Source organism: Puma concolor, chromosome A3 (genome assembly GCF_028749965.1).
Source record: "Puma concolor isolate L17-30 chromosome A3, mPumCon1.1.hap2, whole genome shotgun sequence".
NCBI classification, from domain to species: Eukaryota; Metazoa; Chordata; class Mammalia; order Carnivora; family Felidae; genus Puma; species Puma concolor.
Window position 1 is genome coordinate 96262510 of NC_141669.1, and position 1087108 is coordinate 97349617.

The following is a 1087108-nucleotide window of genomic DNA, read 5'->3' on the forward strand; positions in this document are numbered from 1 at the left end:
GAACTGAAATCGGAAATACTTGTTCTGTGTTTAGATTTCATCAAATGTATACATAAAATGTATGGTTAAAAAGCAGATTCTCATACTCAAACTGTGCCAATCATACTAAGTTTTCAAATAACCTAAAGGAATAATCAGTTTTCAAATTTAAATTTACGTTAAAGTTAAACGAAGTTAAACATTTCATTCTTCAGTAGCATAAGCTACATTTCTAGCACTCAGTAGCCTCATAGGTAGTGGCTGCCACCATATTGGATAGTACAGGTCCAAAGGCTAAGAAATGTCCTGCCTACTTATGGAGGTTCTCACCCCTCTCTCCTTTGTTAAGCAATTACTGAGTTGGTCTTGAGGGACATATTGCAGAGGTCAAACTAACCCATACCACTCTTCAATAAATCTGAATTCCTAGGTCTTCACATCTAACTGCCCTGGATCCCAAGGCTCCACAGGGATGCTCGGCAGCCCGCTGCCCAGACTTGTGGGCCAGGCATGGAAGGAGGAGAGCAGATGGCTGAGGAAGTAGGTAAGCCCATAAGAATGATCTCCCAGGGCACGTGGGTGGCTCAGTCCATTGAGTATCAGACTCTTGGTTTCCACTCAGGTCGTGATGTCACCATTCTTTGGGCTCCATGCTGACAGCACCGAGCCTGCTTGGGATTCTCTCTCTCCCTCTCTCTCTGCCCTTACCCCATTCACACTCTCTCTCAAAATAAACAAATAAACTTAAAAAAAAAAAAGAAAAAGAAGGGTTTCTTTCCCTAGATCCAAGCTTATCTCCAGGCATTGTTTCCAAAAACCTCAACAATACAGGTGAGTGTAAACACACATGCAATAGTTCCTGGAGCATGCAAACTCATATCCACAGGTTCTATAAATGCACTAGGAGGGCAGAATATGAGCTCATGATCTCAGCTACTGCCTGCCAGGCATTTAAACGGGGCCATATTTTAGAGGCAATTTCCTATCAGGAAAACCTAATGCACCATTTTAAATGACTGTTAAAGGATCATTTTTAGGAAAGGTAAAATTTGATTTTCAAATAAATGTAAGATGAGCACATGACAAAGATTTTAATTCACTAATTGATGAAAGAAACAGTAAGTTGTTACAACCACTTCAAAGGAGAATTTAAAGTGCACAAGGCAATCAGGAAGATGTAAAACTGGTTGATACCCACAGAGTGGTAGTCTACTGCATCTTCTGGACACACATAGTGCACTTCTGTTTCTGTGGACTAGAGTCATTGTCTTTACTATCAGTTTTCTGCAGCTTACAGAGTTAACCTTGGAAGGGTGTACCAAACAACTAGTCATCTTGTGTGTATGTGTGTGTGTGTGTGTGTGTGTGTGTGTGTGTGTGTGTGATTTAACACTGCACTGAAACTAAAGAGATGACAGACTACTGCAGAAATATGGGTACTTAAAGGTTTCCTTTAAAGCTTAAGACTTTGTAAACATCGTTACTTCATTTTTTTCTGGTGTTTAAAGTTTCTGGGGGAAAAAGAGTAGGCCAGCATGATTTTTGTTTTCCCTTTTGTGGGTGACTTAGTTTATGTTGCAGTGTCATTAGTCATAACACTTCCAGAAATAAAACATTCTTTTTTTTTTTAATATTTTTATTTATTTTTGAGACAGAGAGAACAGAGCATGAGCAGGGGAGGGGCAGAGAGAGAGGGAGACACAGAATTTGAAGCAGGCTCCAGGCTCTGATCTGTCAGCACAGAGCCCAACATGGGGCTCAAACTCACGGACTGTGAGATCATGACCTGAGCTGAAGTCAGACGCTTAACCAACTGAGCCACCCAGGCGCCCCCAGAAATAAAACATTCTTAACGGCACATACATTTTAAACCTAGTGAATCTCTGTAGTGCATGTCCTAATGCATTTCAGCAGTTTAAACGCTGAAATTTACAAAAACCACCAAAAAAATCAAAGCTGGATCACTCCCACATAGCCAGTGGGAATGTAAAATGGTGCAGCTTCTCTGCAAAACAGTTTGGTGATTTCTTTAAAACCTAAATATGCAACTACCATTTAACCTGGCAATTGCACTCCTGGGTACTTATCCCAGAGAGATGAAAACTTATATTCACAAAAAAACCTGTATACAATTGTTGAAGCCAGAGTCAAAATTCTGTGTGCTGTGTGATTCCATTTATGTGACATTCTGGAAAAGGCAGAATTATAGAAACAGAAAACAGATCAGTGGTTGCCAGGGGCTGGGGTTGGGGGAGCAGAAGGGAATTATTGGAGAGTTTCATGGGATTGATCATTACTGAGTGTTTCTGTCAAAATTCATAGAACATACACTAAAGAGAGTGAAAATTTACTGTATGTAAGTTATATCTTAGTAAACATGACTTTAAAAAAATAAAATCAATAGTTCTTACATTATTGTCTCCACCATTTCAATTAAAAGCATGAACTACTTTAAACCCTATCAAGTCTTACAGTTTTGGGGGGGCTTCTAGGACATGCTGTTATTGATTTCTGTTTCAATTTTATTTTTAACATGCAGGAAAAACACTGTTTCTCCCCACATTAAAGATGACTCATAGACCTTTTTATTTATTATTTTACATTGTGTAATTCCTTTTACTGCTTAGTTAGAAAAAAAAACTACAAGCTTTTACCACATTTTATCACAAAACATTTTCCTGCTCATTGAAACAAAACACCATGTGCTCTTCTGTAAACAGTGCTGACCCAGGTTCACATCCACCATGGCAGAATTCCACATTTAAACAAGCAAACGGCTTGGTGTTTCATCTGTTGTTGTTCCGTTTCTTTTCCTTCAGATCATGTGAAAAGGACAAAAAGCACAGTACATATATATATTTTGACAAATCCTAGGCAATGTGCTTGACAATAAAGGAACTTGGGTGGGTGGTTGCCTTCAGATAACAAATTTAATTTTTATAAAATAATAACTGAGCAGGGTAGATGCATTGACTCTGACCATCAGTGTAATTATGTTCGGTTTTGCTAAGCAAGTTTTACGGGTGCGCTCACCATTCATACTAAGAGGTGACTGCAGGGTTCCATTTAAGCAAGGGACACTGCATACATCTACTCCTTACCAATACCTCACTAAAAGAATTAAAAAAATTTTTTTCAAGATACACATCCATAAGAACAAAGAGAATGAAGGAAGAGACAATAGCCAGCGAGAACTGGCAACAAAATTATGGATGCTAATAAACTAATTTAGCAGATAGAATAAAGCCAAAAGGTCAGTGACTGCAGGAGGAAAGGCCAAGAGGCAAGGCAATTAATTCATGGGGCAGAATCTGGGGAAGCTTGGGGAAATAGACAAGTCAGGTATGAGAAAGGGAGAAGATGAGACCCTTTCTCCCTGGAGAGGCACAAGAAGTTGTGTGCCTGAGTTCAGAACACAAGCATGAAGGGTGAGGGTAAGACATCCTACTGACAGTGAGGATTATTTGAAAGCTGGCATCCTGAATAATGACCCCCTGCAAACCTTTTGCCTGCTTTTCCCCCCAAATGCTGGGAGCTAAATTGACCCCAGTCGGACATTAGGGAATTTTTTTTGTGGGGAAGCTGCCTGACCCAGGAAAAAAGTCCCAAAGATATGCACGTTTTCTCAGTCCTCTGACAAAAGGGACAGACTGCCACATAGGTACTCTAGGCCACCAATTCACAAACTCTGCCCCATATACATGATTTCCAACAAGCTTTGTGTTGCTTTATATTTAATTATGAATAGCTAAAAATCACTGAGCATTTGAAGAGAGACTCTAACCCAAAAGACAGAGATCAAAACAATCAAATGAAAATAGAACTGGATGAACAGAAAAACACTAAACCAGATCATCTTATAATATCCACAGAGAGGTACGAAGATAATGCATCCACAGAAAGAAAGAACAAATTGTTATAAAAATTACATCCCGAGACAAAAAAAAATTCTGGGAAATTGCAAATATGTTATTATAAATAAAAAATCAATAATTGAAGCAATGCCCCCAAGTGTAAGAAATATAGACAAAGAGACAGTAAGGATCAAAGGTAAAGAAAGAGAGAGAGAGAGAGAGAGAGAGGCAGCTCAATCTAATAGGTCCAATATCCAAATAATAGGAATTCAAGAAAGTGAAAAAGAAAATGGAGAGGAAGAAATGGTCATTTTAAAAATATAAGAAATGTCTTCAGAATTTAAAAATATGAATTTCCAGAGTGAAAGAGACCATGGAGTCTCTTCCAACTGATTAAAAAAAATCCACAGCAAGGTACATCACTGACAATTCCAAACAGTATGGATAAAGATACAATTCTAAAAGTTTCTAAAAAGATCTGGAAAATGTAAGGAAGGTGTATTAGTTCACTTTCGCTAATTAGCAAACCACTCAAACTTAGTGACTTAAAAATAATTTGTGGGTTGGTTGGGTAATTGTTCAGGTCTGAACTGGATGCATATCCTTAGACTGCCTCACTCACATGTCTGAGACTTCCTGGAATGGTGATCTCTTGTCTTCCAGAAAACAAGTCTGTATTTGTTCACAAGGGTGATGAGAGGACTCTCAGCAGCAAGACAGGGCTAGCCCAATGCACTTTTCAAACATTTACTTGCCTCGTGTTTTTGACCAAGGTAGGTCATATGGCTGGGCCCTTGGTCAAAGTGGAAAGAGATTATCCAATGTTATAGATAAAGTGAAATACGATTCTTTGGGGGCCATTATATCAACTATGTAAGATACACACAAGGTATACGTTGATAGAAGCAAGGATTAGAAATCAAATGGTATCAGACTTCTCAACGGTATCCCTGAAAGCCAGAAGTCAAATGAAGGAAAATAATTTCTAACCTGCAAAATTCTAAGAGACCATTTCTAACATAGAATTCTCTATCCAGCCAAACTATCAAGCACCAGTAAGGATAGAAAAGTCAGAAGAATATGTAAGGCCTCAAATATTTCACCTTTAATTCTTCCTAATGGTGTGCTTCAAGAAGACAAAGAGGTAAGTGAAGAAACTAAGCAAAAAAAGGTGGCGGGCACACAGGCTATAGGAAATAGGATATTTAACTCTGTAGAATGGTAAGGAGAATTCCCAGGATGACATTTCACCTCAAATATTTCACCTTCAATTCTTCTGATCCTTTCCCTCGGCAATCGGCTGGCAAGGCCAAGGGAGCCCACTCTCTTCCATTTTGAACAATTCACTCCTTGGTCACCAAAAACACTTAAATATATCTTCCACGTTTTTCAAAATTGATGAGTAAAATGGCCCTCTGATGAATGCATCCTCAGGGAAGAAAATGTCTTTAAAAGAATGTTGTCTGTCCTTTCAGATAATAAAAAAGCTCATGAACTTCCTACATCATGTGCAGTGTGACTAATTAATTCTCCAGACTACATGATGATGTCTGCGTGCACACACACACACACACACACACACACACACACACATCTGTGAGCAGCTGGCCCAGACAGAAAGAAACCTTTCCAGTTTTTGTTCACTCTCACACAGTAAGAGGTAAAAGAAGACAACACCCAACAAAACGAGCAAAACCCACCTCATTTCCAGGCTTTCCCCACACCCTTCAGGTCTCCTCTCTTTCCTACAGAAGCAAGAACATAACATAAAACCTTGAGGTAAATCCTTATTTCCCGATACCTGTATTTTAAACCTTCTGTGATAATGCAGGTGGTTTTAAGTGAGGTTATCCACCCCCCTTTTTTTAAGTAAGCCTCGCAGCCATTTTCTTCTCCTTTCTCTAGTCTTATAACAGCAGCACACCTACATTTGTGTAACTGTATTGGCTGCACAAATGCCATTACCCCACGTATGTCTGAAACTGATACTTCTCAATCAAAGTGCAACAGATAATCTGCAGATTCTGCCAAAACGCAGGCTCTGATTCAGCAGGTCTGGGAGGGGCTCAAGATTCACACCAAGGAGATGTAACTCTTGGCCCGGGGACTGTATTTTGCAGCCGAATGTCCAACTATCTGTGTAATGAGATTTTGCAGTTTGCCAGGTATCATGCTGGTAAAAAACCAACCTTTCCAATGTCCTAGCAAGTTCACATATATATTTACTTTTGATTGGTTAAAGAGTCTTTGTCACTTTATTGCTCTTGGCAGGTTTTCATCTTTCTGTTCAGGGTAGATGCATGTCTACTGACCGCAAAGGTGAAAGCAAGTGAGGAAGATAAAATTAACTCAGAGTGCAATCTGATAAATGAGTCCATTTTCTCATAATCTGTAGAACTGGCAAGACATGAGAATTGTGGCCAGCAGAGATAAAGAAGATCACATCAAACACCTTTTTCTTTTGGGTAAAGCATCATGCTTTTCAGCGCAATCCTGTTAAATAATTATGCATGCTTCTATAAATATCTATATCTAAATACACAAGGGAATATAATAAACACAATAAAAAGTGGAAAAGCTGTTGAAACAATTGCTGACCAGAGTTACACTTCTACTTAAGTAATAATTTCTTTCTGGGAAGGTTTACAGCAGACTCCATGGTTGCAGAGATGGTTCCTCTCAGGATCTCACTCAGACCATGACTGGGGAGCAGACAAAACTTGTTCTTGCAACCTCCCTTCCTCCCCTTCTCCCTTCTTGGCAAAAGTCCCCACTGGCTATGGGCCCTGTCGATACTCTTGGCCTGTAGGGAACACTGAGAAAATACTGCCAATTCATACACAGACACACAGACACACACACACACACACAGATACACACGGCCACCACCACCATGCTCATCAGCAAAGACAAAGTTACAGGATGGCATTCACTCTAGTTTTAATCCTCCCACACTGGGCATCCCACCCCAGTATATTTTGCTTAAACGTTCAATACCTGTTACTGCCTTTCTTCTATTTCATAAGAAACTTGCCAGTGGGTAATAACAGAAGCAGATAAGTATGAATAAACAGTAGTGGAAAAATTTCGAAGAAGTTGCTTATCTAATGATAATAGCAACTAATATTTAATATGCTTGTGGGGTGCTGGACACTGTTCTGACTTTGCGCGGATAAATTCCTGCAGGCCCAGTGGCACTCTTGTGAGCCAAAATGCTGTTATGACCTCAGCCAGTGAGAAGTATGTGTTTGACAACGTGTATATGTGTTTTTTAATGGATGTAAGTGGTGGATGCTTTTTAAATTTTATATACACATATAGTCATTTTTAGCTTTCTAAATTATTCTCAGTTAATATGCTAGGACTGCACTGTCCAACAGGGTAGCCACTAGCCACGTGTAGCTTTTGAACATTTGTGAAATGAACTGTGAACTGTGGAATGAGTGCAAAAGACACACAAGATTTTGAAGACAGTGTAAAAATAAAATGCATCTTTAATATTGAAGTTAATTGTTGAGGTATGATACTTGGGATATCATGAGCTAAAATATATCACAAATCTGTTACTTAATAAATTAGGAGTATGGTCATATATTACTATTAATTTTACCTATTTCTTTTTCCTTTTTTTTATGTGGCTAGAAAATTTAACATTACCTATGTGGTTTGCTTCATATTTCTATAGGATGACGCCATACTAGAAGTACCCTGTTCCATGGTCTTCTGCCGGCCGAAGAAGATCGAGAACCTGCACTTAGTTAGGTGTTAGTGGCTGTAGACAAGGTCTTCATTCTCCTGGGTGTGTTTGTATCTTCAGACCTGTGTCTTGACCTAAACTGGTGTTTATCAGGCCCAACTTCACAGTACAGTCACCTTGGAAGTTTTAGTGAGAATGGCTGTCTGGGCCCCATCTGCAGAGACTCATGGTCTGGGAAGCCAGGGCATTAAGAGTTTTAAAGGCCTGCAGGTGATTTGAAGAAGCGGCCAAAGTTGGGAACCTGATCCAAATAGGACCAGTGGACCCTGAGTCCCGGTGACAGACGGGGTGGGAGGACAGCGTTTGCACTGGGGCCTCGTTCACACTCTGAGTCTCTGGTAGGAAGTAGGGAAGAAGCTGAGGAAAGGACATGCCCAGTCAGAGCCCGCCTGTTGGCAAAGAGCCTTGTAAATGGCCCTCATTGAAACCTACTGGAGAGAAGCCCCGCCTTCCAGAGCCGTGGTGGGGGCGGTGGGAGGAAAGGATAGGAACAGAGATAAATGAGAGGAATTGCCTTCACTTGTGGGAGGTGAAGCTTCCCAGGGAGCTGATTACAGAGGTACAGGCCCTCCTCATCTCCATTGTACACCCCTGAGGAAAACCGTAGCCCTGAGCAGAGTCTGGCTCAGGCTCGACCACCCTGGGCTGTGGGCTCTGGACTCCTTCCCCTCCAGACTGGCGAGAGAGAGAGGGGGGCTGTGTTTGGTCAAGGGGAATTCTCAGATTCATTTCTGTAATGCAATTATAAAGGTCTGTTATGTGGAGTGTCTCAGAATTCGGGCATATTCCACTGTGGAAGAGTTTCTTACAATCCAGACAAGAAGCTGCCCCCATTCCCTGCTCAACTGCCTCACTTCTATCAAACCTGATTTTCCTGCTGGGTTGGGGGTTTGAGGGCAGACCTCGGGTACCGCTCCATTAAATCTCTAACAGATCTTTCTGAATCATTTTAAAACTTCCCGTGTCCATCTTCCTGGAAAAGCCAGTGTTTGTGTGGGAAAGGTTTGGGCCATCAGCCACCCATCCTTTGAGACAAATAGATCTTTTTCAAATAAATCCTGTTATCTGACACAACTACCAGATATTGGCCTCCTCCCTCCCACCACCTCTTCCGTTTTTCTTTCTTGTCTGCTTATGAATCTGCAATGTTATATAAATTTTTCACATCTCCAACTTGATTTGGGTTAAATAACCAATAACACTTTTGGTTTGAAATTCACCATCGCAAACATGGTCTGAAAAATGATTTTTGGGAGTTTACTATCAGATATGGCCAGGTGATTAAAATAACCATGGCCCATGTACTGTGCCATTTCCCTCTGACTTTTGAGGGGTAACCAGGCAGTGCTGTTAACAACCAGGATGCTCTCATTTCTAGTCTCTTTAAGAAGATGAAGGTAAGAGATGCCCAATGGAGGCAAAGCCACATTTATGAATGAACACATTCATGGTTAGGGTTCCTGCCTTTTGTTTTCTTATACATCTAAAGTTGTAACTTCCACATGATACTGAACTACTTTATTAAGTTTCTATTTCTATTCTGTGTCCCTGAGGGGGGAATATTTGGCAGTGCCTACAACATTAAAAAAAAAAAGAAATCTTTTCCTCTGGCCGGCATTCAACTTTTATAACATAATTTTAGGTTTGGAAATACATTATTTTCTCCCTCCACCCATCATGTATATTTTTACTCTCCCCTTATTCCTTCCAAACTTCGCCAAAATCTGTTTCCTGGCAATTTGAGAAGTGAGAATGTCTGCGTGGGGGGAAAAAAGTCAAGACACATGTTATGTTGTAATTTTAGCAGGGAAACATTGCCCAATGACAAAACCAGGGGCTGTCTTGTGATGTTTTCTTCTGCTCACACGGAACTTTTCCTGTTTTGATCTCTCTCTCATCTCACTGAAGGCTGCCTCCCATTCAGACGTTAGGGCTTGCTTTAAATCACTGTGTACTGACTTCTAAGGACAAGGAAGATGATGACCTGAATTTGGAGGGTGAGGAGGAGGGCTATATGGATTGAACTGGCCCCATGTTTAGTTCATTGTGAATATAAAAAGCAGGCAGCTCATCTAGCTGTAGTTCTGATCCTTAAGTATCCATCTTACTGATGGGTTAGAAAGTTCATTCGGTCAACAAGGACTGGTCAAGGACTTGCTATCTGCCAGGCACAGCTCCAAGCACCAGGAATATGGACGCAAAAAAGAGTGCCCGCCCTGTTGGTTTTGAAAGAGTGTTCAACTTTTGGACAGGGCACTTCAGAGGTCACAGTAGAATGGTGGGAGGTGTCTTCAGGGCCCCTCTGATTAACAGTGATTTTTCTCTATGTTCAACAAAGTCGTGTTCTGTCCTAGATAACACTGGAAATCCTTTCAGATCAGAACACTATCTTTTCCTTCTACTCCTGGATTTTTGCCTCTTATGTGTATATGGTCTTCTGAAAAAAATGCAAACTTTGCCATTTCCTCTCCATGGATTATCTAACCACAAACACTGGTGTGCATTTCAGATTTGCCTAACGTGGTGTGGTGCATAATTGTACTCTGCTCCTTGAAGAAAAAAAGGACAACTCGATATTTCAAAACTCTTCACACATGATTATCATACAGTATTACAATGTATTATGTGCAAAATTCCATTTAAAAAATCATTTACAAAAGGAAGTACAACACAGTATGTGATGAGGGTTCTAGATGGACAGCAAAAGCTAAAAAAAGGTACAAGGTACAAAGCCAACCAAATTAGATGACTACGCATCTCTACACAGTACAATCACATGTTCTGGTAACTACCTGTGTCACATGGATACAAGACCCTCATACTTTGTGCACCCCCAAAAAAGGTTTCATAAAACATGAAGTTAACTTCACCATACATTCTTGTAACACAGAAGGGCTTTTTGGTGGCATTGCAAACTCTTTTCCAAACAGCATCTTATTTAACTCAACGAAAGTCACATTACACATACATGGTTTCTGCCCGCAAATAATTTGATGCTCTTAGTTTTGATTTATGTGGAAAGGGGGTAGTATTATCCTTATTTTTTTTCTCCTCATGGGGGTTTCCAAAATTATTTCCAAAAGCAAATAACATTGGATATATTTTTGCCTAATGTCACTGCATATTTACAGTATTTTCAACGTAAGTGGATCCTTCCATTCCCTTTTACCACTTCCTTCAAGGAGTCTGAACCAGCAGACTACATTCCTTAGTCCTTTGTCAGAGTCTGTTTTTCTCTCTCGACCTCTCTCTACATTCATTTCTCTCCTGATCCTCAGCATCACTTGGTTAAAACACAAAAGAGCACAATACCACTAAGCATGAACAAGGTAACAACAGTACATCAGATTTCCAAGGCATTCTGTGGCCAGTGTCAATAATGCATCACTTTAAGAACTCCAGCAGTCTTTCCCCACAAAAGTTGCCGAAACATCCAGTTATAGAAGAGAGACATTTTAAAAGTGAGATACTCTCAAATCCAGCAAGAGATTTCTTTTTGAAAATATTAAACGTTAAAATCACATGCATAATTATAGAATATTTTAAAGTTACAAAAATATTTTAAAAACCAATCCTGACAGTTTACCTGCAACTGCTATAAAAATTTCTATGAAATATATAAAAACACAAAGGCTCTTTGAAAGAAAGAAACAAAGGGAGAGAGAGAGAAAGGGAGAAAGAGAGAACAAAAGAGAGAAAAGGAAAGGATGGAGCCATCCACAGAACGGAGAAGCACCTGACGCACTGCATCGGACAGTCTTGTCAAATACCTGCTGTCGAATTCAAGAGAAGAGCTTATACCCTAAATGTTTATTCAGGACATATACGTACATGTGAGCCAACCTAGAACCTGGCTGGGGGTAGGTAGCAAACAAACAGTCTCAGGACACCTAAACTATCAAATGAAATTCTCCCATCTCTGAAGGAGAATCCTACCGTTTCATGAACCTCAGCTACCTTGCTTGGGCAATGTGGCTGAAGATGCCCTTGCCCAAGTCAGCCTGTGGATGGCTTAGTCACTGAACCGAGGGGTCCCCAAGGAGGTGACTGCTTTTCAAGCACAAGCACGTGAAAGCCAGAAGGCAAGGTTCCTAAACCCCCCTTTGGATGCACCACTGGGAAGTCTCACGTCTTCTATGAGGTGGTAAGATCTTCTTCCCCATTCTGGAAAATGACACCATAAGGATCATTCTTGATGCGCTTGTAGACAAAGTGGAAAATGTGGGGTTGTGGCCGGCTGTGCAGCTCAGCCTTGATTTTTTGAGGGTAAGTGTCCTCTGCCAGCTGCTGCCATGTTTCGTCAACAAAGAGGAAGAGGCTGTACTCCTCAGGGTCCCCCACCTTAAACTTCTCGGCACAGAGCTGGCACACATCCTCGGTGGTAACGTAAGGTCTCACGAGGAGGGTCTTTCCCGTGCAGCCACTGTTGACCTCCTGGAATGCAACTCGGAGGTAATTCTGCAGGTGGGAAAGAGAGATGATGGAGACAAATCAGAAGAGGAAACGAGACAGAGCAATAAGCAAGCACAGTAATACTAAGGAGAGGTCTAACCTGTGAGCCGTTCCAGGCACTGGCCCATCAGGATGGTGCTGTCAGGACCTGAGGCCTCAAGTGTGAGGAGAGAGGCTGATCTGAATTTGGACAGTGGAGAGAACAACTATATGGACCGATGCACCACAAGTACAAGAAGCAGGAGGTCCAGTCAGCCCTGCTCTGATCTTTCAGTGTCCCTCATGAAGCCTGGTTAAGGAATCCCCGCTGGGTTTATTCCCAGGTTAAAGAGTAAACCAAACAGCAGAAGAGGCTGCACCAGGAGTTGGCAGGAAGAGACATTTAAAATATGTAGACACAAGAGCAGGTACTGTACTCACTTTGGACTACTTTAAAAAAATTTTTTTAAGGATTTTTTTTAAGTTTATTTAATTTTTAGAGAGAGGGGGAGAGAGAGAGAGAGAGAGAGAGAGTGCGCATGAGCAGGACAGGGGCAGAGAGAGAGGAGACAGAGAATCCTAAGCAGGCTCCTCCGCACTTGCACTGTCAGTGCAGAGCCTGATGCAGGCCTTGAGCTCACGAACCTCGAAATCATGAGCCAAAATCAAGAGTCAAACGCTTAACCGACTGAGCCACCCAGGTGTCCCTGGACTACTTTTAATGAAGCCTAAGCAAAGGCAAGAATGTTACAAGGGACCACAAGATACTGCTGATGTTTAACCATTTTGCACGTCCCCAAGTGACAGTTAATTTCATGTGGTTCAACCTGATCCAAGGTTCCCAGCGGCTCTGAGAACAATGTGGAAAGGGTCAGCAGGAGGAGAATGTTCATTCTGCCACAAGGCCTTGAGGATGGCGCTGGTTAAGTGCAGAGTGTGGTTTCAGGGAAATAGAAGGGCACGCTTGCAGGCTTGGGTCTGCGAATGGCGCCAGGCACATGCCATCGTGAAGTACAGTAATCCCGTGACCTCACACAAAGCCCAGACAGGCTGTAGAGACTCCCGTGCTCATATCAGGCTCTTTGGGATCTTTCTTCAATTTTCCACTTCAGCAGGAATGAGGTTACCAGATAAAACAGAGCATGCCCAGATGGAAAACAAATGGTTCCCTTTTCTAAATCTGGCACCCCTGCTCAGGAGCAAAGGGAAGTGGGCTCTCGGCCCAGGGCCCCACATGGCTACCTTGAGGGCTTACTGGGCTGATGGAAGGAAAGGCCCTTGGGAAGGACAGGAGCTCTGCATATGGAAGATAAGTCTTGAATGTGAATACCTGAGACAACACACATGTTCCATTTTACCAACCCTCTCCTCTCCCATCCTACTGCCAACACTTGGCTCACACTCTTGGTATGCATTAACCCATGACTCCTGAAGAGAACATTTTTTTTGAAGTTTATTTATTTTTGAGAGACACAGAGACTGTGCAAGTGGGGGAGGGGCAGAGAGAGAGGAGAGAAAGAGAATCCCAAGCAGGCCCTGCAGTCAGCACAGAGACTGATGTGGGGCTCGAATTCACAACCCCAGGATCATGACCTGAGCTGAAACCAAGAGTTGGAGGCTTAACTGACTGAGGACCCACGTGCCCCTGATGAGAACTATGTAAGGAAGTCTACACCATGCCCACTGGACCAGTGAAGAAACTGAAGCACAGAAACGCTAAGTAACTTGCCTAAGGCCACACAGCTTGTGAGTGGGAGAGCCAGTGTTCTAGCACCTTCACCACTGTGGTGTGCCATCTCTCCAATGTGAGGAGACCATTGTGTGTGTTTGTGACCCCTGATTTAGGAGTTCCAAGTGGAGCTTTGCTTCTGAGCTTTTACTTTTACCACCAAGCCAAGCACTGACAATTCCTCTTTTGGATTGTATTCTAAGAAGGTGTGCTTCTCCAAGATAAGAGAGGCCAGTGGGGAAGGGCTCTGCAGAATCTGGGGATCTCCGGGTTAGAAGCTTCAGATGGAGGGAGGAGCTGGTGGCAGGCGGGGAGATGGAAACATGAGCTTTTCTCATTTCCTCTGTTCTCCTCTTCAGAGGCTGTAGGACTGACCTTTGGAATCCTCTCAGCACCCAGCCAATATCACAGTATCCAAGAGCCTGCGTATGCTAAATCACTTAACACTAGATAGTTCTTCAACAACCCAAAAGAGTCGGGGAAGGGGACATAGTAGGCATTCTTGTTTTTTTTTTAGATTTGTGCACTTGGGAACCTATTTCTGAGAATATTGCTATCTTGAAGAAAAACTTGCTGATCTTGCCTTTCCACAATGGGCTGACTTTGAACCAGACATACCTCCGAGTATTTTCAGAGCATAGAAAAGACAAAAAGGCAGGAAAGGTGAATCTGGACACAGAGACTAATATACCCTGCTTGGAAATTCACCATGTGACACACAGAAACAAAACACAGTTTTAGAATTCGGTTTGAAACTTTGAAAATACTACTCAGGGGCGCCTGGGTGGCTCAGTCGGTTGAGCGTCCAACTTCAGCTCGGGTCATGATCTCACAGTCTGTGAGTTCGAGCCCCGTGTCGGGCTCTGTGCTGACAGCTCAGAGACTGGGGCCTGTTTTAGATTCTGTGTCTCCCTCTCTCTCTGACCCTCCCCGTTCATGCTCTGTCTCTCTCTGTCTCAAAAATAAAATAAAACGTTAAAAAAAAAAATTAAAAAAAAAAAAAAAAGAAAATACTACTCAAAGACAGTTGCAGACTTATTCATGTCATGGACTGTGAGCAAATCAAGAGGTGTTGTATTGGGTAAAGATGTCTACAGCCTTAAGCTGCCTTTCCTCCCTGAGAAACCAGCAATTTGGGAACCCCACACTTCTGGACACCCGCTCATGGCCACAGAAAACTCTGGATGGGGATCTGGGCAGGATTGGATTCAGATGCTGACTCTGAAACTCTGGCCCCGACCGGCTGCCAATGTGGCTGTGGTGTCTTCTGTTTTCAGGTGGTGGGGAGAGAAAAAGAAAGGAGAGTGGGGAAGACATCACTGCACCTCTCCCTCTTCTCAGGGACCCCAGGTCAACCGTAGTGCCTAACACCGCTACTCCCAGTAGGCCAGTCTCCAGATGAAATACAGTACCCACTGCCTGTGCCAAGAGGCACAGGTCCTGTCTGCTCAGGTGCTCCACATCCATGCTGAATATTCTTGGAGAATTCTCCACTTTATCTGACTTTGTTTTCTAAAGGGCAGCAAAGCTTGGGCCAATCCCATATATAATTATTATATATATATATATATATATATATATATATATATATATAATTGTATATATATATAACAATTATATATTATATATGTATATTTTTTTAATTCAAAGAACACAGAGAAGCGAAACAACAAGGTCAGACGGTGGTTTAAAATATCCCTTTTCCACTGGATGACCTGACAAAGGGGGGAACCTCAGGCACCCCAAGCTGTGTGGGCAGTGTGAGCCAGCGCTGCCTCCCTGGAGGGCAAAGCAGCACATGGCCCCAGGTTGCCACGGCCAGCCACATACCTGAAAGTCATCCACCGAGGGGACGGACCGGTTGGCGGTTCTCCGTTTGTGCCACTGCCTCAGGGTGTCCCTGGTCTCTGAGCTGAGCAGTCTTGCGGCTTGTTCTTCTTGGAAATTCTTGATCAGAGAAAGTGCCCCATAGGCGCTTGTCAAGTAATAACCTCCTGGAAAGGGGCAGAAAGAATGAGTTCTCCAGGGGTTTATACTCTAGTGATAACAAGTGGGGACAATGGAATCAGAGGTCATGCTTCCTATTTTCTCCATAGGCATTTCCTTGTGGGACCAGAAGCTCGCGTCCAAGAACACGTCCTTCCCACCTTTCTCCGACCATTTATGCATTCATCCTATGGATGCACTGAGTGACCCCGGCCTGTGCCGGCGCTAGGGGGCGCCGTCGGGCCAGGCTGACAGCGCCCCGGTTTCATTGATGGAATTTCCATTCTAATGGGTGAAACGTATAAAATCTCTAAATTATTTCAGTGCAATTGTGAAACTGCTTTGCTGGGAAAGGTCAGGGCACTGAGTCCTGATGGAGGCAGGGAGACATATGAGGGTTAGTGGGGTCGACCACTCCCAGCCAGAATCATTTACTTCACGACCAGGGGTCCACACATCTCTTGGGAATACTTACTTTTAGGTTTTTCTTTTAGGAATTAGTATTCTCTAAATTTTGAGTAAACTACACACTTTGAAAGAACTGCACAGTCTACACGTATGTTCACGATAACACGGATTCTTCACAGTAACTTTTTCTTTCCTCATTCCCCTTTTTACTTTTACTCGGGGACTAATGTAACACGACACTTAGGAAGAAATAACTCACAAGGAAAAGCAAGTGATGTCTCTTTAATGGTGCATTTACGAACGATTTCTTACATTTGAGGATTGTTAAAAGACTTGCAACACCATGAGATGCCTAGAAGTGGGTTCATAGCTTTGTCCTAAATTAGAATTAGGTGCTTTTGGTGGAACTTGTAAGCTCCTTGCTAGCAGACCACTAGTGGGTGCCCCATATGTGTATAAAAATTCCGTAATTAGGGATGGGTAATAAGGAGGGCACTTGTGATGAGCACTGGGTGATGCATATCAGTGATGAATCACTAAATCCCATACTTGAAGCTAATATCACACTGTATGTTAACTAACTGGAATTTAAATAAAAATTCCCTAGCTGGGCATAGCATTAAAAAAAATTTTTTTTAACGTTTATTCATTATTGAGGGAGAGAGAGAGACAGAGCATGAGCAGGGGAAGGGCAGAGAGAGTGGGAGACACAGAATCTGAAGCAGGCTCCAGACTCTGAGCTGTCAGCACAGAGCCCGATGCAGGGCTCGAATTCACAAACCGTGAGATCATGACCTGAGCCGAAGTTGGATGCCCAACCAACTGAACCACCCAGGTGCCCCTGGGCACAGCATATTTTAACTTGAGAGATAGTCTTGTCAAAATACCTATTGAATTTCTACTGTGAGCCCAAGGAAGTATATAGCAGGGGCTAGATTTGTAAGAAATGATACCTGAGTCCCTGCTTTATAGAAGTTTATGAATTTATTAAAGAAAACAGGTATTGGCAGGTTTATTCATGCAGGACTAGAAGTTAGTTGTGGTCAAATGAGTTTTGTTCATGGTCCAAAGTCAGGGTGTCTGAAGAACTCTAATGCAAGACTCTGAAGAACTCTCTCTCTGGTCAACAAGTGACAACATTCGAAATGGCAGCTGGTCCACCATCTGAGAAAGGAGCACAGTCCCCTGAAAACTGCATTGGACATGTAACTTACAAAGAAACACACCTTTGTGGTTTTCAGGTCACTGACTGAGATATGGGGAGTTATGTTTCACTGTAGCATCATCTAGCCCCCTCTGGGTAATACAGGTCCTATGCACACAACAGGATTTTTGCTTAGGGCCCCACCACCTGAGTTTAAACTCCCTATGGAATCTCCCACATGTTGGTACAGAGTTCTGAGTAGCTGATTTTTACTAAACATTTTCCCCATGAACAAATCAGCACATGGCTGCGTGTGAAACTCGGTGGTACAGAATTCAAATGCCGCACAGAGGATTTCAACAGCAATCAGCAGGGACTTAAGCATTCGAGAAAGGCTGTGTGGAGGTGTCAGTACTGGAGCTGGGACTCGGAGGCACAGTTTTAGACAAATTTGGGAGGGCGGGGTTTTCCTTTGGATGTCATATTTTAGACTCCGCAGCTCTGAAATGTTCAGGGCACTGAGGAGAAAAGTCAAAATGCTGGAAGCACCAAGCTGACCACACTTTGAAACATGTGGATGCAATTAGAGAACGGGTTACATTTCAGCAAAACTATAACTTTGCCACAAGAGTTGTGCACTCAAGAGGGATTCTATGACGCCTTTTCTGTAAATGAAACTACCTGCTTAAACAGCAGAAAAGAGTTGTGGGATGCTGCCCCCAAAACCAAAGAGGGCTTTGGGCAGGCCACAGAGGGCTGGATTGGTAAGGTATGTCTTCCCCTCAGTCTGCAAAGCTTCAGCTCCCTGATGTGTAGGCCTGGTCTGTACCCACAGCCAACCCGACTGGGCCAGCCTGCTTTCCCAAGGAAAGAAGCCAACAAGCCCGAGACAGCTAACCAGAGGCAGGCTCTAGTTTAAGTACAAGCTCACCAGTTGCCCTATACTTTATCTGGATCCTTGGCTTTCTCTGACATATGATTCCTGGAGGTGAGGATAGCCACCTGCCCATCTGTCACCAACACAGTGCCCAGGGCAGTGCCTTGCTCTGGGGAAACACTGGGAAAGGTGGCAGGAAGTGGCTGTCTCAATCCCCAGGCCACACGATGTAAGCATATGTTTGTCCTAAGTATACATTGTCAGCAACAGAATGGTAATTTTCTGAGAGGGACTGACATGCCCTTTCCCTAAAAGCCCCAAGAGTCTGACATAGTCATTTCTAGAATTAAGCAGGATTAGAGCTCAAAACAACTAAAACTAGAAGAAAGCTCGGATATCTATGAAATTATAATGATAATGCAGAGAAGAAAAGAAAGCAGGGCATGGAGACTAATGTGTGCTCCTGTTGGTCCTTGGACAAAACCACACACTTTCCCCTCTCCTGTTAAATCCAAGGACAGAGCAAATGAGGAAAGTTTCAGGCGGGATCTTGGTGGCTCATCATGGGATGTCTGGTTGCAGGGTAGTGAATACTAGTGGCGGGGGGTGTGGGGCGGGGTAAATGAGGGAGAGGTTGAAAGGGATGAAAGGAGGGGCGCCTGGGTGGCTCAGTCGGTTGAGCGTCCGACTTCGGCTCAGGTCACGATCTCGCGGTCCGTGAGTTCGAGCCCCGCGTCGGGCTCTGTGCTGACGGCTCAGAGCCTGGAGCCTGTTTCAGATTCTGTGTCTCCCTCTCTCTCTGACCCTCCCCCGTTCATGCTCTGTCTCTCTTTGTCTCAAAAATAAATAAACGTTAAAAAAAAAATTTGAAAGGGATGAAAGGGGCTCATTCATACCTCTCTGGAGTGCGGGGACAGGATGAAAAGATATCCATCACTAATCCTGAGTCAGCACTATCCCTTGAGGGGTGGGAAAGTGTACCCCGAGGTATGAGGCACACCTTGGCTTTCTTTTCAGGGAGGACAGACGCTCTGCAAATGCCAGTATGACACATTCCCTGCAGAATCCTATCAGCACGTGGACCTTCCTACTGAAGGCCAGACTAAAACTCAGTGGAGAAAAGACTTAAAAAAATTCTGTGCAACAATTCACTACTCAGGGTCTATCTGGACTCTCACCGGGACACATGGAAATGGATTAATGGGATTCACAATGCACAGGCCCTGATTTATTCTCCTTTAAAAAAACAAACTCACATAAGAGTCCCAGTTATTTCTGCCCTTCAAGGCTGGGCACCACAATGACAAGCATCCCAATTATTTCCAGGATAAAATACCTAACTGATGTGTAAGGAGAAGGAATTTCTGCGAAGACATGTTGGGGTCAGGCAGTCGCAAGAAAGAGACTGAACTGACAAGGTAAGTTGAAAGCAAACTGCCCAGTTTTACTCCACTGCATTTTATGGTAACAGCATGCCAATATAATTTGTTATAGAGAAAATAAAATCAATGCTATTTTCATCTTGAGAACAAAATTTTTTAAAAAGATGAAAAACAAAAGGCCAGCCTTCATCCGTCTTACTGATAGAACAGCAGGATATTTTTCTGGTGGTGAAAATATTCCCTGACAAAAGTTTATACCTTCCTTCTTCCTCAAGGAAACCACTTCTTTTTAAAAATGGCATCTTTTCCTATTGAATGATATATTTTTTAATTGTAATTAACCAATCTCGGCAAAGTATAATTATGGCCGGGTTACATTTTTAGTGGTTTTCTGACTTTTCCATATTTTCTACAATGAATATGCATTACTTTTCTAATCAGGAAAAAGTTAGCACATTCTTTTAAATCAACAAAGAAATTAAAACTATACTTAACCCTTAAGAATGCAAAAAAGCTCTCACATGACTGCCAAGTGTGTATGGGGTTTTATCTTGGGGTGATAAAAAAATGTTTGGGGCTAAATAGTGGTGGTAGATGGCACAAGACTGTGAAGGTACTAAATGCTGATGAACCATTCACAAAACAGCTAATCTGTGGCACCTGGGTGGCTCAATCGGTTAAGAATCCAACTTTGGCTCAGGTCATGATCTCGAGGTTCGTGGGTTCAAGCCCCAAGGCAGGCACTGTGTTGACACCTTGGAGCCTGGAGCCCGGATCCTGCTTGGGACTCTGTGTCTCCCTCTCTCTCTGCCCCTCCCCTGCCCTCTCTCTCTCTCTCTCTCTCTCTCTCTCTCTCTCTCACTCAAAAAAAAAAAAAATGAAAAAAATTTTAAAACAGCTAATCTAATGTTATGTGAGTTTCACCTCAAGAAAAACATGAAAACAAAACTGAAAAAAGACACCCCATTTCCTCCCACATCTTCAAGCAATTGTTACCTTCTCCATGTAACAGTGATGGGTCTAAGAGCTCCATCATGTACTCAATTTCAGTGTCCAGTTCCAACATGTCACACTGAGCTATGACGTAGGTCAGGACTGGCAAAAAGTCATCAGCTCCATACATCCTCCCTGGAATCAGAAGAAAGGGGAAGATGGGAATATTTTTACCAACACTTCTTTCTTTCATATCCTACGCAGACTGCTTTTTTTAGATAGCCAAGAGTCATCTGGGGAAATGTGCTATTCATAAACAGAGGTGGGTGTTTCTGGAATCCTGTGCAGCCTGTGACCCTCTTGGCTGCTCATGTTAGAGACCAATCCTAACACAAAATTTCAGAATGAAATATCTATGAGTCAAGGAACACAAGAAAGATTTCCTCCATGCTTTCACGATATGCATCAGGTTATACAATAGAACAGAGTACCTGTAAACAGTTTAACTTTCAGCAAGTAATGTTATAAAACATTTACTAAGTATCTACTCTGTTTAATCCTTTGTGAATTCTACTGTGTTCCCTGTTATTTTCTGTGCAAATCAATCATCAACATAATGACAGGACCAAACTCGGACCAGGAACAAGCTTTGCTCTGCATTCAACATGAGCACACAGTTAATTTATTTAAATGTAAAAATTCAGTATATGTCGAATAGATACATATGATTAATATATAGCAAAAAAAAATGCAGTCCTTATTGCTACTTTTCATTACAAAAGTGAGTCTCAACTCAGGGTGATTGTGCCGACACCACCCAGGGGGACTTGGCATTGTCTGGAGACATTCTTCATTGTCATGAATAGAGGGTGGGGTGCAAATGACATCTGGGATGCTGAAGAACTCCATACAGGAAGCAGCCCCCACAACAGAGAATTATCCATTTTAAATGTCATTAGTGCTAAGGTTGAGACACTGTGCTTTGGAAGAACATAATCCTGTGAAGACACTATTTTTGAACTTACATAAGTGATTGCCTGAACTACAGAAAATATACTTCCTGCATGTGAACTATGTTTGCAAATTTCAGAGGTCATGTTCATATGCTATCATGACCAGCTCAGGGGCTCACATTTTAATGCCTCTGCCCAACAATGTGCAAAGCACACACACATTCCTATCTACCCAAGCAGTGGTTAATACATCCTGTGTGTTCTCTCTGCTGCTTCTCCATGAAGCAATTTTACTTAGAGGAAAAGTTGATAATCATCCATGGAATTACAACAAGCTCACTGAAGCCCTGGAACTATGCAGGGTCCAGTCACTAGCCATGAATATGGCTACTTCTGCATCTCGAAGAAGTAAACTGACGAAATCTGAGGGCTTACTTTCGAACTATGTAATTCTTTTGTGAATTCAATTACATTATGTCAACTTGTAGCAAAGAAGGAAGAACCAATGAAACAGCTGTAATGAAACCACATGGTTACTGAATACTCTATGTTTGACACATGCTGGATATAGATCATGGACACAAACCCTCATTGGCCTAAATGTGGTAATGATAAATAATTGCTAATATTTCCATCATGCTTGGGGCTACATGTGCATTGCCTCATCTAACCCCCATCTTATGAAGGACAGGGTCATATTCAGTGACAGGTATAGAAACTGCATCTTAGAAGTAGATTAAGGTAGCCAAAGCCCATAGTTAATTAACTCATTCACAGAGTGAGGACGTGAATTCAGTCACCAGAGACTGAATCTGCATCCACTGCCTTGAACTAAACCTTCAACAAATTGGTATCATACAAGAATCTTGTCTCCTCAACCGCTTACTTTTCTTGGTGTTACCAATCTATTGCAAGTGACCAATTTGCCAGATACCAGCCTAATACTGTGGGCTGTTTGGTGAAATCAAGAGGTTGAAAGAAAGAGAAATTGGGAATCAGAAAGCCTGAGGTGTCATTGGCCACATCGCCAGCCACGTCACTGGCCGTGGTGGGGAGTACAAGAAGCCTGGACTTCGGGTAGCCTCACCTGAGTTGTTCTCCATGACAGTGTAAATAAGCTTGCAGACCCTCAAGAGCAGCATGACTTTCTTTTCCGGCGAATACATCTTCTGCATAGTCATGAATTTGACTTTGATTTTCTCCACATCCACAAAATCAGGGGTTGGGGCGAACACCCCCAGCTCCTGTGGGTTCCTCTGCCGCACAAGCTGCAGATTCTCCTTGAGCTGTTTCCACGAGCCATCGGCCATATGGAAGTCCCTCAGCATGGCCTCCACGTGCCCCTTCAGGGGCTTTAAGATGCACTTGTGCATGGCTTTTTCCAGCACCACATCTGCCAAAGAAAGTGCAGCTACTGTAACCATTGTCTGAAGGAAGAAGAAATGCAAGGTCTGCTTTCTCGGAATGGACACCTGGAACTCTGCATTGGTTATAGGGCAGACAAGTTATAACTTCATACCTGCCCACCAACAAAGCTTAGCAGTGCTACTGCCCCCCACACTGCAACACGTTTTCTGTAAAGCCAGGGAAAGCGAATCTTCCCTAATAAAGTCTTACAGTTCCTTTTGCAGGCAGTCAATACAACAAAACATATTTGTTTTAACCACTTTTACACTCCTCCTCCATGAGCACAGGTGAATATTCAAGAAGACATTCTTTTGACCCAGTCCTCCACTGATAATCCAGTTGACAGGTTAGTAAATACGTTATTTTAAAGGACAGATTTGCTAATAGGGAAGATTCAAGGGGCGCTTGAGTGGCTCAGTTGGTTGAACGTCTGACTCTTGATTTTGGCTCAGGTCATGATCCCAGGATCGTGGGATCGAGCCCCACGTCAGGCTCCATGCTGAATATGGAACCTGCTTAAGATTCTCTCTCGTTCCCTCTGCCCCTCTCCCCCACTTGCTCTCTCTCGCAAATAAAAATAAAATAAAATAAAAATACAATACAATACAATACAATACAAGGAAAGATTCAAGATTTCTCAAAATATTTCCTGAGGAAATAAATTCACCTAAATACATGTGTAATCTTAGATTGAATTCTGGACCAAAAATTCTTTAAATTATTTTCAGTGTTTATTTTTGAGACAGAGAGAGACAGAGCATGAGCGGGGGAGAGGCAGGGAGACACAGAATCAGAAGTAGGCTCCAGGCTCTGAGCTGTCAGCACAGAGCCCGACTCGGGGCTCTAACTCGTCAGCTGCAAGATCATGACCCGAGCCGAAGTCGGACGCTCAGCCGACTGAGCCACCCAGGCACCCCTGGACCAAAAATTCTTTGTCTGCTATAAAGAGCATTGGTGGGACACCAGATGAGATCTGAATAAAATCTGCAGGTTAGGTAATACTGTGAACACTCAATCCGTGTTAATTTTACTGTATTTTTGTAACAAGATGTCTCTGCTTTTAGGAAATATGCACTGGGCATTCAGGGGTAAAGGGACACCATGTCTGCAACTAACTCTGAAATGGTTCAGCGGGGGAAGGGAGGGTGTATGTGTGTGCCTGCATGTGCGTGTAAGCAAAGAGAAAGGAGAGCAAACATGTGACAAGGCGCTAACGTGCAGGGTATTAGAGTAAAGGGTAGACATGATTTCTTTGCATTATTTTTGCAACTTTTCTGTATGTCTGACATGATTTCAAAATAAAAATTTTAAAAACGCTGAAATGTGTTTCTGGTCAGAGTTTGGAAATACCATTAGGTGTGGAAGGCGTTATTTTCCCCCTCTTTGAATGGTTGCCCAATGAAGTCGCTTTCTTGGCTGACAGTAAAATGACCATAAATCTGGAGATCCAGCCTAAAGATGATTTATACAGTAATAATCTCTCTGCTTTTGCAACATCAGTTTTCCAATCTCAAATGTTTGTACATTCTCATCAAAGCCACCTGGGTAGCCAGACTTCATTTATGAGACTTTAAGGTGATTCCATTTTGGAAGCCCAATTTCCTTGTGAAATTGGAAACCATTATCTCTCTGGCATTGGGGATTCCTGACACTGGATCAAATCACACTGCATCCAAATTATCACCTATTATTAGAAATCTAGGCTGGATGCACAAACACCAAAAACAATTTTCCCATACAGAATTCGAGCTCATGATAAAGTTAATGAGCTGCTTCCCGAGCCCAAGTTTGTTGTTGTTGTTGTTCCTCCAAGTCCATATCCTATCCAGGAGATCTTTGTTTATTTTATTTTTTTTTTTAAAGTTTATTTATTTTGAGAGAGAGAGAGAGAGCACAAGCAGGGGAGGGATAGAGAGAGGGAGAGAGAATCTCAAACAGGCTCCGCACTGTCAGTGCACAGCCTGATGTGGGGCTCAAACTCACAAACTGTGAGATCATGACCTGAGCTCAGATCAAGAGTCGGATGCTTAACCAACTGCACCACCCAGGCGCCCCAGGAGATCTTTGTTTAAATGTAGAGCTTTATATATCTATAGGAATCAAGATTGAAACAAAAGAGTTTATAAAGTAAGAAGAAAAACAGAACGTTTTTACTTGACATCTGGCATTGAAACAAATTACTTGGTCTTCATTGGTTATTCTGTGTTAATAAACTTGTGTGACCTAATAGCATCTTTGACTTTACCCTAAATGACCATTACGTTGAAAAGCCGATAATAGCAATTCACACCAAGAATTCAGTTGGGCTAGGCTCTAAGTGCTTTATTTTATTAGCTCATCTAATTCTTACAACAACTCTCTTATTTTTGCATAATACTAATGTTATTTTACAAATGAGGAAGCAGAGATTTGGAGATGTCTAATGGCTTGCTTGAGGCTGCACAACTGTTTTCAACAATCACATTGCTTTCCAAAGTAAATGGCCTCTTAATTCTAAAGTTCAAGGTGCTTTATAAACATTCACCAGTTTAATCCTCTCTGTCTAAAGGTTACACAAGCTCCATTCATGGTTATAGGTGACCACCACTTTGTTAGAATGAGGTCACCAACGGGGGCAGAAGTCCTGCCAATCATTAATTGGGACGGTACATGAATATGGATAGAGGTATGATTCATAACAGCCTCAAACTGGAGACCATCCAAAGGCCCATCCCAACGGAATGGAGACCAGGATATATTCATACAGTGGAATCCAGAAAATGGAATTCAGAAACGGGAGATTTCACTCCATGAAAAAGAGCACACTGCAGCTCCAGACGCAACTGGATGAATCTCATAGATACGATGCTGTGTGAAAGAAGCCAGGCATAAAACAGTATCTCCTTTAGCATTTCTCTTATACAAAGTTAAAAAGCAGGCACAATGCATCTATGATGACAGAAGTCAGGATGGCAATTACTCCTAGGAATAAATGAAGCTGTGGGGGGACCCTCTAGGGGAATGGAAATGTTCTGTTTCTGGATCTGGGTGGAGACTACATGTATGAGCTCATACGTAAAAATCTGTTGAGCTGAGCATGTAAAATTTACACATTTTATGAATGTAAGTTACAGTAACCATGTTTAAGTCAAGCCAATGGAAAACAACTGGAGACCAGCCTGAGATTTTCACCTTGAACCCCAAGGGCAACTTCTAACTTCAGGGTGAGCCTGGTCATCTCTGAGGCAGAGCATTAACACGAATCATCTACACAAGATTCTGTGCTGTTCCTGGGGGACAACAGCAGAAATACCATTACCAGTGAGCTGAGAGGGACCCTTATGCAACTCATCTTTGCCACCAAGGAAAGACACTGGTCTTTGTGCCACAGACTCCCACCCTTAGAAATAAATGGTGCTGCAGAAATCTTTTGTTAGGAGGCTTGAAACCTGGGATTCATTGCCAAGTGCCCATTCTCTTAAAATCCAAAATGAAAAGATAAAAAAAAAAAAAAAAGACCAATGTTAGTTTTTTTTTAAGCACATTTTTTAGCGGCCATAGTTTAGAAATCAGACTGGTCTCTTTGCATTCTTTTCCAGGACTTTACTCCTAACTCCCACCATCCTGAAATCCTTAACAAGCATAAAGAATAGAAAAAATAAAGTCCAAATGAGACTTGGAACCCACTGGTGTCCAACGGGGAACAGGTTCTGTTCACAAAACAAGAGGGAAAAATGATTTGGGAAAACAAAAGGAACAGAAAATCTTATAGAATATGGTTAGCTCAAAAATAAAAAAAAATTTAAAAAAGGAAAGAACAGATTGGTAACATCTCTCATAAATTACTACTATCTGTTGTTTTCTACTGTCTGTGGTTGTTTAAGATCCAAGAAAACAAAATCTCTTAAACCATAAGAACAAATGATACTACTCTAAGATACCTCATATGCACCGTCTTTTCAAATGTTCAAACAAACCTCATGGAGGCAGGACTATTATTTGTTCATTTTATATATCAGGAAACAAACCCAAAGAGCTCAATCCCACATAGCTAGCAAGAAAGGGAGCCAAGATTTGAACCCAAGGGATCTGGTTATGTCAATTGCATGTATCCACAAGCGAAGAAACGAGCATATAAACAACAATACTAGAGAACTGTTTGAGCTACAATGTTTTGAATATTCAAAACCAATTGTTAGGTGAATGATCAAAACTGGAAGCAAATTTTTGGAAAATATTTATAGACAGATCCTTTCAATTGTTCCCAAAGCTCAGGCACAAGCGGGAAATGGTAAAGAGAATGGCAGGGGCTTAGACACTCCTTGCCTTAGGGTGAGCTGATGCAGTCATTTATAGGAAGCATTCAATGTGTTAGCCTCTAGTGCTGTGAAGCGATCACTCCTCTATTAGGAATGGAAGACAGAAGCCCTGTCTCTGTTGCTTCACTCTGACCAACAGCACAGATTCCAGAGAAGGCCAGAGATCAGACAGGGAACCATCACAAGACTGGCTCATGCATCAGCTTGGTTTGAGTACTTTCTGCTTACCCACTGCTGCCTAAGGGGAAGTGAGAGTCTGGGAGGTTAAGGTAAAGTCCAGAGAAGGCACATGTCTTAGAAAGAACACTAGGAACATGAAGCCTGGCAGCCAGCCCGGCTCTATCTTTCTAAGCAACTTTGGCCAAATTGGTTCACCTCTCTGCCATTGACTCGAACTTCTGAATTGCCATCCAAATCACTGCCCATGGGAGGCAAGACGGAACTAGCACCGTGAGTGATGGCCAAAACAAAACAAAATAATAACTGACATTCTCCGGGGGATTCTAACAGTACCCAGAATCTAAACAAAATAGGTTGCAACCTATAGTTAGTTGACAAAGATAGAAGATGAGGTCACATGGCCTCTTGGTTTACTTGGTTTCTAGCATTCTGATTATTTATTTCTTTAAAAGGAAAGTGACAGAAAGAGAAGCTAATGTTTGAAATCTCAAATTGTGGGGGCGCCTGGGTGGCGCAGTCGGTTAAGCGTCCGACTTCAGCCAGGTCACGATCTCGCGGTCCGTGAGTTCGAGCCCCGCGTCAGGCTCTGGGCTGATGGCTCGGAGCCTGGAGCCTGTTTCCGATTCTGTGTCTCCCTCTCTCTCTGCTCCTCCCCCGTTCATGCTCTGTCTCTCTCTGTCCCAAAAATAAATAAACGTTTGAAATCTCAAATTGTGAAGTTACACATACATAATTGCCAAAGTGTGCCGAGTTTCCTCTGTGCTGTTCTTATTCCCAGGGGGCTCTATGTGTGTCCCTGTTGTAATGTTAACCCCCATCCCAGCCCCAAGAATCAGGAGCCAGTGACACCCTCATCGTGCAGATGCACAGGTGGCTTAGAAGTCAAATGACTCTCCCAGAGTCGTGGGGATGAAATGCAAGCCTGTCGCTGTTGCCAACAAGCCAGGTGGCACAACGGGCCTCCCTCCATCCAGAACGGCAAGACGAGTTTGATATTTTCTTTATGTGCTAACATATCTTCCTTTGACTGTTTAATTGGATTAAAGATTAGAGCTGACATTGACCGGGTGCTGGAGTGTTCCAAGCACTGTTACGTACTTCCTATGGATTTAAACAACTGTTTGGCTGAAATGAGTATAGAATCCGTATTTGTTTTAGCTTGGGTTCTCCCAGAAGCCAACCTTGAGACAAGGACTCAAGTATGAGTGGTTCATCTGGGAGGTGAGCCCAGGAAGCACTGGCAGCAGACAAGGGGAATGAGATGGGAGAGGAGGCAGCCAACATTATGTGCTTTATTAGTAATTGTAATCCAGTTGTTACTGGGGGCAGCTGGAGCTCCACCAGCTCAACCCTGCCGGAAGTCCAAGGCATGGTGTAGAGCAAGCCTCAGGGCTGTCCCACCAGAGGGGAGGCAGCTGGGGTGTTTATACACCTGTTCCTATCAGGCTCCTGGACAGCAGAGAGGGCATTAATTTCCCAGTCTTTCCAACTGCCCTGGACAAGGGCTCTGGTGGCATGAGAAAGTGTCAGGCAAAATGTCACAGGCACCAGGAGTTGGAAATCAAACAGGTAAGTGAGTGTCAGTGGGGCAGGCAGAGTGATGTCTGGTTCGTGTTACATATGAAGAAACAGAGGCACAGAGATGTTAAGACATATGATCAAGTATGCACAGCTCAGCAGCAGCAGAGCTGGGACTTCAAACCCAATAGTCCAGCCTGAGCATGTGCTCTGAACCACCACATGCCTTCTGCCTTTCAGCTGAGAAATTTATCCATCCTGTCTTGGCAGAGCTGGGATGTGATGCCCCATAGCCACAAGAGAACTTTGCTAATCCTCTGTACAAACTACTCATAAAAAGCAGACCACCTGGTGTTCAAGTGTCTCTTGGGTTACATGTGAAGTCCAAATGAGCCATTTCTACTTTGTGACCTTGAGAGAAGAAGGTGACCTTTCAGGGCCTCAGCTTCCTCATCTGCAAAATGGGATCACTCACAGCCTCCCAGTGGGATTGTTGTGAGGATAAAGTGAGATCCCACTCGGTGAGCATTTCATATGCACCTGTCACCTCATAAATGGGCAAGAATCATTGGCTCCCTCTTTCCTTTTGAATGTGGCCTTGGAATAGGGACACCAGGTTTAGCGATTCATGCCCATGTGGGTTTGTTTTCTTCTGTGTTAACTGTGGGTTACTTGGTTTGAAATGAGAACCAAAAGTGCTTTGATAAATTAATTGAGAAGCTGCCTGGTTTCCTGTACATCTTTCTCTCTCTTGTGCCTTCTTACTTTTCCTCAGACCCTCCCACCCATAGGTACAAAGGCAGAAGATCTGAAGCCCCTGGGTTTTCCTGCCCCGAATTTGCTGGTGTTTTGTCACAGCCCCACTGTGTCCCCACCTAACAGCTCAAACTCACAGATAAGCTGAACATCTTGGGCAGTGGTATGTCTTTCAGAGCAAGAGGAAGTGAGAGGTGGAGAGCCCCCACAGCCCCATTTCAGATGAGGAATCATGAGGGATGAAGGGTGGATTCGGTTCATTGCTGACAGGTTCTGGTCTACTAATTGTGAAGGCCTGTGTCACACTGCTGTCCCTACTCTGCGTCTGTCTATCCAGGTCTCTGACATCCTAGCTTGTCACACTGGCCTACAGGTGTTTATGGACAGGTCTGATTCGATTGGTTGGTACTTGGGCTCCAGAGATCGTTAAAGAGTTTGACTCTTACCCTGCTTGGGATGAGTTTTCTAAAATGCTTTTCACCACCTTAAAGACTCAGGCAGCTTCCGTGGGAGCGCCCCTGCTTTGCCCTCCCTTCTTCGTTCCATGTTCTCACTGAAGACAACAGTATTGCAGCCCTCTGTGCCTCTGTGCCTCTCCACATGCTCTTCCCTGTGGCCGGTGGGCTCCTCGCCTTTCCCAACATGGATGGATTCCCGTGCAGCCTTGCCTGTCCACCTCCTCCCCACACCCTGGGTCCTTGGAGTTCTCTGTTGCCTCTCCTGTGGCATAGAGCAAACTAGACCTCTCTCCTGTGAACACCAGACCTGACGGTTGGTTGTCAGGTGAGCCAGCTGCAGTCCCTAGCTAGAGGCCCACAGGTAGCAGGTACTCCAAAAGTGACTTCTGAATTGAATTGAATTCACTGAATTGAATTGAATTCACCCTTCCTTTGGGTGGTTACATGAAAATTATGCTTCTTTTCTCCTTAGCCCTGCAGAATATAGGAAGCGTGACTCTAGCAGTGAAGCCATCCCCCAGGTGTGGGGCAGCCAGCCCCATCCCTGCAGGGGTCTCCTCTTGCCCTGCAGGGGTGTTCTCTAATCTGGGTTTGCTTTACATATGTGAGCAATGCATGCTTCAGCCCATAAACAATAAATTATAAAGGATGTTTTATCATTTACAGGAAGGTCCCCCCAGCCCAGCAGAGATGGCACCAAAATAAAGATGGCAAGCTGTGGGGTGGTGATTCACTTAGGTTTTTGTTCATTTTTTAAAAAAAAAAATTTTTTTCTTTATTTATTCTTGAGAGAGAGACAGGGTGTGAGCAGGGGAGGAGCATAGAGAGGAGACACAGAATCCGAAGCAGGCTCCAGGCTCTGAGCTGTCAGCACAGAGACGGGTGTGGGGCTCAAACTCACGAACCACGAGATCATGACCTGAGCCGAAGTTGGACGCTCAACCGACTGAGCCACCCAGGTGCCCCAGGTGTTTGTTCATTTTGATGGGCTTCAAGGAAAGGCATTATGCAAAAATACAGGTAATGGTTTATGCATAGAATCTGTCCGACTGATTTCGGTACCTTCTAGTAAAGGGCCAGCAAAAACAAAAGCAGTGGAGAAGAGCCCAATCTTCCTTACTAAAAAATTCTAAATAATTGATGCAGCTCCTCTGGCCTTGGGGAGGTAGAGCTGAATTCTAACCTCATCCCTTGGGTGTGGACAGTGCTTAGTGTCCTGCTCCTGCAGAATAGAGTAGGGAGGGAAGGGAAGGGCTGGCCTTTAATTTTACAGAGCAGAACTTGATCTAGGGTAAGTCTTGTGGAGAGCAGGCACCCCCTGGTAGGGTGACTTCACCACTGTGGTCTTCTTCTCTCCTCATAAAATGGCCCCAAAAGGCAGTGTAGCCACCCTGGGTGGTGTGAAAAGCTCTCCAGATGAGTTGGCTCACTCCCACTTGTACCCCCGCTTGACCTTGCTAAGCTTTTGTTTCCTCATCTCTAAAAATGAGGTTAATAAATGGGACCCCAAGGCATTAAGGGGATTTAAGGGGATTCTCTGCATAAAAGTGCTCCATAAACCCTCAAGAACCACACACCGGCGAGGGATTAGGGGGACTTTCACTTGCTTCTATTAAAAACACAGTATGCATTTAACATACTCTTGGCCTTGACAAAAGGAGGCAGGCTATGAGTTCTGGTTTCTAAAAAGAAGCCCCAGGGCTTGGACGGTAAGTAAGAGTCTCCAAAGTGGACACCGTCCTCTGAGAGGTAAGGCGGAGCGTGCTACTGTACTGGCCTGTTCCCTGTAGACAGACTGGGTAAGCGAGGCTAGCCTGGGGGTGGGTCCCCGGATGGTGAGGGCTCAGTCTACATAGTGAGACAGCCAATCAGGACATCCTGTTGGTGGGAGTGGAGTAGTGGAAGACATGTCCAAGCCTCAAAGATTCTGATGCCTCCATTTCAATCAATGTAGCCTCTCAAGTGTCCCCTTGTTCATGCACTCAATTACTGTAAGATTCTTTTGCCTGGTGATGTTTCCTGCCTGGGAAGTACTGATCTCTCTCTGGAAGATTCTCAGGACATAGTCAGAAAACACTCCAGCACAGACATCTCCATGAACCTTATTTTGTGATGCCATCTCAGTTCCCATGTTGCTAACGGTGGGAATTACTGAGCTATCAGTACCCCTGCACAGAGTATTATGGAGTTGGAGACTCCTGACACAGATCCTTAACTCCAGAGTTGTGACCCTTCTTTTAGTTGATATAATTAACCCAATTTTCGATGCCCTAAGGTAAAAATGTACAACAAAATATGCCCCATGGAAAAAAAGAGGTACTTCCTGCTGGGGTCTTACATTTAAACTAATTTTCAAAACTAATACAGACATTCTTTTTACATGTTGCAAGAGGTCAATCTTTCTCCTTTCTCTCTACCCTTTGCTAACTGTGTAAGGACATTCACTCCATGCAGGAGATATGGTCACATGTTCTAGATCAGAAGTCAGACTTGAGGTTCTAATCAACTTGGCATCAATATGCCACTCTGGTGGCTCTTCAACTGAAAAAGAGGGGCACCTGGGTGGCTCCGTCAGTTGAGCATCTGGTTCTTGATTTTGACTCAGGTCATGATCCCAGGGTCGTGGGATTGAGCATCGTGTCTGGCTCCATGATAAGGGGGAGCCTGCTTAGGATTCTCTCTCTCTTCCTTTGCCCCTCTCCCTCACTTGTGCTTTCCCTCTCTAAAATAAAAGCATAAGAATTAAAATTAAAAAATTAAAAAGAGCAGATAATAACTCAAGGGCTTGAACCAAACTGTGAATTAAAAATTAAAAAAACAAGAGGCACCTGGGTGGCTCAGTTGGTTAAGCATCCAACTCTTGGTTTCAGCTCAGGTCATAACCTCATGGTTCATGAGTTCAAGTCTCACATCAGGCTCTGCACTGACAGTGTGGAGCCTGCTTGGGATTCTCTCTCTCTCTCTCTCTCTCTCTCTCTCTCTCTCTGCCCCTCCCCATTCACTATCTCTGTCTCTCTCAAAATAAATAATTAAACAAAATAAAAATTAAAAAACAAATCACACTAGACATTGAAGCTTGAGACAGATTCATGAAGCAAAGTAGTTGTAATTGTTTAACTCCTAGAGAGTTACTTCAAACCCCCTTTCTTATTCTGCTATGCTCACTTTTCAGTATTGTTTCTCTATTTAAAAAAAATCACATGAATATAAATTGAATTTAAAGATACTTTTTCTTCAAACAATTAAAATGCTCTTTAGAGAAAATACATGTTTTACTATATAGCAATTAAATAAAGCATAACCATTATTGTCCTGGTTTTTTTTTTTTTTTTTTTTTTTTTTTTTTTTTTTGTTATTGGGGTTTTGTTGTTGACAGTTGGTGGTGGGTTGTTTGAATGAAATAACAAATTTGGGATTACTGAGATTTTTGGAGTTGGACACACTTTGTTTTTCTTGACACAAAACTTGAAAACAGAGGGCTTTCCCAAGATTAACGTCAAATCAGATATAAAAGTTCTTCTACTTGAATAAAATCAAAATGCTAACCACAAAAATGCACCAAGTTCTGCAGAGTGGAGATTTCACGATCAGAAATTCTGAACTAATCTCTCCCATTGGTTGAAAACGACTGAAGCAAGAGTGGTACCATGTGGGAGCTCACCAATGAGGAACACATGTTGGAGCAATGAGTAATGTTATACCCTATCTACACTTGACACACCAGTAATGAGTATATCTCACTGTCAATGAAGTTACTGATCCCAGGGCTTTCTAGTAAGACCTGAAACTATGTGCACTTTTTGTTAAAGCATCTGTTTGTCCTTTCATGTACCGCTTTGTGGGGGTGGGGGAGTGAGGGTGAGTGGAGAGCTATCCAGAAGGGAAACCATATGTGGCCCTGGAATGAACAGAGACCTGACTTCCCTGGGAGCCCACCACGTCTCCCCCTCATTGGCTTCGTTCTCCAACCAGGAGAGCGAAGCTGATGTTAATCAACCAGTATTTATCAAAGAACCTCTAAAAGTCAGGGCTTTTGGGTGAGAGTACTTTAAAGAGTAGTCTAAACAGGATGCAACTTTTCCACAATAGGACACAAGCATTTAGAGTGGCAGGTTGTGTGTGTGTGTGTGTGTGTGTGTGTGTGTGTGTGTGTGTGTGTTTTGAGACTGACTTATTTATCATTTTATCCTTATCTAGAAAGTGCTGACTTAAAGGGTTGGGACAAGAGTATATGGATAAAGTGGCACTGGGTGAGAGCTACTTAGTGTCTTCCTTGGCTTTTCTCTAGGCAACTGAAGAACCACTCTTTGAAGAAGAGAGATTAGCAACATCTCCATATACTACGTGTATACATGCATGCATTCGTATGGCCATTTTTCACATATGAACGACAGCTCTAATTCTACATGGGTTAAGCCAGTGAAATGCCTCCTCCAGCTTCCTTGATTCTGGGATGGTCATTCTGTAAATGCAGGTTTTAAATGTAAATTCTCACCTCCTAGTTCAGAGCTATCATCTTCAGAAGTTGTGGGAAAGGAGGACAGGACCAGACTGGCATTCTTGAAAAGCCTTAGCAGTGTTAGTAGACACCTGTTCAGAACAATCTTGAGGCTTGGTATTCCAGAGATGGCATTGAGAGTGAATCCATTTGGAGTAAATACATTAACAGTGAATTACTTCCCTCCAGAAAGTGAGATATGGTGGGAATAAGCAAACAATGGAGGAAAGATCTGGGTTGAATCCAAGCTACCCTACTTACCAGCAGTCACTACAAGTCACTTTTTACATCATGGCCTCTGCTCTTGAATTTGCAAAACATGAACAATATCTACATAAATGTACCAACCTTGATTTGGTTACAAGGCTCAAAGGAGTGATTATATTAACAAGTCTATAGTAAACCAATGAGCACTTCCTTTATGACTATGTAAAACAGACAATTAGATAAGTCCACTTTTTTGTCAGAGTCCTAAACTAGTAACTTACACATTTAAAGGGATCAGTTTTCTGATTCTTAGGGTCACCTCTTTCTCTGCATTTGAACTAGTGTTGAGTTTCTCAGGTTAACCTCTGCTCTGGTTTACCTTTCTCTTAATTTTAAAAGCCCAACAACACATTTATTGTACTTTCAAAACTGAATGATGCTTTCATTGGGGAAGCAACATGTGATGAAGTTCCTGCTTTAATGCAAAAGTTTAAAAAACCAAAACAAACAAGCCAATAAAAAAGTGGGGCAATGCTTAGTTGGCCACACCCACACCTCCATACAAAATTTTAGTCTGAGCTGCCTCAACAAAGGGCTAGCCTACTCTTCCAAATGCTGCACCTGCTGGTTACTAGCTGGTGTGGCCCCTGGGACAAAGGGCTCCACCTGGCAAAGTCCTGCATTCTCCACTCCACAGGGGATGCTGGTGCCTGTTTCACTAGGGCGAGGTCAGGACACGCTTACATCACTTGGACAGAATCCTGGCTCCTATTAGAGCCTCCATAGATGTCAACATCCCTTCTTGTCATGACTTTAGATTTTAAATTAAAAGCTGCATCTGTTCAGAGCAGCAAAGTGTATGTTTGTTTTTGGAGAAAATGAACGCTTGTGCTCTGGGAGCAAATATCATATCCGAACTTCACTTCAAAAGAAGCCACTGGGGACCAGTACTTTGGTTGGTGCTTACAATCTCAGCGGGGAAGGAAAGAGAGGAAGGGAAGGAAGGGATGGCCCTTGTTCCCTGGGGAGCCTTGTCTCTGTGGGCTGGTTGGCGCTGGGGCCACATAACTCAGGGCTGACATCAGCGCCTGCCTGGCTCCCCCCACCGGACACCCCCAGAGGAAGCTTCTCATGAAGGTTCAGAGTCCCTGTTAATATTGCATCTGAACTGGTCTCCCCTGAGAGGTGGGCTCTGGTGGGATGGGACAGGATGGCCTGGGTGGCTATTCTGCCTTCCCCTAGAAACCTTTTTCAGTTCCAAGCACACCACAAGGGCACATTCCTTCCAGACTCTCTCCTCAGCAACACCCAGCTCTAACCCCGCCCCATCAACCAGGCTCAAACCCCGAGAAAACAAACAAGGCTTTGATTCCTTTGTGAGAAAATCAAAGAGCTGCTGAAACTCACTTAAAGGAGAAAGAGACAGAGACAGAGACAGAGACAGAGACAGAGTCCACTCTCTACCACATACTGTTTACTACTTTCAACAAACAGACCCAATCAGAAAGAAGAAATCTGGGTTTAGCTTTATGAACTGCCTGGAAATAATTTGGTAGCTCTTTCAGCTGTGGCTGCCCAGTGAACAAGCCACACTGAAATTAGCCCTTTAGAAAGAATCTTCTGAAATTAATAAAGAAAAAAAAAAATCCTTGCAACACTCTTACCCTGGAAAAAAGATGCCTTGCCAAATTCAAATTTTTCTTGGCCAAAGTAACTATTAACAATTCAGCCCTTCGATGAGGTTATAAAGAAAATATTTCCCCTTGACTTCGGAGAAAACACCTTTCATGTGACCTCCAAATATGTTACTTATTTGAAAGGTACACAAACTTGTCTTTTTTTTTTTTTTTAAGTTACTCCCAAACCGTGCCACTTAAGGAATTCGCTGGCATCAGAAGCCAGCAAGGCGGTTACCCTTTTGGGAGAAGGGTGATAGGGTGGTGGTCCCAGGGGGGCTTCTGGTTGTGGGTTCTGTCGTGCTTACTGAGCTCTCACTTGTCACAAGGTGTGTTCACTGTGGACACTCCTCCAGCTGCACACCCGTGATGTCTGCACTCTTCTGAACATACACTGTACCTCAATGAAAAGTGTACTACCCAAACAAAGCAGAAGAAAACACTCTGTCAGAAGACAGCACACATACCTTTCCAGGCATGCACTGCCTGCAGAGATGCCCTTTCAGGAAACACTCAGCACACACAGCACAAGACAAGGTGGGCAATCGGACCCTCGGAAGGCAAATTCTACCCCTGAGCAGAACCGCTCTGAGGTTCCCATCAGGGGCTCCTTGAAAACTAGCAGGCAGGTAGCAGGAGTCAGGTATAAGGTGAGGTCTGCTTTGAGAAGCTCAGGTCCCATTCAAATGGGTGGAGGGGGTGGAGTATGTTGTTTTGAACTCCAGAGAAAACTTCATCCAAGATCACTGCCATCGGATACAGTGTCCTGTGAGGTTACAGTAGTTTTTATGTTTAAAAAGAAAAAAAAAAAGGCAAAGTGGGGACTTACCGATTTGGTCTTCGGGGATCAGCGACTCGATGGGGGGGTCCAGCTCTGAGCTCTGAGACAGATAGTTCTTCACCTGGGTCATGAACTGCCGGATGGTCTGCAGCATGTCCGTGCTGGACACGTGGCACTCCTTGTTCTCCTGCAGAAAGCTCACGTAGTCCTGCACCAGGCAGCCGAAATAGGTGCACTTGTCCCGGGACAGCTCGGCGATCCTCCTGACCATGCGCTTCTCGGGGGTCATGAAGGAGCTGAACACCCCGCTCATCTTGCGCAGCTGGGACTTGACGAGCTTGGGCAGCACGAAGGAGCTGTTCCTCTTCTTTTTGGACTTGACAGGGGGGGCCATGGTCTCCTGGTCGCTCTCCTCTTCGCAGTCCTCCAGGCTGCTGTTGGTGTCCGCCTCATAGCCAAACAGGGGCATGCTGCGGTCGAACTCCAGCGAGTCGGAGGAGGAAGTGGAAATGCTCATGTCGCTCAGCCTCTGTCTGCCTCCATGCCACGGGGGCCGTGATTCAGGGCCGGCGGCCCTTGTGCAATCCTCCGGAGGCTCCGCAGGCGGGGCCCCACCTGGCCCGCCAGCTGTGCCCGGCCCGGGCTCCTCCGGCTCCCGCTCCTGGCCAGGACGAGGCCGGCCGCCGGTCAAGGTCTTTGCGCTGCCTTCTGCCTCGAGAAAAGAAGCCTGCTTCTTCAGCCGGGGTGGAGGGATGGGGGTTGGTTTCGTTCCAAGCAGAGCTACGTTCCCATGTTTGTTATGGTTGACTGTTTCTGGCATGCTCGCCTGGGTTTCAGTCCTGGACAGCTGAGGGCTTGTGTGGAGACTATTAATAGCGGGTGGCGGGGGCCTGGGTGGGGGGGACCGAGGCCTCTCGGTGCCATTCGCGTTGGGAGTCCTTGTGCAGGGCCGTTTCAGGCCTCCACTGAGGTCCTGGCTGTGCACTTTCAAGAAAAGAGGATTAATAAAACACAGGGCTCCGTTGGTCTGGCTGCACTCCAGCTCCGAAGGCGTCCTGGTTTTTATAGAATGCACTCCATTTATAAGGCAGAGCTGACGAGAGGCAGGACAAACACCGTCTGAGGAGAGAGGCCTATGGGGAGGTGGAGGGTTTGGGGGTTTGTTGTCAGCTGGAGAGCTCCAAAAATCTGAAAGTCATTATCAGTGAACACAAGAATGTAAATACAGTACTCTTGGGCCATTCCTTCACAAATTAAAAAAAGCACACTTGCATGACAACACACGTCTTTCAAGGGGGAGGTGCCACACTTGAGTGTTTTTTTTTCTTTTTCTTTTTTGCTTGGACTGCATTCCCTTTACTGGAAAGGGTGGAAATGCTGCCAGGCCCAGCTGTGGGCTCACAGGAAGGCTCAAGGGGCTTTTCACCTTCAAAGCCCTTGAGAAATGGCTTGGCCAACATACAAAGCCAGCCCAGCCTTTGCACAGGTAAGGAAAGAAAGAATTGGAATTGTTACAGTGTAAGCCTGGAAAGGACCACGGAGCTCCCGGACACGCTTAACAAAAACTGAGTCTCCTCGCAAAGCAAGCCACCCTTCCCAATCTACTTCTCCTGGAGGTGCCCTCCATGGAGGACCTGGCAGTTCCCCTTTAATGGGCAGGACCAGCAGCTGGGCCTGGGGGATGTTACACAATCTGCTTAGGGTTTTACACGTTCAGCATTAAAACCCCAAACAGAGGAAAAATACACTCATGGAACCCATCAGCAGAAAAAAAAAGGACAGCAGGCCGATGCAAATGCTAAGTGCAAGTTCAACCGTTTATCTTAGCGGTTAGCTGCCCGTACTCTGCAAATCCTAGCCCTTCTCACCGTGGCTTACACACCCAACACTCTTTGGCACAGCGCACATGGCTTACTGCAGCTGTCTGTATGGCCCATGTCACCTACACACGGGGCTCAGTTTTCTGCATGAATCCAGGGAGGCAGTGGTGGTGATAAATGTTATCTACTGCTAATTTCCATTTGGAACAGGTTTATTCTCTCTCTATAGCTCTGCCTTGTGGTGTTTGCCTAAAATGTATTCTTTTTTCCCTACGGGCCCAGAATGGCTGATCATGGCGGACAGCGAGGAGGCTGACGTTGGGAGCCTTTGCCCTGCCCTCTCTGTTATAAACATGCTTGATATTGTGGCCCAGTCACCTGCCCTTCCTCTCCTCTTTGCTCTGTGTCATCCAGCGCAAGAGCCAATGGTCACCTGTGGCTAGTGAGCCAACGTGACAGAGGACTTCAATTTTAAATCACGTCAGTCCATTTAAGTTTCAAAACAGACATGCAATTCAATCACTGGAAAACTGTTCAATCGTTTTGGAACTTGGGTATGTGAATGCAGTTTCTCAACTATAAATTTAATCAGCTCTAAATACAGATTGTGTGTTTCTGATGAAAATTTAATGCCCCAAAAGATATAAGGATAACACAGGCTGGATTCAAACATTTAGTATGAAAAAAAGGAATGTAAAATATCTCATTAATACTTGTAAAGTATATTGATTCTATGTTGAAGTGACATTTCATATATATTACATTAACTAAAATAAATTATAAAAATTAATTTTCACCTGTGTCTTTTTCATTGTCTTTAACAGAGCTACTAGAAATTTTTAAATTACTCATTGGCTCACCTTATATGCACTTCTATTGCCCAGTTTGGGTCTTGGTGGAATGGTTTCCACCACCTTTGGGTCCTTCTTAGGCTTCTACTGACACCACTGGTAGACTTTATAAGGCATAGTACACTTAGCTTCCACATGGACTATAAACCTGGGTAGTGGGGAAGGGCAGCTATGGACACTATTAACCTTTGACCCCTCAGTGTGGAGCCTGGCCTGCCACATAGCAGATCCTCCAGAAACATTTGTTGGAAGAACAAATAAATGAGGCACAGAGTTTTACAAAGTGCTGTCTCTTCCCAAAATGAATAATGTATACATTGGCTGTTACGAATTGAGTATATATTAATTGGACATCATTTGCTTCTATGGTCAGTGGCCATGGAACAAGGTGTTCTTAAATTTGTCTGTGCAGGAAGCTGACCAGGATACTTCAGTCCTTCAGGCCTGCCACAAAGTATACTCTGCACACTGACCACAGCACCAGGAGTTAAGTGGGTGGAGGTCACCAGCGGAAACTGACACCTGGTACAGGTCTTCAAGAGGCTTACAGTCTAGCTGGTTATATTAACTGAAATTCGGGAAAAGTTTTAAACCCTCTCCAAAAGGTGTGTGAAACACCATTGCAAGAGATGGTGTAACTTTTCAGAAGGGACACATCAGACAGGCCTCAGACACATGTAGCAATTCTTTCAAAAGAATCTGAGTTTGAGAAGGGAATCTGAGTCTCCCTCCAGGCTCCTCATAGGCTCCAGGAGTCCCAGGAGTTGCATTTCGGAATCTCAAATTTCCATTCAAATATTATGGCCTGGTTGTCAATCTTTTGGAAGACTGACGCCCTAAAATCTTAAGAGAATTTCCCCTTCCAATCTAGGGGGAAAACTTTTTTTTTTTTTTTTTTTTGGCAAAAGTTAAACCCACACAAATTCCTCATGGCAATGGGACGAGGAAGTGAAACTGGGTGAACTGTACATCCTGATCCATCATCAACCACTGTCCAGAAGCACGGTATTGTGTTCAGGGGCATTGGCAAAGGGGCAGGAGGGGGAAGCAAGTGTCCAGCTGGCCAGGGCAAGGATGCATGGCAGGATAAGGGACATGGCCCAGAACACCAGGACCAAAATTGAACAAGAGAGGAAGTGAGACAGATGTTAGTCTAGATGTCTGCACGGTCAAATTCCTCAAAGCACAGACGTGCCGTCAATGCCCATGTGTTTCTCCGGAACAAAACTCATGCACGTGAGATGTACTGTGCTATTTCCTTTTCTGTCAAGCACAGCCTTTCCCCAGCAAGATGCCACAGAAAGGAAAGACATGACCCATTTGAGAAGTTTATGTTCCATTAGGACTGGGACACTTAGGGTAGCTGAAACTCATTGATGGGAGCTGCTGGGGAGGTGTGGGGGTTACCCAGATAAACTGAGCGCTCCCCTCTGAGAGTCAGTAAAATGTCTGACTTAGAAAAAAGAATCTCAGCAGGTGTGACTCAGGGCCAAGTTTTGCCATGGAGATAGGGATTATTTTTCAACAATGTATCATCAGCCAGCCTAACACTGACTGTGTTTCATAGATTCATTCCAAGAGAGACCTGGGCAGGGGGACCCACTTACTTAGTCCCAGTTGGGCTAGTTCTTCAAGTTGAGCCTCCGTCTTGGCTGTTGAAATGGCGTAAGGCAACTTCAAGGTGAACGGCAAAACGTCCCTGGTTTTTCAAAAAGAGAGTATTTGTAATTACATGTCTGCTTTCTATCTCTAGCATTTCCATCCTAGAGATGTTTTGGCTTAGACTGAAACATCCTAAGTAGACGCTACATCATACCTCATACCTAACCAGAACTTGTCTTTACTGGTGACAGGACTGCAAGATGACTATTCTTTCCTGTAGTAACACAGTCAGGACAGGCTGAGAGATAAGGCTGCCTGGTTTCAGTATCTGTAGCGAGGACCAAATTTCCTTCCTGGGTGGCTGAAATGTATCTAGTGTTAATATCAGAATCGCTACACTGGTGGATCTTACATACATACATGTAAAACATTATACACTAACTTGTTACATGTTCTGAATACTGGGCCCCAATTCATTGGGCAGGAATGTGTCATCCTAAACCATGATTTATTATTCCAAGTCCTTACACAGGGCAGTTTTTCAACCACCATTGGTTGGTTTTACTTTGACATCTTCTAGCTAGAGTCCATGCAACCTGCTTTCTGTGCTGAAGACAAAACTTCCTCTTGTGTTTTAAGGTAGTGCTTCCCTATCTGTAACATGCACACGTGAATCCCTCGGAGTCTCGTTTGACTGCACACTCTGATTCAGGAGGTCTGGGTGAGGCCAGAAGTTCGGCATTTCCGCCATGCTCCCAGGCAATGTTGCTGCTGCTGCCCCTGCACCAAGCGTTGAGTAGGGAAGCAAATCTAAAGGACTTCATGGAACAACCCTGCCCTCAAGCAGCACGGCACCGTGTGTAGACCACGCATTCAACATCACAGACTAACAGGCCCAACAGGAAGGAGCTGAAAGAACTTTCCAGGCCCTGGGAGAGGGTCTGGCATGCATGAAGAATAGCAAGGAGGCCATGATGCCTAGGGTGGAGTAAGTGAGGGACAAAACCTGGAGTTTCTGCCTGTATTTTGTCTGCTCAAGATGTTGTGAAAATCTCCATTGAAGAGAATAACTATCCCAAACAACAAGTTGTTTACCGTAAGATTAGGCAACATTCTAACTGAATCAGATTAAATCTGGATGACTTGAGAATTTTGGAAACCCCTGAAGCTGTTGACAATGAATAACAAATTAGTAAGGTCAATGAAAAGAGCAAAATATGAATAGAATGTGATTCTTGGCATGGGCTGTAATATACTGCTCACATAAATACTAGTAATTGGCAGTCAGGAGGCTGCTCTTTCCCGAGGTGTCAAGGATGGGTCACCCCCTGCTTCCAAGGACCCTACCGTCTGCCTCCAAATGTTGCGAGTACCTTCTTCTACTTGTTCACTTGCATCTGTCATGGATGAAGCAGGCAGAGCCTCAGGGGATGGCAGTGTTTGTTATAGCTGCTGCCTGACCCCGGAGAGGTGATGACTCAGATTATAATCTTAAATGAAGATTAATGGGAAGCAGAACTTTGTAATGTCAAAGCAGCATATAAATATATGTTTCCACGGCTATACAAACTTATTAAAATCTTCTTTCTTGAGACAATTTGGGGAAAGACACATATGACGAAACCAACCTATGTTTACCTTAAGCATTTCACCTTACCCAATCCAGTACCTGGAGCCTAAACATCACATGGCTGGTTTTGGTTTTTCTTAATGGCATCTATGACAGGAAGCCACACCTGTCATTGCCTAATGGGTAGTCTTAGACTTTGATCTCCTGGAAAATTAGAGCCCTCTTCCACTGTACCAGCTAAGGGTATAACATAGCATCTCACCACCATCCCCCCTCCCCACAGGGTCACTTCCCTCTCATTAAGGAAAGGAACCCTAATTCTAAAACTTGTATAACAGAGAAAATAAAGCCATCTTAGGTATAAATGTTTCACCCAAGAGTTTTAGTACACACGTAATCTACTTTTGACTCTTGCTCTATATGTTGTATTTCTAAACGGCAGGAGACTAACTTTATTGAGCACCTCCAGTGCACCAAGCACTGTAACTCATGTGGGACCCACACAGGCCATTGGAAGAAGCTCTGATATCCCCCATTCCATGGATCAGGAGCACAGGAGAGCACAGAGGGGGAGGTCCCTGCACCCACTCACAGAGCTAATGTGGAATTAAGCAACCCGGGTGCACTGGATCCCAAAGTCTGTGGAGCTGTGCCATACAGTGGCAAAATGTGGGCTCTAGCATCAAGGCAGGCCTGGGTTCAAATCCAATATTTGCTACATATTTATTGAATGACTGATTGTAGACAAGTATCTCACTCTCTGAGCCATGGTGTCTTCATGATCCTAATTTCAGTGTTCCCATGAGGATTAGAAATAATGTATATATGGTCCCTAGCACAGATATAGAAAGCCCCTGAAATTATAATCGTACTTAATAAGTAATAATTAATAATTATTATTTCCTCTAGCTCTTTGCTACTCAAAATGCAGTTGTAGGACCAGCAGCATTGGTCTCACCACCTAGAGACAGTTGGAAACACAGACCATCAGGTGCTGCCCCAGACCCCCCAAATCAGAGTCTGCATTCTAATAAGATTCCAGGTGATTCCAGTGTGCATGAAAGTTTACAAGGAAGTGCTCTCCACGACACTGATTATGACAAACTGACAGGGGGCTACTAGACATTGGTGACCAAGGTTTGCTCTCATTTATATCCGCAGCTCTAGTCTTCAGTGTGTCCCTCTGATGTGGCAAACCACATGCTGATTGATTCATGAATTCTCTAGTCTAGTGCACCTGTGCAGATGCATTCTGGGTGAATACCAGGGCTGACAATCCAACCACTTTCTCTACATGAATATACTCATGTACTAATAACCAACTAGAACATTTCAAAAACATTTGGTTAAGACTGGGTCAAATCAATTACTGATTACTAAGAACATTGACTTGGGTAAACCGAGTAACATAGAACATTAAAAGAGAAACAGAAACACCAAGAACCTTTGCATTTTGAGGGAAAAAAATAGAGAAATGAATCTCAGGTCACCCTGATCATAAAATGTCAATGTTGGGATTTTTCCATAAGCACCTTATATCGGTATCATGCTTTGTAGATTAAAGAAGGTTTTCATGTGCTTTATCTCCTTCAACCATCAAATGGCCCTGGACAGCAGGTACTCCAGCCTATTATGAACACTGAGAAGAGAGATGGTATCTTTTGTGTGCCGATGCCAAATACTGTTTTATAGGTGTAATGATCTTTCATGACAGGAAAATCAACAAGCTAACTATGAAGAGTAAGCATTGGCCAACTTCACCTCTGACTAACATGTTAGTGTTGAAATTCACTTTCGGGAACTAGATGGCCTCAAACCAGTTCAGGTGTGGGTCCCTGGGGAAGGTGGGGACATCTGCACCGTCCTCTTCTTTTCTTTGGGCAGCAGATCTCCATCCTTGCACAGGCCAAGGGCTGTTGGTGGTGTCCCCTCATAGAGCTGTGTCCAATTCTAGATGAAATCCCCTGGTTTCTTCCTCCTGGTAATCAACCCCTGAAAGTGCTTCCCCACCTCAGGCCATTAATTATGTGGTGTTGCCAACCTGGTGACTTCTAGGGGTCAATAGCTCAGTGCCATCCCCCGCGAGGGTCTAGTCCAACAGATACAATAAATGTCTCACGTGAGAAATAACTTTACCCTTAAATTAACATAAAGGAAATGAACCCCAAATAAGCCTCTCAAAGTGTGATGGCTCTAAGACATGATCTTTGGAAACAACCTAGTCATGCATGCCTGTCTGTGCTCTATTGGCTGCAACAGACATACAGAGAAGGCATAGAGGCCAACTGAGCTCCACTGCCTACATGGGGGCAGTGTCAATCTCTGCAGATGAAGAGTATGGATTCTTAATCACCAAAAGAATACTCAATTTGAGGACACCTGGTTGGCTCAGTCAGTTAAGTGTTGGACTCTTGATTTCAGCTCAGGTCATGATCTCACAGTTCGTAAGTGTCCATGCTGACAGCAAAGAGCCTGCTTAGGATTCTCTCTCTCCCCCTCTCTCTGCCCCTCCCCCATTCATGTGTGCATGCATATACCCTCTCTCAAAATTAAATAAATAACCATTAAAAAGAAAAGAATAGTCAGTTTGAAAAACTGGCTAGGAAGAAAAAAGAGAGAAAGACTTCAACAACTCACACACTCCCCACACTTATTAACATGGTGATTTTTGGCTTAATTACTTGTAGTCTAACACAGTTGCTTTAGTTATGAAAAGGACATGAGCACCAAATGGGCCTGTAGGACAGTGATGCAAGGTTTATGAGCTGGTTTAAGGAGCCCGTATTTCTAGAATGAACTACATCCCTTGAGGGTTTTCAGAAACAGTATCAGGGACATTTATTTATTTTTATTTTTTTCAGAGAGAGAGAGAGAGAGAAGAGGGCACAAGTGGAGACAGACAGAGAGAATCCCATGAGGGGCAGAGTCAGGGCGGGGGGAGGGAGAGAAAGACAGAGAGAAGCAGGGTTCACCTGATGCAGGGCTCATGCTCACCAGATGCAAGACTGGAACTCATGAACTGTGAGCTCATGACCTGAGCCAAAGATGTTTAACTGACTGAACCACCCAGGCACCACACATTATCAGGGACCAGGTTTGCACCATGGGTCCTTTTCTGTGTGTGCATGTTTGCATGTATGTACATGTATGTGTATGTGTGTTTGTTTCCCCTGCTTGCTGGGTCGAGGTGAAACGAACCATAGGGACAGTTTGAAGACACAGACATATTAATTTGGAGGGACTGGCGTAGTTATTTTGATCAGTAACTAATCCTTCCAGGGACATCTAGTCAGCGGCAAGCCTCCCAGACCCCTCCACCCTGCTTTAATCTAGAAACCCCAGGGCTGTTTATATTTCACACACCAAGCAGGCACTTGAACTCCTAAGAGGAAAGGAGGCCTTACCTGCTGATGCAGTAGAAAGCAATGAGCCGGAATAAATCTGCAAAACTGATTCCTGAGCCTTCCAGGGAAAAGGCTGGAAAAGAGAGAGTTTGGAAACCAGCTGAGTGTCCTGGAGCACTGTTCTGGGAAAGGAAAGGCCCTCTGGTGTTATCTGCTGCGTGCATAGGACCATCTCTGACCTCTCAAACCATCTACCGTGTGGCTTATCAGATCCAGCTGTGAGGAGGATGTGTGTCAGCCAGAAACAGGCCAGTAGAGTCCACGGCCTAGAAGTTCAGCCCCTGACTCACTGGGAGCACGTGCTCCAGTGCTTGGTAAACAGACCGGCGCAGGCTCAAAGTGTACAACTATCTTTTTTCTTTTTTAAATTCAAACACAAAGTTGGTCAGCGGGCAGGGGCCAGTGAGGCTGGAGGGAGAGGCCATTGGCACACAACAGAGCTTGGTAAACACCCAAGCCCCCACCACCCTTGACCTTCCTAGGTTGGCCCTCCTGGGACACACTCCTCTTTGCCAAAACAGGCCATCTCTGGTTAAGACACAAGGCAGCTTGGAGGCAAACAGAAGGTTCCAGTAAATTAGTTTTTAAATTCAATGTGAAAGTTTCAAAAACTCACTTACTTAGAACGCCCCCACCCACTACCACTGTCACCACCAAGGGCACAAGCCTCCTAGGGAAGATGTTCTGGCAAGATGGTGTACCATACTGCACATCTTCCAAATGGCAGGGCAGTGAGTGGATAACTTCAAATACTTGTGTATTTGCCAACCACTCCTCATGCCAGGCTGGCTGAAATGCCATTCAGACAGTCTTTCAGAAATATTCCAAACATCCTCAGCTTTGTGAAGATTTCCTCATTTCCTCAATCAGATGAGTTTTTCTCCCAATTGCCACACTTCATGTCCTCATTTATGTTGCTTGCTATTTGCTTATGTTGTATTATTTTGATTGTTTAGTATTTCTACAGCACCCCCAAAATATACCTATGCCTCTACACACATACCATGACATAGACAGAAACAAAAAAATACACACATGTGCACCACAATTTAGTAAGTTAAGTAGGAAGAAACCGATTTGGGGTAGGTTAACTTCTCTGAGCCTTGGTTTTCTCCTCTGTACAGTGGACAATAATAGTACTTTCCCTGTCTCCCCAAAGGGTAGGAGTGGAAAGGGAAATTTAAAAAAATGGAGTAATTCATGTGAAAGCAGTCTATACAAATATGAGCTGGTATTTGTTATTAAACCATATTGTCCAGATGTTATGACAAAATATCTATGTTTTCAGAGCAAGTCCTTCCTTTCTCAATTTACCTCCATTCATAGAGAAGCAAGGCCCTGGCCAGGAAGGGGCCATCATGGTGAGACCAAGACCTGTGGTAATTAGTTACAGTCAGGTTAATGCTTTGCTCCGACTAGCTCTTTCAACCACTTTAAGTCCCCCAGATAGGAATAGGGAATTGATCCGAGTCTTGACACAGTAGAGAAGAAAAATCTTCAGCCAGGAGGAATCTAAGATGAACACCCAACATTAACTGTACTTACTGTAGGGGAGCAAAGAAGGGGCTTCCAGGCTAACTTATCATGCTTCACTTTGGATATTAGACGGGATTTAAAAACCAGTTAGATCTGGGGCGCCTGAGTGGCTCAGTTGGTTAAGCGTTTGACCCTTGGTTTCTGCTCAGGTCATGATTTCACGGTTCATGAGTTTGAGCCCTGTATTGGGATGTGTGCTGACAGTGCAGAGCCTACTTGGAATTCTCTCTCTCTCTGCCCCTATCTCGCTTGCACACACACACTCTCTCTCTCTCTCTCTCTCAAAATAAATAAACTTAAAAAAAATTTAAAGGGCCCCTGGGTGGCTCAGTTGGTTAAGTGTCCAACTTTGGCTCAGGTCATGATCTCCTGGTTTGTGGGTTTGAGCCCCGCGTCAGGGTCTGTGCTGACAGCTTAGAGCCTGGAGCCTGCTTCAGATTCTGTGTCTCCCTCTCTTTCTGCCCCTCCCCTGCTCACGCTTTGTCTCTCTCTCAAAAAAAATTAATAAACATTAAAAAAGATTTTTTTTAATTAAAAAAAAACAGATCTATCACTTGTTGGCAAGCTGACTTTCAAAAGCCACCTCAGCATGGCATATCTTTACTTAATATTTAATCGTCTTTAAAATGGAGGGCTTGAAATCTATCTTGTGATTACCTCCTAATGCAAATAAACTGGTATGAACTATGCACAGGTCACTGACTGTGGAAGTCTTTCGTGGCATCAGTGCCCTTGTGAAGCCTGGAGGAAAGACATTACCAGGCCCAGGTTTACAGAAGAACCTGAGGTTGACCACAAAGAGGCTGACAGGTTTCACTTCTGCTAGAAATGTGTCCTCTAGACTTCCATTAAGGCCATTTGGCTCAGTGAGACTATGAACTCCAGGTTGAGTATAATCCCTTATTTGCCCTTAAAATGACCTCAGTACCTTTGGTTTTTCAAATGCAGAGACTGAGGCTTGCTTAGGTGTAAATCAAGAAGCAAGCAAAAATCCTAGTCTCAGTCTTAACGTTTATTTATTTTTGAGAGAGAGACAGAAAATGAGTGGGAGAGGGACAGAGAGAGAGACACACACACAGAATCTGATGCAGGCTTCAGAGCCTGAGCTGACAGCACAGAGCCCGAAGCAGGGCTTGAACCCATGAGCCGTGAGATCATGACCTGAGCCGAAGTCAGGAGACTTAACCAACTGAGCCACCCAGGCACCACCACCCCGTCACCCCCAAACCAGTTTCAGTCTAACTATTGAGAGAGTCAACAGGCTTCCAAACTTATTTCTCCTGGCCTTCACTCCTCAACTTGCTAACCTGTGATTTCAATGAAACCTTCCCCTTTGGAGCACAGATTCACTATGGATCCTTCCTTGGAAGTTGGCAATACATCAGCATTGTGTGTTCCCTTTTATATTTATTTAAAAAAAATTTTTTTTTCAACGTTTATTTATTTTTGGGACAGAGAGAGACAGAGCATGAACGGGGGGAGGGGCAGAGAGGGAGACACAGAATCGGAAACAGGCTCCAGGCTCCGAGCCATCAGCCCAGAGCCTGACGCGGGGCTCGAACTCCCGGACCGCGAGATCGTGACCTGGCTGAAGTCGGACGCTTAACCGACTGCGCCACCCAGGCGCCCCATCCCTTTTATATTTAAAATGTGTCCAGGGGCACCTGGGTGGCTCAGTTGGTTAAGTGTCTGACTTCAGCTCAGGTCATGATCTCACAGTTTATGGGTTCAAGCCCTGTGTCAGGCTCTGTGCCAACAGTGTGAAGCCTGCTTGGAATTCTCTCTTTCTCCCTCTGTCTCTCTGCCACTACCCACCCCCTCCCGACTTGTGCTTTCTCTCTTTCTCAGGATTAAATAAATAAATAAATAAATAAATAAATAAATAAATAAATAAATAAATAAAGTGAAACGTGTCTTCCCAAGACTTCACATTTTCAATGATTGCAGAATAGCAAAAAGAAAACCAATTCTATTGAACACCACTCTCCCTTCAAAACTTCTGCCAGTTGATTTTTTCAGAGGGCTGGATTCTGCCTCTGATTAGCTGCATTTCATAGACGACTGAACAGTGATCATCTGGAGGGAACACATCCACTCAAGGATTATTCACAAGATGTGCAGACACGTGCTGTAGCATGAGAACCCATAAAAAGGCCGAATCGCTGCAGCCTGTCCTACAGGTTAATCATCAGCAAACCTAGGAATCAAATCCATGCTCTACTTAACTGGAAGGGGGCCAAGAAAGACAACCTGCCATATGCCAACCAGTAGGCTGCATAATTTGTACATAGGCTGTTTAATTAAACTGTTAATAGCTCTCTGATGTTATGATCACCCCAATATACTGATAAGAAAACCAAGGCTCCTAAGGTAGGCTACCTGCCCAGTCATTGAGTGAGTAAGTAACAGCACCAGGATGCAGACTCATGACTGTCTGTCTCAAAGGGTAATCTCCTTCCACTTCCACTTGTTGGGGAGACCTGAGGCCCTCCCATCAACCAGGACTTAGCCATCAGGTGACTACTCACTGTATGTGCTTTCCTTTATGGCAAATTCCTTGAGTGGGGCTCCAAATTCACAGGGCAGGCGAAGTGAGAGGACTTTCTTCTGCATTTTGGTAGATTTACGAACCAGGAAGATCTAGCAGAGGGAAAAGAAATTCAAGCTTAGGAAATATCTGGAAGGTCAGAACCTGGACATATGATTTCCTGCACACCTAATGTCCATGACTAGAATGCCCTTCATAACGAACATGTCCTGCAAGATTCAACCCAGAACGCTCTACTGACAGCAAAAGAGACTATCAAAGAGCATGTCCCAGATGACTTCCTTTGATAACTGGCTTCAAAAGAATCCTACTTTCCCTTTGACAGAACCTTCTCCATGAGGCTATGAGCCCCCTTGGTCTACAGAAGCATTTTCAGTTTGGTGATTGTTTTATAGCACATGTTAAGTGTTCTCTAGCCCGTGTCTTATTTGGGCATCATGGTTGATGACACCCAGATTCTAAACACAGGTAACATGACTAAACCACAGGTGGTGAACTGGGAGTTCACTGACTAATTTGGCTTGTGGGTGTGTTCGTGATAGAAAATTAAATTTGTTTCTAAGAGTGAAAAAGCAGTTTTGGTTGTTTTTCACATTAAAAACAGAATTTCTAGCTTCTCTTGGAAAACAGGATGATATGGCAAGGCCAGGTATGGTGACAATTGCTGGAGATTAAAACGGCTGCCCCATTAGGGAGCAGGAAGGTGTGCTCGAGCGTCACTACAGCCAACACTGGAGCTGCAGGCCTGTTTACTCCTGACTCACCCCATTTTGTGACAGTCTCGCTCCTGGTTCTAATACTGCCTTCGGATGCATGCTTTATTTTATTTATTTATTTTTAATATAATTTATTGTCAAATTGGCTAACATACAATGTGTACAGTGTGCTCTTGGTTTTGGTGGTAGATTCCCGTGATTCATCACTTACATACAACACCCAGTGCTCATCCCAACAAGTGTCCTCCTCAATGCCCATCATCCATTTCCACCCCCTCCCATCAACCCTCAGTTTGTTCTCTGTATTCAAGAGTCTTTTATGGTTTGCCTCCCTCCCTCTCTGTAACTATTTTTTCCCCTTTCCTCCCCCCCCCATGGTTTTCTGTTAAGTTTCTCAAGTTCCATATATGAGTGAAAACATGATATGTCTTTCTCTGACTTATTTCACTTAGCATAATACCTGCCAGTTCCATCCACGTTGCTGCAAATGGCATGATTTCGTTCTTTCTGATTGCCAAGTAGTATTCTATTGTGTATATAAGCCACATCTTCTTTATCCATTCATCAGTTGATGGACATTTAGGCTCTTTCCATAATTTGGCCATTGTTGAAACTACTGCTATAAACATTGGGGTACAAGTGCCCCTGTACATCAGCACTGCTCTATCCCTTGCGTAAATTCCTAGCAGTGCTATTGCTGGGTCATAGGGTAGATCTATTTTTGATTTTTTGAAGCACCTCCACACTGTTTTCCAGAGTGGCTGCACCAGTTAGCATTCCCACCAAAAGTTTCAGATGCGTGCTTTAAACCAGCCCAAATCCCAGTGCTGATCTCGGGCCACCATCTTGGCTTCCAACACTGCAGAGGCAAGTACGCCATGTACTTCTATGCACTGCACAACTCCAGGGGGCACTGATTACCTAGGCTACAAATCAAATAGTGCTCCCTGGAGCATGCAGTGGGGCAGCCGGCTGAGTTCTGGTTCCCTTCTGTAGTACACGGTACTTCTCCAAGGATTCTATCCTGTCTTATTTCTTTAGCCACTTCTTCCTCTGCATTTGGACACCATGGTCTCTGTTCCCTGACTATTATTATTATTATTATTATTATTATTATTATTATTATTATTTAACCTTATCTTCGCTTCCTTCTGTATATCTAGTCAATAGCTCCTAAGAAACTTTATCTGGGTGGGGGGTGGGGGATGGGGTTGAGAGGGTGGCTATGGGGATTGGGTGTCTTTTAAGGAGGGAGTTGGGAAGACCTTTGAGTTCTCTCTGGTCCCCCAGCACCCATGGGGAGGCAGTCATAGAATAGAATACATGTAATAGTCACTTCTGGGAGTCAATGTTTCTGGGACACCCTAAAACTGAAACAGATATTTCCTAAACATTAGGGGGATTAAAAAAAGCCCAAAGCATGGCTGGGAGGGCGCTGCTCATTGGTGGAATCGAAGTATTATTCTCTTGTGAAGCTGGGAATCTCCCTGAGCCTTGGGGTTCAGGGAGAGTACAACCTTATTTCCTGAATGTCTGCAGCTTTAGAGCAGGGGTTGGTAAAGTTGGCCTGTAGACCCAATCTATCCTGCCACCTGTTTTTGTAGATAAAGTTTTATTGAAACAAAATCCCAGTCATTCATTTATATGCTGTCGATGGGCGTGTCTGCACTACAAGGCAGGGGTTGCGAGAGATTGTGAGAGGTTGTGACAGACAGTATGGCCCACAAAGCCAAAAATATTTATACTCTGGCCCTTTACAGAAACTTTGCTAATTTCTATCATAGGAATAAGGGTGGCAGCACCCCAAGGACCCATGCCTCCATGGACAGACTTTCAAATGTCCTTTCCTCTCACACCTGCTTTTCCTTCTCTTCAGCATTCTTGCTCCTGGTGCACTGTGGCCTCTCCTAATCTGTGTTTCTCCTGTCCTCAGCCTGTCATCAGCCTGCCCCATCTCATCAGGCAGGTCCTGTCCAGGGATCAAGTAGGTGGACAGATAGAACATCCTGCCTGACTTGTTCCCCACAAAGTCTCAGCAGGAATGGACGTGCCCAACACTGGGAGGGAAGCTGGGCAGAGTAGGGAATTGTTGCCTAACAACAGGGCAACCTCCCTCTCCAGAATTTCTGTGCAGAAATGCAGGAGCAGACAACTCAACCTCCAAAAGAGGGGGCCCCACAGACGTAGGTCTGATCATACAGACCCAGATTACAGGCAACAACCTGGTGTGCTGGCCAAGGAATTTTCCACAAAGATGATCAACTATTGCGCCTAGTCACCCTGAGCATGTTCCAACAGTCCCGTCTGTTTCTGTCTGTTGAAACAAAGACTCACTTAGAGGTCAAAAAATGGTAACAGACAGGCTCTTGCTGATAGGAAACTCAAAAGTTTGTTTTTGTGCTCAATTGCTACAATATTGTCAACCAGCTACCATGGAGTTTCTTCTTCTTGCTTCTCCATATATTTCTTAGTTTCTATCTCTTGTCATGAGTTGTTCCAAGTCTTACTTTATCTGTGACTTATTGTATTTACCCTTTTTTGGGAAGTAGACATTGTACACAGGTGACCTCCAATATAATCTCTGTGATGGTGGAAACATCCTATATTCTGCACCATCTTATATGGTAGCCTCCAGCCATCTGTGGCTAGTGAGCACTTAAAATGTGGCTAGTGCAACTGAGCAACTGAGTTTTTAAATTTAATTTAATTTTATTAATGTAAAGTTAAACAGCCACACAGGGCAAGTGGCAACCACATTGAACAGCACCAGATACACCAATCACCAAGTGACATTTTGGGGGGAACCACTATAGAGTCATGGAGTGGTCTTGATTAAGAGATTGGTATTGGGTAGGAAGTAGCAGAAGAAACATAATTGGACAGTGAGCCCCATGAGAAGCCACTGAGGAAGCCCAAAGAGAAAGAGAATTACACATCAGCAGCCAGAGTAGGCAAGTCTACGGACACAGAACTTTTGAACTTTGGGTCCCAAGTTGGATGGCTAGGTCCTGGCAGGGTTCCCAGGCTCAGAATGAAAACAGCAGGGGCAACTGAAGACCCTATAACCAGGCTCATTCTCAGTGTTGAGGCCCAAGAAGTCAGCCCAGATGCCCTGTTATCCTGCTGAGTCCTAGACCTCCCTGGGTAACTGAGCTGATGAAGACAGAAAGACAAACCATGAAGGGGCTCTTTTCCTTGGAGCTGCCTCCATACTTTCCACAATCTCCTTGCATTGCAACCCAGGTATGCACCAGACACCATGCTCCATAAAGCCTGGGAAAGAACTTTCTGGAACTCCAAGTCTTTCTCTTTAAGAAAGCAGCAGCCCTCCTTGTCTCAAACTGTTTCCTTGAGATTCTGAGTCTTACCCCTGGAGGTTGGGACCGAAGGACTTCGGCTGCCCCCTCCTCACTCAGACTCAGCTGCAGCCATATTGGGTGGGTGTGGAGAAGCCGGTCCAAAATGCTGAGTCTGTTGGAGAGGCTGTCATAGCCAGAGTCCCAGGGACAAGTCTTCACATCCTTTTCTTCAGAATAGCCATCGTCCTTGTGTCTTACCATGCTAGGAGAAAGAGAATTGGCAGGTGTCAAATGGCTGCTGCCCTGTCTCTCTGCCAAGGAGACCATTGTGCAGTCTCTAGGCTACGCCTGTCGCCGCACATACCCCATCTTTTCATCTCCACCTCACGTGTCTTCCTTCCAGCCTGAAAGCTTTCTGAGGGCAGATGCCATATTAGCTTTCACTCTGTATCTACAGTATCAAACAGAATACTCAACAGATCCAACAGACCTTCTATTTCTAACACAGTTTTCAAAAGCTTCTAAACATCCTGAATGCTGTTGGGTCTGTCTTCTGGCATAAACCATTTCACAATTTGAGCACAGAACCCTCAATGCTAAATTTCATATGGTAGCATGAGGTCCTAAAGCCCCAAAAGATTTATCATAAGCACAAGCATGACATGCTCTAAAAGCACAGACAAAAATGGGGTGCCTGGGCAGCTCAGTTGATTAAGCATCCAACTTTGGTTCAGATCATGATCTCATGGTTTGTGAGTTTGAGTCCCTCATTGGGCTCTGTGCTGACACCTTGGAGCCTGGAGCCTGCTTTGAATTCTGTGTCTCCCTCTCTCTCTGCCCCTCCCCTGTTTGTGCGCTCTCTCTCTCTCTCTCTCAAAAATAAATAAACATTAAAAAAATTTAAAAGCAAAGATAAAACATTCACACTCACTCATGCACACTCATTTTCCACCCGAATGAATTGGATTTCATTTCTTTTCACACATCTAGGCATTTTTATTACTAATATTATTTGTAATAAAACTTCACAGTTGACGAATGCTGTGCTATTCATAAAATTCTTCATACTAACATTATTCATAATTGCCATAAAGTGGAAATGGACCAAATTTCCATCAACTAATGAATGGAGAAATAAAATGTGGTATATCCATACAATGGAACTTTATTCAGCCATAATATTCATTCTTTTTTATGAATGGAGTACTGATCCGCGCTCCAAAATGGAATGAACTGTGAAGACTTCATGCTAAGTGAAAGAAGCTAGACACAAATACGGTACGATTCCATTTATACAAAATATCTAGACTAGACAAAAATAGAGAAACGGAAAGATTATTGTTGCCTGGGATTGGGGGCAGGGATGGGATGGGTAGTGATTGCTAATAGGTATGGAGTTTCTTTTTGAAGTAAAGAAAATGTTCTGGACCAAGATGTATGGATGGCTGTACAACTTTGTGAATATGCTGAAAACCACTGAATTATACACTTTAAAGTATGATATGTGAATGAAATCTCAATAAAAAGATGTCATATTGATTTCCATAGTTGCCTTGAGCCCCAACACTAATCCTGTGACTGAGTGTTTAATCCCCATGTTATGAATGAGAAAACAGAGGCCCATCCAAGAAAGTATTGGGCTGTCCAGAGTTATAAACTGCCATGAAATGGCAGAGCCAGAAATTCAAGAGGTCTGGTGTTCCTCCAACTTTGCAGGTAACAAGTAAGATCATGAACACAGGAGAGCTTTATCTATGTGGTTTCTACTGTCTGCCATCCCTTTATAAAAATTCTCTCATTTCCTGTAAAACAGCCCCAAAAGGCAGGTACCAGGGATCCAGTGTTTTTAAATAAAGGGGACAGGGAAGCCCAGACAGCTTGAGTAAGTTGTACAAGGCAAGGATATGCCTCTGAGAGTGAGAAGGTAGAAATTCCAATCCAAGGGTGCTTGGCTCTGGGCTCTCTTTCCCTCTATCACGCCCTGCCTCTCAATGAGCTGGTCATCAACACCAGTCTAGGAGTGGCCAGTGGAAAATATCAGAGCTGATCACTCACATTTGAAGGGCCAAATTCAGGTTGGGGTTCAAATGGTCTTCAAACATCTAAACCCCAAGAAACCTAAATGTGTGGCCTGAATGAAGTCTTCAACATTGCGAATGATGGAGATAAAGCCACATTGTAGGCAAGAGTGAAAAAATGTTTTAAAAAATGTGCTTTTTTGGGCATACCACTCCTAAGAGGCAGGATTGAATATAGAAGAAGCCAACCTAAGGCAATCATTTTGGGGTGAGCAGGCTCAGTAACATACCCACAAGGACAGCGTGTGGGCTGGCCAGAGACTGCCATCCTAATGTCTTCTCTGCACATTCTTGACTTTGTACAGATCTAAAGAATATCATACTTCCATTCAAGATTTACATTTTGTTTCCCCAGAAAGTTTTCCTATACCTTTGCTACAACTTTCCAGATGGGAGAGTATGGGCCAAAAAAGAGCAATTTCCCATTCTGCAAATGCCATTTCAGGGCCTCCAGGTATTTTGAAGTGAATCTTTGCAGCTATAAGAACACCCTCTTCAAAATGAAGCTGGTGTTAAAATTCCTTTCACATGAGGTAAATGAGGCCACTTTAGAGCAGAGATTCTCAACGCTGGCTGACTATTAAAATCGCCTGGGGAGCTTCAACATGTTTTGATGGCCAGACTGCACCCCAGATCAAATAAATCAGACCTTTTGGGGTGGGACCCAGGAATCACAATTTAAAAAATTTCCCCAGGCAAACCCAACTTGCAGGCAAGTTTACAACCACAGCATTGGATTGGCACTGGAGCCTAAGAGAGAAATCTCCTAGGGTTTGTAAAGCTACAGATTCCTGGTTCCAGCCCCAGAGGGTCTGATTCTGTAGCTTGGGGGCTGGAGCTCTGCATTTCTAACAAGTTCCAGGAGACACTGATGCTGCAGTCTGAGGAACACTTGCTTGAGACCTAAGAGCAAAATGTGCACTTGAACCCAGATCCAATTAGGTGGGGTGGGTTTTTGGGGGAGGGGGGACTGGGGTTTGGAGGAGGGTGGTAACATGCCACTGAAAGAATTCTCCAAACCCAAATAAACCCTACATCCCTGCCATCTCGGGTTGGCAATATTTTACCAAGAGCAAATTTCTACAGTCTCTAGCACGGCAATCCTAACGCTCACATGTGCTGTGAGTAAATATGTTGGTGCTTCTATCTTCCTTAGAAGGGCACATCCTGTGATACCTCAGCTGTTCAATAAGCTAAAGAGTCTTTGTTTTGACAACCAACCTCAGCCTAAAAATCTAGGGCCCAGTCAGGAAGACAGTGAATAAGATTCATGGGGCTTCATAAAGGAGCAACCATTAATTAGATCTTGTCTTTGCCTATGACTAAGCTAACACTTTTCTTTAACAGCCTTTTGAGATTTATAGTATATTATTATAAAACAGGTTGAAAGAGGGGCGCCTGGGTGGCTCAGTTGGTTAAGTGTCCAACTCCTGATTTCATCTTACGGTTCATGGGTTCAAGCCCCACGTGGGGTTCTACATTGACAGCACAGAGCCTGCTTGGAATGTTCTCTCTGCCCCTCCCCTGCTCTCTTTCTCTCTCAAAATAAAAATAAACTTAAAAAAATAAGAGAGATTAAAAGAAAGAAAGAAAAAAAGACATTAGCTTTTATCAGAGACAACATTTAGGGAAGAACTAATGTGGGAAATGTTGAATCTGCACTGCACGCTGTTGGTGTCCTGCCCAGTCCCCCTTTACAAGACCAGGTACCCATGTCCCTGCTGCCATGAGCACTGGCTGCCGAAAGCTCACAGCTTTCTCCCTTCTTCTGGGCATACCCAGAAAGTCACTTCCTCCTCAGGGAGAGACGCTCTGCTAATGACATGCTGATGCAGGTCATAGAGGAATGGCCTTCTTGCCTGTAGGCGGGACAACTCTGGGGTTGCTATTCATGTTGCAGAACTCCCTGTGGGATCAGGCTGAGGCTAGACTCCAGCTACCCCCATATCTTTGCCTGGTTTCCTGCTCGTCCCAGACTGCACCCCTCACTCCTTCACAGGCTGCTCCTGAAACCCTGTCTCAATAAATCACAACACAAGAATCTGCATCTCAGGCTCTGCTTTTAGGGAATTCAGTCTGAAACAGAAACTGAAGATATGAATAGAAACTACTGATTCCTAAAACAGATGTCTGCCTGCATGTATCAGGGGTGGGGGTAGGGGTAAGGGGTGGGTGGGGAGGTGGCAAAGAATGAGCGGTTTATAAAAGATAAACCAGTATGATATAATCCAGGAGATTCTCATATGGCATGGTCACGGTGGGATGGCCAGCAAACAAGACCCATCTCCTCTTTTGAGCTTTGTCTTTCTAATCTGCAAGTGGTAAATAACCTCTCCATCACAGTATAGGTGTAAAACTGATGCTAACATCAGTAAGTGAAAGATTATTAGGGGACAGAACATTCACAGTCCTAAAATATCACCCCACAGATTACTTATCATGAAGAGGAAAGGTACTCTGACAATAGAGAAATCTGGGAGACACTATCTTTAAAAAAAATTTTTTTTTAACTTTTATTTATTTTTTGAGACACACAGAGAGACAGAGCATGAGCTGGGGAGGGGCAGAGAGAGAGGGAGTCACAGAATCTGATGCAGGCTCCAGGCTCTGAGTTGTTAGCACAGAGCCTGATGCGGGGCTCAAATTCACGGACCACAAGATCATGACCTGAGCCGAAATTGGACGCTTAACCGACTGAGTCACCCAGGCACCCCTGGGAGACACCATCTTAATCAAGTGATCAGCATGAACACCTCCAACAATGAGACACCTGACATCATGTGCCTCAGATGTGATACTCTGAGAAGGTACAGTACCCCCTGGGTCATCTCCCTGCCCCCAAATGTGTTCAGAATCTACACAAGAGAAAACTATCAGACAAATCCAAAGTCAGGGACTTTCTTCAAAACCACTGGCCTAAACTCCTCAAAATATCAATGTCACAAAAAAAATTTTTTTAAAGACTGTGGGATTATTATAAATAAAAGGAGAATAAAGGGACATGATAACTATTGAGTACACAGAATTGATCACATATGGCATCAATAAAAAACAGCTATAAAGAACAACTGGAGATATTTGAATAAGGGTATATAACAGATAATATTGTATTAATGTCTAATTTCCTGACTGTGGTAATTTTATTTATGTAGGAAAATGTTCTTGCTCTTAAGAGATGCAAACTGCAGAATTTAGGGTCAAAGCATGAAAATTTTGGAAAGTAAGTGTCAAATGGTCAGCACCCCATTCCCCTCCAAAAAAAAGGGGGGGGATATAGAAATAAGGAAATTGTGGCAAAATTTCAATAATTGGTGCATTCAGGTGAACAATACTATTCTTGCCTATAATGTTTGAAATTTCTCAAAATAATAGATTAGGGAAAATATCTACCATCTCCCTGGGATTTTGAGTATAAAATTCATGTATTCAACTCTTACTACTATTTCCAAGCATCTAGGCTTGCTTTCACGGGGAGAGAGATCTCAGGTATGGATTCAGTGAGACCCACAGCCACGTGTGAAAATACTGGGCAAACCCCAGAATGCCCCACAAACGTAAGGTGCCTCTGGCGGCAGAGAACAAACTCTGGGAAACTCCTATACTATATCTGCCCTCAATCCAACTGACTGGGACCTCATGGTTCTGAAGCAGCCCAGTGGATATTACACCCACTTGGGAGACAGGACTCTCCAGCACTAGCTACATTGTGGTCACACCCAATTTAAAGCTCTTCTGAGTGTGGGATGAGAGTGCCTTTCTACTTGGCTGTATTCCCTTCATTCCCAGGGCCAAGTGTTAGTAACCTAGACAGGAGCAAGAATAAATGACTCCAGAAAGCACATTCTAATGTAGGACAGGCAGAAAGACACTACGTGTAGTTTTATTAAGTTGCACAGATCTCAGATTCACCTAAGGGAAACCAATAATTTGCAGCAGAATTTCCAAATGATGTCCTTTCCTGTCTCAATCCAGAACTCCAGAGGGTGGCATAACCTATCAATGCAGCTTCTAATGACCAGGCTCCCAACCATCACATAGGAGGTGTGTTTACTTTGACTTTACAGTCCAGTCTCTTTTCAAGTAAATGACATAGAGAACAAAGCAATATATAAAGTACATAAGATTTTGATGTAGGTTGTCTCTGTGGAAAAAAATACTGGTGCAGTAGATATAGTTAACAACCTTCTATACATAAGAATCCTAATTCAGCTGTTGAATAGCAAAAATGAAGCCTAAAGGGACTAGGTACGAGGCATAATGTCAAGTTATTACTATCAACAAGGTGGTACATTCCATTTGACTAGAGGGTCTCAGCACAGATGCAGTGTCCTCCTGGATGGCTCTGTCCTCAGGATATGGGGACAAAACAAGTATACACAAAAACCAAAAAGCTGGGGTGCCTGGGTGGCTCAGTTGTTTAAGCATCCGACTTCAGCTCAGGTCATGATCTTACAGTTTGTGAGTTCGAGCCCCGCATCAGGCTCTGTGCTGACAGCTCAGAGCCTGGAGCCTGCTTCGGATTCTTTGTCTCATTCTCTCTCTGCCCCTCCCCAACTTGTGCTCTGTCTCTCAAAGATAAATAAAAATGTAAAAAAAAAAAAGAAAAGCCAAACCCCCTCTGTGTGCGTTGAAAACACACCTTCATTAAGCTAAACAATTATATTTTTGAAATGGACAATTTACATCAACATCTGTTGTAAGCTATCCTTGATTATTTTTTAAAGACAAAAGCTGTTACAATTAAATACTTAAAAATGTGCTATGAATTTTTCTTTCTAAAGCAGACCGGTAGATCATAATTCAACTAAAAAGGGGATGGCTTTAGTGAATTAACAACTTCTAAAAACATCTCATAGAATCAATGGCAAGTCCTCTAGAATTAAGTAAAGCAGGCAGTGACTCTAATCGAGCAAGGCTCTCATACACCACTTCTTATGGTTCTCTCTGGCTCCCTTCTGCATTTTTGCATGTGTGAGAATGTATGCCTCTGCACAAACACTGTCCCGTCTGCCATGGAATTTGGTACGGGTGAGAGCTACCTGCGTGGAAAAGCCACTCTTATATTTTATCTAGGTACTCTGTTTGCTTCCACTTACAGAATTAATGGGCCCTGTAAACTGGGACATCTGGAGGCATTAGATGACCAAGTCAGCAGGAGAGGTTGAAGGAAGGACTATCAGGACCTTCTAAAATACAGCTTGGCCTTTGGCTTTTGCCTGCTTCTTCTCTACTCCCCAATTCCTGGACCCAGATTCCACCCCTGGTCTCCTATATCAGGCTTTACAAAGGTATGGAAGGTGATTCTCTCTTGGCAGGGGACTCACTGCTTGCTTCCATGCCAATCCTGGTCATGCACTTAGAGCTAAGTAACCCACAAGGGCCACCTCAGGTTTGGATCTGAAGTGGTGAGTGGCAGGCTCCATCCAGGTCTTACCTGGATTTCCAGCAAAGTGCTCCCTGATAACTCAAACTTTAGGAAGACTAAATGCTCTTTCTGAAGCCTGAGCTTTGGTGGACCTTCCCAGCTTTTAAGAAAACTAATAGTTTTTCCTTGTTTACATGATGTCTAATAAACAGTCATAGAATGAATCATGACAAGTCGATGGAGTTAATTATAATAACAGGATGCTGATCCCATCAATAAAACACAAGAAAATGAAAATAAACAGCAAAAGCAGAGCCTTGGCTTCCAAAGATGCTTTTGTCCAGGACTTAATTATGGCTTAAGAGTCATACTGCCTGTTTCCCTAACAAAGAGCTGTAGTCCTGCTACAAAGCAAAGAACTCAAAAACAAAACAAAACCATACTTGATGGGATAGTGTAGATTAATTCTGATACTTTATAAATTCTCTATGGCTTATTAAAATTGACAACATTTCCCAAAGAATGTTGGGTATACCAAGGCAGTCCATGGAGGCATAATTTTGAATGCCCAGTTCTTATTTTAATAGCTACATCTATTTAGTGTAGTTCCCAATTATGGCAGAGATATTAAGTTTACTTTTTTTCCCCCAATTCTTCTTATTGTGGTAAAATATACACAGCATAAAATTCACCATCTTAACCATTTTTAAATGTACAGTTCAATGGTGTTATGTAAATCCATATTGTACAACCATCACTACCATCCATCTCCAGAACTCTTTTCCTCTTGCAAAACTGAAATCTATCCCTAGTATAAAGTAACTCCCCTGACCCTGGGAAACCACCATTCTACTTTCTGTCTCTATGATTTTGGCTCCTCTAAGTACCTTACGTAAGTGGAGTCATACACTATTTGTCTTTTCATGACTGACTTACTAAGTTTACTTTTTAATATATATGTAAAAGATCAGTAAATTTAAAGAAAAAGTGTTAGATAAATCAAGAATAGGCAAGATGGTGCAAGAATAAGAGAAAAAAAAATGTGGCCGCAGCAGGTGGGATTTGGGCTGAGACAATATGGACTAAAACATAAGGATATTTCCCCCATATTAATGTTTATACACCTTGCTCTTGGACTCAAGGGAAAATATGATCCCCAAAAAAGCATCTATTTGCCATTACTATCTCTCTCCTTGCCTGGGATCAAGCTACTCTGGAGTGCCCATTGGACACTGGCTCCAACCCCCATGTCAAAACCAAGGTCACATCCTGTCCCTTCCCCTACATCCTGCAGCTGCAAGTAATCTTTCAGCACACTCAATTCCTTAGCCCACTGTGTATGCATCTCTGGGGGCACTTAGCCCATTTGACTCTGCATTATACTTATTTCTCTTACTAGCCTAGCTCTACCCCAGGCAGGCATTGACCTCATGCCTGCTGTACGCATGATGGGGGATTGGGTAGGAGGTCATCTGCAAACAACATGTCTAATCCTTGTGAGTGAGGAAGAGGAAAAGCTCAGTGGGCAACAAGAAACATCATAGACACTGGGGTCTCTCCATTAGCTTCTTTCTGGGTCCTCCGTGCATAACCTCTGATCCAGGCCTTTCCTCAGCCAGGCCCAACAATAGAATCTGGCTGCTCAGCTCCAGTTTTTTTAAAATTTTTTTTTTTTTTTAACGTTTATTTATTTTTGGGACAGAGAGAGACAGAGCATGAACGGGGGAAGGGCAGAGAGAGAGGGAGACACAGAATCGGAAACAGGCTCCAGTCTCCGAGCCATCAGCCCAGAGCCTGACGCGGGGCTCGAACTCACGGACCGTGAGATCGTGACCTGGCTGAAGTCGGACGCTTAACCGACTGCGCCACCCAGGCGCCCCTCAGCTCCAGTTTAGGAGACAAAAGGTTCTTGTCTCTGTGTTTATCAGGAAATGGGTGGCAAAAATCACCACAGCTACCAAGATCCCTCTGGCCTTTGGCCATCTTAAGGCCTGGGTAAGAAAAGGAAGCAGCCCAAATTCTTCTAGAACAACAAATCCAAAGTGTTAGCAGCTCCTTCCTCACTGCTCATGAATTTCCTTCATTGGACAGCCCCTCCAACCTCCCACCAGCTGGCAAGGGGTGGGCTTTGGATATAAAAGCCAACACTGAGTTTTAGCTGACACCCACTGATGCAGGGCATTAGTGATACATGCTCCATTCAAGGTTCTCAAATACAGAAAGCCTTATTCCAACATGGGGAATGAGATTTAATTCCAACAAAAGAGGTTGACATGTACTAGCTGTTTGAGCACAGCTCAACAGATGGTCCCTGGCAGGTCCTCGTGGCTAGAATGTTCTCCATCGACCATTAGGGCCTAGTCCCAACCTGGACTCTGGTGCTTGCCATCCTCCACTTACAGATAGGAAAAAGAAAGGATGAAAAGCTTCTGCTCTTGACATTTCTGTATTGGCCTTTCCGTGTGTATGCTGTCTCTCAAGGGTCCTCCCTTCCTCATTCTGCCCATGTGAAGACTTCAGCCTTAACAAAGCCTCTTCACATGATGTTGCTTCAATGGGCCTCAATGGCAAGAAATGTGCAACTCGGGGCATGGCACTGCCCAAAGGCTCAGGCTTCTAGCTACATGAGGCCAATGCAGGAATCATCTGAAGAATCAAGGACCATGGGGGCACCTGGGTGGCTCAGGTGGTAGAGCATCTGACTCTTGGTTACGGCTTAGATCGTGATTTCATGCTCGTGAGATCAAGCCCCACACTCTGAGTGTGGAGCCTGCTTGGGATTCTCTCTCTCCCTCTCTCTCTCTCTGCTCCTCCCCCTGCTTGTGGTCTCTCTCTCTCTCTCTCTCTCTCTTTCTCTCTCTCTCAAAATAAATAAATAAACATTAAAAAAAAAAGAGTTAAGGACCAGACTGAAGTCAGAGTCCTGCATCTACATGGTCTTTCTCTTGGAGCATTAGATCCTTGTGTATATATCAAAAGGGAAGCAAATACACCCCAAAAGCCACACCGTGGCCAACATGCCAAGCTTGGTGGGAACTGAATCAAGGGCTTCCTTAATCTTTGGTGAAGAGAAGTAAGGAGTCTGTCATCAATGGTTTCTGAAAATATATTAGTAGAAGAGGCTTCTTATGTGGAGAGACAGAAAAAACAATTGCTTGTATTAAAAAGATCCATCTGATAAAACTTGTTGGCACAGGAACCAATTTCTGTTATACACACAGATACACACACACATATATATATACACACACATACATATACACACACATACACACACACATATATACACACACAACCCACATAGAGCAAATGAAAAATTCCCAGAAAAATCTATTTCAAAAATACCTAGTAGTTGATGTCCAATGATATCTTACTTTCAATCATTTGAAATCTAAAACATTTCTTTAGAGTCTGTGAAGCTGAATTAAACCCCTCCTCTGTAATATTTAAATCTGGAGAGAAAGGGAGGTTCAAATTGATTCTGGTTCCACACAGGGCCCTGGCTAATCTCTCAGTTGGTAGAAAAATTGCCAGGGGAGCTGAGGAAATTTTACCCACCATTCAAGATGGTAAAAGTATGGGGGAGGCCTGGAGGAAGGGATATCCCTGTAAGGATCACTGTGTGTTTACCTGAGTCCAAGGGGTATTAGAGACTGTCTAGCTTAGCTCCCCACTTGAGGGAAAACACTAGAAACTGATAGAACTGGGTCCAGCTCTCTGAATCATGCCATCTCCCTAGGCATACAAGTTGATATTTTAATTCCTCGAGGCCTCTTTTTGTCCCCTAAAACTCCAAAAGGAAAAAGGCTAATATATTTTGGGTTCTGGGTTTTGTTCCCTCACACGAAGAAGGGCTGCTGCTCTCTGAGCGAGGGGGCCTGAGCTTCCTCAAAAGGATTTCTAAAAGCACATCCACAGAGGATTTTTGTGAAAAACTTCCAGGGCCGTCGGTGATTTTTCCCCTCTATCTACTGAGGACTAGGAGGAAAGAATGAACAAGGCAGAAACAGGAACAAAAACACACATCTGCCTCCAGGGAGGAGGAGGGATTGCCATTTTCATAGAGGAGAAAGATCTGGTGACTTCTGTGGCCTACGAACTTCCTGTCATTGAGTCTCCAACTAGAGATGAAAAGGGCAGATATGGAGACAATACTGGCAGGGGCCTTTATTGAGTCCTGTAAAACTAAGAAACAGAAACAAAGAAACTGTTGTCCTGGCTGCTCTTGGAGTTGAAAACAGGAGAAGGAGCCAGGCAGGCTCTAAGTCTTGGCCCACTGACCTTTGACCCTGAGCAGTAGCATGCACGAGTCTTCACAGAAAGGCAAGCATTTCATGGATTTGCTGTTCTTAGTGTTTAAGTGCTTTTGGTTACACTAGTGCTATTTCATGGACTAAATCACAACTGCATTGTGACCAATAAGATATTTTGTGGTCGAATCAACTATTACCAATGTAATAGTGAGGCAAGGTCTGTAAAGGGTAAAGCATATCTAACTCTAGAGTATGCCGTTGATAAAATTATGTGCCCAAGGGTACCATGGATTGGGAAGCCAGCCACTAAATTGGAAGGCACTGTCCCTCAACAAAAATGGAATCAATATCTAGGACACACTGTGCATTTTCAGGATGATCAGAAACCCCTTGTAAGTCTGTGAAAATCATGCATGATCTGCCATTTAAATGCACAGAAAAACATTGGAGGGATACATACCAAGGAAAAGAAATACACTAGTTAACAAACAATCAAAACCAGTTCTATCTCTAGGAGTGGGTTCATGGTAATATTTTTATATTTTGCATTGTGTTTTTTTCCGCAACGTACATCAAAAAAATAACTCTTACATGTTTTTTTAAAAAAACCTTCCTCAATATAATAGATATCACCAGTCTAAACAGACTAAACAGCTGTTTGGGGAATTTTTGATCTGGAGGCTTAGCTAATTTTTTAAGGTTAATGTGGGAGCTCATCTTTCCTAAAACCACATCCTATCTGGAGTTACCTGCTTCCTCCTTCAGGTCCTGGAACATCTAGTATACTCCACTATTATATTCTCATTCCATTATATGATACTCGTTTATAATTTGTGCTCCTTGCAGGCTCTACTGTCCAGGTATTTCAAATAACTAAATTATTTCAACAATAAATTTCAAGAAATTGTCTTGAAGTTGGACTTAAGTGTTGCTACACCGATAACAGTACAAGTAAAGAGTTGGTCAATCCTCATAGAATTCCTTGAAACCATATTCCAAAGACCTGGAAGTGGCTTCAAATCAAGAAACAGTTTAAGGGATTAGCAGAGGAAATGAATCAAGCTAGTCATAGCAGAATGTCTTCAATGGGCATGATAGGAAAATGTCTTACTGCAAAAACTATTATCACTATGTGATCTCCTCTAACTATGAACAAAGCCCATGACCCCAAAGCACTCCACCTGGCCTGCCTCCACTGAAGGAAAGAGTAGCTATGTCTATGGTATCACTTGGGAGTTTCAGATGAAAGGATTCTTGACTTTCAGAATGCAATCTAAACTCAACTCAAAGAGCTTCTCTTTCCTATCTCTCATCAGATATTCTTAGTGCTTATTTATTTTTAAGAGAGATACTGAGCGCAAGTGGGGGAGGGGCAGAGAGAGAGGGACACACCAAATCCGAAGCAGGCTCCGGGCTCTGAGCTGTCAACACAGAGTCCAACATAGGGCTTGAACTCACAAACCATGAGATCATGACCTGAGCCAAAGTTAGATGCTCAACTGACTGAGCCACCTAGGCACCCCTGCCATCAGATATTTAAGAATGTGAAAGGTAGAGGCACCTGGGTAGATCAGTCAGGTAAGCATCTGACTGATGCTTGATTTCTGGTCAGGTCAGTTCATGAGATGGAGACACATGTCAGGCTCCATACTGACAGTGCAGAACCTGCTTGGGATTCTCTCTCCCTCTCTCTTTGACCCTCCCCGGCTTGTGCACATGTGTACATGCATACTCTCTCTCAAAAAAAAAAAAAAACATTAAAAAAGAAAAGAATGTGAAAGGTAGGCACTGAAATATCCAAGAGTTAGTGGAAATGTGTGTTTACAATCCTTAGAAATAGATAATGTGTGAGAAGAAACTATAAACTTTTAAAAAATATTTATGTATGTAAGTATGTATGTTTGTAATCTCTACACCCAACATGGGGCTCAAACTCATGACCTCAAGATCAAGATTCACGCGTTCTTCAGACTAAGCCAGCCAGGCAACCCAAAGAGTTTGATAACACCAAACACTCTTTTCATGGTACCTAAGATACTGTAAGATATACCCAATATTCTGTAGCCAAAGATTATTGTGAGCTCCCCATGTTCTGCTGAACCAGACAGGAGCTCACAGGAAAGGAGGAAAACCAACCTTTGTGACACATGTGTTCTAGAAGAGTGGCCTGTTCTCAGAGGCTGTGGAACCTAAAGATGAGCCCCCAACCCTGAACTAATGGCCTATGGTACAAGGAGCATTCTAATATGGCAAAGGAGGAAACATTTACTTTGCTGGATAACAGTGCCTATGACACAGACACTGTGTGAGAAGACAAAATACAAACTGATTTCTGCATCCGATGACTTAACCTTTTTTCCTGACAACCTTGTGAATACACTCTCTGACATCTTCAGAAGAAAGCGGGTATAAATTAACGAAGAATGATCACTTTGTATCTGACTTTTCAAGAGGAAAAGATGGAAAGGAATAATATGGACTGATATCAAATTCTATGTCTGAATTCACTGTAGTTGAAAACATATATTTAAAAAGAAAAGAGAAGAACGTACATTTTTTTAAATATGGAAAATTGCATTGGATGCAGATGTAATAATTAAAACTCCGAGTATAGTATAGCTGTATTAGATTTCTGCACATACATTTTTAGTTTTATGACGCAGCAGCTAATGGTCTTGACCAAAACAATTCATGAGATGCTGAATATATCTACATGTAGGTACTGAACAAAGTAAAGCATAAAGCAAAAGAATCCAAGACACAGGGAGAAATTCATTGGCAGTTTTTTCTGCTACAGGTTTATGATCTAAGATTATATGCAAAAATATAAATAATAAAAGGTATGTACATATTTACACTTTTCTCATAATTTCTGGATTGTCTTCTGTTTTTATCTCCTTCCCCCAAATAATCCTTTCCATAAATATCATCCAATGAACTCACTGTGGGCTCAGAATGCCCCATGACTTTACCCTTGAGCTTAAACCTGTAAGAATTATAAAATGATGCCCTGCTAAAACTAAGGAGTTCCCATTCCTGACTCCCACAGAATTAACATCAGTACTTGAGTCACGGCACACAGGTATCCTTACCTGTCTTCATCCATCATGTTTCCAGAAGCTCTAAAGCCACACACCCATCCAAATGGCTAAAATAAAAAAGCACTCAATACCAAGTGTAGACCAGGAGAATAGAGAATTCAGAAATCTCATATACTGTTGGTGGAAGTGTGAATGAATAGGAGGACTGGAAAATTTGGGGGCACCACTTACTGGTTTTGAATTATTTAACCATCCTACAACCCAACAATTCCACTCCTATAATCCTAACTGAGGCATGTCCCCAAAAAATATGCATAAGAATGTATAGCAGCATTATTCAAAATAGCCCCAAACTGGAAACAACTCAAATATCCATCAACAGTAGAATTGATAAGCCAATTGTGTTGGGTTTGTGCAATGGAATACTATACAAAATGTCGAACGAAAGAAGTCAGGGTTAAAAGAGCATATGCTGTATGATTCCAGTTATATGAATTTCAAAAACAGGCAAAGCTAATCTATGGCAACAGAAGTCAAGAGAGTAGTTATCCTCAGGGTGCACAGCACTTCGGGGGTGCTGAGAATGTTCTGTTTCTTGATCTGGGTGCTCCTATGTAGTATGTTTACCACTGAAAATTCATCAGCTGTGTTCTTATTTCTTTTTCTTAATCACGTTTTATTTCAGTGGAAAGGTTTTTTGATAAAGCAGCACTGAGCGAAAATGGGTTGCTCCGGATGGCCACAGAGCAGCTAGCTATGGTCACTGTTGTCAGGGGAGTTAATGCAGTGAAACATTGGGCATGTCTTCCCCACCCTGTAAGCCACCGAGCTTCTCTTCTGACCTCGTGTTCTAACATTGGTCAAGTGGAAAAAGTGAAGGGCTGTACCAGGGACTGGCAGTCTGAACTTCTTTTGGTTTTGGTATCAATGCCACTGCATAGCGCTGGGAAGCTCAGAACTTCCTGGGGCACTTAGCCCCTTCCAGAAGAAGTCAGTGGAGGTGACCAACTGCTACACTACAATATTGGGCAGAGCTGGCCAAGGAATTTTTGAGTTCTGTGTGTTTGGTTCTGGGGTGGGGTGGGGTTGGGGGTAGAGTTTCAAGACCCAGTGATCCCCAGTGATCCATTTAGTCTGGAGTGTACCTGCAAGGTGACAGTAGGAGTGAGGGAGGGAAAGGAGAGGAAGAGAGAAAACAAAGGCAACAACTGCCTTCAATGACCTGGTCCAGCCAGAACCCTCGGTATCCTGCAAAGCCAGCCTGAGCCTCATCTCATAAAGTTGCTTTGTTTGATCCCTTTATTCTACTTGAAGACAAAGGAAACTTTAGAGACTTATCTTAGCCTAGAGGTGATGGGTCCAGATGGCAATGAGGGTGGAGCACTGGCCTACATCAGGCCTGATGTACTTGCCCCCAACTGAAAATGGACTATGAACTCATAGGGAAGGGAGAGGAAAGTACAAGGCCTTCATTTCCCCACACTCTGGTCTCTGGGCAATGAAGTGGAGAAAAAGAGGAAATAAGAAATAGCATTTAGAGAGTGCAGGAACAAGAAATCCTTGATCTCTTTCCTGGCTTCCTAGCTTCTTTTTTGGTAAAAAGCTAGCAGAGGGCACAGAGTTGATTTAATCAGATGCTCCTCTACTGGCAGACATTTACAACAGCCCATAACCCAGATATGATGGAGGAAGCATGGCTGGCACATAGTGGAAAGGTGCCCTGGTCCCTCTTCTTTGCTAGGGAGCAAGCTTAAGGCTCATCACACATTTTCAACTTCATATTTTTTTATGTACCAGCTGGGGTCCGCTAACTGCTTTACAGGGTAATGTCTTGTTTCTGCAAGAGGCTTCTGATACTTTAATACCTATAGAATATCCAAAGGCCTGGCATTTTTCATTCATTCATTCAAATGTTTACTGAGTGTATGCTACATGCCAGACACTATTCTAGGGCACTGAAAAAAAAAAAAAAAAAAAAACACAATGAACACAGACCAAACCTCTGCTCTCAATGAGCTTCCCTCCTCATACTGGGAGGCACAATTTAAGCAAGTGGACATATATGTCAAGTCTGTACAAGTACTATGAAAAAAAAATAAAGTCAGCTAAGGTGACAGAAGAAATGAGGGTCCAAAGGTGAATGCTTCCTGGAGGAAGGGCATTCCAGGCAGAGGGAATAGTAAGTGCAAAGGCCAAGAGGTAGGAACCTTCTAGGCAAGGAGCTGGTGGGTCTGGAGCAGAGGGATGAAGAGGGCAGAGGTCGTAAGAGAAGACGGTGAGGGGATGTGAGGAGTCAGAGCCTGGAGCATCTCAAAAGACATGGCGATGATTTTGGTTTTAAATGAAAAATACTGGGGGCACCTGGGTGGCTCAGTCGGTTAAGCATCAGACTCTTGGTTTTGGCTTAGGCCGTGATCTCATGGTTTGTGACTTCGAGTCCCACATTGGGCTCTGCACTGAGCAGAGCCTGCTTGGGATTCTCTCTCTCTCATCCCTCTCTCTCTGCCCCTCCTGCATGCTCTTTTTCTCTTTCAAAAATAAATAAATAAACTTTAAATGAAAAATACTGAAGGGCTTTGAACAGAAGTGACATGACTTGGATCTAGATTGACAAAAGTCAGATCCTTCTCTATGCTGCTTAGAAAACAGCCCAGGGAAGGCAGGACAGGTAAAAGCCGAGGCACCGGGAAGGTGTGTCCTGCAGCGGTGCTAAGAACAAGTAGTCCGATTGGGATTCTTACAGGTAGGGCTGCCAGGGTTTGGAGACGGATGGGAGCACAGAGATAAGAGACGGACAGGCATGAGGGATGGCTGTGAGGCCCAAGCACCTGCAGGCATGGTCACTGGGATGGGGGAGACCAGGGAGGAAGCAGATTTATGAAAGGAAACCAAGGGCTCAGTGTTGGTCTTTGTGAGTCTGAGATGCCAGAAGTTGGGCTGAATGGACAGCTGGATGCAAATATCTGGATTTAAAAGAAGACCAATCTAGGGATCTAGGCTGGGAATCATCAGTATATGCAGGGCATCAAAGCTACAAAACTGAATGGGGTTAACTATGAAATTACACTAGAGATCTCTTTTTAATAAATAAACAACATACTGTGTTCACCTGCTGCCGACATGGTACAAAGTCCTTTTACAGCTATTAACTCACTAAATCTTTCCAGCCACCCTGAAGTCAATCTCTATTATTATCCTCATTTCACTGATGTGCACACCAAGGCACAGTGACTTTTTTTAAAAAAATATTTTTAATGTTTATTCTTGTGAGAGAGAGAGAGAGAGAGAGAGAGACAGAGCATGAACAGGGGAGGGGCAGAGAGAGAGGGAGACACAGAATCCAAAGCAGGCTCCAGGCTCTGAGCTGTCAGCAGAGCCCAATGTAGGGCTTGAACTCATGAACCATGAAATCGTGACCTGAGCTGAAGTCAGACACTTAACTGACTGAGCCACCCAGGTGCTCCAAGGTGCAGAGATTTTTAAGCATCTTGCTCAAGGTTAGTGGGAAAGAGAAGGGTGTGGGGAGGAGAAGAGAGGCTGAAGGCTTGAGCTCTGGGTGCTCTGGAGTTAGGAGGTGAGGGAGATGAGGAGAAACCAGCTAGGCGATCAGAAGCAGCAGCAGGCAAGATGAGAGGAAACGAGGGAGTATGGTGTCCCCAAAGCCAAGCTAAGCAAGTGTCCCTGGAAGGGAAGATAGATCAACCATGTCAGATGATGCTGATAGGTCAGGAGGTGAGAACATACCACTGGATAGGAAAATGACATCTTTACTTTCACTAACCTGGTTTTGAAATTAACCTCCTCCCATTTCGAATGCAGGCAACAAATGCCAGTGGTTCCCACAGTAGCTGAGACTCTGTCACCAACAGAAACCCCGAAACATTTTCATTGCTGGTACCTAAGTACTATTTCTGCTTATCTTGGCTTCTAGATGAAAGTAGTTCCTAGACCTTGCTATTTATTTTTATTTATTTTTTTAATGTTTAGTTATTTTTAAGAGAGAGAGAGAGAGAGACATAAAACAAGCAGGGGAGCGGCAGAGAGAGAGGGAGACACAGAATCTGAAGCAGGCTCCAGGCTCTGAGCTGTCAGCATAGAGGTCGACATGGGGCTCGAACCCGTGAGCCGTGAGATCATGATCTGAGCTGAAGTCAGATGCTTAACTGACTGAGCCACCCAGGTGCTCGATGGACCTTGTTATTTAATGTGTTAATAAAGAAGTACCTGTGCTATAGAAAGCATGCATTTTAAGAATTCTGATCATTCTACTGTGATAGAATTGTTTTCCCTATGTCATCCTACATATTTTATTTTATTTTGTGCATTTAAAATATGATTCTGAGAAGGGGACCCATGACACACAAAAAAGTTAAAGATTTCAAGCTCACTTCAATATTAACCACAAAGGAGCAACCAAAAGCCAACACAAGTAGAGGAACAGCATTCCTCACCTAGCGCACCAGCTTGGCACTTAACCCGCCATCCAACAAACTAAGAGACCATAGACACTTCATGGTGATTGTGGCTGGGGTAGATGAGGCTATTATCACAGCTCACACTCACCGAGGATGCCACAGAGGAAGGTGACTTCAGTACATCTGTGTAGCCACTGGGATGTGCCCAGTCAAGGCCCCTGGGGTGGGGGGTGATGCTTCTTCTCTCTACAGGGTTTTCACTTGAGGTAAGGTCCTCTTTGCCCTACCTCTCTGATATCTGACCACCTTAACATCATCGGGCAAAATAGAGGAACTAACAGCAAAGTCAACACTCCACACTTCTACAAAATCTGGGAAAGACCCCAGCGCAGAAGCCACAGCCTCATTAGTCTGGCTTTTTTCCAGATCACACAGGTCACACGTTAGTAGAATGAGGGCCATACTGGAGCTTTACCTCGTAGGGTAGTTAAGAGATTCAATGAGCCGGCAGCTGTGACGCACTTACAACAGTGGCTGGCACATGGTAAACACCATAGGCATTGTTCACCAAAGACAATCTTGCCTTTTCTCTTTCTTTCTCACTAAAAAAAGCACCAATAATAAAATGCCTCTGAAATTTCACAAATTCAATGTTAACCAACACAGCATTCAAGAGTAAGTGACATTAATTTGTAAAACATAGCTTTTGTGGAATGCTTACAGTCATTCTCAAACTTGAAAAGAAAAACATAGAGATGTTAAAGAGTAAATGGCAGCCCAGCTCTCCCACCCCGATACCTACTGCAGTCAGACATCAAGATTCTGATGGCACCTGACATACTTTCATGTCTTCTAGCTAACCTAACATCCCTGTGCCTTACACATGGAGGGCTGGTTTCTGCCGTTGGTGTCTGTCATCTGCAGAGTTTGGGACTATCTTGCAGTACTGCGTTTCCTGGATATAGGACAAGTCAGCTCCTCAACCTCTCTTCTTTGCCTTTCTGTCACCAACCTGGACTTCCAATTTAATTTTTGCTCAATAATGCAAAGGGTAAAGAGAAATCCCTGGCTAAAGTTCCACAGAGTTTGGCACTATTCTGACTGTGAGGTGGAGAGTTTAATTAAAAGTCACTGTGCATTTGTTTAGTTTATGGGGGAAAAATTAGCCACCAAGGTCAAGGATAATCATGGAATGCCAGGGTGCTGCACAAGTAGCTTGGGCAAGTAGCTGTGGTCTACTCCCCACATTTTGTAGAGAAAGAAAGGAAATGGACGGCATGTAGCATTTCCACAGCTATGAGGGAATACAGTTCCTCCAGAGACACAGGAGAGTTAAAGCACCCCCTTCCAGCTGCAAAGTGCCTCTTTGCAAATTGCCTGCTCTCCCTGCAGTCTATGGCAGGGAACAAGTTGGGCTGGTTTGAAACTTGCCTGGGCAACCAGCACCACCTGGTTCGCTTGCTGTTGCAGGATTCCTGCCTGTCTCATGACTTGTAAGTAAAGCCTACCCCGGGGAATCTCACCCCTACACTACACCAGGCTGCCTCAACCCATTTCCTGGGAAAGAGGGGAAACCTAATAGTTTGGGCTCCAAGGCACCAAGTGTCTGTGTCATTTTGTAGTGACTATATTCTGTTACCTTTGCTAGCAATGAATGACAGCATCCAAGAGCTAAGATGAGGTTTTAGTGACCTCCTCCAACCTGCCACTGCAACCCTGGCCTCTGTACTCCTATTCTCCTGATAAAGACCACTCCCTTACAAATTACTCAGATCAGGTGCGATACGTGCACAACACATCACGATTAACCAGCATAGCAAAATGCCCCCCCTTTCCTTAATCATTTACAACCACATCCGCACTACAGTACACTGGGTCACATTTTAGGTTAATAGCTATGACAAGTGCTAGGGTTTTTTTTCTGACCTGAGAACGCAAAACGAGTCCATCCTCTTTAGGGCTCCCCTTTAAACCTTCTGGAGACTGACACCGGCTACACTGAATTCTATTTTGCACGCGGAGGATCCTGCTGCGTTATTGTTTCCATCACTGTGAGTAGGTGGATAGGGCAGCTAGAACTTTAGGTTTCCGGGTTCTGGTGCCAGCAGGCATTGAGAGGTTGTAAAGTTCAAGTGCCTTCGAAGTGATTAAAATAAACACACAAGTGGTTCCTAGGCCACTCCCACCTCCTACAGAGAGCTTCATCTGGAGAGGCCACCACACTCCCAGTTCCCAAACTTCTGACGAGCCGAGATGGCAGTCCTCCTAGCCGCTAGGGTTCGCTTAGCCCCCATCTGATGCCCGGCACCTGATCGTCTTGGTCACCTGTGGGCTTCGCTGGGTTCCAGGCCATTTTCCAGGCTGACATCTGTCTGCACCATCTCCTGTTTCAGTTCTCCGATCTCCGAGGCGATTGTGTCAATGAGCTATTCAAAGACAAAAATAGTGTGACGTCAACAGTGGAAGAGGCGTGCCCAGAGCCAGAGGAGCCTCTGCCACTTCAATAGCACAGAGACCACCTTTTTTTTTTTTTTTTTTTTTTTTTAAATCCTGGCTGTGTGAATTTCCTCTAGCCAGAGGAAAAAAATAAAGAGGGTGGGAGCAGATTTTTCTAAAATAAAAAAAAGAGGAAGAACTTAGGTTTCGGTACAGCCCTAAGAAAAAGGATATGACACCCAGTTTGGTTTCTCAACATGAATACAAAAAGGAATAAACAAATCCTGTAAAACCAGGCTTCCACATTCATTTTGTCACAGTCAAAACTCAAGAGGAATTCCCTGCATTAAAATTTATAGAATCATGGTTCTGATTACAGAAATAAGCATATTTAAAGGACCTGTATAGTTTGTAATCAATTTCCAGACCTTAAGTTTACTACTCATCCTATTCTTTGCTTTTTATTTATTCTTTTTAATAAAGTAGACTGGGAAAAAGGAAGAGAGAGAGCTGCATGGAATGTGCAGCGGGGGACTGGAGAGGGAAAAGTACCTTCTTCTTGCAGAAGGCTTATGCGGGCTTAGATCCTCTACCCATACACCTGGGAAGAGGCTCCAGCTGAAACTGAAGGCTGGTCTAAACTCTTGAGGCCACCTAATCAGTTATCTAACAGAATCCTTCCTGGTGCTAACTAGGCATTATATGTGTAGAGCAGCTGTTCTCACTTATTTTTAAAAATATATAGTTGTTTTTATATAAACATTATTTATGTCATAACATAATAGATTTATCCTTGTTTTGAAATAAGTATTTTAGGGGCGCCTGGGTGGCTCGGTCGGTTAAGCATCTGACTTCGGCTCAGGTCATGATCTCACGGTCCGTGAATTTGAGCCCCGCGTCGGGCTCTGTGCTGATGGCTCAGAGTCTGGAGCCTGTTTCCGATTCTGTGTCTCCCTCTCTCTCTGCCCCTCCCTGTTCATGCTCTGTCTCTCTCTGTCTCAAAAATAAATAAACGTTAAAAAAATTAAAAAAAAAAAAAAGAAATAAGTATTTTAAAAATGTCTCCATTTTAACTCCTAATACAGCAAGTATCTGTACATATAATCCACATGAACACTAGTTCTTCGGGGTTCTCCATAATTTTTAATAGTATAAAGGGAACTAAGGACTAAAAAGTTTGACAATTGCTGTTATAGCCAAAGACAGGTATTGTCTTGCCTCAAGCAGTTGTTATCCCACCCAGACTCTGGGAGAAACTTCTTTTGAGTTTATAGGCTGTTCTAAAATGTTGACCTCATCTGTTCATTCATTAATTCAACAAACTTTTATGGGCACCCACTTCATGCCAGGTTATACAAGCACAGAATAAGGTTGGCAGTTCTGATGGAGATGATACTCTGGTGGAGCACAGTCCACAGCCCTGAGCACTGAGAAGTTCCAGGATGAAAATGGAACAGGGTGATGCCATAGGGGGCAGCTAAGTGGCCACTACTCTAGCTAGGGTGGGATGGTGAGGGTAGATCTTGAGGAAGTGATGGAGACCTGAATGAGATGGGAACCATGAAAAGATCATGGGAAGACCCCTCCATACAAAGAAAGTCCCAGAGGCTTGTGGCATGTGGGGAGGCATGTGGCAGAGAGGCAGGCAGGGACCAGGTCTACTGGCATTCTAGATCATGTATCCATAAATTTGAGATTTCTACACTAAGAACCATCAAAGGGCTTTAGGATGGAAAGACATTTTCTTTGTTTTATGTTCTAAAAAGATCACTTTGGCTGCTGGCTAAAGATGGTTTGTAAGGACAAGAGGAGAAGCAGCAAGACCAGTTTTGAGGCAATTACAGTGATCCAGGCAAGAGTGGTCCAGCTGGCTTACAGCAAGGTGCTAGCAGTGGAATTAGAAACAAGATGGGTGGGGGGGAACAATTTAATACAGCAATTGAGAGAAGTTGACGGACTCAATGTAGGAGGGGTAAGAAGAGAAGAATCAAGGACAACTCCTATGTTTTTGGCTTGAAGAATCAGACAGATGGCAGTGCCCTTGACTGACATGGGGAAGGGTTAGGTTTGAGGAAAAAATCGAGTTGGATATTGGGTAGGTTAAGCCTTATTTGATTTTCTTATTGGCCATCAACAAATTTGTAAGTGGCTTTTGACTGTCAGTATGGAGAGATTTACACATTTGGAAGTCATTGGCATATGTGTTAGCATTCTAAAGCCCTGTGACAGGGAAAGATTACCTGAGGGGAAAGTGGAGATAGAGAAGGGGTCCCTGCAAATAGGGACACTCTGTACACTCCCAGTATCTGGTGGTCAGAAGAAGGGAGCCAGCCAGGTCCTCCATGCTTGATCCATCCCTATTGTGTGTTCTGGGATGCAAGTGGTAGGTGAACATTCTAGAAGCACTGGGGACTTGGGAGAGAAAATGACTAGGAGATCCCTTTTACACATATCCCAGTGGCAAAAATTTAAAAGTCTGACAATCCCGGGGCACCTGGGTGGCTCAGTCAGTTAAGTTTCTGAATTCAGCTCAGGTCATGATCTCATGGTTCGTGGGTTCAAGCCCCACATTGGGCTCTGTGCTGACAGCTCAGAGCTTGGAGCCCACTTCAGATTCTGCCTCTCTCTCTCTCTCTCTTTCTCTCTCTCTCTCTCTCTCTCTCTCTCTCTGCCCTTCCCCCACTCACACTCTTTCTCTCAAAAATAAGTAAACATTAAAATAAATAAATAAATACAAGTCTGACAATCCCAAATATTTGAGAATGTGGGAAAACAGTAATTCCCCAAATGCTGCTAGAGGAGTGGGATTTGTAGAGCCACTTTGAAGAGCAATTTGGGAATGTCTGGTAGAGTCAAAGACACCCAGATTCCTAGGTATGTGCTCTAGAGAAATTCATGCCCATGGGTGCAAGGAGACCTTTATAAAAATATTTGCTGCATCATTATTTGTAAGAATACCAAATTACAAGGACTTAAATGTCCATTAATAAGAGAATGGGTAGAATGAGGTATAGAATACTACATAGCAGTTAACGTTAATGAACCAGAGTTATCAGTATTAACACATATACAAACACAAATGCTCAAATTTTTTTCATAAAAGCAAGAAAAAAAAGTTGAAAAGGGTTATATCCAGTATAAAAAGTTTAAAATCATTCAAAACTGTACTATACTATAGTGTTTATAAATACACACATAGATAGACTACTCCAATGTGTAATATGGGGGTTATAATCTTAATCCAGGATAGTGGTCACCTCTGGAAGAGAAATGGATGGAGATGTTCACAGGTCAGGGTTTCAACCATCTGTGAGATTTTCTTTCTTTCCTTCCCCCCCACCCCACCCAGAGAGAGTAAGCGGGGGAAGGGGGCAGAGGGAGAGAGGGAATCTTAATCAGGCTCCATGCTCAGCTTGGAACCAGATGCAGGGCTGGATCCCACAACCCTGGGATCATGACCTGAGCCAAAATCAAGAGGCAGATGCTCAACCCATGAGCCACCCAGCTGCCCCGAGATTTTATTTCTTAAAATGAAATGGCAAAATGGTAAGATTGACAGAGCTGAATGCTATGTGTTTAGCAGGATGTGTGATTTTCAGTATGTTTATTCATAATCAAAATTATTAGGAAAATAAAAAGGGTGGATGTGTATGAAAATGGAGGGAGATGGAAGATCAGAGAAGGTGGGAGTGAGTGGGGTGATGAAGGCAGTCTGAGTGTCTGTCCTGAAGCTCCTCAATCTGGGCTGGGTCAGTGTCCCATTCTGGGCCATGGCTATGGTCCTGGACAAGAGAGTCACACACAGGAGGGTCACCCACAGTCTCAGGCAAACCTAGGAGACAGAATTCCCATCCCTAGCAAAGAGGCAGGTCACTAGGCACAACCACTGTCTCCACCCTCAGTCACCTTCACAGCCACCATATTAATTTGAACGTAAAAATAGCCTTCCCCAGGAGAAGCCCTTGATCTTCTCCGACCAGATTGTTCCTCCTGATACTGGTCTTGCTGACACCTTTGGTAGCATCTCCAGACCTCCACATGCCACACTTGTTTCCTTCTCTGTCCCTGACCAAACACAAAGAACCTAGAATTTGTGGTTCTCACTTAGTAGCACTCAGATTTATCTGTAATGCAGAAGTGCAGTGACCCTAAGACACAAAGGTGGACAAGGACATAGGGTGCACTTGGCTGGGTGGCTATGGTACCCTTCCCAGCTGCATGAGGGTTTTCTCAGCCTCCACCTCTCCCCTCACCCTCGTTTCTGCCCTAGCTCATGCATCTGATGTCACAGGGGGTTGTACCTGACAAAGGGACCAGAGTTTAGCATTCCAGAGTCAAGCCTGACTCATTGAATGATCTATTTTTACACCCACCACACCCCTCCCCCAGCCAAAGTCATCCCCACTCATCTGCTCCTCCCTGAGGTCTGTCCTGGTGTCAATGATTGGATTTGAGAGCTTCCCCACATTGTTCCCAGATACGTGTGTGTGTGTGTGTGTGTGTGTGTGTGTGTGTGTGTGTTTAATTCCTGTAGATGTTTGATCTTGTCTCATCTCTTCCCAATTTAATTCTTTGAGGACAAACACAGATAACCTGCCACCCACTAAAGGGGGGCAGTTTTCAGCTAACCTTTCCCAGGTTACAGACAATAGCAGTTTCAGCTTAAGTGCTTTATCAAAGTTGGTGTTGCTAATCAAAATTTCTGCATATCCACTTATGCAACCCAAGACCCCACCACATCTCTGTAACTGTCCAGAATTCCTACAAGACGGGGAAGGGGCTGCTTAAGCATCTGCCAAGCCAGCACTGCTCTTCACAACCCTATTTGTCTGCCCAGGATGTGTGTGGATACCCGGGAAGGTGGCCACAGAGCCAAGTGGCTACTATTCAGTGCAGTCAGAGAGGAAGACAGGACACTAGGTTCCAGGGCACGAAGCTAGGGAGACAGTGGTTCTACCAAAAATACAGCATCTGTCTCATTTCTAGAAAGCTTCAAGTTGTGAGGAAGGACCCAAACCCAAGAGACAGACACCAAAAAGCACTGGGCATCACAGAGTCTAACCTGATAAAGCCAGGGCATTGCCTGTGTTTGTTATCTACCGCAGGGAAAAAGAAAGGGTGGTGTGCCTACCTTCCCATACAGGGAGAGAGGGGGCTGCTGTAAAAGACAGAAGTGAGGAAGTCAAGCCAGGGCTTCTGTCTCTGGGTTCCTCCCTCATTCTACTCAGAACCCAAGGTACTCATATCTTCACACATGAGCATTCATGCATAACAAAGCACGGAAAGCCTAAACTGTTCACCTGGGTGATTTTCATGCTAACTGGCATTCAGGCCAAGGAGAAGAATTCAGGAAGGTCCAGGTTCTTTCCCTGTGAGATCATACCCAGGGCTCTGCCGGGACTAGGCTGGGCCTGTAGCACCCCAGTTTAGAGCAGGAGCCTACACTAATTTGTACCATTCTGTAATCACTCTGGTAATCTCTCCGCAGGCAGGGACCTCATTTGAGAAGGCTGCTGCAGAGAAAGCAGCAGCTCTGTCCAGTTTCAAGGATGTCTAGTTGTGACAACTACCTGGTAATCTGGCAGCATGGACCAGTGGTAAGTGCACCAGCTTTGGGCTCAGAAAGACCTGCCTTCAAATCCCATACTGCCCCCCTGTTGGCTATGTCCTGAACCTGTCTGAGCACACAGTTGGATCCCTGATGCTAAAGGCTTGTGCTACTGAGGGGAAGCTCTCTTGGAGGGTTAAAAACAGACAATGAGATTAAAACACTGCAACAAGCATCTAAATGCTTCCCATTTCTCGTCCTATTTAAATTCTCTCTTTTTATTAACTGTGAGCATTACCATGAAGCAGAGTGATACTAAAAAACACTTCAAATAGGCATATACACCTCCTGGCCTGGAAAGAGGCCATTTCATTACCAGAGGCAGACCTGGATCTACAAAAGAACAGTGTTTGTGGAGTCCAATCTTCCTTTGACGGCTGCGCAGAAGTCTCTAATCTCAAGATCTGCCCACTAGACGCCTATTTTCCCCGACTGGGGACAGAAGTCTTGATGCCATCCTTGCTCACACATGGGAGGCTGGGGGTGGGGGGAGGGAAAAGGGAGGGACTCCAAATCTTGTGTTCTTTCTTTTAGGGTTAGATAAAAGGAGAAAAAACATCTGTTGAAGGCCAAGCGGAATTAAAAGGAGAAAGTGTTTATAAAGCAAGTTCTGATACAGCGCTCTTCAAATGGCAAGTAGAACTCAGGAATGTTATCGTGGTTTGAAAAGGGATGTGTTACTGATATGGTGAAGACTTGAAACCTAGGGTGTGGGAAAAGTCAAGTGTTTAGCTCTCAGCTATGGAATTTCTATTCGCCCAGTGCATCAACTTGGCCTTGGGGTGTGATGGGCCTTTACAGTCCCATCAGCCCTGTGGGATGAGACCTACCTCCAGGTCATGAAAAACCACATGACCCAAATAACCTTTCTCCTGTCTGTTTCTGCCAAGCTGGGGGAGCCTCATGGTCTGGTGGGTACATCCCATGTTGGGGCTCTTTTAGAGTGGTCTGGGGGTACCTGAGTGGCTCAGCCAGTTGAGCGTCAGACTTCGGCTCAGGTCATGATCTCACAGTTCACGAGTTCAAGCCCTGCATCGGGCTCTGTGTTGACAGCTCAGAGCCTGAAGCCTGCTTCGGATTCTGTGTCTCCATCTCTCTCTGCCCTGTCCCTGCTCATGCTCTCTCTCTCTCAAAAGTAAATAAACATTAAAGAAAAAATTAAAAAATAAGAAATAAATAAAGTAGTCTGGAAATGGGTTCCTTATCAGCTTTCAGATGATCTTTGCCCCCAGGATCTGTCACTGTGGAAACAGACAAAATAATGAAGGGTTCTTCCTTCCATTTGCAGAGGAGTATCTAGAAAATGATGATGGAGCATCTCAAAACCCTGTCCTTTGTTTGTTTGTTTGTTTTTGTTTTCTAAACTTTATGTGTTATATCTCTCAAGGGTGTTTGCATTTATATTTTTGAAATTTAATTATAATTGCGGACATAATACATAAATAGATTCTCATTGAACAAATTATTGTAGTTAAATCTAATCTTCCCTGACCTTTAATCCTTCATCCATAATCCTTTTCACCTACCCAAAGGTAACCACTTTTATCAGCTTCTTGTGTACCATCCTTGAATGGTGTCATTCTGTGCTTTTTCTATCAAATGGAATTATACCGATGTATTGTCCTATAATTCCCTTATTTCCCACAATGAAATGTAAGATTTATCCACATTGATACATGAAGCCCTAGTTCATTCGTTTTAAGTGGCAATGGTTTTCCACCCTAGGGATATACCACATGGAGATAATACATAGGATACACCCTGTAGCCATTCTATTTTGACAGACACTTGGGTCATTTCCAGTGTTTTGTGGCATAAACAGTACTCTGTTAAACATCCTTGTGTACTGTGTGAAACTGCACAGAAAATGCTGGGCTCCATTCATATACGAAGTTCTGAGATGGTGCTACATTGCTCTTCAGGTGGCTGTGCCCAGCTGTACTCCCTCTGCCATCTTTGAAAGTCTCCCCCTCACTTGTCATTGTTTCATTTTATCAAACTTTTAAACTTTGGCCAATCTGATGAATAGAAGTGACTTTTAATTGTCTCAATGTGCTTTGCTCGGGTTATATGTTTGTTGTCCATTTGTATTTCTTCCTTTGAGGAGTTGCCTGTTCATTTATCTGTTGCCTATCTTGGGATTTCTTGGTTTTTCTTATTAAATTGTATGAGTTGTGAATATGCATCTCTTGTCTCAAATATTTAAAAGATTTTCTCTCATGCTTTTTTTTTGTCTTTTAATTTCCCTAAGCTTTTAATGTTGAAAGTTTTCATTATAGCTCTTGTTTATTGACCCTTGTCTAGGAAGACATTCCTTATCTTGAGGTTATAAACAGTTTCCTCTATTTTCTGCTGAGACTTACACATAGTGTTGCCAATTTCCATATAATGTACTTTTTTATTAGTAGTCCTTTCATTCATTCACACAAAATTTTATGTGTGGTATGAAATCAGGACAAGGAGGGGAGGGATAACTCTAATATGGCCGAAGCTAGGTTCCCCAAACCCCTATACCCTACACTCTGGGATGGCTATATCTGCCCCAAGGCTATATCTGCCTGCCTTCTGCAGGCCAAGGAATGTACCAGAGGGCCGCCATTTAAAAATATGCCCAAAGGCTGGGGGTGGCCTATGAGGCAGGAGGTAGAACTCTGCCCTTGATTTTTTTTTTATTCCAAATGGGGAGCAAATGAACTCAACAGCATTTTTGCAATGGCCCATCTTAGCCCTGCTGATTCAAAACATCCTCTAATAATAGCCAGAACCTTACCGTTTACTAAAATACAACATTTACTGTATTTTTATTCCATTTTCTATCTTGGAGTGGAAAGAAAAAAAAAATCTCCACACCACACACATAGAGAAAAAGGTAATAAGCAACCTGCCCCTGTACCCTCTTTTGAGTAAAGTGAAATGAATGGTTTGATGTGTGAATAACTTTCTGTCTTTACCTCAAAGTGGAAAAGAATGGTGTCAAAAATAGAAATAATAGGTCCCAAAAAGAATCACTTGTGCAAACCCCCATTTTGGCAAACTAGGACTTAATGCCTAACCTAATTGCAGTTCCAGCCTCTCCCAGGAGTGGCATTTTCAACCAGTCTGCAATTTCCTAATCAACACTAGTAATATAAACTGCAGGACAGACCTGGGCCCTTCCCCCAGAGGAAGGTGACCCAGTCTAACACAAATCTTTCTTTCATTTATGACTTCTTGTCCTCGCTCCCTTCTGCCTATGCAGGTCTTCCATTTTGTAACTGCTCCTTGGAGCTCCATTTTACTAGCTGGACAAGACGCTGCCCCATTCATGAATCGCTGGCCAAGTAGACCTTCAAGTTTACTGAGCTGAATTGTGCTTCCTAAATAGCAGTATTTAGAGGAAACCAACACAAGTGAACAGATCTAATATTTAAGAGCAGAATTTGGCTAAATGACCAACTTGGAATTCCTTTGGCTATGCAGCTTCAACAGTGCGTCCTTGAGTAAATGATGTGATTCCTTAAATTTCCTCATCTGTGGACTGAAGATACGCTAAGGCCTGCTTCTTGGAGCTGCATAAGGTTCCACTTCAAGTGAATGCAGGCAAAGCCTACAGCAGATGTACACTTTTAGTATTTGCTGGTGGGGAGCGTGCCCACCAATTTACATCACCTATCCATAACAAAAAAGTCAGAGGTCTGGTTCAGAGGGTGCTAGAATTGTGGGGTGGGATTAAGATAGCAGGATACGTTGGCTAATTATATCTGTTGGGGGACATGGGTCTTTGTAACAATGCACCTGAGAGAGACTTCCACATGCTATGTCCCTATAGGGACTTGAATTCCATGGGGCTTCTTGGGGCCCAGAAGGCATGTGTCCTTAAAGTGTATAGAAACATTTGAAATCAGGAGATTCCCAGAAAACCCAGGACCTGGTGTCCTCTGTGTGCATCAGTACTTTTTGGGTACACCTCAAGATGCTGATGGACCAGGATTTCATAGCTCTTAGCCTCTTGGACCTTTCTCAGATCTGAAAACCCCTGCAAACATCAGGCAGCACAGTGGCCTCCCCTGAGACCAGTCCTTCCACCAGACGGGGCCTCTAATGCTTCCCAAAGTGGCCAGGAGAAGAGAACCTGGCCATACACAGCCATCCCCAATGTCCTTGTCAAAGCACAGCTTTCAAGTAGCTAGAACCAGCTTTGTCTGGTGCACCAAGACCCAGAAGCACTCTCAGGGTCTATTCCTGGCGAATGCCAGATGGGTACTGAGGTATAAATGCCCCAGCTCCCTTTTCTCTGGTAAAGACAACTCAGAAACAAGATCTACACTGTCCCCGAGTTCCCTTTGAGATGGAGCCAAAGTTTCTTCAAGGGACTTTGCTTGAAACTGGACTCTTGTCTGACCTCCTTCCCTGTCCCACTATGAGTTTCTCTTGAGAGCACTTCCTGAAAAGCCACTTCCATAAAAGTCTTTAGCTCTGGACCTGTTTCTGGAGAACATAAGACAGCCCCCAACCTTCACTCTTGGCTCCCCTCTTTCACCATTTGAGGTTGATGGTCCTGCCTGTGGGTTATTCCTGGAGCCAGAGGCTCTCTCAAATGCCAAGACCTGGATATAAATTCCACAGAGTAGAAACTATGTTTTTTTACTCACTACCATATCTTCAGAGCTCAGGCTGTCCCTGGCACACATGAATTGTTGAATGAACAAGTGCTCTTCCTCCTCTGCCTTCCTCTTGGTAACTTCCCTGTTCATTTTCCTCCTAGATCAGGGCTAAATCAGGACATGGAGGAGGTGGAGCTCCAACCAGTCCATGCTCAGCTGGACATGGTGGGGAAGTGACTGACACAGTGGTAGCCACTAAAAGGCACTGCTCGAGATTTGTCAACTATTTACCACCAACAACCATTCATGTGGTTGCACATCCAGAATGCATGGTTAGGTTGTCATGGAGCAGAAGCCATTGGCTTTAAGACATGATACCTTCAATGACTAAGTTGCAAACTACTTCTACTAAAAAGTAACAGAGGTCCAAGTAGGCTCTACCTTGCCAGAAAATCAACAGCAAGTATGTGCAGGCTGTGAGGGCGTGGGGGGACCAGGATGGCTAGGGGCTACCAGTTCCGTGCAACTTCTAGAAAGCAAGCCCAGAGTTTTTTGGGTTTTGTTTTTCACTATATTTGAAATGATTCTACAAACACTGATATAACTTCAAATTTAGTGTATCCTTGGGGTACAGAAAGTTTTTCAGATATACACGGTGTCTGTAGTTCAATATGTGACATGTGGAAACAACTTGTGGGGCTGCATCTTAAAACAGTCATTCTGCTGAGGTCCCAATTTACTTGGTCAGTTGTCTGAAGCCAGTATTGTGCTCAATTCTTCAATGACCTCAGAAGTCACACATTACTACTTGTGGCTTTGCGTTTTAAGGTTAAGTAACAAGCTAAATGGTAGAAGGGCCACAAAGAACAGAGTTTCTCTTTCCAAGAGTTGGCACTGATATCTTCTGCAGCCCTGGTTAGTTTCAGCATTTGTGCTTTAAATCTGATATTGCATTTGTTTCTTTATATTTTTAAGAAATGTTTATAAAGTATGTATTAAGCATCAGGCTCTGGGTCTGTAATAGGGAAGAAAAACACAAACACAGTGAGCTCCATCAGATTTTTGATACTATAATTATAAGGCACACTCTTATTTTATATGCCACCAAAAAAAAAAAAAGAGCTACCAATTAAAATTATAACACACCACTGACTATAGGATACAAATGATTTCAGACATGATAAATTTTTGAAATCAGTAAATCTTGGAATTGAAATGCACTGATCTACGTCTTCATGGAGCTCAAGTTGGAGAGGCCAAAGGTTGCATGGATCAAGAAGCCTGAGGTTTTTGGTGGCTTGTTTTGCTGTCTGGTCAGTGGCAAATCTGCTGCGTGAGGACTAGCATCCTGGAGTTTGTAAAACAGGGAGTGGCGAGATGACCAGCAGGCTTGGTGTTGGGCTTCACCTGGCACCCTCACTAGGTGTGATGGCTCTCATGGAAAGCATTCTACCTTGACCATGACTGGAAGCCTGGCAAGAACAGATTCCTGCACCCTGAGCAGGTACTTTGGCCCCAGGTCCCTGGGAAACACGAAACCTGAAGCCCACTGCCATAGGAAATATGCACTAAGACCTGAGTATGGTGCCCTTCTGGCCTTCAAGCATTCAGAGGAATGCTAAGGCCAATGGAGCTTTGGTAGATTCACCACTGAGATCAACCTTATCCATCCATCGATCAGTTCAACCACAAGTGGTTTATTCCTACAGTTAACAAAACTATGCAAAGCTTGATGCAAAAAAAAGTTGCCTTTCAAATCATAGTTGAACACTGTATACCAAGCCTACCTAAGGGTTGTCTGGAATGTCATTTTGTTTGACTCTTGTCCTTTGATTAAAGCCCAGAGTGTATAAAGTCAGATGCAGAACATGTAAAAAACTGGTAAATGGCAAATGATACTTGTTTGGCAGAAAAGATTAGAAAAAAAAAAAAAAAAAGGTTTTAATTTTTTTGCCCTGGACATCTTCATCCACTTTTGTATTAGGTTTAACCATAGGAAATAGCAATTGTTTGAAGGTCAAAACATTATTGAATATTAGCAGTATCAAGCTTATATCTAACCTTTCAAAGTTAGACACACAAAGCTGGCTAACAGTGGGTGTTATCACTGGTTCAACATGGGATTCTTTTGTCCAGTGACTATTAGCCAGTCTCTGACATCCAGAATTGGTTTTAACATCCTGTTGCTTTTCTCTTTAATGAGTGAAATCAATCTTTGACACACACTCACTAAGTACTTATATGAGAACTGTACAGTGGTTTTCGTTTTTGAAAATTATCTCTGAGGTTTAGGGCCATCCATCCTAAGATACTTGCCGACTGTGGGTCCTAGGACTCGTGCATGTATACGTATGTGGGTATGTTGGGCAGGGGGTCCTTAACCTCTTTGGACTTCAGTTTTCTCAAGCATTAAATAGATCAATGGATTTCTAATGCCTCTTCTGGCTCCAACTCATGTTGATTCCTGGCTGTCCTTCTGTGCCTTTCAGAATGCAGTGGCATGAATGTTGTTGTCACATTCACTTCCCTTTTACCACTTCCACCTTCCTACTTAGCTTTACTGGGCTTTCTACAAGCACTGGAGGAGAAAGAATGACTCACCCTTTCTGGAAGCCAAGCTGAATGTATACCATCAATTTATATATGAAAACTATTGAATTCAGCACTTCTAATTCTAGGAACTGCCCCAAAGAAATAATTAGATATATATCAAAGAATGTTCTTGGCTGCATCGTTTATGATAGTGAACAAGAACTAAATGTCTAACAACAGTGGACTGGTTAAAATATGGTACAGCAATATACTGGACTACTACACGGCCACGAAAATAGTGATTCTGTTACTCTTAAAACACAGAAAACAAACTGATGGTTGTCAGAGGGGAGGTGGGTGGGGAGATGGGTGGCACAGGGGAAGAGGGTTAAGAGGTACAAACTTCCAGTTGTAAAATAAAGAGGTCCGGAAGATAAAAGCACAGCATAGGAAATACAGTCAATAATATTTAATAATGTGATATATGAAAAGATGGTAACTACACTTATTGTGGTAGGCACTGAGTACTGTATAGAATTGTCAAATCACTATGCTGTACACCTGAAATAACATAACATTGTTTGTCAACTATATCTCAATAATAAATTTTAAAACAGTAATCCTGTTATATATCAATTGATATGTGCAACGTACATCAATATATCAATACAGTGATAAATTAGTGAAAGAAAAGATGCAAAATGGCATGTATTCTCTGAGCCCATTTGTGCAATATATTTATCTGTGGATTTATGTACTATAAAGGAAAAACAGCAAAATTCTGGATGCCTTTGCATGTAGATACTCACAGGGCCCATTTCCAGATGGAGCATTTAGTGGTGGTAAAATATAGGTAATATTCTCTTCCTTCTTTGCATTTTTAAATTTTTCTGCAATAAGCATATTTTTTTCCATGGGAAATATAGCTATCTTAATTTTGGGAAAAATAGAAGGGAAAGAGTAATTTGAAGGGTGGAATTCACATAGAGCCTGGAGTTAACAGCACAGCAATTAGACAAGTTTTTTCTTTAACTGTTTTTAATGTTTATTATTATTTTTTTTGAGAGAGAGAGACAGAATGAGAGCAGGAAGAGGCAGAGAGAGGCAGATAAAGAATCTGAAGCAGGCTCCAGGCTCCGAGCTGTCAGCACAGAGCCTGATGTGGGGCTCGAATCCAAGAACCATGAGATCATGAACTGAGCCGAAGTGGGACGCTTAACCAACTGAGCCACACAGGTGCCCCATGTTTTCTTGAGAGCACATGGACTCTGTGGTATACTACTCTGCCAATAGGTGCTGATATTTGCTAAACCTAAGTGCCCATGATATATCACCTGGCTGGTGCAAGTCTTGATAAAACAAAGGAAATAAGATGGCCTGACATTTGCCATGGTGGAGCTGTGGAATGAGGTTCCTCACTCCCTGAAGTCAGGACCTTGCCAAGTACAAGTGGCACCTCACCTATACAGTGCACCTTTTCTTTGACAGATCTACTCAGCTACATGCCAGGCATTGACCTCAATATGGAACAGAAGGCATTCCTCATTCCAAACCATCAGTTATATATAGGGAAGTGTTCTCTCTTTTCTTCTAGTTATAAAAAATGAAGTAAGCTCTGAGCTGTAATTTTCCTATGCACCACTGCTTCTACTGAACCCACTCCAGGTACCTACTGAGTTCAAAGGCACAAGCTGGGAGATGTGTTCAAATTAGCATTTCCCCAAATGTTTTTTGCCCAACAACAGCAATGTAAGATGTGAGCAGGTGGGATTTCCAAACAGGGTTACTGTCCCAGTAACACTGGAAACAGTTGATGACACTGGAATAAACATTCAATCAAACAAAGTCATCGTGTGCTCCTCAGAACCTTTAAGATGCTGGTGTGCGGGGTCGGTCCCCAGGATGATAACAGGGTGCACAGGATTCCACTACTGCCCTACGACTCTTCACTGATGACCATTTCAGCCAAGCGGCATTCTGGAGAAACTCAAAGAAATGCTGACCTAAGGGGACACTGACATGGCCTCTGGGGACAACAACTGCTGCATGTAGAATCTCTGTCTTAATTAAAACAAAAACAAAACCAAGAAAAACCCACCAGATATGAACAGAGTATAGATTCAAAGGAAACAAACTGAAGAGGAAGCATGAATCTACAACTTGCAACATGAAAGCAAGAATTTTGAAACAGACCATTAAAATCTTATTTTCTGTAAGTTGAGTATGATAATGTCTTCTGAGCACATATATTTAGTTTAGGGAAGGAAGAAGGCAGAGGGATTATGAAAAGGGAATTTGGATTTTAAGAAAATGTGAACGTCGGTCATTTCAGTCTTGTGAAGACGATTAGTAACTCTGAGGGGATGAATCACTGAGGCTTTGAAACTTGTTAAAATGCAAAGGGTTTGCTCCTGATCAGGAACTGAATCTCTGATGCACGAGTCTTCAGAGGCACCCTGACCTCATGATTTCATATAGGATATGCGTAATATGTGTAGCAGGTGTGGGTAGTGCCTTGCCCCTAACCCATGGAGGCCACCGCACCCGTAGGCTGTAATGGCTTTCTACTGAAAGCACCTAGAAGTCTCCCCCCAAGGCTTGTGGATGCTCAGAAGAGCTCAGAGCAGGATGAGACCTGGTGCATAAATACCCCAGCTTCCTCCCCATTGGAGGGACAACATGGACACTCACTACTCAGTCTCCCAGGACCAAGAGGCTGCCTTCCCTACTTTGTCTCACTCCCCTACTCTCATACCTGAGCCCCCTGTGATCACCTATCAAAGACTTCTGGCATTCACATCCTGTCTCTGAATCTGCTACTGGGGAACCGAACCAATGTTTTTCTTTTTTGCTATAAATTCAGAGCAAGACCTCACAGGCTATCTCCACCAGCTCAAGCATTTAGGTGCCTTCAATACCCCTTACAGCCTTTGCTCCTCCCTAGTGTTCCCAGGTAATGGGTATATGGGGGAATCTTAGAGTATTCTCGAAACTCTGCTTTGGTTTAGGTCATGTGACCAGAATTGGGCACAGTGTTCCAGTGCTAGCCTGGCCTCATTTCCTCTACACACACACACACACACACACACACACACACACACTGTGATAAAGATGCTTACAACTCTGGGGTGCCTGGGTGGCTCTGTCAGTTAAGTGTCTGACTTTGGCTCAGGTCACGATCTCTCCATCCCTGAGTTTAAGCCCCGCATCGGGCTCTGTGCTGACAGCTCAGAGAGCCTGGAGCCTGTTTCAGATTCTGTGTCTCCCTCTTGCTCTCTGCCCCTCCCCTGCTCATGCTCTGGCTCTCTCTCTCAAAAATAATAAACATTAAAAAAATATTTTTTTTAAAAAAGATGCTTTCAACTCTTATTATTATTAAGAATAAAACTAACAGAATAATATCCACCAGACTAATGTTTCTCAAACTGGAATGTGCCCACGCACCACCCGGGGAGCTTGTTAAAACGCAGGTTCTGACTCCTAGGTCTGGGGTAGGGCCTGAGATTCTGCATTTCTAACAAATTCCTCGGCTGATTGACAGCCCACACGTGGAGCAAGGTTCTAGTGGCCTGTAAGAGCCCAGAGGACAGGATCAATGCTTTTGATGTCAGTATATTCAGTATCTTACCCAACTGGCCACATAGTGGATGCCTAATATATATTGTTGAAGTAAACTCTTGCAATTTTTTTATTAATAATTCAGTTCACTAATTAAAAATTAAAAATTCAGCTGCCCAGCAGACAAGAAAACAACTGTTTAGTGTAAATTCGCAAAGAAAAATCTTTCTCGTGGTGGGAAATTACATGCTGGGACACCAGTGATGTCAATGCACAGTATGGGTAGGTAGGTAAGTAAACTTGGAATGAGAGTCACTGTCAACTCATTTATTGGAGACCTGTTGCTATTAGGGTGCTGAGCTAAATGGAAACCAAAAGAGGTGTAAGACATTGTCCCTGGCCTAGAAAAGGCTTACAATGTGATTGGAAAGGTAAGACAGGGATAAGTAACAAGGAACACATGTCTGGTGAGTGCTCACAGACAGAAGTAATACCGACAACTCGTATTTGCTCAACGTAACTCACCTGACTCTCAGTAAAGCCATTTGGATCACTAAATAGGTAGCACTGTTGTCTATGGCTAGACTTCTGTTTGGGTCCAGTTAATGAGTGTGTGGGGAAGACTTCTGGAGTTGAGTCTGGAATTTCAGAATCTGCTTTTAATGTTCAGCTTAATTTAATCATCAAGACACAATGAGTGGATGCCGGGGGCCACAGGCATCCAAAGGGTGAGGAAGGAAGAGCCAAAGAGAGAGCCCTGTGGGTCCTTTGATCAATGCCACTGCCAGCCCACATCACCTGCCCCATGGCTGTGGCTGGCTGCACATCCATGCACTGGGTTCACATGCTGAGAATTATCTATTCTGATAACCAAGGGACTGATGTTTTTGACATCATATATAAACCACCAATTAGAATGAGTATCAAGTAGGTTGACTTTGTGAGAATTCATCAAGCTGGATACTGATGAGAGCACCTTCTGTATTGATGTTACACTTTAATAAAAAGTTAAACATAAAATAATAAAATGAATAAAATGGTGCCATTTGAAGATTCAACAATCATGACCTCTGAAATGCAGAAGTGAGCCTGGGTTGGATCTAGAATGAGGGGAGAAGAAATTACAAAAGGTCATAACTTGGGGTGATTACCAAACATTGAAGATGGACTGTGGGCTACAGCAGTGTCATAGCCATGTTCAATTTCTTGACTTTTGTCATTTACTGTGACTATGTAGGAGGATATCCTTGCTTCTAGGAAATACACACAGAAAGGTCTAAATGGGTCTGATTTCTCCACTACATTCTCAAATATATAAGAAAATATATGCAATTGCATATAAAGAGGCAAAATTTATATATTTATGGAATAGTTACAGATTTATACAATTGCTTGTGTATGTGTGTGCGCAGAAAGAAAGAGAGCCATCAGGCAAATGGGGCAAAGTATAAACAGCTAAGGAATCTGGAAACGGGGCAATGGGTATAGACAATTATTCTTGCAACTTCTATGGAAATTTAAAATTATATAGTACATATATATACATGAAAGCCTATTATACATACATACATGAGAGTATGTAATATGAAGAATCTCTCGTGCTACTATTCTTGCAACTCTTCTGTAAAGTATATCAATAACCTCCCTCCTCTACCCCCAGCCCCAAGGGGGAAAAAGTTAAAACGATGCACACAAGAATGAAAACCCAGCTGCCAGGAACCACTTCCCTAATTTCTGTCAGCACATCTCCAAAGCTCACTATCACATTTTTACTGTTGGGAAATCTCTTTGGAAAGCTCAGTAAGCGATGTTCCTTGTCCTCAAACTCTGTGTTGATGTGCCCTTGGAACACAAGCCAAAGGAAGCGCTGGCTGAGGCAGTTGGCACCTCTTCCCCCCAAAGGCTGCTGGGCTGTGACACCTGGCTGAGCCATGGCCACTGCACCTGCTGGCCGCACCCAGCAGAGCCCCCAGCACAGCCAGCACTCAGTGTCCCACCATGGGCTGTAGTAGGCCCGCTGAGCTTACTGATGAGGCCTGGAACCACATAAGCCTGGTTGGAAGACCAGACTGTATTTCCTCATTTGTAAAAGGGGTAGGGGTAACTTGGTGGGAGGATGGTGGGGAAATAGCATAAAGAAGGTGCCGTGGGCATTAGAGCTCCAACCACAATCAGCCCACACCAGCAGTGCATGGGGCTGCCGCACACGTGCTTCGGTACCCACACCTGGCAGCACACACGTACACAAAAATGCTCATCTTTGATGGGCCCACCCAGCACTTGGCTGTCACATTTCCAGAAAGAAAACAATCTATTTTTATTTATTTTTTAAAATATTTTCTTTATTTTTTGAGAAAGAGAGCATGAGCAGGGGAGGGGCAGAGAAAGAGGGGGAGACAGAGGATCCGAAGAGGGCTCTTTGCTGACAGGCTGACAGCGGCGAGCCCCATGTGGGGTTTGAACTCATGAACCGGGAGATCATGACCTGAGCCAAAGTCAGACGTTCAGCGAACTGAGCCACGCAGGCGCCCCGGAAAGGAAACAATTTAAATTTTGTCAGAGTTAACTTATGTGTCACTTGGGAAAAATAAAAAATTATTTTTAATTATGTATAAATGGTGGTGGATCAAAACTTTTCAGTATTTAGGAAACTCTAAGTGCATTTAATATGGTCTTGGGGGTCAGGCAGGAAAGGACTGTGGGGTGAGTGGAAGGGTTAGAGGAGACAGTGAAGGGGGCCCAGAGGAGATTACTGAATGGGCTGCTCTGGTGACAGGTGTATTTGTTTTATGTCCTTTGGCAGATTCCTAGCAAAAACGTGACAGCAAGCATGATGTTCCCTGTGTGTATTTTTTTCTGTCTCCCAGGCCCTAAGTCCAGCTCCTTCAAATATACTTGACCCTTGAACAACACAAGGGTGGGTGCACTGACCCCCCTGAACAATTGAAAATCCAAGTATAACTTTGGACTTCCCCAAAACTTAAACTAATTGCCTATTTTTGATCAGAAGCCTTAACATAAACAGTCAATTAACACATATTTTTATTATATACTATATTCTTACAATACAGTAAGCTAGAGAAAAGAAATGTTATTATGAAAATCATAAGGAAGAGCAAATACATTTACAGCACTATACTATATTTTTAGAAAAACATCCACATGTAAGTGGACCCATACAGTTCAAAACTGTGTTATTCAAGGGTCAACTGTAGTAGGTACTCACAAATGACTACAAATCTCTCCAAATGGAAGATGTGGTATAAATACACAATGGAGTATTACTCAACCATTAAAAAGAATAAAATCTTGCCATTTACAAAAACATAAATTGAGCTAGAATGTATTATACTAAATGAAATAAGTCAGTCAGAGAAAGACAAATACCATATGATTTCACTCATATGTCAAATTTAAGAAACAAAATAGATGAACACATGAAAGGGGAGGAAAAAAAGAGAAAAGGAAACAAACTATAAGATGCTCTTTTTTTTTAAAGTTTATTCACTTACTTTGAGAGACAGCATGTGAGGGAGGGAGGGGCAGAGAGAGAGATGGAGAGAGAGCTCACAGCATGGAGCCTGTCTTGGGGCTCAATCTCACCAACCATGAGATCACAACCTGAGCTGAAGTCAAGAGTCTAACACTTAACTGACTGAGCCACCCAGGTGCCCCACCATAAGAGACTCTTAGAGAGCAAAGTGAGGGTTGATGGGGGGAAGTGAGTGAGGAATGGGCTAGATGGGTGATGGGTATTAAGGAGGGCACTTGTTATGATGAGCATTGGGTGTGGTATGCAAGCGATGAATCACTGAATTCTACTCCTGAAAACAAATACTGCACTATATGTTAACTAACTAGAATTTAAATAAAAATTTGAGAAGAAAAAAAATTACACGTTGTTAGCTTTAGCCAATGATAGCTATCACATAACCAGTGGCCTTCTTTGCAGCAAGTAGGTTCCCTCATATCATTTAATCCTCACATTGTCCTGGTGCAACAGGCAGGGACTTTTAGTGACCCCATTTTGCAGATGAAGAAACTGAAGCTCTGAGAGTTTTTTCCATGTCAAGTAGTTGGTAATGGTTGCAGGGAGGGATTGGCAGCTGGGATTCTCAGACTTACAAACCCATGACCTTTCCACAGTATTTCCCTCACTTTTTTTTTTTAAGTTTTTATTTTAATCACTGGGTGCTCATCATAGTAAGTGCATTCCTATTTCACCCATCCCCCCCCACCTTCCCTCTGTTTTTTTCTCTATAGTTAAGACTCCATTTCTTTTTGTCCTTCCTTCTGTCCTTCCTTCCGCCCCTCCTTCCTTCAAAAAAAAATTTTTTACATTTATTTATTTTTGAGAAACAGAGTGAGACAAAGTGTGAGCGGGGGAGGGGCAGAGAGAGAAGGAGACACAGAATCTGAAGCAGACTCCAGGATGTGAGCAAGTGGTCAGCATGAAGCCCAATGAAGGGCTTGAACCCACGAACTGTGAGATCATGACCTGAGCCGAAGTCGGACGCTCAACTGACTGAGCCACCCAGGTGCCCCCCTCTTTCCATTAATGTAAGCTCTACACCCAACGTGGGGCTTAAACTGATGACCCTGAGATCAAGAGTGGCATGCTCTGCTGACTGAGTCAGCCATGTGCCTCAAGAGTCTGTTTCTTGGTTTGTCTCTCTTTTTCCCCATTTGTTTATTTGTTTTGTTTCTTAAATTCCATATATGAGTGAAACCATATGGTTGTCTTTCTCTGACTTACATCTCTTAGCATAATATACTGTAGATCCACCCATGTTTCTGCAAATGGCAAGATTTTATTCTTTTTGTGGCTGAATAATATTCCATTGTATATACATATAACACACCTTCTTTATCCATTCATCAATCAATGGACACTTGGGCTGCTCCCATATCTTGACTATTATAAGTAATGCTGCTATAAATACCCAGGAGTGCAATTGCTGGATCATAAGGCAGTTCTATTTTTAAATTTTCAATGAACTTCCATACTGTTTTCCACAGTGGCTGCACCAGTTTGCATTCCCATCGAGAGTGCAAGAGGGTTCCTTTTTCTCCACATTCTCACCAACACCCTTTGTTTCTTGTGTTTTTGATTTTAGCCTCTCTAAAACGCATGAGGTGACATCTCATTGTAGTTTTGATTTGCATTTAGGGGGCACATATCTTTGATGTACTAAAGGTAAAATTGGGCTTTATTACATCTGAAAAGGTTGACATGTACATCCCTGGAAAGCCTCTGCTGGCTGTACCCAGGATGAACTTAGCAGCTTCCTCTCAGATCCTGGGGTTCTCCTAAAACCCGCCCCCCTCCTCTGAGAATTCAGCATTCCTGTATCTCTGTATCCTCTCTGACTCCTGGGCACTTCCTTCTCTCTGCAGATAAGTGGAGTCTGAGGCTGCTTAGTGTCCAGTTGAAGGCTTGACTGGTATGAGCTTTTCCTGGTGAGGGCACAGGAAAACTCCTTGCTGTGTCATTGAGAGCTGCAAAGAAGCTCTGATGGTCATATCCGATGTCAGATATCAGCAGTCCCTGGTGGCCTCTGGACACACTCAGTTATATTTTGTCCAGCTTGCTTTACCTTGGCTTGTCCTATCTTTATGGTTAAAATAGTTCCAACACTTAAACATAAAGTGTATTTCGAGCAAAAATCAGGAGATTTACAAAAAAACCCAAGTTTTGAAGTTCAAAGGTTTTTAGCTTCTTGGAAATTAGAAAAACTGTGTCATCCTGGTGATGTTGCCTTCTCCCATATAAGGAGAGCCTAGGTGATTCAGTCGGTTGAGTGTCCACTCTTTCTTGATTTCAGCTCAGGTCATGATCTCACAGTTAGTGAGTTTGAGCCCCGCATGGGCTCTGTGTGGACAGCACAGAGTCTTCCTGGAATTCTCTCTCTTTCTCTCTCTCTCTCAAAATAAATTTTAAAAAAATTAAATGGGACATCTGCTCCTCAGTTCATGACAGCCTCCACCATTCCCTATTGCTTCTCAGCAATTTGCTTCCCAAATATTGTTGCCATTTATCAACTTCCGCCTGGGTTGGCTTTCCTAGTCTACATGATCCACCTGGCCCCTGTAGGCCTCTGAGGTTGAGACCTTTGCTGTATTCATTCTAGCTGTTTCTGATGACCTATATGAGGCAGATAGTGTGATTCAGGAAAGAGAATGGGCTCTGCCCTCAGAGACCCAGCTCTTATTGGCAGTGGCGTATGTTTGTTCATTTGTAAAGCAAGTAGAGACATGGCTACCCACCCTTAAGATTGTCTTTGAAGATGCAGTGACAAAATGCAATTATTTTCCAAGTCAGCAATCACCAAACTTTTTCTATAGAGAGCCAGAAAGTAAATATTTTATGATTTGCAGGCAACTCTCTCTATAGCAACTCAGCTTCCCTGTTGTGGACGGAAAGAGCCATAGACAATACATAGATGGATAGGCATGGCTGTGTCCCAATTACAAAAACGGTGCCCGACAGGTCATGGTTTGTGGACTTTGTTCTAAGTGATTGTCTCCTTCTCTCTGCTGGTCTTCTCTAGCCCCCACCACAGATTTCAGGTACAGGGGTTATTTCCAAAAACATGGGGCAGGCAAAACAACAAATAGATAATAAGAGTTTGCAATCTTCCTTCCTCTCTCAGCTTCTAAGTGGGGAGTCAGCTCTATCCCAGTGTTCGCTGTGTGGTTTTGAACTAAGGGACGGAGAAGGAAAACATAAAGCTCAGGACTCCTGACAGACCAAACACTGTGCAGGATAAAGATGAAAAGGTGGGGGTGAGGCACAGAAACCTGAAGGGGACCATGAGACTCACTGAGGAGTTTTGAGAGAGTGATGTGGGGAGAGAGCTCCTGGACATATGGACAAGTGCAGGGAAGGGCTAACAGGCTGGCCGCAAGTGGACTGGGTGGGAGGAGGCTCTGGGTCCTTTGAGGGAACCCAGGCAGGATCCGAGCTGCACTTAAGTTTTCTTGGTTGATGGAATGTAGACAGGGAGTTAAGACCAAGTGAGCTTTCTAAGGGTTGCATGTATGTTGGATCATGGTGCTCCCTTCTTCAAAACCCTTCATGGGGTCCAACAGCACTAAGAATGGAATGCCAAATCCTCACCCAGCCAGCACTCCAGTCCTCCCCGATCATCCACACAGGCAGCCCTGCCCCTCCTCCGCATCCTTCAAGCTCAGATTTCTCTAAGTATTATCTTGTTTCCCCCATCACCACACACATAGTGCCCAGGACTGGCCCTGCCACTGTAGGTGCTGGAACAATACAGGTTGAATAAATGAATAATACATGTATAATACACACACATATGCATTACATGTTTTTTTTTCATGCAGTCAGCATGTTTACTGAACACATACTATTAAACACCAGGCACTGAACTAGTCCCACATGATACCAGTTCAGGACAGCAGGTGCTAAACACACACACACACACACACACACACACACACACACACACACACACACACTTTTCTTGCTTTTATTTCCTTTAGTTCTGGAAGGCATGCCCCAGAGATAGTTAGGGAGACCTCAGAAATGGGTTATTTCCTAATTTACATTGCACACCAGGATTTCTCAGCCTCCACACGATGGCAATTTGGGATCAGATCATTCTTTGTTGTGGCAGCAGCCTGTGCATTGTAGGAAGCCAGCCAGTCACACCTCCAGCCACATGGTGTAACAACCAAAAATATTTCCAGAGAACCAGTGGCCTAGACTGAACTGGCTGTCCTGGACCAGAACCCCAAGTGACCTGCATCTTTGAGACATTAGCATTTCGAGAGACTCTGAAACAAGCCCAGAATCTGGAAGTGGAATGTGAAAGTAAGCAATGCTCCTGGCTGGTTCCCAAGTGAGCATCAATAAGGTACACAGAATGTCAACAAATGGATTCAACAAGGCCACTGGCCACCAGGTCTGGAACAAGGCAGAACGCAGGGTGCCCAAACCACAAAAATGACTAAACGGCCCCCTCTTCCGACACTGAGTGTCAGCTGCTTTACCACAGCTACCCTGGGCTCTCTTTCTTCCTCCTGCCTTCTAGATAAAAATTATTTAGCTACTCGGTCCCCGAATTGCCCTAGCTTCCTGAAAACACTCAAATTCTTCTCAGAGTGGCCAGATAAAACAGAGTGTCCAGTTAAATTTCAATTTTAGATAAACAATGAATAATTTTTAGCATAAGTATGTCCCCAATATTGCATCGAATGCATTATATATTTATGCTATATCTGAAATTCACATTCAGCTGCATGTCCTGTATTTTTCTTCCCTAAATCTGCAACCGTTCCTTCTTTAGAATTAGCCAGCACAAGCCCAAATCCTATAATAAGCCCCTCCCAAGTACCTCTTACTGAGACATCCTCCACCCCCCCTCCCCCACCCCACCTGCCCCATGCTCCTTCTGGTGTGTTGTCTCTGGCTTCAGCAAGTTAGTAAACCCAATTCTGATGAAGTATGTATTCGGGGTGGTCTTTGAGAAGAGCAAGGCCCACTTTCAGAGGCAGAAAATCTGAGTGGTGGCTATTTGAAAGGGACAGCTATGGGTGTGGAGCAGGGAAAGTCGGGTGAGCCTCACATCTCCATGAATAAGCGTCAAACACAGGGACAATGACATGGAAAGTAGGGGAAGGAGGGGAACCTGTTTCTCATTTCAGAGGTGGCCAAGGCACAGACTCAGAATTTTAAAGCCCCAAGGGTGATAGGTCCCATCTCTATGAAATTCCTTCTAAGTTAAAGCACAATCACCATGGAACCACTACAGAATCCACAAACTGTGTGACCCTGGGCAAGTTTCATAAGCTCTCCATGTCTCAGTTTTCTCCTCTGTAAAATGGGCATAATGATAACATGAGGATTAAATAAGTAAACGGGTTTAAAGTGCTTAGAACAATGCCTGGAATACTGTTTCTGAAATTAAACATAAAATTTAAAAAGTCATTGAGTAAGCAGAAAGGTTGGGTTGTGCCTATGGAGTGACACCAAAACAGTAGTTTTCACCAAAATGCTGGGCATTTAGTAAAGGACATGTTGCTTCTGCTTGTTCTTCTGTTCCTCTGGTAAATGGCAGTGCATACCAACAGTACAGTCTGAATTCATTTCTCCCAAGCTTTTGCTGAGGAGGGGAGGGGCCCACATCTCTGATCCTTAGCACAGAGAAAGTTCCAGCACCTGAGGGTAAGTGGCAACATCAGGTGTTGCAACAACCAGGGCTCAGTGGGGCGATTTTGCTTCTGTCCATTACAAAGCTCTAAGCAGCTGAGTCATCCTGCCTCCGAGGGTCTCCACTAGTGTGTCTGTGTGCAGCCGCTCTTGAGAGAGAAAATGAAACGTGGAGGTGTCTTGAGGAAGCAACAGAAAACAAAATAGAACATCGTATCAGACAGGGGCAATCACACCCACACCTGTAAAGGGGGTAATGACTGAAAGAATCAAAATACTACCTCTGAACAGATTGATGCTCACAACCCAGCTGGGAAGGTGATAGAATCCATTTTCCAGACAAGAACATGAAATCAGCTCTAGAACACAGGCATTTCCATGCTTTTTGTACCATCCTGTCCATTCAAATAGAGTATGGCAGTTCCCAAACATGAATCCCCTGGCGGTTTTATTAAAACACAGACAGCTGGACACCCCTGTGTGTGAATCATGAGGTCTGGGGTGGAATCCAACAATCTACATTTCTAAGAAGTTTCCAGGTGAGGCCAATGTTGGAAGCTGACACCATACCTCAAGAACTAGTAGTCGAGACTGCCTTGCTAACAAACTCTGGGCCATGCCAATGCTGCCGGTCCAGGGACCACATTTAGAGTATCAACTGCTCCCTAACCTAATACACATGCTATTAAAATAAAAACCACAGGTCCAAAATGGAGTCATTTATGTTAAGGGCCCACATCAGTAAAACCAAGACTTAATACCTAAGTTCAGTTTCAGCGACCTGTACCCCCACCCCTGGTGGAATGTAACCTTCAACTAGTCAACATGGAATTTTTCCTGGTCAGCACTAAGAAATTCACTGATGGATCCCCTGTGTTCCCCTTGGGAGGGCAACCTTGCCTGAAAAAATGGATTCTTTGCTAATAATTTCCCTTTTCCCTCCCTCTACCTTTCAAAACCTTTCCTTTGCTGCAGCTCTACAGGATCCCTTTCTATTTGCTACATGGGATGCTGCCCAATTCATGAATCATTCAATACAGCCAATTTGGTCTTTTAGATTACTCAGTTGAATTTTTATTGCTTAACAGATTTGGTGGCAGATACAGGATCCGAAGGGAATGCCCTGTGGACAATGATAAACATGGTGTGGTAGCCTTGATCTTTCAGTTCATGGTGTCTCTCATGACTTCTGAAGAAGACCATGAGTAAGTTCCTCCTCTCTTTTTGTGTGGAGCTCCCGGTCCAGTACAAGGCAGATCAGTTTGAACTGGTGAAAGCTTCTGCCCAGAGCCAAGCCCCTAGCTTTTCAGACCGCCATTCCCAGGTTTTAGAGTGGAAAGCCCCAGCCCTTTCCACTTTGGGAACTGGTGGTGGTTACCAACAGGGCTTGAACTGGGTCTAAATTAAAAACCGAACAGGGTCCAGGATCTGACTGGTTCTGATCTGAGCTGGACTGGGTCCAGCAGAAGGCATGAGGTCAATAAAATTTGCTTACATGAGATCCTTTAAAATCCAAAGAGTTACGTGTCCCCCCTTCCAGCACACCTGCTGACTTTATATCTAAGAACTATAGCCCTGGAAGCTATAAATATCTATAAAAATGGTAAAATCTTACTAAGCTTGTTCTGTGTCCTAATGAACTTGGATTGGTAACTGTCAGGTTGGGAACCCCAAAATAAGACTGGACAGAAGTGTGAGTTGCACCCCCATTTGAGGTTAGATTTAGCTGGACAGAAATGTGAATTAAATCCCATTTGTGGCTAGGGTCCTACCAAACTGCTGCCAGCCCTCAGGGGAATTACAACCTAGAATTACAGTGGCCATAATGGGAAACATTCCAATTAAACTAGATCATTTAAGAAGTGCACTTAAAGCAAAAGCTTCAAAATTCCAAAACTAGCTTCACTGAGTTGTTGCAAAATGCTGATAAAAAATTAAAAAGACACAAAAATTACCTAACACAAAAAGACTATAAGACTAGCTTAATTCTTACTACTTCCCTATATCCTCCTTTATTCGAGTACTCATTCTAGCTATCCTCTGTCTGAATTGCCTTTACAGGATCATAAACAAAAGTCCACCAAGGTAATGACCTTATAGATACTCCATATCTACCTTTGAAGGAGGGCCCTCTGTGAACCCCTCCCAGAATTGATATGACTCAGATTTACTGAGAAACGGCTACATTTTCCCCGTAAATAGCTAAGAGAAACCAAAACCAAAACCAAAACCACAACAATAAAACATTCCAACATAGGTGGATAGGTATCACAGTCCTTAATGTCCAAGCTACAACCCAGTTCTCTGAGGAATTAAAAGCAACTGTCCTTCTCTTACAAATCTTTACAAAACTAGAAATGTAGCTTTAGGTAATTCAAGGTTCACCTATTCTTTTTACCAATTCCAAAACCTCTCCCTTTTTTTTTTTAAAATCTCAAAATGTTTGTAAGTTATTGGCCTTAGGAAACCAAGGTTCTTCTTGGAGGAACCTGCATCTTCCCTCTGACTTTGAGATGAAAATATTAAAAGCATAACCCTCAGTGAAGTAATTCTTATCAGAGGTGAAACAAAATGGGGAAAGGTCATTTAAAATTTAGATGAATGAAAAATCCTATATCTTGTCCATGAATATTAGCAAAAAAACAAAAAACAAAAAATAGCCACCTGAGCAGGTAACCTTAGCTAATTCCATTGACCAGAAGACAGTTTGGATCCAACTTTCCTTTTTAAACTAGTGAGTTTTTAATACCATACCTGTTTCATGTCTAAACACTTTAAAACAATCACTATAAAGTCTCCCTTTATATGTTTAGGTGTGTCTATTGCAGATGTGTGACATTTTTTTACCCCTTAATGGCATTGTTAAAATTAATTTGTAAATGACTCTATTTAATTGACTTAAACACAAACGCTCATAAATAAAGCATTTCTAAATCTCAAAAATACAATAGAAACTAATACAAATGTTTTTCAAGTTCATGTGATCTAGGATGATTTTTGGTAAATAAAAGCTAGTTTAATTTTGTTAATTAATAAAGACATGTCTCAAGAGTTATCGACGTTGAATATAAGGCTTTTATCTCACCTTAGGTTTCCTAAGTTCGTGTTATCCCGTTACAAAATTTGCCAGCAAAAAATAACTTGAAATAATGTTTCATGAAACATTTGTCTAATGTTTCATGAAAGGTTTTGTGGGTAATCTAAACACAATTGTTAAGAATAAGTAAATTGGATAGATGTAAATAAGATGAAGTTTTTAGGTAAGCTTTTAAAATAGTTTCCCCAAATCTTTCTGGTAACCTGGAATCTTAGTTTTGCTATGTTAAGTGATGAGTTAAGTTAAATTCATTCAATATCTACATCATTTCCAAGTAAGATAAAATAATGAAACACTAAATACCAAACAGAAGTTTATCTACTTTTGGCTTCCTTAATAGAGAGAAACTAAAAGATAAATTTGGATTCATTAGTAAACATGTTTCATGCTTTTAAAAAAAAAAAATGTACTATAAAAAGCACATATTTCGGGGCACCTCAGTGGCAGAGTTGGTTAAACATCCAACTTCAGCTCAGGTCACGGTCTCACAGTCTGTGAGTTCAAGCCCCACATTGGGCTCTGTGCTGATAGCTCAGAACCTGGAGCCTGCTTCAGATTCTGTGTCTCCTCTATCTCTGCCCCTCCCCTGCTCATGCTCTGTCTCTCTCTGTCTCAAAAATAAATTTAAAAAAAATTTAAAAAAGCACATATTTCTAAAAATCATAAAAAGTATGCATTAATTTGCCAATTTATAGAATGCTAGTTTATTTTTTTTTTAATTTTTTTTCCCAACGTTTTTATTTATTTTTGGGACAGAGAGAGACAGAGCATGAACGGGGGAGGGGCAGAGAGAGAGGGAGACACAGAATCGGAAACAGGCTCCAGGCTCTGAGCCATCAGCCCAGAGCCTGACGCGGGGCTCGAACTCATGGACCGTGAGATCGTGACCTGGCTGAAGTCGGACGCTTAACCGACTACGCCACCCAGGCGCCCCAGAATGCTAGTTTAAAAGACAGTTCACAACCATTTACTTCTTAGTTCAGGCTCCTATCCTAATTGATAGATTCCGTTAAAGCTACTAAAAATAAAGGAAACATGTCTATATGCAAGAAAAGTAGGAGGTTTGCTGTCAGTAAAAGAAAGTACAAGGAAAAAACAATCTGATTGAAAATGGGCAGACATTTCTCCAAAGACAGACAGATGGCCAACAGATACATGAAAAGATGCTCAAAATCACTCATCATCAGGAAAATGCAAATCAAAACCACAATGAGATATCACCTCACACCTATCAGAATGGCTAAAATCAAAAAGACTAGAAATAACAAGTGTTGGCAAGGATGTGGCGAAAAAGGAACCCTTTAGTTCACTGTTGGTGGGAATGTGAATTGGTGCAACCACTGTGGAAAAAAGTATGGAGGTTCCCCCCCCCAAAAAATAGAAATGCCAGATGATGCAGTAATTCCACCATTGGGTATTTACCCGCCCCCCCCCAAGAAAAAATCCTCTACTAATTTAAGAAAGATAATATTCACCTTTATGTTTATTGCAGCATTATTTACAATAACCAAGATATAGAAGTAACCCAAGTGTCCATCCACAAATGTGTGTGTGTGTATATGTGTATATATATGTGTGTGTGTGTGCATATATATATGTATATGTAATGGACTATTACTCAGCCATAAAAAAGAATGAGAGCTTACTATTTGCAGCAATGTGGATGGACCTAAAGGGGTATTATGCTAAGTGAAATAAGTCAGGCAGAGAAATACAAATGTTGTATGATTTCACTTATGTGTGAAATCTAAAACAAACAAACAAACAAACAAATAGCAGAAACAGGCCCAGCAGAAACAGCAGAGGACAAACTGATAGCTGCCAGAAAGGAGCAGGACTGGAAAAAAAAAAAAAAAAGAAGAAGAAGAAGAAGAAGAAGATGATGAATAAGAAGGAGAAGAAGGAGGAGGAGGGGGGAGGAGGTATGAGGAATGGAAATACATTTTTGTGGAGGGAAAAAAAAGTAATTTTGTCCTAAAGTGAGGCTTGTTATTTACATAGGGAAAACTTAGGACAACATCTGAATACAGAAAAAAATGTTATAGGAGTTTTGTGGAAAGGGGTGCCTGGGTGGCTCAGTCGGTTAAACATCTGACTTCGGCTCAGGTCATGATCTCATGGTTTGTGGATTCGAGCCCTGCATCGGGCTCTGTGCTGACAGGTCAGAGCCTGGAGCCTGCTTCGGATTCCGTGTCTTCCTCTCTCTGCTTCTCCCCATCTAGTGCTCTGTCTCTCAAAAATAAATAAAAATTTAAAAAATACTTAAAAGTTTTGTGGAAAAGGAATCTTTGAAAAGGAATTTTTAAATGTGATCAAGCTGGCTAAGATGAAAATATATCTAACAATGAGCTTTAATACCAAAAGTACTCTGGTACAAAATTAGAATTTGGTCTTTCTCTCTGTTAAAGGGACACAGTTTTCTTAGATTGTTGCTCTGCTTTTAATAAGGAATTGTAAACAAAGGTTTTCTTTACCTTTAACATAATTTGCTAGAAAAACAAAGATTCCGTTGTGTCTTTATCAGGTCTTTGAGTACTTTGAAAAAAAAAAAAAAACCCTGAGTCTTTTCAATATTAAAAAAAAGTTAAGGCTTTTTATGACTATTTAACTCTCTGTATTTGCCTGTGAAGTCTTTGTCATTTTGGTTAAATGGATAACTATGTATTGTTTCATGGCGACCTATGATCCTATTTGGCCAAGTGTCCAAACCTTTTAATATGTTTGACAAACTTCTCTAAAGTCAAATTCTAAATGAAGTCTTCTTGACCTTGAATTCACTTTGAAAATTTCCAGAGAGCAACTAGAATATTTCAAAGGATTTGTTCTCTCTCCTTACAAAAAGAGATGTTAAGCTAATTAGGTTTATTTCATGTGTTAAAATACAAGGGAAGCATTGTCAAATAAGTAGTGATAAACCTTCTTAGGTCACATTGTGTGGGTAAATGTTATTAATATGAATGTTCCAAAACTCTGATATGTCCTCATATGATATCACTTGTCATTTATTATTTCAAGATGTGGTATGTCACAGAAGTAATCAAATTTCCTTGTCAATTCCATTATAATGAATTCTCATCAAATATTTAATAATGGGCATGTTTAAGTTTTTGTCATTTACAGTTATTGCTATAGTCAGAGGCTTTTACAAAATTCCTGCAAATGTGTTTCATCTTCAGAGAAATTCCATGGAAAGGAATCTGACTTATACCCTAGAATACAAGATAACTTTCAGATCATACAACTAAACTGGGTAAGAATTTCCAGAATGCGTGGAAATAATTCAAGCAGAACAAGAAATAAACTGAGGATGCTGATTATGTTTTTATGATTTCTTGTTTAAAATATCACTGGCTTTCTATTGTGTTGCTCTTCCAGATTTTAGGAAATCCCTTTCTCTTTTCTCTCAAGTTATTAACAATTTCTTGAGATATACCTTTGCGAAGAAAGATGAAACATGTACTTTCTCCCTACCTGATGCCTCCAGAATTCAAAAACTCGAGTGTTTTTTTTTGTGACAAAATAATTATTTATGTAAGTTCAATGAGAACCTGCTCCTATAAAAGGACACAGTTGGAAATATTGGCTATATTACCAAGGCTCTGACTGGATTGTCACATTTGAGACAGATGTAAAAATCTTCCTGGTAACGTATTTACAAGGTTCCAGCAAAGCAGTCTTTAAAAAAACTTTCTCAATCACTATTCTCTGCTACACTTATATAAATAATCAGGCAAAGTTGAATGCAACAAGTTAGTTTTACTATTAAAAATGCGGGTAATTGCAGAGAAAATAAATTATGTTTACACTGTTCTCTATATTAGATTCCAAGCTTGTTAATTTTCTTGAGGCTCTGTTATAGACCTATAATTTGGACTGGATCCTGATTTCTTCTAGTTTACTCGAAAATCCGGTTACAACTCTCCAAACTAATGTCTCCAATTTACTCCCACTCTTCTGATTTGGAATCAGTAAAAACAGAGACTGCCCTTGAATCTCCTTGGAAGGAACTAAACCAGGCCCCCCTTACTACTCAGATGGCAGCCAAACTTCAGGAACTTAAACCTTGGATATGCATCTTATAGCTAAAGAAGCCTCCACCCGACATCTGGTCCTGCACAGATGATGCAAATCTCCAATTCAAACTGACAAGGAAGAGAAGAAGCTGGCATTGAGGTAGACTCTTCCTCCCAAGACCTCAGAGCAAGACCTCATATTTTAACTAAACATAAAACCCTTTGTTCTTCACTTTCTTCCCTTTACTCTGACACTGGCTTGGGAAGATAATGTCAGCATCTGTATCTCCCAGGACATTGCTAATGGGGTTGTGCTTTGCCTTTCAGACTGGCTGGATTTGTCATCAAAAACTCCCATCTGTTCATTAATGGTGCCATCTGAAGGGGAATGGTTTGTGCTTATAGGGTTTGTCTTTGTGATGGTTCTCATTCTCCTTGGGCCTCCTGACACATAGCTCTAAAACCCTTGGAATTTCCTAAATGATAGAAGTGATAGGAGCATCTTTTGTTATTCACTGCAAGACACCTTGGTTCATACCTGGGTTTATAGTAATGAGATGACTGGTGGCAGGTAGCCCCTGGATAGCTTTAGAATGGGGGCTCATAGCCAGGGTAACCAACCCTGTGATTACAGAGCTGGAATTTTCAGCCCCACCCCTGACCCCACCACTGGGGAAGAAAGTGGGGCTGGGGATGGAGCTAATCACTAATGGCCTATGATTCAGTCAACTGTGCCTACATAATGAGTCTCCATAAAAACTCTGAATGCAGGGGTTTGAAGAGCTTCTGATTGGTGAAGCCAAGAGAGGCACATCCCAAACTCTATGGGGACAAAAGCTCCTGTGCTCAAGACCCTTCCAGAACCTCCTCTATGTATCTCTTCATCTAGTTATTCATCTGTATCCTTTATAAGACACTGGTAATAGTAAGTGACTCGTTTCCCTGAGTTCTGGGAGCCATTCTAGGGAATTACTGTACCTCAAGAGGGGTTGTGGGAGCCACTGATTTATAGTCAGGTTGGACAGAAGTGGGGATAATCTGGGAACTCACTGCTTGCGATTGGTATCTGAAGTGGGAGCAGTCTTCTGGGAATGAGCCCTTAACCTGTGATGTCTAGGCTAACTCTGTTTATTTAGTGTCAGACTTGAATGCCCAGCTAGTGTCCACAGAGAATTGGGGAATAAATTGGTTTGTGTGGGAAAAGCTCACACATTTTGTGTCAGTGTGCTGTGAATGGAGACACTTTTCTTTTGGTGGTAAAAGATGTGTCCTAAATAAAGGGCCCATGTAGAACCACTCAGCCTCCAGGTTCAGGGCAATGGTGTTTGGAGACTATCCAAAATATATGATTATCTGTATCTCAACCTATTACTTCCTGACATCCTCTCCACTCTGGGTGACTGGTGCCCATGCTGCCTGGCCCACCCACAGTGGGTCCCTGAGGTCCATCCTTCCCCTCAGGAATCCCGATTTGCCTTATTCTATCCCCTTCTCCTCAATGCACATGAACTCAAATTTCTTCTCTAGGCTGATCTCAGCTAGTGGTTCATAAAGCCCTACTTTATACTAAGTTGTGAATGACTAATGTTATCACCTGACATTCTGCCAGTTAAGTGCTACTTATTAACTCAAAATGAGTCTCCACGTGGAATTACAGGAAGGAAGGAAGGAGAGATATTTTTGGCAAGCCATTCTCCTTTTTATAAGAGAAGACAAAGCAGAAAGAAGACTCTGTATCCCAAACTAGCTCCTCCCTTGACACCTTTAACATCTGGGATAGTGGGCTCTTGGTGCCCTGTCAGCTAAACATGAGAAGCTGCTCTTCATGGTGGGAGGAGGAGTTTGTACAACTTATGATCCCTACAGACCTTGGTGACCATGCGCTGATCCAAGGCACTGTCAAGGCCTGGAGAAACTTGCTGCCTCTTTGCCTAAGTTTCCCTCAGTCCATTCATGGATGATCCTCTGCATCTCAGGGTTCAGTCAGAACTCACAGGCTCTGTCATTGCTGGATGTGAGGTCCCAAGAGAAATAGCAGCTGGGGCCTCTGCATCCTTTGCACACCCCCCGAGCCTCCTGCGGGGTCAAGAGTGTTAGGAGACTGAACTTTCCACATGCCTGATCTTTCTTCCAGCTAACTAAGTAGGAGTTCAAACTGATAGACCCCAGATCAGAGCCTGCCCTCAGAAGCATTTTCTTTCATCCTCACTGTACTTTTAAAGGTTCTTGGGACACCTGGCTGGCTCAGTCATAGAGCATGTGACTCTTGATCTCAGGGTTGTGAGTTTGAGCCCCATGTTGAGTGTAGAGATTACTTTAAAAACATAAAATCTTTAAAATTTGAAACAAATTGGGTTTCTCTTACATAAAAATCTAGATTTCTGGCCTCTCTTGAAAAACATCAGAGGACCCAGATTCATTCTCTTGTAACAGCATCTGGCTGGAACTGAGTTAGCAGCATCCCCCTCCAGGTAGGGTCTGGTGCCCTCCCGCCAGTTGTGTTCCCACCAAAACTCCCTGCCCAACACCAGACAGGCCCACTTATTCATTTCACTCCCATCATTCTGTCTGGCCCTGTAGGTTTTTGACTTTGTAACTAAACTATTTGCCTATGTCTTTGTCTCTAAGATGGCTGGTAAACTCTAGACATCCTTGTAGTCACACCTTTGAGTAATGCCCCCTTGAGTTAGGGCTGGACTACCTGACTGGCTTCTAACAAACAGAAAACGGCAGAAGTAATGGGGCATCACTCTCAAGATGAGGTTATAAACAGACTCTAGCTTTTGTCTCTCTTGTTTTCTCCTATATGGCTTACCTTGGGGGGAAGCCATCTGCCTTGTCCTGAGGCCAGCCCTGTGGAGAGGGATAGACACCTGCCAAGTGAGTTTGAAGTAGGCTCTCCGTTTGAGCCACCTGATAAGAATACAGCCCAGCCAACAACTCGGCAGTGATCTCATAGTGACCCAGCACCAGAGGCACTCCATTAAACAAGCCTAGGTTTCTGACCTCCAGAAACAGTGAGGTACAGACACTTGTTTTAAGTCACTAAGGTGTGGGGGCAATTAGTTATATAGCAATAGATAATAGAGCTTCAAATTTGTTGTGAAAATAGGTTTTGCTTACCATGTAAAGATGTTTGAAAGAAAATCTATCCTGGGAAATTAGGTTCCACATACATTGGCACCTCAGTCCGTAAAACTTACACGCAAGGATTTTATCAGCCTCTGGTATTTGACTTTAGGTATCAGAGCAATATCCAAAATATCATTGTGAGGCTTTTCCATTATGAAAAAGAGTCCAGAAATTAATGCTATTAATATATCTTTGATTCCCCAGTGAACAGGAAGTTTCTCCTCTAAGGAGAAATCACCTCTAAATCAAAGTCAGAACAAGCTTTCCCATGGTTCTATGACCTCACTGAAGAAATTCACTCTTTAAAGGCACAATCCCTGGTTGGAGAAAGATGGGGACAAGGAAAGGGGAGGGTCATAGAAGAGGCAGGGAATAAGCCATTTCAGTGTTAATAAAGAATACTATTTAAAACTTGAAAATAAGGCCAAAAGGTGGGTGGGACATGTCTTTTTTGACATGTTTGATGCTATGAATTTTCCTCTGACCTCTGCTTTAAATATATGACATGGATTCTAACAGGTAGTGTTTTAATTACTTTTTAGAAATTATATAATTCCATTTTGCAATAGTGTTCTGATTATTTTTTTAGAAATTCTGTAATTCTATTTTGCATTTCCCCTTTTGCCCAAGAGTTGTTTATTAGAAGGTTTTAAAGTTTCCAGGTAGGAGAGCCCTTTTGTTTTTGAGCACTGTGCTTGAGCATTATTTAACAAAATCACCTAAAGATTATTTAATTACCTAAGGGTATGTACCTATGTTTGACTTTGCTATGTGGAACTAATGAACAGCTTGGGTACTGGATGGTTACATGTCAGCCTGGAGATTTCTGTTCAAAAAAAAAAAAAAAAAAAAGATTATCCCAAAGATTAGAGTTTTATTGCCTGTAGGACTTTAACCAGTTTTGATTTTTAACTTGGTAAACTTATTACAGAAGGACTTTTTAACAGGTATACACTACAGATATGACACTTGTCAAAGTGTTCTTTGAACCAGATTTATGCTGGTTTCTTGGTTTCATGCATGGGGTGAATAAAGCTTTGACAGATGTTCATTCCATATTGTATGAGAGTTATGTTTTAACTTTCTGACAATTATATGTTGACATAATAGTCCTTTAATACTCCTTCAAATCTACATCTCCCTCCTTGGTATCCCACTGATAATGAAAACTCAGAGTTATACGTAATCCTGGAGAAATATGTGGTTGAGGGGAACCAAGGAAATCTATTTTACTTCTGATTTTGTTTTTTTATTATTTTTTTTTAAATTTTTTTTCAACGTTTATTTATTTTTGGGACAGAGAGAGACAGAGCATGAACGGGGGAGGGGCAGAGAGAGAGGGAGACACAGAATCGGAAACAGGCTCCAGGCTCCGAGCCATCAGCCCAGAGCCCGACGCGGGGCTCGAACTCAAGGACCGCGAGATCGTGACCTGGCTGAAGTCGGACGCTTAACCGACTGCGCCACCCAGGTGCCCCCTGATTTTGTTTTTTCAAAAAAAAGTTCCTTAAAGCAAGTGAGAATGTGTTGCAGCCCAAAATGTAATATTTAATATCAGAAATGAATGGCCAGGGACAACTGGGTGGCTCAGTTGAGCGTCCAGCTTCAGCTCAGGTCATGATCTCATGATCTCATGGTTCATGAGCCCTGCATTGGGCTCACTGTCAGCACAGAGCCTGCTACTAATCTTCTGTCCCCCACCTCTGCCCCTCCCCCACTCACATGTCTGTGCTCTCTCTCTCTCTCTCTCTCAAAAAAAAAATAAACATTTAAAAAAATCTTAAAAAAAAAAAGAAGAAGAAAGAAATGAATGGCCAAAATGTGCTAGAAAAGCTATCCAATAAAACCATGAAATCCATCGCTTTTTGAAAACACAACTGGGAACTCCTGTCTAATAATTATGATGGCATTCCTAGAAAGTCATGCCCTGGGGGACTGATATGTGTCCTGGAGGGATTTGGAGCAGATGGTGAGAGACAAGCATGTGCATCCAAAAAAGCCAACCTCTCTTCCAAAGAGACATCACTGTCCTCATGACCTCTCTGGATGGAGTTTCCTGGGAAATCCCACTGGAAGAAGGGGAAAGGGATCAGAGTGGACCCCTTGGGTGGGCTATATAGGGTAGGGTGCCTCAGGAAAAAGTCAGGTCCAGTTCCCATCAGTCCTATAGATGAACCAGTCTTGGCACTTCAGTTTACCCTGGACCTCAGTTTACCCATCTGTAACAGGAGGTGGTTTAGACAACATAAAATGTAGCCCTCCAACTGTCCAAAACGGCAGCCACCAGCCACATGTGGCAACCGAGCACTTGAAATGTGGCTAGTCTGAATTGAGATGTGCTCAGTGTAAAGTACAAACCAGATTTCAAAGTCATGGTACAAAAAAAAAAGTATATAGAATATCTGATTCATACTTTCATATCGATTACACATTTACATGACAATATTTTCGATATACTAAGTTAAACAAAACATATTATTAAAATCAATTTCACTTTTTTTTTTTTAATGTGGCTACTAGAACATTTAAAATGACCCCTGTAGCTGACTTCATATTTCCAAGGGACAGCACCTCTCTAAGCCCTCTCCAGGTTTAAGCGTCTGGGAAGAATTTATTTATGGAAAACAAAAGATACACCAAATACTGATGTCAGCTATGCTTTGCAACATTATTATGAATAATTATCAATATGTCATCTGCTCTGACCAAATCTCTAATCTCTATTTTGTTCTCACTGCAGGGTGCTTAGTCCTTTCTTGAGTATAGACTGGTACATGGTGCCTCCCTGGCTGTCTGGCATGTGAGGTGATGTCCATTCACTGTCCAGGGGGCATGCTAAAAGATTAAGGGTGTGGCGCTCATACCTTTGGCTTTTAAGTGTCCACAGAGCCACGTAAGGATTTGTCCAATGAAATTACTGACTAAAATGTGATTTTGGTTCCATTCATTACTTTTCAAGCCCCTGCCATCTCTGTCCACGGTCACACAACAGTGAATTGCTGTACTGGACTGTGCCTGAAAGAAATGACTCTCCACACCAAGAATAGTCTGGAAGTTTGAATGCTGGGAATCACCCAAGGTGTGCGATTGCACCACTTCTGGATGATTGAAAATCTGCCTGCAGACAGAATTTTTGAAAACAGAATAACATTTCAAATGCTGAGGAAAGACTGATAGTTAAGGGAAGGCAGTCAGGGTGAAGTGAATCATCACCTCTGGTTTATCTATTTTGTACAGTCACATTTTAGCAATCAGGTTTCTTCAAAACTAGTCACACTCTATTCTTTATGGTGCCAGAGAGCTCTCTTCTATGGCTTCTCTGAAAGGTCTGAAACATGATGCACCTGTTATCCAAACCATTCAAAATGACCAAAAAAGGATTTCTCAAACTTAGCCTCTGCTGCCGAACTGTGCCCTCAAGCTTCCCAGCTGGTTTGTGAGCCCAGGCTCAGAGCGTGTCCCCGCAGAAGGGAGCGGTTGGGAAACACAGGAGGGCAGGATCCCTGGAGTCCAAACGTATTTTTTTCCTGGTCAGTTAAGACCAACTGTTCTCCTGTCCTGGGAGCAAAGGAGGCTGGGAAGCAGTCACTGAGAAACAGAGAACTCTACCAACTTGTACATGGCACAGGGCAGGCTCACCCAGGCACTCCTGGAAGAAATTGGACTGTTAAGTGGGCAATACACACTGGTCCTCTTCTGGAATTGTTCTCTGCCATAAGAGGCTGCCCCCTTGGGGGCAAGGAAACAGCACCAAAAGGACAGAGGAAATCACTCATGGCAGAGCTAAAGTTATGTATGAATTGAAGTTTACTTCCTGGTACCATGCTGGAGCCATAGCTAGGCCATCTACCACAATTTTATCTTCAGACAAAAATAAAGGTAGATATCAGCTCAGACCATGTGAGTTCCTTTGTCAATGGATACAGTGTGTCTATGTCAGCCTGGAAGGGTAGTTAGGAGCCTGGTGGGGAGAGGTGGAAGGTGAGGGGGAGGAGGAGGGATGGGCCAAGCCTGGAATCTGGGCACCTGCAGGTTTGGACCACAGCAGCAGACCCAAGAGGGCACAGTGGTAGGACCAGTGGAGGAAGAAGCAGGGAAAGGAGAGCCAGAAGACCTCAACTGTCAAGGTAAAGAATACAGACCAGTCCTGGGCCCAGCATAAAGCCAGAGTCTGCAAGCAGGCAAAGTGGATGATGGGATGGTTTGGAAATAAACACACCTGGTGGTAGTGCAGACACATTAAAGGCATCATCTGTAGTGCCCAGAAATGAAAGAATGAGAACAGAAATGGGAAAGTGTCTGTAGAGGAAGGAGGATGGTGGGGAGTTTGGTGACTTGAGAGGAATCTGCCAGAACTGGGCCTCTGGATGGGGAAGGGGTGTGGGTGGCTTGGAGGAAGCTTTGCTATTCAGGAAAGGAGGGATCAAAGCTAACTTTGAGTTTGTCTGCTAGTGCAGAACCACCTAGAGCTTTTCTAGCCTAGATGATGTCTTTCTTACACAAGCTCTTTCACACAATACATCCTGAAATGTATAGTAACAGGTGTTCACTTCTATATTGACGTGCAGATAACTCTGGTTGCTTTGTCCAGGGCATCACCTGCTTCCCCGTATATGTTTTAATGGACGCCTTGTAGACCAGGAAGACGCATTTCTGAAAAAATTCACGATGGTGCTTCACGATGGGAAGGACTGTGGAAAATGTGTTTGTCCAGGATAGGATTTCTGTGGCCAGGCTTCCAGGATGTGATTCCACATGAATAATAACCATGGGGCACTGTCAACCACCCCAGAATGCTCAGACAATCTTCAGTAGCCAATCAAATATTCACAATACTAAACACATTACAAGTCATAAAAGAAAATAATGTTTCATGTGAGAAGTAAATGGGGCTCTGAGAATATATACCCCAATGTGGTGTTCCTGAAAAATCTTTCCTGAAGAAGTGGACTTTGAGACCTGAGGTTGACTCCATATACCTAGGGAGGTGGGGGGAGGGCTAAATTTTGGAATGACTCTTACTGCCATGCTATGCTTCCCAAACATCAGTGATGCCCTATAACCAGACAGGACAATTTCATGAAGTGTAAGAATACTTGGTTACATTCTTGGCTCACAGATGAATTCCATACACATTTCTCAGCTATTAGGGCTCACGTGATTTTGTGTAAAGTGTAGATAATTGAAAGACAATCACCAGGCCTCTTTTTCATCATTATCTTCCCTTATTCAATTTGTATTTTCAAAATCAGAATTGCTAACCAACTGGTAAGCTTCGGTTTGTGGTTTTCTATCTATCCTGGCTCATGGAAATGACTCAGATAAGTTGCAAGACACAAAGGTGCCTTAACCCACCTGACCTGTGTCCAAAGGGCAGTTGACTTCATCCTTGCGGATAACTACATGCCTAAATTGTGAAATCATTAATAATAACTAACAATCATATTTATTTACTTAATATTATAATAACTAATACTACTCCATCATTAATTATGGAATAGTCATTATAAAGAATAATACTGGGGCGCCTGGGTGGCGCAGTCGGTTAAGCGTCCGACTTCAGCCAGGTCACGATCTCGCGGTCTGTGAGTTCGAGCCCCGCATCGGGCTCTGGGCTGATGGCTCGGAGCCTGGAGCCTGTTTCCGATTCTGTGTCTCCCTCTCTCTCTGCCCCTCCCCCGTTCATGCTCTGTCTCTCTCTGTCCCAAAAATAAATAAACGTTGAAAAAAAAATTTTAAAAAAAAAAAAAAGAATAATATTATCTATGAAGAAGAGAAAAGAAAGAAAAGAAGTATAAAATGTACCATTACCTTGGAGTATGTAACTTAAACAATTTAAGCTCTGGGGAAGAAAAGAAGAAGAAAAAAAAGAAAGACGATACCAAGTTAAACAGTGCAGACCTCTTGGCCAACATTTTCTTCCAGGACATGTGACGCAGGAGAGATGAGCAAGACTTGTCTTCATTGGGGTCAGGCAGGCCTCTCACTTCTTGCCTGATTGATTCTTTCATAGGACATAGCCCAGAAATATAAGTTAACTGCTTTACCTGCTGTCCAACTGAAAAAAAATTTTTTTTCTCCCCAGGACTTCAGGACACACTGGCTACCATGAAATCAACAGGTGGTATTGTGTCCAATATGGACCCTCCCTCAGGAATTTTCAAAGGCAATTTTGACCATACTTGATTTTCTTCTTTTGCTTTGACTATAAAGTCTAACTGCTATGTAAGATTCCACCCCCCTCCCCGCCCCATATTTCCTGAGCATAAGGTGGTAATTACAGACTAACCAATAGTTAGGCTGATGTAGGCAGCGCCTTGTGTTAAGGAGGGGGGTGGGTTTGTCCCCTCTACCAGGATGAAGTAAGTATCTCCACATAACACAGGATCCAGGAACTGGAGATGAGTCAGGAGCCTGGTGGATTAGTGCCTGGTCTATAAGAGACTTGAAAAGTCCCTCGTCTGCCTCAAGTGGGTGGATGTTGTACAGCTTTATTCCAAGTTGAGTAAACGAATGAAGAACAGAGCTGGCTACATCCACATCACATAACTATGAGGACGGAGAATCGAGACCATCTGTGTCAACATAACTATTTCTTCCAGGATATTCGTACCCAGGATGTTAAGGCTTTAAACCAACAAATCACTTTGCTATTTGCTGCAGGAAATTCCTACAAGACAATTTGTCCTGGCAAACAGTTTGCTCACCTGGGAAAAGCTTGCTCATCAAACAATAGTTAACTTGCCAAGATTCTATTCAAGACCATTGTCTTGCTGAATCCACCAATCCGGAACTATTATGCCACATGCTCTGCTGAAATCCGATCAATTCTCTGCCTTGGAAAATACAGCTTAAGGGACCCAAGCCCAGACCTCTGAACCCTATGAAGATGTCTCCCGTCCTCCCACTTGCACACCAGTGGGACTGTGTCCTGATGATGTCCTTCCTTACTGTGGTTGGCTTGTTGAATTTAGCTTTGCTGTATCAACAAGGCTCTTCTGATAGATTTTTATGGAGTCCAAAATTGACATAGTAAATCGGTTTAGTCTTTTGCAAATGGGAAGCATATACATGCAAGTTAATACACACTTGCAACCCATCAAGATGGGAGAATTAGTAAACATTGTCCGTTTTCCTCGGTAATTAGGAGGCTCCTGTGTTATTCCTCCTTTGAGGAAAAAGATAGGATGTCTGAACGCTTTCCTATGACAGATTTCAAATGCACATTTTACCTCCGTTTTTCTACTCCTTTACATGATCTTGTTTTTTATACAAAGCAAAAGCCATAAGAAGGAAATGAATTCCCAAGTGCAAATTTGAAATGACCACCAAGTCTTAATTTACAACATACACACAGAGTATATAAAATACCCATTTAGAATCTCATTAAACTAGCAAGGTAATTTCAACCCATTAACATCTATATGCATATGGAGAGTGGCACAGTTTTAATCATGCCTTGGTTCTCTCTTGCCTGATCATAAGAGGCCTCTAAGTATTTGATAAAATACACCAGCAAATAACAATCAGTCTAGGGTGAGACCCAGGAATCTGTTTGTTGTTGTTGTTGTTGTTGTTCTTTAAAAAGGACCTACGTGATTCATACAGTCAAGTAAAGTGCAAAACACACTTGCCTACAGCATCGGTTGACTGGAATGCAAAATCCAGCTTCTATCATAAAATCATCCAGTTGAAAAAGGAACAGATAAAGATTGCCTCAACTGTTTTATACAGGGTTGCATCTCGCAGGCCCTAGATCCCGGGCCTGTCTGGAATCACTAGGTCACAAAAACTCCAACCTACTGTAAACCCAGTAACAGCTCGCAGCTGGGTTCAGGCAAACTTCCCCCCCCCCCACCACCCCTCCAGAGCTGGCTCAGAACAGGCTTCACTCTGCAGCTCCTCAAGCAGCCCAGCAAAGTGAGAAAGCCTGCCCATTAGAAATCCCAATCAAGGCTTCCTTTTACCTTAAAGAAACTTCCTCGCTTGTCCAGACCGCGGGCACCCATGGTCCAAGCTGACATCTCCCCCAGCGATGCTCTATTGCACGCCCGGGACTCCTGAAGGTAGAGATATTTTTAATGGTTAGTCCAGCCTGTAGGAAATTCCTTTCTAAGCCACAGAACACTCACAACAACAGTCCTGCCAAGATCTTTTTCCGTCAACAACACAGTGCCATTTATTTCCCACCAAAGCCCTTCCATCCCCTTTCAGGCTGATTTCCTGCTCCAGACAGCTCAGTTCCTAGTCTGTGCCCCACCTCACTGCCCCACCTCCTGTTTCTCCAGCTGACGCAGAAGGTCTCTGGGACTGCGGAAAGTATAATGATTGCTTTGTATGTTTGCTTGACCTCATGCTCGAGTCCTAAAGGGACCGATATTAGATGTCACCGTAATCTGCTCTGAAGCTTATGGACTTAATGTGGCTGAACACAGAGGGACAGCAGAAGAATGAGGCCCTGCATGTCCCAGGAAATCCTGCCGGAATGAGATGAGGTCATCATCAGCTCTGCTAGCCCTCTCCCCCAGGCAAGGTCAACACAAGGGCACTGGGAATAAATCCCTTTATTTTCTCCTTAGAAATCAAAGATTGAGATGAAATCCTACGTCCCTGTTTACAGAGATAAGTTTGTATAAGAAACAACACGGAAACAGCTCCATGATAACCCAAGGGGAGGGGGGCAGTGCACTTTGGAATGCAGAGAAAAATTTAAAGGCATGATATGATTCTGAATCATAACTGTGGTCATTTCAGCTTGGAATTTCCCTCACTTGAGCATCAAAACTCGATAATCTTCCCTCTTGGCTACAAAGCCTTCAGTGTCCACTCCTAAGTAAAACACACACACACCCAGGCAGCTGGCCTTACCCCAGCCAGCGTGCAGTGCAGACCTGGAGAGGAGGGCATCCCTAAACCTTCCTTACCCAGGGAGGCTGGGCCAGGAGCAAGTATAAAACTGTTCTCCTGCTCACAATCTCTTCTGTTTGCCATAACACACTCAAGACGAAGCTCGTCCTGACCATCACCAACATGGTATAAGGACAATAAAGTGAAAACAGGTCACGCCACATTAAGGAATATTAAAGGGGGTTGAGCTGCAGGGGTGGGGTCGGGAGGCACCAAAGCCAAAGCCACAGTAGCTGCTGCCAATTTGCAAAAGCAATTTCATTATTGCCGGGGGTGGGGGGGGGGGTGGGGGGGGGGCAGAGAGCCAATAGCACCAAAGGGACATTTCAACAAGTGGAAAAGCATAATTACTTAGCAGAGAGCTACATGTGCATTAGCAAAGAATACTTTTTGGCAAGAGGCTCATTTTGGCCTCAAGATTTGCCCCTATGTTCACATTCATAGGGGACTCTGTTGATCTGTAGAATCTCATCTATAGGAAGACAGTAACGCAGTGCTACCCATCCCTCCTTCAGGAACCCTCGCCAATTTATTCCTCCCTCCATGGCTCCCTCTCTGTAAAGGTTCAGAGGTGCCTTTCCTGTGTTGCTTTCCACTTGCTGGGATGGAGGCGAGCATTCCAAAACCTCCTGAGAAGACGGGAGCTCTCCTTTGCAATTCTGCTGACTCTGGATCTTCAGGTTGTCAGGCTCAGCAGCTGAACGGAACCCCAGCTCCAAGGCCTTTGAAGTTCATCACTTACTAGCAAAGTCCACAGATTGGAGCGACTCCAGAATGAAAACACAGGGCTGTGTTCGGAACTAAGAGGAGACAGGGAGCCACACCGTAACCTGAGGGAGCACATGATTACCTGTTTCCATGCAGAAGCACACACATAAAGAAAGAACACTTCCTGAAACCAAGCCTAATGTGCAATTCTTTTCCTTTCAGACGTTTTCTAGGCGAGGGATTTGACATCATGCAGCAGTTAAGGAGCTGCTGGCAAGAGCCAAGACTTCATTCCTCATGCAGATCGAAGTCTCTTTGTTCTGTTCCTAAGATTTCCATAGACAAACCCCTTCTGATGAGCCACGACAGGCAGGGCATTTCGCCTATAGCCAGGGAGCAGTCTGGATTCCAGAAGTTTACTAGTTTAATTAGCTGCCTGAAAATTGCATGCATGCACTTCAACTTCAAGCGGTCCTCAGGGAACCATCCAGTGTAGATTCCGTGCGTGCCAGGCAGGCAGACCTATCACATTTCTTCAGGAAAATGCAGGTTGCTTCTCTCCTTCTTCAAAAGGCTGTTCCAGGAGGAAGATGACAGCAGGTGATAAGAGCAGGCTGCCAAGCACGACCACAGGTCCTTCCAGTTGAATGAAATCCAAGCGGACAGCAGCACATCATAGATTATTCTCATTAAAAAAAAAAAAAAAAACCATATATATATATATATATATATATATATATATATATATATATATATATATATATGTTCTTAAGATCCCCCCCAAAAGTTCTGGTTTAAGTTCCTTACCATTGTAACAAGTTTCCTTCCCAAACCATAACCTCTAAGACTTTAACTCAATAAGGACAGATTGTAATACAATTTAAAATGGATAACTTCTTTCCATTCATGGCTCCTCACCCCTCCCTACCCCAAGGGGTTACACTAGCAGTTCCGTCCTAAAACCGTTCCAGTAACATGCTGGACTGAAACAAAAAAGGTGCAGTAGTTTGAGAGGTTGTAAAATTCCTCCACATTTATACATTGAGAGCTTGCTCCTTTCCTGATTTCCCTGAAGGTAAAGCGGATTCTTGAAAAATGAGCCCATCGCAACCAGTGGATCTTTCCAGATGCTAGCTAAAAGCTAGAAAAAAATAAATTAAAAAAAAAAAAAAAAGATAGTGGGGGGTGGGGTGGGGTGGGGAAAAGCCCTAGTGGGACATTTGGGAGCTGCCAAGGCTTTTCAATAACACCACTAGAGGAATGTAAACGAAGCCGGCTGCTCCAGTCAGCTAAGGGACAAAGGCAGGAAGTGAGTATTCCTCTCTCACACAAACACCAGGCTCTGCCACTGGAGAGTAAACCTAGCCATGGCTTCTCAGGTGGCCCCAAGAGCCACTGCTGAGGTGAAGGTCTGTTCTGAATTTTCAGCGTAAAGGACTCACTGAGTGGTCAGTCCAGGCTCCAAGCTCACTGTCCAGCTCGTTCAACTGAGAGCCACTGAGGACAGGCACTGAGGCACCACCGCCCGGACCCTGGCTGAAGACTGGCTGCAGGGAGAGAGACACCGAGTGCCCAGCTTCCAGGCCACTGATCAGTGGGGCTTGGTTGAGCCACTGGCACTCTCGCAGCTTTTGCTCTACTTGGCCACAGGCCAGATCTTGGCAAGATGGAGGGTCCGACCGAGATGGAGGCTCCTTCCTCCCCTTCCCGCCTACCCTGTCCCCTCTCCATTTATTTAGTCAAACTACCCTTCCTATTTGTTTGCTTCAGGTCACAAGTGCAGACCCACAGGAGAAGCAGAGGGACACTTACACGGGCACCCACTACTCACAATTCCAATTTACGAGAGACTTCGCTTATTCAAGGCATGGGTTCTCAACACCAAGCTGCTACGACAGTTAGCCACAAAAGCCTTCTAATCACTACCTCTCTTCCTCTCCTTTCTGGCAGCTGAATGAGACAAGGCGAAGTGGACTTCAGCTCTTAGTAAACAAGATCTCGTTATTATAATTATTTTACAGCCAAACTGACTGAAGAAGGAGAAAATGACTCACCCCTGGGGACCTGTCAGGTCAAGGCCAATCCTGAGAAATGCACGTCACCTTTTTGCTGGTTCTTTAAGTGGCTCCAATGACGGCAGGTCTGTCTTTTGAATGCTTTTCCTCTTTACTAAGAGGTAAAAGCCAGTGGGGCGGCTCTGTGTCTGGATCCAGGGAAAGTCTCTGAATATTTCCATAATTATCTTTGTATTACCAGGGATTTTACAAGCTGGACAGAAAAACTCGATTCCAGGCTCTGGCTTGACAATTCAAATTACATGAATTTTTAAATTTTTTTTCTTTAAGCATTTTGTATCACTGTCCAGCACTGATTTTCCCTCAGTTGATAGTGAACCTTTTTTTTCTCTTAAGTTTTAAGATTATGCAATTTTTTCATTGAAAAGAGAAACTAGTTCGTTGGAAGAAATGAGAGGCAAAGAACTGTATTCCCAGCCCTCTTACTAATAAGTGTATTTTTAAATAGAATTGGAAACAACATTCAGTACCTCAATTTTCCCAGGAGTAATTTCCCAGGACCATCAAATAATTTTTTTTTTTTTTTTTTTTTTTTAATCAAGGAGCATTTCTGCCACTCCTAGGACTGGCCCAACAATGGGGTTAATTGCACTGGAGGTCCACCCCTTGCATCCTTGGAAAACTGGTGCCTCCCAGAGACTCTCGCCATATCCACGCTGCATTAGCTTTGCTGGTGTGAGAGATAAGCCTAGGAATCCCCCGGGCTTACACCAATGGGTTAACAAAGCATAAAGAAATACAAAGCCATAAAATGCTCACACCCAAGTTTGGGTAAACCAGACTGGCACCCCAAGAATAGGGGGGTGCAAAGACACACCAAGAATAGGGAGGTGCAAAGGCACTCCAAAATAGAGAGGGGGTGCAGAGCCCCCAGAATAGAGAGAGAGAGGCAAAGGCCTAAAATAGGAACAGGCGCAAAGGTGCCCAATACATAGGTATATGAAATAAACAAGATTAGATATTCAGGGGGAAGCGCCCCCAATTTAGTACTGTAGCAGAAAAGCTGCTTTCATGGGAGGATAGGTCCAGGTTAGGTAAACTGGTGAATTGGACTATGGATGGCTGCGTTGCAGGCAAAACAGCCCAGAGCGGAGATGGTTAAAAAAAGAAAAGGTGCCTTGTCAACCCTCAGGTTATTTCCCCTGTCTGTCTGGTCCCTAGGCTAGCTAAGATAAACAGAGGTGCTGCCTCATGTCCGCTGTAAACAACTCTCCTCCCGACTGCCTGGCGCCCAGATTTCCTTTTGTATTAACCCAAACCCCTAACCCTGAATATCCTCAAGACCCCCTTTCCCTCCCATCCACAAGTTAATGTTCACAAATTCACTGTCCCTTTGTGCACGTCCATCGCCATGTTTGTAAGCCTTCTGATCCTAATAAAAATGGGGCAAGGACCCTTATTTGGGGCTCTTGTCTTTTCCCGGACATTAGCCATCTCTCGCTTTCAATCCTGCATCCCGCTCTTTTGCTAGACAAGAGAGAACGTTAGACCCAGAGTCTACGACATGCTGGTGCCCCCATGGCGAAGGTGTGAACACTTCCACCAAGGGCAATGCACGCCACCTTGGGCAACAGGTGGGAAGCTCAGCTGTCAAGAAACTCCTCCTTTACTTGGATGGGAAAATGTCTCTGTCACCTCCCACCCATCACCCTCATTTTACTCCTTGGGCCATTCAAGGATTAGCTTCCTGCTTCTCCAGCTTGCATTTCCCTACAGACATCCCTATTTTTTCCCTAGGTAACCACTTCTCTTAAGCATGGCTCAGTCCTCAAGGCTGGTGCGCTCTGCCCACCTGGAAACATGGCTGTGAAGGGAGAGAGGGTGGCTACCTCCCAGGCCAGTCTCTTTTGACATTTCAAAAGTATGTGTCTTGGGGCACCTGGGTGGCTCAGCCAGTTAAGCAACCAACTTCAGCTCAGGTCATGATCTCAAGGTTCATGGGTTCAAGCCCCACATCTGGCTCTGTGTTGACAGTTCAGCGCCTGGAGCCTGCTTCAGATTCTATGTCTCCCTCTCCCCTCTCCCCTTGTGCTCTCTCTCTCTCTCAAAAATAAACTTGAAAAAAAATTTTTTTTTTAAAAGTATGTGTCTTCTCAGCCTCCTTACTTGAAAAGCTCCACATGTTAAGTGGTAACACCCTGCAGTGATTTCACACCTACAATGAGGAAGCCTTGTAAGCCGCATTAGCTCCTAAGCCAAAGGAGGCCATGGACAGGGAGCCACACACTCCAGGTCTTCCTCAGGGTTTACCTGTCAACCTGTGAGCACCTGAGCTTAGACCTTTCTTTTCTAAGCCTCTCTGGCCATGATGCTAAAAAGTATATGATGGTGAATTTTGTGTAGGTGGTTAATTTTAATAACCTGACAGCTCTTGAATTGAGTCAACACTGCAGATACAATAGATTAAGTGATACACTTTTTAAAAATTTTTGAATTAACTCTCTCCAGAGATGCTGAGTCAAGAATCTATGGCCATGTCGTTTATTAAAGGTGCCTTTAAGAAACACTGGTTGGGGAGGGGAAGTGATATGGGGAAGAAGGGCAGCCAATACAAAGTGCATGACCAACTACTGGGCAACTGGACTTCAACTCTTCTGGGGAGCTCTGGAAGTCAGTATAGACCATGCCCCAGAGTAGTTCCAACAGAAGCACAAGGGAGCTGAGGAAATGTCCAACTTCCCGCAGGAAGCCTTAATTCACCAGCATTTCCATCATGCCACTAGTGAGTGTAGAATGGGCTCCAGTGGCCAAAGAGAGCCTTAGGCAAAGTTGGCAGTGGAAAATCAGGCCAGCATCCATGGAAATGTTAAGTACCCAAGGGATTTGGGAAGGGCTTGACAGTGGCTGCTACAACTGGCAACTTTTTAAAAATCAGGACATTTTGCATAAAATGTAGATATGTAGCTTCTCTGGTCACACTGAGCTATCATTCCAGCATAACCCAAACTGGTTGACTCTGAGTGTTCTCTTTAGATGAGATATAAGCTCTTCCAGTTCACCAGTGCCCATGGATCTGCTCACGTCATTCAGATACCCTGCTTGAGCCACCCACACCCCTTGTAGAATACCTGCCCTGCCCACGTTGTGCCTGATATGCAACGTGAGTGATTCTGCCCATGTCATCCCCTCAGCTGATTGGACCAGCAAAGTTAAAATTGACCGTTCTAAGACGAAGTAGAATCCTCTACTTCAAGATTTTGAGCTGAGAGTCACAAGGTAGGTGCTCATGCCTGAGAGCTGGTTTTGGAGCCATATGGGAAACTTGATAGAAATAATGAAAATAATTTATGGGAAACATACATCCCGAGTGAGCAGATACGAGGGGCTACTGGTCCACGGTGGGCCAGGAGGGGTGAATGCACATGTGTAAAGGAGCATCTTGAGTCTTGGCCTCAGACCGCTGGCCTTATAGCTTCCACCAGGCCAAGGTTCAACTCATCTTGTATCCTGACAATAAATATTCCTTTTTTTTTTTTTTTTTTTTTAGTAGTAGTTCGGGTGGATTTATGTTCCTTTCCATCAAATATGTTTTGACCAGAATGCTTCAGAAAGACAATCATGAGTTCTCAGAAGTATAGTTTTAAAATATTTTTTAGCATCTTACCAAATGTTTAATTCAAAGATCTTAGAATAAAGCACACACCGATAAAGACAAACTCCTGTCAAACCACAGCAGAACTTAATGATGTCACATATTATGGGGATTGATTTTTTTTAATGTTTATTTTTTTTATTTTTTGAGAGAGAGAGAGAGAGAGACAGAGCACGAGCGGGGCAGGGGCAGAGAGAGAGGGAGGCACAGAATCCAGAGCAGGCTCCAGGCTCTGAGCTGTCAGCACAGAGCCTGACGTGGGGTTCAAACCCACGAACCGCGAGATCATGACCTGAGCCAAAGTCGGACACTTAACCAACGGAGCTACCCAGGTGCCCCAATGGGGATTTTTTCGATGAATATAGGAGAGGGACACCTTTGGCCATCTAAAGGAAGATGCTTCAATTTCAGGGTGAAAAGGACAAACAAAAGGTACATTTCTACTTCTTTTATCAACACTGCAAAGTTGCATGGAAGCTTTGCTGGGTGTTTACCTCTATTTTTTTTAAATTTATGTTCCTCAGTTGAATAAAATGGAATGGATGCAGCTTTCTGCTCATGAGACAGAGTTGTGGATTGTTGTAAAGATGTTTTTACCCTGTTATTTTAATCCAGACTTTGTGTCTTCAAGGCGGTTTTAACTCAATGTTTAACACACACAAATATTTCCATTGGAATTATACCAATATTGATCATTTTCATGGAGAAAATATTTTCTGGAGCATACTTCATTAAACCATCTCAAGTCCTTGGTTAGTTTCTTACACAGTGCAGTTAAACTGTTTTCAAACTTTCTTTAGTTCTTTTTAATTTTGTACCTTTCTCTTTCCGGATATAAGAATTTAAAGCTAGTAAATATTATATGTTTTGTTCCAAAGATTTATCATCTTAGTTTTTATGCCTGGATCTATGACCCATCTCAAATTAATTTTTGTGTATGGCTTGAGGTAAGGTGTTGGGAGTCTTTATTTCTCCATACAAATACACATTTAATTTTTATTTTAAAGAAAATAGTTTTTAGAGATGAATTCTGCTCTTTGTAAACTTTACATCAAAGATGTGATTGAGCAAACAGAATTTTGTCTTCATGAAACACTACTGTGTAACATTCCTGCCCTGTAAGGTGGTGGTAATTGTTTTCATTATTTCTATCAAGTACTAAATTTTCTGTGTTAAATTTTGACTATACATTCTGCAAGATTATTTGATGAGTCTGCACATTTTTAGACAATAAAGTTTTCTTCTGCCAGTGCAATTCTTCTCAGACCAAGCTTTTTTCTTTCCACTATCAAAAATTCCAAACAAATGCAATTCACCAGTCAGGTTTGGATCAATCACAAATGATGTTCAGTGAGGCTTCACCTATTTCATTATGAATTGGTTACAATACTGATATTTTGTATTTCTTAGATAATCAGTGAGAAAAGTGGAAGCAATAATCCTCAGGGTCTCATAGAATACTCTGTTGCTCAGCAACCGACTACTGTCATTCCAAATTCAATGTTCTTTATTCTTCTAATATGTTTTGTTTTGTTCACTAGCAGCTTCTGTGGTTAGGGGACCAAAGAGAAGAACATACACACTGTCTAAATGGTTACATAATGTCCTCTTTAAGAAAGTAGTCTCGGGGGCACCTGGGTGGCTCAGTTGGTTAAGCTTCCGACTTCAGCTCAGGTCATGATCTCGTGGTTTGTGAGTTCGAAGCCTGCGTCAGGCTCTGTGCTGACAGCTCAGACCTGGAGCCTGCTTCGGATTCTGTGTCTCCCTCTCTCTCTGTCCCTCCCCAGCTCACACTCTGTCTCTCTCTCTCTCTCTCAAAAATAAATAAACATCATGAAAAGATGCTCAACGTCACTCCTCATCAGGGAAATACAAATCAAAACCACACTGAGATACCACCTTATGCCGGTCAGAGAAACTAAAATGAACAAATCAGAAGATTGTAGATGCTGGAGAGGATGTGGAGAAATGGGAACCCTCTCGCACTGTTGGTGGAAATGCAAACTGGTGCAGCTGCTCTGGAAAACCGTGTGGAGGTTCCTCAAAAAATTAAAACTAGATCTACCCTATGACCCAGCAATAGCACTGCTAGGAATTTACGCAAGGGATACAGCAGTGCTGATGCACAGGGGCACTTGTACCCCAATGTTTATAGCAGCACTCTCAACAATAGCCAAATTATGGAAAGAGCCTAAATGTCCATCAACTGATGAATGGATAAAGAAATTGTGGTTTATATACACAATGGAATACTACTTGGCAGTGAGAAAGAATGAAATCTGGCCTTTTGTAGCAACGTGGATGGAACTGGAGAGTGTTATGCTAAGTGAAATAAGTCATACAGAGAAAGACAGATACCATATGTTTTCACTCTTATGTGGATCCTGAGAAACTTAACAGAAGACCATGGGGGAGAAGGGGAAAAAAAAGTTAGAGAGGGAGAGAGCCAAACTATAAGAGATTCTTAAAAACTGAGAACAAACTGAGGGTTGATGGGGGTGGGGGAGAGGAGAAAGTGGGTGATGGGCATTGAGGAGGGCACCTGTTGGGAAGACCACTGGGTGTGGTATGGAAACGAATTTGACAATAAATTATATTTAATATAAAAAAATTTTTAAAAGAAAGTAAGTCTCATGTTGTGTTCTTGTCACAATAAAATGAAATAGTCCTAGATTAAAACGTCATGACAACCACCTCTGAAGCACAAAAAGCAGGACACCATCCCTACAGAGATTAAACTAGCCCCTAGGGAATATTTGCCTAGAATTTCATGTAGTAATTTGCTTCTTTTCCCTTCATTTTGATCCTGTATATGTTGACATCTTTCCAAACTTTCCACTTCACCATTAGGATATCTACCTTCCCTTTAAACAGGGATGTGCTAGAAAATGCTTAACAACTGGCTTTCTGGGGAATAAAAGCCCCAAATTTTAGCAGTTGCCTATTTTATGGGATAAATACTCTCATCATGAATAATTTCAGGCTACCAACAGGACATCAACAAATTTGCAAAACTGATGAAAATCTAACTATCAGCTCTACTGAGTGAGGGTAGGGGTGACTCCAGTTCATGACTCATTTAATCTACCCATTCGAAACCCCAATGTCTCTGAAGAGGTTGCTTTGATTTGATTCTTTTTACACCGAGGTAATACAAGATAGCAAAGTAAGAAACTAGATCTCTAGACTGAAAGCAATGCTTTAGCCATGAAACCATATTATTTGTTCCTAGTAAGACCTGAAATATGTTTGACTATCATCTCAACCAAGTTGAGTGATCCCATCAGGAAAACCTGAAGGAAGCCATATGTTCAGTCTATTATTTGAGACTCCGTAGGTTCTATTTCTTTACAGGTTGAAGAGGAGGAGAAGAAAAGATCTTCCTTTTGCCCATCAGACATTGGGGATCCCATCTGCCTTATTCAGAGGAGTAGCTCCAATACTCAACACAGTGCCTGGCACATCTGTGCTCAATAAGTGTCTCTGGGATAAGTAAGTGCATGAGATTTTACAGAGAAGGCATCAAGGCTGAAAGGAAGGGCTTTTAAGGAATGGCTTCATCAAAACTGTAAGATAATAGGAAGAACTATAACTTCGAGAATGACAAAATAAGATATAAACTTCAAGGATGACAAGAACTGTAACTTTGAGAATGACAAGAAAGCTTGCTGTCAATCCACATAACATGCTGGAAAAAAACATTCTTTATACCACTTTGAAACACAAGGACATTTAATCCACATGTTCTTTCTGTTGTTGGATTTCTCCTATAGGGTCTATGATCTGGAGGCCTTTCCTCTCTATCATATAGAGACTCATTTTGTTCTCTGCAATTACCTAGCCAATCATGTTTCTTGGCTCTTTCATTTTTGCACAAATCAGAATTCTAGAGGTCTCCAGGTGTGTGTCCACACCATTGTATCTTCATTGGAGACCACAAAACAAACAAAAAATCCACCAGAACAGATGCAAAACTCCCAATGAAATATAACTGGCTGAGCAAATGGACTTCTCTGTGTTTGTGCATGTACCTACATCCATGTGTTATGGGCATTAGAGTCTGAAAATTCCCATCCTTGCTTTTAAGTGCATTGGAGAACAGTTGAGCCTCCTCTGGAGAATATTATCCTTCTATGCTTGCAGATTCCATGTGGGATGGTCAGCAGAAGCACAACATCCAATATCAAAATAAAAAAAAATACCACAACACCTCTATACATTGTAAATGCCCAATTACCATGTATGAATACCATCTTACAGCCAGTATCCAGAAATTATCAAGGATAATGCATAAAGAAACAGCTGCTCTCCAAAATAGTTAATATTTTATGTGTCTACAAAAGAGTTGTGGAAACTCACATAAGCTCTCATAGTAAGGCTGTCAATGATATCTGTTGCCATCACCAATGAGGTGGTTTGTGTCCAAAACAGTGTCTTTGCAGTTCAGGCATGTTTTAGTCTCTCTTGGTTGACCAACGGCATTCATGTCTTTTGCTGGGAGAGACAAGTACATATGACTGGGGCATTTTACAAATCCAATCTCATATTACTACCAAACTACCAAGTAGTTTCCGTTAGGCTCTGCAGGCTCCCTTTGAAACACAGGGTTTTCCTCACTATGGTCTACCCAAATCCTATCCTCTTGTGCAGGTGTCTGACCCATGCTTATGGCAGCCATGGTTATTATGGGGGCCAAGAGGGGAAGGGAAGCAGTTGGATTGCCCCTTTTCCATTGGGAGTATTTGAGGGTAGCACAAACACACATCTGAGGGAGACTGCTTTGGGTCATAATAATGATGATCTTGGAGTCAGACTTCTAGAAAAAGAAGATCAAAGGATGCAGGGTCAAATAAGCCTGTGGATCCACCTTAGCGGATAGTGGAGGCACTGAGCCATTGACCTTGTCTGGACTCTCATGGCTCCCAAGGGGATGCTAGGTAGGCATGAATACTTTCAGGGCCTGGGGCAAGAAGACAAATGGAGGCTGACATTATTTATGTCTGAATTTTTTTTAATTATAAATCAAGATTACAAACTGTGTTCTATTCTCTTACCAAGACAAACTGTGTTCTATTCTCTTTCCAAGGACTTGGAAGGTCAGGTTTCCATTTAAAATTTTCACTCTTGGGCCACCTGCATGGCTCAGTCAGTTAAGCATCCGACTTCAGCTCAGGTCTTGATCTCATGGTCTGTGGGCTCGAGCCCTGCATCAGGCCCTGTGCAGATAGCTCAGAGCCTGGAACCTGCTTAGGATTCTGTGTCTCCTTCTCTCTCTGCCTCTCCCCTGCTCTTTCTCTGTCTCTCTTTCATTCTCTTTCTCTCTCTTTTTAAAGTGTTTATTTATTTTGAGAGAGAGAGAGTATGTGCATGCACAAGTGGAGGAGGGGCAGAGAGAGAGGGAGAGAGGAATCCCCTCTCACTCTGTCAAAAATAAATAAACATTTAAAAAATGTCTAAATATTCAGACTCTTCAGTGTTCTGCACTGAACGGGGCACATGGGGCATCCAGAACCTACCCCATGGCTTGTCACTCTTCTCTTCTCTCTTGACAGCTCTGTGGACACCCCAGCCTTCCTGTCCAATGTCACCTCAGATTCCGTCCACAAAACTTCCAGCCTGTGTGGGCTATGCCACCAGGCCTGGGGCATGCGGGCAGGGATTCCAGAGTGCTGTGCATCTGGAACAATAAGGGAAGAGAAATGCAGGGTCCAGAATGGCATAACCCCTGCCTCCATGGACCTCTTCTTCCATGGGGAGTGATGAGGCTGAGTGGGATGAAGTACATAGCCCAGGGCAGTGGCCTCTCTTGCCTAGGTCTTAGGGCAGGTTGGATCATCTTAGGGCCCATGAGAGAATAGACAAAGGTTCCACTACTGGTTTGGTTTTCTCCCATCCTCACCTGGACTTGGTTTGCAGAAGTGTAAGGTTCAGCCCCAAGTGGCCCTAGTTATACCCTGGTGGTACTGGGGAAGAGAGACAGGCTTGGATCCAACAGCCCTAAGACGTCCTAATTCCTCTCGAGCTCTTAATTCCAGTTCAAGAGGCCATGCTGTCTCCTTAAAAGCATTCTGGCTATTGTACTCCTTCCTCCACCTTCTCTCCTCCTTTGGCTCTTCTAAAACACTACAGCCCCTCACTCTGGGTCTGCCATCTTGGACTCCTCCTCCAATCCTATCTCAATCCTAAACCAGCTGCCTTTCCCCTGCCAGCATCATCATCTTAGAGGTCAAAACACACTGAGTAAGCACTGAAAAACACTTCAGCCCTGTGTGTGAGATCAAGCCCCCAAATGCATGCTTGTTTTAGGTTTGAGGATATATTATGACCTTCTCCAATCAGCTTCTACTGACCTCAAGTTACTGCAGATAATAGGAAACTGCATAACATGCCTTAGAATCACCCCAAAGCTGATTATCTTGGCAAAACAAGGTCTCCATCTTTTGGGTATCTGTAATAGGTCTCCAGCAAAAAAGGAGACTAGAGGTTAATGCTTTTATCTCCCCGAAGACCTTACCCTCTTGCTTATTACCCTTGAAGACTAAAAAGTATTTTTGTAAAAGTCAGGAAAGATAGTTTATATCTGCTTCAATGCTGGGCCAAACCATCCTTCTCATAGTCTCCATTGGCCTAACCCAAATGGTAGGGTCTGGATATAACAGAGCTAATGCCCCATGATCATGGAGATAGTGACCCAGTTGGCATATGGCACTTTGATTTTCAAAGGGCTTTTACTTGTATATCCCTAGTTTCTTTGCCTGTTAGAGCATCTTATGTTACATGGCATTTTTTTTTGAAGTATTTATTTATTTATTATTTATTTTTGAAGGAGAGAGAGAGCAGGGGAGGGACAGAGAGAGAATCCCAAGCAGGCTCCACACTGTCAGTATAGAGCCAGATACAGGGCTCGAACTCACATACCATGGGACCATGACCTGAGCAGAAAAGAAGAGTCAGATGCTTAAGTGACTGAGCTACCCAGGCACCCCAAATGGCACTTCTATGTACAAATGTGAGGCTCCCCTACAGCTGGAAGTTTATATTTTTTTAATGTTTATTTATTTTTGAGAGAGAAAGCTAGAGAGCAAGCAGGGGATGGGCAGAGAAAAAGGGAGACAGAATCCCAAGCAGGCTCCGTGCTGCCAGCACAGAGCCTAATGTGGGGCTTGAACTCAAAAACCATGACATCATGACCTGAGCTGAAACCAAGAGAAGGATGCTTAAATGACTGAGCCACCCAGGTACCCCACTTCTATTTTTTTTAAGTTTATTTATTTTGAGAGAGAAAGGGAAAGAGAGGGTGAGGAGCAGAGAGAGAGACAGAGAGACAGAGAGAGAGAGACAGAGAGAGAGAGAATCCCAAGCAAACACCACACCGGGTCTCGAATCCACGAATCGTGAGATCATGACCTGAGCCAAAACCAAAGCTTTCTCCAGGAACCAAAGGCTTTGTTTTCTCATTTAGGGCTTGAGTGTTTCCTTTTCTTTCCTGCTCCCTGTTTCTGATTAATTTCTATCCCCTTTATTAGTTCAGGGAGGTGTACAAAGAGAGTAGACAGAAGTCAAATCATTCAGTTGGCAGACTTGTGCATGATTTCTGGATTGCAGCTATGCATTTCATATGGTTCCAATTTAGAAACAAAACAAAGCAAAACAAAACCCAATCTTGAGTCTTCTTCCTGCTTTCCTACCTGTTTTTCTGAATTCCGAAATACTTGTCTACAAAAAAGTAAAGACAGAATCACTCATTCTTGGTTTCTTCCTCTGAAATGCAGCTCTGAATATTGAATGCTGACTTTCCACTTAACATTCCTTTCCTCTGAAGTCCCGCTCCCCTCTGCTAATGAGGGCACCAGGCTTGAAAACTTGCTTGACTCGGCCCATCAATCACTGCACAGTTTTGCAGAGTCTTCTGGCCGAAACGGCTGTCATCTCCCTTCCCATTCTCCACAACCACTCAGACCTTGGGCGGCGGCAGCCTTAATGGTTTCAGCAGCTCCCTAATGTCTGTGCGCCCCCGCTGTCTGCATCTGCTCCAATTCACGCGGCCCAAACATGCCACACCAAAGGGACCGTCCTTTCCCAGCTTCCTGCTTCCCTGCTTGCAGCACAGTTTTTAGAATTGAATATCCATATTCCTGGTTAGGTATTCAGGGTCCCTTTTTGATCTGTTTCCAATCCAATTTTCCAATCTCAGCAGTGACGTGTGTAGGTTGGCACTGCCCCCTCCAGAGCACAGATCTCAGAGATCCCACCCGAGTGGAGACAGAGAACATTCCTGACTAGCTTCGGCCTACCCTGGGTGAGTATTTTTCCAGGCATTCTGTCACTGCCCGCCACACTGCCCAACCTAGACCAGCGAGCTGAAAGTGGCCTAAATTGGCAATCCCAGGTAGGTAAGATTCTGAAGCCACATCATGCACGGTGCACCGATACTCACCAGCAATAGTGACTTGCCTCACTTTGACCCTGCTCCCTTATCTGTCAGGTGGGAGAACTCCGAGGTGCCCGCTCTACACTGTTTCCCAGGACTATCTCATGAGATTGGGCTTCAGGTGCTCCAGTGGGGGCTGGCTTATCAGTTAGTGGCTGCCTTTTCTTCTCACTTCCAAACCTGCCAACAGCATCCCCCTTACCTCCCAAAAAACTATTTGCACTTGAAGCCTTATCTCAGGGTCTGGGTACACACACCTAGTGTGGACAGCAGGATAATCATGGACAATCATGGATGGATGCAAACATGAACACACACACACACACACACACACACACACACACACACACACCACGCAGACAAAAAACATGCACACATTTGCTAAATAACACACTTTAAGGACTGCTTTCCCTCCCCTCTCTCCTGTCCCTACTTTTCTACTGGCATTCCCTGATATCATCTCCCAGTAATTGGTATGGAATTTCTATTTCTGAGCCTGGTTCGCTGCTTGTCTAAAGAATCCTGCTCAACTAGTACTGAATTTATAATTAATGGGAACATTTTTGTCAATATAAAATCCAGGAAAAAATGCATAAACATATTTTGAATAAATGTTGTGTGTCCCTGTAAACAACCACTATCCTTTGTGAACATAACTAACATTATCCAGTTAAGAGTAATGAAAAAAAGGGGTGCCTCGGTGGCTCATTTGGTTAAGTGACCAACTTTTCAGCTCAGGTCATGAGCTCACAGTTCATGAGATTGAGCCTGCACTGGGCTCCGTGCTGATAGCATGGAGCCTGCTTGGGATTCTCTCTCTCTCTGCCCTTCTCCTGCTCATTCATTCTCATTCTCTTCTCATTCTCTCTCTCTCTCTCTCTTTCTCTCTCTCTCTCTCTCTCTCAAAATAAATAAATAGAACTTTAAAAAGAGTAGTAAAAAAAAATGAAAGGCTTATTTTTAAATTGTTGGAAATTTCCAACAATTGAAAGACTTGTTACAGAGGGTGTGATTTTTATCGACACAAAAATCTTTCTTTCTTTTTTTTTTCCAAAATACGTTCAAAGACTAAGAAGTGTCACCAAATGATTTATCCTCTCGAGATCCCCATGCACTTTGGTCTGGCTCTGCTACCACCTGACCACAATTAAAGCTTTTAAGAAACTCCTATTTTTCTCATCCTAATCCCTTGCTTGTTTCCCCGTGGTCACCAGCAATTAACCCAGCAATATAAATGGGCTCTTGAATCAGTGAGGAGCTTTCATGTTATAAGTAACAGAAAATCCAATTCAAATTGATATAAAAATAAACAGTAATGTCTCCTTACAGATTGCTCATTAACTGCGTAAGAAATGATAGTAACTGTACAGTGGAGAAACTACATAAGACCTTGACCGGATGATCAAAGTTCAGATCCCCAGTGCAGGTAGACAGATGCTACATTCGTCCTGACCTGATGCCCCAGGGATACAATGTCAGTTATAGCGTATTCCAACAGAAGGTGTGGAACCTGAATCCAGTCATAAGGAAACATCACACACTCCCCACCAACTGAGGGACACTACATAAAAAACCCAGATTCTGCACAAATATCAATGTCATGCAAGACAAAGAAAGTCTGAAAAGTGTTCCAGGTTAAAAAGACCTGAACCTCTAAAAAAACACATGATCTTTGATTGGAGAAAGAAACAAGCTATATATAGAGGCCATTATTGGGAACATTTAAAAATTAGTATCTTAGCCTGGGTGGCTCAGTCAGCTAAGTGTCCAACTTCGGCTCTGGTCATGATCTCATGGTTTGTGGATTTGAGTCCTGTGTTGGGCTCCATGCTAAGTGTAGAGCCTGCTTGGGATTCTCTCTCTCCCCCTCTCTCTCTGCCTCTCCCCACTCACCCTTTCTCTTTATCTTTCTCTCTCTCTCTCAAATAAGTAAAAAATTAGTATCTGTAATTTCGATCAATGACTAAGCCTCAGTCTTGGCTGATAGGACTGTGGGAATGAAGAGAACACCCCTGTTCTTAAAAACGGCATACAGAAGTAGTAAGTGGTAAAGGTGTGTGATGTATACAACCTGATCTCAGGTACTGATACAGCCAAAGGGGAGAAAAGGTACAAATTGGTGAATCTGCATGAATGGTAAACATGAGTCCTCTGAACTCTCCTTGCAACTTTTAGGAAGTTTGGCCCATTTCAAAATAAAAACTTAAAAATCACTAGGCAGTACAAGTGATCAAGGGAGGTACTGAAGTCCCGCTTCATGAGGCACAGTCCAGTCCCGTGGCCCCATGATTTTGACAAGGCCCTGTTTCCCTGGCTTTCTTCTGCTTCCAGGTTCTAGCTTCCTGGGGTCAGTGCTGTCCACGCTCAGTGTGCCCCGTGGTGGAAAGACAGCAGCAGCTCCTGTCTTCACAGCCCCACACCCACATATCCAGAGATAGGTCAAGCTCCCTCGGAAGAGTGAATGAGGGTCTTCTTTCCCAGAAATGCTTCCCTCAAGTTTGAGAAGCCCTTCTTGCTCTGATGCACAAAATCTAATCGGGATGAGACACCAACCCTGACATTTACGACGTGAAGTCCAAGCTCTTTGATGTAACATATACTACACAGTCTTCCCCAACCTGACTCAAACTTTTATTCCCATTTCTGGCCCCTCCCACAAGCCCACTCTCATCTGCCACACCTTTGTATGTCTGTAACAGTCTCTCTGTTTAAAACACTCTCTACCACTCAAGACTCAGCCCAAAGATCACCTCCTCTTGTGCCACCTTCTCTGGCCCCCACCATTAAGCCTTCCCTTCTCTGGGTGCCACAGGGAACAGGCTCCCATGACATTCTAATTCCATGTTTCTATTTGTCACCCAGAGGGCCCTGCATGTTCCCTAACATTTAGAGTGTGCCCAGTATATCTATAAAACACAGACAAGCACATAACATCTGCCCTGCTAACACCATGCTTCCTTGGCCTACTGAAAATCTAAGGAAAATCTATCTGTGATAGAACTTAAAATGGCACTAGACACTAAAAAGAAGTCACTAAAATAAAATGTTATTCAATAAAATACATCTTAATTAGAATATTTTACTCTGTGAAAGAAAATTACCCTGTTATTCAAGCCACATGGAACCACTGAGAAACTCATAATTTAGCCAGTACGTGGAAAGTGCATATGTTCTAATTTCCTGTTTTTCTGTGAGAGGCCACTGTTCCAGCCTGGGTCAGGCAATGCATGGTTTGTGGCCTGGCACTTCAGCAGCCCTGGCTCAGAGAAAAGACTGGATTTATCTTGCACGGGTAAGTGGGGAAAACTCAGAAAACCCACACTGCACAAATATTACATCACCAAACAGGGGAACAACCACACTCAGCAACCATCCTGGAGGGCAAGCTTGGTGTAGGTTCCTGTCGCAGAACTTAGTTCAGCTCTTTGAGCACCAGGGTGCCTCACGCCAGACATGCAGACACTTCAGGCTGCTGATGCTGCCCTTTCCTGGGGCCACAAAAATGCTGTGCAGCTTAGAAAGCAGGCTGGCTCACCCAGCTGGCTGACATTTTCAGAGCAAACTCTGGAGCTATGGTCCAGGAAGGTCTCAATAAGCCCCCCTGGATTCATCCCTCATTTTTAGTCAAATCATGGCTCTGAAAAATCTCCCACTGCAGAGAAACCTGGATGACACCGACATACCCAGCCAGCAGAGTTACCTGCCACGTGTGCCTCCTGATATCAGGCACTGGGGAGGACACATTACTTCTGTAGCATTCCCACCAAAAGCACATAACCTGAATCCATCTGTGAGGAACATCAGACATGCCAGACTGAGGGTCACTGTACAAAAACAATAGGCCTGAACTCTTCAAAAATGTCAAGGTCTTGAAAGACAAAGAAAGGCAGAGGATCCATTTCAGATTGAAAGACTCAAAAAAGAAATGACAGCTAAATGCAACGCACAATCCTGGACTGGATGCTGAGTCCAAAAAATAAAAAGTAAACTTGCTACAAATGGCATTCTTGAGATGACTGGGGAAACTGGAATATGGACTGTAGATTAAAGTATTATTAAATGTCCTGAATTTGACAACTGTACTGTGGTGACATAAGAATATGTCCTTGTTTTAAGAAGTAAACACTGAAGTATTGAGGTACCTGCGTGGCTCAGTTGGTTAAGTGTCCAATTCTTGATCTCAGGTCAGGTCTTGATCTCACGGTCATGAGTTCAAGCCCCACACTGGGCTCCATGCTGGGCATGAAGCCTACTGAAAAACAAACAAAAAACACTGAAGCACTAAGAGACATGATCCATGCAACTTCTTCTCAAACCATTTAGAAAAAGGTGTGTGTGCGTGTGTGTGTGTGTGTGTGTGTGTGTGTGTGTGTGTGTGTAGGGGAGAGAGAGAATGATAAAGCAAATGTGATAATATGTTAACAATTTACTAATCTGTATAAATGAATGGCATACTTGATTCTTTGAACTATTTGTAACATTTTTTTTAAGTTTATTTATTTTGAGAGACACAGAGACAATGTGAGCGGGGAGGGGCAGAGAAAGAGGGAGACAGAGAATGCCAACAGGCTCTGCATGGAGCCTGATGTGGGGCTCAAACCCACAAAACCGTGACCTGATCTGAATCATGACCTGAGCTGAAACCAAGAGTCAGATGCTTAACCGACTGAGCCACCCAGGTGCCCCTGCAACATTTATTAAGTATGAAATTGCTTCAAATTTTAAAAACAGATTGCATTGTCTCGTTATACAAAATAAAATAAAACAAGATTCTCAGCGACAGTTTAATGTTTTTGCACATTAAAACTCCCCATGAAACATTGGGAAATGTGTAATTACACAGAGAAGGCAAGAGAAAGCTTTATTCCATCACTTGTACAAAATAAGTTTAGTCTGGCAGCAAGTTTGACATTAGCGTTTTTTAGAGGTTTGAAATTTGATATAAAATGTATTTGTGGGTGTTGTTAATCTGTTATGCAGTATTTAAGATCTACAACAAAGTTTAAAGATAGAATGGCACACCTCTGTACTCACAACCCCTTTAAATTCCTCACCCATCATAGCCTCTTTTCCATCTCAGGAGTCACAAAAATTCTACACTCAGTGTTAATCAGTCCCACATACCTCTCTATATGTTTGCTACATGTGTATTCTTTCATTGTATTTTTTAAAATGTAACTTTGAAAAAGAAATGTATTTATTTATTTTTTAGAGAGGGAGAGAAAGCATGTGTGAGCAGAAGGGAAGGGCAGAGGGAAAAAAGAGAGAGAATCTTAAGCAGGCTCCATGCTCAGCGGAGTGCAGCTCAGTGCAGAGCCTGGGGTTCCATCCCACGACTCTGGGATCATGACCTCAGCTGAAACCAAGAGCTGAATGCTCAACCGAGCCACCCAAATGGCCCTGGAAAAGAAAATTGAATTAAAGTTTGTGTAACCTGTGAAGCACCCTCAAGGAATATCAGGGCTCCAGGGATTATAGTTTCAGCTGATCTTTCAAGCCCTTCAGAGATACTTAGTGACCACAATTCTACATTCTTAGCACGTAATTTGAACATCATGACCACAATCCATAAAAGGTAGCAGCACACACTCAATGATGTTCTGGAACTAGAGAATACTGGCTCACAATAATGACTATATGCTTCTTCTCAACTCCACCTTCAATGACATTGCATCGGTAGATGGAAATTCATGATAGCTGGAGCATTTACACCACGGAAATAAGCAGATGTTTAGGCATATAAAGGTGTTGTAAACACAGCAAACTGTTGAATGCACCTAGCTCCCAGGTGCCTTTGATGTAAAAGGGACAAGTTAATTCAAGTTCTTCAGGTAGCCTTTCAGATACTCGAAAGGAAAGTAGAACTAAAGCTTGTTAAGATTTAATAGACCATACAGAGTGGTATAGTAAACGTCAAGGTGAATCTAGATGATAATTTTTAAAAAACTCCCCAAATACTCAGATAGAATCATGCAAATGTAATTCAGAAATTACATTTTTCCAGCAGAGAACAACTCCAAAGATTATGGCTTGATTGTCCTGTACAGTGGTGACTAATTTTGTACCTAAATTAGGTGAGCGTATTTCAGCAGTCTTGCTTTGAACTGATCATAAATCCATATTCGTCTCCTGTAGCCTACTTTGAACTAGCCTGACCATCCTTCTGATGCCTTCCTAATGAATGAAAATAAATCTTTAAGCCAGGCTCATTATACGCCTGCAGGAGAGCTATATTTTTAAAACCCTTTAATAATAATACTTTGGCAAAAGAAACGTGGGTGGGAATGAAGGAATTTGGTCCTTTTTTCTTCTTGCCAAATTCAGTGCTGTCAGCCAAGAGGAGAAGCTTTGGAGAAGTCAGAAGGAAAGATTCAAATCACACCATGTTGGGTCAACCGGTTGTCTTGTTTCTGAGAGCCAAGCCTCATGGTTCTCAAAATGTAACCAAGTCTGGTTGTAATAAGAACCAGGAAAATCTTAACCACAAGCAGATGAATGTTTTGCCAAAAAGCCTGGTGCCTCCCTGGGCAAACCTAACTAAACAACTTTATTCAAGTTCAACTGCTAAAGCCCCATTCCAGAAAAGAGGACATGAACCCAGCACACTAAACAGTGCCACCCAGGATGGTCCAAAGCCAGGGTAATGTCAATAGTAACTTTTTTGCCTATTATAAACCAGCGGGGTTCTTGCTCCTCTCCCAGGAGGTTTTTTCCACATTTTTTTCTTAATGACCCCCTCCATTCAATTTTAATATTATAAATATACAGTATATTTATGTATAGGTCACAGACATCTGTAATTTGAACAGGAAGATTAAGATTTGTTGTCATTCCCCAGCATCCGACCCCAAAGCAATTTTTGCTTCCTTGGGGCCATGAGAGCCCCCAATAAGAATGCGTATTATAAACTGACCATCATTAACTGGGCTCTCACGGGCTCATGATGGCCACACAGGGCCTCTCTTTGAAGCGTGAAGAAGACTGCTTTCCCACCCAGGGGCATCTTTGCTTTCTACCGGTTAAAAAAAACTTAACTAATGGCAGAAATGACAGTTCTGAGCATTTGCTAGATGCTAGGCACTAAATCAAGCAACAAAAATTTGCTGCTCACAGTTCTGGAGGCTGGAAGTGCTAGATCAGGCTGCCAGCTAGGTTGGGAAAGGGACCTCTCCTGGTTGCAGACTTCCTGTTGTATCCTCACATAGACAACAAGGCTAGGGAGCTCTGTGGGGTTTCTTTTATAAGAGCACTAATCCCAATTGCGAGGGCTCCACTCTCATGACCTAAGCAATTCCTGAAGGCCCCATCTCCTAATACCATCACCTTAAGCAACAGGATTTCAACATACGATTTTTGAGGGGACACATCCATACCATAGCACACTGTCATAGCTTGGGTTCTCCCAGAAACAAATCCTGAGACAGGGATTCCAGAGCAGGTAATTTCTGGTAGAGATGATGCCAGGAAATGCTGGTAGGTGAATGGGGAGTGACACACAGAAGGACAGGATAGATTTCAAGCCAATTTCACTGGAGTTTAATTTCATAGGGAAACTCTTGCAAACAGCATCAAACACAAACCTTAGAGTAATCCCATCTGAAAGGTGAGGGAGCTGGGGTATTTATACACCAATACTCATCAGTCATTGATTGAGGGCTGCTCCTGCTCTCTTTTGTCAGAGATGCAAGTGCTGGGAGCCAGAAGTAAGGCTGGTAAGAACTGAACAGATAAGGCCCAAGGTACCAAACTGGGCACCACATATACAGATTCATATAATTGTCACAGCATCCAGGAGAGGTTGCCATTCGAATCAGCCTGAAATGGGGTACAAAAATGTAAAATAATGTTCTCCAAATCAACAAGGAGTAAGTGGTAGAGATAACAGAGGATTCCAAAGGCTACATGCCTAAACCATGCTATATTTTGTACTACATCCAGGCTGCTCTTCTTGGTTTTTCCTATTCAAACAGATTCAGCAAATTGGTAAGACTCATATGAGATACAGCTCCTCCTATATGAATCCACAAGTTAGTAAGAAATGGAAGGATTTAGGGAAAAGATAATGAGTTGGATTTTGGAATTGTTGAGTTTGAGTTGCCAGGACATTCAGGAGGAAAGATCAGGATAGTATAGTATAGTAGAAGTATAGTATAGGCAGGTACATCAATGGATCTGGCTTTTAAGGATGGGTAGGAACATGCTAGAGAAACAAGTGTGGGAGTTGTCAGCACACCCATGTGTTATGGACTGAATTTTGTCCCTCAGAATTCATATATTAAAGCCCTAACCCCCAAACCTCAGAATGTGACTGTATTTAAGAGATAGTGCCTTTAAAGAGGCTTAAACTAAGGCTGTTAGGTTGGGCCCTAATCCATCTGGTCTGATAAGAAGGTCCCTTGGGGCGCCTGGGTGGCTCAGTCAGTTGAACATCTGACTTCGGCTCAGGTCATGATCTCACAGTTTGTGAGTTCGAGCCCCACGTCAGGCTCTGTGCTGACAGCTCAGAGCCTGGAGCCTGCTACAGATTCTGTGTCTCCCTCTCTCTCTGCCCCTTCCCTGCTCATACTCTGTCTCTCTCTGTCTCTCAAAAATGAATAAATGTTAAAAAAAATTAAAAAAAAAAAGAAGGTCCTTATAGGAAGAAGAGATTAGAGCATACAGGGAGAGACAGCAGGGATGCACGCACACAGAGGAAAGACTAAGTGAAGAGGGAGCAAGAGGACGGCCATCTGCAAACCCGGGACAGAGGCTTCAGAAGAATCCAATCTTGCCAGAATCCTGAACTTGGACTTTCAGCTTCCAGAACTGTGAGAAGATAAATTTATGTTGTTTAAACCACCCAGTCTGTGGTGTCATGTTATTGCAGGCCTAGCAGATTTATACAACATGGTAACTGTTGTCATGGAATAGGGGGGGTCTAACTGGGAGCCAAAGGAAGGTTTTGTTTCAAAATATTGTGACTGTTCAATTGGGCCAGTGCTGCAAAGTGGGCAAGAAAGACAAGGACGGAAAGCTATCCCCTGGGTGGAGCATAGGGAAGAAATAGGAGGAAAATGGGAAAATTTGCATTTTATACATTTTTATACAACCCTATTTGATCCTCTTATTGATCTCAGGATGCAGGTAATATCTTGCCTAGTGTCCTACAGTTAATAGGTCATAGAGCCAGTATTAGAACCAGGTATGTTTGAGTCCCAAGAGTCCTCTTTTTCTACTATACCGTGCGTACCTACTCTGTTCTTCAGAGTGCACGGCCAAGGGCATCTCTGCAGCCTCATCCAGCTCACCTTCTTGGATGTTGAGTGGCTACTCCCATCTTGTTTCTGCCAATTACGGTCATTTAGGAAATTCAGCTCCATTTCTGTTGTCCCAACATTTCAAGGATAAAACGCTTGGAATAGCCTGGCAGGGAGGTACATTCGCAGTATACAGCTATTCTCCCTTCCCAGGAAAACCACACAGACCCATGGCTTCCAGAGCTCATCTCCTGAGCTGTCAGGTCTCAGCTCAGCTGCTGCTACATGATCCCAATCCTACTTTGTTTGGGACATAGGTTTCTGTCTCTCACAGAGTTTACAGCTGCCCACCTTCCTTCTGCATGTCCTATGCTTCCTGCTAACTCCCACTTGGCACCGGTCCCCTCTGCCTGGGCAGTGCTGTCCAGGACCTGCCAGGGTCTCATTATGACAAGCAAACCCAAACATTTACCCAGGACTGTAGGAAAACAGATGAGATCACGGAATTATTGACATTGATCTTTTTTTAGGAAAACTTATAAAAAATGGGGGGAGAGTGGGAGGATTTTGGATGGATAAATGTTATTCTAAGTGGAGGTTTTACTCCCTGAATATGGCCAAAAAAGGATTATTAAGATAATGGGTTTTGAGCACTTAGAAGAAAAATGATGGCCACCAGACATTAACATGATGTCCCTAAAACAGAAATTTGTCAACTTTTCAATGTTTCTGGACAATAAATTAGAAGCTGTGAATATCAAAGAGTTTAATTTTAGGAAGGAGTCTGACAAGATTCTCCAAATACTCTTAGAGATACAATGTGGGCTGGAAGGCAATATAATTAATTATCTGCTCACCCAACCACAAAGTCTCTAGAATTCCTCTTTCCTTGGACCAAAAACCTAACTGTGTCGGGCCTCTTTCTGCTTCAATCTATTCTGCACATCTGCTGATTTCACCTTCCTAACTTAACTTCTGGCACATTTCGGGCTTCACCCAGATTTAGCCTGGACTGATTTCTATTCTCCCTATTCAAGAAAATACATTGACTCTGGCATGCAGCTGAACTGGCCTGAGAAACAGGTTATCAGACCAGGGGACTAAGGGATAGGCAAAGATTTCTTTAAATAGGACATAAAAAGCAAGAACCATCTCAACAATGACAAATGACAACAAGAACATTTTAAAAGGATATACCATGCAAAAAAGACAAATCAGACTTCATTAACATTAAAAACTATTCAAGAAAACACATCATTAAAAAGTGAATGGACAAGTCATAGAATGGGATAAGATATTCTAAATACATACATCCAACAAAGAACCTATGGTCAGAATATATATTTTTTAAGCCTGAAAAACAATAAGAAAAAGACAAAAGAAATGTTTAAAAGGAGCAAAAGACATGAATGAGCTCTTCACTGAAGAGAATATACACGTCTAAAGCATATGAAAAGGTGTTCAATATTGCTGTTCATCAGGAAAATGTCAACTAAAACCATAATGAGATATATCTACATAACCAGTTGAACAGATAAAATTTCAAAGACTGTCCACATCAGGTGTTGGCAAGGATGTGGGGCAACTGGAACTCTCACACACTGCCAGTGGGAGTATAATTTGGTCCAGCTACTTCTGCAAACTGGAATATTTACTAATATCTATGCCTACCCTGTCACAAGGAATGCTACTTCACGATAAATGAGTGCATGTGTCTACAAAAAGACATAAGTACAAGAATATTCATGACAATTTAGTTCCACAATAGCTCAAACTAGAAACAACTTAAATATCCATTAACAGGAAAATGGATTAAAAAATTGTGCACATTCATAGAATGGGTAAGTACCCAGGAATTAAAAGGAACAATATTGATATTGATATATATCATAACATGAGTGAATTGCAAAAACACGTTGAGCAAAAGGAGCCAGTCACAAAAGTATATGTATTTTATGGCATAGATCAGCCAAAGTGAATTGATGATGTCAGAATAATGGCTATTCTCATTTGGGAGTGTTATTGACAAAGAAACTACCTGGGGTGATACAGATGCTTTCTACCTTGATCTGAGTGTTAGTTACAGTGGTGGTCTGCTACAGAGCTCTGTCTGCATAAAGTCTATGGAGCTGTACATTTAAGATTTTATGTATACTGTATGAAAATTATATGTTAACATTTTTTTTTTAATGAGGGTGGATAGAGACTAAAATACCCCACTGTATATAAAGGCTTTAAAAAGCCAAAGAGTGGTTTCTCTTCCTGTTTCTTCATTACTAGCCACCCTGCAAATCTAGAGTTACTCCATTCATAATTCTAGTTCCATTTTTGATGACCAGTCGATAGAATGCTCTAGTGGAAAAATACTAAATTTGACAGCATCTAATTCACCAATGATAGTAAAAGCACCATTATTTTACATACCATCTAGTAGGACAAGCATTGCCAATTAGGGGCACCTGGGTGGCACAGTCAGTTGAGCATGTGACTCTTGATCTCGGCTCGGGTCATGATCTCAGCTCAGGTCATGATCTCATAGTTTGTGAGTTCGAGCCCCACATCATGCTTTATGCTGATGGCTTGGCTCGGAGCCTGCTTGGGATTCTGTGTCTCCTTCTCTCTGTCCCTCCCCCAAATTCTCCCTCCCCCTCTCCATCTCTCTCTTTCAAAATAAGTAAACTTAAAAAAAAAGGCAGGTCACCTGGGTAGCTCATGTGGCTGAGCGTCCCACTTCGGCTCAGGTCATGATCTCACAGCTCATGAGCTCAAGCCCCACATGGAGGCTCTCTGCTGACAGCCCAGAGTATTCTTTGGTTCTTGTCTCCCTCTGTCTTTGCCCCTCCTCAGCTCCTGCTTTTTCTCTGTCTCAAAAGTAAATAAAACATCAAAAAAAAAAAAAAAAAGAACTGCTTGTAACTGGACATACAGCACATGAGGCACATGTTGGATGATAAAACGTAGGTGGCAATTCCACTGATTTCAGGGTTCCCAGACCTCCTTTTGTAGCCTAAGCTGTTCTTTGCAGCTCCACTTATTTACGGGACTGCCACAAACAGAAAGTAAGGTGACCACCAAGGCCAACTGGTTTCTGAGAACTCTAGATCACATCTCCCCGGAAGTGATTTATAATGTCGGCTTATGTCCCCTGTCTAGCATCCAGCCAGAGTCCACACCAATAGTGAGGGGGACACACACTATTTCTCTTCACAAATGATCACTCTGAGGAGAGACAACAACTTCCACCAAGCCACACCTGATGCACTGAGACAGTGAGCAAACCCACCCCCTCATCTCCCAGGGTCCTCACTGTATCACTCTTTGGGTGAAAAAGAGGGATGTGCAGGTGGGAAAGAAGTTGATCATACAGGATTAACCAAATATTAATGGCCTTTGTCCTCAAAGCACATTTTTGTAGAGCTTCTGGGCTGAAAACTCATCAGGCACGAGGCTATGAACACAGCATGGACTTTTTCAGAGTACTCTGAAATTTACTTTAAAGAGAACAGTCAGCTTGTATAAAACCAAAAATAAAGGTAGGAGAAGGTTCAGGAGGAAAGAACTTGCTTCTTTCCAATAAATCACAAGGAAAAAAGAGGGAAATTTTCGATCTTTGAAACTGTATTTTCTAGCTTCGTATATTAAGCTGCACATTTTCTAGAGGCTGCTGTTTTTGAGCCATTAAGAGACTTGTATTTTAATATAAAACACAAACCCTTGCTTTTTTCTGTGCTGTGCCATTATCTGACTCTTGGCAGACTTAAAATTCTTCCTTTTAAAACTATTTCCTTTTGGAGGTCAGCTGAAGGCCCAGTTCAAGCACCACATTGATAAAACTGAACACAGGACCACTCTTAAAAGCCAGCCATTATGGGTCCCAGTAGAAAAACACTCCGTGGTGCCAGGCTTCCGAGACATCATGCCTCAAACGTGGCTTTGTGTCAACGCAGCTGTATCCACAGGCGAAAACTTAAAAGATTTATTTAAAAATGTTTCCACTTCTGGAAGCTCTCTCTCTGTGACTTCGATGAAGCAAGGAGCAAAGCGCTAGGGGTAGAAAGACATTGTCTCAGCTACTGAACCTGTATGGAGCTCCTGTGCCCAGGCCTCAGCCCCCATCTTTTCGGCTCTCTCCTTAGATCTGAGCAGGCATGCACAAGAGCCTTGATCATTGGTCAGCATCGAGGTCCAGAAGGAAAAGTCATACTTTGCTGACTGCCTATATTTAAATGACAAAATATTAAACCCATTTATTCATTCTGCAGACAGGATGAGCTCATAGGGAAACAGAAGTTTTTGGGTTTTTTTTTTTTTTTTTTTTTAATTGGCGAAATCTGGTGGCTTAAGCGTATGCAGTTCTAAAAGCTTAAGCTTTTGCAATCCAGTGAATTCTGTTCCCTTATGCCTCCCCAAATGGCCAGGGGCTTGACTATTGTCCCTATACAATTCTCCCAAAGGTAGCGACCGTGGTACAGAAGGAATGTTACAGTAAGACAGGAGTTACAGATGTTTGGGGGAAAAGCCAATTGTGTGGGACAACTTAATGGTTGACTACCAGCGGAAAACATGAAAAATAGCATCACTCTTAAAGTGGGAACAGGACTGTCACTGATTGACAAGAGCAGATACACATCTCTGGCTTTTTTAAAGTCAGCTTTTTATTGAAGCATTATATGTGCATATGGAAGAATAAACACATGACACAGAAACAGCTTGATGAACTTTCAAAAAGTTAGCATACCCATTTAACCAGCACCCAGATATGGTTTGAAGTGGGGTTCAGAGCTGATGGCCAAGAAAAAATTCTTGGGACAATCTGGTGCAAAAAGGTGATTTTATTAAAACACAGGCATAGGGGCTATGGGCAGAAAGAGCTGTACTGGGGTTGTGAAGAGTGACTGATAATATACCTTCAGGTTGGGAGGGAGTTAGGGACAGCATAAGTCTCTAAGGCATTTTGGAAACAAGGTTTCCAAGACCTTGAAGGGCTGCTGTTAGTTAGGAAAAGGTCATTTATTACTGTTTAGTAAAAACTTAGTCACAAGACACTTCAGATGTATATCCGGGGGCCATAAGCTTGGAGTATGAATGCCAACATACATCTTGGAGGAGTAGAGATAAAGGAAGTTTCCAAAGGAATTTTTATATGTTAAAGAAGACTTACAGGATCCTGGAGGTCAGGATAATGTGAAACTAAGATTGCCTTTTGCCCTTAGCAAAATGTCATCATCCAGGTAGCTGAGTTCCTAGAGGAATGTCACTCTGCCTGTCTCAAGGACTTATCAATGGGCTGTAAGTTGTAAGGAAATTTAATTTTTTTCTCTGCCTTTGTTTCCCACATCAAGACCAACAAGCAGAATGCCACTAGACCCTCAGAAGCAACCCCATCTCCTCCTTCCCACTGGTTTTTATCTTCTCATCAAGCAGGAGTCAGCAAATCTATACAACTGCCTCTGCCTATTTTGGTAAATTACAATTTATTGCAACACAGCCACATGTATTCATGTACACACTGTGGTTGCTTCTGCACTAGAATGGCAGAGTGGGCGGTTACAAGAAAGACCTTATGGCCTGACGAACCTAAAATATTTACTACCTGGGCCTTTGCAGAAAAGGTTTGCAGACCCCTGTTCTAGGGTACCACTACCCACTAGAATACAATGAGGGTCACCGATGTCATTTACAAGATTCTAGCAGCCAGAATAAAAAATAAAAATAAAGAAGTAAAATTAATTTTAATATTCTATTTGCCTAATATATCTAGAATATTATCATGTTAACATGTAACCAATATAAAGAATGAGATATGTTCTCTTTTGTTCATACTGCTTCCAAATACAGTGTGCATTTTACACTTACAACACATCTCAATTTGTGCAAGCCACACTCCAGGTGCTCAACAGTCCCATGTAGCCAAGGGTTACAGTGTGGGACAGCACAGTTCTAGAACACCCTCAGGCTCTCCAAAGCTGGAGCTCCAGCAACTTTACCCCTTGCTGATCCTGCCGCTAGCCTGGGTTCCTCTCCCTCAAATGCAAAGGTATTTTTCTACATCAGCTTCCCTGATTCTTTAACATGTGAAATGAAAAATTGCATTCAGAAATCGTGCAACTGTTGCTTGTAACTTATCCCTAGGACAGAAAGCACAGAACAAATTACCTAAACTCACAGCTTCACGAGATAGGGCAGAATAAGTTGGAAGGACTCTCTGGACTTTTGTGAGGGGGGGAAAGTGATACTAACAAACAAGCTAAAAAACAAATGGCAAACAACACTTCAGATGAAGGAGGAAAGAAAAAAAAGAGGAATTGATGAGAATTGCCTTCAGAATATCTTGGGCAACTCAGCAATATCATTATTCTAGTTAGCAAGAAAAGAAGGTTGGCTGCAGGGCCAAATACTAATTCTGGTCTGCCCAGTGATACAAAAACAAAGAAACAAAAGAAAAACGGAATTGTTGCCAATATCAACAAATCCGAATTTCTGGTAACTTCTCAAAAATTACAAGGGCTGGGAACACAGGTCCTACACCCCCCAAGTGACAAATAGCTGGATGGAACAGTAGACATCCCCTCCCCCACAGAAGGGGATGGATGTTCTCAGTTGGCCAGTCTCTGCCATTCCCAGTTGTCATACACCAGTTGTATACCTGTTTACATGCCTACCTGGGTTTGGAGCCTGTGCCGCCTGCAGTAGACATAACGTTAAGTCACCAAGATAACTGCGGAATTGTGACAGGCTAATGTTGAATGTCATAGTTACACACCATTGGCAATAGAAAAAGAATTTAGCAGAAGTAAAACCGATTACGTTTCAGCTTGTGTTCTAGTGTTTTCAGTTCACCATTGACAGGCTTTGATCCTTTAGTGTATATCTGGTAGAATAGTTGACCCCAGATTCAGAGGCAAGCAATGTTTTTTAGCCTTTAAATATCTGGGATGATGAAGTGTTTAATGGGTAGCTCCCAAGAGCACAGGACTGCAATTATAAACTGTTTCCAGTCTTACCAGCCAAACTGGAAAAATACTCCATCGACATCACTTCTGGAGTTATCCTCTCTTAAATTATTGTGGCTTTGGAACCTGACATACTTGAGGATTTAACTCTGATTGACAATCAGGAAACTAAGTTTATTCTTTCAGCATCCCCATTTAAGCTATCTGTACCCTGAATCTTGTTAATTTACCTGAACCATGTCGTGCGGAAAATTATAAATGAGCCATGACACTCCATTGCAATGTTTTATGGCCCTAAAAAATGTATTCGTTATAAAGTCAACACCTTGGGGCACCTGGGTGGCTCAGGCGGTTGAGCATCTGACTTCGGCTCAGGTCATGATCTCACAGTATGTGGGCTTGAGCCCTGCATCAGGCTCTGTGCTGACAGCTCGGAGCCTGCTTCAGATTCCGTGTCTTCCTCTCTCTGCCCCTCCCCCACTCGCGCTCTGCTCTCTCTCAAAAATAAACATTAAAAAAAATTTTTATGAAGTCAACACCTTGTGTTTGAAAACATTTTGAAAACTGAAAGTGATTTTGTCAGAATAACTTTCTACTTCTAAGAAGACTAGTTCTTCTCAAAAGAAACTCAAAGAAAGTGATTCTCTTCTTTAATATTGCTTACCATTTCATTTTTTAACATGCCGGTGGGGTGTGGTACTATGAGATTCTTGGATCAGTTGTAAGAGAAGCTGTCTTTGACTAGCTGGACAGCATAGAAGCTCTATTAATCGAGAAGCTGTGTTGGGTTCACTGTATAATCTAGGAAGGAGTTGCTTCCTTCCTCTGAACCTCAGTTTCCCTATATTTAAGCTATGATGAGTAGGCTGGCTTGGTGAATTCCAACCTTTTCAGTTGCAGCTCATCTCTTTTTTCAAGTGAAATTCTATGTGGAAGTTCACCAGATATGGGCAAAGCTGTCTTGGCTGAAGGGGGTGAGTGTGAGGCGCTCAGCTGGAATACCCCCTTGGTCCACTCACAAGGCAGCCCTGACTAGTCTGAACACAACTGGCCAAGTGACACACTCAATCCTTTTCCAGGTGGCAGAGTATCTGAAGCAATCATTAAACTTACCCTAGGGTATCCTGGAATGCCTTCCAGAACGATACAGACCGTGCTCACTCTCCTCACAAAAATGCTCCATATACCTCTGATGGGAGCCTCCACAGCCTTCGACTATGCTTTGTGCCACTCTCCCCAACTGCTTTCTGCTTTTTTGAACCTCGCTCAGTCAAGAGCCTTCTCCAGCCCTGCCTCCCTCCAGAAAGCTTTCCCAAACACTGTGCCATCCGATCCTATGTCTCCCTGGTACCCTTCTCCATTGCCAGCACTTACATCACAAGGACCTTATTAGCAAATCGACAAACACTCCTGACAGGACCCTCCCTCGGTGGAGGGACAGAGGAGCTCCTGACAAACACCAGCTGAGTTCCATGGCCTTCTGTCATTCTGAGACCCTCGCTTTCCATGTGAGGCGCAGGGTGTCCCCAAGATTTTCCAGTGTGGGAGGCTCCCAAATGTTCTGATCTTTCAATAGGTCATCTTCATCACACGATAAGCCACTTCACAATGAGGACAACTCGATCGTCTTCCAAAATAAATATGAACACTTACTGGTAGAGAAAAAGAAACTTCACCTTTATGGTTCAAATAATCATTTCATTTTTATTCCAGATGTCAGCAAAACCTATGGGCCAGCATCTGTGCCCCCAGATCCAGGTGAAGGGATGGAGTCAATTCATTTCAACAGAACTGAAAGAACAAAAGTCAACTCATGTTCAAGGCGGCAATGCCAAAAAACCTATTAAAGTCCTTTTGAAAAAGTCCTTGCCTGGTATGCATGAAAGCTTCAATATGGCCCATATGACCAAATGCCCTCAAAGAACAAAACTCTTAGGGAATGGGTGGAGCCAGAGAAGAAGAAAGTGGTACAAAAGTCCCATGTTGGAGATGATGGGAACTCTTTGGAATCTGACTTATGTGTCAACTCTCAACAACAAAAATACCGTAACCACATTTTAAGACTTTAAATCTGTAGGTTTCTAGAAAAAAAAGGCATCTGCTGATGGGTTACTTTGGAAAAGACCAAGCACGGTAAGGCGCCCAAGGGGACCTTGAGAAACCTGCATGGAAGGGGCTGTCTGTTGGGCCCAGGAAATGCAATTGTATGGGTCTGAGGCTTGACCACCTGCTAGTCATCCCAGATGGAGACTCTCTCCCAGCAATTCAGGGTGTGACCAGATATGTAAAAACATCTCCTTAATTTTCATAAATATTTTTGGGTTGGACTAAGGAGCACGGCAACTTAGCCTTGAAAGGAACCTATGAATGGGCTGCGTCAACAATTTTAAAACATTCCTGGAAACTGTAGGGAAGGGAAGGATGGAAAGGGAATGATGATGTGTCTTTGTATATTAACAACCTAACAAATCAGGAGTACTTATTTGCTTCATTTTGTGTCTTCCCAGACATTGCCTGCTCCCTGTTACATAGGGGAAACCCAGGCACCTTATGAAGGATGGAGAAACAACCAACTCAAAACTCATGCTCAGGTAAGCACTGCCAAGCCTGATTGCTCTCTTACAGGGGCACGGCACTAGAGGAAGAGCCATGGGGACAAAAGCCATGAGATCTGGACTCGGTCAGTTCTACTGGTAACATATCGTGTGACTTTGGACCAGGCATGTTCTCTGAGTTTCAGTGCCTTCGTTTATGAAATTTGAGGTCTTGAAATTGATGGTCTTGAAATATTATATTAGCTTGTGGTATTTTTCCCCTCACTTGATTATAGAAATAATACACATTCATTGTAACAACACGATTCATTCAGAGGATGAATGGCAAAGGGAAGTCCCATCACACCAGGAGAAGTGGGAGGCATGGGAGGGATGGGTGTCTGAAGCATGAAATGAAAGGCCTAGGAGAGAAGTCAGGTGTGAGGGTTGAACTAGATCCTCCAGCAGCTGACTGGAAGGATGAGACAGAATAGTGTCTCTTCAAACAATTCCTTATGGCACAGCAGACTCTGAGAAGGTCGACCGGAGGAAGAGCATTAGGCCAAGAGCCAGGAGACATGTCCTACTCCATCGCTGAACTGGTTTTGTGACTTTGAGCAGGTGACTGAACCTCCCTGAGTTTCCATTTCTTCATCTGTAACAGGTAAACAAAGCAGGGTTGGGACAGTAAAAGGGATCATGAAAGCTGTAGGCAAGCTCGAAAGCATGTATAAGGGCCATTATTGTCAATGTCATGAGAAAGGAGGCCCCTCCCCATCCTTGCCTTTATTGTATTTCCTTCATAAGTATTAGGGCAGTTATATACTGACAAAAGGGACTCTGCACATAGCAGCTTTCCTCACCTGTTATCTTGTTCCTCCCTTGAAAATCACATGGTGGTAAGGCATAGGTTAAAGCAGACAAGGGCATAAGAACAAATGTCAGGTACATCATGAGGTGATGGGTGTAGGCACGTGCACTCAATCAGAATTGGGTCCATCCCACTGGGAAAACAATCTCATCCAACAGTTCCTGCTGGAATCCTGCTCTTAATAAACAGGTTTGTGCCACTCATGTTTAGATCAAAACTGATGGCAGAGGCCTCACAGGCCCACCAAGTTGACCAGCTTGTGTCGTCAGCTCACTGAGTGGAGTTACAGGACAAAAGAAGAAGGCTTGGGTGAGATCCCCAGGGACCTAGTTTATGGAGTGGGTGGGGTGACACCCCCAGCATCAGCCTTGAACCCAGAGCCATACCCCACCTTGGAAAAACGGATGCTGGAATGTGGGTGTGCCAAAACATGCTGGGCTATACAATCCCCCAGGCCACAAACAGTGTCAAACCTGTCTGCAATGGACTCATCCAGGCCATCACTCTACATTTTTCCATGTTTGGGAGTGTGATTTCCCCTAGTCATAAGGGGAAAGAGACTTAATGGAAACAGCCAGCTCCAGGCCCCCGGATGATGCCCAGTGGGGAAGGGAGTGGCTACAACCACAGTCCTCCCCAAAGTCCTGTGAAATTTCCCTGCTCTTCACAACATCCACTGCCCCAAAGACCCCCATTCCCTCTTCATATTCTCCCAGCACCAAATTGCCCATTAAACGCATTCCTTCCCCCAGCACTTATTTATTCATTTAATATTTTTTTCAAAACAGAAATCCCTTTAATCTAATACACAATCATTGCAGGAAAATTTTTTTTCCAAACAGATACACATAGTAACATTCTCCATCCTGTTTCCACCCATAATTCTGCTTTTCCTGCCCCCTCACTATTTATAGTTTGGAATATATCTTTCCAAAATTATTTTTTCCCTGAATTTGGGGGATTGATGTGACACATATGCACAGGTCTTAAGTGAACAGCTCTCTATAAATTTGTAAACATGTTTACGCCTGCACACCAAGATTTAAAAACTCCCTGCCTCCCAGAAGCCTCTATCTTGTCTTTTCCCAGTTACACCACCAAAGAGAACCACTATCCTGACTTCTATCCTCATATTTAGTTTTACCTGTTTGAATTGCATTTAATGCAACCATATGGTATGTACTCTTTGGGTGCCCAACTTTTCTTTTCTTTTCCTTTCCTTCTCCTTCTTTCTTTCCTTCTCTTTCTTTCTCCCTCTTCATTTTTTTCTTTCTTAAATATACTTAAAGAGGTAGACATTATCCTTCCTATTAATTTATCCCTCTTTGCAGGATCCTTAATATATAAAATTCTCTCTCTCTCTTTCTCTCTTTCCCTCCCTCCCTGACTCATATCTTCCCCCTAGTAGACTTGCAAGCTCTTCCATGACTCAGGGATCCTCAGGTATCTAATGTTTAAGAGCAGCCCCAGACTCTTGTCGCTACTAGGGAACATGCTCTTTCTCTGTGAAAGGTGAAGAAGTGAAAAGTAGCAAGCTCTGCTACCTCCTATCTTGTCTGTTGACCTGGATATATGATCTCATCAGAAGCCATGCAGGTCAGAAGGCAGGGGGATAACATATTCAAAGTTCCAAAAGAAAAGCTCTGTCATCCAAGAATTCTATATCCAATAACACTGTCCTTCAAGAATTAAGGAAAAGTCAAAATACTTCCAGATAGATGAAAACTGAGAGAACTTTTGCTACCAGAACTGCCCTACAAAAACTACTAAGGGGAGTCCTCTGGCTGAAATGAAAGGACACTAGATGGCCACTTGAATCCACATGAAGAAGTAATGAGCACCAGGAGAAGTAACTACATAGAAAAATGTAAAGAGCCATACAAATGTCTTTTTGTTTGAAATAGCTTTTTTCTCCTATCTGATTTAGAAGACAATTGCATAAAACACTAGTTGTAAAACTGTGTCAATGGGTTTACAGCATAAGGATGTAATATGTCTGACAATATTAACACAGAGAAAACAGAGCTATATAGAAGCAGTTTTTACATATTACTAAAATTAAGTTGCCATTAATCCAAGCTAGACTATTATAAATTAATATGTTCATTGTAATTCCCAGGACAAACATTAAGAATATAACTAAAAAAGAGAACCAAGAAGGGAGTTAAACTGGTACACTAGAAAATATCTGTTTAGGGGGTGCCTGGGTGGCTCAGTCAGTTAAGCGTCTGAATTCAGCACAGGTCATAAACTCACGGTTTGTGAGTTCAAGCCCCACATCGGGCTCTGTGCTGACAGCTCAGTGCCTAGAGCCTGCTTCAGATTCTGTGTCTCCCTCTCTCTCTCTGCCCTCCCTTGCTTGCACTCTCCTTCTATCAAAAAATAAATAAATAATGAGCACTGGGTGTTGTATGGAAACCAATTTGACAAAAAATTTCATATAAAAAATAATAAAATAAAAAATAAACATTAAAAAAATTAGAAAATATCTATTTAACACAAACAAAGGAAGTAATGGAGGAAGAGAGAAACAAAAAGGCATAAGACATGTAGAAAACAAATAGCAAAATGACAGATGTAAATCCGACCTTACCAGTAATTACTTTAAATGTAAATGGACTAACTCCAATAAAATAGAGTGGCAGAAGAAATTCACAAATCCAAGTACAGTTGACCCTTGAACAGCACAGCTTTGGACTGTGTTGATCCATTTACACACAGATTTTTTAAAAAATAAATACAGTACAGTTCTGTAAATGTATTTTCCCTTCCTTATGATTTTCTTAATAACATTTTCTTTTCTCTAGCTTACTTTATTGTAAGAATGCAGTATCTAATACACATACAAAATATGTGTTAATTGACTATTTATGTTATCATTAAGGTCAACAGTAGTCTATTAGCAGTTAAGTTTTGGGAGAGTCAAAAGTTACAAGCAGATTATTAACTAGATGAGGGGTCAGCCCCCAACCCTCATTTTGTTTAAAGATCAATATATATGTTCTCTGTAATGACTAATTTTGTATGAAACTTGAGTGGGCAAATAAGTGCTCAGATAACTGGCAAAGTATTATTTCTGGATGTGTCTATGTGTATACCTCCAGAAGAGATTAGTATTGGAACCAGAAGACTGAATAAAGAAGATCACCTTCACCAATGTGGGTGGGCATCATACAATCCACTGAGGGCTTTAATAGAACAAAAAAATGAAGGAAGAACAAATATGCTCTTCCAGTTTAAATCAAGACATTCATCATCTCCTGCACTTAGACACTGGTACTTCTGATTCTTGGGCCTCCAGACTCAGACTTGGATTTAAACTGTTACCCCTACTCCTAGCGCCCCAGTTCTAAGGCCTTTGGACTTGGATTTACATCATTGGCTCCCCTGGTTTTCAGGCCTTCAGACTGAGACTAAATTGCACCACCAGTTTTTCTGGTTTTCTACCTTGTATAGAGAAGACTATGAGATTTCTAAGCTTCTAAAATCACATGAGCCAATTCCTAAAATAATATGTGTCTATGTCTGTCTAGCTATCTATCTATCTATCCCTTATTATTTCTGTTTCTTTCTGAAGAACCCTGACTAATATGCTCTCTATAAGACATACCCTTTAGATCAAAAGACACAAATAGCTTGAAAGTAAAAAAATGGAAGAAAATTGTACTATGCAAGCAGTGCCCAAAAGAAAGCTGGAGGAGCTATACTGATATCAGACAAAGTGGAATTTAAGACAAAAATTACTGCTAGAAGCAAAGAAAATTTTATAAAGATAATATGGTCAATCCATCAAGAAGACATACAATATGCACCAAACAACAGAGCCCCAAAATACAAGTAGCAAAAAAACAGTTGCAGATTTCAATACCTACTTTTAATAAGTAGAAGAATTGGAAGATAAAAAAATAGAAGACTTGAACAACACTATGAACCAAGCAGACCTAACAGATAGCTATAGAACACTCCATCCAACAATAGCAGAATACACATTCTTCTTAAGTGCACAGTGAACATTCTCCAAGACAGATGATATCCTAGGCCATAAAAGAAGCCTCAACAAATTCAAAATTATTAAAATCGTACAAATATCTGTCCATAATAGATAAGTTAGAAATCAATTGCAGAAAGAGAATTGGGAAATTCCTATATATTAAATTGACAATTTAATTAAACAATTAAACAATACACTCAACTAACCAATGGATCAAAGAAGACATCATAAAGCAAATTAGAAAATACTTTGAGATGAATGAAAAAAACCCACAACATAATAAAACTTGTGAGATGCAGCTAAGGCAGTGCTTAGCAAGACATTTATAGCTATAAAATGGCTATATTAAAATAGATAAAAGATTTAAAATCCTAAACATAATACTTCACCTTAAGCATTTTTATTTGAAGAGAGAGTGAGAGCACACATAAGTGGGGATGTGGCAGAGGGAGAGGGAGAAAGACAACCTTAAGCAGGCTCCATGCCAAGCACAGAGCCAGATGCAGGGCTTGATCTCCTGACCATGAGATCATGAGCGGAGCTGAAAGTCGGACGCCTAATGAAATGAGCCACATGGGCACCCCAAGAATTTTTTTAATAGCAAACTAAACCCAAAACAAGTGGAAGGAAAGAAAGAAAGATTAGAATGGGAATAAATGAATTAGAGAATAGAAAAATTGAGAACAATCAACAAAAACAAAAGTTGTTTAAGAAGATAAGTAAAATTGACAAATCTTTAGTTAGACTAAACTAGGAAAAAGAAAGAAGTCTCAAATTACTAACATCAGGAATGAAAGAGGAGACTTCACCATTTACTTTACAGAAATAAAAAGAATTACAAGAGAATACTATGAACATTTACCAACAAATTAGATAACGTAGATGGAAGGACAAATTCCCAGGAAGATACAAACTACTGAAACTGACTCAAGAAGAAATAGAAAATCTGAATAGACCTATAACAAAAAGACACTGAATTAGTAAAAACAAACAACAACCCAAAACTACACACAATATAAAGCCTAGGACTTGATGACTTCGCTGATGAATTCTACTAACTTTTTAAAGAAGAATTAACACCAATCCTTCACAAACTTTTCCAAAAATAGAGGAGGAACACTCTCTAACTCATTCTAGGAGGTTGCATTATGTGATACCAATACCAGATAAAGTTATCACAAGAAAACTACAGGTCAATATCCTTTATGAATATAGCTGTAAAAATCCTCAACAAAGTAATAGCAACTATAAAACCATTTTATATTTAAAATTTTATATTTAAATATAGCAACACATGGGGCGCCTGGGTGGTGCAGTCAGTTAAGCGTCCGACTTCAGCCAGGTCACGATCTCGCGGTCCGTGAGTTCGAGCCCCGCGTCGGGCTCTGGGCTGATGGCTCAGAGCCTGGAGCCTGTTTCCGATTCTGTGTCTCCCTCTCTCTCTGCCCCTCCCCCGTTCATGCTCTGTCTCTCTCTGTCCCAAAAATAAATAAATAAACGTTGAAAAAAAAATTAAAAAAAAAATAAATAAATATAGCAACACATAAAAGGGTTTAAATACCATGACCAAGGGGCATTCATCCCCAAAATGCAAGGTTAGTTCAACATACAAAAATCAATCAATGTACAAGTGTTAACAAGGATGTGGGAGAAAAGGGAACCCTTGTGCATTGTTGATGGCAATGTAAATTGATGCAGTCACTATGGAAAAAACTATGGATGTTCTTCAAAAAAGTGAAAAACAGAACTACCACATTATCCAGCAATCCAACTTATGGGTATATATCCAAAGGAAATGAAAACAGGATATTAAAGAGATATCTGTACTCATTGCAGAATTATTCACAATAGCCAACATAGAAACAACCTAAGTTCCATCAGTGGATGAATGGATAAAGAAGATTTTGTATGTTTATGAAAAGAAATATTAGTCATGGAAAACAGGAAATTCTGCCACTTGCAACAGCACAGACAGACCTTGAGGACATTACACTAAGTGAGATGAATGAGAAAAGGACAAATACTACATGATATCACTTATATGTGATTTCTTTAAAAAAAAAAAAAAAAAGGCCAAAGTCATAGAAACAGAGAGTACAAAAGTGGTTGCCAGAGACTGGGGATTGGAGAAATTAGGGGGAAATTTGGTAAGAGAGTATAAACTTTCAGCTATAAGATGAGTAAGATCTGAGGATCTAATATATAACACGATGACTGTGGTTGATAACACTGTATTGATAGCTGAAATTTGCTAAGAGACAGAACTTAAATGTTCTCACCTCAAAAAAGAAAAATAGATAAAATTAAGGTGATGGATGTGTTAATTAAATAGGAGGAATCCTTTCAGAATGTATACATATATCCAATCATATATGTATACTTTAAATATCTTACAGTTCTACTTATCAATTATATGACAAAAATATATGATCATCTCAAGAGATGTAGAAAAAGCAACCAACAAAATTTAATCCATGATAAAAATACTCAACAAACTCGGAATAAAAGGGGATTTCCTCAACCTCATTAAGAGCATCCATAAAAAATCCACAGCTAACAGCATACTTAATAGTGGAAGACTAAAACTTTTCCCCTTAAGACCAAAAACAAGACAAGGATGTCTGTTCTTGCAACTTCTATCCACCATTGTAGAGGAGGTTCTAGCAAGGACAATTAGGCAATAAAAGGAAATAAAAAGCATGCAGACTGGAAAGAAAGATGTAAAACTATATTCACAGAGAACATCTTGTATATAAAAAAATCCTAAGGAATCTATAAAACAGATCAGAACCAATAAAGAAGTTTAGCAAGGTTGCAGGATAGAGTATCAATATACAGAAAGTAACTATTTCTATATATTAACAATTGAAATGAAGAAAACAAATCCATTTAGAATAGCATCAAAGAGAATAAACTACTTAGGAATAAACTGAACAAAAGTAGTTTAAGATTCATATGGTGAAAACTGCATAACATCCTTGAAGCAAATTTAGGAAGATGGAAACAAAAGGAAAGACAGTCCATGTTCATGGGTTGTAAGACGGTAAGATGGCCCCTACACTCTAAATTGATCTACATATTCAACACAATCCCTTTCAAAACGCTTTTTGTAGAAATCACCAAAATGCAAGGGATGCAGAATAGCCAAAACAATCTTGAAAAAGAACAAATTTGGAGGACTCAACTTTGAATGTGAAACTTCCTGGTTTAAAAAATTACTGCAAAAATACAATACAAAGTACATCTCTGATTACAGACATGTATCCAGAATTTATTTAAAAGTTTGCACAACTCTAACAATAAAAGGACAAATAAACCAATTTAAAAATGGGGAAAGGATCTGAATAAACCTTTCTCCAAAGAAGATATACAAATAGTTAATAGGCCCATGAAAAGATGTTCAGTATCATTAGTCATTAGGGAAATGAAAATCCATGCCACAATGAGATACTACTTCACACCCACCAGGATGGCCACAATAAAAATGAGGTATGATAAGTGTTGCTGAGGATCTGGAGAAACTGGAACCCTCACACATTTCTGGTGGGATTGTAAAATGGTGCAAATGTTAACCAGTTTGGTAATTCCTCAAAAAATTATGCATAAAGTTCCCCTATTGATCCATCAATTCCACTCTGAGGTATATACCCAAGAGAACTGAAAACACATGGCCACACAGAAGCTGGCACAGGAATGTTGATACCAACATTATTCATAATAGCCAAAAAGAGGAAATAATCTGAATATCCATCAGTTGATGAGCGGATAAATAAAATGGGGTACAGCATCCTCCCCTCCCCCCCCATCCTTGGTTAACTTTCTGCGGTTTCAACTAACTTAAGTCTACCATGGTCTAGAAGCAGATGATCCTCCTTGTGACTTATCATCAGGTCAACAGCAGCTTAATGCTATGACACAATGCCTATGTCATTCGCCTCATTCAGCTCATCACGAAGGCATATTATCATCTCACATCATCACAAGAAGAGTGAGTACAGTACTATAAGATATTTTAAGAGAGAGACCACATTCACATAACTTTTATTACAGTACATTTCTAGAACTGTTCAATTTTATTATTGATTATTGTCACTAATCTCTTACTGTGCCTAATTTATAAATTAAACTTTATCATAGGTATGTATGTATAGAGAAAACGTAGTACATATAAAGTTCAGAACTATCCACAGTTTTAGGCACCCACTGGGAGTCTTGGAATGTATCACACATAGATAAGAGAGGACTACTGTATATTCATACAATGAAATATTATTTAGCTATAAAGAAGAATGAAGCAATAATATATGCTACAACATAGATGAACCTTCAAAAAACATTACGCAAAAGAGGACAGATACCAAAAGCCACATATTATATGATTCCATTTATATAAAGTGTCCAGAATAGGTGAATCCACAGGGGAAAATAGTAGATTAATGGTTTCCAGTGGCTGGGAGAAAAGAGGAATAGGAAGTGACTGCTATGGTTATGGGGGTTCTTTCTGGGGTGATGGAAATGTTCTGTGATTAGACAGTGGTAATGTTGCAAAACTTTGTGTATATACTGAAAACCACTAAATTGTATGCTTTCAAAAGGTGAATTTTATGACATGAGGATCATATCTCAATTTTTTGAAAGGAAAAAAAAGTTATGGTCTTATTAAGGTCACTGGATTTGATTGAGGAAATGACTTACCCTTGACTGAGTAAATTAGGTAAGTAATCATAGCATCTATTCCCCCAGGGAATCCCTCTATTCTTCAAGACATAGAGCAAAGGCAGCTCCCTGTAGTATGATAAGACTAAGACTGACCATGCAGAATCTGTTATTTTAAAAATAAGTTAGAAGGTAGCTAGCAAAAGTTACTTCATATTAAAAGAAGAACAAAATAGCCTCCCAATGAGAGAAGGTGTGATTTTCTTCTTTTTTTTTTAATGTTTATTTATTTTTGAGAGAGAGACAGACAGACCATGAGGAGGGGGGGAGGGGCAGAGAAAGAGGAAGACACAAAATCTGAAGCAGGTAGGCTCCAGGCTTTGAGCTGTCAGCACAGAGCCTGACGCAAGTCTCGAATTCAAGAACCATGAGATCATGACCTGAGCCAAAGTTGGACGCTTAACCAACTGAGCCACCCAGGCGCCTCGTTGTGTGATTTTATTTTCAAAAATCTCTGAAGGTTTTTTGGCAAAACAAAGCCAAACCAAAACTTGATTTTTTGTAAAGCTATTGTATCAGTCTGCTGAATAAAGCCTTTCTTTTTCTTCCCCCAGTCCAACTCGATATACATTTCAGATATTACAGAATTAAATATATAAATAATTAAACCAGATGAAAATATAGGCATATATCTCTCTCATCTCTGAATAGGAAAGATCGCTGTCAGCATACACTCCCTTCCATGCAAAAAAAAAAAAAAAGAATCGAAAGGAAAAGGTTGATAAATTTAATTACACTGAAAAATTAAGTATTCGTACATCAACGCACATATAAACACAATTAAAAGGCAAAGTAAAAGGATGGTTTAACATTTGCTAGGAGTTTGACAAAATACAATTAATTTATAATTAATTCAGATAAATCAATAAAAAATTCTAAAATCCCAACAGTGAAATCTGCAGAAGTTATGAACAGGAACACACACACACACACACACACACACACACACACACACACACACACACACCTGCCACAGGATAGAAAAGATATGTGGTTAATTTGAAGCTGTTGAAATTTCCTACTAATAAAAATGCAAATTGAACTAACAGTGAAAAGCTGTTTCTCACTTATGAAATTAACAAAGGTTAGGGAAGAGATAATGCTAAAATTTGTTGATATCTCAGTGCCTCTATTTTCCCCTGAGGCATTTTAATTTTCTTTGAACAGTTCCTCATGGTTTTTGAGTTAAATTCATTCGCAAGCATTTCCTTTTTTGCTGCTGTTACATGTAAAGGCTTTGGACTCAGCAACCCCAGCTGGTTAAAACTCCAGCTCTGTAATTTACCGTTTGTGCACATGTGTTTGTGTGCATGTTTGTGTGTATGTGTGTGCACACGTAGGGTTTATGTTCAGTATTACTTAACTTCTCTAAGGCTCAGTTTCCACATCTGTAAAATGGGGACAAATAAAGCTTTAAGAAAAATATCTGCATATGACAAGCAATAAATGGTAATAATAATGGTGGGGTGGCCATGATGCCCAATATCTTTCCATTCCTCTAAAATGAATATCTATTGTTTGCATCTCAGGTAGACAGCAAGACCCTGAAGCAGAGTTCCAGTGAGGAGGACCCATACTTTTAGTGGGTATTTGATGTGGGTGGAGATATTAGCACCTACCATAAGGATGTGTGGATTAAATTGGCTGAAGTATGCAATGTACCATGCCTGCACTAATAACATGCAGGAGTTGTCATTATTATTATTATTATTATTATTATTATTAATTATAAACCCTAGAGACTGCCTGCCCGACTCAGAATATTCAAGACCTGCCCTAGAGTATCCTCTTCTTAGAAATAAATTACCAGAGACACAGGTCAGCATTCCACCTCAGCTGTGTGACCCTGTGCAAGTTACTTCCTTGTGTCACAGTTTCTGCACCTGCAAAATGGAGATGATAATAGTACTGCTCATAGGACAGTATTGTGTTAGTCCGGGGCCTTTGAGATGTAGACACCAAGACAGGAGCAATTGTGTGAAGATTTAATTAGGGGATATGCCCGTGGGGGAGATGGGAAGGGAGTCTGGGGAGGCTGGGAGAGGCAAGGGGAAGGGTGGAGCATCCTTGACCACCGTGCAGTCTGAGGAGGCCGCCAGAGAATCATGGAGGGAGCAACAGCTGTCATAGGAGTTATGTGTCTCTTAGGAATGGGCCGGTCTTAATATCCCCGTGGGGCATGGTCCCTAGCTGGGAAATTCAGGGATGGATTACAAAGTACAGCAGTTGGCTCTTTGGCCAATCACGCCCCCTTTAGTTGGAACTCTGCCACCCAAGTATAAGGATGAAATGTATCAAAACATATGAAGCCCCTGGAACATGGCCAGGCACAAAGTGAGCACAATGTAAGTGGCTGCTATTATTATTGTTATTAATTGCTTGAAACATAACCAATTAAAACCAATTAGAACCATTAGAACCAATAAGTACATTTTAAAAGTCTATGTTAAGAATAATGTGATATAAACTATTATTATTTAACATTTTGTATGTATTTGTTTTAGCTACTGTAACAAAATTGCAGAATAAACCTTTTATATTCCTTTATCTTTCCTGGGACATCTACTGTATACACATTCTCATAGTACATGCTCAATAAATGTCTGTTGAATAAATGATGGATTCAGTTATCAGGGAAATTACACTGATAGGATCTTCAATAGTAGATAGGCTTATCCTTACTTTGGAAATAAATTCACAAAAGGTTGCCAGTCTACCCTTCCTAGGAAAACCATACCAAGTTGTTTTTCCAATACTCTATAATAAAAATTTCAAACAGAGCAAAATAGATTTTTTTTCAGTGAATACCCACAGACACACCACCTAGATTCTACCATTAACATTTTACAATGCTTGTTTTATCACCTATTTGTCCATCTATCCATCTCTCTACTCAGTCATCCATCCATCTGATTTTGGGTGCATTACAAAGAAAACTACAGACACCTATTCTTTTCCCTAAATATTTTATCATGTGTATCATTAACTAGAGCTCAAAAATTTTCCAGGTTATTTTTTCTTTTAATGTAAAATTTACACTGAGTTTTTGAATGAGTGTAACCAGTTCTGAGCACCAGGACGTCACCTGGTTGAGAGCAGTTGGCAGCTGCATATTTTTCTGGGGAATTGAATGCCCTTGGTGGGTGGAGCATTTGCTTGGCACATGGCACGTTATGTGCTTCTTGCAGATGCTAACTATTGTACATTAGGGTCCCCAGGAAACAGACTCAGAGACACATTGTGCAGGTTTATTAAGGAGCACCCATGAGATAGACGCCTGTGGAATGGAAGTGGAGGAAGCAGGAGAGGCAGAGGGAGAAGTGGAGTTGAGGGACAGATGCAGCCAGCCCCACAGGGAGCTAGAATACCGGTCAGAGTTGTCCTGAGTTGGGCTGAGGTAGCTGGGTTTTGTATTCTCCCTGCCATCAGTCACTGGATGTGGGTCCCTCCAAGAATGACAATGACCTTGGACCAGGCAGGCAGCTCTCTGCAGCTGAAGCACCAAAGGGCCGACATTTAAGGCTGCCTTAAGGCTGCCTTCAGAGACACATCATACGGCAACTGCACATGCTTTATTCCACAGGAATAGGAAATTCCATCCAAACCATGTTTAGGGTCCTGGAGACTGAATTAGTGGCCTGAATAGGTTGTGATAAACATTTGTTTGTATGTTACAGCCAATGGGAAACAATATTGCAAAGGGCTGGGATTGATGACTGATTGTTATATTATGAGGGTATTCCTCATGTGACACAGGAGAGCTCTGTATCTTGGGTAGCAGAGGGTCCTCACCAAACTGCGCAAGAATGACACGTGAGAGAGGGCGCCTGGTTGGCTCAGTTGGTTAAGCGTCCAACTCTTCATTTTGGCTCAGGTCATGATCTCACAGTCTGTGAGATAGAACCCCGGGTCAGGCTCTGCGCTGACAGTACAGAGCCTGCTTGGGAATCTCTCTCTTCCTTCCTCCTTCTTTCTGAGGCTCTCCCACAAAATAAATATATAAACTTAACAAAACAAAACAAAACAAAACAAAAGAATGACGAGTTAGAAAGGGTCCAGGAAAGGATTCCAGGGTTTTGCCATATAAGGATGAAAGGACTTGTGACCTGGCATAAAAGTTAAGGAACTAACTTGCATTCCGAAAACCTGGTAAAATAAAATGTGAGGCTAACTAAAGACACCAGTGGTCACAGACCTTATACACAGTCATCAGGATTGGCCTTGGCTGAAAAACCAAATGATTTCATCAAAATGATATTTTTAAATGAAAAATTCATCTCCTATGGTCTGAATATTTGTGCCCCCTAAACTCATATATTGAAAACCTAATGCCCAAGGTGATGGTATTAGCAGGTGGGAGGTGATTAGATTATTAGAGTGGAGCCCTCATAAATGGGTTTAGTGTCCTTATAAAAGAGGCTTCACAGAACTCCCTCGTGCTTCCCACCATGTAAGGATACAACAGAAGTCGGCCACCCAGAAGAGGGCCTTACCCTACTACGCTGGCACCCGATCTCAGACTTTCAGCCTCCAGAACCGTGAGAAATGAATTTCCATTATTTATAATAACTGTGGTATTACATTACAGCAGTTTGAACAGACATCATTTTGTATGCTCTCCCTTAAAACAAAAGCAAAAACAAAAACAAAAAAAAACTAGTGCCTTCTCAAAGTGGACACTTGTCATTTGGGTATGCCCCAAATCTTTTGACCATATTCCCCACACTTTGATAATGTCTTACAGGATAATTCCCTCTTTTTGTAACATAGAATGTGAAGATAAAGCAAATCTTCATTTCCTGGCCTCCTTGCGGCTGGGACTCAGTCACGTGACTTAGCTTCTGCCAAGCAGAAGGGCTTTTCTGGGAACTGAGTGAGGCAGGGACGGAGGCGGGGCCAGTGGCTGTGGCAGAGCTAGTGTGGCTCTGAGACAGCTGGGGAGGGAATCTCCCGATTCACCAGCTGACTGACACTTGGCAGGCTGACTCTGTTGTGTCACTCTGCAAGTCACTTGGGAAGCTCAGCCTAGAGCCCTTTTCTTGAACCCTTTTATGATTCTGAGAACTCTGTTCCTCAATATCCCTTCCTTCATAAGCCAGTTACAGGCGATTCAGTTGTATGTATCAAAATACCTTGAACAATCCATTCCTATCACCCACAACAGCGCTAATTGGAACTTTCTAAGCCACAGCACACTTTCATCAAATACAATATTCTGTAGAAGCCCGGTAGACAAAATAGACTATGAATGGAGTTGTGCTAATATAAGTTGTGCTAATATAAGTTGGTCTTCTTGCTCCTCCCAATTCTAGATCTCTAGGGTTACAGTGAACTCAACTATAGGAGAAAGTACAAACTCCTTAGCAAGGTTATTCCAGAGGGTCCTTCATGCACTGGAACCAACATATTTTCTTCTGTTTCATCTCTCATGATTGATGCCTTCTGTTCTACAGTCCTACCTGATTGTTTCCCATTTTCTCCATAACCAATCATCTACTTGTTCCTCTTTTGAGCATGTCTGTCGTGACTGCCAGGAAAACATCCATGTGCTCTTTAAGACCCAGATCAACCATAACCTCCATGAACCTCTCACCAATGCTTCTTTTCATCCAGCAATTGGTCATTTCACTAGTCCTTACCATTCATCGGCCTACCATTTTCTGATGTAAGTAAGTATTCTCCAGTGATGACCCCAGGTGACGAGTGATTTTTGCTGCAGCACAAATCTGAATCACTAATACACCAAGGCTGGCAAATTGCCCTGGCTTTTCCCTTCTTTCCACCCATCAGGGATTTACATTGGCCAAACCTGGTAGGAAGCCAGTTAACAAAGGGGGCCTGAGAAAGTGTAGCTGGGCCAGTCCAGGTACAATAGAGGGCAGAGTCAGGGAGAAGCAAAACTGGATCTAGAGGGAGAGGAGGAAATGGTCGGCTCAACAGAACCTCACAGGATCATGAGTGGGCCTCATTAGAACATAACAAATGAAAGACATACTTTGTCACATTTTGCTCATAAGAAGTGGATTTTGATCATTCGTTTTGGAGAGTCAGTAAGCTAGCAAATCTATGCAGCCATGCATGAGTTTTCATGTTGGGAAATAATGGAGATGAATGAAAAAAAAAAAAAAAGAAGTGCTTCTGTAATGGCGGGATACCACAGCCCCTGGCAAACACAGGAAATGAGGGATTCATTTCTGTCACAGAAATCAGGAAGAAAGATGGAAGACCGAACTGATGGGAAATTCAACTGTGCACCCACATTCTCACAGTATCGTTGTGATAGAAATTGCATATGACACACCCCTGACCTACCACGCTGGCAGACTCAACCCTAAGAAGATTGAGCAAGCAGTGAGAGGCGGTACTGTTCTCATCTTACTTCCAATCAAAAGGAGGAATTGGTTGGAGAAGGGGCAGTGATGAGCACCAAGAGCAAGAATTCTCACATCATCCTTACATTCGCATCTGTTTGGAGTGAGACACCTAGTCTGGCCAGGAATTTTGTAGTTATGAGCAGAGAGTTTTAAAATGTTTACAGGTGAGTTGGGGTTTATAAAAAATGTCTTCCTTCTCATCAAACAGGGTGAGACGTCCTTGGCAATGGGGTTCTGACACCACAAACACAACTACACAGCTAGAAGGAGAAGAAACACAACAAGCTGATATGTTGGCAGACAGCTCTATAGTGAGCTCACAGCCAGAAAGGACAAAATATGGGTACAGGTCCCAGAGGCCTGGTTGAGTCCCACACTGAGGTGGATCTATGTGAATACTGTCTAGAAGCCTTAAAACCCAGGAAGGGATGTCTTTCAAATAAAACACAGCTAAATAAAACCATAAAGGAACTTTTAAAAGGTATTTTTGGAACAAGGTAAGGTTGACTGGCAGCAGAATAAAAGAGGAGCAAACGTACTCAAATCCTTGTCCACTGGAGTATTTAATACCCATAATATGAACAAATAAAGAAAGAAGTAAGACTGTAAGCCTGGGGAGAGGAAGCCAGCATTAATATGCAGGACTGAATCCTCAAGGATCTGGATATTCCATAGGCATTTCCATTTCCCAATATGGTAGGATCACATGCCAGGCTACAGTTAAAAATAAAACACACGTGAGATTATTTGTGGTCATCTTCAAGCATTCATAGGAAATTGAAGAGGGGCTGGGTCAAGGCTGGTGAATAATTTTGACCCCTGGCTTCAAAAAACAGAGAAGGCAGTGGACTCTTCCAGCTATGCAGCTGTGGGCTGGAGGGCCACCTTACTCATGACTATAGTTGGGATTATTGGCAAAATGGTTTGGCAAAAAGTGTTCATCCCCAGGGGTCAGCTTGGGTTTTCAAAGGCAAGCTGCGTCAGCTTAACCACACTTGTTATGTTTTTGGCAGGGCTATTAGACTAGGAAATTAGTAAGAACCTGTTACCAATGGGGCTGAATTTCATAAAAGGAGCCAACAAATAATGACACCTTTTGAGTAAGATAGAAATTGTGCATAAGAGGAGGACAGTATGATAGTTAAATGCCCACACACATTGAGCCCTACTTGATGGATTGCAACAAGTGGAGCAGGCCCCAAGTCTCTCTCCAGGCCTTTCCTGTTCCGGATGTTTATTAGTAAGTTGAACTAGGATAAGGGTTGAGTGAAGGTGAAGTTGACAAATGGGTTAAAGTACAGAGAAATGTCAAATCTTCTAAGCAGTGTTTCCTGAACATCAGTCATTCATGTACTGCCCTCACGGTTCCCATTACCATGTACCACATGGGCTTAAGGACTTTCTTTAAGTTGACTCATTTTTAACTTAAATTTATATTAAAAGAATCCACGTATTTGATGTGCGAATTATATTTTACAGTATAAATTAAGTTCATAAGAATTAAAAGAAACAATGAAATAAAAGTTTAGAAAATGCTCATTTGAGTACCATCTAAGAAACTTCTGGGTTACCTCTAGCAGCATTTGTAACATGCTTTGGAAAAATAGGACCTGATGACACATTTGGGATACAAAATACAATTCAAGTGGCTGAGATAGTAGGCTCACAAAATGAAATTTGGCAGAAATAAATGTGAAATCCTGTGAGTAGTACAAAACACATTGCTACAGCACGTACCAGGGGAAGGTATGGTCTACCAAGAACACATGGGTAAGGGTCTCTGGATCAAAGTTGAATGTGAGTGCCACGATGGATGTTGACATTGCCTGAATCACTGATGCCTATCCTATGTGGGCCCATTGAAAGCAGTTTCTCCGCTGAGGGAAGCCCTGCTATGAGTCCTCAGCTCTCAGCGAGAACATGGCAGTTCAGTTCATAGGGCTCAGTTTTGGTGAGCACCAACACTGGTACTCTGCCATGCTGGACTACAGTGAGAAGGGAAGCCAGGAAGTGAGAGAAGAACAGAAACCTGCCCACAAAAGGATTAGCTGAATGGCCTGGTAAGGTTCAGAGTAAAGAAAAGAATAGGAAGGGGAGCTGTCTTCATAAAACGAGGCTCAACCTGCTGGGCTCAGCCTTTGACACACCTATGATCAGAGTTGCCTACAACTGAGAAGGATGTCCTGGAAAGCACAGAGCCCCTGTTTGCTGGGTAGAGCCAAGCATAGGCTGCTCAAGCATTTGGAGGGGTGGGTGAGGAAGGCTTAGTCCTAGATCAGACTCTCCAGATGCAGAGCCTGAAATGGGGATTCAGATGCACACAGCTTATTGGGAGTGTCTTGTCAGGGAGTGAGGAAAACAGAGACAGCAAGTCTGTGTGAACACAGGTAAAGTCTAGCCCTAGTCCGACTCCACGGGGAGCTGTGGTAGCATGAACTAAACCATACTTATCCCACTTGAGGCATAGGGCCTCCCTTTTACATCTGTGTATCAGCCAGTCAATGGCTTGGGCTGCCCTACTGGGTATATCTTCCCGGGTAAGGAGGTTCCTCTCAGCCGAGAGCAGGTCTCTGGAGAAGGAGGCTACTGAGATGTAATTTGACTTCAACACACATGGCCTCCTGGAGAGGGGTGTACTAGCCTGGTGATCCTTGGTGGATAGCTTCTAGCCAGTGGTTTAAGAGGCTGGCCTTTGAGTGTTCCTTCCTATCGGGAAATGATTGATGACACCTGAGCTCTTGTACCTTATGTCTTGAGGTTGTTGTTTAAAAACTGCTCAAGACCATTTTTCTTCTTGGCTCCTATTGTGTCTCTGACAGCCAGAACTTGCAAACAACAACAACAACAACAACAACAACAACAACAACAACAACAACAAAACTCTTCCTGAAATTCTAAGAAGCTCCTACAACCATTACAAAGTCCAAGTCATGCAGGGGTAGATCCAAGTTTCACGGGGCATGAAGTTTATTCTATTTTGGAAGCCCCCTTTATATGAAAGAATACAAAATTACTAATGCAAAATGCCTGCAGGCCCCTGGAAGGGCTCTGGGCACCGGGAGGGCCTTGAAGAACACTTGAGTGTAACTAGATATACCATAAATCTATGTCTGCCTGTATTATATTTTGCCATATACATGTAATACTGTACTGTTATTTACTTTAAAAAATCAATTCATTTAAAGACAAATCTAACTCATCCCAAGTCATAATCATGGTGATATCATAATTGGATGTGGTAGTTAATATATTTTAAATAATTTTATAATGAATCCCTATGTTCAAAAAAGATTATTTATTTTTGGTCAGTCTAAAATCAAGTTACATTCAATCAAGGGCAGACGTTCCCCACCACCCCCACCTTGATAACTGGTGGTAGGAAAGAGTCCTGAAAGCTTCCTTCTCTGCCTTAGACCTCTTCCAGGAAGGGAAGTGTCATCTGGAAGGAGGCCTAGTTCAGGGTCCCAAAGTAGGATCTTACTCAGGCCCAGCTTTTAAGGGACTTTAATAACTCTGCTAATGCTTAGACTAGTCTCCGGGTGGTTGTAGCAGGGAACAAAGAAGATGTTATTACCATTCTCTTACTTGTGTTCAGAGAAGGGCAAACAGCTACTAAATGGTGAAATCGAACTTAACTCAGCCTTCAGATTTCAGAGCATAAATATTTTCACTACCTTCTGCTTTCTTACCATGTTCATTATCAGTTAGCTTTGATTTTAAGGTAAGAAATTTCTTGGCAACATCTTCTTGCTATGGCTCTGTAACTGCTAAAACAGGGATTCACTAAAAGGCATACTTTGAGCAGTTGGTCCCCCTATCCCTTAGTTTCCTCAACTGTAAAATGAGTGTTCAATGTAAAAATCTATGGAAAAGCACTTCTTAGCACAATGCCTGGAATATAGTAAGTCTTTAATATATGCTAGCTTTCTAATGATTATTATGAACCACTAGAAATTATTTAAAAGATTTTTTTTAAGTTTGGTTGACTAAGTTGCTAGGCCAAGATAAGACGTATTTATGAAAACAGCCACCTCCTTTTACAGGACACATTGTGAAGAAATAATATGTTAAATGCATGCAAAGCACTTTTCAATTATTAAATTGAATTATTTACTTGTTGTCAAGGTTATATAACCATATTAATGTATATATTAGCATGAGCAATAAAGAGTGGCCATAAATAATTAAAAATTCATTATGCTCATCCAAATAGATGTATACAGTGCTTTAGCATTTGGGATTTATAATTGTGTGTATGTCTCTCTCTTTCTCTCTCTCTCATTAGTGTAATTCAGCAAGCACCTATTGTGCCTGGGAGAATAAGCATTATTAGCTGAGCCATTACTAGTGCTCTAAGTTAATGTAACTCTTTTTTTTAAGTCTTTATTTAAATTCCAGTTAGTTAACATACAGTGTAATATTAGTTTCAGCTGTACAATACAGGGATTCAGCAATTCCATACATCACCCTGTGATCATCACAGTAAATTAATATAATTTTAACACCTGACAGAATACAGGTACTTAGTGAGGATCAGGATAGGAGTAACGATAGGACTTGAACAATAGAGTTTGAAAGATGAAATTAGGATACCAGTTTAGAATCTATTGGAGGCTTTTAGAGTTCCTTACTTCATACAGATATGGGCTCTTCCATTTATTCCACTGGTCCAGCCCCTAAAAATTCTTCCCATTCTTTGGATTCATGATAGGAAATTTATCTAAAAGCTCTGATAAAATGCAAGAAGGAAAAATGAGTGCTGCCACTTCTACTGATCAGGTGTAGGCAGTTCTCATCCTCTTTGTCAGTCCTGGAGAACTGGCCAGTCTATCCCACACCTGTCCTGCAGCATTTCTAGCCTGCAAAGCTTCCAGGAAGCTCAGACCTCTGGGCCACATAGGTATAAAATACACTTGGGTCCACCTTAAAGGATGGAACACAGACAAGAATGGACTTTGTGGGCCTGAAGGTTCTGGAGACCATGTTCCTGGGTAGTGCAGAAACATCCTCCAAAAACATGTGGGAGAAGGATGAGCCAGCTCTAATCCTGATTTTCATCTTTCCAGGTCTCACTTTCCCAACCTAGGCACTGAGAATGGGTGTATGTTGGCCCACAAGTCATTCAACCATTCTATTTAACCAGCATGAGTGGGCATCTACAATGTACCAGGCAGATAGCAGATGTATTAAAATGCTGCCCTCTGCATCAAGACACTCACAAGACCACTGCTAAAATTGAGATTTGTGACCCATGCAATAGGAACATTTGGTAAGAAGTGTAGGTTCTTCCGAGGGAGACCAGAAGAACTTTACAAGGAAGGCAATCTGAGCTGAGCCTGGAAGGAGAAGTAGGCAGTGGAACGGGTTCCAGGCAGAGAGAAAAGCACGAGAAATGCCATATATAAGTGAGAGGTGATGTGCTTTGGAGAAACTGCAAATCCAGTACTGCTATTTCTAGAGAGGGAGTATCCTGGGGAAAAGGAAGTATCCTGGGGAAGGGAAATTGAGGTTGGACAGAACAGATTATCTTGTAGGCCATGCAAACAAATTTAGGTTTGACTCTATGGGTCATGTTGAGGTACCACTGAATATTTCTTAATAGGAGAGTGACAATGTGGTGGGCCAATCAGGTGGGGGGTGGGGCTAGTACATATGTGAGACAAATATAAAGGGTGGAAGATATATACATGTGAGATCTATTTAAAGGGTACAGGATTTGATACATGTAATGAGGTAGGAAGAGGAAAAAGTATCTGAGACAACATTCAGATTTCAGCTATGGGAAACTTGGGTAGAGGTGGTAAAATTTACCAAAATACAGCATCTAGAAAAATAGCAGGTGTAGTAGGAGAAACAAAACAGCTCACCTTTGGACGATCTGAGTTTGAGAAGTGGGTCCCCAAAGCTGAGATGACCAAGAGAGAGTTAGAGATACGAGTTTGGAGCTCAGACACACAGTCAGGAAGTAGAGACACTGTAGTGAGTGTGCAGCATGGCCAATGGATGAAATGGATAAAATCTGAGGTATAAAGCCAGAAGATTCCTCTAGACGAGCACTGCCCATAACGCCTGCAGTAACATTCTGGGACCAGCTCACACCATGTCCAATTAGTCCCCGAAATTAAGTTCTATGAAATGTGTAAAATGTGAAATAAATAAAAGGCTAGAGAGAATACACATTATTTGACTCACATGGAAACAAATTCTTCCTCATCGTAAGAGCCAGAAGGGACAAGACAATTAAAACTAAACACTGCAGCAGGAATGGAAACAGAAACAAAAAGGGTTTATGAATATCAGTTTATCAGAGCTTCCCTGGATTGCTTGGTTGTTGGTGGATACCTCCAACTGCAGAATAGTGATCCATAGGGATCACCACTGAAACCACTCAATTTCTTTCTAGCTCTAGGCTCATCAAAGGCACCTTTTGAAAAAGTAGTGTATTTTCCTTGGCCTTCACATTCCAAAACAGCAGGGAGTATTCCAGTTTCCCCACCAGGCACCAGCTCCCAGGGTGGAGCAGTATCCGGGCACCGTGGTTTACAGGAAACCACGCTCTGAATTCAATTAGGAGAAACAACCTATGGCCTGGGCTTCCCCTTGTGGCTGACTGAGTTTTTGTGCCTGTGAAAGATTTCTGAGCAACGTTCAGGCTAGCTAGTTTATCCATGACATTAGCAACAAATAGGCTCTCCGGACCAACAAATATGGCTCTCTGGACTTGTCGTAAGTCGCAACATCTCAGAGTGCTGTTAGTATGAGGGGGAAGTGAAGAAAGAGATCACTGTGTGGATGGCACATGGCAGACTTCCTCTCTCCCTGACATCACAGACACTGATGATCAGGTGTGGTGATATATCCCAATGGGGTACCTCAGAACCCTTTCCAACGCAGCACCCCAAGCCTTCAGGTAGAGGTTACTCCAAACTGATTCTGTCAGTGAAAAAAGTGAGGCTTTTCAAAGGCTAAGTAACCTCTCCAAGGTCTTGCAGCTGGCCAGTGTCAGAGCTGGTGTTGAACATGGCTCTCCTTGACTGTCTCAACAGCATGTCAACACTCACCTTCTAATTCCAAGTTGGAAGGTCACTATGTTCTGTATTCTCCCAGAGCTTCCAGATGATCAACATGACAGGGAAGAGTGGAATATCCAAACAAGAACTCCGTTGTCTCAGTGAGATAAAACTGGCAATACTTTTTTATAGCAAAGGTCAAGGAGTTATAGTTCTCTGTGTTCATCTAATATTTGGTCAGGATTTTTGTTTGTGTGACCCAGTTCTGATTACAGGTCAACCATGTCTAACCCTTATGTGGGTGCACTGTTTTCTGCTGTATGTCCACTTCTACTTCTCCATGCTAACAGACTTATAAGAAGCCTAAGTCCTAGCAAGGCAAAAGTAGTTTCCCAGTGCTACCCAGGGCTCAGCCCAGAAATTGACTTTCTGACACCTTGCTCAGCCTATCTACCTGGTTAACCATTTGTCCCTGCTCTTCAACTGGTCTAGTTCCTTAAACTTGAAGAGGCTACTCTGATTTAAAAAAGTTAAAGAGTTCTTCTGACTGCATAGATAGCAAGCTAAGCACCCTAAGGTTAGGTGGTATTCAGATGGACGTAAGATCACAACTGTATTTTACGGATAGGTGATTACAAGCTGTCAATCAGCAATGCTAAATGCAAGTTGAAACCTAAAGACCATAATTGATATGATTAAGGTAGGACTTTAGAAATGTCTTTGTAAGTCTGACCTATGAAGAAAAATCTTTTGGCTTGAAACTTTCTGCCATTAGACCCAAGTGGGTTAGACAAGAATATATTTGAGATAAATGAATCGGTTCCAACTTTTTCAAAACTGCATCAATATATTAAGATTCAACCCATCCACAAACACTATATGTGTGCAACAGTGCAAGGGGCTGTGACCAACTCTTAATGGCTGTTTCCTGAGACAGAAGTGTGCCTGATAATTTTCTGAACCTAATGAGGCATCTGTCTTTTGTAATATCCAACTTGCTTGTATATTACATTGTAAAAATGAAACCACAGACCCGCAAACTGACGCCCTATTACTTCCCCAAAGGAAGATGCTACAGAAACTTTAATCTTCCTCCATATGACACAGTTGTTGGAGTAGATGCTGACCACGGGCACGCAAGGTGCCTTGCTCGATGGTGACTAATCAATTTCCCAGAGGACTCTGTGGGGTAGTGAGCTCCGGAGGAAATAGATGGCAATGAATCACAGTGCTCAGGAGTGGAAAATGTAATGTGATTCCCATTAACTAAAAGAAAAGGTTGAGGGAGAAAAAAACAACTAAAAATTAAAACCACACACACACTCACACATCAGCAAATACCACGCTGAGCATGTCAGTATAACTTCTGCTTTTTCAAAGTCCAAAGAAGGCAGAAGAGGGCACATTTTCAAAACAAAGCCCAATACATCTACTTGGGGAAAAACGGAACTAGTATAGTGCATAAAGTACTTACATGAAAATAAATGGATTATTTTTAGCGAAGTTGGTATTTGTTATAAGAAAAAAGGAGCCAGTATGTTATTTTTTATTCCATCACAAATAGTCCTTTAGACACCTTCTTTATTTTTTGTTGAATACTATCAAACTCTAAAATGTTAACTTTCGCTGAGAGCATACTTTATCTCTGTCTATGCATCTATCTAAGCATTCTCTGGAGTAGCATCATTCAATTTTTCAGTAATGAGTTACCTAGGAATACGAAATAAGGGAGTAGAAGTTGGGCTCCTTAAGAATCCAATCAATAAGCAAGTAAAAAAATAAACAAACAAAAAACAAGCCTTGAAGCTGTTGAAATCAATCACTTTGAAACAATGGAAATTATTAGAAACAATGAGTAGGGCCATAGAGCTTTGATTTAACATACAAGCCAATGACTAATCCATGCGGGCACAAATTTTGAGTTTCTCTGTCGGTGCTTAACTGGATAAGTATGCATCTGAATTGGTTAGTTACAAGAAAACATGACCAAGTTTACAAAACATAAAATGGAGATCATATTTGGATAAGATTTGGTTTATTCCAGCACCAGAGATGGCCAAATAGATTTTGAAATCAGTATGAGCCAGAAACTGAACAACTTGACAGTATGAGGCAGGAAGATTTGGGGTAAGGGTCTTGAGTGGGGGTGTTGTGTGACCCCACTAGTTATTTGTTATGATCTAAGTGGTGGTATTACGAAATAAAATGTCACCTCTTTCGGAAAGTGGCACCAATCAGTGAAAAGGAGCACCGAGGTGGGAGAAGGGCAGAGGGCAGGAAGGATCACCCCTCACATACCATACACACAGGCATCTGTTCTGGGGAGCTGGGCCTCCAGGAAATAGCCTGGGTCATGCCTTCAAATGCGTTATCGTTGTCTGAATTTTCCAAGTTTGGGAGTTTTCTTGGGCCAAGCTAACTAAGTGGCTGAAATCTCCACTTTATGTTTTGTTGTGTGAACTCCTAGAAACACCTTTGTGCTCCCATTTGCCAGTAAAAACAAAACAAAACAAGGTCAGAAACAGCATTTTGGGCTCAGATGTTTTGGTCCCTGCATCTTTCATTTAATGCTATCATTGTTTACTTTGATCTAACTAGTAGCAAAATTTACAATTTACCAAGACTCGAAGGGATTATTAATCATTTCAAATTACCAATCAGGAAAGCATTTTATAAACACTCCTGGTTTTTTGTAATTTGTTTATCTTGTATTTCCAAATATCAAAATTCCTAACATATTAAGAAACCACGCCCCCAGATAATAAAGACTATGTTTTATTTTCCAGTTGATTTTTTTCAATATTTTTGGTTAAAAACTAGGATACAACCAAGTGATCCGATTAACCAAGTAAACATTCAAATCTACTATTTTACTGTAAATTTAGAATAACCTTTTTATTACAAAAGCAATACAAGTTTGTTATAGGAAAATTTGAAAATAAATTCTAAAATGAATAAATAAATAGATTTAAACAATTAGATCTATTAATCCTCTGTAGTCCATCCTTCCAGAATTTTCATGACTCCATCTGTCTCTACCTCCACACTGTATTTTGTTTCATTTTGTAATGTTTAGTATAACCTGGAATATGTTGTGTATTTACTTGCTTATATATTGTCTAATTCTCCCAGGAGTGTGAGAATCTCAGAGCGGAGGACTTTGTCACACTGGTTCACTACCAACACCCACTGGCCTCACAAAGTGTCTGATGCATTGTAGGATTTCCTAAAGATTCGATGAATGAATGAAAGAATGAATAATTGGTACGCATTAAATATTTGAAAACCTGAAAGCCATTAAGTCAAGGAGATGGCATGCGGACCGCAGCATCTCTGTTCCATCTCATTGTTCTTTATACTCCATCTGCTATTAGGTAACTAGCCTATTCATTTCTGCTTGAACTTTGTAAATTTAGCTACAGGCATATATTTAGTTCACTTTCGTTATATGAGAAAATGTAGAAGAAGTAGCAGATTTGGCAGGAAGTGAAAGAGAGGCAACTCCACAGACCCGCTGGCTGTGCACAGTGTCAACGCGGAGAAGATGTGAATGGGGGCGCCACTGGGGAACACGCTGGCGCCCTGAAGCAAGTGCCTGTGCCCATGGGCGAACCAGCTTGGCTCACTCCTCTGCTCCCCAGGTCTGAATCTATCTACATTGGCAGTAGGACACACAGCAAGTGCCTGACCTTACCATATGCGGAGGGAAAAGGCTGAGGAAGATGACCTCTGCAGGGACTGAAAAAAGAAAGATTATAATGAGCCCTTTCATGTTTTGCTTTATCCAACATCTGGACATTTTTTAAATCATCAATTTCCCATTCACAGAGAAAGTAGTTGAGGAAGTATATTTTGATTTAATAAAGATCCACTGTGTCCTAGGGGCGCCTGGGTGGCTCAGTCGGTTAAGCGTCGGACTTGGCCTGAGGTCATGATCTAGGGGTCGGTGAGTTCGAGCCCCGCGTCGGGCTGACAGCTCAGAGCCTGAAGCCTGTTTCAGATTCTGTGTCTCCCTCTCTCTGACCCTCCCCATTCATGCTCTGTCTCTGTCTCAAAAAAAATAAACATTTAAACAAATTTTCAAAAATAAAAAATAAAAAAAATAAAGATCCACTGTGTCCTTACCAGACAATGACACTTCTTGGCAAAAGATCAAAAATCTGATCTCGCCCTTCCTTTTATTTCTTTTACTGAGGATGTAACACCACGAGACAATTCCTGAGTGTACCATTCTGACGGGGCATGGGGACAATGATGGGGGCAGGGATTTTTTTTTTTTTAACTTTCTCTTTGGAAATAATTTTGACCTTACAGCAAAAAATTACAACAGTCCAGAACCCTTCTTAATCGATAAGAAAACAAAGAAAAATGAGAAAAGATTTGAATAGACATTTCCCCAGAGAAGATATATGAATGGCAAATAAAGTATGGCAAATAAAGTTTCATTAGGAAATGATAAAACACCATTACACTTCTATCAGAATGACTAACCTCGGGGAACTTGGGTGGCTCAGTTGCTTAAGCATCTAACTTCGGCTCAGATCATGATCTCACAGTTTGTGAGTCCCAGCCCCACATTGGGCTCTCTGCTGTCAGCACAGAACCTGCTTCAGATCCTCTGCCCTTCTGTCTGCCCCTCCCCCAGACTCTCTCTCTCTCATTCTCAAAAATAAATAAATATTACAATTTTTAATTAAAAAAAAAGAATGACTAACCTCAGAAAGATGGACAATACCAGTTGTTGGTAAGGATATAGAAAAACTGGATCCCTCATACATTGTGGGAATGCAATAAAATGATACACTCTCTTTGGAAAACAGTTTGGCAGTTTCTTAAAAAACTAAACATATTCTTACCATATAACCCAGAAATTTCACTGGTTAAGTACCTACCCAAGAGAAATTAAAATATATGTCCACATAAAGACTGCATGTGGATGTTCATTACTGCATTATTCGCAATAATAAAACAAAAAACAAACCAAATTTCTATCAACTGTAGAATGGATAAACAAAAAGGTGGTATATCCATACAATGAAATACTATTCCACAGTAAAAAAGGGAACAAACTATTGACATATGCTATGATGTAAATAATTTTAATAACATACGCTAAGTGAAAGTAGTCAGACACAAAGTCCAAATATTATATGGTTCCATTTACATGAAATTTCTAGAAAATTGTATGTATTTACCCAAACACTCATATTTGTAGACTTAAAATGGGTGAATTTTATGACATGTAAATTATAAACCAATGTTTTCATGAAAGCATATTCTAGGGGCACCTGGGTGGCTTAGTCGGTTAAGCATCCAACTCTTGATTTTGGTTCAGGTCATGATCTTGCAGTTGTGGGAACTGATCCTCATGTTGGGCTCCGTGCTGAGCATGGAGTCTGCTTCGGATTCTCTCTCTCTCCCTCTGCCCCTCTCCCCCACTCTAGCTTTCTCTCTCTGTCAAATTAAAAAACAAAAAAAGGTAGCATATTCTACACATATTGTTCTGCACTGTGCTTTTTTTCTAGCCAAAACTATAACTTGAATAGAGTTTCATGTCAGCACATTAACTCTCCCTCTTTTGGTAATGGTTGTATAGTGCTTCATTGTATGTCTGTGCCAAATGTAAATAAATTAAATAACCATCCAAATGAATGCTCACCATTCAGCCTAAAGGCCTTAACGGTATTTAGCCTCTCTGTGCTCAGTTTCAAAAGCTACAGATTCCTTCCTTCCATTCCCCCAAATCTCTGGAGTGCCCTATAGCAGATGCTAATAGCACCTCACCATGTCCCCTCAGCACCTACCACTTCCACAGCTGTCTAGGGTTTTCACAGCAAGTACCAGTGGCACTCTTTCTGAAGACTGACAGCAGCAGGCTTGACTCACCCATGAGTGGACCAGAAGACCAGTGAGTCACTGGCCCTTGAAATGTTTCTCACCAGTGATGGATGGGAATTGGTGAATAAAATACCCCAGCAACCTCACTCCTTTGTGAAGCAACTCTGAGTTGAGGTCGAATACTCTCCCAGAGCTCGCCTGCAGGATGGAGCCCCACTTGCCCACAGTGGTAATCTGCCCATTAACACAACCGCTTTCCCTTCCCTGTCTCAATTACCCACCCCCACCATCCTTCCCACCAAGAAGTGACACTTAGTAATTGGCTCACACATCTGGCACTTTCTGCTCCACCCTTGTGCATTTATAAAAACAGAAACAAACCACTAAGTTCACAGGCATTTTGATTTAGTATTAATGAAGCATATGATTTCATGGGCTAATTAGAATGCTCTATTGGGACAAAGAAGGTGCCATCGTCAAGACGTCAGCATCAAGGTCTGTGCTCACTTGATTGCTCGGCTGCTACATGGACACAGTAAAAATAACTTATGAGCATTTGCAAAGACGTTTAATCGTTCAAGGCTTAGGGTTTTTTTTCAGCAGACCTCCTTTACAGGGCCAAGAACACAACAGTCAAGCCACCCTGAGCATATGCTTTACGACTTACAACTCACAAAAAGCATAAAACGGCAAGTCTTTTCCATGCTAACTTGGAAAAAGTCCTGCAAATTTATGGCTGCAAATTCCAACCAACATAAAAGCTCTGCCTCCTCTCCTTCCAGCCAAGCTGCAGTCGTGCCAGATGAGAGAGCCAAGGCACTGAGAAAAGCAGAGAAATGAGATTTTTACAGGATTCAATCCTTCTCCTGAAATGCAGGAAAATACACCCATCAATATAATTGACAATTTATTCATTCCACTTGCTGCTCTTATCTCCTTCTGACAAGCTTGAGCAACTGGCAGGGGCAGATGCCATTTAGGCAGCTGCCCAGGTGGTAACAAGTTGTCACGGTGGGACGGCAGAGCTCAACAGCTCCAGACACTTTGTGAGTCCACACTGAGACTTCATCGTAGGAGATAAGGCAACAATCTCCAGCTGAGGTCTGAGACAGCAAAGAGGTTTCTGGAACCTGAGGGTGTGCGGTTTTAAAGAACCATTTCATCTCCCATTAATTAGAAATTAGAATATTGTTAAAGATTTGGGACTTTGCCCAAAGTGATAACGAAAACTGGCATTGTTAAAACTTTTAAATTTCACATTGTATTTGCACAGTTTAGCAGCTGACAGAGGAAACACAGTAGAGTGCCTTACTGATTCTAAGCCACGGCCAGTAGCAGAAGCTTCTCCAGTAAAAGCAGAATATACCTCTCTGCCTCTGACCTTGGGTTTGGCTGTGTGACTTGCTTTAGTCAATAAGGTAATATAGAAAGGTCTATTAAGAGGCCTCTTGGGTTTCCACCTGCACCCCTATGCTTCTGTCACGGTCACACACAGAGTTTCCATTGAGTACCAGCTGCCCACAAGCCTGACATAGAATATGCTCAGGTGCACCAGACCTGAGCCTAGACCTCAGCCAAGAGAGGCCAAGCCCAGCTGGACCTATGCCAGAAGCAGAGCCACCCAGCTGAGCTCAACCCAGATCAGCCAAACCCCAGCCAACTTTCAGTTGTATGAGCTAAATAAATGCTTATTATGAATTTTCCACTGAGGTTGGGGGTGGTATGCTGCACTGTGACTGGGACAGCTAATGCGGAGAACACAGGGGAAGTACAGGAAGCCAAGGGGAGTAATGCACAATAGCTTTTCCTGGTTTCCTTCCCTGGATAAATGGGTGGCAACACACGGGATAGAGTGATGAAGTTCACAACTACTTTAAAAAGATCCCCATGATTTCTCCAAGAATACCCCAGCTTCCATGTCCTTTGGTGGGATGATTCAAAGATCTATCCTACACTGTCTCCCACAGATCCCCAGCGGGATTGAGCCCCAGTTTCTCAGTGTCACCCACTCATGGTCCATCTTGATGGCCTTACCCCTTCTCAATTCCACCCCTCTCCTTCCCTGTCTGAGCATCAATGCCCATATAAATATTTGCACATGATTCTTTTTTATATATAATTTTTTAAATGTTTATTTTTTTTCAACGTTTATTTATTTTTGGGACAGAGAGAGACAGAGCATGAACGGGCGAGGGGCAGAGAGGGAGGGAGACACAGAATCAGAAACAGACTCCAGGCTCTGAGCCATCAGCCCAGAGCCCGACGCGGGGCTCGAACTCATGGACCGTGAGATCGTGACCTGGCTGAAGTCGGATGCTTAACCGACTGCGCCACCCAGGCGCCCCTTAAATGTTTATTTTTGAGAGAGAAAGAGAGACAGTGTGAGCAGGGGAGGGTGGGGGGGGGGGGGGAGAGAATCTGAATCAGGCTCCAGGCTCCCAGATGGCAGTACAGAGCCTGATGCGGGGTTTGAACTCACGAACCATGAGATCATGACCTGAGCCATGCTTAATGGACTGAGCCACCCAGGTGCCCCAGCACATGAATTCTTGACTCAAGCTAAGACATGGCACATTTTTACAAATAAAAACTAACATTCATCGAGCACTTGAATGTCCCAGAGACCATGATACACAGATGACTTCACTGCTTTCAGTTTTCTCCTCTGTAAAGTGGGGACAAAAACAGTGCCTCTCTACCTCTCAGGACTGTGTGAGGAAAGAATGTGTTACGTGCCTAGAACAGGACATGACTCACAGCAAGCCATAAAGAAATGTTACTATTTCAAGCAAGACTCACTTATCTTTATTACTACCGGGCTTCTAAGCTGCATCTGCATGTTGGAAAGAACCGGGAGGACTGAGGAAAATACCTAGGAAAAAAGAATGACAAGAAGAGATAAATTCTTCACAAACCACTTTAAATTTCTCAGCCAGCTGATGGCAGCATGAGCCTTTAAACGGTGAGCAGGGAGAGCAACAGAAAGAATGAAGCATTCTCCACTGATTATATGTAATTAGTGAGACTCTGTCACATGGAGGAGAAACCCAAGAATCAGAGAAGATACAAGAGTCCAGGGGAAGACACCAGTCAGGTTGTGCTCTCGGTGTGCATGGCTAAGGCATGGGAGGCATTTCCAGAGGAACTGTTTAGGATGGGCCCAGTAGTAGACTGAGGATTTTGGTCTGGTGAGCAGAGACCTAGATTTGTTCTAGACCCTTCCAAAGCACCCTCTAGGTGCCATGAAATAGGGCACTCAAGCCCAGCCCCTAGGGCCTCAGGACTCAGGTAGGGGGGGGAGGGGGGGTGGAAGGAGATGGATCACCCAGGTAGGATGAAAATGACCCACTCCTGCTTACCCAGGGGAAGGCGGGGGTCATCCCAAAGATAGCTGCTTACTTGCTCCTTGACAAATTCTCCTCTGGTGATGCCATCCCACCAGCCCTGCCCTTCTGTAGCATGCTCCTCAGACCTGGATCCAAATGAAGGCCAGGCCAAGGGAAGAGAAGGGAGTAAGCCCCATGTTCTCTGATCACACCTGCATGGGGGCATTTGACCATTTCTGTCAAACCTTCAGGCCACATTGGCATCACAGGATTCAGCCAAGTGTGCTGGAGAAGCCATTGCACAGCCCGGATTTGAACCCAGCCTTTGCCACTGCTCAACTGTGATTAAGGGCAAGCTACTTGACCTCTTAGCACTCAGTATCCCAATCTGTAAAGCAAGGATAATAATGAGCCCACCCTTATAGGGCTATTATGATGATGAAATATGACAATAAATGTTGTGGTAGTTTCAAGGGGCCAAGTGTTCATAAGCTGAAGCCTTCCTGAAATCCCATGGGAACAAAGCGATTAGGCGGACAGATCATTTGACCCTTCTTCTTCCTCTGAGGAGCCCTGCTGGCTCCCCCAAGTTAGATGTGAGAGTCACACCTTCATCACCTGCCACCCCCAGCTGGCAATGGGGGAGAAGAGAACAGCAAAAAAAAAAAAAAAAAAGAAAGTCTTTACTACCGACTATTCTCCCTGTGCTCTACTATGCCCGTCCCATCTCAATCCCCCTTTTACAGAGTTAGGCAGGAGGGGAACGGACAGAATGGCCCATGGCTCTTCTATTCTCTCCCCATCTCGGCTTCTTCTTGCTGTCCTCTCTTCTCAGCCTAGTTCCATTTTTCTCGTAAATTATCAAACATACACATGGGTTCCTTTCTACCATTCTCTATCGTAATGCTGTTAATACCCGCAGTACAATATTAGCATTTCACGTGGTATTGTGGGTTGCAAAGACAGCCACAGTTCTCCACCCTTCCTATAGGCCTGCTCTTTGCAAGACAGCTTTGCAGTTCCTCCCACCAATGGCTACAGTCTAGTTCTCTCTTCTTGAACCTGGATTGGCCTGTGACCTGCTTTGGCCAAAAGAATCTGGCAGATGCACACTGTGTCATTTCAAGCCCCAGACTCAAGAAGCCACGCGTGCTCACTCTCTCGGAGCCCTAACCTGTGGGAGGATGAGAGACATGCAGAGCAGAGGGGAGCCATCCCAGGGGAGGCCACCATCACCAACCTGGCAGCTGACTGAAGATGCTCATGTCAGCCCAGCTGAGCCAGCCAGACCAGCAGAACCCCACCTCAGCTGTCAACCTGCAGAGTCCCAAACTAAAAAAAAAAAAAGCTACTATTTTAAGCTACTACATCTTGGGGATGTTTGTTAAAAATTTTTAATGTTTATTTAGTTTTGAGAGAGAGCACATCATCTGGGAAGGAGCAGAGAGAGAGAGAGAAGAGGATCTGAAGGAGGCTCTGCACTGTCAGCACAGAGCCTGATGTGGGGCTCGAACCCATGAACCATAAGATCATGACCTGAGCTGAAACCAGGAGTCAGATGCTTAACTGACTGAGCCACCCAGGCGCCCCTCGGGGTGGTTTTTTCAGGCAGCAAAAGTTAACTAATGGATTAGGCAATAAAAAATACAATTAAAGAATTAAACTTGTCTAACATTTTACATGCATTTATTTATCCTTCATCATAATAAAAAAAACCCTCCTATTTTGGTCCTGCTGCCGCCTCCATTATTATTGGAGCTCTGCACCTACTAAGCGTAGGGTAAAATGGTGCACATTCTGGACACTGTAGAGATAAGATTTATTCACAGTTGTCAAGCAGCTGCAGTGGTATGTGTATGACTAGATATAAGGTGAAAGACACAAGTGCCACCATTCCAATGGGCTTCCTCACAAAATGGTGGCTGGTCTCAAAGCAAGCGTTCCTAGAGAATGAGTGAGCCAGGTGCAAGCCACGTCATCTTTGATGATCTGGCTTTGAAGTCACTCAGTGTCACTCCCACCACCCTCTCTCTGTCACTGAGTTCCATCCAGACTCCAGGAGAAGGAAAGTAGACTTCTGTGCCTGAGGGAGCATGGCAAGGTTCTAAGCAATATTGTTGTGGCCATTTTGGGGAAATACGATCTGCCAGTGACATATGCTGACATCTCTCTGATGCTAACTCTCTGTCATATGGAAACCTAAGATACTATGAAAAAAAATAGATGAAAAGCAGGGATAGGAAGGGATAGGAAGAGAGGCTGTGGGAAATGTATGAGAAAGGAAGAGAGAGAGCAGAGTAAGGCTTTTATGCTGGGATGGAGCTCCACCATCGCGATGTACTCTCAGTGAGTAACCAGCTTCTTTGTGCTCCCTGGTGGCCCATTTCTAAAATGACAACAACTGTACCTGGCTCATGGTGGTATTGTGAGAATTAAAAGGATTAATCCATTAAAGTGCTTAGAGCCTTGCCTGGCATGTATTTTGTGCTCCATAAAGTGAGTGGCTACAGTTTATGTTCTCAACCACCTTGGTGTTGGTTTGGCCCTGTGGCCAATGCATCATACACCGAATCCCTAAGATACCTGGAAACAGGTAAGCAGCTGCCCCTGTCAGAGAAGTCACACCCATACCAGCATATCAGAGCTAGAGCACACAACCTCTCCAACTGCACGGTAGAACCTCAGAAGCCAGAAAAATCCCTGGGGTGCCATGCACTGGGTTTTATAATCTCGATATTACATACCCTTCACATCAGCATGCCTCTGTCTTCCTCTTCAGTTCAACCCCAGCCTCCCCAACATCCCAAAGGGCTTGCACATTTTATCTCTTCCAGCAGAAGTTCAGAAGTCCGGATCTCTTATCTCCATCTACAACACACAGAACTGGCCATTTAGAGGGTTGGAAGCATTAAAAAAAATACCATGAAAAACTGCACAGAGGATTTGCCTCACTGGTTCTGGAAGGATGCACTCATAGCTGGGAGCCCAGAAGATGGCTTTTCCTTACTTTTCTGACACTAAGTCCTACTCCTGGGCCTAAAGAAGGACTTTCTGGGGCACCTGGGTGGCTCAGTCAGTGAAGCATAGACTCTCGATTTCAGCTCAGGTCATGATCTCATGGTTCATAGAATCTGTGTCAGGATCTGTGCTGACAGTGCAGAGCCTGCTTGGGATTCTCTCTCTCCCTCTATTTATGCCCCTCTCCTGCTCACATTCTCTCTCTCCCCAGTCTCTAAATAAACATAAAAAAAAGGACTTTACCAGAATGTTCTTTAAATCCCTATGCCAATGCTAGAACTCCAAAATACTCTCACTTTAAAAAATGGAGCTAATTACCAACCAAGCTGTCTTCTCTTTCAGTTAAGTGTCATTTTGTTTTCTATTATCCCTTGCATCATATCAGCTTATACAGAGTCATGCAATCTTCCAGTCTGAGACTTTGAAGATGGGTCCAGCCTGAATATGAAATTCCAAATTATCTCCATATCTCATTTTTTGTATCAATGCCTTAATCTTTCCAAAATCACCCAAGCACACAAATGTAGTCAAACTGCTCACAAACAGAAACAAAACACAAATATTAGATCAAAGCTCAAGTCCCTTTGACCATCACCACTAACAACTGGAGCCCACATCCTCAACAGGGGTAGACACTGTTATAGTTTGGGATTAAATCTTTCCAGATCACTTCTGTGCATTCAAAGATTTAATCTCTCTCTCCCACACACATACGTACACATATATATTTCTTTTCTAAATAAATGTTCATTGTGTGTCATCCTACATCCACTTATTCCATGCTCCAGATGTCCTATAAAACCCCCTACATCAGTATAAGAAGACTCTTTCTCTCTCTTTTTGTTTTTTACACTTTGATAATATTTCATAGTTTCAGCTTCTCCATCAGGCTGTGTAACTGGACAGACTCCCTTGCCAGCACGTCCTCCAGGACACTCCTGTGCAGATGCCACATGCATGTCTTCGTTCCCTGGATGTGAGTTAGGCTCTAGCCCGGAACAGCCTCCCTGACCCTCTTCTCACACTTGAGAAGTTTCAGCTCTTAGGCCTCAGGGCAACACATTTGATCTTGAATCCCAGCTGTGTTTCTCAGGCAATTCACTTAACTTGGGTTCCTTCTATGTAAAGTGGGGTGACTGGAATAGCACCTACTTCAAAGGGGTGTGCTTGTAAAGTAATCCATGGAAAGCACTGGCCCATTGCAGGTTACTTAGTGAATGCTCAATAAATGTTTGCTGCTACCATTACCAATATCAATGGTCATCATCATGTTTTTTGGGTAACAATTTAAATCTCACTTTCTTTTTTAATTCAGGTTTTCCCCTGACTCTTATTTCACACTTAGATAAGATTATTGATAAACAGTCCCAATAAGTTTTAAGGGCCATTCACATCACATCACAATGTCTCCTAATCTTTGCTAATAGATATACAAGAAATAGGGAGTTAATTTACTGGCCCACTGTACTCACAGTGAGCCACACAGTCACACACAGCAAAGGAAGCCAGTGAGTTAAAAAAGGTTATCCTTATAAGGGACAGAAATTCAAGTGCTTCCTCCATTATATTATTTATATTATAATATTAAGTATGTAAACATAAAATAACTAGGTATAAATACCTGATTATCATGATCCTACATAATTATAAAACCCATATACAATTATAAGTCATGTAAGAACAAGAATGTAAACCAATACAATTAAAAGTAACAAGATTAATTTAATGTTAATTTGATGATGTCGTTTTGCTAAAACTCACTCTTTCTAACATGAATACAGCAGACATTCATCTTCTGCTAACATAAGACTAACATAAGAGAATAAATCAACTTGCCTTAAAATTTTAAAAGAAAAATTGTAATAAGAGACAAAGAAGGATACTATAGAATCATAAAAGGAACAATCCAACAAGAAGATATAGCAATTGTAAACATACACCCAACACGGAAGCTCTCAAATATAGAAAACAGTTAATAACAAACTAACAAAATAACAAAGGAAGTAATTAATAGTAATACAATAATAGTAAGGGACTTTAATACCTCACATCAATGGATAGATCATCCAAACAGAAAATCAACAAGGAAACAGTGGCTTTGAATGACACATTGGACCAAATGGATTTAACAGATATATTCAGAACATTCAATCCTACAACAGTAGTATATACACATTTTTTTCAAGTAGGCATGGAACATTCTCTGGGATAAATCATATATTAAGCCACAAAATAAGTCTTAAAAAATTTAAAAAGATCAAAGTCATACTATGCATCTTTTCTGACCACAATGCTATGAAACTAGAAATTTCATATGAAACTATGAGAGAAAAAAATCAAAAAAGAGCACAAATACATGGAGTTTAAATTGCAGGCTACCAACCAATGAATTAATGGGTCAACCAAGAAATCAAAGAAGACACAAAAATATTCATGGAGACAAATGAAAACAAAATAATCCAAAATCTTTGGGGTTCAGCAAGAGCTGTTTGAACAGGGAAATTTACAGCAATACAGGTCTACCTCAAGAAGCAAGAGAAGTCAACCCAACCTTAAACCTAAAGGAGCTAGAAAAACAACAAACAAAACCTAAAACCAGCAGAAGGAAGGAAATAATAAAGATTAGAGCAGAGATACATGAAACAGAAACAAACAAACAAACAAAATCAATGAAACCAGAAGCTGGCTCTTTGAAAAGATCAGCAAAATTGAAACAAAATTGAAAAACCTTTAGCCTCATTTATAAAAACAGAGAGACAGAGAGAGAGAGAGAGAGAGAGAGAGAGGATTCAAATAAATAAGGACTCAAACAAATAAAATTAGAAATGAAAAAGAGAAAGAACAACCAACACCACAGAAATGCAAAGGATTATAAGAGAATATTATAAAAAATTATATGCCAACAAATTGGACAACCTGGAAGAAATGGATAAATTCCTAGAAACATATAACCTCCCAAAAGTGAATCAGGAAGAAATATAAAATTTTAACAGACTGATTACCAGCAATGATGTTAAATCAGTAATCAAGAAACTGACAACAAATCAAAGTCCAGGACCAGATGGTTTCAAAAGGGAACCCAACATTTAAAGAAGAGTTAATACCTATCCTTCTCAAACTATTCCAAAAAATAGAAAAGAAAGGAAAACTTCCACATTTATTCTATGAGGCCAGCACTACCCTGATATCAAAACCAGATGAAGACACCACTAAAAAAGAAAACTACAAGTCAATATCCCTGATGAACATAGATGCAAAAATTCTCAATAAAATACTAGCAAACTGAATCCAACACTATGTTAAAAAAAAATCATTCACCACAATCAAGTGGGATTTATTTTCAGTTGCAAAGATGGTTCAGTATTTGGAAATCAATCAAGGTGATACATTGCATCATTAAGAGAAAAAATAAAAGCCATGTGACCATTTCAATAGGTGCAGAGAAAGCATTTGACAAAGTATAATATCCATTCATGATAAAGACCCTCAACACTCAACAAAGTAGGTTTAGAGGTAACACACCTCAACATAATAAAGGTCATTTATGAGAAACCCACAGCTAACATCATAGTTGATGGTGAAAAACTGAGAGCTTTTCCCCAATAGTCAGGAACAAGATGTCCACTCCCACAGCTGTTATTCAACACAGTATTGAAAGTCCTAGCCACAGCAATCAGACGACAAGAAGGAATAAAAGGCATCCAAATTGGTAAGGAAGAAGTAAAGTTTTCACTATTTTCAGATGACATGACACTATATATAGAAAAGTCTGAAGACTCCACCAAAAAACTACTAGAACTGATAAATGAATTCAGTAAGGTTGCAGGGTACAAAATCAATGTATAGAAATCCGTCACATTTCTATACACTAATAATGAAGCAACAGAAAGAGAAATTAAGAAAACAACCCCATTTACAATTACATCAAAAATAATAAAATACCTAGGACTAAACTTAATCAAGGAGGTACTTAATCAAGACTTGTACTCTGAAAACTATAAAAAAATGATGTAAGAAATTGAAGATGACACAAAGAAATAGAAAAATATTCCATGCTGATGGACTGGAAGAACAAATATTGTTAAAATGTCCATACTACCCAAAACAATCTATAGATTTAATGCAATCTGTATCAAAATACCCACAACATTTTTTCACAGAACTGGAAAAAACAATCCTGAAATTTGTATGGAACCACAAAAGACACAAAATAGCCAAAGCAATCTTGAAAAAGAAAAATAAAGCTGGAGGTATCACAATTCCAGATTTCAAGCTATACTATAAAGCTGTAGTAATCAAAACTGTATGGTACTGGAGTGAAACCAGACACATAGATCCATGGAATAGGATAGAAATCCCAGAAATAAACCCATATATATATGGTCACTTAATCTCTGATAGAGGCAAGAATACGCAAAGGGAAAAAGTCACTTCAACAAATGGTGTTAGGAAAACTTGACAACTACATGCAAAAGAATGAAACTGGACCACTTTCTTACACTATACACAAAAATAAATTCAAAATGTATTAAAGACTTAAGTGTCAGACTTGAAACCATAAGTATCTTAGAAGAGAGCACATGCAGCAACTTCTCTGACATAGGCCATAGCAACTTTTTTTCTAGATAGGTCTCTTGAAGCCAGGGAAACAAAAGCAAACATAAATATTTGGGACTACATCAAAATAAAAAGCTTCTGCACAATAAAGGAAACAATTAAGAAAACTAAAAATGAAATGGGAGAAGATATTTGCAAATGACATATCTGATAAAGGGTTAGTACCCAAAATATATAAAGAACTTATAAAACTCAACAACCATGGGGCGCCTGGGTGGCGCAGTCGGTTGAGCATCCGACTTCAGCCAGGTCACGATCTCGCGGTCCGGGAGTTCGAGCCCCGCGTCAGGCTCTGGGCTGATGGCTCAGAGCCTGGAGCCTGTTTCCGATTCTGTGTCTCCCTCTCTCTCTGCCCCTCCCTCGTTCATGCTCTGTCTCTCTCTGTCCCAAAAATAAATAAAAACGTTAAAAAAAAAATTAAAAAAAAAACAACTCAACAACCAAAAAGCAAATAATCCATTAAAAAATGGGCAGAAGACATGAACAGATATATTTCCAAAGAAGACATAGAGATGACCAACAGACACGTGAAAAGATGCTCAACATCACTGATCATCAGGGAAATGCAAATCAAAACTACAATGAGGTATTATCTCACACTTGTCAGAATGGCTAAAATAAAAAACACAAGAGATGAGGACTGAGTAATGTATAGAATTGTTGCATCACTCTACTGTACACCTGAAAATACAACACTGTATGTGAGCTATACTGGAATTAAAATAAAATAAAAAATAAAAAGAGGGGTGCCTGGTTGGCTCAGTGGGTAGAACATGTGACTCTTGATCTCAGAGTCATGAGTTCAAGCCCCACACTGGGAATTGAACTTACTTCACCAAGAAATAAATAAAAAGTTAAAAAAGAAATTACCTTTAAATGCAGTTTGCTGTGTGGAGAGGCTCGCAGTAGTGAGAAGCGACCCATAAACAGACCACCTGGGGAAACAGCAGACTCTGGGGGCCCATATCATGCTGACTCCAGGCTGTTCACTCACAGAGTGGAATGGTAGGTGGAATGCTCACACAATTCAAATTTTTCCAGTCTCTTTTCCACTCTCTACGTTCTCCCTCCACATTTCTGTGTTCTGAACTACTGTGAAGCTTTCCTTTTTTTTTTTTTTTAACCCCACTAGACCGCCCTTGTCCTTCACTTGGGGCAGACGTTATCTACGTTGTAAGACCTCTCCGCTCCTTCACCGTACTCTGCCACAATTCCAATTTGTAGGACAACTTGGTCCCAAGGCAAATCAAATAAATGCAAACCCAAAGGCAGGCATTGGAATTATTTGACAGAACTTGGCTAGAAGACTTGGCTCTTCCAAGGCTCTTGTCCCCAGCTACACATCTAAGAAGTCTCAAACATGCTTTGGTCACATCCCAAATCAATGACAGAATACCTGAGGATTGGACCTATGCAGCCCTATTTTCAAAGTTCACTGGGAAATTCCAATGGGCAGTGAAGGTTAAGGACCAGTGATCTAGCAATTAATGGCTTTCAAACTCTTTTGACTTCTGTCCATAGTAATAAATACATTTCACATCATGACTTATACCATACACATACATACAAAACAGAAGCAAACATTTTATGAAACAATACTTAGCTCTTACATTCTGATGTTTTCTATTCCACTCACTTGTATTTAAAACTTGTATTAAAACAAGGCTGGATGTGCCCCAACTTCCGACTTCACAATCCCTTAGATGATGCCTTAGATTATCCAGAATAGTTAACTAGTAAACGCTGTCCTCAGGATAAAGATATATTTCAGAATTTCCCAAAGAGGATGTGTGAAGCCCTAAGAATAAGTCCATATTTACAGATGCCCATTTTGAAAGTTATATTTCAAATTATAATTTTGGATTTTATAATCCAAATCTTTCATTTGACAAAACAGGAAAGGTCACACTCATATGTACATTCCCTCCAGTATGCACATATGCCTGTGTATTCAACTATTTGAAAAATCTTAAAACAGTTGCATTGTGGACCCCCAAATTTACAGTTCTTTGGGCTCAATTATTATGTTGCTTCAATGTGTGTAGCTCAGGGCTGCTGGTCTTAATTCTTCCTTTGCTCATACACCACGGTGCATCACACAATATGGAGCCTGAAGTAGTATTTGCATTAATACTGTTGTTCTAGCATTCTGGCATCTATTTCTAATTTTGATTTAACAAAATAATACACAGGGAGGCTGATAAACATATCTGGCCATCTGGAGAAGGGGATATGTCGTCACTACCGTATCTTAATAGTTACCGTGCTTCTTACATCAGACTAGAGTTTTAGGTGGCTGGTGCTCTTACTACATGGGCAAAATAGAATTAAATGTTGCTGCCAATATTCACTTTTCACTAATGTTGCTGCAGCAGCAGCCCTAAGTGCTTAAGATGTTTTTTGAGCCCCTGAGGGGAAAAAAAACCCACCAGGCAAAATGCTACTAGCCAGCTTCCGAAGGGGTTTTGAACTTAGAAAAATACAATTAACTTACCAAGCCCAAATAAATCTTGGAAGTATAAATATTAAACTGAATGAACAGTGGACTTATATGACATGTTATAAAATCTTACATACAGAAACGTAAAACACCAGCTACATAAAGATCATTTTTATATAAGAAAAATGTAACTGCACATTAAAAAGAGCAGCAGGCTGACTCAGGCTTCCCGTCAGTCGGAGCGAAGCAGCTGGAAGGATCTGGGAAGCTGTCCCAGCATTGCTGTGTTGGTTTTACAGAGTATGCACATAAGAGGCATTTCCTCAGCAAAGGGTATCTGTTTTCACTTGGTTATTGAACTTCAACATGGTGGTGTTCCTAAGACAAATGCAAATTCATTTCAAACTTGCATTGGTTGCCTAGCAAACCAGACTTTCTCGAGGGAATACTAAAGTGTTTCTCACCTTGACAACTTTAAATCATCTTAAATTTTTTTTAATCTCATTTCTCTGTGGAGAAAAGCTAAATTTGTGAGGAAGTGTCTTGATCACAACTATTTGTTAATTAAACAAATATAGATGAAGCATCTATTAGGTGTGATTGCACTGTGGGAAATACTCATCGGAAGCTCTAAAGCCCTTATAAAATATTTAAAAACTGAAACCCTCAAGGTAAAAGCAGATTGAAGAAAACAGGCTGCCAATCAGTGTTACCAAAGTTAGTTAAGTGTTAAAAGAAAACATTGTTCCATAATCCTAATGAATTGGGAAATGTGGAGTTACACAAAGTAAAACAGGTTTCTTTGTTACAAGATTTCTAGAGCCCCTATGTGAATATGATCTGGAAGGGTTATGTTCCAGTATCTCCCAACATTCTTTAACATAAGTCAATATCTCAGGATTAGGCCAGCTGTGAAAGATGGTGACCTGGAGCATGTTTTCTCTCTCTTTTCCATTTCCTTTAAAGTAACTGTGTCAGAGAAAGGCACTGTCATCTATTTCTTTAGGGGGAAGGACAGAAAGAAAGAGCTCAAAGAAAACTGTGCTGCTATTATCAGAATAAGACCCTGTATGGCTGGGATGTCTAATACAGCTGCCAATAGCCCTACATGACTACTGATGGCTTGAAATGTGGGGAGTCTGAATTGAGTTGTGCTGTAAGTAGAAAATATACACCAGGTTTTGAAGACTTAGTTTAAAAAATGTAAATCACTTCATTAAAAAATCTTTACATTGCTCACATGCTGAAATGTACATATTGAATTTATTACATTATTAAAATTAATTTTACCTCATTTTTAAGAGCATTTTAAAACAAAACTACTAGAAAACTTAAAATGACATATGTGGTTCACTACTGAACAGCATTTCCTTATGGAATAGCCCTCAAAGCCTTACGGGTCACCACACCACATGGATATCCCCTTCCCCGTGGCTGGTGTGCAACACACACACACACACACACACACACACACACACACACACACACACACACACACTGTGGCTGCTCAGCCTAAACGCCTTACCCTCTACTGCCACCTCTTGGCTATAATCCTGCCCATCCTTTAAATCCATCTCGAACTATAGCAGGCAACTGTTGACATTTATTAAGAATTGATTACATGCAAGGCATCGTGTGAAGTACATGTCATGCGACTTTCCTAAGCCATTATATCTGCTTTCTGAAATGGACAGCATTCGATTCTCATTTTATAGCTCGTGCTCATTGTGTGCACTATCAGCTTGTCCGTGGCAAAGCCCAGATTCATCTTTGCTTCATCAATCACCACTGCCCCACCTGGTGGTCCTTGCCTTCATGCCCTAAGTCCGCTCTGAGTTCCTGAACATATGTATCCCTCACTCCCTGGAATCCTTACTGCCCTTAGCTAATGCATCTTAATTTATATACTTTTTTCAGTGCATGGATTACTGCATTGTATTATAACTATTATTAATGTGTGTGATCCACATGATTCTCACTGAAGACCAAAAAGAATTTTGCTCATTTAAATCTTCATTGCAAATAACACTTTGAAACCTGTCAATATTTGATTAATGTACAGCATATTATGTATTTAAACACATCGTACACTCCTCTCACGCCGTTTACAAATGTAAATCTTGCTGTTGACATAAGAACTGGGTATATGGATGTGGATGGCCATTACTGACAGGTGGAATTTAAAAGCAAAACAAGAGACAAGCTGGAAGTCTGGTCTCCCCTCTGGTGGGGTAAACCTCTGAAGACCTTCCCAGGGCAGTTCCTCTACAAACAGTAGTTGCTCTCTCTTTCAGCTCATACTGTCAAGCTGACCCTGTCCTCTGCTCTGGTCTCGTTTTAAAAGAGATCCTCCCTCCACCTACCCCCACCATAGAACAGTGCCTGAGAAAAAAACTGATAGGGGTTGGAGAGAAGGAATTACTATAGTAATTAGGGGTAATTCCAAAACTTCAACATTTCTAGTAAGTTTAGAAGACTTCTCATTCCTTCCCCATTTGTTGTCTGAAAAGGGCACAATAAAAGCAGACTAAAGACCCCTAATTGTACTGATAAGTCATTCCAAATGCTGGTATTTGCATGAAAATAGTAACATTTCCCAACAAAACATCTCCTGGTAACAGTTCTAGGAACATCAATATTCAAAGAAATATTTTTTTGGTAATAGAAAAATATAGTACCTATGAAAAACAAGGATTCAATTTGATTTATTTTTCATTCTCCTCACAAAGATTTTTGTGTTATGGAGAAAATTTAGGTTACCTCACATCACTTCAAAATGGACATGCTGGTTAATTTTCCTTAACCAATAATCTGGATTTTTCCCTCAGAAGCCAGGTTGCCGGGTCCTTATGAAGTTTTCCTCACTTTCAGTGTACTCACATCCAAGTGTGAGGCATACCTTCTCTCCAGTTTGACCATTTTTTTCTCTGCAATGTTTTCTTTCAAAGGACAAGCTACGGAATTTATTGACCTTCAACAATCTAAACCTTAGCACGGGATCTCCAAATTAAATTCTTTGACCTTTGTTTAAATACATCTGATTAGGAACTCCTGGGTGGCTCAGCCAGTTAAGACTTCAGCTCAGGTCATTCTCTCACATTTTGTGAGTTTGAGCCCCACTTTGGGCTCTGTGCTGACAGCTCTGAGCCTGGAGCCTGCTTCAGATTCTGTGTCTCCCTCTATCTCTCTCTGCCCCTCCCCCACCCCCGTTCACACTCTGTCTCTGTCTCTCTCTCAAAAAAAAAAAAAATTAAAAAATTTTAAATACATTTGATTAGACAAACCATAAGAGACTCTTAAATACAGAGAACTGAGGGTTGATGGAGGGAGGTGGGTGGGCTAAATGGGTGATGGGCATTAAGGGGACACTTGTTGGGATGAGCACTTGGTGTCATATGTAAGAGATGAATCCCTGGGTTCTAATCCTGAAACCAATACTACACTGTACAGTAACTAACTTGGATTTAAATTTTAAAAAATAACAATATTGATGAACATAAAGTAGTACTAATATGAAAAATACATTTGATTAAATGAAATAAGATCCACAAGATTATTTTGAATAATTTTCTCATCAGTATGTTCATTATTTTGGAAACCCCTTATTTTCAGAAATGACTAGTATTTCTAGGAACATATATCTACCTGTAGTGATTTTTCAACCACTTTCTATTTCTATTCTGCCAATTAAAGAAAGGGGTAAGTAATTCATGTGTTTATTCAATTTTACAAACATTTGCTGGATTTTGTTCCAGGTCTAAGATGGACACTGTAGAGACACAAACAGGGTCCTGTTTTTAGATGTAAGCATCTGAAGGGGAGGCAAAGATGGGTGCAGGTTCAACTAGGGGAGCACGAGACAAGACATTTAGTTTAGACAGAACCACCTGGCTAAAAGCAGACGTGCCAAGGCAGAGGCATGAGAATACTGGCTGGCCTTGGAGGAGAAAGGCATGAACTCAGGGGAGGGCTGTCATTGTATGATGGGAGCCACTGAAATCTGTCTGGGGGAGGGGTGCTGGAGGTGGAAGGATAACTTAGGGAAGTTAATGAAGAGCTGAGCTAGGGAACTATAACCTTGTTCAGAAAGAAGATGTCAGACACAAGAGCTCTTACACCAGATACAAGGAGGAAGCATCCATATGGACACCAAGAGAATGAGGAAGTCAGGAGAAGGGGCTGGTGCAGGCAGGTGGATGATTTTTTTATGTTTGGATAAGTTGAGTCTAAATGGAGAAGTCCAACACTAGTTGAAAAGTGAATAGGGCTAAATGCATAATCTCCATCAGGACAAACAGTCCCCTCCCCCAACCCACATATGCAAATACAGAATATAAGGAAGTGGTATGACAGCTGCCCTTGTGATTGATAAAGCCAAGGTCAAATTGCCTATGTGGGAAGGAAGCAACCTGACTTGCTGGGCTTATTAAGATAGAGGAATTGCTGCTGTGAGTAGGTGTATGATTATTTCATTTTTGGATGAGATGAGTCTGAGGTTCTGGGGAAGATCCTGATTAAGAAATCCAACAGGCAGTTATAGCACTAACACAGATAAATGGATAACTCTATGTCCAGAAAAGAGTATCCACAATGAAGGAGGTAATGGTCTCTAGAAGCCAGGTCACGCTGAAGTCTTCTATTTAATTTGGGGTACCACACTTTGGTGACAAAATTGGGGCCTCTCCAGAAGGGGAGAGAAATGAAATGTGTGGCCGTGGCTTGGGGGAAAAGCTTGAAGGAGCTTTGAATGTGTGACATGAAGAAAAGGAAAAGCAGGAAAGACTTCTTCAGTCATGTGAAAGAGGAATCAGATGTGACCAGCAACAGCAAAGAGGTAGATCTAGGAACCAAAGGACAGATACTAGGGGAAAGCACATTCTAAGTCAAGGTAAGGACTCCCTGGCCAGCACTTTGGGATGGGGTGATTTCCTCATCCTTAAGGAAACTAAAGCTTAGACTATACAACAGCTCCAGAGGATGCTAGTGAGGGGGCTGAACAATATGGTGGAGAGCTCGATAACGGATGTCCCCATCAGTCCTATGACCCCATAGGAAGAGGCAGATTGGAGCAACAGATGCATGGGTAAGGGTCACTTACAGAGAGCAGACAGGTGAAGCTACAAGTAGGATGCCCAAGACACAGATTGCAGCAAGAGAAAATAAGTGAACTGGGAAAGAATCTGGTACAGAATGAGAGAAAAGAAGCTAGTGCGGACAGAAACATCATAAAAGAGTAGGAAGAAATTCAAAGACTGTCACATAACAAAAGACAAGAAAGAGGAAACGTTATTGAGGCATAGCTTATATATAGTAAAGTGCACTACTGTTAAGGTTGATTATTTTTCACACCATTCCAGAAGGTTCTCTCAAGCCTTCCCTATTCAATAAGCCCAAAGAATAATCACTGTTTTGACTTGTAGCATAGATTAGATTAGCCTGTTTTTGAACTTTATATAAACAGAAGCATGCAATATGTACTCTTTGATTTCTTTAAGTCAACATTATATCCATGAGATTCATCCATGATGTTATGTGTGAGTAGCTCATCCTTTCCCATCATTATGTAGACAATGGAAATTTCCAGCTTTTGGCTATTATGAATAAAGCTGTTATAAACAGTCTTGTACATGTGGACATAAGCACTCATTTCTGTTGGGTAATCTGCACAGTGTAATCTCTGTGTCATAGGACATATATATATTTTGCTTTAATCAATACAGCCAAACATTTTTTTCCAAAATCTTGTGCCAATATATATTTTCTCCAGCAATGTAAGAGAGATACAATTTCTCTACATCTTCATTAACACTTTGTATGCTGTCAGTCATTTTCATTTTAGCCATCTTGGTGGGGTGTATCACGATATACTATTGTGCTATTAATTTTAATTTCTCTGGTGAGAACAGCTTTTGCTAGAGATGAGGCCATCTATGGTTGAACATCATATTATCATGTATTTGGTAACCATGGTAATGCCCTCCTTTATAAAGTGTCTGCTCAAGTCTCTTGTCCATTCTTAAAGTGGATTGCCTGATATATACACACTTCTGAATGTGAGTCCTTGGTTGGATGCATATGCAAAAGACATTGCAAATATCTTTTCAAAGTTTGTGGCTTGCTTTTTTAATTCTTTTAAGAGCATCTTTGGATCAATAAAATTCTTAATTTTTATTCAGTAAAATTTATCTAGCTTTTTCATTTATTACCAGTTCTGTTTTTAAAACTTTTTGCATACTACAAGATCCCAAAGTTATTCTTGTTTTCTTCTGGAATAGTAATAGTTTTAGTTTTAACATTTAAGTCTATGGTTCATCTTGAAATAATTTTTGTGTATGACACGGGAATCAAGTTTAATTTTTTTTTCCTTACAAATATACAACTGACCTAGTATCAGCTATGGAAAAGACTCTCCTCTCTTCCTCTTAATTGTAGGGTAGCCTTCCGTGTAAGTCAAGTGAGTGCATATCTATAGGTCTGTCTCTGGATTCTCATTCCTTATCCATTGATCTATTATTAGACTATCCTTTTTTCAATGCTAAAATATCAATTATTTAGCTTTAGAGCAAGTCTTAAAACTAGTATGAAACTTCCAGATTTGTTGTGATTCTTAAATATTGCCTTGGATATTATAATTAGTTTTCATTCCCATTTAAATTTTGTAATCAACTTGTCAACTTATACAGGACAAAACACTGGGACTCTAATTGGAATTTCAAAGAATCTATAAGTCGTTTAAGGGACAACTGACATCTTTAAAATATTGAGCATCCCAATCCATGAACAGGGTGCATGCTTCTATTTTTTAAGATCTTAATTAATTTCTCCCAATGTTTGGTACTTTTTGGTGTGGCATTCTTGCACACCTGCTGTTAATTTTTTCCTAGGTATTTTTTATGGTATTTTTATATGGTAAACCATATATATTTTTTAACTTTTCTAATTGTTACTAGTATATTAATCTCTGAATGAGACACTTTTAATTGTTATTTTCTAATTTTAATAATTTTCATTTGTTTTTCCTTGCCTTAATGTCTGGTAAAATAGCCAGGACAATGTGGAATAAGTGATAGGATGACACGTGATATAAGATGGGAGTGACTATGGGTAGGGCATCCTTGTCTTGTTCCTTACGCCAGAGTGAAAGCATCAGGATTCTACCATTAAATGTAGCTGGTACATAACATATATCAGACTAAGGCAGTTGCCTTTTAATCCTAGTTTGCTTTCAGTATTTTATTTATTTTTTTTAATTTTTTTTTTCAACGTTTATTCCTTTTTGGGACAGAGAGAGACAGAGCATGAACGGGGGAGGAGCAGAGAGAGAGGGAGACACAGAATCGGAAACAGGCTCCAGGCTCTGAGCCATCAGCCCAGAGCCCGACGCGGGGCTCAACTCCCGGACCGCGAGATCGTGACCTGGCTGAAGTCGGACGCTTAACCGACTGCGCCACCCAGGCGCCCCGCTTTCAGTATTTTAAATTTAGATGTTAAATTCTACAAAGGAATCTTGATAACTTATTTGGACATTTCAGGAAGGGAGCATAGTACTCTGTTGACTGAAGAACTGTCCCCTCTCTATTTGGGAAAGACAATCACCTTGGACAGCCACTAACCACACATCTGAGTCAGACACTTTAATCTCTGGATGGTTCTTAGTTCCTGTGTTTTATCCTCCCTTTTACTAGATCTAGGTCTCTGGATCTTGAGCTTAAAATCCTGACAGCACTGAATAATCTCTACATGCTTGACACTGTATTAAGCCATTCCCAGGTATTATCACTCAATCTTGTGACAACTTTTGTAACAACAGATGAGGCAATGAGAGCATAGTGAAATGGATTTACTGATCCATGGTCACACTCCCATTATGCAAGGGAGCCAGCAACCAAGGCAGGCAGTCTGACTCCATTACATAGCCACTATGCCATTAGGAATCAAATCTTCTTGCCCAACTCTTTGTTTGAGGTCACTTCTCTTAATTATGGCCTAGACCATTGGACACATTTCTTCACTATATAGCCAACAGGGAAGCTACTGAACTTCATGGACTTCCTCAGAAGGCCTTGAAAATAGCAGCCATGTTCTTAATTTCTGCGTTTTTAAAGCTTTATCCCATTTAAGAACAAAGTAAACAGTTTTCCAGCATTCTGTCCCATCACTTACTTTTGCCAAAAGCAATAGGTAAAGCTCTGCAACTACGAAAGAAAATTACCCGAAAATAACTCAACTGTTTCCCAGTGGAAACGTTAGTTTATACGCTCAATCTAGAGAGGTACATAATTCTTCTCAAAAGAGACACATTCTGTTCTATCAACTGTTTCTTTAAAAATTATCCAAAACAAAACTACTGCAAAAGGTATTAGGCATACAAAGAATCCTTATTCCTTATATATTGAGGCTTCATTAATTCTAGTTATTTAACTACATCATAATAAATCACCACAAGACATAGTGACTTAAAACAATAATCATTTTATTATCTTTTTGGTTTCTGGGGGTCTGGAATTCAGGAAGGGTTTGGCTGGGTAGTTCTGGCTGAGAGTCCTGAATGTGGTTGCAGCTAGATGTTAGCTGGAGCTGGAACAAAGAGCCTGGGGCGGGGGGGGGGGGGGGGGGGGAGTTGAGGAGGAGGAGGATGCACAGCTGGCACATTTGGAGACTGGCAGGGGATCTTTCTCTAACTTCCTATAGTTCCAGACTATTCAGTCTCTTCTCATGGACTACTTTGGGCTTCCTCACAGCGTGGTGGCCTTGGACAGGTATAACTGCTTATATGGCAGCTCAGGGCTCCAACAAGAATGTTCCAGAAAGCAAAGTTGAAACTCTGTTACCTCTTCCAAATTATTCTCAGAAGTAAGGTAGTATTTTTTTCTGCCACATTCTATTGTTACAAGTGAGACACAAATGTATCCAGATACATAGGGAAGGGATTAGATTTCTCTCTTGATGGGGAGCTAACACATGAGTTTGGGCAATGATGTAGCCATCTTTGGAAAAATACAATCTGTCCCACAGTCCCAAGTTAGCCATGTACTGCAAATGTCACATATCAGGGAGCCCATGCCATTCTCATATTTCAGATATGTAAACCAAGGGAAAGCATTTCTAAGCCACTTCTGGTTACACAGAAGAGGGGAAGAAACTATCATATCTGTTTAAACATGCAACTTTAAAGATAAACATAATATATAGAAATTACTTTGTGAACTATAAAATATGGCTTATTTTATTGTGGTCATTCATTGCAACGTGCAAATATCTCTGAAAAGCCTGTTATCTCTGAAAATCTGACATTTTGTCAAGGCAGAAGAAGCTCTCCTTGGAATGTTTTATCTACTTAACAAGTACCACTTGACTTGCTCTGGGAAAGTATTTGGGTATTTCCTAGAGTTATATTTAATGGAGAACTTGAAAAGTTAAAACTCTCAACAAGACTGGCCTCACAAAATGTTTCCCATTGCAAAAGAGTACAGTTATGGGCAAGGAATACTTGCTTTGGCCTGGAGCTCAGGAAAAGAAAGAACCATGGATGGAAAAGGCAACTTGCAAAAGATGCCAGGTTATCAGCCAGTCTGCTGTCCAATTAGCATCTGCAAATTGAAATTCTTCATCTCCTCTCCCAAGTTCAGCCAACTCCCATGCCATATCTTCCAGGGTTTTGTCCATTTTAGTTCTGATTTTTGGAATTCTTGGTTTGGGGTGTATATATATACACCTATATACATGTAAATATATATTCGTATATGTATTGCATATGTATGTATGTATGTATGTGAAAATGCTTAATCTTAGTATAATTAATGTTGGAAAACTATTGTTTTTTCTTCTGCTTTGGGGCAGGGTGTGTGTGTGTGTGTGTGTGTGTGTGTGTGTGTGTTTGGGGGGTGGGGGTAAGAACATTCATCCCCTGGAATGTTTTGATTCTCAAACGGTTTTCTTCTGACCGCAGCTTTGCTTGCAAGTTTGCTGCTTTCCGCTCCTCCTACAATATTTTCTTTTCTGGACCAGCAATGAGTTGATGCAGACAAGGGACTGGGCTTGGGGTGGCTAACTAGGTTTCTTGATTCAAACACACCCTCTGCTGTTGACTTAGTGAAGTGCACTCTCCTTGGTGAATAGTGCTGCTTTTCAGAGAGGGGACAAGAGGGTCTCCTTTGATTTTGTGATTCTTTTATCTCTGCAGGTTCTTAATTTTACCCCTTTCGCTTTTCTTTCTCCACATCTCCCGGTGTCCAAGGGGTAAGTGCCTTTCCAAGGTCCCTCCTTCTGTCCTGAAGCCTCATCATTCCCAAGACTATCACTGCAGGTCCTACAGGCATTCAAGTATTTCCAGTTGGGATGGGGCTTGACTTTCTAGGGGTGATGTTGCCTGGGCTGTGTCACCACAGGCTCTCCCATCTCCTGTCCTCTTCCCCACTTGTTCTCTGCTGTCTGCCCAGCACTCCTGACACGGGTGGGCTCCAGAGCAGCTTCGCTGGACCTGGGTGTTTGTTGCTCCTTACAGGGAACTTGAAGTTTGTAGAATGATGTCTCCCAGTAATATTGAATGCATGCGCTTCTTTTTGCTTTTATTTGCTCTGTTTATTGATTTGAGTGATTTGGGGAAGAAGTTATTCGAAGTGATTTGGATCTAGGCAATCACCATTATTCTACTGCAACTCAGAGCTCTCTTTATTTTTTTCTAATTTTTTAATGTTCATTTATTTTTGAGAGAGAAAGAGAGAGAGAGAGAGTGCACACGCACAAGTGGGGGAGGGGTAGAGAGAGGAAGACACAGAATCTGAAGGAAGCTTCAGGCTCTGAGCTGTCAGCACAGAGCCTGATGCAGGGCTCGAACTTATGACCTGTGAGACCATGACCTGAGCCGAAGTCAACGCTCAACCGACTGAACCACCCAGGCGCCCCTATGTTTACATGATAATACCATTTACTGCATTAAATATATCCACTTTACCCAAACCTGATTACTCTTCACCATACAGGAATGTCTCAGCACAATGCTATATATAACTTTGTAAACAAGGAACTCTGTAATAACTAACAAGCAAGCAAAAAATTAACACACACAAAACTGATTGTTGAAAATACTTTCTGATGACCTAATGCATACCCAAAGCTAATTCTTATTCTTATATATCATCAGCCATCACCAAAACAGCCAAACCTGCCCCAACTATATTGGCAAAGGGTAGAGCTCTTGACAGCACCTGCCATCCAGAATGAAACTGTAGGTAGTATAAGTCACTAGAAAAGCTGTACTTGTGTTTTAAGTTGCCTTGAGACTTTCCCATTTGCGATGCAGGTAATTCGCTGAGTTCTAGCAGAGTTTTCCTGGCTCCAGGTGCCAGCTTTAATCAGATCCATCTGGCTTTTCACTGCAGGCCCCTGTGGTAGACAGTAGAGGCCACCTGTGCCTGCTCTGGCTGAAGATTGCTCTGGCTATGGGAGCAGGCTCTTCCTAGGAGCAGAGCAAGCCTGAAGTGTTGGGAATTAATCCTCCCATGCCCCAACAGCCCTCATCTATGACTTCTGAGAGTAGCTAGGAAGATTCAGCCGCCTCCACCCCACCTAATGGGCAGGACAACTGAGTCAGAGTTCATGCTCTGGCAAGGTTACGTTCTTATCCACAGGGCTGATTTGATTGATAATGCACCCTGGATCAGCTGCCTCCCTCCCAACTCACCTCCCTACTCCCCTACCAGTGCTTCCCAGGGCCACCCCCCAAACAAACTACTTACATTTGAATCTTTGCTCAGGGCCTGCTTCTAGGGGAACCCAGACTGAGACGGCCCCCTAGCTTGGTTGTCTTCTCCAGGCTCTCAGAGCCTCCACATAAGACGGTTCAGAGCCAGGAAGACAGCCCCAGACCAGGTCGCTGATCCAAACAGAGTAAGGAGGAGAAGGGTCTTGGGTGTCAGAGTCCAGGGATGCACAGAAGAAGGTCCTAGTGGGAGTGTGCAGGGCACAGCCTGGAGTACTCCTCGTCCCCAGGACCATGGGGCCGAGGCCAATTATTTAAAGGGACAGTGGCCATGGCCAATTATTTAAAGGGACAGTGGTGAGGTGGCCCCTCTGCATTCCATGGCCAAACCTGTGTACATAATAACGTCTATGTAAATATTTGTGGATGAATGAACGAGTTGGAATTCAGTTTGAGGAAACCACACTATTGTAAACCCTGTTAAACAGGAAGGAAGTGGGAAGGTTTAACTCTTACTCTGCTATAACTCTGCTATAACTTGTTGTTTCATGATGTGATAAAGAAATCAGACCACCACAATTGTGGGGGATAAGTTTAGGAATTCCCCAGGCTTACACCAATGGGTTAACAAGGCATAAAGAAATACAAACCATAACATGCTCACACCTGTGTTTGGGTAAACCAGACTGGCATCCCAAGAATAGGGGGGTGCAAAGGCACCCCAAGAATAGGAAGGCACAACGGTGCCAGGAATAGGGAGGTGCAAAGGCACCCCAAAATAGAGAGGGGGTGCAGAGCCCCCAAAATAGGGAGAGGCAAAGGTCTAAAATAGGAATAGGTGCAAAGGTGCCCAATACATAGGTATATGAAATACACAAGATTAGATATTCAGGGGAAAGCACCCCCAATTTAGTACTGTAGCAGAAAAGCTGCTTTCACAGGAGGATAGGGCCAGGTTAGGTAAACTGGTGAATTGGACTATGGACTATACAGGCAAAGCAGCCCAGAGCAGAGGTGGTTAGCAAAAGAAAGGGTGCCTTGTCAACCCTCAGGTTATTCCCCCTGTCTGTCTCATCCCCTAGGCTAGCTAAGATAAATAGAGGTGCTGCCTCATGTCTGCTGTAAACAACCTTCTTCCTGACTGCCCAGTGCCCAGATTTCGTTTTGTATTAACCAAAACCTTTAACCCTGAATATCCTCAAGACCCCCTTTCCCTCCCATCCACAAGTTAATGTTCACAGATTCATCGTCCCTTTGTGCACGTCCATCGCCATGTTTGTAAGCTTTCTGATCCTAATAAAAATGGGGCAAGGACCCTTATTCGGGGCTCTTGTCTTTTTGCGGACATTAGCCATCTCTTGCTTTCAATCCTGCATCCCGCTGTTTTGCTAGACAAGAGAGAACTTTAGACCCAGAGTCTATGACACAGGATGAGTTGAATTCTGTAAAATCCCATCCCCCTTTTGCTACCATGGGAGTTCTAGACTACTGAACACTGAAGCACTGCAGCCTCTTTGCTGTGATTTTTTTAAAATTTATTATTGAGAGAGAGAGAGACCAAGAGAGTGACTAGGGGAGAGGCAGAGAGAAGGAGAGACAGAATCCCAAGCAGGCTCCATGATGTCAGCACAGAACTCAATGCAGGGCTCAATCCCATGAACTGTGAGATCATGACCTGAGCAGAGATAAAGAGTTGGACACTTAAACAACTGAGCCACCCAGGCGACCTTTAGCTGTGAATTCATGGTGAGGTTGCACACAGAAGTAGTGGTCATACGTGGAGGGGTGGGAATGATTTAAGGTTATCTTCTCATCCCCTCACCTTGTCACAAAGCTAGGGGGGCATTCCAGGCTTCCCTCCTGTGACAGCCCTGGAAGCTTCCATCCCAGCAGCCATGCATGTGGCAGGTCTTATGAAATACTTGTTGAGCGGCCATGAAGGACATGCACCTCTGCACCAGCTGGGGCCCACCTTAATGATTAAGACAAGAGTGGCCAACCTGGGTCATATTTTAGAAGAAGCCAGGCAAAGCTCATCCCTTCTACAAACCAGGGAAGTATTTAGGATGCAGGAGAAAAATATAAATATTTACAGTGGGATCATTGCTTTTTTGAATTCTTGGAGAGATCAGTTAACCAAATCAACAGCTATTTTTAAACTCCATTATTTTATAATAACCACCATTTTAAAATACACATTTCATGCCTGGCATTGGATTAGGTGCTGGGCCCATGGCAAGGAACAGGCAGGCTCCATCTGGACCCTTCCTCAAGATGTTTAGTGAGAAAGATGAGCCAATCTGGTGTGATGGGGTATTTTATGAATAATTCTCCTGTAGATATCTATTTTGTCTTATGTGGGCCTATGGGTTCTGGTCACATGCAGAGGCCAGATAAAGAATGGCTAACCATTTAAGCATTAAAACCTCAAGAATCAAACAAGTTTTTTACAGGGCTTGCTTTTTTATTTTATTTTATTTTATTTTAATTTATTTTATTTTATTTATTTTATTATTTATTTATTTATTTATTTTTTGAGAAAGAGGGAGAGAGAGAATCCCAAGAAGGCTCCACACCCAGTTTGGAGCCCAATGTAGGACTCGATCCCATGACCTTGAGACCATGACCCTTGAGCTGAAGAGAGAACGCTTAACTGACTGAACCTCCCAGGTACCCTAGGGCTTTATTTAAAATGTGTTCTATCGGGGCATCTGGGTGGCTCAGTCAGTTAAGCGTCTGACTGTTGGTTTCGGCTCAGGTCATGATCTCACGGTTCATGAGTTCAAGCCCCTTGTTTGGTTCTGCACTAGTGGTGCAGAGCCTGCTTGGGATTCTCTCTCTCCCTCTCTCTCTCACTCAAAATAAATAAGCTTAAAAAAATGTGTTCTATCGCCCTACCTTAGAAACCAGCCTATCAGGAGAAACATAACCTGTCTTTGATGATCTGGGTCAGCAATAACCTTTAGTGAATATGTTTTAACTATAAGTAGCATTCTAAGTGTGAGCACAGAGTTAAGGAAGATTGGCTGTAGATGAGTACCTAGAAAAAACAAAACAAAACAAAACAAAAGAGCACATCATCTTCTTCTGTAGTCATCTGCCTCTGCTAAAAGCACAGTGAAGGGTATGCAGATAGATGTAAGATGACCAGGGTGTTGCAACCTTACTGCTGTTTAAACAGATCCCAAGTGTACCTGGGTGGTTGAGTCGGTTAAGCATCCAACTTCGGGTCAGGTCATGATCTCGTGGTTCATGAGTTCGAGTCCCACATCAGGCTCTGTGCTATCAGCTCAGAGCCTGGAGCCTGCTTCAGATCCTGTGTCTCCCTCTGTCTCTGCCCCTCCCCCACTGGTGCTCTGTCTTTCAAAAACGAATAAATGTTAATTAAAAAAAAAAAAAAAAACAAAAAAAAAACAGATCCCCAAAGCCAGGATGCCACTTTTCCTAACCTCCAGAAAGTCACCTAATCAAAATCATGATCAATGTTCTCTCTTGGCAATGATATAATAAGCAATTTCTACATCACTACTTACAATATAGCAGTCCCTGTGGTAGAGGTCACCAAGCCTCCCTATGTGCCTTTTATTTTGGAGGTTCTTGCATTTGGGAAGCACCCATGTAACTGGGTTCTGTCCAGCTACATATGGGTGGAAAGCAATGTATTCCACCCTCCAACATGTCGTTTAAAACCACCCCCTGCCATCCCCGGCCCCCTCTCCCCTTTTGCAATGACCCTGTAAACTGTGCCTTCCAGATGACATGCTACAAGGTGGGAACAGGCTGGTTCCCTGCGTCACCACCTGGAGGAGAACCACCAGACCCACACTGGCTAGACATTTATTTTTGTGGTAAGGTCCTGAACGTTGGAGGTTTATTGGCTCATCTCTCATTAGAAATGCAACCATCTAACCAAGTTGCAGCCACTCTTCCCTCTCTATCAGGAGCAAATGTAAAATAAAATGAACAAAGGCCCTGCCCTATTCAGGACCCCTATTATCATCCTTATTGCATGGGCAGGTCATGAGAACATGTCAATCAAAGCGAAGTCTGAAGTGCATAACTCGATACTCTCCTTTGTGGCGGGGGCTGTTCTTATCCCCACTTCACATGCAAAGAAACTGAGGCTCCGAGAAGTTAGTTAATTAATTTGCCTAGAGATCCCCAGCTGTTAACTGGAGGTACCACAACTCTAGAACACATGCTTAGTCACCACACCAAACTGTCTTTCCCACTGGCCTTTGGTTTCAGCACCTGCCACCCCCTGGAGCACTGCAAACCTCACCTAACAGCACATTGATTCGTGGTGGCCTCGTGGTGACAGCTCTCATTCACACTGGGTCTGCTCTGCTGTACGAGGGAGCACATGCAGAGCTCTGAGCACGGCAGGACATGTGACATCCCAGCAGAGAATGAAGCAGCATCTCCCCTTGTGAGAGTATTTTCAGGGAGGCAATGCTTCTTCAAAGCCACGAATTGATGACCATTATGGGAAGCAGTCTCCGCCAGAGCCCTAGGTTAGGCCTGCGTCTGGGCTATTTTAATGCTTTCTTTTTAACAGAATTCTAGGCATAGGTAGCTTTAAAGTGATGTAGCCACCCTGCGTGATGGATGACATTTCTCAAGAAACATCTTTCCTATTAACAATTCATACTCTGAATCACATTATACTTGGGCCCAGAGAATCAATCAATGAGCTTTGGTGTTTTGTCCTTTTGTTTTTGTATGTTTCTAAATTGTTCAAATTGTATACAAGTGGCTATTACCTTTATAATCAGAAACAAAAGGTGTTATCTACTAATGATACAATTACTAATACAGAAGCCATAACATTGCCTCTTTAGGACAAACACCCTGGCTTCCACAGTGGGCTGGTTTTGTTATGCTTTAGCAGACTTCAGATTTGGTGCATTCTTTCCCTAGAGGTACCAATAAAAAACTAAATCAATCGCATTCACTTGAGTTCTGTCCAAAATTCACTTTTGAGAGTGTGGTGTCGCTGGATTATCTCGCCAGTGAAGACTTTATTTTAGAAAATCTCTAAATGTTTGGGTATGTAAAAATACTCATATTTCTCATGTTTGGGTCTAAGAACACTTCTCTGAGGCTCCCTGCTTGGCTACAGTTCTGACAAGTGTGGCCCACAATGAATGGTTTTCATCCTGGGAGGAAACATGGGTCCTGGAATTTGGGATTACATTCCTTACTCAAATCCTGGCTTCCAAGTCTTTTAATCCTGGGATCCTGAGCAAGTTAATTATACCGGTCTGAGGTTCAGTTCTACTGACCCATGAACTGTGGGCCAGGCTGTACTCAGAAACAAATCTGAAAAAACAAACTGGGAGTTTCCTTGAACACTGCTCTTCAGCATCTGATTTTGCGGACTGTTTTCTTTTTTCAAATCTATCACAATCCTTCACAGTATAATAAGAAAAGCCCTTAAATGCATGCCTGGTAATACTCTGTGTGTGGTAACACTCAATAAAGATTAACTCTTGTTACTATTATTATTACTATCACTATTATTGTTATTTCTATCTGCACTTTGGATGCCTGACACACAGGATGCGGCATTTGTTGAGTAGGGCTGAGTGAATTTCAGTGAGAATTAAGCCAGAAATAAGACTCTCCCATCCTTGCTATAATGTCCTCCTGGGCAAGACACTGTTTCTCTAGACCTGGAATTGCAAAAAAAAAAAAAAAAAAAAAAGTCACCAGGTCTCCTTTTACAGCTTGGCTGTGATCCAAGTGGAGGGATCCTCCAAAATATTCCCATTAGCACCCTCACCTGATCAGCTGCATGGCATGGTTTTCTCTTTTAAGTTACTTATAATTTTCTTTTGGCTGTTTCTACCTTCTGACTTTGTAATTTTCCCCCAATCCAAGATCCAGATTCTCCACTGCTGATCTTTGGCTGTGAAGAGAGGAGAAGGGAAACCCCTAGGGTCACAGAAAAGTCAGGAGGCCTGAGACACAATCCCAGACACGAACAGGCAATGCCTGTGGCTTCTCTGAGCCTCAGTTTCCCTTGCATCTCAAGGGGTTCTCTGAGGTCCCAGCTCTCTGAATAGATGCCCTTCCTCTAAATGTCCACAGCACACACACTGCATTGCTTGGCGTGGCCCAAGCACTGGCCTCCAGGCTGGGTATTTCCTGGGTCTCTGGTCTCCTGCCCAGCATCTGCCACGTTTGGGATTTGTCCTGGAAAGTCCCTGATGAGCTTTACAATCTGCTGCTCCTGTATGCAATCCTGGTTCTGGCACCACTTACTAATTTTGCAACTTTGGATAAGTTCACTTAACTTTTCAGAGCCTTAGTTTACCTATCTACAAAATGGAGACCATGGCACTTAATTCACAAAACTGTACAGGGACCCCAAATGGAATAAAATGGATGAAGTTCTCAACACAGTGGGAACTTACATTTTCATGTTATTCTAATCAGAAAAGCTCTATTCAACTTAATTAGACAGTTTTAAAAAGCATATCACTCTTGGGCATAAAAAGAAACACATAGAAAGAAACATATAAGCCAAGTTAATTGTTTAATGTCTTTAAAAAACTTCCTCACATTCAGAATCCAACCCTTCTGGAGCATTCTCATACTGGGAGTGGTTTATGGCCAGGTTTTATTCATATGAAATCATCCTCTGTGACATCAAGAGAAAAAAGAGCATAAATGAAGGGGGTTTTTCTTAACTTAAATTTTTACTTGTTTAATTTAAAAAAATTAGAAAATCATCAGTTTAAAAGTAGAGCAGCTAACACACTGGGGGCAACAAATGTCTAAAAATAACTCAGTCATAAAAGTACAAGTATACTATACAGTATCACGTATCTCAGAATAAATAAAAACACAAAATGTATTTCCTTCTACATCAGACTGATTTCTCCTCAGAAAGAAAACAAAAGGCAACTAATGATCTGAGGTTAAAGTCAAACATACTGTTATTCACCTCAGCAACATCTAAATAAATGACCCACACAGCACAGTGTCAGCACATAGGTAACAGCCCCAAAATGTTATGTGTGCTAGTTACAAGATCTTGGATACATACTTTTAACTTTTCTAGGACTCCCCTTGTGGAAAGGTAGGTGGTAGGATTCAATGAGGTGTAGGATGTTTCTATCTAAAGCTCTTTGTCTATATAGACGCTCATGCAACTTTAATCCACCATCTTGTTTGGTCACTGAATGCTGTCCCTTTTTTATAGCACCTGGCACTGAAGCACATTCATGTAGACATTTTGTAAATTTATAAACGCCCAGAGGTAATACCCTTTGCATTTCTGAAATTAATCTCTTCTATATCAGGAGACTTTATATTTCTTCCCCAATAAATGAAAATATATTCAGGTAGATCCCATATCAGAGACATGATTTTTTTTCTATTGTAAATATAGCTTCTGTAGCATTATTTGCCTTTCTGAGAATTTCATTAGATTCGGAGGAAAATCACACCTTGTAGAACTGGATTGTAGCACATGTTGATTGTAATTGTAGGTCTCAAGTCTCCCAACATCCAATTAAGGTTTTGTTTCTAAAAGAGTGAGGTTTTACTTTAAATAAAAGCAAAATAAAAGCCCAAGGATGTCACAAAATAGACTGTACTCCACCTGAACTCACATGGAATGAAAACTGCACCAAAGAAATGAAAGATTTTACATGACCAGGGAAATCCTCCTTATGGTAAAGAAGGTCAGTTCTCAGTCAGAAACTAATAAAGTTAGAGAAGAATATTGGTGAATGTTTCTGCTGTGAGTGAAGACAGCTCCAGTTTACTTGAGGATTTGGTTTTAAACAGTCATTTCCTGGAACCTCTAGGCTATGTGGGGTCAGATCGAATCAACAATTTATAAAAGCCTTGGGACTTCCTGATTTCAAAACTTACTACAAAGCTACAGTAATCAAAACAGTGTCATACATTTGTCTGTCCTTTATAGACCCTCAAATAGAATAAAAAGCCCAGAAATGAACCCATGCATAAACAGTGAAATGATTTTCAACAAGTGTGCCAAGGCTATTCAATGGGCAAAGGATAGTCTTTTCAACAAATGGTGTTAGGAAAACTGGATATCACATGCAAAAGAATGAGGTTGGTGCTTACCTTACACCATATAACAAAAATTAATTCCAAGTGGATCAAAGACCTAAGCATAAGAGCTAGAATCACAAAACTCTTCAAAGAAAATACAAGTTGGATCTAGCAGTGAGTTCTTGGATATAACACCAAAAGCACAGGCAACAAAAGAAAAAAAAATAATAAATTGGACTACATTAAAATTAAAAACATCTGTGCCTCAAAGGACACAAGCCATAGAGTGAAAAGGCAACCCAGAGAATGGAGAAAATATTTGCAAATCATATATCTGATAAAGGATTAATATCCAAAATACAGAGAGAATGCCTACAGCCCAACAACAAAAACAAACAACTGGATTTAAAAATGGGCAAAGAACTTGAATAAATATTTCTCCAAAGAAGATACACAAATGGCCAACACACAGATGAAAAGATGCTCAACATCACTAATCACTAAGGAAATTCAAATCAAAACCACAATGAGACACCACGTCACATCCATTAGGATGACTCCTATTAAAAAACCAAAGTGGCATGCTAGGGTGGCTCAGTCAGCTATGTGTCTGACTTCAGGTCAGGTCATGATCTCATGGTTCATGGGATCGAGCCCCACATCAGACTCTGTACTGACAGCATGGAGCCTGCTTGCAATTCTCTCTCACCCTCTTTCTCTGCCCCTCCTCTGCTCACTCTCTCCTCAAAATAAAATAAGTAAATAAAAACCAAAATAACGAGTGTTAGTGAGGACATGAAGAAAACTGAAACCCTTGTAAACTGTTGGTAGAAATGTAAAATTATGCAAGCTGCTGTGGAAAATCGCATGGCAGTCCTCCAAAAGATTAAAAACAGAATCACCATATGACCCAATAATTCCACTTCTGGGTATGCTCTCCAAAGAAGTGAAAACCACATCTCAAAAAGGTATTTGAATACTTAGGGTCACAGCAACATCATTTACAACAGCTGAAAGGTGAAAGCACCCCAAGTGCCCATCAATGGATGAATGGATAAATAAAATGTGGCAGACACAGATATAGATATAGATATAGATATAGATATAGATATAGATATAGACATATAGATATATTGGAATATTATACAGCCTTAAAAAGGATGGACATTTTAACACCCACTACAATATGGCTGAATCCTAAGGACATTATGCTAAGTGAAATAAGCCAGTCACAATGAGACAAATACTTTATGATTCCACTTAGATGAGGAACTTAGAGTAATCTAATTCATAGAGACAGAAAGTGGGATGGTGGTTTCAAGGAGCTGGGAGAGGAGGTGGAGAATTAAGTTTAAGGAGTACAGAGTTTCAGTTTTAGAAGGTGAAGAGAGTTCTATGGATGGATGGTGGTGATGGTTGTAAAGCAATTTGAATGTTCTTTTTTTTTAAAGATCCTTTTTTTTTTTTTTTTTTTTTTTAAGTAATGTCTACATCCAACGTGGGGCTTGAATTCACACCCTGAGATCAAGAGTCGCATGCTCCACAGACTAAGTCAGCCAGGTGCCCCAGCAGTATGAATGTTAATGCCACTGAACCATACACTCAAAAGTGGTTAAGATGGTAAATTTTGTTATATTTTACCACTATTAAAAATAATAAAAAAAGAAAAAAACTTTAACCAATCTTTTATTTGAAATTCTTTGTTAATAAAAGATGAGGATATGGTAGTCCACTAGCAATAGGACTTTACAAATAGGGGCATCTGGGGGGCTCAGTCAGTTGAGCCTCTGACTCTTGATTTTGGCTCAGGTCATGATCCCAGGGTAATGGGACCGAGCCCTGCATCAGGCTCTGCACTGAGCATGGAGCCTGCTTAAGATTCTCTTCCTCTCTCCCTCTACCAGTCTCCCCCACTCCTGCACGTGCATGCGTGCGCTCTCTCTAAAACAAAATTTATAAATAAAAGATTGCAGGGGGACATTCCCTTCCTGACCTTCCCCTAACACCTCTGTCTTCTTCCCACACCCCTTTTCCTATGTCACCAATTAACTGCAAAGAAATTACTGGTAGAATTTAGGATGCAGAAAGGAAGAGACTTGAGAATGCCTGGTAAAGTCTGCAATGAAATATAAACATCACAGAAATACTTACTACTTAGTATTTCTATTTTAGAGGGAAACTGTAAAGCCAGATTTCCCAAGTATTTCTCTACAGCTGGGGCAGGAGCAGAGCTGGAGGCTTGGAGAACATGCGGAAGATGGGCTCCTGTGCACAGAGCTCCACACTCACCCAAACAATGGTGGGTCACGTGATACAGTTGCTGTATCTGATAGATGGCTGACTTGTCTAACAAAGTGCCACAAACTGAGTGGCTTGGAACAACAGAAATCAGTTGCCTCATAGTTCCGGAGGCCAGAAGTGGAAAGCTAGGTGTCTGTAGGGCCAAGCTCCCTCTGAAGGCGCCAGGGAAGGAACTGTTCCTTCTTTGCCTTTCCCAGCTTCTGGTGGCCACGGGCACTGTTTGGCCTGCAGACCTAGGATTCCAGTCTATGATCCTCACAGGGCCTTCCCCCAATCTGTTTTCAGGTCACCTTCCCTACCTGCATGTCTCTGTCCAGATTCCCCCCCCCCATTTTTAATGTTTATTTATTTTTCAGAGACAGAGAGAGACAGAGCATGAGCAGGGGAGAGGCAGAGAGAGGAGACACAGAATCTGAAACAGGCTCTAGGCTTTGAGCTGTCAGCACAGAGCCTAATGTGGGGCTCGAACCCATGAACCATGAGATCATGACCTGAGCTGAAGTCAGATGCTTAACCGACCAAGCCACCCAGGTGCCCCCAGATTACCCCTTTTTATAAGAACAGCAGTCATCGGATGAGAGACCCCCCCTCATGACTTCATCCTCTTGACTGAATCTGCACAGACCCCATTTCCAAATATGGGCACATCTGCAGTACTGGGGATTAGGACTCCCATAGGTCTTTTCGGTGGGGTGGGAGGGGGGCATCATTCAACCCATAACAGGGTGTAAAGAGACTGATCACGTATCCGGGAATTGTGACCAAGGCACACAATCAGAATGGGCATGTTCAGCAGTAAATCGTTAAGTGCACGGCCAGAGTGCCTGACAGGAATGTCCTGTCTCCTGCTCTGTTGTGCCAGGGCACGGAGCCCTGAGCACCCTCTCAGAAGTGGGTGAATGCCAAGCATGCTCGCTGACGGCTTAAAGACATAGGCAGGCAGAGTGGGTGGTTCCTGACCATTGATTTGGAGAAGCTCTGTCCATTCAGCCTCTTCAGCTGGTTTCAGTGACCTCCTGTTGGCCCTGGGAGGTGCTGGGGCCTCTGGAGGGGTGGGTGATAAGTGAACCACAGCTTTGCCCCCTGCTGGCCTGGGGTGTGCTAGAGGCCAGAGGACAGTATTTGGGAGATGAGTAATAGAACCTCAAAATTCCTAATGTTACCATGATTGTGATCACAGTCACTGTGAAAAATAACGTCATGGAGCGGGTAAAAATAAAATGATTTTCTGGAGGCATTTTTAATTCCTTCACATGCCACAGAGGCAGAAGACAAGGTGGGAATCACAACTCTTCTTGACTGAATATTCCTCTCCCATCTTCTGCAATCCGTGGCTCTAGATGCCTCACTTCTTCTCTAGTTGCAAAAATACTGCTTTTATCACTTGCTGCTCCAAGAAAAATACAATGTGCCCAGCCCACATTCCTATCTGACTTCCTTTGGAAACAGAAGTCAGGGCTGGTTCCGCAGAGCGCCGTGTGGTGCCCTATGGCCCTGTCCTCTCAAGGGACCCCCAGGCTCCCCTTCCTGCTTCGGTGAACTGTGCTGGGTGCTGGGCTCAGGAAGGGAGAACTGACACTTGAGTTGGCTTAGATGCATTATGGAACCTGAGTTCAGGAACTCAAGCTTTGTCTTTACCAATTCTCTGTGAAAAAACAGAGGGAACCTGTGAAGGTCTCCAAACCCTGCCTGTGTGTGAGAGGAGTTATTCCACAGACAGAACCTAGGGTTAGAACGAAGGAACCCCCAAGGTCATGGAGACTGGTGCTTGCTGTTCAGCAGAAAGCAAGGGCATGACTGTGAGTTTTACATAAAGCTAAATTTCTTCCTTTTTAATTATATTCATTATTATAGAATATATTTTATTAGTTTATTTTTACCCACCCCGTGACATTATTTTTTACAGTCACTATGATCATAATCACCGTATCATTAGGAATTTTGTGTGCATTTGCTCACAATTCCTATGTGACCCTTTTATCTAAAAGGGGAAATCTAGACAGAGACATGTGGGTGGGGAAAGCGACCTGAAGACATGTAGGGGGAAGGCCCTGTGAGGATCAGAGACTGGAATCCTAGGTCTACAGGCCAAGCAATGCCCGAGGCCACCAGTAGCTAGGAGAGGCAAGGAAGGAACAGTTTCTTCCCTGGTGCCTTCAGAGGGAGCTTGGCCCTGCAGACACCTAGCTTTCCACTTCTGGCCTCCAGAACTATGAGGCAATTAATTTCTGTTGTTCCAAGCCACTCAGTTTGTGGCACTTTGTTAGGGCAGCCCTAGGAAACTAATACACCTTCATATTTCTGCATGGGGATACCTAGAAAGATATCATAGGGTAGCTGCTAAGAGCTTAGATCCTGGTATTTGATAGACCTGGTTTGAACTGTGGCTCTTCCACTTCATGCTTTGTGACCACAGATTAGTTACTTAACCTGTCTGTGCCTCAGTTTCTACAATATGAAGAAAAGAGGAAAAATTAGAATATTTCATGGATACCAGGGTATGATGCATGAGGTGATCACCTCACAGGCTTGTTAAGATTCTGATAGGAGGTCAGCAAGTGTGAACTGAGCACAGGGCTGCCACATGGGGGGCACTTGGTACCCTCAGCTGATGTGATTATTAATGGGGACGTTGGACCCCTGTCAGTGGAAGCTTATGACTCATGCAACATGAGCTCTGCATGGCTCCAGGGCTGGCTCTAAGGTGCATGACCCATGTAGCCACACGGGCCCTGCGTTCACAAGAGCTCCACCCTTAGTTTAATGCTCTGCTGACACCACCTTGAAATTATTAATAATTTTTTTTGAGAGAGAGAGAGAGAGAGAGAGAGAGAGCGCGTGCATGTGAGCAGGGGAGGGGCAGAGAGAGACAGGGAGAGGGAGAGAGAATCCCAAGCAGGCTCCACACCACCAGCACAGAGCCTGATGCAGGGCTCGATCCCATGAACAGAACAGAAAGATCATGACTTGAGCTGAAACCAAGAGTCAGATGCTCAACCGACTGAGACACCCTAGCACCCCATTATTAATTTTTAAACAAGGGGCTCCCATTTTCATTTGCACTGAGCCCACAAATTATGTAGCTGGTCCTGACTTGCTCCACCAGCCATGCACATGGGCTGAAAAATCTATCTGTCACCAGAATTTGCAAGAGCAATTTCTCTTCAGAATTTAAGGGACTCTCAGGAGTCTAGCTTCTTTACTAGCTTCAGAGCATTACTGTCCCCCAGTGCCATCCGTCAGACGTGGGTTGCATTTAAATTTTCAAATTTGTCTCAGACTTAATTTGAATACAACAGGTACTTAAAAAAAAAAAAAAAAAAGCTCCCTTGAAGAATTTTTCCCGGGGTTTGGAGAAAAGGATAAAGAGGAAGGACTTTCATAGCCCATTTCCATCCTGATTCTTCGGCGTGCACCCTGGGGCCTTGCATGGTGTACCTGAGTATGAAACGTGTCCCACTGGCACTTGTAAAGGCTCCCTCAGAACAAGGAACACTTTTATTTTTAGCCCAAAGGGAGATTTTGGCCTCTTTAGCCAAGCTGCCCCAGCCTTCAGGCATCTCTCTCCTTAAATGTTGCATTCAACAAATATTTATTAATAAGTATTTATATGCCAGTGCTACTCCAGGTATTGGGGAGGCAACATGGAACAAAACAGACAAAATCTGAATTTCCTCATTTATATCAGGCAAAAATAAAAGCTTGATGAAAAATAAGGCAGGGAATGTAGATGCAGTGGGTCAGGAGGGTGGGACTGAGGTTTGCTATTTTATAGGGGGTGGTCATGACCAGCTTCTCTCAGGACATTTCGGGGGAGACCAGAAGGAAAGGAAGGGAGGGTCATGTGGGTATGTGGAAGGAGCTTTCCAAGCCAAGGAAGAGCCAGTGTGGAGGCACAGGAGGGTTTAGGCCTATTTACTAAAGCAAGGATACTGGTGTGGCTGGACCGGTGAGAGGCAGACAGGTGAGTGTGGTAAGGAGAGCCCCTGGCTCAGGGGGACTGGCAGGTTGTGAAGAAAACTGTGGATTTTACTCTGAATGAGATGGAAATTGGAGGGAAAGGAAATGTCCTGATGGCTGTGAACTTGCTAACAAAACATGGACAGGAGGCAAGAACAAAGCAAGAGATCAGTTAGGTGGACACTGCAAGACTCCAGGTGGGAGATGACAGGGACCTGGAGGTGGCAGGAGTGGGATGGTGAGAGGTGGTCAGATAGGCATCTATTTTGAAGGCAGGACTGACAGCACTGCCGATGGTCTGGATGTGAGGTGTTGGCGGGGGGTTGAGGCAGTCCAAGGTGCTGAGCATGAACACCTGGAAGAATAGTGCCATTTCCTGATGGGGACACGATGGAGAGCAGGACAAGGAACCTGTCTGAGACATGTTCAGTTTGTGATTGCTATGAGACCACCAAGTAGAGATATCAAGAAGGCCACTGGATATGCAGCAGAGGCTGCCATTCGGGGAGACCTTCTGCACACAGCAGGTACTTAAAGCAGTGGGACTGGATGAGGTCACCTAGCACAGGTATCAGTAGGGAAGAGAAGAGGCCTAGGGACAGAGTCAGGCACTATGATGTTTAGGGATCGAGGAAATGAGAAGAGGCTAGCAAAGGAGGCCAAGAAGGAGACCCCAATGAAATAGGAGAAGCAAGAGAAGATGTGGTCTTCATAGTCAAGTATTTGTAAGAAGGAAGGACAGGTACCTGTGTCAAATGCTGCTGGAAAATCGAAGGAGATGGGGAAGAAAAATTGATCATTGGATCTGCCAACATGGAGGTCATGGGGGACCTTGACAAGATCAGTTCAGTGGGCAATGTCTTGACGGAGTGAATGTAGGAAAGAATGCAAGGCCCTATTGTAGGGCCAAGTTGTGGAGGCAGGAGCTGGTAGTGGATGTGGGATGAAGGTAGGTTCTCCAAAGATGGGCAGAATGCTTGTGCCTGGATGGAAATCACCCAAGACAGGGGAAGGGGGAGACTTGGTGATCCAGGACAGAGAGGGGGTGATTGCTGTGTCATAGATTCTAAGTCTAAAGTTCTCTTTTGGCCAGCAAAAGAGCGGATTCAGGATTGAAAGCAAGAGATGGTTAATGTCCAGGAAAAGACAAGAGCCCCGAGTAAGGGTCCTTGCCCCATATTTATTCAGATCAGAAGGCTTACAAATGTGATGGGCATGTACAAAGAGACAAAGAAACTAGGAACATTAACTTGGGGACATGAAGGAAAAGGGGGATTTTGAAGATATAAAACAAAATCCTGGTGCCAGGCAGATGGGTAGATGCTTGTCAATGGCAGACAGGAGGCGCCATGCCTGTTTATCTTTGCTAGCCTAGGGGATAAGACAGAGAGAGGGAATAACTTCAGGGTTAATAAGGCACCTTTTCTTTTGTTAACCATTTCCACTCTGGGCAGTCCATAGTCCAATTCACCAGTTTACCTAGCCTGGCCCTATCCTTCTGTGAAAACAGCTTTTCTGCTGTAGTACTAAATTGGGGGTGCTTCCCCCCTGAATATCTAATCTTGTTTATTTCACATACCTATGTATTGGGCACCTTTGCGCCTGTTCCTACTTTAGGCCTTTGCCTCTCCCTCTCTATTCTGGGGGTTCTGTATGCCCTCTCTACTTGGGGGTGCCTTTCACCTCCCTATTCCTGGCACCTTTGTGCCTCCTTATTCTTGGGGTGCCAATCTGGTTTACCCAAACTTGGGTGTAAGCATTTTATGACTTTGCATTTCTTTATGCCTTGTTAACCCATTGGTGTAAGCCTGGAGAATTCCTAAGCTTATCCCCCACCCTGCTGGAGTAATGTCCTTGAGAATGTGAGAGAAGTTGAAATCTACTGTACAAGCAGGGGGTGGACCCCCTAGAGGAGCACAAATGTTTTATGCTTTGTGGCAGAGGTGGGGTAGCGCATGTGGGCACAGGTACAGGTCTGGTGGCAGTTTTAAGCTGGGAGTGATGGAAGTTCTGATTAGTTCTAGTTTCTCAGTGAAATAAGAAGTAAAATCATCAACTGAGAGTGAGGAGGGTGTGGGAGGTTTGAGAAGGGAGGAATCCGAGTGAAATAATAATCCAAGACATATTTTTTTCAAAACCTATTAATAGGTTGTGAAATTGATTTTGAAGGTTGCCCTTGGCACATTTTAAGTAAATGAAACAGGACAGGATCAGAGAAAAAGGGAAACATCACAGTGTTAGTTCCCCAATCTTTATTTCACTCCTGTATATATGGATGTGATTTTTTTTTATTTTTAAGTTTGTCAAAGACTGATCAGAGCAAGAGAATGGATGAGTTAATAAAAATGGAGCACCCACATCCACATCCACCTGCCTGGTGCAGGCACAGACTAGGGAAGGTGTGGCTCAGGGTTGAGTTTAGTCATGGGAGTCACTTGAGAGAGGCAGGCAAGACAGTTATGCAAAGGAAGGGTTCTACTCCCAAACCATGGGATCCCCACTGGAAAGGAGGCAGATGTAGACATGAGGCAGAGGGACAGTGACCAGGGTGCATGGTTGGTGAATTGTAGAGCATGGTAGTGGCTGAGCCAAAGCAACTCTACAAGAAAAACAAGATTTCCTAATTCCTCCTCAAGACTGAGGGCAAGGCAAATTGTGTTCCTTCACCAATGTTCATTTGCAGAGGTTTTCTGTTGAATGGCTTATCATAAAATGCTTTATCAGTCAGAGAGCACTCTCCTTGTGTCTGTGTTGGGCTTTGGTATGGTGTGTAAAATATCTGAGGTCAAATGGTATCATATTTTGGTCACTTTTCCCAGCATTCACCAAAAGGAAATTTCTCTCAAAGGCAGTTTTGTTGAATTAAATAATACTTCACCATCCCATTGTAAGGTACTTTCAGTTCTATCAACCTTCAACAACTATTCTGCTATGTTCATCAGTTATTATTTCTATTTCTAGAATGATATTTATTTTAGAAAAGCATCATAATTCTTAAGAGCTATGAAGTCTTATGTGTTTTGGTTATGTTTTCTTTTCTTTCTTTCTCTTTCTCTTTCTCTCTCTCTCTCTCTCTCTCTCCCTTCCTTTCTTTCTTTCTTTCTTTCTTTCTTTCTTTCTTTCTTTCTTTCTTTCTTTCTTTCTTTCTTTCTTTCTTTCTTTCAAGAGAGGCAGAGGGAAAGGGAGAGACAGAATCCCAAGCAGGCTCCACACCCAGAACACAGCCTAATTCAGGGCTTGATCTCACAGCCATGAGATCATAACCTAAGCCAAAACCAAGAGTCAGATGCTCAACCGACTGAGCCACTCAGGCACTCCTGAAGCCTTGGTTCTTACACCAGACCCCTTTCCTCTCTGGAAGAATTGAATATAGCTTTCCCTAAAAGCCTTTCACACCTTCACTATATAGTCTTTCATGGGATGTGTTAAGAATCCCTCCATACTGGGGCACCTGGGTGGCTCAGTCGGTTGTGTCCAACTTCGGCTCAGGTCATGATCTCACAGTTTGTGAGTTCGAGTCCCGCGTCGGGCTCTGTGCAGACAGCTCAGAGCCTGGAGCCTGCTTCAGATTCTGTGTCTCCTCCTCTCTCTGCCCCTCCCATGCTCATGCTCTGTCTCTCTGTCTCTCAATAATAAACAAATGTTAAGAAAAAAAAAACTTAAAAAAAAAAAAAAAAGAATCCCTCCATACTAAAGATGAACTAAAAGCCACAAGTTTAAATGGATTCATGGTAAAAGAGCCACTACAATGTTACACTTTTGTGCCATTCATTTTCTTTCCTTCTTATAGCTGATCATATTTTTCCTCTTGCAATTACAATTTTAATGGTTTCTTGATGCTTACACTAAATGAAAAATGTCTTAGAGAAACTAAAAGAGGGACACCTGGGTGGCTCAGTCAGTTAAGATCTCTTGCCCCAGTCGGGCTCTGCACTGGGTGTGGAGCCTGCTTGGGATTTTCTCTGTTCATCTCTCTCTACCTTCTCCACTCAAGCTCTCTCTCTCTCAAACTAAATAAATACACTTAAAAAAAATAAAAAACCAAAAGAGTTTGATTTCTACCTCATATCAGTCATCCAAATCAGACTTTGTCAAGGTATCTCTCTTGAGATCCTGAAACACAATGCTTAAAATCTCATCAAATTCCACATGGTCCTGCCTATTATTCTGATTTCTCTGTCTCAACCATTATTCCAGGTGTTGTATGCTCAGAAGAGCAGATGCATAGAGTTCTTACTGGTGGGACATCACTGGTGGGATCCACATGTTAGATTGCAACCCCCTGGTAACAGCTTACTCCCTCCGTGAGGCTGCCTGTGATTGGCTAGTTTAAAACAAATCACATATCCCACCATCTTGTGCTTCCATTGGGGGGGCCCTGCACCCACCAGAAACAGGAGGAGGGGATGTTGGTGGTTATGGGGCAGAAATGATGGAGGCAAGAGGTGCATATGCTCTCAGATGCTTCTATGTATTTATAGAGGAAGAATTTGACAAATGACTGGCCTGGACAGTCAGGGGTATAGACTGCCATTACCTGACATGATTAAGAAATTCTCCTTCAGATGTTCAAATGTTCTCTTGTCTCCTCGACCCATGGTTCTCAGTGTCCTCCATTCTACACCTCATCAGTCTTCAAGGAACCAAGAGCCAATGATCGATTATAGAAACAAAGAGCTAACTATGTCCAAGAAGGACATTTACACAGTTACAAGCATCCTGTGATTACCATGAATGCTTCCAATAAGGTCTGAAGGCATAAATGTCTGCGGTAAAACTGTGGGAAATAACACTGCTGGGAAACATCTGGGATGGTCTTTGGGGGGCCAGGGTGACTGCTCACAGGCATGAAGGCATAACCCTCCTGGCAGAGGGTTAGTGAGGAACTCTTGATCCTCATCCATCACAAGAAATGAAGGGGGGCTAATTCTTCCTGACTGTCTGCCCTGCCGGCTTCTGTGAGGCTGAGAACAAGCATTCCCCAGACCCAGGCAGATGCTGCCAGTGGTCTGCCCATCTCCCCTCAGACTCCTCTACCATTTTCCTGGCCTAGGCCAGCACCTGTCTCTGTGGGAGGAGGGCTTCAGGCTGACAGCACCTGCTGTGCCTGCACGCAGAGACAGCAGAAGTGCTGGGGGCGGCCCTTGGCCAAAAGCGGACCCACGCAGGGGGAGAACTACTCCAGTCGGCTGGCCTCTGTTCTAGCCACTCTGGTGGGCCCTAGCCAGTCTCCAGAACTTTCCTGTGAAGACCTCCCCTTATTTCCTGGTAGACAAAGGAGGATGAGATTCTCCTTAAATCAGAAATAAGGCACAATCCCCCACAGAGCCTGAGCATGGCTTTGTGACAGGACTGTGCTGCTAGGGCAGTGGATGATAGGTTTCCCTCCCAGACTCTCCCCATCTCTCCAGTCTGATCTTTAGGACATGACACTGTCCTCCACAGGTCCCATACACTGATTCTCATTCTTTGCACCTGACATTCCTCTATCTGAAACCCAATGATTACTAGTCGTCCACCAAATAATCCACCTTTCAGAGCTAATCCCTTCCACTGTGAATCCTTTTCTGATGCCTGGGACAAGATAAAGTGCCCCTTCTATATGCAACCAATGGCACGCTTGAATAGAAAGAGGTCACTGTGCCCTGTCCTCACCCCTGCTCTTTGATATGACCCCACCCCTAGTAGGTACCAGAGTCCTGTGAAAATCCAGTATAAGAGAAGGGGCTGGCTCAAGCCAACATTACAATGTAGACTATCTATATCCTTTACAATACATTATGGCCTAAGGTCACCCTGTACACTGTTTAGGGAAAGACATTAGCTAAAAAATTAGGCATAATTGGGGTATGAGACAGGCCCATGGGAAAACTATGTGTAATGCCAAGTATGTGTTAAGTATGTGTCAGGACAGGAATGCAGAGAGCATGGGTAGGAGGCCCCAAGGACAGATGGCCAGGAAAAGGGAGGGACAGGTTGCTGTGGAATATGACTGCCACTTCATACATCAGACCTCACCCTACCAAGGGGTAGAAGCTTTGAGAAAAGAACCCTACATGGATATCTTCATCAACCTGGGTGGGGGGGCCTTCCTGTCTGCTCATCTCGTTGGCCCCTCCCTCTCCTCCTCCCTCCCTCCTTTTCTGAGAAGCCACTAAACTGTTGGGGGTGGAGTCTCCTTCCTTCAGGGTGTTGATCCAGAGAAGCCTCTGAAATACACCCCCACCACCCCTGTGTTTGATTAATAAAGAGAAGGCCTAATAAAAAAGAAAACATCTTTAAAAAGACAGGGCCTCTGTCTTAGTTCCCATTCAGATCCCTAAACTGCCAGGGGGAAAAACTGCATGGGAAAATAATAAAGCACTTTAATTAGGAGTTTTTGGGTTCAAATTCAGCACATGTCTGTCTCCGGAATCAAGCACTGACCACACTGCCCTGTCCTCAGCAGCATCTGTAAGCACACCCTGCTAAGCTGGGGGGCCCGAAGGACCAGCAATTACACAGACACACCTGCATCTGCACCAGTCAGATCTCAGATCTCAGATCTCAAAGGAACTCTGAAGTCCCTGAAGTCAGCCAGGATTCCACACCTCTCAGCAGCACAGAAACCAGACACCAGAGTGGCCTGAATATGCATAACCAAGGCCTGCGGGTTGCATTCAGTTTGTAATTTACTAGAGGAAGATCAAAAATTTTCATCAAGTCTTAATGTATCAGTGTCCCAGCTTAATGCAATTCCAGACAAACCCCACAGAATGAAATTTGACTGGAAGAATTAATAGCATAACGAAAAGAATTTGGAAAAAAAAAAAAAAGAAAGATGAAAGTATGGCAGATGGAGTAGGACTTTCCTGCCAAACAGTACAGATTACAGAGCTGGGGAGAGGTTGATCCATTCACCAAACAATGCTCGGTAAAGTAAGAGTTAAGCGGATTCTCTTTAAATCTGTAAAATGGACACCATCAAAGTTAGAAGGAAACATAAATGGTTAGTTGTTTGAGGATGCAGAAGGGCTTCCCAGGCACAAGAACCGTTAAGGAAATCCAAAGGAAAAGTACAAGCATTTGATTCTACAAAACGCTGAAGTGTTTGTAGGACAAAAAAAAAGTCATGAACACTCAGCACTTAGACAAGAAAAGTCTGGATAGTGAGATGAGGGGTATTGTTTGGATGCCACCTCACTCTGGCGCCATGTATCCAAGTGACAAACCCCGTGCCTTCCAAGACACAGCTGCTGGTTTCAGCCCTGCCTGTCGGTGTGGGATCTTGGCTCATTTCTGGGGACTCAAAAGTTCCTGTGCAACCCGACCCATGAAGGTGCCTTTTGCTTACCACAAAGAAGAGATATTTGTCTTGATTCATTTTTTTAAATATTTATTTATTTTTGAGAGACAGAGCATGAGCAGAGGAGGAGCAGAGAGAGAGGGAAACACAGAATCCGAAGCAGGCTCCCTCCCGGCTCTGAGTTGTCAGCACAGAGCCTGACAAGGGGCTTGAACTCATGGACCATGAGATCATGACCTGAGTTGAAATCAGAAGCTTAAACGACTGAGCCACTCAGGTGCCCCTGTCTTGATTCATTTTTAAGAAGTATTTTTGTAATCAAAGCACAGTTAAATGCAGTTGGACATTAGCTATTTGAGAAAAAAAATAAAAACACCTCTGGTGATTTCATAATAAAGAAAAAAATGTCTTATAAAGCAAATAAAGTTTATTTAGCTTCCTATTTAAACTAGTTAAGTGTTTTGATTTTTGTATTTAGTATTCCTGACCTAGAACATGGTATCATATATGTGAAAAACAAAGTGTTTGTTTATTTCATTTACTATGTTATTCTACTCAATTAAAATAGTTAATTCATTAAAAATTGTAAAATACAGGGGCCCTGAGTGGCTCAGTCGGTTAAGCATCCAACTTCGGCTCAGGTCATGATCTCGAGGTTCATGGGATCGAGCCCCATGTCGGGCTCTGTCCTGACAACTCAGAGCCTGGAGCCTGTTTCGGATTCTGTGTCTCCCTCTCCCTCTGCTCACACCCTGCTAGTGCTCTCTCAAAAATAAATAAACATTGAAAAAAAGAATATTAAAAATACTTAATGACATGGGATAGCCTGGCCCCTGACCAATCACAACAGACGCTGGCCACAAACTAGCAGGTTGAAAACTCTGCACTACCGGCTCATCAGTTCTTCCTCTTCCTTCCCTGTGTCTGGCTTCACAATCTCCATCTCTGCTCCTGGATGTGGGCTTCCTGGTTCTGCTTTGACCCCTTCCTGCTTGGCCTGTGGTCTCTCCCTGTGTAAAACAGCTTCCCTGTTTTCAGTCCCCAGCGTGCCCCAATGACACCTTGTCTGCAGCTGCTTATTGAAAATTTCTATCTTGGTAACATCCAGAACTTTTGTAGGGGCCAAGGGCAGCCCACCCTAAGATGGGCCAAGATGCCATCTTCATGGCATGAAGATTATTTTGACTTCAAAGCAATCAAACCCAGCAGATTCGAGGAAAAGCTCTTTACCTCTCCCTCAACTGCCTGTCCGTACCAGGAAGAGAGCTACTACCAGAGATGTCTCTGTACCTAAGAAACTTATCTGCATAATAGGGCAACCTCAGACCCCTAACCCTCTCCTTATCCTCATGTTGCCTGACTGTCCTTGGAATCCCACGTCCGTGTGGATTCCCCGTATGTCATTAAATTTGATTTTTTCCTGTTAATCTGGCTCACAAGAATCCCATTTATTCGATTCAAGTCCTTAGAAGGAACTTGAAGGGCAGAGGAAGTTCTTCCTCTGCAACACTTTTAAGTTCAAAATATTAAAAATTAAAAAAATAAATCACACTATTTCCCTCCCACTTTCTTCCTTGGCCGCAAATGCAGGAGTGAATACACACACACACACACACACACACACACACACACACACACACGCACACACCCGATAGGTCCATTTTTCTCAAAACACTAGTTTCCTTGACTTCTGTGATACCGTCCTATTCCATTCAAATCCCAGAGACTACTTCCTTTCCATGCTTTGGAAAAATCTCCGAAAAAAATCTGGAGATAAATTCCCTCAGCACTGGAGACCCAGAAATGCGAGTAGGCAGAAGTTACTGTCTGCTTGTGGCCACGACCCCTCTGATGTCAGTATCACCTTTCCCAAGGCTCCTCCACTAGCCAACCAGAGTCCTCTCAATCTCTGAAATTCAAACTCTGGCTTCCCCCATTGATCTTCTGTCTTAAATGCAAAAGAGGCTGAACAGCCAGGGTTACCCATCTGTGAAAAAAGCGCAGAATAGTTGGATGCTGGCAAACTCTTTCTTAAAAACACCAGATTTCAAACAATCGATGCCTGTGAAGTGGCCCCTGCCATCAGCAGCCCTTTGTTCCAGATTCAGTAGCTACCTTTTCAGGAGTAAATGCAGCCCTTGACCCACTACAGAATCCATACTGCCAGCTCCCAGGGAGACAAGTGAAACCTCCGGGGTGCACCTTCTCACTCAGTGGAGGTGATCAAACAAGATGTGCACCAGCCCAAGAACCCCTACCTTGCCATACCACATACACAGCCGCATGGGAGGCACACTCAGGGAAGGCTGGTTGACATCTGCATGAAGACATGCTCCCTAGAGCCTGTTTGCATTGTTTACTCGACTCCTTTGGTTCCCTCAAATCTGACTAAGCCCTGGAGAATGACTCCTGTTAGTCTGGCCCACAACAGCTGCAAACAAACAATTTACAAGGGGGGATTACTGTGCCTTTTTAATGTCCAGAATTTAGATTTTTTGCTGTCCTAAGCACTAATGGTCCTTGGAAACTGCCCAGATGTCAGAGGTGAACTAAAAAAACATTTGGGTGAACTAAACAATCCCCAAAGCGGACTCCTTAGAATACTGGATCCTAAAGATGCTTCATGAGAGTGTTCTGTGGCCAAATGAAGTTGGCAAACAGTCCATATTATGGCATCACCCTAAAGAGACCCAGTGCACACTATAATAATAAAGGCACTAAAAAGTCCTGCAGAGGAAACCCTGTTTAACATTAGCATTTGTCCTAATGCGTTCTACCACTATAACTCTTTAGTAATTTTTTCTTTAGTAAAGTTGCACCCTAAAACACAGCTTGGTTAAATTCTGCTGCAAACAGACACTGCCCAGGGTGTACCTCTGAGCACAGACACCGCTAGCAACTCAGCTGTGGTTCAGGGAGATGTGTATTGAGCCTGGAGCCCTGGTCCCAGCTTTGGTGCTTTGACCTCTCCAGGCCTCTGTTTCTCACTTACCAAGTGGAATTAACAGTACTTTGGTGAAAAACACTGAGGTATTATCTGTAAAAGCATTTTGCAAAGTGCTATAAAAATGATTATCTGCTAAGGATATACATCTATCTACTAAGGATATACCAAGGGATAGTTTTGTTCATTCTTTTCTATGTCCTGTCCCTGGTGTTGGAGGTGAGGCAGGAAGAGCTATGATCTGGCTTTTCATTTTGTTCACAGACAGTGGGCAAGTGGGGTCCACACCTGTGGTGGCCCTGACGTCTCATCAGGGAAAGGAGGAAGGAGGTCAGGGGAACCTTCCCAGCTGAAACCACCAGAACTGTGAAAGACCATTAGGAGGGCTGGACATACATTGGGGGGGGGGGGGGGGCAGTGAGACATAATACCAAGATGACATAGCCTGGGGAGTATGTGAAGAATGGGTCCCATTAAGGCTGGCCTCCCAGGGCTGCATGCCCCTGCACGTAGAAATCAGTTCTCAGTCTCCTCTATGCAGAGGAAGCAGATTCAGTCCAGTAAAGAGGTTGATTCTGGAGAACCAAACTCCTCTCTTTTTTTTTTTTTAATTTTTTTTTAACGTTTATTTATTTTTGAGACAGAGAGAGACAGAGCATGAACGGGGGAGGGTCAGAGAGAGGGAGACACGAACTCACGGACCGTGAGATCATGACCTGAGCTGAAGTCGGCCGCTTAACCAACTGAGCCACCCAGGCGCCCCCCGAACTCCTCTTTGGAGTAGGTAGTGGCCCTTGACTTTGGTGAAGGGGAGGAAAGGCCTCAAGTGAGGACAGAAGGGCTGCTGGGAAGCTCTAGTGAACAAGCACATCCCAGACCCCAGAGGGAGTCAAGCTCCTCCCATCCACCCCTGCAAGGGCAGCAGGTGTGGGTCATTTTAGGTCTCCTTCTCTACCTAGCTAACCTTCTCTACCTGCAGAAAGTGGCCAGACAAAAGAGGTCCTGGTTGCTTTGCTCTCATGTCCTCAGTCTCCAACTACTGAGAGCAGAGTCTGTAAACCTCATAACTCCTGTCAACCACTAGCCTTCTCTAGACCCAGATGCAAGGACCCCTCACTGTCCCAGGCCCCACCTGACCCCTGACGCCCTCTATAGAACTACCCCAGTACCCCAGCACTGGGAATGCAAGGGTTCTCTAGAGACACACTGGAAGCTGAGGCCAAAAGGAAAATGCACACTTCTCTATACACCTATCAAAATATCCCCCCATATTTGAGCTGGGTAAAAAGTTAATAAAAGCTCCACCGCAAAAAAAAAAAAAAAAAAAAAAAAAAAAAAAAAAAAAAAAGGACTATATATAAAGCCAGCATTGCCTAATCTGTTGCAGGCCACTGTCAACCCTCATAAACCTCCAGGTGGGGACCGGACAAACTGAGGGTGACTGGAAACCACTGTTCCCATTGCACAATAATGCAGGGGCCTAACAAAAGCTGTCTTTATGTTAAATGTTGGTATTTTGTTCATCGTTGATTTTTTACATTAAACTTTATTTTTTAAAACACTGCCTTAAAATATCTTAATTACGGAGTACTGCCAGTGTTTATTTTTGCTCACTATTCACAAAGTCCTGTCGGTGGGAGAGTGCTCTGAGATTTCCTTATTGATGACAGCACGTTCCTAAGAACCCCCAATGTGCCCGAAACCCTCAGGCCTGCAACAAAGTGCGGCTCTACTGTATGCAGCCTCCTCTGCTCAATTAGGAAAACCCAAAGGATTCGAGATCTTCCAGAAGAAAGGCGCCTCTTAGGGCCCAGGGGACCGGGTCTTGCCCTGTGTTTCTTGGCAACAAATCACAGGCTTTAAAGCAGAATTCTGCAAACGCTGCCGTCCCCCGACCATGCAGGGGCGCCCGGTGCCGGGTGGGCGGACGCTGTGCGGGTGGAAGCCCAGGCCAAGGGTGGAGGCCGAGCCCAGAAGGGGGAGGAGAGGCCTGAGGGTGAGAAAGTGGCCCCGTCCCTTCCCGGCAGGAACCCCGGGCTCCTCCTCCTCCCGCAGCGCAGCCATCAATCAGCGCGACAGCCCAGCGCACCGCGGCCAGACTCACGGACCCTCCCACGGGGTCTTGTGCCCCCGGAGGAGGAAGCCTCGGAAGGGAGCGTCTGCCCGTGCACGGAATGCGCGCACAGACTGGAGCTGCGCTGGGCACCCGGGCTGTGCGACCCCCAGTCCCGCCCGCGCTCCCAGGCACCAGGCGCACTTGACACCCCGTAGGCGGCCCGGAAGGTAGAACTCAACAAAGGTGCCCTCCCCGCCCCCTCCTTCCGCGAGCACTCACACACACGGCACCTGGAGCCACCGCGCCCGCACCCTCCGGCTGTCCCTCACCCCACCCCCGCAGAGGTCGGCTAAGGATACACCAAGACACCAACTGGACCTGCAGTCGCCTCAGGGCCTCAGAAGGTCACCCTACGCGGGTCCCGGCGTCCCACTCCCTAGCACCTCCTCCCCCACCCGTTCCCACAACCCCTCGAGGACACTCGCTCGCTCTCTCTACCCCCAGGTCCCCTGCGGAGGGGAAGACAGTGCGAGCAGCAGCACCCAGGGCCTCGAACCCCGCACAGCTCCCGCCGGCACCCCGGAGCCTCCCCGGGTGCTGGGTGCGGACACCGGGGGTGGGGTCTCCGCGGCCACCGCCCCTTACCTCGCGCAGGCCCTCCCCGCAGGTCTCGGAGGCGGGGGCGAGCGGTGGCCCGCGGACTAGCGCGGGGCTGGGTTTCCCCACTGGGGCGGAGCGGGAGGTGGAGGAGGAAGAGGAGTAGGGGAGCGGAGGGGAGGGGCAGGCTTTGTGTCTGCCTCCGGCCCTCCCACGGCTCCGGCGCTAGCCATCCCCCTCCCCCAGTCACCCTCCGGCGCCCGAGGAACGGACGGGGCGGGGGTGAGATGAGGGGGCGAGGACGGCGCCTGCGCGACCCCGGGTCCGGCCGCCCCCTCCCCTCGTGCAGCGCACCCTCCGCCCCTCGGGACTTGCAGTCTAGGCGCCTGCGGGTGACCTGGAACCCTAGCTGCAACCAGGCGAGCCGAGACCGAGAAAGTTGATCTAACCCGGAGCAAATTTGGCTGGATCAGCTCCCGACGCGCCTCGGCGCCCCCGCCCTGCTCCTCTGCACTCCCCGGGGAGGACCGGAGTTCTGTTCTCGGATATTCTTCTCTGTCTCCTTTCTTTGCGCTCACTGCTGAGCAGTTCAACCGCGCGCACACCTCTCCCCCAAGCCAGCCCCGCCAGCCCCGCCAGCCGGCTGCAGACCGCGGGATCAGCCGCGCGTGCTGGGAAGCCCCTGTCGGGGAGGCACGCGTGGGCTCTGGCCCTTTGTCCTGTGCCCGGACGCGCTGCGGGGGCCCGGGTGTTTCGTTGCATCCCCTCTGGGAAGCGGGCGACCGGGGGCAGTTCCTACGTGTGCAGAGCTGCCCAGCCCCGCCCCGGCCCCAGGGAGCCAGAGTCGCGGGGAGGCGGGATGTGGTTTAGCTCAGCTCTAAGCCACCCTCGTAACGCCTGGGGATAGCGAAGAGGGCTGACGGGGAGCTGGGAGCGGCCCTGCCAGAAATCTGCAGTTGTCTTTTCTTGCGAGTCAGGCCCGTCCCTGGTGAGCGGCTGTGCTTTTCCACTTGCCTGCCAAGGAGAGCACCTTTGTGGGGAAATTGCTAACAGTGTTAGAGTTACCGAAGTAGCTGGTGTCGCAAAAGGAGCCTCAGGCACCTGTTTGGGACAGAAGCAGGAAAAGGAAACAAAGTCCTTATTTTTATTCAAGGTCTGCTTCAGACAAGTAGCCAAAGAGGAGAATAGCATTGGTGTTCGTTCTTGCGATTCCTGCTTTCTAAAGATTTGTTTCATAATCAGCTCAACTCCCAGGAAATCATTACCCACTGCACTTCTCTTAATGTTCTAAGTCACCCATTCAATAAATTATTGAGCACCTGATATGCACCAGGCATTGAGCTAATAATGTTAGCTCAGTGTTCCCAGGGGAACAAAACAGATCTCCCTGCCCTGTTGGAGCTGACATTCTGGGAAGCAGGAGCGGGAGAAAGGGTAAATTGTGAACATCAGTAAGTCACTTAACCTGGAATGTTAGAAGAAGTCAGCAATAGGGGAAAAAAAAAAGGAAAATAAGGAGGCCAAGGAGTGCTGGTGTCTGGAGTGGAGGGTAGAATTGAATAGTGGGGTGGTCAGAGTAGGCCTGGTTGGGAAGGTGGGATTTGAGCAAGGACCTGGAGGAGGTGCATTAAGGTCAAAGGCTCTGAGGTGGTAGGTGGACACCCATGAGGGTCTGAGCAGGCGGTGACAGGATCTGATCTATATTGTTGGAAGACTTAGTTTGATGTTGTATGGAGAGCCAGCTGTGCGCACAAAGTTAATTGCAAGTTAGGAGCTATTGACATACTCTAGGCTGGAGAGAAAGGTTACACAGAGCAGAGTTACAGAGTGCACACATAGAGCAGTACTTAGACTGTCATTTATTTTGAAGGTAGAACTGTCAGAAATTCCTAAGAGGTTGAATATGTTGGCAAAAGGGAGAGGTGGGCCAAGGCGCACCTGGCTTCATATCTCTCCCTCTTCAGTCCCTTCTGCCCCCAAAGGATTCAATTTTATATACAAAGCTCCCCAAGTAAATATTCTCCCCCTGTCTCTGTTTCACTCAACCTCTTGAAAAGTTTCTTCATCTCGTGTACATTACCCCATGGATGGCCCTACAGGCCCAATCTGTTTTAAAACTTGGAGCTCATTTGGCTCTGTCCTCCCTCAGGAAAACCTCTTTTACTGTAGAGATGGATTTGGAGATTATTCACTCAAAACTATCTACTGAGTAGCTACTATGTGAAGTTCTATTGTAGGCGGTGGGGCTAGAGCAGTAAACTGAACACACAAACTGCTGTGCTCTCATGGAACTCACATTCTAATGGGGAGACAGAGACAATAAACCAGACAAGGTTGATGATACCTGCCATGGTGAAAAATTAACTCAAAAAGAGAAAGAGGGTGGTGGGGAGGCTACAATTTAAAACAGGTGGTCAGGGGCACCTGAGTGGCTCAGTTGGTTAAGCATCCTAGTCTTGATCTCTGCTCAGGTCATGATCTCACGGTTCGTGGGATCGAGCCCCAGGTCTGGCTCTGCACTGACAGTGCGGAGCCTGCTTGGGATACTCTGTCTCCGTCTCTCTCTGCCTCCCCTTCCTCTCTCTCTCTCTCTCTCAAAATAAATAAATAAACATTAAAAAAAAGAAAATTTAAAAAAATAAAAGAGGTGGTCAGAGAAAACTCCAAGAAAAAAAAATTAAGACAAAAACTTTGGACCCTCTCATGGACTTATTTCACATTTGGCAGGTTTGATTTCCTACCCCAGGGTCCTTGGAGTCTGAAGTGACCACTCCAGTCAGCTGCAGAGATCACAAGTGCTCTGGGGCATTTTGGTCAGTGGAGGACCAGCTAGCCAAAAAAATGTCACTTGTAATGAAGTTATTTTCCCTCTAAAGTAAACCAAGCAGCATTGGTTCTGCAAGCATTGCCCGGAGCTGGCAACTCAGCAATTTCTGTTCTCTGTGGTAGAAGTAGAGGTGTCTTATGCACATAAAATGACTTGAAAAGAGTGAGTGTGTGGTTTTTTTGTTTGTTTGTTTGTTTGTTTGTTTTTTTTTGGTCTGGGTCTGAGCTGTAGAATAACCATCATAATAATTATGGCAATTCTTTATTCATTAGTATGCATTGGAACTGGGTGACATTACTTCGGTGCATGCCCATAGCCACCCTGGGAGTCAAGTAGAGAGCATCCCTAGATAGTTAACTAATTCCTAGTGTTAGGAATTACATAGTAGTTAGATGGTAGTTAGAACTTCCCATCTCCGTCTCCAAAGATGCAGTGCATGTAGAGGGAGGTGGGTCCTCACAGAAGAGGGCATTTGGCAGGGGTACATATTTTATTTATATTCTTACTTATATGTTTGTTTACTTAAATCTGAAAGAAAGTCAGTGATTATCCCTGGAGTGTGGGATTATTGGGACTTTAACTTTTCAAGTTGTAGGTCTGTAAACTGAATGTTTAAAATGGTATATTACGGGGCGCCTGGGTGGCGCAGTCGGTTAAGCGTCCGACTTCAGCCAGGTCACGATCTCGCGGTCCATGAGTTCGAGCCCCGCGTCAGGCTCTGGGCTGATGGCTCAGAGCCTGGAGCCTGTTTCCGATTCTGTGTCTCCCTCTCTCTCTGCCCCTCCCCCGTTCATGCTCTGTCTCTCTCTGTCCCAAAAATAAATAAACGTTGAAAAAAAAAATAAAAAATAAAATGGTATATTACTTTGTTAATCAAAATAGCATTAATATTATATATAAAATTATATACACAGTACAAGTGTAAAGGCAAACATACATAGAATTACCTAATATTTTATTTTTTCCTTTGACCTTATTATTTAGACCAATTAAAAATTTCCAAGTGTTGAGGTTTGTTTTTGTTCTTTAAATTTTTGTTATTAATTTCCAGATTTATTGCATTGTGGACAAAGAATGTAGTTTATATAATTTCTGCTCTTTGAAATTAATAGAGGCTTTGTTTGTGACCTAGTATATGATCTATTTTGAAAAATATTTCTGTATCAGAAAAGAAGGCATGTTAAACACCCCCACAACCAGTCCTATAATTAGCATATAGTAGTTGTTGAAAACTGTTTATTGGTGAACCTGAACACCAACTAACTAAATGGTAATTCATCTTTTATATTTATTCTAATTCACGAGGTCATTTATTTTTACTATCTCATTTGCCAGTCTCCTAATTTATATCCTGCTTTTTCCCTACTCCCCTTCTAGGATATAATAGACTTAGGGCAGATGTGTTAAGATCTTCCATTTCAATTGGGGTTCTGATGTTTTTCTCAGAATTTACAATTCTGGGGTGCTTTGGTAGCTCAGTCTGGTTGAGTGTCCAACTCTTGATTTCAGCTCAGGTCATGATTCCAGGGTCGTGGGATTAAGCCCTGGGTTGGGCTCTGTGCTGAGCATGGACTCTGCTTAGGATTCTCTCTCTCCCCCTGCCCCTCTCCCCTGCTTGCTCTCTCTTGCTCTCAAAAAAAAAAAAAAAAAAAGAGGAAGAAAAAGAATTTACAATTCTTTTTACATTTACAATACAATCTATTACAATTTACAATTATTTGTATTCTAGCACTTTCATGCCAGATCCACACTGTGGATCATGTAGCTGTCAGTATAATAAACCTCCTTTGCCCCATTCAATGTGCCTTGATTCATTCAGAAATTCCAATCACGACCTCTGTTTTCTTTGTGTTTGCAATCAACCAATGCATTTTTGTCTATCCTCTATTTTAGACATTTCTGCATCATTTTATTGTACGTGAATCCTTTTGGAGCAACATATGCCATAATTGAATTTTATTTTAAACCCACCTGGTAAATTTGGTTTAATTTCTGTCACCTTGTTTTATGCTTTTTGGGTTTTATAAAACCATGCCTTTGCCTAAGTTCTATGCTTTTTTTGATTAAAATAACTAAACTCTATCTCTTTATATAGTCTCCTGTATTTGAAAAGTATACTTCTTGTTTTAACCATAGTGGTTCATTCTCTAATTATTCAACACATGAATCTTAGTTATTTACTGGGTGTCAGGCACTCTTCTAAACACTGTGACTATATGATAAGACAGATAAAATCTTTCTCTCGGGGCGCCTGGGTGGCGCAGTCGGTTGGGTGTCCGACTTCAGCCAGGTCACGATCTCGCGGTCCGTGAGTTCGAGCCCCGCGTCGGGCTCTGGGCTGATGGCTCGGAGCCTGGAGCCTGTTTCCGATTCTGTGTCTCCCTCTCTCTCTGCCCCTCCCCCGTTCATGCTCTGTCTCTCTCTGTCCCAAAAATAAAAAAAAAAAAAAAAAAAAAATCTTTCTCTCAAGGTGCTTGCCATCTAATGGAGGGGGACAAACAATAAACATACGAACACATAAAAATGAAGATATACAGGGCATGATACGTGCCATAAAAACATGCCAAAGTAATGTGAGAGTTGCTCAAGGACTTACATTGTTTGGGTGATCAGAGAAGACCTCCCTGACAAGGCTACATGTCAGCTGAGACTAATGACAAAAGAGGGACGAGTCAGGTGAATTTCTGGGAAGGAATGTTCCAGTCTAAGTAAGAAGGAACAGCCAGAACCAAGGTGCTAAGGTGAGCTTCAAGGAGCAGGGAGGAGGCTATCAGGCTGGAGTTAGGGGCTTAGGGACAGTTGGAGAGGGTCTCAGATGGAAATGGCTCAATCTGGTTTCCATTTGTAAGTGACCAGAAAGGCATCCATGCGAGAAAAGGATGGAAGAGGGGAGACAGCAACGAATGGGAGGAGACTACCAAGGTAGCTTTGCAGTCACTGGGTGAGGGGCTGTGAACAATGTGGAGATGGTGATTAGACAGGGACTGAGACAGAGGTAAGCAGGTGGACTCCAGGTATGCTGTTGAAAAGGCTGAGATCATGTCATTTTAGGGGCATCTGGGTGGCTCAGCTGGTTAAGCATCTGATTCCTGATTTTGGCTCAGGTCATGATCTCACGGTTTCTAGATTGAGCCCCATGTCGGGCTCCACACTGAATGTATAGCCTGCTTGGGATTCTCTCTCTCCACCCCTCCCCTGTTTGCACACCCTCTCTCTCTCAAAATGAATAAATAATCTTAGAAAAAGAGAACACATCACTCCAAAATAATCCATTTGACATACTAATTGGAGCTAAAGGCACTTGAAAGACAAAGGAGCAAGAAGGATGCTCTGACCTCCCCCTTTTTTCCTGAAAGCAGGACAATGCAGAATTCCCATGTGAAAGCCGCCCTCCAGGGACCAGGAGGAAAAACACACTGTCATCATCAGAGATGGGGAGTTGAGGCCAAGAAGAATCTGTACAGACCACCTCGTGAAAACAGCCTTCTCTTCCTTTTCAACTCCCCCTATTTCACAATCACTGCTGTTTGTTCAACCTAAATGCATATGAACATTTAGACCTAACTACTTTGGGGGGCATCATTTTCCTGTGAATGCTTTTTTGTAAGTGTAAAATAGAATGTGTATGCCTTTTTCTTGTTGATCTGTCTGATGTTGACTTAATTCTTTGGCCCAGCCAGAGATTCTAACAGGATAGAGGATAAGTTTGCCTCCCCTATGCTATGAAGGTAGGGCCTACTGGGTATGCTCTGCTACATATCCCTCCTGTATTACATTTGGATACAATTAGGTTACATTTTCTTTTTTTTTTTCAATATATGAAATTTATTGTCAAATTGGTTTCCATACAACACCCAGTGCTCATCCCAAAAGGTGCCCTCCTCAATACCCATCACCCACCGTCCCCTCCCTCCCACCCCCCATCAACCCTCAGTTTGTTCTCAGTTTTTAACAGTCTCTTATGCTTTGGCTCTCTCCCACTCTAACCTCTTTTTTTTTTCCTTCCCCTCCTCCATGGGTTTCTGTTAAGTTTCTCAGGATCCACATAAGAGTGAAACCATATGGTATCTGTCTTTCTCTGTATGGCTTATTTCACTTAGCATCACACTCTCCAGTTCCATCCACGTTGCTACAAAGGGCCATATTTCGTTCTTTCTCATTGCCATGTAGTACTCCATTGTGTATATAAACCACAATTTCTTTATCCATTCATCAGTTGATGGACATTTAGGCTCTTTCCATAATTTGGCTATTGTTGAGAGTGCTGCTATAAACATTGGGGTACAAGTGCCCCTATGCATCAGTACTCCTATATCCCTTGGGTAAATTCCTAGCAGTGCTATTGTTGGGTCATAGGGTAGGTCTATTTTTAATTTTCTGAGGAACCTCCACACTGCTTTCCAGAGTGGCTGCACCAATTTGCATTCCCACCAACAGTGCAAGAGGGTTCCCATTTCTCCACATCCTCTCCAGCATCTATAGTCTCCTGATTTGTTCATTTTGGCCACTCTGACTGGCGTGAGGTGATATCTGAGTGTGGTTTTGATTTGTATTTCAATTAGGTTACATTTTCGTTGTTCCTCCACTGCCACCAACCTATGCCAAGCCACCATCATCACTATGCTAGGCAGGAAGCTTTCTGCCTGGAATCTGGCATCCACTCCTGCCCCCTACTGGTTATCCTACACATAGCAGGTAGAATGGTGTATTTAGAAGGGAAATTGGATCCTATCACTCTCCTGCTCACTCTTCTTGCTACCCACTATTCTTAGAAGAAATCCAAAAATCTTTCCCATGGCTTGCAGTGTCCTCCCACTTTGACCCCAGCCCTCTTTAACCCCATCTCCTGCCAGTTAACTTCCAGCTTTCCCTTTGTTCCCTGAACACACTGAACCTGATCCAGCGCCAGAACCTCTGCCCTAGCTGTTTTCTCTCTGGTCCTTTGCATATCTGCACCTCTAGTACAGAACACCCTTTTGGAGACTTTATATGTCTGAAGATATTTTTATTATGTCCTCACAGTTCAGCAACAGTCTGGCTAGTTATAAAGTTCTAGGTTCACAGTTCTATTTATTAACACCTCAAAAATATAATTCCATTGAGCTTAAGATTGGTGTTGAGAAGTCTGAGGTCAATTTAAGTCTTCCTCCGTTGCGAGCAAGAAGCAAGGAAGCAAAGGCAATCTGCTTTGGTAATCTGGAAGCTTAAAAATCATAGTTTTGCCTTCAGTGTTTCTAATTCTACTATAACGGAGGGATCCAAGAATTTTTTCTTGTCTACAGTATTCTTGGTGCCCTTTATATCTGCAGACTATCATCTTTTTTTAATTCTAGGGAATTCAAGGACATTATTTAAAGTCTTTCCTCCTCTCCTTGTGGCTCTCCTATGACCTGGCTCTGCGTGTTGATTTCTGTCTTCCGTTCCTTTTAACTTCCTCATCTTCCTCAGCTGCCTTCTCAGAGAGGTCCTGGATCACCTCTTCCTACACATTGGTTCTTGGGCTATATCTGTCTGTTCTTTAACCCACCTATCATTTTCTATATTAAAATAGTCTCTCACATCTAATATCCCCACTTGTTTCCTTTTCGTGTGATCCTTGATTCTTTTTTCATATGGCTAATTTCTTCCCCCACGTTCTTAATATGTTTATCATGATTATTTAAAATTTTTGGCATGACCATTTCAGTAATTCTGCTTCAGGTGGTATATGTTGTTATACTTTTGCCCTTTTGTGGCAGTTGTACTCCTCAGGCACACAATATTTTGGCCTGAGAGCCCATGACATTCTGAGGGTACTGACTATTCTAACTGTTCTGTGTATTGGAGAAAGGTCAAAGGTTAGCTCCAGGCTTTATTGCTTCTCAGGAGTTTAAGGATATGTGTACTGTTTTTCTCTTACCACATAACAAAAGACCACAAATATGCTAGCTTCAAACAGCATCCATTTATCATCATGCAGTTTCCATGGGTCAAGAGTCTGGGTACAGCTTGGCTGGGTTCTGTCCCCTAGGGTCTCACAAGGCTACAATTCAGGGATCGGCCAGGGCTGTGGCCTCAGCTGAGACCTTTGAACTCTTATCCGAGTTCACTTCTAAGCTCCTGTGGTTGTTGGCAGAATTCACTTCCTTGCAGCTGCGTGACTGGGCTCTCAGTTCTGCGGAAATAAATTAAGACCAACCAAATGAGAATAAAAGTAGAGGCCATCCATTCAGAGCTTGCTAAAGAAAGGGAGTTGGCCACTATTATTTGTGTTCACTGGAGACCCAGATGCAGGTAGAGGAGTTGGAAAGATTTGTAGTGGGAAAAGGGAAGGGGCTTCAGGTCAGGTGTGCCCTGTTTGTAGTCTGTTGGCCTGGGGAAGCTGGAGGTGAGCTAACTAGCAGCCAGCGTCCTATGTGACTGGTCAGGAGTGCATATTTGGCAATCTCTGGTCCCAAGGTGGAAACCGGAACAAAATTAGGAAGCTGCCAGTTATGAATCAAGTTCTGGTCATTTCGGACCAATCATTACAGGAGTTATTGGATTCCTGGACCAGTTGCTAGAGATGGTAATCTGACTTCTTACAAGTCTGCCCTATAAATAGTGGTTGGCTTCCTGGGCTGGTTACTGTAAATTCTGAGTTGGTTTCCTGGACCAGATGCTGTAGGCTGTGGGCCACAGTTTTATTTCTACACTCAGTCTGGTCATTGTCCATTTCTGTGTGTGTGTGTGTGTGTGTGTGTGTGTGTGTGTTGCCATCGCCCATTTGTATATTCAGTCTTCCTGGAGACTGTCTGCAGCTCCCTGGCACGTGGCCCTCTCCACAGACAATTCACAACATGGCACTTTGTGTCTTCAGGGTCAGCAGAGAGTGTCCCTCAATCTAATGCACTGTGGTAAGATATAGATGATATAGATGATATAGATGATATAGATAGATATAGATATAGATATAGATATAGATATAGATATAGATATATGTCACAGAAATGAGAACCTGTCATATTCTATTGGCTAGAAGCAAATCACAGGTCCTGCCCAAACTGAAAAGGAGAAGATTATAGGACACAACTCCAGTATGGAGATCATGGGGCATTTTGCATCCCCCATGGAGTCTTCCTACCACGGTAGGAAAGGATGAGCCCTGTGAACAGCTCCCCAGGCCCTGAAAAACAGCTGCTGGTCTCTACTGTCTACTGGCTTCCTCCCTGCTCAGGGTTTCACCTTTAAACCAGTAGGAGAAGCAACACTGGGAGAAAGCCATTTTCCCTTTGCTATGCTTCATGGCCCTGGAGTCTAGAAGAAATGCTCTAGGACCATTGGTCCCTGTGTTCCTCTTTACACTAACTCCTCACCTTAGCAGGCCTTTGTGCTGCCCTGTTAATCTCTAAAACCTGTATCCAGGCTTTGTGGCTGATTTCTGTAAGGGGCTTCCACTGCTTCCTCTGTGGGCGGCACCCTTTAGCTCCGGCCCCTGCTACATCTCTCACCTAATCCTCTTTTGGCATTAATGCTGTGTTACATGCCCAGGCAAGTGGGTGTCAGCCCTGGCTGTACATTACAATCACCGGAGAGTTTTATACAATCCTAATGCTCTGATCTCACCCCCTACCTATTAAATTAGGGTCTCTAGAGTGGAATGAGCCATGAGCAGCTTTTTAGCTACCAGGTGATTCTAATATGTAGCCCAGGTTCTAGAAGGGTCACTGTTCTAAAATCGGCAGCCTTTAACTCAGTTCTTAGCCTTGCTGCACAGTGGAATCACTGGGAAGATTTTTTAAAAAAACAAACACTGATGCTCAGGCCCCCATCTCGAGAGATCTGATGTAATTAATGTGCAGTGTGGCCAGGGCTTTGGGACTTTTAAAAGCTTCCCAGGTGATGCCAGCACACAGCTGAGGATGAGGGCCACTGATTCTATGTCCAGATATCAAGCTGCTTGCAGGGAAAGGGGCTAGTTCCTCCCCTCCTCCTGGTAAGGAAAGGGGCAGGTGCCCAGTTTCAGTGTAATTAATAAAAGGTGATGACCAGAGCAAAAGGATCTGTATTGCTTTTGTTCCAAAAGTTGAAAATAATCAAGAATGTGAATCCAAAGATCGACCAGATTCCTTGCTTTTAGGAACGTTTTCCAAACGAACAGTTGAAATTTCCCTTTGCTACCACATTTTGCATGTGTTTTGATTTTATAAGCAGTATGAAGAGGCCAGTCTTCAAATCCTCTGTCTGGTAAGTCAGTTTGAGTCTCTAAAGCAGTTCCCAATTGTACAGTGAGATCACTGTAGACTGGTGTTGCCAAAGGAGACAGCCCAGAAAAGTTGAAACGTGAGCTGGAGGCTGAGCGGAGACTCAGCTAGGCTGGAGCAGAGAGAGGGACACAAGGCCAAAGGTGTGGAGCAGGAATGGTGCGCACGGCATCTGGAGCAACAGACGACATAACTCAGCAGATGTAGGAGAGGAGGGGTTGCACAGAGGACAAACCTTTGCTGACTACCTCTGGGTTAGAACTTTTTCCTCCATCATCTCTATCAGATACATTTTTACTTTTCCTTGTGCATTCTGCTCTGTATTCATAATTCAGTCTTCCACACCTTGTTTACAGGTTGATTCTAAAGTCTGAACAACAATCAACCACATTAACATCACTATAACCAGGGTTTACTCTGCAGCCTCATAATGGGCTAAGATTTACTTTCCTTCTCCATGAACCAAACGTCACCTATGACATTTAAAGGAAGATGTTTCTAGCATCAAAGTCAAATGAATCTTCTTCTTGCCCCCCTTCCATTCCTGAAAATAATGATTATGCTATATTTCAGCTGACTTCATATTTGGACCTTTATTTCCTTACATGGTTCTTTCCCTCCCAAGGTTTCTAATTTTCCCTCCCTCCCTCCTTCCTTCCTCCCTCCCTTCTTCCTTCCCTCCCTTTCCTTTTTATTTTTTATTGTTTGTGTTGTCAACAGAGCACATTTACCATCACAGATCTTCAGAAATATCCAGACTTTCAATTACACCAACTGCTCCAGGGAATCCACTTTCTCTGTGAAAACATGCTTTCAGAGACTTCCACAGTTCTGCTCTGGTCTGAGCTGGTTATTTTCTAGATCTGTTGGGAACTACAGTTCCAAGTCTCTTTCTCTCTGTACTTCTCCAGTAGGTCCACTGTTTTCTAGATCTCAGGTCCTTCTTTGTTTTTTTGCCCTCATTTTATCTCAGGAAGGGTTCCGGAAGGCTAACTTTCAGAATCTGTGTATGTCTGAAGACATATTTATTTTTCCCTAGTGATTAATTGATATTTTGATTAACAGTGACAATTTGGGCTCAAAATAGTTTCTCCTCTTCAAATGAAGGCATTTGTTCATTGTGTTCTACCATCTGGCATTGTTGAAAAGAGATCTAACCAATGCCATTAGTCTGAGTCTCCTTCTCCTAAAAATTGATCTGGTTTTCTTTTCCTCTGCAAAATTTTCTTTATCTTCCAATTTGTAAAATTATGGGAATATGTCTGGGGCTGGATCTTTCATTCATTGCTTTGTTTTATCCATCATTATCCCTAATCTGCTTTTGTCTTCATTAAATTTATCATTGGCTCAAATTTTCTGATGAAGGTCATACAGATCCTCTTTGTTGTCATGGATTTAATTCCTTTTGCACCCCTTTACTTTCCTTTTAGGGGGATGTGGGGAGGGGAGGGACATAAATGTGCATGATTTAGTCTGCCATGTGGGACTCTACTTTCAGAAATGTTATTTGGATATTATAGGAAAGGAGGACCCTGGAATACAGAAGGTCTTGGGGGTCCTTGACTTACATCATGGGGAAACTGGCTTTCATAGTGGTCATTGGTGGCCTGAAGAAGTAACATCAGGTGTCTTTCATGTATTCTGCTCTTAAGCAAGCTATGACACCACTTTTCTAGTGAATAGAAATTATTGGAAATATTTCAAAATCTTCTGGACTGTTTCCATCAGCCCATGTTTATTCGAAGTATTAAGTGAAGGATGGAAATAGTGATTGGACAAGTCTATATGTTGTGCTGTGCTCACCACAAGGGCAGACCACCTGTCACCATACAATGCTATTATAATACCATTGACTATATTCCCTGTGCTGTGCCTTTCATCCCTGTGCTTATTCATTCCATAATGGAAGCCTGTACCTCTCACTGGCCTTTGCCCATTTTGCCCATCCCTGCATCCCCTCCCCTCTGGTAACATCAGCTTGTTCTCTGTATTTATGGGTGTGCTTCTGCTTTTGTTTGTTTGTTTAGTTGCTATATGAGCTCTAAGTGTCCAGCACTTCTGGAATGATGCTGGTCAGTGGACACATCTGACAATTCTTATATTCCAGTGTGCTTTGTCTTTGGCACATAAAATGCACTCTGAACCTAAAGATGATGTTACTTATCTGAATGAAGAATCAATCCAGGATGGTTCTGACTGGGCATCATGTAAGTGTAAGCCTTCTGAAGGCAAGGTGTAAATGCCTTGCTCCCTGGTAAGTCCAGACTGTGATCAGGAGGAATCAAAGGTTCCCTATGATATAGGATGATGACACCCGAAAGTAGAAGGAACTCTGCATATTCTCTTCAACAAAGTGGGAAGAGTCCAGAGTCCTTTGCTCAACATGATATGAGATGAAAAGAAATATCTATGAGGAGATAGAGGCCCATGGACCTAAGACAGATCCATGGGATTATCACACCTCCCAGATGGCAGCCCAGACCTGCCTGAATCAATGGAAAAAAAAAAGCAGAGACAAAGAGCACATCTCAGCAGATGCCAGAGTGAATAAAAATGCCACCCTGGGCTGGATGTCTCCAGAACATAACCCCAAGGCTGCTGATTGGGGCAGTGATGGCAGAGCCTGGGATTGACTACTGCTTAATTTCCCTCACTGGTCTCCCATGAGGACAGGTCTGGCATGCTAGTGTCTCAGAGAATCACATATGCCAGGCTCTTCTTTTGTTGATCTCCAAAAACATGGCTAATGAAGGCAAATCATTGCTGAGGACAATGGTTCTCTCAAGGTAAAAGCCCTGTTGAGTTGATGTTTGGTGCACAGCATAGTGATAAGAGGCCATTGCACACTCCAGTAGCCACATGGTCTGTGTCTGTACTAGCCTTCTGGATGTCTGAAGGCTGGGACTGTGACCATCCCATTCATCCTGAGGTTTTGGCTACCATCCCACTCTGGTCCCAAGTTCAGCCTCTGTCCCTTCCACAGGAGCTCTGGCTGCTTATCTCTCTTGGAGGTGATGTTTCATAGGGAGAACCCTCTTCTATCTTCTGCTCACCCTCTGGCTGGAGCTCTCAGCCCACCCACGTAAGCTGCAAATGGGAGCAGAAGCTGTACAAGTCTTGGTCTCTTATATGCACCTCATCCCCATTAGACAGTATCTCCCACCCCTACCCCCAGCATTTGGTGTCTAAGTCTCATCCCATAAACCCGTGGTCAACCACTACCTCTGGCAGAATCACGGATGCATCTGTTCCTATCTTCAGGACTTGGTGGGGAGGGTTGTATATGTAGGTGCTGGGCAATGATCCTGTGGCCTTGACATCTCTACATGCCACCTGGAATGGATGTTCCATAGCAACATTGTTTCAGAGGTGGCAAAATTGGAAGAGTCCTATTTGTCCTGTTTGTACTATGGCCCCACCTGGGAAAGGACACAGAGAATTTAAACAGCTCTGTGCAATTTTCCCTCATTACCAATAATTACAACTTTTTCCTATAACTGGTCAAGATCCAATCAAAGAGACCTAGTGTGCTTACAAACTTGGTATTATTTTCATGTTGCTATCTGAATCATCATGGAATTGGCTTCCTAGGGCAGCCATAACAAATGACTACAAGCTGGGTGGCTGCAAGCAACAGTTATGTACTCTAGGGGCCAGTTATGGCTCTGGGGGCCAGAAGTCCAAAAGTAATCTGGGTTGGTTCCTTCTTGGGGGCTCAAGGGAGAATCCATTCCATGACAATCTCTCAGCTTCCTGGAGACTGTTGGTAGTCCTTGGCATTTCTTGGCTTGTGGCAACATAACTCCAGCTGTGGCTCTGTGGTCACACGGCATTCTCCCTGTGTGTCTGTGTCCAAATTTCCTTCTTATCAGGACACCAGTTATTGGATTAGGAACCACGTGAATCCAATATGGTCTCATGTTAACTTGTTAATAACTGTGAAGATTCTCTCCAAATAAGCTCACATTCATAGGTAGGACTTGAACATAGGTTTTGGGGATGGGGGTGGGTGTGTGTGTGGGGGGAGACACAGTTGAATCAATAATTGTCAAAGTAAATTGAAAGATAATTCAGATAGTAAAATGTGATGAATCTTGTTCTTAGTGTTGAGAAATTTCCTTAGGTTTACCAATAGCCACAAACTTTTCGAATACTGGAAGACTGGTTTATGAATATTTAGATTTCTAAAAAAAAATGGAAAAATACACGCTCCCACCTCTCCCAAGCTCCTAATTAATGCATCCAAGTGGAGGGAGAGTGATAAACACAATAGTCCTTTATAATAAATGGCAAAAACAAATATAGAGAAATCATATTGGCATAAAAATGAAAAATTAGTTTATCTCTTTTAAAAAGACAAACCACAGTTTGTCTCTTAGTTCGGCTTACTTTTGAGTGAAAAATTTCTTTGAGAAGATAATAATATTTGAGAATAGACTTTTACTTTCATAATTCTTTGATTTCTTTCTTTTTTAAAACTGTAGAGTCCCCCACAAATAGAAAGTAACACTAAATCACATAAGCATTTCAATTTTACACTGTTTCATGCATGTATTACACTCAGAGAGAGAACTTTTTTTAACTTTTTTAAAAATTTATTTTGAGAGAGAGAGAGGGCATGCACACATGAGCGGGGAGGGGCAGAGAGAGAGAAAATCCCAAGCAGGTTCCATGCTGTCAGCACAGAGCCCAACGCAGGGCTTGAACCCATGAACTGTGGGATCATGACCTGAGCTGAAGTCAAGAGCCAGACACTTAAACGACTGTGCCACCCGGGTGCCCCAGAGAGAGAAGAACTTTTAATTCAACCCAGTACAACATTCCTATTTCATTTCTCACTGGCCCATAGAACATGCCCAGCTGAGTGTTTCCTGCTATGCTTTCTCACCGCCTTGAATGAAATGTGGGCACTGCTGAGTAGGGAAAAAGACATGTGTGCAGGTGAGAGGAATCTAGCTAGTGTTTTAAGTTCCTTTGAATTAATACCATGTTTGGGGGAAGGACTAAGGAGCATTTTAGGAAGGGGAAAGGCAATGCTTTTAATGAAAATGCTAGGACACCAGAGGAATTTCAGGCCTGTTTAGCTGAATCACTTGTGAACAGGCATGTAAAAATGAGTGATTTCAATGGAAACCAACTGGGGTGCCATGAAATTATCCAGCACTTGGAAATAAGGCCAAGAGAGGGTTAGGGTTAAGGCTAGCTTGTCCTTTCAATGCCATACATACTGCAACATTGTTCAACACATCCACTCAGGAATTCATCATGGAGTAATAATTAAGGGAATGCACCTCTGTTCAACTATTATTGATTAAGGGCTCAGAATGTTAACTTGTGGGTCTTATTTGAGAGAGGTAAATAACTTCCCTCAGACAAAAAAGATCACCATAGGTTATGGTCTGGTTGCCCTGGCGCTCGTGAGCCAGTCTTGTATCTAGCACTTTGGGTATAGCTACAAGTCCCCAGATCTACTCCCACACTTAGGACCAGCTTTACCCTCTTACTGGGTCCTCTGTTATTGAGTTAATACTTCTTCAACCTATACTTATTCCCTTATTTTATTTTTTCAGGAGAGTAATTTTGAAAAGCTTTTGGAATAGATACTTTGACACATGTTTGGACTTTTTACCTGTACCCTCGTTTTTGGCGGCGGAATATAAGAAGTTATTTGTCAAATTGCCAGTGGTGAGTTTTCTCATGCAAGGACATTGTAGGTCCTGGGAGGAGGCCATGGATCAAATCTCCTCAAATGCTTTGCTCTTGTATGTGGGCAGAATCACATCAAATGCCAGAATAAAATACCTCATTTGTTTTCATCTTGTGCTTATTTGCAAATGAAATTCTGTAATGATAGCTTTTAAAAAATAGCTTTTGTATAAAGAGGGGAGGAGGTAAGATGAATGTTAATATCAAATAATTGAATCTGATTTCTAGGGCACTTGGGATGGTCTGAAGAGCTGTGAGAGAGGCATTTAAAACCAATTCCCAGGTGTTTAGTTTCATATTTGGATTGGGGATAGTGAGGAGACGAGTATGGGACAGGAGGTCCCACAGGCAAGGAAAATTCAACCCTAAGGAAAGTTTAGGGGCTGTTGGTGCTAAATATCCAGATTTTGGCCTGCATAAATGCAAGTAAATGACTCTCATGAGCTGCAGAAGGACAAATTTTATTCTCGTTTACACCATGAGGACTACAGGCCACCGCCAACACAACAGATGACTGTTGGTGCTCCCCTGGGTGAAGCAATCATCCCAACCTCCCGTGCCCTGTGGGCTGAGTCATCTGAGACTCCACTTCCTGGCTGTGCTGGCTCCTGGCTTCGAACCTTACCGCTATCCAGCTGGGGCCCAATTTTCATTTCAAAAATTACAGCCTAAATGTCCTTCCGGTGGGACCTGTCCCCACACTTATTACAGAAAATTGCTGTTACATAAACCACTCTCCTCCTTGTTCTATTTTCTGCCCCTTTTTGCTAAATGCAATGACTTTGTTAGTTGAGTTTTTTTTTTTTTTCAATAGCTTCAAAGGAGAAATCTCTCCTCTTGCTAGTGAAGCAAATCTTGTGGGACTTCAGAAGGTAAAAAGTAGAATCAGTACCCAATTTCATTAGAGGAAGAAGACAGGCCTGTTTAGTCAATCAGTACAATGCAGGAATTTCCAATATTAACAAGATATCTGGCAGCACATTCACTGTGAGTCCCATACCTAAAGAGTAGGGCGAATTTTTTTAATGTTTATTTATTTTTGAGAGGCAGAGAGTGAGCAAGCAGGGAAGGGACAGAGAGAGAGGGAGACACAGAATCTGAAGCAGACTCCAGGTTCTGAGCTGTCATCCAAGAGCGGGGCTTGAACCCACGAACCATGAGATCATGACCTGAGTGGAAGTCAGATGCTCAAACAACTCAGCCACCCAGGTGCCCCAAAAGAGTAGGGTGAATTTAAAGATGACGTGAGATACCCCGAGTTAGATCTTGGCCTTCCCATTGAATTCTCTGTAGTACTCCTTTACCTTTACTCACCTTCTGCCCCTCACAGCTTACTGGAACTAAAACATAACTCTTGTCCTCCAAATTTACCAATTCATCCCCAACTGCAAATGTTTTGTTCTCTGTGTAATCTGTGCTTATCCCCAGTTGGCGATTCTTTTTTTCAATATATATATAGAGAGAGGGGCGGGGAAGGGCAGAGAGCTAGGAGGAGAGAGAGAATCCCAAGCAGGCTCCCTGCTGATGTGGGGCTTGAACTCACAAACAATGAGATCATGGTCTGAGCTGAAATCAAGAGTTGGAGGCTTAACGGACTGAGCTGCCCAGGTGCCCCTCCCAGTTGACAATTCTTATCGCATACACTGATACCAGTGACAATATAGAGGGTATTTGTGCAAATGGCTATGAGTCTTCTGGAGGGCAGAGCAGATGTCTACGTGCAGAGCATCTCAAACTCGTACTTACACTTCTCAATGTTTGTACAAATCACCTGGGATCTGTTTAAACGCAGGTTCTGATTCAGAAGGTCTGGGTGGGGCCTGAGATCCTACATCTCTAATCAGCCACCAATGCTGCTGCTCCTGCTGGCCCAGCAACCAGGCTTTGAGAATGGCTGCTCTAAGGCATACCTCCTGTTTCAGGACAGCGGGACTCACGACCAAGGGCAAAGACGAAGAGGCACCTTCTCTATTATATGGAAGAAATCATGATCTTTGTCTGCCAAGTTGGCCCCTTAATAATTTCATACCTGCTCTGACCTATACTGCAACCACTAATTATATGTGGCTCTTACAACGCAAATTAATCAAACATTTTATTCCTGGTTGCACAAGCCACCTTTCAAGTGCTCAACAGCTACATGAGTCCAACAGCTACCCTATTGGATGGCAAAGATGTAGGCCATTTCTATCCCTACAGAAAAGTTCTATCTGACAATGCTATTCCATAAGAAATCTAAAAAACTCTTTCTAGTCAAAGATGCTAGTTCAAGGTCCACCGACACTTTGAGTAGCAAAAACCTACGGAATACATAGCATTACTTTTTGGATATGCACAGTGTCACAAATCGTCTGATTATACTTCCGTGGACCCTGGTTCTGAACCATGGACACATGTAGAAACACCTGACAGTCCAAAACATGTAACCAGATAACCCCAATCAGAATTATGGGAGATGGGGGTCGGCTAGGTATGGTAGTCTTAAATGCACCCCAGGGGATACTAACGTGGGACCACGGTGAGGAGTCTCTCTCTGCCTTAGGCTGGAGTTTGATGCCATTACCTGCACTGACACACACAGTGAGGAGGGTTAGGAAAAATGCACAACTCTCCACACAGGGAGGGTTAGGGTGTAGGGGCTGCCTCTGAACAGCCAGCAGATTCTTTGGTTCCGTCTACTCACAGATTTTTATCAGTGCCACCATTTCAGGTGACGTCTCCAACAATCAAGACTAAAGCTTTAAAAATTACTATTATTTTAAAATTCTAATAGGGACTAAGAAGCCTGGGCATTTGGCCAGTGGAATTAAGACAGTCAGAGACTGTGAGAACAAGCCCCAAGTGAAATGTACTTGGGGCGCTTTCTGTTTGCTATTATTGTGAAACCACTTCTCTTACAGAGCAGAAGCAGGATGCGGCCCAATGTCTGTACAACCTGGACCTAAAGCTGAAGACCTCGGCTCCAAAAAACACCAATAAGCTGTCCGAGTTGCCTGCCAATATCGACCAATCAGGACGAGACCCTTCCAACCAATCAGAACAAAGCACTTTGCCCCTTTCCCTTACTAGCACGTGTTCCCAACCTGGGAACCTGAGTGGGAATTTTCTGTTTATACGCAGGGTGCCAGCTTTGTCTGGAGAGACCAGCCTCTCTTAGCGCTGGCTCCTTTCACCTTTCAGAGATGAGATGCAGCCCCAATAAAGCCTTTGACTTTGGGGTTCGGTCTTGTTTCTGTCATTATCAGGTCCAAGAACTGGACTCCAGTAGCAGAGTTCTCATGCAAGAAGGGATGTTTTGCAGCCATTGAGGGTAGATTGAGCATCCTTTTGACATTTCTTTGCTTCCACGGGCCCCAAACTGACACCTGCCTCGTTTACAGAAGTAGAGTGGGGGAAGTATAGTTTGTTTATGTTAACACATTTCTTACACCCATCAGTATCCCTTTAAAATACTCTCGTGTATCCGTTGCCCCATTAACATGCCTCTCACTGGGACACAGATGGTGCTGGGCTTGGGAGGCCCATGAAAATGGCGAAAACAGTCACAGTTAACCAGTTTCATCTGTAGTTGGATTTTTCTCTCCAACTGGTGTCTACCTGGATGTCAGGGATAAATTAGGGTTACTTGTAAGGTTTTCGATTCTCTATGCTAGATGCGTGAATTAAGAAAATACATGTTGTCAAGATTTGAGAGAAAAGTGTCCTGGTTTCTGTGTTACGTTCACATGACAACATTCAGATAAATGGACAGGGAGTGTGGAAAGAACTGTATAGGAACAGCACCAATTATGACAGAGAGAGAGAGAGAGTTAGGCCTTTCAAATGAACTGTCATTTGTCCTGCAACAATGACACAATGAGCTGAGTCTCACAACCATGTACCCCAACACATCTCTGGAGGATCCACTCATTTAATATTTTGTCTGCAACCCCTTAAGTCCATTCCTTGGGCAGTTGGCCATCTGCTACCACAGGAATGATCTTTTATCGGTTGAAAATACCCTGGGGACTGGACCTATTCGTACCTGTGTAACCCAGGCTTATCAATTCAAAAATAAGGCCCAAGACATGTTGAGAGCCCCTGGTCATGTGTGCTTTCCACATATGACCTCAGCAGACTATGTGAGGCTAGTCTTCTGAGTTGCAAATCTCCCTCAGCCATTTATACTCTGTCAAGCTGGGCCATCACAAACACATTTTATGGCCCACCTCCAAAAAAATGTCCAGAGATCTCCTTAGTAAGCTGCTGATATAATATTTACTAATAGATTGTACAAATATATATATATATATATATATATATATATATATATATATATATTACCATATATGACCAAGGTTTTCTCTGGGGGAAAACTGCCAAAATTCAGTAAGTATTGAACCAAGCACTATTTTCCCCAACGGAAAGCATGCCGGGGGTGCAGAGATAGCTATTTCCCCAGTCTCAACCCCTCCCAGCCCTAATAAGCATGTGTGGCATTAAGCACTTTTGCCTTGTGATGCTACCCGATTTTGTCATTGTGCTACATCAAAAAATGAATTGTAAGTGTAAGCACAGACAAAAAAGTGACTCTGACCTTCTGATGGTCATAAGACCTATAAGAAAATGAATAACCTATAATCACAATGATTGCACTTTCTTCATTCTACTTATTGTAACTATTTAAAATAGGCACTGTCCCCAGATTGACTTACATGCACAAGGGAAGTCAACTATGTGAGGAGTTCTCCAACTCTGATGTGTGTTAAAATGACCTCATTAAAGATGCCTGGCCTCCTCTCCAGGCCAGCAGACTGTCTGAGGTTGGGCACATTCCACCAGCCCTACTGGAAAGTTCTGATACATGTCATGTACTCAGAACCACTCATCATGGCTTGGCTTGGCTGCCATGGCTTCCTCTAGCCCAGCAGGTCCCTGCATCCTGTGGAACTCCTTGTTCTCCCAGACGGTAAATGCTTGGGAATTTTTTTCGGAGGTCCAGAACTCACACTACATTTGATGCCCAGAAAGGATAAACGTATTTCCATCTGTTGCCACAAAAAGGAGAAATGCCATTGTTCCTTTAAAATGGATGTGTTTTTAGTCTCTGAAACCCTAAAAATTCTTTCTGGGCATGACAAGGGATGAGACTTTGTCAAAGACATTTGATTTTTCTAATAGGCGCTGTCCAAATTACATACATTTAAAAAAATTCCCAACAGTAAAGATGGAATTCTAATTACAGGGGAACTGCAGTATCCAGAATAACTTGCAAACTCTTTTATTTAAAAACTCATGCCAAGCTTGCTGTATTTCCATAACATATATATTGATTTCAACAGGGAAATCATATTTTCTCTGGTCTAAATTAATAGAATGTCTGAGGGGCGCCTGGGTGGCTCAGTTGGTTAAGTGTCCGACTTCGGCTCAGGTCACGATCTCACAGTCTGTGGGTTCGAGCCCCGTGTCTGGCTCTGTGCTAACAGTTCAGAGCCTGGAGCCTACTTTGGATTCTGTGTGTCCCTCTCTCCCTTCCCCTCTTCCACTCATGCTCTGACTCTCTCTCTCTCTCTCTCTCTCAAAAATCAATAAAACATTAAAAAATTTTGAATTAATAGAACTTTTGAGCTGGTGGGGACCTCACTGACCATGCAATCATGCAATCACAGTCATTGGGAGAAATTCAGATGTCCATGTGTCGGGCCAGGCCAGGACTTCTGCCCTTGGGTCTAGACCTTGCTGGCTCCTCTGAATTATGGCTTTCACAGGAAGAAGGATACTATTATGGCCACCATGTCATTATCTAGAGTTTGAGAGTTGGGTTAGAAATGTTCCCTGTTTTTAGACATGGGGATACAATGCACAGCATATGGAATGTAGTTAATAATATGTAACAACTTTTTACGATGACAGATGACAGCTATTTTTATTGTGATCATTTTGTAATGTATATATATGTATGTATGTGTGTATATATACATTATATATATATATATAAAATCACTATGTTGCACGCCTGAAATTAATATAATTTGTATGTCAGCTACAATTCAATTTTTATTTTTTTATTATTATTATTTTTCTTAATGTTTACTTATTTTTGAGACAGAGAGAGACAGAGCATGAATGAGGGAGGGTCAGAGAGAGGGAGACACAGATTCTGAAGCAGGCTTCAGGCTCCAAGTTGTCAGCACAGAGTCCAACGCGGGGCTCGAACTCACAGACTATGAGATCATGATCTGAGCTGAAGTCGGATGCTTAACCGACTGAGCCACCCAGGTGCCCCTACAATTCAATTTTAAAAAAGGAAATGTTCCCAGTTTTTATTCCATGTATCACAGAGTCTATGGTTATGCAGGTAAACATAACCTGTGGTTATGCTTTGACTTCCCCTCCCTGTTCTGGGGTCTTCTGCTGGTGTACATCACATCATTGCTCAGTTAGCAATGAGAACCTCTGAGAAGCCCATGTCTGGCTGCCTTCAAGCCAGCAGAAGGGAGAAGTGGGGCCAGACTGTGACGTGAAGAAATGCTAGATGGGAACAGTCAGGACCATTGACAGTTGGGAAGGCCAGGATAAGAAAGAGGAACCAGGAAGTATTTGGGATGGGTCCTGATTATTTTTCAGACCATTGAGTCACAACTGGGAACTCTCAGAAGTAATGGTGATACATGACATTGATTTCCCTGATGAGGTACAGAGGAAAGCTTACCACTCACCCTAAAAGGCTATCTTGTTCCAGGATTCATATAAAGTGTGAAACTTTCTGTGTAGCTAGTCAACCCATGTTAAAGTACTAAAGGAACATAATTTCTTTCTGAAACAAACACTAAAATAGAGTTTGAAATTTGGAATTATATTAGATTCCTTTTGGGAATAATGTAAACAATTCTGTTACCATGTCCATCCAAAGCACATTAAGAACCAATGCCTCTGATGGATTGTTTTGTTTAATTTATAACAGAGCTTTGCCTCATTTATAACAGATGAGTGAATTTCTTGGCATGGATCTCTTTTATAGATTCAAACTTCTTGTTTTTCCTCCTAAGACATGTTGTTAATATTTAGGTGGCAGATTAAATTCTGCCTAGATGTGTAAAGAGCTGCCTCCATTACTGAGGGGTCTTTGCATTCAGGAAATGGGAAACCTCACATTCAGCTGTAATATGACACGGGCTCTCGCATTAGCCATGCTACCCTCAGGAGCATGCTTCATGATTGGTGATGCCCCTCTAGGAAGAGAGCCTGACTGTGGCTTCGTAGTGCACAGATTTAGGGAGTGAAATAGAACATCTCCTTGCTTTTGGGCAGACTGCCCCCCACCCCAAGCTGGTATAGGCTAGGCATAAAATGTTTTCTTTCTGGAAAGGAAGACTGCCCTTCTCCTTCCTTCCCCTCCTGATTATGCATACCAATATCTAAACCCACTTCCTGACTCTGAGCAAAACTTTCAGGATAGAAAAATGTGGCTTTCACCATGCCATTTTAGAGTGCAGTGTGTCCCCTGAGGTTCTTGTAGATAAACCAAAAGTCCATGTCTGAATTAAGGTCTGGCCATAGGCACACACTAAACCTGCACCTGTCCCTCACCTGGGAGTCACAGTCATTTCCCATGTGGATGCTGACTGGGGTCACAGCCTGTGCATGCAGGTTTCTGTGCCCCAGGCAGGAGGTGTGTGGCTGGGGATGTTCTCTGGTTTCTTAGGAAAGAGTGTGAAGTGGGGGTGTGGGATTGTTTGCAGGACTGGGGGCCTTGAAGGCCAACTCTGGTGTAAACTTTTTTTTTTTCTGCACCATGACACCTTTGTTGGATAGATTTGCATCAAAATAACCTTTTTAGATAAGAAAGTTAGCTGTACCTGGTTGTAATGTGTGAATTGGAATTCATGTAAAGGAAATTTCTCTTGTACTTACCATTAGTTTCTCTTGTTAAAGTATATAATTAAACCTTTTTCACCTTGAACGAATTGGTCATTGCCTGCGTCCATTTCTACTGAGCTAATAACTCCACCCAGAATCTTGGCTTTCCCTCATCTCATCTTAAATCATTAACTTTGATCTGGTTTGGTTTTATATTTAAAAAAAATTTTTTAATGTTTACTCATTTTGAGAGAGAGAGCAAGAGAGTGAGTGAGCACAAGTCAGGGAGGGGCAGAAAGAGAGGGAGAGAGAGAATCCCAAGCAGGCTCTGTGCTGTCAGTACAGAGCCCAACACGGGTCTTGATCTCACAAACTGTGAGATGATGACCTGAACCAAAATCAAGAGTCAGACACAAGCAACTGAGCCACCCAGGTGCCCCTGATCTGTTATCTTATAAAATTTTTAATGTTTATTTATTTTTGAGAGAGAGACAGAGTGGGGGGGGGGGCAGAGAGAGAGGGAGACACAGAATCCAAAGCAGGCTCCAGGCTCCGAGCTGTCAGCACAGAGTCCAACTGACCCACAGACCATGAGTTCATGACCTGAGTCGAAGTAGGATGCTTAACTGAGCCACCTAGGCGCCCCAGGTTTGGTTTTAATTTAACAGTTGTTTTTGGCTGGGAACATAGTATAGGATGACAGAGAATGTAGATTATGAAGAGTTGACCAAACTTCTTTTTCTACTTTCAGCCATGTGTAGATCTCAGTGGAAATAGAAAGAAAAACGAATTTTGAAAGAATGAAAGAAATAGCACATCTGTGTGTGTGTGTGCACATGCGTGTGTTTTCCATAAGCTATATACCAGTGATATCAGTATAGGCTGGTATAGGCTTTCTGGACAAAGGACATTATTTACACCAGTGACTCTCAAAGTGGGACTCAGACCTAGCAGTGGTAGCATCTGGGGGTTGGTGAGAAATGCAAATTCTTTGACCTACTGAACCAGAAATGTGTATTTTAATAAGTCTCCAGGTAATTCTAATGTATGCTTACATTTGGGAGACCTGGATTTTAGACAATGAGCAAATGCAGGTAAATGCATTTTCTCACACATGAAGTTGAATAGAGTAACATTTAAGCAACTGGAGGGAACAATTCAACGTGAGAAGACAATAAATTTTTACCTATTCTGGAGCTGGTTTTTCGGAAACCTGGAAAAGTTGACAAAATAAATCCCCCTGAAACTGAAGCAGTGGGCATTTTGGTTCCAATCCATTGGTGGTTAGAGAATTGATGATGGACGGAGCATCTGAATGTATCATCCTACATCAAGCATGGAAGGGACATGAAACATCTGATTTATGCAGCAAAAAGAAAGATACAAAACTGAGTAGAGTACATTTTTTTTCTGCAAAAATTTAAAAGTATTGGTTTTTTGCTGAAAGCATCTTTGTGCACAGGTGCATCTCTTTTTAGCAATGACCTGTGGGCATGGCTCCGAATTCTTCCAAACAACTGCCAGGATCCTGAAATTTCTTGTCACACTTCATTCCAAATTTTGTATGCAGTTTTCTGGAAGCAGTTACTGTATTAATTGCCTCAACACACCAGAAGATGTGATATCACCAAATTCAGTGTTTGATAAGTAGGGTAAGTTTGAAGTTACATAAAGACGAAATGTGATGTATGTATCTATGCATACATTTATGTAAGTTAATTGTAGCAGAAAAACCCTTACATGGCATATATACTAACACTGTCTTACTTTTTTATCTTTTTACTTTAGAGAGAGACCATGCAAGCAGCAGAGAGAGGCAGAGGAAGAGAGACAGAGAGAGAGAATCTGAAGCAGGCTCCAGATCAGCAGCACCCGACATGGGGCTCACCCGATGTGGGGCTTGATCCCACAATCCTGCTCCATCACTGTCTTAAATCTTCCCTTCCCTCCTACCTGTTGCAAAAACAAAAACCAAAGCCAAAATGAGTAGTAATAACAACTATTCACTACATTAAAAATCTCAGGCCGCCTGGTCAGTTAAGTGCCCAACTCTTGGTTTCAGCTCAGGTCATGATCTCACGGTTCATGGGTTTGAGCCCCACGTAGGGCTCTACACTGGTAGGGCAGAGCCTGCTAGTGTTCTCTCTTCCTCTCTCTGCCCCTCTCCCACTCGCACTGTCTCTGTCTCTCTCAAAATAAACAAATAAACTTAAAAAAAAAATAAAATCTCTACAGTTTGATAAGAGTGCTAAATTGAAGTTCAGTAAAAAATTAACAGGACTACTAGCCACACTTTATTAAGGAAATACATGTTCTGAGTGCAGCAGGGAGCCATCTGAGAGATTTTGGTGTTTTACTACTCTGCCCTGTGTTTCAAAACTAAGCAGAAAGCTCAGTGTGAAACTACTTCCGGGGGATCACATAATTTATCTTATGTATGGTGCTAATCCTCTGCTTGTCCATTGCTTCACTGCCTTTTTCAGCATCTCTTAGCGCCCCACATCTCTGGAGGATGATGCAATGGACACATGGTTTTTTATTTATCAGAGAAATGTTGGCTGAACCCACCCCATTCCTCCTTAAGTTGTATCATAACAGACAGCTGGATATTTGGAAATTTTTCAAAGATCCACTGGATTGTTTTCACACAGAGTTTTGGTGTCAGATAGATGGTGTGTGTGTGTGTGTGTGTGTGTGTGTGTTGAGAAGACATTGCAGAAAATATACAAGTAAACGAGACTCATAAATTAGTATGAGCCTACACAAAATTCAACATGAAAATGTTCCATCTACTTCAAAATAGCTGATTGAAACGGGTCAGAATAATTGGATAATTAGCCTGGAGAGTTATACTATTTTGAAAAGGTGAAGATAAATAACTCTTAGAGCATAGCCACCACCAATTTTCCACTTCTAATTTCTCCCAACAACCTGAATACTTTCATGACCAGTTAGGTAAAGCTCTAAGACTACATTTTATTACATTTATTGCAAGTTGGATGTTATTCCTACTTTATGTACCACAATTGAAAACCGTCTGGACCTTATGATTTTACCACCCTCCCATCCCCTTCTTCCCATTTTTAAACACTCAGGCTCTTCTTTGAAGCCTGTGTACCTAAAGTGAATTCAGATTTGCTGCCTGAGATCTAGAGTCTCCAATCTCCAGCATTTCAAATTTATGACTGTAATCTATAAGCGTCTTCAGCAACAGACTTAGGAAAACATAATCCACGGACTTCACCCACCTATCCCCCAGCCAGATCTTTTTGGAGGTAGATAACAAACAGACAGACATATGCCTAAAAAAGTGCACTACCCCTAAAAACACAGGGCTGGTACTTTGCTTCGGAAGGGGGAAGAAACCATCTGGAAACTCTCAGTGCATCCAATGCCACATAAAGGGTATGTGTGCTGGCAGTGCTCCCAGCAGGCCAGGGCATGGTCAGGAATATGCTTTCCAGAAAAAAAGAGGACATTCTGGCAGTTCCTCCCTGTGGGATCAACTACGATGTGCTGAGGAAGAAGTACAAACCAGTATCCGCCTTCCCTTGTCCTCTTGTGCACAAGAACACAGCCTGGGGAGTTAACTGAAACTAGCACACTCCAGAAAACTGCTGAGAGGGTTCTCTGGTGTTACTGTCAGGTATGAGATATTGAATAAAAGTTCTTCCCTCAAACCCACCCTAACCCCTCCCAAACAAATTCCAGAACAGTGGAAGCAGTGAAAATAGCAATATGGACAATTTTGCATCATTGGAGAAGCCAGCTCATTTAGAACCACATTCGTAGTCGACAATTCAAGAAACAATCATGCATGGCAGGGATCTGGTCAGAAATAGGCTAAATGCTCATTTCCTATAGGAAACCTTCCAGTTCCTAGGTTGGCAGTCATTACGAATGGGAACTTTACCCCATACCAGGATTTTCTCTTTGAGAAATTAAGCATGGAACTATGATTTCTAAAGATTTCATAGAAAGTATGCTTAAAAGAAAAAAAAAATCAAGTTTCAGATCAAATGCTGTGCTTAAGAGTAAAGCGAATTGAGACCAGTATAACAAAATATTTGAAGTGAAAGTATCTTATGCTTTGTAAGCACCAATCAGAATAATGACAATACTGTCTGTGCCCAGCATGTATTTATTAAATGCACAAATACAGTGGTAAAGCATTTTTAGATGTCAACATTCAAAACAAAGCTAAGGACCTTTTCCCTCCAACCTGGGAATATATTTTCTTAAATAGTTAAATAAAACTTGGTGCTGTGCCTTATTGACAATTTTTTTTCTGGCTCCTATAAATGAAGTCTGTTGCTTCAGGTGGACACCTGGCTTGTTCACTAACCTTGGTCTACTTTTAGATCTGGATAATTATTTCTTGGGAGTCCTGCAGGGTAAGAATGTGGTGTATTACAATGATGTGTTACCCTCTCTTTTAAGGAGTTGGCTTTGGGGAAGTCTGAGTTTTCTGGATCGAAAACTAGTACAATTAGACAGGATGGAGAACTTGAACTGCTGAACAACTGTCGGCCATGCTGGAATCTGTTCCTCCCACTTTAGCTGCAAGAAAGAATCCCTAACAGAGCGCTGCACGTATTCTATAGGATGACAGATCCTCAGCCCCTTCAAGATTTAGAGAAGACCCATGATTTGCCACTTCATACCAGAAACCCGCCATTTTGCCAGCTTTCCAGGTTGAGTCCACCCAGAAAGAGCAGAAGCACCAATACCTGGCAGCTTCCTTCCAGGCATACTGGTCAGCATAGTTAAAACAGGCAACACTCCAGGGGAGGAAGTAACGTGCGTGCCACTCAAGGAAGGATATAGAACAGAGAAGTTTATTTTACACTATCCGTCCAAGAAAACAATCTCCATAAACCAGTGCAAAATGTGCAACAGAATCAATACGTGTGTCTTAGCTCTGAGAGCCCAAATTGGTGATTTCCTCTCCCGTTCCTTCTTCGGGCAGGTGCCTCGTCGGCTGGCTAACGCTGGCCTTGGTTTGCACCATTGACAGAAACATTCAACCAATTTGTAGCAGGTTATTTTTACAATTCATACCAGAATGTGTACAAGGGACGGGGGGGGAAAACCATACTGAATGAATGATAAGTGATCAGTGCTTAAAGTAAATACAGGGGGCGGCACGGGCAAGAATCCACAGTTTCAATAAATACAAGTGTAACAAGCATGGGTGGGTCTCAACTCGGTGGAATTAGTCTGCATAATAATTCAGCATCATACAAAATCTAGCAGGGCTGTTGAGCAGTGATTGGCAGCAACGTTCACAATAACTTATGCCCTTGAGCGAGTCTGCATTGAACACATTCTGCGGTTCCCAAGGTGTCAGTTCTCTGTTTCCTCCTTCCCTCGCCATCCCTCCAGGATGGGAGGGGTGGAGCTGGGGCAGCTTGGTGGAGGCGTCCCACGAGGAAGGACGCTGGCCCAAAAGCCAGCTGTCAGGGTCCAGTGTACTCAATACCGAGTGGCAAATTGGGACTTTATTGACGACGTCTGTGCAAAGTGCGCTTCTCTCCGTTTTCCAAGAAACCAGTGTCTGTAGCTCCTGCACAAAAAGCAGTGGTGGCCTCTGGGTCTCTCCCTGTCACCCCGAATACCAAGTGATGAGAGCGCATCTCAGGGACTCTTGGGCTGGGAAACTTCTGGCGCTGACTTCCCGGCACCTCCAGGACGGGTGGTGTAACCGGGGCCCCTCATCAAAGGCCTCAGGCAGGCTAGAACTATTGCTTGAAAGACTAGAAGGAACCTAGTGACAAAATGATTGTCCTAATGGATATGTGGGAAGCTGTCTTCTTCCTCGAAAGCCTTGTGCCCCCTAGATGACGCCTACAGGACTTCAGGGAGGCATCCTTGCGTATGAAACGTCATGCATCTGTTCCCCGTGGCCTCGCCCAGATGTTCCTCTACTAAGCACTAAATTCATGCATGTTCCACCATGCCTGGGACTTGATCCCAGAAGACATGGCGGGGACAACCTGTGGATCATCCACTAATCCAGAGCCCGGTGAAAGATGCGAGAGTTCTCCATCTCTGGAAGAAAAGGAATAAAAAGGGGAGCCCCCCAAAGTGAAACAACCCCACCCAAACCCAGTAGTAACCTAGGTATCGCCTCAAAACATAACAAAATCCCAAACACTCCCTAGCATCAATACACCCTCTCCTCTCTATTCCTTCGACAGTCTCAGGTCATAAATTAGGTTTGTCTTCCATCCAATAACTTAAAAAAGGAGGAGGGATTGTAGTAAGTTTTGCCTGGCTTGGGCCAGTTAGCAGCCAGTTTTTCTAGAATCTCAGTTACTGTTCAAAAATGGAGCTTGAAAATTCACGCGGATGTCAGAGTCTTCACACGGAGGAGGCAGGAAGGGGTGGGTGAGAGAAACCCATGGAGGAGGGGGAGCAGGGAGGGGTGGGAACAGCCTGGGCCACCAAGGCAGGAGCAGAGGCCTGTGAACAGCGCGGGAGAGCCGGATGTGCCGGCTCTGGGGGCCCGCGTGACTCGGGGTGCGGCCGGGTCTTGTATTGCACAGTAAAGAAGGACTGAGGCTCGGTGGGTGGCCAGGCGGCTCAGTGGTCCCCGCACATGGGCAAGTTCACAAAGGTGAACACGTTGAACTCTGTCATGATGGAGAAGCACAGGAACACACCGTACAGGAAAAGGCACCCGCACCCGAGCTTCTTGTCCAGCTGCCACTTGTTCAGGTGAACGCCAAACACCTGCAACACACACAGCAGGGTCAGAAGGTGCGGGAAGAGGTAGCCTTGGGCCTTGGGGTGGCCATAGCCGGGGGTAGGGCTGCCAATGGCTGATCTCGTGGAGCACTGATGGTCTCTGAGCACCCCCAAACCCATCGTTCATGTGGGAAGTCAGAACTTGGGAGATAACTTTACAAAGTCATAATGATGGGACCAATCAACACGGGCATGGTGGCCGTCACTCCTCCGCACTATTCTGTGCTGGTGGCACCTGTTCTGCCTCTTCACCCTCTTGCCCCAGGCAGCCCCTGGCCCCTGCAGACACACCCCTGGCAGTGGAGGCCACACCTCTTCCATTCCTGCACCTAGAGGCAAGAAGGCTGTACCCCTTGCTCTTCGCTGCTCCTTATGCACTCTTTATTTTTTTCTCCTCTCAAAAAACCTAAGCTTGGAATCTAAAGTCTTCCAGCAGTCATACTCCATCCCACTCACTTGCAGTCAACACTGCAAAAGCAGTCTCTTTCGTCCTTCCCCAGAGCCCGGAGTCCTACCCACTGCCACTCCTGTCTACAGCACCTTGTCGTCCTGCCCAGCAATTTCACCATCAACCGAGAGGATCTTCCCAACACCCGTCCTACACCCAGTCTCCTGCAGCCATGCCCCGCACCTGCACTGCACTCACTAGCCACAGGTGGCCCCCCAAATTTAAATGTATATCAAATAACATTAAAAACTCCATTCCTGGAGCGCCTTAGTGGGTCAGTTGGTTGAGCATCCGACTCTTGATTTCAGCTCAGGTCATGATCTGACAGTTGTGGGGTAGAGCCCAGGGCTGGGCTTGGTGCTGAGCCCACATGGAGGCTGCATGGGGTTCTCCCTCTCCCTCTGCCCCTCTCCAGTTCATGCGCTCTCTCCCGCCTTCTCTCAAAATAGACTTAAAAACTCAGTTCCTCAGTTGTACTAGCCACATTTCATGTGCCTGACATCCACACGTGGCCAGTGGCTGCTGTCCAGTGCAGGTACAGGACAGCGGACAAGTTCTGCTTGACAGCCCTGCAGCTGAGACCTGGTGATTAGCAAGAACAGAAAGGACTCCGTGCCAAACACCTCACTCTCTGACAGCCATCTCTTCTTTCCTGCTTACTCCATCTGGTTCCTGTACTCCTACAACTCTGCAGACTCCCAGGACCCAGAATTCATTGCCACCCCCACCATTTCACTGCCCATCACCCCTCTCTCACCTTACCCTGCTTAAATTCCACCAACAATCGTTAGAACCACCCCTAAGCACTCTTCACTGTTTACATGTATCTCTCTAGCACTTTTGTCCTTGTATGGCTAAAACCACAGCCTTTTGGTTCAAGCCCTGCTTCCAGCTATTCCATATTGCTTCCACGCAGCTGACCCAGGCTGGAGGAAAACGCCTGGCCATGCCGAAGGGTCTCACTTTTTACGTTTGTTTTTTTTGTTGTTGCTGTTGTTTTGCTTTTTAAATTTATTTTCAGAGAGAGGGAGGGAGGGGCAGGGAGAGAGGGCAGAGAGAGAATCCCAAGCAGGCTCCATGCTGTCACTACAAGAGCCTAATGCAGGGCTGGAACTCACAATCTGTGAGATCATGACCTGAGCTGAAACCAAGAGCCGGACGCTCAAGGGACTGAGCCATCCAGGTGCACCCGAGGTTTCTCACTTTTGTTTGTTTTTAATTTTTTTGATGTTTTTATTTATTTTTGAGACAGAGAGAAAGCACGGGCTGGGGAGGGACACAGAGAGAGGGAGACAGGAACCCAAGCAGGCTCTGCTCTGACAGCAGAGATCCTGATGTGGAATTTCAATGCACAAGCCGTGAGATAATGACCTGAGCAGAAGTTGACACTTAATTAACTGAGCCACGCAGGTGCCCCCCTGAAGGTTCTGACTTTTAATTCAAGCCCACAAACCTTGAGTGAGCCATTTATGGCAATCATTCCACATTTCCCTAAGTGCACTGTCTCTCCCTTTCCTGGATGGCTGTTTCTGACCTCTCCCCTCTTCTGAGACCCCCAATACCTTCCTTTTCCACCCTCACTCTCAGTGCATGATGATGTTCCCATCCACAGAACTCCCACCACCAGATCCATTTGCTCACCTTCTCTCCTGCCAGTGAGGACCCGTCGCCCACGACCCTGTCCATGGCCCACTCCCCCACATGTGCACACCATCCCACCTCCCCTTACTGCTCAAGAACATGGTCCCAGAAACTGCCCCTCTTTTATTTCTATCTCCCCATCACTCCCCGGGTTACTCCAACTGGAGTACAAGAATGCTGCTAGCTCCCTCATATTAAAAAACAACTACATTTTTTCTGGATTCCCATTTCTCTCCTTTATTCACAGAAAGATGACTTCAAAGAGTTGTAAACACCATTGCATCCCATTTCTCTCCTTCCTTCCTGTTACCTTGTTCTACTCAACCTTCGGCCTTATTGCCCCATGCAGCCACCCTCATCAAGAGGACTGATAACTTTGTATTTCTTTTTTCTTTTAATTTTTTAAAAATCTTTATTTATTTTTGAGAGAGTGAGAGAGAGACAGAGTGAGAGCAGGGGAGGAACAGAGAGAGAGGGAGACACAGAATCCGAAGCAGGCTCCAGGCTCCGAGCTGTCAGCACAGAGCCCGACACGAGGCTTGAACCCACGAACTGTGAGATCATGATCTGAGCCGAAGTCGGACGCTTAACCGACTGAGCCACCCAGGCGTCCCCTGATAACTTTATATTTCTAAACCAAATGGCCAACACTCAGGACTCCTTTCCCATAACAGAGCCAATCACTCCCTCCATCCCGAAACACCTTCTCCCCTTAGCTTCCAGATGCCATACTCTCCTGCTTTGCCTCCCACCTCTCTGCTCATTCTCTGTTCCCTTTGGTGGTTTATTGTCATCATCCTGACCTCGAACTACCAGAGGGCACCAAGACTCAGATGCTGGGCCTCTTTTCTGTCCTCACTCACCCTCTTGCTGACTGATCCAACTGCAGGGCTTTAAATATCATTGTGCCTTCAGCTTGGACGCTTCTCCTGAACTCAGACTCATCTTTCCAATGGCTTTCTTGACCTTTCCCCTTGGGTGTCAAATAGGCAAGATAGCTCAAGAGGTTTGAAACTACTCTTCCCCTGCCTCCCCCCCCACAAACCTACTTCTCTCCAGCATTCCAGCAGCCCCATTTCAACATCCCAGGTGGTGGCCAGCCCCATCTCCTACAGGTGTACTCATGTAGCTGTAAGCATGCGCTCTGGTGTCAGATGGCTTGCCCCTTCATTCATTTGGTGTCAACTACCCTAGAGGTCTCAGATGTTCATCTGTATAATGGGGCTAATATAGTGGCTACATGATGGGGGCGTGATGAGCTCCAAAGGGGAAAATGAATGCAAAGCACTGAGCACAATGTGTGGCTATGACAGGTCTCATAACCCTAAGTCATAACAGACTCAAAGAAACTCCTATGCTATGGAAGAAAAATTGCATAGGTTTCCACTTTTGTGTAAGACAGTGTTTGCTTTAGTAAATCTTTGAAATTTGACTCACAGTCTGATCCCATAAATGACCTCGCCAGCTTCCTGCCTGCTCTTCTAAATTCCCATTATCAATTATATGGACATTCACATGCCAGTATAATTCAATGATGATTTCCTTGAAGATTTCAGGAAAAACCACATTGCATCTCAATGTTTTTTTTATATTAAAAAAATGTTTTTATTTATATTTGTGAGAGAGACAGAGCAAATGGGAGAAGGGCAGAGAGAGAGAGAGAGGGAGACACAGAATCTGAAGCAGGCTCCAGGCTCTGAGCTGTCAGCACAGAGCCTGATTCAGGGCTTGGACTTATGAACCATGAAATCATGACCTGAGCTGAAGTCAGATGCTCAACTGACTGAGCCATCCAGGTACCCCTCAATGTTCACTAATGTGAAAATTTAACCACATACTTGTATATGAATGGATACTTCATGTGTTGGTATGAATCTGTTTCTACCAAACATGGCAGCTGAGTTGGAATATCGTACTATACAAATAGATATGATAGCCAAGACAGTGGAATGGCATGAAAGTATACTGTCAATGAAATAATGTATTCTTAGTCTCTGAGAATTGGTCAAATCCATGGATTTATAGAGGTGTTTATTAACTTGGAACAGACAATTAATTGGAATCTACCCTTTTCTTCACTAATCCTGCAGAAAAAGTGGATCTCCCCTTTGCTTTTGATAAAATGGCTTGTGCTTGACATAAGGCAGGGCCTTGCTTCTCAGAGGTGGGCTGGCTCCATTCAGAAAGAGGGAATGTTTTCTAGTGAGTTGCTAGGATCCACTTATAGAAGAGACAGCCACGAAGGAGATGGGACATCTGGAGGCTGACTGTCCCCATCCACCAGAAGGCCAAGCCCATCTGGTGTCCAAACAAACTCTGTGGCCAAAGAACCCAAGGGTGGGGGTGGGGAGAACACAGGAACTCGAGAGGGGAATGAGCTGAAGCCCTACCGTAACAAAGACGGAGGCCAGGAGTAAGCCCACGGAGTAGATCAGTCCTCTGCTGTTTAGCCGAATCTGTAAGAAAGGATGTGCAGTTAGGCTTCCAAAAAGGCATCTGCTCTGTGCAGGAGCTCAAGCAATTCTGAGTAGCAGTCAGTGCAAATCTCTCCTCTAGGATGGCAAAGGGCAGTTTGGATAGCCTTGCTCTGGGATTGGTAGTGGGAATATCTACTTCCCTAGGACAGCTAGGGGGTGCCCTTGTGTAGTCCACTCTCAGTCCAACCCCGTCCTTCCCTCCAGGGGCAGTGCCTACTGGGCTGCAGCATGGCACTCCAATTCTCTGACGTGTGGCCTGATTCTTATTGCTCACAATATTTCCCTGTGGACCTGACCTCCAGGGAGCATTTGGTTTCCTGGCATATAGCTTTTAGGTTTACCTTTTGAGTAAATTTCCTAACATGGGTGATGGGAGCAAAATTTTGAAAAATATTACTGAAATTTTCTCTCTCTCTCTCTCCCTCTCTCTCCTCTCTCTCTCTCTCTCTTTCTTGAGAGAGAGGGAGAGAGAGCAGGGCAAAAGGGACTGAGAGAGCGAGAGAGAGAGAGAGAGAGAGAGAGAGAGTGAGCGAAAGAATCTTAAGCAGGCTCCATGCTCAGTTCAGAACCCCACACGGGGCTCAATCCCAGGAGCCTGAGATCATGACCTGAGCCAAAATCAAGAGTTGGATGCTCAACCAACTGAGCCACCAGGCACCCCATAAAAACTTTTTTCTCTCTTTTGCATTAGTTTGTGACCTCTTCCCAAACTTGACAGGAAGAAGTGGATAAGGGTTGTTACTGTGAGCAAGCAAAGAAGAAGAAAGAGTTAACATTCCATTTGTGATATTCATAAAAGGATTTTTGTTTTGTTTGTTTTTCAGAGTAAGACAGTGGGGTTAGCAGCCAAACACTGAAAAGAGAGAAACAATTTTTGGAATTCTTATAAAATAGCTCTGTCCAGTAGAACTTTCTGCAATGATGAAAATGTCCTGTATCTGTGCTGTCCCATATGGCAGCCATTAGGCACATGTGGGCTATTGAGCCCTTGAAAGGTGGCTCATCCAACTGAACAAAAACTTTAACCTTATCTTCAACCAATTCACATTTACATTCAAAGAGCCATATATGATCAGTGGCTATAGTAGTGGGCACAGCAGGTAGGGAATATTTAGAGGCCGACGCTGTACTCAAAGCGTTGTCCCTGGATAGGCTCGAGCAGCATCACATGGGAGCTTGTTAGAAATGCAGGATCTCAGGCTTCACCCAGTCTTCCTGAATCAGAAACTTTGGGGATGGGCCCATCGAGCTGTATTTTAATAAACCTCCAGGTGGTTCTGATGCATGAGAAAGTTTAAGAACCACTGACTTAGAGCAAGTACGGAGGTTAAACCCACTTCTGATCTCCACGGGTTCTGGGGCTTTGACTTTGACATCCCTTTTACACCAGTTCTCTTATAAAGTCTTATCTGCATGGAGGCTGGGGGACCATAGAGCCCCACCAATGTACACTGTCTTGCCGGGAGTCAAAGGCTCACCTGTGTTTACAGAAAGGAAAAGCAAGGCAGGCTGATCAGTTCATTAGAGAACAGAGAGTGATTATTGTCAGTAGAAGTGGTCAGGGGACCTTCTGACAAGGTTCAAGGCATCTCTTGGTGCCCCTTTACCAGTTTATCCCTACAGTGTAGGTATGGAAACACATGGGTATCTCTGTAGGAGGATGTGTTTGGTTTACCTTTTGGTGACAGGAAACTGCTTTCCCCAAACAGACCCTTTGTGTGGGGACCCAGGAACATAACACATCTCCTTATGCAAGGTTCTGTCCCAGAGGGAATGCGCTGGACTTTCTCCCCTGCCTGCACAATCCATGTGAGCCAATCTGCCAAACCCCAGCTGGAAATTATTCCCAGCCAATAAATGCCTTCCTAAGAGTAAAGGACTCAAAGCATATCTCTGTGACACTAAAGCAGTGGGTTGACCTGGTTAAGTCAGTGTAAAAAAAATAATGAGGGATTGGATCCATCCCAGTCCAGCTGGTAGTTCACCTTCCTGCAGACCCTCCACCTGGCTATAGATCGATTTTCCTCCTTTGATCAGCTGTGTAGGTATAACGAGGCCAATGTCCATCACAAATGCCTTGTACTGAAAAAGATTCTCTGCCCCAAAGTATTCTGTCCATACTGAACCTATGATAATGCCACATGTACCCTGGCCAGAGTTTAAGGGGAAAGGCAGGGTTTCTCAGAGCAAGATGGCAGCCCCTGTTCAGAGTGAGTAAGAGCCTGCTGGGGCTGTACTCATCACAGTCCTTGGGCTGACCCTGAAACTGTGAACACTCAGAAAACCTTTTGAGCTCTTAATTTTCAACATTACATGGATTCTTCTAAGAATGTGGCCAATGCATTTTAAGCCCAGCTCACCCTTTGAGTTCCAGGGTTGAATCCTTGTCAGCAGCAAGAGTTGAGTAAAGTGATTTCCTGCCCATAGGAAACCAAGAGCCAGTGAAAGCCAAGCTCCAAGCAGGAAAATTCTCTTTGGCCAAGGCTTTTGCCTTTTCCAAATGAATAATATTCAACTAGAGCACTGGAACTTCACCCTTCCTCATTGACATAAAGTCTCAAGGAGTGGTGCTTCTAAAATTCTAAATCTGGCTCCAAAGACTAAAGACAACCAACCTTGGTGAGGTTTCTGAGTAGTTTTTTTTTTTTTTCACATTTTCACCTTTTTCTCTACCACATGCACCCACAGGGGTTATTTTTGCTATTTCACTAGTTAGAGACCTGCGCTCTCAAAGACTGTATTGATTCCTTGCTAGCTAAACCCCCACTTCCACATGGACATGACTGTTAGGGATTAGGGTTCCTTCAGTTGCCTCTGGGTCCAATTTGAACACTTGCCAATTACTGGAGACTATGGATGGTTTGGGGCAGGAGTTAGTCAACTACGGGCCATCGGCCGAATCTGGCCCATCGCCTGATTTTGTAGATGAAGTGTTACTGGAGCTCAGCTCGTTCCTTAGCATGCCGTCTGTGTGTCTGCCTTCATGTAGAAATGGAAGAGCTGATAAGTTTGATAGAGACCATACGGCCCACAAGGCTTAAAATATTTCTCTTCTGGCCCTTTCCGGAAAGTTTGCTAACCCTTGGTTTAGGGCATGGGCTCCAGACCCAGTTCACCAAACCTCTTCTGAATCCCTGCTTGGTCACCCTCTTGATATATAATCATGGAAAAGTGACTTAACCTCCCCAAGCCTCAGTTTCCTGAGAAGTAAAATGGGGATAATACAATTCCCACCTAATGAGGTGGTTGTGAGAATTAATGGAATTAATCTGTTAAAGCTTGAACAGGACCCAGTGTATAATGGGTTCTCAGTGCGTCTGGGCCATTATCCTCCACTCACTCATGAGCTGCCTAATCCCTTCCCTGGCATCCCTGGCTGCTGCTTTTATAAGCTCACCACCCAGCAGTCCCCTGATCAAAGCCTCAGTAGATGTCAAACACCATGAGGGCAGGAACCATGTCTGACCTTTTCCTCTACCTGGCACAGGGCTAAGCACAGACCACATGCTTCAATATGTAACCAATGGATGGACAATGAATCCATTTCATTGCAAAAGTGAAATGGAGCAGAGTAGACTGGTCAGAGAGAGGCTGAGAGCAGACAGACCCTGGATGCCACTTCCAGATGGGATTCCAGAAGCAATGCATCCTGCCCAACATTCCCTGTCCCCCTTCTCCACTTCATTTTTTATGAATGTATATAGCTTATTTTGTCTACCTAACATTTTATTATGAAAGTTTTCAAGCAGTCAGAAAAATTGCAAGAATTATACCATTTTCATAGTGTTTGATAATAGTTCACAGGTGTTCTGTTTCTGGATGCAATTTCTGTATGGTGAAATTTACAAATCCTAATTGCACTGCTCAGTGTGTTTTGAGAAACACCTACAAACCGTGTAACCTAAACTGTAGTCATGATATAGAGCACTTCCATCCTTCCCAGAAAGTTCTCTTGTTCCCTCATCAGTCTCACTTAGATCAATCACTGTGTCTAAGCTAGGCCTGTCTGAGAAATTTCATATAAATGGAACCCAATAATGTGCATTCTTTTACACCAGGATTCTTTTACTCAGCATAATTTTTTTAAGATTCCTTGGTATTTTTCATTGCATTACTAGCTCACTTCTCTTTATAACAGCATAAATATAACACAGTTTATCTAATTATTCTCCTGCTTATAGGTATCTGGGTTGCTTCCAGTTTGGGGCTATTAGGGTGCATTGTTTTCGTAGCTCACAAACAACATGAAAAGAGATCTACAGTGGTCCCTCCCACCCAGAGGAGAAGAAGGAATGAAGATCATGAAGACCTCCAGGGGCTCTTCTGGGACCCCAAACACACACACACACACACACACACACACACACACACACACACCACCAGCATCCTCTCTCTGTAGTTGGGCACTGGGAGCCTCTCCAAATGGGGGAGATTCACCTTCCCCACCTTGGCACACTGCTGTCTCCCTTTCCGGACCTCAGTCGGGTCAGATGGGGTGCTCACATCCTTCCCACCTCACTTCTATTCTGCCCATTGCTCCCGAAGTCCTTTCGTCTTTTCCAAGTTCACTGAGCCCTTGCTGGTCTTATCCCCCCTTGTGATGCAGATCATATCCTGACCTTGCCTGGTCTCCTTCTTACCTCCCCAACTAGTCCTGATGCTTTGAGGGTAGATGCCTGTGTCTTCAGTTTTTCCTCCTTCCACATAGCACCTAGATCTCTACCTCTCTACACACACTGTATGTTTTTTAATTTTAAAGTTTATTTCTTTATGTATTTTGAGAGAGAACGAGAACAAGTGGGGGAGGAGCAGAGAGTGAAAGGGAGAGAGAGAGAGAATCCCCAGCAGGCTCCATACCGATGTAGGGCTGAGCTGAAGTGGGACGCTTAACCGACTGAGCTACCCAGTCACCCCCGCACTGTACATTTAAATAAGCATCTGCTGGTGATGCTGAGCACGTGTGTATCCTTGTGTACATGTGTATGTGCATGTGTGTGCACATGCGTGGGGTGCATGTGTGCATTGGAGGCAGTGAGGTGGGGTGGCTAGGGGCAAGAGTGCATATAGAGCTAGATGAGGAGACTGACGTGGGGGTGGTTTTAAGCTGATCTTTTTAAGCAACAAAGTGAGGGGGCCAAAAAACCCAAAATGTTTTTTTTTTTTTTAATTGGGGCATAATTTGCACACAGTAAAGGCACAGATCTCAAGTGTACTATTGGATAAGTTTTGACAAATGCATGTACCCATGTGTGTGACATCTCAACAAGATATAAAACATTTCCATCACCCCAGTAAGTTTCCTTGAGGGCGGCAAGTTTAACTTAACCCCCTTAAAAGTAGTTTCTTGGGGTGTGCTAAGCCGGACAATAGCACGGGCCATCCTCATCTCTGGACCACCTTTGCATAAGCCTCTGGGCTGCAGCTGTGCAGTGTTGCTCTGAATGATGGTTTCGTGCTCCCTGAGTCACAGATGCAGGGCCCATTAAGTGCAAATGCAGAAAATCTCCATGGCAATGCCCACCAGAGAGCATCCTAGGCACAACTGCCCGACATTTAACACTGTTTTTATTTCTTGCCTTCAAAATACACAAATTCATTCTCTAATTCCCTCATGGTAAATAATTATTGCAGAGGAAACAGCAGGCTAGTTGGTTCCAAAGAAAACAGGAATTTGGCCCACAAATGTGGGCCCTCAAAATGTGCATTTGTTTTCATACGGATGCACACACAGAGACCCAGTCAGACCTAGTTTTAAGCATGCACGCGGTTCAGAAAACAGTTCTCTAAATCCTACACAGTTTGGAGAGCCAACATCCCTGGCCTCAAAGATTATAACTTCCCCATATTATAGTTTAAAATCTCTCTATGGTTTGAGGTCAGCTCCACACAACCGGCAAATTCTTTGAGGAAAAATAAGAAGCCCCTGGATTCTTGCTAATTTATTATAACCTGGAACACATGTTACATGTCACTTCGCATTTTCAGATTTGGGTAATTTGAACATTTGTGCGGGTGTAGGCTCCAAATGGAGTGTCTAGCTGTGGCTTGATGTTGTAAGCTATCACTGGGTGGGAATCTCTTTCCCTGACACAATTAAATGAGGTAAAACAATGAATAAGCCTTGAGAAAAAAGGCACTTTGATGGCTGAGTCCTGTCCTTCCCAGAGTGCTGTCATGAACACAGTTGCACAGTTGCTCTCCGGAGCAAGTAGGGTGGGTTTTGTTCTCCCTGTGTAAAGACGAGGCAGCTGGCACTCTGGGAAGTTCAGCACGTGGCCAAGGTAAGATTCTGCTCACCAACTCCAGTGTGTGTGTGGTGTGGGTTTTCCCCATGCATGCAAGCATTTCTGTGACCCCCATGGGTATCCTACAATTTAACTCAGTTCTGACACTATTCACCCAGTGACCCCGTCAGACGGCCCAGGTGAAGGAAGGGCTCAGTCCTACAAGACTCTCCTTCCCCCACCCCAGACACCAGTCACAAGTCCAGGTGTCACCTGTGCTTCCGAGTGACTGGCTATAGATTGGAGATTCAAAGGACGCACTGCTTGCGTTTGATTAGCTTGTTGGAGTGGCTCACAGAGCTCAGGAACACATTTTATTGACTGTGTAACCAGTGTGTCCTAAAAGGGTAGAACTCAGGAGAAGCCAGTTGGAGAAGATGAACAGGGCAAGGTCTGGGGAAAGGGACAGAGCTGTCTCTGAGCGCACCACTCTGCCAACCTCCACACGTTCACTAATCTGGAAGCTCCCCGAATCCCCTCCTTCTGGGTTTTTATAGAGGCTTCACTGCATAGGCAATTGGTTAAGTCCTTGGCTATTGGCAACCGATTCAACCTCTGGCCTGTCTCCTCTCCCTGGAGGTCAGAGGTGGGACTGAAAATGTCAACCTTTCAATCACATGGTTGGTTCCTCTGACAACTAGCTCTCATCCTTATGTGGGGTTGGAAAGTCATCTCATTCACCTAACAGAAGACACCTTATAGTTCTTATCATTTGGGAAATTTCAGAAGCTTTAAGAGCTCTGTGCTAGAAACAGGAATGAAGATCAAACATCTATTTCTTACTATAAATCACAGTATCACACAAGGCCAGGGAGCTGGTGAGGGATCAAGTAAACACTGAGCACTGGAATTCTGACAGTAAATTTTAGACTCTTCTTTGTAGCCAGCAGGGCACAGAGAAAAAGTCAGAGTTCTCTTCATCCACTAAGAACTCTCAAAAGTGGCACCTTGGCCTTTCTTGCCTACCATTTCTGAAACCACCTTGAATGAACCATAAGAACCACAAATGCCAGTATGGCAGATGCTAATGGGACTCCATCCCAGTGCCCCTTCTTACCATTCTGGTGGGACCGGCTGCCTCCCCATGACCAGTACCAGTGTCTGTGCCTGAGGGCTTTCCCCCCAAACCATGGAAATGCCAAGCTGCCCTGCATCAATGACTCTTGGGGCAGGCACATGAACATGAAGCCCCCCTGCCCCTTGATATTTCCTCCTAAATATGTTCCCTACCCCCTGGTGGTCTTACACATCTCAATGAATGGCACCAGAAGTTACCTTCACTTTTTCTCTTCCTCAGCCCCTCCACGCATCCATGAGAAAACCTTATTAATTCTTCTGAAAACTTTTTGTCCCTTCCTATACTCACACCACCTTAGCCCCCATCGCTAGCATCTTGTCACCAGCTCCTGGACTAGTTTTCCTCTTCTTTGCCTTCTTGTCATACATTTCCAAACAGTATCAAATATGATCTTAAAGCATAAAGTGAACGATGCCTTTACTCTGCTTGAATCCTCAGTGGCCACTGGAACACAATTCAAACTTTCCACAACAGCCAATAAAATCTTCAGATGACCAGGCCCCTGTCTTCTCCCAACTCACCTCCCCATTAACAGATGTTTAGAAGCTGATGAGAAATCAACCACCAGGTCCTGCTGATTCTTATTCTGCAGTTTCTTCTGGCACCTTCCATTATTCTCTCACTTCACTGCTACAACTGAGGCAGAGTGGATCACTGGTCTCAGTTCCCTTCCCTTGTATTCTGTGTCCACCCCCTTTCCACAGCCTCATGGTGGGCAGAGGCATTTTTCTGCTTCTTAGATTTGGGGTTGGCCATGTGATATGCTTTAGCCAATGGGATATTAGTGGATTTAACACAAACACAGGTTTGAAGTGTACTTCCATTATTGAGATGACCTTTTGTGCTCTTCATCCTGCAAAGAATGTGCCTCAGGAAGTCAGTGGTCCAAAAAGGATGACAGACACACGGAATAACCCTGTCTGAAGCTTGGAGCCAAACCTAGATCAGCCAAACACGAGTCACCTCACAGAAGCATGAATGGGAAATGTATGATAATGTATGTTTGCTGCTGAATTTGGGGATGGTTTGTTAGACAGCATTACGGTAGCAATAGCTAACTGATACAAACTATCCTAATCCAGGTCACTGTATTTTCTTTCCCCTGCAAATGTATCATAACTGGTCTTATCTGGCTGGCTCCGATGCTTTCTCTATATGGTAGTCAGAATATTCTTTCTAAAATGCACATGCAATCACACCACTCCCTCCCTCATACACTTCATTTTCTGATTGCCATGGCTCTAGCTCATTGTGTCCTTTAGCATGTGACTCCTGTATCTGGTTTCATCCCAGCCATTCATCCCTCCACTTTTCCACTTCCTGTCCCCACCCTCTACCCCCAGCCTAGGCGCTACCCTCAGGTCCTTCGGTGTGTGAACCTTTCTTGGAGCTTGGTCTTCTACAAGCTATTCCTCTTACTGGATAATCATCTCACATTCTTTACCTGCTTGGCTCCAGATAATCTCAGATTTTCAGAATAAGCATCACTTCCTTACAAGCATTGGAGGTCCTTAATCCCTGCCACATACCTTAAAAAACATCACACTTTGGGCACACATCACACTTTCTTTTGGAATTACTTGCATAACTGTCTCCTTCCAGAGGCTGCAGCTCCAGGGGCACAGGACAGTGTCTGGCTTGCTCACCAAAGCATTCCCCAATGGTGGTTACCAGCTTAGCACACAGTAAGTGTTCAGTTAATGTGTGATCAAAAAAAGAATGAGCTGGGCAGAAAGTGTAGGATAAGAATGTTTCTGATCACCAGGGCGACTGGATGGCTCAGTTGGTTGAACATTTGACTCTTGGTTTCAGCTCAGGTCATGACCTTACAGTTGTGGGATTGAGCCCTGCACTGGGCTCCATGCTCTCTCTCTCTGTCTCTCTCTCTTAAAAGAAATAAACCTTAAAAAATGTATTAAGAAAAGGAAAGTTTCTGATCACCTCTTCTTTTTCCCTCTAAAGTTTCTGGAGTTAGGTGGACTCCTGCTTGGAAAATAAAACAGACTCTCCTCCTATTACTTTGTGGATTCATTTTGCATTTTTAAGCCCTAACTCGGAGATCTGAGTTTTGTCCTGGTTTCCTGGAGCCTGCCTGGTGACTTTCTTAATTCTGTTAGAGCATGTGGAACAGACATTCATTGCCAAAATGGGACAAGAGGTGCTCATTTTCCAAACTTTAACTTTTAGAAATATTTATTTCAGGCACTTAGGTAGCTAACTGGCTTCCAAGCAAACCACAAGTGCTAAGAAATGTCAAAATTTGTAAAATTGCCTTTATTCCACACTATCAAATGCCTGAAACTATGCACAAAACAGCTGTCTTGATGGTAATTATCCAGTAATTATGACTTGGAAACCCCAGCAACTTGAGATGGAAACATTGCTTCAGAATTGTCAGCAGGTCCATTGTGAGGGCGGGAGAGGCCATTAAAACCCACACGGGCTTCTTGGTTCTGATATGAGAGATGCAGAGAGATATCATGGGGTTACCACTATGCTAAATGAAAGGAGGCCCCTGAGTGTCCTTCCAGAAATGAAGCCTCTCTCTCAGGAAAAACTGGAAGTGGAGAAAAGGGAAGACAAAATGCTCATGGCAAATAAACCCTTAAGTTTGCACTTTTTTCATGAGCCTGGAAATATTTTTCCAAGCGAGTTCTGTATTGTGGCGTGAGGTTATACAGAGCCCCCATATGTGGCTGGGCATTGGGGACTGCATAGAGGGGCCTGATGAAAGCCAGGTGGGGATCCAGGGACTGAATAAATGGGGATAATCCTCATGGAAGGATCCAGAATGTTTCCTCCAACCTTTAGTTGGGAAACCACTGTAGACATATAATGAACCATAGCCTAGGGAAGCGAGGATTTTAGCTGCCACAATCACTCTGGAACGTATAGAATAGGAATCTTGGGGTGAGGAGTGGTCTTTTTCCTCCAGGTCCTTCCTTCCTACTCTTCCTTCATTCTCTTTCTTCTCTTTTCTTTCTTTCTTTCTTTCTTTCTTTCTTTCTTTCTTTCCTCCCTTCCTTCCTTTTCTTTTTCTTTCTTTTTTTTTTTTTTTTTTTTTTTTTTTTTTTTTTTTTTTTTTTTACAGAGAGAGTGCAAGCATGGAAGGAACAGAAAGAGAGGGAGAGAGGGTCCCAAGCAGGCTCTGAGAGGTCAGTGCACAGAACCCGACATGAGTCTCAAACCCATGAAACCACGAGATCATGACCTGAGCCGAAATCAAGAGCTGGACGCTGAAGTGACTGAACCACCCAGGCACCCCCAGGTCCTTCTTTCTTTACGTGAAGCTTGCAGAGCTCACTTTAGCCTTATAGGCAGACCCTATTCTCCCCTCTAGCAAAGATTCAAACTCAGGGATGGATCTGGTCTAAAATCCCACCCCAGCAATGTCCCTCATACCTCTGTGCCCTCAGCTGTACATGGCAGCACTGTGGCACCGTTTGCTTTGGGCGATATTCTCCTCCCTGCTGCTTTGGTCTCTGGTGTTTTGCAGAGAGAAAAAAGTCTCACTGTTTTCTCTCTGCCTATTACTGGCTGTGACAATCTCTCTGAACCTTGGTAGTTTGATCTCCAGAAGAGGACTTGGGACAGCAGTGCACTTAGAATGAAACCCATTACCCCTGTAAACCTCACCCCTGCATTTCTATTGCCTGGCTTCCCTTCTATTATCAGATACAGCATGCTTCAATGCCTTGGCATTTGCAGTCCCCTCTTTCTAAAATGCTCCCCCTGCCCTTCAGATACCCAGCTCTTTTTTTTATTATTCCCTCCTCGGCATGGAACCCACCTCCTGTCCAACAAATCCAAAGTGGCACATGCTGCCCATTCTATGATATCATTGTCTTCATAAGGCTTTTGCTCTCCCAAGTTATCGCACTCACTAATGGACTGTCTATCTCCCCCAACCCTGGTGCATGTTGTAACGGGGAGGGTCTATTCTACCCAGTTCATTCTGTGTTTCCAGCACTTTGCCAAGTTCTTCGCACATAGCAGCTGCACAATAAGTGCTGGCTGAAGAAATAATCCTTGCCTCATTTAGCTATAGTCAGGATTAGATGAGGCTATGTGGGCACGGTGTGCCTAGAGTGCCTGGCACATAGTAGGTCAATGAATGTTAAGCTATTCTTATTGCGGTTTTCTTCCCACCCCCACCCCCCATCCCCGCTCTCTTCTCAGGTCAGGCTTTTCCTTCATTCTGTTCTGCTCACATGTCTTTCATCACCCCAGGTGGTAAAGTTTAGGATCATCTATCCATCCATCCATGAAGCCATGCAGCCATGCAGCCATTCATCCAACAAACACTTGTTGAGCAAATTCTAAGTACCAGGCACCACCACCAGGCATGGAGGAAACAACAAATGCACAAGACGGGTACAATCCTTGCCCTAAGGGAGAACATGTGTCTGGGGGAGACTCAGACAAAGGGAAAAAAGTAAGCTATGATGGGAACTGCTCAAAAGTATAGGAATGACACCTGACGCGAGCTTGGGAGATTACAGTAAACATCTAAGCCAACACCTGAAAGATGAACTGGAGAAAGACCAGAGAAGCCTCTTGTAATGGCCCTTTTACCCCTTCTGTGAGGTGCTCTGGTTCTAGATGGCTATGTTCTGGGACTCCTAGATTCTAGGAAAACAAAAAGACACAGGTTGGTTGGGCAAAATCCTGGGCCACTATTTTGGTCTACCATGACTAGGCAAAGATGTATTCTGTACAAGTGAAGTCTCCCAGAAAATTGAAGTCCACCTCTCTATAGGCCAGCAACTGTTTTTGATGAAAATATTTCATCACTTTTTCTTGATGACTCAGAATCACCACCATGAATATAAATTTTTTACCTGAGGTGAAATATGGCAAAGCTCTCAGGACCTATTGATGTATATGGAGTTTCTTGCCCCTACCATTGAGAAAATAAAATTTATTCTCTATTTAAACAAGTAAAATGTCCCACTATGTGCATGATGGTAAAGGGTGCAGTGTGAATGGCAAACACAAAGTGGACATGGTCCTACACTCAGACTCTAGTAGCAGACAGATGATGTGGGTACCTAACCATCAGGCAAGGTAAGAAACAGAATGGATCAACAGGGACATGGGGAAGAGATTATTACACAATTTGCAGCATGAGGCTGTATCTGGGCAGCAAATGGAAGGGCTAGAGACCTAGGTATGTCGTCGGGACTCAGAGTATTCTTTTGCTTACAGGATTTCCTCCTTGTTGGATGCCCTCTCAATCAAAGAGATCAAACTATCTGAGTAAAATACAAAAAAACTCACAGCATTTTAAAGAAAGCCACTAGGCTCTGAGGATGGTTTTGTTACTCTGTCCCTCCTTAATTCAGCTCACCCGGCTGTCCTTCCCTGCTTCTTGACCATTTACCTTTTAGTTTCTGACATAGTTAGGCTCAAAAATTTTCCTGATAAGATTTTACTACTTATAAAATACAAGATTCTAGACTACACAGTCTTAATCATATATAATCATTGGCTTCCTAATAGCCCCTAAGTTGTGAATATTACTGAAAAATAAGTAGACATCTTTCCAAAGACATGCAGATGGCCAATAGACACATGAAAAGATGTTCAACATCACCTATTATTAGGGAAGTGCAAATCAAAACAGTAATGAGGTATCACCTCACATCTGTCGGAATGGCTAAAATCAACAAGACAAGAAGTGACAAGTATTAGCAAGGAGGTGGAGAAAACGGTATCCTTGTGCATGGTTGGTGCAGCCACTGTGGAAAACAGTATTGAAGTTCTTCAACAAAATTAAAAAATCCAAATACCACATTATCCAGCAATTCCAATATTGGATATTTATACAGAGAAAACAAGCACACTAACTTAAAAAGATATATGCACTCCTATGTTTAATGTAGTATTATTTACAATAGCCAAGACATGGAAGTATCCTAAGTGTCCATCAATAGATGAATCAATAAGGAAGATGTAGTGTGTGTATGTGTATATATATATACATGGACTGAGTAAACCACAGGAATAAAAGGCACAGCATAAGGAATACAGTCAATGATATTGTAATAGCAATGTAATGGGACAGATGGTGGCTACATTTGTGGTGAACAAGGGATTATGTATAAACTTGTCAAACCATTAACTTGTACGCCTGAAACTAAGGTAATGTATGTCAACTATACTCAAATAAAAAAAAATAAATACAAGAGGGATTCCTGGGTGGCTCAGTTGGTTAAGCGTCCAACTCTTGGATTTAGCTCGGGTCATGATATCACTGTTCATGAGTTTGAGCCCACATGGGGCTCTGCACTAGCAGGACAGAACCTGCTTGGGATTCTCTCTCTCTCCCTCTCTCTAATAAGTAAATTAAAAAAAAATTTTAATTAAAAAAATAAAAAATAAGTTAATAAATATTTTCCTTTGAATTTTAAAAGTTCAAAATGAAATCTTTTCAACATATGGTGTTGAAACAACCATATGTCCACATTCTAAAGAATGAAGCTGCACCCCTACCTCACACCATATACAAAAAATTTTGATTTCCCTGCGATTCATAAACTTTATAGATTATATTGCTGATTTTGTGCTTTCAAAAGAGAGCACTACATTGGATGTCTGTATCCTGGAAATAAAATGAAGATCTCTCTGGGATGGAGTACAGAAATAGCAGCATTTGGAAGAAAATGCAACATGACACATCTTTCTCCAGTTTTCTGAGCAAACATTTCCCCCAGGAGCACTCTCTCATGTGCCATGCCTGTTGATCACAGAAGTGGCCTGTTTCTTCTCCTGTCTTTTCCCCTTCACTTCAGTTAAGGGTGATCTTCAACCACAGGATTCGATGTGCACAATCCCAGCAGAATGACCAAAGTGACCCAATTATGTCATGTACAGATGGAAAACATGAATTTGGACCAAAAATCTAATAGGGCCTGAATTTCTGTCTTCATGATGTCACCCTGTCACTAAAGTCAGGAACCTGAAAAGCATATGTTTTCATGACTGTGGGTGTTACTGAATGAGAATTATGTTTAATTTTCTGTTCTCTGAAGAGTGTTGGGAGAATTTCAGAAGGACAGGAAAGGCGGGCAGATATCAGGGCTCATTTATGGCAGACAATGTGCCCTGCTAAGTTGGGATTTCAGACCTGATATCCACGTTCAGTCAGGGAGATTTCAAAGCTGATGGGGAGGAACTGGTTCATTTACAGGACGAATTCTGAGTTGTTATTGTTGTTGTTGGTTGAAAGGCTTTGCTTTCACATTATATGATTGCACCCTCTAACCACAGTAAAGAAAAAAATAAGCACAATGGATCTCTGGTACACTGGAAGGATTTGAGTCTCCTGCTCCTGTCTGTCAATCCCTCCCTGGAGAGAGTCCATATGGTAAAAGTCTATTATATATGGATCAGTTTTCCAGGTTATTTAGAAGACCATTTTTTTTCATCTTTTTGCTGCCTGCTTTTTTTTCAAAACTATTTTATTTATTTATTTTTTTTAAGAGAGAATGCCAATGCAGGGAGGGGGGCAGAGAGAGAAGGGAACAGGGGATCCAAAGCAGGCTCCATGCTGACAGCAGTGAGCCTGATGTGGGGCTTGAACTCATGAACCATGAAATCATGACCTGAGCCAAAGTCAGTTGCTCAACTGCCTAAGCCACCCTGGTGCCCCCTGCTGCCCGCTCTTTAGCCACTATTCTCCGGTCTTCACCAGAGGAAACAAAAAGCAGTTGAAATTCACACAGGTCTGAATTTTACTTCTTTACAACTCTGACAAGTGGGGAAATGCAACAGGGGCACACGCCAGGTGGATCTGCTGGTGAACTCAACAGATCCACACCCAGTGCTCTGAGCTGGGTTAAGGTGCACAGAAACCAGGCAGAGATGGGGTGCTGATGAAGATAGGCTCTAAAGACGGACCAGGAAATGAGAGACAGAGCATTGCGTTTAGCAAAGCGAGAATCTCTGGAGGGAGAGAGACACCCAAGGCTGAGTGTGACTGAGTAACGATAGAGGGTCCCTAGTAGCACTTCAGAGGAAGTTATGTTGTACTATTCCCGTTATATTCAACACTCTTTTCATGGCCCAAGTATGTACATGCCCATACTATGTGCCGCAAAGAAGCTCGCCCTCATATGGCTTCCTCTGGTCAGAATGTCAGGGTAACGCCTGTTTTTTTTTTTTTTTTTTTTTTTTTTTAAAGAATATGAGGGTGCCATGAAGCTGTCCTCCAAATCTCAGGAATGAAACAAGGACAAATGAAAATGTAAGGAATATTGCCATTTGCAAGAAATAATTAGGCACAAATAAAGAACTTCAAGGTGTTCATATTCTTTATAACAATTCCAGCTTTGGGAAAATAGCCTCAAATGTAAATACAGTTTTATGTAGAGTTTTTTTTAGATGTCTAGAATCTGTAAGAGTGATTTACAGAGATGTGTGTTGCATCATTATTTATAACAGTGAAAATCTTGAGGCAAGATGTGTCTAACAGCAGCACGGTTAAGGAAATTTTGGTAGAAGTAAAGAATATGAGGTTGCCTTTAAAGATGATGTTTCTAGTGAGGTTTTAAGGAAATCTTGATATGATGTTTGATATAATGAGGAGTATAAAAAGCAATGCACATAACTGTAGAGTGGAGTGTCAGCTATATAAACCAGTATGGAAAGGAAAACATGCTGAAATATTGAGAACTGATAGTTACAGATCATATTATGCATGATTTTTATCTCGTCCTCTGAACCTGCAGTCTCATGGGCAGCCACAAGCCACATGTGGCTGTGTAAATTGAAGTTAATTAAAATAAAATGAAAAGAAAAAACTCCAAGTCTGCCCTTGAACGAGCCACATTTCAAGTCCTTAAAAAGTCTCATGGAGCTAGTGGTTACTATATTGGACAGCACAACATACAACAGCTCCATCATTACAGAAAGTTCTACTGGGCAGACACTGCTCCAGAGTTTTCTGGCATTGGTTTCTCTAGTTTTCGATGAAGACCATGTGCTATTTTGATAATCAGAAAAAAGGAAAAACAAAGTCAAGTTAAGGTGACTCGACTGTAGAAAAACCCAGGAGATTGTCTGAGGAATGGCGAAAGAGAAGCAAGGTGATTTGTGATTTAAGGAAGCAGCTACTTTAATGAGAGAGATTCAATATAATCAATAATATGTTCTCAACGTGGTTACAGGAAACATGTATTAGCTGGGAGGGGGAGGGTCCACATATGACTCAGAAAAAGGAGCTCAAAGAGGCAGGATTGGTCAGTGTGCCCCAGGATGGTTGTCATGACAGGGAGAAGAGCCCTATGATACGAGCTGATGCCTCAGACAATAGCAACTCAACGGCTCCCGTAAAAGGTTGTCCATTAAATCCTCTTTCTTGTTTGGCCCCCACTCACAACCAGACACTCCAGACTTTAGAGACTGCTAGTGTCCACTGACATCTTCATTGCCTCTCCTTCCTGGATGCACAGCTAAACAAGTGTCCTGGATCCTTCTTGCATCTAGGTGGGAATGTTTGACTTATCTACATAATGGGTGGGAGCAGAGAGGACATATACGACCTTCAGTCCTCATCACAAAACCATCTGCATAATATTCCATGCCCTTGCTTTCTCTGCTTCCTGTGTGTCTATTGGAGAAGGACTCCAGGAGGGTAGAACCACAGGATGAAATAAGCCCCAATCTGAGTCTCTGTCTGAAGAGCCATGGGAGCTGCCAGGATGGAAATATCTGCAGGGGATTTGGAGGAAGAAATAAACGTTTCTTGGGCTGCCCCAGTGAAATGTTGGGGTTGTTTATGATACATACAGTAGTAGCGATACTTACTCTAACACATAAATTCTCATTTGATCTTCTGTGCAGAACGTGTTAATGCAGCAGGTCTGGTTCCTTAATCCTTGCATGCCTCTAGGGGAGCCTAGAATGATGACAGATCCTCAGCCAATCCCCAAGAATGCGGTCCTTGGAATGTTCTTTGTGTTACTGATGAATGATGTTGTTTTGCGCTCCAAAAGCAATGGGGCATGCTGTACCAGCTTGTCAGGATTGTTTAGAGAGCTTTATGATGTATATCTGGGGTCTATGCTGGAATTCTGAATTTTGCTATCATGGCTGTATACTGAGCAGGAATGTGTCTACCTGACCAGCACTCCATAAAAGTCTCAGATTCCCGTGGACTGCCCTGGATAGAGATATCTCACACATGTCCGTATAGGTTGCTGCTAGAGAGAAAGCATGTCTTATGTGACCTGGTGGGGCAGGAATTGGTGCGTGCATCTGACCTCTCTGGATTTTTCCTGATGCATTTCGCTTTTCTGCTGCTTTTACTCCATATCCTTTGTTATAATAATAAACCTTGGCCACAACTAAAATCTGCGACTAAGTCCTGTGAATACTCCTGGTGAGTCACTGAACTTATGGGTAGTCATGGGGCTCCCTAAATGCCTCCCACCCATGGGAGGTACAGGCTCTAGTTATGGAATGAAGAAGTCATGGGGATGAAAAGTACAGCATAAGAGAATATAGTCAATGGTATTGTCATAGTATTGTATGGTCATTACACTTGTGGTGAGCATAGCATGATGTATAGATTTGTCAAATCACTACTTTGTACATCTGAAACTAATGTAACATTGTGTGTCAACTATACTTAAATTAAAAAAAAAAAAAGAAAGAAACAGGGGCACCTGGGTGGTTCAGTTGGTTAAACACTGGACTTCGGCTCAGGTCATGATTGCACAGTTCATGGATTTGAGCCCTGCATTGGGCTCTGCGCTGGCAGCTTGGAGCCTGGAGCCTGCTTCAGTTTCTGTGTCTCCCTCTCTCTCTTCTCCTCCCCTGCTTGCCCTCTCTCTCTCTTTGAAAACTAAATAAACATTAAAAAAAATTTAAAAAGAAACTGTAAACAGAGGGGCCTGGGTGACCCAGTCCAGTTAAGCATCTGACTTGATTTGGGTTCAGGTCATGATCTCACAGTTCATGAGATCAAGCCCTGTGCTGGGCTCTGTGCTGACAGCATGGAGCCTGCTTAACATTCTCTCTCCCCCTCTCTCTCTGCCCCTCACCTTCACATGCATGCACACGGGCTCTCTCTCTCTCTCTCTCTCTCTCTCTCTCTCTCTCAAAATAGATAAAGAAGTCTAAGGAAAGAAAAAGAAACACACGAAAAAACCAAAACCAAAACCAAAACCAAAAACCAAACTACCTCCTACATAGGTCTTCACCTAGGAAAACAGAACACAAATTGTCCAGAATAAGTATGCTTTCTATCTTGCACTTATGTATCTTAGTACCATCTGTTGACATTCTAGCACATACATCAAACTCTTGTGAATCTGGTTGATGTGAGTCTCTTCATAAGTGCCTGACTGACAACAGTGTCACTCATAAAAATCTTAGAAAGATTGTCTGGAATCCTGTGACTATCCAATTTATGATGTCATTTCAGGGGCCAACCTGGATGACATTTCTTCAGTGTCTCTTCTACATTCATCACTTAACATGTAATAAGATGAAGCCAAGTTCAAGGGCCATGAGTGAGATAAAAACAAAGGGTGTGCAGGGATCCCATTTAGTGGTGGGGTCCAGAAAGGAATCCTGAATGAAGGGGCAATAGAGACCCCTGGAAGAAGGGACATCATTTCAAATGGGACGAGTGACAAGGTATGCGCATCTGAGGCAGAGTAGTCTGCAGGAGGGGAAATATAGGGCATCTTCAGGGACAGTGATTCTGAAGGGCGCTAGCTTGGCTCTAAACAATGTCAGAGGTGGCAGGTAGCTTGGGAAGTATGATGTTCAGGGTACACTGGGAGCTATGGAAGAATTGGCCTTTCTGGTGGATATGTATCTGTTTACATTACAATCAGTCAAGGCTTGGTGGTCCTTATTCCTGGGCTCAAGGCCAGGAATGATTTTGAATAAGCATGACATTCTCCAACATGCCAAGTGCATCTCTGCCTCAGGGCCTTTGCACTGACTGTTCCTTTTGCCTGGAATGCCCTGCCCTGCCCATTTCCCCATGGCTGGTTCTCTCTAGTTATTTAGATTTCATCTCCAAAAACCAGCTTCCCCCCAAGGCAATGTGGCCTCTCTCACCACATCATTACCGAATTTCACTGACAAAATAGAAGAGATCTCCACTCCTTAGAACATATTCTGCTTCTTTCCATCCCCTTATGCTTATCTTTATTCTCTGATGAAATCTCTCAGTCAACAGGTAATTTCACATGAACCAAAAACACTTTCTGTATGAATTTTGATTTCATTGCAACTGGCTGGACACACCTTCCCTAGTTGAAACGGCCATTTGTCAAACAACTTTGACGACAACCCTTGTCTGAGCCACAGCATTTTCTGCAGGATATACAATTACTGAACAAATTTTGCAGCTAAACTAAGGTAATGCTCAGTAACACACTGAGAGAGGCACTCAGCACTGGGTTGGGTGTAAACACTTTGGAGGCATGCTACCCTTTTCTTCCTGTGTCCAGGCAAAAATCTTGAATTGTAGTTTCTCCCTCAGTCCTCAGACAGTGTCGAGGACAGTGGTGCCATCAGCAGAGGGGGAACATTTTCAAAGAATGGGAAAGAGTGCCAGACCCTCCGGGTCGCTCACCTGCAAATCTACCTGAGGTCACAATTAGCTCAGGCTTGAGAAAGAGCATGGAGGCCATCGCCTCACAGTCTGACTGTCACCAGATCCCTGACAGAGAGGGTCTATTATGTTTTGTGTCCCTTAACCTTCACGAATAAAATTATTTTGCCTGTAAAACAAATACACTAGACAGGGGTTGGCAGATGATGGCCCATGGGCCAAATCTGGCCCACCTCCTGTTTTTGCATAACCCATGAGTTAAGAATGATTTTTATGCTTTTCAGTAGTTGAAAAAAATGGAAAGAATCATAGATCATGTATCATGACATATAAAAATTATATGGAATTGAAATTTCTGTTTCTATACATAAAGTTTTATTTGCACAGCCATGCTCATTCATTTACACGTTGTCTCTGGCTGCTTTCAGGCTACACAGCAGTAGGGGTGGATAGTTGTGATAGAGACTGGCCCTCAAAGCCTGACGTATCACAATCTGGCCCTTTACAGAAAAGGTTTGCCAGTTCTGTTCTGGAGTCCTGAATGTGCCCACAAGCCTGACTTTGGAAGGACTTGGATAAGAAAGAGTTTGTTTACCCCTCGATATTAGTAATACCGCATCTCCTTTGCCCTGAAAACAGTGTCCGTGTAGCCCTAGATTTAAAGAGAAATCACGGAGAAAACCCACTTACATAGGATCCATAATCCACAGCCAGGGTCTGCAGGGCCCATGGGAGACCAAGGCCAATAAGGATATCAAACACGTTGCTCCCAATGGAGTTGGATACAGCCATGTCTCCCATGCCTGCGAGGATGAGAGGTCACTTGAGTTAGAAAGGAGATCTCAGGGTAGGACAGGGAACCCCAGAGGGACTCTCCCAACCCTTTGGTCTGATAGCCAGAGACTTAGCTGGTAGGTCTGCTAGCTCATTTGCTAGGTGATTCCCTTCCCAGGCCATCACCTGTATTTTCAACAGCATATGCATTTTTAGTAGAATGGAATGGAATATGACAAGAACAGAATAGAATGAGATGCACATTCTAGTGAGTTGTTGACCTTTACTTCAAACATGACCACTGGCTAAATGGGAATGATTCCAAACACCAAATAGAGTTCCAAAGATTCTGAAACACCCTTCTAGAAAGGAATAAACTTGATAGTTCTGTTAAACCTCTCATGAGCTCACCAACCCATATATTTTAGTACCATCTCCCAACTGCTCTACCCTGTTCTCAATTCTTCTAAATAATTGAGTACTATTAAGAAAAAATAACGTGGAGTGCCGAGGTGGCTCAGTGGGTTGAGCATCTAACTCCTGATTTTTGCTCAGGTCATGATCTCATGGTTTCATGAGTTCCAGCCCCACGTTGGACTCTGCCTGCTGACAGCGTGGAGCCTGCTTGGGATTCTCTGCCTTTCTCTCTCTCTGCCCCTCCCTCGCTCATGTTCTCTCTGTCTCTGTCTCTCTCTAAATGAATGAATAAATGAATGAATGAATGAATGAATGAAATCAGCAAAATTTAGTGAGTACATCTAGAGGATACTATGCTAAGTGTTACAGCTGCACATTGTGTTTGTTGAACACAAATGCCGTCTAGCACAAATCAGGCATATAAATTAGAGCGGTGCTAGGGAAGGGCATGGCCATCTGGAAGGGGCGTCCACCTGTGAGCTTGGTTTTGAAGGAGCGGAGGGCGGGCCATACACTGACGACTGACCTGTGGCAACCATCACTGTCAAGGGTACTGCAGCTGGGCAGACCTTAGGTCATGGAGTCTGTCTTCTCTAAGCCTCAGTTTCCCTAATCCATAAAATGGGCATATGATTTTCCCTACCCCATGGAGCTGTTTAAATTAAATAAGATAACAATACCTAAACTGCTTTGCTCAGTGTGTGGCACTCAGCAAAGGTTAGCTATATTACATTTATTACTATTTTTAATAATAGAAGAATGGTAATACAACCTTCAGAAGAGGTTCTGGGTGCTACCTAGAAAACATCTCTGCCTTTCTTAAGGGTAGATCTTCTAGCTTATTTCCCTGTTCTATTGATGCCAGTTAGCTTTTTTTTTTTTTTAATTTTTTTTAATGTTTATTTATTTTTGAGACAGAGAGAGACAGAGCATGAATGGGGGAGGGTCAGAGAGTGAGGGAGACACAGAATCGGAAGCAGGCTCCAGGCTCTGAGCTGTCAGCACAGAGCCCGACGCGGGGCTCGAACTCACGGACCGTGAGATCATGACCTGAGCTGAAGTCGGACGCTTAACCGACTGCGCCACCCAGGCACCCCAATGCCAGTTAGCTTTTTGACCAACACAGCACTGAAGTCACCCATCACCCTGGTAACTGCCATGTGGATCCCCCAAAGCTCTTCCTGCCCATAGGGAGGCCTTCCTTCCTCCCCTATCCCTGCCCCCATCTAACTGGAGGCCTCACCTTGTCTGGCCACGATGAGGCTGGCCATGCAGTCAGGCACACTGGTTCCAGCTGCCAGGAAGGTGATCCCCATGATGACATCAGGAATCCCCAGCGTGTATCCAATGATTGTGACCTGGATGAGGCAGGAAGAGGTGGTGAGCAGGGAGCCGGTGCCAGCCCGACCCACTTGTGGATCCTCTGCCTGACAAACAGAAAAAGTTGCAGTCTGGCTAGTCTGTCCAGGGAGCAATGCCTGCTCTCTGTATCAATGCAGAGGACCAAGAACATTTCATGGAGCAGACCAGGACTGCAGGTCAGGGGACCAGGGTGCGGTGATGAAGCCCAAGTTTTCCAACCAAAGACTGGTGTTTTATACATGTTCCTTTCAGGCGAGGCAGCCATCTCGAGATAGGAGAAACAGTTTCTGGGAAAAGGTGATATTGGGACAGAATATTTAACCTCAGACTGGTCCTGGGAAAGAAACCCAGAATGGATGACTGCCATCCTGTGCTGGGAATTTAGGTATCTGAGTTCTGAGCTGCACAACTGGAATTCACGAGAACTTAAAGCGTGGGAACAACAGCCACACTATACTCGCTTATGTTGATTGATGTAGTACTCAGACACCGTGCTAAGTAATGTTCATGAGTTTTAACTTGTTAAAGTTTCACAACAACCCTACAGGGTAGGTGCTAGATTACCTCCACTCTTCAGATGGGAAGCGGAGGCAATGCTCAAGGAATGCTGGGGACAGCCAGGCTCCTCTCCACAGGCAGCACCACCATTTGCATAGAAGGGGTTAAGCCAGAAGGCAGAAACAGGTGCTACCCAGGCAGTGCCTGCATTATGCAAATGTGCCCATTCTTGGCCCTGATTTCCAGAGGGGGGAGGGGAAATAGGCAGGCAGTTGGAGAGGCTAGCTGTTGAGGGGCCAGTGGTAAAATGGAGGCAACTGGAAAAAGAAAGCAATTCCCGTATGTTGACCTAAGGAGCGGTCCATCCACAGGAGCGGAGATGATTAGGTCATTTCACGATGCCACCTGAGCGCCTTCACTTTCCAGAAAATTAAGAGAAATGCAAACCATGTGTTGTAAGTAGCACGCTCTCTTTTCAGCTCTACCTGGCCTCTCAGCCCCACTGTAAAAGACACGTATCCCTGACTTGGCTCCAAAGGTCACAGTTGCTCCTTCCCCATCCAAAGGTTTGGGGGATGGTAAACCGCTGGGATACCTGACTTCTTCTTCCTCTCAAACCAGAAAATGCACTTGATGTCCATTCAGTGCAGGACTGATTTGGGGATGGCCTTGGGGCTCTCTGTCTCCCATTCTCCAGGGAGGAAAGTGAGATGCACTTGTTCCCAGGGACCTTTTGTGAAATGGAGCTGGCCAAGCTGTGTTTCTCCCTTCTTAACCCTCAGCTAGGTCCCTTCAGGGACCAGTTTGGCTCAGTGGCATTTGGCCTGGAACAGAGCTGGGGTTCCTGCTCTTGCTAGTGTCATTATTACCAGGTTTGCGGTTTTGTCTGGAGTTTGGGGAACCGATTCTCCAGGGAGCTGGGACCAAGTCTTGTATTTCTCCTTGTGTTCTCCCTTACTCTTGGCCATTTCTCAGAACTTCTTAGAACCTCCACCAGGGTGGAAGGAAGAAAACAGGAGGGGCAACTCCAGGTCTCTTGGTAGGCTTGCAGGTTGGTGGACCTGGGAAAACCAGCTAGCACCTGGAGGTTAGGAACACCAGAACTATTCCCCAAACTCGGAACAGAGACGGCACCCAATGAATATATCGAATAAAAACATCAATGAATCCTGCATGGGGGAGAAACCCTACAAGATGTGGGTTAGAAAAAAATTATCTGCAGGGGCGCCTGGGTGGCTCAGTTAAGCATCTGACTTCAGCTCAGGTCACGATCTCGCGGTTCGTGAGTTTGAGACCCACCTTGGGCTCTGTGCTAATAGCTCAGAGCCTGAAGCCTATTTCAGATTCTGTGTCTCCCTCTTTCTGCCCCTCCCTCTTGCCTGCTCACACTCTGTCTCTGTCTCCCTCTCTCAAAAGTAAATAAACAAAAAAAAATTATCTGTTGATGTTAAAGGCAAGGGATAATTTGTGAGTTAACTGTGTCAGGTTTACAAATTTGCCATGATTTCCAAAATAATCTCTTCAGAACCTTTTTTTTTTTAGCCCTTGGATTTAATGTTTATTTAGTTTTGAGACAGAGACAGAGACAGAGTCAGCAGGGGAGGGGCAGAGAGAGAGGGAGACACAGAATCCAAAGCAGCTCCAGGCTCCGAGATGTCAGCCCAGAGCCCGACGTGGGGCTCAGACTCACGAAATGTGAGCTCATGACCCAAGCCGAAGTTGATGCTCAACCGGCTGAGACACCTAGGCGCCCCTAGATCTTGGGTTTAATTCTCCAGAATTTATATTACAGTTCTGTGCAATGTTTGAACCAGATTAATTTAGATTTGAGCAGTTTTGTCACAGCTTTTCATCTCTGCCTAACTCTGACTGGACTAGGTTTGTTCCCCAGTTAAAAAGCAGAGTTGTAAATGGGCAATGCACTCTGGATGGTTGTGTTGCCTTAAAATGGCTTCGGGGCAGAGGCTCTTTTGAGCCCTAGCCCCACAACCAATGCCAGTCGTTGAATCATTGTTTTAGCTTCAGAAAGGACCCTTGAGTGGTCTCCGGGTCTAATGACCTTATTTACTGGTTGACAGTAAACTGAGACTCAGTTAGGGGAAGTGACTGTGACAGAGGGAATTATTACTCCCTGATTCTTCATGCCTTTCCTTCACACCCTTTGCCTTGTGGCTCTGCTGTTCTTCTGGCTAGAGTAGGCAGAGTATATTTTCCCTACTCCCATTGATGTTGGGCACAAGTCACCAGCCAAGGCCCTAGGAGGCACCTCATGTTTCCACCAGTCCTCTAGCATTCCAATGATCCATCATGAGAAGAACATTCCCCGGGTAGCCACAGGGTCCAAGGAAAATGAGCAAACCTATGGAGTAGACATGAAACCCACCCACAGCCTGAACCAAACATAATCATGCTGTAGCTGGAAGGAGAACTGCTCGGTCGGTCAGTGCCTGCTAAGGTGACTCAAACCACAGTCAACCTGTAGATATGTGAGCAGGAGGATAAATTCTTGTGATGCTAAACCACTGAGTTTAAGGATGGTTTGTTAGGCAGTTTCCTGAGGTAATGGCTGACTGATACAGTTACTGGGCTGAAACCCCACTCCCTATTCCCCTCTGATTGGAGCACATTTTTCCCTCTAAAGAGATCTAGCAATGCTGTGGGGTTCTGAGTCTACTCACCATCCACACCATCATGTAGGAGAAGGCTGCAATCCATAACGTGGAGGAAGCAAATGTCACCATGAACCACTTTTCCCAGCGCGGCTTGTTGCAGTTGGGTACCGTGAAGTATAAGACAAAACTCAGTGGCCAGGTGAATGCCCACTTCACTGTTTCCAGTTTTCCAGCTGGGAAAATAAAAAAGGCAGAAAGCACATTAGTTAGCTTCCTCTCTCTGTTTTACCAGCCCTCCATGCTGCTTGCCCCTGACATTTACAGCCTAATTGATGGCCTGGGAAATAAGCCTTATCACGTGTTCTTTACATAAAAGACACAAATGGCTTTCCACCAGCCATGAAACCTGGCGTTCAAAACCCAGTAGAAAAAAAAAAAAAGGTATCCACTGCTCACCTGCTAGTTAGGCACCCAAATGACAGATACGTCACTTCTGAGCACACAGGGCTGGGAGGATGGTTTGGCAAATGGGGCCAGGTGGGAAAGGATGAGGATGATTCTCAGACACAAAGGGAGAGGAGTGTGTGGGGGTGGGGTGAAGGTGGGGGAGGGGAGCTAGGCAGACCACCAGTCTGCCTGGGGTCTCTTCTCCCCATGATTAGATAACACAATCTTACAATATTATAAAGTGTCAGTGGTCACAGCGCCATCTAGTGGAATTGCTCAATATTGTCTGTCAACTCACTGAAATCTTGAAAGATGGTTTGAAAGCTCTCAAAGTTGTCAAAACACTGCTTGGGGGTATCTCAAGCTGATATGAATTTGCAAATTAGTCATTGATTTCTGGCTTTCTAAATACCTGCTTTCAGAGATGAGGTGATGGATTGGCCAGTGATGACCTAATCCTATCATCTCTGTGTTGTCTGAGCTCTGTGTTTCAGGCATACCCATAAATGCTTATTTTGGTGACTCTATTTCCATGAGTTCCTTGTCGTCTCAGATTTGACAACCATATCAGGTCTCATTTGGCCTTTATTACAATCCTGCTTAAGGGTTAATACCTCTGGTAAGAAATGCATTGTATATACTCCCTGCTCCAATGGAGATAAAAGAACATTTCCACTTTCCAGAAAGTTCCCTGAGTCTCTTTCCAGTCAATCCTCCACCCTCTGCCACCATAGATTAGTTTTTCCTGTTGTCCACCTTCAAATAAAGAAAATCACATGGTGCATGATTTTAGTCAACATGTTTTTTGAGATTCATTCGTGTGTCAGGAATTCATTCCGCTTAGATTGCTGTATAGTCTTATTATACACAACTTATTATCCATCCTCCTGTGGATGGGACTTTGGGGTTGTTGCCAGTTTTGAAGTATTACAACTAACGTGGCCATGAGCATTCCTGTATACTTTTTTTGGTGGGCATGTTTTTATCTCTCTTTGGTTGAAGACCCAGGAGTAGAACTGCTGAGTCACAGGGTGGGTGTTTTTTCTAACTTTGTTAAGAAACTGTTGAGAAGTCTTCCAAAAATGATCGTCCCATTTTATACTCCCACCAGAGTTAAGGAGGTATTTTTAAAATGACACTTTGAACAGTGATTAATAAACTGCTAAATGAAATTTATTTCATAATTTTATAGCGGTATCCAGCACTTTCCCAGTTCGCTGCTACGAGATGGGAACAAATGCCACAGACACCAGGGACTGTTTGGCTGGATTTCAAAGCAAGAAAGCTGTCGGGGGATTTTTGTGAGCATTTTTACAAATGCTATAGAATCCAGAACATAGTCAGACCCTTGGATCCCAAAGGCATCCTGGAGTCCTGCGTGCTGCTAAATCCTGTGATGTAGGGATGTCAGTTACGCATCTCGGGCTCTGGGGACCCCCTCACTGGCCTTCCAGTCTTCCTGAGGCCCCTGCACAGACAGACTTGTCCAATTTAAATACACACACCCCATCAAAGTTATAAAGAAATACACCAATGGGAAGGGGAATGACTGCCATCTGGCTCTTTGTCATCCTTCAGAAATTCTTCAGAAAATTAAACAAACAAAAAAAGAAATCGGAACTTATGACTGCAGGAGCTTAGAAAATGATATTAAGTAAAGCTGGAAGCAGTACATGTTAGGACCAATGAATTTTGAGTTTTCTTCTCTCAGCTGCTTTAGAAAGTTCTGACTTGACTCTGGTTAGGGCCTTATATCTAGAAAAGAGTCTTCTGTTTCATGATATAGATGCTTTCTGCGAGTTATGGCTCCACTGCAACAACAAACATACAGCAGAAATTCAATCAGTATGGGGAACCTGGGTGGCTCAGTCGGTTAAGCATCCGACTTCTGCTCAGGTCATGATCTTGTGGTTTGTGAGTTCGAGCCCTGCGTCGGGCTCTGTGCTGACAGCTCAGAGCCTGGAGCCTGCTTCGGATTCTGTGTCTCCCTCTCTCTCTGCCCCATCCACCACTCACGTTCTCTCTCTGTCTCTCAAAAATGAATAAACATTAAAAAAATTTTTTTAAATTCAATCAGTATAATCTGGAATGTAATGTAACAAATACAGCTCCTTCAGCAAACCAAGTGATACAGAAATGTGCTTTTTAAGTGATTTTGAGGAACTGCAGCAGCAAATAAGGAACATTCCTATATTTTGGTGTGTTCTTTTTCCTGTGGAAGTGTGTTTACCTACATTCACATATAAACGTTTCTATTTCTGTTAGTCAATGGTAAGGCTTTCTTCATGCAAGGATAAGAATATATGTTCAACTTATACTCTGCATAGGTGTATATGATTTACATATATGCCATATGAATTTAACCTCTATGTATATTATATGCACATATAAACACAGTGATGCATGTGCATATTTTAGCTAGCTTAAGTTTCCATTTCTAAATAAAGAGGTAAAAATGGTTTCCTTTCCTCTCTGAGTCAACAGTATTTCTGGATATTTCCCCATCTTTTCTTCCATTGCTATGTGATCCAAAGAGAGTGCCCTGGGGACAGGTTTATTCCTTCATTTAACGAATATTCATTGAATGCTCCTCTGCCAGTGTGCACCAGGTGCTGCTTCAGGTTTTAAGGATACAGCCATGAATGAAGAAAACAAAACTCTCTGTGCATGAACCCGATGTACCAGTGATCATGTGATTTCTCGGAAGTCAGCCAGCAACTGAGAGATGAAGCCAGGGGACATGAAGCGGGGACTCTGAGCATTACAGTATCCCTTTGAGTGTGACTTGCCTCTAAAAAGCAAAGGACCTGTTCTTAAGTTATACTCCTTATTGAGTTTTTAAAGAAGCTTAATTCTATTGAGAAGAAAAAGTCATTGCTCATTATCATAGGCCTAGATTAAATATATCAATTTGTTCTAACTATACAGGCAATAAAAATGTTTTAGAATGGAAAATCTAGAAAAATTTAAACAATAATTCCACCTAGGATAAACATACTCATATTTCGGCATACTTCTATTCAGTCTTTTTTTCTGTGGAAGTATGTTTGCCTATGTAAACATTGCTATTTCTGACAGTCAATAGTAAGAATTTCTTCATGCAACAGATAGGAATATATGTGCAATTTACACGTATATATATGCACATACATATACTGTGCATAGGTGTATATAAAAACATACATACGATATGAGCTTAGCCTATACACATATTATACGCACATATAAAAACAGGTATGTTAATATCTGTGCATATATCATATAAGCATAAAACAGTACACAAATGTATATGGTATATGAATAAACATGTTAGACGTATACATTATATCAACATGTGCACACTGAACATATATGCACATGCTTATATTCATGCATGCCCATGTATGTGCACATATATGCATATACAATGTATGTGTGCACATGTACATACATCATAGATATGCCTGTATTTACATACTTCTACATAATTTCTTATTTTTTTTAAAAAGTTTACTTATTATTGAGAGACACAGAGACACAGAACGTGAGCAGGGGAGGAGCAGAGAGAGGGGGAGACACAGAACCTAAAGCAAGTTCCAGGCTCTGAGCTGTCAGCACAGAGCCCGACACGGGGCTTGAACCCACAAACTGTGAGATCATGACCTGAGCTGAAGTCAGTTGTCTAACCAACTGAGCCACCCAGGTGCCCCTCTACATAATTTCTTAAATACTAATTATACTCATTATAATCAAATTCTGGAGAGAAGAAAGCCCTACAGCTGTGACAGGAACAAAGACAGCCCATGCCCCTGCAAGATTACAGTGAGAAGGAGAAATGTCCTCATTGTGTGGCCAGACCTTTTTCAGGCCAAAGGAACTTAGTGCAGAGGAACTGGATGTTCCTAGACTGAGTCCTCCCAGCTCCTCGAGTGGCCTCTGTTGACCACTGCTTGAAGGGGTCTCCCTGCCCAAGGAAGGGCCTGCTGGACACTCAGATCAAAGTTCGTGAGTCCGGGAATGGGGTTTGGCCTCAGTTGGTGGAAAGGGACAGAGGATCATAATTGGACAAACCCACTCTCTGTTTCAAAGGCAGAACCTGGCTCTGAATGAGGCTCCCCTAAGGCTTAGGGGAGCTGTAAAGATCAGCCATGTGAGGGTGCCACTCCCTCACTGGCTCAGGTGTGGCCCACAGACAAGCAGCACCAGTGTCACCTGGGGGCTTGTTATAAATGCAGAATCTTGGGCCTCCCACCAGACCTTCGGAATCAGAGCCATTTTATCAAGGATGCCCAAGGTGAAGACCTTGGATTCCATTTCATGTCTTGGTAGCTCGGGCAGGGCGGGGGGAGGGGTGGGACCGGGGGCGGGGGGCGGTGGGTAGGAAGGCCCAGGAATGAAGCAGAGATCCTGAGGAGTGGCAGGACCACGCAGAGCATCCTTTCTCCTCTCATGCCTGTGCTTCCCAAGGATGTGGAGGCCCCGAAGTGGGCTTCCTGAGCCCTTGTCTACAGCCACATCTCTTAATGTACGCAAGATGGATGATGTAGCTGGAAGCCCCAGGCCTCCTCAACTGCAACTAACCTGAGATGAGAAGGGAAGGTGAGCAACAGTTACAAGGTACCTTGAAACCTCAAGGGTTGGCCTGGCATTTATCCCATTCAGGTTAGAAACACAAACAAGTGATCCGAAGGGGGCCCCTTTGTCCTACTAAGTAACGAGGCTCAGTTGTGGAAGCCAGATGTCTGGTGTCACACATGTATCTTTAGTGTGAGATAGAGGGGTGTACTTGGGGCTTCTGGGAGGCCGACATGGCCCCTTACAGAGCATTAATCAGTGAAAGACTTTAGCAAAACAGTTATTTTTAGAGCTTGGTTGTGGGCTGCCAGTGGTGAACTCTGAAAGCAAAGGCCAGGCTAGACAGAATTTGAGATGTAGGCCCCCAAGAGTCTATGCCCTGACTCTCAGAACCTGTGAAGGGGGGCTGAGCTACCAGTTCCATGATTATGCTATGCTATGTAGCAGAGCTGACCTCCTGACGGGGAGGTTATACAGTTGGGCCTGATCTAGGCCCCTCAAAATTTGAAGGGGAGGGCCAAGATATTAGAAGCGTGAGAAGCACCCAAAGCACCATTGCTAATTTGAAGAACACAGGCCTTCAAGGGCAGTGGGCAACCCCCAGCTGACAGCCAGCAAGGAAAGAGGACAGCCTTACAACCACAAGGAACCAGATTTTGCCAACAGTCTGCATGTGTCTGGGAACAACTGTCCCCAGGGCTTCTGGGAAGGACTAAGTCCCGTCTGCACCTCTAATATGGCCTTCGGAGCCTCTGAAACCCAGCCACACTGTTTTAAGCCACTAAATCTGTGGTGATTTGTTATGCAGCAATAGAAAATGGACATAAAAGTTCATAAGGGAGAAATAGAGGGGACTGGTCACTTCATCCTTAAAATGCTTTTGTACTGGCTGATAGGGAAGAAGGCTGCCAAGAAATATAGCCAAAGGTGGCAAAATGGGTAATGAGCCAGTATACTTTTTTTCAGTCAAGATAACCTTCTAACAAGTAATGATTTAACTCTGGCTGGGCAGTTGGGGACTTTGGGATATAGGATCTGAGTGAACAGTGTCTAGTTAATTTTGGTAAACATTTGATGAGGCTGAGATCTGAGGAGCCCTGAGGGGGCACAGGAGGGCAGCTCTGGTCCAAGTTCAACTTGATGTCCCCTCACATCTGAAAATAACACAGAACTCTGAGACTCCACACCCACATGCTACCATTAAATGGCCTTTCAAGTGGGTCAAGCAATATTTCTAGAATTCAGTCCTCCTGGAAATTCAAACATCCTGGAGAAGTTGCACACATTAATTAAGCCTCACAGATTTGACCAGGGCACTCTTTCCTAAAGCAGCCAGAAGTTTCTGGAAGGTCTGGCAAATAGGTAGAATTCTTTGGGCTTGGTCCACTCATTCCAATAATGGGTGGGGTAGGAGGACAAGGTCTCTGGAATAGCCAAGTCATTGTTGGGTAGCAGTCAGGAGAGGACAACTGCCTTGGTGGCTGGGGTCCTGAAAACTATACATGCCTTGCCCCTCCCCTTCAAGGTACCAGGGTGATTCCCGCTACCAGTGTGACTGTATGAGATTCAGCTGGGGATGGGATGCTTTTGCTAGGTCTGTATCTTGGTGGTATTTTAGGTCATGGGAAAGGAGAAACCTGTAGGGGGGTGGGTGAGGGGTAGGAAGTGAGCAGAAGAACAAAAGCCAACTGGGAAGGCTGCACATGCTCCCCTAGACTGGCCTCGGCAGGACAGCTCCCCCAGCCAAATGTAACGGGATGGGTGAAAGTGGGTGAAGAGCTTCTTCCCTTGACCACCAAGCTGTCTCCCCAACATGGGTTGTGAGAATTTCCTCCTTAGCACCAAAAGGTCCCACAGAGCAGCTAAGAGAAGATCTTTCTCCATGAAGTGTCGACAAATTTTACATTTTGTCAAAGAACCCACATTTCAGCTAATGATCATGTGTCACCATCTTGTTCATCTCTGAACCCTCTAAAACAGAGTCTTGCCCATGGTAGAAGTTAATATAAATATTTCTATATCCATGTATAGAGATAGTTCTTTGAATTGGATGGCAAAAAGATCATCAAAGTCAGGGACATGTACTCAGTGCCCAAAAATAGCTCCCGATCCCAGCCCCACATAGGTCCTCTTACAGGGGAGGTCGAATGGTGTGTATGGTCCTTCATCATCATCTTCATCCTCCTCTTCCTCTTCATCATTCTCGTTGTTGTCATTGTCCTCATTCTCATTCTCTGTCTCGTTACCAGCCTCAGCAACAACATCATCCCTCCGAGTCCCATTCACACCTCTGTCTGGGCCACTGCTGGGCCCTGTCCCATTCTCCACGGTGTGCTTAATTGGGATTTTGATGGCCACCTCAGATTCTCCATTGGCGTAGGCCCTACTATTTATGAGTCTTTGCCTCTGGAAAGAGAAAGTCACATTCTTACCACAGTCATAGGGACTGTAGATCCTTACAACTAAGACACCAGCTATTAGGACCTTTTTTAGGCTGTGACAGGGAGATGCTTCCAGAAGACTCTTCAGTGAAGTCTTCAGGGATTCTTCAAAGTAATAAGCAACTCAGACAACCTCCTTCTGGGAGGAAGGATTCATATGTTATGACCACAGGAGTTTGCAAATCCGTTTAGAGAAAATATCCTATTTCTCCAATGTGCCCTTCATTTCTGTCAGCGTTCTCAATTCCCTGGGCACTGCACTATTATCTTTCTTCTTTGGACTGTAGGAATCACTTGGTCCATATATGAGAAAGCCACAAAAATGTGTCTGGACTAGTGTATCAATATGGCTGCCACTCCAGAGAAAGGGTTACACAGGAGAATTCAGGTCAGAGACTGCATTACTTTAAAGTAAGGCAACCTTGATTTAGCAACTGCTTCTGTGCAAGTTCACATCAAAGGGTTCTACCCATATGAAAGATGAAAAGAAAAAGGTAGGTAGAGGGGATAAGAAAGTTTTTCTATATGACTGGGAGCCTGATCATATCTTTCAACACGTGGACACGTGGAGAGAAGAGCAAGAAATAGGATGTACAGCTGGCTCCATCAGCAAAGATGTTGGGAAATATCTGAGGAATATTATTGTGTTCAATGTTGAGTTTGGTATTTCTCTTTTTCAGACCAAGAAATGTCCTCCCCTTCCCAAAGTCTCCCACCCTGCTCAGAGGCTAACGCAGTGTTTCCCAGATACCTCATTGATCAACATGCGACTGGCCATGGAGAGTCGGGTCTTGGGGGGGAAGTGGCTGGTGATCATGATTCGAAGTCCAGCCTCAGAGAAAGAAAGCTGGTGAGGGTAGGCTGACAGCAGCTCATCTACCATGATCACTGACGCTTTGCGGTGGAAATTGGCTAGGGAAATTAAAAACACAAAGTAAAGAAAACATTGAGGCTAGGAGCAGGAAGGAGATATTAATTTAGACTTCTTTCCCTTCCTTTCCTCCCCTTTCCTCCCCTCCTCCTCCCTCCCTCCTATCTACTCATTTATCCATCCATCCATCCATCCATCCATCCTCTCATCCACCCCTCTATCCTTCCTTCATCTACCCAATCGTCCATTTATCCATCCATCCATCTACCCACCTGCCCATCCTCCCATCTACCTTTCCTCCCTCCCTCCCTCCCTCCCTCCCTCCCTCCCTCCCTCCCTCCCTCCCTTCCTTCCTTTTTTCCTTCCTTGCATCCATCCAACCATCCAACCACCTGGCCATCTATCCAAGGAAGGCTGTAGTGGGCAAAATTTAGAGAAGAGTCAAACTCTTCTTTCCATAAGGCTCATTGATATAGCTTATTTGAAATGTCTTGAAACAATTTAAGCATCATTCACTGGCACAGTAAGAATGAGTGATAACCTAAGAGAATTCTTCCGTGTCTTCAAAGGATTTTTTTCCCTGGGCACAGGAAAGATCCCAATAATATTTAGTAACCCTTTCTGCCTTTCAAATGTCAACAGTGTTCAATGTTCTGAACTGTTAAAAGCTGCAGAACTGACTTTAATGTCTAGTGGAGGGCTTAGTGGAGAAACACGAACACTGCTGTAGCCCAGTCTACGAGTAGGGCTGACAAACAGGCGTAGGTGGCTGAGCTGGCCACATTACAGAGGCCCAAGGTCCAGTGGGACCCAAATTGGTGCACAAGATTTGCTGACAGGCCTGATAAAAAAGTTTCACCAAGGCCCAAGTTCCCTCTCCATGAATGTGCAATCCGAGCACACAGCTCACAGGTACCTGGACGTACACTCTCCTGGTCCTCACTCCTGTTTTCCAAGCCACTAAACCATCAAATGATCTCTGGAAACACTGACTAATAGGAGGTAGCTCTTTTTGGTTCCCTAAGAGTATTCCTTTTATGGTTAAAAACTCTCCAGAAGAGATTAAATTCTGATGTGGGATGGCACTGAATACTCTAAAGTCTTTGGTTAAGCATAAGTAGAGAAGTGTGCCACATAATCGATTTTCAAATTCAAATAATTACCCACAGATTTCAAACTCAGACATATATTTGAAAATAACATAGATTTTCTAATTTCTTTTTTGTTTTTCCTACAAAGCAACCATATGGGACCAAGCAGAAATAAACCCACACATTTTCGGAGGAAGTTAAAAGAAATTAAGTGAAAAACAAAACACATTCTAAGGCAAATGTAAATGACAATTTTCTATGTTCCTCTAAGAAAGAATATTATTAGGGAGCACTATCTTAGTTCTTTTAGTATATCAACTGCTTAATGAGAATGAGAATCTATTGACTACAAAAATTACTTTGTAAAAAAAGGGCGAGGGAGTAATTTACCATGTCATTTTTCAGCTTGGAAACTGAGGTAATGTGGACTGAAAGTGAATTTGGATATAGTAATACACTAACAACAATTATCGCAAATGGAATATTTTACATATTTTATCTCCTCTACTCGTTAAAAGGTTATCCCCATTTGGGAGAAGAGAAAATCGAGGCCCACTTGCTTCATGGTTATACAGCCAAATTGTGACAGTCAATACCTCAAACCACCCTCTCTCCCCAGTCTTCTCTCCTATATGGTCCTGTCCTAATTCTCCCTCCCCCTTGTCACTCCCAGCAAATGTTTTGCTCAAGAACTTCAGGAAACTTTCCCAGGCAGCTCATCACCAAGTATGACTGCCCCAGGATGTAGCCAAAGGGAGGCGGTGGGTGGGGGGGACCAGACCCTTCTCTCCTTTGGTCTGCTCTGGGACAGGCAGCATCCGGCCAACCCAGCCATGGCGCCCTAGGCAGCCTCCCAGTGCTCCTTCCTTGGACCCAGGCTCCACGCGGTTACCTTTCTTGAGTAGCACCACAGTTGCGTCACAATTGCTGCTGTCATCGATTTCTGCATTGTTGGCTAAGCCGTTGACCATGTTTCCAGTACCTTTCGTTCTCCTTTCGAAGCACTGATGGATGCAAGCGTTATATCTGAACAAAGTAATGAGCAGAAGGAGTCTGTCAGCATTTGCTGCTGCCCCATTTCCCATCCCCCATCCAGTGTTGTGTGCAGCTCCCAGTCTAGGTGTGTTATTGTCATTGTTATTATTTTGTCCTCCTGTTTTCCCTGCAGAAAATGCACCCTGTCCTATTTTCCAATTTAAGGATCTATGGTAAATGAAAATAAAACCAACATTACATAAATAAATAGAGACCCACTGCTTTCTTTGCAGCCTCTTCAAGGTCAATGGAGGCACCCCAGGATTGAGGTCCCCTGCTTGCAGTCTGTGTGTGGAAGGGTTGCCATGAGGCTCAGTGGGATGGGCAAGGTCTACCTTCTTTTGGCTGTGTCTCCAGGACCCACTGCTGCAGGGACCTGCTCAGTGGGGGGAAGGAGGAAGGAGCAGGTGTCACATCCACGCTGCTACCCAGTGTGTCACAGGCTGGCTGGCACTCTAGGTCTCTGTGTTTGGTTTTCTAAAGTCACAGGTTGGGATCCTGTGAATCTCTTGTTAATGCTGTATTAGGGCGCCTGGGTGGCTCAGTCAGTTAAGCATCCGATTTTGGCTCAGGTCATAATCTCATGGTTTGTGAGTTCGAGCCCTGCCTTAGGCTCTGTGCGGACAGCTCAGAGCCTGGAGCCCGCTTCGGATTCTGTGTCTCCCTCTCTCACTTCCCCTCCCCTGCTCACTCTCTGCCCCACCCCCTCTCAAAAATAAATAAACATAAAAAAAAAATTTAATGCTGTGCTATAATTCCAGGTCTGATGGGCTGCTGGCTTCATGGAAAAAATTCTGGGCTATGATCCTTAGAATGACTGAGTGAAAACATTGTGCAGTTCATCTTACATGTGTGTTAAAAAAGGAAGAAGCTTATTCAAATTCCTAGCACGTTTTTGGCAGGTAAATGTTCTGGTCCCTTTATCTTTAGTATTAGAAGACCTCACCCCCCTTACCAAAGAGGAATCCTAGAAAACTCTTGGGGAAAGGGAGGGGGCATTGTTCCCAGGGTGTTGTAGGCCACTGCTGCTTTTTGCCCCGCTCGAAGACCTAAAGGCCTTGGTGGCTTATTGGCCATGGGACAACCCACTGAGGTGTCTCTCCAGCTTGATCTCTGGCCTCCCAGAGGAACTGCAGCCAGGCATGGCAACTCTAAATTGCCAGCTGGCAGGCCACTCAAGCTGTATTTCCTCACACAAGCTTCTCTTCCACACCCTTTTTGCTGCTGCAGACAGGAGGCTCTGTGGAGTACTCTTCACTGAACCTATGCTTCAGTCAGAGCAGCACTGGGTGGCTGGGCCCACTGGGATATGACAGCTATCGTGGAATAGATGGAGGGACCCTCTGTGGCTGGACAGCCCCTTCCTGTACTCCCTGGGAGTTGTGCTTCACCCTCCATTGTGTGAGGGAGAGAACATAAAACTAGTCAAAGGTAATGGTGGTTTCTGTGAAAAGGGAACCGGGCAGGCCAATCCTAGAGCACTCTTTATAAGAGGTGGAGAACAGAACCAGAACATCACTATTTTGCAAACCTAAAGAAATGATGGAGCCAGATCCTGAGCATCAGTGGCTGCCAAAACCACAGACAGGAGACATCAATGTGCCTGTTGATGGCAGAATTCACCACCACTTGGGACACAGTCTACCTTGAACTGGATTGATGGCTGGCATATAGGAAACACAGAGCTCAGAAGAACAGGATGCACCATAGTCCCGGATGTAACCAACAACTTCCAAACTGCGGGAGACTGTGTAGCTAATAATACAACTTTGTCGAAGAATAAATTGCAAGGAAAAAAAAACAGATGGGGGATTTGTAGATTAAAAGTTGGAGCAACTCGGGGCACCTGGGTGGCTCAGTTGAGTAAGCACTTGATTTGGGCTCAGGTCATGATCTTGTGGTTTGTGAGTTTGAGCCCCGCATCAGGCTCTGTGCTGACAGCTCAGAGCCTGGAGCCTGCTTCAGATTCTGTGTCTCCCCCTCTCTCTGCCCCTCCCATGCTTATGCTCTGTCTCTCTCTGTCTCTAATAAATGAACATTAAAAAAAATTAAAAGAAAAAAAGGGGCACGTGGGTGGCTCAGTTGATTGGGCGGCCAACTTCACCTCAGGTCATGATCTCACGATCTGTGAATTCGAGCCTTGTGTCTGGCTCTGTGCTGACAGCTTGGAGCCTGGAGCCTGCTTCAGATTCTGTGTCTCCCTCTCTCTCTGCCCCTCCCCTGTGCATACTCTATTTCTCTCTCTCTTTCTCTTTCTCTCTCTCTCTCAAAAAAAAAAAAATAAACATCAAAAAAAATTTTTTAAGTTGAAACAACCAATTATAACAAGTGACATTTATTTGGATTCTGATTTTAAAAAGATTTATGAGATTAAAAGAAAAATGTAAGAAATAACATTCATGAGATCATTAAAAGTTTGAACACAGATTTGGTATTAAATACACTAAAGAAGTAGCACACACTTTCGGGTCTGATAATGACACGGTGGTTGTGTGAAAAGTGAGTCCTTTTAGAGATGTGTACTGAAATTTTTACAGATGAACTGGTATGCTGTCTGGGGCTTCAAATCATGTGGAGGGAAGGAAATGGATAGGGGTGTGGGCTGCTGGCCATCAGGGCTGGTGATGAGCATGGGGAGTTTGTTATACTATTCTGTTGGCTTTTGTAAATATTCAAATTCTTCTTAATGAAAAGGTCTTCCCACTTTCTAAACTCAAGAAGAATATCTTGTCCTACTGATAGAGCTATGGGGGAGAGGCAGTATTTCTGTCATCTTGACTCAGAATCCATAGATATACCAACTTGCAGTGCAACTGTATGTTACACATTTATTTGGATTTGGATAACAAGGAAATAACACTACATGTAGTATTGTTACGAGAGCTTTCTTGAAACCAGATATCGGTTAATAACTTAACTATGCTGTCACATTTCATCCTTACAAACAACCTTTGTGGTAGGAGGCATTATGAATCCTGTTTTGGAAGAGAAGAAACAGATTCAAGATGGCTGAATGACTTGGCCGAGGTCTTACTGCTGTGACCAGACAGAGCTGAATGTGACACCCTTGTTCTCAACCACCAAACTACACTGCCTCACCTGGGGGCCAAATCCCAAGAAGGAACCCAGATATACAGAAATCAGTCCTCACTAAGGCCAAGTATGTCTCATGCTCCCTTAAGATCTTTGTCTACTTGGCCAAACTAAAATTGCTTTTTGACCTTCACCCAGAATTTTTAAAGTCATCCACCCAGGAGGCAGCTGACAACTCTAATATATGCTGTTTTTAACTGATGCTACTCAGTTTTATATTTTTAATTGAATGTTTTAAATTTTGTGCCTGCACCCTGAAGCTATTTTATTGTGGAGCGTGCAATTTTATAAATCAGATTTTATAAAGCCTAATGATTAAAGCCTCTGATTGTGGATGGGGATGGCTAAAGAGCAGAGATTTCAATTTAGAATTTGGGACCAGAATTTATGCAGAAAATTCTGTGAGCACAGTAGCTGCCATTCCCCATTTTATTTGAATCCTGCTGGTTTGAGCAGCTGGAAGGTTGGTAAAGTTAAGGCATCAGCAGAAACACACCTCATTAGCTTTCACACTGGGCATAGTTTGGGGGCGAGGAGAGAAATTGTTCACAGTGTTATCTTAATGTACACAAGCCCTGCCAGCAACTCATGGGCTTTACGATGCTTCAGTAGAGGGGTGCAGTGGTCACACTATGCATGCTAGCAAAATTCCTCAACCTTCCTTCCCTTTAGACCTGCTCTGCTGTGAGCCTTCCTTATTCTGTGAAGCCCCTAGTGGGACAAACTGTCATCTAAATTCAGATTCAAAACCCAAGATCAATGTTGGGCACAGAGTAGTACTCAGTCAATTCTCCTGGAATAACTGACTGATTCACCTTTTCAAAGGGGAAGAAAAGGACGCTTGACTCTTTGGGAACTCGAACTTAGAGCCTCAAAAAGTTAAAAAAAAAAAAGGGAGTGAAATAATCAATTTAAAAAACACTGAAGAAGATGTGTGCATTATTGAGGCCTCCTCATAGTGGCCCTGATTCCCTAATGGTTTTGCTATTTAAGAGAAAGAAGAGCAAGATTCTTTCAAAGACTTTTCTTCTGAGGTCTAGAAACTCTGGAAGGCCTGTGGGCCAACTCTGGTTTTTGGGGGAGCCCATTTAATCGGTATTTTTAAATGGAAGGTGATGAGTCGTAAAAGCACCTGATTCTTTGTCAGTTACCCCATGGTAACTCCATACCAGGATACACTAGAAATATGCTCTTCTAGTAACAAGACCCGGGTATCAGGACAGCTCCGGAGGTGAAGGCTGGACGCCATATTGAGTGGACTGATGGCAGATCGCTTACAGCCCACACTGAACATCAGCTAAGCCTGTTCGTACCTTTACTCTTAATGTGACGTTTGCCAATGGCCAGACTGATTTCTCCAAACACATCTCTCAGACACTAGTGGCCAGAATTAATTTTTGTCAGACCTCAACAGGAAAGACAACTTGACATGTCAAATTCTAGACTGCTACCTGATATGTCCAAACTGGAAATTTCTGAACGTGTTCTACTTTCATGCCCCCTGAGAAGTAGCCACATATGCTGGGGAAGTATGGGTTAATTTAGAATGAAAGAAACAGTTCCCAGGGGGTCCAGCAGCTGCAGCATGAAGTGTCTCTGCATTATTTATAAACTCCTCATCTCAATGGTACTTGGCAAAAAGATGAACCAGCAGGTTCACAGCTTTACCTTAGAGTAAGGGAAACACCAGCAATTTAATTCTTGATACAAAGAGTAAGCCACCCAAACTCCAGGGAAAAAAGAACGTATGAAGTGGTGGTTTTAAAATACATCTGCAAATTCTTTGACGCTCCTCCTTTTAAAAGGTGAAGCAGATCCCTTGAGTGTGGGCTAGACTTACTTCTAATAAATAGAATATGGCAGAAGTGACAGTGTATGACTAGTGACAGCAGATTACAAAAGGCACTGGGGCCCTTCTAGCTGTCTCTCTTGACTCACCTGTTCCCTTGTTGTGGAGACACTCAACCAACCCCAAGGAGAGGCCTATGTGTTGAGAAACAGAGGACTCCAGCCAACAGACAGTATCAGCTCGCCAATACTGCAAGTGCACCATTTTGCATTCCCAGTTAAGTAGGTGATGGCCACCCCAGCCAACCTCTTAACTGCAATCTCAAGGAAAACCCTGATCTAGAACTCCCAAGTTAAGTGCTCCTGGACACCTAACTGAGAAGTTGTAATGAGATAACACATCCTTCTAGTTTTAAGCCACTACGTTTTGGGGTCATTTATTACCCAGCAATAGATGACTAATACAATATGAATAATGGAAGTCTGTAGGTTTTTGATCCATGGTTTTACTCATCTCTTAATTAGCTCTGGTCCCATCTTCATCACCCTATATAGAAGCATAACATAGTGCGTTTTACCTCCTTTCTTGTTATGAAAGAGAGTTTAAAGCATCCCAAAGAGCCAAAAGCTAGGTTGCCAGGTCTTAAAGAGGGTGCAAGGGTTTGTCAGATCTCTCAAGTTAAACACTAAAAGCTTTGATTCCGTCATCACATGTGGGTTGGAAGAATCTTTGCTATTGTTACTAATCAAAACTGCAGTGATTCACAGCAGGTTGCTGAGGGGACCAATGAGTTTGTGACAGACTGCATTGAAAGCTGGTCAGCTAACTGCCCTCCCCTCCGTTTCCCTTTTCACATTATCCCATAATGCTAAATGTAGGAAACAGTTTTGGAAAAGAAAACCAAGAAGACATTTTACTTACTTCATGATGACAATGTAGACAAGATACATCAGCACAAGGACTAAAGACTCCCACCTGTGTAAAACCAAGAATGGTTTGTTAAAGGAAGTCACCACAGACAGGCATGCAACACACCAGCCTGTCTCTGAAAATCCATGTGATGTCAATGGCAGTCAAACCAGGTGAGCAGGGCAAGGATGAAGTGAATGTGTGGACTGGCTACAAATATTTCCTGGTCTGTAGACATTTCTCCATTGCATACAGCTTTAAATGCACTTTCTTTTCCTTCTCTACCTAAAAGGAAAATGCTCCTTCCCCTGTCATTCACTCACCCAGAAGAGTTCTGTGAGAGCAGCAAGTCTACCATAATATTGCTGAATATAGGCCTGTATTTATAAATCTGTGCACAGCTTAATCATTCACTAAAACTATTCAGACATATTTACAAAGGGCAAACTAAAGGAATTGATAGGGGGTGACAGAGGGATTGCTGGATACAGAGGAGTAAGGCAAAGAGAGAGAGAGAGAGAGAGAGATGGGATGGGGGAGAGGGAGGGGAGAGAGAGAGAGGGAGACTGGGGGAGATATAATGGGAGAGGGAAGAGACAGGGGGAGAGAGAGAGAGAGAAGGGGGAGAGAGAGAGAGGGAAAAGATAGAGGAAGGGGGAGGGAGAAGAGAGGGAGAAGGAGGGATAGGGGGCATGAAAAGGGAAAGAGAAAAAACCTAGGCAGGGAAGATGTCAGCAGGAAGGATAAGAATGGACAAGTGGAAAACGGCCAAGAGAAAGAAAGAAAAAAATAATGAAACCTACTGGAATGTACCTTGAGCGTCCGATAATTTGAATACTCCTATTTTCTTCATTTTAGTAACTTTCCATTAAAAAACTAGGGAATTTGATTTCTAGGTTCCCCTTTAGCTGTAGAATTGGGGGAGGAATTCTGGTTTCAAGAAGAGGTTACTGGAGAATGGTCTATGAAGAAATTCTAGGTCATGCCTTTCTTTCCAGTTTTTCTTTTCAAGCTCCATGTCTAAAAATTGACCCTCAGGGGTGCCTTGCTGGGATAGGAGGTTAAGCATACAACTCTTGGTTTCAGCTCAGGTCATGATCTCACAGTTTCATGAGATTGAGCCCTGCACTGGGCTCTGTGCTGGCAACATGGAGTCTGCTTGGGATTCTCTCTCTTTCTCTCTCTCTGCCCCTCCCCCACTCATACTGTCTCTCTTATAATAAATAAACAAAAACAAAAAAAAATTGACCCTCAGGAAATATGTGGTCAAGTGTAAAAAGGATGCACACACAAGGGTTTTTGTTGCCGTGGTGTTTATAAACACGCAATGCAGGTAAGAAGCAAGACAGTTACAAGATGGGAGCCTGGGTACACATGTTAGGACACGTGCATCCACAGGGTGGGCTCCCATGCTTTCGTTCAGAATGATAATGCAAACGTGTGTGTATGTGGTATAGAAAGTGCTTTTGATGCTAGTAAGAGAAGAAATCAAGGGGTCTACACCTCTCCACCTTCTGGCACATTTCTGGGCTTCACTCTTAGTAAACCATCTCAAAGAATGCATACACTTCACTGCAGCACTGCACTTTCCCTTGGCAAATCCCTCTAATGTCCACATTCATCCATCTGTTGAAACACTTGTCCACAGCACCAGCGACCTCCATGTGCATGACTCCAGGGATGGTTCTCTGTCATCCTGTTCAATTTCCCTGCAGCATCTGAAGGCTGGGCACTTGCCCTCCTGCATACAGCACTCTCTTCTGACTTCCGAGAGGCCACGCTCCTGGTTTTCCTCCTGTCCCCTGAACTTCTTCCCTCTGCCTCCTCCACTTCCCCAGCTGAACCTCTAAATAGGGGGCCCTCTTCTCTTTTTACCTACCTGTCCCCTGAACTTATCCTTCCCTCTGCCTCCTCCACTTCCCCAGCTGAACCTCTAAATAGGGGGCCCTCTTCTTTTTTTACCTACACGATCTCCTTAGGTGATGTCATCTGGTCCTCCTGACGTAAACACCAGCCCACATATCCACTCCACTCCTCTTCCTGGGGCTGTGCTCATATATCACTGTCGATGTATGTCCCATGTGGTGTCTCAATGCACGTCGGAACAGAATTCTTAATTCCTGCTTCCTGGCTTTGTGCTTCCCCAGGCTTTGCCATCTCAGCCAACTGTACCTCTCCCTGCCCAGTCAAGCTCCAAGTCTGGAAATCAGTCTGGAGCCCTCCATTACCTTTGCCTCACATCCATCACAACCCTACATCCCAAATATTTCCTGAATTGTTGGATTCCATCCACCCTGCTATTTGCTAGTCCACCTTAACTTCAGCCTCTGAACTGGTTTCTGCGAGGCTCCTGGGTCATGTCATTCTTCTGTTTAAAGCTCTTCAACTTCTTCCCAACATAGTTAAGAAGAAAAAAACAAAAGCTGCCTCCCCATTCCCACCCCGCAAAACCAGTTCTTTTGTTTTTTAAATTGTTTGTGCCCCATCACACTGTGTCTGTGTTCCATCACACTGGTCTCCCTTCATTTGCACACGCCAAGTTCTTTCCTTCTCTCCAGAGCCTTTGCACTTACTGTTCCTTATGCCAGGAATACTTTTCCCTTTATTCCTTGGCTGGCCCCTTTGATCCTGCAAATGCCAGCTGAAATGCCACCTCCTCCAACAAGTCTTCCTGTCTACCCCTCCTTTGCTTTCTATCACATGACCTTGTGGATGTTTGCTAAACAGGTGACCAGTCTGTGATTTCCATGTTGATTTATTTATTCATTACCTATTTATATGTAATGCCTGTTTCTGGCAGTCACTTCATACCACTCCTCACATCTGACCCCCACCTCAGTTATCTGGTTTTTCATCTTCCAGAGACTTAGAGCCGACCCCCTGACAGCTGACTCCCCCAAGCACATACCCCTTCCCTCCCCGGCTGCCCACTATTCTCTTCTCAGCACACAGTAGTCCTCAGCTCATCTGTGCAGGGCGAGACTTCCTTTAAAACCCACTTTCAGTTGTAAAACACCTCCTGAACATGGTTTTTACCTCATTAAAACCAGTGTATTATGTGGCATAAAGTTAATTGGGAAGAATAAGATTTTATTCACAGCCTTCATTTTGAAGGAGGAGATACCTGAGATCAGAAGGGATGCCGTATAACAGCTTGGATGCATTTTAATAGACTCGGTGAGGGTCACCAGAAAACAGACCCATGTCAACGAAATATTTCAGCTAGGCTGAATGAAGTCCAATGCTTTGTAAACAGGTATATTTATACTCTAATTCCTTTAGACCTTTTTTTTTTTCCTACTCAAAACAAGCCCTTCCATTGCAGTGTTCAAGTCAAGTTCTCTTCTGTTACGTATCAGGGATGCTTGTGAGATGGGGGTTCTCTGCTCCTGCTGACATTTCAACTTGGGTTGGTCAGTGTCCAGACTCAGGGCTCACCCAATGCCTTCTCCATATGAAATACACCAGGCTCTCTAAGGCCTCTATGACATCCATCTGCTGTCCTCTCTGCTTTGGGGCCTGATGAAGAGTTCATTCTAGTTTAATGCATTCTAGTTTAATGCTTTTCAGAGTCCCAAGGCTCCCCACCTCCTGCCCTTGCCCCCTATCTCCAATGACCCTGTGATGACATGTCAACTGTCTCCCTTCTCTCTAGCCCAAGTTCTGTCTAGCCCAAGAGAGCCTCCAGGTCAGGGCTGAGTTTGGTTTTGTGTTCAATGTCTGGTTCTGGAACAGAACCTGGCATTCAGGAGGTGTTTAGGAAACAGTTGTGGAATTGGACAGAGTCCACATGCAGACCTCTAAGGTCACAAGGCTCTTGTCCCCTGGCTTCCCCTTGGGGACACTTCTCCATCTGCCTCTCCTGACTGCAGCCTATCCACTGTCCTCTGAGAACCTGGTCTTGTGGCATGATCTCGGTTTGTTTCTTCCTTTCCCACAAACTTCCAATTTAAACCGCCTTCAACTGGCCCCTGGTTCTCCTGCCAAAGATCATTCTTTCCTGTATTGGGAGGGTTATTCCCCGTTACTCCGTATTCTCACCCAGAGGGTGAGGCCCTGCTTTCTTATGGTCCAGAACAGTGAATGCTGGTCCCAAATGCTCCACATGTAGATATGCTCCAAGTCATGTCCCCTGGCTCTCCTTTCTCTCCCAAAGTTACAGCTTGAGGCTCAAAGAAGAAACAAGAATATCAACCTGAATCCTTTTGCTTTCTTATCAGGACTTCAGACTCACTGAAGACATATTCCAAATTCCTTCTGGCAATATTGTGGGCCTCACTGAGCTGTCATTATGGATTCAGGTTGATACAATGCATCTTAACCGGTGGATCTCTGATACTTTCTATTTTAACTGTAATCTTTAGGGGTAGTTCTCTAACTGAGAAGCACCAAACATATGAAGAGCACCCTGCCTCTGGCTTGCTAATAGAACTATAGAACCCTACGAGTTGAGACAGTAAGTGGGGACTACTGGATCTGAAGGAGGGTGGTCCTACCTCCAGGATAAATAATGATTGGTCTAGGGGAGCCTGGGTGGCTCAGTTGATTAAGCGTCTGACTCTTGATTTTGGTTCAGGTTATGATCTCATGGTTTGGTTCTTGTGAGATTGAGCCCCGAGTTGGGCTCTGTGCTGACAGCGTGGAGTCTCTCCTGCAGGCATGTGCATGCGTCTCTCTCTCTCTCTCAAAAATAAATAAATAAAACATTTTAAGAAGTAATAATGATTAGTCTAGAGTTGTAATTCTATCCTGCCTGGCCACTTGTTGGTCAAGGTAGACCCAGTTGGGACCGAAGAGATGTAAGGTGGAAAAGAGCCTTCCTTCTTCCTTCTTCCTTCTTCTTGCTGTCAGTCCGACCTGATGCCCGGAACTGCAATAGCCTTCTTGACCATTAGGAAAGGCCGAGAGAAATGCGGAGCCATCTCGTACCACCACCATCTGGGGCGCTTGTTATGCAAGAAAAATAAATCACTATTTCTTCAACACGCTTTAGCTGGCTTTCTGCTACTAAAAACCTTCTGCTTGCTACTTCTTGTCTGATTGTGACCTGCTGCAGACACTGAACCAGGAGCGGGAAAGCCGTGTACAACAGGGAAGCCTTGCCTTTGTGTATTTGTATTTGACAAGGCTCATAAAGAGTACTCTTGTTTCAGGGAGCCTGGGTGGCTCAGTCGGTTAAGCGTCCGACTTCAGCTCAGGTCATGATCTCATGGTTCATGGCTCTGACCCCCGCGTCAGGCTCTGTGCTGATAGCTCAGAGCCTGGAGCCTGCTTCGGATTCTATGTCTCCCTCTCTCTCTGCCCCTCCCCTGCTCATGCTCTGTCTCTCTCATCTCTCAAAAATGAATAAATGTTAAGAAAAATGTAAAAAAAGGGTACTCGTTTCAAAATAAACACAACTGAAATGAGTTTCCTTTTGAGGATTTGGGATGAATTGGTTACCTCCCTTGAAATCGCTAGGACATGATGGAATGTTCTACAACAAGGAATGGAATTTATCATTTAGTAATACTGAAATATTATTGTGGTCTAATTTGTACAGGTTGAAGCAGCTGGCGTTAACTGAGAAATCAGAAATCAGCTCCTAGACACACCTTTTCAGCAAAGCCAATGCTTGTGTTTGGCTGGGTATGAAAAATACCCAGTATTTCTGGTGGACGGCGAAAAACACCTTAAAGTTCAATATACTTTATATTTAAACCAGGAGCTGAGATCCCTGGAAGTCTAGAAGCAGTTACAGGTCCGTGGTGTAGACTTCAATTTCTTAGCCTCACTTGTATGAAAAATGTCCTCTGTCAGCCCATCCACATAACAGCAGTCATTATGTAACAGGCGGCAGTCTGGGAATGATGCTCTGATGCCATGAGCTTCCTTGTTCTTCCCTGCAACTACTCCTGTGCACGAGTTATGATTCTATCCCAGCCCCGGCTGGAACAAAGCATGCTGGGAAATTTGCACCTCATTCATCCATGGCCTTCCTATCTCTTTACTCATGTGGGAGCATTGGTGCTGAAGCTGGGGATCTGAGGACCTCAGAATCTGGCTCTTTGGAGCAGGCCCAGGGTTCTAACCTCCTAACATCTGTAGGAGATTTGACCTTTGAATGCAGAGGAAATGGTCTCTCCCTTTCTTGCTCCATACCACCTGAAATATCCTAAAAGACACTTTAAAAAAGTGTTTATTTATTTTTGAGGGGAGGGGCAGAGAGAGAGGGAGAGATAGAGAATCCCAAGCAGGCTTCGTGCTGTCCGTGCAGAGCCCAACACGGGGCTCAAACTCAGAAATCACGAGATCATGACCTAAATGGAAATCAAGAGTTGAATGCTTAACTGACTGAGCCACCCGGGTACCCGTATCCTAGAAGACATTCTGAGGATAAGGACCGAAACTGGCTGGTCACAAAGCCTGCCTTTGCCAGCAAAACCAGGCAGGCGTAGAAAGAGAGCTCTACTTAAGAAAAACCAACAGGAAACCACCCATGGATATCCTTTCTTAAGGTTTCTGCACAGACAGAACACACACACACACACACACACACACACACAAAACGGCAGAAAAATTGCTGAGATCAACTGTGATCATAACTTGTCTGTATAGAAGCATTGTTAGCTAAGAGCAGCAACACTGAGCAACTCTTAAGCACCTACTGTTTGCTAAGGCAAAGTGGTGGTCATGCTAAATGTGCCATCAGTTTGAGAATATTTTTGCAAGTTTTCTTGTTCTGCACTTAAGGACATGGGGGGAAGAGGTCACCACTCTACCTGGCCACTACATCCAGGTGGATCCCATGAGGCGGTTCTCCCTCGCTTCTGACCTCTGACCTGAGACATCTTAATCCCAGTTAGCCTGCTCATCACAGTTTCCCAAAGAAGACCTCTTTATTTTTTATGGGTTGATATAAAGATTACGTGTCTTAAAACAAGTTTTCCTAGCTGTCTTTTCCTCGCCCCTCCTGAACAGATGAGAGGGAGAGTTGGCAAAAGTATACTTAAGACCCTGCCTGATGAATAACATTTACCATCAATGAGACAAGTTCGTCTGCAACGCCCAAATTCTGAATATCAGAGATAGCCTAAGACAAAGAAATGTCACTCTGACAAAGGGCCAGTTGAAGGCTCATTTTGCTGAAGGCTCATTCTTAGCTTTAAATAATATCATGAGGGGTGCCTGGGTGGCTCAGTCAGTTAAGCATCTGACTTTGGCTCAGGTCATGATCTCGTGATTCATGAGTTTGAGCCCCGCATCAGGCTCTGTGCTGACAGCTCAGAGCCTGGAGCCTGCTTTGGATTCTCTCTCTCTCTCTCTCTCTCTCTCTCTCTCTCTCTCTCTCTCTGTCTCAAATACTAATAAACAAAAAAAAAATAGTATCATGGAAATTGTTTACCTACATTCCTACAGTGCCACACTTATCTATCCCTAAAATGCTATTTCACATTCCTCTATATCTACAGATCAAATGTTTGAAAAACATAACAGGAATGCACAACATACCCAATTTCTATTTCTATTCCAAACATATTTGACTTGTTTAGAACCCACCTGAAAAATGGGGATTTGGATAGTTGGCCCAAATGCACATGTTCCCATATATTTAATTTGGTTTAAGTTTTGTATCCATCAAAAAAAATCACTGATTTTTCATCGGCCTAAGATCATCTTGAATGTCAGGCAGAACTTTAGTGGGTTAAGGATAATGGAAGTGACTCCATCTCCATTTCCTAAGATTTACATGGTATTTGAATATGCCAATGTGGTTTGGACACAATTTGAAAAGATTAGTCAAATCTTAACCACGACCTAGCAAATGGCTAACTGCAGAAAGGCACAGCTAAGTCATGCCATCTAACCTGGCTGATAGAAGTATCAGCATCCCCAATGGAAGGCCACCATCCCAGCCCAAGGGAAAAGGTCTCTGCTCTGTCAGAGCTAATTTAGTTTCTTTGCTGCGGTCAAATGGGTCCCAAGAAATGTTAGTTGTTCTAAGCTGCCATGACATCCCCCTTTCTTTCCTAAACCCTGACTCTGGTCTTCAATATATTTTGCTCTGTAACACATCAAGGAGAAATTGGAGGGGAAAAAGAGGTACTTACCAGGAAACTTGTTCGTCATAAATGAACTGTAAAAAAAAAAAGAAAGAAAGAAAAAGAAAAAAAGGACAATTAGACATACACACATATGCAATGTCTGTATGCATACGCGTGCTTTATGACTGCACGTCTTCCAACCCATGTAGCTGGTTTGGTGGGAATCAGGCTGGGGCTGGCCTGGAACACGACGAATCTGCAGATAAGCTTCCCTCTGTGCTGGTTTCATGTGTGGCTAATGTTAGTGGCAGGAGGTGGTGTTGGCGGATGGGGGTGGCACGTTGAGGAGGAGAGAAGTAGCAGACCATCCTGTCCCTCCTGGCAATTTCTGTCCAACAGTGCAGTGAGAGGAATGCATGACCCCCTGCTATGCAGAGCAAGCCGCACTGTAGAATTTTAGATCCAGAAGGGGATGGGGAAGCCTGGCAGGTGCTTGCAAGCATTAGCCACTTGTGGGCCACCTGTAAGACGTCTGCATGTGCCTGTGCACTCTGTAGTACCTTTAAGCTTTCAGGCAAGCATGCAGACTTCTATGTACTCAGTATTTTTTAAGTGGACCTATTTTGTTTGTTTGTTTATTTGTTTCCCTAAAAGAATTTACTTTCAAAGGAAACTCTGCATCACAACCAGAAGTAGAGAACCAGCTTCACTTGCCACCAGTGTGCAGAGGGTGAAAAATAAAATGTGCTGACAACAGTGACTGAAAGTCTCAGCAGGGCACTGTGGGCTGCCCATGCCCTGGGCCACGGGCCTGCCCTTTTGCTAAAGGAGATAAGCAGGAGTCAGAGGCAGCTGGAAGAAATACAAGAACCAAATGGAGATTTTGCCCCGATCAGATAGTATCCAAAAGGAATACACAACAAAAATTGAATTCATTTAACCCCTAGCTCATATATCATTCCAAATCACTTCTCACTTTCGGGGAAGAAGTGGTATAATTTTGGCCCTTTGATTCTATATGGGGAAACGGAGCCACAGAGAACACAAGGAATTTTCTTGAGGGTTCACAGAGTTTGTTCTAGAACTCGGGCCTGGCTCTTAAATCTTCTTTCCATGACACATTTATGTGCCCAAACGGTACACTGTTGAAAACAAGTGGGAATGCCTATATATTAGTCAAGCAGGAAGCTGAGCGTTTCTTCATAGCTTGCACCTTCCACCTTCACCAGATACGATTGCTCTGGGTATGATCATCTCTGAGCAGGTGGCCCTCTGGAGACTCTAAGGCAGAAGAAACATCTGGGTTCAAAGTGTCAGTACTGCACAGATTTGGTAAAGTCAACAAATGACACAGGCATCGCTTCGGTCCCCAGAGATCAGAATAACCATATGTTGCGAGAGAGAGGCAGAGACGAGCAGGGGAGGGACACAGACGAGCAGGTATGGCTCAGAAGGCACATGAAAAGACCTCTCTCCAATTATCCCAAAGGCGTAAAGACAAGAGGAAAAGAAAGGGTCCTCACTGATTTGTACTCACACTTCCTGACAAGACATTGACAAAGATGTTGTCTTCAGCAGCTTTGTGACTCTTGTTATGGGATTCAACAGGTTGACATTTGCATGGAAATGTCAAACCAGAATGGGAAGAGAATTAAAGAAATAAAGGAAACCATCCCGTGATCTAGGCTGGATGGTATGCAATCCATCCCTTGGAAGGCTCCCAGACCCTTTTGTATAATCACCAGCTTAAAAAAATTATTGTTGAGAAATCATGGGACAGAACAAATGATTTAAGATGGAAAACGTTTCTATTAATTGAAGTTAATTCAGTATCAGTCTCGAGTAGCACGCTGGAGCAATCAATTCATCGTCACTTAAGAGAGCACGAGACACTGTTAAAGAGTTTATTAAAGTGCCAATTTAATTTTCGCGTATCAGGGAAGGCAGGCAATACTGTATAATATAAAAGCAGCTATAATATAAAAGAAGCCCTTATTCTATGCCATGTGACGGACAGGTGGGGGCATAGATCAGTATGCCTCTAGTGATTGATTATCTCAGTGATCATAACAATGGGAAAAAATCAGAATAGGCTGAATTGTACAAAATGAGAATGGAATTTACACAGGACACAATGAATCAGGGAATAGTGGGCTCTGAACTAGATACACAATTAAGGGGCATCATGAATCCAACGTTAAGGCAGTGGCTGTGGCCAGGGAAGTTGGGGGTGGGAATGTGCTTGAGGGAGGCAGGCCAGGAAAGCGAAATGTCCATGGTCTCCCTACAAATTCTGACAAATGGTGGTGACCTGGAAGACTCCAAATAACGGATGAGGGATATCCCATCACTGACCACTGACAGCCAGGAGCCCTTAGCTACCCTGTGGCTAATGAGCAAACACAGTCTGGGTTTTAATCAACTTCTTTAAGAAGATTGGGTGGGAAAATGAGAGGACTAAAAAAAAAATAGCAAAATAGATAAAAGGAAATAAAAGTTAGGCCTTTAAGAAAACCTACGAGGAAACAGGAAAGGAGGCGGACGGCGAGTTATGTCTCTGAGCCTTGTTGGTGGCCTCTGGATGAGGTTGAGCCACTGATCATCACACACTGAGAGGGCTGAAAATGAGGAAACTGGCACTGTTCACAGAATGTTCCTGTGGGAGAGTATGGCACTGGACCACCCTGACGCAGTGCTGGAATCGCTCTTTCTGGAAACTTAAAATGACAAGGACAGGCAACGCTCCCACTTGACATTGCTGATGGTTCCAGGGAATGGATTTGTTACTCCTAACAGTTTTATTTTATTTTTTATTTTATTTTATTTTAGTCTATTCTATTTTTCTTAAGGCAAATGTTGAATATCACTCTATATTTCCACACTCTTTCCATGGCTAAAAGAAGACGAAACCACTGCCTTGGCCCCTTACAGCGGCATTACTAGGGTAGAAAAAAACCCCGAGATCGTTTATATAGGTACCTGTCTGAAACAGGAAATCACACCCCCACTCCCACCCATTCACCACTAGGTGGTGCTCACGTCCTACCCTCTGCCTGTCCATTCTGCCAAGGCAGTGAGTGGGGTTGGAAGAAGTCAGATCAAGTCCATTTCAAGGCTCCATGAAACTTCCTGGTAGGAGGGTAAGCACCTCAAAACAGACGGCTTCCTAAAGGAATCTTCAGCCAACGTTGGGGAGGCAGGACATGTTCTGAGTTGGGGACAGGCAGGTCCCTCAAGCTCATGCCACCACTCAAATCCCATGTTGCAGTCGAGGGTCCTGCTGTGTGGCCTTTGGAACTGACTCACCTTTATCCTGGTCAGGTTTTTGAAAACGAGCCTTGCTTGGGGAAGCATCTCTTTGTGCTTTTCTGGTTGTGTTTGTGCCAGACACTGCGGCCACCCCCAGTGACCACACATGGGTGGTGCTAAGTGGCACCTGAGCCCCAGGTTTGCTACACACGGCTGGTCAGCAGACCTGCTCTCTGACCCCAATGTGATTCATCCAAAGCTACCTTTGGCTTCACCCTTAAGCTTTCCACGTGTTCCACAGACGAGCTAAATGTGAACACACACACGCAAGAGTGATTTTGAAGAAAAAAAAAACCTCTCTTTTCCTTCAGGCCTCAGACAAACAGTTGGGTACCATGGAAACCAGCTTTCAGTCCTAGTATCTGCTCTAGAGTTCTTCTAAGAGAGATAGGCTTACAGCAGGCAGGTGAATCCCTGGGTGACATCCCAGGGAACTGCTAAGGATGTGGCACCCTCAAGCAGGGAAAACACGGGCCAGGAATCGCCCAGGTGTGTGGACAGCAGACAGCCTGGCTGGCTTCTGAGCAGAGAGGCAGGTGGCTGTCCCCACACTGCATGTCAGTCCATGGATTGGCTTACCACAAGCTGTAGCCATGGAGCAGAAGCAGCCGCACTGAAGAGCCTGAGATTTCCGTAGCTTGTGTTACAATCACTGGCACCATTAGGATGTTCAGCAGCACACGTAATAGGAGAAAATCAACACCAATGTTGTCTTTCAAGAGACTAAAACCTTGAAAAATCTTTCCTCCCTAGATGGAAATGGAAGCTGCCCCTGCCGCCCCGACTTGTCACTCAACAGAATGGAGACGCCCTCGGGAGATGTGCCCAAATGGAGTTTTGACTTCCTCAGCTCTGGGGACTGGGGTGCAGATGGCTTAGGCGAGGCCATCTGAGGGAAGGCCTTCTGAGGGAAGGAATCTGATGGAATGCACTGGAAAGCTGCTGTTATGCACTGATATGGTTTACACTTGAAGGTTAAACAGGAGTTTCGATGTCAGGATCTCTAGCAGGTGGACGACAGTGGTGGGAGCTGAAAGAGGGTAGGAAATAAAGACTATCTAAAGGCAGGGCTTGAGCAGAACTTGCACTATGAGCAGGGCTTGAAGTATGCAGAGGCAGGATACCAGGGGAAGGAAATGGATACAGGGACAGATTTAGGATACGGGGAGGATAGTTTGCTAAACCAAAAAGGTTGGTTTGCTGGGCAGTGCGAAACCAGAGACACATTAACTACAACTTCCAAGTTGTCTTCCTTATGAAAGACAAACGGGTCCTCTCTGCATCCCACAGTCTGGCTGACCCACTTCCATGCTCCTGGAGCAGACCCAAGGAAGACACGGCTTCCTGGTGTACCCCGACATCATTTAGAGCAGGCCCCTCCTCCTCTCAGGGGCAGGGATAATGACACAGGCCACACTTTGTATGATCATCGTTGATTTGTTTAAAGAACTTAAAATTTCTCACATTCATTCCCTGGGAGAATCTTCCAGCTTCCATGGTTATTTCTCACTTTGCTAGAAGGGGAGCTGAGACGTAACAGGGGTACCATGAGCATAAATGAGTTTCAGTGTTGCTGAACTGGAGAGAGAAGAAGCAGGGAGTGCCTTGCAAGAAGGGGGCCAGGAAGGAGAGGCCGTGAGCCAGAGGGGCAGGGCCCTGGAAGCCAGTGGAGGGGTAGGGGGAAAGGACAGGCATCAACATGACTCTGACATGTCTTTTCTCTCACAGATAGGGCAACATAAGAAGATTCTGGATCAATTACAGTCAGCTGTCTTAAGGAAGGAATTCCAGGAGAAGGAAGGCAGAAGCCATTCCCTTCAGTCTAAAAATAGGAAGAAAGCACAGCCAGCACATACTTACTCTCTAATGGTGGACTGCATGGTGGGTGAGGGAAAACAGGATGATTTCAAGATGAAAAGGCAGATTTGATTGGAGGGGGAATCCAAATTCTTTTCTAGGGAGGCACAGATGTACCATCTTAGACACCTCCTCTGGCAAACCTGAGCTATTGCTGCTCCCTGACCCTGGGCAAGTCCCTGAATTTCTGGAGCCTCAGTTTTGCCATCTGTAAAATGGGACCCATGTAATTCGCTGGCCTGCATAGTCGTGAGTACTGAACTAGAAATCCTCCATTGACAGACCCAGCACTCGGTCTTGCAGTATTGAGTCTATGCTTGTTAAAACTTAGGGAAGGGGGAGCCTGGGTGGCTCAGTTGGCCAAGCGTCCGACTCTTGGTTTTGGCTCAGGTCATGATTTTATGGTTCATGGGTTCGAGCCCTGCATTGGGCTCTGTGTTGATACTGCAGAGCCTGGTTGGGAATCGCTCTCTCTCTTGCTCTCTGACCCTGCCCCACTTGCTCTGTCTCTCTCAAAATAATAAATAAACTTAGATTTAAAAAGAAAAAACTTAGGAATGCCTGTGAGAATGTGCATATATTTTCTACGGATGGATTTGCTCGCTACGACTGTGCTATCCGGTATGATAAGCACTAGCCGCATGTGGCTACATACATTTAAATTGATCGAAGTTAAAATTCAGTTCCTTGGTCTCCTTAATTGCAAACCAAGAGCTCAAGAACAACCTGTGGCCCGTGACTACACTCCTGGACAGTGCTTCCCAGGCCATCTCTGGCGGCTTGGTCAGCTAAGTGGTCTCTCTGTGTCCCCACAAAATCCCCTTGGGATGGGGGATTGCAGTCAGAAGAGAGGGAAGCGTTACCTCGGATGGGCCTCACCCCACATGCCCATGCTCAGTTGCCCCAAGGGCCCCCCCAGCTGCTGCCAAGTGCTTACCGGGCCCTTCTCCAGGTAGGTGGCCTCCTGAGTCTGGATTTGTGAGCCAATGAAGTGATCTAGAACCTGTCTCTGAGGCCTATCCGCTCTCCCAAGAGGTTTCCCTTCTCTTAATGCCCACAATCTGCAATCTCAAAGCAGAGACGAAGGGTAAAAATAAAGTATTCCTTTTTAGGGCAGCTGTTAGACGGAGGATGTAATGAATCATTTGCATTTATGTAAATTACACGATTATGTAAATTACAGTAACATTTCAATAAAAGGGATGGGTGGGGCCCGCTGGAACTGGGAGAAAGTAGGGCCAGGCAGAGCTGTGCTGCTGATGGACGTCGGTTGGGGGTGGGTCACCGGCGTGGGACAGATGCAGCAGGACGGTCTGTAAGAGTTTGCAGATGCACATAAGGACATGCACCAAGAACCCAGAATGCTTTCAGAACCTAAGAGGGGACACTTCTCTTGCAGAGAGAGACTCAAGTCATGGGGTGAGCCTCTGGGCCTTGTGCAGCTTCCCCAGGGCCTGAGGCTTCTCTATGTGGAATGTCACCAGGGCTAGAGAGAGTTGTCTGATGGGGCGGGAAAGGCAGACAGACACACACTGAATGTTTCTGATACTTTAACTGCCATTGACAATAACACATTCTTAATTTCTTCTGCTTTCTCCCTTCAAGACAACAACAAGCCAAGCAGAAAATAGCACAGAGCCAAGGTAGATGGAACCCAAATATCCAAGTGAACCGAGTCCCTGGTCTCTAAGTTAACTGTCTTTTTTTTTTTTAATGTTTATTTATTTTTGAGAGAAAAGGAGAGCAAGTGGGGAAGGGGCAGAGAGAGAGGGAGACACAGAATCTGAAGCAGGCTCCATCCTCTGAGCTGTCCGCACAGAGCCCAATGCGGGATTCAAACTCACTCACCGCGAGATTATGACCTGAGCCGAAGTCAGACGCTCAACCGACTGAGCCACCCAGGCATCCCTCTTAGTTAACTGTCTTAAGCCCTGTTGGTTTCAGTGCGTACATGCTTGTCTTGTTCCTATGTGTTTGCTTGTTGGTCTTATCCATCTCTCAAGCCAGCTTCCATTTCAGCTGCTTCAGACCCAGGTAATCACGACTGTCTGCACTCTCCTGGTCCAGCGGCACAAACGTCCCTGTGGAAGCTGTCTCTCCTGTTGTCTGGATCCAGGGCCCCACAGTTTGTCCTTGGGGCGCCTCTGAACGGGGGTCTGTAAGGCCTCTCACTGGGATGTACATAGAAATAGCCATCTGGTCCCACTTAGTCCAGACTTGCCCTCTGGGTGAACGAGCTCTTTATTGCATCCCCCCAGGGGACCAGGAGTTCTGTCTTCTGAACATTTCAGAACCATAAAGAGTGGGTAGAAGGTTAAAAAAAAAACCCTAATAGTTAAAATAAATTGTTCGGATGGTTGGTAATTATTTGTGGATAGGAGGAAGGCTTTTAAATACAGGAATTTTAAGTGTCCACTGCAGGGTCCCATAGGGAACCCCATATTATATAAGGAAGGCCAGAAGGAAAATGATTTTGTTACCATGACATTGGGGGAAACATAGAAAAAGGAGAACAGGAAACCCTGATAAAAACAGCGGGTGTGAGCAGTAGCCTGGGGCTGGGCCATGGAATAGATTTGGGGACACTGAGAAACCCTTTCTGCTAAATGCCATGCTTCTATGTATGACTGTTCTACTCCTTACGCCAGTTTTAAGACTTATGTGAAAATGACCCCAAAAATGAACAGCAGTCAGAAATCTAGACAAGTGGGCTGCCACGATGTCTTGTGTTTGAGAATCTCAACATCTCCTCTGGAAGCGATCACTGCCAGGCAGCAGAGGACTTATCCCAAGGAAATGGTGTCCAACCGCATTTGAAGTTGAGTTTCTGAGGTGAGCATGCATCAGAATCACCTGAGGGGCAGAGAAGATTGTGACCAACATTCAACTTCCTGGGCTCTCCTCCAGAACCTATTGGATTGAAATCTCAGAGTTACACCTTTTAGATAAGAATGTTGGGTGTTTCCAGGGTGCACTGAAGTTGGCAGGACACCAGTAAAAGTCAGAAGAGCCAAGACTAAACGCTGAGGACTCAAGCTTTATCTCTGCCATTACTTTCTAACAGTGGAGAAATGTAATTTTTCTCAAATCGGAAAACTCCAGCCTTGACATCTGGTCTGTAAACACACAGTATAGACCTTCAGGGAATAGCAGAGAATCACTGGCTTTTGCACCTTGCGGCCAGCCATCTGAGGAAAATACAGAGCTGCGGCAGCCTGGGTATTTCAGCTGGCTCAGCTCTGTGATTCACAGCCACGCATGAGGCAGATTACTGGCTGGCCCAAAGACCCTACTCGGGTGGGCATCACCCGCAGCCCAAAGAAGCAAAACCGCTTTACATCTTTACACATCATCATTAGCAACAATTATATTAAAAAAAAAATCATGGGCATGTCCCGATAAATCTGACTGAAGACAAGTTACTTCCCATCGAGTCCAGGAGGTGTCTGTACTGAGAACAGAGAAAGAAGCCAGTGTGGGCAATTCACTGTCAGGAGTGCACATGCCAAGTCTATGCCCTGGGGAAATCTCAGCCTGTACTTTCTGCCTCATCACCTCGCCTTTCTGGGAATGGTCTTCTCTTTCTGAAATGCAGCAAAATACAGAGTTGCATTCATTTGCGCTATCTCCAAGCCATGTCTCTTGAAAACAGTAACTTTCAAAACCTGTCCTAAATTACCCTACAGGCCGGTTGAGCAAATGGCACACATGATCAGTGTGGGTTCCTACGTTGCAGGACAAAGCTCAAAGCTCACTGTAACGAGTGTTTGAGAAGTCTGGGCTGTGTGAACAGCAGAATCTTCTAGATTTGGGGTGATCATACCTTTCTCACAGGTAATAACTGAGAATGAGAACACAGAATCCACACATGTCTTTAAGTCTACCAACTGAAAGTTCAACAGAAGAGGCATGTCTCTAATTCCAATGCGGTGTAAATGAACTCTCTACTCTTGGTCAGATCTTTACCCTCCCAACGGTTTAACGGCCCTTGGAAAGAGGTTGTAAACCCAAGATCTTCACTGTCAGGAACTGCTGTTGGCTGAAATACCTACTTGTTCATTGTAGAAAGCCTTGTATTAAACATCACTTTTAGCTTAATTGTAGAGATATTTACGATTAAATAACCTACAGGGAAGTGCTTTGTAGACAGGTGAGTAAACCCTTCAGTGGATCTATTCCTATTCTGTAGGTAAGAAAACTGAGACTTGAAGAGACTTTGATTTCTCCAAGGTCATTAGAGCTAGCAAGAAGGGAGAGGACCACAATTAGAAGTCAGATGTGCTAGCTTCCATTTCAGGTCTTTCTGATTTGCCCCCTTTCTTCTGGATGACTCAAGCTAAGGGGTCTGGATTTGTCCCCACAGGTGACATGGAGTCACAAGGGACTGGCATGTACAGGCAGCTCTGAGGACTGCCTGGGGTGAAGGAGGGGGGCTGGCAGCGATGTTACTAGTTTTAAGACTGACCTGCGATGGGCTGTATCAGTTCAGGCCAAAGACATAAAGAGCCTCAAGTAAAATGGGCTATGAAGGGACAAACTGAGGACATTTTTACAAGATGAAAATCTACAATTAAGCCAAATGGGTATATGGTGGAATTGGGAGAAAGGTCAACTTAAAGTCATTCTCAGGTTGGGTGGCTAAGAGAGAAATAGGGGCTGAAATACTAGAAAGGGGGTCCTGTCTTGGGGAAGTCATCCTATGTTTAGAGACATGTTGGGTTTGGGACAGAAGATGTCTGGTACAGAGTGGCTTATCCGTGACTGGACCTTTGAGAGATGCCATTGCCAAGAATATATTGTGAAGGTGTCCGCACAAAGGTGGTAATGACCATGGGCACTGTCCTGGGAGAGCATACAGAGAGGCAGAAGTAAGGTCTAAACCCAGGGACACTGACGCTGAAGAGAGTTACAGAGGAGACCATGAGAAAGTGAGAGGCAGTGGTCAGGGGATCACAGGGAAACAGCAGAGGACTCTCATGGAACCAGATAACCAGAGTCAGTCAAATCTCTTGTTGTGAGCACCAAACTATCATGCTGGGGTTCTGGGTGATCAAAGTAGCTGGAAGAAAGAAAAGCCACCTCCATGCATAGACATCCATTCGCTCATTCATCACCAGAGACCTTGAACTTACTCCATGCGGAGGAGCTGCATATAACCCCGAGTGGTGAGAAGGACGAGGAAGAGAAACAGCAAGGGACTCAGGTGAGATGTGCATCTCACACTTACCACGATGAGCGCGACCACAGACAGCGTGTAGTAAATCGAATCCCTCAGCAGGCACCACGAGGAAAGAGCCACAACCTGAAGGGAAGGGGGAAAAGACAGTAAGAAACAGGCTATTCCACAGCACAAAGGAGAAAGCCTGGCTCCTGGTGGCTCTGGCCAGTGATAAGCTGGAAATACAACCAAGTATTTCTGTCTCCCGTGCTGGTCCCAGTCAATCTGTCCGGTGATATGAATTTACTGAAGGCCTTTGGGCATATTAGTCTGGATCTTCTGAAAGGCAGATTCCAAGGTAGGATCAAACCTGCAACAATTCTGTGAGGGGGAGACACTCACGTGAGAAAACGGGGAGGGAGTCAGGGCAAAGGTAGGAGTGACCCCTGTGAAGGAGAGAGGGAAGGTCGGGGGGACGTGTTCCAGGCTGCTGGGCAGCGTGGGGAAGGCTCGGCAAAGCTGACTCAAAGACCCGTGTCTCCCAGGAACCCACCAGCCTTAGCATCCCTTATGCCAAGGGGACGTTAGAGCAACCTACTCTGTGTCCTTGTCAATGCTCTAGTGTCTGCTGCAGCCCATGCTCCTGTATACAATGAGCCCCAGGCCTGGGCAGCGGGTGCCCTTCAGAAGGGGCCTGGAAAAGCCCAGTCTGCTACCCTCTCCTCTCACCTCTATTACATGCCTGTCCTTGTCGGCACCTGACTCCTGGTTTCATCGGAATTTTTAAAACATCAATTTGCATATTTATCTAGAGAAAACATTATTCTTGGCAGTTGGGCAATGTCCCTCTAAGGATACAATGGTTCTGCTGTGGGATGAGGCCAGGAGACACACTGCTGGGGGCTACAGCAGCCCTGACCTGCTGCTCCCAGACTTCCTGCAGGAGAAGAAAGCCCCTGGGTGAGACAAAGGAGGGCAATGGAGCCGCAGCTGGGCCATGGGGAGGAGCAGCTGCGGGCAAGGGGGGGAGCTGCAGACGCTAGGTCAGGATCCCTGTCCCGGAGGAAAAGTCATTTCTCCTTGGTAAGCCCTTCCAAGTCTCTTTTTAAGGGATGCATGCTATTTTCTCTTTGCTTTGTGGAGCAGGTCCATTTTGACTCTCACAAAGAACCTGGGACAGTCTGGAGAGATGCGTCGGACGTGCTTCCTGGGCTGTCATTCATAGCTCCCTCCTGCCTCCCTAGACAAGTGTCAGCCACCCCATGGCCACAGGACATGTCTAGCTGCCTTTGCCCTTGGCCTCGTACGTGAATAAGGACACAGCAAACGTCAGCTGTCAGCCGGGCCAGTGACAGGCACACGCTGCACCAAAGACAATAGAAAAAGGGATTCAGGGACAGGGCCACATTTGGAGCCTCCTCTCTTCCTGACTACTGTGTCAGTCTATAAAGAAAAGATCAGGCAAAGTCAAACCAGAAAAGGATTCAAATAACATGAAAGAATGACTTAAATAGAACCATAAATGAGTAATGAGGCCAGTCTCTTTCCATGAACACATTCTTTCACTTGTTATAGGGACACTTAGGTATTTTCTGGTGCTGATTTTGCCTTATTAGGCTTTGTATTTGCAGATCTAAGTTCCAGATGATGGGGTTGTCAAGAAAAGGACTCATGCCACAGAAATCACTTCAGAACAAATGTAAAGTATTCTTTACCCCTTTAAAAACTTTTTTTAATGTTTATTTATTCTTGAGAGAAAGAGAGAGACAGGGCACGAGCAAGGGAGGGGCAGAGAGAGAGGGAGACACAGAATCTGAAGGAGGCTGCAGGCTTTGAGCTGTCAGCACAGAGCCTGACGTGGGGCTCAAACCCATGAATCTCAAGATCACGACCTGAGCTGAAGTCAAATGCTTAACCGACTGAGCCACCCAGGCACCCCTTCTTTACCCTTTTATCATCCTCTCCCCTTGTACAGTGTACCCATTAGCATCTATGCTCATCTATGGAATGCCGTACAGGGGACTGGACTGTCCATTTTCCAGCAGGTCATAAAATGTTGTGAATATTGATTCAATGTATGATGATTAGGAAAATGAACTTAAAACATGTGGCAAATATCAATTCTGAATTTCCTTAAAAAAATCACTTGGGCTTTTAGTTATAGCTCACAGATTGTGGACACATACCATGACCTTTGCTCTTTCTTGTTATAACAGGACAAGGTAATAGTAAAGGGCTTTTTTTTTTCTTTTTTGCAAGATAGACCCCCAAGGGAAAGAGTATATAAGAGCTGATCAGAGCAACAAAATTTTGGATGCTGGAAAGCAGAACAGTGGGCCACTCAGCTAGGCCATGTGCAGAGCTCTAGAAGTGGGAAGAAAGGAGGGTCTGAAAACAGGGACACTGAAAAGCTATTTAATCATTTAATCCATAAACTTCCTCACTCACTTCAAGCAGACCAGTAGTGAGGTGAGGTACCTCCTTCACCTTAATGGAAACAGGAAACCTGGCATGAAGAACATAAGTTCCAGAAAATAGAGGAGAGAGAAAATAATCAAATTAAGTAATTAAAGAAAAATTCCCAGAAGTTATGGATGGGCATTTTCTGAGTAAAACGGCCTCCTGAGTGTTCATCACAATGGACCAAAAAAAAAAAAAAAAAAGAAAGAGAAAGAAAAACGATGTACGCTGAGGCATATCATTATGAGTTTTCAGAGTGCTGGCACAGAGGAAAGGTCCTAGAAACCACTAGAAAGAGAGTAATGGGATTACATACAAAGGATCAAAACCAGAATGACATTTTATTTCTCAACAAAAGCACTGAAAACTAAAAGACAATGAGTGACGCCTTTTAAAATTAGAGAGAAAATGATTTTAGCCTGAAATTCTATGCCCGACCAAACTATTCATTAAAAGCGAGAGAAGCATAAAAATAAAAAGCTAAATTGTCTCAGAAAATTTACTTCCTGTGTACCCTTTCTCAAAGGCTGCTGGAGGATATGCCCCACCAATCACTATGCTGCACATCTAATGTACATCATTTAAAACGCACAGTTGCCTTGGGGCACCTGGGTGACTCAGTTGGTTCAGCGTCCACCTCTTGACTTTGGCTAAGGTCATGATCCTGTGGTTTATGAGTTCAAGCCCCACGCCTGGCTCTATGCTGATGGCGCAGAGCCCGCTTGGGATTCTCTGACTCCCCCTCTCTCTCCCTAAAAATAAATTAATAAACTTAAAAAAAAACCCAAAGCAAAACACAGTTGACTCAAAAAGGTGGGAAATTGGTGCTGGTGGGATTGGACGGGAGCTATCTTTCATAATAAGCTTTCTAGAATTGGTTGCCTCTTTCAGCTCTTTGCATGTATGACTTCAATAAAAATTAAAACCTAAGAAAGTATGATACAAATTACCCACTTAGATATGCTGCAAGAAATACATCTTGCATCAGGCCTAAATGCCAACTCTAGTTGAAAAGTGGTTCATTTATCCTCCAGAACAGCTTTCAATCACTAGACCACCATCAAATTTAGCTTCAGATTCAGAGCCCACACCTGAGCAAAACCAATTTTTTTTCTATAGAAGGGATGACCAAAAGACAAGTAAGGAGTCAAACCAGAGAAGAATTTCTTTCCGTACCCTGGAGGGAATTAATAGAGCATCGTTGAGGAGTCCGTGATGTCTGTATTGAGAGCTGTGACCATGACCTCCTGTCTACCTCTACCTTACCTTCCTGTGATCACCATTCATTACCGTGGCAGATATTTACCTGACACTTCCTGCAAATACAGGCATTGGGAATGGTTATGTCATCCAATCCTATAGTCACTGATAAGAAGGGTCACTGTCACCCTTGATGGCCAGCAATCTGGGCAAGATGGTGCTAGTAGCAGTGGGGAAGAGCTGCGATCTGAACCCAGGAAGCCTGGGTCTCAAGCCTCTGTCCCTGCACACTCCGGCACAAGGCCTCCCTGCAGGCAGCAATGAAAGCACACACTGATTCATTACTGCCTCCCACAGAGATCTTTTCTCCATGACTTTAAGTCATTAGGTAGGTGTTTTGGAGATGGTAGCCAAAGGAGGGAAGAGCTGAAGGTGGGAGACAAAAAAGCAGTGACCACAGCTCAATTAAAAAAACCATTCTGCTTTAGGGGCGCCTGGGTGGCTTGGTCGGTTGTGTCAGACTTCAGCTCAGGTCATGATCTCACTGTTGGTGGGTTCGAGCCCCACATCGGGCTCTGTGCTGACAGCTCAGAGCCTGGAGCCTGCTTCCGGTTCTGTATCTTTCTCTCTCTCTGCCCCTCCCCCACTCTCACTCTGTCTTTCTCTGTCTCTTGAAAATAAATAAATGTTAAAAAAAAATTAAAAAAAACATTCTGCTTTAAAAAGATTCAGGGCAAGTAATCAAAGCAGAAAGGAGTTGCCATAAAGACTCTAGACATGGACACGGTATAGACATATTCCAGGAGCAAGAGAGTCCGTTAAACAAACCGGAAACTCCTCTGTTTAGCTAGTTTGGTTGGTTAAAACAAACAAACACCAACACAGCTCATTGTTCTGTGTCTGAATGTTTCACTTTTCCACAGATTGGGGGACGTGGGGTCTAAGGCATTCCCTTTGCTTCTCGGTGAAGGGTCTTTTTTCTTTACATGGGGGTCAGCAACCATCTGACTCAGATCCTGAACATATTTATTGATAGAGAGGGACATGTTAGCACTTCTGCATCAAACTGGGAGCCTCTCTGTCATCTGTTGGCAGGTGTCTCCCAACTCAGAGCAGGGGAGGCACCGATGAGAAGACAATGCTTCCTTAGCGCTCTGCAAAATGGCTGCAAGGAAGACTGAGAAGTCACTTTGGTGAAGAGACTAGAACAGGGCTCCTGGGAGAAAACCAACAGTGAGTAATCCTGCCCTTGACCTTGTTAATCAATGATACAGATGGTGCAGATTACAGAAGGCCATCGCTGGCACACTCCTCCATAAATTAAAGGCAGAGGCTCTATTTCCCCTAGCTCCAGGAATCCTTCACAATTGAAATTTCATCTTGGTATTTCTTGATCATCTTTTCTATTTCTGGAGTGCATTTCACACTTTTTCTATTGAATATGCAGCTTTAGTTTCCTTTTTATAATTTCATTTAGTTTCACAGTGGCATAATGCCAAAAGAAAAAAAACCCCAAAACATCACACTTCCAAAACAGAGGAAAAAACACATTCTCCTTTATTCAAATGTTGAGTGATAATCTTCTTGAATTCTGGCTCCTTCGAGGAGGTTAAAAGTTAACTAACTGTTCACAATAAAATGATATATTTTTTGTAGATGATTACTGCAAATCTACATGCAGCTGTTTATATATAGGATAACATACACACATAAAATATATGGAGATATATGGTATAAATGTATCTAATGCAATGTAATATATATGATGATTTTTTTAATGTTTATTTTTGAGAGAAACAGAGAGAGACAGAGAGAGAGAGAGCAAGCACGAGTGGGGGAGGGGCAGATAGAGAGGGAGACACAGAATCTGAAGCAGGCTCCAGGCTCTGAGCTGTCAGCACAGAGCCTGATTTGGGGCTCAAACCCACGAACTGTGAGATCATGACCTGCGCTAGTTGGACGCTCAACTGACTGAGCCACCCAGGCGCCCCATGACGAGTTTTCTCGATGAACAGTGGAATTTGACATTGTAGACACATTTTAAAAGGCACAAACACCCTGGGCTTGTAAGTGCTTTGCCTTTTTGAAAAACGATTGAAGCAGTCGGAACAGCATAATAGTTACACGACACAAAACATACAACGATCCTCTCAGAGAAATGTTTGTTATTTCACACAGATTTCACGGAAAAAGGATTAGAAAAATCATAACATGAGTTTTGTTCCAAGCTTTTGAGCTGACACAATTTCTACAGCCAATTCTTATCTCAGGAAAGACAGCCATACGACGTGGGGCAAGGATGGGCCTCCGGGGTGTTCCCCAAACACTCTGGGAGCACATAAAATTCACAAGCGGTGTTCAGAACAGGTGAGGGCCTGACCCGGGTTTTCCTCCCATGGGGAAGTCTTGGCACTGATGTCTGTTCATTATTTAACTACACTTTTTTTTTTATGTTTATTTTTGAGAGAGAGAGAGAGAGCGTCTCTGTTGGCAGAGGAGGGGAGGGGCAGACAGAGAGGGAGACACAGAATTCGAAGCAGGCTCCAGGCTCTGAGCTGTCAGCACAGAGCCCAACATGGGGCTCGAACCCACGAACCATGAGATCATGACCTGAGCAGAAGTCAGATATTCAACCAACTGAGCCACCAAGGCACCCTTTAAAAAAAATTTTTTTAATGTTTATTTTTGAAAGAGAGAGAGAGAGAGAGACAGAGCATGAGTAGGGGGAGGGGCAGACAGAGAGGGAGACACAGAATCCGAAGTAGGTTCCAGGCTCTGAGCTGTCGGCACACAGCCTGACATGGGGCTCGTACCCACGAGACGTGAGATCATGTCCTGAGTCGAGGTTGGACGCTTAACCGACTGAGCCACCCTGGCGCCCCTCAACTACACTTTTTAAATACTTTGATCCTGGGAAAACCCCTGATATATAAATGACTCCTGCTTTCTGGTTTATAGTCAGAAATGGACGGTAATAATCAGGTCATGTAAAAAGACAATACCATGCTTTTGCAGAATACAGTGAACTTTGGCTTATTAATCTTCACAAATTAAAATTCACAAAATGAATTTATATTTAAAAATTCTTTTTCTAGGAAATCTCATCTTGAGTTATACTTTTAGGTGAGGAAAACAAATGAGAAGTAAACAAGCTGCCACTGGAGATATAGTTAAATAAACATGAGGGCACACCAGGACAGGGCAGATACACAGTAATGTCTTGAACGGTCTTCATTGATTGTACTGAACAATAACCATGGACGCTCATCATGACCCAGAGCACCCAGGACTCAGAAGTGCCTTCTCAATCATCCAAAACATTAGTGCAGGAGTTTTCATGTCAAATGTAAGCTGTTGCCTGGTAGGTGTTCAAAATGTGGTAGCTTAGGCTGTTCTCATACACATCAAACTTCACAAGGAGTCAGCTTTGCCTTAAGGAAGAAAATCCCAGACTTGCCGGCTGTGCTCCTGGAGCCCTTTGTCCACTCTAGGACAGGGTGTAGAGCATACATTCACCATCAGGCATTGCTGTGCCAGGTGCCGGCACCAGGTACAAGTAAATGTAGGGTATGAGGGTAATTTCACCTAACGGGGATGTGATTCCACCCAGAAATAGAGCCCGAGGCAAGGATTTGAGTTCACCAAGGTTATTTGGGAGGTGGTGGTAGGAAACATTGCTAGGGTCTGGGGAAAGTGAGGTAGATGACAGAAAGAAGACAAGGGGCAAATTACAGTAGGGGGCAACTGGGGTGCAATCCTGATTCCTGGTGGGGAGTTCTGGGAGGCCCTGGAGAACACGCTTCTCCCCTTGTCTCGCCCCAGGGCAGAGGGAGCTGGAGTATATCCACCCACTCCCATTGGTCATGGTTGAGGGCTGCACCCAGGACTGTTAATACCTGGTACTCCCTGTCCAGGGGCAGTGACCAAGGAGAGCTGTCAGACAGAGAAATGCAGTCAGGCTGGTGGGAACTGAAATGGAGAGGATGAGGGATCACGGGTGGGGCACCAGCAGTGTCTGCCGTATCCAAAACACGGATTTACACAATAATAATCAGGGTAAGCATTCTCTCCATCTCTCTCCCCCCAACCCCCCCTCTCTCTCTCTTTCTCACACACACACACAGTACTGTAAACTTAAAAATACAACCCAATCCCATTTACATAAGGTTTGAAAGCACAGCATACTAACTTATGCTGGGTTTTTTTTTTTTTTAAGTTTATTTATTTATTTTTAAGTAACCTCTACCTCCAATGTGGGACTCTAACTAGCGACCGTGAGATCAAGAGTCGCATGCTTTACTGACTGTGCCAGCCAGGTGCCCCCAAAACTATGCTGTTTAAGTCTGGAATGGTGTTCCCCTTGGGCCAGGGATAGAGTCTGAAAGGGCATTCTCCTTGTTGATCAGGGTGCTGGTTACTGGGTGTGCTTGGTTGGGAAAAGTCATTGAGATGTACTGATGATATGTGCACTTTCCTGAATGTTTGTGGTACTCCAATAAAAACGCTACTCACACAAAACAAAAATGCAATTACAGTGCTAGTTATTAATATTAATGACACATATTAACTTTAATAGTAACTACTCCATCACACTTGGAGTTGGCTTATTAGTGAAGTTTCCAGGTAAGATACAGGACACAGGATACAGTTAAATATGAATTTCAGGTAACAACAAGTAATTAAAAAATAGAAGTATAATTTCAAATATCACCTGAGAAATATATTAAAAATATATTTGTTGCTTATCTGAAATTGCGATTTAATTGGGTGACTTCTATTTTTACTTGCTATATCTGGTAATCTTCCTTATGACATTTCAGGCCTTGGTTAAGATAACTACTTTGCCTTTCCTTTAAATAAGTACAAAATTGGAGGTTTAGTGAGTTTGGAATGAATATTCTTAAGGCAAAGGGAAAGCTAAATTTTTTCTATATTGTCTATCTTCTGCTGGATATTGATTGCTGTTTTATTCTGGTTGTTGGGCCTGCTCAGAGTATCTTTTTACCTTTGTTTCTTGTTAACTGCAGTAATTGCCAATGCCAAGATGTACATTATAGTATTTTGTGGTTGTAGGGGGGATTTCTACAACACCAAGACTTTTGGCTTCTCTCGGAAGTATCTGAAGACCTGGCAACCTGGGGCATTCTCACATCACTGTGGAGCCATCAGGCATGCCTTCTTTAGATAGGACATACATTCATCAGCTTAACACTGTCCCCTTGATTCTACTGCCCCAACTCCAAAGTCAAGAGTCAGCTGCCATATATTACTTTCTTTCTGCTCTTGTTCTTAGACTGACCACTTCACTCATGTATTATATTCCTGGGCTCTGCAGGAATATACATTTGTGATTCCTGACCTAAAAGAATTATTTTAATTAGTGTTGACAATACTAAAGGCACCAGCTGCCATTTCTTCACAGTACAACATTGTGTTGGAGGTTTTCAACATTTTGTGTGATGCATGCCTTCATACCTTATGGACCCCTTTTCAGAAGTGTGTATTGAAAGATATAAAATAAATAACAAAGAATTACAAAGAAGCATATTTCTTGAAATATGGTTATCAAAACATTGAGATATTAGTGATATATGTGATTCTTTATTAACAAGAGCCAGTAAGCTTCCTTATTATAAGAAGAGTTAGCCATTTCAATGTAGTGATGAGTAAGAAGAGCGACCCAAGATAATCTGCAATCTCTGTAATGTAGCATGAAGGTATCTTGTATTTCTGCTGGAGATAAAATCAGGTACTGTGACTACTACTATGGCTTGGTGCCTCATGAATAATAAAGTAAAATGTTAAACATACGTGGTCAGTAAAAATAAGTAAGGATGTAATTTTTTTCTCACTCAAGTTCACAGACTCCTCTAATCTAGTTTTTGGAAACAGAAGTCCTGAGGTTCTACTCCTTCTTGGCTCCTGGCTTTTCATTATTTCCTCAGTTGTCCCTTCTGCCAGAAAGGGTGTGGGAGGTGAGGGGGCTCTCTGGGTATGCAGATGAGAACTCAGATGGAGGGGTTTGATGCTAATGGCAAAAACACTATTTGCTCAAAACCACACTCAGATATCACCTCACGCCAGTCAGAGTGGCCAAAATGAACAAATCAGGAGACTATAGATGCTGGAGAGGATGTGGAGAAACGGGAACCCTCTTGCACTGTTGGTGGGAATGCAAATTGGTGCAGCCACTCTGGAAAACAGTGTGGAGGTTCCTCAAAAAATTAAAAATAGATCTACCCTATGACCCAGCAATAGCACTGCTAGGAATTTACCCAAGGGATACAGGAGTACTGATGCATAGGGGCACTTGTACCCCAATGTTTACAGCAGCACTCTCAACAATAGCCAAATTATGGAAAGAGCCGAAATGTCCATCAACTGATGAATGGATAAAGAAATTGTGGTTTATATACACAATGGAGAACTACGTGGCCATGAGAAAGAATGAAATATGGCCTTTTGTAGCAACGTGGATGGAACTGGAGAGTGTTATGCTAAGTGAAATAAGCCATACAGAGAAAGACAGATACCATATGTTTTCACTCTTATGTGGATCCTGGGAAACTTAACAGAAACCCATGGGGGAGGGGAAGGGGAAAAAAAAAAAGAGGTTAGAGTGGGAGAGAGCCAAAGCATAAGAGACTCTTATAAACTGAGAACAAACTGAGGGTTGATGGGGGGTGGGAGGGAGGGGAGGGTGGGTGATGGGTATTGAGGAGGGCACCTTTTGGGATGAGCACTGGGTGTTGTATGGAAACCAATTTGACAATAAATTTCACATATTGAAAAAAAAACACTATTCGGGGCAATCTGGTGATTTCAATTATGTGTGTTTCTGTTTCAGCCATTATTGTGGAGAGAAACTTGGCTATATTTATATCATTTTCCAAGAAGAATTGAAGTGGCTCACAAATATTCATTCTTCCACCTCATCCTAGTAAGTGCAGAATGGGTGTCAGTCCTCTGGGTGAAGAGATGCTCTCCCCACAGCTTGGTGCATGCCTCCTATTTACCCCAAGTGCGGTCCAGAACAGCTGCTTTGAACTGCAGCTCTCAGGCCCTGAGCTAGAACTGCTGAATCAGAATCTGCATCTTAACAAGACCCCCAGATGACCCACATTCACATTACAGTGGGAGAAGTGCTGGACCAGAGGACAGAGAATTTTTTGGGTCTGGATCACACCTGTGGAACTGAAATGAAAAGAGCAGGAGGCTGGTAGGGTGGCCCTTGGCCTTCACACTGGGCAGTGGGGCTGGACTCAATGCTGTGGGCATGAGTAGTTACTTAGGATCTTCACGCCAAAGAGCAACTGTATATGTCTGAGCTGTAGCTGCAAATTAGAAGCACCCTAATGCTTCTATATATGGAATTTCTTATTTCATCAGTTTCTAGCATCAACTTTGCTGAAGATGCTGGGAGATCACCCCTTTGTATTGTCCCTTTGTAGAACCATGCTAGAGAATTCCAGCTCCCTTGTGCGCTCTCCTATTCTATCTGCTAAATAGATGGGATAAAGAATCCAAAGAAGACTGGTGCTGAATTTATTTTTATTTTATTAAAATTATTTTTAATGTTTACTCACTTTTGAGAGAGAGAGAGACAAGAGAGAGAGAACATGAGCAGGGGAGGGGCAGAGAGAGAGGGAGACACAGAATCTGAAGCAGGCTCCAGGCTCTGAGCTGTCAGCACAGAGCCTACATGGGGCTCAAACCCACAAACCGTGAGATCATGACCTGAGCCAAAGTCAGACGGTCAACTGACTGAGCCCAGATACCCTGAATTTATTTTTAAATTTATACTATTTGAGGTAGCAGCCAGATATACGTAGGAAGCAGGCATCTCCTCATTTCATTGGTTATGAAACCTAGAAGGACAGTCTCAAGCTAAAGGATCATGTCAGTGTCCCAATCTGTGATGCATCATCATAGGTAGTAGGGTCCCCAAATGCTGTGGGGCTTCTCTTCATTTGGAGTACTGATGAAAAAGGAAGTTAATACATATCATTTGAGTTCTGACATGAGATAGTGAAGACCATGTATTTGAGTTAGGCTTATGGAAGTAAGACCCTGGCTTAAATTACACAATTACAATAGTGTTTGATGTCCATAATAGTGCTACATGCAGAAGCTGATGTCCTTGCTGTCGGAAACCTGGTAGTGGAATCATGAGGGACAGGACACACCACTTCCCTCTAAACATTAAAATATTCAAGACAAAAAGGACAGAAAAACAGTAGAGCCAGCTCCCCCCACCCCCACCCCAGCTCACAGACTTAGGTATGGATTTAGAAGTGTTCCTTTCATCCCTGGAAGGATCCATGTTTCTCTGGCTTCATCAAGTTATAGAGGAGAGGCAACATGGATTATACACTTTAAAAATTAAGATGTCTACCCACTGTTTGACAAAGAATAGGACTTTAGCAATAGCAGGAGTTAGTCTGACTTATAACAGACTATGTGTTCAAAGGAAACGTGGGAGGCCACCACCTGTGGGGGCTCTAGGTTGGGAAGGAAGCACCTGTCCCCTAATCGTGAGTGGATGCAGGGCAGTGATATTTTCATACTAAAAAAATACTGGTTGCTACGTCTGTGTGGCTCATCCGGCTGCAGTTGATCTGTCAGGCAATCTATTTTAAGCAATTTCTGTGACTCAGGGCAGGGACAGCAGGTGACGTTCATGAATTGATTCTGCAGCCAGGGCAAATTGAAACAAGAACATTTCTTTAATGAGTGCTTGGAAGATATCCCCCCCCCCCACACACACACATTAAGGAAATCAAGAATTAAAACATGGTGACACCAATAACACATCCTGGCTTTATCTGTGTTAGGCAATAAAACAGAGAGCTGAGGGAACGGAGTGATCAGGGCAGCCAGTAACACCAGCCAGCCAACCAAAACCTCCTTCCCCAGGAGCTGAATAGTTCTCAGCCAAAAACATGGCAAGAGGTTATCTAAGAAGTTAGGTTAATTTTTCACTTTGCAGATGACTGTGTTAGGTGGAAGGTAGTTAGCATCTTAGCTGTTGATGGAATAAGAAATGTAATCAAAATGCAGTATGGAAAGTACAATAGTAGGGATACGTGTTTACACTGTGCAGAGGAAGCCAAGACAAGGAGTGGGTTCCAGGTGACTCCCAGGAATGGAGATCCCTGTCCCTCTGTCCGCACTTCCCTCCTCGGCATTCATTCTCTGCACTTTGCAGTTTCTCCCCAGGTTAACCGTTAATGTGTTGTGTGATCAGGAGCATGGCCTATGCTCTTCCTTTTCTCAGTCCTCTACCTGGAATAATATTTACCCACACTAGACTCTCAGCAACGTGCAAGGATTTATTTAACAATGAGAAAATCCTATAATTTGGAAGTGAAAGGGATCTTGGGCATGTGTGCATTTGAAACAAAGAGCACTTGGCAAGTTGTGGCCTTATCTGGAGCACCCTATCTCATTTCTAGGCAGGAAAAGGCCTCTGTGAGCAATTTGGAACCTTCCGGGACCAGTAGTAGGGCTGTTTCCAAAGAGGTCCTGGTACACAGTGAAGCCCCTTCCTATAACAGTCAACACCTTAAAATTAGTTCTTCTGTGTCAAATATTATACTAAGCACCTTATATGCCTTTCTCCTTCCAATCTTTCAATACTTTCATTTTACAGATGAGTCAACTAAGGCTTAGTGAGGTTACACAATTACCTACAGTTCACAGTTTGAAAGTGATTGAATCACATCTTGAACCAGGGGTGAATACCCACAGAGCCCCCATGGTCAGCTCCTTGCAGGTGACTGGCAAGAATTATCTGCTCATAAGAATGACCTGGGTGTGTTTGACAAATACAGATTCCTGAGCTCAATCCAGACCTTCTGAATCAGACTCTCTCAGGGAGGCCTGGTTCTCAGCCTTGGCTGCCCTTTGGAATCATCTGGAAGTTTTATGAAACACTCATGCTTGAGTCCCCCCTTCAGAGATGGTGAGTTAGCTGAGCTGGGCTGTGGTTTGGCCGCTGGAATTTTTCACTCGCAGGTGATTCTAACATCCAGCAGGGGTTGACACCACTGCCCCTTCCTGCTATGACCTGTTAGGGTGACAGATGTCCAGATAGTAAGAAATGAGAAACTACCCTGTGCTCCCCAGTCACACACAGCATGGAAGAAAACCCCATTCTCTGTGTATGAGGTTTTGAGAGATGACAATGAATTTTATATCTTCCTTATGAATATTTCAGAGTCTACACACTAGGAGTGTTGCCATTCATCACTCTGCTTATAAAGTAAATCTGTTTTAAAATCTCTTCTGGATTTATAATAAAAATTCAGTTTGAGAGTCATGTCAGTGTAAAACAAGAAGTGTAGAATTGTTGGATTTAACTTCATAGCTGAAAAGACGCAAAGGCTAGGGGCTGAAGTCATCGGACGGCTTGCACACTTGCAGGACTGGTGGCTCATGTGGGCCACAGACTGAGATCTCAGCTGGGGCCACTGACCAAACTCACACATGGCCTCTCCACGTGGCAGGAGCTTCCTCGCAGTAGGGCAGCCTCAGGGCGGTCAGACACTTAAGTGGGGGCTCAGGGCTCTGAACGCAAGCGTCCCAAGAGAATAAGCAAAAGCTGTATAGTGTTTTAGGACCTGGCCTCAGGGATCATATAGCTTCATTTTACTGTCACAAGACTGATAAAGTCTAATCATTATCTGGAGCTTTTAAATTGGATAGAAGTACTGGCAGGACAATTTTAATATATTTCCCTTCCAATGAAACAAACACTTAAAGTAATAAAATGTTTAAATCAAATTTCCAAAGGGTGCATTTGGTTGCATAAATCACACACATTTATACAAATGATCTCTGATCCTGGGAGACAGAAGAAACATAAACTGAGTTTTCAGAAATGTCTTCCTACTTCCATCTGATTTTAAAGGAAAAGTCCTCTGAAATTTGTAAGTTTTGTGTAAATAAACTTTAATTTTTTCAACGTTTATTCATTTTTTGAGAGACAGAGACAGAGTGTGAGTGGGGGAGGGACAAAGAGAGAGGGAGACACAGAATCCAAAGCAAGCTTCAGTCTCCAAACTGACAGCACAGAGCCCAACGTGGGGCCCGAACCCACAAACCGCAAGATCATGACCTGAGCTGAAGTCGGACGCTCAACCGACTGAGCCGCCCAGGTGCCCTGTGTAAATAAACTTTAAAACATAGAATTGATGATTATGGTTAAAAAAAAGTCACGCTGGGTGATGGGTATTAAGGAGGGCGCACTTGTGATGAGCACTGGGTGTATGGGTAAGTGATGAATTACTATATTCTACACCTGAAACTAATACTGCACTGTACGTTAACTGGAATTTAAATAAAAACTTGAAAAAGAAAAAAATATCAAGCCATAAACAGGGTATGAAGGGAAGTAAAAATCTTTGGTCTCCCTGTGCTTTCCACTTACCCCATACTCCTGTCACTCACCAGAGGTAACCCTTCTTAACATTTCTTCCTTTGGTTATTTTAGTTGTCACAAAGCTACCATGAAACAGTTTGCTTCTTCCTCTAGATCTTGGTCTCTCGACCTCTTATTAGGAAAGGTGAGGAAACAACATTCCCACAGGCACCACAGGGTATATAGCAGAAAGGTGAAGAACAAGGACCCAGGGCCAGAATTACGGAGTTCGAATCCAGCTCCAACAGTCACGGGGTGTATGGCCTTGGGCAAGCTATTATTTCAAGTCTCTGCTTCAGTTTCCTCGTCTTCAAAATGGAGATAATAATAGCACTCCTGTCAAGGGTTATTACCAGGATTAAATGCACTGATACATGTAACAGGTTTAGGACTCTGCATGGCACAATATTAAAGTCTATATGATAAGAGATAGCTACTGTTGTTTCTCTTCTACCTTCCCCTCCCTCTCCCCTGATACTTGAGTTAGTTCTTCTGGGCATTACTTTAGTGACTTTATACCCATATTAAGAAAATTAAATAGCACATATTTAAAAAAACTAAGTAGTACTTACAGGGTCTATTAATGAAAAACAGCTGTCCCCTGCCTCAACCCTCCCACCTCCCAGAAGTATACACTTATTAGTATCATTTTCCTTTTTGGTTCTTCCAGTTCTTATTTCTGTAATGCCAAATAAAGGGATCATAATAATTCTTACTAGATTTATTCACTTAGACATCATTTATTGAAAAATGAAGATTTAACTCATTTATATTACTCCCTACATGTTATACACTCCTAATGTCTGAAAGTTTTTATTATTATTATTATTATTAGGGATAATAAATCTTTGAAGGTTTCCTCCTCTATTTCATATTCCATTAGCTTTGGAAGTACTTCTTGATTCCATATTAGGTAGGACAAGAGTGCTCACCTTCCTGCCTGGAGCCACCTTCTTATTCCACCCTCTACTTAAGTATAACTTGATTTTTACATTGTCAACATGAAGTCATTTACATTCTAATCTATCACCATCTTTCAGCTGCCAAAATTTTATTTTTTAATCATTTTTTATTGTATTTATTATTCATTTTAAAAGTTTTATTTACGTAAGTGGTCTCTACATTCAATGTGGGGCTCAAACTCACGACCCCAAGATCAAGAATTGGATCCTCTACCAACTAAGCCAGCTAGGCACCCTGGTTGTTCATGTTTTATTTAAGGGTTGAGTGTAAATGTAGAAAAACAATAAATAGTTATATTAGAACAACTGGTAAGTGAATATTCCTCACTGTAGAGCCAAATAGCATGCTAAAAATGTAATCTCTTCTTACAGGTTTGATGTCACCACCCACTTGCTATTCAAAAGATAATGTTCTTATGTCAAGACAATATAGTTCATCTTAAACATAATGTTAAACATCGTCCTTAAACAAAAAGATTCCATATTTTAGTTTGCATTGTATATTCACAATACTTTTCTTGCATAGATTTTTGTCTTGGGGTTGGAAATGACATTTTTTTCCTTGTTGGGAGACTCAACATGGGGCTTCTTCCCCGTATTATCAATATGTGAAGACACATTTTTTAAAACATGACTTGAAATTATTTCTGTTCTTCTTCTCAGAGATCTTAGAACTTTCTTTCTTTGAAAATCTGAACCATTTTCTTTTTAGACCTGCTTGCTTAGCTTGCTTTTTGGGATTTCTTCTTCTTCTTTTTAAAAATGTTTATTTACTTTTGAAAGAGGGAGAAAGCATGAGCAGAGGAGGGGCAGAGAGAGAGAGGGGCAGAGGATCTGAAGTGGGGCTCTGTGCTGACAGCAGAGAGAGCCTGACATGGGGCTTGAACTCACGGGCAGTGAGATCATGACCTGAGCCCACGCATAACCAACTGAACCACCCAGGTGCCCCCGGGATTTCTTCTTATTGGACTTCTGCGTTAATTTTGCCAATGTCTTTTTTAGGCTTTACCCTCACTTTTCTGGAGCACATTCTTTTTTTTTCTTTTTAATTTTTTTTAACGTTTATTTATTTTTGAGACAGAGAGAGACAGAGCATGAATGGGGGAGGGTCAGAGAGAGGGAGACACAGAATCTGAAACAGGCTCCAGGCTCTGAGCTGTCAGCACAGAGCCCGACGCGGGGCTCGAACTCACGGACCACGAAATCATGACCTGAGCCAAAGTCGGCCGCTTAACCGACTGAGCCAGCCAGGCGCCCTGGAGCACATTCTTAAGTAGCTTACTAAAAAAGAAGTTATGTGAGAGGGTAAAATCCATGAGCTTTATTGTGCTGAAATTCATTTTTATCTTACCTCCATTTGATGGCTATAGAATTCTGGGTCTAAATTAATTATCTTTCCCAATTGACTATATCTCTGCTGTCTTCTAGCATCCAGTGTTGTCAGTTAAAGTCTGAAGTTCATCTAATGCTATCCCTTTGTACATGACCTGTTTCCTTTCTGAAAATTTTAAGATCTCTAGCCTTGATGTTTCAACATTTCATGCAGAATATAGATGTATTTTCATTCCCTTTGCCACTGTGTCAACTCTTTTAATATGTACACTTGTATTTTCCTTCTGCTTAGAAGACATTTTCTTTTTTTTTTTTTTTTTTTTTTAATATATGAAATTTATTGTCAAATTGGTTTCCATACAACACCCAGTGCTCATCCCAAAAGGTGCCCTCCTCAGTACCCATCACCCACCCTCTCCTCCCTCCCACCCCCCATCAACCCTTAGTTTGTTCTCAGTTCTCAACAGTCTCTTATGCTTTGGCTCTCTCCCACTCTAACCTCTTTTTTTTTTTTTTTTTGTTCCCCTCCCCCATTGGTTTCTCTTAAGTTTCTCAGGATCCACATAAGAGTGAAACCATATGGTATCTGTCTTTCTCTGTATGGCTTATTTCACTTAGCATCACACTCTCCAGTTCCATCCACGTTGCTACAAAAGGCCATATTTCATTTTTTCTCATTGCCACGTAGTACTCCATTGTGTATATAAACCACAATTTCTTTATCCATTCATCAGTTGATGGACATTTAGGCTCTTTCCATAATTTGGCTATTGTTGAGAGTGCTGCTATGAACATTGGGGTACAAGTGCCCCTATGCATCAGTACTCCTGTGTCCCTTGGATAAATTCCTAGCAGTGCTATTGCTGGGTCATAGGGTAGGTCTATTTTTAATTTTCTGAGGAACCTCCACACTGCTTTCCAGAGCGGCTGCACCAATTTGCATTCCCACCAACAGTGCAAGAGGGTTCCCGTTTCTCCACATCCTCTCCAGCATCTATAGTCTCCTGATTTGTTCATTTTGGCCACTCTGACTGGCGTGAGGTGATATCTGAGTGTGGTTTTGATTTGTATTTCCCTGATAAGGAGCGACGCTGAACATCTTTTCATGTGCCTGTTGGCCATCCGGATGTCTAGAAGACATTTTCTATTATTATATATTTGTTGACTTCTCTAATTTCTGTACTCTCTTCTGAAACTCCAGCTAAATTTCATATTGGAGCCCCTGATGATTTTCCAGGTTTCTTAATTTTTTCCTTCATATTTTCCATCACTTATTCTTTCTGCTTTAAAATTCACTCTTCTTATGACTCTCAAGTCTTTGTTTTGGTCATTGCCATACCAATTCTATTATTTCTGTCCTTTTCATATTTTTTTACATTTTGGAAGTCACATTACAGATTTTTAAAAACAATTTCTTTTTTTACTGATCATTTCCTCTTCACCTCCTGCCCCCCCCCCCCCCTTTAGCAGCCTGTTCTGGTTTTTATGGCTTTAATATCCATGTAAAAAATCTTGAAAATATGAATTAAAAATTTCAAGTTTATTTCTATCACCTCAATTATCTTTCGTTACTTGGTGGACAGCTCTTCTGTTTATCTATTTTGATCCTTCCTTTGGGAAGTTTTCTCAAATGCCTGACAGTCTTTGGAAGCACACTCATATATAGGAACTAGTGGCTGAGTAATATGGCAACCAGCATCAGTTTTCTTTGCAGGTGTATAGGCCTGTGTCCCTGAAGTCCTCTAAATGAGAGAGCCGATTGCTGACTCTTTGAAGGCACATAGGGTGTGTAGACAGGCAAGCTTCAGTTCAGGGTGTGTGGTCAGTGTTGTAGGGCCCCCAAATGGTAAAATAAAGAGGAGATATAATACTTGAGTGTGATTTACTCGCCAACTTTCCTGCTGAGTCCCTCTACAATATTAGACATTGTAAGGGTCCAGAGATAGTTCGGACTTTTATTTCTTAGCCATAAACTCCTATAGCAGAGGTTACAAACCTGCCTAGACAGATACTCACTTGCTTTAAAAACCATTTTTCTGGTTCTTCCTTGGGAAAGACACTGGTCAACTGATAGAGATGAGAAAGAACCAGCTGATTCACTTGTTCTAAAGTAGAGTGGTTTTCCAACATGGTCACAAATTCTTCCTGTCATCAAAAATTGGAGATCTATATCCCCTCCTCTTGAATCCAGGTGGGCTTGTCGATACAGTAAGACAGAAGTGGTATTATATGACTATTTTCTGGAACACTAACCCTGAGATCCTGGAGCTACCATGAAAGTCATCTGATACCCTGAGGCTGCCAAATTGAGGCCAAAGGCACATGGAGAGGCCACGTGTAGGTGCTCCAGATAATAGTCCCAGCTGAGCCCAGCCTCAAGTTGCCCCAGTCCAGGGTTAAATGTGAGTGAAGAATCCTCCAGATGATCCCAGCCTCAGCCAGTCAAGTCACCTCTAGCCAGTCCAGAATTTCCAATGACACTGTATTTTCTTAGCATTTTCTAATATTTCCAGTATATTCTTAGACACTGTGGAGCAGAGACAAATCATCCCTGCTGTGCTCTGTCCAATTTCCTGGAGCACAGATTTAAAAGGTTGTTGTTTTACACGACTAAGTTTGGGGTGACTACTTAGACAGCAATAGATGCCTGAAGCGCAAGGATAGTCATTTAATTAATTACCCTAATTATTCTTTCTTGACCAACCTCTGCACACACCACACCTCCTGATTCTGTACTCGAAGCTCTGGGAGCTCAAGTGGACCCAGTTCTACTTTAACTCTTTTTTACACGTGGTCCGGATTGGGACTTTCTCTGCTTTGGATCAGTACAATCACATCTAATTTCCATCCTCTAGAAATTCATGAGAGTGTCTAGACCACTCTTGACATGCCTTCCTGGTCTCTGGGAAATAATAATGGATTCATTCCCTCTCTGTGTCACAACTGTTATTTCAATAAACTTGTAGGTGGGGATGGGGCAATAAATGTCCCTCCTGAGAACCAACCATGATGTGGTTCAGATGAAGAGACAGATGCTCCATTCAAAAATGGGCACATTTCATAGCCAGTAATGAATTAGAAACAGGCTGTGTCTATGAGAGAACAAAGGCACAAATATTAAAAATGTAGTCACATGTCTTCTTTCTAATAGCACAGGTTTTGAAATTGACAACATTAATTTTCTTTTATCTTAGGTGGATTTTTAAAAATTTTTTAAATTAATTAATTAATTTTGGGAGGGACAGAGAAAGTGTAAGCAAGGGAAGGGCAGAGAGAGAGGGAGAGAGAGAGTCCCAAGCAGGCTCTGTGCTGTTAGTGCAGAGCCCAGTGTGGGGCTCAAACTCACGAAACTGAGACTATGACCTGAGCTGAAACCAAGAGTTGGATGCTTAACCGACTGACCCACCCAGGCACCCCTATCTTGGTTGGATTTTTAAAATTTGTCCAATATGAATCAAATATTTATTATCATGTGCTATTTGGTCCAGTCTTCATGGGATGCATAGACTCAATAAGGAAAACTAGAAATATAATCAGACAATGATTTCAATACACTACATGCTCTAATTTGTAGTTCAAGTTGTACAAATTTTATACTGTATAAATCACATTATATTGCATTTATTTATACTGTATAAATAAATAAATTGTATATTATATAAATTATGTACCAGACTCTCTTTCAAACATTATGGAAATTCTTTCACTCCTTCCTACAAATTTCTGACTTAAGTCATATTGTAACCACACCCATTTTATAGCTGAGGAGAGTGAGAACATAACAAAATTAATTGCAAGGCCAGAAAACTAGTAACTGGGAGGACTGGATTTCAAACAAAACTTGCTTGGGGGTCCATGCCCTTAATCATTCCTTTATATTACTTCCTGTCAGAATGGAAGTTGGAAGGAATATGCACTGGAACCCAACTTATGGTTTTATACAGGGAAGGAAATGTAAGATTTCAGTTTTCACATTTTACCCCTCCCCCACCAGGTTTAAAGATTCTCCCTGGCAAGCAGACGCAGGGTATATAAGCCCAACCTTGGGCAATTATGTACTACACTTCCACAAACCATGTTCTCTGCCATTCTATTCAGAAAAATCACAGTTTGGTGATCGTGGAAGGACTCTTCTACATGATACAGCCTGTTTCCTCATTTACCAGAAGAGAAACTGGAATGTTACATGAATCTGGAAATAGCTCAGAAAATATAACTAACCATAATGAACTCTGAAAAAGAGAACAACAAAGAGGGAGAGAAGGGGAGAAGGAAAGAGAGAAGGGAAGGGATAGGGCTGTCGAAGGGATAGTCAAATGTGTCCTGATTGCATAGACTCAGGGAAGAGCTGGCTCTCATCCCCTTCTCCCAAGCACTCCTAAAAACTCAGAGTACCCCAAAGATGTTTCAGGTGTGGTACTGGCCCACTTGTTCACCTAGAACTGCCCTGCAACTTGCACCTTGTTTTTCCTGTCTTTTTCCAGTTCCTACATCTGCTCTTTGCAAATCCTTTTAGAAAAAGAAGTTTACTGCCTTAAAAAGGTCACTGTGCCACATTTTCTTTACCATTCATCCATCGATGGACATTTGGGCTCTTTCAATGAGCGGGGACGGACTAGATGGGTAAGGGGCACTAAGGAATCTACTCCTGAAATCATTGTTGCACTATACGCTAACTCATTTGGATGTAAATTTAAAAAAAAAAATTAAAAGGTCACTGTGCATGGCATCGTTTCTGTCTTTAGATTTAACAAAAGTGCTGAATGTCAGCATTTAGAGGTAGGGAAAAGGATCTTCTTGATCCTGTGACATTCTTTATCTCCTGGGACAGTCAGCTCTGCACATGCCCAGAGTTTCCATACTTTTAAGGATCACTCCCATTAGATTCTGCCCCTCAATTCCCTCTCTCCTTTGAGAACCAAAACCAACTCAAGGTGTGTGGCAGGTATCTAGCTAGGTCTTTCTTCCAATGGAACTCCTCTTTTCCTACTTTGTTACTGAACAAAGTCTTCCATGCAGATGAAGAGATAAAAACAATTCCTTTGAGGTGAAAGCAAGAATGGGGTGGGAATTCAGAGAATTTCTATTAATGGGAGAAAGAGGGTTCCAGTCCAAAATGGCTTGCTGTAAGAGTAAGTAGTAACAAATAGAGAAGAGATAAATCAGGAATTTTGTTGATGTTCAGGTAGACATTTATGGACCTACATGAAAGAAATGTGCCATAATACTATTATGATTCCCATCTTTTCTAGTTATTCCAACTTCTTATTTCTTCACCAAAACTCCATGAGACAGGCATAAGAAGGTAATATCTCCCATATACAGATGACGAATTTAGATCCATTTGCTAGTCATATCATTTAAGGGCCCTTGGTAAATACATAGCAGATCTTGTATTACACAGTGACCAGTTTTTTCTGGATGTTGAACAGGGAACAGCAGAAGTTAATATTCTCTGTTGCACAGTGTCTCCCAGCAAATTGTAATGCTCACTTTCTAAAGTACCAAAACTCAGGCAGAACATTTGCTGATAATTTATAAGAATTCTTTCTTAAAAGACTCTGGACAGAATGTTAGTCAGCAAATAAATATGAAAACCTATTTTAGGCTCCAGGAATGAAATGAGGAATTTAGAGGGCTTTTGAGTTTGCTGGATTTTCACAGTGGATCAGCAGAAAGTTATTTGTTCCAGGCATCCTGGTTGCTTGTGCATTATTCCGATATGTAATGTTCCATGGAACTCTGTTCAAGAGCTCCCAGCCTCACTTTCTCATCTCCAATCTGGCCCTTTGTGGGTAAAGTGCACAGGAATATGAGAACCAAAAAAGGTCGGCTGGCCTCAGGGCTCTGTCAATATAACCTCAAATTCGAATTTGGAGAAGACGGCCTGGAGCAGGATGTTGGTTCTTTTTTTACTGATTGGTTTTTAAATAAAATTTGAAAGCTAATTTATAGGCAACTAAATGCATACATTTTAAATGTAGAGCTCAGTGAGTTATGAACAAATCTGTGTGTCCATGTAACCATCACCCCGGTGAAGATATAGAACATTTCCATCATCCATAAAAGTGTCCCCACTTCCTTCCCATCAATCACGCCATCTATTCCCACCTGGTCAACCACTCATCTGATTTCTATCACCACAGATTAGTTTTCATTGTTCTAGAAGCTTCACAGAAATGGAATCACACAGTAGGTTTACCTCTGCATCTGCTGCTTCTGGAGCTCATCTACATTGTTGTGTGTCAATAATTTGCTCCTTTCTATTGTTGAGCAGTGTTCCTTTTGTGACCCATTGACCTGTTGATGAATATTTGGGATGTCACTGGTTCTGAGGCACTGTGATTAAAGGTGCTCTCGCCATGTTGGCACAAGTCTCTTAATGGACACTGGATGAATGTTCTAGACCCACATATTGTGAGGTCCTTCATTTCTTCCTTGGAGTAAAACTTCTCTGGCAGCATGCCTGGTGCCAGCTGGGTGACTGGGGTCCATAAATGAACAACTCATTTTCTCAGTTTTTCTATGAATGATAAAACTTTGGATTTACAGGGAATGAGGAGTTACAGGGAATGAGTGAATCAAATCAAAAGTGGTCAGTGAAAATCAAAGCCAGCATTGCTGTGCTGAGAAAGGTGGCTTAGGTATGTCTTGGTAATAAGCATTTCAAAGATAAGCAGCCTCCTTTAAATAGCATATAAATACCACCGCCATGGAGCAAAAGCCTGAAAATGCATCTCTTTTCAGTGGCAATACTGTCTTAGTATTTAGGAATGGCCATGCATATAAAAATAAGTAGGAACCCAAAAGGAAATGGAAGGCACAGGAAGCTTTTAAAACAATTTATAAACATGTGAACTATTTTATAACAGTTATAGAAAGGGGTAGGAGGGAGTGTTGGCCAACTTCCTTTAAAAACAATAGCAGCGGCAGCAACAGTAGCATTTTGTGGAACCGTTATGAGTGCCAGGCACCATCCTAATGGCTTTTCTCTACATGCTTTATTCATCATGTGCCTCATTGTGATGGATGTTCGTTATAGGCTGATTTGTGGTCCCCCCCCCCCCCCCCGTCCCAACCAAATCTGTATGTTACAGACTTAACTCCCAGAATCTCAAAATGCAACTGTATTTGGAGAGAGGGGTCATGAAAGTGGTAATTATGTTAAAAAATGAGGTCATCAGAGTGGGCTCCAATACACTATGACTGGAGTCTGTATGGAAGAGAAAATCTGGACACAAACAGAGGGAAGACATGTGAAGACACAGTGAGGGGATGGCCATCTACCAGCCAAAGAGAGAGCCTCAGAAGTAACCGGCTCTGCCAATGCCTCGATTTTGGACTTCCTGCCTCCAGAAGTGCAAGAAAATACATTTCTGCTATTTAAGGCCCCCAGGCTGTGGTGTTTTGTTAGGGTAGCCCCAGCTGACTGATGCAGGGCTGCATAATGTTTCCATTTTACAGACATGGAAAGCCAAGGATCATCATAACTTCCTAACTTGCTAACAAGCTTTGTATGCCCAGTAATGGAGCCAGCTGACTGACTCAAAAGCCCATGCTTGTAAGTATTAAAGAAAAGTAATGTAAGTAAAGAAGCAATTTTTTTCTCCAGAATAAAAATAAAATGGAAGGCAGGTCCCTATCTTGTAGGAACTTACAACTCATTGTGATGGCAAACTTCTGCAACGGGAGGCAGGCCACAGGGCCCAGCTGTCAAATCTTAATGACCCAAGGAGTTGCAGGATCAGGCTAAGCATTTTTGAAAAGACTAGTCTAGGAGTGCATGCCCAGATCTGATCTAACCCACCGCACAACTGCTCTTTACCCCTTGAGGTGGCCTCAGGGGTGACATAAAGGGGCAGTTTGATAGTTTCCTGAAAAGAACAGACACACAAACCAGATTGCCTGGTGTGGCTAGCTGAGTAATGGCTAGCAGAGATGTCTACATCCTGATCTCTGGACCCTAGCTTACATGAGAAGAGGGACTTTGCAGATACGATTGAGCTATGGATCTTGAGATGGGGAGGTTATCCTGGATTCCTGGGTGAGACCAGTGTAATCACAAGGGTCTTTATAAGAGGGAGGAATGAGGGTCAGAGAGAGTAGTAAATCTGATGACGGGAATAAGAGGTAGGAGTGACCTGAGGAAGGGCCTAAATCCAGGAATGCAAGTGATTTCTAGAAGCTGAAAGGCAAGGAATCAGAATTTCCCTTGAAGCTTCCAGAAGCTTCCAGAACCAACACAGCCCGATGGGCACTCTAACTTCTGACCCACAGAACTGAAAGAAAATCCATTTGTGTTGTTTTAAGCCACTAAGTTTGTGAGAGTGGCAGTAGGAAATGGATATACCTGTGTCCACATGCCAGGTTCTGCTGACCTCTACCAATCCCATGCCGGCAAGTGTTTGAATCAGAGTATGGTTCAAACTGTTTTCCTGACATAAAAAATATCTGGCTTTCCTTAGGCCAACGGAGGCCCCAAAGCCATGCATGAGGCTTTGCATGGGGAGTGGAGGGTCTTTAATGAATCTGCCACAGCTTCCAACTCTTCCAATAATCCTGTGCAGGCCCATTTGGTCCCATTTTGCAGAGACAAATGGAGGCTTAGAACAATGGAGAGACTTGCCACAGCTGAGAGTGACAGGGTCAGGTCCAGATCCCCATTGGCCAGAGCCTGAAGCTCACATATTTTTTTTTCAACTTTTAAAAAAGTTCTAGTAAAATACATACAACGTAAGAGTTATCATCTTATCCATTTTTTCAACGTTTTTATTTATTTTTGGGACAGAGAGAGACAGAGCATGAACGGGGGAGGGGCAGAGAGAGAGGGAGACACAGAATCGGAAACAGGCTCCAGGCTCCCAGCCATCAGCCCAGAGCCTGACGCGGGGCTCGAACTCACGGACCGCGAGATCGTGACCTGGCTGAAGTCGGACGCTTAACCGACTGCGCCACCCAGGCGCCCCTTATCCATTTTTAAATGTACACTTCAGTGGCACGAAGGACATTCACACTGTTGTGCAACCATCACCACCACCCATGGTCAGAACATTGTCTTTTCAAACTGAAACTCTGCTCTGTACCCATCATCCCCCATTCCTCCCCCATAGCCCCTGACAACCACCATTCTACTCCTGTCTCTATGAATTTGGCTACTCTAGGTACTTCCCACAAATGGAATCATACGGTATTTGTCATTTTGTGTCTGGCCTATTTCACTCAGCATAATGGCAAGGTTCAGCCATGTTTGAAGTCCACACTTAAAAAAAATTTTTTAATGTTTATTTTTTGAGAGAGAAAGAGAGAGAGAGAGAAAGGGGCAAAGAGAGAGAGGGAGACACAGAATCCAAAGCAGGCTCCAGGCTCTGAGCTGTCAGCACAGAGCCTGATGCGGGGCTCGAACCCACAGACCATGAAAATATGACCTGAGCCGAAGTTGGACTCTCAACCAACTGAGCCACCCAGGCACCCCTGACATCCACACTTCTAACCTTTGCATCATTTCCTTCATCATTTAAAGCTACCTACAGGGAAGCTTTGGCATGGCTCAGGGTGGAGGCACCCACAGTTCAAATTTACAGAAGAATTTAGGACTCATTCTTGATTATACTGTAGTACTACGTTCTGTGCCTAATATTGTGGTCAAACAGTCTCTGCACTGCCCTCAGAGAGGCTTACTAATTACAAGAGGATGAAAGAGAACTACAAAATCCTTCAAGCTCATAATTTCCACCTACGCTCCTTCTATACAAACACAGATGCCACACAGAATGATGTCCCCACCACATTCATTTCCTTAAGTTCAAAACATGACAGAGGGAGAAGCAAGAGGCATTAGTACTCTATAGACTTAAAAATAATAATAAAAAAAGGAAGAGTTGGTATGTTTTGACTTTATGTTAATCATTCCAGGATGGATGGATACACGTGTTTATGTTATTTTGCAAACCAACACAGTATTTGGTTCATCACTCACAGTATTTTTTTATACAAAATACTTAAAAATAACATATTCCACACACATGCTGACATGGTCATGGTGACTATGTTTGACATAACTGTTAATGCAATTAGTCTTTACTTCTAAGCAGCAAACACATTCCATCCATACAGTTAATTAACTCTTGGAGGGCCAGCATCCAAAGTCCCATGAGGCCATTTTCAGAGCGTCATCCAGGAAGACCCACCCCTTCCTTGCTTTTCTGGTTCTGTGACACATTTTCACCCTGGTGTATACCCCCGGGCTGGTAAGTCTTTTTACACTGCCTGACTAGATACTATAAAAATGTTTTCTGTTTAATGGAGTTTGGCTTATGTCACAGATGTGAAAATGCAATTAAATAAGAAAATGAGGTTAAATATCGCTGAAGTGAAAGAAAAAGGAAAACTGTATCCTCTTGTAAAACAAACAAACAAACAAACAAACAAAACAAACAAACAAACAAAAAAAACCTTTTAGCCAGAGAACATTTCAGGACAGTTATATTTTGTTATTCTTCTGGGATTCTGTTTCAGAACCAGAATTGGGGTCATTTTCTTTCTCAAATGGTCTCTTTGATCCTAACCTGTTATTTATTTTCATCATCAGAGTCTCTTTCAAAACAGAGCCAGAGTTACCTAGTTGGCATAAAAAGCAAAGGACCTGAGGATCCTGGAAATTGAGCAAACTCACGTCATATATTACCAGTCAACCCAGATCATTCAAGTCAAACATGGGGTCCTCATGAGTATTCTGGTAGCTTCTTCTTGTCACAAAACCTACTGCTATTAATATTATTACTGAACAAATATACCTTCAAAATCACATGCTATCTTCTATTATTTGACTTTACCTAATGCTTTTACTTTTGACCGTTTCCCTCATCTCCAGCTGGAAAACTTTACTCAAAATATAAACTTTTCCGAGTATAAATCAAAGAGGTCTTCCACAGAATCTCATGTACATGGAGCTTCTGATTATTTCTCTCTACTCATCTATCATTTATAGTCATTTTAATGCTTTTGTTCTTTAAATCCTATACCAGAAATTAAAAGTGATTATGCACCAACACTATAACACTACAAGATTCCATATTCGTCTATGGATTTATCTTTACCAAACCGCTATATATTTTCATTTGCTTTCATATTGCTATTAAGCACCCTCTCATTTCAACTTGAAGGACTCCTTTTACCATTTCTTATAGGGCAGGCGTACTGATGATGAGCCCTCAGCTTTTGTTTATTTGAGAGTCTTGCTTTCTCTTTGATTTTTCTTTAAGTTTATTTAGTTTGAGAAGGGTGGGGGAAGGGGCAGAAAGAGAGGAGAGAGAGAATCCCAAACAAGCTCTGCACCATCAGCATATAGCTCGATGTGGGGCTCGAGTCCATGAACTGTGAGATCATGACCTGGGCCGAAATCAACAGTCAGCCACTTAACTGACTGAGACACCCAGGCACTCCTCTCTTTCATTTTTGAAAAATAGTTTTGATAGTATTCTTAGTTGGCCATTTTATTTACTTTTGTTTCAGAACTTTGAATATATTATTCCATTCCCTTCTGGCCTGCAAAGTTTCTGTGGATAATTTTATGAGAGCTCCATTGTACATAATGAGTTCATTTTCTCTTGTGGATTTTTTTAAAGATTTTTTTTTTTAACTTTTTTTTTTTATTTATTTTTGGGACAGAGACAGAGCATGAACGGGGGAGGGGCAGAGAGAGAGAGGGAGACACAGAATCAGAAACAGGCTCCAGGCTCTGAGCCATCAGCCATCAGCCCAGAGCCTGACGCGGGGCTCGAACTCCCGGACCGCGAGATCGTGACCTGGTTGAAGTCGGACGCTTAACCGACTGCGCCACCCAGGCGCCCCTCTCTTGTGGATTTTAAGACTCTCTCTGTGTCTTTGCCTTTCAGTAGTTTGATTATAATGCGTATTAGTGTATGTCTCTCTAGGTGAATCCTAGTTGGAATTCTTTAAGCTTCTTGAATTTGTATGTCTATTTCCCTCCTTGAATTTGGGAAGTTTTCAGCCATTATTTATTCAAATAGGCTTTCTGCCCACTCCAACACCACCCACTGCCCCTCTGCAATCTCTGAGACTCCCAGAATGCTTATATGTCCGCTTAATGGTTTCCCATAAGCCCCTTAGACTCTCTTCATTTTCTTTCTTCTCGTTTTTGTTCTTGTTCTTCCTCTTCTCCTCTTTCCTTCTATGACTGGATCATTTCAAATGACTTGCCTTCAAGTTTTCTGTTTCTTCTTCTTGATGGTCAGTCTGCTGTTGAGCTCCTCTAGTGAATTTTCCAATTCAGTTACTGTATTCTTCAGCAGAATTTGTATGGTTCTTTTTTAGTTTCTCTCTCTTTGTTGATATTCTCATTTTGCTCATACAGCATTTACTTGATTTCATTTAGTTGTCTGTTGTGTTCTCTTTTAGCTCATTGAGCATATTTGTGATGGTTATTTTGAATTCTCTAGATAATTCCTAGATCTCTATTTCTTTAGGGTTTGTTTCCAGAGATATATTTTGGCCCCTTAATTTGGCCATGCTTTCCTGTTTCTTTGTATGCATTGTATGCATCTTTTGTTGAGATTTGGTTATCTGAAAAGAAGAACCACTTCTTCCAGTCTTATGGATTATCTTCATGTAGGAGAAATCTTGACCAATCAGCTCAGCTGGATATTCAGTAGGTCTCTCAAACCTTTTCTGGGTTGAGTCTTCCTAGGTTTGTACATGTAATTTCCCAGCTGAAGAAAGATGCCTGTTTCTACCCACCGACTTCCCTTGGTGTCTTTCTGTGGCACTGCAATCTCTCTGATTGTTGTAGCAAGTCAAGAGGCTCATCTTTGTTCTCAGTGTCCCCCAGGCATCCAAAGTATGCTACTGCCTTTCCTGTCAGTGCTCTGAGTCAGGCAAGACAGAAACCATTCTTTGGAAGCACCTTGAAAAGCCACAACACTTGACATGTGTTCCATCTTTCTTCTCCCTCATGAGGCACAGGGAGTGAGATGGGAGTTTTCTCCCAATCATGCTGCATATCCTGATAATGAGATGGAACTTGGTGGGTAAGTGCAATGGACTTTTCTACCTGCTCAAACGCAGCTCATTTTGGCCTTGGACTCATCTCAGGTTGCTCAACTGGCTCTTGGTGTTCTCAAAAGGCAATTATATGGTTCATATATCTGGTCCATATCCATGGGGAGGGAATGTCTAGGGCTTCCTATTCCACCATCTTGCTAATGTCACTCTCATGCTCTCTGTATTCATCAGTGATATGAACACTTGTATTTCTGCAGGTTTTTCATTAAGATATCTGTTCATCTTGACAGCTGATTAAAATTTTTCCTTAAAGTTACTTCAATGTGCTTCTACCTGTGCTACTACAGGTCTTCTTATGAAATCCTTGCCACTTATCATTGCTCAGTGTTTATACTTTTTCAAAAAAAAGGGACAGTAAATATTTCACAAGCCGCTCAATGGAACATTCTTCTTAAGGGAAGGTAACATGGTGTTCCTTTCTCTACTAATTAATATAGTGGAAAAATTAAGATGATGTTGGTCAGGCATGATTTATTCTTTCCTTTCTTGAATTTACAACTTGTTGTTCCCTTATCTATTTTATCATAATCCCCTCTCCCCAAGAACATTTAATAGTTTTCATTCTGTACCTTTTAATTCATCTTCAACCAATATGCCAAGTAAAACACAAGAGTCAGGACTCTTTTATGTCCATAGAAGGTGTAAGTGGTTTAGAGGGTTGTAAAAACAGAATGCTCAAGCATCATGTTAGACTTATGAGTACTAAAATTAAGTAAAGGATTTCTCTCTTCTTCAGAAAGCTGAAATCTTTCATGGTAGAGATACCATGGTAACAATGGGAGAGATAGACAAGAAAGTAGAAAATCCAGACATAATGGAGTAACAATAACAATATTTTTACCTGTAAAAATAGGGAGATAGTGACTGGAAAGAATGGATTGTGTGCAACTTTTCAGAAAGAACACAGGTAACTGCATCTTGGTAGTAGGCATATCCTCCAATAGAATGGATCACCAAATGAGTGCCTTCATTTCCACAGACCTTTCTTAAGTGCCTTTTGTACTCACACACTGACTCTGACACTGAACTGGTTCACCTTGCCTTGCAATGAACAAGGGAGTCTGAAGGGCTCCAATGGGCTTCACTCCTGGTCAAATTGTAGATCTCCAGTAAGCCAGGCATTTTCTGGTTGTATAACCTTGTAAGAAGAGTCTTCAATTCCCAGGAATCAACTAGCTCTCCATGACAGTCCATATTCATGTTGAAAAGGTTGGGGGAGATGATCAAATAGGCATATTGCTAGTAACTGAAATACTCAAAGTCATGTCAGAATTGGGGGACTTAGTCCATGAAAATAAATATTTTACCTCTACATCAACATTGTTTATCATTATTCCTAATGCTTGATGGTTAGAATACTCGTAGGGTGGAGTAAAATTCCCAGAGTAATTTTATGTAAAGTTTTTAGGTTGTAGTGTATACAGAGTGCTGGAGTTAAGGAATAACCACTTACAATGAAGCACTAATTACTTAGGTTTAATGTCTCTTATGTTTCCCTGGGAAGACCTCTCCGAACCTAGGAGGATAGAACAAAGGAATAATCACTTACTCTTGAAATAAGTTGCATCATTACTCTAAAGATGGATTTGATTCTGTTCAATTAGACATCATTTTTTTTTTGTCACCTACTATGGACAAGTACAAAAATAGATGTTTTGGGGAAAAACATTGGAATTTCTGACTTACTCTATGTATAACTTCTGTCACAGCTTTGTCATCAGGAAAAGCAACATGAATCATATTCTTGCTTTTCTTGACTTTCATGCTAGGACTTAAGCCAAGTGCTTCACTGTTCTGAGCCTCAACTTTCTCAGCTGAAATGTGAAAATAATAATCTAGCCCTCACATGCGAGTTAGAGGGTGAACATGGGAGGATGAGCAGGATAATGGCAAGTCTTACTGTGGAGCATGTGATGCTCAATATACGTCAATTTCCCTTTCATTCTGATTTTTACTGGACTAAGTTGAAATATATTACAAATCTAAGTAATATTAAAAAATAATAACTATTTACTAAAACAAATTCACTTACACCTTAAAAAGCTATGGGTGGGTGAAATAAAATGATGGAATATGAACTATTCTCACAGATAAATGGGAAGAAAGATAGAACTCAGCAAAAATGGAGAAAGGGCAGTCCAAAAGAAATTTCAACCAGATGAATAGATTAAAAAATGTCTGAAATAAGAAAGTGTTGCATTAAAACTCTTGGTGGGATGAAATGGAAAACTAGTACTTCATGGAAAAGTGACATATTTTAAGGATTTACTACTTGCATTTGCTTGTGGACAACTGTTCCTGAATAAATATACTGTTGTAGGGATAAATGACACAACATACGCTTGTAGTCACTTTGGCTCCCAGAAAGAATGAAGTTACAGAGACTTGGGGTTTAGTGTTATTGTTACAGCTGTTGTTGACAGCTGCAATTCCATCTCTTAGAAAAAAGCCTGACAGGTGGTACTGGCTGAGGATGGACATCCACGGGGATTGTCTTGGTAAATTCAGACACAGGGAACTGTCAGTGTCATGTTGGATTAATAACTGGCTGCTATCATAATATATCTTATAATGTCAACATTCTTTTAACGTGGTCTCATCAAGTAAGACAAGACACGCAATGACACCCCACTGCAAAGGGAGATGTGGAGGAAAGGGACACAGCCTTCTCTGAATTCCACCTGCCCCTATACTTTGCCCTCCTCAGGATGCCTCTACATTGTAAATTTTGGATGTGGAGTAAGCCTCATATTTTTATTTCCAATCATGGAATATATATGCCAGATATGTCTAATGGACTGAAAAAACAACCCCAAATTATTTGAAGCTCCTCCCATCAAGAGGCAGAAACTATTCCTTATTCCTTCTTTGAACCTGGGCTTCTTTCTTTGAGCCGTAAGATGCAGCCGAAGTGGTGGGGTACCAGCTCCAGGCCTCAGTCTCTAGAGGCCTTGGGCTTACCTCTCAGTGGGAACTCTTCCACCATCATGTGAGCAAGCCTGGGCTAGCCTGCTGGAGAATATGAGGTGCAGCCTTCCCAGCTGGTGACATTGAACAAACCCAGCCAGGAGCAGCCCAGACAGAAGGATCATCTCACTGAACCGAGTTCTAATTGCTGACCTATGGAATGATCAACTATATAAAATGGTTGTTGTTTTAAGCCACTAAGTTTTTCCATAGTTTCTTACACAGCAATAGAGAACTGATACTATCCAGAAATCATCCACTGAGTTAGAACTCAATGAGTATGAGCTGCATGACTGATTAACCAGCTCATTTTCTCTTCTCAAGAGCTGGACAAAGGTTCTAGCAATGCCTCAGACTGAATTATTGGCCCTGATTCTTCATTCTGGATCCACACTCTATTCCACATAACTGTGTACTTCTTCTTATAAAAGGTAGAATGTACTTTCTTTGGATGCTGGAATGAGAGCAGAAGTGATGGTCCATCAGTTCTAAGCCTAGAATGAAGAGTTCTGGCATATTTTACTCACTCTGGCATATTTACTCACTCATCACCATGAGAATACCTTCCCTTGAGTAGCTGCTCCTGTCTCAATCTGGGTCCCAGAATACATACATATATGAGAAATAAATGCTTATTGTTTGGTATAACTGAGATTTAGGGGATGCTTGTTACACAGCAATAGCTGACTCAAACATACAGCTTCATTTTGACACAGAGAACATGTATGAACCTCGTTCCCAGGTAAGCGAGTGTCTCAGGCACTAATCTAGGCCTAGGCTCCAGGATTCTGGGCTAACTGCCTGCAGAACAGTCACTGAGAAACTTTGGAAAAATGATATTCAGAGGTTACATCAAGATCAAACCAAGAAGAGAGTCCTATCCAAGCATCAGAAAGAAGGGACTGGGAATCAAGGCAGATGCTAGGTAAAGAGGCCTCAAAATAAGAGCTGGAGGAAAAGCAAGTAAGTTCTTGAAGAAAAGTAATAGGAGGTGAGACCTGAAGAGATTTCATGAAGGCCTTGGCTTTTCTGAGGGAGGTCTATGTCCCAACTCCTGACAAGAGAAAGAGTTGTTAAGTCAGTTCAAAAAAGGGGGGCTTTTGTGGAGAATAAAGTATGCTCTTCAACTCCTTTTCTTCCTGAGCCACAGGGATGCAACTGGCCACCAGGTGTTTGCACCTGCTCACCTGTTGGTAGTTAGCTCAGCCCCCCTGGGGTGATACAGGTGTGATCTCTCTTCTTAGAGACACACATTTGCTCTTCTTCTCTGGATATTGTGCTCATATTCTGGCAGGCCCATTTCCCATCCACCACTGGGTATCAAGACAATGTGTACGCTTAGCTTCCAAAACAGCTGTCCGATAGAACTTTCTGTGATGATGGAAATGGTCTACAGTCTGCACCATCCAGTATGGTAACTATTATCACCTGTGGTTACCGAGCACTTGAAACTGGTGTGATGGAGAAACTGAATTTCAAACTTATATTCAATTTTAATTAATTAAAATTACACTTACAATTTAACTTAATTCAATTTTAAATGCGGCTAGTGGCTGCTCAACTGGGCAGAGCAACTCTAGAGGCCAGTGTGCTGGCCGACCCCACTGCATTATGAAGCTTTAATAAATATTGCTCATTAAAAAGCAAAGCCTATTGAAAGGCTAAGTCTCTGCAACAAGGACCACAGGCTTACTGTCCCTCCTGTAGCTCCAGCTTCAGAACTGAGCAAACTTCAGAACTGAGGTGCTTGCAGTCAGCACATAAAGTGATAGAGGTTAACTTCTCAGGGCCAAGAACCACTCATTCTGAGGATGGTTTTATGGCAAAAGAGTTACCATCATCAAAATAAAATGGACCCTCCCAAAATGGGCCTTTGGGTTTCTCAAGCCTCCTGGAAGAGTTCTGGAGCATGCAGCAGCCACTGATGGGAACCCCCTTCTCTTGCTTGATTAGAGATTCAGAACTCAAGTCACGACATTTGGTAGCTCCTGTTGTTTAAAAACCCAAACCAAACCAGAACGAAAAGAAAAAAAAAAAAATCTAACTGAACTCATCTGAACTCCTCTTTATGCTCCAGGGTTGGAAAAGAATCCAGCATGGTTGGAATGTGAAGTTTGCTTTCAGATACGCTCTTCCCCAGTTTAGGTAAAGTGTGGTACGTTGTGAAAGGCCTTCTCAGCAGTCTACGCAGACTTCAAGGACGGGAGTGAAAATGTTCTGGACCATGCTCCCTGAAACAGATTTTTCATTTTTATGCTCTTTCTGATAAGAAACTCTTCCTCAATGGCTATAAATTGTGGCTGCTGGTTTGAGGACAAGGTAAGAACTACCTTTAAGCACTGGTACCGGATCACTCAGAGACTCTCTAGACATTACCCAGGCATTTTGCCTCAGTTTCCCTCATTTGTATTCCTTTAAACCTGTATTGACTTTCAGCTACCAACAAGTGAGGCTCTTAATGGTCCCAACCCATCCCTCCAATGAGTGAGCGCTTGCTCTGGTCACCATCTTGGCACATCTCAGCATCCAGCCCCCACTCCCCATCCCGCATCAAGCTCCAAAGGCTCTTCCCAATTTCCTGAAGGTTGTGGCAACAGTGCAATCCCACACTTCAGTATTCATCTTATTTTCTCATCTGGTTCTCTTTCTGTGTCCTTGACTTTGTGAATGCACAGCAGGAATTTTGCGGGGGCTGCCTCAAAGAGCTCCTGGAAACCCATCACCTCCCTGCATCTTGCTTGATGTCAGCACGAGAAGGAGCTCAATGGATGCCTGACGTTGGATGGAAGGGCATTTGCAACTAGGGATCTGGCATTTCCAGGCTTCCATGCTTCATGGGGTAATGATCTGCCACAAGCAGACCAGCGGAGAGGATGAAGGAAAGGGGGCGGAACAGGTAGTTCTGGGCAGGGTGGTAAGAGCAGAAGACTGGATACGCCCTACAGCCTTGTTCTTTATTGTGGTTTGGGGTAGAGGAGCAGCAGCGTCACATAGGAGCTGTTAGAAATGCCAAGTCTCAGGGTGCCTGGGTGGCTCAGTCAAACATCTGTCTCCCGGTTTTAGCTCAGGTCATAATCTCACAGTTTGTGAATTCCAGCTGCACATCAGGCTCTGTGCTGATAGTGGGGAGCCTGCTTGGGATTCTCGCTCTCCTTCTCTGTCTGCCTCTCCCCCACTCATGCTGTCTCTGTGTCTCTCAAAATAAATAAACTTTGGGGGGAGGGGAAGAAATGCTGTGTCTCAGATTCTGCCTCAGACCTTCTGAATCAGAATCTGCATTTTAACTAGATTCCCAGTGATCCATATGCACATTAAAATTTGAGAAATGCTGGTCTAGAAGCAAACAGACATACCTAAGGACATGACTAAGGGATGTGAGTCCTAGTAAAAAGGAATACTTCAGGGGCGCCTGGGTGGCGCAGTCGGTTAAGCGTCCGACTTCAGCCAGGTCACGATCTCGCGGTCCGTGAGTTCGAGCCCCGCGTCGGGCTCTGGGCTGATGGCTCAGAGCCTGGAGCCTGTTTCCGATTCTGTGTCTCCCTCTCTCTCTGCCCCTCCCCCGTTCATGCTCTGTCTCTCTCTGTCCCAAAAATAAAAATAAACGTTGAAAAAAAAAAAAAAAAAAAAGGAATACTTCACTTCCCTGCACGTTTGAGAACTACATATTATTCCTGAAGGGACCAGAACCAACACACTCTGAGAAAGAGTGCCAAAATCCAGTTCTTTTTGTGGGTGAACAATACTAAGTATCCTGAGTTTAAAAAAAAAAATAAGATAAAACCCTTTACTCATATATATGGTAAAGGAAGTTAGGTCTGAGTGCTAGAGGGCACTCCTGAGGGCACAGGTAGGGATAACTATTCAAGGAGCTAAGGGATCTAGGGGAAAATGAGCCTATTTTGACCCTATTGGTTAGGTAATGTTAATCTCTGCAAATCCACTCAAGAGTCCCTGAAGGCCTGCTACCAGAACAGAGGAAGCTACAACTGGGCAGATGCCAACCAAGAGGTGATCCTTAAAAACTAGAAGCTTGGTAGGGGTGCCTGGGTGGCTCAGTCGGTTAAGCATCTGACTTCAGCTCAGGTCATGATCTCATAGCTAGTGAATTTGAGCCCCGCATCGGGCTCTGTGCTGACAGCTCAGAGCCTGGAGTCTGCTTCAGATTCTGTGTCTCCTTCTCTCTCTGCCTCTACCCCGCTCATGCTCTGTCTCTGTCTCTCCCTCAAAAATAAACATTAAAAAATAATTAAAAAAATAGGAAGCTTGGTGGATTTTCGTGGGTGGGGGATACTTAGAAATTATGTTCTTTGTCTCCTTTTATTATCTCCAGATGGTGAGAGTGAAGAGTATGGAAAATGAACTTTCAATTGGCCGCTAAAGAAAGAGAACAGAAAATCCTAGAGGCACCTTTCAAATCAAACCCATACCAGAAAAAGACCAGCAGCTCTTAAAGTTGTACTTTTCAGTTAAGAAACCTTTTCAGAGCCAATGAAACTGTCATTCTACAGGACACTAGGGTAGATCCTTTGAAAATGACTCTGGGCTTTACCAACATTTACTCTGGCAGGCGTTAGGAGAGCCGGGAAGCTCAACATTCTTTCTCTATGTTAACACAGACTCAGAATAAGCTGTGGCTTCTTCCAGCTCAACAAGCGTTCTCCCTTTAGATCTCTCACGCTAGGACAGAAGCTCACATCTCACTTTTCAGGTAAGGAATGAGTGATTTACCCATTCAGTTGTTCTGTACACACAAGACAGTAGACCCAGCGATGTCCCAACGGATGGGGCCCCAACTGATTTCCTTCACTGCTGTGCTGGGTGTCCCGGTGACATCAGATGACAGCTGGTATGGACTCTGCAGCTGCCTGCCCCCCAGATGAACCTCTGCCTTGCTGTCAAAGCTTCAATGTCAAGGTTCTGGTGATATCAAGTTCTTATTCTTCCCATCTTTCTCTCAAGAATGCCTGACCTCTCACCACCTATATGGTTTCCCATGACAGAGCACTGCAGAATGTACTGATTTTGAAGAGCTTTGAACTTGAGACATTCAAGTGCAATCATTACCTCTTCAAGCCTCCCCCAAAGAAGACTGACAGCACACAGACTCTTAAGACTTCCCAATTCGTCATTTCTTTTATCCCAAAGGGAAAAGAATCACCATTTAATTTTATTTCTAACATGCTGGAAGCTGTCCTGATGATAAAAAGATCTGCTTAACTAGTCAAGGTGACGTGGGGAGGCTTTGCAGGATTATAGCTTGGATGCATCCAGAGATCCTCAGGCTAGGAAGATTTTGATGGGATTCCCAGTTGCTGAATTAACTTTGGGGATTATGGAGTGAGTCAACCAATGGAAAAAGCTGGTCAATTCCTCTGAAAATGCAAAGGAGAACCTTTGCAGAGTATGTGTGTGTGGGGGGGTGTGGGTAGCAGAGGGGTCTTTTTGGTGGGTGTTTTTATTTCCCTGCAGAACAAAGTGCCCTAAAACCATAGTTATCCCCCCACCTTCCAGCTCTTCCTTCTTGATCAACCTTCCTCTCAGTTAAGATTTTACTTTGCCATAATTTAATTTGCACCCATAATTTATCACTTGCAAAATTTACCACAAACCAGAACTGCTCTTCTTTTAAGATTCTCAACTGTCATTGGCAATAAACAGAAGTTCCTTCTGTCAATTTCCAATAACCTAAACCCAAACCCAAACAGGGCATAGATCTCCTTATCATAGATCTGTAATCTAATGCTCCAAAGGGAGGGGCCATAGCCCAGAGAAGTACCCCACACAAAGGCTGCCCAAAGTGGTTGCCTGTTAGCTAAACTGCTGCTCCAGATACGTCAGTTGCCTAACAAGTTACCCCAAAATGTGGTGGCATAAATCAACTATTCCCATGCTCACAGATCCAGGGAGACAGCTCATCTGCTCTAGCTGGCATTGTTTGGGCTGGCTTGAGGAATGGGGACTGGAATCATATGAAGACTGCTTATTCTCATGTTTGGCTTCTGGGCTGGATGCATTCAAATAGTTGGAGTAGGAAAGCTGGGGCTCTTTGGGCTTCTCTTTCTATCCTTGTATGGTCCTCTAGCATGGCAGCTCAGGATCGCTGGGCTTCTTTCATGGAGTCTCAGGGCTCCAAAAGTCCATACTCTGAGAAACTGAAGTCCTATTGCCTTTTATGACCCAGTCTGGAAATCCATGCAATGTCACTTTCTTCTATTTTCTGGAATGAAGCACTAGCCATCCCACAGTGAAGGAGAAGGTAACAAGACTGTTACTTTTCGATGAGAGAAAATATAAAGGAATTTGCTGCCATGTTTTAAGCCACCACAGTTGGGCAGGACTGGCATGGGGGAGATATTCAGGTGCCACGAAGCAGTGCTGGGGAGGTGGCTGGGAGCTCTGGTCTGCCCTCAGGGTCCACCCTGCCATGGTTTTACATTTTGGTTTGTGGGAATCTGAACCACTCAGCACTCCCAAAGAGTAAAAATAGATGACCACGGACCCTTTCTGATTCTGAGGACAGAGCGGGGCATGCCTTGTCCTAACAGATCACTAGAATGAAAAGGCGGTGTCTTGAGAATCTGCTTGGCTTCCCTCTGAAATAACAATTCCTGACACTGTTCTAACTCCTACTTAATCCATAAAGTATCTACCCAGTTAATCCTCACAACAGCTCCGTGAGGTAGCCATGATCACAGTGCCCATTTTTCAGATGAAGTAACAGAGGCGCATGAGGCATAAAAAAATTCTTACTTAAGATCACCTAGGTGGTACATGGTTGTTATGGGCTGAATTGTGTCGCCAAAATTTGTGTGTTTTAGTTCTAACCCCCAGTATCTCAGAATGTGAGTGAATTTGGAGACAGGGCCTTTAAAGAGATGATTAGGGAAAAAGAGGTCATACGGGTGGGCCCTAATCCAATATGATTAGTGTCCCTGTAAGAAGAGATTAGGACACAGACATGCATCCAGGGAAGACTGCATGAAGACGCAGCAAGAAGATAAATGGTGATCTACAAGCCAACCTCAGAAGAAATCAACCCTGCCGGCACCTTGACCTCAGACTTCCAGCCTCCACGAGTGTGGGCAAATCAAGTTCTGTCAGTTAAGCCCCTTAGTCTGTGGTACTTTGTTCGGCAGCCCTGGAAAACTAATACATGGTGACACAGGAATCTGAACCTACGTATCCTGACTCTGGTCTACGTTCCCTCCTATTCTACTCCTGGGTCTGGAAAGTGGGGGTCTCCATCAGTGATCCTCTTCCCCAATTTCCCCCATCATTAGTAATCAATGTGGCTTAAGACAGGCTGGCATCCTCTCCTGCTCCGTGGAAATGGTAGAAGGGCAATTCAAAGCGAGGGGAAAAAAACCCACTTGAAATGAGATTATTTAAAATAGGATGAGGGGAGTTTTAAAGCTCACTGGGATGTGGCTTGGAAGTTGGAGATCAAAAAGAGCCCCTCAGAGCGTCCCTGACTTCATTACCCTGCGGTTATATAACATGCAGCCTTGGCTGAACCAGGCACCAGAAATTCCTGCTGGGACACCCCTGCTCTTTTTTTAAGGCTCTCTTTTTACAGTTGCTGCTGTGACAGACAAGAAGTATCTGGGGCTGGTAGTGGATGCTGAGAGTATGTGGAGGGACCTCAGAACTGCCCTCCTACACTCAAGTCTTGGTTTCACCACTGTTCATCCTCCCAGACATGCCCTGAAACAAATTTTGTGGTTGATGTCCCATGTGAGTCTTCTATGTGAGAAGAAAAGGCCCCCAATGCCAAGGTCAGCTTCATTGGACATCTCAAAGCCCTGCTGCTTCAAGCTTGGGAGGCTGCTTCTGTTCTTCACTGGCCAACGACAGAGGGTGGTGGGAAGAAGGGCCTGGATATATGTCCATGGCTGCCACAGTCCTGGGTGCTTGTTGTCCAACATCTCTGGGTGACACTTCCAAGTGCTCGGGGGTGTATTTTCTGCTTAACTACTGGGGGTGGGGGGCATAAATGCCTTGGCACAGAACCCACCAGGCACTCTCCATGACCCAGTCTAGATTCTCACACCTCATCAGAGTCTGGAGTCCAGATGAAGGACTGCGTCAGCTCCAGATGAGCCTGATGAAGTCAGTTTCATTTGGAGCTTTGGACTATAAGCTCTGAAGGCTGGGGCCATGTCCATCTGACCTGGCATGCAATGCTCAGCATGGTGTCTGGCAGGCCGTACGATCCACTCAAATGTAAGCCCATCAGGACACAGGCTTCACTGGCCTTATTCGTAATAAGTAGGCACCCAATCAATACTGAAAGAAAGAGTGAGTGACAGGCCCACAGATCTCCTGTCCAAGGGGGGAAAACTCGGGGCATCTGCAGAGGTGGTTTGCTTCTTTCCCTCTTCCCCCTCCTCGAAGAGGCTCTGCGGGGGAGTTCTCAGCTGTATGACCAGCACCTTGGACTGAGCCCGGCTTGGGCTCTTGGCTAAAGAGGACATCAAGAGGAGTGTGATGCCGGCAAGGAGTGGATGTCCTTACAGATGTGGCTCAACATCAATTGATCACAATTCTTAAGTGACTCCTAGGCCTTCCAGTGCCCTCTGGATAATCAGACACTCTCTGGGACCCACTTCCTTGGGGGTGATTTGAATACAGAAGTTTCCTTTCAATAGCTCAGATGTCCACTGTTTAGGTGGCCTTGGCATTGGTGGGCAGGTCTAGGCCAGCTGTCTCAGGATGGACAGAAGGCCTGGGAACTGGGAGGTTGGAGCACTTGCTAAAATGTGACCAAGAACTTACTCTACTTCTGCAACACACTGTCCCTGACCGGGTGCATGTGAATGCTCAGAGGTCCTGGACAGTTCTGCTGGAACACAGGTAGTAGGCATGGAGAGGTGACACTCAAGCCCCCGTCAGGGAGGGACTTGCTGCCCAGCCGCAGGGAAGTGGACACAGGGTGGCCTCCAGCTGTCAGCTCCCCGGGCTGGCTCTGCAGCTTGAAGGCACATGCCTTCTGGGTGGCACTCATCCACTGACCGAGAGAGGCAGTGTCACATAGGCTAGCAAGTTTTGGCCCAGTGTGGGCCGTATTTGTGTCAGAACTCTTGCCGAGGCCTTGGGGAGCCTGTGTCATAGCCTGATGTCAACTTCCTCCCTCTTCCCTTCACAGGTGTTAATCCCCAAAAACATCTTGCACACAAAACTCTGCTTCAGTGTCTGCTTGCAAAAAAACCCAATCGGTGGCAGCACGTAATTAATTCATTCAAAATGTCTAGGCTCTGATTGAATTGGCCCTGGTTTTAAAATAGGACAAAAATGAAACAGAAGCCAAACTGAACGAACAACAAGAAAACCGACTGGAAAAGGAATTAAACCATTTGGTGGGAATGATCTTCTATCCCATAAAGGTCTGGTGGGATGAAGCTAAAGACTTCATAGTCAGTGAAATTAAAGCTTAAAAGATTACAGCTTTAAAAAGGGGATCATGGCTTGGATGATGAGCAAACACGGAAGATTCAGTAATCAAAACACACACGTGTACACACACACACACCACCACCACCACCACCACCAGCAAGTTTCAATTTGGGTTGTTAGATGCTAACCCAGTGGCTCATCTGATCTTTCCTGAACACTCCTGCTGACTCAGCCCCACTACTCATGATCAGTCTTTATGTTCTTAGCAAAGTTATCCAAGTCAGGGATCTATATGGGTCAACAGAAGAAAGGTCACAGGCAGCCGCAGAGTTGGTGGCATTTTAATCAGAATCCACATGTTATCCAGAGGGGCCTCAGAGCGTGACTGCACTTCTCTGATTCTACAGTTTGCACTGGGTCTTCGGTTAATAAGAGCCTGCTGTGTACTATGTACTGTATGGGGCCTGGAAGTATAAGCGATAATGCTTGCTCTCCCAGTGCCCACGGCCAGCCTGGTGACCCAGAATACCATATGCAAAGTGGGTAAGATTAGCAGAATGGGATCAAGAGCAAGGCTTTGTGGTAAATACCAACGTGTGCATGAAGGAGCATTGACAGGCCTTTAGTGCTGAGAGAAAGCTGCCCAGGAGAGGAAGGGCTTGGGCCAAGCCCTGCAGGAAGGGCCTTCTAGGAGAAAGATACTTCATGGGCAGAAGCATACTGGTAGGTCATTTTTATTGCATATTTACTATATACCTGGTGTCATTCTAGGTACTTTACATGTATTAGTTCATGCAACTATTACAACAACCCCACAAGGTAAAAGCTATTATTATTAATCCACCTTACAGACAAGGAAACTGAGGCACATCAAATTTGCTCAATGTCAGGGAGCAGGTGGTAGAAATGGATTCAGTCCCCACAGTGTGATTCCAAATTCCAAGCCTTTAATCATACTCTCAATCTTTTCAAGATTCCCACCCTTACAGTTCTACAGAAATGGCAAGGAAAACAAAAGCCCATTTTGCTTGACTGCAGACCCCAGTGGGGGTTACTGGACTCAAGGATGCAGACAGTATGGGTTGTAGGAGTGTCTTACAGAGCAGTCTACATTCTGGATTTAAGTCTAAATCATAAGAGAGTTTGGCTGTTAGAGAGACCTCAAGTCAAAGTCACGAGCAGGAGGAGTCACAGGTCTACCAGAATTACTTAGTATCCAGGGGAGAAGGCTGTGGGAAGCATTGCCCTTGCCTAAATGCAGTGATGGATTTCAGAACACAGCAGCCAGGGCAGTCAATCAATTACTTTCCTGCAGTTGGGAACCTGAGAGGCACATTCTCAAGGCTGTCACCAACCCAAAGATGATCAACACTCATGGTGGGCGGCATTGGGCCACCTGCTCCAGCCCTGTTCTCATCAGCGTTCATATCTACGAGTTGGAGGAAGACCAATCTTCCCTGGAAACTTACCAGAAATGAATTGCCTCCACCCTCATCACACTATTGAAATTGCTTATCAGATCTGTGGACACACACACCTGGGAGACAGGGAAAGCACTGCGAGAGAGAATCACAATTTAAAAAGATGTCAGTAGCCCATGCCAAGATAAACAAGGGTGGTGTGGGAGGAATGGATGTAAGGACTCTCATACCTAAATATAGGACAGGGTGGTGCATGGGAAAAATACCTAGAGCTCAAAAGTTCTCATGAGCCAAGAAAGACAGCCAACTCCCATACAGAGCAACATGGTCTCCAGCTACCTGAAGGGGCGTTTTATATGAGCAGGAAGTGATCTCTTCCCGTGCTCAGCACTGGTTATTACTTATTACACACTTAGTGAACAGCATCCCACAGGTCTGGATCCACTCTGGGTTGGAGATGTTGACCATGGGTGAACATCCCGAGGAGGGGCAGGTATCTTGAGGCCAAGTTCCAGAAGAGCAGCTGGGAGAACTGAGAAAGAGGGAGGAATTCCCATTCTGAACGGAAGCCTGAGGGTCCATCTGAGATCTGGCTTTCATTACCGACTAAGCAGGAAAGAGATCTATTTTGTTTCGGCAGATGAGGCAGAAATTGCACATTGCAGGGAGGGACATTTGAGCTTAATACCATAAGGAAGCAATCTTCCAAAAATTCATATAAGGAGCACTTTGCAAAATGGTAAATGCTGTATCACTGAATGACAAGTCATTGAGTATGTGTGGACTCTTGATCGTGATGTCTGTTCTTCCGTCCACTGCCAAACAGATACCAAGCACTGTTTAGGCACTGCGGATATAGCAGGAAGCAACACTGATGAACCTGCCTGCACCTGCGACACTTGCATCCCACGCAAGGAAGGTGTATAATAAGTAAATATACAGTAATAATATAGCATGTTAATGATGATATGAATTATGGAGAAAAATAAGGCAGAGAAAGGGGATTGAGAGTTCTGGGTGGGGACATGTGTGAACTTTTCAGCACGATGAGCAAGTGAGATCTAATGAGAGGTGACAATTGAATAATACATGAGGGATGTGGGAGAGTGAGTGCGTGGATGTCTGGGGCAGGGGTGTTCCTGAAGGGAGGAAGGGCAGGTGCAAGGGCAGGGGTGTGGGGTGTGTTTGTGAAACAGCGGGAAGGCCAGAGAGAACAGAGTGAGGGGCAAGTTCTAGGAGATGAGGTCAGAGGGCCCTGGAGGCTACTGTTTGGCTTTCATCCCATGTGACAAGACCCTAATGGAGGGCTTATGCTGAATGGTGATATGCTCCTCCTTAGACCTTCAAATGTCATTCTGGCTGCTCTGTGGGGCACAGAACTGGAGGGAATGAGGAAAAAAACAAGGAGGCCACCCAAGGGCCTACCCAGCAATTCTGAGGAGGGACTATGGTGGCTCGCCCAAGATGGCAGCTGGGGTGGTGGTGGTAAGAGGTAGTCAGATTCTGGATGCATTCTGCAGGAACATCCAAGACGACTTCCTATAGTCTGGACATGGGTTATGGGGTCTGGAGTCAACCAAGGATCACTCCTAGGTTTCTTTCAGCCTCTGCTAAGATGGAGACACCATTAATTTATAAGACTGTGGGAAGAGCAGATTTGCGGGAAATCAGGAGTCCAAGTTTGAGCTGTCCCACAGGTGACTGGGGGTGGGGGCCTAGGATCATCAGCATGTGGATGGTATTTAAAGCCACAAGCCTGGAAGTGAGGGTGGAGAGAAAAGAGAACTAGTCAGGCAATGGAGCGCTTCAGGTTTTTGTCCAGTGGGAAGAGGACAACAAATCAACCAAGAAGACAGAGGAGGATCAGCGGGGAGGTGAGCCAGGGCTGTGTGGAGTCCAGACACTGAGAAGAGAAAGTCTCTCCAGGAGTGAACAGCTTGCTGCTATTACAGCAAGTAAGAAGGTTGTGAATCAGCTTTAGATTTAGCTACTTGTAGGTCACTGTGACTTTGATGAGAGCAGTTATAGGGATGTGAAGGGGCACATGCCAGACTGAGGTGGAATCAAGAATCTATTCAAGGGATACTATATGGGGAGAAAATCTGGACTGAGAAATGTCCCCTTTGAACCCTTGGATTCTAAATTCTTATCATTTTCATTTTGGATGAAGTTTTGGTTTGTGGAGGGCGGCTGAAGAGGAGTGAACCACCCCAATTCCCAAAGGTCAAAAAAGCTTTTGTAGAAGGTATGGTGTTGACCAAAGACGCAGCAGCAGTCAGGTAAATTTCCCCATGTCGCCCTGTTCCTCGAGTGGCTCTATGGCAACAATCATTTGTGTATTGGCCATTCTGCCCTGAGGGGTCCTGATGGAGATATCAGGAGTCCTAGGTGAGGCATCAGACTGATCACTGTTTTCAAAGAATCTCTGAACAGACTGCAACCACTTCCTTTCCTCTCTGTTCTAAGAACCAGGTCAGTGATGGATTTAACCATACCTTAAAAATGGAAGAACAGGCAGGGGCACCTGGGTGGCTCAGTCAATTAAGTGTCTGACTTCGGCTCAGGTCATGATCTCACAGTTCGTGAGTTCAAGCCCCACTCTGTCAGCACAGAGCCCGCTTCAGATCCTCTGTCCTCCTCTCTCTCTGTCCCTCCCCTGCTTGTGCGCATGCTCTCTCTCAAAAATAAATAAATTTAAAGGAAAAAAAAAGATGGGGAAATACAGCAGTATAGAATCTTGCAGTGAAGACAGGCTGGCTAAGACTGGTCTTTTATCCTAAACTTGTCCACAAACCTATTGAATTTGTAGGGTTTCTGTGTGTTGACGAGACTGGCCCCAAAGGATTCCTTCTGAAAGGGAGCCACTTAAATTTAGAGCTGTCATATGTTCTAGTTCCCCCTTCCTCCTATCCGTCTTGAAAAAGGAATTTAGTATCTGTAACTAATTTCTTCCTCCCCGAGATCAGGAGAGAGGACCCGATCCTCTCTATGTTGTGTTTCTGTGATACGATGTGTGGAAGACACAGGTAATTTCCTGACCGTATCCCATCTACATCAACCATTTCCATGCACATAGGCTGGATTCCCAACTTCCAGCATCCATGACTCTGCCAGAATATTCTTTGCTCTCCCTTCACATGGGCCAGGCTGCAAGTGCTGGGGAGTCACACCCCCAAGGAACAGCCCTCCACCAGTGACTAATGGGAGTTGGTGTGTACATAGCCCCACCCTCTCATTGTTGGGGAAGAACCCTGATGCCCTGACTTGCGTGTTCCCCACCATCACCCAGTTTCCCCATGGGACTGAGTCCCAGATGTCTAGGGCAGTAACCTGCTTGGCAGCACACCAGAGGGTGCTTCCTTGTCTCCTTTGTCTGTCTCCCACTCTCCCACTCTCCCAGTAGGGTTTCCTGGGGTCCAGTCCCAAATATGTTACTTGCTCTTGAATCTTTGTCTGAACATCTATTTCTAGGGAATACAAAACTGGATATGGGGAAAAGGTTCCAAGATCTGGTGTCCCCAGATTCTGTGTCATTCGCCCTCATCCAGGCGGCAAGGCGTGGCTTAGGGGATGTGGGTTAGAGCCATGAAAGAATGGTGTAGGTGCCCAATCCAGCTGTACCATTCTGTCTCTAGCCAGAGTCATCTCATCTTTAAAATGAGTGGGGTAGGCTAGTGCATCTCTAGGGTCATTTTCAGTATTCACGTTCCACATCTTGAAGAAGAGAGAGAGCAACTGGAAGATCCCAATGTATGTCTGCATAAGTGAAATAATATCCGGTTAAAAAAATAGAACAAAAAACAAAAAGAAAAAAAAAAAAAGAAAGGGGGAAAGAGGAGGACAATGGAGAGGAGGAGGAGGAAGAAGAGGAAGGAGAGAAGAAAAAAGAAAGAAAGAATAAGAAAAAAGTACCAACTTCCAGGAAAAGCAACGGACTCCAGACAGCTCGTAAAGAAAACGAACAGTTTTGGGGCGCCTGGGTGGCGCAGTCGGTTAAGCGTCCGACTTCAGCCAGGTCACGATCTCGTGGTCAGGGAGTTCGAGCCCCGCGTCAGGCTCTGGGCTGATGGCTCGGAGCCTGGAGCCTGTTTCCAATTCTGTGTCTCCCTCTCTCTCTGCCCCTCCCCCGTTCATGCTCTGTCTCTCTCTGTCCCAAAAAATAAATAAACGTTGAAAAAAAAATTAAAAAAAAAGAAAATGAACAGTTTTTCACCTGAGTTCCCTGGTATGCAATCCAATACAGGCATATTGACTCAGATGGATTCACAGTTCAAACCAAGATGAACAAGAGCTTGCTCAGTTTAATGGCAAACACAACAAAGTTCAGTTACTGTTATCTCTCCCACCAACTCACCACAATACAGAAACCCCAAAACCAAATGTTTTCTGATCTCCAAGTCCTTTTCCAGAGATAGAAACTTCTCCCATTACTTAAACATAATAAACATGGGGGAAGCCAGAAGAGGAAAAGGATGACTTTGTGTAGACTACTTGAAATGAAAGTTGCAAAGTAAAAAGGCTACGCTGAGATTTTATCTTGCAAAAATAAAATGCAGAAACCTGATGTTTCCCTCAAGATTTACATTCCAAGAGCAACCATGCCCTGCTTGCTATAATGAACGAGGGAGGAATCGAGTGTTGATTATTCCTTGGTGTAATCTCCCCATAACACAGTGGAAGACCATGAGATAACAATGCTCTTCCATGTTTATTTCCCCATAATCACAGAGAGAGCATGGGGGAAATATTCAAGGCTTTCGTCCGGTTTTCCAAGTCTCTAATGCTAGTCCTTCACTATTGGAGTCATTTTCTTTGGAAGGATATAGCACCTGTGTCTCCATCCTGGTCTTATGTTCTTCCTAGTTGTGAGATCTTCATTTACTAATGCTTTTGTGTGTGGGGTGTAAGCAATTCTCCAGCACATCAACTTCATGAGATTTGCATTTTTGTGTGACTATACACTGTCTAACAAATAGCCATAAACTGGACAAAAAGACCAATATAACAGGTGGAAAAAGAGGCTACTGTTGAGCAGGGAAGGGTTCATGAGGGAGGCTCATTTTTTTCAAGTGCTCAATTGTGTGTTTTGACAGCTCTGCTTCCCTATGCAAACTGCTTAACAGCAGGGGCTCAGATAATGAATACTGTGCATAGATCAGTGAGGATCCCTGGTTCCATTATACATTATAGTTTCTTTGTCCACTTCAAGAATATCATTCTTTTTCTTTTTAAAAGCCTTATTGTTACATTGTGATTTTATAGAGACTATAAAAGCATTCCTGAAAAATAGAGCAAGTGTTGCTAATCTGCAAAGAAAAGTTACTTAGTTATGGTTCTTCATGGAAGCATGTGTGTGGACGTGAGACACCAACAAACAGCACACAGATATCAAAGGACCAGCTTTAACTTTGGTTGTAGAATAATGTATTGGGATCTTGAAAACAGTACAGTTCATCTGGCAGCTAATCATGTTGCCTTAATGGTGTATTTAAACCTCACACTGCTAATTAATAGACACAAGTTTATGTATCCTCCTTACACCCTCACCACCATAATACCATCTTCAAAGAAAGCAAAAACCAGAAAAATCCATTTGGACAGGAAGGTATAGGAGTCTACTTGGGCTTATCATCTGCACACTTTGATAACGAAACTGAAAGAGGGCTACAGTTCAAAGAAGAGAAGATATGTCCCCCTGATGAAACCAGGGAAGGCTTCTTGTAAGAGTGGCAGCCTTGAAGAACAAAAATGACTTGCACTTTCAGAATTGGGAGATGGTGTGGAGTGAACAGAGAGAAGAAAGGAAGTTCAGCCAGAAGGAACAACACATATGTACACACTTGCCTAGAGGTAAGAGAATGAGGGAAAGACACAACAAGCTACAAATGTGGATAGAGAGACAGTCAGAAATGGGAAATTGCCACCAGGATGTGACCACACAAGACAGGCCTAACAGGCAAAAGATGATGGAGATTCAGAAAGTTTAGCCGATGTGAAAATGGACTTGAGGAAGAGAGGCTGAAGGGCAGAAGGACAGGGATAAGGGAACTCTGGAAGTCCAGATGACCAAGAGTGAAGGTCTGCACTGGATGGTGTCAAGTGACTTGAAAGGAAGGGACAGATACAAGAAATGCTGTGATGGAGGAATCAATCAGATTTGACAACAGGCTGGATGTGGAGTGTCTGCCATCTGAGGCTTAAAGTGTGAGACAGAACAGAAAGGGTGTGTACTCAATGAACTCAGTGAAGAACTCAGATGAGATGGTGGGATGGTGAATTTTCTGTATCAACTTGACTGGACCATGGGGGTACCCAGATATTTGGTTACACATTACTTCCAGGCATGTCTGCCAGGGTGTTTCTGGATGAGACTGCCCTCCCCAATGTGGGTGGGCCTCATACAATCTATTGAAGGCCTGAAGAGAATAAAGAAATGATTCTTTCTCTCTGCCTGTCTTTGGGCCAGGACACTTGTCTCCTGCCTTTCTACTTGGACTGGAACTTACACCAATGACTTACATGGTTCTTAGGCCTTTGGACTCAGGGCTCCAGCTTGCTTTCCCACCCTGCAGATCTTGGGGCTTCTCAGCCTCCATAATCATGTGAATCTATTCCTTATAGTAAGTCACTTTATAGACGTGTGACTGTGTGTGTGTGTGTGTGTGTGTGTGTGTGTGTGTGTGTGTGTGTACATTGGGAAGTGGGGGTGGGATAAGGAGGTGAGTTGTTTCTTATAGGTTCTCAAAGAGTACCTTTGAGTTGATTCATCTTTCTGCTGGCTCCCTATAACTGTCTGGACCCACTCAACTTGTCCATCCCTCCTTCATGCCCACATGTCCAATCATTAATTCATGAAAGGGCCTGAGGGGCTGCAGTGGGGCAGGACTGACAGGTGAACCAGGTACAAAGCACAGTTTAGTCACACACCACGCACATACACACTGGAATGGCCAAAAGAGGCTGGACTCAATGCACCACAATAGGGTTCAGTTCACAGTCTGACAGTTACTAGCTGTGTGTGTGGACAAGCCACACCTCCTTCTGAATATCAGCCCACCCATCTGCCCTGATCATTGTCCTGTGGTTCGTGACCTTCCCTGGCGTTCTTCTCTCTACATCCCCAGTCCTACATTCCCTACGTCCCTCCAATCTCCCTCTTACACATGAGGGACACACAGATGCTCTCTATTTATATTTATGGACAGAGAAGAGGTTAGTTAGCATACTTCCTTGGGCTTTAAAACTTCACTGCTCAAAGTCAGGTGAATAGCATTTGCAAACTAATAGTTCAGAGTCACATTTACGGAGAGGTTTTAGAGCTTCATTGGAGCTTGAAATCCATTATAAGAAATGTGTTTCTGCATTTCAGTACCAACCAATTTTTAAACACTCTGAGCTACAGAATAAAAAATAAAATCAATACCAACTGCCATTAATTCCACGGGCACTGCCTGAACCATTCCCAACCAGAATCATCTCTGCCGTAAGAAGCTCTGTTAAGTGACAGAAGTCCCCCTCCCCCATGCTGGAAGCCCTAAGCACTCAGCAGGTAGTAATTAGAACAAGACAAGTCCACACACATCAGTGAGCAGCATGTTCACGTGCTGCAGGCAGCACACCCTCCTCTGCACCGCAGAATAACTCTCAAGGGGAGGAGTCTGTTGAGCATGGAGCCCTGGGCATGATGTCAAGGGCCCTCTTTATCTCAGGGACAGAAAGAAAGGGGGGTTGCTGGCTAGTTAGGCCAGCTCTCCTTTGCTGGGCCATTCACCATGGCCAAAGAGCAAGCCCAGTTGGGGGCATCAGGAGGCCCAAACTAAGGATGATTTCAGGCTTCAGGGACAACTACTGCCAGGCTAGGAATTCAACCTGGGTGTCAGAATGGCTTCAGAAAGTGGTCATAGCTGTTCAGAGCAAGAACAGGTGAGGGACAGCCTCTTCCTTTCACATCCCACTCTCACTGCTGCTTCCAGCCACCATTCAATGGAAGAGCTCGGAAGAAAAGCAGCCTCATAGGTAGAACTTCCTTTTTCTTTCCATAGCTATTAGGTTGTACCAGTTTTATTTTGGTGTGGCCAAGTTCAGTAGACTAATTCATGGGAACACTGCAGCTCTGACAATTTAGTGGTTGTGAGTTGCTGGAGAAAATGATGAAAAAATCAGGTCCCTAAACAGAGTCTCCACAGGTGGATGTGAGAAAGCTTGTGCTGTAAAGAATATCTTTTCAAAATGAAGACAGCATGTGTTATGGTTCTGGATGAGCAAATCTGCTGATAATTCGAACAGTAGTCTGTGGAATTGGACCTGCATCTCTTAATGGCAGTCAACATAAATTGCTAAAAAATCCTAAGAATCAGTTGACGTCATTTTCAGAAACTCACATGTTACTATTTATTACATTGTAGCACCAAAGCTACATTTGAAAGAAAGAAAGAAAGAAAGAAAGAAAGAAAGAAAGAAAGAAAGAAAGAAGAAAGAAAGAAAGAAATAAGAAAGATGAAGAAAAGCAAAGAAAACAAAAGAGGAAAGGAAAGGAAAGGAATGGAAAGAAAAGGAAAGGAAAGCAAAGGAAAGGAAAGGAAAGGAAAGAAGGAAAAGGGAAGGAAGGAAGGAAGGAAGGAAGGAAGGAAGGAAGGAAGGAAGGAAAAAAGGAAGGAAAGGGGAAAGGGAGGAAGGGAAGGAAGTGAGGGAGGAAAGAAGAAGTAAAGAAATGAAAAAAAGAAAAGATCTTTTCGGTGGAGAAAGCTTAGTAAAAGCTCTAATTGGAAGCAGACTATTTAGGCAGTGAATTTAAGTGATTTAAAAACTTATAGAGAAAAAAATAGAAATCAACACAGTGTGAAAGTCTAAACATCAGACAGATGTGGTTGAACAGGGTGAGTATGGAGGTTTAATTAAATCTGATCAGTGAAGTGCTTCATAGATTGTGAAATTACCTCTTTGCTTGGTCTTTGACCATTCCACACTGCTTTGGGGCTCTCCAAATCTAGGACCACTGCAGGACTGAGATGAAGTCAATGCAGTCTGTTGCTTCTACCTGGTATTACTTGTCGGTCAAAAGTCAGATGCCACAGGCAGCTGTGCAGGGAGGTAGGAGCATAGACTATTCCATAGAACAGGTGTGGGCCTGAGTGCCTGTTCTGCCACCTCCTAGCAAGTCCCTGATATCTCTGAGCCTTTGTCATGGGTCAAATGGGGACAACTTTTACCGTATTAGTTACCTACTGCTATGTAACAAACTTGCCCCAAACGAAGCAACTAAACACAATAAACAGTTATTACCTCACAGAGTTTTTGAGGGCTCGGAATTTGGAAATGGCTCAGCTGGGTCATTCTGGCTCAAGGTCTCACTAGGTTGCAGGAGAGATGTTAGTTGGGGCCAGTGTCATCTGATGACTTACAGGAGTGGAAGGAGCTGCTTCTAAAGTAGCTCAGTCATGGAGCGAGTAGGTTGGTGCTGTTGGCAGGAAGCCTCAGTTTCTCTCTCTTGACAGGGCTGCTTGAGTGTCCTCACAACATGGCTGCCTCTTTCCACAGAGCAAGTGATCCATGAGAGAAAGTAAGGCAGAAGCTATGGTGCTTTTTCTGGCCAGCTTCAGAAGCCACACACATTGCCTTTTCCACAGTATACTATTGGCTACGTGGGTGATCCTTGTTCACTGTGGGAGGGGAGCCAAGAGGCCTGAATACCAGGAAATGAGATGCCATCTTGGAGGCTTGTTACCGCATTTGTCAAGTATCTTCATTTTTCAAATTAGGGTAACGACAACGTAATGTTATTATGAGGAATAAACAAGAAAATGCACGTGTAGTGCCTGGCTCTTAGTAAAGCCTGTCCCCTTTCACTAGGATTTAGGCCAACGATAGTCTGGGAGAGAATAATACTATGGGGTACACTCAGTTTAGGCACCACAGGGAGAGTCTAGGAAGTAGGGGAAACTGGGCCTGAGTAGAAATCTGACTAATTACAACCCAAAAGTAATACTTGAGAGTTGGCTCGTTTTAAACTGTGAGAGGCCGTGAACAAAAGGGCCTCTCTGAAGACAGTCCCAATTTCAAATATTTCGACCCGTTGTTCACAATAAACCACCAGACTGCCTAAGCGAATGCGAATACTTCAGCACCCGGATGACTTTCCGATTTAACTCTTGCACCTGGAAGTGGCATAAACCAAGTGTCCCAATATGGGCTTGGGAGGGAGGGGAAACGGGCCCCTGAGTGGGGGAGGCAAACATCAAGGCTTGGGACTAGCTAATCAAGATGGTTCACGTGAATTTGAAGGATAAAAGGATTGGGAATATGACAAAGAGGAGAAGGTGGCTAAGGCTAATGGGTTGCACACTCTTACAGGAACAGAACAAAAGCTGGTGAGAGCTGAGGGAGAGTAGGAGGGTCACTGGGGAAATTCCTCAGAGTCAGTGATTGGGGGTTTTGAGCCAGCATCCAAAGGCAGATGTCATGGGGACTCATACTTGGGTGGCCTTAGACATGCTGCCCATGTGGTATTAAGCTGGTTTTAGAACCATCTAACACCCTGACAGACCAAGATTAACATGAAGATTTCTGATCCTTTCCACCTTCTCTGATATCTCACCAGGGAAAATGCCCCCAAGGAATTCTCTACAACACTGTCCTGACTGCAACAAACCCCTCACCAGGGCCTTTAGGAGCCAGCTCTACCTCACTCCAGACTCTCCCCCACAGCTCCCTGATCTCCAGAAGCACTGGCTTCCTTTCTCCTCCCCCAACTTGCCCCTTTGCTCCCATCTCATGATCCTCACATGGAAGTTCTCTGCCTGGAATGTTATAGGTGTTTACATGGCTCCTCCTTTGTACCAATCTTGCCACAGCCCCAAAGAGTCCTTTGTTTCCTGCAGTCTATGTGATGGTCCCATCCCACCCCTCACTCCCTGCTAGTCACTAAGGTTACCCTATTTTATTATCCTTGGAGCACTCCTATCTCAAACTACCTTGTTGGTTTATCGTGTGCTTGTTTACCATCAGTCTCCCCTTGACTGGAATATAAGCAGCACAAGGGCACAGGGGCCTGTCCTGCCTTGCAGTCACTTCCCTAAGCACTAGAACTATTGCTCAGTGAATGATCACTGATGGAGTAAGTGACTGGATTGCACTGCACTGGTACTGTCCAGGGCTGCCCTTTGAGGGATAATGCAACTGGAGTCTCAGACCTTCCTTGGAAATCCTTGCACAGATCTGGAATGGTGGGCATCACGCAGACCCAGAAATGACAGAGAAGGAGGCTCAGCTGCTCTCATGTGAACCAGGCTCAGTGGGAACAGGGCACCAAGGACAGCTGCAGTTGGTACCCCAGGAATCCACAGCATTTTCTTGGGTTATGCACATATGTGGCTCCAAGGCTGGTGACAACACACCTAATGTCAGGATGAACAAACAATTTCATGAACGACAACCAACCAAATAACTGAAGGCAAAATGTGTCTGGAAACTCTGAAAGCTCCGGGACCCTTCTTTCTTCTGATGGGGAGAGGACTTTCCTTTCTAACAGTGGCTAAGTGGTTTGACACCAGTCAGCACCACCAGGCAAATGGGTATTCAGACCCCCAAAGGATCTGGTCACAAAGACAAAGTCAAGGGGCACCTGAGTGGTGTGGTTGGTTAAGTGTCCATCTGACTCTTGATTTTTGACTCAGGCCATTATCTCCTGGTTCGTGAGTTTGAACCCCACATCGGTTCTACACTGAGAGCACAGAGCCTGCTTGGGATTCTCTCTCTCCCTCTCTCTCTGCCTCACCCCTATTCACACACACTATCTTTCTCTAAAAAGAAAAAAAGAAAAAAAAAACTAAAACAAACAAACAAACAAACAAACAAACCCCATATACAAAGTCAATTCAAGACTATTTGTGGAGTCCATTAATTTCCATCTCTGGTGGAGCTTGCTTGACACAAGCATTAAAAGCCCACAAACAACCTCAGAAATACCCACTATGGACCACCCCCTTTCACACTGCTCTTTTCTTTGTAAAAGGAGAGAAATTAGGGTACCAAAGTTGGAAACATAAAAAGCCAGTATGCATCACGACCCCCCACTGAGTGACCTGGCTCAACAGCTGGGGACCTTCAGTGGGCAGATGCTATAGCTTGTCCAGGAGGGCTCAGACCAAAACCCCATAGAATGTAGGGCCAGGATTCAGTAGGACTAGTGAAATCAGCCCCAATTCTGGCAAAATCAGAGCCAAAGACTTGATTACTTGTAAGGATCCTTTTGCTTCTACATCTCTCTTGGGGTTCCCAGGGGGAGATGGCAGGGTTTGGCAGTTGTGGCTAGAGGCAAGGGGAAGCCAAGACGGCCAGAAGACGAACCTATCACCTGGGTAAAAGTCAGAGGTTTTCTGCCTCAATTTGGTTCACAACTTTGTGCAGAGAACACTGAGGCTTCTCTCAGGAAGACTCCCGTGGGCCTTCAACCTGGGCCCTGGGCCTTCACAGGTGTTATAGGCAAATCCAAGCCATCCAATGGCTCCAAAACACCTGTGTTTCCAAAAAGGAAACCAGCATCTTCACCAGGAACATCCCTATCCCTGAGCTTTGCCTCCCTGAGTCCAGTAAGAACCCACCTGGTGGACCCTCTCCACCTTTCCTCCTTTTTCCGAAATGCAGTGGACTCCCCTAAAAGAAAGACCATAAGCCAAGGGCAGAAAGGGCTGGGCCATCCAGTCAGGGGCAACTCTCATCAATGTGGGACATTGGAAGGGCAAGCCTTCTGCTGTTCTGTGCTGTGGAAGGTCACAGCACTGTAGCCATGGCAATAGAAAGGGCTCTGACATCCATTCCATGCCATGCCGCGTTTCAATACCTGCCATAGTCAGAGCATGTACAAATGTAGCTCAGAAGAGTCTGTTTCTGAAGCAAGACATCATCTTGGTTTTCACTCACAGTCCTCCGAGGTTGTCCATCTCAGCACTTTCTATAAGAAGTTCTAAAACAGAAAGACTTCAAGGAAACCCCATTCATGTAGACACTTCTAGACCAGAGAGAAGAGCTATCTGATATTCTGGGAGGACCTCTCTCTTCAATCATGAGACGTGTTTTTCTACGAGCTTCTACCATGAGAGACCTCCCTGCATTGTTTTGCTCTGCTGGTTTTTGCTCTACTGTGATTAAGGATACAAATTCTAGAACAAGACTGCCTAGTTCTGAATCCCAACTCTGCTATTCCTGGATGTGTGTTCTGGGGCAAATTTCCCCACTTTCCTCTCTGGGCTCAATTTTCTCATCTGTAAAATGAGAAAAATAATAGCTATGCCACGGGGTTGATGGAAGGATTACCTGAGTTAATATAGACATAATTTTGTATTAATTCATATGAAGTCCCAGTAAACATGAGTTGTTCATACTAAAACTGTCTTTAATTGGAAATAAAAATAGAATGTAACTGGAAGCAGAAGAATGGTATACATTGTTAAAAAGTAAAAAAGGAAATGAGGCAAAGACACTATGGGGAGCCTAGAACCCATATTTTTAGCAGCTATGTGTCACAGTGATCAGAGACAGAGCAAGGGAGTGGGAAAAAGAAGATTTACTGTATGATGACCAAGATCTTGACATGATGAAGGCCAGGGGTCTCATGCTATCTAATAACTGATCTAGCCCTGAGTCCCCCCACTGGGGACAACTGCATCCAGGATCCTAAATCTAATTTTCCATGCCCCAACTGCAGCCACAGTTTGACCTTGGGGAAAAAAATTCACAAACAAATAAAACACACCCAAGCCATTTTCTTCCCCAATTTCCTGGAGAGTGGCCGCTCATGTATATCCACTATTAGGAAAGAGAGTTCCCCTCCCTGCCATGTAAACAGAAGCTGCCCCTTGGTTGAGTCAGGGGGAGGGAAGCCCCAGGCCAACCTCTACTCCATCTTACTTTGCCTGTAAAAGCCAGACATTTGGTACATGAGCTCTCCCGTTGCCCCAAATGGTCTGCACGCTATCTGGAAAGGTTAATGATATTTTTTTTTATTTCTCACTTGAAGATTCAGGCTCAGGTCCAGTCTTAAGGTTTCCATTTAAATGCAGAGTGATATTTCCCTTGCAGGAAAGAGCAGATGGATCAGGAGGGCATAAATGTCTTACTTCACATAAATAAAAGGAGAGTGGTCTGGAATAGAAAAGGTTGGACTATAAAACTGTTTTTGCTATATTAAAAAAAAAGCAAAACAAAATGTACAGAATTTTCCTTGGTTGCTTCCCCATTTTCGAGTTGCAAACTGAGTCCTAGTGACTTCACAAGTAATGACAGGGCTTGTCGGGAACTCAGAGAAGCCGGAATAAAGATGCCCCCACAGTACCGCAGCCTAGTATGATCTGATAAAATATCCCAGCTCTCTCTAGACCCAGGGAAGGTAGGGGAAAGGAAATGATAGAGAATATGGTAGGGATTTCAAAGGTCTTATCTGGCTTCACCACATGCAAGAGCATGACTACCAGCAGTCTATGGAGCTCCCAGGTGTCAGCTGTAAATGCACAAAGACTGAGGTTGATATGAGATGGGCAGTGCCATTCAGGACTCAGGTGTCACCACATCTGAGGTCCTAGAAGGAGCTAATCAGGGCTTTCACCTCAAATGACCCCAAGAGGAATGGTGTCTCTGTAAGACAGCTGGGCTGGGCTGCTCAGGCTGGTTGAGAACGACTGTTAGTGGTGAAAGCTGCCCAGCAAAGTGGCTGGTGAATAACAGATGGCTGATCAGACGTCAAATTAAAAAAAATAAAATAAAATCTAATAATGCATTTTGGCCTCCTTACCAGGTTTCTGGACCTGACACACCAGGGTAGACTTTAGAATATGTTAGAGGATAGGCTGGCTCTTCTCTGAAAACAAACCCTCCTCATTTCTCATGATTGATTTGGACCCATTTGTATCACCAGGACCCGTTTACATGGGTCACAGCAAAAGTCCCGAGTCTTCCATGATTTAGCTCATTCTGTCATCTCCATTTCCAATTTGTCAGCAAATCCTCTTGGTGCTGTCTCCAAAAATATTCTAAATCAAACAACCTCTTCTGATCATCATTACTGCCCCCAATTCAACTCACGCCTCACCACAGGCTGCCTAACTAGATTCCCTGCCACCATCTTGTCTCCACAGGGTGCCTTTTTACTCAGGGTAGTTGGGCTAAATCTCCCAAATTACAAAATAGGTCATGTTACTCTATAGCTTACAATACTCCAATGGCTTCCCACCACAATCTGCTTCCACCAGAACTCTCACTCAGCCACACTCCGCCTTCACTAGGCTCCAAATGGGCCCTTTCTCTGACCCATGAACATGTCATGCTTTTTGCTGTCTGAACACCCACTACTCTTCCCCAGATTTCCATGGAGTTTGCCTTCATGATTTGGGGTGCTTTGACACGCTTTTCCTGACCGCCCGTCATCTCCTATTCCAATGTACTTCCTTTAAGAACTTCTTGTTTTGTGCTATTACTTGATCATTTATTGGTTTACATTCTCTTTGCCTGTGTTTCCCTACTGGCCTACGAGATCTAGAAAGGCAGGAACCTGTCCAATCTTGTCTACCTCTGTATGCCCTATGCCTGTACATAATAGGCAGTGAATGGAGCCAAGAATGGAAGTCCGCATAAAATCACTAATTAGATCTCATGACTTTGTCTCAAACCCTTCCCAGAGAGTTTCTGCTGTTCCAATCCACTTTGTCTTTGAGGTACTTGGTGGCAAGTTGTGACATTCATCCCTGCATCCGTCTATCCCCCGAACACCTGTCACAGAGTTCCTGAGCGTGTTTGTGCCAACTTACGTGACACATATATCCATACATCTGATCCATATATCCATCCTCCCCCTGCCCCATGTCCAGGGTGGTGTTATCAGTCAGTCACTTACCACAGATCGACTGAGTACTTACCATATGCAGGGGGCACCCTTAGTACCTCAAATATAGTTGGAAATAGGTGGATCCAGGCTGGACCCTCAGGGAGCTCACACCACACACCATGATTCCCCACTGGCAGAAAAGTGCTTCCCTACGGTTCTGCAGCCTCTTCATGCATCTCATGGTTGCTGGGGATGGTGGTGGTCACTGCATACACCTTTCCTGTTGCCCTTGGCATTGGTGTTTTCTTATTCTACCTTGTGAGGTTAGCAGGCCAGCCTTTTACAGTGTCCCAGGGCAAGAGCTGTCCATCTGCTTGAATGGCATGTTCCTTCTGCTCAGAGAGACTCAAATGTTCAAAACAGTGCACAGAACCAGAATCTTCATTTCAGATGATGCCATTTTCTTCATGGAGTGGAACAGAGTAGTATTTTCTCACTCCATAAAATTATCAACACATACAAAGGTGCTTTCCCTAGAAACCCCTTTCTAAATCCTTCTCTTCTCCCACCTACTCTCTGTGACCCTGAATTTGCTTTATTTTCCTTCCTAGCATTGACCACCACCTGGCATCATATGTCATCTCCTCATTTCACTACCACACCACCTAGGTACCTCAAACTCTATCACTCTATCTGTCCTCTATCTCATCTATCAACCTATTATCTTTGTTGGGTATTTAACATCCCACAGCCCACTACTAGAATGTAATTTTTTCACTAGCATCTCTTCTGTGCCCAGACCAGTGCCTGGTACATACTAGGTACTCAGTAAACATTTGTTGCATCAATGAATGAAATTACTGCCCAAAGAAAGAATATAATAAACATTTCCTCCCACAACACAATCGATGGATTACTACCCTGACTTCAAATTCACAGATGATAATACAAAGAGACAAAACACCTTTAAGTAACATCGTTGTGCAGACAAGCTTGGGATTTTAAGTACTGGGTATTCTTGGCATCTGGGACTGGCAATGGCTCATGCCATGGACACACTGGCCACAGCTCCCTGGAACCAAAGTGTAAAATCTGTTCTGTTCTGTCATAGCTCATGCAATGCCCTCTGTGTATGTGTGTGGGGGAGGGGTGGGGAGAGGAGGTGACAAGAGCTAAGACCAGGGAGGACTCTAATGGCCACCTGGCAGAAGGCCTTCTTTGCCCTGCTGCAGATATGCTTTCATGACTTGGTAACATTGTGTTTTCTTTTATCACGGGAAGCTTTCCAGCAACTTTCTGCCTGGGGTGGAATTAGAAGGCCATGATTAGAATTCCTCACCTCCCCTAGTGCTGTCTGCAGGCTCTGGCTATGAATAAAGGGCAAGTGTCTTTAAGGGGGTCTCTGTGCCAAGTGCCGGGGTGCCTGGGCCCCCCTGGAGCTTTCATGGAGCCCAGGTGTGGGTGTACAGACCCAAGATGCTGGAGTCTGCCAGAAGAATATAAGCTCAGCAGACACCACATACACATTACATGTGGGGGTGAGGGAGCATGTGAGGGTCCGTTGAGGGCTAGTGTGGATGGCTGTAATATGGAGGGAGGGTGAGGCTCAGGCTAAATCTGCTCTCTGAGCTGGGCCAGAGAGACAACTAGTCACTTCGGTGCTGCTGCCTGGACCCCTGCAGCCCCAAAAGCCTCTCAAATTACTGGTTCTGTGACGGACATTGCCTAGCCTCTCAGAGCCTCAGTTTCCTCTTTTCTAAAAACAGTGTCCTCGGGACAGGGCTGTTGTGAGGATGAAGGGTGTTACTATAGGCAAAGTGGTGAGAACAGTGCCTGACACAGAGTAAGGACTAAAGAGAAATACTACCTAAATCAAGCATCTGCCTGTCAGACTTTTGTCTTCCCTGAATTCATCCTCAGTCAACCCCAGGTTCAGCTGCTGGTTGGGAAAAGGACCTATAAACTGCTCACAGTTTATATCTCTTTCTGTGATGTCACTAAGGGGTAGCCTGCTCTGGTTCAATGTGGCACCAGCCCACAGGGTAGATTCCTGCTAAGAGCCCCACGTGTCTACCCCAGGAAGCAGTGTGGGGGACGTCGTATCCACTTGGGCATGAGCATGAAAAGAAATGTTATTTGTGCCTAAAATATGGACTCTCTTCATGGGGTGGTACCCAGCTGTGATGGCTGTAAGGTTCTGGTCTCCTTGCAAGTTGAAAGTCTTTGCCAACACTGAGAACAGTCCTCCCAAGGATGTAACCGGCAACCTGAAACCCCATCCCCTTTGCTCACTTTCAAGGAGCTACGTGAGACTTAATTACATGAGAGGAATGTTCAGCCCCGGCTACCAGAGACTCCCGTTTTCTTCCTCACATTTCTGGAGTGATGTGTCTCAGATCTCAGTGACTGCTATGCACAGTCAGGCTGGATGAAGAGAGGTGACCTCGGCATTTTTTGCCACACACCCAAGGAGTACTATTTCTGAGTACATCTCTTGTAAACCCACATGGAGGCAACAAAATAAAATATTGCCATGATCACTTTAAATCATGTCTAATGGCCTTACTCTCTGTTGATTTGGAAATGGAAATGAATTGGACTGAACGACTCAGAGGGGAAGTCGAATGAGATGGTTAGAGGGTCCAGTGACAGAAGTGACAGTGACAGAAGAGGACAAAAACTCCAATCAAAAAATTGGGCAAAGATTTTAACAAAGTGCCCATCAAAGAAGATACTGGATGGCAAGTAAGCATGTGAAAAGATGCCCAACACCGTGACTCATCAGGAAGATGCAAATTAAAGCCAACCACACTCACTAGAATGGCTAAAACTGAAATAAAGCAAAACCAGCAACACCAAGTGCTGGTGATGATAAGGAGCATTTGGAGTCTCACATACTGCGGGGAATACAAAATGGTGCAGTCACTCTGAAAAACTGCTGGCACTTTCTTGCAAACATACTCACCACACAACCCAGCAATCCCACAACTAAGTGATCTGCCCGAAAGGAATGTGTTCACACAAAGACCCATGATGGTCTCTGTTCACAACACAGAGACCTGTGTTCACGCACAAAGACCTGTGATGGGCCTGGGCATTTTATCATTTGTGCTACACCAGCCAAGGGAAAGCAACCATTGACACAGGCTTTGTGCGGGAGACATTTATCTGCTTTGTATGATAATCAGGGTCCAAAAGCTATGTATTTGGGGTGGAACTCATCACATTCTTAGCTCTGGAGAGAAGAAGAAAATGGGTGTGTGGTTCTTGATTAACCTAAGCCAACTGGTTACTCTAGTTCCTTTGCCACAGTGGCTGGTTCAGGGATGGTCAGGTGACCCAAGATGGCCCAATCAGATTTTTGCTTGATGATGCCAGGTGGAGGATGAGAGGTAGGGTGGCGGGGGAGATGTTCTCTTTCTCTCCCTGTCAATGTGGTGTGTGTATGTGAGTCGTGAAACTGCTATAGTCCTCTGCCATGAAGGATAGTCTGATGAAGGAGTCAGAGAAGGTTAGTGGTAAGAGAATCACAGAAAATGGGCTGGAGCCCTGAGACTACGATGCCTGATGTCCATTTTCCTCTGTATTTTTTAGAGACACCAATAAATTCCCTTCATTTAATAGAGCAGTTAGAGGTGCTTTGTTGTTGTGGTTGTTGTTACCTGAAACTGAAAGCCTCTTAACTCAGCTAAATGTGGGTCCAAGAATAGATCTGATTTCAGGAGGACATTGCAAGGAAGTAGAACAAGCCAGAGACAGGTGTTGTAAGCCCAAGTCAAAGCTAACAAAGAGATCTGGGTTGAGGATGCAGAGGCCATCCAGACGGAGCAGTGCAGAGCTGGGTGGGTAATATTAATGGAACTCTAGGCCAGGAACAAGTGTGTGTCAAGGGAAGATTATTACCCGGACTTGAAGGGAAAGTGGGGAATGGCCAGGGAAAAGAAATGGCCAAGAGACAGTGAGGGCAGCCAGTTACAGGACTGGGGCATCAAGGGGTGGGGGGACGGTTCATGCTGCCTGGGCCAACTGCCCAGTGAAGGCTGCCTCTTGCCCAAGGCCAACCTCGGTCTGAGATGTGAGCTGAGCTGAGCCTGCAGGTGGGGCGCAAGCAGGCACATCTGCTCTTCTGATTTCAGTTGGTCTCAACTAGGGCTGAGCATGTCTTCTAGCAAGCTCTTCCTGAGGCAGGTGGCCAGCAGGTGTCAGTGGAAGAAACTCCTATTTTACTGGAATGTGATAGATCCAGTGACTGCTCCAGACAGACCTGACCCTACTTGTGGTGACACCCGCCCCACAAATTTTCCCTCCTACTCACTGAATCAAATATTAAAGCATCCTGCCTTCAGGTGAGGCCTTCACCAGCACCCTCGAGTACTCCACGGACTACTCATTCTCCCTCGTGCACTTTCATCTCCCTTTCCAGGGTAAATGACAGACCTCCAGCCCCTGTTTTCAGGAGTGTGTGTGTGTGTGTGTGTGTGTGTGTGTGTGTGTGTGTAAGGGGGTTTCAGCCTCAGTCCCCCAGCCCTGAGTCCCTGTTCTCAGTCCCCCAGCCTCTTGGGGAATCAGAACTGGAACATGATAAGATGTGTCGGGTTTTGTCTAGAGAACAATAAGCTAAAAACTAAGGTGCCCAGGGTAAACCAGGGTGGTCTGTGGGCTTCTCACTGTGTTTATTAGCTAGAATCCTCTGTTTTGTGAAAGTGAAAGTCAGGCAGTAGATGATGCCATCTGATTATAAGAGAAGCTTCTAGCTGAGTACTGGTTGGGCTCACCCATCCCGGACCATCACCATTGTGCTGACAGGTCCATTCTTTGCATTGCCCCCAGCTCCTACACTCCACACTTCTAAAGAACACATAAATGCTATAAATCATCATAATAATGCAATAACAACATCTGAGAGTTTTAAGTCCTAGGCTCCCCATGAAGAGAGAGAATGGATTTTACAGGCAGCAGATCTGGGCTCCAACCACACTTCACCACCTCAAGGTAGCCTCTCCTGTACCTGGGTACCTGCTTCCTTGCTGTAAATGAGGACAATACAGTCTTAAAATGTCACAGGTGTATTTCTACGAATATTTATAAGGCACATTGTAGTGCCTGCATGCTTAAAAAATGATGGCTGGGATTGGTTTCTTTTCTTTTTGATAAACAGTTTCGATCTGGGTTTTTAATTTTTTTTCCATTTCTGTGCTGAAATTACCCATCCATTCATTTATTTTTCCCATCTGTCCCCATTTAAGATAGATGTTTTAAATTCTTTTCTACTAATTCTTGTATCTGTATCATCTGCGGCTTGTTTCTGCTGCTGCTTTCCATGGTTATGAGCCCTATTCCTGCCTCCTCACAGGCTTTGGATTTTATTATTGCATCCTGGAAATTATATACAGAAGAAGGGTGAGAACTGAAGAATACTACTGATGTTTCCCCTCCCAGAAATTTCATGTCTGCTCTCACTGGTAAGCTAAAGCAAGGAGGTGATTATTCAGATCTCATTTGATGGGGACTGAGCGGTGGGCCACCTGTTGTCTGCCCTACCTCCCACCCCCAGCTTCTGAAGGAAGGGCTAGTCTCCTAGTTCTCAGGGTTGGATTTGGGATTCCTCGATTTCGGGTATTGGGAGAATGTGAGAGACGGCGAAGATAGGATGGTTTCTTTCTGCTTCTCAGTCCTGCCTTCACTTCTGTTTTCCCAGAAAATTTGGGGTGGGGTGGAGAGGACCAGTGTCCTCCGTCGAGCAAATTATTATTGTTTGTGACAGTCTTCGTATGTGACAAACTCCAGGACATCCCAGCTGTCTCCGGCACTGCCAGTAGCTCAGTTGGCTTATCTCCACCCGGCAAAGTTCTGGATCTTCACAGCCGTCTGTCCTCCCTGCATCCAGACCTGCCAGGACTCAGCTCCCTTACAAAGGGCTCCTCTCTCTGGAAAACAGTTCATCAAGTCTCTCCTGCCTCCATTATTCTCTGATATCCTATATACAAGTATGATTTTTGTATTATCCAGACTGCTTTTTGGTGTTCCCATGGGAGCTAAGGTCTTCTGCGTCCTAACTGGAAGCAGCAAGTACCTAGAATAGTAGTTATTTTTAACACTAGAGGAAATTCCCTAAATGCAGGATGTTCTGGCCTTGAACTCTTAATAGTCAGCCTAATGCTAAAGCTTGTGTTTCATACAGGGGAGCTGAGAATGAGACCCTGCAGGTGGTTTATTTTTAAAGGCTTAGTCAAGTTTGTAGCAAATGCTTTATGAGTTCACTCCTGTCTCCCTACTTTTACCATTTTGGGTCCTTCTAGGGCCCAGCCTCTAGGCCTCTTAGCTTGGGGGTTTTCCCTGGGCTCCAAAGTCCATCCTGCCCATGTCCAGCAGGAGCAGTCTTTACCAATGATTGGCGGACGTTGGTGGATAAATGCCCCAGCTCCCAACCCCTCTAGGCCTCTTAGCTTGGGGGTTTTCCCTGGGCTCCAAAGTCCATCCTGCCCATGTCCAGCAGGAGCAGTCTTTACCAATGATTGGCGGAGGTTGGTGGATAAATGCCCCAGCTCCCTCCCCCTTGGGTTGGATACCTCAGGGACCTGTGTTCTATACAGTCGTCCATTCCCCCAGAAGTAAATCCCAGCTGCTCACAGTGGTAACTTACTTGGTAACACACTTTCCTTGGCTACTTTGTCTTCTTGGTCTCACTTCCTCCTGTCTGGCCTGTCCTGGGATCCCCTTTCAGATAAACTACCGGCCTTTGAATCACTGCTCAGATTCTCCTGCAGAAACCCGGCTGAAGGCAAGTGTCAAGTCAAATGTGCAACCTCTGGGTGCTGCTCGGGTTTGCGTGTAGGGGCCAGCATGGACAGGGCGTTACCAGAGAAAGGTGAAATCAGCGAAGGTTAGATGGACCTTGCCGGAGAACAGCAGGCACACTTCGAGAATACAAGGAGGGCTGATGCTGGAATTCTTTATTATAAACCGGAGCCATGTGCCAGCCTGGAATAACCAGAATATGAGCGTCCTAATTTGGGATGCACTTAAACTGTTTACTCTCTGTGGTTTTGTCTTTAAAGCCTAACATGCTCCGGATGGTGGATTTAAATTCATAAGTACATTGTTTCACAAAACTGGCATGAAGTTCTTGCAACACAATATGCAAAATGCATTAGTATGTTGCATCCAGAGCTTAGTGTTCTCGCTCTTATTATGTTTTGTTTTTAAATAAAGAAAACTTGTAGGACCACAGCCCTGTAAATGTCTTGTGGGGATGCCAACAACCGCTCTATAAACCACTCTCGCAGAAGCAATTTTCCTCTTGTCCCACAAAACTCCCAAAAGCACCTTAGGCGAACACCAAAGCACTGGGTATGTTTGCAAACTGCAAATACGGCAGACATTTAATTACATCGAATTCATCAGAACCCTAATTGAGACAGGAACTCAAACCTTACTGCTTAATTACTTGGATTTCAGAGGAGTAACAGACTTGGTCATGAGCAGCCCTTCAGGCCGGAATACATTAGAGAGAGGCCCACGGGCACTGGCGGGGAGTTCTCCCAGCCAAATGAAAGTGTGGAGCCACATAAATAACCATGCTAAGTGAGACCCATGACTGGATTTATTAATCAGTTCAATCCCCAATATCCAGCCCTTGCTGTAATGTTCCGCTGCACTGGCTGCATCACCTGGGAATGTTTGTTTCTCAATATGTAAGGGAATGCTCATTTCTCACAGTTTTTCTTTCCCTCCCGCTGATCAGACAGCACAGAGACGAGGACCAGTCCTCTGAGATCGTTCTTTGATCAACATCTCTTCATTTTGGTTTTCGTGTAGAAGGCCTTCTCCTTGACCTTCCCTTCCTTCCCTACCTGGTATCCCATGGCTGTTCCACCAGTTAGTTGATCCCATCAACTTCTCAGCCAAATTATCACAGTGACGTAAGGTGGGATTTGGAGGTGAGGACCCCATGGATCGTTATTCTTCTGAGAGCCGATAATGGTGTCTTTTATTGAGCATTTACCATGTGGGCCGACTCCTGCTTAATGATGAACATGTTAACGTTTCATCCTTATGGTGATGCTAGGTGGTAGGTGGGCTTACACCCACCCGCTCCATAGATTTGAAAACAGGCTCAGAGGAGCGATAAAGTCACTTCTCCAAGATTTCACAGCCAGCAAATGGCAGCGTCAGGATTCAAACCCTGGCCAGTCCTGTTCCTGGGCCCACGTTCTTTCTAAAACAGAATTCTTCTCCCTCTGCAAAGACTTCAGGGACTCCACAAACTCCTGAGGAAGAGAGGTGGATTGTCTCGGCAACCTCCAAGTGGGCAGGAGACAAGAAAAAGCAGAAGGAGGTGCCAGCACCCAGAATCATCATGTGGGCTACAAGGTTGTGGTGGGTTCTTCTCTCCATGATGGTGCAGGGTTGTGAGACGAGCTTGGCAAAGACCTTCCAGAGGGAGTAAAGCGACTGATACCAGCACATGCTACAGTTCAGGAAGCAATCTGCCTTCTAAGCAGGCATCCTAACCAAGCCAGTGATTAACTGCATTGCTAATAAATTATGAATACAAGTGAATCCAAACCACTTCATATGTAATTAGTTGCACGGCATTTACTAGATACTTCCTAGTCACTTGTTTCATTTCTTTACGTTGCTTCTCCCCCTTTGGGCTTGCCTTTCCATCAGGCGGCAGGTACAAATGACTAATGAACTAATGACAACACGAATAACGGCCAGCCTAATGATCATACTGCTAATGGTGACAATGCTAATTAAGAGAGTGTGAATGGCAACAGCTTCTTCTGCAGGATGTGACTATTCATCTCCGGAGGGCAACAAGAAGACGGCGGACACAGACGAGATCCAGGGAAGTGCAAACAGCACTGAAGGCATGGATGGAGACTTGTTTTTTTTTTTTTTGTTTTGGGTGATTTTTTTTTTTTTGCACTAACTATATTATAAGAGGTCTAAAAAGCATCATATTGTGGGTCCACAGAATCTAAGGTCAGACATGATGGATCAAAAGGATGAGAAAAAAGAACATGTCAGTCTATCAAGCTGGGGAGAGCTCAATCACCACGTGTGGACACAGCTGTCCAGGAGCTCCAGAAGTACCCTTCACTTGGGGGCTCTGGAGCTAATTCCTGATGAGATTGACGTGTCCCTCTGCCTGTCACCCACAAGCAGCAAGCCCACTAGGCAACCTGGACAAATCATTGGCATGAAATGACAGCAGTTAGAAACAGGCAGTGGAGAATAGCAATGCTGTGCCATGGGCCTCCTGCAGAGGCTCTCCAGTCTGCATTAGAGAGATGGGCAGGGTGGGAGCCCCTGGCCGTCTGACTAGACAACAGAGGGGCCTCAAAAAGGGTGTGAAAGAAGGTTCAAAGGAGTGTTCCTTAGCCCTTCAAACCAGCCCACCACCTCCAGTAGAGCCTGTGGCCCCCACAGTGAGGCAGCTGGTTAGCATCACCAAGCTCCTCAATATTGCAAGCAGAGTGCCGTCAATGGGCTTCTCGAAGGTGCTTTTCCTAGAAGATGTTTAAAGTGTGTTTGGGCAGAGCTCAGGATCGTGCTGTTCCTGAACAAAATTCCTAGGAGGGAACTAGGACAGCGAAGCTGCCAGACCCTTGGGAGCTGTGGCACTGTCCCAACTGCCAGAGAGCCTTGCACTTGGCTGACTTCTTGGGTGTCTTCCCAAGGCTTTCCAAAACAGATACCAGACCCCATGACACTCCCTGGAGTGGAACAGTCTCCAAAGATAAAATGCAGGCATGCAAAGCCCCTTGTGACGCCAAAAGCAAGCTAAGTCAACATGTAAATAAACTGCTTGATGGCTATAGCAAAACTGTCCTATGCTGTGATGACAGCAAATGGTTTTAGCAGAAAAAAAAGCTATCATTTCCCCTCTCTGTCTCTCTCTCTCCCTTCCCCCACTCTTATTTACTCTATTGCCATGGAGTCAAAGCCATATCTTAAATTGTTTTAGGTCATTCCAGTTCAGATCGTGACATTCAAAATGAGTTTGACACGTTCAGATTTGTAGCCTGCACCTTCAGGCTAGTTAATTACTTATGTGGATCTGGGTGCTCTCTACTCCATCAACATGGAGACCAAATAATGGTGCCTGACACTTTCTAGTTCAAGTTGGGCCAGCCTCCTGGCATGAGACCCAACGTTACTGCTGCCCGAGACCACTGGCCCCTGTGTTGGTGGTGCTCCAGCAAGACAGGCCCGTGCCTCGCCTCCGTGCTGTCCCCTCCAACCCCATGCCACCTTCTGCTGTCAGTCTTACCTGCCCAGCAAAGAGCCCGCAGACACCAATGATGCACAGGATATTGAACACTGCAGAGCCCACGATGGTCCCAACTCCCACGTCACCCTTGGTGATGAAGACCCCTGAAAGAGACCTGATGTCAGCCTGGCTGTTGTGGCTGGTTCAATTCTGATGTGGGTGTGGGAGAGTTTTCAGAAGTGCTAGACTGTTCTCAGGGTCCACAGAAAATAGCCAAGGGCGGGGAGAGAGTTTTAAAATCTGCATTAGGGACTCTTCCACAGGCCCATTGCCACAGGATCTGGGACACCTTCATGCAAAGTGAAAGCATCACTTCAAAAAAATAATAGCAAACACAGTGGGTGGGAAGGGGTGTTCTGCTCCTTGGGGTCTTGAGATTCTTATCTCTTATTAGCAAACCCACTGGAAGGCTGTCTGTCCCCACAGCCCTTGTCCTTAAGAGAAGGCAGGGCTGAGATGTCCCTGGGTCATCACCTACCTATGACGGATGTGAACAGCTCTGGGGCCGAACTCCCTGCTGCCATGAACGTGGCTCCAGCTACATCTTCACTGAGGTGCAGACGCTACAGAGGAACAAGGACAAAGCATAGATGAGTCGGGATTCCCCTGGGAACAGAGGCCACCGATGACTCCCAAGGTCTCAAGCTCAGGTCCTCCCATCCATCCTGAGCTTGGTCTTTCCTGCACATCCCCTGCTGGGCCACACCTGGCCGTCCTCCTCAAGGGGACAGGATGAGGGAGGGGGCTGCATGTTTCTGTGAGTTAAAGGCTCTTGACAAGATCTAAGAATTTCTAACCTAGAAGCCCCCAGTTCTGTGCAAGTAACAGGGGGTATAGGGTGGGCTGATGTGAGGTATGGTGGGCATCTGCCTCCTTTCTAAAGGGTATGCCACCCACCTCCCACCATGTTGCCAAGTATCCTTATTGCTTAAGAGATGGCCAAATCCACATTTTTATGCAAAAAATTGATTTGTTTCAATACCATGCCTCTCTCGGGCTAAAATGAGGCTCATGGCAATCAGCTTGCAAGTCTTGATTCTGGAAGGATACAGCAGCTTTGGGGGTGGAGGGGTCACCCTCCTGAAACCCATCCTTCATCATTAATGCAGTCTTGAAGCCCTGAGGTAGGGAGAATGCGGGGTGGCGTTGAGGCTGGGTGGGAAGAATGATACCCTGCCAAGATGTCCTATACAATCACTGTCTGTTAATCCAAAAAGTGATTTGCAAGAAGACAAGAAAAATATATATTAGAGGCTGGTTTAGCCTTTCTGCATTCCATCATGACCCAGAATGTTAGCGGCTGGCTGTCAGTAAATAGCCAGTTCTCTCTTGGGTCCCAGCTAGGAGATGCTAGTCAGTCCCTCTTCGCACCGGCACGGACAGATGCACTTCCCTGCTCAGCCATGGAGGGGCAGCATGGGCTCGGCCTAGGCCACTGGCTCCACTGGCCAGCAACAGGCTGCAGTAGGGGCCCTAATGGAGCACTGTGATCTGGAATCCTGGGGATCCCTCGCTCAGGACTGAACAGCTCCGCCGCACATGGGGCTCTGAGAAGAGTATAAGATGGAGGTACTGATACCTCAAGCTGAAAGGTGTGGCTGTGAGGGGTGCAGGTGAGTCCCCAAGGCAGGGAGTTCCAGAAGGTAACCTAGCACAGAGCTCACGCCATGTAGTGGTCTGCCAAGACTTGCCATGAGCCTGAGCCTGGTACTGCTGTGTCCATTCCAGCTCAGAGCCCCTGCTGGGGCATTAACTGTGGAGTCCACACCTTGAGCTCACCTCCGGTTCCTGTCTCTCTCATCCACTGAGTTTGCGTCTTCCTCCAGGTCTCCTTCCATCTCCCCCTCTTTTATCCCTAATTCACCTGGGCCCTGGCAACATCTCTCTGGATGCTTAGAATCATCAGCTAGGGGTGCGAGATCTTCTGCCTCTGGATGCCTCTATCCATCAAAAGCCTTCCCAGCTCCCTCCTGAGCCCTGGTAACTATTGATGCCCCAGCCTCACATTCCTCAGGATTCCCCATGTGCCGATTCCAGCCCTGGGCTCTCCTCTCTTGGTCCTGGGGCTCAGACACTTTGCACAAATCCCTCCTTGAAAGGTGTTGCCTCCAAATGTGAAAAATCCCTCCAAGGGCTGCTCCAGTACTGCTCCCTGCACAAGCCCTTTCCTGACCCCCATGGCCCAATCAAGCTCCCCCTCCCCTTTCCTCTCTCTGTACTTTCCAACTTCCCAGCACTTCCTCCAGCACTCCCGGTTTGTATCACCCTGGAGCTGCTCTGCGCCCCACAGCCCGTGGATGGCAAGGACCATGCTGTATTTCATCTCATTTCCTTCCCCAGGGGGTGTGCTTGCCAGTGCTATGGATTTCATCTCTCCTAAGTAGAAAACATTCTGACAAGAATATGTACATTTCTAGAACAGGCTCTTAAATCTGCTACAAAAAAAAAAAGTCATGTGGGAAAGAGACTACTCTTCTGTGCATAATGAATAGAGCACCAAGCGGTGGTATTTCAGAGATCACAAATGACCCCAGTTACAGGTGCGCTTCCTCTCCTGCTACATAAGGTGACCTGTATTCCGGTTACATCACTTTGGACAAAGGACTTCCACACATGCCCTCTGTCCATCTAAGATGCAACCTTATCATTTCCTTCTACTTCCACCGAATAAAGGAACCACTCCCAGGGCCCCTCCAGGGTTCCTGTGGAGAGATTCTATTTATTTATTTATTTATTTATTTATTTATTTATTTAATTTATTTTTTCAGTACAAAAACCAAAGAGACTTCAAGGATGTAGAAGAAGCTACTTAAGTTATTGGTCTCAAAGTGTGGTTTCTGGACCAACAGCCTCAGCATCCACCTGGGAACTTAACAGAAATGCAACTTGTGTCCTCTGCTGCCCCCCTCCCCCTCCCCCCAAGAACTAATGAATCAGACACACGGGCGGGAAGGGAAGGGGAAGGATGACAAAATCTGAGAACGACATGAAGAAACGAGTCCCAGATGGGAGGTGTGTCTGGGAGAGATCCTTTCTGAAAACAGGATTCTGAATTAAAAATAAAATAAAGTGGAAAGCTTCCAGATAAAGGAAACTACATTTCAGAACAGACAAGGAAATGAAAGAGGAGAGAGAATGAAAGTGTTCTAAATACGCTGAATATCTTCTGATGAACGGGATTTAACTTGGTCTTCAACCTGGTGTTCACTGGGCTGATTTCGAACAGAGTCCCTTTCCTTTTCTCTGTGGCCAGTTCTTTCATCTTTTCGCTTTTTGGGTCTCTGCTTGGAGCATTTCTGTACATATGCAGAGAGGAAGGGTCATGGAGGGGTGTAGATGAAGATTTAGCACACTGTGAGGACCCCACAAGAGAGAGTCATGGGAGCAGAAGGAAACTGAGGAGAGGACGATGAGGGGTACAGAGAGAGAAAGGAGGAGCAGGATTTAAAAGAGGAAAAGAAGGGGCACCGGGGTGGCTCAGCTGGTTTAGCGTCTGACTCTTGATTTCAGCTCAGGTCGTAATCTCACAGTTTGGGAGTTCAAGCCCTGTATCAGGCTCTGCTCGCTCTCTCTCTCCCTGCCTCTCCCATGTTTGCACTCTCTCTCTCTCTCAAAATAAATGAATATGCTTTAAAAAAGTGGAAAAGAAAACAGGCAAAGTTGAACACAAATAGCACCATGAGTTGCCTCTAAAAGGAGCAGGGAGTGCTGGTTGTTTGGGTTAAAGGCCAACTACGGGTCGGTACCCTGACATTTTAAGCAGGCTGTTGGAGCTTTTGGGCTAATACTGTTCATTGCTCAGAAGCATGCTGATGCCTGGTGTTCCCCCCTCCAGGGGCGGGGGTGCCAGGAGGGTTTCCCAGGACCTTGTTGAAGGAGGCTGGAGCAACACTGTTAGATGACCTACTCAGACATGCTCAGAATACAGGGCACGTACCTCACAGATCTTTTCCAAGGAGGGGACAAAGAAGTCATCACACACAATGGCCAGTGCGTAAAACATGTACATGGCCTGGAAGAGAGGAAAAAAGGGGTTAAAGTCAGAGTCAAAGCAGAGCCACGGGGTGAGGGTCTGGACACCCTCTACATCAATAACACTCTCTGACATCATGGACTCAACATCTTACTCAAAGTACAAAAACTGTAGTGCTTGGGAGGCCCTCCATGATATCACCACTCCTCTCTGACCTCATCATCTACCACTCTCTTCCTTGTCCACCAAATGTACTATGGATGACTGCCTCAGGGCCTTTGCACCTGCTGTTCCCTCTGCCCCAAACATACTTCCCTCAGATGACCTTGGCTCATTCCATCATGTCCTTCAAGTCCCTGGTTCAATGTCAACCTAAGCAAGAGGCCTTGGCCCCTCCCTCCCATTTCTCTCTATTCACCTTATCCTGATTTTTCATGACATATTATATGTTAAATTAATTTGTTTATTGTCTGTCTCCCTCACTAGAAGTCCACAAGGATATGAACTTTATCTGTCTTATTTGTCCCTAATACAGGGCACAGGGCCTGGCGCATAGCAGGTGCTCAAAAAATATATGTGCAATGAAGGAATAAACACATGAATACTTCTAACTGAGGTCATTCACTCTGCTGTTTCCTACAGGACAGGCTCCACAATCTTGCTTCCTGTCAGCGAAAACCAGGGAATACCCTGGAATTCTAACCTCCTGGGCATAAATCACCCATTTAACCCCAAGTTTCCTCTCTAATTGATGAAATTTTATTTGGATTCCATCATTGGTTGACCACCTAGCATCCATCCTCCACTCCTTTCTAATGGGACCCCAATTTCATCCCAATATCCACCATAACCCATGGGAAGGTGACCCCACCCTTTCCTCTAGGAGTAGAACTGACTGGCCAATCAGTGTGCAGTATTTCCCACTGATGGCTACTGGTTCAGGAGCGGATATGTGACCTGGGCTGATCCAATGAAATTGTAGGAAAGGTTTTATAGTCCTTGCCAGTGGCATCCATTTTTCACCCTCTGGCGCTGGTTATGGGCTGGGGGTCCTGGTTGCCCCCTGGCAGCCATATTGAGGGAAATGGGACTTGAAAGGAAGTTGACCCTGAGTCAACTTCATGGCATTACCAAGTTGTTGAGCATGTGGTACTAAAGCATACCTGCCTCCAGATTTTGTAATAGAGCATTTCGGCCAGTTTGATTTGGGAGTTTTCCTATTACTTGCAGCCCAAAGCATCAAATGGGTATAGCTGTTCATCTTTCAAGTTCCAGCATCCTCAGCAGTGACATGCTTTCATGTTTTGATCTCTCAACATCTTTTCCTTTTGAGAATTGCTCCACTGCACAGACCTTCAGTCACACATTCCCCATACCCGTCAGCACAGGGCACAGGCACATGACCCAGGCTAGCCACCAGGACACCCCATTCTCTGTCATGCAGTAGTGGGTGAGCAAAAGGTCTGCAAGGGGGCCAATGAGGGACTGACAGAGAAGCTGGAAGAGGAGGGCTCTCTGCTTATGAGATACAAACACTGCCTGAGTCCGGAGGCAGCTGCCATACAGAGGGAGCTTGCTGGAGAATGTAGTTCATACAGTAAGAAGCCCAACCAAGAGATGGGACAGACAGAATGACACACACACACACAGACACACACACACAGACACACGCACAAAATGGTGTTCAATGACAACCCATGAACTCTGGACCCAGCTCACCCCTGAAATAGAGGTGGACTTTCCAATTTCATGAACTAATAACATGCCTTTTACACTTATGATGACTTGAATGGGATTTCTGTCACTTACAGCTGTCCTTCATGAAGCTTTTTGTAGCAGCCTGAGCATGAAATGATCTCTCTGGCCTCTGACTCTTGGCTGTGGCACCAATTTAGCCATCCCTCCCCCTCTTTATGAACTCATTTTTCCTTTTCACACATAGGTGTTTGGGCTCTCCAACCAGACTGTAAGATTCTAAAAAACATCTTAACACTTGATTCGGTGGAATTATCAGACGAGTGAATGAAAACATATTCATTCCAAAGTGCTGCCTATAATAAATTATCAAAACCCAACACAATATACCACAGGAGATGGGTTATATAAACCATGGTTCATCAATCGATGAAATCCTGCTAAAAGAGATGATTTAAGTCCACAGTTAATGACAAGAAAAGGCATTTACTATACACTGCTAAATGAGAAATATTATAAAATAATGTGTACAATCTTTTTTGTTATTATCTATGTGTTAAGGCATACACACACGCACACGCACACACTTGTGCAAGTATATTTGCATATAAGAGTTTGTAAGACCACACATTAAAGTAGTTTTTCCCTCTGTTGGTATGACTCTGTTTTTATAATTCCTATCTATATTTTCTGATATGTCCACCTTGAATTTGTATTTCTTGTGTGAATTTTGCAGGTGGTGGAGATTTTAGAGCAAGGACTCTGTCTTATAGTTTTCTAATCTCCAAGGAGCCTGGGATGTCTGGCATGCAGAGACACCTTAAAAATAACTTTCATTGATTGGTCTATTCATAATCTGTACAAAATTATTTGTCTGTGGATTTGGGGGGAAGAAAATGTCAATTTTTACAAAGTTAATGCTTTATTTACATCTTGTGGATGAGTCAGAATATACACTCCCAAATTTCAGTGGACTCAAACCCTCTTTTGCTGTATGGCTTGGCTGATCCAATGATGCGCAGGCTTTATCATTATCTTTGAAAGAACAGCCAAATGTAGTAATTGGAATACAGAATTGTACATTTGTGAATTAACCAAGATCTAAATAAACTGTCTCTAGCTGCCATACTCAACTCACTGAAATAGCCAAGTCCATAAACCATCTTTCTAAGACTATGTTCCAATATTACGTATCGATCCTGTCGTGAGGCTAGAAACTTCATCTAACATATTGCAAATCAACACTTGGAATGGGTTGGGAAATGAATAGATCTTCCAGGCTCTCTGTGATTTCAAGGGTGATGGCTACTGAAAGCCACATTAGTTCTCATGCACAACGCAGTGTGAGGCCCCTGCCTCGATCAGGCACCCTGTGTGGCAAGGCACCTCTGGACATCTGGAGGGGTCTGCCAGGCAATGGGGCTCCTTTCCAGCCACAGAGCACCTCCTGGCCTGCCACTTTGCTTACAAGAAATTCTGCTCTAATTCCTGCCGTGTTACCCACTGGAAATCAGTTTCCCACTGGAAAAGCAAACAAAATAGAACAAGGTATTGGTGGGGGGAGGTTCTGTGCATGTAGCAGAGTAGGAAGGATAAGGAAATCAGTACCTTCTGCTCATTTTTGCTGTGAACCTAAAAATGCTCTAACAATGGGTCTTCTATTACTACTACTAATAAGTTTCAAAAACTAAACAGAACAAAGGAACAAAACAAATGTATGAAGTCAACTTTTTTTTTATTTTTTTTTATTTTTAAATTTTTTTTTTCAACGTTTTTTATTTATTTTTGGGACAGAGAGAGACAGAGCATGAACGGGGGAGGGGCAGAGAGAGAGGGAGACACAGTATCGGAAACAGGCTCCAGACTCCGAGCCATCAGCCCAGAGCCTGACGCGGGGCTCGAACTCCCGGACCGCGAGATTGTGACCTGGCTGAAGTCGGACGCTTAACTGACTGCGCCACCCAGGCGCCCCTGAAGTCAACTTTTAGATGCAGGAAGCCTACTGATATTGATGGTACTATCAGTACAACTGGCCTGAGTGTTTTAGAGTGAGGCATTTTTGTATTAATTTGGCCATTCCTATATTTCCAAAGGATATAATACTATAATTGGGGATAGTGACTAATAATAATATTATTAATTTTTGCCACTATATGTTGGGCCAGGAACTCCAAGCACGCTCACTCCAGATACTTTACAGGGACTGTCTCACATAATTTCTCTAACTCCTGTGGGAGGCAGGGTGTTACTGGCCCCAGGTCCCAGATACCTCTGAGAGTACAGTAGCGAATCCAAGGACACACGGCTAGCAAATGGCAGGCCTTGGATGTGACCCCAGGACTCTCTGAGCCTTCCTGCTGAGGCCAGTTCCACACAGAGGGCGTTCCTGAACTGCTGTCCAATCGACACCTTCTATGTTCACTTGGCCTACTAATAAGTTCACTTCTCCAACCACACGAGAGAGAGGGACAGTTTCAGAATCCCAGCCAGCCACCTCTGGGGGTTGCCAGTCAGAGCCACTGATGTTCTTTGTTATTTATTTTTATTTTAGAAGTTCAATTCTGATTATATAAATATACCATTTACATAAATGTATCAATGTGATCAGCATGAACAGGAGTAAACCCTAGTTACCTCTTTATTTTTAGTGGCTTCCAATTTTCCTCTATAAATAAATGGACCATCAACACTGCTACAGTGAACACCTTTACTCATATATCCTTTTGCATTTCTAGGACAGACTTCCAGATGTGGAATTGCTGGGTGACGTTCTTTTTCAGTAGTATTATTTATACAAGGTGCACTAAAAAATACAAGACAGACTTAACCCCTCAAAAATATTCAAGGTGATCCCTGGAATGGTGGATGTGTTGCGGCACACCCAGAAATCTGAGCCTCCGGCCTGGCTACAACAATCAGAACAAGCAAATGTGGGATGCTTTCCGGAAATGATGAGTGAGGGGTGTCTGCAGAGGAGAGGAGAGGAGGGGTCTGTTTCAGTTTCAACTCCAAGCTCACAACCACAGGGCCTTCACCTCCCTTGGAACTTATCAGGGCCCTCCCTGTGGGAATCTGTACGTTAGCACTGATTATGTGCTGCCTGGACCGTGAGCCATGTTTTAAGTCCATGTACCTGGCTGCTCTTCTTTTTCAGGGCAGCAACTATGCTCTTCCCACATTCATATCCACCCAGTCTCAGGGCGGGCTTGCACAGAATGAGGGAACTGGTTTATATGAAATGAATGAGTCCAAGCAGGAGGTACCCAGAGAGTAGCTGGTGTCCCCTTTAGAAAGAGAGGTAGCCTGGAGCCTTGGAGGAAGCCCAGGATGGAGTAAAGGACCTCGCGTCAAATCCCACACTTGACACTTCCAAGTTGTGGTGACCTTGAGTGACTCTCCTGACCTCACATAGCCTTCAACATGAGACCAATCACACCATCCGCTTGAGTTAACTTATGAGAGGGAGTACTGTGGGGGGTACACGGACACAGAGGAGCAAAGGGGCTTGGGCTGTGAGATTGTGCCCCAGCGGGCCTGCTGGAGGAGGACAAGAGACATGCAGAGCAGGGTCAGGAGGACAAGGGGCATGTGGAGCAGAGCCAAGTCACCCTCGTCCTAGCAGAGGCTGCCAGGTATCAGTTGACAAGCAGCTAACCCCAGACATGGGTCAACTGATCCCCAGTGTTCAGCTGAACCCAAAAGACCCAGAAGCTAAAGAAACGTGTACTGTTGTATGTCACTGAGGTTTTAATTTTGTTTTTTAAGTGGGCTCCAGACCAATGTGGGGCTTGAACTCATGACCCTGAGATCAAAAATCGCATGCTCTACCAACTGAGCCAGCCAGGGGCCCCTGTTGCTGAGGTTTTCGGGCCATTTGTTATACAGCATTATTAGGGCAACAGGCAACAGATACAGCCAAGATGATACAAACAGCCATGGTGAAAACAACAATAATGAGAAGTAACTTCCAAGTTCTGAGTGACAATATGCGCAGCTTTTCTAGTCTCCTTTGGAACTAGCCATGATCCTATGACACAGCTCAGACCAATGAGAAGAAGGCACGGATGCAACAAAGTGACCCTTTTTTTTTTCTAGCTCTCAACTTGGATGTAGTGTCTGGGGCAGCAGCAGCCATCATATGACCATGAGACAACAAGCAAGAAGATACACAGCAGCACACACGGGATGGCAGAGCTCTGAGGATGCCATTCGCGGGCTGATCCAATGTCAGGAATCATCTTTCTCTGTGCCGCTTCTTGGGTGAGAAAATGAAATATGAACCCCCATTTGCCTCTATGGCCATTAGTCAGGTTTCCCCCACTGGTGGCCACAAGCCTCCCTATCTGATTATGGGTGGAGATATTCATTCTGCCAGGCGAGGCTAGCGAAGGGGGCCAGAGAAGTCTTCACAGAGGAAGTGGCCACTAAACTGGGATTCTGGAAGATAAATACCATCTCATCAGGTGGTTTCAAAGGCTGACTGAGACTAATAAAACCAGAGAAACGCTGGCCATAGTAAACTGTGAAGCACCTAAGGTAACAGGAAATCACCATGGCCTGTGGCTTAATGGAGGTGAACAGGCTCTAGCTGAAATGTCAATATACATAAGGGCTTCTGAATTGTGAGGGCAAATGTCTCTGAACAGTGCGACATTAACCCTGCTGCTTTATGTGGCATCTACAGTCAGCGGTTTTCACAGACAATTTCCTTTTACTACATCATCTGCTCTCACGTTGCTGTCTTTAATTTCAATGAAGGTAGTGCTGGACAATCAATTCCTAAGGAAGATCTATAGAACTCTGGCCTTGGTGGAAATTGTTCTAAACCTCCCGGGGAATATGGTTTGAATATTAACCAAAAAAAGATTTCCTTTTCCCTTCTCTGTATTTTTCATAGTTTCAAGTGATAGTTTCTTCAAGTAAACTTGGAAAATACAACAACAATTGTATTTCTTTTAAAAATCCGCCCCCCCCCCATCACAGCTTGAATGTAATGGCCCCATGATGTCTTGGTGGGACTGACGTACATGGTCACTTCTGGGTTCTGTCACCACTACAGTTGTAATTCTCCTGGAAATACTCACTCTCCCTAGTGACTAGAGAGGGAGACTCTGAGCTTCCAGCCAGACTAAGGTTCTGTATAAGAGGATTTGGGGGGGAGGGCATCAGGGAAGAGGAATGTAGCAGGTGACTATGTGCCCCCTGGTCCTATCATATTCTTTAGGCCTTATTAATTTAGAACACCCCATAGTGTCTTGAACATCAGAATCTGCCTTGATTTGTTCAAAGAGCAATGATTTACCCTTACACAAAGTGGTCAAGAAGTGCTAGGGCATTATCATGCCCTGGGCGCCCTCTCGCAATGACTGATGGGAACTGGTGTATCTGTACCCCAACTCCCCTGACCCTGGAGTGGAGAAACCACTCTGTCTCCTTGGGCTCCCCAGGTGACTAAGCTTCAGGTGCCCACCCTGTTGCAAGCTTGATGACCCATCTTTTATTAGTGATCCTCCCTTCTCTGCCCCACTTCCTACTGCACTACTGATGTTTCTCTTTGCCCCTGGATAACAACTTGCATTCCAACCCTGGTCTCAGAGTCTGCTTCTGGCAGAGCCCGAATTAAACCAAGAATGAAGGGGGTTAAGGAAGATCATGAAAAGAATGAAATGCAGTTTGCAGTCAAGACGGGCCACTCATAGAAACAACTGTTTTCTAAAAATCCGGAGGGACTAGTGTAAAGGCATGCAATTCGAAGACATCCATCTCAAATAAACACATTGCCAGCTACACAACTAGATAAGGGGCCAGGCTGCCCCACCCATGAAGTTCCAACTTTAGAAAGCTCTGGATGACCTACACGTCTTACTGCATGAGGGACTCTGCTTCTCTCTTCCCACATCCTAATTCCCGCTCTTATGCTTTGAATTCACCAATAGAGAGTAAGCCTGTGAAACTCTAGGCATCCCATCCTCAACTCCAACGAAGACAGAGCCCCAGGTGTGTGCTCCCTCACCATGCCCCTCACTGTGTGGCTCTGGTATACCATGGACCCTCCAGAACCTCTAAGTGATAAAATCTTAGTTTTCCAAAGTTCCCTGATGGTTGTTGCCATTCCTGAGGGATGTTTTACATTCATAATAAGACCCACAAGGGTCATAAGAGACTCTTAAATACGGAGAACAAACAGAGGATTACTTGGAGGGGTTGTGGGAGGGGGGATGGGCTAAATGGGTAAGGGGCATTAAGGAATTTACTCCTGAAATCATTGTTGCACTAAATGCTAACTAACTAGGATGTAAATTAAAAAAAAATTAATTAAATAAAAATTAAAAAGAAAAAAGGCCCACAAGGACCAGTTCGGTCACAACACTGGCTCCCGCTGGGGAAATGTCTGTGAGGGTTTCCCACAGGTATCTGGGGACCAGGTGCTGCCCCAGGCACCCCTAGAGGGCAGAATCACTGTCTGTAGGTTGAGACCAACACAAAACAGGAACTCTATCTGAGTCCCAACCCCAGGGTCATTTTGTCAGTTGGCACCATGAAGATCTTTGAAACCACTGTCAACTGAAAAGGGTGAAGGTCTTTGAAACCACTGCCAACTGAAAAGGTTTCTCTTGCTGGAACTCAAATGCTAAAGGAAATGCGAATGTTAATGTACCTGCTCCATTAGCATACATCCTATAATTATGTTACTTGAATTTCATGATGGCCAAATAGCTGATCAGTGTTCTTGGAGGTCATCGCACTGGGGTGACTATTTTGGAGCTTTGGGAATGAGACATTTGCCATCTCAGGAGAAAGATTTCAGTGGGAAAAGAACCATTGTTTCCCTGTGTGTTCTTCTCTGTCTGTTTCTCCCGATCCCTGTTACCCCAGAAGCCTCTCCCACAGTATCCACTCTGAGAAACTGGTTCCTAGGTCCCTAAGGAAGTCACTTATTTCTTTTGGTTGTCAGTTTCTCAAAAAAGTGGGGGTAATAACTGCCATTTCCCCTCAATATTTGTTAAGGGAAAGTTCTGGGGGCAGGTGTATCCCCCGGTGGGGGCATATGCACACGTGGGCCTTAGAGGAATCTCACTGGGTACCAGACACACATTCTTCAATGACCTAACAATGGTACAAGATGGGACACTGGGTTTAATCCAGAGTCACTGGTGGGAACCAAGTTCAGTAACTTGGGTCAGATTACACAGTTAGTAGGTGCCAGAGGCAGGATTTAAACCCAGGGACCTGCCTCCTGAGTCCGCGCTCCTAACCACCACGTCACATGGCATCTCAGGAAGAGAGGTCTCTTCATGTAAGGAACTTCCTGCCCTTTATATAAGGAACATTTACTCCTCTAACCTGTGCCAGGTCTCAAATCCCCTTCTATGGAGACCTCCTGTGAGACAGGGGTTCTTAAACTGCGGTGTCTGAACCTTTCACCCCCCCGCCCCCAGACAGTACTCAGAACAACTCAGCAATTTGTTTATCTGGATGAGAACAAATCGCATCTTTGTGTTCACTAGTCTCTGAATGAAATTCAGCATTTCCTTCCACTAAGAATACAGGCAATAAGCCACAGCAGCACTGGCAAGACCTGGGAATATGGCCCTGGTGGAAATCACAGACCTTTCATATCACATCACCCGCATTGCAGAGACCACATACACGTTTGTCACTGCTTCAAAATAGATAGTTATCAGACCTGATGGTAGATCCTGTATTTAATATATTAACAAAGAATCACTCAGGTTTCAAATTGCTGTGTGCTTTAAAGTGTACCAGTATCATCTGGGAAATGCATACAAAATGAGGTTCCCCCAGTCCCACATCCAGAAGATCCTCTTAGCAGGCCCCTGGGTTGGGGCCTAAGGACCTGCATTTCTAATCAGCACCTGAAACAGGTGGTCCAGGTGTCCCTTGGTCTGTTTCTATGGGCCCCTAGTTGGACGCCTTGAGAGTGAGTCCAGAATAATGTCCAGAATAGTCTAGAATAGTGAGGAGGCTTGGTGCCTCTGTCAGGGTTTGAGCAGCAAACAGAAGGCCGCTCAAAAGGGTTTAACCAGAGAGAACTCTTTTTTTAACTGCAGAGAGTCTGATGAAGGGCTTCCCTGTAGTAGTACAGGCAGGGCAAGGGAACCAACAGAGAACGTAATGCACCCAGAGCCTAGCAACTCGAGAAGCTGTTCCCTTGTGGTGGCCTGAAGGTACAAGAGGAGGGGACGGAGTTGCTGCAGCCTCGTGAGTGGGGATGAGGCTCCTCACAGGGTGGAGGAAAGCAGCACTAGCCAGAGCCTGGAAAGCCAGGAGGGAGCAGGGAGGAAATGCCCGGACCTCTCTCCTGTCCCTCCCCAAAGGCACGGAATCTGGGAGATAAGGTCCTTAGAGGCTGGTCTTCTGGAGTCCAGAGTGGGGTAGAGAGAAGTAGACAAAGAAAATGGGGGTGCAGACAGAGAGTGATCAGCCAGGAAAAATGGGGAGGGATGGAAAGGAGAAAGGGGAGCAACAAAGGGAGAGGGCAGCCAGAGGAGAAGAAGGAAGTGAAAAGGGGACAAAACCAGGTTCTCTTAAAGTCAACCGCACTTCATCCATGAAGACATCAGCCCTTTGTTGCTCCCTTCCCCTGCTGGGGATTTAGGAAGGCTCACAATAAAAACATGTACAATAAAATAATGGTACACACAAATAAGTAAAAGGCATCAGGACATAAGACAAATAAAAATGCAAGTAAGAAGTCATGATCAGGAAGAAAGAGAACACATATACAGTGCCATGAACTTTTTACCCCCCAGAGACACCCAGAATTGTAGGAGGACTGGAGGTCAGGCACATTCTAGCTGGCTAGGTCTGGACCCCCATGGGGGCTCCCTGACACACCCTTTTCTGGGGTCATAGGCTGAACTGTTCCCTCGGGCTTGGGGACCACTCCCATCTCTAACTAAGCCTTTTTTTTTTCTTTTTCTCAACTAAGACAGAAGAGAGCAAACCTGATTGGGGGAGCAGAAGGGCCAAGTTCTCTGAAAGGGGATGGATCATTCTTTCTCCTTCTCTATCTCTATAGATGTATAATACATATTACTTATATTTGATATTTAAAAATTTAATTTTAACTTTTTTATTGTGGTAAAATATACACAACACAATGTTTACCATTTTAACCATTTTCAAAGTGTATAGTTTAAAGCCATTAAGAATACATACACTCATGGGGTGCCTGGGTGGCTTAGTCAGTTGGCTCGGGTCATGATCTCATGGTTTGTGGGTTCAAGCCCCATGTCAGGCTCTGTGCTGACAGTGTAGAGCCTACCTGTATTCTCTCTCTCTCTCTCTCTCTCTCTCTCGATAAATAAATAAACTTAAAAAAAGAATATTCACATTCAAATTCAGATTGTTGTACAACCATTACCGCCATCCATTTGAGAACTTTTTTGTCTTCCCAAACTGAACTCTGTACCCGTTAAACAGTAACTCTTCATTTCCCAACCCCACCCCCACCCCCAGGCCCTGGAAACCACCATTCTATTTTCTGTCTCTATCAATTTGACTACCGTAGGTACCTCATCTAAGTGGACTAAGTATTTGTCCTTTTGTGACTGGCCTATTTCATTCAGCATAATGTACTCAAAGTTCATCCATGTTGTAGCAGGTGTCAGAATTTCTTTCCTTAAGGGGTGCCTGGGTGGCTCAGTTGGTTGAATGTCCAACTTTGGCTCAGATCATGATCTCACGGCTTATGAGTTGGAGACCCGTGTTGGGCTCTGCACTGACAGCTCAGAGCCTGAAGCCTGCTTCAGATTCTGTGTCTCCTCTCTCTCTGCCCCTCCCCTGCTTGTGTGCTCCCTCTCTCTCTCTCTAAAATAAATAAATATTAAAAAAAAAGAATTTCTTTCCTTAAAAACTGAAGAATATTCCATTGTGTACGTATGTATGTATGTATGTATGTATGTCTATCATATTTTGTTTATCCATCAGTGGACATTTAGGTCACTTCTACCTTTTGGCTATTGTGAGTGATGCTGCTACGAACACAGGTGTATAATTGTCTATTCAAGCCACAGCTTTCAGGCTTTTTTTGGGTAAATACCCAGTAACGGAACTGCTGGATCATATGGTAATTCTCTGTTTAACTTTTTGAGGAAACTCCATATTGTTTTCCACAGCAGCTACACCATTTTACATTCCCACCAACACTGCACAAGGGATCCCATTTCTTTACATCCTCACCAGCATTTGTTATTTTCTGGGGTATTTTTTGTTTGTTTTATTTTGTTTTTTGACAGCAGCCATCTGAATGTGTGTGAGATGGTGTGCGCAAGACACAGTTTTGGGTTTTGTTCGTACGTTCATTTCTGGCGAAAAAGTAAATAAAATCTCCCTGGAGCCCTGCAGTCAGGACAGGAGGCAAGTGTGAACAGAAGATGACAAATGTTTCCTTATTCCCTTGCAACCCTTTCCCCAAGCACACACACAAACTCTATAAAGCCCATTAGTTCTTTCCAAAGAAAGAGCCTCATTTGCACAATCATGAAGGATAATTTCCCTACGTCTATATGGACTTCCTTTCCAAATACTTCCTTTTCAAAGTCTTACCCAGAAGTCTTTGTTTAGCTTAGACAAGAACAGGCATAAAGTCAGGGCTGAGGGAAATGGCAGTGAAGGAAGGGGCAGATGAAGTGAGTGATGACAAGTTTGAGCATCTTGGTGTTGTCAGAGGCTGCTGCCTGGCACCATGGCCTCAACTGCCCACAGGGGTCCACAAGATGTAGGAATAAGTAGATGAGGTAGGGTCTGTGGCTTGCTGGACAGTGGAGTTCTATCTCAGGTGGACAGCCTGTGCTCTGCCTTGGCTAATGCTCCTTGAGGATATGTGCTCAGTGTGGCCAGAGATTCCGATTTTCTAAGAGTGAAACTACGAATCTGGACTTCAGGTAAAAATCTCCTGGTTTTGAGTAATGGAAGCTAATGTAGTCACTCTGGCCTCACTGCCTACTCTCTCCCTTGCTGATTCTGCTCCAGGCATACTGGCCTCCTAGCTCTTGCATAAATAAACCTAGGCGGCTCTGAGTCAAGGCCCTTGCATTGGCTGGCCCATTCTCTCCTCAGCCATTCACGTGACTCCTTCCCTCACTTCATTCTTTCCTCAAATATCACCCTCTTGGAACCCACCTTGACCCTACAACATGCCTCTCCAGCACCTCCCCTCTTCACCCTCCAAACTCTGCTCCACTATTTCTTTTTCCATTGTATGGATTATCTTCTAGCATGCCAAACAATTTACTTATTATGTTTATTTTACTGCCTGCCTCCTTCTTTAGAATATAGGCTCCATGAAGATAGGGGTCTCTGCCTGTCTCATCCTCTGATGTATTCCAAGTGCCTGGAATGGGGCTGGCACATAGTACATGCTCAATTAAGTACTGAACGAATGAATGATTGAATTCAACAATTGTAAAGCACTGAGCTGACCAAATTCAACTGTCAATAGTGAGAATGGTGATCTCAGGTCAGGTCCAATTGTCCATTTCTTTGATCAGGAAAATAATGCCCTGGGCAGTTAAATAACTTTTCTGCAGTTGCCCTGCCATGATGGCCTGGCTTGTTCTGAAACTCCTGGCACTGGCCTAGTGGTCCAGGGTTCTTCCCACAGCATCATGCTCAAACTCAAGGTTCCCATCAGGGCTCAGATGAGGATGTATGACTCTTGTCCCTCAGGTCTTTCCTCATGTGGAAATCTAAGATAATAGGCACCATCTTTCCACCTTCTTTCCAGTTTCTTCCAGTAGACAGAAACTAACTACCTAGTGGCTGAAAGAATGAACCCATATGTGAACTTTAAGAACCCCACACCAAGGTGCACCCCCATACCTCCAGCCTAGAGTCTGTGCTGATGACAATACCAACAACATCCGGATGGCACACCAGGGCAGAGGTTTGGGACAGTTTTGTTCACTTTTGTATTCCCTCTCTTACATCAGTGCCTGACACTCTTTCTGAGATGTTTCTTGGAGGAATGCATCAATGAATGAATGAGCTCTTTCTATGGGCCGACCCTAGGCTCAGTGTGTAAAATGCATTAGCTCATTTCACCCTCCCAGTAACCCACATACAGAAGTTGGCCCTATAGTATTTCTATTTTACAGAAGAGGAAACTGGGGTCTGGAGGGAATAAGAAACACATCTTATTAGCAGAGACAGTAATCACTCAAATCTATTGCTGTGTGACATCAAAGCTCCTAATCTTCATCACATGGCCTCCACTCCCAGTGGACTCCAGGAAGTAAGGATGGAAAATTCCCTACCTGCCTGGTAGCCATTCTATCCATTTAAACATGAAACTTAGTATTAAAGAGCAATCTTCCCCCAGGTAGTATCAACCAGTCCAAAGGAAAGGGTTCCTGGATATTGGCTGTGTTCACCAAAAGAAGACCCTCAGGGGAGAATCCATATACAATGGGAGACTGATAAGGTAGTAGAGGATCCATGGACAAGGAAGGAGAAGAAACCAAGGGAAGGTGTGATGCCAGATGACACCTACTCTCAGCCTCATCCTGCACAGAACTCTGGAGTAGAGGCTGCCCCACAGACTTGGTCTTGCCTTAAAACAAAGGATCTGGGCATCCATACTACTGTACCAACCAGTCATTGTGGCTATTTGCCACCCCAGAGAATGCAACTTATCAGGCACTTGCTACTCAGTGCACCCTGGTGAAGTAGGCCTAGCAGCCCAAGATCTTAAAAGGTCACAGGGGTGAACCATGAGAAGCTCACGTGTGATCCAGAGACCCAAAGGCCACAAACTTATAAAGAGGACTCAGGTTGATCTGATGGGAGTACCACCACGTCTGCTAAATGTGTGAGCAAAATATTTTGTATTAAAGCTAAACACAGAGCTATTCACTAGATTCTATCAGAGCTTAGAGCAAGGACACCTAACCTACATTTTAGAGAGTGAGGAGAAGGTTATGGGAAGACTCTCTGGAGGAGTTGACGGTTACATCATGTCCGAAAAACCAAGCAAAGAAGTCAGGAAAGAAGTGGCTAGACAAGGGAACAGCATGAATAAAAGCATGGTGTCACAAATAAACACAGTTTGCTTTAAAAACGACAAATTATTCATTATTGCTGGAGTGTAGATTGTGGGTGAGAAAGCAGATGAAGAGGCTGTAGAAATAGGCAAAGGGCAGTTTGGGGAGGTTCTGGTACTCTGGGCTGATATTTGCATGCATAAATGCAGACTGTCTGCCTTAAACAGGAATCACTGTTGACTCCATTAGCTGAACACTATAATGATTAAAGTGGCTTTGATGATGACGATGATAGTAATAACAGTGATTATGATGTGCTCATGGCAGGGACAATAATAATTATGGTGATAATAGTGACTGTGATGATAATATTGATGGTCAGAGTGGTGGTGATGGTGGTGGTGATGGTGATGGTGATGATGATGATATGGTGATGGTGTCTTGGAGAGGTAGTGATTTGATAATGTGATGATGATGACAGTGGTGGTACGGATAGTGACTGTGATACTGATGGTGATGGTAAGGATGATGATGGTGACAGTGGTGATGGTGGTGGTGGTGATAATGTTGATGATGGTGATGTTGCTGCTGATGGTGGTGGTGGTCATGGTAGTGATGATGAAGATGGTGATGATGTCAGTGATGGTGGTGGTGATGAATGATGATGACGGTGATAATGATGGTGATGGTGGTGGTGATGGTAATGATGATAATAAAGACAATGATGGTGGTGGTGATGAATGATGGTGATGGTGATAATGATGGTGATGGTGGTGGTGATGGTAATGATGATAATAAAGACAATGATGGTGGTGATAATGATGGTGATGGTGGTAGTTATGGTAATGATGATAATAAAGACAATGATGGTGGTGGTGATAATGATGGTGATGGTGATCGTCATGGTGGTGATAATGATTTGACCATGTGATGATGATGATGACAGTGGTGGTGATGATAGTGACTGTGATATGATGATGACAGAGACAATGATGATGATGACGGTGATGAAGAGACAGACGATGATAATTATGACTGCTGACATTTATTGAAAATTGACCATGGGCCTAGAACTGCTTTAAAGCTTAATCTCTCAGCTACACCATGAAATGGAAACTATTGTCACCCCCACTTTTCAGACAAGAAAACTGAGGCAGAGAGAATATAAGCCCAAGATCACAAAGCCAGTCCATGACTGAAAATGGACTTCAGCTGCATTTGTAGGAGTCCAATCCTAGCTGGAACTCATGGCTGTAACTCCAATTGCTTTCAGCAGCAGGAGGAGTGGTCTGAAGGCTCAGAATGCCCACTGGCTTGAAGATTTCTCAAGATATTTCTTTCTTCCTTATTTCCTCCCTTTCTTCCTTTCCCATTTCTCAGTGACACCCCCACCCCACCCCTCCCTACTAAACACTAGTGGTACACTCTCAGGGAGTTCTCCAATCTCATGCGGACGCTGGTTGACACCAGGCGTGTCTGCCGATAGTGGCCTCTTTCTCTTCAGGCTTGTTTGAGAAAATGAGGACAATGACTTCTCCCCTAGAGATGTACTGTAAATATTAGAGAATTCAACTTTTCTGGAGGACTTTGAAATTTCAAAAAATTTCCCAACTCTCTGCAAGATGGTGGAAATCTTCACTTCAAGGTTGGTGATAAACCTGCTCCTTGCCTCAAAGTTTTTGTAACCAGAGCCAAGCCTTTTTGAGGAAACCACAATAGGGTAGGGATTTTCATGCCAGAGTTAGAGCTGTTTTATTGCACAACACTTTATTGCAAGACACCAGGCTGGTTAAAGTTATCAAGATATTTGCATTCTTGCCTTTCTGTCATTTTTTTTGTTATTCTCTCCCCAAACAGTCTTGGGAGTTGGTGGGCACCACAACTGCCAGATAACATCAAACAGTGGAATAGCAAGCCAATCATGGGCGAGCAACCAGCACTTCCAAACACAGGATCATCCTGAGACAGGCCATCCAAGCAGGCTCATAATCTGGCGCCTCTTCAAACCCATGTTCTTTAAATATTTATTCAACATTTATTTAGTGGAGGAGGGAGAAGAAAACATACATATATATAGAAATTAAGCCCCTTACTAATCCATTTCCACTGGTGCAAGCATAGCCAATGTTCTGAAAAATATTCTCCCATTCTTCCATAATCTTTATCCTTTTTTGAGTTTCTTTTGTAAAAAGAACTACTCTGAAGTAGACAACTTCTTGATGGTGAATCAAAGTTTAATATTTAATATTTAGATAATGAAACACATTTTATTCAATGTTGGTAAATACTATGAACTGTCCAATTTTTAAATTTCAGCTGGTGGGACAGTATGAGCACTTACAAAGTATGTATAACAGAAAGAGAACAGCAGTGGCAAAAAGCAGGAGGATCCTTTTTATTTCCACTTTAGGTGGCTGTTTGCTACAGGTGGAGGGGTTCGATTCAATTGCCTTTAGTTGTGTTATGTGGAAGCCCGAGTTAAGTGGCATCTTTCCCACTTACTATAGTGATGTTCTAGTGGTCTTGGTAGATCGGCACTCCAGAGAAGGTGCTTAGATGGCCGCCTGGGCACCCAGTTGAAAGCCATGGCAATATTCCCAGGTGGGGACCACTTCCTTAACTGTATGTCTTTACTCTGTCCTATTATCAGAACTGCCCCAGTATCACAAGATGTGCTCCCAGGGTGGAAGGCAATTTCCCATGAGTGGTGAAGGGCTACATGGGGTCATCCAGCATCCACAGCCTAAGCCTGCTCATGACTGGTATAGAGAGCTAATGGTTGGATGTCTGTGGGTAGGGGGCCAGTCTGGGACTGTCTGTATAAATGAACAAAGCCAACAGGCTTGTGTGGGGCTTAAACTCTGACCTTCATTTTATTGCTTAAGATCTAGTATAGTTAACGAAGCCAGACCAAAGCTTCATATTACAGTATTTCCAGCTTCACACTTCAATGACAATCCATTAAAATTACCAGATGATTACAATGGACTTTTAATTAGGAGGTTCAGAATCTCTCTTGCCAGACAATTAGCTTAGCTGGGCACATGCACTCCTCCCCCACAGCTGACATAGGCTGCCTAGATGTTTGGGGGGATGGGGATTCCAGGGAATCCTGTGTACCTGGACAACATTACAAATGACTGCTATTCTTGGGATGTCCTTCTTGTATTCTCTCCACTTGGTGTGCCCTTATAAAGCAATCAGGGCTCAGGACAAAGATGCTCTCAGACCATTCTACTAAAAATCCTCTGTGTTGTTGGAAGACCAATGTCACTGATAATGAGAAGGTCTGACTCTTGCTGCAGTTTGTAGATGCTGACACAAACTTTATGAGCTGTGGCTTCTAGGCAGAGAGCTAAAATTTAATCATGTTTTCACTTAACCTCCCCCAAGGCTCAGAAAAAGCAAGAGGCAGAGTTACAACTAAGAATCCAGGAGATCATCTAAAGGCATGTGGGTAGAGCACACTGAATCACAAGAGAGATGCATTCCCTAGAGGTTGTAAAGAGACTGAAAAACACTGGTACCTGAGTTTCTGTAGGCTCTTCCGCAACTTACAAAACAGGAATGGGAGAAATTTGGCAGCCACTAACTTCTACTCTCCTCTAACGTAAGTAAGTTGGTGGATGCTGTGATGAACCATGGTTAAAAAGCACAATTGGTGGGGCGCCTGGGTGGCGCAGTCGGTTAAGCGTCCGACTTCAGCCAGGTCACGATCTCGCGGTCCGTGAGTTCGAGCCCCGCGTCGGGCTCTGGGCTGATGGCTCAGAGCCTGGAGCCTGTTTCCGATTCTGTGTCTCCCTCTCTCTCTGCCCCTCCCCCGTTCATGCTCTGTCTCTCTCTGTCGCAAAAATAAATAAATGTTGAAAAAAAAAAATTTAAAAAAAAAAAAAAAAAAAAAAAAAAAAAAAAAAAAAAAGCACAATTGGAGAGCCTGGGTCCATATCCGAGTTGTGTGACCTGAAGTGAGTATTTCAACCTTGTTTTCCTCATTTCCCCATTTGCAAAATAGGAAAAATAATGGTACCTATCTCATATGGTTGTTTTGAAAGTAGATAATTCACACGAAATTTTTAGCATCATGGCTGGAATGTTACAAGCATTCAGTAAATGCTGAATAATGTTATTGTTGCCAGAGGTCATTATTATTTCAATCAACTTGTTAGAAAAGTGGGCCCAACTGAACCGAAGTGGAATCAAGGAAACACAAGAAAAGATTAGCATGCTTCTTCCTCTCTTCAACTACATCTGTGGTGGCCACTTCTACGGAAACAGGCACACAGAAGTGGTTTGCTGCAAAGCCTGGTTTCCTTTTCTTCTCCTGTCTCATAAGAGCTGTTGCCCATCGGAAGAAACCTAACCCAAGCTCCACATTCCAACAAACACATGATTTAGGATTCCCCGGCGGTCAAGGGGGACGGCCAACACCATGGTAAAATCCAACCCACCCCTGGATCCGATGTTAATTACAACTGAAAAGCAGATGGTGCCTCAATCTAGGCCCATCTGTTCCCCGTCTGTGGGAAGTTTCCCTGGCGGAGAAGACAGAGCCATAGCCAACTTCTTTTTGCCCCAAGAAAGACTGGACTTTTGCATTTAAGAAAACATCTTATTATTTATCGTGATAAGATTTTCTCTGATCTATGTAGCCACAGAAATGTTAGGTCAGACATCCAACAAGGGAAGGTCAGTGGGACGACCTCAGGACCGTAGACAACTACTCAAACTCAAAATGCCACCAAAAGTGAGACAGTCTGGAGAAAATACTTGAATATGGCTTGTCCAGGGGTTTATAAGACAAGGCTTCCTCTCACATCCAGAATTCCAGTTATTAAGTGGCTTGGATGAGGAAATTATTTGATTGGATTCTATTACTCATACTTACATTACCCATGTTTTTAAGAACTGACAAAGAAGTGATTTTCCCTCTCCCTTTCTATTTTTTTAAAAAAATTTATTTATTTATTTTGTGAGAGAGAAAGAGAGAGAGAGAAAGAGAGAGTAGGGGAGGGGCAGAGAGAGAGGAAGAGAGAGAGAATCCCAAGCAGGCTCTGAACCACCAGCACAGAGCCCCATGTGGGGCTTAAACTCACAAACCACGAGATCATGACCTGAGTCAAAATAGAGAGTCAGATGCTTAACCAGCCACCCTGGCACCCCTCCTCTCTCCCTTTCTAAACAGACTATATCCATTGAACAGAAGGACTGAACTTGTTGCTGCCACAAGGAATGTCAATGTCAATGTCACCATTCTGGTGTTGACTTTAAGTGTACTGATACGAGCCAGTAAAGAAAGCATTACCTAAGTTCACATTGGACAGGAGATTGTGCCCTTGACTGCAGACCTAATGGCAGGTGCTGTTGAGTAGTATTAATTTAGTGTTTAGGAAAAGCATGTGGTACATCGAGCAGATGCTATGGATTCCCCGTCTCACTTCTGACAATGAGCAACTTCAGGCACATTGGCAGCTTCCTACCCAGAGCAGCTCCCCACCTCACTTGTGGCTCCCTGCAAAGTCACCAGTTCTGGAGAACTTTCCTCAGCCTGTGAGCACATCAGCCTGAAAAGTGCCCAGGCTTTAACAACCCAGGGACCATCATCAAAAGAGAAACAGAAGGAGTCTGAGAATCAGCAACCAGCCTGCTCACCCCTGACTGGGACAATTCTGAGTCAGGGTCTGTACCATCCTCTGAGAGCCCTCACTGGGATTGAACCCCAGCTGTTCATAGTGGTAACTAGCTCTTGAATGCCCTTTTGTTGGTTCCCCTCCTCTCCCTGTCTTGCTTCCTCCAGTCCCTCACTTCTGTATCCTAAGCAGCACCTCAAATAAACTGCCTGTACCTGGTGGTATGCTGGAGCAGGGTTGTATCAGCTCACAGGGCCAATAATTAAAATTTCAGGAAATCTGAAGGCTGCCAATGTACTGGTAACTTAAAATTGGTCATGGCATAGGTATTTACACGATGGATATTGGCAAATGTTATAACTCAGGGCATTCCCCCACACCCTCAAGGAGCCACTTGTTAAATATGGAGCAGCACCCCACTGTCTCCACCCTAGATTTGTCTCAGGGTTTATTCTGGGGAGCACCCAGACTAAGAGTGTGAGTAGAAGGTGCCTCAATGAAGCCAACACATAAGCATGGTAGCAAAAGAATCAAATTTGCCATCAGGATTACAAGCATTCCTTCACTATCCAAAGGATTTATGATTCTTAGTGCACTAAATGAGTGGAAAAGAATTTATTTCTAAATTTACAGTTAGGAGAGTAGGTACAAAAAACGAATGAAAAAAATACTAGGAGCTATTGTTGCTTGAAACTCATTCCATGAGAAAATACAGGAGAAAATCTTTGTGAGGTTGGTTACACAAAGGTTTATCAGGTAAAATATAAAAAGAAAAACAAGACAGAAAATATATTCATAAAATGGAGCACATAAAAAACAAAACTCTGCTCATCAAAAGACACTTAAGATGACAAGGCAGGCCACAAACAGGGAGAAATAATTGCAAAATATACATCTGATAAAATGCTTGTATTCCACATATATAAAGAACACTCACAACTCTAAAACAAGAAATAAACAATTAAAATGGGCAAAATATTTGAGCAGACACTTCATCAAAGAAGATAAATAAAGGGGGAAGACATTCCTGACAAGATTATTAGTCATTCAGGAAATGGAAATAAAAACCACACTGAGATACTTCTGCACAATTACTAGAATGGTTGAAGCAAAAAAGACTGACAACATCCGGTGTTAGTGAAAATATGGAGCAACTGGAGCTCCCATACTTTGCTGGCAGGAATGTAAAAAGGTATAGCTACGTTGGAAGAAGTTTGGCAACAAACCAGGGACCATCATCTTATAAAATCCAACAAATACTTACATAAACTCCCAGGCATTTACCCCAAAGAAATGAAAACATCTTTAGGCACTAACACTTTCATATAAATACTCATAGTAGCTTTATTCATAATAACCCCAAACCAGAAACAGCCCAGACGTCTACCAACTGGTAAATGGACAGGCAAATGGTACACCTGTACAATGGAGTTCTACTAGGCAATTAAAAAAGAATAAACTCCTCATACATGTAACAGATACACACAACTACACATATGGATCTCAAATGCATTATGTTAAGTGATGATGGTTAATAACATCCGTAATAAGACATATCAACATCATATCCTCCTTGTATGACATTATAAAATTTTTTTTCACATTTACTTATTTTTGAGAGACAGAGACAGAGCGTGAGTGGGGAAGGGGCAGAGAGAGAAAGAGACACAGAATCTGAAGCAGGCTCCAGGCTCCAAGCTGTTAGCACAGAGCCTGATGTGGGGCTGAAGCTCATGAGTAGTGAGATCATGACCTGAGCGGAAGTCAGACACTTAACTGACTGAGCCACCCAGGTGTCCCTTGGTATGACATCATAAAGAGAATACAACATCAATGTGGTCTTCTGCTGAATATATATACCTCAGTCAAATCATGAGAAAACAGAACACAACCCTAAATTGGCCTGGACTCTTCGAAACTGTGAAGGTCATGGGAAATAAAGATCAAGGATCTGTCATGGATTAGAGCTACTAAATACAACTCATAACATCTAGCTAGCTAATACAACTAATAACATCTATATACCATGTGGGATCCTAGGTTAGAATGGAAAAACAGATCAGTGGGAAAACTGATGAGACAGATTAGTTAATAGCACTGTGCCAGGGGTGTCTGGGTGGCTCAGTTGGTTAAGTGTCTAACTCTTGGTTTCAGCTCAGGTCATGATCTCATGGTTCATGAGTTTGAGCCCCACATCAGGCTCTGCACTGACAACGCGGAGCCTTCTTAGGATTCTCCCTCTCGCCCTTTCTCTCTGCCTGTCCCCTGCTCACACTCTCTCTCTAAAAATAAATAAATAAATAAACTTAAAAAAATAGTACTGTGCCAAAGTTAATTTCTTGGTTTTGATCTCACTACGGTCATGTAAGATGTTAACATTAGGGGAAACTAGTTGAAGGGCATATGGGAAATCTCTGAACTCCTTTTGCAGTTTTTTTCCTATGGGCCTAAAATTATTTCAAAATAAAAAGATTTTTGACACGGTGATTTTTTTTGCATGCAAATTATACCTCAACAAAGGTGATTTAAAAATAAGCAGGTCCAAATTTCTCAAACTGTGGCCTAGAGAGTCTGATATTTCTTTGAGGGGCCTGAGATAGGGAAGTGGTTAGCATGGGGAGCTCCATCCCCATTTCTCTTCCCCATCCCCTACCTTAGGTCATGCTTCAACTCAGACAACTCCATTTTTTTTTCTGTTACATACACATACATATATACACACACACACACAAACATACATACACACATATTTATTCTGCTTATGACCTTTATTCAAAAAGGGGGATATTAGATCTGAGCTGAAATCAAGAGTCAGATGTTTAATTGACTGAGCCACCCAGGTGCCCTGGATTATATTTTCAAACATTCAATATAGGTGTGTCTTTTTTCTTTTTTTAGAAGAAACCCATATTTAAGGAAAATAGAAGTGGCAGGTGGTTTTAGAGATATTGAATTTGAGGTGGTAATGGACCCAGTGGTGAGCTAGTAAATGTTTACTATCTGACATTCTGGGGAAAAGGCCATAACAGGTAGCACTTGTCAATTTCCATGGGGTAACTATTACCACCGTGGCCAATCTTAGGCTACTCAGAGAAGCCTGGAAGAGATCTTGGCTCTCATGAGCTAGGGCAAGCTGTCTCCATGCACTCCTGGATATGGCTGGGGAAGAGGGCAGGACTCATTATATTGATAAATGGGACAGAGGATCTCACAAGCATTTGGAGATGGAAGAGGCCTCTTTGCCTGTCTCATAAAATCCATAGATGAATTAAGATGTCACCATCACAGAAGAGCAAAAGAGACTGGGAAGAGAAGAGCCACAGTTTGCCCTCAGATCGTGTGAGCTCCAGACTTCCAGGTAACCCAGGAACCTGAGCCCCACATGGAAGAATAATGTGCCAAAGAGTGCTGCTTGCACATGCTGGTCATTTCACTGGCAGCATGTGGCAGACGCCCAAGGGGCAGCCAGACCATGGAGACAGCCTTACTCCTTGGGTCACCAGGAATGAAGGGAAGATTTTTTTCAATGGATTTTAAGAAGCGTAGGGAATATTCAGCTCCCATAAGCCATCTGTAGATCTAATGACTGTCTTGTGTTTTCTAATTTTTGACTTCTTTCTTTATAACTTTGGGTTTTGAGGAAAGGATGTAGCACAGCCCCGTCCTTGCAGTAAGAAAGAAGATGCTACACAGAGGAAGAATTACATGAATCTAGTCACTTGGGAGTCTTGGGGAAAGGTGTCCCAACTTGGTGTCACAAACACCTATTGTAGAAGGCGGTTACATATGCTTTCTTGAGCTGCCAAGCTGAATTTGTCTTGTCTTTTTTCTTTTTTTTCTTTTCTTTTCTTTTCTTTTCTTTTCTTTTCTTTTCTTTTCTTTTCTTTCTTTTTCTTTTCTTTAAACACACTGGCTACTACAGCAACATTTTTATACTCTGGCTAAAACAATGCCTCCTTCACAATGTGACATAATTATTTAGAGTTTGCCGGAAGAAAACCCACACTTATTAAGTGGCTTAACTCAATGGTGAAATTATTCGGCTGACTCTGAATTCTATACCAATTTGGGTGACAGAGGCGGGGGAGAGGACAATTTAATAAGACAAACCCATTATTAACACCATGACCAATTTTCCCACTAGAATGCTTTGCCAGTAAAGAAGTTTTATTGTGGATTTTCTCGATGCCTAAGGCACACAGTAAGGGTATGGGTAACAGGTAACTTTTGATGCCCACAGTGTATCTTGTTGTGTGTCTCTGGGACTGTCAACATTTACTCAGCTTGGTTGCTGAAATTCTTATGTCATATAGAGGAGAGGGGTCCTTTACAATGCAGAGCAGTTTACAATCCCACCAGTCATTTACAGGGCAACTTTGGGGGCCTTCTATCCCCCATGACAGAATAAAGGAACTGGCTTGATGATATCCTTTCATGTACTAGTAATCTTCATTTTATAAATGAGAAACTGAGGCCTACTGAAGACAGGATGTTCCCAGGGGGGTGGAGCAAATTTCCGGTGCCACTGCAGGAGAAGTGGGTCTCCTGAAATCTTTCCAGACTGCTGGCTTTTAGAATACTTCGTGGAGCAACCTGGCAAGTATCTACTATCCTAGGTTATCCATGTGTCTATTGATCTTTCCCATTATTGGAACAAACAGAAGAAGAACCATGGCCACTCTTGAACCATGAACCCAATAGATTGGAACTGGATGACAGAATTTTTCATCTATGAAGGATCGTTGGTCTCAGTTTCCTTCATTTAGGAAGTGTCAAATCATCATCATGGGTCTCTGAAGTAATTCCCTTTTGTTCCCACCAAGCTTCACAGGGATCGTGCGACATTCACTGTTAGTTGATGTCCCTTTGATAGGTGGCTTATTTGTAAGCAACAGGTACCTGAGTTCTTCTCCTTGGGAACAGAACAATAAGCATAGGTTTTACAGTCTTTTTCAGGGATGCTAAATTCTATTTGGGGGATGTTACTGATGTTGTTGGTGGCTGAGGCTGTGGCCAACTCCAGGATGGCTACCCCAAACTGCAAAGAATTAGAAAATCACACTTCTTTATTGAAGAGGAACAAAGGTATCTGCTTAATCCAGGCATATCTGAGAGCAGCTTTCAGCAAAACTGGACAGTGCACCTCTACATCCTCCCTGCTAACCCTCAGAACCCTCTGTTGCTATCCCAGCCTCCTTCCAAATCGGGAGGATGGCTTTGTCATCATCATCTGTGTGCAGGCCATTCTTACCTCCTTTTGGTTTCTCCACTGGCGTTTCTACTCCTTTTTCATTTGCCCAGTCCACTGCAAATGAGGGCATTCAGAAAGTCGAGATACGCATTCAGAATTTGCTAATGTCTATTTGAGTTCCACCTTGCTGCCTCTGGAGCTCTTTGTGTGTTACTCTGGCTAAAGGAAAGGGCAGAATGCAACTACTATTTGAGGCCCTCCTGCTTCATGTAAGGTATCCCATTAGAGACTCTGCATGGTTTCCTGTTTAGGTTTAAAGATCACTCCCTCAAACAGACATTATTGGCAAGCACCATTTTACAGATAAGGAAACTGAGGCTCAATGAGATTATGTTCCTTGCCCAATGACCTACAGCCAGGACGTGACTTCTAAGTGATTTCTGCTCTCATGACATTTTCTCTCCTCCACCCTTCCTCTCCTCCCTAAATTTTGCTAGAAGTGTATCTAGAGTAGAGTTGTCCAAGAGAAATATAATGTGAGCTACATAAACAGTTTATTTACTTGTATTTTTTCCAGGATTTTCTAATGTCTATAAACAAACATTTTGAGAGACAGAGAGTGTGAGCAGAGAGGGGCAGAGAAAGGGAGCGAGAATCCCAATTAGGCTCCATGCTGCCAGCACAGAGCCGGATGTGGGGCTTGAACTCCCAAACCATGAGATCATGACCTGAGCCAAATCAAGAGTCAGATGCTTAACCGACTGAGCCACCCAGGTGCCCCAATTTCTTCCAGGTTTTTTGAGATTATCCTTGCAATCTAAAATTTTCTGCTTTTGAAGTAAAATGTTCAATTCAAAAAAAGTAAGAAGAAACAGGTGAAAAGAATGTTAGTATGTTGTATTTAACTGAATTTACCCTCATACAATTTCAGTATGTCATTTGAATACTGAACATATGTAATTTGAATATCAACATAAAAATACTAATGTGATATGTTACATTCTTCTTTTTTATCCTAAGTGCCTGCGAGCTGATGTGTGTTCTATACTTAACAGCACATCTCAGTTTGGACTCTCACTCCATGTACTCTAGATCTAGACCCATATGGCTGGTGACTGCCATGCTGGACGGTGCACAGAGAATGCCCTATTTCCCATCTCTGGCTTATTTCTTCTTAAATTACACTACTGTTGGCCCCATTCCTCCTACTTTGCACTTGACATCTCAGATTCAATTCACTCTGTGTTTTCTGAATCACTTCCTTCCTTTCCTGCGCTCTGCCTACTGGCTACTGGCTGCCTTCTGCTATTCTCATGTTGTCCACCCACCTGCACAGTCTTCTACAAAGTCACCCAAACATGCACAGGCTTGTGTGGCTCCCTGAGTGCTCCCTCTTCTTTGTACCCAAGTATTTTATTATATTTCCAAGGTGTGCATCTCTAGAAGCCTTCTAAGGAAGCCTGTCCATTCCATGCATCCACTCATGCCTCAGTCTTAGAGGCTTCACAGCATCATTTACAGGACCTAAAGTTGCCATTTCACAGTCAGCATCACTGCTCATAAACAGCTTTATCAGCGTTAGTTTCACACACCCTATCAGTCATTCTGTTATTAAATATTTACTTAGTACCCACAATGTCAAAGACACATTCTGAGGGGCTGACAGAGAAGTAAGGATTATTCCCATCTGGACTCCAGCCTCTTGAAGTTTACACAGCTGTGTTATAGAGTGGCTGTTCTACCCTTTGATGCGCAAGATTTCACATTTTCTGAGCTGAATGTCTCCCTGTCACCATGAAAGTCACCTAACTTTCTTGTGATGCCACGAGTTACCTTACAGGAACTGTAATTTATGTACCATCTTCCCATAGCTTTTAAGGTGCTCTGTCTGTACCACCCAGCACACACACAGGTGCGTGCATGTGCACACAGGTGCACAATCAGGTATACGGGCTGCCTGTTTGCTTTAAATTGTGATTTGGCAGAATAACTCTATAGATATTAGAAGAAGGAAGGAAGGGAGAAGGGAGGGAAGGGAAGGAAAAAGGAAGAAGGTTAGGTAGGTAGGTAAGGCAAGCCAGTATGGGACCTTTGCAAGCTTTGATATTGTACCCCTTGGCATTTGTCTACCGTACCTCACATGACAGATTCCTGCTTACTGGGATCTATGAACCTTGGCAGGAAGCAAGATGACAAGATGACACAGGTGTAGGCTGTCATCTAATCCTGTCCATTCTTTTTTTTTATTTTTAGAGAGAGAGAGAGTGCAAGCAGGGAAGGGGGACAGAGAGAAAATCAAGCAGACCCCATACTCAGCACAGAGACCAACACGGAGCTCTATCTCACAACTCTAGACAATGACCCGCGCTGAAATCAAGAGTTGGACACTCAACCAACTGAGCCATCCAGGTGCCCTAATTCTGTCTATTCTTGCTTGCAGAAGCTGACACAGGGGAGCTGGGGAGAGGGTCTCCACATTGGTGAGAACTATAGGCCAGGGAAAGTGAAGGCAGCTGAGAAAATCAAAACTGGGAGTTTCAAGAGGGGGCAGAAAGAAGAAAACCTGATCTTTTGATGTGTTTAACCTCAAAGTAAAAAGTAAATGGCATCAGCTAAAATCAGATGTTTCATAATAAAATTATATTCACCCCTCGCTGCAGCCCACAGATCCAGCTGGGAAGCAGTGAAGGAATGGTTCCTGTCAAGGAAGGAAATGTCATCACTGGAGGGAAGTAGAAACACAGCCTTGATTTTCCTAAACTTCTAAGGAGACCGCCACGGTGAGGAGCAGCTAACCTCCAAAGACCTGGATGATTTGGTGTTGGAGTAAAGTCCAAGTCAGTGGAATGCCACTGTTGGTCTCTCCCCCGGCTGGGAGGCAGGTGTGTAGGTGGCAACACAACAGGGATGAGTTTTACTTTCCAGGCATCAAGAGGAGCTGGTCTGTGGATATTTGGGGACGTGGAAGAAAAGCTGCTCATGTCTGTCTTCTCCTCTACTGAAGGGAGAGGTTTAGAAGCACCAGATTACCCTTCTATTCCTGGCTGAAGCCTGAGAACACACTGCCCAACTGGTTTCTTCATGGAAAGAGGAATAGTCCCAGAATGCAGTAACAATGAGACATTTGAAGAAAGAAAAAAAAGTTTCCATTAAGGTAGATCTTGAAGGAAACAGACATTAGGTGAGAGGGAACTAAATTGAAAATCACTTCCAGGCAAATACAATAAATGAGTATAAGCAAGCAAAGAAGTGAGCAACTTCTTGCACAGTCAGCAGAATCAACCTTTGGGTTTTTGTTTTCATTTCATTTCATTTCATTTCATTTCATTTCATTTCATTTCATTTTTATATTTTGACTTTGGGAGATTTTGATATAACCTGAGCCCCGAGAATAGATCAAGCAGCTGAGGTCAGGTTGTCTGGTCCTCTAGGGAGTGAAGGGAAGGAGGAAAGAAGGAAATGAAGCCATCTCTAGGAATCGATTCTAAGGCTCATTAGGAGGTAAGCAGAGAGTGTGTCCCACAGGGTGGATGATGAGCAGAACAGCCTTGCACTGGAGTGCTTTGGTCCCCAGGAGTCAAAGGAGCAGGGCATTCCCTGGCTAACCATCACCTGTTCCTCCAATACAGGACAGTATGTGGTCTTTCAAGGGGGCTGGGAGGACACAGCACATGAGGAATAAACAAGACTCATGGCATGTCATAGAAACTCCACCAAGGAATTTATTGTTCTATGCCCATCATAAAGGCAATGGAGGGTCATATAGATGTGGGGTGGGGAAGCAGGAATGATAATTAGTTTTAAAATAATGCCACTTCTGTTTTAATTTTTGGAGATTTCATTATACACACAGACAATGGTTTCAACACCCTCTAGGTTTCTTCAAATCTTCTTATCCAAAGGTCTTGTTTTCCATCCCACCTCAGACACTCACCTCTAATAATCATACCACAGTAGATCCTGTCATTATTAATATCCACAGTCCCTGCCTCAATATCAAATTCATGCCTTCCACTCTGATCACTGCCTCCTGCCTTTCCAGTGTATTCCGTCTGACATCCCACATCCATCAATTCTTTTCTTCCAAGTACAGTCTCCATCTTGAAACCATGGCAACCAAGAAGAAGCTATGCCAAGCAGAAAGATGGAAGGGTCCTGGCACATTAATGACACTGCCAAGACACTGCACAAGCCCTTGAAATGACTCTTCTAAACTTTTTTCCCTTGAGAAAAATAGTCACCTGTGAGTCTAAGACACTCTTAGTTGGGTTTTCTATTTCCTGCAGCTGAACACAACGAATGATGCAGAGCCCATTTGGTCTGTGCCTTATGTAATCCTTGCCCCTCCCCACCCTTCTCATTTGCTCTCAGACCTACCTCATTGCCAACTTGGGTCGAATTTACTTACCATTCCTATCTTTATTCTAATTTGCTCTTAATTACTGCCTCTTTTTAACTTGTTCAATACAGTTCCTAAATTGGTCACAACTTTGAAGGCACTTCCTCTCTCAAATACACTTAGCAATCACCTCTCTATGCAGGTACAATAGAAGGCCAAGGACTAAATCTCTTTGTGTAAAGACAAAAGGAAAATAATATTAGCCAAGAACCTAATTTTATTCCGACATCATACTGCTAGTCTTTGACTTAAGTTCAAAATAAAAGGTAGAAATGCATTTTCCATTTTCCTTATGTATTACACACACACACACACACACACACACACACACACACACACACACACACCAAATCCCATTTTTCTCTAGTAGTGACTGTATTGCTACACAAGAGGGTAGAATTCCTTTCAGTTGCCAGTTGTTCATTTGTTTCACTGCATGAACTTAGGAAAGTCTTTGGAAACTGCTGCTAGTGAGTCCCTCTTACCAGATCTTTCTTTTCCCCTCCTCTTTACGAGAAATGTCAAGTCTTATAAGACACAACAGAACTTAGTTCAGTGATGCTATATGTGTTTGGGGAGGATTCTCAAGTGGCACATTAGTAGAACAAAGGTTTTCTCATCTAATTTTTTTTTATTCTGTTACTTTTTAAAGAGCCAAAAGGACACACACACACACACACACACGAAGTAGACAAGTTAAAAGTGAGGAATAAAAGGAAATTGCTATAATTCTTAAGTTCCGTCTAGAATAGCATGACAGGGGCGCCTGGGTGGCTCAGTCGGTTAAGCGTCCGACTTCAACTCAGGTCACAATCTCGCGGTCCGTGAGTTCAAGCCCCGTGTCAGGCTCTGGGCTGATGGCCCAGAGCCTGGAGCCTGCTTCCGATTCTGTGTCTCCCTCTCTCTCTGCTCCTCCCCCGTTCATGCTCTGTCTCTCTCTGTCTCAAAAATAAATAAACTTTTAAAAAATTTAGAATAGCATGACAAAAGTAACTTTCAGAAATTTGTCAAGGCTAAATATAGTAAATGCTGTCCTGGCAACTCAAAGCTTTTATTCATATTTCTCTCAAACACACCTTCCCTGATAAGAAGGCCTGACACTAGTGATACATTTCTAATGAATGACCCAAATTTTCCAAGGTCATTATTTATAGTGTTAGGGTATGTGAAAATAAAGAACTTACATTGGAGGCCAAGTTTTCTAATTGGTGGCAAATGTACTCCTTGTAAGCACAGGGAATGTTCTAGATATGCAACACCAGGTAAGGATGAGTGCAAACAAATCAGACTAGTTGCTGTCCCAGTCAGAGCTGAGAAGGGCTGAATGTCAGCCTGACTTGTAGGCCAGGATCACATTCTTTCATGCACAGGGCCTGAATTCATCTGCATGGTAACTGAAAAAAACATGTCAATTCAGAGGAGAAAAGAATGGGGTCAGAAGAAGAATTTTACCATGACTAAAATTGGCTGGGCATTTTTGATAATCTGGGGGCAAAAATCCTTGACTGCACCACAGCTCCCAATACTTGGTTATCTTGCTAAACTTTGCAGTGCTAACTACAAAGATGTTCTGCTTTCTGGGCTGTGTCCAGAGGAGACTTGTCTAATTAGAAAGAGGACAGAGCTACAACCAGGGCTGACGGTTATTAGAAGTCATGAATCTTCTCTTGCCCTGGCTCTGGGACACCATCAAAGGAACTGCAATTTCAGCATCTGTATGTGAGCTCAGCTCAGGGCAAGGGGAGGGTGAGGGAGGGAGTTGTTTTTGGCCTGGACGCTCACCCAGCTGCTGGCTGAGCTGAGCATGCACATCTCGAGTGGAAAAAGGAGAGAGGGGGGATATGGTGGCAGCCATGTCCATGCAGTCACCCGTGAGATCCCCATTCATCTCATTTCATTCATTTTTTTTAACAGCCTTGCTGCGTTATAATTTACATACCATAAAATTCAGCCATTGTAACTGTACAGTTTGATGATTTTTAGCATATTTATGCAACCATGCAACCATCACCACTGTCCAGTTTTAGGACACTTCCACCCCTCCCAGAGAAGTCCCCCCATGTCCATCTGCAGCCATTCCTCACTTCCACCCCCATCTGCAGGCAACCAGTGATCTTCCTTCTACCTCCCTAGTTTCCCTTTTTTAGAAGCTTCCCACAACTGGAATCATACAGCATCTAACCCTTTGTACCAGCTCAATGCCTGTGGGACATCCATGACACATCCTGGGGATGGCATGAGGGGTGAAACTGACATGGTCCCTGCCATGTGGAGACCAGAGACTAGCAGGGAGAGAAATGTTAACTGAACAATCCTGCAAATAGATGTATAATTGCACATCATGATAACAGCTGTCACAGGAAAGGTACAGAGTACTACTAGTTCACGCCAACAGAGGAGGTCATCTGATCCAGGTCAGAAGAGGCTACAGAGATGAGGTAACCACTCCACTGAGATCTTAGGAAGGCATGGTGGTTAACCTTCCAAAAGAGAGAACAGACATCTGAAGAAATCGAAGAAGTTCAGGGTTGCTGGGACCACACCATGGGGTGCAGTGGGTGGCTGGTTAGGGAAGGACCCGGGGGGATGCTGGCCTCAGCTAGATCCCATGGAGGACTCTTCTATGGTATGAATGGCACTAGGGAGTTGTCCATCCTGGTGGCAAGGTGACTGCAGAGGTCTAGGCAAGAGCCTATGGGTTAACAGGCAGAAGAGATGCACGCAGACAGAGCTAAGTGCCACTGCTTCTCACACTAATGCTGAACGCAGATTCTGATTCAGTAGATGTGGGACATGGCCAGAGATTCTGAATTCTGTCCAGTGCCCAGCTAATACCCATACTGGTGGTCCACGAGGAAGCTTTGAGCAAAGACCCATGACGTAGGCCAGGTGGTGATTTCATCAAAGGAGACGGTACCAGCTTTCCAGGCTTGGCACAGTAGAAGGGGCAGCTCCACTTCTCAGAGAACAGAGAGGCTGCAAAGGGGCCAGTTTGGGAGGCAAGGCTGGGATTTACTCCCATGGGCAGATGGCTTGATGTACTGTGTGACTATGTGGAGAATCAGGATTTCCAAATTGGAAAAGACCATAAAAATCACTAGTCTGCCATCTGAGAAAATGAAGGCAAACTATGCTCTCTGGGTCTCAGTCTCCATGAAGCTGCCTTGTGGGGGGTAGGAGTGGGAGTGGGGTGGGGGGCAAGGAGTGATAGGATGTGGGGAGCAGGGCTTTGGTCCTTCCAGCCAACTTCTGTGATGCAATTCTATTTTACACAGTGATGAGTTTGGTTTATAACCTATTGTTAAAATAAAATTAAAAATAAAATAAAATAAAATAAAATAAAATAAAATAAAATAAAATAAAATAAAATAAGACAGGAGCAGCAGGGAAAGGGTTTGGTATCATGTGGTATCAAGAGAATGTGGCCTGGATCAGCCACAGAAAACTCTTTTCTCAGCTCTGATAGTCTTGGTTCCAGGTTCCCGCACAAGATCAGGGGTATAGGGAGGGTGTGGTTAAGGGTTCCTCACCAGCCACAAAATGCTCCTCCCAGCCACATCTTGGGGAAGAGAGAGGATAAGAAAGCCAGCTACCTTTTTTATGGGTTTTAAAGAATGGGGTTTACTTATGAGGAAATGAAAGCATCCTACTCATCAATCAATTTATGTCAGTAGAAGAGAAGATAGTACTGATAGTACTTAACCAGTCCTTTGTCTCCTCCAGGAACCCAAAAAGGTGATGGCTCCGAACAGGTACTGCATTTTGCTCCAGCACTGCAGAAATACTCCAGACATCCTCCAGTGGGGAGCAGGTGGCCTCGTGAAAACACGGAGGGATGTGGAGGTGACAAAGCATCTCCAGCCTTGTCTCAGGGGACCCGCTAATAACATCACCACCTTCCCAGGGCCAGGAAGTGTGGCTGACCTAGATGTTTGATTCCTTTTGACTCCACATGGGAGCAAGACTCAGAAAAGAGAAGCTCTTTTATCTGGCCTTAATTAAACACAATCTGCATAGAGGGGACAGCTCTGTACAAGCATGGAAGTGAAGCCAGCTGACTCCAGAGGGACCGTCTCTGACAGCAGGAGCTGAGAATTCACACATGCCTGTCATCCACGGGGAAACTGGGAATTCCATTCTTCCAGACCTGGTCCACCCTTGCTGTCTGAACTGCTCACTAACTCATATGCGCTCTTACAAGCACTAGAATTTCAGGTGTCCCTTTTAAGGCTTATACTGTTTTTGTTTTTTTTTTTTCTTTCAAGCCCCCTCTTGATGCTACTGTCAAGCCTGGATGGCTGGAATCTCAGAACGAAGACAGAGAATGGGAAAACGTCCATCTTCCATGCTGTTCTATCCTTATGTCTCCACAGGAAGACAGCATCATGTTCCCTGCATGTTCCCAGCATCCACAGCATCATGTTCCCTGGCTGGGTTTCTATAAGGGCAAGTGCGAACTGAGCACCTCTCAGGGACCCTTGAGGAAGTGGTTCTGTGATGTTACTACTGTCCTTTGGAACTGCTTTCAGAGCCTGCAGCTTGTCCTTTCTGATGACTTCAATGCGGCAAAAGAGGTCCTTAGAGAGTGGTTTAATTTTGGCCAAAAACCCTCTGGAGGTAAAATACGTGATAAGTGGATGACCAGGTAATCACACTTGTGGTTCAAATGAAGTATGAATGTAACGTCTGGACTTTGACTTTCTATGGGGACTCATAAACTCCCAAACTCTTCACCCAACAAAAAAGAGTTCCAAAAATACTCAGGACAAGAACAACGTCAGCAGAATAAATGTGTGGCCTCCCAGGTTACCATTCTGAAGAGGGTACAATTCACGTCAATGAGAACATTCTGGAATGTATGTGAAGATAAGCCTCCTTACTCACAGCCATCAATTGTGTCTGAGACAGTACTGGATTCTGATGCTCAAGATTCTTCTTGCAAAGAATAGCACAACAGACTGCCACTAGAAACCTAGTTTATTTATCAATTCAAGCAACATTTACCAGTTGCCAGATGCCCACCAAGCATGGTGACTGGTTCTTCCTAGAACACAAAATGCATAGTCTCATGGTCTGTGAGGACTTCCCACTGTGAGGGGGGACAGGGAGGTTGGATTCTTTCGCTCCTGCAGGGAGGCTGATCGCACAGCCTCCCTTGTATTCACCTTTGCATCCCCAGCACCAGCCACTGGCTTGGTGAACACATGGAGATTTGGAGAGAGTAAATAGGGTCCTTGGAGAGGCCACGGAAGCTCTGCTCCTTTTCCCCATACCTTGCCTCGTGCACCTCTTCTATCTGTTCCTAAGTTCTACCCTTTTAGAATAGACCAGTGATCTAGTAAATAAGATGTTTCTCTGAGTTCTGTGAGTTGCTGTAGCACATTAATTCAGCACAAGGAGGGGGGTCTTTGGAACCTCCAACGTGTAACTGGTTAATCGGAAGCATAGAAGACACCCTGGGCTTGCACATGGTGTCTGCAGTCGGGGAGGGGCAGTCTTGCAGGACTGAGCCCTTAATCTGTGGATTCGGATGCTGTCTTTGGGTAGACAGTGTCAGAATTGAGTCAAATTGAGTTGAATTCATGGATACCCTGCTGTTGTCTGAGAATTTCTGGATGGTGTGTGGGAGCCCCCATCCCCTGGCTTCTCCCCACTTGTTGGAATTAAGTCTAGGAACCTAATGTAGCCCCAAACTCAGATTTAACCCAATCTCTAACATTCACCTTGCAGTCACAAGGAACATCAACAACAGAAAAAGTCAAATGTTTGCAGCTTCGAAAAGAAAACAGGGGTGTTTTCACCTGGAAGTACCGGTCCTGGGTTCCAACAAGTTTACCATTCCTGATGCCGGAATCCTACCGACATTTACATTCTTGGTAAGAGGAAGCCTGAAAAAGCAGGAGGCATCGTTTGCAAAAAGATGCCCAGCAGCTCATCCTGATCCCAAACACAGTGATGACTCATTCACATATTTGCAGTACCTAATAAATACATACGTGTACAATATCCCAACTTCACAAACTCTAGGATTTCAGCACAGACTGGAGTGCAGTTCTAACATGGACCTCAACATTCAGCACCCAGCTCCAGTGGTCTCCTGGGGCACTGCCTCGGAACCCTGCCTTCACCTTCCCTGCTGATGCCACCTTCCAGCCTGGCTGCAGGTCCACACAGTAGGGTTGATGCTTTGTGTATATGATCCCTTGGATTCTTATCTGGAATTTCCACTGGCTGGGATCCCTGCCAGACTGTAAACTCTTGGTGGGCAGGACCAGAAGCTTTCCCCTCCTTCTGTCTCTGCTCCCCACCCACCAAACCCCCTGCCTTCATGCAGGCCTGGTAGCCTGCCTGTACTAGGAGCATCATGATGCACGTTGACTATTTCATTGCAGTCATGCAATGGGGACCCATGTAGGACTGACTGCACACAGCTCCTGTCCCGCAAGCCTCCCTAGAAAAGCTAAGAAATGAGGCCATGCATCCTAAAACTAATCCTTTGCCTTTGATTCCATCTGGGGGAATGGGGGAGGTCCCACATCTCTGGATCATATCTTTGAATCCTTTTCCTGCAGGGCGTGTCCTAACCTAGGGATAAGCACTTCGTGGTGCTTGTGCATGAAAGTTTTATCTTGACTGCGGGAAGGAAGTGAGAAAGATAAAGGAAGGAGAGAGCTGGGTGCAGCAGGACTCCCATTTCCCAGAGAACAAAATGTGTATGGGGGTGGAGGAGGATTAGGGCAGCACCAACATCTTCTGGAGACGTGTCCCTGGTGCACTGCCATCATCGCCATTATTACTATGATTATCTTGCACACAAGCCGTTCTTTTCCGTCCAAAAGATTTCCATCATAGATTTAGCCAAAAAGGTGCATTGTGTTGAAAGGTTTAAGCAGAATATGTTATGTTCACTATAAAGAAAGAATAGAGTAAAAAGCTGCCGTAAAAGCAGGATGTGAGCTGTAGATGTGGGCGTTTCTTCAAGCAGCTGGAGTTCAGGCCTTCAGTGTCTCAGGTTCTCACCAAGGATGGTTTTGTGGGGTTTTCCCATAAGAAGCAGGGGCTGGGCACAGGGAGGATACCAGTACTAAATCATCTGGAATTTTAAAATTACTTCAACGTTTATACATTTCAAATACATTTGCAGTGGCAGTGTTATTCAGATAGATTTTCCTTTTGTGAAAGCTTGTCATTAATCTCTGGTGATTGTAACAAATGAGCTAGGACCATGCTGTAAAAGGAAGGGAGATGGAAGATGTTTCTTTCCCCCTCAGCTTCCTTTTCCATTTGTGAAAATAATTTTGGAAATAAGGCCATTCCTGCAGCACTGATGTAGAAGCAGAATGTCAGGAAATCCGCTTCGCCAGTCTTCATGCAACATTAACCACCCACTCGTAACACATGTGATGTTTACTCCTCACTTTGGCGCTGGCTTCGTCCCTCCCATACTGTTTGGAATGTATGATGTGGAGGAGTTGGTGTTACCGGCCTCTGAGAACCTTCTGGTTTCATATTTGTGTAAAGTAACAGCTTTTGTGTCATCAAGGCAGATTACAGAATTCGTTTGCATTGAAAATGGGCACTCGAGCAGAGACAACTGTGTGGAAGGCTTCAGGCTGCTTTTGGGTTGTTCCGGTTGTGCCAGAGCAGGACTCTTGCTAGGAGCACGGACAGAGTCCCCTGCTGTCCTCTTCGGGGCAGAAGCGTTCTTCCGTTAGAAGGCAAGTGCTAGAGTCTGGGGGACCCTGGTTCCAGTTCTAGCTCTGCACTGAATGTATTCCCTGAATGATGCTGCATAGGCCATCTGTCCTCTTGGAGACTTGGTTCTTCATCTGTACCAATGAGACAGACTATATGGTATACGGTGAACACCACACTCCAGGTGGCTACCCAGAGCTGGGCCAGGCAGAGAGCGTCTCTGAGCTCTGGCGTGGCTACATCCCTCATTTTACCAGCGACTCAGGGGTTCTGATTTTATGTTTCCTTTCTTATTGAAATGGGAATATATAATTGAATAGCTCAATAGATTTTTATACAGTGAATACACTTATGGAGTCAGCAATCCGATCAAGAAACAACAGACCACACAACTAGCACCCCAAAAGCCCCCTTGCAGTCACTAACCCCTAAGGCCAACCATTATCTTGACTTCTGTTTCTGTTCTTTAAGTGGAATCATATAGTCCACACTCTTGCATCTGGCTCAATAATGAATTTGTGAGATTCAGCCGCATTATTGTGAGCAGTTATAGATCAGCATGGATCATTACCACTGCGTTGAAGTGTTCTGTTATGTGAACATAGCAGAGTTTATTGATCTCTTCCATTACTGACAGGCATTTGGGTAGCTTGCAGTGTTTGCCTATTACAAATAGTGTATCCACGGACATTCTAAGTATGTGTGGCACACACATACTGTACATTTCTGTTGACAACACAGGAGTGGGATACCTGAGTCACAGAGCAACCCTGTGTTTCTGTTCAGCTTCATTAACACTGCCAAATAGTTTCACAAAGTGACTGCATCAGTTTACATTCCCATCAGTGGAATATGAGAGTTCCAGTGGCTCCACAACCTTGTTGACACTTGGGATTGTCAGTCTTTTGTTTCCACCTTGCCAGTCGATGTGGAGGGCACTGTATAATGGTTTTAAATTAGTCTTTCCTTGATGAATGATGGAATGAGCCACTTTTCGTATTTCTACTGGCCATGTGAATTTCCTCTTCTATGAAAGTGTTTGTTCAAGACTTTTGTGCCTTTCCTTCTGTGGGGTTCCTATCTTTTTCTTATTGATAAACAACAGATTTTTTTTACATATTTTGGGTTTGTATCCATTGACAGATGGAGAGATATAGATACAGATATAAAAATTGTTGTGATTTGAAAATACCTGTAGGCTTGGGAATGTGCCACTGGGTAAAGAGGTATAAAAGGGAAATAAGAGACAAGCCTGGGAAGGGACATTAATAGGGAAGACGGATGGGAAATGAGGTTGGAACTGGATCCCCTACTGTGAATTGAACTCCTGAGCCTGGAGGAGGGCATGAACATGTTGAGGAGTAAGAGCAGTGATAGTTTAAGAAGTCTCTTCAACAGACACAGTTGGGGAATTTGGTATTTTTTTTTTTGTCCATGGTTAATGAAATTCTTGCTCCTAAAGTAGACACGTAACAAGAAAAAAAAATCTTGAAAATGCCAGGCAAGAAGGGAAAGGACATAAAAGGAATTAGAAAAGTGAAGAGCTGCAGAGTCAGATGAGAAATTAGAAACCTAGAAAATCTGGTATGATCTGTAAAATACAGGTGTCCCCAATCTAGCCAGAAAATAGTAAACAGTTGTACAGAGCATATGTCACATTTCCTGAGTAGCCCTGTCTCTCAGGGACTGTCTATAAGAATGCTCCGAAAATACGATTTAGGGCAAGGAACAAAGAAGGAGAAATGGCCTCCTTGTACAAAAGGTCCAATTTTTATGAGTCTACCTCATCATTATGGGGATGAAGAATTTGGAGTGCACTAACTAAAGACAGAGACCCAGTTTCAAAATTTACAATGCAAATGAAAATACCGTTAACTTCTAATTTTGCATTAATGGAGACGAACATTAACACAGACAATCCCGAATGCTCTCATATTTGGCTCTTGAATGTGTTTTGGTATTCGCACATGAACTCAGGTGTCCAAATGCTTCAAGTAAAATGATGATTTTGCCTGATACACTTCTGATTTTGCTCCTTGCTCCTGTTCTCTGTTTCCTGCTGAGGAAGACCAGGGTTATCTCTCTATTAGCAGCTACTGAGGACTTAGTGAATTCCAGCACCATGCAGTGTTTCATAGACATCTCCCCATTGTGACCTCATGACATAGGTATTACTCTTCTTATCTTAGAGGACAGAAAACTCATCTTAGGGAGGCCACATAACAGATGCACAGTTGCACCGCTGGCCTGTGGGGGTGTGGGGGGGAGTTCCAACACAGGCCTCTTTGATGTCGGAGCCCATACTCCTGATGCTGTGCAGTCCTATCCCTCCAACTGACACCAAGGTGTGGCCTGAAATGATGGACCCCCTTGCAGTAAAATGCATGGTCCACACTGGCCTCTGGCTGCAAGTGTAAGAGGCAGCGGCCATATTCCTGGTGGTCCTTATTCATAGTAGTTATGTTCTTGAACATCACTGTGAATGCTGAATTCATGAATACTGAACGATTCCTCATAGATAAAATACAGGGTTAGGTTTCTGTGAGCCCCACATCACACCATTTTCATCAAATGATTAACACATAACCTTGTTTTACATATGTTTCTGTTTAAAATCACCTCATTTAATACCTGCTGTCAAGTCATTAACATTGGACTCACAGACAACAGCACTGTAACTCATGCCTGAATGAAGCTTATCTAACATGCGTGTTTTCTCCGTAAGGCACATCATAGCCTTCATATGTGCTTAGGAACACTAGACAGCACTTCAGCATTGTGCTCGGAGGCAGTTTTAAACAGCAAAAACGGCAACAAAAAGCACAAAAATGCAAAAAGCCTGGCACTAAGCACACTGTGAAGGGGATGCTTGTTGACAGTGTCGGCTGAGACAAGAAGGCAGAGCGTTGCCTTATTTGACCTCAGCTGAGAACGTGCATGTGAAGTCACCCCTCTTCATATGTCTGTGAGTGTGAATATTGATTTGGGGGTTACAAAGAAAATTTAGCAGGTAGGTGAATATGAGTATGCAAATACAGAATCTGTGAATCATGGGAATCAACCATATATTTGTTGACTGATGGATGTAGGCTAAAGTATCTTCTTTATTCCACATATGAGTGAAATCATATGATATCTGTCTTTCTCTGACTTATTTCACTTGGCATAATAAACTCTAGTTGCATCCACACTGTTGCAAATGGCAAGAGTTCATTCTTTTTCACTCATATGTGGAACTTGAGAAACTCAACAGATGAACATAGGGGAAGGGAAGGAAAACTAAGATAACAACAGAGAGGGAGGCAAACCAAGAGACTCTTAAATACAGAGAACAAATTCAGGGTTGCTGGAGGGGCGATGGGAGGGAGGATGGGTTAAATGGGTGATGGGCATTAAGGAAGGCACTTTTCAGGATGGGCACTGGGTGTCATATGTAAGACATGAGTCACTGGGTTATACTCCTGAAGCCAAGACTAGCTGTATGTTAACTAACTTGAATTTAAATTAAAAAAAAAATCTTTATTAAGTGCTATGAGCTAGAATAAGCAATGACCTCGTGTAAAGTACTGAACTAATCAGAGTCATGGCCACACTCTTCAGCCTGCTACAGATGATGAATATAAAACTTTCTTCCAAAGAATGAAGACTTCTGAGAACAGCTTTGCTCTCTGTGCACTGCATAAGCCTTTCAGCTGAGGGGTGAGAGCTCCCAGCCTCCACTCCGTGGTTAACCATGCCCTGTTTACGTTGTTTCACTAAAGAAGGGGTGCCATTTTATCACTGGCTTTTTGTCATTCATCCAAAGGTACCATATGTGCTAATGTGCTCTCAAAGTGCTCCCCACATGATTTTCTACAAACTTCTCTGAAAGTCTATGAGCTTGGTAAGGGCAGGCAGCCACCTACTGGTTTTACCACTGGCACTCAAATGGCTTCTCCAGGGATATTCCAAGAGTCACTCTTCCGATCCATGCTGCTTTTGAGGCTAACAAAGCAAGGGCTCCTCTGAGCAGTGGCTACCTGTGTAGTGTTTCCCTTAGTCAACAGGAAGTACCAGGGGAAGGCCAAGGTTACAACCAGCCAACTCAATTTGGGAGTTCACTCTGGAGGATTCCCTGCCTCCAACATGATGAAGAAGCCTGGGGCCATGCAGTGCTGAGGCTAGTGCCTGGTAAAGTCTCTTACTGACCAACTTCCATCCTGGCCTGTGATAACATAAAAATCCAGAGGTGCCTGTCTGGCTCAGTCGGTTAAGCATCCGACTTTGGCTTAGGTCATGATCTCTCAGTTCATGAGTTCAAGCCCTGCGTCAGTGCAGAGCTTGCTTGGTATTGTCTCTCTCCCTCTCTCTATGCCCCTCCCTAACTCTCACAGTCTGTCTCTCTCTCTCAAAACTAAATAAACATTTTAAAAAATTAAAAAAAACCCTGCCACCAGCAACCAAATCACAATGATCCCAACAGAAAGTTCTGACATTTCCACACAGACTAGCTGATTCCAAGCAATGTGTCTGACAGCACATGGACAAAACTGAACCCCAAACCCAAAAAAACCACCATCCCACCTACTGGGATCCCTCTACCTCATCTTCCTCCATCCTTCGAAGTCACGTGGCCCACGGCTAACTTCCTCGTTCGAGAGATGTTCCCAGAGCTCCTCTGGGCATGATCTCCCTTGCTGCAGCATGCTAAAGAATCTAACTTTGTATTCCAGTGACTACAGGGATATTCCTGGTCATTTCTGATTGGTGGGCTTTGATGCCTGAGAATCATATTGTACTGGGAGAGAGAAGTTTAGATTCACCTCCAGTGGGCACATGGAGGAGTGGACTGGAGGGTGGTTTTAATCCCGTGTAATCTTCATCAGCAGCCCTTCGCCCGCGAGCACCCCGCATATACATGCGATCCAGGTCTGAAACTCTTTCTTTGTTATGTGATCACAGCTTCAACAACAACCCAGCCCTGTTCTTCCAAGAAAATTGCCTCTCCAAAGACCCCAGACATTTGGAAACCTTCATTTCTCATGCTCATTTCTCCTTGGCTTAGGATTCATGGGAGCTGACCTTGTGAATAGCTTTGAACAACAGAATGTGGCTGAGGTGACGCTGGGCCAGTGGTGAGCCTAGTGCAGCTTCTGATTGCTCTCTTGGAACCCTGTCCAGCTGCCATGTAAATAAACCCAGGGTAGCCTGATAGAGGTTGAAATGCCACGTGGCCCAATTGCTTTCACAGTTCCAGCTGACAGCCCGTCAATTGCCCAAGGCCAAGCTCTCTGGCTGCTGAGAGCTGATTACACACACACACACACACACACACACACACACACACACACACACACGAGGAAGGTCTGTCAAGCTCAAAAGAACCACCCAGCTGAGCTCAGCCCAAATTTCTGACCAACAGAACCATGAGCTGAATAAACAGCTGTTGGTTTAAGCTACTAAAACGTGGAGTCATTTGTTATACAGTAAAAGCTGATACAACTCCATTCCTTTGAGAGCTGAGCTGAGATCAATTAATGAGCCCTGAGAGCAGTTAGTCAAAGTAGGATGCTTTGCAAACTCCTATAAAATACTTTGTGAAAAGGAGAGTTCTTTGGTCCATTTTGAAATCCCTGCTACTATACTTCCCATATGGAAAGTCGTGACCCAAATCGGCATACCTAGAGCTTGTGAGAAACCCTGCCTTTAGAAATTAAACAGACAATAACTTAGCATTTCTTAAACGCTCAATTAAAGAATCCTTATTTTCCACATAATACCTATGATGACCTTCCCTTCAGTAGTGTCCTAAGAAAACCGTGTGGGAGACACTGCTCTAGATCAGTAAATGAGCCTTGGTTTCCAGTCTGTAGACCACAGGCCCCCTGAGATGCCTGACTTATTGGAAGGGTGGGCGGGCATCCGGGCATGGAAGGTTTGAGGAATGCTCCAATGCACTTGCTGGCTGTCAAAAAGGAGTCTCCATACTCCAAAATAGATTGGGGATCACTGGTTTCAGACCGCCTGGTTGCTTCATGGGCTTGTGCCTGTTGACGCCACGAGACAAGCCACAGAGATGACGTGAAGTGTCCCCTGGAAAGAGCTGAAACAAGACATGTGCTGGCTCCAGAAGGTGGACGAGCTGCTTGGCAGTAATTGCCAAAATTCTATATTTACAGAAAACTGGCACTTCGTAAATACCAAGCTGTGCTATTTATGTAGCTGTTTCTCATCAATATATGTGGGAATTCTGTAATTATCATGCGTGCTATTCAAAGGCTTCCGGAATCTCAGACAAATGAGGGTAAAAGAGCTGGCTGAGCCCAGCAAACACCATCGGTCCTGAGCTCCCACTCTCTCACAGAACCTAGCTGCTCAGATGAGAGCAAAGGGACAGGACAGGGCTCATGCCTGAGCTGTGACCAGAATCTCACCCAGTGGCCCCTCTCCTTGGGGTGTGGATGAGGGAGTAGTGAAGACAGACCCTAGTTACCAGGGGTCTGGACATGGAGGGGTGTGAGGCCTGTCCAAGCATCCTAGCCCACTTGGTGCTGGTCTTGAGGCTGGCTACATTACCCCGAGAGTGTGGCCACAGGCCCCATGTCCACTCTCCAGGAACCCTGGCTTCTCTGGCAGCTTATAGGAATCAGGAGGTTGTTTCTGGGGCCATATCTAGAATACAGACTGAAAACCCTGATCAGACAATGTGTCCACTAATCAAGCCTGGGGTCCCTTCCAAACTCATCATTCAAGTCACTGTCATGGGAAGAGGGCTCCCTCTACACAGTGGCCCCCGCTCTGGAGCCTTATGGCCTGGGATCAGACTCCAGCTCTCCTACTCCTGAGCTATGTGCCCTGGGCAAGTTGCTTAATTTCTTTGTGCCTTAGTTTCCTCACCTGTGAAATGGAAGAAGTCGTATCTACATCATAGGGAGAAAGACATCTGACCTCTCAGGGCCTTAACCTTCCATCAGCAAGATGGGAAGAACAGCCAGGTGATAAGACAAACCAATGTACATGCCGCTTGCACCATTCATTGCTGTGTACTGCTTCCCAGTTCATGTCTTACAAGATGTCAGACTCCTAGGAGGTGAGGACTGTGCTTACCTATCCCTCCCTGTCTCTGTTCTGCACTGCTCATTTACAGAGCTCTCAGTAAATATTTCTTCATTTGATTGAGCCCGAGTTATCTATGCATGCATTGGTCTAAACATGACATAAGCAATTTATTCCCCTGGACTAGTAACTTCTCCAGGCCTTGCTTTCCTCAGTTATAAAATGGAGAGGTGACGGACACCTAGAGAGATCAGAGGAGAGGGTGTGAGAAGACCCCAGCACACCTCTCCCCACGCAGTAGACCCCAGCCAGTGCTGTGCCCCCTCCTCTTTCTCTTCTTGGCTTGGGAGCAAAATGACTGGATGGCTATATGTGTATATTATGTATTCACACATGTTACATTTCTCTTTCTCCCACTTTCCCTTGGGAGCATCTTAGTAGGAGATAAGAAATTCCAAATGACTTGGTTTTTTTTTTTAACTTTGGGGAAACTGGTACACCAGGACAATGCTGGGCTTAGGACAATGCAGCTGAAAAATGAAATGGGGGCACCATTGGCCCGTAAACCTGGTGGCCAGCACACAGCAGAGGAGCAAAAAACATCAGTGCCCTTTCCACTCAGGTCTCATCCTGGTGCCTGCAGCCTGGCACAGAAGTGATGTGCGTGCAGTGCAGGGAGGAGCCGGGCCACTGGCAAACCAAGTCTGGCATCATCTGGCATCATCTGGCATCATCTGGCATCTTGCCTTTTGCCATTAATATTATTTGGGGGACAGTGGCTATGTTTCTCTACAGGAGTTCTATTCCTTATATAGAGCAGCGGTGGGCCTCTGTTCTGCTCATGCTGGTCATGTGGCTTGATCTAACCCCAGAGCCATGAAGATGCACCTGTTCACTCATGACAAGAAGGCGTAGAGCCTCTGAGAGTGCGTAGTTATACCCCAGTGCTGAAACTCCCAATGACTACCTGGCGACTGTTAGCTGGGCAATATCAAGATTCCTGTACGTTTCCAGAAACTCCAGCCTTCCTCAGAAGGGGGCTATATCTTGGGGGAAGTCACTCGGGAGCTTTATAGATTTCAGAGTCTTTTGGGGGTAAAGGGTGGATCTTGGACCTTGAGAACGTTTTTCTCATTTAAAGTTGAAGAAGCCAAGATCCCAAATGGCAAGTGACTTACTCAAGGTCCCAGAGCTGGTTATTGGTGGCTCTGGACAGAAGCCATCCCCACCTTTGAGCCATCATGGAAATCGACAAGCTTAAGATATTGACATCCTCACCTGGCCACACCATCTCTCCTTTGGTGAACAGGTCTAGTGTCATCACCCAATTACTCAAAAAATAAACAGACAGAGCCCCTCAGCACTCAATTGATTTAAAGACACTCACAGTAGCATGGCTATCCTGTTGATGCCCAGTGAGTATGATTTCTTTGCATTTTGTTATTAGAAATATCACAACCAAAGTCCTTCTATATGCTACAGTGCAGTATACCCACTTCCCTTCCCTCTTTGTGCCCCAACTCCATGCCAACACCATCACTAAATCAAGTTATGTTAATACACTCACAGAAGAGCTTTACCCTTCCTTTCCAACAGTTTTTTTTTTAATTTTAATGAGGGCCAGCTAATTTGATAAGGGATGACAAGGTAAATTATCTCTTCGGTCATGCTGAGCTCTTTCTAGTTTGAACAGATTCCTCTCTGAGCTGACTTGTCTATTTACTATAAGAAGGGAGACAAGATGATCTGCTTTTTTGCCATTTTTGGTATAGAAAATCGGGTTCCTTTGCCAGCAGAGCAAAAATTGGAGCAGAAATTTTAGACAGCAGGTTGTTACTGAGTATTCACAGGCGAGCAAGGATTGAGATGTGAGTGAAAACCTGCACGAGACAGCAGTACAGAGGGTCTGAGTGGAATCAGAGGAAGGGGATATGCCCAGTTACCTAAGGGGGGATGAGCTTGAAACATTTGAAGAATGGGGTGCAGGTCTGTGGGGTTGAAGTGTGGCATGCACGGCAGGTGAGGTGAGTTTGGAGAGGTCAGAAGGGCTAGAATGCACACTCCTTATCCTCACATATGTTTTAAAGGACACCTGGACCACTATATGGAATGTGCACCTGAAGGGGAGATCCTGGTCCAGATGAGGGATGATGGTAGCCTAAATGATGACCATGCCAGCAGAGGTGGAGATGGGATGGGATGGAGACATAGGTGGAATGGTCAGGACTTGTTGATGAGTGGGGTGCAAGGGGAGGAGTCAATGCTGATTCCAGTGTCCAGCCTCAGCAACTCAATGGATGGTGGTGACAACTGCTGAGGTGGCCAAACTAAGGGATAAATAAGTTATAAAGGAGAATAAAGGTCGTGTCTTTTAAAAACTCATAGCTCTGTTTCAAACTATATTCTGACTCCATGTCAACCCATGATGAATTGCCAAGGCAAACATTACAAACACACACACACACACACACACACACCTTTATTTCTCCAGAATCCCACTTTAAGTAGTTGTGTCTAATATGTTAAAAATTATTTCCCATTGTCTTTCTAAAATGGGTAGTTGTATCTATAGATGTACACAGATGTATGTGGAATGTGTCTATTCTGATGTGTTATGTGCATAGGAGCCTGGGGATAAAATTACCCTCCAGGCCCTGCCCTTTTCAGAGGAGAGTAATGGGTCTTGCCTCAAGCAACTCTGTAAAACCAGAAATAGTGATACAGTCAAATGAACTTGGGCCTGTGTCCAGGAGAGGATGAGAGGGCCCAGCAAATGCCAAAACTGCTGGTTCCGTCACAGCTCCAGATGCTGAAAAGCATTACGCTAACTGCCAAAAATACATGTCTGCCTTAATCCCTGTAGTACACAGCACAAAGGAAAAGACAGTTCTCACAAGTTCAGGAAGGGAAAAAATAGATCCTCAGGCCTCCCCCTCTGCACATAAGATGAGAACAGTCAGAGTGCCAATTAAGTAGCCTACAAGACAGATTCCATGATCACCTTTGGAATCTACTCATGGGCAAGGAGCTGAGGATACGTCAGGAGAATCAATGAAAAGCATCCCAACCAAAGGATCAAGAATGAGGGCCATATTTGCATACTTGCTTTGAGATTTGTAGAGGAAAAAGCATGTCACCAGGAATTTATTTGCAAACAGCTTTAGAATTGATGGGAGAAAGGTGAAGAGAACCTCAGGAAATAAAACTCTTGAAGAGAGTGCCATAGGTTGTCAAGGATACACATCTTTCCATGGCTAAAGAGTTGAATATGCGTATACCATCTTGGGCCCAGAGGGGAGAGTTGATGGTTGACAGTTTATTCCATATGTCCTCTGAATCAGCTCCTTGGGAACTGGTTCCAAATTCCCCAACGAAACAGCTGGTAAACACTGAAAGGGCAAGTTATCTTTGGGGATCCTTGAGATTCCTAAAAGTATAAGAACAAGAGAACAACAGTTCTGGAAAATCTTCAGGAGCCTTTGAAGAGAGCAAGAAATTCCCCAGGATCTTAGGGAAAGGGAGGATCCCAGGAGAACCCTGGTATCTGGGACAAATAGGTATTTATCATTGCGTCCCCCAGGCTGAATGGGGTTTAGGAAACTGAAGCTGTGTTCCCAAAGCCCCACTTTTGCTCATCCTTAACTGAACACATTTGAGTGCCTTTCACATGTGGGCACTACTTTTGGTTGTGGAAAAAAATACCTTAGTAGGTCGAGGCCAACCTTTCAGGGAAAGAATTTAGCTTAATGGAGTTAGAGAACATTGTGATTATCATTAATGATGTTGTTTGTTTAGCTGCTATGTCTTTGTACAAATATTCAGAAAGGATTTTGAGTAACTGTGAAATTGTGCAACACACACATCTCTGCAAGGGATGGTCTCCCCTGCCACTGGATCTTTGTAATGCCCACGCTACCTGGGCAGCACTGACATCATGGAGAGAAAGGCAGGTCACTGAAGTAGGAGGCCTCTGGGTTTTTGCCTTAACTCACTCATTCCTGCCTCAGATGCTGGGGTATCCTGAGCATTTAACTCAGTACACTTCTCTCAGTGAAGGTCTATCTCCAAAAGACCATCTCATTATACTCAGGATTGACGAACCCCCAGAACCTTATGAAAAGATCGTATTATTTTTAGTGAACAGACCCTATACTCAACAGCCAAGATACTAAGCTCATTTCATTCATTCATTTACTTACATACTACACCTTTAGCAAGCAATTCCTGCTGGCAAGCTGCCATGCTGGGTGTTATGGGAACATGAAGATGACTAAAGCATGGTCCCAACTCGGCAAGAGGGGGAGAGGTAAGACACAGGTTATAACAGAGGGCAGCTTGCATGGAGTTCCTTGGAAGATGAACAAAGTGGTAATTTAGAATATGAGACAGATTTGAGCCAATGTAAAGTCCCACTTCTCCTTATGGGGAGTAAGAGAAAGCTTCAAGGAGGATATACCATCCAGCTGAAGCTTGCAGGAGAATTGCAAGGAGACTAAAAATAATGGGAAGCTGGTCAGGAAGCAGAAGCAGGAAGGCACCTGGGATTGCTTGGCAAGTGGTGAAGAATCCATTTTTGCTAGACTATGATATACAAGTATATAGAAGAAAAGAAGAAAGACTGGAAAACTGGTTGACATATGGATGGTAGGGACACTCTGAAATAACAATAAGGACAATGACTAACAATTACGAGCACTTCCAAAGTGCCAGGCTGTGCTCTAAGCACTAAGACAGCATCTCCAAAGCAGATACTACCAATATTCTCAAGCTACAGGAAAACTAAGGCACAGAGAATTAAATTAACTTGCCCAACGCTATTAATGTACCTAAAGAGCAGTGAGGCTGGCATTTGAACCCAGGTGGTCTGATTCTGACATCCACCGCCCCCCCCCCCCCCCACTTCCAAGCCTTGTCAGCCCTGCTAGGAAGGGACATGAGCAGGGGAGAGTTCTGAGTGAAACATGACCAGGACATGTCCCTCAAGACTGGTATGATCTGGTTGATCTGGTATGAGTGGTGCTGAATTTTGATTGAAAGGGAACAGACTGAAGCTAGGAAGACAAGTTTGATGGCCATCATCCAGACAAGAGGTGACCAGAGACTGATCCAGGGTAGAACAATAAAAGTAATATAATAGCTAACCTTTTCTTGTTCCTGTGATGTCTGAGGCACATTACCAAGCATGCTACCGACTTTCTCTTACCTGGCAACAAAACTCCTATGAAGCAGGTGCTAGCCTCGTTCTCATACACAGATGAGGAAACTGAGGTCCTGAGTAGTAAAGGTCATGGGGGCAGTCTGTGGCAGAGTTAGGGCTTACACTCTTTACCTTCACATGAATGCTGAGAAACAGTAGAACTAACAGAACTTGTCAAGTTCAAAGTTGGAGGCAGTGCTGGAGGGAAGACTGGGAAGGGAAAAAATGCTCGGGGCCAAGAAAAGATCCTTGTGGGGAAAGAGGGAAGACACTGCACACCCCTGGGGGAGCAGTGATAGGTCTTCTTTGTGGGGGTATCAGAACTGGGTAGCTGCACACCTCACACAGTTCCCTTAGTGAAAGGGTTAACAGCTTTTTCCGCCACCCCCAACCCAAGCAGGTTCCGACAGACTGTGGAAAGCTACAGGACAGTCTGACAAACAACCAGCCTCAGGAGTCCCCAGCCGGGTAAACTCACACAGAGGACACTTGCTGGATTCGGACTCTGAGGGTGAAGCTGGGGAGAAGAGGCAGAGAAAAGTCACTGGCTAGCATCTTCAGAGCGAGCTCAAGGGATGGGCACAGGTGCAAGTCTGCTCCTATTTGGGGTGGCTTGGCGGGTCCATCTCATGGCAGACACCGTCAGTGCCCATCCTCATCCTTGGCACTCGTTCCTGGCACAACTTCCATCTATTGACCAGGGCTTTGGAGTGGCTCAGCTCCCATGGAAGTGCAGCCCTCGGCCAGTGACTGAGAGGAGGCTGTGGTCCCCTCGCACCTCAGTTAGGGTAATCAGGGGGGCGTGTTCTCCACTGTCTGCCGTTCCTTGTGCAGTGAAGCTCCAGCCACCCTGCGCACAGTGGGTAACTGGCCTCACCACACAGCCCTTATTGTCTGACTCCCTCCTCTGCCTCCCTCTTCAGGGTGCTTCCCGGCATCATCCCCCAAAGGGAGCATAGGCCCTGAACTCCTTGTCTCAGGGTCACCTTCTGGGGGAGCCCTGTCTGAGACACGCATCTTGGCCACAGGAGCTCCTCTGGTACAGATCCAAGAAGGAAACTGGCTCCTCAAACTGTGGAACAGGCTGCAGATCTGGGCCCCTGGATGCAGAAGCTTTTGGGCTTTAAGGTCAGGTTTTTTGTTAAACTTGAAACTCCTATCTGGAATCTCTGTACTACACCAGAGGCAGGGTTAGGGTGGGGGGAATGATAGATAGAGGGAATATAAAAAACTTCCCTCTGGAGAGCACTTATTCTGATGTCTTGAGGCATGATAAACAGCAGGTCTTATATGGAGGTTCTCCAGGGAACAGAATTGCCAGGAAACTACTGACAAAGATCCAAACCACTGGGCACCAACACTTAAAATACATGGGGTATTTTGTGATAAATTAGAGTACTTAATTGACTATTTTATCCAGATTGATTTGCTGAATACGTGGTAAAGACTAGTTCTTTAAGCTAGGGCATGTGATAAATCCAAATAGCAGTACCTCATGGCTTACTACGTTTTTGAACTTCTACTTTTCACAGAAAAAAACTACTACAAAATTTCAAATAGTGAACACATAAGTACTGCATACAAATTGTGACCGCTGGAAAAATCATCTCAGAGGAACACATAAATAAAATTTATTTTCCATCTAACAAAATAAGTTAAAAAACATAGACAGTGGATGGAGTGAACCAAGTAATAGATAAGTAAGACAAAGAGGAGCATACAGCAGGCTACAGGTGTCTGTCCTCCATGGGTTAATGTTAGGAATGTAAGTCACGTGCATGCTCTCTGCCATCACTGTTTGGGGCTCTTCATAAGGCCAAATTTCCTACTGTTTGCTCCAAAGTTCATTCCCCAAGCTCCTTCCGTATTGCACTGGGTTCAGGATATGAGCCACAGAGACAGGAGATCAATGCATGTCACCTCTTGCTCTGTGGATGTGAATATTCAGAGACTGGAGCCTCTGAATTCTGCATCTTGAATTTTAGAAAGGGACCTAATTTGCATCATAATAATGGTAGGTTATATCTATTCAATCTGTGCCTCAGAAGCAGAACTGGATACCAGGATTCCAGTGTAAGCCCTTCAGCTGGAAGAGGAGGGGGGCAGGTCCCAAAAAGCACCAACAGACAAGCAGAAAAGTGAGCTGGGGAAGAGGGGCAGCTGATCAAGGTGTCATCAAGCAGGGTCCTGGATAGGCACCTAGAGCTTATTCCTGCTCTGGCCAAGTCTTGGGAGAAGGTGGAACCTGTGTTTCATACAGCCCAACTGGGGCGTGAGGGAGCGGAGTTATTTACCAATCAACCCCACTCCATCTGAGGGCTACTTCTGGGCTGTCCTGCATTCTGGTAGAATGGGCTCAGAGTTGCGGGGACTGGGAGTTGGGAGGTGGGCAGGCACACAAGTTGCAAGTGTAAGGGGGTAGAGGTAGGGTATCATCTATGCAGTGCCAGACACTCTGCCAAGAGCTTGGCACACCTGCCTTCATGTATTCCTCAGAGCAAGCTGATGAGGCAGGCAGGTGCTGAATCTATATCCAGGGACAGAGGAGGAAACTGAGGCAAGGCAAGGCAAAGCAACTTGCCTGTGGCTATGCAGCTAATCAGTGCCAGAGCCAGGACAGGAACTCATTTGGATTTCATTCCCAGAGCATGCTCTAACCCATGTTCATGCTATGTATCCAGCTCAGGGGTCCTGGGGAATTAATCTCCCAGCGAGGACCTAATGGTTAAACCTGGGCCTTCTGAAGGGAGTCTCAGGAGCAAGGAGGAGAGGGAATAACTTAGGATCTATTGAAACATAATAATTTACTCTCTTTGTGCTAATCCTCTCTGGACGCCAGTTTTAGCTCTGTGTTGACACTGACAAATTAAGGACATGCTCAGCACTTTTCCAAGAGTAAACAGCAAATTCCACAAGCTCTTCTAATCATTCTCCTCTTGCAGGGTGAAATCCCTTAACTAAACACGTCTGCCCAGCGAATGAACCGCTGCTGGGACCTTGCTGATCAGATCATGCAGGTTCCTTTAAATTTCAACCCCCCTCCCTCACAGTAGCCTGTCTCCCAGCGCCCTGGGCCTGGCCAAATGCCAGCTACACAGAGGCCTCCCTTATGTCCCGTCTGGCTGCTCACAGGGACGGCGCTGTCTCTGAATGGATCTGGCTCTGGTCCCATGACAGGTGTTTGTAACAGGTTAATCACAGGTGAGCTGCCCTTGGAGGGCTGTAGGATGGGGAGAAGGTGAAGATTAAAACCCTACCATTTACTGAGCACCTACTGTGCACTTCCACTGGACAGATATGGAAAGTGAGGCCAGACGTTCTGTGACTTGGTCCAAAGCAAAGCCTGTGGGTGACATACCAGTGTTCTCACTCCTAATCTCAGTGTCCTTCCTCCTCAGTGAACATCCCGTTCTCCCCTGGCAATGTCTTCCCTGCATCCTGTTTGAACTGCTAAATCCAGGCTAGCCCTGAAGAGGACAGAGTAAGGGAACATCACCCCTTTGCAGGTGACCTTTTTTCCTGACCATCTCTGCTTCTTGATTTCAAGCTGACAACATGGAAAAAAAAAAAAAAAAAAAAAAAAGGAAGAAAAGGTGCTGAATCAGAACCCATCTGAAGGCCTTCTAGGGCAGTCCCTTGTCACAAGTGGCTATTTAAATATATGTTCATTAACATGAAATAAAACAAAGAATAAGTCCCTCAGTCATGCCAACCACACTTCGAGTGCTCAACAACCACACACGGGTCAGCAGCTGCCCCTACTGGACCGCATAGACAGAGAACATTTCCACCAGCATGGAAAGTTCTATTAGATAGGGCTGGTCTGTAAAAGCTGACTTGAATTTCAGAGCCATAAAAGCAAGGAGACAGACTTGGAGAGACAAAAGTCACCCCCGGGGTGGAGGTAGACCGTGAGCTTTGACACACAAAGCCGCCTCTTCAGGGGCTGGCGTGATGTGTGGGTAGTGGAAAGGGCCTTCTCCACCTCCCGCTGGTACCCTGGCCCTTCTTCCCCCGAATAACTGGCCGTTGCATCAAATAGTTTATTCTCTGGCTCTTAACGAAAGCGGTCTGGGCCCCGGGGAGAGGAGCACATCAGAGGAACTACTCCAGATATTAAAATTAAATGGCAGAGAGAACTAGAAGCTCAAGCCACAAGGAAATGACATCCTTTGGAAAGCTCCTTCCAGATGGCTTCCTCCTCCAAGACTGACAGGGGAACCAAAGTCTGAGAGGAGTAAGGGAGCCCTTCCCACCCAGGATGTGGGCTCTCCCCAGAAAGGACCCCCACCCAGCCTTTCCAAGAACATATCCCAATTAGCCTTTGCTTACACTCTGGGTGGAGGGGGTTTGTTGGGGGTTGGGGTCAGAGAGCCCAGACTCCTCCTTTGGGAGCTGCTCCATCCTCTGTACCTCCAGAAGTCTGGTGTTTTAATCATGCTGACTGGTTAGGACCTGACCCAGGAGAGGTCAACCCATAAGCCCGCTGGTAACCCATGGTCAGGCAGGAAAAAAATGAGGGACAAAGAGGCCAGTATGGGAACAGAGATGGTGTGGCAAGGGACGGTGGGATGGAGATATCTAGTCATCCTGACACTCAAGTTGGCTGGGAGCACTGGGAATACAGCAACATCAAGGCAATATGGAACAGACCTAGAAAAACCACAATTCCACAGGGAGGCTGGTATTTGAATAGTCCCCCCTTCCTCACATCCCATCACTTTTCAACACCTCTATCCCCAGGGCCTTCACCAATGCCAACTGGTTTCCTCTGCCACTTTGTGGAGAGCAATGATGTCTTAATAGAACCATGAGACAAAAATGAGCAAACTCTTGAGTTTAAAAAGCAGATTGATCTGGGAATAAGAATTTGGAGGCAGGCTCACAGAGCAGGTTCCCCTAAATTCCCAGACCAGATTTAAAAGTCCCTGGGCTACATGAGGAGGAAAGAAATATAATCAGGAGCTGGGGGCTTGGGAAGACCCCCACATTCAGGATCCAGCCCCAGACACCATCATACAAGGATGCCACAGGGATTGACATTAATGGTCCTCACTGCCAGTCCTGGAGAACCTCCACATTGTGGAAGCCCCGGCTTGATGACCCAGCACAAAAATACTGCCTGTACTTCTGAAATATTGCATCCTGTGTACAGCCCACCTCTTCTGAATACACATGAGCCCCTAAAATAGGCACTGGATATTGGGGAGCAGTAAAGATGTAGATGTAGATGAGGGAGTCCCCACCACTGGACAAAGTGGGCCTCAGGCAAATGGCCAGGGGACCTCCCAGTGACCAATGCATTAGGTTTGCTGCCTTGGAAAGCTTCCTGTAGCCCAGATGGTGGTTGCCCGAACACTCCACAGAGAATGAAGTCCCTTCTGTGTGCACAGAGTTGACGCCCAAGTTTCCTGTGGGGCTTCTCCAAGCATATCCATGTTTTAGCATATGAAGATGGACATCAGAAACATTCTCACTGCTGTTTCTTTCCTGGGCTGGTCCATGAATGGGTCTGAGTTGCTGGACCAGTTAAAGAGCCCAACTGCCTGCCGGACTCACTTAGCAGGAATTTGCCTTCATAAGGGCTATTCCTTCATTTCCAGGAGTGCTATACTTTATACTACCTCACACACACGCATATAGAAATACCTGTCTGCCGGAAGAGAGAAATTACATTAAAAATGTGAAAAGAAGGCTTGAACTTAGGAAGACTACTTTTGAAAGCTGACAAGGTACATGGAGGGTATTTATTTCTGCAATGGAAGTTAACTTACTAAGGACAGATTTGTTTCGAGAAAGAATTTCAAATATTGATTATTTAAAGCTTCTTTTACTAGACGAGAAAATGTATACCTTGGCTTACAATCTCCAAGATTCAACTACCTACCAACAGGAGAATTAGCAAATTTTACAAGATATTTATAAATCACAAACAAACCATGATCCTAGAAAATTATTCACTGGCTTCTCTATTTAGGGCAGGCTCCATGAGTTTATAGGGTGCAACCTTCCTCACTGACAGAGAATCTTGCTTTTAGTGTCTCAATACTAGAACAGATTGGCTACAAAAGCAGGTCCTAAAACAAGTGTGTTTTCTTGGGGATATTCACTGTTGACAAAGTTATTACACCAATAATGAATTTCCACACTGGTAAGGAACCCATACATGAAGAACAGTCAGAAGGAATAGAAATATTTCTTGTAGGGCAATCCCAGGATTTAGCATTTTTGAAATCCACAAAACCAGAAAGATCCAAGGAAAAATTGAAGCTAAAGCATTCGGAAAATTTAATCAGAAATAGCTATCTGGGGGCACCTGGGTGGCTTAATTGGTTGAGCGTCCAACTCTTGATTTTGGTTCAGGTCATGGCCTCACAGTTGTGAGATGAAGCCCTGCATCGGGCTCTGAACTGGCTATGGAGCCTGCTTAAGATTCTCTCTCTCTCTCTCTCTCTCTCTCTCTCCCCCTCTACCCCTCTGCTCCCTTCTGTCTCTCTCTCTCAAAAAAAAAAAAAAAAAAAAAAAGGAAAACGGCTGTTTGATTTCCATGAAGCTCACACAAAAGAGGAAATTATCTGCATGAAAGAAAAGAAAAAGAGAAGCACATTGTGATAGCTAAGATTTAAAAGATTGTTTTGGGGTGTCCTCAGAACCATCCATTTCCACAGACCAGGAACCAACTGTGGCTGAAGGTTATGGGCTTTATGGGGCCCCACACGTAAAGCAAACCCATGGGGCCCAAGTGGAATGGGGAAGTTTGAATTTGAGCACAAATGCAAAGTTCAGTCAGGTTTCAGATTAAGATCTGAAAGGACTGGGCTCCCTGGTCTAAATCCAAAATGACAGTCAGTGAATCCCAATGAAAGGACGGGCCCATGGCCCTCAACCTGAGGTAGGCTGAAGTGACAGGGCACACCTCTGGGACCCTCACCTCACTGGATGGGCAGACATTGCTCTTCAGGTGCTTACAGGCATCTGAGTGATGTTCAGTTCCCCACACCCCTTCTTGACCTTCCTCCCCAGGCCTTCAGTATTCTCAGGATACCTGGGACTCTGGGACCCCTGTCCAAATGGCCCTGAGCCTTCCTCTCTGGCCTGCTGGGGTCTTTGTCACCTGACTAGAGTGCAGACCACACTGGGTCCTCTCTGGCCGTGCCTAACCCTACTCCCTAGGCAAGGAGGGATGATCAGGCAAGATCAGGAATCTGCTTCCCCCCACTTCCAACTCTGCAGCGGAGTCACCTCGTGGCGCCTCCAGGTGCTGCTCCCCCCACAACCTTCCCTGTCCTTCATTTCTGTTCACTCCAGACCCCCTGTACTCTTGAGTCTCTACATCTTTGATCACGGATTTCCCTTTCCTGCCTGGAGTCCCTTTTCTCCCATCGTCGGAAAATGCCAACCTACTCCAGCTCAACTGCACCTCCCGACACTGGACGTGGACTTCTCTGTGCTCCTAAAGCACGTGGCACAGAGCATGGGCAGCACTTAGCATGGCAGGGGTTGTCCATAACGGGGTCCCCCCACAAGACAATGGCTCTGTTCAGGGTGAAGCTGTATCTTGGGGTTCTGGAGGGGTCCAGCCCAGCGCTACTGCATACAGGGGCTCAGAAATGCTTTCCAGGTGGCTGAGAGCAGGAAATCTACACTCAGCTCCCTGCAGCTTCGACTCATGTAATCATCTGGCCACCAAAATACCACAGGTCGGCCCTGGTGGTGTTTCTCTTCATATCCAGTGATGTTCATCTAACAATTCCTGTGCATTTTAAGTGTACCAGGTACCATGGTACGTGAAGGGGATAAAAAGAATCTTGCATTCCTGTGCTGAACTGTGCAATTTTGTTGTTCAATGCACCAGACACTGTACAAAAGGCTTCTTCATAAGGTTTACATCCTTATATTCTTGTGGGTAGGAAAACATAAAATTTGGCCCTTGACCTCAGGGAGGGCACCAGCAGGCCCGCCGTATCATATGCCTCTGACGCATAGAAGAGGTCCTCCTCATCCAAGCCTGGCTCCACCCCGCATGACATGCATGTGTGTGTGGACACCCCCGGCAGCAAGTTCAAGCTTCTCTACCTGGGTCTCTTCCCTCCAAGTGGCAGATCTGAGGAGGAGGCCCACACAGGCTTCAGCAGCAGGCACAGGCCATTTGAGCAGAGAATTCTGAACATCCATGTGCCTAGAGCAGGGTCATGAAGGGGTGGATGCTGACCTTGGCCCCTGGACTCCTTGCCGCTGTGATTTCTACAATGCAGGGCCCAGGGCAGGAGCTAACTGTAGTATTAGATACCAAGGGTGACAAAGCGCTAACCTGCAGGCCTGTGTCCACTCTTGCAAGGGAGTGTGTAAGGGGGATTTATCTGTTTTTGTCCTGTTTTGTCTTCATGCCCTCCCTGGGAATTGTATGATCATGGAGACAGAGGCCTTATGGGTAACCCCTGGCTCATGAAGAACAAGGTAAATGCACTCAGCTCTGCCTTTAGTTGGATTCAGAGGACCTGCGAGGGGAGATGGGGAGAAGGACTCTGCCAGATGCAGGTGACAACACTGCCCTGGGAGGATGGACACTCGCACTGTTTGTGCCAAGAGTGGAAATCTCATGCCTCTGACTTTGAGGCATCTGGGTGTTAATGGCTACAGGGGAATTCTGCATCGAACTCAGTGACTGGGGATCCTCAGCCTTGAGACAGGGGAGCCTCCTCGGTGCCTAAGGAGGCACCTGGCAGCCATTTTAATTGCTCTGTGCATTTGACTCTTCTGAAAGGTAGGGAGGATTGCAAAGAGTCTACTTTCTCTGGTATTTTTAGAGAATGTCTTTGCTAAAAAAAGACTTCTCATGACTTTTCTTCAAGAAAAGGGTTCTGGGTGTGGGGGGGGGGCAAGTGGGGAAAGACCTGAAGAGTTGATTGCTTTCACCATAAAGGGAGTCAGGCTTAGGACAGCTTCTGGGTCCAGAGAGGCTAAATATCTTGTCAGAAGTCACACACAAAGCAAGGACAGCAGAGCTGGGCTCCAGTCTGACTCCAGAGTCCAGGGGGTGCCCACTAGCCTTCTCCAGGTGTGGACTGAAAAGTAAGGTCTTTGTTCCCTCCCCTTGAGTCATGGTGGGTTTGTAACTTGCAAGACAGTCTGGTGGAAATGGTGTGTGTGACTTCCAAGGCTAGGGCATTAAAGGCCATGGAGTTTCCTCCTTCTCCAAGCCCTGGGCCACACAGAGCCATGCTGAGGAGGCCACACAGAGGTGCTGTGGTCAACATCCCAGCTGAGCCAGTCCTTTGGCCACCCCAGCCTGGACACCAGACATGAGAATGGAGAAACCCTCTTGGGAAGGGTCCTCCAGCACCAGGGGCTCTGGCCCCAGCCAGAAGCGTGGCTGCCAGCCATCTGAATTACTCCATCTCAGGCCCAGATCCTGTGGTACGACATTCCCTCCATGCCCTTTCTGAACTACTGACTCACAGAACGCATGAGCAACTAGGACGGTTATTGAGTATGTCACTAAATTTGGAGAATTTGTTTCACAGCAGTAAATAAGCAAAATGGAATCAAGAGCATTCAGGGGGAGAATGCATAGGGACAGGAAAGCATGGTGACATACCTAGTCCAGAATTTGGCCTGTGTCTTTCTGATTCTGGGGCCACTCTTAGATAGATTTTCACACACACAGCCTCCCCAAACTCTCCAAGTGGGGACAAGGAAAACCGAAGGCCTTCAATCCACTGGGTCTAGTGAGGAAGAATTAGGGCGGTGGTGTCCATTAAGAACCAGAACACACTCTTATAGATCGCCTACTATACGCCAGATGCTACACCAGTGCCATTATATCTAATCCATTACCATTAGTTTAACAACTACTTTGTCCCTACCAGGTGCCAGAAACAGATCTGAGAATGAAGCCACGTATGAAACAAAGTCGCAGTTCTCCTGGAGCTTACGTGTGAGTGAGGTTGATGGGCAATAAACAAACAATAATAACATATTATGTCTGATAGCGATCAGTGGTATGGAGGAAAAAGAAAGCCTGGTAAGAGGAAAGACAATGGCCTTTTAGAAAGGCTGGATAGGAAAGGGGTCCCAAGAGGGTGACATTTGAGCAGAGAGAGAAGCAAGGTTAAATTACAGAGAGCAAGTCTGGTTGCCCTCAGAGCCCATGGTTTGGGCTCTGATATCAAGGAAAGAATACATACAGTGTCTTCCAGCTTCCGAATCTGTGGCCTCCTATAGAGGGCACATTTAGAGCCAGTCCTCCACAGGCCTCAGGGGACGTGCACCATGTATGCAACTTACTGTCCACCCACCACCAGCCAGGCCTCCCCTCTGGACCTCCAGGCAGAGCCCCAAGAGGGGTACTTACGCAGAGCACGTGGAGAACCACTGCCCCCTGTCTTCGATCCTCGTTGGTGAAGATGTCATTGGGGAATTCGTGCAGGGCTAAAGAATGGAGAGAGAAAACCAGCTCAGAACAGATGACAATGTTTTCAGTGCTGGAGTTCTGGGATGGCATCACCAGCCCTCGTTTTCATGTGGAATCCATGAACTTGGATGAAAAAAAAATTACATCTTTATGTTCACACATCTCTTATCTGGAATTGAGTGTTTCCTTCAGATAAGAAGGTAGGCAGCAAACCACAGGAATGTGAGAAGCACCGGGGACTCTGCCCCCAACAGATATTTTCATGATACATTATACTATTATAGTCAAAGAAGCTCTCCCTCATCACTTCAACATCTGGGTAGTTTGTAGATGGCCCCTTGTGATTTAGAGGGTTAATGAGGAAATACAGCAGCTACCTTCATGCAAGTTTTATTTCCTAATACTCCAACAATTTCATTTCAGTATGATCAGTTTCCTTCTGTAAGCATATATATTTTATCACATGCATTGAAAAATGTTTTCCTGAGCAGAGGTCTGTAGGTGTCACTGCATCACCAAGGGGGTCCATGACACATAGAGCATTACAGCCCCTGCTCTAAATTGGTCCTCATTCCCCGCCATGACTGCCTTGGTTTGCCAGGGCCTTGGACCGGTTACAACATTCTCCCTGCTTTCTCATTCCCTTTTCAAACTTGACCCACATTTGCCACTGCTGAACTGGACCATCAAGCACAGAGCAGCTCATGCCCCTCTCCCTGCTTCCAAAACTTCCCTGCTAGGAGATAAAAGCCCCAGTCTGTACACTGGCAGTTCCAAGCTGGTCTTGGCTGCTTCCCATGTGAGCTTTCTTCCCTTCTCCCGCCTTCTTACCTTTTGAGTGAATGTACTCATTCACTCAAACAATGACTGTGCAGGTACTGCACGCCAGGCTGTGCACAACAATTCGACAGCCAGCTTTGTCACATGGGCTCTCATACTCCCACCAGACAGGATAGGCTGCTGTTCCTTGAGCACACCTTGCGTTTGCTTTCTTTTTCTATCTTTATCTGCACAGATGATACCATTAGTCCGGGCTATCCCCACCCCCAACTGCTCACCCTCTCTCCTTCCTCTCATAAAATCCAATCAGCATCATGGCCAGGGCCTTCATAAGCCTCTCCTCTCTGGAGGATGTTATCAGATCAGGCTCCGTGGGAAACTGTGCACACCACACTGCCCTCGGCATCATCTTCAGCAAATGCGGCTGGCTGATGCAAGTGACCTTTCTCTAAGAGCTCCACAAGCTCTCAGTCCTTCTCTAGCTCACAGGTAGAGAAATCATCACCAATTGATGGGAAAGATGTACAACGTGACACCTGCTTGCTGCTGGTCTTATTCTGGGTTTCCCAAAAAGTAGACTCTCAGTCAAGGGTTTCGGGGTGCATAGTTTGTTTGGAGGTGACTCCTGTACACGCTGTGAATGAGGAAGGTGATGAGACCAGGGAAGGAGGGGAGCCCAAAATGGTGACATTAATGAGCAAGTGGTGACTTCTCAGGACACCTGGGACCCAGTCCTGCTGTAGACCTGGCTTGTTGAGACTGTGGCTTGTTGGCCAGGGGGTTTGCCCAAGACACAAGCCTTTAACTATCCCTTGAAAAAGTTCTCTCTGCTTCTAGGGTAGCACTGGATAAGCACATCGTGCAACTCTTGGCCAGTTGTCCAATCCTTCATGTGATGAAATGGGGGAGGTGAGGAAAGACAGGGATGTCATGATCCCCCTAAGTGATTTTCTAAACTAAAGCTGTTCCAAACAGGTTGCACTGAGTCCTCCTGATCAATGAATGGGAAAATGAGAGCAAGCCTGGAGGATTTCACCTTGAAGACCAAATGACACTACAATCTGGAAATTACCATGAGGGGACAAGGGTTCACAGATTAAGCCTGAAGTTCATCCATCTGGCCCTGGGCATTGCAAAGCCTCTAGCCACTCTACTGAGAGGCCTCTGTTCTAGCATCTTCCCTCTACAGGCCTAATGCCCCTGGCTAGCATGCTCTTGTCCAGTGAGCAGAGCTGGATGAAGCCCTCCAGCCTGATGAGAAATGCCTCTACTTCCTGAAACCTCTCTGCTGGCAACAGTGCCCACACAGGCTGGACCTGGAGAGACCTGGATTTTGCAGTCCCAAGTCATTTTTTTTAATGTTTATTTATTTATTTTGAGAGAGAGAGAGAGAGGGACAGAGACAGAGACAGAGACAGAGAGATGGAGAGGAAGGGGCAGAGAGAGAGGGAAAGAGAATTCAAAGCAGGCTCTGCATGGTCAGTGTGGAGCCCACGTGGGGTTTGATACCATGAACCCCGAGACCATGACCTGAGTTGAAATCAAGAGCTGGACACTTAACCAACAGAGTTGTCCAGGCATCCCAGCCCCCACTCATTTCTTGTCTGTCCTTCCTTCCCCACCCTCTGGCTCTCCCTGTGCACATAGGATGTCTTACACTCTTAAGAGATGCTTTCTAATGCTTTTCTCTTTTGAACTGAACTTTCAATGCAAGTGAATAAATTATAGTCCAAATAACCATCCCAAGGCTTTCACATTTCCTTCCCCTCCCCATGTTGTTCAGTGTGGATTGGAAATCATGAGAAATGTCCTTTTCTGTCCACCTCCTAAACCTAGGAAATTGACAACTTCCACAGGCCACCACTTGTGGGTAGGGGCACAAAGTTAAGGAGAGGAAAGGCCCTGCAGGGCAGGCCTCTCCCACACCCCTCTCAGCACCCAGGGCCAGAGACTTTCCAGCACTGACTGATCCCCATGTTTACCTGGACTTGCCCAGACATTGTGTCCCAATCTCTGGTTCTGAAGAAACAACAACTACCTTCGCATCTGATGTTCCTTTGTTTTGTACAGACATTTAAGTGCCCTTGGGAGGTGGGGCTTGGGATGGGCTGGCTGGTGATGGACTGAGATGGGCTGATGAAGGCTCTGGTGGGCAGTGGCCATGACAAACCTGGGCAGAATGACACATTCACTGAGCACCTGCTCCTGGCAAGAACTATGCCTTGTACTTTACACCCACTATCCATTTTTGTCCTCCCAGAAAGCTATTATTGCCATTTTATAGACAAGGAACCCCAGGGACAGAGGATTAGATTCCAACTCGAAGACCCACAGCTGGAAAGCTGCAGAGCAGGGCCACCCACACAGCAAATGCAGGCCTGGTAACACCCCTCTCTGCTGTTATCCAGCTACTGGCATCTATTTGCAATCTCACTCTGCTAGGTGGCCTCTTCCTTCATGGGACTTCCTCCAAGTAGGGGGTCTGACCAGATCCATATTCTGCCACCACACACCAGAGGGAAAAGCTAGGCTTCTTTTTTTTCCTTTACATTTCTCTATGTAGTTGCAATGGGGCTTTTCCACACTGGCCAGTTCAGGGTTCAAATGTGCCATCCTATTGCCCTTCTGCCCCCAGAGGACGAGAGACAGGACTAGTATGCTAAGTTACTGTATGGATCACAACAGCTATTACCCTCGAGAAACTTTAGCCACCTGTGATGGGTGCCTTGTAAAGCAATCATGCGTAGTGACCACTTATCATCAATGAGGAGTAGAGGTGGGTACAGACGTGGGACTGAAGGGTGTTCCATCACGGACATGTTGAAGCCAGCTACTTCTTTACTTCCTGCCCTTCAGGCTTCCTATATGAGGAGTAATGTGGTTTTGAGCAAAAATGGAGCTAAGGGCAGCATGTGAGGGAGTGAAGACACTGGAGAGTTCCCACCAGTCTGCATCTACAAGGTGTCCACACTTGTGCCGGCTCTGGCCTCCCTGCTTCTCTGCTGCTTTATCCATGAGCTAACCCAGGGCCCACGGTATGACTCGATCAAGGGTACCACGTCAGTAAGTGATACACTGTGTTTTGAGTCCTGGCATTTTCCTTGGCACTTAACAAACAGCAAGTGGATGTGTAATGACCATGAATGAATGGACCCACTAGGCTTCATGTTTTGGTTGGGGAAGGGTCTTGGCAGAAGTCTAGATGCCCAGTCAACCCTGGGACCTGGCTAGAGCTCTTGGAGAAGACCGTGCTGGACGCTGTGTCCTTGGATAAGGTGACCCACAGAGCCCAGTGCTGGTTCAGGAAGGGCTGAGGCGCTGTCCGAAGTCCTGGCCAAGCAGGCCACTGTCAGACTTCCTCATGAATCTGGATGTGGCTGGCTGGTCAGCGGCAGAAATAAGGATGGGTGTGATGAGAGGCAGTGGGAAAGGCAGAAAAGAGTCAATTCAAACAACAAACAACAAACAACAACAAAATTCTTAATTGGTGGTTCACAGCAATGTGGAAAAAATAACCAGGGTAAGTATTCTCCCAGGAAGCTTCTCCTGACATGGATCCCTCTCTGGCTATTTATTCACTATTGTGCATCCATGAAAACATGTACTGGGCTGGTGATGAGATATAATAGTGATTTCAAAGAGCTAGCACACATTTTTTTTTAAGTAGCAGTGATTTCAAAGAGCTAACACACACCCAACACAGCCCAACATAGGACTTGAACTCAAAACTGTGATATCAAGACCTGAGCTGAGATCAAGAGTCAGACGCTTAACTGACTGAGCCACCTAGGCACCCCAAGCTCATGCACAATTTGCAAAGAATACATAGATTTTATTTTACTCTTATAGCTGCATTGTCTTTTGACAAAAGACACAAGAAAAGATTTCTTTGAAAATCTGAGCTGGAAGCCCGGGATCTCCTCTTTACCTCCATGCAATAAGCCTTCCTTCATAGACACATATGCCTATATCTGAGGCTGTCTCAGGAGCCGACCCTGAGACAAAGATCTGAATGCCAGCAGTTTATTTGGGAGGTGATCCCATGATGGGACAGGAGGGAGATAAGTCAGAGAAGGGGCTGATAAAGTAGGCTCAGACTTGCTGGGGACCCTCTGAGAGATAGTGTAGAATATGCCTCAGCATTGTCCATGGATGGTCATCCATCACTGTTGAAGGCTGTCCTAAACACTTTAGGGCTGAACCTTAACTCTTCTCAGCTCTACACTGGCCAAGTCAGTGTGTTCATGGTACCAGAGAAGGCCCTAGACAGAGTCACATGTGCATCAAGAAACCATCTGCATGTATGGTGTGGTGTCTGCTCCAGCCTGAACGTCCCATCCCTATGATCCTCCAAGCATCTCTTGTGTAGAAACTAGAAAAGAAGAGGGAGTCTGCAAGAGTAGGAATGAGAGACCATGACTTGCTCGTGCATCACTGGCATCAGCACACAGCAGTGGGGTGTCGGGTGGAGGTAGCAGAAGAGAGGCTCTGTGCATAGGCATAAAGACCCAGATAGACTATTCTGGGACTTGCATTCTGAATCCAGCATGGTAAGGCCCAAACATTAAGATTTCAACTATAGTTACCTGCATTGTAACGTGTTCTTGTATTAAGCATTGATTCCACCATGTTAGAGGCTTCTTTGTTTCATTTGCAAAGGACATTACCAGATGACCTTGGCTGTAGAGAACATGACTCAGGGACAGCCCTGTCACCAGACCCACTAAGGCAGCAGCTTTGTTTGAGGGAAGCTCTTAATGTTTACCAACAATCTCATCAGCCTCTACTTATGCACTATAGACACACTATTATCTCACCAATATTGCTTGCTGTGGTTCTAAAGCAGTTTGGTATGACTATTTTAATGTTAATAAGGAAGGGGTCAGCCTGGGGACAAGGAAAGGATCCTCAGTTGGGCATCTGGAAATGAATGGCTCAGTCCTAGCACTCTTCACAGTGTGCCTTTTGGCAGTGTGTGTTTTAGCCTTTCGGGGCCTCGATTTGCCTATTGGCCATCTGAACAACGGCCTGCAATCCCTCTTCACTGCTCCCTCCATATTAAGCTCAGAGTATGGTTAGTGCACATAGCAGGTGTCTTAATAAGTGTTAGCAGGATGAAGAATGCCAAAGAAAGCAGACCCTAGGCACTGACTGGGATGGAGCACATCAGCCTTGTCCAGCTGGCCCAATGGGTTAAGAAAAGAGCAGCCAGCAGCAGCTGAGCTGGCTTCCGTGAGGCCGAGCAAACTCCCCACCTGGCCAGCACAGACTCTGAAGCCCCAAACACACCTGAGAAATGGTATTTTCAGAACAGCTGAAGCTGTCCAAGACAAGAGTATACAGAGACAGGGTGGCACAGTGGACTAGAAGGCTCTGCCCAGTACTTCTTGGCCTCAGTTTCCTCATCTATAAAGCAAGGTATGGCTGCTAGTGCCTCCTGCAGAGCTAATGGCAGTGCTGATGTCATCCCATCTGCCTTCCATTTGGGTGTATTTCCTCCCACCCAAATCCAAAGAACCAAGGGCATGTCTTAGTCAAGGTGGGAACTGGTGGGTCGGCCATCTTTGGGTCTCTAACATTTTCCTTGGGCTGTTGGTTAGATTTTGCATAAGGGCCCAGGGTAGAGAATCAGATCTGGGTCTGGGTTCAGATCCCACCTACATCACTCACAGGTCATCCTTTCCTCTCTCAGAGCCCCATTTCCTTCATCTGTAAAATGGGTATGTAAATGCCAGTCCTGCAGGGTGGCTGGGAAACAGTGCAGGCAACATATATGACATACCTCTCACCATCTTTCTGGGCCACCTATCGCTGTTCTTCGCAATTATAGCAATGATGGGATGTTGGTCTGGCCTTGGGCCAAGGACACATTTTTCCCTGGTCTTAGTAGCAAAAACCATCTACTGCCAATTCCTGCCTGCTTTGTGCTGGCATCTGTTTCTCCAGGACAGTGTACAGTCCAAGGGAGCTTCATGAATGCATGTGCCTCTAGGTACATGCTTCCGTGTTGAGGCTCTGCTGGAGCCAAATGGCCCATGTGGTGTGCTGGGAATAGCTACGCATCCCGTGGAGGGTTCCTTCGAATACCTTCAAAATCCTCAAAGTCTCTTTCTGTTCCTCTCTTTCTTTCCCCCAGTTTTCCTTTCAGTACATCTTGCCAGCCTGGGGGAGCCAGCAAAGATAAGCAGTGCTGTTCCCATAGAAACCACAGAGCCCTGACCGGAGTAGATTCCCCTTACCAAGGCAACAGCAGTCAGCCGACCTGCTTCTCCTGGCTGCTTTCCTGAGGCCCGAGTTTGATGAGTCCAAATGGAGGTTTGCAAAGGATGGGGAGTATTCTCTGTTTCGTTTGGGGGAAAAGATGCAGCAGAAACATTCATGGCATCTGGAGACATACGGATATTATGTGGATCAAATGGAGCCACCAAAGAAGATCCAAAACCACAGCTACCTTAACACATCGAGTGAAAGGAATCTGGGCCGCTGCAACCATCAGAACACTAGTCTCTCATCCCAGGGCTTTTTCATGACAAACTACCTATCTTGATTGGCCTCTCAAGGGATGCCTCAAGAATTTAGGGTCCTGACATCTCTCCGGGTGCTCCGTCCCATAAAGCCTATTCTGCTCCCTCTTCCCCTGGAACATTGGGAGAACACTATCAGCCAGCTGTAGTAATAACTGGCTTCCCATGGAGCCTTCCAGACTCATTTTGTGGACCCCTTATCCTGTGCAAGTACCCAACAAGTGGTTTTCCAACCAAACTGCAGTCACTTGCTGCCTGAGTGTACCTTTGATTCCTACACTGTGAGCTCCCTGTGGACAGGAACCCTGCATTTTTCTCTCTCTGGGACCAGCATCCACTGGGCCAGGGTCCACGAAAGAGAAAGATAAATACCAAGTGAAGACAAGTGTAAATAAAATTATTATTTTTTTTTCTCAACGTTTTTATTTTTATTTTTGGGACAGAGAGAGACAGAGGATGAACGGGGGAGGGGCAGAGACAGAGGGAGACACAGAATCGGAAACAGGCTCCAGGCTCCGAGCCATCAGCCCAGAGCCTGACGCGGGGCTCGAACTCATGGACCGCGAGATCGTGACCTGGCTGAAGTCGGACGCTTAACCGACTGCGCCACCCAGGCGCCCCAAGTGTAAATAAAATTAAAGGGACATTTCTCCCGGAGGGATGGGTTTAGTATAAACACAAGACAGAATTACTAAGAAATGACATTGGGAGAAACTGTTCAGTAAAACTCCCAGCAACTGGGAGTGGCCACTCAGGCTGTTCACAAATGCCCTGTCTCTCCTTGTTGAGAGACCTGGAAGGAACATACTTCTAGGTTCCCTTTAAGGTAGGTGGGGCCATGCAGCTTTCTTTGGTCAATGAAATGGGAGCAAATGGCCACTGTCACACTTCCAGGCAGGCTTTAACAGCCAGTATCTGATTCACCACTTTGCATTTTCTTGCACATAAGTCAGGATGCATCTTCTATCAGTTTGTGTCCCTGAGCAACTGATATCAGAATCCCACCTTACTGCTACTCACATTTATACATGTAGTGTGAGTAAAAAAATAACATGTTTATTCTCTTAGCCACTGAGATGTGGGGCTATTTGTCACCCAGCATAGCCAAGCCTGCTCTGAGTAATACAATAGCTAATATGGTGCTCGGCATCCCCACTGCATTCTCTACGTGAGGGCTCGCCTCAGCAATTTTTGGTTTCTTTGGTCTTCTCCACCAGACTGGGGGTAGGCAATTGAGGTTGGGGGAAATTTATTCTTCTCTTCTCTGTAACCCCAGTGCCTCGCTAGGTGCCTGGCACAGATCACTCATTTAATTAAGAGTGTTTGTTGATTAAATGAACACACATGTCATAACTGAAGGCCCTGGGACAAAATTATCCACAAAAGAATGTGTGTGAAAATGGATATATTCTCAACTTAACTTTCTAAATATTTAGTCTCTGGAAAAGTTTCAGAGACATTTTGGTGCCTTCCTCTTGCACTCAGTGAGGTTCAGCGAGCCACAAAAGTACAGAGGGGGTGGGATGTATATGGCAATGGGAGGGTGCAGAGTGTCCCAGAGAACTGCAAGCTGCTTTGAGGTCATCTTCGGAATCTGTGTCTCAACAACACTGGAAAATGTATTAACAAATCAATCATGTGCAAATAAACACACACTTATTTAGCCCTTAGCATGCTCTGGGCCAGGTACCATACTCAACCCTAGTTATACAAAAGCACTGAGGAGTCCCAAGTTGAGTGGACCAAAGTGTAGGTTGGGGGCCAGGAAACACTCAGCTCTCTCTGCAATCATCCCAATATTTAAGGATGGAACTAATCTTTATCGAATACTGTAAATACATATTTATCATTTTGCATAGTTTATACAATTGGAATCTTTATCCTCGATTTACAGATAAGTAAACCAAGACCAAAAGAAGGCAAGTAATCAGCTCAAGTTCACACAGACAGTACTAGAGGAATTGAGATCATGATTGGGGTCTGACTTTCTAGCATGTTGATTTTTCTGTGTTAGCAAGGGCAAATTGATCTTTTTTTCCTTGACTTTCAAGGGCACAACTTCTTCCCTTTGAAAACCAGAAACAAAGTGTGGATTTAAAGGATTGATGCATGCATAGAAAGAAGACTGTGAACAGGTCATGGTAACCAAGAGCCTCCAAGTGGGACCATCAAATTGTCAATCAAAAAGATGCTACCAAGCAAATTTGCTGAGAAAGATTGTTTCAGCCAAGGCCTATGTGGTGATATTTGTTTACTACAGGCAGACAGGGTTTTGTAAGAGCCTGAAGGCCTAGACCTGAAGCCCTCCTTCACCACTTATGAATCCTGTGGCCTTGGGGGAAGTTCCTTGGCTTTTTCAATCTTAATTTCTTAATGTGCAAAATGGCAGGATGAAAACAATACCAGTTTATGTAATTATTATGAGGATTAACTGTGATGCTATTTACAAAACATGTAGTGCCTAGAATCAGGCAAGTAATTATCACAAATGATAGCTCCATTTACCTTATTAAATAGCAGAGAGGGAGACATATGGAAGGGGTTTTTCCCAAGACGTCAATGCCTTGCCTACACTCCAGGGGTCCTACCACTTTTATGCAAAGCAGCTACTAACACCCGCATTTCTTGGCCTGAGGACTTTTTCCAAAGCTGAGATAGGGTTCTCTGCCCAGACACTACATGCTAAAGGATTAATACTGCTCTTTCCCCCAGGCAAAGCCCTCACCAAAGTCTGATGACAGATAGGTGTATAAACACCCCAGCTCCCTCACCATCTGGGTAGGAGAACTCTCATGTGTGTCCTGCACCATTTGTTAGCATTCACAGCAGGATTAAACTCCAGTTGCTCACCGTGAAAACTGGCTTTATAACTCTCTTTTGATTGGCTGCCTTCCCTTCCCATCTCACTTCTTGACTCTCCTCCCTGGATCATTTCCCAAATAAACTTGTACTCGAATCTGCCTAAGGACCTGCTACTGATGAACCCATATTTAGACAAGGGAAGCTAAGAATTTTGCACTTTTTCACCTCTCCATTTCAACAAGGGTTAGTTTTTCCAGCAGAGGGCTCATCCATATTCAATAGTGAATTCCCACCCCCCGCCCCCAATAATGGCAACAGTTATCAATGGTCTTATTTCTATGCATTTACATGGAAACGATGCATCCTGCTTTGTTGACAGCAGTGCAGAAACACCCAGCCCCCAAATGCAGGTTGGAAGACTGTCTGCCCCTTTTTGATGGTGCTGAAGTTGGTCCAACACACCCATGAGAAGCTCCTTGATTTCCACTTCAGAGGTCTTTTTCTCATATCCATATTGGCAGAAGATTTAAAAAAAATCATCCCACAAGCTTTTCTCCTGGAAGGGAACAGACATTCTTTGCAACTAAAGAACCCCAATCATTAGTTACCATAGACTTTTGGCCTGGCAAGGCACTGAGATGTAATTTGACGAACTGGAAACATATTTCTTTATCAATAATAAAAAGCCATGGCATCAGTGTCATTCATGTCTCCCAGCCAGTAGCTACTGTGGAAAACACAGTGATCCCGTGACTAATGTAGTGTTCTCAGGCCACAAACATGGCAACACATAGGAGGAGGCCTATCTGTAGGGATAAGAGCCTACAACCTGTATTTGTTGCTCATGTGGGATTACCATGGCTGTGTCGGTAATGAATCCTCATTAGAAGATATGGGAAATTTATGGTAAATAGCCCTGTGGTGTTCATGCATTTCACGGACTGCTCTGTTCTTCGAAATGGCCCTTGGTGCCAATGTCAGAGAATGTGTGGATGGATGAACTGGGGTCTGACACAGGCGTTGAATGTCTCATGCTCTCATGTCTCTTTACTGATCCAGAGAAATTCAGACCAACAAGCTGATGTGCACAGAAACCCACTAAATAGCTCCTTAAGAAGATGCACATTGTTAAAAGAAATGCTCATTCCTCCTCAGCACCTTTGGAGGGGATGAGGGTGGATGAAAAAATTTTACTAGGAAAAGTGAAATTAAAACAGTTCTTTTGGGATATAATAACTTCCCATAGGAACCTACATTAGAAATTTCAGACTTCATGCATTTATTTTACAGAAGAGACTGAAGACTCCAAAATCAGTGATGTTTTTGAAAAAAAAATGTTACCCCATCAAATTGCAGAGCTAGAAGTAACCTTTAGTGTTCTATTGGTCTACAGATGGAAAGGTAATAACAGAAGGATTTGGTGAGAAGCACAGTTAAAGTTTTCCTTATGTTTTCCCTTTCAATAGCTATTTTTTTCACTTCACCAAGATGATACTCCATGATCATCAATTTCAGGGACAGAAAATAGATCTCCTCTCACGTGTTCATCAGTTGACTAGTAATGGCTGACTATTAGGCTGAGTCTTAGATGGGGTTCAGTGTGGCAGATGATCTTGATCTATTTACAATGTCTGTCATGGTTATGGGAACAGGAGTAGTGGCATGTATGCTTCTTATTTCCCTTCACTGAAACTTTTCTGACAAAGTCCTAAAATGAAAGAATAACTAGCACTCCTTGCTCCTGGTAAAAATGATTACTGCCATAATTTCCTTTGTTCTGCACCTCTTTTTGAGTATCACCTATTTAAATTATGTTGGGGGAATTAGAAATATCTCTTTTTTTTAAGTTTGTTTTATTTATCTTGAAAGACAGAGAGAGAAAGAGAGAAAGAGAGAGAGAGAGAGAGAGAGAGAGAGAGAACGTGCAAGTGGGAGGTGGGCAGAGAGAGAAAGAGAGAATCAATCTCAAGCAGGCTCCACACCATCAGCACGGAGCTGACATGGGGCTCAACCTACAAACAGTGATATCATAACCTGAGCCAAAATCAAGAGTCAGATACTCAATTGACTGAGACACCCAGGCACCCCTAGACTTCTCAATACACTCTCCCAAAAATATCAAATATATTCAAGCAGATGTATTAGGTTGTTACACACTTTTAATATAATAGCTTAAAATCTTGTCTATAATAATGAAATAAATGTCAAAAAAAACCTCACAGTTAATTGCAGGAAGAGATGTAAATAAATAGAAAAACTACTGGCTAATTCAGCTGGTAAAATAACAAGCTGCATTTACTCCTCATTTAGTACTTGGCAACTTCTACCTCTCCTTGGAAGAATAATTAAGATGTTACCTGGAAGAAATCATTCTCCCTTTTATGTTACCATACATTAAATATTAGATACCTATGGTTTTGGTTCAAAACACTCAAGAATCTTCTAATTACAACTGAAACTCTTTTAAGGGTAGGGATCGCTACCCTTGTTCGATCACTAAGTTTGTATATCCAAAGTCTAGATTCCAAATATGATGTCTCCATCTGAATGAAATATAAGAGAAGAATGTAATTAGTCCAAGACTAGAAGTAGTTTTCTCATATCAATTTTTCCTTCATTTCTTTTGGCCCATCATTGGGCTGTGCTGATGGAACATTATAGTTCTGAATGAAACAGACTAAATTCCTTCTGTCTTCACAATGTGCTCTGTTCTCCAAACTAGGCTTTTAAGGGTATAGATCAAGAGTAGTAACAGGGCGGATATCTTAAGAAGGCCACTGTGCTGTCTTGCAGTTAGCAGAGCAAGACTGGTTACAGTTTAGAGCAGGCAAGATTAAAGCAAAAGAATTTAGAATCTACTTGATGCATGTCTAGTCATTTTTGATGATATATTTGACTTCACAGATGATGCACTGAGGAGACTCTGGATTCTGTTGTCTTCCCTGGAAGAGCTGAATTTGTTCTAGTAGGACAGAAGATTACTGGAAGGTAATCTCTACTGCTGGTTTTAGGCTTTTCTCTAACAAAAGTCTGTTCTGATTATGCTCTCAATCATGGGACGTGGTCCCCATAGGATCTGAATGGAAAGTCTGAGCCATTTACCAAGCCCCTTAAAGCACTAGGGACTTCAACTCCAGAGTCTGTCTCTCCAGAGCTGGGTGGCTCTGAAATCTCTACTCAGAAATTCCACACTTTTAGCTGTTGTGGGCCCCCCTGTTGCTCGGTGTGCCCCCAAGCATAGATAGTTCAGGGGTAAGTCAAGAATGTCAAGGGAATTTCTATGTATGTTTTAGGGCTCCCTCTCCATGAATCCTCCCTTTCTGGAATGCCCTCCAATTTCTAGCTCTTCCAGGATCTAATCTCAGATTCCTCAGCCCAATAACATCACTGCTTTCCGTTCCAGCTCTATCCTCCATGCACACACTACGGAGTTTCACAGGGGGAAAGCTGACAGATGTGGTTTCCTTCTTTCAAATTTCATACTGCTTCCACACCTCGGGCAGAAAATTTACAGTAAACTCAATTTACATTAAAGGTTCAAAAAACTTGCTATTAGCCACATTAAGTTCCCCATGGAACTAATGTAGCCTGAAGTAACCATGTGGCCCAGTGGTAAATAAGGACCTGGGGAAAGTGAAGGTCAGTGGTGTAGACTGGCAAGACTTGATAAAGGGCTAGGAGGTAATCTAACTGCACACTAACTTCTATCTATAAACCAAGGATTGGACAAAGAGGGTCCTCAATACAGTAGGAGCTTAGGAAGAGATACTGCAGCATTCCACAGCCCTCAACTACAAATATTTCAAGGTCAAGGCAACCTAAAAAAACATCTGTGGCATTTCTGATGTCTCTGACAGGTGATACCCGAAGGCTCAGAGGCAAGAATGTGTGTAAGGGGACAAATGATATTGGAAACCAGTTACCGCCAAGGGAATGAAATCATGTTCTACTTCTTTCAGAGTCTGGAGGTTCTCTTACATGTTTCCCATAAGTGTCAAATTTTGACATTCTACATGAGGTTGGCAAATTGAAATTCACAGCAACAGAAGGTAGGTGTTTAATAAGTGCCTTTCAAGTCCAGACAAATTTGTGAAGCTTCAGAAATAGGAAAGAAAGGTAGGCAGCAAATAAAACTTCTGACTAAATCTGGCCATTACATCAAGCACATAAACATATTAGTGTTTAACTTTCTTAAAAGGGAGAAAAGGAAAATCCTGCTAAATTCCTGAATTTGTCATGAACAAAATAATAAGTACTACAATTTCTGTTCAAAGGAAAGAGGAAAGGTATAGATGGAGGAGGAGGGAGAGGTTCCACTTTGTTCTTGCCCCTGAACCCCATCATATTCCCTGTTACAAGCCAATGACCTTTCAGTCCCCTGTCAGAATTTAGGATTTTGTGTCATTGATGGCTAGCTTATGTCTTTCTAGGTGCTTGCATGTCATTGTAGGATTGTTGGACCTGAAAACACATTGAAAGAAATCCTTAGAGCAACCAGCATAATTATTTTCAGAATAAAAATAATGCAGAGGCAACACAAATCTTATGATGCGTTAACCTTAGTCATCATATCACAGAAGCCAGATGCAAATGTACATATTTACTGCATAAACCAGGACAAATCTTAAGCTTGTTTGAGAAAAGGCCAGAGAAAATGAAGACCCCTTTGCCACTCTACCATCCAAAGACTGGTTTCATATGTACTCAAAGATGCTGGTGTGCACCTCACCTGATCTGCTTGGACAGTAAGTTCGTGCAATGGGTGAGTAAAAGAACTTAATGGATTTCCAAAGGCCAGAAGAGTTCACATCATTACTTCCTTCCATCTCTTCTCATATAAGCCCTGAATTTCAGGGCATTTCATATAGATCTAAGGACAAAAGCTATGAAAATAATTCTCTTAAACATGACCCTTTTGACGTTTGAGAAACATGGTTTTGTTGTTGTTTTCAGGGAGGTATATGAATAACTTTATTATTCTAGGAGAGACTCCAATGTTTAAGTTTTCTTGTCATAGCTCAAATAAGCAGGACCAGACTGTCATGGTTATCTGCATAAAAAAACCTCCAGTCTCCTAGGTAACAGTAAGATGGGGAAACAGGCAAAGGGGCTGTTTTTCAGTCTGAAGATGGAAGCTGCAAATTCCACAGGGGTCCTGGACTGAGGAAACAAGATCCTGCCTACTTGCCTCCAAGAGGTTGGCTGTCAAGTGCCCATAGGTACAAGGGCTGGCAACAGCAGTGTTCTCTTTCCCTGAGTCTATGACACAAAAGAAAATTGACTGGCTTACTCTCAGAGATTTCCAGCAAATGGTTCTTTCCAAAGATACAGGGTTCCTTTGAGAAAGATTCAAGTACCAAAGGGACTCTGATTTCTTTATGATCACAGTTGCGTCCTGTAAAGGATAGCATGCTTTTCAGGGACACAGATGTGCACACAGATGTTCCCTTGTCAATTTCATTCAAGGATGCACAGTGCAGTGGTTACATTTGCCAGGCTGCTCTAACTCTGGCAGAGGATAACCAAGAAATATACAACATAGCCTTGCCCTCGTGGAGTTTATAGACCCATTGAAGAAGCCAGATCTAGGTGCACAAAAACACAAATTGGAAGATAGTAAAAGGCAGGCTATACCCCCCCCCCCCAAACACATATATATGTATGTGCACACACATCTATCTGTATGTGTATATACAGTTACACACATAGGTATCATATACATACTTATTGCCACCTAATGAGTATTCTAAAAAGTAGTGGCTTAAGGCAACAAAACTTTTACTATGTCTCACATTTCTGGAGGTAAATGGCCCTTACTTGGCTACTCACGAAACTGTAATGACTTGGAGTTTGGAACTGGAAACGTGATTCCTACTCACTGCCTTTCTGGCACCTGTGCTGGGGAGTGTCAAACACCTGGGGGGCTGGAACTGCTTGGGCTCTTTGGCCTCTCTTTCTGTTTCAATGTGGTTTCTCCACATGGTCTTTCCTCGAGGTCTCTCTGGCATGAGCACTTCTCACATGGTGGCTCAGAGCTACAAGGCACAAGTTTCAAGACAGAAAACCAGAGGAGGAAGTTGTATGGTCTTTTACAATCTAGCCTGGGAAGTCACACAGAGGGTAGTTACAAAGGTATGGCAGGCTTTAAGAGGAGAGGAACAAGATTCTGGAAGAGCACACGGTCCTGGAGTTTATCACTGTGACCATTTTGGAAGATGCAATCTGCCACTACTTACCTCTATCTGAAAATGAGAACTACGTATATGGCCATATTTACAACAAATATTTATCTATATTAATATGAATCAGACATTGAACGGTACTTGGGGACAGGAAGAAAAGTACCAGCATGAGCCAGGGCAGTGAAGGCTGCATGGGTGAGTCAGATGTGTGGAGCCTTACAGAAGGAAGGGCTTACATGCCTACAGAAGAGGCATTCCAAGTGTACAGGAAGCAGAGACAAAGGTATGGAGGTGGGAAGGAGCAGAGCCATTTCCTGTTCTAATGGGGTGGGTACTGTTCAATGTGTTTCTCCTTGAATGAACAGCCAAGTTCTCCAGGGGAAAGATTAAGAGGTACTAATGTGTTAACGTATCACCATTTCCCTTACATGATCTTTCCTAATCCTCATGGCTATCCCCAGAGCTCTGCTTTGCAGAGGGGGAAATTGAGGTCTAGCTCACAAAGCAAGAACGATCCTGGGGCCAGATCTAAGTCAAGCGCCCTTTCTTCTACACCCCAGTAGCCATGTTTTCCCCCAGGCTCAGAGAAATCAAGCACGTGCGTAAGCAAAGCCTAGCTTTTTGTTTTGTTTTGTTTTGTTTTTCCCAAAGGAAAAGGCTTCACCCAAAATCTAAGAAAGCACATGGGACTGCACTGAATTTCATGGTGCATTAGAACCCAGAATGGGACCCAAGACTAAAATTGGCCAGTTTTTCTGATCAGCCTTTTACTAAGCCTAGGGCTAGAGAACATAACTCTGGCACACGTTGGGATTCTGCCCCCCTGCGGGCCTTGTGGTGGATAGCTTTCTCCATCTAGGGCTTCCTATTCAGACAAAACGGATTCCTACCCCTTCTACCAAAAAGGAACTGGTTCAGAGTTCTGCCTTATTTAAATGCTGGAAATGTCTACTTGCATCTTTTTTTATATATGAAATTTATTGTCAAATTGGTTTCCATACAACACCCAGTGCTCATCCCAACAGGTGCCCTCCTCAATGCCCATCGCCCACCCTCCCCACCCTCCCTCCCCCTATCAACCCTCAGTTTATTCTCAGTTCATGTGTTATAGGCCGAAAATGAACTAGGAGTAAACTCACATTCTTCTGCTATCTAAGATACATCCTGATGGAAAGCATGTTGGCAACTTTTGCAGCAACTCTACCTGTGCCCTAGAGCCCCCACTTTATCATTTGCACATTTTAAGGCCATGTGATGCTGGTACCCCAGTATCTGTTTGGTGTGCTGGGACCCACAGGGGTAAAGGCAGAAAAGAGTTGCTATCAGGGTTCCCGAGAGATCCCAACTTACAACAGAGTGAGGTTTACACTGGGGGAGAACTGAGGGTTCTTCCTCCTATAAACTCCTCTGGAAGTTGCTAGAAGGAAAGTGAAGCAGTGTTCGTGCTTTAAGCCCCTAGCTGCAGATCCCTTTGCTGTTTTCCTTCTGTCCCTCCCTGAATGCTTTTACATCTGACAAGCCAGCACCTAGGGCTCCCTGGAGCTAAAGTGGCTGTTGTAAGTCTCTGCTTGACACTGCATCCTTCCCCTCTCTCCTCCTTCCTTGGTCCCACCGCTCACTTTCTACTGGTTTTTCCAGGGAGCACTTTCAAAATCACTTTCGCATGAACGCTCATGCCAGGCTCAGCTTCTGGGAACCTAGGCTAGCCCAGGAACCACACAAATGCTGCTTCTTCCACAAACATTCCCTTGATCATCCCAAAGGAATCCTGCACTAAATCACCACAGAGATTGGGATCCAGACCACATGAGTGGAGGTTGGATGGTGGGCGGTGGGCAGCAACTTGTTCCCCACACCCCTGGCTATGGGTACAGCAATGCACACTCTCCCTTCAAATGACAGGGCCCCAAACAAGCCACACACATCACTCATCAGCCTGTCAGTTCCTAGGGAGTCTATTTGAGCTCAACAGACCAGCGGTTTTTTTTCTACTGAGATTCCAGCATGCCTACAGGTCCTTGCTGCATGTAGATGAGCTGGCTGGCGTTTAGGACAAAATGATACTAGATGGGACTTGCTCTGGGAAATCACTCTCGAGAAGGGGAGCAGGCCAGGCGTGAGGCAGGGAATGGAGAGCCGCAGAAACAACTACCCACGGCCAAAGTTTCCATTCCCAGTGCCAGGTGTTGGGAGCCAGGGGGGTCCCAGGGGCACGTCTGACTTGTCTGAACCAAGAGGCGGCAGCAAGACTGTCTTCTTACAGGGTTTTCACTGGTCTTGAACACATTCCAGATGTTTCTGTCTTCTCCTGTCACATCATTTTTTAAAAATTGTTTTTACCAGAAAGCTCAGATCCAAATAGTCAAAAGAATGGAACCTGTGATTTTATCTTGGTCCACTGGAAGTGGACACAGACTCAGGTGACAAGAGAAGACCCAGCCCCAAATCTGAGGTGCTGTGGAGGAGCTGGGCATTAGAACCTCATGGTACGAAAGAAAGTGGCAGCTTGGGTTGGAGAGTGGAAAAGGCTGGAATTTTTTTGTGACCATTTCCAAATAACAGTAAGGCACAAGCTTGAGAAAAAGCGAGAAGCATAAGTAATGGTCAGGGGCAAGTCTAGGCATAGTCAAAGGAGGAAAGTCTTGAAAACATCTTCCACACAAAAGGTATGGACCACACACATGTTGGCCAACCTTGCCTTTCCTTGGGGGAACTAGACTGCCATAAAATGTATGAAATCAGCTCTTTTTATGCCCTCATTTTTAACAAGCCTGGCTGAATAGCTGAGTGGCTACGTCCATGGCTGGTGGTGCTGTATGCCGGGGAAGGCAATAATGTCTGACCAGCTATGCACTAACTTAGGCATCTACTCTCCTCCCCATCCCTCTATAAAACATGTCTAAAACCTGCTAAGGTATAATGTCTTGGAAAGGGAAGTGAATCTCGCAGACTGATGAATGGTGCTATCTTGTGAAGGTAACAAAAAGCTTGTGGTTTGATCACACCCAGTCTGTGTGAAGTCAAGCAGGACAACAGAGTGACTGTGTACCACCAAAGTGGACAATTTGACGCCCGCTCAGGATTTCCTTCACCCAGGCCGGTGCACCCAGCACCCAGTGCCGAGAATGCCGTCGGCTAATGGCTCCGTGTGCCTTCTCCAGAGAATCGCTCCAGGTGAATGCCTGCTACCTCACCCTAAGTGCCTGGAAGACTAAGTCCTCACGCCAAGAGTGAGGTGTGGCCAGTGTCCTGACTCAAGTTGGGACAGCTCCATGCTGCTATTCATGTGCTATGGTCCTGTGGGATCAGGCTGAGGCCAGTCTGCGGCTGAGAACACAGCTTTGTTGACTTATCTTCCTGCTTAATCCTGCTTCTCTTGCCACCCCCCACCCCCCCACCCCCCGCCTCCTGAGAACTCTCGAGCAATAAGTCCCCTGCACAAGGATCTCTGTCTTGGGTTATCTAAGATAAACCCTTGGGCTGGATTTTGCCGGTAAGACTCCAAGGGAATGGGGCATCTCACTGAAATGGAAGAGGTACACCAGCGGGGAGAGGGGAGTCCCTGTGCACTCAGGATGCCCTGAGCAAACTCTGCCTCTTTTAATCTCTCCAAATCACTGCAGCCCAGAACTGGACCAGGGGTTCTAGCTCCTTCTGTTCCAAGTTAAGGCCCCGGGCCTGAGAAAAGTTGCTGCCCAGGCGGTATGCCCTGGAAACTGACCCACAGCATGGAACCAGATTCAGATTTGGCACCACAAAAATGATTTTCCTTCCCTCCAGCCCCCCCCCCCCGCAAACATCCGTGGAACAGTTAAAATTGGGTAGGATTTCCTTCCCCCAAATCTCCCTTTGAAGTTTGCAGATGGATTCTGGGAAGGTTTTATATTTTAATAAGAAATTTATTTCCCAGATGATTCTGTCACTTGGAAGGTAATGAGTTTGGATGAAACCAGGAATCCTTGTCGAGATGCCCCAAAGATTCACGTTTACAAAGCTTTCCTCGGCTACGTTTGTAGCTCTTGAAGACAGAGCCCTATCACCACAGGAGGGCTTCTCCACTGCAGGACTCCCACCTGGAGGAGGGTACTGCTCTCCTTGAAGGATGAAAAATGCTTACAATGTTTTCCACAAGCACAGTTGATTGAGTGGGAGGGACAGCGCTTGGGCAACACCGAGGTCTAGATATTTGGATAACAAGGGCCACATCTCTGCTGTCAGGTGAAGGCCTGGTGGCAGAGGTCACGGGCACAGACAGATGCCCATCAAAAGGAAGATCAGCAGCCTAGAGTTTTCTCTCCCTCCATGCAGATCTATGCCCCAGGCCCTGGGGAGGCTGCTAGTTCCCACCCGGAAGGAGCGTGAGCTATTTTAACTTGGAACGCAGCAAGCCAGGCCAAAGGAGCCACAGCCAAGAGATACAGTATACGGCAAGCATTTTCCCCACAAACCATGTCTCTTGTGAGGACCCAAAGAGGCCGGCAGCACAGTGGACTGCCTGTAGCCCGTCCCTAATCAGCCACATTTCAGTGTTTTGGGAATGGGAGGGCTGGAGTCGTGGGTGAGCAGGCGGTTGGCATGGCCAGTGTGCTCCCAACACTGACTCCTGACCCCTCCCGGTGTTCCCATTTTCTTACTGGTTCCCCTGCCCCAAGAAACTTCCCAAACCTCTCCCTCTTCCCTTCCCCTATGCTCCCCACCCTTACACTCCAACAGCGCTTCCCATTTCCAGATTATTTTACTCTTTTACCCTCAACCTGGTCTGGAAGAGTGCAGAAAAGAGCAAATGTTGGTGAAGGAGTGGACGCCTGACTATTACAAAGAATGGTTTTAGTACTTGGGTTTATTCATTCAACAAAAATTTTGGAATTGCTACTTTGCTCCAGGCACTGTGTTCACTAAGTAAACAGGCAATGCTTTCCCTGTTTGCTCATCTTTCTTTTTAAAATTTTTTAAATTTCATTTTATTTTTTTATTAAATTAAAAAAAATTTAAGTTTATTTTCAGAGAGAGAGAGAGAGAGAGCACGTGTGTGCACGCACGAGTGGCAGAGGGCCAGAGAGACGGAGACAGAGAATCCCAAGCAGGCTGTGCATTTGTCAGCACAGAGCCTGATGTGGGGCTCAAACTCATGAAATCATGAGATCATGACCTGAGCCAAAACCAAGAGTCAGATGTTTAAAACATTTTTTTTTTAATTTTTTTTTCAACGTTTTTTATTTATTTTTGGGACAGAGAGAGACAGAGCATGAACGGGGGAGAGGCAGAGAGAGAGGGAGACACAGAATCGGAAACAGGCTCCAGGCTCTGAGCCATCAGCCCAGAGCCCGACGCGGGGCTCGAACTCACGGACCGCGAGATCGTGACCCGGCTGAAGTCGGACGCCCAACCGACTGCGCCACCCAGGCGCCCCAAGAGTCAGATGTTTAACCCACTGAGCCACCAAGAGCCCCCATCTTGTTGTTGTTTTTGCAATATATCAGTGTATCATGTGCTGCTATGTTCCATGGTTTTCAGGTCCTCCCAAATGAGATGTCAGAGATGGGATCTGAGGTGGTGACTCGGTGTGACCCAATCAGGGGACCGGAAAGAGAGTGAGTGAGACGATGACAAAGAAATAACTCCCCCCCTGTAAAGCGTCTCCAACCAGCTGGTCATCTGGTCAACTGGTACTGATTCCTGTCACCATGATGATGAGGCCAGAACCAACCATTTAATTCTGAAAGCTACCCGCCAGCCCAACCAACAACCTCAGGGTCCAGAATAATTCTCTGCCTGGGGTCAGACACTGGCAATCAAAAGCATCACACGTTATCAGAAAGATTAGGAATAATGTACTCATAACTGCTCTGCAGGCTATGGGGCTGTTGAGGTCCATCGCTCTGGCTGGACAGCACCCTATGAACAAAGCGCATGCAGCAGGAGTACCTGGTGTTTTTTGGGGAGACATGAGATGATATCGGGCCATCCAAGAACAAATTATGTCAATAGTTATATAATGCTTATTTTAATGTTATGATAAAAATATCTGTGTTCGTTTATGAGAGATATATAAGAGCACCTTTAAAAATAAATTCTTTAATTCTGCATTGATAGTGTGTCAAAACCTTTTTTTGTTTCTTATGAGCACTGAAATTTACCCAAAACTGTACTGTCAGAGTATTCCCAGGTGTCTGGGTGTATATGTTTAAGCAATAGTGTTTATTGTGCAATCTTGTTCTGCTGCTATAATTTAGGAATGGATTACGAAGAGCAGTGCACATACACGATTGCTGTAAATGTATGTACAGGTGCTTGTCCATGACTGCTTTTCATCTTCTCACCACAAATGAATTTTCTTGTTTGTGCACTGGAATGATTCAGGAGCAAGTGACTGTAACTGGATATATCCACAGAAAGGGACAATTAACTATCTTACAGGGAATTTTAGCACACAAATAAACTTCTAACTCTATATACTTGGGGAATCTTGTTCTCTACAAAGCTGAGAAAACTGTCATTGTGATATAGTAAAATAAGAACAAAATTCTTGTCGGGAGTAAAAAAAAAAATCATTCTGAAAGTTTAAAAAGTTCAAAGTTTTAAAAGTTGAAAAATTTGGGGCGCCTGGGTGGCGCAGTCGGTTAAGCGTCCGACTTCAGCCAGGTCATGATCTCGCGGTCCGTGAGTTTGAGCCCCGCGTCAGGCTCTGGGCTGATGGCTCGGAGCCTGGAGCCTGTTTCCGATTCTGTGTCTCCCTCTCTCTCTGCCCCTCCCCCGTTCATGCTCTGTCTCTCTCTGTCCCAAAAATAAATAAAAACGTTGAAAAAAAAAATTTTTAAATAAAAAAAAGTTGAAAAATTTAAGAAAAGTGTATAAAGGGGTGCCTAGGTGGCTCAGTCGGTTGAGCGTCCAACTTCAGCTCAGGTCATGATCTCGCAGTTGACGAGTTCGAGCCCTGCGTCGGGCTCCGTGCTGACAGCTCAGAGTCTACAGCTTGCTTCAGGCTGTAGATGAAGCTGTGTCTCTCTGTCTCTGCCCCTCCCCCACGCATGCTCTGTCTCTCTCTCTGTCTCAAAAATAAAATAAACATTAAAAAAAGAGAAAAGTATAAAGAAAATAATTGTCCATGGCCAACATGGGATGCAAGTGGCTACCTTGGCCTCAGAATATAAGGGTCAGAGGTCCACAGTGAGTGAGGTTACTACTGTGGGCATGGAAGACAGTTGGCTTAGCCAATTTGGGAATGTGGCACATGAGGCAGGTGCTGCTAGGGAAGGGAACACTGAAGAGGCGTGGGGGGTCTGGGGGGGAGGCAGTTGGTGGTGGTATGCCTGGCATCCAAGTACCAGGCTGGCAGTGAGGACCCATCCTCCCTAAGGAACAGCAGGGCCAAGTACATGTGCTTTGAAGGAGGATTGACATAATGGAGTTATTAATGCATGGGAAGTGGGGAAAAGGTAAAACTGAATTTTATTGAAATTCCACATTTTAAAATAGGAAAAACACGCTTTCTGCTCATTGAAAAGATAAACAAAGACAATCCAAATTTTAAAACTGGCAGTGGCATGACTGCCACTAGAGAGCGGAGGAAAGAGAATCTTTTGTCCCAGAGCCAGTCATTTCCCTATGTAACATCCGTAGATGCACATTTCTAACACCTCTGAGGGAAGGCAATGAGCAAGGGGGAGGAGATTAAGTCCCCAAATCCCCCTGCGGCAGATCCCATATTGTTTTGTGCAAAGAGCCCATGCGATCTTGTTTCCTTCAGGAAAGGGGACATGGAAAGTGGGGTGTGGAAAAACCAAATCGAGAAACAATGCTCGTTTTCAACACCACTGTCTTCTGTAAAATCTTCACCCTACCCTCCAGATCTTACAGCTCTGACCATGTTAATCACTGAAACATTGTCTTTTAGCAGACTTCCAGGCTTTCTCAGTGGTTTAAATACGGTGTTCTTGGGGCACCTGGGTGGCTCAGTTGGTTAAGCATCCAACTCTTGGTTTTGGCTCAGGTCATGATCTCATGGTTCATCAGTTCGAGCCCCACTTTGGGCTCTGAGCTGGCAGCATGGAGCCTGCTTGGGATTCTCTGTCTCCCTCTCTCTCTGCCTCTCTCCCTCTCTCTCTCTCTCTCTCTCAAAATAAACATTTTTAAAAATTAAATAAGTATGATTTTCTTGGACCTTTTTTTAAAAAGTAGTTAATTATGATAGTACCTAGATATCTCTTTCCCGAGAAAACCAGTAGTTCAGTAACAAAGTCAAGGACCCTCAGGCTGATTCGCCTCTCTCTTAGGCTCTGTGGATGGAGTGAGTGTCAGGAGACATTTTTAAACTGCCAGCTTTCTCATGAGTCTGAGAAGAGTTTCTGCCCTGGGGAAGTAGACCAGGATCCACTTTCTCAATTCCCAAATGGCCACGAACTGTGCATGGGGGAGGTGCTACTCTGGGCTCAAGATTGAGTTCCATCTCACTACCATCCATAGGGACAGATGGGAGGATAGGTGGCCTTTGAGATCAAGAGGACAGTCTGAGTGAACTGGCAACCGTTCATGTGGCCAGTCTGGGGCCACTGATGATCAGGTAATGTGGTTTCTATGATCCCTGGCCGTCCTTGGAAGTTTATAAAGTTAGAAAAAAATATAGAAATTCAGAATCACATGCATACACACAAATGACAGAAACTTTATTCCCAAAGACACTTCCTACCACCTTCTACCCAAAGGTTCCAAGAGCTACTGTTGGATTCAGAAAGAAAATGGGGCAACATTAAACTCTGTTACTCAGTATGGGAAAGGGAATGGCACATTCCAGAGAGAGAGCTACCTACCACGTGTTAACATATAGGCCATCAAATAAAAAGACCACATGTTATAAAGCACTAACACTTTTCTGGACATAATTTGATTTTTATTCCATGCTCAAAAGATAGTTTAGGACCCACAGATCCTCAGGGCCAGTATTAAACTCAACAAGTTAAAACTTTACTGACAAGCACCTTGGTGCCTTTGAATAGTGATTTCTGGCTGATAGAATCCTGGAACAACACCCCACTTCTACTTTGCTTCCAAAGACCCTTGACCTCCTTTGAAAAAATTAGTTGGGGAAAAATTCACAAAAGAGCAAAATCTGTAAATGTTTAGAATATAACTACCAAAATTCAGGTGTTTACTAAATGTAAATTACTAACTGAAAACAGAGGAATCGAGCCTGTGTAGAATATATTACTATGGGGTTTACTTAATTTTCTTGAGTCATGTACTATGTAATCATGTAGTCATGATTTCTCTGCAATCGTAATTAAAACAATATAAAATAAAATGCAATACTTGCTATTAAAACCTATTTAATGTTTATTTTTAGTTTTGAAAGAGTGTGCACAGGGGGGTGGGCTGGGGGAGAGGGGGACAGAGGATCTGAAGTGGGCTCCGCATTGACAGCAGAGAGCCCAATGCAGAGTTCAAATTCATGAACTATGAAATCACGACCTGAGCCTGAGTCGGACACTTAACGGACTATGCCACACAGGTGCCCAAAACCTATAATCTTAACTAAGGATTCTGAAACATTCATGTTTATGTGAGTACATACATTGAGAAAATAAAAAAGCTCACAGAGTCAATGAGTCAATCCTGTAGAGAAAGGGACCTGTGTCTTTACTCATTAGTCCCTGTGAATGGGACTGTGAGTCTAATAATTCTTCATTGTATCACAGGATGATGCAGAATAGAACCCAATCCATGAAATTCTCTAACAAAATACTGTCCTGGTTTTATCCTCCTATGTTAAGACCCCTGTATAACTTCTCCGACTAGTCCTGGGAGTGCTCAAGGCAGGAAGGAGGAGGTCCAATCAATTCTCAGAGGTGAGCAGGGAACAGAGCTGAGATTAGGGGTCCAGCTCAATGCTCCAAAGCACTTGCCCTGTGACCTATTTGGCCCAGAGGAGGGAACTAAGCACTGCCCGAGGCCCCATGATTGCAGCTGTATCTGTGGGACAGATGCCAGAGTAAATAGGAACAGTCACATTACTCAGAGCATGCTAATTTCTCTTGCTTAGTATATGAAAGTCTTCCTTGGTGATGCCTTCCCATCCCCGTCAGTCTCTGGAGAAGGGGGTATAAGGATATAAGGGTCTGTTTTGGGCTATGATGACAATAAACATGCAGAGAAGGTTATGGATACATCCCCCAATTAAGCCTAAATTTGAAGAAGGAAATAACCCACGTATCTAGCCTCATCAGTAAAACACAAACAAAATAAAACTCTGTAGGGAACTTGACAAAAAAAAAAAAAAAAAAAAAAAATTGAAGCAGCAGCTAACCACAAAGAAACATCATTCTGAGAGGCGTGGAACAGAGCTTTGTGACCTCAGGGTGGTATCAGCACCTTGGGGATCAGCAAGTATTTCCAGAATTCAGTAGCTTATCTCATCCTATAAATTCACTGGGAAGTTGGTGTGGTGTACAGATCTTCGTCCTTCCTCTTTTCCACTCAGTGACTGACTAGGTTTAGTGGCTGTGACTGACTCAAGATGGAACTTTTTTTTTTCTCTTAAAGTTTATTTACTTATTTTGGGAGAGACAGAGAGAGTGTGAGTGGGGGCGGGACAGGAACAGAGGGAGAATCTCAAGCAGACTCTACTCTGTCAGCACAGAGCACATGTGGGGCTCTATCTCACAAACCATGAGATCATGACCCGAGCCAAAATCAAGAGTTGGACACTTAAGTGACTGAGCCACCCAGGCGCCCAAAGATGGAATTGCTTGATGTCTTCCAGTACTGATGCTCAATTGTGCCACCAGCTGGATTCAGTTCTCCAGAAAGCTATGGGTTCACCATGGTGAGTCATGGGTTTCCTCTGAGCCTCAGTTTCCTCATCTACCAAATCAGGCAAAAGACATTTTCTGATTTGGAAACTGTAAAGTGCTACTGTTGGCCTCGCTATTATTACTCAGAAGTACTGATTCTGGTGCCAGGAAAACCAATCAGGTTTAGTCAAAGGGCAGTGAGGAACAAAGGAATGTTGAAAATGAAAATAATGAACTAATAAAGGAAAAAGACGGAATGAAGGCAGAGTGGACAGAACCCCCCCTGTGCCTCTGGGTGGACACTAGGAGGATTCCCAGTGGCAGTGACCTCCAGGCTCGGAGACCACTTATCACATTCCCAAGCATTTAATTCAATCCAAGAGGAATATTTCTGGTATCTCCTGTGTTCCGAGCACTTGGTTCTATGGGAGATGCCAAAGGAAGGTTGTAAGAAAATAGTTAATTCTCCACATTTACCTAATGGATCTTCCAAACTCTTCTATGAAGAACGTATCTTTACTATTTTCCTCACTTCATAGATGAGTAAGACTGAGGTTTAGGCACTTAAATAACTGTATTCAAGGATCTGGAGCCAGAACTCAATCCCAGGTTTGACTGATCCCAGTGTCTATACCTTTAGCCACCATCCAAAGAGGCAGTGTCCATGGCAAAGACAAACCTTGACCATGGTTGCCTCTGAGCACCAACTCTGTAACACACCTAGTCACCGCCCCCTTCAAACTCCTCTGCACCATTGCCCCAGTCCCTGCACCTGTCTACACTGGACTCCTTGCAGGCAACAGAGCCCATTATCCAGAGCCCTTGATGGCTCACCCACAGGAGCTAACCCCAAATGTGGAAGGCAGCCCAGTTTGGGGAAAACAGAATGAGACAAATGGTGCTTATTCTAGCCACCTGGATGACACTCTCTGTCTCTCCCCCTCACCTAGAGGGAACACACCTTCTCCAGCCAACCCTTAAGCACCTCTCGGGGCCTCAGTTTCCAGGAAGCCTCTCTCTTCAATCTTTAAGCCCATCACTGAATCTGTCCCAAGCTCCCTACTATACTCTTGGGCTTTTGCCTTCCAAGGTGACCTCAGAATAAAGACAGAACCAGCCCTAACAGTGTGGACCCAACCTGGCCTGGTAGTTTTAAGAGGCTGGGCTCTGAGCAGAGAAAACTCCTCCCAGAGCTCCTGACGCAGCAGCTGTGTGTGCTCAGGCCCCAGGGCACTTGGCGAGGCCCCCTGACCATGCTGACCCACAGACTTCTCTCCTGCTCACGGCTGCTGCGACTGTGCACACAAAGGAGGCGGCTCCTTAGGGCATTTGGAACGTCATTTAACCTCAGAGGCAAGACAAACAGCTGGCTGGTACAGCTAGTAAAAACGCTACCTACCCTTAAGATCTTGCCAAAAATACTCCAAACCCTACATTTAGGTTTGGTTAAACCATACACACAAAATCCCACAAGCCACCGAAATGTGATAGCCGAATTCTGTGTCCAGCATCCTAGGCTGGCTGCCTCTAGAATTTCTTTTCCTTTTGTTTCAACTGCAAATAACTCTTTTCCCTTTTCAGTCCCCTTTCCCACTGCTTTGGAAAGCCAGGCTCGGTCAAAAGTCTGCCAGGGAGCTTTTGCTTGTTAAATGTCAACTCCTGCTGCGTGGGTAGGAGGAGAATTATTGGTGACTGTGTGCAGGTGCTTCCTGGAGTCCCTAGTCAGTGGGACAGTTTGATCAATGAATCAGGACCGATCACTGGCCCTGATTTGCCTGCCCTCAGTAGTCATTAATTACAAGCAAACAAGCGAATCATTAGTAGGTAACTTCTTGCTGCAGAGCCTCGATCCTTGCAGTGGAGACAAGACGGTGTGCTGACATGTGGGTTCAACCAGAAGGCCGGGCTGGCTCTGCCATGCTTCAGAGAGGGGACGACCCCAGCAATACCACAGTGCATTGCTGTAACCCAGCAAACTTCCCATCTGCTAAGTTGGTTTTCACACTGAATCATAAACTCTGTGTTTCCATTTGGTGCACAGAATTTGAGAGCCTTGCACTGGCTGAGCCATGTCCTCAAACTCTGCCCAAGGGTCCTTCCTGATCTCCAAGGTCAGGGGCCGGAGGAAATACCTCAGCAGAAGAGTTCTTATTGTCCAGAACATTTCAGCAAGGTATGGCTCTGTCCTCATGGAAGGTTAAGAACAACCTCTAAATGGAAGGGAAGAAAGACTGCCCTAGGCTTGCTTCATTCATTCATTCATTCATTCATTCAAGTAATATCTGTCAAACACCTGTTATGTGCCTGCCATCTGCCAGGCACTGAGGCACAGGGAGATTAGTAACTGACAATTTAATTTCACTAAGGAATATAAAGTTCCAACTGTGATGAGCACAGGAAGATACTCCCTGGGACTTGAAGTACCTGTGAAGGGAGGGAAGAAGTAGGAGGGAAACAGGAAATGAGTACAGGAAAAACTGGTAAGACAGAAAGCCCAGAAAAGCTGGGGCGGGAGTGAGGGGCCAACATGTGTTGGTGCAATTCAAGAAGGATAGTGAGGCTGGAGGGGACAAAAGTAGGGGTGTGCTGAGAGAGGTGAGGTGGAGAGGGAAGTGTCAGACCACACATACCAGATGGGCCAGGTTAGAAGTGCTGCCCTGGGGCACCTGGGTGGCTCAGTCGGTTATGCATCCAACTCTTGGTTTCGGCTCAGGTCATGATCTCACGGTTTGTGAGTTGGAGCCCCGTGTCGGGCTTTGTGCTTTGCATGGAGCCTGCTTGGGATTCTCTCTCTCCCTCTCTTGCTACCCCTCCGCCACTCATGCTCTTTCTTTCTCAAAATAAATAAATAAGCATTAAAAAACAAAGAAGTGTTGCCCTTTATCCTTGAAGCAATGGGAAGTTATTTATGCATGTTTCAAAAGGGAGGCATGATGACTTTCAACATGTAGAAGGATCATTCTGGCCATCGTGTGGAGAGAACTGGAGGGGACAGAAGCCATGAGGCCTACAGCACAGTCCAGGAGAGAGAAAGAAGTGCTTGGCAGTCCTCTGGAGGACGTGTGGCCAGATTCAAGAGCTCACGAGGAGATACAGCTCCAGCGACTGCTAGTGGATGACACAGGGTGTGAGGCACAGAGGCTTTAGGAGACATCCAAGTTTCTGTCTTCAGCAATGGGTGGGTGCACAGAGAGAGAGTGCACCTGCGGCCTGGTCCGGGAGGAGGACCCAGTCAGGGAACAGTCAAGGGGTCAGTTTGGACGTGTGGAGTGTAGCACACTCCCTTCCCAGGAGGGGGTGTTAGCCAGGTGTAGAACTCAGAGGAGAGCTGTGAGGGCAGGGGCAAATACAACAGGCCCTAGTGCCCCCTCCAGAGAAGAAAGTCATGTGGGAAGGTCAGCTAGTGAACACACACTGGCCATCTCTGGATGAACCGAAATGCTGCCTTGACTTTCCAGACTTCTCCAGTGAGCCCCTTGGACATTCACCCACTATCCCACCAACCCCACTTATCCTGACTCAGACCTGCTCTGTTCTCTCCCATCTCAGAGCTACCCAGTAGGCTCTCATCCTATATCCAGGATGAACTGGCAGGGCTACCAAATCCCCAGGCACCCAACTGAAAAATCAGAGTTGGCTCAAATTTTCCTGACCCTTGATGCCCTCACCCCAGACCCAGCTTTCTCAGCCCCTCCTCTCTATTCCTACCAGGTTCTTCTCATATTCTTCTCATCCTACCAGGATGGATTTTCAGTAAGGTCTGAAGCCAGGTCTCCTGGATTCTCATTCTAACTCCACCTCTTACCAGCTGGGCAATGTTGGGCCTCAATTTCCTCATTTAAAATTGTGACTATTACCTCCTATACTTTATACAGTTGTGTGAAGCTAAACACTAACATATATAAAGTGCTAAAACTAGTGTCCAGCACATAGTAACTGCTCAATAAACCCTAGCTATCATTTTAATATCTCTTTTCCACATACTTTGTGCACATTGACAGACAAGACGTGACCATGTAGTACCTTCTCTTCAGAGTGCCGCCTCAACTATCTGTTTCTTCCTCTGGATTGGCCACTCCTCACAGGCAGGAGCTATTTCTCATTCATATTTGACTCCTAAGCTCCCCTTACAAAGCCTGAACCTGCTCTGTAAATGACTGCTCTGTCAGTGAATATACAGCAACAAGAGATTTTACAAGTCTGGGCATACAGTAAGTGTGGGAAAGGCAAGCATTTCAAACGTTCCTGTCAAGAACCCAAAGTATTTTCAGAGGCTTTTTATTAAACAGGGTAGTCAATACACATTTGTTGAATTCTACTGGATTCTTCTTATATTACTTAACTCAGCTGTGCTGTTTCAAAGCCTTCCAGAAGAACACCAGAGCCCCAGTGCCAGGAAAGATAGGTCTTCCACAACACAAATGTTCCTAGACAATAAATGCAACTCTCAGATTGAGTCCACTGACCCAGGGAGCTCAGGTAAGTTGACATTTTCTCTTGGGAACTTTTCCTTCTCCAACACCCACACACAATTGTGAGGTCTACAGAATGTTCTGAACTCCTCTGTGAGCAGGGGCTCAGGAGCTAAGTGGACTAGCTTTCCGACAAAGGCAGAGAACCAAATCTAGAGCTAAGGACCCTACTACCTATCAGCTAGGCAACCTACCAGGCAGTCCCTAATGAGGTAGTACAATAGTGCATCTCAAACTGGGTACCATATTTTTTTTCTTTTTGAAAAAAGCAGAATTCAGGCAGCTGTGTGCCCACTAATGTAAATATAGTTCCCAAGGCAAACTTGCTAAGGTGTGTGAAAATGGGTTTGGGAGGCAGAAAGACCAGTGGGGAGTAAAGTGCAGCCTTCCATGAGTAACTGTTCCATAGACTCATCAGTGATTAGAACCCTCCTCTAGTCCAAAATTTCTGAATGAGAAAATGGGCCTGAATGAGAAAAGAGGGGAAATGACTCTCCTTAGCTCACTAATCTTAAGGCCAGACACTCATGCTCCCCGTCTCCTAGTAACTGCAACTTCTTGAGGCATGTTTGTGCAGACACCTTATCACAGTGCACTGAGCAAATTTAAGTCTGAAACAATCAACAAAAGACAAGTACGGTAATGGCACCATTAATGGCTAAAATGTTCTTGAACTTCCTGAGCCAGAGAAAGCTCTTTTTATGCACTTCCTAGTTTTGGTAACCACCATATGAGTGTGTACCACAACTGTACTTGTTTTTCTGAGGCGAGAATTGAATCCAACAGAGTTTGGGCTGTCCACCCAAGCAAGCAGGTACAGAAGCCAAAGCCCCTTAGAATTTTCTTTGAAGATCCTCAAAACCTGAGTGTAGCTAGTACTCATTAATATCCCAACTGTGCACCCTGAGCCCTTACAGTCCTCATGTAAGAGCTGAGAATCTCCACTCCAAGGCTGTCTCCCATCATGCAGTTGGGACAGTGGAACAGACTAGAGAGCTAGGGGTTAATGCCTCAGGGACAGCCCCAGCCAATGACAGGTGGGAGCTGCAGGTTAAAAACCACCTCCCAGAGCTCCCCAGTGGGACTGAACCCCACCTGGTTGTTGACACACCTTCCCTTCCCTTCCCTTCCCTTCCCTTCCCTTCCCTTCCCTTCCCTTCCCTTCCCTTCCCTTCCCTTCCCTTCTTTCTGATTTCCTTCCCTTCCCATCTCACTTCCCTACTGCCCACCAGGTTTCCTGGGGTCACCTCCCAGGTTAACCTCCTGCACTTGCATCTTAGCCCAGGGTCTGCTCCTTGGGGAACCCAGGCTAAGACTTGAATAGAAACAGGAACAGTCTCTCTCCATGTCTGTGAGAACAGAGAGCACAGAAGGCATCTGAAACACATAAAAGAGATGTCAGGAAAGCCAGTCAGGAGGGGTGGTCCACAAACATAGATGTGGAACAATTACGAAGCCAAGAAGAGCTGTGTGCAAAATGGACAAGAGTGAAAGACTCTGGCAATGAGCAGTTAATCTGAGGACCTGCCTGCAGCCAGTCATTCCTGAAGAAGGTGCTGAAACCCATCAGATGTCGGCAGGAAAGGAAGCCGCATGTGCAGTACATTAGCTGTGGAATAATGAGGCAACCCAAGCTATGACCCTCTCTGGGCTCTGATCTCTCCACGCAAGGGTAGCCAGTCAATGAACCCAGCCTGGGCCTGTGAGAAGCATGGGAGAATGCCACACCATCCTCAGAAGCCTGCAACAGGCTCCAAGACAGCAGAGTCCTCTTGTGAAGGAGGAAACAGAAGGTTCTACAGCCAGGGCATCCACAGTGCTTTGCTCCCTAAGGACACTTGGTGCTGGCAACCGAGGCCACCTGTTCCCTCAATCAGCCAACAGGAGTTGATTGTGCCAGGCACGGGGCTATGTTTGGGGACACAGATGAACTGGATTTAGTTCTCATATTCAAGATACTCATGGTTTATAGTTCCTTGTCACACAATGGGAATGACCAGGTGAGCCTGAACTGATCCATGGACAGCTCTTACAGAGCATCAAAGCTCTGGAGTAACTCACTGCCCCACTGGTGGAAATGTTCACCCTTACCCCAGCTGGGCTAAGAAACGCGGCTGGTCACGCTGAGTGCAGTCACATTTGGGGCACACTGTAGCTTTCTGAGCCTGACTTCTCAAAAAAACACAGTGGATCAAGGGCTGTGGTCCCTTCACTTCCCTCCTAAAACATCTTTGAAATTAAGGTTCAGAAATGCTTTCCAAGGAAGAAGGGGGTGTACCTGAACCCCAAGGATATTCTCCACATCAGATATAAGAAAAAATCATGGCATAAAGGATTGTGCCAGGAAGAGAGGCAGCAATACATTTTGTCAGCTGATTTACAGACCTGAATCGGGTCAGAAGGCCACTTCTGAAATAAAAAATAGAGTCCTAAAGATGCATCTGTTGTTACGGAAAATCAATAAGGCCCTGAGCCTGTACTTCATTTCTCCCAGGAGTGGGAGGAGGGGTGTGTCATTTATCAAATGCAGGAAGGCTGGGACAGGACCAGAGGCAGCCATACAAGGTCATCCCCTGGCTCCCGATTCTGACGGACAATCTCTTGATTCAGATCACTAAATGAAACCTCTACAAATAATCAAGATGACAGATGGCAATAAGCGAGAATGACTGAAGACTTCTTGCTGGCCCCATGGATGGGATTCCTGAAGGCCTTCCAAGGGAGGGAATTAATACCCAGAGACCTGGGCATTCTGTTTCTCTATAGGGTTTTTTTTTTTTTTTTTTTTAATCCCCGCTAAAGGCTCTCTTATGAAAATACAATCACATTCTTTCATTTACTTCCAAAACTCTCAAAGTGCAATATTAGTAGTTTAATTTCTTTTGGCATCAAGTCTAAATGGCTTTATATTACACAGATTATATATAATATGCATACAATAGAGTGTATGCAGAGTTTATACTATCTTCATGTATTAGGCTGGCAAATGGGAGAAACTGTGGGAGAAGCAAGAACATAATCAAGCCATGTGCCTTGATTGTGATGTTACGAACACTTGATTTTTAGGCATGTGGCATGTGGTTCTCTCCTGACGGGCAAGGCCACCTTGGTCAAGGGGAAGCTAACCTGTTGGCTGAAAACATTCTCTGATACAACAACTATGGCACCTGTATAATTCTTAACTCTGGGTTAAGCACTGCTTTTTCCCTGCAGAGTCCTTTTAGCACAGGCATATTCTGTAGAAGAGAAACTTTGTAACTCAAAAATACTTCCAGGTAATTAATTTATCTGCTATTAAAATTCCTTTCTGTGGATTTCGCTTGCCTTCAACTGAACTGGCAATCCACTCTCTGAAGGTCCTTCCAGTTGCAAACACCTGTGTCTTTCTCCTGCATTTGTCATTCCTGCCAAAGGCAGAGACACCCACACAGGTTCAGGACAGAAGGTCTGGAATCATTTGGCCTCCTCATGCTTGCCCCAACCCATATCCAGCCAGCTTCCAAATCAAGAGGCCCATTTCCTGCCAAATTTCTTCTTTCCATAGGGTCTCCTTTACCCCAGCACCACAGGGGGCGGATCCTTGGGAGGCCCACCTGGTTGTGCCATTACACACACATGTAATGTTTCTCCAACCAGAAACCTTCCTTTTTCAATCTTCCCTGCTCACTTCTACCCAGAGAAGAACCCTGTCTCAGCTCAACTGCCAACCGAGTGGGGGCCACAGTGCTTACCACAGTGTTCTATATACTCCATGGCTGCGTGTCCCAGTCCATGCCCCAGCAGACACCCCAGGGGCTCATCCACAGGAAGGAAATGAGCCTTCACCTGGCACTGTCATTTCTGCCTCACTCAGTTCCTAAAAAATCCTGTAAGGTGCCCGGAAGAGTCAAACAGAGAAAAGGAGGATTAACTGCTGGCATCCCTCCTCCAGGAGCTGCCTTTGGAATTCTTTGTGCTCTGGATTCCCACAACTGGACGATTACACCCCTGGTTGCTCCTTTCTCCTTGCTGTGAAGGCCACACACTCTCTACTGTGTTTCCCTTCTCTTCTGAAGCTACGGTCCGCAAGCATTTCCCAAGCCTTCTCCAACAGTGTATTACAGAATTTTATGTATTTTGGATAACACCCCTTTATCATATCTGTGTTTTGCAAAGATTTTCTCCCAGTCTGTGGCTTGTCTTTTTATTCCCTTAATGATGTCTTTCAACGAGTCCAAGTTTTTCATTTTAATAAAGTCCAACTTACCATCTTCTTCTTTTCATGGATCGTGCTTTTGGAGTCCTATCTGAAAAGTTAGCGCCAAACCCAAAGCCACTTAGATTTTTTTCCCATGTTATCTTCTAGGAGTTAAAGTTTTGCATTTCACATTTAGGCTTCTGTTTCATATTGCACAGCAGGAAAAGCAAAGTCATTTGCTAAGTAGTAAGAACAGCAGGACTGCCTTTTTCTGTCTTTAATCAAGACTAGGATTTGCATCCGAGGCCAGCTCAGACTTATCATTATTAACCGCTAGCATCTTGGATTTATAGCAATTGCTCCTCAAAATGAGGCTCTGGGGGCATTCACGTAACCAGCTGCAATTCCAGCAAGAAAGAGCATGGAAGGGCAGATGGTTCATACTCGCCCATCTGTGAGGGGTTTGCTTGGGTCTCGGAAAGTGGTGGGAGAACAGGGAGGGTCTTATCTATCAGTGAGACGGGACCCCAACTTGAGTCTTCCCAAGCAAGTTACCAATTTCCCCACGCACTTTGCTAAAAATCCTTCCCTTTTGCCTTGGTCAAGCCTGTTCCCTTTGTTAGAGACTAGGTTCATGTCCTGATGGCAGTTTCTGGCTGTGTACTGTGTCACACCCGTCTGTCTGGTTTAATGCTGTAGTGCTAACAAAATGTAAAACACATTTCAGTATAGATGAGGGGAAAAAATGTTCCTTCATTGCTTCTCTTCAAAATATTTTTAGATCTTCAGGTAAATCCAAAAATAGATCCTATAGATTTTTAAATTAAATGGGAAAGATGATTTAAAAATAAGTTCCCATGATCTATCTAAGAACATCTACTTTAAAAAATATTTTAATATATATTCAGATACATGCTGAATTTTTCTATATAGAGGTGTGCACGGTCAAAATCAATACCAGTTAATACATTATATTACCACTCTTTTATTGTTATTTTCTGAATAAAAGATCCGGCGTGTCTTTTAACTGGTCACTGTCAATATTTGGGAAAGCTATTGATTTCTGCATATATACCTGTGTCTGACCACTTAAAACTTTCTTACTAATTTTAAGAGATTATTGATAAGTTCTTATGATTTTCCAGGTATGCAACTATATTATCTGAAAATCATATGCATCATTCTACCAATAATAGCTATTCACCAGGACCATTTATTTATTTATTTATTTATTTATTTATTTATTTATTTCACCAGGACCTTCTAAAAAGCAAGTGTGTTAGGTCACCTGGATGGCTCAGTCAGTTAAGCATCTGACTGTTGATTTCGGCTCAGGTCATGATCTCTCTCTCTCTCAAAATAAATAAATAAACAAAAGCAAGTATGTAAAAATAAAAATGGTCATGGTTATAGATGTGATTTTTATGGATCATGTATGTTTCATGGTCACCCCCGAGGACTGTTGGTGTCAGAGAGAGAGTGTGTATCTTTTTAAAACATTTTTTAAATGTTTACTTATGTTTAAGAGAGAGAGAGCCGGCAGGGGGCGGGGGGGGGGGGGGAGGGCAGAGAGAGAGGGAGGCATAGAATCTGAAGCAGGCTCCAGGCTCTGAGCTGTCAGCACAGAGCCCGAAGTGGGGTTCAAACTCATGGAGCACGAGATCATGACCTGAGCTGAAGTTGGATGCTCACCTGACTGAGCCACCCAGGTGCCCTAAGAGTCTTTTTGACATCAGGGACACCCTTCCCTTCAACATCAAAATTTTTTTTCACATGATTTTTTTCCATGGAGTCTCATCTCTACAAAATATGGCATCGGTGGATATTCTACTATTAATCAATATTAATCTTTGCACTAAGATTACTCCTACCTGCTCATGAGAAATACTTCTTTAATGTACTGCCAACCTTAGTTAGTATTTTCTTTGGCAGGTCTGAATTTTTAATAATTTTCTTTTCGGGGTATTCTCTGTTAGAGTCTAAGATCTGGGCTATGATGAAATTCTAAGCCATTGGGAAATAAACACTACGCTCCACCATTCCTGGGCTACCCTGCCTAGGGGCAGTGGGAGAATCCCCTGTGGACTTGGGGGCTTTCTCAATAATCTGAAATCATGTAGCAATAATGAATTTTGCTTCAGGTCAGTGCCACTGGAGGCCACACTGGGAAATTTAGAAGTAACTAACACCAAATCCACCCCAACTTCAAAGGAAAGCTCGACTTGAGTTGCCACTGTGGCTGACAGGCTTTCTGAAGCAAGCTCCTGGGCCTGTGTTGAGTAAGACAAGTAGAAAATCTCCTCAGACAGTTTAATTAAGTTGAGTGACTTTCACTGTTCTGGAAAATAAACCGAACCATTTTGTCTATTAGCAAATATGACAATTCAGCATTCAGGCAGACTGTTGAATTAATAAAAGTTCATTTAAAAAATCCATCTTTTAATTAGAAATCTCTGCAGACCCAACCACCGAATTACAGACTGATCTGATTGGAAAAGACAGGGAGAGGTTTTTGGGGCCAAGGCCTGCACCAACCTGGTCCCTCCTGCACCACCTTGAGGGCACTTCCCCAGGCATCCACAAAGGAGCTATCAGACCCCCTGTGGAAGTGCCAACAGCTCCCCTGGAAGGTCTTGTGCGGTCTTGTAGATATTCCAAGACCTACATGGAACTTACGAGAAGGCAGTTAGTAGGGCCAGGGAGAGCTGGTTCAGATCCTGGCTTCCCAGATCCCCAGCTGCCTCGCCATGGGTGAGTGACCCTGCTGCATGAGCCTGTAAAGGTGAATAACAATAGTCCTTATGCAGGTTATCGGTCATTGTGGGATGAAAGAAGAAGGAAGGCCAGCTGTCAGTGACTATGACTGCCACTATGCTATTATTATTTCTCTTTGGCAGACTGGAGTAGATTGTGAGTTAGCAACCTAGGGCTCTTGCCTGAGCTAACTCCATAAACTCCACAGCTCGGTTTTCTCACCTTTGTAAAACAAATAAATAATATCGATCTTGTTCTACAGCATTCTAAGGAGTAAGTGTTTTAAGGTCCTGAAGATGAAGAGAGAAAAGAAAAAGAAATGATCCCATCAGTTCTGAGAAACAGTTCTCTGAAGAAAATATATTCCCCAAATAGCAACTATATTGAGAATGACATGATTCTATTCCTCAGAACATAATTTGTTTATATACTAACCCTATGAAGGTGTAGTGTGCATTCATGATTTTTTAAAGAAAGTGTTGCTTCCCTAGAAAAGGAAATTAATTAACGCACAGAGAACTGCAAAAATATCACCTATCAACCAGCCTAAGGATGCACCAGGAGCAAGGCAGGCAGAGGTTGGTTGACTGACAACACAGGACATTTACCAAGTTGTGGGGCAGGAGCTCCTATGCTAATCCATCTGCAAGGGGTACCCAGGAGAACCCCACAAACCTAGGAAGGAGCAAACAGCTATTATAAAGCAAAGTGTCTCAGTGTTAGTGAGTTTTCCACTTCCAGTTGGTGACTGACAAACTGAATTTAATCCCTCTCTGTAAATTATGACCGCTTGGACATATACAAAAAATTAAATAAAATCCTGAAGAGTCACATGGCTATGAGGCTTCACGTGCTGCTGAATGTGTAACTATAGCAAAAGCGTAAGTAAAACCCTGTCCCACCAAGTCTCAGGAGCAACATCATTGGCTCTGAAAGTGGCAAAATTCAGCTTTTGGGGGCTAGAGATGTGCGGAGAGGCTGGAAGTACTAACTCTAGTGTCAAATGCAGGAGTCCTTCATGGCCAGGCAAGCCCTTCTCACCCCACCATCAACGCAGTGACCACGGAGTGCTCCATGAAATGGCCCAAAGGCTCCTTGTGCCCTCCTCAGTCTTCTTGGGGTTCTGAGGAGTGCTCCCACTCCTGCTGACACCCGGGGCCTCTCCACATGTGTGCAAGCGAAGTTGATGGGGAGACACTGTGAGGGCCTTGGGCATGAACATGCGTGCTTGGGAGGGATGGTGCACCCCCCTGTGACTGGTGACAGATGGGGAGACGGCCAGCAACAATCTCCTCCCTCCAGCAGAAAATCCTTTCATCCTTGGGAGGGCCAGGTGTAGAGGCCTTGGTTCCCCCACTTAACAAGGAGACGGAGATCAGCTTTTTGAGAGACCCCCACATGGTGATTACTATTGTCACGGAAGACTGTCCTCACAGTCCTGGTGCAAGGAGCATGTATAACACCCAGAGACTCAAGAGCAGAAACAGGCACAGTGGCCTCATGCATGAAGGGAGGCAATGAGCTCTGACTTCTGGCTTGGTTTGGTTTCCTTCCCCACATACGTAAGTTATGCTGAAGCGTCATCATTGTCACCGTCATCATTAAAAATCTGTTTCAGACCTTCCTCACAAAGCCCAGGTTTCACCTCCCATCCCAGGGCAAGTGCAGCGTCTCTAGCAGGAGAAGGGGGCCATTTACACAGACTGACTATGCACTGACTTTAAACGTGTCCTCAACTTGGAAGCACCTCGTAGTATCCCAGAGCTGACCACCCATGAATTTATGATGTACATGACAGAGGGCCCCAAGGCACACGACAGGCCATCACCTTCTGAGGACTGAATATATTTTAGAATATGTTGATAGCTGCACCAACTCCCTAAATGCTCACCCCAGTGGCTCCTTCCAGACATTCCTGGACCCCAAATTAAGAACAACTGCCTTATACAAGAGGAATTCGTAAAGACACAGTAAGTTAAATATTTGCAAAACTGAATAATTAAAAATCTCCAAGATTACTTGGTATTTAAAGAAGTACATGGCAACTTCCTTTGTAAAGCAATAATCTCTTTGTCATGCAGAAATTTGCAAACTATTATTTTCATGTGTTAAATTTTCAGTTGTTGCTCTCTTTTAAAGGAGCACTTTGAAAGTTGGGTATAGGTAGATAAACCAGCTGTATCGCTCAGTTAAAAAAATTTTTTTGGGGGGGTGCCTGGGTGGCTCCGTCAGTTAAGTATCCGACTTCGCCTCAGGTTCGTGGGTTCAAGCCCTGCATCGGGCTCTGTGCTGACAGCTCAGAGCCTAGAGCCTGCTTCGGATCGGGTGTCTCCCCTCTCTCTCTCTCTGCCCCTCCCCCGCTGTCCTGGACCAGCCCCTAGAACCATATATTAAATATTCAGAAATTTTACAAGCCAAGCTCTTGTTAAATTTTACTACTGTGGCATTGGCCATTGTGTGGGTAGCTACACCAAAGAAATCAGCAAAGGCTACAAATCACAAACTGGGTCTTTGTTCCATCGCAGAGAACCAAGTTACCAGGACACCTATGCCTCACTTCCTAGTTATATACATGCAGTCAAAACCCAGAGGTGTTCACAGAGATAGCACCTGGCTTCCTGGCTTCCAGAACAAAAGCAGAAATGCATTAGCAGTGAACCCTAAGGAAGAAATTGGTGCCAAACTTGATCTAAATGGCATATTATTTAAGGTTGAAATCTGAAATAGTTTCTGTGAATGTTTCAGGACCATATTCATGCAGTGACTGAAACAGTAAAAGACCAGGCAAATCTGGGATCTCCCATCAAGAGGGCCTCATGCTGATGCCACAATTGCAGACACTGCCAGCCACATGGCCACGTGTGGCATCAGCACAGAAGCTCCTGCTTTACTGCTTCTCCCTCCAATTCCCCAAGGATACTTTGAACCAGAAACGTCACAATAGGCAGGAATCCCTGATGTGCCCTTCAAGGCCCTGACATCTATTCTGCTGGGCCCTTCCCCTTCCCCAGACCCTGCCTGCAGTAATCACAGGCAGCATCCTACCACCTCAACTCTGCAACCTTTGTAGAACACTCCTTCTAGGAGAAATTTATGCTGCTTTGAGCTCCCATGGTGTTTTGCTGACAGGTTACCACATGTCACTTACTACATTTGCATCATGGTGTGTGTGTGTGTGTGTGTGTGTGTGTGTGTGTGTGTGTGTTCACCTCCACTAGCCTGGACCTCCCTGAATGCCTGGGGCTATGTGGGTTTCATATCACTAACATGTGAATGAAGAGTAAACCAATCAATGAACAAACGTGTGCATCTATGATCTACCTACTTCAAGTCCTGTGCAAGGCACAGGAGATACACAGTGGGTCAGTCTTTCTTTGTGTCTAATTTCTGGGATATTGTGTTGTTAATGTCAGCATTAGCCAAGAGTGGTCTTGCGCGTATGTGTGTGCATGTGTGCACATATACACGTACGTGTGTGCAGAGAAGAGAGAGTTCAGAGTGTGCACTTAGCACTGTGTATCTGAGCCATCATCTCCAAGACTGTGTAGTGCTCCATGTTTTAGGGTCTGAGCAAGTGCTACTCAGGAGAGAGAAGAGCCCTCTCTTCACATCTGGGCAGTGCAGCCTGGCCTGCTACTTCCAATCCACTCCCTTCTCAGAGAAGGAAAGCCAACCCTAAAATCTCACACCTGCAGTCACTGAGCTAAGACCCCTGCTCTGGGACCCACCAGACCCCCTATCTTAAATCAAATCTGGCCACTGGCAACCTATGAGCCACAGGCCAATCCACTATCATCAGCAGGTCCACAGCAGAAAGGAAAGGGATGGTGTTTGGGTTAACCTCTGTGGACAGGACATAGGACCCTAGTTTGAGTCCCTGACTATGAGACAAGACAGGTAAAGCTGCACTCTCTAAGGAGCCAAGCAGGCATAGGGTGGTAGGGCCTCTCCACACACACGCATCCAACCCTAGACTGTGTGAGTAACCTAGCTTGCCTGGTGCTCCTCAAGCAAGCATCCCTGGCTTGACTTGACAGCACCTCCAAGGTTGCAGGGAGGACATCTGTGTGGACAGACATCCCTTAACAGTATGATAGGTGTCTCTTCTGCACAGGAATACCTTTAGATTTGAGGAGGTGAAGGTGGCAAGGTGACATGCTTGGATGGGCTTGGTTTGTCAATATTCACAAACTAATGGTGTCCTTTATCAATGTAAACAGCTTGAAGTATGCTGGGTTTTCTCAAGGCTAATGAGAGAGGCCAGGTGCAGGATGAAAAATCATGGAGGGCTAGAGCAAAAATGGCTCTAGGTCAAGGAGTGAGTACATTTACTCTTCCACATTACATGTGAGTAAACTGAGGTGGCATCACCTGTCCACAGTCACACACGGACATACTGGCAGAACTGAGCAGGTCTTTTGGTCCCCAGATGTCCCCAGGTGAATGCACTATGTGACCATGGACTTGGCCATACAGCAGTGGATGCAGGCCACATGGTGCACTCCCTGCTCAGCACCGTGAGACAGTGGCATCTTTCCAGCACTGCAGGTTGGCTGGAGCAGCTGGGAGTCCTCAAGCCTGGGATGTGTTGTTCTCCAAGAAGCTTCTACAGCACACAGTAAAACACTGGCTCCAAGCCTGAACAGTGAGAAAACTTAAGCATTCCAGATAGCTTTCATTTCCATCAAAGCTTCCCAACTGGGGTTTCCAAACCATGTCTCCTCTTCCTTCTTCAACTTCCGGGTTAGTCGCTGCTTCTCCATCCTTGCTCCTGTCATTATCACAGTGACATCAACATACATGGGGATAACCATCTAGAGCCCTGACCTCTCCCCTTCCTGACCTCATTATCCCCAAGGTTCTCATTCTTTGCCCCTGCTAAGCCTTGACTCTTGTTATCATAAATGACATCTCTACATCCGACATCCTGTTTTCAAGCATCCTTTCTGACCACGCCCACAAGCTGTGTAGGCCACTTACTCTAGAACCCCAACTGCCACAAGCCCTTTTCCACTATCCATCATCTTCTGTTCTTTACTTCTCTCATTGTCCAGTAAGTCCCACTGTCTCCTTCTCATTACTCCTTTTCAAATATCCTCACCTCCTTGCCCCTCATCTCTTGTGTGGCACTGTGATAGCAAAACTTCAGACTGTGGTTTAATGCAATGCTCCACTTGCTCTGGGCCACACCTGAGCAACTTACCTGGCCAGAGAAAATGACACACCTGGGTTGGCAGGCCTCACCTTACAAGGACCACTGAAACTCAAAGCATTGACTAGGGAGCCAGGCAATCGGGCTACATTTTCTATGTGAACTTGACCCTGCTCTTTGGGATGCTCTTCAAAAGCATCCTCTCCATAAGGTCATCACTTTGCCTCATATTCAGAAAAAAGATAAGCAATCAGGCTCTTGTCTTCCTCCACCAGATCTCTGAGGCTCCCTGTATCTACACCTGTGTTTTCCCTCACCTGCTGTGAAAGCAGAGCATCCCTGTTGCTTCAGAAGGATTGGTGAGTGTGTGTTCTGGGTACCACCCCCTCCTGGATTTTTGACATTTTTACCCCTAAAGTTCTCCCCTCTGCTCTGAAACGTCAGCTCTCCCTTTATACTCCATCATTTCCATCAACAAACAAAGATGCTGTAGAATCTCCATCCAAAGATACCTCTTAAAAACAAATCCTTTCCCTGTTCAGCATCCTATATCCAGCTGTTTCTAAGCTCAGTTTTCAAAGAAAAACTTGTGAAAGTATAAACTCGACTTGCTAATCTTCCTCCTTGACTCACTCTTCGACTCATTCAATTCATTTCACGACCTCCAACCACCTTCTAGAGCCGCTCTTGTCATGGCCGCTTATAGGCTCCATGGTGCAGGACACCTCACTGAGCGTCTCTCTCACCTCATGTCCCCAGTGACCACCCCTCTTTCCCGCTCTTGGCTTCTAGGACACCATACTCTTTTTCCCTTCTTCTTCTTCACTGGCCACTCCTTGGTTTCCATCACCTGTACCTCTCCTATTGGATTCCAAATGGTAACAGATCAGAGGGCTCATTCTCTAACTGAACTTTCCAGATCAGTCCATAGCTTCAAACATGGCCTATAAGCTTAAGTCTCTAAAATGGATATCTCCAGGCTCAACCTCTTGCCAGAACTCTAGGCACATCTCCATTTATGACATCCACACTGACATCATTTAGATGACAGTACACTTGATATTTGTCCGCAAACCTGCCCCTTCTACTCACATCTTGATCTTCCCTGTCGTGGGAAATGTTACAACAATCCACCAAGTTGCTGAGTTGCATATTTAGGAGTTTGTCTTGCTTTTTTTTCCTGCTATCCTGTCCAAATCACCAGCAAGTTCTCTCTCTTGCACTCTCAAATAGGCTGCAAATCTGCCCTTCCTTGCCACCTTCATCACCACCTCCTCCCTGGGCCACTGAAACAGCCTCTTAATTGGTGTCCTGGCTTTTATGTTTGTCCCCCTACAATCCATCTTCCTACCCAGCAGCCAGAGTGATCTTTCAAAATGCAAATCAGGTTGTGTCACTTCTGTGCTTAGAACATGTCACACCACCCCACTTATTTCTCTCACAGCAATTGTCACAGCCCGTGACTACCTCAATGTTTTCTTGTCTGTTGTCCATCTCCTCCAATTGGAATAGAAGTTCAGGGGCCAGGAGCCCTGTCTTACTCACCACTCTGCCCAGCACAGGCCTGACCAATCATGGATAATCATTGCCATATTTCTGGGGGGGAAGAGGTCTTATAATCTAATCTCAGGTCCAGGATAGTTTTTCGTGGTCAGCAGAATCTTTGTACATTAGAAAGACAAGATGTGCTTTAAATAGGCACCAGCCCTGGCAAAAGACAGGGCACTGGGAGAACTCCATCTCTGCAGAACCTTTTATCGCCCTCAGAAACTGAAAGCCCCTAAATATAGGCCAGCCATTAAAGATTCATGAGCTCCTGCCGTGATATATCAGAGCTGTGGAAATCGGAGACTTCCATCATGGTGGACACTTTGACATTTGTTCCTAATCAGAATTCGCATATATTTTATTACTTTTTAAGGGAAGGACGACCAGGGAAATATTCCAGAAGCATAAGAGGCTTCCCCCTCAAGCAGGGATTATGCTTTGCTCTCCAATGCAAACACAGAACACCCACGAGCCACTTCCACTGAATATAGGCTGAAAAGAGAGGTGATTCTGGCTGGAGTCCCTTCCCCATGTCTCTTCAGGCATCACAGATGCTCACTGTCCTCTTTTCTGTGGTGCATTTTACTTAATCCCTGTTTAGGAGAGGTTTGCAGTGTCTTTCCTGCGGCAACGGGACCTTTTGATCAAAAGAGCTATTGTAGGGAACAGCAGTAGAGGGGATCAGCCTGAAATAATGCCATCATTTGACATTTTACAGAAATTAGGCTCAGATTTACAGTTTGGGCTCCTATATTCAAGAAAACCCAAACTTCTATATACATGGTGAGAATAGGAGGTTATACTTTCTCTAATGAATAGGATGAGAAACTTTATTTAAGGTTTGCCAGCCTACTTGTAAATGGACCTTGGGCAGGTTACAAGGAAATCAAATGCAAAACAAGGTAGCTGGGGCAATCCAAAGACCACCTCAAGCAGGGGTGCTCACTCTAGGGACACAGTACATGCTCTTGGGTAGCATTCAAAAATGTCAGTTCTTAGGCACACTAGAGAGCCTAGTTTAATTGGCCTGGGGTGGAGTCTGGGCCTCAGTTATTTTTAAAGCTCTCTGGTGATTCTACCAGACTTCTAGTTGTAGATGCAGCGGCCCAGAGGAAGTAAGATTAGATTCTATTACATTCCAGAGATGAACTGTTGAGCACAACTGGGTGGGCACAGAGTAGGTTTTCTGACCTCCCTGACAAAAGGGAACCATGCTGTGCCACACCAATTTCATTTTCTGCTAAGGGGACACTGCAAGTTGGTCTTCAGAGACAGGAGTCCCTGTTTTCCTGGAAGATCCCGGAATCAAGCATGAATTTATCACATGAACTCTATTCTACAGAATCAGTGATACAACAGGCATACCATCAACTCTGTTTGTTTTTTATGTTTATTTTTGAGAGAGAGCAACCATGTGCATGAGCAAGGGAGGGGCAGAGAAAGGGAGAGAGAGGATCCAATGCAGGCTCTGAGCTGAAATACAGGGCTCGAACTCACGAACATGAGATCATGACCTGAGCCAAGGTTGGACACTTAATTGATTGAACCACCCTGGTGCCCCTCAACTCCAGTTTTGGTGGGAAGTATCTTAAACACATTTCATTGCTCATTTGCTGGATTGCAGCAAACAAACAGGCATCCTAAGGGCAAGCAATGTGAGTGACAATCTTGTATTTCTGTATTTGCCTGGGGGAAAAATATTCTCAAGTCCCTTATGGGAGAATGTGTTCCAAGTGGAAGTTCTCTCCAAGGACTGGACACTGCAGATGCTTCCACAACCATTAACTCCCAGGCACCAGCTCTCCACTCTCCTGCCTTGCCCCTATGAAGGGATCCCAGAAGAAAGGGAGCCAAGGAGAGCCTACTATCCACTCTTTGAAATCTACCCTTTCCTTTACATGCTCTAGGTAGGTCCAATACAGGAGTCACAGACCACATGTACTGGGTGCTGCCATAGTGAGAAGCATAGGCATACAGTATTCCCATCTCTGCAGAAAGTTCTACTGGACAGAACTGCTTTGGACCCACAGTATCCTTGTCAAAGTCACTGGAGAAACACTGACTGGGGGAAAGGGAGGGAAGTGAAGGAAAATCAAATGTCTAAGTATAATCCATGACCTCCTAGGAACAGGAGAAATTATGGTGTGTTTGTGGACCTTAGTTTCTTAATCTGTATAATGGGCACACCCTCTCCTTTCTGCACCCCTCCCACTTCAACATATTTAAACCTTGCTAAAAAGGCTTAAATTCCTGAGACAAATGTCCTGTGTATGTAGAATATGCAATTATTATTGTCAAATTTTAATAACAGTATGTACTAACAAACAGCCCTTCAGAAACCAGGCCCAGGAGGAAGAATTACTAGGAACAAATGAGCAAGCACACGAGTTTGCCACGTGGTGTTCTAAACAAGACAGGGCGTCAGAGGGTCACTCCTTTCCCAACGGATTTCATGTCTCTCTTTGCCCCTGTCTTTCCGGGCACACGCTTGAATGGGCTCACATTCATACATCCACTGACAGTGCGTGTGTGTACCTGTGAACAGGTGTATGTGAAGGTGTGCACCTGTTGTGAATACGGGCTCAGGGGCTCGGTGATCACCCCCACTGGCAGTGCATACGTGTGCAGGTCTATGGTGTGGTATGCACACATGCATGTGAACTCCAGGCTCGGGAGCTGGGTGATCACTGAGGAGGGTGGGTAGGTCATAGACAAAGTCACAGAGCAGCTCTGAGAAGGCAGGAAAGCCCACCTCCAGCAGCCAGAGTTGGCCAGGAGGCCGGGCAGGCCCTGACAGCCCGTGTGATGAAGAACCTTTCACTGTAGCAGCAGCTTTTTACAGTTTCTATTAACCTGTAAAAAGGTCAATAGAAAACCATTAACTTCCCGATGGCCTTGGTGACAGCGTGTCGCGATTTCCTTCTTGGTGTTTCACGAGTCAGGAGTGAGCATCCAGGCCTGTGGATGCTGTGTGAACAGTAAGAGTGGTCAGAGAAAGTACCAGGGCCGCCTCCCACCCCACTGGGCTGCCTCCCGGCAATTTTGGGAGAGCCCCCTGATGAGGCTACTGCAACCCACGCTGAGCCCCCTCCCGACCAGACCTCCATTCGGCCAGGATGAGCCCCTTGCATCCCTTCCTGTGCTTTTCTCAGCCCTCCCTGCATCTGCAGGCCACCCCTACCAGATGGATTTCCTCCTGAATTTCTCACTCTGCATGTGCAGTAGGGGAGAGGGGTTCTGTTTATGTGTCCTAGCTTCTCAGCAGGGCACTCAGGGCTGTCAGGAAGGACTCCCTGCCCTTGTGGCCTGGCTGAGCCCACCCCCATGCCCACCATGTCTGATGGTCCACACCCCTCTTCTCTATCCCTCCCCTGTTCTAATGTCTAATTCATGCTCTGCGTTCACCCGGCAGCTGTCTCAGAACAAATCATAGAAAAGACGTAAAAAGCTCTCCTGTATCTTGATATGTGCTACTCAAAAACACAATGATGAAGGATCAGTGCTTTGGTGGAGGGATCCTAGGGGTTTCTCCACACAGATATGTGAACACGCACCTTCGATGTTATTTCATCAAGATTGAAATGTTAATAATGAAGGGACTGTGGTGAATGTGTGTGTCCCGGCAAAGGACCCATGTACACCACCTCACTCGGGAAATACTGGCATCACCAGACCTGGCAACTACACTCTAGCAATCTGTTGTTAAGGCAAGGTGGGTGGACAGGGAGGCAGTGGTGCTTACAACCTGGAGACACTGGCAGTGAACCAAGTGCCTCACATGAGAAGCCTACACAAATAAACACGGAGCTCCCATGCAGGGAAAGGCCACACACTTAATAAAAGCCATGGATTACTTCTCTTTGCATGGACAAGGAAAGGCACTGATAACGTATTGTGAACTGAACAAAAACATGGAGACAGCAGCCCTTAGAGACATGGAAGGTGGTCCATCAGGGAGGATGGATCCATTATTCTCACCACTGGGAACATCATCAGTGATGTCTCCCTAATTAACAATGGAATTTTTCAAACAGAATCCCAACTCTGTCCACTGATGCTTTCTTTCAAAGGTGACAGGAAGAGGTGCCTGCTTGAAAATTAACAAGAGGGACCTTTTCAGGGAGTTGGGCACTGCTAACAAACTTGGCCTGAAGAGCTTCTCCAAACATGTTTTGGGGAATACCTGGAGTGCCTACTAGGAGTCCAGACCCCGAGGAAGGAAGCAGAAGTCCCGGGTAGTCAGGAGGCAAGTTACTCTGGGAAAAACTTGGGTGGAGCAATAAATAAGTTGTTTGGATTTGCATGACAGAGAGAAGACTGGGCTACTTGAGGGCAGGTAACCTTGAACCTAATGACTGTGTCACTTTGGGGTATATGCGGTTACACTGCAGTGATATACAACTCGGGATCTCCGGGGTTCAACACAGCATTTCTCATTCATGCCACATGCCCCATGTAGTTCAGCGGGAGGCTGTGCTCCTGGAAATCACTCTGGGAGGCTTCACCTCAACCCCTGCTCCCACAATCAGCCAAGCAGGGAAGGAGGATGTGATGAACCACCACTGGCTCTTACAACTCCACATGGGACAATACACAGTGCTTCTGCTGGAAACACATCACATGACCATGCCTGGCTTCAAGGGCAGGGGGATGTCATCCAAGTGCCTGGAGGAGAGGAAGACTGAGCCTCTTTGAGGAGCAGCACTAACACTACTGCAGAGGCAGGGGGCTGTGGCGAGGGGAGTACCATCATCCGCCAAGACGCAGGCTCAGTTGTGTGCAATGGGACAGCTGCAAGAAGGAAGATCATTGGAGTCAAGTACACCCTTGGTGAGTGGGGCCAAAGTGAGAGACCACATGCAGGGGAGTGTGAGGCATAGGGCCCAGATGTCAGGGCAGGGGCTGAAACATCTCGCCCTCCACCAGCATGGAGGCTCAGGTTCACCTCAGGACGCAGGGCATGTAGGGGGCCCATGACCTGCTGGCTCCTTGCTGGCTCCCTGCTGTTTGCACAACTCCCCCACCCCATAGTCTGGAAGGGAAGAGCTCCTCTCTTCCTCTCTGAAGTTCAGTTATGCTGGAGGCCCCAAGACTCCCCGGCCATCCCTGATGGTTGAAAACAGTCATTTTACTACTTTTCTCTGCTTCCCGCCACCTACTCTCTAGCTGATCTAGCTTCCATCAGTGACCTTGTTGGGCTCTTAATGTGCCATTGGCATATTCAGATAAATATGGACCTGGATTTCTGTTGGATTACTCAGTAACTGCTAGCAAGAAAGTATGGAGAGAAAAGAGTAGGAGTGTGACAGGGCACAAACCCTGGGGGGGTAGGGAGCTGATAGCTTCCAAGGGCTTGGGCTTTTCTTGGCCTTCAAGGTTCAACTGAGAGCTGTGTCTACACGCAGCTCCTCTCTTCCCTTGGAAATGGGAACAAAGGGGACAGTTGGCACTCTCTCTCTCTCTCTCTCTCTCCCCCAGGTTCTGGGGGGTGGGGCAGGACAGGCATGCACTTCACCACCAGGCATCTGTGCAGGTGTAGGGGATGATCCTAATGCCACCAGTGCCCATGAGAACTTGCTTTCTCTGACAACAGAGCCTTCTCTGCCTGTGTGCATGGCCAGGGAATGAACTTCGCTCAGTGAATAATGGGAGTTGGTGCATAAATACCTCTGTTCCCTTACCCTCAGGTTGCATAATGTTGAGGCATATGTTCTGCTCTGTCTCCCAGAGCCGCCCAGTGGGATCGGGCTTCAGCTATCCAAAGAGATAGCTGGCTGGATAAAGCACACTGTATTGGCTGCCTTCCCTCCCTGTCTCACTTCTCCACTCATCTGCCAGTGATTCCTAGAGTTACCTCCCAAATAAATTACGTGCATTTTCAGGGAAAGAGCAAACTCTGCTTCTGGGGAAACCCAAACTCAGACATATGAGAACTACTGGCACAGTGGTTAAGACTCCAGGCATTCGAATTGGAGCATCTGGATTCAAATCCTTGATCAGCCATTTAATATTTGTTTAACCTTCAATACTTTACTTCACCTCTTGGGGGTAAGTGGAGAAGAGCATTGGTTTTTTCCTCTTAAGGCTGCCACTAGGAATATAGGACATAGTGCAGTAAAGTACTTGGCCAAGTATCTGGCAAATAAAAAAAGTTCAAGGCATGCATATTATATGCATACAATGTATATATGTGTGTCTATGTATAATATGTGTATGTATGCATGTATATTTCCATATATGTGTATATGTGTGTATGCTTTTTTTCCTTTCCCGTTTTTCTTCTGGTGGAGGAAATAAGACCCAAATCTTTCCGCCACACTTTAGGCAGGGGACAAGGGACTTATCCAAGACCATCCAAAAAGAGCATGGAGCGAACTGAGACTAAGCATCCCAACCTTCTTCCCGGGAAATGAACACAGTGTGAGCAGAGAAGCAGCCTCTGGAAAAGCCGGGGATGCTGAGGGCATTCCCCATGTGTGGACATCATTAGCCTCACCTCGTCCTTTTCAGGGACCTGCAGGTCTGGGTGTGGGATGAGAGGAGGTTTGCCAGTCCCTCTGTGGGCTGAGAAATGAACTCTTAGCTTGAGAACAACCAAAGTCTGGTCTTCTCTGTCATGTGATCCCACCAGGAAATGTACATCCGGCCACCCACCCACTGGAACCATCCAGGAAAGCCCATGCTATGCAGCTGTCAGCTAACCACTCATCCTTCTTTTCTTTTCCTTTCAGATAATTGAATTTCACTGGAGAGTTAGAGACTTGCAAAGAGGAACATGTAGAGGCTTTGCAGTGATCCCTCACATGGCTAACATGTGGGAGAGAGTCTAATTACCCATGATAAGCACCTGGAGGGAAAAACATCAACATAAGATGGCCTGCACTGAGCATGCTCCATCGGTCTCGCTTCAGCTGAGCAAGTGGTTAAGACACAGCAAGTGTTCAAGTCACAGCCCTGTCACTGACTCACTCAGCATCCCCCCAGCTTGTTGCCACAGGGCGGGTGGGTGTGGGGGCATTGCACACATCACACCACGGAGCATTCAGGAGAAAATTTGCTCTTTTTAAAAGGTTGCACCCATCAGGCAGTGAAAGGACAGACTGAGCTATGTGGGAGTCCTGCCCTGACCCGGTTAGGCAGTGGGTCAATTAGGTGGGCCTAGGTGGCTGTCCAAGGTCAGCTGAGGGAGCAAGAGAGACTGGGAATCTCTGGTCAAACTTTCCACTGCACTGGCCCATGGGGTAACTCAGGTTAGAGCAGCACATCATGTCCCCAATTCCCTGGACCAAAAGCTTCCTTTCTAGTGTGGGGTGAGGGAGGAACTTAGGGTGCAGCATGTAAGGAGTCCCCTGGGGTCGAGGCAGCCATGCACTAGCATGCCCAGAGAAGAAAAGCAGCCCTAAGTGCACTTACATAACACTGAAAGCCAGTGCCCCCTTGCATTTTGTGCCCCAGAGGGGTCCCTCACCTGACCAGAGCCCCCCACTCCTGTATATCCCTGTGTTCCCAGGAGCCCTCCTTATACAGAGCAGTGGGACCAGCAACATCAGCCTCATCTAGGCTGGTTAGAGATGCAGAACCTTAGTTCCACTCCAGCCCTTCTGACTCATAATCTGCATATTAACAAGATGCCTGATGATTCCGATGTGCAAAATTAACGTCTGAGAGCTGGCAGGGCTGAGGAATGGCAGAAATTACAGGCTTGTCTGGCATTTGCTATCTCTCAGCCTTGGTGGTGCTGGGGTCCCAGTGGGGGGGATGTTATCAGTGGGAGGAAGACACTCCCCAGGTTCCCTGCATCTCTCAACTACCGGAAGATCACAAATCTACATTCAACTTCCACAGAGACATCACATTGGTTATATTAAAAGAACTAGTTATGGACCATTTATTAAATATTTAACAAAGCTCACACGTTATATTTGGATAGAAGAACAACTACTTTCTAAAGTTCCATCCAGGACTAAGAGTCTACTTAATATTGCATTATGTCAATACAGTCCATGCAATAAAAATCAATAAATATTTACATGGTGTCTCAAATGTATCCAGAACTTAAAAGAACAATATGTCAGGCACATGCCCACATTCCCACACCTTCCACAACTGAAAGATATGAAGAATGGCAATGAGCAGGTTATTAATATGAGGAAATCTTAAAAGAAATCCATTTGTACTTGGCTGTCTTACCTGATGGAGACTTAAAGGGAATGATGTTAGGGAAACTCTAAATAGAAATCTTTAAGTTACTGGTAACTGTAACAAGACCAGCCTCGATGTTCAGGTTTATGATCGGTATCTCTTTAAAATATATTGGAAAAGGGGCTCACTGCTATCAGCGCAGAGCCTGCTTCGGATCCTCAGCCCCCTGTGCCCCTCTCTCTGCCACTCCCCCGCTCACACTTGCTCACTCTCTCTCTCTCTCAAAAAAAAAAAATTACAAAAATAAAATGCATTGGAATGTATATACTTTTCATTAAAAGCAACTCAACTCAGTAAACCATGTTCATCACTCAATCAAGTCCAATAAGATTGATCTATCACCCACCATGCTTGCATCCTGCACCCGTGTGCCCTAAAATCTAAGGATACTCCAATGACCCCGGGCTCACACTGGAGGGGAGAAGTGAGTTCTGAGCAAGGCTGACTATCACACTATTGTTTTAACCACTCTGATGAGTGAAGGCAAGTGTGTCCCAAGCTCCCCAGTGTCTACAGCTAACAATTTTCTAGTCCATCAAGTTAAGGGACTTGATAAAGCTCACATGCAAAAACTCACCAATATTTTCCACTCTCCCCACAGAATTAAATATAATTCTTATATTTCCAATATGGACGGCCACAAGATATATATTAATAACATGAAATAGACTGCTCGCTCAATCAGCAGTGAAAAACACAGTCTGAGATAAAATGTGGTATATCCATACAATGGAATATTAATCAGCCTCAGAACTGAAGGAAATCTGTCACAGACTACAACATGGATGAACCTTGAGGACTTTATGCTAAATGAAATAAACCGGTCACAGAAAGACAAAACATAGGATCCGTCTTCTATAACGTACTTAGAGTCATCAAATTCTTAGAAAGACGGAAAGAAGAATGGTGTTTGCCAGGGGCTGGGAGGAGGAGGGGAATGAGAAATTTGTTTAATCAGGACAGAACATGCATGTTCTGACAGTCAAGTCAGGACTGTGACTTGAACACTTGCTGTGTCTTAACCACTTAACCAGCACGGCATGCTGGCCGTGCAAAACATCAGGCTTTGCACGGCCAGCATGGAGCCTGGTCAGGATTCTCTCTCTCTCTCTCTCTCTCTCTCTCTCTCTCTCTCTGCCCCTCTCCCTCTTGTACATACACACACTCTCTCTCTCTCTCTCAAAATAAATAAGCAGTTATTTTTTAAAAAGGGTCAATATGGCACATTTTATATATAAAAAAAAAGGTCTATTGAAATTTTTAAAAAACCAGCCTGGACTCCTGCCAAATATAAGGCTGGAGTTGGTTAGACATAACGTTTATGTAGCTACACTGAAAGGCTATGTAGGAAGCCTCCTCTGACTTTATTCAAGTGGGACCAAGAATGGAGAGGACACTGGCAGACACACATGGACACGGCGGTGTGTGCCTGTGCACATGCACGTGTGTGAGAGGCAGGCCTGAAGCCACCCTTGTTACAGGATGTAGAGTAAATGAGTCCAGAACACGTCCTGACTTAGGCGGCACTGCAGCTTCCGGCCAGCCCTACCAGCGCAGGTGTGCACAAGTCACACAGAAAAGGGTAATTATGTAACTGCAGAGTGTGTATGGTCTGGATTCGGGGGAGGAAAAATCTGGAGAACAAGTCCATCGCCGTCCCCTGGATTCTCTGAGACTCCCCCGGGGGCACCTAGTCCTGAGGCTTCGCCACCTCCCAGCCTCAGAGCTGGAGTCCCCACTCCCAATTATCGTGAGCCGGAGGAGGTTCCTGGAGAAGCCCCATGGGGTTCTTTCTCTGGGGACTGCCCCACTTGCTCTCCCAGCTGACGCCCTCACCCTCCTCCAGATGGGACAACAGCCGGCCAGTCACACACCCAGAGAGTATTTGTCCTCAAAGGGGACTTGGGTCCCATGATGAATGATCCGCAGCCGTCGGGATGCACAAATGTGCCCAGCTTCATAAATAGCCCAAAGAGCCAGTTTTAGGGTAGAACACTAGGAAGCTTCCCCCACTGTACTACTTCTCGAATATACCTAGATATTAATATTTCCAAGGGTAAAATTTCTCTTTTTTTAATGAATACTTTTTTAATGTTTATTTATTTTTGAAAGAAAGAGAGCATGAATGGGGAAAGGGGGGGAGAGAGAGAGAGAGAGAGAGAGAGAGAGAGAGAGAAAGAGAGAGAGTGGGGCCGGATGGCAGTGGATCTGAAACAGGCTCAGCACTGACAGCAGTGAGACTGATGTGGGGCTTGAACTCATGAACCGTGAGATCATGACCTAAGCCGACGTCAGATGCTCAACCCACTGACCCACCCAGGAACCCCACCACTGACATTTTCATGGATGTTTTTCTATTCAGTGGGAGTAAATCATCTAAATTGTTAGAATACACATTTTTTTCAAACAGAATTCAATAAAGCATTTTCATTTTGAGTAAAAAAAAAAAAATAGAGACCATAAGTAATTTATATTAATTATAGCCAGAATTTATAGCATGCAAAAAAAAGGGGGGGGGTGATTGAAAATGACCCAGTTTCATTCCTTCATTTGAAAGTTAAAGCCCAGGGAGGGACACTGATTTGCCCCAGGTCACACAGCAAATGAGGCACCAGAACCCTGCCCTCCTGTGTACAGTCCCTCTGCCTCCACCAGGGACCCTGGTCATAAATGTGAGGCTCCAAGAAGATCTGGGATTGTGCCATGAGGCTTTCCCTTGACATCCCAAGCCACATGTTGGTAAATGCTACATTATTCATTTTTTTCTTGGGGTGAGATATTTTTCTGGATGCCCTTTGCAGCGTTTCTTTTTATAGCACCAGAGAGCTCATGCAGGAGCTGTATCTGGCACACGCCTCCCCTTATATTAATCCCAAGAGAAAGCTCAGCCTCTAATATTTAAGCTTCCAAGACATTAACGGGGAGGCTCTGCACAAAGTCTCAGTGTCGTCTTCTGCGTCCGTGAACACAACACGCCTGCCAGGGTATGAGGAGCGCTACATACTCAGGCTGGTGACCAGGCATGGCACAGACTCTCAGGTCAGAGCCCCCTACTCCACCCCCACCCCCACCAAGCAGAAGTCACTGCCCCAGCCAGTCCTTGCTCCCACCAGCCTGCCTTGCCCTGTGGCCAGTGTTTGGGGTTTGTAGGTTGACAGGATTTCTGAGCCACTGCTAGCTGCAGAGGGGCAGTTTGGGAGAGAGGGTGGTTACTAAAGTGCTGGCCATCAGAAAACAGCATGGCAGGGCTTGAAAAATGCAATGCAGGCCTGCTCCTCCAGGGAATGAACACCTACCTTCTCTTGCCATAGGACGTCCTCAACAGGCTTCCTAATTGTGGGCCCAAAGCAACAGCATCCTATCATCTCTTTTCCTTCAAGGCTAAGAAAAGGTTTTACGAATAAAGATGGAGAAGAGCAGAACACGAATCTTGGGGGACACTCTCTGCCAGGCAGTGCAGAGCACTTCCGGGGTGGGATGTATGTACTTCACCTTCCCCAGTACACTACAAACTCACTCATCTGTGTAAAAATGTGCAACATAGAGTGTAGTTCCTTGTATACAATAGGTGCCTACTGGGTGTAGCTTAAGGAACTGATATGTGGTGACACACTTGTCATTTTCATCTCCCAACCAAATATGGTTGTAATAATTCAGCCTCTATCTTCATCTGGGTTCCCCCAGAAACTGACCTTCAAATAAGTACTTGATTTGGGGAGTGGTCCCAGGAAGCAGCAGTAATGGAGCGGGGAAGGAAGCCAATACAGGGTGTAGTCACAAGCTTGTAACCTCGCTGGGCAACCCCACCAGAGGCCGCTCTGAGAGAAGATGTTGAATCACTTTGAATTGTTCCACAAAGAGGCAGGGAAGCTGACATTTATCTGCCAACTCCTGTACATCACTGGTGAAGTTTGCTCCTGGGGCACTGATTCCCAGGCATTTTCAGCTTGCTCTATGTTCAGGCTGAGCACACACCCATGACCAACGAACACCACAAGGGAGAAAAGATGAAGAATCCGATAGTTAATTAATCGACCCACCAATGACCCAGTGCTGTAGCAGACTTTCCGGAAAATAAAGAACTAGAGAACCTTAGAGTCGCTGACATTTTCAGCTGCTTGCCCAGCAGCCAGCTACCCCTTCCTTTCTGCCAGGATCCTGACTTTGCTCAGGGGATGGGTTCTCATAGCCAGTCATTCCATGTGACCCATAATGGTTCCATTCTACTTGCAAATACTGGGCTCAGGAATAGGCTTGAGATATGAGGAGGAAGTCTTCAAGGAGGCATTAAAAGTCTCCTTGTTGATAACGAAACACAGAGCAAGTGACAGGGAGGGCAGGAAGAGAGGGGGGTCTGAGAGCAATGCTATCATCTGGGTTCTTTCTATTAATGCACATCCTCAGCCATATCAGGTCACAGGGATGTGAACAAAACCAGAAGGTACAAGCACTCTACAGAAAGTGCTCTTCAGCCAGTGTTCACCATCCCGTACTTGGGTAGCTGGTTTTGGGGCGTCCATGTAGGACTTTGCACTTATCCCAATTAAGTTTCGTCTCCTCCATCTGCAGGCTGTGGAGACAGCCCAGGATCTTGGCTCTTGGTCACACTTTGTGGTCACTACTACAACCCTCGGGTCTCTTGCAAATGTGATAATTATGCCTTTTATGTCTTCGCTGAAATTCTTTATGGCTTGACTTTTCTAATTCGCTATTATTTGTGAAAATGTTGAACTTGCTGGACAGTCAAGTGCAGACATGCTGTGATAGAGGACCCCTCCCCATAAGAAGAACATTAATCACATTTTTGAAGCAGTCTGTCCACCAGCTACTAACATGCCAGCGGTACTCATGCCCAGTTATCTGTCTTGCCTCCAATGGAATCATAACAGATCCTTCAAATCTCATACTGAAATCAAGACACCCCCCCCATATCTACCTCACAGTTGTGAATTACCTGGAAATCCTATTACAAAACAGGAAATATAGGACCAGTGCAAAAGACTCCCTCAGTGAGCCTTTAATCCATCATGAATCAGAGGGTCAGAAGTTGGGGATCACATAACATTGATGTGTCTCCCCTCCACTGACCTGGTGACAGTCGACTCCCTAGATGGTTGGGAAGTGTGCAAGGTGGCTGCTCGGCCTCTCCCCACACTGTGTGTCCATAAATATTCAATTACATCAGAACTGTCTCTAAATCCCTGGCTTTTAGCACATTTGGTAACCTCCAGTATCTTTGCCTTTTGAACTAGGAGATCGTAATGTCACCAAGGTGGTCAGATTTTTGGAAGGAGTGATTCATTAAAACTTGGAGACAGTGGCTTATAAAGTGGAAAATGGTCCTTTCAGTGGTGTTGGCAATCCTTCCAAATTCTTGCAGTAAGTGAAGCCTCTGGGTGTGTTTTTGGTCTTTTTAAAGGCATACAGGGCAGCCTGCGAACACTTTCAGCCCCTCAAAGCCCTCTCCTGGGCATCTGTTTTTGATGTCCCCATTGGACAAGGACAAAAGAGGGCCTGCAAATGAGCTGGGGAGAGGCAGCAGCTCAGATGGGAATGAGAACATGCAGGAGTCCTGCATAAAGGAAAGGGGGGGCTTGGGTACATTGAGGGCAAAGGCAAGCCAGGGAGACTGGGAGCATCTAAAACAAATGTTGCAAATATGCTTCAATCAGAACCTGAATGCTTGCCACCTGTCTCCAGGCTCCTCTCTTCCACCATCAACTACTGCCCCCAACCCCAATCACTCCTCGGGTCTCCTTGGAAATTGGCAATTTTTCATTTAAGATCAGAATCTAAGGACCTCCAAAACTTGACCAGGCTCCCAAAGGAAATCTGGTGGTGGACAGCATGCTTCTGCTGCATCAATGCATTCTCTCCCCCAAAGGGCTGGAGCAGGGTGTGTGATCCAAGGGATCTCTCCGCAGCCCTCAACAATGCCCTCCCTGTGGATGGGCAGAGTTAAGGTGCCTTGTGGGTCCTCTCACTAAGGGTCAACTGCTGTCCTCTGCTTATTTCCTAGCCCCCACCGAGTACCTCAGTTATTCCAGTTAAGCATCCAGAGTATCCTACCTGTCTCAACATCTTCCTTCATTCGTCTGTCCACCACTTCACCTCCCCCGACAGACAGACAGACACACACACACACACACACACACACACACACCACACACACCCCTCAGGTCCCACATCAGCCACCTGCTTTCCATTTCATTTTTTTTAACTCTGCCACTGACAACAGTAAATATAATTAGGACAGAAATACCGCTGGGAGCCTGATGGCCAGATAGTGGGCTCTGATGTGAACCTCTGATAAATCGTAACCCCCCTTGGAAAATTCTAACCCTGTTCTTTAAAAAGTACATCATCTCTTCCCCTTGGCGTCTCAACTGTTGGTCTGTGGCTGAAATAAACTATTGCACTTGTGGGATAAGCCCCCAAGCGTCTTATCTCTCACACGCAATGCTTCCCCAGAGCAGAGCCGGGCTTCTTTGAATTATGTTCTTGTGCTATGACGAGATGTGGTCTGGGCTCCTGAAAATAGCCACACAGAGAATCCTGTCTTATGACATGTGCACAGACTGAGGATATCAAGAAAAGCAAATAAGGGTGGGGAGGGAGGCTCTTGGGAAGTCTTTACTTTACTGGGGCTGAAAACCCATTTGAGCATTGCTAAGAAGCAAAAAAAAACAAAAAAAACAAAAAAAAAAAAACCGGGGCCTAAGTGTGATTTCCTTTTGAGATCTAAGATTCCAGCTGCATGACAAAGACCGTGTAGTCCACTCTTGAGGCAGGTGTGCAGAGAAGAGGGAGGAGGGAAACAGCACCAGAAAGGGATGGAGTCACTAAGAAACCAGTTGAAAGCTATTTATCAGCAGCTGAAAATGCAACCTCCCCAATGACCTTGAGAATCTCCCAATCCTACACGCATTTGGAGCCATCATTCAAAATCTCTCATGCACAGGGAGCTGCCGGCCAACCTTTCATTTGCTCTTGCAAAAGAGGGACTAGCTCCAGTGACAAAATCTCAGGGTCGCACAAGTGACCTCTCCGTGTGCCACACAGCTGAGCTGTCACTAGCAACGAAGGAGACAAAGAGCTGTCTCTGCTCAGAGGGCCACAGAGGCTCAACACAACTGATGAATAGATCAAGTAGACACCAATTAACAAGATGACCCGCCGGAGGCCAGACACAGTTTCAGGAAGCCCTCCCTGAGACATAAGATATTGAGGAAGGTCAGGGAAGCCACGCACAGTTGTACAGGATGTGCAGTGCACAAAGCCCCTAGCTGAAGAAGCCAAGCCAAGTTGTAGGAAACAGTGTTTTTAAATATATATGTTCATATTCCTTTAATGTTTTTGTAAATGTCATTAAGCATTACGTAACTTAAGAAAAGTATATAAATCATATGTTGATGAATTTTCACAAACTGAACACACCCAGGTAATCAGCACTTGGGTCAAGAAACAGAATACTAGCACGAACCCCGGAAGTACACTCCAAAAGACCTATATGAACCAAGGTGCCATTTGCCCACTAGGCCCAGTGACCACAGACGGTGACCGGCACAAGGGGTCTGCACAGAAGTGTTCTGTGAGCTAGTGGTATCTCAAGAAAGGTGGTCACTGACTGCAAGAACTTACCATATGGTGGGGTGGGGTGAGCACATACAGAGATGGCAACCTTCTGATACAGAACGTGACAAGTGACCGTGCACAGAGGGAGGGCTTCCTTCCTCTGTGCACACTCCTCCTTCCTACTTCCCCTTCACCTTCTCCTCCTCCCCACAGAAAGACTGTTCATTGCTCACTACAGGGCTGGGGAGATGGCATCAGAATGGGAAGCAGACTGGCAGAGAGAGCAGAGAAGACGGAACCGAGTGTCACTGAGAGCTGCCTTGAGTCTAGATGTTGCTGGTTGACTATCATCTGAATGTTAAAGTGAGTCCAGTTTATTGCTTAGTGGAAGGATCTTCATCATGTCATCGGAAGTGTCTCATCTGATGTCTTGTGAGCCAGAGAAAAGGCATGTGCTGTGGTCACACTAACTCGTGGGGACACAGCGCCTCTGAACCACAATGCTCTCATTTGGCACAGGTGGTGAATGCTCCATGTTGGTTCTTTTCAAAGTGACACACACCTTTGCCTCCTCTCCCCAGACTGTTTATGCCTTGAGGACTGAACCCTAGAGCTCTCTGTTCCTCGGGAAAAAGGGGATGCTCAAGAAATACTGAATGAATGAATGAATGAACGAATATGAAGGTTATAAAAAAAGAAAGGTATTGCCTTTCCCCTTATTTTCTGCTTAATGTTTCTTTTTTTTTTAATTTTTTTTTAACGTTTATTAATTTTTGAGACAGAGACAGAGCATGAACGGGGGAGGGGCAGAGAGAGAGGGAGACACAGAATCGGAAGCAGGCTCCAGGCTCTGAGCCATCAGCCCAGAGCCCGACGCGGGGCTCGAACTCACGGACCGTGAGATCGTGACCTGAGCTGAAGTCGGATGCGCAACCGACTGAGCCACCCAGGCGCCCCTTAATGTTTCTTTTCAATAAAGTTTCAACACAGAGAGTATCTGGAAAGCTCTGCCTGCCTGGCGATGCTTCCAGGGCCAGGGTTGGAACCTCTAGCCACAGAACAGTGGTAGGAGGGCGGGGCTCACAAGAGAGCCTACAGTAGTAATATATTCCTCCCCTTTCCCCAAATCTCCAAGGTTTGAGAACATGACCGGCCAGGAAGAGGTTCTCAAGCATCTCATCTGCCAGGCACTTTTGAGCCAGTGGAATGTGCAAGCTTGAGGACAGGGTGAGAATCAACAGTATTGGGAGGGCTGCAAGAGTTCAGGGCACGAGCTCCAGGCCCGGGCTTCTGGCTGAGCTGGGTACTATGGCTGGGAAGACCTGAGAACCTTCCGTTTTCCTGACCTAGGGCAAGGGTTTTTCCCAGTTCCTGACTCAAGGCCCCAGCCTGGGGCACCATCAAGATGAGCTTCCTGAGAAGGCAGGTCATGAGCCACTGCAGCCTGGGACCAGTGGACCCTGGGCCCTTTATTTCAGCTGTGGCTTTGGGGCACATCCCGCATCTCCAGGCAGAGCCCCACCTCCAGCACCAGCATCGGCTCTCAGCCTTCTGCCTCTGGGCTTTCCTGGGCCCTAGAAGTGCGGGGGAGTGGTCCTCAGCCCCTGGGGGCGGGGGCTGGAGGAGAAGCCTCCCTGCAGCCATCCCTGCAGAGAGACAACTTCGCAGGGTGATTTGCCCAGCCTGAGCGCCATGGAGCCGCATCAGCCCCAAGCACTGCACTCAGTACTGCTCCCCTGACTGGTGCCTCCTCCTTCCTGCCTGTACACCTGCCCCTCACTCCAATTTCCTGTCATCACTCTCCTCATGAACCACATGAGTCGTTATCTTGGGCTCTGCTTTCAGGGGATCCTGGATAATCAGGGCAGACTTCCTGAATGTACCAAGCCAGGGCTGCGCACAGGGGGTGCCCAGGGACCACCACTCCCCTGTGCATTCCCTGCCCAGGAAGTGTGGCTTTCCCTCTCCATTAAGGAACTGCTGAACACTATATCGTCCACCCAAATCTAAGATAACACCATATGTAACGACACTGGAATTAAAAAAATTTTTAAGCAAAAAATAAGATAAAGATATTTATCTTAAACCTGAAAAAAAAGAGAGAGAAAAGATTACATGTGAGGAAATGACCTCCAGGCCTTCCACTCTTGCTCCCGTCCTAATAGTTTATGGAGCATTTATGAGGTGGCAGGGCTGTGCTGCGTTGTTTTGTGTGGTTTACATGTCCAAATCCTTGACAAGTGCCTGCATGATTAGCACAGGTGTCACTTCGGGATGCCATGCTGCTAAGTGGTGGGGCCTACACTGGACCCAAAAGTGGTCTGAATCCAGCCTCATACCCTTAACCATGACCGCAGGGGCCTCGTCCAATTACTCATGGGCACAAACACAACCTTGACCTGGGGAACCATTAAAGGCTGCTTCTGGGGAGAAAAGGGCAAATAATAACCTGTCTGACACTGTGATTTCAGAGAAGTTCAGAGAAGCTATGTGCCATCCTGCCGGGGAAACATGGTATTAGGGAGGACCGGGCTTGCATCCAGGATCAGCCACATATCTTCTCTGAAACCTAAGATTTCGTTTTCATGTTGGAAAATGTGGATTATAAAGACTATTTAAAAGAGGTTGTGCTAAGTAACCATCTGTTATTTGTGCATAATAAACATCCAATACATGGCAGCTATCAGTATTGACAATGTTAATTAGTAATGCTAAAATAATCTCAAAGCACTGAGCCCAGTGCTGTGTCTAGCAGTGAGGTGAGGGTTTGGAGACTAGGCCCATCCATCCTTGCCTGTGCAGGATTTGTGGTACCCCTGGATCCTACATTTTGGGAGAAGGTGGCTGGTGCTGTGGACCTCCCCCAGGACTCAGAACCAGCTACGGTAGGAGGAGCTGAATGCACTGGTTAGTGCTGGGAGGAGAAGGGCTCATTCTGTGCATGGAAGCATGAAATCCTTGGGTTGGAAGGAACCCAAGAAATCATGTGTCCCTACCTCCCAAACCAACATGCATTCATTCATTGATAAGCCTTTATTAAGTCCCCACTCTGTGCTAACCACTGGAGATGTAAAGGTGCATTAAATCTACTGAAGAAATTAAGTTCACTAAGGTGTCCCAAGTGCAACAAGGCTCTTCCAAGGACACGCTTGAGGGAACAAAGGAGAAAGTGGACCATCTACCACTGGGGCATCCGGGAGCAGTATCACTGAGAAATGGCCATCACCCCCAAGGGGTGTCTGGATTCCTTCAAACACCACTAGCAAATCATGCTCACCATTGGCCCAAATACTTCCAGTGATAGTGAACCTGCTATCTTCCTGTCTCTGTATTAAAAAAAAGAAAGAAAGAAAGAAAGAAAGAAAGAAAGAAAGAAAGAAAGAAAGAAAGAAAGAAAAAAATGCTCTTTCTTATTCAGAACAGAATTTTGCCTCCCCAAACTGCACCTGTTCAGGGAACTGGTCATACTGCTCAGGGCTCTGAAAAATAGCCTACACAGGCTTTCATTCATTCAAGTAGATGGAGCGCCACCCCAAATGCCCTTTCTCCAGACCAAACAGTGCCAGGTATCCAGTCTCACCTGCAGGACAGGGCTTTGACATCATGCCTGCCCCTCACCACTGAGCTCACCCTTCCCCTTCTGCCAGAGTGTGGCACCAAGAACAACCATGAACATCTCAGGGTGTCTATCTAGCATGGAGGACAGTAGGATTACTCCACTCTGGTTCAGAAATCCATTCCTTTAGAAAGACATGAAATCTGAACAAGGCTGATACGGACCTGAATTTCATTTGCCCCAAGGGAGCTGTGTGACCTTGGGCAAATTAGCTGGTCTCCTTCCACTCTGGATTTTGATCTATAAAGTGAGGGTGATGAGAACATAAACGCAGAGGGAGGCCATGAAAATGAGATCATGCATGCAAATGCCCAGAACAGTGCCTGTCACACGGACTGGACATAGCACTTGGCAAACATTAGCTGTTCAGTATGTGCAGTGCAGACCCAAGGAAGCTTAGAGTCACTTACAGGTGGGATGCTCTTAAGCCACATCTTCTCCATCCCATGCTTCTGTAGACAGGCTTTCACTGAACTAAGAACCTGACTTTATAGAATTAATATCCACCAAATTTCATCTTTTAAGATACACCCTCTTATTAAAGGCTCTCAGACCTTTGTGAATCCCGCTTCTGCTCTCACATGATTGAAGCAGCGTTGGCTGTAACTCCAGCAAAACCCATGCCCGTCCACCTCACTTGCAATGTGTGGCCACATATAGGAGTCCTGACCAAGAGCACATGGGCAGAAATGACAGGCACCACTTCCAGGCCTGGCACTTTCAAATCTCCCTTGTGGTCTTCCGTGCTTTCTCCTTCCTCATCTGCCAGGTGGAGGGGAACACCTGAGGTCCCAGCAGATGGTGAGTTGAAGACAGAGGTCCCTAAGTCCCTGAATCACTGTATGGAAGAGTGCCTGCTGGATACTGCACAGGACCCTGCAAGAGTAAGAAAGAATCTTCCGTGGTATTAAGCCGCTGAAATCTGGGGTCCTACCTATCACAGCAACTACATCTATCTTAAGTAATTGAACAACGTAATTTCTGCCCATCCTTCCAGCTTTATGGAGTCCACAAGTGGGTGGGCATGCTTTCAGTGTCCTCATCCAAGTCACAGGGAAGATGGTAGACAAGGGAGCCCTGTAGTGAGCCTCCAGGCTTGGCCTAAGTCATCAGTCATCAAGGCCCACTTAGTGACGCGAGGTGGTACGAGCTAGTGGCAGACACTGGCAGTAGACCCTCAGTACCGTGAGCGCACATGGGGCATCTGACGCAGGCTCCATTCATGGATTCACCTGTTTGCCACGTCCTGTTAGAACTGAACAGGACGGACGGAAAGTCACTAAGTCCACAGAGTTCCGTGGACGTGTCCAACGTCTGACAGCTGGTTAGTGGCTAGACTGAAGTCCTCTTGTTTTTGGCTCAGGAGATTTCCCCGTAGGCAGACATTCTGGTAGAATGAGTCAAGGTCACATAAAGGCTATTCTCCCTTCAGTCACTTGCTGCTCAAATGACTCCTCCAAGTCACCTGAATGCAGAGAGTAAGAGTAACTCCATCCTTCCCGGAGTGCTGCGCCGGGACACTTGCCTCCAACAGAATGCCCAAAGACGTGTCCCCTGGCAACAGGCTGCAGGGAGCCATCAAATCCAAGACTTGTCTAAAGGCCAACTGTGAGCCGAGAATTAACATCTTTGTCTGTATTGCTAGGAAACGAGAACTCGGTAATTATATCAGCCCTAACAAGAGCCCTGCATTTCCAGAATTTTACATGTTTTTTAATCTGTAAATATTAGCCTTCCCATTGAAGCAGCTTACTTTCAATCTCCCGTGCTTTTTCAGTGTTTAATTAAAAGGCTCCCAGCACTCATTGTATGCTGCCCTCTAAAAGTTGGCTCGAAATAAGCTTCCTTTGACACCTTCCTGAATGTTCTCAAGGGTTACTGGAGCCACACTCTCTGACAGGCAGTGTGGGGTCCTGACAGGCGAGTCAAGAGTTCTGGTGCTGGCATCAGCCACTGCTGAGTGAAGTCTGACCAGCCTCATTTTCCATATCTGGACAACAGGGATAAAGGTAACACCACCTTCTTCACAGGGTTCTTACAAGGATGGAACGAGATCCCAGGACCCGGCACAGATTCTTCCTTTTTTAATTTTTACATAATTACTAAATAAGCTGAGCTTTTAGCAAAGAGGCATTTTATGAGAGGTTTAGCTGGTGCTCTCAGTGGGTAGTTCACATCCCCTCAAGTTGACAAATGCAGAGCACACATGCCTGATTTCTACCTGCTGCCACCTGCACCTCTGTGCCCTAGGGCTCCTTCTGGCGCCAGAGCCAACTTTGTCCATGGCCAGGAATTCTAGGGGCCCAGTGGATGCCGGAGCTCCTCTCCGTCACTGGCTAAGGGAGGTTGTGGTGAACATCCCGCCTCCTCATCTGTCATGTGCGCTCTGCGCTGCCTTCCATGTCCCCAGAGGGCGGGGGCTCCATTCGTCACAGTTACAACTTCCCTGAGATGTGCCTTCCCCAGAGTTCTCCCCTTCCTTGTCTCACTTTCCTGCTCCACATGCTGCATGTCAAACAAAAGACTTGTCCTTGAATCGCTGGCCCTGGACCTGCTTCTAGAAGATCCCAAACTAGGGCAGATGAACCCTGCATGAATACACATCTGTGCATTTCAGACTAGATAACTATGCATCCTGCTTCTGCTATCTTCTGTACCGACTGCTCTCCTTTTCAGAACCATGAGGTCCACACTGTTGATGTAAAACAAATTGAGGTTGTCCCCTGAGTCAGTAGAAGTAACTGGATTGGAAAGAAACCTACCACCTTCATGACAGCAGTTGTTTCTGGGAATGGTGGGCGGGGGGAGTGATTAGGACTGGTGACAAGGACAGGACACTTATATCACATGTAGCGTTGTGCCGGCTTTTATTAAAAAGAGATAAACTAAAAGGTTATTGACAAAGTCAATTCTGGTTAGTGATTACCCTGAAATGTGTTAAATTATCTTGGTACTTAACAATGTTTTTTTAAATTTTTTTAAATTATTTTTTTTAAATATGAAATTTATTGTCAAATTGGTTTCCATACAACACCCAGTGCTCATCCCAAGAGGTGCCCTCCTCAGTGAACTGGAGAGTGTTATGCTAAGTGAAATAAGTCACACAGAGAAAGATAGATACCATATGTTTTCACTCTTATGTGGATCCTGAGAAACTTAACAGAAGACCATGGGGGAGGGGAAGGGGAAAAATGTTTTTTTTTTTTTTAAATTTTTTAATGCTTATTTATTTTTGAGGCGGGGAGGTGCAGAGAGAGAGAAGGAGACACAGAATCTGAAGCAGGCTCCAGGTTCTGAGCTGTCAGCACAGAGCCTGACACAGGGCTCAAACTCATAAGCTGTGAGATCATGACCTGAGCCGAAGTCAGACGCTTAACTGACTGAGCCACTCAGGAGCCCCTAAATATGTTTTAAGTAAATTTACAATGAATCAAAAATGTATCAAGATTTGTCTGATATAACAATAGCAGTGCTTAGAGGGAATTTTATAGCACTGTATACATATATTAGAAAGAAGATTCAAAGTCAATAATCCAAGCTTCCACTTTAGAAAACTAGAAAAAGAAAAATTAAATCAAAAGGAAGCAGAAGGAAAGAAATAATAAAATTAGAGCAGAAATAAATTGAAAAAAAAAAAAAAAGAAGAAGAAGAAAACTGGGCAATAGTAGAGAAAACAACAAAACCAAAATCTGGTTCTTTGAAATGATCATTAAAATTGATCAATCTGTAGCTATGTTATAAGAAAAATAGGAGAAAAGACATAAATCACTAATATCAGAAATGAAAGAGGGGCCATCACCACTGATCTTATGGACATATGAGAATAATGAAGGGAAATGGTGAATAACCATATGGCCAGAAGTTGACAACTGAGATAAAATGGATCAATTCCTTGAATGAAAAGGTCTACCAAAACTCACATAAGGAGAAAGATACTATCTGAATAGGCCTGTATCTATTAAAGAAATTGAACCAGTAATTAGTAATCTTCTAAAAGACAAAGCATCAGGCCCAGTTTGGTTCACTGGTGAATTATATCAAATATTTTGGGAAGAAATTATACCAATTCTCTACAATCTCTTCCAGAAAATATAAGTACACGTAATACTTACTACCTCATTCTGTAAGGCCATCATTACCCTAATACTAAACCAGACAGAGAAATTACAAGAAGGGAAAACTATAGAATATCTCTCATGAATGTACATATAAAAATTCTCAACAGAGTATTAGCAAATCTAATCTTAAAATGTATAGAAAGAATTATACATCATGACCAAGTAGGATCTATTCTAGATATGGAGGCTGGTTCACCATTTAAAAATCAATTACTGTAATCCATAATATCAACAGGTCAAAGAAGAAAAATCATATGATCTTATTAATAAATGTAGAAAAAGCATTTGACAAAAGCTAACATCCATTCATGATGAAAAAAAAAAAAAAAAGAACCCTTAGCAAATTAGGAACAGGGGAGAACTTCCTCAACCTGGTAAAGAACAACATCTATAGCTAACATCATACTTAACATGAGAAAGCAGGTGCTTTATTAACTCTCAGCATTCCTGGCCTTTCCTAAATATGGACTAAGTCGGCTCTGCAGCCAGAGATAGCCCTCCAACAAGGAAGAGTGGGTGGCAAGGGAATATGGCCAGAGCACCCACAACCCCATGTCACATGGAGGACTTAACAGTAAAAGTAATGATGAGAAAGTAGATGCTTTTCCCCTAACACCAGGAACAAGGCAAGGATGTCCCCTCACACCATTCCTATTTAACATCATACTGGAAGAGTCCAAGCCAATGCAGTAAGACAAGAAAAATAAAGCGACTATCTTTTTCCATTGGATACTCTTTCCTGCTTGGTTGAAGATTAGTTGGCCATACATTTGAGGGTCCGTTTGTCGGTTCTCTATTCTATTCTATTGGTCTGCATCTCTGTTTTTGTGCCAATACCATACTGTCTTGATGATTATAGCTTTGTAGTACAGGCTAAAGTCTGAGATTGTAATGCCTCCAGCTTTGGTTTTCTTTTTCAACATTACTTTGGCTATTTGGGGTTTTTTGTGATCCCACACAAATTTTAGGATCATCTGTTCTAGCTCTGTGAAGCCAAAACTATACTGTATACACTGTATGTTAACTAACTTGACAATAAATAAATAAATAAATAAAGTCTGCCATTAAAAACAAAAGAAACAAAATGAAACAAAAGGCATACAGATTGGGAAGAAAGAAATAAAACTGTCTTTTTTCATGGATTAGATGATTATCTGTGTAAGAAATCCCAAAGAATCAAAACATAAACAAAACTCCAGGAACTAATAAACGATGATAGCACAGTTGCAGGGCACAAAGTTCATATACAAAACTCAATTGTTCTCCTTCATGCCAGCAATACACAATTGTAATGTAAATTAAAAATACAACACCATTTATAGTATAGCACCCAAAAAAGAGAACTAAATAGGTATAAATCTAATAAAATATGTGCAAGATCTTGATTAAGAAAACTAGAGAACTCTGATGAACGAAATCCAAGAACTAAATAAATGGAGAGATATTCCATATCATGCATAGGAAGATTCAATAGTGTTAAGATGTCAGTCCTTCCCAACTCAATCTGCAGACTCACTGCAACCCCAATCAGAATCCCAGCAAATAATTTTCTGAATATCAACAAATTGATTCCACAGTTTATACAGAGAGACAAAAGACAGAATAGTCAAAATAATACTGGAGAAGAACAAAGACAGAAGGTGGATACTACCTGACTTCATCACTTAATATAAAGCTATACTGATCAATAAAGTATGATACTGGTGGAAAAACATTAATGGAGCAGAAAAGAGAACAGAGAAATAGACCCATGCAAATACAGTCAACTGATTTTTGATACAGGAAAAAAAGGCACTTGAATGGAGAAAGACCAGCCTTTTCACCAAAGAGTGCTGAAACTAGATATCCAAATGCAAAAAAAAAAAAAAAAAAAAAAAAAGAATACAGACACTGACATTACATGTTTCACAAAAATTAACTCAAAATGGATCATGGGCCTAAACATAAAATACAATACTATAAAAAGTTTAGAAGGGGCACCTGGGTGGCTCAGTCAGTTGAGCATCCGACAGCAGCTCAGGTCGTGAGCTTGTGGTTCGTGGAGTTCAAACCTCGCATCAGGCTCTGTGCTGACAGCTCAGAGCCTTGATCCTGCTTTGGATTCTGTGTCTCCCACTCCCTCTGTTCCTCCCCTGCTTGCACTGTCTCTCAAAAATAAATACAAATTTTTAAAAAAATTAAAAAAACATTTAGAAGACAATGTAAGGGAAAATCTAGGAGACCTTGGGTTGGGGGATGACTTCTTAGATACAATACCAAAAGTATGATCCATGAAAGAAATAACTGATATAATGGATTTCCTTAAAATTAAAACTTCTGTTGAACAAAAGATACTGTCAAGGGAATGAGAAGACAAGCCACAGACTTGGAGAAAATATTTGCAAAAGACTATCTGATAAAAGACTTCTGCAAAATATACAAAGAGCTCTTAAAACTCAACAATAAGAAAATGAACAACCCGATTAGAAGATGGACAGGGGTCCTGAGTAAATACCTCACAAAAGAAGGTATACAAATGGCAAATAAGCATAAGAAAATATGCTCAATATCCTGTATACCTATTAGAATGGCCCAAATCCAAAACACTCACAACTCTAAATTCTGGTAAGGATGTGGGGCAACAGAAACCCATTCACCGCTGGTATGAATGTGAAACTATACAGCTACTTTCAAAACAGCTTGGCAGAAAATAAAACTAAACATGTTTTTACCATGTCATCAAGCAACTATACTTCTTGGTATTTACCTTGAATGAACTGAAAACTTAAATACCTGCACATAATTGTTCTTAGCAGCTTTATCCTTAATTGTCAAAACTTGGAAGCAACCAAGATGTCTTTTAGTCGGTGAATGGAGAAACAAACCGTGGTACATCCAGATGATGGAATATTACCCAGTGACAGAAATGAGCTATTGGCAACAAGACATGGAAGAACCTTAAACACGCATTGCTAAGTGAAAAAGGCTGATCTAAGAAGGCGCCTGTATGGTTCCAACTATATGACATTCTGGAAGAGAGAACTATGGAGACAATAAAAGGATCAGTGGTTCCCCAAGGTTAGGGGGAGGGAGGGATGAACAGGCAGGGCACAGAGGATTTTTAGGGCAGGGAAACTATTCTATAGGATACTGTAATGGTGGATACATGACGCTATGCATTTGATAAAAGTCATGAACCTGTACATCATCAAGAGTGAACCCTAAGATAAACTATTCAGTTTAGTTAAAAGTGCTGTACCATTATCTGTTCATCAGTTGTAACAAATGAACCAGTGATGCAAGATGTTAGCAGAAAGGGAAACTGGGAGGTAGAGGTCAAGAGGTGTACAGTGTTTTTCACCCACTTTCTAGAAACCTAAAGCTTTAAATTTAAAGTCTATTAACTTAAACTATCTTAAATAAACATGAAGTCTATATGCATATATACATGCATACACACTTTATATTTATAAATGTATTTCTATTTCCTGGCATTCTATTTCCTGGCATTCTTAGAAGTACGGCCTGTTGGTGAGTGAACTGAGTGGGTCCATGCCAACGTCAGCCCTACCCCAGCATTCACTCTTTTGGTTCTGGATGCACAGGGTCCCTCACCTGGAAATGAGAGCTGTGCATCCCTAGCAGGCCATGAGGTTCCTGTGCTCAGCTGTGAGTTACTGACCATCACCACTTCCAGCTCCCGGGTGGGGATGCCAGGGTCCCGTGAGGGTGAGAAAACCAAGATCACAGCTTGTCAGCATCTGAGCTGAGATGAGAAGAGGGCTCCTACTGTGTGAGGAAGGGACAGCCCAGAAAGAGGTAAGCCTGACTCTGGCTCAGTGGGCAGCAGGAAGACTAAGGCTTCCAATTTTGATTTCAAAACTGGCCTGACCCAGGCATTACTGCACGGTCTTGTCTGAAACAGTGCTACGGGTGTGTGACATGACATCCCGATGACTGCACAGTCTCGGGCTCCAGGCTGCTTCCTGCTCATAGAGCCAATAGCTTTGCTTTTAATGCACCCACCTAACACGCCCATCAGCCACATTTGATCAAAGTCCTGTTTGAGTCCAATGCAGCCTGAGGCTGCCACTGCCCCAGTGCTGAGTCTGCAAGAGCACCCTCTCCCCTGGGGGCCTCAGACTTCACCTTCCATCCACCATCTTCAGACAACTGGCAGAGCCCTGTGCACCATCACCGTTGTCTCCTTCTACCTCTTCTGATACTGATTCTTGAACTTGTCTCTGGTTGTTGAAACTCCATTACTTCTTTAAAGAGTAACTCCGCCAGGCCTCTCCTCTGGGAACTGTTTCTGGATTTCTTTCAAGTAAATAAATCTCTTCTGTTCAGCAAGTATGGGAATGGCAATTGTGGCTGCCATTTCTCTTTCTGACCTCACGGTTTAGAAGCCAAGTTAGTGGTGCTGAAGACAGTTTGCCCTTCCCTAGGGAACCCGCAGAGCTGGGTTATTATTTTCCTCAAAGCTCTGAAGCCTATAACTTTGGAGGATTACCACAAACAGAGATGTTCTAGGTCTTCAGACCCTTATGCACTTGTCTCCCCATTCCACCGGCTCCCTCCTAGATTATAGACAAGAGATTCATCACCTAACTGGCAAATAGGTGCTCCACAGAAGTGGCAAGAGGGCAGGAGAGCAGATGGCTCTAGTAAGCTGAAAGTAAAGTATGGGGTCTGGGTTTGCCCTTAAATTTATATTTGGTGTTTCTGAGCTTTGAAATAAGTGAAATGTGCCAAACAGGAAGAAAATACGAATTCCAGAGTGATGTCTGATTTCAACGGCCAAGGAGTCACATGTATTTCAGCAAAGAATATTGTCAAAGTTAGGTCTGATTCTTCTCCCTATATTTGAAGGAGGTGAAATATAATAAATCCATTGGAATATGTACTTCTTCTTGAGTAGAAATAAAACCCCTGTATCCACCAATCAGAACCCAGCCACCAACATCACCCTGCTCCAACACACATCCACCCAAAGCTGGCTAAATGCAAAACCAATGCTCCTTCAACCTTTCCCTCCTTTTCTGTTCCCCGGAGGAAGTCAGCCATATCCACACAGAAAGGTCTTGTTCTTTGTCAACTCAGACCCTCAGATCAGTGAGGCATTCTGTTTAATAAGCTCTGATTAATTCAGAGATCTCTGAATTTACCCACCACACAGATCAAACCCACCAGTTATTCTGAGTCTATGTAGATATAATTTATGGACAAACAAATAGGAAGAATGTAAGAGGTCTGGAAGTCCTTGGAAGGAAATGAGTTCTGATTTGCTTGGTAAATTCTGGCTATGACTAATAATTACTCTTGTGGGATTCTAAGGGGTCACTTAACATATGCCAACAAAATTTGTACAGAATTACATGGGATATAAGTCATTCATAAGTGTTTCAGAAATACATCTCTAGGAGAGAAATCCAGCCAAATCTACCTGTTTGGGGGGCACTATGCTCTTCTCCCCATATACATCTTGGTTTTTGTGGGTTTTTCTATATGGAATAAAAAAATTAAATAAATCCAAGCAACACTACAAAGACAAAAATTTGGTACTGTACTTCTCCAGGCCTTCAGAGTAAAAGAACATTGCTTGGAATGAGTGAGGTTTGACCCTCACACCTGGGATGGCTGCCCAGTGGGATCACACACCTTGCCTGACACAGGACAGAGTCGCAGACCTAATGGAAGCCACAGTGTGCTAAGGGGGCATCAGGCCTGCCAGCGACAGTGGACACCATGGTGGACACGCGAACAGCAGCTGAACAGGAATGTCTGTAGAGTGGAAAGGAATCCCCACTTGGAGGCAAAAGGCCCAATTTTTCAAGAAAGATGCTTTGAATTCCAGAAAGCTACAAGCAAAGGGCATTTTCACCCTGGCCGTGCTCATCTCTGAGCATGAGGAAGGTGCTCTGATCAGCCACAGCAGCAAATCACTCTGTGGTGGGGGTATGTGGGGGCAGAGGCCAAGTAGTGGCTTGCTGTCTAGACTAGCTATCACCCCCAAATAGGCAATGGGTCAGGGGGAATCCAACATTGAAGGTCTCCAAGATCAGCTTTCTATATCACTCAGACAGCCACTGTACAAACCTAGCCTCCCTGAAATGAAGGCCTCCTTTTTAAAAGTCCAATTTATCCCTCCTGAAAGTAGTAAAAAGCCACTTCTTCCAACTCTGTCAGATGCCTTTTGTATGCTCAAAGGCCAGCATTTTCCTTTCACAGTGGAATGCATGGTGCCCAGACACTGGGGACTTGCCAAGCTCAACTGACTTCTTTTCCTCAATGATCATTTCATGTTTTGAAAACACGAGGCCACTGGGTTCAACCTTGAAGCGAGGAGACTGCTCGGGGCACCAATGCCAGAGCCTTTCAGGGGAAACTCCACTGGGTCGTCTGGGAGTTAGACACGTGCCCAGAATACTGCTCTGAAAATACAGCAGGTCCCTGCACTGGCCTCATTAATGTGACCTCACTGCTGTGTGGTGAAATGGCAGCAAGGAATTTTCTGGAATCACAATGTGAGAGGTAAGCATGGCCAACAGCTGCACCCCAAGAGCAGTATGGAGAAGGCAGAGGAGAATGAAGACAGGAAACAGAACTCACACCATACAAAGCACCATGGCCCAGCTGGTGTCCGTCTGTCAGCTATTTGGAAACCCATCTCCCTTCAGACACACCAACCATGGAGTAGGGTCATACTGTGATAATCCAGATGCCCATCGTGGACATTCAGATAAACTTGCCTAGATAAACCCCCCCCACAAATGAAAAGTCTGAGAAACCCAGAGATCTCTGAGGGCATTACATGGGCCCAGTCAGTTCTTGCTTCCTTCTGACTTCTGACTCTCAGGCTCTCATGTCTTTCTTCTATGTATCCTCTGTCCTTTATTTCCTCTCCATACTGGCCCAGCACATTTGCTTCTGATCATGTCATACAAACAAAATTCATACAAGGACAGTATTCCTCCAACATTTAGAGTGCCCCCTGATTGCCAAGCATTGGCAATACATAGGAGAACCAACACCCACAGTCCAGAGACAAGGAACAAATAAAGAAACAATTCAATAAATGACTAAAATTCACTGTAAGTGCTCTGAAGCAAGGAGGGGGTCTATGGAAGAGAAGTAAAAAAGAGGCACCTGACTCATCTCATGGGCTCAGGATCAGCCTCTCAGAGGAGAGATTTCTTACACTAGGATCTGAAGGATGAAAACAGAGGCAGCTACAGTTAGTATGAAAGTGTAAGCATTATGAAAGAGGAGACATCATGTGCAAAGGCCCCGTGGTGAGTAGGCTCAGCTGTGTTCCCCAATCTTCCCTCACGTACACCCTTTACCCCTATTCTTCCTTCTGAAGCCCCCCAACATCCCAATGCCAAAACTTCCTGCTGCATATTGGCAGAGAGTTATATTCTCAGTTTGTCTCATTCTGAGACACCTCCTGAGGACTATTTTTCTATATTTGCTGCTCACGTTGTTATTCTGTCTACCCATATATCTGTTCTGTCTTTTGGAACTTGAGCTCCTTCTTTTCAGGGAGACATCTCATCCCCCACCCTTCCTCTAATCCTGTCAGCCAAAAAGGGGGCTGCTATCTTCTGATGTGACCCCACTCTTCTGGCTACAGTGATTGGTCAAAGGTGGACATATGGCCTAGGCTGGGCCAAAAATAGTCCCTCACTACCCTGGCCACGGCAACTGATGTAGCCAATCAGCACCCTTCCTTGGGGTTTTCCTAACTGGAGCTGAGAAGAGGGTTCCTTTTTAAAGGCTGGAGATAGTTGCAGGAGAAAACAAGACCAATTACAATGAGAGATGCAGCCATGCAACCACATAGTCCCTTTGCTGCAGCAGCTGGCCACTGGCCATGAGGTTGCTGACAGCAGCCAGCTAGAACCTGAAGAGAAGAGATCCTCTGGAGAGGCCCCTGTGAGTTACCAGGGTCTCTGATCCATGCGAGCACGCTGATTTTTTTCCCATGGAGAGCAGGGATTCTTCCCGTACTCACGTGGGACATGTCAGAGACACAAGTACCAGATAGTCATGCTACGCAGTGATAAGAGCACGAGATGAAATTCTCCTGGATCCTTTTGCTCAGCGTTTTGAAAGGAAATCAGAGGAGACTACTCACAACCTCTGAAGAATCAGTGGTCAAACAGAAGACCCGTCAGTAGCTCAGCACCAATCCACATCTACAAGCTTCCCTTCCCCTGCCGTGTAACTTGGGGGCAGGCACTGAACTTCTCAGGGCCTCGGTCTCCTCATCTGGGCAAATATAAATACTACTGTCTCAGTGTATGATGTAATAATGGTCCTCACTTCATACGGGGCACGAGGGCTGAGTGAATGTGTATGTGTCACATTCTCAGAACCACACGTGGCACACATCGCAAGTACTCAAGAAACGTTAGTTCTTATTACCTCTTTCTTTGTATCCGAACAGAGGAAGCCCTCACACCTCTCCTTAACAAGCACAAGCCAGCATGTGTAGGAGGGAGATCTGGTATCTGAGTATGTCACTTGCTACAGGGAGTTTTAGGGGATCAAACTGAACATCTAGGTCATGATACCATTCATTCCTGGAACTAGTATGGGCGACCACTACAATGTGGTAGAATAAAACTCTTCTCTCTGCTCTAGGTTTCTCCTACAATCATTGACTGCTCCAGATGGAAGACACCCTGAAGATAAAGAAAGCTGTCCTAGACACTCATGGGGTGCATGAGAATGCTGCAGTCACCTTCAGACATCGCCTGCCAGGAGTGGGGGCTCCAACTGGGTTACCCTGTGCCTGGCGAAACGGCTCTGTAAACCAGGAGTACATTAAGCACATAGTAACTGCCCTGAAACACCCTCAAAATGGCCAGCACCCATCTGAGGACACAACATCTAGTCAAGCAGATCATCCTGGGTTCCTAACATTTTCAGTGGGCAGATGAATCTCCTCTCAAAAGATTCCACCTTGAAATAATACTTACTGCTATAGTATCAAATATGAAAGGTGAAAATAAGCATCTTTAAATTTTATTTTTGTTTTTTATTTTTGTGAGAGTGAGTGTGAATGGAGGAGGGACAGAGAGAAAGGGAGAGAGAAAATCCCAAGCAGGCTCTGTGCTGCCCGTGCAGAGCCTGATGGGGGCTCAGTCTCACGAACCATGAGCTCATGACGTGAGCCGAAACCAAGAGTCGGACATTCAACTGACTGAGCCACCCAGGCGCCCCAAATATCTTGTTTTATTAAAATACTTTTGTACGTTGTTTGGGGTATAAATGTAAAAAATAAGTCTACAACATGGCAAGGTTTTCACGAACAGTGTCATCTGACCTTCTGGTGAAGCTACGGGGTAGGTGCTGTGGTGTTCATTTTGCAGAGGAGGAAATTCAGGTTCAAGGATGTTAACTGATGGGCCCAAATTTGTCTAGCTGGTAAGTGACTCAGCCAGGATTTGGACCTGGGCTTGCCTGACTTAGAAGTCTGTCATCTCTAAATTATAGACTGTCCTAAAATAGATACGGCAGTATCTTGTAATCATTTTTGGCAAAAATCCATTGTGAGAGTAACTGGATTAGTTGATCAAAAAGCACCTGTTGAAAGACGTGCACGTATCCCAGAGCTAGCAGCAACACAAAGGCCAGGGGACTCCTGGTGCCAGCCAAGATAACTCCAGGTTGTTATGTAGCCTCCAAAACTAAGAAGTGGAATCCCTGTATGCTGTCAGCAGGAAGGGAAGGGGTTCCTATCCTTCGGGTGTGCAGTCAGCATTTTCCCTTCCCTGCACACATGGCTCTCTAATTAGGTAGGAGACGAGTTCCATTTTTCCTAGGAAAGAAAGGAAAAAGGTAAGTTTCTCTTGTCCCTAGCTGTGAGACTATAACATTCCTTCTTTCTGTAATTAGCTAAGAACAAATAAGCACCCAGAAGTGGCTGGGCAATCCGCTGAAGGCATGCAGAGAAAAGGGAGACCATGGTAGATACTGTTGCTACACTGTAGAAATTACCAACAGCTCACCTTCCCGGCTTTCTAAGCAAATGGCAAGTTCTCCAAAACGAGGTCATTCATCACCAGTGCCAACAGTACAGACTGGGGTTCTACAGTATTCTCTATCTTATCTACCAACGGAAATGTTATTCTTGCAGCATAAATTTTCCTGGGCTTAGGCCATCTGAAAAAAAATCATCTGATTTGTTCTCATCCCGCACTTCAACTCAGAGTTGTGCTGCCTTCTCTTCTGCGGCTTGCTTAGCTGCCTGCTTCTCTGTCCAGAGCCTTCCAGAGCCCCTCAAAACTTCGTGACCAGTGGAGGCTGGTGAACACCGGGTTTGTGGACTTCTGTGGGAGAATAAAGCTCTGTGATTTCTTGGTTTTAATATCCAAGAAAATGTCCCTCATAGGAGGGTTTCTGTGAACAACAGATGTAGCCGTAAATCTTTACTTGTCTTGTTTGATAAACCACAGGATTTTCAGCTTGGAGATATGCATGAATCATGTCTTCTATTTTCTAAATTCTAATGGTTTGACATCTGGGGCCCCCACTGACCCTGGAGAGACTGCCTCTCTCAGGGGAAGCCAATTGCTAAAGTAAACACATGAGTAATGAACAGTAAATAATGAGCACACTTTTCAATGCAAACCAATCAATCCAGAGCCCACCTTCTTCACTATGCCGTCACACTCAGGGACACTCTCCACCTGCCCCAATCTGGTACCCGGGGCCACCAAGCACCAGACAACTAGGGACAACCCCTATTCCCCAGAGTCTACTGAAATTATTCAAACTAGCAAATCCTAAGCCTGCTTACCCTGCCTCACCCATTCCTTCCCATGGAAACCAATGTGCCCTCACCCTCTGACTCCTGATTGACCCTGAGGTTTTCTTACATGGCCCCACATGGTGTGGAATGCCCCCTTCTCTCAGGAACTGTGAGGAACAAACTGTTTTCAATGGCAATCTGCTCCTGATCTCTAAGCCCTATCCTATTTACCCATTAACACATTGTGTTTTATTATTTTCTAAGTTTATTTATTTTGAGAGAAAGAGAGGGAGAGAGAGAGAGATCACCCACAAGCAAGGAAGGGTCAGAGAGAGAGGGAGAGAGAGAGAGACAGAGAGAGAGAGAGAGAGAGAGAGAGAGAGAGAGAGAATTCCAAGCAGATTCCATGCCATCAGCACGGAGCCCGATGTGGGGCTCAAACTCACAAACGGTGAGATCATGACCTGAGCTGAAATCAAGAGTCAGATGCTTGACTTGAGCCACCAAGGTGCCCCAACACATTATATTTTAATCCAAGAAGGGAATCTCTATTAAGTCACTCTCACCAAACTCCAAGCCTTCTTCCTACAAGACACTAGAACAATTTGAGTGGCCTCATCTTCCTTTTCAGAGTGGAAAACCCAACGGTTGTGACTGAAAAAAAGAATGAAAAAAATCAAAGATATGCAGACTCAAGCTTAATACCCTGCATATCGGAGGAAATTTACCTAAAGTGACCTAAGTTTAGTCACTGCCTGATTGAAACAAAAAAACTCGGTGCATTTTCCCCCTGGAACATTCATTAAAACCACTGCAAGCATGATTTCTGAGGATCTGGATTTTGTAACCTCATTAGTTTGTGTAAGAGCTCACTGGGATTTGACCCAGTTTCAACTCCCAAACTCTGAAAATAAAATGTAAATGTTTTCTGTATGAGGATCTGGTCACATGTCATTAGTCTACTAATCAAATACGGGGCCAACCCGCCCCACACATAACCTGAAATGATCCACATGAAGCATCCCAAGGAAAGCATGTCTTCCATTAAATCCTGAGCAGGAGCACCTTCTAGAGAGTCAGCTACTCACACTGGATAAAATATCTGTGTCTCCACTGGAACTACCTGAAGAATGGGACTATATTCCTTCTAAAACGATTGAAGATGGAGACAATGACAACCACCACCTTTCGTCACTGAAAACCTGGAACATTCACATGGATTTAAATGCTCATAATTTACAGCACTAAATCAATGTTTTAAGATGCTTTCATGAATGCACTTTAAATAATGCACCTGGCTACTAAGAGCTGGCAAATCATTCCACTTAGTAGCTGAGGCATCACAGCTGCGAGAGTCTCTGCAGCGTCACATTACACACTCTCTACCCAGGAAAACCAGAGACCCCAGCTCCCAGATAAAGACTTCCTTTCATGTTTGTTGCTGATTTTTGCTCCCCTTAGCTTATGGATGTCTTGGGGCTTGAGATATGTGTGTAGTGGTGGAATCAGACCTTAGCTTGGAATTCTCTGTGTGGTCATTTGCCACTACTTGAATTACTGCAGCCAAGGAGAGAAAGCTCTACGGTTACCTTCAAGATGGTCACAGAAAAAGAACAAGAAATATTCAGGCACTTTTTCTTGTCTTTTATGACTGATTGAGCTTTTTTTTTTTAACTCTGAAATTTTCCATTGTTTATCAGGACGATCTCTAAAATTACATATAAACCCGTTTGGTTTCATTAAAATGATGTCAGGTGACTACCAATCATCTCAGGACATCAGCTTTGGGGTTAGCTTTTGCTAAGGGCTGTGTTTATATGGACATACTCAGCATTTCCTTGTCCTCCATGTGACGACCTCTACCGCCTGTCACCCTACCAGTGCCTTTCACTGACCCCAAAATGAGGATAGCGAGATTTAGGTCATTGGGGAAGTTAGAATGACAAAGTATCTCCTCTCAGACAGGGTCACTCAACCTACCTTAAACCAATAAGGTTCAAACCTGATCTGTCAAGCCCCTAAAATGAAATGATTATTATGACCCTGTGAAATATCTAAAAAATATTTTTTTTAATGTTTATTTTTGAGAGAGACAGAGCATGAGCAGGGGAAGAGCAGGCAGACAGGAAGACACAGAATCTGAAGCAGGCTCCAGGAGCTGAGCTGTCAGCACAGAGCCCGATGCGGGGCTCAAATTCATGGACCGCAAGATCATGACATAAGCTGAAGTCAGACGCGTAACCGACTGAGCCACCCAGACACCCCAACCCCGTGTAATATTTAAAGCTCCCCTTACATCCAGAAAGACCTCCTTATTTCCAAACCAGGAGTGCTCTTACACAGTTTAACGCCTACGTCCTTGGTGCTGATAACAAGGGTGCCTGCATGTTGGACATAGAGAGAAAACCCCTTGAGTTCAGACACCTTGTTAGCAAATGATGATTGGACTGAATTTATCATTATTTTAAAAGTGAACCTATTTCTTGAGTGAATTGTTGATTTTCTGTTTCAAATCAGTACAAATAGAGTGGGGTCAGGGCACCTGGGTGGCTCGGTTAGTTAAGCGATCAACTTCGGCTCAGGTCATGATCTCGCGGTCCGTGGGTTTGAGCCCTGTGTTGGGCTCTGTGATGACAGCTCAGAACCTGGGGCCTACTTCACTTTCTCTTTTTCCTCTTCCCCAACTTGTGCTCTGTCTCTCTCTCTCAAAAATAAATAAACATTAAAAACAGACTTGGGGCAAAGTTTCAAATTCTTTCTCTGTCTGCTCTGCAGCCATACACCTAAAACAACTCCCACACTGACCACAGGATGATGGGATCCACAGCCATGTGAGTGGGGATACCAACGCAGACCCATCCCCAGGAGATGTGAGACTCCCTTGAAGGTCAGAGATAGCTCAGTGATTCCTTGATGGCCCTGTAAAACCTTCTCGAGGCTGCACGGCCATCCTAGAGAACACTTCTGTACAACCTTCCCTCCCCTTTCCACCTTCCTTATGGGCATTTCCCTAGGAAAGTCCTTGCATGTTTCATCACATCCTGGCATCTGCTTCTTGGAAGCTCCCATGATGGCCTTGGGATGTCTGATGGAGGCTGAGTCAAGGGTACAACCCACGGCCTCACCAGACTCATGTCAACACTCTCTTCCCACTGGCTGGCTGGTTAGTTCAAACTTTCACGGGTGTATAAAGGCTGTTCTACCTGACTCCAAAGCCCAAGGTGTTCTTTGTTTGTATTTAGCAGCAGTAGAGACTGGCCCCGGGGTCCTGAAGGCAGGCAGAGGATAACAGGACATGACCCCACGGAGATCCTACCCCTGGATCAGGGGTGAAGACAACCACAGAGACCAAGACTCAAGACAGAAAGGATGGGGCAGGGTGTGATTGTGCCTGTGTGTGTGTGTGTGTGTGCGCGCGTGCGCGCACATGATCGCATGTGTGCACGGGCAGGAGTGTGTGTGCATGCGTGCATGTCTGTGCGTGCCTGTGAATGTACATGTGTGTCCATGTAATGGTGTGCATGTTATCTCTGTGTGCATGCATCTGTACATGAGTGTCTCTGTGTATGTGTGCATGCTGCATGCATGTGTGTGATCATGTGTGCAAGTGTGGGTCTGTGTGTGTGCATGCCTGTGTATACCTGTCAGTGCACATGAATGCAGGTACGTGTGTACCCATGTGTGTGGCTGTGTGTGTGTGAGAATGTGTGTATGTCCGCATGTGTGCACATGTGCAGGTATACGTGTGTGGCCACAGGCTGGAGCAGGGGCATCTCGAGGGAGCAGGGCTGCTAACATGGATCAGCTGCATTTTTCTGCACTATTTTCCCCATTAACTCTATCCCTGAAGGCTACAGAAGTCCTGCAGTACAGGTTCTGTTTTTAATTTCCACACAAATCAATTGTGAGAATGGCCTTTTCCTCCTCCTTTCTCTCCTCCCTCCACCCCTCCTTCTTCCCTTCCCTCCACCGTTCCTTCTTCCCTTCCCTCTCTCCCTGCTTTCCTCCTTCTCACCCAATTTCCCTCCCTTCTCTGTTTCCTTTCCTTTAGTTCCAGGCCCTTGGTCTGCCTGGAGACAGCACCTGCCTGAACAGAGAACCACAGGAGAACCCTCTTTAGATTTCCTGTCTTCTCTGCTCTAATTCTCCTTCTTCTCCTTGGTGATATCAGAAAACAGAACAAGGGTGTCTGTGGCATGTCTCTATAAAACGCTGCCAGCAGCCATTACTGCTCCAGGACCTAAACCCAAAGATGGGCTTTACCCCAGCAGGAGCCACAAGGAATCTTAGCTCAAAGGAAACAGTCAGGGGGGTGGTGGGAGGGGAGGGAGGCTCTGAAGAGGTGAGGAGGGGAGGGAGTTGGAGAAGCTTAGGGAGGAGAGGGATGGAGGTTGGGAAGGGGTAAAGTTTGGAGAAGGAGATAGAGAAGGGAGGGGTGGAAGTGGGGTGGAGACTGGAGAGGGGTAGGGAAGTGGAGAGAGTGAGGTGAGGAGGAACAGGAAGGGGAGGGGGCTTAGGGAGAATGAAACAAACCAAACAGAGCCTCTCCCCACCCCAGTCTCTCTCCCCAAGGGCACCCCAGGAATGCCTTCAAGCAGACAGGAGCTGTAGACTGCCTTCCTATTTTTTAATCCCAGGCCCAGGCCCCCCTTTCCTCTAAACTGGGCAGAGAGGCTTTCCCTCCTGAAGCTCTGGATTAAAAATGAGATTTACTGTGAGGCAATTCTCCCTACTTTAGGGTGACATAACTTCAAATCAGATGACGGGCTCATAATCAGCAACATGGAGGATGCCTTTTATGGGTCAGCCAGAAATGAACATGGAGTAACCACCCTGCCGCTCTCCTGTGACAGCGTACTTATGAGCCCCTGGGACGCACTGTATATAGAGGTTCTGCCAGCCCAGCACATTATTTATTTAGGAGATCGGCAGTGCTTCGAAGACAGCCCTCAGTGAACCTCCCTCCTGTCAAGTAAAGGGGGCAGTATATTAAAATGACACAGTAAATTCAAGTCCAATTTCCCATCGTCTTCCACACAAACATATGGCTTTATCCTGGCCTCAAGAAAGAAAGATACAATCACATATCTCTTGAATAGGGGGTGGGGGGCCCAGAAGAGAGTAAATTAAATGCTGGGTGTATTTATTACCTTTGCACCTATTTACATGGCATTCCTTGGGTTTAGTTCCTAGATTTTTCACCGTAAACAATGAGAGGTTCAGTGCAGGTTCAGCTGCACTATTGATTGAATAACCCTGAACCATGCGTGTCATTCCCTTTCCCCAGAAATCATTAGGTTAAATCATTGGACACTGGCATTTCTGCATGTTAAAAGTGGTCAAATGCCAGCAGCCTCCTACCGGTCTGCTCTGCACATCAGGCCTGGATTCTTTTCTTGAGAATAATAGAGGTAAAGGTGAGGACAGTGGGGGACAGCTGAGCTGCTTCCTTTTGCCCACATGGTTGGTTCACACCCTTCCTACATTGGGTAACCTTCAGAGAAATGAAACTCTGGCTGCTGATAATCGCAGCCCACCAGGGGGGACATGATTTCAGATTTTTTAAAAACAGTATTATATTTTCTTTTAAAGTTCTTGGGGGCAGAGAGAGGTATAAAAATATCCCTAGAGGAGAAGAAGGGAACTTGAAGATGGAAAGATGGAAAGAAAACGTCCCACGTTTGCTGCAGCTGAGAAAAGTCACAATTAGAATGGCATAACTCGTCTATCCTACACTTAACATATCTCCAAAGTGCAGATAAGGCTGTCTTGTGTTTGCAGACCATACTGCTTGTATAAAGCCTTTCCACTGTTACCACCTGGGCAAGGCAGGTAATAGCTCCATTTGTAGGGAGGAGGCAGGAGGATAAGGACGTTCTAACCTGCCCAAACCCCTATGGTCCAGAAGTGACAGCATCTGGAGTGGATAAGAACTCAGAACCCCAATCTGCAGCATCTTCCCTTCTGCCCCCCACCCCGACTTAGACTAGAGCTTGCCCACGCCATCCCCATCCACTCAGAGGAGAGAGTTCATACCTGCAATCAAACCGGAAGCTTATTTAGGTCAGCTGCAGCATGTGTTTGTCAGTTCGAGGAAAAGGAATACTTCCAGAAGCCACACTTTCTCCTCATCCTCACTCTCAATGGGAATCTCCCAGCCCTTGCTATGGTGCCATGAACCCTAGTCAGGCACTTATTTTCCAGAAGTCTCTCAGAGTCCCGTGACTCCTATTTAACATACAATATTTTAACACGATTACAGACCGGGTAGCTGTGTCCAATCCCACAGATGTTCAAGGCAGCAAACACAGGAGAACGACTGGATTCTACTGGTGTGAAAAGAGCTGTCAGAAGAAAACCAGAAGGGAACAGAAGTGGCCACTGGCAGCCAACCTTGAAGAGAGCAAACAGAAACTACAATAATCACAACCAGGCCAGGCTAATACTCATATTAATTCTACCAAGTTATTAAGAAACAACTAAGTAATGGGCCCTAGACACAGTGTAGGGAGGCAGGAAAGCATATAAGAAAGACTGCACTGGAATAAATGAAAACCAAAGGGGGGTTGTATTTTACTGTTGCTTAACTGGTGCTTGAAGGAATTTTTCAATGATTTGAGTAATTCGAGCGTAAGGAGCAGAGCAATGCCCGATCCCTGACGTGTTACTGCAAATATGTTGGTTTGCTGTTACATGTGTGCAGCGAACAGAGTTTTTGATAAGCTTCTAAAAATGACGATTCTGGGGCTCCTGGGTGGCTCAGTCGGTTGAGCATCCAACTTTGGCTCAGGTCATGATCCACAGTTCGTGAGTTTGGGCCCCATATCAGGCTCTGTGCTGACAGCTCAGAGCCTGGAACCTGCTTAAGATTCTGTATCCCCCTCTCTCTCTGCCTCTCCCCTGCTCATGCTCTGTCTCTCTCTCTCTCTCTCTCTCTCTCTCTGTCAAAAATAAACATTTTTAAAAAATTAAAAATAATAAAAAATAAAAATGGCCATTCATCCACTGCTACTTAAGTTGCACACGAACACACAAGGCTATACCTTTAGCCAAACGTAAAGCACCCTCTAGAAATGAAGAGCATGTTTCCTGATGGAAGATAAGTACCCCCTTTCCAGGGAACCTTTGTGGATCCCACAGGAGCTTGTTGGTGAACTGATTCCCAATGCCTTCTAGTGCTCTGAGCCTCTGGCAAATAACTTTTTTCCAAGCGAGATCTTTATTGTGCCCGGGTCAGCTGAGGACAGGCCTGTTAGAGGATGAGGACGAGGACAGGTCTACAGCGGACAGAAGCACCACAGGAATTGCTCAGGATGTCCCAGCAGCTTCATAACAAAAGCCATCACGCCTCCAACTGGGGCCAACACGCATCCACCTGCCCCTGAGTGGGGCTACTAAGGTGTGTGTGGGATCTGAGAGGTCGGGAAACATCAGATCCATTTTTTCAACAGTGGTCACATTTTTATGTAATGTGCTCACTGTACTTTTCCTCATCCTCCAGGGACTCTTTCAGGTGAGGACCACTAAATCTAAGGCAGCAGGTCTGCGTGTACATCTGAGAAAGGTAAAATCGATGTGCACCATTTTCCCTGTGTGTCCAGAGGCTGGGGACACTCAGGAGTGTAGGTCCTGATCTCAGCCATGGTCATGCTTTTTACTGCCCTCTTCATACCAATGGCTCATTGCCGCCCGCCCCGCCCCACTCTGTGCTCCAGGCCTCTGCATGTCTGTTTCCCAAATGCATTCACACATGTGTGCATGCACACCCAAAGACACACACACACACTCATTCACATGCACCCACATGCACTCTCGTACATACGCGTGCACATATACATGCACGTGCATGCACATACACACACAGACACACATCTTCTTCCTCCTCCTGTTTCCTGCCTTAGTGTGGACACTGAACTGCCTTCTTACCTTAGTCTAAACACTTGGGAGTCTTTTTATTCCCTTGCTCCCCACATCCAATCAGGAGCTAAGCCCTCAGCCAGCCCCCATCTCCTTCCCCAGTCTCACTGCTACTGGTTGAGGGACCGGCCATCGCTCATCTGGACGGCCACGGTGATGTCTTATTCCCGACCTCGTTTTCTCTCCACTCCATTTTCCAACAGAAGCTACTGAAAGCTCAAATGCAGTCTGTACCAAATGAAATGTGGCAACAATTCACAAAATGACACGTGCACTTGCCCTTTAATGCAGAAATGGCACTGGCAGGAATTTACCTGGAAGATACATGTCCACAAATCAAAATCATCTGCCATGGCATTATTTGTAATAGCAAAATACTGCAAACAACCAAGCGCCCATCCCTAGGAGATTAGTTACATAAAAATTTCCAAAAAATACATTTCTAAAAAATGCATGAAAGGTGAAAAAACTAAATTGTATTCAAATGAAGCTAATCATATACATTGGTAATATAACTGCACACACAAGTAACAAATGCAGGTACTCTGATTACACACCCTTGTAAGATACGTTCTATAGAGGAAAATAACTGCAAAGAAATCTTGCATTTTATCCAGTAAGTCTGCTGTTAGTGGTGGTGTTACCGGTATAGTAATCCAGAATGACTGTGGAAATTGTATGATAGAGCAAATAAATACATGTGTTCATATATTTGGAGACCAATATGGGGATACCAAGTGGGGAAGAAAGGACCTTGTGATGAATTGGTGTTATTTGCATATACTTGTGAGTTTTAAAAAATGAACATTTCTGGGGTGCCTGGGTGGCTCAGTTGGTTAAGCATCCAACTTCAGCTCAGGTCACAATCTCACAGTCTGTGAGTTTGAGCCCCGCATCGGGCTCTGTGCTGACAGCTTGGAGCCTGCAGCCTGCTTCCGATTCTGGTCTCTCTCTCTCTCTGACCCTCCCCCGCTCGTGCTCTGTCTCCCTCTCTCAAAAATTAAATAAACATTAAAAAAATACACATTCCTAGCACTCCCTTCTCAAAGGGCCTAGAAACAATGACACTGCTATAGTGTGGAGCACAGCTGGCGCCCAGGCCATGGTTTCCAATGATTACTCCTCATCAAACCAGGGCTCCTCAGAGAAGTGGTCACTTCCAAGAGTGGAACACAAAAGTACCAAGCAAGGCAGGAAGCCCAAAAGTGCTCAAGGGTCAATGGCGACCCATCAAAGACACACGGGCTAGCTTGATGGGGCTCCTACTGGCCCAGTGTGGGACAATTTGAGCATGAACGAGCATAATAGCAATTTCTAACACACTGAATCAAAAAATGAATCCCCTGAGCCTAAAGTGATGATTTGTTAATAGTGGGGTGTGGTGGGGAGCTTTTCTTGAGGTAATGCCAATCTACAAATGGAGAAGGAAAAGACAGAATTGCAAAATCATCCTTAGCTATAGAGAATAAGATGTTTGTGTACAATGGACAGACCGTGGTGACAGTTTAGCCCTGCCACACGAGGACAGGTGAGCTTCTGGAAATGATGCGATGGGAAGGAGTACTGCTTTTGCCAAAAATGTTTAACCTTAATTTAATATGACTGAACCATCACACAGATCCAACTTGAGGGACGTTCTGCTAGGCGACTGGCCTGTATGCTCAACAAATGACAATATCAAGAAACACAAAATAACAAAAGGTGGGGGACATTCTACCTTCTAAGAGACTAAAGAGCCAGTGTCCCCAAAGGCAAGGTGTTCTTGATCAGACTCCAGATGAAGACTAGAAGAGCTATAAAGTTTATTTCGGGGAAAACAGAGGAAATTGAACTATGGACTGGATGCCAGGTAACACATTCAATGTATTGCCAATGTTCAGTCCTTGGGTGTGATAATGGCATTGTGGTTATATAGGAAAATGAATGTCCTTTCTTCCTTCTTCCTTTCTTATTTGGCTATGATGTCAATAATCTACTTTCAAAGATTCTGCAAAAAAAAAAAATACTAATAGAGGAGGGGAAGGTCAACATGACAGATGTTAAACTTGAGAAGCCATGTGTAAGGTAAGGGTGTACAGTTATTTACTGTACTATTCTTTCAACTTTTCTCTAGGTTTGGAAGTTTCAAAATAAAAAGTTGGAGAGAAAGACTTTCCTCAGTCACTCACAGAGTGAAGCGTAGTCTCTGACCTAGCAAATAGTCTGGGTTGTCTGGTTTCTGCTCAGTCTCCCGACTACATCCCTCCTCACCCCCAACCCCCAGCCCTGGCACCTTTTGCTCCAGCCATGCCACTCTGTCTGCCGTTCCTCCTTCACACCATGCTTTTCCTCCCAGCTCCACCATGGCTCATGTGGTTCCTTGACATTAAGGATTTCTTCTTTCCTTTTCATACTATAACTGTTTTTCCTTTAAACTCATCCCAGACGAGGCTCCTCGCTGGGCAAACGCCTAGCTTTTCCCCACCTCTCCCTCCAGGCTCTGTGCCTACCTCCATCCAATCATACACCATGGAATACTGAAAAGAACTGCGGATGTACCTGGCATCCTTCACTAAATGGTACGCTCCCCAGATAGAAGTGGCTTCAAAGCGTGATTGAGCCATTGGGACCTGGCACCCTCAAACATCTACAGGACTAACCTACTGTGGAGCTGCATAGGGATGTCTGTGAATAGGCTGCCCTCTAAATATTAGGATTCCTGCTTCCCTGGCTGCCTGTCTTTGCTCCAACTTGGAAAGATGCAGTGTTATTAATAACAACAAAAGGAGTTCTGGAAGACCAATACCGTTCAGTGCCCATACCAAAACAGAAATTGAACCCCTGGGAGCAGAGAAAACAATTCTGCAAACCCTCCTGCTGCTTAGGCCCATTAAAAACACCTCTGGGGGGCTCCTGCTTAGCTGTTTTTTGGGAGGGGAAGCATCCTGCAAAGTTGTAAATGGCCTGGCTACATTTTTTTCTGTCCTAATTACAGCCATCTCTTTCAGACTGCATGGAGATCTTTTATCACATCGCACTTGCCCTGCTATTGGCCTTCTGTGTTTGTGGTTGGGACTGAGCAGGGGGGGCAGCAGGAAAAGCTGGAGAAAGTGTGATCTCCCCTCCTGAGTCTGGGTCCCCAACTGTTTCCTTCACATGCCATCTGGCTGTCCTGTGTTGCAGAGAGGAACAAACGTCCCCTGCTCCACTAAAGCAGCTTCGCCATGACCCAGAACATGGAACCACCCTCAGCCTGTCCAGCTGGCTATGCGGCAGGGGCTGCTGGTGTGTGACCTGAGCATGGTAGGCACACAGTGTATGTGAGTTTTCTTGGGCACACAGATCCCCATTTTAGAGATGAGGAAACTGAGGCTTGGGGAGTTGAAGAGGCACAACTAGTAAACAGGCTTTTATGTAAACAGCAAACCTCTCCAAATTGCTTAGCAATCAATCACTAATCAATGACACTCAGGAACTCTCTTAATCCATCAGAGACCTGCAGGCAAAAGGGACTTACTCACACACCCTTCTGTTGGGTCTCATTCTTCCTCATCCTCATTCAGTGGTTGGAGCTTCATAAAAAAGTGAGAAATTCCTTCCTGATTGCTAAAATAATACTTGCTTGCAATAGGGACTTCCTGCTTAAGCGTTTAGAATTTTGTTATAAGCTGTGGCTTCTCATTAGAAACACCTCGAGAGGTTTTTAAAGCTCCCTGTGCCAGCACTCACCGCAGACCAATTACTTCTGTCACTTTGGAGATGGGACAGAGGCATCCACTGTTTGAAAGGTCCCCAGGTGACTGTAATATGCAGCCAAGGTTGAGATCCACAAGAAGCATTTCCCCAAAGGTGCCAGGTGAGAAGCAGAATTAGCCCGAGGGGACGGCTGCGAAAGATGCTGCATCTTGGAAGGACTGCCTGGGTCAGAAGCCAGGCCCCTGTCAGCATGCTGAGCAGAAAAGTGTCCCCGTTTCTTTCTGGGACACATCATGTCAGAGTCACCTGTGCACAGTACTAAGTGTCTGCTCCCCCGACACATGACTCCTGCTGGACTTAGGCAAGTCCAGTCATTGTCAGCCTGTCCTCCCTTCCCGAGTTCCAGGTCTGAACCTTAGTAAGGACCCCCAATACCTATTTAGAGCAGCAGTTAGCATCGCGGCCTTGGGGCCAGGGAGGTCTGGTTCTGCTGGACTCCATTCACCCCGAAGGTCACCTGCAGAAAGCTGCCCTACAGGTTGTCGGCTCCCCAAGTCTCTCTGTTTGGGGGGGTTCTCTGGCCAGAGAGCATGCTCAGTAGGACCGGCCAGAAGCGTCAGGGAGTGAGTACCCCTAGAGCAGCCTTCAGCCACTGGGTCATTCACTCCAAATGACTGGTGGAGGAATACTGCCTCTTCCTCGTCCCTTGATGGGACAATTCCTGGAGGTCCCCAGGGGGACCAGGTCCCAGCTGCCCATGGTGGCAGCTGGCTTCCAATGCATCTTGCAAGGGTGCACCCGTCTCGCTTTCTCACTCCCTCACCGTGCCTTCTGGGATCCCTCCTTCAGGCTTGGCTGTTGGGGACATCATGAAACTCTGAGTTAGTGTCTCTGGGTCTGGCTTGCCTCTGCCTCTAAAACCTGTGAAAGCAAAAGACGGCACTGTGCATGAGCAGCTCACTCACTGCCTGCGGTGGGGAGAGGCAGAAAAGGTCAGCTGTTGTGACTTCCCAGCCTTGAGGCTGAGCCCTCCTTTCCTGTCTCCTCCCTGTCCCTCCCCGAGTGGGTTCCAGAGGGCCTGCAGCGCTGGCCCACCTGATGGATGGACTCTGAGTCAAACCTCCAACATTCCTTCTGGGCAGGGATTCAGGAACTTTCGCTTGGAGGCACTGGGTCGCTCATTAAATGATTAAGTCACTTACAAAAACCTTTATGCCAGATCCCCAGTCCCTATGCTCAGTATAAACTGAGCCTCAGCCTAAAATATTCTGTTCCGTTTTAAATAGCCAGGAAAACGAGAAATTGGCCTTTTACTGTCTGGTTTGTGGGAATTTGTCCATACCACCTTCCAGGTGCTACTCCCAGGTACTTCCATTTGGAGGCAAAATGTGTCTGGATGTCATTCTTCTTGTGATGTCAGTGACCACCAAGGATCTTAGCTCGGATCCTTCATTCCATTGGGGAATGCAACACGGTGAAGTTGTCATTTTGTTCATTCCTTCCTTGTTTGTTAGCTGAAATCGTTTCATAAAAAGAAACGTCTCTTGGGGCACCTGTGGCTCAGTCTGTTAAGCATCCAACTTCAGCTCAGGTCATGATCTCACCATTCGTGAGTTCCAGCCCCGCATCGGGCTCTGTGCTGACAGGCTGGAGCCTGCTTTGGATTCTGTGTCTCCTTCTTTCTCTGCCCTCCCCCACTCTCATTCTGTCTCTTTCTCTCAAAAATAAATAAACATTAAAAGAATATTAAAAAAAAAAAAAAGCAACATGTCTCATCAACTATTTGGTTACCAGAGGTACAATTTTACAAGAAAGACAAAATAAATGCTTGCTTTTTTGTTATTTATAAGCTTTCAAAATAGTGTGTTGGTTACCTGGCATCTTCTCAAGGTGACCAATGAGATCTTTCAAGTATCATTATGGACTGTGGTTCGATGGATTGCAGGCTTTATTCTAAGTGAGGCTCAGAACATCACATTTTTGGCCAATGGGAACGTCCCAAATTGGCTTCTGAGTCAGTCCTACTGACATGACCCAAGCTGACTTCAGTCACTGCTTTGCTCTCTGGTGTAAAACAACATTCCATCTATCTTATGCCTCTTGTACATTTTCTGCCCCAGACCTAGAATCAAGCACTTCTGGGGTGCTGAGTGGCTCAGTCAGTTGAGTGTCTAACTTTTGGTTTCAGCTCAAGTCATGATCTCACAGTTCGTGGGTTCGAGTCCCACATGAGGCTCTGCACTGACCATGTAGAACCTGCTTGGAATTCTCTCTCTCTCCCTCTCTTTCTGCCCCTCCCCTGCTCACTCTATCAAAATAAACAAATAAGTAAAGAAATAACTTAAAAAAAGAATCAAGCACTTCTCTGGTTCTTTTAATGGGTAATGGTATTTAGAGATGAGGGTCTTTTTAAATTTATTATAATGTATACTCAATGGGCCCTTTCAAAGTGGGTAACTCTTATTCATGAGTTGGACATTTTCTTATAGTTCCTCTTCAATAATTTATTTTCCTTTCCCATTTTCAGGGGTGGAGGTTGGTTGTTGTTTTTGTTTGTTTTGTCTCTATAACTCATTTACCTTGATTTTAGATTTCATAGACCAGTCCTCTAATTTTCTTATCCCCTCCCCCATTCCATTTATTTTCATTTTATTCTGCTTTCTGGGAGACTTCCTCAACTTTATGTTACCACTCTTTAATTGAACTTTTGGCTTTTGCTATTATGTTTTATTTCCAGGAGTTCTTCTGTGTTCTCTGAATGTTCCTTTTTTATAGCATGCTGTTCTTGTTCCATGGTGCAATAACATCCCTCACACCCAAGGCTATTGCTTATCATTTTCTGGCTGTTTCATATGTGTGCCACATGATTTCTGTGTCCTCCAAATTCCTTTTTGTGCAGCTCTTTCACTTTGGTCTGACTTCCCCCTTCAAATATCTGATGCCTCTCTGTTCACTCATTGTTGAGTAAGGTGCTGAAGTGCTAACTCTATTTCTGTGGAAGAAGAGATGGTCTCCTTCTGGGCTTCAGAGTGATCAGGCAGAGATCTAGCGATTTCTCCAGGGACTTCCAATGTCAATATTATACTATAGGTCTTTTTCTTTTCTTTTCCTTTTTTTTTTTTTTTTTTTTTTTTTTTTTTAGTTCATCGGTTTCCCAAAAAAGACTCCTTCACTCCTCCAATTTCCTGCCTGAAAAGTACAACTCTTAAAAACTGAGAACAAACTGAGGGTTGATGGGGGATGGGAGGGAGGGGAGGGGGGGTGATGGGTATTGAGGAGGGCACCTTTTGGGATGAGCACTGGGTGTTGTATGGAAAACAATGTGACAATAAATTTCATACATTGGGGGGAAAAAAGAAAAGAAAAGTATAATTCTGGCTTCCATTTCTGGGCCCCAAGCAGGCATCTTGCCAGTCAGCATGCAGATTTTCACTTGCTCCTCTCATTGCAATATGGGGCCACAACTGGCACCCTCAGCTCTGTTGACACCAGAGTCAGAATATCTCAGGGTCAACTCAGAGACTGTGCCTTCAGTCCTCTGCTGGGGCTGGTACCCTGACTGGGTGGTGCAGGAATAGAGGATATGTGCAAGTTTACTTAATTGTTCTAATAAAGAACCAATGGATTCTTCTGTTTCTAGCCCTTCCCCAAGTCTGCACCTGCAGGGGTACCTGGCACCTTGAAGCCCGAGCTGTTTGAGAGTTCTTCAGAGTGAATCACCTGCCTTCCAGTTGGCTTCTCTCCCATTCCCATGCTCCGGGGCAAGGGCGGGGGGGGGGGGGGGGGGGGGAAGGGGACAGCCCTCTCTGGCTAAGTCAGGCACTGGTCGTCCATCCCCTCAACTGCTGGTAGAGCTGTGTTGGCCTCTCTTATCTGTGGACCATCCTTCCTCTGTTCTCTTTGAACTTGTGGGTCAATGTCTTTTTAATCTGTGTTATTATCGTGTCCACAGGTTTTGTGAGGAAACAGAGATACATGCATACACTAAAGCCATATTTAGCCAAATGTCACATCCAATCTATTTGCTATACTACTGCCAGAGGAATTCTTTACAAAACGCAATCTGATCATGTTACTTCCTTTGGCCATTCTTGGCTGTCTTCAGGATAAGATCCAATTTGTTAGTATTTAAGGTCCTTCACTGGGTCTTTTTTCTTTTCTCCCCTCTCACTTATCTCTCCTGTCCACTGTACACAAAGTTACGCGCAGTTCCCTAAACACCTGACATTCTCTCCTGCCTTGAGCCTTTGTGTGTGCTTCCTCTCCAGTCTTTGTTGCCTTTCCCAACTCTTCTCATTCATTTAATCCCTGCTTGCCCTAAAAAATTAAGCATCAATGTTGCCTACTCCATACTCTTGCGGGTTCAAGATTGATGGCCCTTGCTCTGTGTTCCCATCTTAACACAATTTGAACACCTTAATTTCTTTGATATCCTTCACTGACATGTCTGGGGATTGTATTTTTTTAATAACAGCCTAGCATCTTAGCATCTGCATCTTAGCATCTGCATCAGCCTGGGAGGATGATTGTGGTTGCCTCTACAGAAACAAATGGAAATACCCTCAGCCTACTAGGGATGGGGAATTGTATTCGTTTCCTGGGGCTGCTGTAACAAAGCCCACAAATTGGGAGGCTTAAAACAAGAGAAACTTATTCCCCCACAGTTCTGGAGGCCAGAAGTCCAAAATCAAGATGTCACCAGGGCCACACTCCCTCCAGAGGCTCCAGGAGAGAATACCTCCTTGTCTTTTCCAGCTTCCAATCTCTGTTCCTGTCCTCAAATGACCTCCTTCTCTGTGTCGGTCCAGGTGCCCTGTCCCTCTTCTCTTATAGGGATACTTGTGATGACATTTGGGGCCCACCCAGATAAGCCAGGATAATCTCTTCCTTTCAGGACCCTTAACTTAATTACCTCGTTGGCCATTCAAGGTTAATACTCACTCATTTGCCATATAAAGGGAATATTTATGGGTGCTGAGGATTAGGCAGCATATCTTGGAGAGGGACATTTTTCTTTTACACCCTATCCCAGGTATAATCAAGTTTTTGTAACTCTCTTTAGAGAAATAATGCAAATTTCCAATTTGCTAAAGCAATACTTGACTGGAGACCAGGACATTATTCAAGTTGCAGGGCAGGTGTTATAACATGTCCTTCCTTAATAATGACTTCCCCCAGATGCCACTGTCAGAATTGGGGGTGAAAGGGCAATCATCACTTTACTTGCCCCACTTCACCTAATCCTCAGGGGAGTCCTCTGAGGTAGAGATGATCAGCCAAGGAGGGCAGTTAAGAACACAGGCACCAGGGCCCAGCTTCCTAATTGCAATCTAGGCCCTGCCACTTACAAGCCATGTGAGCTTCAGCAAATAATTGTGCTCACTTGTGATTTGATTTCCTCCCTTGCACGGAGTCCACATAATGCCCACCCCATGCAGTGGGAGAGCCGAGCCCTCAAAACAGAGTAAATCTGCAGCACATTATATGTTATTTTTGTTTGCGTTTACAAATGGAGAAAGCGAGGCTCAGGGGAGTTAAGGGTCACTGCCCAATTCACAGAGCTGGAGAGCCGAAATTCAAAGGGTACAAAGTTCCACCTACACGGGATGAATAAATTCTAGAGCTCTGATGTACTGCTCAGTGACTAGAGTTAATCGTCACGTGTTGCACGCTGGACACTTTCTAAGAGAGTAGATGTCCGGTGCTGTCACCCCCAACACAACGGTAAGAATATGAGGAGATGGACATGTTAGTGAGCCTGACTGCAGTAATCATGTCACTGTGTAGATGTATAGCAAAACATCATGCTTTCTACTTTAAATATACACAATTTCTATTTGAAAAAACTCACAAAGCCTGGTCTGAGACCCCACAAATCTGTGCTTGGCTATCCTGGGAGACCACCTTTTGCATCCAGAAGGAAAGGTACAAAAGATCCAAAAACACAACAGAGCTTTGGAGGGTTTTCCTTTTAATTTAATATATTAATTGGAAGCTGAAACCATATACTCCGTTTTTCCCTCCTGGCAGTGAAATATGATGACAGAATTCACTTGATGGAGCAAATTCTCTGAAACGCCTGCAGGTTTACAACACCTCGTGCCAAGAGAAAGAAGTCCCCAGACGGGGCTCCAGAGTTCGTTCTGGAAGGCTGTTTCAATCCTAACCTTTTTTCCCAAGGCGAATTCTGAATACTTTTTAAGTTCTTTTGTTTATTTCAGGAAAAATCAATGGTATGACTGAAGCATTTGTTTCTACCTTAACTTTTTTGCAGAGATGTGTGGGGAATGGCCAGGAGTCTGTAATACAATTTTGCTGCACTATATAAACAAATATAGAATTCCTTCAAGAAGAAAAAAAGGCTGACAGTAGCCTTGTTAGGCCCATCACTCAGACCGCACCATGAACCAAAGGCACAATTAGGCACAGAGTCTATCTACACAGTTCTGAAGGAGCACATCAAGGATGTGGCTGTGGGTTAGGTATTTTGCTGAACAAGGAAGGTCTAGCAATATTGTATGTGTGTGTGCTTCCACATGTAAGCAGGTGTATGTGTGCTCACACAGGTGTGCACGTTATGTGTGTTCTAGCATACCTTCAAGTGTGTATACTCCCAATACTGCTAGGATCTTTCCACAACTTTCCACGTGTCCCTCCTGCTGGAGGACACATTACAACCAAATGTGTCTACTGAAATTTAAGTAACATTTTGTGTCAATTATACTAAAAAAAAATCCCAAATGTGTCTAGACTACTAAACAGAACACACACACACACACACACACACACACACACACACACACTCCAAAGGTATTCAATGCTTTTCATTAAGTCTAAAACCCCATAAACATGTTTGTATGTATTAATAAGGTAATTGCTAAGTATTTTTAAAATAACTTAAAGTGGTTTCTAATCAAAGATTCTCACTATAAAAATAAACTAAAAATATACAAAGTAATTTAAAAAGAGATGGGGAAAAGCAATGTATAGTCAAGACTGTTTATTTTGGTTGGGTATTCAATCTGATCTTAGCTTTAGGACAGGCAAGGCAGAAAGGCCAAGGTGATCGAACACATCCTGTACTTTATAGGTCAGTCGTCCACAGATGGAGCACGTGCTGTACAATACTTATGAGGGATCACTATTATTTGCCTCTTTCTGGGAAACCTGGGGGAGACATTTAAAAGGAACATAACAGTTCTATAATATTATCACCCTGAGATAACTGGGGTGGGGATTTGGTACTTTCCTCCACTCTCTTCCCATTTAAAAAATACAGATGAGGGGGACCTGGGTGGCTCAGTCAGTTAAGAGTCCAACTTTGGCTCATGTCATGATCTCGTAGTCTGTTGAGTATGAGCCCCGTGTCAGGCTCTGTGCTGATGGCTCAAAGCCTGGAGCCTGCTTCGGAATCTGTGTCTCCCTCTCTCTCTGCCTCTCCTCCTCTCACGCTCTGTCTCTCTCTCTCAAAAAGAAATGAATATTGGGGCGCCTGGGTGGCTCAGTCGGTTGAGCGTCCGACTTCAGCTCAGGTCATGATCTCACCACTTGTGGGTTCGAGTCCCACATCGGGCTCTGTGCTGTCATCTCAGAGCCTGGAGCCTGCTTCGGATTCTGTGTCTCCCTCTCTCTCTGTCCCTCCCCTGCTCACGCTTTGTCTCTCTCTGTCTCAAAAACAAATTAATAAAAACACTAAAAAAAATTTAAAAAAGAAATGAATATTAAAAAAAATTTTTTAAGATGAAAACATATGTAATGGTATTTTCCTATTTTTTCTAATAGTCCTCTATCTTGAGAGTTTCTCCATGCCATGAAAAACTTGTCTCACACCTCACATTTAAGGTGAAGGTGGCTTATAGTTCACCTATTTAAGGTGAAGGTGACTCTATAGTTCTTGGAACAGATCAGCCTTATTTACTGAGCTATTCTCATCACTTGGTGGACTTTGGCTCTTTTTTTAAAAGTTTGCTTATTTATTTTGAGAGAGAGAGAGAGAGAGAGAGAGCACAAGCTGAGGAGGGGAAGAGAGTAAGAGAGAATCCACTGTGTGGAACCCGATGTGGGGCTCAAACTCACAAACCGAGAGATCATAACCTGAGCCGAAAACAAGAGTCAGATGCTTAACCAGCTGAACCACCCAGGCGCTCTTTTAAATAAGTATTTAAATAAACCAAATATCTGTTATGAATCCTTTGTACATAAACAAGGGTCCACATTTCTGATGACCTCTTTGACATACATTTCTAGAAGCTGACTTCTTGGGTCAAAGGCCGTCTGCATATTTTAAACCTCCTGAGAACTATGACCAATTGTTTTCCAGAAAGTCTGTTTTTTTCCTGAGTAGCATATACCATTCTATCTCACTGCACCTTTTTCTGGGCCATCATTGTAGAATCTTTGCTAATTTGATAGGGGAAATGATGTCCCCTTGCTACTTCAATTTGCATTTTGTTAAAAACCAGCCAGGCTGGACGTTTTATCATATGTTGATTTGCCATTTGCATTTCCTCTTTGGAGATTTGTTTGTCCTTTACCTGGGTATCTATTTTGGGTCTTAATGTTTTTCTTATTGATTTGCATGAATTCTTTGTATATTAGGAATATTAATCTTTTAGTTCTGTCCTATTTGTTTCAAACATTTCCCAGGTTGGTGTTCACCAGCTAATTCTGTTAATGAGACAGCGTCATGGAGAGAAGTTTTGAAGTGTTACGCAGTCAAACCTACTGGTTGCTTCTGTTAGGCTTTCGTTCAGTGCATCCACATTCTGCAATTCCAGCAGCAATTTCACTAAAATATTCCTGTCCGAGGGAACTGTGGTAGAATGTCACAGAGACTTTCTTCCTTCTGTTCACTTGCTTCAGAACAGGAAGTTGCAAATCAAAACATAATCATTAATCTGTGTGCCAAAGGTGGATTAAGGGTAAAGTAAAAGCTGATGATTACGTGTCAGAATCCTTAACAGAAACCAGAAACAGGAGCCAGAGGAAGCAATCAGTGTAGCTGGAACCTGAACCTTCAGGTATCTTCTTGGACAGAACTCTTAAAAGATTGGCCACACCACTGGACAGCTCAAGGGCCCGCCTGGAACTTGGTGATCCTCTCCTTGAAGAAGAATTTGGAGATTTTTCTTACCCTCGAGTATTTTCTCTAATCCTTCAGCACTTTTCCATTGTGACTGAGACCAGAGAGCTCAACGAATGGTACCATTGTTTGTTTCTACAACAAATACACATCACATTTTGGCTTCGCCCAAGATACTCCATGAGGCATCATGAACCCGTGCTCTCATTTTCCCATTTTCGTCCTTTGTTTTCAGAAAAGGGTCTGACTTATCGATACATAGCTACTTGCAAGTACAGGCCAACTCCCCCAGCCTTAGACTTCTGGGTTTGACCTTTCTCAGTGACTAAGTAGGTGGCCAAAGGCAAAGCAGCCGAACACTACTTCAGGAGCTAACAGACTGTGGGAGTGTCCCAGAAGCACAAGGGTAGATTTCCCTAATTAGATAACTCATACCAAATGATACAGTGCCAAGGCAAGTGTCAGGTGAGAAGTCTCTTCCTCATTTAAGCCACTGTTCCAATTCTGATTACCTTTTATTTTTATCCTGTAAACACTGCACTGTGCTTAACAGAGATAGACTGAAAAGCAGGAAGCCTACCAAGTAACATGAATTGGCCGGTTACTGGGAGTTTCATTTAGAAGCTGATCAGGTAATGATTTGCAAACTGTTACTCCACATATGGGGAAGTACAGGGGATTCGGGCTATGAGCAAATATCCCATTTCCTCCTTTCTTGCAAGATACTAAGCCAAAGGGGCATCCAAAATAAGCTTCCTATACTGTGCTGTGAGAGATCATGAAATCATTTCATCAGGACAGACTGGCCATACTGTTGCCTTTGGGTGGTTTCCCTTCTCCTCCTTCTCTTCTCTCTTCTGCCCCCTCTCCTTTTCCTCCTTCTCTTCCTCTTCCTCTTCCTCCTCCTTTCTTTTCCAATTTGGCATTTCACTCATGAGGAAAATTCAGTGGTCACAATTTTCTTCATGATTTTATCATCCCTGTCCTATAGGAAAGTCTTCTCCATGAGCTTTCTGGCTCTGTCTTACCAGCCTAAGCCAGAGTGTTTTTCTTTGTCTGGGTCACTCCTTCTCCCTGAATAATTTCATTAGGACTTAATTTCATTAGGCTTGAAACAAAGATGCATTGGATGAATGTGAGCAAAATCACAGGCCAAATGCTCCAAATTCCTAGTTACTGAGATTGAAATCTGCCTAGTGCTATACTCAATAAAACTGAAGTTTAATACCTTCAGAAGTTTTCCCCAGTTGCTGCAGAAGGAGAGGCTATGACCTTGTGCATACTCACAGTTAAAAATATGATCAGACACAAGCACAGGGAATGGCACAGGGGTAACTACCTTCTTTAGTTCACATTGTGAATTTCTCATACCCTGGTAGGTAGGTCCCGAGATAAACACAGAGTAAGTTAGCCAAATACATAAGAAACAAAATTCCACTATTTTGGAAAAGTGTTGAGGGAAATTTCATGTCCCTATACCCAAAGCTATAGTGACTGAGGGCATTGAAGGCTGCTAAAGGGGAACATTTGGGTTTTTGCTTCTCAAAACCATAACCCACAACTACTCAAACCAATGGGAAGACTGCCAAACCTTTGTGGGGGGAAAGCAAATGAGATGCTCCCCAAGGGACCTCCCATTGTTCCTATGTATTTTCCTTATGCCACCTCCCACCTCAAGCTTGCTGGACTCACTCATGCATCTAAACAACACTGTTCTGACAGCCAGAGCCTTCAGCTGCTTGAAAAATCCAACCTTCTCCTTGCTGCTGGATGCCCTTGAAATATGCAGACCCTAGAATCGGGCCAAAGCTACCATAAAGCTGCTCAGTGATGGCCAAGGCAGAGTCCAAAGATATAATGACATTTCCAAAATACTGACTTTATTTCTGTCAACTAACACGACACATCTGAGAATGCTGAAGACTCATGCTAGAGAAATAAAGTGGTGTCCACATACAGAGTCACTGTTGCCCATCTTTGCTCTGCTCGAGACACTGCCCTAAACAGCAGAGAAGGAGGTGTCAACAGGACTGGAAGGGAAGGGATTCAGGAACCAGATCCACAAATGCATGGCCATTCTGAGGTCCAAGGAATACAGAGGGGAGTATGAGGCTTCTTCCTAGACTCCATCCCTGAAGGGCAAAGATGTTTCCAGGAATATCATCAATCTCAGCTCCTTTTCACAACCTAGTATGGACACACTGATTCAGGCAAATTTATTATGAACTTGTTTCTATCTTGAAGATGGTACCTTGCACAGGAAAATGTTCAATAAATATTTGCAATAAGAAGCAGTGAATTTGTGATGGAGAGATTGTTAGCTCTTGAGGTACCTTCCCCTCATGGTTCACTGCATTCTTTTATCCCTTTCAGTGTCTACAGGGCACCTACTATGTGCCCTATGATGTTCTTGGTTGTGATGTAGAGCAAAAGTGGATGTGATTCTGCCTGCTTGGAATCCACAGACTTGACTGAAACAAGGATAAAGTGGCATGCTCCCTTAAGTTTCACCATTTTATCACTGCACGATCGGATACATACTTACTGCCTTTCATACCAAATGTTTTTCATCTTTTATGTCTGCCTTGCAGTGACCATCTCTCCTCCCATGGCTCCAACCCCGATTCCTGACTCACAGAGGGCACTCCACCTCACTACCCCAACCACCCAGCAAGCGGTATGGCCATACCTTCTTGGGCTTGGAAATCAGACCTGGGCAAGTGGCCCACTCTGCGCCTTGGTTCCCGTACCTGGAAAGGCAGGTGCGCCTCATGGGGTCTAACTAAATATTAAAATAAAACCCCCAGATGCCTCTTCTCCCACTCGCCTGCATTTCCTCTGCCCTGTCTTTCTTCTGGCACATTGGCCTAAGTCCCACCTAACAGCTCAGAACGAAGCACAGCATTTTCTGTTTCTCTTCAAATGTGTCTAAGATGCACAGCAATGCAGTACTTCCTTTTTTTCCCTCCATTCTCTTATTCTGGGGGAGCGGCGTGCACAACCACACCATGGGTCAGTTTCTTCAAAGACATTATCTAATGTCTTTTTGTCAAGGTGGTAGGTTTATTTTTGGCCCCTCTGGGTATCACATCTCTTTGCTTCTTTGTAAGTATTTTTTTCTAGGCCCTTAACGAGGTGTTTGATAAAGTCTCCCAGCTCCTTGTAAGGCACTTCCTTTGTTCTGTGCTTCCTTTGAACATCTTTCTAACTAATACCCCTATTCTTACTATGGCCGTTCTTCTCCTAGAACTGAATATCTATGCAGTGAATTTCATCTGAATTCTGGCATTCACAAAAGCATCTATATATCTTAGTTTTCAGATCAGAGATATAATGCCTATATCAAGTTCTGGAAGATGCAGAAAATTATAAGGATTAAAAATTAAAGATAACCCTAATCCTACTACCCAATGACATCCACTATTAACACTTGAGACTACCCTGTTCATACACATTTTGTGCATGTATATATATTTTTACATAACCGTGCTACTATATATAGTTTTAGGTCTTTTTTTTTTAACTTAACATAGTATCATTAGCATTTTTCTATGCTCTTAAAATTTTTCACAGCCATGATTCTATATTGTAGCATAATATTTTATACTATGGATCTACCATTATTTATTGCATTATTTCCCAAGCTTGACACTTGGGCTGTTTCCCCTTTTTTGCTACAATTGTATAAGGAAATACATGTATTTCCCTCAAACTCTTCTCCAAACAAACATTTGAATTTAATTGGGCTGCAATCCTTCTGAGTCAGTGTCTTACCCACAAATGTGCCCTGAAACCTTTCCAGTTTACTGGTCAGAACAGGCACAGAATGTTCTCCTTCCTCCTAGGGCATGTGTCCTGGCCAAAAGTTGCACATCCCAGTCTTCACCTGATAGGGTACGGCCTGCCTCTGGATCCCTCAGTGTCAACATCTGTGCTCACATTTTTGCTTCCTTGACTCCACTGAGTCTGGCCCCAGCCGCCCCTCCAGTCCTGCCTCCGACCCCTACCCCCTCACCTTCACACAGAGGGCCCAGGCCTTTGCACCTGCTGCTCCTCTGCCTGGAAAGGCTAACTCTCAGATCTTTGCAAGGTGTCTCTTTATAACTCCAGTCCCGGCCTGCGGGTCACCTTCTCAAAGGCCTCTCTGGATCCACAATCTAAAGAAGCTGTAGGTTCCCCTCCTTGTCAATCATTCTCAAAGATACAACATGAGACCACTGAGTTTCTCACTCAGCACTCTCTGAAAATATCTGGTTCTTTAATGTGTTCCTCGATTATCTGCTCCCTTCTGCTAAACCCAGTTGCTCTCGTTCATTATTATGACACTTTGCTCAGAACAGTGAAGATCTATAGCAGGAGCTCAATAAATGTTTCCTGATGGATGAGTGAATGAATCAATGAAAACATGAAGGCCAATCTCATTTCCTTGGTGAAATACTCTATATATGTGCCACATTATATGGATGTATTTTATAACCCAGAGAATTTCTTAAATCTTGAAAATATCCATACACGTCTGGCCCATATTTTGCTTCAAGGAATCTCTCCTGATGACATGGAAAGGAACGGAGATGCCAATTTGGGGAAAGAATGGTCATCAGACAACTGTTCATAATATTAAAAACTGAAAGTCAATCACTATGTTGTACACCTGAAACACCTGAACCATAATACTGTATGTTAATTATATTGGAATTAAAAAAACAAACAGAAAGCAACTCTAATATAAAGAACAAAGGAGACATCATTGTACATGTGGATCTCATATGGAAATGGTGAAATATGATGCACCTGTTAAAAACCGTATTTATACAGAATTTTTAAGGACATGAAAATGACAACAAATGCACCAAGTGTTAGTAGTTAAATCTCTGAGTGATGAAATCAGGAGGACAATTTCCTTTATCCTTTTGGTGTTTTACAAATTTTCGTCAATGAGGATGTGTTCCTTTTACGGATAAAGTAACAAATTAAAAATCCCCCCACCCCATGTCTGAGTTTAAAGATATTTGCACTCAGTATTATCCCCCCACTTCTCTTTTTGAGTTCTCCTCCTCGTCTCCTGTTCTTACATGTGGTGTTTTGCAAATGGCAGATATTTTTTAAGCGTCACAGAAAGAATGTTCAAAGATGGAACCAGTTTCACAAGGTTAGTCCTATAAAACCACTAGGATCCCTTGGAACTGGAAGCAGTCCTTACCTTTGTCCTACCCTAACCCCCACTAACACAGAAAGAAGTGTGAGGACTTATTCCTATCTCACTGACACCTTCTACTAAATTATTTTAGGGTAGTTAGGTAGCTAGGGTGCAGACACCACAAGAGAAACACACTTTGCCACCATTTGCTTGCTGAGGTATAAAAGGTTGAGCAATCAATATGGTGGGGAAAGGGAAAATTGATAACATAAAACACAGGGGGTGAATTGACACATCTACACGGGATTACTCTCATTATTACTGTTGTAGGTTAGTTTTTTTCCTGTTTTTTTTTTTCTTTCCTTGCCTGACATTAATCACCAGTAACCAGACTCCTAAAATAGACCTTTTTGTAATTCACTTATCCTCCTCGAAGATCTTTTCCTGCTCATCTTTCCTACAGTTCTCTTCTAAGGCCAGGAAAACTTTGTTGTTATTTTCCCTTCTCTGTTTCTGACATGAAAGGCATCTCCACTTTGCCAGGTGGCCTCCCTCGATGCCTGAAGCAGCTGGAGTGCACACCATCACAGCACAGCCTGCCCTTTTCTTCACTCCCAGGAGGAACACGGAAATTGGGACACAGCATCGGGACACAGAGAAACTAAAGATGACAAACATCTTCCATCTGAGGAGCATGTCCAACCTATCCCCAAATCTCTCTCCACCATCATTTCAGTTGATCACCACAAATGACCCTATTACTATCTCTTTGTCTTGGACCTTCGTAGGCAGACTCTCAGCACTACTGTCCAAAAGCTCTCCCAGGGTGGCCACCCTCTGTCCATGGACTCAATGATAAGAAAGGGCTCTGGTCCTTGGGAGCTTCCACTGTCCCTGGGCCAAAATCAAAACAAAACAAACAACCAAACAAAAAAACCCCAAAACTCGGTTAGCTCCTACCTTCCTATTCAGTTTTCAGAAACAGACCCTCTAGTAATAGTCAACCCCACTGACTGGTAGAAAGTGCCTGGTTCACCATCTTGTCAGAGACCAACAGAAAAGAGTGCCATGATTGATTAGTGGTGACTATCTGTGAGGGTGACCCAGGAGTACCACATCTGCCAACCGCCATCTCTTACTGGGCCCATCCCCCTATTTCCCCTATCTTTTCCACCTCATTCACACCTTTAAATGGGGTGGGCAGTTTCTCTCAATAGAAAAAGGAACTGAATAACCTCACGCATGCCTTGGGATGCCCAGGCCACAGCACTGCCTCAGTGCCTCCTGGGGGACTGAACTGGCCACTGAGGACATGGAGAAGGCCATGGATCCCTGCTGTGTCCAGACCCTCAAAGTTAATCCTTTCCCCTTTTGTGCTGCCTTTCCCTCTTCTTGTTATATTCCTATACTTATATCCCTCCTCTTCGTGCTCCATTGATCTGTCCATATTGTGATAAATCTGTCACATGTGCCTTTGTTCCCCACTAGGACTGTCAAGTCTGTTAAGGCAGGGATCAGTTTGTTCAGAGTGGACTGGCACAGAAAGGGCTCTCAGAGAACATTTCTGAATGGAATTGGACTGAATCTCTGGACAAAGATCTAAAAATCAATCCTCTTAGTCTCTGTATGGACATTAAAGGAAAAGAGAGGTAGAAAAGCTGTAAAATTGAGCTCCAAGCCCCACCATTTCTAAATCAACTGTGCCAATCCTCTGTAATTTCACAATTGTTCTCACATGTAACTACAAGGATACTCATGTGGAATTTCAAAGAAAATGGAATCTTCCAGATGGGGTCTGATTTGGCACCAACATTCAAATCCTCCCCACCCCCAAACACACACACTAATCGTATATATTTAAAAACACTAGACATTCTGCTAAAATCCAGAGTACTTTAGGTTAGGCCACCCAAATATCACTGAAGGCCATTAAGCCTCTCAGATTGAGTTCTAAGAATTTTTCCAAAGCAATAAAATAAAGAAGAAAGACAGGCACAAGATTTTAGCAAATTCTATGAAGTAATTCAAAATCAGATTTTGAGAGGTTCCTTTTTGAAATTCCATTTGCCGACAGAGTATTAATACAACCCTTCAGCACGGGAAACCATTCACTGAACAAACATGAATATATTTCCAAATCCATGCGTTAAAACCATTCCATTATTTCACCCAAAGTCCCATCTATAAAAAAGGAAAAAAAAAAAAAAGCACCTTCATTTTACACCATCCAGTCAGAACAGTCCCATCAGCCCAAGCACCTTTTGGTAATTTTCCTTAGCAGAAATAAAATTAAAATTCTTCAAATACTTCAAAGTGTGGGGCTTTGTTTTAAACTAGTTGGAAACAATGCCGATGTGAATGTACTGCTAGAAATTAGGCTATTTATGTCAGGATGATTTTTGACGAAAATGTAGAGAAAATCCCAACTGTGAAGGGGGATGCAGCTGAAATTATGTCTCCACCCTTGTGGACAAACCCAAGTTGCCACTCTGTCTTGTGTGTTTCAACGATGTGGCCAGGGTACCCATGGCATATAGTGATTTGTTTATGCCCTTGCCTCAAAATGAGAAGGAATGAGGCAGCTAGGAAGCCAAAGATAGAAGACTCCCCCAAGTTTTGTCTTCTCGAACATGAATCTATCTTCCTAGCTGTAAGCTTTACTTCACATAAGGAATCGGAAGATGGAATCAAGATGGATGCTCCAGTGGTCCTGGTGGGTCCTGGTTTTCTGGAAGAGGCTGAAGGAAGGAGGAAAGTTCAGAAACACTGAAGGGGGGCTGTCCCAAGCCTGGTTTCAGTCATACCCACAGCTGGAGGGGATGCCAGGAGTGGGCCCTCTCAGTGACATAGCGATCGGGGACTACGGAGAAATACACTAGACTTTGGAAGTAAGACTCCAGACAAGCCAGGGCATGGAGGAGTAAAGGGGATTCCTGACATTCAGAGACAGCATGCCAGTAAGAGCTCACCTTAAGGCCAGAGGACTCTCACTGGGGAAGGACCCTTTTGGGGTGTGTCACCTTGTCTGCAATTTCTGTTCTTAGTACCCTGAGAGAGCCAGTGGAAAGAAACTGAGTGGGCTCTTAAACATAAAGCCATGTTGGGGCACCTGGGTGTCTCAGTCAGTAAAGCGTCTGACTTTGGCTCAGGTTCGTGAGTTCGAGCCCGTGTTAGGCTCTGCACTGACAGCTCAGAGCCTGGATCCTGCTTCGGATTCTGTCTCCCTCTCTCTCTGTCCTTCCCCTGCTCGCGCGCTCTCTCTCTCTCTCTCTCTCTCTCTCTCAAAAATAAATAAAACATAAAAAAAATTAAAGCCGTGTTGGGGCTCCTGGGTGGCTTGGTCAATTAAGCATCTGACTTCAGCTCAGGTCATGATCTCACGGTTTGTGAGTTCTAGCCCCACATCGGGCTCTGTGCTGACAGTTCAGAGCCTGGAGCCTGCTTCGGATTCTGTGTCTCCTTCTCTCTCTCTGCCCCTCCCTGGCTTATGTTCTGTCTCCTTCTCCCTTTCTCTCAAAAATGAATAAACACTAAAAAATTTTTTGTATTAAAAACCAAACCTAATAGGTTTGAAAGAAACCAGGAGTGCAGGACCATCTGGCTTGGGAGTCAGGTGAAAGAAGCACAGCCCAGTGAGGGGGAAGCCCCTACACTTCTCCCACTGCGCTATCATTCCTGTGAGGGGGTATGTGCTGCAAGCCGACTGGTTCATACCTGCAACAGACTGCAACTGACTAACATGTCTGACCCCAGGTCCCATCAGTGCCATGCTGTAACACACTGAGTCTGCATGGAACTGAATGAAAACTCATGCCCAAGTCATCTGCTTGGCAAACCATCAGCTTGGCCTGAGGCAAATTAACAAATGCATGAAAAGGTGGGGCCGGGGGGGGGGGGGGGGGGGGACGATGAAAGTACAGAGGAAGAACTGGGGTGAAACTGAGATCCCCTTTGGCCCCTGTTTCCTGGGAATGCCTATTAAAGGCCTACTAGTGAAGGTACTAGGTACCTTGTATTCAGTGGCTTTCAGCGACCATTCAGTCTTCCACATTTACCTACGTCCACCATACCAAGTCAATAAAGGCATTTTTATTTGCCCACTGTGCTATGTCATAAGAACCTAAGGATTTCGACAAGAAGGACAGCCATCGGCTTACCCAGTCCAATATTTCATTGTCTGAGTACAAGCACATAAAAATTAAGTTCCACAAAGGACTGTGGCCTGTTTTGTTAACTACTATATTCTTAGCTCTACAAAGAGTAGCTGGCACATACGAGGGATGCTCAAAAATATTTGCTACATAGAACTGAGTTCTGAAAGAGCTCCCAAGGAATCCCCAGTGGTAGGCTCAAATTTTTCCTTTGCAGTAAAGCAGAAAGAACAAGTGACGGGGGGAGGAGTGGAGACAGAAGACCACAGTGCTGGTTTCCCTTGGCCCTTGACAAACTATGGGACTTTAATACAGTCATGCACTTGCCTTGATCCTCGGTTTCCTCATCAGTGAAAAGAAAAGGTTTAACTCCAGCAATGTTTCCCACTGTGTTATGTCGAGCTCCAAAGCTTAGCAGTGGTGCTTCTGTGCCTCAGTGGCACAAGACCCTTGCCTTCGTCATTGACTAAAGGATTCCACTGATAATAATAATAAAAGACCCATTGCCTTCATCATTGACTAAAGGATTCCACTGATAATAATAATAAAAGGTTGTAAAAACCACTTGACTCTTTTGCCTCCTAAAAGTACTCCTACTCCACAATATTTATAATCCCTTGAATCTGGCTACACTGGCACCTTATGGCTCCTACAATTTCCCAAATTCCACACATTGTTCTTGCTATCTGGAATGTCTTTTTCTGGACACTCATGGCTACATCTTTGCCAGACTAACTCCCTCTGTCCCCTGCTATCCTCAGATGAATCAAAATCCCGTTACTTGTCTCTGTCCTATTTACTAATAACACTATCCATAGTTAAAATTAAATAAGTCAATGTGATCATTGGTCTGATGTCTGTTCCTCTTGCTAGATTATCATTTCCATGAGAATGAGGACAAAGACAGAGTCTGCTATATTCACCACCTTGTCCTTAAACCTGAACTCATACATCTTACTCAGTAACTACATTGGGAATAAATAAATGCATGCATGAATGAACGATAAATTTAACAGGCATTAAGACGCTGCCTAAGAGCTACATAAAATTTTGTATCACAGTTAATTATCATGGGGGTAGATCTCACATACCTTAAGATGTTAGACAAGCAAGTCCAGGGTCACACTTCTCACAGAAAGGTAGAGAAGCGGGGCACCTGGGTGGCTCAGTCAGTTGAGCGTCTGACTTCAGTTCAGGTCATGATCTCACAGTTTGTGAGTTCAAGTCCCGCATCAGGCTCTGTGCTGACAGCTCAGAGCCTGGAGCCTGCTTTAGATTCTGTGTCTCCCTCTCTCTTTGCTCCTCCTCCACTCACTCTTGGTCTCTCTCTCCTTCGAAAATAAACATTAAAAACACTGGCCCTTCCCCAGTCCTCTGGCTCGTTCTCTGTCCTAAGTGATATCTCCAAGTGATGGGCTAGCAGCAACATGGGAATAGCTGTAATTACCCAGGAGTGCATACTCCAGACCCGGGCTAATATGGAGACACTAGTCACATGTAGTTATTTAAACTTACAGTGATTAAAATTAAATAAAATTAAAAATTCAGTTCTGCAGCTGCTGAGCACTAGATACCTTTCAAGTGCTCAACAGCCCTGCATGGCTAGTGACTACTGTCCTGGATGGTGCGGACTGTTCCCGCCAGGCAGAAAGCTCTTTTGGACAGTACTATCCTAAGCATCTGCTAAGCTCAACACATGTTGCATTTCTGGGTCATCTCAGACCACACTGTTCCCTGTCTGGGTTTTGCTTTCCTTCCTAACATCATAAGCCAAGACTAGCTATAGCCGGATGTTCACAGCGGCTCTTTTCTGAAAGGACAGAAGTGAGATTTTAAAAGCTTTCACCTGTCAAAGAAACGAACTTCTCTGATCTGTTCCTTCTGGCCGATAGATTTTAAACGTTCTGTTTGTTTTCATTATTTTCACACCCTTTGCTGGCAACACTTCCTTTCAATGCTAACACTCTTGACATTGTGCTTGTGTGCTTGGCTGTCTCAGGATGCTCCTCTTTGAGGATCTGGCCTCATTCCCTATGTGCCCCAACTCTTTGGAGTCTGGGCTAAGTCCTTGGTTGATTTATTTCTCAACATTTCTGTGCTTCTGAGATCCTGGTTTGTTCGTTTCTGAAGAAAACTTCAGGCTGTTGAAGAATAACTCCAATGCCTGCATTCATGTTTCTCTTTGCATATCCCGTTGGGAAAAACAGCTGCAGTGAAAATCTAAGCAAATCTGCCTTCCTGAGATGGAGTCTCTTCATTTTCTGGCTTATTCCTACGGAGAGCATTGTGGATTTGATTATCTCGTGATCATTTCCTCCCAGGCTTCTGTCTAATCTCTAGATTACAGCTTTAGAGCTTTAATTCCTTCTTTCCTCTTTCATAACATTACATTAAAAAGGGATTTCTGCCTCAGTTGCTCCTGCCCTTCCTCATGCTTGTAAACTGTCCTCATGTAGCCCCACCCCCAACCTCTGTTTGGGTTCTTCCAGAAGCTGACACTGACACAAAAACTCAAGGGCAAGTGATGCTTTGGGGAGGTGGTTCTCCTGCAGGAAACACCAGTTGGGGGTGCAGGAATGAGGCAGGGAAGTGATGGCATTCAATGACAGATGTGTGATAAAAGTAGCTACCACTGTGGCCAACAGGACTGGACCTCCCTGGGGAGTTCCAGGAGGTGCTGTAACCCAAGTGCTTCTGAGGCAAGGGAGCTGAGGTATTTACACATCAACTCTCACAGTTGTTTATTGATTCCTTCAGTTTCCACTAGACAAGCAAAACATGATTCGCCAGCCAAAGAATGCCTTCTAACGAAGAGGTACAGGTGCTGGCAGTGAGGGGGAGTGGCTTTGGGAGGGTCCCAGGAGCGGCTACCTCCAAACTGGCTCCTAACCATCTCTTTTGGGAAATCCTTTGGGACAAGTCGCATCACCTTCCTGTGCCTCAAAATTTTTATCAGCCCAAGGGAGGGTCCAAAGTAGATGATTCCCAAGGATCTGCGAGCTTCTGTAGATTCTTTCAGGCTCTGAACCACTTTCCTTAAAGATATCTGAGTGGATGCCTGTTACAAACCAAATGTTTTTGCAGGGTCCCCCACCAAAACCCCCATGTTGAAATCCTCACCCCACAATGTAATGGTATGAGGAGGCAGACCCTCATATGAGGGAGGGAGGGGCTGGGTATGAGGGAGGTGATGGGGTCATGGGGTGAAATTCTCCTGAATGAGATTTGTGCCCAAATAAAACAGACCCCGGAGAGCTCTCTTGATTTTCTTCCTATCATGTGAGGACACACCAACTCAATGGCTGTCCAGAAACCAAGAAAGTCCTCACCAGAACCCGACCATGCTGCATGTTGACCTTGAACTGCTAGTCTCCAGAACTGTGAGAAATCCCATGTCTCTTATGCCATCTGGTCAATGGTATTTTTTGCTCTAGCAGTCTGAGCTGAGGCAAGGCCCCATGTCATACCCAAGCCTGACACAGACATCAGATGCCACAAGCCCTCTGGTCTCCAAATGTTTCAGAGTGACCTCAGCCACTTGAGAGCTGGCTGTTGCTTGAACCGTTAATGGGAGAAGACAGAACCTCACACCGTCACTATCAGCCCCCATCCATCTCTGTGGACTAGTTCTTCAGCTAGTTTCTGACCTCAGGGGTTCTCCTTATATTGTAGGTGCCATCTCAGGGGCCACTGTCCCTTCAAACCCCAGCCAGTCCCCCTCTCAGAACAGGAAGAGAGTTTATCATGTGGCAGGTGTAATCTAAGTGCTTCACACCAATCCCCTCCCACAACAGCCCCAAAGAACACGAGTGGAAGCTGAGAAAACCCAGGCACAGAGATCTCAGCATGTGTCCCAGATCAAGCTTCAGGTCAAAATTGAGTAACAGGGACTGGATGTATCCTGCTACCTGAAACAGCCAGGAAAATGTGCAAAATACGTGAAGGAACAGTTTTCAAGACAATGCACATCAGGCATTGAAGGGCAGGGATCTTGAAAGATGGGAAACCAATGGCATGAGCCCTAGGAATGCCCCAGCTTGCTGCCCTGAGAGAGTTCCCAGGCTGCCAACACAGGGAGGGGGAACACAGAAGGAGACTGACAGACCCCCTGAACACAGGAGACAGAGCTGAGCCAGGGTACAGGGTACTGGAGAGAAAAGGGCTGCAAAGAATGAGCTCCCTGGAGGGCTGCAGAGGACCAGCCTCAAGCATTCAGCCAAGTACTGACCAGCACATGCTACCCAAAGCCAGAAGGAACCACTCTAAAGGATTAGAGGTCACAGTGCCCGGTGCTCACAAAGGGCTGGGAACAGTGCCTGTTCCCACCAGCCAGCTTGGAGCAGCTCAAGATTCATGGGGGCAGTGGGTGGAGTACACAGTAGGGTCTCCCCTTAGCAGTGGGAAACAATTAACCCTACTGAGCACCGACTGCTACAATCTTGCCAAAAAAAAAAAAAAAAAAAAAAAAAAAAAAAAAAAAAAAAAAAAAAAAAAGGCAAGATCCAAAAGGATCAAACCATTTCCAAGTAACTTAAACGAATCCCAGAACAAAACTCAAGAATATATACAGGAATACAAAAATACCCAGCACCTAACAAGGTAAAATCACAGTGTCTGGACAGCCAGTCAAAGATTACCAGTAATGCAGAAGAACAGGAAAATAGGACCCATAATGAGGAGAAAAGGCAATCAGTCAAAACCAATGAAAAACTGACACAGATGTAGGACTTGGCAGACAAGGACATTAAAACAGTTGTTACAACTGCATTCCATAGTTCAAAAAGTTATGTAGCGACATGGGAGATATTAACAAGATTCAAACTGAGCATCTCTAGATGGAAACTACATCTGAGATGAAAACGTACCGAACAGGATTAATGGCATACTGGGCATCTGAAAGAAAACATTAGAGATGTTCAAGATATAGTAATAGAAACTAAAATAAAACAACACAAAGATATTTTAATGTCCCTCTCTCAATAATTAATGTAACAAGTAGACAGAAAGTAAGTCAGGACACAGTAGACTTAAACAATCCTATCAACCAACATAACCTAACTGACATTTGTGGAACACTCCACCCGGCAACAGCAGAAAGCATGTTCTTTGCAAGGACACATGGAACAATTTAGCAAAATAAACCATCTTCTGGGCCGTAAAAGTAATCTGAAAGGATTAAGTCATACAAAGTTTGTTACTCTCCACAATGGAATTAAACTCAACTAATCTGAACTGACTTCTAAATAATTAATTTCTAAATAATCCATATGTCAAAGAATGCAGAGAGAAATTAGAAAGCATTTTGAACTGAATGAAAATAAAAACACCATATCAAAATTTGTATAATGCTACCAAGTATGGGGAAATACATAGTACTATATATCTATGTTGAGAAAAAAGAAAAGTCTCAAACCAATGACTTTGGTTAAAAAAAAAAAAAAAAAAACAGGAAAAGAGGAACCTCCATACTGGTTTCCATAGTGGCTGCACCATTTTACATTCCCACCAACAGTGCACGAGGGTGCCCTTTTCTCCACATCCTCGCTAATACCTGTGTGCGTGTGCTTTCTAATTCACAGTCATCCTAACAGGTGTGAGGTGAGGTCATTGTGGTTTTTATTTGCATTTTCTGATAATTAGTGACATTGAGCACCTGTTGGCCATCTGTATGTCATCTGTAGAGAAAAGTCTATTCAGTTCATTTGCCCATTTTTAAATTTGATTATTTATGCAGTTTTTGTTACTGTCTTGTTGTTTGTTATTGAGTCCCCTATATATTTTGAACATTAAATGTCCTGCAGATATACACTTATCAAATATCTTCTGCCATATCATACACTGCCTTTTTCTTTCATTACTTATTTCCTTTGCTGTGCAGATGCATTTTGCTTTGTTATAGTTCCCAAAGAGAATTACTATATGATCTAGCAATCCTACCTCTAGGTATATGTCCAAAGTGACTAAGGATCCCAGAGAGATATCTGCACTCCTACCCCTATATTTATTGCAATATAATTCACAACAGCCAAAATAAGGAGGCAATAAAAATGTCCACTGACAGATGAATGGATAAAGAAAATGTGGCACATACATACAACGGAATATTATTCAGCCTTAACAAAGAAGGAAATCCTGCCATTTGAGACAACGTTAGTGAACTTAGAGAACACTATGCCAAGTGAAATAAGCAAGGCCCAGAAGTGCAAGTACTAGGTGATACGACTCATATAAGCTTGTAAAATAGTCAACTTCACAGAAGCAGATAGCAGAATAATGATTGCCAGGGACTATGGGGAGGAGGAAACAGGGAAGTATTAGTCAAAGCGTGTTAGCAAAGTTTTAGTTATGCGGGATGAGTAAGCCCTTGAGATCTATCATACAGCATAGAGTCTAAAGCTAAGAATACTATATGGTAGGGGTGCCTGGGTGGCTCAGTCAGTGGAGCGTCTGACTCTTGATTTTGGCTCAGGTCACGATCTCATGTTTTGTGGGGTCAAGCCCTGCAATGTGCTCTACGCTGACAGCATGGAGCCTGCTTGGGGTATTCTTTCTCTCTCTACCATTTCCCTGCTCATGTAAGCTCTCTCTCTCAAAATATATGAAGTTAAAAAAATAATATTATATTGTGTACTTTAAATTCTCCTAATACAGTGGGTCTTCTGTTAAGTGTTCTTATTACATAAAAATAACGATAAATAATTCAAGAGGGCAGGAGGAAACTTTTCTAGGTGATAGATATGTTTACGGCATAAATTGTGGGTGATGACTGATGAATGGATAAAAAAAAATTGTGGTTTATATACACAATGGAGTACTACGTGGCAATGAGAAAGAATGAAATATGGCCCTTTGTAGCAACATGGATGGAACTGGAGAGTGTGATGCTAAGTGAAATAAGCCATACAGAGAAAGACAGATACCATATGGTTTCACTCTTATGTGGATCCTGAGAAACTTAACAGAAACCCATGGGGGAGGGGAAGGAAAAAAAAAAGAGGTTAGAGCGGAAGAGAGCCAAAGCGTAAGAGACTCTTAAAAACTGAGAACAAACTGAGGGTTGATGGGGGGTGGGAAGGAGGGGAGGGTGGGTGATGGGTATTGAGGAGGGCACCTTTTGGGATGAGCACTGGGTGTTGTATGGAAACCAATTTGACAATAAACTTCATATATTGAAAAAAAATAAATTGTAGGTGATGGTTTCATACATGTATACTTATCTCCAAACCTAACAAGTTGTATCCATTCAATATGTACAGCTTTTTGTATGTAAATCATACCTCAATATAGTGGTTAGAGAAGAGGAAATTAAATTTGAAATAACTAGAATAGAGAAAATAATAGAAATCAGAGTGGGAATGAATGAAATAGAAAAGAAAAAAGCAATGAACAAAATCGAAACCAAAAGTTGGTTGTAGAGATCATTAATAAAACTGACAATCCTCTATTCAGACAGATAAGGAATGAGAGAGGTAACATCAATAAGAGTGTGTGGGGGCACCTGGGTGGCTCAGTCGGTTGAGCGTCCAACCGTGATTTCGGCTCAGGTCACGATTCCAGGCTATGGGATCAAGCCCCATGTACTGGGGCTTAAGATTCTCTATCCCTCTTCCCTTCCACCACACATGCATACACTCTCTGTCTCTCTCTAAAATAAAACAAATAGTGTGTGTGTAATATGTGTACATATATATTTAAAAGATACTATATAAATATTATGAACAACTTTATGCCAATAAATTTGACAACTTAGATGAAATGAACAAATTATATGACAAACACAAACCACTAAAGCTCATTCAAGAAGAAATAGATCATTTGAACAGCCAACTATTAAAGAAATTGAATTTGTAGTTAAAAACCTTATCATAAAACTTGAGGCCCAGATGGCTTCGCTGGCAAGTTGTATCAAATTCTTAAGAAAGAGATAATACCAATCCTATGCAAACTTTTCCAGCTCCCATGCAACTTATGAGGCTAGTATTGTTCTGTTACTACCGAAACCAAACACCGACATTACAAAAAAAGAACTATTGACCAATATCCCTTATGAACATGGGTGCAAAATTATAAATAAAATTTTAGCAAACCCAATAAATATGTAAAAAGGATATTTAATGACCAAGTGAGATTTCCCAAGGAATCAAGATTGGTTTGACATTCAAAAATCAATTAATATAATTCACTATATTAACAAAAACAAGAACCACACTGTCATCTCAGCAAATACATAAAAAGCACTTGACAAAATCCAGTATCTATTCTTGATGAAAACTCTCAGCATACTAGAAGTATGGGGAACTTCCTCACTTGATAAAGGAAAACTAGAAAAAGCTTACAATTTATATCATATTAAATTGGTGAAAGACTGGATGCTTTTCCCCTAATAAACAACAAGACAAGAATGTCTACTCTCTCCACTTCCGTTCATAGCCAGTGCAATAAGGCAAGAAAAAGTGATGCCTGGGTGGCTCAGTCAGTTAACATCCAACTCTTGGTATTGGCTCAGGTCATGATGTCATGGTTCGTGAGTCTGAGCCTTGCATTGGGCTCAATGGTCAATACAGAGCCTGCTTGGGATATTCTCTCTCTCTCTCTCTCTCTCTCTCTCTCTCTCTCTCTCTCTCTCTCTCTTTGTCTGCCCCTCCCCCACTTGCATGCTCTCTCTCTCCCTCTCTCTCAAAATAAACTTAAAAAATAAGGCAAGAAAAAGAAATAAAAGGCACTTAGATTGAAAAGAAAAAGTCAAACTGTATTTATTTGCAGACACCATCATCCTCTATGTAGAAAATCTAATGTAATATACAAAAAGCTACTAGAACTAAATGCGAATTTAGCATGTTGCGGGATATAAAATCAGCATACAAAAATCTACCGTATTTTTATGTGCTAGCAATGAACAATCAAAACTTGACATTAAAACAGGTTTCTCACTTCCTATTAGGATCTTACTTCCTACTGGAATCTTACTTCCTGTTGCAAGATCCTAAGAGAGCAATTTAATTCCTCCTCCTTCTCCTCCTCCAGTCTCTCACAAGACTGCATCAGGAATTAAGAGCCCTTTTGTCATCACAAAAAATAGTTCTAAATGGTGTTCTTTCTTGGGAACCTCCACCTTATAGAAGAGATGCAAAGAGCCTCACTGTTCTCTCTAGCCTCAACTTTGGAGGCTTCACCTTGTCCCCCTTATCTGTTTAACAACCAAATTTTTAGAAGCACAATCTTGCCCTTTTTAACCATCCACATGTTAAGAAGGTATAGTATTTTCAAGGTAAAAGGAAATAAGAGATAAAGAAAAAAACCAGTTCTTCTTTTAAAGACAACAAATGTCTCCTGTCTAATAAGTTGTTTTTAGGATTTTGTTTTCATTCAAAATTTCAAAACACTACTAAACTCCTGGGCCCAGGTCTTATTTTCTTTCCAACTGCTGTGGTTTCCAGCTAGTTTGTTATCTTGATTGGAGGACTGAGCTTCATGATATGCATCTCAAATGATTATTGCATATACCTTTGGCAAGATCTAACTGGTTATGATGAAAAACAAATCATTTGTATTTTAAGGGGAGAAAAACATATGGCTTGTGGAAGAAATTTTGCTAATGAGAAAAAGATAATGCATGATTTTAGAGTTCCAAATCTGTATGTTAAAAAAATGTAAGATGTGGAAAGAGGGAAAGTTTGAAAAGTGGGTAGGAGTGCTTACATGGAGACTGAAAACATTAATTCTATCGAGTTGGGCTGAAATGCACACATACATACAAACACACATCCCAGTGTCTAATACATCCTTGTGTGTTTGCTACCTCAAATATTCAGTGACACTAATGATCACTTTCGCATTTGCCCTTCAGGCCAAATTCTCTTCTAAATTCAATCCCACCCATACTAATACAGGCCATGTGTATGTGTCCTGAAGCAGAATTCAGTTCTGTTGGCTGGAATGAAAATGCAAAAGAACATCCGTATGCAAGGTTGGCAAGTGGAGGTGATAGAGTCTGCAATGCATACCCCTGACAAGTTTGTTTTTTTTTTTTTCTGGCACTAATTGCCATGATTTGACATGACTGCATATTTTTTAGACACCATATGATCTTGGCAAACGAGAGTGTCAGTGAAAATTATACTCCATCAGCTTAAACCTTCCTAAATGCCAGAGAAGTAATTTGATCTGTGCTGTGAGCAAAGTCTTTAAAAGGGGTGCTGATCCTCATCATGTTTTAGAGAATACATGGCTACTATGCATTACTTTTAAACCACTGCATGTTCTAGACTTGCTCTTTCCCACACAGTAGTCACTAATGACATGTAGCTCGTCTGAATTGAGACGTGCTCTAAGTGTAAAATACACACCAGATTTCGAAGATCTGGGATGAAAAAGAGAATGCAAATAATTCATCAATAATTTTATATTGATTACATGTTGAAGTGATATCTCAACAATAAAATGGGTTAAATAAAATACATTATTAACGTTAATTTCACCTGTCCCTAACATAACCAATAGAAAACTTTAAAGCACATATGTGTTTTGCACTATATCTTTATTAGACAGTGTCATTCTAGATAGATAGTAAAGATTAATAAACCGTTGCACTCACTGCTTGGTCTATTTTTAAGTACATATATAGATTTGAAAAGCCACAGAAAAAGCAGACCACCCTTTGTGTCAATCCCCACATACGTTAAAAGTTTAACCCTCTGGGAGCACCAAGGTGTGTAATTTCCTCTTTCAGAGCAGTAAATGGTCATCTTCAAGGGTTATTTTGCAACTCCTGCAGTGACAACTGATTTGTGGTGATCATTTTAATGTCATGTTGCAGCCAAAATGTCAATCTCATTATTAAAAAACCAAACACACAGCACACATCTTTGGGGCAGGGAGGGGTAACTCCTCCACTGGCCGACAGCTAGAAGACTAAAGCTGCCAAGTGGGTCCTTGAATCATCTCCTCTGGGTTCAGGCCCCACTATGGTCTCCCCCTCCCAATACTCCCACCACCTCTATAAACTTATTCACTGATTTCTAAACTTGTCACTGCCTTTCACAACCCCATGCCTTTTCACATGCTGTCCCTGATCCTCTTTCTCTGCCTGTAAAACTCCTACTCCTACTTTAAAATCCAACTAACTCAGATGCTCCTCCCTGACAAAATTATCCTGTTCTGCTCCCATAGTGCTCCAACATTCTTCGCATTTAATTACTAGAGCACAACTGGGTTTCACTGTAATTATTCAATTGCTCTCTGTTCTCCTTTCATTTGTACCTCTCCACTGACTCCCACACTCTCAGGCCAACACAACAAATGGTGTGTTGGTGTATGTATGTGCATATATGCACATACACATTTTCAAACATACATGCACAGGAAAGAAATCTACAAAACCTAAGATAGTTACATATTAAAATGGGCACCTGGGTGGTTCATTTGGTTAAGTGTCCAACTCTTCATTTCAGCTCAGGTCATGATCTGTGGGCTTGAGCCCTGCATGGGGCTCTGAACTGACAGTGGGGAGCCTGCTTGGTATTCATTCATTCTCTCTCTCTCTCTCTCCCCCTCCCTCACTTTCTCTCTCTCTCAAAGAATAAACTTTATTAAATAAATTAAATAAATAAAATGTTAAGAGTAGTTAATTCTGGTGGTGGGATTATAGGTGAATTTTTTTTATTGTGGTAAAATGCATGTAACATTATAGGTGACTTTTTTTTAATTATGGTAAAATGCATATAACATAAATTGTATCATCCTAACCATTTTTTAAAATGTTTATTTATTTTGAAAGAGAGAGAGAGAGAGAGAGAGAGAGAGAGAGAGAGAGAGAATCCCAAGCAGGCTCCCTGCTGTCAGCACAGAACCCAATGTAGGGCTTGATCCCATGAACACAAGACCATGACCTGAGCTGAAACCAAAAGTTGGACACTCAACTGACTGAGCCACCAAGGCATCCCATCATCTTAACCATTTTTAAGTGTAAAGTTTAATAGTGCTAAGTTTATTCACATCGTTGTACAGAAAATCTCCAGAACTTTTTCATCTTGCAAAACGCAAACTCTATTCCCATCCAATGACTCTTCTCCCCTCCCCCCAGGCCCTAGCAGCCACCATACTATTTTCTGTTTCTATGAGTTTGACTATTCTAGATACTCCATGTAAGTGAAATCATACGGTATTTGTCTTTTTATGACTGGCTTATTTCACTTAGCATAATATCCTCAAGGTTCATCCATTTTTGTAGCATGTATCAGAATTTCCCTCCCTTTAAAAGTTGAATAATATTCCACTGTATGTATATAACACATTTTGTTTTCCATTCATTTGTTGCTGGGCATTTAGGTTGCTTATAAATATGAGTGTACAAATCTCTCTTTGAGAGCCTACTTATAATTCTTTTGAATATACACCCAGCAGTGGGACTACTGGATCATGTGGTAATTTTATTTTTAATTTTTCGGAAGAATTACCGTATCATTTTCCACAGCAGCTGCACCAGTTTGCATTCCCACCAACAGTGCACAAGAGTTACCAATTTCTCCACATCCTCAGCACTGTTTTTTAATAATATACTGTTTTTTAATAATAGTCATTTTATATATATATATATATATGTGTGTGTGTGTGTGTGTGTATATATATATATACACATATATATGTGTGTGTGTTTATATATACATATGTGTGTGTATATATATATATAATATATATATTAAATATATATATATATGGCAGTATCATGGTTTTGATTTGCATTTCCCTAATGCTTAGTAATATTGAGCATCTTTTCTATGCTTATTGGCTATTTCTATCTTCTTTGGAAAAATGTCCTTTGCTCATTTTTTAATTGAGTTGGGTTTTGTTTGTTTATTTGTTTTGGACTTGTAGAAGTTCTTTATATATTGTGAATAGTAACCCTTTACTAGATACATTATTTGCAAATATTTTATTCCATTCTGTAGGCTGCCTTTTCACTCAACTGACTGTGTCCTTAGATGCACAGAAGTTTTCAATTTTGTCAAAGACCAATGTACCCATTTTTACTTTTGTTCCCTGGGCTTTTGGTGTCATATCCAAGAAATCATTGCCGAATCCAATGTTGTGAAGCTTTTACCATATGTTTCCTTCTAAGATTTTTATAGTTTTAGGTCTTACATTTAGCTCTTTGGTCCACTTTGAGTTATTTTTTTGTATATGGTATAAGCTACTGGTCCAACTTCATTCTTTTGCATGTGGATATCCAGAATTCCCAACACCATTTGTTGAAAAGATTGACCATTCCCCATTGTATGATCTTGGAGCCCTTGTCAAAATCATTTAACCATATATGTAAGGGTTGATTTCTTGGCTTTCTCTTCTATTCCAGTGGTCTATATGTCTGTCTTGGTGCCAGTACTACATTGTCTTGATTACTGTAGCTTTGTAATAAGTTTTGAAATCAGAAAGTGTGAGATCTCCAACTGTCTTCTTATATTTCTACATATATATGTGTGTGTGTGTGTGTGTGTGTGTGTATGCCTATGTACATATATGCTATATATATATATATATATATATGTTTAGCTAATCAGAGTTCCAGGGTCCCTTGAGATTCCATATGAATATTAGGATGGATTTTTCTATTTCTGCAAAAAATGTTTACCAGGATTTTGATAGAGACTGCATTAAATCTATAAATTATTTGAGGTGGTACTGACCTCTTAAGAGTGCTAAGCTTTCTAAATCATAAATATGAGATGTCTTTCCATTCATTCAGGTCTTTTAAAATTTCTTTCAGCAGAGTTTTGTAGTTTTCAACTCTTTTGCCTCCTTGATTAAAACTGTTCCTAAGTATTTCATTTATTTTGATGCTACTGTAAATGGAATGGTTTTCTTAATTTCCTTTTTGGATTGTTCATTTTTAATGTATAGCACATGATTTACCTTTGTATGTTGATTTTATGTCCTGAAATTTTGCTCAATTCATTTACCAATTCTAATAATTATTTTGTGAAATCTTCGTAAAGATCATATCATCAAGTAGATAAGAAAAATTTACTTCTTCCTTTCCAACTTGGATGGCTTTTCTTTCTTTTTCTTGCCTAATTGCTCTGGCTAGGACTTCCAGTTTTCTGTTGAATACACATGGCAAAAGAAGGCACCCTTGTCTTGTTCCTCATTTTAGAGGAAGAACTTCCAATCTTTTGCCACTGAGTATGATGTTAGCTGTGGCTATGGGTGATTTTTATATTCTTCTCCTTTAATTAAGCTCTTTTTTTTCCACTGAATAAAAATGTAGTGGGTACCTGTTATGTTTCAGACACTGTCCTAAGTTGGAAATTCAGCAAGCAACATAACAAATTCCTATTTCTCATAGAACTTGTAGTAGGGGGCAGGGAAAACTAACATTTAAATATCTGATATTTGAGATGATGATACATCCCATGAAGCAATACAAACCAGAACTAGAAGGTGCCTGTAATGATGGGAACGACAATCTTGGATAAGGTAGTCAGGAAAGCCCCTGATTAGGTGAACTGAGCCACTGGCTATCTGGGGAAGGATAAACATTCGATTTAATGACTGTGTATCAACCATGCTGCTGGCAGCAGGGGCAGAACACAGTTGGATTAGGATACTGTCCCAGACCCTGTGGAGGCTTTACATGTGGTCCTAGAGAAGGAAAGCAAAGACAAGGAACTAAAAAACTGAAAGGGCTCAGGTCACAAGCATAGGTGCAAAGGTCATAAACAACCTAAAGAAAGCTTTCAGCTCTGGGGTGCAAGCAGGTGGCAGGTAAAACAGGTCAAAGTGCAAACAGTTCTCAAGGCTTCTAATTGGCAGTCAGCAGGGACAATGAAGAGGTCATACAAATACCAGTTTCACCCCAGTGAAGCTCCTAACCCAGTGAATCAAGAGAAACAGCCAAAATGACAACCCAAGACTCAGTAGGTCTACAGTATAAACACAAAACATCACAACATCCATGGGAACCGATTATTACATGCACATTTAGCATGTGCTTATGTCATTTCACAGATCAACTTTTGTCCAGGTGGAAGAATAAAACTTCTACCCAAAAATGTTAAAGGAGAATGAGTTGCTCCTCTAGCTTTTCTGGCAATTCGACTGAATGTTATAAAACCACCAGATTTCTCTTCTTGAAGTACAGGGTTAAACAAAAAATTCAAAACCAGCAATGGAATAGCAGCTGTCTGAAGTGATAATATCTATGGCAAATGGACTGGATTAGCCAAGCAGCATCCAGAGAAATATGTATATCATCATGATTACCTCCCATTTATAGTCCAGCCTCTTGGGAGGGTGTTGATCAGGGCTGCCAAAAAAGATAAATCAATTCATTCCAATCGGACTTGGTGACTTTACCACTTGCACTCCGAGAATCAGGCTGGAATCACTTTGAAAAGAGATCATCTCTCTTCTCCTATTTAAACAGAAGCCTCTGTCAGAAATGGACGGAAAATATGTTTTGGCAGCTGAGTCAGTGGTAATTGCGAGAGTTGAATGCTTGCAATTTTGCAGGCTTTGCCATAGAGACGTGGGGCAGACACTTGAGTGAACGTATTAGAGCATTCGAACAAACGGCGGTCCCATCACCTAGACTGGCTGCAGCCAAGAGACTTCTGATTGATTCTCTTTGGGCCCCAATAATGCTGTTTGTTCACAAATGAATTTCTAGATGGGAGCAGACAGAACAAGCCTTGGAGGGAATCTGGAATTAAACCCTCTTCTTCCTCTTCACATCTGGGGAGTCTGGCTATTTCATCTGGGTGCACTATGGAGGTTTGCGTTTTGCCCGACAAGGCTAGAGAAAGGGGTGCCATGTAGAGAGTCTCTGGTCACATCTATGCCTCAGACAGCTCCTGAACCAGGAGGGACACATGCATTCACATAACATGTCAGCCCACCGCCAGGCCCCAGCAGCAAAGACAAAAGCCTCTCCTGGTTCCCACCAAAATGGATGAGGAAGCTGCTTAATTTTAATCATTCTGACTCTTAGATGTAAAAAAATAAACCTCACTTTATTTTCCTTTTAAACCTATATCCCCCCCTTCCTCCCACTGCAGTAAATTAGACTAATTCCTGAGTGGCTTTAATTAATCATATTATCACCATCAACAGTAATCGAGTTTCTGGAACTTTTCACAGACTCACATCGTTCATTGTGTAATCATCATACTGGGGAGAACTTCTGTATTTTGCATGTCCGCCCACAGATAAGAAGTGGCATTTTCTCCTACATTCGCATACCAATCGATCAGCCAAATCCATAGCACTTATTCACGTGTGGTGAATCACAGAGATTGTTGACATGTTTACCAAGATGCTGACACGCTGAAGAGTGCTTCCCAGCCCCAGCAGGGAACAGGCACATGGCAGACGTCTGCATACATGTTGGAAGGGCTGCCTGTGGCAGAGAACATCATCTACTGAATGCACGGCAGACATTTCGAATGTCAGTTGAGTGACTCCATTTCATCCAAAGATGTACGTCCTTCAATTTCTACTTCAGCATGTCAACTCTCACTGCTTATTTCTGTGTTCCACGTTTAACAGGACACCTGCCCCGCCAGTGACCATGTCGCCAGACAAATGGAGATTGTTGTCAATCTTGAAAATTGTCAGAAAGGAGATGAAATAATACTTCAACTTGCTAGACCTCTCAAAACATTTCTTCTGGGAACCTCTGCCTAGTATATGAATGGCTGTGAGTCTAACCTGTGCAGAAACGGCAAGAAGGGGGTGGAATCAGAGCCCCAAGGGACAAAAAAAGAAAACTGAAAGTAAGCACCAATCCCTTTTATCAGAGTTGCTTACTTCCTCCACCAAAAAGAGGAGCCCACTCCTGTTATTAGGCATTACTGATTACATAAGAACAGAAGCTTGGAGCACACAGTGGAGAGCACTCTCCAAGCTGCACTAATCTCCTCCCTCCTTCTCAAATCCCGAAAGCACTTCCTGCCACAGGGCTATTGCACCTGCCCTTCAGTTTCCTTAGTCATTGGCAATCTACGTCCTCCACTCTGTTCTTGGCTCAGAGAGGCCTTCCTGGACTTAGCCATCACTCTCCAGCCTCTCTTCCTACCTTATTTTTCTCCTCAGCTCTTACTCTCATCAGCCAGGAAATGCATTTATTTATTTGGCTTTTATTTATTCACCTCCCTGAACCAGAATGTAAGCTTCATGGAGACTGGAATATAGTTTTGCTCACTGCTATGTCCCCAACACCTATAACAATGCCTGGTATAGTTGGTTCTCAATAGACATTTGTTAAAAGGATGAACTGGATGGATAACTGCATGGATGGATGGATGGATGGATGGATGGATGGATGGATGGATATTAAAAGGTGAGACAGTAATGCAGGACATTCCTGTTGGTAATAGTGACACTGATATTAATAATAGCCATATCATAATAGCTAACATCTATGTAGGACACTGAGTTAAACACTTTTACACTTTTCCTCCCCTCAACCTAGGGTCTGGGTCACCCAGGTACCTTACCTATTTTAATCTTCGCCTGGCTCATTATTTCAAAGAGTCAGAAATCATTCCCCAATGCTCTATGGTTTAAGAGTTGCTGCCAAGGAAAACCTCTCACACTTCATTCTGGATGTCAAAGGAAAAACTGGCTTAAAACAGGAACTTACTCTTCATGGCCAAGGTTTGGTGGATGGAATCATTTCATCAGTTTACCTGTTAGCACCATAATCCCCCCATTTAGCCCACTGCTGCTGGCATATGGTATTCCTAATCATTCCACAGCCCAAGGAATACATTTCTGGAATATTCCATCCCATCTCACTTTTATTAAATACCCTATGACCAGTCATTCTGCTCAGAGACTGTCAGAGACTAAATCAGCCCAGGCGCCCACATCCCAGAGGGAAAGTAAAAGAAGAAAAACAAGCCCACAGAAAGTTATCATTCCAGGCTGAGTCTTCCCCTCTGGTCCATACAAGCACTGCAGCCAGAGGGAGCTTTCCAAAATGCAAACCCAAATGTACATTTTCCAAATGTAAATCCACCTTAATTAAAGTACTACAGTAGCTTCTCACTGTTCTTGGATTCCAGTTTGCCTCCTTAATATAATACACAAGGACCTGCACTGCAAGGTCATTCCCAGTGTCTTCAGCCATGCTGTATCTTCCACCCTGAAGCCTTGTCAGAGTTCCTCTTATGTGCCCTGTTCCTTTGGACCACAGGACCTCTGCACAACTTCCCTCAACCCTCACCTGGTCAAAATTCTTCCTGTAGATTCTAGCCCCAGTGCCACTTTCTTCCCTGTGAAATATCTTCTAACCCCCAGACCTACTGTGTGATCTCCTGATACTGAAGCTAGAGAGCTCTGAGTTCTCTGTGGACAAGAACTGGGCTATTTTTTTTTTCCTCACTATTTACTCCCCAGTACTAAGCAAGGCTGCTGGCAGAAGGCAATGTGATATGTGAAAATGAATTAATGAATGGATGGATCAATGAATGAATGTATATACATACTACCTAGTCAATGTTTATATCACAGGGTTATTGTTAACACTCCTATAAGAATACTTACAAAGTAAATACTTTATAAAAAGTATAAAATATGATATTCTGCCTCCATCCCAAATCTGTATCTGAAGCTGAAAGGAAAACAACACATCAGATTACAGAGTGTATGTGTGTGTGTGTGTGTGTGTGTGTGTGTGTGTGTGTGTGTGTGTGTGTTGTTGTTGTTGTTGTTGTTTTGCTGGTGCTGCTATTGTCATCGGCGGGCACAGCAGCCTGAAGGGAGGAGAGGAGGCCTTTATATACATTTAACTATTTTTGACACTGCCACGCTGTGGAAGTAGTGGCCAGCTTAATTCTGCTGAGGTAGGTGTGTGCAGGTGAGCTCACACCCATGGCTCCTCACTTCTACCAGCATAAAACACAGCACCCTAAAGTGCCTGACATTCAGGAGGCCCTATGTCTATGAGGCTGACTACAGAACAAATCCCGCAGCACAGGCCACACAATCCAGTCAGGAATTCTCTGTTCTGTGGAACACATCTCCAGGACTCACGATTCATCTGCTTGTTTCTGAAATCCTCTCAGTGAGCCAGCGATTTTCCTGTTCCGGTAATTCCGCCCCACCTGCGCGCAGCCCTCGTAATCTGGGGCCATGAAGGAACAGCCTAATGTAATTGCCCTGATTTTTTAAGTCCCCAATTACACAGACAGATCATTATTGTATTTATCATTTACATGTTCATCACAGATAGGTATCATTCACATATGTATGTGTCATGCATCATTATCATACACACACACACACACACACACACATACACATTTTTAAGAACAGAAATCTACTTCTTTTCATTAAAAAAGTTATTGATCCCTCATCCCCAAGACCTAGCTCTTTAATTCTGGTAACCACAGAGTAAGAAAATCGGACAGATGAGGGAAATAACGATTGCAAAATGAAAAAAGCTGAAGCTTCAAAACCCGTGTGCCACATTACCAGACCCTCGAGAGACGGTCTGCCTGGTCACAAGCATTAATCTTGGGGAGAAAGTAGAGAAGGGGTGTAAACCTTTTTAAACAATGGTCTAAAAGACTATCTTCAACAAATCAACACTATAAAGTGTATCTTCCACAAAATAACTCATTTAGCCCCAAATACAAACCCAAATTCTGACATTAGTTCACATGTTCAATTAGTTCCTTCATTTACTTAAATCAACGCTGCCAATCACACTGATTAGGTCTCACCAGACCACACCTCCCTACTTTTATCAATATCAATTAGCTGACTTTCATTTTCCATGCAGGGATCATTTACAGCCACAGGCTTAGGGGTTTAAAACAGGAGTTTTGCTTTGGCCACGGAGAGTTTCCAGGCCTTACTTATTTCTCCCTCCCTAAAAGCAGCGACCCAGAAAACTTTTTTTAAAACTCTATATAGGCCAAGATGTACTCCACTGTACATCCATGGCACCATGCACACCTGGCAAAGTCCAAGGGATGAAAAACGACTTATCCCAACAGCAACCACAACTCAATAGCTATACCTGACCCTTCCCAGGACAGCATTCTCTGCCCAAAACCTCTGCCCACACAGAGCTGTAGTGAGAAGCTCCAAAAGAAACGGTCCTTTAGACCAAGTTGTCACAGACCTTTTCTGTAAAGGGACAGACAGTAAGTATTTCAGGCCTGTGGACCAGTGGTCTCTGCTGCAGCCACTCAGCTCTGTCACTGTGCCATGAAAGCAGCCACAAAGGACACGTAAATGAACAGGCATGGCTGGGTTCCAATAGGATTGTATTTACAAAACTGCGGGTGAGCGGATTTGGCCCGAGGGCCACGGCACACTGTCCCTGCATTAGACTAGGCTTCCTTATAATGAGGGGCTTTTGTGAACAACTCTATGGACAAAGAAAGGCTGGGTGGTCAGGGTAGACTGTGAACATGAGATTAGGGACAAACCGAGTAGGGCTCAAAATCCACGGAAGGGCATAGCGCTGGAAGCCTTCCTATATTTCTTTCAACGGGGAACAATTTACATGCAATGAAACGCACCCATTTTAAGTGTACTTCCAATGTATTTGGAAAAATGCTCACATCATCTAACCCTTGGCCCAAGAAAGAAACAGAAAATTCCCCGATCACCTTATAAAGTTCCCTTGCTGAACCACAGACCTGCTATGCATCACCACAGCTCAGTTTAACCTGATCTAGAACTTCACCAACATGGAATCAGGCAAAAAGGACTCTGAGGTATGGCTTCTCTCCACTCAGTATACTAGAAACCCAGCTACACTACTGTTCCATGCTATCAGTATCCACCCCTCCTGACTGCTGTATTGTAAACCACTGTAAGAATATGCCACGACAGGGACACACTGCCCCAGACCCCTAAACCCAAAGTCATTTTGAATCAGAGAATAAATACTTCTGGAAGTGCCAAGACCAGAAACGCCATACTCCACCATGATCCTCACCACGCTCAAATTTCCATGTGGATCAAACTTAACCCCCCACGCCACCCCACACACCAAATTCCCACCTTGGCTCAGTGTAAAATAGAAAAGATACACACACCCCAACTAATAAATAATCTTGCTTCACCAGAATCCCAAGTAGGCAGCCCTGGCAAATTCTCTAGAAATCATGAATGTGTCTCTCCCAAGCCTTTCAAGCTGCCATGTGACGGACTGGCCCATGGCATTTCCTCTGCTAACACTGGACTGTAAAGCTGGACTGCATAATTAACACCCACGGTTATTTTTCAATGCCTGCACCTGGCACTCTTAATTTAATTATCTCTCCGTTTCTACAATCCACTGCACACTGGTGACTGCTCCACCTGGCCATCCTTGCCCTGAATCTCCACTTGCCTGCAGGACTTTTCATCCAGAAATAATTAGGAACACAGGGTCCTCTGTCTCATGGCCAATTCAGCCTTGAATGCTACTGGACCAGGAGGAAAGTTTTATTTCAAATAAATAGAGTCAGCTTGTAGCAGCGGTTAAAGGCACAGGACCGACATCCAAGCATTTCTGCCATGCTGGGAGTTACCAAAAAAAAAAAAAAAAATTTTTTTAAAGTGGCAATGACCTTTCAGAAAACCTGGAACACTCTGGTTCTGGGAATAATCTTTTCCCTTGGCTTGCTCATGGCGGAGAGTGAAAGAATAAATTGGGAACAGCCTCCCAGGAAGGCTAGAATGACAGCCTGCCCACAATTATCCATGTTAAGGACACACAAAACGGGGAGCAAGCAATCCAGAGATGAATCCCGTGCCTCATTTCATAGGACTGCTTCAATTTACCCTTCCACCTATCCATTCTATACTGTTACTGACCAGAACAGCCAGCAAGTAGCAACCTTGAACACAGATAGAGAGTCTTCCACTCTTTCTTCCACTTTTTGGTTTCTTGCTGAAAATGGCACCTAGCACCTAAAACATTCCCACACTGGCAGTTTCATCAATAGTAAGTAAAATTACACATAAAATAATATTATAGGCACTACAAATCAGGGTACTCAGTGTATTTCAAGACATGTCCTTCTACACACTTTCCCTCACCTTCATAGATTTTCTCCCAAATGCCTGCCCTTACACACACATGCGCACACACACATGTACACACACTTCTCATATTGGGTTAGAACAAGCCAACTTTAATAATCAGTTTTAAACAGGGAAGCCAGGCTGTCCTCAGCATTTCTCTGTTTCAATCTCTTTTAAGATATTCAAGAGAAGCTTCTAGAAAGGGCTTCTAGAAAGGAATTTTGGAGATCTTGCTTTATTTAAAAAGCCCCTCCCCACTCACGTGGCAAATTCTAGTTCACCTTTGCCAAACGCAGACAAAATTTCTCAGGAAACGTTGACATGCTTTCCTCAGCTTCTCTGATTCTCAAGGGTGTTCAAAGTTGCTGCAGAATCCCACCCCCACTGATGCCTCAGTAGCGCCCCCTCTCTTCACCAAGGCCAAACCCAGGGGAGCGAGGGCCCGGCAGCCTGGCCTCCTGGTCTGACAGATGGCTTCATTTCCATGCCACCCCACAGAGCTGGCCGCAGCACACTTCCCATGATTTACAGCATCTGCTGTGGAGTCTGATGTGGTGCTTCCTCCCATCAAATAACGTAAGCAATGTGCAGAACAAATGCACTAACTTGGTGAACTCTGTAACCTTGCTGGGCCCACTGTCTTCTACGGCCAGAAGCTCAGACAGTGGGGTTTTCTCCTGGGACCCTGCCTTCTCCATCTCCATTTCAGACAACTTCCCTCTGTGGATAAACAGTGCTGATCTGGGGGTGGGCAGGGGGGACGTACCAGGAGTGCCAGTCCATTTTCTTTCTCCTCAGAATAAAAGAAAGAAAAGCCACCAACTACAAGCTATGCACCACAGCAATGACAGGCTGTTCTTAGCCTCAGAACACAGCTTGATTCTCTCTCAGGAGCCTGGTGAGCCCTTCCACCCAGAAGGAAGAGAGAGAAACACTGCTGTCCAGATGGGAAAAGCCAGGACTTGGTGTCCAAAAATCTGGGTCCTAGTTTAGGTTCTCCTAGAAGCAGACTCTGAGACAAGGATTTGGGCACCAGTGACTAATCTGTGAGGTGGAGAAGAGCCAGCAGGGGAGTGGGGAAGTGATACTTGGAAGCGAAGATTGCCAGTCGGCAAGCCAGTTATCACTGTGGTAATGGGCTTTTTAATCCCACTAGGGAAACTCTGAAGAAAATGCACAGATCAGGTACTTCAGTGTTATCTCCTCCTCCAAGGGGGTGAGGGATGTGGGGGTATACACCAGCTCCCAACTGTCATAGGCTCTGGGCTGCCCCAGGAAGTATGCATTCCTCTGACTTTTGGTCTACCACAACGATAAGCAAAACACACTAAGGTGGCCAGAGAAAGCCATCAGTCAAAGTCATCACCAAGTGCCCTGATGGGTATGCGTGAAGAACATGGGCAGGGCCATGACAACCTCTGAATACCTGTGTCCTGTCACTGATCAGGGCTGGCACTTGAGATACATCCCTTAATTTCTCTAGTGCCTAAGCAACTCCTCTAGGAAATGATGCCATTGTACCTACCCCCATGCTTATGGTGAGAATTAAGTCAGATGATTCTGTAAATAACTGTGCAATTTAGAAAGCCCTATGAAATCATTAACTCTCCCAAGCCTACAGGGAGGGCTGGGAGCCCACCATGTGCCCAGAGCTCCAGGAGAGATAAGAGCAGAGCACAGGCTTTGTTTCTCTGTGCCTTACATGGAGCACCTATGGGGAACTTGACCCCTTGGTCAGGATCCTGCTTGTCGAAATGCATAGGGGAGCAGGCACTCTGCCTCAAACTTGCAGGAGTGTGAATCCAACCTGCTACATGAGCCTCTCAACTCAGGGGAAACATCTCATTTCAACAAGGTGAGGATTACTCATGCAAGACCAGAAAGAAAAGGCAATTTGAGCAGGGGGAGGGGCACACCCAGGTGACATCTGTGCAACATCCTGGGGTCAGGGGAGCAAAGAAACCAGGGGACTTCTGAAGCATGATCGGGGCTCCCTGCTCTCCCCTCTGACCATGAGATAAATAATCACTCCACACTTCTCCAACCTGAAGCCCCTTCTCAAGCAAAGACATTGTGGCATCAAACTACTCCTCACACTACCTTAAAAAATGACGGTGTGAGAGCTGATGTTAGTAGCTAGGTGACAAGTACATGGATAAACAAATCCTTACAACCTAATCCAAGTATCCAGCCCATTCGAGAAAAACTCAAAACGGAAGCTCGGAGATGTGCATAGACACACATCCCTCCTCCCCACTCTACCCTCCTCCCACCACTTCTAAATGTTTCACACAGTCTTGGCCTCAAATCAGGTCATCCCTCAGCAGACACCTTCAAACCCAGAAGCCCACCTACTTCTGAAAAATTATACAAAACAGCAGCTAAAGTTCTGCCTCCGCCCAGTTTTCCTCTTTACCAGATTCCTCCAGGCAAGGTCTTCTTAGCCTAGGACCCAGGCAGTAGTGGTCTACTGAGTGGGCTTGAAATGGCCCTCAAATTCCATGGAAAATCTAAATCAGAATTTCAAGCTGCTGTAACCAGATCCTCCAAGTAGGCAGTGTTCCTCAAGAATTAAGAACCACTATCCTAGGGGTGCCTGGGTGGCTCAGTCGGTTAAGTGGCCGACTTCGGCTCAGGTCATGATCTCGCGGTCCGTGAGTTCAAGCCCCGCGTCGGGCTCTGTGCTGACAGCTCAGAGCCTGGAGCCTGTTTCAGATTCTGTGTCTCCCTCTCTCTGACCCTCCCCCGTTCATGCTCTGTCTCTCTCTGTCTCAAAAATAAATAAATGTTAAAAAAAAATTTAAAAAAAAAAAGAACCACTATCCTAGACAAACTGACACCTGGAAAGCCATGGAGCTGGATCACGCTCTACACTATTAAGTACTCAGGTACATAAGGACTGTTCTGATCTCAATACACTGATAAACGGGGTGGCTTCTCTAATGTCCCACCAAGTATCCCTGTACAGAGGAACGAAGGACAGGTATGTGGGTGACTGGGCTCTTGTAGAAAGTGGTTTAAGGCAGGCATGGAATCCATTCCGAGTTCTTATTGTCCAAGTACCTATCTTTAAAATTCAAGCACATTTTACATGAACAGAGTAATATACCATTGTCTATTTTGGCCTAAGAAATGGTTCTTCTTGCTCAAAACTTGCAGTAAATCTGATGCCTCAGGAGGCAGTCTGAGTTTATTGGCTTCATATACTCAATGAAAGATAGGCAGATAACCTTGGAGACAGGGGTAGGAGAAGTTTTTATGGCATCAGTGGTGAACATCAAAGGGTCCCCCAAGATGTCTCCAGCACGCAGGGAAGATGCAAGAGAGAGATCCACTGGGGTTCTGAGCAGTTAAGTGACCCATGCAAGGCTGGCAGAGGTCTAGCCCATAGCCTCTGCCTGGGCCCTTGGCTTTTGCCCCTGTTCTCCCTGGTTTTCCTTTTGGAGGATAGAGGTCACATGGACCCATACTCTTATTATTTCAATAAGGGAACAAGGTCCAGAAATTTACAGTGATTTTCCAAAGCCATGTGGTAAGCTGAAGATGAAGTTCATGACCATGAGTCTCTACTAGAGCTTTTCTCACAGAGGCCTATCCTCTTCTCTGAGAAAAAGTCTTCTTTTTCTTTTTCTCCTTCTTTTTTTGTTTTGTTTTGTGTATGTGGAGTTTTTTTTTTTTTTTTTTGCTGTTGTTGTGGTTTTTTGTTGTTGTTGTTTTTTACTTCTATTCCTCTATGATGTTCTGAACTTTTGATGCCATAAACCAATATGGTGCACTGCTCTTCCCAGACTACCAGTCCCCCATCCAATTTCCCAGCGAGGTTCAAGAACAGCTCTGTCCATCCCAGGGCCCTGCCTTTGCAGAGGAGGTAACAATGTGGCTGATGCTGGCCAGGACAGATCAGGGATTCCCCTAAGAGGTCTCTGCTTCTGACTTGATTTCCTTTGGGGTATGCTAAGGGAGAAATTAGCTTGTATAAGTCAGATCCTCTCTCAGGAACTAAACACCAGCAGCAAACAAAAACCAGACCAAAAAGCATCCGTTTGAAAAGACAAAGTGGGGCAAAGGTAGGGAGCCAACCCATAGGCCCCTGACCAGAGCTAACTGCCAGGATCTCCCTTCAGTGAAAAGGGACAAAAAAAAAAAAAAAAATCACAAAGCTAAAGGATTTATTTCTTTCCTTTTTGGTAACTAAGTCAGGCATGTTCCGTCTCTATGTAATTCATTTCCCTTGTGGTCCCAACCAGCCCCAGGCCACCACAGGAAATGGGGAGCAGAAGAACTTTCCATAGACAGGTCCAAATATTTGCCTCCTGATGCCACCTGATTAAATCTGTGGCCACCACAGAGAACAGCGGAAATTCACTGGTGGTTCCCCATGTCCTTTGCTCGATGGTGCTGAGCACGTGAAGTGAAAAAGGCTTACATTCACTAATGTTTTCCTATTTCACCATGGAGACTCTTCTTTCCTGGTCTCAGTAACAGGGGACCACTGGGGGTCAGACGAGGGGACCCCAATTTTCTCACCGTGGTAGGACTCCACCGTTAGTGAACAGACAGGAAGCTCCTCCCAGGCAGAGCTGTCTGTCCGTTGGTTGATCTGTTTCTTTTTTTGTTTCGCCATTTTCATAATAAGCATACAAGGGAGAGAATTGGGTCTGCTGCCAGACAGTGCTAATGAGGCCAAGTTCATGGCCTTTCTTCCCACAGGATCCTTTGCTCTTGTTGCTGTTTGGCTTTGTTTTCAATGTGCTCTTTGGCCTCCCAGAGCCTCCCTCACTCTCGTCAAGGGGGCCGCCATGGCTGGGTGAGACTGCGACATGACACTGAACAGGGTATCACTACATCACTAAAAAGCATGCTACCCAAAGGCTCTCCCATGTGAGGAGGTGTGGGGGGATGTTGTCAGGGTTCCCACCCCACATTTTGGGGACAGCTGGGATTATTCCTCATGGAAGGCACTGAGTGGCATTCACCCCTTTTAAGGAACTAACTGGAGAATCCTGTCCCTCCCTGCTTCTGCTGGTGGCCAGGGCAGAGTGAGCCTACTCCAAGATCTGGCTCAGAGTCCAGCCTATAATGCCCTTTGTCCCTCAAAGCTCTCAAAGCCTATTCCACGTGGTCTGGTGATTGAAAGGCAGCCTTGCAGACACTGTGGGTACCCTCCCCATACCTCCTCAGTCTCTACCATTTCAGTCCCTGTCAGCTCCACCTGTACCTACCAGCACCAGCATCTCTCTGTCCAAATGTGTGATGGACAGAGTGATGTGCCAGGAATAAAGACACCCCCTTCCCAGCATCCCTCAACCACAAGTAATGGGAGCCAGGGTATATGTACCCCTGCTCCCTCCTCCTAGGGGTGCAAAAATGCTCCCAGCAGGCTCTCCACTGCTTTCCAGAATCCCCAGAAGGGCACATTACCGCCAGGGCTTCTTTTCTTCCCTGAGTCACCTCCCAAACAGATGACCTACACTTAAGTCTTTTGTTCAGGGTCTGCTTCCAGGGAGACCCCCCACCAAGACAGACTGTGGGTTACGCTGGAAAAGACCTCGGAGAAGAGGGAAGAAACTCCAGGTTCTAATGACTTGATATCTCTGAGCCTCAGTTTTGTCATCTGCAATAAGAGTCACAATGTTGTCTCGGTGACTCCAGGATGTGATAAAGGTCAGAACCACCATGGTGATCTGCCAGGCTCCTGACAATATGTGTTAACCAGACTGAAGAGTTGGGGTTTCTTTTTCTGTGCAGCCAGAGCCAGGGTGAGATCCTCACTCTGCTTCCCACAATGAAATATTACTCAGCCATCAAAAAGAATGAAATTTTGCCATTTGCTATGCCATGATGGAGCTAGGGTGCATTCTGTTAAATAAGTCAGTCAGAGAAAGACAAATACCATGTGATTTCACTCATGTGGAATTTAAGAAACCAAACAGATGAACGTATGGGTGGGAAGGGGCAAGAGAAGAGAGGGAAACAAACCACAAGAGACTCTTAGTGATAGAAAACAAACTGAGGGCTGATGGAGGGCGGTGGGTGGGACATGGGTTAGACGGGTGATGGGTCTTAAAGGAAGGCACTTACAACACTGGGTGTTATAAGTAAGTGATAAATCACTGAATTCTGTGCCTGAAAACAGTTTTGCAGTGTATGTTAACTAATTAGAATTTAAATAAAAAATTTTTTTCAACGTTTATTTGTTTTTTTTGGGACAGAGAGAGACAGAGCATGAACGGGGGAGGGGCAGAGAGAGAGGGAGACACAGAATCGGAAACAGGCTCCAGGCTCTGAGCCATCAGCCCAGAGCCTGACGCGGGGCTCGAACTCACAGACTGCGAGATCGTGACCTGGCTGAAGTCGGACGCTTAACCGACTGCACCACCCAGGCGCCCCTAAATAAAATTTTTGAAAAAGAGAATGATCCTCATATGGCAACCATCATAATAATTTACTCAAGCAAAAATCATAAACTAGTACCCAGACTAGTGGCTAAATACTTGCTTGGTAGGAAGGGTATTTACATTATCTTGGAGTATATCCCATCAGGATACTTATTAATGTCAAATAAAGTGGTAATGTTACAGTGGAGGGAAGTGGGTTGACTGACCCCACCCTAACCAGTTGGTGATGGCTGAGTAATATTTCATTGTGTGTGTGTGTATACATATGTGCATTTATCATTCGATGGACATTTGGGCTCTCTCCATAGTTTGACCTTTGTTGATAGTGATGCTGTGAACACTGGGGTGCATTTACTCCTTTGAATCTGTAGTTTTATATTCCTTTGGGTAAACAGTAGTGCAATTACCAGCAGTGCACCTAGCAGTGCAATTGCTAGATCATAAGGCAGTTCTATTTTTTTTTAACATTTATTTATTTTTGAGAGAGAAAGAGACAGAGCATGAGCATGGGTAGGGGCAGAGAGAGAGAGAGAGAGAGAGACAGAATCTGAAGCAGGCTCTAGGCTCTGAGCTGTCAGCACAGAGCCCAAGGTGGGGCTCGAACTCACAAACCGTGAGATCATGACCTGAGCTGAAGTTGGACGCTTAACCAACTGAGCCACCCAGACACCCCAGGGCAGTTCTATTTTTAACTTTTTGAGGAACCTCCACACTGTTCTCCAGAGTGGCTGCACCATTTGCAGTTGTCATATGGGGATTTTTCTAGTTCCATCATTTCTCTGACTCAAGGGAAGAGTTATTTCCATATCATTCATTCATTTGTTCATTCATTCATTCAAATGTGGACTCACAGATCCTTATTTAAGTCTATAGATTATATATAATCTGCTCCTGTCATTATTTATTGTTCAAATTGTCCCAGATTTGGCCAGTAAGAGCTCCTTCAAGCTGGCCACTGTGTCCTTTCAATATGTCAGGACTGAGAAATTCTCCTGGATGCTGAGAAACTACGGGCCTCATTTTTGTTCCAGAATAGATTTAACTTTTGTTAAATGCTTTTCTTTCAATACATCATTTGGCTACACTGTTGGTCACTGGAGCCAATGGTCATCACAGCTGTTTGCCCCCAGGGAGAAAGGTGAAGCAGATGGGCTGGGGCTGCACAGGGGATGCGGTGGTGCCCACTGAGTGGGAAGGAGGGTCACTGACAGGACCTCAATTGAATGCAGTGACCCACTGCTGGGGCTGCTAGCCAAGAGCGTGGACAGAGGGCACAAACCAGCCCAGAAGCCAGAGCCAAACTGGAGAGTGCTGCTAGCAGAGACACCAGCCAAAGGCATGTGCCAAGAAGGACCATGATGCGGAGCCAACATAAAGGGGAGGGACAGGCAAGTACGGGTGCCAGGTTCCCAGAGAAGTCTGTGGACCTTCCCTTTCTGCTTTTAACTCTGTCTGCCCCATTTTCTCTCGGGCTCTACCCTGCCTGTTAAAGTGTCAGTATTCACTGTCACCACTTCTTTGACTATCCTCAGTAAAGAAACCAGCCAAGGTGGCTCCCGGTTTGAAAGGAACCCAACATTCCTCTAAGAACAAAGTTTTTGTCCCACTTTCTGCCACCAATGTGTTACCTAAATTTTTACACACACACACACACACACACACACACACACACACACACACACCCTTGTTCTTTACTGAAAAATTAATGCTTCCATAACCATCTTTTCTGCCATTTACTGCAAGGGTGCATATTTTACCTTTCCTCCTCTATGGTACTATAGGTTGTCGTAATAAATGATGCTTCTCCCAAAGCTCATAGCATGGAACATGGAGCCCATTACTCAGCACACATCCAGCAATGGATGCTGGCTGTCCATTACTAAGGAACATTCCAAAACAGAACCAGTTTTCTCAGACAAAAACTGCCCAAATACCAATGCCAAATGGTACTGGGGAAAGGACTACCTGAGATCTTCTAGGCATTGGGATGTTTCAGGCACCTTCCATCAGACTCCCTCCCAAAACTGCCCAACAAGACAAATCAGCTAGTTCTCCTTCCTCTCTTCTTCCCCCTTCCCAAAGTGTGGCTCAGCACATGGTAAAAGAGAAGGCAGGCAGACCACCAGGTTCTGAGAACTGGGGCATCTAATTAGACAACTGTCTACTCCATCCTTTTCCTAGGCAAAACAAAACAAAACAAAACAAAACAAAACAAAACAAAACAAAACAAAACAAAACACAACTTTGCATTCTCACAGAGTTTTCTGCAATTCATCCCTGGCTGATGAAATGGGATTTTAAAAAGAAATTAAAAATGCAGGGCTTCCTGTTTAGTCCTTTGCTTTTATCCCAAGCCTGCTTGTTAATAATGAAGGGAGGCTCTGCTTCACCTCAGTGAAAATTTCAAGCCTCAATTATCTCAATTTCTTTGTAAAATGACGATACTCTCCTTTCTCAGCTTCCAGATTTAATAATTTGGGAAGTCCTCTTTGGGGAACCAGTCTGGTCCTTGTTACCACTGTCCAGTCGAATTATCTGGAGCAGGCACTGCCCGGGCAACTTCATTTCCTTCCCACCAGCTCTGTGTTGCCCAGCATGGCAGCCATTAGCCACATGTAGCCATTTGAAGGAAAATTAAATAGAAATTAAATAAAATTCAAACTGTAGTTCATTAGTTGCCCTAGCCACATGTCAAGGTCTCAACAGACACAAGTGGCAAGTGACTTCCTTACTGAACAGTACACAGAACATTCTGGCACAGGGAGTTCCTTTGGAGGGCATGACTAGCCAATGGACCTACCTATTTCAAAGGAGAGTGAGCCTGGGCTCAGAGCAGGTGCAAGGGATATACATCTGAGGGGTGGAGAGGCAGGGAATGGGAAGCATCCGAGCTTTCTCTTTCTTCTCCTAACCTTTTACCTTCCAAATACTTTCCACTCTTCATTTATCCGTAAGCTGAAACATTCCCCTCAATATGGAGGCTGTTAGTCCCTATATTTTCCTTAATTTTTAATAAAGTTAATTTTGACCATACCAAACATCTCTCTGTGACCAAAGACTCCCACTCAGTATTATAACTCAGGGTTTCATGAAGAGGAAGGCATAGTTGGGGGGCCCCTCCAGGGATGGAGAGTCAGTTTAGTACAACGATGTTTTCTGTAGGACAGAAAGAAGTCTTAGGACTCTGGTCATCAAGGTGGGTGGGGAGGCTATAGGGAAAGGGAGACTGGAACCCACAATCATGGTCAAAAATCCATTAAAAGGAAGGAACTACAAGAAAAGTCAAGTCTCCAGAGCTTACCTCTCAGTATGAAAATAATTCACTTTGGAGATCATTATCAGTTTAAATGTATGCCACGAGCATGCAGTATTGAAAAGTCACTCTTTAACACAGTCACAGTAACTTTTACTTCTAGATGCCTGGGATGACTTTCAGGAACAATTAGCTGGAGATGAACTCACTAAAGGCATGACTATTCATGAGAGCCCCATGATGACTGTTTTGCCTTTAAAGAAGTTAACCTTCCACACAGAAAATCAGGACCCTTGGCAATGTAAGGGAAAACAGGACCCCCACACCCCTGTGCACACACACACAAAATCACCCTGTCACCCTGAAGCTTGAAAAAGTAAGAGCAGATCACGGGGTGAGCTCATCACGAGGGTTGGGCAGGTAAAAAAAAGATGGATTTCCTGTTTGAATGAGAGCCTTGCCAAACCTGGAAGGGGTTCGCAAAGAGAGAGTTATTTTTAAGACTCGCAAAGTTTGACTTGGCTTAAATATAGTCCTTGCCCAGAGGCAGGGAGCAACACCAGATAATAAATAATACCTGGACCCACACGTCAGGGAAAAGTCAGAAAGAAAAAAAAAATGATCTTCATTTTCACAGGGCAGTGTTCTGGACAACACAGCAGGCAACCCCTGGTGCTGGATGTGTCCTTTACGGAGCCTCCAGGAGGAGCTGGGGGAGGGGTTCTAGCACTACCTCCCATAGACAAGGATTACTAACACTAGTCTTCTCCTTCTTACGTACAGCGTGAACAGAGGCAGCATTATAAAATCATTACTGCTCTTATTGACTTCTATCACTGAAAGATTAACCTTGTGCTCTTCTATATGGCAACTTCAAAAGAAATAATGCCCAGTGCCCTGTTCCAGGTAGATCACTCCCCCAAATCTTCCTGAAGTTCCTCCCATATAGAAACCCCACTAGAATCCATGGAGAGAAATGAGAATGGGAAAACACCCTACAGGGGAACCCCCCTCCTCAGCCAGTTTCTGCAGGACCCAGCTGGGGTCCTCTACACCTGTGGATCCCGAACCAGGAGCACTAATCAGGCTCACCTGGAGGGCTCTGAAGCCCCAGATTCCCGGGCCCGCCCGTAGAGTGCCTGATTCAGTCGTTCTAGGAGGAGTGGGAGAATGTATAGTCCTCACCGGCTCCCAGGGGTAACTGATGCTGGTGGTCCAGGAACTGCTCTTTGAGACATGCTCCCTTCCTAAATGATTCCTGCCATTCCTGGAAGGAGAGCCAAGCTGAAGGGGTCAGTAGGGGAATATCCTTCTCCTCCTTGTTCATCACTGGTGTCAAATGCAAGGCTGCTCAGAAGAGCAATGTGTCAGCACACCGTGTGGCTGCACGGAAGAGCCCTGTGGTTGGTGTCCTTCTCAGCAGACAATGAACACCAGCCCCGAGAAGCCTTCTCAGTGGTCTACAGGGAAGCTGCCCCACACAGCCCTGGGTAGTCTGCAAGCTGGACTTTATCTTGCTACTTCCTTTTTCTCATTTCTCCTACTGCTTCTTCCCTGTGCCTACTCCCCTGTAGCCCCAGACCTCACAGGTCTTCAGTCCTTCAGATGACCACACCATCTACAGAAAACCTGGGACCTGGGTGGCACCCTGACCATGCTGAGGCAATGTGTGGTTTCAAAGTCAGCTGGACACCAGGCCAGGCTACAGGACACCAGGCCAGTGTGGAACTCCCATCATCCTGTTCCCCATTAGGTTTTGGACCCAGCTTCTCTGGAGCCCATGTCCCTCATGGCCAGGGGCAAGGTCATTATTGCACCCGCAGCTCCCAATGAAGACCCAGCTGGGCCCTCACTAAAGACCGGAAACCTTCTGACATCAGCCCATCTGCCTGACCACATCTGTTTCCTCCCTGGACACTCCTTGCTTGGGAGAAAATGGCATCTTTGCAACTGGGCCCAACGGCTCCTCTCAAGTTGCAAACTGCCCCTCGAGATGTTTTCATTCTCCAGGAACTATTTTTCCTGGCATCCATGTAACATACAAAGAAAAAAAATCCTTTGCTTTTTTAAAACATCCAATACAAAATAAGCGATTGTTAAGGCTCCAAACAGTCTGTTGTAATTCCCTCGCATGCTCTAAAAACAATAAGCCCCATGAGGGTGTGTGTTCTTTGGCCATGGCTGCTCCCCAGGGGTTGGTTTGACTGTACTTTGTTCCTTCCATGGATTCTATCATGCCATATAGCACCCCGAGTGGACATCCCCCACCAGACACACATGCTGGGCTCTAGGGCTCTCCCTTTCAGCACTGATGGAGCCCTGGAAGGCTGATAGTTATTTTAAAATGGGCACTTTTGTCTTCCTTTATGTTGCAATTAAGGCCAGTAGCCAATTCTGGATGACAGACCTAAAGAGATGGGCAAATCTTTGTTAAAGGCTGTCCAAGACAACCAGGTCTGGGGCAGATTCAATGTCTCAGGGGAATGGTTCGGTAAATAACCCAATTGTTCTTTGACGGAGATGTGCGGAAACTCCACAGTTTTGGCCAAAGGAAGGAAAGCAAAGGGGAGTGCATTCGCAAAGGACCCAGGGCTCTTTGGAAGGCCACTGCTGCCCTACTGACACACCACCACTGGCTGAAATAAAAACAGCAATGGACTCACATATGTTGGTTTGAGTCCTCCATTTACTCTGGCTTACCCATATGGTTAGGGGTCTATAGGTCACTGCACTTCTACAAACACCAGCCATCTTCTCTGGGGAATGTACATAATATTCATTCTGCTGCACAGAAAGTCACAGGGACTCCACGAAAGGAACGACGCTGAGAACTCTACCTGATTAAGAACCCGCTATGGGTCAGTCTCTTTGGTGCTTTGCCTGCATGACAGGTATCCCTCACTTTTTGAAAGTTCACCTTAACCACCTCCCGTTTACTAAAGACCAACATTAGTAGCTGTTTTCACTGAAAGAAATCCAAAGACGATTTTTCACTTTATGAAAAAAGGTGAAAAGTGAAAATAGCATTTAGCATTTGTATAGGGGCAGTGAGCACCTTGAGCAGTGATAACAGCATCGCCCAGCACCTCCCCAGGGAACTACACTCAGCGTCTCAGCATCAACCCGCCATAGCTTTGAACTGTGTCTGTGAGATCTGTGCTTTATCTCGATTTGTTTTGTGAATCTGTTAGCAAGATGTGTCCTAAAGTATCAGAAAAGCTGAAGAGAGGTTATTTCTTGGGTCTGGGAATGCTCAAATATTTTTTTCTGTACAAATAAATGGTAATTGCTTCTTCACTTTATGCCATTTTGGCTTACAAGAGGTTTCACAGGAATGCTCTACTTACGGATGGGAAGCAAAACCCATATTTTATTTATGTCGTACAAGAAGCCTTTATTTTAGGTATCATCGTTCCCACTTGTCACATAAAAGCATCAAGCTCAGGGGCGCCTGCGTGGCTCAGTCAGTTAAGCGTTCGACTTTGGCTCCAATCATAATTTTACAGTTCGTGAGTTGAAGCCCCACATCAGGCTATCTGCTGTCAGTGCATAGCCCACTTCGAATCCTCTGTCCCCCCTCCTCTGCCCCTCCCCTGCTCACGCTCTCTCAATAAATATATAAAACATAAAAAAAGAAAAGAAAAAAAAACTTTCTAAAAAAGCATCAAGCTCAGATCAAGAAATGCCTCCATGGTCACACACTCAACAAATGGATGTACTAGACAGAACCTAAAGTCAAGTGATTCTAGTCTCCAAATCCTTTCCTTAAAACACTGAGATAATACACATAAAAATGCCCTGAAAATTCTGAAGCCACATCAAAGGTAAGATGATGTGATCATCCACTAACTAGAAATGCTTATTAAAATGACATCTCCAGGGGCACCTGGGTGGCTCAGTTGGTTAAGCATCTGACTCTTGATCTTAGCTCAGGTCATGATCTTAAGGTTCATGAGATCGAGCCCCACATCAGGTCTGTGCTGACAGTATGCAGCTTGCTTGGGATATTCTCTCTCTCTCTCTCTCTCTCTCTCTCTCTCTCCTTTTCTCTCAAAATAAAAAAACAAATAAACTTAAATAAAATTTAAAAAAAAGATATCTCACATACCAGCATTGGTAGGGAATGTATGATCTCTCACAGGCAGGAGTTTCCAGGTATCTTAACTTTACCCCTAATTAAGAACTGAGCTCTTTTTTTAATGCAAAAAATTTTCATGGAAAATTTCCAAAAGTAATTACATTCTTTTTTGGTGTCTTAAATACACATGGATCAGAATTTTAAGATTTCTAAAAATAATCCAGGACATTAATGAATATCAGGCATGAAAATGAGATACAATTGGGCAATGTTCTCAGAGTCTGTGATGTGGGTAAAGCAGCCCCAAATGGCCAGACCTGTTAGTTTTCCAAACCTACTTTCTTCCAGAATACCTTATTAGGAAAATGTTTAAATATGCAGAAATATTGAAAGAATATGCCCACCACCTAGATTCTAATATAACATTGTAAAACACTTGTTTTATCACACCCATTTCCATCTATCCATTCTTCTATCTACCTATCCATCTGTCCTTTCAAAAATGCATTTAAAATACACTGCAGATATCAGCACACTTCTCTCTGAATAACTTCAGCATGTGTATCGTATCATTATTTGTTTATGGTAATTTTTCGGTTGAGATACATTTACAGACAATGAAATGCACAAACCCTAAGTGAACATTCACTGAGTTTTGTCAAATGAATACACCTGTGTAACAAAACCCTTCCAAGATGCAGACCATGACTACCGCCTCAGAAAGTTCTCGAGCGCCCTGTCCTACTCAATTTCACTTGTATTTCTGGGGAGCCTACTTTCTATAGGTCTTCCTTTTCCTCCCCGTGCTGTCAAATGTCACTTTACAAATGTCAGAGGTTCTGTTTCTAATCTGTGACCTCATTTTACCTGCAATTACCTGGGTGGGATTGTGAGCGAAATTCTAAAGCCATTTCAGGAAAGTGCATGGGGCTTAGGGTTGTCTTTTCCTTGAGGCTGAGAGGCATTCCCCTCGCCCTGCCCTGCAAGGATTTGGGAGTATCTGGCATTGCCAGCAGCCTGATTTCCATATAAATAGAGTGTTAGTGGGCTGTTATAAAGCTTCAGCAGCTATCTCTCCATCTGTAAGATGCAGTGCTGATCTGTAAAAGAACAGAATTACTACAGGAGTAAAAATTTCTATGTGCTAGTATTTCACCAGGATTCTGAGGGACTGACTTTAAGAGGAAAATACAGGCATGCCTATGTTTATAGAAGCATTATTTACAATAGGCAAGATATGGAAGCAGCCCAAGTATCCATCGATTGATGAATAGATAAAGATGTGATATCTATATACAATGGAATACTATTCGGCCATAAAAAGGAATGAAATCTTGCTACTTGCAAAGACATGGATGGAGCTAGATAGTGTAATGCTAAGCGAAATAAGTCAGAGAAAGATAAATACTGTATGATTTCACTGCTATGTGGAATTTAAGAAACCAAATCAATGAGCAAAGGGAGAAAAATAGAGAGAGAGAGAGAGAGAGAGAGAGAGAGAGAGAGAGAGAAAAACCAAGAAACAGACTCTTAACTCTAGAGAACAAACTGATGGTTACTAGAGGAGAGGGGGATGGGTGGTGGGTGAAACAGGGGATGGGGATTAAGGAGTGAACCTGTCGTGAGGAGCACTGGGTGATGTATGGAAGTGTTGAATTGCTACATTATACACCTGAAATTAATAACAGTCACATGTTGAGATGTCAAGGCACTTGCATGTTGAGATGGGAGAATCAGATTCACAGGTTGAGATATTCATATGTTAAGATGTGGATACATTCACAAGTTCATATGTCAAAATATCACGTTGATATGCATGTTGAGACGTTGAGGTACCATTCACACGTTCAGTTTTGTGTCATTTGCATGTCGAAATGCTGAGACATTCACATGTTGAAACATTAAAACATTCACAGGTTCAGATGTTGTGACATTTGTATACTGAGATGCGGAGACATTCCCATGTTGAGATGTTGAGACATCTGCGCAATGAGGTGTTAAAATCTTTACAAGTTCCAATATTAAGGCATTCACAGGTTGACATATTAAAACATTTGTGGATTCAGATGCTGAGCTTCTCACAAACTGGTAAGGAGAGACATTCACATGTTGAGATGCTGAAACATTTACAGGTTGAGATGTTACCTTCTCATTCATATGTCTGACTTCAAACATAAGATGAGTTTAGCTGGGCCTAAGATATGGATACTTAGCGATATCTGATAAACTCTTCTTCTACATCCCTTTGCCCATAGCAAACAGTGTTGGCACCACTTGGAGGTCTCCATTGATGATTTGCATCCAATGGGCCTATGGCATCCTGCGTCTCTCTGCCTGAGGACATTCTCTGGCCCCAAGGGGGTGCTCGACTTCTATACGGGCAGACAAGAAATGCCAGGGAGTTTACAGCCCAGAAGTGACCCTCAACTATCACAGGATGAGATTTAGGAGGTAAATATTCCAGTTTCCTCACCTTTCAGTGGCTTAATACTATCTCCCAGAGGGTCCTGACTGCAACTGAGTCCAGTTGTTTTAGTGGTAATGTCTCCTATTGGTGTTTCTTGAGATCACCTCCCAAACAATATACTTGCACCCAAATCTGTGTTTCTGACTTTGATGGGAACCCAAACTACGTGATCTCCAAAGCACCAGTCCTATCTCCAAATAGTCAGAAAGCAGAAGGTCAGTACATTCATACCTACTACAGAAGACATACCCTCTTCCATAGGTTTCCACGTTACTGGCTACTCACTAAGTTTGCTAAAACAGGTGGAGGTCAGGACCTACTCCTTGAGGACTAAAGGACACCAGATAAGAGAAATCTGTGGAAGTACCTCATAGTCTCCCACCACGTGGCAATTTGGAAGGGTCCCTCCTCTCCCTCGAAATCCAGATGCCCATGTGAGTCAGTGGCACAGGGGTTGACTATTCTCTTTGAGGGGAATGCTCCCAGAATGGTTCCCTCAATGAGTAGAGAAGGTTCTGGAGCCCCGTACAGGCTGTTCAACACAAATTTCTCCTTGAATCACTGGGTAGGCATAAACGAAGGATGCTTGCGGAGACAAAAGAATCTTAGAACATGGGCAATATGAAAGAATAAGAATTTTTTTCCATGGAAAAACAATGCATCATGAAAGATACAAATGGTACAACCACTGTGAAAAACTGGAAGTTCCTCAGTTAGTTGACCATAGAGGCATTCAAACAAAAAAATGGACACTAATGTTCAAAGAAGCACTATTTACAATAGGTATAAGGGGAAAACACCCAAATGTCACGTCCATCAACAGGTGAACAGATACACACAACGTGACACATCCACATGATGGAATATTATTCAGTTCAGCCACAGAGAGGAGTGAAGTATTGATACATGATAATATGTACAGTTGACCCTTGAACAATGTGAGGGTTAGGGGTACTGACCCTGAGCAGCTGAAAACCTTTGTATAACTTTTGACTTCCCCCAAACTTAACGAGTAATAGCCTCCTGTTGACCAATAACATAAACAGTTGATTGACATACATTTTGTATGTTATAGGCATTATATACCATATTCTTACAATAAAGTCATCTAGAGAAAAACACAGCAGTAAGAAAATCATAAGTAAAAGAAAACATATTTACAGTACTAGACTGTAAAAAATATCCACATATAAGTGGACCTACATAGTTCAAACCCATGTTCTTTAATGCATATATGAAATAAATATATATACATATACACCTTGTAAACATTATGCTAAGTGAAATAGGCCGGACACAAAAGACCACATATTATGTAATTCCATTTATATGAACTATCCAGAATAGGCAGATCCACAGATACAGAGCACAGACTAGGGTCTGCCAGGGGCTAGGGGCAGAGGGGAGTAGGGAGTGGCTGCTAATGGATACAGGGCATCCTTTAGGGTGACGAAAATATTCTGGAACTAGAAAGAGGTGGCGGTTGTACCACATGGCAAATAAAATAAATGCTACTAAACTGTACAATTTAAAAAGGCGAAAGTAGTAACTTTTAAGTGCATTTTACCACAATTTTTAAACAGGAAGACAGAAGTTTGTGAACATGGACACCTTTGGATTTCTGAAGTGCTATCAAGACACTTTTATGAGCTCAAATGCACCTTAAGAGATAAGTTGCCCTGTAATTCGATTTTAAAACTCAAGAAAGATGCAGAGTAGTTGATGACTTGGTTAAGGTTGCAAAGGGAATTAGGAGTCGTTTCATTTGATGGAGGTTCTACTTCTCTTTTTCCCAAAATCAGAACAAAGTTTACATGGTGGTGGTCTCTAACAATCCATCAATGTGGTCCACAGCCCAAGTGTGGTAGACAGGGGGATGTGCCCAGGCGTTGGGGGCAGGTGGGAGGAATGTGCCCAGGTGTTGGAGGCAGGTGGGATGTGCCCAGGTGTGGTGGGCAGTGGGATGTGCCCAGATGTGGTGGAGGACAGGGGGATAGGTGGGATGTGCCCAGGTGTGGTGGGCAATGGGATGCATGTGGCCAACACCAGATTTCAGGTGAGATCTACCCCCACGTGACCACCCCTTGAGGTTGTACCCCCACCTCCTCCTTCTTACATCACCTGCCTCATCCTGAAGGCATTCAAGGTCATGGCCCCTAGTCTGGATTATTGGCAGCAAAAAATGAAATGGAACTGTTACTACTGGAACTTCAGGCACTGCAGATAATAAGCAAAATGATAATACGGTTGGAGCACAAGGAAGGAAAGAAAGAGCAACTCCTTGCTGAGCAGGAGGGAAAATGTACTTTGCTTGGACCTATAGTGCTGGTAACTGAGAAGCAACAAATGACAAGGGATGATTAAACAGGGCAGGAATGGGGATGCCTGGTTGGCTTGGTCAGTATAGCACATGACTCCTGATCTCAGGGTCCTGAGTTGTAGCCCCACCTTGGGTGTGGAGCCCACTTAAAAACAAACAAATGAACAAACAAAAAGGGCAGGAGTGGGTACAGCTATGAAAGCTGAACGTAAAAATAATGTGCATGGCCATCTGGAAAATCAAGGCAGGCCACACCCGTGTCCAGGCCAGCAGCCCCTGGTGGGCTCACTGGAATGCCTGTGAGGCTTTGCTGGTTGTCTGAAGAGTGAAGTGCACTTTCCCAGCTGGGGTCTCTCACCAGAAAGAGGGCTTCTAAATAGCAGGAGGCATTTACAAGATAACATCAGGATATGTATACATCTCTGGCCCCAGGGTGGTAAAGGACTTTCTAAACAAGAAAAAAAAAAAAAGATGATGCATTTGACCACCTTTAAGCGTAAAACTTCCGCGTATGAACAACCACTGTCAAACAGAAGAACAAGCCATAAACAAAACCTAACACTAACAAAGAATTGATACCCAGAACTTGTAAAGCTCTCTTATAGTTACTAAGGGAAAAAAAAAAAAGGCAAAGTTTATGACTAAGCAATTCACAGAAGAAACCATACAAGTGCCCAATAAACTTGTGAATGGAAGCTGAACTTGACCAGTGCATTTGTGTCCTGGGGCTGCTGTAACAAATTACCAGACACTGGGGGCCTTTCACAGCTCTGGGGACCAGAAGGCCAAAGCAAGGTATCAGCAGGGCCACAGTGCTCTGGAGACACTCAGGGAGAATCTGTTTCTTGCCTTTCTCAGCTTCTGGTACCTGCTGGCATTCTCCAACTCCTGGCCTCATTGCTCTAGTCTCTGCCTCTACCTTTGCCATCACCTCCTGCTCTGTGTACATCTGACCTCCCTTCGCCTCTCTTACACAGATACCTGTGATGGCATTTAGGGCCCGCTCTAATAATCCAAGGTAATCCCCCCCCCCCATCTCAAGATCCTTAACTTAAATCATATCTGCAAAAACTTTTACCACATAAGGAATAGTCACAGTTTCCAGGGGGTTAGGACCTGGTATCTTTGGAAGGCACCAATCATCTTACTGCAGTCAGAAACCAGGGAAATGCAAATTAAAGCCACACTGAGACGTATCATCAGATTGGCATTTATTAAAAAGTCTGACAATACCAAGTGTTTATAACAATGTAGAGCAATAGGGACTCACATCTCCTGCTATTGAGAGTGTAAATCTATCAGCACGACCAAGCTGGAGAACAGTTTGGCAGAGTCCCCTTTTGAAAAACTAAGGATGCATGTATCCTAGATCCAGACATTCCATTCCACAACTAGAGAAATGCATCTCAGCAGAAGACACCCACAAGAGTGTTCAACGTGGCACAGTCATGCTGAAACCCTGGAAACAATCCAAATGTCCATCAACAGGGGGATAGCTAACTAAACCATGGTGTAGTCAGGCAATATACTATGCAGCTTTGAAAAGAAGCGAATGGAGTCTCATACATTGACATGGGTAAATCTGATCCATATAAGGTCAAGGGCGAAAAGCACATTGCAGGACTCACACAGTGAGAAATGATTCACACCGAGTTAAAAAAAACATGCCACTAATACTTGATGTTGGTTATGGATATGTACATTTGTGGTGGAAGCCTAAAGATATATACGGGAACCACAAACACCCAATTCTAGACACAGGTTGCCCCTGGGAGGCAGGAAATGCAATGCAAATGTGATCAATGAGATGTCCAAAGGAGATTTCGAAATGTATTTACAATAGTTTCTTTCTCGGTTGGGTGATGGGTATATGGAGCTTCATTATATTATTCTCTATATGTTTTCATGTCTGAAATAGTCACTTTTTTTTCAATTTAAAAGGTGATCTATACTGCAGGCAGGAATGGTGACAGATGATTCATCTCAGCAGGAGGGCCTGGTGGGAGGGAGAGTGGCTTTGGTCACAAGGGTTCTTAACCAAGGTATCTATGGGTAGAATTGGAGGGCGGGGGGGGGGGGGGGGACCTGTAAACCACAATGAGGAAATACATATTTTTTACCAACTTCTAACTGAAATGCAGCATTTCCTTCTAATATGAATGTAGGTAGAAAGCAAGCCACATGGTATTATAGCAATTTCTTTGACTTTATCACCCACAGCTGTCAGGTATTTTACAGCCCATTACAGTGTGGCAGATACCTCAGGATAGCATTTATGCTCATCAGCAATTCAAAATGACAGTGGTTATTAGACCCACCACCAGATCTTGCTATTGAATGCGAGAGTAAAGAAGCACATGGATTTTTACTCCATCACCAGATTATTTATTCGCTATACTGATTAACTGTATTTCAGTGTAGTTGAAATACTTTCTGTTGCCCTTTTGTATTTTATCCAATGTATTTAAAACAACATCCTTCCCCAGACTGCTGGGGGGATTCTGCAGCCCTGGAGGAGGAGAGGGACTAGGGGTTCCTGTGGAGTTGGGTCAGTGGCTATGGAAGGTCCCTGGGGGTCCCCACAGCTCCAGGCTGGAGACGGCAGAGAGAGGAATCAGATCTCAATTTAAGGAAGAGAGGCAAGTTTCACTTGTTTATCTTAGCAGATGTAAAACACAGAGCCCAGCAGATAAGCTGAGCTATTTTCGAGCGTGCCATCCTTCTTACCCCATCTTTTCTGCCTTGTTTTACTGGATTTTCATCAGGGGCTAACCTGTGAGGCGTTCTGAAACCCAGATCAAAATGTGACACAAGAACTAAACTACTGGATAAAGGCTCGGAGGAGGCCTCCAAAAGAACAGAAACCCAAGTCAAGGCTGAGTCTGTACTCGGTGACTGGAACCACATGCAGCCTCCTGCCTATGGGCCAGAAGGATGCCCGGCAGGGGAGCAGAGGCGTGAGGAGCCAGCTGGTTTCCTGACTCAGCCCGGCCTGAGGTGTAGCCAGGCCTCGGGAAGTCCGAATGGAGGCAAAAGATGCCAAGATGGAAAAGAGAACGCAATGGCTTTTGGCAGGAAGCAGCCCTGTCTGAGGAGGGGGGCTGGGTCAATGTTTCTGCCCTCCAGGGAAGGCCCTGGGGAGCCAGTGGTGGAAGTGAGGCTGGTGAGAAACACACACACACACACACACACACACACACACACACACACACACTCTTCATGAAGTCCATTCATCAAGCAGTTGTGATGTGGCAGGCATGCTGTCAGATGTTTTTAAAAATCAACTTTACAGGGGCGCCTGGGTGGCGCAGTCGGTTAAGCGTCCGACTTCAGCCAGGTCACGATCTCGCGGTCCGTGAGTTTGAGCCCCGCGTCGGGCTCTGGGCTGATGGCTCAGAGCCTGGAGCCTGTTTCCCATTCTGTGTCTCCCTCTCTCTCTGCCCCTCCCCTGTTCATGCTCTGTCTCTCTCTGTCCCAAAAATAAATAAACGTTGAAAAAAAAATTTAAAAAAAAAAAAAAAATAAATAAATAAATAAAAATCAACTTTACTGAGTGTAATCTACTTGCAATAAATTGCAGCCACTTAAAGTGTACAATTCCATCACCCCCAAAGTTTCCTTGTGCCCTCTGTGGTGCATCTCTTCCACACCTGACCCCATGTAACTACTGATCTGCTTTCTAACTCTACAGATTCGTTTGTATTTTGTAGAATTTTATGCAACTGGAGTCATCTAGTACATATGCTTTCGCGTCTGGATTCTTTCATTTTGTGTGATGTTTTTGAGATCCATTCATGTATTTTCAGGGTTCATTCCTTTAAATGCTAAGTAGTATTCCATTACATGCATGAACCCCTATTTGTTTATCCATTTACCAGTTGATGGCTCTCTGAGTTTTTCCAGTTTGGGGCTATTGGGAGTAAAACTGCTATGAACATTCAGGCGTGCATCTTTTTACAACCAGGTGTTTCATTTTTTTTTCGGTAAATAGGTAAGTGCGCAATAGCTGGGTCATATGCAGAGTGTATGCTTAACTTATATGAAACTCCAAACTGTTTTCCAAAGTGGCTGCACCATTTTATATTTCCATTAAGCATGTATTAGAGTTCCAGTTACTCCATATCATTGGCAACACTCGGCATTGTCAGCTTTTAAATTTGAGCTATTCTGGTGAGCGTGCACTGGTATCTCATTGTAGTTTTACACTTTCCATCACCCTGATGACTAATGATGCTGAGCATCCTTTCAAGAGCTTATGGAGTCATATATTTTTATTACTCTGGTTAGGGTGATAGAGGACTCTGTTCAAGGAAGGCTCTTGCTCTTGTCTCTTGCTTCTGTTTTAAGTTTTTAATGATGCAAACCCCATATGGACAAAGAGCCTGTATCAATAGTCTTTCTATCTCTAGGAGAGTACCTGACACATGGTAGGTACTCAATACAGGTCTGTTAAAAAATGAGCAAACAGGGGCACCTGGGTGGCTCAGCTGGTTGAATGTCCGACTTGGGCACAGGCCATGATCTCACACATCATGGGTTCGACCCCATGTCAGGCTCTGTGCTGACAGCTCAGAGCCTGGAGCCTGCTTAGGATTCTCTGTCTCTCTCTCTCTGCCCCTCCCCTGTTTGTGCTCTCTCTCTCCCAAAATTAATTTTAAAAAAAACATTAAAAAAAAAAGGAATTAAATGAGGGGGGCACCTGAGTGGCTCAGTCAGTTAAGCATCTGACCCTTGAGTTTGGCTCAGGTCATGATCTCATGGCATGTGAGTTTGAGCCCCGTGTCAGGCTCTGTGCTGAGAGCACAGGGCCTGTTTGGGATTCTCTCTCGCTGTCTGCCCCTCCCCTACTCATTCTCATTCTCATTCTCTCTCTCTCTCTCTCTCTCTCTCTCTCTCAAAATAAATAAACTTTAAAAAATACATGAGGAGATGGATGTGAAGGCTCCCCCCACACACCCGCTCACAAGAGCCTTTCAATTAAGTGTGAGCTTCCTTCTTCCTGTGTAACACTCAGGGTAACTGCCGCCTTTGGTGCCAGCCAAGATCTTCTACAGTAGCTAGTACTGTGTCTTCCTACTGCTGGGGCTAAAGGCGGGACTTTGTCCACAGAACTGCCCCCTGGAAGTCTAGGCACCCCCACTGTCCCTGGGGGTGTTCAATGAGTGACTGATACAAGGATAAAAGCTAAGGCCCCTTGACTCAAGCAGGGACAATTATGGGTATGGTTTTGGCTACAGAACTAACCCTCTCCTACACTGGGCCAGGTCAAGGCTAAACCTGCCTTAGAAGACATCCTTTCTGGCCCCTTCCCCTGCCATGTCCTGCTTCTCTCCCTCTTTCATGGATTTCTCCTGAGAACTCTCCCTCAGTAAAATACCTGCTCATGGATCCCCATGTCAGGCTCTACTCCTAGGAACCACACTGAGGGACTCATGGGGCACCGTTTTCTTCTCTTCCATTAATGACACAAAGCATAAGATTGTTTTGAAGCCAAACACCCTGGTCAATGGAGTATAAACAGTCACAGAAGAATTTTTCCATGAATTCTGTGCTGTCTCAAACCCACGGAGTCTCTGGAGGTTACGGCATTCAGCCTGTCCTAAACCAATCACCTGGGGGCAACCAGGCACCCTAGCAATCGAACAAGAAGCACTTTCGGAAGCCTTGGGATGGTACAAAAGAGAGCTTCCCAAAGCCAAACCTCTACTCAGAGTGTCAGTGGCATAAAAGACACTAACAAGTACCCCAGAGAAAGGAATTCTGGGGAGGCTGTGAGTGACAAACAGGACTACCCCTGCTGATACACACACGAGTGATGAGAAGCTTAATTACTGAGGATGCACCGCACACCCTGGAGAAGCTCTCCAAGTTGTTTGTCAAGCTGGGACATGAGGACAAGTAAGCAGGAGAAGCCAGAAAGGGTCCTAGTAGCCAGAGAGTCAGAGTTAGAGAGAGAGAGAGAGAAAGAGAGAGATCCTGTTTAGTCACACATCCGGACTCGGAGAACACACAGCAGCTGAACCCCATGGGTTGGGCCATGATGCAGAGATAAGATAGAGAGGGAAAATAAAGAATGGCTTTGACTTAAGAAATGTAGGCAGGAAAAGAAGTGATCCCCACACATCTAAAGGAGTTAGCTCACCCCTATGGGTGGACTTGGCAGAGCAGCAATTCGAGATGTCCACGTCACCAAGCCCGAGTTTCTGGGGAAGACTGATGAGGCATGAATGTGAGGAAAATTCTCTGCCTCCCTCGACAGACTCTATGGAGGCCAGCCCTGGACCTGAGTCCCTGAAGACCATCAGAGAGCCAGCTAAACATCAAAGCATCCAAGGAGGGGTGTAGTCAATGACCAAGGGACCTAGAAGATAGTTTATGGGGAATGCCAGTGGCACTGAAATGTGCAAAATCAATGGGAGGAAAGAAAGGGCAAGAAGCCCATTTGTACATACCATGAAAGGTCTTTATTAAACTGCCACTGGGGTTCCGAAAGAGGTGAATGGAAAACTCAGCTTGTGGTACTTCTCTTTCTTGGGGCTCCCTCAAGCTAATGAAAACTTAGCAGAGGATTGTACCCAAGACTGATGTACAACCCACAGAACCCAAGGAGAAGCTGTCCTTGAACAGTCCTTTCTTCTGACTTCTAACAAAGGATGAATGAAAAGAGCAGGTGTATCAATTATCTGTCTAAACTGGTCTCCTCAATCTAATCATTCATATTAAATTATAAAATGTCATTTCCTATGCTAATACAAATCACTTGGCAATGGCTTCCACGAGCTCTGGATTGAGAAGGGCTCTGTGATTGATTATTGATGTCTGGCAAGAGCAGTGGTAGATGCACCATGCGTGCCACAAATCTGTCCTTTTTTTTGTTTGTTTAGAAAATTATAATGAGTTCAAATGCTAAACAGATAAATCAAATTATCTGCATATGAATTTTTAAAAACACCTTAACATTGCCTAAATACAATAGCACAAATAACAATGATAAAAAGAGGCAGGAAGAAAGGGAGGAAAAGAATAAAAAGAGGACAGGGGAGTAGAAATTCAGATCGAAATAAGCCTATAGAAGAAACTTCCCAAAGTAACTTTGATATCTTCCTATCTTCCACCAAATTCTTTGTTTTAGAAAAGGGGGGGGGGGGTGAGGGAGAGAGGGGGAGAGAGAGAGAGAGAAAGAGAGACAGCACAAGAATGCAAATGCAGGAGAGGGGCAGAGAGAGGCAGAGAAAGAGTAAGAGAGATTGGGCTCATGACCTGAGCTGAAATCAAGAGTCACATGCTCAACTCCCTGAGCCACCCAGGTGCCTCATTCCACCAATTTATTCTAACTAAATGCTCTTTTTACCAACTACAAAACAACATTATATTTAGGGTTACAAAAGAATTTCCCATTTTTCATATGTAAACACCCTAGCTATGAATTCATTCCTTATAAATAGCAGAGTTGGTAACTCTCAGTAATCTCTGGCTTCACATAGAGCTACTATAGCCAAGAACATCTCTGCATCCTTTTCTCCAGAATTCCTGGAGACCCCCAATTGTGCCCACATTCTCAAGGCAATTTCTTCATCCTGCTGAGTCCCTGGATGAACATATTACTTATAAGGATTAGTCCTGTGACATAAGTAAGGCAGTCATTCCAGCTCAAATCTTAGGGGTGTTTGCCTGACAGGGTGACAAATTGTACAGACAAAACACGAACCAGAGCAAACTGAAGAATGACAAAACCAAAGAAGCCAGAGTGTCAGCAATGAAGCCTATACTGCAGTCATTCGATCTTAATTTGGGTTCCCCAGAAGCAGGATCTGAGACAAAGATTCAAGGATAGTTAGTGGGAGGTAAAGGGAATCCAGATAGTGAGAAAGTGGAACAGGAAGGGAAGGCAGCGAACAAAGGGTTAAATTATCAAGCCAGTGACTCTGCGGGCAACTGAAGGCCATCCTCTAGAGAACCTCTGGGAAACCATCCAAAGAATGTACCTGAGAGCTTTCCCACCTGATGGAGTGGTAGCTGGGGCATTTATACACCACCTCTCAGCAATTCTTGGCTGAGAACCATTCCCAAGGATATTCATCCCCTGGAAACTTCTGGCCAACTCTCTGGAGCAGAGTAGTCTTCCTGGGCTTTGGGGAACCTCCAAAAACCCGCAGGCAAAGAGATGCAGATTCAAGCCATGAGAAGCTTGGGCAGTACACACAAGTATTAAAGCCTGAGGGACACAAGCTGGGCATCAACAGTGGTACACGACACAATCTCTTTAGCGTGCAAAAGGGGGCACATGAGCAGCGTGTCTAAAAGTTGGTCCAGAGGCAGAAAGATCGGGGACTAAAGCAGAGATTCTGCAAAATCTCTCTACGTGGAGACAGTGTAAGTGTGCTAGCTTGCTCCCGCGGTAATTTAGAAAAGAACATGGAGGAGTGACTTTGGAGAATGTTTCCTGACAGGAGGGTTTTATAATTCACCAAATATGTATTGATTGCTCAGCAAAGTACCAGGCTAGCATACACAGATTAAGAGGGTAGACGGCTTGTCCTTAAATGGGTGTATTTTCTGGGCGCCTGCGTGGCTCAGTCGGTTGAGCATCCGACTTTGGCTCAGGTCATGATCTCACAGTTCGTGAGTTCCAGCCCTACATCAGGTTCTGTGTAGACAGCTTGGAGCCTGGAACCTGCATCAGATTCTGCGTCTCCCTCTCTCTCTGCCCCTCCCCCACTCATGCTCACTCACTCTATCAAAATAAATAAACATTAAAAATTTTAAGGGGTATATTTCCAGAAGGAAGTGAGAATGGGCAATGCAGACAGATGATGAAGCAAGCTGTGCTGGGTATCACAAGGAAGGGAAACCTCAAGCATCTCCTTGAGGAAGAAATCGTCTCTGCTTAGGTGGGCATGCAGGACTTCTTTGAGCAGTGATATCTGAGGAGTGTGCCACACAGTAAAGAAGACTTTGAAGAGGGCAGATGCAGAGGAAGGAGCTCACTCCAAGAGTAGAGAGTGAAATGACACCCAGCAGTGAGGCATGGACAGGCTCCCAAAACACCAAGAGCCTGGTGCATACACACCGCACACCCTGGGCACAGGCTGGGGAACAGGAGGAGATTAAAGCAGCACAGGCTAGCTGGTCTCCCAGTAAGAGCCTGAGGACCCAGCAGAGGACTTGCTCTGTAGTTTGAGAAGCCAGAGGTACAGCATTACACCAGACTTGCTAAAGGACAACTCTACTGGTATGTCAACATGGTCACAGGCATTGAGGGCCAGAACTGGAACAGCAAAGTACAGATGCATGCACCACATGAGGGGAAGCCAGTGAGAGAGACAGAATATTCCGTACCTGTGCTATGCAACAGAATTCTCTGAGATGATGGAAATAATCCATTATCTGCACTCTCTCATGCAGTGACAGCTGACCCCCTACTACCTACTGATCGCTCATCCAGGTTTGGCTACATACGCACATATGGGAGAATCTACCTGAGGTGCCAAAATGACACTGAACAGAACCTTACGATCAGCTGGAAATTCCCAACTCTCCTTGTAGAAAGCAAATCATCCTCAAGAGGCCCATGTGAAGTGTGAAACACCTTTGCCAGCCCATAAAGAATGTTTGGAGTGCCGCAGTTTGAAACGGAAACCCCACACAGGGAGCCCTTGGCTTCTAGCAGAGCCTGAACAGATGTCTTAGGGGGTGGGGAAGCAAGGTCAATTACCACTCTGTTGCAACCTGCCCAAGTAGTTGTCTGTCATCAATTGGCAGCCTAGCCACAGAACATAAGCCAAAGATGGCACAACCCTTGATAGAATCAAAGTGAAATGTCTGTATAGCACTGTGAGAGAGGTCTGGAGACAGGATGAGACTGGAAGGAAACCGAGCTCCATGCACTGAGTTGTCCAACCACTTTACAGCCATTATCTCCCTTCACCTCCACAACACCACCACGGAGTAGGTCTTACTGTGCCCACCTTGCAGACGATGAATGCAAGGCTGAGTTACAATTCATCTCACTGCTGCTAAGAAACAGGCTGGCACGGGATTCAGGCAGGAGTGATTCCTGAGCCCATGGTCTCCTATTAAACTGTACACATGCCCAACACAGTGTCTAATTTCTATAGTGTCACCCTTTCATATTCACATTGGAATCTTTGTTTTGTGGGAGAGATCTGGACTCTGTTCTAATTTATAAGTTAGTTACAAATATCAATATTTTTAAAACTCCAATCTACTTATTGGCTTGCTTTATTTTTTTTTTCATTTACTAATAGATTCTGTTTTTTAGAGAAATTTAGGTTTTCAAAAAAATTGAGTGGAAAGTACAATTCAGAGTTCCCATACATCCCCTCCCCACCCCAATTTCCTCTATTATTAACAGCTTACATTAATGTGGTACCTTTGTAACAACTGATGAACCAGTACTGATACATTATAATTATCTAAAGTCTATAGTTTAGATAAGGGGTCATCCTTCATGTTGTACAGTTCTGTGGGTTCTGACAAATAATGTCATGCATACACCATTACATACACCATTACATATCATATGGAATTAGTTTCACCACCCTAAAAAATCTTACATACATGGTTAAATGCTGCACCTGTTTATCCATCCCTGCCTCTATCCCCTGGACCCCCAGGAAACCACTGATCTTTTCACTTTCTAAGTTTGCCTTTTCCAGAATGTCATATACTTGGAATCATACAGTAGGCTACCCTTTCAAATTAGCTTCTTTCACTTAGCAATATGCTTTCAGGTTCCTCCATGTCTTTTTGTGGCTTGACAGCTCATTTCTTATTACTGCTGAATAATGCTCCATTGCATGGATGTGCCACAGTTTGCTTATCCATAGACATATTGAAAGATATCTTGGTTGCCTCCAATTTGGCAATTCTCCATTTTGTCCTATTGATCTATTCACCTATTCTTTTACCACTATCACACTTTAAAAAAAAAATAAATAAACACAAGCTTATTTATTATTTATTTATTTTCCACATATATTGTGCTGCTTTCTGGAGAATATCACACTCTCTTGAATACTACAGCTTTACAATAAGGGTGAAGTTGCCTGTCAGCCCTCCAACCTTGTTCTTCTCTTTCAATGCTGAGTAGGCTATCCTGGGCCTTTTGCCTCTCCATGTAAATTTCAGAATCACTTGGCTGATATCCAAAAAATAACTTTCTGGGATTCTGCACTGAAGTTTGTCAGGATCAAGGTGGGAAAAACTGACATCTTACCATTATTGCATCTTCCTATCCATAAACAGGGAATAGTTCTTCACATACATGCATGTATTTAGTTCTTTGTTTCCTTTCAACAGAGTTTTCCAGATTTCCTCAAATAGATCTTGTGCATGTTTTGTTAGATTTTATAGCTAAGTATTTCATCATTTTTGCTGTTAATGTAAATGCTATTTTTAATATGAAATTCCAATTATTCATTACTGGTATATACAGAAAAACACTTGATTTTTGTATCCTGCAACTCTGCTATAATCATTTACTAGTTCCATGAGGTTTTTTTAATCAGTTATTTAGGATTTTCTACATAGGCAATCACGACATCAGTGAACAAAAACAGTTTTATTTCTTCCTTCTCAGTATGTATGCCTTTTATTTCCTTTTCTTATCTTATTGCATGGGCTACGACTTGCAGTGTGATGTTGAATAGAAATGGTGATAGGAGGCATCTTTGACTTATTTCTGATCTTAGGGGAAAGGCATCTAGTTTCTCAGCATCACTTTACTGTTAAACCTTCTATGTGACATGGAGTAATGGGTCCACTACACATATTCTCTTGGCATTCACCCTTCCTTGTCTGAGGGCTTTATCTGGCCACAGTGCATGTTTAGCCCATTATCTGGACAAGGCCAGGAGTGCTAGTGAGTTACTTCCTTAAACCAATGGTATATAGGACTTAACTTAAATGCTCTGTGGTGGGTCCTCACAGCTTGAGGAGGTCAATCTTGTATGTACTCTCTGCAGGCTCCCAATGGTCCCCAGAAGGCGGAACCCCTATTGCCCCAAAAAGTCACTTACTTATTATTACCTCATTTGTTGGCTTCTATCCCTTGCCTATCTCACTTCCCACTTCTGTACCAGTGCTCCTTGGGTCATTTCCCAAATAAACTAGTTAAAAATCCTACTCTCAGAGTCTGATTTTTGGAAAACCCAACCCAAAACCAAACCATGTACATATGTACATAACTGTTTTCATTCCATCTACAGGTGTAGAATTTAGGATTCAGAAAGCTTGTACACACTGTCAGATATGGGAGTGGTGATTCCACCTGAAACCTAGCCAGGTATAACTTTTAACCATATTATTAAGCTTCAAAAATAGTAAGGTAGTAAAAAATTAAATTAAAAAAAAGTAAAAGGCAAACAAAGTTTTAAAATGATGTAGCAATACACTTTACTATGGCCTCAACAAGTTCACTGCTCTCTCTTTTGACCGCTGTCCTGTTTATTCACTGGAGGAGTAGATGTCCACAGATATTCAGCTGCTTTCCCCAACCCAAAAACCAATGCTCAGAAGTAAAATCCACCATGATTCTTTCCAGGCTCAGAGACAAGGGCTTATTTCCATGCCTGTGACAAAACACAAATCCAAAACACTTCCACATCAGTATTTGCGATAGGTGAGGTCCAGGACCCAATGGCTTTGGTAAAACATGGCATGGCCAAATCCCCTTATGCTCTAACACTTTTTACCAAGCACAGAACACCTATAAAATCACAGCATAATCCCCTTCCCTTTTATGTGTGAGAAATCTACCACCAAGCATATAAGGTCCTCCATAATGTAAACTTATCCAACATTGCTTCCCAATGCTCTCAAAGCCTTCTGTTTGTTCCAGCCAGACCATGGTACAAACCCTAACTGGCTGATGATCCTCTGTACGTGGTCCAGCCTGACCTGCTGACCATTTCCAGAATAGGTCATAAGCTTTTACCCTTCTTCACCTCCACAAATGCTAGTCCCATTTCTTAAGATGGCCTTTCTGCCTTTTCAGACTCCTACACATCCATTAAGACCCAAATCAAGTGTTACCTCTTCTGTGAAACTACATTCATCAGACAGAATTAGCATTTCCTTGAAAAATGCCAGAACAGATACAAAAATGAAAATAAAAATATCTTTTTTTCTGCCACAAGAAACCCATTCTTAACGTTTTATATGTTTCCATATTATAATTTGCTTTTTGCACCTAAACATTTACCATAAATATATCCCTACCTCACTCAATATTCAACATCTGATTTTTAATGATTACCCAATATTCTAACATATTGTTGTTCTATAATTGGATATGATCACAAATCTTATCATCTAATCAATATAAAGGTTAACATGGCCAACTCAGCAGAAACTTATCATGATGGGTACCTAGGGCAGAGTACAGATGCCAGGGCTGTGTCCCAGGTTCCCACAGTGCCTAGTCAAGACATAAAGACCAAAGAATTAATGAATTTGCTTTGGCCAATGGCCCAGTCACTTTTGCCACTGCCAATATTTTATGTCTTGGATTTTAAGCTTCAGGAGGATAGAAAGCTAATCAGCTTAACTCATTGTATAGTATAGTATAGTATAGTATAGTATAGTATAGTATAGTATAGTATAGTACTACATCGGTTGAAGTTTGGCAAAAGAAAACTAGACCCACAAATAGAAATTGGTACTTAACTGTTCTTGCAGGTACAAACCAAAGATGGGTCCCACCCTGAGTTTCCATATCACCCTAATGCAGACGAACATTCCAATGATAGTAATAATAGTAAATAATATTGTATAAAGCTTTAAAGTGTTTTTGATGCTCACTCTACTCCAAGATACTATTAGAGAAGTGAAAATGGAACCCCACAGAGCCTAATGAGTTTATCCAGTGCAGCTGAAGGGGTGGAGCTGGGACTTACACCTTAGGACCCCAAGCCCAAACGCTGTGCTCATTTCCACCACATCATGTTACCTTCCCACAGGGAACGATGAGCCACCCCAGGATAGAGGGTCCCTGATACATGTAAGATGGCATGCACAGGTCTATAGGATGCAGAATCAGGTTGAGTGGACAACCTTCCAGAGATCATATCATACACTCTACAGAACATTCTGAATAGAAACACTGACTCCCTCTGCCCTGAGCCACAAGGTGTGAAGCGTGTTCTTGTTGGGCAGATTCCCCCAAGTTCTAGCATAGCTCCTAGCCAAAAACAGCTTTCCTGTAACTCCTGAAGGAAGGCCTGATCCACAACAGGGATCTCTTGGAGATGTGGCCAGTGAATGGCAGCTAGATGGGTAAAGGGTCAGAAACACAGGGATAACGAGGAGAATGCCACAGCTCACATTAGAAGCCTCCAATCCTACACCCACCTTTCTTCGCAGGTATTACATGGGAGCCACACCCTCTATGATCTTCAGTTTCCTGCTCTGTAGAACAAAGATATCTGTCACATGATGTAAAAAAGGCTACACAGTATGGCTTTCTTATGGAATGGAAAACTGCTTCCATTTATCAGACTTCCACAAAGCTGCAAAATTCCAAAGCAGGGTTCCTGGGTGAATAGGAGTTATACCCAGTTACTGAGTGAAGGAGTATTTACTCCATAGTTAAGTCCCAGGTACTTTCTCATATGACACTATAACATTTACCTTTAGAATGTTTGAAGTGAACAGAAGGCCATGCTCCCTGGGTCACTATGTGAGATGTTAGGGCAAAGCCTTTCTGGGAAAACAGCAGAGCCCTTCATGGCCTAGAATTCTTTCTAGAACAAACTCTAGGACCCAAACCTGTATGATCCTTGAATGACCTTTGGAGCTTTCATAAAATACAGACTCTGGGACTCCACTCCTAGAAATTTGAATCTAGTGTGCCTGGGAGGGGCTCAAGAATCTGTATTCAAGGAAAAATTTCTCAAGTGATTCTCAGCAACCTCTATGAGAACTTTTCCATAAGCTAACTTAAAATTTTCAACATAAAATAATTTGTTGGTTTGCTATCCTGGTGTGTCTCAAGCTGGGAGATTTGAAAAATCCCCAAGCCAAAACCAACCACCCAGATCAATTACACTGGCCCCTTGGGGGGATCCAGGCATTAGTACATTTAGAACTCTCCAGGTGACCAATAGTGCACTCATCCTACAAAACGGTGGAGAGATCCTCAACCCTGTAAGTTGGGGGTCCTAGACTAGAACTCTGGTCCTATCATTAACCTTGTGCAAAATCCCCTTACCCTCTGAAGCCTCAGGTTCCCCTCAAAAGAAAGGTCCATAAGACGTTCATTCAGTGGAAGTAAAAACCAATTATGGCTCGCAGTGACATCTCTCTCAATGAATCACATTGTACTACTACATTTTTTATATTATCATTATTATTGCAAACATAAAATCTAGATGACAAGAGGAAGAAATCTGGACCTCATCATGTTATTTCTGGGTATTTATTAGAAATACACAAGTCCTGGGGAGCGTGGATAGCTCAGTTGGTTAAACATCCAACTCTTGGTTCTGGCTCGGCTCATGATCTCATGGTTCATGGGATCAAGCCCCACATCGGGCTCTGAGCTGATAGTGCAGAGCCTGCTTGGGATTCTCTGTCTCCCCCTCTCTCTGCCTCTCTATCTTCCCCCACTCGTGTTGTCTTTCTCTGCAAATAAACTCAAAAAAAATTTTTAAATAAAAAAGAAATACACAAGTCTCAGTTGCCAAATGGTTCCCAGCCTCATTTGAGAGGACCTGGAAATACCTGGCCCCCAAGCCCTTTCCCCACCACACATGTTCCCTGCGAAGGCTGTGGGAGTGATATAAGCAGGATAGTGGGGGAACAGGTGAGAATATCCATGCCCTGTATCACCATGCTAGCTGTATTTGTTTGCTAGGGCTGCCTCAACAACATACCATAAGTTGGGTGGCTTAACCAATAAAAATTCATTGTGTCACAGTCCTAGGGGCTAGAAATCAACCCTCCCAAACCTAAAGATCTGTGACCATCCCCCCTGGGTCATGCATGCACACGCCTCAAGTCCCACTGATAGGGATAGGCTGCAAAACACATGCATGAGTGTGAGGTCCTGGTTAGAATGTCACTCCATCAAAATCCCTTGCTTTACAAGAAAGTCCTGTGGAGATTATACAAAATTCACTCTTTTTCCACCTGAAACTCCTCTGCCTGCCTCTACCCAATCTACCGGTGGCTAAAGGTGATTGATCAAACACTTAGTGTCACTAACTCAGAGTTGAAGCCAAGTGACCCGGCTCGGGGTCGGGACCTGACAAGGGCCATCCCCAGCTCAGCTCTGCCCTCTCCCCCTCCCTGGGCTCCTGGCCCTAAGCCCTCGGTGCTTGGCAAACTTCACAGCCCTGAGTTAAGAACACAGTTCAACACAGCAGGTAGGTCAGGGTGGGGTCTCTCTGAAACCCTACGTGGCAGCCAAGTGAAATGTGAACTCTAATATTTGTTTAACAATTTCTGCTTCTTCCAACACTTCCATACCTTAGGTTGTCTTCCTAACCTGCTCCTATCACTTTTCCTTACAAAACAGGAAATACCAGAATTTTTGAACAGTTAAATAAGTGAACTGACACTGTTTCCTCCTACAAATTGTTATATGGACTCAGAAGATAGTTTATGAATGAAGATTCTCATGGTACTCTTCATCAAGTGTATATATTAACAAGCTCCCTTCTGTGGGGCAAACACCAACACTAATGCTGTGCAGGTAAAGAAAGATAAACAAAAACACATACCTGGAGACAAAAAATAACCGCTTTCCATTAACACATAGCCCACGCAATAGAAGTGAGGAGTGAGCACCGTTTTCCAAACCAGAGCTATGGCCCAATGAACTCCCTAAGGAAATACAACACGGAGGGCATAACATGAAGCTCTGGAAACATTCAAATTAATTACAAACAGGGTCTGGTTTGTTGGAAGCTCTGTATCCAAGAATACCTTTCCACGACTCAGCAAGTTTATAAGCTCTTTTGAAGCTTGGCAAGTGTCCCCATGCTGAGGAGAAGCTATCCCCTTCAAAACGTGGAAAGTCCCTGTGCAAATCAAAAATGACATCGTCATGGCAACTCACGGATGTTTCCACTCAAATCGGGCCTTCCGGAGCCGGCTGAAGAAAGGCAGTGAAGACCCCTTCGACGAGGCAAAACTGGGCATGTAACTCAGACTCAAAAATCGCCAAGGGGCTCACACCACAGTGCAGTCAGGCCCCTAAAAATAATTTTGATAATAAGAGCTGTCGCCAAGTGAGTGTTTATTCCACAAACTGAAGTCAGATGCCTTGCAAGCTTTGGCTTGTATCATCTTCACAGCCCCATATCCTAAGTGCCATGACACTTCCATCTTATTAACGTAACCTGAACCCCTCCAGGTCAGCATCTTGCCCAAGGTCACAACTGTACATGACAGAGCCAGGTTTCCACATTCTGTTCGGCTCCAAAGTCCAAGCTCTTGCATGACTCATGCTTTCAACAGTTAGCCAACCCCAAGCAGAAATTGAATAGCCAATGAGATCAAATTGCCAAGGCAGCCAGGATTGGCCTGATCCCAGAGGCCAAGACAGTGCACTGTCCAGCCACAATTGTCACTTCTCGAGTGGCCTCTGTGCCAATGTGCAGACACAGCCTCAGGGAATTCCATAAGTCTGAGAAGCAGGGGGTTTGATGGCTCCTTCATAAAAGAATCCAAGGGCTACAGTGCTTATAAGAATGTCAAAGAAATCTGATATTGACAAGCCAACAGGGCCTGAGGTTTGTCCTATTACATGACACACAAAACTGAGGTAGGAAAGCCCCAAATTAACATCTTGTCACTTTAAAGGCTCCACTAGCCAAAGTCTGTAGCAAAGACCATGTGTCAATAAAGATCTTGGGTTTGCCATGTTGGAACCTCTTAATCAAAAGCTTTGTTTCCTAGCTTCTATCAAAGATAAAAATTGTATATTCATTGTCTTCTTTATCAGGCTAAACAGTAGTAGCTGAAAATATGCCAAGACTTGACTTTAAAAATCCGTATGAATGAAAGTAACGACGTCTGCAATTTCTTGATTTATTTTTTATCATCTTGAAATAGCCAAAGTGAGAGGTCAATTGCAAAAGATTTCCCAGTTCTTCATTCATCCCTTTCCATGCCTCTTGCAATCATATTTTTCAGCTCATTCCACCTTTTGATGGAGCTGTCCTTTAAATGTGGGTGGTCCTTCTGACTTGACAGCCAAGAGAATGTGGTAGAAATGTGTAGAAGCTGTGCCATTTCTCAGCATAGGTGTCAAGATACATGAGGCCATCATAGTCCAGCAGCCCCCAACCCCACCCTAGCTGACCACCAATGATCACAGACACATGAATCAATTCAGCTGAGATCATTTGAGCCTGATCCAGCATAACTATGCAGCTGGCCCACAGACTCATGAGTCATAGTAAATGCTTATTGTTTTAAACAACTGAGTTTTAGGGTGGCCTGTTACACAGCTATAGCTGACTGATACAACAGGGTTCCCCAAGTATGAATGGAGACTCCTTCCCAAGAATCTCATATGGCAGATAAGAGCTTGTTCTGAACAAGACCATTCTCCTAGTCCATCACCATATTTACTAAAACATGCTGCTTCACAAAGAGCTACCATTTCTGGACTTTTAACACGTATAAGACACTAGAATAAACATGTTTTAGTGATTTTCTTATTTAATCCTCACTGCAATGTTATCTCTACAGCCACAACAAGGGCTGTGATTTAATAGTATCATTTTAATGATGAGGGAACAGATCCTCAGACCAACTCGACTTAGGCCACACACTAAGTGGCAGATCCAAAAATGTGACCCCAAGGCCAACTTATCCCAAGTACACATCCTTACAGAGTGAACTTAAGAAGTTCTGTCTCTGTAATTAATTATAATGTGCTGGGATTAACAAGTTTGCACTGTGGCCACATATCAAGTTCACATATATTTTACAAATTGGAAGTTTCATGAGCAACCACCAAGTCCAGGACGGATGAGCACAGGCTAATCTAACTCTGTTCCCATGCCAACAGGGAGGAGAGGTTTTCTCCCTGTACAAAAGTCAAAATAAGAGTCAAACAAAGTGTCACTTTTTCTATAAAGATAGTACATATTTTAGGCTTTGCAAGCCATACAGTCTCAAATGTACCACTGTACCAAAAAAGCAACAACAGACAACGGTTGGTGTGGCTGTGGTCAATAAATCTTCTTTACAAAAACAGGTAGTCTGCTGATCCATGGCCTAAGGGATAGAGCCAGGGGAGGGGAAATAGATTATAATGTTATTACCTTATAACGTTAGTACCTTCAGTCCCGAGAGTCAGGAAAAAAACAATAACAGCAAGTATATTAAAAGTCTCTTACATATAAATGATCACTGAATCATGTCAGGTATGCCAGAAATGACTTATTGTTTCTTACTGAACATGCTAATCTTGGTTGACCTGCAGTATATGCCAGCAGCACTGTGTTACGAAAGACCCAGAGGCTGTATTTCAGGTCCACAAAAAAAGAGCACTGTGATAGATGAGCCATGTCTGCCTTGGGCAAAGGAAGGGAGGAAAAATGCAGCAAGTCAGGTGTCCCACACGTTTGTCATGTACGCTGTTTCTTGTTTCCAATAAAAATTAATTGTTGATAATTCAGGTTGCTTTTCAGACACAGGTGTGAATAATCCTCTGAATGCCTTTACAACACAATGATCTGATATCTTCAAACAAAGCAGCCCAAAAGGAAAAAGCTGGTCAATACAATGAAGCTAAAACAGACTGACCAAAATTGCCTAACCATTTTGTTTCAAATACAAGTATCAAACCAAATGACTCTGTTTCAGTTATAACCATCAAATCAAATAAATAATTCCATTAACCCCCTTGCAATAATATTTACCTGAGCAGTCTTGACCTGGGCAGAGTCAAGCAGCCTTGCAGGCACGGATTCCTATCAATGAAGGTGCTAGCATGTTAGTCACCCCTCTCTATGTTCAGAGCTAGGATGCAGAGACACAGAACTTACAGTAGGCACTGAAACATGTGAACTGTATTAATTGGCAATTATCTTTGGCCGAGCACACAGAGTCCTACCTGTCAGCTAAGAGCAGCTGAAAATCTGTTCAGCTAATGTGCAAAAGACCAAGTAACAGTCCATGAAAATACATCTTTAGATACCACTCATTTTATTCTCATCCTCTTGATACCTCATCTTGAGAATTTGGGACTATGAGACTTAGAGAGGTTTATTTTACAATATTCTATTTAGACTTAGACTGCCCAGGATGGTAGCCACTGGCCATACTGGCCACTGCAGACACTGTGCCTTCCATCCATATGAATTATTCAAGTCAAGTTCGCAAAGATGTACAGCTACTGCTCTCTAGCTTTATAAAGAAGACAATAAATATACAGTCTTTATCCTTAATAGAAAGAGGCTAGGAAATGAAGTGAGGAAATGAAGCAAACCCAAGTCACATGAGTCATCTTCAAAGTATCTAGTGGCTATCTCACTATATAGTCCAGCTTACAGAGCATGTCTGTCACTGAAGAAGATTCTTTTGAACAGCACCGATTTAGACTATAGTAGCCTATTCTACTAAAAACTCTAACTCTACCTGAGTGCCGTGTTTCTGCCTGGAAGAGCACACTCAGCCCAAGAGCAGTGCCAACAGACACCCCTAGAAGCAGAGCTCAACAAATGACACTTGGGACTTGGTGGACAAAGACCCCACCTTCCTCGCTTCCTGGCTTGGGCAACTCTGAGGCATTCTCCTTGCGACAGCAAGTCCCAGATGTCCACGGTGATCACCTGTTGTGAACACACCCCTCACTGGCTTGACTGGGTTGGTTTCTAGAAGAACGCAACCAAGACAACTCACTACAGTCATTCACACATCACAAGACAGTCACGTTTCCCTTGGCTTATAAGGATGGTGTTTGAAAACTAGCTGATTTCACTGGTGAAAAGGTGGTCATTTATGGAATCAATAAATGGGAGCTCTCAAAAGAAAATGTCTGTCACCTTACTTTATATCATTCTTTATTTATTTTTTAAATAATTTTTTAACATTTATTTATTTTTGAGACAGATAGAGCATGAGTGGGGGAGGGGCAGAGAGAGAGAGGGAGACACAGAGTCCAAAGCAGGCTCCAGGCTCTGAGCTGTATAGCATTCTTTATTGTTTTTATTTTTACTGTGTTGTTATTTCTCAGCTTCATCATTTGCTTAATTGCTAAACTTACCTTTGAGTCATTTTAGCTGTTTCCAAAAATCAAACCGCCCTCCAAAGACATTTGACCCCATTGAGGACAGAGAAGGCAGTATGTCCCTGGTTCTGAAAACTTTCCCACAGTCCAGCTTAAGGACCTTTGGGCTCATATCAAATCATTAAAATAAATCATCCAAGTCCCATGGAGATGATCAGTGCCCATTTGTATGCTTTGTTTCCTGTATGACTTTTTAAAATTTGATTTCTTCAGAGTCAAACCTGTCTGCTTGTCTACTTCTCTTTGGCTATTTTTTCTAACAGCTTTATTCAGATATAATTAACATATCATACAGTTAACCCATTTAAAGTGTGTGGTTCAACATGTTTTTGTATGTTCAAAGGGTTGTACAACTATCTCTCCTGTGCTCTTCCTTCTCCAAAATGGTAACAGGCAGTCAGCAATCTCACACACATTATTCCTGTTCGACGACTCAATGGCTATATCCAAAATCAAAGTCATGTTCACTGAAGGATCATTTACTACCGCTGGGCATATAGAAAAGAATAAGCAATAGTTATACTAGTGTGGCTTTCTTCCTTTCCATTTAAAAAAAAATTTTACCATGTTCAATTATTGATTTATCTATTTACACTGAAAAAAAAATTTACCAAGACTGAACTCAGTAACATTTTGTTTGCTCAACAAAATGTAAATGCACACACAAAAATGTATTCTTTTTTAAAATTCCATTCCTCCCTAGTTCTCTGATTCTTATTGATGCCACAAACCACTCTGGTGAAATACTTCCCTCCTCTTCCCACACTGCTCTTTGCAGTAAGTCAAGTCTCCCACCTCCCCCTAGACACTTTGAATATGTTTGGGACCATTTAAGCCCCCACCAGAATCTTCTCCCCAGACCCTAATTTTAGCCCCCTGGTTACAGGGGAAGAGTGCCTTAGGGCAGGTAAACACATCCAGAGGAAAGATATAAGGGTATCACTCTGTATAACCATCAAAAGATCCAACTAGAACTTTTGGCATCACAGGTAAATGTCTTTCTAGGGACACCCACTGTCCCACTGTGCACTCACCCAGCCCCTAGACACACAAGCGCACACACCCGCACACACACACACAGACACACACACACACACACACACACACAGCCTGAAGTTTAAAGGGTCTTACAAGGGTCTTAGAAAGAGCCTGTCCACTCTTTAAAGAATCAATCATCGCAATTAAGGGCCCTTTCTCTAAGTCTCACGTTTCTGCTTTCTGGCACGATGGTGCCTCAACAAAACATCCACCTAAGAGTTACAAAAACCCTGTCACTGGACCCCTTCAGCCTCCCAAAGAAAAACCTCACTTTACCTGACACCAGGAAGTGGAGAAAGGGCTATTTAGTGTCCTCCCTAGACTAAAGAATTCCAAATTCCAGAAAGGGTGGCTGGTGGCAGATGGCAGAAGCAGCAGTGGGAATCCATTAACAAGAAAAACTCTAGTCTTTGTTTCTTTTACAATATTCCATGTAGCACCATAATGTCCCCCTTGATACCTCCTCCCATTGTGGGTGCTCTGGTGAGACCCCAAATACCTCTCTGGAACCTCATGGTGGTTTTCTCCCTGTGGACCTAGGCCTCTTTAGTCATGTTCTGGGTTTCTATTTATTATTCCCCAACACTCAGGCCTGAAAGTAGCTCAAGAGAAAAAAAAAAAAATGGAGAGAGATACATTTTTGTCATTCTTGGCATGTGTCAAAGTAATGTTGGAAAAAGAAATCTGGTCAATTTTTAGAGCTGCTGAGAAGTGCTGAGTGACTGCACTAAAGATATGTTTTGGTATAAAAGACAAAAAGAGACAGTGTGCTCATATCGCCACCCTGGACTCCCACAGACGTTCACACCAGTGGAGCCCACAGAGGGCAGTGGCCTCTCCTGGTGCCTGGTGGGGGCTTCCTCCCCCATCAGCATCCCCCTATAAGTAATACTCCCCTAGGTAGCCAGAGTGATCTTTGGAAACATGAATTCATTAATGTCACTTCCATTCTTCCAACCTTTCACTGAATCCCTCTCCTATTCAGAATAAAATCTGAACTCCTTACTGTGGCCAGCAAGACCCCAGATGGTCTTGCCCTGTCCCAGGTTCCAATTCCTTGTCCCTGTTCCCTAATGCCCAGTCACAAAGTCCTTTTCTGTTCCTCAAGCATGCCATCTCTGTCCTGCCAAAGGGCCTCTGCAGTAGCTGGTCCCTTGGCCTGGAAAGTTTTTCCCATGGGAGGATACAGGACCAACTCCTTCCCTCAACAGGTTTCCATTCCCTCCACAGCCCTTGACATAAATAGGAACCCTACAACTGACCTTCATCACCACCTTAAGACCCTGTTTCCCTTCGTAACATTGATTACCATCTGACACTTTCCCATGGCTCTCTGTGTATTCCTCTATCCTGTCATCTCCCCTAGAGCAGAAGCTTCCTGAGAACCAGGGGTTTGTCCGTGGGACACTCACTGCATGGGAAACCCATGTTCAATAAATCCTCCATGAATGGGTGAATCAGCTGATCCTTCAACAAAGGATCTTTAACTTTTCTTTAGAAACAATTTCAAACTTACATAAAAATTGCACCAATACACTGAACTCCCATAAACCCCTCTCCTATTGTCAACATACTCTGTTCCGCCTGCTTTATCATTCTATTTATCTATCTAATTTCTGTCTATCCTATCCATCCATCCATCCATCCATCCATGCACGCATCCTTATTTCTGAACTATTCCAAAGTAAGTTGCAAACATTATACCTCTACACCCTGAAACAATTCAGTGCTTATTTTTCAACAAAAGGACACTCTTTTACAAGATCATGGCATACTCATGAACTTCTGTAAGTTTACCATTGATATAATTCTTTTGTCTGGTCTACTGTCTGTATTCAAACATCATCAGTTGACCCAGTAATGTCCATCAGGAGCTGGTCAAGATCTGTGCTTAGCTGTCCCATCTTTCCAGTCTCCTCTACTCTGGGACAGCTCCTCAGCCTTCCTGCCATTCATGACACCAACATTTTTGAAGAACGATTCCTTGTTTAAATGGGGTGTTCCTTGTTTGGGGTTTTCTGGGGCTTCCTCATAATTAGATTTGGGTTGTGTGCTCCCAGAAAGAACACCATGGAGGCATAAGTCACCCTTCCTTCCAGGGCATCATTTCTGCAGGGCACCATGACCACCTGGTTTCATTGATGATGTTAACTTTGATCAAGGCGATTTCAGTCAGCACACTGTTGGATTTATCCATGGTCGTTACTATTGTTTCTCTTGCTACTTATAAGCAATTTATAGGGAGATAGCTTAAGAACAGACAAATATCCTCTTCCTCATCAAAACTATCCCTGGATTTTGCACCTACTGATAACTTTTACCTGATTCAATCCTTACTTAGATGATGATGCAAAATTATGATTTTCCCAACCCAACAACTCCTGTAAATTTTACCAATCAGTACTCAATATTCGCATGCCTTCCCTCCTCCCGGATTTGTTTCTTTACTGGTTTATCTATATAAGTATAGGATCATGGATTCATATTTTTTTATACTTCATTTCTGTCCTTATTTGTTTTGGTACTCAAACTGTCCCAGATTGGTCCCGGCAGATCCCCTTCAAGCTGGGTCCCATGTTAAAGGAGCTTATTTTTAAATATATTCATTAGGCTCTGGCTGGTTGAAAGGTGTCTTTTTTCCCTAAAGTTTGACTTAAGGGAAACATAAGAATTCCTCCATACTGTAGCCATTTGGGGCTGCTGTAACAAAATACCATAGACTGGATAGCTTAAAGAACAAATATTTAGGGGTGCCTGGGTGGCTCTCAGTCGGTTAAGCACCTCACTTCAGCTCAGGTCATGATCTCACGGTTCATGGATTCAAGCCCCACATCAGGCTCTGTGCTGACAGCACAGAGCCTGGAGTCTACTTCGGATTCTGTATCTCCCTCTAGTCTCTCTCTGCCCCTCCCCTGCTCACACTCTGTGTCTCTCTGTCTCAAAAATGAATAAACATTAAAAAAAAATTAAAAAATACAAATATTTATTTCTTGATAGAAACTAAATATTATTTAGTTCTTGAGGCTGGAGATCAAAGGTCAAAGTGCATCAAATTCAGTGTCTGTCTGGAGAGCTCTCTTCCTGGCCACCATCTCACTGTGAGGGAGGGCTCTGAGCTCTTCCTCCCATTATAAGGGCACTAAATCTATCATGGGGACTTCAACCCTATGACTTCATCTAAACCTAATTAGGGATTCAACATATGAACTTGGGGGAACATAAACATGCAGTCTGTTGCATCCCCCATGGAGGCTCTGGACAGCTGGGGGATATATAACTTCCCAGGCCACAGCTTTGTAAAGTCCTTGCCTACCTCCTCAACAGCAGAGAAACCAGATCCATAGGGTCTGAGGATGTTCAGACCCAGAGCCTGATAGACTTTCCTCAGCCAGTCCTGCCCAAAGGAATCTCTGGATGAGAGATACTGGCACGTTGTTCCTGCAAACAGCTAAAAACAATTCCTCACTAAGGCCTAAGTGTATTTAAATATTTAAGTGTGTGACCTGGTTATCCCAAGAACCACACTATAATGAACATGTATAAGATAGTTATGATGTGTATTAAGGAGTCCTTTTCAATTAAAATCATGCTTAAAGACTCTAGATTATTAAAACACTGATTGCAACCAGCTCAACTGGTGTCCAGTAATGTGACTGGGCTCCAAGGTGGAATAAGCAAGATCCCACATATGTCAGATCATAGTTGAGTCCACACATGCTGCCAAGGTCAAATTCATGACCTTGAAACCACACAGGTAAAAGGATAGCACTCACTGTGTATTAAGTAGACAGGCTGAGCCAAATAGCAAACTCAGGGCTCATGAACATGTTTTCAACAACACATTAATTGACCTCAGCCATTTAGCCCTGAACGGGAAGAATTATTCCTGGAGTGGAAAATCTAGAAGAGGTCTTATTTGTTCCCCAAGCAATGATTCTACACCTCCCAGTGCTCTGTAAACTAAATAACAAATTCAATAACAGTACATTCAAAACAGCCTTCATAGCTATACAGTGGAATACAACAATCAAATACTTTAATGAATAAAGTAATATAACAGGCTTATCGTTGAGCACTGCCATATGGTTTACATGTGCCCAATGAATGAACTAAACTGGAGTTCAAGGATGTCTTATTGTGTGTCTCATATAGAATAATGACTGTTTCAATCTACTGATGAGAGGGTAAGGCACACCCATGGAATGACGTAGTGGCATAAATGTATTAAGTAAAAAAAGTCTGTATGAAGTCAGTACATTCAGATGAACAAAGATCATCCCATTACCACACAAATATATTCTTATTTATTTTCCAACCAGTAAAAATTATTCTCCTTCCTGCTTTTCCTATGAGATACTGTATTATTTCTCTTCACCCTTTTGTAGCAAAACTTCTCAAAAAAGGTGCCTATATGATCTGCCTCCAATTCTTGCCCTCCCTTCTTCTTTGAACCCATTCCAATCAGAGTATCATCCCCACCAGCACTGAGACTGCTCTTGTGCATGTTGTCAATGACCCTGGAGTCACCAGATGTGTTGGCAGCATTCACTTCCCTTACTCACTCCCTTCTCTCTGGGTGCTGGGCTTCTAAGACTGACCACATCTTCTACCCACCCCAACCCCCATGGCTGGCTGCTCCCCTCAGTGTCCTTTGCTGGCTCCCAGCTGGGCCCCTCTCTGTCCATGCTCACTCCGTGGGGGATCTCTTGAAACTCATGGTTGTAAATATAAGCTTCTACATGCTGCTGAATCCCCAGTTCAGATCTCCAGCCTTGACCTATCAAGTGAACTCCAGGTGCACACCTCAGACCCCTACTCATTAATTCTACTTGGATGCCAGGGGTGCCTGAGTGGCTCATTCAGTTGAGTGTCTGACTTCAGCTCAGATCATGATCTCACAGTTCGTGAGTTTGAGCCTCATGTCAGGCTCTGACAACTGAGAGCCTAGAGCTTGCTTTGGATTCTGTGTCTCCCTCTGTCTCTGCCTCTAACCTACTTACTTTCTCTCTCTCTCAAAAATAAACATTAAAAAAAACTTTAATTCTACTTGGATGCCTAGCATGCACCTCCAAATCAAATCTCCAAAACAGAACCCCTTATCATCTCCCCAACAAAGACTGCTGCACCACCTGCTTCACCCACTCTTGCCATTACTCAGCTCAAGAATCCTGGATTCTTATATTTCCATCTCATCCACATCTATTGCTTCAGGAAATCCTGTTGTTGTCTTTAAACTGTAGCCAGGATCTGATGCCACCCCATACCACCCGCCTTGTTCCCACCCTCTTCTGAGCCACAGCTATTTTAATAGTCCCCTAAGGCTTCACTTTCCACCCTTGCCCTCTATATTGTATTACCAACCCAACATTCTAGTTGGTCCTTTAAAAACATAAGCCTGGTCCCATCACTTCTCAGAGCAAGAAATGGCTCCCCAACCAGAGTAGAAGGCAAAGACCTCCATTGGCCTCCAAGGCCCTAAGTGATCGGACTCTGCCGACCCCTCTGACCTCCCTCTGGTTCCTCTCCTCCTCCCCCACTCTGCTCCAGCCACACTGACTCTGCATCATCCCGTGCACACGTCTAGCTTGCTTCCACCTCAGGGTCTTCACGTTTGCTGTCCCTCTGCAATGCTCATCCTCAGATAGCTCCAAGGCTCCCACCTGCACCTTCCTCAGAGACTACTGAAATATCATCTTCTCAAAGATGTCTACCTTGATTTAAATTTGCAACCCACCCTACACTCTCCCCACTCCTGGTCCCTCATTACCTTGTTCATTTCTTTCACACCACCTATCACTTTCTACCAAACTTGACATTTATTTGTGTTTGTTTGCTGTTTGTCTTTACCATCCCCTCCCCCAGCCTGGATGGGAGCTCCATGAGGATGGGAATTTTGGCTTTCTTGTTCCATGTCTTCATGTCCCAGAACACATAGTGGCTGACACATAGTGGATGCCCAATAAATACACACTGAATGAACATGTCCCTACAGAATCTTATAGAAAAGTGGACAGAATAAGAAATACACGTTTAAACAATTAAAGTACGGTGAGCCAAGAATGCAGCCTGAGCCTGGGGAGCAGACACATGCTCATCAGTAGCATCCCAATGATATGATGATGAAAAAGATAAGTGGGATAAATAGTTATCGAGGCAGAACAGCAGTCCCGAGGCAAGCTCCACCTGGGGGCAAGGTGTGGAGGACTCCACTGGTGTGTGAGGCAGTAGTAAACAGAGACTCTGAGCAGCATCTGGGTATAGCACACACACTGATGCTTCTCTTACTCATTCTGCAGAAGTCTGTGCAAGCAACAAATGCTGTGATTGCACATCCAGGTCACCTCAGAGGTTCCAATCTCAGAGGTTCTGTCCACTGGCATCTCTACCTGGAGGACTCTTGCATGGTAAATATGAAAGAAGGTCTTTCTCTTGGTGGCCAGTGTGCCTTGGCTTTCAGCAACAAAGCAACTGTAGCTCTCTGCTGCTGCCCATCCCTCTCCAGCCCAGCCATGAAATGGGAAGGCACAGGGAGTCAACAACGACCTCCTCAAAAGCTGGAAAAACTCAAGATATCTCCCTTAATCTTAATCACCTTAATAACTTAGGTGGCCTTTAGGTATCCAGAAGTCCTAAGTAGGAAGGCCTTTGGAAAGTCTCTTCCCATTGTGTAAGTCATAACAGAACAAAATGCTCCAATATTGGGTATAGTTAAATATTAACAGGATATTTTAAAAATAAAAGTAAAGAAATAGAGAAACGTTAATCAAAATACATGAAGGGAACAGTAAACCGTCATAAAATGGTCAGGCCACATCCCTCTCCCAGTGCAAAGCCTGGTTGTAATGAATCTCTAAACAGTACCTAATTATTGGCAGGATTTATTTTTCCTGGCTTTCCAAAGTATCCATTTCTGTAAAACAAAGGAAACAAGCTTTGTTCTGTATTAAAAAAAAAAAAAAAAAAAAAACGGAAAACTGAATGTGCTGGAAATTCTCTCTCTGTCCCTCCTGACCCACAACCCACAGGCCCCCCATTCTTGCTCTGGGCCCTAAACTGCCAGACCTGGCTCTCTGGGCCTTTGGCTTCTTGGTAGATTTGGCCAATGGCAGGAGATTAAAGATCTAGAGACCAGGACACTTATTTCCCACTTCTCCTCTTCTGACCCACAGCCTATCAAGTCCCCCCTCCATAGCTCACAGCTCACAGTGTTGGGGTGTCTGTGCCCTCCATGTTCTCTTAGGCACAGAGGTGTTGACAGCTCTTCATTATGTCTACTCTCTGGAAGCTTTATCATCTCTTCATGTTTCCCCATCCTGCCCACTTGTTGGTAAAAATCTATTCCTCTTGAAACTACCTCTCATCACCCCTTTGGAGCATACCAGGTGCTGTCTCCCAGACCCCAGCTGAAGGGAAGATTCATGTTCCAAGGGGAAGACCACTTCTTGAGGGAAATACATCCCTACAGTTCTGGAAGCCATGCCTTGTCTCCCATGCAGCAGTAAGGAAGGTGCAGGGCTTGTGGACTGGCTGCCAATTCTGCAAGCAGGCAGGGTCTGTTCACCCAAGTCAGTGCTCAGACCTGAGGTCTGGGTTCCTTCTGTCTTTCTGAGGTAATGCCACTTTGACCTAAAGGCCACCTAAGTTATTTCAGGAATGCAAGAGAATGATGAGCAGGAGTAAGAATGAGAAGATGTCATCTCATAAAAAAAAAAAAAAAAAACAAAAAACAAGTCCCACCTTCCATTCACCTCCATGAGCTGTCACAACAGAGAAAGGCTGTACTTCTTGGAATGTCAGCTGCCTGGATGAAGATTGAAAAGTGAACACACTGGGAGGATTAAGTCACTGAACAAAAGTCTGAGACATTCCCCAGGACAGCACGTGTCACAATATTAATGCAATATCAGATTGTGTTAAAGTCTTCAGGAAAAATAAGATAATTGACTTTTTTTCCCATTTCCAGCTGCATAATTGGCATTCTATAGACACAGCCTAAAGGCATCTCATTAAGAGCCAACAATTTGATTTTCTCTGATTATATGGATGGGTAAAGACATCAAACCATCATGGTGTGGAGTCAGGAAAGGGTGATGAGCAGTGCAGCCACCACCACAGAGCCTCGTGACCTCAAGGACTGGCAAACTCGGGGGGTTGTGGGATTGTAACACTTCTTGGTGTGAATCAGAGAGAACCATTTTCTTAAAAGCAGAACTTCCTACTTATCAATGAGAGTAGTGAAAACTCCCCCTAGTAAATGTCAATGGGTTTACAACTGATAATATGTTTCCAGCCCAATCTTGCTGCAGCTACGATCAGTACACAAGAAAAACATCAAAACTAAAAATGGTTTCAAACTGATCTGAGTGCAGTTTTAATACCAAGGAAAGCGGCATTCTGGCTAATTTCCCCTCCTCTAATGAGGAGAAAGGGCAGTCCTGTCTGCCCTCTGACATCCATTTGTAACTTATCCATTATAGCAGACAACCAGGAGATTTCCAATGACTGAAATAAGTGGAATTACTTAGTGACTGAGGAAAAGCATTTTTCATTCTGAAGTGTTCCAAGGCCAGATCATCACAGCTACCAAATATCAAAACCAATGTTTTCTGAGCTCTTACCCTGCACCAGGCATTGTACTAGGAACTTTCTGTGCCTGATCTCACCCACCTCTCACCAACCTTGAGAGGCAGGTATTCTTCTTGTCTATGACATACTAGAAAGCAAACATTCTGAATTCAGTAGACTTGCCTGAAATGCTATTGATGGTGTTAATAACAGTAACATCAATTAAATGGTCTGCAGAGCAATAAAAAAATTGCTTCAAACTCAGCAGGGAAAAGGAGAAATCTTCCAGCTAAAGCCAAATCTTCTGCCATCTTGGCAAATGAAGCACATACTGTTAGTTTCTCATGCAGGCAAGCGTGATTTCCAGCATCTCTCTGGCAGAAGGTTCCAGAAAAGGTGTACGTGCTAGCAAAAGGCCCTCTTAGGACTCAACTTCCATATTAACCTCCTATGAACCCACTGGATATGGGGAGGATTCTCAGTGAAGAAGCGGACCAGAGAGGGCATTCCAAAGGACAGGCTGCAGCCGCAGCTGGCCCCGTGGTCACATCAATGTGCAGGTCTAGTTCTATTGACTCCGCAGGGCCTGATCCCATTGCTTTTTGAGGTGTACTGACCTAAATGTAAAAGATGTGATCAACTTTGCCAGAAACAACAGCTCTAGATGACACCTGCTGGTCTCAGAAGTCTAGAGCATTTTCAGGCGGGGACACGCAAAAGCTTATGTCATAGACCTGCTTACGCTCTAACCATCAGTTAGCCCACTGACAGTCAAACTCTGCTCCAGGTCATTCTGTTTACAATACTCTTCTCAAACTTTTAAAAGCTTAAAGAATAAAGAAGATTGTATTTCTACTCAAAGAAAAATGCTGTTCACCCATAATAAGTTCCTTTATGTCCCCACGTCCCCAGGTTTTGTGTCTGTCATTTCATCAGCTCTAGGTGATAATGTGAATTAATTCAGACAAGCTCAGAAAAGGGCTTAGCTTGGGCTTGCTGACTTCCACCAGCTTATGGCTGTTGGGCCTAGGTCTGGCAGAGGGATGACATCTCCTGTGTGTACCAAGCGAACACAAAAGAGTGCTGGATTTTTAAGACCAATGCTCCGAAATCATAAGAAAATTGTGACAGTCTAACTGGATTTCACAGAAGAGGTAAGTGCAGGCTAGAAAGAAACCCCAGGTCTTTGAAAGTCTGAAATACCCTGCAGGAAAGAACAAGGCGAGGGGAGTCTGGGAAGTCATTAGCGAACATGTCAGCTTGAATGGGCTCTCATGGCCAAAATTAGGACAATTTGAGCATAAAAAAAAAAAAAAAAAAAAAAAAGATGATGATGAATTGTAAAACAAAGGGGGAGGATAAAAAAGAATCCATAGTGATACTAAATGGGGCAGAAAGTCTCTTTTTTTAGAGAGAATGCCACCTAATATAATGTGGAAGTGATTGAGGACCGCCTGGGTGGCTTAGTCAGTTAAGCGTCTGACTTCGGCTGGGGTCATGATCTCGCAGTTCGTGGGTTTGAGCCCCACATCAGGCTCTGTGCTGACATCTCAGAGCCTGGAGCCTGCTTCAGATTCTCTGTCTCCCTCTCTCTATGCTCCTCCCCTGCTCGCACTATGTCTCTCTCCCTCTCTCAAAAATAAATTTAAAAAAAATTTTTTTAAAGAAGTGACTGAATAGGAAAATCATCATTTTGCATATTGATCTAGATGAGGATGATCTATGGATGGTTGAAGCCACAGGGCAAAAGCAGGATAGTCACACAGACGCAAAGCAGCAGTCTGGTGGATACACCATGACCAACTGGTCAAACTGAATTATGGACAATACTGGCATCACATGCCTCCCAATTCCATACTGAGAAGGACACCACATTCCTTATGCACAATTCTTGCCAGTAGTGTTCAACTGACATCTGCACAGGGAGGGACAACGAGACAAAACCAGAAGCGTGGGGCACTCAAGTTAACAGGTCTGGATTTGTCAAAATGTCAATGGCAGGAAAGGAAAACAAAAAAAGCAAGAAAATGTTCTGAAACAAGGCAGATTAAAGGTATTCAACCAAACACCATGTGTGAACCTCATCTATATTCCAGATTTTTTAAAAAAATGAAAATATAGGGGCGCCTGGGTGGCTCAGTCGGTTAAGCGCCCGACTTCAGCTCAGGTCACGATCTCGCAGTCCGCGAGTTCGAGCCCCACGTCGGGCTCTGGGCTGATGGCTCAGAGCCTGGAGCTTGCTTCCGATTCTGTGTCTCCCTCTCTCTCTGCCCCTCCCCCGTTCATGCTCTGTCTCTCTCTGTCTCAAAAATAAATAAACGTTAAAAAAAAATTTTTTAAAAAAATGAAAATATAAAACACTTTTGGGGACAACTGGGAGAAATATCAATATGGACACATATATGCAATTGTTGATATTATCTTGGGAGCCAGAAAATAGAACTGTATTTATTTAACATTAGAAGGGAACCATAGAGCGACCACTGTCCTTTGACATACACCTTTAGGGATTTTAAACACTTTTAAATGTAGCACATGTCTTGAAGACCCAAGGAATAAGACCGTCTTAACCCTTACGATGATCTGTCTTGATTCCTGGATATCTGAAAGCCTGGAAATAGAAGCGGCTTTTATTTTTCCAAGACTGAAGTCCTTTAGCATGAGCTTCTTCAAATTTCTTTTTCTGCCCTTCACACGTTTCCAGTATATTCACCAATTCAGTCTTTCCTTTGCCCTTTGCTTCTTTGGTTCCAAGCCCAGTGATCAGTGCATACCAGTGACTTGGTAAATGTATGTTCAATAAATTACAAGTAACTTTGAATTCTTCTGATACTCACATCTCAGTTCAATCAAAACTTCATTTATATTGTTTCCAAAGTTTCCAACATGACTGTTCCATTTCTTCAGCAGTATTGTGTTTATGGAGGGGAATATAGTGCCTGTATTCTTAGGAGATCAGTCCCAAGTATTTAGAGGCAAAGTTTTGTGAGGTCTGTCTACAACCTACTTTCAAGTGATCTTGCCAAAAAACACAAATAAGTTTTATACACACACACACACACACACACACACACACACACACACACACACGTGTGTGTGTGTACATAAATAACAGCATGTCCAATGTAATATATTTGGTCTTTGTCCCTGGTTCCTAGCAAAAAGCTCCTAAAACTCTTGGAATTTCCCAAGGGAAAAGAATACCTTTTGTCACTTTTAAGAAGCCTCTTTTGGGGACATGTGGGTGGCTCAGTTGGTTGAGCTTCTCACTTCAGCTCAAGTCATAATCTCATGGTTCATGGGTTCAAGCCCCATATCAGGCTCTGCACTGACAGTGTGGAACCTGCTTCAGATTCTCTGTCTCCCTCTCTCTCTGCCCCTCCCCTGCTTGATTTGGCTCCCTAAGCCAAAATCAAAAGTCAGACACTTAACCAACTGAGCCACCCAGGCACCCTTCTATCAAAACTCTTAACAACAGTCAATGAACTCTCAGATTGGTGAATGCAGTAATGTGCCAGGAGGGTGTTGTACCCCAGTTCCATGGGGACAGAAGATCCTGAACACAAGACACATCTGGCTGTGGCCCTACATACCTCTCCATCTGGCTGTATCTTGACTTCAGCTCAGGTCATGATCTCATGGTTCTTGAGTCCAAGCCCCTCATCAGACTCCACATTGACAGTGAGGTGCTTGCTTAGGATTCACTTTTCCTCTCTCCCTCTCCCTCTCCCCTTCCTCTCTCAAAATAAATAAACTTTTAAAAAAGGTTTAAAAAAAAGAATGGGTTGGTGATATAGGAAAATACACACAGGAAACACACACATGCTTGAGTACGTACACATAGGGACAGAAAGAACACACAAATGTGATACCCCCTCCATAGGATATTGACACAGAGCCATAAGTGCACAGTGTCAGTAAGATCAGCTCACTCGAGGCAGAATAGCCACAGCATGAACCAAACAAGGGACAACATCCCTCCCAGAGAAATGAGCAGATGTCCAAACCCAAGAGCTCCAGAACAGCGATTCAGCAACAATCTCTTAAATGAGGTGGAAATAATCTTTTAAGTTCCACTCGGGCATCCCTCATGTTAATTTCATAGCACGACCTTTACAGTGTTAGTAAATCACCATATTTTGATTGAAACAAAAAAACACACACGTGCACTGCCTCTGCAAACGACAAGCCTGACTAGTCTGTGCCCCACAGAAAACAAAGCCAGGGAACGGCTGCAGCAGAGAACAGAGGCATCAGTGCTCCTCCGGCCCTGCTTTCATTCACACACACTTGGTTCCAGGTGCAGCCTTGACAAGCCAGCACATTTAAGCAAATGTAATTATAGGTGAGTGAGCTGGGTGGACCTGGCTTTTCCAGTCCATGCCTCCAGCTGCCCAGGCACAAGGCAGGCCCAGGAGGACTCCCCCTGGGAGTTTACAGGAGGGAGCTCTGGGAATCCCCCCTACCCCATCCCCCAGCTTGGGAGGAACCGCTGTCTTTTTTTGGCAAGCCCTGTGCGCCACCTCCTTAGGTGTGAGTGGCTCACGGCCCCACCATCAGGCACAGGCCAGCTGGTATCTGTCCATATACCAGTATGGACAGATGTACCAGTTGCTGAAATATCAAAATACTCTGTACCACCTGGAAAAGCACACCCCATGTCTCCCACTCTTGACTTCACGTCTGGTACTAACAGCAGCTACGCTCAAGAAATGGGCCCGAGGGAGCTAACTTGGCTTTTCTGGAAAAGGCATGAGCATCAATACCAGTGGTGAGGAAACAGCATGTTCTCCCCAGGCAGAGGCACCAGTATGTTCCCCTGCTCAGACCTTGCTCCAGGAAACTCTTGTGCTCACCATTTACTCCCTTCTTCCCAGTGTCCACCATCACCTACCTGCACAAAGGGTGCAAGTAAATGTCTTGGTTTAAGATTCCACAGAACAGCACTCGGAAAAAAAGGTAATCGGTATAAGTATGATGAATGTGAACTTAAGATGCAGGAAAAAGGCAGCCAGTAAAGCTTGTTGTCACCAACCAGGTACCCACTGTGGGCATCTCAGCTAGGGGTGATGCACCAGCTGCCATCTGTCACTGGGTGAGAGCTGTTCCCAAGGGTCACCTACTCCTTGACCTTCCAGCCTTCCACTCAGCAGGGCAAAATGAACTCTGACACCAGGGAAAGCCTTTCGGAAAAGGAATGAAGAAGACAGGAAGAAAAAGAGCCAGGAACAGGGCACAGGCAACATATGCTTCCTGAAAGATCCAGAACCAGCTGCCACTGCACCAGCTAGGGTGCTTGAGGACACCCACACGTAAAAGGCTTTGCGCTCCACAGAAGAGAGGTATCCCATAACACAAGGCATGACCATTCACCCAGAAAAGCAATTCTATTTCCCTGACAAGAAGGGGAGAGCTCGTGGAGAACAAAAGGAACCCCCAAAGGAGCATGTCCCTGTCACAGCAACTCTGCAAAGAAAGGCAGTCCCCCGTGGTGGCTCTTTCTTGTCTGCTTGCTACAGAGAGGTGCTCAAGGCAAGTCTGAGGTGTGGCTGGGGATGCAAATCTGTTTTATCATTTGGGGGTCACAACAGCGAGGGGCAGCAGCCCATAGGCCTTGCATGGCTGCTCTGCCCTGATGGGCTATTTTCCCTTTAGCCTCTTTCCTATAAACACAGCAGGTCACAGGGGAGTCAGCATGGGAAGCAGAGTAGAAATGAAAGCATCACTTGGTGATGGAGGAGAAACAGAAAGAATACGATCCTGATACCCGTGAAGGAGGGCAGCCATGCTCACTCACTCGGAAAATCAAGGAGACTCCACGTTTAAAAATTCTGCTAAGAGCAGAGGGAGCACCTAAAGTCTCCTCAGCAAAGACCTTGAGGTCATTCCCACTGTCTCCTCTGCAAGGCCCATCTCAGGTCAGGTGATCTCCCCACCACATCCCTCTCCCACCCTCCAAGCCAACCTGGCCTCCACCCTCCTCTGTTCCTGCCCAGAGGAATCAGAGTGACTTAGCTTCCGGCTGATTTATGGCTCCCACTGGTATAACTTAATCCCAGAGTTTTTGAACCACTAGACGTTTTCAAGATTGGATTTTTTTTATTTGACTGATTTATGAACCATAGCTCAGATTGAACAGGGAAACCCTGTCTTGGCAAATGGACCACCATATTTGCTTGTGTGAGGCACAAACACTGATGTTTTATAGCCCGCCGCCCCCAAGGTGGCTGCAGGCCAACTCCCTTCCTTGGCTGTTTTTGTAAACCCGGAGGACCTGCTTACCTCCTCTGGTTGTATCCGAGGCTTCATGTCATCCCTCTTCCGCTTGCTCTCCCTACCTCTCTTTCTCTCTCTCTCTCTCTCTCCAGCTACACAGAAAGTCTGTGGAAGTTGGACCTGGGCCCCATCTTTGCAAACGCCCTTTCCGCAAGCATTTCCGAGTATTTATGTGCATGAGTGACCAAAGAACTGTGAATGCTGATTACGGCATTAGAACTCTCAGAGTTCTAGCAGAGTAGTGACCCTCCTACTAGCAGAGCCACTGGATCCCTACATATCATCAGAATCACCAGCATGTGTGTTCTTGGTAAAATCTCAAGCATGGTACACCATCCTACATATGAGCCATGACAGGAGGAGAGAGAGGCCTCAGCCTTGCAAGGTAAAGGTTCTGCCCCCCACCATTCAACCTACTTAGGGTGGAACCATGACCCCACCTCTTTCCAGAACATTCCATTTCATTCCTATTTGGTGCCTGATGGAAAATTCCTCAATGAACGCTTCCTGTTTTACACCTGAGTGGGAATCTCTGATGCCCAGCCCTGATGATGGGTCCTAAAAGTGTCATGCTCTGGAAAACCTGCACTAGGGACACAGCCAGGATACTTCCCAGAGACTCCTTTCTATTCCTCATTTAAAACATTCCTAGTCCAGTAGAAAAGAGGGAAAAACAGATCTACCTGGCACACAGGAAACTGACCTATCATGAGTGAAAGTGCTAGAAACAGATATGGGTCTGAGGGTGAAGGTGTGACACAGAGGACCTTTTCTTTTCAGGAAGCCAAAAACAAAACACATGACCTCCTTGAGCTGAGACAGAATGTGGGTGCCCCAGAAGCAAGTTACTTGATTGCCAGCACACTATCCCCATGACCCATAAAATCAAAGCAAATTTCTCCTTTAGTACATTTTATGCACAGCCTTCAACCAAACACCAAAGCATAACATTTGTGTTTTTAGACAATAGGGTGACACTATAATTCCGTGCACTGCACACACCACGTGTAAATCACACATCTGACACATCAGATCTCCTGCCTGCATCCAGACATACCAGCCGGCCACGGTCTGGTAAATGCCAAGGTGTATTATTATAAGCCTTAGTTGACTCTTGTTCTGGAAGATGGTGAGGAAAGGCAGCATGCCGGCGTGGCTGCCCACACAGCCAAGAACCTTCCACCGCAGCTCCCTGCAACCTACAGAGGAGGAACATCCTCCCTCTTGAGTGACAACACACAAGAATCCAGAACACCAGTAAAGATGGTTTAGAACAGGACCAGGAGACAACTGTTCCTTTACTCCTACCTTCCTCGGGAAATACTGCCTCTGAAAGGACCCTGTCTGCAGCCTTTTGACCCTGCAATCAAAGCAGAGAAAACCTTGGGGCCAAAGAATCTTCAAGTCAAATGTTTTCTTCATCCATCAACACTGCCCCGCTCTACAAACGTGAGCTGGATAAATGACCAGACTGACTGGACTGTGAGACGCACCAGAAAATGCTCACAGAAGAATCTCCTTCCTGCACCCCCATATTTGAAATTCTACGGTTCATCCCACGTGCCCAGCATGGCTCCGTCCCTCTGCCCACCTTTTAAAATGTATCATCTCCTGGTGAGGGGTGGGGGGCAGACTGCACAAGTTTCTCAAGCCCCAGGGGGTTAAACCAGTCATCAAGGCAGTTCCCTGCTACCAGCCTCAAAAGGGTGGAATACGAGGTTCAAGCACAAGACTCAAGCACAAAGTTCAAGCACAAGATGTCACAGGAATCCTCAGGACCTACTCTGAAAACAGAAGCTGCTATGCGTCCACCTGGAATTAGCAGCCATAATAGATTTAATGCCTCAGATTCTTAGTTAAATCTCAAAATCTGACTTTCCAGATCAACTAAGAAAAGAAAGGCCTCAGAGAGGCAAGTTTGGGTACCAGAGTTGAATGTGGCCCAGAACAGGGCTGGATTCCAGACTGGCTCAGGTTGCTGAGCCCATGCAGTATGACACAGGTGCAGAGCCCAGGGCATACCCCTATTCTTCCTTGGTTGGCTCTGACTTTGTTCCACCATAGAGTGGAGAAGCAGCACCTGGAACACCCTGTTTCATGTTGTCTCTTCCCAGAGCACAGAGCAGGAATTAGGAAGCAAAGAGAAAGGGAGAAATAAGTGAAGACACCAGAGTTGGTGAAATCTCCTTGTGTTGGTCCTGACACTACAGTCATATAAAGTACTGGGGATACCTAGCAGGAGACTAACCATGTGCGAGGAAGGTGGCCAGGAAACCCGCACGGCCAGGCTGTGCCAACTCGTGGAGACGCTGGGCAATCACCACTGAGCACCAAAACCCACCCTGCTGTAGTATACATGCCACTGGCCATGGGAGCCCAAGACACTGAGCCACCACGTGAGCATGTGGCAAGTCCCTACTTCACTCAAGTGCTGAAATAAAACCTGCCACGACCCCACGGTCCTCCCCATCACACATGTCAATGTGAAATCTAGACAAAGAGGTGTGCACAAAGCAAAATAAAAAGCATCAGGGGGGAAACAGTTTACCAAGTAGCAAAATAAGGGGTAAACAGCAAAACAGGGTATGAAATGTACCCCGTTTTTTTAACTGAAGTATAATTAGCACCATGTTATATTAGTTTCAGATATACAATATAATAATTTAACAATTCCATATATTTCTCAGTGCTCATCAAGATAACTGTATTTCTGATCCCCTTTATTGATTTCACCCACATCCCCTCTGGCAACCACCCAAACTGAGTTTGTTCTCTGTATTTAGGAGTCTTTTCTTGGGGGTGCCTGGTTGGCTCAATTGGTTAAGCATCTGACTTCAGCTTAGGTCACAATCTCCCAGGTCATGAGTTTGAGCCCCACATCGGGCTCTGTGCTCACAACTCAGAGCCTGGAGCCTGCTTCAGATTCTGTGTCTCCCTCTCTCTGTCTGTCTGTCTGTCTGTCTCTCTTTCTCTCTCTCAAACCTAAACATAGAGACTCTTAAATATGGAGAACACAGGGCTACTGGAGGGGTTGTGGGAGGGGGGATGGGCTAAATGGGTAAGGGGCATTAAAGAACCTACTTCTGAAATCACTGTTGCACTGTATGCTAACTAACTTGGATGTAAATTTAAAAAATAAAAGTAAAAGTAAAAAAACTAAAAAATAAACATTAAAAAATGGTCTGTTTCTTGGTTTGGTTCTTTTTTCTTTACTTCTTCATTTGTTTTCTTAAATGCTACATATGAGTGAAATTGTATGGTATTCACCTTTCTCTGACATATTTCACTTAGCATTACACCCTCTAGATCCAGCCACATTGTTGCAAATCACAAGATTTCATTCTTTTTTATGGCTGAGCAATATTCCATTCTATCTATATTCATTATATATGTACATTGTACATCTCTCTCTCTCTCTCTCCCTCTCCCTCTCTCCCTCTCTCCCTCCCTCCATATATCACTTCTTTTTTATTCATTCATCTCTTCATCTTTAGAGGGATACTTGGGTTGCTTCCACATTTTGGCAAGTGTAAATAACGTTGCAATAAACATAAGGGTACGTGTATCTTTTTGAATCAGTGTTTTCATTTTCTTTGGGTAAATACAGAGTAGTAAAATTACTGGATCACATGGTAATTCTGTTTTAAATTTTCTGAGGAGCCTCCACAGTTTCCCTACAGTGCCTGCACCAGTTTGCATTCCCACCAACAGTGCACCAGGTTCCCTTATCCCCACATCCTCACCAACACTTGTTATTTCTTGTGTTTTTCCACTCTTATGTCCAGCCCACTGAGGATTTTTATGAACATTACATTAAATTCTTTATTGGGCATATTTTTTATCTCCATTTCATTTAGTTCTCTTTCTCGGTTTTTTTCTTGTTCTTTCTTTCGGAGCATATTCCTCTGTCTCCCCATCTTGCTTGACTTTCTGTGTTTGTTTCTATGGATTAGGTGGACCAGCTACTTCTAAACTTCAAGGAATGGTCTTGTGTGTGGTCAAGCCCTACGTAGACTGTGTGTGCCTGGTGACTTCTGCTTGCTGGCCGGTGTTTGGCTGGCATGGGCTAGAGGTTCTTGGGCTTTCCATGAATAAGGCTCCATGTCTCTGTCTCTCTTGCTCTTCTCTTCTGCTGTTCTCTGTTATTTGTTGTGCAGACTCTGTTTACTTGGCCCTCAGCTCTTCAGAAGGAATTTTTCTACAGATAGGTATAATTTGGTGTGTTCCATGAAGGGAGTGAGTTCAGGGTCCTCCCATACTACCATCTTGGACTAGAACCTATTTCTTTCGTTTTTGATTTTAGCTCTTCTGACAGGTGTGAAGTGATAGCTCACTGTGATTTTGATTTGCACTTCCCTGATGTGTAATGATGTTGAGCATCTTTCCATGTGTCTGTTGGCTATCTGTATACGTTCTTTGGAAAAATGTCTACTGAGGTCCTCTGCCCATTTTTTAACTGGATTATTTGTGGGTTTTCTTTTTTGGTGTCAGATTCTTTATATATTTTGGATATTAACCATTTATGTTTTAATAATCTATATATGTGCACCTGTGAGTAAATGAACAGAAGTCATGAGGAATCCTGCCCTCCCAACCACCCTGTTCACAATGGCTATCTTCCTGGAACACAACTGGAAGAGACTAGGTGTGGGAAAAGGAGGACTTTAACTTTTTCTCTATGTAGTTCAGCATATACAATTTAGATTATCTAGGCTAATAAGTATGTGTTCTTAAATGACTTATAATTTTAAAAACTCAAAAATATCAGGGGGGTGCCCTGGTGGGACTTTTGATTTCAATTCAGGTTCATGATCTCATAGTTCCTGGGTTCCAGCCCCTTGTTGTACTCTGTGCTGACGGTATGGAGCCTGCTCGGGATTCTGTCTCTGTCTCTCTCTCTTACCCGCCCCGAGCTCGAAGAAGTAAATAAACTTTAAAAAAGTCAAAAATATCAATATAAAAACTATATACTTAAGCTGTCCTAAGCTTCCATATTACTGGAGCTTTGGGTGGATTCAGGGAATGTCTTTCCCTATTTATGTCCACACATTGGACAGCCTGCTGGCATCACAGATACATTTCTTAGAAGCAAGAATGAAGTCCTTCACTATGGGGAAAACAGAGCCCTGTGCCTTGCAGTGTCTTACGCTCCTAGAGAACTCTTCCAATAACTCTGACCTGGGCGACATCCATGGACACTTAAAAATAAACTCATCACTGACATAAATTAACCAAATACCATTTTGGTCCACATGGCAGTTTCACATCCAATTTTCCTTCCAGCTACCCCTGAATTTATTGTTCTTATATTATAGGCTCCCTTCCATTTGTGATTCTAGCATTTGGAACATGAATTAGAATGAGAGCAGGAAATGGGTGCACAATTACTCATCGCTCACAACAGATGAAATAAAGAGAATTTGCTGGGAAAAGTCCCCACGTAACAAACAGAGCACAGGCAGCCATGTTCTCACATGGGCCAAGGATTATATCAGGCAACTGCAGCCGTGTTTCTTTTGTGTGATCCTTTCGAGAGATGTATTCTAATGAGCGTGGGAAGCAAGTGCTGCGAAATGAATTCTCTGCTGACCACAGTGGACAGAAGGGGTTGTGTGTCACTGCTAATGTACAACAGGCTGTCCTGGTTTCATTGGCCCCATTCCCATTGTCCTCCTGGGTGGACATAATCTAGTCATTTCCCTTGGAGATATCTGTCATCTCAAACACTGCCTCCTCCTGGAAGCCCTTCCTTACCAGCACCCTCCTGTCCATCTGACCCTCTTCTGGGCCCCAACCGGGTCCAAAGTGCACACCTTTAGTGGGATGTTCATCACTCCAGCTGGATTTCTCTCCCCCTACCTTCAGATTGGTATTCCTAAGGGCTGACACTGTGTCCTTTCTATCTCCCAAGTCTCCCTGCCACCAAGAGAGTGCCAGGACCAGCAGGAAAGCTCAAGGAGGCTGGGTCCTTGTTATCACCTCATCCTGATTTCCTGTGCACAGTCCCAGGGTGATTCACCACATGGAGACAAACTACCATTGGACCCCAATGTTGCAAAGCTGCAAGTCTGGGGTTCTCTTCCAGCCCTGGGCCCTTGAATATTTAGGTTCATGCCTCAAATCTATATGGACTCAAGTCCACATGCACAGGGGAGCAATTGAAAGCAAGTCTCAAATGGTCCCAAACTGTGCTTCTTCAGGAAGGAAGGAAAGTAACAGAGAGGAAAAAAAGTGTGTCAGAGACACCCCAAGAAAGCAAATAAACACAACCTAGAATGAGCTCAAAAAAAGCATTTTCCCAGATTTAAAAGCACCGGGCTATCCTAGGAGCTTGTCTTTCACCTTTCCCCAGAAAGGCTGCACATGGCTAAAGAAACAGGTAGTACAAGAAGCGGGGGGCATGTTGATACACAACATCTGGAAAGTATGACTCCCGAGCAAGGTTACGTAACAAAGCTGAACACAGCATCACGCTCTGTTTATACTCTCGCCGCCCAAAGGATTGCAACACAGACAATGGCTGTCTCTGGGCCAGGCCCCAGACAAGGAAGAACAGTGCCGGGAGCAGTGAGGCTCCTCCTCAGGTAGCCACAGGTCAGTCGTGGAGCAGCCCAGCCTTCCAGAGAGCTGGCTTGCACTAGAGAGGGAAGGGCCAGTTTTCATGAAATTTCTGCCCTGACCTCTTACTCCTCATTTCTGAAGCTCTCATGGGGAGCCATATTGATTTTTATTTTATACACAATGTTTAACAGAAGAAGACAGAATTAATATTTACTAAGCATACATTGGCCTGGAACTTGTCAAACTACTATGCACATGAATCCTCTGGGAATGTTTGAAATTCACATTTAGATTCAGTGGGTCCAGGTGGACCTGAGCTTCCGGGTGACCAATGAGCTCCCAGACATGCCCATGCTTCTCCATTCTTGGACCACACACTGATTAGCAAGAGTTTAGAATACAGTGAAAGATGTTAGAAGGGGCACTATGAAAGCAAGGGTCCATCCATTCAAAAAACTTCATTATCAGTGATTGGATGTCAGGTGTCCAGGTAAGGTAGCCGGATGTAGAACCAGCTCCCCCAGGAGGAAGCAAGGCCAGGTCCAACTCCAGGGGCTGCCTCTGACGTTGAACCTGGCTCCACTTCAGGCGCTCGGGACCTGCTGGACTCCCCCACTGTGCAGGATCAGCACTTGGGTAGGTTGGATGCTGTAGCAGAGACAGTGATGCTCTGGCCTAGTATGATGGCCTGGAATCATTCCCAGGAGCATGTGGTGCATGGGACACATGTGGGAGCCCAGCTCTCCTGGGAGAAGGAGACATCCCTTGTCTTTATATCCCCCAATGGATGATTCTACATCTACTTGTGTATGGCTGAGAAATGAACAATAAAGGGCTATCTCACACTAACCCACCTACATGGAGAAGAATCAGAAAGAAGGTTCCACACTCCTTCAGTAGGCCACTGTCATGACACTCAGGACCCTGCACTCTTCCAGAAAGCTGAAGGCTCTGACTACCTAAAGCTGGCTCACTGCTTTTTCTCCCAAATAGGAGAGAAAGGGGGAGCTTTGGCCTGGTGGTTCTCAATTCAATTTGCTGGTAAACACCTGGGGAGACTGTTAGCAGGTAGCTGCTAAGTCAGTCATCTGGGTGGGACATGGCTCTGCATTTCCAGCCACTTCTCTGGAGGTGCTGAAGCTGCTGCACTGGTCCCTCACATTTGGAGAACCAAAGGCAGGAGAATGTGCTAGCCACCAGTTAGGCCCTTCATTTACATTAATATACAATGCCATCTGGTCAGGCACAGCCCTCCGCCTGACAGGAAGAAGTCAACCATCATCGAGATTAGAAAATCCCATCAAGTTCTGCAGCTAGAATATGGGTTCAGATTTTAAGTCTGGTCAGCATGACACCAAAGCTCACGTTCTTTCCTCAACAAAGTGACGGCCTAAATTTACCACAATAAAGTCCAATCCCCACTAGGAGCATTGTATCTCAGAGGCAAGAATGTACAGAGTTTACTTTAGAAAGATATCAATCAAATACTTACCACCTTTTCAAATGGTCTGGAATTTGAAAGGATGTTTCCCTTAGTTCATTCAAGCAAACTGAACACTTGTTGCCTTTCTAGATGTGCAAGGCTGTGCTATCAGCAGCAGCCGTTCAGGTGGAAGGATTTCTCAATGATACAGATAAATGAGATGCTTAGATCATAACACAGGGTCCTTAATAAGGAACAAAGCCCCCACTGCAACCCAGTTTAGTTTCTCTCTTTCCCACATTCCAAATAACACAGCTGATTTCAGACATGAATCTTAAAAAAACAGCTCAATAAAAGTTCACAAAGTGCATCACTTATCAAACCTATCCTGATAAACCCTCAGCTAATGAGGCAAATGGACAGAGGACTGGGTGTGACTTGGGTCTCCAACATCTGCTTTTAGAATATACCACAGATGTCACCTCCCACCAGCGAGAGTCTGGGGACTGCAAATAAAAGCATCTTTAGTCTCTGGCCATTTGAAAATGAAGCCGCTCTCAGTCTAAGCAGGAGCTGTCTGCTTGCAAGGGCCGTCTGAGCAAAATGTAATAGCCACGGAGTCAAAGAAACTAGACATCAAGGGGCTTTAGGTAACATCAAGTTGGGCCAACACACCTTGAAAGAGACCTTCTCCTTTCAAAGCATTCCGTTATTTGTCCAGTAGAAAATTTCACAGCATGGGAGTAAAAGATGCTTAACAGGATACATCCTCAATGTAATTGATGGCGAAGCTAGAAGGGAAACAGGACCGACCAACTGCTCATGCACCTGCACCCCTTCTGTTTCCCAAGTCCCTTGTTATACTCCTGTTAGATCAAGTAAAACAAAGAGAGATGATATATCACTTTTAAATATTTTTTTAATGTTTACTTATTTTTTGAAGGAGAGAGACAGAGCATGAGTGGGGAAGGGGCAGAGAGAGAGGGAGACACAGAATCTGAAGCAGGCTCCAGGCTCCGAGCGGTCAGAGCGCTATGTGGGGCCCAAACTCACGAGTTGTGAGATCATGACCTGAGCTGAAGTCAGATACTCAACCGACTGAGCCACCAGACGCCCTAATGATATTTCACTTTTAAAACTTCTTTGTCTTTTCAATAGAATCAGGCACAGGAAAAATGCAAATATTCCCGTGCTGTGTTAAGTAAGCCAGCATCTGCTTGGTCACTACAGATGTATGACTAGTTTAGAGGTTTCCGGGGCACTAAAGATGCACCTCTAAAATTTTAACTGGTTGCCCAGCGTGAGACATTTCAGAGGGTCACTACCCGATTTTGAAAATAGTTGGAATTGTAGAACTTGAATAAAAAGCATGATTTGCAACATAATTCACATTCACCAGCATGGGCATTTCTCCAAATGGGCTTTCCCCAATCCTAGATTCCAAGCAAGTTAACAAGAATTACCAGAATGGGATTCCATTACCCAGTTGGTTTGGGAAACATGAGCTTAAACAAATTCAAACAAGTTTTTCTACAGTTCTCTGAAGCTTTGATGGGAATGTGTATTCGGTCTCTCCAAGAATATGCTGCCATGTTTCCTCAACTTAGGGGATCATGGAAGCTCATGCCCTTAGTTTTGTTTCCCAAACAGGCCAGATTATTGCGAAATGGGACACGATTTCAGTATGTGCCATGCAAGGGTTAACTGTGTTTTCTTTAAGTTAGATCAATGGATCCTAGAGCAGGAGAATGGACAACTAAAGCCAATTCCTCATCAACAGCCCTGACCTCTACTGCAGCCAGCAATTTCTCATTCCAGCTCTGGACCGCCGTGATGCTGGGGTCTCATGTGCTACAAAGACAGTCATGCCGTCCCTTCACTCATTCATCAAATATCCAACCAGAGCCTACACTATGCCAAGGCCTGTTCTAGGCCCAGGGGGCAGAGCAGAAGCTGCTTGATCAAGGCCTGCCCCCAGGAGGTGTCTTGGGTGAATATTCCTGTGCAAAGTGCCTCACAAACAAGACTTTTGTTTTGTTTTGTTTTGTTTTGTTTTGTTTTGTTTTGTTTTGTTTTACTGAGGTACTATCTTTTCTCATATCTGGAAGCTCTTCATCTACATGAGGACAAATTTTATGTCTCCTCACAATAAAATCATTCCATTTTAGCAGTAGGAGGAACTTTAAAGATCATCCAGTCTACTCCGTGTGTTTCATAGACAAAGAATCAGGAGCTCAAAGGAGAGTGACAAGTGACTGAGCATTTATTGTCCACGTGATATACCACAAAGAGTAGGTGCAATTACAAATATGATCTCATTTACTCTTTGTAACAACACAGTGATATAATTCATATCCCCATCTTGAGATAAGGAACCGAAATTCCCATCTATAATGAATGGAAAAATGGACCAAAATCTAGTTTATAGTTACCAGTTGCTGTACTAAACCATCTTGTAAATCTTTCTCCACATTTTGCTCCAGAACCCCGTGGCCTTCCCCAAACCACCCCAACCAAAATCCTCACCAAGACAGAGAACAGCCAGAGCTTGAAGAAGGCTCAGGAGGCCTCCAGTCCTTGGAAGACCCAGATCTCTCTTTCTCTCCCTCTCTCTCTCTCTCTCTCTCTCTCTCTCTCTCTCACACACACACACACGCACGCACTCACACACACACACACACACACACACACACACACACACACACCAAAAAAGCTCAGTGAATGGTCAAGGAGAAATGCCTCTGCTGGCACAAATGCTACACGTGTTGCATGAGATCTTTTTTAACCCCACCAGTCAAACATAGACGTGCTGGGGCAAACAGCCAAGCAAGGCCAATGATGGAGGTCCAAGCAAGAGCAGCAGTGCCACCAAGTAAGGGCTTGGCACCCACTCTCAGCACATTGTGTAACTTCTGACAAATCCCTTACCCTCCCTGTGGTTCAGGTGCCTCCATCAGATACTCTGGCTACCCAGAATTCTGAAAATGAGTTCAAAGAGGTGAGAAACTGGAAGAAGACTCCATAAATGGCTTTCAGAATTATACCGGAAAGGCAACCACCTTTCATATCTTCTCATGAAAAAGGCAGTGTTCAGAACTTCCTAAGAAAAAAGGGGTGTAATGACAAGACTGAGTAACAGAATGCCAAGGAAACTAACCTTGGCGGGGGAGGGATGCGCGCACGCGCACACACACACACACCCATATTTAGATCATGGCTGGGAAAAGGTGACATCCACGAGCCACTAACCCCATGGGCTGGTAAGGCCATCCCTCCCAGGCTTCATTCCCCAGCAACATGACAGCCCACAGCAGTCTCAAACCACCACACATACACACCCCACCCCCCAAGGGAGAGCTGCTCTCATCCCACACAGGTCTTCTGTGAACAAATATTCCAAGAAGCCAAAACAGGAAGAGTTAAATTTAGAAACACAACCGTCATGTTGCATTCAAGAAGGAAAAAGCAAAGTAACTCAACAGGTCGTAAAATTCAGATGGGGCGCAAATATCCTGGTCTGAGTTTTCAGGGTGTGGAGGTTTTAAGATGCCAAGGCTTCGAGGATGCCTAAGACTAGGCTTTTCAGCACTCTGGCCTCTCCTTCAGCTTTTGTTTGGTGGATTAGCATTCTCTAAGAAGCATTTCCACCATCCACCCCATAAAATCATTTGCCACTGGCTTTTAGCTAAGGGATTTTCATATTCATGGTCTCTTGAGAAAAACTATATGGGAGAAAACGTGGAAGCTGATGGTCAACCTCTATGTCCCTGCCTGGCTGACAGCCCACCTTACCATGGGACATGGGGGTCAACCAGACCATTCAGGGGAGCCAGATGATGGAGAAGACAAGGCAGAAAGCTCTTATGGCTTTAAAGGGATTTCTGTCTATTGTCTTTGTCACAGGCCAGCATAAGTGGCTACCTCTGGTCCTCCTCATACTGTCCTTAAAGATGAAGACACTAAAAAACCTGAACTCTGCAGAATTTGAGAACAGAATAACTAAAGCTGCGACTAATTGAGCCCCGACTCAGTTCCAGGCATGAGGTTACAGTCAAGGCACATGCTATTAATTAAATAATTACCCTAACAACAGCTAACAATTACCATGCACTAATTATACAATAGGGCATCCTTACAACCATCTTATGAGCAAGGAGGTGAATCCAGGGCACGTGGGGCTGAAGCTCACACAATTTGGTGGACCTCTTCATGGAAAATCAGACCAAATTATGAATAAAAATAAGATAGAAGGTCTTAGAAGGGCTCCTGCAAGTGAGGAGCCCTGAGGCTCCCACTTCCTGGGAAATCTGTTCTGGCGGTGAGGCAGTTATCAGCATGATCTGCTTTGAAAGATGAGGAAACTGAGAAGTTACACAAATTGCCTCAGAGGATCTACACAGCCACTCACTGAGCCAGGTGGCCTAAAGGCCATTATACCATTTCTGGAGAAGGGAAAAGAAGGTCTTTATTGTCTGAGAAACTTGACCATCTTTTGCTAAATTTGTAAAACTTGATTCATGTTTTCGAAGCCCTAATTTTTAAAGAGAAATGAAGACAGAAATATTGGTCTCTTTTTAGGTTAACTGGTTTTAAAACCTGCTCTACAGTGACACTATATTCACATGAAATGAAAAAAAAAAAAAAAAAAAAGAAGTCAACCCCCAGGACAGAAGTGGTCCTGTACCCCAGGACCCTCTGACCCGGAGATAAGGCCACCCAGGCCCTCTTGATGCATTTGTGAAATTCGGGCCAGCTCTGAGGTTGTTTTAACACACATCCTGTCCTATTTGTCCAGGTGACTGACAATAGAGACAAGAACCAAGATCAGGGATGCCCCTCCAATCACACACAGGTCTTTTTTCTTCCTGGAAACATGGCAGGGGCTAGGGGTGGTAACCTCCTTTTGCTGCAAACACTCATGCTAGTCTTTAAAAATGGTCATTTCCTTTCCTGGAGCTCATAGGAGAGAGAGCCCTCCCACATTTCCTTCAACCTATGATCTCCTTTCCCAAAGGGAGACAGCTGTGGGTGCACTGAGAAAGACCACTGCCCGAGGTCAGGAGATATGGGCTCGTTCTCTGGTTCTACTACCTGTTAAAATATGACAGCCTGGATGGGCATTTAACTGCTGGCTCTAAGTTTCCTTGCCTGAAAACTCAGGGTGATGAGAATATTAATTAACTACAGCAAGGAACTGAAAACCAGCCACATATGTATTCCTAGGGAATGGCAACACAGCCTTAACAATGGAAAAAAAGACAGTAGTTAAAATGAATGGATCAGCACATGCATACACACAGATCTCAAAAATACAGGAGAGGAAAAAACACTGCAGAATATCATTATAGACAAATAACACTCATGTGAATTTGAAATCACAAGAAAAAACAATGTTATTGTTTGCACACACAAATAAATGAAGTGGAAACACTAACCACAGGCCAACCATGCCCAAAATAAGGATGATGATTGCTTCTGAAGGTAGAAGACCTGAGAAAGCATATAAAAAAGAATGTTGACTTGATCTGCAATGTTATATTCTTATAAAAAGAAAAAGAGTAGAACCAAATTAAAATATCAACACTCATTAATTCAAACAGTAAATACACTAAAGTCTGTTATATTTTCCCTTACAGTTTTCTGTATTAATCTTTTGTTATTTTGAAGTAAATTGTTGGGAAAAAAAAAACATTCATTCATTCATTCAATCAATCATTCTTTCAACAAAGATTTAACATCAACAAATATTTGAGATGCAACTACCATGTTCTGGGTATTATGTAGACCCTGGGGATACAATAGTGAGCAAAACAGCCCCAGTGCCTGTCCACACAGGTTTAGCTCCTGCAGGCAAAGACTATTACTTGTGGAAATCATGTGTCAACTTGACATTCATGCCTGACATTCGATGTAGAGGGGAGCGAGGTGCTAGGAAGGAACACTTGGGTGTGGTTGGGTTTTAACTCCAACTCGGCAGCCATCCCTGGGTGCTCAAGGAACACCTGACTCACGAGCATGTCCAAATTAAGAAAACTTGCAGGCAGAACACTTAGCCCAGCCCTGACTCCAAGTAGACACTTGACCTCGTCTCTGGAAAGAGCCTATGGATTTAAATCCTAGCTGAGGAATTAATGGGTTTACATCTGAAAATGGGTTTGCATTAGGTGAGTTTGCCTCTGAAATAATTATACTGTTATCTAATAGCTGAGCACGGATGGCAAAAGGTCCAATTCTTCACATGTTGTTCAAACACAGTGACACAAGACAGTTTTAAGAGTTGGTCCAGAAGGTAACCAGGATGGTGAGGAGGTCTCCAAACCATGTCATACGAAGAGGGGATGGGGAGAAGGAAGCTAAAAAAAAACTGAAGATATGGAAGTCTGAACAAGGAAGACCTTAATATTTGACCTTAAAGGGAAGCCATGGGGAAAAGGAATTGGATTGCTTTTATAGAAGTCAGAATGACTAGGGCTGCTTGGGTGGCTCAGTCAGTTAAGCATCTGACTCTTAATTTCAGCTTGGGTCATGATCTCACGGTCTGTGAGTTCAAGCCCCACATTAGGCTCTGCACTGGCAGTGTGGAGCCTGCTTGGGATTCTCTCTGCCCCTTCCTCCTGCTCTCTCTCTCTCAAAATAAATAAATAAACATTTAAAAATTCTTTAAAAAATAATAAAAGAAGTCAGAATGACTAAAAGGAAGATTACTGGTTCAGCCCAAGGAAGACAATTTTAATAATTCCAGTTGCCCCAGGGAATAAAAGTCCTCTTATAAGGAGGTGGGGGAGAAGGTCCCTACCACTGAGGATATCCAAGGACACAAAAAAAGACCACTTTCAGGAGATGCCATAAAGAGAACCTGGGCATTATACCAGGTGCTGGGCCACATGGTTTTTTAGAGTCTCTGAGTGTCCAGAGCTTAGGACTCTCACTTATGGTGTTCTGAGAAGATAAGACAGCCACACAGGTGTGCTGCTCCTGCATGACCCAGTAATCATATGCAAATCCCGCAGTAGTACCTTCTGGTTTTGTAACACCTTTGCAGATTTTTCAAAGTTCTCTCATGTGCATTTTCACATTTCTCCGAAGAAGAAATGGTGGAGCCATTCCCAGGCCAAAGGAGGCGAAGTGCGGAGGAAAAGTGAGAGGAAAGAGCCCTGACTGGCCACCCAGGGACCAGCCCTCATGGGACCAAAACACTGGAGGAAACCCTGGGTGCTCACTGCCACGTCCCCCTGACCCGCTACCTCCCTAGGAAGAGGTCATGACAATGAAGCAAGTAAGGTGTGCCGAGTGAGCCACAGAAGCCCAGAGCTTCCCACTGCTGCTGCCCCTGCTGCTTGTAGCCAGACCTAAAGCAGGCCCTCAATCCCCAACCTGCTGAGGTTGAAGCAGCTGGAAACCTCATACCGCCTCCAGGCCGCCAAGCTGGCAGCAAGCTGGAGACTCCTGAGAATCCGAGAAGCATGCCCACTCTTGTCTCTTCTCCCCAGATACCGATTTCCCGGGGAGCAAGAAGTGAGTCACCACACTGGATGAAAGATGTGAGTGAACACTGGAGATCCTCTACTCCCCCAGGACCTCTTTGGCAATGCAGCCATGAGTGTATGAGTGTACCAGTCACCATGGCTGCATAACAAACCAGCCCAAACTGGCAGCCCCAAACAGCAACGATCACTTATTGTTTCTGTCTATATGGTTCTGGGGGTGACTGGGCTCAGTTAGGCAGTTCTCACTCAGGATGCCATTTGGTTGCAGTCTGATGGTGGCCGGGACTGGACTCATGCAGAGGGTGTCTTCACTCACATGTCTGGGTGTTGATGCTGGCTATCAGCAATCAGACAGGACCCTGGCTGGGGCTGTTAGCAGAAGCACTTATAAGGGTCTCCATGAGGCCCATGCTTCCTCTCAGCACAGTGGCCCGGTTCCAAGAGCAACTATCCCAAGGGAGAGAGCTGAGTGGAAGCTGTATTGCCTTTTACGACCCAGTTCTGGAAGCCACACAACTTCTGCCATAGTCTATCTGTTAAAAGTGAGTCATGAAGGCAGCCAGACTTAGAAGAGGAGAATGAGAGCCTATCCCCTACCCAGAGAAATACCAAAACACTTGTGGTAATGTTTTAAAACACTGTAAGGTGCAATCCTTCCTCCTGGGCTAAAAACTACATCCCACAGCCTTCGAGGGATCTGAAAGCGTCCAATTACAGGTGGGAATTACCTCCCAATGTGCCAGGCTTTGGGCTGAAGAATATCATTCAGTTGGATGTGTTTTTTTCTGGAAGCCTTTGTAAGTCCCACATTTGGGGGTGGGAGGTTCTGGAAACATGACAGCATGTAGGACCTAAATACCAGGGCTACATAGTTCCCTACTTTAAAGATGTCGAGTCACTTTGAAAGATGATTTGGTGTGACATATAAACTCCATTTAACACAACATAGAGCCCCTGAGGGATTAAAAAATTACCTGAGGATATGGATACCTTTTCTTTTGAGTCTGGAACCAGAAAACCCAGTGTATTCCCCTAAAACAATACACATGCTAGAGACTAAAGTATGGGCCACATGTTTGTAGTGACACCACATTTCCCAATTTCTATTCAGGGTTTCAACTGAGTCTTGTCCAAAAATAATATAAAAGCAGGAAGGGGGACAAACCATAAAAGACTCTTAAATATAGAGAACAAACTGAGGGTTGCTGGAGGGATTTGAGGTGGGGGGGGATGGGCTAACTGGGCAAGGGGCATGAAGGAGGGCATTTGTTGGGATGAGCACTGGGTGTTATATATAGGAGATGAATCACTGGATTCTACTCCTGAAATCATCATCGCACTATATGTTAACTAACTTGTAAATTTTAAAAAATTAATAAATGAAAAAACGAAAGAAAAAATAAACTGAGTCTTTTCTGTGGATTTACAGAAGTTCCAGGCCCCAGGCCCTAGCAACACTGGTAGAAATAACTCTTTTACTTTAATTGACTTCAAAATAAAAAGATCTGCCTGGTGGGCAAAAGCTCTGTTTTCTTGCAGAAGGAGCTCAGGCAGGATTTTCTTGGTGTTCCTCTTTTTTCGATTTGGACATGTTCTGAGCTTCCCTGGGGTCCCCGGAAGTCTAACACGTGCACGGAGGCAATCGAAGATGAATGAGGAAGGGAAGGCATGTTTCCTGGTTTTCGTGAGAGCCTTCTGCCCTTGGACCCTGGCCTGGAAAGCATTCTCGGTTCATCCAGCCTAAGCCTGCTGCTTGCAGCACCAGGGCTTGGCGAGCAGTTGGCACTTGTACAAACACATTATGACACAGTGAAAACCAATGGGGTGAGTCTGAGTGCCAGTGCCTAACAAGACAAACCCGTGCACGCAGAGGAAGTGCAAAGTGCCATCACGCGCCCTTCCTGGTTCAGGAGGAGCTTTCTAACTTGTTTTACAACATGAAACCGCTTAGTTGGAAAGAAGCAGTCAGTGTTTGGCAATCGTAGCCGGCGCCCCACTCACCTTCCCTCTTCTTAGCACTTGGGTGCACAGAGGCCCAACTTTCAGCTGCCGGCACCTGCACCCCTTCAGCCAGGTACTGTCTCTAGTCATGGATGCCACTCTGTCTGAATGAGGGGCAGGCTGGGAATGCTAGTGCATTCCCTGGGAGTGGCCCTCAACTGATGACTGCTGGGAACTGGTGTATACATAACCCAGCTCCCTCACCCCTGGTGGGGGAGGGGTCAAAGGTATCTTCTATACCCTGTTGTCCCCAATGGTAACTGGCTGACATGTCAGACAACCTCCCTCTCTCTCTTCCCTACTCCCTACTGGTGTTTCCTGGGATCACCTCCCAGATAAATTCCATGGACCCAAACCCTTGTCTCAGCGTGTGCTTCTAAGAGAACCAGAACTGACTCAAGGTACTTGATGGCTACAACATGAAATTAATGATCACCAAGGGTATTCTTCATTGTACAAGTTGCTTGTACCTACTCCAAATCAACTACCTACTCCAAATCAACTTGTGTGTCAGGAACTGCAGACAAGCAGACACAGAACACAAACAAATGAAGACCTGTGCCAACAAAAGGTTCTGCTAGGAAAGAACTTGTTCGGGAAAATGAGGATCTCCTCCATTCCAAAGACATGACTCACTCGCGCGCGCGCGCGCACACACACACACACACACACACACACACACACACACACAGTTCCCACTTTAATGCAAAGCTAGTCCTCTTCCCCAACTAGGCATCTAGTTCCCAGTGAGATGCTTGGAGAAAGAATGTCCTTTTCTCTCTGATGCTGTTTGTGATGAGGAGCATGCCCAGCTCCAGTAGGGAAAAAATGCCACATGGGCCTCCATGAAGCAGCTTCCACAGCAGAATGCACATGGCTGTTTACTCAATGAATCAGACTGTTTTCTCCACCTTCACAGCTCTGCTTCTCCCACGTCTTTTTGTAACTGAATAACTGAATGTCCAGTACTGCATCCAGAGAGCTTACAAGGCCTTAAGGATGAGGGAGATCACCCCTTCCAACCCCTCCCCCTTCCCTTCCTACAATCAGAGCACTTCTGGCTCCAGTCCATGGTTCTGCTCTGGGGGGGGGGGGGGGTGAGAGGCGGCATTAGGGATGACTGGCCCTTGTCTATAACTAACCCCTGGTCAACCAAAGCTCTTACCAATTTGCCAGACATCACAAAGGTCTCTTTGAAAGTGGATCCAATTTCTTTTTTTTCATAATTGTTATTTTTTAAATTTTTTCTTTGATAGAGAGTGTGTGTGCATGAGTAGTGGAGAGAGGCAGAAGGCAGGAGAGAGAGAATCTTAAGCAGTCTCTATGCTCAGCATGGAGCCCGACACAGAGCTTGATCCCACAACCCTGGGATCAGGACCAGAGCTGAAATCAAGAGTCGTCCAGGATGCTCACTTGACTGAGCCACCCAGGTGTCCCTAAATAAGTTTCTAAAAGAAGTGACCAAAATCTGTAAGGTATTTCCTAGAGAGAAATATACCCAACATATTAAGATTTACATGGAAAGTTTGTCATGTGTATGTATAATCTACATATATACATGTTTACCAACATGTGTATATGTGTGTGTGCTTGCATATAGTAAAGGATGTATCTATACACAAAAACATGAATGAATCTTAAAAACAGTGTGTTTTAACAAGGAAGTCTTACATCAAAGAGTACATATTTTATGATTCTTGTATATAAAGTTCTAGAATAAACATCAACTAATCTATGGTGACAGAAATCAAAACAGTGGTTATGTGAGGGGTGGGCTGGGGGTTTCTAGAGAAGGGGCATGAAGGAACTTCCTGGGATGATGTATGCCCTAGATGTTGATAGAGATTGGGAGCACTACTGTATGCATATGTCAGAACTCACTGATGGGACACTTAAGACGCATGCACTTCATTGTGTATAAACATTACCCAAAAAGAAGGGTAAACAAACAATAAACTCTAATTAATGATATGCATGCTAAACTATGGAAGAGGGAGTGTATTTATTTCTGCAAACTGTTTTGAAATCCACTAAATTAAACAGGAGAGGGGTGCCTGGGTGGCCCAGTCAGCTGAGCATCTGACTCTTAATTTCAGCTCAGGTCATAATCTCATGGCTGTCGGGTTCAAGCCCCATGTCGGCTTTGCCAAAGGTGAGGATCCTGCTTGGGATTCTCTCTTCCCTTCTCTCTCTCTCTGCCCCTCACTTGCACGCACCCACACATGCTTTCCCTCTCTCTCAAAATAAATAAAAAAAACATTTGAAACAGGGCAGATTGATGGATGGATACAGGGCTGGCTAGATGAACAAATCTGTGAGAAAGCCAGTAGAGTCAAATGTGAATTACAGAACCTAGGTCCTGAGTCTAAGTTCACTGTAAAATCCCTTCAATTTTTCTGTATGTTTGCAAATTTTTATAATAAAATGCTGGAGTGAAAACAAAAGTACCTGAAAGTAGAGTTCTTGAGCCTGGATGGGGGAGAGGGGATACAAATTCATAAATAAACAGCACATGAAATTGTGGCATTGAAAAGACAATAATTCTAGATTTACAATGAGTAGATTTACTACTGAGAGTCTGTGTACCCTCAGCAACCACCAAGCGCCATTCATCCTGGGCCCCAGGCAAGGGAACACCTTTTTGTGAGCCACAAACACAAATGATTCCTGCAAAGGGGCCAATGTTCTGCATGAAACTAGCATCAGTGGATAAAAACACTGGACAGAGGATGGGTACAGCTGTGTTGATTTTCCTTCCTTTAAATTCAGCATTAAACTATAATTTAACTTAATAAATTGGTCTAGTACTTGTGGTTAAAATGGCACAGGCAGGGGAGGAACTGTTTCTGGAATAGGAAGGATCATTGTCCATGGAACACAGGTCACCTCTTTTCAAATGACCTGACAAAGTTACGTCCAAAGGGCAGACGTGCAGGGTGAACATGGGCAAAATCGAGCACAGAACAATCCCAGCTTCTTTCCCACCTTCTCACTGCCCTTCACTGCCTCTTCTTTTATCCATCGATATCCATTCTGGACAGCCAACCTCGCACACTCCATCTACTAAGACCAAAATTCCCATTACCGGTGATTTTTCTATGGATTTTCCCAGGACATTTCAACAAGAATTCAGGTAAGTGTAATTCCCATTTCCCAAGAAAGACCCACTGGGGGGGCTGAGGTTGATGCTGACAGGCTGTTCATGTGCCAACATGTAAGGTTTGACAATTAAGCACATTTTTACTTTTGGGGCACCTGGGTGGCTCAGTTGGTTGAACGTCCAACTTCAGTTCAGGTCATGATTTCACAGCTCATGAGTTTGAGCCCCACAATCCAGTTTGGTGCTGACAGCTCAGAGCCTGGAGCCTGCTTTGAATTCTGTGTCTCCATTTCTCTCTGCCCCTCCCCCACTTGTTCTCTCTCTCTCTCTCTCTCTCACACACACACACACACACACACACACACACGGATAAATGTTAAAAAAAATGTTTTTAAAGAATATTTTTACTTTCCACCTACATATTACAGGCATGTTTCAGAGATGTTGTGGGTTCAATTCCAGACCACTGGGATAAAGCAAATGTCTCAGTAAAGTGAGTCACATGAATGTTTTGGTTTCCCAGTGCATACAAAAGCTATGTTTACACTCTGTTGCAGTCTATTAAGTGTGCAATAGCATTATGCCAAAAAAAATGTGTGAAACTTAATTAAAAATACTTAAAATGCTAACCATCATCTGAGCTTTCAGTGAGCTGTAATCACCCATCACCACAATAAGTATAATAAGAATTCCAAAAGTTTGAAATAGTGTGAGACTTACCAAAATGTGACTGACAGACACAAAGTGAGTGAATGTCATTGGGAAAATGGTGCCTATAGATTTGCCCATCCTAGGATTGCCATAAACTTCCAATTTGTAAAAAGAAAATGCAGTATCTGTGAAGTAAGATAAACCAAAGTGCAGTAAAATCAGGTGTACCTGTGTAATATTAGTATGTCAGATCTGTTTACTTTCCTCCTATAGAAATCTCCATACCCTAATCAACACCCTAATCAATAACCACAATCTCTTGTGCATAACTAATTGAGGCCCTGCTTATGAAACCCCTTAGCACACAGTGGGTGCTCAAAATATGGGCATCCATTCACACATTGAACATCTGCTGTGTGCTACTCTACAATCTTTATTCCATTGATTCTTCATGGCAACGGTTTAGATTTGTACCATGAATTATCCCACTTCTCAGGGGAAGAAACCAAGGCTTTGAGAGTTTAAATGACTGGTCCATGATCCTACAGCCCATAGGTATCAAAACAGGACTCCTCTCCAGGTCTGTGGAACCCTGGTCCACATCCCTACCTCTGCCCAGAAGTACTTTATAAAACATGGCTACCCCTTATCTCTTTTTTTCTCTCAATAGTCCAAGGCAGGGTGGGAACTCTGAGTGCCTATTTAGTGACTGAGGTAATAGACGCTTAAGTGAGTCCAGCCTGACTACACAGACCCCAGTCCTATGCTCCTTCTAGAGTGGCCTGTCCCCAGTACTCTGCATCCTGTTTCTTCCCTTTCTCAGCCAAGCACCCCTAATCCCAATAGCATGGACACTGGGTGAGCTCTGAGGCTCCATGCAGGCTCAGGGCTAGGGAGCCAGGCTGGGCTTTGTGCAGAAAGGCCTTGGCAGGGATGGACAAGCCACTGGGCTGGGCTCATGTCTATTTTGTTCTGAGTCCGCTTCTAAAAAAAGCTGCTAATCTTTAATTCAGGGATTTTATTGTTCTATTATAGAAATTTCAGCCAAACTAATGGCTTAAACTATATCAGGAACCTCAGAAGCGCCAATATGAAGATCCAGACATGTACTTATTTAACCTTACTCTCCAAGGTGGAATGTGAACTTTGTCATGGGCATAGATAGGGCCTAACCCAGTAAATTCAGACTGAGGGTGGCCATCAGCCCACAGGCCATGGGGAGCCCCCACGTAGGAGGAAGCAATAGGCTGGCTGCCTGATGCCCAAGTATGCAGTCTGTGGAAGGCACACTCAGTGCACTAACTCAGATATGCCCTCCCCATAGCCCTCAGCCACACTGCCTGATTACTCCACATAGCCTGTTTTTAAAAGTCTGAGTCCCAGAGGAGCTGCCATGAGCCTCTGAGGAGAGATGCCCTGACTGGGCCTCATCCTACCCTAAAGCTCCCAGAGTCTACCCCAGGCCTGAGCATGTCCCAGTGAGGTCAGGATCAGAGTGCCCACTGAGATCATGATGGGAGAGACAAGTGCTCAGCAACCACCCAAGGTCTAAAACACAAGAAGAAATCCCCTGAAAAGCAAGGCAGGAACACTCCCCCCCGACCCTGATAGACACACATTTTAAAATACAGTTAGGTGAAACTCCATCCTGGTGTTTCTCAGGGGAAGAAGTCTTAGAAACAAAACCCAAGGACTGTCCCCCCATGATGGAGTCTGTGTGGCTCACAAGGAATGCCAGTTCTCTTCCTCTGGACCAGCTTTCCAGAGCTGGCTGGTGCATGGAGGCAGGTGGCCTCAGGCCACGGTCTCAGCCCTGACTGCACCCTGGCATCACTGGGGAGCTCTCAAGCTATTGAAGCCTGGTTTCCAGCCAGAGACTTGAGTCGTCTTGGTGTGGAGTGGGGCCTGGATTGAAAATCTCCCCAGGGGACTCCAGGGAACTAAGCCAGGGCTCCTCGCACTCAAGTGCACCTAACAAGCCCCAGGAGTACTTGTGAAGACCCAGATGGCAGGGCCCACTTCCCAGAGGCTCTGGCGCAGCAGGCCTCAGGTGGGGCCCAGGAACAAGCATTTCTGACAAGCTCCCAGGGCTACTGCCCGTCTGCTTCGCTTTGAGAACCATTAAGTTATCTGAGAGCACCTGTATGAGAACAGGGTAGTGTCCTCCTGCTGACCTCGATTTGCAGGTGTGATTTCAGGCAGACTCCACACACAAACAAGGTGAGGGGACATGGCCCAGCCCTGTGGCCAGAGGCAGGAAAAGTCGAGACGTGCAAGGACTAGTCCTTACTCTACTACCAACCAGAGGTGGATGCTGGACATGCCACCCTTCGTACCCCCTTTCATGCCCCTAGACCTCAGTCCTGGCTTCAACTGTACAATGAGGCTATCTATGGCACAAGATCATTTTGGAATGTGTAATTCAAGAAAAAAGTCCACAGATCACCTGGGGTGTGCTGCGGCACCACCAAGGAATAGGTAGCAGGCAAGAATGAACTCCCATAGAGCTGGAGATGGGGCCAGGGCCACATTTGCTCCCTGGCCTCAAGGAAGAAGTGGATGCCACTGTCACTACCAAGAGGCCACATGGGTGCAGCCAAGGGGTACACCGGAGCCAGGAGGTGACTAACCCTTGAGCTGACCCCAAGGCAGGTAGATGTTTCTGGCCACCCCATTCCAATGCCCGTGGCCTCTACACACAGGTGAGCTCACTTCTCACTGCTCTGGCGGTACCTGCAAGGTAAGCCCTGAGGATACCACACTCCCCAGCAACCAGCCCCTCATGGATACTTCATCCTCTGACCCAAAAGGGAAGCAATTCCAGGTGTAAGGAAGATTGCATTAGTCCACGCCAGTGGTTTTCAAGCATTTTTATGGGAGTGAACATTACCTCTTCTACTTTAAACAGATCCCTACAATACGGACAGACATTAAAGGTTCTTGACTGTGTATCTATGTGTGGGAGAGAAAGCAGTAAAGTAAAACTCACAGACTCCTGCAGCCCAGGGGTGTCATGTTAAATATTAAAAATATTTAACATGACACTAGTTTTAATATGGCACAGGCACCATCTGGGGGAAGGGTCAGGGAGAGGGGGGATTTTTTCTTGTCTTAACCTCCCCTCCAGGCCACATCAGGTGCCAGTCCCAGGGCCTAGAGCAGGGTGTAGCAGCAAACATTCCTATGAAGGACCACAGAGTAAATACTTTAGGCTTTGCAGGACCTATGGTCTGTGTTGCAACTACTCAGCTCTGCCTTCATATAGCAAAGGCAGCCACAGACAACACATAGATGGATGTGTATGTCTGTGTTCTAATAAAACTTTATTTACAAAAACAGTCAACAGACCAGATTTGGCCAAGGGCCATGGTTTGCTGAGCCCTGGCTTGAGGAAAAATGTTTGGAATCAAGAATCCCTAAGCTTCTTTCCACATTTATGACTATGAATTCTCAATTCTTTAACTCAACTTGCCTTGCTCTCAGTCTAATTTATCTACAAACAATACAGTCATTCCTCACTTTCAAATATTTTTTGTTCCAAGATCCAAACATGTTCCAATAAGCTAGTGAATGTAAAACTGCTTTGAAGGTCTAAAGTCCTGTGCAAATAGGCAGGCCCACAAAAGCATCTAAGAGCAGAGCTTATCATCCTTCACCTGTGTTTTGGGAAGATTCTAGGTACCACTGACTGGATTAGTCTGCCCAGGCTGCTTTTAAAGAACAAGGCTGTTAAGAATGTCTCAAGAAATAAGTCCTAAAGGGATCATGTAGCTAGAAGAAATGAATAGCGTCTGGCCCTTTCCTCCCAGAGCTGGAGACTTCTAAGCCCTTCATTAGTGTGAAGTAGAAAATCCTGTACTCCTTATCTTATCCTATGTGTCTATACAGTGGCCTACGAGGCCAGAACATGGCATTAGTCAGAAGTCTCCTAGTTAATCTCTGGACATGTCTCCTTCGCACAGCTCTAAGAATGTTGCACTGTGGCCAAACTATACTCAATAAGCTATCCATCCTTAAAACAGTCTTCATGATCCCACCATGTCCTAATGTGCCTCAGAGTGGCAAAGTCCTTATAAATGACTGCCATCACTCTGCCTTCCATTGTATTTCTGGTAACAAAGACAATGTGGCCACAATTTAATGAACATGTACTGACTGAGGTTCCAGCTGTTCACATAGCTCACTTCACTGCATGATTACAACTCTGTAAAGTGGGTGTCTTGCATTTTGCAAATGGTGGAAATGAGGTTCAAAGAATTTAAGAAACTCACCTGGCATCTCACAGGCTGAAAGTGATGGATTTGAGATTTAGGGTTTACTCTGGAACTTAAAATCTTACATTATTGCCAATGATTCATGTATTAAATGTTCATCATTTTTCCTAGGGTTCTTGTATTTACAAAGAAGAAATGCAATTTGCAATTAGGCACAACTGGGACCATTCCTACCTGAATTGTGACCCTCCCAAGGTGAAGAGAGAGTTGAATTATGTCACCTTGAGCAAGTGAGAATCATGAAGGTTAAACCAAGAGCTAAGTTCACCTCAGAAGATGTCAGTCTGGGTTAGGATTTTGCTGTAGAGGGAGAATACTGCTCTTGTAAACAGATAAAAAGAAACAAGTTCGGGGGTTGGGGGGGGGAATAATGTAGCAGAGACTAGCTAGCTGTTCACCAGGTCTGCTGTCTCTTATTCAAGGGCATTCTGCTAGTATACAAATCCCAGCCTCCCTTGAAGTGAGAAGTTGTCCTGTGACTGAGCCTTGACCAATGGAATGTGAGCAGGAGTGAGGATCTCACACTCAGCTATGCACAAACCTCCATGCTTTTGCCTCTTAAAGCAAAGAAGCACAACCACCTTGGAAACCAAGTGTGAGGATGAGAAAGCTTCGAAATGGAAGGCTTCAGAGTCCATGGACCACCTCTTGAAACAGGGCCCCCAAAGACCAGAACCTTCCACAAGAAAGAAAGAAACTCCTTTTGTGTTAAACTCCCAAAGCTAGACTTGTTACAGCAGCTACTATTACCCTGTCTAACTAATCCAGTAAAGAATCTGACACAAATTAAAGAGCAGATCACAATAAGTGTCTAACTTGTGGCACTTAAGAATGTCAACAGCTATTTTTTGAACCATTATGAAAATTACAAATGTATAGGGAAGCTGGTGAAAGTTCAGTAAGCGAGTATAATAAAGTATAGATTTTAAGACTTTAAAAAAAAAAACCCTTAGCTCTTTCCTGGGTTCAATCCCAGGGAGAAAACACTGGGACAACTGAAGTTTGTCATTTTTAGTACTGTGGATGTATTTGGTTAAATAAAACATATTATTAAAGTAAATTTCACCTGTTTCTGTTTACCTTTTTAATGTAGCCACTAGAAAATTTAAACCTCCATCTGTAGCTTGCATTCTAATTCCACAGGACAGTGCTACTCTAAATCATGCAAATGTCAGGCTTTCCACCTGATCACCAGTATGTTTGCAGTATCTATGTATGACAGTTGGGGGATGGGCTCTCCTCTGCTTCTGACAAGTGCATTCACCCACTCACCCAGTCTGGATATTTTTTTCTTCATGTAAGAGATAAGAGATGTGGCCTTTTCATGCTTTGTAGATTAGTCATGCCCAACCCTGTGTCCTGTGGTTTCAGACCAACTGGCCTTTTTTTTTTTTTAAGTTTTTATTTAAATTCCAGTTAGTGAACATATAGTGTGTAATACTAGTTTCAGGTGTACAATATAGTGATTCAACACTTCTATACAACACCTGGGGCCCATCATGACAAGTGCCCTCCTTAATCCCCATCCCCTACTTCACCCATCCCCCCACCCACCTGCTTAGACCAACTGGCTTTGATGTTATGGTTTAAAGTCAAAAAACAGTAGGACGCTGGGGCACCTGGGTGGCTCAGTCAGGTAAGCATTCAACTTTGGCTCAGGTCATGATCTCACGACTCAGGAGTTCAAGCCCCATGTCAGGCTCTGTGCTGACAGCTCAGAGCTTCAAGCCTGTTTCTCTCCCCTGCTCACACTGTCTCTCTCTCAAAAATAAACATTAAAAAAAATTTTAAAGGAAACAGTAGGACCCCAACACTTAACTTTGTCTGTGACCTGCAGCCTGAACTAGTCTGTGTTGCCTGCCAATCTGGGGCCATACTCACCCCTTGTATTTATCCCATATTGCTTCTCTTTTATGGACCTCTGACTTCCCTCCTCTATTACAATTCACATTTGGCTCTCAGATCATGTAGTTTCTGGCCATTTCAGTAGACCCCTGATTCAGTAAACCCTCCTGGCATGCCCCATAGGTACCTACAACACAGGCCTGGGGTGTCTTTCCCATCTTCAGGGACCTTAGACCCAATTAAGCCAGGCAGAGAGAGGGAGATGAGCCCTTTATCAAAAGAACATCCGGTGATCTCAGAACGAAGCCCATGCCAAAGGCTATCATTTTAAATAGCTTCTTTCTTCCAAAGTTTATTTGAAGGAGGCACTCAGGAAAAGCTTATTTCCTTAAAACATCAAAGAACTAAAAACCAAAAGATGACAGATTCTTCTGGAGACAGACTGCAAAGTGTATAAATAAAAATCTGCAAAGTGCACAAATAAAGATGACAAAGAGTTCATTTCTGCCACAGTTGTCCACCACTCTCAATATTACATTTAGCTAACTTAATTTTCCATGGATAAAATTTATTCAAAGTTAAATTTCACTTAATAGGTCATCTGAGTAAACAGTTTCAAGTGTTATTTGCCAAAAAACAATATGTTTCCAGGCTCTAGATGAAATCGGCAGTGTCAGTGTTTAAGAAAACAACCTTAAAAATTCACAGAGGACTGGAATAATTGCAGAAAAATTGGAGCCAGAGCTTAGTCGTTTTCATGCAGTTCTGAAGGTAAAAACAAAATTACCAATTTCCACCAAAATCATGTCTTGGAGTAGTGGGTGGGGGGGTGGAGATAATGCCATTTAAAAATAAATTCCAGGGGCGCCTGGGTGGCGCAGTCGGTTAAGCGTCCGGCTTCAGCCAGGTCACGATCTCGCGGTCCGTGAGTTCGAGCCCCGCGTCAGGCTCTGGGCTGATGGCTCGGAGCCTGGAGCCTGTTTCCGATTCTGTGTCTCCCTCTCTCTCTGCCCCTCCCCCGTTCATGCTCTGTCTCTCTCTGTCCCAAAAATAAATAAAAACGTTGAAAAAAAAAATTTAAAAAAAAAAAAATAAAAATAAATTCCAGGGGCGCCTGGGTGGCTCAGTCGGTTAAGTGGCCGACTTCGGCTCAGGTCATGATCTCGCGGTCCGTGAGTTCGAGCCCCGTGCCGGGCTCTGTGCTGCCAGCTCAGAGCCTGGAGCCTGTTTCGGATTCTGTGTCTCCCTCTCTCTGACCCTCCCCCGTTCATGCTCTGTCTCTCTCTCAAAAATAAATAAACGTTAAAAAAAATTTTTTTAATAAAATAAAATAAAAAAATAAATTCCAAAATATTGCAAAAAAATGTATCTTTAAAGTGGCAGCTGTCATATGAAGACTGTGCCATCTCTGTGCTGTCACACCAACCAAAGAGAGCGCTGACACTGTAACGAGCACCCTGCATCCTGGTCTTTCCCTGGGCAGTGTTCTGGGTACAGGGTTTCCAGAGGAAGGAAGAAGGAGAGGGACAGGGAGAGAGGGCAGGAGAGGGGTAGAGGAGAAGAAGAAAGGGGAATGAGGGTCAAAGGAGGAGGTATGACAAGCAATTCTGCAAATGCAAAGAAGTTATTCAGGGCAGTGGAGCAGGGCAGCTTGGGGTGGAAGTTTTCATGAATCTCTCGTCTTGAAATTTCATGCAACTATTGGATCTGTACAATGGAAGGGATAGAAAGGATAAACTAGTTGCAGATCTATTTCACAGATAAGGAAACTGACATCTGAGAAAGCAAACCAGCCCCATATCCTGAACAGAGAATATAAGGTCATCTCCAAACTCTGAACCTACTTACTCTAATGGCCCCTGAGGCCAAGGGTTCCAAGAACACAGCCTGAGAAGCCCAGTGACATCACAAATTCTGCTAGATGTACTTTATGACAAGAGCCAAATTAACACCTGCCTGTGACCCTGGCACCATTACTCACTTGGCCATGGCAAATGCTGGCACCCCAAATACTCAGGTCCCTGAGTAAATAAGTGCCCCTCTGAGCACAGAGGGAACCCCAGTGCATCATCTTTGGAAGTACATTCTCGCTCTGCTGACATCATAACAAAGAGGAAGGAAAGCTGGTCCAGAAACACAGGGCTCACTTCCTAGCCCTACATTTAAGGCTTTTGAGAGCAGGGTGCCTGGGTGGCTCAGCAGGTTAAGCAGCTGACTTTGACTCAGGTCATGATCTCATGGTTTTTGAGTCCGAGCCCCATGTCGGGCTCTGTGCTGACAGCTCAGAGCCTGCTTTGGATTCTGTGTTTCCCTCTCTCTCTGTCCCTCCCCTGCTCGTGTTCTCTCTCTCAAAAAAATAAACATTAAAAAAAAATTTTAAGACTCTTGAGAGCAGACACTAAGCATTCAACCAGTACATGCACTATTCTCTGCATACAGGGCTACTTTGACCTCTTAAGGAAACCAGGGCAACTGGGCCTTGGCTCACTCTAGCTCAGTCCTCCCCTCCCATAGTGAGTTAGAGACAGAGAAGATGAAAACTACTAAATTTTCCAAACCAGGATCTTATGAGTGCTTTAGCTCTCAATATTTTTGCATGAAATACCTGTTCCGTCAAGACTGAGAAGCAGACCTCCAACAGCATTCTGGAAAGAGCACCAAGGCTACCAGGGGGCATGTGTGTCCGTGGTCATGGTTTGGCCACGTTCTTGTAGAAACAGAGCATTCCTCAGAGGCGCTGTGCTCATTACCGTGGCAGGATCTTTCAAGCTTGTCTGTATTAGAAGATGGTGCTAGGACATCTCAGCCCCACTGGCTGACTGCTCAGACTTGGGCCACCTGAGGCAACGGCCTGTTGACAGAACCAGATGGACCGTATGTGCCCATCCCTGTGAGGAGTGGCTGGAGAAGGTAGTTCCATGACCCACTTGTAACGGAGGGATGGTTGCCCCGAGCAGAGAGTGAGAAATACACGAGTGAGCTCCCACTACAGAACTACCACCACACACAGGGCACTGAGCTGTTCTTATTACTTCATTACCAATTCTCACAGCAGTCATGAAAGGTCAGAATGATTATCTCAATTTCTCAGAGAAGCAGACAGATGCTTAGAAAGCCTATTTCTCCCAAAGCCCAGAGCTTCTAAGCTGGGATTCAAATGCAGGTTGAGTAGGACTCCAAAACCCAGGAAGAGATGGAGCTCTCAAATCTACACGTCCACTTTATCTCCTTGAGGTGCTTCCAATTAAGCCTGGAAGATAAGGAGATGTTCAAAAACAAATGGAAGTTCTAGATCCGCCTGTCCAATAGAACTTTCTGTGGTGATGGAAATATGTTATGATCTGTGCTCTCCAATACGGTAGCCACAAGCCACACTCAGCTATTGGGTATTTGACGTGTAGCTAGTGCAGCTGAGAATCTGAATTTTTAATGTATTTAATTTGAATTTAAGTCACCACTGAGTGTCCATATTGGACAGCACAGTTAGAGACATTTTGTAGCAGAAATATTCAGCAAACAGAATGGTCACAGCAGGCTTGGTGAAGAACAGAGGCTCCAGGCAGGCCCTTGATGTATCAGGACTTAAAAAGATCCCTCCTTGTTTCAGGAATGACCACTTTCCCTGTAGAATTTGGCTCAGAGTCAAGGGCTCTGGAAATCAAGCCCAGTTCCCATAGCACACAAATGAAGAAATCGAGAATATTCCTTTTGGGTCTTTATTCTTTCTGGACTGCCTCTAAGCAGCATTATGAGCTCTTGTTCAGTCCTCCTGCTGCCCTCTAGAAGCCCTTCCTTCTCTCTCCCCCTATGCCCTCCTTGCCAACACCAGCAGGTGCTGGGCTTGTGCTCTTTTTAAAAACCTGGACAAGGGGCGCCTGGGTGGCACAGTCGGTTAAGCGTCCGACTTCAGCCAGGTCACGATCTCTCGGTCCGTGAGTCAGGCTCTGGGCTGATGGCTCGGAGCCTGGAGCCTGTTTCAGATTCTGTGTCTCCCTCTCTCTCTGCCCCTCCCCCGTTCATGCTCTGTCTCTCTCTGTCCCAAAAATAAATAAAAAACGTTGAAAAAAAAATTAAAAAAATAAAAATAAAAATAAAAACCTGGAAGTGTTTTCTACCTGGAACTGAGTCATTTCCTCTCTTGCAATGCCTTTTAAATGTGTTTATTCTTCTACACATGCCACTCTGAGAAAGACACTTCTTGACACAGTGAGCATACTCTCTGCTACTCACAGAGACAACACCACCTCCCTCAACACACATCCCTCAACAGGGAACAGAAGCCCTCCATCACCACTGGCCCAGAGCATGGTGGCTGAACCCAACCTGGAGCCAGTCACTGTATTATGTGACTCCATTCTTTCCCATACCAAAGGTGACGACTGGCCTCCATAATGCTGTATTTCCTGTCTTCTGACATCCCAATCACCATCAGCCTCTTAGCTCCAGAAAGATGTTGAAAAACGCTTGGCTACAATGCCAGATCAGTAACCAGGGTTCTTGGCACATCTCTCTACAAACGGCTCTACAAAGGCTCTGTCTGCTGTGTGTGGCACTCGAACCCGTCACATCCATTTTCACTTCTAGCTCACATAGCAACTATGTGCTTCACTAACCTTCAAGAGTGTTCCTTCAGAGCATTTAATAATAGCCATGGTGACCCTTGAATTTTCCAGCTTGAGGAATATAGATTATGTAGTGCTGAGGGCTATTGTGGGGTTTTTTTTGGGGGGGGAGAGGGGGTGGCTGGTAATCTATTTTTAATTCCTTCCTGCTCTGCTTGGAAAGTGACTGTTAAAATTCTCAGTATGGTGGTGAAGGACACCCCTACCCACCTTCCCAAAAAAGAGCAGGCACACAACTTCACAGAACACCTTCTGTTCTCAAAGGTCTAAGGTTCTTTGGGCTGCACTGAAGACTGTTTATATCTTTCCAGCATGACACTAAAAATAAGACTGGTTTTTGGATGTGGGATCAACATTTGGTTGAGCTCCTGAACCCTCAGAGGGGGTACACATGGGGCCCATGTCCCCATCAAGCAAAGAAAAGAGGTCCCAGAGAGTTGAGAAGTCCAAGTCAGGATTGGCAAAGTAGAGCTGCAGGCCTAATACATCCCCATGCCTGTTTTGTACAGTCTGCGAGCTAAGAATGGTTTTTAAATGTGTGAAGGGTTATAAAAGGGTATTTTAAAAAGCAAAAACTTTAGACACGGTATATGGCCTACAAAGACTGAAATATTTACTGTCTGGCCATTTGTCAGACAAGTTTGCTGACCCCTGGTCGGAACTAGCAAGGACCTCAACCACCTAGGGGGTGCTTGCCATTTCCTGAGATTCGGTGAGCTGAGTTCTGACAATTCCAAGTCCCCCTCACTCACGTTGTGTTTGTTTTCCTTTTACATTCAGTAACACTGGAAGTAGAATGTTCCATATCTTTCTGAGGAAAAACACAACAGGTATCAAATATAATAGCTTAGAAATGAATATTCACTTCTTCCAAAAAGACCAACAACATAGGTAGGGATCTGGTTCAATCCCAGTGTCTTTATTGTGACACAAAGAAGGCTCCTGCTTAAAAACCAGCCAGAGAGAATTCCAGGGATCAAAGCAATGATGACCACAGAACATCCTCACTCATCCTGTTCCAGACTTAGTTTCCCACTTGAGAGCACCAGCGTCCACCTTTGATATCAGCATCACTGATGTTGACTTACCTTGTCGCCCATGCCCTAGAAAAAGAATACAGAGGTAGAATCACAGCTGAATGGTCCCGGGATCTCACCTTTCAGTTTCTTAGATGCCTGCTCTAAATGTCCCTAAGAACGTCTGGATTCGAACTCAAAGGGAAAAAAGCATGGCATCCAGCCCTTCCTCAGACACAACCAGAAAAAATGGCAGCCACTGCCCACAGCAAAGCTGTTACTATTACCTGGTTCAGTGCAGTTCTTGCTGCTCCGGAGTCCTGCATCTTCTGAAGTCAGAGTATCGTTCACCTGCATTAACTTCCTCCCCACCGTCCATTGTCTGTCTTCCCCTAAGAGGTCCATGAAGTCGAGGTCTGGAGAGAAAAAGGTTACCACACATCATTAACAGTCAGGTTTTAGCCTTTACCAATGCTGCATGTCCAGTGTCTTGATCAGCCATCATTTGCTCACTGATGAGCCTATACACCCCATCCTGGCCCTTATTGTACTTCATCCATGCTGCCTCTAACTGCCTGCGGGCTTCCTCTAGAGGCTGGATCCTGCTGGGCCCAAGAGAGGCAGCCCTCAGCCACTAACCAGTAGGGAGTGTATAACTAACTACCTCACCGCTCCAATGGGATGACTATTAGGTATGTATTCTTTCTCCACTAGGAATATGCTCCAGTTGTCTACAGTGTAACTCTGCTGATAAAGCACAATTTATTAACTGCTGTCCTTCCTTGCCTTAATTCCTCATTCCCAGTAACATGCTGATAATGTTTAACAACCAACTCTCCAGGGAAAGAAAGGTCCTGTTTTATAGCCATTGGCCAATTTCCGTAGTGTAAATATTCTCATCATGGCCAATTTCAACACGACCAACATGACCTCACTGAACACAGATTTGAAAAGAGATGGGTCCAATTCAGTTCTTAAGTCAGCATGACTGTCTCTATCCCACCAGCATCTACTCCCGTACCAGTATTTCCTTGAGCCACTTCTCAAATAAAGCTACTGCAACTGAACACTTGCCCAGGATCTGCTTCTGGAGGGTTGTCCAAGATAGGGCACCATGTCGATGTCCCCAGGATCTAGGCCAGTGACTACACAGATGAAAGCACACAGTGAACCACTGAATGCGTGATGGGATGAGCAGGCTAATAGTGCTGAGGCCTCCAGCCGACATGACTGTAGGGACCAACATGCCAGGAGAAAGGATGGATGATGAAGGGCACATCAGAGGGGAGAATGGAGCACGTTTTGTTAAAGACTTGTTGAGCTTGAAGTGTCTGTGGAACATGGAAAGGGAGGTAAGCTGCCTGTATGCATGTGGGTGGGGACACTTCAGGGGAAAGAGCTAAGCAACAGAGAGCATCTAGAGAGTCATAAGCAAACAGGGAAGAGTATGAGACATGATGTCTGGGGTCTTCTGGAAGGTGGAGGGGAGAGGAGAGGAGAGGAGAGGAGAGGAGAGGAGAGGAGAGGAGAGGAGAGAAGAAGAAGTTGTGAAGAACTCAACATTGCTTCAGAGTGCAAGGAAAGTAAAAGAATTCAGCAATGAATCATGAAAGGAAAGAGGAAGGGGAATGGTATAAAGCAAGGTCAGCAGAAAGGGAATTTCAAGAGTGGCCAATGGCCTTGACCACTATGGACAATTCAAGCAAGACAAAGGCAAAGACACAACAGAGCTGGACATCAGAGAGCCACTGGAAGGTGGAAACAGCAAGCAAAGATGGTCTTTCTGGTGGCTTAGCACTAAAGAAAGATGTGGCATGAGGCAATGGCCACCTCTTAAGTGTCCAGAGTTGCTGTGGTCAGAAAATGGATCTAAGTACAAGATAAAGATCATGAGTCAAGTGGTGTTCATGAAAGGCCACAGGGTACATCCCACCCAGCCACATCAATATGGTGTTCTGAAATGATCAATGAAGAGCTAGGTCATCATACCCATTCCTCTATTTCCATGGTGATTTTAGTTTCCCAAATGATTTCACCTTCATTACTGAATTTGAACCTCACAACACCACTTAGGAAAGAAAGAGGGAATGTCTTTCCATTTCTTTAAATCTTCTTCAATTACCTTCATAAGCTTTCTATAGTTTTCAGCATACAGATCCTTTACATCTTTGGTTAGATTGATTCCTAGGTATTTTATGCTTCTTGGTGCAATTGTGAATGGGATCAGTTTCTTGATTTGTCTTTCTGTTGCTTCATTGTTAGTGTATAAGAATGCAACTGATTTCTGTACATTGATTTTGTATCCTGCAACTTTGCTGAATTCATGTATCAGTTCTAGCAGACTTTTGGTGGAGTCTATCGGATTTTCCATGTATAATATCATGTCATCTGCAAAGAGCGAAAGCTTGACTTCATCTTTGCCAATTTTGACGCCTTTGATTTCCTTTTGTTGTCTGATTGCTGATGCTAGAACTTCCAGCACTATGTTAAACAACAGCGGTGAGAGTGGGCATCCCTGTCGTGTTCCTGATCTCAGGGAAAAAGCTCTCAGTTTTTCCCCGTTGAGGATGATGTTAGCTGTGGGCTTTTCATAAATGGCTTTTATGATCTTTAAGTATGTTCCTTCTATCCCGACTTTCTCAAGAGTTTTTATTAAGAAAGGGTGCTGGATTTTGTCAAAGGCCTTTTCTGCATCGATTGACAGGATCATATGGTTCTTCACTTTTTTTTTGTTAATGTGATGTATCACGTTGATTGATTTGCGAATGTTGAACCAGCCCTGCATCCTGCTCATGGGTTGGAAGAATAAATATTGTCAAAATGTCAATACTACCCAAAGCTATCTACACATTCAATGCAATCCCAATCAAAATTGCACCAGCATTCTTCTCGAAACTAGAACAAGCAATCCTAAAATTCATATGGAACCACAAAAGGCCCCGAATAGCCAAAGGAATTTTGAAGAAGAAGACCAAAGCAGGAGGCATCACAATCCCAGACTTTAGCCTCTACTACAAAGCTGTCATCATCAAGACAGCATGGTATTGGCACCAAAACAGACACATAGACCAATGGAATAGAATAGAAACCCCGGAACTAGACCCACAAACGTACGGCCAACTCATCTTTGACAAAGCAGGAAAGAACATCCAATGGAAAAAAGACAGTCTCTTTAACAAATGGTGCTGGGAGAACTGGACAGCAACATGCAGAAGGTTGAAACTAGACCACTTTCTCACACCATTCACAAAAATAAACTCAAAATGGATAAAGGACCTGAATGTGAGACAGGAAACCATCAAAACCTTAGAGGAGAAAGCAGGAAAAGACCTCTCTGACCTCAGCCGTAGCAATCTCTTCCTCGACACATCCCCAAAGGCAAGGGAATTAAAAGCAAAAGTGAATTCCTGGGACCTTATGAAGATAAAAAGCTTCTGCACAGCAAAGGAAACAACCAACAAAACTAAAAGGCAACCAACGGAATGGGAAAAGATCTTTGCAAATGACATATCGGACAAAGGGCTAGTATCCAAAATCTATAAAGAGCTCACCAAACTCCACACCCGAAAAGCAAATAACCCAGTGAAGAAATGGGCAGAAAACATGAATAGACACTTCTCTAAAGAAGATATCCGGATGGCCAACAGGCACATGAAAAGATGTTCAGCGTCGCTCCTTATCAGGGAAATACAAATCAAAACCACACTCAGATATCACCTCACGCCAGTCAGAGTGGCCAAAATGAACAAATCAGGAGACTATAGATGCTGGAGAGGATGTGGAGAAACGGGAACCCTCTTGCACTGTTGGTGGGAATGCAAATTGGTGCAGCCGCTCTGGAAAGCAGTGTGGAGGTTCCTCAGAAAATTAAAAATAGACCTACCCTATGACCCAGCAATAGCACTGCTAGGAATTTATCCAAGGGACACAGGAGTACTGATGCATAGGGGCACTTGTACCCCAATGTTCATAGCAGCACTCTCAACAATAGCCAAATTATGGAAAGAGCCTAAATGTCCATCAACTGATGAATGGATAAAGAAATTGTGGTTTATATACACAATGGAGTACTACGTGGCAATGAGAAAAAATGAAATATGGCCTTTTGTAGCAACGTGGCTGGAACTGGAGAGTGTGATGCTAAGTGAAATAAGCCATACAGAGAAAGACAGATACCATATGGTTTCACTCTTAAGTGGATCCTGAGAAACTTAAGAGAAACCCATGGGGGAGGGGAACAAAAAAAAAAAAAAAAAAAAAAAAAAAGAGGTTAGAGTGGGAGAGAGCCAAAGCATAAGAGACTGTTGAGAACTGAGAACAAACTAAGGGTTGATGGGGGGTGGGAGGGAGGAGAGGGTGGGTGATGGGTATTGAGGAGGGCACCTTTTGGGATGAGCACTGGGTGTTGTATGGAAACCAATTTGACAATAAATTTCATATATAAATAAAAAAAAAAAAAAAAAAAAAAAAAAGGAAAGAAAGAGGGAGCAGGGATATTGTCCACTTTGTCCATTGTTGCCTCTCTAACACCCAATCACTCCTGGTTCTGAGGAGATGCTCGGTATATGTGTTGAAATAACCATTACCACTTTGAATATGGATAAAGTAAGACTCATGGAAGTTTCTGGAAATCGCAATGCTTGTAGGCATCTCACCTAAGCCACAGGACACACATAATACCAACAGCTCATGCACTGAGATCTTCCTCAAATGGAATCTGCTCTCAAATCTAAAATTATCAAGATATCTCATTATGACTTATGCATATTAGTCAGAACAGCCACTAGGCATATTCACATAAAAAATGTACAATGTGGAGCCAAACTAGAATAAACAATAAGTTTAGATTCTGAAATGCAAAAGCGTACATGGAGGCCACATATATTAGTTTAGTCAAAACTGAGAGAGCAATACCAAAGATAATTCAAGGTGAAAGCAAGACATTTGTGTACTCTGGTTAATCTCAACAGTTAATTCTTAGGATTAAGAATGGTGAGATGCAGAGAAAAATATTTTCAAAAACTCATAAAGAAACAACAAGGTCAGTGGTCTGAAAATCCAACAATCAACATGAAATGTGAATATAGCACCATATTGTCACAAATGATCTAAAAGTGTGGAGAAAGACATCCCATTTGTCTCAGGCTGGGTTTCCACGCAAGCAGCCCAAGACAAGGATTTGAACACTCGTGTTTTCTCTGGGGGATGGAGATGATCCCAGGAAGCACCTGGGGGGAACAGGGACATGGGACAGGTAAGAGGAGCCAGCCAACAAAGGGTACGCTTCAAGCCAATTGCCAAAATGAGTAAACTAAAGCTTGGCTCCCCTGGAAAGCTCTGGGGGTCAGGGCAGACAGGTATCTAAGACACTCAAGGGGTGAGGAAGTTTAGGTATGTATCCACCCATTCCTGATCTGCCATTGGTTGAAGGCTATTTCCAGGGGACATGAATTCCCTGGCACTTCCAACCTGCCACATGGGTGTCCAAGGTGGGCTCTAGTGTCCAGAAGAAGACCTTAGACAATGAGAGGGAGATGCTGAAAGTTAAGCAGTGCCAGTGTGCACTGAAGAGGTAAGAACAAAGAGATATGGGCAGGGCAACAATGGCATCTTCCAGTCTGCGTGAGATCCAAAGATAGAGTGGTGCTAGGGACCAACAGATTGGCCATTCTGCTGTTTCATAATCTGGGTCAAAGAAAAGTATTTTGTGGTACTACAATCCTAATGTTTAGGAAAACTCCAAAGATTTGCAAAGAAGCAAGTGTCCCTTCCAATGACTTCCAAAGTTATTTCTTAGGCCAAGTTTCCATGGTTCTGTAATTCTGAAAGAAAAGCTGATACCAATTAAGAGATATAAAAATAAAGCCAGCTATTGTAGCAGAAAATTAGAGGATTTTTTTTTACATAATGATTCAATATCTTCAGGCATTAGAGACTATTAAGGCAGCACCTCTGGATTCCAAAACCTACAAATTTTTATCTCAACAAAAATATATTTGACCACTAACCACTGATCGACCAATGCAGACACCAGAGTCTGAGAAAATCAGAGAGACGAAAGTAAGCACTGCATTCACTCACTCCCCATGGAGAACCAAGTGTGACAATATTATACCCCATTCCATTTGTCCTCATGAAATCCTGGTGAGGTAGGAAAGGGCAGTTGGTGCTGGGGTCGACTTGCCTTGGGAGTAAATATGTCAGGGTAGAAGAGCTTTTCCTAAAATCAGAACCAATCCATAGCCAGCCACATCAACTACAATTTAATTGTTATTATGGCTTCCACTTATTGAGGGCCTATTATGCACAAAGAACTTTCTATTCCATCCATGTTTCATCTTACTTAACAAGTCTTATTTTTAACTATTAGCTTGATTTGCAAATAAGGAAGCCAAAGCACAAAAAGGTTGAAAGACTCTCCCAGGGTCACAAGCAAGGAGGAGTCGAATGGGGATCTGAACCCAGGCCTAGTGACCCAATGGCCACATTCTTGGTAGATCCCTGGAGAGAATGAAATCCATCTGGTATTCAGCTACGGCAAGGTAGATCAACAATGCAGCCTGCACCTTATAAGAGGTTAGGGGTGAAAATAGTCTCACTAAACTGCCTTCCAGGAAGGTTGTTTCCTCAGAAACAATTAGGAACAGCAATGGGGCACACACAGCATGAAACGATCACAAACTGAAAATAGTTCCAAAAACCCTAGTGAACACATGATGCTCTGCCCAGTGTGTTTTTCTTACAGACTAAGCCGGTCCCATCGGTCATGACATGGAGGGCTATATTCTCGGATTTAGGAGGAGGGACAGAGGGTGGGACACGGGGAGGGCACAGGGCACTGGGAGCAGCACCCACAGTTGGTTTCTCACTGCTCTCCCTTCACTCATCTCTGGCTTCCTTAGACTTCGCTGCTAGGGCAGAGGCTGCTCCACAAAGCTACACTTGAGCAATGTCAACAAAAACACTTGGCGCCTGTCCACCGCATTCTTGGCTCCTCATCTGCCAGGGCCTGGAAGTTGCATGTTGGCCTAATTAGTCAGGGGGTGGAGGGCGGGGGTCGTGTGAGGAGGGAGGCAGATGGCTCACATGTCATATGTCACCAGCAGAGGCAGCATGTATGACTGCAGGCTCTGAGAAGGGGGGACAGGAGGGGGCCATGAAGATAGCGTGGGGTGCCTGCTGAAAGGGGAAGAAGTTCTCAATCCGAGGCTCAAGCCACATGCACTAAGGAAGGAAAGAAGAGGAGGCTGGGTGCCAAGTTTCCATTACAGAGCTGTGTGCTCACCCTCTCCTGCTCTCACCAACCCCCCTCTGTCTTTCTCTGTCTTCCCCCACCCCTTCTTCTTCCTGGGACTGGAGCTGGGAGAACCCAAGGTTTTCTGACACCAAGAATGGGTTTCCTTGGGTGCCCCAGATCCCGGCCTTCACTCTAAGATTAACACACTTTCTCTTGTGTGTCCCCTTGTCCCACAGGGTTTCCACCCTTCCCAAATACCGGCCCCAGGCCCCTCAGAGGGGTGTGGCTGTCTGCTTTCTGAGACACAGGGACTAGCAGCAGATGGGCATGTCTGCTGCAACAGCATCATGACCATCCTGCATGCCCCGTGCCTATGCACCAAGCCACTCCATGCTCTCACAGTGCATTTCCGCTGTCTTACTGCTGTTGCTGATGGGGCTAAATGGCCAAGCCGGAATCAAGCCCAGATCTAACTCCAAAGCCCAGGTATGAGCATTCCACCTTTCCCAGAGCTCCAGGAGCCCAGGGGACTTGGCCTCCAGGGGTCAGCACATTCACTTTGAGAGGCCATGTTAAGTCTCCCCTCCCCCCAAACTGGAATACTGCATTTCTTCTTGAAACTGGGATGGAGGGAGCCACCACTCTGAAACACCCAGAGGATCAGGGCAATAGCCCCTCATTTGCAGATGGGGAAACAGAGTCTCAGAATGCTTAATGCAACAATGAAGAAATAATATACAGAAAACTCACTTAAGAGAACAAGAGACGGAGCCGATGACCACAGGGACTGACTCTGGCTCTCTAGGCTGGCTCAGCGCTCCTCACCAAGGCTATAAATACCCCACCCTGAAGTTTACACAGCTGTCTCCACTCTCTGCACCCTGGGTCTTCACCTCAGGGTCGGAGGTCAGGTTTGCATAAGCCCGCAGCCAGCAGACCGCCTTCTGCAGACTTGGTGAACAGGGGTGCATCTGCCCACCCCCAGCAGCACCCTCCACCCCTAGAGTCTCTCGAGAGTGAGCCTGGTGCTTCTCACCCTCTGTGAGTAAAGAGGCAGCAAGGGAGGCTCTGACTTTCTGCATGTGGATTTTCACATGGATTTTCCAGCTGAAAGAGAGTGTGTCTCTGCACTGTTCTTGGTCCTTGGAAAGGAACACACACTGTGGAGAGGTTGCGAGCTCTCCAAAACCACCAGGAGAGGAAGAAGCCAGAGGCTGAATGAGCTGTACACTGGGTCTTCTCCATTGCCTCAAAGCTTCCAGAAAAGACAGAGAAGGGCAGATCCAGAGACCTCACTGCTGCGGGGAGGCCACACATTCTGCTTAAATGTCTCCTCTCTAGCTGCTCACACGTGCTGTCCAGTGGGTGGGGGACTCTTAGAACCCAGTGGGCTGAGTCAAGTTCTCCCCTCTCCTGCGCTCCATCTACATACGGCATTCACAGACTGCTGCTTTCACACTGAATTTGAACCTTCTAGCACTGAGGCACACCTCTTCAAGAGGAAAGTTGAAAGTTGAAGGCTTTTGGTCCCTCCAAAAGGCCTTCCTTCCACTCCAAGGTCAAAGGTAACCCTGAACCACCTACCCCACTGAGGCAGGCACTTCTGCTGATGCCCAGTCTCCTGATGGTCTCCCCTCCTTCACAGAGTGGTTGCTTAGCTGCAGCATGGGCACTGCCTGGGGGGCTAGCTGGAAACACAGATCTCAGGCCGAGGAGAGCTAGAAGCTCTCATGGGGCACACTGGAGCCTGAGCCACTGCTCCCATGTCCCGGAGGCAGTCCTCCCAGCACAACACACACAAGGGGGCTGCAGGGCACAGAGAGCTGGTCCCTGCCCAGCCCTGCTAGACCGAGGCGTGCAGGAAAGCAAGAACCTTGGGTGGCAAAAAGAAGGCAGGGAGCACACAGCTTGGTGGCGCTTCGGGCCATGCCATGGTGCTCAATCGTGTCCTGCATCAGAATGACTGGTCTCACTGCCCACCCACAGGAGGGAAAAAGGAGGGCCTAGCTATCTCTCTACTCCCCTACAAAGTCTCCGCTACTGCTGCACCTTGCCTTCCCTGACATCAACCCCTACACAGCCAGCCCCAGCCCACTCACTCCCCCCAGGCTCACAGAAGCTGGCTGAGCCCCTGCAAGAGTGGCCTTGGGGCAAGGGACTGCCTAAGGCCCTCAACCCAAAGGCATGAGCCAAGTGTCCGAACTGGCCCCAAATACAGACTCTGCTGTGGCAAAAGAAGGCAAGTCTGGTTGTGAGACTCTGAGCCTCTCACAGCTTCCAGAAGGAAGCCCTTCCTCCAGGCAGCCTTCCCTGACCTTCCAGGACCTCTTCCACCACAAGCTCCCAGAGAAGGAGCTTCTCCTCCTTTAGAGCATGTATCAAAGACAGAATCATAACTGTCTTTATTGCTCCTTCCCACCCCCAACCCGTATGCAAGCTCCAGGAATACCCAGCCTGTTTGTGTGTCTTCACTGTGTCTGCCTGGCCTAGAACTCAGAGGATGCTGGACAGCCACCGTGTCCTAGTGTTTCACTCAAGCCACCATATGGGTGGGCCTAGAGTATTCAGCAAATCCCCAGGAAAGATCCCCGGGTGATTCTATATCATCCCTCAGGGGACATGCCCCTCGACTAGGGGGTCATGTTTAAATGACAGGCTGGGAATCTTAGTGGCAAATCTGAACCAGAATTCAGGTTTTCCAGGTTCATGGACAAAACTGTTTGCGTTACAGCCTTGCCACTCAAAGTGGTCCTGGCACCAGCCACATCAGCATCACCTGGGAGCTTGCTAGAAATGCATGATCCGGGGCCCACCTCAGACCCACAATGCATGAGATGCTGCATTTAAACAGGTGGCTTGGTCCCCTGGGTAGCTCAGTCGGTTAAGCATCTGACTTCAGCTCAGGTCATGATCTCACGGTTTGTGGGTTTGAGCCCCACGTCAGGCTCTGCGCTGACAGCTCAGAGCCTGGAGCCCGCTTCAGATTCTGTATCTCCCACTCTCTCTCTGCCCCCGACCTGCCTGTGCATTCTCTCTTACTCGCTCGCTCTCTCTCTCTCAAATAAACATTTTAAAAATCAAATAAATAAAATAAACAGGTGGCTCACATGCACCATCTCCTCCTATTTTGTTCGCAAATGTTGTTGTATGCCTGTGCAACAGTACAGCTCCCACCTCTGAAGTCTGAGGTGCAGGGACCCCTCAACATCCTCAGAGACCGGAAAGGCCTCTCACAGAACACCTCATGAGCCCTGGCCAGAGATGGTGCTTTGGCCCCCACAGTGCTGTCCATCCAGCCTGAGACACTTGCTCCCATGTCTGCCTCCCCAGATCCATTTTCCGATTCCTCTGAAAGGCTTGAAAGACCTGGCCCTGGGCGCCTGGTTTCAGAGCTTTCTCTTTTCAAAACAGCTCCTCTTCTTTCACTGCCGTACTAAATAAAGCAAGTGGGTTTATTCCAAGGACCCCAGGGCTTCTGGTCATAGGAATTCACTATCTAGGGCATTTGGTGACTTGGGATCCTAGCTCCAGCTCTGTAACTAGCTCCGGGCTGCTGGAGAAGCTGAGTCACTTTATCTGAGTTGCTGCATCTGAGAATTGAAAGGCATGAATGATCCGACCTCTAAAGTCCCTTGAGCTTGGATATTTTTTTAAGATTTTATTTTTTAAGCAATCTCTACACCCAATTTGGGGCTTGAACTCACAACCCCGAGATCAAGAGCCACACAATTCCACTGAGTACGGAGCCAGCCAGGCACCCCAAGTTTAGATCTTTTTAAATCTAGGGTAGAGTCATCTGACCAAAGGTCAACAGAGTCCCATGGTACATCTATCTCCATCCTTCAAAGTCAAGCACTCCAGGAAGATGGGCCACATGACTTACTGAGGAGTGGGAAGAAAATATTAGAACCTCCACATCTTTATCACGTGACAGTCCCCAAACTTCCCTGGCCTTTATCCTCACCATGTTTATGGGTGCACTGCCAAACAGAGGGCTCTTTCTTTTCTCTGCACGAATGTCTTTCATCCTGCCACAAACACAGAGCCTCCCAATGGCTTCTATGAACCAAACTAATAAAGCTATGAGGGCACCAGGCAATTGTATGGGAATTAAGATGGCTTTGGGGCATAAAGGGTTCAAGTATAGGCTGCAAGGGATGAAAGCTGGCCACTGATAGTGGAGAGAGAGAGAGTCTGTACACAGTCTCCAAATACCCTGCCAACCTGGGCCAGATGATGGCTAGACGTTGGCCCAATCAAACAAACAAAAGCTTCAAATGTCCAATGCTTTAGATGGCAATGCAGTGTCTACCATGTTGGGAGGTGCACTGGTTTGGGTTCTCCAAATGCTGAATCTGAGACAAAGACTTGGGTGCAAGTAGTTTACTCTGAAGGTGATCCCAGGTAGGAGGAATGAGGGAGAGTGGAACGCAAGACAAGGAAAGGGACACGAAATACATAAGGACTCACTATGGAAGTTGCTTCTATTGACAACTAGGGCACAAACCCCCTGGAAGCTCAGAGATGTATCCAGGATGCCTACCTGAATGAAGAGGGCCATGGTTCCTATAGCCCACTAGCTGAGGGTTGCTCATGAGCATGAACCCCCCAAATTCTGGGCTGCACTTTTGAGTGTACCAAACCAGCTCCTACCTACTGGGAAAGACCCTGGGCTATGCTTGAGGGCCACTGCAACTTTTAGAAGTCTGAACTCACACCGAACTGCCCACCACGGCTGCAGCCAGAATCCCAGAAGAGCTTAGGGGTGTCTCAGGGGACATCAAATGATGTCAGCTACCAAAGGTAACCTTGGCCTCATCTTGGAAAGAATGCCTCTTAAAGCAAGTAGGAAGATAGAGCCACAGATGTATATTTTCCAATAAAGTTTTCCTTTTCTTCTCTCTTCTCTCACCAGGGAACCTGACGCCAGAACTAAAATATCCTCCTGATGTTTCACAATGAGAAGGACAGGGCCAAAGAGAGGACAGGCAGTGCAGTTTTCATTTAAGCACAAAGCCACTTGGTTCTTCTCACTTTTTCCTACTCTTTGGCCCACCACTTGCCACTTTCCAAGCTGGAAACTGAAGCCAGCCATCAGAGAGAAACAAGGTTGAGTGGAAAGAAAGATAGGATCCATTCCCTCTCAGGTTTCAGTCCCAAGTCCGAGATCCAGCACCAGGAAAGGGAAGATGGGAAGAAAGTACGTGAATGGTCAGACCAGGATAAGTTGACACGTATAGGACCTTTCAAGGCCACCACCTGCTACCTGAGCAATGGGCAGGGCTGCTTCTCACCTTCCAGCCAGAGAGCAACATGTCCCTTGCCCCAGTGAAACCTGCCAAGGGTACTTCTATGGATTTGGTATTTACCTAAATGAGGCTTTGTTTATTTTCTAGAGTCCTGACAAAAGCAGGCTGTCAATAACTTCCCGTTGAGAAGAATCGCTGAAAACAACAACCAAGATTCAGTAATTAGGATCGGTCATGTGACCCTTCATCGTGCTCTGTGCAGTTTGCTCTATGTATGCCTGTCTATGCCCTTCCCTCCAGCCCATGCTCTCTCTCCCAAAGCCACCATTAGGCCCTTCCATCCCAAATGCTGAAAGAGACCCTGTCCATCACAGCTACGAGCAGCAGTCAAGGTCAGTAAGCCCTTTGACAGGGTGCCAGAAAGAAATCAAGAAAATAAAGGGCCTCTTCCATTGCTTCTGAAAGTGAAGGAAGTAGGAAACAAGAGGCAGGAGGGCAACAGGAGGGCAACAGGAGGGCAACAAAAGGACACACATACACACACAGATTGAGAAGCAGCGATGGAATGAGGGACTCTGGGAACTGCAGGATGAGCCTGCCCATCACTCCTGGAATCACGTATGAGTCACTCCCTGGCAGAAGGATGAGTGGGCACTGAAATGGAGAAAAGTCACAGACACAGTGGATGGGGTTAGTACATGTCTCTTATGGTAGATGTCATGGACATTGTGGTTCTTTTCTCAAGACCCTTCCACTCTTCCCCACCATGTAGCAGCATCAAGTTTTGGAGAAGGCGTAGCTTGACCCCACCTCATCTCCAGGGCTGGGCCCATAGCCAAAAAAGATTGGTTCGGGAGTAGCAAGTGGCCCTATTCAGGTCAGTGAGATGTGAGGGAAGGTTTGCCAGCAGCTTCTGGTAAGGAAGGAGTCTCCCTCTCCAGAGAGACAAGCTGATGTCGTATTTCTCTCTCCTTCTGAGTAAAGAATTCCTGGAACCTCTGCAGCCATTTTGCCACCATGGGAGAAGCTGGCCTTGGGATGAAGCTCACATAAGGAAGGGAGGAAAAGAGAGGGGGAAAAAGTGAGTCCCTACAACATCACTGGTCCACTGTCAGGCCCACCTACAGAAACCTACAGAAACACCGTCTGAAAAATGCCCAATGTGTTAGGTGTTTTGAATTTTTTGTATTTGACAGCATGAAGTGTCATGACTGATGTATCAGATTAATCCTTTCGTTAAGAAGATAATGAGTGCTGCCATGAGAAACATCAAACTTTGGTCCAAACCTCAGCTGTGCAACTTTCTAACCTACATGACCTTACCACTGCATGAACTTCTTGCTGGACGCTGGCCCTACACATAAGTGAATGTCCACACATTAGCCCACCTAGATACAAAGCTTCCTAATAAAAGCAGTGAAAGCTCATCACAAAGTCCCTCCTCCCTTCTCAGGGATCCATTATCCATCAGGTGAAACCACCATAGAGTAAATGGTAGCATCTGTCATTCCCTTGTCACCCATCATGAGAATCTAACAGTCAGCAGTGTGGTCTCTCAGCTCGAAACAGCAGTAGACAGGAGGCTGGATAAAAGGATGAGGAGCCCCTGGAACAAATTCCCATTGCTCCAGAAGGATTCCTTGCCTCAGAAAAGTTCAGTGAAGCCATGAAAGGTTCTGTGAATGGTGTCATCTAATTTCTGAGGAGTCAGCAGCATGTAATGAAAGCCTCATGAGGGGTGGGGGCTTCTGAAGTGCTGTAGAAAGCCTTTCCCTGCCATCGCCTGCTTGCAGGGCCACTCTGATTTGGTGCTCAATCAGGAACACACCACATCTGTGACTCGAGCACATCCCATTCCCTCCGATGACAGGCGTGAGCTGCTGCTACCGCCAGATGACAAACAGGAAGTCACTGAGTAAGGGGAATGTGTCCATCCATGCCAGAGGTGGCCACCCCACGGGAGGGCAGAGCTCCAATAATCATGTCCTATACAGCAATGTTGCCCCTAAGCCTTCAAAGGGCCACAGGGGACAGTGCTCTTGCAGCTTCAATCTTTTATGAGAAGCAATAAACCAGAAAATTCTCATCTGCAGAGGCAAACATAAGGGCTCTTTCTACAGATGCATGCACAGGATGCTCCGGGTGTGAGCCGAGAAATTTTTTTCTCTCTGGCTCTTTTTGTCTTTGGTTCGGGTTTACTGACCTCTACAATAACTAGTGTTATTGTTACTGCTACGTTTCTAAATGCAATACTGCTGTCCCTTCAGCAGCAGAATGGACCCTCTGTGGCCACTACGTGCTGGACACCGTACAAAGGTATACGCGCATTTGTATTCATAATATGTGCAACCCTGCGCATGCCTACCTCAAGCCTGGCATTACCTGGGGCATTTTGTAGCATCTCAAGATCCAACTTAATCTTATAAGAGCTTTGTAAAGTGGGTATTGTTATCCCCACTTCCAAAACAAGAAACCAATAGCTCAGAATCTAGGCCAACAATCTGCCAAAGGTCCCAGGCTACGTGTCTAGTTCCTGCCTTGGACTAGACTATAGGCAGCATGTAGTCCAAGGTCAGCATTAGGACTGTCCTGGTAGAATGAAGGTGATCTGCTTAGGTATGCAGGATTTTCAGCAGCAGAGCCTGGCTTGGAACCCCTCACCTTCATGTTCCCACTCCAGGAATCTTTCCTTTACCTTGACCTGCCCTAATCTCAGGACATCTAGATTCTTGCCTCAGTTTCACTAAGATGCTCTTCTGCATTATATTCCCCTCCATGTTTCCATCTGAGAAGACATGGGAGGAATACGGCTGGGGCTTCCTTTTTTTTTTTTTAAAGGAACATATGATGGGAGAATCGTGAAGAGATTTTACCATAGCCAAAATAAAAATGTTGTAAATATAGCAAAAAGTTAATGGCAGAGTCTAGATGGTGGGTATCTGAGTGTTCTTTCCATGTTACTATGTGGTTGAATATTTTCACAGAAAATGTCAGAAGGGAGATAATTATGAAGAAGGTCTCAGAGGTACATGAGTATCAATACCATCCCTCTTATCATATCTGGGAGTGAGGAAAAGGAAGATAATAGCAATGTGGCCAAGATCTGTGTGTTGTTCAAGGAAACCCTCCAGACCGGGCAGGGCAGTCACCACTGTGATCACAACAGCTTAGCTGGTTCCAAAACACGATGGGGTGCTATCACCCAGCACTGCTCTGTGCCCCAAACTATAGCCACTATACCCAAAAGGCTTCAGGGCCCACAATGTCACCACCAGACAGGCATGGCACCAACACAGTGGCCAAGTGCACTGCAAACACCTGTCATGGAGAAGAGTGTCGTGGCAGTCCAGCAGGTGGAAGCTGTCCATTCTAGAGCCAACACTCCTAAGCGCCAGAGCCTTCACTCCTGAGACACCCGGGCATTGGAGGCAGGACATCCCAGCACGTCACTGCCTGGCTAGCTGCATGCTCGCTTCATTTCCTCTTCTGTAACCACAGTCTGACTTATCTTCTCATCAGAGGGCTTCAGAGGCCTTCCCTCAGTAGCAAAGCCATATCAGCAAAGTGTCCTCTCCTGGGAGATCCATGAAATAACTTAGCTCAGAGGCAGGTTATCTTTGAGCAGCTCCATTTTCAATCCCTCCTCTGGATATCACGGTTACCAGAAAACGCACCTGACTCTAATTTAATCGCGATGCGCTATCCCTGCACTAATATTAAAATGGAAATCTTCTGGTGACATGGCACGTTTCTCTGGTGCATTACTGCCAGGGAGAGATAGGGCCTTGACATGCTTTGCTTTAGTGTCCTGGAAAACCACTCTGATTCTGTGGACACTGGCCTTTGTCGAATTTTCTGTCTCTTGTGCTTTATCCTCCTGTGCAAGCTCTGTGTCTGCTTATTCTTCTCTGGGGATTTCTGGAAAGCTCGCACTTAGTAGAAAAGCTATAGGAAAGTGTTCACTCTTATATCTTCCTTGCCATTACTGTTTCTATTACTATTTCTCTGTGACCACAATTATTTCAAAAGAAGCCCAGGAACGAAAGAAGTTTGCTTTTGCCTGTTCCCTGGAGAAATGTCAAAACTGGTTTTACATAAAGCCCTTGCTTCCCCATGCCCTTGCCCAAATGCTGAAATGGTGCAGCAACACCCATCCAGAGACATGGGACGACAGGGATGGGAACAGATAGGACAGGGGTGCCAGCCTCCTGCAACTGGGCCTCCACAAGGTTGTGAACACTTGCACTGGCCGTTTATGTGAAAACAGGTCCACAGAGAAGTAAAGGAGTTTAGGGATAGCATTCCAAACAGGGACCTATGCAAGAGCAAGTGCTGAAGAACACAGAAGATGACAAGGGTTCAGAGCCTCTAACAGCCTTCCAGGGGTTGGCTGAAGGAGCAAAGGGGAAAGACCACCTCACAGGGGAAAGACAAGCCACTCCCATGGGCTTTTTTTTTTTAATGCACTCAGATGCTTCCCTGCTCTTGCAGGAGTCAGGTATCTCCACAAAGCTGTACTACTTGGGAGTCTGCATTTCCCTATAGCACCCAGTAAAAGGCAGCCATGTCGCCTCTGTTGGGTGGAGCAGGATCCAGCAGCTCTAGAGGCGACAAACATGGAGCACAATGAGAAAGCCCAAAGTGGGGGTACAGGCTCATCACTGAGCAAATGATGGATGGTTAAGGCAATGGACATCCAGCTTTTGGTGAATAACAACTACAGAAGAGATTAGAGTAAAAAGACACTTGCTGAGATCATCTTCAGCCCTCCTTGTAGATGAGCCTGGGCCAAGGTCTGTGTTCTGACATTGAGCTTTTGGGGAAATACAGACACTTCCATGGTCTCTGGCTGGGCCATAAGGAGGTGAGGAATCCAGGCACTGGCTCCCATTAAGTCCTATTGCCAACCAGGGATTTACTGCCTGTTCTCTGGGCAGCGGTAGCCCCGGAGTCAAGTTTTCAAGAGGAGGATTGATTGAGAAAACCGTTGTTCAGGCTCAGACTGGAAATTTTTTTATAACAGCCCTGTCCACACTTAGAGCTGGCTCTGGTGGCTCATGGGGACAGGAGAAATTGATGGTCTCAGCTCTCAGGCTCACCTTATGTGACTCTGTGCCTCCTTCCAGGATTTCTCTTCAAAAACCTATTTTTGCAAATGGTTTTTAAAAGAGACCCAAATGAACTTTCTTTCAAGTTGGGTTTTCGCCATGGTACCAGATGAGTCATCAGAAGTCCAAACCTGGGGATCATTGTATGGCAGAATATAATTTTGGAACCAGGAAGGTCCTTCGAGAATGTGCAGCGCAGTGCGGTCCAAAAGAAATATACTGTGAGCCACATAGGCAGTTGTACCTTTTCTCCCAGACGTGTTAAAAAAGTAAAATGCAACAGATGAAATTAATGTTCATATATGTTACTTAACCTGACATATCAAAAACATTATAGTTTCACCATACAATAACTATAAAAATGATTTTACCACCTTTTTTGAGACATACCTTAACCTACCATAAAACCCACCCATTCGAAGTGTACAATTAAGTGGTTTCTAGTTTCCAGTTGTGCGACCATCACCACGATGTAGTTTAGAATATTTTAAGCACCCTGAAAAGACATCCTCCACCCGTTAGCAGTCACTCTCCATCACCCCCATGCTTAACTCTAGACAATCATTATATACTTTCTGCCTCTGAAGACCTGCCTATTTGGGACATCTCATCTAAATGAAATTATACAGTAGGGGGTCTTTGGTGACTGCCTCCTTTGACTTCACATAATGTGTTCAAGGCACACTGTGCATCAGGCCTTCCTTGCTTTTAACTGCTGAATAATATTCCATTGTGTGAATAAGTTATTAGTGAACTATTTCACATTCAGGTTTTGTACTAAAAGCCTTCAAAGGCCATTGTGCATTTTACACACACGGCATGTCTCTAACAGATGAGCCACATTTCAAGTGCTCAGTGTCCTCTATAAGGACAGATCTAGACTCTGCTTTGCTTGGGGCGGGGGGGGGGGGTGCGGACTGTGGCTGGGTGCCCAGACATTGTCCCACTGGGCCCACGGCATGGTTGAAAACAGAATGATGGCCAGCCAGGTTTGGAGTGTTGTTCAGAGAGAAAAGTGGCTGGCCTGCCGTGTTTCCATCTCTGCCCTCTCTATGGGGCCCAAAGCGTCAGTGAGGATGAAGCATGGTGCCACTGGGTGGGCCTGGGAACACCTGGGTTTGAGATGCCTAGAGCTGAAACCTACCTTCTCCCTAAAGAAAGCACCTCTCCACCCTGCAGATGAGCTGACTCCCAAAAATGAGAGCGGTACAAGGCAACAAAGGTTACACTCACAGGTCACTGTGAGTAAGACACTCAATTTCCCTGAAACCCCTTGATGGAGGGATAGTACACACATCCTTGACTTTATGGGGTGCTCGGGAGAGGAGATGGAGACACACCTGAGGAGGACAGGTCTGTTGGGTTAACAAGAGTCAATGAACTTCTATCTCTTATAAATAATGTTGTCCTGTGGATCCCCACCCAGGAAATCGAAGACATTTACTACTTATGAGTGAGGGCAGATGCATGTTTCTATGTGGCACAGGTACAGGAATTAAAACAATAAGAGCACATGCTTCTTGCACCAGAGAGTCTTCTAAGTGGTTCACATACAGCAGCTTCAATTCTTACAACTGTGTGTGGGAGGTAGCAGCAGCAGCATTGTTATTACTATTATTACTCACATTTAAAGATGAAGAAAGGTTGGCACACAGAGGTTAAGTAACTTACTCAAGGTCACAGAGCTAGGAACCAGAACAGCACGCATCTGAACCCAGGCAGTCTGCCTCTGGAATCTAGGCTCTCTGACCACCACATGCCCTCGAGAGGCCTCGGACATCCAAGGATCCCAGGGCCCTCCCCATGGAGCCTTTTCCTTCTAGATGGACCCGCTCAGACCTCCCAGCCCGTGCAGCAGCACCATCTCTGGGTTCGCACCTTCCAGCTCCGGAGGACATCTGTGGCCACCCTTGCTTAGATTACCCATGCTCTGTAGACGCATGAGTCAGGAACAACAAAAAAAAAAATTCCTCCTTCTTCTTATGAGCTACTATTACTTGTCATCATGCCTGCTGTATGAGCCACCAAGGTCTAGATTTATTAAACTGGGAGGCAAGCTGCTGAGTTTGTTGCTAAGGAGTGACAGACCACAACACATGGATTCACTGCTTTTGTCCCCAAAACCAGTCCCACCCCCGGCTTGCTGAAATCCCAGTACAAGCCAGCAAGCAGCCCATTGAGTATGAGAAAGGCAGCTTCCCCACCGGGGAACTCTCCCCACCATATACTGATGAAGTTGGGATCCTATCACCTGCTTAGGAACCCCTGGAGGTGTGGGGTAGCCACACAAAGGCAGCCAGGCTCTGGTTCCAGTTGGGAACAGGGAAATACCAGCCTCATAGGCACTGTCACCCTATAGAAGGAGCGCACTGTGATGGCAACAGCCAGAGTTACAGCCTAGCTGGAGGGCAGCACCGGTAACGTTTCATTCAGACAGTGTTACAAAAGGTCCCTGATGTCACAGAAAAAGACTTCCAGCTTCTCTTGAAAAACAGGGAGACCTGGAAAAATAGGCCTGAGTTCCTGCCATGTGGATAGCCCCGAGAGCAACTACTCCCCTTTGGACAAGGAAAGCTCCCTGGCCCTCACCACAGTCCCCACCCTCCCTACTCTCTCACCAGGCCTTCTATAGACATACAGCATGCACACAAGATCTGGCCACGCACAGAGGATGGTGAGGCCCCTGGTTTACCAAGCAGCATGTTCTCACCCATTATCCACATTCACACCCCACTTGGAGCTATGGTCAGCCTCCATCCCTCCTTTCCTGTGATACCTTCCCTCTCTGCCCTCAAGCCCCATTTCTTTACTCTCCCACTTTGATGCTACTCTTGCTCACATTTAATTCTGGAATGTCAGATCTTGTGTTTTTCTCACATATTAATGCCTCATTTCTCCATTCCAGAAGCTCTTTGAGGAAAGGAACATTCCATACCCTTCTTTTAGTTTCTTTGCTGCCAAACTGGGTTGAGCCCATGGTAGGTAGACAACAAGGGTGCTGTGACATAAGGAGGAGACCCTGGGGTGATGAAGGACAGAGAGGCACGACTCCATGCAGCTACTCAGAAGACCATGAAGGATGTAAAGACGTGGCTCCTACAAGTAAAGATGCTGATGACCCCAAATCAACAACTGTGAAACAATGAGGGAAGTGGATGCCAGACACCATGGCTGAAGGGTCTGGGAAGTCTAGAGGATTCCAACTTGACTGCTCAGAAGAGCTCAGGCCCTGTGGGTAACAGTGAGACTGTGTGAGGGTGACGGCTTGGCAAGCATTCATTAGTATGTGCGCCACATTCGCTGTCATCAGACCCTAACGTATGAAATTATTTCAAACCTCTCCCATAGTGAAAATGCTTTAGACACCAACAGTGGCAGGTCATTTACATTCAACATGTTGGTCACTGATTGAGATTTCTAGGACATAACCAGGGCCCTGGGACATCCAGAGGATGTGAAGTTGCAGGTCTATCCCTGCTTCCACCGTTCCTATAGGAAAAGACACGAGTCCACAGACCGCCAGAAAAATACAAGGATGCCTTCTGTAAATGATACCATTCTGTCCATTGCCTGGGGGCATATTAAGACCAGCACTATTGCCTAATCCCGTGGGAAGACCAAGCATCCAGGAACTGCTCCAGATGTTTCCACATGACCTTGCTTCACTCCATGAGGCAAAGTACCCATTGCATAATTCTATAAATCTAAATGCACATACAGCTCCTACCACAAGATTGTGAAATCAATTACCACTTCTTCATTGTATCTCTTCAGAATTTAACACAGAGCTATCAACATAATCCTAATATACGCTTACTCTTCCCCCATATTAGAGGCTCTACTGGAGGATCCAAAGAAGTTTATCATGGATGCTCCATTGAAAAAAAAAAAAAACTGTCCAACAGAGAATGTGAAATTGTCCTCTGCCTGGTACACATGATCCAGTGAGACAAAACCACACACAAAAGAAGGTAGCACAGTGACTCAAGGGAAACTGTGGGGTGGGGGTGGGGGTCTTGAAAATGAACTCTGTTCTCATTTTAAGCTGGTTTTTCTTAAGCTAAAATAAGACAGCTAGAAGGGGGAAAAGAACAGTTTTTGCATATCCGCCTATTGGAAACGATGAAACTGAACCACTCTGTCAGCTAGCTGATTTCACCAGATGACAGCAATGATTAAAATCAGCCGTCTGGGTTAATTAGCGCCTATTACCGCAAATACATCGTTATCCTGTCACCACCACGGCTTCTTCTTTTCTTCCTCCAAGCTCTGGTGGCAGAGATTTTGCTACCTGCTACATCGAGGGCCCCCCAGAGCCAAGGGTATTGTCAGGGCAAAGGTCATCTGAGTACACCCTGCCTTGGATCTGCCCTTCCACTGTTGAAAGACTGTTTGGCTCCATTTCAAAGCTAGTTATTTTGGCCCCAACACTCTGTGGTCTTCAATTCATGGTTGTCTGGGATAACATTCGCTCTGGCTGACACAGCCCACTGTGTCAAGAGGAACAATGCTTGCCGGAGATGGTTGTAAAAGATAACAAGGAATTTATTAGGAGCTACACACAGCACTCTGTGTTGTCTTTGATGGACTCAACCACCACCATAAATTTCAAATCCGCACTGCTGGGCTCTGCAACCACTAAGAACGCAGCCTGGCCACAGAGATAGGCAACTTGGGGCCCATCCATCCCATGACATTAGGCATACAGAATATAAAGAATCTGGGGGATTTTCTAGAGTGACAGAAGTGGGATTAACTTCACTTATAGCCCAGCATGTGGGAACATTACCCAACAGATGTCAGCTAGAGCAGGCACTGGACAAGCCCTGCTCCAGGCCCCAAAGGTCCCCCTGTGAGTTTCCGGGTGCAGGGTCCGCTCACAACTTCCCCACTGAAGGACTGTACCTGCCAGCTTCCGCCTGAGGGTTTTCCTGAGAAGTGTAGGAGACTTAATTCTGGCGGAGGGAAGGGTGTGTGTGAGCAGCCCTCCACCAGTAGGGGAGTGGATACGGGGAATAAACACCCCAGTTTCCTGTCTCTGAGGCATGTCCCATGCAGCCTCCCAGAGATCCAGGGTTGACCCCAGCTGCCCATAGCAGTATTCTGCTTAAGAAGGCCTCTTGTGTTGGCACTTCTCCCATTCTGTCTCATTTGCCTCACACCCTCTCTTGGAAGAAGTTCTGGATCACCTCCTTGTGCCCACGTCCTGGTGTGAGGGTCTGCTTTTTGGGAAATCCAAATTAAGACAGGATTTAAATTGATAATTATTTTTCTTCCTGTGACTATTCCACAGGGAACACGTTAGCTCTCAGAATCCCAAATATAGAAACAGTGAGCATGCTAGAAGGTGGGAGGGACACCTCTGGCCCTCAGTAGTGAGTGGCCAAACTGGTCTGAAAGCTCCAGACATCCCTAAAATCTAACTTGTATGACCTTTCATTTAAGGGGTGAAAAAGATTTTCCATTCTGAGCATCATTTAGCATCTTTATGGGCAGTAGCACAGAATAAGGCAGGGAGAAAAAGTGGGTTATCAATTAGTGATGTCTGTACTGGGACCAGGATAGGTGAGTGATGGTGAGTATGCCAGGCATTTACAATCATTTCTATACAGAAAATGATAAGGACTCTGGAATCAGACAAACTCAAAATTCAACCCTAACACTTAACAGATGTTAAGTCTTGGGCATCTTAATTTTCCTGCTCAGACCTCTGGTTCCTCAACTATATAAATGCAGATAAATGGTTCCTATCCTATAAGGCTATTATAAGGATTAAGTATGATGATATGGAAAAGCTCCTGGCACACTCCTAGCTCAATAAGTGTTTGGTTCCCTTCACCACTAGGAGCCAGAGAGCTGTTTTATAAAAGAAAGGGCTTTGGATTTCTTATGTAAATACATTATTTGCCAAAATTATTTAATGTATTTCATGGCAAAGAATCTCAAAAGGATTTTTTTTTTAATTTAACGCTCTAAGATCATGAACCTCCCCTTCTAGCCACACCTCTCTTCCTGTTGAAGCAGTTTTTCAGGGGAATTTAACGCTCCAGGCAGAAACATTTGATTCTAAATAAACTATAGCACACTTTTTGGAGTATGGAGCCATAATTCCCAGGTGAATTAAAAACACTGAAGAAAGAAGATGCTGAGAAAGGAAACTGGCCTGGATGAAACATGCTTTGAATAATTAACCAGTGACTATGCAAGTTTAGACTGTGTCCATTAGTTAATTGTTTTTAGAAAAGGGACTATCCCATCTGGCATGCCAAGATGCAGACCGTATCCCAATCTCAGGAACCTGATGCTCTGACAGCATATGTATTCCGGTGATCAAGACAGCGGGAACTTGTGCAAGGAGGAAGTCACTTTAAAACCTTGTGAAAATGGTATAAGTGGTGGTTTGGAAAGTATGCTGGAGAGTTAGCTGCCAAAAACCAAAAATGAGAGCAATTTAAGGCACTTTCAGTTGCCAGCAAACATGCCAGAGCCTAGCACGGTGCCCAGCACAGGTGGACGCAGAGCACATAGCTGTCAAATGACGTAATGAATGCTGACCCCTGCACGTTTCCCCCTGCACACTCGGCCTGCCCTCAAAGTAACATCTGAGAACTATGAATAGGAAAGGTGGCTTTTCGGATCAGAAAAGGGACGAAAGACAAAGATTGAGGGATTGGCGGGGCTCTCCCCCGAGGAATAACCTCTGAGCATGCCGAGAACAGGAGTCCTCATTTTGCCCAGTTACAAGAGAATTTTATCTCAGGTGCCACCATTCAGTTGAAAAATAACAGTGCCCCAACAAAACGGTTCATGCTTCTGTAACCACAATATGCTAAACTATGAAGAACCGTTCAAAGTGCAAACTTCCCTGTTTGCTCTCCTGTCCGTGACCGCTATGTAAATATCACGCACACCATGATCACTGACCAACACGTCAATGTTTCTAAGAGTCTGTCACGACCAGGTGCTGCATCGGTGATTCGTCCACCAAGAGACAGCAAATTGTGTGATTGTGACTGCCCCCCTTGCCTCCCAGTGACAAACCTGTGTGACATTCTGTAAGATGGACAACTGAAAGAAGGAACCAGCCAACAAATGAAAATGAGGCATAGAAATGAGAAGTGGTAGCGCTGGAAGGGAAACGTGGCCAGAGCATAAATGGCCTTCTAGAAGGAACAGCCTACTGCAGGGATGCTCAGCACTAGTGTGGCCCAGAGACTCAAGATGTGCGGCCAGACACTTGTACCCCAATATTTATAGCAGCACTCTCAACAATAGCCAAATTATGGAAAGAGCCTAAATGTCCATCAACTGATGAATGGATAAAGAAATTGTGGTTTATATACACAATGGAGTACTACGTGGCAATGAGAAAGAATGAAATATGGCCCTTTGTAGCAACGTGGATGGAACTGGAGAGTGTTATGCTAAGTGAAATAAGCCATACAGAGAAGGACAGATACCATATGTTTTCACTCTTATGTGGATCCTGAGAAACTTAACAGAAACCCATGCGGGAGTGGAAGGAAAAAAAAAAAAAAAAAGAGGTTAGAGTGGGAGAGAGCCAAAGCATAAGAGTCTTAAAAACTGAGAACAAACTGAGGGTTGATGGGGGGTGGGAGGGAGGGGAGGGTGGGTGATGGGTATTGAGGAGGGCACCTTTTGGGATGAGCACTGGGTGTTGTATGGAAACCAATTTGACAATAAATTTCATATACTGAAGGGAAAAAAAAAAAAAAGATGTGCGGCCAGAGGAACTCGGTGCAAACAAACTTATCAGCACAAATGAATAAAGTGCTTGTGACCAAAAGACGAAGAGGTCTCTAAGAAGTGATGCTGGCAAAAACTTTCACGTTGAAGGAGCTCTTAGAGATACTTTGCGATGGTGAAAATTCAAAAGATCCCATGTTGTCCCTCTTAATCCCCTTCGTCCATTGTCCAGTTATAAAATATGTGTCAGGGAGATGAAAAGTACAGCACAGGGAATAGAGTCGATAATACTGTAATAACACTGTATGGGGACAGATGGTGATGACATTCATCATGGCGAGCAGTGAGTGAGGCACCAACGATCATTATGCTGTGCTCCTGAAACTAACGTAACATTGTGCGTCAACTGTACTTCAGTTTAAAAACAAAAGATAAAATGTTGAGGGGCATCTGGGTGGCTCATTCAGTTAAGCATCTGACTCTTGATTTCAGCTAAGGCCAGGATACCAGGGATCATGGGATCAAGCCCCACATTGGGCTCTGCACTGGGTGTGGAGCATGCTTGGGATTCTCTCTGCTTTCTCTCTGCCCCTCCCCGACTCTTGTGCACATGCACATGTGCAAGTGTGCTTGCTCTCGCTCACTCTCTCTAAAAAAAAAGAAAAGGGGCGCCTGGGTGGCGCAGTCAGTTAAGCGTCCGACTTCAGCCAGGTCACGATCTCGCGGTCCGGGAGTTCGAGCCCCACGTCGGGCTCTGGGCTGATGGCTCAGAGCCTGGAGCCTGTTTCCGATTCTGTGTCTCCCTCTCTCTCTGCCCCTCCCCCGTTCATGCTCTGTCTCTCTCTGTCCCAAAAATAAATAAACGTTGAAAAAAAAAATTAAAAAAAAAAGAAAAAACATAGAATGTTGGAAGCTGATCCAAACTTAGAAAGTAGTAGGGTAACTTTCCAAGATCTAGAAAAGATGTTCAGTGATGCATCATAACCACCATTTAAACTACAATTGGTAAGGGTTTTTTTTTACACAAGAAAATAAAGCACATTAATTATTGATATTTCTAAAAATGAATTGTGTACTAAATGCTAGTTCTATTATTTTTCACTTCACTGTACATGTATAACTGATAGTAAGACACATTTTAATGACATACCCAAAACTTCAAAGTTCACAAAACCATCATAATTTTTTTATTGAGTATTAAGATTGCTTTGCACAGCTTCTGCTTGCATGGTCATTTTTACCATTCTGCACAACCACAGCAGATTCAAAGGATGTCAGGCACACAGAATTCTCTCTAAAAGCAGAAGCCCATAAAGAAGACACATAGCAAAGTTTTGCCTAGAGGCTGGTCCTAATCCCTGGGGCTCCAATAAACAGGCAAGATGCCAGCAATGTGGTCAGTTTTCTCCAAGTCCTTTTGTTTTTATATTTCTGGAACCGTGCTGTGCTCTGGAAGAAAGGTGGAGTGACAAACAAGACACAAAATCATCCAGTGTAGCTATAGAGCTTTGCCATTTATCAAATACTTCTTCAGAGAATGGGTTTCTCCACTGAATGTTCTCAACTATTCAAGGTACGTGAGGCATTTATCACCCCTATTTACAGAGGAGAAGACTGAGCCTCAGAGAAAATGAAGCACTAATCCCAAATCACACAAGTAGGAATTAGAACCCTAGAACAGTGCTGAACAGCAGACATTAAATGTCTACCAAACACAAGCCACATATGTGACAGATTTTCTAGTATTCACAAGAAGAATGTAAAAAACAGTGAATTTTAATAATTCATTTTAATGAACTCAATAAAGCAAAAGCATTTCAACACATAATCTATATAAAATCATTAATGAGATGTCCACATTCCTCTGAACGAGGTCTTCCCAATGTCGTGGGTGCTTCACATTTACAGTTCATTCCAAGTCTACATTCAAGGGCTTGACTAGTTGCATGTGGCCCATGGCTACAGTGTTGGATGGGATTAGGAAGGCCTAGGAGGCCTTCTGCCTCCAGGAATGAAAATTTCTAGCTGTGGGCCTCATATTTTCATCCATAAAATCATTACCTTGGCAATTACACCTTTCCCTGTGAAGAATGTACTGAGAAGGTTGTAGATCTCTGTAAAGAGATGAAGACGTTTCAATAATTAGACTTAATTTTTTTTTTAGTTTTGGGTTTTTTTTGTTTGTTTGCTTTTGTTTTTTTAGTCAGAAGACTATTAAGCCAAGCAACTGAGGAAGGAAACCTGGTAAAAGTGGATAGGAGGCTGGGCATGCCAATGTACAAGGAATGGTTTCTGTATCTGAGTTATAAGATTGCCTGATCAGGGAAAGCTCCACAGACAGAGATGGTACCTGAGTGGGGTCATCCCTGGTTTTGCTTTCTAAGTGGTATATATTACTCTGTTTATATGTGACCAATGTAAAGATATGGAATTAATTTTTGTGTATTGATCCTATATCCAGCAACCTGAAAGAACTTTCTCATTAATCCTAATAACCTATAATAATCTTTTATTTATCAGAAAGTCACAATCTTTGTAAATGAATTTATTTTCTACACTGCAATGCCTCTACCACTTTCAATCTGTTTTTTGACTTATTACAATGAGCTACAAACTCTGATAAAATGTTGATCACAAAAGATAAAGCGAACTCCTGCTTATTGCTGACTTTAAAGAAAAGGCTTTTAGTGCTTCTTAATTAATGATCATATATTTATTTTCAGGTTTTGATACTCTTTACACCTGCCTGTTACTTCAGGTTTGAAGAATTTGAGAGAGAAACAGAGATGGAGGTAGACAGTAGGCGTGGATTTTTAAATATTTTCCTCCACCTGTTGAGATGATCACTTTTTATCTTTTTAAATCTGTCCATGAGGAAAATTACATTAATGCATCTAAATAGATGAATAAACATACTGATTAAATAATATTAAAAATTTGTTTTAATATTACAAATCTCTTCAGGTTTTCAAGTTCTTCAGTCATGTTGTTACGTTATATTTTTCTTGAAGAATATAAATTTCATCTGCATTTCCTACTACACTGAGAATCATTCTTTTCCATTTCTGCCATAGCTGTACCTATCCTCCTTTTCATGCCTACTAATATTCATTTATGCTGGCCAGACCTGTCATTGAGTCTGTATTTTATTGTTCTTTATAAATAACCAAAGTCTGATTTGGGTAATTCTATTGATTATAACTCGGTTTCCCATTTCATTCATTATTCTTATTTTTTATTTCTCTCCTTCTGACTTATTTGGGTATATTTATTGTTCTTTCCTCCTACCTCTTAAACTAAACAGTTAACTCATTTAATTCTTTTAAGTAAGCTTCACAGCCAATGCAGAGGCCAACATGGGTCTTGAACTCAAGAGTCAGATACAACCGACTGAGCCATCCAGGCACCCCACTCATTTAATTTTAATATTCCTTTATTCTGACACAATATAATAAACTGCAATGTATTGTGATATAACATACTATATATTTAACAAGGTTGTGTCTCTCTGTGAGCAAAGAATTTAATCTGTGTGATATCAATTCTGTGATCTGTTTTGAGACTTCTGTTATGGCCTGGTATAAGGTGAATTTTTATATATGTTCCACTTTGTACATATTGAAAATAATGTGTATTACTTATTGTTGACAGTAATATTCTACACATGTCCATCAGATCAAACCTTTGTTCAAATCCTCTGTATCCTTAATGATTTTATCTGATATGTGGGTTACTAACAAAATTGCAGTCATATCTCTCAATATGATTATGTTTGTCCTTTTGTTCAGCTTCTTCCTGAAAAAACATCAGTTTTGCTTTATGTAATTTTGAGACTATGTTATTAAGTTCTTAGAAGTTTAGAATTGTCCTATATTCACAGTTAACTGTATCATTTACCATTAAGTACTGTCTCTTTATCCCAAATCATAAGCTATGCCTTTAAATCTACTTTATTGGGTAATGGTACCAATCTTATCCAACCCAATGATATCTTCTGGTATTTGCCTTCATAATTTCCGAATCTTTTGATTTCAACCATCTGTGCCTTTATGTTGTAGATGTGTTGCCTGTAAACAGCATATAGATGAAATTCTTTTAACCCAATCTGGCAATCTGTCATGAATTTGGTCCATCTTCATTTATTATTATTCATACGTTTGCATTTATGTCTACCATCTAATTTTGTATCTTGTATTTATTCTTCTTCTCTCCTTTTATTGTTCTTTTTTCCCTTCTTTGAACTGACTGGGTTTTTTTTTAATATGAAATTTATTGTCAAATTGGTTTCCATACAACACCCAGTGCTCATTCCAGAAGGTGCCCCCCTCAATACCCATCACCCACTCTCCCCTCCCTCCCACCCCCCATCAACCCTCGAACTGACTGGGTTTTATACACCATTTTTCTCTTCTATTGGTTTGGAAATCATATATCCTATTTAGTATTTTGGTAGTTATCTATAACTTTTAACATACATATTTAACTTCATAAAATTAAGTTGTAATCAATATATCCACTCTCTTCAGCAAAAATACAAAAAGTTAAAATGCTTTACTGATTTTTTTACTGACCTGCCCAAACAGTTCATATACTTACACAGTCAATATTGCTTTATACAATCTAAAATATATCCAAACTTCATATATATATATATATATATACATATATATATACATATATATACATATATATATATATATATATGAATGTATATGGAATATATGCATGGGTGTATATACCCATATGTCTCCATATAGACATTATCCATATATGTGTATCGTATATGTGTACACATATCCACATATATTTATATTTTTATATATGTATATTTATATACTTTTTTTAGGAACACAATCATATGAAAATCTTTAGGGTTTAATTCTACTTAACGGTAGCAGAGAAAACTGTGATGCTTCTTCTAGGAATCCCAGGGTGATTACTAGTGTGGGACTCATTATTATGTTAATTTTTTGGCATGGGTTCCAGGACCATGAAAATAGTATAAAGAAGACTCCCAAGCACACTTGGGCACCATCCATTGTAAGATATCTTTGGAGAACACTTGTCCCAGCCCCAACCAGAGCCCAGGTCAAAAGAGACAAACTTCCTAGCTTTTTCTTTTGTGGGGGGACAAACTTATTATATGGTCCCCCTTTTACTGATCAAAGGGTTCCTCTTTCATGCCAGGGTCTCAGATCGCTTCCCCAATCCATTTACATCCCTTGCTTTGTCTACTGGCCTTATGTAGTGATTGAAGACACATTCTTTGTTTACTGAAACTGACAAATGCCACCAGAGAAGATGATGCAATCAGAGCCAGCATGCTTCTTGAGTATTCAGCTTTCTGTTCATTTACAGCTCCAGTGATATCTCTTACTTTCTAGTAAGTGCAGCTCCACTATGATATTATCCAGCCATTTCCTTTTGCTCTGGATCAAGAGGATTTTCAGGTTATCTTGTCTCTGGACATCTCTGGATATCACACAGCAGTCATAATGACCTTTTGAAAAGGCTTATCTGGTCATGTCATTCCCTTCCTGCTTAAAGCCCTTCAAAGACTCCCCTTTGCTCTGAAGACAGACACCTAATTTTTCCCCACTTTATTGAGATATAACTGACTTATAACATTGTAGAAGCTTAAAGGTAATGACTTAAGACTAGTATAAATGGCAAAATGCTTCCCACAATAACATTAGTTAATACCTCCACCAATTCACATAATTACTTTTTATGTACATGTGTGGTAAGAACATATAAGATCTATTCTCACAGCAACTTCCAAGTATATAATACAGGATTGTAAACTATAGTCACTGTGCTGTACATCAGATCCCAAAGCTTACTTGTAACTGGAAGTCTGTATCTTCCATTTCCTCCTCCCCCAAAGCCACTGTTGACCAACATTCTACTCTCCGTTTGTAGGAGTTACAGCTTTTTTTAGATTCCACACACAAGTGAGATCATACAGTATTCGTCTTCCTCTTATTTCCCTTAGCAATAAAGCATTCAAGGTCCATCCATGTAGACACCTGAATTCATATGGCAACTTAGCATCAGCCTGCCCCAGCCTCCTCCCACCCCCAGCCCATCCCACATCGCTCTGCCCTCACTCACTTCACAGCAGCATGTGGGTCTTTCCCAGTCTCACTAATGTGCCAAGCCTCCAACTACCTCCAGGACCTGGGGAACACTACGTTCCTCTCCTGATAAAACTCACACCCTCCACGTTGCCTTCCCGTATTTAGTGCCTGTTCATTCCTCAAGGTTCTCGGTGATCACTTCCTCCAAGGAGGCTTGTCTTGCCCTGAAGACTAATTCAGGGTTTCCCATTACAGGCTCTTACAGCACTTTCCTCCAGCAGCTTATAATCATACACTTAGTAGTGTGAGCATCTAATTGACATCTGTCTTCTCTGCAGACTAAGAAGCCTTAGACTCCTAATGGCTGCACTGGGGTCCAGCTCATGGTATCTACTCACAAGGCTCCAAAGGGACACTGACTGAATTAAGATTAACACAGAAGCTGCAGCAACAGCTCAGTGATGAAGGAATGAGGCCCGGGTTATGGCGCAACAATGGAAATGAAAGAAAATGTCCAATAAGAGAGATACGGAGAAGAAAGAACTGACAGTATTTGGTAAATGGACAGGAGAATAAGTTCAAAAAACAGCTATATTTCACTGGAAGGAATTTGGTTACTTGCATTTGAAACATACTGACTGTTATTTGTAAAAATATTCAGGTGGAAATGTCCAGGCACAGGTGGCAATGCTGGTGTGGTGCTCTGGAGCAGAATGAAGATCATGACCATCTAAACCAAGGAGAGAGCGGATTCTCCAGACGAGGGTGCAGTGTCCGACGGGTGCTGGGCAGGAGGTAGTGGCTGGAAAAGAGGAGTACAGCACCTAGAGTGGCATCCTAGGAACAAAGGGAAAGAAGGTAGAAGGGGGACCAGGGAAAGACACAGTGAATAACCCCAGTGATAGAAAACAGGGACTATAGGGGGTCAAGCAAGGAAGGAACAGGTTTCCAACAGGACAGGTGGGTCAGAGCTACCAAAGGGTGATGAAGAAATATTTTCACTGGGGCGCCTGGGAGGCTCAGTCGGTTAAGCACCTGACTTCGGTTCAGGTCATGATCTCACAGTTTGTGGTTTCGAGCCCCGCATCAGGCTCTGTGCTGATAGCTCAGGACCTGGAGCCTGCTTTGGATTCTGTGTCTCCCTCTCTCTCTGCTCCTCCCCTGTTCACACTCTGTCTCTCTCCCTCTCTCAAAAATAAATAAACATTAAAAAAAAATTTTTTAAAAAGAAGTATTTTCACAATAAACCAGAAGAGGTTAAGTTAAATCCCACCATAAATTCCTTAGTCCTTCCATTTTTCATAACATCTACGTATCTTTTCATGATAAACTTCAGAAAGGCAAATAAGACAGAAACATCTAGAATTTTAGAGCCTTCAGAGATGTGAAAAATATTCAATTACATTACATTAAAAGTTTTCAGAGATTGGGGCGCCTGGGTGGCTCAGTCGGTTGAGCGTCCGACTTCAGCTCAGTCATGATCTCGCGGTCTGTGAGTTCGAGCCCCGTGTCAGGCTCTGTGCTGACAGCTCAGAGCCTGGAGCTGTTTCGGATTCTGTGTCTCCCTCTCTCTCTGCCCCTTCCCCGCTCATGCTCTGTCTCTCTATCTCTCAAAAATGTATAAACGTTAAAAAAAATTTTTTTAAGTTTTCAGAGATTAAAAGTTAATGCATGAAGAGATCCCCAAGTATTTTTTCAGGAACTATGTTCTAGTATTATCTAGATGTTTCTGCCAAGGGTCCTCTTCCCCTACCTCCTATCCCCCACCCTGCAACAGCTGTGCTTTGGAATATTCTATGTTGTTTGAGCCAATTCATTTCTGGTTCACAGATTCACTGTTCCCATGTTACTCATATACCCAAAGTCCTATAAATCATATACATAATTCCTATAAATCATACTTTCTACTCATTAATATAAGTCTGAGGAAACTACATAGGGTAAGGTCAGTAATTCTCTTCCAAAATTACTCTTGAAGTTATTTAGAAAGTAAGAGCTTAGCTTAGCTTTAGTACCATGAAAACAAACATAACACATTCAAAAATGAAAAAACAAGACACTTTTATCATTGCTACTTATACATTAAAATTTTGGAGAAAGAAAGGTGCTAAGAAGAGTACAGGGAAAAACCTGTGCTTCAACAGAAAACCAAGAACACACCTTTCTAGGTTGTCTCTAACTTTTCATGGCCCTTGAGCTATTTTACAATTCTGTAATTTGACAGTGATACACAGGAACTATTGTCTATACATGCAAATTGACTTCTCTTCCCTACTCAGGAAGAAACCAATGTTGCCTCTATTTGCATATTCATTTCAATATTCTTGATCTATAAATGTGCCTTCTCTGGTTCTCCTTTGAAATGTTTATCACACCTTACCAGTTTCCTCATCCATAAGTTAAATAAAACCTTTAGTATATGTTCATTTTATATCTGTCTGGGAGCTGAGGTTTACCATTGCTGAAAATTATTGAACAAACAGTGACGGAACTTGCCCTGTGAATTTAGAGAGAAAACTAAAAACTGACCTGTCCTTTCAGAACATGGAAATGTGTCGAAAATGTCAGCTGTGATCCCAGCCACCTGCATTACAGTTCTGGGAAATGAATGAAGAATTGCTCCTTCCTACAACCCAGACCTCTATTGTCCAAACCCCAATCTATATGGGACATCTCAAACATGATACCAGCCAAACTGACCTCATCCCACACCCGTCTGTTGACTCAATGGATGAGGAACGAATGAATCAATCAATCAATGGATGAATGAATGAAGGTGAAACACCTACAAGAACTGGGGCTTTTATTTACTCCCTTAGGGGCCCATCACTCCTCCCTCCCAGTGTAAATTAATCTTCGTCTTGGCTCTGGGTCTCCAATACATACCCATTCACAATCCTGCGGCCAACTCCTCTCCTCCCCCTTTTCCAGGAAATCCTCTGGGTTATTATTCTCAAAACCTACAACTCACTATTGAGATGAAAGTCTACACTGGGGAATCTGATAACATCGAGGCACAAAGAGATACGCTTAAGCCAACCAGTTTTTCCAAAGCACCAGTCTGGGGACCCTGAAGGTATAACTGGGTCAATCAGAGGGAGCCTTTCAGCCCTGGCTGCCTGATGGGATCAAGTTCACTTATTATTCAGCATTTCTACAGCCCTGAACATTCATTTTCTCAGCACCCTTTTGCCAGAGGGACAAAGGGCAGACATTCTGCAGTAAAATGACCCCCATTGTCTGGGGATGTTGTCTTCACAATTGCCCTGAATGGGAGCTAAGTGTGCCAAAAGCTCTGAATTTGGAGCCACCACAAGTCTGGAAGGAGCATCTTGGCCAAGAAGAGACAGAGCTCAACATGCCACCATGTCTCCACAAATTCCACCAACACAGACCAATGGAAGTGCTAGTTTTAAATATTCACTCATCAATGAGGGCCCCAGGAAACCCCCTAGGTATGCTCAGTAAACCTACCTAGAAGCACATTTTCACTTTTTTGGAATCTGGACCTGACATGTTCGCCTCCACCCCAGTGAGAACAAGAGATATTTTCCTGACCAACAACCCCACCTCCAGAATGGAGAAATGGAGAAATGGAGTAGCCTAGAAAGGAGCCAGACCATCCTGAGAAAGTGGGGTCAGCACAGAGGCGGGAGGGACCCACAGCTGAGACCTGAAAGAGCTTCTAAGCCCCACTTAGCATCTGCACAGATCCTGGTGTTCCAGAGTACATGGATGAGGCAAGAATGTATGGCTGGGCAAAAACACCAATAAAAAAAACATCTTTCACCCATCTCAAACAGGAGTACCTCCCCAAACATGTGGAGCCCTCCAAACCCTCTCTGATTCTCAAAGCCACATCTCTAAAGCCTGGCTATGCCTGCTTATGTGGTCTTGGATCCAGCTGTTTGCTTTTCTAAAACCTACTACAATGTCCTGGGCAGGGCCACACAGAGATGTCCAACTGGCATAATCCACAGTGGCAGGTGTAGAGGGAGCTTGTTCCCAGGGACAGGGCTGGGAGAGGTGGTGGCCCTGAGACAGTCAGGGACCTCGGGAACAAGTCCCATGCACCCGGGGCACTCCCTGCTTGCTGTGATCACTTTTCTTGCAAAGCAGAGCACAGACCAACGAGCAAGCCCAGACGGGTTCAAACTGATCCGAGACAGGATGGCCCTTTACCAACTTTTCCCCTCACTTTAATGCCAAAAGAACAAAAAAACACAAAACCCAACCACCCAGAGGTGGAGGTTTAACATGCAAATGAAATGTACAATGTATGTCAACTGTGCCTGAGTGCCCACCTTCCTGGGACTCCCTGCCCCTACATGCTTAGACATCACTCCTTTCCCACTTCAGCGCCTTTGAAACTCCCAGACTATTGTTCGGAGAGCCAGTCTGACACCGTTGTCATGACTATGTCTCCCTTCAGCTGCAGCTGTAGCCCAAACAGAGCCTTGCCTGTGCCTTCACATTCAGGGTCCAGCCTCATTTCTACTCTCACTGGGCCCAAGGACCTAAGTCCACTAACAGCCCATCACCATCCAGGCGCACAGGCAGTGTGGTACTTACTTGCTGGTGCCCATGCAGGTCCCCTGTACCTCACAGGCATCATCCCAGCTGCTATAAGCTCTGGCTGCTAATGGCTTTCACCTGCCCCCTTCTCCAAGGCAGCTGCCTTGCCCGGCAGGTCAACACCCCCACCCCAACCCTGTGCCAGGGGCAGCGAGTGGCCAGTGAATGACTGACTCTGCCCCAGACAGGATCAACTGTGGGATGTAGCTGTGCTCTGGGGCTCCCTGTGGGATCAGCTGACCCTAGGAGAGACTACATCCCAGCTTAGCCTTCACACCCAGTCTACCCTGCTTTATACGGCTTCCATCCCTCAATAACTCACTTGCCCAGGAACCTAGCTCTGCCCACCAGAGACAGTGGACACCCTGAAGAAGGAGGTCTGGGACTCCATATTCATTTATTCCTTCCCCAACAAGGATGAGTTACGGCAGGCAGCACCGATGTTGGCTTCTCTGGTCTCATCGGGCCTGACTGCACACCTGCAGGCACATAGTTCAGCCCATCCTGAACAGTGTTACTGCCCCCAGAGCTCCCAGCAACTCAGAATGGGGAAAGCACTGGAAACAGGCTGCTTTCACAATGCAAACTCACACCTCAGAGCCAGCCCTCGTCTCTCGGTAGGATGATGTGGTACTGACGATCTGCATGCTTTTTCAGAATAACAGAACCCTTACATCTACTCCAATTAAGGCTATGATGGCTAATGGACATGCCACCAGCCTCTGCTTTAGCTGCAATTATATAAACTCAGGTGGCAGCACCAGTTACAGCAGGGTGACCGAAAGCCCCCAAAAGTAGTCAGTCTTATGGCTCTTCGATGATTTTCAGGGGAAATTGAACAGATTAATGCTTTATTAATATGGCTTTATGAGTCAACTAAGCTTCTAAGACATTGAATGAATGGAAGAAAATAGTAACAGGAGGTACTAACACCACCATTTTCACACCTTGCTAAAGGGACTGTCTCTATTTGTCCTCAGAGGGCAGAGAGAAGATGGAGATGAGATGGCCCCAAATCATTCTTCTCCCACACCAGGGCCCATGGTACCCTATGCTCTCCAAAGAGCAGGCCACAGAATGGAGAGGGACAGCTGCCTAGCCCTGGGCTTGCAGTGGTCAAGGAGAGAGGGCTGCACCTGGCCAGAGGTCAGGGAGGAGCCAGTGATGGCAACATACAACCCTACCAGGCCAACTTGGTCACTTGTCTTTGCTTAGTGTGTTCGCTCCCAGCCAAGCCAGCACCGCTCCCCAGGACAGCCCTTTGTGTCTAGGGCCACTAGACTAGTGCCACAGCTGCCTGCAAGCCCCCTGGGTTGTGTCCAGTCACCTTCCGCACACATGCCTTCACCGCACCAGCTCCCAGGAGGCACAGCCAACTGCGACAGAGGTTCTGGAGGTTCCCGGGCTGGCAGCAGGAGTCTCAGGTCTGGCCGAGAGCTGGGTCTCTGCAGAGGTCCGTGGGCACAGGACCCCACATGTCAAAACAGTCACCCAAGATACAGTCTCCACTCTACTTCCCCAAACAGGTACCCTGAGGGGGGCAAGGGACAGGAGCCAGATGGGTGCCAGATCCTTGGCCCTTCACTCCAAGCCTTGGCGTCCGGGGCCAGACCCCAGCTGGGGAAGGAGCTGGCAGTACAATTCCCAGCACAGGAGGCACTGGCTAGAAAGACAATGCACTGTATAGAAACTATACCGCCTTGTTATTTTTATGTGTGCGTCTCTGGGTTGTTTCTGCTGGCTGGCTAGCTCACCATGGGCTTGGCGTATCACAAACTCTCAAGGAAAGCACGAGAGCAAGAGCGGGACTGTCTAATACAGGCCTGGCCTCAGGCACAGCAACTGTGGAAGGACTTGCTCTTACTTTTTGTCTTAAATAAGCTTTTCTCTGAAGAGCTCCAGTTACGGTGATCACACTTTCTCCAGTATAATTAACACTTTTCTCCACGCTGTGTTTCCCCTGACTGCATTACTACCTTAGGAGCTGGGCCTCCTACAGGCAAGGGATGTGTGTGCGTGAAAATATGGGGGAGGAGGGTCAGTGATAAGACTACTACTCCTCTTTGGAGGTGTTCTGAGAGGAGAGAAGAAGAAAAGTCTACGAAGAAGAGGGGCAGGAAGGAGGAGGAGATGCAGCGAGGCATCAACAATGGTACTAAAATTACTGTTGCTTCAACTCAGAGAAGGCAAGACATGTGCCTGTCTGGCCACCTCTTGCCTGCTGCAGGGACCCAACGCCAAGCAGGGGTGAGGCTGCCATGGTACAACTTCTCCATCCCAAAGGTTTGGACTCTCTTGGCTATGGCTTGCCCAAGAAACCTTTCAATCCAACCAAATGTGACCATGAAATTCAAATTCAATTACCTATTTTGCTTTAAAATCCAAGTTATACTTCACATAGATACATCCACTGTGGAAAACTATTCATTAGGATCTGGAAGAGCTGAACGTAGGCACATTCCCAAGACCCAGTGACTCCACACTAGGGTACAGACCTAACCCAAATGTGCACACATGATCATGGAAAGGCACGTATGAGAATGCTCTGAACAGCAGGATTCATAACAGACAAACACTAAGAATTACTCAAATATCCAATAATTTCACAATAAAATATGAAACGGCAACAATAGTGAGGAATCTACAACTAGTTAAAATGATATAGATGGGGGGGTGGGGCACCTGGGTGGCTGAGTGGGTTGAACATCCGACTCTTGATTTCGGTTCAGATCATGATCCCAGCATCGTGGGACCAAGCCCCGCGTGGGGCTCCACACTCAGCATGAAGCCTGCTGAAGATTCTCTCTCTTTCTCTCTGCCCCTTCCCTGCTCACATTCTCTCCCTCTATTTAAAATTTAAAAAAAAAATTTAAATTATGTAGATGGATCTCACATGCATATATTCAGCAAAAGAGTATGTACACAGGTTACACTGAAGTAACACACAACAACAGGCAAAACGAATCCATGCTGTCAGAAGTTGGGATAGTGGTCAATCTTGGAGACGGTAACTAGAAAGGACCACGAAGGGGCTTCAGGGGTGCAGGCCCTGCTCTGCTCTTGATCTGACAGGCGCTGTTTGTTTGTGAAAATTCATCGAGCTATGAACGGTGATACACTTGTGACAGATCCACTTTTCTCTGTATGTGTGTGTGTGTATGTACACGTATACATTAAACTTCCAAATGAGTTTTTAGAAGTAACAACATGAATCCTATCTCTCTGCACTGAAACCATCCCGGTCATTTCCTATTTGGGTTGAAAATAGAAAAGGCAGCAGGAAAACATCAGAGGGGCTCAGGCTCTGGAAGTCAATCAATACAAGCAAGATGCAGGCTCCCACTTACTTCAGAAGGCGGGGGGTGGGGGATGGGGGTGGGGAGGGAGGAGTGTCTATGTGGCTCAGTTGGTTAAGTGTCCCACTCTTGATTTCAGCTCAGGTCATGATCTCACGATTCATGAGTTCAAGCCCTATGTCAGGCTCTATGCCGATAGCAAAGAACCTGCTTAGAATTCGCTCTCCCTCCCTCCCATCCTCCCTCCCTCCCTCTCTCTCTCTCTCTCAAAATAAACATTTAGGGGGTGGGAGAGAGGGGAAAGTAGGTGGTAGACCCTGAGGAGGGCACTTGTCCGGATGAGCACTGGGTGTTGTATGGAAAGCAATCTGACAATAAATTATATTAAAAACATAAAGTCAAATAAAGTCATGAAAAAAACTAATAAAAAAAAGATGGCAAGGTGAGGCTGTGAGAGAACGTTGGGGGTGGTATTTAGTGAGAAGGGGACAAAATCAGAGTCCCGTGGGAGAGCTGTGTGACTCCCATCTCTCCACTCTACCAATTTTCCTCTCACCGGGGGCTAATCACAATCTGACTGAATCCGGCCACACAAGGATGCTCAGGACGTCAACATCTCATTCACACTACAATGCATGTGTACTGACACGACACGGGACCAGAGAGGTCAGGGTACCAAACAAGGAGGATGCGTGCAGGACCGAATCGGCGCCCTGAATTCCAGCCTGGCCCCACTGGTTTTCAGATGCCTCACAGAGCCTGGAGCCAAGCTAAGCTTGTGCAGACACGAGCAGATACTGAATCCCAGAGAGCGCAGGTTCCCGTGACTTTAAAGGGACCCCATGCCAGGCCTCCCCATAAGGCAGTTTCTCACAAACTCCTTTCCAGGATGACCCGCAGACAGCAAAGTGGGCGAAGGCAGGAGAAGGGCAGACAGTGCTGCTGGGTAACCAAATCCTGAAACTCCGTCCACCGCCAAACCCTAACCCACGATGCCAGGCTGGCGACAGAGGGCACTTCAGGTCCCAGCACTACACCGTGTCCTCCCACTGCAGAACGAACTCTGTGTTGGGAAGAAAGGAAAACAAATGAGCAGCCGCAGCTCCTGAAGCCGGGAGGGTCTCTAAACTCACAATGTAAAGGATCCTCCTGAAAGGGGAGCACAATGTGATCCCTGCCAAATGTGTTTATGAGGATGGAATTCATCAAATGGTCATTGTATGGTCCTGACTCCTCATTACCGTCACTTATAGGCCAAGCACTATAAAACAGAACTAATCTTATTTTTTTAAAGTTAATTGCAGGATTTAGAAGTGTCTGAAGTCCGGGCAGTTCCCTGGGGAACGGCAGCCTGGGGAAGAAGAGGGGAAACTCTACCAGCTCAACTGTTAAAAAAGAAAAAACGTTTATAAACCCAAAGACAGTGAGATATAAATGTCCACCATCCCCAAGGGACCCTCTCTCCCTCCTTTTCCACACACACATCCCTGTCTGTCTATGGGTCTTCTGTCACATCTGCTGGCCTTCCAATATGGCCCTTGATGCTCATTTTGAGGGTTTTTTTTCTCATCTACAAACATTGTAGGGGTGGAGCAAAGAAGCACACAATGAAACACAGGCCCACCTTCTGCCTCTCTAGGAAGCGATGTGGACCCCAAGCATCTGCGGGCATGAGCTGCTTGCTTCCCTCGAGTTATTCTGTCCTCCTAACCCACATAGCTCCTTATCAGCACCTACCCCCACCCTCTCAAAGTCACAACACTCTCCCAAGTCACAGCAGACACTGGGTTTCCTAAGCCCTGTCATAAGGAAACTGGGGACTTTTTTCTGTAGCACTCATTTCACACCAGCCACAACACTGCTCCTAGACATCCACGCTGGTCTGGAGCCTGGATCAGCCCCAAAATAACCTGTGCTCTGTAGCAGGTGAACAGGCCATAAACAGAGGCAAAAGGCCTGGAGGGTATTTCAGAAAGCAATGCTTTCTCCTAGATCTACATACGGATATTCATTCACTCATTCATTCATTCAACAGTTAGTTAGTAAGCTCCCCTCTGCACAGCAAATTCACTCTGTACTGCAGGGACATGGAGAACACCTGAGATCCAGAGCAGACCCATACAGATTTCAATGTAAAAAGGTAAATAACTGATGTGATCCCAGGCACGGGAGCTGTGTATAAGAATGTTCAACTCCAGCACTCTCTGTGATGTGAAAAACAATGAAAACAACTCAAATGTCCAACACAGTGGGAAGAGCTAAAAAGCAAAATCATCTCTGATATATCCATGCGAATGACACAGTGAGGAAAACAAGCACACGGGTATTTCAAATGGAGAGGACATAGTACGGGGTAACACAGGCTGTATAGGTAACAGCACAGTTAGCGGCTTCAAAGGGCTGCTGAGGCAACCTAGAGATTAGCAAAGGCAGGCAGTTGTCAGCATCCCTAGGATGGGAAGGGCAATTGGGAAGGGGGGTGTTACTAGAGCTCGGGAGCCAGGCCATGAAAAGGAGGGGCTTCCAGCATGAATGCAGCCACAGAGAGGCTGCCCGAAGCAGGGGGGAGGGGAAGAGAAGAGGAAGAAAGAGAAGGGGAAGGAGACGCCTTCTTTCTCTCCCCATCCTGTACTCCCTGTTGGCCAAACTGCCCGGAAGTCAGAGGGCAACGCAGCTAGGGAAAGTAACTCCCTGTGATAAAAGAAGGGCAGGGAAGGGGTAAGAAGTGCATCTGGGGGACACCTAGGTAGCTCAGTCAGTTAAGCGTCTGACTTTGACTCAGATCATGATCTCGCAGTTTTTGAGTTCGAGCTCCCGTGTTGGGCTCTGTGCTAACAGTTCAGAGCCTGGAGCCTGCTTCAGATACCTGTCTCCCTCTCTCTCTGACCCTCCCCTGCTCGCCCTCTCTGTCTCTCAAAAATAAATAAAAGCTAAAAAAAATTTTTTTTGGAAAAAAAAATAAAAGGAAGGGCATCTGAGGGTACACAGGATATCCTGGAATACCATTGTGGCATTGAAAAGAATGAGGTGGATCAATCTCCAATATACATTGTTGAATAAGAATAAGCAAGATAAGCCACACCAGTGGCTCTTGGACAGAGCTGTAAACATTGGGGATAGAGGCAGGATGCTCAAAGAGGACATTAGCATTATCTGTGATGTCTTAAATTTTCTCAAGAAGGAAGTAACCCATGGATTACTTGGGTAATAACAATGAATATAAAAAGGTGAATGCATGAGCCATGTTTGGTGTGTGCTGCATCCCAATCCTGCCAGCCAGAGCTGGTGTCCCCTTCCTCCCACAGCTCTTTTTAGGGCACCTCACATGTGAAGGTAAGACTGGGGTAGGAAGGGGAATGGATGCCATCCCATAAGTAAAGGGCATCCTCCTTCCTACCCCAAAAGCGTCTGTATTTCCCTCTCAACATCCTCAGACTCTCAACAGAGCAACCCCAGCTTCTAGAAGGGACCCACAGAAGGGTCCCTATCTTGGCATTTCAAATAAAGCTCATCAGGTCTGTTGGAAGGACAGTCACTCAAGGAGCATACTTTGGAGTATGTTCACACACACAGGGCAAAACCAAAGCACCTGTCTCCTGCCATGGCTTATAGATGCTTCTCAACCTTCTCTCACGTGCAATAAGAGAACAAAGTTTCCTGGCTGCCATCCCCCAAAGATTCTGGTTCAGGAGGCAGGGGTGGAGCCCATGACAGTACATGTCTAGCAAGCTCACAGGAGGTGGCAGGCAATACTGATAACCAATCCAAGGATCTTGCTTTGATCACTACTGGCTTCTACTACAAGCAAAAATTTATGACATGCAGAAGAAATCCATCGAGCGGTACAATTTCAATGGCTCTGTGAAACCAACAGAAAATCACATTTATAAGAGTAATTCTATGAAATAAAAATGAATAATGATTCAGGGCATGCTCAGAAGCAAAACGATATTGCTCTGGCTGTAAATTAGCCTTAGAACGAAGTGTATTTCTCACATATTCCAGGCTACCAATTTAAAATTCATGATAAAATGTGAGAGTTTTAGTGTTTTCCAATGTAAAGACAATGTAGCGCAAATACTCATAGTTCACAGACGAGGAAACTGAGAACAAACATGAACATGCAGGTTAGTTACAGAAGTGGAATTAGAACCGTGGGCTCCAGACTCACTGTCCAGTACTCCTGTTAGGGACAAGATGAGCTGAGTTTCATATCCATGAATGTCTTAATTGCAGAAACTATAAAGATACCAGATGGGATTGTGAAATTTTACTCTCCTTCATGGCGGAACAATACAGATCAGCCCTGCAAAATATCAACATAAAATATTTCATTCCTGGTGTCTCCTAAAATAAACCCTCATTCTGCACAGACAGTCAGAAGGTTCATCGGAAGACAGTGATCCCAAGCAAGCATTCCTCTTATCTCCCCTTCCTCCTACTTTCCTCCCTACCCTACTTCCCAACAGACTCAGAAGACACTGATAAAGCAAACACTGGGATGAAAGGGCTTTCAAGAGATACTATGGCACCCGGAAACCCCCAGGAGCATCCTTTCCCAGGCAGGACAAGATCTGCCCATTTATGGTGTCTTGGCTCGAGACTGAAAGATGATGTTCTTGCCATCTTAGGCAAAACAACTGTCCAGATCTGCCTCAGAGTGGACATCCTTCTCCTCCCAGGCTCGGAGCTGTTGTTTGTAATTCAGTTAATACTGCTGACTTGTATAACCAAAGGGAGTGTGGAGAGACCCCCTCCCCCACTCCTGGGTGTTCCACTGCTATTGTAAAACTGAGTCAATGGTTAACATTTTTTTTCCTCTTTTCCTTTTTATTTTGTTACCAGAAGAGCAATCAGCATGCAGGAAAACCAAAACAACTGTCAAGAAAAGAAGAGAGGAAAGAAAAAAATATCTACTTAAGAAAGGGAAGGTCATCACAGGATATATTTTAAGGAAATGACTTTGCCTGATTCTCATAACTGTCTTGATGTGTTTTCCAAGCTGGTATTTCTTTGCCATCACTGTCCCATTAACACTGTTTGCCTCCAGTTGTTATAGAGGTTCTGGGGATTTCTGAGGAACAATTTCACATAGAAGTGCAATCTGAGGTTGATGAGATAAAGTGGGGACACTTGATACCAGGCAGACACTGCCTCAGGATATACCTTTAAAAATTTAAAACCTATTGGGGCGCCTGGGTGGCGCAGTCGGTTAAGCGTCCGACTTCAGCCAGGTCACGATCTCGTGGTCCGTGAGTTTGAGCCCCGCGTCAGGCTCTGGGCTGATGGCTCGGAGCCTGGAGCCTGTTTCAAATTCTGTGTCTCCCTCTCTCTCTGCCCCTCCCCCGTTCATGCTCTGTCTCTCTCTGTCCCAAAAATAAATAAATGTTGAAAAAAAAAAAATTTAAAAAAAAAAAAAATTTTAAACCTATTCAGTATACTCTAAGTTAGGGAACCTAGTGGACAGAGCTCTGTACAGAAACACATGGAAGCCTCATAACTCCACAGACATTGTCAAAAGCTCTACCGGACCTACTGGATTACTACAAACACAATAATGACTAGAGAGTACAGTGACAGACTGAGTAACAGACTCACGCATTAAAGTGTTTAATTAGTAGTAACCAAATATTTTAAATAACCCATAATATTTTAGATAACCAACAATAAACATACATATACACATATATATGTATATATATTTATATATACATACACATACCCACATTAGGTATGCTTGGGTGGCTCAGTCGGTTGAATATCCGACTCTTCATTTCAGCTCAGGTCATGATCTCAGGGTTGTGGGATCGAGCCCCACACTGGGCTCCATGCTAAGCATGGGGCCTGCTTAAGATTCTCCCTTTCTATCTCTCTCTCTCTCTCCCCCCACCCCGATCCCTCTCCCCCACTTGCACTCTCAATCTCTAAAATATACATGTATATTCTATACATTTAAATATATAGAATACATATATACACATATATATGTGTTAAATGTATACTCTATACATTTAATGGAATATCCTATATACTCAGTGGAATGCCAATCAGCCTGTGAAACGGTAATTATTGAAAAAACTGAGTTATCATTATTTCAAATATGTTAAGTAACAAAAATGTAACACGGAACATCATAAGTCAAAAATGTAGGAGAGCATCTGACTCTTGATTTCAGCTCAGGTCATGATCTCACAGTTCATGGGTCCCAGTCCCGTGTGGTGCTCTGTGCTGACAGCCACAGCCTGCTTGGGATTCTCTCTCTCAGTCTCTTTCTGCCCCTCCCCCACTCGCACGCACACTCTCTTGCTCTCAAAATAAATAAAACATTAAAAAATAAGTCAAAAATATAATATACAACACTGTATTTACTTTATGACCACCATCTATCTTATTTTATGAGAGGATCATATGAGAGTGTGTGAGGAGTATTCGCTAACTCTAAAAAAAATTATGCATATAACTAAACACTCGAAAAAACATGAAAAATTAATATTTGATCTTTGGGGATGGCATAATTTTAACTCGGTTTCTTCTTTTTATTTTTGTTATTACTTATAGAGTTGGCAGTATTCCATCAAGGACACATCTGAGACTCCATTCAGTTGGTACAGTGTCATCTGGGCAAAAAGGAATAATTTAACAAATATTTATTGATTTTTTCCTGCAAACCAGGCTCTGGGCATAAGGTGGAGAACAAAACAGACGAAGCTCCTGTTCCAGGGAGCTGACATTCTCCTCAGGAGGGTAGCGGCAGCCATATTTACCCATAGTGAGAAAATAAATGTACGGTCTATCAAACGATGACACAGTAACTGCCCAGGTAAACATCTGTGTGATGATGGATCACTCCAGGACTTCCAGTTTCTGCTTCTTGGTGTCAGACCACAAAGTCTGATGCGTGAAGTGTATTAGTGTCCTAATGCTGCAGCAATAGAGTCCCACCATCCTAGTGGCTTTAAAACAGACCAAAATCTTATAGTTCTAGAAGTGAGAACTCCAATAGGGAGGGGTGTCAGTGGGCTAAATTCAGTGTCAGCAGGGCTGTGTTCCTTCTGGAGACTCCACAGGAGAATCCCATTCCTGGCCTTTCCCAGCTCCTAGCAACTGCCCATGTTCCTTGGCTCATTGGCCCCTTTCATCTTCAAAGCCAGTAAGTGTACCACCCCCATCTCTGCTTCTGTCCCCACTGTCCCTGACTCTGTCCCTCCTGCCTCCTTCTTTCACTTACTAGGACTCCTGTGATTACAAAGAGCCCACCTGGATTATCCAGGATACTCTCAAAGTCATCTGATTAACAAACTTAATTCCCCCATGTCATATAGTACCATGGATTCCCAGGATCCTGGGATTAGGAGATGGGCATCTTTGACAGGGAGGGGGACGTTATTCTGCCTACCACACTGGGATAGCTTCTGTTGAACTCCCTGACAGGAAATGTTCCTCAAAGATGCTTAGCACAGTGGAAACTACCACTGTCTACCTATGTGGCACTGAGCAAGTCACTTTAACCCAAAGAGGATAATAACATCTAATCCATCGTTCTGTGGGATAATTAAGTGAGATAAAATACATGAAAGAGGTGTGAACATGGAAAACACACCGATAAGCTGCTTAATATTAGATAGATGTAGCTGTTCTTGAATCCCTCTATCCATGAATTAAATTTCTTCTTCTTTGTAACAAACTAAAAATTTCAAGCTGAAATATGAACAGGCATTCTGGGATACTAGGGTAATCAGTCAATAGTATGTGATTTACTCTTTCCTATATGCCCACTGAAAGAAATACAGAAACACATAAAAAAGATGCTGAGTATGGATGAGCCCCTAAAACATAATAATGGAGTGTGACAGGTGGGCAGCTGGAGAACACATTGATCCCCAGGTGTGAAACCCTATCTCAGAACCATGCTGCTGAAAGGAGCTGCTTTCAAGGGTTTCCCTACCCTATGAATGTCTCTCTATATCCATCCACACAGAAACCCCAGTCCTGGAAATATAACTCAACCAGGGAAAGAGTGGGTAGATGGGGGAATACTGCCTTCTGCAAAATAACAAAAAAGAGAAGAGACAGAACCATGGACATATACAAATGAGGGTGTTGGATTTTAATGCACTGTCTCTAGATGGAAGAACTATCAATTGAGTGAAATTATATAAATAAAGCTCCATCTAAATATTCAAACTACCAGGAGATCTCCTCTCAAGCAAACTGAGTCACCCTTAAAAAGTCAACATAAACAAAGAGAATCTGGCCAAGACCATGAACAAACAACAACCAGATCTTCAGCTGAAGATGTGCTAACAGTAACCTAACACAATGTGACAAGGCAAATGCTTGGGAGAGACAGGAAAGTCCACTGAAAGGCACACACGGGGCCTGGATCTTCTCCTTCAAAGGTGAGTAAAAAAAAAAAAAAACCCTGAAAATTCTCTGCAACATAAAAAAAAAAAGAATACTACATTCTAAAAATAATTTATCAAAGGAAGTAGAAGTAAATTTCAGAGAGAATCTATTTTTTAATATCAAGGGCATGTAAAGAAATATGGGCTATATGACAGAAAATTAAAAATGAACAGAAAAGCTAGTATTCCAATAAAGGCTAGCTAATATGGAGATGCACAAGATATGAAATGGTTAAAAAGTCAGAAATGCACAAACAAAACCTAAGTGGAATAAAAGACAGTCAAGCAGACCCAAAGTGCTAAAAATAAAACCATTCAGGAGAAAGAAAAAAAAAATTCAAGACTCTTGCAGAATGAAAAAAAAGACTCTTGCGGAATGAAGAGGAAATGACCAAAAGAGGGAAATGATGAAATGAGAAGATGACAGACATGAAAGACAGACAAATGGCTATCCAATTACGAACAGTTCATGTTCTAAGAAAAATGACCAAAACAAATGAAAAACCACAAAGGTCATATTCTCTAGACAAACAAAATTAGAATTTGGTATTTAAAAATATACACCTAGGAGCACCTGGGTGGCTCAGTCAGTTAAGAATCTGACTTTGGCTCAGGTCATGATCTCACAGCTTGTGGGTTTAAGCTCTGCATCGGGCTCTGGGCTGACAGCTCAGAGCCTGGCGCCTGTTTTGGATTCTGTGTCTCCATCTCCATCTCTCTCTGTCCTCCTTCACTTGTGTGCCTGCGCTCACGCTCTCTCTCTCTCTCTCTCTCTCTCAAAACTAAAAATTAAAAATAATAAAAATTTAAAAATAATAAAAATATACACCTAAAAATCATCCTGACAACTTGGAAATTAAAAATCACTCTCCTAAATAACTGCAGGAAAAAAAAACTACAATGACAAGACTATTTAAAAAGTACAATAATGACTACTTGACACTTTGAAACTTACAAGGCGAGTCTAAAGCTGCCCTCAAAGGCAAATGCACCATTAGCAAGAAGGAATAAAAATATATAAAGCAATTAATTCAAGATATTAGAATACAAAGGAATTAAGAGAAGACTGTCAAGGAACTATTAAAGCCATAACTGATTCAGAAAACAGGGGGGAAAGGAAAATTGATAAAGATACTCATGATATGGATCTTCCAAAAATAATAAACCAAATACAGTCAGATTTGATCAAGGAAAAGAGAAACACATACGTTAGTAATCAGAAAATGTTACATAATCACAATTACAAAACAAATTAAAATTTTAAAATGCAATGCAGAATTTGGTTCAGTTTAAAAATAATGAAATAGAGAAAAGAAAACAAATTCTAAGAAAACAAATTACCTACATGGAACGTAGCGGTGACAGAAATTGAAAAGTGTCTCCAAAATTACTTTTAAGATTTGCTACAGGCCAGGTAAAGGCCAGGCAGTACTATATAAATGTCCTTTCAAATTTTAAGCTTAACAGACCATCCCCATGCTTCATAAAATTCTCTAGAACATAGAAGAACATGGAAATCATCAATTTGTTTTGTAAAGTTAGTGTAATGCTAGCACCAAAACCTGGCAAAGAAGTTATAGGTCAATGTCTCGTCAAGAATACAAAAGCAGGGGCACTGGAGTGGCTCAGTCAGTTAAGCATCTGACTCTTGATCTGATTTCTGCTCAGGTCATGATCTTGCAGTTATGAGATGGAGCCCTTCATTGGCCTCTGTGCTGACAGGGCAGAGCCTACCTTGGATTCTCTCTCTCCCTTTCTCTCTGCCCCTTCCCCATTCATGCACAAACACATCTCTTTCCCTCTCTCAAAATAAATAAATGTTAAAAAAAAAAAAAAAAGAATACAAAAACAAAAAATTCTATAAAGAGTATAGAAAAATCAGATCCAATATCCTATTAAAAAAGAAAAAAGAAAAATTGTCGTGGCTATCTGGGGTTTGCCTCAGGAGCAGCTTCATGTGGATATTTATTTACATCGCATTATACTAAACGCTTCAATAAATGTTGATAAGGCATCTAACCACATACAATATCCATGGCTGATTTAAGAAAAAGAAACTTATTTGAAAATGAGAGAGATGAGGGAACATCCACAACATAATGAAAAGCAACTAACATAACCAAGAGCCAACAGTAAATAACTACCCAACTACAGCATGAACCTAAAAATTCCCTCTAGGGGGTGCCGAGGTGGCTCAGTCGTTTAAGCATCTGACCCTTGATTTCAGCTCCAGTCATGACATTCCCATTCCAAGAGAGACCCAGCACACCCCCCCCCTCGCTGCACCGCCCCCTGCTATGTCAGGACAGTACAGAGCCTGCTTGGGATTCTCTCTCTCCCTCTCTCTCCCTCTGCCCCTCCCCTGCTTATATGCTCACTTGCTCTCAAAATAAGTAAACATAAAAATAATTGCTAGTTTATAAATACATACATACATACATACATACATACACAAAATTCCCTCTAGGGGTGCCTAGCTGGCTCAGTTGGTGGAGCATGCAACTCTTGATCTTATGGTCATGAGTTCGAGCCCCATGATGGGTATAGAGATTATAAATAAATAAACTTAAAAAAAAAAAATCCTTCCAAGTGCACCTGTTGTGATGTGCACCAGGTGATGTATGGAAGTGTGGAATCACTATATTTTACACCTAAAACTAATAACGCTGTATGTTAACTAACTGGAATTAAAAACTTAACCAAAAAAGAAAAAATAAATAAACCTACTTTATTGAGGGCTTTATCATAAAAAAACAAAATTAAATTAAAATTCCTTTTAACAGAAAAATATTGGAAAATATAAGGTATTATTCTGGTTATTAATTGTAATTAATAAACCAATGGTCATTAATAAACCAATTTGTGTTTATTAATACTTATGTAGTTTAAAACTTAAGAATGAAAAATAAAGAATAGAATTAATTATGAAGAGTAAATATTTTAAGAGAATATATAAAGAATGAAACAACAGCCACAATAAATAATAACAGAATAACTTTCACAAAGAAATGTAAGAAAGAGGGAAATAATTATGAATCTGGGCAGATTTGTTTTAAAGTCTTGATCAAATAAAGCACATTCTGAATGAAAATAATCAATGTTGTAAAATGCCATTTTTCCACAAATTATTTATAGATTTGTCAAAACCCAGAGACATTTGAGCAAAATTCAACAGAGATTTTAAAGTTCACCTGGAAGGATAAACAAGTGATAATAGAAAATGATTTTTTTCCCCAAAACAAGAGGAAAGGAGTCTTGCCCTATCATTAATAAATATGCTAATGAACTACAACAAGTAATTAATGAGTAAATAGAACAAAATGCACATCACAAAAACTCTTCTGGTACATAAGAGAACAAGCATGGAATAAAGGTCAGACCACAAATGTCTGGGTAAAGGAAGATTATTCAATAAACAATTTAACTATTAAATCTGTTCATCAGTTTAAGTGAAATCTTCATCTTAGTTCTGATACCTTCCAAATGAAATAGAGTTATTTTTTTTAAAACTAAACCATAATATGAGGAAAAAACACATAAAGGATTATGTGGAATAAATACAGTAAAACCTTGGATTGGGAGTAACTTGTTCTGCGAGTGTTCTGAAAGACGAGCCAACATTTCTAATAAATTTTAACTTGCTAAAGGAGCGATGTCTTGCAATACGAGTAGTACGTGATGCCGAATGTCATATGATCACAACTGAGCCAATGGTTCTTGAAATTCGCTTTGATTTACAAGTGCTTTGAACTACAAGCATGTTTCCAGAACAAATTATGCTCACAAACCAAGGTTTTATGTACACACTTGAGATCCTGGATCGAAGAATAAAACAATGAAAAAAGACAAGAAAAAAAGAAATATATTTTTAACTAGATAAAAATGAAAATCTTCTGTATGCCAAAAAAAAAAACAAAAAACAAAAAAACAAAACTGACATAGGATTAAAAACATATTTATGGAATATATAAAGAGTTTTACAAATCATTAAGAAAAATAGTTATCCCATTAGAAAAAAATGGAGAAGAGACATGAATAAGTTTTTCTCACAAGAAATAAAAAGTCAATAAACATTTTAAACATTCAGTTTCACCAGTATGAAGAAAACACAAAATAAAGCAGTAAGATACCATCTCTCTGCAAACTGAATTTAAAATATGTAAAATAATCATAATATTCCATTCTGGCAGAGAACACTGAATTGAGTACTCTCAAACACTGCTGTTGGAATTTTTAATTTCTTCAAATTCCTGGAAAATTACATAGCAGGATGTTAGCCTTTACAATAGGCATGCACTTTGACACTGACATGGCACTTACTTCTAGGAAACCAGCTTAAAGGAATTGCCATCAATTATCAAGGACTTGAGTACAAGAACAATGATCACAGTGAGGATATAGAAAATACCTAAATATCCCAAATGGAGGTATGAAAAAGTAAACTGTAATATAACCACAGGATAAAATGTAATAGTTAAGGCCATGGGGTCTGGAATCAGACAGCCTGAATTCATATACTACTTAGCCACATAGAAATTTTGGGCAAGTTATTTACACACTGTCTTATTTTTCTTTGCATGTAAAGTGGAGATCATAATGGTACCCACTCCATTGGATATCGTGCAGATTAAAGGATTCAATACAGGGAAAAGCACTTAAACAGTGCCTCAAGCATGCAAAGTGTTCAATAAACGTCACTTGCTATAATACTAAGAAAATTTTTGTGATTTTTAATACAATGCTTATGCAGACAGTGAAAATAATATCTTAAGTTTGATGTTATAGAGAAATGTTTATGATAAGTTAAAGAGCAGAATCTACCAATTCTACACAATCTCTTCCAGGAAAGGGGAATAATGTTTCCTAATTCATTTCATGGGGCCAGCAAAACCAGACAAAGATAGTACAATAAACCTATGACCAACACTCTGGGTGATCACAGGTGTGAAAGTCCTCAATAAAAGAGGACCAATTCAAATCCAGAAATATGAAAGAAAAAACACACCATGATCAAGTGGGGCTTCTCCAGGGTATATACATTTTTTGAATCTGTAGTCAAAAAATCAATCCATGTAATTCACCATATTAACTGTCTAAAGAATAAAAAACATAGCATCATATCACCTGATGCAGAAAAGCACCTGATAAACTTCAATACCCATCTCTGATAAGAATTCTCAACAAACTGTAACTAGAAGGGAACTTCCTTAACTTGACAAAGGACATGAAAGCCCTACAGTAAACATCATACTTAAAGGACTGAAGGCTTTCCCCTTAAGATCAGGGACAAGGCAAGGATGTCCACTCAAACTCAACATTGTACTGAAAGTCTCGGCCAGTATGATAAAGTGAGAAAAAGAAATAAAAAATTAAAAAAAAACCCACCCTGGGATCTGAACATTTACAGCAGCTCTATTCATAATCACCAAAACTAAAAACAACCCAAATATCAACAGGTAAATGGATAAACAAGCTGTTGTACATCTGGTTTAATGGAACACTACTCAGCCATGAAAAGGAATGGACCTACCTACACATGCAACAGTGTAGATGAATCTGAGAGGCATTCTGCTGAGTGAAAGAAGTCAGTGTCAAAATATTTCATCCTGTAGGATTCCATTTGTTTGACATTCTCAAAAAGACAAAACCAATGGTAACAGAGGTCAAACAATAGGGATGAAGAAGGGTATAACTGCAAAGGGTTGGTTTGACAAAGTTTTGGGGAACTGGTGTTTTTGTTCTGCATCATGGCGATTTGAATGTATATTAATTTTTTAATTCAAAAGCGGTATCCAAGATATTATATATAGTATTCAATCAATTTTGTAATATATGAGGGAGGAAATATACCACAATGTTGGAAAATACTTGAATTGACCTGTCTTCATGTCCAGATTTATCGAAAGTAGGTGCAATAGGTTTTCTTTTTGCACTTAACCCAGCAAACATTTGTGATTTCAAATAACCACATTATGAAATCCTACTAAGAAGGTGATTATCATCGGGTTTTCAAAACCTAGGGTGTTAAGGTCCCAGGAAACTTTGCTTTGTTTGGAAGTGGTGTTCAGATCACAGACTAGAATTGTAACACCAGGTATGAAAAAAGTTGAAATCTTGTAAACTCAAAAACCCCAACAGGAAAAAATTCATGGTTACTCATTTTTGAAACAACTAATCATTGCCATGGTTATATGAGATGACTCCCCAGGTGGAAAGTAAACCAGCGATGTTAACTCTCTCCTGAAGCAAGTTAAGACTGTCCTAAGAGCCAGTATTTCCAAAAAAAAAAAAGTCCCCCCCAAAATATTTTATTTGCTACAAGAAGTAGCCGCCCCCTCCCCCGACATTCCCTAATTTTCCCCATTTAGTGACTACACTAAATGCCAAATAATTCCCAACAAGATTCTAGCACTTCAGGAACATTTCAGATTTTGAAATAATTTCACTGAGTCCATCTGCATTAAATCCATTTCTAGCCTTAATTTTCTGCTTTTTCCTTAAGTATTTACTAAGCAAAGAGTCAGAAAACCGGGCTCCTCCCCCAGCAGTAATTCTCAGATGTTAAGAGACAATAGCCCCCAAGATCTCTATCTCTAATACCCTAAGAAACAGATACTGGTGAAAATCTCATTGCAGAAAGCTTAGCCAAACTGCCTGAATGAACAAGCAACTTGAAAAAACTTTCCACAGAGAATTCATCCAGCAATGCTGTGCAAATGACAGGAAACATCATCCACCAGAGAAGCTGGTCACCAGCCACATGCAGCCTTCACCCAGCACTTAGATATGGCTGCCATCCCTGATTAGGAGTGAACCTGACGACTGAGAAAGGTCTCCATGCCCCCAGTATCCCAAATGTTGACGGACTTCACACTCCTCTCCCCACCCCCACCTCACAAGCAGCTTTCGGTGCAGAGCAACACTGCTGGTGGTGGAATTTCCTTTAATTCTAGAAGCTACAATTTTTTTACCTTTATTTTTGGAGTAGGTGACAGAAGTTACTTACTTTGACTGTTGTTTCTGAATAAAAAGATACATAGGCCGTGTGTGGTTAGGACAGGGCAACACAAGTTATCCTCATGATGGTAGATCTGTGCAATATTCTGATTGTGGTGGTTACAGCAACCAACATAAGTGAGAAAGCTGTATAAAACATACACACACCTCTAACACACACTACACACACACAATACTATACATGCATGAACAAATACTACACGCACATACATGCACATACACACTACAGGCACACACATGCTGAATTCACTACATACACTACACATACATACGTGTACACACGACACACATATACTGAATGCACACACACACATACTGCACACATATGCTCTACACATACATATACACATACAAACACTACATACACTTAAACAGATACACATATACACATGCACGCACATGAGCACAAATGAAGCTCAGGAATCTGAATAAGGTCGGTGGCTTGTTATCAATGGCACTTCTCTGGTTATGGTATTATACTAGAGTTTTTCAACATGTTACCATTGAAGGAAACTGGGGGAAATGTACTAGGGATCTCTCTGCATTATTCCTTACAACTGCATATGAATCCACAACTATCTCAATAAAAATCTCAGTTAAAGGAAAGGAGATGATAAAGACTATGCCTTCTTTCCCCCTACCCTGAGCATAAGCCCCATCAGGGGGCAACAACTCTTGCCAGTTTCATGTATGTGAGAGCTAAAGAGAGAAAGGAGGAAGGCAGGAAGGGAGGGAAGGAGGGCAGGAGGAAGGGAGCCTGAAATAAACTGCATTGCATCAAAATAAATTGTTCAGCTCCGTCATACTTATAACTGCCTCAGGACAACTCACTGAGTCTAGGAGAATGTTTCTGCTGAACAACACCCCCAGCCCCCACTTCCTCTCCCACTGGATTCCTACTGGTTCTCCCTCCAGACAGGACATGGGGCAACCCCTCTCTGAGAAACCCAACCACCCCCTGATAAAGATCCAGAACTGGAGACATGGAGCACTGCCCGGTGACATGGCCCAGTTGGATCACCTTACAGAGAAACAGTCAACAGACCCTCCCTCCTCTTTGCAGTTTCCAATCATCATTTCAGTGGCCTCTCTTAAATATGAGCACACACAAAGGATCACTTAACTTTTAAAGAAAGCACATAATATGAAAAACAAAACGGAAAGACAACAGCAACCTGGAAAAAACCAAGTCCACATACAGAAAAGGAAATTCCAAAGACTACTTACTATTCACACACTTTAGGATATAAGCAATGATCCTGTATTGATGAAGCAGAACAGGATGTTACTAAAAATAACTCTCAGAGGAGGGAGAAAAAGAGCTCTTGGAACTAAAAATACGACAGCAGAAATGAAATCCTCAGTAGAACTAGAAGATGTGGTTCAGCAACCTATAGAAATTAGAGCAGGAGGATGAGGGAAAAATGGGAGAGAAGAGATCAGAAAATCAGAATATCAATCTTGGAAGTCAAACACCCCAGTAACAGACAATCCAGAGAGGGGAGAGAGCTTGGGTTGGAGGAATGCACACAAGTTCCCAGATCTGAAGGACATGAGCCTCCAGATGAAAAGAACCAGGTGAGTTCCCAGTACAATACATGAAAACAGAACCACCCCAGCCATTTAACTGATATGCCTGAACATTAGGAACAAAGAGCACCCATGCTTTTGGGGGAGACAGGAGGAAACAGGTAACATACAAAAGAACTAGAACAGCATCAGACTTCTCAGGGGTAACCCTTAGGAGCAATGCCTTCAAAACTGGGGAAACTGAGTTCCAACATAAATTCCCCCTCCAGCCAAACTATCTTCAAAGTGTGAGACTCGAATTAATGTATTTTCAAACCTATTTTCAAATCTACGATGTCTCAAACCTTTGTTTTCTTGTTTCCACACCCTGTCTTAGGAGGCACCTGGAGTGTGTGATCCCCAGAAACGTGTACCACAGATGAAGGGATAAACCAAGCAGGGCAGGAAATGCATACAGGTTCCTTGCAACACAGGGAGAGCTGGGGGTTGGGGGGGAAGTCATGGGCAGTATGAAGCTATAGGCAGATCTCAAGATGACAGCTGGGCAGCACATTTAACAAGCAACCTATCCAGACTAGAACAAGCTGGAACAATCTGAGAAGGACTTCTGAAAAAAGAGAACTGGATAGAATATCTAATGGCAGTGCACATAGGCAAAGAAGGTGAGGGCAATCGGAGGAAAGTTTGGGCTTCAATTAGTGGTGAAGGCTTAGAAAACTAAGCAAATATTCATTCACATTTAGGACAGAAAAATTAAGCCCAGCATGCTTCATAGCTCGGGTACAAAGAGCACTGACATGGCTGTGATAAATACTGACCACTGATCTATCCAGTGGTGTCTAGTCTTAGCTGCACACTAGAGCCATCTGCTTCCCTTAAAAAAAAAAATCCCAATACCCAAGCTATACCCAGGAACATTATGTCAGAATCTCTGCGGGGGGGGGAGGGCTAGACCCAGACATAAGTAAAGTTTAAAGTTCCCTCCTGATTACAAGGTGCAGAGAAGACGGAAACCCAGGAGCCAAGCAAAGATACAATTTTCACCCTCATGCATACTATTTCCCAGGTACTTATCTGTAGCAACTGCTTATGATCTTGACTTTTGACAATCAGCTATATTCCACCCAGATGTTCTACCGGTAATCAAAGTCAAAATGTCCAAAAGTGAATGTTCCTTCTTAAAGATGGTGCTATTGACTGAGCAACGTTAACCTTCAGCACTTCCTTTCTCCTGGTCACCCATGCTTCCCATCACCCACTTTGTTCTTACATCAAAACCCTACCCAAGAAATGTGCTTGTTACTTCCTGTTCCCTGTGGGTTCAGAGCGTACTGTTTGTCACTCAAGTGAAAATGACTTTTGCTGAGGTCAAACAATGCAGAAGCAGAGAGGGAGTCATGAAGAGAAAAACACAAAGTTGCAAATGTGAAATTCCTCTGAACTAGGTCAACAGGGAAGCAGACTTTAATTGTTCTCATTCTCCTAGAAATGAAGAGTGATGGACAAGGAATAATGGCTAGATTTCATGATTTAGATAAGCAATTTATATTGGTTTGAATACCTCCAGAAATATCAAAGGCCTATTCCCCGTACCTTCCAATGTTTGAAGTCTAGAGTTCAAAGGGTCATGACTGCTCCTCGATCACAGAGGTGTCCAGGAAAAGTTGAGTTTGTTTGTGTTTTTTTTTTAATGTTTATTTTTGGAGAGAGAGAGAGAGAGAGAGAGAGAGAGAGTGAGCATGTGAGCAAGGGAGGGAAAGAGAGAGAAGAGAGAATCCCAAGCAGGCTCTGTGCAGAGCCCAAAGTGGGACTCATACCCACAAACCATGAGATCATGACCTGAGCCTAAATCAAGAGGTGGATGCTTAACCACCTGAGCCCACCCAGTTCCCCTTGGGAAAGCTGAGCTTCTATCCAAGTGTCAAATGTCTATGCACTGCCATTCAAATTCACAATTCCCCATATATACATCTCATGAAAGTTAGGCAAGGTTGGGGAACCAGGGGTGCTGTCGATTAAGCATCTGACTTCAGCTCAGGTCATGATCTCATGGTTTATGGGTTCAAGTCCTGTGTCAGGCTCTGTGTTGACAGCTCAGAGCCTGGAGCCTGCTTCAGATTCTGTGTCTCCCTCTCTCTCTGTTCCTCCCCTGCCTGTGCTCTCTCTGTCTCTCAAAAATAAACAGTAAAAAAAAAAAAAAATTTTATTAGCCAAGGTTTCATTTGGGGTCTGTGCCTAAAACCTTATCACCTTGCAGTTCCCCACCATGTTTGGGGACCCAATTTATACCCTCACCTGCAGTAAATGAGAGAAGCTATCTCTCCTGCACCTGTGTTAATACTTGACATTATCCTGCATTTTCATTTTTGCCAACCTGATATTTAAAAATGTATTTCATCATTTTTAAAATGAGATTTCCCTGATTATTATTGAGGTTGAGGATTTTTACTGCTATCTACTGGTCATTTGCAACTGCTTTGTCAACTGCCTGTCAGTATCCTTTGCCCAATTTTTATACATTTGTTTTTTGTTCCCCATTCATTACCAACCTAATTCCTTCGATTTTCCGGGTTCCAGCTTCTCCTTACTACCAACACCTCCTCACGCCATGCTGTCTCTCTCATTCGCCTCTCCTAGAATTCTTGAAAATTAGCTGTTTGACGCCTCTCTTCCCACTAAAGTCTAAGCCACCATGAGGACAATATTCTGGGTATCCATCTCAGACACTGCTGTCACCCCAACAACTAGTAAAAAGCCTGCCAAATATTAATTGGATGAATGAACGGAGGTCCTTGGGTCTTATACCGGCAGGGTCCAGGCAGAAACTCATTCAAGAGGTGCCACTGAAGACTGTTTCACAAGGGAAAGGTGGGAGTGGGAAAACTGGTAAGGGAGGTGAAGCCCCCAGGGATGAGAATGAGGACAGGACTGGTGCACCTGTATCCACAGGAGAGAGTCTGGAAGATATCTTCCATGTCTTAGAACTCACAACTCTGTGATTAAAACTGCCTGGATGGCAACCACCACGTTTCACTAGAGAAAACCTTCTTCCACTGTATCCCTTAATACGTCAAATTCTCAAACCCTACAGGATAAAACCATGTTTCAAACTGTTGCAAAGACAAACAAAAGTCATTGCCAAACAAGCCCTCCAGAAACTGAGGGCAGGAAAAGAGCAGAAAAACTTGAATTACCTTCTGGAAGTACCACTCATTTGCTATGTGACTTCAAGGACATCTTATGAACTTTCTGTACCTCAGTCTCCCCAATACAAGAGCCACTGTACTATTATTCCCTCCAAAAACATATATTTAGCTCAAGGAAAAGTAATCTCCTTGAGGAAAAAGAGAGTTGCCAAAATCCTGTCCTATCAGCCAACTTCCACCAAGCCCTGGAATTCTCAGCAAATGGCTGGTTTTGCAATTCTTTTGGCTTTGCCAACCCTCCAGGGTATTAAAAAAAAATCTTCCCACAAGGATTCAAGGCTTGCAAGTAAAGGAAATCTTTAAGAAAAATCTGGGTTGATGAGCAGCTAAGAAAAGCCAGGAGAGACACATCTATATATGTTTAGGCAGAAAATAGAAAAGGTTGAAAAGCGATGTGTTTCTAAAATACTGCTTCTATGAAAGCAACCTTCTGTTACTCCTTTACTCTCCCCAGTCGACTGAAAAAGGCAGTGTGATTCCCATTTTCTATTCGTGTCCTCCTCAGCTGGAGCTAGGCAATGCAGGGGCATGCCGCTTGGATACAAGTGGGCTTGGGATCAAATCCTGCCATTTAATGAAGTGACACAAAGCAAGGTACTCACCTTGTGTGTTAGCCCATGAAAAATGGGTAACAACACTGACTTTGATGGATGGGGGAGGGGAGGAAGAATTCTAAATCGTGAGATTAAAACGCATGCCAGTAATTGAGCTCCTGACATGCAGTCGCTAGTTTTTATCACAGGTACTGTAGTTCAGAAATCAAAGCAGCTTCTTTACTTAACAAGTGTCTTTTGAGCATCTACTAAGGGCAGTTGATCCAGATGACAAAGGTGAGCAAAGGTCAGAGGGTCCCTGACCTCCTGGAGTTTATTAGAATGTGGTGAAGAGGACAGGTTACTCAAATCACAACCAAACAAATACATAATTGCCAACTGTGATAAATGCTATGAAGAGAAAATAGCTCAAGGAGCAAAATGGGAGGACCTAGTCTGGTTGGGTAGATCTTAGGCCCGGAAGTGAAAGATGAACGAGCTGTGATTGGTAAATGTGGAACTGGCATGTGTGACAGGTCTGGGGCCAGAAGAAATGTCACCCTTTTGAGGAGCATTAGAAAGACCAGTGTAGTGAAGCATGGAAGGGAGGGCAGGAAGGGAGGATATCCAGGCAGAAGAATCCAGCAAGGCGTCCCCGTAAACCACACGAGAGATCGAGAGGTCGTGGCCATTGTCCTCTGAGGAAGGGGAGGTCGAAAAGCTAAAGATAGGCTCTCAGCTTGGCAACTGAAATGTGCAGTTCAAGTACCCACACAGCCCTCTTTTCAGATACCACCTGTGGACCCCACACCTAACTTAAGATGGGCTGCCATGTTTTCATGATTGGAAGGTATTTCAAATATGTGTATATTTATCATTCACCATTTACCTCCTTGGGAAATGTCTCTGTCTCTAAGTTATTATCCCTTGGATCCCTGGTTTTCCAAAGCTAGCCACAATATACATGCCCACCTGCTCTCCTTACAATATAACCTGACACTCCTCCACTGAGTAAGTGGTGACATCTATGTCCCCCCTTTTTGAACTTAGGATGACAACTGCCAATGCTTTGGCCAAAAGAAAACAGTGGAAGTCATACCACATGACTTCTGAGGCTAAGACATAAATGCTGTGTACGTCCACTTTATCCTCTTGGAACCCAGCTGCTGTGTTCTGAGGAAGTTCAAACTAAGGCACATGGAGAAGCCATATGGAGAGGCCATACATAGGTGTTCTGGGTAAATGCCCAGCTGAGAGTCCAGCCAACAGCTGGCCTCAACCCCAGACATGGGAGTGATGTTGCCTCCAGATGACTGCAGACCCAGCTGTCAAGTCACCCAGCCTTTCAATCTTTCCAGCTGAGCCCCAGATGTGGAGCAGAGATAAGCCATCCCAGAATACCCTGTCCAAACTCCTGACCCAAAGTATCCATGAGCAAAAACATAAAACAGTAGTTCTACACCACTATGTTTTGAGGAGATCCATTATTAGAAACAGTAACTGGGCCAGAATATATATGTAAACTTTGAGCTATATATATTACATATTTTTTTTCTTATTCATTACTCACCTACCTAGGAACTTTCTAGAGGGGATGTCTATCATCACTCCTAAGCTAGAACCTCTGGGCTTTATTCGTACCACTTCTGGAAAAAGATGACCAGGTTCCTCACTTCAGAGAAAAACTAAACATTTTCAGACCACTCAAAGCATACAAAAGTAATCCATTCTCACTGCAGAAACAAGAAAAGAAAACCCTCATTTAGCCAATCTGACACCTTACTTCAATTGGCTTTGAAAACAGATCAAAAATGCAATCTTTAAGATACAAAACAGATGAACATAAGGGAATGGAGGCAAAAATAATATAAAAACAGGGAGGGAGACAAAACAGAAGAGACTCTTAAATATGGAGAACAAAGACAGGGTTACCGGAGGGGTTGTGGTGGGAGGCGGGAGAGGGGATGGGCTAAATAGGTAAGGGGCATTAAGGAATCTACTCCTGAAATCATTAATCATTGTTGCGGTATAAGCTAACTAATTTGGATGTAAATTAAATAAATAAATTATTTTTTTAATTAAAAAAAAAAAAAAAAACGTGATCTTTATCAGCAACCATAGAGCCCTAGCTAGGACTGAAGAGCCCTTGTTTCCCTTCCTGAAGAGGAAGCCCTTGCTTCCTCTACCGCTGAAAGCTCAAGCGTCTGTGAAGATGGTGTGCAGCTACTGAATGAGGCAATGCACATAAAGCGTACTGAGCTCAGTGCTTGGCACGTACAAGCCCATCCACCAGTTGTTACTCCTGCTCTGGTTATTGTGAGGATTCACATTTTTCTTGATTCCAGCAGTAACCCTTCCCCAACTTGTATTTAATAATGCTTGTGTCCCATCTCAGCAGAAAGGAGTCAATACTGGAGTTTGGTTAGATGTCAGGAAAGGGAGCTCAGGTTCCACACCATCAGAAGTGTTACACAACACTATATAACACAACTGCCACACATCCCTATTTTGGTTTGGTAAAAGAACAGTCCTTTTTATAAAAAAAGAAAAATCGATATGTGTTAAGAAAACAGGCTTCTGAGAAGTTACATTGTAATCACGGTGTGGTTTTCAAGGTGAATTAAAAACTATATTCTCCTTGGATCATTAGGAAGGTACCCCCCATGTGATTATATAAATATTACAAAGCTGCACCCAGATGGTGGCATGAATACCAGGAAACAGAGGTGGGATCAAAGAGTCAGGCCACCTTGGGTTAGGTCCTCCCTCTACTCCTCAATTGCTGTGTGACCTTAAGTGAATCACTCAGCCTCTCGCAGACACAGGGTCTTTGAAACAAGGCCAAACTCCAAACTTTTTATCCATACTGAAAAGACACTTAAGTAGAGTTAGCACCCAAGTTTCCAGGGTAAAAAGTCACTATTCTAAAGCTTAAGTATGCCAAAGGACAACCCCCCCAAGCTAAATAACCACTTGCAGATTCACACACATTAATATCTTAAATATGATCTAAAACACACACACACACACACACACACACACACACACACACACACACACACACACACACACAAAACACCTGGGCCTGGCTGTGAATCAGCAAGGTATCACGTAATGAAATCATGAGTATCTACTTGAAGAAAAGGTGATTCGAGACAGAATTACAACTGGCGTGCCATTTGGGGGCTGGATGGCATCCCCCTTCACACTGCTGGATTTTCACGGTGATCTTCAGTTGCTGAGGTGGGGGTCTTCTGAAAGCTTGCATTTATGGAAGGAGAGAGAAACAGAGAGAATATGGGAGGACAGAGATCAAGGGAAGAGACCAGGGAAAGGGCTGTGCTATGGAACAAAGTCGGAGTTGGTGGCACCTGAAAAGAAATGTCACTGCTAGGGAAACCATTTCAAAATGACATTCTAGTCACCAGGTTTCTAGTTTGCAGAGTGTCTTCCACCCCCTTCCTCCTGAACACCCCGGCTTTCCCAGAGCCCCAGGCGGCCCCCAGCCATCGATGGACTTAACTATATGGGCCACATTGGCCATCCAGAAAAATGCCCCTTACATCCTGGAAGTGATGGGCACTCTAGAACTCCCAGAGCCCCAGCATGTAGGAAACATGGCCGGCATGTAATTGACTTAGAAGAGCCCTTACCAAAGGTGGCATCAAGTACAGACTGGCTTTGCACTCACAAAAATCAGCAAGATTAAAAGGGGGTTAATGAAAACCCTTTTCGAGAGAATCAGTCAGTCACTGCTTTTGGAAGGTCCGACACTGCCCTTTAAGAGAAGTCCAGCTTCCCTCCCTGGCACACTCCCCTTCACCAGATAATCTGGGATTCAAGAGAAAAGGAGAGAGCTCTGGAGTCCCGACGGCTCCAGTGAAGACTGGGACCGACTCCCTCGTATTACCATATAAGATGAAGTCTGTCAAGAGATCTGCTAAGACTTGAACCAAGAGGGACCACCTGCTTTCCCCACGAAGCACGAGACGAGCCAATCTGGGGGACATCCCCTTTGTAACCGATGCCACCCTTCACCATCACTATCAAAGTGCTTTCGTGCTGCACTTCATAACGCCTTGTATTAGAGCTACATCTTTCTTAACACCAAGGCACATACTTGTAACGGCTTTTTCTTTTTCTCACAACCATTTTTACGGCTGTTTTCCCACGAACCATGCCACTTGAACTGCTGGGATATAAAACCGTTTTTACAACATTCTTTTTCTTCCAAGTCTTTCCCTCCGTTATTTAGACAGCTGCCCCCCAGGGTCCAAACTGTTTTCAGTGGACAACTGTTCTGAGCACATTTCTCCACAAGGTCTATTTCAGCTCAAGAAAGGCCAAGGACAAATAAGACAAAAGTTGTGGGGAAAGGGCAGACCCACTGCACGGCACCATGAGAGCAGAATGCAGCGTGACGGGGCTGCACAATCTAAATCATTTCTTCCAAAGCTGCAAGCGCCCAGAAGGGATCAGTCTTCCCAGTGAGTGGTCAGTGAAAGAGAACAAGTCCATTCCTAAACCCTAGCCAGGCGGCCAACACTTTTCCTACCCGGAGTTCCCGGCACCTGTTCTAGAAAAGCGGGTACGGAGCTTTCTGCCTGGTCCAGACCGCCTGTTCCATATGGGGAACACTGGGAAATTATGTGTTTCACCAGTCAACCAGCCCCCTTCGTGCCCTCAACAAGCCGAAGGTGTACAGGTGGTTACCTGTACAGGTACCAAATCGTACCGGGACAACTTCATTGCTGGCCTTGGGGGACTTCTTTAGGGCAACAGCCCCCACCCCCTCCGCCACTAGTCCCTCCTGCCGGTGGGTAAGAAGGACAGAGAGCCAAGAGGCACAGGTAAGGGTCCCCAGGGCCAGCCAGGCGCCCCCGCGTGCCGGCCGCGACTCCACTGCGCGGTCCTGGCCTCTAGGGCCCCCTCCTCCCGAGCCCCTCCGAGGGGCAGGGCGAGTCCTCGTGCCCGGCACCCCTTCCTGCCGGCCAGCCTGCTCGCCCCACGCCCGGCCCGGGAGCCCCGAGCTGCCGGAGCCGCAGCGCCCACTCGGGGCGAGCCGCGAGCACTCACCATTATGCTCTTGCATGCTCGACAGCGACCAGAGCAGCAGCGCCACCAAGGCCAGGAAGCAGAGCTGGCTCAGCAGAAGGTCCCTCCGGCGGCTCCGGCGACGCTCGCGGTCCTCGTCGTCGGGCGACGGCATCCTCGGGCGGCAAGGCAGCGGCCCCGGCGGGGGCCCCGGCTGGCGGCGGCCGCTCCTGTCGCGGGCGGCCGCGGCGGGGACGGCGGCGGGAGGCACCCCTGCGCGCTGCAGCCGCGCGTCCTCGCTGCGCTCCCGCCTGGCCGCCGCCGCCGCCTCCTCTTCCTCTTCCCTGCCGCTGCCGGGCTCGTCGTCTTCGTCCTCGTCGTCGCTGTCGCTCAGTCCCTCCTCGCCCTCCTCCTCCTCCTCCTCGCCGCTGGCCCGCGCCGCCGCCTCCCGGCGCTCGGGGTCCCTCTCCTCCTCGCGCGCCATGGCTCCCACGCTCGGCGTCCGCGCTCGGCCTCGGGCGGCGGCGCGGCGGGGGCGGCGGGGGCGGCCGGGAGGCGGGGGCGGCGGCGGCCGAGGAGGAGGAGCGGGGAAGGACCGGCGGGAGGAGGGCCCGCCGCTGGCCAACTCCGCGGGCTGGCGAGGCCACCCGGGCTGGCTCCGGCCTCGCCGGCTGCGGGAGCGCGTCGCGGGACCGCCCGCTCCCTCACTCCATGGTCCGCGCGCGGGGAGCGGGGAGCCGGGGCCGAGCGGGGCCGGAGCGCGCCGGGAGCACGGGCGGCGCAGCTCCCGCAGCCTGCGGCGGCGCGGCGGCTCAGGCTCGGAAGCGGGCGGGGGGCAGTGCCGGGGACGCAGCCCGCGCTGGCCGGCGCGGCGGAGAGGGGGCGCGTGGGGAGGAGACTGAGCTGGGGAGGGAGCCCCGTGCGCGATCCTTCGGCCGTGCGGTGCCAGGGGGAGGGAGGGGGCGGCGCAGAAGGCCCCCTCGTGGGGAGCACGCCGCCGGGAGGCGGGTCTCCGGGCAGAAGGAATCGCCCGAAACTTCGGAGAAACAGAGGGGGTCTCTTCAGCCCCCTCCCCACTGTCTGCCCGGAGCGGAGACGCCGCGAGTGCGCTCAAGCTGCGCGCGCCCAGCCGCTAGCCGCGCCTCCTCCCGCGGGCCTCCTGGGTTTCCCTCCGCCCCCTTGTGGGGATCCCCCGCGCTCCAGCCTCTGGACCTGGAACCGGACTCTCTGGAGGCACTTGGCTCACGAGGGTGTCCCGGCTCCCCGCGCTGGCTCGGCTCACACTTCACTCCCAATCGCGCTGGATCCAACCCAATGCTGTTGCTGAAGGGAGGAGGGGAGGGAGGAGGGGGGAGGGGGGAGGGGCGGCTGGCACTGTCCCTGAGTGAGGCAGCCTGAGGATCCCCAGCCAACCTCGGGAGGAAGACCCTGGCCTTCCGCAGGGAGCATCAGCCTGCCCCTACCCCCCATGAGGAGGAAGCCCTAGTTCCCCCATTTCCCTGCCCCCAGTTCTGCTCCCACCCTCACCTACTTAGGGTGGTATCTGTCCTGGAGTCTGGACCTGCCCACAGCCCTGCAAAAAGGTGCCCATTTAGAGAGAACACCTAGTGGTCTCAGAACCACCCACCCTTCCTGCGAGGGTTTCCAGGTGCCTCCCTAGGTCTGCGGGCAGGATGGCAGATAAATAGACCTGAGATACAGCCTTTGCGATGGGGCTGAAAACAAAAAAGGATCACCTGGACACCAGGGGTCTGTCTGGGTGACTGTCTCCATGGAATCTGGTCATGTTAAGGAACCTAGATGCAGACATGTAGGCAGGTGAAGAGGAAGGAAGTTTCTCCACTCCTCGGTCTGAGAGCACCCACAGAGTCTAAGTGTGTCACCAACCTTGGAGCCACGTGGGTGATCACCTAGCCCACAGTCTCTAAGATGAACCCAGACATCACATGGGGACAGCAGGGTCACAGCAAAAAACAAAGCAAGCCTTCAAAAGTGGCTGGCTTCCTTTCCACAGAGGGACCATTTCACTCAAGGAGACTGGAAGACTTTTCTGCTTCTTGGTCATGTCATTTACTCAGACCTGTTCTCAGCTCGACATATTCCCAGACACAGAGCACCTTCCCTATGATGCCGGTGTGGTTGTCTTTATGCTTTGGTTCCCAGGTACTGAGAAGAATTTAAAACTATGTAAGTTCATCCAGGCTGGAGTGTGTGTGGGGAATTCTCCAGTGGTGTTACCTCCCTCAAACATTCAGAGACACAGGAATGGAACATTAGGAGCTGAGTACGTGCCTTCATTCAGCTAACTGGGGAAGATACTCAAATAGCTTTTTCTAGTGTAAATAGGAAAAATAAAAGTGAAAGAGAGAACTTGAAACTAATTGGGCTAGGGAATGAACACAACACCAGCTCAGGGGGAGATTGCCACAGGCACAAGGAATTGTGTAATCTGGTAAAGGGAGAGGTGTCCGGGAGGGAGCAGGGAGGAGAAACCAGGAACTGGCAATTCCCTAGAAATTCTCCTAACACCTGCAGTGAGAGGAAGAAACAGGGCAGGGGAGAGAGAGAGATCACTCCAGTGGCACATAGAAAGGACATTTTAGTTAATACTCATTTTGACAGATTTCAGAGTAAAGAGGGTATTGAAGTAAAAACAAAGATCCCCAAGCAGCCAGTCACCACCCATGATGAAAAATGGGGAATTCTCTTCCCCAGTCTGATAGCACCTTTGCCCTGGTGGATCCCCCACCCCCACTCCCCAGGTGATGGCTTCTCAGCAAGAAGGAGAGGAAAGCTTCCTTCTTGGGTCAAGGAAGTCCCTCTTCTTCAACAGGAACACTTTGGAGTTTGCGGGGGTGGGGAGGAGAGCAGACTGCTAAGTCCTGTGTCAGCACTGGGGGAGGAAGACAGACCCCAGTGGGCTCCTCTTCCAAGGAAAACAGTTATTTTTGTCCTATGTGTTGTCTCCTAGTCTTCAGAGGCACCCCCCTTCCAACTGAATTTTGTTAGGAGCAGCAACTAAAATAGCTAATGTGCTACTTACCTTTCACCATCAGGATCATCATCAATCCTCAGGTAGCTTTTGCCTTTTATTTCTTAATCTGTTTGTATTCGATCTCACATTTTTGTGCAGGGAGCCATAGGGAGAAAATTCCAGGCCCTGATATTCAGTCTAAGGATTAGCTTGCTTAGAAAGAGAGGCATCGACCAAGGATGTGCTGAGGCCTTCGCTCTTCCAGGAGTGAGCCAGGCACCTCCTCACCCAGGGCTGGGTGCTGGGAATCACCACACACAGCCCCTGTTTTTACCTCCTTATCAACATTCCAGTTTCAGTGCTGTGCAAAGACTTTGGGCTGGATGCGGGGGCCCAGAAGTGATTCATCTGTCTCCCAGCTCTGCCTTTATAACAAAGAGTTAAAAGCCTCCCATGACCACATTCACTGATGCTCAGCCCAGGAGAGCTCTTAACATCAGCCAGGGAGCAGGGCCTTATCTGTGCCCAGACAGCCAGCAGCTTCTAGACCCTTCTGCCTTCTTTCTAGTTCTCCAGCCCTCCCCTCGCCCACAGCACCCAGCCTGATAAAGCAGTTTCCACAACAGAACAAGGTTGTAGCTTGTAACACGAAACAGTGCCAGTGTGTCAGACAAACCACCAGTTGAGAAGGAAAGAAAGGAAGAAATGAGAAAACCAGAAAAGCCACTTGCTGTGTGAGGTGCTCACCATGGCTGCACCATAACACAGGGAGATATGGCCCAAGAAAGAGGAAAGACCACTGGATGTTCACAGAAAACCTTTTTACGTGTTTTTTTTTTTTTTTAAGTAAGCTCTACACCCAATGAGGGGCTTGAACTCATGATCCTGAGGTCAAGAGTCATATGTTCTACCAAATGAGCCAGGCAGATGCCCCTCACAGAAAACCTTTAAACACAATAAGGCCAAATGTTGGCAGATGACGGAATGAAAGGAGGAAACTCTTCCATGGAATGTTTCTGGAATAGTCCTCAGGTATAGCACCCCTCCATGTGTCTGGAGACAACCACCCAGGCTTCCTGTCACTGCCTAACCTTGGTAAACTACAGCATTGACCCGCTGCTCTTCACCTGTACACGTGTCACCCTGCATGCACGCAGCACCCAGATTTGGATGGAACCCCAACTTCATCCAGGAAAGCCTGACCACATGTTTCCCTCCCCATTCTTATTAGCTATCTTTCTCAAAAAGCCAGTAAAACTCCTTTAGACACTTCCTGTCAGCATTTTGAAGAACACAAAATAATCACTCGTGTGTGTGTGAGTCCACACTTCACATCCTGAGGCATTTGAGAACACCTTGTCTGCAAGGTGGGGCTTATGCTATGTTAAGTGTTCAGTTTACAATGAGAGTTAAAAGAAACTGCTTATTTTATTATAGTTTCCAATTTTTTATTTTCCTTTTGCACAACTGTTTGGTAATTTTGACTTGCTACATGGGTATAACTGTAGATTTTGTTTTCCTAGTGGAACACTGTCATATTCACAGCTATTTATTTTTCAAAAAAATATTTAGTGGGGTGCCTGGGTGGCTTAGTTGATTGAACTCGAGATCCCAGTTCAGGTGTTGATCCCAGGGTCGTGACTTCAAGCCCTGCGTTGGTCTCCATGGTGGACATGGAGCCTATTTAATAAATAAATAGGGGCCCCTGGGTGGCTCAGTCGGTTAGGCATCCAACTTAAGCTCAGGTCATGATCTTGCGGTTCGTGGGTTCGAGCCCCGCATTGGGCTCTGTGCTGACAGCTCAGAGCCTGGAGCCTGCTTCAGACTCTGTGTCTCCCTCTCTCTGCCCTTTCCCTACTCATGCTCTATCTCTGTCTCTCAAATAAATAAACATTAAAAATTGTTTTAAATAAGTAAATAAAAGTAAAAAAAAATAAAAGTATTCAGGTATCATAATATACATACCATAAAATGCACACAGCTTAAGCATATACCCTACATGGGTTCCAGATCATGACTTAGAACATTTCCTGAACCCGCTCCCCCACCAAGGCTCCCTTGTGCCAATTCTCCCCCGCAGGCAATAACCCTCTGAAAATAATCCCTCACAGGTCATCATTGCCTGTCCTTGAACTTCAGGTAAACGGATGCTTGTTCCTGTGGAATCCATCTGCACCGGTGTATAGAACTGTATTTTTTTTTTCATGCTGCGTAGGTGTAGATTGTTTTTACCTGATGCTTCAGTTCCCTTCCAAGTTCAGTGTAAGCCAAGAATAACGAAACCACTGCCTCTGGATCAGAGACAAATGACCTCCCAGACTGGCTAGTTTTATAAGGAACTTCAGCTGAAATTGAAACAGTCACCGGCTGCTTCTCAAACCAGTTACACTACCCCAGGGTAACTGCAGGACGACAGGTCAACCGGTAAACTTCGGGGGTCAAGCCTTTAAAGACAGACCCAGAAGAATCCCTCAGATGTGCATAAGATTTGGACTCTGCTTTTAATGGAAAAATCACAAACCATTTCTTATGCATTCTTTCCACCCTTCTTTTCTTCTAAATGAGAAGAAAGTAGAATAGGTACCATCAGGAGAGATTCCCACCCAGTCTGTGGCAGAGCCATGGAGCAGCCTTTCAATCAAATGCCTGTGGGCTTAAAAAGTACTAGACAGCTTGTGAGAAATATCCATCCCCAGCCCCATCCAGGGGAATGGGATTCAGGAAGCCTGGAAATCTGCATCCTTCACAAGCTCCCAGGGATTCTCTTGCGTTAAGGTTTGAGATCTGCTGTTTGAGAGAATACAGCTTGGTGTGTATTTTTGGTGGATCCTGGAGGGCAAATCTAAAAATGAAAAATATATTGCCTAGCCCCTTTTTGTCAATATTTTTAAGCAATTTGTTTTGAGTGTTTGGAAGAAAGAAAGGCAGGGCACACAGACACACCTTATTCCTAAGGCTGTATCTGTCTTCTGTTTCACACAAGTGCTATTAAAAATAAAAGAGACTCTGGGAGCCTGGGTGGCTCAGTAGGTTAAGTGTCCGACTTTGGCTCAGGTCATGATCTCACAGTTCATGAGTTCGAGCCCCACGTTGGGCTCTGTGCTGACAGCTCAGAGCCTGGAGCCTACTTAGGATTCTGTGTCTCCCTCTCTCTCTACTTCTCACATTCTGTCTCTCTCTCTCTCTCTCTCTCTCAAAAATAAACATTATAAAAATAAAATAAAAGAGACTCCTATAAAAAATAATCCAGAGCCATGGAGATAATAGAGGGGTCAAAATTTTGAATCCTCAGAGGACAAAAATTGAGTATTCATAATTTGAACAAATCTCTCATTCTATCATAATCATTCAGAAAGAAAACACTTAGGCCCCCGTAATTTCATTCTGTGGATGTAAACTTGGAACACGGGATGCTGAGTATGGCAGGGAGGGCCCTGGGAGCTTATTTCTGTAAAGATATAAATACTAGGCTTAGTAATACCATGGTTTTAATAAAGAAAAAAAAAGATCTATAAGGGGCGTCTAAGTGGCTCAGTCAGTTAAACGTCCAACTCTTGATTTCAGCTTGGGTTATGATCTCCCATTTCATGAGTTTGAGCCCCAAGTTGGGCTCTGTGCTGACCTCAAGGAGCCTGCTCAGGATTCTCCCTCTCTCTCTGCTTGTCCCCTGCTCACGCTCTCTGTCTCTCTCAAAATAAATAAATAAGTAAATAGACTTAAAAAAAAGAAAATAGATCTATAAAATGTCTTATTATTTTTAAATTTTGGGACCCCATCCTGATAGATATATCTTAAGTAGCAAAAGCAAACTGTGTAAAGAATTGTGCAACATCATTTTTGTAAAGTTAAGCAAAATCATGTATGTCTCTGGACAGGCAAATAGATGTCAAAATATATATAGGTATAAATACATATGGATATAAAATTTATAGATCTCTCTATATTTATAGATATATAAATATATGTAATAATAAACATATATAGATATACTTGCATTATATAAAATTGCACTTATGGGGCACTTGGGTAGCTCAGTTGGTTAAGCGTCCAACTCTTGATCTCAGCTTAGATCTTGATCTGAGGGTGGTGAGTTCAAGCCCCACATTGGGCTCGGCATTGGATATGAAGTCTACTTAATTAAAAAGATCACTTATATAATATAAAATATATATATTTTAAATATGGCTAGCAACAGTTACTTCTGGAGGTGGAATTACAGGATTTTGGATGGGGATTAGTGAATAAAGAGGGACTTCCACTTTTTATTTTATACTGTTTTATATTTTTGGAATTATTTTTCTGGCATCAGCATGTCCTACTTTTTTAGTTTAAAAAATAAAGAAAAAATTAAAAGAATCTGTTCATGTGTAAGTAGTTAAGACAGTTGACTTAAATGAGAGGAATTGGCACGATTTGACTTGGGCAGGACTGAGCAGAAGGCTAAGGCAGGGGGCCCCAAGCCCGCCTCCCCTACGGGAGCCACTTTGCCCAACATTTCCCAGCAGCCCTGTGCCCTGAGGCTTCTCAGGAGCCCAAAGATGGGGGAGGATGGGGGGCAGCCCACCCAGGTGCTCAGCCTTGGCTGGCTAGAGCAGGAAGCTGGACTTCTGATTCTGATTTGGCCAAAGATCTAAGGTGCAGGCGTTCTCTCCCTGTTCCTCAGTTTCCTCACTGATAACTAGAGAGATGCTGCCAGCCCTTCCTCGGAAGGTTGTTTGTAGCAATGCAGCATTTTGAAAATACAAAACAGCCAAAAGAAAGAGATGCCAAAGTCTGTCACTCTTCACATTTAATAACCGCGTGTTATCTCTAATGAGGGTAATCAAGGCAAACCCTGCTTCTCCAACACCTGGAATCTAACTGCAGACCAAAACCCACTTCAAGCCTGGCTCGCTCGACTGCCAAGTGTAAACATCCTAAGAGTTGTAAACACATGACTCTTCACGGAGTCTCTGTCAACAGAGAGACCCGAGGTCAGGCTCTAAGACCCTGGGATGGTCCCGCGTTGTGTCCCTTTCCTTATCTCATTTCATCCCCCAGCCCACGGGTCTCCCCAAGGGGAGGTGACAGTCCTTACTGCCGACCTTGAAAAGCGGTGGGGGCGCGCCCCCTGGTGGCAGTGGTAGACATCCTCCTGGGGGGATTCCGGACCTCCTGGAAGAAGGGGCTCCTTCCTACCCAACCTGCCCCTGACTGGTTCAGCCTATTCTCAAACCGAATCCGGTCTCTATCCTTTCTGCTCAGGCAACATCTGACACTGAGGTGACTGCTGAGTCACCTGTTGCTCTCTTTGTCCCCAGAGTTTGAGTCATTGGGGAGATTTCCTCAAATTTTGATTATGGCCGCACTGCCTTCCGGCACTTAAGTATTTCACTTGTTTAATTTTAAATCCCTTCCTTGAAATGTTATGCCTGAAGTAGACAGGATTCATCTGTTCCATTTCCCTTCCAAGCATTTAGGTCTTTGCAGCCCAAAATGTCATCCATGGACCAGCAACATGGCATCCTTGGAAGATGCTTGGAGATGCAGAAATCAGGGCCCACTGCACACTTGCTGAATCAGAATTTGCTTTTTAACACAAGCCACAATAGATTCCTATGTAGATAATAGCATGGATTTGGTTGGTACTTCCTCTCGGACTTTGTAACTACCCATATTTATGGCTAACTACAAATTATAACACTTGAGATTATATATACCATTTTATTCTTTGCACTTGTAATGTCTCATTTGCTTTTCAACACTACTTAAATATGGAAAACCAACAAAACCAAATTCTGAATGTTTAGCATTTAAAGTAATCTACAAGCAATAGATTCGAAAGTCCCCAAGGAATAAGAATTTCAGCCACATCATTAAACAGTTAGATGTGAATAGTGAGTCCCTCCATTCCAGAAAATATTCAAAAGAAGAATTTCTGAGTTAAATCCCACACCTATCATAAACTATGTTAGTCCATAACACCAACAGAATTCATTGAAACACAAAACAGGGTATAAATTAAACTTTCAAAAAGCAGCATGAGAATTTGAGAATACAACTCTGGTTTGGTATAATATTTTTTATTTTCTTTCAAAACGTTTCCATCCATCTTTTGCATTAGTCATAGTCTTGTTAGAACATTATGCCCAAAAATATCAAGGTTTTGAGTAGGATCATTAAAGGAATGGGAAAAAATAGCCCTTTGAGGTGTTAAAAAGTGAGTGCAACAAATTTTTTAACTTTTTATTTTGAGCTGATTTTTTTCCGATGGTTTGTTTTTAAATTAAGTTTTTAAATTTTAATTCCAGTATAGTTAACATACAGTGTTATAATAGTTTCAGGTACACAATCTAGTGATTCAACAATTCTACACATTACTCGATGCTCATCAGGATAAGTGCACTCCTTAATCACCATCACCTATTGCACCCATCCCCCATTACCTCCCCTGTGGTAACCATCAATTTGTTCTCTAAATCTGTTTCGTGGTTTGTCTCTTTCTCTTTTTTACCCCTTTGTTCATTTCTTTCGAACTAATTTTAAATTTACAGGAAGTTGCAAACATCATAAAAAGAGTTCCTTTAGACCCCTCATGAACTTCACCTAATGTTATCATCTTAGATATCTAATACACTATGATAATCAGATCTATAAAATTAACACTGGTACAATGTTATTAAGTCAACTACAGACCTTGATCAAATTTTATCACTTTTTCTTCTAATGTTCTTTTTTCTGTTCCAGTATCCTATTCAGGATCCCACATGATATTTGGTAATTACTTCTTAGTTTCATCCAATCTATGACAATTTGTCAGTGTTTCCTTATCTTTCATGATTTTGACACTTGTGAAGAGTACTGATGGTTTATTTTGTAGAATGTTCCTCAATTTAAGTTTGCCTAATGTTTTCTCATGATTTGCATGAGGTTATACATTTTTGGCAAGACATGATAATCTATCAAGGGGTTTATGTCTTGTTACTGGTGATGTGAACCTTGATCACTTGGAGTTAATATCTGGGGTAGGTGGAGATACTTTGAAACTATGCAAATTTTGTTTCACTTCAAATTTTCACTTACTAATTTTCACATCCACTGGTGGATCGTATCCACAGTAATTATTAGCATAGTGTTAAACCATTTTATCTAAAAGTTACTTACCATTTCTTCAAAGCCTTTAATAACTACTAAAGAAGACTTAAGTGTGTGAGAGTAAATGCGAATTTGAGAAGGGAGGTGAGCTGTGTTCAAACAATAAACAAGGAGGGGAGGAGAGAGGGAAACAGAAGGGCCCCTCCATAGGTTATGTTTCCATCCTATCTCAGTATCCCAGGGAGCTACTTATGTAGTGCAGCACCCAACTTCAAGAACTCCTATATAAGATTTCACAACCTATCTATAGAAATGAATCTACCAGTCAAGGAATTGAGGTTTATAATACAGAGTTGTGTTCTTTAAAAGAACAAGTGTGCTTCATGGGGCACACGAGTGGCTCAGTCGGTTGGGCATCCAACTTCAGCTCAGGTAATGATCTTACGGTGCAGTCCGCGAGTTCCAGCCCTGCTTCGGGTCTGTGCTGACAGCTCAGAGCCTGGAGCCTGCTTCAGATTCTGTGTCTCCCTCTCTCTCTGCCTCTCCCTCCCTCTCAAAAATAAACAAACATTTTTTTTAATTTTAAAAGAATAAGTGTGCTTTAAAAACACAAGAAGGGAGGGCACCTGGGTGGCTCAATCAGTTAAGCATCCAACTCTTGATCTTGGCTCAGGTCATGATCTCCTCGTTGGTGAGTTCCAACCTGAATCTCAGGATTCTCCTTCTCTCTCTGACCCTCCCCTGTGCTCTCCTACACTCTCTCTCTCTCTCTCTCAAAATAAATAAGCTTTAAACAAACAAACAAACAAACACAAGAAGGGAGAAACCTAATAACTATCTATATGATCCCAGACCTAGTGTTAGTAAAGTACATAAATCAAGCTGAGTATTTATTTACAATCAAGTAGATTGTATTTTTTATTTTGTCATCAATATTTTATTAGTATTAACAAAGTATTTGATAATCACCATTTTGTCTTTGATTACTTTGAGTGGCTTTCATGAAGAAATCTTTGGTTAGACCTTTTGGATATTACGCTGTTTGTGTCCACCAACTTCAAAATGTCATGGTTCAAAGGTGTTCTGTTTTTTTGTTCTTAAAACATGCATTCTTCCCTCAGAGACCCTGAACTTATAACAAGGGTTCCTTTTTCTACACAGAAAATCACTTTTATTCCTTCCTAAGCAACAATCTCTGGTTCCAGAACTATAAATGAATTGAGCCCAAAGCCAGGACTCAAAGGAACCAGGAGCTATTTCTAGCTTTTCCACTTATATGAAGGATTAGGAGAATGTCACAACCCTCAAGTACCTTAATTTCCTCATTTACAAAATCCCCAGGTTCTCTCCTCTCTCCAAGATAAAAAGCTATCACATCGTCACTCATAGTGGTAAACAGTTATCAGGGACTTCCAAGTTTCTGGTAGGAGAAATTGCTCACTGTCATCTGTTAGATCAATTGAGAATAAGAAAGATGAAAGTTTTTATTTTACCTTAACTTATTCCTTTTCTGATGCTATTGCTTTACGTAGATCCAATTTATGACACGCACACACGTATATATGAAATGAATGACAGCAATAAACAATGATACATGTGATCAAGGGGTGGAGGAAAAGAATTAGGATTATTTTGTTATTATAAGGTATTTTCACCAACCATGTAGCATTGTTTGAAAATGAATTGGAATTAGTTATAAATGTATATTCCAACTCTAGAGCAACCAGGAAAAAAAAGTATAAGTGATATGCTAAGAAAGAAAAGAAAATGGAGTCATCTAAAGTGCTAAATAAAAACCACAAATGTCAGAAACAGAGTGGAGAACAAAAATAAGAAAAAAAACAAGGGCAATGAGTAGAAAACAATAACAAATATGGTAACAAATATGGTATGCTGTATCAGAAATTGCTTTAAACATCAGTGGTCTAAATACACCAATTAAAAGACAAAGGTTGTCTTGAGAAATCAAGACTCAACTATACGTTGCCTATAATAAACACAATTAAAATATGAATATACATATAGTTTATAAATAAAGAGGTAGAGAAAGATATACCATGGCAACACTAATAAAAAGAAAATGGGAGTAGCTGTATTAACTTCAGATAGATCAGACTTCAGAGCAAGGAAAGGTATTAGGAATAAAGAAGGACATTACATAATGATAAAGGGATCAATGCTCCAGGAAGACATAACAAGCCTTAATGTGTATGTGCCTAATAACAGAGTGTCATGATACATGAGGCAAAAACTGATAGAATTGCAAGGAGAAAGAGATGAGTTCATTATTATAGTTGGAGACTTTACCATCTTTCTCTCAGAAATGAACAGATCCAGCAGGCAGAAAATCAGTAAAGACATAGCTGAACTCAACAGCACCATCAATCAACTGGATATAATTGACATCCATTGATTACTTTATCCAACAATAGCAGGAAACACATTCTTCTCAAGTCCGCATGGAACATTCACCAAGATAGACCACATTCTAGGCCATAATGCACACCTTAATAAATTTAAAAGAACAGAAATCATATAAAGTATACTTTTGGAATTAAACTAGAAATCAATAACAGAAAGCTGGAAAATCCCCAAATATTTGGAGATTAAACAGCACACTTCCAACCAACATATGGGTCAAGAAGAAATCTTAAAAATGTTTAAAGTATTTTGAATGAAATGAGAGTGAAAAAAAAGCAATAGAGAAAATCAACAAAATAAAACACTAATCCTTCAAAAATAGTAGAATCAATAAGCCTCTAGCAAGACTGATTTTTTAAAAAGGAGAAGACAAATTACAAACATCAAAAACGAAATAGGGGCCATCACTACTAACCCCATTGATATTGAAAGAAGAATAAAGAAATATTATAAACAACTCTCTGCCCACACATTTAATAACCTAGGTAAAATGGACCAAATCCTTGAAATGTGCCAAAACTCACACAAGAAGAAATAGACAACTAGAATAGGCCTACCTCTATCTATAAAATAAATTGAATCGGTAATTAATAACTTTCTAAAACAGAAATCACCAGACCTAGATGGGTTCACTGGTGAATTCTACCAAACATTTAAAGAAGAAATTATACCAGTTCTCTAAAATCTCTTCCAAAAGATAGAAAGAGAGAGAAAACTTTTTACCTCATTCTGAGTCCAGCATTGCTATGATAACAAAACCAGACAAAGATATTTCAAGAATAGAAAACTATAAACTAATATCTCTCATGAACATAGATGCAGAAATCCTCAAAAAGTATTAGTAAATCAAGCCCAAAAATGTGGAACAAGAATTATACACTGTGACCAGGTGGGATTTATTTCAAGTGTACCAGACTGGTTCAACATTCAAAAATCAATTAACGTAATCCTTCACATCAACAAGCTAAGAAAAAAAAAGTATCACATGATCATCTCAATAGATGCAGAAAAAACAGACAAAATCCAACACCTGATCTTAATAAAAATTCTGTCATCGAGGAATAGATGAAACTGCCTCAACTTGATAAAGAATATCTAGCAAAAACCCTATAGCTAACATTATACTCGATGGTGAGAAACTAGAAGCTTTCCCACAGTGATCAGAAAAAAAGTAAGTCTGTCCCCTCTCACCATTGTCACCACCTTTTTTTTTTTGAGAGAGAGAGAGACAGAGAGAGAGAGAGAGAGAATCTTAAGCAGGCCCCACAGTGAGCATGGATCTATCCCACAAAACTTGAGTCATGACCTGAGCTGAAACTAGAGTCAGACGTTCAGTCGACTGAGCCACCTGGGCACCCCTCACCACTTTCAACATCACAGACATCCTAGTTAATGCAAAAATGAAAAAATAAAAAGTAACCAGATTGGGAAGAATAAAACTGTGTTTATGTTTTTGTTTTTTTTGCAGATGACACAATGGTCTATGTAGAAAATCTGAAGGAATAGACCAAAAAAATCTCCTGGAGCTAATAAGCAATTATAGCAAGGTTGCAGAATGCAAAATTAATACACAAAAATTTTCTATATAGCAGGAATAAATAAGTGGAGCCTGAAATTAAAACCATGATACGCTTACAACACTCAAAACAATTATATACTTAGGCATAAATCTAACTGAATAGGTATAAGAATTATATGAGCAAAACTTAAAACTCTGATGAAAGAAATCAAAGAACTATAGAAATAAGTATTTCACATTCATCAATAGGGAACTCAATATTGTCAAGATACAAGCGCTTCCCAATTTGATCTCTAGAGTCAATGCAGTCCCAATAAAAAATCTTAGCAAGTTATGTTGTGGATGTTGAAAAATTAATTCTGAAGTTTACATGGAGAGGTAAAAGACCAGAATATGCAACACAGTTTTAGAAGAGAACAAACCAGGAGGAGTGAAGCCACCAGATGTCAAGACTTACTATAAAGTTATGATAATCCAGACAGTGAAGTACTTGCAAAAGAATAGACAAATGTATCAGTGGAAAAAAATAGAAAACTCAGAAATAGACCCACATAAGAAGTCAGCTGATCTTTGACAAAAGAGCAAAGACAATAAAATAAACTAAAGATAGTCTTTTCAGCAAATGGCACTGGCAACAACTGGATACCCACATGCAAAAAGAAGAGAGAAGAAAGAAAGAACAAAAGAAAGAAAGAAAGAAAGAAAGAAAGAAAGAAAGAAAGAAAGAAAGAAAGAAAGAAGAGAGAGAAAGAGAGAAACACAGAAAGAGAGAGAGGGAAAGAAAGAAAGAAAGAAAGAAAGAAAGAAAGAAAGAAAGAAAGAAAGAAAGAAAGAAAGAAAGAAAGAAAGAAAGGAGGGGAGAGGAAGGAAGGAAGAAGAAAATGAAGGAAGGAACTTAGACACCAACCTCACACCCTTCACAAAAATTAGCTCAAAATTGATCCTTGACCTAAATATAAAAGGAAAAATTGTAAAATTCCTAAAAGATAAAATAAGGGAAAATCTAAGTGATCTTGGGCTTGGGTATGACTTTTTAGATACAATACCAAAGTCATTAGCTATGAAAAAAAAATACTTTATAAGCTGGACTTCATTAAAATTAAAAACTTCTGCTCTGCCGAAGACAGTCAAGAGAATGAGAAAACAAACCACAGACTGCGAGAAAATATTTGCAAAAGACTCGTGATAAAGGACTGTGGTGCAAATTACACATAAACTCTTAAAACTCAACAAGAGGTCTGTAATCTCTTGCATGTCTTGTAGTCTGCCTGTGATTAGACAGTGGACCTGGGCCACAATCTACTTCTGACTGGTAACTCTCTTACTTTACTCACTGTTTTATTACCTTTTGAACATGCAGCTGGAGGATGTGAACAGAACTTGGCATGCTTGTGAGCTCCTCATCCACTCCTGACCTAGGCCATGTATGATCCATCACAAGTTGCAGGGGTCTTTCCTTTACCAAATTTCCATTCTGTAAATAGTTCTTTAGCAGATTCATGTTAACTAGTAGAAGCTAAAAACCTCTTAGTAAACCATTCACCATTGCTATCAAATGTAAGAAGGACCTGTGATCTTACATGTCCAGATGCCTGATGCAAGATACGGAGATGGCACATTAAGTAATAGTATCGCCCTTTTTGAGTACAGCGTTTTGTAATTCAGGAAAATATTTTCAAAACCCACTTTTAAAAGGAAATTTGCACAGAGGATCCACAGCTTTGTCTACTACTGAGAATGATTGCAATCTAAAACAATTACTTTGAACTATTTTTGTTTAAAACCTAAGCTCTGGGGCGCCTGGGTGGCTCAGTCGGTTAAGCAGCTGACTTCGGCTCAGGTCATGATCTCACGGTCCGTGAGTTCGAGCCCCACGTCGGGCTCTGTGCTGACAGCTCGGAGCCTGGAGCCTGCTTCAGATTCTGTGTCTCCCTCTCTCTCTGCCCCTCCCCTGTTCATGCTCTGTCTCTCTCTGTCTCAAAAATAAATAAACGTTAAAAAAAAATAAAAAATAAAACCTAAGCTCCAATTAACTCAAAACTATAAACAATTTTCTTCTTAATGCACTTGGAATTCCATTGTTTTGAATTTTTATTTACTCTTCAAATTATTCCTTTTCTTCATTCTCTCTCTTCTTAAATTACGTTTGGATTGAAGATGTTTTATCTCAGGGTTTGGATTTTTTCTTCCTTGTGGAATCCTGAGGTGGTAAAGTTGAAGTCCACTTTTAACTTGTCCTCATAAGATCTGAAGAAGTCCCACGTGAGACTTTTTCTTTTAGTTTATGCGGCATGAAATAAATAAAAATTAACATAGTTCACAAAGTTAATTTTATGTAATGCTATGGATGCTAGTATACCAAACACATTATTACTGTTTTACCTTATTATTATATTATTGTTATGGACTGAGTTGAGTTCCTCCAAATTCAAATGTTGAAGCTCTACCCCCCAAGATGACTGTATTTGAAGATAGAATCTTTTGGAAGGTAATTATGGTTAAAATGAGGTCAAGAGTGAGACCCTAACCCAATAGCACCGATGTCCTTATAAGAACAGCAAGAGTCACCGGGAGCATGTGTGCAGAGGAAAGACCACGTGAGGCACAGTGAGCACGTGTCCATCTGTGAGAAGAGAGGGCTCATGAGTAACCGACCATTCTAGCATTTTCATCTTGGACTTCCAGCCTCCAGAACTGTGAGACAATAAACCAGCTTCTGTTGTTTAAGCCACCCTGTCTTTAGTGTCTTGCTATGGCATCTCAAACAGACTAATACAATTATTATTCCAATTTTTATACACATCTGTTTGCTTGTAAAGGATGAGATGGTTGGTCATATTAAAGTTATTTAGCTAGTACCCTCCCTTTCAAAAATTTATAATAATTATCAATCTCTTTCCCTGTTAAATATCTGAAAATACTAATTACTTTCATACATAAATTTAATGACTCACAATTACCATTAATTAGTACAACACCATATTCTTATAATAATAAACATACACTTAAAACCTTAGCTAACTAACACAATTTCAAATTTTGGAGACTTTTCACTCTAAGTAACATCTAAAATGCTTGCCTATATTTGTCAATAAATATTCAAATATTAAAGATAAATCTAAAAGGCATGTGTCATTCCTATTACTGGCATTATTTCCAATTAGATATGAGTTCCCTATGCAATCACGTGATTATTGATCAAACAGAAGATAAGGCTGCAAAAAAGCAGGAAATATTAGACTTCCAAAGATTGAGATCAGGCAAAGCCAAATAGATTGCAGCCCAACAGTGAGGTTAAAGCTAAACTATGATGCGTCCTTATGATTTATGCCAGCACTTCCTGCTAAACCCAGTTAAAAACAAAAATGCCCAAGTGAGCACTAGCCTTCCAGAGGCTCAGATCTTTGGGGGAATGCAATGTCATTTTTAGAATATCTTAAATTCATGATCTGAAAAGTTTTACAGTTTTGTTGGGGTATTTATAGTAAAAAACAGACAGCATTTGAAAATATATTTTGTAATGTTTATTTTTGAGAGACAGAACATGAGTGGGGGAGGTGTGGGGGGGGGCAGAGGATCTGAAGCGGGCTCTGAGCTGACAGCAGAGAGCCGGATGCAGAGCTCTAACCCACGAACTGTGAGATTATGACCAGAGCGAAGTCAGATTTTTAACTGACTGAGCCATCCAGGCACCCCCTTTTTAAAAATATATATTTTAAATATTTATTTATTTTTGAGAGACACAGACATAACATGAGTGGGGGAGATCATTTGAACGTTCTGTATGGAACAAGCTGTCTAGATGAATTCCTTCATTCTCCAAGAGCTTATCCTCTGAAGTTTTCAGCCACAGTGTGCCTGTCCCTAAGTCCCATCAAAGCCATCTGAATGCCCTTAGCTACCTCAGAGGGGGGCTCATCACATCTGTGATTGAGTCAGATTCTAACATTGGGATTAGGTACAGTTTCATTGACATACCTTGGCTGGATCAGTCGGGAGAGCATGCAACTCTTGATCTCCCTGTCGTGGGCTCAAGCTCCATGTTGGACATAGAGATTACTAAAAAATAAATAGGTGAGGGGCGCTTGGGTGGCTCAGTCGGTTGAGCATCCAACTTTGGCTCAGATCATGATCTCACAGTCTGTGAATTCGAGCCCCGCATCGGGCTCTGTGCTGACAGCTCAGAGCCTGGAGCCTGCTTCAGATTCTGTGTCTCCCTCTCTCTCTGCCCCTCCTCTGCTCATGGCCTGTCTCTCTCTGTCTCAAAAATAAATAAAAATATTAAAAAATAAAAAATAAATAGGTGATAGAGATGATAGATAGATAGATAGATAGATAGATAGATAGATAGATAGATATCTAATAGATAGACAGCAGGTAGTTAATAGATAGGTGAGAGAGAGACAGAGAGAGAGATAAAGAAGTACCCTTTCTGGAAGAGCACAAGCAACTCTCTGGGAAGTATGTATTTTTGATAAGTTGTATTTTCTTTTTCATTTTGTTCAAAATATTTGTAAATTTCTCTTGAGACTTCTTCTTTGACCCATGTGTTATTAAGAACTTTCTAAAATTTTTTCAACTATTTTAGGATTTCCAGCCGTCTTTTTGTTATTAATTTCTAGTTTAATTCCATTGTGGTCTGAGAACATACTTTGTATGATTTCCACTCTTTAAATTTGTTAAGGTGTGATTTATGGCACAGAATGCAGTCAGTCTTAGGGAAAGAGCCACGAGAGCTTGAGAAGAATGTGTATTCTGCTGTTGTTGGATTGAGTATTCTATAAACGTCAAGTTGATTGATAGCGCTATTCAGATCAACTACATTCTTACTGGTTTCTGCTTGCTTTATCAATTACTGAAAAAGGGATGTTGAAGTCACCAACTATTATAGTGGATGTGTCTGTTGTTCCTTGAAGCTCTATTAGTTTTTGCCTCACATATTTTGATGCTGTGTTTTTGGTGGCTACACACTTAGAATTGTTACGTCTTCTTGGGGAATTCAGCTCTTTATCATTTTGTAATGCCCCCCTTTATCGCTGATAATTTTCCTTGTTCTGAAGTCAGTGTTCTTTGAAATTAATGCAGTTACCAGTTTTCTTTATATTGGCATTAACATGGTATATCTTTCTCTATCCCTTTACTTTCAACCAATCTGATTTCTGTACTTAAAGAGGGTTTATGGTAGACGGGTATATTTGAGGTTTGTTTTTTTTTTTTTAAGTTTATTTATTTATTTTGAGAGACACAGAGACAGCACAAGTGAGGGAGGGGCAGAGAGAGAGGGAGAGAAAGAGAATCCCAAGTAAGCTCCACACTGTCAGTGCAGAGCCCAACGTAGGGCTCAAACCCACAAAACCATGAGATTATGACCCGAGCCAAAACCAAGAGTCAGACGCTCAACTGACTGAGCCAGCCAGGAACACTGAGTTTTGTTTTTTGATCCACTCTGACAACCATTGCCTTTTCATTTGGGTTTTTAGATCACTCATATTGATTGATGATTAATAGAGTTAGATTAATATCTACCATATTTGCAACAGTTTTCTGTTCATCATAACTGGTGTTTGTTTCTTGCTTCCTCTTTCCTGCTTTCTCTGGTTTAAATTAAACATTTTATTATTCCACTTTGTTTTATCTCTTAGCATACAAATTACACTTCGTTAAAAACATTTAGGGGCACCTGGGTGGCTCAGTCGGTTAATTGTCTGACTTAGGCTCAGGTCATGATCTCATGGTTTGTGAGTTCAAGCCCCACGTTGGGCTCTGTGCTGACAGCTCAGAGCCTGGAGCCTGCTTCAGATACTGTGTCTCCCTCTCTCTCTGCCCCTCCTCCATTCACGCTCTGTCTCTCTTTCTCAAAAATAAACACTTAAAAAAATGAAAAAAAATTTTAGTGGTTGCCTTACAGTTTGCAATATACATTTACAACTAATCTAAGTTAACCTTCAAATAACGCTGTATCAAGTTCACATGTAGTGTAGCTATCTTATAACAACAGTATTCCCAGATCCTCCCTCTCATCCCTTATAGGAATGCTGTCATTCCTCTCATGTATCCATATGTTATAATCACCCAATACATTATTATTATTGTTACTATTATTATTATTACTTTAAACAGATATCTTTTAGCTCAGTTAAGAATAAGAAAACATTGAGGAGAAAGCAGGAAAAGACCTCTCTGACCTCAGCCGTAGCAATCTCTTCCTCGACACATCCCCAAAGGCAAGGGAATTAAAAGCAAAAGTGAATTACTGGGACCTTATGAAGATAAAAAGCTTCTGCACAGCAAAGGAAACAACCAACAAAACTAAAAGGCAACCAACGGAATGGGAAAAGATATTTGCAAATGACATATCGGACAAAGGGCTAGTATCCAAAATCTATAAAGAGCTCACCAAACTCCACACCCGAAAAGCAAATAACCCAGTGAAGAAATGGGCAGAAAACATGAATAGACACTTCTCTAAAGAAGACATCCGGATGGCCAACAGGCACATGAAAAGATGTTCAGCGTCGCTCCTTATCAGGGAAATACAAATCAAAACCACACTCAGGTATCACCTCACGCCAGTCAGAGTGGCCAAAATGAACAAATCAGGAGACTATAGATGCTGGAGAGGATGTGGAGAAACGGGAACCCTCTTGCACTGTTGGTGGGAATGCAAATTGGTGCAGCCGCTCTGGAAAGCAGTGTGGAGGTTCCTCAGAAAATTAAAAATAGACCTACCCTATGACCCAGCAATAGCACTGCTAGGAATTTATCCAAGGGACACAGGAGTACTGATGCATAGGGGCACTTGTACCCCAATGTTCATAGCAGCACTCTCAACAATAGCCAAATTATGGAAAGAGCCTAAATGTCCATCAACTGATGAATGGATAAAGAAATTGTGGTTTATATACACAATGGAGTACTACGTGGCAATGAGAAAAAATGAAATATGGCCTTTTGTAGCAACGTGGATGGAACTGGAGAGTGTGATGCTAAGTGAAATAAGCCATACAGAGAAAGACAGATACCATATGGTTTCACTCTTATGTGGATCCTGAGAAACTTAAGAGAAACCCATGGGGGAGGGGAACAAAAAAAAAAAAAAAAAGAGGTTAGAGTGGGAGAGTGCCAAAGCATAAGAGACTGTTGAGAACTGAGAACAAACTAAGGGTTGATGGGGGGTGGGAGGGAGGAGAGGGTGGGTGATGGGTACCGAGGAGGGCACCTTTTGGGATGAGCACTGGGTGTTGTATGGAAACCAATTTGACAATAAATTTCATATATAAATAAAAAAAAATAAAATAAAATAAAAAAAAAAAAAAAAAAAAAAAAAAGAATAAGAAAACATTTTCTCAGGAAAAAGGAAGGAAGGAAGGAAGGAAGGAAGGAAGGAAGGAAGGAAGGAAGGAAGGAAGGAAGGAAGGAAGAAAGAGAAAAATAGGGACTATATAAAACTAACAAGCCTCTTACAGCAAAGGAAAACATCAACAAAATAAAAATGCAACCCAAAGAATGAGAGAAAATATTTGCAAATCATATATCTGATAAGGGATAAATGCCCACAATAAATAAAGAACTCATATAACTTAATGGAAAAAAATATGATTAAAAATGGGCAGAGGACCACCTCACACCTGTCAGAATGGCTAAAATTAACAACACAAGAAACAATAGGTGTTGGCAAGGATGTGGAGAAAGGGGAACCCTCTTGCACTGTTGGTGGGAATGCAAACTGGTACAGCCACTCCGGGGAATAGCATGGAGGTTCCACAAGAAACTAAAAATAGAAATACCTTTCAATCCAGCAATTGCACTATTAGGTATTTACCCAAAGGATAAAAAAAATACAGATTTGAAGGGGTGTATTCACCCCAGCGTTTATAGCAGCACTACCAACAGTAGCCCAACTATGGAGAGAGCCCAAATGTCCATTGACTGATGAATGGATAAAGAAGATGTGGTGTATATATACAACAGAATATTACTCAGCTATCAGATAGAATGAACTCTTGCCATTTGCAATAATGCAGATAGAGCTAGAGTGTATTATGCTAAGCAAAATAAGTCAATCAGAGAGAGACAATATATGATTTCACCCCTATGTGGAATTTAAGAAACAAAACAGATAAACATATGGGAAGGGGTGGGGAGAGAAGAGAGGGAAACAAACCACAAGAGACTCTTACTGATAAAGAACAAACTATAGGTCAATGAAGGGAGGTGAATGGGAGATGGGCTAGATGGATGATAGATTCTAAGTAGGACACTTGTGATGAGCACTGGGTGTTGTATGTAAGCGATGAATCACTGAACCCTACTTCTCAAACCAATATTGCACTGTAGGTTAACTAAAATTTTAATTAAAAAGAAAGAGGGCCTAGACAAGCTGACCTCTAAACACTCTTTTATTCTAACATTCTATAATCCCATAATAAAATGTGAGATTACTGATAATCTCACAGGAGATTTGAGCAGAGGATTTGAATAGACATTTTTCCAAAGAAGACCTACACATGACCAACAGGTACATGAAAATGTGCTCAACATCACTAATCATCAGAGAAATGCATATCAAAACAACAATGAGATATCACTCCACCCTTGTTAGAATGGCTATTACCCAAAAGAAAAGAAAAGAAATAAAAAGTGTTGGCGAGGATATGGAGAAAAGGGAGGACCTGTGCACTGTTGGTGGGAATATAAACTGGTGCACCACTATGGAAAAAGTATGGAAGGCACTCAAAATATTAAATATAAAACCACCATATGACCCAGTAATTCCACTTCCAGTATTTATCTGAAGGGAATGAAATTATTTTGAAAAGATATCCACACTGCCATGTTCACTGCAGAATCATTTACAACAGTCAAGACATGGAAACAATCTAACCGTCCATTGATAGATGAATGAATAAAGAAGATGTGCCATGAATATATATTATTCAGTCATAAAAAAGGAAGGAAATTTTAGAAAAATGACATTTGAGAAAAATGGATGGACCTAGAAGGTAGTATGCTAAGTGAAATAAGTCAGAAAAAAAAGACAAAGACTATGTGATCTTATGTATATGTGGACTCTAAAAAAAATAATTGAACTGGGGCACGTGGGTGGCTCAGTTGGTTAAGTGTCTGACTTTGGCTCAGGTCATGATCTTGTGTTTCGTGAGTTCGAACCCCTCACTGTGCTCTCTGCTTTCAGCACAGACCCCGCCTCAGATCCTCTGTCCCCTCTTTCTCTGCCGCTCACCTGCTGGTTTCCCCCCTCCTTCAAAATCCATAAATAAACTTTAAAAAATAAAAAATAATTGAACTTATAGACACAGATCACCAATTGGTAGTTGCCAGAGGTTGGAGGTAAGGGTGGGTGAAAAGGGTGGAGATGGAGAAAAAAGAATAAGAAATATGATTTTTTTTTTTAATTTTACTTTGTTGGGACACCTGAGTGGCTCAGTTGGTTGAGTGTCTGACTCTTGATTTCAGCTCAGGTCATGATCTCAGGGTTGTGGGATGGACTCCACATAGGGCTCTGCACTGAGCGTGGAGTCTGCTTAAGATTCTCCCTCTCCCCTGCTCCCTCTCTCTCTCTCTCTCTCTAAAATTAAAAAAAAATATTACCTTCTTTTATTGCTTCTCTGATGGTCTTCCTTTCCTTATAAAAATCCAACTTTCTGACCTATATAACTTTCTTTCTCCATGAAGAACTTTTAATTTTTTTTTAAATATTTACTTATTTTGGGGAGACTGCAAGTGAGGGAGGGGCAGAAAGAGGATCCTAAGTGGGCTCTGTGCTGACAGGGTGACATCAGCAAGCCTGATGTGGGGCTCAAACTCACGAACCCTGAGATCACGATTTGAGCCAAAGCTGAACCAACCAACTGAACCAGCCAGTTGCCCCTCTCCACGAAGAACTTTTTAAACATTTCTTTCTGGACAGGTGTGCTGGCAGTGAGTTCCCTCAGTTTTTGTTTTACCGAGAAATCTTTATTTCCCCTTCACTTTGGAAAGATAATTTTGCTGGATATAGAATTATATAGTTTTTTTCTTTCAACATTCTAAATATTTCACTCTACTCTCTGCTTGCTTACATGTCTTCTAATGAGAAGTCTTCTGTAATTCGTATGCTGGTTTTTCTATACACAAGACCCTTCTCATACCACCATCTATTTTCCAGACTTTATCATTGATTTTATGTAGTTGTAATATGAAATACCTAAGCATAGATTTTTTTGGTCTTTATCTTAGTGTTCTCTGAGTTTCCTGCATCTCTGGTTTTGTCTGTCATTATTACTTCAAATATTTCCCCTTCTTTGTCTTTCTTCTTTTGGTATTCCAACTTTGTAGATGCCATACCTTTTGAAACTTTCCCCCACAGTTCTAGAATATTTTGTTCTGCCTTCTTTTTTTTAAACTTTCAATTTGGGAACTTTCTATTGGCATATCTTTAATGTCTCTGCTTCTTTCCTCGGCTGTGGTGAGTATACTGATGAGTCCATCAAAGGCTTTCTTTGCTTTTGATTTGTAGGATTTCCTTTTAATTATTTGTTATAGTTTCCATCTCTCTGCTTACATTATCCATCTGTTCTTGTGTGTTGTCTACTTTTTCCATTACAGCCCTTAACATATTAATCACAGTTATTTTTAATTCCCTGTCTAACCATTTTAAAATCTGTGTCATATCTGAGTCTGGTTCTAATGCTTCCTTTTCCTCTTCAGGCTGTGTTTTTTCTTGCCTTTTAGCGTGCCTTGTAATATTTTATTAAAAGCGAGGCATGATGTATTGAGTAATAAGAATTGAAGTAAGACCTTTAGTGTAAGGTTTTATGTTAATCTAAGAGTTGGGTTCTGTTTAATGTTTGTTGTAACTGTAGATGTCAGGGGCTTCAGATTTGTCTAATGTCTTTGTTTTTGTCTCTCTTGTTGCCTTTGGGCTCCTTAAATAAAGTCTGTGCCTTGAAGCTTTTTCAGCTATAATCCAGTGTTGTTATACTGGAGTCCTATTGATGTGGTGGTAAAGTGTTGGGGAGAGGAAGCATGCCGTAACTGCTTGATTAAATCTCAGGCTTTTAATAGGCCTATGTCCCTGGGCCCCCTCCTTCACAAGTGTTTCTTAGCTTCTCTTCCTACCCTTAAATTCTGGCAAAATTCTTCCTGCTGGATTTCGAGAGTAACCATTTGCTACGGAGGACTCTCTGGATATAGCTCACAATGGTAACTTCTCTCTGCTCCTGCCACAGCCATGAGGGGACTTTCCTATAAGAACAGGATCACTTCCAAGCCATTTCCATGTTGGAGCTGAAATCAGAAGTTCTGTATCTATATTTTTGGAGTAATGGAAAAATCTAAACCACATAGGCTTAAATGATGAAGGAATTTCTTCGCTTGTATAACTGGGAATTTCAGAGGTAGTTCAAGGTTTATGTTTGGTTAGATCTTATGGGTCAACAACACCAATAAGAACACAGATTCCTTTCATTTCTCTATTCTATCTCCTTAGTATCATCTATAATCTGCCAAAAATTTCCAAGTCTACATGCTTTCTCAGAGAGAAAAAATAACTTTTCCCAACACTGGAGAAAGGTCTTAGGTTTCTATTTTGATTGAACATTTCAGGTCACATGTTTATTGTATCAGTTAGCTATTGCCACAAAGTGCCGTGTAACAACTACAGAATCTTGGTGTCATTTAACAAGAAGTATTACTCATGTGTCTGACAGTTGTCTAGAAGATCTGTTAATGTCATCTGGGCTCTCTGACATGCTTACAGGCTGGGTGGGGTGTGCTGATTTAGTGTGGGGTGGACTGGGTGGCTCTACTTCAAGTTAGGGAGGTTCTACTCCACTGTCCTTCATTTTCCTAGGATCTGAGGCTAGGTAAGTCTGCTATCGTTATAGAAATGACAGGACTTCAAGAGAGTAAGTGAAAACAGAAAGCATCTTAAGGCCTCTGCTTAAAACTGGCCTAGTGTTAATTCCACCCACAATGCTACTGGTCAAAAGAAGGCCAACATCAGGGGACAGGAAAGTACTTTCTCCCCACCATGAAGTCATAATAAGCATGTAAATAAAGAATGGAAATTAAAGTCGAGCACTCAAACTGTTGCTCTCACAAGTAAAGCAACCACTGCTTTCACAGGAATATGAATGCCTTGATTGACAAGAACCAGTTAAAACCCATCCTTGGAGCTACTGGTTGATTTGTACCCTATTAATTTGTTAGGGCTGCCATAACAAAGTACCTCAGAGAGGTGAGTTAAACAACAGAAATTTATTTTTTCTTTTTACTTTGGCCTGTAGATGGCCATCTTCTTCCTATGTCTTGACATGGTCTTCCTTCTGTGTATCTATGTCCTAATTTCCTCTTTTATAAGGACTCCAGTCCTATTGGATTAAAGGCCACCCTAAGAAAAGTCACCAAAAATGTCCACTGCATGGAAGACACTGGAGGAGCAGTATTGTGGTTAGCTATGCCCAGACCACAGAATATACCACCTAGGAACATGGCTGGGTCAGCCCTTATCACAAGATGTGAGAGCAGTACACTTCTTCCACACCAGGGGCATGCTGTGTTCTGCTGTGATAGCAAGTCCAAACTCCTTACCTTCTGAGGGCTGCTGGAAGTCCCTCTCTAGTGCAAAGAATTATTTTGTCATATATTTATGTAAGAAGATAGGAAAAGTCTACTCTGACTATTGGATCAAAATCAAAGAGTGGCAAATAACCTACTGAGAAATCTGGTGACCTCTCAACCATTTTCTTGAACAAGCCCCACTTCAAGCATGACTGGAGTTTTTTCTAGATGACAGCCTCACGTTGGCATTTTTAAAAGAACAAAAGTTTGTAGGTGAGTGATTGATGCTTTTCTTGGCACACCTGAGCTTTTCTTTCCTGGTGAGTGAGAAGCAGTAATGCAATATTAAGTACAATCATGACTGTACTTAAGCTCAAGTTGAACAGGTCATGAAAAGTCATCGTTGTGAACACTTGTGACTGGACAGAGTGATATGCATGTGTAGCCTCTACTAGGAACCACCATTAGTCATTCCTGTGGAAAGAGCCAGTGTCAGTGGACTCACAGTATTAGTTTGCTGGGACTGCTGTAACAAAGTACCCACAAAGTGGGTGGCTTAAACAACAGAAATTTCTTGTGTCACAGCTCTGGAGGTCAGAAGTCTTAAATTATTGGCAGGGTTGCTTCTTATGGCTTTGAAGAAGAATCTGTCTTTTGTCTCTTGCCTAACGTCTTGTACTACTTTGCAGGCAATCTTTGGTGCCCTTTGGCTTGCAGATATATAACCCCAATTTCTGCCTCCGTTTTTATATGTCTGTCATGCTCTGTGTATGTGTCTCTGTATCCAAATTTCACTTTTTTATAGGGACACTAGGCATATTGAATTAGGGCTCACCCAAATGACTTCAAATTAATTTAACTAGTTACATCTGCAACTACCTTATTTCCAAATTAGGTCACATTCTGAGGTACTGAGAATTAGAACTTCGACATATAAATTTGGGTTTGTATGGGTTGAGGGGGAACACAACTGAATCCATAACAATAAGCAAGGTACCCACTAACCACATGGATCTTATTTCTTATAACAAACATGAATCCCCAGCAGCTCCTGGGAGTGGGTTTTGACTGGTTCTTATCAATCAGGGTACTCATATTCCTGTGAATATATATAGTGGTAGCATCAAATCAATAATAATCAAGTAAAATAATTATCAGGAGGTACCAGAATGATGCCATCTGGGACCTCACTTTCTTTAGTTATGGTTTAATCTAGGAGTAAGTATTTAGAACAACTGAAAGAGTAGAATCCTTTAAATCATCTTCACTGAATATCATTTTTCTAAACTGAACTATGATTTTGAGATTATACATTGTGACCAAGTCTTGGCAAGCCCTTATATTTTTTGTTGACTACAGTCCCTTGTGTCTTAACAGTGAAGTAGAAAAGCCGCCCACCCAAACAGAAAGCCAGCCTATTTAGTCTCCGAAGTGAGTTGATGGAGTATCCAGAAAGCTCTTTAGGTTAGAAATAATAGGAACTACATTGAGATGCCTAAACAAGTAAGTATGGGGATGTTTATACAGACCCAGGATGTCTCCCAAATCCTACAAACAGGAGTGCTGCAGTCCCAGGAACAAAGGTCTCTAGGACAATCAAGAAATTATCACTTCCCAGTTCTCTGATTCTTCTATGTTCTTCTCTGCTCTACTTTCTCTCTCTTTACATTTTTCTCTTTGTCCTCCCCTACTCCTCCTCCTTTTCATTTTTCTCCTCTTGTCATCCTTCTCTTTTTCCCTTTCTCCTCTGTTCTCCAAGCTCTCTCCACACTGCCTTCTTCTGGCTCTCCAATTCCTATGCAGACAGACAATCTTCTTGGTATGGTATACCTAAAAATGCTAAGAAAAATACAGAAACATCTTTTAAGATACCAAACTGAGTTTGGGAAGCAAGAATATCCCTTTGAGTGTAACTATTCTATGTTGTCTGTTGAATACACACCTGTTAGAATGGCTATGGCCAAAAGGACAGGAAATAACAAGTGTTGGCAAGGGTGTGGAGAAATGTACCCCACCCCTGCCCAGGGTCTATGGGAGAGTCCTGCACCTCACAAACACACTTGGCCGGCCAGCCAATATCAGAACAAAAGGAATGCTTTTTAACAAGAAGAAAGGAAGGGTGACTGCTACATGAGTAAACAGTGGTGTCTTCCATACACACAGAGCATTCAGCACCATCCAGAACACATTCCCATCCTTTACTTTTCAAATAAAAGTTACTTATCTGACATTATCAAATTCTGGAGGAGGTCTCTAGACCAAATGCTTATTTCAACCCACTGGCCTCAGACATCCATTCCCCCTGCCCATCCATGTCTCCTGGCTTCTAGATCCACCATGCATCTCTCTTTGGGTCTCTCAGATTTATTTCACTTAATCTTTACCCAAAACAAACAAACCTGGGAAATAAAAACTATTATAGATGTGGAACCGAGGTTCAGACAGATGGTAACTTGCCAAAGCCCCAAAGCTAGTGCATGGTGGTCCAGGAATCCAAAGCCAAATCTGCCTGACTTCAGAGCCCATGCATCTAATCACCAGAACAAACATGGTACCTATGGGTGGATTTTGTTCTAGCCCCTACACAGTGTCTCTTGAATAACAAGTACACACAAAAAATGTCTTGACTGAGTGACTCTTCAGAACAAAATACTTCCAGCTGTTGTAAAATTTTGAAATAGCTCTAATTAGTATAGGCATACCTCTGAGGTCTAGAATCAGGAAGTCTGCTGCCCGTTAATAGCACCTGCATATGTGATATGCCACGTGGAAGGAGCTGCCACTGGGAATAAGCCTTCTGGCTACCGCCTTCAAAAAGACCACAGTTGAAAAGAACAGTTGGAACATCTGAAAAGAACAATAGATCCTGCTTTCGTAGGGCAACTTATGAACACAGACAAATGAAACTAAAAAATACATTTCCAAGGTGAGGCAGTGAAAAAAAATGTCGACTTTGCAAAAGCCTAGCGGACTTGGGTTTTGAAATGATTTCTGTCACAGCTACTCATAAAACATTTGAGAACATTTCTTAACCTCTCTGAGCTTTAGTTTTCTCATCCATCCGGTGCATAATGTTAATGTCTGCCTCATAAGACACAAAGGAAATAGTGCATGAAAATGATCTGCAACAATGGGAACTGACTGGATATATCTTTTCTTGCTTTGTATGTATGTACTGTGACTTGGGGGCTTACACCTTGTAATGGAAAGTCTATGACCTTCATTTAGATGGTTTGGATTCATATCATCCTCTGATCCTGAGAAAGTTATCCTTTCTGATCCTCTTTGTATATCAGTCTGCTTCCTTTTTCCATTTGACAAATTCTTATTGAGTATCTACTATGTTTTGGGCACTAGACTAGACCAGGGGAGTCATGACCAACACAATTCACAGCCTCCTTGTAGGTGCTGAATGAAGGACAAGAAACATTGTGTGTAGTGCAATGGCTGGCACATAATAGTTTGGTCTGCATTGCAAACCCAGTCCATGAAAGATGAAAGGATGCTAAATAGAGGTATAGGAGTCTGGGTTACTCTCCTACTGGTGTTATAACAAATGACCACGTAGTGGCTAAATGACGCAAATTTATTATCCTCCAGTTGTGTAGGTCAGAGGTCTGACCTGGATCTGGGCTAAAAGCAAGATGTCAATAGGGCTGCCTTCCTTCCTGGAGGCCCTAGGGGGAGTGATAAATACTGAACTGTGTTCCCCCAAATTCATATATTGAAGCCCTAACCCCTCCAGTGTGGCTGTGTTTGGAGATAGGACCTTAAGAAGGTAATTAAAGCTAAATGAGATCATAAGGGTGGGGTCCTAATCCAATAGGATTGGTGGCCTAATAAGAAGGGGAAGGGAGAGATCTCTCACCTCATGCACACGTACCAAGGAAAGGCCAAGTGGGAACACAATGAGAAGACACCACCTACAAGCCAGGAAGAGGACCTTCATAGGAACCTACCTGGCAGTCACCTTGATCTTGGAATTCCAGCCTCCAAAATTGTGAGAAATAGATTTCTGCTGTTTAAGCCACTGGGTCCATAGTATTTTGTTATGGCAGCCTCAGCAGACTAATATGGGGAGAATTCTTTTTTGTTTGTTTTGTCTTGCTTTGCTTTGCTTTGCTTTTTTCCAGATTCTAAGGGCTGCTTGCATTCCTTGGCTCATGGCTCTCCTCCTCCTCCAGCTTCAAAGCCAGCAATGTTGCATCTCTCTAACCACAGCTGGAAAAGGTGCTGTACTTTTAAGGGTTTGTATGATTTGATTGCGCCCATCTGGATAATCCAGGATAATCTCCCCTTGCCAAGATCCTCAACCCTAATCACATCTGCCAAGTCCCTTTGGCCAAGTAAAGTAATATTCAGTTCCTGGGGACTAGGTCATGGACATCTGTGGGGCCATTACTCCTTCTACCCAAGGGTCAAGAGGGTCAGTTTGGTGTAAGGATTCTGGTAGAACATCCAAGAAGTGCACAGAAAGAGAGATTCATGCCTTGTATTTGCAATGTGCGTGTGTAACAGCTTCTCTCCCACCACAAATATACTCAACCAAAGAGAGGGAACAGAGGTGGTCTGGCCAGATGTTTTCCCCTCTAGACATGGTTGTGTAGTACATGGTCCCATAACACTTTGAGTTAGCAACTCTGGTTTGCTAGTTTCTCTTCTATAGCATATACAGTAAAACCTTGGTTTGTGAACATAATTCATTTCAGAAACATGTTTATAATCCAAAGCACTTGCATATCAAAGCAAATTTCCCCTTAAGAAATAATGGAAACTCAGATGGTGTGTTGCACAACCCAAAAATATTCATATAAAAATGATTACAATGCTGTAATATAATATAAAATAATAAAGAAAATATAAAGAAAAATAAACCAAATTAACTTGCACTTACCTTTGAAAACCTTCGTGGCTGGTGTGAGGGAGACAAGAGAGGAGGGTTATGGTGTAGGACAACTTGCCCTGTCACTAACGGAATCACTGCTTCCATTGGCTCAATGGAATCTTTTCTGCATGGGTGACATTGTATATACTTGCATGGATGTTGACTACAATACAGTATTAATAAACTCTTGTCATATACTGTATTTAATGTAACTGGCAATGAGGCAGCAGAGGAAAGGGTCTCTATCAGCAGGCAGCCTGACCTAGAATGAAGCAAAGCGTTCCTAAGCTCACACTTGTATGGAAAAGCAAAGGACTGTCCAAAGGTGCTTTGAAGTGACAAAAAAATACACTAGTGCCAGTCGTGGGCACCTTCTGACGTTCTGAAAAATCACTGATTTCTGCCAAACATCATGGCCTGGGACCGAGCATCCGAGCATGGGAGTTGATCACCCATAATCCCACAGCAAGATAGAGAGAGAGAACCATTGGCTCAGTTGTGACCATGTGATGTTTAGCATCACATGCCACCCATACTGCGAGACATTGCTGTTTTATCAAGTTAAAATTCATTATAAATGTTTGCTTATCTTGCAGAACACTTGCAGAACAAGTTACTTGCAATCCAAGGTTTACTGCACTTGATTCTGATATTGGCAAAAGGTCATAATACCATGATTTTCAGAAATCTACCTCTTCTTCTTTTAGCTCACTAACTAAAAAGCATTAGTTTTGTGTCTTAATGTCAAGGAATGTTCCAGGAGAAAGTGAACCCTAAGATTTTCTCCTGGTATTTTCCTGTGATCACCTGTCCCTCCACATTTTCCTCTACATTCCCCATTGAATCACCTGCCAAAGATACCTTCCAAATTTCTACCTTACTATTCAGAGCTCTACTTTTTAAACTTTAAACTTTTAAAACCACTTAAACTTTAAGCAAGCAAACTAACGAAACTCTTCCCAAGGGACATCTTCAAAAATCAAATACACTGTGTTAGTTTCCTAGGGCTGTGTAACAAAGTATCATAAACTGGGTCACTTAAAACAATAAAAATGTATTCTCTCACAGTTCTGGAGGCTAGAAGTCTTAAAATCAAGGTGTGAGCAGAGCCTTCCAGGCTCCAGTGAAGAATCCTTTCTTGCCTCTTCCAGTTTCTTTTCTTTTCTGTTTATTATAATCAGATTTTATTTTATTTTTTGTTGTGAACATGATCTTTATTCTTTTTTTAAAATATATTTTATTGTCAAATTTGTTTCCATACAACACCCGGTGCTCATCCCAACAAATGCCCTCCTCAATGCCCATCACCCACGTTCCCCTCTCCCCCATCCCCCATCTACCCTTGGTTTGTGCTCAGTCCCAAAGCTGGTTTCCCAAACCCTGGATAACACCGTGCATCTGCATGCTGGTCTACTGTGTTCTAGAACAATTGCCTTGTGAGAGGCAGGCAGCAAACACACTTTAGCGAGTAAAGTGTTTATCTGAGGAGTTTTCATACTCGAAATCACTGGGAAGGAGTCTCTGTTGGATGGAATACATCACCTGGAAAGATAGGTCTGGAATGAAAATAAAAATGTCTTCCCTAAGGCCATGTGGTTGTTGGTGCCCAGGCTGAGCAGGGGGAGAGGGCATCCCATTAGGTAGACGTGACCCAGCCCCTTAAGGTTGGCAGCAGATGAGGAGGAAGGTGGGGAACATCCATCAGGTACCCCCTTGTCAAAAATCCAGAGACAGAAAAATTAAAACCACCAAATCAATAAACAGTATTTAGTAAGAGTTAATCATGCATGTAAGAACAGTTTGTGAACTGGGAGCTTTCAAATTTAAAACTGACAGGAAGCTCAGGGCATGATTTTATAGGACAGCTTATTAAGTGAAAATGAGGAAGTTGTTTAATGTTTGCATGATTGGTTATTATAATAGGAGTTTCCAGATGGCAGGGAATTGGTTAAAAGTGGTCATCTTATACCATTTTTAGGAAGATGACTTAAGTTCTGTTTTGTTTGTTTGTTTGTTTGTTTGTTTGTTTGTTTGTTTTTTATGTAGTCACCACACCCAGTATGGAACCCAATGCAGCGCCTGAACCCGTGACCCTGAGATCATGACCTGAGCTGAGATCAAGAGCCAGATGCTTGACTGAGCCACCCAGGCACCGCTTAAGTTTCTTTTAAAAAAAAAAATTAATAATTTGGGGCACCTGGGTGGCTCGGTTTGTTAAGCATCTGACTTAGGCTCAGGTCATGAACTCATGCTTTGTGAGTTCAAGCCCCACATTGGGTTCTGTGCTGACAGCTCAGAGCCTGGAGCCTGCTTCAGATTCTGTGTCTCCCTCCCTCTCTGCCCCTCCCCTGTGCTCTCTCTCTCTCTCTCTCTCAATCTCTCTCTCTCTCAAAAATAAACAGATTTTAAAAAAATAAAAATAATTAATAATTCATTTTATTTAAACAATATGACAAAACTATTTCAACATTTATTAATGACATTTTTCCATTTTTTTCATAATAGATCTTTGCAATCCAGTGTGTATTTTATGCCTACAGCACATCTCAATTTTTTTTTTAATTGAAATATAGTTGACACACCATGTTACATTAGTTTCAGGGGCAATATAGTGTTTTGACAAGTCTGTAGACTAAAGTTTGTTTTATTTACTTTTATAAGCATTTACAAGAAAAGGCCAAAAAAAAAAAAAAGAAAAAAAAAGAAAAGGCCAAGTTAAGTTTTGCTTGTTTTGCCAAATAAGTTAATTAAATTTCACTTATGGGGCTTAGATGGCTTTGTCTGCTTAAAGGATTCTAAAATCGAATCTCTATTCTGTATTTCACTTTAACACCCCTAAACCATGAACCCACACTGGGGTGGGATGTCTCTAGGCATAGACACTCATAGAATTGCAATTATAAGCAATTCTGCATTGTTCATGGCTCCCTTACTTTGTTTTTGTTTTTTTAATGTTTATTTATTTTTGAGAGACAGACAGCGCAAGCAGGAGAGGGGCAGAGAGAGAGGGAGATGCAGAATTTGAAGCAGGCTCCAGGCTCCAAGCTGTCAGCACAGAGCTCCATGCAGGGCTCGAACTCACAAACCGTGAGATCATGACCTGAGCCAAAGTCGGATGCTCAACTGGCTGAGCCACCTAGGCACCCCATGGGTCCTTTACCTCTGAAAGCTCATCTTATCAACAGTGGTCCAGTCAGGAGACAGAAACTCAACTGGTTCACTTCATGAGGAGAACTTAGTATAGAGAATTGTTCACCAGGTACTGGAAAACAGAAAGTGCAAAAAGGGGTCATGGAGGTGTCGTGGAGGAACACTCACGGGAAGCAGCAAGCACCCCTAGCACTGGAGGCACACAGGGAAGAGGCTGGGATTACTAAAACATAAATGCTGACAGGAGAGATCCTATGCAGGTAAAGCTCATGCTGCTGAGCAGCTGGCTGGTGTTCATGTCTCTGATCTTGGAATAGAGTCCCTGTGGGGCTGAAGGAAGACCTCTGAGGAGGGGGCACTGACCAGCTGGTGCCCCTGTCTCTGAGGGACACGTGAGAGAGCTGGTTTTGTGGGCATTGGGAAAACTGCCAATTAGACCTGGCTGCTATAGGAACAAACTGTTGATGGCACTGTGGGGAGCAGGGTGGGACAATGCTGACAGGAACAAGAAGCATCATAGAGAAGAGCAAGTCCTTTTCCCTCCACTCATGCCCCTAGTGATGAAGCCTAGCAGCTGACTGAGCAGGAATGGGTCTCAGTCCAGCCCACAGAGCAGAGCATAGAGGGGAGAGTTGGGACCTGGGACACAATAGCTCTGTGGCTGGCACAGTCCACCCCTTTGGCTACTCAGCATCCACGTACAGCTCTCTGTGCATTTCCCAAACACCAGCTAGACCACTCTAGGTGTCCACCTAAAAAGTTGAAACTACCCTTTGAACAACTCAACTATTCCACCTCTCTCCCTAAGATGAGGGAGACCCAGGTTCTCCCAAGTCACTGGGTCCATCTCTAGGTAGTTTGAAACCAGGGCTTTGACAGCCACAGAGCTCAAAGCGGCTTGAATGGGTGAACAGAATGCCTGCATTCACCAAGTGGCCTCGCTGATCTTGAGAGCCTTTCCATACAATTTCTAACTTTTTCTTGGTACTTGTCTTTCTGCATTTTATTTCATTCAGGGATCAACAGGGAAGCACCTTAATTTAATACCCATAAAACTGACCCCCAGCCCATGTCTCCTGGTGAATGAAAATGCTGGACTGAAATTTCAAAGGCTATGAATTCACCTCTATTTTGACTGGTCTTTTTTTTTTTAATGTTTATTTATTCATTTTGAGAGAGAGAGAGAGAGAGAGAGGCAGACAGAGGAGGTGAGAAAGAGAAAACGTGCACAAGCTGGGGAGGGTCAGAGAGAGAGTGAAAGAGAGAGAATCTCAAGCAGGCTCCACACTTGTCTTGGAGCCTGACATGGGGCTCAATCCCACAATCCTGGAATTATAACCTGAGTTGAAATCAAGAGTCAGATGCTCAACTGACTGAGCCATGTAAGCACCCTGGCAGTCTTTGATTTTTTTCCTAAGGTAGTCTGGGGCTCTTGTGACCCTAGAACTTCTAAGAGTTTCAAAACAGTTCATAAAAGGACAACTATGAAAGGAAGTTATTCCCCAATGGCAAATAGTTTTTAAAATTATGTCTACATTTAATGCCTTAAAAATTCTAAAACATTGGCTGTTAAAGTGAGGCTGCAAACTGGCAACCTAAATGTTGCCATAGTCACTTCTGTTTGTGAGCACAATGTCTTGCTTTATTTTTAGAAATAAATCTGAATATCGTTGGACAAGACATGTGGCCTTTAGTTTGCCACAGTCACCCAAAGTCCCTAATGCCTCACTCTGGCCAATATACACTACTTGCCAGTTACCTGCACGCAGTTTTCAGCTTGCAATAGTTAAACTAATATTGAAGGTCAATTCTTTTTCAAGGCAGCATGCATGATTATCATAGACTCACTGAACCAAAGACATCTGGTCCACTCTCCAGAGTTAATCTGTGATCATTGGCAAAGCTCAGGGCAAAGGGATCCTGTCCCCAGAAGTCCACATCAGAAACCCAGGCAGAGTTTTAAAGAGCATCTCAGTGGGTGCATCCCTTAGGCCAGTCGAGAGGACACATGAGGCTCATTTCTTGGTGTGGGTTTTGAACTCAGCTAAATAAAACATTATGTAAAGCCACAATTTAACAGACTCTGTACCCAGGGCTAAGCTCCCTTATTAACAATGCAAGATTGGAAATGCTTGTCCCTACCCCTCAGAGTAAACTGGAACCAATCTGGATAATCAACAGTAATTTTCTCTTTGGTCTTAAGCAGACTTCTTTTAGTTTACAATAGCCTCTTTCAGATTAATGCTTGGGTCTTTCAAATTCTGCCCCTCCTCCTTCTCTTCCCTAATATGGCACCTAGGTACAAGGATGTCCTTATCTTGTCATGGGGGAAAGCTGCAGTAGGAGGTCCTTGTGTTGCTCTTTGGAGTCCCCTTGCCTTGGGGTTGACAGTGTCCTCCACGGGATATCCCTTCTGAATCTGTCAAGGATTGATGAGTTTCTGTACTTACCATGCCCAGTCTGGGATCCCACTGGCACTACACATCCCCCTGAGGTTTGCCTGTGCAGACAAGGCAATGCTATGCATTCACTGAGCATGTCATTTACCTCCAGGGCATGCAGGAAGACTGCATTTCCCAGACTCCCTTGCAGCCAAGTCTGGCCATGTGACTAGTTCTAGCCAAAGGCATGTGGACAGAATGACCTATGCCGCTTCTGAGATTGGCATTCAGATACTGGGTCATTTTACTGTCACCACAGTGACCCCCATGGTAAGCTCATTGTCAGCAACTTCTTTCCACATCCTTCCACCAGGTGTGGAGCTAGTGAATAATGTCCTTGCCACAGGGAAGACAAAGAGTCTAGAAGCTGAATTCTGGCTCTCTTTCTGTCTAATCATGCCTTTGGATCTTTGCTATGTGGGTGCAGGAGCCCCCTGGGAAGCAGCCTCCTTCCATATTTCCAAAGGGCAATAAGGTGAATACCCTCAGTTTTCAGTGGTGCCTTCAACCCATTCAAGAATTCAACCCAGAGAGCAGGAATATTCACTTCTCACCACTTGCTTTCCCAAGCAGCAAGGCTACAAGTTCACATTCAAAGGAAAGGCAGCTTCCACATGACCCCACCACTCCATCCTACCAGGTCTGCGCTGCGTTAAATTTAGGCTAACTTGGTCCACTCAGCTTGAACCAAATCTGAAGTCTTTCAGTTAACTCGGTGTGTTTTGGATGAATGGGTAGCCCTCTCATTCTCTGTTCTTCCGAGGTGTTACGTGGGGTTGGAGGTGGGGGCTGAGGGAGGAGTGGGGGATCTGGTCCTGACACAGCTGTGGCTCCTCTGCCTTCCTTGGAGAGGCCCCTACTCTATCTGTTTCCTAAGCCCCCTGTTTGTACTGGAGGCTGGAATTGTAGTCCATGAACTCACAGTCCAGCTTCTGAGCCCCATCAGAGCCTGGTGTCCTCTCCCATTGATTGTTCGGCCAACTCAGCCCTCTCTGGTGTGGAAATTGTTTGGAACTCACAGTCAGTAGGTCTTGTCCACCAGTCACTGGTGCCACCAACACAGCAACTCCCCTGTCAGCCTCCTAAGGATTCATTTCTGATGCTCCACACTCGGAAGCCCAGGGGTCTGCCTGGATCTTTACCCTGCCACAGGGGAACCAAAGATTCCTAGAAGTGCAAACTCAAATTCTCTTCTTCCCCTTTGCTTACTCAGAGGACCCAACACTCCAAACGGCAAACATAGCCAATGTGGCTCTGCTTCTAAATAGCCACTTGACCTAGGGCAGGAAGAGGGTCAGGGTGTAGGTCTCACTATCTTCCTTGTCACCACCTCTTCTTCTTCCCATGATCCCCTGGGGGCTTCCACTTCTACTTCCTGTCAGCTAGGACATCCTTACATCAAAGCCTGCCTCCCAGAGGGGCAACTGCCCCTCCCCTTTCACCTGACTATTTTTGCCAAATGGCTGTTGGGTAAAAAAAGACAGGGATAGAGCTGAAACTCAGATTGGTTTCTTACTTTCAAAACATTATTCTCCCAGAAGCATACTGTTGACAATGAAGCTTGGACTGAAGACCTTGATTATTTTACCATGGAAAGAATGATTTATTCCCCTTAATATTTTTATTTTGATAAACACAGCGTTTCTCAGAACAAACACAAACACACTGACTGACTCCCTCAACCATAAAGTGCTACAGGAGAGCTGTAAGTCTGCAGACAATTCGCGTGGTCTGCTACCAATAGCTGGCTGTCTTCACCTGCTCACACCTGCTCAGACACAGAGGCTCTGCTTACCATCAGATGCTTTGCCTCCCCTCAGGACATGGCCACAAAGCCCGGTGGCAGTCAGGCCAGTCACATCCCCAGTGTGATGGCTAATCCCGATGTTGGAGGACCAGTAACCAGGAGAGAGAGCAGTAGAGTATATTTCGATGTGTGAGTCCATTTTCCAGGTGTTCCTAAAGCCCAGAGCTTCTGGTGGTTCGAAAGATCAGCATGCTGTCAACACAGCTGAAACAGCCTGATGTTCCCCTGCACCATTTTTCTTTTTGTCACTCGATGGCACAGAAAAGGATTTGCCACCCCTCGGTAACCCTGAATTTCCAGTTTTCAGTTTTTTCCAGTTTTCCCAGGCTACATATTTAAAAAATGTATCTTTCACCAGAGTCCACCTGAGTACAATGCTCACCCTCCCTCTGTCCTACCTGCTGCGTGTGGCTGCGGAAGCTTCACGGCTGTCACTCTGCCCTGCACCACTGTGCCTCCTCACATGGCTCACTCACCTTGAGAGGCGTCCCTTATGCTGTTCCAGGCTCAGTCATTTGTTTCATTTCACACCGGCCACCTGTGCCCTGAGCCTGCCTTTTAATTATACATAAAAAAAAAAAAAAACCCACTATGTCAAAGATTCTGACCTGCAATCCCCTTCTCCTTAATTATAGATCTAAGGCTCATTACATAAAACGTTGGAGCAAAAAGAGTGTAGACTTTGGGAAGAAACAAACCTGAGTTTAATTTTTTTTAATGTTTATTTATTTCTTGAGAAAGAGAGACAGACAGACAGACAAACGGAGTGTGAGTGGGGGAGGGCAGAGAGGGAGGAAGACAGAATCTGAAGCAGGCTCTAGGCTCCGAGGTGTCAGCACAGACCCCAACGTGGGGCTTGAACTCACCAACTGTGAGATCATGACCTGAGTCAAAGTTGGACGTGTAACCGACTGAGCCACCCAGGTGCTCCTAAACAAACCTGAGTTTAAATTCTGGCTTCGCTATTTACCAGCTGTGTTACTTTGGGCAAGTCACTTAACCTCTCTCTGTCCAAAGTTTCTCAGCTATATACAGCAGCAGTATGGTGAGCTATGCAGACCTCCACTCTTTCTGCCAGGGGGAAAGAAGCTCACTGAGATTGGAGCTATAGATTCCGTGTGGATAAGAGGGGACCACTGTGGCTGTGATGCATGTACAATGTAAACCAGGCTCTGAAAAGAGTCGAATGATCCTCAGCCCAGTGATGCTGGGGATATTGGTAAGGAGAATGGAGCTCCTTTCTTTGTAAGAGACTAGACTTTGTTGGGTCTGGGTGAAAAAGAGTGCCCATCTTGGTGACTGAGCTTGCTTCCTAGGTAACCAGTGAGGAAATCTGCTGGAAGTATAAAACTGGTCACAAAGGTACCACCCTCCAGCCTGGCCCTGCCCACCTTCTCCCTTACAGAGTGGCCAGTGCTCAGGCACTGAGAAGCCACTTCTGTACATGATGGAACTTGAGTTTGCAAGTCATAGGAGGCCTTACATAGAGATGGGATTTCCCAAGGGAAAGAGATGGGACACAGGGCTGTAAGGCCTGACCAATGTGACTGCAGGGACAAGAGGAAAGTTGTCTGAGAGCCTCCTCTGAAGGCTCAGACTGTATGGCCCTTGTGCAGGGTGACCCCACTCTGGTCTCCTGTACTGCCCTGTTAGAGCATCTTCATAGTCCCCCATATAAGAAGGTCACACACTCACACAGCCTGACCCAGGGTGCATTTCTCTGAGGAAGACAGGCAAAAGAATAAGTACCGGAGAAAGAAACAGCAAAGATGGAGGTCTGCAGGCCATTGCCCTACTGCCTTAAGGGTAACTGGATGGAGTCACCAACTCAGGAAAATTGAGGTGCCTGTGGACCAGCAAAGTGTCTCCCATGGAGTGAATGGATAAAACTGAATTCATTATTTTCTCCAATAAATTGGTAAGTGGCACCTTGGTGGACAGAAACACAGGGCTCCTTCCACACCTGAGTTATAGGAACAAAAATATGAGGGTAGGAAGGAGTGGCAAGATTTATTTGATCACTGATCCAACCCGGGGTTCACTGGGGCTGGTCCATTTCTCAACCCATAATGAACTAATGGCTCTAAACAGTGACCACCGGTGGCTACCAGTATCACAAAAACAGAGGTGCCCGATAGCAAGCGTATCACCATGTGTGAAGTAGTCTTGCCAAAAACAATCAAACTTGAGTCTAGTTGAACCTCTAGATTCAACTGCCAATTTACAAGGAATACAGGAGACAAAGGAACACGTCAACTGATACCAGGAGGAGGCAGTCAGTGGAATTCACACTATACCAAATTCTACAGGGTGAACAACTAATTTCTTCAACAAGTAAGTTGCAAGGAAAAAGTATGGAGGGAAAACTTGTAGAATAAGAGGCTTTAAATGCCTGTCAACAAGCATTTAGACCTTATTTCGATCCTAATTCAAACAAAAAAAAATTGTTAAAAATTATGATTCATTAAATAAAGGGAAATTTGAACACTGACTACATATTTGAGGATATTAAGAAATTATTAGACATTTTTTAGGTGTGATAATTGTACAGTTGTTATGTTTTTTAAATACGCTATATTTATTCAGGGGCACCTGGCTGGCTCAGTTGTTTAAGCATCTGACTCTTGATTTCAGCTCAGGTCATGATCTCATGATTTGTGAGATCAAGCCCCATGTTGGGCTCTGTGCTGACAGTGCAGAGCCTGCTTGGGATTCTGTCTCTCTGCCCCTCCCTTACTCTCTCACTCTCTCTCAAAATAAATAAATAACATTTTAAAAAGTTAATAAGTGGTATTTGTTCAGAGATATTGTGTAGTAAGGAATTTAACCTTGCCCTAAGAGAAATCTGGATTTTGTCCTCAGCTTCTGAAAGGTAATCTTTCAACCCTGGGAATGTCCTGCCTAACAGGAGGGTCTTTGTTTAGGGTTGGGGCTGGCCACACCAACAGAGCTCACAACATGAATTATAAAGGGGCCTTGAGGCATGCAGTATCAACTCAATCTCCCGAGGGGCTGGAGACTGAGTTCAGCCACATGAGCAGTTGACCAGGGACCCCAGTAAAGATTCTGGACTCCAAGGCTCAAATGAACGTCCCTGGATGCCAGCACTCTGTGCATATTGTCACACATCAATGCCAGGAAAATAAAGCTGTCTGTGACTCTATGGGGAAGATAATTGGAAGCTCCATGTTTGGAACTTTCCTGTGTCCTCATCTATGTAGTTCTACCTTTGGCTAATTTTAATTCTTCGCCTGTAATAATCCAGTACCCTCTCTAATTGTGCAATGGGTATCCAAAGTGAGGGTGGTCTTGGGTATACTGCGTGTCTCTTCAAATGTCACAGATATATACTGTATTATTTATAAACAAGATGATATGATACCTGGGGTATATGGGTAAGGATATAGAAGGAGCAGACTTATGGACAGATTAAAGGACCTTGTGTGTTCAATATCCCCTAGCATTAAAAGTTTAAAGAATTTAGCTAGTCTGTTCAGGAAAATCTCCCCAGTTCAGGTAATAAAGATTTGCCTTCCCATCACCACCCCACTGCCAAATCTTGGATTTACAGGTGGAGAGGGATCCATGTAGGTGGCCTGAGACCAACCAAAGCCTAGTACACAGCAGTCATCAGTCCTGATCAGCACGTACTTGGGGACCAGCTGGTGGTTGAGGAAAAGTCCTCACTGGACATCCAAGGACAGTTAACAAAAGCCCTGATGCAGGTCATGGTGGTGCCTGTTGAGTGAAGTCAGGCATGTGTGGCATATTCACAGCTCTGAGAGCGTGAACGAAGCCCAGCGGGGTAACTGTGCTGGGTGCCAGAGTGCCTTGCTCTGACAAGCATCTGCACCCCACATTCTGGATAACCATCCATACTGTATGATAGCACTTGTCTCCTACCAGGTAAATTATAGAAGACCAGGTGCTCACTCTCTCTGGTAAGTGATGTGTGGACCCAACCTCAGAAAAGCCAGTCCTAAGGTCCAGAGATGGGGGCTCAATGAGGCAGGGATTCCTTAAGAGGCCATTCTAGCAGGTGCAAGGGTAGGATAGTGTTCCATGTTATTCCAGTGCCAATGGCAAGTCCAGATAAGAAAGCTCCAGCATCCCTAGTTCTAGGGTAGATGGCAGTGTCATAAGCTCCTGCATGGGTCCACATAGATGGCAAAGGTGGTGGTGTCAGCTCCAGCATTCAGGACCCACATCTCATCCTGTCCTGGCTGCTCCTTTGATATGACCGTGGCTAAGGGTCTAGCCTCCTAAGTTCTATTAACTTCTTTCCATTTTCTGATGATGGTTCCATTGTTTTTCTCTTAATTTTATCAGCTATTCAATATGCACTCAAAAAGTCTTCTGCTGCTTAATTTAACCGAGCTCAATTTCTGTTTGTAACCAAGACTCTGGACCAATCCCATGGTCCTTTGATCTCATATTTTACACATTCCTGGCTGTGTGGCCCCACTGAGTCCTGTCTGCTTCTTCTGGGGTCCGCTGACCATTGCACATCTCTGTCTCCTCCATCTTTCCTCACCACTCCTAGCCCAAGTGGGTCTTCCATAGTCTGGGTAGAATATCCTCTAGGCTGCAAATGTTTCAGGATGCTCCTTTGTAAGGGCATGCCCTTTTGAAATCACGTAAAGGAAACTTCTATCATTTAGAATTGTCAAAAAGTACCCCCAAGAACATATCCCCCAAGAACATATTGAAGTAGATGCTTAAAGAGGGTAGAGGAAGAAGGAAGAAAAACTATCTGGAAGAAAATAGCTGGTCTATAGAATAACTTGTATGTGAATGTTCATAATAGCTTTATTCATGATGGTCCAAAATGGAAACAACACAAACATCCAATAACAGAAGAATGGATAAACAAACTGTAGAGGGTTCAAACAATGGAATACTCAGCCATGGAAACAGTAGGATTATTGCTACACACGATGAGATGGATGAATCTTACAAACATAATGTTGAAAGAAAGAAAAATGACACAGGAAAGAACATAACATACAACAGGCTAAATGAAATGATATTAATATGAATCAGAAAATGGTTGTCTGTGGTCTTAGAGAAGTGGGAAGGATGCAAAGAAAAGTTTGTGTTGAGGAAAATGTTCATTATCATGACGGTAGGGGGGACAGGTGTGAGCTTTGCAGGTGTCTGTATTTGTCAAAACCCATGACTTGCAGGCTGTGGTGAATATAGATTGTACCTCATTGCCTTAAAAGGCAAAGGGGAAGGTGGCAGAGACCTGATCTGAATTTGGCATCTCACTGCATTGGCTTCTTGTCAAATGTGCCCACTTATTGTTAGATCGCACAATAAAACACACTTCCCAAGAACTTCCAAGTCTCCACGTGCAGGCAGAGTGTATCCCAGCAGCCCGTGGGAAGTTCTCCAACAGAGACACAGGGGCTGGCTGAAGGAGGTGAATGGACACTAGGTGTGCATGACAGTGGTGAACAAACCCTATGGGTGGTGGGTGGAGCACTGACAGGGGCATCTGCCGTGGTCAATCCCTCAAATATCACTGCCACCAATGCCCACTGTGAAGGCTGTGTGAGGATTCCAACCACTGATGAAGTGTCTGTCACATGGCAGGTACTCTGTAAGTGATGATCACTTTCAAGAGTCTCGTTGCCTCTTTGCATGCTTCCACCAAAACACAAACACCATTTGGAGACGAGTGCCACTTACATATGCACACGCATGCACGTGTGCATACATGCATACACACACAATCTTTCACTTATCTGGAAGCCTGGCTTAAAACTAGCTCAGCCTAGTTAAGCCACCCCTGGTTACCTTCTTGCAAGCTCCAGTTTAGACCTTGCTGGGGCATCCGTGCACATGCACCAACTGAGGGAATCCAGATGGCAGGACGCTCTGGGGTTATTACTGTGAAAATTAATAAGGGGAAAGTTCACTAAAGTGGACCTGAGATGCTAGAGGGTGAGATTGGCAGGGGGAGCATCTTACTCTGTGTCAATTACAAGAAGAATTGCCCATTATAGAACCCTGAAAGGAGAATCTCAACAGGAAAGAATCATCAATTACAGGTTCAAACAGGGAAGGATATACATTGTATCTCTTATAAAAAATCAACCACCCCTGAACTCCTGCTCCTTTCCAGTGGACTTTTGTTCACAACAACCCCTCCCAATCTCCTCCTCCTTCTCCATGAAATAATATTCCTCTCTTTTGTTTGCTAGAGGTTCCTGTGGTTTCACTCTATCTTGCTTGTCCTGGATTGCAATCCTTTGCTATTCTTGAATAAACTCATCTGCTGGTAAAATACCTGGAAGTTTTATTTTTTTTAAAAAAAATTCATGTTTATTTATTTTTGAGACAGAGAGAGACAGAGCACAAGTGGGGAGGGGCAGAGAGAGAGGAAGACACAGAATCCGAAATAGGCTCCAGGCTCTGAGCTGTCAGCACAGAGCCCAATGCAGGGCTTGAACCCACGAACCATGAGATCATGACCTGAACTGAAGTTAGACGGTTAACTGACTGAGCCACCCAGGGCCCCTGGAAGTTTTATTTTTTTTTTTTTAAATTTTTTTTTTTTCAATGTTTATTTATTTTTGGGACAGAGAGAGACAGAGCATGAATGGGGGAGGGGCAGAGAGAGAGGGAGACACAGAATCGGAAACAGGCTCCAGGCTCTGAGCCATCAGCCCAGAGCCCGACGCGGGGCTCAAACTCACAGACCGTGAGATTGTGACCTGGGTGAAGTCGGACGCTTAACCGACTGCGCCACCCAGGCGCCCCGGAAGTTTTATTTTTAAGGTTAACATTACCATTAGTATTTAAGTGGGCAAGCTCTATTTTCAGAAGGAAGTGGAAACAGCCTGTTCTGTATTTCAAATCATGAGGGTTTCCTGTGCACCCTACAGAGGGGGAGTTTTGGTGTTTGCCCAATGAAAGCTTTTAGCCATTCTTGGCTTGGCCAACTGTTAGTGATCTATTAATACCGCAAAGTAGGATGAGGACAGAGAGTGGAGTCCTCTTGTTAGCACAACTGTTAAGAAAACAGGACTTTTTACTCTCTCTGGAAGAGATGAAAGTTTCAATGTGATCAGGAAGGGAAAGTACATTAGATAATCTCCCAACTTTTCCTACTATTTGAATTTTTTTTTTAATTTTTTAACATTTATTCCTTTTTGAAAGAGCATGAGTGGGGGAGGGGCAGAGAGAAAGAGTGACACAGAATCCGAAACAGGCTCCAGGCTCTGAGCCATCAGCACAGAGCCCAGTGCAGGGCTCGAACACACGAACTACAAGATCATGACCTCAGCTGAAGTCTGACGCTTAACTGACTGAGCCACCCCAGGCACCCTTTTTACTGTTTTTAAGTGAATGCCCTTTGAAGGTACAGTTCACAAAGCCCTACAGATAAGCCTAAGGTTTGCTTTTTTCTGAAGGTGTTTTTGTGCTTCAAAACACCCACATTTATAAGAATCTCCCATATATATTTTTAGGTTTATGTATTTATTTTGAGGGGGGGAAGGGAGAGAGAACGCCCAGCAGGTTCTGCATTATCAGTGCAGAGCCCAATGTTGGGCTCGAACTCACAAACTGTGAGATCATGGCCTGAGTCAAAACCAATAGTTGGACTCAACCGACTGAGCCACCCAGGTGCCCCAAGAATCTCATATTTTTGCGTGCCTTTCCTAACAACCCCTCCTGTTGGGATCCCTGCTCCCAAGGCCCTGGTCTCGGGGCAGTAGACCCTTCCTCCTTACTGAGTCCTCCTCCTGAGTCAGTATATACACACAAGGGGGTGGGGCACGACCCATAGGATGGGAAAATCCTGAATGCCAGGCTAAGGCATGAGTATACGGATCACTTTCCTGGCTAAAAGATGGATTCAATTTGTCCCCAAACCAGCCCACTGCCTCCCCTGTGGTCCAACATCCCTTGTGTGATTATGTGAAATGGCAATCTGGCAAAAAAAAAAAAGCAGAGCTGTCCTGGTGGGGGGAGTGGGGGGTTGAGGGGGTGGTAACTGATACATAGGAGTGGGTGGGAGAAAGTAACAATGTAACAATATGCTGGCCTCTCTCCACCAGCTGAATGAGCTGTACCAGCAACCAGGATAATGTGGCAGGTCTAGTCTTCTACCTTCTTCCGGAGTTTGTTAAACACAGGGCAGGGCAGTCTGCACAAAGTCATCAGCATGCTGGCATGCTTACATCGACAGGAGACCACAGTCTCCATGCCCTTAGCGAGCTTTGCCATCTTAAATAAACAACGCAAGAACAAAATGGTGTTACTTTAGCATTCCTGAACATGCCTTTGTCTTGGGCTGAAAAGCTTGTACAAACGGTCTGAAGCAAACAGAATTGTTCCAGAAAAGCATCTCCCATTGGCGTTCTCACTGGAAAACTCCGCACGAGTTTTCCTAACAGTAGACACTTCTGTGCACCGCGCAGATCGCCAGCGGGGCCATTGGAGGCCGGGCATCTGGCTGACTTGGGCACCTCATTGTCCTTCTCTGTCCCCAGGCCAGGCCCAGTGCACCTCTTGAAAGAACTCAGTTCTCCACGTTGCAAGTTCTGCCTCTCCTTCCAAAGAAGAGACCCGGCAGGCTGCAGTGAAAGAAGGAAGCCTGGAAAGGGACACTTTATTTTTTTCATAGTCCAAAAGGTGAAACATAGAATTCAAAGTGGGGAAAGAAATGATAAAAAGGAAACAATGGCAATGTGAGATGTTAACAATGAGAGGGAGGACAGGTGGTAAGAAGCCTGCTGGGACTTAGCTCTGATCTCTTCTGCACAAAGGTATTCCAAAATAAGAAGACTGTCAACAAATAAAACTAAAAGACAACAGGTCATCCCACCATGGCGATGAAAAGGTTTTGGAGTCTGGCATGCCTGGGTTTGAGCCCCTTTACCAATGTCCTGGACAGGTCAACTTGCCCCTCTGGGATCTGGGTGCACCGGGCACTCTCTGCATTGGGGTGCATGCAGAAATACCAAGGTCAGAGGCCTGGCACAGAGGAAGTGCTCAGAAAAAGCCAACTGGTACCATTACCAATAAGTAATAAACAGGGGCCACAAGGCCATGAGCCTCCAGAGGTCACACAGAGCGCCCACTTCTGATGCTGTCCTGTGGAGGCAGCCAAGCCCTTCCGCCCCCAAATTCCCTCCAGTCCTGGGAGAAGAGGCATCTAATGCCCTCACCCGTGCCGAGGAATTAGATGATTTTTTTTTTTTTGTCAAGTGCGGAACCATGACAAACAGATATGTAATCTACAATGAATTTAGTAAATTGTAAATCTTTTTATAAAGGAATCCTGTATATTGATAACTCTAATTCCAAATCACATGCAAAATAAAGCTAAGTAAAACAATGTCTTAAGTAATATAGATCCCTACATATATGTCTCTGTTTTCAAACAGCTATTATCAGGTTTGCATAAGGAAATACGGCTTTGCTTTTCCTTACCAAAAAAAAAAAAAAAAAAAAAAAAACCTTTTTGATTTTCTGGGTTATCAGAGTCAGGAATTAAAATCCTTCCTTAGTCCTTTTGTTTGAATGTGAATCCTCTTTGCCCCTAGATACACTAACTGTCCAATCAGAGAGCAATTTCACTTAAAAATTAAAAATATGAGGGGCGCCTGGGTGGCGCAGTCGGTTAAGCGTCCGACTTCAGCCAGGTCACGATCTCGCGGTCCGTGAGTTCCGTGAGTTCGAGCCCCGCGTCACGCTCTGGGCTGATGGCTCAGAGCCTGGAGCCTGTTTCCGATTCTGTGTCTCCCTCTCTCTCTGCCCCTCCCCCGTTCATGCTCTGTCTCTCTCTGTCCCAAAAATAAATAAACGTTGAAAAAAAAAATTAAAAAAAAATGAGCATAATAAATTATCTTACTACGCTATATAAGGTATATAATAATGTGCACAATATGGAATAATACTAGCTTTAATTAACTCTCTCTTCCAAAGTAAGTGTCCTAATGCATGTCAGTATGGCTCTTTTCCCCCGAAAGTCTTCTAGAATCTGTGAAATAAGGTGTAAAAAGCACTGAATCTTTCTGGATAACAAAGCAAGAAGAAAGTTTGAAGTTGCTAGCCAGAGTGGGGCTGGGAATAGAAGATGAAGTAAATATCTGGAAACTGTACTGGACCCCACATGGAGAGAAACAGCCAGAGACCAGTGTAACAGAAGAGGAAAATTAGCCTTCCATTTAGGAGGGCATGTGTCTTTATGTTAGGATAGTGTTTGACTCAGGCTTAAATGGATAGAAATGTTTCTTTCCCTCTCTCTCTCTCTCTCTCTCTATCTCTCTCTCTCCAGTAAGTACAAACCTGACAATTCAATTCAGGGGCAGTCTGGCTGCTCTATAAATGTCCTCAAGAACAAAGAATCTTTCTGTCTTCCTTAGCATGTGCTTTCCATTTTTTAATGGCCACAAAGTGGCTGCTGTACCTCCAGCCATTACATTCACCTTCTAGGGAGGAAGATTATGGAAGAGCAATGGTGGAAGTCTTGCCCTGCTAGACAGAATTGTATCACACCCCGAACTACAAGGGAATCTGAGGAAGTGACTATTTTTAGTTGAGCATGTAACCACGATAAATAAAATTGGGGTTCTGTAATTAACAAAAAAAGAGGGAGTGGCTACTAGGAACTAAGCAGGTCTGCCACAGGGTTGTCACTGCCTGGCCCCCCTAAGCTCCCCTGAACCCTCAGTAAAGTCTGCATAGAAAGACCTTGCATGAGTGGTGGCATGGTGGTGACCAGACTGAGGGACTGAGCCCCATGGCTACATGGGTGCAGAGCAGATGAAGGAACAGCCATGAGACATGAGCTAAAACTTGGCTCAAAATTCTCTGGGAAGCAAGAGCACAGAGCAGTATGTGAAGAGGAAAACTCAGGGCCTCAGGGAGGAAATTAATAGGAAGCTGTGCCTGTTGATCATGACTTTGTCATTATTGTTGATAGTGATAAGTGATGATAGATATATTATACAGATAGATGGCAAATTATATAGTTAGATGATAGCTGGATATAGATGATAGGTTATTTATCAATAGATAGATAGATGATTGATAGATAGATGATTGATAGATAATAGATAGGAAACATCTATTGAACACATACTACAATCTTAATACTGTTGTATGTGCTTTTTCTATTGTGTCCTAATTAATCCATCCAAGAAATAAAAGGCAAGGCAAATTATTTCAATTTCTCCAATGAATGCACAGAGGCTGAAAAAGGTTATTTTCTTAATTAATAACCTACAAGTTCTCAGCCCCATTTGCACATGCACGGCCAATCTAGAATATCCACCCATCTTGTCCTTATCTGGTGTTAGGCCTCTTTCTCTGTTGACCAGCCAGCAGGTGAGCCCTGACACATTGTACCTTGACTTCTGACATCATGCTTGAATCCTCAAAGAGACCAAGTCCCCTTTTTTCCTTTGAACATTTAATCTCTGATGAATTCAACCTGAGTCCAGTGTGGTTTCCTTACATATATTATTCAGTATATCCTCACAAGTGCCCCCACTGAGATGGAAAGAAGCCTGGGCCTGAATGTTAAATGTGTAGGGTTCCAGCCATCTCTCCTTTCTCTGTGTATGCGTGTGTGTCCCCAACACTCCAAAATATTATACAAGGACCCCAGAACAACTTATTCTGGCTGATTGGAAATATTCTTAAAAAATGGGTCAGTTTTGGGGCGCCTGGGTGGCTCAGTCGGCTGAGCGTCCGACTTTGGCTCAGGCCATGATCTTGTGGTCTGTGAGTTTGAGCCCCATGTCAGGCTCTGTGCTGACAGTTCAGAGCCTGGAGCCTGCTTGGGATTCCGTGTCTCCCACTCTCTCTGCCCCTCCCCCACTCATGCTCTGTCTCTCTCTGTCTCTCAAAAAATAAATAAAGATTGGGGCGCCTGGGTGGCGCAGTCGGTTAAGCGTCCGACTTCAGCCAGGTCACGATCTCGCGGTCCGTGAGTTCGAGCCCCGCATCAGGCTCTGGGCTGATGGCTCAGAGCCTGGAGCCTGTTTCCGATTCTGTGTCTCCCTCTCTCTCTGCTCCTCCCCCGTTCATACTCTGTCTCTCTCTGTCCCAAAAATAAATAAACGTTGAAAAAAAAAATTAAAAAAATAAATAAATAAAGATGAAAAAAGGGGGGGGCAGTTTTTCCTGAAGGAGACCAAGGAGGAGAACCTGAAAAACACCCGGGAAAGCCACAGAGAGTGACATCACAGCCAAAATCGCCCAGTGGTCAAGGAGAGGAAGACGCCATCAAAGTCCACCACTGGGTTCTGATGGGGCGGTGCACGTGAATTACGGAATTATATGGTCAGTACCATTTACCAGCCAGCCAGTATGTGCCACCCACCACCCCTCGCACCTGGGCTACGTCACAGGACGAGGTGGTGGAGTTTCTGTCCAGATCCACCTCATGCTAGGTGGGTGCCCTTATGCCTCAGTTTCCATAACCATTAAATGAAAAGTTTATGGCTCTAGCTCGAAGAGTTTATGTTCCTCCTAGAGCTTCTGATGTCAGAACTCTATTGCTACTCCCTTGGCCCCAATAAATAAATATTTGTCCCAGGACAGTGATGTTGCTAGCAAACAGTAGTCACAGGTCTCCAAGAAGTTAGCAACTCTACTTTTAGGAGGACAATCCCTAGCCGAGGTGTCAAAAAGAAAGGACAAGTCACCAACCAATAATTCAGTCTGTGCTGTTCCAAACACATCATAAAATGAATTGTGAAGGATTTTATAGATTGGGGTTGATGGAATCTGCCTTATACACAGAAGAGTTCAAACACATCATGAAAAATAAAAAGGCCCTTGCCAAACTTATAAGTAAACATGTCTAAGTTCTGATATCATGTTTTCATGGTGCATTCTTCAATTTCACTGGCCATAGCGGCTTCATGTTGAAATCTGGACTTCACAAATTTCGTTTTGAATATTCCCAACATCACCAGAGGGGGTCAGATTTCCACATGAACACTAAAGCAGTTAGTGGGTGATAGGAGGGCAGCAAGCACATTCATGGGGTTTCCCTTGCAGCCTTTCTACCTCTCAACCATTGGTGTTTGCCTCCTGCTGCAGCCCCGGGGCCTACCAGGACAGAAATGCAAGTAAGACCTAAGACCTGGTGGGGTGGTGCTCATCAAGAAAGGCTGAATGCCTTTGCAGCAGGTGTTAGCGGGACCCAGTCTACACGCCCTCCATGCTTAACCATTCTTGTATATGTCAACCCAATGCCTTCCAGCTGCTGGCACTGTGCGTCCCCCAAACCAAAGGACTTCCCTGGTCCTGGAGGCTTCCCTGCTCGGGCATGTGGAGACTGGAAGTGCCAGAGGGCACACTCTGGCAGAGGCCTTAAACCAATAGCAGATGGAGTGGGAGGCAAACCTGTGAACTTGCTTGCTCCTCAGGAAGGGTGACTCTGAAGCATCTTTGTCCCTCTCAGAGGTCCCCAAGGGGATGGAACGCCCGGTGCTCACTTAACACACATGCTGCTGGTTTTCTTCCATTCTCTATTTTCCTCCTCTCCTACCAGTGCTTCCTGGGAATGCCTCTCAAATAAACTACTGCCTTCCAGGAAGCTCAGCCTAAGAAAGCCATTCAATGTAATGCGACAGGTAGTCACATCTTTTAATGCACATGCATTCAGGCATAGATGTGTACATGTTTATACACAGCCTTTTCACGTAGGATTTAAAGGGACCCACATTTATTTATTACGATGGGATCTACAAACAAACCAAAACAAGTTTATCCTTAAGGAAACTGCAGCCTTACATTACATTTTAGTTTCTTTTTAAATAACTATTATATCTTTCTCTTATTCCCAAAGTGATACATGCTTATTGCAGAAAATTTAGAAATATACCTCACCAAATAAGATAAAATTTACATCATCAATAATCTCACTGCCCAGGTTGTATGATGATATTTTGGTGAGCGTCTTTCTAATTATGAGGATGAATGTGTTTGTGTGTGTGTGTGTGTGTGTGTGTGTGTGTGTGTGTACACGTGCTCACAAATAAAAGCATGAATGTATACTTCTGGAATTAATTTTTTCCATTTAACAATGTCTTAAAAATCTTGCCACATAAAAATTCTGCTACTACTATGTTTTGATGTTGGAATAACTTTCCATTGTACAGTCCTGATGTGGTTTATTTAATCGGTTGCTCTTCATTGGACACCCAGGCTGACATTTTATACTTAAAGCAGACACCAGTTCTGTTGGTCCTCTCAATAGTACTGTGGATAATGTGGGTCAAATAGGGACTATTTGACAGATGGGCCAAAAGGAACCCTTCTCATAAAGGAGATAAGATTAAGACATATGAAGCATTACAAGGACCATTAAGTATTACAGTCTGTGAAATAGAACATAAGTTGTATTAAAGATGCCAATTTATCCCCCACTCTACAGATATTTCTTTAATGAAGCCTTCTTCCATCCGCCTAGATCAATGGGCATCACACCATGTCATCTAATCTTTGGTGTCACAATTGATTGAGCCAGGGTGGACACCTGACCCAAGAAGAGTGAGCCGTTGGCTACCCAGACTTATGGTCTGTGGGCCCTGGTTCAAAAGGATGATCTGGATCAACCAAAGTCTTCTTGTCCCAAAAATTAGAATAAGAGATTCAGAGGTAAGTTCCTAATCAGTTGTAGGTGCCAATGGACATAGAGAGTTGAGGACAGGGGAGCCATCCAGGGCCATTTTCACACCAAAGATATGAGAGAGTAAAGCTAAGAGGAAGAATATTGGGAAGGAAGGACTGGATAAAGATAACAGAGAGAAGCAAAGAAGGAGGGGATAAAGGAGGGAGAAAGAGTTGCAGAGGCAGTAGAGGCCAGCCCCATTCTCAGAACTGACCAGTTCACACCCATCCTGAAGCCTACTTATCCAGCCATTCCAATTCCTTTCTGTATTCATATGTAAATTTCCCATATACCACCTGTATTTTTTACTAAACTCATCTGAGTGTCAGTCTGTTCTTTATAAATGAAATACTCATTTATTGAGTATTGGACCCAAGGCTACAGAAATGTAGAGATGGGGGAGTCAGTATGTGCTAGAATAGTTGGGGAAATATTCATGCAGAAAGCAAGAAATACTCAGGCCTTAAAAGATGTGTGATAGTGGATGATGAATGAGCAGGAAGATAAGCAGTAATGATGGAACGAGCATGGCAGATCTGAGCAAAGGTCCTTGTCAGTTCCCACACTGGGTCCCTTTCTGAAGAAGAAGGGGTATTGACAGTTGAGGAGGAAGAGCCTCGATGAAGACCAAGAGAGACTTCTGTTTCATCATGGAACCCGTGAACCATAGAATGTGAAGTAGCCATAGAATGTGAAGAAACTAAATGCCCAGGGAAGAGCTCAACAGCACCTGACTGGGTGCTTTGACTGGGAGCTAATCCCTGGAGGATGCTGTTCCCTCTCAATGTGGGTAAGGAGTAGCTTAAAAAAGTGATTGGTGGGAAAAAGGAAACGAGGTAATGCATTACGTCTGAGCATTCCATTACAAGGAACTCTATTATGCAATAGTTTGCCCTTCTCCATTGCCTCAGTTTCCCCACCTATAGAATAAAGCTATTGTTATTTCTCTTCAACCATTTGCACATCCATTGGAGCCCCTCTACTAATTACATATCAACCCAGTTAAAACTTCATCCTGGTGCCAAGAAAAGACTTCTCAGGATTGCTATGGAATGCCAATCAAAGTGAGATCAAAGCACCACTTTGTCCTCCAGAACATTAGAAAGTCAAGGACTCAAACATATCTGAGTAGAAATAATGTTGCAATGGAAAATTTCCAGTATGCAGCCAAAGAAGTCTCTAATGCTTCTGAACAGATATTGGTAGCAAGAAACATGATTTCTTCAAATCCCTTCAGTGTACCATTAAATATTTAGGAACATAAGGCATTACTCCTCCCAGGAAATTGAAAACATGTGCCTCCATTCACACTTGCCAATCAACTAAAAATTAGACTTGGGGCACCTGGGTGGCTCAGTAAGTTGAGCAACTGGCTCTTGCTTTTGCCTTGGGTTGTGATCTTCTGGTTCAGGGGATTGAGCCCCTCCCCCACCCCCTCCAGCTCTGTGCTGGTGGCATTGACCTTGCTTGGGATTCCCTCTCTCCCTCTGTCTCTGCCCCTCCCCTGCTTGTGCTCTCTCTCTCTCTCTCTCTCTCTCAAAAATAAAATAAATAAACATGAAAAAAAGTTAGACTTGGTTTCCAGTCCCAGCTTCCCCACTGTGAACATAGGTCAATCATTCCCCTCTCAGAGTAGGGGTGGGATGAGGTAATGGTGAAGATGCCATCCAGGACTAACGCCACGTGTCGCCTAGTCAGCCCTGCACACTGGTCTAGGGCCAGGCGCATCCCGAAAGGAGGGAATTTAGGTTGAAAGAAACCTTTTTATCCGGCAGCTTCCCTGAGAGGGCATGCACTCATCCGCCCACAGGGGGCAGCATTGGCGAGAACACATAGCCAGCCCATCTCTCCTTCCCCTCTACTGCTCCTTTCCAGTGCAGCTCAACCCTCAGGCGGCTGATGCTGAATGTAATCCTTCCGTTGTGTCCCATCCCAGCTGCTTCTTATGCAGTATGAGGCCCCACCTGATCCCACCCACACGGCTATCTCCCTCTTATTTATAAATGTCCATGCGGTCACCCTGCTCCTTAGATGCACGAAGCTCCTTTCTGCCTCTGGGACCTAGCACTTGATGCCCCAAGGTCTTCACAGGATCTCATATAGTCCTTCTTGTACAGTCAGCTCTGCTACAACACAACCTGTGTGATCCTAAAAACCACCGTGTGTGCAAAACCATGCCATCAGAACCACCAGGCTCATGGTGGATGTGGGGGTAGGGGCCCCCTAACTACAATATTCAAAAATGTCAGTGACGCATTCAAAAGGACTGGAACTGAATAAAAATTTTAAGAGATTGGAACCCAATAAAAATGGTTAAGAAATAGGTAAATGTGACAATAAATGTGTCACTTAACCTTGAAAAAGGCCTGAAGTTTGCTAGGGAAGTGGACAGCAGAGGGGCTGCAGCTTGTGGGTTATTGTGAATGGGATGAAGGAAGTTTTCTGAAACCAGACAGAAGTTGTACAGCTAGATGTGGACAGCATGGTTCCCAGCGCATGTGTTGAGCTGAGGAAGCTGGTGGATGTTTGGGGCCCATGTGGTTGCTTGTTGTGTATTCCTACCCCGCTCAGTTCAGCTGGGTGCGGTTTTCTGTACCCACCTAGCATCTTTACAGACGACATTGTGCATCAGCGAATTCAAAATTCCTTTCCTGCTACAGCAATCAGATTGGGGACAAATTCAAATTTTCAAAGCAAGTGTGATTGCAGGAATGACTTGTCGTTCAGCACTCAGTTGCTCCATCTTCAGACAGGCCTTCTTTCACGACCTAGTCAGAAGTGGCCTCCCCTCTACCACCTTGGGGCTCACCCAACCCTGTGGGACTTATCATTACCTACAAGTTTCACTTGTCCTGTATAAATTACCGTTATCTAAAATTATCTTGAATGGAGGGGCGCCTGGGTGGCTCAGTCGGTTAAGCATCGGACTTCAGCTCAGGTCATGATCTTGTAGTCTGTGGGTTCGAGCCCTGTGTTGAGCTCTGTGCTGACAGCATGGAGGCTGGAGCCTGCTTCAGATTCTGTGTCTCCCTCTCTCTTTGCTTCTCCCCTGCTCATGCTCTGTCTCTCTGTCTCAAAAATAAAGATAAACATTAAATAAATAAATAAATAAATAAATAAATAAATAAATAAAATTATCTTGAATGGGATATGTTCTGGATTTTCACAGTTCCTCCTCATTAACCTCTGAGACCCATGAGGGAGGATGATGTTATCCCCCACTGTCTAGCACACTGCCTAGTGTCCAGCAGAGGGTAACTGTAAAAAATAAATATTAAAAAAATTTTTTTTCAACGTTTATTTTATTTTTGGGACAGAGAGAGACAGAGCATGAATGGGGGAGGGGCAGAGAGAGAGGGAGACACAGAATCGGAAACAGGCTCCAGGCTCCGAGCCATCAGCCCAGAGCCTGACGCGGGGCTCGAACTCAACGGACCGCGAGATCGTGACCTGGCTGAAGTCGGACGCTTAACCGACTGCGCCACCCAGGCGCCCCAAAAATAAATATTTTAAAAATGAGTTTAGCTCCTTGTATTTATTACCACATATGAGAACTCCTGAGGAAGGGATTCTGGTCAGCAGTGCCCCCCACGCCCACCCAGCCTTTCAATAAAGGTCAGCAAGAAATTCTGCGTGTTTTTTTCTACCTTCAGATTTGCCCCAGTTACTATTACTGCATAACAGATTACCCCCAGCATAGAGAGTAAGACCATCCTTTTATTATGTTCTCCAACTCGTGGGTCAGGAGTTTGAACATAGTGCAGGGGTGGTATCTTGCTTCTGCTCTTCTATATCTGGGGCCTCCACCAGGAAGACTTGAAGGCTGGAAGAGACTCACCAGCTGGGAACTAGAGTCACCTGAGGCCAGTTCCCTCACAGGTTTGGGGCCTGGCCTGGGCTGCTGCATAATTTAGGACTGCCAACCAGAGTGCCTACCTGTGACACTGCATATGGCTGGGTTTCCTCACAGCATGGTGGCCTGGGGGTAGTTGATGTCTTACATGGTGCTCCAGGGCTCCAAGGAGTAGTATTCCAATGCACAAGGAGGACGCCTGGACCATCTCTCCTGACCTAGCCTCAGATGGTGTACAGAGCATTTCTGCCCTACTCTATCAGTCAAATTGCCACAAGCTGCGGTACAACTTCTAAAATGACACCCCAAAAATATTCTGCCCTGATCCACGGAACCAGTGACAATGATGAGGTGTCCCCCCGTGACTCTGTAATATTATATGGCACAGCTGACCATAAGATAGGGAGATTATCTGGGTAGCTGATCCAATCACATGGCCCCTTCAAAACTAGAAAGACTTCTCTGGATGATGGAAAAAGAGGAAGTCACAAAGCATAAATGTGGAGGGAAGAACTTCCAAACCAAGTAAAGGAGTTTAACAAAGGGGGTGAAGTGGGGTCAAGGAAAACAATCCAGAAAACAATAGAGAAAAAAAGAAAAATTGGACAAATAAAAACCATAGAATGCGACAGTAAATGGTATAGCCATCCAATGGAAAGTAATGCAAACAACTGGTCTGCAGCAACTCAACACAAAATGCAAGAATCTCAAAAACATAATGTCGAGGGGCAAAGCAAGTCCCAGAAGAATATGTACAGTGCAAATCAAATAGTAAAGTAAGCAAGCATAATACCTACATATGTAATAAAATTATAAATAAAAACAAAGTAGCCATAAACACCAAATTCAAGGTAGTGATCACCCCTGGGTAGGGGTGGGAGGTAAGTAGGATAAGGGAGGGTCCACAAGAACGTCAAAGAAATCATTAATATTTCAATTCTTAAAGTTTATTTCTTTATTTTTGAGAAAGAGAGAGAGAGTACATGTGCACATGCATGTGTGAACACACACACACACACACACACACACACACACACACACACACATACACAGGGGAGGGGCAGAGAAAGAGGGAGAGAGAGAGAATCCCAAGCAGGCACTGCACTGTCAGCACGGAGCCCAACATGGGGCTCGAGGCACAAACTGTGAGATCATGACCTGAGCCAAAATCAAGAGTCAGATGCTCAACTGACTGAGCCACCAGGTGCCCCATTAATATTTCAATTCTCTTATTTTTAAATATTCAATTCTTAAGCTGGGTAGCAAGTATAAGATCTTATGCTTGTGTCATTCCTATTATTACAAAAATTATTTTGCATTTATTTACTTTTTTAAAGTTAAGACAGATTGAACAAAAGGTGCTCCCAAGTCCCTTCTCTTAACTTGGTTGGGAGGGCTAATATGTTTTCCCCAAGGACACTAGGGAGTGAATCATCCTCACAACCAGAACTCAGGTACCCAGATTCCCAGAATATTATGTGATGATGCCACAGTACTCCCTGGCAGGTTCTAAGTGTTTGCGATGTGTCTGTGCAGGATCGTGAAGCCAATTAAAATGGAAGTGTTTCAACTGGAGAGTATTTTTAATACCTAAAGCTTTATTACTTTTGAGTTAAAATAATTGGGATTCCTTAGTCATGTCTTCCAACACCTTCAAGTGGCAAAATTCTTCAAATAAATTTCAGCTGAACAATTCCGCTCCTTAAAATTAATGAGGGACCATGTGTGGTGTTGAGAAAGCAGAGGGTAGAATGGAAGCCTAGGTGTTTAATGGGGTGGGGAATGTTCTCTGAGCTCTACACACTGAGAGAGAGGAGAGCTGTAAGCACAACACACTGTCATGGAGATGCTGTCGGGGCCTCACAGAGTCAGCCTTCCAGGAGGATGGTGAGGACACGTTGGCACTAACATCTCACGTGACAGTGCCTCCACACCCACACTTGCCAGCTTTGCAGGATGCCTCATCTTCTCCCAGGATTATACACCTCTGAGAATGGGCCCCCATCATCCATCACCTGCTAGGGGTACAGAAATGAGGCCATAGAAGATACCGTCAGCTGCCAGCACCCGCCCACGTCCCCTCTGCACTCCCCATTCCCATGGACACCATGCACGAGATAGCAGGTGACCCTGCTCTCTCTGGCCCCCAGAGACTGATCAGCCCAAAAATGCTGCAGAAACAATGCTCCTGAGACCAGTGACCACACTAGATGCTTTATCTCATGAATCATCTATTTAAACTTCCAACAACCCTGTGAGGCATGGTTATTCTCATGGTTTTCCCATTTGGAAAAACTGAGGCTCAGAAAGGTTAAGTACATTGCTTCAAGACACCCGGCCCAGAAGGGGCAATGCTAGAACTGTAACCCAGACCAGCTGAATCTGGAGGCCCAGCTCTTCAGGAGGCCAAAAAAAATATTCCAGATCTGAGTAGGTGAGTTTTTCTGTTTCCTTTTTTCCTTTCCTCCTCCCCACCCCCCAATTCTGGCAATGTTCTAAGTGATTTTGTTTGTTTGTTCACCTATATATATATATATATATATATATATATATATATATATATATATATATATATATTGTGGTAAGAACACTTAACATGAGATCTAGTCTCTTTTTTTTTTTAATTTTTTTTTTCAACGTTTATTTATTTTTGGGACAGAGAGAGACATAGCATGAACGGGGGAGGAGCAGAGAGAGAGGGAGACACAGAATCGGAAACAGGCTCCAGGCTCTGAGCTATCAGCCCAGAGCCTGACGCAGGGCTCGAACTCACGGACCGCGAGATCGTGACCTGGCTGAAGTCGGACGCTTAACCGACTGCGCCACCCAGGCGCCCCGAGATCTATCCTCTTAAATTTTAAGCGTGCAATATGTTACTGTTGACTATAGTTACAATGCTGTTCAGGAGATCTCTAGAGTCTGCTCATCTTATGTAACTGAAACTTTATGCCTATTGATTAACAACTTCCCATCTCCCTCTTCCTCCAGCTCCTGGTAACCACCATTCCAGTCCTTGACCTTATGAATTTGACTATTTTAGATAACTCCTATAAATGGAATCGTGCAGTATTTTTGTTTCTGTGACCGGCTTGTTTCACTTAGCAAGATGCTCTCAAGATCCATCCATGTTGTCGCATACTGCAGAATTTCCTTCCTTTTTTAAGGCCGAATGGTATCTCACTGTGTGTCTATGCCACCCTTTCCTTATCTGTGTATCTGTTTATGGACATGGACCTTGTTCCCATTGCTCAGCTATTGTGAATAGTGCTTCAATGAACATGGGAGGCTGACATTTTGTTTGAGATCCTGATTTCAATTCTTCTAGATAAATACTCAGAAGTGAGATTGCTGAATCATATGGTAGTACTATTTTTAATTTCTTTTTTTTTTTTCAACGTTTATTTATTTTTGGGACAGAGAGAGACAGAGCATGAACGGGGGAGGGGCAGAGAGAGAGGGAGACACAGAATCGGAAACAGGCTCCAGGCTCTGAGCCATCAGCCCAGAGCCTGACGCGGGGCTCGAACTCACGGACCGCGAGATCGTGACCTGGCTGAAGTCGGACGCTTAACCGACTGCGCCACCCAGGCGCCCCTATTTTTAATTTCTTGAGGAGACTCCCTACTGGTTTCCACAGCCAATGCACCATTTTGCATCTCTACCAATGGTATGTAAGGGTTCCAGTTTTCCACATCTTCGCCAATATTTGTTGTCTTTTGTTGTTTTGATAATACCCATCATTACAAGTGGGAGATGATATCTCATTATGGTTCTAATTTGCATTTCCCTGATGATTAGTGATGCTAAGCATCTTTTCATGTACTTAGCCACTTGTCAGCTGGAGCATTGGTGGTTCAGTGGTAGAATTCTCACCTGACATATACTTGGCCATTTGTAGGTCCTATGAAGAAATGTCTATTCATCTTTTTTTGTTCATATTTTAATTGGGTTATTTAGAGGTTTTTTGTTGTTGTTATTGAGTTGTATGAGTTCTTTATGTATTTTGTATATTAACCCTTTATCATAAAGATGGTTTGCAAATATTTTCTCCCATTCCATAGGTTTTTTCCCCACCATTGATTACTTGCTTTGCTGTGCAGAAGCTTTTAATTTGATATTTACTTCTGTTCTTGTTGCCTGTACCTTTGGCGTCATATCCATGAAGTCATTGCCAAGACCAGTATCATGAAGTTTTCCCACTATGTTTTCTTCTAGGAATTTTATAGTGTCAGGTCTTACAATTAAATATGTCATCAATTTTGAGTAGGTTTTTGTATATGGTATAAAATAAGGGGCTTTTTCAAGTGGCTCACTGACGTGACAACAGCACTGTGGACATTGCAGAGTTTGAAATCACTTCTCCCTTTTCTCCAACTGCTGCTGAGAACAATTTTGTATACTAACATTCTTCTGACTAAACCATACGAAACTTGGTCCAGTCTTTTATATAAGAACACTCTGTCCTCCTTGTGCTCATGTTTTGATTCCAGCTCTGCCACATGCCACGTACCCTCAAATGGACAAGACATACAACCTGCCTAAAGCTTAGTTTCCCCACCTGTACAATGGGGTTGGAGGTACCTAAGCAACAGGCTATTTTTGAGTGTGCAAATAATTAAATCAGGTGATATAAATGATTAACAGTAAAGCACTATATGAATAATGGTGTATGGTAGTATTCCTTAAGAACCATTATGGAACGTGAAATTTAAAAATAAAAGCTTTAGGGGTGCCTGGGTGGCTCAGTCGGTTGACCGTCCGACTTTGGCTCAGGTCATGATTGCACGGTTCGTGAGTTCAAGCCCCACATCAGGCTCTGTGCTGACAGCTCAGAGCCTGGAACCTGCTTCATATTCTCTGTCTCCCTCTCTCTCTGCCCCTCCCCCCGTTCGCACTCTGTCTCTCTCCCTCTCTCAAAAATAAATAAACATTAAAAACAAAATTTAAAAAAATTACAAGCTTTTTAGTAAGATAGACAGCCCAGGGAGATTGTGTGAGATCTTGGGAAGGAATCTTCCCTCTGAGCCTGCATTTTCAGCTTAAGTAACTTTTTGCCCCTATTGAGATGATGTATGGAAAAGCATGTGGCACAGTTGACATGCAGCCTGGGAAGAAAAAAGGTAGTTTTAGTAGCAGTAGGATTTATGGTCTCGGTGTGACTCTGTGGCTTTACACACAAATTTGATGACTGGAATTTAGAGGCATTATATAAACATAATTTCTGGCAGCCAGAAACTCAGAGTGACACTCCGGGGAAATGATAAAAGCCAACTTACTCCCGCCCATGTTCAGAGGCTGCAGTACTGGGACCCTGAGCTCCCAACCTGAGTGGCCATCCAGCCTGATGGTCAGCACACTAACATCATCATCGCGAGTCTCAGTAAATGCTTTTAAATAAGCGCCATGGAGAAATAATAATTCTGTCCAGCTTGTCCATGACTCTGAATCCAGAGGCATAGCAACTTGGGTCCAGCTACCTGACCCAGACTGACCTCCACATCTGAACGTATATAGACACCTGCATCTTGCATATATATATTTCCATTAGCTGTGGACATTGCATGTTGTTCTATCCCTCCCCTTTAATGATGCTGCATCTCAGATGTGTTGTGAATAAATCTGGCTTTTTACATGGTCCAGGTGAATTACTTTAAAGGGCATCTACTGATAACATACACCTAATCTACCATGTTTTATAATGTGCGAGGAGACATGCAATCTCAAATTACTCATATGTAAATTTTAGTCTACCATACCGAGGTACAGAGAGTATGTGAAAATTATTTATGCACAACCCTGAAGGCTTTAACAGCTGAGTCAGGTTAATACCCAGTACTGCATAGCTAGCATGCTGATCAACAGGCACCTGAATACAGGGGCAACACTCTCTGACCACCACCTTGGCCTCTCCACTTTCACCTCCATCTCTTCAACTCAGGAAGCCCATCAGGTTCTGTCTCTCTCCAACCCCACTGACCAGTCCCCTCCTCTGTTTCACTGCCTTCACCCAGCAAGCTGGGTAATCGTGTGTTTCCTGTCTCTTTCTCACTATCCTTTCTGATATGCAATGAACCATTTTTCACATATTCTGTCCATTTTTGTTGTTGTTTTAGGTGGGAGGATAAATCTGGCCCCTGTTCTAAACATGAAAGCTGCTCTCATTGATTTGTGTCTAACTCCTGTATCTATAGCCAACCTATGGTAGCAACTGACAAATGAGTGAAGTTCTATTATGAATGCCGGTTGATATTTTTGTTCACAGTAATGAGTAAGACAAAAGTGGTACAAGCTGTATGCTGGAATGCCACTTTGTTTATCAATGATGTGAGCAACTTATTTCCTGAAATGAATAATAGTTTTCAACTATTGGGGAAAAAAATGTCTTTTTAAGCTTTGTGCTATTTATAATGTAGCAATTATAGATGTGGCATGCTTTTAAGTTTAATCTGCCTTACTAATATTTTCTCTATCACTTTTTATTTTTTTAATTTTTTAAAAAGTTTACTTATTTATTTTGAGAGAGACAGAGAAAAAGAGCAAGTAGGCATGAGTGTGACAGAGGACAGAGAGAGGGGGAGAGAGAGAGAATTCCAAGCAGGATCTGGGCTGTCAGGGCAAAGATGGACATGGGGCTTAAACCCACAAATGGTGAAATCGTGACCTGAGCCAAAACCAAGAGTCAGAGGCTTAACTGACTCATCCACCCAGGCACCCCTTAAATCTTTAAAAACAGGCTTCACATCCAGCGCATAGCCCAATGAAGGGCTTGAACTCACCACCCTGAGATCAAGACCTGAGCTGAGATCAAGAGTCGTCATCCAGGCACCCCTTCATCACTTTTGAAAGCCTAGCCTATCAACAAAACAGCAAACCAAACCCTGTTTTCCAGCATTTTCTCATTTCCATTGTATACAAATGATTTCAAGATACCAATGTGACAAATGATTTCAAGATACCAATGTGATGTCACTGAATGTGGAGTCAGGACGAGATGCACAGTAGCCACCACAAGATGGGTTTTTCCACTATGTGGATACAATAGACACAAATGGCCCCAACAGCATAGATTATAGTAAAATAATTAAGAAGTAATGAGTCATGAGTATTTGTTCCCTTTACTTTTAACATAGTATATTTCATCATAAGTTTGTATAATTTGAGTTTTAGTAATGGCTTGCAGAATTCCTGGTGATTTACCAAATGGCTCTTGTAAGCTAGCTAGGATGAGCCCAGCTTGCCCAGCACTGGATGTAGCCTGGGGATTCGGCTTCAGATATGAGTCATAGCACAGGCAGGCAGACGCACACTCATCCTTGGAGAAGATAATTCTTGTTCCTGCGTTTTGCAGGGAAGTATTCATTTGCTAAATGGAGAAAGTGGACAAAGGCAACTGGTCGAAGGGAGCAAGCAGGAGCTAACAGTCCCAACCTGAAGCTCTCCCTTGGTTCTGAGATGGTGTCAGGAGAGCTTCAGGACCAAACCAGGGCTCTGAGTTGGAATCTCAGTCTCTACTTACTTAGTGTGGCCTGGGGCATGTCATTTAACAATTGGTGCCTCAGGGGAGGCTGGGTTGCTCAGTGGGTTAAGCCTCTGACTTAGGCTCAGGTCGTGATCTCACAGTCTGTGGATTTGAGCCCCGCTTCGAGCTCTGTGCTGACAGCTTGGAGCCTGGAACCTGCTTCAGATTCTGTCTTCCTCTCTCTCTCTGCCCTTCCCCCACTCACGCTCACTCTCTCTCTCTCTATCTCTCTCTCTCAAAAATAAATAAACATTAAAAAATTTTAAAAAATTGGTGCCTCAGATTCTCCAATAGAGTTGTGGCAATAAGTAATAGTGCTGATGCATGCCAAGTAATGAGAAAAGTTCCAGGCCTGTAGGCACGAGAAAAAGAAGTAGCCAGTGTTACTGTTATTTTTTATAGCCCTATCCCAGACAAAGCCCTTTTGTCAGCACTCTGGATTCATCCTGATCAATTCAGTGCTGGTGTTAACTTCTAAGAAACTTAGAACACAACTTGGGACATAAACACCACCTCCTCTCTCTCTAGGAACACCCAGAAAACAAACCCATTTTTCTATCTCAACAGCACAGCTGTGCAGACAGCAGGGTGGCAGAGTGGACCCATTCAGGTGCATCACTTCTCAAGGCCATGTTCAGGGACATCACCGTGTGGGCAGCTTGAAATCAGCCATCATGGGAGTGTTTATACCATAGAAATTGACAAATACTACAAATCAGGGCTTTTTCGTCCAGAGAGCTGGTTGTTAAGCATTTATGAGCACACCTGCTCCTTCTTACAGCCTTTCTGACCGAAGCAGTTTAATTTGTCTAATGGAAAGGATGCCTCGTACTTCACTTCGAGAAAATCAATCTCTCTCCAGCAAGACATTAAAGACAATAATGTAGCCTGTCCAATCCCATTACCAGATCATAGTTCTACCAAAGGAATGAGCAAAACTAGCCTGATTCAGACAGTTTCTCAGGGTGGTTTTGGAAAGAAGTACTCAAATTCAAGATAACCTCATACCCAATACATTGCCATTAACGTTGGCTTCTCTGGAACTCAGCGATTTACAGGAACTTGGAATCATGCAGAGCTCTACTTCCAGGGAGCTCATGATCAGAGGACATCATGAAGGCACCAGTGACAGCTTTCTGGGCCCTTTCACAGACAGATGCTCCCCATTCGATGACAGTGAGGCCCAGAAAGGAGAGAGTCCTAGCAAGACCTCTAAGTTCATCTGAGGAGCATCCGCAAAGCAGATGTAGAAGCCATCGTTAAGTATGCAATTCTCCCTTATGTTAAGCTAGAGTGGATTTCTAAGAGGCAGATCTAAGGCCAATGAATGAGTGTGGTTGATTGCATTTTTGGCCCCAATTCTTTACCCCTCTATACATGTCTTTTGTTATATGTCTTTGCAATCTTTCCCACTAAAAGGGTACATTATTTCCCTGCCCCTCACATTGACTTTAGGCTTGTCCATGTGACTTGTGTTTGCCAACAGAACAAGGTGAAAGTGAGCCTATGGCTTAGAAGGCCTCAGCTATCACCATAAGAAGAACATGTCTGGCCAGACTATTGGTTTAAGGAGCATGAGAAATGTGTAGAATAGTCCCCACCTCCAGTCATTGTAGCTTGATTCTGAGACATTCCCATTGTTCAAAAAGAAGAGCTTCCCAGTGAAGCCCAGTCTGGATCAGCCAGCCCCCAGTCAACCTCAGACACAAGGGTGAGCCAAACTGGCGTCCTCAGGGCCACCCTGGCCCACGTGCAGGTTGCTATTGTGTGTCACCAAGGTTCTATGGTTTGTTGTTGTTGTTTTGTTATGTGGCACTATTATCAGAATAGCTAAGTAAAACAAGCAGTAAGAAGAAAATCATCTTTCCCTCATTAATTACAAGAAAAAATTTTTTAGACATTTAAAAGAGCTTAAACCATGAAATCTTTTAAGGTTTAAGCTTTCATATTCATTTTGTAATCTCCAAAGCATACTCCAGTGCCTGGTACACAGTTGGTGAACAATAAACTTTTCCATATGCTTGTGTGTTAGGGAGATTGGCTACATAAGAGCCATCTTTGTAAAATGCTTCATTGGGTAGAGAGCTTTCTATCATTGAAGATAAAGCTACATCAGTTGTGTCTCATTTCTAGAATATAGTAAGAGGCATTTTTTATTAAGTGGTCAAATTAGTCAGGACTCGTTCACATGGAAATGACAAAAAAGGTGACTCATACTGACTTATTTTCTGGCTCGTAAAGTTAAAATGTCAAGGGGTAGATCAGGTTTGGACCACATTGTCAAGACTCAGACTGTCTGCCCCTGGCTCTGGATTGTTCTGTGTTGTGACCAAAGGCTGGCAAGCACCTAAATCTGTATTTCCTCCAGGAGCAGTGGTTTAGTATTGGCTTCAGTGCTCATGGTGACTTTATAGAACATAACCACCAACACAAATAACAAGAAGTGACTGTGGGTGGGTGTGTGTGTGCATACCCAATTTGGTTTTTGATTTCTTGCCTATGGCAGTTTGGAAACCACAAATTAGAAGGCACCAACAAGAGCAAAAAGTAATCAAAAAACTTACAGCAACACAATTAGGGAAGCCACAAAAAGCTCTATACACCAACTCAAAGACCCAGAACCAACAGGATCAGAACCTACACATTGTTGACCTCTTACCTGTGTGCAAGACACTCAGCTTGGCTCCCTAAGAGATGTGGAGGAGTGTATGCAAACATCTGTCCCTGAGGAGCTTACTGTTTAACAGGAAAGGCAAGGGGCCAGCACAGATACAGAGAAGGCTAGGAAGAGAGAGATCAGCACCACAGGAATTACATCAACCTCAAATTAAGTACTTCCAAGGGACAGAGAGAGGGAGAAGGAAACCACTTTGCTATTTCATTGTGTGAACCTAGACAAGTCAGGTTATATCTCTGGACTTCATTCATCCATTCATTCAACAACTATTTTTTTTAATTTTTAATTATTTTTTAAAAATATAATTTATTGTCAAATTGGTTTCCATACAACACCCAGTGCTCATCCCAACAAGTACCCTCCTCCATGACCATCACCCACTTTCCCCTCTCCCCCACCCCCCATCAGCCCTCAGTTGTTCTCAGTATTTAAGAGTCTTTTATGGTTTGCCTCCCTCCCTCTTTCTAACTTTTTTCCCCTTCCCCTCCCCCATGCTCTTCTGTTACATTTCTCAAGATCCACATATGAGTGAAAACATATCATATCTGTCTTTCTCTGCCTGACTTATTTCACTTAGCATAATACCCTCCAGTTCCATCCACATTGCTACAAATGGCCAGATTTCATTATTTCTCATTGCCAAATAGTATTCCATTGAATATATAAATGACAGATTCTTTATACATTCATCAGTTGATAAACATTTAGACTCTTTCCATAATTTGGCTATTGTTGAAAGTGCTGCTATAAACATTGGGGTACAAGTGCCCCTATGCATCAGCACTCCTGTATCCCTTGGGTAAATTCCTAGCAGTGCTATTGCTGGGTCATAGGGTAGTTCTATTTTTAATTTTTTGAGGAACCTCCACACTGTTTTCCAGAGTGGCTGCCCCAGTTTGCATTCCCACCAACAGTGCAAGAGGGTTTCCGTTTCTCCACATCCTCGCCAGCATCTATAGTCTCCTGATTTGTTCATTTTAGCCACTCTGTGGTATCTCAGTGTGGTTTTGATTTGTATTTCTCTGATGATGAGTGACATTGAGCATCTTTCATGTGTCTGCTGGCCATGTGGATGTCTGCTTTGGAAAAGTGTCTATTCATGTCTTCTGCCCATTTCTTCACTGGATTATTTGTTTTTTGGATGTGGAGTTTGGTGAGTTCTTTATAGATTTTAGGCACTAACCCTTCATCCAATATGTTATTTGCAAATATCTTTTCCCATTCTATCAGTTGCCTTTTAGTTTTGTTGATTGTTTCCTTTGCAGTGCAGAAGCGTTTTATCTTGATCAGGCCCCAATAGTTCATTTTTGCTTTTAATTCCCTTGCCTTTGGAGATGTGTTGAGTAAGAAACTGCTGCAGCTGAGGTCAGAGAGGTTTTTTCCTGCTTTCTCCTCTAGGGTTTTGATGGTTTCCCGTCTCACATTCAGGTCCTTTATCCATTTTGAGTTTATTTTTGTGAATGGTGTAAGAAAGTGGTCTGATTTCATTCTTATGCATGTTGCTGTCCAGTTCTCCCAACACCATTTGTTAAAGAGACTGTCTTTTCTCCATTGGATACTCTTTCCTGCTTTGTCAAAGATTAGTTGGCCATACATTTGTGGGTCCAATTCTGGGGTCTCTATTCTATTCCATTTTGAGTACCTGCTGTGTGTCACCCAGTCCATGTGCTTGGCACTGTGATTTAAAGACCTGGATTCATGATTAAAATTTGAATTAGAATTGCATGGCAAAATCTCCAAGGCTCAAGTCTAGGAGCCAAGTTTGCAGATGGTGACCTGAGGTCTGAGCTCTTCAGGGCTCAAGATGGCCCCTTGGAACTGTCCAGTGGAGTGGTCTCAACTAGATGCCCACTCAAGGTCAACAATGACCTCTCTGACAGGAAGCACCACAATCAATTGGATTCTTACTCTGAGAAGTTTGAAATATACCCAGATCTGGTCTCTGGTTCCACTGAAGATACTGTATATACACAAAAGACTTAAGTGCCTTTTATTGGGAATAGATAGAGAGAGTGGGGAGTGGTGATTAAGCTATAAATCATTTTTGTGCTTCTGAAAAAGAGTGCTGTGCTCCTCCTGAAGAACACATCTCCCATGTGCCCCATGGGATAATTCAGAAATCAGTTTTGTGTCAATCCACCATTAATAAAGTGGTCATTGGATTCCATCACAGCAACTTCCTTTGGATACTGTTTTTTCAAAAGCCTTGTAGGCATATAGAGGATTCTGGTAGAAGGACCCTGGTATTTCTTGTGCTGTTGATTATCTCAGGTCTCAGAAACTTCAGCCTTCACTCAATGCATCAGGGAGCCAGTGGGTTAATGGGGAGGACACAGTACAAAAAAGAAGCACTGGATTTCAGGACCAAAGGTCCTTCCCCTGACTTTTGGGCAAAATCACTCTTGCTTTCTGCCTAAATCCCACTCCTACCACCACTCTCTGGGCAAATGTGCATGTAAGAGAAATTGCTGGAAAAATGACAGTCTCCCAGGTGAACAGGAAAAGGAAAGGAGAATGATGTGAATATCACCCCTAGGGCGCTGCATTCTCCTGAGACCTCTAACAAACCCACGCAGTCCTGTGAGGTTGTGGTGGTAAGTCATCTCCAAAGATGGCTCCCCAATGAACACCATACGTGGTATTCATACGCTTGTGCAGCCCCCATCCCTTAAATCTGGGCTGGCCCCATAACTTACTTTTTGACTAGTATACTGTGGTGGAAGTGACACTATGCAGATTCTATGACTACGTTACAAAGAACCTCACAGCTTCCAACTGGGTTTCTTAGGACACACACTGTGGAGGAAGCCAGCCAAGATGGTAAAATTCTGACTACCCTGACACCACGGTGCTTGAGGAAGCCCAAGCCAGCTGTGTGGAGAGAGACAGAGATCCAGCCAGTCATCAGCTCCTCCAGGCATCTACCTGAAGCACCAGGCATGACAGTGAGGAAGCAGATCTCACCATGGGATGTTAAGGCATGCCTCCAAAATTATGTCAGCATCAGAGCTGGCTGCAAGGTTTAAATCCCCGGGAAAGCCTGGGACCTGGAGAGAGTGTAAGAGGGATGTCCAGCCCATAATAAGTCATTCCCCTACCTTCTGGGAAGCTCGGGGTACTGAGTATCAGCAACAGTTGGGCTGATGGGCTCTGTTGGGCTCTGTTGACAGTGCAGAGCTGCTTGGAATTCTTTCTCTCCATCTCTCTCTGCCCCTACCTTGCTTTCTCTGTCTCTCTTTCCCAAAATAAATAAATGCCCAAATATCTTAAAATTCCTAGCAATGACCACCCCCCAGACCACTCAAATCACAAACTCTGAGGGTGGGGTCCAGGGGACCCCAGTGTGCAGCCTGATGTAGGAACCATGGACTGGGCCATGAGAAGACTTGTAGGAAATTCATACTTTCTGAGCCTGTAAGTCTACCATTCAGAGATGAACATTAGGGTTTATGTGTAAGGATGATCATTGCAGCAATATTTATACTAGTAAATATCTAGAAGCAACGTAAGTGACCAATGGAAGGTTGGTTCAGTAAATTATGGTTTATCCTAATTCAAAATATTATGCAGTATGTCAGACATGTACTTAAAGAATATTTTAGGGCATGAGACAATTCTCTGGAGATATAATGGATAACCTTAACTTTGTAAACGATATACACACAATTATATAAGCTTAAGCATGTTAATAGGGACTACAGTACTATTTCTGGGTCTTAGAATTTTGTGGGATTTCCTTTGTACCCTTCTTTGTACCTGTTGAGCTTTTTCAGAAACATGGTCATGTTGGTCAGTAGGAGGTGGGGTAGGGGAGAAAGGGTATTAAAAGATGTACAAGCAAGTAAAGAGGATAGAAAAGGGTTTCTGCCTCCCCATAGCCAGGCCTCAGCAGACTGATGGGACATGCAGGATTGAGGCCATTCAGGGTAAAACAAGTTCAAGCAATGTAATGCTGGTCCCATGACTCCCTGAGTCACTAGTCTAATGCTTCACCATTTTGGTAAGGCAACTGCTCACCATCGTTGCTTCTGCTTTTCCTAGGGTTGCCAACTAACTGTGCGTCTCCTATTTGAATTGAACAAGAGTGGATATGATTGGGGTAACGAGTTGACATCAAGGACCAGTACCATTAGACAGACCTCTTCAGTCATTGTATTGACTGACCGCTTTGGATCAGACTCTCATCCTTGCTCCAACTGCATGTGGCTAGAACAGTTAAGTCTTATATTCTTATTCTTGCATTGGAAAGCTTCTCATGGCAACGATCCATGGATTCATGTGAAAGTGATTTGCTAAGGAGACTTCCTGGAAAACCTAATAAAGGAATGGAAAAATGGGATCAGTGTGCAGCATTCAGCAAAGTTCCATGGGGGGATTTTGCCTCATTCCCACAGGGGAGTTTAGGAGATGCGTCAGGGTGGTTGGAATTGTGGGTGTGGGGAGAGCAAGATAAGAGTGCTAGAGAATCTTATACCTTCACACTCACTGTCATTGGTCAAGAACAGCCACTGCACTTGTGAGTTCCCAATTGCCCTTGTCTTGGGGTAGAAGGGTCTACCAGGGAAGAGACACAGGTACTAGCTGCTGGGAGTGAAGCCCACCAGGATGAGAGGGGGTGTGAGGGCAGCACTACATCATATGCTCCCATGGGCCCAGCCTGCCCAACTGAACTTGAGGTGGACACAAAGGCCACAGTGGAGCCTTCCACAGAATTGGTCTCAATCCTTTGCTAAAAGACTCTAGATGCTCTCTGAGTTTGTCTCATTATGTCAGGGCTGTTTTCTCCTGATGGTTGATGGAGGGGTATTCAGGACACCAGTGGTAGTTTGGAGGGGGAAATAATGACATAAGTCATCTCTGATGAGGTGGACAAGGGAGATCGTTATGCTCCAAGCAATTCTCCTGAAGCCTCACTCATTCTTCACCTAAAGATGTTCAAGTACCACACTTCATGCCTCCTCCTTAAATCCTCCTCCTCAACTTTTGTTTCTGTTGGAACAACATCATTCACCAACACCCAGGTGGGTGTTCACTGAACCTTTTCTTCCATTTTCTGTTCCAAGCACAGATAATTATGCACGTCAAGTTAACATGCGGAGGTAAATATTGTAATTTAGCTTCAAGGATATTACACATAATGTGGTTTTTGTTTCCTCTGCCTCAGCAGTGACACAAAGAGCATTGTGTCTCCTCCTGGAGGGGCTTGGAATATTCTGGAGGACACATAAATAAGGTTTTTAATTTTAAAAATCACTTCTGAACCCTGTCGATAGCATCCCTCCTCTTTTGAATAGCAGCATTATTTGTGGCATCCGGTGGTGGGCAACTCAGCCTGTGAATCATGCACCAACAACACATATGCTCCAATGGCATTAGGAAATGACAAGCAACCCCACAATCAAACACGGAACCTTTACTTGCAGATTAAACGGGAAGCTTTTTCCAGAGGCTCCTCAATCAACATGGCCAATGGTCATTGCCAATTCACATTTATGCTCGAAAAATGCTAGGAATCATTTACGTGTGAATTCTCACCTGGCTCCAGGAGGTGAGAAAGGGGGTCACAACAAGCTGACTTCTCCCTAGGCTGGAGGACAACATTCAGACTGAGAAAATGAATGGGGTTGCCTAATATAACCTGGCAACTGACTTGGACAGACAGAATTTGAACTGGGAGCTGTGCTTCACAAACACCTCCTGAATGATGATCTATATGAAGTATGGTTGAGCACAGATAGAGCTCCTGTACAGGCTCTAGAATGCAACATGGAAGTGTCCCCCACTAGTACTCCTAAAGTAACCTCGAATAGAACCCTAAAACTATGAATAATTTAAAAAATTGGCTTCCATTCCCTACAAACCTGCCAGGGAACTGGGGCAAGGGTAACTGAGCAGCCTGGGGCCATGAATGAATTTTATGATTAATAAATATTCATTCACGAGAACATGTGCTGACTGGCTAGGAGCTGTGTGTGCACATGGCTAATCCACCCTTGGGTGGCTGGAAATAGGAAACCAGGAGTGGACCCCTTCCTCTCTACATTGAAGATTAGCTTCTGGGTGGGGGGAGGTAGCCGTGAGAGGATCCCAGGTGGGGGTGTGGGTTCCAGTGTGTCCTTAGCATGGCCAGGCTGTGTTCCTTGGACAAATGACCTCTCATTCAATTTCCAAAGTCCTGCCCTTAGTCAGGAAGCTGAGTGTGCCTTTCTCTGGGAACTGACTCTATAAAGAGAAGGGAATGTTTACACTGGAGTTTAAGGGACGCTCTGATTTGAAAAGAAAAATTAGTCAGGGCACCTGGGAGGAGAAAGGAACACATTATTTTCAAGTTAATTAAATATGTTTTATTTAGTACCTGCCAGGTGCAATGAGGGAAGGGAATATAAAGTTTAAGAAATCCCCACTTTCAGGGGTTTGTGATCCCAGAGGGTAAAGAAGTTTGCAAGTGAGTTGATAGAAGGCTGCACAGGAGAGGGGGACTTAGACACAGCCTCCTGGTACAGAGCCTGGAGAAGGCAGTCCCCACTGTGGGACAGAACCCACATTTGAGCAAGACCGTCCAACAGGAAGAACAGATGCTTGTACAGCCTTTCCCATGTGCCCAGCGCCCTTATAAGGACCTCACCTCTGCTCACCCATGAAATCTTCACATCAACACCATAAAGAGGGCGCTGCTGTTAATCTCACTTCACAGGGGATTAAAGTGAGGCAAAATACCCTCACATCCTGCCTGGAGGTGACTTCTCAGCTCTTTTTAGTCTCTTCATTTCTCTTCCTGTTATGGACTCAACCTCAGACTTGGGCTGCACACTGCAATTCAACTCAGCAAGTACTCCTCAGATTTCAAGTGTGTACCAGACAGGTCCAGCATGGGGTCGGGAAGGATAAAGGCTGGGCGCCCACTGTCAAGGAGTCTACAGTCCAGCAATGGAGATGAATCTGGGTATAGGCTTAGCTCTGAGTCAGGTGGAAAGTCCCATGTGCTGCGACTAGGGAAGGACAGCTGAATTATCAGGATAAATTCAAAATAATGAACAGAGGCTGTGCTTCATTTTCCCTAGCATTTTTTTAAGAGAGAGAGAGAGAGACTGAGTGGGGAGAGTGGCAGAGGGAGGGGGAGGGAGGGAAGGAGGGAGAGAGAGAGAGAGAGAGAGAGAGAGAGAGAGAGAGAGAGAGAATCTTAAGCAGGTTCCACGCTCAGGGCAGAGACCAACACAGGGCTCGATTCCAAGACTCTGGGATCATGACCTGAAATAAAGAGTCGGATGCTCAACAAACTGAGCCACACAGGCACCCCCTTTTTTCCTATCTTTAAACAAATAATAATGACTTCGAAAGTAGGAGCTCATTGGAAGATACAGGGAGGATAAAGAAGAAAATTAAAATTATTCAGTCTCATCATCCAGAGAAAAACATTATTATATGTTGATATATTTCATTCCAATCTCTTTTATCTGCACATTGAGGCTTTTTAGGAAAAGAAAAACATTAGAATTATATCGTTTATATAATTTTGTGTCATTATATCATGGGCATTTTCCATTATCACTAAAAATTGTTTGAAAAAAACCATAATTTTTAAAGGCTACCTAACATGCTTATGCATGGACATACCATAATTCATCCATCCATTTTACTGCTGCTCGATATTTACATTTTGCAAAGTTTTACTACTAAAAACAATGCTGTGATATCTACTGCTGTGTATTCTTTTTCTCAAATCTTGCATGGAGTCTGCCTTTTGTAAAAACATCCAACCAGTTGTAACAGAGTATAAAGTTTCTAATTATATCATATTCATTCTTGTGATTTTGACATTGCTGCTCTAAGAAAGCTTCTAGACCATGGAAACTCGCACCCCAGTCTCGCAGCTACTACTTGTGCCTGGGAGAAGCAGCCTTCTTGTCCCATGCACCATCTTGTTTCGTCCATTGGCCACAGGGCAGATGCAGGGCCATCTCTGCAGTTCCACCCTAGCACCATCTTGCCATAGATTAGTCAAGTGGCCATCTGTAGCTCCCACAATCAGCAATCCAATTAAAAAATAAGTTTTCCTTTCCTATCAGTCCCCACCAAAGTCCTAGAAATAAGTCTCATTGGTCCATTTCGGTTCATGTATCATGTGTGAGACCTTGACCAATTATGAAGACCAAGGAGCTAGTCAGCCTGACCTGTATCTTAAATTCTTTCTTTACTTCATGGTTGTGTCCTTTGTACTATTTACAAATAGGCAGACCTAATTCAAGGGCTTCTAGCTACACCACTTTTTTTAATGTTTATTTAGAAAGAGAGAAATACATGTTTATTTATTTATTTTGAGAGACAGAGAGAGAGAGAGAGAGAGAGCTGAGGAGGAGCAGAGAGAGAGAAAGAGGGAATCCCAAGCAGGCTCCACACTGTCAGCACTAGCCTGACGCTAGACTCGAACTCACAGACCATGAGATCATGACCTGAGCTGAAAATCAAGAGTCTTCCCCTTAATAAACTGAGCTACCCAGATGCCCCAGCTACACCACTTTTTAAATATTAAGTAATGGTAAAAAGGATCAAGCTGGAGCAGATCCAACCACCAGTCTTTTGGGATAACCTTGCCAGCAGCTGAAATTCAATATGCCCCAAATCAAATCTACCTTCCTCACCAAAGCACATGATTCCTCCCATGTCCCTAGAAGCCATTACAATATGTGGCAGACCCCGTAGCTTAGCTCATCCAGATTCTTCTCACAACCTCCTCTCCTTTTCTTGCCTGTACAATGGAACCTATTAAAGCTAAAAACTTAATCTCCTAGGCTCTCTCACTGCTAGGAGGCTCATGCAAACATTTCTGGCCAATGACAGATAAGTAGGTGATAGCTGGAGCCAATGCAGCCATTTTGCAATTGTGACTCTAGTCTGTCACCCAATAAAGAGAGAATAGCATATAAAGGACCCTTGGTCAATGATGATATCTCACTTTGCTGCACTGGTCTGGGCTGCCCACCTCTAGACTTCCTGTTACATGAAACAGACATGCCTCTACTTTTCAAATCCACCATTACTCATAGCCAAATTCCTAACAGATGTACCAGCTTTCCGGTCAGCTAAAGAGCCTCAGCATTTCTTCATCATTTGCCACAGTCTTACTCTCCATCGCTGATTGACTGCCATGCACTATTGATTTTACTCATCTGGGGAAAAAACTAGAAGCAATAGGAGGCCAGATTTCCAGTGGAATGTGCACAGTGAAAACTGTCTAGGCATGTCAGCTCTGCATGGAGGAGTTCTCTGATAGGTGAAAAATGTCCTTGGTGGGAAGTTATAAGGCAACAAATATAGAACTCAGAAGGGTAATTAATTACATTACAGTTGCGAGAAAGTCTTGAGGTCTCTCCATCTCTGAAATGCTAAAATCATTCCATCATCCCATTAGAATCACCAGACAGCACTCCTGGTCACGTAAAACAGAGCAAAATACTGTTACTTAAAACGCAAACTGCCTTATAAAGAGAAGAGATCCCATTAGGGGAAGCTCTTTGTCTGCCCTGGACGTGGAAGCAGTTGGTTATGCTTGTTTAGGAGCAGGAGCTGAAGGTGGCTGGGTGACCCCACCTAACAGATGGGGAGGATTTGGAGAGAAAGGGGGGCGAGGGGTCAGTGAAGCTGCAGGAAAGGTGGGTCACTGAGGAGCCCTAGGTGGCTGAGTGTCTGGAAGGGGCTCTGGAGAAAAGACATTAGGGGGTGAAGGAGTGCAGTGTTTGTTGTGTCATCCATTAGGCCATCTCCCCTGGCTCTTTAGTAACATCTTACAATTCCGTGTGAAGATAACTTTTAAACTGAAGCAAGGACTGAGTTTCTCGGCTGGACACTCACAAGGAGGAACAATATTTCATGCAACACAACAATTACCCCAGACCAAGGAGGCCATCAGAGTGTGAGCACAGGCTGGAACTCAGACACTTTGCGGGGGGTGGGCATCTTGGGATGCAATAGGCCATGGATTGGGGGTTCAAGGCTATTTTACGTAAGTTTCAAGGGCTAGGTGGGTCCAGCTGACATAAAGTCTTCCTGGGATAGAGAGAGGACCATTTTCTTGAATAACATTCATCCCACAGAAGACATTATAGGTGAGCAGATAAGCCATGTTGCAGACTACAAAATGTTTCTATTTACTGTCTTCTTTTCTTTATCAGATTCTCTGTAGCCAAAACAGTGAGCTGAAAGACACAACCAGATGGAAAATACAAGACAAATGTTGGGATCCTTACAGGATACATGCCATGAAGGAAATGACTGATATATATATATATATATATATATATATGTGTGTGTGTGTGTGTGTGTGTGTGTGTGTGTGTGTGTACTTAGATTAAAATCTCAAAAATAATGCAAAGCAAACTTAACTGGATGTACCTCTGGGAAAGGGGGAGGATGATATGAAAAGGATCTTCACTATTTTTATTATTTATTCTGCTGAATTGTTTTGAATTTCAATTAGGATGCCCTACTCTATTATACTTGGAGGTTTTATTAATATGAAAAACACATCATAGAAAAACATATCATAAAAATAGACTTTTATTTGCAAAGTAACAGATAATGAACTGCGTACTTTATATACTTTATCATTCATTCACTTATTCCATACATATTAATTGGGCACCTCCTATATGCCAGGCATTATTTTGGGCACTAAGAATACAGCCATGAACAAAACAGGCAAAACTTCCTGCCCTCGTGGTATTTTACACTCTCATGATTAGATAGACAATACAAATAATTGATAATTATAATAATAACAATAGCCAACACTTATATATCACTATATGTATACTAACTCCACTGTGAGGTCAACATTACTAGAATCTCCATTTTACAGATGAGGAAATAGAGGCACAGATTAACCAATTTTCCCAGCTACTATATAATGAAATCAAGCTGTGCGGACCCCTGGTCTGTCTCCAGGGTTCATGCTGTTAACCATTTTGCTCTGGGCTACAGTATGTCAGATAAATATGTCTCATAGACAAAAATAAAGCAGGGAAGGGGGAAGAAGTGTAGGTAATGAGGAGCATGGGGCCAGGGGCTGAACTGGACATTGGATGAAAGGCAAGTCCCTACTGAGAAGGCGCCAGTGAAAGAGAGGGAGTGAGCCACATGAATACTGGGGAAACACACTCCAGAAACAAGGAACAGTAGGAGCAAATGTCCTGAGGCCAGCTGTGCCTGACATGCTCCAGGAACAGCAAAGAGTTTAGGGTGGTCAGGGTGGAGTTGGCCAGGGAAAGGAGACCAGAAGATGAAGTCAGGGAGCAATGGGGCCAGATCATGCAGGGCCTTGAGGCCATAGTTAAGGATTTTGGAGGTTGTGTGAGTGAGATGAGAGCAATCAGAGGGTTTTATGCAGGAAATGGGCATATTTAAAATGGATCATTTTATGCAGGAAATGGGCATATTTAAAATGGATCATTCTGGCTACTGGGCAGAGATGGGAGGAGGGGGTGGGGACGAGAGCAAGGGTAGAAGCAACGAGATTAGTTATGAAGCTACTGAAACTTCCAGGTGAGTGAGAAAGGCAGCTCAGACCCCGTTGGTAAGTGGACGTTTTGAGACATGACTGGATTCCCAATTTATTCTGTTGTCTATGAGAAAAGTGACCAAGGAACTCAGTATTGACTCCAAGGTTTGGACATGAGCCAATGGAGGAATGCGGTTGCTATTTACTGAGTTAGGGAAGGCCACAGGAGGAGAACTTTGGGAGTAGGGGAGACCAGGAGGTTGATGTTGGATATGTTCCCTTTGAGATGCCTATTCAGCCCTCAAGTGGAGATATGAAGCAGACATTTGGATGTAGAGTCACTTTCAGCGAGCAGTCCAGGGGTCTCAGGGGTCCATTTCAGGTATAGGAGTGCATGTGAGCAGATAACCTAAAGCTTCTCTCTGTTACCTCATGGGCTTCAGCTAGTCAGGGTTTCTGTCCCTGGATCTCAAGTAACAAAGTGTTACTGCAGCCAGCTTACAATTAGCTATGAAGCCTACGGTTCATTTCTGAAGGCTGTATTCAAGAGTCCGGGCCATCACTCCTTCCTCCAGGTTATCCCTAGGGCCCGAGTGGATATGGGTTCATCTGCCTTCTTTGTCCTACAGATGCACAGTGGAGACACTGCCAAGCATGGCAGTGCCAGAAGGCTAGTTGGGAGCCACGCAGGGTCACATGTAGTGTTCACAAGAGAGGGGAGAGCACCAAAGTCTGACCACACCCTCACACCAAGATGCCACCTGCTGCCCCTGCCTGATGGACATAAATGACCATCCTGCTGTCCGTTCTCTGTTCCTGTGGGATGTAAGGTCTAGGCGTGAGGCCTCAGAAGCAACTCTTCACCACCCCAAACAAGGACCTAGACCCTCCAAGGAAATTTCCCCCAGAGTAGTTGTGTGATATTTGTCATTGACACCTGGGTAATTTTTTTTTGTCAGGACCACATACATGTCTTCAAATAAACTAACATACTCCTCTGGCGGGAAAAATCAGTGCTGTGAAGAGTCAGCCAAGGAAAGACAGGTGCACTTTGCAGTTTATGAAGGTAAGATGCATCATCACCACATTCAGTACAAAACCTTAAACAGCACAGAGATGTGCTCATGTGACATGCTTACGTAGAAGACATAGGAGAGCTGGACACCCCAGCAGCAACACAGAACCCCAGCTGCTGTCCTTGCAAGGAGTGGGCCTATGAAAGTGCATGACAAGCCACTAGAAATAATTATGGTGAAGAATGTATCCAAATTCTTCTGTCCTGTTCAAATGGGAAAAGGCTTTAATCGGCCCCCTAACATCCAGCATCCTTCTGATGTCCCAAGGCTTGTAAATGATAAGAGTAAAGTTTTAATACTAACAGTTATTAAAATATTAAAACCCATAAAATGATTAGTTCATACTGGGAATGGTGATGATCACTGAGTGCTTGCATGGGCCGGGCCCTGTCCCAGGTGAACCACCTTGTTCAGTCCTCAGGTACCCTGTGGCCACTTCTCACCTCCTTCCCTCCTGCCCCATCAGTACCTGACACAGGATCACTCCTTTCTCCTCCACAAAGCTTTTAGGATGGCACCCTCTCTTGGCTGCTTTTTCTAAGCTGTTTTAATTGGCTCCTCCTTCCCTTCGTAACTCACTGAACATTGGGGTCCCGCCCTCTCATCACTTCTGAGATGACCTATGGTAGTCCCAGGGCTTTACACACGCGCATAACTGCCAACTAAGATCTTACCTCCATTCCAGAGCTCGCCCTGCTGGGGTGGCTATTAGGCACTTCACACCAAGCATATTCAGCAGACCTTGTGATTTGTTTTCCTACACCTGCTCCTCCCCATTATTCTAGTATTCCCCTGATATGTCAATGGCACCTTCATCCTTCCAGAAGCAAGGCTAGAGGTCTGATAGGTGGTCATCCTTGACCAGTCACCTGTCTCTGTCACACACACACACACACACACACACACACACACACACACACACTCCAGCAGCAAATCCAGCTGGATGCACCTTAATTTTACCATTTCTACCACCTCCACCCTTAGTATCCGGTCTAAGCCACCTTCACCACTCTGGTCACTCTTGGGCTGTTGCAAGGGACATCTGTTTCTGCCCTTGTCCTCTCCCCTCATGTAGACATGTGTCTGTCTTCAACACAGCAGCCAGAGTGATCCTGCTAAAACATTTCAGAGCATGTCCTTCCTCTGCTCCAATCTCAGCCCCCAACGAGTTCCCACCTCCCTCAGAGTAGGATTCAAAGTCCCCCCTGTGCTGGCAAGGACCTGCCCCCTGGCCCAGCCTTGCTTGCACAACTGTATCTCCCACCTCTCTTTCCCCTGACCCAGGTCCGACCACATGGGCCTCTTTGCGATCTGCAGGATGCTTCCCTCTAGGGCTTGGCTTCCTGCAGCCTCGGCCTGGACCTCTGTCCACCTGGATGTCTGTGTGGCCCACAGGTCGCTTCTTCGAACAGGCCTTCTCTTTTCTGATCATCCATCAGAAACTGGACAACCACCCATCCCTCTCTGTCCTCCTTAACCCTTTTTTATTAGTGCATTATCACTCTTGACATATGATAGCACTATTCATTTACTTTTTACAGTCTATCTTCTCTCTACTCCCCAGAACATAAGTTCCTTGAGCTCAGGGGCCCTTATTTGTTCATTTCTCTGGCCTCAGTGTCAGGAGTGGTGCCTTATACATCCTTGTGCTCAGTAAATGTTTGTTGAATGACTCACAGTGGCTGAGGGAGAAAGTAAAGTGTCAGGAACGGGGCAGCGGAGCACTCTGCCCCAGATGCACAAAATTAAGAAGCTGCATCGTCAGGAGAGAATGTTAGAGCAGAAATAACACCAACCAGAGGTTCACCTCCTTTTTAATCATTACCGTGAACCAGCCATTGGTCTAGGTCTGAAATAATTGCCACTGAGTTTTAATATTATACATGTAAGCTTCAAATTAGCATATTTTCATTACTTCTCCTTTAATAAACATTGTTTTCTATATGGAAGTAATTTGGAGAATTCCCAGTGTCAGAGCTGGCCTCTGACACGTGCAGCCTCAGCCGTGTGCATTCGCTTTGAGAGTAAATTCATAACCACCGGGAATTCTTGGTGCTTGGGGCTCAGTTTGTGTCTTTGACTCCTGAGGTCCTGCAAGTGTCTGCATGTAGCCAGAAGACTCTAGCGAAACAAGGATAGCACAAGTGACTGTGAAGATACAGAACGTGAGTCACTTCAATTCTGTGTGACCAGATGGGGCTTTTATTTGTGACTAAAGCTTACAACAGCGAAACTGAGTGCAGCATTTTGGACACGCTAGTTCCGTTTGATAAGCGACAATGTTAATTCGTCCGTGAACTAGTTCATCAAATTTGAACAATAACTTTAAAACTCAATTTTAAAACCTGAAGAACAAATTAAGGAATGAATGATTATTGTTGATTACAACATGGCTGATACTGGGAACTATTTTGTCATCTAGAGGAGGGAGTGTTAAAACAATCTTCCCTGGGTCAAATAGACACACTGCTGTTGGTAAGTAGCTAGTGTTATCATTATCAGCCTTTTACAGATGAGGAAACTGAGGCACAGAGGACTGAAGTAAACTTAAGTGGGCTTAAGTGGAGGAGCAATGTTCAAGGCCAGGCAGTCTGTGATCACCTTTCCTCAATGGTAATGAACTTCCATTTATACTTGCAGTTGATTGAAACTGGGACACTCGTGTTTTATTTATAGCTAAAAGTTACTCGTGCCAACTCACATATGCTTAAGTTAACTGAACTAAAATCAATTCTTAAATCTATGGCCAAGCGATTCCACTCTTAGTATGTCCCCAAAAGAAAGTGTGTCTGTGCCCAGCAAAAGACATACATAAGAGCGTTCAAATCAGCTTTATCAATAGGAGAACGGATACTTTGGGGTATATTCATATAACAAAATACTACACAGCAATAAAAACGAATCAACTATGAACACACACAATGATATAGATGCATCTTATAGATATAATGTTGAATGAAAGGAGCCAGGCACAAAAATTCATATATGGTGTGATGTCATTTTGATGGAGACAGAGGTGCAGTAGTTACTAGTAGGGATGACTGACCAGGAGGGGAACTAGGGAAACTTCCGTGTAGCTAGGAGGGTTCTGAATCTTGATTTGAGTTCTGGTTACACAGGCATATACACATGTGCTTGAATTGAATTGAGTTCCCCCCAAAATTCATACCTTGAAGCCCTACCCGTAATGTGAATGTGTTGGAGATAGGGCCTTTTTGAAGCAATTAGGATTAAATGGGGTCAGGCGAATGGGGCACTGATCCAATAAGATTAGCATTCCTATGAGATGCCAAATGCCTCACTCTCTCTCTCTGTCCATGTGAGGACACAGTGAGAAGGTGGCCATCTGCAACCCAAGGAGAGAGCCACACTAGACACTGACCTTGCTTGGCATCTTGATTTTGGACTTCTAGACTTCAGAACTGTGGGAAAATAAATTCTTGCTGTTTAAGCCACCAAGTCTGTGCTACTCTGTTATGGCAGCCCAAGGTGACGATAGAGAATACAACAGATAAAGTTTTATAGAGCTATACACTCTTTTAAAATTTTTTTTAATGTTTATTTATTTTTGAGAGAGAGACAGAGCATGAGTGGAGGAGGGGCAGAGAGAGAGGGGGAGACACAGAATCCGAAGCAGGCTCCGGGCTCTGAGCTGTCAGCACAGATCATGAAATGGGGCTCGAACTCACAAACCGTGAGATCATGACATGAGTAGAAGTCAGATACTCAACCGACTGAGCCCCCCAGGCACCCCTAGGGCTATACACTCTTAAATGAACTTTAGGTATATCATGTATGTTATATCTTAATGGAAAATATAAAGAATAATACAAAAGAATCCCTCCAGGCATCATCAGCGTGAATTGCCTGAACCAAGTAAACAGCCTTTAGTGCCTCTAGTTTCTAATGCCTCTCCTCTACCTAGACTGTGTGCCAGATAAGCAAACTCCCATGTAACATGGCACCCGCCAGCATGGATCTCTCTCCAACCACCCAGAAGGTTGCTGGTGCCTGCACAGGGATGGAATCCCATTGCTAAGGGCCAGCCCTCCCTTCCGTTTCCCTCAGGTTATGGAGGATGGATAAAGTGGCCAGGTTTGATGGGCAGGGCAAGAGATTGCCTCTGCACACCTGCCCTTGCCAGTCATGGCTGAGCAGCCAATGACACCTCCCCTGGTCCCCAGCCTGAATGAAGATGGGCATTGCCTGGAAAGGAAGTATGTGCCAGCAGCTGATAAGAAGGGCCATTTTGGGGCAGGCCAGGGCTGCCAGTCACTGCACAACCCCGAAGGCAGAGCTGACAGCAGACACCAAGGCCTGACCAAATGCTTCGGAGCTGGGCAAATACAAGAGGGAACAGAATGCATCGTGCAAGGCAGAGTTAACACAAAGAACAAAATGATTAAGACAGGACATTTACAACACCCCATCTTTCCTGTTTTCCTCTCTGCAGAATCTTGGTATAATTCCTTTTTCTTGCCCCAACCTGACCACATAACACCATTTCTACTTAAAATTGCTTCCCAGAACTTCTTTAGCGATTATATTAAAATGTTATGTCTACTCTTTCTGCATACATTCTCACTTATTCTAAAAATATGAAATGATTCCCAACCGGGATATACATTTCTGACTGCAGACATAAATTTAGGCTTTGCTCAAATATCCCTGTATTTGGGTGTGCTCTGCACTAAATTTAAAGAACAAATTTACTTGTTCGTTTAGATCATCTTTATTAAGTGTTTGTAATACAGAAGGTTCCAAAACTACAAAAGTTATCTATAGTGAACGATCATTTATTTAATGATTCCCTGCTAGGTTTCTTTGTGTAGTTAGCAGTTTACTGATTATTTACTAATGGATTAAAACATTAGGCTGACAAAAGATAGCAAACAATTCATACGGATTGGTATCAAGTAAGATGAAAGAAATACTGATAATGTAAACCAATGAGAAAGTGAGATGCTCTTTTCAAAAGTTTGATTTATACGAATCCTCAGAACTCATTTTTGTGAAAAGTAAGGCACAACTAGGTACATAAAAGTAAGCCATCCCCATCCATCAAATGAAAAGTCCTTGATACTCTTACATTAAAGGGAAAAATAGCTCCATTTTATTATCTTAGCAATCACTGAATTTAGTTACATGACTTCATATTAATCATCATTGGGAGGCAATAGTATAAAACTATAAAAATCACATAAGTTAAAATAGGAAACTTAAAGAATTCTACTTTCTTTACTATCCCAACAATCAGTATCAAATTCCTGTAATATAGCTCCAACTGATGCTGTGAAGGTCAGAGGCTGTGAGACTAAGTATTAATACTCAAAATCATCATTTCTATAAATTTGTTCTTAATAATGCTAGTGAGAGAAAGGAGAAGACGTGTCTAGGGTGGAACGAGTTTGGTTAAACCACGTTAAAGTGGTCGTTTTATCACGGGACTTGTCAAAACCCTAATGTGCTGATGTGTGTGGGAAATTTCATGACGGTAGTGTTTTGTGTGATACCATCTAAGCTGACTCTCCCCCACATTCTTCACAGAGCACCTTGGGGGCTAGCGGTCTATTAGAACACACTTTGAGGAACACTTTTTGATCTCAAGAGGTCTGGGGAGACAAGTTGCTGTAAAATGAATGCCCTTCCACCTTGGGCTAGCTCTGCCATGCAAGGCCACCATGTTTTGTGAATTGTAAGATAGAGTATAGAAGGCTGCCTCTTCTGGGACAGACTGGTTTCCAATTCAGAGGCTGTAAGGCATAAGGTGGGGTATGTCCATTGGTGTTTCCATGACACTACCCAGCTCTGACCCAGCTCTGATACCTTTGGGTATCACATCTGTGACCTAGATGTCTGCCTGGCTTACAGAGATGGGGTAGGACAAGAGACCCAGGATGCTCACAGCAGTGAGAAATGGAGGCAAGTGTAGAGAGAGGGAGAAGCAGCAGAGGAAGTGGACTGAGGGTAGTAGTTGGACAGGGATGGGGGCAACAGGGACCCCTGGAGGAAGAGTGCTCAGCAGATAGGCAGAGGTCAGGAGAATAAGAATGGCCATTATAGCTAGTGTCAGCTAGGGTTCTGCTGTGACAACAAAGCTTAAAATCTCAATGGTTTAGCATAACAACATTTTACTTCTCACACCATAGTGTGATAAAAGTCAACAGCTCTCTTGAGCAGTTCCCCTCCATGGGGTGACTCAGGATACAGAATCCTTCACCCTGTGGTGAGGGTCACTAAGGAGAGGGGACAGAGATGAAATAAATTGTGCAAGGTCAGCTTCAAACTGGAAGTAGTGTGGGGAAGATTCATAATCATGTGATCTAACTCCATGGCCCTGTATTCCTTTTGTTTTCTTTAAAAATACATTATATCTAGGGGAGCCTGGGTGGCGCAGTCGGTTAAGCGTCCAACTTCAGCCAGGTCACGATCTCACTGTCCGTGAGTTCGAGCCCTGCGTCAGGCTCTGGGGCTGATGGCTCGGAGCCTGGAGCCTGTTTCCGATTCTGTGTCTCCCTCTCTCTCTGCCCCTCCCCCGTTCATGCTCTGTCTCTCTCTGTCCCAAAAATAAATAAACGTTGAAAAAAAAATTAAAAAAAAAATACATTATATCTAAATGTCCGTCAACTGATGAATGGATAAAGAAGTTGTGGTTTATATACGCAATGGAATACTACTTGGCAATGAGAAAGAATGAAATACGGCCTTTTGTAGCAACGTGGATGGAACTGGAGGGTGTTATGCTAAGTGAAATAAGTCATACAGAGAAAGACAGATACCATATGTTTTCACTCTTATGTGGATCCTGAGAAACTTAACAGAAGACCACGGGGGAGGGGAAAGAGGGGAGAAAGTTACAGAGAGGGAAGGAGGCAAACCATAAGAGACTCTTCAAAACTGAGAATAAAGTGAGGGTTGATGGGGGGTGGGAGGGAAGGGAAAGTGGGTGATGGGCATTGAGGAGGGCACCTGTTGGAATGAGTGCTGGGTGTTGACAATAAATTTCATATTTTAAAAAACAAAACAAAATGGCAGATTCTGGAAATGTAAAAAAACTAAAATAAAAATCAATTATATGTTATCTGTATATTATACATAGATAATTCCAGTACAGTTAACATACAGTGTTATATTAGTTTCAGGGGTACAATATAGTGATTCAGCAATTCTGTATTCAGTGCTCATCATGATAAGTGTACTCTTAATCCCCTTCACCTATTTCACCCATACCCCACCCACATCCCCTCTGGTTACCATCAGTTTGTTCTCAATGGTTAAGAGTCTGTTTTTTGGTTTGGACTTTTTTCTTTGTTTGCTTATTTTGTTACTTAAATTCCACATATGAGTGAAATCAGATGATATTTGTCTTTCTCTGACTGATTTATTTCACTTAGCATTATACCTTCTAGATCCATCTATGTTTTTGGAAATGGCAAGATTCCATTCTTTTTTATGGGTGAGAAATACTCTATTGGAGATGTGTGTGTGTGTATATATATATATATATATATATATATATATATATACACATATGTATATGTACATACATGTATGTATATACATATGTATATATACATATATATGTATATATGTATATATATGTGTATATATGTGTGTGTATATATATATATATATGCCATCTTCTCTATCCATTCATCTATCAATGGACACTTCAGCTACTTCCATATTTTGGCTATTGTAAATAATGCTGCAATAAACAAACCTAAGGGTACTTATATCTTTTGAGTTAGTGTTTTTGTATTCTTAGGGTAAATACCCATAGTGGAACTACTGGGATCACATGGTAATTCTATTCTTAATTTTTCGAGGATTCTTTACACTGTTTTCCACAGTGGCTGCACAAGTCTGCGTTCCCACCAACAGTGGCTGAGGGTTCCTTTTCCTCCACATCTTCACCAACATGTATTGTTTCCTGTGTTTTTTATTTTAGCATGGCCCATAATCTTAGCCAATCTGCCTTCTACTTTTCCCAGTATCCAGATATTGACCAGCACTTAACAGATGCTCAATAAAGTCTTGTTGACTGAAATGTCAATGATTGGAGATAAGTGGTTTTCCATTAAATGTATTGATTTTGATGTTTTCCTCAAACATTTAGGATATAAATCCAAAAGAATGTAGCCAGTCATAGCAGGCAATTCCATGGTAAACTTAAAAAAAAATTTTAATGTTTTATTTATTCTTGAGAGAGAGAGAGAGAGAGAGACAGAGCATGAGCAGGGGAGGGGCAGAGTGAGAGAGGGACACAGAATCAGAAGCAGGTTCCAGGCTCTAAGCTGTCAGCTCAGAGCCCAACGCAGGGCTCAAACTCACAAGCCGTGAGATCATGACCCAAGCTGAAGTCGGATGCTTTACTGACTGAGCCACCCAGGCGCCCCTCCATGGGAAACTTAACTGTGTGGCCTCACATAAATAAGACTATAGGATTGTTAACTCTGTCTCTGACTCTTTTGGAGCCCATATCCACAAGCTTCAGAGCTCCACTTGCTCCTGGTCCAAACGCTAACAACCGCCCTACATGGTGCAGATACTCCAGCATCTCTGCCAGTTAGTCCCTGGTGGCAAAGTTGAGGTTATCTCACCACAGGTGTGAAAAACTGCAAGCAACAAAACAGGGTAAAGAAAGACTCACAATTTTCCCATTCATTGTAAAGCAACCAAGTTCAGAAGTTAATAACTAAAAGGTTGAGAAAATTGACAAGGAGATAAAGGAATGTGGCTATTTCTTGACACCTAGAGCTCTTTAATCCTCTATTGAGCCACAATTGCCTAAGGACTGAGGAACTGATACAATCTGAGGCTCTGGCTCATATATTGAGTAGATTTCCCCCATCGCCATCAGCTGGGGAAAATCTGATCATTTCATAATTACTCTAGACCAAGGTGGGTGGGGAGCATGAGGGAGGCAGAAAACTACCCGTGGGAAAGAGCCTATTCAATTTTCTTGGGAACCCTCTGGTGCATTCTTATGCTAGCAAAAGATGTTCATTATTGCAAAAGAAGGCATTTTGCAACTTAAAAGGCAGTGTTCCCCAGAGCACAGGCACTGCAGTAATTTGACAGAGGTCTCACGCTGTCACCATTAGCATGACTGAGTGATTTTCCAATTTGCAGAGTGCCTTGGGAAGAAAGAAAAAACAAAACCCAACCCCAAGCACACCACTCAGAAATAATCACAAAGTAGACTGTCCCCGTCTCTGCCTCCGTCTTAGATCTTAGGTGGTGTCCTGAGCCTGGCCCCTCAGATTCCTGGCAGTGCCACCAGGGAGGGCATAGTGTCCTGCAAAAAGGCCTCCTCTTCTGGCCTCTAGTGGTCGAGACAGATTAGTGCAGAAGCCCCACTGGGTATACTCCCAAGGGTTATCTGTTAGACTGCATTGATGGAAAGGCTCCTCGCGGCAAATGTTCATTGCTGAATCCCCAGCGTGTGGCATGGTGCCTGGAGCAGAGTATGATCTCAATAAATATTTGTTGAATCAAATTTAAAAATCAAGTATTCGATACCCACACACAGGGTAATCTGTGTGTGAGAAAGATAACTGAAATTTGGGCCTCCAAGGTGTTTACAAACTAGCTGGGGAGATGAAGATAAACACGGGGCATCCATCATTTCACCAAACCACAGCAATCTGGTAGCACAGTCCAGGGCTGTGGATTTGGGTGATAAAATGGTCACTGACTTAGCCTTCATAACAAATCACTGAAACTAATTTCTACTTCCCCCTACTATGCCAAGAGGGCTGTGTCCGGCCTCCAGGAGACAACAGCTGCCTCCACTCTCCCATCATTTGTGATGCAGCCCTCAGGCCACTAGGTGCCCAGCCCCACCCCTGGCTGTGCTGAAACCTGTCTTCCTGTCCTCAGCCATTCCAGTGGTCATCCCGTATGTCCCCTAGCCTGTTTCAGAGCCCCTAACTGAGGGAACCGGTCTGTTACTTGACCAGGTATTTTGGCTCATTCCAGTTCCCCCTTCCTAAGAACATGGTTTGCATCCCATTTGTCTAGACTGGGAAACTAATCTGCATCACTCTTAAAATCTACCCTTCCCTCCTCGCCAGCCCTTCTAGGGCCCTGGGCTAAGCTTGAACATTTCAACACCTCTTTAGCAGGGGAATGCCCAACCCATGGCTACAAATCAAATAGTACTAAATGGTTTTTATTGAAAACCCTAAATTCACATGACTGGAGGTCAGCTCAACAGCTCATTGGTGCCTCCTCTATGGTGTCTCTGATCTTCTTCTGGTCCTAAGAGAATGGACACAGTCTCAGGGAATGTGACCTCATACAGCTTTTTTCAAAAGAGAAGAGGCTGGCAGACCTTTATACTCACATATTTCTCTTTTATTAGAAAAGAAGAATATTTTGCAGGGCCCTCCAGAAGACTTTTCTTAACAGCCTGCTGTTCAGGATAATTTATATGCCTCCCATCACCACCCCACTGCCCCCACCAGCAAAGAGGCTAAGAGAATCTCCTCCCAAATAAATAAAATTGTGATTCTTTTAGCAAGGAATGTGGGTGAATACTTCCACATAAATAGTAGTGTCTGCCACAATCAACTGAGGTACGTAGATTATCTCATATAACAGGAAATTCATGAGTGGGCAGCTCCACAGCTGGTCCATTCACATCAAGGCTCCAGTGTGGCTTTTCTGATTCTCTCAGGTTTACCTTCTTGGATACCAGAGAGCTGACTTTGCATCCTCACATATATAGTCCAGTGTGGGCAGAGGGGTGTTTCCTCCTCTGTGCTACTCTTTGAATACAGAGGAAAATCCTTCTCTCAAGCCCTTCTTAGCTGACTGCTCTTCTGGTTCCACTGGCCAAGATTGGGTCAATGTCCATGTCTTAGTGAAAAGGTGTCTGGGAAAATGAGTATCTGACCTTTTTCAGAGTAGATGGTATGCCTCTGCTGGCAAGGAAAAAAGGCAGGAGATGGCTGTTGGCTAGGCATATAGTAGTTATTAACCTACTATGAGAATTATAAATATTTAGAGCAAAGAGTTCTCCATGAAGGCTGTGCTAGTCACAGACAGGTTCATAGAAGAGCAAGTCTGTGGTTATTCAACCCCTTAGAAAGGACACAAACCAATCCTCTTGGTACATTATTAAACTCTGTGGGTGATGCACAAAGAAATTGTTCAATTCCAACCATTGCAAGCCATTGGCTCATATTCCTTGAGAACACCAGCTTTTTGCCTTTGCTCTCCACCTTGGCCTGTTTTCTTGCTGGAGAAGGCAGGCCCATATCCTAGCTGGATGCCTATGATAGCAAATCATGAAACAATCCCCCCTTCAGATGGATTAAGAACCACAAGTACAGTGGATATGCATGGCTGAGCTTGGAAAGCAGATGAGTAAACCCAAGCAGTGGGTGGTTTTGACCTCAGCCCTGGAAGCTTTATTAAATTTATTTAATAATTTTAATTTGATGAGTAATTTTAATTTAATTTAATTTAATTTAATGATTTTATTAAATCATTGCTCAGGGGCACCTGGGGGGCTCAGTCAGTTAAGTATCTGACTTTGGCTCAGGTCATCATTTCGCGATCCGTGAGTTCGAGCCCCGCATTGGGCTCTGTGCTGACAGCTTGGAGCCTGGAGCCTGCTTCAGATTCTGTATCTCTCTCCCTCTCTACTCATACCCTGCTCACACTCTGTCTCTCTTTTTCACAAAAATAAATAAACATTAAAAAAAAGAGAGAATCATTGCTCAGAGTCCCTGCCATGACATTAAGACTAGTCGTATCATCCTGACAATAAGGAATCACATCCTTGCAGATTGATATGGTGGGCTTCACTGGCAAAAAGCCACAGCTTTACCTAACACCTCTGTTTTTTATGTTTGGTTTCCTCTTGGGAGGCTCAGACTCTGAGACCCCTTAATGAGACATACAACTATCAACTCTGCAGCTTGACGAGGGCCAGTGATGATGTAGAGGTGACTGGAGGGGTCTGCTGCATCACAGGGCAGTGCGTGGGACTGAAGGAACACGTTGACATCCACTGGAAACAGTGTGATAGACCTGCATGATTGTATTTAACTTCTTAATAATCCTGGGGGGAGTCAGTCTAAATTGTTCCTAATTTACAGAGGAAGAAATTACTCTTCCCAAGGGTTTGTAACTTGCCCAAAGTCATACCTTCTAGGACTTGGTAGAGCCTGGCTTTGAATCCAGGATTTCCAGACTTTAGCACCATGCTCTTCTTCCTCAGCTCAACTTATGGAAGTTTTCTGAGAATTGTTGCAAATCAGGTTTTCCTCAAATTTGTGAATCCCCGTGGGGTTTCCACATCCACCCAGGAGGCAAGCCAGCTACCTTAGGTGTCCTTTCTAAGAGTCAAGAAGTCAAATCAAATAATGATCTCTGCTCCCACAGGTCCAACTTTGTGGTCATAGAGGAATGAGCCATGCTTAACACAATAGCACTTTAAACAGTAGTGTTAAAATGCAAACACTCCTGGAAAGGGCATGGGGCACCTTGCTTTCCTACCAAGATGGAAAGACCATAAGGAGGGCTCCACTGTGACAGAAGGAGAGGAGTGGGGAAGTGTAAAAACATCACAGAATAATTAGGAAGTCTCAGAGTAGGGGCCCTAGATGGGGGCCTCATGAACCCATGTATGACTCTCCAACCTCACCAAATGGCTCTCCCTAGAAAGTGGCATGTGTGGACAGCATCAATGATGTCCTTAACTCTCTGGCTTCCATTTGGCTTTAGCCAATGCTAAATATGGTAACAGTCAGCTACCCGGGTGGCAAGTTGACTGCATTGGACCTTCCTATCATGGTGGGAGCAGTGTTTTACCCTCATTGATATACACACATAGCTCAGACAGGGGTTTGCCTTCACTGCCAAATACCAGGAAGCAGAATGCAACTGCACGATCTAGGCTCTGGTGTCAGGCTTCTCTGCCAAAATTCTGGCACATTTACCCCAGTCCAGACCATAGAGATGGCTGTAGGGATCAAAGGGGTTGCTCATGTGTGTGTTCATTACTATTTCCAAGGCATTTTCTACCATTTTGCAGGCACATGCCTGTTGACTTCTCACAGATCTATACCATAGGTATTATTATCCCCATTTTATGGATGAGAACGTTGAGACTTTGGTGAAGAAATTGAGTTAAGAATTAATCACAACCTGTCTGTGATTAGCCTCCATGCAAGACAGTCTCTCCAGACTGCATACCTCATACACACCATGCCAGGTACTCAGAAATATATTGCATCATTTAATGACATGCCCGCAGTATATAAATATGAACATGGGTCTGGACATAACTATATGTGTGAGTATGTTGTGTGTGTTTAAAGAACAGCCATTCCAGTTGACATCAGGCAACAAACAGGGCCTAGTGCTACCAAGTGAGTGTAAACAACTTTTGCAGAATGTAAATAATATTCAGACAAAGACACTGAGTGAAACAAGACAGAAACAAAACCTCTCCATAGTCTTATCTAAACCTCATTAAAGATAAGGACATGCTGCAACCAGAAAAATAACTAATAATTAACTCATGTTCCTTTACCAGTGACAACTTCAGCCCCATTTTAATCCTTTTGCCTCCTAAATAAAAATTACCAAGACACTCATCAATGGGGTTGTTCCTACATCCTAAAAACACCCGGCTTAGAAGCAGCCTCCACTTATGTAAACCATCTTTAGAATCACCCAACAAGCCCCTGGTCTCATGAACAGCCCCTCTCAATGTCCTCTTACAGCCATACCCCCAATTCCCCCAAGGTGGGCTTTCCCCTTCCCCTGATGTAGAAAGTTAAATGAACCTGACTTTGTTCTTCCAGGAGTGTTCCTGGAGTCTTTGGCTGGTGGGGCTTTGACAACACAAACACACACACACACACACACACACACACACACACACACACACACACACTTTTTTTTTTAATGTTTATTTTTGAGAGAGAGAGAGACATACAGAGTGCAAGCAGGGGAGGGGCAGAGACAGAGGGAGACACAGAATCTGAAGCAGGCTCCAGGCTCTAAGCTGTCAGCACAGAGATGATTCAGGGCTCAAACTCATGAACCGTGAGATCATGACCTCAGTCAAAGTCGGATGCTTAACCAACTGAGCCACTCAGGCGCCCCCTCCCACACTTTAAGGGTTAAAAAGTGTATTCAAAGATGAAACTCATTGTACATCAATTTCACCCACCCCATGCAAGTAATTCAGAAGATGGAGGACTGGATCACTCTCCCAGATTCCAAGTTTCCTTGATCTTTCCCCTATCTATGCAGAACCTACTCCAGGATCTCTGAACTATGAAGCAAATGCTCAGGTTTCCTTGAGGAAAGCCCTAATTTCCCAGCGTCTGGCTCTAGCAGGAAACTCATACTCCTAAAACAGAGGTTACAAACATCTGAGGAGGATCCAAGCTTTAAGAAGTCAAACCTGAAACACAGAAGGAGATGCCAATTGCAGACGTTGAGGCAAGACAGGAAACCAGAACCCCTCCCATGCCAGAGAGGTGTCAGAGTCCTGGTTTGGGAGGGGGATTCTTGACCCAGCTCAGTCATTTTGGCAGAGAGACCTTGGTCACTTCACTCATGAGGTTGTAAAATGAAAGATTGGACAAGATACCTGATATTCTAATCTGAGCTCCTCAGAGCCCCCATACTGACCTGAACACCTGGACCCCTGAGAGGGGTCAATAACTCCACCTTAATCTGTTTTAAGTGTTCATGCTTCTACTTCAGACATCATTTGAATAAATACTGTGACAGATAAAAAAGCAGTTTGAAAATCTAGGTAAATCTTTGGTACCCACAATTTATGTCAAGAAAGGACAGAATACGATTATTAAACACAAGAGGGAAAGAAAATGTTCAGCCCGCTCTTCAAAACTTTAAAGTCCAACATCTGATGACTACACCCAAAGAAGTGTTGGCTGAAGATCCTCTAGCTCACAGGGCACTTTAAGGAAAGTCTGATTAATGGGTGCATTATCATGTAGTAGAGGTATGCCACTTCCATTTTCACATTTAAATAGGAAAGTTCAATGCCATCATCCAAAAGAGTTAAATGACATGGGGGTTTGAGATAGCACAGGATTATGGAGAGATAGAGAGAGCTATGTTTCTGCTTCCAGGCCCTCAACATGCACCAATAGTTACTGCTGCGTCAGGCCTGCCCTGTTAAGGCCCCAAACTGCAGGGGGCAGTGGTTAGGACAATGGATCCAGAGCCTTGGGGATCCTGGTAGAGAAGGAAATTTGGGGGAGAGGCTGATGGACATCTGTAATGTAGATTACACAGAAGGGGGAAATGTGAGTTTGGGGTGGAGGGCTGGGTAATGAGCCAGGACCACTGGCTAGAGGATCTTGCCGAGTACAGAGAGTGAGTGAGGTACTTGCCAGCCACTCCTCTCTCTGCAGACAGCTAATTTGGAGGGGGATGTCATGGTGGGGGGAGAAACAACACATACATAAACTCTGTCTTCATGGACTTTATATTTTGGCTTTTCATATCTTTTAAAATCATGGAAGTAAGACATATATACACAGGAAAGTTCACAAATGAACAGTGTGTGGCTAAATGAACCCACATGGACTGAACACACAAATAGAACCAGCTCCCAGATCAAGAAATAGAGCATTGCCAGTTCTGCCCCCAAGCCTCCTTCTGCCCCTTCCAGACTCAGACCACTCCGTATCCTGCCTGCTAACACCATACATTAATGTTTCTTGTTTCCAAATTTTACATAACTGGACTCAACACAAAAATACGCACTCTTTTGTGTCTGGATTCTTATTCTGAACAATACATTGGTGTGATTCATTCACATTATTGCAAATAGTTGTATTTTGTTTATTCTCATTGCTGTCGTAGGACACTGTGTACATATCGCACAAATCAGTCATCGATTTCTACTGATGATGAGCAGTTGTTATTTCCAGTTTGGGGCTCTTATGAATAACACTGCTAGGAACATTCTAGTACATGTCTCGTGATGCACAAATGTATGCATTCCTATTGGGTTTGTTCCGAGGAGTAGAATTTCTGGACCACATTATATATAAAAACTAAAAAGACCATGGACTCTCACACATTGCTGGTGCTACATTATTAGATGTAATTAAACAGTGTACCCAAGTGGTCATACAAAATGCACCTACACCAGCAGTGCATGAGAGCCAGTGGGCTTTTTAGTTTTTAACCTAGGAGTCGCTGAAAAAGGAAAAGGAGGTGGAAGAGAGAAAGAAGGAAAAAGAGGGGGAGGAGGAAGAAAAGGGAGGGAGGAAGAGGAAGAGGAGGAGCAGAAGGATCAGGAGAAGGAGGAGGAGGCAGAGGAATAACTAATAGCAGAGACTCTATAAAAATGTAAAAACACTTCTCTTCCTTCTTCAGGTCACTGGAGGATGCACAGTGACCTGGCTTTGGTCTTTCTCAAAGGCTATAAGGGAAAAGCACATGCAGTTTCTTGCTATAGGGGCCTAGCTTCTGGGATTGGGGGGATATTGATAGTTATTGAATTATCTGACTCTCCTAGGAACATGCCACTCCAGCAAGTGACAATGCCCCTGGAGCCCAAGGCAGCATGCACTTCTGCCCTGAGGGATGCCAATGATTCCTCCTGAGGCATGGTTTAGGCAGAAGCACAAATGCACCAATGGTGTGGTTCACAGCCTAAGAAGGGTTGACTTTGATCAACCTCCAAGCCACTCCAAGCACCAATGGGAGCTGGGGTGACTGTGTCATGCATGCTCCAAAGACCAAAGAAGGAGGATGGAAGGGACCAGCAGAAGACAAGAGACCAACAGAAAATAAGGTTGTACTTTTGATTTCTACCCCCTGTAAACTGGACATGAAATAGTTACCCCAAGTGGAGTCAGCAAATGGAACTAAATCAGCAGCCCAGGCTAACGATGACTTGGTAACTTGGCTGGGCCCAGAGTCTACAAAGCAGGAAAACCTTAGCAATTATTCCCGTCAACAGGGCTCTGATGATGATGGAGATTCATAGCTAAGCCTTGGTAGCTGCTACCATACGTGGAGGCGGTGGAAGCCAGAGCCAAGGTAAAACATTTCAGTTTGCTGGGTGTGTATACATTCTGTTTCCTTCTCAGGATTAAACACGCTCTCTCCCCAAGCGCCTCTGCTGACAGCCTTCTGGGTGTAAATGGTATGAGATGTCTGTATTCAATGTCCGTTTCAAGTTGAAAGGAGAGTAAAAATAAGATCATATTTTTAGAAGCTGGAAGAGACAGACTGGACGAGTTCAGAGTGAAAGCAAATTCCAGAAACCAAGCTAACAGATGCTTCTCTTAAATGCAAATACTCTATCAAATCACACGTGCCGTTTGAGAACGGACCACAACTAAGGATGTTCAGTCCCATCTCGGTTCCTTTCTCTGTATTCCTGAGAAAATTCAGGAGAGACAGTGAGAATTTTTAAACAAATTAATTAATTCAATGAAAGATGGTCTTACATCTAGCTGGAATGGAGCCCTGCCTAGAGTCCAGGAGACAAACCAGATACATGCCTCTCAAGAAAATGGCTTTGGGGAGTGAGGCAAGAATTCATGTTTCAAAATACACATACCCTAAATGGCAGGAAGGAAGCATTGTGTTCAGTGGTGAGTATGATTATCCACCTTCTCATCCACATATTTGGCTTTCTGTTTCCAGATTAAACACTCTAACTGAAACATACTTACTGAATTCAGGGGGTGCCTGGGTGGCTCAGTCGGTTAAGCATCCGACTTGGGCTCAGGTCATGATCTCGCAGTTCGTGAGTTCGAGCCCTGCGTTGGGCTGTGTGCTGACAGCTCAGAGCCTGGAGCCTGCTTCAGATCCTGTGTCACCTCTCTCTCTGCCCTTCCCCTGCTCTCTCTCTGTGTGTGTCTCTGTCTCAAAATAAATAAATAAACATTCGAAAAAAATGTTTAAAAAAAAGAAAAATACTTACTGAATTCCTAATATGAAAAGATGCAATACTGAAATGTACAAAAATGCCAATTAATTGAAGAACCAAAGATAAGAGAGATCCCCCTCTCCAATGAACCTGGAGTCCAGCAGAGGAGACACATATGACCCAAGACAATGCCATGTAGCAAGGAGGAAGTCCCACGGACTTTGGAGCTTCCATCCTGTCTTGGTCTTAGCATCTGAGTACCTGGAAGAACTGCTACTCCTCCATGCTATTACAAGAACTAAACAGACTCAGGTACATAAAGCCCCGAGTTGGTAGTTGGCATAGAGAAAACACAACAAACATCAGTCTTTCTGCTGAACTCTCTGTGGTCTACTGGCACCACCAGGAGTCCCACCTAAGATTGGCAGCCGCATTTCTTAGCACTCTGTTCCCTGAGAGGCTCCCGGTTTGAATGAGAAAATCTCGTTACCAGTGAGAAGAGCTGCATGAGAATGCAGAAGTAAATGCAGTGGTAATATTTCTTAGGAAGTCATGTTGACAAACTCAGTTTTGTTGAGCATGGCTACTCCTCATCTCAAGTCTACACTTTGGCAGCCAGACATGGTGGCTTCTCAGACATCTCTGAGAATTCCAGTGCTTCCAGCTGTGAGTTACAAGTGACTGTCTCTCTCATCCTTGCCCTGCAGCTGTTGTTGCCTCAGCTACTCCCACATTCATGTAGGTCCCAATTCCTATTTCTTATAACATAGTCAGTAAGTCTGTTTACTGACCAAATGCACCATGACACATTTTTCATCCCAAAGGAATGAATAATGAGAAATGATAAGATGTTTTTGGGGACTGGCTCATAGTCTGACATGGTTGCCAGAAATATATTTTGAACTCAAGTCATAACCAGCTAATTCTGAAAATTGCTCAGAGGATATATATATATGCATCTGAGTACTGTATGTTAATAAGTCTTCCTGGAACTTAGGGTAGAAGAGTGCAAGAATCCTGGAGGTTGAAATCAATGCTGAGCACACTCACACACTCACATTCAGGTGTTTACTTGCCATTGTTTTGCTGTGATACTACTTGTGGATCTGCAGGCCAGCAGGGCTCAGCTCCAGGTGGCAGGTTGGGTTTGATCCCCCTGTGTGCTTTTCATTCTGTTACCTGAATAAAGGAGCTACAGCTAATTTACAAGGGCATCCTCTCCTGAATTAGTGCTGTACAACAAATAGAACACAGATTCCTGGGATTCTGTGTCTACGTAGCTTTTGCTATTGCTATTATGTAAATTATACTGCATAATCACCCCCCTCACCTTCACAATTTCCAATTCTCAATGAAAAATGGCATGGTGACTCAAAAAAGATTAAATAAAACAAAACAGTGATATTTGTGTTCCTAAACCATTTATCTCCAAAATGAAACACTTCTTTGGGGGGTATGAGAATAAACTATCTAATTTAATACTTAAACCTATATTTACTTTTTGATCAAAAACACAGAAAAGATCTTAGCCTTCTACTCATCAATGTATGGAATGACATGGGGTCTTCAATAGATCCATAGGACAGTCATGTCCCTACGAATCCAAAAAGAAGGATGGGAATTCTGTAATGCAGAAAGGTTAGCACTGATTCTTATTTAGGTTAAATAAGCCTTTTTAAAATAAACATTTATAGCTACTATTATGGATGATGGATATAACCCTAAATTCTATTTTGTCTTGAGATTTTTGCAATACTTCTCAGTTGGAGTTCTGAGGAAGTAAGTCTTACGGCCCTAACACATCCCTATGCATCTAGAGTGGTACTAACTAGCTCTGTGCCTTCCTTGAAGGAGTTCAGAAAAATCACTCAAATCATCATCTGTGGGGCTTAATTAAGTGGAGAATGGCTGAATGAAGCCATCACATTTAGCAAGACTTTTTTAACAGCATCAAAACTGAGAGGACAAATATTAATATTTTTTTCATTGATGTTTAAAGTCCCTGTCCAGTACTATACAAAATTTCAAAGCTCTTTTTATTTATTAGTGATGGACAAAAAGTCACTTAGCTTTGGGAGAACATTTGTCTTCCTACAACAATAAAAAAGGACTACAGAAAACAATATGGTAACAAACTACAATGCATCCTTCCATCAGAAAACACCATTGGAATCCTCACAGAAAATGCCATGGAAGAAACAAGCATTTAAGCAAGGATGCAGAGCAGGAGGTTGACAACAGATCAAGTACAGATGTTTCTAACAAGTTTTGGCTTATGGGATTTGACAGATTGGCTTCAATAATGAAATCCACAAAAAGTACTGTTGGTGAGTCACTATAGTAAAGATGAGCAAGGAAAGATATAATCTCAACAATTGAATTCTTTATTAAATGTAAGGGCTTATGAGATTAAAAAAGAATTCTGGTGTAAGGCTGCCAAGATAATACTACATGTGAGACACATTCACTCATTGCCTCATTCATAGGCAAACTCTTGTAGCAAATATGTCACAGCCAGAAGCATGCCAAGTACTATAGAATATCAAGGATGTTGGTGAATTTATAAAATTAAGACCTTTAATATCAAGTAGAATTTTTACAATACTTTATAATAGAAGGGGGCTGTGAAGGACTGAAAGTACTCCCTCCAAATTCATATGTTGAAGTGCTAACCTTCAGTGTGATGTTTGGAGGTATGGCCTTCTTGGGGAGATTATTAGGTTTAGATGAGGTCATGAGGGTGGGGCCCCTATGATGGGATTAGTGCCCTTGTAAGGAAAGCAAGAGACAGAAGACGTCTCTCTCTCTTTCTTTCTCTCTCTTTCTCTGTCTCTCTCTCTTTCTTTCTGCATGAGCACACATTGAGGAAAGGCCATGAAAGCACACAGGTTAAGGGTTCAGTCTGAAAAGGCTGTCCCACCCTACTTCAGATGCCAATTTCAAGGAGTACGTTCCCACATTATTGTCAGCTTCTTTATGATCTGGCTACAAATCAGAGGTTCCCATAACCCGTTCCTCAAGTTCAGTTAATTTGCTACAGTAACTTACAGAAGTCAGAGAAACACTTACATTTACCAGTTTAGTAAAGAATATGATATGATAAATGGTACAGGTAAACAACCAGATGAAGTGATTTAAAAAAAAAAAAAAAGGCATGGTGTGGGAGGGTCCTGAGTGTAGGAGCTTCTGTCCCCCTGGAAATCGGGTATGTTGCCCTCCAGGTCCATACCTGCATTTGCCAACCTAGAAGCTCTCCAAACCTATACTATTGGGATATCAGGGAAGCTTCCTCACATAGTTGTGATTGATCATTAATTCCATTTCCAGCCCTTCTCCCTTCTCAAGAGAATGGCGGGTGAGGCTGAAAATTCCAAGCTTCTACTTGTGGCTTGGTCTTTCTAGTGACTGGCCCCTATTCAGGAGCCATCTGGGAGCATACCCAGAGTCACCTCAATAGGACAAAAGACAGTCCTGGAAATTACAAATGTATCAGGAACAGAAACCAAGGTCAAATACCAAATATTAGAAAAAGAGATGTTTCTAGTGCCCTTATCATATAGGAAGTTACAAGGATCCCTGTGTCAGGAACAAGGAGCAAAAACCAATATGTGTATTCCTTATTATAAATCACAAGATCACAGCCTCCCTTCCCCCCTCACGTCTGGACATCGGGCTCTCTGCAGCTTCCCAGAACTTAGATGCAATCCTAAAGTAAAAAGGAAGAGAATCCTGAAATGACCAATATAAAGGTTCTACCACTGAGCTAAATGCAAAAGAGATATTAATTCAGTTAAATACAAGTAGGCAAAGTTGCATTTCTTGCTCATTTGATGGTGTGGCTTGAGACTGCGAAGGCCCCTCCTCCTAATAGAGATGTTACATCCACCATCTTGAACAAGAATCCCCTGGGAGCACAGATTGAGAGGACAACTACACGAAGAGCTTTTACAAGACACCTTTGGCTTGGGATCAGGCAAAAGAAATGATTCTGAAGCAGAGGTGGGTGGATGGGTCCTTATTTTTTCAGATACAACAGCTTTATCATAAGTGCCTCAAAGCTATCAACTGTCTTCTCTTACCCCTATCTGAGCCTTCAAATTTTTCAAAATGAATGCAGCTTTTTATTAGAACAGACAGCTTTCTAGAGCTAAAACATCAGGATTGTGGGGCAACCATAGATCGTCCCGTCTTTCCTGGCAATATTTCCACTGGGGAGAGACCAGCACAAAAGCAGCCATAATCAGAGGTATTGATTCTAGTGCTGAAAACATTGTTCATCGGTCTCTGAAATTATATTGTCAAGCAAGGAAGGCAAATAGAACAAGCTTTCTTGTTGATTGCAGCTATAAAAATGAATGAGGTGTTATGGACCATGGATTTTCAGGGAACTCACTTCCGTCTATCTTCCTCTAGATACCCACTTTTCATGTTCAAAAACTCAGTGGCATGGCTCATCTGCTTTGTGAGCTCCACAGCTGAACACACATGCCCTAGTGCAAAGATTTTTCAAGTAATTTCTGGGACAGTTCCTGATTTTTTTAGGGGCTTCCTGGTGAATAGGTACATGTGCTAGCTGGCAGCTACCTTGCTTGGTCATGTTGTAGGTGACTCAATAATTAGAACTGAGTCACATGATGGGGAAACAATGATAACTAAGATGAAATCCTTGCTTTTGTTGACTTACAGTCTACCAGGGAATACAAATGCATAGGCAAGCTTCTGCAACAGCACAGAAGGAGGGCTGGGGTAGCAGGAATCATTGCGTGTTAGAAAAGCACAAGGAGTCTTGCAGGGATGTGAAAGACTTCCCAGAGGATGCAGCATCTAATCCAAATCATAAAGGTTAAATGGGAATTTCTTGGCAGAGCAAATAGAATGGACAAAGGCTGAGAGGCTTTGAGCATTTTGGGGATCTGAAAAATGACTAGTACTATGGAAGAGGTACATGAAATTATTTTCTAAGAGGGTTTACTGAGGTACAATGCTTATGCAAGAAAATATTTATTTTTAGTGCATAGTACTAGGAGTTTTGACAGATACATATAATGATGTAACTGCCACCACAATTAAGATATAGAAGAGTTCCATCACCCCTAATTTCCCTCCAGTGCCTTTGTAGACAACCACCTCCTGTGACTCTTAGCCCCTGGCAACCAGTGATCTGTTTTCTGTCCTTATGGTTTGCCTTTGTCTTTTCCAGAATCATAGGAATGAAATTATACAGTGTGTATACCTGTGCAGCTGTCTTCTTTCACTTAGCATAATGCATTTGAGATTCATCCACGTTGTTGTGTATATATACATGAGATTTTTTTATGAACCCAATTTAATGATATGGACATTTGACACTTATACTAATCATCTGATTTTAAAAATCTAAATTGTGATAAAGTTTTAATCACCAAGAATCTCAGAGGGGATTTTGGCAAAATGGCTGCTTACCTGCATGGCTATTCACCTCCCTTCCATCTCTCCATCTAGAATGACACAACTAGCAAGGTGCAATCAAAAATTACCTTTATTTTGTTTTAATTTTTTAAATGTTTATTTATTTTTGAGAGAGAGAGAGAGAGAGAGAGAGTGCGAGTGGGGGAGGGGCTGAGAGAGAGGGAAACACAGAATCTGAAACAGGCTGCAGGCTCTCCTCCCATTTTTCGGCAGAGTGAACATGTTTCCAGGTTCTTCACCATTACCTCACAAGAGAAAAAAGTGCTCATTGAGACACCAATGCTATAACCTCTACAAATTGTAAGGGAATATCTACTCATAAATAGGTAAATAAAATGAGAATTATTTAAGACTGTAGTGCTTACTCCTGGCTGCTACAATAAATCACCTGAGGATCTTTAAAAAGCTACCTACTGATGCCTGAATCCCATTCCCAGAGATCCTTCATTAATTGGTTTCTCTGCATTCTGGGCACTGGGATTTTAAAAACCTTCCTAGAGTGATTCTCATGTTGGCCAAGGTCAAGAAACACTGAATTAAGGAAATTCAGCAACCTGAGGGAGAAGACTAAGTTTAACAAGGAGAACACAGGACCACTATTAAAATAGAGCTAATGGAAAAAACAGATGAACTTAAACAAAAGGCAAATGAGAACTCCCAAGAGCATTCAATTTAACACAGAACAAAAAAACTGTCTAGAACTAAAATACTTACATCAAATTCAATAGACTAATGGAGAAGAGAATATTCTTTGTTGGAACCAAATTGCTATTTTGGAAGGTCAAATGTTAGAAGTGTTTTATAAATGATGTGGAATTCTAAGGAATTAAGAAAAGAGACTTGGAAGACAGACCAGGATATGTGAATGTGAATAATAAAAGTTTACTAGAAGGGGAAAAGGGAACATATGAGGAATTAATACATAAAGAAATCATAAAAGAAAATCTGAGTAGGAAAAAGCTTGAGTCCTCAGGTTAAAGGAGTGATAGAGTCCCAAGTAGAATTAATTATAATTAAAAAAAAAAAAGAAATCCAGACCTCCAGTGACATTTCCTGATTAAATTCCTGAATTCCAATTATAGAAAAGAAAATATTACATGCTTATAGAACAAAATGACAGATTACTTTCAAAGGAAAAAAGATAGGCTGGCTTCAGTCTCCCTATCTGCAATACTGGAGGTAAGTCTGTGGGAAAATGTTTCAAGATGACCAAATAAGGACAATATTCCAAAAATCCTATACCCAGCCACGAAATGAATCACCTGTCAAGGGAAGATATGTGTAGATATGCAGAGACTCAGAAAGTCTTTAAAAAATATAGATAATTCCTATATTAAACTATTCCAAATTATAGAAAAAGATGAAAAATTTCCAAATCCATTCAATGAAGCTACCTCAGCCATATTGACAAAACCTTATATGGGATGTACAAAACAAAGAAACTGTACGCTAACTCAACTTTATTTATGAATGTAAAGGCAAAAAAATTATAAATGAAATATTGACAAATTGAATTCATCAGTATATTAAAAAATTTTTAATGTTTATTTTTGAGAGAGAGGAGTGGAGAGGCAGATAGAGAGAGGGAGACAGAATCTGAAGCCGCCTCCAGGTTCTGAGCTGTCAGCACAGAGCCTAACACGGGGCTTGAACTCACAAACTATGAGATCATGACCTGAGTCAAAGTCAGATGCCTAACCGACAGAGCCCAAGGTACCCCAAATCCATCAGTAGATTAAAAGGATGATAAACCATGATAACAGAAGACTTATTCCAGGAATTATGATTCAGCTTCCAGAATAATTTTTTTTTGGTGGATAAATTGAAGTTATATGGAATTTAGGCAATATAAATCACAATCACAATGGAATGTCTGATAGATATAGACAAGCTGATTCCAAAATATATATGGAAAGGCAAAGGAACTAGAATGGCCAAGCTATTTTTTAAAAGAATAAGTTAGAGGAATCACACTACTTGACTTTAAGACTTACATTTAATAAAGCTATGGTAATTAAGGCAGTAGAACAAAAGGGGAGTCCAAAACAAGACTCACCAAAATGGCCAGTGAATTTTGAGAAACTGGAGGAGTGAAACTGAACTGCAAAAGCAATCCAATGGAGGAAGGACAGTCTTCAAAAAATGGAGATGTGACATCTACATGCAAAGAATTGAATACCAACCTAAACCACACACCTTACACAAAAATTAACTCAAAATGGATCATAATTCTAAGTGTAAAATATGAACTATAAAACTTTGAGAAGAACCTATAGAAGAAAATCTTTATGACCTGGGATTAAGCATAGAGTTCACAGCACAAAAGATGAAAATGGGGGAGGGAGGGAAGGAGGTAAGGAGGACTCTCAAGGATATTCAAATTAACATAATAATCCTTGAACTAAATTCATTAAATTTGATACATTAATATTGTTATGGTACAGAGACATTTTAATTTTTTGTTTTTGTTTTTGTGTTGTTAATTTTATTTTTTTATTTTTTAAAATTTACATCCAAATTAGTTAGCCTATAGTGAAGCAATGATTTCAGGAGTAGGTTCCTTAATGCCCCTTACCCATTTAGCCCATCTCCCCTCCCACAACCCCTCCAGCAAGCCTCAGTTTGTTCTCCATATTTATCAGTCTTTTCTGTTTTGTCTACCTCCCTGTTTTTATATTATTTTTATTTCCCTTCCCTTATGTTCATCTGTTTTGTCTCTTAAAGTCCTCATATGAATGAAGTCTCACAACTCTAAGATCTAGAGTCACATGCTCTTCTGACTGAGCCAGCCAAGCCCCCTGAAAATCCATTCCTTTTCTTTTCATTTCTTTTCTCTTTTCTTCTTTTCAAGTAAGCTCTACACCTAACATGGGGCTCGAAGTTATGACCCTGAGATCAAGAGTCACATGCTCTACTGACGAGCCAGCCAGACACCCTGGTATGGAGACATTTTAAATGACTATTTTGAACATACTTTTGTAGTGGGGTACACAATAGGATGTTTGTTAGTTTGGTGAAAATATAATTTTTTGTACCCTCCTATTCTAATTGTGCTTTTATAAGGATTGAATGTGAAATTTTATATGATACCTTTTTAGCATTTGCTAAATGTGATTTACTATAATCATATTTTTTCTCCTTCAATTATCAATATAATAAATTATGTTAAGGCTTCTGGAATAGAAAATTCTTGTCTTATATCACTATTGTTATTCAACATTATTTTAGAGGTTTTTTCCTAATGCTATAAGACAAAATACTCAGGACTAATATTAATCAGGCAAAATTAATTTCACTTGACGATTGTATGCTTACATACTTAGAAACACCACCTCCCCAAAAATCTCTACTAAAATTAATAAGGATTTAATAAAGTGGTAATATAAAAGTACATGTTACTGGTGGAGGTGTTAGTTTTCTTTTTAACATGCTGGGTGAAGTACAAATATGAAGGGTGTTTTTATTTTTATTTAATTATAGGCTTCAACAATATTCTGTTGAAACTTCCTTTCCTATACCTTTCATTTGGGTAGCATCCATAGTTTTAGGTCTCTTTCAAAAAAAAGCTTAATCTGGTCCAGTTAAGTGTTAAAATTACACAGCAATAGATACCTGATTCATTTTTGTATGCTTCTACATAATATTCATTTTAAATGACTACATTCCATAACCTACTATTTATGTACCATAATTTAATGAACTATTCCCTAGTTTGGGTATATTGGGGTTATTTCTAATGCCTGGCTATTAGAGATAATTCTTAATTAAGTACCTTCTTAGTATATAGCTTCATTTCTAGAGTTACTTCCTTGGGATAAATTCCCAAGTATGTATAAATGCTTTAACATTTTTTGGTTTTATTCCAAATTCCTTTCTAAGAAGGCTGTACCAATTACACTGTTATTAATTTCAAAAGTATTGGTTGAGTATTTCTCTTCTATCATTCTGATCATGCAGGTTATTTCAACTCTATCCTGTCATAATCTTTTTCTTGTTCGTATTATCTATATAAAGAAATGGTAGGGGCACCTCAGTCAGTTAAGCGTCTGACTTCAGCCTAAGTCATGATCTTGCCATCCATGAGCTTAAGCCCCACATCGGGCTCTGTGCTGACAGCTCAGAGCCTGGAGCCTGATTCGGATTCTGTGTCTCCCTCTCTCCTTGCCCCTCCCACACTTGTGCCCTGTCTCTCCCTCTCTCGAAAATAAATAAACATTTTTTAAAAAAATGATAAATATGGTCAACAAGGCTTCCACCTTTATTATTATTTTTTTTACTATTTAAAAACAATTTTTTTTAGACAGAGCAAGCGTGAGCAGGGGAGAGGAACAGAGGGAGAGAGAAACAGAAACTTCTCTTACGCAGGGGCTCGATTCCATGACCCCAGGATCATGACCTGAACTGAAATCAAGAGTCAGATGCTCAACCAACTGAGCCATGCACTCCAAGGCCTCCACTTTTAGTATTATGCCAATGATGTAATTCTTGCTCAGAAAATGTTTGAGTTAGGACCTGGCTAACCAACAATCACAGGGGAAGGGTCTGGATCTTCTGTTCCATTGTGAGCAGCAGAGTTTCTACTGCTGATGATACTTTCAGTTGAGCTTACCCACAGATTTTTGTCCTGGAATCCAACAGTTGTTGGAGGATGCCTTAGGAGTAAAGTAGCAATAAAAGAGGAAGAGGGTCACAAGAGTACTTCTCAGTGATTAGGGAGGTTTGGGAGTGACCCCCAAAAGCCAAAAAAAAAAAAAAAAAAAAAAAGACCCAGAGGAGTTCCAGTTTGGTATAAGATAGGGGAGGTCCATTCCAGCATGTTGCTCTCACTGAATGCAGCTATAATCTGTACAGATGCATGGAGCAGCTATTTGAGGACCCTGAAAAATAAACACTAGCAAGCATATTGGGAAAGAAGACCGGAATTCAAGTGTCATTGAACTAGCAGTGATGTTTCATTTTATTTCCCTCCAGTACTCTTTGGCGTAGACATAAGTTACAGCCTAAAACCTGGATGTGGGTATGGGTATGGACAAAACAGCTCTAGAAGAAGCCTCTAGTTTTGACTTATAAAGTAGAAAAGGGCTATCCTAACTGTCAGAGAGAGCATGGAAACTCTCCCTTTTTGTTCTTTTTTCCATTCTCTCGCACTCCAACTTCAAATGATCTGGTGCCAATGGTGGTACCAGCACAAACATCAATGAGGCCCCCAACTGTGAGGGAGAGAACTTCTTCTCACCTATCGGAGGAACTGTGATCCCAAGTAGGAGGGGTGAACCCCCATTTCTTTCTTTGCTCTCTGTGCTCCTGCCACCTGACCCCAGACAAGGGTGTACTTGGGGGAAGGGTGTGGCCAAGTGGGATAAAGTGCCAGGTTCCTGTCTTGAAGACTGAAATGGGGGAGCCCCTAGGAGAACAGAAAGTATTCAGGAGGTTAAAGACAAGGTAGAGCTCAGGAAAGTGACCACATAGCTTGGTTATGATTCTTGAGCTCAGCCACAAGCTGTACATGCATGAATCTGACCGTAAAAATATATCATAGACTTTGAGAATTGAACTAACTATGACATTTCTCTCAAGCGTTTTCAATGTATGTAGATATAATACATAAGATAACTACCACATAAAGAGGAGGATCTATATAGTAGTAAGGAGTTCTGTATTTCACCAGAAGTGGTAGAATATTGATTCTAAGTCAACTGTGAAGAATTAAGTATGTATACTGCAATCCTAGAGTACCCTCTAGAATATCTAAGCAAAGATACTGAGTCAAAAAATAGATAAATTAAAATGGTGTATTAAATAATGTTCAAATAACCCAAAAGAAGGCAATAAATTAGGAAAAGAGGAATAAGACAGAAAGAATGAGCAAAAAATAATAATAAATTGAGAGACCTAAATCCAACATTCCAATAATGATATAGAATGTAAATGGTCTAAACACACCAATTAAAAGTGAGAGATATTGTCAGAATAGATAGGAAAAGCAAACAAACATGTACATAGCTGTATGTTATCTTCTGGAAACTCCCTTCAAATATAATGGTATAGGTAGGTTATAAATAAAAAGATGGAATAAGATATTTCACGTAAACATTAAAAGAAAGAAGGAGTGTCTCTGTTAATATCAAAGTAGACTTTAGAACAAAGAACTTATTAAGGACAAAGAAGGACATTATATAATGATCAAATGTAGATTCATCAGGAAGATGTAATAATTCCAAATAATTCCACAGCAAGTAACAGCATCAAAATACCAGTCATCAAAAACAGAACAGAAAGGACCAATAGACGCAAGTGTAGTTGTAGACCCCACTACTTCTCTCTGTCACTGATAAAAACTAGTAGAACAAAAATCACCAAGGTTGGAGAATAATTGAAAAACATCATTGGGGCACCTGAGTGGCTCAGTTGGTTAAGCGCCCAACTTCAGCTCAGGTCATGATCTCACATTTTGTGGGTTCAAGCCCCGTATCTGGTTCTGTGCTAACAGCTCAGAGCGTGGAGCCTGCATCAGATTCTGTGTCTCCCTCTCTGTCTACCCCTCCCCCACTCATGCTCTGTCTCTCTCTTTCAAAAATAAACATTAAAAAAAGGAAAAAACCAACAACTGGATCTAATAAATATTTATAGAACACGCCCATACAACATTCTTTTCTAGTGCACAAAGAACATTCATAAAGATCCACCAAATCCTGAGTTATTCAACAAACCTAACAAATGTTAAGAACGAATTGAAATCATACAAAACTGGTGTCACTCTAGGGTGACTGTGGGATTCCCCAAGGATGTGTTCCCAAGAAGCACCATCTGAGGTCTCACACTGTAGCAAGGTGGCAGAGAAAGAGAGGGAAATAGACTTCACTAAAATAATCCAGCCAGTCATTAAATAGGTAAGCAAGCTTATGATGATAGCAAGCCCCAGAGAAGGGAGACCAATATCCAGAATTGCAACAATATATTATCTAAAATGTCCATTTTCCAACAAAAAATATAAAACATTCAAAGAAATGAGAACATACATCCCACACACCAGAAAGAATAAAAAACAACAACAGTCATTAGAAACTGCCTCAGAGAAACCAGAAGTCAGATTTAAGAGAATAAGACTTCACATTAGCCATTATGTTCAAGAAATAAAGGAGGCTATGATTAAAGAAGTAAAGGAATGTATGATGACAATGTTGTATCCAATAAAAAATGCCAATTGAGAGATAGAAATTATAATAAAAACCAAATGGCAATTCCATAACTGAAGGGTATAATAATTGAAATGAAAACCTCACCAGAGGGACTTGACAGTACCTTTGAACTGGCAGAAGAAAGAATTAGCAAACTGGAAGATAGATTGATAGAGATTGTGCAATCTAAAGAAGAACAAGAAAAGAAAAATGAAGAAAAATAAATGTCTCAGAGAAAGGTGGGATACCAACATACATGTAATAGAAGGACCAGAAGTAAAAGAGACAGGGAAAGGGGTAGAAAAAACATTCAAAGAAATAATTTTGAAAAACATCCCAAATTTATTGAAAAAAAATTGATCTACACACCAAGGATCTTCACAAACTCCAAGTAGGATAAATATAAAGAGATCCACAAACAGACAAATCAGAGTAAAAATGCTGAAAGCTAAAGACAAGGAGGAAACTGTAAAAGCAGCAAGAAAAAAAGAATTCATTACTTACAAGGGAACCAATAAGATTAATAGTTGACTTCACATTAGAAACATGGAAGTCAGAAGGCAGTAAGATAACACACTCAAAGTGCTAAAAACAAAACAAAACAAAACAAAACAAACAAACTAAAAGCAGTCAACCAAGAATCCTAAGATGGCAAACCTTTCTTTCCAAAATAAGGGAAGAACAAGGCAAAATGAAGGCATTGTCAGATTAAAAAGTGAGTAAATTTGTTGTTAGTAGATCACCTTACAAAAAATACTTATGATAGATCTTCATGCCAAATGCAAGTGACCACAGACACAGTAATTTTTATCCAAACAAACAAAAAACACTAGTTAAGGATAGTATATAATTGTAAAAGATAGCATAACTGAACAAATTAAAGGAGGCCTAAATAAGTGGAAAGAAATCCTATGTTCATGGATTGGAAGATGTAATGGCAATACTTCCTAAAGTGACCTACAGATTCAATGCCATCCCCAACAAAATTCCAAGGAGTGTTTTTGCAGATATGGAAAATCTGATTCTAAAATTCATATGGAATTTCAAGGCACCAGAATAGCCAAAATGATCTTGGGTGGAAAGAAAGAATTTTGAGAACTCTCATTTTCTGATTTAAAAACTTACTACAAATCAACAGTAATGAAAACACTGTGTGGTACTAGCATAGAGACATATTGATCAACAGAAAAAAATGAGTCTAGAAACAAACCCATACATCTATGGTCAACTGATTTCCAACAAGGGGGCCAAATACCATTTAATAAGGAAAAAACAGAGTCTTCAAAATGTTTCTGGGACAACTGGATATCCACATGCAAAAGAATGAAGTTAGATCCTTCACACCATATATGAAATGGATCAAAGACCTAAATTTAAGAAGTCTAGTAGAAAACATAGGGGCAAATATGCATGACTTGGCAGTGGTTTCTTAAATATGATGCCAAAAGCACAGGCAACCAAAGAAAAATAGATAAATCAGACCTCATCAAAATAAAAAACTCTTGTGCAGCAAAGGTCATTTTCAAAAGAATGAGGGGCGCCTGGGTGGCGCAGTCGGTTAAGCGTCCGACTTCAACCAGGTCACGATCTTGCGGTCTGTGAGTTCGAGCCCCGCGTCAGGCTCTGGGCTGATGGCTCAGAGCCTGGAGCCTGTTTCCGATTCTGTGTCTCCCTCTCTCTTGCCCCTCCCCCGTTCATGCTCTGTCTCTCTCTGTCCCAAAAATAAATAAACTTTGAAAAAAAAAAATTTAAAAAAAAAAAAAAAAAGAATGAAAAAATAACTCACGGGATGGGAGAAAATATTTCCAAATCATATATCTGATGAGGAACTTGTATCCAGAATATATAAGAATGTTTACAACCCAACAACCAAAAGAGAAAACAACCTAACTTTAAAAATAAGCAAAAGGGGTGCCTGTCTGGCTCAGTTAGTGGGGCCTGCGACTCTTGATCTTGGGGTTGTAGGTTCAAGCCCCACATTGGGTGTAGAGATTACTTAAAAATAAAATCTTAAATATAAAATAAAAGTAAATAAAAATAAGCAAGAATCTTGAGCAGGCATCTCTCTAAGTGGGTGATGGGCATTGAGGAGGGCACCGTTGGGATGAGCACTGGGCGTTGTATGGAAACCAATTTGACAATAAATTATATTTTAAAAAAAGAGAATGTGCACATGGTTAGCAAGCACGTGAAAATATACTCAACATCATTAGTCATTAAAGAAATGCAAACCCAAACTGCAATGAGATACCATTTCACACTCACTTGCTTAGGATGGCTATAATAATAAAAAAAGTCAGACAATAAGTATTGACAAGGATGTGAAGAATCAGAACTCTCTTTTATTGATGAAGGGAATGTAAGATAGTGCAGCCACTTTGAAAACCAGTCTGGCAGTTCCTCAAAGGATTAAACACAGAATTACCATATGATCTGACAATCTCACTCTTAGGTATATACCCAAGAGAAACGAAAACATTATAGCCACACAAACACTTGAATGTTCACAGCAGCATTATTCACAACTTCAAAAATCTGGATACAACCCAAATCCCAATCAACCAAGGAAAGGAAAGGTGCATTTGGAAAAATGATAGTCTAACATTGTAAACACAGGATTTTGACAGGCTTATGTTGGATATGAGCCTATCACCTGTTGGAAGCTTCCCAAGGCAGTGACTATGGGCTTTAAAGAAAAAAAAAAAGCCCTACAATTACAGGAATTAGCCAATATGACTCACTCAAGAGCTATTTAATCACCTGCATTATGCCATATATAACAGCGACAGGAAGCGATTTTTAGGACTTTACATGGCATAGTAACTGAGACAATTTGAAGTAACATTAGGAACTTCCTCTCAGGATAATCCCCTCTTAGTGCCTCTTGCATTTAATGCTTTTCTCTCTCTAGATGAATCCTGCATATTATCATTATCCCCATCTCTTATATTTGTACAGCGTGTTAACATTCATATAATACTCTTCCGTGTATGCCTTCTCATCTTTGAAACGCATTGCTCTCTACCCCTTGGATGGAGTCTGTAGAAACCGTCAGAAGTGGGAATGCTAAGTGAGTGATGGATGGGTTTCAAGAGACCTAAAGAGGTGGGAACATTCAGGTCCAGAATTCAGACACCAGTGCAACACTTTTTCCACAACCATGTAACTTAGTCACTACTTTTTACCCCCATTCCTCCTGCTGGGGGTGAGGAACTTAATTTATCTCTATGACAGTAAACTTGGTCATCTCAGATTGAAGCTGAATTTTTCCCTCTCCTTCCTTTTCTCTGGGGGGCTTATAAAACCAGTGACTGAGGAGGTGAGGAGGTAGGCACTCCTGGCACCGAGGTATCAGCAGGAGCCTCGAGGTTATGGTCAGCATGTGCCCATTCCGGTGTCTTTGGAGCTACATGTCCCCCCGCCTGGTTCTCAGCCATTGCCGTGTTCCCAGCAGGCTTGGGTTGACGGTCCACATGCTCCTTGTTCTCCCCACTGGGGACACCATCAAATCTGCATGTATCTCAGGAGCCCAGAAGAGTTCCAGGAGACTTGGAGGGACACCTCAGAACCGTTCCATACGTCTACCTGACTGCCGACGAGACTCGCTAGTACCCTACCTGTGGGTGGCCTTCCCTGGGATTCCCAACTTCCTGGTGGGGCTTTACAAGTTCATGTAGAAACTCTAAGTCTGAACATTGACTGCTTTTTTTTTTTTAATTTTTTTTTAACATTTATTTATTTTTGAGACAGAGAGAGACAGAGCATGAACGGGGAAGGGTCAGAGAGAGGGAGACACAGAATCTGAAGCAGGCTCCAGGCTCTGAGCCGTCAGCCCAGAGCCCGACGCGGGGCTCGAACTCACGGACCGCGAGATCGTGACCTGAGCCGAAGCTGGCCGCTTAACCGACTAAGCCACCCAGGCGCCCCTGAACATTGACTGCTTTAATTCTCCACATTCTTGCCATGGTAGCCTTTCCCTGGGGCGTGGGTGTATGTGTGTATGTGTGTGTGTGTATGCGCGCGTGTGTGTGTGTGTGCACATGCATGCTTGTGTGTGCCAGGAAGGGGTACACCCTCTTGGTCTTCTCCTACCCCAAAGTCCTACTTGTCCTCAGACTTGGCATTCTCTATGCTCAGGGAGTTTCCTCAGCACACGAAACCCTTTCCAGGAACAAAATGCTGTTTATTAAGCACTTTGCCAACCACTGAGTTAAATTCTTTCCACATGATAGTTCCTTTCATCCTCACAATGAAAATAAATGCCAATAGTATCTCCATTTTACAGTCAAGAAAACTGAGTCACAGAGAGACTGTGTAGCCTTCCTCAGACCCCACAGCTAATGAGTAGTAAGACTGATTGAAGCCCAAGTACTCTCAGGCCTCATTCATGGCCACACCGGCTCTGCTCCCTCATGAGACACAGCCCCTCAGGCTGGCCTGGAATGGGCTTGGCTCACTGGCATGTGACTGCAGTGGGTGCTCTGTGTTCACTCAGATCCCTCCATCAGGTCAGGGCACGTGCTCACGTAGCCTCCAGAGAGCTGGCTGGCAGATCCCCTCCCCCTCCGTGCACCTCTCCTCACCCAGGCTCACATGCTTCCCAAATTTGGCAATGGTGGGAGTACACATACATAAAAAGCCCCCATGCTTTTATCCAGACTGGCCCAAAGCCCCCATGGGACTGGCTGAGGACTTTGTTGATGACATGGAAGGCCAATTGTCCCCATGCCCACACCACTACCCCCAGGGGCTGTACCTAAGAGGACGCCTCCAGCTCAGGGCCAGAGTCCCAGATGTCACCAAAAGACAGTGATCCTGTGAGCAGATGATGTCTCGTTGAGGGTGTTGGAAAGCAGGCCATCTGCCTCTGGTGCCTGAACAGACTGGTCCTGGATGTGGGGAGAGTACCCATCAGCTAGCTCTGCCAGGAGCCTAAGGGGCAGTCTGGGCTTCTCCCCCTCCCACTCAGGAGGGAGAGATGGCTGATGGCTGATGGGTGCCATGCCTCTTGGGATGGGATTCTACTCATACCTTAGCAGGCAGGGACTTCCTGTCACTCAGCAGTTAATCACCCAACCTTCAATCTGGAATCAGTCCCCAAGGGTGGCAGGCTCACAGCCTGTGAGGGGTGAACACAGCCCCTAAAACACAGTGCAGGGCGGGACAATGAGCCCACTCGGCCAGAGATTTATATTTGAGACCTGGGGCTGTCACGGATGAGTGGTGTGAACTTGGGCAATGGTTCACCCTCCCTCACAGCCACCCTTTCTCACAGGATGAGGGGCTGTGAAGGTTACATGTGCTCTGGGAGGCTTCCTACAAGGGAAGGGGACATTCCAGGTCATTCTCCTCCCCCTCCCCCTCAATTAGGCCTCAATTAGGAGGGAAAAACCAGAAACAAGTGATCCGTCCCAGGAACTCGGGTCCAGACAGTCATAGATAAGCTGAGAAACATGACCCCCAGGAGCCCCGAAGGACTTCTAAGTAAAGTCTGCTCCACATGACGGAAAATATTATTCAGCTGAGACTTTAAATAGCTGGTGCATCTGGGGCTGGAAGGTGGCCTGCGGAGGCAGCCAGAGCAGCCAGCCCCCAAACATGGGGGCCTAATAAGGTTGCTGAATCACCCCACAGTTTCCCGGCATCACAGGGTCCTAGGAGCCCCCTTCAGGAACAACTGGTTTTGCACAAGCCTTCCCAAGAAGACACAGCCGGGCCCCCCTACCCCATATACGTCCTCAGGGCAGTGGTTGGGTTACAAACAAGATTTGTGCTGCCTCCATATCCTGCAAGTCAGGGTGTATTGGAGTAGCACAGATCGCAGTCAGACCACAGATTGCCAGGTTTCACCCCGGCTCCCTGACTCAGTGAATCTGGGTGGGGTCTGAGAATTCCCCTTTCTCCCAAGCTCCTAGGAGACCCCACTCCTTCTGCACTGGAGAATCTCTGCTCAAGGCCAGTGGTTCTTAGCCTCAGCATCAAGTCAGACCCGCAGGGGAGATTTAACAATCCCAGTGGGCAGGCAAAACCCTATATGAAGCAAACCAGATTTTATGGGGGTGGGACCCAGGCATCCACATTTTTTAAATCTCGAAAGATGATTCTAGTGTGCAGCCAAAGTTGAGAACCACTGCTCCCACTGAGAGCCAAGAGAGCACCTTGGAGAAAACCAGGGCACAGCACCAAGCAGTGTAACATTGTTACACATTGGCCACACTTACATCTCCTGAAGCCACGGAAATCCCAACTAGAAGTAGCCCTGCTGAGTTCCAGAAGGTTCCTTGGCAAAGCCTGATGGCAGTGGGCTGCTAAAGCAGACCACATTTGTGCTCCTTACTCCTTAAAATGGGGCCAGCAGCAGCACTGGGGGTTTTGAGAAATGCAGGATCTCAGACCCCCACCCCAGAGCTATCAAATCCAAATCTGTGCTTGAACAACATCCCCAGGTGATTCATGTGCACATTAAAGTTTGAGAACCACTGACCTGTGTTGGGACCTCAGTAGGGGCTGGGAAGCTAAACCAGCTCAAACCTAAGGTTGTTTCCAGGGACCATAACATCAGCTCCCCAAATACTAGAGGAACCTGGAAAGCTGGGGTGCTCCTGTTTTATGCATAAATCAACTGGGAAGCTATGTGGGGTTTTTTAAGCTTATTTATTTATTAGGGGGGAGGGGCAGAGAGAGAGGGAGAGAGAATCTCAAGCAGACTGCACTGTCTGCACGGAGTCTGGCTTGAACTCACAAACTATGAGACCTAGACCTGAGCCAAAATCAAGAGTCAGACACGTAACCACTGAGCCACCCAGGCGCCTCAGTAGCTGTGTACTTTATACATAAATCACCCAAGAAAACCCCCAACTTTCCCTCTCCCCATCCAATGACCTGGCTGAACCCTCAAACCTAAGACCATCATTTTCACCGTGCTTGTGCGGAGTTATAGCCTGGTCCTAGTCAGAGTTTAGCACAGAGATCTTGAGCATGGCCCACACATGATCCAGGTAGCTTTAAAATCTCTTTGCTGCCCAGGGCACACACACCCAGACCAATTACATCAGAAAGCTCTGGGGTAGGGTCCAGGTGTCAGGACTTTAAAACTTCCCAGCAATTCTAGTTGGAACCAGGAAGAGCCCTACGGTAATCTTCTGTTTTCTCTCCTCTGACCTCCCTCCCACAGCCTTCAGCTCCTTGCCTGTCCGTCCTTCACCTCTGCCACTAAGTTGAACACCGGATTCTCCTATTGGAAAGACACTGTGAGCTTCCTGCCCGAGAGGGAATGGCATTCTGCACACAAAGCAAATTTGGTTATCTTTGCTGAGCTTGCAATATTGTGAACAGGCTACAACCCTCAGATTGTTTCAGTCTTGTCTAATTTTTCAGCAAAACACCCATAGTTCAGGCAGCTGCTGCTGTCAAAGCATGGCTGTGACACCAACAGAGGCTGCCGGGCCAGCGACACCCAGGAGACCAAGGTCAGAACAAATTCCCCTTGCACCATCCCATATTTCAGTAGTGACAGGCATGGAAGCAAGCATCCTGGTAGTCAGTGAAAGAACTCACTTTTATGTTGCATCTTGCATTCTTCTAGAAGCCACTAAGAACAAAGATTTGAAGGGAATTGTTCGGTTTCAATGCATATCCTTTTGCAAATGTTCTTGGATCTTGCCAACAATTTTGTGCAATGAGCTAGGCCATATTATGATTTCCATCTGTTGTGAGCTGAATGGTGACCTCAGCTCTTACTTCCAACTCCTAATCCCTGCAACCTGCAGTTATGACCTTATGTGTCCAATGGTGTGATTAAATTAGGGATATTGAGAGGAATTGCCTAATATGGATTATCCTGGTAGGTCTTAAAATGCAATCATATGTATCTTTATAAGCGAGAAAAAGGCAGTGTGGAGATGGGGGTAGATATTGTAGAGATAAGGCCCTGACACCAGCAGCCATCGGAAGCTGGAAGAGGCAAAGAGCATGTTGGAGGTCCTCAGAGAGAGTGTGGCCTTACCAGTACCTTAGCCCTGTGAAACTGCGGACTTCTGGACCCCCAAAATGTGAGACAATAAATTTATTTTGTTTAAAACCATCTGGTTTGTGGTAATTTGTTACAGCAGAACAAATACAAGCTACAGAAAGCTAATACAGCCTCTTGTCTCCAAATTCATGATGTACTCCACCGACACTCACAGGATGCCAGGCATGGATAAAGTCACTGGGATCCAGGAGGGAATAGCCAGACACGGCTCCCCTTCTGTGGAGTGCTCATCCCAGGGAGGCAGACAGCAGTAAGCATTCTCACAAAGGTGGAAGTAAAGGCAGAGGGTGGCACATGCCAGGAAGGAAATAAAGGAAAGGACTGAAGAGAGGGTGCATGAGGCCAGGGCAGTGCAAGGGGCAGAGGAAGGAAGGCAGGTGACACTGTATGTGGTCATGAGATGTGATCATCTCTGCGGAGATGATGTGTGAGCTCAGACCCAAATAGGACGAAGAATCCAGGCATGGAGGGATGAGCACAGAACGACCCAGGCGGATATAACAGCACCGTGGAGCCCCGAGGTGGGCAGGAGCTTGGCATGGAGGAGAAATGGCAGCAGGCACATCAGCGATGACCTAGTGGGAAGGTGAGGGCAGGAAGTGAGCTGGACACTGAGTAGGAGCCGCCTTTTATTCTAACGGTGCCATGTCAAGCAACTGGTGAGCCCCAGGTGCCCTGCAATACTTAATGTCCTGAATTTGTTCCCCGCAATAAACAGAGCAGTAGGGACACAAAAAGGAGTCTGAGGGACACTTGCTCTTAGGTGTTACCTCCAAAATGTTTGGAGCCACAGAGCATCATATCTTAATAGCAGGGAGGCGTGCAGAGGTGTGGGAGCTGGGGGAATAGGATATGATCGCTGCCCAGCCAGGAGGGCTGGTTTGAGCGGAGCCTCTCCCAAGCTCTGTCGGCTCAGAGACAGCCAGCTCTCCAGTGCTGACCACAGGGGTCTGGGGAGCAGCCACGACAAGCCAAGGTCCAAGACCTGCTCTTCCCAGAAAAGAAGAAGAAGTGAGAACGTGGGGTCAGACCCCAGGGCAGTGCCAGGGTCCTTAGCACAGAAGCCAGCTGTTTCCATACGTATGTCCCTGCCCATCTCCTGACTTGCGTTACTGCAACTTGTCATCTGGCAAGTATGGGAAATGTGCCGGCTCACCTATACTCTCTCCAAACCCTTCCCTCCCTCCCTCCTTTCAGCAGGCCATCAGCAGGCCAGAGCTCCAAGACCCGGAGCAAGACGGTACACTCATTTCCCCAGATCTTGCCCCACAGAGCACCAAGGCCACAGGGGCCCACCCCCGGCCCTGCCATCAGAGTCCCTGCCACCACCGGGACGAGGGGTAGTCCCACTCCTTGAGATCTCTGAAGAGAAGTGCCACAATACCATGGCCTCAGGGCCAGTGGGCGGTTGTAGAAAAGACAGTTTGTGAGAAATGTCCCAAGTTGCCTCTGTTTTGCCTGCAGCAAGCAATGGGTCCACAGAGGTCAGGTTTCTCTGAGTGCCCAAACTGCCCACAGAGTTGGTCACTTCTTTCTGGTAGTCCCTCAACTTTTTGTTTTTTTAAATTTAAAAGACTCAGCAGGCCCTACAAAAGGCCAAAACCGGTGAGCACAGAGTTCGGGAAGGGTAGGGGACTGTGAAATAGTGAAGAGGGGCCTCTGAAGGGAATTAATTCTAGGCTCCTGGAGCAAGTGATGCCAGGGAGAAGAGAAGAGAATTTTCATCCCAATTCTTCCACAATCTGGTCCTAAAATCAGTCTTGCCATGTTCCTTTTAGTGCTTGGTTTGCCTGGCTATATAATGGGCACAGCAATTGCAATGAATCTGAGGAGACAAAACGTATTGATGGTTGGCCTTTTCAGCTCCTATCTCAATGCTGAGACACAGCAGATGGGGAATTCTGGACCTCTGCCCTCAAGGAGCTTAGAATATGGTTGTGGAGAAGAGTGATCCATTCAAAGGAAGCAAAGCGTAAAAGTGTCTGTCGGGCCATTTTAAAGAAAGCACCAGAATGCTCTGGAGGGTTTGTGGAAGCAGACTGCTGGGCCCAGGGTTCCTGATGCAGTGGGTCTTGGGAGGGACCTGAGAATGTGTGTTTTTCTAATGCGCTCCCACGTCTTGCTGACTCCGCTGGCGGGTAGACCATACTATGAGAGCTGTTGGGACAACAGGATCTCAGAGAAGGAAGGGCTGGCGTGGGAACCAGCTGGAATGCTGGGGGACTGAATGTCTCACCGCTTCCTAAGTATGAAACCAGGGGTGTGTGGTGGCCGGGAGGTTCCCAGGAGCAGCTCTCTTGCTGTCTGTGCACAGCCCATAGTTCCTAGCGAACTGCTGCTTCTCTGCAATGGTTTTGCTTTATTTCATTTCCAGCCCATTGTGAACTAATACTTTTGTCAAGTACAAAGTCACAGGAATGGATGCTGCAGCAGTGTTGAAGTGCCATGAAAGTTCTTAAATGCTTATCTTGTCACCCACTGGTACCAAAGAGCTGATGGCCTGGCACCAGCTCATGGGCCACTTTAAGCTGTCCCACTAATAGCCTCTGTGTCCCCAGGAGGTCTTCACATGTCCACCCTGAATACAGCCCGGCATCTGGCACTAGCCGGGCACCAGGGAGGGGCCGGGAGACATTTTCTCCAGGGCTGCCCTCCGTGTCCACTCACATAAAAGCAGGGGGTGGAGGGCAGGGCAGATCCCTAAGCCCAGACCTTGGGGCATTGTTCCTCATGGTGAGGACAGATGCTTCTGGAGGCAGCAGCAGACACCAGGGTTGAGACAGGAACCCCTGAGAGGAACTAAAGCCACATCTCTAATGCTGCATCCTCAAGTTATGCCTATGTCCCAGAGCAGGGTCAGGCCTCCTGGCCAGGATCTGCTGCCTGCGCTGCCCTCCCCCTCTCCCCGATCAACCTAGGACCTGAGAATGCTCCTCTTCTGGACATCTCCCACCTGTTCCTTCTCAAGGCCACCTTGGGGCACTTCAGGGAGTTCTGAGGCTCCAGTCCTGGCATTGTTGGAAATGACAGGTGAGCCACAGGCCCCCGGAGAAGCACAGAGATGCTGTGGAGAGTCACAGGAAGCCAAGCTGAGCACCTTGCAGGGAGACCCCTGAAGCCATTTACCCCTCACTGATCACTGCTCAGAGTGACAGAGCTGTGTCAGAGGCTGGGGCCACGAAGAAAGCACTGAGCAGGGAGAAGCGGAAGGCAGAGTCAGTGGAGGCCAGCAGGAGAATGACTGCTCCTCCAGGGAAGGAGGGAGCCTTGTCTGTTTTGCTTTGATTTTTACTGAATATATGTCCAAACAATAAATCTCCACTTCCTGACTTTAGTTGGCCTGGAAAACACTGTGATTTTTCACTTGGGCCTTTCCCTGACATTCAGCATTTCTCCAATATTCTCTGAATCCCAACTTAAATGCTAAGCATGTAGGGGTTATAAACCAACATAGGTCCTACTCTCCAGGCACTTAGGTCCTGTGGGTTGTATCAGTTAGCTACAACTGCATAACAAATCGCTCCAAGCTTACTGGCTTACAAACTGCAACCATTTGGCTTAAAAAAAAAAAAAAACACCAAAAACTCATGATGTCATGGGTAAGGAAATCAAGCAGGGCTTGTGGGGACAGCTCATCCCTGCTCTGTGTGGTGTTGCTGGAGCAGCTGGCCTGGGGCTGGTCAGGCTCACTCACGTGTCTGAACCCTCAGCTGGAATGGATCATGTTCTCTTCCCTGTGGCCTCTCTTTTGACATTGTTGTCTCATCCTTCTGGGGCCTTTTCTCCAGCCAGATAGTGTGGACTTCTTCCCATGTGGCTGTATTCCAAGTGAGCAGAAGCAGAAATCTTTTTAAATGCTTATTTACCTTTTTTTTTAATTAAAAAAAAGTTTTATTTATTTTTGAGACAGAGAGAAAGAGTATGAGCAGGGGAGGGGCAGAGAGAAAGGGAGACACAGAATCTGAGGCAAGCTCCAGGTCTGAGCTGTCAACACAGAGCCTGATGGAGGGCTCGAACTTGTGAACCACAAGATTATGACCTGAACTGAAGCTGGGTGCTTAACTGACTAAGCCACCCAGGTGCCCCGAAATGTTTATTTATTTTTGAGAGAGAGGGAGAGAGAGAGAGAGAGAGCACATGTAAGCAGAGGAGGAGCAGAGAGAGAGGGAGACAGAGGATCCAAAGCAGTCTCTATGCTGACAGCAGAGAGTCTGATGCTGGGCTCAAACACGCAAACCATTAGATCATGACCTGAGCTAAAATCGGATGCTTAACTGACTAAGCCACCCAGGTGCCCCAGAAGCAGAAATGTTAAAAAATGACTGAGGCTAGGTCCCATTTCCAGATGTTCTGCTTTAATTAGTGTGGAGTGTAGCCTAGGCATTGGGCATTTCAGTCTCTCCAGCTACTTCTGTGCTGACTGGCCAAGGCTGAGGACCCCAGCTCTGCCCCTCGTGCTTCAAGTGTGGTTCACGCACCAGCAGCAAAGGTTGCTGGAAGTTTGTTGGAAATGTGGAATCTCAAGCCCCTCACAGCAGAGGTAGTGCTTTGATGTGACTGGAACCAGGACTTGTGGCTAAGTGTGACAAATACAGCCAGAAAGAGCAATGCTGGAGCCATGGCTTGTGTGCTTCTATTTACCACAGGTGTTCTGGAAGAGGTGCCTCCAGGTGACCCCACAAAAATGTGTTCCCAATATAATAGTGGGCCATTGGGAGAAATAAAAATGGGAAGAAACAGGCACATTCACTGGAATTTGAGGGAGATAAGAGGGCAGAGGAAGGTGAATCATTTGTGCTGGGGGTGGGGGTAGCACAAGTGGCAAGGAGATTCGAGGTACTTCTGGCTGCCTCTTGGTGTCAAATCAGCGCCTTTATTTCTGTGAAGTAGACATGATGTCCTCCAAAGTCCTGGCCCTCTACTTCTGTCCCAGGTGACTGGGGATTTCTGCAGAAAAGTCACATAACCTTGCAAATGAGAGCCTCCTGGATTCTTCCTTCACCTTCACTCCAATCCGATCCATCTGAGTTCAGTCTTCGGTCTCACTGCTGCACACCCATGCTCCCACCCACCCTGTACCCCAGCCTCACCCCTCAACATTTCTTTCCTGCTCGTGAGGGAGTTCCCTCCCCGCTCTCAGTCTTGGCCCCTCCAACCCAGCTTGCTTGTAGCTGCTTGAGTTGTCCACTGAAAAGTAGGTCCTGGACAATCACAATGAAGCTCGGCCTCCTTGGGGTGGCACGTGAGACCTGCCATAACCTCTCTGCCTCCTCCCCAAACTAACCCCTGCCATCCCCCTCCTCTCCATGGCAGGTGCTTGCAGTTCCCTCAACAGGTGGCCGTGCTGGGGGATCTGTGCCCTCACCTATGATCATTCCCTCTACAGGCACACCCTTCCCCCCCCCACCCCTTCTCTGCCTGGCTAACCCCCAGGGTCACTGAGACTCCAGGGAACACTGTGTGGAGAAGAGTACCCCCTGGAGTTTAAACTTGGTGGTGTGGCATTTGTGTTCTTGAAGTCCAGCTCCAGAGGCACTTTGCCCTTGAAGCCGACTGACCAGGGATCTTCTCAGGAGTGCCCCGCCCCACCTCCGCAAAACCCTATGGTGCCTCTAGAACTACACTGTTCAGTATGAATGCCATGGACACAAGTGACTGCCAAGCATCTGCAAGGCAGCAAGTCCCACTTGGGATGCGCTGTTAAGGGCGAAATGCACACCAAATTTCAATGATTTTGTGGAGAAAAAAGAAAGAATAATTAGCTCATTAAAAATATATAGATTACAGATTACACGTTGAGATGATAATATTTTTGACATATTGGGTTAAATAAAAGTGAAATTGATTTCACCTGTTCCTCTACTGTTTTTTTTTTTTTACTTTTTTAAATGTTTTATTATTTTTTGGGAGCAAGAGAGACAGAGCATGAGTGGGGAAGGGGCAAAGAAAGAGAGAGAAAGAGATACAGAATCGGAAGCAGCTACAGGCTGCAAGCTGTCAGCACAGAGCCCGACGCAGGGCTTGAACCCACGAACCATGAGATCATGACCTGAGCCAAAGTCAGACGCTCAACTGACTGAGCCACCCAGGCAATCCATCTCTACTGTTTTTAATGTGGCTAGTAGAATGCTTAAAATTGCATACATAGTTCACTTTATTCCAATGGCCTTCACCAGTGTCATGGGTAATTCTCCCAGAACCCCTCTGTACTAGTTGTAAGCTAAGGCAAATTATTCAACTTCTCAGAAACTCAACTTCCTTCTGTATAAAATGTAGACAGTATGATTCCTCTCTTTAAGGGTGAGAAAAGAAGATCATTCATTCACCCAGCATATTATCTGACCTCTATCAGTATCACGTCAGTTGTATTAAATAGAATTAACAGTTACAGTAACCTTGGTGGTCTCAAGGATCATATTCACTTAGGACACCTAGAGTCTCACACAGTGCTTGACACATGGTAGGTGCTCCATGGAGGACATGAGTCACAGACTAGAGGCTGATTCATTTGCAAGAGCCCCGTTCTGGGAGATGCACTATCAGGGCAGGCTTTCCTCCCTCCCTCCTGCCTAGCAGACTATGTCTGGCACTATGCCACCTCCGGCATCCACTTGTCTGACCAGCACCTGCAACCTTCAGTACCCCCAAAACCTTTTCTCCTAACATCCCTATCTAAATCTCCTTCCATCTAGTCTGCAGCCTGTCACAGATACCCTGGCCCTGGCAAATGCTCCTGGAGAAGTGCTGCCCAGGTGTGGCCCTGCAGGGAGCCGTCTTCCCCAGGAGCCATGAATCATTCTGCCTGCTTCCATCATTGTCCAAAGGTGAGCAACCCAACAGATGATTTTCTCCAGCTATTTCTGGGCCCTTTTCAGAAACATCCTTGTCTCCAAATATGAACTTCTAAACGAGCAACAAATCATTCTGGATAAATGTTAGTTAATTTGATTCTTGGGAAAGAAAAGCCCAGGGTTTTCTGCAGAAAATTAAACATCACTGTTGTGAAACTTGAGTGTGTATAGCAGGGATGGCCACAAGCCCCAAAAGCCAGGGTCCTGGCCTCTGGTATTGCCAAAACCCAGCGCCTCAGGGGGAATCCTGAACTTGCCCTGGAACACGATCGGGATATGACTGAGTTTAACTTGAGTTTGCAACATGGCACTGATGCCCAGCGAGGCCTTCTCCCAACCTGAGGAAGGTCAAAGGGATTCTTGGTCGGGGAGTGCCCGTGCATGGCTTAGTCCACTCTGAGATCTCTACAGGCCACACCTTCTGGGAAAAGTAGACCCTGAAACCCTTTTTATGGAAGTCAGCTCCTTGGCAGAGAAAAGAGTCAGAGGCCGGAAAAGTGGGTAGACACAGCAATCAGAAAGCAGGGCCAATTGCTGCCCAACCAGGGACACAGTGAGGATTCAGGACCACAACATCTCAGGCCATCGGGGGCCATAGCAACCATTAGCTTGATTACCCAATCTACCCATGAAGAACTACAGCCCAGAGATGGGGAGAAACTTTTCCAAAGGCAACCTGACAGTGCTCAAGCCCACTCCAGGTGTCCTGACTCCCAGACCAGTGCCCTAACAGGCTCCTTGCAGGAGAAACATCTTTGGCCCCAGCTCCTGTTTATGAACATACAGCTGACAATAAACAGAGCCCCCAAATACTGTTCACACCGCCTACATCATTAAACACTCACTGATCTGAGTAAACATAGTCCCGGGTCAGCCTGCAAATATCTCAACGGAAGTACTAATTCTCAGAGATTCATATTTTTAAGTCAGTGCCTTCCAGGAAGCTGAGAGCCTGAACCAAAGGGATGGCAGTGTTCACAGGGAGCATGGTGTGGAGGGAGACAGAGGAAGAGTCATCATGGGCGCGGGTCTCCATCTGAGTGTGAGGAGAAGTGTTAGGGGAGCTTCTTGGCAGCCAGAGGCCCGAAAGCCAAGGCACTAAGTTGGAAGAGGGAGAGTGGGTTCCTAAGCCATGGATGAAGCAATTGCCTCCAATTCTGTGTTCCTGTCTGTATCCCTGGCCCTGGCCTTATGACTTGCAGTGCTTCCCACTAAGACAGGGGGACTTTCTGCCTCTGATTTGTTCAGCCACAGCCTTGCTTTGGTCAGTGGGATGTGGGCCGAAGTGACAGTGTGTCTGTCCACAGCCTCCTGTACTTCTGGCATCACCGTGAGAACAGCACCCCTCCAATGATGGCTGCTGTCCCCCATCCTGGCACGTAGAACAAAGCCAGAGGGAGCAGCACCTGAGCCACACTGGCAGCCAGGAGACCGTTGCAGCTGGTCAGGCAATGTGGAGCAGAGCCAGCGGCCAGCTGATGACACACAGGGCTGGTGCTGGTCAGAGCCCAGGAGAGCCTCACCTTCCGGAGGGATGGTGACATTCCAGGGAAAGGAAGCAGCCAAATGAAGGGGCAGCCCAGGCAGGAGGAAGGCCATGATCAAAGGCATGGGGGTGGGAAAGGACAGTAAACATTTAACGAATGAGTAACTCAGAATGTTGGGAGCAGTGCTGTCTAAAATTCTTCGATAACAGAAATGCCCAGTATCCATGCCAAGTAATGTAGGAGCCCCTAGCTATGTGGGGCTCTTGAAAGGAGGCTAGTCTGCAGAGGAATTGAATCTTTTATTTAATTTTAAATAACTGCTTTTTAAAAAGACACAGGTGTCTACTGTGTAGACAGTACAGATCTGGACAGCTGGGTCCAGGGAGGGCTCAAGTAGAGCAAGGCTGGAGATCCGTTTCACTCAGTAGAGTACCTGAGCTCAAGGGGTCTGGTAATTCTATCAGCACTGAAACTTCCTGGCATCCTTGTATGTAGTACATGTTAGATGAGGAGACTGAAGCACAGGGATGGGAAGTGCTGTGCGGAGCCCCTTGAGGAGCAGAGCCGGGCTGGAAGAGAGAAAGACCCCAGTGCCTCTGCATTCACTGCCTCCCCATATCCACATCAGCCGACACAGCTGTGTCCAAAGGCTACAGAGTCCCCTTCTGGGAGTTTTCCTCTTTGGGGCCTGCCTCCCCACCACCCTCAAAAAGTAACACCTGAGTTAAGGGCTCACATGCAAGAAGTTGTTTTTGTTGTTCGGTTTGTTTGTTGTTTGCAGAAGCCGGGCAGTTAGCTCGTGGAACAGGATTGGCAGTGCTGAGGGAAAGAATGTCAACCCAACGATGTTTTTTTTGTTTTGTTTTGTTTTTTTTTCAACGTTTATTTATTTTTGGGACAGAGAGAGACAGAGCATGAACGGGGGAGGGGCAGAGAGAGAGGGAGACACAGAATCAGAAACAGGCTCCAGGCTCTGAGCCATCAGCCCAGAGCCTGATGCGAGCCTGACGCGGGGCTCCTCACGGACCGCGAGATCGTGACCTGGCTGAAGTCGGACGCTTAACCGACTGCGCCACTCAGGCGCCCCCCAACGATGTTTTATTGCCTTATTGAGCTGGTCGCTGCTGTGGGCAACCAGGTACCTCTGAATTGTCCACCTGAGACGTGAAGGAGGGGAGCATCCTCCCCCAGGCCCTGTTCCTCAACACCAGGAGAGCTGAGTGGCTCCCAGCATCCCTTGTGGGGACCCTCCTGCAGCTGAGGGAAGATTCCATCAGATCACCCTTGATATGAGCTCACTGTCACCCCAACAGCAGGAACAAGAAAGTGGCTGACACATATTGTATGATCCCGCTTACATGAAATATCCAGAACTAGCAAAAAAGAAAAAAAGAGTCAGAAAGTAGATTAGTGTTTGACAGGGACTAGGGGAGGGGAGTGAGCACTAATGGGTACAGGATCCTCCATGGGCTGAGGGAAATGTTCTGGAACTAGACAGTGGTGATGGCTGGTGGTGAATTTCATGCTATGTGAATTTTACCTCAATTTTTTAAAAAGTGGGCTGAGAGGAATATAGTGACAGAAAAAAAGTGTGACCCATCCTCCAGGCTCTGCCCTCGACTGAGGGCCCCACCCCGGGGCAGGCCCTAGTTGCTACCCCAGCTACAGCAAAACCCCGCTGGGCCTGCTTTCCATCTTCCACCTGGTATGGAGCAGCTCTGCTCTGCCCCCAGGGGTCCAGCATCACCAATCAGCAAGGCCACTTTCAGGCTGGCCCCCTATATGGGGCTGCATCTAGCAAAGAGGACAGTGTGTATGTGGCAGGGGTGGCCAAAGCCGAGACGAAGGAGGATCACACGACAAGCCATAGAGAACTTTTCCAACTGCCAGAATCTGGGCCCTCCACCCCAAAAGAAATCGCATGCACCAAAATACTTCTAAGTAGATGGGAAAAGATTTCACAGGATTTGACAAGGTCATATGATGTCATTTCACTGAAGCTGTTCCAGAGATGACAAAAGTGTCCAGGGAGGCTGGCTTTGCCCTGGAGACCTTGGGGAACTTAACATTTGCAATGGGAGGAGAGGGGGATGGGACAGGAGAGGAGGTGCGACTGCAGACACCAAGCTCTGCCTGCATGGGGTGGCTCCGGCGACACTGTCCCCTAGGTTGTCTCGTCGTCTTAACAAACAGAGACCGTGTGTCACGTCTAAATATAGCCAAGAGGATATTACACAGAATTATTCAACAGGAATGCAAAAAAACTGCTGCTCATCACAGTTGGGCCTAGCTTGATTTCACAATCAAATGAAGAGACTTTTCCACGTCCAAGAGGCCCGGACTATCAGTGCCAGCAGCGCTGAGAGAGGCACCGAGCTCGCCCCACACTCAACTTGGCACAGCAGTCTTCCCCTAGGGCTTCCTGGTAAAAAGAAGGCAAAGCCAGCAAATGAGATAAACCATTTCAAGGGAAAACCACCGACCCTAAGCCAGTCACTGATTTGGCTTGAGAAGTAAGGAAAGTCCATAATTACAGGTCTTTGCCTGCTCTCTTGTGTGCTGGGTTTCTTTCTTGAATTAGTTCCCCATCTACAAAAGTACATCAGAGAGACCTAGGTTCAAGCCCTGGCTTTGCCACACGATAGCTGTGTGACTTTGAACAAATGACTTCACCTCTATGTGCCTCCATTTCTTATCTGTAAAATAGTGATAAGAGCAATAGCTGTCTCAAATGGCAATAAGAAGATTAAATGGGGGGCGCCTGGGTGGCGCCGTCTGTTAAGCGTCTGACTTCAGCCAGGTCACGATCTCGCGGTCCGTGAGTTCGAGCCCCGCGTCAGGATCTGGGCTGATGGCTCGGAGCCTGGAGCCTGTTTCCGATTCTGTGTCTCCCTCTCTCTCTGCCCCTCCCCCGTTCATGCTCTGTCTCTCTCTGTCCCAAAAATAAATAAAAAACGTTGAAAAAAAAATTTTTTTTAAAAGAAGATTAAATGAAATCATTCAGCATTCAACAACTACTATGTTTCAGACACTATTTTAGGTGCTTAGGATGCATCAGTGGGGAGCTGGTCTTCGTGGAGCTCATATTCAAGTGTGGATAGATTAACAACACGCAGAGAATCTAAAGAAGGTGAGGTAAAGAAAAATGGCCACATACCCTTTGCTAGTCTTCCCAGTGAGAAGAGCAATCTAATTCTCACCTCCTGTACCAGAGCTTCCCTTAGTGGCTTGTTGATCAAGAGAACATGGCAAAGAATGACGTTCTGGGATTCCACGGAAAGGCAGGATCAGAAGACGCATTGCAGCCTCCTTCTGGATCTTTCAGAACATTCTCTCCGGGAGACCTGATCTACACACTGGTGGTGTGTACATGCTCTGGCCAACGATCCAACTTTCCAGCCATCCCACCAAGCCCCTAGATAAGGGATGAAACGATCTGGACCACCCAGACCAGCCCATCCACCCCCTGACAACAACCAAATGACCCGAATTGATGGGTGTGGTGCAGATATGGTCAGCTGAGACTGGCCTGAGTTTCTGACCCACAAAATCATGAGATATAATAAAACTTACCTTTAAACTTTATAGGGGCGCCTGGGTGGCGCAGTCGGTTAAGCGTCCGACTTCAGCCAGGTCACGATCTCGCGGTCCGTGAGTTCTCACCCCGCGTCAGGCTCTGGGCTGATGGCTCGGAGCCTGGAGCCTGTTTCCGATTCTGTGTCTCCTTCTCTCTCTGCCCCTCCCCCGTTCATGCTCTGTCTCTCTCTCTCCCAAAAAAAATAAATAAACGTTGAAAAAATAAATAAATTAAACTTTATAAAACTTATTTTAGTTGTTTTAAGCCACTAAGTTTTGGGATGCTCTGTTACATAACAAGAGAACAGGATGGTAAGTGGGGTTGGGGTTCATGCATATAAAACCCGTAGGCAGCTGCCACAAAAGGGCATCGGATATTAGTATCCCCACTCGTATTTTTCTCTAGTCTTCTCTCCTTTCAACAGGAACTATTTCAAAGCTGGAGGTTTCTGTTAGGCACCATTCAAATGATGTTTGTGTTTTCATGCATGGGAAACTGATTCTGTTTCTCCTCTTGGAGATGATGTCCCAAGGAAGAAATGGGCAGTTAGAGGCTCAGGCTTGAGAGCTCAAGCATGGTAGGATAAGGAAGGAGCTCCATAAAGCATAAAGGCATTTATGGGCAGACACTAATTTCTGTACTTGAACTTCATCCCCCTCCCATACACACTTTCTCACACTGAAATTTTTTCAGACTGAATTTTGTTGGGCAGGGAGGTTTTCCTGGTAATAACATTATTATACAACGCTTAGGAAAACCATTACAATTGTGTGTCTCATTAATCCACACAAGTTCTCGTGAGACCACTATGAAAAAACCCTTGGTTACACATATCTAAAGCTCTCTCTTTCTCTCTTTCCCCACCCCTCCACCCCTGCTTTCTCTGTATGCTCTGTTTTTCTCAGTTCCAAATATTAAAGAAGGAAAATAGCTTTCCAGTACAGAATGCCTACAGCTTTTCCACCTATATAAAGTCTGGAATTTTCTTGGAGAGAAACGAAAGGATATTACTGGATTGATTAAGCATTTATTCCAAAGGAAGCAGAATCTTAGTAAGTAATTCGTGCAGTTAAAAAAAAAAAAAAAGAGAGAGGAAAGGTAAATAAAAGGTAAATAAACTCAGATATGCATTCTAATAAAAATAAATAAATAAAGGACCATAGGATGACAAGAATTATTTAGAGGTGTGGATGGACTATAAATGAAGAAAAGTGTGAAAAGATGTAATTTAAAATACCGAATGCGGGGCGCCTGGGTGACGCAGTCGGTTGAGCGTCCGACTTCAACCAGGTCACGATCTCGCGGTCCGTGGGTTCGAGCCCCGCGTCGGGCTCTGGGCTGATGGCTCGGAGCCTGGAGCCTGTTTCCGATTCTGTGTCTCCCTCTCTCTCTCTGCCCCTCCCCTGTTCATGCTCTGTCTCTCTCTGTCCCAAAAATAAATAAACGTTAAAAAAAAAAAATTTTAAATACCGAATGCTACTGGGTGTTATATGTAAGTGATGAATTGTGGGAATTACCCCCGAAACTAAGAGCACATTGTATACACTGTATGTTAGCTAACTTGACAATAAATTATATTTAAAAAATAAAAATAGAGGTGCCTGGGTGGCTCATTTGGTTAAGTGTCTGACTTTGGCTGGCAGTCTGTGAGTTCAAGCCCTGCATCAGGCTCTGTGCTGACAGTTCAGAGTCTGGAGCCTGATTCAGATTCCATCTCTCTCTCTCTCTGCCTTTCCCCTGCTTGCACTGTCTCTCTCTCTCAAAAATAAATAAAACATTAAAAATTTAAAAATAAATAAATAAATAAAATAATAAAATACCAAGTGCTAGGCAGGGGGAAAAAAGTAAACAGAAATCACAGGATATGCAGCTGATGATTAGCTAAATGTTTTACAATGTTTTGATAAAGGTTTTTTTTTCCCCCTATACCAGCTCAAGTGCATAGCCATAATCAGTGCCTCCTGAGAGGCTGAATAACATCAATGGCATCCCACAGCACTATATTGCCACCTAATGGCAGCTATTCCAATTGCAGGCATAGTACTTGAGAATTTATTCCACTTGTGGGAGTACACATCTTGCAAATTAAACCCTATATGCTACTTTACATGGAAAACCCGACAGACTCCACCAAAAGTCTGATAGAACTGTTACATGAATTCAGCAAAGTCGCAGGGTACAAAATTAATGTACAGAAATAGGTTGTGTTTTTATACACCAATAATGAAGCAACAAAAAGAGAAATAAAGAAACTGATCCCATTCACAATTGCACCAAGAACCATAAAATAGCTAAGAATAAACCTAACCAAAGATGTAAAAGATCTGTATGCTGAAAACTATAGAAATCTTATGAAGGAAATTGAAGAAGACACAAAGAAATGGAGAAACATTCATGCTCATGGATTGGAAGAATAAACATTGTTAAAATGCCAATACTACACAAAGCAGTCAACACATGCAATGCAAACCCAATAAAAATTGCACCAGAATTCTTCTCAAAGCTAGAACAATCTTAAAATTTGTATGGAACCACAAAAGGCCCTGAATAGCCAAAGTAACAAAACGAAAACCAGAGGCATCACAATCCCAGACTTTAGCCTCTACAAAGCTGTAATCATCAAGATACTATGGTATTAGCACAAAAACAGACACATAGACCAATGGAATAGAATAGAGACCCCAGAATTGGACCCACAAATGTATGGCCAACTAATCTTTGACGAAGCAGGAAAGAGTATCCAATAGAATAAAGACAGTCTCTTTAACGAATGGTGCTGGGAGAACTGGACAGCAATGTGCAGAAGAATGAAACTAGACCACTTTCTACACCACCAATGAAACTAGACCACCACTACACCATACACAAAAATAAACTCAAAATGGATGACGGACCTGAATGTGAGACAGGAAACCATCAAAACCCCAGAGGAGAAAGCAGAAAAAAACTCCCTGACCTCAGCTCCAGCAATTTCTTACTCGACACATCTCCAAAGGCAAGGGAATTAAAAGCAAAAATGAACTATTGGGACCTCATCAAGATAAAGAGCTTCTGCACTGTAAAGGAAACAATCAACAAAACTAAAAGGCAACTGATGGAATGGGGAAAGATATTTGCAAATGACATATCGGATAAAGGGCTAGTATCTAAAAATCTATAAAGAACTCACCAAACTCCACACCTGAAAAACAAATAATCCAGTGAGGGAGTGGGCAGAAGACATAAATAGACGCTTTTCCAAAGAAGACATCCAGATGGCCAACAGACATGAAAAGATGCTCAATGTCACTCATCATCAGGGAAATACAAATCAAAACCACACTGAGATGCCATCTCACGCCAGTCAGAGTGGCTAAAATGAACAAATCAGGAGACTATAGATGTTGGCGAGGATGTGGAGAAATGGGAACCCTCTTGCACTGTTGGTGGGAATGCAAACTGGTGCAGCCACTCTGGAAAACAGTGTGAAGTTTCCTCAAAAAATTAAAAATAGGACTACCCTATGATCCAGGAATAGCACTTCTAGGAATTTACCCAAAGGATACAGGAGTGCTGATGCATAGGGGCACTTGTACCCCAGTGTTTATAGCAGCACTTTCAACAACAGCCAAATTATGGAAAGAGCCTAAATGTCCATCAACTGACGAATGGATAAAGAAGATGTGGTTTATATATACAATGGAATACGATTTGGCAATGAGAAAGAATGAAATTTGGCCATTTGCAGCAACGTGGATGGAACTGGAGGGTATTATGCTAAGTGAAATAAGTCAGGCAGAGAAAGACAGATACGATATGTTTTCACTCATATGTGGATCTTGAGAAATGTAACAGAAGACCATGGGGGAGGGGAAGGGGGGAAAAAGTTACAGAGAGGGAGGGAGGCAAACCATAAAAGACTCTTAAATACTGAGAACAAACTGAGGGTTGATGGGGGAGAGGGGAGAGGGGAAAGTGGGTGATGGGCATGGAGGAGGGCATTTGTTGGGATGAGCACTGGGTGTTGTATGGAAACCAATTTGACAATAAATTTTATTTAAAAAAACAAAGATAACAACAAATATATATATATATATATATATATATATATATATATATATATATATATGAGAGGGTTCTGTATTTATCAAATATATACGATGTTCCCAGCAAGATACTTTTAAACAATGGGGGAGTGAGGTTCGTATCTCAAAGAAACTTAGAAGCAATAAATACCTAGTAAACAATAATTACAAATATTATGTGTCATTGTCATTTACAGGAAGGAAAATCATCCATAGCACACAACAGAATTCCCAGTTTACCATGACGAGAAAGAGAAGTAGGAATGAGTAAGCCAAATAGAAGCCCAAGTAGTTCTTGATCCCAGTTTCTTCTGCTGGACTTTTACATCAAGTTGGGGGAGGAAGGGACAAGCGGGGAAAGGAACCTATTGGTGTTGATGCCCAGTATGTGCTGGGAATTTGACAGCTATTATTTCATTTACTCTTCACAGTTACCCTACAAGGAAAGGTTACTGTCAAATATTGGAGATCATTAGAGGGTAAATATGCAGCCAAGATTCCTGACCATGGATTGTAGTGTAGATCTGAAAGAGTTGAAGTTTCCATGCCCTTTGCTCTCTGAAAAGTCACACTACTTTCATACACTGAACCTCTCCTCCAGTTCCAAAAACATTGTGATTTAAAAAAAAATTTTTTTAATTTATTTTTGAGAGAGTGCAAGAAGGGGAGAGGCAGAGAGAGTAGGACAGAGGATCTGAAGCATGCTCTTTGCTGACAGCAGTGAGCCCAATGTGGGGCTTGAACTCATGAACCATGAGATCATGACCTGAGCCAAAGTCAGACGCTCAACTGACTGAGCCATGCCGGTGCCCCCAGAACACTGTGATTTTTGAGAGAGATGCATGTGAGTTGGTGCTATGTCAAGACAGGTCAGTTGTTACTCATGGAGCTATCCCATATGGTAAGAAGACATTCTCCTGCTCAAAGAGCTAATGAGTTAGAGGTGGAACTGAAGTTGACCCTGAGGAAGTACAGATGGTTCTCTGAGAGGGTCAGATCATTAGCAGCTTTCTATTGCAGCATGGCTAAATGTATCAGGATACATCTCAACCTCTGGAGGAACCCCCTTAAGTTGACAAATTCTGAACCCAGCCAGACAATTTGATCCAGCAGTTGGAAGTGGCAGCCAGGAAGCACTTGAGGGTTTGCATGCAAGTAGGCCATGGACCACCTGTTAGAAGTTCTGTTGTGGATGCTTCAGATACAGTATGTGAACATCTTCTTCTCAACAACGTTGGTCTCTGAACATCCTTTTCTCAACAAACTTGGTCTCTGCTTCCTTTCACACCATATGCACCACTCACAAGGGATGAGGGAATCTGCCACTTTATAGATGTTTGCCATTACATTTTACTTTGTATAGGTCAGGGTCCCTTCAGGAAACAGAAACCAACCCAGACACTCCAAAAAGAGGGAATTTATTACAGGGAATTGGTTACATTGGTGATGGAACAGCTGAGAAGCCACATAAAGATTAATGACAGGTAGAGGCCACTCCACCCTCAGGGCTAGGATGACAAATACAGGAAATGGTGTTATGGAAGCTGCAGAAGTTCGACCCATGGCTGGCCTTAGCACTGAGTCCGGGTCAGTGGAAGGAGGAGGCATCCAGCAACCATAACAGCCATGTATGAAATGTTACTCAGAGAAGAGATGGGAAATCAGATGCTTTTCGTGTCCCCACTGAGGAACCAAGGTGGGATTCTATGACCCAATTAATATTAATATTTAGAAAGCATCCTTTCCCAGGGGGTGTCAAAGCTGGGTGAGCCTCAGAATTAGTTGGATCCCCACTGGAGATTCTGATGCAATGAGTCAGAGATAGGGCCTGCACAGGGGTAATTTGAGGTGACTGTAATGTGCATACAGGGTTGAGAACTGATGTTCTAGACCATAAGTTCCAAAATAGCAAGGATGTGTTTACCATTATATAGTCAGTAACACCACAGTGTCTGCCCCAACAGAGATGCTTACAACATATGTGTTGAATGAACAGCAATAACCCAGAGCCCTCGGTGAACCAGATAGACCAGATGGATACCATCTCAGAGCAGAGGAACATGTAGAGAGCCAGTAGTCAGGAATAAGTCATTGCTAAAGAGATTAACATGGCTACCAAGGCTAATCACAAGTAAACTATCTTTTAGCCTAAAATGAATCAAATGCCAAGAAAGAAGCAGATTCCCAAAAGGAAATAGCTGACAGAGGTGAGCTATCCAACCACAGTCCATGTAGAACTGCCCTCCTCTGGGTTCATAATGGCACCAGCAATGACTGAGTGACCATACTCTGGTTCTATTTCAGCCCTTTCCCTAAAAAGAAGAGTGCCCACATCTCTCCTTCCATTTTGCATCCCAGAATCTAGGTATTGTATGCAGCATGCAAGAATCAAAGTACTTTCCACTGTGGTCAAGCTAATCAGTGGCACTGTAGGAGCTCTGCCAACCCCATGAGTTGGAGGAAATGGCAGATACCCATATCCTACCTGGATGCAGAAGAACAGCACCTGCCCTGCTAGTCACTGCCTGTGGAATCTGGAATAAGCTACCATTGCCATTTGCCTCTCATTTTTCCATTCCTCATGCTCCCTTTCCTTCATGTCTTTTTCCATCTCTCTCTCCATTTCATTCTTTCCACACCTCTCTTTCCTCTCATTACAGTCCTTCCTCTTCCCCCCTTCCTGGTTCTTCGTGCCCTGGGACCTCACCTCCACTTTGAGCAAAGCCTTCCTCAGTCCACACTTCTATTTTCTCCAGGATGAAATGGGACTAAATGCAGACATGTCCTTGAACATCTCATCAGGGAGGAGGGACACAGTTTTATAGAAGAAAGGAAAGCAGATTGCCTTGATTACTCCTCTGAGAAACTTTAGAACTTGGGACATTTCAAATGGCATTAAAGAACTGCAAGCAGGGTCACTTGCAGGTATTTAAGTCCAATAGCCAGCCCTTTAACCAGCTCTTCTGTCCCCATCGCAGGAAGCTCCCATCAGAGAACTCTGCCCTCTTCCCTGAATTGCAAGCATGAGGGCTGCTGTATCTCCCAGGTGCCAGCTGATTGCCCCACAGCCTTCAAGATGCCAGAATTGGCCATAGTGTCTCCTGATGTGCCTGACCTACAAATGAGACCAATATGCCCTAATGTGGCACAAATTCCCAAACCTGATTACATCTCAAAAAAACTAGGAAGCATGTAAAAAACATTCAGATGCCAGGAACCACCCCAGGCATTCTGAATTAGACTATCCAGGAGTGGAGTACAGGCAGCCAGGCCAATACCCTCCCACTAATCTCTGAGAACCACCGCCATGAAGGAATTTTGCATCTAGAAATGGCAGGGTGTTGATACCTAACTCCCAGAGAGGTCTCTGACCAATGCTTTCCAACTCCATTCACAGCCTCTACATAACAGGTGAGATATATATTTTTTAGCTCAGTGTGCCCATTTTAAGTAAGCAAAGCAAACCTACCATGATAAAGTACCATTCCTTCTATGCCTTATGAACCTGGACTTTTCGCTAAGCCCAATTCAAGCAGTGTGGTATATTTTTGTGACTTGTCTCCCCCTTCCTTGTTGTCCCTGATGATTGCTCTGACCTGGTTTTAGGTGAACAAGCATGCTGTGGAGACAGCATCATGAAGTTTTTCCCCCGGCTTCACCCAACAGGGGTAACTGGCTTGGTGTACGGCCATCATCAGGACCTGAGCCTTCTCGCCTGCTCCCTCAGAAAGAATGGTAGGATGTCCTGAAGCTAAGGGCTCAACTTCACAACTGCTCCCCCAAAGACATGCAATCCATCTCCTATGGCCGAAGGCAAACAAATACAGATCAGATACGTGAAGAGGAGAGTGCTGTTCACGCTTGCTTTGGGGAAAAGGTTTCACCCTCATTAAGGAGGACTAGACCATAACCCACTGGCTTTGGAGCATTTTTAAGCAACAGAATCATGACTTTAAGTTTCTTATCTGGGATCCCACATCCTAAACAGGTAATGAAGAACTTTTCTGGTTGATGCCAGAGGCCTTCCTGTGGCCTCTACACCTTCCATGCTCACAGCAGTCCCTGTGCTTTGCATGGAGCTCTCGGCTTCCATGACACCAAATTCAAGCCACCATCCTGAATTTTGCTGCCCTCCTCTCTCATTCAGTGGCTTTTGTGGGTTTCGGGGATATGTTGGAGGCAGCAGAATGGAGGATCACTCCAGCAGTAAGGACTTTTGAGACAAGGACTTAGGTGCAGATCACTTCTTCAGGACAGTAAAGCTAGGAGTAAGACAGGAGAAGATGAAAGGTCAATGAGAGGGCATATACTGAAGTTGCTGCTGGGCATCAAGGGTTTGATCCCACTGGTAATCATGCACAGTGCCCCCCAAGAATCATCTGCCTGAAAGAAGGCAACTGGGCATTATCCACTGGCTTTAGACCCTCCACCAGAACGGAGGATCACAGCCATTTGCCAGAAAAGATTAAACAAACAAACAAACAAAACCCATGTCCCCTAAGTTTGGGATTCTCTAGCCCTAAGGATCTTTGAGACAAGGACTTAGGTATATATTACTTCTTTAGGACAGTAAAGCTAGGAGTAAGACAGGAGAAGATGAAAGGTCAATGAGAGGGCATATACTGAGGTTGCTGCTGGGCAATGGGGGTTCGATTCCATTGGGAATCATGCACAGTGTCCCCCAGAATCATCTGCCTCAAAGAAAGCAGCTGGGTGTTATCCACTTGCTTTAGACTCTCTGGAGTGAGAGTTGTCCTAGGGGCATTAACTACTCCCACACAAATGTGTGCACACTATACTCACACATGTTCATACGCACACACATGCATCTGGGATGCACCCATACCCCTGAAGCTTGGAAGGGCTGTCCTCCACAGCAGCAGCTGAAATCAGACATGAGCCTTTATGAACTCCTTCATGTTCTTAGGGATGCCATGGGCTCTCTTTCGAGGTAAGATGTCCCTCTTAAAATCACATATTTGGTTATTGAAAACTCCGTGGGAAGTGGAGATGTGACTCTTCCAGCACTTTCTTCATGCAAAAACACTCATCCCGTGGATGCACTTTTAAAATCAGAGAAGGTAGTCCCCATACTCACACCAGCCTGTCTAAGCCCTGAGTCACACATCGGCACCGATAACTTCCCTCTTCCAGCTCCTCCAGGCTCCAAGATCGAGGGCTGAACTGTCCAGGCTGACTGTTGATGGGCTGTCAGCAAGATGAATCACAGGCCCTCGCTGTCCTCTGGGATGTAGCACCACTCATTGGCAGTGAGATTTCCAGCTTGAGCACTCCCAGCCAGCAGAGACAATGCTGTGCCTCATCTTGAAGATTTCTGAGCTCAGGTAAGCGTAACCAGACTAAGGCAAGCGTGGCTTTTCCAGAAGGAACTCTCAGACTCACTTCCCATCAATTCTCCTATTGGTTTAGAGAAAGCAAAACCTTTTTTCCCTACTACCACTGCCCCCATGTGAGATTTAACTTTTCAAAACTGGTCTGAACAAGGGTTTGGGAACACCACCATAGGATAATGGTAGGGTAAGCCAACAGAATACAAAACTCTGTGTGTGCAGCACTATACCAACTCTTCTTTAAAAAGGAGACAGAGAAAAAGAATCACAAGATGTCATTTGATCAAGAGTCTATGCTTGACTCAGACCAACAGGTCTCCAAACGTGTTCCCTGGAACAGCAGCAGCAGCATCACCTAGAGACTTGTTAGAAGTGCAAATTCTCATCCCACCCTGGACTTACTGAATCAGAAGTTATGGCACGGGAGCCCAGCAATTTAGGAGATTCTTATACTTGCTAAAATTTGAGGACCACTCTTAGGCTAAAGAATGAGGCAGCCATCACTCACCAAGCTGGGAGGAGGCAGAGCTGCTGTCCTCCAGAAGCCATAGTGTGGCAAGGAGGGGGAGGCAAGTGCTTGTGGCAGCAAAATACTAGGAAGAACCCCACACAAAAGTAAGCGGTCACAGAAAGGTATGTTATAGAAGCATTCATAGAAAAGAAAAATCAAAGGAAAGTAGAAATTAAAGAGAAAAAGGCAGGCTGGCAGAGAGGAAAATCAAAACAGTACAGAAAAAAAGAAGGAAAAGGAAGAAAAGAGGTCCTGGTGGGGCTGGCCAGGAGGCCAGCTCCTTAAAGTTCGTGGTGGTTCACCAGCTCATTCCTTGAGTCTGGCCTGCTCTCCAACAAGGCCTAAGATCGTGGGCAGGTGGTAATTTGCAAGGCTGAGTTAGCAGGCAAGTGCCTGCTTGGGGTGGGAAGTTGGAACCCCTTTGCATTCTTGGAAGTTTCCAGACAAATGGAAAGTTTAAAATCCAAACATTTCAGTGCAAGTCCTCTGCCAGTACCAGGTAGCAAACAGCTTCTCTGTTCTCCTGCACCATTAGTAGAAAGGGTTTGATGACCTGGATGCTACAGAGGTTTTAATTGCTATGAATGGCAAAGCTGTGAGTCAGATACAGGGGTTTTCCTAAGAAGACATTAATTAAAAACATTATGGACCTCTCTTGCTCCCTGTCCAATAGCACATTTTATCTGTGTTCATATATGGTGTTGTTTTTTAATCCTTTACACCAAGTTCCTCTCTGTGTTCCCACTTTAGTTGCATTAGTTGCCATGCATTAGTTGCCATGGAAATGGTGAGGCCCCAGTGCAAGGGGTGTAGCTTAACTGGCACAGAAAGTCATTTTGTGCAATGGTTGGATATTATGTACATATATTTTTAGTAATATTTATATAATAATTATATACACATCCATATATTATATTACAATAATTATAAAGATATAAATATATATTATTATGAAATCCAGGTCTTTAGGGAAACTCTGATAACTTAAGGAACTTTACAAAGGAAACAGCACACATGCTGAAGTTAAAAATGCAAGGGGGGAGGTGCCTGGGTGGCTCAGTCAGTTAAGCATCCGACTCTTGGTTTTGGCTCAGGTCATGATCTCACTGGTTCATGAGGTCCAGCCCCAAGTTGGGCTCTGCGCTAACAGGGTGGAGCCTGCTTGCAATTATCTCTCCCCCTCTCTCTCTGCCCCTCCTCCACTCATTCTCTCTCTTTCAAAATAAATAAATAAAACTTTTTAAAAAATCTAGCAGGGGTGCCTGGGTAGCTCAGTCAGTTAAGTGGCCAACTCTTGGTTTTGACTTAGGTCATGATCTCACAGTTCATGAGATCAAGCCCTTCATGGGGCTCTGTGATGACAGCACAGAGCCTGCTTGGGGTTCTCTCTCTCTCTCTCTCTGCCCCCCCCCCCTTACAATAAATAAATAAACTTTAAAAAATGCTAAGAATGTGATCACCAGCCCACACACTTACCTAGGCCACACATTATAACTTAGATATATAAAAAGGGAATATTGGAGGAGGGACCAGCAGGCCAGAAAGGCAAGAGCACTGGACTCCCTTCCCAGGGTATTATCCCAAAGTCTGCACATATCTGTCTGGTTACCCAGGGCAAGTGATGTCAACTCTCCACGACCATGTCCTCATCACTTGAGAGAACTGAGCAAAGTCATTGCTAGAGCTCCTTCCTGTGTGCATATCCTAAGATTCTAACTGTGCTAATCAATGGTCTCACCTATTCCTATGGAAGAGTATACCATCTTGTAGCAAGGAAGAATTCATTCATTCATTGATCCATTATTTATCCATCCAACAGTCATTTAATTGAAGCAGAGTCAGCCAGGCTCTAATGCTGGGTGAATTCTGCAGAAAGTGGAGGAGTGGAGACTTCTCTTGAACAGTAGTTATGGAAAAAAGAGGTCTCACAGCATGGAAACATTACAGGACATAGGGGAAACATGGCCTTATTTCTCACTGGTCAGCTGTCTTATTTCTTAGTCAGAAACACAAACTAGAATGGGTCCAAAGGAAAGCTCCACAACTCCATCAACCAGGAATTGAGCCCCAAATACTCCATTCTTGTGTCCCCTTCAACAAATCCATTGAGGTGGTGGAAGTTATCTCCCAAAACTATGTAAGTTGCCTCTGCAACTCAGTTATCCTTGCTTAAGAGACAGTCAGCAGCTCCTGCATAGTCATTCATGGTTTCTTTGGCCCTTACCCTATCCTCTCTCAGAGTTAAAAATGAAGTCAAAATGATACTCCAGATTCAAAGGCTATTTCCTGGCTGAAAATTTCCTTTTATTTTCAAGTCAGGATTTCCCAGGACTTTCTCTCTGGATGGGTTTATCCCAAGGATTTAAAAAGAGTCTCTGTTGGGGCGCCTGGGTGGCGCCTGGGTGGCGCAGTCGGTTAAGCGTCCGACTTCAGCCAGGTCACGATCCCGCGGTCCGTGAGTTTGAGCCCCCCGTCAGGCTCTGGGCTGATGGCTCAGAGCCTGGAGCCTGCTTCCGATTCTGTGTCTCCCTCTCTCTCTGCCCCTCCCCCGTTCATGCTCTGTCTCTCTCTGTCCCAAAAAAAATAAATAAAAACGTTGAAAAAATTAAAAAAAAAAAAAATAAAAAGAGTCTCTGCAAAAAACTTAACACTGGCCCAACCAGACATTAACTGCCTTGCTCACTCCTTTTGCTCTTGATAAAGATAAAGGCAAAGCAAAAGTAGTTGCCATTTATTAAGGGGACTATTTATTAATTGTTCAGTAATAGTTCATAGCAACCAGATCAACCATCTGGCAAGACAGGAATTATTTTTTCCATATTTCAGATGAAGAAAATAATGCTTGTAGAGATGAAGTACCATGTGTCTTGTCACACAGCTAGTCCAAAGCAGGTCCATTTGTTTTCAGGGCACAGGGCTGTGTGTATAGCAATATATGAGTTTTCAATTGCCATGATAATGCTCTGTAACAAAACACCCCAAAATTCAGTAGCTTAAAATAATATTAAATATTAAATTTATTTTAATATTTATGTATATCATGATTCTTACTCCTGATTCTGTGGGTCATCTGGGTCTTTCTGATAATCTTGACCTGCTCATGCATCTGGTCAGCTCTGGCTATGCTCAGCTGGGCTCCCATATGTGTCATGATGGCATTAGCTGGGATGAGGGAAGATGCAAATATATTTCATGTGTAGTACTCCAGTAAGCTAGCTCAGGTGTGTGTTCGTGGTTAATTGCAAGAGAGCAAGCCCCCATGTATAAGCATTTTTCAAGCTTCTGCTATGTCATAGATCACACATGCTAACATCCCACTGGCCAAATCAGGTCACATGGCTGAGCCAGGGGTTAAGGAGTGGGGTAAATGTCCTGTCCACAATGACAGGAGTGAAAAATTGAGAACATCAATGCAAGCAACCTACCACAGGTAAATCTCTCATTCTTAGCACCCTTTCCAGTCCATGGATGAAGGCAACATTGATGGTGGGACTTTCATTCTGTTTTTTTCAGAGAAATATTGAACATCATTATTTTCATTTGTGAATAGCATTGAAAATAACACTATATTCTAAGGAAGATGAAAAATGAAAATCTCTCACTTAATATGTACATAAAGAGCTAAATAGAATCTAGCTTTTTAAAAAAAATCTATATAATCTTGAAAAAAATAATTTATTTTATTTTTGCTCTAGGGTAAATTCAGAATTTCCTTTGGACCAAGTTTTGTCTAAAAAAGCAGCCATTATCTAAATTTGAATCCTCATAAAGTCAGGTATTTGTAATTTCTAAGAATCCCATCCAGCCACTGCAAATCAATGCATTTCAAAGCAACCTTGTTTTTAACCTTCTGGAGTGAGGATAAAAATACAAATTTGTCTAAGGAAGAGAAGAAATGAGTTAAACCACAAAGCCTGGGTTATTTTCCCTGGATTACCTGATTAAAACCAAAGATCCCAATGGCTGGACCAGTCATGACTTATGACACTCACATGCTTTGATGGCACTCTGCCCTCCCAACACCAAACATCTGAATGTTTTGAGAGTTTTATAGACCAAACATTTGGATGCTTGACCACATTTTTCCATTTTCCATTTGGAAAAGAATGAACACAGTCTGAGGTCTGTCTCTCAGACTTCCTAAGAAGATGATGACCTTGGATGCCTTAGGAAAGGCAGCAAGTCAAACCAACACAGATCTCAATGATTGTCCTTACAACCACCTACCTGGAAGGTGTCCATGTTAGATGGTCCAGGGCACTGGGAAGGAAACTGAAGAAGTAAAGATGGAATTGAGAATTTATCATGTGCCTACTAAATGCTGGGTGCTTTTACATATATTACCTAGGATACCACTGGTCCTTCCTTTATGCTTAAAGAAAATGAAGTTCCTTGTGGTCAAATAATTCACTCAGTCACACTTGCAGTCTTGGGAAGACTGGAAACGTGGTGTCTGCACACAGATGCCATCTTTCAAGTATCTAGACACACACAAAGATCAGGTTTGAAGATTTTTTTAAAAGAAACCACCCTGGTGTGTCTGGGGGGACGGTGTGTGTGCATTCCCCTCTTACACCCCAGCTTTGCTCTGCTCATGTAACAGCCCTCTAGGCAAGTCAGTGATGCCGGATGCAATCTCCCTCCCACAGCAACCAAGATCTGAGTGCTAACAGAAGAAAACCAAAGCCCTCTTTCCCCCAAACACCAAGCCTTATGCTTCACACCAGGGTAGGCACAGCTGCTATTTAGACTTTGAGATCTGGTTTACAACAAAGACCCCAAGAGCAAAATCTTGAACAAAGGAAAAACCGATCAACTTGAACTAATTCCCTTTTCCATTGCCACTGGCATCGCTGGGGAAAATGGAAAGGGGATCAAAGTGGTGGGGTTTGGGAGGATGGAATTCATGTTTGTGCTCAGCCAGACTAAGCTCCCTGCATTCCTTCAGCCCACGGGTTGACTAAGAAGCACAAGAATCTAGACCAAATGAAGAACCAGACCCACACCTTGAATCAAAGGATGTAAAAAAACAAAAACAAAACAAAACCACCCCAGCTTCTTCAGTTTGGTTTCACTTTCAACACAAGCGTTTGTTCATTTTATTTTCAACCTGATGCAGCAAATCTTGACTACTGTCTTTCCTCACAGGAACCTCTACCAATGTTGATAAGAGCATTTTTAGGTATTGGCTTCCTTTTCATACACAGTGTCTGGACTGAGCCACCACAACTTGTCTGGCTGACCTCAGTGGAGTTTCTTAAACATAGTTAGCCTCTGCTGGCTTAGTAGTGATGAGAATGGCTCCCACCTTCTTCAGGAATGTTACAAACACCCAGGCAACCAACAGAGTTCCTGAGATATAGGCAGCTCTGGCACTTTATCTCTGCTGATTGGTCAAAGGGTTGAGTTTGCCCAATGACTAAAAGTGACACGGCACACGTTCTCTCCTAGAGTCAGATGGACCACTAATAACTGTGAGATAGCAGGAATGTCACTTCACCTCCCCAAACTCCACTTTCTGGAACCGTAGAATGGAAAAAATACATAGAACTCAAAGCAGCACAAAGTGGATTAAACTCAAAAACTAACAAAATGTTATTTACTTTTTTTTTCCTTGAGTAGATGAGACCAGGGGTGACACTGAAGAGTGATGGTGGTGATTTAATCATAGTAACAGCCACCATTTTTGAGAGCCAACTCTGTGTCTGGCACTGTGCCAGATGCCTCCCATCCATCTTTTCCCTCAGTGTTCATAACACAGCATTTTAAGATTTTTTAAAATATTTATTTATTCTTGAAAGAGAGACAGAGCACAAGTTGGGGAGGGGGAGAGAGACAGAGAGACAGAGACAGAACGCAAAGCAGTCGCCGGGCTCTGAGCTGTCGGCACAGAGCCCAACGTGGGGCTCGAACTCACAAGCTGTGAGATCATGACCTGAGCTGAAGTCAGATGCTTAACTGACTGAGCCACCCAGGCACCCCCATAACACAGCATTTTAAAGGAATATCCAAAAGGCAGCTTGATCTGTTACTGGAAGAAGATAAGGATTTATTCAGATTGGGTCTACTCCAAGAGAAACTTACCAACAGAGGTCTTTAGGATGGACTATGTATGAAGATTGGGACCCAACCCTCCATGGATTACAATCTATTTTAGGGGCCGTAGACTTCTGGAACCAGGGATCTTTAAATGAACAATCTGATTTCTTAGATTGGAAGGAATTACTGACTCCTGGATGGCAGTTTAGTTGGACTGAGACAAACTTCCTTAGGCTATTTAGCACTAGGCACCTACCCTGTGCTTGGCAGCATACCAGACATTAGAAGACTTTAGACAAGTAGAAACTCTGACCTTGAGGAGTCTGAATTCATCCATCCATCCAACCAATTATTTATTTATTTGAACATATTTATTGAATTCTTATTATGTGTTAAGATCCATACTACATAGAATCACAAAGCACTGTTGCCTTCTTGGAGCTTACATTCTAGCTGAATTAGCCTCAGGATATAGTTACAGAACAAAGGGAAGATAGTTTAGGATCAGTAGATCGGGAGTTATCCTCCCAATAAGAGAATAGTTAACCTTTCTATAAGACAGTCCAGTAATGGGTATTAAAAGCTATAATATTTTATATTCCCATTGGCTCAGCAAAGCTTCTCTAAGAAATGTATCCTATAGAAATTATCATATCTGTAAATCATCATATAGGTGCATGAAGATTAACTTATAAAGTTATTCATTACTATATTGCTTAGAATAGTAAAAGAAGAATTGGAAATAATCCAAATGGCCAATGAGCAATGAGCTGAATAAATTATGGTGCATTCCCACAATGGAATATTATGTGGTCATTAAGGATTATGTTTTCTATACACACTGTTAAGTGAAAAGAGCAAGTTATAAAATAATATGCAGAATAAGACCTTACTTTGATTTTTTTTAATAATATGGGATTATATAGATGGATATAAATATCCCAAATAAAACTGGCTCAACTTCAGATCTTAAAATTACTCTCATTATGAAGCCAAAATTGGAGGGGAATGTGTTTCTTTACTAAAGTTTTCCAGTGGTGTATGGTGACAAATATGTCTTTTAAAAATTTCTTTTACCATCCTTTCCTCAAAATTTTATTCAACACGACAGCTATTTGCACATCCCTCCTTCGTTTTTTGATCATATTCAGTGCCCCAAGCCCCAAACTCCCAGTCTGAGCCTTTCTTCATCATTCACCGCTCTGTCTTCTCCTCACTAACCTTTTCCTTCTCCCGTCTCCCCTTCTCTCCCCTGCCCTTCTCCGTCTTTGTCTCTCTCTCCCCCTGTTCCCTCCTCCTCCTCTTCCTCTACTACTTTCTCCTCCTTCTCCTTCTCTCACTTTCTCTCTCTCTCTCCTTCCAAATTCCTCCACATCTCTCATCTTTTCCCCCTTAGGGTATCTCCATGCCCTTTCATATCTAGATCAGCTTGACCTCTGACAAGCTGAAGCTTGTCCAAATTTCTTTCTCCCCTGCCTCCCTACTCAGCATAATACAAGGCTTCCCCTCTCAGAAAAGGAGGGGAGAAATGCACTTGTAATTTACTATTTTAATGTCTTTTATTATATGATATTTATTATACACTATTATATTGTTTATTATACTATAGTATAATACTATGTTAATATTGAACATATCTGAGTGTTAAGATTTGGGATGATTTTATTTTGTCTTAGATTGAAAGGAATTACTGACTCCTGGATGGCAGTTTGGTTGGACTGAGACAAACTTCCTTAGGGTATTCCTAAGACAAATTTTCCTCAGAGTTTCAAAAGTAAACATGTATTTTTCCAAATAAGGGGGAGGGAAGGCTTTTCTTAAATGATAAAATACATTGGACACTGTAGCATTTAGAAGTCTGATAACTGTCCTTGAAGAAATTACAAATTTCCCTGTGAATGTTGTTAACACTTCATGCCCTGAAATAGTGAGTGCCTTCCCGGTAGGTCCAGGACCTACATCCCCAGGATGTCTCCCACAGTGTCACACCTTCCTTTGTGAAACACTGAAGCCCTATGGTCTCTTTTCAGCTAAAAATTTGCATCTTGCTTTCTTTTACTGAGATTTGCCCACCAGTCCCAGAAATGACAGGCTTCTTAGTGAAGAAGCATGGAAGTAGCATGGAAGAAAGGTCTTCTGCATCAAAGCGTATGGCTGAATGGCCAAAGTACAGTAAACATGTTGACCTTACCCACTCAATTTTTGACTTTTACTTTTTAGCCGTACATATGCACACATACACATGCACGCGCATGTGCACATGCACACACTTGCACGTGCACACACAGGACTGCCACCACAATTCACTGTGCGTGGCTATGATATGACTGCCTCTTTACCATGCTATTCTCCTCCCCAAACAACCTGACTGTGAACACGAGGAGGGCACACTCACATCAGTACCCGGCTCTTCCCAGTTCCAAGCCTATACCTAGTGATACAGGACACCGGTCCTCCCCCATCTCCTCCCATTCCAAGAATGTACCAAGAATGGTGTTTTACAGATGTAAAGGAACAAATTTCCCCATTCTTCTGCTCCACCCCTTGTCACGCTCTTCACAGTCAACTTCAACACAGTCAACACAGGACGTGTTGGAGATCCCAGTCCCTGGCCTTTGAAGCGCTCTGGCTAATGTCATGGGAGCAGAGATGTGCTGGCCCTATCAAACCCTCCCCAAACTGCAGATTTGGGAGCAAAAGAAATATTGTCATTGTTTTAAGCCACCAGGATGAAGGTGGTTTGTTTCACAGATAACACAGTCTGAAAAACCTGGGTTCTGAAATTCCAAGGACTCTGGGAACCAAGGTTACCTTTTTCTTCTTGTTGGATGATAAAAGGTAAATCCTTAACTCCAGTGAAGATGGTCCACTGGCATGTGAGGGGAGAGTAGAGAGAAAGCACACGTGGCATGACAATAAGACTTCTTTCCTGGCCTCCATGATGTGTCTGGATTTTTTTCTTAAAACTTTATTAATGTTTGCTTATTTCTGAGAGACAGAGAGAGATAAAGTGTGAACAGGGAAGTAGCAGAGAGAGAAGGAGACTCAGAATCCGAAGCAGGCTCCAGGTTCTGAGTTGTCAGCACAGAGCCTGATTGTGGGGCTCAAACCCACGAACCGTGAGATCATGACCTGAGCCCAAGTCAGACACTTAACTGACTGATCTACCCAGGAGCTCCATGAAGTGTCTGTTTTGACACTTTGAAGACCCACAGCCATTTGCCCATGTGGAAGCCATGAGTAGCAGTCTCTGGGAAAGTGGGACCTTGCACACTGAGATTTGAGTAACGATGTGTGGACAGGGTCTTCCATCTGGACTGTCTTCCTGGGTGATTCTCATACCCGCAGAGGCTTGAAGTCATTTCCTTAATGTGGAATCCCAGAAGCTGGCCCTGATATGAGGGCTTGAAAGCCAGTGCTTTATTTGGAAGATTATCCCAGAAAACATGGAGGACAGTAGGCAAGTGAGGCAGGGAAGGGAAGGCAGCAAATAACACTTGTGTTTTCTTTTTCTAATGTTTATTTATCTTTGGGGGGGGGTGAGAGAGAGAGCTGGAGCAGTGCAGGGGGCAGAGAGAGAGGGAGATACAGAATCTGAAGCAGGCTCCAGGCTCTGAGCTGTCAGCACAGAGCCTAACGCGGGGCTCAGACTCACAAACTGCGAGGTCATGACCTGAGCCTAAGTCAGACACTTAACCAACTGAGCCTCTCAGGTGCCCCACACTGTGTTAAGTCAGATACTACTGTGGGCAACCAGGGCTCTCTCACTGGGGCCCTCTGGAAGACCATGTCTAACATGCCCCAGTGTTGTCCCATCCAGAGATGAGGAACCTGGAGTACTTTCCATATCCCAACTGGCCTGTCCCACAGAAGCCTTGAGCATAGCACCTGGAATGGGAGGTACCCCCACTAGGAAGCCATCAACTTACATTAGAAAGTGAGTACAGGGGATGGGATATGGACAGGCACTAACTACAGTGTCTGCCTCAGCCACTGAGATTGGACAAGGCCCCAGGGCATCGACCATAGCAGACCTGGTAGGAGCCACCATCCAACTGCTCTGAGTCAGTTGGCTCAATGTAAAGTATGTAGCAAGCACAAAGGTCCTGAGGCAGGGACTTGGGAAACAGGTTGGAGAGGAGATCAGACAGGGGGTGGTGGGTGAGAGTATGCAGGACCAGAGTCAGGAGTTTGGATTTTCCTCTGATTAGAAGGAAAAACCATGGGAGGCACCTGAATGGCTCAGTCAGTTAAGTGTCCGACTCTTGCTTTCGGCTCAGGTCATGATCTCACGGTTCATGGGATCAAGCCCCACATCAGCCCCACACACTGACAGCATGGAGCCTGCTTAGAATTCTCTCTGTGTCCTTCTCTCACTCATGAATGCAATCTTTCTCTCTCTCTCCCTTTCTCTCTCTCTAGATAAATAAATAAACTTTAAAAAAGAAAGAAGAATAAAAAGGAAAAGCCATGAATGGTTTAGAGCAGAATGGCCCAGTCTGACCTATGTTTTTAAGATAATCACTCTGCTTGCTGAGGAAAGGTGGTAATACATGGCTGAGCAGTTAGGAGACTGCCACAATACTACAGACAGAGGCAACAATGGCTCAGACCAGGGTGGTGGCGGTAGGGGCCATAAACATGGGCAGACTCTGTTATATTTTTAAGGTCCAGCCACCACATTTGCTGATGTGTTGTGTGTACACTGTGAACAAAGAGTCAAGAATGACTGAAAGATGTTCTACCCAGACTCCTTGCCCCTGATTGAGACAGGAAAGACAGGGAGGGTCCGGTGTGGACAGTAAGGGTTAGGAACTTGTCTTGGATGTGTCAAATGTGAGATGCCAAGCAGGCAGTTGGACAGACATACCTGGAATTCAGGGCCATGGTCTGGCTGCACGTACAAATTTGAGGGTAAAAATGGGAAATAACCCCATGAAGCTGGCAGGTACTTCCATCTCCTTTGATAATCATCACTGGGCTCAAACAGTTGTTTTTGAAGTTGACAGTGAATGCTACTGGCAACCCTGTAGTATTTTCTTGCTGTTAGGACAATGAAGTAGACTTCCTTTAGTAGGGAAGCATTTCCAACTGCTGCTTAGCTCCCAAATTCTTGAGTATAGGGCTGAGCTTTCACTCATACCACTGTTTCTCCATGGCTCACCCCTATGAGTCTCTTGTCCCCAGCCTCACCTCTTAAAAGCTGCCCCCAGATGGCTGACACCTCTGACAAGCACCTATAAATGGCCACTTTGTCACCCGTCAACTAGCAGAATCAGCATCTCGCTGGCCTCAGGCACCGGCCTTAAAAGCCAGGGACACCTGGGAAGGTGAGTTGAGCAAATGCTCTCCTTGTGCAATATGGGCTGACTGGGTTACATTGTGGAATGCTCTGGCAGGGATGGCCCCACCTCCTCCCTTCCTGCCAGATCCCCAGGAAAAAGACAGGAGCAAGAAGGGACACCCATTATCCCACAGATGAAGCACAGAGCATCTCCTCTGAACAGGCATCATTTGGGTCCAGCTCCAGTTAGTGACACCACTCACCACACCTGGATGGACTAGGGAAGGCCCCCACAGGCCCATCTCCTGGCATCATAAAGCAATGTGCTTTTCCCAGGGGGCCATACGGACACACTTTGAGGCATATCAGAAAAGGACCTGGATCTTCAATTCCTCTGATACTTGGAACTGCCAGGTTTTCATGTTTTATGTGAGATGTTCTCATCCAAGAAGTGCTGCATTTCTGAATGGGAACACTGTGCATCTGCCTTGAACATTTGGCCCCTGAGAAAGTGCTGTATCTCCAGCCTATAAAACATGATCTAAAACAGCCTGGACTGCTCCCCCCTGCTTCCAGAGAGATGCAAACCCAGGCAGTTGTGTAAGCAATAACAGAGAGCCAGATGCGTGCTACAGGGGATTCACCTCAAACACCCCACAGGAGCTCTAACACCACATTTCATTCCCCTTCTGAGAAGACTGGGTCTTACCATGTTCTCCTGCTCTCCTGTATTTTATTTTTTTAACTTTTATTTATTTTTAAGAGAGAGAGAGAGAGTAAGCTGGGGAGAGGCAGAGAGAGGGAGATACAGAATCCAAAGCAGGCTCTAGGCTCTGAGCTGTGAGCACAGAGCTGGATGCAGGGCTCGAACCCGTGAACCATGAGATCATGATCTGAGCCGAACTCAACTGACTGAGCCACCCAGGCGCCCCTCCTCTGTATTTTAAACAGACTCATCAAAAGCCCATTTGTGGTGGTGGGGGGGTGGTGCGGTGAGGTTGTTTCCCTCTTGAACAATGTGAACCTCAGCTTCCTGGGAGTTTCTGTTTATAAAATGCTTACATCCTTGCCTCCTTTTCTAAAAGCATTTTTGGGCCCATGTACATTGTTTACTTCAGGGGAAGTCAAGCTGGAATTTGGTTTGGTAAGGAAAAATCTGGTTTGCTCACCCCTTTAGGATAAGAGGGGGTGGGGTGGTGTGGTGGGCATTCAACGGGGTGGGAAATGGGAAGGTGGGGTCTCAAATCAGCTCTGGGACCCTGGGCAGATTTGTAACACCTCTAAAGCTCTATTTCCTCATCTGTAAGATCTAGAGAGGCAAATCCAAACGCCACCCAGGTAAGTAAGGGGCCCCATGATGCCCTGAGAAGCATACCCCATGCTGGCCACACACACACACACACACACACACACACACACACACACACACACATCCCCACCCCAATTCTCTCATAGATACGTCCTTATAGTCCTTGGTCTGCATTCTAAAGACTAGGTGGTACAGCATTATGCTGTAGCCAAGACATGAAAACCACCTAAGTGTCTGTTGGGGGATGAATCAATAAAGACAAGGTACATATACACAGGAAAATACTATTCAACCCAAGAAAGAACTCCTGCCTTTGCAACAACAGGGACAGACTTTGAGGGAATTATGCTAAGTTAAATAAGCCAGACAGAGAAACACAAATACTGCATGACATTACTTATATGTGGAACCTAAAAAAAAAAATCAAACTCATAAAACAGAGAGTAGAAAAGTGGTTGCCTCTGCTAGAGGGATGAAAGGGTAGGGTAGGAAGAGGGTAGTACAAACTCAGCTACAAGATGGGGCTTTGCTGTATAATATGGTGACTACAGTTGTCATTTGTTGAGAGTTGAACTTGAATATTCTCACCATAATAACAACAACAATAGTACATGCTGGGCACCTAAAGCAAAGGCCTCCAAGCACCTGCTCACTGCCAGGTCTTGCGGGCCCTCCTGCCCTCCTGGCTCCCCCTCCAGATGAGGTCTAGCTCAAACTGAATGAGGAGATTTCATCCATCTCCGAGAATCCTCAAAAGAAAATTCATACAGTGTTAATGCTTTGGGGGGAAGAAGGGCATATGTGGGAGGAATCTATCCCTTCAACATGCTGCATTCCACAGAGCAAGCACACAGAACAGGGAGAGATGCTTGAGGCCAGGCTGGCACCGTCCCTGAGGATGGACCTGGAGCAGCAAAGAGGAAGAATCAAAATTTAAAACGAAGACGATGGGGCGCCTGGGTGGCTCAGTCAGTTAAGCGTCTGACTTCGGCTCAGTACATGATCTCAAGGTTCGTGGGTTCGAGCCCCACATCAGGCTCTGTGCCGACAGCTTGGAGCCTGGAGCCTGTTTCAGATTCTGTGTCTCCTTCTCTCTCTACCCCTCTCCTGCTGCGCTCTGTGTGTGTTTGTCTCTCTCTCTGTCTCTCAAAAAAATAAATACACATTTACAAAAATAATAAAATGGCACCTGGGTGGCTCCCTCAGTTAAGCGTCCGACTTCGGCTCAGGTCATGATCTCTCGGTTCGTGAGTTCAAGCCCCACATTGAACTCTGTGCTGACAGCTTAGAGCCTGGAGCCTGCTTCAGATTTTGTGTCTTCCTCTCTCTCTGTTACTCCCCCGCTCATACTCTGTCTCGATGTCTCTCTCTCAAAAATAAATGAAGAATTTAAAAAAAGTTTAAAAAATAATAATAAAATAAAAATGACAGTGTAGGAGTTCCATTCATTGAAGACATATTCATTAAGTGCCTGCCCAGTGGCAGGCCCTGAGGGTCCGGAAGTGGACAAAACAGGCAGGAATCCCTGGAGCTTATGTTCCCGTGGGAGAGAGAGGGCCAGAAACCCATAAACAGAGGAAACATATCATCTGGTGAGAAGTGCTGGAAGGGGAAATAAAGTGGAAGACAGTCAGGGAAGATTTCACTGGGAGGGTGAGCTTGAGTCCAGGATGGGAGGGAGGGAGGCCTCCTGAGTGCCAGCTGTCCTGTGTCAGTGCCCACGGTATAATGCAAGCAGTGGGCTTTGTGGAGTGATGCATGGCCCCTCCTTCCGGGGCCACCTGTCTTTCTAAACAGTTTGGGAAGTCATCATAATAAAACAGGGCCACCGGCTTAACAGCCATATGCCACCTTGACCTAAGTGGCTTGGCCTGGTCACTTTGTTAAGAAAGCTACATTTGAATTCCTTCCACTTGGGGACTATCCAGTTTGCCCAGACTGAGCGTCTCCTGTTGCTCTACACCTGTGACATCAAACATTTATTTCACTCACCTGGCCTCTGCAGGCTTCTGAATTAACAACCCATCATTGTGTTTGGTGGTCTCCAAATGACTTCTGTGGGGGACCTGTGTGAGAATTACCCAGGGCACCAGTTAAAACTAAGGGATTCCTGGGGCCATCCTCCAAAATCAGTAAGGCTGTGGTAGATGTTTGTAGTAATGCCCCCAATTTGTTCACACCTCTCATATCCACGCCCTGGAGCATCCCGTCCCACAAAGACTCTGGATTTGTCATGTGACTAGTTTTAGCAACAGGACATGAGCAAGTGTTACACAAAGAGAGACTTAAATGGAGCCTGGGCTGGGGCGCCTGGGTGGCTCAGTTGGTTAAGTGTTCGACTTTAGCTCCTGTCATGGTCTCATAGTTTGTAGGTTTGAGTCCTGCGTCGGGCTCTGTGCTGACAGCTCAGAGCCTGGAGCCTGCTTCAGATTCTGTGTCTCCTCCTCTCTCTGCCCCTCCCTGACTTGTACTCTGTCTCTCTCTCAAAAATAAACGTTAAAAAAAAAAAGGAGCCTGTGCTTCAAGGCTCACCATATGGCCACTCCTGGATTCTGTGGCTTCATGTGAATGAGCCTGAGCTGGCCTGCTAAATGCTGAGAGATTTGTGGTCCAGCTGCCTTGGACGACCCAGCAAATGTAAGGGAGGCCTTACTAGATAAGCCAGGCCTTAGCCAACCTGTCAGTGGACCATGGTGCCTAAGGGAATCCCACCAAGGTCAGATGAGCAAGCAGAGACCAGAAGAACACCCCACCCCACAGAACCATGAGCTAAATAAGTGGCTGATGCTTTAACAAGTCATTAAGTTCTGAAGCAGTTTTTACATAGCAAAAGCTAACTGATGTAAGACCCAAGATTCTGTATTTTTGTAAGTCCTGCAGGTGTATCTGGTGGTAGGATCAGGTCTGGAAACCCATGATGTACTTACCTTCATCACCACTGCCCCCTGCTGCGTTTTGATGCAGATGTCATTGTGGGCACCCCTGTGGCCTTGGTGAGGGAGTTGGGCATGGTGCAGGAGGTCTCCAGTGAGGTCCCTGCACCGACACCCACTTGCTCTTAGTTCCCAGAGAGAAAGAGCCCTGGTCTGGAAACCTTGGTCTGGCCCAGTGAATGACAGAAAGATTTGGCATTTTTCAGGTTAATATCAGAGACAGACAACACTGGGGAACAGTCAGGATGAATAACCTCAGAATAGTACCATGTCAGATGTGGACAACTAGAAGGTACAGAAATGGGACACTCAGGTTTTCTGTTTCTTAGAAACTGGAGACTGAGGGAGGACGAATCTGACAGAACAAGATACAACATCCCAGGGTCATGGAGGAGAGGGCTGGGAGTCAAGTGAGGACCTGGGCTCTCCCAGGCCAACAGCAGAGATGTGGAAGAGGGAAGGACAGGCAACCAGAGAGTGACTGTGACCCTGTTCCTTCCTTCCAGTGACCCAGCTGGGAAATATATCACTCTCATTTTTTAAAATTGGAAAATGACATGCATCCAAAACTCTGGGGAAGAAAAACGTCTTTCCAACAGCAGTCAAAATCATTTTCCTGGACAATGCCTTAAACATAGGACTTGAGAACCCAGGGAATCAGGCAGAGCAGGCCTCCTGAGAACACTGTCAAGCTGATCCCACCTCAGGGTGTTTGATAGCTACAGACACTGAAGGGCAGGGCTGCCTCAGTCACCCTCCACCTTCTTTCCGAAGGCCCAGCCCTTGGTCCAACCAAGAAGCTCTTTCTAACAGCCACAGGATTCTTGCCAAAAATTAGCCTTTTCTCCTAAAATAAACATTTCATGACAATTCTATAAGGCATCCACTTACCCACACAGACAAAATATTCATCTGGGAAAATGCAACCTAGAAAATGGGTCACATAAGCAAAATTGTTTTAGAAAATGCCTTTCTGTCAGCAGAAGAGGCAGTGTGGGGGAAAGGATGCAGCTTTGGTCTTAGAATCCTGGGGCAGAGGCAGGGGGACTCTACACTTAGCTGGGGGAACCTTGGAGCAAGTATTTCCCCTTGCTGTAAAAATGAAGGCTGGGCTCCATGAGCTCTTGAGTCTGGAAAACTTTGCTCTCCAAAGTATGTGGATCCTTCTATTAGCTCATCCAGCATGACCAGTCCTGAGTTTTGGATAAGCTGCCAATTCACAGGAAGAGATAAGATGAGGTCAGTGTCCCATATGGACCTCATGTCAAAGAAGAGAGGTTTGAGACAAACTGCATCCATAGGCTTTCAAGTTTTCCTCCTCTGTTCAATGCAGATGATACTAGTACCTACCTCCAAAGGCACTGGTGACTAAATGAGAGAAATTTTGTAAGGGCTGGAGCACAGTTCCTGGCAGATAGAAAACCCTCTGTGAATGTCAGCTACTGCTGACTATGGGGGCTCAAGTGATGTAGGCCTCCACCTGGGAATACCTGTCACTGATGGTGCCCTCAGGATCCTTGGGCAATCACTCAGTCTTCTGTCCTCTCTGACACTCTCAAGATGGATTTTAGTTCTGTTCAACCAAAAGCTCTTCAGGGTCTTCTATACAGCAGGCCTGGTAGACAAAGGAGAGCAGAAGAATCAAGATAGAATGTCTCTGCTCCAGCGATTCAGTCCAGTGGGAATGCCGGCAGATTCCACCACACCCAATTCAACAGGGCCCAGGGGAGTGTCAGCAGCCAGCTCAAGTATACTTGTAGGCACACTACTCACAGCTGCTCAAAACTGGCCAAGGGACAAGTCTTCACACTGAAGCCTTGTAGCAGGTGTAATGGCGCATCCCAGTGCTCAGGCCTTATCAATTCAGTGCCCACGGGCCCAAAACTCACTGCCAGTACTGCACCTCTTTTTTTGGAGGCTTTCTCTGGTGCTATTGTCACTTCACCCTACCCATGAAGGAGAAGAAATCAAAGTCCTAGAAGAGCAGTCATTAACCAGTGAGATAGGAATGCCACGCTCTGGAGGCAGGATGGTTCTGGGGCATGGTCCACACTGGCTCCCAGAGTGCCCAGCAAGGTGGAGCTTCAGGTGCCCACTCATTTCACAACACACCTGATTGACTTATTCCCCTACCCTGCCTCACCCCCTACTCTCTCATCACTGTTTGCTTCTACTTCCCAAATAAAGCACTTGCCCTAGATCCTTGTCTCCAGGTCTGCTTCTGGCGGGACCTAGCCTAATAAATGCCTTGCTATTTTTTCTCTCCAGCTCCACCTGGACCCTGAAGCCCACTGAACCATATCTTCTTCCACTGTAAGCTCTGGCTCCTGCACCACACACCCCCAGCCCTGGATAAGCCCTTCCAGGAGTTAGACATGCCTGGTGTCCAGCATTTCTTACTCTGCCTCACATGATTGAGTTTTTGGAGCTTCCATGTTAGAGCCTGTTCTGGAGACCCAGCACCCCTTAACATGAGTTTCTAGAACCAGCTTAGGGTCCTAAATGCCTAGTACTTGGCCCTTGGCCCATTTCAGCACCTCAAAACCCCTGCCTGACCCCCTCATTCTCAGCCAGAAAGCAGGGAATGAGCGAAGACACCCTGGAATGGTTCACAGTCAGCATCCAGAACTCCAACCACTGGGAACTCATCCCAAGGCTGGTCCTCACATCCTCAGCTCCTGACCTCCTGCCTCTCCTGACTATGCCATGCTGAGCCACCTGGTTTGATGATTACTCTAGTTTTTCTGACCCCGATGCTCTGGGGTTCTTCTCTTTGAGTGTGTGTGTCTTCAGCTATTCCAGAGGTCACTTCACCTCCATTCAGCCTCATCCCAAGCGCAGTGCTGGGCTGTGAAGACAGTAATAAAGATGTTATTTCTGATCTAGTGGATGACTCAGGTGAATGCATGAGCAATTACAACCCATGTGACAAGTTCTATGATGGGAGAGTCCAGTGCTGTGACAGCACGAGAAGGCACAAAGAGTGATGTCCAAACCACAATTGATAATTCACCAGGGGAAGGGTAGGAGGGAGGTGCATGTATCTGGCTCAGGGAGCAACATGTACAGAGCAGAGGGGACAAAAGGCTCTCCTATGGACCCCGTGTTATAGAGTAGGGAATTAACACCAGAGCCTGACAATATGTCCTGGCACATTCTCCTCTCAGCTGAAACGTGGATTTAAATATTTTCAACTTGTGGTGGTTGGTTCACTAGTGAGCTTTGTTTTCTTATGGAATCCTACCTCTGAGAACCTCCCTCTGCATCATTCCATCTCTGCAGGGGGTGGACACCTTTATCCACAGAATCACTTAGAAGATAGCTCGAGATGCAAACAGTCTGACACAGCCCTCCATGTGGGCTGCAGCAAACCTGAGCTCCAGGAGGTTGTGGGGCTTTACTGCTGAGCTGTTTGCTTCCGATAAAAGGCTGCACATTTCAGTTAGTATATCATAAAACCAGTGGCAAAAACCTGCACTGACTACCAGCTCTGACAGCTACCAGCCTCAGGCACAGGTAGAAAGTTCTGGAAAGGAAGGCACGGAGCCTTGCCTCATCTACCTGCTCTACTGATTCCACACCTCACTTCATGGGGTTGCCTGCCCAAGCCATGACATAAGCTCCATCACTCAGGCCTGGAACCTGGAAGACACTCGGTTGGGGGAGTCAGGGCACCCCTTTGGGAAACTGGGTCTTGAACTTCAGTGAATTCTTCCTCTTTATTGTCCTGGATTCTGTCAGACCAGTGTGGCTGAGAAAGAAGTGGGGAGTGTGCTTCCTGGAGGGAAATGGAAGGTGGGCTGGGGTCATCTGGAGAGGTGGACAATAAGAAGCAGGGGATGGAGGGAGAGGAAGATTGTAACACTGGGCCAGTCCACATTTAGTGGATTGACAGAATTTGAGAGGGCACTGGGATCTGGGAGAGTGTTTTCTATGTGAGCTTGGCATTTTGAAAAGGGACAGTTTCTCTGCCACCTCCCACTATTAACACACACACACACACACACACACACACACACACACATATTCCCTCTTTGCCCCTCCCTGTTATCTCCTCATCCAACACACAAAATGGTTGTCGTTGTACCAGTAAGGAACATTACATAGTCCCCTAAGGCAGCCACCTCCTAGACAGTGCCTCCAGGGTCACGGGAAAAAGAGACTGTAAGGATGCCTTACCCAAAAATGGTAAAGAGTAGATTGGATGTCAATTGTCACAGTGAATCTGAATGCAGTCTTACTGGAAGGACAGGAAATAGCCATGCCAAATTCTATCTAGGATTTGGGTTTTATGAAAAACTGATTTAATCTGAGTCTCTTTTTATTGTCACCTATTCCATTAATTCTGCATTCTTTAGTTGTCTCAGGGAACAACACAGGGTAGGTATTTCCCCCAAATCAGCATTGCCTATATCTCATTTTCACCCCATCTTTAGGAAGATGAAGTCAAACCCTTTGATCTTCTCTAATGTCTGTTTTTTTCCAGATTTCTGCCCATTTCTGTGATTTTGCCTTCTACTGCTCCTCCAAACACCTCATACAATTTGTCCTTGAGATAACTGGAGAGACCCTGCCCAACGCACATATCACATTCACTGTAAGAGAGTCATAGGATGTGTGGAAGATTATACCCTTGTGTTCCTGCAACTACAAACAGCCGTGAAAACAGAAGCATCACTTCCATGTGTCCACTCACCAGAGAAAGGGGCACACCACCAGTGAGGGGGCACAGAAGCAGGAGACACCTTGGAGGTGGAAAATGGAGGCACTCTCTTTTGCTTCTGAAAACCAAGGGCAACAAGGGCATTTGTAGGAAATGGGATACCATTTCCCCCAGGACTTTCCTAAATCAGAAGTGTGCATGTGTCCAACAACCTAGCTTCTTACTGTGTGTATGTGTGTGTGTGTGTGTGTGATCAACATGTGCATTAACTTATCTATTAGTTAGTAAATTCATACTAGAATGAGAAAATTGTCTAGAACTGAGAGTCTACAGAGATCAGCAAACTACAGTGCATGAACCAACTCTTACCAGTCACTGCTTTTTCACAGTTTATGAGCTAAGAATCGTTTTTACTTTTTCTACTGGATACATTTTATTTTTTTTTTCTATTGGCTACATTTTAAATGGTTATATAAATACCCACAACATATTCTCAATTTTACCTACTAGCCAGCAACTCCTGAAATATTTACTCTCTGGCCCTTTAACAAAACATTTGCCAACATCTGTTCTAGAACAGTGACTCTCAATAGTCAAGGTAATGGAAGGGAAAAATGTGAACAACAGGAATTTTGGGTGGGATTTGTGATGCACTATGTAGCTGGAAAAGCAACTAGTCCCATAACCAAGGAAGTCCAGTTATAGGTGTAACCTCGAGAAACTTTCTGCATGTAAAAGGAAGACCATGGCTGCACTGTTCCTAACAATAACAACAACAAAAAAAGGAAAATTATAACCTAAGTTGTGGTATATTATTATAATGGAAATCTTCACAACAGTAAGAGAAATTACCTAGACCTAGATACATGTCATTATGAGTAGGTCTGAAAAATATAATGTTGGGTGTGCCAGCGTGGCTCAGTCGCTCAAGCACTGACTCTTAATTTCAGCTCAGGTCATGATCTCACAGCTCATGAGATCGAGCCCCATGTTGGGCTCTGCACTGACAGCACAGAGACTGCTTGGGATTCTCTCTCTCCCTCTCTCTCTGCCCCTCCCTCTCCCTCTCAAAATGCATAAATAAATTTTTTAAAATAACCATAAGAGACTCTTAAATACAGAGAACAAACTGGGGGTTGCTACAGAGGAGGTGAGTAGTGTGGTGGGCTAAATGGGTGGAGGGCATTAAGAAGGGCACTTGTTGGGAGGAGCACTGGGTGTTCTGTGTAAGTGATGAATCATCGGGTCCTACTCCTGAAACCAATTCTACACTGTATGTTAACTAACTTGAATTTAAATAAAACAAACAAACAAACAATCATTTAAAAAACCCATAATGTTGGGCCTCCTGTGTGGCTCACCTGGTTAAGTATCTGTCTTTGGTTCAGGTCATGATCTCACTGATCGTGGGTTTGAGTCCCACAGTGGGGCTCTCGGCTGACAGCATAGAGACTGCTTTGGATCATCTCTCTCCCTCTCTCTCTCTGCCCTTCCCCTACTCACACATGCACACACTCTCTCTCTCTCTCTCAAAAATAAATATTTTTTAAAATGTTGATTGAAAAAAGCAAATTGCAGAATGATCTATACATACTGAAACTAAATGCATAAATTTACAAATAAAGGCTCAAACAATACTATGTGTGGCTATTAGGAATATATATGCATGTGAAAAAAATGTCAAGAAGCAGACTGGAAACATGTCCACCAAATTTTGTACTACTGTCTCCAGGAAGAAAGGGAGCAAAGACAAGAACAGAGGTCAGAAGTGAGATAGGGATGAAATGGCTGTAGCCAAGGAAACTTGGCTGTATCAATAATATGTATTTCTTACATACACACATGTACACACACAGACACTTGTACACATAAAATGAAGTAAAAAGAATAAAATGCAAATACAAATTCTGAGTAGTTAGAAGCCAGGTTACCTATCTTATTAGTCTTACCTCCAAATTAACAGAGCATGTTCTAAAATTACCATTGTTTTTATTTGCTCTTTTCCCTTACAATTAACTTATTTTGAAATTCTAAGTAACTAAAGAAGAGTGTAAGGGTTTTAGTCTAATCAAAAGGAGTATGGACATTTTAAAATCTGAAAATCACTAATCTGAAGCAGTAGCTTTCAAATATTACATCAACTGTATTGAAATACAACTTACATATAACACATTTCACTCATTTTCTTTTTTTAACTGTTTTTTTTTTTAATTTTTTTTTTCAACGTTTATTTATTTTTGGGACAGAGAGAGACAGAGCATGAACGGGGGAGGGGCAGAGAGAGAGGGAGACACAGAATCGGAAACAGGCTCCAGGCTCTGAGCCATCAGCCCAGAGCCCGACGCGGGGCTCGAACTCACGGACCGCGAGATCGTGACCTGGCTGAAGTCGGACGCCAACCGACTGCGCCACCCAGGCGCCCCTGTGTTTTTAAAATTATTATTAAGTAAGCTCTACACCCAACATGGGGCTTGAACTCACGACCCTGAGATCAAGAGTCATGTGCTCTACTGACTGAACCAGCCAGGCTCCCTACATTTTTCACCCATTTTAATAAACAGCCAAATGAGGCTTGCTAAATACACACAACGGGCCTAGGTAACAATCACCACAAGTGAGACACAGGACATTTTCATCTCTCAAAAAGTTCTTACCTCCTTCCCTTGAACCCTGGCCCCTAAGAAACCACTGATTTACCCAAGAAATAAGCTACGTGAAGTCTGAGATGACCTGGATGAAATGGTGGGGGACAGGAGTGCAAACCCTGCTTGAAAATCACAGAAGCTCAGCAGTGGTTTCCTCCTTCCCAAATCTGAACACTACTTTTAACACGGAGGGTTTCTTATAACCTTACATGATAGCTGTTGCCCTTTTATTACCTCTTGACTGGGAAAATGCATATGTGCATACAGATCCCAAAACTCCAGGAATCACTGGTCCACCAAGGTCTGGAGAGCATCCATTCTAAGGGAATTTGGTCCAACCTCTAATGTTACAAACAAGAGGACTTGAGGAGATATGCTTGAACTCACACAACTGGAGAGTATGAATCAGCACCCAAGTGAAGGGACATCTGGTCAACACTTTCATGGAGTTAGAAGTTCTGACAACATACCTGGTCTCCCTCCTTCTACTCTGCCACACTATGCTTAGATAACAAAATAGATGTGTCCTCTGTCCCCTCCCAGGCAAGTGGTGCTGGGCCAGGGCCAGGGTGGTATCCCAGAATGTTGGATACAGAACTGGGGCGGGGCCTTGCTATCTCAAAGACTGCGATGTTTAAAGTTGAGGGAGAAACTTGGAAAGTGGCTTTTCCACATATCAAAAAGTTGTCCATCAAGGGGGATATGTCAAAAGGGACAAGTCATGGCACAAAGTCAACAAACAGAGCGTGGCCCATTTTCCTGCATATAATAGACATTCAAATAATAGCTGCCCCACTTCCACAAAGGATATAGCAAGTCACAAGAGAACACTTCTTCCTACTCTAACAATGAGGAAAAGCTAGAAAATCTACAAAAACATAACTCTTTTGAGTCCATCAGAGTTAAGGTCACAAGGCAAGCAAGTAAACTAAATTCCAAAGGATGAAAAGCCTCTCCGAGGAGAGAGGGATCACACAAACTGTTTCACCTTTGTCAGCTCACAACAGCCTGACAAAGGAGGCCATCACAAAAGTAAGTAAGAAGAAATCAGCTAAAATTTTAGTGAATTCTGAAAAGTCAAGTGTGGGCCAACACATCAGTTTAGAATTACTGGAAGTCCCAGACACAAAGAGAATTTCAAGTTCCTCACAGAGATTCTTTGTGATGGGGCCTTCACCAGGAGCACATAGAAAGACTGGTGCAAGAGAGGATACTGGAATGCATGCCCCAAAGTCGTGCAGGTGTGCAGGTGGTGATCTTCTGCCATTGTGGTGTAGGCACAACACCTTACAGACTTCCCAGACCTTCCTTCAGATGAAGCAGTGGCCTTAAGCTGCGGGGGTATTGGAGAAAAAATGCTTTTGAGCCCCAAATTCTTCACCAATACAAAACAGAGGTTTGCTACCACTGGGAAGGGGCAGAAAAGTCTCTCTTAACCAAGATCCAATACAGATAAACTCTGAAGAGTTTGGTTTCCATGGGGGTGGAAGGTATGCTTATAAATACATTTCACTGAGATTCAGATTCATAGTCCCTGCCTAAGCCTGAGGCTAGACCAGGAAATGTGAGACACTCCCCATCCCTAACCTCTATCATGAGCACCAAGTAACAAGCAAAAAAGTCTATTATCTGGGAGTGTCAAGATCTTGGGGAAACTGACCACAGAGTTACTGCTGAAAGCTGAGTATGAGGAGTACTGAGACAATCCCCCCCAAGCACTCCAATCCCCACATTAAGTACAAGATAACAGCAGCCCACCAGTAGAGAAATCTGAAGTCTGTGGTGTACTGAAGAAAATGATAGCAGAAACAAAATAAAAACCCAGCACAATTCCTAAGTAGACTGACACAACCACTCATGCTAATGGCCTAAAAAAAGAGAAACATCCTTTTCTGGGTACAAATACTACCTAGTTCAGTCTCTGTTTTTCTACAACCAATATCTAGCATTCAATAAAAAAAATTGTGAGATACACAAAAAAAGGCAAGGAAGAACAAACAAATGTAGAGAGATAAAATAACCAACAGAACCAGACTCACATGACTCAGATATTAGCACTGTCAGACATAGACTTTAAAATAACTGATTACTATGTTAAGAAATCTAATAGAAACATTGAACATGAATCTGATTAACTTAACGGGAACGTGAACTAATAGGGAATTTCAGCAGTGAATCAAACAGAAATGCTGGAAATATATAAAATGCAACTTCAGAGATTAATTCTTCCTCTGGCTTTATCAGCAGGCTGCACACAGCTGAGCAAGAAGTCAATGAATTTAAAGATAGGTCAATGTTCAAGCCCCAGAAGAAAAAAGAGTGAAAAATAGAAAAAGTTTGCAAAAGCTGTGGGACAATATCAAGCAGTCTAACATACATATAATTGAAGTCCCAAGAGGAGAAAAGAAGACAGAGAATGGAACAGAAGAAATGCCTTTATTTTTATTCTTTTTAATATGATATTTCTTTTTTCTCTGGCTGCCTTCAAGTTTTTGTCTTTGGATTTCTGCAGTTTGACTATGGTGTGCACATGTGTTCCCACACGCACACATGTGTATGTTTTACACTTATCCCAATCTGGGTACACAGAGCCTCTTGCTTATGGTCTTTCATTAATTTAAGACAATCTTTGGCCATTATCTCTTCAAATATTTCAAATATTTGGATTGTCTTAAAGGAATGAAGTGGAAAATGGTAAAATTGAAGGTAAATATGAAGCACATGTTTCTAATAGAATATTTTTGGTCTCAGATGAGAAAATACCTCAAGTTGGTAAAAGTAGAGCCAGGAATAGACAATAGTGGTGGGTCTTCTTTTTTTTTAAGTTTACTTATTTATTTTTGAGAGAAAGAGAGAGAGAGAGAGGGAGAGAGAGAGAGAGAATGAAGGAGGGGCAGAGATAGAGTGAGAGAGAGAGAATCTGTGCTGTCAGCATAGAACCTGATGCAAAGCTCAATCTCACAAACCATGAGATCATACCTGAGCCGAAATCAAGAGTCAGACACTTAACCGACTGAGGTTCCCAGGCACCCTAATAGTGGTGGATCTTCTAACTAGCAACAATTCTATTTTAAAGATTGCAAAATTAGTCAAGCCTACCACCTAGCCTATTTCTCCTATTCTTTCTCAATGAGTAAGCCCTAAGGGCCCATTACTCCTTATGGTTCAAGACATCATCAGAGGTTGTCCCTACTAACAGTAGAAAATGTCCTACACCATGTCTGCTTCAACTCACCTTTGATTCTAGCCTTCTTAGTGGGCATTTCCTTGAGATCACAGACTCACTTCTTACTGACAAGCACATCCCACCTGTGTTTCCACTTTCTTTCCCAAGAGCCTTCTAAAACACTGCAGGATCTTTCTAGGTCCAGTGCAAGAGCAGCCAAAATGGCAGGGACATCAACACCCCAAGGGCTACTCATAATAAACGGGGGAATGAGGGGCCAGTGGACAGGTGCCCAGCCTCTCATCCTTCAGGGGGATATTCTCTATGCTTCTCAGAGGTCTCAGCAAAATAGAGCCCTGATTCTCACAGTAATACACACTCATTTTGATTTTTTCTTTTCCCTGTCTCATCTTCCTTGGTTCCTCCCTACTGCCTCCTGAGATCACCTCCTAGAAAACTACCTGCACCCAAGCCCTCGTTTCAGACTCCACTCTTGGCAGGAAACTCAAACCAAGACAGATTCCATTACTGAAGGCTCAGGACCTCAGTAATATCTGGCTTCATCAGTTCAGAGAGATTCACTCTTGCTGCCCCAAGTCCTTACTAGGGAAGAGCCACACATACGAGGAAGAACCCTTTAACCTGGTCATTCTTAAGAGATAAACCAACCACTAATTTGAGGGAGAGGGAAATGGCAGGGTGAATGATACCCTTACAGGGACCAATTATTGTTTTTTTCATTTTTTCCACTAACATTAACACCCAGAGGGGCCAAAGAAATGTGGTTAAACAGCCAACTGTCCTTGAGTTATCTAATTTCCAGGCCTCCATCAGACACATACAAATATACATACTCAGTGTGGTGCCTGAAAAAGGAAATCGAATCATGACAAATTTATGGCAGGTTTTGGATCTGGATTATTCTCAACCCATCTTTCTATGCTTCTAACAGTTGAGAGGGCCATGTGCAATGGAACCTAATGACCCCAGTGACTAAAAGCAGAAAAGAAGCACGACAAGCCTAGGCTTGGAGTGGTCCCTCAAGCAGCATGCCAGCCAAGACCTCCTCCCCTCCCTGTCCACCCTGATCCCTGTTGTGAGTCACCTCTCTTCACCCTAGCCCAGTCACTAATCCACCAAAAAAGGAAATACAGCCCTCTTCCTTTTAAGTGCAAAACATTTTCTTCAAAGCACTGATTTCAAGGCCATTCAGAGGCTTATGAAGGGATTCCTAAGGAAACAGTCATTAAGACAGCTTGGAGCTTTTGAGTTCATCCAACCCAGGTATAAATGTCATTGAGTGCCTCCTGTGAACAAATAGGGCACCAAGGGGGCACAAAGATGAAAAAAACTCATTTCCTACCTTCAGTGAGATTTCAGTCTAATGGGGCAAATGACAACAGCATAAGAAGATGATGCTCTTGGGCTTTTTCAAAAAGGGCGTCAGTTAGTAAGTATCTTCTTTTAAAGTTCATGATACACCAGACGATGGAATGTGAAAAGTGCTACAGGCTGTACTTGTGGATTCAGTTTTCAAGTGGAAAACTGAGTTAACAAATGTCAAAAGTCCAGAAACAGCAAAATTTAACCCACCATATCAATAAATACTATTTAGTAAGAGTTTTAATTAGGGCATATAAGAAAGTTCATGAACCGGGAGCTTTCAAATTTAAAACTGGTATGACGCTCAGGGGCATGACATTACAAGATGGTTTATAAAGTGAAAATGAGGAAGTTGTTAATCTTTACAATAATTGGTTATGATAATGGGGTTTCCAGATACTGGAGGATTGGTTAAACGTGATTATCTCATACTAGTTTCAGGAAGATGACTTAAGTTTCTTTCTTTTATGATTATCAGAGGCATTTACAAAAAATAACCTAAGTTTCACTTAAGTTGATAAAATAAGCTAGATTTAGTTTTTGCCTATGGGTGTGCTCAAGGAATTGTTAAGCCTGGTCTCCATTTTGTACTTAATTTTAACAAGATATTAAGAGACATCTAGACCAGTTAGAAATTTAACAAAGATGCAAAGTTTGTTTTTCTGTGGAAAAAGACTCTCACCAAGTTCTGCCCAAGCTCCTGGGAAGCCTCAATCTAAGAAAGCACCTACGTCTATCAGGTCAGGCCAAGCCTGGATCTCTGTCTTCTGCTATAGACACCCAGACTGGCCTGTGAACACCCAGGGAACAATTTATTCAATGTATATTTGTTTGCTAAGGCTGTGGGACCCACACCAAACTATGATCATGACATTACTTTTAAATGCCTTGGAACTCTTCAAGCAAACAAACAAACAAACAGCTGAATCTGAACCTCAGAGAGATTTTCTGATTAAAGATGGGATGAAATCAAATAAAAGGCAACCAAATCAGCAAGGAAGAAGTCAAACTTTCATCCTGCTCACATAACATGATAGTCTATGTGGAAAACCCAAAGGCTCCACCAAAAAACTACTAGAACTGATACATAAATTCAGAAAAATCACAGAATGTATAATCAATGTACAGAAATCAGTTGCATTTCTATACAATAATGAAGCAGCGGAAAGAGAAATCAAGGAATCTATCCCATTTATAATTGCACCAAAAACCATAAAATACCTAGAAATAAACCTAACCAAAGAGGTGAAAGATCTTTACACTGAAAACTGTAGAATGCTTATGAAAGAAATTGAAGAAGACACAAAGAAATGGAAAAACATTCCATTCTCATGGACTGTAAGAACAAATATTGTTAAAATGGCCATACTACCCAAAGCAATCTACACATCCAATGAAATCCCTATCAAAATAACACCAGAATTCTTCACAGAGCTAAAACAAACAATCTTAAGATTTGTATGGAACCAGAAAAGACCCCAAATAGCCCAAGTAATGTTGAAAAGGAAAACCAAAGCTGGACTTTAAGTCCAATCCTGGACTTTAAGCTATATTATATTACAAAGTTGTAATCATCAAGACAGTATGGTACTGGCACAAAAACAGACACACAGATAAATGGAATGGAACAGGGAACCCAGAAATGGACCCACAAATGTATGGCCAACTAATCTTTGACAAAGCAGGAAAGAATATCCAACGGAAAAAGACAGTCTCTTCAGCAAATGGTGCTGGAAAAACTGGACAGCAACATGCAGAAGAAAGAAACTAGACCACTTTATTAAACCATACACAAAAATAAACTCAAAATGGATGAAACACCTAAACATAAGACATGAAACCATCAAAATTGTAGAGGAGAAAACAGGCAAAACCTCTTTGACCTCGACCACAGCGACTTCTTACTTGATATGTTTACAGAGGCAAGGGAAACAAAAGCAAAAATGAACTATTGGGACCTCATAAAGATAAAAAGCTTCTGCACAGTGAAGGAAATAATCAGCAAAACTAAAAGGCAACCAACAGGATGGGAAAAATATATTTGCAAATGACGTGTTGGATAAAGGGTTAGTATCCAAAATCTAAAAAGAATCTACCAAACTCAACACCCAAAAAACAAATAATCCAGTGAAAAAATGGGCAGAAGACATGAACAGACACTTTTCCAAAGAATACATCCAGATGGCTAAAAAACACATGAAAAGATGCTCAACATCACTCTTCATCAGGGAAATGCAAATCAAAACCACAATGAGGTATCACCTCATACCTGTCAGAATGGTTAAAATTAGCAACTCAGGAAACAACAGATGTTGACGAGGATGTGGAGAAAGGGGAACCCTTTTGCACTGCTGGTGGGAATGCAAACTGGGGCAGCTATTCTGGAAAAAAGTATGGGGGTGCCTCAAAAAGATAAAAATATAACTACCCTTTGACCCAGCAATTGCACTACTAGGTATTTAACCAAAAGATACAAAAATGCTGATTCGAAGGGGCACATGTTTACAGTGTGTAGCCCAATGTTTATGGCAGCACCATCGACAATAGCCAAAGTATGGAAAGAGCCCAAATGTCCATTGACTGATGAATGGATAAAAACGATATGGCATCTATATACAATGGCATATTACTTGGTAATCAAAAAGAATGAAATCTTGCCATTTGCAACAATGTGGATGGAACTAGAGTGTACTATGCTAAGCAAAATAAGTCATCAGATAAAGACAAATATCACATGATTTTCACTCATATATGGAATTTAAGAAACAAAACAGATTAACAAAGATGAAAGGAAGCAAAAATAAGATAAAAACAGAGAGGAAGACAAACCATTAAGAGACTCTTTAAAAATTTTTTTTAATGTTTATTTATTTTTGAGAGAGAGAAAGAGACAGAGAGAGACAGAGTGTGAGTGGGGAGAGGTGGAGGGAGAAAGAGACACAGAATCCAAAGCAGGCTCTAGGCCCCGAGCTGTCAGCACAAAGCTCAATGCGGGGCTCAAACTCACAAGCCGTGAGATCATGACCTGAGCTGAAGTTGGATGCTTAACAGACTGAGTGACCTAGGCACCCCTAGAGACTATTAAATACAGAGAAAAAACTGAGGGTCTGCTGGTGGGGTGGCAGTTGAGGGGATGGGCTAAATGGCAAGAGCCATTAAGGAGGGCACTTGTTGGGATGAGCACTGGGTGTTATATGTAAGTGATGGATCACTAAATTCTATTCCTGAAATCATTATTACACTATATGTTAACTAACTTGGATTTAAATAAAAAATAAAAATAAATAAAAATTTAAAAATAAAATATTTTTTTTTAAAGTTGGGATGAAATCTAGAGTCTCTCCCTTCTCAGCCTGAGGATAGCCCCAAAGTCATCCCAAAATGTCTAGCCACATTCACCATATTCATTATCAGGTCTTAAAAGATTTTCCAATTCCAAGATCCTTCACTTCATCATATTCTCATGCTGAGATGAACTGAATAGGGCTATACATTCTTCATCAGTCCTCCCATGGAGAAAGGTGTCTGTGCCCTGCCCCTTAAATATAGGCTGGCCTTAGTGACTTGCTTATCCAAAAGAATGTGGCAAAAATGATGTTCTGAGAATCTGAGTCTTAGTCGTAAGAAGTGTTGTAGCTTATGCCTGTGGCACTAGGAAATTTCACTCTTGGGATGCTCCTACTAAGAATCCAGCCACCATGCTGTGAGAAGCCCATGACACATGAACAGGCTACACAATGCTCCAGTGACAGCCCAACTCACAACTCATCCATGTGAATGAGGCATCTTGGCTGTCCAGCCCAGTTAAGCCCCCAGATAACTGCAGCCCCAGCCACCATCTGACTACAACTGCAGAAGGGATCTCAAGCAAAATCTGCCCAGACAAACCTAGCCAACCCACAAAAACATGAGAAATAATAATAAATTATTCTTTAAGCTACTCTGTTTTCATGTCAGTTTTATCTGGAATATGGATAACAAGAATATATACACAAGGAAAATTGGTGAGAATCAAGTTCCCTGCCCACAATGAGGCGTGGTTCCCCTAACCCAGCTGCCCCATCCTTCATGGCTTTTTATATCTCCTTGGGACCTGGGGGCTTCTATAGGGACCCAAACCATATATCAGAATCAGAGGTTCCTAGGGAGACCCTCATATCCAAGAGCCTCATTGTATAAAGAACCTAAAGCTCAGTGAGAAATGGGGAGAAGTTGGTGACAGAGCCAGGGCTGCAAACTGGCTCTCTTATCCCATGATCCAACTATAGCATTATGCTGCCTCCCCATCTGTTCTGAAACAGAGCAGGCAGAATCTTTAACAGATTCTGCCAAGCATAACTCCTTTCCTGGCAGAGTTACTCTGGGAACCGCAGGAATGCTGCTCGCATGAGACCTCTGAATTAATCTGCTCTCCACAGCTCCTCACATTGCCTAGGAGGGCAGACTGCCAAATGATGCCCCTTAAAATTTACTCATTACACCTTTTTTTAAGTATCTACTTTATGGCATAAAATGAGTTAGGCATAGATATAAGGGACAGAAGTATGAATAAAATAAAGTCACTTCCCTAAAGCTATCAGCATAGGTCAGGTCATAGACACAATCTGCCACAGGGCCATGAAATGAGTATTCTAATAGTAATACCTATTAAGTACCATGAAGTCATAAATGGGACACTTCTGAGTGGTGGCATTTGAGCTGGCTTTGAAGAATAAGTAGGAATTGACAAATCAGGTATGTGATAAAAGTCCAAGCAGAAGGAAAGACAAAACAAAGGTATAAAGGAGTCAAAGTTAAAAGCATGCTTTAAACCTTCAAGTGTTTTGGGATGGGAAATGAGTCAGGGTCATGGTAGAGTGAGATGGAAATTAGAAGCTGAGGTTGGGCAATGCAGGGATTACATGGTAGAATAAACATTTGGAATTTTATCCTGTAGGAAAAAATCAGACACTGTATACAAATAACAAGATAGATCTATGTTTCACAATGGAGACTTGGCACTAGGGAGAATAGATAAAAACTGTGTATTAGGCAGCCTTTGCTAAATAATAAACACTCCAAACTCACAGTGCCATACCTTAATATGCATTTACTTCTCATTCTTGCTTCTGTTTTTTGGCTAAGTATGGCTGACCTTAACTGGGACTGGCTGGGCTTAGCTCCAGAATATGAATGGGGTCCAGGTCTGCTTCATGTATCTCTTTCTCACCCTCCTTGGACCAAAAGCTGCCCAGAGCATTTTCTTCTCATGGTGATAGCGGAAGTGCAAAAGTCAAGTCCAAATGCACAAGCACATTTCAAGCTTCTGCTCACATCACCCTTGTGAACATCCCAGTGGTCAAAGCAAGTCCATGACCAAGCCACAATTCAAAGGCCATCTACCATGAAGACAGTAGTCATGTACCTACCATGGTAGAGAGTCATGGCAAAAGGATTGGTGAATGATTCCATTACAGAGAAGTGAAGAATTGGGACCAATGATTCAATCAACCACAAGCCAGGAGAAGCAGCAAGAAAAGAGACCCAATGGGAAGAATATTGCAAAGGTCCAGGCAGGAGGTGATTAGTATCAGAACAGAGCCAGTGGCAGGAGGAAGGATAACAGGAAGAAGAATCTCCAGATGTAGAAGAAAGAGTAGGCGGAAACCCCAAGTTAACTTCCAGCTAAGCAACCAGATAATAGGTGATCTAGTGGGTGAGGTCAAGAATCCAAGCAAAGGTCAGACTTGGGATGGAGTTAGTAAGGAATTCTAGATGGAACTTGTTTGATCATTGAAGTCAGGCAATGTTCAGTAGCCAGATGAAAATTAATCTGGAGGCTCAAAGAAGAGAGTTGGGTTGGAGGCAGCAATGTGGGAGTTAAATCTAGATGTGCCCTTTACAATATGGTAATCACTAGCCACATGTGACTATTCACATTAATTAAAATTCAATAAAATTCAAAATTCAGCTCCCTAGTTGCATTAGCTACATTTCCAGGGCTCAGTAGCCACATGTGGCTACTGGCTGTCATGCTGGACAGCATGGATATAGAACATTTATATCATCAGAGAAAGTTCTGTTGGACACTGCTGCATAGTGACTGAAGCCACAAGTACTTAACACAGAGGAGTAAGAGATTGGGTGGCTTATACGAGGAGTGATAAGATCTGAGTCAGAAGACAAGTTGCTTTGGGTAATGAGAATGTCTACAGAAGGTTATCAGAACTCTGGATAACCAGGTGACTATCCCTTGCCAGGAGGTTCCTCCTTCAAGCAACCGTAAAATAGAATTCTAGCCATTAAAACACATGTTAAATTCACATCCAATACTACATTTAGCTACACTTAGTCTGACACCACACTCTCATTCACTTAACATTAGATGACCACCTTGTTTGTACTGGAAGCCCTTACTACACAGAAAAATAAAGCAGGAACTCTGCTCTCAGAAAGCTTACAATTTGAGTAAAAATATGAAATAAACAAGAAAATATGATTGCTACCAGAGTTAGCAAACTATGAGATCTTGGCTGGGGTGCAAACTCTGGCTGCCCTAGCCTCTTGGATAAATTCCCAAAATTCACTATGCCAGTGTTTCCTCACCTGGGTAAATCAAGAATGTTGGTCCCCATCTATGGGAAAAGTACACCATTGTGGTTTCAGCAAACAGACTTCAGAGATATATGTTTGATATTCAAACCCTGATCTCACCATTTACTAGCTCTATGTTCTTCAGCAACTTTCTTAAGTTTCCCGTACCCAATTTATCCACGTGTAAAATAAGGGTTGTACAGGGCATAGATGAAATGATGCACCTAAAAACCTCTGGGTCCATGGTAAATACTCAATACATATTACCATCATTGTGAAGCTCAGCCCTTTTTCTTGCTTTTCCATATTGGGGAATGCTGTTGGTTAACTGGGGAAAGACCTTCTTGGAATCAAAAGTATGCATATGTCCCTTTGAAACAGCACACCTGTATCCCATGGACAAATGCCTAGTAGTGCAATTGCTGGGTTGTAGGGTAGTTCTATTTTTAGTTTTTTGATGTGTGCTGTTTCGAAGGGACACATGCACCCCCATGTTTATAGCAGCACTATCAACAATAGCCAAAGTATATAAAGAGCCCAAATGTCCATCGATGGATGAATGGATAAAGAAAATGTGACACACACACACACACACACACACACACACACACACACACACACTGGAGTATTACTTGGCAATCAAAAAGAATGAAATCTTGCCATTTGCAACTACGTGGGTGCAACTAGAGGGTATTATGCTAAGTGAAATTAGTGAGTCAGAGAAAGACAAAAATCATAGGACTTCACTCATTTGAGGACTTTAAGAGACAAAACAGATGAACATAAAGGAAGGGAAACAAAAATAATATAAAAACAAGCAGGGGGACAAAACAGAAGAGACTCATAAATATGGAGAACAAACTGAGGGTTAATGGAGGGGTTGTGGGAGGGCGGATGGGCTAAATGGGTAAGGGGCACTAAGGAATCTACTCCTGAAATCATTGTCGCACTACATGCTAACTAATTAGGGTGTAGATTTTTAAAAATTTAAATTTAAATTTAAAAAAAGTATGCAGGTGCCTATCTGCATTGGCCAAGTACAGCTTTTTAAAATCCACTTCCCATCTGTCCCTTAAACAATCCAAAGGAAATCAACTGAGGATTGCACTCTCCTTGGGAACCACTTCCCCTTTGATTCTCCCTACAAAGCCTGCCCCTTTCAGATGCATCCCATTCACACTGAGTGAAGTCTCTCTCCTTTCTCTCTGTCACAGCCCTTCATCCATCCTGTAGCTTCTGGCAAGTTCACAACTCACACTTGACTAGTAGTTGGGAGCAGCCCAGCCTCCTAGGCTCTGATCCCTGAAGAGCCACCCATAACTCAGTCCACCTCACCTGAGGAAGTTTATAATCTCCCACTTATGAAGTTATGAGCAAGACCATAATAACTACTACCAAACCCACCATTTGAGGGTACACATCTCTACCTTTCTGATGTGTTATCCAGGCCACAGGCAAATATTGTGGACCTAGCCAATTTCTGGGAATATTCAAGGGAATGGGCTAGGCCTGGAAAAAGTCTGTATCTACTAAAGTTGAAACACCAGGGAAAGTGGAAGACAGGCAAATCCAGAATTGGCACTTCCTGAAAATCTAAGATCCTAAAAATTCCTCTGACTTCTTTCATACTTAGCCCCCCAACCTTCACTCCTATATTTTCCCATCGGCAGAATTTGAAATTGTCTGTATTGATTTCTACATTTACACCTTCTACTTCCACACTCAACGTCAGGGTTTGACATGCCCAACAAATGTTGTGAGACAACACAGCATAATAATTTATACCCTTGCTACTCAAAGTGTGGTCCCTGGAGCTGCATTGTTTAGAGCTATGTAGAAATGCATCATCTCAAGCCTCACTTCTGAATTAGAATTTGCATTTTAGTTCCCAGGTGATTTGTGTGCACATTAGCATTGATTTGAGTATAGGCATTGACTTCAGTCTGTCTAAGTTCAAACCCTGACTCTGATACTTGCTAGTTGTGTGAACCTGAGAAAATTATTACATTTCTGTTTTTTCATCTGCAAAATTGGGATAATGATAGTACCTACTGCTTAGATTTATTATGAGGATTCAATTATTTCATGCATGCAAAGTATTCAGCAAACCACGTTAGTTTTTGGTATATTTTGATGGCTGCTGTTATTTTTATTGACATGTCTAGACTCTGTAGAAATATGAGAAGACCCTAACTCTTACTCTTCCTGTGGCACCCTTTCTCTGAGCTGGATAGCTAAGGAGCTTAACTGTAACAATTTTGGCAGCAAGGGAACAATACAACTGTCCAGAAAGCCAGGTCTGGCATGGAAAAGTCTACTTTCCAACCGACCAACAAGTATTATTAAGCACTCTTTCAGACACTGATGGTTGTCAACTGTGATAGGCATAATTCTAAGATGGACTGCAAGTTTCCCACGCATGGTATACACAGCTTGTATGATCTCACCTCCTTCAGTATGAATATGATGGGGCAACCACTCTCTTTATTAGGTTAGATTATATAAGATTCCATAATAGTATACTGAAGAGAGATTAGAAGTCATAGACTTGCTCCAGCTGCCCTGGAAGAAAGCAAGCATCTATGTTGCAAACTACCTATGGCAGCTACATGGCAAAGAGCTGAAAGTGGCTTCTAGTTGATAAGAGTGGTCTTTGACTGATAGGGACTTCAGTCTTACAACATAAGGAAATTAATTCTGCCAACAACCAACGAGCCTGGAAGAGGACTCCAACCAAGCCTTAGATGAGACTGTAGCCCCAGCCAACACCCTGATTTCAGTCTGGCAAGATGCTAAGCAAAGCTAAACTATACCTGCACTCTTGACCCACAGAAACTGTAATATAATAAACTTGTATTGTTCTAAGCTTCTACATTTGTGGTAATATGCTATATAGCAAGGAAAAACTATTACAGACCCCAATCCCAGAGATTGGTAGTCTACAGTGGGTATAACAGATGTGGTATAAAATTATTGAGGACATAGTTTCCTTGGCTCTTTCTGTTCCACCTTCCTTATCACATAACTTCCATCTTCACACATAGCTTATCCTCATGGTCCAAGATGATGGCTTAATCTCCAGCCGTGTTATCTACATTCCAGACATAGGAAAAAGGAATGAGAAAAAGGCCAAAAATGCATTTACTAGCCATCTTTCCTCAATTCTAGAAGTCTTACCTTACAGCTTCTGCCTCTTTCTCAATAGCCAGAACTTACTCATATGGTCACACCTAGCTGGAATGAGGTTGGGAAATGTAGCTGGACACAACTGCTGCTCTTAGAATCATTCATGCTGAAAAATAACCCTCTCATCAAACTAGGAATACAGGGGATGTTCTTCAACTTGATAAAGAATATCTGCAAAACACCCACAGCTAACATCATACTTAATGGTTGAGAAACTCAAAACTTTCCACTAAGATAGGGATAAGGCAAAGATAGCCCCTCTCACCACTTCTTTTCAGTATCATACTGAAAGTTCTATCTAATGCAATAGGGCAAGAAAATGAAGTAAAATGTATGCATATTGGGAAGGAAGAAAAGGTACTCTTTTTGTTCACAGATGACATGATTATTTATGTAAAAAATCTTAAAGAATCAACAACAACAACAACAACAAAAACCCTCCTGGAACTAATAAGCAATTATAGCAAGATCAGAGGATACAATGATACAAGGTTAATATGTAAGAGTCCATTTCTTTCCTATATTTCAACAATGAATAAGTGTAATTTGAAATTAAAAACACAATACTATTTATATTAGCACCCTCCCCAATTAAATAGGTATAAGTCTAAGGAAATATGTACAAGATCTATATGAAAAACTAACTACAAATCTCTGATGAAATAAATCAAGAAGAATGAAAGCAATGGAGAAATATTCCATGTCCATAGATAGGAAGACTCAAAACTGTCAAAATGTCAATTCTTCCCAGCTTGAGCTATAAATTCAATGCAATCCCAATAAAAATCCTTGCAAGTTAGAAACTGATTCTAAAGCTTATATGGAGAAGCAAAAAATTCAGAGCAGCCAACACAACATTGAAGGAAAAGAACAAAGTTGGAAAACTGACACTACCAAACTTTATGACTTAGTATAAAGCAACAGTAATCAAGACAGTGTGAGATTTGTGAAATAATATACAAATAGATCAATGGAACAGAATATAAAGCCCAGAAATGGATCCACATAAATATAATCAACTGCTCCTGTGAAAGCAGTACAATGGAGCAAAGATAGTCTCTTCAACAAATGGTGCTGGAAAAACTGGACATCAACATGCAAAAAATTAAAATGCTTTTAGATACAGACCATGTACCTGTCACAAGAATTGACTCAAAATGGATCACAGACCTAAAGGTAAAATACAAAACTATAAAACTCCTTAAAGATAACGGACAAAACCTAGATGACCTAGGGTATGGTAATGACTTTTTTTTAAACATGAAATTTATTGTCAAGTTGGTTTCCATACAACATCCAGTGCTCACCCCAAAAGGTGCCCTCCTCAATACCCATCACTCACCCTCTCCTCCCTCCCACCCCCCATCAACCCTCAGTTTGTTCTCAGTTTTTAAGAGTCTCTTATGCTTTGGCTCTCTCCCTCTCTAACCTCTTTTTTTTTTTCTTCCCTTCCCCCATAGACTTCTGTTAAGTTTCTCGGGATCCACATAAGAGTGAAAACATATGGTACCTGTCTTTCTCTGTATGACTTATTTCACTTAACACTCTCCAGTTCCACCCACATTGCTACAAAGGGTCATATTTCATTCTTTATCATTGCCACATAGTATTCCATTGTGTATATAAACCACAATTTCTTTATCCATTCATCAGTTGATGGACATTTAGGCTCTTTCCATAATTTGGCTATTGTTGAGAGTGCTGCTATAAACATTGGGGTACAAGTGCCCCTATGCATCAGCACTCCTGTATCCCTTGGGTAAATTCCTAGCAGTGCTATTGCTGGGTCATGGGGTGGTCCATTTTTAATTTTTTGAGGAACCTCCACACTGTCTTCCAGAGCGGCTGCACCAGTTTGCATTCCCACCAACAGTGCAAGAGGGTTCCCATTTCTCCACATCCTCTCCAGCATCTATAGTCTCCTGATTTGTTCATTTTAGCCACTCTGACTGGCATGAGGTGATATCTGAGTGTGGTTTTGATTTGTATTGCCCTGGTGAGGAGCGACGTTGAGCATCTTTTCATGTGCCTGTTGGCCAACTGGATGTCTTCTTTAGAGAAATGTCTATTCATGTTTTCTGCCCATTTCTTCACTGGATTATTTGTTTTTCGGGTGTGGAGTTTGGTGAGCTCTTTATAGATTTTGGATACTAGCCCTTTGTCCAATATGTCATTTGCAAATATCTTTTCCATTCCGTTGGTTGCCTTTCAGTTTTGTTGATTGTTTCCTTTGCTGTGAAGAAGCTTTTTATCTTCATGAGGTCCCAATAGTTCATTTTTGCTTTTAATTCCTTTGCCCTTGGGGATGTGCCAAGTAAGAAGTTTGCTTACTTACTGTGGCTGAGGTCAGGGAGGTTTTTTCCTGCTTTCTCCTCTAGGGTTTTGATGGTTTCCTGTCTCACATTCAGGCCCTTTTTCCATTTTGAGTTTGTTTTTGTGAATGGTGTAAGAAAGTGATCTAGTTTCATCCTTCTACATGTTGCTGTCCAGTTCTCCCAACACCATTTGTTAAAGAGACTGTCTTTTTTCCATTGGATATTCTTTTCTGCTTTGTCAAAGATTAGTTGGCCATACTTTTGTGGGTCTAGTTCTGGAGTTTCTATTCTATTCCATTGGTCTATGTGTCTGTTTTTGTGCCAATACCATGCTGTCTTGATGATTATAGCTTTGTAGTAGAGGCTAAAGTCTGGGATTGTGATGCCTCCTGCTTTGGTCATCTTCTTCAAAATTACTTTGGCTATTCGGGGCCTTTTGTGGTTCCATATGAATTTTAGGATTACTTGTTCTAGCTTCAAGAAGAATGCTGGTACAATTTTGATTGGGATTGCACTGAATGTGTAGATAGCTTTGGGTAGTATTGACATTTTGACAATATTTATTCTTCCAATCCATGAGCACGGAATTTTTTTCCATTTCTTTATATCTTCTTCAATTTCCTTCATAAGCTTTCTATAGTTTTCAGCATACAGATATTTTACATCTTTGGTCAGATTTATCCCTAGGTATTTTATGCTTCTTGGTGCAATTGTGAATGGGATCAGCTTCTTTATTTGTCTTTCTGTTGCTTCGTTATTAGTGTATAAGAATACAACTGATTTTTGTACATTGATTTTGTATCCTGCGATTTTGCTAAATTCATGTATCAGTTCTAGCAGACTTTTGGTGGAGTCTGTCAGATTTTCCATATATAATATCATGTCATCTGCAAAAAGTGAAAGCTTAACTTCATCTTTGCCAATTTTGATGCCTTTGATTTCCTTTTGTTGTCTGATTGCTGATGCTAGAACTTCCAACACTATGTTAAACAACAGCAGTGAGAGTGGACATCCCTGTCGTGTTCCTGATCTCAGGGAAAAAGCTCTCAGTTTTTCCCCATTGAGGATGATATTAGCTGTGGGCTTTTCATAAATGGCTTTTATGATGTTTAAGTATGTTCCTTCTATCCCGACTTTCTCGAGGGTTTTTATTAAGAAAGGATGCTGAATTTTTTCAAATGCTTTTTCTGCATTGATTGACAGGATCATATGGTTCTTATCTTTTCTTTTATTAATGTTATGTATCACATTGATTTGCAAATGTTGAACCAGCCCTGCATCCCAAGAATGAATCCCACTTGATCATGGTGAATAATTCTTTTTATATGCCGTTGAATTCGATTTGCTAGTATCTTATTGAGAATTTTTGCATCCATATTCATCAGGGATATTGGCCTGTAGTTCTCTTTTTTTACTGGGTCTCTGTCTGGTTTAGGAATCAAAGTAATGCTGGCTTCATAGAATGAGTCTGGAAGTTTTCTTTCCCTTTCTATGTTTTAGAATAGCTTGAGAAGGATAGGTATTATTTCTGCTTTAAATGTCTGGTAGAATTCCCCTGGGAAGCCATCTGGTCCTGGACTCTTATTTATTGGGAGATTTTTGATAACTGATTCAATTTCTTTGCTGGTTTTGGGTCTGTTCAAGCTTTCTATTTCCTCCTGATTGAGTTTTGGAAGGGTGTGGGTGTTTAGGAATTTGTCCATTTCTTCCAGGTTGTCCAGTTTGTGGGCATATAATTTTGCATAGTATTATATAATTTTTCATAATTGCTTATATTTCTGAGGGATTGGTTGTAATAATTCCATTTTCATTCATGATTTTATCTATGTGGGTCATCTCCCTTTTCTTTTTGAGAAGCCTGGCTAGAGGTTTATCAATTTTGTTTACTTTTTCAAAACACCAACTCTTGGTTTCATTGATCTGCTCTACAGTTTTTTATTTTTTTTTAAAAAAAAATTTTTTTTTTCAACATTTTTATTTATTTTTGGGACAGAGAGAGACAGAGCATGAACAGGGGAGGGGCAGAGAGAGAGGGAGACACAGAATCGGAAGCAGGCTCCAGGCTCCGAGCCATCAGCCCAGAGCCCGACGCGGGGCTCGAACTCACGGACCGCGAGATCGTGACCTGGCTGAAGTCGGACGCTTAACCGACTGCGCCACCCAGGCGCCCCTCTACAGTTTTTTAGATTCTATATTGTTTATTTCTTCTCTGATTTTATTATTTCTCTTCTGCTGCCGGGTTTGGGGTGTCTTTGCTGTTCCGCTTCTATTTGCTTTAGGTGTGCTGTTAGATTTTGTATTTGGGATTTTTCTTATTTCTTGAGATAGGCCTGGATTGCAATGTATTTTCCTCTCAGGACTGCCTTCCCTGCATCCCAAAGCATTTAGATTGTTGTATTTTCATTTTCATTTGTTTCCATATATTTCTTAATTTATTCTCTAATTGCCTGGCTGACCCATTCATTCTTTAATAGGGTGTTCTTTAACCTCCATGCTTTTGGAAGTTTTCCAGACTTTTTCCTGTGGTTGATTTCAAGCTTCATGGCATTGTGGTCCGAAAGTATGTATGGTATGATCTCAATTCTTATATACTTATGAAGGGCTGTTTTGTGACCCAGTATGTAATCTATCTTGGAGAATGTTCCATGTGCACTTGAGAAGAAAGTATATTCTGCGGCTTTGGGATGCAGAGTTCTAAATACATCTGTCAAGTCCGTCTGATCCAATGTATCATTCAGGGCCTTTGTTTCTTTATTGGTCCTATGTCTAGATTATGTATCCATTGTTGTAAGTGGAGTATTAAAGTCCCCTGCAATTACCACATTCTTATCAATAAGGTTGCTTATGTTTGTGAGTAATTGTTTTATATATTTGGGGGCTCCCGTATTCGGCACATGGACATTTATAATTGTTAGCTCTTCCTGATGGATAGACCCTGTGATGATTATATAATGCCCTTCTTCATCTCTTGTTACAGCCTTTAATTTAAAGTCTAGTTTGTCTGATATAAGTATGGCTACTCCAGCTTTCTTTTGACTTTCAGTAGCATGATAGATAGTTCTCCATCCCCTCACTTCCAATCTGAAGGTGTCCTCAGGTCTAAAATGAGTCTCTTGTAGACAACAAATAGATGGGTCTTGTTTTTTTTTATCCATTCTGATACCCTATGTCTTTTGGTTGGAGTATTTGGTCCATTTACATTCAGTGTTATTATAGAAAGATATGGGTTTAGAGTCATTGTGATGTCTGTAGGTTTCATGCTTGCAGCGATGTCTCTGATACTTTGTCTCACAGGATCCCCCTTAGGATCTCTTGTAGGGCTGGTTTAGTGGTGATGAATTCCTTCAGTTTTTGTTTGTTTAGAAGACCTTTATCTCTCCTTCTATTCTAAATGACAGACTTGCTGGATAAAGGATTCTCGGCTGCATATTTTTTCTGTTCATCACATTGAAGATTTCCTGCCATTCCTTTCTGGCCTGCGACGTTTCAGTAGATAAATCTGTCACAAGTCTTATCAGTCTCCCTTTATATGTTAGAGCATGTTTATCCCTAGCTGCTATCAGAATTTTCTCTTTATCCTTGTATTTTGCCAGTTTCACTATGATATATCATGCAGAAGATCGATTCAAGTTACATCTGAAGGGAGTTCTCTGTGCCTCTTGGATTTCAACGCCTTTTTCCTTCCCCAGATCAGGGAAGTTCTCAGCTATGATTTCTTCAAGTACCCCTTCAGCACCTTTCCCTCTCTCTTCCTCCTCTGGAATACCAAATATGCGTATATTATTTCTCTTTAGTGCATCACTTAGTTCTCTAATTTTCCCCTCATACTCCTGGATTTTTTTATCTCTCTTTTTCTCGGCTTCTTCTTTTTCCATCATTTTATCTTCTAGTTCACTTATTCTCTCCTCTGCCTCTTCAATTCGAGCCGTGGTCATCTCCATTTTATTTTGAAGCTCATTAATAGCATTTTTTAGTTCCTCCTGGCTGTTCCTTAGTCCCTTGATCTCTGTAGCAATAGATTCTCTGCTGTCAGCTATACTGTTTTCAAGCCCAGCGATTAATTTTATGACTATTATTCTAATTTCACTTTCTGTTATATTGTTTAAATTGTTTTTGATCAGTTTGTTAGCTGTCGTTATTTCCTGGACATTTTTTTGAAGGGAATTCTTCCGTTTTGTCATTTTGGATAGTCCCTGGAGTGGTGCGGGACTGCAGGGCACTTCCCCTGTGCTGTCTTGAATAACTTGTGTTGGTGGGCGGGGCAGCAGTCAGACCGGATGTCTGCCCCTAGCCCACTGCTGGGGCCACAGTCAGACTGGTGTGTGCCTTCTCTTTCTCTCTCCTAGGGGCGGGATTCACTGTGGGGTGGTGTGGCCCGTCTGGGCTACTTGCACACTGCCAGGCTTGTGGTGCTGGGGTTCTGGTGTATTAGCTGGGATGGATCAGCAAGGTGCACGGGGGCGGGAGGGGCAGGCTCAGCTCACTTTTCCTTCGAGATCCATTTCAGGAGGGGACCTGCAGCACCGGGAGGGAGTCAGACCCGCTGGAGGGATGGATCCGCAGAAGCACAGCATTGGGTGTTTGTGCGGTGCAAGCAAGTTCCCTGGCAGGAACTGGTTCCCTTTGGTATTTTGGCTGGGGGATGGGCGAGGGAGATGGTGCTGGCGAGCACCTTTGTTCCCCGCCAAGCTGAGCTCTGTCGTCCGGGGCTCAACAACTCTCCCTCCCGTTGTCTTCCAGCGCTCCCGTTCTCTGAGCAGAGCTGTTAGCTTATAACGTTCCAGATGTTAAGTCCCACTTGCTGCCAAAACATACTCCGTCTGGCCCCTCTGCTTTTGCAAGCCAGACTCGGGGGGCTCTGCTTTGCAAGCGGGACGCCCCTCCTCCCCGGCTCCCTCCAGCCAGTCCGTGTAGTGTGCACCACCTCGCCGCCCTTCCTACCCTCTTCCGTAGGTCTCTTGTCTGCGCTTGACTCTGGAGACTCTGTTCTGCTAGTCATCTGGCGGTTTTCTGGGTTATTTAGGCAGGTGTAGGTGGAATCTAAGTGATCAGCAGGACGCGGTGAGACCAGCGTCCTCCTATGCCACCATCTTCCCCAGGTCCCCACTGATTTTAAAAGTACTCAGAATTAAGCCCTGATGGCTTTCAAAGTCAAATATCATGGGACTTATCCCCTGTCTGGGGTGCCTTGTGTGGTCTGCTCCTCTCCCTTCTCTGTGCTTGTGTTGTTCCTCCTATTTGTCGTTAGTCTCACTGGGAGTTTGGTTGCCAACCTGCTTAAATCATTTTGATCAGTTCATTAGCTGTCACTACTTCCTGGAGTTTCTTTTGAGGAGGATTCTTACATTTCATCATTTTGGATAGTCCCTGGAGTGCCACGGAACTGCAGGGTACTTCCCCTGTGCTGCCTGGAGTAACTTGCGTTGGTGGGCGGGCCACAGTCAGACCTGATGTCTGCCCCCAGCCCACTGCTGGGGCCACAGTCAGACTGGTGTGTTCCTTATCTTCCCCTCTCCCAGGGGCAGGGCTCACTGTGGAGTGGGGTGGCCCCTGTCTGGGCTACTTGCACACTGCCAGGTTTGTGGTGCTGCTTAGATGGGATCTGGTGTATTCGCCGGGGTGGATCTGCAAGGTGCACAGAGGCAGGAGCGGCAGACTCAGTTCACTTTGCCTTCAGTGGTCCACTGTGGGAGGGGCCCTGTGGCACCGGGAGGGAGGCAGACCCATTGGAGGGATGGATCTGCAAAAGCCCAGCGTTGGGTGTTTGCACGGTGCAAGCAAGTTATGTGAGGGAAACTGGTTCCGTTTGGGATTTTGGCTGGATGATAGGTGAGGGAGATGGTGCTGGTGAGTGCCTTTGTTCCCTGCCAAGATGAGCTCTGTCTTCCAGGGCTCAACAACTCTCTCTCCCATTGTCCTCTAGCCTTCCCACTCTCGGAGCAGAGCTGGTGACTTATAACATTCCAGATGTTAAGTCCCACTGGCTGTCAGAACACACTCCGTCCAGCCCCTCTGCTTTTGCAAGCCAGATTCTGGGGCTCTGCCTTGCTGGATGGGCTTCCCCTCCACTGCCCCGGCTCCCTCCCACCAGTCCATGTAGCACACACCGCCTCTCTGCCCTTCCTACCCTCTTCTGTGGGCCTCTCATCTACGCTTGGCTCCAGAGAGTCCATTCTGCTAGTCTTCTGGCGGTTTTCTGGGTTATTTAGGCAGATGTGGGTGGAATCGAAGTGGTCAGCAGGACACGGTGAGCCCAGTGTCCTCCTATGCCACCATCTTCTCTCCTCGGTAATGACTTTTTAGATACAACACCAATGGCACCATCCATGAAAGAAATCACTGATAAGCTGGAATTAATTAAACATAAAATTTCTGCTTTGTGAATGACACTGTCAAGAGAATGAAGAAACAAGACAAGGACTGGGAAAAAATATCTGCAAAAGACATATCTAGTAAAGGACTGTTATCCAAAATATACAAAGAATTCTTAAAACTCAACAATAAGAAAAAGAACAACCTGATTAAAAAATGAACTAAAGACCTGAACAGACACCTCACCAAAGAAGATTTACGGATAAAAAATAAATATATGGAACGACTTTCAACATCATATGTCATCAGATAAATGCAAATTAAAACAACAAGATACACCTTTTACAATGGCCAAAACCCAGAACACTGACAACACCAAATTCTGATGAGTACATGGGACACAGGAACTCTTATTCATTCATTGCTGGTGGAAATGTAAAATGTACAGCCACCTAGGAAGACATTTTGGCAGTGGTTTCTTACTAAATTAAATATATTCTTACCATACAACCCATTAATCACACGTCCTGGTATTTACCCAAAGGAGTTATGTCCACACAAAAACCTGCACATGGATGTTCATAGCAGATGTATTCATAATTGTCAAAACTGGAAGCAACCAAGATGCCCTGCAGTAGGTGAATGGATACACTGGGGTACTTCCAGGTGATAGAATATTATTCATCACTGAAAAGAAATGAGCTATCAAACTATTAAAAGGCATGGAGGAAATTTAAATACATATTACTAAGTGAAAGAAGCCCATCTGAAAAGGCTACATACTATATAATTTCAACTATATGATATTATGGAAAAGGCAAAATTATGAACACAGTAAAAAATCAGTGGTTGCCAGGGGTTGGAGAGTGGGGAGAAGGATGAACAGGCAGAACACATAGGATTTTTAGGGAGTGAAAATACTCCGTATGATACCATAATGATGGATACGTGTCATTATATGTTTGTCCAAACCCATAGAATGTATGACGTTAGAATCAACTATGATGTAAACTATGGGCTTTGGGTAATTATGATGTCATTGTAGGTTCACCAGTTGTAACAAATGTACCACTCTGGTGGGGCATAATGGAGGAGGCTATGCATACACGGCAGGGAGGCAGGGAGTATATAGGAAATTTCTGTATCTTCCCCTCAATTTTGCTGCGAACATTAAACTACTCTAAACAAAAGAGTATTTTAAAAATAAAAACAAGGTAATTTTGACAAAGACAGGAAACATGGATATTGGGTAGGTGTATAAGTTTTCTACTGTTATAAAACAAATTACCACAAACATAATCACTGGGTGGGGTTTCTGCTGGAATAACATTAAAAAAAAAAAAAAAACAGTGGGTTTCCCACGTATACCATGAGGGTTGACTCCATTAGACAAGAGATTCTTCTATAGATCTTCCCTGGATAATTCCATCTCTATTTTTGGCTTCTGTTGAGATGACTGAGGGGATCCATGATTCACAAAACTAACCTTTTCAGAGATCCCTATATGTGACTAAATACTGTACTCTTTTCTTCCTCTGAAACACTAGCAAAGGTTTTTCTAGCTACACCTTGACTTCTTTCCATAGTATACATTCCCAACAGTGGGTCTTCTAATTTTGGTGTCTTTACAATCTGGATAGGCTAAGAATTCCCCAAATTTCAAGTCCTTTGTCCCTTTTGTTTAAAAATTCTTTCTTCAATTTATCTCCTTCTTCTCAGCAAGAAGGAATTAGGCTGCACTTTCAATACTTTGCTTGGAAATCTCTTTAGCTAGATACTAAGTTCATTTATAAGTTCTGCTTCCCACCCAACTGTAGAACAAAATTTAGCTAAGTTTTCTGTCACTATATAACAAGGATCTCCTTTTCTCCAGTTTCCCATACCATGTTCCTCATTTCCTTCTGATCCTTCATCAGAAATATCTTTTTGTAAGTTTATTTATTTATTTTTAGAGAGGAGGAAGGGCCAGAGAAAGAGGGAGAGAGAATCCCAAGCAGGCTCTGCACTGTTAGCGAGGAGCCTGGCATGGGGCTTGAACTCACAAACTGGGAGATCATGACCTGAGCTGAAACCAAGAGCTGGACGCTTAACCCACTAAGCCACCCATCAGAAGCACCTTTAATGTTCATATTTTTATGTCCTGTTTATGACAATATAGGTATTCTCTAAGACAATACAGGCTTTCTCTATCATGTTCCTTGCTTCCTTCTGAGCCTTCACAAGCAAAGCCTTTAATATCCATATTTGTCTGTTCAAGGCAGACTTGACCTCTTCTATCATGGTCCTCACAAAATTTCCAGCTTTTATCCATTACCCAATTCCAAAGCCACTTCCACATTTTTAGGAATTCGTTACAGCAGCACCCCATTCCAGATATCAAAATCAATATTAATTTCCCATTGCTACTGCAATTAATTACTAAAAATTTAGTAGCTTAAAACACAGATTTACTCTCTTACTAAGTTCTGGGAGTGAAAAATCTAAAATCGACAGGTCAAAATAGCTGCATTCCTTCTGGGGGCTTCAGGGTAGAGTCCATTCCTGGCCTTTTTCAGCTTCTTAGGTCTGCCTGCATTCCTTGGACCATGACTTCCTTCCTCACATCATTCTAACTTCTTGCATCTATCATATTTCCAACTACCAACTCTGCCTCCCTCTTATAAGAACCTTTGTGACTATATTGGGCTCATCCAGATAACCCAGAGTAATCTCCCAATCTCAAGATTCTTAATCACATATGTAAAATGTCTTTTACCACATAAAGTAGTATGCTCATAGGTTCCAGGCATTAGGATGTGGACATCCTTGATGGGTCATTATTCAGATGATCACAATGCTTTCATGGTGAATATGTGACACTATGTATTTGCCAAAACCCATTAAACTTTACAGCACACACATAAACTTAAATGTATGCAAATTTTTAAAAATTACTTAGACTGTCAAGACATCCCAGGACAGAGTGCAGAATGGGATAAAACAATCTGTGTTACAAATGTACGAAGCAACCTCACTAAAGGGGGTAGAGGACAAAGGTGTTTATCTAAGTAGCTTTGGAATTAAAAAAGGGAACCCGGGGTCCTTGGAAAAAAAATGGCTGATTCTAGGACTGGGTTAGAAAAAAATACAAGAGAACCTGGAGCATCTTTGTACCATAAAAAAGTAATGAAATGCTTTAAAAAATTCCCACAATGATAAGGGTATGTGAAAGGGACACAGGAGTTCCCTGAAAGAGCTTCTAATGGTCAAAACTGAAACAATTTGAAGAACAAAATAAATTAGCATTGGATAACCAAAAATATGAAATAAAATATTCATGAGTCCATACTGATTCAAATAAATGATTGCATAAATTAAAAGGAGAATAGACAAATCACTGTGCAGAAGAATTCTGAATAATTTTTGTAGACAGTCTGCCCTCAAGGAAATGGAGCCTAACTGCCCGCTCCTTGAGTGAGGGTCACACGCAGTGACTTCTTTCCAAAGAGGGAAATGGGGAAAGAGGAACTTCACAGTGGAGAGACCTGACAAACACCCCCTCAGCCAGGTGATCAAGGTTCAAATCAACAGGGACAGGCAATTTTGATAGTATGTAGCCTTGACGTGAGAAAAATGGCACTTCACCTCTGTGGTCTTCCTCCCAAGATATATCACCCCAGGCTAATTCTGAGGGGGAACAATCAGACATATCCCAATAGAGGGGCATCCTACAAAATACCTTATCAGCACCTCTCAAAACTGTCATATCAAAAACAAGGAAAATCTGACAAGCTACCACAGTCAAGAGAAGCCTAAGGAGACATGAGGACTAAATGTAATATGGCATCGAATCCTAGAATAGAAAAAGGACACTAGGTTAAAAGTAAGGAAATCTGAGTAAAGTATGGATTTTGGTTAAAAATAATGTATATACAGGGACGCCTGGGTGGCTCAGTCAGTTAAGCGTCCAACTTTGGGTCAGGTCATGATTTCATGGCTCATGGGTTCAAACCCCGTGTTAGGTTCTGTGCTGACAGCTCAGAGCCTGGAGTCTGCTTCAGATTCTGTGTATCCTTCTCTCTCTGCTCCTCCCTCTCTCACACTCTTTCTCTCTCAAAAATAAACACTTTTAAAAAATTAAAAAAATAATGTATATACATTGGTTCATTATTGTAACAAATGTACTACATTCCCAGTAAATATTAACATTATAGGAAACTATAGGAAATAATAGGGTTTGGAGTATATGGGAATTTTGTACCGTTGTGATTTCCCTGTAAATTTAAAACCATTTATTTAGAAACATAAAAGGGAGCCATTAAAGCATTTAGATTGGGGAAAGTACCATGATAATCCTGAATCTTTGGGGAAATAGTGTGGTTGGATTGGAATAAAAAATGGCTAGAGTCCAAGAAATCATCTGAAAGCCATTGCAGTCAGCTAGGTCAGCTAAAATGGTGATGGCCTTGACCGGTGTCCTTCAGAACAGTCAAGAGATTATGAATCCCTGAATTTTACCCCAGCACCAACAAGTATCATTATGAAGTCCATGGGACTGCACTTCACTTTGGATACCAGGCTCCTTCCTTAGATGGATTAAAATGGCTCTGAGATTCAAGCTCAAAACAAATATCACGGTAAGCAGTCAAAAGACAAGCTCCAATCACTCAGAGGTCTGTGGTTTTATGAACTTAGAAACTTGGTCTCAACAGATACTGCAAAAGAAGACCATGAGTCTTCTTGAATAGCTAAAAGCTTCAGATAGATAACCTGAGATTTCACCCACCTTGAAAACCATCTTGCTGTGACTCTGGCTTGTACCATTGTTCTTAAATAATATTCTTCATTTCTCTCATAAAACATGTCCGAGGCTGTTTCTGAAAGAGACTTTAGAAAACCAGCAAAGCAAGTTTTGGTCAAATCCATTTGGCTTTAGTGTTCAGCTCCCCAGCAGAAATCCAGGTCAGTCAATCAGAATGCAATTTGTTGAAAGCCTGCCTTTTGGACACAAGTGTCAGCCAACACAGAGAGAGAGAGGAAAGACATACAAGGCATGATGGTGGCGCCTTGCATTTATAGAATGGAGCAGCCAGACACTTGGCTGAGATAGGGTATTTTGAAGTAAACACATGAAATTGAGCAGTTTCCTGGTTTCTGTCAACTGAAGATTAGGAGCCAGAAGTTAAATGCAGGCATTTTTTTTCCCTCCACAAATGAAATGCGGTGTTCTGAAAGCTCTTTGTAAAGCATTTGCTGGATGGTTGTGATTTATGGACAGCATTCACTACACCTAGAAAACAGATCTGTCATTGGGCAAAAAGTGCTAATAATCTCCAGCTCAAGAAATCCACAAGCCCCTCCCCCAACAAACAAACAAACAAATATTCATGTAAGAGAAAAGAGATCAGTAATGAAATGAATGTGCATACATAGTAGGGGTGAGAGGAGAAGGGCTGGTGGGCTGGTGGCTGTTTTGTGGTTTTTTGTTTGGTTGGTTGTTTTATTGTTCTATTTTGGTTTTGTCTTGTTTAATTCCTCCTGTTTGTCTAACCAAACTGTAAGCCCCTTGAGGGATAGCCCAATAGATCTTATGCATCATCACCCCAGACAAAGCACTGGATCTTACCGGAGAGGCACTCCACAAACTTGTCAGTAATGACAGAAAAGGCTCAATTTGCCCATTTACAGGACACAAAGACTTTGTCAACAGCCTCCCCTGCAGGACAAGTGAAGTGCCTGTCCCTTGGTGAAGAAACAAGGAACAAAGGAAAGTCTTTAAACCATGGATTTCTCTTCAAGTAACAGCCAACAGCCCCAGGCAGCCTTGTTCCTTCCCCCATCCAGGAAAGCACACTTAGCCCAAGCCCAGATGGTCTCATCATGTTCAACCCACGTGTGTTCTGTTTGTAGTTCATGGAGCCAATTACCACAGAAATACAGAGGAAGGGGACGAAGCTATTTCAGTTTGATGTGACACAGACTGTGACAAACTTTGACCTTTCTCTTTAAAGGCAGAGGAAAAAAAAGATTACCTGCATCTGTGTATAAACAGTTACAAAATAATCATATATTTCCCCAAAGGAAGGGAAGAATACAGCAGGCAAAATGTAGACAATTTCCTGGTTTATCTCTCTTCCATTTTGGTTCAAAAAATGGCGCTGAACCTTCCCAGCTACACTTCCAGTATCTGGCCTGTCAGAAGAAATTTTTCTCTGAGCTGCCTGCGTTTTTTACTGATAGAGGCTTAACTGTTGCTGAAGTTAAGGATATCCATCAGTGTACTGGAAAGAGCCTTCTGTTTGCCAAAGTCTAGGGACTGGAAGAAAGACACCACTTATGTTTCCATGTAAATGACTGTATCAAATGCTTTCTGCCACAAATTCTGGGGCGAGGCAGTTCTTACACATCATAGCAGGGTAATGGGACCTCTAGAAGATTCCATGATGTAACCTCCCCTAGGAGCCAGGTTCTCTTTAGTGCACAAACCAGTTCTAAAAAAACCTGTGTGCATTGCAGCTGTGATTGACCCAAAGCTCCCCAGCAGCAACCATTCATGACTGCCCAACTCCAGGTCATGGTTGTCCAACTCAAGGCTGGGAGAGGAGAGCGTGGCCCAGCATCGGAACAGAGGTCTCACTGGTATTATTTTACATACTGGGAGTTCCTGGTCTCCTCCAGTCAAATTTTTTCCTTTGGCTTCTGCTTGAATGACCCAGGAGGCATCTTTATTTGTCATCCTGAGGACTCCTCTTTATTCTTCAATTTACACGAACCAGGAACAATGATAAAAGGTTTTTTGGTTTTTTTTTGGTATGGATTAATAATACACAAATGTGGGTGGGTCACATATAGTGCACACCAATAGGAAAACTTCTGGAAAGCTTCTGGAAACTTCTGTTTTCAGCAACAGCAGACTAGCTAATTTAGACAAAATCTCCCAAATAAAAACTATCTTCTTAAAAGCACCAATCTGCTAACAAGAAACAGTGAAGGGTGTTCAAGCAAACTTGTTTGCTTGGACTCTTGCTCTGGGTGCCATTGGTAGGTGTTAATGACATAAAGCCCTCAACAGAGGGCCCAGTTCTCCAGAGAGTAAGAGAGTGAAGGAATTTACACAACAGTCAGCTTCATGGGGTGTGGAGTCACTGCGTCACTGCAGTATAGTATGAAGGAGTGACTGGTGGTCATAATGGGTGAATGTGAGTTATCAAGGGAAGTTAAATCATGTAGGCACTCTGCTTACGAGGCTCATTTGCTTTAGCAAGCCCTCTCTTTAAAATACTCGAAATGTTCATGACATAAAAGTTGCCTTGACATATAAAGGCATATATATGAAAAATGCACTTACATGAAATGCCATATTCTCAGAGAATTCTAGGTAAATGAAGTGTTACAGTAGTCATGGGGTGCCTGGGTGGCTCATGTGGTTAAGCATCTGACTTTGGCTCAAGTCATGATCTTGCAGTTGGTGAGTTCAAGCCCCATGTCGGGCTCTGTGCTGACAGCCTGGAACCTGTTTCAGATTTTGTGTCTCCCTCTTTCTCTGCCCCTCTCCCCTCATGCGTGCGCTCTCTCTCTCTCTCAAAAATAATAAACACTTAAAAAAATAAGGTAGTTGTGGTTTTCTTAAATCAGTGAATACAAATCATACGTTGAAAAATTTACAGAATGTGCACCATAGTAATGACCTGAGCATTAGATTGAAAATCCCTGTGACTCTCCCAGTGACAGCTCCTGTTCCGTATATATCAAAGGACATTTATCCATCAACCACAGGACAAGCAACCTGCAGGACAGAATCCTTTGGGGAGTTAGCCTCCAAGCTCACCGCTGGCAAAATGCACACATGAAATGGCCAGGTTGCATGGGGAAGGTGAAGTTTCCCAGACCGATGCAGGGTGCTTGCCCACCCAATTCAAGCAGGGTAGGGATTTTACAAATGCGCAGTGGTTAACAGCTGCTCCCACCTGTACACAGACACAAGGAGTTGTTGGGGTGATCTCCATTCTTAACTTCTGCTTGGCCCTTATCGACCTAAGCTCATTAGAATGGATTCAGGATTGTACTTAGTCTCCACGTAGTGTCTTCTGATTCATGCCTCTTCAGTTGCCCACCCAGTTCAGAGGCCATCACCATCTTAAGACACTGTGCCATGATTCTGTAAAGAAGGTAGAAACTGATAGATGGACCAAAATGGGTAAGAGATTAGCAGGCATCAACACAAAGAATTCTAGTCCACTTTGCTTAAACATGGTAAGGTTAATAGTCCATTTTATTCTTATAAAGAATTTGTCACAACCTCTTGGCCAGTCCAATCTGCTGCTCCCCTGTAATACCCTGCAATCCCAAACCTGACCACTTCCATTCCAAGCCATGTTATCTGCTCCCTAGATTCTTTCAACAGTCTCCCGATGCAGTTCCCTCCTTCCACTTTTGCTTCTCACAGCCCATTCTCCACTCAGAATTCAGTACTCTTTTTAAAGCAGAAATTAGGCCAATCATTCCTCTGCTTTAAGCAGGGGTTTCCTATCACTTAGAACGAAATCCAGGGTCACCTGGGTGGTCCAGTTGGTTAAGTATATGACTTCAGCTCAGGCCATGATCTCATGGTTCATGGGTTCAAGCCTTCCATCAGGCTCTGTGCTGACAGCTCAGAGTCTGGAGCCTGCTTTGGATTCTGTGTCTGCCTCTCTTTCTGTGCCTCCCTGCTTGTGCTCCGTCTCTCAAAAATGAATAAATGTTTTTAAAAATGTAAAAAATAAACGTTAAAGAAAATAATGAAATCCAAAACTTTTGCTGTGGCCTAAAAGACCCTACCTGATATGCCCCTGCCTGGCTGCCTTTTGACACATCTCCTACAATTCTCTACTCATTCACACTGTTCCAGCCAGTCATCCTCCTTGCCAGGCTGGCCTTGGATACATGAAACCTGTTCTCACCTCAAGACCTTTACAACTGTCATCCCCTCTGCCTGGATGCTCTTCATCCAGGTAGTTCCATAGTTGGATTCTTTCCATCATTCAGTTCTTCACTGAATTGTCACCTCCTCAAAGAAACCTTCCATAACCACTCTAGGCAAAAAATAGTACCTTCTCACATATCACCCTCTACAACATAATCTTCTTCTGTTTACTCTGTAGCACGAGATAGTTCCAGTAATTATCTTGCTTATCTGGTTTTTACTTGTTTTGTTTGTTTGTTTACTCTCTTCCTCCTAGAATATAAACTCCTTGATATCAGGGCCCTTGTCTATCTTGTTTAGTGCTCTGCATCACTGACATCCAGAACAGTGCTTGGCATATCATAGATACTTAATAAATATTTATTGAATAGGGGCGCCTGGGTGGCGCAGTCGGTTAAGCGTCCGACTTCAGCCAGGTCACGATCTCGCGGTCCGGGAGTTCGAGCCCCGCGTCAGGCTCTGGGCTGATGGCTCAGAGCCTGGAGCCTGTTTCCGATTCTGTGTCTCCCTCTCTCTCTGCCCCTCCCCCGTTCATGCTCTGTCTCTCTCTGTCCCAAAAATAAAAATAAACCCTGAAAAAAAAATTTAAAAAAAAAAATAAAAAAAAATATTTATTGAATAAATCAACCATTTCTTTAAGACTCCAGAAGACAGATCATTTGAGCAGTTGCATTGGCTGCCATTTTGTTTCAAGAGGATAAACTGAGCCATAATTTGATCTAAGGTTTATTTGGCTATCTATTAATAGTTTACCAAACTGGGCCAAATCTGGGAAAAAGAAATCAAAGATTCAAACTCAAAGCCTTTTCTCATTCCCCTCTTCTCCTGTAGACATACTTCCTCCCAAAATGTGAACTTGTTTAAACATTTAAGGGAAACATTTGGTTGGCCAGACCCAAACAGGTGTCACTAGGTTAATTGTAGCTAAATGCATTTCTTGTCCTCAGCATCTGCTTACCCAGTGGTTCTCAAAATTTAGCATCATCACTAAGTGAAAAAAAAAATCAGTCAGAGAAAGACAAATACCATATGATTTCACTCATTATGTGAAATTTAAGAAACAAAACAAATGAACAAAGAGAAAAAAAGAAAAAAAACCAGACTCTTAACTACAGAGAACAAACTGGTGGTTGCCAGAGGGGAGGAGTGTATGGATAGGTGAAGGGAGTTAAGAGTATACTTATTGTGAACACTAAGTAATGTATAGAATTGTTGAATCACTATACTGTACATCTGAAACACTGTATGTTAATTATACTTGAATTTTTAAAAAGAGAAAAATAAAAGACTTTGGCATCATCGGAATTACCTGGAGGGCTTGCCGAAACACATGTAATTGGGCCCAATGGTTTACTGGATTGATTCATAACAGCTCATGACAGCTGATTGTTACATTTTCAAGAATATTGCAAGCCAGTCATGAAACACAGCTGTCATTAAAAATAAATCATAAAAATGTATAACTAAAATTTATGTCTTAGGGGGAGTCTGGTTGGCTCAGCTGATTGAGTGTCTGACTCTTGGTTTTGGCTCAGGTCATGATCTCATGGTTTTTGAGATTGTGCCCCATGTCAGGATCTGTGCTGGCAGCACAAAGCCTGCTTGGGACTCTCTCTCTCTCTCTCTCTCTCTCTCTCTCTCTCTATCTTTCAAAAAATAAATGTGTGAAAATACTACATGAAAAGCATTTCCTAAGTATTTTACTACAAGTTTCTATTATGTCTGCCCTGGAGGACATCTATGACTACTGTCTCTGTAGGAAGGAAATGGGGAACATGGAGTGCTGCTGTGCACCTCTCTTCCTAGCTCCTGGTTAGTGGTGTCATATGGCTTGAAACTGGCCATGATAGAAATATTTACACTATAGCAATGGGCAAATGCTGCATCTGGACTTGGGTTATTATTTCACTGATTGTCTCAACTTCAGAAAGTCATGGAGAAAAGCTTAATAATACAGAGTTAAACAGATTAAACTTAGATGTATGTCAGCCTGTAGCTATTACATTGTGAACAGCAAAATATACATAGTTTTTCCAGTATTTGAAAACTATAACCTGATTCAGCAAGGAAGTTGCTCATGTCCTTGCCCCAAAAAATGACATAAAACTGTCAAAAAATTTTGACATAACATCCATCTTCCTTTGGTTCTCTTTGAACGTATCCCTTATTGTAAACAAAACTATCAACCAACACTCATGTTGGAGCTACACTCACTCATCAATTGCAACCATAAGTTGTCTCTGTTACAAAAGTTTGTCAAAGGCCAATGAAAGTATTCTGTGCAAATCAATTTCCTATATGAAAGTTATAATAAGGAATATTGAATATTTTATTATTATTATTTGTAAATTTTGTGCTACATAGTATATATACCAATAAAATTTATATTAAACTTGTGTACATAAATATATGCATTTTTTCCCCAGAGACCCAGTTGTTAAACATTTGCCAGCACACCACCAGCTGGACCTCACCCCTGGAGCTCCAGATTCAGCAGGACTAAGGACAAGCCCAAGAATTTGCATTTCTAAAAAATTCTCCAGGAATGTTAGGCTAGTCCTGCTGTTTCAGAGACCACTCTCAAAGAACAGAGAACTTCTGACTTAAAAGGAAGCTTAAAATCACAATGAGGTATCGCCTCACACCTTTCAGAATGATTCACATCAAAAAGACAAAAGATAACAAGTGTTGGTGAGGATGTGGAGAGAAGGGAACATTTGTGCACTGTTGGTAATGTAAATTGGTACAGCCATTGTGGACAACAGTATGGAGATGTCCCCCCACCCCCACCCCACTGCAAATTAAAAATAGAACTATCATATGATCCAGAAATTCCACTTCTGGGTATATATCTGAAGGAGTATCTCAAAGACATATCTTCACTCCCATGTTCATTGCAGCATTATTCACAATAGCCAAGACATGAAAACAACCGAAGTGTCTATCAACAGATGAATGGATTAAAAATGTGATTAAAAAGTGTGTGTGTATGTATTTAGTGCGTGTGTGTGATTTAGTATTACTCAGCCATATAGAAGAAGGAAATCCTGCCATTTGCAACAACATGGATGAACCTCGAAGGCATTATGCTAAGTGAAATAAGCCAGACAGAGAAAGATAAATATTACATGATCTCATATGTAGAATTGAGAGGAGAGAGAGACAGGGAGAGAGAGAGAGAGAGAGAGAGAAAGCTGATTTCTTAGAAACAGAAAATAGAATGGTGGTTGCCAGGGGCTACGTGAAGGAGGAAATGGGTGATGTAGGTCAAAGGGTACAAACTTTTGGTTATAACAAGAATGAATTCTGAGTACTTAATGCACAGCATGGAGACTATAGTTAATCATACAGTGCTGGGTACTTGAAAGTTGCTGAGTGTAGATCTTAAGTATTCTTACCACATACACGCAAACAGTTAACTGTGTGTATTGATGGGTGTGTTAATCATCTTGATCTTAGTAATCATTCCACAACGTATGTGGTATAGCAAATCATCACATTATGTACATTAAATATATACAATTATATTTGTCAATTATTCCTCAATAAAGTGAAAAGAAATTGTGATGCGTTGTGATATAAAAGTATATGATACACATTGAATTTGAAAGATTTAGTTGAAAAATACAAAATATCTCAATAATTTTTATACTGGTTTCATGTTGCAATGGTATTTTGTATATAATGAATTAAAATGTATTATTAATATAAAGAAAAGAAAAGAAAAGAAAAGAAAAGAAAAGAAAAGAAAAGAAAAAAGAAAAGAAAAGAAAGAAAAGAAAAGAAAAGAAAAGAAAAGAAAAGAAAAGAAAAGAAGAGAAAAGAAAAGAAAAGAAAAGAAAAGGAGGTTTCCACCATGGGTCTTCCAGATATGTTATCAAACAAATATGGAATTGTGTTGCCAGAGACATTACAAGTTAATTCAAGAAGTCAATATTTGCTCAGTAGATGATAAATCTTGAGGCAAAACAAAGAGAAGCCCTAACTCCATCTAGCTGTTGGTCAGCTCAGCACTGGGACATGAAGGGAGCGCCAAGAGTCAATCAATAGATTGCCCCATTAGCTTGCCATGTCACCAAAATTCAGACTATTAGAATCAATCCAGAAAGGCCCTGTAGCATGCAAACACATTGCCTGGGAAGGTGGATATAGTAACAAACTGAAAAACTGTACTATACAAAACCATTTGCTTCGTACACACACTAAAGCCAGGCATCCCTCCTTCCCTGTACATTTACTCTGGCATCATGTAGAAACTGGTTCCTTCAGTTAACTTGTTCACCTTTCTTTACGGATCTTGGGTTCACACAAGTACATTAATCACACAACTCTGGGGATGCATAGCCTGGCTTAGAATTCCAGCTCAGCCTTGTGATGTTGGGCTAGTTACTTGACTTCTCTATACCTCAGTTTCTTCATGGAAATGGAAATAATAATACTATCTACTGTATAGGGTTGTTTTGAGAATTCAGTGAGTTAACTATTATCAACTACTTATAAAGTGCTTAGAACAATATCCAGTGTATGAATAAGTGTTAACCAGGTCAATGAACATTTTTGTAATTGGTCTGGTGCATTTTAATTTATACCATTATAATTTACATTATTTCATAAAACAATATAATTCAAAGGTGTGAATACACCATGAACACAGGACCCAAAATATTGACAATAATTTACATCTACTCACGTGCTTCTCCCCCATCTTATTCCCTACTTCTCCACAATTGTTGTAACCACAGATTTCACATCTACTTCATTTTGGTTATGGTTTTAATACATATATATTTCTAAAAGTATGTTGTTTCATTTCAGTTGTTTTCAATTTGATTAAAGCGTGTCGTGGGGCGCCTGGGTGGCGCAGTCGGTTAAGCGCCCGACTTCAGCCAGGTCACGATCTCGCGGTCCGTGAGTTCGAGCCCCGCGTCGGGCTCTGGGCTGATGGCTCGGAGCCTGGAGCCTGTTTCTGATTCTGTGTCTCCCTCTCTCTCTGCCCCTCCCCCATTCATGCTCTGTCTCTCTCTGTCCCAAAAATAAATAAACGTTGAAAAAAAAAATTTAAAAAAAAAAAAAAAAGCGTGTCGTGGTGTACACAATTTCTGAGACTTTTTGAAACTCAATATTGCATTGTTGTGTATACCTATATTTTTAATTAACCATTTTGTACAGTTTGGAGTGGGTTCTACCATTCTAAATCCATGCTCTACAAATTCCTAAGTTTGAAAAGGCGTCCAAATTGGGTGGACTCAACTAGTAATCAGTCAAGATTCTGGTGTTTGTGCACCTACAGAATAGAACAGCTTGGATGGGACAGACCCATGAGGCCCTCAGTTCAGTTGTCTTCTACATCTTACTTTTCCACTTGGATCTGCAAAGGAAGTCCGCGCCAGGGGCTGTCACCCATGGAATGGCTCCAGGGCAAAACGATCCTCAGCCCTGACCCTGGCAGACTTCGGGCTCCTCATCCTCACATCAGGTCCTCTGCTCAGCTCTGCTCCTGGCACAGACATGGTTTCACTGAGGCTGTCCCAGGGAGGGACTGAGGCCAGTGAGGGCTGGGGTGGGGGCAGAGAGGGTGGAAGCATGCTCAGGGAGGTCAGGAGACAGCTTGCCAGTGCACAGGGGAATCTCTGAACAGCATCCAAAAGCCCCCTGGTCCCTGAGAAGAATGAGGCATGGGGAGGAATATTGGGATGGTGTAAGGACAAACTCAGCATCCATCACACATTGCCTCAAAACAAACCAGGGAAGAAAAGGCAGTGATTAGATCTATTCTGACAACATCCTAAAATGTATTTGGAACATCTTTCATAACCCCTTTAGAATCAAAAACTACCTAAAATTACTCTCTTCTTTCAAGCCAAGCCGATGTGAGAAATTCACAGAGAATACATTTTGGTCCTCTATAGGGTCTTTGGTGCAGATACCAAATAATCTCTGGGACTCCTTGGGGCCAGGAAAACAGCTCTGAATCCTAGATGCCTGCTTGGAAGCTCATCATCTGCCCATGCCCGCAAGGTGATTTCACCAAGGAAATTGACCAGTCCTGAGGACACAGTGATCACTGTCAGGCTAGGGAACAAGACAAGCACTGGCTCCTTCCTGCATTACATTGGGCTTTCGAAGCATTGATCTGTTAATATTTTTAAATGTTCTTTGAGCCTCTATCAGGAGTCCCTCCAGAGGCAAATATTAGCATCCCTGGACAGCAAAGGACAGGATCTCTAAATGCCAAAATGGTAGGTGAAAATGGAGAGGGGCAGGGGGGCAGGAGAGAAGGTCGAGCTGGACCCTAAATAAAGGAAGGACAATAGAGCTTCCAGAGGAAAGGCCTCCTCCAGGACTGTACCTTCACCTTCAAGCTTACCATGTCTGCTGAATTCTACCCAAATTCAGTGCCTGCAAGAAGAGAGGAGGCAGGAGAGCTCCACCAATGACTCTGCGACCTCAAGCGGCTCAGTGAAGCACTGGAGTCTCTGCTGTCATTGGTAAAATGAGCAAGTTGAACCTGCTGGCTTACAGTGTCTGTATCAACTCTCTTCATGATTTTGTGTTTAAAGTCAAATTCATAGTGTGCCTGGGTGGCTCAACTGTTTAAGCATCTGACTCTTGATTTCCACTCAAGTGGAAGCGTCTGGCGGTTTGTGAGTTCGAGCTGCACGTCGGGCTCTGCACTGACAGTGCAGAGCCTGCTTGGGATTCTCTCTCTGCCCCTCCCTGCTTGTGCACTCTCTCTCAAAATAAATAATCTTAAAAAATAATAAAGCCAAATTCATTACTTACCTGTGTGCGCACACACACACACATCAGATTCTCTACTGCTAGTCACAGCAAACGCTCACTGAACTTCTGGACTCTCAAGTTCTGTTGTTCTATTTCTCTACTAACTTCAGCATCTATAGCACTGACTAAATTCCAGTAATAATGATGATGGTGATGATAATAATTATTGCTTTTATAGTAACAGTACATGCAGTGTGTCTCTAATAGCAATATATGCAATTATATAGTATTTTATGTATAATATTTATTATTATATATATCATACACAATATATACTATAATGATAACATTTTATTTTAAATTATATATTTTATGATGGTAGTTTTTATTATAATAATTACATACATTGCATGTATAATTATTATTTATATATATTATGTATACACACTATATGTACTGTTTAATATTCACCTTATATTCTATATACTATATATATACTCTATACATCCCATGCATGATATAAGAGCAGTTTTAACATAGCACTTACTATGTATTATGTCATAACATACACTTATTGACACATTTTACCCTCACTACAACCCTACTTCTACTGCAATTTTACAGATGAGGAAGCTGAGGTACAACCAGGATTTGCTCAAAGTCACATAGCCAGGAAGTGGCAGAGCTGGGACCTGAACTCAGTGAGATTTTAGCATCCTGGACCCCTACCTCAGGGGTTGGCCCACTAGGGAGCCTCTTCTCTAGTCCATGTTCAGACATTGAAGCCGCCCCTGCTCCATCTTCCTCCCAGACAACTCTTACCATGGCCAGACTGAGTCCTGGCTCTGACCCTGTCCTTGTCCTTCCTCTGGGCATTGAAGTTTCTCTGCATGCTGAACCAACAGCCCCTCCAGCATTATGGTGCCCCCTCTCCACTCCTCCTCACTGCCCCCCACCCAGCTGCCACCCTTCTCACCCTGCAGCGGGCGGCGCTTTTTCCACCCATTCCTGGACTGCTGGTGTCCCCAGGGTCCTCTCCTGCACCCAACACTCCCCATGGCTCCTCCAGATTCCTTGTCGAGCTCAGCAACAGCAGCAGCTCCTTTGTCCTGTGTCCAGCCTGACCCCAGCTGGGCTTTCTTTCTTTTAAGTTTTTACTTAAATTCCAGTTGGTTGGCATACAGTGTAATATTAGTTTCAGGTGCACAATTTAGTGATTCAACACTTACATATGACACCTGGTGCTCATCACAAGTACCCTCCTTAATCCGCATCATCTATTTCACCCATCCACCCACCCACCTCCCCTCTGGTAACTACGAGCTTGTTCTCTATAGTTAAGAGTCTGTTTCTTGGTTTGCCCCTCTTTCTTTCTTTCTTTCTTTCTTTCTTTCTTTCTTTCTTTCTTCTTTCTTTCTATTTTAGAGAGACAGAAAGACTGTGGGAGTTGGGGGGTAGGGGCAGAGGGAGAGAAATCATGACCTTGGGATCATAATGTGAGTCAAAATCAAGAGTGAGTCACTCAACAGTCTGATCCACCCAGGCGCCCCACCTCTCTCCTTTTTCCCTATGCTTGTACTCTGTCCCCTGCTAGACTCTGTACCTGATATTTCCTCACCTTTGCCAACATGGCCAAAAGCAAACCCACATTTCCCTGCACAGCTGGACCTGCTCTGTTTTCCCTGTCTCTCACTGGAAATCCCACTGTCCACCTGTGCTCCCGACTAGAAACCTGAGAATCAACCCTGACACTTCCCACTCTCCCACTTTCCAAGCCCTGAGAGTCTGTCCCCCAAATTACCTCTTTGTGATGTTCTATGCTTCTCCGCTCCCCCCTCTCTCATGCCCACATGTCCCTGGATGGCTGTGCATACAGTGCAAGTCTAGCTATGCCCATTTCTTGGAAACCCTCCAAAAGTCCCCTGCAGGCCACAGTCTGAACTGCTTAGCAGACTGACAAGACTTTCTCTGTAAGCTTGGTTCTCTGGGCCTCTCCCACCACTCCTTTGTTTATACTTTATGCTCAAATAATACTTTCCCCTGAACATCTCCACCTTCCTACTTTAACTCAGACCATTCCCTTCACCTGGAAAAGCCCCCAGTTCCCCAGTTAATGTCATACATCCATCTTGCCTCCATGTTACCCTCCTCCTTGACCTCCACTAGACCTTCTTCTGCCTTCTTAAATCACCCCATGCATACTTCCTAAATTACCCTGTCTATGCCTCAAGAGTGTCCTTGCCATACTGCAGTTAATGTCTAGTTCACATGAGGTGTTAGAGGGCATCTCTTGTGACATGAACCTTGGTGAACTTTGTTCAAGCACACTGTGGCCCCATACCTTCCTGACAGTCCTCCCTGCTCCAAAGACCATGGTTCTGGGATTCTAAGGCAACTTGAGAGTTCCCCCATCTCTTCTCCTCACTCATACCCTCTCTCCCTTTCTCTATCACAGTATTCTTCAAGGAACATCCCCAATGCCACCCTTTCAGAGAGTATCTTGGTCGTTCACAATCAGGTGCAAACCTCTCACTTCTCTTATTTTATTTATTTTTAATTTTTTAATGTTTATTTATTTTTGAGAGAGAGAGAAACAGAGCTGGAGTGGGGGAGGGGCAGACAGAGAGGGAGACAAAGAATCTGAAGCAGGCTCCAGGCTCTGAGCTGTCAGCACAGAGCCCAACGCAGGGTTCGAACCCACGAACCACAAGATCATGACCTGAGCTGAAGTCGGCACTTAACCAACTAAGCCATCCAGGCGCCCCTCACTTCTTTTAATAAGAAGGAAGGACATAGAGTCACAGCACTGGAGGGACAGGGGAGGAAACAGAGGAAGAAAGGACAAGAGAGCTTGCATGAAAGGGGGACCAGGAGAATAATCACAGGGTAAGAGACAATGACAGAGGAACAAGGATGGAATTTCTAAAAAGTGATGTAGGTTAAGAATTAGATCTCCTTTAACATTCTTTGACAGATACTTGCAAAGATTGGGATTATATATTTTTTTATTACTTTTGTTTGTTAGACTGTGTTTCTGTGAATGTGACAAAGTACTGAGACTGGGCCATCAAAGGTCTGAAATCTTATATGGGCTACATAATAAAATAAAAATTACCTGCATGTTGTCACGTATACCACCTGTCTCTCTGTCTGTGTATATATATATATATATATATATATATATATATATGTGTGTGTGTGTGTGTGTGCATGTGAGCATGTGTGTGTGCAGCTGTTGTGTGTATGTGTATGCATGCACTGAGCTTTGGGGACTCCATTCTACCCCTCAGTGCTTTTGTTGGGGAGTGTGGAGGGATGATATGAAAGTCAGGTAATCACTGTGCATCTGGACTATGGGTTGTCCGCTGTTGGTTAATCTGCACCTAGGCTCCATAAAGAATGACTACTGCTTGTCAGATTCCCAAGCATCAGGCTGCTACTCTTCCTTGAACAACCTACTCTGCCACAAACCAAACAAACACTGAATTTTAATGGAAATCTACATTTGTTTTTTTTTTCAGAATTAGGGCAAGTGTCCCAAAGCAGCACTGGTAGGAAAATAAGGAAATAGTGCAAAACTCGGTCCCATGTGTCTTCCACAAAACTCTTCTTACCTGTCTTCCACAAGTAATCCAATAACACCAAGTGTGTTTTAATGAACATATGTGGAGCCACAAGGGAGGAGAATGACAAATAGAAGGAGCTTTCTTTTTGTTGGCTCTCTCTCCATATCCTTTCTCTCAGAATTTCTACCTTCTAGAGACCCATGTGTGGCCTCCATGCCATATGACATCCCCTAGGACATCTAGTCCAGTCTTTTTATCCCCATGCTTACAACTGTCATGCTGCCTCTGCTTTAAAATGAGATTATACTATACACAGCCCTGCAAAAAATATTAAAGGACTCTCTTTGAGTGGGAAAGAAAGAACAAAAATGACAAAGACTAGAAAGGAAGAGAGAAAATCTCCAGAAATAATGACAAAACAAGTAATAAAATGGCACTAAATTCATGTCTATCAATAATTACTCTGAATATAAATAGACTAAATGCTCCAATCAAAAGATGAAGGGTGTCAGAATGGATAAAAAAACCCACAAGACCCATCTATATGCTGCCTACAAGAGACTCATTTTAGACCTAAAGACACCGCAGACACCAAAGTGAGTGGATGGAGAACAATTTATCATTCAGATGGACATCAAAAGAAAGCCAGACTAGCAATATCTCTATCAGACAAACTAGATTTTAAACCGAAGACTGTAACAAGAGCTGAAGAAGGGCACTATATCATAATAAAGAGGTCTATCCAACAAGAAGATCCAATAATTATAAATACTTATGTCCCCAATTTGGAATAACCCAAATATATCAATCAATTAATAACAAACATAAAGAAACTCATTCAGGGGCACCTGGGTGGCTCAGTTGGTTGAGTATCTGACCTCAGCTCAGGTCACAATCTCACAGTTCATGAGTTCAAACCCCACGTTGGGCTCTGTGCTGACAGCTCAGAGCCTGGATCCTGCTTCAGATTCTGTGTCTCCTTCTCTCTCTGCCCCTCCTCTGCTCGTGTTCTCTCTTTCTAAGAATAAATAAAAATTTAAAAATTTAAAAAAAGAAACTCATTCATAATACAGTAATAAGAGGGGACTTTAACATCCCACTTTAAGCAATGGATAGATCATCAAAGCAAGAAAGCAACAAGGAAACAATGGCTTTGAATGACACACTGGACCAATTGATGTAACAGATATATTCAGAACATTTCATCCTACAGCAGCAGAATGAACATTCTTTTTGAGTGCACATGGACATTCTCCAGAATAGATCACATACTGGGTCACAAATCAGGCCTCAACAAGTATAAAAGGTTAAGATCATGACATGCATATTTTCTGACCACAACGTTACAAAACTTGAAGTCAATCACAAGAAAAAATTTGGAAAGACCACAAATACATGGAGGTTAAAGAACATCCTACTAATGAATGAATGGGTTAGCCAGGAAATTAAAGGGGTGCTGGAGAGGTGTTGGGGGGGGATGGGCTAAATTAGTGATGGGCATTAAGGAGGGCACTTGTTGGGATGAGCACTGGGTGTTACACATAAGTGATGAATCACTGAATTCTACTGCTGAAGCCATTATTACATTATATGCTACCTAAACTGGACTTTAAAACAATTTTTAAAAATTTAAAAATGAAAAAAGAGGAAGAAGTTAAAAATACATGGAAACAAATGAAAAAGAAAATACAATGGTCCAAAATATTTGAGATGCAGCAAAAGTGATCCTAAGAGGGAAGTATACAGTAATACAGGTCTACCTCAAGAAGCAAGAAAACTCTCAAATAAACAACCTAAACTTACACCTAAAGGGGCTAAAAAAAGAAAAACAAATGAAGCCTAAATACAGCAGAAGAAGGAAAAAATAAAGATTAGAGCAGAAGTAAATAATATGGAAACAAACAAACAAAAAACCTGAATAGAACAGATCAATGAAACCAGGAGATGGTCCTTTGAAAAAATTAATAAAATTGATAACCCCCGAGCCAGACTTATCAAAAAGAAAAAAGAACAGACACAAATAAAAAAATCACAAACAACAGAGGAGAGATCACAACCAACATCACAGAAATACAAAAATTATAAGAGAATATTGTGAAAAATTGTATACCAACAAATTGGGCAATCTGGAAGAAATGGATAAATTTCTAGAAACATATAAACTACCAAAACTGAAAACAGGAAGAAATAGAAAACTTGAAGAGACCAATAACAAGCAAAGAAATGGAATCAGTAACCAAAAATCTCCCAACAAACAAAAGTCCAGGGCCAGATGGATTCTCAGGGGATTCTATCAAACATTTAAAGAATTAATACCTAGTTTTCTCAAACTATTCCAAAAAATAGAAATGGAAGGAAAACTTTCAAACTCCTTCTATAAGGCCAGCATTCCCTTGATTCTAAAACCAAAGAACCCACTAAAAAAGAGAATTACAGGCCAATATCTCTGATGAACATGGATGCAAAAATTCTCAACAAGATACTAGCAAATCAAATTCAACAGTACATAAAAAGAATTATTCACCACGATCAAGTGGGAGTAATTCCTGGGTTGCAAGGGTGGTTCAACATTCACAAATCAATCAACATGATACACCACATTAGGAAAAGAAAGGATAAGAACCACATGATCCTCTCAAAATATGCAGAAAAAGCATTTGACAAAGTGTAACATCCATTCTTGATAAAAACCCTCAACAAAGTAGGGACAGATGGAACACACCTCAATATCATAAAGGCCATATACAAAAGACCCACAGCTAACATCATCCTCAATGGAAAAAAACCGAAAGGTTTTCCTCTATGATCAGGAATAAGACAGGATGTCCACTTACTAACATTATTTAACACAGTACTGAAAGTCCTAGCCTCAGCAATCAGACAACAAAGAGAAATAAAAGACATCCAAATTGGCAAGTTAGAAGTCACATATTCACTCTTAGCAGATGACATGATACTGTATGTAGAATACCCAAAAGACTCCACCAAAAAATTGCTAGAACCAATACATGAATTCAGTAAAGTCACAGGTTATAAAATCAATGTACAGAAATCTGTTTCACGTTCTATGCACAAATAATAAAGTAGCAGAAAGAGAAATCAAGGAATCTATCCCATTTACAATTGCACCAAAAACCTTAAGATATCTAGGAATAAACCTAACCAAAGAGGTAAAACATCTGTACTCTGAAAATTATAGAACACTTATGAAAGAAATTGAAGAGAACACAAAGAAATGGAAAAACATTCCACACTCATGGATAGAAGTACAAATATTATTCAAATGTCTACTACCCAAAACCACCTACATATTTAATGCAATGCCTATCAAAATACCACCAGTATATTTCACAGAGCTAGAACAAATAATCCTAAAATTTTTATGGAACTACAAAAGACTCTGAATAGCCAAACCAGTCTGGAAAAAGAAAAGCAAAGCTGGAGGCATCACAATTCCAGACTTTGAGTTATATAACAAAGCTGTAGTGACCAAGACAGTATGGTACTGGCACAAGAAAGTACACATAGATTGATGCAACTGAACAGAAAATCCAGAAATGGACCCACAACAATACAGTCAACCAATCTTCAACAAAGCAGGAAAGACTATCCAATGGAAAAAAAGGACCATCTCTTCAACAAATGGTGTTGGGAAACTGGACAGCAACATACAGAAAAATGAAACTGGACCACTTTCTTACACCATACACAAAAATAAATTCAAAATGGATGAAAGAGATAGGAAACCATCAAAATCCTAGAGGAGAACACAGGCAGGAACCTCTTTCACATCGGCCATAGCAACTTCTTACTAGACATATCTCTGGAGACAAGGGAAACAAAAGCAAAAATGAACTATTGGGACCTCATCAAGATAAAAGCCTTCTGCACAGTAAGGAAACAATCAATAAAACTAAAAGACAACCAACAGAATGGGAGAAGATATTTGCAAATGACAGATAGAGGGTTACTTTGCAAAATCTATAAAGAACTTATCAAACTCAACACCCAAAAAACAAATAATCCAGTGAAGATATAGGCAGAAAACATGAGTAGACATTTTTCCAAAGAAGACAGCCAGATGGCCAACAGACACATGAAAAATGATGCTCAACATTATGCATCATCAGGAAAATACAAATCAAAACCACAATGAGATACCACTTCACACCTGTCAGAATAACTAAAATTAACAACACAGGAAACAAGATGTTGCCAACAGATGTTGGCAAGGATGTGGAAAAAGGGGAACCCTTTAGCACTGTTGGTGGGAATGCAAACTGGTGCAGCCACTCTGGAAAACATATGGAGGTTCCTCAAAAAGTTAAAAATAGAACTACCCTATGATCCAGCAATTGCACTACTATTGGATATTTACCCAAGTGACACAAAAATACTAATGTGAAGGGAAACATGCAACCTGATATTTATAGCAGCATTATCAATAAGAGCCAAATTATGGAAAGAGCCTAAAAGTCCATCAACTGATGAATGGATAATGAAGATGTGGTATATACATACAGTGGAATATTACTCAGCCACAAAAAAGAATGAAATCTTTCCATTTACAATGATGTGTGTGAAGCTAGAGTATATTACGCTAAGCAAAATAAGTCAGTCAGAGAAAAACAAATACCATATGATTTCACTCATATGTGGAATTTAAGAAATTAAACAGATGAGCATAGGGAGGGGGAAAGAGAAGGAAGCAAACCATAAGAGACTCTTAACTATAAGAGAACAAACTGAGGGTTGGTGGAGGGGTGAAAGGAGATGAGTTACATGGTAGATGAGTATTAAGGAGGGCATTTGTGATGAGCACAGGGTGCTGTATGTAAGCGATGAATCACTGAATTCTATCCCTGAAAATAATTTACACTATATATTAACTAACTGGAATTTAAGTAAAAACTTGAAACTACAAAAAAAATAGTAATAAAATAAGGTTACACTGTACATACTGCTCAGTAAACTGCTTTTTCATTACTATATCATATATATCTTTCCAAACCAACAAACACACTTTTATAACATGTTTTCAATAATGCAGACTACCCCATTGTGTATGAATATGCCAGAATTAATTTGCCTATTCCATTTTGTGCTACATTTTAATTATTTCCTGTATTTATAAAACATTTCCTTGGAACTAAATCTTTAAACAGATCATTATAATTTTCTTAGGATAAGGTTCTGGACAAATAAAGACTAGGAAACAAAGAGGTTTTTTTTTTTTAAGCTGTTAAAGCTTTTAGTATTCATTGCTTCACTGAGTTCCAAAAATGAATATACCATTTTTGTTACAATTGATAGAAATGTCTGGTGGGCCTGCATTCCGACTAACATTATGTATTATTCAAATATATTTCTGAAATGTCTGCCTCTGTTAAATGCTGTTAATTTTTAAGTATGGGTTCTACATATTATTTGCTGCCATTGTGAGTGAACTCACTTTCATATGTTTTATAACTGATGATTACTGGTATAGAGGAGAATTACAGATTTTCCCCTTCTATTTGATTTCCAGCCATACTTGTCAACTCTCTTACAATAGTTTTCTGGTTGCTTATTTTAAGTTTTTCAAATGGAAAATAGTCTGATCTGTAAATGATAATGATATCATCTGTAAGTCTCCCTTTCCAAAATTCTTTCTCCATAATCTGTTGTACTTCATTGGCTAATTCAGTGTAAAACAGCATTGAGTTATAGAAAGGGCAGTGGCAATCTTTTCTTATTTCTAACTTTAATGAGACTGTCTCTAAAGTTTCTCCATGAAATGTGATGTTTCTTCTTAAGATCGATGTTTAATCAATTAGCAATTTCAGCTGTTTTCAGTAACAGAAGAGTAAATTCAAATTGGCCTATGAAATAAATGAGAAGTCGCACAGCAAGTTCAGGCCAGTCTTGTTCTAGCCAATTGTCCCTTTTCTCAGTGAAGACTGCTTCCTGTTTTGGTCCCAAGATGTCTGCCAGAGGCTTCTGAGGACTACATGTTTTCTTGTTCACACATAACAGAAAGAGAACATCCCTCCACAAAGCTACTTTCCCAGGAGCCAGAAGAAATATCTTTACATCACATCAGTCCAATCGACAGTCCCTTACTAATTCTTAAAAACAAGTCACTATGGCCAAGAGAACAGGTAGGTTATGCTAGTTGGCTTGCGTCAATTAGAAAATAGACATGAAGTGACCCAAAACAGTATAAGTGTCCCCTGTAATCATCTTTATTAAATTAAGGATCCATCTTTCTTGTCCTAGTTCAAAGACTTTTATCAGAAACAGATACTGACATTCATCAAATGCCTGTTCAACATTTATTTTCCTTTTCCTTACATCTTTCTTAAGATACTTATAATTGTTTCTACACTTCAAGATTCTTAGAATGATTTTTTTTTACATAAATATCAGTAAATAATGCAAAAATTTCAAAAGACAGTCCAGCTTGGATATGGCCTTTTGGAAGCCTCCTGACCACTGGGGTCTCCAATAGCCCAAAAGCTCTCCATGAGTCAATAGGCCACCATGTTAGCTTTAAAAAAAAGTCCATGTTGTCCCAGCTTGTGACGACAAAAACATCATGAATAGGCCCTGAGTCCAATCTACCCTTTCAACTTGGTTTCCAACCAAGCTGAGCTTAGAGTTTCCTGTGCAATATCCTGTGGAAATTCTGGTAATTTCTACCACTGTATCATGACTCTTGCTCTTCCCTCCTCCTCAAATACCCCTACCCATATCACTACATATCCTGATTATTTATGAACTCATCTTCCCTTTAAATTCATTTAGGATAGGCTTTCTGTATCTGATTTGCATTTATGTCAAGCTTAGCATAATACTTGTATTTGACAATAGTATGTATCACAAATTATTTTACTCAGAAATATTTTTAAATATCACCTTTCTGGCCATGAATTTCTAGGTCACTGGCTGGGCCTAAGCAAAACATTCAATACATGAGGGATAAAGTGACTGAGCTTTACTTTCATCTGGATGTCTCCTTATTGCTCTATACTCAGCTCTCCTTGGCCCCATTGGGAAATAGTCTTAAATGGTGCCTTCTGTTGGATCACAGTCTTAATGGGGTCACTGTAAATTTCACCTATCAAACAAACATTTCTGAAACTCAAACCTGAGTTTGAGTGGGGACACTCAAACCTGAGCAGGTGGGGGACACTCAGTTTTTGCCAAATCACCACCGGTTTTGCAAACAAGAAGTTATCAAGAAAGAACTGAGAGAAGCATGTGTATCACTGGCAAGACTGTGTGGAAGCTGACTGATGTCTTCAAGTGAAGATCACTCTCCTGGTCCATTACTTAGGCCCTGATATAGAGCTATTAGAGAGACAATATTTCCCTTGCTTCATACCTTTTGCCTTGTCTCTGAGGGCAGACACTGAGTAAATCTGAGTCCTCCTGGGAAATATAAGCCTATGTTTATTTCATAGTTATCCAGTGTTTGTTATTTCAGACCACTGTCATGAGTAAAGGAGAGAATGCACTGGGGCAAATAGATGAGGGTGGAAGTGAAAATTTTGCCCTAATAAACAACTGTGCTTAAGCCTCTTTCTTATTTCTGTAAATCAGCTCAAGTCTGCTTGCCTTCATGCCAAAGATAGGTGGGAAATTATATAATTATTAGATAAATTTTGGACTGTCCACTTGATCAACCCAGATAGTGAAATAAGATCATCAGTGTCCCAATATATTTCAATTCAACCACTGTCTGAGACTTGTTTTAGCACAACCCAAACCCACAGTACTGGTGCCCTGTCCCTGGCTCCTTTCACCCATACTTAATGCCATGTATTGCCTCCAAGGCTTTTCAGAACCACTCAGACTTATACAGTCAATAGACTTATGGAGGTCAGAGCTGCACTGGATTTCAGAGAGCCTGTTTCTACAGATGAGAACCCAGGTGAGCATCCAGACAGCCTTAGTAACTCACCTAAGTTTACACCCCTTGTTGGTACACAGTGCAGCACCATAACTCTGACCTCTCCAGCCAAAGAATGGCATTCTTTCCATGGGAACTCAAAGCTATTATTTTACTTTGCAAGGACCCTCTTGGTTGCTATCAACATTTGATCAGTCAAGTTCAGAACCAGTGGTTTTGCCACTGATCTCCTACTAGCCCAATGTGGGTTCTTTGGAAAAGTATCTGTGTAATTTTGCCAATTATGCATGAAGCCACATTTTCTGACAGAGACAATAAGCCATTCATTGGGGGAATTAAACTAATGTATCATTTTATATTCATAGCTATCCCCGGGACTATATGTGGTATTTTGTCCACAATATTAATTGCTCTAACCTTCAGAGAACATAAAACAGATTAAAGTTTTAAGACATCTATACAAACAAAATTTGCTAAACATTCTAAAAACCAATTCAATTGAAGTCCAGGAAGAAAAAGATGTGAGGGATTTAAACAATTTTTTTCTGTTTTCACAGCATAAAACAAGAAATTTGGGGTTGTATGGACCTTGTTGAGAGCCAGGAAGAGGCTGGCTGTATAATATACATGATCCCAAATGCTAAGGTACCATTTCTATTGGAGTTGTGTTTTGCATTGATTATTAGTGTGGTTTGGTCCCCCTTGAAAGACATGATCGTTTTATGGGCCAATCACTCAAAGAAGGGAACTAGAGAGAGGATCTACCCACTGTCTCCTGCTTTTAATCTCTTGGCTTTGAGGATACATCCAGGTGTGTGGGACTCAGTTATAGGAGCTAAGATGGTACCTACCATTTAGGGATACAAAGGCATCTTTGGGAATCTCATGAAAGTTGTGGACTCTACTCCCAGAAAAAATTCTTAGGCACACAAACAAATATTCAATTGCAATTTCAAAGCACTGATAGCCCTTGCTGAAATTCATCCATGGACTTCTCAACGTCCACTCAGGATCTGAAGTAGCAGAAAGCTGGGGCCTAAGAGGAATGTATCCCCTGCATTGCAAGAATCAAACAAAACAAAACAAGAAAACGCTGTACTTTATAGCCATATTATTTAACCTGTGGTTCCTTTCAGTGTATAGTTCCATTCTGTAATCCACAAAACTTTAGGGAAGTTCTGTTGAGTGTCAGACTTTTTCAATTATATGACTAAGGAGAAGAGCTGTGTCCCTACTCAGGCCAGAACATGAGTAAGAAATCTTCAAGAAGGTGACATTTGAAAGGACAAGATCTGGACTATGTGATCCAGTTACCCCACACATGAAGGATATTCTCCCTGTGTAATGTGGGTTTCAATTTTCTATATAGGAATGGGCACATGTTTTACAGTTGACTATGAAACCCCACGATGCTGGTGAAGATATTTTGACAGTACAACCTAATCATCAGAGGCTGCAAGGTCATCCTTGTAGTTTGTTCTTGCCTTCCTGAATGATCTGCTTGTCATGCAGGGAGATCTACCTTTGCTTCAGGATCTGGTTTCAGTCTTGATCAAACAGAGTAAAAAGAAGCTAATGTTAAGCTAGAAAAAGACAAATACTGAACAGTATCACTTATATGTGGAACATAAAAAGAAAAAAAAAGTTGAACTCATTGAAACAGAGAGTAGAAAGGTGGTTATCAGAACATTGGGAGTGGAGGAAATGGGGCGATGTTGGCCAAAGAGTATAAAATTTCAATTATGAGATGCATATGTTCTGGGGATCTAACATACAGCAGAGTGACTACAGTAATAATAATGTACTGTGTACTGAAAATTGGTTAAGAGGGTAGGTTTTAAATATTCTCACCACAAAAAAAGATAATTATGTAAAGTGATGGGTGTGTCAATTAACTTGATTGTGGTAATCATTTCACAATGTTTACATGTATCAAACCATCACATTATATACTTTCAATATATACAATTTTGCAATTATACTTCAGTAAAGCTGGGGGTAAGAAGCTGATGTCATTGAGAAAGCCTCCCCACCTCAGAAAGTCCACTCTTCATCTTGATCTAGCTTCTGAGTAGCAGCATCCTGAATTAGTTACTCTCATCTCTTGGATCTGAGGGGTGGAACTGAGGCACCTGAAAAGCTTCTACTCAAGGAGGAAGTATCTTCCTGCAGTTTGTTCTCAGGGTAGGTACAGTATGCTGAATATCAGAAAAGTATGTGAAAGCTGGGGACCCAGAGTGATCTAGCAGAGGTGACAACCGGTCCATGGGCACCCCCACCAGGAAGGGAGGTGGTGAGATTTAGAAGTGGTTGGCACCAGAAGGGCCTAGACTTGGGTTCAAAGGAAGGCTATAATATCTGGCAGGGATCCTGTAAAAGCAGAGCTGGTTTCTAGGACTTAGAGGGTGCAAGGGTACAAGCTAGGTCACCATGCAAGGACTCCAGGACAGGAGACATGGCAGGACCTATCATAAGAACTTATGTGCACAGAGGCTCTGTGTTACAAACAAGAAGGGCAGACACAAGGGAAATTTGAGAACAAGCCCAGAAATGTAAAAGGAGTTGGTGAATCCCTCTTGGGGACAAAGGAAGAGAGAGACAAAGCAAAGAGGCAGGAACCACATCATGAGAGAGACAAGGAAATGAAACTCTTATCAGTGCAAGTAAACTGTGGGTGTCTGAGTCCCAAAACTAGACTATCCCATGTATAACATCATCCTTAACAAATACTCCTGGTTCCAGAAAAGTTCAAGACCACATGATAGTCTTAACACAAGCCTTACCTGATATATGAACCAACATCAGACATTAGTCACAAAAATCAGAGGGCAATAAAGTGTGTTCAACCTCAATATCCCATTCAAGTGTGGATGTCTCTGAGACTCCTGGGATCAGTAAACATCATTGCATTTACTAAGTCTACCCTCCAATAAAAACCCAAATTTTGAGTTTTGAAGCAATTTCTAATAAAAGAAATCTATATCTGACTCATCTTCCCACCAGAAAAAATAGAGTGAACATCTGTAGGGTCCCAGGTGTCAAGAACTCTGCAAGGCCTTATGAAATACTGACACTCAGAATAAATAATATCCTTGCTTTTGTATCGGATACTACACCTCAGACTCTATTGGCCTCTGCTTAGAAGTCACTCCACGTGTGACTTAATCTTCTAGAGACCTTTGGGGGAGCCCAGAGTTCCCCAAATGGGGGAACTCATTTGTCTATGAAGTAGACAAATGGATCCTGGAAATGTCGAATATGGACACTCTACTTCTGATGATGGAAATCACACCTATAGGTTGTTTCATTGGCTATCCTCCATGCAAACTCCCCAAAAGGACATTCAGTCTCCACTCACATGGAACTCCCCTGAGCCTTTCTCACAGGGATTATCAAGTTTTAAAGGAAATCGAATCTGTTTGCATCCTCAGCAAACCTGTCCTCTCTAAATTGACCTGATTTTTCATGGAGGTTAATCTCCAACAGGCTACAGCTATAATTGGATCCACGTTAATACTTCCTTTTCCTCTTAATCTTCTTTGTGAAAGATACACTTGCCATTATGGAAAACATTTGATTGTGCTTTCTGACCCATGCCTGAAGGTGGAAATTCAATATGAGAACCCCTTACTTCTCAGTTCCTTTGAAGATCTGCTCAGCAGATGAAGGCTTTGTGAGTGGCTGGCTCCAGCTTTTACATATTTGGCATTGAATTTCACCTAGTGCTAATGGCACCAATGGCTATATAAGCATTTATAAGAAAAAGCAAGTGAAACTGTAAACAAATGAGACAAATGGATTCAAAATAGGGAACGTCCATTCGAGAGGAATTTGCAGAATTTTAAACTTAACTCAGTGTTTTACTTTATTTTTTCTAATCTTGCTCCATGTAGAAACTTTTAAAAGTACTACAGAAAAGTGTGTGGTGGGGGAAGAGAATGCACCAAAAAAAGAAGTTTCTCATAATTCTACCATCCAGAATCAATACAGTTCTTTTTGACCTATGTCTTCCTCCATCATGTTTTCATGCATTTTGAACCCAGTGGAGATGAAATTCTATATAGCATCCACCATCTTGGAATATTTATGTAATAAGCCATTTCCTACATAATTAAAAGTAAAACTTAAACATTATTCTTAAGGAATCCCATAATATTCTACTGCAGGAATGTTCCATGATCTATTTAATCATTACTTTAATGACACATGTTTACATTTTCAACTTCTCACTTTTGTAAATAACCCTGCAGCAGCCATTTTTGGATCTTTGGCCATAAATCCGGGCTGTGCTTAGGATTATCTCTTCAGGAAAGATTCTTAGGAAGAAACATATATGGTCAAAGGAAATGGACTTTTTTCCAGGCCCTGACACATGTTGTGAAACTGCTGAGCTGTTTGCTTTGGAAATAAACAGTTAAAGCAAGCAGCCTAAGTACCTCAAATATAATAGGTTCATTCAGCTGTCTGTTATACAAGCAGGAAGACAGGATCCTACTGCCCATCCCATGAGGTGAATCAGTTAGACACAGAAATTACTCAATAACAGAAGCTATAATTATACCTTCCTGTATTTTCCAAGTTTTATACAGAAAATTTATAAACCATAAAATGGTTGTGAATTTTTAGAGTTGCACAGTACCGCTCTTGCCCACTGCTTCTCAGGCAATAGTAGGAGAAGCATCATTGCTCATCTCTTTATAGTATACAGTTTGTGCAGTTTATAAAGCCCTCTCCAGAGCATTTCTTTAAGTGATCCTCTCCAAAGTGCTTAAGCTAGGCAGCTCAGGTGTTATCATCCCCATTGTACAGATGAAAAAACTGGGCTTCCCCAAATTTAAGTACCTTACTGAAGAAGTGGACAAGAAAGCCTTGTGGACAACCAAAGCTAAGAGAGTTGACATTATTTGTTTTCAACTCCTTTTACTTAACCTTTCTCTTGCTCTTGTTTATATGAAGTTTATATGCTGCTATGGAAACAGAGCCTGGGTAGCCACGAGCATAGTACAAAACCAAAGACAGAAAGAACAAGTGCATATCTGCTTAATGTCCCACTTGAGTGTTGCCTGGTGAGGAACCAGCTACATTCCTGATATTTCTTTCTTTGAGTCTGAATAACATGTGAGTGAGCTGCTTTGTATAATATATTGTTTGTTCAGGGAGAAGCAGTTGTTGGTATTAGGGCAATGGTTGCCAGTACTTAGATATAAGATGGCCTGGGGCAGGGGCAATGGTTTATTGTTGTCCATTATCCACAGGGATCCCAGAATTATGGTGTAAAGTGTCTATCATCTCAGGTACTTTAAACATCATGATACTTAAAACGTGTACAGCCCTCTCAACTACTTCAGAGATAACTTGTTACATTTTGGTCCTCACAGCTACCTAAGGTTGTTGTTATTATCTTCATCCACAGAGAGCAAATTGAGGCATTATGTATCAGAAACTAGCTAGATGCTCTCCCTGAGTGCTCAAGAAGACTATCTTTCCCAGACTCCTTTGCAGTTAGGATGGGGCCATATGTTTGGATCTTGGCCAGGGGATTGTGGGCAGAAGTAATAGAACTTACTGAAGGCCAAACTATGCAATTTCCTTTGTGATCCTCTACGCTCTCTTTCTTCATAGGCCAGTTAAATGAAGAGGATACAGTAAAGGATTCCAAGAAGGCTCTTGAAGGCAGAAGAGCCATCATAGGAGAGGAAACTGGATCCCTGAATCATGATGTGGAGGAAAGACACCAGCTCCTCCTTGAACTGTAATACAAGTGAGAAACAAACACTGATGATGTAAAGTTGTAAGATGTGAAATTTGTTTGCTTTTGCTGCTTTGCCTAACCTAGCATACTCATACAAAATGACTGACTCAAGAATACCTACAAATGACACTCAGGTTATAGCATTCTCCTGTAACTTCTGTTGTGTTGCCCTTAAATAGAATCAGGAAATTTTGTCTCCAATTTTTTTGCAACTCATCTCTGCTTTGTGCTGGAGTGGCCTAAAGCTGGAGGCTGGAATACTCTTTTAGTCTCACACATTTCTGGAAGTTGATGCTAGATGTTGGCCCAGACTAGGCCTATAGGCCAGAAAACCTAAACATGGCTTCTCATGTGGTCTGTCTTGGTGACTGCTCCATGAGTGAGCATCCCAAAGGACAAGATGGGAGTTGTATCACTTTTTCTTTTTAAAGAGAGAGGGGGTTTCAGAGAGAGAGGGAGTGATAGAATCCCAAGAAGACTCTGCACAGTCAGCACAGATCCTGATGAAGGGCTTGAACTCACAAATTGTGAGATCACAACCTGAGCCAAAATCAAGAGTCGAATGCTTAACCAACTGAGCCACCCAGGTGCCCTGAAGTTGTATCACTTTTAATGATCTAACCTTGATTGTGACTTAGTGTCACTCCCAACATAGTCACAAACCCACCCAGATTCAAAGTAACATATCATAAATCCCACCTCTCAGTGGGAGGTATATCAGGGGCATCTAAGGGTTGCAGCCATCTTAGAAAATACAACAGGCATTATGTAGCTAACCAAGATACACACTGATAAGGAAAGGCCTGGCACAAAGTGTTTGGTCATACCCCCCCCCAACCATTTTTAATGTTTATTTATTTTGAGAGAGAGAGAGAAAGCTGAGGAGGGGCAGACAGAGAAAGAGAGAGAGAGAGAGAGAGAGAGAGAGAGAGAGAGAGAGAGAGAATCCCAAGCAGGCTCCGTGCTGTCAGCACAGAGCGCGATTCGGGGCTTAATATCACAAACCACAAGATCATGATCTGAGCCAAAATCAAGAGTCAGATGCTTAAACAAGAGCCACCCAGGTGCCCCACATTTCTCCGTCTGTGTGTGTGTGTATGTGTGTGTGTGTGTTTAAAAAGTTTCTGTAAATATTCACAAGAAACAGTTAACAATAATTTCCTCCAAGGAATGAGACTGGAAATCCGGGATGGAAGAGCCTGATTTTCTTTGCATACCTTTTTACTGTTTGAATTATTTACCATGTGCTTGTGTTATTTTCATAATACTAAACAGAATTTTAAAGGGATGAATGGGTATATTCGGAGTTGATTATACACAGTTTGCTTTTTTCTCTGTTGAAATCATTAGATTCTTTTGGAGGCCAACCAAATGATGCAAATGAGGAAAAGAGAATTTTTTTATATTCAATCAAGACGTCAATTTTCATTCTGTACTCACTAGCTGACAATTTGGCAAAATCAGAATCACATCTGTACATGCAAGGAATTCTTCATTTCTCTACATTAGTGGTTACCCATTCTGGCTGCTGCACATTCCAGTCACCTGGTGAGATTTATAAAACAAGATTCTGAGGCACCTGGGTGGCTCAGTGGGTTAAGCATCTGACCCTTGATTTCAGCTCAGGTCATGATCTTACAGTGGTGAGACTGAACATCCTGTTGGGCTTCGTGCTGGGCTTGGAGGCTGTTTAAGATACTCTCTCTCCTCTGCCCCTCCCCCACACATGTGCACACTCTCTCTCAAAACAAAAACAAAAACAAAAACAAACCCACAAAACAACAACAAGATTCCAAGGCCCTACTTCTGACCTACTAACTCACAGCCTCTGAGGTAGGCACCCAGGAATTTAGCGGAAAGATCTCCCACATGATTCTGATATCATCAATCCAGCCCTGGGAGTTTGAACTTGGCTTTGGAAGGAAAACAATTGGTGGCTCTGCTTGTAGGTGGAGATCCACAGGGATGCCAGCCTGGCTATTCCAGATGTGGACCACCTGAGCTTGTTAGGGATACAGATTCTCAGGTCCTATCCCAAAGCTACCCAATTAGAATCTACATTTTAGAAAGATCCCTAGAGGATTCCTGGGCATGTGAAAGTTTGTGCAGTACTGTTCAAAAGGATATAATCCCAAGAACAGGGAACAAAACAGACAAAAAGCCCCAACTTCATGAAGTTTGTTTCACTTATGGATTTTTTTTTCAACAAATACAACACAGTATTGTAAATGCATTTTCTCTTCCTTATGCTTTTTAAAGATATCCAGTTCTTCTTGAAATATAATTGACATATAACAGTGTATTAGTTTTAAATATAAAATATAATGACTTTATATATATCCTTATGATTTTCTTAATAATATTTTCTTCTTTTTTCCAGCTGCCTTTATTCTAAGAATACCATATAATACATATAACATACAAAATATGTGTTAATTGACTACTGATGTTACCAGTAAGGCTTTGGGTCAATAGTAAGTTATTACTTAGGTTTCTCGGAAGTCTAAAGTCATACACAGATTTTCAACTGCATAGCAGGTTGCTCACCCCTGTGTTGTTCAACAGTAAATTGTGATTATATATATGAAAAATGGATAATTTTCAAATCCAGTAACCAGTAGATTGTTTGTCTTAAATTTAAAAACAGCATGTTAAATGTTGATCAGTGCCAGGGAAGAGGAAGGGGGAGTGTGGGGGATAAATTTGAACCTTCAGAGCAGAAAAGACCTCACTGAAATAAAATCCTGAAGGAAGGAAAGAGAATTCCCAGCAGAGGGAACAGCCAGTGCAAAGCCTCTTCCAGGGAGAGTGAGCCAGGAAAGGGGGCAGAGAAGTAACTGAGGAATTGTAAAGACTGTCTTTTATCCAGACTGGGATGGGGAGCCTGGGGAGGCTTTGAGGAGCAGTGACATGATCTAACCTACATTGTGAAAGGATCCCTCTGGCTGCTGATTTGAAAATACACTGTGGGGGCAGCTATAGAAAGAGGTAGCCCAGTCACAAAGCTATTGCAATAATCCAGGGGAGAGAAGATGGCCCAGAGCAGGGGGCAGCAGAGGGGTTTGTGAGTATAGGTCGAATGCCCACATCCTGCTCTAAACTGGCCATTTGTGACAGCCCCCTTTCCTACCTCCAGGAGTTGAGAACAAAGCTGATGTTATCTATGTCATAGGGGAAAAGTTATACAAAGTAGTAGTCTTGCAGGTAAGCTAAAGTTGTGTCTCATTTGCCCATGTTTGCAACAGAGCCTGCTGCTTATGAAGGTACTGTCCGACTGTGTCATTCAAAAAGATTAATGCGCCATGTTGTTTCATTGTTCTATAAAAAGCACTGTAATGGTCACCAATGGGGGGAAATTAGAGTCCCTGCAAAGCATGGAAGTCATTAAAAACACAGCTTAGTTTCCAGCAAGGTTTGGAAGAAGACACTGGGTGACTCACATGCAATTTCTCTTTTCACTCATTCACAAACTGAATGATTGCTATTCATCTTTATCAGCAAGGATAATTAAGTAGTATAATTCCGGTGGGGAGCAGGCCTGGGGGAGAAAGTAGAAGGAGGAAGAGAATGGAGGAAGCATCTCCATTAAGTTCTACCTACCATTACATAGAGCATCTCGCTGCCCACACAAAGTCATTAAAAAACCATTCCTGTCAGGTTCACCTTAGTCCAGACTCTAAATATTCCAATCACCACAGTACATCCTGGTAATCACTAGTCTGCTCTTTCTGAGCACTCTGAAGTTGGTGCAATGAGTCAACAGGAAGAGCTCTTCCAGAGAGACCACAGGAATAAAAAGATGCCAAAGAGCCAGCCACCATTTTGAAGGAATGGGAAGGCATGTCTGTTTGCCAAAGTGACATGGAGTGAGGCTGCCCACGACAAGGGGAAAGCACAGACCTCATTTCACAACAACCTTAATTTCATAGATTCATAGATGCTTACAAATGGACCGATTCTACTCATTCACTTTACCCATTGATAAAGAAAGTAAAGCCTTGGGCACGTTGAGTGACTTATTCAAGGTTACACAACAGAGCGGTATCTGAATAGCAAATTAAACACAGAGCCACCTGCCTCACAGCACAAAGTTGATCTTGTGTCTTAACAGTCAGAGCTAGCTTCATTAGGTGCTAATTAGGAGCTCCCTGCTCTATTATCTGTCAAAATCAGTGCTTCCCTGGGGAATCATAAATACTAATCCCAATACCTAATGTTACAGCTTTAGTTTCTATCAAGAGGTATTATGAGAAAATTGTTTATGATATCCAGGTTCCCATCCTTTTTCTCTGACACAGTCTTCCCTTCTTCCCTTAGGGCAAGCAGAGTTTGTCTTCTGTTCAGCTTGCTTTACCTTCCTCAAGAGCACTGGCTTACTCAGAGTCTATTATCCTTGTTCTTCCATTTCTCTGCTTTCCAATTCTGCTGGTGAGGGCTCATGTGACAAGAGGTGAAAAGAGGAGCTAGGGTCTCTCCTAAATAAATATTCCATTTGTCCCCACTGCACTGACAAAGTCTCTCCTTGACAAAACTTCAGTCAGGCTCCTCTGAGCCCTCTTCTGAATTAGGTCTCAACATTGGCCCCTGTCCTTACCTGGGCCTTCACAGCCTAGTCTTAGCAAGAATCCTGATATCAGATCACCCTGGCCTGTCTTCAATGAGAATTGCCCTGCCCTTGACTTTTCCTTTTAGTAATTCTCCACCTATTGACCCCTCTCATTCTACTCATTGGTGATAAACTGCCACCTGTCCTTGCTGTTTTCAGAGTTAAGTCCAATCTCTGTCCACTATTGCCTCCTTGGCAACAGCCTTGTCACCTACTACAAAATCCGAGTAAAGTCTTCTTTACCATTTAAAAACAAGTGTCAGGATAACTTTTTATTTTAATGTTTTATTTATTTTTGAGACAGATGGAGACAGAGCGTGAGCAGGGGAGGGGCAGAGAGAGAGGGAGACACAGAATCTGAAGCAGGCTCCAGGCTCTGAGCTGTCAGCACAGAGCCCAACATGGGGCTCGAACTCACAGACCATGAGATCATAACCTGAGCTGAAGTCAGACGCTCAACCGACTGAGCCACCCAGGTACCCCTAACTTTTTTCTTTAACAGCATATGCATGAGGGGGAGGTTGAAAGTAAATACAACAAATTTTGAATAGTGATTATCTCTGAGTGATACCTGACTTTATGCTTTTTGGAACCTTCAAAATTTATTGTACATGAGTACAACAAATTGTTTCTTGCAATAAAAAAAATGAGATGGGAGCATTATCATGTACAGTTTGAGAAAGCCAATGGCCATAGCTGTCAAATGTTTTTAAGATTATATTTAGCTTCAGCAGAAAGAGAAATCAAGGAATCAATCCCATTTACAATTGCACCAAAAAAAATAAGATACCTAGGAATAAACTAACCAAAGAGGTAAAATATCTGTACACTGAAAACTATAGAATGTTTATGAAAGAAATTGAAGAAGACACAAAGAAATGGAAAACACTCCATGCCCATAAATTGGAAGAACAAACATTGTTAAAATGTCTGTACTACCCAAAGCACTCTACACATTCAGTGCACTCCCTATCAAAATACCACCAGCATTTTTCACAGAGCTAGAACAAACAATCCTAAAATGTGTATGGAACCAGAAAAGACCTCAAATAGCCAAAATAATGTGAAAAAGAAAACCAAAGCAGGAGGCATCACAATTATGGACTTTAAGCTGTATTATAAAGCTGTAATCAAGATAGTATGGTACTGGAACAAAAACAGACATATAGATGAATACAACAGAATAGGGAACCCAGAGATGGACCCACAAATGTATGGGCAACTAATCTTTGGCAAAGCAGGAAAGAATATCCAATGGAAAAAAGGCAGTCTCTTTACCAAATGGTATTGGGAAAACTGGACACCAACATGCAGAAGAATGAACCTGGACCACTTTCTTACACCATACACAAAAATAAATTTGAAATGGATGAAAGACCTAAACATAAGACAGGAAACCATCAAATCCCAGAGGAGAAAACAGGCAACAGCCTCTTTGATCTCGGCCACACCAATTTCTTACTAGACATGCCTCCAGAGGCAAGGGAAACAAAAGCAAAAATGAACTATTGGGACCTCATCAAGAGAAAAGACTTCTACACAGTGAAGGGAACAATCAACAAAACTAAAAGGCAACTAATGGAATGGGAGAAGATATTTGCAAATAACATATCAGATACAGGATTAGTATGCAAAAGCTATAAAGAATTTGTCAAACTCAACACCCATAAAATCAAATAATCCAGCAAAAAATGTGTATAAGACATAAACAGACACTTTTCCAAAGAATGCATCCAGATGGCTAACAGATACATGAAAAGATGTTCTATGTTGTTCATCATCTGGGAAATACAAATCAAAACCACAATGAGATACCACCTACACCTGTCAGAATGGCTAAAATTAACAACTCAGGAAACAACAGACATTAGTGAGGATGCAGAGAAAGGGGAAGCCCTTTGCACTGCTGGTGGGAATGCAAACTGGTGCAGCCACTCAAATACAGTAAGGAGGTTCCTCAAAAAGTCAAAAGTAGAATTACCTATGATTCAGCAATTGCACTACTAGGTATTTATTCAAAGGATACAAAACTGCTGATTCAAAGGGGCACATGGACCCCCAGTGTTTATAGCAGTGCTATCAACAATAGCCAAGTTATGGAGAGAGCCCACATGTCCATAAACTGATGAATGGATAAAGAAGATGTGGTATCTATATAGAGTGGAATATTATAAGGCGATCAAAAGAATGAAATCTTGCCATTTGCAACAGTGTAGATGGAACTAGAGTGTATTATGCTAAGCAAAAGAAGTCAGAGAAAGACAAATATCATATGATTTCACCCATATATGGAATTTAAGAAATACAATTCTTAAACAGAGTGGGGGGGGGAGGGAAAATAAAATAAGATAAAAACAGAGGGAGGCAAACCGTAAGAGATTCTTAAATACAGAGAAAAAAAACTGAGGGTTGCTGGAGGGGAGGTGGGTGGGGGAGGGGCTAAATGGGTGATAGGCATTAAGGAGGGCACTTGCTGGGTTGAGAACTGGGTGTTACATGTAAGTGATAAGTCACTAAATTCTATTCCTGAAACCAATACTACACTATATGTTAACTAACTTGAATTTAAATTTTTTAAAAAAGATTATTTTTAGCTTCTTAAAATAAACGCTATTTTTTTAATAAAGCAAGTAATGTCCTGCCTGCGTAAACCTTGCTCTAAGTATACGGGCTTCCTTGCTATTTCTCAGACATGCCAAGCCCACTCCTAGCTCTGGGTCTTTGCCCTTTGTTCCCCCAGATACCTGTGCACCTCCTTCCCTCACCTCCAAGGCCTTCTCAGATCTCACCTTCTCAGTGAGGCTCACCGCAGTGACCTTATTTAATTTTGAAGCCTGTTCCTCACTTTCATTCCTGCTGTAAGTACTTCTGATTCTCCCAATGAGATTCAGGGCACCCTACGCCATAATATGGCACCTTCACATCTTGAATATTTTAAGCTAACGTAGTTTAAGGAAACATAGAAGCAGGAAGGTCACCCTGAATTTCTCCCCACCCTTCTCGACTGAAATGGATAATAAACTCTCACTTGAGAGGTGCCCTCCCTACAACCCAGAGGAATAGCATTCTTTTTTTTAAATATAATTTATTGTCAAATTGGCTTCCATACAACACCCAGTGCAGAGGAAAGAGCAATCTTATCTCCAAAGACAAAGGGTTGGCAAGAAGCATCTGAATTTAGCAATGTTTCCCCCAGTTTACTATGCTTAGCTCATACTCCTTAACCTCCCATATTCCTCCATGACCATCCACTCTTCATCAAACCAAGCATAAAAATACATAGGTCTGTTTCTTTGGGTTTTCATTTCCTCATGAAGTTTCCCATGTCACATAAAACTTATTTTTAGTGAATGTGTACGCTTTTCTCCTGTTAATCTTTGTCAGTTTAATGTTCAGACCCAGCCTGGGACCCTAAGAGGGTCAAGGAAAACTTTTTCCTCCCTTTTCCTCCCTTATATTATCTTCTGAAATACTAGAGAATTTACATATTCCTTACATTAATTGCTTACTGTCCATCTACCCCCATAAGGATACAAATTCATTGAGGGCAGGGATCTTTGCTTGGTTTGCTCACTGATTTATCTCAAGCATCTCTGAGCTTGGCATACAATAAGTACTTTATGAACATTTGGTACGTGAATGAATGGTCCTACTGTGAATGTTTCTCTAGGAAATATATCTACACACAAAATTGCTGGTAAACATGCACACATTTAAATTTTCAGTAGACATTTCTAAACTACACTCAAAAAAATGTAATCAATTTATACTTCCGACATCAACAAATGGAAGTTTTTGCTGCTCCATCCTGGATATTGACTGATGAAAATTCTTATTCATTTATTTATTTATTTATTTATTTATTTATTTAGGATTTCCTGTGCATATGCTGGTGACTTGAACATCATATGAAATTCTTGTACTAATTGGCCATTTGCATTTCCTCTTCTTTGAGCTTATTATCCTCTAGTATTTTTAATAGGTTAAAATTTTTTTTGAGAATATTATACTTTTATAGGAAAAATTGACCAAGATTTGGAAATGAGCAAGAGATCCCTGGGAATCATCTCAGTGGCTACTGGAGCATGGTTAGGGGGCCTTCCAGGGATTATCTAATTCCATAAAGGAGTGGTCCTCTGCTTAACTTTCCATTGGTTTGGCTGTTTTACATGCCTGTAAGGATAGCAATGAAACTGAAGACAAGTAGTAGCAATGTAAATTGTTCCCGTCCATAACAATGTAAATGGATTTTGTCCCAGAGAGGATATAAATTTCTGCAACTCAAATTCTGATTTGAACCTGTTTTAACAACTGACTGACTCCTTTGATAATTAATGAGCTAAATAAAACCTTTGGCACATGTTCACTTTATATTTGTATAAGGGTCTTGTTTCACACTTCTTGAAAATTGCACCTTAACAGAATTTCCCTAGTGAGCATGAGGAATTCAGCTGCACTTGGGGCTACGGACTCCAGGGAGGGATTTTAGAATTATCTACAACAGTGATACCAAGATTTAGTATTCAGATTCCAATATTGAACATCAGGTTGGAGTTCACAGCAAGATGATGGGTTCTAAACCTAGGCTTTGGGGAGAGAGAGATTTTCTTAATTCCTTTACCTCCCTCCTTTAACTTATCAAGAGCTTGGAGGACCTAAGGGAAGAGAGTACAGACCTGGGAGAGAGGGGAAAAAGAGAGGCCAGTACCCTGCCAAGAGAGGCTTGTGTCTAGTTCAGCTGCTCTGGGTGAAGGAGTGGAGACATGTGTATAAATTGCGGGGAAAGCAAAAGCAACAGAACCTCAACCTCCCTTCTCTTCCAGGCTGTGGAACGAGATGGTTTCATGCTCAACCCCAGCCCCAGCAGGGATAGGTACAAGCAACTCAACCCAGTGTGCAAGGTGACAGAAGAAGTGCAATGTGGTGGAAGATGTGCCAGACAGAAGGGAGGGCTTGAGCTAAACCTTTTCAAGCAGCCCTTGGTTTCCACATGGCTAGTGTTGACAGATCTAGCAAATAAAAATAAAGTCTGCCCAGTTAAATTTAAATATAAGATAAACAATGAATAATTTCTTAGTGTAACTATGCACCATATAATATTTGAGAAATGCAATACTTGGGACATACTTATACTAAAACATTAAACTTATACTGTTCATGTGAAATTCAAATTTAACTGGACAGCCTATATTTTATCTGGCAATCCTCTCTGTGGCACTGATGGAATGCAGAACTTCTTGCAGCCTCTCCGGGTGCCAAGGAAGCTGGGTGGCTAGCTGCAGAGCATGCCAAAGTGGGAGGAGGATGGATGAGGAAAGTGGTTCATTCATAGGTAAGAGCTACAGGATGGGCCGCATGTCTTGGGGACATAGGTAGACCTCAGGGAGACCACAGTGAAGGCAGCAGTGGAAACTGGTCAGCCAGAACAGGCCACTGGTGTAGACCCAGCTGGGAGAGAGCCAGAATCCAAGACGTGGATGCAGACTTCAGCCACAGATTCCAATGGAAATGGAAGACTTGGGCATAGGACAGGTGGCACCTGGATGGTCACAATCCATGGACCAAGGTGACATGAGGGAGGATCCAGAAGTCAACATATGAATCCTCCACTTGATCTTACCATCACAAGGTCAGAAAACCTGGAAGTCAGAAAACCTAGGTATCTCATCCAAATGAGACTGACATTGGGTCCCTAGGTGGCTCAGTCAGTTAAGCAGTTAAGTGTCCAACTTCAGCTCAGATCATGACCTCATGATTTGTGAGTTTGAACCCCATGTCGGGCTCTGTGCTGACAGCTCAGAGCCTGGAGCCTGCTTCAGATTCTGTGTCTCCCTCTCCCTCTGCCCCTCCCCTGCTTGCACTCTGCTTCTCTCAAAAATAAATAAACATTAAAAAAAATTCAAATGAGACTGACATCTACCTAAAGAAAATGCTTAATGTATTAGTTCACAGTAAGCTTACTAGAGTGCACAAAATTATGGTATCCTAATAGAAGAGACAAGATCAAGCATAGAGAAATAAAGTAGAATACATTTTGTCTGCACTTCTTTTTTTTTAATTTATTTATTTATTCTTGAGGAGGCTGGGCAGAGAGAGTGACAGAGAGAGAATCCCAAGCAGGCTCTGTATTGTCCGCAGAGCCCAATGCAGGGCTGGAACTCATGAACAGTGAGAACATGACCTGAGCCAAAATCAAGAGTTGGACATTTAACTGATTGTGCCATCCAGGTGCCCCATTGTCTGCACTTCTAAGTGTATGGTAATTTTGATTCAGACACACTCATTTTTATATACCATTGTTTTATCCTTTTTCTGATTGCTTTTTAGAGTGCTTTATGTAGTCTGGATATTAATCATTTAACTGCCATATGTTACAAATATTTTCTTGTTATATTATTATAATTAAATAGTTTTATGCTACCACTTGTTACATAGGAACTTTAATTTTGATGTAATCTATTAAAATCTATCAGTTATGCTCCCTGCATTTTGTGTCTTTCTAAAGAAAATTTATCTATCCTAAGATTATTTTTTTTTGTTATATATGAAATTTATTGTCAAATTGGTTTCCATACAACACCCAGTGCTCATCCCAAAACGTGCCCTCCTCGGTACCCATCACCCACCCTCTCCTCCCTCCCACCCCCCATCAACCCTTAGTTTGTTCTCAGTTCTCAACAGTCTCTTATGCTTTGGCTCTCTCCCACTCTAACCTCTTTTTTTTTTTTTTTGTTCCCCTCCCCCATGGGTTTTTCTTAAGTTTCTCAGGATCCACATAAGAGTGAAACCGTATGGTATCTGTCTTTCTCTGTATGGCTTATTTCACTTAGCATCACACTCTCCATTCCCATCCACGTTGCTACAAAAGGCCATATTTCATTTTTTCTCATTGCCACGTAGTACTCCATTGTGTATATAAACCACAATTTCTTTATCCATTCATCAGTTGATGGACATTTAGGCTCTTTCCATAATTTGGCTATTGTTGAGAGTGCTGCTATGAACATTGGGGTACAAGTGCCCCTATGCATCAGTACTCCTGTGTCCCTTGGATAAATTCCTAACAGTGCTATTGCTGGGTCATAGGGTAGGTCTATTTTTAATTTTCTGAGGAACCTCCACACTGCTTTCCAGAGCGGCTGCACCAATTTGCATTCCCACCAACAGTGCAAGAGGGTTCCCGTTTCTCCACATCCTCTCCAGCATCTATAGTCTCCTGATTTGTTCATTTTGGCCACTCTGACTGGCGTGAGGTGATACCTGAGTGTGGTTTTGATTTGTATTTCCCTGATAAGGAGCGACGCTGAACATCTTTTCATGTGTCTGTTGGCCATCCGGATGTCTTCTTTAGAGAAGTGTCTATTCATGTTTTCTGCCCATTTCTTCACTGGGTTATTTGCTTTTCGGGTGTGGAGTTTGGTGAGCTCTTTATAGATTTTGGATACTAGCCCTTTGTCCGATATGTCATTTGCAAAGATCTTTTCCCATTCCGTTGGTTGCCTTTTAGTTTTGTTGGTTGTTTCCTTTGCTGTGCAGAAGCTTTTTATCTTCATAAGGTCCCAGTAATTCACTTTTGCTTTTAATTCCCTTGCCTTTGGGGATGTGTCGAGTAAGAGATTGCTACGGCTGAGGTCAGAGAGGTCTTTTCCTGCTTTCTCCTCTAAGGTTTTGATGGTTTCCTGTCTCACATTCAGGTCCTTTATCCATTTTGAGTTTCTTTTTGTGAATGGTGTGAGAAAGTGGTCTAGTTTCAACCTTCTGCATGTTGCTGTCCAGTTCTCCCAGCACCATTTGTTAAAGAGACTGTCTTTTTTCCATTGGATGTTCTTTCCTGCTTTGTCAAAGATGAGTTGGCCATACGTTTGTGGGTCTAGTTCTGGGGTTTCTATTCTATTCCATTGGTCTATGTGTCTGTTTTTGTGCCAATACCATGCTGTCTTGATGATGACAGCTTTGTAGTAGAGGCTAAAGTCTGGGATTGTGATGCCTCCTGCTTTGGTCTTCTTCTTCAAAATTCCTTTGGCTATTCGGGGCCTTTTGTGGTTCCATATGAATTTTAGGATTGCTTGTTCTAGTTTCGAGAAGAATGCTGGTGCAATTTTGATTGGGATTGCATTGAATGTGTAGATAGCTTTGGGTAGTATTGACATTTTGATAATATTTATTCTTCCAATCCATGAGCAGGGAATGTCTTTCCATTTCTTTAAATCTTCTTCAATTACCTTCATAAGCTTTCTATAGTTTTCAGCATACAGATCCTTTACAACTTTGGTTAGATTTATTCCTAGGTATTTTATGCTTCTTGGTGCAATTGTGAATGGGATCAGTTTCTTTATTTGTCTTTCTGTTGCTTCATTGTTAGTGTATAAGAATGCAACTGATTTCTGTACATTGATTTTGTATCCTGCAACTTTGCTGAATTCATGGATCAGTTCTAGCAGACTTTTGGTGGAGTCTATCGGATTTTCCATGTATAATATCATGTCATCTGCAAAAAGCGAAAGCTTGACTTCATCTTTGCCAATTTTGACGCCTTTGATTTCCTTTTGTTGTCTGATTGCTGATGCTAGAACTTCCAGCACTATGTTAAACAACAGCGGTGAGAGTGGGCATCCCTGTCGTGTTCCTGATCTCAGGGAAAAAGCTCTCAGTTTTTCCCCGTTGAGGATGATGTTAGCTGTGGGCTTTTCATAAATGGCTTTTATGATCTTTAAGTATGTTCCTTCTATCCCGACTTTCTCAAGAGTTTTTATTAAGAAAGGGTGCTGGATTTTATCAAAGGCCTTTTCTGCATCGATTGACAGGATCATATGGTTTTTCTCTTTTTTTTTGTTAATGTGATGTATCACGTTGATTGATTTGCGAATGTTGAACAAGCCCTGCATCCCAGGAATGAATCCCACTTGATCATGGTGAATAATTCTTTTTATATGCCGTTGAATTCGATTTGCTAGTATCTTATTGAGAATTTTGGCATCCATATTCATCAGGGATATTGGCCTGTAGTTCTCTTTTTTTACTGGGTCTCTGTCTGGTTTAGGAATCAAAGTAATACTGGCTTCATAGAATGAGTCTGGAAGTTTTCCTTCCCTTTCTATTTCTTGGAATAGCTTGAGAAGGATAGGTATTATCTCTGCTTTAAACGTCTGGTAGAACTCCCCTGGGAAGCCATCTGGTCCTGGACTCTTATTTGTTGGGAGATTTTTGATAACCGATTCAATTTCTTCGCTGGTGATGGGTCTGTTCAAGCTTTCTATTTCCTCCTGATTGAGTTTTGGAAGAGTGTGGGTGTTCAGGAATTTGTCCATTTCTTCCAGGTTGTCCAATTTGTTGGCATATAATTTTTCATAGTATTCCCTGATAATTGTTTGTATCTCTGAGGGATTGGTTGTAATAATTCCATTTTCATTCATGATTTTATCTATTTGGGTCATCTCCCTTTTCTTTTTGAGAAGCCTGGCTAGAGGTTTGTCAATTTTGTTTATTTTTTCAAAAAACCAACTCTTGGTTTCGTTGATCTGCTCTACAGTTTTTTTAGATTCTATATTGTTTATTTCTGCTCTGATCTTTATTATTTCTCTTCTTCTGCTGGGTTTAGGCTGCCTTTGCTGTTCTGCTTCTACTTCCTTTAGGTGTGCTGTTAGATTTTGTATTTGGGATTTTTCTTGTTTCTTGAGATAGGCCTGGATTGCAATGTATTTTCCTCTCAGGACTGCCTTCGCTGCGTCCCAAAGCGTTTGGATTGTTGTATTTTCATTTTCGTTTGTTTCCATATATTTTTAAATTTCTTCTCTAATTGCCTGGTTGACCCACTCATTCGTTAGTAGGGTGTTCTTTAACCTCCACGCTTTTGGAGGTTTTCCAGACTTTTTTCTGTGGTTGATTTCAAGCTTCATAGCATTGTGGTCTGAAAGTATGCATGGTATGATTTCAATTCTTGTAAACTTATGAAGGGCTGTTTTGTGACCCAGTATATGATCTATCTTGGAGAATGTTCCATGTGCACTCGAGAAGAAAGTATATTCTGTTGCTTTGGGATGCAGAGTTCTAAATATATCTGTCAAGTCCATCTGATCCAATGTCTCATTCAGGGCCCTTGTTTCTTTATTGACCGTGTGTCTAGATGATCTATCCATTTCTGTAAGTGGGGTGTTAAAGTCCCCTGCAATTACCACATTCTTCTCAATAAGGTTGCTTATGTTTATGAGTAATTGTTTTATATATTTGGGCGCTCCGGTATTCGGCGCATAGACATTTATAATTGTTAGCTCTTCCTGATGGATAGACCCTGTCACTATTATATAATGTCCTTCTTCATCTCTTGTTACAGCCTTTAATTTAGAGTCTAGTTTGTCTGATATAAGGATGGCTACTCCAGCTTTCTTTTGGCTTCCAGTAGCATGATAAATAGTTCTCCATCCCCTCACTCTCAATCTAAAGGTGTCCTCAGGTCTAAAATGAGTCTCTTGTAGACAGCAAATAGATGGGTCTTGTTTTTTTATCCATTCTGATACCCTATGTCTTTTGGTTGGCGCATTTAATCCATTTACATTCAGTGTTATTATAGAAAGATATGGGTTTAGAATCATTGTGATGTCTGTATGTTTTATGCTTGTAGTGATGTCTCTGGTACTTTGTCTCACAGGGTCCCCCTTAGGATCTCTTGTAGGGCTGGTTTAGTGGTGACAAATTCCTTCAGTTTTTGTTTGTTTGGGAAGACCTTTATCTCTCCTTCTATTCTAAATGACAGACTCGCTGGATAAAGGATTCTCGGCTGCATATTTTTTCTGTGTAGCACACTGAAAATCTCGTGCCAATTCTTTCTGGCCTGCCAAGTTTCAAAAGAGAGATCAGTCACGAGTCTTATAGGTCTCCCTTTATATGTGAGGGCACGTTTACCCCTTGCTGCTTTCAGAATTTTCTCTTTATCCTTGTATTTTGCCAGTTTCACTATGATATGTCGTGCAGAAGATCGATTCAAGTTCCGTCTGAAGGGAGTTCTCTGTGCCTCTTGGATTTCAATGCCTTTTTCCTTCCCCAGTTCAGGGAAGTTCTCAGCTATTATTTCTTCAAGTACCCCTTCAGCACCTTTCCCTCTCTCTTCCTCCTCTGGGATACCAATTATGCGTATATTATTTCTTTTTAGTGTATCACTTAGTTCTCTAATTTTCCCCTCATATTCCTGGATTTTTTTATCTCTCTTTTTCTCAGCTTCCTCTTTTTCCATAACTTTATCTTCTAGTTCACCTATTCTCTCCTCTGCCTCTTCAATCCGAGCCGTGGTGGTTTCCATTTTGTTATGCATTTCGTTTAAAGCGTTTTTCAGCTCCTCGTGACTGTTCCTTAGTCCCTTGATCTCTGTAGCAAGAGATTCTCTGCTGTCAGCTATACTGTTTTCAAGCCCAGCGATTAATTTTATGACTATTATTCTAAATTCACTTTCTGTTATATTATTTAAATCCTTTTTGATCAGCTCATTAGCTGTTGTTATTTCCTGGAGATTCTTCTGAGGGGAATTCTTCCGCTTGGTCATTTTGGATAGTCCCTGGCGTGGTGAGGACCTGCAGGGCACTTCCCCTGTGCTGTGGTGTATAACTGGAGTTGGTGGGCGGAGCCGCAGTCAGACCTGATGTCTGCCCCCAGCCCACCGCTGGGGCCACAGTCAGACTGGTGCGTGCCTTCTCTTCTCCTCTCCTAGGGGCGGGAATCACTGTGGGGTGGGGTGGCCTGTCTGGGCTACTTGCACACTGCCAGGCTTGTGATGCTGAGGATCTGGCGTCTTAGCTGGGGTGGGTAGGCAAGGTGCACAGGGGCAGGAGGGGCAGGCTTAGCTTGCTTCTCCTTAGGTGATCCACTTCAGGAGGGGCCCTGTGGCAGCAGGAGGGAGTCAGATCCGCTGCCTGAGGTTTGGCTCCGCAGAAGCGCAGAGTTGGGTGTTTGCACGGAGCGAGCAAGTTCCCTGGCAGGAACTGGTTCTCTTTGGGATTTTGGCTGGGGGATGGGCGGGGGAGATGGCGCTGGCGAGCGCCTTTGTTCCCCACCAAACTGAGCTCTGTCGTCAGTGGGCTCAGCAGCTCTCCTTCCCTTTGTCCTCCAGCCTTCCCGCTTTCTGAGCAGAGCTGTTAACTTATGACCTCCCGGATGCTAAGTCGCGCTTGCTGTCCGTCAGGCCCCTCCGCTTTTTGCAAGCCAGACTCGGGGGCTCTGCTTGGCCTGCCAGCCGCCCCTCCGCCCCGGCTCCCTCCCGCCAGTCCGTGGAGCACGCACCGCCTCGCCGCCCTTCCTACCCTCTTCCGTGGGCCTCTGGTCTGCGCTTGGCTCCGGCGACTCTGTTCTGCTAATCCTCTGGTGGTTTTCTGGGTTATTTAGGCAGGTGTAGGTGGAATCTAAGTGATCAGCAGGACGCGCGGTGAGCCCAGCGTCCTCCTACGCCACCATCTTCCCTAAGCGCCTCCATCATAATCTATCCTAAGATTATTAACAAATGTTCCTGTATTTTCTTTTAATGCTTTCATAGTTATAACTTGTACATTTGGCTTTTAATGTATTGTATATATGTAATAAATACCATGATATATTTTTAGAGTGGATAAGGCAAGAATCTATAGTGTACTCCATATTATGTTTTTTAAAAATCCTTTTTGTGTTTTATGAATTAATTTAGTGAGAATTGACAAATAGTGTAGAAATATGGCATGACTCTTCACTTAGATTCCTACTGGTGATATTTCATAAGAATTTGAATTTTTGCCAGGTAGATCTTACACATTTGTTGTTACAGTTATTACTAGATATTTTCTAATTTTTTGGTTATAGAATCTTAGTTTGTATTACATGTTCTAATTTATTATTGCTAATGTTTAAGAAATCTTTGATTTTTATGCGAATCTTAAATCAGACCACTATATAGAAATCTAACTAGTTCTAACAACCTGTCATTCAATTTTCTTTGATTTTCTAAGTAATTATATCATCTCCAAATATCTCACTATTACCCCTTATTGCATTGGCCTCTAGCATAATGTTTAATAATAGTGATGATTGTGCTGTCTTTGTCTTGTTCACAAATTTGATGGATATGCTACAGTTGTTTGGGAGATACTTTGTATCAAGATGTTATGTGTCAGTAGCTTGTCAATTCCTGATAGCAGCAACTACCTACTACACTGTCCTCTTTCCCAATTACCTGTGCTAACTGCTCCCACTTGCCTGCTGCTGCTCGACAAAGGTATGTGGCAACCCATCTGGCTGCTCTAGCAATGCCCTATCACCTGGGCAGGAGACACCAAGGGCTCCTCTCTCTTTGCCTAATATCCTCAAGCTCAGAGCTCTCTGGAGCCCTCATGAAACATCCCTGGACTGCTCTCACCTCTTACAGAATCCTCACCCTGCATGTATTTTGATTGGTGAACTTCACTTTCAGTCTGATCTCATCTCCTTACTGGCTTTTATGCATTCCTCATAATTTCAGGTCCATCAAAGGCAATATGTGACATTTTACAGAGGCATAATGGATGCGTTTTATGTAACTGCTAGAGATCTATCACCGAAAGAGGGCATGGTTTGCAGTTGTACTCATTCTGGTGCCTTGATCCAATTGCCCTCCTCTCCCAGATAAGTCATTGCAATCTTTCAGCAAAGGTTCCCACCACTCCAAGGGGAAACTCCTTTATCCTATTAGCATGTTATCAATAATTTCTGGTGCTGGACACATTATGTGACTCTAGAGGGGTCTCTGGGATGAAAAAGGCTGCCCAAACCCCCTTGACCCATCATGAAAGCTAATTATATATGGATGGATGGGTTACTTATGTCACTGCTAACTTTGTCCTCAAAATCACCCTCTCAATAAGCATAGGTCCAGAGAGAATGTAAAAAGAAGATTTCATGATGATGGCTGTGGTCACAAAGGCCCATTTCAGACGCTCAGACAGGCTGAGACTGGAACCCACCTGAGACTTCAGAGAAAATTTTCAAAATATTACTGGGAATGAAAATTGCCCAAGAAAAATGTTCTCATGTGCTTTTTAGCAATGGACTTTGTTACCTAAAGGACAATACTACTAATATAATATTCTCAGTTATTTAGAATCACTTTTTGATCTTCAAAATTAATAATTATATCTCTCCTAATTTTTAATGCACATTTGGTGTTATATAGGCTCTCTGGTTTGGTCTAATTTGCCTACTTGGGGGTCAGTCACCAGATCAGTTCAGTTATCAGTCCCATTGACTTCCCTTTCTAAGGAGCCACAGAAACGTCAGGCTCAGAAAGAGGAACTAAGAAAAGTCAGTGGGAGTTAACCAATTACTCTTATTCACATACAATAAAAAGTATCAGCCTCAGATGCACAGACAGGTGGATTTGTGATATTTAAGGGTCCTCCCTAATTCACTTTTATTGGAACCATCTCTTTCTTGGCTTTAAATTTTCAAACTTGACCACATAAACAGTTTCAGAAACAATATGACCACAGATGGTGCTGAATTCTAGGATGGATATGTCAGCTTGTTTGAAAACAGTGTCATGACTAGAAAAAAATGTCAAACCCCTGGAGTGGTGAGTCTGAAATTCATCTCCAATACAAGGAAAAGAGGTTAAGTTCCAATGAATATGACCAAGACTTTGCTGCCACCTACCCTCCATCCCTAGATCTGGCCTTCCTTCCAAATGCCACACAGCCCCCATGCACTCTCTTCCATCTGCAGAGTTAACAAATGGTGTAAAGCTGATTCTCACAGACTGTCCCTATATGTCCTCTTGATTGAAAGAAATCTGAAGATACTACAACACTCAAAGTGAAGGTGTGGCCTAGAGCAAGCATGGTACTTGGGGGACATCCCACAGCAAGCCACCAGTAACTTCTCTATATTGGAGAAGGTGACCCAGAGAGCCCCTACCCCAGAAGTGCTAAGAATTAAAACTCATGGTCTTATAATCAGTGATTCCAATTTCCTTTCTGCTAAAGGAGAATGTCTAGACACAGAATACCAGTTATCTAGTTTTGATTGATTTTTCTTAGGTTGGAATCCCTAAAAAAAGACCTTGAAATGAGAATTTGAGAGCAAGTAGTTAATTTGGGAGGTGGTCCCAGGAAGTACCACTAGAGGAATAGGGACTTGAGGCAGGAAAGAGAAGCCAGCCAACAAAGCATGTGAGATACATCAGGACATCACTGTGGTCAACTGAGGATCAATCAAAATGTTGTAGAACATGGCACACCCTTGGGACAGTGGTGTCGAAGTTGGGGTATGAACCTATCAAATACCACCATGGTTTGCTGAGGGCTATTTCCAGGGGTATTAACTTCAGCCTATCCATCTTTGGCTAAGCATACCAGAGAATGCCCTCAGGCGGAGAGCTGGAGGTACTTGCAGTAAAAAGCCCTCAGTACGCACTGAACAGTGAACACAGACACAGATGGGGTACTGATACTGTGAGATCAGCCAACTTTGACAGTTGGGTTTTCTGAGCCCTGTGTACAATATAACTACCCTTGTCTCCTCTTTTGGGTGAATACAGCTCAACATCATTGGACATTGTTGTAGCTTTGCTCAGGCCAGGTTCAATCACTATTCCACAGCCTCCTTATTCATACCCTCAGTCACTGGGATGTCTATAAATGTCTACATATGTCTACTGGCATCTGTAGGGGAGGAAAACATTTTCCTCAACCCTATTAGCTCCCTGAATGGGTCCAAAAATTTAAATTGACAAAGACAGATTAACAGGAGAAAAGCATACAAATTTTGTTGAATTTTTAAATGTACATGGGAACCTTCATAAGAAAATGAAGACCCCAAGAAGTGACTGGAACAAGATGCTTTTATACCTCCTAGACAAAGAGATGATAAATCCATGAAGAATCAACATGACAAAGGAGTTTGGGCTAGGTAGTAAATGGTGAAGAAGTAAGTAGAAAGATAAGGAGAAGTTTAACAAGGTTTGTTTGTAAAATTTCTTGGCTCCCCAAATGCCAGTCTCCAGTAATAAGAGCGTCTTTCTTCCTCCTGATACAGGGAGGGTATCTTTCACATGAAAGTTTCATGATCTATTTCAGGGAAGAAGGACGAGGGGTGGGCAGGGTCAGGGATCACAGTGACCTTTCTATTGTTTTCTCAAACTCCTTCAGCTTGAGATATTCCAAATATGCCAAGGTGTCATATTTTGGAGTAGCATGCACTGAACTTCCTCATATCAAATAATAAAATCAGTTCCCTAGAAGAAAACCCTGCAGACTCAGGAGGCAAGGTGATTCTAGATTTTCAACTACAGATTTTTTGGTTAGGCCATTTAAATGTCCTAACACTCATGGAAGTATCTAGCACTTCTCACCCTAGCTATGCCTATTACCTCCAAAGGGCTCTGGCCTCTAGCACTCCACACATTTGTTAACTCCAAGAGGAATAAGCTCTATGGAGCCAAACTTTGTATGTGACACTCCTTATTCTGAAACTTGTCATGGTTTCCCATTCCACACCTAGCCTGGCTTCCCAGGGCAGCATCCAGCCAATCTATCTGCTGAGATAGGGAGAGACAGTGTCACTTCCAACAACCTCCCCTTTGGAACACCCTCCCTCCACCTCTCTGCACAGCAAAAAAAAAAAAAACAAAAACAAAAAAAACCTCTTATTTGAGGAATAAGACAAGACTTGCCTCCTCCGTGAAGGCTTCCCAGATCACTCCAGTCCACTGGGCCCTCCCTCTTGAGTCCCACAGACAGCCCTCACCCACATCACCCATGCAGATTTTGAACACACCATTTTATGCTGCATCTCATTAGTTTATATATGCCCATTGGGATGATGAGGCCCTGGAAGGAATGAGCAATGTCTCATACTTCCTTCTGTTTCTGCAAGCTCCTAGCAAAGGGAAGGCAGGCACATGCATTTTTGTTGACACTGCAAATGGAAGATAAGACCACACAGATGCACAGAGCAGAGACATGTGTCTTACACACACCTAGACTCCCTTGGCCTACGGCTCAGAGCCTGGAGCCTGCTTCCGATTCTGTGTCTCCCTCTCTTTCTGCCCCTCCCCCATTCATGTTCTGTCTCTCTCTGTCTCAAAAATAAATAAACATTAAAAAAAATTTTTTTAAAAAGGGGGCGTCTGGGTGGCTCTGTCGGTTAAGCGCCTGACTTCAGCTCAGGTCACGATCTCACGGTCCGTGAGTTCGAGCCCCGCCTCCGGCTCTGGGCTGATGGCTCAGAGCCTGGAGCCTGCTTCCGATTCTGTGTCTCCCTCTCTCTCTGCCCCTCCCCCGTTCATGCTCTGTCTCTCTCTGTCTCAAAAATAAATAAACATTAAAAAAAAATTAGACTCCCTTGGCCTAGTTAGTGTTGGGATATAGTAGGCACTTGTTTGGTGAATTAATTAATTTATTAATCAACCTCTGCCCTTAGCATTGATAGTACCATTATTTTCTTTTTTTTTAAGTTTTAATTTTAATTCCGGTTAACATGCAGTGTTATATTAGTTTTAGGTGTACAGCACAGATATTCAACAATTCCATACAACACCCTGTGCTCATCACAACAAGTGTACTCCTTAATCCCCATCATCTATTTAACCCCTCCCCCCTCCTTCCACCTCTCTGGTAAAGTGTTACTTGGGTTTCATGCACCAGTCTCAGAGTTTTAGTTACATATTTGTGTTTTTATTTGGGCCTCTTGGTCTACTCAAAAGGTCTCTATGTCCCCAAATCTACTTTACAAAACAGAACTTAGTGACTGTGTTATTTTTCCCTCAATATGAAAAATAAATAACCTTTGAAGGGAGACAACAAATTTGAGGGCCCTTTTCATTTTCTTCTTTGGAACCAAAAACATCAAAGTTTGGTACACTTGGGACCAGGCACCCATGGTTGCTATGGTACCTTGTCGTGTGAGGGATGGAGGATCTTCCCACAATGCAGTTCTCTGCAGATTCACAGGGACTGGGCAGATAGAGCACACAGCAGATGCTGGGCTCATCTCTGTCTCCCCTGAACCTAGCTGAGGGCTCTGCAAATATAGGCAAGTGTGGTCCCAGATCATGTCTTACAACCCATTTTGTATCTATAAATAAAGGAGAATGACCCTAGGGAAGCAGTTCTGTACACAACAATGTGGTGAAAAATAACAGAAATGGATATAAGTAACACAGGAGTCTCAGCATCAGGAACCAGGGCATCCTGAGCAAGAATGGCAGTCAGGCCAGGAAGGGCTGAAACAGAGCCCTGGAGAATGCTGGCAGGATTCTCTCTTTGTCCACAGTCCCAGCTTGTCTCTGCACGTGACTACATTTTTCTCTTTGAATCCCCCTTCCCTGCTACCAGCAAAGACACAATCACAGTTTGAGCTCATCACCTCCCTATCCTCCCCACCCCAATCCAATCAACTGTGCCCTGAGACATGGGATCATACTTGGTGAATACAGTCCACCCCTGTGGGTGAGGGAGCGTAAAGAATTCACTGTGAACTGTAAACACCCCCAAAATGCATCTACAACAGACCTCCTACAAATGAATGCCCAAGGATCAGTTTTATTTATTTATTATTTATTTATTTATTTATTTATTTATTTATTTATTTATTTTTAATATGAAATTTATTGCCAAATTTGTTTCCATACAACACTCAGTGCTCATCCCAACAGGTGCCCTCCTCAATGCCCATCACCCACTTTCCTCTCCCTCCCACCCCCCATCAACCCTCAGTTTATTCTCAGTTTTTAAGAGTCTCTTATGGTTTGGCTCCCTCCCTCTCTAACTTTTTTTTTCTTTCCCCTCCCCCATAGTCTTCTGTTAAGTTTCTCAGGATCCACATAAGAGTGAAAACATATGGTATCTGTCTTTCTCTGTATGACTTACTTCACTTAGCATAACACTCTCCAGTTCCATTCATGTTGCTACAAAAAGCCATATTTCATTCTTTCTCATTGCCACGTAGTATTCCATCATGTATATAAACCACAATTGCTTTATCCATTCATCAATTGATGGACATTTAGGCTCTTTCCATAATTTAGCTATTGTTGAAAGTGCTGCTATAAACATTGGGGTACAAGTGCCCCTATGCATCAGCACTCCTGTATCCCTTGGGTAAATTCCTAGCAGTGCTATTGCTGGGTCATAGGGTAGATCTATTTTTAATTTTTTGAGGCACCTCCACATTGTTTTCCAGGGCAGCTGCACCAGTTTGCATTCCCACCAACAGTGCAAGAGGGTTCCCATTTCTCCACATCCTCTCCAGCATCTATAGTCTCCTGATTTGTTCATTTTAGCCACTCTGACTGGTGTGAGGTGATATCTGAGTGTGGTTTTGATTTGTATTTCCCTGGTGAGGAGTGATGTTGAGCATCTTTTCATGTGCCTGTTGGCGATCTGGATGTCCAAGGGTCAGTTTTAGAGCAAGGGACACTAGGATATGAAAAAGTATGCCCCAGGTCTCTGAATACTAGGAGGGAAAAAACCCATTACACAAGTCCATTTATAAGAGAAAAAACAGACTATGCTAAATTATTTGTTCCTAGTGGGGACACTGGCAGATGGGATCTCCTTTAATGGTTTCTATGTAGTGTTGCACATTGTAGGTGGATATTTTGCCTTGTTTTTGTGATAAATGCATTTTCCACTTGTCTTTGAGTAAGGCAGTCCAAAAGCAAGTGGGAAATTACAAAATGTGTATGATAATCAAGGTGATCCCTACCCATCCAGCTGTTATAGGACAGGTCTGTGTTTTCTCTCTCTTACCCTAAGTTTCCTGGGCCATGACATATCCCAAGGCTTAGAGGCACAATTACATGAGCCTTGTCACATGAGTCCAGGCCCAGAAAAAAATTATCTTTCAATTGAAATCTATCAGTTATGAACTGCTGCTTAGCAAAACATCCCAGAACTTGGTGATTTAAACAACCAGAGTCCATTTTTTGTTCACAAATCTGTAATTTGGGCAGGGTGTAGAGGGACAGCTCATCTCTGCTGCATGTTGGGGGTGGAGGGTCCACTGTAATGACTCCCCTTGTTCCCAGGTGGGATTGCCTGTCATCTGGGAGCTCAGCCACATGTGGCCAGGAGCCTTGGTCCCCTCCACGTGGCCTCTCCCAGGCCACGTGGGCTTCCTTCCAGCATGTGGATTCCAACAGGGACCATCCCAAGAAACAGGGAGAAGAAACTACCTGGGTTTTTTTTTTAATTTTTTTTTCAACGTTTATTTATTTTTGGGACAGAGAGAGACAGAGCATGAACGGGGGAGGGGCAGAGAGAGAGGGAGACACAGAATCGGAAACAGGCTCCAGGCTCTGAGCCATCAGCCCAGAGCCCGACGCGGGGCTCGAACTCACGGACCGCGAGATTGTGACCTGGCTGAAGTCGGACGCTTAACCGACTGCGCCACCCAGGCGCCCCTACCTGGGTTTTAAAACTGAAGTGAGAGAATCACATCAGCCATGTTCTGATCAAGCAGTCACAGAATCCATATTCAAGTGAAGGGAACACAGACCAATCTCTCCATGTGAGGAATATCAAAAATTTGGGGACCTTGTTTGAAAATGACCACAACTACATATAGCAGATACAAATGTTGGAAATTAATCCTGGCAGGGTGAAAGCTTGGCTTTGTTATTTAGAAAATACACCTCAAGATCAGAAAACCCTCTTCTTTCTGCCTCCACTGCCCTGGGGGTCTCATAGGTTCCACCCCCAGCCTAGCCCAGCCCAGGCCTTACCAGCAACACTGGGAGCTTAGTGGCTGGACATTCCCACTGAAGTCTGACCTAATACTAGGGAAAGGACTATAAGGAGAGGGATCACAAGGTGTAAGTTCAAGAATCATGAAGGGAGAAATGAGGAGGAGTGTTCTCAGTCATCCTTGAGTTAGTAGCTTAATGCAGAGTGTTCCAAGGATCCAAAACTGAAGCACCACACTTGTTGTAGGAGCTGGGACAAATTGAAGAGCAGAAAAGCCACACCTTCAGCACACAGTGAATTCTGTATAGCTTAGATTAGGGGTCAGCAAACATTTTCTGCAAAGGGCCAAAGAGTAAATGTTTTGAGCTTTGCAGACTACTTACACTTCTGTCACATGTTCTTCTTTGTTCTTTCAAAACCCTTGAAAAACATAAAAAAACATTCTTAACCTATGGCCATACTGCTGGCAGGATTTGGCTCACAAAGCCATAAGGTTTCTGACCCTTGGTTTAGCCCCTCCTATTCAAAGTGTGGTCAATTGACAAGCAGAATCAGTATCACCTTGCAGTTTGTTAAAATACAGAATCTTGAGGTGCCTGGGTGGCTCAGTCAGTTAAGCATCCAAGCCTTGATCTCAGTTCCTGTCTTGATCTCAGGGTAGTGAGTTCAAGCCCTGTGGAGTCTACTTTTTAAAAAATGCAGAAGAATGAAATATGGCCCTTTGTAGCAACGTGGATGGAACTGGAGAGTGTTATGCTAAGTGAAGTAAGCCATACAGAGAAAGACAGATACCATGTGTTTTCACTCTTATGTGGATCCTGAGAAACTTAACAGGAACCCATGGGGGAGGGGAAGGAAAAAAAAAAGAGAGAGAGAGAGGTTAGAGTGGGAGAGAGCCATAGCATAAAAGACTCTTAAAAACTGAGAACAAACTGAGGGCTGATGGGGGGTGGGAGGGAGGGGAGGTGGGTGATGGGTATTGAAGAAGGCATCTTTTGAGATGAGCACTAGGTATTGTATGGAAACCAATTTGACAATAAATTTTATATATTTAAAAAAAATTTTAATAAAAAAAAAATAAAAAATTTAAAAAATGCAGAATCTCAGGTCCACTCCAGAATTCAATAAGTCTTTGTGTAGACTATGTCCCCAACTGCCTTCTGTGTACTGGGAGTGTGTCTAACTGGTTACTGGGAAGCCCTCTTGTGTGGCTGCACCCTGATTCCCTTCTGCTATCAGGAGCACACACCAGGATCCAACCAACAACCAACAGAGAGAAGAGTCTTCCTCTAAACATTATGATAAAAATGGATTCTCCACTGGCTCAAAACAACATCTAGTTGGCTTCTCCCAAGTTTCCACCAAAATATCCATGAAGGCACAGAAAATGTGAAAAATTCATGTGACACTTCTGCTATGGTTTGAGAACATGTCCGCAAACTGTTCAGCACTCCTCCCACAGAGGTGGGGTCTGCATCTCCTGTCCTTGAACCTGGCCCACTTCAGGGACACATTTGTTAACAGAATGCAGAAGAAGTGTTGAGTCAATTCCAGGCAGGGTGGGAAAAGTCCTGCAACTCCACAGGTCCTCTTCATGGGATGGGGGACAGCTACCATCTAAGTCAATTACCCTGAGACCACCACTCCAAAGAAGCCACCTGTGGGTACCCCGACCAACAACCCAGATCTGTTCCCAGCTGGCAGCCATGTGAGAAGCCATCTTGGATTCTGTCTGCCCAGAGAAGCCCCAGCCAATATCTGGGGAGGGAGAGGGGAGTGAAGTGGAAGAGGAAGAGTTTCTTTCAGGAGGAGACAAGCAAGTCTATGAAGAAAATGGCTATGGAGAGGTACAGGTGGTGGTCACACTCTAGAAGCCAAATGCATTGATCTCCAGCTGAACTATAAACTAAAGACCACTGGAGATGTAATGGGCTACTGTGGGATGTAATGCAATTCCAATGAGAAGGTCTTCCTCTTCTTGGTCTAAAGAGAGTGACCAATCAGGGCTGAGGGAGTTTCTGGGATGTGGGACTTTATTTACAGTTTAAGAACAAGAAAGTTCCAATTCTTTAGGTAGATTGACCAATTCATTCTGTAAATTATTCCCATTTGATATTTGCTATGGCAAACAGGATTGAGGGAGAGAAGATGTCTCTGCTGAAATGACATATCTCTACCTACACCAGACAGAAGTCCCCATAAAGCATGTGCAAGAATGAGCATGTTGCTTATCACACAAGTTGCTTCTTTAAAGAGGAGGGCTAGGGACGCCTGGGTGGCTTGGTCAGTTTAGTGTCCGACTTCAGCTCAGGTCATGATCTCACGGTCCGTGAGTTCGAGCCCCGCGTCGGGTTCTGTGCTGACAGCTCAGAGCCTGGAGCCTGTTTCAGATTTTGTGTGTGTGTCTCTCTCTCTCTCTGCCCCTCCCCTGTTCATGCTCTGTCTCTCTCTGTCTCAAAAATAAATAAACGTTAAAAAAAATTTTTAAAGAGGAGGGCTAGTGCCAAGCCCCAGGCTGAGTGTGAACCATTCTGGTTTAAGGGAAAGGGATTTCTCAAGAGGTGTCCTTCGGATTGCCTGTGAATGAACTGCTATCCCTCTCCCACACTGTGCAACCAGCTCACCCAATCACCAAGTCTCCTCCCATCTGCAGCCCTGGAAATCTGACCTCCAGTTACGTCCCAGCTCAAAGACATTGTGTAAGAGGAAAAAAAAACACATTTCCATCTTGACGACTCAGCAATCTGAATTAAGATAAACCTGTTTATAAACATTCAACCTGTCAGAAAAGCTTCATAAGTTCCTGTTTGCTTATGGAACAGCTTAATTGCAGCGACTGTCTGGAGTGCCAGTTGGTGTCTCAGACTGGTGTAAATACCATTAACCCCAGGAAAAACGTTGCATCCCTGAGAACCAGAAGCAAATTCCTAAATCTGATGGAGGGCAGGGAGGGAAAGCCATACATTCTTCTACACATAAAGAGAAACAGCATCCAATGAAAACTATGACTTCATACCCTGCTGAGTCTGGAGGTCTGGAAGATGAGCCCACTCTACCACAAAGATGGTAGACTTCCAGGGAGGCTTTTGGCATGCCCAGGGCCTCAGTTTCCTCCACCTGCAAAAGGAGACCATGGACTCAGCCCTTTCAGAGGTCCCTTCTGCTCTAATGAAGTGACACAGCCCTGCAGAAGACTAAAGACTGAGAACGTAGTAATGGCCAACTGTACAGTCATGGGAAGGAACAGCTCTTGTGCAAGACTGGGGGGTTCTGCAAAAAGAATGAAATCTTGCCATTTGCAACTATGTAGATGGAACTAGTAGGTATTATGATAAGTGAAATCAGAGAAAGACAAATATCATTTGACTTCGATCATATTATGAATTTAAGATACAAAACAGATGAATATAAGGGAAAGGAAGCAAAAACAATATAAAAACAAGGAGGGGACAAAACAAAAGAGACAAATACAGAGAACAAACTGAGGGTTGATGGAGAGGTTGTGGGTGGGGGGATGGGCTAAATGGGTAAGGGGCATTAAGAAAGACACTTGTTGGGATGAGCACTGGGTGATATACACAGGGGATGAATCACTGGAATGTACTCCTGAAATCATTATTGCACTATATGCTAACTAACTTGGATGTAATTTTAGAAAAAAAAGACTGGGGGATTCTGGTGATCACTAAAGAAGGTACAGTGAGGTAGTTACTGGCAGACACTGTTGGGACTTCACCCAGATGGCCTCAAATCCTTCTCGCCATTTATTATGGACCGAACTGTGCCACCCAAAGACCATAAGTTGAAGTCCTAACCCCTAATGTGACTATACTTAGGAGACAGGACTTTTAAAGAGGTAAATATGGTTAAATCAGGCCATTAGGGTGAGGCCCTAATCCAATAAGACTGGTGTCCTTATAAGAAGAGGGAGAGACACCAGGGGCATGTGGGAATGGAGGAAAGGCCAACTGAGAGTACCATAGGAAGATGTCTGCAAACCGAGGAGAGATCTCACCAGAAACCAACTGCTAGCACCTAGTAGGTCTTAGACTTCCAGCCTCCAGAACTGTGAGGAAATAGGTTTGTGTTGGTTAAGCCCCCCAGACTGTGGTGTTTTGCTGTGGTAGACTGAGCTGACTAGACCACTTCTGTGTGCCCATCTCCCACTTTGGTCCCTTCACCTCTATTACTCACACCTGCAAGCTACTTCAGTGCCCTTGTATGAATGGAACCACTGCCCACACACAAAAAGCAAGAAGGGCCTTGGGCTTAATGTTCCCATCCTGGTATAGATGTGAAATCCCCACTCCTGGGCCTTGAGACAAGGCCAACCCTGTGCAATTCAGTCTGGAACCACCCACAGGATCAGGTTGAGGGTGGGAATAACCTGAAATTACACCTTTACTTCTTCTTCCCTCCCCAGCCTGCCTTCCCCTTTATCAATTTCTCTCCAGAATCCTGCCCAAATGAAACACTTATGCAGATTATCATCTCAGGGCCCACTTCCAGGGAGCCCCACCTAAGACAATGCCCCAAAGGACATGTGCACCTCCACATCAAAGCTTCAAGCCAAGCTGATATTCCACACTCCACTTACTACTTTCTCTTAAAGGGAATGTTTGGGCCACTCTGTTGGCCAGAGTAGTCTCAACTGGTCCCAGTTTCCCACTTGCTCATGTTCTCAAATGTGTCTCAATTTGACTATACAATCATACCTAGACTCAGGTCAGCCCCATGGAACTTAGCAAGTGTATAAACTGCCCTGGTTACCCTCCCAGTGCTCTCCTGAGACCTCAGCAGGCCCACAATAATCTGCTTAAATCCCATTCCAGGAGCTGTGATTTTTTTTTTTTATTTTTTGGGACCCCGGTTTTTAAGGAATACTGAAAGGGGGTTGGTGAGGAAGGCTGGAATGGTAAGGGAACATAACACTTCACAAGGAGTCTTATTTATTTGGATCCCCCCAATGCAGACCCTAAGACAGGGATTCAAGTGTAAGTACTTTCTTCAGGAGAAGATCCCTGGAAACAATGGGGGTGGTGATACAAGGAGGTGAAGGAAGTTACTGAGTAACTTAGGAAGTTACTGAGCGGGTCACTGCTGCGGCACCTGCAGCTTCATCCTGCTGGGGACGTCTGAGAAACAGGGCAGAACTCACAACCCAGAGCTCTCCCCCTGATGGGCAGGGTCACTGAGAAATTTCTGCAGCAACCCCTGTACACTAAAGTGGTCAGTGACAAGTTGAGGGTGGCTCCCAGGAGTGCGTACTTCCAGTGGGCACAGGGAGGTACTTCCAGTGGGCACAGGGAGGCAGAGCAGGTGCTGGCAGCCGCACAGAGCCCCGAGTGCTGATGTGTAAGGGTTGAAGGGTCATGGCCTGAGGTAGTGGCGGCATCTGCTGCATGGTTTGAGAAACTGACGGGCGCCTGGGTGGCTCAGTCGGTTAAGCATACGACTCGATTTCGGCTCAGGTCATGATATCATGGTTTGTGGGTTCGAGCCCCACATTGAGCTCTGTGCTGACCATGAAGCCTGTTTGAGATCTTCTCTCTCCTCTCTCTCTGCCCCTCCCCCACTCCCTCTCTATCTCTCTCTCAAATAAACATTTTTTTAAAAAGAAACTGACAGGGGCGCCTGGGTGGCGCAGTCGGTTAAGCGTCCGACTTCAGCCAGGTCACGATCTCGCGGTCCGGGAGTTCGAGCCCCGCGTCAGGCTCTGGGCTGATGGCTCAGAGCCTGGAGCCTGTTTCCGATTCTGTGTCTCCCTCTCTCTCTGCCCCTCCCCCGTTCATGCTCTGTCTCTCTCTGTCCCAAAAATAAATAAATGTTGAAAAAAAAAATTTTTTTTAAATAAAAAAATAAAAAGAAACTGACAGTTAAGCTGGTAAAAGAGAAGATGAAGAAGCATGATCTAGAGTCAGCAAATTCAAACTTGAGTTTTACTTGCTAATTTCACCAGCCAGACGAGTTGCCTGTTTCTCCAAACATCACTTTGAACATCTGTAAAGTGTGGACTACAGCTCCTTGCTGTCAGCACAAAGCCTGACATGGGGCTTGAACTCACAAACTGTGAAATCATGACCTGAGCTGAAATCAAGAGTCAGACACTAAGCCGAATGAGCCACAGGTGCCCCCATTGTAGCCTTTTCTATACTGGCCTATAGTTTTCCCAGCAGACTCAAGCCCCAGTTGCCCACAGGGGTGGCTGAGTTGATGAGACACTGTATTGATTGCTTTCCCTTCCTTGCATTACCTCTCGATTCCCCTTTTGTGGTTCCCTTCATTGCCCAAATAAAGGACTTGGACTTGACCCCTTGTTTCAGACTCAGCCACTAGGGAAAACAAAACTAAGGCAGATGCTATGTCTTAGCAATGTTACTTCCCAGCCTCATCTCCTCTGTCCACACAAACTGATAAACCATACAATCTGGCAAGTCTCCTTCTGATGCCTTAATCTAAAGCATCCATACCAGGTGATTCCTCATTTCAGTTTTCTATTCCAGCTTCCTTTGGAACAAATGAAGAGTAAAAGAAAGTAAATGCTACTGTCCTCATGTTGATGGGTGTAAAATCTTTTAGATTTTGTGTTTCAAACTCGAAAATATCAACAAGATTCCAACCAGCCTTTTATATTCCCAAGGGCTGAGATAAAACACTTTTAACACAATGTATGAGTTCATTTGGGGTGACTTTTTAAAATAACAGGCTTTGTTTCCAGAGAAGTTTTAGATTCACAGCAAAATTGAGTAGAAGGTACAGAGATTTCCCGTGTATTCCCTCCCCACTATCCCCCACAGTCTCCCCTACTACAATCATCTCCCACCAGAGTGGTACATTTGTTTCCATTGATCAACCTACATTGACACATCACAATTCCCAAAGCCCACAGTTTACATTACGATTCACTCTTGGTGTTGTACATTCTGTGGGTTTGCACAAATGTGTAGTGTGACATGTATCCATCATTGCAGTATCACACAGAATAGTTTCACTGCCCGAAAAAATCCTCTGTGCTTTAATTCTTTCTCCCTCGCTTCCCCCACCCCCTTGACAACCACTGACCATTTTACTGTGTCTAGAGTTTTGCCTTTTCTAGAATGTCATATACTTGAAATCATACAGTATGCAGCCTTTTCATATTGGCATCTTTCATTTAGAAATATGCATTTAGAGTTCCTCCATGTCTTTTCATGGCTTGATAGCACAATTCTTTGTATTACTGAATAATTTTCCATTGACTGGACATACCACAGTTTATCCATTCACCTACCAAAGGATGCCTTGGTTGTTTCCAAGTTTTGGCAATTGTGAGCAAAGCTACTACAAAATCCGTGTGCAGGCTTTTGTATGGACCCAAGTTTTCAACTTCTTTAGGCAAATACCGAGGGGTGTGATTGCTGGATCCTATGGTAAGAGTACATATTGTTTTTTAAGAAACCACCAAACTATGTTCCTAGGTGGTTGTACATTTTGCATTCTCACCAACAATGAATTAGAGTTACTCTTGTTCCACATCCTCACCAGCTCTTGGTCTTATCAATATTCTGGATTTTGGCTAGTCTAACAGGTGTATAGTGATATCTCATTTTTGCTTCAATTTGCATTCCCCTGCTGACATATGATGTGATGCATCTTTCCACATGCTTATTTTTCCACCTGTATGTCTTCTTTGGTGAGGTGTCTGCTAAGGAATTTGGCTCATTTTTTTAATTGGATTTTTCATTTTCTCATTGAGTTTTAAGATCTATTTGTATATTTTGGACAATAGTCTTTTATCAGACATGTCTTTTGCAAATATTTTCTCCTGGTCTTTGCCTATCTTCTCATTCTCTTGACAGTGTCTTTCACAGAGCAGAAGTTTTCAGTTTTAATGAATTCCTGCTTATCAATGATTCCTTTCATGTCTCATGTCTTTGTTGTATTTAAAAAGCCATCACTTATACCCAAGGTCATATAGGTTTTCTCATATGTTGTCTTTACAGTTTTGCATTTTATACCTAGGGCTATGATCCATTTGAGTTAATATTTTGCGAAGGATGTTAAGTCTGCGTCTAGATAGACTTTTTGCATGTGGATGTTCAGTTTGTTCCAGCACCATTGGTTAAAGAGACTACCTTTGCTCCATTGTATTGCCTCTGCTCTTTTGTCAAAGATAAGTCGACTGTATTTATATGGGTCTATTTCTGGACCCTCTAGTCTGTTCTACTGATCTATTCATCTGTTATTTCACCAATACCACACTGTCTTGGTAATTTGCTTTACAGTAAGTCTTGAAGTCCAGTAGTGTCAGACCTCCAACTTTGTTCTTTTCCTTTAATATTGTGTTGCCTATTCTGGGTCTTCTATTACTCCATATAAACTGAAGAATCAGTTTGTCGATATCCACAAAATAACTTGCTGGAACTAGGATTGAGATTGTCTTGAATCTAAAGATCAAGTTGGAAAGAAATGACATCTGACAATATTGAGTCTTCCTATCCATGAATATGTAATATTTCCCCATTTTCTTAATTCCTCTTTGATTTCTTTCATCAGAGCTTTATAGTTTTCCTCATATAGATCCTGTATATATTTTGTTAGATTTATGTAAATTTAATACTTTGGGATGCTAATGTAAATGGTAACATGTTTTTAGTTTCAAATGCCACTTGTTCATAGCTGGTATAGAGGAAAGCAATTGAGTTTATATATTAACCTTATATCCTGTAAACCTTGATATAACTGCTTATTTGTTCAGGATATTTTTTGGTTTTTGTTATTTTTTTTTGTCAAGTCTTGAATTTTCTACATAGACAATTATGTCATCTGTGAACAAAAACAAATTTATTTCTTCCTTCCCAATCTGTGTACTTTTTGTTTCATTTTCTTCTCTTACTGTACTAGTCAGGCCCTCTGGTATGCTGATGAAAAGAAGTAGTGAGAGGGGACATTACTGCCTTGTCCTAATTTTAATGGGAAAGCTTCTGGTTTCTGACCATTAAATATTATATTAGCTGTAGGGGGGTTGTAGGTGTTCTTTCTCAAGTTAAGGAAGCTCCCCTCTATTCTTAGTTTGCTGAGATTGTTTAAATCATGAACAGGTGTTGGGTTTTGTCAAATGCTTCTTCTGCACCTATTGCTATGATCACGTGATTTTTTTTAGCCTGTTGATGTGATGGATTAGAATAACTGATTTTCAAATGTTGAATCAACTTTGTATATTTGTGATATATCTCACTTGGTCATTGTGAATAATTCTTTTTATACATTGTTGGACTTGATTTGCCTTTTTTTTTTTTTAATTTGAGAGAGAGAGAGATGGTGGGCGGGCAAAAGGAGGGAGAGAATCTTAAACAGGCCCTGTGCTGAGCACAGGGCTCAATCCCACAATACTGGGATCATGACCTAAGCTGAAATCAAAAGTTGAATGCTCAACTGACTAAGCCATCCAGGTGCCCCTGATTTGCCAATATTTTTGAGAATTTTTGCATGTATGTTCATTTTGATTTGTAGTTTTCTTGTAATGTCTTTGGTCTGTAAATAGCATAATGCCAGCCTCAGAGAATAAGTTAGGAAATATTCCCTCTGCTTCTATCTTCTGGAAGGGATTATAGAGAACTGGTATAATTTCTTAAATGTTTGATAAAATCCACCAATTAATCCATCTGAGCCTGGTACTTTCTATTTTGGAAGGTTATTAATTATTGATTCAATTTGATAAATTGATTCAATAGATATAGACCTATTCAGATTGTCTATTTCTTCTTGTGTGAGTTTGGGCAGATTATATCTTTCAAGGAACTGGTCCATTTCATTTGGGTTATTGAATTTGTTGGCAGAGTTGTTCATTATATTCTTTTATTATCCTTTTAATGTCCATGCCATCTGTAGTGATGTCCTCTCTTTTATTTCTGATACTAGTAAATTGTGTCTTATTTTTTCCTAGTTAGGCTTATTGATTTTATTGATCTTTTCAAAGAATCAGCATTTGATTTCCTTCATTTTCTCCATTGAATTTCTGTTTTAAATTTCATTAATTTTTGCTCTTATTTTTATTATTTCTTTTCTTCTGCTTACCTTGGATTTAACTTGTTTTCCTCTTTCTAGTTTCCTAAGGAGGAGGCTTAGATTATTCATTTTAGATCTTTCTTCTGTCCTAATATGTACATTTAATGCTATAAATTTCCCTCTAAGTACTACTTTCACTGAATCCCACAAAATCTGCAAAGTTGTGTTTTCATTTTCATTTAGTTCAAAGTATTTTTTAACTTCTCTTGAGATTTTTTCTTTCATCCATGCACTGTTTAGAAGTGTGTTGACTTTTTTAAATTTTTTCATGTTTATTTTTGAAGAAAAGAGAGAGACACAGCATGAGCAGGGGAGGGTCAGAGGCAGAGGGAGACACAGAATCTGAACGAAGCATACTCCAGGCTCTGAGCTATCAGCACAGAGCCCAACACGGGGCTCAAAGTCACAAACCGTGAGATCATGACCTGAACCAAAGTCAGACTCTTAACCAACTGAGCCACCTAGGCAGCCCTAATCTTTTAAATTTCTTAAGGTGTGTTTTATGGCCCAGAATGTGGTCTATATATTGGTGAAATTTCCATGTGAACTTGGAAGAATGTATATTCTGCTGGTGTTGGATGAAATGATGTATAAGTGTCAATTATATCTAGTTAATTGATGGTGTTGTTTAGGTCAATGATACCCTTACTGCTTTTCTGCCTGATAGATCTGTCCATTTCTCATAGAGTGGTTTGAAATCCCCAACTATAATAATGGATTCAAATAGTTCTCTTTGCAATTCTGTCAGTTTTTGCCTCATGTAGTTTGGCATTCTTTTGTTACATGCATATATATGCACTAGGGCTCCTCATGTCTCATTTATCTCTATGTAACACACCTCTTTGTCTCTGAAATTTGCTTGCTTTGAAATTTACTCTGTCTGAAATTAATATAGCAACTCCAAGTTTCTTTTGATTAGTGTTAGCATAGTATATCTTTCTCCATCCCTTTGCTCTTGATCTATGTGTGTTTATATTTAAAGTGTGTTTCACGGGGCGCCTGGGTGGCACAGTCGGTTAAGCGTCCGACTTCAGCCAGGTCACGATCTCGCGGTCCATGAGTTCGAGCCCCGCGTCGGGCTCTGGGCTGATGGCTCAGAGCCTGGAGCCTGTTTCCGATTCTGTGTCTCCCTCTCTCTCTGCCCCTCCCCCGTTCATGCTCTGTCTCTCTCTGTCCCAAAAATAAATAAACGTTGAAAAAAAAAAAAATTTAAAGTGTGTTTCTTGCTCTCTTTTTCTGGCTTTATTTTTTTTTTAATTAAAACAAAATAAAAACCTTGTATCCAAGCTGACCTTCAATAGATCTCAATGAAAGAGCTACTCTGCTTATCTATGAAACCCGGACCTAGAAGCAGGTCATCTATGAATGGTTTACCACCAGGTTCCCCAGGAACCTGCATTGTGTGAGGGGCAAGGCAGTGGCCCCTTTTCTGTTCCCGCCAAGTTTCCAAGGACTAGGAGCTTTCCTCACTGGACTGGTCCCAATGCAGTGTGGGACACGTCATGCCAGATAGGGTGTGTTTCCTATACACAACATACATTTGGGTCTTGTTTTTTGATCCATTCTGACAATCACCAACTGAAAGAGGTGTATTTTGATCATTGACATTTAAAGTAATTATTGACATTGATATAAATATTGCTATATGGATTAATACCTAACCATGTTTGTTACTGTTTTCAATTCATTGACTTTGTTCTTTGTTCCTTTTTTTGTCTTCCACATTTTTTGCCTTTGTAGTTTTAATTGAGTATTTTATATGATTCCATTTTCTCACCTTTCATAACATATTCATTACACTTCCCTTTTAATTTTTTTCTTTTTATTGGTTGCCCTGGAGTTTGCACTATACGTGTATAATTAATCCAAGTTTACTTCCAAATGACACTATGGTATTCTGTTTCACAGGTAGTGCAAGTACCTTATAATAACAAAACATTCTCAATTCCTTCTTCCAATCCCTCATATCATTGCTGTCATTCATTTCATTTGTATAATCATTGTCTATGAACTTTGTAAGTGCTTCTCAACTTTTCTCCACCCCTTTACATGGTATAGGATGGTTAAAAGGGCCTGAAGTTGGATATTTCCCTTTTTCCAGGTTGGTTAGGTTCTAATAAGACCCCAATAGGCTCTGGTAAAATATCTTCTGTTGAGTGCAAGCGGTGTTGAGAAGAACAGAATGCTCTTGGGTTTTCAAAATGACTCCTCTGGTGGGAAGCCTGAGAGGATTTTTTTCCTTCTTCACCATGAGAATTTGTAGAGCTCCTAGATGTAAAACGTGCAAAAACTTGGGGGACTCTCAAATGAGCAGGTCTTCCTGAAGTTTTATGTCTCAGACTTGTCTACGTTAAGCCTCCAGAAAATCATCAATAATAGTTCAGGTTTTCCTACCAGAGAACTGGTTTCCATGGAGGATTTTGCTTGGGGGTTTCTATACCAGTAAGTTGTGATTCTCTGTATCCACCTATCTCTCCAGTTTTGGGGGTACCAGTTTGCCCTGTCACCTCAATTCTCTGATGAATATAAGAAGAGTTTTTGATTTTTCATCTTGCTTAGATTTTTGCTGGTTGTTTAGATGGAGTAAAGACTTCTAAACTCCTATGTACAAACCAGAAACCAGAAAGATAATTTTTTCAAAGGTAAAATTATTATTCTTATACAATTATAAAATGACTACACATCAAAAATTTACTTAACTCATCAATTAATGAGGGAACTAGTGAGATGCTATAATCAGCTCAAAAGAGAATTTAAAAACACCCACATATATAAACAATCAAAAATGCTGAAATGAATCTATAAGCAGATGCAAAACTGGCCAATACCCACTGAGCAATAATTAATTGCATGGACAGCTGCATGAACTGAAATTAATTGACACTATTTATATTTCTATGGACAAAAATAATTTGAATTACTATAGTTTTGCTATAATGTTTAGAGCTGTAAGATAGTTTGAAAGCAACGAAAGGCTAAAATAGCCTGGAAGAGTGCCCTAGACAGCATATCCAATGATCTTCTTCACCAATTCCAAAATCTTCCACAAATTTTTCTGGCACAAGTGAACCAGACCAACTGTTGCTATTTTCCTATCACTAGTCTTAATTTCTATTTCAAGTACCCAGTCAGCCTAGATAGCAGAAACTTTATCTCAGTCAACTTGTGGTTACTTTCCAGGGATGGCAATTAAGTTCTGGGGGAACAAAGGTTGGTGACTTTACTGGGAAAGGTCCATCTGGTCTTCAGTGTCATTCCTCCACACTGAAGAGTCCTAAGGTAGACATCAGTCCATATACATTGCCATGGAGATATCCCTTGTTCCCATCAGTGGCTCCTTCATGTCTAGAAATTCTTGATGCTATTTCAGTGCCCATTAGGAGTACAGAAAAATTCATCCTCTGGGACTGTGCCATGTTGAAGTGTACGAAACTCTATAAAGGGCATTTAAAGCTTTGCCTGCCCAGACACTAGCGTTGCCATTTTTACCCTGGGACTTGCCATCCTTCTGAGCCCCACTCTGGCGTTAGAGTCCAAGGCCACCCTGTTTATGTAGTCTACACAACCATCAGAGGGTGGGGGTATCTATCGCCTTCCTAGGACATGGCTTAGAAAACAGGACCAAGAATCCTCACTCTCTGTGAGCCTTCTCTCCTCTCCTATCCTGGAAATCCCTTTCTAGTCTAAGAGTGGGAACAACTTGCTCCTCTCATGAAGTATTCTCCTAAATATTTTACCCATTGGGGGAGTCTTTCCCATTCTCTAAAATATTAAATCTTCAAAATTCAAGAGACAAAAAGAGAGATTTCTTAATTTTTTTATTTTTTGCTACCCCAGTTCTTGCATGAGTGCATAGAGCTAGCTCCAGAAGGGAAGATAAATACACAGGAGGAGAGATATTGGTTATTATTTCAAACATATTACCCCATCATCCATGTATGACTTTCAGAGTACAGAAACTATATCTGAGGTACTTCTGATTCCCATAGCACCTAACACAGTGTCCACCCAGAGTAGCCACTTGATATGAGTCAATGAATGTGGTGTTTAGCACAGAGGCTTTTAACTAATGTCCATTTTCCAAAAGGAAATCAATGGACATTATGGTTTAGAGAACTAGCTGTGGAGTTGGACAGATGGGGGTTCAAAAATTTTATTTCCTAGTTGTGAGAATGTAAACAAGCTATATACCTTTGCTAAATCTCAACCCCCTTACTTTAAAATGAGGAAAACAGACCATAATTCACAGGGATATTATGAAGACTAAATGAGATGTTAAATGTTATACACACTTAGCACAATTCCTGGCATATAGTAGGTGTTCAATAAATGCTGGTTATTTTTAGTTATCACCATTACTCAGACTCTAGTTATTTTACCCAGGATCTGCCCTGCTCAGATAGTCTGTAATAGTGGGTTCCTATAGCAAAGTGGTGGCTACTGCTGTGGAAAGCAGGGATGGCATCATTATATTCACTGTCACCTTATCCAGATGAGACAAGCTTTTGGCGGGCTCCCACAGGTGAAAAAGTGCAACAGCTGCTGTGGTGTGGCAGCATTGGAGACAAGGAAGTCTATACATCAATCTCACCATGGGTCACAGACACAGACAATCTTGCCACCTGACTGGTCAGAGGTCCCACGCAGTAGGAAACTGCAGTGGGTGCAGCCACCAAAACCCATGAAATGTTCTTGAAGCATCCACCTGTTTCTAGAAAAATGGCCAGTTCTTTCTTTTTTTAATGTTTATTTATTCTTAAGAGAGAGCAAGGAGGGGAGGGGCAGAGAGAGAGGGAGACACAGAATCTGAAGCAGGATCCAGGCTCTGAGCTGTCAGCACAGAGCTTGACACAGGGCTCAAACTCATGAACCACAAGATCATGACCTGAGCTGAAATCAGACACTCAATCGAATGAGCCACCCAGGCACCCCAAGAAATGGCCAATTCTTGAGATTAAAATTGGGGCCCTAGCCAACATGAGTTACAAAGGGACCTAAATAATGAATTATTTAGTTCCAATTTGAGGGGAAAAAATTAGGCTTAGCTCTCAGATATTTTTTTTTAGTTTAGTTATTTATTTTGAGATAGAAAGAGCATTAGCGAGGAAGGGGCAGAGAGAGAGAATCCCAAGCATGCTCTGTGCCACTGGCACAGAGCCTGATGCAGGGCTCAAACCCAAGAACCACGAGATCATGACCTGAGCCAAAACCAAGAGCCAGCTCCTTGACCGACTGAGCCACCCAGGCACCCCTCTCAGATATTTCTTGCTAGCAAAATCCAACCACTGAGATATGACTATGGTAAAATTAACCCTTTCTTAGATCAACTAGGTAAGATAGAAAGCTGAAACCAGAGCAATGGTCCTTAAGCTTCAGCATGCATACAAATCACTGGAAAGACTCTTCAAAATACATTTTGTGGGGCCCCACCCCTAGAGTTTTGGATTCCATAGGTCTGTGACATAGGGCCACTAAATTTGCTAGTAAAAATATATGACTCCCAGTTAGATTTGAATTCCAGTTAAACAGTCCCAAATATTACAAATATTCAATCCTAAATACTGCATGGAACATGCTTATACAAAAAAAAAAAAATCATTGCTTTTTATCTGAACAAATCATTGTTTATCTGAAGTTCTCAACTGGGCAACCTGTATGTTATCTAGCAACCGTACTGGGGTGGCCTGAACCTGTGCATATCTAACAATTTCCCAGGTGATACTGTTGTTGCAGTCTGGGAACCATACTTTGAGAACTGCTAGACAACTCAGACGTGCCTTCAGAACTTTCCAATTCAACCCTGAATACTAATGGTTAGGGCTTCCCACTCTGGAGGTACATAGATACCTTCAGGTGGTACCAAAAGCCTAGGTAAAGAAAGTACCTTCATCAGCTCTTGGTTGTCTTGGTGAATGAGAAGTGGATCTTACTATCTAACCATTTAACCCGAGTGGTTATAACAATTTCAACGACAAAGTTAATACTCTTGAGATGGTGGAAGGTTGATATTTCTCAGCTAAGTTTGTGCAGACTGCCATGGAAATTGGCACTGCTGGCTTTGACAGGAAATACTGAATTCCTAATAACACAGAGCTGTTCCTTTGCACTTGGAAATCAATCCTTACCTTAGCTTCCTGTCGCAGCAACTTTCTGATTGCTACATGGCCTCTTTGTTCTCCCTTTGCTCAAGATTACAGGTGCTGAGAGAGGTACATGTGCCTGGTAAGTAATTCTTTATTTCTGATGGTCAAGCAGTTGTTTGCTCTTTATAATCAGGTCCAAGCCCGTGAGTTAGACTTGCAGCTTGCTATGGGGATAATTCTTATCATTTATCTTCCAGGAAAGTGATTGGTTTTTCTCATTAATTGTGTTTTTAAATGTACAAACCATATGTAGAGAGTGAAACAGTTAATGGAAAGAACCAAAAAGAATACATTCAAGTGAAAATAACAAGTATTCATCTAGTAACAGTTATATATACAGGTTGTGTTCCATGTTGTGACAATCCTGTCTTCTCTCCTTGTATTTCTATCAGTGAAGGTCACTGGCTTTAAGACCACCAGCTCTGGGTTATCCAGCCAGAGATGCCAGTGTAATTGGCCTACATGTGGCCTGACAAAGGGGAGCTTTAAAAGCTCCTCAGATGAGGGAGGAGCCAAGATGACAGAACAGCATGGAAATTTTTTGTGTGTCTTGCGTCCATGAAATACAGTCAGACCAACACTAAAGTATCCTACACACCTAGAAAACTCATTAGAGGATTAACACAACAATATGCACAACCTGAACCACAGAATTCAGCAGGTACATGGTACATGGTGGACTTGGGGAGAGAGAAGCCGGCAGTGGGCAGAGAGCTGCCTTTGCCGGTGGAAAGAGGAGACTGGAGCAGGGGAAAATACAGGAAAGGCACCCCTCCCCAAAAGCAGCTGGAGAAAAAGTGGAAAATTGAAAACAGCTGCAGGGACTAAACCAAAAAGGGAGAAAGGAGAAAGGAGAAAGGGGAGGGTTTAAATTCCATTAAGGCTGTAAACAAGTGGAGCAAAGTCTGCAACTCCGCAGCTCAATACCTGGTGGTGCTCTGGTGGGAAGGGCGAATCCCCAGTAACAGAGTGGGGTCCGGGAGGTTCTCAGGCCACACAGGGAAAAGTGGTTCCACTGCTGGAAGGACATTTGGTAGAGACTGTTGAAGCTACCTGGTCCCAGCAGACCCTAGAAAATGGCCACATTCACTGGTACTGGAACAAGGTCATTAAAGGTGAAGCCTGGTACCAGATGTGTGTTGTGGTTTTCCATAATCCCTGAAAAGCTGCTGCTACACTATCTCGCAAACTTTTTCTGGGGCAGGCTGGTACCTGGCTGCAGTCTCAGGGCACCGGCAGCAGCAGGGTTCAGCAGGCATTCCTGGGTGCAGCCGGCATTCAGCTGTTGCTTGGTGAGATCCTCCTGCAGAGGGGCGGAACGGGTCAAAGCCACAGTCCTTCAGAAGTAAGGGGCCGGGGAAAACAGTCTCATCTGAGACAAAACTCAGGAGAGAGGTACTGCCTGGGGCTTGGTCACAGACAGTGAAGAAGCGGGCAGTGGATGAAAGCTGAAGACAGAGGACGGGTGCATGATTGATGATCGGAGAGAACAGAGTTCCTATACTAGAGACTGGGTACCTGGGTGACACCATTTTCACCACTCCCACCCATGCACATATGCACCTATGAGTGCTGCAACAATCCACCCCAGTAGGCTAGCAGCACCATCTAATGGAGAACGGAGCTGTTATGAGCCCCGCCCAACTGGGCCAACTTCCCTCTTCAAGAACACAAGTCTCACCTCCTGCTTAGATTATGGACTATAAAGTGCTACATAGACTGACTTCTAGGGGAAAGTGAAGTAATTTCACTCCTATCTCAATCTGTTAGCAGGTCCATCTATTCAATTTTCTTTCTTTTCTTTTCCTTTTTTTCCCTCTTTTATAGTATTCTTTTTCTTGAATACAGAGAGAGAAAAAATTCATTTTTATTTTCAATTCTTATTAAAAATATTTTTCTTTAACTTTTTTTATTATATTTTTTACTTTTGTGTAAGCTTTTTCGAATTCTATCTTACTTCCATCATTCTATTTTAGTCTACTTTGGTGTATTCACCATTTCAAAATTTCAAACGATTTCCTTGTTTTCTTTTTTCTTTTTTTTTCTAGTTTTCATTTCTTTTCTTTTTCTTGAATGCAGAAAGTGAAAAATATTATTACTTTCAATTTCTATTAAAATATTTTTCTTTAATTTTTTTACTATATTTTTTGCTTTTATGTAAATTTTTTCAAATTCTATTTTACTTCCATCATTTTATTTTAGTCTACTTCAGTGTATTCAGTTTTTCAAATTCTCAAACAATTTCCTCCCCCCTCCCTTTTTTTCCCTCTAATCTGTCAAACCACTTTCAATACGCAGACCAAAACACACCTAGGATCTAGCATCGTTTATTAGATTTTGTTTGTGTTTGTGTGTGTGTTTAATTTTTTAATTTTAATTTTTTTAATTTTAATTTTTCTACTTCATTAACTCTGTTTCTCCCTTCAAAATGACAAAGTGAAGGAATTCACCCCAAAAGAAAGAGCATGAAGAAACGACAGCCAGGGGTTTAACCAACACAGATACAAGCAAGAGTCTGAACCAGAATTTAGAATCACGATAATGAGAATACTCGTTGGAGTTGAAAATAGGTTAAAATCCCTTTCTGCAGAGATAAAAGAAGTAAAAAATAGAATGAAATTAAAAATGCTATAACTGAGCTGCATCATGGATGGATGCAGCGGCAGCAAGGATGGATGAGGCAGAACAGAGAATCAGTGATATAGAGGACAAACTTATAGAGAATAATGAAGTAGAAAAAAAGAGGAGGATTAAGGCAAAAGAGCATGATTTAAGAATTAGAGAAATCAGTGACTCATTAAAAAGGAACAACATCAGAATCATAGGGGTCCCAGGAGAGGAAGGGAGAGAATTAGGGGTAGAAGGGTTATGTGAGCAAATCATAGCAGAAAACTTTCCTAACCTGGGGAAAGACACAGACATCAAAATCCAGGAAGCACAGAGGACCCCCATTAGATTCAACAAACACCGACCATCAACAAGGCATATGATAGTCAAATTCACAAAATAGGCAAGGAGAGAATCATGAAAGCAGCAAGGGAAAAAAAGTCCCTAACCTACAAGTGAAGACAGATCAGGTTTGCAGCAGACCTATCCACAGAAACTTGGTAGGCCAGAAAGGGGTGGCAGGATAATTCAATGTGCTGAATCAGAAAAATATGTAGCCAAGAATTCTTTATCCAGCAAGGCTGTCATTCAAAATAGAAGGAGAGATAAAAGTTTCCCAGACAAACAAAAATTAAAGGAGTTTGTAACCAGTAAACCAGCCCTGCAAGAAATTTTAAGGGGGACTCTCTGAGGGGAGAAAAGATGAGGGGGAAAAAAATATATATCTCAAAAGCAACAAAGACTAGAAAGGACAAGAGAACACCACCAGAAACTCTAGCTCTACCAGCATCATAATGGCAATAAATTCATATCTTTCAGTACCCACTCTAAACGTCAATGGACTCAATGCTCCAATCAAAAGACATAGGGTAACAGAATGGATAAGAAATCAAGATCCATCTACATGCTGTTTACAGGAGACCCACTTTAGACCTAAAGACACCTTCAGATTGAAAATAAGGGGATGGAGAACCATCTATCATGCTTATGGTCAACAAAAGAAAGCCGGAGTAGCCATACTTATATCAGACAATCTAGACTTTAAAATAAAGACTGTATCAAGAGCTGCAGAAGAATATTATATCATAATCAAGGGGTATATCCACCAAGAAGACCTAACAATTGTAAACATTTATGTGCTAAATGTGGAAACACCCAAATATATAAATCAAATAATAACAAACATAAAGAAACTCATCGATAGTAACACCATAATAGGAGACTTCAACACCTCACTCACAGCAATGGACAGATCGTCTAATCAAAAAATCAACAAGGAAACAATGGCTTTGAATGACACACTGGACCAGATGGACTTAACAGATATATTCAGAACATTACATCCTAAAGCAGAAGAATGTACATTCTTCTTCAGTGCACATGGAACATCCTCCAGAATAGACCACATACTGGACACAAATCATCCCTAAGTAAGTACAAAAAGATTGAGATCATACCATGCATATTTTCAGACCACAACACTATGAAACTCAAAATCAACCACAAGAAAAAACTTGGAAAGGTAACAAATACTTGGAGACTGAAGAACATCCTACTAAAGACTGAATGGGCTAACCAAGAAGTTAAAGAGGAAATTTAAAAGTATATGGAAGTCAACGAAAATGATAACACCACAACCCAAAACATCTGGGACGCAGCAAAGGCAGTCATAAGAGGAAAGTATATAGCAATCCAGGCCTTCCTAAAAGAAGGAAGAAAGAACTCAGATACACAACCTAACCTTATGCCTTAAGGAGCTGGAAAAAGAACAGCAAATAAAACCCCAAACCAGCAGAAGACAGGAAATAATAAAGATTAGAGCAGAAATTAATGCTATCGAAACCAAAAAACAGTAGAACAGATCAATGAAATCAGAAGCTGGTTCTTTGAAAGAATTAACAAAATTGATAAACCACTAGCCAGTTTGATCAAAAAGAAAAAGGAAAGGACCAAATAAATAAAATCAAGAATGAAAAAGGAGAGATCACAACCAACACAAAAGAAATAAAAACAATAATAAGAGAATATTATGAGCAATTTTTTGCCAATAAAATGGGCAATCTGGAAGAAATGGACAAATTCCTAGAAACATATACACTACCAAAACTGAAACAGCAAGAAATAGAAAATTTGAACAGACCCATAACCAGTAAGGAAATCGAATTAGTAATCAAAAATCTGCCAAAAAACAAGAGTCCAGGGACAGATGGCTTTCCAGGGGAATTCTACCAAACATTTAAGGAAGGGTTAACACCTATTCTCTTGAAGCTGTTCCAAAAAATAGAAAGGAAAGTAAAACTTCCAAACTCTTCCTATGAAGCCAGCATTACCTTGATTCCAAAACCAGACAGAGACCACACTAAAAAGGAGAACTATAGACCAATTTCCCTGATGAACATGGATGCAAAAATCCTCAACAAGGTATTAGCCAACCGGATCCAACAATATATTAAAAAAAAATTATTCACCACAATCAAGTGGGATTTATACCTGGAATGCAGGCCTGGTTCAATATCCACAAAACAATTATCGTGATTCATCACATCAATAAAAGAAAGGAAAAGAACCATATGATCCTCTCAATAGATGCAGAGAAAGCATTTCACAAAATACAGCATCCTTTCTTGATAAAAACCTTCAAGAAAGTATGGATAGAAGGAGCATACCTCAAAATCATAAAAGCCATATATGAACGACCCAACGTTAATATCATCCTCAATGGGGAAAAACTGAGAGCTTTCCCCCTAAGGTCAGGAACAAGATAGGGATGTCCACTCTTGCCACTGTTATTCAACATAATATTGGCAGTATTAGCCTCTGCAATCAGATAACACAAAGAAATAAAAGGCATCCAAATTGGCCAGGAGGAGGTCACACTTTCACTCTTTGCAGATGACATGATACTCTATATGGAAAACCCAAAAGATTCCACCAAAAAAACTGCTAGAATTGATTCATGAATTCAGCAAAGTTACAGGATATAAAACCAATGCACAGAAATCAGTTGCATTCCTATACACCAACAATTAAGTGACAGAAAGAGAAATCAAGGAATCAATCCCATTTACAGTTGCACAAAAAAACATAAATACCTAGGAATAAATCTTTTTTTTTTTTTTTTTTTTTTTTTATATATGAAATTTATTGTCAAATTGGTTTCCATACAACACCCAGTGCTCATCCCAGAAGGTGCCCTCCTCAGTACCCATCACCCACCCTCTCCTCCCTCCCACCCCCCATCAACCCTTAGTTTGTTCTCAGTTCTCAACAGTCTCTTATGCTTTGGCTCTCTCCCACTCTAACCTCTTTTTTTTTTTTTTTTTTTGTTCCCCTCCCCCATGGGTTTCTCTTAAGTTTCTCAGGATCCACATAAGAGTGAAACCATATGGTATCTGTCTTTCTCTGTATGGCTTATTTCACTTAGCATCACACTCTCCAGTTCCATCCACGTTGCTACAAAAGGCCATATTTCATTTTTTCTCATTGCCACGTAGTACTCCATTGTGTATATAAACCACAATTTCTTTATCCATTCATCAGTTGATGGACATTTAGGCTCTTTCCATAATTTGGCTATTGTTGAGAGTGCTGCTATGAACATTGGGGTACAAGTGCCCCTATGCATCAGTGCTCCTGTGTCCCTTACCTAGGAATAAATCTAACCAAAGAGGTGAAAAATCTATATACTGAAAACGATAGAAAGCTTATGAAAGAAATTGAAGAAGATACAAATAATGGAAAAAGATTCCATGCTCATGGATTGGAAGAACAAATATTGTTAAAATGTTGATACTGCCCAAAGTAATCTACATATTCAATGCAATCCCTATCAAAGTAACAGCAGTATTCTTCAAAGAGCTAGAACAAATAATCCTAAAATTTGTATGGAACCAGAAAAGACCCTGAATAGCCAAAGCGATCTCGAAAAACAAAACCAAAGCAGGAAGCATCACAATCCCAGACTTCAAGCTATACTACAAAGCTGTAATCATCAAGACAGTATGGTACTGGCACAAGAACACTCAGATCAATGGAACAGAATAGAGAACCCAGAAATGGACCACAAACGTATGGCCAACTAATCTTTGACAAAGAAGGAAAGAATATCCAATGGAATAAAGACAGTCTCTTCAGCAAGTGGTGCTGGGAAAACTGAGCAGAAACATGCAGAAGAATGAACCTGGACCACTTTCTTACACTATACACAAAAATAAACTCAAAATGGATGAAAGACCTCAATGTAAGACAGGAAGCCATCAAAATCCTTGAGGAGAAAGCAGGCAAAAACCTCTTTGATCTTGGCTGCAGCAACTTCTTACTCAACGTGTCTCTGGAGGCAAGGGAAACCAAAGCAAAAATGAACTACTGGGACCTCATCAAAATAAAAAGCTTCTGCACAGTGAAGGAAACAATCAGCAAAACTGAAAGGCAACAGACAGAATGGGAGAAGATATTTGCAAATGACAAAATCTATAAAGAACTTATCAAACTCAACACCCAAAAAACAAATAATCCAGTGAAGAAATGGGCAAAAGACATGAATAGACACTTCTCCAAAGAAGACATCCAGATGGCCAATCGACACATGAATAAATGCTTAACATCACTCATCATCAGGGAAATGCACATCAAAACCACTGTGAGATACCACCTTACACCTGTCAGAATGGCTAACAGTAACAACTCAGGCAACAACAGATATTGGCGAGGATGCGGAGAAAGATCTCTTTTGCAGTGTTGGTGGGAATGCAAGCTGGTGCAGCCACTCTGGAAAACAGTATGGAGGTTCCTCAAAAACCTAAAAATAGATCCACCCTATGACCCAGCAATTGCACTGCTAGGCATTTATCCACGGGATACAGGTGTGCTGTTTCGAAGGGACACATGCACCCCCATGTTTATAGCAGCACTATCAACAGTAGCCAAAGTGTGTAAAGAGCCCAAATGTCCATCAATGGATGAATGGGTAAAGAAAATGTGGTATATATATACAATGGGGTATTACTCAGCAATTAAAAAGAATGAAATCTTGCCATTTGCAACTACATGAGTGAAACTGGAGGGTATTATTCTAAGTGAAATTAGTCAGAGAAAGACAAAAATCATATGACTTCACTCATATGAGGACTTGAAGACAAAACAGATGAACATAAGGGAAGGGAAACAAAAAGAATATAAAAACAGGGAGGGGGACAAAACAGAAGAGACTCATAAATATGGGGAACAAACTGAGCATTGCTGGAGGGGTTGTGGGAAGGGGGATGGGCTAAATGGGTAAGGGGCACTAAGGAATCTACTCCTGAAATCACTGTTGCACTATATGCTGACTATTTGGATGTAAATTTTAAAAAATAAAAAAATAAAACAACTTAATAAAAAAAAAATCTCCTCAGATGATACAATCACTTTAGGAAACTATTGAACAGTGTTTATTAAAGTTGAACAGGGTCACCTGAGTGGCTCAGTTGGTTAAGCGGTAACTTCAGCTCAGGTCACGATCTTGCAGTTCATGAATCAAGCCCCGCATTGGGCTCTCTGCTGTCAGTGCAGAGCCTGCTTCGGATCCTCTGTCTCCCTCTCTCTCTGCCCCTCCCCCGCCTCACACATGGTCTCTCTTGCTCTCTCTCTCTCTCTCAAAAATAAACATTAAAAAATGTTTTTAAATGTTAAAGTTTGACATACAGTCAGTTCTTGTTTGGGGTAGTTATGTTCTATCAAGTCATGATGAACGCTGAATTAGTAAATACTGAACCACTGTTGTTGGCGGAATGAGCCTCTGGTCATAACATTTTTGTCAACCAATACATAACCTTTTTTTATGTGTGTTTCTGTTTAAAGAAATCTTATATATATTGTTGATTCATTAGCATTGAACTCATGGCCAATGGCACTATCACTCATGCCTGAATGAAACTTATCTAACACATATTTTTTTCATAAGGCACATCACAGCCTCTAGATCTTAGAAACACAGACAGCTCTTCAGCATTTGGCTTGGGGCCATTTTAAATATTGAAATTACCAACAAAAGCACAAAAATGCAAAAAAAAAAAAAAAACCCACAAAAACAAACCCCAACCAAAAAACAATGTGACACTAAATATCTAGTGAAAAGGACAGTGGTTTTCAGAATGAGATATGAAACAAGAAGGCAGAGAGTTTCCTTGTTTGATCTCAGCTGGGAAGAGCAACTCAAATTTTCTGCCGCTCTGCACATGCCCACAAATGACTGCCAAAGTGCATGGGTACTGACTTTAGGGCTACAAATATATTCTAGTAAATAGGCAAATTCATAATACAGAATCTATGAATATTGAGGATTGGCTATACCTCTGCCCTCAGACCCAGCAAACCACTCCACTCCTGGAGAAATGAGAGTGTATCTCCACCAGAAGGTAAGTACAGAATGCTCAGAGCAGCCCTCCTTACAACAGTGCAAACCTGGAAATAACTCAAACTCCCATCAACAGGAAAATGGATAATGCATGATATAATCATGCAACAGAATACTAATTGGCAATATAACCAAGCTAGTCACCAATGCACTCAGCAACATGGATTAATCTTAAAATCATTCAGATGAGCAAAAGACTACATACTTTATATAAAATACAAGATCAGGAGAAATTAATCTGTGGTATAGAAAATGGAATAGTGGCTACCGTTAGAATATTAATGCAAAGGGATATAAGATCTCTTCTGGTGTTGATTAGGATAGTGGTTACACAGATATATATGTATGGAAAAATCCATCAAGCTGCACACCTAAGATGTATGCACTTCACTGTATGTATGATAGACCTCTACCTCAATTAAAAAACTAAAAAGCTGCCAAGATGACTCCAATGTGCAGCCAAACCAGGGAATCACTGCTGAGCCCCATCAGTGCCCTGGCCATCCCCAGTTACACTGCCAGTTCCACCCTTAGTATCATAACAGCTTGCAGGATGCTCTCCACACAGTCCCAACCTTTTAAAACCAGAGGACAAAGGATAGCTGGAAGGGAACTCAGAATCCATCTACTGCCAGAATGGCTAATTCGTTTCATCTTCAATGCTAACTAACTTAGTTCATTTGTTAATGGCTGACTGGCATTCTGGATTCAGAAGATTCTGAGCCTGCATCCAAACACAGTGGGCGAGAAGTTGTACAATCAATTAGCAGTGTCTGGCTTGTGCCCGGGTGAGGAGAGATGCATACACTTACCATGTATTTGCCACCAATCTAGTCCAGTTCTCCCCTTTGTCACATGAAGATCCATAGAAATGATTTGTCCAGGCTCATGCTGGTAGTCAGAGGCAGAGACATGATTAAACCTAAGTGTTCTCTGAGCAGCCAATTAAGATATAGGTTTATCACTCTAAGAGATGCCAGGGGAGATGCTGGGAAGGATGAGCATGAAGAATGAAGAACCAGCGGGGCACCTGGGTAGCTCAGTCATTTGAGAGTCCACCTCTTGATTTTGGCTCAGGTCATGATCCCAGAGTCGTGGGGAGCCCCACATCGGGCTCCATGCTCAGTGTGGAGCCTGCTTAGGATTCTCTCTCCTCTCCTCTCCCCCTCTCCCCCAACTCATGCTTTCTCTCTCCTCCTTTCTGAAGAAAAAAAAAGAAGACAAAAAAAAAAAAAAAGAATGAAGAACCAAAGTATGATCTTAACTGCACTAAAGATGCAGGCCATCCATGGGCAAAGACCATGAAATTGCCTCCTGAATATTCAAGGAGTTTGAAAAGATACTAGTACAAACATCTAACTTCTGTTTCAAACCTCGTGCCCATTCGCTTATTCATAACTCCTCAGTAAGCATTTTAATAGAAAGGGGATTGGTATGAATGTTCTTTGCAATCCATAATATGCTTTACAAATGTTGGCTTTTTTTTTTATAAAAATGCTTTCTAACAGTCCTAATAAATACCCACCACATACCCATTCTTGTGCTAGAAGTTGTGGGAAATGTGACAACAGCTGGAGACACAAGTAGTTGAGTAACAAATTGTAATAGCAGGACCTAGATTAGTGACACCACTTAGCAATTAATGCTGTTGAACCATACACCATCACCGAAGTCTGTTTTTCTAGCTGCTAAGTGGGTTTGACATGAGTCCCCCACTTCACAGGATTGCAGGAGGGATTGAATGAATTGTGATATCACTTTGTACATCAGAGTCATACTTTCATAGACAGAAGATTCCCAAGTCAAGCCATCAGGCCAAAATGATGTAGGGTCAAAACTGGCTAAAGGCTAGGGCACCCGGGTGGCTCAGGTCATGATCTCCTGGTTTGTGGGTTCAGGCCCCACATTGGGCTCTGTGCTGACAGCTTGGAGCCTGGAGCCTGCTTCAGATTCTGTGTCTGCCTCTCTCTCTGCTCCTCCCTGGCTCTCTCTGTCTCTCAAATAAATAAATAAATAAATAAATGTTTAAAAAATGTTCAACTGGCTAAAGGCTGATAAATGTTAGTTACTGTTTAGCAATACCTTAAGGAGTTGTCTTGCTCCTCTACCATGCTATGCTGGTCCCCTGGCTAACCAGATAGTCCAACTGTAGCTGGACTAGAGAGGGGTCCCAGTCCATGTGGGGCAGATTGCCTCTGAGCCCGCATAGCCTTAAAATTCTGGCTTGGAGAAAAATATAGTCTAGAGCAGTAGTTCTCCATCTTTAAACACTGGGACAGCTTTAAAAGGATTCATGTCTGGGTTCTAGCCAGCGTTTTTTAGTTTCCCAGGGGATAGCCACTGTGCAGTCAAAGCTGAGAGCAACAGATACAGTGATCTTTAAGAAATTGTGAAGAAGCCTAACAGTATCAATTACACCGATGAAGGAAGGGGTATGCTCCATGCCAGGGGCAACAGAATGGTCAGGGAAGTTTCAGAGGTGGAGATCTGCAGGGCCAAAGGTGCCCTCGTGGTCTGGTAGACACCGACATGGCGAATGAGCCTGGAGAGGCACAAGGCATCCTGAGGGCCATTTTGGGGCCAAACTTAGGGAGAGTCAGGACTCAGGGAAGGATCAAGGTAAGATTTTCAGTGGTTTTCCTGATAGGCCTTAGCATCAACCATCATTTCCAGCCCCAGCACTATAACACAGCCCAGTCCCTCTTCATGGGTGTATAGCCCAGGCTGATGTCAAAGAGGGAATGCCAAGATATCCTCACATGAAGAAGAACAGAATTCTTCACTGGATAAATGGCTTTCACACACAGAGGCCCATCCTTCCAATGGCCCATTGAGGCAGCTGGGAAAGACATGATTATCCTTAGTTTACAGACAAGGAAATCAAGGCTCAGAGGTTATGAGATGTCCAAGGTCACAAAGTCAGGAAGGGGTTGAGTTGGGATTCAAACCCAGATTCCCTAACTCCCAGTGTGGGCTTTTTAAATTATCATTAACAATAACATATAGTATTTATTGAGCATTTATGTGTTCCAGGTGCATGCTACATTTTATATCAATTATATCATCTTATCCTCCGATTACTCTAAAAAGTATGTATTAGAATTATCATCTTATGAACGAATAAACTGAGATTTAAGGGTTTAAGTAACTTGTTCAAACTCAAGTCAGGACCAGAGCTGGGTGGAACAGAAAGTGCCTAAGGGACATAACATTACTGTCTCTACCCCATCTCTTCATTCCCCAGCTGCCTCTGAATCTAGGAGGCTAGGGATGAGAGCAGAATTCTTATTCTACACAGGCCCTGAGGCCAGAGCTTAGACTTGATATGTGGGCATATCTATCACCTTCCATGTGCATAGACCTGTCCTCAAGGCACAAATGAATAATGTGTGTGAGAGAATGTACAAAGGAGATCTGATTCCACCAGGCTATGGCACGTGAATCCTCACTCAATATAAAACACAGAGATCCTACTTGATGACTTCCTTTTAAATTCCTCCTCTACAAAATGATCAGTCCTAACATCACCAATGTGGAACTAACAGACATCATCTCCCTCTCGATAGGGAGCACTGAGAATGACATACATCAATTCTGGGGTGTTCCTCCCAAAAGCACATTCAACTAAATCTAATCATGAGAAACATCAGACAAACCCAAATTGAGGGACATTCTACAAAATAACTGGCTTCTACTTTTAAAAATGTCAAGGTCAGTGGGGCATCTGGGTGGCTCAGTCGGTTAAGCATGCAACTTTGGCTCAGGTCATGATCTCGTGTCTGTGAGTTTGAGCCTCGCATCAGGCTCTGTGCTGACAGCTCAGAGCCTGGAGCCTGCTTCAGATTCTGTCTCCTTCTGTCTCTGCCCCTCCCTGGCTCATGCTCTATCTCTCTCTGTCTCTCAAAAATAAATAAACGTTAAAAAAAAATTTTTTTAATGTCAAGGTCAAAAAAATACCAAGGTCATCTGTGAAAGCCACAGAAAGATTGAAGAACTGTTCCAGATTAAAGGAGTCTAAAGATGCATGGCAGTTATATACCATACATTATCCTGGATGGAATCTGAATCAGAAAATGTTTCTTTTGATGTAAAGGATACTATTGAAATTTGAGAAATTTGAATAAGATCTGCATATTAGCCAACAGTATTGTATCCATGTTAACTTCCTTATTTGGAGAAATGTATCGTGGTTATGGAAGAGAATTTTCTTGCTTTTTAGGAAATGTATACTGACAGGGCAGAGAGAAAGAGAGAGAGGAAGTCAGAAAGAGAGAAAGACAAAGCAAATGTATACGACAAATGTTAACATTTGGGGTAAAAGGAGTTTTTTGTACTATTCTTGGGAGCATTGGGCCTTTATGAGTAAATATGGCAGAATCCTCAGTCCTTCTGGGGAACCTCTGAGACTCTGTGAACATGCGTGAAACATGTATCATTGGCAGGGAAGGAAGCAGGGGTATTACCCACCAATATGTGCTCTTTTGTTAGAATTGTTTCTGGGCATTGACTTCCCAACACTTTCAGTCTGCCCTGTTTGTGGACAGACCACACACCTGTAACCAGAAGCCCTGAGGCAGACACAAGAAGCCATGATATGTACAAGAACTGCCCATAAGTGACCTCTGGGTGGGCTGAGAAGATATGGACAGGGTACCTACAGTGTCCATTAGAGTAACCCAACCTAACTCTTGCCCTTCATGCAGAAGATCCCCCACCCAGCCTTTTGTCACCTGTCACTGACTTGTGTCAGGCACAGAACCCAAAAACACATGTAAGCATGAGTTTGAGTTGATATCCATGTTCTTCTGGAAAACAAAGACTCAGGTGCTACAGAACAAAGAAATGGGGGGCCCTGGATGGACACAGAGGAAGTGTTTTCAGTGTGGGTTTCCCCAAGCAAAGTTTGGGACTTTCCAGCTAGGGTAATTGGAACAAAGCTGTTCCAATACAGGATACCAGGTTCACTGCTTGAAGCTGGGGTGGGGCTTCTGAGGAGACTGCCCAAAAGAAAGTAGCCCGCTGCTGCCTGGGATTATGGCTTTCAGGGCTGAAGGAGGTAGAAAAATTTGAATCCACCTTGATTCCAGGAACCAAATCAAACCCTTCCTTAAAAGCAGACAGTTCATGGGGCGCCTGGGTGGCGCAGTCGGTTAAGCGTCCGACTTCAGCCAGGTCACGATCTCGCGCTCCGTGAGTTCGAGCCCCGCGTCGGGCTCTGGGCTGATGGCTCAGAGCCTGGAGCCTGTTTCCGATTCTGTGTCTCCCTCTCTCTCTGCCCCTCCCCCGTTCATGCTCTCTCTCTGTCCCAAAAATAAAAAAAATAAAAAAAAAAAAAAACGTTGAGAAAAGCAGACAGTTCACCAAAGAGCATACATAGATGAAAGCACATATTGAAAAGCATGTGATGAAAAGATGTTCAACACCATTAGCCATAAGAGAAATGCAAATCGAAACTGCCGTGAGATATCACTGCAAACCTAACAAAATGTCAAAGAAAGAAAGAAAGAAAGAAAGAAGAGTGACAACATCAAATGTTGGCAATGATGTGGAGAAACTGGATCACATAGCTGGTAGGAATGTGAAATGGCATATCCATTCTGGAAAACAATTTGAAAGCCTCTTATAAAACTAAATATGAAATTACCATATAATCCAGAAAGTGTACCCTTGGGCATTTATCCCAGAGGAATGAAAATTTATGTTCATTCAAAAATCTGTACATGAATGTTCACAGCAGCTTTATTCATAATAGCCAAGAGCTGGAAATGGCCCAGATGTCCTTCGACATGAATACTTAAACTGTTCATGGAATGTATTCACAGTAAAGAAGGATGAACTACTGATACACACACCAACTTGGATAAGTTGGAGATACGTCTCCAGGAAATCATACTGAGTAAAAAAGTCTGACCTAACAGTTACATACTGTACAATTCCATTATGGCAATGGAGAACAGACTAGTGTTTGCCAGGAAGTAAGGACAGAGGTTTGGGGCCAGGGAACAGAAGGAAAATGGGTATTGCTGTAAAATAGCAACATGAGAGATCTTTGTGGGGATGGAAATGCTCTGTATCATAACAGTAGTGGTGAATACACAAAACTACCCGTGATCAAATTACTTAGAACTAATTACACATCCACAAATGAGCACAAGTAAAACTAGAAAAACCTAAACAAGATGGGTGAGTGGGTAGGTTGTATTGATATTAAAATCCTGATTGTGGGGCGCCTGGGTGGCTCAGTTGGTTAAGCGTCCGACTTCAGCTCAGGTCATGATCTCACGGTCCGTGAGTTCGAGCCCCGCGTCGGGCTCTGGGCTGATGATGGCCCAGAGCCTGGAGCCTGCTTCCGATTCTGTGTCTCCCTCTCTCTCTGACCCTCCCCCGTTCATGCTCTGTCTCTGTCTCAAAAATAAATAAACGTTAAAAAAAAAAATTTTTTTAAATCCTGATTGCAATAGTGTACCATAATTTCACAAGGCATTATCACTGCAGGAAACTGGATAAAGGGTTACACAAAATTTCTCTGCATTGTTTCTTACAATGGCATGTGAATCTACAATTACCTCAAAATTTTAATTTTAATTTTAAAAAAGATATGAAAGAAGAAAAGATGCATATAGAAAGACTGATTGAAAATCTTGTAAATAAAAAAGAAACAGTCATGGGGGAAAGCACACCGGTGGGATAACCTCAACTGGTTATAACCTTGTGCAGACTCATAAATGAGTGAAGTGAGATGACCAGGGACTATAGTGAGCAAGAGTGGACACGTCCTTTCTAAAGAGGCATTCACTATGCTCCTCCAAGACGTTTTTGCCAAGCAAGGGGGCAGGCCCAGGGCCACCAGATTTTTCCATTTTTCTAGAAAAGGTGAAATGTGAATTTTAATAAGAAATCTTCCCATGTTTAAATGTTGGGAACTAATTAAAAAGTTCCTAAATGCTGTTCAGGTCAAATAAAATATAACTGAATTGTAGTCACACTTCAAGCAACCAGTTTTTGATCTTTAGCCAATCCCCCCCTTCCCTCCAATTCATCTGACTAAGTTCTACTCATTACCCAGGATGGAGTAAAGGCTCTATCTCCTCCTTGGCCCTTCTCTGAGTCCCACTCAGGGCTAAGTGCTCCTCTGTACCTATATAGCCCACCTCCACCTCCTCATCATTCTGTTTCCCTCTATCAGAACTATCCCACGGTATGGACATGTCTGATGACCCAAGAGCTCTGTACAGCTAACCATGGCCACCAATAGGTAGCCAATAGGTCAGCTAGGAATGTGCTAATCTGGGCTAAGGGGCTTTGATGGTCCTGGCTTGCCTTGCTTGTGTCCATGAGTTGAGGGTCAGCTGATCAGGTTGGCCTCAGCTGGCATGGCTCTACTCTATATGTCTCTTATCCTCCTCCTGAAACCAGAGGGCTAGCCTAGGCATGTACTTATGACAACAGCAGAGGCAAGAAGGAAACATAGGCCTCTTAAGGCCTATGCTTAGAATTGGCATATTGTTATTTCTACCACATTCTATCATCCCAAGCAAGTCCCATAATCTAGCCAAAGTCAGTGGTTGAATAAATAGACTCCACCTCTTTAGTGGGAGGGGCTAAAAAATCAAATGTGAAGGGGATAGATTAGATACAGGGTGGGATGAAGAATTAGGGCATTAATGCAATCTACCCAAGCGCTTGTGGTTAGGAGCCCTGTCTTCCTCATTTTGTATCCTCAGAGCTTATCATTGTGCCAGGTACACAGCATGTACTTAATAGTTGTTTTTGAGTTCAAGAGACGAAGAATGAAGGAGTACACAAATAATGCTTTCTTTTATGGATGATGAAATGCTTCCAGTGAGGTGGAACGACTTGCCCAAAGTCACACAGTTCATGGCAAATTCATGAATAGAATCCACATCTTTTTGGGGCACCTGGGTGTCTCAGTAGGTTAAGCGACTGACTCTTGATTTTGGGTCAGGTCATGATCTGGCAGTTTGTGAGTTGGAACCCCACGTCAGGCTCTGCACTCTCAGCACAGAGCCTGCTTGGGATTCTCTCTCTCTCCCTCTCTGCACCTCCACTGCTCACTCTCTCTCAAAATAAATGAACATTAAAAAAATTTTTTTAAAAGAAAAGAATCCACATCATCTCTTTCCACCATCACAAGATGCTTGGTGATGAAACCATCATGACATGGCACTCACCCCTCTGTACACTGGGTCTGCTGAAGGCTGGTGTCTGAGGTGGACACATAGAGGCCAGCTCAGAGCCCTTACATAGCAGGGTCCTGTCGGTACAATTGCCGTAATGTGAATCCATCCAAGGTGTACGTCTGCCTAGTTCCTGCTAACCTCTTGCATACAATGGGAAGAAGAGACACTTGCTCCAACAATAGATAGAATACAGAGCCAGATGTCTCCCGCATCACTGTCATCTCTCTGCCTTACACGCTAATCTCCCCATCGGGGGGTTGGAGGAGGCTGCTATTTCTGGGAAGTTTCCTGCAGTTTGATGCTTGTGTTTCTAATCGCTACTGCCACTTGCTGGCATCCCCTTTGGTATATTAACAGTTTATTTCATGGGAATTTCATTCATAGTTGCATCCTGAAGCTGCTTAAAGGGAAAGGTGGGGTTTTATTCCCCTGGAAAACTAGAGCCCTTTTCTCCCTTCAGAGGAACTGGAAGGAATGGCTTCATCAGTTGAGGAAGTGGATCTAAAACATTAAAAAAAAAAAAAAAAACTCCCCTTGGCAAAGAAGAAAGCTTTCAGCCAAATCTCTCACTGCCTCTACTTGAGGAGTAAGGAAGAGTGACCAGGGTATAAGGAGTGACCCAGCTCTGCAGAAGTTTTTCTTGGCTGCTGGTTAAGAAAATCAAGTTCTAGTAATTGGCTGTTTCAAGAGATGACTGTGTGACCTGAGAGAAGCTACCTGACCTCCCTGCAGGCGAGTTGCAATCTGTAGAACAAAGGAGGTGGCTAAATGTGTGCTTGTCAAAACCACGCTTAAATCCCCAGAGGTACACCTCAGATCACCTGGCTGGGGCCTGGGAATCGAGCTCCAATACTTGTGCTTTCAAATACACATACACACACACACACACACACACACACACACACACATACATATATATGGGCATCTGGGTGGCTCAGTCAGTTGAACGTCCAATTTCAGCTCAGGTCATGATCTTGCAGTTCGCAGATTTGAGCCCCGTGTTGGGCTCTGTGTTCACAGCTTGGAACCTGGAGCCTGCATCAGATTCTGTCTCCCTCTCTCTCTGCCCCTCCCCCACTTGCGCGCGCGCGCGCGCGCGCGCGCTCTCTCTCTCTCTCTCTCTCAAAAAACGAATAAACATTAAAAAAATGTTAATAAATATTTTTTTAAAAAATACAGATACACCATAAGTAGAACTCAAGTTTCCATGAATCTTTAGGATAAACCACAAGACTCACTGGTGCTCGGTGAGCTGTTTCAGGACACTCTCCCATTCCCAAATATGACTTTCTCCTCTCCTAACATTAGAGGGTGCTTGACAGAAAAGTGCAAGAAACAACAAGATCACCATTTGTTCCAACGTTGAATCAAGCCTATGAATCAAGAGAAAATCAAATAGCCAAACTCTCACTCTGGGAAGGGTAAATAAACACAACCACTTTCAAATACCAAACACTGTTCAGCAGTTTCTTATAACTGCCTATAACCCACCAATTCCTCTCCTTGTTAGCCAAAGGAAATGAAAACATATGCTGACACAAACACTTATACATGAATGTTTAAATAGCCAAAGGCTAGAAACAATGCAAATGTTCATCAGCAGGAAAATGGGCAAGCTACATTCCATCCCAATAATGGAATACTCCTCAGCAATAAAAAGATGTGTCATAATACGTGCAATAACTCAAATGCTATGAACTGAATGCTAGTGTCCCCTAAAAAATCCTATGTTGAAATCCTAATGCCCAATATGATGGTATTTGGAAATGGGACATGTGAGAGGTAATTAGGTCCTGAGGGTGAAGCCCTCATAACGGGATTAGTGCCCTTGCTGGAAGAGACATGAGAGACAGCACTGCTTCCTCGGTCTCTGCCATAGAAGGACACGGCAAGAAGATGGCCAGCTACAAGCCAAGAAGATGATTCTCACTGGAACTCACCAGGCTGGTACCTTGATCTCAGGCTTCCTGTCTCCAGAAACATGTGAAATAAATCCCTGTTGTTTAAGCACCCTGTCTATGGTATTTTTGCATAGCAGCCTAAACTGAGTGAGACAAGGGATGAATCTCAAAATCATATTTTGAGTGAAAGAAACCAGATACAAAAGAGTACACGCTGTATGATTCCATTCATGTGAAATTGTGTGAGTGGCCTTTGGAAAAGGGGTGGTGAAGTTATTGACCAGAGGCACAAGAAAGGTCACAAGAAAATTTTGTTGTAAGGGAGATGTTTTGTATCATGATGGGGGTGTTGGTTACCCTGGCATAAACATTTGTGAAAACCCATTAAACTGCATTTAACTATAACACACAGCGCTCATCCCAAAAAGTGCCCTCCTTAATGCCAATCACCCATCTAACTCATCCCCTCACTCACCTCCCCTACAGCAACCCTGTTTGTTCTCTTATGGTTTGCCTCCATATCTGTTTTTATCTTATTTTGCCTTCCTTCCCCTATGTTCATCTTTGTGTTTCTCAAATTCCACATATGAGTGAAATCATATATTTTTCTTTCTCTGGCTAACTTATTTTGCTTAGCATAATACCCTCTCGTTCCAACCACTTTGTTTCAAATGGCAAGATTTCATTCTTTTTCATCACCAAGTAGTATTCCATTATATGTATAAACATCTTTTTTTTAATTTTATTTCTTATTTTTTTAAATTTACATCCAAATTAGTCAGCATATAGTGCAACAATGATTTCGGGAGTAGATTCCTTAGTGCCCCTTACTCATTTAGCCCATTCCCCACTCCCACAACCCCTCTAGTAACCCTGAGCTTGTTCTCCATATTTATGAATCTCTTCTGTTTTGTCCCCCTCCCTGTTTTTATATTCTTTTTGTTTCCCTTCCCTTATGTTCATCTGTTCTGTGTCTTAAAGCCCTCATATGAGTGAAGTCATATGATTTTTGTGTTTCTCTGACTAATTTCACTTAGCATAATACCCTCCAGTTCCATCCACGTAGTTGCAAATGGCAAGATTTCATTCTTTTTGATTGCCGAATAATACTCCATTGTATATGTATACCACATTTTCTTTATCCATTCATCCATTGATGGACACTTGGGCTCTTTCCATACTTTGACTATTGTGGATAGTGCTGTTATAAACATTGGGGTATGTGTGTCCCTTCGAAACAGCACACCTGTATCCCGTGGATAAATACCCAGTAGTGCAATTGTTGGGTCATAGGATGGTTCTATTTTTAGTTTTTTGAGGAACCTCCATACTGTTTTCCAGAGTGGCTACACCAGCTTGCATTCCCAACAACACTGCAAAAGATATCCTCTTTCTCCGCATCCTCGGCAACATCTGTTGCTGCCTGAGTTGTTAATGTTAGCCATTCTGACAGGTGTAAGGTGGTATCTCATTGTGGTTTTGATTTGTATTTCCTTGATGATGAGTGATGTTGAGCATTTATTCATGTGTCGATTGGCCATCTGGATGTCTTCTTTGGAGAAGTGTCTATTCATGTCTTTTGCCCATTTCTTCACTGGATTATTTGTTTTTTGGGTGTTGAGTTTGATAAGGTGTTTATAGATTTTGGTAGCCCTTTATCTGGTATGTCATTTGCAAATATCTTCTCCCATTCTGTCAGTTACCTTTTAGTTTTGCATCTACTTCTGAAGCTAAGACTATACTGTATATTAACTAGAATTTAAATTAAAAAAGAGTTATAATTGGAGTTGTTTCTTTACATATATTTCATATATAACAAAATTCTAGAATAATAAGTGATGTTTACAAATCGACTTTAACAACATTAAGACAATAAACAATAAACACCCTTTTTAGTGTTGAAATAACACCCCAAACTCATCTTTTCCTTAAATAATAAAACAATGCAAGTTTTGGAATAAAAAAAATAAAAGAAAATAAACTTTGTATTTAAAATCTGCATTTTACTGTATATGAGTTATACCTCAATTTAAAAAGAAACAAACTCTCTCCCTAACTGCAGACATGTCACTGGGAAATGTGCGCCAGCCCTTTCCCTGAAAATTTAAGAAGAGCAGTGTTCTAAACATCAGAGCCTTCTTGGAATTTCCCCTGGAGGAAGGCCGGTGAACAGAAAACTTTGAGCCTAGGACAAACCCAATTTGCAAAACGCGACAGAATGCCTCCCTAGCTGAGAGTTGCTGTTAATATATGATGTCATGGACAATGCCACTGTTAAGGATTGGGTTTTCTGGAAGGCAGCCTCTGGAATGAAGATCACCTTGCAGGAGGGTTTCTAAGGAGGGCTCTTGGGGGTCATTGTTTGTAGAAAGGAAAAGATGGAAGCAGGATGGGGCAGAAGGAAGAGCTGAGCTGTGATATGGTCTCAACAAAGGCCTCAGCTGATCCATGGGGAGCGTGGTGTTCAAGTGGTCCCAGTGCAGACTCCTCGGGGGCCAGTGGGCCAGGCCTTCATACCCCACATCGAGCAATCACTGGATACAGGCTGGATCTGGAAGGAGGACTGACTTTGAACCAGCCAATCCCCAAAGGGGCTGACAGTTGAGGGCTGTCTTCCAGCAGTACTGCCAGAGGCTGGGAGAATTGGGCTTTCACAAGGAGGATGTGGACAGCCCATCATAGAACCCACCACAGTCTCCAAAATTCATTTATAACCAGAATTCCCTTATTTCTTGAGCATGAACCCAGCCCTACGCTCCTTGGCCTATATTCCTATTATGAATAGCAGTATTCACCCTGACATGAATGACCAATGTATACACACACATTGAAAATAAACAAAAAACAGGGCAATCATCAGGGAAATGAAAAATTTTTAAATTATTTTTTAAAATTTATTTATTTTTGAGAGAGAAAGAGAACACGAGTGGGGCAGGGCAGAGAGGGAGACACAGAATCTTAAGTAGGCTCCAGGCTCTAAGCTGTCATCACGGAGCCTGATGTGGGGCTGGAACTCATGAACCATGAGAGCATGACCTGAGCTGAAGTCAGATGCTTAACTAAGCCACCCAGGCACCCCAGGGAAATGCAAAAAACAAAAAACAAAAACAACAACAAAAAAACAATAAACAGAAAACAAAAAAACAAAAAAAACCACACAAAAAACACAAAACATAGTGAGATATTACCTCACACTTGTTGGAATGGCTGCCATCAAAAAGACAAGAAGCAACAAATGTCAGTGAGGATATAAACAAAAGAGAACCATCCTGTACCATTGATAGGAATGTAAATTGGTGCAGCCACTAGGGAAAACAGTATGTAGGTCCCTCAAAAAATTAAAGATAGAACTACCAGGGGCATCTGAGTGGCTCAGTCAGTTAAGCATCTGACTGATGCTTGATTTTGGCTCAGGTCATGATCTCATAGCTCATGAGTTCAAGTCCTGCATCAGGCTCCATGCTGAGGTGTGGAGCCTGCTTAGGATTCTCTCTCTCCCTCTTTCTATCTGCCCTTCCCCCATGTTCTCTCTCTCAAAAATAAATAAACTTTAAAAAACAGTGAAATCAGACAGAAAAAGACAAATACTGCATGATCTCATTTTATGTGGAATCTTTAAAAGAATGAATTAATAGAAACAGACAACAGATTAGTGATCGCCAGAGGCGGGCGGTGGGCAAAATAGGTGCAGGTGGTACCAATTTCTGGGGCACCTGGCTGGCTCAGTCAGGGGAGCATGCAACTCTTGATCTTGGGGTTGTGAGTTCAAGCCCCACATTGGGTGAGAGATTACTCAAATAAATAAAACTTTAAAAAAAAAAGTACCAACTTTCAGTTATGAGGTAAATTCTGGGGATGTCATATACAGCATGTGACTATAGGTAACAATATGTATTGTATATGGTAAAGTTGCTAAAAAGTAGATCTTAAAAGTTGTCATCACAAGAAACAAATTTGTAGCCATGTGAGCTGATAGATGTTAACTAGATATACTGTGTCCTTCTGCAATACACACATATCAATTCATTATGAGGTATGACTAAAACTAATATAATGTTATATGTCAATTACATTTCAATAACATTAGGGGAAAAATTAATCCAGGGCAGCCCTAACTTTAACAACACTTTGTAAATACCTTCCTTCATTCTGTAAATTACTCAAGGTCTTTACTGGAAAGGACTCATTTCAATTTCCATTCTCTAGAGAAAATGTTATTTGCCACCCCCGCCCCCCCATTACATAGAGAGGATAGCCAATACTTGGCCTCAATCCAAGGCCATCCCATGGTCTCAAGGATGACTGGCCATGCGAATGAGGGTCTCTGAGAGGGGTGGGTGAGATCCTCATTGCAGCCAAAGCAAATGATGGCCTCGTTGCTCCCAGCAATGGGTGCTGCCTGTTTACTAATAAAATGTTACTTTTCTTAGTTTCTTCGTCCACTCAAATCACTTTGTGATGTAAGAAAACATCACTTAGGGGGCCTGGGTGGCTCAGTTGTTAAGCGTCCAACTTCAGCTCAGGTCATGATCTCGCGGTCTGTGGATTCGAGCCCCGCGTCAGGCTCTGTGCTGACAGCTCAGAGCCCAGAGCCTATTTCAGATTCTGTGTCTCCCTCTCTCTCTGCCCCTTCCCCACTTGCACTCTGTCTCTCTGTCTCTCAAAAATGAATAAACATTAAAAACTGAAACAAAACATCACTTATTTTGTGAATAGCATCAGCTTCTTCCTTCTCTGTGTTCAGTCAGAGGCACCAGTTCCTAAATTAATCCTGAACAAGGGTGTGTGTTTTTGAGCTGGAGACAAGGACTTGGGTGCAAGCAAGTTTATATGGGAAGTGATCTTAGGACCAAAGTGAAGGAGTGGATAGAGTGGGGCATGGAAGAAGGGGAAGCACATAAAATGCATTTTATTGAGCTGATTATTGCTGTGGGAAACCACAGCCCAATCTTGTTGGGATCCCTCTGAGGAACCACCTAGAACACACCACAGAATTGTCCCTTCATGGATTGAGGGCTGCCCTCATAGTGTTAACTGACCCACGCCTGTGGGTGACAGCCAGGGGCAGGCTGCGTTACTTCCAGTGACTTCACAGAAGGTCTGTGAAGTCTGATCTGCAGCAAAGTGGGGGTGCATCGCTCAGATCCCCTTTAAGGTAGGACATGCCATGCAGGTGCAAGCAGCATGGTAGGATACAGCCAGAGAGGGCTTCATGGATATGTGGCCCCTGTAGTTACACAGGATGTCATAGTTAGAAGACCCCCACAGGCCCCACACCTGGCTTACTGCCATGCTTCCATCATCTTGACATTCTTAGTCGTTTTTGGGCAGGGGCCCCCATTTTCATTTTATACTAGGGGCCGCAAAATATGTCCCTGGACCTGCTAACAGCCTGCAGCTTTAACTCCTCAGGGTCCACATTGACTATGAAGCCAAATTCACATTCTTCTTGGAGCAGTGCCCAGCCAATGACTGAGCAAGGCTGTGATACAAAAAAGGGCCTAGAGATTTCCATCCAACACGGGACTCCTCTGATGGGTAGTCTTGGCTGCTACAGACTTTGCCAGGTCTGCACTAGGGTCTAACAGCTCCCGTATTTTTTCTTTTCTTCCTTTCTTTTCTTTTCTCAGCTGGTACTCCCCAGTAAACCTTCTGCACTCCCCACTTAGACCCAGGATCTGCTTCCCAGAGAAGACAAACCGCCGTCACAATGGAAGACAAAGGTTGGCATGGGGGTGTGATGTGAGACAACAAGAACGCTGCATAGGTCACTTCTGCTACCATCCAGCCCCTATGAAACTCTTGCCCCACCACCCAGCAAGGGGTTGGCGATTTGTTGTGGAAGTATAAGCCTGGAATGTGTCCTACTGGGGAAGCTGTCCACATCTCAATGTCCACCAACCTTCATCTTTATACATGGCTCAGACCAGACAACTGGGTTTTGCCTTAGTTTCTCTTTTAGTGACTCAATTCCTTTGACAAAATTACTGTGCCTTGTATGCCAGTTCTCTGACCCACCACCCTGCCTAATTCTTGCCAATCTCCCTCCCTATGCTAGAGAGGGAGAATCAGTGAAAACCATTAAGCACACTGGGCAGAGGACTTTGATGCTTGGAAAAGCTACAGTCCAACACCTTTCTGCACCCACCTCTCCAAATAACACACAGATGACACCAGTACCTATCATGTCTTTATAGCAGCTCTCTTGTGTAACTAGGAACTTTCACCTTCTCTCTGCCTACATGTCCAACATTAGCTGATGACTTCTTCTTGAGCCATTTTTCACAGAAAAATAAAATTTATGTCTCTCCACACAAATTCTAGCATGGGTGAGGAGCAAAAATGGTGTTATTACACAGCATGTGACTGGTCAGTCCATCAATGTGTACACTTTATAATGATGTCTATAAGCAAGCAACCTAAGTATTCTCTCCACATCTAACTAGGCCCTTACCATAAATCTGATGAATATATGTATGCACACACTATATGCACCTCCATTTGCAAATATGTACAATGCCACTGAATTCTTAGTATGTGGGGCAGATTCTGTTGCTGTCCCACCCCAGAGCCTCTCGGTTAACCTCTTGAGTTCACCTGCAGCTATGGTGGACGGTTCCTGTGTGCACTGGTGGCATCCACCTGAGGAGGCACATGTATCTTGCAGCTTCTGTCCCTGATAACCAGAGAAAGCACCAGGGGTCTTTGCTCAGACCATGCACAGGGCAACCCAGAGTGCTAAGGGGTCCAGGTTGGCCACCAAGCAACCTCAACCAGTAAGAGAAGACAGCTGGTGGATGATCACTCCAGTTTCCCCACCCTTCAACCTCTCCATGGGGCAATTCTGTGCCAGTGATTCTCAAACTTTAGCATATATCAGGATCACTGGAAGGCTTAAATAACATGGATTGCTGAGGACCACCACTAGGACCGATCAGTAGGTGTGGGGTGGGTACGTGGGAATCTGCATTTCTCACAAGCTCCCAGGTGATGCCTATGCTGCTGGTCCAGGGATCGCACTGTGAGAAGTGGTTATTAATGGGGTCTCCAGTGGCATGGAGTCCCTATTGCCCACAGAGGTAACCCTCCTGGTTAGCACATGCTTTTTTAGCTTCTCTGTCTTTTCAGTCTCATTTTCCCCATTCCCTTATTTGGACTTCTTGGACTCACCTCCCAAATAAAACCCCAACACCTCAAGTCCTTGTCTGGGAGTGTCTGCTTTTTGTGGGACAGAAGCAGGATGCCGTGGTTTTATATAATCTTTCCACAGAAAAGCGTAGTATGAGTGTGGGATTCCTGAGGAGGTCCTGACACCCAAAATATCAAAACCCATCGATTTAGATAAAGCTTTCACTTCACAGATGGTCCATAAAGGTTTTGGGTCTTAATAAGGAAGATTCAGACCAGAAACAGTATCTCCTGGACTTTGATTCTCTCACACTGCTTACTTAGAAAGTAATATTTTCCTGAGGCCACATGTTGAATCATGGCCACGAGTCTACCTGCATGATCAAAAGGGTCATGTGTGTGCACACATAGGTGTGATTTTGGTGGGGGCACGGAACAAGAGAGAGGGAGAACACCCTCTAGGTCATCCTTTGTCAGTTCTCCCAGGATTTTCTTTATGCCCCAAATTGCAGTCTTGGAAGCTTTGCTTCCCACCCAAAGTGTATACTTTTTAATTGAGATATAATGGATATTCAACATTATATCAGTTTCAAGTCACAACATAATGATTTGATACATGTATATGCTGCAAAATAATCACAACAAATCTAGTTAGCATCCATCACCACACACACTTTTTTTTTCATGGTAATGAGAACTTTTAAGATCTGCTCTGTTAGCAACTTTCAAATACACAGTACAGTACTGTTAACTAGAGTCACCATGCTGCACATGACATCACCAGGACTTGCTTATTTTATAAATGGAAGTTGGTACCTTTGATCACCTCCACCCATTTTGCCCACCCTCCACCTCCCACCTCTGGCAACCACTAATCTGTTCTCCATATCTATGAGGGTTTTTTTTAAGATTCCACAAAAAAGTGAAATCATACAGTATTTGCCTTTCTCTGACTTATTTCACTTAGCATGATGCCCTCAAGTTCCATCCATGTTGTCACAAATAGCAGGACTTCCTTCTTTTTGATGGCTGGGTAATACTCCACTGTATCTATATACCACATTTGCTCTATCCATCCTCCATCCATGGACACTTAGGTTGTTTCCGTGTGCTGGCTACTGTGAATGATGCTGCAATGAACATGGGAGTGCAGATATGTCCTCAATATAGTGATTTCATTTCCTTTAGATATATCCATGGGTAGAATTGCCCCATATGGTGGTTCTATTTTTTTTTAATTGAAGTGTAGTTGACACATAATGTTACATTAGTTTCAGGTGTACAACATAGTGATTCCACAAGTCTATATGTTTATGCTATTCTCACTCCAAGTGTGGCTACCATCTGTCACCATACAATGCTATGACAATATCATTGACTACATTCCCTATGCTGAAACTTGCACCCCCATGACTTATTCATTCTTTACCCGGATGCCTGTACCTCTCACTCCCTTTCCCCATTTTGCCACCTCTCCGCCCTGCTCCCTCTGGCAACCACCAGTTTAGTTTGTTCTCCATATTTATGGATCTGTTTCTGGGATGGCTCTATTTTTAATCTTTGAGGAACCTCCATACTGTTTTCCATAGTGGTTGCACTTTCTATTTTTAAGCTATCTGGGAAGGCTCTGGGCTTTCTCTGCCCAGACTCTGCAACAGCAGATCCTCCAGAGTCTCCCCATTAAGGAAGCAGATCTGCATTGTCCCTCTTTGGACATCCACTAAGCCTGTTTCTGCACACATTAAAGCATTGGTGGGGTGGAAGGACCCAGTCGTGCCAGGCCCCTCCAGTCTGCTGGCTGTAGACTAAGCAAAGACAGCTGTGAAATTCCCTCTGACATGGCTTATACAAAACCTCCTACATATTTGCAGACAGTGGAGCAAGTGGCGGAATGCAAGAAGAAAATGCTGGTGCTCTAAAGCTGGGAGAGAAAACCAATTAGTCGGGACCTCGGAAAACCCCACCAGCTGTGTTCCGGGAGGAGTAGCAAGTCTCTGCTGGTAGCTCCCAGGGCCTCCATCTGGCTGTTTACCTTCGGCTACCTACTATGATACTGTGCCCTGTTTTCCACTGCTCTCTCCATGACCTGTAACTTAGCTGACATTTGGGAATTTGTTTCTCATAAACACTCTTCTGCACATGTCACCCCATGGTGCCATCTGCTCGCGTGCATGACCTCCACCTCCACCAATATCTCCACTGGATTTTAAAATGCTCTGCTCTTTAGGAGCTGCTAAGAGGCACTGTTTGGGGGCCTTGCTGCCTCCAATATCCCCCTCACAAATTAGGAAATGTACTGTCAAATTCAAAGACAACATCACTGTCCTGAGAGAAATGGTCTATTTGGAACCATTGGCCTTGAATGAATGTAGAATTCATTTTCCAAAAGGCTGATCAAATGACCCTGTGGTTGGCTGAATAATTACTTCCTAACATGTCCCTGTCTCAATCCCTGGGACCTGTGAATGTTACCTTACATGACAAAGGGGATTTAGCAGATGTGTGAAATGGGAAGACTATCCTAGAATGTCTGCATGGATGCAGGTGTAATCACAATGGTCCTTATAAGAGGGAGGCAGGAAGGTCAGAGTCCAAGAAGGTGATATGATGATGAAAGCAGAGACTGGAGTGATTTGCTCTGAAGATGAAAGAAGAGGGAGAACACCAAAGAAGACAGGCAGACGTAAGAAGCTGAAAAGTCACGGAAACAGATTCTCCCCTCAGAGCCTCAAGAAGGAACCAGCGCTGCTCACACCTTCCCATTAGCCTAGTGAGAGTGATTTCAGGCTTCTGACCTCCAGAAATATAAGAGAATCACATTGTGCTGTTTTAAGCCACTCTGGTTATGATGATGTGTCACAGCAGCCACAGGAAACCAATAAGACTCTTTGTTCTTTGTGGAGCCATTACCTCTTTATATGGTGCTGACTTTCCAATTATACCCCTTGAAGCAACAGGTAAGCCCTGAATAGTGTACCATAGGGCAGCAAAGCTAACATCTATATCTACTTCCACAGTCTGGTCAACTGACTAAAAACTATTGTCCTACTTCTCTTGATTCAATCAGAAAAGTGTTTGCCCACAATGAAGTGACTGGCTCTCAAAGCAGGAGTCCTCAACTCAGCTGTAACTGGACTCCTTATGAGGCTATTTCCCATGAACTGATAGTTGTTTTGAGGGGAAGCCTGGCTTCTTGGAGAGCTTTCTGACCCAAGGTGATCAAGTTCAGGACTCCCCCAAATACAGAAACTTCCCGAAAAGAGAACTCCTCACTGCCTGCCCCAATTGCACTTCTTTCTGTGGTGACCATGGCTGCAGACTACATCGGACTCCCCTGTCCCTCCCCCTTGGGGCTGACTTTGCTAGTTTGCTAGTTCACCAATCTGACAGACAACACGGGCACACTAACCTTACATCCACACTAAGGACACCTGTGGACACAGGCTGTGGATTTCAAGGGCAGTCAAGTCCTCTGGGGAAGAGATGGGGGTCAGTGTGCAGTCAGTCTGGGTTCACACCATCATTTCACTGAAGATCGTGGGCCAGGGCCACCCAGAGCACAGGGGGACGATGCCCCTGCAAGCTTACCCAGTCCTATGGCCGGGATCTAGTGCAAGGAAGCCAGCAGCAAGTATCTGATAAGCAAAACCAGCTTGGAAGCCTGGAGAAGAGGAATCTGTGGGGGAAGGATCAGCAAGACTGGGCTCTGGGCACCACCCGGGGCGTTCTCATTTCCCTCTATTCATTGCCTGCCATAGTTCCTGATTACAGTTTTTGCTCCCGTCCATCTCATATCCTTTGCGTTAATCCTCCCAATTTAAGCCAATTTTATCACATTGTGTTTGCTAATTTCCCATTTAGAGCTACAGGGAGGCAGGTTCCCACCACTTCCTGGATGGCTCAGAAGCCAGCTGAACAGTGAAGATGCGGGAGTTCTTTGCTTCTGGAGTCTGCCTTTTGTGCACTAGTGCAGCACTAGCTGTGAGATACAGACAGACCACAAGCAGGCAAGCAGCTGCTTCCACTGAAAAAGCAACAGAGGAGTCAGGACACAGGAAGCAGTGTTGAGAGAGGGAAGGTATCAGCTAAACTACTAATTTTGGCTCTCAGAGATACACACCGAGGGCAGAAGCAACTGGCTTGCCACTTCACACTCCCTTATTAAGCTCAATAACAAAGATATTTTCTTCACCTCCTTGTAACAAGAAATGAGGTCAGCAATGGGTTGGCTTGTCAATAGTCTAACGTGGCCAAAGTGGCCACCCACCCACCTAGCCCTTGGAAGATTTTGCTGGGCCACCCAAAGGACACTGTATCCGTTAGCTATGGCTCTGCAACACATTTCTCTAAAATGATAACAACGTAGTTAGCTCACAATTCTGTGGGTCAGAAATTTAGGCCGGGTTCTGCTGGTTGGTTCTTCTAATCTCTGCTGGATGCCCTCATGCACCTGCAGCCAGCTGTAGAGGGGCTCTGCGGATCTTGTCTGGGTTCTCTCACATGTATGGGCCTCAACAGGGACAACGTGGCTCCAGGTGCTGTAGGCCTCTCATCCCCCAGCACAACAGCCCTGGCCTACTAACACAGTAGAGTCAGGGATCTGAAGGAAGCAAGCAAAACCTTGCACAGCCCCATGAGGCACAGGCCCCTCTCTACTCCATTCTATTGGCTAAAGCAAGTAAAATGGCTAGATTCAAGGGGTGTGGAAACAGACTCCCCTCTGGACAGGAGGGGCTGCAAAGTCATAGTGCAGGAGAGAAAGATATGGCAAAGAATGAACAAGTGTGGTCCTTTTTAGTCTTGGCAAGTTTCCATAGCTTGCCACAGGATCCTTTGACCAGTTATCATAGAGTCCAGAAACTATGAAAACAGACTTAAAATATCCTTCATAGAGCAGCTTTGGTCCAAGAACACCCCAGGATGTCCACTTTACATGGGCTTAAATTCAAGGCACTTTTTCATCATGCTTCCCATGGGACAGCTCTTCAATCTCAACACCATCAACTGGCAAAGTAGCAATTTTCCAAGACCCAAGTCTGAGTAGAGAAATTTCCTAAGAGTTCAGCAAAAACAGGGAACAGAACCCAACTCTGAGTAGTTTAAGAAACTGATTAAAGTGGGAAGGCTTAAGGAATAAAGATAGGGCAGATTAAAGCATGCAGAGACTAACCAAGGGAGGAAGTCATTACCACCCCCGGCTTTAACTCGAGTCCAGTGAGCACTAGAACCTTGGAGGAGGAGCCATTGTACAGGAGCTACAGACATGGAAACATATGGCCATTTGAAGAAACTTGGCCCAGGCAGGTAGGAAGGAGAGAAGAGACACCTTAACCTCTGTCTTCTTTCCTTGTGGTACCACCTAGTGACCAAACTGAACTGGAAGCCTGAAGGCAAGAGAGTCCAGTGATAAAGCCCGCAGAGGTCAGCCTCTCAGGACACCCATCAGGACAAAGAAGGGTGAAGAACAGGTTGGAGGGTGGGGGGAGGAAGCAACACAGTGCCACTACTGCTGACTGCTACTGGGCAGTGACACCAACCACAGTGGACACTGCTGTTGTAACCATTCTCACTGTGACCTCAGAGAATGGGGTAGCTCACATCACTGCTGCCCCACCCTTCCAGGGAAGACTGTACTCTGTTTCTGGCTTCTCTCCAGCACTAGATCCTGTGCCCAGGTCTGAAAATGGATGCAGCAAGTCTGAGCTGGCAGGATCTGAGGCACACACCTGCACCCCGGCTACAAAGGAGTGTGAAAAAAAAACTAAGCATCCAGCATTTTGTAGCCACTCTATCTGGGGGTTAGGTCTTGTTTTCTGTCAAGATAAATAAGGTGGGACATTTTGTAAACCCATCAAGGAAGTGGTGCTAATGCTGGACAGCCAAGAAGAAGGACCTCCACAGAAGTCCCTTGGGCAGCTGCATGTCTGCTGTGTGCAGTAGGCCAGTCCCACTTCAACCTTGACTCTCACATGGACAGTGGAGCCTGGGATGGTGGCTTCTTGGTCAAGCCCATCTGTAGACATCCAGGTCCTTCTCTCCCAACTCCTTACCATCTAGAAGTCAGGTGCACTGGAGGGATTGGGGCTGCAGGCATACCAGGAGGGAGGTGCCCTTCAAAGGAAACACAGATAGTGTCTTGATAGGAAACCTAAAGAAATGAAAGCAATTATGCAACACTCTGCTAGAGTGACACAGCCTCTACATCTTTTGCCTGATGTAGATATTCAGGAATCTGCTGCCTTCTGTCAACCAAATCCTGGCATGAAGACTTGCCTTCCTCTGCCTGTCAACTGCATTCAGTTCTCATTACAACCTCCCCATGATGAGCCATGTGTTCCCTGTCTCATTCTGACACGTGGCATTAGCAGCGAGGGCGGACTTTGAGGGGAAGGAGGACTAATTTAGAATTAGCCTAATTCTAATTTAGTCTAACCTGGAACAAATGGTTTTCAGCACTCACCTAACCAGGATGCCCTATGAATCTGGCCCTGACCTACCCTTCCATTGCAAATATAATAGCTGGTAAGTATTGAGTGTTATCTATGTGCCCAAGATGTGATTAGGTTTCTTCCTACCTAACTACCTAACTAAATTAGCTTTCACACCAACTCTATGTAATAGACACTACTATTATTTCCCTTTTACAGGTAAGAAATGGAGGCTCAGGGGGTTAAGGGACCTGTCCAACGTCACAGCTGGTAAGCAGCAGAGCTGGGATTCAAACCCCAGCAGAACATAAGCTTCTGACCAATAGACTCTACTGCCCATGTGAATGGTAGTCCCAGCAATTCCCTTGGCATATGCAGGATTCTAAAGTTTATATGTCATTTAGTTTGTATGTGTCTGCTTCAATCTCATTTACCTAGTGACAGCCTATTTTGAAAAATTTTCATATATATGTGGTAGCATGGAAAAAATAGCCAGAATATTTTCTAGAAGAAAATACTTTTTTTAAGTTTATTTATTTATTTTGAGAGAGACAGAGAGAGAAAGAGCAAGAGGGGAAGGGGAAGAGAGAGGGAGAGAGAGAATCCTAAGCAGGCTCCACGTTATCAGTGCAGAGCCCGACACAGGGCTCAATTCTACCAACCATGAGATCATGACCTGAGCCAAAATAAAGAGTCAGATGCTCAACCAACTGAGCCACCCAGACCCTCTATGGAATCTGCTTAATCATAGAACACCAACAAGTAACTTCCTTGGACTGCATGGCAATAACAGTTTCCAAAGATGAGGCCAAATTTTGCTTTTGTGTGTCTTCACAGATATGTTAAAGGGAAGAGAAAGGAGGAATATCAAACAGAGCTACGAAAAAGTCACACGACACTAGGAGGCTCCCATTCTGCAAATCAATGTTGTTAAAATTTATGTTCCTTGCTAGCCTACCAGGCCTGGGGTTTCAGAGTGAATAAATCAAACAGTCTTGATCTAGAGCCTTTTCTAGTGATGACAAGGATACCTCCGATCAGACCTCCCTTCCTATACTCAGTTCAGTCCATAAACAATCTCAGGAAATTGCTTTTAATATTTTGTTCAGAAAAAATATTAGTGAGCTTTTTGGCAGTAACCACTAAAGCAGAACATAGATACTCTATGACACAATAATTCCAACTCTAGGTACACACCCAACAGAAATACATACTATGTTTACCAAAAGATATGTACTAAGATGTCTGTCTTTTAATAGCCCCCAAACTAGAAACAACTTGTGTCTCACAATAGCACAATGAACACATAAACTGTTTTGTATTCACATAATATCACATACTATAAAGCAATAAGAATGAACAATCTACATCTACATACAACAACTAAATGGAAGAATCTCACAGATATGATGTTGAATATAAGTAAACTATTCATACTGTATGATGCCATCTGCATAAATCATGTTGTAGTTATGTCCTGCTGTGTAACAAATGATACCATAGTTGGTAGCTTTAAACAACAACATTTGCTCATGAATCTGAATTTGGGCTGGGCTCCATAGGGCAGCTCATCTCTGCTTCACTCTGAGGCAGAAGGGGACACTGGGAAGCTGAAACCTGTATCATCTGAAGGCTCCTTGCTCACACATGTGATGGTTGATGTCCTCTATCAGCTGGATCCTCAACTGGGACTGTGGTTGGAACATATACATGTAGTCTTGCAAGTGGCCAGGTTCCAAGGGTAAGAATCCCAAAAGGATCAGCAAATAGTCATACTGCCTTTTATAAATTAGCCCCAGAAGCCACGTGGTGTGATTTCCACCATAGTTAACAGGTCCACACATATTCAAAGGGAGAGAATGGAGATTCCACACCTCAAAGGAGGAAGGTCAGCACCACATTTTCAGAAGAGGTAAGATGGGTTACATTAGTACATTCACTTTTGAAAAACATACCTACCATAATATACAAAATAGGCAAAACCAATCTATGGTTTTAGAAGGAAAGATAGTTATTACCATTAGGAAGAGGGCAGTGACTAGAAAGGAACATGAGAGGGGTTGCTGGGGTTCTCATAATGTTCTATTTTCTGAGCCAGGGCTGATTCACTTTGTGAAAATTCATCAAGCTGCACTGATTTGTGCACTTTGTGAATGTATACTATAATTCAGTAAGAGATATTTTTTAAGAATGTTAGGAATGGTATCTTGACAAAGCTTGGTGAATTCAGTGGGTCCAACCCAAAATTTCCTCAACAATAGCCCCAGTCACTTTCACTGGGATATATGATCATAAGGTAAATAAAAGCACTGTGGTAGGATGTTGGCCCTCTTACTGCTGACTTACAACTTGTTGGCACGGAACCAATGGGTTTCCTTTTCTCAGGGCCAGAGAAAGGTTAAAGTCCATAGTGATAGTTAATTTTATGTGTCAACTTGGCTGGGCCACAGTGCCCAGGCATATGGTCAAACATTATTCTGGACGTTTCTGTGAGAGTGTTTTTGGATAAGATTAACATTTAATCCAATTAACGTTTAAATTGGTGTATTTTGAGTAAAGCAGATTGGTTTTTTATGTGGGTGGGCCTCATCCAATAAGTTGAAAGTCTGAACAGAACAAAAGACTGACATCCCCCAAGCAAGCAAGTGGGGATGTTGCCAGCAGATCATCTTTGGACATGAACTACAACATTAGCTCTTTCCTGAGTTTCCAGACTCCTGGCCCACTGCAGATTTTGGACTCACTAGGCTCCATAATCACATGAGCCAATTCCTTAATATTCTCTCTCTCTCTCTCTCTCTCTCTCTCTCTCTCTGTCTCCATACACATTTTGTTGGTTTTGTTTCTCAGGAGAACCGTAACTAATACATCCATATTTTTGGTGCCTGGCTTATGTTCCTTCTATGACGTAAACTAGATGTCAGCTGGGTGGTCTATGCCTCTCAAGAAGCTGATAAAACTTTCTCACCCCCAATTTCCATGTCTGTGTGAGGTTTCAAAGCTCTCCCTATGGCCTCTCTTCATCTAGAGGTTTCTTCTAAATGCTTCTTTCTCTCTTAATACTGTCTTGTAATTCATACACAAACCCAACCCCTCACTGGTTTCCATTAAAAAAAAATTATCTTAAGCATTTCATGAGTTCATTGACTTTACTAAAATTTTGAGACAGTAAAAAACAGATACTTGGATTAGTCAGCTATTGCCACAATGTGTTGTGTAACAAACATTCCTAAAACCCAGTGGCATACAATAAGAATTTATTCCCTGATCACATATCAATGGAATGGCTGGGGTTTGGCTGATTTAGTGTAGACTTTAGGTAGGCATGGCACACATTGTGGATTGGGTACAGGTGTGTTCCACATGACCCTCATTGCCTTTGGTCTTGCATATATCCAAGGCATGTTTTTACCATGGTGAAAATGAGAAATGCAACACAGCAAAATCCCTGCCCAAGAGCATTTTAAGCTTCCATTCATGTCATATCTGTTAACATCTCATCAAACAAATCAAGTTAAGTGGACAAACCTAAAGTCAAGAGGTGGGGCCAACACTCAGCCCCCCATCCATGAGACCATGGCAAAGGTGTGGCAATATAACACCAGAGGGGAGGGGAGAACTGAGATTAGCTATTCAAACTCCCACTGTGGGGTCTCCTGCCATCCCTCAGCTCCACACCACCTCCCTCTACTTTCCTCTTTTCACTTCACCTCCCTCCAGGGCTCCAGAAAAAAACCTCTTCTTCATCTCTGCAAGATGGTTTCCCTTTCATTCAGACCTGAAGCATTGTTTCCTTCTCCAAGCTCAGCACATCTCCTTAGTACAAATAGATCTGTCCCACCCATCTCCAGGAAGCTTGCTAAAAAATTAAATTTGCCTAAAATGTACATGTAGCTTAGGCAGAGCCCCTCAGTCTGTGGCTATTGATGCTGCTGAGCCATCCACTATGTCACTCTACAAAGAAAAATAAGCCATCACCGTCCACCCTCCAAACTCTTTCACTTGTGAGCTCTCAAGTCAGGGAGATGAATATGGAATTTCCAGACTCCCAAGCCATTCAAAATAAAGAGTCAGGTTCCCCTGGGGAATTGCATGAGTCTCTTTCTGAATGAACCTCTGTCCAAAAAACAAACAATACAAACTTCTTTCATAGGAGTCAGGGGCAACGCTTTCATGGAGCAAATCCATCTGCTAGCCCTAAAGCATATCCCCAGGCAAGCTGGGAAAATCAAACAGAAAATTAAGCCTGTGCTCCAGCTCCTCTCCCTGGCTGGCCCTCCGTCCTCATCAGTGCAGAATGTGGCTCACCCTACTAGGAGGGCCGGTGTGTTGAAGGCCAGGAGTGAGAGTGGGAGGCAGCATCTCCCCAACCCTTCAGGGGCTGCCCTGATGCTGACTCTTTTCACAAAAAGATAATGAACACACCCACAGCTCCTCTGGGTCTGAGGGCTGACATTACCTTTCCATTTTGCTCCAGAAACATCACTGAGCTGTGCTACTAGGCTTGTTTTGGAAGAGTGTGGGGAATGGAGCGACATCTATTGCAGACAATATCTTCAGGAGCCATAGAAAAGTCAAGTGTGCAGACACAGGCTGTGATCATGACAAGGCAGCAGACTTGTGGAAGGTCTGGGTCCTGGGAGTCGGGGAGCCAGCCTACAGGCAGCCATGGGGATATGATGAGGCACTGAATCTAAGACGGACTTGGTTCCCCATCTGAACATCCCCGAGCTGGGATGCATCTTATTATCAAAGGTTCCTGAAAAACACTTCCTCTAGGAAGTAGTCGTCTAGTAACTGTGGCCTACATGTGCTTGAATGTCAAGAGCACCAGTATCAAACCTGGCAGTGTGGTGGCAGCCAACAGCAGAGCACCTGATTGGTGGGGGTGGGAAGAAGGTGAAGTATGGGCTCAGCAGCCCCCCATAGAGCAGGAATTGAAAGCAAGCTAGCTTTCCATAATGACAAAACCAGCTTATAAACCCAAAGCCAAGGGCTTTTAGTTCTTGTATGGATTACATCTAGAATTGCTACACCAACATATCTCTTGAGGACACTGAGGACAATACTTCTGGGGAGAGAGAGGGAACCAGTCAAAAGTGAGTCCGATTAGTCGGACTTAACAATTAAGTAAGTGTTAAGAAATCTAGAGTACGTTCACCAATTTGTTTTGCTTGTATTTTTTTTATGTTCACCAAAGAGGAATATATGATAAAACCTTCATGTAATTGAGTCTGAAAGAGTGCTTTCAATAAGTTAAGGATAAATTCTGAATGATAAGAAAGCAGGATGCCAAAGTATTCATGGCAATGCTTTTTCTTCATTGGTGAGACAGCAATAAAAATGCACTTTAAGACCAGGTGGGGCTAAAGACGGTATTTTATACTGGGCTTCACCAGATCCCAGATCTAATCTCTCACCCCAATCACAGTGCTCAAAAGGGGGCCAGATGCAGGCAGAACCATGAGCCACATTGAGTTCCTAGTCCACATCCCCACCCTCACTTTATGTCACTTCCTTCTTAAATGAAAAACCTCTTCCCTCAGATATCAAGTACCACTGGATCCCTTGTCTGGGTCAATTCTCAGAAAAAGCTTTGTTCCTTTCTTCTCCCTGGGAGACAGAGGACATGGAAGGCTCAAGAGAACATGTGTTCCCTAGCATACTTGCATTTTAGCAGTGGCAAAGGGAAGAGCCTCTAAGAATGGGATTCAGGCACTGGCAGTCAGAAAGGAAGGTTGGGGGAGTGAGGAATGAGTTCTTACCCACCACTCCTTGAAATCTGGCAAAGTGAGCCAATGAAGACACATGGACAGCCTGGACAACCTGGGGGGAATGGATTTGAATTTACAAAAGAATGTGCCTTCTCACCTTCAGGTTCCAAGTAAATGTTGTAGGTGTTTCAGAAAATGTTAAATAATCTGCATGCCAGGGAGATAGAAAGCAAATCTGGAAACTACCCACCAACAGTAGATTGGATAAACACATTGCAGTATATTCACAAAAGGAAATATAGTGCAACAAACAGGACAGGCAAGTCAAAGAATGTACAAGAAACTCATGAACGGCACAGATAGCACATTGAGCCAACGAATCCAAAAGCATAAATCATAAGGAGTGCATGATTCTGTTTATATAAGAAGCAAAAATAAAATTAAATAAAAAGCAAAAGCTGGAGAAACTAAACAATGTTATTTTATGTTGCGATTGCTGTTTCCCTTGGTGGGAAGACCAGGAAGGGATTGGGAGGTGGCATAAGGATGCTTGGAATAGTCTGAGTGTGGTTACATGCATATGTTCACTTTATGAAAAGTCATTGTACACTTACAATGTATGGACTTTCTTCGTGTATGTATGTTTAAAGGGTTTCTTTTAAGTTTTAAAACTTAGTTTTAATAAAAAGTGTTTTAAAAGGGAAGATTCCTTTGGTCACTGAGACTAGAGAGAAACCCAAACAGGCTGCCTATAGGATCTAGAGAAAGGAGACAACCCTGACTCATTGGTTTCCACTTCCATCATCATGCCTGAAACTAAAGCATCATTCCAAGCTAATTATATATTGTATGTCACTACAACTTAATGAAACAAGGCTCGGCCAACAAAAAAGAACTCCCTTGACAGCCCTCAGAAATGCATTTCACACATGTGTCAATCAAGGCTTTGAAAGGCGTCAGCTTCCTTCCCCGGGGCCCCATTTTTATTGAGCTGTTATTGACATATAACGTTGTATTAGTTTCAGGTGTACAACATGATAATTTGAAGTGTGTATGTATTGCAAAACAATTACCACAATAAGTTCACTTGACACCCAGAACCTCACCTGGTTACAAAGTTTTTTCTTGTGATGAGAACTTTTAAGATCTACTCTTTTATAAGCTTCCTTTTTAAAGGAAGACTTCCAGCATATGCATGCACACGCACGTGCACACATGATACACTCAAAACCTCTGATAGCTGTAATTTGCAACTTAGGCTAAATCATAGCTCTGTTTCATTCATTCCATTTGTCTGCTTGGTGGCCCCCAATCTCTTTCCAGCCAGTTTTTACTTTCCCTTCCTCCAACATTCAATAAGCCAAATTTAACAGTGAGTAATTATTTATTTGGCCAACATTGACTAACACCTGCCATGGCATAGTCCTGTGCTAGGTGTTTGATATAATCTGACAACAATCATACGAGGCTGGAAACATGGCCATTTCACAGATGGAGAAACTGAGGCACAGAGGGCTCACAGGGCTTATCCAAGCACAGCAAGAAGGGGAGCTGTGATTCACCCAGAGTTCCATTCCTTGTTGGAAATTATAACCTTGATTTTCCAGTTATCTAATACTGCATAATGAGCCACCACAAAACAGCAGCTAAAACAGGAACTTGCTTTGCTCAGAGTATGAGGGCTAACTGGCTCAGCCGGGCAGTCCTCCCTCAGGGTCTCTGATGAGTTTGCAGAGAGATGTGGTATGACTGTGTTCATCTCCAAGGACCCCTTGCTGGGGGTCTGGGGTCCTCAGGCAGGTCTCTCTGTATCCCCATGTGGCATCTCCATGCAGCGACCTTGGGGTGGCAGGACCTCTCACATGGGCTGAATGTGTCCATGAGACCCTGGCAGAAGCCTAGGAAGCCATGCAGCATCACTTCTGCCACTTTATAACCAACAGGGCCATCACAAGGGCCCCCCAGGTTCACAGGGAGGGGATCGAGATTCCACCTCTTCATGGGAGGAGTGTGTAAGAATTTGAGGCATGTTTTAAAACCACCACCACCTGTACATTATAACTGTGGATACTGACAACAATTATTGCCCCAATATTTCACTCTCTTCCCACACTTGTTTGTTTTATTTATTTATTTATTACCATTTATTTATTTATTTATTTATTTTAATTTTTTTTTTTAATTTACATCCAAATTAGTTACCATATAGTGCAACAATGATTTCAGGAGTAGATTCCTTAATGCCCCTTACCCATTTAGCCCATCCCCCCTCCCACAACCCCTCCAGTAACCCTCTGTTTGTTCTCCACATTTAAGAGTCTCTTATGTTTTGTCCCCCTCCCTGTTTTTCTATTATTTTTGCTTCCTTTCCCTTGTGTTCATGTGAGAGAGAGAGAGACAGAGAGCAGGGGAAGGCAGAGAGAGAGGGAGATACAGAATCTGAAGCAGGCTCCAGGCTCTGAGCTGTCAGCACAGAGCCTGATGCAGGGTTCGAACCCACAAACCGCCAGATCATGACCTGAGCCCAAGTTGGATGCTCAACCAACTGAGCCACCCAGGTGCCCCACCACCACCACTTCTAATTGCAAAATGCACTTCCCTACCTTCTGATTTTTGGGTATGGCCATGTGACTTGCTCTGGCCAGTGGGATGTTAGTGCAGTGATGTGCCCATGAGATTGGAACAGGTTTGTGCAAGCAGGCTTGCCATCACCACAGGTGAAACACACCTGGTAGGGCCAGGCTGCTGGTTGGAGGAGGAGGAAAAGGGGTAGGGACCAAAGCAGCACAGTCAAGTCACCCCAGCCACACCTGGCCAAGATTAGAGGACCCTCAGCCAGCCTGCAGACCCAGGAGAATAATTCAGCATCGGTCAAGCCACAGAATGTTGACATAGCCTGTAACACAGGGCTTTTGTGGTTCTAAGTAAATGGTGCACCGCCACACAAAAATGACATGGGGCCCATTTCAGAAAGAATATTTAGGAAATGTGAGAAAGCCTTATGACTAATAGTGTGTGAGAGCACTGGCTAAGATGAAGACATCGTAAATAGGAGACAAATTAATATGTCAGCCAAGCTGGTCAATGACATTCCAGAATGAAACTACAGAGCGGATTTGTCCAGAGAGTCCCATCAAAGCCACTGCCTGAGTCTTGCTCATACCTGGCTGCCTTGAACCAGCTCACTGATAACCTGCTCATCGTGATGCTTGAGTCCCAGAGGGTATGGGATACACAGGTATGTGCAAGTGGATTTTGTGCTGTGTGCGGAGTATGAAAATGGGACAGCATTATAAAATGGGACACTGGCTGTTTCTTTAAATAAAAGGGAAAAAAAGAAAGAAAAATTTATTTGACCTTTATTAAACTTCTCTCAGAAAAATGATCACCTATGCATTACTGATTCACCTACACAACCCCATCCCTTATGGGGCCGGCCCCTTTCCACCACCACAATGTCTTTCCTAAGAGACAGGGGAAGTAGCTCAGCGAGAAGCATCTGGAATCAGAGTTAGAGAACTCTGGCGCTTGCAGGAATGTGGGAGTCCACCTAATCCAACTTATCTGATTCCCTGAGAAAGGCAAGACTGGAGCTCATGGAGGGCAAGTTTCCTCCTGGTGGTCACACAAGTGAGGCTGGGAACCTGCTTGGAATAGAGCTCAGGTCCACCTTTAGAAGATTCCCAGGAAGACCAGTAAACCCCTGGCATTACAACAACCATAGCCTTGCATTCTTCAGTCCTCTGGATTTAAGTTTATTCCACTCTGAAAGGTAAACCTAGGATTAGGTGAATTTCAAAGTCCTATCTAGCACTTTGATTTTTGTTTTTTAAACAATTCTATGGGAGGAGGTTAAGGACACTAAACCTCTCTCAATAAGGTGTTTGGAGTCAAACGTCCCTATTTTCAAATCCTGTCCCCACCCTTATCTTGTGCCCTTGTCCAAGTCACTCAACTTATCTTCCCCTAGATGACCCAGATGACCCAGCAGGCAGAGTGAGTCCCTAGCATGGCCACATGCAATTCAAAGGTACTCGGGGTTTCTCTGTTTCCCAAAAAATAATTTGCTATGTGGCAGTTGTATTTATTGGAAAGATGTTCTCCTGAAGACCTTGTGTAAATCCCAGCTCACATAAGGCAAGACCCTCACAAAAGTTGGTGGGTTTTCGCTTTACCAGCTCAAGCAGCCTGCTGCCATGGGCAGTATCTTAAACGCACCTTACAAACCATTCTTTCTTGACAGCTTTCAAATTTTGCAATTCCCAACCAACTTTAATGGAATGATACTCTATGTTTGTATCATGAAGTGAGACTTTGTTATAATTTTATATTAAATGATTTCAGAATCACGTCACTCAAATTCACATTAAAAATAACTAAAATTATATATAATAACATTTCAAAAGACATCAAACCAGTCATCATGGAGAAAAACCCAGACCTTGGTCTATCTTTGTGCTTGATTTATAGTTTAGCACATTTTTTATTTCTAATCACATGTGTTAAGTGGGAGGAAGCGCCATCATCTTTTTGAGGCCTAGCCCTTGCCAGGTCTTCACCCTCCCAGTAGAAATGCAAATAATTTCAGGACCTCTGCCAGTGGAGATGACAAGGGACTAAGGTGACTGGCACCTAGACAAATGTGCCCAAGATGCCACCTCACTCTTTTCACTGACCTGACATCTCCTTTCCCAGGTAACTTTCAAATACTGACTCTCTTTTTTTTAAGAATTATAAATATCCAAGGCAGGGGCGCCTGGGTGGCGCAGTCGGTTAAGCGTCCGACTTCAGCCAGGTCACGATCTCGCAGTCCGTGAGTTCGAGCCCCGCGTCGGGCTCTGGGCTGATGGCTCAGAGCCTGGAGCCTGTTTCCGATTCTGTGTCTCCCTCTCTCTCTGCCCCTCCCCCGTTCATGCTCTGTCTCTCTCTGTCCCAAAAATAAATAAACGTTGAAAAAAATTTTTTTTTTTAAAAATTAAAAAAAATAAATATCCAAGGCAAATGGGGATCGGCTGGGGTTATGTCTCCCGTCACAGGCTTGAAGAGAAACAGGCCCACTGGGGATGGAAGGATGGCATCGCACATCTGGTTGGCCATAGAACCAGGATGCCATGGCGTTCTCTGACCCTCCTACAGCTTCCCACTGCCTCACGTCCCCAGCCTGCCTGCTGCACACCATGGCCTTGCCACAAATTCATGGCTTCAAGGTTCCTTTAGACTTAGGAGAAAAGATAGTGCCATTGGGAATGGGCGGCTTTCTTTCTCCCCTTGGCTGTTTCTCTTCTTTTTTTAACATCTTGTTTTTTATTTTTATTTTTGGAGAGTGGGAGAGGGACAGAGAGAGAGAGGGAGAGAGAGAATCCCAAGCAGGCTCCACAAAGGGCCTGATCCCACAACCCTGAGATCATGACCTGAGCTGAAATCACAAGTCAGACACTCAACAAACTAAGCCACCCAGGCGCCCCTGTTTCTCCTCTCGAGCCTATTTACTGACCCATTAGGCTGCAGCCTGGACAGACACTGATACAAAACCCTCAGTTTCCTGGGGCAGAGTCTTATATTTAGGTCTTTTGTCACTGTCCCTTCAGTGATGTCACAGAACCACCTTCATCATGAGGTTTACCAACAGAGCCTGGAGGAATCTGGGGTACCAAAAACTGTATCCTCTGGAAATCCCAGCTTTATGAGTCTTTGGACCCAATTTGGAGAGTAACATCCCCCATCTGAACCTACTCTTCCATTATACAGGGCCAGCCAACATTGTGTCCACATCTTTGCAGGCATTTCTCAGACTCAGATCCCGTGAGGAGGACAAGTCCTATCTCCAGACTAGAAGGCCATGCTCTGGCTGGCTCCCATGCCTGACCAGCCTTCTGACAATATCCATCACTGACCACCATGCTCCAGCCCCACAGGCCTGGTCTTCTGTTCCTGGAATTTATCTTGCTCTGCCAGCCACAGGATATTTGTAGATGCTGTTTCCTGTGCCTGGAATGGTCTCATCTCTGCCCCATCTGAAGTTACCTCCCACTCACTCCTCTGATCTCATTCCCCAGGAAGCCTGTCCTGACCCCCATGCAGTGTGCGAGAACCCCCTCAGCTTTTTCTTATGAGCTCTCACCACAATGTGTAGCCAGGGATCACACTGGAAGTTCCCTGAGGACAGGAGGGGTCCATGCACTGCTCACCACTGCATCCTTTACACTCAGTACAAGGCCGAGCAGACACATTACATAGTAGGTGCTCAGTAATTATCACTGAATGCATGGATATATGCTTAGGGGTTGGCAACATCAACAGTTTGTCCCATTTCCTTATGCAAAGAGCAGGATTCCCAAGGAAGGAGATAGTCAAAGGGAGAGGTGCCAGCCTTGAACTGTCTCCCTAACTCCCGACTTCTCATCAAACTCCCCCAGAGGCCCTTCTAAATCCCAACCCCCAAAACATTTGTGCTTTGGAAGCACTCCTGAAGACACCCATGTTTGAATGGAGTCCTCAAGCCTTCAGAGAAGTTTTGAGATCGCTTGCCTGTAACAGGTTCCAATCCTGCTTTGCAGGCCACCAGGGACTCAAATAAACTTGAAAAGCTAGGGGATCCTTTTGTCTAAAAAAGATGTCTTCAGCCATGCTCTTTTCTTTATCCTCGAGGAGAGAGAAAGCACACACAGCTCCACCCCCTTATTGGTTAAAATCCTGATTAATATATGTAATTCCCTGGAAACAAGCACGAACATCTCCAGAAAAATCTACCAGCCCCCCACTTAGTACACTTAAGCTACAAAACAACGAAAAAGGTACTTAGGGATGAGGCACTTTCTGATCAGTTAAGGGAAAGCCTTCCTCGGCCGGAAATGTTCCAGGGGCTGCCAGACAGAACCATGGAGATAGTCATTACTCAGCTGCCCCAGTGAGCCAAGCGGCCCTCCATCATGGTATTTTCCTTGACTCCTCACCCCACCCCCATTTCCAGATCACTCCACACTCCTCCCCCCTCAAGCTGTGGGAGCATCCTCAGGGGCCTCCTTCCCATCTGGGTTCACTGGCCACCTGCAAATCTCGTCCTGGACTTCAGGAGCCCCCAGCTGTTTTTCAGAGTTGGTTAAACATGAACTTAAGTACACTGCTGGGCTATATAAATATTGTGCTCCACAGAATGGTATAAAGCAGATATTTTTAGGAGGTCACAGATGTTTCTTGTGATTAGCCAAGTCACAATTCTGGAAGAACTTTTTTTCCACAAAGCAAAGTTAAAAAGGATCTTCAGCAGCAGCTCGTGGGTACTCCATGAGGTAGGCCAGTGCAGGCACTGGGCAGAGTTCTTTCCAGCTAGAAGAGTTTCCCTTCAAAACCCAGCAAGTGGGGTCCAAAGTCCATGACCATGGAGCAGGTCAGACAACAAGTAAATCCCATGCCCAACCCCAACATGAGTTATTTCTCTACCTCTGGACTTGCCCCGCCTCTCAATTCATGCCACAAACATTCATGAAGCACCTACTTATGCAAGATGCTATGCCACGGCTGTCTTTGCAAACTCAGATACTAAGCGACAGAGAGGGACTTCTGGTCACACGGACCTACAAGAAGGTTCACAGCAGCACTATTCAAAATAGCCCTGGAGGGGCGCCTGGGTGGCGCAGTCGGTTAAGCGTCCGACTTCAGCCAGGTCACCATCTCGCGGTCCGTGAGTTCGAGCCCCGTGTCAGGCTCTGGGCTGATGGCTCAGAGCCTGGAGCCTGTTTCCGATTCTGTGTCTCCCTCTCTCTCTGCCCCTCCCCCGTTCATGCTCTGTCTCTCTCTGTCCCAAAAATAAATAAAAACGTTGAAAAAAAAAATTAAAAAAAAAAATAGCCCTGGAATCAACTGGAAACAATCTGAATACAATGAAACACCACTCAACTGTGAAATGAACAACCGTAACTACACTGGACAGTATACCTGAGTCTCAGACATAGAATGCTGGGTGGAAGAAGCCATTTATATATATACAAAAACAGGCAATACTAGAATCTACGATGTTAGAAGTCAAAATAGTGGGTACCCTCAAGGAGGAAGTAAGTAGGAGGCAGCATGAGAGGGGGGTTCCTGGGTACTGATCTGTCTTATTTCCCAAGCCAGGTGCTGGTTATGGGGGTTTATGCCATTTAGGAACGTCTGTTGAGCTGCACACCTAGGATTTGCAAGCTTTTCTCTACAAAAAGTGTATTTAAAAAAGTAAATGAATAAAAGCAATGTGTCCAAGGTGCCACAGCTAGGAAGTGGCAAGGGCAAGACCCAGCCCCAGGCAGTCTCATCCTAGAGTCCAAGCTCTTACCCCCAACAAGTTAGAGTCCTGCTAGGGTGGCCAAACTCAGCACCTGCTACGGTCCATTTTTGGATCTCACTATCACTGTATACTCCAGTTGATTTCCACCTGCCTGAGAGCTTTCTTAGGTGCCTGGAGCTCACTCTGCCTGGGAGCCAACAGCCCCTGGTCCAGGAGCAGCTATCCACCAAAGGCTGATGGGAGTTGGTTTAAAAATTCCACAGCCTTTCCTTGGTGAGATGATTCTAAAGTGTATCTCCTTGAACATCCCCATGGGTTCAATTACAAACAGGAATCTCCCGCCTTCCTGTCCAGTCTCATAGTCCCCACTCCCTGACAGGTGTTTCCCAGGACTGCCTTCCAGGTAAGCTGCTGTCAGTCAAATATTTGCCTTGTGGTCTGTTTCCAGGGCATCAAATTCAGGCAGCCCCTTCTCAGAGAGACCTTCCTTGACCACCCAGCTCCCCTTAGCTACATTACCACTTTTCTCCTTTTCAGTTATACAGTCAACCCTTCAACAACATGAGGGTTAGGGGCACCGACCCTCCGCCATGTAGTAAAAAAATCTATGTATAACTCTGACACCCCTCATAACTTAACTACTAATAGCCTACTGCTGACTGAAAGCCTTCCCAATAACATAAACAGTTGATTAACACATATTTTGTAGGTTACATGTATTATATCCTGTATTCTTACAATGAAATAGAGAAAAGAAAATGTTATTAAGAAAATCATAAGGAAAAGAAAATATATTCAAAGTACAGTACTGCATTTATCAAAAAAAAAAAAATCTACATGTAAGTGGACCCGTGTCCACTGTGGGACAACTGTACTCACCTTCTGAAATCATTTCGCTTGGTTATTTGTTTACTGTTTGTTTCCCCACCACCCACATATGGCCCCCATCCAACAATTCGTCCAACAATGAAAGCCTAGGAGAAGAGGAACCTCTGCTTGCTCAGCACTTGTCCCCTAGCACCTAGAACCAATAGTGATTTCCAGAGTATTTAGTAACAAGTATGGTAAAGAAGAAACCCATCATAATGGGGTCTGACCAAAGGGAACAAATCCTGGTCTCATAAATCACTGGTGTAATACCAACATAGTATCATTAGTGTCTAACAAATGATAAGTGCTCAGCAAATATTTATTAGATTACTGAATTAATCAGCCTATGAACAAATGAAATCTGGCAGCTCACTACTAAAAATCCAAAATCTGCCCTAACTTAAACTCTCCAGAACAGAAAGCTTGCCCTTGTTGCTGATGCTTTCCTGGATCTCATGCCTAAAGACATGTGAACAAACCTACCTTTGGGAGCTGAGACTGCCATTTCCCCTCTGTGGAGCGAGGAAATCAGCTGCAAAACAGTAGGAGCCCTAACAGTTGCCACAGGTTCCAGAACCTCAGGCTGGACTATACCCCAGCATGGGTAATCAGAGAAACCTCCATGGGGGCCATGAGTCTTTTGCCTCATTCCTTCCAGGCCCAAAGTAGGCTAAGTCTTTTCTGAGCTGAAGGAGGTGGATCCCCAAGGAAGCTCTTTTAGCCCAAGCCCTGACCTAACTCCTTTCTCCAGCCGAACCTCAGCATACTTTAGCCTCTCTAAACCCAAGATTCCTGCCCTGAGGGTTGTTCCCCAATGAAGAGGGGTCCACTTTGCAACCTTAGCCAGGAAAGCTGCCTATTGTCAGGTTTTCCCTAAAGAACACAAGGAAATGTGAGACAAGTTTCAGTTGGGTAAGTCAAGTGGAACCTTTAACGCTTCAGGAGGGCACTCTTTGAAGAAGGGATCTATGTGTAACCGTTTAGAATAAGTTAAAATGCAGGATGGAGGGGGTCACCTGGGTGGCTCAGTTGGTTGAGCACTGACTTCAGCTCCAGTCATGATCTCATGGTTCGTGAGTTCAAGCCCCAACATAGGGCTCATGGCCCACTTCAGATCCTCTGTCCCCCTCTCTCTGCCCCTCCTCCACTTGCACTCTCTCAAAAATAAATAAAACATTTTTTTTAAATGCAAGGTGGAGAACAGTCTCTGTGGTCAGCTATTGTTCCTGTAAAAACAAAAAAGTGGAAATTGGCACATGTACATTAGGGGGATTTGTACCTATCTGGGAGAGCACACAAGAAACTGGTAACTCTGGGTGCCTCTTGGCATAAAATTAGGAGAAAGGAGTCAGGAAAAGTATGAAGAAGCAAATTTTCTTCACATATTCTTTTGCACTATTTGAATTCTTTTTCCATGTGCATAGTTTTCAAAAAAAATTAAGGCATTTGTTTGTTCATTCTACAAACATTTAGGGAATGTACAGTGGGTACCAGGCATTGAAAGGATGAGACAAAGTGAAACCAGGCCCTGAGTGATCCCTACCCTCAGCAGTGTACCAGCACAGGGAGGTGTGCAGGCCAGCCACATCTCCCATCATCCACGCTGAGACCCTTCTGAAGGAGGCAGTGCCACAAACCGAACATCAAGCCAGAAATGTAAAATGAAACTGTGCTGAGCAACCCAAGGTGTCTGGATGGCCCAGACAGGAGGTCAGGCACCCACAGTACATGGGCTGGAAAGAAGAGGGTCAGAAGCACTGTGGGAGAGGAAGCTGACAGTGGAGTTGGGGCAGCTTCCTGGAGGAAGGGTGGGTAGGGTTTAGATGGTAGATTTGGAGGGGTGGGGGGAGGTGAGCAGAATATGGCCCCAGGATGATTCTATGCCCTAGTCCCCAGGACTGTGGATGTGATGGCATGTCATGCCCATGAATATACTGCCTGTCAGCTCAAGCTGCCATAACAAAAGTACTGTGGACTGGGTGTTTTTAACAACAGATAACAGATACTTATTCCTCCAGTCCTGGGGGCTGGAAGTCTGAGATCAGGCGCTAGCATGGTCAGGGGCAGGTGAACTCTCTCCTCCTGGCTTGTAGGTGACATCTTCTTGCTATATCCTCACATGGTAGAAAAGAGGGAGCTCAGATAAACTTGGGGGAAGGAGGCATAATCATTCAGTCCGTAGCATCACCTTACATGGCAAAAGGGAATCCATAGATGTAATTAAGGTGACTCATCAGTTGACAAGAAAATAGGGAGATTATCCTGGATTTCTGGGTAGGCCCAACACAATCCCTAAAGTCCTTTAAAAGGAGGCAGAAGATGAAGGCAGAAGAGGTCAGAGAGGTCTGAAGCCTAAGAAGGACCTCCCACACCACCATTGGCTTTGCAGATGGAGGAGCCATGTGATCAGGAATGTGGGGGACCTTCAGGAGCTGACAGAGCATCCTTGACTGACAATCAGCAGGGAAACACTGGCCTCAGTCCTACAACCACAAGGAACTGAATAAGGCCACACCCAGATGAGCTTGGAGCAGATTCTCCCCCCAAACCCCAGATGAGAGCCCAGCCTGGCCAGCATCTTGACTTTAGCCCTTGTTAGATGACACCAGAGCAGAGAACCCAGCTGAGCCCACCCACACTTCTGGCCCACAGAGACTGTGAGATAACAGATGGGCACTGTTTTAAGCTGCTAAATTATGGTAATCTGTCACACAGCAATAGAAAACTAACGCCAGGTATTTCCATTAGGGAGAAGAGTAAGACCATGTATTGTGGGGAGGTGCAGTCATGAAGGCAAACACCTCCAGGGGCCCCAGCAAAGCAGGCCCAGCTGGAGGAAACGACAGCCCAGGCTCAAGGGCAGAGGGCCACCAAAATTCATCTTGGGAGTCAAGAAGACAGTGTGGAGGGTGGGGCCCAGGCCTGTCCGGAGAGTCCACCCCATTCTCTGTTTCCTGAGCTGTTGTCTGGCAGGAGTTCAGGCTCAGTGTGACCAAATAATCCAAATTTTCAAGAGAATACGGAAATCTAATTTTTATATAAAATATATTCATTCAATCTTTAAAAACACTGTACTAACCACACTTGCGCAGACCAAGCAACATACAGATGTGTGTTCTGAGCTAGATGTGACCTTCTGGGGCATCAACTGAGTGTAGGTGAAAAGGCAGAAAGAAAGTCTCCCAATATGGACTTTCTTGGGAGGCAGCAGGAAGCCAGGGAAAGTTCCCTCTTCCGTCTCATCCAGAAATAATGGAACTCACTTACATAAGCATGGAAAACCCACCTGGGCCAGTGACTACACTGAGCATGACCTACTAGGAGCTACCCAACAACCTGATGTCATAAGACCTAGTGGCCTCATTTCTAGATGAGGCAGCTGAGGTAAAGGGTGGTTCAGTAATTCCCTGTTATTACTTGGATGTGAAGTGGTAACCCAGGGCCCAAAACCACGTTTCTCATTCTAAAATCTGAGTTGCTCCAGCTATTCCACATGGCATCCCAGCACTGTGCGATTTGAAAAGGGGTTTGCTGTTGTGTTTCCCAAGGTATGGATTCTTCTCTCAGGTGTGAACCAGATCACTCTTCTTATTCAAGGCTTTGGCTCTTCCAACTCCACCTAGTACCATGGTGGCTGTCCATCCCCCACATAGCCTTCCTTACCTACCCCCAATACCCCACATCCCAGCCTTTCAGATGGATTCCATTCCCACTGCTCACCTGTAGCTCAGCCTTTCTGCTTCTCACTTCCAAATCCCTGAGAAAGGGATCTAATTGGCTTGGGACACATTTTGTCCCAAGCCATAATGGGTCGTAAGTCACTGTCCAGTCTATGTGATGAGCCTCCCTTTGGTCAGATGGCAGCCTAGACATGACCCTCTGCAACCCTTCCCTGCCTCTCACCCCTCTCCCCCTCCTACCTCATCTCTGAGCAACCCCATCTCAAGGCCAGCCACCAGAGGCTAGGACCAACTCAGAGTGTGAACAGAACCAACTCAGGGAATGAGCTTGAGCAAGCCATATCTGAACACAGCATCCCAAACACCTGCCTGGCTATGCCTGACAACTCCTAAATATGGCTGTAATGGAGGTGCTTGGACCAGGCAAGCTGAGTAGTTACAACAGCACTCAAAATCAGTCAGAAGCCTCTGAGATGCCCACTGCTCCCTTAGGCAGGGGCATTGGCAGGATCCCCACACACATCATCTACCTAATGACGAGGTGAGGAAAGAGACCAGGGAGTGCTCCACATCCCCACTCATAAACCCTGAACAGTCCCTTACCACGGAGCTGAACACGGACTAAACAAAGGGCCTCTTTGTTTCCCACTGAGAGAATGAGATTTTGTTAGCAACAAGCCCTCACTCTGCCTGTTTCTGACAAGGGGAACTTAGGAAGTCCTCTACAGAACCACCAAAATCGGTAATGGCTTGGAAAGGAAGGCACATGATGAGGTCAGAGGACTTGTGCTGAGAGAAAGGCAGAGCTTTAAATACTCTTTATAAAGCCTTCACTTTGGATAAGGATGGCAGGTTGTCCAGTGTTGCTGAGTTTATACTGACACAAAATAAACTGCCTATGTGTATACAAAGTATACAATTTGATGTTTTACCTATATATGTACCTCTGAAACCATCATCACAATCTAGATAATGTACCTATCCATCATCCCCATGTTTCCTCATAGCCATTTATAATCGCCCCTCCCAAACCCCCCTGCTCCCCATCCCTGTCTCTTGGCAACCACTGATCTTCTGTCCTCACAGTTTGCATTTTCTAATATGTTACATAAATAGAACTGCATAGCCCATACTTGGTTTTCTCTGGTTTCTTCTACTCAGCATATTCTGACATTCATCCATGTTGTTGTACATCCAAGTAGTATTCCAGGGTACAACATAGCACAATTTGTTCATCCATTCACCTATTGATGGACTTTTGGCTTATTTACAGTCTGGGACTATTGCAAATGCAGTTGCTGTGAACACTCAAGTACACATTTTTGTGCCTGCACACATGCTTTCTTTCCTCCTGGGAAAATACCTAAGAACAGAATAGCTGGATCATTTGGTAGGCATGTGTTTGAGCACGCTGTTTTAAGGACCCTTTCGTGTGGGTTTCACAGTATAAAGGTATGCATGGTAAAGGTATACACAGACCACATGGGAATAAATGTCACCCATAGAGGTCACATCAGGCAGCAGCTGGCTCATTCCAGTCCTCCCAATGTATGGACAGGGCTCCCAGAGGGAAAATCTCCCAGGATGACCTTTGGTTTTGTAAAATGCTCAGTGCACAAGCTCCTGACACTTCAGAAATGGCCCATGGGTGTGGGGAGATTCTAAGAGATCCTTTAAATAATGGCAACATCTCAATGGTCTAGAACATAATGGTTTTGGTCAGTCCTGAAAGCTGCAGCATGAACTAAGGCAAAGGTTCTCCAGCGGTGGTCCCATCAGCGTCACCTGGGAACCTGTTAGAAATGAACATTCTCCCCAGCCCAGACCTATGGCATTGAAACCCTGAGGTGGACCCCAGCAGGCTGTCACCAGTCTTGCAAGTGGTGTGATATGGGCTCTAGTTTAAGATCCAGTAGCCTAGAACATCTTCCAAGCCCTTGGATTCTCTTGGAATTGAATGCATCTGAAGTCATGATACACCAAGACCTCTAGACCTTGCTCCACCCACACAGCTATGGAGCCCACCCTCCCAGAGCTCTGCAAACTTAAAATTTCCTCCAAGAACCAAGTTACCAACTGGCATGCAAACCTACACAGTGATAGTTGGCACTTCTTTCCCCAAAGCATAAACAAACAAACTTCTCAGGAACTCAATCGTGAAAGCATCTAAATCCAACTGTCAAAACCACCCATTTTTCTGTATGGCTTTCACCCTAGCACATTATAGCATACATGAGTCTAAAAAAAGAAAAAGACAAAGATTTTAGGTGATGTACTCCAACACTCTTTACTGCTCTAGAACCCTCACTAAAAATGAATACATCAGCATGAAAATTAATCAAACTTGAATAGGAAGCATTTGAGTAAAAATAATGGATATTTTTGCTTTAATCTTCAGTTCAAGCATGATTTCCGCTCAACATAATCGGAGAGAAGTTCTGGTCATTTCCTTGTTATTGTACATGCTTAAAATTTAGCCCGGTCTTTGAAAACCCTCTCCAGCTTCTGACCAAGCAGAACTTTGCCACTCACTTTGAACTTGCCAGCAAGGAAAGCCTTCTGAGGGTTCATTTTGCCCAAAACCAACTCCATAAAGATGGGTTCTGGGATTGTGAAGATAGTGTCTGCTGGGAGCCTGGCAGGTCCTAGATACATGTCCCCAGAACCATTCTTCAGATCGATGGTCCACTGCAGAATGGTCTTCCCATCTTTGGTGATGTCCAGCTGAAAGATGGCATTGACTTTCTTTACCAGTTGGGCCCCCTCTTCTTTGATGTGATGGCTAATGTCTTCAAACACAGGAAAGCTCTGGAATTCTGACAGCTCTAGAGCGTGTGACATGGCAGGTTCCTGAGCTGCACCCAGTTCTTTGAGCTGGGCTGCCTGAGGTCCATCCCCTGCTTTGATTTTGGGTTGATGGTCAATTCTCTTCCACATCTTACTGTGCTGCTCCTCTTGACCTTGCCATCTGGTTTGTGAGCAGCTGTGGCCAGATTAATATCTATAAGTCAGATTGTGACATCAAAGGTAAGGCCCAAGCAAGGAATGAGGCCGGTGTGTGTGCTGCAGTCTTATTGGTCAAACAGATACTAAAATGTGACGTGGGGTGAAGTCTCAGATAGGTAATTGTGAGGCATATCCACACCACCACTCCCTCAAACCAATCAGGGCTGTTAGTCTCACAAGTCTGGAAAGTTCTGGACCCCATGTTAGGAATAAGAGAAAGGGACCCCAGAAGGTTCTTCGGTGATGTGAGCTCTGTCTTTCCAATGCAGGCATCTCCGGTAGCAATCTTAACTCAGAGAGCAGTTATTTTGATTCCTTCAAAAGTGGATAATCCTTAATGCACAGATCCTGATGTTGGATTTGGCATTACCTGGCTGCTGACGGAAGGGGAAATGCTTTTAGAGAAAAATGGCTGGTCAGAGAAAGAATCAGCACCAGGTCTTGCATCAGAAAGTTTCATAGGCACAGTGAGAGGGGGGGAGAAAGGAATATCCCTAAGATCAATAGAAGATGCTGCTGACCTCACACGATAATTGCATGTAATAATACAGCCCTTACTGTGTGAAGGCACTGTTGTAGGCATGGCACATGTACTAACATTTTTAATCTTCATTACAACCCTCTGAGGTAGGTACTATATTTATTCCCATTTTATAGATGGGGAAACTGAGGCAAGGAATGAAATGACTTGTCCAAAATCAGACAACTAGTTAGTAGGGTAGCCAGATTTAAACAGAGGTAGAATGACTCTACAACCCAAGTATATGTTTATTTGTAAATAATGTCAGACTTAGAAAAAGTTTCTAAAAACAGTACAGATTTCCTGTATCACCTGCATCCCATTTCCCCAAATATTAATCAAATGTTAATATTTTACATAGCACAGTACTATGATCTAAACCAGGAAAGAAATGTAGATACAATACTATTAACTAATCTACAGACCATACTCAAATTTTGCCAATTGTCCCCCTAATATCTATTTTCTGGTCCACAATCCACCTTCTTGTCCAGGGTCCTGCACTGAATTTAGTTTTTATGTCTTCCTAGTGCCTTCCAGTCTGGGAGTTCTTCAGTCTTTGTCTATAATGACCTTGAGACTTTTGAATACTGGCCAGTTATTCTGTAAAATGTCCCTCATTGGGGTCTAATGTTTTTTAATGATCAGGTTGAGGTTATGCATTTTGGGCCAAAGTACCACAGAGATGATCTTGTGTCCTTCTCAGTGCATCATATCAGGAGCTACATGGTATTGCTGTGTCCCATTACTGGTGACACTGACCTTGATCACTTGGTCAAGGTGATGTCCACCAGTTTTCTCCACTGCAGTTACTGTTTCTCCCTTGTAATAAGTAACTTATAAGGAGATACTAAGACTTTGCCAATATCCCGTTTCAAATCATACTTCAACCGTCTCCTCTTTGCATCCATCAGTGGTCCATCAGTGTGATGTGTGCCAAATGGCCATTTTCCATCTCCATCACTCCCCTTGGATTTAACAATTGAAATTCTGCTGTAAGAATTGCTGTCCCATCTCCCCCATTTCTTTATTTGTTCAACTATATTTTTATCTCAGTATGGACTTGTAATATTTATTTTATTCTGTGGGTCATAATCTATTACTATCATTATTTATTTTCTTGCTCACACTGTCCCATGTTTGGCCATTGGGAGCTCCACCAAGTGGGTGTCTATGTCCTTTCCTAGCCATGCTGCTTTTATATGCAAGTGAAACTATATTAAATGGAGTTGCTGATAGCTTTGTTCTCTCTGGGAGGAATGCAGAAAATAAAAAAAAAAAAGGTTTGGTATGTTTTCTTTGGTACATGATCGATGAGCTGGTATTATCAACATGGAGCAGTTAAATAAAACCCAGTGGCCTCCAAAACCAAGACTTCACCTTGAAGCCACCTGGTATGGACATTTGAATAGAGAATTTTAAATGAAGAGGTGAGCAATTCCTCAGTAATATTGCTGTGAGCCATCAACAGTGAACTGGCCCCATTGCTTTTCCTCAGGACAGGGTTGTTCCTTCTGAATTATTCACACAGGTCCACTCCTGCCTCAGCATGTCAGAGGGGAACACAGTTCCAAGCCCATATCTGTCCCCTTCATGAGTTCCTATCTTTTACAACTAAGTATTTCTACCATTAAAGAAATTTCAGTATGCAGGCACCTGGGTGGCTCAGTCAGTTAAGTGTCTGACTCTTGGTTTTGGCTCATCTCATGGTTCATGGGGAGCTGCATGGGATTCTCTCTCCCTCTTACTCTGCCCCTCCCTAGCTCACTCACTCTCTCTCTCTCTCTCTCTCTCTCTCTCAAGATAAAAAAAAATAAAAAAGGAATTCCAGTATGAATGGCCAATATACACATGGAAAGGTGCTCAACATCATGAGTCCCTGAGGACATGCAAATTAAAACTATAATGAGATATTTCTTCCCATCTACTAAAATCGCTAATATTGGAAAGACTGACAATGGCAAGTGTTGGCAAGGCTGTGTAGCAACTGGAGCTCCTGCGTATGGCGGGTGGGAGTGCACAAGGTTGCTGCAGTTGTGGAAGACTGCTTGGTAGGGTGGTCAAAGTCAAACATACACTTATCACACAACCCATAAGTTCTCCTCTTGGGTATTTATGCAGTAAAAATGAAAACGTGTCTACAAAAAGACACATAACAAATGTTCCCAAAAGCACTGTCCATAAAAGCAAAACAGAGGAGATAATCCAAATCTTTTCTTATGTCCTTCCTCTTGGATAAGAAAATTGGCATAATCATAGAATGGAATACTATTCAGCAACAAAAGGGAATGATCTCTTGATTCACTCTACAGCACACATGAACCTCAGAGGCCTTATGCTGAGAGAAAGAAGACAGATTCAAAGGATGACATATTATATCATTCTATTCATATGACTCTCTAAAAATGGCAAAACTGTAAAAACAAACAAACAAAAAAATAAGCGGTGGGTTAGGGGTAAAAAGTGAATTTGTCTACAAATGGACAGAGAATTTTTTTTTTTTTTTGGTGGGCGTGGAGTGCAGTGATGGAACTTTTCTTGATGGTGGTGGTAGTTACACAATTGTATGTATTTGTCAAAATGCAGAACTGTAGGGGCGCCTGGGTGGCTCAGTCAGTTAAGCGGCCGACTTCGGCTCAGGTCATGATCTTGCGGTCCATGAGTTCGAGCCCCGTGTCGGGCTCTGTGCTGACAGCTCAGAGCCTGGAGCCTGTTTCGGATTCTGTGTCTCCCTCTCTCTGACCCTCCCCCGTTCATGCTCTGTCTCTCTCTGTCTCAAAAATAAACGTTTAAAAATAAAATAAAATAAAATAACATAAAATAAAATAAAATAAAATATAAAAAAAATGCAGAACTGTACACTAAAAGGGATACATTTAAATATGTAAACTATACTTCAATAAACCTGGCTTTAAAAACAAAAAGAGGCATGTTGCTACTGGTATGAGCTCTGTCTAAAGCAGAGGGCACAAGCCCTCTGGAACAGTGGATCCTTTTTTTATTTAATTAGTTCCTATATCTATCAGTTGCTATTATTGCACTACGATGCATAATTTAAACTTTTTAATTAAGTCTTATATCAATTAACTCTTGCTATATTATGTGGCAAACAAACAAACTCAATATTTAACATTAAACAGCTACTTCTCACATGTCTTTTGGGTGGCTGGGGTGTGCTGCCCTCGGCTGAGGATGAGGTTGTTCTTCTAGGACACATGTGTCTCTCACCTCTCTGCAATCAATGGGCCAGCCAGGCATGTCCCTCCTGTGGTAATGGCAGAAATACAAGAGCTGCAAGCAGAAAGGCCCAGGCTCGGCCCTGGCTCAATGCCACTCCTGCCCTAGACTAGCAGCAAAAGCAACTCTCAGAGCCAGGAGCAAAATCTAAGGTTGGGGGAGCACACCCTACCCATGAAGACACCATGATGGGGCAAGAGGCAGGGAGAGGAGAAAAGTTAGGACCAACAATGCAATCTGCCACAGCTACTGACATATAAAAAAAGAGAGAATCCACATTTTAAGATCCAGATTTGTGACTTTTTTCATATGCATGGAGAGATTCATAACCTTGGATCCACATCTTCATCCGGCAACAAATTAGTCAGCGTTGAAAAAGGAGAGGCATTGGGGCGCCTGGGTGGCTGAGTTGGTTAAGCGTCTGACTTTGGCTCAGGTCATGATCGTGCAGTTCAGGGGTTCAAGCTCCGCATCGGGCTCTGTGCTGACAGCTCAGAGTCTGGAGTCTGCTTCAGTATCTGTGTCTCCCTCTCTCTCTGCCCCTCTCCCGCTTGTGCTCGGTCTCTCTCTCTCTCTCAGAAATAAACATTTAAAAAAATTTTTTAAAGAAAAAGGGGAGGCAGCTCACTTCAGGCAGAAAGGGCTCCCCACAACTCACTGTCATCATTATCATCAGGATGACCTCTTTGTAAAGGTCAGGTGTTCTGAGGAAATGTCCCAGAATTCCTGAGATCTTTTCTTCACTAAATTTCATCAAAATCCTACAAGAATTTGGATAATGTGAGTATTCAAGGATCCTAAAGTTTGCCATCATATCCATCCACTCAACATATTTGTTGAGCATCTACTATGGAAAGCACTGGGCTAGGCACTGTTAAGAATACACACAGATAGAAAACAAGTGTTGGTTAGGATATGGAGAAATCTGAACCCTTGTACACTGCTGGCTGGAATGAAGAATGGCGCAGCACTATAGAAAACAGCATGGTGGCTCCTCAGAAAATTAACCATAGAATTACTATATGATCCAGTATATCATATACTTCTGGGAACATACCCAAAATAAGTAAGGACAGGCACCTGTACAGATATTGGTACATCCATGTTCATAGAAGCATTTTTCACAACAGCCAAGAGCTATCCAACTACCTATCAGCCCCACTCCTGGGAGGCTAATGCCTGGGGATTATAGTGAGGGGCCTACCAAGGGAAAGTTCTGGATGTGGAGGAGCTTAGTTTTTACTTCCCAGGTTTAACACCCAAAAAGAATCATCCAAAACATCATGAGAACAACCCTCAACAAAGCAGTTTTACAGGGAACATACCTCAACATAATAAAGGCCTTATATGAAAAACCTACAGTGAACATTATACTCAATGGGGAAAAACTGACAGCTTTCCCTCTAAGGTCAGGAACAAGACAAGGATGTCCACTCCCACACCATCACTTCTATTCAACATAGCACTGAAAGTCCTAGCCATATCAATCAGACAACAAAAAGAAATAAAAGGTATCCACATTGGTAAGGAAGGAATAAAACTTTCACTACTTACAGATGACATGATACTATATATAGAAAACCTGAAAGATTCCACACACAAAAAAATGGCTAAAACTGATCAGTGAATTTGGTAGTTGCAGGATACAAAATCAATATACAGAAATCTGTTGAATTTCTATACAATAATACTGAAGCAGCAGAAAGAGAAATTAAGAAAACAATCCCATTTACACTGGCACCCAAAATAACAGAATACCTAGGAATAAAATTAATGAAAGAGATGAAAAACCTGTACTCTGAAAACTATAAAACACTGATTTAAAAAAACCAAGATGATAAAAAGAAGTGGAAAGACATTCCATGCTCATGGATTGGAAGAACAAATATTTTTTAAATGTCTATACTACCTAAAGCAACTACACATTTAATGCAATCACTACCAAAATACCAACAGCATTTTTCACAGAACTGGAACAAACAATCCTAAAATTTGTATGCATCCACAAAAGATGGAATATCCAAAGCAAACTTAAAAAAGAAAAGCAAAGCTGGAGGCATCACAATTCCAGACTTCAAGTTATATTACAAAGATGTAGTAATCAAAACAGTATGGTACTGTCACAAAAATAGACTCATAAATTAATGGAACAGAATAGAAAACCTGGAAACAAACCCACAATTATATGGTCAATTACTCTTCAACAAAGCAAGAAAGAATATCCAATGGTAAAATATAGTCTCTTCAACAAATGGTGTTTGGAAAACTGGAGAGATACATGCAAAATAATGAAACTGGACCACTTTCTTTCATCAAATGCAAAAATAAACTCAAAATGGATTAAAGACCTAAATGTGAGACTTGAAACCACAAGTACTACAAAATAGAGCAGCAATCTCTCTAACATTGGCTGTAGCAACACTTTCCTAGATATGTTCTTAAGGCAAGGGAAATAAAAGCATAAATAAACTATTGGGACTTCATCAAAATTAAAAGCTTCTACCACAGCGAAGGAAACTATCAACAAACTATCAACTATAAAAGGCAACCTACTGAATGGGAGAAGGTATTTGCAAATGACATATCTGATAAGGGGTTAGTGTCTAAAATATATAAAGAACTGAAACAACTCAACACCCAAAAAATGAATAATCCAATTTAAAAACGGGCAGAAGATATGAACAGACATTTTCCAAAGAACACATACAGATGGCCAACAGATACATGAAAAGATGCTCAATATCGCTCATCGTCACGGACATGCAAATCAAAACCATGATGAGATACCACCTCACACCTGTCAGAAGGGCTAAAATAAAAAAAACAAACAAACACTAGAAACAACAAGTATTGGTAGGATGTGGAGAAAAAGTAATCCTCGTGCATTGTTGGTGGGAATGCTAACTGGTACAGCCACTATGGAAAACAATATGGATTTTCCTCAAAAAGTTAAAAATAGAACTACTCTATGATCTAGTAAGCATTCTACTGGATACTTACCCCCAAAATATAAAAACATTAATTTAAAGGTACATACACACCCCTATGCTTAAGGCAGCATTATTTATAATAGCCAAATTATGGAAGTAACCCAAGTGTCCATTAATAGGTGAATGGATAAAGAAGTTGTGGAATATATATATATATATATATATATGTACACAAAGGTATATTACTCACCCATAAAAAAAATGAAATCTTGCTGTTTGCAAAACATGGTTGGAATTGGAGAATGCTAAGTGAAATAAGTCAATCAGAGAAAGACAAATACCATATGATTTCACCCATATGTGCAATTTAAGAAACAAAACAGATGAGAAAGGAGAGAAAGAAAGACAAACCAAGAAACAGACTCTTAACTATAGAGAACAAACTGACGGTTAGCAGAGGGGAGGTGGTGAGGGGATGGGGGAAATAGGTAATGAGGAATAAAGAGTACACTTACCATGATGAGCACTGAGTAACATATAGAACTGTTGAACCACTATATTATACACTTGAAACTAATATAACCCCATATGATAACTATACTGGAATTAAAATTAAAAATATTAAAACAATAATTCAGGAAATGAGAACACTTGCAAATTTTCTATAATTGAGATTGTTTCAAAATAAAAATAAAATAAAACCAAGAAAAAAAAAAAGTCCTCTCATTCAAGTGAGTAAAAGGGTGAAGAGAGGCCAGAAGTGATCCAGGGAGAAGTTGCTTTGGAGGGGACGGGGGCATCTGGGTGGCTCAGTTGGTTAAGCATCTGACTCAGGTCATGATCTCATGAACCGTGAGATCAAGCCCTGCATCAGGCTCTGCCACTGCCAGCGCAGAGCCTTCCTGCATGGGATTCTCTCTCTCCTCTTTCTCTACCCTTCCCCCACTTGCATGCGCATGTGCACGTGAGCGCACGCACACACACCCACACACATACACACACTTTCTCTCTCTCTCTCTCTCTCTCAAAAAAAAAAAATAAACATTAAAAAAAGTTGCTTTGGGAGGAAATCCCTTCTTGAGGAAAGCAGAGAGTAGAGACCAGCTGTGGGCTCTGTCCTCTAGCAAAGCTAGCTCAGCTGCAGTGGGTGTGGGGAGGGCAAGTTCAGGGACACCTGACCAATGCAACACAATTTTGCCCAATAGTCTCTCTTTGTGCTTCATTTTCTTCTTTAAAAAAAAAAAATTAAATATTTAGTTTTGAGAGAGAGAGAGAGAGAGAGAGAGAGAGAGCAAGCAGGGGAGGGGCAGAGAAAGACACACACACACAGAGAATCCAAAGCAGGCTCCAGGCCCCAAGCTGTCAGCACGGAGTCTGACACAGGATTCAAACTCACTAACCACGAGCTTGAGACCTGAGCCAAAGTCGGATGCTCAACCCACTGAGACACTCAGGCACCCCACACTCAATTTCTTCTCTTTACCCTTCAAGTTTTGTCAGGGATTTTACAACTCAAACTGAGGGATTCTCTCAGCTGCCCTCACTACCCCTGCCAAGTCTCACTGCATGGATACTCCTTCTGTCAGTTAGTTTTGTAACCTGTAAACTAAGAGAACATTTAACGTTGTAAATGTCAAAACAGGCTAGCTTCAGTTTTATCAAGTATCTAGAAAACAATAATTCATTTTTCCCAAAGGGTACAGATTGAGGGGCTGTCAGAATCAAGCAGTCAGCAGAAACTAGAGGCTTAGACGGAAAAGATGTTGTAAATAAGAAATGTGAACAGAAGCACTGAGACCGCACTTGCCCAATAAAATTTTCTGAGATAATGGAAATGTTCTGTATCTGTGCTCTCCAAAGCGGTAGCCGCTATCCATCTGTGGCTGTTGAGCACTTGATATATGGCCAGTATTACTGAAGAACCAGATTAATTTTATTTAGTTACAATGAATTCAAATTTAAATAGTCAAATATAATTTTGCATCAGCACTCTAGGAAACAAACCCAATACTGTCTTAACCACCATAAGGAAATTAGTGGATGCTGTCCCTGAATTTAATTGCTGAATTACACCAGACTCATATAAAAATCCCCAATAACTCCCTTGAGACTATTATACATGTGGAACAGAGACCAGCTCCCATTAGTGGGATCTGGTCCATGTGAAGGCATCCCATTTTTGGACAAAGCTAAAGATAGATCTTTAAAGACCTAAAGATAGATCTATATCTATATAGATATAGATACCAGATATAGATATAGATCTATACTTAAAATGGTACTGTTTTTTTTAATGGTACTGTTATATTTATCTTTGAATAGAACATAAGCACGCCCAAGTGAGTAATTACTGGGCAACTTCTGAGTTAAATTCTACAAGGTATGACTGTCTGTAAAGCCAACACATTCAGCTCCTCCAAACTGTCCCTGATGGATAAAAGATGGCTTTAGTTATCCATTACTGCAATAAAGCTGTGTAATAAAACACCCCCAAACTCACTGGCTTAAAGCAATAACCATTTCTTTCGCTCATGAGTTAATTAATGGACCAGCAATTTAGTCTGGGCTCCGCTAGGTGATTCTTCTGTCTCCTCTGGGCTCACTCACATTTGGCAGTTTGTCTTTCAGTTGGTGTGGTCATGCCATGTGACACTCGTTCCCTAACAGGCACCTATTGGACAAAGGACAACACCAGGGCAAACCCAGTCACAGTGGGAGGGCACAGGCTACATGGCAAAGGGTGTTATTATGGACTCAATGTTTGTGTACCCCAAGAATTCATAAAATCAAATTTTACCACCATAATTTGTTAGTATTAAGAAGCAGTGAGGATTAGATGAGGCATGAGGGTGGGCCCTCATAAACGGGATTAGTGTACCTTATCATTAGTCACAAGAAAGCTTGCTTAGCTTGCTTCCTTCTCTGCTCTCCACCATATGAGGCTACAATGAGAAGTTGGCAGTCTGCAACACAGAAGAGGGCTCTTATCAGAACCCCTCCATGCTGGCATCCTGGTCTTGGGACCTCTAGCCTCCAGAACAGTGAAAAATAAATTCCTGTTAGGTATAAGCCATCCAATATGGTATTTTTGTTACAGCAGCCCATGCTAGGACAGGTGTAGACACAGGAAAGGGTAAAGACCAATGATGCAATTAATCTTCCACACCCACAGGAGGACAGTGTCAAGCCCTAGAAGCCTTTATTTCTGGGGGGAAAAAATCAACTAAACGACACCAAACTCACCTACAAACATATTCTTAAAGTCCCAGTAACTTAAGAATTTTATTTTATTTTATTTTATTTCATTGTATTAGGACTTCAAATTCTCTTGTATTTAAGTGTAGTTGATGTGCAAGGTCATGTTAAGTTTCAGGTATACAACATAGTGCTTCAACAATTCTGCATGTTATGCAGTGCTTACCATGGTAAGGGTAATTGCCACCTGTCACCATACAAAGTTACTATAGTATTATTATGTTCTGTACCCTGTGCTTTTCATCCCAAGGTGTTATTTTATAACTGAAAGTTTGTTATCCCTTTTTTTATATGTAATTTACTGTCAAATTGGTTTCCATACAACACCCAGTGCTCCTCCCAACAGGTCCCTCCTCAATGCCCATCACCCACTTTCTCCTCTCCCCCACCCCCATCAACCCTCAATTTGTTCTCAGTATTTAAGTCTCTTATAGTTTGCCTCCTTCCCTCTCTATAACGTTTATTCCCCACTTCCCCTCCCCACTGGTCTTCTGTTAAGTTTCTCAGGATCCACATATGAATGAAAACATATGGTACCTGTCTTTCTCTGACTGACTTATTTCACTTAGCATAACACTCTCCAGTTCCATCCACGTTGCTACAAATGGCCAGATTTCATTCTTTCTCATTGCCAAGTAGTATTCCATTGTATATACAAACCACATCTTCTTTATCCATTCATCAGTTGATGGACATTTAGGCTCTTTCCATAATTTGGCTATTGTTGAAAGTGCTGCTATAACTTATTTAAGAATTTTAATCATAAAGAACAGAGATCACCCCCTCCCTCCCTACCCAAAAGGCATTAAGGGCACTCCTATTTTAAGAGGAAGCTACATAAAAGACCAAAGACATGTAAATACCTAAAAAAGAAGTTATATTTATCTTGTAATATATCATAGGCATGTCCAAATGGTAATTTTTTTCTAATTAGGTAAAATGTATTAAGTTATGCCTGCCCATAAATTAGTAACACTGATTTTGAATAAACGAAATTGACACACAAGTAGTGTCTAAGATCAGTGGCGCTTTTCTAATGATGTTGCCTTTACACAAAACAGGGTTTACAGTGTCTCTTTTATAACTGCTCTCAGAAACAAAAGGCACATTCTTTTACTGCCCTGTAACCGTTCAGAATGCTTTCAGCTACACGCACCAAAAACAGCCACAACTCACAGGGCTTAAACAGTAAAGGGAATTATTATCTCACATTGAAGTCTTGAGGCAGGGGGAGAGTGATCCCCATGGCGCATACTCAGGACTGAAGGGCTTCTTGGGACACGAGACCTCCAGCGCTGAACCTGGGAAAGCCCCAGACAACTAGGGATAAGCTGGCTATTTCAGGTTTGGTTTCTTGAGCAGCTCAATGAGCTTTCAAGGGCCAACGTCCTTCCTTCCATCTTCCCATAGCATGGGCCTTGTGGAAGCAACACTTTGGGGCAACATCTAGTAGAACAACACAAAGCCATTTCCTCCCATATTTCTCTCTTTTATCCAAATGGCTTATTCTCTAGAAGTCCTTCAGTGACTTCTCCCGCATCCCGCAGGCTAGGACTGGGTCCATTACCCTTAGCAACACTGGCTTAGGTTCACCAAGTCACCTCTGAAGCTGCGATCATCCAGCTTTCCCTGAATCTCCTAGCTGCGTGGAGGAGTGTGAAATCCTGGAACCAAACCTGGGTGTTAGGGAGGAAAAGAGAGTACTAGCAGTGAACGCTGCACATGCTCTGTGGCGGGAAATCACTCGGGATTCAATCAGAGAGGCAGGAGCGTCAAGAGTAACACAGAATACGGGCCGTGTGGTACATTTGTGGGAGGGAGTTGGCTGCACCGCTTAGGCACAGCTGTTGCTTCGGTGGCGCCCGGCCGGCCGCGCAGCAGGCAGCCTGGCCCACAAGTCAGGGAAGCTGATGGCAGTTGCTGCTGGCCTACCGCCGCTCAGCTGTCGAAAGGGCTGCAGGAACGCGGCGACCGCCCGCTGTTCCCCGCCCACCGGTGAGCCAGGGATCTAACCCAATCCCAAGACCTGCTACAGCACCCGAGCCGCACCAGCACCAGCCTTTCAAAGACTTAAAGACCCCCAGCGTTGCGTCACTTCCGTCTTCCCAAGCTCGCGAAGTCGCAAAGCGGTCCGCGCTAATCCCGGAAGTCTGCAGGGAAAGGAATTCTGGGAAACGTAGTTCCAGCTTAGCTAAATTGACCCGGAACAAAGCCAGGAGCCCGCCACGCTGAGTGTGGCTTTAATTTTTAGTTAAATTAGTTAAATCCTCAAGCCAAGTCTGAGGGATAAAGCACTGGCTTTTAGCTACTGTGGAAGAAGATTGTCACTTTATTCTTATTTTCTTTCATTTTTTTACCACTCACTTCCATGGATTCTGGTTGCCCAGCCAGAGCCAAGCAAAGTAAGAAAGACAATTTGCCAAGTCTTTCAATCATTCCCACTAACCCACAGTTTAGACACACTGTTGTGAGTCCTGCGAAGGATAAACTGCCATGACCCCTTAGGGAAAAGTCAGATGCAATTAATCCAAAGAGCTCAGTCAGCCCCTACATTTTACTCAACTCAGTAAATCAAAAGCACTGTGCCCGTGGGACAAATCTCAATAAATTCCCTCAGCAGTTTTGAAAGATTTATCAACCCTAAAGAGAGGTGGGTGAGGAGAGAGAATGAAGCCAAAGGACTAGATCTGAAACAGACAAGCAGGAGAGATGTCTGTTTCAGAAGGATGTTTGGTTCAAGTGTATCACTCAACAGTGGTTACTATAATTGTACAGACTTCACAGAAGCCCAAAACCTTAAGGTTAAGAGAGCCCTCAAAGATCTTGTCTAATTATTCATTTAAAAACATTTTTAACGTTTTTTATTTATTTTTGAGACAGGGAGAGACAGAGCATGAACAGGGGAGGGTCAGAGAAAGGGAGACACAGAATCCAAAACAGGCTCCAGGCTCTGAGCTGTCAGCACAGAGCCCAACGCAGGGCTCGAACTCACGGACGGAAAGATCATGACCTGAGCCGAAGTCAGCCGCTTAACTGACTGAGCCACCCAGGCGCCCCTAATTATTCATTTTAAAATGAGGACCCTTACTGATACAACAACACGCCAAATAGAAGCTGGACACAAAAGACTACATAGTGTATAATTCCATTTATACACTAAACCAAGGTAACACTTATCTATAATAGAAAAAAGTCAAAATCAGAATAGTCTTTCAGTGGTGATGGATATATGCCTTTGTCAAAATTCACCATCAGTGTGATGTATACTGATATCTGCAACTTATTTCAAAATGCATCAAAAAATAAGATGGATTGACAGAGGGAAAGAAGGTGTGGGACCCAAGGAATATAACAAAAATCCCCTACCCCTGGACAAGCAGAGCAAGACTAACTCCATTTTGTGCTACACCCACCATCTCATGTATAACCCCCACATGACCTACTTATTGCTTAAGACACTCCCCCACTCTAGTCAAGCCACTGAGCACACCCTTACTGGAAACCGGCTCATATAGGAATACGGAACCCCTAACCGCCAAAGAATGTAAACCCCGCCTTTTGCCCGCCAAACTTGCGCGCCAATTCTTAAACCCCACCTTTTGCCCTCCAAACTTGCACGCCAATTCTGACCAGAGTGATAGGCTAGTTCAGTTACTGTAGGGTAAATTGTAATTCAATTGGCCACCTGCGTGTGGACTGACATGACTATGCAACTTTCTGTGTGTGTTACAATCTCATTGGCTACTGGCCCCTATAAAACTGCTACGCCTCTTAACCTAGGGGTCCAAGTCCCTGCTCCGCTGTGTCGGGTATACTTGGGCCCAAGCTCAAGCTTGCAAATAAACCCTCGTGTGTTTGCATCAGTATCAGCTCCTTGGTGGTCTCTTGGATTTGAAATTGGGGGCATTATAAAGGATGGACAGACAGACATAAAACAAAGCAAATACTGCGAAATGCTAATTGTAGAATCTAAGTGGTGGTTACATAGGTATTCATGGTTCAGCTCAAGATTGAGTCATAAGGAGATGTCAACATACTGACTGGGGAAGAGATGGGAATGAAGCCATTAGAGAAGGATTTATAAAAGTTACAATTAAGAGGAAAATATCAACAGGCAGGCCTGCCATTCAGAGCACAGTGTGGTTCATTCCATTCTTCCTCAGATATATGAAATACAGTCACCGCACTGAATTCAGCTCCTCTCACAGTTATGAGGTGCTTGTTGTAATGACTACCCCAAGCTGAGCACTTTTGCAAATTGTGTCCACAGCCCACTAAGAATCTCTCTCTCCCTATCCCCCTTTCAATGGGCCTGTATCAGTCAGCTATAACATAATGCACCACATAACAAAACACACAAAATTCAGGGGCTCACAACAATAAGCAATTGTCTCTTGCTTACATGTTTGCAGAGAGGCTAGAGATTGGCTGGTCTAGGCTGGGCTCAGTTGGACTAGGCTCCAGGCTCCATATGTCTCTCATCCTCTTTGACCAGCAAGCTCCCTGAGGCATGTTCTTCTCATGATGATGATGACAAAAATACAAGAAGGCAAGACTTCCTGTAGAAGTACATTTTAAGACTTTGCTCACATGATCTCTGCCAAAACTTCACTAGGTTAGAGCAAGTAACACAATTAATCTAAACAATCCTGGGCCCCCATACACCCACATATGGAAATGAAGGGTTCACCTCCAGCTCTTTACTTATCACTGCAAGAGATTCTGGGGATTCTTTGGTCCCAAGGGCTAGGCGACATGAGCTAGAACCCTCTTCCTGAAACCTCCATCTGCTTGGATGGGGTTTCCGTCCATGCAGTAAAAACAAACCTTGAGAGTGTAACTCTATTAATTCAAGTGAACTGTTGTATTTTGCCTCTTCAGCTTCCCTCAAGGTAGAATCCCAAGGGGACAATTACAAACATCTGGCCACGAGAAGGAATACAGGGCACTTGTTTTTCTGTTTTAAGAGAAGTCAATTACAGTTTCAATTTCCACTGTTAAATGTCACCTTTTTACAACATCCTGGAGGGAGATTTGGCAGCCCTGTCATTGGGAGAATAAAAGCTCTTTCAAGGAAAGGCTTATTGTCTAAAAAGACACGGAAGGGTCCAGAGATTAAAGGACCCTCTCAGGCTGCCTGAGTTTCCCAGAGCTCTCAGTTTCTATTTTGAGCTGAACATTTGGCTTCCCTTGTAGCCTCCAGTGAGCCTTTTTAGCCTCCCTGCACCACTTTTCTACGTTTGCAAAAAGGAATAATAAGACTTGCCGCTGGGTAATGCATATAAAGTACGCTGAGGAGCTTGGAAGGAAGGTAGGCTTCTCGAGGGGAAAGCTGTCAGCCTGTTTTCTCCTGATCTCTGGATATTTTCTGTGTCTGCTACCCCTCATTAGAGCATCAGGCCCTTTCTCAGAGAAGTTAGACGAAAGCCAGAATAAGTGGAGCGCAGAGGATTCCTTCTTTTGCCTCTGCTGCAAAGGAGATATGTCAAGTTGAGTGATGAATGATTACTATTCTTCACTTGCTAACACTTTGTACCCTATTTTCGAATTAAGGAGCACACTGTTGGCACGCCTGAAAGGTTAAACACTCCCACTTCATGGCTGTAGTCACTAATTGGTGTTTTATCACAATTTCTGTGGAGGGAACATTTTGTCTGCAAACCCTTCCTCCACAGAGCTGGGTGAGACTTTGAGAGCATTTCGAGTGTCTAAAGTTAGATCACAAATCACTCTCTTGCTTATAGGGGGGTGTTTGGCACCTAAAAAGACCCCATCTGTTAATTGTCTGCAACTTAGTTTGAAATGCATCAAAAAATAAGATGGAGTGACACATTTTTAAAATTCTTTGTAAAATTCTTCACCTTTCATTCTTCTTTTATAGGTGGACTCACTTCCTCCCTATCTGGTATTTCACCTTCATGTATAGAACAGGAACTTCTGTCTTTTCCACAGTATAAGGAGGCAAGGAGGGGGGCAACCGGAACTCTCATAATGTTGCCAGTGGGGATGCCAAACAGTTCCACTTTGGACAACAGTTTCAGTTTCTAAAACTGCTAGGCATTTTTGTTGACTGTAACTCTAGAAGTAGAATCACTGGGCCCCAGGGGATATTTCTAGGGATACATCAACCTGAAATAACTGCATATTTTCACAAAAGGCATATATTAGAACGTTTCAAATCAGCCAAAGCTGGCAACTACACATATGCCCATCAACAGTAGAAGGGAAGTAAATTACACGGTATTCACAGAGTAGGATACTACACAGCAATGAAAATTAACAATATAAATCTATACACAACATGGTGAAGCTCACAATCATAATTGTGAGCAAAACAAGCCAGAACAAAAAAGACTCCATAGAGCTTCTAGGGAGCTGGTAATTTTCTTTTTCTTTTCTTTTCTTTTTTTTTTTTAGAGAGAGACAGAGAGAGCATGGGGGGGGGGAAGGGCAGGGGGGAGGGAGGGAGAGAGAGAAGAGAGAGAGAGAAGAGAGAGAGAGACAGAGACAGAGAGAGAATCCTAAGCAGGCTCCATACCCAACACAGAGCCCAGAATGGGGCTCGATCCCACAACCCTGGGATCATGACCTGAGACGAAATCAAGAGTCAGACGCTCAACTGACTGAGCCACCCACATGCCAGAAGGGAGCTGGTAATTTTCTGAGTCTTGATATGGGTGCTGGTTACATGAGTGTTTTCAATTTGTGAAAACCTATTGAGCCACACACTTATGTGTGCTCTTCTCTATATGTACATTATGCTTCAAAAAGAAGTTTAAGAAATATATGCATTGAGAAAATTGCAAAAAAGTCAAAACGGAAAGTATCAGGGAAAGCTTCCACCTAACCTTCTGTCTGCTCCCAATTGCTGGTGAGGAGGGAGGAGGAGCCATAGCCACCCACAGCTTGGGTGGCCCTTTATCTCCCCGTTCCTGAGTCCTGCTCTGATCCTTCTGTCTTGACTGCCATGACCTGAAAATGAGAGGCAACAATTCTTTTGTCTGGCCAGGCCTGTGGATTGCTCTGCAGACCCAGGCTCCCCTCCATGGACAGCCCAGTTCTGTCCTGAAGGGAAGAAGCAGGAAGGCCTGTCTGGCCGTAGTCCCAACCACATTCTCTGGTCCAGCGCTGCCGGCAAAGAGGTGCCATTCTGACCTCCAATTCCCATGCTTGCATCTATTTCTCAACTGATTCCAAAGATGGAAGGGGAAGAGGCATGATTAATTATCAGCCCTTAAACCTCAGCAACCTCTTTCTCGGCAGTTAAGAAATGAAGACAAGAATAAATGTGTTGCTTTTCTTGTACGGGACATTAGGACCAGAGGCTGTGAGTTCTTAATGCTAGGGTCTGAGGAAATGATCACTGCCCCTTTGGAATAATACCAACTGGGTAATGAGAAAAGAAGAATGAGATTACCTAATATCTTTTCTATAATATTTCCCCGCATAACTGCTTTTTTGGGTGCCCCCCTGGGGTGGGGATTGAGAGTGGTTTAAAGGAACGTCAGAGATTATCCCTTTGCTGAGTTAGACATCACGTTCACCAACTGCTGTGAATGGGAAAGTGTGGTCACAATAGTTTCCTCCTCTAAGCAAGAAGTGGAGTTTATTTCTCCATCTCTACAGTCTGGACATGGCCATGTGACCTGCTTTAAACAATGGGATGTACCAAACATAAGTAGAGCCTTCAAAAGTGTTGCACAATTGGACACACCCTCTCTTGCTGTTAGAATGCTTTCTGCCATGTGAAGAAGGCTGGGATAGCCTGCTGGAGGATGAGAAACCACATGGAACAAGGTCCCCCCACCATTCTGGCCAAGGCCCCAGAAGTAAAAGTGAGAACACCCTAGACTATCCAGTCCCAGCTGAGCTGCCATCTGAGAAAAGCCACCTAGACAACCCACAGAATCTATGTGGGGCACCTGGGTGGCTCATTGGGTTAAGCGTCCAACTTCGACTCAGGTCATTATCTTGTTGTTTGTAAGTTTGAGCCCCGCATTGGGCTCTGTGCTGACTGCTCAGAGCCTGGAGCCTGCCTCAGATTCTGTGTCTCCCTCTCTCTCTGCCCCTCCTCCACTCACGCTCTCTCTTCCTCTCTCAAAAGTAAATAGGGGCGCCTGGGTGGCGCAGTCGGTTAAGCGTCCGACTTCAGCCAGGTCACGATCTCACGGTCCGTGAGTTCGAGCCCTGCGTCGGGCTCTGGGCTGATGGCTCAGAGCCTGGAGCCTGTTTCCGATTCTGTGTCTCCCTCTCTCTCTGCCCCTCCCCCGTTCATGCTCTGTCTCTCTCTGTCCCAAAAAATAAATAAACGTTAAAAAAAAAAAAAAGTAAATAAACATTTTAAAAAATTAAAAATATGTGTCACCACTACACACTTAATAAAATGACCAAAATCCCAAACACTGACAACACCAAATGCTGGCAACGATGTGGAGGAACAGGAACTCTCATCATTGATGGTGGAAATGCAAAATAGTATAGCTACTTTGCATGAAAGTTTGGCAGTTTCTTTCAAAACTTACCATATGATCCAGCAGTCATGCTCCTTGGTATTCATTCATCATTATGTCCACACAAAAACCTACACATGGATGTGTATAGCAGCTTTATTCATAATTTTAAAACTTGGAAGCAACCAAGATGTCCCTCAGTAGGTGAGTGGACAAATAAACTGGTACATTAGACAATAAAATACTACTCAGGGATAAAAAAGAAATGAGCTATCAAGCCATGAAAAGGTATCAAGGGAATTTAAAATTCATATTACTAAGTGAAAGAAGCCAACCTGAAAAGGTGAAATGTATGATCCTAACTATGTGACATTCTGAAAAAGGTAAAACTATGGACACAGTGAAAAAACCAGCAGTCGACAGGGGTGAGGGGGTGCAAGGGAGGGATAAATAGATGGAATGTGGAATTTTAAGGCAGTGAAACTACTCTGTATGATATTATAATGGTGAACACATGTCAATATACATTTTTTTTTCCAAACTCTCAGAATGTACACCCAGAGTAAATTCTAAGGTAAATTATAGCCTTTAAATGGTATTGATGTCTCAGTGTAGGTTTATCAATTGCAACAAATGTACCACTTTGGTGGGGGGATATTGACACTGGGGGAGGCTGTGCATGAGGGGGTGGGTAGGAATGCATGAAAAATCTTTGTGCCTTCCATGTAATTTTTCTGTGAACCTACAACTGCTCTAAAAAATAAAGTCTAGGGGCGCCTGGGTGGCTCAGTCGGTTAAGCCGCCAACTTCGGCTCAGGTCATGATCTCGTGGTCCGTGAGTTCAAGCCCCGTGTCGGGCTCTGTGCTGACAGCTCAGAGCCTGGAGCCTGTTTCAGATTCTGTGTCTCCCTCTCTCTGACCCTCCCCCGTTCATGCTCTGTCTCTCTCTGTCTCAAAAATAAATAAACGTTAAAAAAAATTTAAAAAAATAAAAATAAAAATAAAATAAAAATAAATAAAAAATAAAGTCTATTAAAATATGTGTTATTCGATGCCACTAAGTTTTGGGGTGGCTTGTTACATAGCAAAAGCTAACTGATACACTGGGTCAGATCTTGGGTGGGGGGAATCAAAGAGAAATCAAATCTGTCACCTCAGAATCACATACATACATGAAAAAAACAGACAATAATACAGCAGTCATGGAATTCAGGAATGAGTTATAGACATACCTACAGTGTGGCATGTTAGTTAAAACCAGACAAAAGGTTGGGTCTGATATTTTACAAGAACACCACACTTTACAGGCCCCACTGTGTACTGTTTAATTTCTTTCTTATTGTGAAGGGAAGGGATTCCCTGCACTGAAGACTGACAGCAAAATTCCTATTTCTGGAAGTTTCAAAAGTGGAGCACAAGATAAGGAATGCAATTCCTGTATCTACTTTCAAAGGGGCAAAGGGTATGAGATGCTTCAACCTGAGCAAGTTCACCACATGCCTGTCCTTCTTCGGTCACTGGATCCCAAAGAGTCCAGTCGTCAGCACCAAGGAGGAAAGAAAAGGCAACAGGAAAATTTGAACTGATGGACTATGCAGAAATAATTTATTTGGTTCTCTGTAATGGGTGAACTCACCACCCCTCTGCCACCTCCCTCCCCACCCACCTTGCTCTCTATCTTCCCCCCAACACACACACCCATCAACACAACACAACACGGTGCCCTAGTCTCTCCATAAAAAAGAGCCTGACACTAATAGGCAAGGATTTCCCTGGATGTCAAGGATCATGTGTTTGAACATTGCCTTGGAAGGCGAAATGAGAAAATCCCCCTCAGACGAAAAACTAAAGTTGGGGGTCCTGTGGTCAGATTCCAACTTCAGCAAGATTTGGGTCATGGTTGGCATGCAGGTAGAAATCGTCTCACCCAGCTCTGCAACAGACTTTAGGAATCAGGGAGGAAGCTTGGGGAAGGGGTAGGGGGAACAGAACAGAATTAACAGAGGAAGCCAGCATTAGTTTCAAATGAGCACAGCCTCCTGAAATGCTAAGAATTCTATCAAGGCCACTGATTAGCCACTAACCATATGCCTCTTGTCTTTAAATGTGCCTCCCAATTCAACATGAAAATAATGGCTAAAAGCATAAGAGACTCTTAAAAACTGAGAACAAACTGAGGGTTGATGGGGGGTGGGAGAGAGGGGAGGGTGGGTGATGGGTTTTGAGGAGGGCACCTTTTAGGATGAGCACTGGGTGTTGTATGGAAACCAATTTGACAATAAACTTCATATATTGAAAAAAAAAAAAAAGAAAATAATGGCTAAATTACAGACTGGTCCAGACACTCAACTTCTGTACCTGAGCCATTTTATTCATAGTTTCCTCCCCCATTCAAAGGACAAATTCAGGGGGTGCCTGGGTGGTTCAGTCGGTTGGGCATCCAACCCTTGATCTCTGCTCAGGTCATGATCTTATGCTTTGTGGGTTCAAGCCCCACATCAGGCTCAGCACTTAGAGTGCAGAGCCTGCTTGGGATTCCATCTCTCTCTCTCTCTCTCTCTCTCTCTCTCTCTCTCTCTCTCTCTGCCCCTCCTGTGTGCTCTCTCTCTCAAAACTAATAAAGTTAAAAAAAAAAAAAAAAAAAAGGACAATTCAGGGTGTGAAGAAATGTGCCCTGAACTGATGATGAGGCAGCTCTGTCCCCAGGCCATCCACCCACCTGGAGAGAAGACAGGAACAGTTAGGGAAGCTATGTTTACAAATTCAGACAGGTATTTCTAGTTTAAGTCAAACAATAGCTTGCAGATTTGCCTAAATTCTTG

At 43.5% G+C, this 1087108-nt stretch overlaps 3 protein-coding genes and 1 long non-coding RNA gene across 18 annotated transcripts; 1 reads left to right on the plus strand and 3 right to left on the minus strand.

The window, feature by feature from the left end:
- Positions 1 to 10188: 10188 nt before the first annotated feature.
- RIN2 (Ras and Rab interactor 2) lies at positions 10189 to 235530 on the minus strand. Of its 11 annotated transcripts, none has more exons than XM_086701583.1 (14): positions 235408 to 235530; positions 189154 to 189277; positions 139703 to 139809; positions 119815 to 119907; positions 76036 to 76136; positions 54628 to 54820; positions 50524 to 50635; positions 46460 to 46532; positions 41491 to 41582; positions 37261 to 38400; positions 22521 to 22826; positions 20544 to 20675; positions 15581 to 15744; positions 10189 to 12048 (listed from the first exon to the last, which is right to left on the minus strand). In XM_086701583.1, exons 4-14 carry the CDS (start codon positions 119869 to 119871, stop codon positions 11725 to 11727), a joined length of 2694 nt encoding a protein of 897 aa, XP_086557709.1. In that variant the 5' UTR covers positions 119872 to 119907; positions 139703 to 139809; positions 189154 to 189277; positions 235408 to 235530; the 3' UTR covers positions 10189 to 11724. The 11 variants fall into 11 exon arrangements, with proteins under 11 accessions (XP_086557709.1, XP_086557706.1, XP_086557705.1 ...); XM_086701580.1 differs by having other exon boundaries at positions 139703 to 139812; XM_086701579.1 differs by lacking the exon at positions 139703 to 139809.
- On the plus strand, positions 234684 to 255331 carry LOC147582614 (uncharacterized). 2 transcript variants are annotated; one of them, XR_015249333.1, is made up of 2 exons: positions 234684 to 236347; positions 255015 to 255331. It is a non-coding gene; the product is annotated as an uncharacterized LOC147582614 (long non-coding RNA). The 2 variants fall into 2 exon arrangements; XR_015249334.1 differs by lacking the exon at positions 255015 to 255331 and adding an exon at positions 241543 to 241827.
- Positions 255332 to 264772: 9441 nt separating this feature from the next.
- On the minus strand, positions 264773 to 751595 carry SLC24A3 (solute carrier family 24 member 3). 4 transcript variants are annotated; one of them, XM_025931759.2, is made up of 17 exons: positions 751100 to 751595; positions 686368 to 686496; positions 465956 to 466032; positions 405720 to 405794; positions 402261 to 402345; positions 401783 to 401886; positions 331519 to 331593; positions 321192 to 321217; positions 313114 to 313167; positions 307168 to 307301; positions 305065 to 305225; positions 304008 to 304278; positions 296938 to 297104; positions 293643 to 293757; positions 291899 to 292011; positions 271183 to 271248; positions 266390 to 266688 (listed from the first exon to the last, which is right to left on the minus strand). In XM_025931759.2, the coding sequence occupies exons 1-17, from the start codon at positions 751539 to 751541 to the stop codon at positions 266539 to 266541; spliced, it is 2244 nt and encodes a 747-aa protein (XP_025787544.2). In that variant the 5' UTR covers positions 751542 to 751595; the 3' UTR covers positions 266390 to 266538. The 4 variants fall into 4 exon arrangements, with proteins under 4 accessions (XP_086557716.1, XP_086557717.1, XP_025787544.2 ...); XM_086701590.1 differs by lacking the exon at positions 291899 to 292011 and having other exon boundaries at positions 264773 to 266688; positions 751100 to 751594; XM_086701592.1 differs by lacking the exon at positions 271183 to 271248.
- A 313561-nt stretch (positions 751596 to 1065156) lies between these two features.
- On the minus strand, positions 1065157 to 1065879 carry SCP2D1 (SCP2 sterol binding domain containing 1). Its single transcript, XM_025932543.2, has one exon. The coding sequence runs from the start codon at positions 1065823 to 1065825 to the stop codon at positions 1065355 to 1065357; it is 471 nt and encodes a 156-aa protein (XP_025788328.1). The 5' UTR covers positions 1065826 to 1065879; the 3' UTR covers positions 1065157 to 1065354.
- Between the last annotated feature and the right edge of the window lie 21229 nt (positions 1065880 to 1087108).

What these genes read in the sequence shown, in the direction of transcription:
- RIN2 (XM_086701579.1), bottom strand. Translation starts at nt 119,871, where the DNA reads ATGTCAGCTTGGACCATGGGTGCCCGCGGTCTGGACAAGCGAGGAAGT. An exon ending in ACTAGCCCAACTGGGACTAA is followed by an intron (nt 38,401 to 41,490) that starts GTAAGTGGGTCC and finishes AATGACTTTCAG; the next exon opens with ATTTTTGGAGCTCTCCAGCT. An exon ending in TGTCATGGAGAACAACTCAG is followed by an intron (nt 20,676 to 22,520) that starts GTGAGGCTACCC and finishes TTCTGATTCCAG; the next exon opens with GGAGGATGTATGGAGCTGAT.
- SLC24A3 (XM_086701590.1), bottom strand. Translation starts at nt 751,541, where the DNA reads ATGGCGCGCGAGGAGGAGAGGGACCCCGAGCGCCGGGAGGCGGCGGCG. An exon ending in CCTTGGAAAAGATCTGTGAG is followed by an intron (nt 402,346 to 405,719) that starts GTACGTGCCCTG and finishes GTTCCTCTGTAG; the next exon opens with CGTCTGCACCTCAGTGAAGA. An exon ending in CACACCATTCGACCTCCCCT is followed by an intron (nt 297,105 to 304,007) that starts GTAAGAGGACCT and finishes TTATTTTCCCAG; the next exon opens with CTGGAAAACTGGAAACAGTG.
- SCP2D1 (XM_025932543.2), bottom strand. Translation starts at nt 1,065,825, where the DNA reads ATGTGGAAGAGAATTGACCATCAACCCAAAATCAAAGCAGGGGATGGA.